Source organism: Barbus barbus, assembly GCF_936440315.1.
Source record: "Barbus barbus genome assembly, chromosome: 27".
In the NCBI taxonomy this organism is placed as follows: domain Eukaryota; kingdom Metazoa; phylum Chordata; class Actinopteri; order Cypriniformes; family Cyprinidae; genus Barbus; species Barbus barbus.
Window position 1 is genome coordinate 18866485 of NC_136755.1, and position 1137874 is coordinate 20004358.

The 1137874-nt window shown below is 37.0% G+C and overlaps 39 protein-coding genes, 1 long non-coding RNA gene and 1 pseudogene across 66 annotated transcripts; 26 read left to right on the forward strand and 15 right to left on the reverse strand.

The window, feature by feature from the left end:
* Nucleotides 1–7816: 7816 nt before the first annotated feature.
* LOC306847517 lies at nt 7817–786823 on the forward strand. Its single transcript, XR_013782156.1, has 11 exons — nt 7817–7922; nt 783269–784137; nt 784229–784433; nt 784509–784611; nt 784981–785190; nt 785389–785531; nt 785621–785683; nt 785875–785933; nt 786021–786084; nt 786170–786323; nt 786443–786823. It is a non-coding gene; the product is annotated as an uncharacterized lncRNA (long non-coding RNA).
* Nucleotides 136994–167451, reverse strand: LOC306847578 (syndecan-2-like). 4 transcript variants are annotated; one of them, XR_013782158.1, is made up of 6 exons: nt 167059–167451; nt 141425–141539; nt 141174–141334; nt 140788–140908; nt 138549–139314; nt 136994–137165 (listed from the first exon to the last, which is right to left on the reverse strand). XR_013782158.1 is itself a non-coding variant. In XM_079381597.1 (5 exons), the coding sequence occupies exons 1-5, from the start codon at nt 167116–167118 to the stop codon at nt 139151–139153; spliced, it is 621 nt and encodes a 206-aa protein (XP_079237723.1). In that variant the 5' UTR covers nt 167119–167451; the 3' UTR covers nt 136994–139150. The 4 variants fall into 4 exon arrangements, 1 of the variants encoding a protein (XP_079237723.1); XR_013782159.1 differs by having other exon boundaries at nt 137456–139314; XR_013782160.1 differs by having other exon boundaries at nt 137436–139314.
* Nucleotides 176595–180011, forward strand: LOC306846749 (putative thiopurine S-methyltransferase). Of its 2 annotated transcripts, none has more exons than XM_079380338.1 (6): nt 176595–176659; nt 177577–177711; nt 179175–179249; nt 179342–179427; nt 179538–179582; nt 179710–180011. In XM_079380338.1, the coding sequence occupies exons 2-6, from the start codon at nt 177641–177643 to the stop codon at nt 179826–179828; spliced, it is 396 nt and encodes a 131-aa protein (XP_079236464.1). In that variant the 5' UTR covers nt 176595–176659; nt 177577–177640; the 3' UTR covers nt 179829–180011. The 2 variants fall into 2 exon arrangements, with proteins under 2 accessions (XP_079236464.1, XP_079236465.1); XM_079380339.1 differs by lacking the exon at nt 176595–176659 and adding an exon at nt 178178–178270 and having other exon boundaries at nt 177694–177711; nt 179710–179905.
* Nucleotides 180918–238195, forward strand: LOC306847579 (exostosin-1c-like). Of its 3 annotated transcripts, XM_079381600.1 has the most exons (13): nt 180931–181118; nt 181252–181486; nt 194593–195836; nt 227534–227627; nt 231411–231518; nt 234265–234384; nt 234680–234812; nt 235450–235568; nt 235810–235905; nt 236033–236119; nt 236862–237022; nt 237145–237316; nt 237689–238195. In XM_079381600.1, the coding sequence occupies exons 3-13, from the start codon at nt 194899–194901 to the stop codon at nt 237872–237874; spliced, it is 2214 nt and encodes a 737-aa protein (XP_079237726.1). In that variant the 5' UTR covers nt 180931–181118; nt 181252–181486; nt 194593–194898; the 3' UTR covers nt 237875–238195. The 3 variants fall into 3 exon arrangements, with proteins under 3 accessions (XP_079237725.1, XP_079237726.1, XP_079237724.1); XM_079381599.1 differs by lacking the exon at nt 181252–181486 and having other exon boundaries at nt 180918–181118; XM_079381598.1 differs by lacking the exons at nt 180931–181118; nt 181252–181486 and adding an exon at nt 181716–181992.
* On the reverse strand, nt 238350–246029 carry LOC306847122 (mediator of RNA polymerase II transcription subunit 30-like). Its single transcript, XM_079380907.1, has 5 exons — nt 245882–246029; nt 245081–245302; nt 244578–244736; nt 240289–240378; nt 238350–239814 (listed from the first exon to the last, which is right to left on the reverse strand). Exons 2-5 carry the CDS (start codon nt 245300–245302, stop codon nt 239719–239721), a joined length of 567 nt encoding a protein of 188 aa, XP_079237033.1. The 5' UTR covers nt 245882–246029; the 3' UTR covers nt 238350–239718.
* On the forward strand, nt 246541–252915 carry LOC306846932 (neurochondrin-like). Of its 2 annotated transcripts, none has more exons than XM_079380638.1 (7): nt 246541–246582; nt 246996–247209; nt 247290–248411; nt 249034–249278; nt 249446–249661; nt 249744–249886; nt 252341–252915. In XM_079380638.1, exons 2-7 carry the CDS (start codon nt 247009–247011, stop codon nt 252757–252759), a joined length of 2346 nt encoding a protein of 781 aa, XP_079236764.1. In that variant the 5' UTR covers nt 246541–246582; nt 246996–247008; the 3' UTR covers nt 252760–252915. The 2 variants fall into 2 exon arrangements, with proteins under 2 accessions (XP_079236764.1, XP_079236765.1); XM_079380639.1 differs by lacking the exon at nt 252341–252915 and adding an exon at nt 250426–250561 and having other exon boundaries at nt 246550–246582.
* Nucleotides 254225–263713, forward strand: LOC306846789 (transcription factor AP-2-epsilon-like). The gene is made up of 7 exons (XM_079380401.1): nt 254225–254353; nt 256367–256816; nt 258732–258786; nt 261219–261450; nt 261536–261654; nt 261954–262092; nt 263004–263713. The coding sequence occupies exons 1-7, from the start codon at nt 254309–254311 to the stop codon at nt 263263–263265; spliced, it is 1302 nt and encodes a 433-aa protein (XP_079236527.1). The 5' UTR covers nt 254225–254308; the 3' UTR covers nt 263266–263713.
* Nucleotides 264635–273863, reverse strand: LOC306846790 (proteasome subunit beta type-2-like). Its single transcript, XM_079380402.1, has 6 exons — nt 273632–273863; nt 272378–272500; nt 271939–272009; nt 265390–265552; nt 265251–265300; nt 264635–264815 (listed from the first exon to the last, which is right to left on the reverse strand). Exons 1-6 carry the CDS (start codon nt 273720–273722, stop codon nt 264714–264716), a joined length of 600 nt encoding a protein of 199 aa, XP_079236528.1. The 5' UTR covers nt 273723–273863; the 3' UTR covers nt 264635–264713.
* Nucleotides 280912–283297, reverse strand: LOC306846804 (uncharacterized protein). Of its 2 annotated transcripts, none has more exons than XM_079380426.1 (2): nt 283186–283297; nt 280912–282203 (listed from the first exon to the last, which is right to left on the reverse strand). In XM_079380426.1, exon 2 carries the CDS (start codon nt 282173–282175, stop codon nt 281213–281215), a length of 963 nt encoding a protein of 320 aa, XP_079236552.1. In that variant the 5' UTR covers nt 282176–282203; nt 283186–283297; the 3' UTR covers nt 280912–281212. The 2 variants fall into 2 exon arrangements, with proteins under 2 accessions (XP_079236552.1, XP_079236551.1); XM_079380425.1 differs by having other exon boundaries at nt 280919–282203; nt 283030–283262.
* On the reverse strand, nt 284593–294215 carry LOC306847501 (claspin-like). Its single transcript, XM_079381455.1, has 24 exons — nt 293191–294215; nt 292642–292753; nt 292118–292458; nt 291872–292036; nt 291724–291780; nt 291566–291638; nt 290969–291071; nt 290356–290846; nt 290082–290270; nt 289833–289987; nt 289526–289719; nt 289397–289449; nt 289046–289230; nt 288161–288686; nt 288017–288077; nt 287823–287904; nt 287467–287585; nt 287141–287302; nt 286665–286786; nt 286399–286526; nt 286203–286320; nt 285954–286030; nt 285616–285777; nt 284593–285288 (listed from the first exon to the last, which is right to left on the reverse strand). The coding sequence occupies exons 1-24, from the start codon at nt 293212–293214 to the stop codon at nt 285172–285174; spliced, it is 3816 nt and encodes a 1271-aa protein (XP_079237581.1). The 5' UTR covers nt 293215–294215; the 3' UTR covers nt 284593–285171.
* Nucleotides 294076–317505, forward strand: LOC306847503 (protein argonaute-4-like). 4 transcript variants are annotated; one of them, XM_079381457.1, is made up of 19 exons: nt 294076–294232; nt 298234–298405; nt 299014–299134; nt 299272–299453; nt 299550–299686; nt 299787–299921; nt 307524–307559; nt 308918–309005; nt 309108–309255; nt 309365–309484; nt 309810–309971; nt 312676–312824; nt 313006–313190; nt 313277–313436; nt 315340–315655; nt 315815–315949; nt 316691–316792; nt 316875–317074; nt 317163–317505. In XM_079381457.1, the coding sequence occupies exons 1-19, from the start codon at nt 294214–294216 to the stop codon at nt 317269–317271; spliced, it is 2676 nt and encodes an 891-aa protein (XP_079237583.1). In that variant the 5' UTR covers nt 294076–294213; the 3' UTR covers nt 317272–317505. The 4 variants fall into 4 exon arrangements, with proteins under 4 accessions (XP_079237583.1, XP_079237584.1, XP_079237585.1 ...); XM_079381458.1 differs by having other exon boundaries at nt 312691–312824; XM_079381459.1 differs by lacking the exon at nt 307524–307559.
* On the forward strand, nt 322951–323637 carry LOC306846995 (claudin-4-like; the record flags this gene model as incomplete). Its single annotated transcript, XM_079380728.1, has 1 exon — nt 322951–323637. The coding sequence occupies one exon, from the start codon at nt 322951–322953 to the stop codon at nt 323635–323637; it is 687 nt and encodes a 228-aa protein (XP_079236854.1).
* Nucleotides 324721–327119, reverse strand: LOC306847040 (AFG2-interacting ribosome maturation factor-like). Its single transcript, XM_079380779.1, has 4 exons — nt 325983–327119; nt 325736–325915; nt 325497–325615; nt 324721–325118 (listed from the first exon to the last, which is right to left on the reverse strand). Exons 1-4 carry the CDS (start codon nt 326249–326251, stop codon nt 325078–325080), a joined length of 609 nt encoding a protein of 202 aa, XP_079236905.1. The 5' UTR covers nt 326252–327119; the 3' UTR covers nt 324721–325077.
* On the forward strand, nt 326665–330397 carry LOC306847039 (borealin-like). The gene is made up of 11 exons (XM_079380778.1): nt 326665–326747; nt 326844–326944; nt 327023–327151; nt 327326–327363; nt 327471–327543; nt 327626–327690; nt 328208–328290; nt 328412–328507; nt 329174–329303; nt 329387–329473; nt 329639–330397. The coding sequence occupies exons 2-11, from the start codon at nt 326851–326853 to the stop codon at nt 329669–329671; spliced, it is 828 nt and encodes a 275-aa protein (XP_079236904.1). The 5' UTR covers nt 326665–326747; nt 326844–326850; the 3' UTR covers nt 329672–330397.
* Nucleotides 521373–619633, forward strand: LOC306847502 (ephrin type-A receptor 7-like). Its single transcript, XM_079381456.1, has 15 exons — nt 521373–522036; nt 572110–572265; nt 577790–578137; nt 594908–595035; nt 596308–596593; nt 598274–598382; nt 605579–605634; nt 610056–610181; nt 610733–610918; nt 613898–613959; nt 614566–614769; nt 615545–615697; nt 617121–617311; nt 617423–617587; nt 617669–619633. Exons 1-15 carry the CDS (start codon nt 521433–521435, stop codon nt 617781–617783), a joined length of 2889 nt encoding a protein of 962 aa, XP_079237582.1. The 5' UTR covers nt 521373–521432; the 3' UTR covers nt 617784–619633.
* On the reverse strand, nt 622752–638177 carry LOC306846910 (prolyl endopeptidase-like). The gene is made up of 15 exons (XM_079380605.1): nt 637983–638177; nt 637535–637609; nt 634878–635011; nt 634538–634668; nt 633175–633384; nt 631841–631962; nt 631520–631625; nt 630211–630402; nt 629066–629263; nt 628791–628894; nt 628318–628454; nt 628094–628188; nt 625863–625994; nt 624173–624329; nt 622752–623319 (listed from the first exon to the last, which is right to left on the reverse strand). The coding sequence occupies exons 1-15, from the start codon at nt 638085–638087 to the stop codon at nt 623025–623027; spliced, it is 2193 nt and encodes a 730-aa protein (XP_079236731.1). The 5' UTR covers nt 638088–638177; the 3' UTR covers nt 622752–623024.
* On the forward strand, nt 662340–673602 carry LOC306847235 (PR domain zinc finger protein 1-like). Of its 2 annotated transcripts, XM_079381071.1 has the most exons (7): nt 662340–662531; nt 663202–663534; nt 666598–666717; nt 668104–668353; nt 670393–671270; nt 671353–671481; nt 671874–673602. In XM_079381071.1, the coding sequence occupies exons 2-7, from the start codon at nt 663355–663357 to the stop codon at nt 672402–672404; spliced, it is 2088 nt and encodes a 695-aa protein (XP_079237197.1). In that variant the 5' UTR covers nt 662340–662531; nt 663202–663354; the 3' UTR covers nt 672405–673602. The 2 variants fall into 2 exon arrangements, with proteins under 2 accessions (XP_079237197.1, XP_079237198.1); XM_079381072.1 differs by lacking the exons at nt 662340–662531; nt 663202–663534; nt 666598–666717 and adding an exon at nt 667755–667895.
* LOC306847007 (uncharacterized protein) lies at nt 682145–725433 on the forward strand (the record flags this gene model as incomplete). The annotated part of the gene is made up of 22 exons (XM_079380741.1): nt 682145–682317; nt 689506–689608; nt 696352–699161; nt 706946–708617; nt 711682–711729; nt 712923–713041; nt 716378–716588; nt 716893–717032; nt 717126–717252; nt 717344–717379; nt 717481–717620; nt 717781–717907; nt 720923–721077; nt 721186–721312; nt 721644–721676; nt 722189–722301; nt 722492–722621; nt 722719–722858; nt 722974–723097; nt 723193–723351; nt 723465–723624; nt 724599–725433. 22 exons carry the CDS (start codon nt 682145–682147, stop codon nt 724685–724687), a joined length of 6936 nt encoding a protein of 2311 aa, XP_079236867.1. The 3' UTR covers nt 724688–725433.
* Nucleotides 725897–734168, forward strand: LOC306846748 (annexin A2-like). Its single transcript, XM_079380337.1, has 13 exons — nt 725897–726299; nt 726733–726812; nt 726993–727095; nt 727204–727292; nt 729259–729372; nt 729559–729649; nt 730016–730095; nt 730250–730288; nt 730666–730756; nt 731889–731996; nt 732118–732173; nt 732767–732874; nt 732982–734168. Exons 2-13 carry the CDS (start codon nt 726771–726773, stop codon nt 733039–733041), a joined length of 981 nt encoding a protein of 326 aa, XP_079236463.1. The 5' UTR covers nt 725897–726299; nt 726733–726770; the 3' UTR covers nt 733042–734168.
* LOC306847641 (shugoshin 1-like) lies at nt 748080–753212 on the forward strand. Of its 2 annotated transcripts, none has more exons than XM_079381703.1 (9): nt 748080–748490; nt 748920–749119; nt 749349–749401; nt 749984–750048; nt 750139–751011; nt 751098–751238; nt 751946–752110; nt 752342–752507; nt 752610–753212. In XM_079381703.1, exons 1-9 carry the CDS (start codon nt 748337–748339, stop codon nt 752743–752745), a joined length of 1953 nt encoding a protein of 650 aa, XP_079237829.1. In that variant the 5' UTR covers nt 748080–748336; the 3' UTR covers nt 752746–753212. The 2 variants fall into 2 exon arrangements, with proteins under 2 accessions (XP_079237829.1, XP_079237830.1); XM_079381704.1 differs by having other exon boundaries at nt 751949–752110.
* LOC306847642 (large ribosomal subunit protein eL14-like) lies at nt 753966–756135 on the reverse strand. The gene is made up of 6 exons (XM_079381705.1): nt 756079–756135; nt 755373–755474; nt 755133–755227; nt 754415–754514; nt 754169–754222; nt 753966–754063 (listed from the first exon to the last, which is right to left on the reverse strand). The coding sequence occupies exons 1-6, from the start codon at nt 756079–756081 to the stop codon at nt 753998–754000; spliced, it is 420 nt and encodes a 139-aa protein (XP_079237831.1). The 5' UTR covers nt 756082–756135; the 3' UTR covers nt 753966–753997.
* On the forward strand, nt 757670–760272 carry LOC306847645 (1-acylglycerol-3-phosphate O-acyltransferase ABHD5-like). Its single transcript, XM_079381708.1, has 7 exons — nt 757670–757760; nt 758135–758220; nt 758300–758711; nt 758824–758972; nt 759353–759464; nt 759562–759748; nt 759829–760272. Exons 1-7 carry the CDS (start codon nt 757720–757722, stop codon nt 759934–759936), a joined length of 1095 nt encoding a protein of 364 aa, XP_079237834.1. The 5' UTR covers nt 757670–757719; the 3' UTR covers nt 759937–760272.
* LOC306847644 (uncharacterized protein) lies at nt 769573–781316 on the forward strand. The gene is made up of 19 exons (XM_079381707.1): nt 769573–770097; nt 771366–773433; nt 773615–773685; nt 773876–773937; nt 774222–774315; nt 775103–775155; nt 775284–775370; nt 775509–775572; nt 775659–775810; nt 775890–775982; nt 776106–776221; nt 776334–776400; nt 776556–776727; nt 778466–778566; nt 778658–778823; nt 778902–779054; nt 779745–779948; nt 780215–780392; nt 780477–781316. The coding sequence occupies exons 1-19, from the start codon at nt 769695–769697 to the stop codon at nt 780685–780687; spliced, it is 4515 nt and encodes a 1504-aa protein (XP_079237833.1). The 5' UTR covers nt 769573–769694; the 3' UTR covers nt 780688–781316.
* Nucleotides 786824–788119: 1296 nt separating the features above from the next.
* Nucleotides 788120–789534, forward strand: LOC306847446 (fucolectin-5-like; annotated as a pseudogene). Its single transcript has 2 exons — nt 788120–788421; nt 789406–789534. The product of its transcript is annotated as a fucolectin-5-like (transcript).
* Nucleotides 789535–807274: 17740 nt separating this feature from the next.
* On the forward strand, nt 807275–810658 carry LOC306847051 (cholecystokinin-like). Its single transcript, XM_079380792.1, has 3 exons — nt 807275–807313; nt 808117–808367; nt 810213–810658. The coding sequence occupies exons 2-3, from the start codon at nt 808118–808120 to the stop codon at nt 810341–810343; spliced, it is 381 nt and encodes a 126-aa protein (XP_079236918.1). The 5' UTR covers nt 807275–807313; nt 808117; the 3' UTR covers nt 810344–810658.
* Nucleotides 810659–814087: 3429 nt separating this feature from the next.
* On the reverse strand, nt 814088–833258 carry LOC306847321 (trafficking kinesin-binding protein 1-like). 3 transcript variants are annotated; one of them, XM_079381210.1, is made up of 17 exons: nt 832877–833258; nt 831846–832047; nt 831569–831763; nt 822167–822243; nt 821534–821650; nt 821194–821291; nt 820801–820909; nt 819889–819967; nt 819666–819796; nt 819486–819560; nt 819210–819347; nt 818742–818818; nt 818438–818632; nt 817107–817360; nt 815923–816210; nt 815171–815273; nt 814088–815098 (listed from the first exon to the last, which is right to left on the reverse strand). In XM_079381210.1, the coding sequence occupies exons 4-17, from the start codon at nt 822215–822217 to the stop codon at nt 814321–814323; spliced, it is 2493 nt and encodes an 830-aa protein (XP_079237336.1). In that variant the 5' UTR covers nt 822218–822243; nt 831569–831763; nt 831846–832047; nt 832877–833258; the 3' UTR covers nt 814088–814320. The 3 variants fall into 3 exon arrangements, with proteins under 3 accessions (XP_079237336.1, XP_079237337.1, XP_079237338.1); XM_079381211.1 differs by lacking the exon at nt 832877–833258 and adding an exon at nt 832607–832648 and having other exon boundaries at nt 814192–815098; XM_079381212.1 differs by lacking the exons at nt 831569–831763; nt 831846–832047; nt 832877–833258 and adding an exon at nt 830091–830155 and having other exon boundaries at nt 814192–815098.
* Nucleotides 833259–834377: 1119 nt separating this feature from the next.
* Nucleotides 834378–853270, reverse strand: cfap44 (cilia and flagella associated protein 44). The gene is made up of 33 exons (XM_079381029.1): nt 853204–853270; nt 852734–852884; nt 851637–851799; nt 851336–851438; nt 851001–851217; nt 850093–850207; nt 849831–849995; nt 849540–849695; nt 847225–847272; nt 847047–847146; nt 846853–846947; nt 845844–846053; nt 845647–845757; nt 845402–845554; nt 844853–845089; nt 844637–844779; nt 844219–844495; nt 844080–844135; nt 842482–842644; nt 842252–842382; nt 840661–840866; nt 840415–840577; nt 840161–840338; nt 838710–839177; nt 838423–838626; nt 838149–838344; nt 837341–837460; nt 836692–836822; nt 836478–836594; nt 836148–836349; nt 835622–835782; nt 834974–835108; nt 834378–834764 (listed from the first exon to the last, which is right to left on the reverse strand). The coding sequence occupies exons 1-33, from the start codon at nt 853244–853246 to the stop codon at nt 834516–834518; spliced, it is 5367 nt and encodes a 1788-aa protein (XP_079237155.1). The 5' UTR covers nt 853247–853270; the 3' UTR covers nt 834378–834515.
* A 50749-nt stretch (nt 853271–904019) lies between these two features.
* LOC306846962 (catenin beta-1-like) lies at nt 904020–919445 on the forward strand. Of its 3 annotated transcripts, XM_079380689.1 has the most exons (17): nt 904043–904183; nt 909184–909246; nt 909992–910041; nt 911864–912088; nt 912214–912467; nt 912944–913182; nt 913328–913529; nt 913623–913767; nt 916256–916359; nt 916442–916780; nt 916856–917014; nt 917092–917211; nt 917323–917473; nt 917667–917788; nt 917875–917935; nt 918278–918509; nt 918592–919445. In XM_079380689.1, exons 3-16 carry the CDS (start codon nt 910029–910031, stop codon nt 918481–918483), a joined length of 2340 nt encoding a protein of 779 aa, XP_079236815.1. In that variant the 5' UTR covers nt 904043–904183; nt 909184–909246; nt 909992–910028; the 3' UTR covers nt 918484–918509; nt 918592–919445. The 3 variants fall into 3 exon arrangements, with proteins under 3 accessions (XP_079236814.1, XP_079236815.1, XP_079236816.1); XM_079380688.1 differs by lacking the exon at nt 909184–909246 and having other exon boundaries at nt 904020–904183; XM_079380690.1 differs by lacking the exons at nt 904043–904183; nt 909184–909246; nt 909992–910041 and having other exon boundaries at nt 911353–912088.
* Nucleotides 919446–931621: 12176 nt separating this feature from the next.
* LOC306847616 (CKLF-like MARVEL transmembrane domain-containing protein 8) lies at nt 931622–935011 on the forward strand. The gene is made up of 4 exons (XM_079381662.1): nt 931622–932187; nt 933779–933946; nt 934177–934296; nt 934522–935011. The coding sequence occupies exons 1-4, from the start codon at nt 932044–932046 to the stop codon at nt 934600–934602; spliced, it is 513 nt and encodes a 170-aa protein (XP_079237788.1). The 5' UTR covers nt 931622–932043; the 3' UTR covers nt 934603–935011.
* Nucleotides 935012–935230: 219 nt separating this feature from the next.
* Nucleotides 935231–937561, forward strand: LOC306847156 (CKLF-like MARVEL transmembrane domain-containing protein 7). 2 transcript variants are annotated; one of them, XM_079380958.1, is made up of 5 exons: nt 935231–935459; nt 935614–935787; nt 936560–936658; nt 936884–936965; nt 937104–937561. In XM_079380958.1, exons 1-5 carry the CDS (start codon nt 935394–935396, stop codon nt 937115–937117), a joined length of 435 nt encoding a protein of 144 aa, XP_079237084.1. In that variant the 5' UTR covers nt 935231–935393; the 3' UTR covers nt 937118–937561. The 2 variants fall into 2 exon arrangements, with proteins under 2 accessions (XP_079237084.1, XP_079237083.1); XM_079380957.1 differs by having other exon boundaries at nt 935313–935459; nt 936884–937119.
* Nucleotides 937562–937656: 95 nt separating this feature from the next.
* On the reverse strand, nt 937657–950420 carry LOC306847301 (cytoplasmic dynein 1 light intermediate chain 1-like). Of its 4 annotated transcripts, none has more exons than XM_079381177.1 (14): nt 950288–950420; nt 949986–950059; nt 948454–948570; nt 947722–947952; nt 947352–947512; nt 946570–946663; nt 946039–946174; nt 945797–945908; nt 945637–945696; nt 945243–945287; nt 944864–944984; nt 944103–944234; nt 942785–942803; nt 937657–939246 (listed from the first exon to the last, which is right to left on the reverse strand). In XM_079381177.1, the coding sequence occupies exons 1-13, from the start codon at nt 950389–950391 to the stop codon at nt 942796–942798; spliced, it is 1395 nt and encodes a 464-aa protein (XP_079237303.1). In that variant the 5' UTR covers nt 950392–950420; the 3' UTR covers nt 937657–939246; nt 942785–942795. The 4 variants fall into 4 exon arrangements, with proteins under 4 accessions (XP_079237303.1, XP_079237302.1, XP_079237304.1 ...); XM_079381178.1 differs by having other exon boundaries at nt 937663–939246; nt 944894–944984; nt 950288–950415; XM_079381176.1 differs by lacking the exon at nt 942785–942803 and having other exon boundaries at nt 944894–944984; nt 950288–950415.
* A 4175-nt stretch (nt 950421–954595) lies between these two features.
* Nucleotides 954596–978690, forward strand: LOC306847598 (copine-4; the record flags this gene model as incomplete). Its single annotated transcript, XM_079381639.1, has 15 exons — nt 954596–954780; nt 956979–957158; nt 958429–958500; nt 958592–958666; nt 959155–959238; nt 959302–959391; nt 964127–964225; nt 969452–969538; nt 969858–969917; nt 971126–971259; nt 971707–971761; nt 972723–972774; nt 973339–973472; nt 974566–974802; nt 978559–978690. Exons 1-15 carry the CDS (start codon nt 954610–954612, stop codon nt 978688–978690), a joined length of 1662 nt encoding a protein of 553 aa, XP_079237765.1. The 5' UTR covers nt 954596–954609.
* A 10804-nt stretch (nt 978691–989494) lies between these two features.
* LOC306847229 (large ribosomal subunit protein uL3m-like) lies at nt 989495–999260 on the forward strand. Of its 2 annotated transcripts, none has more exons than XM_079381060.1 (10): nt 989495–989729; nt 989931–990112; nt 990937–991028; nt 994522–994620; nt 995356–995455; nt 995654–995714; nt 996777–996888; nt 997692–997769; nt 998176–998253; nt 998701–999260. In XM_079381060.1, the coding sequence occupies exons 1-10, from the start codon at nt 989635–989637 to the stop codon at nt 998842–998844; spliced, it is 1041 nt and encodes a 346-aa protein (XP_079237186.1). In that variant the 5' UTR covers nt 989495–989634; the 3' UTR covers nt 998845–999260. The 2 variants fall into 2 exon arrangements, with proteins under 2 accessions (XP_079237186.1, XP_079237187.1); XM_079381061.1 differs by having other exon boundaries at nt 989934–990112; nt 998701–999083.
* A 7343-nt stretch (nt 999261–1006603) lies between these two features.
* Nucleotides 1006604–1018210, forward strand: LOC306846911 (tyrosine-protein phosphatase non-receptor type 23-like). Its single transcript, XM_079380606.1, has 20 exons — nt 1006604–1006859; nt 1007510–1007584; nt 1007711–1007838; nt 1007954–1008030; nt 1008126–1008175; nt 1008843–1008974; nt 1009084–1009164; nt 1009275–1009400; nt 1009490–1009537; nt 1009733–1009789; nt 1009878–1009936; nt 1010030–1010109; nt 1011899–1012013; nt 1012130–1012195; nt 1012413–1012552; nt 1012820–1013125; nt 1013253–1013407; nt 1013546–1013697; nt 1013795–1013974; nt 1014227–1018210. Exons 1-20 carry the CDS (start codon nt 1006776–1006778, stop codon nt 1015812–1015814), a joined length of 3699 nt encoding a protein of 1232 aa, XP_079236732.1. The 5' UTR covers nt 1006604–1006775; the 3' UTR covers nt 1015815–1018210.
* Nucleotides 1017431–1045164, reverse strand: LOC306846912 (uncharacterized protein). 2 transcript variants are annotated; one of them, XM_079380607.1, is made up of 7 exons: nt 1044637–1045164; nt 1035627–1036449; nt 1027339–1027527; nt 1026248–1026323; nt 1025377–1025433; nt 1021281–1021406; nt 1018015–1018831 (listed from the first exon to the last, which is right to left on the reverse strand). In XM_079380607.1, exons 1-7 carry the CDS (start codon nt 1044734–1044736, stop codon nt 1018541–1018543), a joined length of 1662 nt encoding a protein of 553 aa, XP_079236733.1. In that variant the 5' UTR covers nt 1044737–1045164; the 3' UTR covers nt 1018015–1018540. The 2 variants fall into 2 exon arrangements, with proteins under 2 accessions (XP_079236734.1, XP_079236733.1); XM_079380608.1 differs by lacking the exon at nt 1025377–1025433 and having other exon boundaries at nt 1017431–1018831.
* A 990-nt stretch (nt 1045165–1046154) lies between these two features.
* On the reverse strand, nt 1046155–1058804 carry LOC306847182 (SWI/SNF complex subunit SMARCC1-like). 2 transcript variants are annotated; one of them, XM_079380989.1, is made up of 28 exons: nt 1058425–1058804; nt 1057599–1057718; nt 1057355–1057440; nt 1055593–1055674; nt 1055411–1055503; nt 1054935–1055004; nt 1054779–1054848; nt 1054593–1054668; nt 1054229–1054351; nt 1054033–1054112; nt 1053748–1053869; nt 1053584–1053643; nt 1053462–1053496; nt 1053028–1053140; nt 1052781–1052852; nt 1052583–1052696; nt 1052340–1052493; nt 1051972–1052082; nt 1051764–1051823; nt 1051035–1051293; nt 1050807–1050959; nt 1048719–1048768; nt 1048505–1048598; nt 1047506–1047639; nt 1047249–1047383; nt 1046774–1046933; nt 1046614–1046685; nt 1046155–1046517 (listed from the first exon to the last, which is right to left on the reverse strand). In XM_079380989.1, exons 1-28 carry the CDS (start codon nt 1058599–1058601, stop codon nt 1046471–1046473), a joined length of 2922 nt encoding a protein of 973 aa, XP_079237115.1. In that variant the 5' UTR covers nt 1058602–1058804; the 3' UTR covers nt 1046155–1046470. The 2 variants fall into 2 exon arrangements, with proteins under 2 accessions (XP_079237115.1, XP_079237116.1); XM_079380990.1 differs by having other exon boundaries at nt 1054033–1054106; nt 1058425–1058641.
* A 611-nt stretch (nt 1058805–1059415) lies between these two features.
* On the forward strand, nt 1059416–1068209 carry LOC306846893 (KAT8 regulatory NSL complex subunit 1-like). Its single transcript, XM_079380582.1, has 12 exons — nt 1059416–1061071; nt 1062184–1062325; nt 1062409–1062482; nt 1062574–1062739; nt 1062902–1063055; nt 1063563–1063757; nt 1064070–1064185; nt 1064285–1064406; nt 1065113–1065239; nt 1065323–1065426; nt 1066419–1066587; nt 1066891–1068209. The coding sequence occupies exons 1-12, from the start codon at nt 1059570–1059572 to the stop codon at nt 1067206–1067208; spliced, it is 3189 nt and encodes a 1062-aa protein (XP_079236708.1). The 5' UTR covers nt 1059416–1059569; the 3' UTR covers nt 1067209–1068209.
* A 6058-nt stretch (nt 1068210–1074267) lies between these two features.
* Nucleotides 1074268–1081296, forward strand: LOC306847394 (uncharacterized protein; the record flags this gene model as incomplete). The annotated part of the gene is made up of 17 exons (XM_079381321.1): nt 1074268–1074388; nt 1075324–1075430; nt 1075517–1075627; nt 1075723–1075767; nt 1075869–1075895; nt 1076862–1076933; nt 1077438–1077500; nt 1077651–1077677; nt 1077782–1077826; nt 1077960–1077995; nt 1078211–1078291; nt 1079282–1079378; nt 1079555–1079688; nt 1080116–1080235; nt 1080321–1080447; nt 1080686–1080788; nt 1081227–1081296. Exons 1-17 carry the CDS (start codon nt 1074286–1074288, stop codon nt 1081294–1081296), a joined length of 1368 nt encoding a protein of 455 aa, XP_079237447.1. The 5' UTR covers nt 1074268–1074285.
* A 556-nt stretch (nt 1081297–1081852) lies between these two features.
* LOC306846901 (uncharacterized protein) lies at nt 1081853–1091470 on the reverse strand. Of its 2 annotated transcripts, XM_079380592.1 has the most exons (9): nt 1091049–1091470; nt 1090924–1090940; nt 1088953–1089038; nt 1088083–1088215; nt 1086039–1086215; nt 1085058–1085942; nt 1084284–1084424; nt 1083967–1084068; nt 1081853–1082890 (listed from the first exon to the last, which is right to left on the reverse strand). In XM_079380592.1, exons 3-9 carry the CDS (start codon nt 1089025–1089027, stop codon nt 1082850–1082852), a joined length of 1554 nt encoding a protein of 517 aa, XP_079236718.1. In that variant the 5' UTR covers nt 1089028–1089038; nt 1090924–1090940; nt 1091049–1091470; the 3' UTR covers nt 1081853–1082849. The 2 variants fall into 2 exon arrangements, with proteins under 2 accessions (XP_079236718.1, XP_079236717.1); XM_079380591.1 differs by lacking the exon at nt 1090924–1090940.
* A 27436-nt stretch (nt 1091471–1118906) lies between these two features.
* LOC306847376 (TLR4 interactor with leucine rich repeats-like) lies at nt 1118907–1121404 on the forward strand (the record flags this gene model as incomplete). The annotated part of the gene is made up of 1 exon (XM_079381290.1): nt 1118907–1121404. The coding sequence occupies exon 1, from the start codon at nt 1119128–1119130 to the stop codon at nt 1121402–1121404; it is 2277 nt and encodes a 758-aa protein (XP_079237416.1). The 5' UTR covers nt 1118907–1119127.
* A 1802-nt stretch (nt 1121405–1123206) lies between these two features.
* LOC306846766 (cyclic AMP-responsive element-binding protein 5-like) lies at nt 1123207–1130946 on the reverse strand. Its single transcript, XM_079380362.1, has 11 exons — nt 1130833–1130946; nt 1129606–1129677; nt 1129268–1129361; nt 1127956–1128059; nt 1127414–1127607; nt 1126751–1126814; nt 1126554–1126634; nt 1125700–1126005; nt 1125402–1125623; nt 1125119–1125218; nt 1123207–1124519 (listed from the first exon to the last, which is right to left on the reverse strand). The coding sequence occupies exons 2-11, from the start codon at nt 1129657–1129659 to the stop codon at nt 1124383–1124385; spliced, it is 1356 nt and encodes a 451-aa protein (XP_079236488.1). The 5' UTR covers nt 1129660–1129677; nt 1130833–1130946; the 3' UTR covers nt 1123207–1124382.
* Between the last annotated feature and the right edge of the window lie 6928 nt (nt 1130947–1137874).

Consider the following 1137874-nt stretch of genomic DNA (forward strand, 5'->3'; position numbering starts at 1 on the left):
GCGCTATACAAATAATAATGACTTGGCTTGACTTTAATATCTACATATAGTTGGGTCTTTGGCATTGATGTCAATATCAGTATACTCAATGTTAGATTGTGTAAGGACACTTTTGTCACAATTGATGTCCGATTTAAAATCTGAGTCCTGAAGCAAAGCCTGTTGAAAACCACTGATTTAGAAGACAAGCAACACAAGGTTTAGTTTCCCACTGAATCAGAGCCACTACATTGTGTTTACAGCGTAGTAGGCCAGAACTTCAAAGACCAACATGATGAACACTATGTGATTTGGCGTTCACTCAAGTTTTCAGGGAAATGCACAAACCGTGGATATTTACACGTCATAATTGATTTGTGTAATCTACACACCAAAGTCTTTGCTGGAATGTAAACATAGGACATGCTGCGAGAAAACAAACATCTTATTCATGCTGCCGGTTTTAACTGCTTAGACTCCCAACTTATTAATCACAGACCACAGAGTACCATCATATTTATGACAAAAGTACTGTATATATAATATTGTTCTTTAAGTTTTTTTTTGTTTGTTTTTTGGCTAAAGATGTTTTATATGGTAAAGGTCATATGTTAAAAAAAACAACTTAAAGCAATAAAAGTGCAACTGTAGCAGTTTTACCAATTATCTGTTGCTTGCAGACGACTCCAGCACAAAGGCATAAAGAAGCCGGTACAAAAAACCGCCAAAGATTACAATGGCAATTTGAACATGATGAGCTCTTCATTGTCTCAATTATTCTCCTGTGGCTAGAGTCTGGCAAAACATTTACTCACAGGGGGCTTTTCTGTCGATGACGGAGTTGAACTACTGCTAGCAGACTTATTCATCCATTTCAATGGATAATTACCAAGCACTAATATGTCACACAGCCGCATTCTTCCGCCTTCAATGGACCAGTTCATCCCATCCATAACCGAGGCCTCTCAGATCATCGGTTCCCCAAGGGGGAAAACAGCCTCATTTAAATTTGTCATACTAAAGGCTCTCGACATCTCATTTGATAGCATATCAAGCCCGGCCAGCTCAACACATCCAATTGAAAGTCGCATTTCAATGGCTGGTGCAAATTTGAAATGTTTTGTGGTGACTATACAACCATCTTCCTTCAGAAATCCAGTGAAGTTCAAAGAAACACAAGTGGCTTTAAGTGGATGCACAGGGAAAATTAATTGGATTGCTAAAAGGATAGAAGAAAAGACAGAAATAAAAGAGGAGGAGTATGAGAGTGTATAGCACTCATGACATGTCCATGAGTCCGAAAAGGAAAGGAATGAAAAGCGAAGAGAAAGACATGTTTAGTCTGCATTCTTGCACCTTAGTCTGATTCTTTAGGACAGAAGGTTTGATTGATTCTTTAAACAGCCGGCGTGGCACATGCCGACCAGGATGATGTGTTGAATTGTAAACTGTTAGAAGAATGACACCAGCAGCTATTAGTCTCAAAGTCCTGCTGTGGACAGCTCATCTCAGACCAGTTCTCTTGGGCAAAACCAACAGAGCATACTGAGGTCTAGGTATGTCATAGCAACCCTCTGTCTTCCTTACTGATGCTAAAGTTCATGTCAAGTTTATAGAATGTGCACTCTTGTACCTGTCCATCAAAAGCTATACAGCACATCTATGTTTATAGTCTTAATTACAGTGCCCAGATGTGCTGAGGTCACACAGAGATAGATGCGAGAATTATTATACGTTCTATAATTTAACATGATAGTATTTTAATAATGGATTTATGTCCGATTTTTTTCCGTTGGCCAGTTGTAATTTTATTTTCATGAGCATTTTCTACCATCTCACAGTATATAGGTTTTAGCTGCCCTTATTCTTCAACAACAGCCTCTTTGCAAAGTTTCCATCCCATTATGATATTCATAAAACAATTGAAGATGAAATGTGTCATTTAAACAGCTAAACTCAGACTGGAATGATCAGGTACTTTATTCACAATAAAGTTTCTGATCCATTAATGTGCATATGTCTGCCATCAGAAAGTTGCAGAAAGTTCTAACTTTCATTTTTTTTTTTCATGATATGACCTTTAACAGATTCAATTCCCATTAAAAAAAACATAATTTGCTTGGCTTTCTCATAGCTGCAAACTCATAACTCATAAAACTCATAATAACTACAGCACAAACTCGTTGTTTTGGAAACTGGTTATACATATCGGATTGTAAAAATATTTTCATATTTATTCAGTCAATTAGTCATAATTATTTAATATTGCTTCCATTTATACATAAAAAATAATGTAATTTCTACAAATTTTTCACAAAATAAAGGCATTAAAAACAGCTATCTATAGTAATATTCATGTCAAAAGTACTTTTTTGACATATTTGATGTAAAAAGTTTTACAAAGTTCACTGAAAAAAAATCAATCATTATTTATTCCACTGCACATGCATTGCGGCCACAAATTGAGAATTTATTCATTTGTTCTCTCATGGCTGACATTTAATTAAATTAAAATGAGAAAATGAAGTATTACAACATGCTCATGATTTCGAGTTTTTCACAATATAAAATGAGGGAACAAAATCATAATTAAAAAAAAATAATTCCTCCCCTGCATATCATGTCCAGAGCTCTGTACTCTCACCTTTGTCATAAAAAAAGTCATTCAGGTTTTGAATGATATGAGGTTGATTAAATAATCATTTTTAGTTATTTGGTGAACTGTCCAGTAAATATACGGTAATCAGTAAAGTAGCATAATACAAAGATGTCAGCATCTAGTCTACGTATGTACTTCTGGGACTGCATGTTCCATCCACTGCCGTTGACATCAATGGGAATGACAACAGGTAATTTACTAACCATGAACAAATGAGAGCTAAGACTAGGATTCCCAGCTTTACTGTAGCAACCTCAAAACATGAGATCTGTCTTGTGTGCTGTGTGTGCAGGCTTCATCCCAGGTGCTCACTGATGAATGATGTCTGACATAATTGCACATTCAAAGCCAGAATGTTTAAGTTCTCAGCTATGTTAGTGCTCGTAATCTCTCTGATCAAGGCTGTTCTAAAACAACTGCTTGCTGCTGTTGGTCTCTTATCTTTCCTGGCCACAGGAGGAGCTCCTCCTCATAAGAGTGTTTACATAGAATCTGGAACCATACCTCATCTCACTCCCTCCCTTAGGTCAACATGCATTTTCCGTTCTTCAACAGAACCTGCACACTACAATGACATGGACTGGGAAAGAAAGAAGAGTGAAACTAAAGAGGGATAATAAGAAAAACTTCTAGTGATGAATTTTCCACTGAGGTAAAGTTATTATTAAAGAACTGAAGGCAATGCTGTCATTCTTACAACCCAAAATCCGGAAATGTTGGGACGTTTAAATTTGAATAAAATGAAAACTAAAAGACTTTCAAATCACATGAGCCAATATTTTATTCACAATAGAACATAGAGAACATAAATGTTTAAACTGAGAAATTTTATACTTTTATTCACTAAATTAGCTCATTTCAAATTTGATGCCTATTACAGGTGTCAAAAAAGTTGTCACGGGGGCAACAAAGGGCTGAAAATGCAAGACATTTTGAAAAGATTCAGCTAGGAGAACATCTAGCAACTAATTAAGTTAATTGACATCAGGTCTGTAACATGATTAGCTATAAAAGGGATGTCTTAGAGAGGCAGAGTCTCTTAGAAGTAAAGATGAGCAGAGGCTCTACAATCTGTGAAAGAGTGAGTAAAAAGATTGTGGAATACTTTAACAACAACGTTCCTGAACGTCAGATTGCAAAGGCTTTGCAAATCTCATCATCTACAGTGCATAACATCATCAAAAGGTTCACACAAACTGGAGAAATCTGGTGCGTGAGGGACAAGGTCAAAGACCTTTGTTGGATGCCTGTGGTCTTCGGGCCCTCAGACGACACTGCATCACTCATCGGCATAATTCTGTCATTGAAATTACTAAATGGGCCCAGGAATACTTCCAGAAACCACTGTCGGTAAACACAATCCACCATGCCATCTAAAGATGCCAACTAAAGCTCTATCATACAAAAAGGAATCCATATGTGAACATGGTCCAGAAGCGCCGTCGTGTCCTGTGGGCCAAGGCTCATTTAAAATGGAAATGTGTTCTATAGTCAGACGAGTCCAAATTTGACATTCTTGTTGGAAATCACGGACGCTGTGTCCTCCGGGCTAAAGAGGAGGGAGACCTTCCAACGTGTTATCAGCGTTCAGTTCAAAAGCCAGCATCTCTGATGATATGGGGGTGCATAAGTGCATTCAGTATGGTCAGCTTGCATGTTTTGGAAGGCACTATGAATGCTGAAATGTATATAAAGGTTTTAGAGCAACATATGCTCCCCTCCAGATGACATGCATTTCAGCAGGTCAATGCAAAACCACATACTGCAGCTATTACAACAGCATGGCTTCGTAGTAGAAGAGTCCGGGTGCTGAATTGGTCTGCCTGCAGTCCAGATCTTTCACCTATAGAGAACATTTGGCGCATCATTAAACAAAACATGCATCAACGACGACCACAAACTCTTCAGTGGCTGGAAACCTATATCAGGCAAGAATGGGACAAAATTCCAACATCAAAACTCCAGAAACTCATAACCTCTATGCCCAGACATCTTCAAACTGTTTTGAAAAGAAGAGGAGATGCTACTCCATGGTAAACAGGCCCCCATCCCAACTATTTTGAGACCTGTAGCAGGCATCAAATTTGAAATGAGCTCATTTTGTGCATAAAATTGTAAAATTTCTCAGTTTAAACATTTGTTATGTTATCTATGTTCTATTGTGAATAAAATATTGTCTCGTGATCTGAAAGTCTTTTAGGCTTCCTTTTATTCAAATTTAAAATGTGTCCCAACATTTCCGGAATTTGTGTTGTACATTGCAATTTAAACTATTAATATTGTAGTTTCAATAGGTAAAACTCGTTAAACTTAATTTAATTAACCAAGTCAGTTTTTAAAACACATTAGCAAGTGCTAATTTCGGATTCTGTGTGTATCTAATCAATAGAAAAACAACAGGTACATTTCTGGTAAAACAGGTAAAAGTCAAATTTGCTGTATATTGGAAATAAGTTCTGCTGTTGTAAAAAAATTATCATAATTCTAGTGGTAAAAGATAGTAAAAATGCTACAGTAAAAACCAGTTAATTGGTTATACAGTGAAAAACTATAACAAAATTAACCGGACAGTTTATGTAATTTTACAGTAAAATACTGTTGAATGTACAGTTTTTGGAAGTAAAAAAAAAGTAAATGTATAATTTACAGTGAAAAAATGTAAATGACACCTGACATTTGATTATTTTTTTCATAGTTTTAAAGTTTTGTTCTTATCTGTTATGTACTTTAGGGATTTTTGTTACATGAATGTTATACTAAATGTAAAAAGCAAATTTTAGTAATTTGGTATATTAACATTATTTGAGTTAATGAAATACATTTTGTACCATAGTACAGTACATTTAAGGGCAATCTGTAAAAATTACAATGTCACTTTATGCTAAAGTTTTGGCTATCACAGCTGCTACATTTTTTCCCATAAAAATGTGGGATTAATTTTTCTTTCAACTAATGCTCTGTACAAACTGTATTATACATTAATTAATATGATTAATATTAATATGAATCCAAAAAGCCTTTTAAAAGTGGCACACCAAAAAACAGGACTTTCTTTTTTTGGGGGGGAGTTTTTGCCAATTTACTAACACTAAACTAGAGATAAGACAGGAAAAATTAGATGAACAGCATCAGGACAATGCAGGCCGGATTCAAAATTTCCCACATGAGCACTAAGACTAAAAGTGTTTTGAGCATATGTGCTAACGACTAATGCCAAAACTTCATTACAAATCAAGCCTGCAGTGAAAGGTGGTGCCACCTGGTGAAACCACCTCACCATCTCTCTTTTGGAGTCACCATCAAGGAATTTTCATTGTGTAATTAAGCGAACATGCTGCACTGTCTTCTGTGGTTTGAGGCAGTTCCATGCATTGAGTTTCCCTGATTACACGCATTAAACGCTAATCAGAGCACTCAGATCTCTGTGTGTGATGCTCTGCTGTCAGGGATGGAGGTCTGTCGCTTTTCCACTTCACTCCTATGGTAATTTGATCCTCTGTGAGGAAAGATGGGAGAGTAGTGTAAATAACCCTCAGTTATTAGAATTAGTTTCCAGGATTTATATACTATTCTTACATTACTTAATTCTGACCTCAACACACTTAAAAACCGTTGCCATCGACCGGAGCAGATTCTAGTCTTTGACAGTCAGAGAGGAGCACAAATCTAATGACTGAGTGAGTCTGCTACACAACACACTTAACGACTGCAGGTCACAATTGGACAAATTCTGCCGAACCAAAAAAAGCACTCACAAAAACCTCAGGTCTACCTGCTTTCCCGCCCCGCCCTGCCACAGACAACACTGCGGAAAACACCGGTGCTTTTCCCTATTGAGATGTTAAGGTTTGTTTGACTTTTCTAAGTTTGTGCTTAATATAACTGAAAACATTAGCTTTTCTGCTATGTTGGTTTTCCAAATAAACGCCATAGTAATGTGTCTTGAATATGTTTTGCATTATAAGTCCGATGCCTCTTTCTTTTTGTAATTAGGCCTATTGCTTGAGTAGACGCATTTTTCTTTTCAGTTCCCTTAATTATAACATCTCTAGTGCTATTTTTAAATGTTTAGTCAAGCAACAATGTTAATTATTTAATGTATGTCTAAAATCAGGGATTAAAAATTAATTGGTTCTAAGTAAAAACAGTAGGCTACTTTTCCCAAGGTTAGAATGAAATAAAACATTAGGCTACTTAGGCTAATAAATTCATGGCAATGTAATTTCCTCATCCATTTGACACAAAACTATTATATATAATTAATATATAATAATTTAATTTCGTCATATGGATTTTTAATTATTTTTTTAATGAAAACTTCGTTTTGAAGAATAGAAGAAATAGGCTATTCGTTGTTCCTATATTGGTTATGAAGAAAATTCGTTAGCCTAGCATATTTGTTAAGTTGATTCGAAAAGCTTTGTAACAAAATTTAAGAAGTTCAAAGTTAAGAAAAAAACTTTTATTGGACTGCAGATCGAAATAAAAGAATTCTTGATATTCTTTAAAATGAGAGAAATCACTGACATAATTTAGGCTAGGCTACTTTCATCAACTGCAAAAAAAAAAAAACTAATTTGCAGTGTTAACTTATGAATTAAAAGAAAGACAAGAAATAAATCACAACAAGAACAATCAAATTTTTTTTGTGTAATCAATAAAAAATAAAAAAATTACAAAATGAATGCTGAATGATGTTTGACAGTGAACACATCTCCACTGCATAAACACATACAATCCCGGGTGTCAGTCGCAAATATTAAACATGTTTAAAAAAATCTTTGTGAAAACGACTGGCAAGACTGGTTCTTGAATTCTAAGATTATAATCTTTAGACACCACACACTATGTGATTTTTCTGCCGACTGCAAACAGCGACTGAGCCCAACTGGAACAGATCCGGTCCGACTGGGCACGATCAGCTGCCAGTAATAAATTCCATTCATAATCGGCAATCGTGTAGTGTGTTCTCGGTAGTGTGTTCAAGTTTTATATATAGCGTATCGTGTCTCTACACCTGTTTCATGTGTTTGTTTTATTTACAAGTAATTTTATATTGTTTAGGATGAATGTTAGTATTAATTTCGTAATTTTGTTGCTGTAAGGTCGATTGTTTTTGTCTAATTTTTATGAATGTGAACTCATTACAATTTCCAATATTGTTTAATAATTTGTTCTAGCCCTTACGGTGTTGTGAAGTCTATAAGGACAATAAACACAGTGAAGAAGACAGTACAACATCAGTGCACGTTAAATCCTTTATTCTTCAACCAGGCTGTAACAAGTAGCAGCACATTTAAGTGGCACTGGACCACTGGTTGACACACATTTGTCTCCAAGTGCACTAATTGAAGACCTTTTCTGTGGTTATCCGGGGTGGAATCAGCTGAGATCATACATCGTTTGACATCGTATGAATCCCAGCTATCTTCTTACTCAGCTAATTGTTGGCTTGTGTTTTTGCAGTCGGTTTGGTTACTACTCCAAACATGATTCCAATTGTCAAGGTGGATTTTCTGTGCCTGGAACGCCGCTTGTCATCTTATACAAGGGAGGGTCATGACTTCATGCTGAAATGGTTTTACATACTTTTTCCTAGTACTTGAAAACTGCATGTACAACATTTTCAATATCAGATCAAACATGAGTGTGTGAGATCACACACGTGTTTGTTGAAAGCACAATGACTTCAGGTCACACATACTCTGTGGATATTACTAATGCAATATGAAACACCCCAAACCGATACACCCATTCTGTCCACCATGATTGTGTTATTCAGGATTACATTTTGGAATGAGTTTTAAATTCAATTACTGAACTTAATTCGAAGGTAGCAAACAGACAGATTATGAATTGAAGGGGGAAAATTTTATTTCTATTTCTGTTCTTTGTTGTTTTCATTTTAATTGCTATTCAGTGCAATTCACCATTCTGTGCGTATGCAATTAATTCAGATTTCCAGTAACTGATTCAAAGTTTTGCCCAACTCGGCTGTTTGACCCTAAAACTTATAATGTGCTGATTGCATATTACTTGATATATCTGCTTTGCCATGAAGACAAGCAGTGTGTTTTGTCAGAGTTTGGATAATGCACAGGGAAAACTAATGATAAGTCCCTTTCATACTAACAAATACATAACTATAAAAGCTCTTCCTCTCTCACATGACATAAGGAGTTTGACTAAGCTATAAGACAAGGCCGTTACTGTCCCGTCCCTCCATCAGCAGGCCATAAAGGGCATCATTAAGAATTGCAGACCCCACAGAAGATAGAACAGGTTTTATCAGTTCTGTCAACATCATAATCCTTTAATGGTGAAGCTAGCAGTTTGGACGGCCTATGTACTGCATCCTTTCTGACAAAAATTATAACTTTCAAAACTAAAAATATTTGACTAATACCAATCTTTTGATCTGTAGTGTAAATTTACAAATCTTTGGTCTCTGTTGAGCTTTGTGTTTTTATCGTGTATACAACACATGCTTTTTATATACATATATAATTTGTCATGTCATTCAGTCAAGTTTGATTGTTGTAAATTGTGGTAATTATCTGGCAAAGCTTTGAAAACTATGAGGTTGGGTTTCAGTGAAACAGGCATACAGAAAGGCTGTGTGTTCACCCAATCATTCATTATACTATAGAATATGAATGGAGCCAAATGAAAAATTGTGGAAAGTCAATAAACACACTCAAGTTAAACATTATAAAACAAGCTTTTAAGTGTCTCACCTACTCTAAAAATCATTAAGCAAGGATCATTTCAAACCTAAACACCTGCACTGTCAGAACTTGAAAACAGTCTAGACAAATGACCTCCTAAACCCTTAAGCTTGCATTACATCTTCATAAAATTTAAAAGTAAATATTTAGTTTTGAAAACTGAAAACCCTAACTGCTCCCTATCTTGAGAGCAGTATGAAAGCTACATGGCTTTTCACGAACAGTGGCTTGATGAAACATTTGTGACACTCATATTCATTCATCCCCCCCCCACTCAAAGGGCCACTTGAATGAAAAGTGAGGCATTGTGGGAACTGGGAACATGGCAATATGTCCAAAAACTTCATTTTGTTTCTTGCAACGTGTTTTTTCTCCATTCTCTTTGATTCCGAATAAGTGCAAAGGTCCCAATATCTAGGTGTGACAAGATGGAAGATGGAGTAAAGCAACGCTCCAATGGGACTTCTATCTGATTGTAATAAGACAATAAGTCACAACTTGTCATCTTCAAATTCTATGCTCTGACATGTGCTTTTTGTAAAACACACATTAACGTCAAATGATCTCAGATTGTATTACAATAAAATATGTGGATGAAATATGATCATATTAAAGTATCATTTTTTTATATTTAATTGAACAGGAACAAATTCATTTGATTCCAGATGAAAAGTCAGATTCTTTGTGATATGTTTTTTTTTTTACTCAGTGCCCTGGAATGTCAAGCAAAAGTAAGTCATTGGACACATCACACAAATCACTTTCGCACAGTCTCTCTGTATTTTGACATGTCCTTGACACAGTAAGCTCTATTGTGCATTCTTTCAGGAAACTAAGATGATTCAATTGTTTGTTTTTGGTTTCAATATTATCCCACCCAGATATTGACCCCATTGATAGAATAAGCAGGCTAAAGTAGGAATTTGTTTCATTTGCATGTTTTCGCCAATTGCAGTTCACTCTGTTAGTGTCCATTGATACCCACCACCAGCAGAAGAAAACATGGGCCCCCTTTACACATTGCATTAAAGGGATGGTTGATTGCAATTTCACTTTTTTTAATATATATATCTCAATCGAGCTCAAATTGATAAGCAATATAGACGACGCCATTGTTTACAATACAACTAGAGCACATGCCGCTGAGCTGAGGGGCGGGACTTTCAAACACGCACTAGAGGCGTTAGCCAATCACAACACACTCGACCAGCTAACCAATCTGAACTCATCGCGTATTTCTGAGGGAGGGGCTTCATAAAACCAGGAAATAATCAGGGCGTTTATCAGAAGGAACAGAGAGGTGTGGAACAAAGGTAAGTTATGTGAAAAATAATTAACGTTTTTAAATAATAACGTTTTTAAAAAAGCAAGCATGAACACATGTTTGACTGCACTCCATAAACACAATCAAGCCAAGAAAAAAAACAACAACAGTCAACCACCCCTTTAATGTGTGTGTGAGTGTGATACAGATATGCACTTACCCACATAAAATGGAAAGTGTCACGCAGATAGGTTGCATTATCCAAAGATTTACGCATTTTTTAAAATTACAAAAACAAAAGGTTTTGTCCATTTGAAATAAAAAAAGGAGTCTGATGCACATTCCCACTGTAAAGATGCTAATATAGTGAAGAAAAGAGGTGCAAATTAACAAATAAAGTTTCTCCGAGAAATCAGAGCAAGACAAAAATTTCAAGCACCTGCAAAACATTATTGAGTTAACTAAAAATAAAGTGAGTTTTGTGATAAAAAAAAAAACACTTTCTGGGTTCTCCAAAGAATGTTCCTGTAAAAATTTAATAAAATGTTTGTTTGAAGAACATTTTAATGACTTAAAGACCCTTCTTGCCCTATAAAGAACCTTTTGTGCAATGGAATGATTCCATTGATGTTAAAAGTTCTTCATTGTAAAAGTTTATATGTAATATTAAAAATACCAAATTTGTACAGAAATATTGCTTCCGTAGACATATACAGATAACAAAAAGAAAGAAAGAAAGAAAAAAAAAACTTAACACTTTAAACTTTAGTGAAATGTGGTCAGAATCTGCCCCTACTGCATTTACACCATGCTTTTAATGTGGTGCAAACTGAAAATTCATGTTAATGCCATATCTAAATGGGGTTCTACCACCTAAAGCTCTCCATCTCTCTGAATTTTAGCTCTTTAATATAGGTGAGTGACACCTATACAGTAGACCATGGTACTAACAACACCAAGATCATAGGTTTGATTTTCACAGAATGAATGTACTGGTAAATTTATGCTATAATTTGCTCTGAATAAATAATGCATTAAAAAAGTACAATGGTCTCTAGGTTCTTCAGATATCAAACATTGCATGTGAAGGCCACCTGCTCCACATCGCTGATGTTTCAACCTTTATATCCTGGAATCAACAGAGAGATGGGACTGAGCCAAGCAAACCTTTCAAATACAATTCAACACAAAAGCCGTTAATCAAAAAGACATTTCATGAAGGAGCAGCCATACATTATGCTTTGCATTATACAGCATTTCATTGCACTACAAAGCATTCTTAGGAAAAAATCTGAGCCGAGAAAACATGCTTTGTTTCTGGTCAAAAGGTGTGTGAGGGACCGAGAAGCCAGGAACAAGGAACACAAGCTTTGCAAAAGAAAATGGGTCTTTATTTAAACCCAAAGAAAAAAATAACTTTACAAACTCATAAATTTCTTACAACAAAAATAAACAAGCAAAAAATGAGATCAAAACAAATAGACAAAAACCAACAAACAAACTAAAACTACTGACCTGATCAAATGAACAAAGCAACAGTTTATAAAGGGAAAGATGGGCCCATTACAAATTAAGAGGGGAAACAATTCAACTTTACACTCAACATATAACCATAAGTAAATCAAAACCAAATCAAACAAAAGGTATATAATACATAAAAATAATGAGAACAAAATATAATCAAATATAATAAATATACAACTAAATAAATCAATTGATCAAACCATTAACATTTCTTCCTCCCCCGGGCAATTCCAGCAAATGGTATGTCCGGGCGGAACCCCTAATGCATAAATTCTCTGTTCCTGCCCGGACTCTAATCCTTGTCACACCAGGATGCGGCTGTCGCGGACCATGTCGGAAGCTCATCACGGTAAACTTAAACTCAAATAGAAACAAATATAAATAACATATACAACGTAACTAATTTGCGTGCACTTCAAATCAGTAACAATGCATATAAAATGTGCTGTAAATGTAAACATATGAAAACCTAACAAATAAAAAATAATATTGTTTGTGTGATTTATTATGATCCATCATTATACTGAAACCAATGAATATAAATGATAAAATAAACTTAAATACAGAGTATTCCTAAATGTATATCCTTCGTGTAAATGTATGCATGTTGACGTGTGTGCGCGTGTATGCATCCACATTACCGCTCGTGTGCGGCCACCATTCAGGCCGTCACATTTCCCCCCCCTTCAGGAATCTCGCCAATAGAGCGGGAGAGATAGTCAGCAGTAACGTTGACTTTACCAGGAACATGTCGTATCTTGAATCTGAAGGGCTGCATGGCGAGATACCATCTTGTAATCCTTCCATTAGAATCCTTCATTTTCTCTAACCACTGCAATGCTCTATGATCAGTCTCAAGGGTAAACTCACGGCCTAATAGATAATATCGTAAGGAATCCAACGCCCACTTTATGGCTAAACACTCCTTTTCCACCGTGGAATAACGTACTTCTCTGGGAAACAATTTACGACTGATATAAGCCACTGGCTGTCGGCTCTCTGGTGGTCCTTGCAATAGGACAGCTCCCACTCCCCTCTCAGAGGCATCAGTCTGCACAATGAAAGGACAACTAAAATCAGGATTGTGTAGCACAGCACCAGTTGTCAAAGCTCCCTGGATGTCCCGGAAGGCTTTCAATCTCTCCTCAGTCCACTGCAATTGGTTCGGGGAACGTGCCCCCACCATGTCCGTTAAGGGAGCAGCCCTGCTGGAAAAGTTAGGGACAAAGCGATGGTAAAATCCAGCCATACCCAAAAATGATCGCAGGTCCTTACGTGTCTGGGGTACCCCACACTTCTCCAAGGCTTGAACTTTCTTCACCTGCGGTCGCACAACACCCTGGCCAATAACATAGCCCAAGTACTCAGTCTCTTGCTTAGCTATAGCACACTTGGTAGGGTTGACAGTTAGGCCGGCATTCCGAAGACGCTGCAAGACTTCTCCGAGATGCTGCACATGTTCCTCCCAGGTGTTACTTAAAATGGAAAAGGCCCCTCGATGTTCTGAATGCAGTTAAGGGCCGCGAGGAAGGAGTCAGTGGAATTTGCCAATAGCCTTTAGAAAGGTCCATTGTTGTAAAATACTTCGATTGGCCCAACCGATCAATTAGGTCACTTATGCGAGGAGTAGGGTAGGAGTCAAACTGTGATACTGAATTCAGATATCGGAAATCAATGCAGAACCTTATAGTCCCGTCCTTCTTTGGCACAAGGACTATGGGGTGACACCACTCACTGTTCGAAGGCTCAATAATGCCCAAGCGGAGCATAAAGTCTACCTCTTCCTGCAAGGTCACCTGGAATTTCTCAGGTATCCTATAGCTCTGGCGTTTCACGACAGCATCAGGTTTCAGTACTACACCATGTTCAATCAAGTTGGTAAACCCAGGATATTCAGAAAATACCTTCGAAGTGAAGAGCACTTGTACTTGTGACTGCTAGGAAGCTGTTAGATGATCTAACCCGATGTCCCCAGGAACTGGCTGCGGCAGATACTGCTCATCGGATTCCTCCTCTTCAATACAGCGAATCATCAATGACTGTGACTTTTCAGGACGAGGAACCCACTCTTTCAGCAGGTTAACGTGCAAAACCCGACTAGATCGATCTTGACCCGGCATACTGATTTCATACGTCGTAGGACCGAGGCGTTTCTTGATCTCATAAGGACCCTGCCATTTTGCTAGCAGTTTACTCTCTCGACTAGGCAACATGACAAGTACCTTTTTACCGACCTCCAGATCCCTTTCTCGAGCCAGGGGATCATACCAGGTTTTCTGTTTTCCGCTGGCTTCCGCCAAGTGATTCTGAGCCAAACCAGTCATCTTCTCCAACCGTTCCCTCATTTGCAGAACATAGGCGACAACACTGGTGGGCTCTTTCTTTCCAGGACTCCCTTCCCACATCTCCTGGAGCAGAGCCAATGGACCCCTGACGTCACGGCCATACAACAGCTCGAAAGGAGAGAAGCCTGTGGAAGCTTGAGGGACTTCCCGATAAGCGAATAGAAGATAGGGCAACCATTGATCCCAGTCTTGACCAGTCTCACTGACAAACTTCCTTAACATCTGCTTAAGAGTCTGGTTAAATCGCTCAGTCAACCCATCCGTTTGGGGATGATAGGGAGTAGTACGCAGACTCTTAATTCCTAAGAGCCGGTAGACCTGCTTCAACAAGCTAGACATGAAATTAGTGCCCTGGTCGGTTAGAATTTCTGCTGGAAATCCGACCCTGGAAAATAACTGGACCAAGGAAGTAGCCACTGGTTTCGCCTTCACAGATCTTAACGGAAATACCTCTGGGTATCTGGTGGAATAATCCGTTATTACCAGCATGAAACGGTTCCCTGAGCGACTCCTCTCCACTGGACCAACGACATCCATTCCAAGCCTCTCAAACGGAGTACCAATGATAGGAAGTGGTTGTAGTGGTGCTCTTGACGGACGTCTGAGAGAAACCTTCTGACACACAGGACAGCTTTTACAAAATTGGGCCACATCTATTTTTAAACCAGGCCAGAAGAAACACTTTTTAATTCTTGCAGTAGTCTTGTTTTTCCCCAGGTGGCCAGCCCAAGGAATCGAGTGACTTAGATGTAACACCATCTCTCGAACACACTGTGGAACCACAAGTTGTTTCTGGACCCCGATCTCTCGATAGAGTATTCCCTTCGTTATCACATATCTAGCTGTACTGTCATCTAGAGGCTTCTCTCTTACCTCTGCAGCTCTAGCAAAGCACTCTGTGAGCGTAGCATCTTCCTGCTGCATCTGAATGATGTTAGTGGGCACCTGGAAGTTCACAGGTAAGTCACAAGCCATATTTTCAGACACTGTATGAGCAGCATATTTTACCTTTTCTTGTCTTTTTTCTCTTCTAGTCTTTCTCCTCTTCGACACCCCGATCTCAATCTCTGCATTGAAGAAAGGTAAAGTACTTAGTTGGTGCTCCATCCCCTCTAACTGGTTGGCCTTTGCTCTAGTCACCACCACATTACACTGTCGAGTCGGATGCAACAACTCCAACAGCACTGGTATATCTCGACCCAGAATCACCGGAAAAGACAAGTTATCCGCTACCCCCACCTCCACCAGGTAAGTCTGTTCTTCTATTTTGATATAAACATTGGCGGTAGGTAATAGTCTCTCGTCTCCATGTACACAGCAAATAGGTAATTTGTTGACTGTGCTGATCAGAGAGGATGATATGAACTTTCTTCTTACCAGCGTCTGATCACTGCCGGTGTCAACCAAAGCAGTCAATTTCTCACCATTTATCTCCACATTTGTAGTTCTCAAGGAGCTTGGGGATTTAGTTACATCCCTCCTTGGTACAAAACAAAGCTGTGTAAGCTGAGCTGAGATCCTTGGACAATTTGGTTTAGTGTGCCCTTCTTGACCACACCGGTAACATATAGGAGGTCGTTTAAGAGAAAAATTTAATTTGGTTGAAGTAGGCTTCCCCATGTAGGGCTTACCAGACCCCTCCACCTTCCGTTGCTGAAAGTGAGGCATGTCAAGAGAACAGCGGTCATTGACAGATTTCCAAGCCCACGGCTTACTCTTTCCTCTGGCTGCAACAAACACATCCGCCAGAGACGCTGCTTCTACTGCGGTTCTAGGATCTCTCTCACGAATCCACACCTGAAGTTCAGGGGACAGCATTCTAAGATATTGCTCCAGAATGATGATCTCACTCACCTCCTCCACCTGTTTCCTCTTAGGCTGGACCCACTTTCCGAAGAGTTCTTTGAGCCGGTTATAAAGCTCTATGGGACTTTCCGATGGATCTACTGATAAGGAACGGAACTTTTGTCGATAAGTTTCAGCATTGACATCATATTTCTTTAGAATAGCATACTTCACCTTGTCATAGTCAGTAGCCTCATTCACATCCATATTGACATAAGCTGCTCTTGCTTTACCCGTCAGCAAAGGGATTAAATGCCAAACCCAATCAGTTTTAGTCCACCTACAAGCAACAGCAATCCTTTCAAAGGTCACAAGGAAGTGTTCTACATCATCAGTATCACTCAGCTTCTCCAATCGAGGTATCTGAGATAACGGTGGGCCTATATTGTTCCCAACCTGATTAAAACTCTGCTGATGAGCTGAAGCCACGGAGTTTCCATCAGAATCTAAAGGATCCGCATTAGGCCTTTCCCGGGACTCCCGGTCAACATCAGATAACTGAAGATTCGGAGAGGTGCGTGCTTGGACTTCTATTTGCAAAAGCCCGAACTGGTGTTGGAGAGCCTTAAACCGTCGCTCCTGATCAGCCTGCTCCTGCTGTCTTACAGTCTCCCGGCCTTCCATCCTGGCCATATGGGCTCGAAGCAGATTTGCCAAATCAGTCACCGAAACTTCTCTGTCTCCCACTGCCTCACCTCCTTCAGCTCCTTCAACCAAGTCCTGGTCTTCCTCACCCCTTTCTTCCTCTTGCGGCAAGGGAGGAGCCTTAAGCCCACCTTTCTTTAAGGTCCGACTCATATTAACAGGGAAAAAAAAACAACCTCGAGGGGCAGAAAAAACAAAACTCAGCTTTGTGTCCTTGACTTACGGAAACATCCCACCGCTGCCACCATATGTGAGGGACCGAGAAGCCAGGAACAAGGAACACAAGCTTTGCAAAAGAAAATGGGTCTTTATTTAAACCCAAAGAAAAAAATAACTTTACAAACTCATAAATTTCTTACAACAAAAATAAACAAGCAAAAAATGAGATCAAAACAAATAGACAAAAACCAACAAACAAACTAAAACTACTGACCTGATCAAATGAACAAAGCAACAGTTTATAAAGGGAAAGATGGGCCCATTACAAATTAAGAGGGGAAACAATTCAACTTTACACTCAACATATAACCATAAGTAAATCAAAACCAAATCAAACAAAAGGTATATAATACATAAAAATAATGAGAACAAAATATAATCAAATATAATAAATATACAACTAAATAAATCAATTGATCAAACCATTAACATTTCTTCCTCCCCCGGGCAATTCCAGCAAATGGTATGTCCGGGCGGAACCCCTAATGCATAAATTCTCTGTTCCTGCCCGGACTCTAATCCTTGTCACACCAGGATGCGGCTGTCGCGGACCATGTCGGAAGCTCATCACGGTAAACTTAAACTCAAATAGAAACAAATATAAATAACATATACAACGTAACTAATTTGCGTGCACTTCAAATCAGTAACAATGCATATAAAATGTGCTGTAAATGTAAACATATGAAAACCTAACAAATAAAAAATAATATTGTTTGTGTGATTTATTATGATCCATCATTATACTGAAACCAATGAATATAAATGATAAAATAAACTTAAATACAGAGTATTCCTAAATGTATATCCTTCGTGTAAATGTATGCATGTTGACGTGTGTGCGCGTGTATGCATCCACATTACCGCTCGTGTGCGGCCACCATTCAGGCCGTCACAAGGTGAAATGCTATGACTAACGTCAATGGAAAAATAAATAAAATTTTCAGTGAACACTGCGTTGAGAGCCGGTTCATCCCTCGAGCTGTCTTTCTTATTACGATAGACATTTATAGACCCTTGCAAACTTGATGGAGACGAATGATAATGAAATAGAGCCCAAATGAATTCTGAACACCTCTGAACCAAGTCGTGGGGCAGTCCCTCAGAATATGATGACGATCTATTAAAAGAGTCATTGCGTCAGTGTTGGGGATGCTTTTTATTGCTCAAACACAATAAGGTCAGATAGCTGACACCTCTTTGTGAGGCCCTTATAACACATTGGAGACTTAAAACCATTAACCGCAAGGCAAAACATGCATTGCATGACAGATAAACACATCTTTGCTAGGAGGCTACGAATTAGTTTTATGACTTAAGCCATATATCAGCCATCACACATCTAAAATATTAATGCTGCTAAAAACCAGAACTGCTTGATGCCCATAGCTTACAGTTAGAATGAGCTATTTAATTTTAGAGCAATGGCTTTTCAAACTTTTTCAGATGGTGGACCACTGCTCTTAACAAAATTTCACCATTAATTTCATTGCTACAAGAAATCTATGAATAAACTTAAAAATAAAATCTGTTAATAAAAATAATTATTTCATATAGGTCTGAAATATAGGTAATTTAGCTTTTAATTTACAAATCAACTCAAGGACAACCAGTGGTCCAGGAACTTTCCATTTCCATTTATTTTAGAAGAACCTTTTTTGTTTTGTTTTCTAAAAACAACTGATTAAATATTCACATATGGTGGTGTGGCACTAGAAACTGCCACCATACATTGTTCAGTGTATTTTTTACAAGGCAAGTTGTAAATAAACTACTGTAGCGCATATTGCCTCCAGGTTAAATGTCCATCTGTGGTTACTCACAAAATATATTATATACTCTATGTATGCAAGTCTTTTAGCCTGAAAAAATAAATAGTCTAATTTGCAGGGGGAAAAAGCACAAATGCCCCAACACATGGTGCATAACCCTGTGACCTTGGGTCAGGCAATCAAACAGGCTTGTATTTGTTGATCTTAGTTTTCTGACAGTTTACCGAAGTAGGAGCTTGTTAGAGAGAACATTTCCTAGTTTGCACAGATGGGTAACTATGTTACTTGTTTTAAAAAAAAATTCAAATCGACAGGTTCTCAAAACTAGCTGGAGCCCAAATGTTTACTTACAGTCTGTCAAAAGGGAAGTCTTTTATTGATTTAATTTGTGCCTAAACTAGTTATGGTAGTGAGCACACATTAGTGAATAGCACAAAATACTAAATTACTCAAATGTTTTTGAGAGAAAAACCTCTCAGGACAATTTTAAAAATAAAAATGCAACATTAAAAGAAAAAAACTAAACAAACATTATTTGTATCTGAGTATTATTTGGATTTTAGAGACTGCATAAGATCTTTAAAATTTTTTAAAAAGGATTAAAGGTGTAGGATTAACTTTAAAACTATTTTCATTTAGAAATTGCAACTAATTTCACAAATAATTACAAAGAAATGGCAAATAACATAAAATGTGAAATTAAGAAGACTGAAACAGTATTTTCTTGTAAAACAGTCAAATAATTATTTACAAATTCAAAAAAATAAACTTATTTTTAAATTGTGGGTTAACTTTTTATTAAACTTTTTTCTTTTTTTTTTTGTTTGAGCAGCACAAATTAAAAACAATATTCAAACGTGTGTGCAATCACAAATAGTAGATATACACCAATAAATTAATTTGCAAACAAAATCTGAATTTGAATCAAGGGCCAAAGACTGCGATGAAAAAAAAGAAGGAAAGTCTTTCAAGCATCATTGATATGACATCCTTTCAAAACTTGAAACAGATCATATCCTGCAAGAGGAAATATAACAAAAAAGACTAGAATATTCATGTTTTCCACAGAGAGATTTGGATCTGAGCACCAACATTTTAATATCTAACAGGAAAGAAAAGGGTGATTGATAGAAACATTTTGGAGACTGATGAGTGATATGTAGTGTGATATGTAATGTAGTGATATGTTTTGACCCATTCTGAGCAGACTGAATGCCAAGAACCAGGTAAAGAACAGACAAGCAAAGGAAGTACAATCATAATTCTGATATTTCCAAACCTTTTTCAAAGCCAGCCAAAAGCAAAGTGTGTTACCAATACAGTCCAGATACACTTTATCAATATTCCCCAAAGCACTAATGTTGTATTTGCACAATCCAACACTTTGTTTCCAATTGTTATGAAGTCAAGCTCAAACTTTCATTATTCACATTCATTGTTAAGCACACACAGGCCGTATCGCTTGCTGTATAATACAATAATAAAAAGAGTTTAAGAATGAATTAAAATATGTTTATGGAAGTATCATATTAAGATGAATGTCAAACAGCCAGTATATTGCAAGAGCAGAGATCTCAAAATAATGTGTCTGTGGGTCAAAGGGAATCTCTCTCAAAATAACAGTGCACATTAAAAGGATGAGAGGTCACAACTACTGTCCCTTTATGTTTATTACTTTGGTCAGCATCATTTTCGAAAACACTAGACATCTTTGATGTGCGGGAAGCACTCGAGTCAGGCTGGAATCTGAAATATGCCAGACAAGACACTCTCTCTGTTTTTCTCACAAAGCCACAGTCCACTGTCTGAGGGGGCCGATGGGCCGGGGTGGACACGCAGTTGATGTAAGTTTGGTTTTGCTTGCCTTGTCTCATGTGCAAATATTTGTGCACATTTTATGTGAGCAGGACCAGCAATCACTTTACGGGTCCATTAAATGTAGTAAAAGAAAAAAATCATGCAAAGGACAATTGAAAATATGCGATAAAGTGAGCCAACAACCTTGAACTCGGTTATGGTAGTGCTCACTAACGAGGTGACCGTGCCAGAGTTTCAGCGAGAGCCCCACTGAGTATATTCAGATTATTTCAATGTAAAGAAATCAGGTTATTGCTTAAAAATGATCGCGTAACTGCATTCCAACCCTTTCAAGGAGAACATAATTTATCTCTTTTGAAAGATTTCAGACTAATTTTAAAGGGACGGTTCAGCTAAAAATAAGAATAATGTACTCATCTTCATGGTGTTCCAAACCTGAAAGACTTTTTCTTCAATCAAACACAAAAGGAGATGTTTAGCATAAAGTTTATGCTGCTCTTCTTCAAACAACGAAAGTGAATTAAAGTTTAAAACAAGACACAAACGCATAAAAAGTAGCAACAAATATCGCAAAAATGTTCCATGTGATTCATTTTCCATATTCTATTTTAAGTTTTGTAAGGCCATAAATTAGCTTTATGAGAAACTAAAATTGTCCTTAAAAGAAATTTTGCTATACATATCATATTACTGATCTTATTAGAACTCACAGGTATTCAGAATCTGAATCAGAATGAGCTTTATTGGCCAAGTATGTTTACACATACAAGAAATTTGTTTTAGTGACCGAAGCTCCACAGTGCAACAGAGAGACAGCAACAGGACAGGACACAGATAATAAAGAATAATACAAATATTCAAATAGGCAATGTACAAAACAGCAAAAACACAATATATAATATAAACAATTGTGTGTGTACAGGTCTGATATGTACAAATTTGAAATGAAAAAAAAAATTAGATAAATAAAAAAGCAAGCAAGTGTGGTGAATAAATAATAGAGTTGTGTGTTCTGTGTTTTATTGTCAAGTGTTCATGAGATGGATTGCCTGAGGAAAGAAACTGTTTCTGTGTCTGGTCGTTCTGGTGCTCAGAGCTCTGTAGCGTCGACCAGACGGTAACAGTTCAAAGAGGGAGTGTGCTGGATGTGAGGGGTCCAGAGTGATTTTACCAGCCCTTTTGCTCACTCTGGATGAGTACAGTTCTACAGAGCAGGGGGGTTTCTCCTGAAGTCCACAATCATCTCCACAGTTTTGAGCGTGTGAAGCGCCAGGTTGTTAAGACTGCACCATGCATAAACATACAACATGGACATACTGACAGCATCTATTTATTAAAAGCTTTAGAAATTTAATCAAACTATGATTAAATGAATTGGGTCATTTTAATAATTTATATAGCAGCAGAAATTATACAGAACAAAAAACCTTTGGAGTGTCAAAGTAAATAGTTAATACTTGTGATGCCACTGAACATATTCAATTAATTAAATTCAATTAAGCTGATTAAAAAAATAACCTATTAATTCAACATTCTATAAACCTAAAAGGATTCATAACCATTTATACTTGTACTTTAAACTTGTTGTAAATGTTTTCAATGTGTTCATACACTGAACAAAATTATAAATGCAACACTTTTGTTTTTGCCCCCATTTTTCATGAGCTGAACTCAAAGATCCAAGACTTTTTCTATGTACACAAAAGGCCTATTTCTCTCAAATATTGTTCACAAATCTGTCTAAATCTGTGTTAGTGAGCACTTCTCCTTTGCCAAGAAAGTCCATCCACCTCACAGGTGTGGCATATCAAGATGCTGATTAGACAGCATGATTATTGCACAGGTGTGCCTTAGGGCTGCACATTTAATTGAATTTCTAATCACGGTTACGATTATGGATATTACGATTACATAATCCTTCAAAGCCGCTATTACAAAAATAAATAAACAATTAAAAATGCCCACTTGCATTATTCTGTGTGCTTAAGAGGTGTTTGCAGCGCGGGGTTTAACAAACTCAAACACACTGGATAAAAGACATTTTGTCTAACTGATAGTCGTTGTCACTATGTTGTGCATGATAGATATGTTAAACGCCAAACGTGTCAAAAGCGGAACAAAATAGCGGTACTGGTTTGAACTGCGCGCCACACTGACCTTTTATCTGCTCGCCTCAAAAGAAAACAGCGCAGCGCGAGCTTATAGTGAATGCATTTATTACAGTGACCAGTCGTGATCACGCGCTAAACAATCCAGTAAGAAGCACTCGAGTTCAGTGCTGAGTTCTCCACTTTAAACTAGTTTAAAGCCAAATAAATCGGAGCTGTTATTCTCATCAACACTGAGAATAACAGCTCAGTGTTGATGAGAATAACAGAAACAGTGCAACAACGATCCAGTTAGAAGACGTTTCAATCCACAAATCACCCACATTTACCATAGTTGTACTGTAGTAACACTAACAGCAACAATGGTACGGAGGCAGAAAAGTAGGATATTCATATTGAGTATTATTATATTATTATTATACTAAATATGTTAAAGGTGTAATTGAATATAATTACATTATTTTGTTAATTATTCTATCAGTTGATGTGGATTTGTAATTGACTGAATGTCTTTAGGCTACTGTTCTTCAATGCAAACACCATAGAAACCATATAGTTAGGCTACTTTTCTTACCATGATAATGAGGAGCTGTTCTTTTGGTTATGTATAAAAGATGAGGCTGTTACAGTTTTCACAATGGTACTGTCAAATGTACATCTGCATCCCAACTCAAAAGCAATAAAAGTTCATGAAGAGTGTTTTCTTTTTTAAAATATATATTTTATATAAAAATATGGCATGCAGCTTCAAACAATGGCATAAATCTGTTCAAAATAATCGTTATTAATAATCACAATTACAATCTCAAGGGAATAATCGACAATTATGATTTTTGTCATAATCGTGCAGCCCTAGTGTGCCTTATGCTGGCCACAATAAAAGGCCACTCTAAAATGTGCAGTTTTATCACACAGCACAATGGCACAGATGTCGCAAGTTTTGAGGGAGCATGCAATTGGCATGCTGACTGCAGGAATGTGCACCAGAGCTGTTGCCCGTGAACTGAATGTTCATTTCACTACCATAAACAGTCTCCAAGGGCGTTTCAGAGAATTTGGCAGTACATCCAACCGGCCTCACAACCGCAGACCACGTGTAACCACACCAACCCAGGACCTCCACATCCAGCATCTTCACCTCCAAGATCGTCTGAGACCAGCCACCCGGACAGCTGCTGCAACAATCATTTGCATAACCAAAGAATTTCTGCACAAACTGTCAGAAACCGTCTAAGGGAAGCTCATCTGCATGCTCGTCGTCCTCATCGGGGTCTTGACCTGACTGCAGTTCGTCGTCGTAATGCTCACATTCGATGGCATCTGGCACTGTGGAGAGATGTTCTCTTCACGGATGAATCCCGGTTTTCACTGTACAGGGCAGATGGCAGACACCATGTATGGCGTCGTGTGGGTGAGCGTTTTTTTACTGATGTCAACGTTGTGGATCGAGTGGCCCATGGTGGCGGTGGGGTTATGGTATGGGCAGGCATATGTTATGGACAACGAACACAGGTGCATTTTATTGATGGCATTTTGAATGCACAGAGATACCGTGACGAGATCCTGAGGCCCATTGTTGTGCCCATGTTGTACTTTTCAGTCTCTATGCAAATGCAAAAATGCATGTATGTGACAACTTCGTTTTACTAATGAGGTCAAATCACATATTGAGGTTTGTCACATTGTAATTGGTTGCAAACCCATGACAACCAATGACAACTAGCAGCACTATAGTAAGCAAAGAGGAAAGTAAGTGTTTGGAACGGAATGAGAATGAGTAAAAGATGACAATTTTCCTTTTTGGGTGAACTATCCATTTAACAGAAATCAAAGCGATCTTGTTGGGCTAGACTTCTTCTCTTTAAGCACCTTCATATGCTCTTTACTCATTGCCAGGAAAGCTATCAACAAGTCAGCTGGCCCACAGAGATGAGTTCCTTGGGAACAGGCCTAGCTTGTTTGTCACTGCCACTTTGAGCAAAGTCACACAACTGTGTAGCTCATTAGCACAGACCAAAGGTTAGAGACACACCTGACTGACCCATCGCATACTACAGTCTTCATGGGAACACCGAGAGGTGCTGTCAACATGGGACAACTAGCTATGCGAGCCGATCTTCCACAGCTATGGCCATGCAGAGAGACATCACAAGGGATGATGAATGACTGCTTCTCTGGCATATGCTCTGAAGGGCTTTTGATTACAGCAATAAAGTGCTCTCTGGGGAAAATAAATTACTAAATTGCCATAAATCCGAAGGGAACATACTGTCAGCAATGGCTAAAATTGGTTCTAATGATTCCCTGACTTGCTGTGTACCTTCAATGGCAGACTAGTCCAGGAAGGAACAGTGAGAACAGATGCCATGTTGGTACAGTACATCAACAGAAGAAAGCTGTTTACCAACACAATCCATGAGCTAATTCATGATATACCTTAAAATATACATAAATAAATACATAATAAAACTTCCTGTCAGATTTAAAAGGAACAAAAACAAAGTTCCCACTTTAAGGCTTCAGGAAATCTTCACATGGATGGGTTTCATTGCTATATCCAATGTAACACATTGTGGGGCATTTACTGTACAAATCATCCTAAATCAAACTCCCCCTAGTGGTTATAGAGAGATTCACATCAACAACCTCTTAATAAACTGAATATGGTGGGGGAACAAAAGCCTCAGACTGGACTGAAAATGTGGAATTTAATCACAATTTGACCCTGAAAATTTAAAACACTAAGTAATTATATGACATAGAACAAAGAAAATCTTTATTAGATTACATTTTCCCCAGTGGTCTCAGACTGGACCCCACTTTATGTATAGGTGAATGTCAAATATTTGTGCATCAGTGTCTGCCATGTGAAGATGTGTGCATGTGTGTCTTTCTTTGTACGTTAGGTTTGAGTCATTTGACCTTTTTAAATTTATGACAGTATAGGCTTCGCGCACAATCATAGACTCACTGGCATTTCCTGACCGGCACTAGCAGATATCTATAGACGTACAGCTTCACTTGTAGCTGAATACTGAACCGTCAAACAGCTGCAAGAGAACATAACTGCACTAATTTATAATAATGAGATGTCTATTTGCAAACATGCTACTAAAAGTCGAATAAAAACCCTAACTTACTGCAATGTTATATCATATGGTTTAGATGAACCTAAAACATAAAAATATGCAACAAATGTGTCTTGTATCCAGTTGTCATCACTCTGTTGCTATGAGTTGAAGGGCAGATAAATGCCACAGACAGTAATACATTATGAGAGTAATGGGCCTTTGGTCTATTATTAGAGCTATGAAAGGTTTGGCATCAATAGTGTCCGTGTATGTAGTTCATCAGCCCATACAAACATTTGTGTGATTCTCATTTTCATCTTTTTATGTACAGTAGAACATTCTTTGCTTGTCTAATTATCAAGACTGCATGGGGTTAAATTAGAGATGATGGTTGAAAAGCAGGGGTTGCTGGGAGCCCATGTTTATCTGCTCTTTTTTGTCGGGGTCATGAGGCCTTATGGACGCTCACCCAGTTGGCAGTGAACCCTAGCTGTAATTCCCAGCATCCAGTGTGCCTCCTCCATTCAAACAAGAGCTGGAATGAAAAAAAGAAGCTCTAAATGGCCGTTGGGAGTCGTGCACTGCCCTGAATGTAGATGACTCGAACAAAAGCCTAGATTCACGTGACCAAATTCCTATTAGAGCTTGGTTTATCATAACTATGTGCGTGCGGACTGCCACTCGAACTTGATTTATAAAGATTTGTGGGTTTTATTTAGCCTATTCTTCTGGACAGTATCACCACAAATATATAATTAAAACCATTTTTCATTGCTTTCCTCAGTGTATGAATGCAAAAGAAAAATGAAGATTAATTTGTTGATAGACTGGCAAATTGTCATTTGTGTCAATCATTAATCACTAAAGTACTGATAAAACAGGATGTAGTGCATTTTTATTTTCATCTGTGCATTTATCATAGAAAGTGATCAATATCAGGTTTCCTGCTGATCATTCTCAAAGAAATCTGAATCTGGAATCTGGAACGAAATATCTTGGACCAAGCCAGAGCAACGAGCGTGTTTGCAGATCATAAAGTTGATGATTAAATGACTGCAAGGGTATTCTTCACTTTTTCTAATCATATGAACCAGGCATACATTTATCAAAACAAATCCCATTAAGAAGTTGGCACTGAAATTGCTTTTATTTTTACTTTTAAATGTTGGACTTGTATAAAAGAAAGAAAATAAATAAATTGTGGAATACTGAGAACAAAAATTGACTGTAAAATCATGCCAATATGCAAACTAAGCAATATGATGGTTAGAAACAGTGAATCATTCATTTTTCCAGGTTTCTAAACTTATTTTTATATTGGTTAAATCAAACATCAACATGCACAACTTTTCAGAAAAAAAAAAGAAAAAAAGTTTACATATTACATGATGAATCAGGAACAATGAACGAACGAACAAATGAATTCATTCAAAAAAGGTAAAAATTGCCAGGGTTGCAAAATTCTTAAATTAGTAAACAATACATTGTCAAAACTTCACTTTTAACTATAAAACAACTCTACAGAAGACAGTATCATTATTAGGCTGAACTCAATCCCTTTGTGTTCTCATATAATCTTTCTGTTTATATTTCTGCCTTTTAAATATGCATTAATTTGTGTAGAAATTAACATTAACCAAGATTAATAAATGTGGTTTAAGTATTTATTCCTTGGTATAAGTTGGCTATTGCCTTAATTACTATAAGGTTCTGGTAACATTAAAGAGTTTACTCAATACTTAAGAGATTGAGCAAGCAATTATTTGAATAACCAAATCTATACATTAAAACAATAGAGTATAACATTAAAAGTATAACATTATAATATAAGATATATCACAAAATATTAAAAAACTTATTTTGCAAACTCAGTTTTGCAAAATTCATTGAGAGCATGGGAAGAATTATTTCATTATGTAATTTGCAATGCTTAATGCATGTGCAGGGACCCGCAAGCAATTTGGTAGCATGAAAGAGTTAAAGAAACTGATGAACTCATTTATAGGACTGGATAAGAACTTCAAATCAAATGCTTAGATTTTGCATGCACTAGATAACATTATTCAACTCAATAAAAGCCTTGAATAACATCAAGGGCAAGACTGAGAGAGAGAAACAGACTCAAAGAGACTGATAAGATAAATCAAAAATTGGTTTACAGTATGTGGATAGATTACCAGTAAAACATACACTTTACCAGTAAAACAAGCCGTTTAAGAACTGGACGTGCTGTTGAAACAGCATGCTGCCTCTCTTGGCAAAGGTTAATTCCTATATCGACATAACAATTGTGAGTGTCGCAGAGTAGTTTAAAGGTGTCAGATAAGTGTTGTTTTGTTTTGTTTTTTCACTTTTGGCCCAGGGACATTTTTACATCCTGTATTTTTGTCACAAAGACAGCTGTGTGAAGCCATGTACTGCACAGGACCTTTATTCAACAGGTTGAAATGACAGCCTGCGGTAATCTGAAACCCCAAACCCAATCATTTTCAAATATTGGTACAGTCAGATTAATTCTGCCAGGCATTAACTGCTTTGCTGTGATTCCTGATTGGGCTCCTGGGAGCTGAACCTGTTTACTATATAAAATATAATTGCATCCACACCGAATGAGGTGTGATCGCATCCCACCTTCTAGTGAAAACTCAATAACCTATTTATTGCAATTAATGGGTGACTGTGTTAACAAAACTTGAGTCTGACAAGTGCTGTGCAAATCCAGGAAATGATACATCCTCATTTATTTGTAATTACGCTGTATTGCTCCCAGATGCAGTGCATTATGGGCAATCCATCAGGGGCTCTACAATTGAGCTGGGGTTTGTTGTCCACCAGTGACATGTTCACCTTCAGTTACTCGATGTTTACATTGGCCTTGGCGAGCGCACAACTGTCTGTGTGATATCACTAATGCGGTACAAATCCTGACCATGGTCCACTAGTGGTTGCTATGAGTGTCAATGGATACATTTCTGCAATATCAATGAGGAGATGTTAGTTTCCCCCTCTTGGAAATCTAAACTCACCATTTCAAAATTAACATGAAGACGGGCATGCCGTATCCAAAATAATCCGTTAAAATCAATCAAACTTGAGCAATTATCATGCAACCGGTCTTACAAATATGCCAATCAGCATTGAGACCGTCTTCAGGGATTTTCCTTATCAAATCAGATGACAGCGAGCGCTCTTTAGTCCTCTAACCGGCGGTGATGGCATATGCTCAGAATCTGTATTTTCATTCCAGCTGTGAATGGAGGCTTTGTGTGGTTTGAGGGAAACCTGCTCTCTGGGAAGTGTCAGAAGGGTAGTACTTACATTGTTATCTGAAGATAGAGGCCAGAAATGGTTTCCAGACTCCTACAGTTCTTTAGCAGAAACACTGGACTGATCTGTGGGCACGTGTAGCGCTCAAGAAGTTTATATGTTAATAAAGACTTTCCAATTGTTTGGCACTATTTTGAACTGTAGGCTTGTCGTTTCTCGAATAGAAATGAAACCTATATTGGTATGTTCATACCAGCCAAGTTCGTTCCATTAAATGTTTGTTTGAATCTAACCTTGTTCAGAATGTCACTCTAATAGAGTAGGGCTCAGATTGCCAGCATATGTTAGCAGCCCTGGCACATGTTCAGTTCTTTTAACCTTTACCTTAGGAGCACAATTGCTCTCAGAGCACTTAGTTGAGCAAGCAAATACTTTCCCTCCAGTTTGGGACAAATGAAGCTGAGATCAGCAGTGATAGCAAGCTCTTTCTTACATATATTCAAGTACAGTGCAGTACAGTTTTTCATTGGAAATATATCAGAAAAAAATAAATCTCCATGATGTTTTTTTTTAAAGAAATTAATGAAAATACATACATACATTTTTTATGTATATTTGTAGACTTACATTTTTACTATAATATTTCACAATATGACTCTTTTTACTGTATTTTGGATCAAACAAATGCAGCTTTGATGAGCATAAAATTAAATAAAAAATACAAAAATACTTTCTAGAACATAAAAATACAACAACTTTTGAACGGTACTACATGTGAACATATATATTTGTTTGAAAAACCAAGCAGTCTGTGCACTTCTGCAACAGGAAACTAGTGTTAGGCTTACATGTAAACTGTGCCAGATTGTTTTTGTTTAGTTTGGTTTGGTTTAGTTTTCTTTTTAGGTGTAGAATACTAAACTTTTAAAACAAATCAGCTGGTCCTAAACTCTCAGAAACAGTTGCAGTAGCTAAAAAATATTCAAATAAACAGTGGTGTATAACATTTCACAAACAAAAGTGAAAATGACGTCTATGAATGGTCCCTACAGACTGCTTGGAAGTTCCTCTACTAGTCCCAGGAAGAGGCTTGAAATGGTTTTCACAGAATTTCTTCAGCCGAGACCCCTAGGGACCCTCTAATAGCACTTCTTTAAAACATTCAAAGACATTTTTCTTCACTGTCCAATTAAAAAAAACAAAAACAAAAAAAAAACCTTTGACCTTCAAAAGTTAATTTCTACATAGCTGAACAAGCTTGTTCTTCATTCTTGTGCAGCCATAGTGATTGTACTCGTCTCTCCATAACTATTGACAGGAATGTGCAGCTGATTCATAGGTTCACTGTGCATAGGCACGGCTCGCACTTGAGCCTGAAGTGCCCCATTTATGTGGTAACACATGTAAAGAATGGCACAGCATACCATGATAAGCAGAAAGGGAAGGGGAAGTGGTATGTGGTCAAGTATGGTGACCCATACTCGGAATTTGTGCTCTGCATTTAACCCATCCACGTGTACAAACAGTAGTGAACATACACCCGGAGCAGTATATTTTACGATAAGTGCTTATTAACCCACACATTATGGAACTTTGCCCTTAGTGAACATACAGTAGTGAACATACACCCGGAGCAGTGGGCAGCCAATGCTGCGGCGCAGTTGGGGGTTCGGTGCCTTGCTCAAGGGTCTCACCTCAGTCGTGGTATTGAGGGTGGAGAGAGTGTTGGTTATTCACTCCCCCACCTACAATCCCACCTACAATCCCTGCCGGACCTGAGACTCGAACCCACAACCTTCATGTTACAAGTCCAACTCTCTATCCTTTAGGCCACGACTGCTCCCAGAAAGCCAGTAGAGTAACCTTTCTGTTAGTTCTCTTATTAACCCACACATTATGGAACTTTGCCCTTATCTGACAGCTGCAATGAGAAATAAATGTTTGTTTTGCTTCATCTGTGAATTCCTATGGCTTGTAATTTGACTGCTCATTGTTGATTTTACAATCTTACTGAAAGATTTAGGTCTAAATGATGCGTTTTTGACCCCTGAATTGAAGATTTCACATTCTTGTTATCTGGCGTGTTGCAGAAGTGTCAGATTTGATCCCAACAGCAGACACCACAGGTTTGAATTAGAGCTGAGAATGCAAAACACTCCAGTCTAGACTTACAGTGATGGTCTCTCGACTCACATACACCATCTCCGCAAACACACACACACACACACACACACACACACAGACAAAAAAAGTGAGCAAACAGTGAGTTGACGCTGCAATGAATCATGGGATTTCATGCTTATTCACTTTCACTCTGCATATCTGTCTTGAACTAACGAATCACCACAGAATACGGCCCAGGCAAGATCGTTTTATGGACCAGAGTCAATATGTCTTTCCTACATGAAGATAAAAACCTCGGCAGTCAACATTTAATGCTTTGACACTAATTCTTGCTCAACTGGGGAGAACTTTTAAATCAATCCCTCAGAGAAATGTTAAAAACTTGAAACTTTCATGTTTAACTCCAACGTTCAGAAATCATGGCCTTTGCTATCTCAGTCATACATGATCTTCACGAACACAAATGAGCTTGAGTATCGATAAACCAGCTCCATGGACGTGAAACTGACTCTGATTAAAGACTCTTGAGATTAGGGATTAAGGTTTTGTGTTTTGGGCCTGACGTAATGGGCCAGACGATCATCTTTATCAGTTCCACGGTGTCCAGCATGCTGGAGCAACTCATCTCAAGGGGGTAATTTAAACCTGTGGCTTTGAAAGCCCATTAATCAGAGAGGCACGCGAACGGTCCGGAGCAGGGCCAGATAGGGGGCCTGCATGTTAAAAGCGCTTTACGACTCCCTCAAATGCTACCAGATCGCTCTGCAAATAGTTTGACTAAATTATGCAAATGGAAGAGGTATCTAATCTCGCAGGAGTGACCATGCAGAAGTGCCGCAATGGGATGATCAAAGTTGAGAGTGTAAACCTCTCTTCTCCAGAAAGTGATTGGCTGAAGGCGGCAGATAGCCTCCTCTGACCCCCCAGGAGATCAATCGATCAGCCGCTGGTTTATCTGGGCTGAGGTGACGGTGAATATGAGCAAGGCAGCCAAATGCTAAGAGGTAGATAAGAAGAAGAGATTCAGAAATCCTTCTAACTTTGAGTAGTCAAGACAAAACTCAGCTCAATACCAAATTTTCTAAGATCCAGCTAACAAGCCAAACAAGGCTTTGGAAAGTATAGTGATATTATTCAGAGAAAAAACAAAAAAGGAAAAGAATGAGGAGGAAGAGGAGAACAATGTTGGACCATTTTCATCCATTTCACATATTTAATTGTTTCTGAAACTTGCACTTATCCAAGGTTATGCCAGACTTGCTAAAACCCAGATTAGACCATAATGTAAAAACTGAGACTAATCCCAAATCTAGAACAAGACCTGTTAGCCCAGAAACCAACAACATACACACAGTAGTAGAATATGGTTGACAGTCCTGTATTTGAGTCCTTAATACGGTTACGTTAACACACCGTACATTTATTTACGGGCATGACAGCCGTATTCTGTAACAGAACTCATACCTGTAAACTTTCAGAACTCAAAACTGCATTCTCGGAAAACTCATGGACATCCAGGAATCTAGTCATAAAAACTGAATGTATTTATCCTCAGTTGTTCAAATCGTGATAATAAAATACGGTTTTAATGATAATTAAAATATGAAACGGTAATACTAACCGTGGGGAATTTTGTCATGATTTATCGTCAAACCGGTAATCGTTCCATCCCTAATGAGGACATAAGTACATGAACAACATCTCCAGAACTGCTCTGAGAGTCATTTCATGAGCATTTTACCGTTTCATTAAAACTAGTGTCATATCATATACACAGAAATTGTAACGGCAACCCATCAAAATAAAAGTTTGGTTTAACTTGAAGACATTGTGGCAGAAATATATTACTATTGTTCAGGATAATGTACATACTGTCATGAATCTGGTCTATGAACTTCCGTTAACTCACCACCAGAGGTCACTCGCTCACCACATGGACTCTTGCACCACACTAACTGTTGCACGCCACCTCAGACTACAATTCCCATTATCCATTGCACTGACGACACACAGCTGATTGCACTGATCACACACCCTACATAAACCATGGACTTCCTCTTCCTCTCTGCCGAGTATTGTATTGCGTTTATCACTCCCCTAGTGTTAGCTGCCTTACCGAGCCATTCTGTGTTTTTCTGTTTAGTTCCAGTATTGTTCTGTATTTATAACTCTCCTAGTTATAGCTGCGATACGGAACCCACTTTGTTGTCATAGTCTTGCCTTGTGTGTTTTTCTAGTGTTTTGATTCTTGCCCGTGTTTCCTGGATTTACCCTTTGCCTTGCCGTTTGGACTCTGTTTGCACCTCTCTTGGACTACTGCTCGTATACCTGGATTATCTCTCTGCCTTGCCCTGTTGGATATTGTTCGCCGATCGTCGACTCTCACTAGCCCTAGCCCTAACAAAATTAATTTGTTCACTGAAGACATTACATTTTCCCCTATGATCCTCCCTAATTTCCAACTCAATTTCGACACCTTTGCAAGGGAAGAAAAGCGATTCAATCCCACACAGTTCTCTTTCTGCTGTCTCTGTCTTCACTATCCAGCTGCATTACCGACAAATCCCACAACCCTCTCGCTCTCTCTATGAAGAGGTAATGGATTGCAGCATCGGGAATAGTTAAAGGATAAAACGTAATAGAAGGGGGCAAGGTTCTGACATGTACTTGGGAAAAGGATTTTAACAGGTCAGAACATAAGCAGACCTTGAGTAAAGAGTCAGTTTTGGACGAGAGAGAACATTTAAAGTAATTTCTTGCAAATTGTTTTTTAACTGTCTAAAACTGTAAATGGTATATCTTGTTAAAAAAATAAAATAAACAAAATAAATAAATAAATAAATATATATATACAGTGGTGTGAAAAATTGTTGGCCCCCTTCCTGAATTTTTATTTTTCTGCATGATTGTCACACTTTAATGTTTCAGATCAAACAAATTTAAAAATTAAACGAAGATAACACAAATACACACAACATCCAACAAGTACCCCCCCCCCCCCCGTTAAAACATAACTGTGGTTTATCACACCTGAGTTCAGTTTCTCTAGCCACACCCAGGCCTGATTACTGCCACACCTGTTCGCAATCAATAAATCACTTAAATAGGACCTACCTGACAAAGTGAAGTACACCAAAAGATCCTCAAAAGCTACACATCATGTTGAGATCCAAAGAAATTCAGGAACAAATGAGAAAAAGTAATTGAGATCTATCAGTCTTGAAAAGGTTATAAAGCCATTTCTAAAGCTTTGGGACTCCAGCGAACCACAGTGAGAGCCATTATCCACAAATGGCGAAAACATGGAACAGTGGTGAACCTTCCCAGGAGTGGCCGGCCGACTAAAATTACCCCAAGAGCGCAACAACGACTCGTCCAAGAGGTCACAAAAGACCCCACAACAGCATTTAAAGAACTGCAGGCCTCACTTGCCTCAGTTAAGGTCAGTGTTCATGACTCCACCATAAGAAAGAGACTGGGCAAAAATGGCCTGCATGGCAGAGATCCAAGACGAAAACCGCTGCTGAGCAAAAACAACAAAGACTCGTCTCAGTTTTGCCAGAAAACATCTTGATGATCCCCAAGAGTTTTGGGAAAATACTCTGTGGACTGACGAGACAAAAGTTGAACTTTTTGGAAGGTGTGTGTCCCACTACATCTGGCGTAAAAGTAACACAGCATTTCAGAAAAAGAACATCATACCAACAGTAAAATATGGTGGTGGTAGTGTGATGGTCTGGGGCTGTTTTGCTGCTTCAGGACCTGGAAGACTTGCTGTGATAAATGGAACCATGACTTCAGCTGTCTACCAAAAAATCCTGAAGAACAATGTCCGGCCATCTGTTCGTGACCTCAAGCTGAAGTGAACTTGGATTCTGCAGCAGGACAATGATCCAAAACACACCAGCAAATCCACCTCTGAATGGCTGAAGAAAAATTAAATGAAGACTTTGGAGTGGCCTAGTCAAAGTCCTGACCTGAATCCTATTGAGATGCTGTGGCATGACCTTAAAAGTGCGGTTCATGCTCGAAAACCCTCCAATGTGGCTGAATTACAACAATTCTGCCAAGATGAGTGGGCCAAAATTCCTCCACAGCGCTGTAACAGACTCATTGCAAGTTATCGCAAACGCTTGATTGCAGTTGTTGCTGCTAAGGGTGGCCCAAGCAGTTATTAGGTTTAGGGGGCAAGCACTTTTTCACACAGGACCATGTGGGTTTGGATTTTGTTTTCCCTTCATCATAATAAACTTCATTCAAAAACTGCATGTTGTGTTTACTTGTGTTATCTTATTGATTAATATTTAAATTAGTTTGATCTGAAACATTAAAGTGTGACAAACATGCAAAGAAAATAATTCAGGAAGGGGGCCAACATATATATATACACACATATACATATATATATATACACATATATACACACACATATATATATATACACACACACACACATATATATATATATATATATAATTATTTTTATTTTAACATTAATTTTTTTATATATATTGTAAATATCAAAAATAATCAATGGGATGTAAATAAAATTAGTTAAATTTAATACACAAGTGCCCTCTATTGTTAAAAAGAGGAACCACATCATCTGTTCTTCCTCAACAGCTTTTGTTTTAACACTTGTTTAATATTGTGAAAGCAAAACAATACCATATGGCACAATGATCACATTTAAACCCACTCTATTGACAAGATCAAATCAGAAAACTAAACATATCACATCTGAGAGCTAATGACAACAGTGGAGTCGGGGTGGTATGTTTGTGTTGTAAAGATGAGCTATGTGGGGCCCTTAAGGGCCCTAAAGGCCTGGGGGAATACGGATGCAGACGTCCTGTCTGCTGGGGAAGTTTACCGTCAGTCAGAACCAGGAGTCTGATGGTGGAGACTGAAACCCCAAGGGGATGTGAAAGTGTGGGGGTACGTCCACTGAGCCCAGTTTGAACATAAAGAGCTATTTCACAAACATATTTGAATTTAATCCTCATATCCTTTGCCTCCAAAAGAACGTGAATGATATGAAAGTATTAAAACTATGAGCCAAATCAAATGATCTGGAACAGCTAAATTATCTTCTAAATATTTCAAGTGACAATGTATTTTCTCCACAGAAACCCACAGCCTGAAAAATAAATAAACTGAAATAATCTATCAACATTTGATGGGATCAACTCCAGCAGCTCCCAGCTTCAGCCTCTATGCCTTTAGAGCTATTATGGCTCAGTTTGAGTCACCTCTTAATGCTGTTAATACCATTAAAACATGTTTTCTTTTTCTGAGTCACAGATGTCTGGTTTTTTATTTGTTGTTGTTGTTGTTGTTTTTTTTAAGTGTTTATGTGGATGCTTAGAGCATTGATTCTGGACTGGTTGTGCTTATTATATACGTATTTTACATTATTTAATTTGTAAACTTTGTTTATTATTTAGATTTTATTATTTTAATGTTAATACCAATATAAATAATAAAATAATATATAGACATTTATCTCTATTTTATCTATTAACAATTTTATAATTTATAACAATTTATAAAAATACATTTAGAATATGTGAAGTTATTTGCAAAAACTGATAACTCCAGGGTTTTTTACATTTTCAAAAATCATGTTTTTAATTATGTTATCAAGTTTTTTTGTGTTTTAATTGTGTTAGTTAGCTGTATTTTTTAGTTAATTTTTACCTAATCAAAATAACCCGACTGCAGTTAGATTGAGATTAATTGGAATGCACAATAAAATAAAAATAAAAAAGAAACATGATTTTTGAAAATGGTTAAAAATTGAGTTTTTGCAAATTAATTCTTCATTTATTTTATAACTATTATAATTATATAATCATATTACAATACTTATATTACAATATTATAATACAATTATAATAATTATGTTATCATTTTAATAAAACAACAACGAAAACAATATATTATAAATATTTTTACTAAAATTAATATATAAAATTAAATATTAATATTTTGAATATAATAATTTATAATATATATTTACTGATTTTTTTTTTTTTTACATTTTTAATATAATAAAATGTTTAATTGAATAGTGATCCACCAGTTGAGAACCACTGCTTGCAGAAATCACTTCTCCACTAACAGTACTGGGTATTTACCAGCAGATGGCAATATTACCAAAGACAAATTGTGGCAATGTTTCCCAAACTGCTCCACATTTTTCCCTTTGTGGTGACTGGGACAAAAAATACCTGGCAACCTATCAGTGCAGATCCTTTATTAGCATAATTGAGTGAGAACACGTGGGTACTAGCTGTTCAAACACAAACAATTAAGAAATTATCTGCCCATTTTAAAAAAAAGACTCCCTGTTCCATCTTTTAGAAGCTTTGAGTGGGAGGAAAGAGGCAATATAGTGCTTGATCATAATAGAGATGAGGCTCGCCTTGGGCAGTGCGTTTATGATGGTGTGTATATGTGGGCGAGCGCATAATTGGAAGTGTGTGATCTTGTATTGCGTTCCTGTAGCACACAGACCCTGAAGAACCACTTGAACGAATCTCTAATATGCTTACCAGCACCACAAGGTTGAGGTTGGCGCATGTTTCATGGACCACACGGAATGAGATGGCTCAAAGAAAACAACACGTTTTAGTGAATTACTGTGGAAATCTGGGGCTTTATTAATAATTAAACAGAAACTATGCATTGGTATGATGCCCGGTGCCTTTGTTGTTTAATGAAAGTGTATGTTTCATTATGAATAGCAGTTCCCCCTCTGGCTTGTGCATGGAGACATTATGATGATGATATTATTCCAGAAGACTGCCTTCAAATGAGACAAGATGAAAGGAAAAAGAACCGTTAAACAAAAGCTCAGCTTTCTATTGTTTTACGAGCTCTTAACAAGACAGATTGAGTATGAGGCAAGCAGCAGTTTATTCCATTGTTCCTTCAGAGAATAGAACACACCTAAAACAGTTCCAAAACCCATAAGAATCGTTTTAATCAGGATTTAACAAGGTTTGACAGAGGAAAATTCCTAAACATTCCAAAAATGTATCGTCAAACGTGTGTGTATGCATTCGGCTCCTTGTTGTGTATCGTGGACGAGCCAGTAGAAGCTCCATGTTGAAAATGTTCTCTGAAAATATTTGTGCTCGATTGCTGCCAAGTTGATTTAGCCCAGAGCCCAGACAGAATTCCCAGAGTTCTGTTTGGGGCTACACAAGCTTGAATTTCATTGGCTTGAGGCTACATCTTATGCCAGCTTCTCTCTGCGCTATGAGAGATGTTCTACACACCCATCAGCCTCAGACATTCTTCATTTTGGACAGCACAACTTCCCTGTTCTGATCTAGTCTCACAGGTACTGTCACTTGGCTCTGGGGTTTGGGACATTTGCCTCATGTCTCAGAGCAACACAGCTCATCTTAGAGCAGAACATTGAGGTAATGCAGAGGTAAAGACATTTAATGTAAAATCAAGATATGACTAGGGCTCTAGGGACACTGTGTAAAATGGAGGACCAAACAGAACAGAAGCCTCTGCCAACCAGATGCTTTGGCAGTGAACGAATGCACAAGCGGTGTACGGTAATCCCACTATGGCTGTGTCCGAAACCTAAAGCAGATTCCGTCTTCTCAGTGCCCAGTCGATGACTACGTCATAACATTGCATCTAATTAATCAAATATTGACTCATAGTGACTAATATTTGTTTTTCATCAGAAATGGAGCCATAAAGTATGTTAATTAAATATTAAAGAAAAGAATCATTTAAAATACATATTAAATCAAATTGACATTTATTAATTAATGATCTTTCATCTATTTTAGATGTTAAATTTATATTTTCTACTAACAAAAAATGCAGACACAGGATTATGATTTATTATAGTGAAGGATACACAAATGCTGCCTTCAGAAAATGACCAAATGGCATATTGACAGACAGGATGTTACGTAGACACTGGATTTGGATGTGTCTTGTTGCTTCCTGTATGTGTGTAAAGCAAACATTTTTCAGCTTTTGAATACAGGATAGAGCTTGCCTATTAACATCAATGTTGCAGGCTGGTTTATTTAATTATTAAAGTGGATTTAAAAAAAATATCACGTTTAAAAAAAATGCCAGTGACCCATGATTATGGAAAGTTAAGGCTGTTTATAAGCTTTAGTGCCACATCTGTAGCTTTGTGCATCATCAGACCACCCGTTACACTCTCTTTATTGTTACCTCATCTTCATCCTCATCTGCTATCTTTTTAATGATAAATATTTCCTTGCAAATGTGACCGCGATCAAATGAAGGTCAGCCAAAGGCCACTACTGCTCTTCCTTGAGCTAAAGAAGGTTCTGCAGTTTCCAGCTGCTTCGGAGAGCTGTGATCTAGAGATGAAACCAAGAAAGCAAGAGGTTTTGGCAGGGGAGCACGACAGCAGGGATCCATATTGTGCATTCCAGTCGGGGGAGCTTTATGTTTGGCTATAAAACCTCCTGGAGCTTTTGAAGAGGAAGGGAGACTGAGCAAGCAACAAGGGAATTACCTATACAGTTTCACAATGGAGGAAAAGAAGAGCAAAAAGACACTATGTCTCTCTCACTTTCTCTTCTGTAAAACCACAAATCTAAATATTAACTTGTATGGGGAAACCGCACATACTCAAATTCATTCTTTTTCATAGATAGGATACTCTATTTCCCAAAAAGTGTTGAGAATAGCTGCAGTTGTCCATAGGGAACCCTCTATCTAGGATTAAGCAGTATGCACTACTGAGCCACCAAATGAATGGGCCAAATTAGCAGCTAACTGAAGTTTCTATGGCACAACTGAGTTGCTAGAGTATTTTAATTAGTTTGCAAGGATCTAGAACTCTCGAGACCACAAGAAGGTCAAGCAATCCATCACAGCAAGGACAAAAACACACATTTGCCAATAGCAATACTCAATTTCACATCAGTGATTTAGACATGACTTCATCAAACCAAAACATCAGTACAAAATGTCCCCGGGGAGACGTTTAAACGTGAGCGTTTAAAACCGTGTGATGGCATGTGACCCAACTGGCCTAAATGAAACTATTTTCCCCAAGTGTTTTCCTCTTGTCTCAATCCCTGAGACTGGTTTAAGCCTCCTTCTCTGTCTCTGCTGATATCGCCCTCTCTGTTTTACTGTCTAGACATTGATTGGAGCCCTTGGCTATGACAAAGAAAAATTATGTATTATAAGTCATACTTATTGGCCTAACTTGGGACATCGGCAGATCAGTATCAGATTAGCCCACTACATTTTAAACCTTTCTTTCAAGGCTAAGCAGTTTAGTCAGTTTTTAGTACTGCTGCTTTGTGAACTTCTGTCAAGATGACCGTTAGAATTTTTCGGTTGAAATGAGATGAGAAGAGAAGGTGTAGTATTGCCTCTGTGCAGTACTCAGGTGGAAAATAATCACTTATCAAAAAATAAAAACTCGAAATAAATTCTAGAGCACTTATCACAACCTTACCATCTGACATGACATTGCATTTTGACAGTTAGAAACTAAAGCTCTAAATAAAAATTAAATAGATTTAATTGGGGAAACAAGTCAAACATTTATCATTAAGAGTGGGAATCTTTGATTTGATTTGATCTCTTCGATTCTTGCGGTCATGATTCGATTAAATATCGATTCACTTTTTTTATTTTTAATCACGATTCATGATTTTTCATCTAATTTTTTGTGCACACTGGACATCAAACGCATCAGTATTTTAATACAAAAACACACCAGTCTGCCCTGCCTCAAGAAATCAGTGTTTCCTATTAACGTCCTAAATCAAAAATAGCCTATTTTACATTTCCCATTAGTGATGTGCCTGAATCCGAATACAGTGTATGGAAAGGAAATGACATGCAAGCAAGTGGCTAACCACCATGTCCCTTTGGTTGCTACGTAGAAAGTGCTGTTCGTTTTCCATGCCTTTCTGAATACACCGCTCTCGCAGTTTAGGTCCGCCTTTTTTGTTCCGACATCATATTATTATTATTATTATTATTATTATAATAATAATATCAACTAGAAAATCGACTTTTGAAATTTGTGAATCATATGTGAATAGATTTTTTCCCCCAACCCTATTTATCATATTCTATTACAATGCAAAAGCATGACCATCAAATTTTAAAAACAGATACAAAAACTGTTGGCGTAAGTAAACCCATGCTTCAGTGTATGAGACTGTACACCCATTTTGTTGCCCACAAAGGCTGATCATTTAAAAATGTAATAGCATAACTTTTCACATGATTTGTTGTAAAATTCATGTCTATTATGTGCTTGTTCAAACCCTTAAGTGTGAGCAATTTTAACAGTTGCTCATGCATCTGTAACAGTCTTCATTACTGACGCATTGTGAATGCCTCAAATGCAATTAATGTGGCCCTGTTAATGACTCATATGGCCTGATGTGTCTTAATGGTTAGATGCTAACAGTGTCCCGTTGATTAGTGCAAGGATTATGTTTGCTAGATGTATGGAGCTCATTGGCCATCTGCTTTATGTGGGTTTTTTAATCCTTGTGTGGGTGATCACATTGATTTGTGAAAATGGACGTACAGGATGCAGGCAGCTTGAATGTTAATAATGAATTTCAGGAAGCCTCCTATTAAAGTAACAGAAAGTGAGGACTGTTTTTATGCAGTGTCTTACATAGCTTATTTTAATTTTTTTTTATTTAACAATTAAACAAACCTGTCGTGTTTTGGTTAAACAAACCTGTCGTGCACAAACAAAATTGTCACTGCACACACACACGCGCACATACACCCAGGCCATTCTGACACAGGTTGTGTGATCACCCTGTAGCTTACAGCACTGTTAGATGCTGCTGTACTTGTAGCACATTCAGGGGATAAGACAGAAACAAGTCGAGAAAGGACAAAAGGAGGAAAGACAAAGACGATGAATAAATAGACAAAAGGAGGAAAATGGAAAAAATGGATAAAAGAACAAAGGATAGAAAAAGAGAACGAAATAAGGAAAGGAAGAATTGAAGATAAAGGACAAAATAAATATTTAAAAGATATCCAAATGTTTGCAATGGTTTCATACATGATGATAAAATAAAAAATTAAGCCCTTCTTTCTTGAATGTAAATAAAAGCTAGTAGGAATGCACTGGTAAAATCAAAGCAAAAATGATAAAGCATAATCTGACAAGAATCTCTCTTCACTTTCAGAGATACAGAGCAGAGATGGATCCTCAGAAAACACAGGCTCAGTGACCGCAGACACAATAAACTAAACCAAAGTACACTTTCTCCTTCACTGTAATACATCTAGAAAAGCGAGAACTTTCTCACATTTTCCATGCTTTTGAGTTTCAATGCTTTGGCAGCGGAGGACAAGAAGAATAGATTCGTAAGAGCACTCTCTAAGAGAGACACATGATAGGCTGAATTGCAAAATATCACACTACCATATACTATTTTAAATAGTTTTTTAAAAGTTAAATTCCATACTATTTCAAATTAAGTGAAAAATAAATGATCATTTTAGGATGAACAATCTCATTATTAAAAAACATACTTTATATACAGTATACAGTACATACTTTCGAGTTCTGGAGACTTCTGCAGGGCCACAAACATGCACATGGATCTGCGCACAACAGAACTAATGCTTCAAATCAACCTGCGAATGCACCATCTTTAAAAAACAGCATGAGGGAATATCTTCCAGAAAAACATTTGTGTGACAGGTGGAAAACGCTCCCATCAGGAGAGCTCTAAACAAGCCATCCAATCACATCCGGATGGTTCTCCTCATGCAGCTATATTTGATCAACAGCTCTTTTGATCCTGCTATTATATACGAGTAAGGTAGCGTATCTCTTGAAGCGCGATGGACCACAGGTGTGAAGAGGGCATTTGCTTTCAGCTCCATTGCTTTGGAGAGTCTGTAGAAGCACCTGGACCTTCTCACCAGAGCTTTCTAAACAATCATTTCTCAAACCACACAGCAATTACCAGCGCAACAGCAGGGTTTAGAAAGAGACAAATGCGAGCACATACAGACATGCACGTGTATACACACACACACACACACACACACACACACACAACTCTCCAACAACTAAAAACGAGCTGAGAGAATACAGTAATTGCAAGTTTAGTCTTGGCAGGTGGGTATGTTTGGACGACCTTTGTGTGAGTGAGGGTCTGCTTACCATCCAAGCCAGCTGTGTTGTTACTTTATCATCCACAAAGGTGACCGGTTTCTTTCATAACTAACTATGTCACCATAGTCACAACTGTTTGTTTTCCCAAGGCACACCTGGAGGAAAAGGTTTGCTTGTAAGTCAGCAACATTTTCTTGGCTTAAGGCAAACACAAATATTTGGAAAGAATATTCTGAACTTCTGTCAATTTTCTGAATAAATTAAAAGAATAATAAAAAATGTTATATAAATATCTATTTTTCTAGGAAGAGTGGTGTAATGTGGTTGGTACGGTTTTATGGGTGGAACTGGAAAAAGGAGACAAAAACATTCCTCTGAATCCACGCACACACATACACAGAGAGAGAGCTTACCTAATTTTCTATGAATTTTATATCAGTTAACGTTGGGATCTAATTCTATCCATTTTCTTCTGCATTGATTTACTGAAATTCATAATAAAGTTGTCTCTTGAGCTGTGCAAAATCGATAAAACCCTATTAGATGCAGTTGTGATCACTGGAGAAAGAAAATTGCCATTAGTTCCTGATGAAAAAAGACCTTGAAAATTGGATTAGATGTTTCACAAGTTCACAGTGCAAAAGACTGGTAAGAAAAAAGGCAGATAGTTGTAGATTTCTGTCTGTAATACTGATGATGAGGAGGAGCATGATCTTAAGGGAGAAAATTGATAGCTAGCATGGAAATTATAGGTCAAATCCACAAAATACAAAAACTGTTTTGTCTTTTATACAAATAAATGCACTTCCTCCCTCTCCCTCCATATATATATATATATATATATATATATATATATATATATATATATATATATATATATATATACACACACACACACTCACCTAAAGGATTATTAGGAACACCTGTTCAATTTCTCATTAATGCAATTATCTAATCAACCAATCACATGGCAGTTGCTTCAATGCATTTAGGGGTGTGGTCCTGGTCAAGACAATCTCCTGAACTCCAAACTGAATGTCAGAATGGGAAAGAAAGGTGATTTAAGCAATTTTGAGCGTGGCATGGTTGTTGGTGCCAGACGGGTCGGTCTGAGTATTTCACAATCTGCTGAGTTACTGGGATTTTCACGCACAACCATTTCTAGGGTTTACAAAGAATGGTGTGAAAAGGGAAAAACATCCAGTATGCGGCAGTCCTGTGGGCGAAAATGCCTTGTTGATGCTAGAGGTCAGAGGAGAATGGGCCGACTGATTCAAGCTGATAGAAGAGCAACTTTGACTGAAATAACCACTCGTTACAACCGAGGTATGCAGCAAAGCATTTGTGAAGCCACAACACGCACAACCTTGAGGCGGATGGGCTACAACAGCAGAAGACCCCACCGGGTACCACTCATCTCCACTACAAATAGGAAAAAGAGGCTACAATTTGCACGAGCTCACCAAAATTGGACGGTTGAAGACTGGAAAAATGTTGCCTGGTCTGATGAGTCTCGATATCTGTTGAGACATTCAGATGGTAGAGTCAGAATTTGGCGTAAACAGAATGAGAACATGGATCCATCATGCCTTGTTACCACTGTGCAGGCTGGTGGTGGTGGTGTAATGGTGTGGGGGATGTTTTCTTGGCACAGCTTTGTCACATGGTGCATTATCCTGCTGGAAGTAGCCATCAGAAGATGGGTACACTGTAGTCATAAAGGGATGGACATGGTCAGAAACAATACTCAGGTAGGCTGTGGCGTTTAAATAATGCTCAATTGGTACTAAGGGGCCCAAAGTGTGCCAAGAAAATATCCCCCACACCATTACACCACCACCAGCATGCCAAATTCTGACCCTACCATCTGAATGTCGCAGCAGAAATTGAGATTCATCAGACCAGGCAATGCTTTTCCAATCTTCTATTGTCCAATTTTGGTGAGCCTGTGCAAATTGTAGCCTCTGTTTCCTGTTCTTAGCTGACAAGAGCGGCACCCGGTGTGGTCTTCAGTGTGGTCTTCTGCTGCTGTAGCCCATCTGCTTCAGGGTTCGATGTGTTTTGCATTCAGATATGATATTCAACATACCTTGGTTGTAACGAGTGGTTATTTGAGTTACTGTTGCCTTTCTATCATCTCTAACCAGTCTACCCAATCTCCTATCACCTCTGACATCAACAAGGCATTTTCGTCCACACAACTGCCGCTCACTGGATATTTTCTTTTTTGGACCATTCTCTGTAAACCCTAGAGATGGTTGTGCGTGAAAATCCCAGTAGATCAGCAATTTTTGAAATACTCAGACCAGCCCGTCTGGCACCAATAACCATTCCACGTTCAAAGTCACTTAAATCCCCCTTTCTTCCCCATTCTGATGCTCAGTTTAAACTTCAGGAAGTCGTCTTCACCACATCTAGATGCTTAAATGCATTGAGTTGCTGCCATATTATTGGCTGATTAGCAATTTGTGTTACCAAGCAATTGAACAGGTGTACCTAATAAAGTGGCCGGTGAGTGTATATATATATATATATATCTGTAAATCTTAGTAAAATGAAGAGAGTAAAATTATACACTAGAATAATTAATTTTTATAAAAACGTATTAAATCAATCAAAAACTTTATTTTTTATTTTTTTTATCTACACTCTAAAAAAAAATGTTGCAGGGGATTTTCACAGCAATGCCATAAAAGAGCATGTCACGCTCTCAGAAATAAAGGTACAAAAGCTGTCACTGGGATGGTACATATTCAAAAGTTACATCTTTGTACCTAAAGGTTCCATACTGGTACTTTAAAATGTTCTTCACAATAAGAAGTTGGTTCTTTTTATTAAAAGGTTCTTTGGGGCACCTACACTCTCGGGAAAAAAGGTACAACAGTTGTCATTGGAGCAGTACCTTTTCATAAAGTACATTTTTGTACTTTTTAGGTATTAATATGTACACTTTAGGTACTGATACGTACCTAATCTAAAAAACCTTTTGTGCAATGTAAAGGTTACATGGATGTTAAATGTTCTGGAACCATAGATGCCAATAAAGAACCTTTATTTTTAAGTGCTATGATTTTATACTTTATCTTTTTATGAGTCACCTTAGATACTGTAAAAGCAATACAAGACAAATGTCAATGTCACATATACTGTCTGCTTTTGTGGCATGACTTTGTAATCACTCAGACCTTGAAAATATAACCCACAGTGAAAACGACCATTTGTCTTTACATATTTTAATTGATGTTTGGGGCTTTTTAAATCAGAGAGGTATGCAGAAGCATATGTTTTTGTGTGATTGAGTTAGGCGGCTGTGTAATTAAGGCTGATTGTGGCTGAAAAGCAGAGATGTGGTTTCATCCCTGTGTTTAGTGTAGATTTGATTATGGAAATGAGGCAGCATCTTACACTCAGCACAGTGTGATGAGGCAAAAAATTAGCTGATAACACGACAAACTTTTTAGAAATTGGTTTCTGTTTCTCAAAGATAACTTGTCAGACACGTTCCTCTGTCACGTATTTGTAAAACTTAATACATGTAATTTCAAGGTCCTATGCTTTAAGAGTTGTACATTGCGTTTTAATAAGGGAAGCTGATTAATATTCATTGAAATATTACTCTATCCCTATACCTACTAAGTGACCTGATTATAATGTTAATATAGCTGTATCCAGAGGTCACAAGTTGCATTCTATGTTATCGTTCGTACCACTAGAAATCATTTTAATTCAAATATTCACTGATGTTTCCAGTTTGATTTCAGCAATCTTAGTCTAGGCTCAGAAGGTCAATTATTATGACAAAAAGAAACCAGACAAGGCCAAATTTTCACATAAATAAATATATTACAAAATGCAGCAGCATGGAGGAAGTGAAAGCTGTGGAGCTGATGAAAATTATTGTACCCCTCCACCCTCAGCTCACTTCCTCTCAATGGGAAAAGGAAGTTGTTGTAAAGAGATGACTTACTGTATTAGCTACTTCCTGTCTCTTTTTCTTTGGAGACTACATCCGAAGCTAATAACCTAAACTTAAAATTCACCTTCTGCTGAGGTAAAGGAAATATAACTGTTATGGTGGTTACAAATTACACCACAATCTGCAATGTAATGAATAAAAAAAATGGTTAATATTGACTTGTTCTGCCTAAACTAATCTAAAATGCTTCTGCTATAGTGCTATAAACTATCAATCAAATTCTGTGTGAAAAATGACTTGAAAAGACACAAGCACTGTAGTCCCAAAGCACTAACCTGACAAATCTGTTTTAAAGTAGCAGTTCAGAAACTGAAGCTTGTAAAGCTGCATCTTCTCAGTTGAGGTGCAAAGCTTTAGACACAAAAATGAAATTACATCCAGCACGCTGCAAAACACATGCCAAAACAACACTGCCATTTATGAAACAAAGACACACACCTGTGACTCCACCAGCACTGGGTTCTTAAGATAAAGAGGCTCCAAATCACACATTCATCATAATTATTCATGTAAATCATGGATTTTTTTTTTCCACCACACACACACACAAAAAGATATATAAAAACTTGCACTCATGCCTTTTGTTAAAATTAAATTGAAGCACTACGGAAATATTTCATTGTGTACATTAGACTTAAAAGGTAAATATTTGATCATCTCACTCTGTATATTCTCTGAATATTCCCCATCTTCAATTCATCATTGCTGAAAAAATTACAATAGGAACAAGAAAGCCGATACAGGCTCTTCATGGTTTTATTGCAGAAATTCTGATGGATGAAATTAGACTTTGCAAAGAGCCTCTGTAGCAGTGAGAGAATTTAATGTCGAGTAACTCCTTAACACTAAAACAGACACCCATTTCACCCTCTGTTCAGCACACAGAGCGCATGTGCCTGTCCTCATATGACTGATAGTTCTCTGAATAAATATTGATGTGCCAAATAGAGGTCTTCTCCTCCTGGGAAACCCTCTTCAACTGAAGGACATTGAAAATGATCATTAAAGTCTTGCCAAAGACTCATGAATGATCTTGAGATCTTTTGAGGACACAAGAACGTCCCCCATTTCCCTTACCCGCCCACATGCCATTATTGCTCAGAACGAGTCATAAATAAATGCTGAGAGGGTAATACACATGTGAAATGATGGGTCAGTGAGCTTGTGGGTGTGGGAGTGTACGCCAGGATCAGATATAAAAAGGGAGAGCTATTTTACCATGTGCACCAAGGCAAAGGAAATCTGTGTGACTGCAAGCTTTGAATACGGTTCAGACATTATAGTCAACATACTTTGATGTTTTTAAAATGAAACTCTTATGCTCACCAAGGACACATTCAAATGAAAGCTCTTAATGAGCTCTTTCTACTGGCAAAAGAACTGTCATCCATGAGTGTACAAATTTTTATTATAAACAATTGAAATCAGTACACTAAGTTAGATCAAGCTTTTACGTTTTTCAGGTTCTCACCCCTCGATATATATACAGGTACATCTCAAAAAATTTGAATATCACGAAAAAGGTCAATATTGTTTATCATTCATATCAGAAAGTGAAACCTATATATTACATAGATTCATTAAACAGAGTGAAATATTTCAAGCCTTTATTTCTTGAAATTTTGAAGATTATGGCTTACAGATAGTGTTTTAGAAAATTAGAATATTACATAAGATCAATAAAAAAAAGGATATTTTAAACAGAAATGTCAGGCTTCTGAAAAGTATGTTCATTTCTATGCACTCAATACTTGGTTGGGCCTCCTTTTGTATGAATTACTGCATCAATGCAGCGTGGCATGGAGGCAATCAGCCTGTGGCACTGCTCAGGTGTAATGGAAGCCCAGGTTGCTTTGATAGCGGCCTTCAGGTCATCTGCATTGTTGGGTCTGGTGTCTCTCATCTTCCTCTTGACAATACCTCTATGGGGTTCAGGTCAGGCGAGTTTGCTGGCCAATCAAGCACAGTAACACCATGGTCATTGAACCAGCTTTTGGTACCTTTGGCAGTGTGGGCAGGTGCCAAGTCCTGCTGGAAAATGAAATCAGCATCTCCATAAAGCTTGTCAGCAGAAGGAAGCATGAAGTGGACTTCAGAAAACACAGTGGACCAACACCAGCAGATGACATGGCAGCCCAAATCATCAATGACTGTGGAAACTTCACACTAGATTCTGTGCCTCTCCACTCTTCCTCCAGACTCGCATGCAAAATTGACTTTCATCTGAAAAGAGGACTTTGGACCACTGAGCAACAGTCCAGTTCTTTTTCTCCACAGCCCAGGTAAGACGCTTCTGACGTTGTCTCTGGTTCTAGGGCTGGGCGATATGGACTAAAAAAGAAATTTCACAAAAAATCAGATTTACGATTTAAATCGATTTTTTTTCCCCTACTTAAACTCAATCTGCAGATGACAAAGAAATTGTTCAAAACAAGTTCTAACTTTATGGAGTGTCTATTTACACAAAGTGCAAATAGCCCGCCTTGTTGGCAAAGGCTATTTACACTAAGTCCGCCCACCAACGTGCGATTGAGTTAAGCCCGGCTCACACTGTGCGATTTTGGCCACGATTTGGTCGTCTGAGACAAATTTAGAAAATCCTAAAATCCTAAAAGATTCCTATAATCCTAGGCTAAAATCGGTTGTCTAGATCGCTGGTTTGACATGTTCACCGACAGCCGATTAATGGCTGTTGCGATCAATTTTTTCCTCCAATTAAATTCTGGCAGCGTCAGAAGATTTCAGACACTTTCCTGCAGTGTGACATCTCCTACGACGACCGTCAAACCAAGAACCAATAGGAGCACTGAACTTGATGACGCAATTAGCGCGACAACTTCAAACCATTCATTATTTGTAAAAACAATATATGTACAAAGTAAAGTTTACTTAAAGTTTATTTTTTAAGGGGCAGGATGTTTAAACTCGAATAACAAAATTACCTCAAGTTCGCTCTGTAGAACTGGAAGTCCCAGTTTGCCCAGCACTTTGCCCAGCCATGACTTGCTCCACACACGTCGTCTTTTTCGGTTTTTTTTTTTTTTTTTTACATCAAGGCATGTAATTAATAAAACTAACGCTACACGTTGCTGTTGTTTGCTATAGCTACCATTATAGCGAGAGAACGCGGGTCACGTATTGATGACGTAAAACTCTGGACAAGTCTTCTTGAGTACGTCCGCTTTTATCGCGTCTTGACTGTCATACAGTCTGACATTAAGACAACTGAGATCCTACAGTCTGACATGGGGATCATGTTCGTACAGTGTGACAAGCAACAATCGCAAAAGACTATTAAAAATCGCACAGTGTGAGCCCGCCTTTAGTCAACAAAAAGATGCATCAGCATCAATTTTAGTGGTGTAGATGGTAAGGCGCATGCTTTTTGATGCGATCGACCCGAGTTCGAGCCCGCCTTTTACCAAACTTTTTTTCTCCCTTTTCAAATCTCATATCGCATCGGAAAGGCATTTATTTTCAATAAAAATTAAGGAAATAATCAAAAAGTTGAAAATAAAAGTATTGGGTAGGGTTAGGGTAGGTGTAGGGAGGGATTTATTGTCCCAATAAGGTGGCATCCATTGACTAATTTGAATTATGTAAAATTTATTTATATAGTACCTTTCACAGACAAGGAGTCACAAAGTGCTTTACAACACTATCAGTAAAACAAATCAAACATACATTTAATCAAAAATAAAATAAAAACATAAATTAGAGACCGAATATCTCAGAAATTTAATAAGAGCCAAACTGTACTGTTAAAAACTTGTCCAAAGAGGTGCGTCTTTATGTGTCTTTTAAAAGAGTCTACAGAACCCATTGTTCTAAGTGTTAGAGGGAGAGAGTTCCAGAGCCTTGGAGCCACAGCACAGAAAGCACGATCACCTTTTGTCTTAAGACGTGTTCTAGGAATAGTTAGAAGGTCCAGGTCAGAAGACTTTAAAGACCGACCAGGAGAATGTGCATATAATAGTATAATGTCTTATAATAATTAAAACTATAATTTACACTCAATACGTTATTGCATACGGTTTTATAATGTACTACAATACTGAGGTGCAGATAATTGCCACTATTTGCAATAAATAGCCTAGCATAAATAGAAGAAAATCTTGCTATTTTAACATTGTGTAAATAGAATCCATCGCCATTTGTACTTCGTGTAAACAGTATCTATTGCTAAGAAAATATGCTATTTGCACATAGTATAAATAGAATCTAATTGCTATTTACACTCAGTGCTGACTGATAGCCGCTGCCCTAACTTTATTTTGTTTTGATTTTCCCTTCTGGGATTTGATCTGGATTTCCTCCCTTGGGGTTAAAGTGCATTCCGAAACAACAAGCCAAAAAGAAAATGTAACATAAAACAACGTAACATAACATAAAATGTAACGTAGGCCTAACATAAGACATACAATTATGTGATGCCCTTTGGCCTGTATCGTGAATCAGTATTCAGAAAGGCACAGAAAACAAATAACGATTTCTAACGGTTGCCGGTTACATTACCAGTGTTTCCCACAGACTTGGAATTTATTTGTGGCTGCATATATGCAAATTAATTCTCTGCCAGCGGGAGGCGCTTGTAGAGCAGGAGAAATAGAGGTTTCTTCAGTAACGCTGTACACAAATTAGTGCTCTGCTCACAAACGCTGCTTTATCAGACATTATGCAAGATGAAATGAAAACGACATCCAAAATTTTCTGAAGACAGTCTGTTTTCTTCAGAAATGCAGTGATATAAAGACACCCGCACTGTGATTCGATTCTGAAACGTGCAGCGCTTTTTCAAAGCTTTTGGGAAAAAAAACATCTATTTGTGGCGGTCAGTTTTGATATTGTGGCAGGCCGCCACAAATAAATCAATGTATGGGAAACACTGCATTACAGAACATAAAATTTCACTTAGCCTACCATATAGAGTAAGGAGAGATGACCGAGGACGATGACGAATGATTTGCAGATCCTGAGCACCATGACAAACATCTGATCTTGTAAAATGTGTGGCAAGTAGGCTACTCCATAGTAAAAACAGAGTATGTGCGATCGCCAATCTCGAAAGTAAAACTAAAAAGCCATCGTACATTCAAAAGCGGTTTCAATGCCATGCAATTTCAATTCAATTCTCCATGATGCCCGCAATTTTATATAAAGTATGATTACCTAATGATATAACTGCGAGAGAAAGTATTGATATTTATCTCCCATCTCGGGTTCTGTAGTACACGTCTTTTTCTTTTTTTTAGAAAAAACGATTTTCATTCAAACAAGTCGACATAAACTACACATTCGAGTTAATCGATAAAATCGATTTATCGCCCAGCCCTATCTGGTTCAGAAGTGGCTTGGCAGCCCTTTTCCTGAAGACGTCTGAGAGTGGTGACTTTTGATCCACTGACTCCAGCTTCAGTCCACTCCTTGTGAAGCTCTCCCAAGTGTTTGAATCAGCTTTGCTTGACAGTATTCTCAAGCTTGCGGTCATCCCTGTTGCTTGTGCACCTTTTCCTACCCAAATTCTTCCTTCCAGTCAACTTTGCATTTAATATGCTTTGATACAGCACTCTGTAAACAGCCACACCTTTAATTGAAACTCAAATGTAAACATTCTAATATTTTGAGATACTGATTTTTGACTTTCATGAGCTATAAGCTCTAATCATCAAAATTAAAACCAAAAAAACAGCTGCATCTTCTCTCACTGCAGTAATGCATCTGACTCCGAGTTCACATAATTCAGTCACCACTAACACCTCTGCTGCTGCCTTACAGAATTCAGAAACATTTCTCAGACCATGTCCCATTTTGGGACTGCTTTTGTAGGTGAGAAGACAGTTGGAGATGATTAATAATTGCTAATAACAGAAGTGTCAAAATATAGGAAACTTGAACATGTGACATTTCCTTACTTTGCAAATCAGTGCAGATTTTGGCAAAAAAAAAAAACCCTACAGGTTGAGCTGTGTAACCCCAGACTCACAATATAAAGTACATAGTAGTGGAATGTGGATACTTATAAGCAGTAACAACCTTAAAAAGCAATATAACTGTGTACTGTATATATTCCTCTTAAGTGGCACATTCATGTGCTTTATTGTAGCTAAAACACCATTTTATGACAGAAGTGCAGTCATAATGTAGTCATGATGCTGTTAAGCGGTGAAATTTATTCATAGGCCTTTAGAGAAAAGGCTGTGAACAGCAATACAGAGTCTTAATGAGAATGCTCATATCAGCAGTGCCAAGACAGTTCACATATTCTCACATGCAGAACAGCCAACTACCGTAAATGAGTCCAATGCACTGGTGTGGGAGTATTAGTACTGCATGAAGACAATCGCTGTGGTCAAAAGAGCAAAACATTTAGCAATTTGTTTAGTTGACAGCCAGAACTTCTATAGGGACAGTCTGACTCGCTCAAATTCACAATGGTCAGGGACGTGCACAGGAATTTTAAGGGGCAGTTGCTCTGACCTGAAAAAAGGGCACCCCCCCCCCCAAAAAAAAAAAACAACTCACGGGCTATATGAAGGACTGAGAATAACAGGGTCTTTATTAAAATATATATACATAAAGAAGTAAAACACTGAAATACAGCACCCAATCACCTTAACTACTACTAATAATAACACAGAAAAACATGACTTGAGTCATGAAAATCCCTACATCAATATCCCTATCAATATCCTATCAAGTCATTATGTTCTGCTCAGGCAAGATCTTTGAAATGACCTCTAAAATAGCCATTGTTTTTTTAGATTACAATTATTTAGCATGCAGCTCTTTAACCCTATACTTTCTAGCATGGTCCTCTCATCTCATATTTGGTGATCATCACTTAGGCCTACCTGCCCTATGTGCCTCCTCACCTCTGATTTTTGAGCTAATCGATCATGTTAACAACTTTACAGCACTTGTTGTGAATTTCACTGACACTGTAGTAGGGTCACTTTGTGAAAATCTAAATCTAAATGGTTCATTATAGATCTAGTAAGACAGAAACTCACCTGTTCCCTACTCATATTGGTCTGAAAAGGTAAAGAGGTGTTTCAGGTCTTGGGAGACTAGCATAAATTGACCGACAGCGCCATCTGCTGCTTTGGAAAAGAAATTTGCTCAATTGCATATGTGAGAAAATCTGCCCGCGCACGTGTGAGAAAATCAGCCTGTCGCATTTGTGAGAAAATCAAGCCAAGTTTCCTCATAAAAAAGCAAATGAGTCTCACAGTTGTAACACACAATACATATATTTGTCCACACCTCTGCATTTTCTCTCAAATAGAGTTTTGTATTTGAAAATCACTTTGCGTTTGTTTGAAAGTTGAGTTTTTCTTTGCAAAGCAGATTGTGTTTATTTGCAAAACACTGGATTTGTTTGATAAATATCGGCACAAAAATCGCTCCATTGCCTCACCCGACAACCGCGACAATCTCGCGCCCGCTCATGCAGGCTCAGCTCAGGTGCCCGTCACGTGCAGCGCTGCAGCAGCCACGTAAACAGAGTTTGCCCTTCCCCTACTGACTTTCACTTTCGGTGCCCGAATAGAAGTGAATGAGGCTTTTCGATTTTTTTTTTTAATTATTATTATTAATCTAGGCCTACGTGAAAATCTGCATCCATTGTACGATGTTGTTGTTTTTTTTCCTCGGAAGGGCAACGTGAGTCGAAAAGGGCATATGGGCAGTTGCCAGGGCAACCTGAGCAACCCCCCTGTGCACGTCCCTGACAATGGTGATAGTTCATTAATTGACCCTTGTAGGGGATTCAGGTTTAAATCTGCAGATATTGCATACATAAAGGGCAGTATTTTTGTTATTTTACACTGCCAGTATTTATTTATTATTATTCTTTTTTGAAAGAAATTAATTTTATTCAGCTTTAAGGTTGGTATAAAAGTGAAGTAGCAATTGTCTTTCTTCCCTATTGTGAAATCAGCCTTTTGGATGAGAGCAAAGGTTGGGATGTAATTTTGTCCAATTGGGAATCAATTGGATCATTGTCATTTGCTATTGGTGCAATCTCATGTGCTTCCACAAAAATATTAAGCAGCACAACTGTTTTCAAAATTGTTAATGAAAAGAAATGTTTCTTGAGGCCAAAATTAGCATATTACAATTACTTCTAAAGGATCATGTGACAAGACTGAAGTAATGGCTGCTGAAAATTCAGCTTTGCCATCACAGGAATAAATCACATTTAAAAAAAAAAAAGAAAAATTATATATATATATATATATATATATATATATATATATATATATATATATATATATATATATAAACCTGTTCTTTTAAGTTGTAATATTTCACAATATTATTATTTTTACAGTATTTGCTTTTTAATTAAATGCAGCCTTGTTGAGCATAAGTGACCTCCTTCAAAAAACATAAAATAAAAACTGAATCTGCCTCAAATTACCTACTGGCTTGTGTGGTCTTAAACTTTAAATGTTGGGATGGTCAACTTGTATTTAGTCTAATTCTCAGTCTACCTTCATATGTAAATATAGTACAGGTAAATTAAAATGTTATAAGATCAGTGACAACGAAAAATGAATACAAAATGTTAGTACAAAACACACCACACTTCTCGTTGTGTTTACTCTGTCTCAGGTTAGAGAATACAGGCAATTTTCAAATTTCCGAGTCAAAGAACTGAGATATTATTTCTCACTTTATTTCTTTTAATGTCAGGGACTTTGAATAGACTTCAGTTATCTCTCAGCTTTAAAACATCATTACCAGTGGTGCTAAAAGTACATTTTGAGTTACAAGGGCTTGCAACATGATCACTACATGAAAAAGGCAAAGCTCATGAATATTACTTATTTTGATGTTAGTTTTACAATTTGTATTTTTACATTACCTCAGTACCACATTGCATACAGTGTTGGGCGTAACGCATACAAAAGTAATGCATTACAGTAACGTATTACTTTTTGCTGTAACGCAGTAGTGTAAGGCATTACTAATCAATTTTCAGTAATATTTTACTCAGTACATGTTCAGTAATGCTTGCGTTACAACACACTGTTAGCCCCCAATCATTTTAAATTTAATTTAAAGTCGGGCTCCGACTTTTTTACGTCCCTAGGGCCAATATTCATGTCATAGTTCAGACGCGGGCCGGTCCTTGGCCTGTTTTAGGCTTCCCCTTATCTTTATATTTTAGTCATCCATCAATTATTGATGAAAAAAAATTGCCGCGCTGGTGGAAACAACACGAGTCCGAGCGGCTCGACGGTGTTTAGTGTCCCGCAGCAGCGAGCCGTCAGCACAGCTGAAGAGTTCTTTTTATTTATTTTAAGTAGTAATTTAAAGCTTTCTATAGATATATTTATCATGTCTGTGAGGCATGTATTCGCTGTCTTTCGGTTCATTTTTGTGAAGCGCTCCTGTTCAAGATAAAAGTATGACGTTTTGTTGACATTGTGAGTGCACACAAATAAAAGTTAACCCTTTACAGTTCCGAATGATGCATTACTCTTACCTTTATAAGCAAAAATTGCGGCGTAAGTTGTTTCCATTGAAAAAAAATGCAATTGATTGCGCTGGTGCCTCCATGTCCTGCGCTTTAGCTTCCACTCTCCGCACAAACTACTGGACGCAGCGCACATTTATCTAGGTTTAACGTTTAAACATTGTTATATATATATATATATATATATATATATATACTGGCCACTTTATCAGGGACACCTTGCTAGTACCGGGTTGGACCCCCTTTTGCCTTCAGAACTGCCTTAATTCTTCATGGCATAGATTCAACATGGTGTTGGAAACCTCAGAAATTTTGGTCCATATTGAAATGATAGCATCACGCAGTTGCTGCTGATTTGTCGATTCTCCCGTTCCACCACATCCCAAAGGTGCTCTATTGGATTGAGATCTGGTGACTGTGGAGGCCATTTGAGCAAAGTGAACTCATTGTCATGTTCAAGAAACCAGTCTGAGATGATTTGAGCTTTGTCACATGGTGCATTATCCTGCTGGAACTAGCCATCAGAAGATTGGTGCACTGTAGTCATAAAGGGATGGACATGGTCAGCAACAATACTCAGGAAAGCTGTGGCATTTAAACGATGCTCAATTGGTACTAAGGGGCCCAAAGTGTGCCAAGAAAATATCCCCCATACCATTACACCACCACCAGCAGCCTGAACCGTTGAGACAAGGCAGGATTGATCCTTGCTTTCATGTTCTTTACGCCAAATTCTGACCCTACCATCTGAATGTTGCAGCAGAAATCGAGATTCATCAGACCAGGCAACGTTTTTACAATCTTCTATTGTCCAATTTTGGTATTCTCTGTAATTCTCTGTAAACCCTGGAGATGGTTGTGCATGAAAATCCCAGTAGATCAGCAGTGTTTGAAATACTCAGACCAGCCCGTCTGGCACCAACAATCATTCCATGTTCAAAGTTACTTAAATCCCCCTTTCTTCCTCATTCTGATGCTCGGTTTGAACTTCAGCAAGTCGTCTTCACCACATCTAGATGCCTAAATGCATCGAGTTGCTGCCATGTGATTGGCTGATTAGAAATTTGTGTTACCAAGTAATTGAACAGGTGTACCTAATAAAGTGGCCGGTGAGTGTATATATATACACACACACACATGCACACATGTTGGTTTTTGTGGTTTATGGGGACTCTCCGTAGGTGTAATGGTTGTTATACTGAACAAACTGTGTGTGCTATTGCCCTACACCAACCCTACACCTAAACTTAGCCCTCACAGGAGACTTTGTGCATTTTTAGATTTTCAAAAAAACACCATTTAGTATGTTTTTTAAGCCTTTTGAATTATGGGGACATAGGCAGTGTCCTTCAAATGTTACTTGTTGCAGTAATATCATGAGCTAAAACTGTAGCATTTTGCAGCCTTTATGAGAAATACTGTAGGGTTTAATGCAGGTCAGCCTTTGGTTGAGTGGGCTAAATGAGAGAGAGCCCCAGACCTCCTGGACTCTTTTGCCATGTTTTCAAAAGACATTGTTAGTAAAAAATAAAACTTCTACAGAACAAAAACAACTGCATCTACCGCTTTATCTACAAAGTTAAAACCTATAAACACATTTCACACACCACTTGTTATTGTGTCTGCACACCTTCAATTGCACAAAACCTGGCCATGTGAAGCACTAAGAATAAATCGTCCACCATTTTATCTCTGTGTCCAATCTCAACGGGTTTCCTTTTGTTGTCATCACAAACAACAGAAGTGGTAAAATATAGTCAATAAAACCCCAGCAGGCTGATGTGGGAACAGTTCAGACAGATTTATAGACTGACACATCACACAAACTAACCGCTAGATTTAAGGTTTTGTTCCTCGTCTTTTAGCTTGGGACACCCACAAGGCCTATGGCTATTTCTATTAGGCTCAGTATAAGGTACATTTATGGGCCTAAATGAGTCCGTCAGGTGCCCTAAGTGCACAAAGCCAAAACATACCGCAGGAATGTTAAATGCTGATTCAAAGAGTTCAGGGTGGGTTTTGCTGGGGTGAAAAGAGAGAGGCGCACTGTTTGACCGAGTGTCTGTCGGCATGCGCTCACAAATGTTCCAAATTCCTTGTGGGCAGTTAATGGCCAACAACATAAACTCCGCTGGAGTTGCTCTGTAGCTCCAAAAATGTCTCTGTTGCTCCTTCACTGCAGGAGACGATTCATTGGTTGCTGTTGCCATTTTTTCGCTGTGTAAAATCAAACTGAGGCCTGCAACTCTCCACAGAAACCTTCTCACAAACTAAGCCTGTAATGATGACTCTCTTAACCGTTAACCACGGTGATCCAGACGTTCTTAACTATACTTAGTCGTGTAGAAAAATTAGGCCTTACTTAATACAGGGATGACTGGGCAGTCCTCACTGTAAATAGTGCCTCGCTCGCATAAAGTCATCAGCCTCACGGCTTGTGGCCTTCCGATTGTAGCTTTTATACAGTACGGTAATGGCTGAATAGACAAATGACAGTGATTATCTGGGGCTAGGCTGGGGCCTTGGCTCCCCACTATATAATTAGAACTTAGCTCAACTTGTTTTTTGACATTCTACTGGAACTAGATAGTAGACGGGTACACAGCGGCCAAAGAAAACGTCCACCGTCTAATTTAGGGGCAATCCGAGCCGCTAATGTAAGCTTCTATGCTGGGACTTTTCAGAGAACAATTTTTCTTGACTTTTCAAGTGTATATGTCTATGTATTTTCCTCTTTTGTCCTTAAAAAGCTGAGCATACGTGGTGAGGCCACCCCAGTAACCTAAACCGCAATGACATGGCTAAGGGAAGCTAAAGTCATTGCACTGAGGTAGTTGTGAAAGATTGGATACCTATCTCATTACTCACTCTGGAAAGAAAGAGAACTTAAACATGGCTGTGGAAAAAAAAAAATAAGGAACGAAGTGCATATAGATCTGTTTACATAGTTAAAGGATATTTGCACAGCAGAATTTGTACACCTGTTGAAATTGAATGTGTGGCTGAATATGCACTTTTCATCAAGCTTTCAGCAGCATAAGTAAAGACTCTGTAATCTATGAAGGTAAATTTGGTGCAAAAACAACCGAGCGTCTGTGACAGCTGAATTTGTAGTTGTAGAGAATAGCCACACGTGTATCAAAAAATTTGAAGTCACAGACATTTTCCACAAGGTAGTATGATTCATTAGGGTCTTGTTGAAATGGTCTCAGTGGTCGTAAAACAACACCCTTTTTACCTTGTGAAAAACAGCTCTGTTCACAGTGACTCATTTCGGTGCATATCTCTTTACATGCTAATGAGCACTGCTCACCCCGTCCCTCTGTTCTGTGGAAGTGATCCAACTTTGAGTTTTAACTTTTTAACAAAACTTGCCTTGAATTGTCCCTCATTCAGAAAGCAATCTGGAGTAAAAATGATTTGCGCAGCCAGGCATAAACGAATTTAGTGAAAGTGAAGTGACGTGTGGCCAAGTATGGTGACCCATACTTGGAATTTGTGCTCTGCATTTGACCCATCCAAGTACCACCCCCCCCCATTAATTGATAATTGAGTTTTTTGGGGGATTAAAAAAAGGAGTTAATGTCTATCATCGTATAGGGTGGTTGTGTCCAAAAACTACTAAGACACATTTATATGCAAATGAAGATATTTTTCATCCAGTGTCTCTTTTAAAATTAAAATATGACAATCTTAATTCAAGTGATGAAAGATTTTGAAAATCTGACTGTAATCAGTGTTGAGCACTACTGTAAGTTTAGTCCTGCCTGGTTAACATGTTTGAAAATGATTAACAGTTGAAAACATTAGAAATTTAGAAAAGTAATAAAGTAATCAAATGTAATCAGTTACATTACTTTAATAAAGTAATTGAAAAGTTACACTACTTATTGCATTTTAAGTAGGGTAACTTGTAATCTGTAACCTATTACATTTCCAAAGTAACCTTCCCAACTCTGTGTGTAGAATATTGCTCCTCTTTTTTCTCTTCTCTGCATTAGATGTTGTTGTTTTTTTCTCCCTCCTTCTGGTTAACAATTCATTTGAGGTTTTATCTCCAAAGCTGAGCTGGTTCAAAACTCTTCCTGTAGCCAGGAATAATTCCACAAATAAAAGTACTTGAAAACAACATTGACAAAGTTCTAAACATCTTCATACCTTTTGTATGTTCATTAAATATTGTGGTAAACTGAATTGTTTTATGCTGGCAAAAGGAGTCACATGCTATTTTCATGTCCATTTTACACATTTTACTCTTTTAACTAAACTATTTTCCCCAAAACAATGCAGAAAAAGCAAAACAGCTGCAATTCCATCTTGCTCTGCCTATGGCTTACAGAATGCACTTCCACTGAATAAGAAAGCTGCTGTAAGATCTCTCTTTATGCAGAAATGGAAAAAGTAACAAGTAATGAAAATAAAATTAAAGTCAAATAAAATGATTAATCATTTCAAAGAGCGAGAGTGGCATTTTTAGCGAGTTTTCTGCTTGAGCAAGAAAGGGCTATGATTCACCGCTTCAGCAGAATCTTGTCTGGATCTTCTGTCCAAAATACAGCCAAACATACCGAGGGGTGAATTGATTTGTTTGTTGCTAGTTTTTGACCCATTACGTCTGGTGCTTTGTCTCCTCAAACACCTGCTTCTTACGGGACATTAGTCTTGTTCGGGGGGATTTGCTCACTTATCTGACTGATCTAGCACATCTCATCCATCTTTTGTTACAAGAAATTATCTGGCAAAACCCACAGAATGGCCCCTGGAATAGAAAAAGATACAATTGACAAAAGAATGATACAGTTTAGTTTAGTTTGGATTGGCTTCTTCAGTTAACAGTGTTGTGACTTCATTTCGAGCATCTAAAGAGATTAGTTGTTTTGCAGTCAACAAAAGTGAGGTAACTTGAGGTAAGGTCTGTTATTCGAATTAAATTTCTTCTAAACTGCAGGGTTATGAAAACATTGAGTTTAGCTGTTTGTGAACAATTGTTTGGATTCCTACTAAAATGTGTTTGAAAAGCATTGGCCTTGCGAAATATACTTCCTACCTTGCTCTAAAAGCAAGTCTGAAGTTTAGTCTGTGTTGACCTTCAGTCCTTGGGTAAAAGACTTTTGTAAATTCATTAACTAAAGGCCGGTCCTTGAGTTTTGAGGTAGCCCAATTTTGCTTTGTTTAAATTCAGTTAGCTCAGAGTAATGTTGCAGAAGAGCTTCTTAGCCGTTGTGGTCTTTAGTGATACTGAATTTGTGCCATTTAGTGTTTCACTTGCTACATGGAAAATAGAAGAATAAGCTTTTTAATAGTACTTGGCACTAATCATGCAGTGGCCTCCACAGTGTGCTACGCACAGAAACACGTAATATAGCCACTAAGCGGAAGTCTTCGGTAATAGTCTAAGGTAATTCAGTCTCTGCTGCGACTTCATATGTTTTAAATAACTTTGGTACTTCAATTAGTTCTTCTCAGAGTGAGTCACTTTCAAACTTCGTTGCACTTAAAAGCCGGAAAAAAGTAGGAATGAGCAAACCCCAAACAGCATCCCTCAGATATTGGTAGCAAGAACAAACAACTTTCATAACACTGGATTACTTTAAAGTATAGCTACTTTCCAAACCCAAAATGAATGGAAACCTTTTAAGTGGAGCAGTCCTTCGTGGTAATGTATTTCAATAAAAGGAGAGAAAATAGAAAGCTATTGAACCCTCTAGAAGGTATTGTTCCTCACTCCACACAAACTAACTTTGGAAGTAGGGAACATGATGTTACTGTATACACAAGAGATGTTTCCAATATGTTATTTCAATATAGACTGTTCGTGTTGTATAATTGGTGTGAAAAGAAACTCACCTTTGGAAGATACTTTTGATCCCCACAGAAAAAGAATGTTATTTGACACCAGAAAAGGTTTTCCTGTATTCAAAATTACATGTGCCATAGTCTAGTTTTGTGAAACAAATATATATATATATATATGCATTCCTGTACTGGTATAAAAAGGAAAGATACAGGGTTTCCATAATCTCTGACCAATTTTTTATATTTTTTTCATGACCTTTCCATATTTTTCAGTCATTTATGATTACCTGATAAGGAGAACTTCTAGCTGATTAAGAAAATAATAATAATAATAATAATAATAATAAAATATAGCAGCCTTGACTTTTTAGAATTGTATTGGTTTCCATGACTCTTCCAGGTGTGGAAATCACAATGTTAACATTCCCTGATATTGTACTGTGGGAAGCCGGTTGAAAATTTTTAGAAGAACCCATATATAATGGCGCTGAAATTTTTAACATGAACATTGTGCTTTGAGAATGTAGATAATTAGCGATTTAACAGTTTACTAGTATGATTAACAAATTATTAGCAAAAATGGTTTTGGAGGTAAAAGTTAAAAAAAAAAAAAACTGACCACTTCACAGCAACTCAACTAAGAGTCTGAAAATTTGGAAACGCGAATCCCGTGGTGATTTTTCACATGCCTTCAATTACACTTCAAACTGCAGAAAGGAAACAGTTGATTAGGGGCATTACTCCAGAATGACTGCAGTTAGCAAACAGCATGTGAACTTTGTGTTTCTACAGCAATGACAGCCGACAACTGTGGAGCATGTGAATGTGACTTTGAGTCGGTCCTCCACCATCTTATTTAAAAGGCAAATTAAAAGTGCTGATATTATCTGATGTAGTAAATGTCAAAATTCTGGCTGTGACTCAGTAAATTCATTTTTGGAGGACAGGCGACTTAAATATTTCATGAATAAACATTAGCAAATTTGTTATGAGAGAGAGTCTCAATTGCTCTTCTTTAAATGAGCTGGCATACATAACAGACTGAATGGATATGAACTTTGAAATAATGTGCTTTGAGGTTTTTACGTAATGAAGCTCAGATGTGCTCACAAAAAATGACAAAAATAAACATAATGCTGTCACCAATAATGTGTACAGATTCATTTACAAAATGTTAAAAGGTCCACATGGAATCTGTGCTCTCCAGAAGTGCCACAGATTTCCAGAAAATTGCAACGCCTGCCATTTATAGTGTTAGAATTATTTACATGTATGCCTATTAAATATATTACATAATTTGCATAACAATGCTTTCAAGCATTAATAAGATTCTCTGCTCTCTTTATCGCATGTTTAAATCCTATTCCGATGCATTCCATGGATTTTTCTCCCCAAATCAGCACAGAAAATGCAAAAGCCTGTAGATTCCATCTGGGCCTAGCTAGGTTACATAATCTATTTAATTCTTCAATTACATAATCATACTTGTAAAAGATGTCAAATAAGATGATAGAAGACTGGTCCTGAAGTAAAATGTTTTTAAAATGTCATAGTTTTTACAGCCTTTTCATTCTGCAAGGCTTGTTGCTGCTTAACGTCACTCATATTTGTGATTTGAGCGCCACAATGAAGCAATTAAAAAGGCCTGACAGCTTGATTAATTAATTGATCTGACTATCAAGAGTCTCTGGGCAACGGTGAGAGAAGGTGTGTGTGTGAGAGAGAGGAAAAAGAGGGGTTGTGTGTAATGTGGACGGTGGATGTCATGCTGTCCCTTTGGGAATGCACTGTCTTTTGCCCTGTGTGAGAACTCGACGAGAACAGCTAGTTAATGAGTGTCACACAATGTTAAAATGTCATCTGTGTGCTATCTGATAATGAGGCCTGTCACATTGTTGGAGCTTGTATCTAGTCTGTCTGTGTGTGTGTGTGTGTGTCTGTGTGTGTGTGTGTGTGTGTGTGTGTGTGTGTTAGGGAGGAGTTGACTGCAAGAAAGTTTGTAATAACCTGCATTTTTAATTTCTCCACATAAATGATCTCGGGGGTTTAGGTCCCATATCACTATATTGCAGAGAGACAGACCATTTTGTTACAGAGAAAGCGAGAGAGAAACAGAAGCAGAGAATTCTTTCGAAATCAATAGGAACAGGAGGATTTTGCTTAAAGGGACAGTACTCAGCAATTCCTTGTCTAAATCATAAAAGCAAGCACATTGAGGATGTTTATCGGTCATGAAACTTCAGTGTGCATTCAATTTTGTTTCCTGGCAGTTATCACTGCTAGCCACATGCTTTCGTCAATAACTACATCCATTTAAGTTGCTTGACCTTTTAAAGAGATAATGCTGCTCAGGAAACATATTTTCTAACAGTGTGTCATTCAGGACTGTATCAATGTACCTAAAATAACAAATTTCCTCTGATCTGACACTGGCCATTTTCTTTGAGCTTAAGAGGTAATGCTAATATAAGATAACATTATTAAACAAAAGTTAACATGCTAGTCATCCAAAACACACAAAAACGAGCTAAATACAAGTTTGCTTTACCAGTAACGAAACACTCACAAAGCATAAGAAATTGCCCAAGAAAGAAAGAAAGAAAGAATTATTTATTTTAAACAAGAAACAAGACTTTTACACTTTTCCTAAAAAATATATACTAAATAAAAACATTATATTTATCGTCATCCTGAAAAATTGTTTCACGTTTTCCACAAAAAAATAAATAATTTAAGCAACAGCACAACTGTCAACACTAAAGAACTGCTTCTTGAGCACCAAAATCTGTATATTAGAATGATCTCCAAAGGAAATCATGTGACACTGAAGACTGCAGTAACGACTGCTGAAAATTCAGCTTTGCCATCACAGGAATAAAAGGCCATTTAAAATATTACAAAGAAAATTACTATTTTGAAAAAATAGTTTTAATAAATTTTTAAAGTTTGAATCAATGATTAAGTCAATAGTTTTATATTGCATTGTCATTTTGATTTGATGACAATTCACAAAGCTTCATGTGTAGGTTATAATAGATAAGAAGTTACACTTTTTTATTTTACTCATTTCCATTTACCCTTCTGGTGCTAAGTTTGAAGTTTATAATGCTATCATTCATCTCAGAGTGGGTTACTTTAATTAATAGCTTAGAACACATTACTGAAGGATTTTATGAAGATAAGCACTTCATGAACCAAGGTCAGAAGTGTGCAGTCACTATTGCACTCTATGCATACGGTTTTTAAAGTCATGGCTGTAAAGCAATAAAAGCATTTTGGATGTAAGCTAATCTGCAAACATTTTTCCAGTCTTCTTAAAGTGTGGATTCCCTGAAAACCTTTTGTTCCAATTCTCTGTCTAATGTGGTAAACTGCTAAGCTACTCTGCTACCTGGTTCTTGGTCAGAATAAGCTGCAACATGGACAATTTGTTTTGTTTGTTTGTTTGTTTTGTTTTTTTTGGTCATCTAGTCAAAGAGGGTAAATTTATACTGACCTCCTAGAAAACAAAAAAGGATTCTATCCTTAATTTAATTACTAAAATGGTTGTATGCGCTTCATTTATTTTTCAATTAATGTTTAAGGAAAAAGAATGTTGCATTTAACCACCAATGAAATGGAGTGCCCTTTCAGAGACCTGTACTCTTCAGGAATATGCTTACACATTCTTTACTTCTAAGACAGGCGATGCATTGTTTTTGAGGATATGCTATTCATTTTGCATAATGACAACTGCAAATTTACAGGCTTGTGTTAGATCATTTGAACATGAAGTAGAGTGATTTAAAACCTGGACAAGATTTCTCAAACAATAGGGTTAGTTTGGCTTGTAGGGAGTGTATAATGTACCACAGAATTTGTGTAAGACCTTATCCAGACTATCCCAACCACGCCAAGACAAACAGACCAACTTGTACTAGTGGCAACCACCATATCTGCATTTCCAAATGCCACCATCTTGATCTGCTATAAGCTTCTTTAACCAGCGTCCACCCACATGTACTCTACTGTTAGATCAAACTTCAGAGAAAGGGCACAACATTTACCATACCTCAGAACTCAGGGTGCTTCCAGAGATGAAAAACAAAGACAGTTGGGTAAGAGGAACACTGAACATTTTGAGGTGTAGAGATATTTAGCATGAATTTGTCTGGCAGCACAGCAGCCATTTAACCATTGGCAATCTCTTTGCTTAGTGTTCGCTTTATTGGGCTTCTGATAAAAGTAGGGGAATACCAGACAGGAGAAATGAGCCCATTATAATGGGCGAACGAGTGCTTAAATGTAGTGGGAAACATGTTAACCTGAAATATGTCTCCTTGACAACCCAGCTAAAGGCAAAGAGACTTCATGTCAAGTACAAATATCAGACTTGGAGACTTCTGTTATTCAAGGCAAAAGGGGAATTACTTGCCGGCATTGTTTGACTTGCTGGAGCAGGTCCCATATGGTAGAGCAATGCATCAACAAGGCATCAGATCTTAACTGCAGAAACAGCATGGATGAATCACTGTAAACAGACAAAATACAGCTTGATCAGGATTGATTGCCTGGCTCAGTAGTTAAGACAGAAAACCTATTATATATTCTACTGCTATTTAACTACTAATATTTTATATTCCAGAATTGTCAAAAATAAAAACAAATAAGTTACAATTTAACAAAATAAATATAAGGTTTGACATGCCATTCAAAAATTGGGTTAAACAATGTTTTTTTTTTTTTTTTTAAACATTCATTTTGGTTTAGTAAGGATACATTAAATGTATCAAAAGTGGCAGTAAGCACAATTATGTGTACAGTATATAACCCGAATTCCTGAGATGTTGGGATGTTTTTTTTTTAAATCTGAATCTGAATAAAATGAAAACTAAAAGACTTTCAATCACATGAGCCAATATTTCATTCACAATAGAACATATAGAACATTACAAATGTTTAAACAGATACATTTTTACACTTTTATCCACTAAAAAAAGGGAAGTGGTGTGTGGCCAAGTATGGTGATCCATACTCGGAATTTGTGCTCTACATTTAACCCATCCAAGTGTACACACAGTAGTGAACATACACCCGGAGCAGTAGGCAGCCAATGCTGCGGCGCCCGGGGAGCAGTTGGAGGTTCGGTGCCTTGCTCAAGGGTCTGTTGGTTATTCACTCCCCCCACCTACAATCCCTGCCGAACCTGAGACTCGAACCCACGACCTTCAGGTTACAAGTCCAACTCTCTATCCATTAGGCCACGACTGCCTAAATGAGCTCATTTCAAATTTGATGCCTGCTACAGGTCTCAAAAACGTTGGCACGGGGGCAACAAAGGGCTGAAAAAGCAAGACATTTTGAAAAGATTCAGCTAGGAGAACGCCTAGCAACTAATTAAGTTAATTAACATCAGGTCTGTAACATGATTAGATATAAAAGGGAGGTCTTAGAGAGGCAGAGTCTCTCAGAAGTAAAGATGGGCAGAGGCTCTCCAATCTGTGAAAGAGTGAGTAAAATCATTGTGGAATATTTAGAAAACAATGTTCCTCAACGTCAAATTGCAAAGGCTTTGCAAATCTCATTAATGGCTCAAGTGATTTGAAATCGTTTTAGTTTTCATTTTATGCAAATTTAAAAAACGTCCCAACATTTCCGGAATTCGGGTTGTGTGTGTGTATATATATATATGTGTGTGTGTGTGTGTTTGTGTGTGTGCTACTAATGTTATAATATTTAATAATTAAATATTAATTTTGTTTTATAATATTTCACAATATTACAGTTTTATTGTATTTTTATTGTATTTTTTTGAACATTAAGCTTAAAAAATAAAATCTTACTGGCCCCAAACTTTTTAACAGTCATGAATATAATGTATATATATATATATATACACAATACATATATTTTATGTATTATAACGGAACAAGGTATTTGTGTTAATTTTTAAAAGCTATTTTTAATTACAGAAATGTAAAGCTAAGTACACACTACAATACTGAGGTTTTCCGGTTTCTTGTTTTATCTTGATGAGTTTTCATCTCCTAGTGTACACTTAAGAGTAGTTTTAGTCCCAGAGTATGTGAATTAAAGAGAGTTGCGTCATGACCGCTAAGCTACATTTCAAATACTGTTACTTATGCCCTTTTCAGTAATCTTTTTTTATTCTTTTTCTCAGATAAAACAGATTTCTTGTTTGAGCGCTTCCTATTTGAAAACACTTTGGTCTTCTCTTTCTCTCTGTTCTCTAGGAGATGGAGGTGTGTGGGCCCGGAACAAGCGGCCTCCTTGTGCACCTCTGTTTGCTTGAAGAGGTGTTTTCTCACATAGCTGCATTTCACTGGCTGTCTTAGCAAAATCACACCTCCCTCCACACTGTGTGTATGTGTGTGCATGTGGAGCTTTTATGGACCTCATTGGCTTCTCTGAGGGCAACTAATGGACCAAGGTATGCAATGATTTCCTGTTTTCTGTATCAAACTGCACAAAGGAAATGTTCTGACTCTGGCAGCCTTGTTGGAAAGTAAGGTCTTACTATGCCAACACAATTTATTTATACACCTCACAGAGGTAACAATGCTTTTGTTGTGTTTTAATTATACGCCTGCATATATGCATTGCCATTTTATCATTACACCTTTAAGTAATGACAATTAACAATTTTAGTTATTTTTATGGAACAAAAAGCATATGCAGGCATTATATTGACAGGAATGCATGGATTTTAAAGTTCAAATTAGCAAAAGTAGTCCTCCATCAACATAATCTCAATTAGTTAGAAGTGATTTTGTAATTAGTTTTACCTTCTAGTTTTAATATTCATTTTATGGACATAATAGTTACCTAAAATCATAACTGACAGTTATGCATCATTGCACGACTATATTTGGATCAACTTAGCAAGTGAATGGTTTGTTCATTTGTGTTCATTATCAAAAAGCAGAATGAGTTGTATGATGCTCTATAATTTTGTTTTAATAACTTCTGAAGTGATCCACCATCTGACAAAGTTTGAGAACCACTGTGTTAAAGCGCTAAAACAATTAAAGCATGAAACTATCTGGCCAACATTCCAAAAATATATTCCATTTCTCCAAATTAAGTGTTTACCTCTAAACAACTTGTTTATTTCAGTTTTTGGTGAGAAAGGCAGCTGGCCACCCGTGTCCTGTGGTGCAGTGGTTCTCTGAGCAGATCTCAAGCCCTGCGTGGCTGATTAACTGGCAGCAGGTGAGTGTAATAGGCCAATTAACTTGCTGCTAACTCACCATCCAGTTCATCCAAATCACAAAAAGCACAACAGGGGTCTGTTTCAGAAAAATTATTATAGAGGCCACCCAGTTGCTCATCCTCTAAAAGGCCTAAGTGGGTTTATAATGCACCAGCACAAAAATGTTTGATATTTAAGATTCCTGAAATGTTTCAAATGCTGTCTGGCTTTAGAGCTAAAGCTACCATCAGGAGTTCACTGGCTTTCCTTATAAAGCTGGCCATCATTTTATCTCGTGTTTGCAGTATTCTGGTATTTTACTACTGAATTTGAAATGTATTATAGCAAGTCTACAAATACACTCAGACTGTAAATGACATCATGTCTTGTCTGAGCCATCTGTAAAATTGTTGTTTTTGCTGTAACGTTTTCCGTCACATGTTTGGCAAAGCCACTACAGCTTGTAGTGCTTTTCAAGAACCAGAGAGCTGTCCAGTTTGGTGGTTAGAGTCCACATTTTAGCCCTATAATCATGCTGCTTTAAACCACCTCCAAGTTCAAGTTTGTTGTCATATCTATGAAAATACAGTCATGAAATACTGCTTATCTGGCATGCTAAATAGAACGAAAAAGTCCAATTGTGCTGGGAAAGAGATAAAAACAGACAGGAACGTGTATAAAATAACAGTAGATAATCAAGTGCCTTGCAGACTCAGACATGTAACCAAATCTCTTCTGCCTTTACACTGAAATTCAGTTTTCTCTTTGTGACAGTTTTAATTCTGAGCACTGAACCACATTAATAATATACTGAGTAGTAGTAGTAGTATATAATGTATAAATAAAGTATTATTATAATTATAATTATTATATAAAATAATCATGCATTTTTATATAATAAAAATATAAAAATGGAAATAATAATAATCATTATTATTATTAATATTATTTTAATCAAATATATTTATATTTATACCTAGAAAAATATTGCTAGGGGATGTTTCAATTTCAACATTCACAATGTAAAATTCTGTGTGCACCAAAAATAATGAATTAAAATAAAATTACATTTTTTGTCAAGTGTAATGTATGTATGTTACATTTCAGTGCTTTAAAAAGTAATGGAGGATAACATTTTTTATTTAGGATTCTATGTAGTAAATTAATTAAATGAAAGGTTTGGTTAAGGGTTTTCAATGGTTTTGAAATACATTTCAGTGACCTTGCATGTTTTGATAGGTAGAAAGGTAAAGAGAAAGGTAGAGAGTTTTATGGTTTGAGGAGTGTAGTAGTTTTCAATAACGTCTCCAGATGTTAAAGGTCTGTTGCTGGGGTGTGTGGGTGGTCTTTGATGATGCTTCTATCTTACAATTCCTAATCAGATGAGACAACAATCTCAGTTAGTAACTAGTCAGTTTTCACCACCCGCTGTAGGGCTTTGCGGTCAGTTACCATGCCACGCTGTGATGCAACCTGTCAGCATGCCTCCAGTAGGGAGTCTGTAAAAATTAATAAGGATCTGAGGAAATGTCATAGCTCCCTTCAATCATCTAAAGAAGAATACAAGCTGATGCACTTTTTAAATCACACAAGGGGTTCTCTGTGAGATGAATGCAAATAATTTTGAAGATACAGATCCTTTTCATGTTGATGCTGATACGGGTATGGCAGTAACCTAGCCCAGTGGTCTTTATCTTTTTCTGAAAGAATGGTATTAGAATTCCTGCATATGAGTATTTTTTTTCTAGATGGGACAGGACTGTATGTATTAAAAACAGCATCACCTGTAGATCTGTTGGTCCAGTAGGCAAATTGGTATAGAAATGTGATGTGCCTGGAATGGTGGAAATATTACAAGTACAAGAATATGCATATTTTCTATGTTTTAGCAATACTTGATTTATTAGCCACTATAGGTCAATAAATAACTAAGAATAACAAATTGCAGTAAATGGTAAAACTATTTGGCTATTATAAAACTAATTTGTGTTTATGAATATGATAATGGATTAAAATAATATAATAACAAATACCAGTTTGCAATATCAAGCATCATAACAGACTTTTTTGTACAGCTAAGATAACTGGAAGCAACTGACACCAGAAGCCTAGCACATTCAAGTTGGCACACCTGCTTTTGTAAAATTGGCTACAGTAAATGGTTAATAATTTATTTTTTATTATGTTATTATCATCATGTTAACATGCATATTGTTCATGGCTTTTATACTACTGAGCTTAACCACTACCCTAACTGAGATTTTTGCATTTATTTATTTTTTTAAGAAAATGAGGGCCAAGTGGAAATAAATATTTATGGTAATCAATTTTGTACCACAAATGTTTTCTGAACCCAGAATACTCATATTAATATTAATGACTTAAGAAATTAAGTTAATGCAGTGGTTAAGGTCACTTGGATGTAGGAGTTGTTAAAAATGTATGTGAATATACCTGTTTGTTGATTGGTACAGAATCTGATCCGTCTGGATTTGCTTTATCCGACTGTGTTGACTTTTAACAGCGATCTCCTCACCTCATCTGCACACAGCGAAGCGAGAGCACCTGGCGACTTTGGAGGTTGCAGCTCTGTTGCTTGGTTCTGTGCTGCTGCCTTCAAACAGAGCATAAAAATGTGTTGAGCTCGTTAGGCAGAGAGGAATCATGGGAGGATGCGCACATGTTCTTCTGTTTGTGAGGACCACTATACCTTGCCACATGTGCCATGGGTCATTAATGCTAATGTGGTCCTCTAAATCCTGTCTGAGTCTGTTTTTCGCTTTTTGGATTGATCGAGGTTGACTTCTGGGGGGTGTTCCAGAAAGCAGGTTATGTGACATACCCGGGTATGTTTAAGGGTAAGTAAGCGGATAACCTCAACTTTCGTTTCCAAAAACAGAGATAACTTTCAGAGTATGCAAGTAGCCGTAGCAACTTGCTCTCTGAAGTTTTTGGTTCTGTTTCAAGGTTAGCTTACTTCAGTGCTATCAGCGCATGCGTGATCTACTGACGAGACTCTGGTGGGCGTGACAGATTACGCACAATATTATATATTATTACAATAAAGTTGTAGATAGATAGATAGATAGATAGATAGATAGATAGATAGATAGATAGATAGATAGATAGATAGATAGATAGATAGATTATTTGTAATATATTATTCTAATATGGTTATGTTTATTATAATAAATATAATATATTTATTGGCATATATAATAGTTATCTGTATAAATTATAAAGCACTATTATGACAAGGTAATGTTTATTTTATTATATTATACATGTTTGTTATATTTTATTATCTCACACATCATGGATCTGCATTTTCTATAATGTATTTTTATAATACAAATACATATTTAATGTGACTTATTATATAATTAGCATCAAACAAACAATATAATTTGTATTCTCAAGGATTAAAGATTAAAGTTAGGTGGTGTCATGAATTAGGTCCATGGACTTCCATTTGCTTGCCACCAGAGGTCACCCACTTACCACATGGACTCTTGCACTACATTCCTGTTGCACTTCACCATGGGACTACAGTTCCCATCATCCATTGCACTGACGACACACACAGCTGATTGCAATCACACACTCACACCTGAGAACTATTACACAATCACACACCCTACTTAAACCATGGACTTCCTTGCACAGCTCGCCGAGTTTTGTCTAGCACTTATCACTGTCATTGCTGATAGTGGCCTTATGGAGCCTTTTGTAGTTTCTTAGTCTTGCCTAGCCTGTTTACCTGTGTTTGGATTATTGCTTGTGTACCTGGATTATCTCTCTGCCTAGCCCCTTTGGATATTGTTCACCGATCGACGACCCACACATGTTTTTGGTATATTCCTGTGTCTTGCCCTCAACATGTCTGTCTACTGATGTTTGACCCTCCCTGTGTTTTACCATGTTTCTAATAAAGTCTGCAAATGGATTCTCATGCCTCACGTCTCGTCGGCTCCGTTACAGGTGGCGATGTGTATTATGTATATGACCTTTGAACAGAAGAAGAAAGAAACAGTATGGCGTGCTTTTTCTTAGGGTCGGTTTCCATAGTGACCCGTCGATTCATCGCTCTATTGAGAATGTCTTGCGTGTTAACCAGGAACATACTCTGGTTTGAATGAACGTACTCCTGGACTCGTTTTTTGGAACCAACGTACCTCGAGTAAGCAAGGTTTGGGTTGATCAACTGAGAGTTCAGGGTTTAGCAGATGGTAAATTAATTAACCCTGCTTTCTGGAACACCCCCCAGTTGTCATTTAAAGCATAGTTAGAATACAATATCTGCCACTTTGATTAAAGTAACTTCTCATAAATTATTTCTGGTTCTTCATAAATACATATACACTACTGTAAAAAAAAAAAAGTTTGGGGTCTGTAAGAAGGATGCATTAAACAATCTTTTTAATCAAAAGAGAAATGACTTTTACATTGTTACAAAATATTTCAAATATGCTGTTCTTTTCAAATTTCTATTCATCAAAGAATACTGAAATAATATCTTGGTTTCCACAAAAATATTGAAAAGCACAACTGTTTTCAATTTTGATAAATGTTTTTTGAGCACTAAAAAACAGAAGTAGAAAATAATTTGTAAATGTAATAATATTTTACAATGTTGCTAAATATTTACTGTTTTTCTTTTTTTTCAAAAGTTAAAAAGTTTTTATTTTATTACTTATTATTTAGCTGTCAAATTAATGACATGAATTACAGAGACACAGCTTCTTGTTTTAACATTTTAATATGTTTCAATATCCATAATACTAACTTTACCCAATAGGTTAGTCACTTTTGCTTAAACACAAGTTGATCTCATAATTTTTCTTGTTTACAGTCCTGGAAAATTATTTTACTTCAACTCTTTAGTAATGTTATTATCATGCTGTCATCTCTGATTGGATGACCGACCATATGTGGTTTTTGATTAAAACATCTTAGCATGCTCAACTTCAGGTTATAATTGTGAAAGTATTTTTCCCAGATGTTGACTCTGGCACTGCTGTCTCTGCTTGATTCAATTCTTAATGTATGCAGATCTTACAGAGATGATTGCTTACACAACTTCAGTTTTGCTGCTATAAACAACAGCCACAATATTGTCTTTAACCTTCCCTTTGTTACAGTTTCTCCAGGGAAGACAGTGACGATGAATATAATCCACAAAAGACTTTAATGATAATTCACACTGCTAGTTCAGAGAAGCAGAAACATTGGTAACACGAACAATCACCAACAAAATTGAACAGAAAAGATGACTTTAACTAGTGCAGCTGACGAGGGGCAAACAGGTGATGGGAGTTAACTAATAATGACTAATGAGCAAATGAACCCAAAAGCTAAACAGAACAGGAACAAAACCATATAAGGAAAACAGACAGACGCAACAGGAAAAGACAAAACTCAAGTTCAAACTCCTAACACCCTGGAGGATTAAGTACAAAACACACAAATGGTCTGCAAAACAATAGCCAGAGGAAACGCATGGTCAAATTCATTACACTGTGACAGATGATGAAAACATATTGAGACCATTGTAATGTGGCACTGGAAAATTCGACATGATTTGGCAAAAAAAAAAAAAAAGGTTTGGAACATGCTGGTATTTTACTGAATACTATAGCAGGGGAACAAAAATATCGTTTTTAATAAAAGGATATATATTTTATAAGGATAGTAAGCGTCTACTTTTATTATTAAAAGTATTTTATTTTATATATACAGTATTAAGTCATATATTATCTGTTACAGGACTTACAGATACAGTGCAGGCATATTTTTAATAGGACACATGTGACAGCTTATTTCCTCTCTTTTTCTATCATGCCTCAGGCCTTGGTTATGAAAAGTCCGCTGAGGCTATTTTTGTGGGGGGAAAAGTGTCTGGTTGGGAAAATAGCTATGTTGAGATAAATATTATTGGGGGGGTGGGAGCAAAGAAAGAAAATACATTTTTAATTGATTACATTCCTCATGGATTAACAAAAAATTCCAACAGCAACCTCCCCTTTCCATGAAATGTCACAATGCTGGAACAATTACAAAGACTCACATTCCCAGACTCAAATGAATCTGAAAGCTATTTCTCGTAAAAATTACCTGAGGCTCTGTTGGAGAGAAGGGCATTCCCTCTAAACAAAAATCCAACACACACAGACGTGACGTGACTGATTTGAACAATAAAACAGTATTTTGTAGTTTAATAGTGCGATTAGTGTGGAAAGAAATGCAGGATGTTGTTTAAAGATGATTGACCCCTCTTTCACACAATGTTCCAATAAAAGTGGCTTGTTATCACTTTCATTGTTCCAGCAAACTCAAGGTGAGAGATGGAGAGGATGTTTCATAAACAAGAATGAACTGGGTCTCACAAAGGGACATTTCTCATTTCAGAACTAATAAAGTGTCTCTCCACTTTTTTGAGAAAACCGCACAGGGGCATCCAATATTCCTTAATTCGCACAGCTGGAGTCAGGTTCAATATATCTCTGATCTTTTCTTTCAAATATTTGTTAATGGGACATTTATTGAATCAAGAATCCAGTGCAATTGTATTCATACCAGCAGTCTTAACAAGTTACATAGCAGGAACTATGCCTATGCAGTTAGTTCTGCATAGGCCAAGAACTGCCTACTTAGGAAGAAATAGTTTGGCTTTGACTGACATAATACTCTTTGTGGATATCTAGTTAATGTGCAACTAAGTGCTTCAAATCCAATTTTTTCAGAGATTTCATACTACTAACATGTAACACTTTGGCAAATACGCTGATTATGTTATTCTTGACTAGTCAGTAACTAAGTATGTTAATCTTTAAAGGGATAGCTCCCCCAAACTGACAATTATCTTTTTTTACTCACCCTCACAGAAGAAATCGTGAAGAATGTTTGTGTAGAATGTCTTTTTTGAACCCCATTCTGAAAAATATCTTCCTTTATATTCTGCAGGAGAAAGAAAAACTGGTTTGGAATGGCATGACAGTGAGTAAGTTGTGAATTTTCTTTGGGTGAATCAGCCCTCCAAAAAAATGTAAGTTGTAAGTGCGATTGACTAAAAAGAACAATCTCATACGAGTCATTAACTCAGGAATCAGACAACACTGGTCACAAAATTGACCTTCGCTGGGAGTTTGATCAACAGGCGAGCTGACCAATCATTATTCTAATATTTTGTCCGACAAACAAACCAGACAGGAGAGAACATTAAGTCAGTGGACTTGAAAAATGGTGTGTATTGATGTCTTTCCATGGCTGAAATAAGATACCTTCTGATGTTCATTCATGTTTATTTCATGCTTTAAATCGTAAAGAGGAAGAGGTGATCGGTTCACGTGCCACTTGATCTGAAGTGCTACAGTGATCACAACACATTCAAGAACCACAAAACGATATTTATTGTTTGAATTTCTTAAAAAATTACAAAATTTGAAAGCTGAGACTTTTTCATATTATAACCTGCTCTGTCGGCGCATTGTTTGTTTCCTCTTGGCTCTGCGATGTATTTTTCACTGTGTGAGAACATGATGTGTGGTGTGAGAGGGGCATGGCTTGTCAGACATAGCAACACTAACTTAAGGGGGCTGGTCTTTGCGAAGGCTCAATTAGTCAATTCATAGCTTTCAGTCACGTGACCGGCTCAAAGACCTGGAGGGCAAAACATCCATAGAACTGCAGCACAAGCCTGTCAATTTTCCATCTGTTTCACAGCCGCAAATATTAAGATCACCTCTCAAAAGAATAAAACATTTGCAAGAATTTGAAAGAATTGGCCATTTGCAATCCATATTAAGCACCCGCGGCAATATTTCAATCATTAAACAGTGCAAAAACGTTGTAAAAACACTTAAAGTGCCTTAATATATTTAAATACATTTAATAAATGTATTTAAACTGTAATATTAAAAGATCAAATTCAGCAATCACCATATTAATGATGCATAATTTACATAGGCAAATAGATGAGGCCGGAATATGAATGCAATCTGCTTGATGGTTCAGTGTTTTTCATATAATGGTTTTCTATGGGAAACCATTTAATGTGAAACTTTGCACATTGTGTTTATATTCTGGCTTCATCTGCTTGCCTGTAAAAATATACATCATCAATAAGGTGTGTACTGAATTTTGCCTTTTAATATCTGCGTTTTACTACATTACTACTGTAGCATTTGGACCAATCAGACACACAGCTATTTGTTATATTTAACTAATAATCTCTTATGCCCCCTCACCTAACCAAAGGGCCAGTTATGAGGGTCTGTGGACACTTCCCCTGAAATGCATCTAACACCTAGGAAAGGCAGAACAGGCCTCTGGTTCTATGGCAACCCATCTGATAACACTTGTTTTATTGCTCAAAGGAATGCAGGCAGAACAACTCACTTAATTTCCCCTCAGGAAAGAGATATTATGCCATAAAAATGGACTCTTCTGATTAATTCAGAAGAATTATTATTATTGCTTATTTTGCTTACTGTGTTGAGAGTTGCTGAAATCGCGTTTGGTCTCATACTGTATCGCGTATCTTGTCAGTGTCTGCACTTGCTTGGCCATTTTTAGTGATTAATAGGAAAGTGGGTTCAGCTGAATTGTAGCAGTGATTTGTTAGATAGGTATAAAAAAGGTTATTATACCGCGGCAGCGGTTGCGGCAGCCCTCGTGTGAAGCGCTCTTAGTGTGAAGACCATTGACTCTACCGTGCGACTAGGACACCGGCAAAGGATATAAGTATCGCTTTTTATTTTTATTTTATTTATTTATTTATTTTTTCCCTTTTTATGTTTACTATTGAAATGTTGTTGTATGCATTTGTCAATTTTATTTAATTTTTTTATTTTCTTAAATGGGTGTGTATAGAGTATTTACAGAGTGTTAACTTTTAGTTTTAGTTACTTTTTCTTATTTGTAAGTCGCTTTGGATAAAAGTGTCTGCTAAATCACTAAAAGTAAGCAGGTAAGTAATTCATAGAAAAACCTTTCTTTGAATGAACACACATATCTTCAGGTCATTGTGTATATTATTACTGTTCTTGTATGTTTTATGCATGCTTACACTAGATCACTAGTTAATATCACTTTAACTGTACCATGTTTAGTCTCTATCAATTCGACTTCGCATGATCTAATTGAGAGTGAACATTACATGTTGATACCTATGCAACATATTAGTGTCCTAAGAATCTTTAGAAGTTTGTGCATTAACCCAGGCAAATTACCTATGCAAATTACCATGTTCAGAAACAAAAAGTCGTAAAACCTTCCCTCCAAAAGTTCAGGACTCCATTGGCTCTTTGACCTCCCAGAGGTGTGACCTCTATAGCAGATAAAGCTCTCACATCAGTGACGCCCCACCAGTCTGCTGTTCTGTTAGATCCTAAGAGGATGAGGAAGATGTGACCTAGAACTCTTCTGGACTGTTAAGTTTTTGTGCCAGGCCTTGCGGCCTTGACTTTCCATTCAACCAAGGATCATTGGATCTCAGCAGATCTCTTTCTTAGCTCTTTTTCCCTTTCTACCTGGGAAGAAACTCCCAATTACCACTGAGCCAGAATAACATCTTTTGGAATTCATCACCCTTCAAACCCGGAAGAACTTGAAGAACTCCAACACCAACAAATCTTCAAACCATCAGAACTTTCATCCGAGACTGCATCCGGACACTCGTTCAACGACCAAAGACATTGCAAGTATCGTACATTTAACTAAACAAAACAGTAGACTGTTTTACAGTTTACTGTAGACCTTGTCACATAGCAGCTTTTCAACATTGTTCTGTTTTTTGTTATAAGTCAGAAATGACAGGGAGGCAACTTCCCGCAATACAAACTCAATGGAGAGCGTTGGATTGCCCCCCGGTGGGCGTGGTTTTCAGATTATGACGTGTTGCTCTGTCTCTATTGTTGAAAAAAAACACTCAGTCATTTGGGAATTCCAATATGCAGTACATATAGCACTGTTTTACACTATACATTCAATCCAGTACTGCTGAATACTAGTGCAGAAAACTGTATTTTAGTATGCTGCATTGTCAGAAATATGTGAGTGCATAAATTAGCAGGGTTTTTTTTTTTTTCTCTCGGTTCTGAATAAGAACCGGTTCTTGGTTCCCAATCCTAGTTAGTGGGCCAAGACTAACGAGAGCCTAAATATACTTCTAGATTGAACAGTAGTCTCTGAAAGTTACCGCAATTTTGCAAATGATAAGACAAATTCTGCATTCAGTTGAAAAAAAATAATCACTGAGAGGATTTTGAGTGAGAGGATTCTGATGTGCATGTTGTTCCACAGATGTATGTTTATGTAACAGAGTGTGATTAAATGATTCACCGTGAAATCCACTTCACCTTAGAATAAAGAGATTCTTCTCATTCCATTAATGTCCCAGGTATTGAAAGCAATTTTCTTTTTCCACACACACACACACACACACACACACACAAACACACACACACACACACTTGGATTCATCATAGCTATTTAAATTAAAGAAAGTTCACATATTACTTTGGACTACACTTTTCATTCTCAGTGTATTGAACAGCCAGCATTCAGATGACTTCTGAGGACTTCTCATGAGGGGCTTATATATTAAATGACTGACTACCTTATAAGCAGTACAGAGGCCCCATTTTGTTAGCAGTTCAAGCTCACTAAGGCCCTTTAAATATTAATTCATAAACTCCTGAAGCCATCAGTCCACATCAAACAGTCAGCCCACAGAAAAAGCACTGAGCAAGAGAGAAAAAAACGTGGGCATACGGTGCAAACAACACCATATACACACAGAAGTATGTCTAAATATTTATGCTAAAATACCACAGTCCTTCTCAGTTTGTAACGGTTTGCTACAACATGCATAACAAAATAAATATTTTAACTTTTTTAAAAATAGAAATGCTACACTAAAACATGTTAACCGTTGAAGTCTACAATATTTATCATATATGGAACAATTTTTTGTTTTACAGTAAAATGCCGTTTTCTTTTTCAGAGATAAAAAGTATTCCCAGAAGTCCATGCCTGAATCATCATATTTATTTAGATTTTACTTAAAAATTATGTTTCTTCTTAGTTTTATTAGTCTTTGTACATCGAAGTGTCTTATTTTATATTTTATGTTTAGCTTATGAATGCTGCATTAATTTACACAGATGGTGTTGTGTTGCATAGCACTACTGTTATTAAAGGACATTTTTGATAAACCTAAATTGTACTATTATTATCAGCAGACTTTTCCCATTAACAACATAGTTTAATAGCTCAATACCATTAAAAAAAACAGAGTCAGCAAAATGCCACACTGTAATTTCGGTAACAACATCACTGCATTTTTACACTAAATAATATTTTGCAGTGCAGTTCTCTCTTCTTATACACTCAACCCAGGTTTCAGATGATTCAATTTTGATTAAATATGCGAATCATTGATGTGCTTTGAAGAGTGCCTGCAGTCTTTCTGTCTTATCTCAGTACTTTAGATCACACACTCGTGTGGACATTCATTCTGGTGGCAGCTGATCAATGATATTGGATGATGAGTATGAGACCAGTAACTTCAAACGCACTGTACAGCCCTTGTTTTTGCATTTAAAAGAACAGTTAACCCAAAATGAAAGTCTTGTCATGATTTATTCACCATTATGTTGTTCCAAACACAATGGAAGAAGTTTAGCAGGATGTCCTTGCTGATCTTTTCCATATAATCAAAGTGAATGGGGACGGCAGAGGTTTTCTGATAATAACGATTAAAATGTAAGGTGTTTCTTACTTTCATATGACTTTCAATATAGTGCATGAGCTATTTCATTTGGGGGTTTTTTTGGAGCTTGAATCCTTCAGTCCTCATTCACTTTCCTTATATGGAAACCCATTTGTGTTCCTTAGACATACAGGTTTTGAAATGACGTGGGTGAGCAAAAAAATATAATTAATAATAATTTGTAAGTGAACTGTTCTTTAAAGGATTTTATTATTATTATTATTATTATAAAACAAGTTCAGTAGAGCTCTACATATGAAAATAAGTGTTTATTGAAGGAATAGTTCAACCAAAAGTAAAACATTTGCTCAATATTAACTCATCCACAGGCTATCTAAGATGTAGATGATTTTTCAGCATGAACAGATTTGGAGAAATTTAGCATTACATCACTTGCTCACCAATGGATCCTCTGCAGTGAATGGGTGCCGTCAGAATGAGAGTCCAAACAGCTGATAAAAAAACATCACAATAATCCACAAGTAACACACAAGACTCCAGTCCATCAATTAAAGGTGTACTAAGCATTTTTTGAAAAAGCTTTTGTCCACAGAGTCCCAAAACACACTTGTAGCCAATCAGCAGTAAGGGGCATGTCTTGAAATGACAGAGAAGAGAGCACTCAATTTGAGTGCACAGATGAATATTAACAGATTGACTATAGAGAGAGAGAATTGGAAGATAAGAGAAAACTATTGGAGGAACAAAACATTAAAAAGAAGGGTTATGACCAGGCAAGAGGTAGGACCCACGTAAATATCAGAGCAGTTTTCCAGAGGTGGAGAGAACTCAAGGAGCGGGAAGGGCTCAAATCGGATGCCGAGGTTGTTTCTTTTTGATAGATTTTGCATTGTTTTATACAACTTATCTGTTTTGGCTTTTGTTTGAATATGCTTGTGTGTCAATGCTTCGCTTGTTTCCACGATTGTCGTTATGCCAGGTTTGTGTATGTACGTACATGTCGGACGGAGATATAAAAATAGGGGACGAGGTCCTGTTGGGATATGGTCGTGTTTGTTTTGGTGCTTTCAAATATTAACATTGTTTGGCAAAAATCGCTTAGTGCACCTTTAAGATCTCGTGAAGAGAAAAGCTGCATGTTTGTAAAGCACAAATCGTTTTTAACTCCAAACCATTGCTTCTGACTAAAATACGAGTCCTCTCTCTATAACAGGGGTGGCGAACGTCGGTCCTGGAGAGCCACAACCCTGCAGAGTTTTGCTTCAACCCTAATCAAACACACCTGAACAAGTTAATCAAGGTCTGAAGAGTTACTAGAAAGCTACGGCAGGTGAGTTTTAATTAGGGTTGGAGCTGAACTGTGCAGGACCGGAGTTCGCCACCCCTGCTCTATAATATTATTTCCTCAAGTTAAAAAATAATTAAAAAAGTAATCTTGTCTGAATCAGGAGTGAAATATGCACAGATCAAGCATCATTTAGTAGCAAAATCAGTCCAAAACTGTCCAAAACAAATATATTGGTGGATTTTGATGTGAGGGAACAACAGGGGATGGACTTTTTCACTGTAGGTATTGTTATTATGGATTATGGACTTGTATTTTGGCCAGAAGTGATGGCTTAAAGTTCAAATGCCATAATGATGGCTTTGTTTCCTACAAACACACACCTTTTACACCTCACAAGATGTTTGTATGAGCCATATTCATGAATTGGAGTTGTTGTGATGCTTTTATCAGCTTTTCTCTCATTCTGATGGCACCCATTCACAAAATGTCCACTTTTAGGTGAACTATTCCTTTAAATGCTATATTTGACTTGTATACTTGTGTGTTTATGCCTATAGCTGCCTGGGATATTTTTACCACCAGTAAAGACTTGTAATGCTTTTAATAGAGTTCTGCTGCTGATGTTAGTGATGGTACAGGTAGAGTTATCCAGGGTGATAGCAGGGCTTTAAGGTCAGAGAGGAACTGCTCACAGCCTCTTATTTTCACACCTCCAAATTGTTCAAGAACCGTGTGAGAGAGTCTGTGAGCTCGGTAACCTGCACAAATCCATCTCCCACACAAGTGTTACCTGGGCTAAAAGGGAAAACAGCCAGTCTGTAGTCTAATGGGTTAGAGGCAGGGTGTAATTTTCGCATTTAGATTCAGTGATGTGGATGAGCCTGGCAGATCAACAAACAACAAACCCCTAACACAAACACTTGTCTGTCATGGTGGTCCTGCAGGCTTTCAACATGTCTGACATCTGATGTGCTGTCTACACTGATTCCCTGTCTGAATGTCTCTCTCTTTTTTTCCTCCTTTTTCTCCTTCTCAGTCTTTTTCAATCTGAAATGCCCCAGTTAATACACTTTGACAGGACAGATTTATGCTTTTAATTAGTGGGACATTACAATAAGATTGTCAGGTAGTCATGAAGGAATAAAATGAAGAAGGATCTGTGTGATTAAAATGCAGACAGCGCTGTGGAGGATGAAAAGAGAGCTCACAGAGAGGATCCTGTCTCACTGTGCTTTAAAATAAACTGGAGCACAAAATAGTTCCAAACAGTGCAAAAAGGAACCAGGGCTTAGAGACTCAGTATGTCACACTTAATCTTGTTCTCGCTTTTAGTTCAACCATTTACAGTAACATACAGACTCTACACAAATTTTGTTTTGTAGATAATTTCACCCTTAAGTGTGTTGTCTACTTTTGGTTCATAATTTTTATACTATAAGAAATGTCACTTATTTTGACTTATTTTGACAAAATGTTACCAACTGTGATGATATTATTTGCATACTGAATTTTATTTAGATTTTCTTTCTTTCTAATTGGTTGTTTTTTCAGTAATGAAAGTGAAAGAGAACTGGGACTGTTAAGCTTTAATCAAGCTTCAAGGACACAGAAGCATCATAAATGTATCATAAAAGTGTCCCATTTCAACTCCGCTCTGTATTACAGTTCTTCTGAAGTCAAATGACAGATTTGTCTGACCACAAATGAACCGAGAATTGATCAGGCTGTATTATGAATGAGTCATTCAAGCAGTTTTTGTTAACTGGATCAACTGATTTGTTGTAAAGACCTGCCTCAAAATTTCAATTTTGGTAACCTTTTTTTTCCATACTATGGAAGTCAATGGCGACCGCCAACTGTTACTGGCTATGCACATTCTTCAAAATATCTTCCTTTTTGTTTAACAGAAGAAAGAGTGATTTGTTTGATGGTGGTGAGTACTTGATGGTGAGTAAATTATGTCAGAATTTCCATTTTTGGGTGAACTATGCCAAACTATTTCTTTAACCATTTATTATCTTTATTCTTTAAACTGCAAAACACTTCAAACTGCTGATTCTCTTGCAAAGCGGAAAACAAAAGTGCAAAGCTTCTACTGCGCTAAAATTTAAACTTACCTATAACGTTAATGCTATTCTTTTTTCTAATGTTAAAAATAGCTGTTTCTCAGGATAGAGGGATATTCTGGTGCAGGTGTACAGGAGGTTAAAGCATGCTTATCCACAAGCTAAACACATGACACTGTAGTTTTACTATATACCACCAGGCAGCCTCCCCACAGCTGGGGTGAGCATTGCCAAGCATCAGTTTCTCTCTTTTTTCCACCTTTTCCCTATTTTTATCTCTCCCATGGGTAGACTGAATACATTTCCAACTGTCTTTGCCGCCCTGACCCTCTACTGACCCATCTACTTTTCAGAGCAGTTTAAATTGTGAAGGCAAACACTACACCGCTGTCCCTGCTAAAGCAGCAGCCTGCTATCTGTAATATTAATGGCACTTACCTCAACATAGCAATACGTGACAGGCAGAGAGTGAGAGGAAATCATTACTGTATCTCTTATGAAACATGAAGACGCTGACATTATAACCTTCAAGACTTGTCTTGGCTGTCTGGTTTGTTTTATTTGTTCTGAATGTTTGTTTCTGTGTAATATTTTTTAGCTAGTATAAAATAAGCAATTAGCAGGATTTATATAATACTTTTGGTGCAATCAGCCAATCAGTGTTGTCATGACATCTTCAGCTTCCAGATAATGAGTCACATGACATTTACAGCTTAAGTGATTGGATCAGAAACTTCAAACTGAACATCCATTAGTAAAGATTTTAAATGGCATAGCTTTCAAAGGATCCTGTGTTAGCTGTCATTGAGATGCATGCTAATACTAACGAGTTTTCTTCAGGAAATATAGACCTCCTTGGCGAACACAGAAAACAAAACTGCTCGTTTCTCAACCAGAGGGCCAGGGCCTTTTAACAATAAGACAAAATATGCTTTAAAATAAGGTAAAACAGCTAAATACCAAGCCATAAACTGACATCATATTTAAAATTTTATTTCGTTGCCTCAACATTTCTTGAAAGAATTTTAAAATCTTGATTTCTAGAACTGTAAAGGTCTAATAATTAAAAAATTATATATAGTCAATTATATATATATATATATATATATATATATATATATATATATATTCTAACTCTAAAGCTCTCAAATGTATTGTATGTGGAACTGTCAGAAATGTAAAAATCACCCATGAACTAATGGCAAATTACATTCTTGAAAGCTCTGGAATTATTAAATTTTGTAATTTTTATATAATTTATTTTATGTGATTATTTTAAAAGTAAATCTGTAAATAAAAAGCTTGACAACAAGCATCTGTATACTTACAGTTACAAGAATTATATTTGATTTTGTCTTGGACGGTGTTGCTTTAGAATCACTATTTTAATTGTCATTCCACAGAATTTCCCCCAAAATTTGCATCAAAATCGTGAAAAAGTCCGATTTCATTTGGCCTAGTTACGGCCCTTTGAATAACATTAGTAAATGTAGTTGTTGTAGTTGTAGTTGTAATATCTTTATTTGTCCCTTTACAGGGCAATTTATACAGCATCAGACCTCACAAACATGCAAGTTTTATAAAAACATCACAATAACACAACCATGACAAAACCCGGGCATAACAATTCCATACAACAAACATGCGAGGCACAGTGCTACCGATCGCTACAAGAGCAGCGCCCCATTTAAGATGTAGCGGAGTGAAACAGATAACACAGATAATCATCTGAATGAGGATGGAGCATTGAGTAGGAAATGGAATGAACAGTTCTTTCCTGAAGAAAGAAAAATGCGAGGGGACTGAGAAGGACAGCAGAGAGCGAATAACTGTAACAGCTGTGCACCAGCCCCAGTGCCTCTCCTCTCCAACACCACCCAGAAAGAAACAAAGAGAGACGTATCATCTGCTGGAAACAGCTCTCTGAAATGAAAAACGTCACCTTGAATGAAGCATGAATTCCTCAAGCAGAAACCCCCCTAAGCCAGACAGGACCGCAAACCAATTAGAGCTAGTCACATATTACCCATTTTGAAGCAGTAAATTCAGGTATATGGGCAGCTATGAATCACATGCAGGGAAAACAAACTGTACAGATGTCAAAACAGATGTGGGAAGGCAGGACTGGGAAAGATATTTCTACAGTAATTTCAGAAAATAGCAAAAAAAAGAAAGTACATAAAATCTATTTTGGTGAACGTCTGTGCATATAAAAGTTAAAAATGGAAAAGATATGTGGGAGGATTTATTATCTAATTTGAAAATTGTTACCAGAAAGGATGTAAAAGAATACACTGACACATTCAGTATTCACTGCTTTTTTTATATGATTTTTCTGGTGATATACTCTAAACAAAAATGGTTCTTCAGGGGTTCTTCAGCGGTTCTTTGGGGAGGTTGAGGGGTTATATAGGGGAAGTCGTGGCCTAATGGTTAGAGAGTCGGACTCGTAATCCAAAGGTTGTGGGTTCGAGTCTCGGGCCGGCAGGGATTGTAGGTGGGGGGAGTGAATGTCCAGCGCTCTCTCCACCCTCAATACCACGACTGAGATGCCCTTGAGCAAGGCACCGAACCCCCAACTGCTCCCCGGGCGCTGCAGCATAAATGGCTGCTCACTGCTCCGGGTGTATCACAGTGTGTGTGTGTTCACTGCTGTGTGTGTGCACGTTGGATGGGTTAAATGCAGAGCACAAATTCCAAGTATGGGTCACCATACTTGGCAGTATGTCACTTCACTTCACTATATAGCACCGCTACCATATAAAGAACCTGCTAAGCCCCTGTATGGTTCTTCAGTGGTTCTTCAGCTGTTCTTTGGGGGTGGTTAAGGTGCTATATAGCACCACTGCCGTACATAAAGAAGCCATTAAGCCAGTCATTAAGTTTTAAAACTGTGTATGCACTTGGATGGGATTAATGCAGAACACAAATTCCAAATATGGGTTATCATACTTGTCCACACCTCACTTCATTATACTCCAAATTGTGTAATTGCAGTAAATTAAACTTAATTTTCTAATTGTACATCAGATTATAATTTATAATATATATATATATATATATATACATACAGTACATATACACACACACGCACAATCTTTTTTTATTTAATGAACAATTTCATGAACACACACAAAATAAAATGTCTCTGTAACTCATTTACACATACCATATAAAAGTAAAATCAGTAAAGCGTTAAAGCTCTGGTGTTGAATTATCCACACGTTTTTTTCCTCAAATTTCAGACCCATCACCTGCATAAGTTTATTTTTACTTCCGGTACAATAGGTGGCGATAATAAAGGATTTATTATTCGCCATCAAACAAGAAGAAGGTGTTACATCCAGGACATTTACGTATTTGCACATTTGCACGCCTAAACGGTAAGCATGGTCAGTATTTCAATATTGCCAATAGGTTTCTTCTTTCCTTACAGCATAACTTGCAAGTAAGTTAATATTACAGATTTACTTGAATAATGATTCTCTGATTTAAACTTAAGTAAAATTGGCTGTGGATTTTATTAAAGTCTATAAATTGGTTCTACTGAACTCACAGTTTCAACTAATTGATTCATATCTCAGCTTCAGATATTCATTTGAGTATTCACAAATTTAGTGTAAAACTGATTATTTCTTATATTTTATGTTATATTTATTTATTTTTGTATTTGTAAGTAATTTTCTTATTGAATTAACATTTTAATGTAGAACCAATGGCAACAATGCTTATTTAGTTCAGTGGTTGTTATATTTTTAAGCCACTTCAGTGCAAATACAAAACACAGATTGATTATCTCTGAAAAGTCTGAAAAATAAAAGATTTTTCTGTTGCATCACCCTACCTTGAGAGCAGACATGTTTCAGTAAGCAGGGGTTGATCATCAGGTCTGGTAACATCTGCAAATCTGTCAAAGATGTTGAATTTTCTTACTTTCACACTGAAATTACAGCATGGTTTCTTTATCGTAACTCTCATGTGCCAAAGACATTTTGTTTTCCATCAAATGTTTAGTTATTTATCCTTTTAAATCCCTCTAACCTTTTTGGCACGCATAGCATAAGAGCTTTTAACCTCATTTCTGTTTATGCTTTCTTTCCTTATCCATTCCTTTATTTACTGAAGTGCTTGTGGAGAAGTATGGGGAATAAATTAATTTATTTCTCAAATGCTGAAATGAGATAAAATCTTTTGTCTCAGAGGCAGCGAATGTAAAATTGTTGATAGGAGAGAAAAGCTGTCAGCAGCTGTTATGAAGGAAAATAGAACAGAGTGTTTCCATTAATATAAATGCATTGGTGTTCGGGCTTTGGGTTTATTGGGTTCTCCATTGGATCTGTTTATCAGAGCAATTATTCTCACAGTAGTGCTGTCAGTTTCATGGAGTGCCACAGAGATTAATCTTTATGGCTGAATATAAAAGAGATTAAGCAGATGTTTAGGATGTGTTTATTTATTCATCCACATCTTTGAATCAGAAACATTATAATCACTTAATTTTGCAAATGATTGTTCTGTTTAGGGGGATTTAAAGTCATTTTTGTTTCTCAGTGTTTTTTGAAAACTATTTAGGCATCTACAGAAAGTGTCTAACACGTAAATGTGTTCCTGTTCTATTTCAAAATAAATTTCCTTGTAAATTACCTCACAAAAGGGTCTGCTTTCTTCTTGAATTAAACAAATTTGCACTGCACATCTTTCAAGAACTGTCTTGTTTTATTTATTTTTTTCTCTATTTTTCCCACTCTCTCGCTCACATACTTTCTCTCTCCTTTCTTCTGTCAACCAAAATACCTGTCAGTTGTGCATTCAAAAACAGTAGCTGCTTTTATGGGCATTCAGATGCGGGAGGAGATGCTGTCAGAATAACAGTACAGACAGGAACACAAACACACACATTCACAAGTAACAAGTAACAGCAAACCATGTTTCAGGAGCCACTGTGAAACTGAGTAATATTTTCCACCTAAAGATGATCAATAATGAATAGACACAAACAGCTTCACTGTTTATTCCTCTATTTTGAATTTAAGTGTGTATTAAGAGTGATGTTTTTTTTACATTAAATACTTTCTTTCTTGCTCAAATACTTTCTTTCTTGCTCAAAATGTCAACTTCTCAACCAATGGTGTGAATTTGAGCAATACAGGATAGGTACTCCTTACTGAAGGCTGTAGCACAATGACGTACTGAGTTTAATCAACTACACCGCAGACTTTCATGACATACTGGTTATTTGATGTGCATGTGCAATAGCATATAGCTTATTTGCAACTTTAATGCTTTATTTGACCAAAATACATTTTATGGTTAGGATTACTACTGAGTATAGAGATTTTAAATAAGGCCTTTTGGTATGGAAAATGATTATAAATAATTAAAATGTAGAATCATTTATTGTTATTATTTATTGTTATTGTAAATTGTAATTTATTTACAATAATAACTATTGAAGTTAATCACTTAATCAACAGTCCCTAAACTAGTAAAATTGTCCTGAATTTCATTTAAAATTACAGTATAATTTGGTAGATTTTTTTAACATAATTCTTGGGAATAAAATAAAAATGATAATTATTTACTTCAATTATTTTCATATCTTTGCCATATAGCTGAAAAGATTCAGGTGTGAAGATTCTTTTTTATTTTTCTCTCTGTTATTTGGGTTTATTTACATCTATATTTTATGAAATTTCTTATTTAAGAAACTGAGATGATAATGGATAAAAAGATAAAAATCTACCACCAAGCACTAGCTCTCTCTGAATGTTTTTGAATCATTTTGAGTCATTAATTTTGCAATTCCATTTGATGCCACTAGGAGTGCTGTGTATATACATAAACATATAAACAAGCTCTATTCAAAGCAAAATGGAGACTATGTCAGCCACATTTTCAACAACATGGCAATTCTTTGTTGATTTATGACGTAGGCAGTATTTCGGTTACAATAACAACTTGTGTACCCGGCTCAACCTTGGATGGGCCTCAACTTTCTCTGTCCATAAAGCTGCCCTCGTTCCAGCACGTAATAAAAGAGGAAACACTATACATATGACTGTCACCTTCCAGGGGGTTCAGGAAATCAGACAACATTCATGGTGTCTGGAGGCCAGGCAGGGAGGCGTGGCTTTATGCATGTGTATGATGTTTTATGTCAATGATTTGTGCCTAGAATTTATGCCTGAGTCATTGTAGTCAAGTTCCTGTCTCTGCCTCCTGTCCAGTAAATCACAACCACAGCTGGAGCTTTAATCCTGCTCCAGTTAAAAGAAAGCTCACAAAACATAAAGAAAGCCCAGGGACACGTATAACAAGACCGAACGAACTTCTGGCCCTCAGGCCACAGATGCACAGACCTTTCCAGTGAGCTAGTGATGGACAGGGATGCTTTGAGAATCACAACAGAAGAAATTTCTGAAATGTGTTGGGTTTAATGTTGGACTTTTCGTGTGCTTGCTTGTCAGATATTGCAAAATAAGCTATATTAAGCCTCATAACAGTCTACTATAAAACCTGTGCACAAAAATGTGCACAGCAGTCAGTCATCAATATACTGGATTAATTCCTAAGGCTCTGTAGAGATTAGACGGGCATGGGAGCTGGAGACGAGCTCAACACACACACGCACACACATATTCGATGTTCAAATACGCACGGTCATGACCTTTCGTTGCCTCCAGAACCATTTTTATCATGACTCTTTGATGAATGACACCAGGCGCATAAAAAGTAGGAAGAGAAGACTTATTCTAGAATGAGGTTCAGGGAGTGAAATTCAACTCCTGCTCCAGTCCATCAGAATTTAAGCAGCTTTATGAGGTTCCTTCAAAAATCTGTCTTGTATTCAGATTGGATGGTTAGCTCAGTTACACTTTTATGAGGTCAGTGATTTTGTTTCATCTCTCTGTCTGATTAAGTCTTCTGTAAGTATGTTACAAAGTACAGAGCTCTAAATGGGACGTGGTGATGGAAAAAAAAATAGGAGATAGGAGGAAAAATTGTATTTCAATTTCTCCTACTGCATATTTTTTCATCACAAAAGTTTTGCGAGCAAACACAACAGTTCAGCGCATGAACACAAAGATTCTCAGGGGAACTCAAAAGTTTTACGAAAGACTGCAAAAGCATTGAAATATAATTTTTCCTCCCACCTCATTTTTTTTTTTCCATCACCATGTCCCCTTGGGGGCTCTGTAAAAAAGTGCCAACAGATTTCAGTGCTATGCGTTTCCATACTACCACTGTTTTACAAATTGTTTCACAGTATGATTATATAATAATATTTTAAATAGTCAGTAGCATTTAGTTTACAGCACTGGCAAAACTGCTCTTTACAGGTTGTGAAAATCTTGTCAATTATTACTTCCATTATTACACTTCTTTTTTCATTACATGTTGCCCCAAAAACACTTTAATATGCAAAAATAGACTTAGTTTATAGATACATTGTATATAATGAGAAAACCCGTTTATGGCCATTTTACACACATTTTGCAGAAAGAAAATTGGTATATCAAATCATTCTGTTATAACATAGCTGAGAATCATCTTTATACAAAATTTGAAAAAATAAATAAATCTTGAAAACTAAAAATGTATTGGTGATTTTAAAAATCGTTTGTTTTGCCTATGCTTCATTCATGTCTTTTTATTTTATTTTTAAAAAAATTTGTCCCGATGTCCTCTTCAGAGGAGAGGACATAGCATAACTTATGAAATATCATTTAAAACTTTTTTTTTTTAATGCTCTAAACAATGTAAAGACATGAAAAAAAAATAATAATCCTAAAACTTTTTTCTCAGGTCTCAGGCGGATAGGTCAACAAACAAGACGTTAATACTGAACATATGTGACCCTGGACCACAAAACCAGTCATAAGTAGCAAGGGTATATTTGTAGCAATAGCCAGAAATACAGGTACATCTCAAAAAATTTTAATGTCGTGAAAAATTTAAAAAGGGGTATTGTCAAGAGGAAGATGAGAGACACCAGACCCAACAATGCAGATGACCTGAAGGCCGCTATCAAAGCAACCTGGGCTTCCATTACACCTGAGCAGTGTCACAGGCTGATTGTCTCCATGACATGCCGCATTGATGCAGTGATTCATGCAAAAGGAGGCCCAACCAAGTATTGAGTGCATAGAAATGAACATACTTTTCAGAAGCCTGACATTTCTGTTTAAAATATCCTTTTTTTATTAATCTTCTGTAATTCAAATTTTGTGAGACACTGAATTTTGGGTTTTCATTATCTGTAAGCCATAATCATCAATTTCAAGAAATAAAGGCTTGAAATATTTCACTCTATGTGTAATGAATCTATATAATATATGGGTTTCACTTTCTGAAATGCGTGACAAAAAATATTGACCTTTTTCACGATATTAAAATTTTTTGAGATGTACCTGTACATTGTGTCAAAATTATCGATTTTTCTTTTATGCCAAAAATCATTAGGATATTAAGTAAAGATCATGTTCCATAAAGATATTTTGTCCATTTCCTACCGTCAATATATCAAAACTAAATTTTTTATTAGTTATATGCATTGCTAAGAACTTCATTTGGACAACTTTAAAGGTGATTTTCTCAATATTTTGATATTTTTGCAGCACTCCCAGATTCCAGATTTTCAAATAGTTGTATCTCGGCCAAATATTGTCCTACCCTAACAAACCATACATCAATGGAAAGCTTATTTATCTCAATTCCAAAAAGAGTGACCCTTATGACTGGTTTTGTAATCCAGGGTCACATATATTATTTTTGATACATTATTGATGGCTGTTGAATCATCTATTTTTGCTCGGCCAATGAAAATGGTTCCAAGAGAAGCTACAGCATAATGAAACAGTTGCATGGTTTATCCTATTGATTCAAAGATTTACTCATCTTTATTAGTGAGTCACTGAATCGTTTACTCAACTGATGCAACTGTTTTTTTCTCGTTTCATTCCTTAAATATAAATCCGTACCTTAATAGAGTCACTAGTTATGTTCCTGAATAAACTGAATAATTTGAATGAAAGACTCAAGGACTTACAATTGAAGAGATTTGCTTTATTCATCTCTAAATGAATCAGTGGTTTTGAACATTACTAGGCTGAAAATAAAACATGCATTTAACATTAAAATCAGGTTGACTCATCAACATACCCCATTTGATTGAAATCCTAATATCTATCTGACTTAAAACAGCGTTTTAGTATGAGGTATTTATCAGTTCATCTGTCTTTCACATCTTTACACCGATGATTTAGCAGTGAAATTTTAATATACTGTGAATATTTTGCACCATGCAATATGTGAAACCTCCAACTGATCTCAAATATATACAGTACCAACTCCACACTTTATACAAAAGTTTCTTCCTCCCCAAGGTCAGTGATGCATTTAGTCAACGAGTTAATTTCCTTTCTGCCACCGCAGCATGCTCTGGCTAAAGGCAGCAGTTTTCATACAGACCAAGAAATGAATGATGGAGCTGGATCACAACGAACGACAGATGTAAAGGTGGGAGGTTAAAGCGCAAAATTTTTCAAGCATTAGCCCATAATTCATCTCATTGGGAACCCAGTAATTTCTGATGATACTATGACATTTGCCAGCCAACCACAAGCCAGGCTTTGGTATAAATAGACACACAAAACTCTTGCAATGATGTAAGTCACAACCACTGAATTGTCAGCTATATTCAGAAAAAGCCTCAGTAAACACAATGTCTGGCATCATGCTTTTAGTCACCGAAAATGTGAGGATTTTGCCTGGTTGTGCCAAAAGTACAAAAGGAGTTTGAAAGACAACACAAAGAATCCAGCCACTGCTGGCTCATCTGACATATAAAAAAAAAATATGCCAAACCAGAATACCGTACAATATTGAACTGCCACAAATCACACAGGCAGATGCCCTGAAGCGCAACTAGCTACAGAAAGTAGTTTCCTCCTGCAAGATGGAGATGGTGAGAGATGGGAGATTGTCTTTGATTTCCTGCAAGGGGGATGTGGAACCAGTCTCCATGGCAGGGTCGGCCATTGTCAGCGCACCTCATAAAAACCCTAATGAAAGGTGGCAGGAACAAGGCATTTGCTTGTGTGCGTGCGTCTGTGTGTGAATGTCCTTGCCTGTGTGTTTATGACAACAAAGGGGAAATGAAAGCCCACCACATGCCCTCTTTCTCTAATCTCAGCATAGAAAGTGAAAACCAGCAAAAATTGCACCACAGAGGTCTTGGCAGGTGTAGAACTTTGTCGAATCAAGAACACACACACACACACACACCTATTAACAGGACAGCACATTCCGGAGAAATTTGCTCTTTTCACTATCTGTGGCCGTAAAATTAATTAACGACCAGCACCACGCCCAAGCATCCTGCTCTGCTCTCCTTAACGTCTCACGAGACCCCTAAAACAAAGGATATATGTGTGGAAAAATCTGGAATGTATTTAAAACAGGACTTCCCAGTTGTTTCGTATAACTTAAGCATAATTCTACCAGAAACAGGACGAAGACCTTGGCATCTGGAAAGGCTCCAGCACAGACCCTCCCTGATATCTCCTGACCATTAACGCATAAATTCAATGATGTTATCAACCAGGAGAGACGGTTTTACAACCGACGTCCGAGCTAAGGAAATCTCCAGATCTCCACAAACGTGATATTCTCATGATCTCGAACAACTCTTCTCTCTCTCTCTCTCCTCCTCACATTCCAAAGGAAACGCGCCTTTTCTTCTTATTAACAGACAAAGACTCAAATCTTTGCTTAAGTATTTCAAAAAGGACTAATTATAATTGTTGCTGCTATTAAAGCAATATACTCAAAAGCAATATATACAATATATTTACAATATATATTCAGGTTGTATTTCATTAAATTAAATTAAGCTTGCTGTGTTATTGGAATCTATAGTATTGTTGTAATCTTTTGATGTCTAATTTTTCCCGATCACTATTGATTAGTTTCACATGCTTTGTGTGATTATTTAGAAGATAAGATGTTAATCGATGCATTAACCCATGTAGTATATAAAATTAAGGTATGTATTTTGTGTATGCCAAATACCTAATGTTTGATGTTGAATGAGAGCTGATTTCATCAGCAATAATCTGGTGTGGATGAAAGTTGACTTTTCTCATCATAATGTATGATTAAAACACTTATAGGAGTCTGCTAGGATATGTTCTTTATTTTATGAAATAATGCAGCAAAGGATTTATGCACAGAAAACTGAGCCGTGCGGGGCGGGGCTCCGCCCTACAGAAACACTTGTGATTGGATCAAACAGCAAAAGGGACAGACTGAAATCAGCCCAATAAAGACAGACACCCAACTTTTTTGCTTGCTTGCGCGCTGACCTGGTGAAACTTCGGCTCCTGCTCTGATCGCGCTGTTAAGCGCTCCCAGCCATTAACATCTGGCCGAGTGTTGAACAACTATCAATACTTAGTCAAACTTCTGAAGAAACCCTTGAAAGTCTGAAGCTACGCGAAAGGAACTCAAGGAAGAACTTCGAGCGTCATCACGTCACAAAGAAGCCAACCAATCACCGAAGGGCATTCATTGAAACGCGTCAGACGACAACACATCAACAGCCAATATGGAGACCGCATGGAAACACCCAGCTGTCAAACTCAACTAAAAGCAAGTGATCAAACAATTCTTCATAATTCTGCAGGGGCCGTTTCAGAAAGGAGGTTAAGTGAAAACTCTGAGTATGTTAACCCTGAAATGAGGGAAACTCCGGGTTTTCGGTTTCAGAATGGGAGGTGTGTTAAACCTGAGAAAGCAGAGTAAGTCAAGCCCGTTTCTGAAAGAGAGGTAACTTATACTCAGAGTCAATTACCATGGCAACTTACTCTGTGAACCTAACCTGGTCGGGAGCAGGTTTTCTTTGGTAAACCCAGAGTTTCTTTCGGTCTCCTCCCCCTTTTTAAAGTGTAAGCGATGTTTTAATACCTCATTCATTCATTCACGCCGCAAAATTGCTTTTCTTACTGAGTATGTTTGTCTTATTTCAAGTACAAACATTTAAAATTTAAGTTAAGATGCATTTTCAATACATGAAAATAATTTTTTTAGATATTTAGTCTTGTTAAAATATAAAATTGTTCTACAGAGTGTAAGAAAAATAATCTTAATGCAAACGGAAACAAGAATAGGCTAATTTTAATTTCTTACCCCATTGCCAGATAATTTGGAAAATAAAATAATATTTTAATTTTTTTTTCCTTCATGGAAACAAGACTAAATGCCTTATAGCCTATTATTTATGTTATTATATGTTTTTTTACACCGTATTCATGTGCATATTTATTTGAGCGGTACCATTTTAAATGGTAGTTTTCTTTTAAACATCAGAGATGCCGAGCACATTATAAGATATGCAGATTTTAAGTAAAGTGTGCATCGCTCTCACGCTCTTTCTGGGAATTTTTTATGGACACAAATCCGTCAAAGAGGAGTATCACAGGACTGTAGGTCAATGGTGTAGCAATGGGTTTAAATGAGGCTAATCTGATAAATGATGTTCACTTGATAACATCTTTCTGTGACCTGTGGAAGTAACCTGAAATAATCAGAATTTCCTTCAGGATTTCCAGTGTGGTTGGATGCATTGATGACAAGCATGATTACTGTATGAAATGGAAGGATGCCAGATGGAGGGGTTGTACGAGCCATAACCACCACTACAGCAGTTAAATAAGCAAATTGTTACAATTTTTTGGTCATCTTTATTTCCTAATACAAAAGCAAAAGTTATTAATTTTACTTTTGGATTTTAGAAATCTTCCAATACTTGACCATCTCCTCTTCATCTGTCAGTGGTGCTGGTCCAGGTTCTCCCTCTGCCTTCTTGTCAGTAGTTAATTTTATTACTCTAATTAAGAAATGTAACAGGTTGGATTAGAGAATATTTAATTATGTGAAAAGAGTGCTAGACTATGTGGAAAAAGCTGCAGCGCATTGAAATAGACACTGAATGATATTTAATGTCAAATGTCTGTAAAGTCATTTAGCCCACACCCATGAACCTTTCATGTTTAAAGCTTTACCTTGATTCAATTGTGTTTTTATACTTCATTTTTAGCTGCTGCCACGTTCTTGTTTCTTTTTCTGTCTTTTTCTTCTTTTCTTTTTTTTTGTGGCCATGAGATACCATTAAAATGAATATTAGTTCAATAATTTACCGTTTTCACCTCAGATATTATAACAGTTATTAAGTTATAGACAGTTATTAAGAATTAATGTTACGCATTGACAGAGGTACGCGCGCTGACGTCTTTTTGGCGGGAGCTGTTGCCATGGTGAATCGTAATTTCGGCGCTCCGCTGATCATGACTTTTCATAGTCGTGGTGCACGCGCTTAACTCAGAGTCAGTCAACTCAGAGTTGATTGAACTAACTCATTTCAGCTGTTCTGTAACCGAAAACTCAGAGTTTCCCATCTCAGGGTAAGTCAACTCAGAGTTCAAGTTTTAACTCAGAGTTGGTTGAACCTCCTTATTGAAACAGGCCCCAGGAAACTGGTTGCATTCATCTTTAAGAGTAAAGATAGTAAAGTTCCTTGCTTGTGACTCCCTCAGGTTGAAGTTAGAGCATTCTTGAAAACGAGCATTAGAACCAAACTTTCTTCAGATCAAAACAATTCATTGCAATGTGTGTGTTTGTGTGTGTACGCATTCTGTTTTGTGTTATTTAGCTTAGCAATGTTGTAGAGTAGCAAATAAACTTTGATTTATTATATATTTAAGAAATCTTGTGTCTGGTGCTATGTGATTTTCAAGTCTTAAACTATTTGCCAAAGATCGTGTTACCTATGCTAAAATTACCTATGCTAAAAATTACCTAATCAATTGGGTATTACTGTGGCCACGGGAATAATCTGAATTATTAAGAGATAACATACTGATTTTAACGCTTGCTGGACAAGTCGTTAATGAGGTATCGTTAACAAGGTATAAGTTGTACATTTTGATTAATATCGATTAATCATGTAAATATCAATATCGAATCTTAAGAATAGATTCCCTCAAAGCTAAATTAAAATAAGGGCTAATCCTCTACACAGGAGTTAATGGAACTGAACCTGGGATTTTCTCTTTCATAGCTATAAAAGTTGCATTCACACAGGAAATCTTCATTAAATTGGCCTGAAATTTCAGATGAAATACAGATGAGAACAACAACAATGATATAATCAGAAGGGTTTCCATGGATCACACCCTCCTTTAATTTAAAAACATACTGCTGTTCAAAAATTTGAGGTTGGTAAGATTGTTTAAAAAGTTTTAAAGAAATATCTTATGCTTATTAAGGCTACATTTATATAATCAAAAATACAGTAAAAAAAAAAAAAGGACTATTGTGCAGTATTATTATAGTTTAAAATGTGTCTCAGTATAATGAAAGTCACTTCGGATAATAATAAAAAAAAAATGCATAAACGAGGGAAAAAAGTACTGTTTATTACTGTTAATTGAAGTTTTTCATAATGTATTATTTAATGTCAACATGATGTCAAAATGTATTAGTATATGAAGAGTTTATTAGCAAAAACAGATAACTACGTTTTTTTTCTTTTCAAAAATCATGTTTATCACATTTTTATTGTGTTTTATTGTGTTAGTTAGCTGTATTTTTAGTTATTTTTTTAACCTAGTCAAAATAACCCAACTGCAGTTTGATTGAGATTAATTGGAATGCACAATGAAAAAACATGTTTTCTGAGAATTGTTAAAAACTGAGTTATCTGTTTTTGCAAATGATCTCTCCATATGTAGAAATGACCATTAACCATGAAAAGTGCTACAATCATGAATTATACGTTAGATTACTGAAGAAAATATGTGCTATTACTTTTCTAGACAAGACGAGAAACAACTTGCATTGAAGACTAAACCTAAGCCCTATGGAGTGATCAAAATGCCAGGCTCTTTTGACTTTACCAGCAGGTAAACACCTAAAAATCCTCAACACCCTAGTGCTTAGCAACAAGCTAACAACCAATCAGAACACTCTACAACCACAGAGCAACACCCTGACAATCACCAACAAAAGCTTAACATTGTTCTAGTGAGTTTTAAACAGCACTCCTATTTTCTTCAGAAAAATCTAGTTTGTCATTAACTGATAAATTGAATGTCTAACTCCTTTCCCAGGTATTTTTACCCCACAGAAACTGAGAGAAAGAGTTCACGCATTGCCCACTAACTGTCTAGCCTCTGTCTCTGTGAGCCATGTTTATAAGTTAACTCGGGGCCACGGTGAGGTCATGACCTGCCAGAGCTGAGGGAAGGCAGTACTTACAGCCAGCCTGTGTTTACCCCTATACCGGGTATTATGTTGGTTTGAAGGGTCATATCAAGTTACTGCCAAACACTCATTTATCACAGAGCCATGATAAAAAGCAGACACCATTTGTCAAATACAATACTGGATCTCAAACAATTTCCTGTGACACAGGAGGGCGGATGCTGGATGAACTTCCTACCTCAACATATATGTCACTCTATGTTTAACAATACATTTTTAAAAATAAATTATTAAATGTCTGACACAGACACCTATGTCAGAAAATATTGGGAAATGTGTGACCTGCTCCAATGTTTTGAGTGTTTTAAAACCCAGAAACACATTTTGAGTTGTATGCACTGAATGAAAAAGAAAGTGATTAATCTATTGTTTCTCCAAACTGTTGTCCATATAGCCAACTTGTTATTGAGAAAATGACCTCTGATTATTGTAAACAATTTTCTGATATCATTTGATTAGGAGATTTCTGCAACTAACTACATAGGCATATATTTAACAATATATTTAAATAGTATATGAGGTAAATGTTACTGCAGGTGATGTGTTAACAAACCGTTTTGATGGATGAATGCTTTGCAGTTGAAACACAGGTAACACTAGAGATTAAACATTTCAGGAAGTTGTTCTGTGTCTTACAACTTACCCCGAGTGTTCATTCACATTTTTTCATGCAACTAGTAGTAGGTGCATTAGAGAAGCAGTTCACTCGTGCTCCACATTTCCGCAATTATCTGTCACGTCACGTTATAGGGGTCATGAACTGCATTTGTTTTGTTTTTTGTTTTTTGTACTGTTCTCTGAGGTCCACTTATAATGTCAAGATTTGTACATCAGTACAGTTACCTTTTACATCAGTACAATTACATCAGTAATTACTAAATAGAATAGGCTATTTTCTGTCATGTTTTTAACCCCCCTCATCAGAACGCATCGTTTAAATAGGCATGGCGGATTGTAAACTCAGAAGTAAATGCCCACTGCTATGACTGGCTAACAGTTTTGCAGTTTTTCACAAATGGACACTGCTGTGATTTTTGTTAAAATGCATAAATACTCATTACATATCAAACAATCTGCAATAACAGACAAAGCAATAGTGACCGTGTAATAAAAACAGTTACTCACACTTGTGTGCTGCAACATTACTGTCGGATCCAATATAGCCAAAACAGCACTGTCTTTTAGTTTCAATCTTTCTGAAAAACCCATGTCGAATTGTGCTTGGTTTGTTAATGAATCCGCGGTAAAATGAAGTGAACAAAGGACCAAGTTCTTAAATGACGCGGTCTAGCACTTCATTAAAAATTAAATTAATCCACTCTTTCGTAATGTTGGGATCAGAAGGATGGCGATGCAAAGACGAAGTGGTTTTTTCTACAATTTCACACTGCATAGCATTTTCTTGTCTTCAAAGCCATCTTTTCATTTGGTTTATGCATAGACCTGCATTCGCCTCTCTCGTAAACACTACATGCGCAAATTGGTGGGCGGGGCTAAACAGGCAGTGATGTAGAAGCAGGTGTTGATCTTCTTCTGCAGAGGCGGTGTAAAGCCACACTATTACATCAAAAAGTGGCACATTCCACAACCTGTCGTTTTGCCAGATTGGCTTCAATGTAAGCTGTTTTTAGACTTAAGATATTTCTATCTTATATATCAAAAGATCAAGGGAATTTTGATTCCTTAGTTCATGACTCCTTTAAAGGGCATAATTTATTGTTTGAATTTAGAAATAAAATTGATTTGAAAGTTTTTTTTGTGAAAAAATATTATAACAGTCAAAATTTCAGTTCTTTACTTATAATCAAGTTTCCCACAAACGGCTCACTGTGACGCTCGACTGAGAATGATGTCACACATAGTCAGCACTGTAAATATATAGTAGGCTAATATTTGTTGTACTTTGGGAATGATGACTGTGTAAGAGCCTACATTCCTAAAGTCTGAGGTGTTAGAAAGGGTAAAGGTAACCTTTTATTGGTCTCACAGCTCTGTGCTGTCTCAAAAATACCCTACAAGCCAGACTGCTTTGACTTTTATGAAGGTGGGATGAATGGCTCAGGTCTCACAACGTAAACACAGACTTCCCTGAGCTGCCAAGAGACTGTAATGTTTACGTGTAACAAGTCAGCCCTACTTTTACCCTTTGAATGAGGCTGAGACTTTAATTCATCATTGAACCTCACATCATAAGACATCCAAGAACAGCTTAATCCTTGTTCATAGAGAGCCATGGAGACAATGGGGAGAATGGGCAGCAATTAGAAATTAGAGGATTCTCCAGTGCTTTGTAAGAAGAAGAAAAAAACGAATCCCCACAATGAAACTGTGGCAAAAAAAGAGTCTTTCTGGCATGGTAAAATGTTTTTCTTCCACTTTACAGGATAATGGACAGATTTACACACTTGCCTTTTGTCCTGATGCTCACTGCAGTATGACCTGACAAAATGAATTCAGCTCCAGTGCTGAAGGACAGAGAGAGCTAGAGAGCAAAGATAGCGTAAATGGGGTGGGAAACAACAGCCAATCATGTGTCTGGAAGGGAGAGGGACATTTTTTAGGCCAGGCTGCTGCGTTTACGCAAACTGAGAGTGCACTCCCCCATCCCCAACACTCGGACACTCACACACTCACACACACCATGTAGGACTATGTACACTAATACTGAAGTCAACACTGGTGAGATTTTCTGGAAGCATGACAATGGCTTTACAACTGTACAGTGCACACAAGCAAACACCCACACTACTCATATTCCAGCCAGCTGTCTTTCTGTGTTAACCTATCTGCTTTGTACTCCTACAGAAAGTGTGTTTAAGCATTTAAATATCAGTGGTTTCACTCTGTGCTGATGAGAATGATCTCTCTGACTCAATTTTAGTATGTGTGTGTCTACAGGTGTTCCAGCATATATTTGGGTGTGTACAGCCTTTTGGAAGCCCATTTACACCTCAGGAAAAAAGATAAAAAGGAAATGGCAACTATATATCTCACAAGTTTGACCAATGTAACTTTATATCTTCCAGTTGCACCTTTAAGCCTCTCATAATTAACTTCTTTCTTTTTTAACCTGAGCACAGACTTTCTTACAGAACCGAAAAAAAGAGAGATCTAGGCAGTGGAATGAGAGAGGGAAGAAAAAAAGAACAAGGTCTAGATATGCATTTTTTTAACAGGACCACCACATTTTTATGCACAAGATGCTGAAAAAGACGCAAACCCAAAGGTCATAGACGTCCAAAGTGCAATGAAATGCAAAAATGCAATCGGTTTGAATGGTCTCTTATGCTGCATTACATTCAACTTGGAAAGTGCAACAGAACACCGCTTGAAATCTGATTTTAAGTTTGGAAACTCTGATTTCACCAATTGCAGCTATGACGTCACAAAAAAAAAAATTGGTGCACTCTCAGACATAAAGGTATAAAAGCTGTTACTGGGGCGGCACATTTTCAAAAGGTGAACTTTTGTACCTTTTAGGTATCAATATGGACCCTTTAGGTATAAAGGTGAACCTTTTAAAAAGGTACTGCCCCAGTAACTGCTTTCGTACCTTTACAGTATTTCTAAAATTGTGGTTTTCACAGAGATGTACACGGTTAATGATAAACATGCAATTAAAGCAAATGCAAAGCTCAAGTCAAAAATTGTTTACATGAAAGTTTATTTTCAATTGATAATTTTACAACAGCAAAACAAAATGTTAGCATTAATTGTCTTCCTCAACTTTTCTAGACTCCTTTTTATATAATGTCATCTTCTGAGCGTCATGCAGTGAAATGACTATGTTTTATAAGTCGGAGATGTCAAATAGGAATATCTCATATTAACCCTGAAAGTGTGAATGAGGGTTTGATATTTAATATTGCTCAGATGACTCTTCCTTGAAGGTGCTTTATTAAGACTACCTGGATTTCTACCACTACTGGTATAGTCTTCAGGTCTAAGATTTCAGCTCTGGTCCCATACTTGACTGTGCCTTGATCTTATAACCTAATTCTGGCTTTTGCCCAACCATATACACCCAGACTCCAATAACCGACCATACATGAGCCAACTCTCTTTAATTTTACAATGTATAACTCATTTTTATTGCATCCTCACCACCCCACCCCAGTCCACGCATGCACCTTATCAGATTACACAGTAATCACTAAACACACATTTATATTCAAAATTAAATCGCACACATACATAGAGAGACAAACTCTTGTGTTGACATAAGCACACACACATACACTCACATTTATATATAGTTTAGGCCCAAACACAGCACACACCATAATTGCATACTTGGCCTTGGGCCTTATAAAACAGCGTAATTCCTTTCCTCGGTCTAGGGCAGAGAAGGGAAAGTACAGAATAATAGCAAAAAAGATCTGTTAGGGTGTTTTAAACTATTTGCTGGTTCAGTTTGTATCACGGCGCCTTCATCTTAAGCCTGGTGGCTGAGTTTGCCACCAAAGCTCCATTAGTTGGGAACATTTGACAAACGTTCCCAGCTTTTGAGCGATGATATAGCGCAGACGCAGCGAGCTGTCACTATGGCGTGCCGGGAGGGCGTGCGATCAAGGCAGAGAACAAAAAGACAGTGAAAAAAGGGACAAAAAATTCCAGCTATTTTTTTATATAAATTTAGCTTTCAATCTCGCTCTGCCCCACCTGGTAATGCTTTTTTTATGGCAGCCTTATAAAATCGCAAGGATGGGAGAAAGTTGATGATGTGCTGTGAAAAGCAAGGCTAAAAGAACGAATTTAAGGGCGGTAGGTGAGGTTTTGTGAGGCAGAGGATTTAATGTGCTATTTCAGATAAACCGTGAGTGTATTGGTGCGCGTGACAAAGACAGACAAGCACTTAGCGGCAAAATCCAGCAAACAACATTTTACAGACAAGCCGCGGATTAAAAAACGGATTAAATTAAATAACCAAGTACTGATGAAGCAGTTTTATTTAAATGGCTCATGGTTATTCATAAAACAATTACTGCATGTTGAACCTTTAAAGCCATACTGTGGGTTTCAAGATAAAACACCAAAGCAAAGCTAACGTCACAACAGATTACGGAGCGGCATTTGTCGTCCGCATCTTGGGAATGTAAATCAAGATAGAGAGTTGGGATGGCAAAAGGCAGAGGGAAAAATAAGAGGAGGAGAAAGAGTCAGAAGGAAGACATGTCAAATAATTGGCAGTGTTTGTTGTTCATTTCAAGCCCATCGCGAGGAATCAAGTTGGCCAGAATCCCTTTGATGAAATGAGAGCTACAGCGCATCAATTTATTTGATGCTGCTTTGATAGTGTCATTCGGCTTTTTGGGCCCCTCTTTTATCCAGGAACATATTCTGCGCATGTGAAGAGCTGCAGAAAATCAGGAGGGATGAGGAGGAGGAGGCTATACATAATCCATAACTAAAATGTTCAGTCAGTCAGTTGCATTTTTTATAGTAAGTTTTTTTTTCTACTTTTTTATGAATACAGTACTGCACATTTGGACATGAGGTACTATTCATTTGATATACTGCTTTTTTGTATTCTATAGTTGTGAAATATGAATATTCAGAAATGGTAGTGTTTTTTACTCAGATAATTCAATTGTAGTGTTTTTAGATTGTTATGATGTGTTTTGATCTGTCATCCTAATGCAGCTCAGTTAAAATATGTATATATAGTATATCTTGGAAAGCTTCAAATTACACATATGTACTGTCATTCAAAAGTGATCAGTTACTGTTATACAGGTGCATCTCAAAAAAATTGAATATCGTGAAAAACTTGGAAAAACTCAAAAAGTAGAACTTTCATATAAATTTCACATTCATAACATGTAAAGTAAGACATTTCAAAAGTTTTTTTGTTTTAATTTTGATGATTAGAGTTTACAGCTCATGAAAGTCAAAATCCAGTCTCTCAATATATTAGAATATTTATATTTGAGTTTCATTAAACGACCATGTCTACAGTATAAATTCAGGGTATCTCTTGTTCTTTGAAACCACAATAATGGGGAACACTGCTGACTTGGCAATGGTCCAGAAGACAAACATTACCCTCCACAAAGAGGGTAAGTCACAGAGGGTCATTACTGAAAGGAGTGGCTGTTCACAGAGTGCTGTATCAAAGCATATTAAATGAAAAGTTGACTGGAAGTAATTGGGTAGGAAAAGGTGCACAAGCAACAGGGATGACCGCAAGCTTGAGAATACTGTCAAGCAAAGCTGATTCAAACACTGGGGAGAGTTTAACAAGGAGTGGATTGAAGCTGGGGTCAGTGCATCAAGAGTCACCACGCTCAGATGTCTTCAGGTAAAGGGTTACCAAGCCACTTCTGAAACAGAAACAACGTCAGAAGCATCTTACCTGGGCTAAGGAGAAAAAGAACTGGACTGTTGCTCAGTGGTCCAAATTCCTCTTAAAATTTTGCATTTCATTTAGAAATCAATGTCTGGAGTCTGGAGAAAGACTGGAGAGGCACAGAACCCAAGCTGCTTGAAGTCCAGTTTGAAGTTTCCAGTCAGTGACGATTTGGAGTGCCATGACGTCTGCTGGTGTTGGTCCATTGTGTTTTATCAAGTCCAGAGTCAATGCAGCCGTCTACCAGGAGATTTTGGAGCACTTTGTTTCGATCTGCTTACAAGCTTTTTGGAGATGCTGCTTTGCTTTTCCAGCAAGACTTTAGCACCTGCCCACAGTGCCAAAACCACTTCCAAGTGCTTTGCTGACCATGATATTACTGTGCTTGATTGGCCAGCCAACATGCCTGACCTGAAGCCCATATGGAATCTATGGTATATTTTCTATGGTAGAAAGATGAGAAACAGTCAATCCAACAATACAGACAAGCTGAAGGCTCAATAGTGCCTCAGCAGAGCCACAGGCTGATTGCTTCCATGCCACACCTCACTGATGCTGGAGTTTGTGCTAAAAGAGCACCGACAAAATACTGAATGCATAAATGAACATACTAACTGTCACCGTTCCGTATACAGAACACCTAACTTTACTTCAATATATTACCATTAAATCCTAATCTAATCATGACAAACTATATATCATTGGAAAGGTCCAAGACTCCTAAATAGATATTTCACCACTGTTTGTTATAAAAAATTATGCAGGAGCAGTAATAGATTAATTTATGACAAGAGCGCACCTCAAAACATATACACCATAATAGGAGCTCTGACCTTTGACACAAAAATTCTATTCGTTTCCTTTTTTTCCTATCACATGTTTTAGTAATCATCCTATATTATATATCATTTGAAAGCTTAAAATCTCAAAATTCATCCTGTGAAAACCGTTTTGAAATCGGATATTGCGTCACCATAGAAATGGTACTTTAAAATCTTTTAGCGGGCTCCTCCCCCTTAGTGGGAGGTGTCATATTCTAAATGTATTATGGTCTTATAGAATCAAAACTTTTTATAATCTTGACAAAATACATATCATCGGAAAGGTCTGAGTCTCAAGATTCCATATTTGGTTGTTATTTTGTGATAGGAGTAAGAGTGAGAGAGAAACTGATCCATTTGTTACAGAAAAGTGCATAAAAAAAACTTCAATGGGGTTTGAATGGCACCCGGTGGCTGTTTGTGGTATAACATGCATATGCATAGTAACCTCAATTTGTTTTTATATCAACTTCAAATTTGGAACACAACATATTTAGACATATGGCTTTAATTTTATGCCAAATTTGGATTAAAATATATTTTGTAAAATATTTATTTTATATAATATATAATAATAATAGTATCGTACATGTTATTTACAGTAAATTTAAACTTTTATAACTTTTTTTTACTTTCGTTTTTTGAAATTATTTCACTTCTGCAATAATCTGCTGATTGTCTTCTTTAAAGCATTCGTGAATTATTACAATTTAACTTTAAATAGTGCATTTTCAAAAAGTTTTCAAAAAGGGGGGGTGACAGTTAAGGGGTTAAAGAACTTGAACTTTTCTGCTTTGCAAATCCTTTTTTTTTATTGATCTTAGGAAATATTCTAATATTTTGAGATACTGGATTTTGACTTTCATGAGAACTTTTGAAATGTCTTTACATGTAATGAATCTAAAATATATTTGAAAGTTTCACTTTTTTAAATAAGTTACAAAAAAAATGCAGTTTTTCCACGATATTCTAATTTTTTGAGATGCACCTGTAAATGATTTCAGTTTCAAATAAATGCTGTTCTTTTAAACCTTCTATTCATCAAAGAATCCTGAAAATAAATGTATCCACAAAAATATTAAGCAGCATAACTCTTTTTAAATATTGACAATAAGAAAGAGCACCAAATTAGCATATTAAAATTATTTCTAAATGAGACTGGAGTAATGGCTGCTGAAAATTCAGCTTTGCCATTCCAGGAATAAACTGAAATTATGTTGAAAATGTAAAAAAAAAAAAAAAAACATATATATATAAAATACAACTGCATATATATATATATATATTTTTTATTGTAATAATATTTCACAATGTGCAGCCTGTCGATTTTTGTTGTTTTGTTTTTGAAAAACATTAAAAAATCTTAACAACTCCAAACTTTTGTACGATAATATAAAGTCGCTTCCTCAACACTGGTTCTTGCATTGCATTAGAGTCCATACATTAGCATTAACATGCACTAAACTGCCAAAACAAGGCTAAATCTGTATTCAGGAGCGCAGCTCTTGAGGAAACTTCTGTTTGCGTAACAGGGCCTTTGTTGTTTGTGTGACACTGGAGTGGACTGGAGTTTAGTGTGAAGTGAAGGAGCTCAGGGTCAATCCCATTTGAGCACAGCCATCCCTCGACATAAACAAGCAGGGAGCAGCAACAAGAGCTTAGAGCAGAATTGGGAGCCAGTAGCCAGCAATCAGCCCAGTACAACCCATAAAACAGCTCTAGCTCAACAGCCACCACATGCTTAGGTCATTACCACCTGTTATGTATTTTACAAGTAGCAATTTCACCATGATTTGAGGTACTCCATGGATTGGAAAGTTATAAAACACACAGTTTTATACATTTGACCCTAAATAATGAATCTGGTCAATCAGCATTTAGTCAGCTAAGGTGAGTTAAGGTAGATCCAATTACAAGGTTTGTAAAGTTTAATATCACAGCTGCACAAACTACACCTGCAGTTCAGACTGCAAATATATAACTATAACTATAACTGCTATAACTCAAATAGTATAACACCCTTTCAGAAAATGAAAATGAGCCGTTTAATTGCGATCCTTGTTTGTAATTAATCATCCATTTAAAACAAGCCATTGTTTTTCTGTATACAGTAGGTTTTCCAATAGCCGTGTGATTAAAGGCCTCAGTCGTTCCACGGGAAATGGAACTAAACTTTGGGGTACGGCTAATGCGGAGCAAAGAATAAAAGATTAATGTTGTCATTAAATTTGAGCTTTGGCTCATTAGCCCTTCAACGCTGATGCATGTAATCCAGTATAGTGCTAATTAAGTCATAATTATTTTGATTGCTTGTTTTTAATTAGTCAGATGAAACAAAGCTAGTCCAAAGTAGCCTACTGGCTGAATCAGTATTGGTCCATGAATCAATTCTCTGACAGTCTTTCTAACCGAAAAGCCTTGTGTAGTAAGAACTTGCTAAGCTGTCCATACACCGCGAAACACACAGGGAAAGATGGCAGGAGATAAATAAGCTTGTTTGGAAGTGAGAGAGAAAGATGTTGAGATAAAGCAAATGAGAAAAAGAGAGGGAATGTTTGGATGAGGCAGCCACAACTCAGAACTCAGGCTGGTAACATGTTGAAAAGCCCTCATGGGGTGGCCATTTTGAGAGAGCGTGTTTGGATGTCCCTTATTGAAGAGATGCAGGCACACATGTGCGCTTCAGATAAGAGCAAGAGAGAGAGACTAGGAAGGAGCGAATTTCACGGTCGAGCTCACTATCTCCACATCACTGCCACAGCTGTTATCCTCTCATAAAGTGCATAGAGTCATCTGTCATGTGTCACAACAGCCTGTGAGAGCTGGAGCCCTTCTCGTTGTGATGTTATGAAAGTCTGTGCTACTAGAGCTTTCTGTTGGCATCGGTCGCACTGGTCAGCTGAGGCAGAACTGCAGACAATGATGGATAATGGGCCAGGTCAATGCTGTCAGGGAGCTTGAGCTGAGGGGCTTGCAGTGGAAACAAGGTGCTGCAAATGTGAACCTGATAAAAATCGGGCTCCAAGACTATTAGTAAAGAAATGGTGGACACAATTTATTACAAATTATATTAACATGATCATAAATTTGCTTAGTAGTGTACACTCAAACAATTAATTTATTACCTTTTTAGTTACATTTTAATTTAGTTCATTCAAAATAAATTTGTTTAGCTGGATCAACACAATTCAGTTGCTTTAGGTCAAATTAATTTAATCTAGTTTATTAATGTAGTTTATTATGTTTATCAAAATAAATTCTTACATGAGACCAAATCTTTTTTACAGTACATCAAACTTAAATATATATATATATTTAAAACTATTTTAGACGATTTTAAACGATTACAATTATTTGAATTATTTAAAAAATATATATATTATTTGAATTATTTTAAAATGAATTATTTATTAATGAATAATTGAGTTACACAAAAATGCACTTGATGAATCCTGCTTTTAATCATTTTTATTAATTAATTTAAAAATAATTGAATTAATGTTTAATTATTTAAAATATTTTTAAGTTAAGTTACACAAAACAAAAAATTATGCACTTGATGAATCCTGATTTAGTACACACAATTATTATTACAAATTACATTAACATGATCTGTATCACAAATTTATTTAAATTAATAACATAAAAGTAGTGTACAATCATAAATGTTTACTTTTTATTTTGCCACACCTCAAAATTATTTAAATTAATATTATTGAAAAATATTTTTATTTCAAATAATTAAAAAATATTTTTTAATTATTTTAAAATAAAAACTTTATTAATTATTAAGTTACACAAAACAAAATTTAAAAAAATGCGCTTAATGAATCCTGGTTGAGTGACCACAATTTTCATTAGAAAACACATTAACATGATCTGTATTACACAATTGTTTAAATTAACATACAAGTAGTGTATAATCGTGCGTTTACTTTTTATTTTACAGTATGCCACAACTTAAAATGATTTAAAACATTAACTATTAAGTTGTTTTTGATTAATGTTCTTGATGAATTCCAGTTAAGCGTATGTTTGCATTTTTCTAAAAATATTTAAATAAAACTTTTCCAAAAGGCTCCAAAGTGAAAAGGCTCTTCCAAGTTCCAAAACAGTACTTTTTTAAAGGGACATACAAAACTGAGTCAGAGTTACACATTTAATACCTGAATTTCATAGCGGTTATTAAAACGATTTTTCAAGGACCATAAAAAAAGCCTTTCTTTCTCAATAAATCTGGCTGTGCATATCAGGGTCTGTGTGTGTGTGTGTGTGTGTGTGTGAGCAGCTGTGTGATGAACACCTGCTGTCACTGTACACACGCCTTTCTGTACTGGATTAGATCCACAGGCTGACAAACCGCTATAAGACCACTTTCTGTCCCTCTCTGCGGGAGAGAGAGTTTGTGATGGGGTGGTCAGCCAAACCACCTGTTAGTGTCCTGGAAAATCACTGCTACTACACCAGTTAACCATCCACTTTCCCTTCAAGCAATTCACACAAACACGGTCAGCAGTAATGTTGTCCCCGACTGTGCAAAACACACTCACATGCGCTCAAATCACCACTTGTCTGTGAAAATAGCACCATATAAACCTGTGTGCGCGTTTGTGAAGGGTTGCAAGGGACTAATAAAAGTGAAGGATCATGTCACACATTGTTTTTTCCAGGAAACCAGCAATTTTCAGAGACCTTCAGAATAGCTTTTAGTCAGTAAGCTCTAATTTGAAGGTGACTGTAGTGGTCAGATGGTCATGTGTGCTCTGTGTGCGTGTGTGTGTGTTTTTGAGTGTATGATGTTTTTTAAAAGCAGGACTAAAGCTGAACAGCCTCACACATGTAGCAATGTGATTATGAGAGCATCATGTAATCCAGCTTAGTCGAATGCTGATTTACGTAATGTGTTTTTGAGACCCCTTTAATTTTCACTCCTCCGGATTTTACTTCTCTCCTCTCTCTTCCTAGCTCTTTTTCATCTCTTGTATCTCTTTCAACTGTCAACATAATTGGCATGACTGTTTCACATACACTGCTGTTCAAATGCTTGACAGTAACGACATTTATAATCTTACAAAAGATTTCAATTTCAAATAAACGCTGTTCTTTTGAAGAAGAAGAATCAAAGAATCCAGAAAGAAAGAATCCTGAAAAAGTGATTTTTGCAAAAAATATTATACAGATCAACATTTGAAAGTGAAGTGATGTATAGCCACCCATACTCGGAATTTGTTCTTTGCATTTAACCCATCCACGTGCACACACACACCCGGAGCAGTGGGCAGCCAATGCTGGAGCACCCGGGGAACAGTTGGGTGATCGGTGACTTGCTCAAGGGTCTCACCTCAGTCGTAGTATTGAAGGTGGAGAGAGCGCTGGATATATATATTTCTAAAGTTGGAATATGCACTGTAAAAAAAAAAAAAAAAAGTTGAGAGAATTTAAGTTTAAGGCAACCAGCTTCAGCAGATTTTTGAGTTTTCTCAATTTGTTGTTTTCAGTTTATGTAACAAAAAGTTGAAAAACTCAAAAATCTCCTTCAAAAACAAGTTGAGAGAACTCAAAAATCTACTGAAGCTGGTTGCCTTAAACTTTTAAGTTTTCTCAATGTTTTATTTTTTTACAGTGTAGGCAAACAAACAATGACTACAATAATAATAATAATATATTTTTAATTTGTTATCACTCATATTTTCAACATTCTATCAGACTTTACAGTAAGTAAATTGTATTGTGCTTATATTTGTTTTTATATAATTGTGCTTTTAAAGGTTAATAACTGTGCTTTTAATTGTGGCAATTTTACAGGTTAATTTGACATTCTTGACCATTTTGACCTCTTCTACTCAAGGTTATGAATCTATAGCGTTTTCACTTGTAATAGAATTATTTGCTACAGTTTTCTATATAAAAATTATGGTAAAGGAGTTTCCATCTTCTACTGACACAAACATAAAACATAATATGAAATCATAAAAAGTGAATATGTTTAATTATTCATTTCCTGAAAGGGTGGTGTCCTCATAACATAACTAACAGATTTATGTAAGAGTTCATCCATAGGGTTAGTCTATAACTTGGAAATACAACTTTCAATCTTTATAATGTCAGCATAATTTAAAATGTATGTAAGAGAGAGATAATCCTAATATTTGTTCAGTTTTAAGTAACACAGGGACACATGGTTTTTCCTAAATGTTTCTTTTGAATTTTAAAAGGAAAAATATTCCTCGGTTTCAGCCTCACCTTGTGGTGACTATAAATTCATTCTTGCGTTTAGATTCATGTTGGTTCATGTCTATTTTTTTATCTGTGGCGAGACTGTGGTCACTGATCAACTTTGTGTTTGAGAGCCAGAATATGTGCGATAAGAGGAACAAAACGAGCAGCACAGTATTAATGAAAATAAATCCCTTTAGATTAGATGCATTCTCAGTATGTGATAATCTGTCCAATTCCTGAGAACCTTTTTTAATTCTTTTGAGAGTGACACACTCTAATGACTCGCACACAAACACTGAGATTGGCTCCATAAAGACTATATGTGAGTGGAGAATAAATTAGAGGAAACCATTCAGTGACATCAGTGTGGGAATTCATGGAACTGAACACAATTTCACCTCAATAACATTTGAGCATAAAGACACATCTGACTCATGAAACATAGTGGTAACTTATATAATGAAAGTTAGTGTTGTACAGTGTTGTTTTGGTCCCCGCTCACCTCCACTGATTGTATGTACAAATGTCGTTTTTAAAGTAGCCCATCTTATTTTGTGTTCCACAGAAGAAAGAATGTCATACAGGTTTGGAACAACATGAGGGTAAGCAAACAGTGACAGCATTTTAATTTTTGGTTGTACATGCCAATTTCAACATATTTTAATCACCTTATCTAAGTTTAATAATAAATGTAATTTTAAGCAAATCTCAAAATTAATATCCATTTTATACTGTACATTATAATGTTGTCAACTTAGCAGTTGAATTTATTTGTTAGTGTTTTATATGTTTCATTATATTTCAAATATATATATTTAATTTTAAAATGAATTTTATTTATTCATTATTATATAATGGAATAATAGCCAATAATTAATAATAATTATTATTTGTATTATTATTATTATTTGGGGGTTGTTTTTATTCAATTTAAACCACTGGCTCTGCACCCCTTTACCTTTATTCATTACTTCAGACTTATGTACCCTCTAGATCTATGGAATTATTTTTGTGTCTTTATTATTCAAACAAAAATTCTGTATTTGAGAGCAAAACTAATTATTTTGTAATTAAAAAATAAAAGTTTGCAAAAAAAGTCTTCTTAAGGTTCAAAATTAAAGTAATTGAAAACAAAATAATTTGCAGTGCGTGTAAATCTTTAAAAAATATATATTTTTCTTTGTGCACTTCAAAAACTTTTCATCACTAATCCACAAATGTTGCTCTCTTTCCTGCCTTCTTTTTTTGCGGGTCTAAAACGTTTGTTTGCGAGTTGAAAAGTTTTGCTTGCGAGTGAAGCTGTGTGTCAGTGGGACACTACGCACCAGGATGAAAGGCCCTTTTCTATTGGCCACTCTCGATTGAAGTGACAGGTTGACCACGCCCACTACGCTTTCCCGCCACTGACGCCAGTCTGACAGAAGAGCGAGCTTCTAGCAGCAATGGCCAGCAACCGCTCCTTTACTGGGTAAGTTAACTAATTTAACATCTTAAATTCAGTGACTAGTGAACTGAATTATTCTCTCTTCTCATGCTCCCCCACCTAAATACATAACGTTAGCTAAGCCTGTCTGTAGTTGGTGATGGCCAATAGAAAAGGGCCTTTCATCCTGGTGCGTAGTGTCCCACTGACACACAGCTTCACTCGCAAGCAAAACTTTTCAACTCGCAAACAAAAGTTTTAGACCCGCAAAAAAAGAAGGCAGGAAAGAGAGCAACATTTGTGGATTAGTGATGAAAAGTTTTTGAAGTGCACAAAGAAAAATATATATTTTTTAAAGATTTACAAGCACTGCAAATTATTTTGTTTTCAGTTACTTTAATTTTGAACCTTAAGAAGACTTTTTTTGCAAACTTTTATTTTTTAATTACAAAATAATTAGTTTTGCTCTCAAATACAGAATTTTTGTTTGATTAATAAAGACACAAAAATAATTCCATATAGATCTAGATGCTTGCGTTCTGCAAGTGAACGTCGCTTTAATGTGCCATCCCAAAGAGGCACAAAAATCACTTTCACAGACTTTCAAATGAAATGTTCCCTCCTGGTGGAATGACCTGCCCAATTCAAGTCCTTAGCCATCTTCAAGAATAAAAACACATCTCTTCCATCTTTATTTGACCCTCTAAATCTAGCACTCTCTTTTCTAATTCTATTCTTTAAAAAAAAAAATAATAACACTAGCTTTTCTAATCTTTTTGTATTATCTATTTGTTTTCTTTTTATTTATTATACAATTAAGAAAAGCAAAAAAGGCCTCTAACACTAGTTTGCTCTATTCTTTTTCTATTCTACCCATTTTTATTTTTATTTATTATATAATTTACAAAAAAACCTTGCTACGTGTACTGCGTTAAGCTAATTGAGACTTGTTATAGCACTTGTATATTGCTAAATGACTAAATATAAATGTAAATTAATTACTGTATATTAATATTTGAATCACTATCTTTACAGTAAGTAAATTGTATTGTGATCTTATTTGTCATATATACTGAACATATATATATACTGTGTGTGTGTGTGTGTGTGTGTGTGTGTGTAGCGCCGTTTGACAATTTTGCATGCTAATTTTGCATTATACATCCATCATCCAACTTTAATAACACTGTTAAATAAATTTTTTGGCAAATTAATGGTATTACATTCACATAGCAATTGATTTTAGTTGTTAGCATTTTATATTAGCTATATCATGAAAATAATTATCAGTTTAGCATGGATTTTAATATCGGTGCATACTGTTACTCTTTGAAGCACACTTAATCTTTGCTTGCAACCATCAGTGTAGTAGCCATTTGTCATATACTTGATACTTAGTATACAATTTACCTGCTAAATGAATCATTAGTAATATTTCCTTTAACACACACACACACACACACACACAAATTCAGGTAAAATGAAAGTAAAATGAATCCACCCACACATGAAACATTGTCTGCCACAGCTTCAGATGAGAGGATTTTAGTCTTGTTACAAAAAGAACTATTATGTAAATCCAAAGCAATTACAGTTTTTCTGTATCAAAATTGCAATAATACGAAGCATTATGCAGTTCTGATTCTCAGGGCACTTCAGGTGACTTCATAATGCAACATTCAGTCGCTGACATTTAATTGTATGGGTTTGATTTTCTATCCAGTGGGGCCGCATGGTGCCAATCTGGGGGTGAGTGGAGTCACCAAGCTCCCTATTCATTAAAAAGTGCATCGTTCTAAGAGAATGAATAAAGATGAATTAAAGGACAAAAACACAGATGAAAGAGAGATAGAGAGAGATGACAAAGGGAGATAGCAGGGATGAGAGAATGAGAAAGGAATCGTGATGAACAATATGAAGAACTTTGCTCTAATACCAGTGTGTTTTCTCCTAATACCAAGGTGCATCGGGGCAAATCAGAGAGAGAGAGCAATAAAGGTCTGCGCTTTTGGTATATGAAATCCCAAGAATCCTTGAGGTTTGACTTTGAAATCATTTTTCAGATTATAAATCCATTTTTTGGTCTGTGAATGCAGGGATTTTGTATTTACTTTTTATACAGTCCGTTTAGTCTCTTTTATTGGGTATTTATTGTGGAAAGTGACAGGAAGTTATTGTAAAAAGAGACTAGAATAGGATCATGACACATCACAGGCTAGACTTCAACCTGTGTCATCAAAATGAGCACCATGTCTCAACATTTTGACTAATGTGTATAACATAATTACTGTTTAAAATTATAACTGTGTAATTCATATGTACTGCTATATACCCTCTTTTAAAAATCTTAGAAATAGGGCACAAGGAATTTTCCGCATTGATCCTTATCAGGTATTTTACCATTTTAAGTTTTGTATTGCATTGTATTGCGTTTTAGATTTAATTTAAATGTCTGTAAAATGAATGGATAATGTCCTGGCAGAAAATTACAAGTCCACTAATATTCTGTTGTAGAAAAGTACTGACACAAATTCAAAACTGTTCTTTTGTAGGCATAGTATAAGCTCCATTGAGAAGTGACAAACGCGGAAGAATAAAGGAGAAAGCAAAACAAAACACCAGTCATGAATATTCGTTTCACTTCAGAAGGCCTTAATTAACTCCCTGGAGCCATATGATATGGAGCACTTTTTATGATGGATGGATGCACTTTTTTGGGCTCCAAAATCTCTACCCTCATTCACTGCCATTATGAAGCTTGGAAGAGCCAAGACATTTTTAATATAACTTTGACTGTATTTGTCTGAAAGAAGAAAGTCATACACCTAAGATGGCTTCAGGGTGAGTATATCATGGGGTATACATCATATAGATATATCAGTATATCACCTTTCAACTGAAATGCTGAAGGAAAAAATAGGGAACAAATAAGTCTTATTGCATAAGTTGTAGTTGCGTAGTTGTGTTCCTAGTAAAGTATTATATATTTCGAGAGTGATTATCTGGTGTAAGGGAATTGCGTGGGCTGCGGCGCAGAATTTAATATATTTAATAGCTGACCTTATAATCTGTTACAGTTGAATAGAGGTGTTACACAATCACTGGTCCTTTTAAATCATATTTTTTACAGTTTATTCTTAAATTTTATTTTTACATTGTCATTTAGATTAGAGTTTAGATTGTTATGTTATAGTTATTCATCACATTACATGTCTCATGTGGTTGTGCCATTGAAATCATAAATGTTAAATGTATTTCACAAATGAATGTTTGCCTAGGATCAGGGTTTTTTGTTTTTTTTATCTGGATGTGAACTGTTAAATAAAACTAGTCAAAGGTCAGATTTTGCCATTAACGCTCATAAGACACACAGGCATGCAAAATTGCGCCTAGTAAAATTCAAGTGGCTGTTTGTAGTAGCCCATAAAAAGACACTTGGCCATTAGCACCAAATTATGCAGCAAGAGAGTGCTGAGCACTGCGGCCCCTCCTCTCCATTCCAGCGGAAAATCTGAGGCCAGTAGAACAGAAACGCATTAAGGAAACCAAAGTTAAATCCTACTGTTTGTGCACGTTTTTCTCTGGCTCTCTTAGACTATACATAGCACATCTATGTTAAGTCATTAGAGTAAAGTCTGCCTGGGACCCTAGGAGCTGATGGAAGCCTTTCTTGAGGTTTTACAACATCTGGGGGTCTCATTTTCTCAAATGTGCACATAAACAGTCAGCGCAGTTGGCTTTCAAGTGGCTTAAGTGATGACATCACTGTCAGGATATAAAACACTTAGTGACTTCAGAGCGTAGGAGGGATTGTCGTGGGATTTTGTCATATTAAGTTTGACGTTGGTTAGATGTTATTTTGTCAGTTTAAAGATGATCATCTGCACTTCAGTGATCAAGCAAATGTTTTCAGCCCATCATTTTCTGCTTTTCAGATGTGGGAACAACTCTGTGACACCAGATTTTAATTGTGTTGCATAGTCAAATTAAAGTGATTATAAATGGACAAATCTTGCCTGGTTAGATCAACTTGAAGATGGCAGAAAATGTTATATAATGATTTAAACTTAGTATGCATGTATTTCTACAGCACAACAGTTTCAACACTGATAATAAATCAGCATATTCAAATGATTTCTGAAGGATCGTGTGACACTGAAGACTGGAGTAATGAATAAATTATATTTTAAAGTATATTAAAATAGAAAGCTAATATTAGAAACTGCAATAATGTTTCACAATGTTACTGTTTTTCTGTATTTTTGATCAAATAAATACAGCCTTGATGAGCATAAGAGACTTCATTAAAAACATTAAAAATCTTTCTGATTACAAACTTTTGAACAGCACTGTGTTTTTGTGTGCGTGTGTGTGTGTGTGTGTGTGTGTGTGTGTGTGTGGGTATACACACACACACATATACATTCAGTCGTGGTCAGAATTATCGGCACCCTTGGTAAATATGAAAATAAGGCTCTGAAAATAAACCTGCATTATTAATCCTATTGAGTGATTTTTAAAAATCACAAAAATCTATCCTTTCATTGAACTAAAACAATTGAAAACTGGGGAAAATCTCATTATGAAATAAATGTTTTTTTCTCAAACACACGTTGGACACAATTATTGGTAACCCTAGAAATTCTTATGAGTAAAATATCTCTGAAGTATATTTCCATTCATATTTACAATTTTGAGCACTCCAGGGGGATTATGAACATGAAATTATCCAGCCATGGCTTCCTGTTCCACAGAAATATAAATAGGAGGGAAAACAAAGTCCAAATTCCCTTAATCATCCATCACAATGAGAAAAAACAAAGAATATATTTCTGATGTGCAGCAAAAGATAATTGAGCTTCACAAATTAGTGAAGTGGCTTTAAGAAAAGAGCTACAGCAGTGAAAATTCCCATTTCCACCATCAGGGCAATAATTAAGAATTTCCAATCAACGTACAATGTTATGAATCTGCCTGGAAGAGGACGTGTGTCTATATCATCCTAATGCACAGAGAGGAGGAGAATTTGAGTGGCTAAAGACTCTCCAAGGACCACAGCTGGAGAATTGCAGAGAAAGGTTGAGTTTCATCAACATCACCACATGTTGTTCGCGAGGATTTCAAGAAAAACTCTCCTAGCTCATCCAAAAACAATCTCCAGCATATTCAGTTGTAAGACAAGACTGGAACTTCAAATGGGACTGGCTTCTATGGTCAGATGAAACTAAAAACTTAGCTTTTTAGCAGCAAACACTCAAGGTGGGTTTGGTGAACACGGGGATGAAAAAGTACCCCATGTGTACAATGAAATATACAGCTGTATATGATGTTGTGGGCCTATATTTCTGCTGGAGGTCCTGGACATCTTGTTTAGACACATGGCATCATGGATTCTATCAAATACCAACAAGTGACTGATTCTGTTAGAAATCTTATAATGGGCCATGTTTAGATCTTCCAACCGCAGAATGATCCAAACACAAACCTCAAAAACAACACACAAATTGGTCACTGAGCACAAAACAAAGCTTCTGCTATGGCCATTCCAGTCCTCTGACCTGAATCCTGTAGAAAATGAGTGGGCTGAACTGAAGAGAAGAAGCACCAACATGGAGCTGGGAATCTAAAGCGTCTGGAGTGATTCTGGATGAAGAAATGGTCTCTGATCTCTTGTCAGGTGTTCTCTAACCTCATCAGGCATTATAGGAGAAATTTTAGAGCTGTTAAACTGACAAATGGAGGTTTCAAAAAGTATTGAATAAAAGGGTGCCGTTAATTGTGGCCAATGTGTATTAGAAAAAAACATTTATTTCATAATGATATTTCCCCCATTTTAAATTCTTATTCTCCAATGAAAGGTTAGATTTTTGTGAATTTTTTAAATAAAAGCTCAAAAGGATTAACAATGCAGAGTAATTTTTCATTTCCTTCTTTGATCATATTTACCAAGGGTGCCAATAATTTTGACCACGACTGTACATATATATATATATGTATGTGTGTATATGTGTGCACAGCTACACATCTGATATTACATTTCAGTTTCAATAATATAATACACAAATATTAATGCTCATGTTATTGTGTAAACACTCATGAGGCTTTTTCTGAAGTAATGAAAAATTTAGTTTCATCTCGAGGTAAAAGCTACACTCTATAAAATGCTGGGTTAAATACAACCCAGCACTGGGTAAAATATGGACAAACCCGGTGACTGGGTTCTTTTGTCCCAGCTAAATGTTTAACCCAACCTTCTTGGTAGTAACCCAAATGCTGTGTCAAAACAACCCAATCGCTGGGGTTGTCCATATTTTACCCAATGCAGGCTTGTATTTAACCTAGCATTTTTCAGAGTGTAATATCTAATGCTCACAAACAGGTTCAATATTGAACTCAAAGGCATCAAAGACATCCAATGTTCTTCAAAAGCAATATGCCATGTATGCGTTAACATATCAGCGCGAGGTGTATAAGGTGTTGATGCATTTTTGATTATGCTCAAAGGTGTGAAAAGCTTTCATGTAGAAAGGCATAGAAAATACAAAGCAGCCTGATGCATTATTCACTTTCCCGGTGGGAAACAAGATTGAGGAGATACCTGATGCTCTCGGAGGATTCCTGAAGAGGAGAGTGTTTTCTCACTTCACTTCAAAACAACTTCTGTCGCCTTAGATTTTATGTACTGAATATCCTTTTTATGTGTAAGGACGAGCTTTTGAGAAAATCACCTTGATACACAAAATACTTAGCTACATATTTTGATGACATTCACAATTGATATTATATATTTATTTATTGTTTTTATTTTAACTTAGTTATTTAATTTATCTTTTGACCACAGATATTACCGATTTATCTTTATTTTTTACTGCCTGTTAATTTAGTTTTTGATGAAACTAACAATAGATGTTGTTGGCTTTCAAAACTGTGAGCTATAACAAGTTGCAATATTAGTTTAATCCATATAGGAAGAGGAACAATTTAATGCTACACCTGAGATGATCTCATCGTAAACCAAAAGATGTGAAACACGTTTGTGACTAACAGAAACACTGATTATCCTCTGAGGTCCCACATTCTTCAAACCTCTCTTTGTGACTATATCACAGACGTGTCTGTACTTGTTAGAATGAGTGTAAATGTGACATTCTGAACGCTGATTAGACGTCGTCTACCACGCAAGCCTTAAAATGAATTGTATGGAGAAGGGCTGATAATTCACAAAGAGAGAGGCTGGTTGGATGAGGTCCAAATTAAAGTCCAAACACGTTGAAAGACAGGTCATTTATTTAGATAGTGAAGAAAATCAAGAGTAGAGAGAGATAAGCAAATCCATCCTCAAGGTTTTCAGTGTCATTTGAAAGAAAGGTACATGAGAACTAGAGGCCCCAAGGGCATTTCAATAGCTCAAAAATAGTACTTAGCATTTTAGGAATGGGTTGATACTTTGTGACTTTTCATAATCTCATAAGAACTGACTATAAATATAATCTCAACTTGATAACACACATCAAACTTTCTGCATGAAAATTGTTACATTACTTCTGTTCAGTCTCAGAAACCCTAGACACAAAACATGAATAAATGCAATACATTTTTACGTGCTAAGATTTTCTGATTGGCGCAACACAGAAGTACACACTTACCAGTTATTTATATAAATTTATATTGCTGTATTTTTCTTTTACAGTGGAAAATAAAATATAAATTTGTATTTCCATCTGTATGTATATATATATATACTGAACAAAATTATAAACGCAACACTTTTGTTTTTGCCCCCATTTTTCATGAGCTGAACTCAAAGATCTAAGACTTTTTCTACGTACACAAAAGGCCTATTTCTCTCAAATATTGTTCACAAATCTGTCTAAATCTGTGTTAGTGAGCACTTCTCCTTTGCTGAGATAATCCATCCACCTCACAGGTGTGGCATATCAAGATGCTGATTAGACAGCATGATTATTGCACAGGTGTGCCTTAGGCTGGCCACAATAAAAGGCCACTATAAAATGTGCAGTTTTATCACACAGCACAATGCCACAGATGTTGCAAGTTTTGAGGGAGCGTGCAATTGGCATGCTGACTGCAGGAATGGTCACCAGAGCTCTTCCCCATTAATTGAATGTTCATTTCTCTACCATAAGCCGTCTCCAAAGGCGTTTCAGAGAATTTGGCAGTACATCCAACCGGCCTCACAACCGCAGACCACGTGTAACCACACCAGCCCAGGACCTCCACATCCAGCATCTTCACCTCCAAGATCGTCTGAGACCAGCCACCCGAACAGCTACTGCAACAATCGGTTTGCATAACCAAAGAATTTCTGCACAAACTGTCAGAAACCGTCTAAGGGAAGCTCATCTGCATGCTCGTCGTCCTCATCGGGGTCTCGACCTGGCTGCAGTTCGTCGTCGTAACCGACTTGAGTGGGCAAATGCTCACATTCAATGGCGTCTGGCACTTTGGAGAGGTGTTCTCTTCACGGATGAATCCCAGTTTTCACTGTACAGGGCAGATGGCAGACACCATGTATGGCATCGTGTGGGTGAGCGGTTTGCTGATGCCAACGTTGTGGATCGAGTGGCCCATGGTGGCAGTGAGGTTATGGTATGGGCAGGCATATGTTATGGACAACGAATACAGGTGCATTTTATTGATGGCATTTTGAATGCACAGAGATACCGTGACGAGATCCTGAGGCCCATTGTTGTGCCATTCATCCACGACCATCACCTCATGTTGCAGCATGATAATGCACAGCCCCATGTTGCAAGGATCTGTACACAATTCCTGGAAGCTGAAAACATCCCAGTTCTTGCATGGCCAGCATACTCACCGGACATGTCACCCATTGAGCATGTTTGGGATGCTCTGGATCGGCGTATACAACAGCGTGTTCCAGTTCCTGCCAATATCCAGCAACTTCGCACAGCCATTGAAGAGGAGTGGACCAACATTCCACAGGCCACAATCAACAACCTGATCAACTCTTTGCGAAAGGATAGAGAGTTGGACTTGTAACCTGAAGGTTGTGGGTTCGAGTCTCAGGTCCGGCAGGGATTGTAGTTGGGGGAGTGAATGTCCAGCGCTCTCTCCACCCTCAATACCATGACTGAGGTGAGACCCTTGAGCAAGGCACCGAACCCCCAACTGCTTCCTGGGCGCTGCCCACTCCTCCGGGTGTATGTTCACTACTGTGTGTACACTTGGATGGATTAAATGCAGAGCACAAATTCCGACTATGGGTCACCATACTTCGCCACACACCACTTCCCTTTCCCCATTTAGACAGATTTGTGAACAATATTTCAGAGAGATAGCCTTTTGTGTACATATAAAAAGTCTTAGATCTTTGAGTTCAGCTCATGAAAAATGGGGGCAGAAACAAAAGTGTTGCGTTCATAATTTTGTTCAGTGTATATATATATACAGTAATATTAATCTGTGTGTGTATACACACACACACACACACACAGATTCATATTAATGTATTTTTATTTTACAAATGGGAAATTAAATTTTTTACTATTCCAAAAAAAAAATTAAAAACAGTAATTTATTATGTATTTATTTTTTTATATTTACATGTATTGAATTACATTTTAACCTGGAAACCTTTTAGTTATTAACCTTTTAGCTACTGTATTTTTATTTTACATTGTTCTACAAATGGGAAAATTAAAATATATATTTTACTACTCCAAAAACGATTTATTATTTATTTATTGAATTATTCTTAAAATGTTTCTTAATCCCCAAAGTAGAAGCTAGCAAGCTAATACTGGAATTCAACTTTGAATACATTTTAACCTGGAAACTTTTTCGGATAAATCATTCATGGTTGAGCCATCCGCGCTTCTGTCACAACAGGATCCAGACCCCTTAAATTGCCACATGAAGCCACAAAATAATGGCTGAGCCTAAAGGAGGGAAAATCATTGAGGCTGGATTTTATCTAGACTGAAAACAATTTAAGACAGCTTTCTCTCCACATGCTGTCCGCACCAGAGAAGACGCTGATCCCTGCTGTTATTGATGCACCGTTCTGTGACCTGCTTTTTTCCACTAGCATTATCCATGCAAATGATCATAGCTACCTGTGGCTTGAGGTTAAAGGACAATACATATTGCAATCACAGCCAGACAGATCAATGTGGCAGACCAAAACGGACCGGATAGTTAACAGATAGTGTTACTTAAAGGGGTCATCGGATGCCCGTTTTCCACAAGTTGATATGATTCTTTAGGGTCTTAATGAAAAGTCTATAACATACTTTGGTTAAAATAAAAAAAATAAAAAAACTATTTAATCATGTCAAAATCAGCTCTGTTTTTAACAAGCCATTTTAGTCCATGTTGCTTTAAATGCTAATAAGCTCTGCTGACCCCGCCTCTCTCTTCCATGGGGTGACGAACAGTCCTGTTTACTTTAGCCGCGAAACTGGCTAACTAAAACATTATTAGGAAAGGCTATTTGCAAAGATAAAAAACAACAATTTTATACTCACTTCTTCTGTAGATGAAGCTGGATCACGAATGATTTGCACGAACATAGGCCTTTTTAAAACGGCATATTAGAATGAAAACGATCCCCGTTTACACTGGCATTTTCACTGCGTTTCATAAACGATCTCCGTTTACACTACACAACCGAAAATGCATGTCACATGACCAGTCATGCAGATACAACCATAGATATGTATAGGTAGATTCCCTTTTATTTAGATGGCGGACGCGTCTGTGTGCTTGGAGCGGTCGAACGGGGAATCTACCTATACATTTCTATCAGTACAATAATGAGCATGATGTTATTGTTTACACGGTCGTCAAGGATACGCAGAGAGAATGTGGGCAGCCACACCATCATTTTCAAAAGTCTCTGTTTTGGTCCATTTTCACTGAAACGCAACCCCAGAGTTTTCAAACTAAAACGGGATCTGCAGCGTTTTCAAAAGTCTCTGTTTTCAACCTCGAAAACGCCGGAGTAGTGTAAACGATAGGCATAACCGTAGCAAAAGTTATGCGTTTTAAAACAAAAACGCACTAGTGTAAACGGGGCCTTAGGCAGATCAGGGATCGGCACATTCCCTTCAAAACAAAAGTAATGCTAATCCTCTGCATCTTCAGATGTCGGTAGTAAGTGTTGACTGCTTTATTCATTATTACATTCAACAACAAAACACCTCAATCGCTCAATCGGAGACATCTAGTCTTCCCCTGCACCGGAGTCGACACAATGGCGGACTGATGACGGCTCTCTCAGGGCGGGTCGAAGGTAAGACGGCCTTGTCAATCAAATATCGTGGGAGGGGCCTGTACAGAACTACATCATTCTGACAGGAACCTCAGAACAGCCTGGTTTCAGAAAGGGGATTTTAAAATAGGGATTTAAAAAAAAAAACACTGGACGGGTGGATTTTTATCATTATAGGATGGACGCACTTCCAACACACATTTATGTTCAAACAACTTGAAAAGTGAATTTTGCATCTGATGACCCCTAAAGCCTGAGGCTGGAATTATGACTGTTAAATCTTTGTTTCAAACACAAGCCACCAACAGTATAATAAAAATGTGATATAAAATGTTAAAGTAGAAATGTGCAGTTTTAATAAGTAAAAACAACTGTTAAAAAAAAAAAAAAAAAAATTTAAAAATAAAAAAATTTAAAATAATGACATCAATAATATATATATATATATATATATATATATATATATATATATATATATATATATAATTCAAATATACAATATTTCTCATATTAATAATTCTTATATATATATATATATGATATAGCGATCGTTTATATATATATATATATACATACACTTTTTAATCAGGTAAAAAAAAGTAATGACATCAATAATAATTATCATATATATATATCATATACATAAATACACATGCATGGCAATCGAGAAAGTTAAAAAATAATGTAGTAAAGAGAGGAGGCTGATAGAGTGCGTGGTCTCTGAAAATTGCCCAAAGGCTCACTTTGTTGAGATAACAGAATGCTGTCACCGGGGGCAACGACGGCCACGGAAGTCGGATTACAGTCAGTGTTGATTGTGAGAGCACGCGGGTGTTTGCATGTGCGCATGGCGAATTCCCGGTTCCCCTGCTCACCTGCAATCTGTGCCACAGGCATTAAAGAGGCGCTGGTGACCAGATGAGACCAGCGTGCTTAGTTAAATCAAGGCACGATTCATATTGCAGACAGCAGCGCCGCAGATATCTGTGGGTTTGAAGAGGACATGCGCTACACTTTAAAGGGATATCAAATGAAAACACCCCAACTGATTTATCCACCCTGTCCTCTCACAAAGCAGGTAAAGGATTTAGATTGAGAACCCGGGGAAATGAGAGTTTTACGCAGTTCACGCAAGTCTGCAATTCATGCAATCTGTTAAAGGAAATGCAACTTGTTAAACAATTATTTTATTTCCACTCATGACAGCATCCGGGTCATTCCATGAAAAGCTTGTGTGTGTGTGGGGGGAGGGGTATATATACAATGAAGAAAGTCTGACATATATATAACATTTCCCTATAACTTTTGTATTTTATTTATTTTTAAAATATACATATTTAAGACAAATATACAAAATACATATGCATACATATATATATATATATATATATATATATATATATAATATATATATATGTGTGTGTGTGTGTGTGTGTGTGTGTGTGTGTGTTACTAATAAACATAGAAAATATATTTGTGTAATACACACACACATACAGTCAGGGCCATATATATTTGGACACTTACACAATTTTCATATTAGGGTAGGTTTAGGAGTGGAGATGGGTTGGTTTAGGGATCAGGGCATGGAGATGGGTAGGTTTAGATGTAAGGTGGGAGGAGTTGGATCTGGATCCAACCACGCCCCCTGGATCTTGTGGGCTGTAGCGAGACGCTCCTCCATCACACTGCTCCACCATGTTTCACAGATGATGTTGTATGCTTTGGATCGTGAGCTGTTCCAAGCCTTCTCCAAAACTTTTTTCTTCCCGTCATTCTGGTACAGCTTGACTTAATTTCAACCATTCAAAGAATTGTGGTCTGGCTTTTTTAGTTGTTTTTTGGCAAAGTAAATCTAATCTAGTCTTGTTTACACCTTGTTGTGAACCCTCTGTATTTGCTCTCGTGAAGTCTTCTCTTGATTGTAGACTTTGACAGTGGGACACCTGCCTCCTGGAGAGTGTTCTTCACTTGGCTGGAAGCAGGTTTGATTAGACTGGAGCCCGGTGAATGGCTGACAGGAATGCTTGTGAAGGGGAGAGGAATTCATGAAGAAAGGCTGTTGTGAGAGAAGGGCTGAAGTTCCTAAAGCCCTTTGAGAATTATGACCACGGGGTGTTTTGCCTGGTCTTGTGTTTAGATAGCCACAGTCAGTGAAAATAGTTGGCTGTACTTTTTTGCCTACTCAGCGCTGCATATACTGCAGTCTTTATTCTCAGACACTGCAATCCATAAAATGATGTGTAATCTTTCTGTCATTTAGCAATACAATACAGCAGATAAGTGGATTTTCATGTCTGTCCTTTGAGTATAAACAATGGAAGGGGCAAATTATAGTTTTTAAAAAAAGAACATTGCCGTCATTAACTCAGAGGCACAGAAGAGAATAAAGCCGCCAGACATCTTACAACAGAGAATATGACAAATTACTGTAAATATACTCTTGAAAAGGCTTGTAAAAGGGAATCAAAGACACAGAGGAGCAAATCTCCGGCTGATTGCTTAATTTGTCAGCATATCTGACAGAAAAATAAAAAGGATGAGAGAGTACAAATTCTGAGTATGGTCACCATACTTGGCCGTATATCACTTCACTTCACTTCATTTAATGACTTGACAGAATGACAGGTTTTGTGTTTATTTAATTTTTTTCAGATGATTTCCATCATATTTTTTAATTTTTTATCGTTATTTAATTATTTTGAGTGCTCCATCCTGGCTTTCCTCTTATAACCCCACTATGACTGAATTAACCATATTTCAGAATACCCAGGTGTCACTCTAAAGATTAACAATCATGTGCTGAAGAATTCATTTCAGTGTTGTTTTAGCATCCCAGAGATACTATATATGTATGCATGTATGTGTGTGTTGTATGTATGTGTATATATATATATATATATATATATATATATATATATATACATACACATACATACACATACATACAACACACACATACATGCATACATATATAGTATCTCTGGGATGCTAAAACAACACTAAAATTCTTAAAACTTTATCTTATATATATATATATATATAAGATAAAGTTTTAAGAATTTTGTTATTTTAATATTTATTTTTAAATATATCTATATTTTTATTGTAGGGCTTTTATTAATTATTATTAATATATATATATATATATATATATTATTAATTATAATTTTTTTTTTTATTATTATTATTATTTCATTTTATTCTTTTTTTTATTTTAGTGCATCAAGATCTGTCTAATGTCACCAAGTTAACAAAGTGCTTAATCTGAAAAAAAAACAGCTTCATTAACATCTTACTTTTATGTGGTTCAAAGAATGGAGTTTTTGTTATTTTTTTTTTCATTTTAGTTTTCATGATTGTTAGTTTTTTTTTTTTTTTTTACAGTTTTTTTTTAAACATAATATAGTGCTAATATAATGTTATCTAGTACCTAGTTTATTAAAACATTAAATTTGAAACCTTCAACATTTTTTAAATGAGTTCTATGGGGTGTTTACACAGCACAGTATTTTTGACAAAAAAAAAAAATTGCATTTTGGCCATTTATTTACAACAATTTTGTTTGGCAGGCCTAAAAATGCAGTCTTTTGAAAATGAAACTATTATCGTATCCATGTAAACAAATTTGTGAAAACGGTGCATATTACGTGTTCGTCTATAGGTACAGTTGTGGTCAGAATTATTGGAACCCTTGGTAAATATGATCAAAGAAGACTGTGAAAATTAACCTGCTTTGTTAATCCTTTTGATCTTTTATTTAAAAAATTCACAAAAAGCTAACCTTTCATTGGATAATAAGAATTTAAAATGGGGGGAAATATCATTATGAAATAAATGTTTTTCTCAAACACACGTTGGACACAATTATTGGCACCCCTAGAAATTCTTAAGAGTAAAATATCTCTGAAGTATACTCCCATTCATATTCACAATTTTGAGCACTCTAGGGTGATTATGAACATGAAATTATCCAGCCATGGCTTCCTGTTTCACAGAAATATAAATAGGAGGGAAAACAAAGCCCAAATTCCCTTAATCATCCATCACAATGAGAAAAAACAAAGAATATATTTCTGTGCAGCAAAAGATAATTGAGCTTCACAAATTAGTGAAGTGGCTTTAAGAAAAGAGCTAGAGCAGTGAAAATCCCCATTTCCACCATCAGGGCAATAATTAAGAATTTCCAATCAACAGAAAATGTAATGAAACTGCCTGGAAGAGGACGTGTGTCTATATCATCCTAATGCACGGTGAGAAGGAGAGTTTGAGTGGCTAAAGACTCTCCAAGGATCACAGCTGGAGAATTGCAGAAAATAGTTGAGTCTCGGGGTCAGAAAACCTTAAAAAAAAATTGTCAAACAGCCCCTACATCACCACATGTTGTTTGGGAGGATTTCAAGAAAAATTCTCCTAGCTCATCCAAAAACAAACTCCAGCATATTCAGTTATCAGACAGGACTGGCACTTCAAATGGGACTGGCTTCTATGGTCAGATGAAACTAAAAAATGAGCTTTTTAGCAGCAAACACTCAAGATGGGTTTGGTGAACACAGGGATAAAAAGTACCCCATGTGTACAATGAAATATACTGCTGTATTTGTGATGTTGTGGGCCTATATTTCTGCTGGAGGTCCTGGACATCTTGTTTAGACACATGGCATCATGGATTCTATCAAATACCAACAGATAAAAAATCAAAAAGTGACTGATTCTGTTAGAAATCTTATAATGGGCCATGTTTGGATCTTCCAACCGTACAATAATCCAAACACAAACCTCAAAAACAACACAAAAATGGGTCACTGAGCACAAAACCAAGCTTCTGCTGGCCATTCCAGTCCTCTGACCTGAACCCTGTAGAAAATGAGTGAGGTGAACTGAAGAGAAGAAGCACCGTCATGGAGCTGGGAATCTGAAGGATCTGGAGTGATTCTGGATGAAGGAATGGTCTCTGATCTCTTGTCAGGTGTTCTCTAACCTCATCAGGCTTTATAGGAGAAGATTTAGAGCTGTTAAACTGACAAATGGAGGTTTCAAAAATTATTGAATAAAAAGGTGCCAATAATTGTGTCCAACGTGTGTTTGAGAAAAACATTTATTTCATAATGATATTTCCCCCCATTTTAAATTCTTATTATCCAATGAAAGGTTAGCTTTTTGTGAATTTTTTTAAATAAAAGATCAAAAGGATTAACAAAGCAGGTTAATTTTCACAGTCTTCTTTGATCATATTTACCAAGGGTTCCAATAATTCTGACCACAACTGTATGTGCACATGCATGTAGTGTTTCTTTAAAAAGTGACACCGCCAAATACCGGTCTGGCATGTAGGCTGTAATAGCGTTTTAGTCGTTTTTGCAGATCCATATGAACAGGGACCATTTTGACGTTGTCGCCCATACAAAAAACATTTCGGAAACGCAAAGGAAAATGTTTTCCATTTTATTACATCGTTGTGTAATTCCCCCCCTCAGTTTTTGACCAACATAAAGCCTGAAAATTCATGCTGAACACCTTGAAGCAGCTAATCAAGCAGAAAATTACAGACAGGTGTGTTGTGCACGAGGAAGAGGAAGGTAAATCTCCAGGAGCAGGATTGAACACCATCATAAAGGTTAACAAAACAGAGCTAAACATGACGTCGCCTAGACCCCAAATTAGCGGCTAATTTACTGGCATGCTGTGCAGGGCTCATTTGCAACAGATCTAGTATCATATGTCATCACCCCAAATGGCTTTGAATTCAGCGGTTCCAAATTCGTCTGCTCAAACTTCAGCATAACCATCTCAAGAGCACTCAATAAATTTATTATTTTTGCTTTAGAGCTTTGCTTTTAATTAAAACATAATCATCATAAACGGACCCATCAGAGGGTCTTAATCATAACAAACTTTCATTTGCAACGAGGCTTTGCGTATTAAAATTACGCTATCATGTTGCTGCATAGACGGGGCTCAAAACGCCAGAGAGCCTGAGTTCATAAGAAATTATTTTCCAAATCCTATCAAGAGGAACCAAGGTGCCATATTGGCATTCATTACCAGTCTGTTTAATCAAGAGCAGGAATGATTAAGTGGCAAACTGAGAAGCTTGTCATTTCTATAAATTAAGTTTGTTGCCAGGGATTGGAATATGATTCATCTTTTTCACCAAGTAATTTCACTTTCAAAGTTTAAACCCCTCACTTGAGAGTGGAGGATTATGCAGGGTTTGGTAATAATCTTGAGTGAATAGCACCTGTGCCGCAGATTAGAAAAGGCTTAAATTCGACCCTTCTTCCAACAGAAGAGCCATTAAAACCAGCCAGGTATTTGTTGTTTGAAGTTTCTCTGACATACCTGGCCTCTCGTTTTAACACCCAATTTAAAAAGCCCTCTAGGGTTGAGTGGAATTCATAAATAGTTGAAGCACTTTTCATTTAAACATCTGTACAAAAGTCTTTACCATAATACCCATTATTTTTTTAATATTGGCCTCCTTACAGGTTACTTCAGTCACGTACCTTCAATAGGTCCTGACATTGGTTCTCCACCGAGATAAGCTTCGGTTTAACATGATAATGAACGAACTCTTACAGAAAGAAATGTCAGCTGCTTGATTAAAATGCATTGGAAATGTTTGCGCGCCCCCCGAACTTCCGCGCACGATCCGCCATGCCCTACCAGCCAAGAGCGAGCACAAGCACACCTCCCACCCACAGGGACCAATTACTCTGGCATCAAGCCATTTTGCGGGGGAGTGTGTTTTTCTCTCAACCTGTCAAAACTTTAATCCGGGAGAGTGGATCCTTCCACAGCTGAACACTGTGTGGAATTATCCCAGCACGATGGCTTTTAGACTGAGCCAATGTGTGTTCGAGAGTCTAAAATACTCACTGTGCGAACAGCACATCTGGACTCTCGGCGGATGAGAGCTCGGGGCAGAGTGAGACACATTGAATGTTGTTTAAGTAATTGCATTTATAACCCTTATAAAAACATACGTTAGCACATTGATGGAATCAGATGGTGATACCACGTTACAGTGATACACAGTACTGTATGCCACGAACCTGAATAGAGCTGGGTATGATAGATTTCCCGATTCGATTCGATTTTGAGTCGCTCGATTTGATTCCAGTTAATTTGGGCACTTCTCAGTTCTAATGTCTATTTTACTTGTTCATGAAACATTTTAACATTCGAACTTGGTTAAGGAGCAAAAAATTAAATAAATATTTCACCGAAAAAAATAAATACAATTTTGTCATTGATTACTCACCCTCATGTCGTTTCAAACCTGTAAGACTTCGGAACACAGATAAAGATATTCTTGATGAAATATGAGAGCTTTCTTACCCTGCATAGACAGCAACGCAACTACCACTTTCTGTGCTCCAACCTTAATTTTATGAAGCAACGAGAATACATTTTGTGTGCAAAGAAAACAAAAATGACTTTGTACAACATGGTACTCTCATGAATATGCATCGAAGTCTGGCACGGAAAAGAAGAAATTGTTGAATAAAGTCATTATTTGTGTTTTCTTTGCGCATAAAAAGTATTCTCGTAGCATGGACTATTTTAACGATGCTCATACTACCTTTCTGGGCCTTTATTGTCATTCTGCTACATGTGGGGACATACAGTGGAACGAAATGTCGTGCCTCGCAGGACCATGGTGCTACATAAATACAGACATACAACAATGAAGTAAAAAAAACACTTTAAACCTATAAAAAAACACTTTAAACCTATAAACCTATAAAAAAAACACTATAAACCTATACACAACTAACCTACTGACCGATTTTAACTAAGTATACTATATATAAATATTTACCCTATACAAACTAAAAAAAAATAAAAGATAAAAAAAATACAACTATACGAATGCTTCACATAAATACTGTACATGTGCAAAGAGAAACATTTTGAGTCAAGCAGCTGGTTGGGGAACAGTACAGGATGATCTGTAGCGCATGAGCATGTAAACATACATATATTGCTGAGTCTTTTGTGGGATTGTGTACACGCAGCAGTGTGTGTAAAGTGTCTTGTGCACATAGAGGAGAGTGTGTTACTACAGGTGGTTTGTACAGGCCCACTCACCTGTGTGTAGCACACTTCGAATTGCACAAAAGTTCCATACAGTTTTTTCTTTGGTGTGGTAAGGTTTGGGTTGGGGGGTGGCCCATGTTTCAGGAGGTAGGGGTTTGCATGGGGTTTCAGAGGGGGGCGGGATGATTTGAGTTCAGGGCTCTCACAGCCTGGGGGAAAAAGCTGTTGAGCGGTCTGGCGGAGCGGACTCTGATGCTCCGGTACCGTCTTCCTGATGGTAGGAGCTGGAAGAGACTGTGGGAGGGATGGGTGGAGTCCTTCACGATGCTGTTGGATTTGCTGGAGCATCGTGTAAGGAAAATATCCAGGATGGAGGGGAGAGGGGCACCGATGATCTTTGCAGCTATGTTTAATGTTAAAGGGGACACTGAGTTAAGTTCCTAAAAAAGTAGGAAAGTAAAAAACCAACCATTCTTGCCAAAGTTTACTTCACAGTTCCACTCATGTTAATGAATGAAAAAAAGCTGGTCGTCTATCATCATGCCATTTTATTTGGTATTTTTAGTACAGTAAATGATCCTCTAACCAATAGAATGCCACATCCTACACATCCACTACTACTATACAACCTACTACAGATTTCACTGAAATGTGTCTTGAGAAACCTCTAAAATAAGTCTCTAAAATATAAACTCAAGGGCATTTTTATTTATATATGGTGTATAAAAGAATAATGCCTCAACATTTAGGGCATCAGAATATAAATCGTCTATCAAAAGATACTGTACTTTTGAGGTACACCAGCTTTTGACGCATGGATTTAAGCTATTCTTTTGCCCTTCGGTCATAAGCTCTTATGAAGCCTGAAAGTATGTTTACTTTGGATGGCATTTTCTTGAAGTTTCTGCATGGTTTGGCATCCATGGTTGACCTCTTTACTGAATCAGCCCTGTTTCTCAAAGAGAAGCCCCGGTGGCCTTTTGTGCTCCATATGCGCTCCCCTTTTCTCCCTCCCTTCTCCCTGCCCCTATTGAGAAAGCCCTTATAAATTAAAGGGACACTGTGACATGGACACACACAAACACTGGGCACTGACCAGGGAGCCATAAATTTAGGACTCCTAATCAGCACAGCTGAATAGATGAGAAAGAAGGCTGAAATGTTTTGATGAGACTGGTTTAGAGGCAGATGCTACATATCACGGTTTGGTGAGTAAGCCATGTACATCTGCCAAGGCTAAGGCCAGGCTTGACCCTTCGATAATATGGGAAAACAACATCATTTAGAGCAAACACAAGAGAACCAAGCATTAAGGAGCATACCTATGTTTACATGAGCAAGAGGAGCAAAACTCATGGCCTTGCTTCAAATAATCTTATTCTATTTTTCATTCAGAGTTTCTCTCTCAATGTTTATTCTTGTACTACAATACTCTCACAGAAGATAATAATAATAAAAAAGATTGAGTTTGGTTGCTATGAATCCAAATACTGTCATGATCTTATTGAGTAATATTCAGATTTATATTTCCAGTGTCAGTAATTTATATTCCACCAGACCATGACACTGATGTAAATAAGAGAAGCACTGCGATCAAGCAGTGTTACAGAACCAATAAAGATGAATAAAAACAGAGATAATCTGCACTGCTGAGCCCATGTGTAAACACTCTCAACAGAAATCCCTTCAGTTCCCATTTTACAGTCCCTGCAAGAGATTCTGGACACACATTTATTCATATGATTATATTCACACATAACGTTTGCTTTCAACACACAGAGTTAATTAGATCGAAGGATGGACAAACAGACAGATAAAATGGATAGCATGATTGAAAGACAGAATGATAGAGCGATAGAATGACAAAAATATAAATAGAGGCAAACAGAATGATAGAACGATTGACAGATAGAACATCATACAAACAGAACGAACGAGTACTATAGACAGAACGACAGACAAAACTATAGATAGATAGATAGATAGATAGATAGACCAACAGAGACAGAACGACAAATAGAACAACAGAATGAGTCAGATGGAATGACAGAACAACAGACAGATAGAAGATAGAACGAATGAACAAACTAGATAGGATGCACAAAAGATAAAGACAGAACAAAATATAGAATAGATAGAATGACAGATAGAACGAACGAAAGATGAAATGAACGATAGGTAAATAATGATAGAGACAGAACAAAAGATAAATAGAACGAACGATAGACAATGAAAGATTGAACAATAGATAAAATGAACGATAGATACAGACAGACAGACAAAACGAATGATAAATAGAACAAATTATAGAACGAATAAACGATAGATAGATAGATAGATAGATAGATAGATAGATAGATAGATAGATAGATAGATAGATAGATAGATAGATAGATAGATAGATAGATAGATAGATAGATAGATAGATAGATGGATGCCTGGACAGACGACAAAATGACAAATGGATGGATGGTTGTATAAATAGATAAAAAAAAGAAGACCAGAATATTTAGGCCACAATGTTTATTCAGTAGTGTTTTTTTAACTTATAGGTACAATACTGTCTGCTTTTTGTACAACTAAAAAAAAGTTACCATTTCAGTCTGCTGTGCTAACACAATACCGATCACTCTAGCCATTCTGGCGTACAGCACAACCTGATATTGCGGAGTGAGACATGTTCCTGGGTCAACATCTTTGTTGACCCTGGAACAACATTGTGATTAACCAATCAGATTTCAAGAACCAGTTTATAATTTTTGTGAAGTTTAGGATTACAATCAGTGTTTGGTGCCTGTGCATCAGTGTAATTCATCTATCAGTTCCTCTGATTTTAGGGATTACTCATGGGTAAGGTTAGGTTTAGGTGTAGGAATATGGTTAAGATTATATTTTTGGATTAAAATGCTGCTCCATGGTCAACAAAATATGTTGACCCAGGAACACGTCTAACTCGGCAATATCAGGACGTGCCTGGTGTACACATCGCGTCTAAACGACAGACATTTGCACGTTTCCAAATGGTAGGCACTTTTAAGGCAATGTTTAAAACATTTGTGAATATACATTTATATATAATTCTATATAGATTTTTCGCATACATGAATAAGTAATTGGATGCAAAGGTCAGATGTCTACTCAAAAAAACAAACAAAACTAACAGCTAACAATGAAAACTCAAATGTGGCCAAAGGAATACACAGCAATGTGAAAATCAAATGAGTCTTTGGGTTTGCCTGTTTTCTCAGTACCTTGCTTCGTTCAGCTCCAGCTTAGATTAGGTAAGGGTCAGTACAGTCACTTTGGGGTGTTGGTCACAGTTGGGTACATAAACAGGGCAAGGAAGGAAAGATACACCGGGAGTCACGCTTCACAAGGCAACTTCACAACCTTTATGTGGATCTAGAGAGCGTGAGTTTGTTCATACTGATCTGTATGGGACATTACTGGCCTCCATAATGGTTTTTGATGAGCACTGGAGAGATCCATTAACAGCACTCAAACTGGGCTTTTTCAAACAATCCCAAACTAGTGGAAACTGTTTAAAAATGAATGATTTCAATGAAAGTGATTCCACGTTGCTTGTTTGTTTGGGCCCAGTAGGAAAGCAAAACCTGTAGCAGTAAAAAAAAAAAAAAAATCAGGTCTACTCTCTTCATGAACTAATAAAACAGATCACTGCAGTGTGACGTGAGAATAAATGCGAGCTTTTCATCACTGAAACATCAGAACGGCGCTCTGATCAAAGGAAATGCATGTCTGGAGGTGGGCAGGCCGTGTCAGATCCCCAGTATGAGCTACCTCAAGCTCTCATCACAGAGGACAGGCTCTGGACTAATCAGTTCGATAAATCAGCCTCTTTTCAACCATGTGAGAAGCTTTAGAGTCGCTAAGACGAGAACGGATGAAAATGGCACTGGTTGTTTTTGTTAACCAGCAAACACTCAAGCGTAGATGTAACAAATTATTTTTCAAGACATGGGTCTTTTGACGTATTTTCTAAGCACCAAAAAAAAAAAAAACACTGAACTGCATGTTGTGAAATAATAAAAATGAACATTGCAACCTGGATGGAAACATTTACATTGACTCGTTAAGAGTTATTAGACAGAGTTCTGAAAACTACAGAAAGGCATTTTTCAATATCCAAGAAAATGATAAATTAATGAAACACTTATGATCAACATCAGACATGCTAGGACAAAAAAAAAAAAAAGATGAGAAATTAAGTCGGGACTGATACAGAACAATTATATTCAATTATTCCACTTTAAAATTGTCTTTACAAATACATACTGCTACAGTTAAAAAGTAGTCAGCGAATAAAAACAGCTCCTTTTACAGAAGACAGATGCGGACATCCTCACCTTTACAGATTGTGATTCTTTTTTTCTTTTAAGCCTTTTCAAATACACAGAAAATAATGTTTAAATACAGAGAGATTTGCCATAAAATAAGCAATGCTAGCTTTTTTCATTTAAAAAAAAAAAAGAGGAAAGAAAAGGTCTTAATTACAATACTCTATGTAAAAAGCTTTCCTTTATGTTATTTTTTTCCTCAATCATGTCTTATGATTTATTATATTTTTTTATGCAGAACGAGTTTGTCGTAGTCACTGATATTAGACCATCACTCTGGTTGGTGAAGCTCGGTTGTACATGAGTGAGTCTATGCGTAAAACTCCTTGGTGGGAGCTTTCTGATAGGCTGCCCCAGACGGCTTCCTCTCCCCGAGGTCGTAGCTGCCTTCGTCCTTCTTTCTCATGCGGTACACCAAAAGGAGGATGAGGAAGATGGCAAAGAGGAAGCCGATAACTCCACCCGCAATGACAGCTGGAACAGAGGATTTAAGAAGACCTAATGAGTCAGTTTGTTTCAATTAAGTTAAGCAGACATAGTTGAGTTGCTGCTTTCTCACGGTATATGTGAAATCTCATTCCTGTCTGACTACGTGACTAAAGTGCCATCTGGGAGTCTGTGAGGCTCATACAAAGTAGACTCAGATTATGTCCAGTAATCAAATAATTAAATAAGGAACCCCTCAACACTGCCGGAGGGTCAAGATATTGAGCGAGAGGAAGTGTGGAGGAAGACAGGAAGACATTATTTCTTCTCGTTGTGATTCTCTCTTTATTCGACAGGATATTAAAGCAGAGTGTGCTTAATTTAAGAATTTGACCTTTGAACATTGAGAAATTGATCTGTTATTTTGACTGAGTTGTATGGTAACATGCTCTTTATGTTTTGTGCATCTCTCCTAAGACAAAAGATAAAGTGGGCGTTCTGGTTGAAATGTGTAGTAAACTGTTGAAACTCCCAGTGAGGGCTGCAATTCAAGTTTATGAAAGTGCACACCGCAGCACCATGAATTATAAACAGGAATTAATTGTAAGCAAGAATTTCATTCTAATTTAGTAGTAAAATTATTATAAAAACATTTATGTACACTACCATTCAAAACTTTGGGGTCGGTAAGATTATTATTATTACTAGTACTATTTAATTTTTTTTTTTATTCAGCAAGGATGCATTAAATTGACACTTTTACATTGTTACAAAAAAAATCATGTTAAATATTCAGTTCATCAAAGAATGTATTGTGGTTTCTGTAAATATATTAAGCAACACAACTGATTTCAACATTGATAATAATAAGAAATGTTTTTTGAGCATGAATTCAACATATGTGACCCTGGACCACAAAACCAGTCTTAAGTCGCTGGTATATTTGTATCAATAGCCAACAATGCATTGTATGGGTCAAAATCATAGATTTTTCTTTTATGCCAAAAATCATTAGTATATTACTTAAAGATCATGTTCCATTAAGATATTTTGTAAATTTCCTACCATAAATATATCAAAACTTAATTTCTGATTACTAATATGCATTGCTAAGAACATTTGGACAACTTTAAAAGGTGATTTTCTCAAGATTTTAAATTAGTTTTATCTCGGCCAAATATTGTCCGATCCTAACAAACCATACATCAATGGAAATCTTATTTATTCAGCTTCCAGATGATGTATGAATCTCAATTTTGATAAATTGACCCTTATGACTGGTTTTGTAGTCCATGGTCACATATTAGAATGATTTCTGAAGGATCACGTGACACTGAAGACTGGAAATTGGCTGCTAAAAATTAATCTCTGCCATCAAAAAAAATTAATTATATTTTAAAATGTATTGCTATTTATATTGTAATATAGTTTACAATATTACTGTTTTTACTGTATTTTTGATCAAACAAATTATGGCATCTCCTAAAAATATATACTATTTATAAATTATTATTTACAGACCTGCCAAAACCTCTGTCCTCTGGAAGAGATTTTCCGACTGGACATCCAGGGGTGATCGAGGGAGGCCGGTGGTGCTTGTGACTGGGTTTCTAAGCGAGTCTTCTGTGGCAGGAACTGGGTCCTAAAGAGAGTGAAGAAGAGGATGCGTTACACTGAATTTGGAGTGATGGATGATATTATGACAGCAGTGGGTTCTTTGCTGGCTGCATGACTGCACATTAATATCATTGCCACTCATAGATCCACCTGTGACCAATAGACCCCATTTACACCTGGTTTTGGTTTCAGGTGATCAGATACATAGGACCTTCTATGCTCCAATTACTACCACTTGTGATCAGATCACCTGAGACGGATGATGATAGCACCTTACAGCTGGTACCCACCTCTATCCGGACTCGTTTCTTTGTGTCTTTGGGGACATCGCGTGACGTAGATGTCTCCACTTTCGGTGTGAAGTCTTTGGTGGAGTCCTGTGTGGGCTCTGCTTTAGGCACGATGAACAATGTTTTTGCTGTGACAGTTTCCTCAATAACTTCTCCAGTTCCTGAAAGACAAACACAATCTGTGATTCAACTGCAATATCCAACATGAAGGGATCAGATTGTGCACCTTGAATGGATGAGGCACTTCTTACCTGATCCTGATCCAGAAGTGAAGTCGTCGTCATCTTCGGGGTAACCTCCTGACCCGGCCTCCTCCAGGTATAAGTCATCGGTCGAGGAGGTGGATTTGGCCGCAGAGACTGCTATCTGCAGAGGTAAAAGTTAAAAAGAAGTCATAAAAATGGACATGAAAGGAATGTTTTCAGCTTTCATTGTCTGTCTTATTGCACAAACCCCTCGACTCAAAGGACCAGAGGCTATGAAATCGATTTTTTTCAGTAATGTGTTTGAAACTAGTAAACTGCCCATCTTGCCACACGATGAATGAGTATTCCCTGCTTACTGCTGAAATCTGAAAGTCAATATTTTCTGCCTTAACACGTATTATACACAGCCTAACCTTCTCATCAAAGACTCGGCACAGACACAAGCCCAGCAGCTACAAGTAAACTGTGCTCCACAACCGAGCATTCAGAATAAACTGCAGACTCAGCTGTTTCTGTAGTCACATTATGACATTTTAAAAGCACCTCAGAAACTTTCCAACAACATGTTCATTCTCAGGAGCCCAGATTCATCACCTACAAAGAAGCAAATGTACTAAATAGTTTTGGGAGTATTTAAGTGCAAGAAACATTAACAGTTTGTGCAAAAGTGTTTATTTAAATTATGTAATTGTCATTCTTTTCAATACAAACACTCCCAATTTCTATGCCAATTAGTTTTATAATACATTGTTCCCCATTCACAACTCACTCATTTGCCTAGTGCAATTAACGCTGCACTATTGAACAGAATTTTATTAAGAGTGGCAAGTGTGCGCATATTCTAGCAATCCAGGCAGCAGTTATTCATCAAATTCTGTAATCGGCTATATTTCTAGATACGCGGTGTAACGAAGTGCAGTTTATGCATTTTAAACAGCATATTCAGGTGTCTGCTTCACAGTTATGGAGAGAGATAGTCCCAAGTATGCCATTTCATGGTAGAATTTTTGATGCCACAAACCCCCCTAAACCTGAAGTGAAACATTAAAATATGAAAATAATTGTGATTATAAATAAAATGAAAAATACCTGAAAATTTGTTACTTTAAGTTGCTAATTAACTTGCTAAGTTAAGAAACAAAGCTATAAAAATAATTGTGAAAAAATTAAAAAAAATATATTACCTGCAATGTTGGAAATAATAAATAATCTAATATAAGGAAATAATCTTTTGGGCTGCCTTGTTGAGCGCAGTGGCACTGAGAACATAATATTTCACACACTTTAAGCTCTTTTATTTTCCAAATGTAATAGGATTAGAGCAAAGAATCGAACCGAACTAAACCGAACGCCTCATACCAAATGGTTCAAAAAGAATATGTGTATCGATATACCCCTTATAATAATAATAATAACAACAATAACAACAACATAATACTATATTTAAATATCTGTGCCAACTTTGAATCATTGTTCCAGTTGGGCACAGATTGTGATACACTATCATGTGACAATAGCCTAATCCGAATGAATGTGTGTTAACTATCTGTAGAGGTTTTTGTGGTAGTGCTAATCATGTTCCTTTGTGTTATTTGGTCTTTGTGGATTGGTTTATCAGTACCATGGCAACCAGCATTGAGCGCCAGTCCAACCCTGCCTGTGACCGTCTCTCCATACTGATGCGGCCTAGAAAAGGGCTCATAATGTGGTCACCATAAATCACACTACAGGGCCCAGGAATAAGGCACAGAGAGTCTGTGGCACACATATTGGTATCTTTGTTCTAAGAGCTGTCCCTGTTCTCAACCAGAGTGAAATCAGATGTATACTGATTTTTATTTTATTTTTTCCCTCATAGAACAAAAAGACAAAGACAGACTGAGAAAACTTTTCCAACTGAAAACATTTTGGGGGAAATTTGTTGTTAATGAATGTATATAAAACAATGATGTGTCTTCATGTTTGTGAGACCTAGTATCTTCTTTAAAAAAACAGGCCTAGGCCGTCTCTCACAAAGAGATAGAGCTGTACAGAGGACGGTAAATAACCAGCTCATTCAAAAACAGCAGTGACTTCCCACAGAAAAGCATTCAAGCCAAAGTCCAGATCAAAGGAGGAATTTGTTCAAAGCAACTTTATCTTAACCTTTCTAACCCAGCATTGCTATTCGCTTGGTAGACAATTCACTTGGCCGGCCCACAAAACACTGCTGTTGATTTGGTCAAATTCTTTCTACACTGATTGAAATGCAAAGTACAAAGAACACAATTATCTAGGCCACACACACGGGCGCATCAGCAGTGCTCGATATCTTGAGTCAATTCTTTTTGTCAATGGGATTCTAGTCAAAGTTCTGCAACGAGGTGTCTAATGTGTCTTTATGTCTGGCTACGGACAATAAACAACCCACAGAGCTCTTAAGATTCTTTCAAAACCTTTTGAAGGAATGCATTTTACTTGAGTGCTTTTGAACGATTAGTGTTTAGATTGAAAAAAAAAAAATGGAACAAGATCGATAAGATTCTTTTGTGCTCGAGTTGTGTATTTACATTCTGTGATCATCATGGAAAATTAAAATGTGCAACATACAATTAGTGATGATTGCTTAGACAAGCACTTCAAGTTGGGGCTATTAAACTTTGGCACACAACTCATCCCACACCATTCTTTCCAAGCACATGAATGATACCAAAAATCATGTGGTTTGATGAGAAGTTTGCTATTATATTTGCAAGTGATTCGTCTAATGGTGGACCATAAAACCATGCAAAAAAAAAAAAAAAGTAGTTGCTTTTACTTAGAAGTGACCCAAGCCATATTTAGGGACAACAATATCAGAACAGAAGGTGGACTCTTTTGACATAGACGAGTAAGCAACCACCTAGAAAGAAACCAGGCCACCCTAGTTACCATGCAGCCATAACACCTTAGGAAACTAATCAAAACACTACAAAAACAGCAACACATTTATTTTTTCATTATTTTTGTCTTTAAAATGTGCGCAAAATATTTTATATATTATTTTAAAAAAAACTATTTAATTCAATATCTGTGTATGTATATAAATACATAAAGTAAATAAAATATAAATATGAACATACAATATATATGCTAGTACATATACATAGTCTTTTACTGTGTATATATACACTAGTATATAATAATAATTATTATTATGGTTGTTATTATTATTATTATTATAAATTTTATCATGCACATAGTATATGCACATTTTTTTCGGATTACATTTTTTCCCATTTAAATTTTTCTAGACTCCGTTTTAATGGTTACATTCAATTTTATTAATCAAAAAGCATGTCTATGTAATTGAAACCATGAAACTTACACAATTTAACAGCAATTTATTACAAGTTGAACATTTTTATGGCCCTATGAAATCCTTTTTTTGCCCTCAAATTTAGTTGTTTTCTATTTATTTTCTGGATTCCATTTTAATGGTTTCATTAAATTTTGATAACTCAAATAAAAATAAATTATTTAGAGATGTTTTTATTTATTTTTTTTTACTTTTTTCAGAAATACCGTGTTGTGTATGTAAATTTGTTTGGTAAATAAATTCTTGTAAATATTTTTTTCTGGCAAATATTTCCTTAAAAATAATGTTTTAATAATTGTATTAGTACTACTATCATAACATCAAGTAATATATTTCTGCCACAGTTTCTTCCAAGTTAAACTAAACTTATTTTAATGGGTTGCTGTGAAGACCTTCAACTTTCTGTTTGTATATGACATTAATATAGTTTTGGATTCCACTATTCCATCTGCGTTCTATATAAACATATATAGTGTACACACACAGCTACACACTTAAAATAAATACATTGTTGTTTTGAGCATCCTACCATGATTGCTACGTGTTAAGAAAAAATAGAATGCAATTGGGGCCATGTGAACTGGCCTGATTACACAGGACGTCCTTAAGACTAATTAGTCGACTAGCCGTTTGTCCCTAATATGTATTTTTGCACATCCCTACCTGACACACATTTCTCGTCTGTGATTTCGTCCTGCTGGGGAAATGTTGTCATGTACCGAGTGCAAATAAGTTCACCAGCGAGGACAGTGACTGAGGGACAGTAACGAGCACTGGAGAGTGGCCTAGTCAAGCAGGGAATCAACAGTAATGAAGAGGCCAGCAGTTTGTGGCCCCCGTTATGAAACAGTCACAGCATTTACTTTTGTCAGTCTTTAATGAACAGGCAACCAACAGGAGGCTGCTCTGTTTCCATAGTGAGGCTGGGTGTGAAAGACAGAGACGGAGAAACCAGGGAGGGACGAGGAAGAGGACAGTGACTATAAACGAACTAAAAAAAAAAAAAAAAAAAAGAGGTGATGGAAGGAGGGGATGGGGACGTAGGGGAGCGAGAGATTACCGCTGCTAAGGACAATCTGCTGCCTTCAGGTTACATCGCTAAAAGCCTGTCCAACTGCACATCTATGCCTAGCAACCTCTGAAAGGCAAGAAAGGCTCCCACTGTCTGACATATGCTTTAAGCCATCTCATTGTTAAAGCAGGCAGGGGAAATGGAGAGAAGGACAAACGTGGCAGAGCTTTATTTGGTCTGGCTGTCCCCCACTGTATGTTAGCAGAATTTGCTATTCTTAAGAACTGAGGATGATGCATACATCTCAAAAGAAGTGTCAGGGTTTTGTGTGCATGCATTCAGATACTACGCAGATACTCTGGCTTACACTGATACCTTATGCTAAAACAATATTTTGGACTCTACTTTGTTACTTTTAAACCCTCAAATGTGATGGAGCCTTATTAGTTCATCTATTTAAAAAAAAAAAAACAGCAAGGTACAGATCTAAACCACAATCAATACTGAAGTCTAGAGCAGCACGCAGGCCCAGCAGTCAGGGTGCGTTTATAAGGAAGACTGAGGATTAATCACGACTGGTCGGCAACGGCTCTCGGGTCATGGCCCAAAGAGAGTACAAGTAAAGAAGCAATGTCTGTAATGTAGATTAGAGATGTTTATTTTGACCACTTGAATATTTGAGAGATAAATCAGCCAAATAACACCTTCTGTGTTAGAAAAGTTTCCCTTATGCAGGGCTTGCAAAATCGCTAGCCCGACGTCCCGGGGCTATTGTGTTTTCCAGTCGGGCTACCAAAATGTATCACTGCCCTGCCCGACGGGCTACCTTAAATACAGGGCTCCCACGCAATGTTCCCTCTAAACTGAGTGCGCGCACAACCGCGGTCTTCTTCCACCACGGCCGCGCAGAAGAAATAATGTGCCTCGCGCACACATAAATGAGTTGGGAAGCCATTTGATTGAATGCCGCCAGTAAAAGGGAAAGAATAGCAATACTCGGGCAAACCGCTATAGAGCTGATGTCACGACAGAGTTAGAACCGGTTTCATAGAAAAAGAACGATATGCACCAAATGAGTCGCTGTAGAAACTGAATACTTCAATGGTTGAAGTGCGCTCAACACGAGAGACGACGCAAACGCAATGACGTGAAATAAAACATCCTCATGTATTAAAGAAGAGTGGCTTGATTAAGTGCTGGAAATAGCGGAGGATGGGCAAAGAACGGTAACAAAACTCTGAAACATGTACAGTCACACACAAGAGTATTGTACAAACTGTACTTCATAATGATGTTTAGACAGCTATAGAAGAATTCATATGTTCAAGTTTTTTTTATATTTAACTTACAGATCTCAGCTTAAGTTTTGCTTCAGTTTCTATTCTATTCTATTCTATCAGTTTAAATAGTTTGTTTTGATAATATATTATGTTAGGGCTATATTATAAACCTGATAAATAATTGACCTTGTTTTTGAGTCTGACTTTGAGTCTCTTGCTCATCAAGGCTGTATTCATTTATAGACAGTGAAATATTATTGCAATTTGTAATATTGGTTTCCTATTTTAATACCTATACTATAAAATAGCATTTATTCCTGTGATCAAAGCTGTATTTTCAGTATCATTACTCCAGTCTTCAGTGTCCCATGATCCTTCAGAAATCTTTCTAATATACTGATTTACTATCAGTGTTGAAACTGTTGTGCTGCTTCATATTTATTTGGAACCTGTGTTACTTTTTTCTTTAATAAAACGTTTAAAAGAACAGCATTTATTCAAAATAGAAATATTTTCTAACAATAGAAGTCTTTACTATCGATTTGATCCATTTAACACATCCTTGCTGAATAAAGTATAACTTTCTTTAAACTTTTTTAAAGTATCTTTACCATCCTTACTGAATAAAGGTATTCATTTCTTTAAAGATAAATAAATAAATAATCATACTGACCCTAAATTTCTGAATGGTAGCAATTCAGTATCAATTATGCTTTAAACAAAAATAAATAAACAAACGTAGTCAATGTTTATTTTCAGAAAACAAGTCAGAATTTACTTCGATACATTTTAATAAAACTAAAATAGATATCACATTTCATTTAAAAAAATATTTGTATCAGTTTTTTATTTTTAATTTTTAAGCTAATTAAAAAAGATAATAATTTTTTTTTTAAAAAGTACTTTTACACATTTTATCAGTTCAATTAAAATCTAATTTGATTTCAGAGAATGTATTTTTTGGAAAAAAACAAGACATTTGTCAGTGTAACAACAAGCAGGCCACAGTGTTTCTATTCTATCAAATCAAAGGACATATGTTGTATGTGTTTAGCATACAGAGAAGTACACAGTATACAGTTCCCCAATTTAACTGCTGTTCCAATGCAAACTAAACAAACCACAATGTACCATCCAAAAAGTCACCAAACACTGACCAATTATTAGGCTAAATAAAAAATGCTTTATTTAAAATTTTGTGTTTTCACAACCATTGCTATCACTTCCAATTACTTGTACTGACAGCCAACCATTAAACTGAATCTATAAGATTTGGCAACAATGGTCCACTGTTGTATCTTCAAAGTCACCAGCAACACATCAGCCACACATTAGAGATATCTGAAGCTGTCTCAACACAAAAACAGACCTGGAAGTTACACATATGGTTAATCAAACTGTCAAAGGGACTTTTCAAGCAGCGATTTACTCAGAAAATGCTGCGCTGTGGAAGAAATACATAAAAGCAGAAGGGGTATTATCTCTCTGTTCTTCTAGGCCTGAGGTTTCATTGTCTTCCTAAGGTTCATAATCAGGAACTAATTAACAGGAAAACGAGCAGAGGGGAGCTTCTCCAGGAAGTGGACACCAATCAAAGTCAAGCCCAAACCCAAAGCGGGCCTGAAATGCGTCCAGGAGGAACATTTGTGAGGTGACATCATTTACGGCCACGAGGAGACTGATCTACAAACCAGAATCTCCTCATCGGTCCTGCGAGACGCATGAGGCCTTTCCTTTTTCTCTACGGGGAGAGTTAAGAAATGCTTTGAAGCTGACTTTGACTGATCAAGGGATAGGAGCTACATAAACATCTAGAAGTTTTAGGGAAGTGCTCATTGAGCTCTAATCCTCAGTCTAACAGCACACAATGAAGAATCAACCATAAACCTCCAACATATAAGCCTCCACAGCTCTGTGCACCATAGGTGACTGTATTAATCAAAAAGAAAGCTCACAAAGAACCTCTCCATGGATTCATTCCAGGCTCTTCAATTCATACAAAGAAAGCCTCTACGGTGAAGTTTATAGTCCTTGATGCAATATTTCAAGGTCTGTCTTCATGCAGAATCCAAAAAATTAAGCATTTTTTTTAAAAACAAAAAGAAAACGGAGACAGCTGCCGCTGAGAAAGCTGAAAAAGAACCCATTTATCACCAACGAATCTGGAATCCAGAGAGGTAAATGTAAACAGGGGAACTGAAGTTCTCAGCAGGCCGAGCGTCTTTGGTCTACACTGGCAGTTGTTTGTCCGCAACTCGCGCTCTCATAGTCAAAAGTGCTCGGGAAAGCATGTTGGGCAGGGAAGCAAGTGCACTGGCCCAGGACAGATTAATACGCTCTCAGATTCCAAAACAAACGGCTGTCTGACATACGCAGGCCGGCGCCACATTCCTGGGCTAGTGCCCCATGTAAGGATATGAAGGGTCTCCTTGCTGTAGCTGCAGGGGCAACAACAGTAGAAGCACTCCACCAGACCTTATGCAAAACGTAACGGTCTAATGGGACTTTCAATTAAAAAATACTTTAAAGTGCACCAAAAGTGTTCGCCGTGCAGCTGCAGCTTTCTCTCGTGTTGGGGTGTTTTGTGCAGTTGGGGCGGTGCTCGCGTCGCGGTCTCGGCGATTCTACACGGAACATAAATACAAACTGAAAAACCTGTGAAATCCAAGTTGAAAAGTTGAGAATGTTTAACATCTGTATTTATTTGATTGTTTTACAATTGTTTTGTTTTCTTTAGGAATCCTGCAAGCACTTTATTTTTCATTGATATTAAGCAGATGAAATTTTTTGTTCAGATCAAATGTTATGACTTTGTATGTCACAATTGTAAACTTAAACTGTTAACCTTTAAAGTAGAGTCTATAAATATATATTTTTATAAAATACATTTTATACATGCATTTAACTAAAGAATCATGCAAGCACTTTAATATTTCCCCCTTTACTCGTACTGCACAAAAAGTGGTTCAATAATGTTGAATGTTATAGGGACTGATTATTGCAAATACAGATCCAGTGTGTTCTGGTTAAACTATTTTTATTTATTTATTTTTTGCTAAGGTTTGCATATGGTGGTGTGTTCTTAATGACAGCTTTCCTAAAAAATATATATCCTATTCCTAAAATAAGAAATATCCCAATATATATCGCCTTGCTTACAGTATCGCAATGTATCGCAATATATCGTATCACCACCCCTGTATCGTAATACGTATCGTATCGCCAGATTCTTGCCAATACACAGCCCTACCAGACACATCATACTGCAACTGACTTCCTGTCTTGCTCCCCTGAGAGGATGAATAACAATTTCATGATTTCCAGGCCAAACAGAAACAACTGACAATCTTCCCGGAGGTGTACAGGCTCTAGATTATTATCTGATCTATAATAATGCACAATACAACTTCAAGAACAACAATATTCTCTCCAAGGTCATATTTGGTCCAAGCAAATATCCATATCACCTTTGTTCAATGACGTCCGGTTTGCCAGTAAATTTAAGAAAAGCAAATTTCATGGGACCCTTAAACTGTATTCTAAAGGATTTTCTCATCTAAGATTGCAATCATGGTGGTTTTGCTCTCATCTCCAAGACTTCTTATGACTCCACAGTGGATGGCGCCTGTCCGGTGATTCCTCGACCCAGTTAAACTGCTTTTGATACTCACTAGAAACCCAATAATTTTTTGTGAGCCGTGAAATGCTATATGCTGGGAAATAGGCTTCGCCCTCCCAGTCATGTTTTGAATAAAGATTAGCAGTTACAGTTAAAGCAGATGAAGTTATGAATTTGTAGTTGCGCAGCAGTTCTGTCCCCCTCTGGTTAAAGAAAAAAATGGGACAACTGTGTCAACCTTGCAGGGATTTGAATTCACATTTGATTTTATAAAACACCTCTCATGCATCTGCATGAGGGATAAGGGATCAATACAAATCAAGTATCAGTGACTGATGAAAAAAAAAATTATTAAAATCACCTTATGCCTTCAGGGGAAAACCTCAACACATCTTCAAGACAGCCTTTAAAAGGCAAAAAAAAAAAAAAAATTCACTGTATTAAAAATAAACACTAAAGATGGTTTAAAATTAGACAACATAATTTAAAAATTTTTTATATTTGCTGAACAAGAAATCTGTATTTGGCCAAGCCTTTTTTTGTTTTTAAATGAAATAGGCTAAAATAAAAAGCAATACTACTGAAGACATGCCATTATGACAGTCTTAATGAACAGCAGTTGATCCTACAGAGAGAACTTTGCACAAGTTTACCTGAGGAGAAAATCACATCATTGATTCCAGAACATAAAATACACACTGAGCAAGATGTAAATCAGAAGTCTCATTAAGAGCTTCAAAGATTTTTTCTTAGAAATAAAAACAATGAAGATATCAACTCCTTGAGATGTTGGGAGGGGGGAAGAAAAGAGCATTCTTAAGCATTCTCAGACATGCTAAACTATCACCTTCCAGTTCACATAACTGATTTACCCTTTCATATAAACCATTATATTATACCTAAGTAGTGTATTTTACTGTAACTTTAAGGCCATATATGAAACGTTTAGAGAAACTACAAAACGTATTCAAGACCACAATGGTATTTGATAGCATGAAATATGAACACAATGGCAGTCATTTCTTTAATAATTGATAAGGGCACTTGTGACATTTGTGCTGATTTAAAAAACGTACACATATTGCAAAATGGCAAAGTGATTTCAATGTGCTTTTTAAGTGCTTTAAAAATACACGTTTTAATTGTGTCCCTTATTTAAACCATTAGAGTAAATTATGAAAATTGGTTCTTTAAAAGTGACTGTTCAGTTAAACAGTTTAAAACGATGCTGAATTTATACAATCACTTATAAATAATTCATAAATATATAGAACGTTTTAATAAAAATATGCTTGTAAATAGTGTGTCATGTTATTAAAGCTATACAAATTATACAATTCCATTATTCTTACATATATTACTTTATTAATTTATAAAAAAATATAATTGAACCATGGAACAATGGCTCTTTGGTTGAAACAATGGTTTCAATGATTACAAAAGCCATTTCAGATCAAATATAAATCTACTGAGATACATATTGAATATCATAAAAAGGCTGAAACATATTGTGATATACTTTACACAGGCCTGTAATTGACCAGAATTATAATTTAAAAAAAAACCACAAAAATCTAAAAAGAAATATAATAGGCTTTTTGAACAGATTATGTGGTGAAACAGATAACCAATAATGCAATTAGCATGGGCAGAGCAGAAATTATTTGTTTTGAACAGATTGCTCAACAACTTTCAATCAAATTTCCTGTAGTTATGTTATACGGGATCTTTTCTGTAAACCACTTGGGCAAATGTTTATTAAAACATTGGTTTAAATATAAACTATGTGCTTTTTCTAGGTGGGTTTGCAGAACATTGACATTTGACCTCAATGTGACAAAGTGCATGCTTCCATCTTTGCTGCACTCTAACCTGAACCGCTCTTTAAGGTGTTTTAACAACTTAGGTTTGCAATGACACAGACATGGATCTGCCAAGACAGGATATGAAAGCTCAGTACAGCACGCTGGCAGGTACTCTCACAGGAGCCCAGAGAACATGTTGCGCAAGGATCAAGGTGGATGTTTCAGGAAACAGATGCTTCAGTTGTGTAGAGGTTCCATTTTGAAAGCTCCTCAGAGAGAACAGCAGCTAAACGGCATTAGTCAGAATGAACAGAGCTGGACCGGCTGGCCTGCTGGCATGAAGTCACACTCTGAGCACCTCACCGCTCTGTTCCGTCAATGTTTGAAAGGCATTCAAATGCCTGAGAGAAACAAAGTCAACACGCCAGATCTTTAAAGAGAGACAGAAAACAAGAGAAGCTGGAAATCCCAGGCTAATAGATACTTTAAAGGAATGAGGCAAAGGTTAAAAGTGTCCGTTTTTTATGTTGAACTGAAGTAGTGTATCCTATTCCAAATTAATATGCAAAGACAAATATAAATACATTTCCATGTCTAAACTGATTCAAAGTGGTATGAAAAATTGGTATCAAAGCACATGTGGCCGCATGAATATGTAACAAAGGATAAAACACACATGCTCCTGAGCAGACCTTTGCTCTGGCTGTTCAGTGTTGGCACAGCATCATGAGATGGATGAATGCTGCCTTTCAGGCCAGAACATGTCTGGCAAATCCCCCAGGTCTCTAGAAACACAGGTGGTGACTTGAGAGAAACCCAGGGGGAGAGCATCTCTACAGCATATGTGATCAGCTCTGGCTGTGTGCGGACAAGCAGGGTCAAGAAGCAGGGCTCAACAATAAGTATGGTCTGCTGGCCCGGGGCCAGAGTAAGAGAGTTTCAGGCCAGTAGACCTAATGGTCACTCGCCCTTTTGGGCCTATTGCTGTACTACCATTGAAAATAGTACATTTGTTGATCTTGTTTATCGGTTTTCCAGCAACAGTGTATTTATGAATTTATGGAGTAATATTTTAGCAGTACAAGTTTTGAAAGTAAATATAAAAAGTGATATACACTACTGTTCAAATGTTTGGGGTTAGTACGATTTTGATCATTTTCAAAGAAAGACTCTTATGTTCACCAAGGTTGCATTTATTTGATCAAAAATACAGTAAAACTGTCATATTACAATTTAAAAATCACTGTTAAAATGTAATTGATTTCTGTGATGGCAAAGCTGAATTTCCTAATATCATGATTTGGTGCTCCAGAAACATTTCTTATTATCAATGTTGAAAACTATTGTGCTGCTTAATGCTTTTATGAAAATGGTGACACATTTTTGCAGGATTCTTTCATGAACAAAGTTCTAAAGAACAGCAGTTACTTGATATGCAAATATTTTCTAACATTATAAAAGTCTTTCATCTATATAATGCATCCTTTGTGATTTGTGAAAAATGTAAAGAAAAAACATTCAATTAATAAATATTAAAATGAACAGAAAATAAATGTTTCCAGCAAATATAAAACAAAATACATGGCAAAAATCAGAACTACTGTGGCTGCGTTAAAAAACCCTTGCAATTTAATTTACTGATTTTATGTCCTTTCGAGATACCGACTGAAAAGGCCTTGACAAAGGTAAAGCTGTCAGTTACATATTATCTAAGATAAAAAGCCTATTGTTTTCCATCGCTGATGTAACATTTAAAGCTATTGGCATGAGTGCATCACAACTATCTCACTTTGTCTTCCAAAAAAAAGAGGTGCAGCTTAGATCCTGCATGGCTTTTGCACCACACAAAGCTCCTTTTACACCATTCCCATAATGCACTGGGACAGCGGGTCAATTGTCAAAATCTGGCAGTGTGAGATTGAAGATAACAAACCCCAGTCATGTGACCGGCGCCTCTCGCAGCATTCACTTCAAACGGTCCATGTTTCCCAGAGTCTGCGTTGATAAAGGCTTGGCTTCCATCAGCATTAGGCCAGGGCTTTGTGCTCAGACTACTCCACCCCAGCCCTAAAAACTTCAGGCCACCCGAGGGACAATGATGTATAAATTAGCTGCCAGTTCAAAGTTTAATTTAATCCAGATTTCAGCCACTGCTGAAGTGGAGCAGAATGGCTTAGAAAATCGGTGGGATGCTTTGTCCAGTCTCATGCCTGGCCCCCCCAACTCCCCTTCTCCGACAGGAAGCTCTGGAAGAGTTCTTTAGTTTCAGCTCATTAACCTCTCAGTGGTTAGAGAACCCCGAGCATTCAATAGTCTGAAGCAGAATCGGAACAAAGGACTGGACACGACAATGCCACAATGTCTTTCTAAGAACATTAAGGAGATGAACATAGCCTCTGTTTTCTAACACTCTCTGGACTCCCGCGGTGTTGCAATCATCGCTCTACCAAAAGTTTAAGTGTCAGCTAGTCAGGTTTCACTAATAGAGCAGGAATCGATAAGTGGAAGATTTTCCTGAAAATTTGTGCTGACGCAAACTGTTTTTCGCCCATCCGTTTACATAGGCATCAAAAATGATGACCTGCCAGAGTTGTTCATCACTTGGCGCTGCAAATGGGCCCATATCTGCAGAGATAAAAGCTGGAGGCGATTTCAACGCTTCAGTGGTTGATCTGTTCCAATCCTCACTCTGTCGCAATTGAATTCCCATCCAACCTTTGCCTTAAGAGGATTTGTCCTCAAGGGAGTCAGGAGGCCATGGCATTTGGGAGTAGGGGGAAGAGAATTGCCAGGAAAAAAACTTTTCAAAAATCCCAAAATTGGTGACGAGAGAGAACAGAACAAGACCTTAAAAGTAATGAAAGGTGAAAGGCTTGTCTCTTTGTCCTATTTCAACAGAGTCAGATTGAAAGTTGAACAGCAAGATATTAGACTGCAGGGTAAAGTGATGTTTCATTGATGCAGGCATCCATCTGGTCTGCATGTGTTGTTTTGATGGAGCGAAAAGGTATAGCGCGTATTAATAAAGTGAACGAGGGATGCAGGCCGCAGGAGAAAGCAGCAGGTGGTGATTTCTGATCACATTATGTGGGGCTAATCCACAAACTAGAGCACACGGTCTTGTTACAACCTACAATTTCTGTTCTAGGAACAGCAACACCTTCACTTGAAGTGGCTTTGGTCTCATCTTCAGCGAAAACATCTGTTTTTTCGCTTCATCCATCAATCAACTAGGAGAAGCAGAGGATTTTGGTATGATTATAAAGTGCAGGGCATTTTCTCAAAGCATGCAGCAGATGAAACATCATGCTACTCTTTCACATACAGGCAATGTTGCATTACGGATTAGAGCTGTGCAAAGGCATCAGGGTTATAGTGGCACATGCATGAGCTTAGTAGGATTGCTGTTGACCAGGTAAATCAGGCCACATACTAAAGGACCAACAAACAAACCTATATTCAAGGTTTTCTGTAAACAACTGAACAAAGCCGGTTATAATACTGCAGTACTTAAACCATATGGTTAAGAAACACGTATGACAATGCAATATCAAAGAATACATAGTGTTTACTGTCTTATAATCAATTCACTGTGAAACAAAATGCTGCTAAAAGACATTCAAAATAATTAAAATCACAAGAACAGCAATATAGACAAAAAAAAAATAATTAGTCATACTACACATTTTTATGTAACCGAAAAATATCCGATATTAAAATTCTGCACTATTTTGTCTAAGTAAATTAAAAAAAAACATCAGAAAACTCAAATAAATTCTTGCAAATGCTACAAGTGAATATAGAAATCATAATTTAGGGATGCACCGAAATTTCAGCCGATTCCGATATCCGATTTTTTTGGAAGTGTGACCTGCCTGTACCGATTTTTGTCGATTCCGATTTTCTTTCTAAGAATTGACAGCATCATCAACAAAAATCTATGCAAATTTCAATTTACATAAAATAAATTATTAAACATTACAATTCCCCCAATCTGGACCAAGTTACAGATTTTCTCTCACTTAAACAACTCTCAAAATAAAGTGCTCTGTGACTGGAAAGAGGAAGAAATGGCTAACGTAAAATGTGTTGCTGTATGTAACAAAACATTTCCCCCTAACCTTATTAAATGAAGTGAAGTGACATACTGCCAAGTATGGTGACCCATACTCGGAATTCGTGCTCTGCATTTAACCCATCCAACGTGCACACACACAGCAGTGAACACACACACACCGTGAACACACACACACCGTGAACACACACCCGGAGCAGTGGGCAGCCATTTATGCTGCGGCGCCCGGGGAGCAGTTGGGGGTTCGGTGCCTTGCTCAAGGGCACCTCAGTCGTGGTATTGAGGGTGGAGAGAGCGCTGGACATTCACTCCCCCCACCTACAATCCCTGCCGGCCCGGTGTGTCATCATCCAGATGTGTCATCATCCACATCAAATTCTTACTTTGTTTCAATTAATTCAGTTAGCATAATAAGAAACTGTAGAGTTGTTAGTATTCAAATGAAATTAGTATTAAATAGTGTTGTCACGATACTGGAATTTCTAACTTCGATACGATACCTTGAAAAATATCGATACTCGATACCATTTTCGATACCACGGAGAAAAAAACTGCCACAATATTAAGGGGGTAATTTTTTTAATTTAAAGATAAATGCAACAAGTCGAGAACATGCGGTATATTTTACATGAACAAAAAAATGTCTTGAGGTACTGCATTTGTTGATTTATTTATTAATCTTTTATTAATCTTAGTTAATTGAAACTAATGTTTACTAATACAATTGACAATTGGCCGGTCACCGATCCGGGCCGGTCATGCGAAAAATCGGCCGATTCCGATCACTGGCCGGTCAATCGGTGCATCTCTAGTAATTAATCGAAAGAAAACACTTTTGGTTACGGTTTTCAGCCAAGTGCATCCACAATTTTCAGTTTTGACCAAAATTTTCATTCCGGTGCATCCCTAATAACAATATAATGCATGAAAAAAAGCTATTAATTGAGGAAATTATATTAAACTTAAGTTAACATTAGATGACGGCAAAGGTACTCTGAAAGTAAAAATAATTATCCAATATTGGCTGAAAACTATTGTGCTGCTTAAATTTAAGAATATATTCACCCGATATTCTTAAATAAAAACAAACTCTACTATCAGCCAAAAACCAATATATTTTCTTATACTAAACACTTGTAATATAGCAACATTTTCTAGAGGTCATGTGTAAACAGGACTTGTCAAAAAATATTATTAGATCAGCTGCAGAAACTAGACAGACACCAAAACAAAAGAGCTTAATTTGTGAACAACAGATGTGGAACATTTCCCATCCGACAATTTACTGTGCTTCATGAGTGAAAGTGGCTAGTAATCACACTCATCAGGAATGAATTCAAAAGTTATCTTGCTTTTCTGACATTTTTCTACTTATTTATGCTATATTTTGTCATAAATAAAATGGACCGTTGCCTTTCTACATATATCTAGTCTTCCTGACAACAGAAACGGTAAGAGGATTCTTAAAGCATACGGCCAAATTCAAATTTATATTTCATTCTATGTAAATAATTCAGCTTTGGCAAACAGAAATAGGTCCTGTACCAGAGCTTGTCTGAGCTTTAAATCTTTCATGATGAAGAGCACAGATGAGCAATAGGAAGAAGAGATGGTTCTTTCCAACAGACCTCAGCCGCTGCAGAGTTTATCAGGACAGAGAGGGACCCGCTCTACAGTCCAACATGCGAGACTGTTGACAAACTGAACCACAAGAAACAAATCTCAAATCTGTGCCAAACCTCACACGCTGTTCTACTCTGCTCGTTTTACTCTCTGCTGTAATTCAAAAGGAATGTGTGTGGTTTGAACGAGTCGCGTTTTTCCAGCCCCAGAAGCATTGAAAACCCCTTCCACCATATGACTAACCAAGAACCAGTCTGATCTAATGTTTGCTGATAAGACTCACTTTGGTTGTCGAATGGAAACACTGAGACACTTTAAAAGCACAATTGATGGTTAATGATGGTTAAGTGGTAACAGAAAGAACTGTGCCGAATTGGTCTAGTGGTGACCCTAGTCACACCAAAGATTTACCACTGCATGACGCTTCTGCTTCGGTTTATTAGTGTGTACACAACGTAGAGTCAACACTTAGTTAATTATGCCTTGTAATACAAGCTACGCTCGGATTTACTCAATTTTTCCATGAAAGGGGCCATGATTACACAGAAATTTGTTTGTGATCTCAGTATTGAATGTGTCTGATTTGTACTGTCAGTGCAGCGTGAAAAAAGAAAACAAAGCGAATATTAGCTGGAGGAGTTTGACGAAGGTCATACAAAGCAGGAACAGATGCAGAATACAACCAAAGGAAGCTCATAGTGCCAAAAAGCAATGTTTAATGTCCTACAGGGCCTATATGCAATAAAGGACACATGCAAGTTATCCTGAATGTGATGGATGCGTCAAAAACAAATTAAGAGAGTCCACAATAAAGAAAATTAGAAAAACAAATATAGTTAAAAACACATGTGCCAAGTTACTAGAGACAGACTCTTTGTATTCATGTTCGTCTCATATGAAAAAAGCATTTTCGTATACTTTGAATACATGGAATTGTAGACCTCTTAATTTGTTTTTGTTTTTGTTTTTTAAGTTGCATAACCGTGAGTTGGATAATTTTTTTACTTTATGTCCCAAAAACTTACAAATATTACAAAAATCTTAGATGTGTATTCAAGTCACTGTATGTATGAATAGCTTTTTTAACATATGTTTAAATAAACAGATGTAAACCAAATAATTAGCATTACATTATTGACCTGAAGTTTACGCGTGAACTGTCTCGGTTTGTAGGTTATGCCAAAACAGAGTTTTCCACAGTTTTATATTGTACGAAATCAGACTGCTGGTCCTCGACGGTCAGCTCAGTGCTAAGCGTGTCAATTTCATTTGTGCGAACAATGACAGCGCACTCATTTGGACAGGCTCTTCTGAGTTCACCCTTTTCTCATTTAAACCGTGTGACGGAATGCTACTGGATGAGAAAGGAGATCAGAGTGCAGTTTACAGCACACAAATGGGTGTTAACAGAGTGCATTAGGCCAGATTAACAGCGGCGTGTGGGGCTGTCGAATTAATGCATCCGAGCACATCAAAACTCCCGAAGGGTCAATATGCGTTCTGAACCACAATGAATAAAGATCAACAAAATCTCCTCTTGGGCCGCTCGTCTCACTGCCGCAGTCGCTTTCTAAGCAATGTACCCACTCGCGTTCTGATTAGGTGGACACAGTTAAAAGAAATTGGATATGGTGGCTGTCACCAGTATCAGTGGGTGCAATGGATGGTTCAGAACAGCTGGAGGGGACCAGATTTCAGTCTTCAGAAACCACCAGAGAAAAGTCAAGTTATCAAGCCTCTTCAACATCACCTCAAAAATCTCCCAGGATGCTTCGGTGCGTTTTAAGCAAGGCCACATGCGCCGAAGCAATCGAGACAAAACAAGTGTAAAATACTCAGCTTTCAAAGTACAGCTTTTAAGATGTACGGTTTCTAAACGGTTCCCATAACAACCACTTGTCACATTGTCAGTGGCATGTGGAAATTAAAGAAACGCTTGAAAACACGCTGAGAAAACATCAACCTATGGTTAATTACTGAAGTTACACTGAAAAATTTTGCATTTTAATTAAGCGCATTCATAGATGTCAAAGAGTGCTTACATGTATTAGCAAAAGCAATCTTCACAGGTATTTGTGGTTCACAAGTTCATCAAAACAGTTGACAGCATGTCTAAATATCCACACTTTACAAAAAGCAAGTTCCATACCAAACAGCTGAAAGTCGCTATATAATTTTTTGTAGCAAAACACATAAACCCTCTAATTTACAATAAAACCATAAAACCGCTAATATAAAATACAAACTTTAAGACACTCTTAGTTTTTAGTAAAAAATTAACTAAAATACAAAATAATAATAATAAATAATATATATATATATATAAATATAACTGTACATTAAAAGGAGTGGCCTTTGAGGCTAAAAGGAACCTGTGAGTTGCCATCAAAACATCTGTTTGTATATAAAATTATTATTATTAATATTATATACACAAGCAAAGTAACTAATTAATAATAATAAAAATCATAATCACACAATCACAATTGATCAGAATGAACTTTGGCTCAGGTGATGCAAGTTGTTGATTTTTTTGCAGAATCAGATGAATTACAGACTTGCATAACATCAAACTATGAGAAACGCACAATGCAGCACACAGATGGTGTCTCACACTGTTCTTACATTTACACTGCACAAGATGGCTTCTACACTCATCAGCTCCCACAGTTAGACGTCTCCTCACTTAACTTTACAAAAGCTTTTTCCATTATAAACGACACTTTCTAACAGCGAAGAGCGACAAGGCTTGTGAAACACGGGATCTCATACATTCCCTTCATGCACAGCGAATCACTCTGGTATCACAGGCTGTCTTTTTACAGTGTACTTTTGGGGCTCAACCATGGTAAATAGTATAGGGAGTACAAGTGGCAGCTGTTTTAATTAGGAGCTTGTAACAACTTGACAAAAAGATGCCGATTCACATTTTTATTCATAGTAAGAAATAAGAAATTACAGTTACACTACTGTTCAAACGTTTGAGGTTGGTAAGATTTAGTTGTTTTAAGAAAGACTCCTATGCTTACCAAGACTGCATTCATCTGATTAATAATACAGTGAAAACATCAATGTTGTGAAATTATAACAATTTAAAATAATAATTTCCTATTTTAATATTTCAAACTAATTTATTCATTTAATGGCAAAGCTGAATTTTTAGCAGTCATTCATTACTCCAGATTTCAGTGTGTTATGATCCTTCAGAAATCATTCTGATATGTTTATTTGATGCTCAAGAAACATTTCTTATTAACGTTGAAAAAGTTGTTACATACTATTTTGCTGAAACTGTGGTATGTTCTTTTTGAGTGTTCTTTGATTAATAAAAGTTTAAAAACAGCATTTACATGAATTTTTGTAACATTATAAACATTCTTATTGTTATTTTGATCAAATTAATGCATCTTTACTGGACATACGGTGTACTAGAATTCACATTTACCTCGGACTACCTTTTCAAGCAAACTCGTTGTGGTTAACTAGTGTGCACCAAAGTTCAGAAAACCACTTTCACACCAACCAAATTCTGACGTCAAACAGACCCTGGCCAGCCCCAAAAGCTGCAGTATGAAAGCAGTTAAAAAGAACCCCCTTCCATTTCGACCGCTGTTCTTAAACCACAATCCTCCAAAGGAACTTTCCATTTGCTAAGCTAATAAAGAGCAAGAAAAGTCAGACTAGGAGCAAAAGGAGCGCGTTTTAAATGGTGGAGCGTGCTGAAGGTTTCTTTTTTTCCACAAGCCTGTGTGTTCACATTGGGGGGGCTCTGGGTCACGTTTTTTTGCACCCTTGAGGCTCCTTACTGTCTACAGTAACTGGGCCAAAGCAGTGCTTTGGCAGCAGCACTTTCAAGTACTCGCTCTGTATAGAGCGTGTTGGTCTGCCACTGCTCCTACCACTTCCGAGCTCGACTCAGCTTGCGTTGTTTGTCGCTTCCCACTGGTATGCATGACTTTATCCCTGTGAAAGAACTGCTTCCAATTCCCAGGGGGAGAAAAAAAACGTGAACAGAGCCGCTTTGAAGCGAACGCACATACGTGTTGCAGATGTTTGTGGTGCCGACATAAACAAGCACAAGGCATGTGCCATTGGAGCATAGCAAGGCATATCTTCTTTTTTCCCTCCCCTACTCTGCCTCTTCATTCTTTCCATCTGCTGGGAAAGAAGATAAAGAATAATGCCACTGTTCTTTGGAGTAACCGAAGACAGGGTAATAATAATGACGAGCTTAGCTGCAGGGAGAGAAGTTGACTGGGCTGAGGTTGCATGGCTGATGACAAAACAAGAGCACTCTGGGATTCCTTTACAGGCCTAGCGGCCCAGTGCCTGCTGAGACCATTAAGGATTATGCAATGTGGAACAGTTAGAGTCAATCAAAAAGAGCCCCCCAGGGAAGAGAGGTGGGATGTAATATTTTCTCCCACGTGTCCACTTTAAATGCACGCTGGAGAACAAAAAAATTCTTCAATAACACTACTGCTCAAAAATTGAGGACATTTTTATGTTTATGCTCACCAAGGCTGCATTTATTTGATCAAATATACAGTAAAAAAGTAATGTTATGAAATGTTCTATTTTAAAATATCATTTATTTCCATGATGGAATATTGAATCTTTTCCAATTATGAGATTCCAACTTTTTCATTCAGCAAGGTGTTAAAAAAAAAGAAGATAAAATCCATCTAGAAATCTCATTTCCTCACAGCTAAAAGGTGCTGACAGCCTCGTCGCTGATTTGTGGATGTTTTCATTAACACAAAATCATCACTGGCAATCAAAACCTGAAACTTCAGCAAGCATCTGCTAAATGCTGTAGCAAATAGGGGTGTGCGATAATATCGTCTGCGATAATGTCGTAATTGTTGTTTTAACGATGTGCAATTTGACAATATCGAGTATTTTGCAAAAACCAAACAAAACACCTACCGAGTGCATGCATACATTAGCCTACGTGGTGATGAAGCGGGTTAAACAGCGCACGCGCGCATTTAGAGTGTGTTCTTTCACTGCATCATTCAGTCTATTAAAATGCATTAAGAATGATTGCAAAATTCAAGATATGGGGGCAGAAAATTTATATATTTACGTTTCATATAGTTAAAAATCACACAAAGAGTGACGTTTTTTCTTCAAAGATTAGCATGATTACAAATGTGACATTGATTTTATACAACAGTTCAATAAACAATAAGTTAATATTAAGAGACTTAAGCTTTAGACACCATATTGCCTGTTTTTGCTCCATTTCGCCGACAAAAAATTATTCCAAACAGCTACAGCACTGTTTTGTGTCTCTGAGCAGCATGACAGTGCTTCGTTCCTGAATGAATCAACCGTTTAAATGATTCGGTTCAGTCGCAATGACTCGCTTATTAACAGTGACTTTCTGCCACCTACTGGCGGTTTAAATTTCACGTTTAAAGTCGATTTTCATTTTTAATAAAATTATTTAAATATCAGTATTCAATGTTTTGTTTAAAATGTCAAAACATTATGCATTTGTAACTGGTTAAAGCACTCCATGTCCCTCTGAGCTGCATTAAACAGTGTGTAAATACATCTAAATGCCACTTCAGATGCAACTTCTGCAAAGATTCGTTTTGATGATACTGGTTTCATTTGTTTGGTAACAGTCTAAATGTATATTATCTTAATTGACTGATTAAATGTAACAATTTGACTCAAAAGATGTACACTTTCAGAAAAAAAATGCTTTATTAAAAGGTAAAAATCTATTTAAACTTAAATGAAAAGATTAATTAGTCACTGATGTGAACTGGCCACACAGAATATGAAGAATATCAAAAACTGCAGCTGTCCACGGTAGTCAGATATCAGCACAATAACACACTCTGCAAAATATAGTCTAATTATCGTTATAGAAAAAATAAAATCGAGATATCTTTTTTTTTTTTCAATATCGCACACCCCAAGTAGCAAGTTATGCTATTATTATTTCATAAGCCAATATTCCACCCTAAACCATTAATATTTACAGGACAAAGTAAACGGGGAGCACTTCTGGGCCCTTATCTCGCAGACTCACTACATTTTTTAGTACGCAGGATTATTGCGGATGTGTGACCATCCGCTTTTGCTAATCAGGAATAGAAAAACAGCCTCAGGTGAGAGACTGGCAGAAGCAAAGGGTGAAAATGAGGTCAGCATGCTACTATCTCTCGCTCTTGGTCGCTCTGGGCATTCATTTAATCACATAAGCATCCGGCCAGTGTGTAAAAAATACATTCTTATAAAAATAAAGGTTCCTTATTCACATCTATGGTCCATGAAGAGCCTTAAAAATCCATGGAACTTTACTAATCCATTTTCAGGTTCATTATAGTGGAAAAAGGTTCTTTAGATTTTTTAAATCAATGCTTCTTTTAAGAACTGTTCACTGAAAGGTTCTTTGGGGAACCAAAAATTCTTTATTTTTAAGAGTGTAGTGACAAAAACTATAAAGAGGTTAAAAATAGTGCTGACAAACATTTAGCTAGTTACCAAATGTGGATTTAAGAAAAGGCATGTATTCACATCTCTGGGAAAAAGACTGAAGTTTATGTGAAGTGCTTTGAAAAACTAACCTAATTAAGGACAATTTTAATTAAAAACACTTTATGTGGCTTATCAGTCATTTTATTTCTGACACTAACTAACACTAAAAAAACTTGGTTGGATGAAAACTATTTCCTTGAGATCTGTCACAGGCAACAAGAGTGCAGTGACCTTGCAAAACATCTCCATTTCGAAGGCAATGTTCACACTTCCCACCAAAACATCATGCAAATTACACGGTCAAACATCTGGCCGCAGACAACACACCAAACTGTGACAGGCTCGTAGCATACAATTTCAGAGAAAGCAGAGGTCAAGAGGAACAAAAACAGACTAAATAACATTCTCAGGTCACATTCGCAGACAAACCATTTCATTTTGTTTATAGGAGAAAGGGACGGTTGCTCTCGCTGACAAACACATGGATCATCCTGGAGGTTTCAAGCCAGATAACTTTAATTGCTCTGTGTACATTATGCCTGTATAGAAAATCTATACGCTATGCTGGGTCTCATTGAGATTGATGCTGCCTTCTCGCCTCTAGGCTAAAGTGAGTGAGTGAGGTCCTAATCAATGGGAGGAGACAGTACAAACCAGCAGGCCAGTCAACCATGGAATTACAAAGCACGGGTGCCAATCCCTTGGCATTTCGTCAAAAATTACTAGCAACTGGCTTATTCAGGATCCACGTTCATCAAATGTATTACCAATTAACTGTATAATAAGGCAGGCAGGCAGGCAGAAATGCAAAGAAGTCCCTGCATAAGGTTAAGGAATGCTCCAGAACATACATTTTCCATCTCTGTCTACTAGAATTCTAAAGAGTAACAGTGGCTTTTAAAAGAAAGCCTATGCAAAACAATCAACGATCGCATGTGTTCACATTCCATGTGTGACCAAGAGAGAATTAGTGTCTGATTTACAGCTTCTGCATGTTAAGCTGCTCTAAGAGGCACCTGGCCACTTTAAGCAGGGGGTTTATGGATAAGTTGGATGCGTTTTGACTTTAAACAGAAGTGTTACAGACTATGGCAAGTTGTTTTGAATTTTATTCATTCTCAGGATATGAATTCTTGATATCAACAATTCAATTTTTACTAGTTAAAATGTTAATTCTTGATATCAAGAGTTAAATTGTTGATATCTGTAATTGTATTTTCACTAGTTAAATGTCACCATAGGCTGCCATTCAAAATCAATTGTTGATATAAAGAATTAATTTCTTACTAGTTGAAATTCCAATTTCACATATCGGAAATGCAATTCTTACTAGTAAAAATGTCTATTCTTGATATCAAGAATTAAATTGTTGATATCAAAAATGTAATTATTGAGATCAACAATTTAATTGTCACTAGCGACAATGTTCATTTCTGATATCTGAAAATGTATTTCTGATATCAACAATTGGGAGGGTAATTTCTAATATCAAAAATGAACATTTTTACTAGTGGAAATGCAATTGCTGATATCAAAATAGCCATTGTTACTTGTAGAAATATCATTCCTGATATCAAGAATTAGCATTTTAACTTGTAAAAATTTAATTGTTGATACCAAGAATTCATATCCTAAGAAGGAATAAAAGTCTAAACGGCTCGCCATATAGAGACAACATGGGTGCTATTGGTCTGAAAACAAAGGTTTGTGGTCCAGTCTTAAAGTTCAGCTCGCCTACAGTTGTCGAGAAGGCAATAAACATTTACAAATACTGCTGACAGTTCCCACTGCAGTTGTTTCTGCATTACTCACTTCATTTGTACCGGTCCAAAAATGTCTCCACAACCAAGTTAGTGGTTTTATGGCCAAATTTATAGTAGCTTTATAAGAGTCTGTGACTCTGATTAAGTTGAGAGAACACTGAATCTTTCTCTACCATAAATTTCACAATAAAAGAGTGAAATAACTATCAAGCTTCATTCCTCATTTTCCAAAAATGTCACAAAAACATCAAAATTAACATTTCAGTCATTCATCTGCTTTGTACAACACATCTTAGCTGAAAACCCAAGACAACACCATGTGTGTATATCTGTACAGTATTCCCAACGTTCATTAATACCTTGCTTAATGTTTTCTTCACTAGATTCTAATTATTACTATTTAAAAATAAACACACATAACATTTGGTGTGTATTAATACTTATAGTGTAGGTAAAACAACAAAGCCAAGCTTAATTGAAAAACACTGCCGTGATTAACGCAACTGATACTTGTTACATTACAACTGACGCGATACATATCTAAAACATTAATTATCATTGACACATGGCAAAATATTAATCAGTCCAGTGAAACAGTGTTTGAATGCTTGAGATTACGCTCAACTACCCCCCAGCAAACCGCTTATTGTTCTCGGTTGAAACTCACCCTTTCCCCGGAAAGAAAGGCTGTCAAGCCGAGGGTTAATATCATCCAAACTTTCCTCATAATTCCTTAGTCTTCGCTTGTGGAAAAGGAAAATATCGTCCCCGTGTCTGTTTCCACTTTTGGACAAACTCTTCCCTCTCTCTCGCTCCAATCTCGCTCTCTCACAGGACTCAAATCCCACCGGATACGTGTTGCTTTTTTGTCTGCTTATTCCTCCGCGCACTTTTGTACACTAAAATAGGTCGTTTTCGATATGTTTCGCCGCGTCTTGCGCGTTGAGGCTACGACCACATGCGTTTAAAGCTGCACTCGTCTTGCAAAGGTGACTTTAACGTGAGGTCTCTTGGCCATATGTCTGAAGTGGAGCTCTACTGTCGAGCCACCCGCAGGACTGAGTTGAAAATACGGGTCAAACAGAGGGAGAGCTTGAGCAATGATTGACAGAGAGTGCGACCATATGGGCACTTGGCCGGAGAGAGAGAGAGCGAAAGAGAGAAGACTACTTCAATTCTGGTTTTCTACATTTTTATGTTTTAAGACATGTCAGATTTGATTTGGAGTGAGTCGGATTTTTTTCAGTGAACAGGTTGAACCAGTTTTCCAAACCGGTTTAAAAGGACTGAATCGGTCCGAGCTGAGTCAACCACTCACTGACTCATTGAACCGCGAATCTGTGCCAATTATACACCAAATTCTTAAAGGATTTTAAAATAAATGCTTTTAAGGGTATTATATGGATGTACATATTGGTGGCACTATAAGGAGTAAACCTGCAAGAACTCACTTAAGGAATTCTCAATGCAATGTCTCCCCCTATTGGACAAATGGTAAACAATATCATGCAGAATAATTAATCCTGTTTTTAATTTTTTAACCTTCTCTGGGTGGTCATGATCTTCATTTACTGAACACAATCTATGAAACAAAATTAAGTCTGACTGCTTTTGTAACAATGCAATGCATTTGAAAGGAATCATGAAGCAGTAAATCGCTTAGAGATAATTGGACTCTTGCTTCCTGATCTTGAGTACTGCCAAAGGTAACCAATTAACCCCCTGCACAAAAACACATGCACCCTCCCTCTTCTAAACAAGATTATTAGCAGTGGCGTCCTAGATTACCCCGCCAATTAAGGTGATGGCAAAGCCTCTTCTGCCAGAACCCTGGGGCTTCTTATGTGTCCTAAACACTTACATATACATCAACAGTTATCCAGTACTATTAATGATACTATAAAATTATTAAACCATTTGTCTAATAGTTGATACAAAAGTAATGTAATGCATTTTATTTACCCATCATACTTAGCTTCCTTAGTTTATTATATTTTTCCATTAATCATTTCCATTCCTAACATTAGGATGTGTTCACTCGAGGACTGAACTGAATAACTATATTGAAAGTGGCATGTATTGTTATTTATTCTTATTAAATATGATTCTAGTCAACAACCCTCATGCAAAGCACAGTGAACAATAAATAAGGCTTTCCAAGAATTCCAAAGCTAAAGGCAACAGAAAGTACAATAAGACTATTAGAAACAATTGCGAAATAGACACATACTATGCTTTTTCACAATTGTAAATAATTTAACCATAGCACAGTTAAATATTACTTAAAGTAATTTTAGCTGCTCTATAAGACCCTCCATCATAGCCTCTAAATCAAAGTGTTAAGTTGAGGACACTTCAAGATGCCTGAAGCCCCCAAACAGGTGAGAGGCCTTTTCTTGTGAAGTAATGCTGGGTTATGATTTTGTCCAGGGCTGGGTGCCGGTTTGACTTCCTGGGTTAAAGGTCAGGAGACAGAGAGCAAGAGTATGAAAAAGAAGACGGGCCAGTAAAAGCATAAATCTTCACTTGAAGTTGCTTGCACACAGAAGTTTATCACGTTACTATCAACACATCACAAAGAGGTAAGACAGTACTTCTAAAACTGCTACATTAATATATGCATAAGTAACAGGGTGTTTTTCAAGCAAATTTAGTATAAATGTGTCTCAAATCATTTCTATATGTTTGACGCTTATGCAGAGACACTGAGGTAGAGAAAACACACTAATGTCATCAAGGGTGCCATACAGTATATGAAACTCTTGGAACTGCAGGTACTAATATTCAATTACATAATATTCAAAGACCTCTAAAGGTTTTACATTCTTCATGAATCACTTATGGTCAAATGGCTTGCACATACCTCATATAGTTGTATGTTACTGCGAATGGATGACACCTTGATCCTGCAGACATAAACCAGGCTTATTATTTCCTCAAACATGCTCTCATCCAACACACTGTTCATTAATGCAGTGAAACACACATAATTGATCTCGCAGGTATGGTATCAATAGCTGTTCTGATCTATCAAAAGCCATATGGTGCTGTTGAGGCAGATCTATTTGCTTTTGTGCCTGCTCCACCTTAGCACACGTTTCTCCATGCATCTGCCTCTCAGTGTCCTCTCTGAAAGAGCGCGAAGGTTAAGGATGATCAGTGTTGGGGAAAGTTACTTTTAAAAGTAAGGCATTACAATATTGCGTTACTCCCTAAAAAAGTAATTAATTACGTTACTTAGCTACTTTTTATGGAAAGTAATGCGTTGCGTTACTTTTGCGTTACTTTTTAAATATGAGCAGGGCTTGTTTTTAGTACAAGAAATTACATTAATACAAATGTAAAAGCCCTGTATCTTGTGAAGGAAAAGTACATTCACGTCTGTAAAGTAAAACTCAGGATAAGAAGGTTTAACACTCTTCGGCAATAAAAAAACAATGAAGTACAATTGTTAGTTTATCTAAAGTCATTTTTGCTTATTAGTATGATTGAACTGGATCATCAAAGGTCAGCAGCAAAGACATTGGTTAATAAAATGGGATTAGATACATTTGTGTTGTTTAACATATTTAATTATTGCAGTTTGCGTCATATTCTGAGTTTGCATTTCACTGTTTTAATTCATTTTGATGAATACTAAATCAGTTTTTTGCGAGTGGGATGAATTCATGCACATTCACATTTAGATCTATAGTAACAGCATGCTCACACAGCGCACTTAGTCAATAAATGGGGAAAAAGTAACGGAGTGTCTATTTACACTAAGTGCAAATAGCCCATCTTGTTGGCAAAGGCTATTTACACTAACTCCGCCCACTAACGTGTGATTGGGTTAGTCAACAATAAAAAAAGAAGTTAGTTCAACATCAGTTTCAGTGGCGTAGATGGTAAGGCGTATGCTTTTTGACGCAAGTTCGAGCCCACCTTTTGCCAAACATTTTTTTCTCCCTTTTCAAATCTCATATCTCATCAGAAAGGCATTTATTTTCAATAAAAATGAAGGAAATAATCAAAAAGTTGAAAATAAAGTATCGGGTAGGGTTAGGGTAGGTGTAGGGAGGGCTTTATTGTCCCAATAAGGTGGCATCCATTTAATAAATTTGAATTAAAATGATAATTTACACTCAGTATGTTATTATTGCGTACTGTTTTATAATGTACTACTGAGGTGCAGATAATTGCCACTATTTGCAATAAGTAGTATAAATAGCAGAAAATCTTGCTATTTTAACATAGTGTAAATAGAATCTATAGCTATTTGCACTTAGTGTAAATAGCATATCGTTAAAAAATATTGCTATTTTCACTTGGTGTAAATAGAATCCATCGCTATTTGCACTTAGTGTAAATAGCATCTATTACTAAAAAAATATGCTATTTGCACTTGGTGTAAATAGCCGCTGCCAAAAAGTAACTGGCGTTACTTTTTTGAAAAAGTAACTCAGATATTTTCTTGTAAATTAAAAAGTAATGCGTTACTTAACTAGTTGAAAAAAGTTGAAAACTTGAAAAAAGTAATATTATTACGTAACTCGCGTTACTTGTAATGCGTTACCCCCAACACTGAGGATGATATGCTGTTAGTGCAATCGTCACAGATTAAAAGCTGTGTTAGGTTATTGAATAGGTTGAGGTTATTGAAATGAAGACAAGATGGTGCCGCTTTGTTCGGACGCCGTCCAGGTCGCTCCGCTAAGATTGTGTTTTTATCTACTTTTTTACTTAGTTTTACTTTCTTTTTTTACACATCTCACGTCGGCACTGATCACCTATAACAAAGAAACACTTTTGGACATTGGAAACCGCTACACAAACCTGTTCCAGGACACTTTATCCAGGAATCCAGCATGGCCTCAGGAGATTCTTCAGAACACAGAGATGAACAATAACCCCCCGAGGCAAAGGATCAAGAAACACCGCGGGAAACGTGCTGGGATTCGAGATAGACTCAGGAAAAGGGCTCACAGTCCTCCCCTTCCGAGCATTCTGCTCGCAAATGTCCAATCCTTGGATAATAAGATGGACGATCTTAGAGCCAAGATTAGTTTCCAATGGGACATAAGGGACTGTAACATTCTTTGTTTGTCAGAAACGTGGCTTTCGTCCTCGGTCCCGGACACTGCTGTAATGCCAAGTGATAACTTCTCTGTTTTTCGGACGGACAGAACAGCAGAGGCCGGTAAATCCAGGGGTGGAGGAGTGTGTTTCATGATTAACAAGAAATGGTGTGATCCCAGGAATATCTCCATTCTGTCGCGTTCCTGCTCGCCTCATCTGGAACATCTTTCCATTATTTGCCGCCCATTTTATCTGCCCCTGGAGTTTTCATCGATCATTGTTACTGCTGTGTACATTCCACCACAGTCGGACACCGGCTTGGCTTTGTCTAAACTTCACGATGTGCTCAGCGGCTACATTAACAAACATCCTGACGCTGCCTTTATCATCGCGGGGGACTTTAACAAAGCTAACCTCAGATGTGTCATGCCGAACTTTCACCAATATGTATCCTGTCCAACTAGAGGACCAAATACACTGAATCATTGCTACACTCAGTTCAAGAATGCCTACAAAGCCCGCTCACTTACGGCTTTTGGCAAAATGGACCATGCCGCCATTTTCCTCACACCAGAATACAAACAAAGGCTCGTTCAGGATAATCCTGAATTCAGCGATAATCCTGTAATCACCGTGTCAGAGGATGAGGTTCGGAGGGCGCTAAAGAAAGTGAACGTCAGGAAAGCAGCCGGACCTGATGGGATAACCGGCCGTGTTCTGAGGTCCTGCGCTGATCAGCTTGCTGGTTTGTTCACTTCTATCTTTAATGAGTCCCTTGCTACCTCCGTGGTTCCCACCTCATTCAAAAAATCCATAATAATCCCTGTGCCTAAGAACAATAAACCCTCTTGCCTGAATGACTATCGCCCAGTTGCCCTCACATCTATAGTCATGAAGGTTTTTGAGAGACTTGTAAAGAGCCACATCTGCTCCTCCATCCCTGATACTTTGGACCCTCTTCACTTTGCCTATCGCCCAAACAGATCTACGGATGATGCCATCTCCATCTCTCACATCCTCCACTCTTCCCTCACACACTTGGACAGCAACAATGGGAATTATGTAAGGCTGCTATTCATTGACTATAGCTCAGCTTTCAACACTATAGTCCCCATCAAGCTGGCATCTAAACTCACAGACCTCGGCCTAAACTCCTCACTCTGTGACTGGATTCAAGACTTCCTCACCGGCAGACCTCAAGTGGTGAAAGTTGGCCAGTTCACCTCAAACTCCATCACCCTGAACGTAGGAGCCCCACAGGGCTGTGTCCTGAGTCCCCTGCTCTACTCTCTCTACACGCATGACTGCGTGTCCTCTCACAGCTCCACATCTATTATCAAATTCGCTGATGATACTGCGCTTAGCTGAGTGCATCTCAGGGTCTGCTCTCCCCTCTATGCAGGACATCTACCTCAAACGCTGCAAAAATAGAGCTGTTAAAATCATCAAGGACTCAAATCACCCTGGTAACCCATCTATTCACTTTGCTTCCATCTGGTAAGCGCTTCCGTAGCCTGATGGCAAAAACTGAGAGACTTAGGAGGAGCTTCTTCCCCCAGGCCATCAGACTCCTAAACTCTAACTCTGTGCCATAACATCACATGACTCCATGTAAATATCACCTATCAATAAGCTATTCATAATTTTTTCTACCTCATATGCTGCTATTTAAATACCCTGTACAAGTTTTTTGCACATTCCTGTTATATTACTATTTATGTGAACAACATACTGACCTGCACATTTATATTTATATTTTTTTATCTTTTATTTTATTCTTTTTATTTTTTCTACTTTTCTTTTTCTTAATATTTGTATTCTATACAATTGCACTGTCCTTGGAGCGGACCTGACTTCCATTTCACTGCTGGTTATACTCTGTATATTGTGTATGTGACGAATAAAAATCTTGAATCTTGAAAGGTTACATACACATCTTAATTGTGACATTTTAGTAATTGAGCTCTGGGCCTTTAATAATTTCATGCTTTTTTAATGATTTAACTCATGCCCGGCTCCAAATTCAAACTCACCCCATGAGAGACTTCAGTCTTTTCTCCAGAGTTTTTTTTTTTTTCCTTTTTTTCAAAGTAGCAAGAAAAGTAGAGCAGGAGATTGGCAAGAACCCCATCCAGATCTTTGCTCCTGCAAATATTTTGGCAAAATATATTTGGAATCATAGAGCTGCACTAATATAACTGCCACTAAAATTTACTTTTAATTTAAGGATGAGTAAGAGCTTAATATAGTTATTAAGTACTTAAATATTTATTAAATAAATAGGAAGAAGTCAGTAAAATAAGTGAAAATTAAGAGCAAAGAATATAAAAGTCATCTTCAAATAAAAGACATAGTAAAATAAGATAATGAGATCATTTATAGTAAGATGAAAAATGAAAAACTTACTTTAGCAGAGATAAAAAACGAAGAGGAATGGGAAGCCTGCCGTTCTCCTGTAGCAAACAGACTGCTGCCACTGCAACACATTAAATGTATATTAAATCATCCTGGTTATGGGAAAAAGACAATTTTTCATGGCTCATATTGTTTTCATTATGTAGCAAAGTATACGGACCTACATTTAACATCCTGAATTGTGACATTCCTTTTGTTAGCATTTTATTGAGGTCTTGAAGGAATCCAATTGAGCGGGTCTCACAGTATTCCTTTGAAAAATGAAACTGAGTAAATCAATTGCTCAGAATAATACATCAAAGTCCTACATAATGACCACCATGCCAGGGGAATGAAGTTATTAAACCATAATTATTTCCTGATGCCTGCCAACCATATGAGCTAACGTAAGAAAACCGAATACTTTTGCCACTTCTACAGATGCTTTCTGAACTGCTCTTGCTATGCAGATGTTTTTTTTTTTTTTCTTTGGCTTCGAAATTGCAAACAAAACAGACCTTAAGTACTGATTTTGCTTGTGCAAAAAAAATATAAAATAAACTAAAACATAAACATGCAAAACCAAACCAAATAGAGACAGATTGTTAAAGAATAGTATAATAAAATGCCAGTTAACAAGACATGGCACAGTCAATTAAACTCCAGGCTGCTTGTTTCATTGTTCCAATCACAATATCCAGAGGAAAGCATCTTTATTATAGGAAAATGGGTAAGACCTTATTTTTCTCTCTTGACCATAATAATCGCTATGCTCTTTTTAAAGTTAGCTGAACTAATTATTTAGACTACAATGATAAAAAATAATAATTCAATATGATAAACTAGTTTTCAGATATATAACTTTGACTGATTTAATGTTATTTGAATTGTCTGTTACAATTACTCAACTAAAATTTATTATAAATAATACAAATATTTAAAAAAAATTTAATTATAAATAAAATTGATCATTTAATTAAAATTTAATTTATAATTTATTTTAAAATTATTACTCTGCTTCGCGTCGTGCCTAACAACGGCCTTCAGCCGTGATTTATTCCTTACTAAACCACATTGGTGAAAGTAGCCTACACCCGATGTGTATGAAAATGAAAATATTAAAATACAAATAGATTTTTTTCAATTTCAATTTTGTTAAAAAATTTGAATTTGTAATGTGTTTTTATAAAGCTATAATTTTGTTATAATACAGTTTTTTTTATGCCAATATGATAGTTGGTGAATTGTATTAAAACCAAGTAGAGACAGATTGATCTACAAACATCAAAATAATGATTAACTATAATAATTGTTATTGTTGTTGCTATTATTTAACAAAAACACAAAATATAGCTATTGTCCCCATTTTTATTTATTTTTTTTATTTTATTTTTTTAACCCTTGTGCACCCTTATGGATATTTTTGTCCATTTTAGTTTTGTTTTTTTTTATATAATTTTGCCTGTGTTAATGCTAACTGCATAAATTTTGGCTCAGGTGTGTATTTTTATTGGAACTTTAATATTCTACCCTCATTTCCTTTAATAAATCAATTTTACACTACAAAATTGTTACACTCAGCACCTTTTGGACAAAAATGTCCCCATTGAAACCCATTAAAACTGCTATTTTTAATCGCAGTGCCGTTTAACTGTAAAATGATGCAATTTTTGTTAATAGGCTTTCATTCTGTTGGCAAGGCTTCAAAATTAAATTTTTTACAATTTTTTTTTACCAGATGGTGCCATTTTTTCAGGTTTGGTCTATAAAGGGTCTATGAAGCAAATACTGGCTTTATTCCTGTTTTCTGCTTCTGCGTATTAGAGCCAATTGGATAAATAATGCAGCTATAATTGTGTGGGTGTGTTGGTATGGATGTCAGAGTGTGGTTTGTATGTGTGTCATAAAAAAAAATTGTGTGTGTGTGTTCTTGTAAAAATTGAGAGAGAGAAACTCTACTGCAAATCACAAATCCAGAGTTTTGCTGGCATCTAATGGGGAAAATTTGGAACACAACTTGTTTAGATTTATGGCTTTGATTGTCTAGCAGGTTTAGAGTTCAACATGTTTCAAATATAAAATATTCATAAAATAAAATGTAAAATATTGTTCATAAATCATTTTCATAAACTTAAACCTGTATAACTTTTTTGGGTTTCACTTTTTAAACTTTTTTTACTTCAACAATAATCTGCCATGGGTCTTCTTTAAAATGAGACCACACACACTCCCAAGCTTCCCATTTTTATGACCGTTTTTTTGACATGGACATTTTTGTCCACTATGGACCCAGGTGTAACTTTTTTTTAATTGATGCACAAGGGTTAATATAGCCTATCCTAGATAATAACAAGTGAGATTGCAATGATATTTTGACCACTGTACTAGAATATGAGACATATCTCCAATGTTTCCAGTGTTTTCAAATAATCAAACCGTTTTTCGGAAATCACTGGTGCAAACGGCTGCTTGTTCTAAAACACATTCGGTCTGTTCATATTTATAGTACTGCAGTTGTTTTGTAGAACAGTCTTGGACACATTAGCGTGAATTCCTATTGTTTCAGTCAGCGATTCAGCCAAAACTCACTCAAAATAGATTCACTGTACTAGTAATGTAAACTCCGGGAGCGTCCACGGTATCCTAGCGACATCCACAAACTGAAGCGCCAGTACTACGTGTGACGTTATGTGGGCAGCCACGCCCACTACGCACAAATTCTTCCTGTTATGAGACCGAGGCACGTGAGCTGAGTTTGAAAGGGACTTTGATGTGAGAAGCTGCTATTCGGATGGTCACTGAATAGGAAGTGTGAGGTAACAAATTTGAAATCTTATCAAACATTTACAATGAATGCGGCAGATTCGTATTAAATGTAACACATTAACTTATTTTGGCTGAATATGCTCAGTGCTTTTTCAAAGACCGGTGAATTGTATTGTGCAGTGCCTTAAAGTGGCAGAAAGTCATTTGTTTGTCTAACATTTATGTTTTTATTGAGCTTAGAGTTCTAGTGTTTTCTTATAAAGCACGTCGCTGCTGAAACGACTGCAGTAAGTTACAAAACAACAATAAAATCATTGATATTGATATTGTGACAGTTTTAGCATGAACATAGATTAACAATTCAGAGATGACATGATGAATTGTCATTGTGATTATGCAAGTCAAACAGGTGATGAAAAATTAGACTACATTTTGAAGACTGTTTGAGAGGCTTGATACTTAATTTGCATCCTTTTCCAACTGCTTAGGTAAGGAATTGGGTGCTGGGAAAGTTAATTTAGTGTATAGTAGTAATATAAATAAAGTTTACAACACACACACACGCAAAAAAATAAAAATAAATGCGCGTGTGTGTGTGTGTGTGTGTGTGTGTGTGTAAACCCAACAGTATGCAACATTATTATCACAACATTAACTGAATATGAAAATTAAACTGTTTTTAAATGCAGAAGCACCAGTAGAAGTGTTCTATTTCATATAGTAGTTTTTTATCTTGCATAGTTTTGTTCATGCTTTTGAGGATAATTGCATGTCATGCAACTTGTTTAACTTGACAGATGAATCTGATAACATAAATATGGGCCACAGTAGCTTGATTAAATCAACAATAGAACTGATTTGGAAAGCGTTTTCTACATATTTTTTTAAATGCTGATCAGCCTATTTATTTTGCTTTCCTAACTATGCATAATTATGTCCTTAGTCGCATTTTATCATTTGCACACAGCAACTGTCTGCTACCCTGAAGAAACCAGCCGAAGAGAAGAGATGTCTGCCCAGCAAACCGAGTGATGGCTTTGTCCGAGTGGGAGGACAGATGGCAGGAAGGAAAAACTGGTTTTCACAAATCTGAAGTGCACAAGTAATTACACATTTAGTCACCACCAACACTACAGTCAAGTCACCTTATTTCTGTACAGATTGTTTCAAAGCAGCTTCACAGTAATAAACAGGAAAATAAGAGAATCAGTAATGCAAACTTAATCAAATATGAGACATTTAAATTCTTCTGTAAAGCAGCTCTAAACATAAAATAGTGTCATTATTCAACTCAACTGTTAATTCAGTTCAATAACACTAAAGATGCTGCAAAATGCAAAACTATACTATCGTTAATCATAACGCGTCATATACTGTAGCGCCATGATTTAGATACCATCCTGTGTTGCTTATGAATAAATAATGTTCCTTTTGAATTTTCCATAAATGTGTAGAGGAACCAGGGGTGTTATCAATTTAATGTGTAGAGGTGTTATCAATTTATTGTTTAACTTTAAATGTCTTGCTTCAATTGTTTCAATTTCCTATTTTTTGTACCTTTTTGGTAGTTTTCTGTAAAACAACTTGGAGAAAGTCGTATGTGGACGAGAGGAGGTTCGCTTTTTCTTCCCGCTATGTGGAAAAGCTGTAGACATGAAGTGGTATGCAGTCTAAAGTCCGTGTTAATGAGTAATGTTTAAAATCTTCCTAGCACTTCCATAAAATAAAAAAAAAATAATAATAATTCAGGTTGGCTGATATGGGTCACACAGTTGTTGGAGTTGAAATTTCCGAAAAAGGAATCAAACAATTCTTTGCCGAGCAAAATCTTGCTTTTAATGAAGAACCAGTACCAGCCATTCCTGGAGCAAAGGTTTTCAAGGTATCTGAAGGTCCTGCATTTGTCATCCATACTGTTTGCTGGGCACAAACCAATGATAAAATTAGCCCTAAAGGATTATAGTGCCCGTAAATCATACATTGAGTTATTATCCACCTTATTTTGCAACATGGAAGTAAGACATTTGAATGTGCAAGACTTCGGATTAATTAGCTACTATAGGAAAATGTTAAAAAGTTAAGCGCCACAAATCAGTCTATGATTCTAATAATGAATTAAAATAACACGATTACGAATACCAGTTTGCAAGGTAAAGGAGCATATAACAGACAAGTTTTTGTACAGCTAAAATAACTGGAAACGAATGAGGATAAGGTTAAGTTAGATGCACTGTTATATGTATTGTTATAATGACATTTTCTGTGTCTTCGCGGCTTCCTCCGATTAGATTAAAACAGACGGATGCCCCTCAGTGTAATTCCCTCCCACTGTGAGATGGTTACAATGCTTTAGCTTTCTTTAATGGAAACAGACAGCGTGATGTTTTTGTGTCATGCCCACTCACCTAATGCATTTTCCTTGTTCTTAGAGTGCAGATGGAAAGATCTCCATCTATCAGTGTGATTTATACAAGTTCTCCAGGTGTATTTTATACTTTCTAATTTTAGATGTCACATGAAACACATTTAAATGCCTCTGTCTTTTTGGTCTCTGTCCATAAATAGCACTGTTGGAGGAAAGTTTGGAGGAATTTGGGATAGAGGAGCGCTGGTGGCTATAAACCCATGTGACAGGCAAAAGTAAGTATTAAATAAATAAACATTTTGTTCTTTTATTTAATTTTTCATTTAAGTGGAATTGTTTGTAAATACATATTCTCTTCATCCCCAAGGTATGCTACTCTCCTTATGTCCTTAATGAACAATGACTGCAGATATCTTGTGGACACATTCGAATATAATCCTGAGCTGTATAAAGGTAATGTTAGGGGGAGAAATTAATGGAATCAATTATTATTAATCATTATAAAGCACATGTGTCTTGTCTTTTAGTATTTGATCTTTTCTGTTACCATATTTTACATACAGGTACACCATTTTCTGTATCAGAAGAGGATGTAAAAAATATATTTGGTGAGTTTTGGTCATTGTTCTGACATGTCATCTTGCCTATTTTGTACCTAGATGTTTTCATCATTCATTATAGAGCATTTATTTCTAAATAGTTGTATCCAATAATTATGGCTGTCTCATTTTTCAGGAGGTGGATGTGACATTGAATTGCTAGAGTCTGCCGATGCCTTTGAGGAAAAGCACAAATCATGGGAACTTGATTCACTGACAGAGAAAGTGTACCGTCTCACTCCAAAAGCCCAATGATCAATCATCAAATCTACTGGAGGTCAATTAAAAAGTGCAAATTACTTAATAATTCAATAAATCATTGGCAAAAATAACATAGCTAGGTTATTAAAAGACTATTTTTGATAGCAGTGTCCTGCAAGTTATTGATTCAGTATTTAAATGTAATGCAAAATATTTTAATAAATTCCAATTATTTTTAAATCAGTTTGTGTTTATTAACTGGATTAGAGACCTACAGTGTGCATAGAGTAAGTGATGTGAGCTCTTAGTTTGACCACAAGAGGGCAGTAGTTTGACAGAAGTCCGCAAATAGTGACTTTTTTTTTTTATGATTTGCACTTGCGAGTTCTTAATTCAGTACCGGCTGAAAAAAATCCCCTTAATCGTTCAGTTCTTCAAGTATTGCAGACCAAACACTTTTATTCAGCGACTCTTATTCACTTTTATTCAGCGTAAATTGCTGCTGAATTTACTGAGCGAATAATTTAGAAAACTCATGAGCCGATTCTTTTCCCTGAATAGGAAACAACGCCTTCCCGGACTGCAGTTTATGTTCTTGACATTATGAAATTTGATGTAATAAGTGGTATTTTATCAAATTAAACGAATTCCGTGCGTTTATATCTATTTTATATCCGAAATATATATTTAAGTGCGTCCATGTCGCTTCTACAAAGTCATTAAAAGCCTGTGAACAAACTTTTTGGCAAAAATGAAACATCTCTGATTTGTTACTAATCTGTTATGTTTAAATCTGTTCAAATTTGGCAACAGACTCTTTGAGGCAGTAAGAAATGCGTTTCTTTTTTCCAAACATATTTGGAGCAGTAGGCCTTCTGAATGATTAGTTAATGGGACATCATTTAAAGAAACCAGATTACGATTCCCATCTACAATCATAAATCATAACCCTTTTAAACTCGGATAAATAGTTTGTCAACCTTAAAGTCGTCAAGGTCTTTTCTGGTTCACCGCACAGCGTCAGCTCGCGACCTCCGGCGACAGTGACGCACACCGCTGGCCAGATGTGCTCCTGTTTACTTTAAATATAGCTCGTGCGAAGGCACCCCGAGTCTCTGAGCCAATCACGAGCGCCGGGGGCGGGGTCGTCTGGAATGTTGTGGATGCGAGGAAATGAACAATGTAGCCTTATTAAACTGATGCTGTAACAGATGCTATCCACACGCATCAACTGTATTTTCATGTGTAGAAATAGGCACAGAGGGATAAGCATCTGAACGCTGTTTTGGGTGCGACTGAACTGGATTCGCGGAGTGCACCATTGAGCGTCTGCTGAAGTTCAGGGTGAGGTACTGTCATACAGAATATAACGGTGCTGCATTGTGCCTCTGCATCGCATTGTTTGCATATCTTATGTTTTCATATGTATGTTTTGTGTGTGTGTGTGTGTGTGTGTGTGTGTGTGTGTGATAAGCAGTATCACGCTATTTTCCGGGGAACTTCAATTTTAGCGGCCGCGCGCAATCCACCCCAAGTGCACTGCGACCATTGTTTCCTTGTCATATTTAATACACAAGGCAGCGACAGCTCCCATCCACCAGCTCGCTCAAATATTAACGTGGCTGCTGGCGTTTCAGTGTGCTTAATGACTACATAAAACAGGCGGCAGTCTCATCCCTTCATTCATCCACATGATCTGACGCGCAATTAAGGTAAGAAACCCACATTATTATAGCGGAGCAACGCCTCTTACGATGAGCTATTACTATCTGGAAGCGATAACTCAAACAAACCAGCCGCAGAATAATTGTAGCCCGCAATGGAATATTAATATTTGGCCAAATCTGCTTCTGTATCATTAGAGAGTGGGAAGAGAGGGAGGGCACGCGGGAGGAGGTGTGAGATTACGCGCGTATGCTTGCGCGAGTCGCTCTGTAACTCAATCAGGTTGTAGAGCTGGTAAAGCGAGAAGACGCACGCGCTCCAGAGGAGAGGAGGTGGAGAGAGAGAGATGGAGGTTTGAAGACAGCCGAGGTGTCTACGGCGCGGTTCAGGGGTGGACCATAGGGCATAGTGTTATTGCATCACGTAATATTGTGCTAGTGAAAACAAGCAGGGTCGTTTGACAGAAAGAGGAGAGGAGGAAGTGTTCAGTATCGGCAGGGGATGATGAGGAGGAGGATGCAGCCATAACGAGGGACCAACGCGATAAGAACAGGTAACGCACTTAATCCGACCTTTACCCGGTAAACAAGCCAGAACAGTAAGATAAACGTGCAAATGTAGAAATGACAAACAGTTCAAATTAAAGTGCCGAGACATGATGGATATCCGGTTATTTTGAACTTTGAATAATTAGAAAAAAAATTATTTAAATATAAAAATAAATCGTAAATGCATAAATATATAAAATAAATCAGTAGTATTTTAAAAACATTAAAATATACTAAGTAACATTAAATCAAAAATAATATACGAATGTAAATTGTGTTAATGGAAACAAAATAAGTATGTTGCTTAATACAGACTCTTAAATATGAAAAAACTGAATATTTTTAATATTAAATTAAATCATGGGATACTCATTAATTTTGACAGTTAAAATTGCATTGAGAATGCAAGTGTATCTCTTATGCGTGTGTGTGTGTAATATATATATATATATATATATATATATATATATATATATATATATATATATATATATATATATACATACACACACACCATTTTATTGTTATTACTTTATGTAAGAATGGATCATTGGCAGTTGGCCCATGTAGTCTGTATATTGAAGACAGTAGATCAGACCTTGTGATTGCAAATTAGACATGTTAGGCATCGCAAGCTATCACAGGTGTATCCGGATCGTCACAGCATTTTAATGTTGAGCGCAGAAATTGTCTTTTTAATTAGATCCCAAGATACCAAGAAGTGGTTAAGATTCAACAAAACCATCAAATCTGTGTCAGACCAGTAATAGGCTTTTACAAGATGAGTTATCTGAAAGGCTTGCAGAGGCTTTAGAAGAAAGCTAACACATACAACTGACCTTGGAATCTGAATAGATGATATGAATGTGATATGAATGAAGCGTCCACCCCTGCAGTGGAGTTGAAAGAGCAGGGAAATCGGGAGGGGACGGAAAAATGGCAGGAATCTCGGCCCGTTTGACAGGCTCTCATAACTGGAATCATATAACAAAATGTATATGACTTAATTTGGGCCAGAGGAAGGTAAAAGAGAGGAGGGGCTTGGGAATGAATAAGCCAAGCATTGTGGCACAGAAAGCTGGTGTTTTTAGTACGTCGTTTAAAGCCATTGAGATTTTCAGCTGCTATGATCATGCAGTTATGACTAATGCTGATAACCTCCAATTGTCCCAGCCCATCCTATTTGTTAGGATAATTAGCCCTTGTGGCATGTGTGCGTGGAGCATATTGTTTAGACAGAATTAATCAAGCCTGCTGGTAATTATTGTTGTCCATAAATTAAAACATGAGGGTAGCAGCGGGTGTTCAAGAAGATGTAGCCATCTTAATAACCATATTGCACCTTTTTGCACCAGAGAGCACAAGACGGTTATTAAACGAAAACAACTTCTTTGCCCTCAATTTTTCATCTTCCAATCCTTCTTTTCCTTCCTGGCTTTTCGGCAGGATTACTGCAGAACATCGTGTCAGATTTTTTAGATTTTTCGTAAACATCCTCTACTCTGAAATTAAACTGACTTTAGTCATTTGGGTCTGTGTTTTCGCAAAAGCCCATCTGAGCCGAAGCCAGACTGATGTCCCAGCAGGCTCGACCACAAGCTCAGCATGGGTCAGTCTCAATACCGCAAACATGCAGCAGAACTAGGCTGGGCCGTTGGCTTCGGCTCTGCCGTCGCTCTCCCTTGACCTGTAATGACAGAGTTTTATGTTTAATTTTAACTCCGTCTCACCCACCTCACCACACTATTTTGTATTTCTCCAACATCAGCTGCCGCTAACATTTTTTTACACGTTGCAATTCAGGGCAGCTGAAGCTAAGCTGAGGAGGAAATCACAGAAACTGCTGTAAGAAGAACATGCTTTGTGTTTGAATATTAGCCGCTAGCTAATACTAGTCACATTGACCCAGTGCTGGAATACGCAAATCCCATATGAGCCGAGTTTGGAAACATGTGGTTAAGGATGTGGATGTGTTAAACAAATTATTTGAACAACACCACGCAAGGGAAACTTATTAACTATAGAGTGTTAATGAGAAAAAAAATGAACACCATGTTGCCTCAGGTAGCTGTTCACATAAAGTGGTGTACTGTTATTGCTTTGGTCTAAAAGGCTAAATGAGAATAAATAATATTAACCGTAAATATACCACCATACGCTACCTTTCAAAAGTTTGGGGTTTGTAAGATTTTTTGTTTTTTAACGTTTCTCAAAAAGGTCTCTTTAGTTCACCTGTATTTATTTAATCAGAAATATAGTAAAACATTAAAATTGTTTAAAATATTTTCAATATTAATTTAATATTATAATTATAATATTTAAAAATATATATATTTTAATCTTAAAATGTAATTTATTCCTGTGTTGACAAAGCTAAATTTTCAGCAGCCATTATTCCAGTCTTCAGTGTCACATGATCTTTCAGAAATCATTCTAATATGCTGATTTGCTGCTCAACAAACATTTATTATGATTATCAATGTTAAAAATGGTCATATTTAAAAGCATTTTCATTTCTTTTCATTTTGAAAAGAAAGTCTTTTCTGTCACTTTTGATCAAGGCAAGGCAAGTTTATTTATATAGCACATTTCATACACAATGGTAATTCAACGTGCTTTACATAAAAGGAAGTAAAATCATTAAAAAAAAATCACAACAATAAAACAAGGAATTTAAAAACTTTTAAAATGATTTAAACATTTCAATTAAATCCATCCACTCTTAATAAAAATATGAATTTCTCAACAACCAAAAAAAAAACTTACTGACTCCAAACTTTCATATTACCAACTATATTTGTAATCAGATTATTGTTCATCAAAATAACACATATTTGCCAAAATATTAATATTATTAATATTTAATTCACAATATAGTACAGTACACACTATATATATATATATATATATATATATATATATATTAGTTTGCATAGAACCCGAACAGTCCTACACAGCAACACTGGTTCAGCCAATGGTGTGAGTTTGGGGCAGGACTATCTATTAGTTTGACCAATGGCAGATTGGGGAGTACTTAGAAAAACATATCTGACATTATTTAGCAGGTCTACGGTGCAGAAATCACACTTTTCACATTTAAAAGCTAAATAAAATTGAATTAGAGTATAATTTAGATGTGGAAAGAAAACACATTCTCCAAGCAGGCTTTTTAGTATAGATCTGATTTATTGGTGGTAGAGGGAGATGGGCCAGGGGAGATATGGACAGCTGTCACCTAGTCGTCATGTGAGAAAACGGCTCAGGCCGGAGCAGTCTGGGCAGCAGACACGACACAGGAAACTAACTCACCATGCACACAACTGCTGCCTCTTGGCTACATCCACCTGCTCGCTGTCCTTCTCCATATTCACTATCCATTGCCAAAAGACACTAGCATAATTTTTCCCTTCACACAGAGACTTTACAAGTGGAAAACACTTGTTCTGAAAAAGCTAATGAAGTGAATACAGATCACTCAAAGTTTTGAAGGCTGTGTTCACTTATTCAGCTGTTTCCTGTCATGGTGATTGAGCAATATGCCATCACATCTCGATCTCATTACACTGCCTGCAGCCTGTTTCTGGAGCCCTACCCCATTTGATATATGGTGCGGAGAAAGACAGCGCAGGAGAGACTTAAAGTGGCGGTGAGAAAAGAAAGCAAGAGCATTGATGAATGAGAAAAATAAAAAGTAATTGTGATAGGAGGAGGAAACTGCAAGGAAGAGTAAGAAAGAGAGAGAGAGAGAGAGAGAGAGAGAGAAACAGTCCCTGTGGGGCTGAAGCTAGTGATCACTCCCTCCCTGTCGATCCAACCTTCTGTCAGCTGGATACAGGCTTGGGGAATGATGGAATATTTGGAATGTGATTACATAATCCGGATGTAAAAGAAGGAAAGTGTGTTCTTACAGTTACATTGAAAAAGAACAGTTAATTTATTTTTAACTTTACTATGGAGACAATATCATGACCCATGATTCTACAAAAAATAAAAAGCAAAAGACAAAGCTGTTATTAAATTTATAAATTCCTCTGATACAGACAATTTTGTTTAGTATAATGACTCCTATTTTTAATTTGTGATGGTTCTTTTAGCTGCATTTTAATTCACAATTTCCCCTTGTGTTTCACTATGTGCAAATGTTTTGACATCAAAAAAAGTAGAGGTAATTGTTTTTGAGATATATGCTTCTATCTTTTTGATATTTATCATTTTTATGTATAACAAGATTTGAATATTTATAGATAAAAAGGTATTATAATACAATAAAACATAAAATTATAATGTGTGTGTGTGTGTGTGTGTGTGTATGTATGTATGTGTGTATATATATATATATATATATGTACACACACCGGCCACTTTATTAGGTACATCTGTTCAATTGTTTGGTAACACAAATTGCTAATCAGCCAATAACATGGTAGCAGCTAGGCAACATTTAGGCATCTAGATGTGGTGAAGACGACTTCCTGAAGTTCAAATCGAGCATCAGAATGGGGAAGAAAGGGGGATTTAAGTGACTTAAATCAAATACTGGCTTTTTACTTCAGTTGCGTTCCAACAGTGACACAGAGGCTGGGCGCGCTGATGTTTGGCTCACTATATTTTATTTTGATAAAGTACCAACTGCGCTGTTAAGTTAGCAATGCTGGAACTGATGTGTGTTTTTGTTTGTTTGTGTGCATGTGTGCGCGCTCGCTCCGGCACGATCACTTGAACTGTTTCCATATACCAGCAGAATCAACTTTAAACACTTATTGTCTTGTTAATAATCACTGTATAAAGGTCTGTTTTATTTGTGTACACTCTCATTGAAAACAAAACAGATTTTATATATACAGTGGGTACGGAAAGTATTCAGACCCCCTTAAATTTTTCACTCTTTGTTATATTGCAGCCATTTGCTAAAATCATTTAAGTTCATTTTTTCCCTCATTAATGTACACACAGCACCCCATATTGACAGAAAAACACAGAATTGTTGACATTTTTGCAGATTTATTAAAAAAGAAAAACTGAAATATCACATGGTCCTAAGTATTCAGACCCTTTGCTGTGACACTCATATATTTAACTCAGGTGCTGTCCATTTCTTCGGATCATCCTTGAGATGGTTCTACACCTTCATTTGAGTCCAGCTATGTTTGATTATACTGACTGGACTTGATTAGGAAAGCTACACACCTGTCTATATAAGACCTTACAGCTCACAAGCATGTCAGAGCAAATGAGAATCATGAGGTCAAAGGAACTGCCTGAAGAGCTCAGAGACAGAATTGTGGCAAGGCACAGATCTGGCCAAGGTTACAAAAAAAATTCTGCTGTACTTAAGGTTCCTAAGAGCACAGTGGTTTCCATAATCCTTAAATGGATGACGTTTGGGACGACCAGAACCCTTCTTAGAGCTGGCCGTCCGGCCAAACTGAGCTATCGGGGGAGAAGAGCCTTGGTGAGAGAGGTAAAGAAGAACCCAAAGATCACTGTGGCTGACCTCCAGAGATGCAGTCGGGAGATGGGAGAAAGTTGTAGTGAAGTCAAACATCACTGCAGCCCTCCACCAGTCGGGGCTTTATGGCAGAGTGGCCCGACGGAAGCCTCTCCTCAGTGCAAGACACAAAAAAACACCTGAAGGACCACAAGATGGTGAGAAATCAGATTCTCTGGTCTGATGAGACCAAGATAGAACTTTTTGGCCTTAATTCTAAGCGGTATGTGTGGAGAAAACCAGGCACTGCTCATCACCTGTCCAATACAGTCCCAACAGTGAAGCATGGTGGTGGCAGCATCATGCTGTGGGGATATCCTGTACGAAAATCTTCTCCAGAGTGCTCAGGACCTCAGACTGGGCCGAAGGTTTACCTTCCAACAAGACAATGACCCTAAGCACACAGCTAAAATAACGAAGGAGTGGCTTCACAACAACTCCCTGACTGTTCTTGAATGGCCCAGCCAGAGCCCTGACTTAAACCCAATTGAGCATCTCTGGAGAGACCTAAAAATGGCTGTCCACCAACGTTTACCATCCAACCTGACAGAACTGGAGAGGATCTGCAAGGAGGAATGGCAGAGGATCCCCAAATCCTGGTGTGAAAAACTTGTTGCATATTTCCCAAAAAGACTCATGGCTGTATTAGATCAAAAGGGTGCTTCTACTAAATACTGAGCAAAGGGTCTGAATACTTAGGACCATGTGATATTTCAGTTTTTCTTTTTTAATAAATCTGCAAAAATGTCAACAATTCTGTGTTTTTCTGCCAATATGGGGTGCTGTGTGTACATTGAGGATAAAAAATGAACTTAAATGATTTAGCAAATGGCTGCAATATAACAAAGAGTGAAAAATTTAAGGGGGTCTGAATACTTTCCGTACCCACTGTATATATAACATGTAATAATATTTAGTATTTTCACATCTAGGTGGAAAAAAATTGTAATTTGCATTACTGTCTGTTCAAAATAAATGAAAAGAAACTGAGCATAGTAGATTTCTTTTTTTTTTTTTTTTCCTGTTGTACCAAAATAGTATCGAACCGTGACCCCTGAACCGGGGTACGTACCGAACCGTGACATCTGTGTACCGTGTCACCCCTAGTATATGTATACACTGACCTAAAGGATTATTAGGAACACCTGTTCAATTTCTCATTAATGCAATTATCTAATCAACCAATCACATGGCAGTTGCTTCAATGCATTTAGGGGTGTGGTCCTGGTCAAGACAATCTCCTGAACTCCAAACTGAATGTCAGAATGGGAAAGAAAGGTGATTTAAGCAATTTTGAGCGTGGCATGGTTGTTGGTGCCAGACGGGCCGGTCTGAGTATTTCACAATCTGCTCAGTTACTGGGATTTTCACGCACAACCATTTCTAGGGTTTACAAAGAATGGTGTGAAAAGGGAAAAACATCCAGTATGCGGCAGTCCTGTGGGCGAAAATGCCTTGTTGATGCTAGAGGTCAGAGGAGAATGGGCCGACTGATTCAAGATGATAGAAGAGCAACTTTGACTTAAATAACCACTCGTTACAACCGAGGTATGCAGCAAAGCATTTGTGAAGCCACAACATGCACAACCTTGAGGCGGATGGGCTACAACAGCAGAAGACCCCACCGGGTACCACTCATCTCCACTACAAATAGGAAAAAGAGGCTACAATTTGCACGAGCTCACCAAAATTGGACGGTTGAAGACTAGAAAAATGTTGCCTGGTCTGATGAGTCTCGATTTCTGTTGAGACATTCAGATGGTAGAGTCAGAATTTGGCGTAAACAGAATGAGAACATGGATCCATCATGCCTTGTTACCACTGTGCAGGCTGGTGGTGGTGGTGTAATGGTGTGGGGGATGTTTTCTTGGCACACTTTAGGCCCCTTAGTGCCAATTGGGCATCGTTTAAATGCCACGGCCTACCTGAGCATTGTTTCTGACCATGTCCATCCCTTTATGACCACCATGTACCCATCCTCTGATGGCTACTTCCAGCAGGATAATGCACCATGTCACAAAGCTCGAATCATTTCAAATTGGTTTCTTGAACATGACAATGAGTTCACTGTACTAAAATGGCCCCCACAGTCACCAGACCTCAACCCAATAGAGCATCTTTGGGATGTGGTGGAACGGGAGCTTCGTGCCCTGGATGTGCAGCCGACAAATCTCCATCAACTGCAAGATGCTATCCTATCAATATGGGCCAACATTTCTAAAGAATGCTTTCAGCACCTTGTTGAAACAATGCCACGTAGAATTAAGGCAGTTCTGAAGGCGAAAGGGGGTCAAACACAGTATTAGTATGGTGTTCCTAATAATCCTTTAGGTGAGTGTGTGTACATATATGTGTGTGTGTGTGTGTGTGTGTGTGTGTGTGTATATATATATATATATATATATATATATATATATATATATATATATATATATATATATATATATATATATATATATATATGGTTCAACTTTTTCACGGTTCGGTTTGTATCATGGTTTTATGCCTCGTTTCCACTGAGCGGTACGGTACAGTACAATTCGGTACGGGTAACCCTGATCAGGTTTGCGTTTCCACTGTCAACAGTACCCTTTACTTGATAGGCGTGGTGTATGCCGGAAAGTAGCGATCGACAATAAAGCGTGACAATAAGCACAACTCTGCCTATTTTATGTCAGTTTTTATGAACAATAATAGTCATTATAAAAGTATAAGTACAAAGTATAAGAGGCTTATATAAGAGGAAATAAAGACAAAAGCAAACAATTCACAGTCAAACGTTTGCTACAAAGTCAGCACTGTAAGTTACTACGGTAAAGTTCAAAATAAATATAAAGTTAAACTTTTCACAAGTCCACAGGAACAGACAAAAACGCATATTGAGAAACGATTATTGTCTGTGTGAAAATATAAAAGTATAAAATACACTGTTATATTTTTTGTGTGTGTTTGCACACTCTGATGTAATAAGCAGAACACAGCAGAGCGGAACGAGTGAAGGAGAAGCTTTATCCCCTTGTATCATGCACAAGTGACTATTCTAGTCAACCAATCAACTTCTGCAGTGAGTTTAGCGCCACCCTTTTGGTACCCTTTGCTGTGCTAATTACTCAAACGAAAGGGAACCAAAGAAGTGGTACGGTACGCTATTTTGGTACCATTCACAACTTCTGACAATGGAAACAGACATAATTGAGTACCGTACCGTACTGTACCGAACCGTACCGCTCAGTGGAAACGAGCCATAAGTGAAATGACATTCAAGTATGGTGACCCATACTTGGAATTTGTGCTCTGCATTTAACCCATCCAACGTGCACACACACAGCAGTGAACACACACACACCGTGAACACACACCCGGAGCAGTGGGCAGCCAATGCTGCGGCGCCCGGGGAGCAGTTGGGGGTTCGGTGCCTTGCTCAAGGGCACCTCAGTCGTGGTATTGAGGGTGGAGAGAGCGCTGGACATTCACTCCCCCCACCTACAATCCCTGCCGGCCCGAGACTCGAACCCGCAACCTTTGGATTACAAGTCCGACTCTCTAACCATTAGGCCACGACTGTTGTTGTAATGTACTGGGAAGCCAGAATCGCATCCAATAACAGAAACATACATTAGCCGAACCCTATTTGTTTTACGTGTTATTTATAAAAACCACATGCGTTGTCAGATTTAAGTTGAACCGCTGTCCTAGTGCGTGCCGAACCGTGTGTGGAGAACCGTGCGGTTCGGTTTTTTTCCGCGAACCGTGCCACCCCTAATATATATATATATATATATATATATGTATATGTGTGTGTGTGTGTGTGTGTGTGTTTGTGTATGTGTGTGTATGTATATATATATATACACATACACACATATACATACATACATACATACATACATACATTATATATATATATATATATATATATATATATATATATATATATATATATATATATATATATATATATACTATTTTTACTGTATTTTTGATCAAATGCAGCCTATGTGAGCAAAAACATTAAAATCTTGATTATTCAAAAACTAAACAAACTTTTAGCCACCAGTATATATATATACTTTATTTTTAATATTTATTCATTATTTTGTTTATTATTACAGTAGGGTTGAGAGGGTGAGGAAGATATAACCCAAGTTCTGGCATCCCTAGTTAGACGTAGCATTAGTGATCTTCACGTCATGCAAGTGGAAATCTTAACTGCAGTTCATTTTCAAAAGAAAATTGAGATTAACTTCACCTGTGAAGCATAAAAAGCCAAACGAAAGGAAAGAAGGGAAATCAATGTCCTAACTAAGGGAGTCATGCATTAATAATGAGCAGCTTGTAATTGAATCCTCTGCATCTGTTTCCCGACAAATATATGCTTGGCCTGCAGTGTTTCGTGAGGGGAGCTTTACCGTGAAAATGCCAGCACGCAGATCTTACGCTAGCTTCGTGATCACACACTTTCATTACAAACAGCATACTGCATTTCACCTCATATTCTGTACCTGTGACACATTATTAATGCATATAAAAGGAATCTCCATAAGCATACATTCACATGCATGCATAACAACACACAGGCCCTTTATATTCTTTAAAAGCTTTAGATTAGTTTGTGCTAGGTCAGACAGTGGTCAGACAGCTTAAAGAGATAAGACAGAAACTCTAGAGGAATTTAGCAGAAAGGCAGAGGCAAGGGAAGAGTGAAGAGAAAAATAAGTAAGGCAGGTGAGACCTGAAAGCTGTCTTTGTGCATTGCCTGGCAGAAGAAACACTGACCTTCTCTGTGAGATGCCGCACGCAGAGACAGGTACACACTTTGATGAGAGGAGGGCACTTTCTTGACAAACACCTCCCCTTCAAAACCATTGCGTGCTTCCTGGCAGAGCAAACAAACAAACAAAAAAGAACCTCAATCTGTTTTTAGATTAACTGGCATCAGATTCAGTCTCGGCTCTCACTTTTGATTTAGGCTTTTTAAAGCTGCCTTATTCTTTCACCCCCTTCATCTCCGTTCAACTGGAGCTTGCAGAGGGTAGATGCTATCGCTCCCCAGCTCATGTTTTGCATGTTCACTCCAAACACTGCACCAGTGTGTGTGTGAAAACAGCAGAACCGACTCAGACCACAAGACTAAATACACCAATTTCAAATCAAGCATAGCCTCATACCGGTGCACACACAGTCTTTTGTGCCCACCACCAGGGTTGGGCATATGATGAGACACTTGATAAAGCACCCGTGGAGGGCTTTGATGTTGTGTAAAAACTCACTGGACTATGTTGTTTTGTTAACTTCCCCTATTCAAACTGTGAACTGGCCTTTTATATATACAGGCTGAATGGGAATTATAAGGGGCTTTTGCGTTGGAGGAACCTTTTCATAGTTCCTATAACTATTGGTGGAAGTGCCCGCTTTTTGGCGTGTTTGCACCACAGGAACTAGGAACATATTTAGGAACTCCGTTTGGGGGTACTACATTAGCTCCGACTTCAGAGTAGGGTCTAAAACAGTTCTATAGGAACTATCAGTGGTTAAGTGTACGAGATTTAGTCAGGTTTTCAATGCTCTTTCAATCGCTTAAATTGTGCGTTTACATTCCATCTCTATCCTCACGAAACTCACGACACACAACAAAAAAACAGCTCCGATCATGGCGTCCCTCCATTCACTGGTTATAAATGCTGCGAATAAAGATGTCGCTGTTGGCCGCTTTAGAATTCTTGCTGCCAGTGCGAATGCAAGCAGGAAAACAGCCCGAGAGGAAATTGCTTCTGTAGGAACCACCATGCTGGCTAGTTCCTAAAGAACTGAGTTCTTAGAATTGTGCGGTGTGAAAGCCCCTATAAGGAAATAAGTGGTTCTGGTTTCATAGGAGTAGTTCATCCAAACATGAAATTCTGTCAGCGTTTACTTGTACAAAACTGAACGGAAAATATATTTTTCAAAAATTTCTAAATGTGAAAGTCAGAGGGGTCCAATTTTGGTTTAGACCCCAGTGATTTTCATTGTATGAACAAAAACATAGTTCAGAATATCTTCTTCAGAAGATCACTTCAGGGTCAGCCAAACAAACCAATTGGTTTATTTTGGACAAGATGGAAGTTCAGTATGTGAGTCTTAAAAAAAAAAAAAAAAAAAAAAAAAAAAAAAGGCTTTTTTCACAAATAAATTCACAAAAACTGCTCATAGGAATCATTTGTTTGGGAATCAGACTACATTGGTTGTGCTGTATGGTTTTAAATTAATACAAATAATTGGTTCATAATAATTTGTTTGAGAATCAGACTACACTGGTAATGTTGTATGTTTTTAATTAATTAAAATAGCAAAATTCATAAGATTAATTCATTTGTGAATCAGACTACAGGTTTTTTTTTCTCATTAAAAATATCTGACTCATACATTTCAGACTACAGGTTATGCAGGATTACACCTAAAAATTTAGAATTGTATTGCATTACATACAGAATATCAAACCAAGTGGCATTTTAGGAGCTTTATCTTACAATTTACTTCACATTTCTGAGCCATTTTTTAATTACTTTAAATCATAAAAATTGAAAATTTTAACTGTTGTCTAGGTAGTTTTTAATAAATATATGTACAGCAAATCAGAACTCTCCTCAAGATAACACAGTATCACAAAAAAATCTTGTCCTCTTTTTGAACAATATTTCAGTTTTTTTGTTTTGTTTTTGTTTTTAGTTTAGTTTTTTTTAATCCCTCTAATCTAAAATAATTTTGTCATATACCTTTTTTTCTTTGAAAAACTCTACTGGATATTAGACATTACATTAGTTAATGTAGTGATGATACTCGTGCATTTGACTGACCTAATTACATGCAAAAAACATTTTTGTACGGTACATGAGTTTATTCTGTTATTCATGTTCTTTTTTTTAACCACAGTGCACCACTTTTCAAAAAAAATCCTGAAATATGGCCTTTCACACTGTAATGTGCTGCCATCCATGATGCATTGCTTGCTCACTAATGTTTTCATGTGTTTGAATCTGTTGGGTGTTTGAGGATAGGATAAGAGTGTGTGTTCATGGCAGTACTGATATAAATGAACAGAAGGCTGTGTACTGAAGTGTGTTGTTAATTTCTCTGCTAGGGTAACGCAGAAGGGATTCACTGAGCCATGCAGAGAGAAGGACTACCAAGAGAGAAGAAATTGCACTGCATCAATTCCAGCGGACGACAGCGGAGCGCACACGTACTTCTGTCGCATGGGCTTACCGTCCTGTGAACAGACATCCGAGTTGGAGAAAAAGAGCGCATTCGTGTCTCTGGTTTTCGCTGATGGACAAGTGGACATTGGGGCTATGCTGGAGCTTCGGCCCCTGCTGTCCATCCCGTCTCCCCCCTGCTGAAGCTCCCGGGACAGCCCTGGAGCACAGAGGGTGAGAGAGACGGCCTCATGCAGGCACGCAAGAAGTACGTGCTTCTGGGCCTGTGCACGTGCTGCTGGCTGCTGCTCTATTACTGGGGTGGCTTGCAGGAACGGTTCCTGGGTCTCATCACCCACAGGAGGGGGGAGGTGGTTCGGCCCTGGCCCAACTGGTTGGATCGGGACCTGCTCCCAGGTTACGCTGACCAGGCCGAGCTACAAAATGCGGAGGGTCCAGGTGACTCGCCAATACAGCGGCGGCAGTCGTGGGCCGGAATCTACAAGGACAGTCGCTGCAGGATGGACACCTGCTTTGACTTCGCCCGATGTCAAGGGCAGAGTGGCTTTCGAGTCTACATCTATCCGCCGGAGAAGGGCGAACGGGTGTCCGAGAGTTACCGCAAGATCCTCACCTCGGTCACAGAGTCACGATATTTCACATCGGACCCTCGAGAGGCATGTTTGTTCGTGCTGGGCATTGACACGCTGGATAGGGACCAGCTTTCGACACAGTTCGTGCCCAACATGGACGAGCGAATTAGAGGTTACCCGCTCTGGAACGATGGGCGGAACCATGTCATCTTCAACCTTTATTCCGGAACCTGGCCCAACTACACCGAAGACTTGGGTTTTAACGTGGGCCAGGCTATCCTGGCCAAAGCAAGCCTGAATACGGAACACTTCCGACCGGGCTTTGACATTTCCATCCCTTTGTTCTCTAAAGAACACCCTCAGAAGGGTGGAGAGAGGGGCTGGTTAGTTCGCAACACCGTCCCGCCGAGACGGAAGTACTTGTTGATGTTTAAAGGTAAACGTTACTTGACGGGCATCGGCTCAGACACTCGCAATGCTTTGCATCACATCCACAATGGCAAGGACATCGTCTCACTAACGACGTGTCGCCACGGCAAGGACTGGGAGAAGCACAAAGACGCACGGTGTGACCATGATAACCAGGAGTATGAGAGGTAAGTCATGTAAATGAGCCAACGGAGAGTTTCTGTACTTAATAGCTTGAGGTTTTAAGAGGAATGATGGCCGTTATGAGATCAGTTTCGGTTTCAGTGACTCAATGGAGTTTGTCAGTGACACCCTGGGCTATGAACTCAGGTTCCTCTGTGTTAAATACAAGAAGCAGCTATCGGTTACCGCAGGGTGTGGGTTACTTATGTAATACACGGCAAAGTGTCAAGAGTGAATAACGCTGAAAATGTATCAAATGTTCTCTTGAGGATGACATATACAGGGTACTGTACGTCATAAATGTGTTTAAATAGATTTTGACTTGCTGATGTTAGTGTAACTATTCGTTTTCAACATTGCTTATTCAAGAAACTTGAGCAGAATGAATGCGACAAGTTATCCTTCGCTAAGCCCCGCCTCCCTTGGTTCCGTGTTGCTTACTTAGACAAGCTTTACTGAACATCAAATATGAATGAATTGAAGATTCCCAAGATTATCAGTAAAATGTGCTCATAAAGTGGTATTCTTACATGGACTGGAATAAAGTGTAACACTAAAAATATTTTTTTCTTATTTATAATTAATATTTTTTCATATTTTTTTAATTATGCACATCACAAGATTTATTTAAAGATAAAAAAGGAAAAAAATACTGCTTATATCCTCTCAAGGTACTTTTTTACCATTATATGGCAACTTTGTTTTATCATATTATAATTATTTATATATTATTATTTTTCTATTTTAAAAAAATGCTAATTTATTTTTTGCATCTAAAACACGCAGTTCTTAGACTTACATTAAAAAGAGCAAAAATAAGGCAGGATTAGTCAGTGGCATTTTAAGGTGGGCTTAGCTAAAATTAATTTACACAATTTTCTTAGTTTACACTGAAATTTGTTCTGCTCGCATTTAATCAGTGAGGCCCATTATGTTTATATGAATGGAGTCATGTGACACACAAAATTATATTATAAAATAGATTTATGGTGAATAGTACATTCCTATCTCAAGTTATTGTGAACAGCTGTTCTGTGAATCAAACCATAAAGCTTTAAACATTTTTTGTGCTTTTCTAAATGGTTTTGTAACATGCATGACCCAGCGGAATTAAACAGATTTGGGTGGAGATATACTGTAGAAGAAATATGGGAAATGAAGGGAGGAGAACTAATACAGGGCCACAAAACTACCACAGAGAATGTGTATCAAATCCATTGTGGGCCTTAAAGGAGCAGACGCGGCCAAGAAGAAACCGAAGAAATGGTCTCGAACAGTGCTTCAGGCTGGTTTGCCTTTGGTTTGTGGTGGGGACAGAGCTCCACTCAGCACTGGATGAATGTGTTCATTTGTTCCACAAGATAGGTTGGGGGGGCTCTCCCACGCAGAAACAAACTTGGCCATTACTTCTTAGTAGTACAGGTGTTAGGTGGTCCGGGATCCATGTGAGGAAGAAAAACATTCATGAAATACTTTATTTCTACTGGAGTGAACATGGTGACTTGCGTCGGCGAGGTCTAAGCAGGAAGTGTTTTTTTTTACACTGGCAGAGATGATTGTGACTGCTGTGGAGTTGGTGGAGAAGTGGGCGGTATGACTAAAATCTTATATGGAGGTTTGAAAGTACAGTATATATTACAATAAAGGTCAATTTAGCAAGAAAAGTTAACCTCAAAATGTTTTATATATTACATAACATGTAGTATTGTGTGTATAAGTCTGGCATTGGTATGGGATAGTTCACTCAAAAATGAAAATCTATCATTAATTACTCACCCTCATGTCGTTTCAAACCATGAGACATTAGTTCAACTTTGGAACATAAATTAAGATATGTTTGATGAAATCTGAGAGCTTTCTGACACTCTACAGACAGCAACGTAACTAAGGACATCATTAAAAATAGTCCAAGTGACGTCAGTGGTTCAACCATAATTTTATGAAGCTACAAGAATACGTTTTGTGTGCAGAAAAAAAGACTTTATTCAAAAAGTCAGAAAGCTCTCAGATTTCATCAAAAATATTTTTATTTGTGTTCCGAAGATGAACGAAGGTCTTACAGGTTTGAAACAAAAATGAGGGTGAGTAATTAATGACAGAATGTTCATTTTTGGGTGAAATATCCCTTTAACATTGTGATATTTAAGAAATAACTAATATTTAATAAATATGACTGCATGAGCCATGTTTAAAGCTAAAGGAAAAATATGCTGAAATATGCTGAGTTGCGTACCTGAGATCAGTTGAACTCAATATTTATGTGGTAGACTGTCAACAAAATAAAATCATTTCTAATTTGGTGTTGGATTCAAAAGTTTAGGGTTGGTGAGATTTATATAAACAGTAAAGCCTTGTTAGATATTCAATTCAAGACTGTTGCTATTTTAATATATTGTAAAATGTAATGTATTCCTGTGATGACAAAGCTGAATTTATAGCAGCCATTACTTGAGTGTTCAGTGTCACATGATCCTTCAGAAGTCTTTCTAATATGCTGATTTGCTGCTCAAGAAACATTTGTTAATATTATTATTATTAATGTTGAAAACAGCTGTGCTGCTGATTTTTGTGTAAACCATGATACATTTTTTCAGTATTTTCTGATGAATAGAAAGTTCTAGGTAACAGTATTTATTTCAAATAGAAATCTTTTTTGATCAATTCACTGCATTCTTAACAAATCTCTTTCAAAAATAAAAAAATCTTACTGACCGCAAACTTTTAAACACTAGTGTATACTGTATAATTGTATATAGCCTATATACAAACTATATAGTTAACGGTTGACACATTTTACCGCTCATACCGCCCAGCCCTCTGTGGAGTTTTGAGGGTGTTGGACCCAGAATGTCATAAACTTGAGGGAAAATGTGAAGACAAGCAGCGACACAGCGAATTGGGTGTCTCTCTTATTTCACTGCTCTGGGACCGCAAGGAAGCTAAGGTGCCAAACTCAGAAATAGAACTTAGGAGGTTCTCTCAGGTTAATGATCACCAGCATCTGCTACTTCCACAGATTAACCTGAAGGCACACCGAGCACCCTACTGAACTTTTACCCAGGGTGGAGAGATAGGGATGAATCCGGGGATGCTTCAGGAATGAGAGAGAGGAACTTGCTGCAACCAAATGGCCTACATTCATTCACTTTTCAGGGCTCTTTAAAAAAAAGGGGGTGGGGGGTTGAAGGGGGACTTGCATTGTACTGGGAATGTAAATGAGAAGGAGTGAGAGAGCTTGTGGGAAGAAAAATAGGGCAAGCTGTTTCGGGACAGTTTTGGGACACACACACAGACAGAGGATTATACTGCAATACTGATTATACTGTCTTCAGTACCACCGTAGACTTCTGGGAAAGCATTAGAATGTGGTTGGATGTGTGTGTTTGTGTGAGTCTAAGGGTGTAATAGTAAAATGCGGTACCTTTCTTGACAGCTAACAAGGTCTCCATGACTACACTCCTACCATGTGCAAGACATTCGTACAGAAGAGGTCATTATTCTCAAGGAGAAAAGAAGAATAATGCGCTGTCTTTTTACATCTGCCATTGAAAATAAAACACAACTACAGGAAAACACTCTCTCCAGGCGTAAAAATACTATTTTTAGTGAATTATTGCCTTGGAAGTGAATGTAAATTATCACAACTGCGCTTAATGAACTTAATAAGGACCTTAACAACTGGCCTCTCATTCGTTCCGTGACCTTGTGTGTGCGTATTTGCGTACAATCGTTGGCAGGATGCAATAAGAAACGCTACACCCCACTGTAATTAGGGGGATGTGAAATTGTACCTCTAGAGAGAGTGTGGTTTGTGTGGCTCGTGCACAAGCCAGCACAAACTAGGTTCATTTAGAACAAATAAAGAGAGAGGGAGAGGGCCGTCCATCTTCCTCTTGTCTTTTGTGCGCTCTCTTTTTTTTTTCCAAGTTCTCTCATTTTCTCTCACCAGGATTCCCCACCCCCCACACAACCCCTCCCCCCAACTCACCACTCACCAATTCCTTGACCTTCTTTCCCCATCTATCCAGGCCAAGTGTTTTACATATACACACATACATTTGCTTATTGGCGTGCAGACTGAGGCATGCTAATTTGCTCTTCATGCATGGACACTTTTTTCAGTCCAAGATGCACCTCAGACATAGACGTCACATGCACACTTATCAGTGCGTGAAACATGTTCACTCTTTTGTCTTCATGACCAGGATAAAATCATGAAAGGTAAAGGCCATGACCTACATTTCCCAGGATTCAGTAGGCTAATCCTAGAACCTGATAAAACTTATTACATCAGGCCACTCAACTTTAAGATATATGTTTATATATAAGTGAAGTGAAGTGAAGTGAAGTGACATACTGCCAAGTATGGTGACCCATACTCGGAATTCGTGCTCTGCATTTAACCCATCCAACGTGCACACACACACAGCAGTGAACACACACACACCGTGAACATACACCCGGAGCATGTACATGTATGTATATATATATGTGTGTGTGTATAAGCATAGGCATCTAAAAGCAACTAAGATACTATACTATAATATATTATGATAATATGTACAACCTGTACATTTTAAGGTTTTATCAGTACATGCACTCCAATTTATTCAATTAACTGATCTATAGGAACATCTCTATTCGATGTCGCCTACACATTTTGGTATCTCACAGAATATACTGCAGACTATTTCGAGCATAGTTGCTGGTTGATACTGTATTGTGTTGTGCGGTGTTAAACTAGGACATTGAGGGCTGTCAAACAGGGATCAAATTCTGCACCCAGTGGGCAGCTGGAGACATGTACATATCAACAATCGAACTGTCAAACTGACTCCATCGATGTTCCTGGTGTGCAGCCAGCCAAAGTTCTTCAAAGTGTAAGACATCCTGCTACATTTATTATATATTATTTTACAACCTGGCGAAATGTAGAGTTTACAAGCGGTCAAAATGTCACATTTAACTGCATGATAGACAATGGACTCATTCATTACACCACAGAAGAATGCTGATTCCCAAAAGACCCATTACCAATATGAAACATATCAGTCACATACATAAAAATGTATATTGTATATAGAGGAAAATTTGGTTTACAGCGTTTAAGGGGTGAAACAGAATATTATTTATACGCCTTCTGAAACAAATCATTCAATCAAGCAGCTTTGACTTTGAAGTTCTTTTCCTCAAGGGCAAATGCTCTCCATGTTAAATGGTGTGTATGAATACTAGCTCATAATTTAGGGCTCTAATCGGTGCTGTATCTCGCTTTGCAGAGGTGGATTTGAGAGAATCCATCCATGTCACGTCTGTTATTGTCTGTCTCCGCTGGAGCTGAAAGCTTTTGAGGAGGCATGAGTCTAAAACTCCAGGAGACTGATTTAAGAAGCATCCCGTACCCTCTTACCCTGTTTCTCCAATTCCTATTATTTAAGGCATGAAATGCCTTGGTTTCCTGTGGTTTACCTCTGATTGTGCAAATATACATGCAGAACACGTTTCTACAATCACTCTAAACATAAACAGACTAGTTTCGAGGGTCCGGATTATGTAGCCCCTAGTGAATGCAGCTTCCATTGATTTTTCAGGGACACAGGGAGACATTGTGAAGTCTGAAGACATTAGATTACTTTAGAATGGGAAACCAATCATCCCTTTTGCTTACCATAAAATGCATGTGACCTTCAAAAGTTTTTTTTATTGACATATATATATGTCAATAAATTTATACTCCATTACTCCATATATATATATATATATATATATATATATATGGAGTAATGGAGTATAAATTCGCAATTCAGACTTTTTTCTCAGAATTGTGAGATATAAACTTGAAAAACCTTGCGTGACCTTCAAAAATACATTTTATTGACATATATATATATATATATATATATATATATATATATATATATATATATATATACTCAATATATATATAATATTATATATATCGAGTTGTGAGTTTATATCATGCGATTCTGAGAAAAGTCAGAACTGCAAGATGTAAACTCACAATTGGGAGAAAAAGTCAGAATTGTGAGACAAAAAGACAATTACCTTTTTAATTCGGTGATGGAAACAGGCTTCCATAATAATTGTCTGATATAGGAATGCCCAATATATATGAGTGTAGATTTAGCGGCCAAGACTATATATGGTGCAGATTTAGAGCCGAAACATTAATTACTATTATGAAACATGATACTGAATATCTTGTATATCAATTTGAATATTTAGTAATATTCATTGCCGTTCCAGTATAGACCTTATTGGGAAATAGCTAAAGTTTTAGTAGCATCCTCATTAAGGTAAACATGTTGCAGCAAAGGAACTTCGGTACTTGTTTAATGGAAATCAGTTTGAAAGTTCGCCTCGGAATAAAATCCTTGACCTTTTAACCACTTAGATGAATATCTGTTAAATAAGATTGTTTACATTCATTAATTTATGTGGAAATAGCAAAGTGAGCTCCACACTGACCTTTAGCTTGACTCCTCACTAAGTTTAGGTACACTAGTTGTAGCAAAGAGCATATGAAGGATATGGACACAGCTGGTCATTTGCAGAAGTCCAAGCACACCTGAGCCCACGCCATCACTAAACTTGGACGCAGCCAAAATCCTGCTTTCTATATCTGAGCACCATAGCTTCCGGCTAGATAAACTGTCAGTGCACAGACAGGCTCAGGGTGTTAAACACAGGCACCGTGACGTGCCCTAGATAAGCCTGTCAGCCAGGCAAATGAGGAATGTATTCAGCTTTATGAATTAATCATTTGAGAATTCGTTGAACTTTTACTTGACAAAGGCCTGAATAGCAGTGTTCCTTCTCCGCTTATGTCCCCCACTGCGTCTCCGCTCACCTGGCGCGGTTAGATAGCGGCTCTATCACAACAGCTTAATGATTAAGTATCTCTGCGAGGTCTAGACGCCAAGTGTGCGGTGTATCCATGGAAACAGTGGTTTAAACCCATATATACCAGATTTAAGTCTGCATTTTTGAATAATCCTGGGGAATGGACTGGATTACTTCATTTTAAGTACTGCATAGAAATTTCAACACCAGCCTACCTGTAAAACTCACTATGATTAGAAAATCAAAATGTGTATGTAGAACAATCCATTAGTATCCATTAGTAGGTGTTGTAAATAAGTACATTTTCAAATATTTTAAATATAATTAATAAATATTAAATAATTATTATTGTTTTTACAGTTATTAATAATAATATTTAATATAATTTATATTTTATTTATAGTATTTATATATTATATTTATATATTATATAATAAATTATAATGATTTAATGATGTACCTGAATAACATTTAATAAAAATGTAGTGCATATATTTTTACAAATATAAAATACAAATGACTGTAAATAGGAAATGAAATATGGTCAAATGTATTAAAGGGAGCTGAGAGCTTTTGAAAGTAATTTTTTAAAATTTGTATTAAATTATTAAATGTTGTTGTTATTTTTATTATTGTTAATAATCATTTATGATTATATTAAACTTCCATATTATTATTTATATTTAAGAATTTATTATAATTACATAGTTTAATACATTTCTACATTATATTATATATCATATTTATTATATAAAACAATTATAATGATTTAATGATTTACTTTAATAACATTTAATACAAATGTAGTGCATATATTTCTACAAATATAAAATACAAATGACTGTAAATAGGGGGAAGTCGTGGCCTAATGGTTAGAGAATTGGACTCGTAATCGAAAGGTTGCGGGTTCGAGTCCCAGGGATTGTAGGTGGGGGGAGTGAATGTCCAGCGCTCTCTCCACCCTCAATACCACGACTGAGGTGCCCATGAGCAAGGCACCGAACCCCCAACTGCTCCCCGGGCGCCGCAGCATAAATGGCTGCCCACTGCTCCGGGTGTGTGTTCACGGTGTGTGTGTGTGTGCGCATTTGTTCACTACTCACTGCTGTGTGTGTGCACTTGGATGGGTTAAACGCAGAGCACCAATTTCGAGTATGGGTCACCATACTTGACAATACGTCACGACGACTTATAGGAAATGAAATGTGGTAAAAAAATTCAGTTTAATACATTTCTACATTATTTGTATTATTTTTATTACTATTATCAATTCTGTGAAAATGTTTTTTTAACTACAAAATTATAATATTTAATGCTGATATTTCTAAATTATTTTAAAATATCAGTTGTTAACAATAAAAAATGATGATTTTCATTTTAAAAGTGTCCCTTACTGACATGACATAAAAGTGATAAAATAAGGACATCATAAGTGATAAAAGTGATAACATTTTGCATGCAGATTCCTTTCAGATATTAGGCCTATATTGTAAGTGTTTTTTTTTTTTTTTTCTTCATTCAACATTTAAAGTGTTTGGATGTGCAGTGAATATTACGTATACATGTTGTCCAGTTTAAAACCATGTTTTCATTTGTCTAATCTGTTTTACTCTAATTTACAGGCAGTCTTTAATGATTCAGTATTACGCGTGGATGAATTCTGAAGTAACATTGTGCACCGTGTAGCTTGAACAAGCGGCATCTTTGTGTTGTAACTCTCTGGTTCACGGCCCGTTCCAAACACATAATTCCCTCTCCCACTACATGCTGTTGTTTGCCTAATTTCCATAAACGTTGATCCCCGGCAATCTCTATTGTCTCCCCCTTGTTTTCTCTTCTCATAAGCAAGCCCTCATTGTTCATTGGCTGCCAGCCCCTGCTCTCCCTGTAACTGACCACGATCGGACATGCATCCTGTACATGTGGATGTTTTGATATTTTGGGACCACCACTACACGCCCTGTCTTTTCTCAGTGTGTCCCCGCATAGCCCAGTGAGCATGCTGTCCTCTCCGTCCCCAGCTGTCTCTATCCCATCATCCCCCTCCGGCTACATTGGCGGCAGTGCCCGGCACACGCTTAGAGTTGGGAATGCAGAAACCAGAGCCTTCCTCTCTCTCTTACATCCCTGCTCTCTTTCATCATCTCACATTCTCATTTTCTGGGTATGGATAACGGTTGATCTGTGCTCACAGGTTTCCACACCCCCATCATAAGCTCCCACCAAAACCTAACTGCGTATTGCTTACTTGGGAAGCTGCCTTGTAAAGCAGCATCCGAACTGAAATGGAAGCTCATAAGTGAGGATTAACATGAAACAGTGTTGCATAGCACACTCTGCAGGGGAGACTCAACTTAATTTCAATAGTTTCATCTATCTGTCTGTCTGTCTTGTATACCTATCTATAGCCCTAATAAAAAAATGAAAGAATTTATAATTTTTTTTAATAATATTTAACTTTTTTTGCAATTTTTCAGTAATGAAAAAAGACATTTATTTTTAATCAAAGTTGCTCTTGCCTTGTTCGCCATCTTTTTTTCTTTCTTCGTAAAGCATTTCTGTAGAATGCATGCGATACTGCCCTCAAATTTGGCCAAAACAAGGTGTCGAGGACGCAGCATAATTATGGTTCCTAGCTTTTGGAACAGCCTTCTCGTAAGGAGTGCTCCTGTGAGGCTTTAAAATGCAATACTTCTTGGAACAGATCAATTCTCTCTGCTGATGCAGAACTTGAATGCTAGTTTGTTCTTCTTTCTTTCACCCTCTCAAAATATCTCTGATTACCTCAACCTGCATCACACTTCTGCATTTCCTGTCTCCTATTGTTTCAATATCTCTGACTGAGTCTCATCCTGCGCAAAAACCTCTCTCTCTTTCTCTCTCGGCAGTAATGCGATCAGGTGCAGTGAGTGAGTTGTCTCCACTCCAGTAACTGCATTAAGCACCTCTTTTCTGTAGCATCTGCCCCCATTGCCCGTATCACTGCTTGCAAGGCCAGGGTCACAAAGGCCAAAGCTGTTCCTGGAAAACACACACACATACTCCATCACAGGTTTGTATTGGAGGCCTGGCACCCTCTCTCTCTCTCTCTACCATCGGTACATGCGATCTGTATTCATTTATCTCCACCACAGTGGTCTATAGATCAGATAACCCCTCACACATGCAGACACACTAACTATGCGGAAATCTGGGCACCAGCTGAAGTACAAATGCCCATGATTTACTCTTTCTAATATTGGACAATGTTTAGATTGCTGCTGCACAGAGAAAAACAAGTCATTCTATGAAGCATATGCCATTTCCAGTTTGATGGGGTGATTTTTTTTTAAATACTTTTTAACCTGTTAACTGTCAGCTTGGTACTCTGCGTATTGCATATTTTTATTGCCTTTTTTACTTATCGCATATCTTAGCAATCATCGTAAATTAGTTTCATATTATAGAATTTACTACAAAATTTATTATCAAACTTCCATATTTGGTGATTATTTCATTATAGAAATAATATTGTGACAGAAATTTACAAATTTGTAACCAAAATGTTTGTAATATCAACTTCAAATTTGGAACATAATTCATTTAGACATTATAATATTTTATATAAAATATAAATATATTTTTTCGTTTTTTTTTTTACAGTAAAATTAAACTTCAATATTTTCATTTTTAAATGCTTCACTTCATCAATAATCTGCTGACTGATTTCTTTAAAGAGAGACCAAACTTTGGTCTGTATTTCAAAGCAACTTGAGCTACCATTCATTCGTGATTATTGTCACAGTTATATATTTAATTCAGATTTCAAATGCAGTTTGCACACTTTAATTGTGAATGTAGCTAGATAGACTCAAATATTAAATTCACACTATGCAGTCTGTAGATTTTGGCATAAAAAAAGAAACAATTTGTAATCTTTATTATAACAGACAACAATCATTGACCATACTGAAGACAACCCCATTTTAGTCACACCTCCAAACAGCTCTCTAGTGTGCTGGGCGGCATTGAGCGGATTTCTTCCATGCCAGTGAATTACTGCGTGCTAAGTCAACCTGAAACTTCCGCTCTAGCTCCTTATAATGAGGTGCCAAGCCCCTCTCACCCCTGAAATTTCCACTACCGTGGCCAGTAACTACACATGTGCGTTCATTTACTGTTTACACTCACCTTTGATAAGCATTTGTTTGAAGCTTCATATTTCTATATCATTTTTGTCATTCGAGTGCCCTACTCCAACGGCCTTGTCTACAGTAGCTAGTGACCCTTTAAAAAAAAAAAAGGTTCCCTTTACGCTTCAAATCAGCTTTACGCTATTCCAAACAAGCTCTCAGACTCATAAACAAGCCCTGCTGTGGGTCATTTTTCAAAGAAGTGCTTCACTGCTTTTTTTGCTTCCCTGCCTTCCTTCTTGGGATAAATGAAGGCTGTTGAAGTGGAGTGTGCAACTCTTGGATTATCCACGAATGTCACCACGCTAATGCACAAACTGATGCCCGCATCAGTCTGCTTTCAATTAATTGGACATTCTACTTAACAAGCCAGCCTGGCACACGGCGGCTGGAGTAGCACGGAAGAGCGTGAATGATGTGTGTAATGGTGCATCGCGCACACGCACACGGAAAACACTGAGGAAGAGAGTCGCTACACTAGAGGTGGTGATTGACAGTGCCAAGCTGTGAATGTCTGGCACCCTGCCAGTTGTTTCTCATTTATGGGCACACTCATGCCAGTCTTTTCGCCGTGGCTAGATTCACTTGCATCAGTATGGAAAGAAACTGAAGTCTCATTCACTCTAGAATGTTCTAACAGGGCTCATTCATACAGTAATGCATTGATCCAGTGTGAGGTGGCTTAGTGCTCTCGTTTGAGCCTAATTGCTTTTAGAAGACGTATCGGAAGCCAAAGCGGCGTAAGTGTGAGACAAACTGTCTGTTGACTGAAAAGCTGAACTAAACAACTGTCTCTGCTCTTAAATATAGCAAGGTTTTCAAGCTGTGCTTTTTCACATCTAACAGTCTGGGCTCCCTAAGGTGGAAACCCAGGGACACATTCTGGATCGTAAGGCTGGGTGGATTATTTTGAGATGTACATGCATGAATAGTTCAATGTCGTCCAGGGGAATGGGCCATCTGACGGCTGAATATATCAACCCTGAATTTTCCATTAGAATAGAACACAACTAGGCTTTTGCAACGGCAAGAGTGGGCAAAAACAAGAGCAGTGTTTACAGCCTGAATGATGGGTGACATTTCCAAATGCTACATGCAAATAGACTCGCCGCTGACCTTCTCGTACTCTACTTTTGGACCGTTTGCCCAACGGCCGGCCGAACTCTTTCTAATTGACTCCGGGACCGCCACGGCCAATCAATCACAAATCAAGTTTATTGATTGGCTGTCAACCCTGGTGAGGACAAGCATGCTGATTTTCTCAAATAAGACAAATGCTAGAGTCTGAGCTTAACATTTGGGTGATAACTATGATCACGATAACTAAACAGCATATATAATATGGAAATTGTTAGAAAGTATTTGTTTGGACAAAAACAGTTAAAGGCTTTGTTCACCCAAAAATGAAAAATCTGTTAAATATTCACATTCATGTCATTCCAAACCTGTAAGTCGGAATGCAAATTAAGATATTTTTGATGAAATCCGAGAGCTTTCTGACATTCCATTTATAGCAATGCAACTACAACATTTAAGGCCCAGAAAGGTAGTAAGGACATCATTAAAATAGTCCATATGACATCAGTGGTTCAACCGTAATTTTACGAAGCTATGCGAATAATTTCTGTGTTGAAAGAAAACTAAAATAATGACTTTATTAAAATATTCATCTCTTCCGTGTCAGTCTCCGCCAGACGTTCACGAGAGTATTACAACACATGCTTGTGGTGCTGCTGACACAGGACCCGGCATTGGTGAGCCGACATGAGGGTGAGTAATTAATTACACAATTTTCATTTTTCGGTGAACCACCCCTTTAAAATAGTCTTCAAAATATCTTCTTTTATGAATCACAGACAAAAGTAAAGTAAGTAATAAAGGTCTGGAACATGAGGGTGATTAAATGATGACACAATTATCATTTTTGGGGGAACTCTCATACTGCAATACAACATTCATACTGCGAAATGTTAAACTAGTTAAAAACTAGTTAACCTAAAATAAATAATCAATTAAAAAGTTCTAGTAAAATCAGCATCATGATCATAAAGGATAGAGACCAAGATTTCTATAAATTTCTCATCAAGCAGAGCAGCTGGGCTTAATGTTCCATTTACAGAGTTTCACGTCTGAATTTTTGTCAAGGAAAATTTGGCTCCCCTTGAACTGACCGGAGGGCTTGGATCAGTATGGCAGGCGTTATGTCATGTTTCCCTTCATGGTGCTAAAACAGTCTGAACTGTACCGCAGTATGCAACTTGTCGCTATGTGACATACTCTTATTATGAACTGTAAAACAGGATTATTTTGCACCCATATGGCACGCCGATGTTAAATAGATGCTAGTGTCTTTGTGAATATTATGCCATAATCATGATCACAAGTGAGAAACTGATGCAAATTGACACCGCTCTGCCTCGCTCCCTCTCCGCTCATTTCCCTCTAATTCACTTATTTCTCTGTCTTGTAGCTCATTTTCTTCTTCTCTCTGTCTCTGTGTGTGTGTGTAGGTTTGTAAGTAAGCTGAGATAGCAACTCACTCATCTGCAACTTCAATTACGTGTCAACAAACAGCCAGCTAACACTCATGTGCCCCAGTGAGCTTTTAGTCACTCCCTGCCAGCTCGTTTACATACACACACACACACGCACATTGATTTTTTTCCACCGTTACCATGCAATATATATGAAACCTTTTAAAAATATATATTTTAAACCAAATTTTTAACAAGGCCTCAAATAGGAGCTCAGAAATCCATAACTAACTTGAAAAAGATCTGCTTTGACTTTTTGCTGGTTGGTTTGAAGTGTGGGGGAAAAAAAGCATTTTTGAAAGATTTTTTCCAGTGTTAAAATAACATTTCTAGTTTACTATGCAGAGACAATTATAAGTGAAATATCAAACCTTTCGAAATTTTAACCTTCTTCAGTTTCTAATTCAGTAATCATTCTGATGGATTCAGTTAGTTTATTCACCAGATTCAAATGTTTTTTTTGTTTGTTTTTTTTCAAATTCTTAGTTTCTTTCTGAACTAATCATTAAAAAAAGCTTTTTAAAAGAGTAATAATTTTGTGTCTTGCACTACAATATTAGTTGTGCTCAATGTTTTTGATTCACCGAAAAAGGATCTGTTTAAAAATGATTAAAACTAGACTGGCTGCACTGTATGTGTTTGATTCACTAAAAAGAACCAGTTACAAGAATAGTTTGTGTATCGGACTACACTTGTTGTGCTGGATGTTACTGAGTCTGATGTTGTTTTCTTTCTATTATTTTATGACACATTGAACTTTTATCACATTATATTCAGTTCAGACTGCAAATCCAGATAAAATATATGACTTCATTTTGCCCTTTGGTTGTAGACCTGGCAGTAAAAGATAGATGTTGGGATTTTAAAGTTTGATATCAAGATCGATTAACCGTACAAGCTTTTTATTTACCCAACCCTAATAAGCAGCTATGAAATGATGAACATTTTAATTTTCTATTTTTAATTTTCTATTCTTACTTTTGTAGACACTGTGGTGTTTGCACAGGGCAAAAATAAATGTGGTTTGTTTGCTTGTTTGTTTATGTGCGCATTTATGTGTTTTCTCCCCTCAGCATACCCTGAACTGCACTGACTCAACACATTTGGTGTTGACACAGGCAGTGTTGTGATGTCATGTTGACATATGTCTCCTTGTGTGGGTAGGAGTATCCTTATGGACAGAAAACACTGCCAGACTGCATGTCTCTGGAAAGAATAGTAGGCAAGGAAAAAGACTTGATATGCGTGTTGCAGATTGGCAATTTACAGCATAGATGTAATGCAGACTGTGCCAGGAGATGCTTTCCGATAAGCAGACAGCATCTTAAGTGCTATAGAGGACTATAGCTGAAAGCATATATGTAATGGAAAGGAATTAGAGTTTATTTCACTATAGAGAGCGAGAGAGAGAGAGAGAGAGAGAGAGCAACTTTGCGATGTAATATCATCATTTTTGCATGAGTGAAAGACAAAGTGTGGCAAGCAGCGGAGGTGAGCATCGATCAACGTCACAAACAGCAAGTGACGGAGACTAACTACCGCCATCACACCTTCTGCGTGTGTGTGTGTGACTCATACTGTGGCAACACTGTATCAGTGCTGGACAGATGTGAGTTCTGCAACCATAGTGATAATGAGAAAGAGATAATCTGTGTTAATTGCTACTAGCGAGGCTCCTCTTCCATCTGTCATGTTATACACAAACACATACACTTTCACACTTGTACATATTTGGCAGTGTTGGTGCATTCTAAATGATGTTTGGTTGGGAATTAAATTGATCTGTTTCTCTTTATATTGAACAAACAGAATGAAGCTGCATCACTGTTAACATATTGTTCATACTATTTATAATTGATGCCACAGACTCTCAAATATGATGCTCTGCTTTCGATGATCCTCTTTTCTAAAATTTAGGCATCTATATATTTACATCTACGTTTTCAATATTTTTGAAAGAAATTAATAGTTTTATTCAGCAAGGACACATTCATTTGATCAAATACATCAAGTGACTTTATGATGTAAACATATTTCTATTTCAAATAAACGCTTCCTTTACATCAAAGAATCCTGAAAACTAAGCAGCACAGCTGTTTTCAATATTGATAATGAGAAATGTTTTTTGAACACCAAATCAGCATATTAGAATGATTTCTGAAGGATCATGTGACACTGATCACTGGAGTAATGATGCTGAAAATTCAGCTTTGCGTGAATAAATTACATTTCACAATATTACTGTTTTTATTTTATTTTGATCAAATAAATGCAGCATTGGTGACCATAAGAGATGTTCAAAAATGTGTAAAATATTATCCTGAAAAATATTATTTTATATAAAATTTCGGTAACAGTTTACTTAAAGACTTTATGTATAATGCATTATAAAGGTTTATTAAAGGGTATAATGTATTATAATTATTCATAATGTGCACTGTAATACATTACATCTTGTTGTAAATAATCATAACCGAATTTAAAATACATAGTGTAACAATGAACTGATAAGTGTTATAATGTTTAATGTTATAATGTGGTTACAATTATTCACAAGATTGTACAATGCATTATAAGGTACACTACAAGGAATTAATGCATTAAAACAACTTTTATGATGCATTATACATAAAGGTTTTAAGTAAAGTGTTACCAAAATTTATATTATGTGATCTGTTCATCTCATGATTTCTGCAGATTTTCACTGTATGAACCTAAAAGTTCAAAATATGAATAAAAAAAAAATAGCAATACATTTAGCTAGATATTAAAGCAAACGGTACACTTCAACAGCAAGGTCTAAGGGTACTATTTGGTCCAGGGCCGGAGACATTACAGAAACCGTACAGCACTCTGGGATGCATTGTGATCTCCGTTACCGCCGAGAACTAGTCATCATCGGCCTCTCTGATGACCCCAGACTCTTTTCTGGACAGGAGGTGAGCAGGTTCAGGCCGCTGGTTCTAAAACTCTGAGAGACTGGATAAACAATATCCTCCTGCTCCTCTCCATTAGACTCCAGCCAGAAGGTCAGACTCACAGTCACCGTCTGCATCATATATAATGAAAGGGAATTCTTCACATTCTTACTTGTGACTCTGTTTGTGTGTGTGTGTGTGTGTGTGTGTGTAAACACACAGCCAATATCTGTTGACGGATGGCGGTCATGATGGTATGAGATCACACTGCGTTCTTTCTCCATGCTGATAAATGACGTCAAACATGCGCACACGCACACACTCTTATCCTTGTCCTGACCTCTAATAGAGTTATTTATCTGTTCAATATGTTTACACAGGTGTCACACACTTGATCTACCTCTCTGCATGCTCAGGCAACACACACATGCACAGCAGCCCACCAAACAGCTGTGGCAAGTAAGGTCGTGAGGAACAAATCACCGTTAGCCTGTAGGAGAGATTTCCACAAGCACGATCCAAAGTTTACAGGAGCACAGAGGTGTCACGTGACCGACAAAATGAACGTATCCTGCTGGGCTGAACTATAATAGTCATTTTTGGAGCTGCAGGGGTCAGTGTGATTACTCGAGCGGCAACTCAATAATCCGCTGAGAAATGAATGGAAGTCTTCTTGAGGATAGCATACATATTTCATAGGCTTAATCATGTGCTAGTCACCAGTTAACACTCTTTTGCAGGAGCAGCTTCGTGCCTGGAAAAAACTTTGTTTGGCAAATGTTTTGGTGAAATCGTAAGTGTAAATGTGAGGATGCCAGTAAAGGTGTAGCATTGCGACAACAGCATCATGTGATGATTAAGGCACACAGGTTGTAGATGTGCCAGGACTATAAAACACAGCGGTAATGTGAATTACCTGTCAGCCGTTTTTACGTGATAGATTCTCCTACATGTTCATCTGTTCAAAACAGGATATTTAATCTCTCTGCAGCTCTCTTTCTCTCTCTCTCTCCTTATCCCCCTCTTCTTCTTGTCAACCGTGACAGATGAAACGTATTTATCCTTCAACCACATCATCTCTTCCTCTCCCCACATCTCCTTTCTTCTGTCTCTCTGATTCTCAATTTATGGTTTAGACCTAAAATAAAACAATATTTTAATCATAAATCATAATTTATTTTTACTCTCTCTCATATACATACATATAGAGTTTAAGGCACTAAGGTTTATTAATATAGGGTACAAAATAGAAACTATGTATATGTATATATCTATATAAGGAAAGAATGCACACTGCATTATGTAGGATTTCCAAACATTGTCCCCACATGCCATAAAGAGAGATGTCAAAGATCGTCATAATTCAAGAGAAAACACAAGCAGACTGACATCAAGAGGGAGGAAAAATTAAGAAAGGTTTGATATTTCCTTCTGTTCTACCTCCACCTGTGTATGGGAGTGGAGCTCTGATGTTAGCGCAGCTGCTAAAGTTCAAAACACTGTTTGTTCAAGCTCAAAAACAGTTAAATGAGTATTTTGTGTTTGAAAGAATAAAAGCAGGATTAACTTGGCATATCAGGGAATGAAGTGAATCCCACACTGATGTAATGAGAGAAAACGTGTTTATTTTGCATTGCACGCTGCAAGGTTTTAAGGGGTGAGTGGTTTTTAATGGAGTGCATGGCTCAGGCGGCCAAAAGCTGAGGGATGAAAGGAGCAGTTTGTCTAGCTTTGTTATTTGCCATTCTTTTAATGGCAAAAGGACACACATATACACTATGTACAATTACAATACACATTTGCTCTCTCTGTACACACAGCAGACACACAGTCTTACACACTCCCACAGCCATAAAAACACAAACACAGAATAACATAAATCTCAAGCGCATATTCAGCCCCTCAGAAAACAGATTTAAAAATCAACATCAATATAGTTGTGAAAAAAGAGAAATATAGAAGAAGAGGGAGCTAGAGACAGATAGACGGTCATTGATGTGTAAATTTGCAATAAATAATTCAACAGCGAACCAGGAAGAACTGAGATACTCAAACTCCTCTGTCTGTTTATTTTCTCCCAAATGTTCCTCTTTTTCGTCCTTCTGTGTCTTTGAGTAACAGGCCTTCTGCCTCTGTCTTCATTTCACTTTCCTTTGCATCTATTATTTTTAGAAATTTGACAGACACTTTTATCTAATGAAACACGTTTTAAAAAATCATTTTCTTAGTATTTCTTGGTATTTTGGTCTTGTTGGCGAGTAAAAAATATTTAAAATCCTTAAAACAAAAAATTTACTTGAAATGGCATAAGATATTAAGGCGTGCATGGTTTATGCCTAAAATAAAACTACATTTTAATTGATTTATAATTTTTTTCATTTATTTTAAGAATAACTCATAAATACTTGTTTCTGTTTTATTACTTTATTTGTACTATAGGTATTGTTTTACGGGAAACAACCACCAAAAAAAACTCATAAAAGTAATGTTTTTTTTGTTGCTAGTGGCATGCTTCACCAGTTCACCAAGAGGAATGTACAGAATCCATGCATGCATTGGCATCAAAGCTCTCTGTACCTTGTGATCTAAATATTGTAGCTTAATTATTCTGTTTGTTTGAGCTCATCATAATGTATGTACAGTTATATAAACACACTCCATGTTTGTTTGTCTGCAGCATATTTTACATCGGAAAAAAAGTGTTTTAGCTCAGAAATGTGTCACTATGTATCATTTTAATTATGGTGTGTTTACATTCCATACTGTAGGTTTATATCAAGAATTTGTGTGTGTGTGTGTGTGTGTGTGTGTGTGTGTGTGTGTGTAATAGGATCAGGTGAAAGAGGGTTGTATCAGTCCAGCTTACAGAGCTTAAGATCTTTATTCAAATCCCATCGTAATTGAGAGAGAGAGAGATGACCAATGTAAAGCTTAGCGGAGAGAAACACTTGACTTGAAACTGAGACACATTTTAGGAAGCATCAGGTCCAGATCCAGGACAAATAGCAGAGCCGTGCTAGACTGAGCCCTGTGGTTTCCTATAAACCGGGCTAAAACACTGAACTTCATACAAACACACAATCATGTGCACATCAGGGAGAAGAACAGTGTTGCCAGGTCTGTGCGACAAAGTTCTATCACCAATCAAAACTAGGCCGAAAGCAGCCCAATACCAAGGCCAAGAAAAACACAAGTCCCTTTTATGGCACTTTAAATTTCCTTTTATTTGTAGACCTACTATATAATGTAAGCAGCAGCATTAAAATAAAAACATTTTTAAACATTACATTCACAACCATTGAAAAAAAAATATCAAGCCTGACAAAGTCAGAGTTGTCACTGAAAGACGCATTTTATTATTTACAAAGTACGACTGAGGCATGCTGTAGGGGTTGCTTGGGTTATATAAATATATACAGTCTCTATCAAAAAATATACAGTTTCTATCAAAAATAGGGTCCATTATAAATGGTTTGACTTTCAGAACTTTCACTGGTTGATGATTGGTCAAGTTTTTATATTGACATTTAATTTTTGCAAGATGTAAAACCCTCAAACCGCAGGATCAAACCATAGACCTGGCAAACCAGTAAAAGCAGTAAAGGTAAAATGTTCATAATAACAACAGAGTGCTGCAGGGATGAGTCCCAAAACCAGAAAACAAGTTAGCATTTGCACTTTCAGTTCCATCGTCCCGGAAAGTCAATGGTTTATTTAAACAGGTTTTAGTATGCCTTAAATAAGTTCTGCGGTTAAAACAACCTTTTTTCACATTTTTTCCCCCAAGCATTTTTACATTTCATTCTACAGCATGAAATACTCAGAAATACCTAGCTTTTTCAAATTTTGGCTACAGAGGTTGTGGGGGACATTAAACGTCATCATGCCAAACAGGAAAAAAAAAAAACAATCGACTCGCTAGTTCACTTTCACAGCCTTGTGTTTATACTCGCACCTTGCAAACTATTCTAAGTAAAACGTGTACACTTTAATAAAGATTAAAAGATTTGTCAGAAGCTTAGTGGTAGTGATGTTGAAGTCATGCAACCATGGTGTAGTTTGTTTATAAGCTAACTTTAGCTTTTTACTTCTGGTGATTGTATTTAGGCTTAAATTTAATAAAAATGTTTATTTGTTAAGATTATCTTGAACAAAACATGAAAGAATCCTAAACTTCTGTTGGAGCTTCTTTTTTTGTGATAATCTAAAAGCCAATGGAAAAATCCTGCTGGGCTTTTATTGAGGGAACCAGGGTGATGCTAACTTCCAGATTAGCCTACAGAAATACTGCAGCACACTTCTGCAAACATAATTGTGTATTCTTTTTAATAGTGCATTTTTATATTTTGCACTGAAATCAACATATGTTGTCAATCAAGGTTTCTTGCACCAAAACTGTTAGCATTCCCAGTTATCTCAATGAATGCATCAACATACATGGCTACTTATGAATAGTTGTCATTGGATAAGGATACATCCTCTTTTTCCTGGACATGTCCTGGCTGGGATTCCGAAATTGGCAAAAGTGTCCTTCGTGCTCTTTACAGTCCTCATACATTGTATGTACGTGTATTGGCATTGCTTTGACCGTTCTCTGTAGATCCCACCTTCTTGCAAACCACGATTAGTTATGTGCAATGCCAGCACAATGAGAGCATGTCAATAAAGAAAGCCAAAACCCAGACATTTTAAGCAATTTAGAAATCCCAGCCAGGACATGTCCAGGAAAAACAGGACATATGGTCACCCAACATTGAAAAAAGGTGCAGATAATGTAGTTACAGCATTTTCCAACACAAACAAACCATGACCTCTTTGTTATGACATGCCACAACCGTCACCATTTCTCAAGAAGTGTTTCCCAGTTTCGATACCAAGCTGGTTTTGAAGCTTAACGTTAATAAATAGTCTCTGTGAACAGAGGGAGCTTTGCGTTGTGAACGTTAGCCTGTGTCCATATAATATTATTGCACTCTTTTGTTTCAACATAGCAAAATAATCAAGTTTTCCATTATATGATCCCATTAAAACAAACACACAGTAAATAGTGTTGGTGTAAATGTGTGCTGAAGGTGTTAGTGGCGGGAGCTAATGTGACTGCTCTCAGTGTCACCGCATTGCTGCATGACTCATAAAGCCAGCGGGGTGAAAGGTGTGTGTTCATAGAGGGCTCTGGGACACCAGCCAAAGTTGTCTGGAGTGTGTGACAGAAAGTGACACAATGAAAAAGAGAGAGGCTTATCATACTTTTGAAGTGAAGTGAAGTGACATACTTCCAAGTATGGTGACCCATACTCGGAATTCGTGCTCTGCATTTAACCCATCCAACGTGCACACACACAGCAGTGAACACACACACACACACCGTGAACACACACCCGGAGCAGTGGGCAGCCATTTATGCTGCGGCGCCCGGGGAGCAGTTGGGGGTTCGGTGCCTTGCTCAAGGGCACCTCAGTCGTGGTATTGAGGGTGGAGAGAGCGCTGGACATTCACTCCCCCCACCTACAATCCCTGCCGGCCTTTGGATTACGAGTCCGACTCTCTAACCATTTGGCCACGACTTCCCATTTTTTTGTGTAGTAAAAAAAAAAAAAAGCACCTCAGATCAGATTAAAACATCAGCCTGGACACGTAACCACACACGCAAACCACAACATCCAGGGTTTACCGCGGCAAAAACGGAGAGAAAAACGGGAATTGGAAGGAGTAAGAATTGAAGAACCACAACAGAGAGAGAGAATGAATGTGTGTATGTTTGTGTATGTCACAGATGGCATCCAGTTTCTGCTATAATAAGATGAGGTTTGGACTGGTCCTCTGTTTTTCTCTCCTACACTCTCTCCTCCTTCTTGCTTTCATCCATTTACCCGTCTCTTTTTATGCAAGAGGATCCTTTAAGCTTTTATTTCACTCAGGGGTGATTCTAGGATTGTAGCCATATGGGGCTGAGCCTAAAGAAATCAAAATCACTTGACATACAATGTTGTACTGTAGCAATACAAACGGCAAATATTTCTTAGTTCATGTGCATCATGGTCTTGAATTTTAATCTGTAATTTCACTTTTTATGTGTGTGTCACATGGCATTCATGAACCCCAAGAGAAGAGTGCCATTCAAGGCAAATTTTTATATTTCATGGTCTTGTATCAGCGTGAAGGGATTTATTTTGTGATAATGGTTTTGTGATTATTTTATTATGGTGGATACCGCACAGAAAACAGTACTCAAGCACAGAAATGTAGGTTTATACAGTGTTGCTATGGGCAACAGTTAATATATTTGACCACTGAAAGATGCAACTGACCAATCTGAATAAAGTATTACAGGGCGCTGTTTAAAAGCCAGAATACTTTATATAATTCATTAAAATTCATTGAATTTTATATCATTTGGGAAAGGAAGATTCAGCATGCAATATACTAATTTTCTCTCCTGCTCTGCTTTGCAGATCACTAGCTGTCCCTCATACTGTGGCAATCACTGTGCTGCGAATGTTCTCTCTCTCAGTAAGCTGACGTAAAATGAGTAACATTTGGTTCAGAATGATTCACAATACATTAGGAGCTGATAATAACAGATTGTCTGACTCCAGGGTTGGAAATAGCCTTTGGAGACACACCCTTGTTCCCTATACATTTCTGTTATGGGTATGTGATGTTATTTCGGTCTGCCGTGTAATGACGCTTTAGCCTAGAGTCGTATAATGCAGCCTGAAAAGAATGTCACAGTGAAATGGTCTACCGTTTAATTTTACTGATCTTAATTTCATGTTACGTGATGTGAAAATAACAGCTCGTCAGAATAATAGCTTGATCATATTTAAATGTCCTACATGTGTTCTTGGACTTATTACATGTAGATTAGTGCAAATTTGAATAGAGGTCTAAAATGTCCCTCAACCATCTCTCTCTCTCTGTCCAACAGAACATTTTAATTGAATGGTTTTGCCCATATGCACGGTCATACATATGCACGGTCAGTACAAACCAGATTAAATATCTAATCCTGCAGACAGCAAGAGAAGGACAGAGGGTTTGTGTGTGTGTGTGTGTGCGTGTGTGAGAGAGAGAGAGAGAGAGAGAGAGAAAGGGAGATAGAAGAAGTGAGAGAGTGATTTACACATGACCTTTGTCCCTCTGCAACGGATGAGAGATGAAGATCAGCGTTCCACTGGTGGCTGTCTATCAAAGACGACAGGACACACCCCATCTCTGTGTGTGTGTGTGTGTGTGCGTGAGTGCGTGAGTGAGTGAGTGAGTGAGTGGGTGAGTGGGTGAGTGGGTGAGTGAGTGGGTGAGTGGGTGAGTGAGTGAGAGATTCAATCTGTTTAGTCTCTGCATCAGTGATTTATAAGCCTCAATAACTGCAGCACAGAAACAGAGCCTAAGGCAAGGTGTATTAGTCCTTCCTTTACATCAACTGTTTTTGCTTCAGGACCCATATTTTATATTGGACATCAAGCGGTGACCTAATACAGTAACTAACTACCATTTTTATATATTCAGGGTCATATTTTCTTTTGCCTTGCAAAATGCGATTACTTTTTGAGAATAATAAGGATGTTACACAACCTGTCTATGTTACCGTCTATCTGATTTGACTCGCTTCGGCCAAGTGGCAGATGAATGTGCAGGGAAAAAAAATTAGATATCAAGCTATGGGAAGCTTTTTCTTCTCCCTTTTAGAATTTTTAATTCTAAAAATGTGACTTTATCAGAACAGACTGTTTGTGCTTCTTTATGCACAAACTATAGTTGTGTTATATATAGAGGGGAAGTCGTGGCCTAATGGTTAGAGAGTTGGACTCGTGATCCAAAGGTTGCGGGTTCGAGTCTCCGGCCGGCAGGGATTGTAGGTGGGGGGAGTGAATGTCCAGCGCTCTCTCCACCCTCAATACCACGACTGAGGTGCCCTTGAGCAAGGCACCGAACCCCCAACTGCTCCCCGGGCGCTGCAGCATAAAATGGCTGCCCACTGCTCCGGGTGTGTGTTCACGGTGTGTGTGTGTGTGTGTTCACTGCTGTGTGTGCACGTTGGATGGGTTAAATGCAGAGCACGAATTCCGAGTATGGGTCACCATACTTGGCTGAATGTCACTTCACTCACTTATATATAATATTAACATTTCATAAATAAATACCATTTGTTTGATCAAAAATAGAGTAAAAACAGAAATATTACAATTTAAAATAATTGCTTTTTATTTTATTTTTTACAATGTAATTTATTTGGTGCTCAAGAAACATTATTATTATCAGTGATGAAAATAGTTTTGCTGCTTTATATTTTTGTGGATATTGTAATACATCGTTTTCATAATTCTTTGATAAATATAAAGTTCAAAAGAATAGCAGTTATATGAAATATAAATCTTTATGCACAAACTATATGTATATATATATATATGTATGTATTTATGTTTTAAATAAAATATTAAAATTTAATAAATAAATAACATTTATTTTAGCAAAAATACAGTAAAAGTAATATTATGGAATATTACAATTTATGTAATTTATGTGGTGTGCAAGAAACATTTATATAAATAGTTGATATGAAATAGTTTTGCTGCTTTTTATTTTTTTATGGATATTGTGTTTTCAGAATTCTTTGATAAATAGTAAGTTCAAAACAATCGCACTTATGTGAAACCTATATCGTTCCTAACATTATAAATATTTATAAAATATTTACCGTCACATTTGAACAATTTATTGCATCCTTGCAGAATAAAAGTATTGATTTGTCTCAAAAAAATCTTACTGACCTCAACAAATGACTATATAGTTTTTATAATTGCATCTGCATATTGCACTGAAAGTTTTTCTTTAAAATTTAAAAATTGCACACATTTCAATTAACCATCTCATAGATGAACTCTGCCTGTCGTAATAAATGCATACTGTATGGGTATACAGTGCACAGATACAAGTTCAAATCATCAACATTCAGCAGTATGAATGCTATCTTTCACACTCACCACTTTCAGCACAAACAGCCTCTCTTTCACCCACACTCATTCACACACTGGTTCTTACACACACACACACACACACACACACACACACACACACATAAACAGAGGCCTCCGGTCCACAGCCGTTGATGACAGCTGAGCAGCCGGGGAATGTTTAGCAGCTCTGATACACAGACAGCACAACAGCTGCCCCCTCAGTGCTCCTCTCAATAACAGAAAGAGAGAGAGATACCAGCTACTGGCACTAGCTAACCTGACAGGAAGTAGCAACCTGAAACGGGAAATAAGTAAAGAGTGAAATAGAGGTGTGAAACCAAAGGAGAAAGAGAGCGAGAGAGGGATTTCCTCCATATTCCATCTTAAATATTTCACACACTTTTCCCCCTGGAGAAGGTAGATATCAGAAGCATGTCTGCAAGTACCTTCTTGAGTATATGCCTGTGCAATGGCGTTCACACACACAAACACTGTATGCCATATATGAACAGTGATAAGAGCAGACACACACCTGCAGCTATCTATTCTTAGCTGAGTGTGGCATGGCCCTGAGTTTACTTAGCAGTAGAAAATGAAAATTCTGTCATTAATTACTCACCCTCATGTCGTTCCAAACCCACAAGTCCTTTGTTCATCTTTGGAACACAAATTAAGATATTTTTGATGAAACTTTCTGACTAGGGCTGGGAAAATAAATCGATGCGTCGCAAATCGAGAAATGATTCAGCATCAATTCGGAGATTTTCCTAATGCATCGCGATTCTGAGCTAAGTTTTGAACAGCAGATGGCACTGCATGCTTTAGAAACAGCCGTACTCTGCTTGTTTCCAAATCTTTACACACACACTTGACCTTAAAATAATCATTAATAAAATTCGAAAAGTTTGAAGCGAATTACAAAGGTGTTCACAGTGGGCTGTTTACATAAATCTCGCGTCATAAAGCATTCTAAGCCAAGGTGAAACATGACTCATCTGAACGCACAAGCACTCTTCTTCATGAGCATTTGAGAGTGTGGATAAAAAGTAGATTAAAGCACCATCTGCTGTTGAAATCTAAGCTCAGAATCGATTCCAGAGAGAGAATCACGTTGCATTCGGAAGATCTCAGAATCGATCCACATATCAATTCTGCATCGATTTATTGTCGCAGACCTATTTCTGACCCTGCATAGACAGCAAGGGAACTACACAGGCACAGAAATGTAGTAAAGACATCGAAATTAATTTTCATTTTTGCGTGAACTATCCCTTTAACAACAAAACAAGTGACCATTTTTATAGCAGCAACACATACTGAGTAGGTATACATCATGGCCGTTAAAGAAGTATGTTCCATATTGTATAAATGTGTGTATGTGCCCACTGTTTTATGAAATACTTTTTTCCGTACTGTTTTTTGCCTCAAAAACATTTCAAAAACATTGATTTCTTTAGGAATGGAACAAGTCTTCATGAGTGAAATATTTGTATATTTTAAATTTGTTTTTCCATTCTATTTTCTATTTTTAAATTCTATTTTTACTTGTTTTGATTGATCATTTACTTAAATTTTACTTAATACTTAAAGGGATAGTTCACCCAAAAATGAAAATTACATAATTACTCACCCTCTGTAACGAGAGTCCACTGAAGGCAAGCGTAGTGAGATCCCAAGTGCAGTTTTATTTACAAAGTGATCCAAAGTACAAACATAATCTGAGACTTGACTTGACTTTGACGACAGCAGGTTACAACATCAATACGCGACAAGGAACAATGACAACAAGATGGCTACTTATAGCAGACAATGAGAGTCACATGACATGAACAAACCAATGGGAAACAAGACACATGACTAAGACAACCAATGAGAACATGACACCATGAACAAGAGAACCAATGGCATGAATATATGAGGCCAGGGAAGCATGACACTAACAGCATGAAACAAACTACAAAGACAGTGACACAGAAGAGAAGAAATTGTTGAATAAAGTCGTTATTTTTGTTTTCTTTGCACACAAAAAGTATTCGCATAGCTTCATAAAATTAAGGTTGAACCACTGTTGTCACATGGACTATTTTAACAATGTCCTTACTACGTTTCTGTGCCTTGACCGTGGTAGTTCCCCCGCTGTCTATGCAGGGTCAGAAAGCTCTTGGATTTCATCAAAAATATCTTAATCTGTGTTCCGAAGATGAACGAAGGTCTTACGTGTTTGGAACAATATTAGGGTGAGTAATTAATGACAGAATTTTCATTTTCGGGAATTTTTTTCATCATGTACTCACCTTCACAACATTCTAAACCCGTAAGATTTTCTTCTTCCTGTCCCAGCTGCTCTTTTCCATATAATGAATGGGGAGAGTTGCTTTTGAGCTCTAAAAAGAACTAAAAAATGTGTTAAAAGTAGTCTGTATGACTCATGTACTATATTCAAGGCTTCTAAAGTCACGGGACAGCTTTGTGTGAGGAGCAGACTGAAATTTAGTCTACGACTGTGACTAGACGGTACATTAAAACCGTAAGCATACACACACATTATCACATAACGACAGTACAGAACTGAGATATATTTGATGTCATATTATTGTCTCATGACCAATTTAGGGAGACATACACACACTGATATCCCTGCAGAACTGGCCGTGTTCCACGCATGTGCCGGTAAATGCACGAGAATGTCGTTTATTAGCTCTTGGAGACAAAACACTGTTAAATGATTTATTTGTTCCTCTATTTGCGAGTAAATGGCTTCATTAAAATACACTAGAGCAGACAGAGGAAGAACACACACAGTGGGGGACGGCAGCTGGCCAAAGCTACCGCACACAACCATCATTATAAAACACACTGTGCATATAAACCAACCCAGCCTCATTTTGCTTCATCACTGACACTCAGAGATGACTGTTGTATTAGCTAATAAACAGTGGTTCTCTTAACAGGTAGTAAACAGAAGAGCAGATTACAGCGTCTCCTAACAATCCAGCCTCTTACAGCAGTCGAGTGCATAAAGAGCTCTGATGATTGCAGGGTAAACAACCAGCCATTACACTCGCTGTATCAGAATATTCTCTGCTGAAACAATCTGCTTACATTAGTGCACATTCTCAGGCTAGTGTATGCTGGTTAGTGCTCAATTCAGATTGACCTAAAATGTAACCATAAAAAAAATAATAATAATTTTATTCTTGCATATATATATATATATATATATATATTAGATTTGCATTTTATAAGATTTTTTAATGTTTTTTAAAGAACTTTCTTCTGCTCATCAAGGTTGTGTCTATTTGATCAAAAATACAGGAAAAAATATTTTGTAAAATATTATTGCAATTTAAAATAACGGTTTTCTATTTTAATATACTTTAAAATGAAATTTATTTCTGTGATCAAAGCTGAATTTTTAGCATCATTACTCCAGTCTTCAGTGTCACATGATCCTTCAGAAATCATTCTAATTTTATTTATGATCAATGTTGGAAACCGTCGTGCTGCTTCATATTTGTGATATTTTTTTATGATTCTCTGATTAATAAAAAGTAAAAAAAAACAGCATTATTTAAAAAAGAAATTTTGTGTTACAATATTCAATGCTATTCAGAAGTTTGGGGTCATTTTTTATTTCTTCTTTTTTTAGGAAATTAATACTTTTATTCAGGAGGGATGTGTTAAATGAATAAAAAGTCATAGTAAAGACTTATATTGTTTGAAAAGATTTCTATTTTGAACAAATGCTGCTCTTTTTAAATTTGTATTCATCAAAGAAAAAAGTATCACGTTCCAAAAAAACAATATGAAGCAGCACAACAGTTTCAACACTCATCAACACAAATCAGCATATTAGAATCATTTCTGAAGGATCATGTGACACTGAAGACTGGAGTAATGATAGTGTGTGTGTTATGGTTACACTGTATGTATGGTTACACTGTAGATCAATCTGAATGTAGTTTTTTGTAAAATATTATACATATATATATTTTTTTGTATAATCACAAAGTTGCCTTGCAGACGTTTCATGTCTCTCATTTCACTCTGTTCTCTTTTTCTTCTTACATAATAACATCAATTAAACTCAAATTAATATTTAATGTCCATTTCTGTATTTTCAGTACATTCAGTCAGTCATTATTACAAAATAAAAATAAAAAAAGTCCAGAACAACTTGCAGAAAAAAGTTGGGTTTCTATTCAGAAATTTAATACAAGCTCCCTGTCATTTTTATATATTTGTGAAAATGCACTCTGTTTGGATGCTCAAAGATGATGCATGTTGAAATAAATAACTGAAATTGAAAGGCAGGTCAAAGAGAGATTGGCTCGTAATTTTCAAAGTGCTTTGAGAGGGGTGCCAAGACAGAAAGATATATGGTAGCAGTGTTTACTCCACTGGCTCTCCGGTAAATAAAGGCACCTCCTGCTAAATGGAGATAGAGACGCTTTCATACAAGTGTGTTTACACTCCCGTTGGAGGTTTCACTCAGGGCCAAGCGGCTGATGGAGAACATTGGGTTCTTTCAGCGTTGTAACGGTTCTACCCACACGTGGATGACCTGGAGCCAAGCAAAATGAGGGGTCTTACAGTAAAACGGAGGCTCAAATGATATCCAGTAAGAAGCACACACACAGTTCTAACACTTAGACCTGAAGCAAAACATTGTTATGTGTCAATGAGAAGTTCATGGACATGGCAGAGAAGTTGACAAGTAGAATATACAAAGCTGGAGATTGATAGGAACAGCTTCTCAAGAACTAACCACAAATTTTAGAAGTGCAACACCTGCACGGAATTTTCAATCACAGTGTTTGTTATTTTAGTATTATTTATATACTATTATAGTATTTGGAATTAGTTTATATTTTTAATATAGTTTTATTTTAAGCAATTTTGTCATGTGCTTTTGTCAACTTTTTTTATTTCTAGTTTTTCAACTAATATTTATATTTTATCTCAGCTTCATTTCAATTAACAAAAACAATTTTAGTGGTTTTAGATTTATTTGTAGTTAACTGTAACAACAATGACAATGATGTCCAAAGATACTTTGCAAGGCCCTTGAGGAACAGTTTACATTATTCATTTTTTTACTTTCCCTGTGACTTTCAGCAGACAATTAATATTGAATATGTCAGGCTGCATCAATAAAATGTTTTTCTGTTCAGGGCAGATGGCAGCTCAGCACTTGCTGTGCTGACAGAACATCTATCTGGGATCAGAGCTGTTGTAAAATACCCAATTTCCATACTCATTAACACACTCTGGGTCAACCGCAGTTTTTTCCCACCTTCACCCTCACTTATCATCCAGCGGTGGCAATCACACAAAGCTTCTGGATTCAGTGTATTCTTAGAAACCATAAATGGTTGCCAGGGACAACAGCTTGAGGCAAAAACGATGGCTTGCTTGGATCAAAACACCCTTCTAGCATGGCTGAATTTTGAGTAGTGCCAGTGTGGCTCTCAAAGAGCCTCTCTTTAAACAGCCTTTGAACGGTTGTTCTTTGTACTGGGTAATGGGTTTCCTTAATGTTGGTGTTTTTTTCATTTTACTTTCAGCTTCTTTGACACTTAATTGATAGCACAGAGAGAAGAGAAACAGGAAATGGAGGAACTAGATTGGGGGGGGGTCAGGTTGAAACTAACACAAACAGCACAGATCAACATGTTACAGCATGTTCACTAACCACCTTTATTATATTATATCTCAGTCTGTAATGTTCTTTTAAAAGTAAAAAGATATTTTTTAATCATCATAGATGCTTTAAATTGATAAAAAGTGACAGTAAAGAATTTCTATTTGAAAAATGCTGTTCTTTTGAACTTTATAATCATCAAACAATCCTGAAGAAATGTATCATGGATTACACAAAAATAAGCAGCACAACTGCTTTTAACATGATAATAATAAATAATAAAAAAATATATATATTGAGCACCAAACTACAGTTTAAAATAGATTACAATAGAAAACAGTTATTTTAAATTTAAATAATATTTCAGTATTTCATTACTGTTCTTACTGTGTTTTTGATCAAATAAATGCAGCCTGGGTGAACATAAAAGACTCTTTTCTAAAACATAAAAAATTCTCACCGAACCCAAACTTCTGAATGTTAGTCTATCCCTACTTTTGTTACTTTTTGGATCAGTTCACGTAAAATCTGGATTCCGTAGAAAATCCTGAGCACTAGGCCATGACTTGCCATATTTTAACCTAATTTGATTTGTTTCTATTTTCCTTCCTAGATTTGACTATCAAGAGCTGCTCCACAACTCCACCTTCTGTCTTGTTCCCCGCGGTCGGCGCTTGGGGTCGTTCCGTTTCCTGGAGTCTTTGCAGGTAAAACATTTTTCAAATGACCCTGAAAACTGAATACAGTCAAATATGCTTCAACAAGCCTTTTAAAGATGCAAGAAAGGTTTGGTAGATTATGAAAACAGTCAGGTCTTGGAGTCTCCCAGATAAACAGCACATTAGCCGTCGAGTGGAAAAACTTCCCAGGCGCATATATTCTTGGTGTCCTGGTGGTGTGTGTGAAAGGGCCGGAAGCTCGCGGAGGGTGCCCTCGCTTCGACTCTGCCGATCCGTGCTGAATGGATAAATCTACAGAACGGTGGGTTTGGCAGCCAGAGCGGCCCTCACACTGATTCCTCGGCTCTACTCCTCTGTCTCTTTCTCCCTCTGTGCTTTTCCATATAAGCCCCTGTCTGAGTTCCATAGATCTCTTTTCTTTGGAAGCAGCCAAAGCCACAGAAAGAACTGGCAATTACTAGCACTGCTGAAAGTTCTACAACAGAGGTTCTCAAACATTTCAGGCCAAGTAGCACCTAGTCAGGGGTAAGACTGGGATTTTAGAGGTGGCCGGCACTAAACATTTTCAAATCAAAGGGGGCAGACCGTTACAGCCCTGTTACACTTCTTCATGTTCCTTTTAATGTTTTCAGCAGTGGGTACATCGACATCTCTGGGCGCAAGTCTACAGACTGTGTGAGTGACATAATGCCATCTTTTGATTATTATCCATATTCCTATAATTAAGATAAATCTTGCTGATGTCTCATCAATCCCTTGACTGGCCTTTTTGCAGATTTATTTAGGATGCTTCTAAAGCAACATCTAAAATATATTTCAATTAAAAAAAAAAAAATCATGTTGTTATGCCAACGTTGCAGACCAGTTTAAAAAATGAATACTATATTTTGGAATTCTGTCTAGTCTGACTAGAAGTGCTTGGAACACACATTATCGATTTAAAATTGAGGGATAGGGCATAGCAAGGGTGGGCAATTAATTTTCCCAAGGCGCCACATGAGAAATTTTGGTTGCAGAGGGCCGGACCAATACACTTAACTCAGTTCTGCCCAATATATTTTATATCTCTCTATAAATGGAACATTACAATCATACAATGAAAATGTGGAGCACACAATTATACCAGTATAATGAACATTCACAAAAACAGTTTTGAAAATGTGCTTTTTTTGTTGCAGCGTTTCAAAAACTACCATCACAATTTTGAACAAAAAAAAAAAAATCAAGTATTTCAAAGATTATGGACATGACATTCGCAATCAATACCTGAAACACACATTCTCATAGAATGTATTAACAATAACTAGATTGAACCATCTCTTTATATAATTTCTAAACTGCTGAAAATAGAGTCCAGACAAAAAAAAAAAAAAAAAAAAAGACCCGAGTTTTTGGGAGACAACGTAGGCCTAGTATTTGTAGACTCTCTGTGATTTACAATGCACAGCCCAGAAGCAACAATATCTGCCGGATGGAAAGGGTTGGCTAGTCACAACATAAAATATAGCCTACATATTTAATTAAATTTGTTTTTGTGTTTCAGAAGAATAATCAATGTTACGGATGGACATCTCTATGTTACGGACGTGACAGTTCTGAAAGCAGAATACATCTGACAATGGAAACTCGTAGCTAAAATGCTTTAAAAACTAGTCGTTCATTTAAGTCATTATTAACTAATTGCATGTTGCCACCAAGCACAGGCAAAAGTCGCCTAATGATTATGAATGTGTTCGAAAAAAAGGAGATATTTTAATTTATTGATTCTGTCTCATCTCCGGAGTACTGGATGTGCCTTTAGAGAGAAATTAACCTTCATACAGATTACAATAAATCAGGAAATATTTGTTTTTGAATTGGTTCGTTTAAAAGTAGACATTTTAAACTTTCTATATATAGCCTACTTCACATGTCTGTGAGGCAGCCGTATGCGGACTTCTTTTTTCTGACATGCTCCAGCTTCAGAGATGGCAGAAAGCGCGTCCAGCTTTCATTATTTTACAAAAGCAACGTTTTGTTGTGTTTATGAGTTTACAGAAATAAAATCACTTTCAAACTGATTTTAAGTTGTTTCATTATCAGGAAACAAAGCTGTTGCCTTGAAAATAAAAGCAGTGCGGTTGTATTGTGTACATCCAATTACACCTATCTGCGATTGACTTTTAATGCCCAGGACTGGGGTATAGGATAAAATAAAATAAATAACATTTTATTTTCAAAATAAACACAAAATTAATATAGAACATTATCCTAACCATAAGCTATTTATGGTTTCTAAGGAATGTGGCAACTATAATACAATTTCAAAAAATAAAAAATTAAATACAGTCACAGGTGTTACATTTATTATTAATATTGATCAGATTGAATACAAATAAATAGGCTATAGTTCATCATCCTAACTATAGGCTGTAAACTGTATGATTTTAACATGGCAAAAATAAAAAACTAATAATAAAATAAAATAAAATGTGTGGTCACAGGTTTGAATTTTACAGTGGCTTCAAACATGGCCCATTCAATTAACAGTAGAACAATCTGTTTTATGTATGTACATGGATCATAACTTCAGCAATTTAAAAATCTGGGTAGTTAAAAATTAATACTGCAAAAACCACATGCCACAGAATGAGAACTGCTGTTCTAGAACATCCTCTGACCCCCATCATCCAGATCCTGCTTTTTTCCTCTCTAATCTCACAACCTCTCTCTGGTGTTCCTCGACACACTCCTTTTAGAAAAATGGCTGTGCAAGCAACCACAGAATGGATCAGTGCCAAGAGGGATCCGTGCTAGTCGGGCGGCCCTAGAGCATGAAACAAAGGCCAGCTCCTGGATCTCTGTGGGCTTAGTAGGCCAAGGTAGCAATCAGTCACCTGAAGCAATTTGTTGCTGTCCGCCCCGGTGTCCTCTAACGCTGTTTAGGATGAAAGCATGGCTGCACACAGCTAGAGGGGGTGTGTTTGATCTTGGCCCGTTCTTAGGATTGCACTCTCTTGTGATTTAATTAAAAATCTCACTGTAGAGCAGAATACGAGCTGAATGACGAAAAGAAGAAGAAAAAAGGCAAACAAGGAATCTGGGAGAAAAAGTAGAGCAACATCAAGATGGAATAGTAAACAAGAGGAAAGGCGAGCAACTCCACTTCAATAAATCATGGACCCCTGTTTCTCTCCTACTTCACCCTCCTATTCGGGGCGAGGGAGATGGGGTAATTAACACATCTGTCTGGCGGTGTGTCTGGTAAAAAAGCTGGATGGGAGCAGTGAGTCATGCACAGGCCCCTCCGAGACCTCTTAAAACAACCAACAGCCTTTTCATCACACGCTATATATCTCATAACCTTGCCTAAAGGGAAAATCAGATGCACTCCCAGCAGGCACACAAAAGGCACACAATGTCATAAGACATTGATACTTGGTTAAATTTTGGTTGCAACATCGGGTGACCAAAATTCAATGTAAATTCAATGTAATGTTAATGTAAAATTGATGTCCAATTCCGACATCAGCTGATGTTGAGATTTTGTTGTTTTTAGGTTGTGTAACCAAAATCCGACGTTAAGTTAACGTCAAATTGACGTCATTTTCATTTTCAACCAAAATGCAACGTCCGTCCGACATCATGTCCAACGTCAACCTGATGTTACATAGACGTCTGGTGCCTGCTGGGCTGGGTCTATTTTTCAGTGCATTTGGGGTGAACTTGGTCTGTTTTCTTGTGTGCGTTTTTGTTTTTCATTAGATGAATTGATTATGCTGATGCTAATTAGTCTAAGCCACTTGTCTCCTGTGGTTGTATCCCTCACAGGCCGCTTGTATCCCGGTGTTACTCAGTAATGGCTGGGAGTTACCTTTCTCTGATGTCATCCAGTGGAACCAGGCAGTCATCGAGGGCGACGAGAGACTGTTGCTACAGGTAACAGATCTTCGTGTGAAGAACTCGAATGTCACTTTTCTGAGAAGGGAACATGAGGATTGAAGAAACTGCTAATTAAAACATGTTGAAAATAATATGCACAAGCACTTTTTTATCAGATGAATGTTTAAGGGAAAGTGTGTTCTTAGATTTTTTGACTGTCACCATTATCTAGTCCTGCTGCTGTGTGACATGAGTATTTAATAAAACATTTCATTCAATTTGTTAACATTAGTTCATGTGTAAGGTGTCATGAATTAACAACGAACATTTTAGAGCATTTGTTAATCTTGGCTAATGTTTATTTATGCAGTTTCTTTGAAATCAAAGAATCCTGAAAAAAAGTAACAGTTTTCATGAAAATATGAAGCAGCATAACTGTTTTCATCATTGATAATAAAAAAGAAATGTTTCCAAATTAGCATATTTGAATATTTTATTTCTGAAATGTGACGCTGAAGACTGGCTGTTGAAAATTGAGCTTTGCCATTAAAGGATTAAATCACACTTTAAATATTTTTTTTAAGTTATTTTAAATAGTAATAATTCTGAACATATCTGTTTTTATTGTATTTCCATCAGATAAATGCAGCCTATATATTTTTTAAATAAATTTACAACTCGAAATGTTACAAACGCATTAGTACAGTGGGGCAAATAAGTATTTGATACACTGCCGATTTTTCCCACTTACAAAGATTGGAGAGATCTGTCATTTTCATCGTAGGTACACCTCAACTGTGAGAGACTGAATATAAATTTAAAAAATCCAGAAAATCACATTGTATGATTTTTAAATGATTAACTTCTATTTTACTGCATGAAATAAGTATTTGATCACCTACCAACCAGCAATAATTCTGTCTCTCACAGACCTGTTAGTTTGTCTTTAAGAAGCCCTCCTATCCTCCACTCATTACCTGTATTAATTGCACCTGTTTGAACTCGTTACCTGTATAAAAGACACCTGTTCACACACTCAATCAGACTCCAACCGCTCCACTATGGGCAAGACCAAAGAGCTGTCTAAGGACACTAGGGACAAAATTGTAGACCTGCACAAGGCTGGGATGGGCTACAGGACAATAGGCAAACAGCTTGGTGAGAAGGCAACAACTGTTGGCGCAATTATTAGAAAATGGAAGAAATTCAAGATGACTGTCAATCTCCCTCGGACTGGGGCTCCATGCAAGATCTCACCTCGTGGAGTATCAATGATCCTGAGAAAGGTGAGGGATCAGCCTAGAACTACACGGGATGACCTGGTCAATGACCTGAAGAGAGCTGGGACCATTAGTAACTGTTACCATTAGTAACACACTACACCGTCATGGATTTAAAATCCTGCAGCGTGCACAAACTCCTCCTGCTCAAGCCAGCACATGTCCAGGCTCTGGATGATCCAGAGGAGGCACGGGAGAAGGTCATGTGGTCAGATGAGACCAAAATAGAACTTTTTGGTATAAACTCCACTCGCTGTGTTTGGAAGGATGAGTACAATCCCAAAAACACCATCCCAACCGTGAAGCATGGGGGTGAAAACAGCATTGGGGGTGCTTTTCTGCAAAGGGGACAGGACGACTGCACCGTATTGAGGGGAGGATGGATGGGGCCATGTATCGCAAGATTTTGGGCAACAACCTCCTTCCCTCAGTAAGAGCATTGAAGATGGGTCGTGGTTGGGTCTTCCAGCATGACAATGACCCCAAACACACAGCGAGGGCAACGAAGGAGTGGCTCCGTAAGAAGCATTTCAAGGTCCTGGAGTGGCCTAGCCAGTCTCCAGACCTGAACCCAATAGAAAATCTATGGAGGGAGCTGAAACTGCGTGTTGCCCAGCGACAGCCCCTAAACCTGAAAGATCTGGAGAAGACCTGTATGGAGGAGTGGGCCAAAATCCCTGCTGCAGTGTGTGCAAACCTGGTCAAGAACTACAGGAAACATCTGACCTCTGTAATTGTAAACAAAGGTTCCTGTACCAAATATTAAGTTCTATTTTTCTATTGTATCAAACTATTATCTCATGCAATAAAATGGAAATTATTCAAAAATCATAATGTGATTTTCGGGATTTTTTTTTTTTTTTTTTTTTTTTTTTTAATTCTGTCTCTCACAGTTGAGGTGTACCTACGATGAAAATTACAGATCACTCCATTCTTTGTAAGTGGAAAACACTGCCGAGTTTTCAAGTTATGAAATACTTATTTGTCCCACTGTATCGTTTATTAATATTGTACTTTTTTTACATATTAAGATTTTATTATATTCGAGCTGTCTGGAACGCAGCATTAGGTTAACGTTTCAATTAACGAGCGATTCTATAAATTGACATTTCAGCACTTGACCAACGTATAGTGACTCCTAAGTAGCACTTAAAGCACGACTACGTGCGATTGTGTTAAGTGCATTTTCGGGAAACGCATGTGAAACAATAAGGAGCGTTCGTAAAATGACTCGTAGAAAATGCTCTTAAGAGCTAAGATCGTTATCGGGAAACCCTATAACCCTGGTTAGTAGGCTACTATTCTTCTCGCACATTCACAGAAATAAATTACTTCCGCGTTGAAAAATAAGGTGCATAGGTAACTTACTGTAGCATTTCACTGCAAAACACTTTTGTCATTGCTGCACATTTGTGTGTGGAAGAGTTTGTGGAGGTAGTCGACAGGTAGAAACTCGATACTAGGTTTTCATAGGAACACCAATTAGCCTCACTGGTGAGTTCTTTGTCACTTTGTTCCCTCAGGTACCTTCTACGGTGCGGGCTGTAGGCATTGACAGGGTGCTGGCTCTCAGACAGCGTACACAGATGCTATGGGAGGCCTACTTCTCCACCGTGGATAAGATTGTACTCACCACGCTAGAGGTGAGAGCTGGGTCAGTTTAGAAGTGTATACAACGGCGGATCTGACAGAGAGGAAGGTCTGTCAGGGGAAATTAAACCAGTGCAGGTTGCCTTACATCATTAGCACATAATTAGTCCCCTGCCCTTAGGTTAATTGGCATATGAACTGTCGATTTTGCACAAAAGTATAGCTTTGGTCTGCCCTCTGCTGGCCAGCAGGTGAAAATGGGCATCTTTAAAACCGATAGAGATTAAATGTGCTGTTGTGATTTGATGTGATTGTTATTTTTAATGCTGCCGTCTTGATGTCTGTCAGATCATAAAGGACAGAGTGTACTCGCACATCTCCAGAAATAAATTAATGTGGAATGCCTTACCTGGAGGGTTGCTGGTTCTGCCCGAGTACTCAACGCACCTGGCACACTACCCCTTCTATTACTTAAACCTCGGTAAGGCTGTGCCAAGTCTTTTTAAATATTTTGTTGTATACATATTTATTTGGAATGGAATACTAGATGTACTTGTTCTGTGATGTACTAGATGTGCTGTGGTGGCATATATTGGTCTCTTAAAAATAAAAGTTTATTATTGGCATCTATGAAACTCCAATCTTTCCATTGCACAAAAAGTTCTTTATAACGGGGAAAAAAAATATTTGATTATTAAAATGTTCTTTACACTAAGAAAAAAGGTTCTTTGAGGAACCCGAAATGGTTCTATGACATTGCTGCAAATCCCCTTTTGGAACCTTTATTTGTAAGAGTGTGATTGAATACAAATTCGAATGGAATAACAAGCAAGCAAATAATGAATAATAACAAAATGTACATTATGAACAAAAACAAATATTTTTAAACATTTGTATTCTACGTTGTTGTCACATGACCTCATTATTGTTTTACTCCTATTTTGTGTAAAATGTGTTTTATAATATATAAATCAAATAATGAGTCAAGAAAGAAGAAAAATAACACAGTGATAGTTTGCCATTTCAAACATTGTGCCATTGAGCACTATGCTAAGTATATAGTATGGATAGTATCTTAATGGCAAAGGACGCTCATTCTTTTTCCTCTGTTGATGTAGGAATCAGTCCAGGTCAGGAGTTCACTGCTGTAATTCATGCCACCTCACCTCTGGTCTCCCAGTCTCAGCCAATCATGAAGCTTCTTCAGGTTGTCTCCAAATCAAAATACTGCTCCCAGGTACAGTACTGCAAAGTCAGTGTTTATAAAAAAAATATACAGTAATATGAATTTTTACAAACTTATAGTAGCAGCTATTGCACCACTAAGGAATGACCTTTTGTTCAATTATATCAATGTAGATCCACATCAGTTCAGTGTTAATATAGTTGGACACAGACAAAAGCCAACAAGAAGACACATCAACCATTTTGGTGTGCATGCTGTGATAGTGTGTGTTCTTGTTTGGGTTTCTTGTCAGATCATCATCCTGTGGAACAGTGAGAAGCCGCCCCCTCACCGGAGTAAGTGGCCACCTATGCCAGTGCCCCTTATCATCACAGATGGCAGGAGGAAAGTGAGTATTCAAGTGAGAGAACAGTCAAGTCATGTCTGTGAGTGGTGGCGAGATCTTGCACTCTCTCTCTCTCTCTCCACCTCGTGTCTCACTCAGCTCTTTTCCCTGCCACCTTCTGTGCTTGCAGACGAGCAGCCGTTTCCTGCCTCATGCAGCTATTGAGACAGAGGCAGTTTTGAGTCTAGATGAAGACACAGTGCTCTTGACCAGCGAGGTATAGAGTTTCCTCTTCATCCTGCATGGTTTTATTTCATTTTCATCTATTTTAAATTAAACTTTCATTTATTTATTAAAATTGTGATCATTATTTTATTTATAGTATACATTTTATTCCTTATCCTTAAATGATTTTAAATTCGAGTTTGTGTATTTTATGTGCATTTAAACTTATATAACTTATATATACTTATATTTATAACTTTTGGATGGATGGATGGATGGATGGATGGATGGATGGATGGATGGATGGATGGATGGATGGATGGATGGATGGATGGATGGATGGATGGATGGATGGATGGATGGATGGATGGATGGATGGATGGATGGATGGATGGATGGATGGATGGATGGATGGATGGATGGATGGATGGATGGATGGATGGATGGATGGATGGATGGATGGATGGATGGATGGATGGATATAGTTTAATAAAAATTAAAAACTGTAAAAACAGAACTAGCCACCATTCTGGAGTGCTCTAGGTGGTTGCTATGGTGCAGTGTTGTATTAGTCCCTGATATGGACAAATATACAGATATACAGTATACATATACGTATACATACACGTGGTGTATATATATATATATATTATATATATATGAATATATTGGGGATTCTAGTAGATGCCCTGGGGTCATAAAGAGTCTAAACTAAATTAAATAAATCAGATTACATTGTTTTGACACATGACAAAGCTAATTCATGTTTTTCCTCTGTAATCTGACACTTCCAGATCAATTTTGCTTTTCATGTGTGGCGGAGTTTCCCCGAGAGGATTGTTGGCTACCCTCCCAGAAGCCATTTCTGGGACCCTGTAAAAAAAGCCTGGGGCTATACCTCTAAATGGACCAACGAGTACTCCATCGTCCTCACTGGAGCGGCGTTTTATCACAGGTAATTGGCTGTAGTTGACATATCCTGACAGTGTCGATGTCTCTCACGCTTCATCAAGCTCTCTAACATGACCAGCGGTGAATGTGCTCTTTATTATGCGTTGATGTCTTTGCGTCTCACAGGTACTACCATCACCTGTTCTCTCATTACCTACCCTCCTCTCTGCGTGCGCTGGTGGATCGCACCTCTAACTGTGAGGATATCCTGATGAATTTCCTGGTCTCCTCTGTGACACACCTGCCACCGATTAAAGTAGCGCAGAGGAAGCAATACAAAGAGATGCCCACCCTGCAGGTGAGGCCAGAGAGCCAACATTTTGTACTTACAATTCTGCTCATAAATTTACATACCCCTTGCAGAACATGATTTACATACCTTTGAATCTTAAAGAGATAGTTCACCCAAAAAAAAGTGTTTTTAGGTCATTGTTTTATGAGTGATAAATTGAGTGCTAACATTTGTTAGTGTTATGTAAGAATGACTTGATTTGAGACAATTGTAAGTGTTTTGGTAGTCTTAGTTCATTTTGGAAGTGAAATGTATTGCTGTGCCAAGCTGAAAGTTGGTAATGAGAAGTGTGTCATAGTATAGCAATTGTAAAAAAAGAAAAAAAAAAAACTATAATAATGTGATATATTTGACATCTTATTTCCTTTCCACTATAAGGGCACTAAGATGGCCCCATGGGCGAACCCTGAGCACTTTACCCAGAGGCAGGAGTGTGTCAACACCTTTGCAAGCTGGTTTGGTTACATGCCTCTAGTGCACTCTCAGTTTCGCCTGGACCCCGTACTCTTCAAGGACCACGTGTCCGTCTTGCGCAAGAGGTACAAAGACCTGGAGCGTGTCTGAGCCAAGCTAAATGAGTACTAACTGATACTTATGCTGATGGAGAGACTTATCCCTCCACTACTGGCTGCTAGCTTGTGGTGGCCAGCTGATGGACAAGAGACGGGTTTTTGCCTCTTATGACCAGTTCTCAATTTATGACTGACAGCTTCATGGATGAGAAAACATCACAGATCTGTCAATCATTCCAGCTGCTGTTTGACTGGAGGAGTTTGTAGCATTAAGGGTGTCTAATGGTGCATTGGACTAACACATGAGTCACAAAGCAACTGACTGATTACATGAAGTGGTAATTACATGACCAATAAAATAATTCCGAAATGCAAACAGTGTGTGTGGCTGTATTTGTGAAATAATGGTTTTATATTGCTCTTCCCAGCAACTTGCCTAAAACTATTACCCAAAATGTGGGTAGTTAATAAATAATAAAACCATTTTCTCTTCAATATCAAGACATTAGATGAAAAATAATATTTTTGGTGACAAATCTTTTATTTTTTTTAGACAATTTAAAGTTGAGTTGGATTAGAAGAATACAATTTACATGAAAACACGGAAAAGTCGATTAATTACAGATACACAAGCAAAGGACTGAAAGAGTCAATTGTAATGAATTGTTCAAAACATTCTTGGACTCTTTCCCCGGTTTTAATTACAGACGAATCTGTACTGAATCAACATCGACTTGAAAATGAAATGGTGCTTTGTGCACTTCGTGAAATTTAATGTAAATTATTGTAATTGCTGACTGGTTGTTTATACAACATGTAGTTCAAGATTCAATTTTGTAGTTTTATTCATCTCTGGTATGAGTTTTTAAAAGCATACACTACCGCTCAAACGTTTGGGGTAAGATTTAAAGACTTTTATGCTCACCAAGGTTGCATTTATTATTCAGTAAAACCAGTAATGTGAAATATTACTACAATTTAAAATAACTTTTATATTATAATATATTTTAGAATGCAATTTTTTCTAATTTAGAATTTTCAGCATCATTACTCAGAAATCACTACAGAAATCATTCTAATATGCTGATTTGCTAAAAAGATTTCTTATCAATGTTGAAAGCAGTTGTGCCGTTTAAAATTTTTATGGAAACTGTGACAAATGTTTTCATAAGTCTTTGATTAATAGAAATGAAAAAGAAGAGCATTCACTTGAAATATCAAAACTTTAATACGTTTAGTTCTAGATATAATGGCTTATAATTGCTGTTGTGAATTCTATTCTGTTTTTGTATTTCCTATAAGAAAAGACATGACAAAAGAGTTTTTATTTTTATTTTGTATAAAAGTCTATCACCCTGCAATTCATTATTATTATTTTTTTTTTTTATTATTATTCTTTCCCCAGAAGGCAGATATACGAGTGTAAAGCAGAGCTCAGGGAAACACACACTCTACCTGAGTACATATTTGAGGAGCAACAGTGTGAAACACATCACACAGTTCAATGCACAAAAGACCATAGAGTAGGCACTATTATTTACAAAGCTCAGTCCGCAGTGCTCATTTATCATGCCATCAACATGGCTAGCTTACATCATCTGCATGGCTTTTACATTACTTCCCGTTTCTGATGCTAATTCAGTGCTTTGATGGAGCAGTTATTAATCAAAGCATTGGGATTTAACACTGTAAATGAGGCAGGACCACAAAGAGATGCCAAGCCTGATCTCATTTGTCAAGATTAAATATTATGTGGCATTTGCACGAGCAGTGAATGAAAGGCAATCTGCCGTCCACTGCTATCCATGTGAAAGCACCTGAAAGTGTGAGAGTTAGAAGACTGTAGATGAGGGCTGACGGAAGATGGTCAGATGTTTACTAGGAAGCGTACCGCTGTCATTTTCGCATGGTGAGCATGGCATTAACGTCCCACAGGAGATTCCTCATCTGGTCCATAAGCACCTTCATCTCCTGGTTCTTCTGCCTCACTTTCTGTTAAAAAACATGAGAGGAGAAGCTCATAGCACTATTACATGCCAAGTTTAAAAAGTATTTTTTTTTTTTTTTTTTAAGAAATTAATACTTTTAATTAAGAGCAGTGGGCAGCCATGCTGCAGCGCCCGGGGAGCAGTTGGGGGTTCGGTGCCTTGCTCAAGGGCACCTCAGTCGTGGTATTGAGGGTGGAGACAGCGCTGTACATTTACTCCCCCCACCTACAATCCCTGCCGGCCCGAGACTCGAACCCGCAACCTTTGGATTACGAGTCCGACTCTCTAACCATTAGGCCACGACTTCCCCATATAAATCCAAATTTAAATTTTATATTTGAAAAAAAGTTGAATACCGTTGGTTCACCCTCCACCCATAGTTATAGGGGTGTTTTCACCCAAATAAAAGAGCATAAATCTTGTAGGTATATAATGCAGTGTAATAGTGGGTTCAGAGATATGAAACAATGAAACACACCTCTAGAACCTCCTGTCTCTCCTGAATAACAGCTGGGCTGCACGGCTCCACTCTCACAGGTGTCGTCTCTTCCCCCACATAAGGAACCAGCTGGAAGGATGGAAGAAAACCCATTATTCAAATGATATCTGTAATAATACATCTCCTGAAATTGAATCTGACTTGATTAAAAAAAAAAAAACATCTGAGACAAATAATGAAAAAGCTTCCATTTCACTTTTTTGCATTTAATGCTTTTAACAGTATATTTTTCAAAAATATGCATTCTCTCTTAAAATGTTTCAAACTAAAACTATATTTCCAGGATTATTACATTTAAAATTTTCAATGCAGTCTCTGACTTACTAAAGGCCCTACTGTAGTATATATAAAACTTACCACAAAAAGGAAAATAACAAAACCTATTTTAGAGCTAATACATGCAAGTGACTTTACATGTAAATCTATTTTAGTCTTGCAGTCTGACTATATGAGATGACATGAGGCCAAGTAAGCCTAGCTGCTTAATTTGCTATTGTTTAAAAAAATGTTTTAATAACATTAATTCCATAATGTACAGTATTGTAATGAATTCAGCTAAGCATGACAAGTAATCTCAAATCATGTTAATACTCACTGCTCTCATTTTATTTAATGGTATCTATGACTTTGGCATTAGCAGTATTTTGCTCATCTGAACCCTTTATGAGCAGTTCATTTTAATGAGTAGTCTGTTATTCTGCTATAAAGATCTCACTGAATTTACATTACATGCTATCAGAATTCCATCTTACTTTTTAGTATATAGTATAATACCAGCAACTGCACCAAATTGAGTACGAGTATGAGCTCCATATTCTCATTATATCATACTTTATGAGCCATAAAAGCCTGATGTATCAAATATGATACAAAACATTTTTTGTTTTGTTATTTTAGTGCTGGGCAATGATTAATCATGATTAATCGCATCCAAAATAAACGTTTTTGTGTGCATAATGTGTGTGTGTGCTGTGTATATTTAAATTATGTGTTTATAAAAGACACACACATAAAAATATATATTTAGAAGATATTTACATGTATGAACGTATATATTTATATTCATATAATTTATAATATATAAACATATTTAATATATGAACAGAAAAATTTTCTTAAATATATACATGCATGTGTGCGTATTTATATATACAGACATGGCAAAAAATATCGGCAGCCTTGGTAAATATGATCAAAGGCAACTGTGAAAACTAATCTGCATTGTTAATCTTTTTCATATTTTATTTAAAATATTCACAGAAATCTAACCTTTCATTGGATAATAAGAATTTAAAATGGGGGGAAATCTCATTATGAAATAAATGTTTTTCTCAAATACACATTGGACACAATTATTGGTACCCCTAGAAATTCTTATGACTAAAATATCTCTGAAGTAAATTCCCATTCATATTCACAATTTTGAGCACTCCAGGGTGATTATGAACATGAAATTATCCAGCCATGGCTTCCTGTTTCACAGAAATATAAATAGGAGGGAAAACAAATCCCAAATTCCCTAAATCATCCATCACAATGAGAAAAACCAAAGAATATATTTCTGATGTGCAGCAAAAGATAAATGAGCTTCACAAATTAGTGAAGTGGCTTTAAGAAAAGAGCTAGAGCAGTGGAAATTCCCATTTCCATTGTGATAAAGTTCATTATTTTCTGTAATGTACTGATAAACATTAGACTTTCATATATTTTAGATTCATTACACACAACTGAAGTAGTTCAAGCCTTTTATTGTTTTAATATTGATGATTTTGGCATACAGCTCATGAAAACCCAAAATTCCTATCTCAAAAAATTAGCATATCATGAAAAGGTTCTCTAAACGAGCTATTAACCTAATCATCTGAATCAACTAATTAACTCTAAACACCTGCAAAAGATTCCTGAGGCTTTTAAAAACTCCCAGCCTGGTTCATTACTCAAAACCGCAATCATGGGTAAGACTGCCGACCTGACTGCTGTCCAGAAGGCCATCATTGACACCCTCAAGCAAGAGGGTAAGACACAGAAAGAAATTTCTGAACGAATAGGCTGTTCCCAGAGTGCTGTATCAAGGCACCTCAGTGGGAAGTCTGTGGGAAGGAAAAAGTGTGGCAGAAAACGCAGCACAACGAGAAGAGGTGACCGGACCCTGAGGAAGATTGTGGAGAAGGACCGATTCCAGACCTTGGGGGACCTGCGGAAGCAGTGGACTGAGTCTGGAGTAGAAACATCCAGAGCCACCGTGTACAGGCGTGTGCAGGAAATGGGCTACAGGTGCCGGTTTCCCCAGGTCAAGCCACTTTTGAACCAGAAACAGCAGCAGAAGCGCCTGACCTGGGCTACAGAGAAGCAGCACTGGACTGTTGCTCAGTGGTCCAAAGTACTTTTTTCGGATGAAAGCAAATTTTGCATGTCATTCGGAAATCAAGGTGCCAGAGTCTGGAGGAAGACTGGGGAGAGGGAAATGCCAAAATGCCTGAAGTCCAGTGTCAAGTACCCACAGTCAGTGATTGTCTGGGGTGCCATGTCAGCTGCTGGTGTTGGTCCACTGTGTTTTATCAAGGGCAGGGTCAATGCAGCTAGCTATCAGGAGATTTTGGAGCATTTCATGCTTCCATCTGCTGAAAAGCTTTATGGAGATGAAGATTTCATTTTTCAGCACGACCTGGCACCTGCTCACAGTGCCAAAACCACTGGTAAATGGTTTACTGACCATGGTATTACTGTGCTCAATTGGCCTGCCAACTCTCCTGACCTGAACCCCATAGAGAATCTGTGGGATATTGTGAAGAGAAAGTTGAGAGACGCAAGACCCAACACTCTGGATGAGCTTAAGGCCGCTATCGAAGCATCCTGGGCCTCCATAACACCTCAGCAGTGCCACAGGCTGATTGCCTCCATGCCACGCCGCATTGAAGCAGTCATTTCTGCAAAAGGATTCCCGACCAAGTATTGAGTGCATAACTGAACATAATTATTTGAAGGTTGACTTTTTTTGTATTAAAAACACTTTTCTTTTATTGGTCGGATGAAATATGCTAATTTTTTGAGATAGGAATTTTGGGTTTTCATGAGCTGTATGCCAAAATCATCAATATTAAAACAAAAGGCTTGAACTACTTCAGTTGTGTTTTAATGAATCTAAAATATATGGAAGTCTAATGTTTATCAGTACATTACAGAAAATAATGAACTTTATCACAATATGCTAGTTTTTTGAGAAGGACCTGTATATCATACTAATGCATGGTGAGAAGGAGAGTTTGAGTGACCAAATACTCTCCAAGGACCACAGCTGGAGAATTGCAGAAAATAGTTGAGTCTCGGGGTCAGAAAACCTTCAAAAACATTTTGTTAAACCGCACCTACATCACATGTTGTTTGGGAGGATTTCAAGAAAAATTATCCTAGCTCATCCAAAAACAAACTCCAGCATATTCTGTTATCAGACACGACTGGAACTTCAAATGGGACTGGCTTCTATGGTCAGATGAAGCTAAAAAATGAGCTTTTTAGCAGCAAACACTCAAGATGGGTTTGGTGAACACAGGGATAAAAAGTACTCCATGTGTACAATGAAATATACTGCTGTATTTTTTATGTTGTGGGCCTTTATTCCTTCTGGAGGTCCTGGACATCTTGTTTAGACACATGGCATCATGGATTCTATCAAATACCAACAGATAAAAAAATCAATAAGTGACTGACTCCGTTAGAAATCTTATAATGGGCCATGTTTGGATCTTCCAACCGGACAATAATCCAAACACAAATCTCAAAAACACAAAAATGGGTCACGGAGCACAAAACCAATCTTCTGCTATGGCCATTCCAGTCCTCTGACCTGAACCCTGTAGAAAATGAGTGGGCTGAACTGAAGAGAAGAAGCACCAAAATGGAGCTGGGAATCTGAAGGATCTGGAGTGATTCTGGATGAAGGAATGGTCTCTGATCTCTTGTCAGGTGTTCTCTAACCTCATCAGGCATTATAGGAGAAAATTTAGAGCTGTTAAACTGGCAAATGGAGGTTTCAAAAAGTATTGAATAAAAGGGTGCCATGTCATGTTTAATCAATACATTCCTTACTTTCTAAAAAAAAAAAAAAGAAAAAAAAAAAAAGCAGACACAGATCTAAAACATCTAAAAGTGTTTTTAATGAAATATCAATTGTGACCCAAGAGGGTATTTCAGAATTAGTGAAATGACCATTAAATATTTAACTAGGAAAAGAGCTATATTGTACATCAGTAAACATGGATGAGACTCACCTCAGCTGGAGACTCCTGGATGTCAGGTGTCATTTCTACACAGCGTTCATACAGCAGACGCAGCTTACGGAAGAGCAGTGTCAGCTGACGCAGATGCTCCTGCAGCTTCCCAAAGCGGTCCTGATACGATGCCTGACTCTGTGTCACACCGTTGGGAAGCTACAAAAAACAGATTTTTCATTTTATTAGGTATTAGTGTGTTTGAATTTTGGTGCATATGCTTTTTGGAAGCTGTTCTGATTATACTAGATATTGATATTTATAATCAAAATGTGGCATTATTTGTTGCATAGTTTGAACTTATAACATTTGTATTTTCTTATCCAAATGCAAAAAATAAAATAAAATAACACTAATAATATAATTATATGCCTTGATTTGATCAAATGTTGCACTTGGACCATTATTCCATAATGAAGCAACTAGGAATGACTAGCTACTATTACTGTGCACTAGCATTCGCAGATCCCTTGTATATTTAAAAATCGCGCATAGAAAATTACCTGAGTGGCCCGTGTGATCTGGAAGATCTCCATAGTGCGTGTGACGATGTCCTGGACAGTCTCCTGACCGATGCGGCACAGGTAAACGGGAGAGATTTCCCGCAGGACACCTTGTGGGGGCATCCCAGGCTGAGCAAGGCCAGGAGGCATGTGTGTCTGTGGCTGCTGCTGCTGAGGGGGCATACCCGGACCAAGTCCCTTCTGCGGGAGTGGAGCAGACATCTAAAAACAGAGATCATTCATTGAGTCAGCTAAACAAAAAGAGCGTGCTTATGGAATAAAAAATTATTTATCTGTTTATTTGTGACCCTGGACCACAAAACCAGTCTTAAGTCGCTGGGGTATATTTGTAGCAATAGCCAAAAATACATTGATTGTATGGGTCAAAATGATTGATTTTTCTTTTGTGACAAAAATCATTTGGATATTAAGTAAAGATCATGTTCCATGAAGATATTTGGTAAATGTCCTACTGTAAATACATCAAAACTTCATTTTTGATAAGTAATATGCATTGCGAATAACTTCATTTGGACAACATTAAAGGCGATTTTCTCAATATTTAGATTTTTTTTGCACCCTCAGATTCCAGATTTGGTTGTATCTCGGCCAAATCCTATACTAACAAACCATACATCAATGGAAAGCTTATTTATTCAGCTTTCAGATGATGTATAAATCTCAACTTCATAAAATTGACCCTTATGACTAGTTTTGTGGTCCATGGTCAGATTTATAAATGGATGAGACAGAATGGACGGAGCATTGAATTCGGAGATCGGTCTTTCTATAGAAACTCACTGCGCTTATCGGTGCTGCTCCTGGTCTGTAAGTAGTTTACTTCTGGTGGGTAACAGTAACAATAGCTAAATAAATGTGGGACTTCTCCACTCGCTCACATCAAAGCCCCTTGATTTTAAACAGATCAGCATTAGCCATTACCTGTTTCATCATTTCCTGTTTCCTGTGTTACACAGCAAAGCAAAGCATTATTTAATTATGAATTAATTAATTTGTTTTAGGTTTAAAATTGTAGGTTCTATTCATGTTTGTTTTATAGTATAATATTAATATAATATTAATATCATAATTATTAATAGTATATTGTATTGTTATTATGTATATTTTATTATTACAATTATTGATGCACTATATTCAGTCAGAATTGTTAATCTTTTGTGTTTTATTTAATTTAATTTTAATTAATTTTAGATTTTGGTATTACTAATGTTAATATTTATATTATAATATAACATAATATTAATATTTGCACTCTAAATATGTATGTGCCTAATGTACGCCTGAGTCCCAATGTGCATACTATCCATCCTAAATTCTATGTGATATTAGTAATTTTCAATACTATTTAGGGCAGATGGGGAATGTGTTTCTTTCGTTTACCGAAGACTATTATTTTGAAATCGACTTCTCTCATTTTGTCTCGCGAGTTTTCCGTCTTCACTTAGCTTCAACGTGTGTACGATAATCCTGCCTGGCTCCAGGTTTGTTCATTGCATGTGGTATATATGTATGGCTTTTTAGATTTTATTTACACTAGTCTACATATTTTAAGACATTCATATGTGTTGTATATGGTTTTAAAATACGTTTAGCTTTACGTTTGCTTGCTACTTAGTAAACTCTTAACTTCTTAACATTGGTTCTTTAAAATACAATAATAAAACATTAAACAACAGTCATTTACCTTCACAACTGTGTGATTTAACTTGACTTGATCTCTTAAAGCTGTTAACCTGCTTACCTGAATATGCCTTAGACATTTTTTCTGTCCTGAATCTAACATATTGAAGCATTATCAGTCACTACACACCAGGCATTATGTAACATTTGGACTAGTATCTAAAGAAGTTAACAACTTCTGATGCAGGAATGAATATCTGATGGTTGTTTACAGGTTGCCCCAGACGATGGCAGAGAATGGACGTCATCTCAACCCAGAAGAAGTCCCTACCCCACAGCATCCGCCCAGTGCAGAGCCAAATGCAGCAGAAGGGAGCAGTTCTGACCCCAGTGGCCTGTCTCCGTCTCAGAGAGAGGTTCTGGAGCGCTGTCTACATGCTCTCACTCATGCCAAGAATGACAGCCACATTTTAGCAGCACTTCTCCTGGTAAACAACAGCTTATCCTCCTCATCCACACTATACCGAAAACATATATTACATTGCTCATTGTTATCTCTTGCGTTTAGATCACGAGGCTGTGTCCAGCAGGACAGCTGGATACCGGGACTTTACATCAGATTTTTGAAGCGGTAGGTTTTAATCTTCCCGCACGCCTTCTGGTTACAGCATTTCGGGGTGACGACAGCTCCGGATTGCCCCCAGAGGAGTTGATCTCTCTGGGCACTGCTCTATTGGCTGCTCTCAGCACAGACGCAAGCATGGTTGCTCATCCACAACTTCTCAGCACAGTCCCTCTGATCCTGAGCATACTGGAGAACGGACCCAACTGGACAGATAAACAGACAAAAACACTTGAAGCCCAGAGTGGCCCTGGATCTCAAACTGAAGGTGCTACAGATTCCCAGACCACTTCTAGTACGTCTACCTTGGATGAGGCTTTGACTTGTGACTGCTATCAGGTTCTAAGTGCTGTATGTGCTTTACCACAAGGCCCCGAGCAGCTTCTCACCCGTGGTGCTGTTCTGGCTATATGTAGGGCCGTACTCAAAAAACAAACTCTCAGCCATGAAAAAGGGCTTCCGCTGTTGGGACAGCTGTTGTCATCTAGCATAAGACCACGGGCTTGGGCTAAACACTCGTCTGATCTTCTCTTGCTGTTGCGAAATGTTTCGCAAAACTTCTGCAGAGTTTCACATCAGGACAGGTTAGAGATGTGCTCTCAAATACCACCGTTTCTTCCTCCACCCGGGGTCGAGTCAGAAAGCCAGGTGCTTAAGGAGATTGTGGGTGATCTATGGGCTTCGCTGCGGCCTTTGATTCAGGGCAAGCTCATTCAAGAGCATTTAGGCTCAGTTTTGGTAGTATCTGCCTGCCTTCTGGACCTGTATGGATGGGAGTCAACAGGACCTCCTAAATTCTGTTGCTTGCTGGTGAACCGGGCATGTGTGGAGGTGAGGATGGGTCTAGAAGAGCCGCCAGGTACAGAAATCTCCCCCCAGCTGCAGCACATTCTTACTGCCTGCTATCGCATCATGGAGGCGGCTATGGAACAAGCCTGTAGCCAGGGGGCAGTTTCAAACCCTGCTCAGGTACAGACAGCTATCACTGGCCTGAGTCTTCAGCAGAGCAGGCAGGTCCTAGGAGCTTTGGAGGAGGCATTCTCAGCTGAAATTTACTATCTGAAACAGGTGAGAACGCAAGTGTTAAACATATGCATCACTGTATTACGGTTCAAAAGTTTGTGGTCGATAAGAATGTTTATGAAGAATCTTTTGTGCTCATCGGGGCTGCATTTATTTGGTCAAAAATACAGTAAAAACAGAAATATTGTGAAATATTATTGCAATTTTTAAATAACTACTTTTCTATTTCATTGTATTTTGAAATGTAATTCATTTCCGTGATGGCAAAGCTGAATTTTCAACAGTCATTACTCCAGTATTTAGTGTCCTGAAGATCTTTCAGAAATAATTCTGTTAAGCTAAATTGGTGCTCAAGAAACTTCTCCAATGAATGTTAATGCTGAAAACAGTAAAGCTGTCTAATATTTTTTGTAATTGCATTGTAATATATATATTTTTTTTTTTTTTTTTGATGAATAGAAAGAACAGCATTCAACAGAAATAATTTGATCAATTAAACACATTCTTGCTGAATAAAAGTGTTCTTCAGAAAAAATTATTCTGACCCCAAACGTTTGAACAAAAGTGTATGTATTATTAGAAGTCTATTTAAAGAACTTTAATTAAAATGAGAAAATACTTGGAATGCTTAGAATTATAAACTGTCACTCATTGTTTCCCCGTTTAGGTGGAGCAGACCAGCTATGATGACCCATTTCTGTTTGCCACTTTCCGCTCCCTCTGTGCATGGCTTGCTGAAGAAACCTCATGTCTAAAGGAAGAAGTCATTGACCTCTTGCCTTTTCTCATCGGCTATGCTAAAAGTCACTTCAAGGGAGTGGGAAAAGGCAAGGGACTTGCTGATTGGATGTCAAAGATGTCCATCAGCAACAGTTCACAAGATGGGACCTGGAGCAGAGAAGCTGCTCTTAGGTAAGACATTACTATGGCTTTTTTAATAGAAGGTTCCCACAATCCTGAAAAGGTCATGGAAATTAATCAAATAAAATCTACAAAATATGTATATATTCATTTATTTTTTATTTTATGAGATCTTATGCTGTCTGTTTAAGTGTAGAAATGTTCCTGCTCTTTCTTAGATATCTTCTCCCATCTCTGTGCCACCTCTCCGCTGAAGATGGGCCGAGGCGGGTTCTTCTCTCTCTGGATACTCCGGCCTTGCTTGTGGATTTTCTGAGTAAAGGTTGGGCGTCTTTGAGAGGTCAGAGCAGGAAAACGGTGACCCGAGACCCCAGTCTGGAAACAGCGTGTTCTGCTTTACTAAACTTTGCCATTACAGAACCAGAACAAGTCAGGTACACACAGATCTTCACTCACACACAGGATAAGTTATTCCTTAACCATGACTTGATGCACTGCTCCATTGCGCTTTCTCAGGAATGATCCTTGTTTCGTTGCTCTGGAGAACATGCTGAGCGAAGCACTGCCTGCTCTTCTCCATAAGCCACGCCTCTTGGTTTTAGCAGCAAACTGTTGCACTTTGGGTCTCATGATTGCCAGGCTGAAGTCAACTTCCACAGGTACTACTGGCTTGAAATGATACGAATTGGTTAGTAGGATATACCATTTTATAGGATGTGTATCTTAGCGATTATGAATTTCATAGAACTAAAAAGAAAATAAGTGCTTGGCAGGGTTATCTAAACTGAAACTTAACCATACAAAAAAATTATTTTCATTAGTTGAATAAAATAATAATTTACTGAAACAAGCAAAATTCTCATTTAGTTTGTTGAAGTAATGAATAAAAACTATACAGTGGGGCAAATAAGTATTTGATACACTGCCGATTTTTCCCACTTACAAAGAATGGAGAGATCTGTAATTTTCATCGTAGGTACACCTCAACTGTGAGAGACAGAATATTTTTTTAAATATCCAGAAAATCACATTGTATGATTTCTAAATAATTAACTTCTATTTTACTGCATGAAATAAGTATTTGATCATCTACCAACCAGCAATAATTCTGTCTCTCACAGACCTGTTAGTTTGTCTTTAAGAAGCCCTCCTCATTACCTGTATTAATTGACACCTGTTCACACACTCAATCAATCAGACTCCAACCGCTCCACTATGGGCAAGACCAAAGAGCTGTCTAAGGACACTAGGGACAAAATTGTAGACCTGCACAAGGCTGGGATGGCTACAGGACAATAGGCAAACAGCTTGGTGAGAAGGCAACAACTGTTGGCGCAATTATTAGAAAATGGAAGAAATTCAAGATGACTGTCAATCTCCCTCGGACTGGGGCTCCATGCAAGATCTCGCCTTCGTGGAGTATCAATGATCCTGAGAAAGGTGAGGGATCAGCCTAGAACTACACGGGAGGACCTGGTCAATGACCTGAAGAGAGCTGCCTGGGACCATTAGTAACACACTACACCGTCATGGATTAAAATCCTGCAGCGTGCGCAAGGTCCTCCTGCTCAAGCCAGCACATGTCCAGGCTCATCTGAAGTTTGCCAAAGACCATCTGGATGATCCAGAGGAGCCATGGGAGAAGGTCATGTGGTCAGATGAGACCAAAATAGAACTTTTTGGTATAAACTCCACTCGTCGTGTTTGGCGGAAGAAGGATGAGTACAATCCCAAGAACACAATCCTAACCGTGACGCATGGGGGTGAAAACAGCATTGGGGGTGCTTTTCTGCAAAGGGGACAGGACGACTGCACCGTATTGAGGGGAGGATGGATGGGGCCATGTATCGCAAGATTTTGGGCAACAACCTCCTTCCCTCAGTAAGAGCATTGAAGATGGGTCGTGGTTGGGTCTTCCAGCATGACAATGACCCCAAACACACAGCGAGGGCAACGAAGGAGTGGCTCCGTAAGAAGCATTTCAAGGTCCTGGAGTGGCCTAGCCAGTCTCCAGACCTGAACCCAATAGAAAATCTATGGAGGGAGCTGAAACTCTGTGTTGCCCAGCGACAGCCCCAAAACCTGAAAGATCTGGAGAAGACCTGTATGGAGGAGTGGGCCAAAATCCCTGCTGCAGTGTGTGCAAACCTGGTCAAGAACTACAGGAAACATCTGACCTCTGTAATTGTAAACAAAGGTTCCTGTACCAAATATTAAGTTACTTAATATTAATAATACTTATTATACTATAAATATACTATAAATACTTATTTCATGCAATAAAATAGAAATTAATTATTCAAAAATCATACAATATGATTTTCTGGATTTTCTTATTAATTTATTCTGTCTCTCACAGTTGAGGTGTACATACGATGAAAATTACAGATCTCTCCATTCTTTGTAAGTGGGAAAACTTGAAAAATCGGCAGTGTATCAAATACTTATTTGCCCCACTGTATATAAAAAAAAAAAAAGAAAAAAATATTAAAATTTCTAACCTGAAAATATAAAAATAAAGTCTAATTTAAAATATTTATAAAAGCAATAATAGTATGTAAGTGATGGTAAAATAACATCATTGAATAAGAAAGGGTTTTCAGAGGCAGAGCAAGTTAGTACATTATGATGACAGATTATAAATATAACAGTTGTTTTAGGAATCGTGTCCACTGATGAAACACTTACAATAAGAGCAGATATGATTATTAAACTTCTATCCTACTTTGTCTTAATAAATTAAAAACTAAAATAATTTAAATGCTACAAGTTTACATTTTAACAGTGTTACTAAATTATTAATGTTTCAAAAAAGTAACTTTAAAGGGATAGTTCACCCAAAAATTTAAATTGTCACCCTCGTGTGACTAATTTTGTCAGAGTGAATAGTATAGAAGAATGCTGGTGCCCAAACAGTTGCTGGTAGTCCTTGACTTCAATAGTATAGGGGGGGAAATACTATGGGAGTCAGGGGCTATAAGCAACAATTTTCATTTTTGGGTTTAATATCCTTTGAAGCGTGCGTTAGATGACAGCTAAGGCAATCTAAATGTAAAAAAAACAGGATGTGTTTATTGTTGCTGCTTAATAATGGGTGCCTTGAATCTTTGCAGACCCTGTAGAACTAGGCCAGCGGCGTTTCTTCTCCTCAGTTCTGTCTTTTCTCCTGAGTGCTGTGCAGTCTGGACAGGCTTCTAAACCGGCACGGATCAGCGCTCTCTGGGAGGAACACTGGGAGGAGGCTGGAGAGCTTTGGAGGCTCAGTCTGCAGGCTTTGGGCGGTTGTGTTCGAGCTCAGCCCTGGATAACCACCCTGATCAGAGATGAAGGATGGCTGCAGAACATCTTCACTCTGCTAGGATCCAGCGGACGTCTCCCAGACCAACCTTCACAGGATGCTCTCGAGGAAGTCCTGTGTGCCATTGCCAAGCAATGCCCGGTGTGTCACAAGGACATTAGTGAGCTGGTCAAGAGTGTAAGCTGTGGATCTCTTCAGGGTTTGCCACAGCTTAGCAGAATATTGATGGAGTAGAATTTGTCAAATACAGATTTAATAAGACAGATAAAGCACTTATTATGTTGTCATATTTGTCTGTTTGGCATATTAAATATGCAATGGATTTTTAATGGATTTTTTTGGCCGAAGTATAAACAAGAATGTTGAATAAAAATATTTCTTCTTTTGAAGTGATTTTATTATTTTATTCATAAAGTTAGATTCTTACATTCTGATCAAACGTACCTGGAATTCACTGCTTTAAAATTGATTCATTTGGAAGGTGCATTTATGTAATCTGAAATGTATCTGTTGCACTGACCTTCCGGTGTTGTGTGGGAGTATGTCCACTAGATGGCATCCTTACAGCAATCTATAGTTATTCACAAACAGCCAAGGAAGATTTAGTTACAAACTGTCATAATCAAATTCACAGTGTTTGCACAAGAACAGTTGTTAGAAAACATTATTTATTGTAAACATTTTGGGTTACAATCACCATTTCTTTAATGTTTTTAGCTTTAGATTTTTTTGCAGTTCACTTTCACAGTTCTGTGGTTTGAAAAACGGCATATTGTAAGTACAAACGTGTAGGTTCTCAATTATTATGAGGTTTTAAAACAAAACGTTTCAAATGAAGCATGCCACGTTTAAAAACACTGCTCTCGCGACTGTAAATGGCAACAACGCATTATCTGTCGTCCTTTCAGCAAATTAGTAGTAACTTGTTACTGACCATTTATGACTACGTAATGCTTAAGGGATTGAAAGTTATATATAAAATATTTTAAGTTCTCCCTGATGTCAGTAGGCTACTGCTTCCTAGCGGCTGTGTCTGCAAATATAGTGTGCTGCCTACAGACGGCATCTTCGGGAAAAATTATTAAACTTATTTGATCAAAAACATATTTTGTTTTCAAACATATTTACAAAAAAAAAAAAAACATGGCATTCATTATCATGGTACATATCCAGAATGTGACACAAAACAATTAATGAAATAGCAAAAAACGTAGCCATACAGAGCAGCAATTAATTCTATAAAATTACAACATGTAGCTAGTAGGCCTAGAACAGGTGGCAACATCGACCTGACATTAGTTAAAAATGCCCTTAGCCAGAGAATAGTAATAAAGATGACTTTTACCTGATTGAGGTTTATTGTGGACATTGTTTATTCAAAACCTACAAAATATGACGATGCTATTAGTTTGAGGGTAAAATTACAAAACATTCTGAATAGCGAAAGCATTTGTGCACCGTAAAATGTGTTGAAATGAAAATGAAATGAAACCCATTTTCTTCGCTTAAACTTTCCTCAGTGCGTCTTGCCATCCAAAATCAGGATCCCATTTGCCCCCACTTTTGTCTAACCAAGTTTATCCTCCGCCCATCAGCATACGTCTCTCTCTCTCTCTCTCTCTCTCTCTCTCTCTATCTCTCTCTCTCTCAACTCTGGTCTCTTTTTGTCAATAAAACTCCCGAGTCTCTCCGGTACCTCTCTCTCACCGTTCATCTCGCAGGGCACATAGTCTGTTCTCTCCCGTCTTGAATTCAACAAAGGACGACAACTTTATCCAAAAACATGTTGTGGAAATCACGGACCAAGACAGAACCTTACTGCTTACAGGTAGGCTTCAGTTCAATATTATTAGTGTTTCAACTTTAGCTGCATCAGAGAAATTTGAAAAAGACTTTGTTGTAGCTTTATTTAGAACTATAGAACTAGATTATCACTTGATTAAAACAATCTAGGCCTATACTTTTCGCACTTAGAAACAATATGTGATTTATTTTCTAAAATTCGGTATGATCGCTGGTAGGACTTGTAGAAAAAATAAAGCATAAAAATAGTCTAAGAACCTAAACTTTATTATCATTATTTTCTGTGATGTTTATAGAAATAAAAATTAATTATATGCTAAACAAACCTTGGAAATTTTCAAATAGTCATAAAGTTTAGTGAACTATTAACCTGCAAGAAAACGTAATAAAAAGAAGAAGGTTTTTCAAATAAATGCAGAGAATGAATTAATTTAGAAGAATTAATTAATGTCCCTTTAAGGTGGTCTACCCGACCCCTCCCCCCTAGTGTAGCGCTATAAGAGCGCTCGGGTGTGATTAACAGGGACAGTCTGATGTAGAGCATCATCCAAAGAGGAGAACATCACTGGGACTATCTAGGTCTAGTTAATGGATCGAGATCCCGGGTTTTATTGACTGCTAGGCTTTAAGGAGGCTGTACAACTCAACGCGTAAAAGGCATATTGGAGCTCTTGTGTCCAGATGTTAGTCCACACCTACTCGACCATGGTGAGTTAAACTGATGCAAAGTTCTTATGATCTGTTGGACTCTTCATCGAGATGATTGTCATGTGATATCAGCTGCGATGAGTGTATAGATGAAAGCGCATACGAGCGAGCGTAATCCGGGTCAATGGTATTAAATGTGCGTAGAATATGGAAGCGCAAAAGTGTGCTGGAGTGTTTCATTGCAAATGTCACATGCTGCCATTGGTCTAAACGGAGATAACAGACTAGTCTTTGTCTTACAGTGACTTGAAAGTTATATCTTGCGTTTCAACAAAGAGAATCATTAAACTCGGTGGGTGAAAAGGGCTAGACAGAAACTTCGGTTTGATTTGTTTTATCACATGCGATGGTGTTTCCCACACTCAGTATTTTGACGGATATCAATTTTTTTTTTCGCCCTAGATGAAGAAAAATCTAATATTAAATTGAAAAATAATAAAACAAACCAATGTAAAGAAATAAAAGATTAAATGAATAAAAATAAAATGAGTAGCCTATCTGCAAAAGTAGAAATGAAAGATGCTGTCACATTCATTTGTTACAGGGTTTCAGTCGTTTAAATTATTTTTTACTAAAAATATCCAAGAAACTGGAAAATGGCTAGGAAAATTATAGAAGCACAAAAAGCAAAATTATTAGGCCTACGTGTTTTTCTGTGCCTGTAATCCTGTAAAGCAGCATTAATTGTATCTATTGTCTGTCTATCAATCCTGATTGTTTAAAACAGTGGGCATCATTAAAACACCTGGCACAGAAAAAAGCTCTGGAACATTTGTCAAGCTATTAGCATTTTTAATTAGTATGATTCTAACGAATATAGGCTACGATTAACAACCATTAATTTAATACCCAGAAATCCAGAAAAAAAAGAATCTGCAGTTATCTTTCCTAAGATTTGACATAACAGTTACACACATTACATGTAAATTTAATAAATTATTCTAATAACAATAACTGTATTTACACACAGCTCATAATTAACAAAGAGGCCTAATTGCTGCATATACCCTATTTAAAATGTAAAAGCCAAGTTGCTATCTTAAATATCCAAGATGTTCATCATTGCACTTTGATTTTAATTACTGATGAAGAAAATTGAAACTCTAAAAACATGGGAATGTTTTTTGTTACAGTGACAGAAGTCACTGTAACAAAATACATGGATGGATACAGGGATCAGCATAAATTATGACATGATGAAAACACTTTATGATTACAATGTAATCTTTTCTTTATAAGTTTATTGTCAGTCATTTTTATTGGCTATATGGCGCACGCATAAATTGTCAAAGTTATGATGGATTTTCATGAAACTGTTTTTTACCCACAGGACCGTGCGGACGGACTGTCCAGCTCCTCTCCGAGCGGGCGACTCTCGCAGCTCTCTTCGCTGAACCAGGCAGCGTATTCCTCGGCTCCCCCGCTTTGCCACACTCCGGCGTCCGACTTCCAGCCGCCCTACTTTCCACCTCCATACCCCCAGTCCTCACTGTCTTATTCCCAGAGTCAAGACACCGGATACCCGCATTTACCGGACCACTATCCGTCCATCAATTCCCTCCATCAGCACCAGCAGGCAGCGTGGCATTCCCAGCGCTCGCGCTCAGAGGACGCGGGGCTTCTGTCTCAGTCACACCGCGCTCTGAGCTTAGATCCGCGGCGGGAGTATCCGGGCGTTCCGCGGCTGCTCCATCATGGACTGGGTGAAGGAGCAGCGGCGCTCGGTGAAGGTCCTCTGGGAATGCACTCAGTGGGTCATCACTGTCTGGATGACATTCAGGTGAGTTTAATCACTTTTATATTTATTTATTTTTATAATTAATTGTATCCCTGTATAACAAACATTAAATAGTGAGCAAGAATCATGCTCAATCAAACTTGAAAGCATTGATATTGTTTTAAAAATTTCAAGAATGTTTTTACAGATTTTTACAGCTGTTTTTCAGAAAATGTAAACTACACAGTTCAGGCTCTTCATAACATAATTTGTTTATCTATTTTGTTAGGCTACTTATTTAAATAAAAGTGTCTATAATAAAAAAAACATGTTTTGTAGGCTACAAACGGAAATGTAAATATTTTCTTAAACAATGATTTCTTATATAATCTTGTTTTATGCATGAGTGCTTTAAAGTGATATTTCCTCTGTGATGACCCTTCGAGTGCTTGTGTGAAAATTAATTTAGCTACTTTGAAATACATAATAAAACACTGTTTTTCCTTACTTAAGATTAAAAAAAAATCTAGGCTATTTTATTAGTGTATTTCGTTGTCTAAAACAAATACATATTTTTTATACATATTTTAAAATGTTATTTAAAAGATTACAAGCTAAAAAATAAAATAAATACTGCCTCTGAAATAAAGAAAACGTACACGTTAAAACGTGCGTGATTCTTCAATAGGCTTTTCTGACCGCTTGATCTTTAAAAAAATTAAATTAAAAATGTTAATATCTGATGCAAAAGTGGATTTGGGTTATAATGTTTGATAGTTTAGATTTGAGATATTATATGTAATGCTAATGATGTGAGATCGTAATGACATTTCTCAGAGAAAAGTTGGATAAGCCTTGGACTTAAAGTCAGTTAATTTTGTAGAAAAGTACAAATGTTTTTTTCTCAATTAAAAGTCTCCAGAAGAACGGTATGGTAATGACACATAATATGCAAAACATGATGCAAAATACTGTAGGCTACTTAAGGAATAAAATAAAAATATTTTTTTTAAAATGATATTAGTCATAAAAAGGTACAATAAAGAAAGTTTAAAGCCACTATAATTTATATTTTAAAAATAAGTTTCTAGAGGATGGTAAACGTCAATGCCACTATTGAAGAATTATCCATTCCACATAAGATTCTTAAGAATCTGCTTTTAATTCGTTTGATTTTCGGCTCGAGCTACATGATGGCTTGTTCTGTCACTCTTTCAGTAGAGAAAGCAACAGAAGTGGGCAGGTGCAGAATGAGTTCGTGTCTGTCTGTCACAGGAAACTTACAGCGCGTCCAATCGGTTTCCTCGGCCAATTATTCAACAAACAACTGGACTCTCTTTGATGATACGAAGCATTTCTGAGAACTGAGTTAGACAGGAACAAGCCTGATAGTTTAATTTGCCATAAAGCTACAAATAAGCGTAAACACTATTTTTTTACTTGGCCATTCCTGCGACTTTAAATGGACAACTATCTGAGTTGTCTGTATTGTTTTATTTATGCATTGCTTTCATGTTACAATACAATAGAGAAAAGCAAAGTCGTCGTCTCAATACGAACTTTCCCCCTTTTATTTCTGAGGAGAAAATAAATGTTGTAAATGATATTGCTGGTGCATATGATGTCATGAAATCTCTCATTCCTTCCGCTTTTTTTATTTGTATTTTTTATTCAGATCTAAAAAAAATATCTAATTTAAATTAAGGAAAATATATAGGCCTAATACAAAATATAAATACAAATATTTATAAATACATTATTTATTAAAATTACTTTATTCAATAGTATTCAGAGTGGTCTTATCACCAGTTTTTGATTATAATTATACAGATCAAATTAATATATTCATAGTCTGTATTTAATCAGGAATATTTTTTTACCATTATCATACTAATAATTTAAATAATTAAGAAAATAAATAATTGCAAGTGTTTTTCAAACATTTTATAGTGTAACAATATGCTATTCGTTTTAACAGGGTATGGAGGAGGCATCCGCTTTGGGGATCCTGGACCATTCTGTTATCAAGAAAGGTGAGAGTCTGTACCTCTGATGCATATAAAGAAGAGGGGTCTGACCTCTTCAGCTAGGGAAAAAATAAAAAATAAAAAAAAGATTTTATGGGCTGGCCAGACACACCATAAAGGATGCAGTCAAGCGCACACACAAAATAATTCAGCTCTGCAATTTCATTTGAAGTCAAGAAATCCTGTAGCACTCTGCCTCTGCCTTCACCCTAAAGGCAGTCGCTGTTAATGAACTGTTCATGGTCATATGAGAGAAAGAGGGGGATTAGAGAAAGGCGAAATGGAGGAAGAGAGCAGATAATAAAGTTATGAAGAATTCAGAGCATCACTACTCCTTTCCACTTACCATTAAAAAAAATGCAGAGGATAGTTAATGAGTATAGCTTCTGAAATCACTTTCTACAGTGCAGCATAATTTAATCAATTACTAATGCATTTATTTTAGATTTATTGCATATATTTAGTGCTCTGTGAAATCTCGCTTATTTACCGAGCAACAGAATGGATAAATGATGTACTCATGGGTGTAGGGAGATTTCTGTGTCGAGAAGAAACTAAAGCCTACATGAATAAACGGATCTGCTCTCACAGCTTATGTGAGATGCTTCCAGCACCTCGGCCGCGCGCTCAGAGCTTGTTTGTGTCCGCAAATCAGTGCTGCACAGCAGGGCGTAACGAAGACGCGCACACCGCCCACGAAGAGGAGAAAGCCAATACTACAGCGCATTTTATCTCTACAATAAGGGATAATGATAATATAAACAGTAACACAATGTGTTATGTGCCAATCCTTGGAAAGGGGGAGGAGAGAAGCGCTGCTTCATGGTCGAAGACACACGGGAGCGCGTATCACTTCATAAACATTCAGCATTCGACTTCACTTTTGGGAGGATGGATGATTATTACATTTGAATAATGTGAATTATAGCTACAGATACTTTCAGGGTAGCCGATTTTTTAAATAATTTCTGTCAGTAGCCTACTGTGTCTAACAATCTTAAAGAAGGCCTACTTCATTTTTGTAAGCCTACTTACAGGCCTGTTGTCTCTGTGTTATTTATATTAAAGTGAAAATAACTGCATTTTTGATGAGAAATCGGCGATACTTAAACGTACCTCAAACAAACACGACTTTGAGCGTTTGTGAGTTTTAGTACAAACAAAATTTGAACTTTGATACTTAAATGTTTAGTTGAATTTTGAAGGGATATGGGTGGAGGGGTTGTTATATTTTTACCAGAAAAGTTAGTCCATATTTGACCCAAAGTTGGGTTGAAACAACCCAGCATTTTTTAGTGTACCCTTACAAAACATAACCATAGTATTTCTAGAAATGAAACCAAAAATATAGTTAGTTAGATATAGTTAAAAAAAATATATATAAATCATGGTAACCACGAATTAACCATGGTTTTGCTACACTAACCAGTTTAACCATGGTATTTATAGTGAACAGTGTTTAAACAAAAAAAGTGCTATAATAAAGCATGGTTTATTTAGGTAAACTAACGCTGGAGTTAGTTTAGATGGTCTCCTAGCTTGGCAAAGCTGTTGCTTACCTGGTCTCTTAGCCCAATCATGCTAAAGGTGCCCAAATCTCTCTAAAACCAGCCAACAGACCAACCGAGCCAGGTCAATCACCTTGGTTTTTTTTTTCTCATAGCCAGAATGTTCCCCCAACCCTCCACGTTTTGAATCATTCATACACCCATGTAGCCGATTTTCCTAATGCATGCATACTCTGCATTTTCTCTAGTTCTATTGAAGTGTGCTTGAAAATCCAACCCACACAGATGTGGCATAAGCAAATGCTCGATTAAGCATCTGCATATAGGCTAATCTTATGAAAACAAATGAAGGTTTTTAGGAATGATGTAACAAAAATACTTGAGCTCAAATTAAAAGCCAATGGTAGTCTGTTCTTCCCAGAATACTAATCATTATTAGAGTTTGAATGGAGGTTTGTGTCTCCTTCCTTTTTGTGCCTTGGTTAATGGGGAAAAATCTTTATACAATGTCTGCTTTAAATGGGTTAATGCATAACAGCCTAATTTTCTGTTTTATGTTTGCCATTTTATTACATTGTGTTATTTTCGACAGTAATTGTTGGGCTCATTTAAAAGTCAGATTTTTAAGGAGCCAGAAAACTTTAATTACAAACACTACAAGTGAAAATTACTGTGTGCACAACAGATGGAATAAAGCTTTCCCCCAATGGAGATGGAACACCCATTTGAAAATAAGAGTGAGAAACAGAAATTAAACATATGTCAACCTGTGGGAGAGCGTCTTAAAATGGTTTTTAGAACAGAAGGGCAAATCCAAAAGCTCAAATTATCACATTTTTATAAATCGTCACTTTCTTTAAAGTAAGATTTCACTCTCCTGTAGTAATTCTGGCACATATACCCTAAACTGTGTTCTGTTTCTTCTTACAGTTCCGGTCCCATCAAAGCTAAATGGCTCAGCGGTCTCTGCATTGTCCTTCACTAAAGAAGGCCTAGGTCTGGGCAGTGTGTCCAACCCCGCAGAGGTTTTCTGCTCTGTCCCGGGCCGCTTGTCGCTCCTCAGCTCCACCTCTAAGTACAAAGTCACAGTTGGAGAAGTGCAGAGACGCCTGGCACCACCTGAGTGCCTCAATGCCTCACTGCTCGGAGGAGTCCTGCGCAGGTGAATGGAAGTGATGGAGAAAGAAGAACAGCAGATGTGTTGGATGAATCTGAGGTATAAATCTTTTCTACCTGTTCTCCTTCAGAGCCAAGTCAAAAAACGGAGGCCGCTGTCTGCGAGAACGTCTGGATAAGATTGGCCTCAACCTGCCTGCTGGTCGGCGAAAGGCAGCCAACGTCACACTCCTCACAGCGCTGGTGGAAGGTACTGAAACGTTTAATAAAAACCAGACATACACAATCAGATTATGTCTACTGCTGAGACACCACCTCGTCCTTGCTGCAGTAATTGTCCCAAACACAGCACACACACTATATAATCAGTCACTTATGGCGAGAACGTAGATGTTAATGTCAGTGTGAAGCAATAATCTTCCAGCGAGTGTTACCTTAAAATTATAAGTGCCTAGGAAGTCATTTTTAAACGTTCGAGAGCCTATTATCACCTCAAGCTTTCAGTCAGCGCATTCAAGTTCCATTTTTCAATCTTCACGCTCTTCTCAGGTGAGGCGGTTCATCTCGCACGGGACTTCGGGTACGTGTGCGAGACCGAGTTCCCCGCCCGGGCCACAGCAGAGTATCTGTGCAGACAAACCGACCCAGATCAGCTGCCCACACGACGCAGTATGCTGCTGGCCACCAAGTGAGTTCTGCCGAGATCTACAAGCGGTTCAATCACTTCTACCTACTCAAAAGGAACAAGTCATTTCAATCATAATAAAGACATTTGAATGGCGTAGATATACTTAAATGTATAGATTCTTTGAACAGTGAAACAAATGTGAAGCACTCAGGTATATTTCATATTTAAACCAGGTATTTTTCTCTAATGTAACAGTCTCAGTTATTTTACTGAAGTCTGTATCAGGGGTTTTCAAACTGGGGTCCAGTGGGTCCCACGAGAGTGCTAAAGTTAAAAATTGTATTTTGTCCATGCACTGCTCTATCACAATAATTTTATTCCATCAACCACCCTAGTTTTATACTATTCTTCATGTTTACCTAAACAATAACTAATATATATATGTATTGTGTGTGTGTGTGTGTGTGTGTATATATAATTTGTATGTAAAATGTAAATATTTTACATATTTTTAACATCCTAAAATAATATAATAACAATAAATGAGTCTTAAGTTTTTATACATGATAATATATGGCTGCCTTTATATTATAAAAAGGGATTCTATGGGTCATATGTACATAGCCTACAGTATATATGTATATCTAAAATATGTAAAATCTGAGAACTTTTACTAAATATTTTTATTATCATTTTTAAACAAACCCAAAGAAAAGCATACAATTAGGGTAGTCAGTAGAAAAAAATAATTGTGATTGATCTCACATTTTTGGCTGTTTTTTTAAATTTGTACAAAATTATTTTAACCCTCAGCAAATTCTGGGGGCCCCAGTTTGAAAACCCCTGACACAAACTTTAGTAAAATAACTGACTGAAACTGCTTTCAGCCAGTTATTGCAAGCCAATCGTAACGGTTTATTTAAAGATATCGCATGGCGTACTCATGCTCACCTCTCATTTCATGTCTTCAGGGAGATTTGCAAGGAGTTTGTGGACCTGATGTCGCAGGACAGGTCGCCGTTGGGCGCCAGTCGCCCCAACCCCTGCCTGGAGCCCGGGGTGCAAAGCAGCCTGACCCACTTCAGCCTCCTCACCCACGGTTTCGGCACACCCGCCATCTGCGCCGCCCTGTCGGCCTTCCAGAGTTACTTGCTAGAGGCCCTAAAACTGCTGGATAAAGGAGAGGGGGGAGGAAAAAGCCACCATGACAAGGAACTCAAGCACCGCAAATGAACAACAGGGAGAGAGACACTACCTCCCTCACTTTTAGGAGCGTATGAGTGTATTTATGTGTACGAATGTGTGCGTTCACCCCACCGTTTCGCACCTGTACGAACCGATTGCATTCGTCTCTGATGAAATCCAAGATCTCCAGAGAAAGAGGAAATGCCACGATGCTTCGTGCTGCATGCGGACCACAAACTCCCAATGGATCCCCATGACTTGACTTACATGGAGCCCTACACCATGTTCTCTGGAGATCGGGCCCCTAAACCAATCAAAAGATGGCATGGACAATTAAGGATGGGGGCGTAAATGTAATTACATATTGACAAACAAATTTGAAAATGTCATTTTGTACTTCATGTAGTATGTTTATTATCAATGTTACTGTTATTCTTATTGCCGTATTGCAATGTAAATGTAATATATTATTAAACCAACAACTGAATTCAACCGCTTGATGCTGAGAAAGACTTCCTGATGAAAAAAACCCTCACAACTTTTTATACACAACTAGCAGGTTTTTGCTTTGCATAAATGGACTTGTTGGCATGGTACAAATCTGACGTGATTACAAAATTAGCGTGATACAAATTGAACACCCAGGGGGATGTTTGAAATTTCTAGTCCCATTTGCTAAAGGCAGGGTGACATTAACCCAAACCGAAACCTCAATGTGACACAGTGGCAAATCCGGCAGAATTACCTCAGAGATAAAACAGTCCTGACCACTAACCCCCGGGGGCTCGGCAATCACTACAGTCAGCGAACGCGGCTAAACAGTTGCTAGGCTCTTCTCTTCCACCGCTTCTGTCTCCTCTCACCCCATCTGTCACTCTACCTTTCTTCGTCTGCTCAGGGGCCTCCATCTCCATACCTGCCCCCCTGCCGGCTCTCACTCACACAAGCGCACACACGTACCCATCCTGAGTGTCAATTCCCCGCTTCCCCCTCGCCGTGACCCCCTCCCTCCCTTCATCTCTCATCTCTCTGACACTCAGCAGGGCTGCTCTGCATTTCTCTTTGCCTGCAGGCGAACATATGCTGCTCGTCCCTTTAGATTCCGGTGTGTTCAGGAGAGAGGGATTGTTTAATGTTTATTAATCACCTGTCTGTGGAGGAGAGCGAGGAAAAGGAGACGCGCTCGTGCGAGTGCAAAAACACTTGTGTACAAAGCAGTGAGGAAACAAGTACACATCCAAAGATAGCATAAGTGCACGCCGCTCCTTTTTCTCCCCTCTTTGCCAACTTCTGTACTCCGCAAACTTTTGAGTGTGTTTTGGTGTGGGAAACGGCAAAATCTACAAAATGATGAGCCTGAATAAATGTTCTCCTTTTTAAAACAAAAAAAAGGAAGGAAAATAAGAAGACCGTATAATTAACAGGGGGTCAATGTTTTTATTAGAGCACAGAGGGTTACATTTGCAGTACAAAAGAGTGTGAATAACAGTAGTTGCTCATTTAGGGCCCACGGGAAGCGTCTCCATGTCGTGGATGCCATCTTTGTCGATCAAACGGACAGTGAAGGAAGGCAGGTTTAGGATGAAACGTTTTTTGAGCTGTTGGAGAACAAGGAAATTTACAAAAACAGTTATAAAAGGCCGCAAACATGACAAAACCCAAGATCAAAATAGCTCAGAGGGTTTGTATAACCCACTGAACCAAAACAGAAGGATTAATACACTTTCTGAAGAACACGTGGTTCTTTTTGGCACAAAGGCAGAGCCAAGTGCCAAACTATTGTGGAAAATGTTTCACGAAAAATTATTTCTGAAAGATCATGTGACACTGAAGAATGATGCTGAAAATTCAGCCTTTCCATCACAGAAAAAAAAATGAAATTTTTGAAAAATGTGGGATTTGGAGAAGTTTATGGGATATGTTTGGATCTAACTCCTAGTACGGACAATAGTAATAGTGATGCTTCCCACAGCAATCAACAATAATTATGAAATTACATGGATGAACATACCAGCATATGGAGAGCAACTTACCTCCTCTAAACACTTCTTGAGCAGGTCCACAGCCTCCTCGCGAGTCAGATCTGGAGTGAGAAGAACAGAAAAACTGGATTAGAACGCAGTAAATAAAATAATAGTAATTATACCCTCATAAGTGAAAGTACAGAATCACCTGGTCTGTAATATCGGTCCAGGATGGAGAGAGTGAGGAAGGCACCGTATCCATGTGCAGCGAAGGGGGCTTTGGCAAGTGCTGACAGGTGATCCATGTAATACAACCCCGGACCATCGGTCTCATCATATCCTGCCAAGAGCAGGTTCACATGGTATGGAGTCTAAAAAAAGAGAGAAAAAAGCTATTTTAATCACATAATTAAAAAACGAAGAGATGTAATTACAGTCGGATATGTGTTTCAGTAGGTCATTACCACAAAATAAAACCAGACAAAAAGTGGAGGTTATTTTGAAATGATAAAAATCTGACTGTGCATTTTTCAGCTTATCACATGGCTACTGACCAAATAAATAAATAGACACGGAGTATTAATTTGAGTTTAAATTATGTAAGAAAAATATGGAAGCCCATTTTTTGCCACAGAATATAGAAAAATAAAGATAATTCAGATTGTTCGTGTCACAATTCTTTTTGCCTTGTAATTGAGTTTTTCTGTCATAATTCAGACTTTTTTCCCTCATAATTCTTAAGATTTAAACTCAGAATTGTGAGAAATGAACTTGGAATTCAGAACTCTCACAATTCTGAGTTCATATCTCGTAATTCAGATTTTTCCTCTAAACTCTAAATTTACATCTCACAATTGTTTTTTTTATGCCACAGAAAATAAAAAAGGTAAATAGTTTTTTTTCTCTCAAAATTCTGACTTTTTTTTTTATTTCTTTAGTGAAGTGAAGTGACATACTGCCAAGTATGGTGACCCATACTCGGAATTTGTGCTCTGCATTTAACCCATCCAACGTGCACACACACAGCAGTGAACACACACACACCGTGAACACACACCCGGAGCAGTGGGCAGCCATTTATGCTGCGGCGCCCGGGGAGCAGTTGGGGGTTCGGTGCCTTGCTCAAGGGCACCTCAGTCGTGGTATTGAGGGTGGAGAGCGCGCTGGAATTCACTCCCCCCACCTACAATCCCTGCCGGCCCGAGACTCGAACCCGCAACCTTTGGATTACGAGTCCGACTCTCTAACCATTAGGCCACGAGATCTAAACTATTAACAGAAGTCAGAATTGTGAGAAGTTAAAATTACCTTATTTATTTTTAAACTGGATTCCGCAATATGGGAGACATGAAACTAGCTAGAGTTAGGCCTATGTAGAGATAGAGATCAACTGCCTGGGGGAAAACACTTGACAGCATCTGACCAATCAGAATCAAGCAGAGTCATGTAAAAAAAGTGTATAATAACAAAAGTTTGATGAGAAATGAATAAGAAATGTTGCAAAATTCAGACTCAAAAAATTTGACTGAAAACACCACCCACCACCAAACTTTAATGGGCTAGATGGAGGGAGAGAGAAGAAGAGAGAGAGGAGAGCAAAGGGAGGGGTGTGAAACAGCCGAGAAAGGGGAGAGAAGGGGAGGGAGGGGAGTGTGGAGCGGTCTGGGGGGGGGGGGGGGGGGGGGGGGGGGGTCGCTGGTGTCACCAGCAGTGTGACATCTGCAGGAAGACGGCACCCCTGCTGCCGCGATCACCTACCCACCTCCTCTCTCCTCCCCTCCATCTCCCGCCCTCACCCCTATGCCCTGGAGCAGTGCCAGCTCTCATTAAAACTTCTTTTAGTGCTCTTCCTCCCTCTATCTTGCTCACGCTCGCTCTATCTCAAAACCGTGTTTGGCTGAAACTACATTCGCTTTCCCCCACGTTTCCCAGCTGCACAGTTCTCAGATAGGGAGATTTCAATCCACATTCTGCCTCCACTGCAATTGGCCAAATTTGGTGCCATCGGGTGGATTTAAAGGTGAAGTGTGCCATTTTGCCAGTGTTAAAATTCACAGTTTATTGTGCAAGTGTAAGATCTGTAGGACTTCCAAAGAGTGTTTGAGAAACCCAAACATATCAACTTTATGCTTAACTAATGAATTAAAGCAACTAAGTTTTTTACCTTGAGATATCAATTTCAAAAAAATCATTCTGATGGTTCACTGACTGCTAATAAGGAGAAATGGCTTCTGTTTCTTTCTCACACTCCTCCCAAAAACATCTGTTCTGGGACAATGGTAAATGGGTACGAAAATCTGTGAAAAGGGTGGATTGCTTTATAGCAGCAACAAATGCACATGTACAGCTATCCACAGCACTTACACTGATACATTTAGGACAGTAACTTCCTCTCACTCGACTGTAGGGTGCTTCAAAACCACAAAATTACACAAAACAACAAAAGGTTCCTTTAAGTCTTTTTTAAACCGTTTTGAAGCAAACAACACAAGTGTTTTTATTTTTCATGTGTATTATAGCATACACACAGTCGCTTCATTTAAAAGTGTGCAAAGACAGGAGGTCAAAATGCACATTAGAAAGTTTCTAGTGTCTGCAATTTTTCTCTCCGGAAGTTATGAACAATAAAAATGTCTTTGTACCCATTAAATTTGAGTTGCATGTACGTGTAAAAAAAAAAAAAAAAAAAACAGTATATTTTGGGCTTAAATATTCAGACTAGACTTCCAGTTTGTCCAAGTAATGGCTCTTTAAACACTCAATGGGCTTTCAGAAACTCTTTTCAAAGAGTGATCTTATTTTTCTAAGCAACTAAATGTAATTCTTTTTAGCTGGTGGACGATAAAACAGGTGAAAAAAATAAAAGAGGAATCTGAGCCTATCGGAATATCTTAGAACCTTGTGAGCTCTTTTGGCTTGATATTCTAAGGGCCCGTCCACACGGAGATGTGTTTAGCTGTATACAGGGTTCCTACACATTTTCCATTTCAAAATTCCAAACTTTTCCAGACTCACATTTCCAAACCTCTCAGTAGACTTTCAGACCATATTTAACATAAATGGTTCATAGAGCAGTATTTTCAACTTTATATCTGGTATATTGTACAGTCATCTGTAAATATTTTTATTTTCTCAGGATTTTTTTTTCATAGATTTTCTTGAAGTGACAACATACAGAGCACCTATAAATAATAAAAAAAACCCTGACTTTTACATGTACACAAACTTTTTTGTGCCCTACTGAAACTGTTCACATGCGTATGGGAATTTGTTTGCATGCTTACGCATAATTTTTTTTATATAACCTACTTCCTTTGTGCATCACTGCCATATTACTATGAATAAAACAAGAGAATAGATGCACATGAATTTAACATCTATTTGTTCAAAATTAGTCTTTTCTTATGGTAGCACCTCTATCAAGGCCTAATGCCCAATTTAACACATCCTCTGTGGTGGCACATAAACCATGACAAGTTCAAGGGTCTATAAAAATACAGGTACTGCAAAAAAGTTTTTAAAATTTGGCCTTTGTTAGGTCAGTATGCCATATTTCAAGGCCTTAGGTCTCTTTAATGCATACTTTGTTGAGGCCAAGAGACCACACCGTAGAATGGGCTGATGGCACAATAGACGGCTCAGTGTGCATTGTTCTATATGCCAAGTTTCTTGTATGCACATAAAAGTCTGTATATTTTTTTATTTTTGCAAAGGTCCTTAAGGCTATGTAATACAGGTCATATCCAGAGGAGGCTAACATGGCTCCATTGGGGGAACATTGTGAGAAGAAACCCAAAATGCTTATAACCTGCAATTTTGCATAATGAAAAAGTGCACCTTGAATTCATTCAGTCGTATTTTGACTGACTTCTTGTACAATAAATTTATTTTTAATAAATTCTTAATTTTCTATTATAAAAAACTAAACCGGGGCAAAGTCTGGAAAAACAAATACTTTTTCATACCCTGCCTTCATTTTTTTTTTTTGCCATACTTTTCCAAACTCTGGCTTCATGTGAACGTGGCCTAAGAAACACTCCACATATCAACAGCCTAGCACAAAAAATGGAAGTTCAATTATTTAAAACAAATTTACTATTTTTTTTTTTTTTTTACAAGCCTTTAACATCTATAGAACGTTTTAAATTCCCAAAAATGGTTCTTTGAAACAGAAAAATGTTCTTCACGCACAAACACACAAAACGGTTCTTTTAAGAACTGTTTACTGAAAGGTTCTTTTGGGAAGCCAAAATGGTTCTATAGAATCAATGTGAAATCCCCTATTTGGAAGATTTATTTTTAAGAGTGCAAATGTGAATATATAGCATCATGTCCAGTTCTTTTCAGCGTGGATGAGACAGCAGCAGCTCCACCTCAACTCACCTGAGAGGCTTTAATCTGATCTGGGCCATCCCCCTGTTCTCGGCGGGTCTCTGGGGCACGTTTGGGTAAGTAAACACCCCCTAGAGAAGCTCACCTATGCAATATGCTTCACTCCCAGCAGGGAGGGTTTAGAGCAACAGGGGCTTGTTGAAAGACAAGGTTTGAGTTTGTACGAAATTCCCCTGAGTGTCATCTTCCCCTCCATATAAACTCAACACCTGTTTCCCACATTCTGCACCAACCTCATGAGCTATGGTTCAAAGATTACAGCCTTTCCTCTCACCTGAGTCCCAGTTACAAAAACTGAGGAACACCAAACAAAAGCTTCGTACAGAGACTCATAATTGTACCATATCATTCATTCATCCTGCCTTTCGCTTTCATGTTCTGTTCCTGCGCTCCCCATCCCTTTGCCCACTGCCCCAGGACATGTTCTCCTCTTTGGCATCTCTGCCCAATCTGCCGTATTAATTGTTCATCTGTAGCGGAACAGGGGAATGCCTCGCAATATGGCACCAGTAATTATTTGTGCCAGTGTGCTGGGAGAGAATAAGCAGCCAATAATGTTTTATGTGTGCCAATGATGGCAAACTGTTGCTGGACTGTTCTGCAGAGAGCTTAAGGGGATGTTGGATGCAGCACATGGTTAAAATAAAAAAAATAAAAAAAATGGTTTTACTTGGCTGTAAAACGCCAGTTTCGAACAGTACGTTGGACTCTATCTGAGCATCTGCCGCCTCTTTCTTTCTACGTAAAGATCTGTCTGAGGAGCCACTCCAGGGGAGCCCCAAAGGCCCAGTTGTTTTTTTAGAAACCTGGTCCTTAAAGCATGCATGACATCTCTCTCACTTAAACCCCGAAGGGTTTAAGCACAAATAAAATGGGTTAAATAATATGCAAGGTTGTACCCATAATCCTTATTTTAAAGAAGAATCTGAGACTTTCCTTTGAATATTGTAACACACAGTGGATTAAGGCAGTATATGCAAGTATCAATGTGTGAACAAAATCTATTAGTCAACGTTCCTTGCTTTGAGGCACATTTGAGGAAAAATATTGAAACTGACTCATTTATTCGCTAGTTCTGTGAGCAAGTAGCATTTATATTAAGACGAGCTAAAAACGTGCGGATATATGAACTTATAGCACTTTCTGAGCCCCCAAGAGACCACCCCTCCCACTTTTTCCCCCTTTTGGCTTGCTCTAATTGTTTTTTGTAATCATTTTCTCCACTCTGCTATTGTGACAGGAGGCAGTTACACTCTTCCTAACAAATTAACACACACACTACCAGACAAAAGAGTAAGGATGGTGACAAGCCCATTTTTACACAGATGGGTGCACTCTATGTTGCCCTGAGTTTAACACACGCACACACACATTTGGAGAATGTATCGTATAAGCAGGATCACATTACATAGGAGGCGCAGGTGTCAACGACCTCTGAGACCTTATATCACCTCCACACATTCAAAACATACTGGCATCTGTTTTTAAGTTTACACCGGCTGCATTCAGATATAGTCTGTGGCACACATCGCTTTGCTGACGACAAAAGGACTGAAGAGAGAAAGCAAAGCAATGTGCAAGAAAAAGCGATTGAAAATGTGTTTTTAACTGATGTATACATTACCATTCAAAAGTTTGGAGTTAGCAAGATTCTTTTTTTTTTTTTAAGAAAATGAAAAATGTAAGGATGTAAAAATGTAAAGCAAAGGCTTTTATAATATTATTAAATATTTTACTTTTAAATAAATGCTTATATTTCTATTAAATGGAATTATGGAAAAAAAAATCACGGTTTCCACAAAAATATTAAAAAGCACTTATTTCAACATTGAAAATAATAAGAAACATATCTGAAGGGTTATGTAACACTGAAGACTGAAGTAATGGCTACTGAAAACACTCAAAGTACTCAAATTGCATTTTAAAATATAATAAAACTGAAAAAACATATTTAAAATTGCAATAATATTTCTACGACATTAAATTACCAACCCAAAACTTTTGAACAGTGGTGTATTTAGGTCACTATACACTATCTATTGCATAAAATAAAGCGTTTCATTTTTGTTTTCACACAGGTTTCCTGTATACCCCTTTGAATAATGTAGATCAACTCTTGCAATTTTTCAAGTGTAGTTAGAATAGAAAGTGGAAAATGATTTGCTTTTTGGTCATTTTACAAGTAACCCTATGTTTGATCCTTTCTAGATGCATCTCAGGTTGGAAATCACCGGTCTACACAATGTGTAATTAATCTATTGAAAAATGAAGGTTTGGAAACAAACTATCAAATATTTATAGATGTAAAAGTGCATTCACAGATCATAGAACATTCTGGGCTTGAACGCAGAGATTCTGTACCAACCCGGCTCCGCAGATAGTCTGCTAGGTTTTTCCTTGTGAAGTTTGCAGCAGCTGCTGGGCTGAGCTCATACCCTGAAGAAAAAAATATGCCAGAAACAATTCAGAAAACAACAGAAAAAGTTGCAATGTAGAGCACATATCCAGATTATGATAGATTTTAAACAAAGTACAATTCTAATGATAATTTTGTCACGTAAAATGAAAAAGTATACGAAATTTTCTAAATTAAAGACTGAAATTATCTTCATTACTACCAGAAATTCATGTGAATGACGTTTAGAGTTAAAAACAACAAAACAAAGACAGCGTATTAGCTTGACGCTCTATACAGGAGTGTGATTTCAGGATACTTTCCATTACAATCATTAACACACACACTACCAGACAAAAGAGTCAGGTTTCCGAACCTTCAGAAAAAGAAAAGAAAAATGAACGCTTACCATTTCTCATTTTGTAAAGCTGGACATTTTTCTGAATGTATTCTGCAAACTGTACTGTGTCACCGGCTTCACCCACACACAGGAGCAGGATCTTTTCACTAAGCTTGAACATCTTGTCATAATCTGGTAAATATACACAAGTCATCTTAATATTATGTCAAACACAACTCTTACACATTTTGGTAGTCTGGTGGTAATTGGTGGTCTATTTGACCTCCGGACCTGTACAGTCTCCTGTATTGACATTTTCTGTGGAAACAGAAACCGGGGCTTCTTCTTGCTATAGATATAGTCAATGGCCTTCAGTTCACAATAAAATGCATTATTTTCTACTAGCTACTGCTTGTCAGACGCAGCTGGTATTAGGGATTTAAGGGTAGAAGAGATACATGCAGCTAAATTTACTGGGCATGGACACATCAATATAGCATAATTTTTCTGAATGTACAACAATAATTACTGTTTATGCATTATTGTAAGGGGTAGGTGTAGACGTTAATAAAACACAATCTAAGAAGTAGAAATGGTTATTTATTGTTAGCTTCCGGTTTTTGCTGCATCCCTTCTAGCCACAACCGTATTAGGGGGAGGGACACTGCTCTTCTTGAGGGCGCTGGACAAAATTTTGTATATGGAACATTTTTACTCCGTTTTCACAAAAAATAAAGACAGCAAAGTTTCACTATATGTATCTGCTAAAAACTTCCAAGTCTAATATGATGGGTCTTGGATGAAATAAGGTTCAGTTTTAACCTAGCCCATAAACAGCAACACTAATTTTACATTATAGAGTTTTCTTTGTGGTGAATAACTTGAATTTTAATATTCCTCCTTCGCACCTATGGAGGTTTGGAGGCGATCTCACTTTCACTTTCACAAATAAATCGCAAACTCATCCGAAGACGCTCAACTGATACTCGAGAATAATCACAATATAATTACTGACGTGTTGCTCCCGTTGAAGTTTAAAAGTGTATTCTAAATTAAGTTTAATAGGCTGATTTGACTATATTAATATGCAAATCAGTTCAACGCACAAACTGTGTTAGCACGGGGTAGCTACTATGGCTAAAACTTCTTAGCAATTGCCATATATTCAGAAGTGGTGACCATATTTAAATGTAATTAAGACAGATATGTATAAACATTGAAATGTGGTTAATTATTGTGGTCTACAACATTTTTATAGATTATTATGAATTGTTATCTGGCCGGTTAGCATGCTGCTAACATGCTACTACACGTCAAACTCACCGTGTTTCATCTGGATTATACTGCTGGCTGCTACATTATCTGCGGCAACCAGCACAAAGTCTGGCCCCTGAATCCCGAGCAAGTATTCCATATTGCGGACCGAGTTTAGAGGCAAAAAAACACACTCTGATCAGTAAGTAGACTAACAGCGTAGCTCAATCAGATATTACACAGCAAAACCTGAATGGAGCTCAACGGCGGCGCACTCTTCAGACGTCATCAGAGAGTGCGTGCTCTGCTGTCACGTGATGATCTGTTTATGCACATGGTAAACTAGCGTAAGCACTACAAAGTGACAATTTCTCTGTCTGGTGTGTGCAGGCACAGAAACTCTTGGGGAATATTACAGAGTGCACAATATTATGGTCACTGGTCAAAATATAAAGAAATATAAAATAGTTTTTGGTGTTTTTCAGACCTGGAAAAATAAAGGTAATTAATATCTATAATAGGCTAGTTATATGACATCTGATTGAAATTATAATCTTTGATTTCATTAAATCTCAAAGTCTCTCTAGATAGATAGATAGATAGATAGATAGATAACCTATTAAAAAAAGACTTGTGATTTTATTATAGGCCTATGTTTTGCAGTGCATTAGTAAAAATGTATAATGTTATGCATATTCCATTCCCATAGAATAGCTTCAGTGAATATGAATGATTGATCATGTTGTCTAGACAGTAGGGGTTTCAGATCTTGTATACCCTCAGCTGCAGTAGGAACTTCTATAGCCCCCAACCACTACAAAGACTCCCATTCATGTTCATTAGTTTTGCCTCTTTGTGTCCCTTTCCTATACTGGTGCATTTAATACACTTCATCGTATTTAGATATATAGTGAGAAAAATAATATCTTCATTTGTCTGAGAGCTTTCAGTCTTTACTAGTTTTGTTTATATATTGTGCAGAACTGCAGCTTTAGAATTTATTACGACAGTAAATTGTGTATCATGTGATGAAAGTATTCCTCTCTCCCCATCTCTCTCTTTTGGTAGTTGTCACTGGTTCAGCTTGACTGCTTCGTTAGGACTCATCATTTGCATTCAGATTAATTATCTAATTACCGACAAATGTCCGGCGGCCACCCTGCACTCCGGCTCGTCAGCTCTGCGCCTGTAATTATTTTAATCATTTACTTTCATCTGGAGTGTTCCTGCCATACTTCTGTGTTTAGAGGCCATTCTTAATTACCCTGCCAAGACACTCTTCCCCTCTTTTCATGTGAGGAAAAGGGGTAGAGAGAGAGAGAGCCCGATGGGGACAAAATCCAGGAATCTTGACAGCATCATAAAAGCTCTGAGCTCTGCTGGTTGCTCACTCTGTTTTCCCCCCCTTCAACTTCTCTCTCTCCGTTTCTCTGTCTCTGACTCCCCCACCCCTCCACCAACCCACATCCTTCTCCAATTCGAACTATTCCTCCCTCTCTCTCTCTTGCTCCCCACCCTCCCTCACTTCCTCCAGTTCCCCCTTTATCGCAAGCACACACAGGAATCGCCTCCGGGGCCCAGTGCTCTGACTACTAATACACTCACACACACTGTGACATACATCATGCGCCACGTTCCCTGCATATTATCTGGTAAATCTATACACCTCTCTCTCCGCGGCTTCTCTTTATTTAGGCACTACCAGTCTGGTTCTCGGGTGCATCTGGTTTGTGCCTGGTAGTTGTTGGCTCAATTCCTGCCATCGCTGCTCTCGCTGTTGTGCACTCTCAGCAATTGTGAGACACGCGCTGCACACTGGTGCAAATATATAAGCTATAATTGGGGCCCCTGGCTGTTTAAGGATTATTCCAACTTTGGAATATCTAAAGTCTGGATGGTGGTGTTTCATTTTCATTCAGTTTGAACTCATTAACTGACATTTTAGTTTTTTGTCATCTGAACATAAAATAGTGCTTGAGCACTGTAATATATGAGTTCAGATTAGTATTCGGGAGGGGAAAAAATGCACAGTTTCTGCTCCGTCCAGATAAAATGATGGGTGGTATTGTCCTATTTTGAGATCAATTCTTCAGCCAGAGACTCTGCTGAGAAAGAACAGCGCTGAGCATTAAGAGACACGTTGGCTCCAGAGGGACTCGTCTGAGTTTGGGGATTATGGACTCATAGCCCAAGGGTAGTTTGTTAAAAGTAGGGTATGTTTTGAACTCAGATTAAGAATATAGGTGGTGCATGAAAGGGGCAGAGCAAATTAATAGTATTCATGGTTTTTGTGTGGGCCCCACTTCAATCAGTGGATGAGAAATATGAAGGTTGCAGTCTTCACTGTGATAAATAGTTCAAATGCTGAGTGTGTGTGGTGGGATTTGTGATCACACAATGGGTTGTTTATTCTTTACAACAGACAAGTATCTAATTTTATTTTACTAGAGCTTTAGTTATTAATTAAATCTCTATTTTTGATATGCATTATTCACCTCTTGACCAGAATTCTTTATATATATTTTTAGTTACTAAATAACTACTATTCGAGACAGTAGCACCTACTTAAATCGTAGTTTAAGATTTTTATTTGAACTATAAAGTATAGCCATTCTGACTAAACAAGTAAAAAACAAGTGTAACTGCACTAGGTACTAAACTGAAAAACACACTACCTTTGAGATAGTTACAAGTAACTGGGATGAGCTACAATAGAACTGGAATAGGCACCTGTAACAATTGGAATAGTTGAAAGTGAACAGCACATAAATTCAATGGATTAAAAGACAATTTGGAGCATTATTATCCATTAAACTGCACTGAAACTATCAGGTGAAAACAAAATTTGAATTAGCTGAAGCTGTTTCACAGCTGAAATTGAATTTGTTTCATTATTAATTAATTCTGTAGCAATAACACTGTTATTTTCCCGTTTATTGTGAAGCTGCTTTGACACAATCTGCATAGTAATGCCCTTTACTTGACTTGGCAAACATTTGCAATTGAATAGTTAGTTACTAGTCAATATTGGAATAGTGACAGCTTCAGTATAGCATAATGAAGTGAACTGCAATAGATAACACTTTGAAGGAAAAAAATTAAAACGACTTGCCACATCCAATGTGTTGCTGTAATATAATCATGCCTTTTCAGTTTATAGTCAAAACTTTGACTGTGAACAAAGGTTGCATCAGGGAAATACGGTCAGCCGTGATGTAAGCGTGTTCAACATTGCAATTTACACATTTGCATTCTTGATAAACCGCAACGCCGGTGTCACCGGCACCGCTTTTTCGGTTTAATCTGCAATTTCACGGTGCTGAGAGCAGGCCGGGTTGAATTCATTGTTCCGGCCTGTCGTCGTTTAGCGTCGCTTTGCTTTTGTTAAGTGGCAGAGGGCGTCCACAGGACCTGGGCACGCAACCCGGTCGAGAGGGACCACTTCATCTGAAGGGGTGAAAAAGAGCAAGCTAAATGGAAGTGACAGCCTCTGAAAAAATTCCTACCGGCAGCTGGGAGGATTTGACATGGCGAGCTCCCCCACCACTGTCGGCCTTGTGACCCCCGTGCCTGGCACACGCACCTGCCGCTCTGAGGCGCGCTTTCACCGGCAGAGAGATTATCGCGGGGCGTGGTGTGGTCGACCCGTCGTCAATGAAGTCCTGTGAAAACCCCCTTATGCGTGAAAGAGCCTCTATTCAAGCGCCTTTGTTCAACACATTTTTATGGGGCAACATTGGCCATTATGAGGTTTCGAGATTTACATGGGACTCCATAGAGGGGTATAATCCTTTCAAGCAGCAAACGAATAAAAGTTTAAACCCGCTGTTTTCATATTTATTAGCTGGTTAAAGCAGACGAGGCAGCTGATCCCACTTAAACCAACAGGCTTCAATATGTCTACTAGGCTCTAGCAGATTATTAAACACAACCAAAACTGAATCAAGACAAGTTGTTTTCACCAAACCTTTATTACGTATCTATCTATCTATCTATCTATCTATCTATCATCTATCTATCTATCTATCTATCTATCTATCTATCTATCTATCTATCTATCTATCTATCTATCTATCTATCTATCTATCTATCTATCTATCTATCCTTTTTATCATGCATGACCCCCAAGGCTGTCCACATCCCCCTGACTCTCTGCCACCCCTTCTCTGTCCAAGTTGATTGTTTCCACGCCAGTGGAGTGCTAGGGGCTACTTCACTGTCACACTGCATCATGAAGAGGGAAAGATGAGGGGAGAGGTAAGAAAGACAGAGAAAGAAACTTTAAAATCTTTGAGGGCACACATGAGAAGGGACACAGTTACCAACAGTGATGCCTATTCACTTGAATGTAACTGATATTGCCCCCTCGTGTTGAGGAATGTTTAATGCAACCAGTTCCTTTCGCTTGTCATAGGTATTTTAAGCACTAACAACTTGAATAATTGCGAATTTTACGTTGGAAATAATTTTATTCTGGAATTATGCCACATAGGCCTAAACCTTTGCAAAAATGCAATGCAGGATTAAAAATATAGGTCACGTTTCGACAAAATAGGCCATTAGCCTAAAAGTATTTTCTGAGACACATAGCCTATGAAATATGTAATTATTACACAAATAAAAACAGAATTATATTGTTACATAGCCCAGTATCGGAATAGAAACCGTGCCAATAGCTAATAGCCGACATAGATAGATAGATAGATAGATAGATAGATAGATAGATAGATAGATAGATAGATAGATAGATAGATAGATAGATAGATAGACTAGGCCTATAGACGGATGAATAATAGGCCTACATAAATAAATAAATGCATTTGGTTTGTTCTACTTTTTTTATTATTATAGCTACGAACATATTACAACATTTTAGCCTATATGTTGAAAATGTTTGAATTTAGCTCATGGTAGAACTTGAGAGCGGTGATGCATATTTAAGTACAGTTTCGTGTTTGCTGTCACAGCGGTGATACTTTCTTAAGTTCAACCTATATCATATCTCTCTTTATTTTGGGCGCAAAATCAGCGGCTCCGCATCATAAGAACGGTGTTTCATCCTGCAGCACACCCGTATCTTACTTCATCTCCTCGGGTGCAGAGACGTTCTCACCGTTGCTGTTATTCGCGCCCAGCGGGGACCTTCTCACTCAGCAGTTTGTCCCACTGCCTACATTATACAGCGCGGCTTTTGACTTATTTTTATTTTTATTTTTTTTCTGGGTGAAGACACACCGAGTCACATAAAAAAAACACTGCTGAACTAGCTATCAGGATCAACAACCCATCACTTATTTTCCTCTCAGAGTCATCCCAGGGGCCTTAAAAGCAGGATAGTAGAAATAACACTGAATCACAAGGGACAGTTTCTAATGTAGATTAGTTAAATGTTTTCTTAAAAACGGGTAATTAGTAAAATGAAGTCTGTCCTCAATAAAGGAATAGCCTAGTTCACCAAAAAAGTTAAATTCTATTATGATTTAAACTGTTACACTCTTAAAAATAAAGGTTCTTCAAGCGATGCCATTGAAGAACCATTTTTGGTTCCACAAAGAACCATTCAGTCAAAGGTTCTTTTAAGAACCTTCTCTTTCTTACCTTTTTATAATCTGAAGAACCTTCTTTCGCCACAAAGAACCTTCTGTGAAACAGAAAGGTTCTTCAGATGTTGAAGGTTCTTTATAGAACCATTTAGATTAAAAGGTTCTTCTATGGCATCGTGAAGCACCTTTATTTTTAAGAGTGGAATCTGTATCATTTTTGTTGTTCTGCTGCTGAATATAGAATATATTTTGAAGAATTTGAGATTTAGGCCTACTTAGGGAAAAATATGGAAGTCAATAGAAAGCACCCACATTCTTCAAAATATCTTCTTTTGTGTTCTGCAGAATAAAGAAAATCATACAGGTTTGGAACAGTTCATAAATGACAGAATTTTCATTTTTGGGTGTTGCAAACCTGTATGATTTTATGTTTTAACATAGTTTCCAAGTAATCACTTAACTTAGATTGGGCCTAAAATTTAATGGGCTCTAACTCAGATTATTTTTTACCTAAAGAAGTTACTATGGCAACAGTAGCCTTATTCTGACACCTCATCGGTAAAACGTAAATAGGGCTGCTGTCATGAATTAACTTTACTACAGAACAACGACTTTAAGTGCTGTTTAAAACGTCTTCAGAAAAACTGCGAGAAGCGCCAAAACATTGGGTTGCGCGCGAAATCCTGGACAGATTTCGGACAGAAAACAACACTATCCTAACTGAAGAAATATTTTCCGTTTTTTTTTCTATGTGCTGCATATACGTAAATGATCTGTCGTTGTTTGTTAAATGAGAAATGTTATCCCTTGTAAAACACACGTTTTCTTGAGCATTTTGTATCTGGTTAACGTTAATTCTCGCAGAACACTTGCGCTCCGAGACAAAAACGCTTTCAAAGACATGTAAGTTAATTCTCTTAGCTCGCACTTTTGGTAGTGTGACATTGAGCCAAAAACGACAAACCAAATCATTAAACATGTTAATTCTTCAGTACATTCGCAAAAGGGTGTGATAAACGCACACGGTTAGTAGTAAAAATTCGCTCGGATTATCCCTCAATTCCGCCCCGGGTTTTTGGCTCCGAGTCTGACTGGACCTGCAGGCTGCTCACCGGGCCGGATTGGACCAGGTGCCCCGAGGCGCGCTCTGTCCAAATCCCTCAGGGACAAGGAACCAGTGCAACTCTTACCCTGCAGCTCTGCTTTGACTGTGGATTATAGGACAAACACTGGTATCTCCGTAAACACTCCACACACATGAATACACAGAGAAAGGCCAGACGCTCTCAGCCCGGGGCAACAAGATACAGAGCCCGTGCTATTTAGATTGATGTAGGCCACTTTGATTTAAAACTCTCATCCAGCTCTTCTTCTGTGTGATAAGGAGAAACAATTGAACACTGTGTGGTTCTTAAAGAAAGTACTGTCATTAAAGGTCAAGAGAGGGTCTTGAATATATAATGTTGAAGCAATATCAAGCCTTAGAACATTAGAATTGCCAAATATTGTTATATAATGTGTCAGTACTAAATTTGTCTGAATTGTTTTTACACAGTGGCTGGAAATGTGATCAAGTGAACATGTGCTGTTGTTACCCTAAGGAACAATTTCAACCTGATCTGACTATAAAATTATTTATGGTGGTAACATAAAATGCCAACTGATTTAGTCAAAACAGAATATATTTGATTTAAATTTATAATCATTTAGATGTTACCACAAGACGTGCATTTTTAAGTCAACAAAACATTTTTATAATGTACTGCTCTTCAAAACTGTGCATTTCACAAAAAGACACACTGCATTTATTGTTAAATATAATTTATTTTATACCACACAAAAACATTTATGACATTTTTTAAAACATCAGGTTGGAGGAGTTCGGAGACATCAGTAACCTCATGGGCACAGTTCAAGGTGAAGTTCTGGAGAACTTTTAACCACATTTATGATGGTGATAAAAGTTTAGCATTATGTAACATTATAGGGCAAAAAATAGTTCAAAGACCCAGAAGGTCATTTGATTCAAAAGAATATGATGCACAAAGATGACTTTTCACTTGATAACAGTCATCAGCTGGTCTCATGAGTTTTCCGAGATTGTCCGTTATTGGGCAGCAGTGGCAGCACCCATGCGCAGAAGCTCTTTCCTGTGTGTAAGAATGATGTCGAAACTGGACTGGAGCCGGTTCTGCTGCTCCTGGACACGGTTTTGTAAGGTGCGAACCCATCGGATAAGGGCCAGGCGACGATACATAGTCAGTTGGACCTGATGCTTCTCCATCTCCTGTGCCTTAAACCTCTCCCGGTCCTGTAGCGTCCAAACAGCCTCCATAAGGTCCGGCAGCTCAGAACAGGGGTCAGTGTCTGAGTCCAACAAGCCATCTTCAACTGCATCAGCGCCCTCCAGGCTCTCTCGACGCTTCTCTGCCTTCTTATCCATGTGGTTTTGGTTTTTCATGGTGTCCACAGTTGCATTCCCATTGTCTGCCATTGGACGTTCACGGCAGATTTGATTCCAGATGGAATTGTGGGCCCCTGCGCCCCCGATGTCAGCACTCTCTGTGCTGAGTGGGGAAGAGCTTTCTGACCTGTAACTGAATTCAAACTCTTCATTACTGTCAGCCCAGTCTATCACACCATCCTCCTCTTCGTCATAATCCAGCAGGTCCTCTACTTTCTCACTCTCTCCCAACGCCTTCTTTTCATCATCCGTCACTCTCCTCATCTCTTCATCAAACTTGCCTTCTTCTGCGCCATCTGGAGGCACTCTGCCGCCCATATCATCTCCACTTTCAATCTCAGGAAGAGGCTCCAAAGGGCTCCAGCATGGCAGACGAGACAAAGGGGAGAGGGGACCAGGTCCATAGTGGTTGGCAGAAAGGGGCAGATCACGGCCCAAAGCTCTTGGCCGCACCTGGTTGCGATTTTCATCTCCTGTCATGGGGTCATCGTCCTGCCCCAGGAAGTTAAAGTTACCATCTTTCTCGCATTTCTTCTGACTGTTGGTTTGGATGCGCAGAGCTTGATTTCCAAGGACAGGGTTCATGGCCCGATCTTGCTGAAGCATTTTCAGTTTTGTTTGAGATTCACTCGCTCTTTGAAAAGGGGAGAAAAAAAAAAAAAAGCGTTAGTGGTTTGACAGAAGAGGCTTTACAGGATGCAAAAGCAAAGTAATACATTATATTTTGGCTGTGAATATAGTTTCAGACAAAACAGAAAAGGGCTGAAAGGCCACTAATACACTGTAAATAATATCTGTGGCTAAATTCTCTTATAATGGTTAAAATAATACATTAAATATTCAGTGGTGCAATTCCACGGTATGTTCTCCATTTCGGTGACATGAAATATTCAGATGTCCCCTCACAGATATAGTCCACGTAATAACTTCGGGGGCCTGTCAATCATTCGGCGTGACAGGCTCTGCGCGGCCATGTGGTGCTGAAGAACAGCAACCAGCGATTCAGGGTTGCGCGCCTGAGGCGCAAATAATAAAATGATTGAGGACATAAAATCTGCAAGTAGTCCAATTCCGCCCCAAGAACAGGACCGAATATTTGTGCTAACCTGAACGGCTCGGTGCATTTCGGTATAATTAAAATTCCTAATTTACTTGACGATTCGTGCAATTCGACTGGAATAGCTCGAAGCGCCGCGTTAAAATAAATACATACGATGCATGAAGGGAATCAATGAACATTAAACCACCAATCAAACGCGTTTTTGGAGCTCGATGCTCAACTAGCTGCCTAACGAGCACAAACATTATCCAAATAAATGTTATCGCAGATTCAGATAATCAACAAATACAAACCAGAAACAGTCAATCGCAAAAACTAAGAAAAAAAAAGATACTGATAAATATAATCCAGACAAACAGGTTAAATTACGTAAGAGCGTGCGGCGTTACGCTAGTCTCACCCCATCTCTCAGCTTCGCTCTCTCGGCCGGGAACGCGGCGAAAAACAGCGCACATCCACAGAGCGTCTAAACCTCCTCCAATTTTATCTAGCCGTTACATAAATGGCTGATTGACAATAACATTTGAGAATCAATTATTAGAGGGCATTGTCTTACGGTTTGTTATCCGCTTTTCGTCCGCGAATAAGATACAGTGTCCTCCCTGTTTTCCCCTCCTCCGACCGACCCTCTCTAGCGATGTTAATCTGATTCCTCCTCTATCTCTCTCTCCCTCCCAACCGCTCCCTTTTCCCGTGTACTGCAACGGAACACTGGGCTATGACTCACTTCCTAAACTGGGAAGGGAGCACATAAGATGGAAACCGGTGAAATGAGTGGAAAATAGTGTGGGAAAACTAATTCAAATAAGTCTTGGACAAGGGAGGGGGCTCTGAACCCTCCAAAAAGAGGTCAAAACAAGTAATAAAAGTAAAGGGTCTTAAAGTAGATATATTTAATTTTCATTACTATCAATTCTGGCAAGACATAAACAAAATATACGTACTGTCAATATCATATTATTATAGGATTAAATATATCATAGAAACCTTTGTTTTACTAGAAATGACCTTTGATGGTTAGCTATCTGTGCAAAAGGCACAAAACTACAATTTGATTTGGCGAGATTGCAGGAAAATTAAGTAACAAAAAAACTTAAGTCCTACAAAATGTAAAATACCCTCAACATAATCAGACAAGAGTTAAGGACGACCTTTCAACAACCAGGTTTATTCCCCTTAATGGGCCTGCAGTTTTGTTGTTGTAGGTCTATGATGGCTTATCATGAGGCACTGTGTGACTGTGTTTTGGTGCTTGCACATCAGACAGACTCAGTAAGTACATTCCCTCCCTATCCCATGACAAGCAATTGCTGGCGACAGAAAATAACTCTTCTCTCCCCCCTCCTCCCCCTGTCCAACAACATCCCCATTCAAGTGTCGCACCTTCAGGCTGTCTCTACTCTCTCCCCCTTCCATCTCTCAATAGCCTTAACACATGAAAAATACATCAAATAAAAAGTCTGCCTGTGGCTTGGTCACATGGAAAATCATCTACATCAAGCAAACAATCCAGGGAAGGGACGGAGATGAAGATGAGAGCAAGAGATGTTTGAAGTTGCCTTGTAAAATGAGCTTTAACACTTGCTGTATGAGTTCAAAAACACATTACCTGTAAAACACAACGGGGTAGAAGCAAGTTTATGCCACTAAAAAAAAAAAAAAAAAAAGCTGGATTGTGTCCCACACATACATGATAACTTGCAGTAAAAGCATACTGTTGCCAGAAAACTGAAGCACTTGTTTGGATGCAAGCAGCCTGCAGTTATGACCCATTTCCCTCAGTTCAGTTGCACGTCTCCCGTCCCGGCGGTTTGAGCAGTGACAGAGCACAGAGGGACTCACCCCTGGCACTGCTGTCAAAAGCCACCACTCAGATCCAGTATGGCAGCTAGTGCACATTCAACCAGTTGCCCAGAAGCTCTCCATATACACACACACACACAGACTACATGGAATTAGTTTTATAATTTATCTAGGTCAATTATCTTCAAAAGGGCATTTCTTTTTGGGATCATTGGTTAAAACAAAATGTGCGATGTAGAGGCTCAACATGTTGTCCCTTAAAAATCTGATGTTACAAATGAACTCAAAATCATCCAGCGGCTTCTGAGAGCTGATCTCAGTATTCTCTTGACAATATAGTCACAAATCAGAGGTTGTGTCCAGCCTGGAGCAAGGTTGATTATTATAAAAAAACTACATAAAAATGAAAAGGAAATTCCGGCTCCAGAAAAGAGCTGGATTAGAAGCGGTTACCAAGACCCTTGTCTGGTTATGCTTTGGTTAACAGTGTTTTTGTATCCATTTGAGCAGGTTAAACAGGAAAAATTCTAGGCAGTAAAAATGCAAATAGAAGTGATGATTTAAAATACAGTTTAATACACAATTTTATAAAAACAAATAAAATTACATAATTTAAAAGGAAAACATAATATTTACATGATACTCCCAAACTCTCAACATCATAGCATTTAGTATGGACAATGGGACAAATATAATTATGTATTAATTGTTAGTAACACTGGGAAGTTTGGAAGCAACTTTAGCTTTCCAGATAGTTGAAAATACTTCGTGGTGGTCCTGTAGGTTTGAGGGAGTTCCCAAGACATGGCCGCTTGGCAGCAGGGCTAAAAGAGTTCATCTGTCCTCTTTTCTTAATCTGCAAAGTTAATTTACTCATTTTTACTCATACTTAAGAACAAATGTCATTATATTGAAAAGAAAAAAGCTACCATTATACAACAACACTCAAGATAAATGTTTTAAAGTAGTGAGACACCTCAACTTGTGTCTTAATAACAATCATTCTAAGACTACAGCTCCATCCGGTGGTAGAATTAATTTCTCAAAAATCATGCATCAAGGAAAACTGTCAGCATTTCTTTTGGTTCTACTCCCTTTCCATAAATTTTATTCTAATTCCTAAATAAAATATCCTTGTAAAAATCTAAATAACATGGAAAAAAATAATGATCAAACAAAGTACCTGTTTTCTGGGTCCCACTGATGCAGGTGGCTCTTTTTCTGGTGACAGGGTTTGGAAGAGGAAACCTCGTGAGTTACGAGGGGCCAAGGGGTTGCTGTCAGAGATGCTGGCTAACTTTTGCAACATTGCTCGAGGCTGACTGAGTAATGAGCCTCTCTTGACCTGGAGATAAAGCACAAGTCAAAAGATTACAAATCTGTGACAGTATTTCCTCTTAAAAGCAATTTAAACAAGTTAACAGTGGAATTGCTATAAATACTAGAATAAACAACACTAATAAACTAAAATTTACACAGGAAGTAGAGAACAGCATGAGGGAGTGTGCTGTGGATACTGACCACAGTGGGCTGAAATGGCTTTAGGAACTGGTTGGTATTGGGAGCCGCCTTCTCTTGCAAAGGAGCAGCTGAAGGGTCTGTAAATAGGTGAAAAAAAACTTCAGTATCTTTGTAGCTGGCAGTTTTAGAAGTGTATCCAGCAGAAAATGCCCATCATGGGGCAAACTCAACCATCACTACAGTCCTCAATACTGTCAGAAAACTTGAATTAGTGCATAGTGATTTTGCTGATCTTTACTATCTTAGTACCTTTCTTTTGAAGGGTCTTAGCAGTTAGCTTCTTAGCTAGCTTCATAAACTGACTGTCCTCTTCTTCAATCTTTTCCTCATCATCTGCATCCTCTCCCTTTTTGGCTCGAGCTTCAGTCTACAGAACAGGATCCAAGTCAGACACATGCAGACAAGCATGAACACACAGCATTTTTTTTCTTACAAATACACACACCTGTTCTCTCAACCACTGTTCCCTCTCTAGCCGTTCTTTACGTCTATGCAACTCAAGTTGATCGATATCTTCCTCTTCCTCTTCCCCATCTCCATCAGGACCCATTCCACCAAACTCAAAGTTATCATCTGGACAAAACAAACAGAAAAAGAATAAAAAGGTCAGAAACATCTACTCCAGTTAGCTGCTACAAGCACAGTCAAGTTCAAACTCTCTTCAACATCAATATACTGAGGGGTGGGATCCAGATCACAAACTGAACCCACCAATGTTTTTCCAGCGGAAACGCCGAGCTCGTCCAGGTCCATCAGAATGCAGATCTCCATCAGCAAGGTAACGCTCCTGATACAGCCGCAGTCTTCGCTTATCATCATCCAAGACCTGCTTCCTGTAAGGAGAACATAATGAGCCTCATGTTCCTAGTGAAAGACTATGACAGTCTACAAAAGCAGCACAGTCATTTCTAAAAGGAATTGGGTTTAAGGCATTTCTAACACTTATGGAGTTGTCTGATCACATGGCATAACAGAACTACCCAGCTTAGCTTTGATAAATAAGTTGGCTCCCTCATGTGGCACACTGATGTTACAACAATTTCTAGCAGAAGACAAGCCCACTTGTGCTGTCGAATGTAAAATGCAAAGCTACCAAACAAGCATTTCAGCTGCTTTTGCAAGTACTTACCTGTTCCACCACCTACTAAAAGAGCAAGTCAGAAGAGGATTAAGATAACGTTTCTTACATGTGAATCTTGTTAACTTGGTCCATCAGTTCCTCATCTGATGGCAAATCTTCCTGTATCTCTTCCTCCTCGTATTCATCACCACCATCATCATCCTCATCCTCACTGCCCACATCACTGCCAGACAACTCTGCCTCAGATTCCACAAACTCTGCTAAACGGCTGTTGGGACACAAATAACATGTATAGATATCAATACACACATAAAATCACTGTCACATAAGTTGAAATATATTCATTACGTAGTAATTCCCAACCTCTACCACAATGGTTTTAAACAACTTATATTGTTCATAAATATCTCTGAAAAACAAAAACAGACATACTTTTTTTTTTTGCCAGTGTGTCGTCCAAAGACCGCTTCCCTTTCCTCTTCCTCTTCCTGCTCCTCCTCTTCCTCCTCAGTTTCCTCTTCTTCAGCATCTGATTTATCCTCATTTTCATCCTTAAATTAAAAACAAATATTTAGAGCACTAAGCACTAAAAGAGTAGTAACAAATACAGACACACATTCACATTCACCGCTGTGGTGTGTCATTTCTGTGCTACCATACAACATTGCATCCCCCATTTTCTGGACAAACAGGTAGTCCCACCCCAAACTCACACTACTGGTTGAACCAATGTGGGCACATTGGGCAAAGTAACAAATGTTTTCTAAGAGCTTTTATTTGTTGAGTACCTTTTCACTGAGGCTGTCTACATCTGACAGGAGCCTGAACTCACAGTCACCTTCCTCCTCTTCCTCAATTATGTTCTTGTTCCTATGGGGAGAGTATGAGGATATAAAGCATTTAGGATTTGGAGCAACAAAATACAAACTATAATTTTTAAGGATATGCAATGAATCTTTGTACATCGATTATAGCTTAGTACCTGTTCGTTTCAGATGGCTTTTCAAAGGCAGGACTTGAGACTGATCGCAGTGACGAAGCAGCTAAAAACAGGTTAGATTGAGTTTGTTACCGACAAAACTTAGCAAGTATCCTTTTAATACTCAGTATAAACAACAAGACTTACACAGGCTTCCTGTGAACTTGCCAGAGCAGAGAGCCAGCAGCTGGTCCATGTCTGCCTCTGAGCTGCCTTGACTCTCCCCTCGTTGCACTTCTGGCTCCAAGGTCTTGTTCTTCTCCTTGGGCTTGACGACTGGCTCTTCAGGTTGTGTAGAAAAAGCTCCAGAGCACAACCCCAGCAGCTCATCCTCTGCTGCAGGCTGAGAAGCCCCTTGCTGGGTCTGCCCTGTTCTGAAGCCCCCTGAGCAGAGCCCTAAGAGCTCACCCATGTTAGCATCCATGGCGTTTTCATCCAGACTGTCTAGTATAAGCTGCCGTTTGTGGGAACGGCTAGGCACACCGCGGGGACCGACATTTAAGAAGCCATCGGCATCCAGTAGCTGGGAGTGGGTGTCCTCCTCCAGTGAGAAGCGACCCTGGGAGTCCCCAGCTGGAGGGAGGGCAGACTCACTCGGGGAAGAGGGAGCATAAAGGTCTTGAGAATCCTCCACAGGGAGGGAGAGGGAGGGTTCAGACATCTTACCTGAGCTCTAAAAAATTATTTAGTGTTAAATTACTAATTTAACAGATAATTTACTTTCTAAAATGGCAAATCAGCATTGTCATTTACAACTCAAATTCAACTGTCACCTTGTTATGTGCATTTAAGATTTAGAAGACACAGTTACATTCAGTGAACGCACAGCTTTTTGTTGGCCAAAACTGAAAATTTGCGAGAATAACTTGAGCACAAGTGAAATTTGTGTGGGGAGCTTTTTTCCCCCGTGCATGGCTGTTGAAATGACTGGATATCTCCCACAAAATTCTGCCAAACAGCGGTAAAATGTGACATTTTGCAAAAATATTAGGCCAAACAAACTTCATTTCAGGAATACCAAGAGACCCTCACCTTTGAAGCAGAGCCAATTAAGCTGGATCTGAAGAGGCAGGGAGAAGGAGAGCGGAACGCACGGTTGGACAGGCCTCTGCCTGCAGCTCTATTGACTGGCTGGTATGATGGGATCATTGAGCTCATCAGCTCAAAACTACTGTTATGACAGCTGTCTTTAGTCAATGAAAGGGTGTCATCCTCCTCTGTGAAAAGAATGAAAATTCAGTCTGATTTCACATATATTTGATACTACCAATACCAAAAGATTGACCAGTTGTCAGAGCAACAGGTATAATAACTTTGTTTTAAATAAGAAACAGTAAAAAAAGTAACAGTAAAACGGAGTATGTAATGTCCATATGCACTCACCCATTTTATTGTCAGCTTCATGGCCAGCTGCGCCTAATCTTCTTACACCATCCCTGGACAGAAAAAGACATTCAGTTAGTATGGACTACAGAAAGTGTGTAGCAGCGCAATTAGGAAACGTACACATACCCTGTGCGGGAACAAGAGTTGCCAGCAAACAGCATCAATGTTCCATCGGTGTCTGCTGGAGTTGGAGAAGGACTTTTGAAGCCAGGGGAAGGGCATGTTTTTACTGAAACTTCATCTTCACCTTCCTCTTTGTCCACTGCCTCTTCTCCCTCCTCCACTTCATCACCACCATCACCCAACAATACATCAACACCCTAAAAAAAAAGAAAAAGAATGGAAATAAAATTAAAATTGATGACTATAAAATGAGAAAAGAGTAGTAGATCTGGAATTTTTTTAATCCAAAAGTAATGCCAATGTTTATTACTTCTTCATCCTCTGACTCTGTCATCTCTGCTTCCTCTTCTTCCTCACAATCCTCATTGTCAAGGCGATGCAGAGCAGCTCTGCGCTCCCTCTCCTCCTTCCTGCGGATGGCCATGGCTTGTTGCAAGCGAGACTTCAACAGTACCAGTTTCTCACCTACAAAGATGCAAACAATGAGCAATAAAAAAGCGCATTAAAACGGCTTCCATACCTGGAAATCAAAGCACTGTGGTAAAAATAGTGATTGCACCTGGTTTGACATTTGCAGGCTCATCCTCTCCCTCATTGACAGTTATTGTGATCGATTCAGAGCATAGTTCTTCCTGTCCTGAGGGGGCGCTGTCTTTCCTCACCACATTAAGCTGCAATGTGCGCTCCCTTTTAGGGCGAGGAGCAGGTTGGATGTGCTTCATGAAGCGTTCCTGTAGTGCTTTCAGAGCTGTATTACACACACACACAAAGTCAATCACTAATAGTGTGAAAGAGTGAAGGACATTTAAAAAGTGATAATCCCATAATCTCACCTGGGTTTTCCTGAGGTGGCTCCAACTGGACAAAAGCTCCATCATCTGCACACAACTTCGCCACAGGAGGAGGATCTAGACCAAGTTCTCTTAGTCTAGCTAGTTTATCCTTGCGAGGTTTGAGCATCTGAGCAGCAGTCTGGGCCTGATCAACTGAGACCTGTTTCTTTTCTGAGTGTTCATCTCCATCAATTTCTTGCTCAATGGAAGTTTCTTTCTCCTGACCCACAGGTTTGGGTTCATCAGTGCTTATGTCATGCTCTACTTCTGCTTCATTTGAGGTCTGTGGGTTGCTATCATTGGTAGGATTGTCCTGATAAGTGCTGGTGGCTGTGTCTGCTAGAGGTAGGGATGTCGAGGAGGACTGGTTATCCAGAGAAGATTCTGTTGGAGGGCTTGAGTCCTGCTCAGGCATGTGCTGAGATCTTGTGGTTTGATCTGAAGGTGGTTGTGTAGTGCCCTCTAAAATACAAGCCTGGTACTTGGCAGACCTTAAGGACAAGTGGGGAAAAAAGCAACAAAAAAAAAACAAATTGAGTATACTGGTTATTTCTACTGTATGAACATATACAGGAGATCAATTAGTTCATTAGCGATAGGCTCGATCGCATACTTAAGTAAAGCCATTGCACAACCCTCAGGACGAGGTCTTCTCTTGAAGAACTGGTCGATACTTTTGGCCTCTGGCATATAATATGGCAGATTGAGCATAGACTCTGCAAATGTATAAAAAGACAGCAGTGTCACGGAGAGCAACTTTTTATTATTATCCTGAAGTGATTTGCCCCATCTACACCACACTTTTGGATATATGTTTTTTTTTAAAGAAGCCATAAGCTTAAAGCTAAATTTATTTGATCCAAAATACAGTAAAAGTGTCATTTTGTGAACTATTACAAAAACAACAACAAGTTTTTTATTTGAATATATTTTATAATGCCATTTTTTCCCCATGATGGCAAAGCTGAATTTTCAGCGTCATATGATCCTTCATAAATCATTCTTAATATGCTGATTTGGTGTTCAATAAATATTTAGTCTTATCAATGTTGAAAACAGTTGTGCTGCTTAAAATTGTGAAAACCGTGATACATGAAAAAAGTTCAAAAGAACAATATTCACTTGATTGTTTTAGTCTAACTGAAATCAAACTCCTAAAGTGCATGTAAGTGCACTTAGTGAGCCTAGCAGATGAAACTTATGAACTGACCTCGCACGAGTCTCTGACTCTCACTGTGAAGCTCCTTGATTGCCTCCTTGCTGGCTTTTGCTGCTTTCCTCTCCTGAAAACAAGTCAGTGATTTTAATATACTCGATTAACACAATCAATAAGACTGTATCACTATAATATAAAAAAAAAAATCTCACCTTGCGTGGTGACCTGTTCTCTTGTTCTTCATCTCCACTGAACTCAGACAGATGAGGCTAGAGATAAATAATAATAAAAAGTATCCATAAATAACAGATTCAAATCATGTGGTGACTTCAGAGAGTGGAAGCAAAAGTCTGTCCTTACTTTGTGTTTGACCTTTTTTTTCACAGCTGATCGGATAGCATCTAGAGACTCTTCCTCGTCACCTTCCAATTGCGGTTCAGAGTCTTCCTCTAACTGGGCATCAAATAGATCAGAGTCTCCGAGCAAATAGCCGCTGTCATTAACTGCTTTGATTGGAAGGGCCTCCTTAAAATGAGAAAAACAAAGGAAAGTGATTAAAACAAATAATTCTGAAACAGTTAGTTGTTAAATGTTCTAAGCACCCACCTCTGTTTTTTCTTTCAGTCGTTTTACAAGGGCAACGTTGCGTTTCTCTTTTTCTTTGCGTCTTTGTGACTTCTCCCTCTTCTTTGCTTCTTTTGGTTTGACTTGGACTTCCACTTTCTCTGGCTCACTCTCATCACTGTCCATTGAGATACGGGATACTCGTTTTCCTCGCTTCTTTTTGATGTTTTCAGTCTCGTTAGTCTTTGTCTCCTCATCGCTGGACTCTGACAAGACCAGAGCATTTGCCATTCCAGCCTCTTCCTGCTCCCCATCACTGTCACTGTCCTGGAGTGCCTTCCGAGAGCGGCCCTTCCGACTAACCGTGATATCTTCATCTGAATCTGAAACACAACGGTTGAAAAAGGACCTATCACCCCACAACATATTTTAAGTGTCACTGTTCAGAAGTGTCAAAAACATTCCCTTTGTTCATTCATCAACAAACACAAAGCAGTTAGGATGAATCAAATTCTCAAATAGATGTTTCTCTACCATAAAAAAAAGAAAGATCTTATCCAACTAACCTTGTTGGTCTTCAGTGACCATGTTGGTGTCAATCACAGGCTCCTCCATTGGTGAGCCCATTCCACTATCTGAATCACTTTCAGCTGTTCTTGCTTCAGCCAGGTCTACAGGCTATAAAATATTACATTTGGTATGAATGTTAATACTAATTTGACAGACTTCATTACAAAAATAAACACAAGAGAATGTAAATATCGCATACCTTTTAGCACTACATTGTAACTAGAAAGCAACCTACACCGTATCTATCATTCTTTTATTTGGCTGTAAACACTAACTTACATAGAATACAATAAAAATAAATTCGACATTGGCAACAATTAAGATAAAAACGCAAATAAAGTGTGCACAATTCCTCAGGCCTTATGTGACAAAAGACAGGACGAATAGCTAAGCTGGTTAGCCAAACACAAATAACCTGAAGAATTCATTCAAAATCTTTATCACCTGTTGGGCGAATTAGTTGTAAACTAGAATTTGTTCAACAAATGTAGTCATTTACATGTATTTTGAAAGTAATATATTGTTATTTTGCTCGGATACGTTACCCGCTCAGACAGAAGAGAGCTCATCTTTAGGTCGTGTCTGGAGTTTTCTTCGGTACAAAACTACATCAATCGCACGATGCAGACACTCCAAAGCCGCATAAACGTAAAAAACGCTGTCTTTTTATCCAAAACGTCATAAAATCTAAATGTAAACGTTATTATTACAATGCCAAAATGTATACATCCATCTCCCGCCCGATGGTGGTAAACGAATAGAACTTCACCCTTCGCGCGCTGGGCTCGAGCGCTTTTCTTTAACTTTCTCCGTCATTCTTTTCGAGCATCGCTATTGGATGAACGGTTGTTAGGCGCTTTTGGGCTGTGCTGATTGGACAGGACGGTCAGAGCTGAAACACCAATAACGCGTCGGATTGGTCAATGCTGACTGTACATGGACAACAGAGTTCTAGCAAATAAGGCAAGTTTGGCCACATGGGGGCAGGATATTTCTATAATAAAATATGCAGCAACTTTCAGTATACTTCATGTAAACTGTTAAGATAACACGTAAATAGAAAGAAAAACATCCACAACCTTTTGAGTGTTTGTTAATGATTAGTCCTTTGACCATCCGCAATTTCTATTAATCAATACACGTGTCAAATGGCACTTACAACTGAAATGAGTGTGCGCGCAGCAGATTTTCCCTGGATTTAGATGGTTAACTGAACTGCATTAATTTCAGTGCCATGAGCCCATGCTAAAATCAAATTATGTAATGCTACACACAACTTGGCTAGCCTGTGTATCCGTTTACTTCACCGCCCAAACCTTTATCATTTTCCCGTTTTGTGTCAATGTGCGCGTCCACCAACCGAATTCCGCGTGCCCGCGCATGCGCACTTACAAATCCCATGGATCTGCTTTAAATCACTCAGAAGGCAACGCAGGCAGAGCGCTGCATATGTACGCATCCTTCCATTTCTTAAATTAGCCACCTTAAGCTTCGAGATACCGCCCCCAATTTCAGTGTCGGTACGGAGCCGCCAGGCCGGGACAGAGACGGAGAGAGATCCCTCGGCCATGGAAGCGCTCGGACCCGGTAAGTGCTAAAAAAAATGTATGACAGCGTAGTGCGGGCCGTTGCGCTGCCTCACCAGGGCCCGCGGTAGCGCGCTGTTTAGGCCTCGGCGGAAAAACGAAAACAATCCCCCTATTACGCTACGCCCGCTTGTCAAAACCGTACTAACGACACAAAGCTGTTAATAATTATACTCCGCCTCGGCGAAAGAGATTTTGGGAAGCCAACAAGTGTTTGTTTATTACTGAAAGAGCGTTAAATGGTTCTAGCCCAGTGCGGAAGACAGGACGGCATTGTGTGGTGGTGGGGATTTAACCACACAGCTTTCTTCCGCGTCTGCCATGAACAATGCATAATAAATAACACGTCCTCTGTTTTAAAAGTAACACATTTTTAATGTTTTTATCCCAGACGGTTTGATAGCAAAGTGTGGACATTCGTTATGAATGTTTTGCGCGAGCTTGAATCGCAAATGAACGCTCTCGTGCGGTGTAGTTGATACGGGCGCGGATGTGTTTCCCCCTCTGTCTCTCTTTCTTTTGTTTTTAATTGTTGGCGCTTTGTGTTATGCCCATGTGCGTTTGTTTATGCCTAAATGCTGACCATGCCAGAGGATAACGGTTGACAGCACTTTAAGCGCCAATGTCACGTATCTAACGCCATGCACAGCCAACGACCAGCTGTTGTCACTATAAGAATGAACCCGCTGACCTCTGACAAATTAGCTTAATTATGATCTTAGCCCATGACATGCATGAGAATTAAGCGATGCTGGTACAGTATTTTTTGAGAGCTTGTTTGCTTTGACTTCTTCAAATTGCCATGCATTTGTTTTCATATTGTTTGTTAATGCATCAGTGCTTTTGAAAACATCTGATGTGTCCTGCTTCTCTCAAGTGATGCTTTTCATTAACCTTGCAGGTTATTTAACTTCATTAACTTCTGGCTCATTAACTTCATTTTTATTCAGTCAGTATTGTCTAGAATCACGTTTGTTTATTGGACAAGTGTGAAAGCCTTTTAAATGGCACTTTGTTTGAGAGCATGCTTTAATAAGGAAATTAATAGGGTGCATGTTGTAAGAAAGATTCCTTTCTAAAAAGCAAAAACAACTGGTGTGTGTTTTGGGAATGTTTGCTCTGTAAATGTACCTTCTGTTCTTCAGCTCTGAGGTCAGGCAATGCTAGAGATCTGCCATCAAAGTGTTTGCAAGAATGACAATGTATGCTGATTGCAATATTAAACTGTAATTCTCCGGCAGCTCAGCTTGTGTTTGTTGACATTCTGTGGCTGTCAGAGTCTCATGGCCTCTGAGTCTGACAGCCAACATCAGCATTGTTTTTATCTGTTACTACAAAACAAGATTTTAAAAGTCAACATGGAATCAAAATTGACCTTAATGGATCCACATTTCTGTTCTTATTATGAACAATTAATATAAAAAATGGAATCTTTAATAAAAATAATTGAATAAACAACTGCCAAACATTACATTGTTTGTCAATGTTTAGCAGAACTCCCATACTGCTAATAATACCTGCTTTTCACCATCTATTCAGTGCCTGATGAAAAATTCAACCCAAATGTGCCACGTTGAAGGAATAAAATAGGTTGAAAACCACAATTCATTATGATGGTGTTGCAATCTTGCATCGTTTCATTATAATTTGAATAAGTATGATTTGGTAATCTAAAATTAACGGGAAGCATATGAAAGATCAAAAGCCATGTAAACAGTTCTTTAGTTTGGGTAACTGCAGCCTCTAACAGATTTGGATATATTAATTGTGGCTGTGGTGTGTGATTCAGTAAGTAGTTAACATGGATCCTGCATATCTTTGTCATGTATAGCATCTGCTGTGTAATCCAGGTGATCTGCCTGTATCATGAGACTCAATGTCATTACGGCGTCATCACTTAGTCCAGCTCCCCCTCAGATTAAGCCTATCATGCCATTTAGCTCACAGCGTGGCACTTTTAGCCTGTTTCCCCCAGTAGAGAGATACTGGATGCAGTTTGGAATTTTCCTTTTTCATAGCCAAATTAATGGATCAATTACAGGATCTTCTTCTTGACATTCCCGATGCAGCGGAGTAGAAAATGTGGCATGTTCATTTAAAGCCTTCTCGATTTTTGTCATGATTGTCATGTTTAGCGTTGCATATACTATTCCTTTGTATGCATAAAATGCATAGATAACCTATTATTTTTGTCTAAATATTTTTATTTCTGCTTTGATGAATGAACCAGAAGAAGTTACAGCTCAAATCTTTAACAATGTCATTGTGATTGATTATTTGTTTGGACTGCCAAATGTTATGGCATTTTAAACAACATGGAATTTAAAAAATCAATGCCGTTTCTGTGAGTCTAAAATAGCTCTTAATTGACCCTTCAACAAATTAAGGCCTTAAAAGGTCGTAAATCAGAGTAGAAAGTCTTAAATTTATGAAGTCATGGCATTAAATCAGGGATCCTCAAATCTGGCCCACTCCTGCAGAGTTTAGCTCTAACCCTAATCAAACACATCTGAGCATGCTAATCAGAGTCTTCAAGATCATTAGAAAATCACAGGTAGGTGAGTTTGATCAGGGTTGGAGCTAAACTCTGCAGCAGATTGGCCCTCCAGGGAAAGATTTGAGTGAGTTTATGCTTAACACAGAATAAACCTCTGTTAATGGGTTATGGAAATGTTTTCTCTTGTTTTTCTGAGCCAGCTGGCTGATATTTGTTCTTGTTTTAATCATAAACTCACTTCATTTTGATTGATTTCACATCAGTTCACAAAACAAAACTTCTCTAATGTAATTTGTAAATGCATCTTGTTTTATGAATCTCATAAAATGTGCAGAAACCATGTACATAGTGTATGCTTAACAGCATTTAGTAGATTCTGAAATGGTATTTTGAACATACCCTTACTTCAAATGACTGCTAGACCGTCAGGCAGTTGTTAGATGTTCTGGATCAAATAAGCAATCCAGTGCCTTTTTTGTTCATGGATTACTTTATTCCTATTGTAATTGAAGGCATCAGGATACCACAGAAAGCACAGGCTCGATAATGAGTGCCGTGAGACCCTGATTGCAGACTGAAGGCAGTAGCTGCCCACTTTTAGCGATCGTGTCTGACACTCCATCTTGGTGTGAAGTGTAACAGCTGAGTGGCCTATATATAGAGTCCTCTTGGTTTTTGATGAATGCAGGTTTTCCCCCATCTCCACCCCAGCTGTGTTCATGCTGTAGTTCAGAGAGCTTTGTTGGCGTTGAGGAGGGGGAGCCATAGACAGACAGACAGTATGTGGAAGGGATGAGAGAGCGGTTATAGACGCTCCCAATTGTTCTTCCTGGCGCTTGGCTTGCTAACTGGAGCGTGTAGGTCTGTGAGGGGCTTAGACCCCTGCAAACCACAGCGGTTTGACAAAAGGGTACATCATATCACTCTGATGGGCCCCAATAATTAAAAATTTTAATTAGGAAGTGAATGTATATTGCATAGTTTGAAGCTGTTCTTGCTTCAGTGTCTATTTGGATTAAATAGGACTACATTTCAATTGGCCATTATTTTGTACTATTATAACAGTTTTTTGCAAGCAAATGATTTGGTGGGTTGTGATGGCGTCATCCCAGATCGCAGCCGCCCACCCCCTTCCCATATGACCCTGCTGTCGTCTGTCTGCAGTGGACACGCAATCTTTTGTCTGATAGCTTGCGTGGGGCTTCCTGGAGACAGGACATTAATGATTGGCTATTATTGTTTCTTATTTTAATTTTTTTTTACACCGTTTGTGGGTTAAAGGTCAAGTCATGTCGCCTTAAATTGTTTGTATTTCTGTCATTCTTTTCTTCCCTGTTAATCAATCTGAAAGCCAGGCTTTCTCCATATTGTGTTCCATGAAAGAAAAGGGCACGTCAGTGTATGGTATATGTCAGATGAGATCTCAGTCAGTAGCCACTACTACGTTAAAAGAAGGCTCAGTCTTTTGGCTTCATCTAAACAAAATAATTGTTTGTTTCTTCCAGGCCCGCCTGCTCCTACCTCCCTCTTCCAACCACCACGCCGTCCCGGCTTGGGTACGGTGGGGAAGCCGATTCGCCTGCTGGCCAATCACTTCCAGGTGCAGATCCCCAAGATCGACGTCTACCATTATGACATCGACATCAAGCCTGAAAAGCGACCCCGACGGGTCAACAGGTGAGTGCAAGCAGATTTCTTACAAAAAATTAATGATACAGATGGTCAGATTTAATTTAATTTTGGGTCATTAGGGCCCAAGCACCAATGGTGCGAGGACCCTCTTTAATTGCTCTGTTTAAGGAATGGTTTCTTTTGTTTGTTTTGTTTTTTCTCTCTAATGCTCACCAAGGCTGCATATATTTATTTAGCTTTTAATTCCATTACTCCAGTCTTTAGTGTCACGCAATCCTTTAGAAATCACTATATTATGCTGATTTGGTGCTCAAGAAACATTTTTTATCAATCTTGAAAACGGTTGTGCTTCCTAAAGTTTTTGTGGAAACTGAATAAGAACTACTGAGAACTTTCAAGATTCTTAGTAGAAAGTTTAAATAAATCTTTTGGAATATTATGAATGTCTTTGCTGTCATTTTTTTATCGATTTCACACATCCTTTCTGATTAAAATCATTAGTTTCCTAAAAAAAAAAGTGCTGACCCCAAACTGTTGAACAGTAGTATGTGTATTAATTTATGTTAGGGATGTATTCATGAAATTTGCTTATGTAGCTAGCAGTGGAAATGTATTTGAATGATTGTGAATTTGGGATATGTTTTATACTATAGAGAGGTGGTGGACACGATGGTGAGACATTTTAAGATGCAGATCTTTGGGGACACGCAGCCTGGTTATGATGGCAAGAGGAACATGTATACGGCGCATCCGCTACCCATCGGGAGAGACAGGGTAAGCAAAGCATGATCAAATGCAGTATTTGGGTTTTCCCAAATGTTTAATAAACATAACAATATCCTTGTGTTCAACTTCTTATTGCAAGAAGAAAAGCTCCTTTTAAAAATAAGCGTTCTTGACATGTAATGCAGGTGGATCTGGAGGTGACATTGCCAGGTGAGGGGAAGGATCAGACCTTCAAGGTGTCTCTGCAGTGGGTGTCAGTGGTGAGTCTGCAGATGCTCCTGGAAGCTCTGTCTGGTCACTTGAACGAGGTCCCGGAGGATTCTGTACAGGCTCTGGATGTCATCACTCGTCACCTGCCCTCCATGCGGTAAACCACAGTCTCTGAAATCCTATTTGCGCATGTGAGTTGTGTAAACGTTTTTTGCTTAGGTTGGCTTGAAATCTTTCGCACCTTTTGATACAGGTACACTCCAGTAGGTCGTTCCTTTTTCTCACCACCAGAGGGGTATTACCACCCACTGGGAGGAGGGAGGGAGGTTTGGTTTGGTTTCCATCAGTCTGTCCGTCCAGCAATGTGGAACATGATGCTCAACATAGATGGTATGTTTTGTCTTCCTAAATCTTTTCCTTCTATGTGTTTTTGTGCATCTCCAGAATATGCCCAACTCTACCAATTTTAATTTTATTTATTACTCTGCAGTTTCAGCTACTGCCTTCTACCGAGCCCAGCCTGTCATTGAGTTCATGTGTGAGGTTCTGGACATCCAGAACATCAACGAGCAGACCAAGCCCCTTACAGATTCACAACGTGTCAAGTTCACCAAGGAGATCCGAGGTGAGGGATAAAGCATGTTGTTGTAAAATGGGTCATAATGTCATTTACTGTAGCTCAAATTTAGTTTACACTACCTATCAAAAGTTTGGAGGTGGTAAGATATTTCTTATTTTGTTTTTGAAGAGTCTTATGCTCACCAAGTCTACATCTATTTGATCAAAATTACAGTAAAACCAGCACTATTGCGAAATATTACAATAGAAATGGTTTCTATTTTAACATTATAATTTATTCCTGTGGCAGTAAAGCTGAATTTTTAGCAGCCATTATTCCAGTGTCACGTGATCCTTCATAAGTTTTCTAATATGTTTTACTGCTAGAGCTGACGCGATGACCGCGATATTGTAATACTGTGATACTAACAAGCCAACCGAATGAAAAAAAAGAAGGTATGCACATCCAAGAGTATCTCGATCAGGTGCAAGATCAAAAAGTGATCAGGAAAAGTAGAAAAAAAGATCTGCACTCTGTTAATCCCTTTATTTTAAATGTTTAAAAAGCGACGTTTTGGTGAGAAGAACTTCATCAGGCAAACACATACAAACAGAAGCAAGACTCTCAATAAATACTAAGGCCCCGTCCACACGAAGACGGGTTTCTCTGTATACGCATAAATTCTTTACCGTATAGGCGTTTCGTCCACACGAAACCGGCATTTTCGAAGAGTGAAACCGATCATTTTTGAAACCGGGTCCCAGGGTGGATAAATTTGAAAACGCCGTTTCCATGTTTTCGTGTGGACGGCGAATCCGTATATTTTCTGAAACGATGACGTCATCAGCCCACGTCTCGCCCCTAATCAGACACCGCTACGTCACATAACAGCGACAACAACAATATCAGACTACGTGCCTGTGTTCGTGCTGCAGAACCTACTGAGCTCATTAGTATTATTAAAGCAAAATCTTCTGCTTTGTGTGTTAGTTTATATTCAGCCCGCAAGGTTTACGCACATGGTCCAAGTCTTCTTCTCTGCTTTTTTGTGTATCTCTGTGGCAGAATTACAGCGCCACATTGGTCTGGCATGTGTACTACATCGTTTTCAGTGATTCCGTGTGGACGCAGATATTTCCTGAGACGACTCAGTGTTTACGGAATTTTTTTAGAGCGAGGCAAAAAAAAAGATCGGATATGGAGAAACCCGTCTTCGTGTGGACGTAGCCTAAGATTTAAGGCAGAGTTCCAATTGATAACACCTGTTGGTAATCAAGGTGAATCATGTGAGTGGCTATATCACAATTAAAAAGAGGATGACCACATCAATTCTGTTTGTATTTGTTTGCCTGATGAAGGTCTTCTCACCAAAACGTCGCTTTTTAAACATTTAAAATAAAGGGATTAACAGTGTGCAGAGCTTTTTTCTACTTTTACTAACAAGCCAACCGCAACAACCACGATGTTTGCGTTTTCTTTTCTTTTCCTTTCATGAGGCTATGCGTTTTACACTTAAAGGTGCAATAGATGATTGTCTTCAGAAACATTTTTATGCTTGTTGAAAGTCTCCTCACATCCCCATAGCAATCGTTAAGTTATGTGGTCTAAATGTATTTATATATTCTGTGGAAGGCGTAGGACCAAGAAATGTTCATCCAATCAAAACATTTTGATTGACTTTCCTACCTGCCTGTCAACATATGTATTAGCATACCTCTACGTAACCGGTTCGCACAGACAGGATACATCATCAGCGCATTCACATACACTGTGCAGGCAGAGCGAGAATGGCAGGCAAACATCAACAACCTGACCTTCCTTCCTGGGATTGTAGTACGGTTACTAACTGTATTATAAAGTTCTCTCACCGGTGAACGACATATGATGTATTGTAGTAATGTTGTCTCTGGTCGTCTGGTCTGTGTGCGTATATACGTTCAGGAGGCATGGGTTTGGACAGCGATTTGCAGGGAGGGTGCGACGTTTGCTTTCAGTGCTATCAGGCTAAAGTTAGCATTTTCCAAGATGTTCTGCTGCACCTTTAATGCATGTGTATTGAATGCCTCTATGTACAATTGTGATTTGTACTGAGAATCCGTAGATTATCTCTGAACAGAGAGAGAGAGATTAGATGAAGGTGTGCGATTACCTGCGTCTGTCCTTCAGGTCAAGTCATATATTAGTGAAAAAATCAATTTGCTATCAGTTGTTCTATAGGCCGGGACACACCAAGCTGACGATTGGCCGTCGGTGAGCGGCTGTGGGGCTAGTTTGTTTGGTGTGTTCCACTTGTCGGGCTCACGTCGGCGGTAGTTTGCCTGATTTAACTTGTTGAATCAGCCTCGGGACCATTGATGAGAGCGAGAACTCTGATTGGATGTTCAGTTTAGCGAACGAGTCCGTGCAGGAGAATTAAAGCGAAAGTGGTGAAAACGGGCAAGTAAATGGAGGCACAGACAGAAGGCTGTTGTTTGATGTGACGTGGTCTTACCCAAGCGTTCCAATATGCAAATGTTTTCATAACATGATCCGCGTAAAATGATAAAAGTTATTAGTGTTACTGATATTCAAAATGGTAAGCAAGCGCTGCTTTGTTTACGTTTCGTATATCTGGGTTTATCTCGTATATCTTTTTGGTTTCTCCGTTTGAAAGACGAATATTTACTACTGATATAGACGGCTAATTCCTTTCACGCAGACACAGAACGCACGTGCTAGTTTACAGTCGGCTGTAGTCTATGCGGTGTGTTCACATGCAGCTTTTTGGCCCAACGTTGCCGATGCGAGGCGACAACATCGTTGGCTTTCATCGCAGCTAGTTCTTTGCAGTCTGTTTGGGGTTTCCCGTCCTTAAGATGACAGCGATATTTGTAGATGTATCCTTTTTAAGGGGATTTCCCTTGACTGGTGTCAGCACTGGTAAATGCATTAAATCAATGCTATTGATCTTTATAAAGTGAAACATCAGCTTCAGCGTTACCCAGGTGATGCACCGATCGTCGATTGAGCTTTGTAAAGTGGCGCTTGAAGTTAAAGTAAATATTCCCAAACGTGTTAACTATATCATGAAATATATTGATTCTCAAATATAAGTAAATGTATTTTTACACCTTTATAGATGATGTTAGTTAATCTACAGGGTGGGCCATTTATATGGATACACCGTAATAACATGGGAATGGTTGGTGATATTAAAGTCCTGTTTGTGGCATATTAGTATATGTGAGGGGGCAAACTCCTCAAGATGGGTGGTGGCCATTTAGAAGTCGGCCATCTTGGATACAACTTTTGTTTTTTCAATAGGAAGAGGGCCATGTGACACATCAAACTTATTGGTAATGTCACAAGAAAAACAATGGTGTGCTTGGTTTCAACGTAACTTTATTCGTTCATGAGTTATTTACAAGTTTCTGACCACTTATAAAATGTGTTCAATGTGCTGCCCATTGTGTTGGATTGTCAATGCAACCCTCTTCTCCCACTCTTCACACACTGATTGCAACACCGCAGGAGAAATGCCAGCACAGGCATCCAGTATCCGTAGTTTCAGGTGCTGCACATCTCGTATCTTCACACCATAGACAATTGCCTTCAGATGACCCCAAAGATAAAAGTCTAAGGGGGTCAGATCGGGAGACCTTGGGGGCCATTCAACTGGCCCACGACGACCAATCCACTTTCCAGGAAACTGTTCATCTAGGAATGCTCGGACCTGGCACCCATAATGTGGTGGTGCACCATCTTGCTGGAAAAACTCAGGGAACGTGCCAGCTTCAGTGCATAAAGAGGGAAACGCATCATCATGTAGCAATTTCAAATATCCAGTGGCCTTGAGGTTTCCATTGATGGTGCACCACCACATTATGGGTGCCAGGTCCGAGCATTCCTAGATGAACAGTTTCCTGGAAAGTGGATTGGTCGTCGTGGGCCAGTTGAATGGCCCCCAAGGTCTCCCGATCTGACCCCCTTAGAAGAGTGGGAGAAGAGGGTTGCATTGACAATCCAACACAATGGGCAGCACATTGAACACATTTTATAAGTGGTCAGAAACTTGTAAATAACTCCTGAACGAATAAAGTTACGTTGAAACTAGGGGTGTGCGATATGACGATTTTTGATCGTGGACGATAAAAATGTCTCCACGATCTGCTTTTTAAGAAATATCGTAGTATCGCGCTACCGCGCACATTGTCAAATACAGTTCTGGCGCCGCCGTCTCTATATACTGTACAACACGACATACAGCAGTAGAGTTACTCTGATAGGACACTGCACTTATTCGCGATCGCAAAAGTACATTATTTGCATACAAGCCTTGCTGGTTAAATGTTTAATTCGCGCGCTGGTCTGACGTGCGCTTGTTCGGAGCGCATACACCTGAAGCACGCGCACTAAAACGCCTGTCTAACAGCGCCTGATTACTCAACTAAGTTATATTTTGCGCTAATACTGTCAAAACACACAAGGTTTACATACAGACTGAGTTGGTTATCTCTAAAATGAAAGTAAATAGTTAAGAGAGAAACGGATGCGTGCCTGTACTGTATATTAGATGCGTGCAGCTCTTAAAGGGACAGGACACTAAACGTGCTGTCGACTGTCATTAAAGGGATAGTTCACCCTAAAATTTAATTTCTGTCATTATTTACTCAGTGGAAAACCAAACAGTTGCTGGCCCACATTGACTTTGATAGTAGGAAAGAAAAATCCTATGGAAGTCACTGAGGACCAGCAACTGTTTGGTTTTCCACCTTCTTCAAAATAGCATTTATGTTCAGCAGAAGAAAGAAACTCATTCAGGTTTAAAACAACTTTTGAGTAAATGATGGTATAAAAATACAACATTATGACAGAATTGACAGACAGATGACAGAATATTAATTTGTGGGGGAACTATTCATTTAACGTTAACAAAACAACAAAACGCAAAAGAGAAAAATCACTCACTATTCTTGACTGAAAAACTTTAATACAGTTGCTTTAGGAATCAGTCTATGTATTGTTTTATTTTTATACTTGTTCATTCAATTTCATTGAATACTCTGCTAAATACACCTATTGTACCTGGAAATAAAGCACTGTTTGTTTTATTTGTATATTATGTGTATTTGTAATGTGTATCTTTGTTCTTATTTTTTAATAAGAAAAATTAAATAATGACAAAGATTTTTATCTTCGCCCACTTTGGCCTAAATATCAGCTATGCATCTTTGTCTTTCTAGTTTGGCTGTAATGCTCAGACAACTTGTAAAACCAAAATAGTAAAACTAACAAAGAATCGTGATAAAAATCGTGAATCGTGATATTTCTATAAAAAATCGTGACATGATATTTTTCCCATATCGCCCACCCCTAGTTGAAACCAAGCACACCATTGTTTTTCTTGTGACATTACCAATAAGTCATGGCCCTCTTCCTATTGAAAAAAACAAAAGTTGTATCCAAGATGGCCGACTTTTAAATGGCCACCATGGTCACCACCCATCTTGAGGAGTTTGCCCCCTCACATATACTAATGTGCCACAAACAGGACTTTAATATCACCAACCATTCCCATGTTATTACGGTGTATCCATATAAATGGCCCACCCTGTATAACAGGCAATGGCAAAGTAGCCTAATGTTAGTGTAATCTATTAACTACCCATAAAAACGTTTAAACATTGTGAATGACTAATTATAACACTTTCATTGTACAGAAAGAGATCAAAGAATAATTACATTATCAAAGAACATCACTGACTTCATCACTGACACTCTCAAAAACTCCCATCATAATCATTGAAGCTGTTTACACTGTGAAATGAGTCTCTTACTTGCATCGTATGCACATCTGCGCTAGTTTTGTTTATGATGAGAGAATTCACCAGATAGCAGAATTCAGTCAGCGAGCGCGCGCACTGAACAAAACACTGGTGTTTCAGCAATGACTCATCTGAACGCCTCTGATTGGTCACTGCATTTATAAGCTCAACAGAATCGTGTGTGATTGGTTATAATGCACAGTGCTGTAAAAATGTGTCTGGCTCAATGCCAGCCAAATCGCTTACACAGATTTGAATTTAGCAATGAACAATCTAATCACATCAGTGTGATCGTGTATATATATTTTTTATATTTAATATATAAAAAAAAATTTTTTTTTATATATATATATATATATATATATATATATATATATATATATATATATATATATATATATATATATATATATATATATATATATATATATATATATATATATATATATATATATATATATATATATATATTTAATTAATTAATTATTCGGCTATTTTTTTGTGTTTTGGACGCTGCATTCAAAATCCACTTGGCTCGAAAATCTGAGGAGGCACGGTTGAAATCACGTTCCGGGAGGAGCAGAATTTCGGCTGGGCCCTCCTCTGATCGCCGTTTACAGATACCATAGGAGTGAATGAGAAGTGCCGTAAGCTGAATCCCACCTGTTGCAAAAAGTCAGTGACTTCTTATAATACGGCTTTTTTTTTCGGTGTAAACTCTTAAAATAGTTCAATCCAAAAGTATTGTTAATGTAAAACACATTGAAGATTTGCCGATAGGCTGTTGATTCATTAATTAAGCTGTTACCTCTAAAAAGCTGTTTATTCAGCGTAGTGAAGCCTCTCCTCTATTGATATCTATAAAAATAAAATGGCCTCTGGTCTCCTTTCCCACGTACCGCCAAAGTGGAAGCATTAGCTGTTATTACGATTTTTGGATAAAGGTTGCAGGCTTGCCTTCTAGTGGCTTTGTACATATTCATTCGGACCATGTGACGTCACTGTGCTTTATCGCCGCCATTTTTGTGCCTGGGTCACAGCTGCGTGACCTGTTTCAGTCTATGATCATAGCAGCTACAACTATCAGAGGAAGATCAACGAAACACTCCCAGAAGGTTCACAACAAGGTTACAATATGCTCGGGATATGTTGTGCTGTTAGCTGTAACAACAGTCGTCAGAGAAACTCCAAACTACAATTTTATTCAATTTCAAAGGAGTTCGTTGGAATAAATGGTTGGCTTTAATCAGAAGGGACCACTGGCAGCTAGGGTTGCCAACTTCAGAAAAGGAAAATAAGAGACAATTGTGATTCTTTTATAGGAGAAGGGATGGTAAAATAGTTGTACTGTACTACATAGTGTATGAAATTTACGTGTCTGCAGTCAAGTGTATAAAAGGTTTTCAAAAATAATCACATTTGTTTTGCTTAACCCATTTATGAACAATGATTCTAAAAAGAATTTTAATGTCATAAAATTTCACACGTTACACAAAAAGCATCTGCCTGAGTAAATTGTACCATGTGAATTGTGACTGCCCAAGTGGTGTAGTAAAATTACATAGCCTGCATACATGTGGCTTAAAATTTGAAAGCATACAGAACTGAAAGTCTGAAACGTCAGTCAGTCAGTACTTTCTTCTTTCTTTTTGTTTTTTTTTTAAACATTGGCAAAATTAAATAATGTTATTGCAGCTAATTAGCCCTATGAATGAATGAAAATGCATATTTTTTAATTAAAGAACTTGGAGAGTGTGGGCTGCTTTTGGTGCTTGAATTTGTGCTTTAATAATGAAATCCAAGTTTAAGAATACACTGGAAGGTAAAATTTTAAAAATGTCTTTTTTTCTCTTTTTTTTAACAGCATTTACTTACAATAGTGAAAGACGTCTTCCCTCAGGTAGATTGCATGTTTTCTTGGCTTGCTGGATGTTGGGCTTATGATTATTAATCACGCTGTTTGCATATGCCCAAACTGATTTGCTGAAATCAAAACATGGACTGTAAAGGGAATTGCCATTAGCGTGAGTCCCGCTCGTTGGGAAGTGGGAGTGACCAGCCAGTAAGAGGATTCTTTAAAGTCTTAAAGCCTTAAAGCCGGACGGCTACGTTCATAAAACAATGATTTGTCCAAAAAGAATGATTAATTATCAATTGTGCTAATGTTAGATAAATTAACATTGAATTCAGATTGTGTAGTAAGCTAGCTAACGTTATCTTGATACACTATCACTATCAAACATGCTTTGAAATGATGTACGTTTTAAATTTACAAGTAATAAGGACCTTACATATTATGGGCTAACTGTTACACTTGCTGCACCCATGTTCGGGCCTAAAATACAATCCAAGTCCAAGCTCAGTGAGGGAAATGGTAGTAAAAGTTATCTAAATATATTATTATTTACTGAATCTCATTTAGATGTGCTGTGTTCGTTATGTCGGACACAAAAATGACGGCGACCATAGCTGAAGTGATGTCTTCGGTACCAATGAATAATAATAGCCCAACAAGCTTGTTTATATAGTAAGCAAGCAATACATGCATAAATAAATAAATGCGATAATATTGGATACCAAACTATAGAGCCACTCAAAATCACCGCAAGGTAAATTTATTCAAAGCTACAGCCCTATTTAGTGCTCAAAAACACTTCTAATGCTGCGTTTACACCATGTCGGAATTACTGCAATTGCAAGATTTCAACTAAACTAAAAAGCGTTCATGTTCTCGAAGACCTGGTAATTACAGCTTGTGGGCTGGGAGTTTTCTGAGACTTGTACCACTAGACCGCAGTACCACCTGACTTCAGCAGATTCATTTAAGTGCTATGTTTAGGAGTTGATAGTGTTGCCATAGGAAAGCATTAGTCCAAGGACGTGAGCATCTCTGTGTAGAGCGTTACATGTTGTCAATCTCGAGCCTACGGTAATTTAGAAAGGGCGTGAATGCAGCTTTATTATCAGTGTTGAAAACAGTTGTGCTGCTTACTATTTTTGTGGAAACTGTGATTTAATGTTTTTAAAATACAGCTTTTTTAAAAACTAAGTCTTTTGTAACGTTGTAAATTATCTTTACTGTCATTTTTGATCAATTTAATAATAATTATTATTTTTTAAAGTGTTAATTAATTTTTTTTAAATCTTACCGACCCCAATCTTTTGAACGGTGGTATATGTTGCGCCACATCAAGGGCCAAGACTGCTTCAGTTGTGGTTATGGAGAGAATTGCTGAGTTAATATCATTGTGTGTTTAGGACTGAAAGTGGAGGTCACACACTGCGGCCAGATGAAGAGGAAGTACCGTGTGTGCAATGTCACGCGTCGCCCAGCCAGCCATCAGACGTTAGTGCTTTTTACATTTTTACCAGTGTTTGCAAACTTTGCTGTAAAATAGTTAAGCCTTTAAAACTATTTTTTTCTCTTATTTTCTGCACATTTCTGCAGATTTCCTTTGCAGCTCGAGAATGGACAAGCTATGGAATGCACCGTTGCCCAGTATTTCAAACAAAAGTACAGCCTGCAGCTCAAATACCCCCACCTACCCTGCCTCCAGGTGGGGCAAGAACAGAAGCACACCTATCTGCCCCTTGAGGTAAGAGACATGCACATCATATGAAGTGTTTTCCAGGCTTTTGCATGTACAGAAATAAATTTGATTTGACTTGGCACTCGTTGAATCCTGTCTTGTATCCTCCATAAAGGTTTGTAACATAGTGGCAGGACAGCGCTGTATAAAGAAACTAACAGATAACCAAACCTCGACCATGATTAAAGCTACAGCCCGCTCAGCCCCAGACAGGCAGGAAGAGATCAGCAGACTGGTGAGTGGCACTTGTTGAAAAATGAGTAAGATAAATCACAATGCTCAATTTGGCAGCAGTACAAAGAGAAGTCCAACCTTATAGTTAAAAGAGCCGATCACTTTGTTTAACAAAAAAAAAACACTAAAACTCATGTTAATCCTTTTAGGATTATAAAAGATTATATAAATGATCCTTTGTACCTGCTGCGATCAGATTTATACATCAAAAAGCTATGTGATTCAGTATGATGGTTTTTATGTGTTTTGTATTGTGTTTGTATGTGTATTTGATTTTCGCTGGTTTGGTCAAAGACAAATTTCAACCATGGTGTATTGTATTGTAGGTCAAAAGCAACAGCATGGTGGGGGGGCCTGACCCTTACCTGAAAGAGTTCGGCATCGTGGTGCACAATGACATGACAGAGGTGACAGGGCGGGTCCTCCCAGCGCCCATGCTTCAGTATGGGGGCCGGGTGAGTACAGACACTGGGAGGGACTGTAGCAGGGTGAGTACTGGGGCTCGGGTTCAGGGTGAGTACGGGTGGGCTGGGAGCAATGGCATGTGTGTACGTGAGTGTGTGTGTTGTCGTGGGATGAGTGGACTAACCAAAGAAATGATGATCAGACTCCACTTGGCCAGTGCTGTTCAGCATCATCAACAATCTATTTTACCATCTCAGGAACTTGAGGAGCTCAATTCTAATGCAATTAGATCATTATACAGGTGCTGGTCATAAAATTTGAATATCATGAAAAAGTTTATTTCAGTAATACCATTCAAAAAGTGAAACTTGTATATTAGATTCATTCATTACACACAGACTGATATATTTCAAATGTTTATTTCCTTTAATTTTGATGATTATAACTGACAACTAATGAAAGTCCCAAATTCAGTATCTCAGAAAATTAGAATATCAATTAAGACCAATGCAAAAAAAAATATTTTTAGAAATGTTGGCCAACTGAAAAGTATGAACATGTACAGCACTCAATATTTAGTTGGGGCTCCTTTGGCCTGGATTACTGCAGCAATGCGGCGTGGCATGGAGTCGATCAGTCTGTGGCACTGCTCCGGTGTTACGAGAGCCCATGTCGCTCTGATAGTGGCCTTCAGCTCTTCTGAATTGTTGGGTCTGGCGTATTGCATCTTCCTCTTCACAATGGTTTTCTGTGGGGTTAAGGTCAGGCGAGTTTGCTGGCCAATCAAGAACAGGTCCTTAAACCAGGTACTGGTAGCTTTGGCAGTGTGTGCAGGTGTCAAATCCCGTTGGAAAATGAAATCTGCATCTCCATAAAGTTGGTCAGCAGCAGGAAGCATGAAGTGCTCTAAAACTTCCTGGTAGACGGCTGCGTTGACCTTGGACCTCAGAAAACACAATGGACCTACACCAGCAGATGACATGGCACCCCAAACCATCAATGACTGTGGAAACTTTACACTGGACCTCAAGCAACGTGGATTATGTGCCTCTCCTCTCTTCCTCCAGACTCTGGGACCTTGATTTCTAAAGGAAATGCAAAATTTACTTTCATCAGAGAACATAACTTTGGACCACTCAGCAGCAGTCCAGTCAAGACGCTTCTGACGCTGTCTCTTGTTCAAGAGTGGCTTGACACAAGGAATGCGACCGCTGAAACCCATGTCTTGCATACGTCTGTGCGTGGTGGTTCTTGAAGCACTGACTCCAGCTGCAGTCCACTCTTTGTGAATCTCCCCCACATTTTTGAATGGGTTTTGTTTCACAATCCTCTCCAGGGTGCGGTTATCCCTATTGCTTGTACACTTTTTTTTTTCTACCACATCTTGTCCTTCCCTTCGCCTCTCTATTAATGTGCTTGGACACAGAGCTCTGTGAACAGCCAGCCTCTTTAGCAATGACCTTTTGTGTCTTTCCCTCCTTGTGCAAGGTGTCAATGGTCGTCTTTTGGACAACTGTCAAGTCAGCAGTCTTCCCCATGATTGTGTAGCCTACAGAAGAGACCATTTAAAGGCTTTTGCAGGTGTTTTGAGTTAATTAGCTGATTAGAGTATGGCACCAGGGGTCTTCAATATTGAACATTTTCACAATATTCTAATTTTCTGAGATACTGAATTTGGGACTTTCATTAGTTGTCAGTTATAATCATCAAAATTAAAGGAAATAAACATTTGAAATATATCAGTCTGTGTGTAATGAATGAATCTAATATACAAGTTTCACTTTTTGAATGGTATTACTGAAATAAATAAACTTTTTCATGATATTCTAATTTTATGACCAGCACCTGTAATTACTCCTGTAAACTTCCACACATTTAATTTATTGCTGTTTGCTATTGTTTAAAACTACAACTGTACATGAACATCTAATTTTAACTTCCACAAATTGATGTGAGATGTTACTCGTGTAGAGAAGCATCCTTGGTGGAGTCTTATCTTCATTCCTGTGAAATAACAACCTCTTGAGGGATTGCTTTTTCTTTGCAAACAGTACCAGTTGTTTTGGTTAATTTGGAAAAACTGTTGTATATAAAGAGATCTGCAACCTCATGTCTTTTTGTTTATAAATTATTCTTAATCACTGTCACTAACTTGTACTGTGCACCAAGTAATGGTGCAGTCAATACTATCACTGTAATTTGTTAATGAGCTCAACTGAAAATTGAGTTACTATTATCTCTAACAGCTTGTTATGAGTGCTTTTAATCTTAATGTGTTTTCAGTTGCTCTAGTCTTCAGGGCATTTCATTTCATTATATTGTATTATAAAAATGTAATGTACTTTTTTTCATTGTTTAAACATGTTTAATTTAGAATTATTACTGTGGAACATTTAGTATTTCATAAGCCCTGAACACTAGAGCAGTTCTTTTTTTCTTTTTCTTTTTGTGTATTAAATTCAAATAACTCTTGTATTGATATTTCAGATGCATTCCTCCTTGAATAAATGATTTGTTATTGCATTAATTTACTTGCTTCATGTTTAACCTTTTACAGCTGATTTGTATTGCAGTTTTAGACTACATTTTATAATATTAAAACGTTCTGTGTTTAACCAATGGGGAGGTTGGTGGTGGGTCTTTTCTGCATAGTCTGCTTTCTGCTGTTTAGCCCAGGCCTGTTAGAGTTGGGTGGGGTTGGTGTTGGTGGGTATGGGGTTGGCAGTGTAGGGTATTTGGTAGAATGTGTATCTGGTGATCAGAACGAAGGATTCACTAAGAGTGTAGGGACTCTCTCCCCAGAACAAGACTGTGGCCACACCCAACCAGGGTGTCTGGGACATGAGGGGAAAGCAGTTTTATGCAGGTATAGAGATCAAAGTGTGGGCCGTGGCCTGCTTCGCCCCTCAGAAACAATGCCGAGAGGATTTGCTCAAGTAAGGATTGCTATCAAGAATTTTATATATATATATATATATATATATATATATATATATATATATATATATATATTAGTTTGACAAAGTTGACATTTTAATTCTGAAAGCTTTTTCAAACATTTTCAAAACCAGAAGTGCATGGTTAAAAAGATTATTTTTTGTGTGCGTGTATTTGAAGGAGTTTCACTGACCAGCTGCGCAAGATATCCAAGGATGCAGGGATGCCCATCCAAGGCCAGCCCTGTTTCTGCAAGTACGCCCAGGGGGCAGACAGTGTGGAGCCGATGTTCAAGCATCTCAAAATGTCTTATGTGGGACTACAGCTCATTGTGGTCATTCTGCCTGGGAAAACGCCAGTCTATGGTAAAGAGAGCTCCTTTAAAGATGAAGCACAACAATAGTCAGAGAATTTGACACTGTGATACTGAGGTGGTTTTGTGCCTCTCCAGCGGAAGTGAAGCGTGTGGGAGATACTCTGTTAGGAATGGCCACTCAGTGCGTTCAGGTGAAGAATGTGGTGAAGACGTCCCCTCAGACGCTGTCCAATCTCTGTCTGAAGATCAACGCCAAACTAGGGGGTATCAACAATGTGCTGGTGCCACATCAAAGGTGGGTTTTGGACTAGGATAGTTTATGATGAGGTGAGAGTAAGAATAAGGGATGTGATTTAATTTTTTTTTTTTTTCTCCCGTATTTTATTTCCGTTGTGTCCGACCTCTGAGGGATGACCCATGTGATTTGCGTAGATCCGGGGGGGGTTACTGCACCTTGAGCTATTACCTAATTAAACTGCGAAAAGATTGTTTTTTTAAAAAAACATCATAGACGGAATGATCCTGAGAGCACTGTACAAGCTCGCAGCGTCATCTGCAGGACATTTCAAAGCGTTCAAAATCAAAGTGCCAAACGCGAGCAGAATCAGCGCTGAAACGTGTTACTCGACCTGGTGACTTTTCATGAATGGTGGTGAGAATTTGAGATTGCTAGTGCTGTCATAAAACTCCCAACGGTTATGATGTAACTGTATAATAGGCTGTAGTCTGACATGCTACATGTCAGAATCAGAATGAGCTTTATTGCCAGGTATGTTTGCACATACAAGGAATTTGTTTTAGTGACCGTAGCTCCACAGTGCGACAGAATGACAGCATCAGGACAGGACACAGATAATAAAAAATAATCATCCAGGTGGATGCTGCACACTGGTGGTGGTTGAGGAGAGACCCCCACATGATTGTAAAGCGCTTTGGGTGTACAGCAATACACAATAAATGCGCTATATAAATGCATCATTCATTCATTCATTCATAATAAAAAATAAAAATAAAATAATGTACAAATATACACAAACACGATATACAAAATAGACAATTCAGTATGTACAGGTATGTTAAGTCCAAATTTGAAATGTAATGAGTGTGTGTAAAATAAAAAGTATTATAGTGTTGTGTTTCATGTTTATTGTTAAGAGTTCAAGTGTTCATGAGATGGATTTTGAGTTTGAGGCGCTTTAATTTGTATTTGGGAGCGCAACGTCCGTCATTAGAAACATTTATAAATATGTTGTTTACAAAGAGAAGTTTCAGTGTCACATAATCCTTCAGAAATCATTCTAATATGCTGATTTGCTGCTCAAGAAACATTTCTCATTATTATCAATGTTAAAAGCAGTTTTGCTGCTTAATATTTTTGTGGAAACAATGATACCACTCAAACATTTGTATAAGATTTAAAAAAGAGAGAAATTAATTTTATTCATGCAAGAAAGTGATAAGAGTGAGTGAAGACATTTAAAATGATTTCTATTTAATAAATGTATTAACAAATGTAATATATTTGACAAATACAAATAAATGCTGTTCATTAAATAACAATTCTATATACTATATACTTTACTATAATATATTATAGTACTTTATTGTAATATATTATATTGTTATCATCATTATTATGTGCTGCTTATTTTTTACAGGACAATAGTATGTATTCTTACAGTATAAGATGTATCTTTTAATGTGCTAAAATATATATTTTTTGATAAGTGCTGGGGGCGTGGCTTGTGGGTGTGACTTGGGGCGTGGTCAGATTTGCCGCCTTTTTTTTGTCTCTAGCTGATCACATGCATGATGTATGTGCACATCAATTATAAACGGTAGGTATTCATAATTTACCATGAAATGCGTTACACATTTTGTAAAAAAAATGCATTATACATAAAGGCTTCAAATAAAGTGCTACCAAAAGATTTGGATGTCATCTTTAGTTCAGGAGTTTTTCCCCATTGTGATTTCAGATGGTAATATCAAATGTATATGATTAGACTGGGGCCCAAACAATGCTTGCATAAATTAATTTTTAGTCCACTCAAAAACAATAACCATGTCACCTAGCAACAGGACTAACAATCATAGGCAATTTTAAAGAGCTTCAGTGCATTGTCAACCTGGAAATTCTCTGAACAAAGGAAGAAAACTTCTATTCTGTTCCTTCATGTTTGTTTGCTTTCCATCAGGCCCTCTGTGTTCCAGCAGCCAGTCATCTTCTTGGGGGCCGATGTCACTCACCCACCTGCAGGCGATGGGAAGAAACCATCCATTGCAGCTGTGGTGGGCAGCATGGATGGGCACCCCAGCCGCTATTGTGCCACCGTGCGAGTGCAAACTTCACGCCAGGACCTGTCCCAGGAACAGTTCTTCAGCCAGGAAGTCATCCAGGATCTCACCAACATGGTGCGAGAGCTCCTCATTCAGTTCTATAAGTCTACCCGATTCAAGCCCACACGCATCATCTACTACCGCGGAGGAGTCTCTGAGGGCCAGATGAAGCAGGTGAGTCATCCAGAGGAGATGCTTTGACTCAGACTGCTGCTGCATTGATAATATTTGAAAGCTGATTTCAGTTAAATTAAATAAAATGTGATTTTGAGATGGAGAAATTACATGTTCAGTTTTTCTTCTTCAGTTAATATTGTTCATTGTCTTATCTAGGTTGCCTGGCCAGAGCTGATCGCCATCAGGAAAGCTTGCATCAGTCTAGAAGAGGACTACAGACCAGGAATCACTTACATTGTAGTGCAGAAACGTCACCACACTCGACTCTTTTGCTCTGACAAAGCAGAGAGGGTAAGTGTTTTTTGTTTTTTTTGTTTTATAAATCTACTGTAAGTTGTTCACCAAGGCTGCATTTATTTGATCAAATACAGTAACATGTACAGTAGCCATTTCTCCAGTCTTTAGTGTCACATGTTCCTTGAAATCATTCTAACGCCACAACAAATCATTATCGATGTTAAAAACAGTTGAGTTGCTTAAACTTTTTGTAAAACCGTTTTTTTTCAGGATTCTTTGCTTTAGTAGAAAGTTTCAGAAATGGCATTTGAAAAAACTTACCCCCACACTTTTAAAAAGTAGTGTATGATTACATATTTCCTCATTCTTAATTTTAACACTGTAAGTGGCAAAGCTTAAACTTTTTTGGGGGGGAACTGTGTTTGTTTAACTGTTGAATAAGGCTGCTTCAGTGTTTTTGTGTTTTCCATCCTTTAAACTGCCTCATCTTTGGTTAAAACAAATACTGTGGTTTGTCGTTTCTAACGGTCTTAAGTGGGCGGTTCATAGTCAGAATATGCGTAGTTGACTGACTGTGCAGAGCCAGACATTTGCTAAATCTTTAAAATACGGCGTATGTGAAGAAAAATATGAGATTTAGATGTGGGTGGACAACCTAGAGCAATGCACCTGTTATATAAACAAAGCATCGCAAAATCTTGTTTTATATTCTTCGAGATTGTGTTAATCTTAAAATCAGCATGAATGATTCATTGCATTCTCCTCTAATCTTGTATACAAATTTCTTTGACTCAGGTCGGAAAGAGTGGCAATGTCCCAGCAGGCACTACAGTGGACAGCACCATTACACACCCCTCAGAGTTTGACTTTTACCTGTGCAGCCATGCTGGTATCCAGGTGAGTCACAGCCCAGTTGTTTATTTGTTAATTTATCCGTTTGTCTGTTCAAGATTCACACATTTGCATTTCCTTCCCACAGGGCACAAGCCGTCCCTCTCACTATCACGTCTTGTGGGATGACAACTGTTTCACGGCCGACGAACTGCAGCTGTTGACTTACCAGCTCTGCCACACCTACGTGCGCTGCACGCGCTCTGTCTCTATCCCCGCACCAGCCTACTACGCCCGGCTTGTGGCGTTCCGTGCCCGCTACCACTTAGTGGACAAAGACCATGACAGGTTATTAGCATATCACTATTAACCTGAGACATTCTTGTAAAATTAATGAATGGATTTTAATGTTTTCTGTACCATTTCCTGTGCGCAGTGCTGAGGGCAGTCATGTATCAGGACAGAGTAACGGCCGAGACCCTCAGGCCCTGGCTAAGGCGGTCCAGATTCACTATGATACCCAGCACACCATGTACTTCGCCTGATGTCAACCAGCAGGAGACGCTCTTCTACACTCCCTCTTCAATCTTTCTCTCTCTCTCTCTCTCTCTCTCTCTCTCTCTTCCTCTTCCCGTTTCTCTCTATCGTGTCTTTGTCTGCAGCAAAGCAGTTCTGAAGCCAGGAGGCCATCTGTCAGTCCAGTCGAAATTGGCCTCGGAAGAACCAACCTCTACCAGCAGTTCTGCAGTGAGAGGCTTTTGGCCTCCAATGCACAGAGGAAAAAAAAATCAAATTGAGCCATTTTTAACTTTTCATTTCTTGTTTTGATTTTGAATGTCTTTTTAATTTGTAATATACACTGAGTGTGAGCAAACCTGCGCCATTGGTCAGGGCAGCTCTGGCTCTCTCAGCTAAGCTGGACTCTGTCTACTTTTACCTCAAGCCACCATCGGCTGAATCTTGTCACATGTCTTTTGGGGCAGGTGGGGTGGATCTTGCATGTCAGGGTGGGGGGGGGGGGGGTTTGACTTGGATGGATTTGTTTTTCTCCTTTTTATGGTCGTATTTGGACTCTCTCCTCTCAGTCTTTTTACAAACGAGGTGACCTGGGTATACATACCCATTACCCGCTCCCATTTTGTGCACTCGTGTGGATGTACGTTTGTGAGTGTGTGTGTGTGTGTGCGTGTTTGTTTGTGTGATTGTGGGTTCATGTTTCATGGCAGGCCACTGAATTGTAAAGGGAAATCTAGGAGCAAACTGCTGTAAATGCCTCTTCTTTTTTTTTTTTTTTTTATATTAACACACAGATATATAAAAAAAATATATATAAATATTTACAGCTCTATAAGCATATTCCACTTGATGATCTAACAGGCTTTCATAAGCTGATGGTTTTGTGTAGCATTACCCATGGTCTCCTCTGTGACTATTGGGGTTGTTGGACCTGGGCAAACAGGGCTTGGTGCAGGTGCCATTCTGCCTGTGGCAAGACAGGAAACACATGCGTCTTATTCGGATGGTTATTTTATAGGGTTGAAAGGTATGGCCATTGCACAGTTACAGACGTAGCGCTAACTGATAGGCTAGGCTTGCAACATTACAGCACTCTCCCTTCTTTTATGCATTTATACATAAGATTCAAATCAGATTTGTAAGAGTTTAATATAAATGTTTTTTTTGTGGTAAACTTTAACAGTTTGTTAGAGTAGATAATTGTTGTTCTCGTCGTTCTTAATGTTGCTATTGATCAGCTGTTTGCAAATCGGTCACATAATTAATTGATCTAGGAGTCATTGTGGTTGTTAACAGATTTGTTTTTGGTTTTTTTTTATAAATAAATACAGCTTAATTTCTTGTAGTGTTGTGGAGATGGTAATGAGGGCCCAAAATGCTTTGGTTTGTCCACTTAGTCTTTTTATTTTTAATGTTTGAACTGATCAAATTTTGAGTTTTAGCTAATTTCTGTACCAAGTTAATGGGGGGAAAAAAAGTGGAGTGACAAATCAGAACTTTTTGGGGGGAAATCTTGGCAATCTTCCACAGTTATATGGATTTTACACTTAAAGTGTGTTTATTACTGCTGTGTGTATATGAACTTGAATCTACAATATAAATCTGAATGAATTTTGTCTTGCGTATTAAAAAATAGGACACCATGCATTAAGACACACGAGCATAAGCACTGCCTTTGGACTGAACAGCATCAATGGTGCAGTTTGAAGGGTCTCCAGCGCGCACGCCTCGTCGGGGGGCTGCTCTGCAAAAACCCTTTTGTAATAAACCATCCGTAAAGCAGCAGGTTTGCTATGAATGAGTTTGAGCACCAGCCTGTCGTTGGCGTGGACGCTGGTCCCATGAAAGAAGAACGGGAAGTGGGCAAGGGCATCACATGCAATAAATTGGATTTGCGCATCGAATGATAAATGGGTTACTCAATGTCACGGCTTCCATAGAATAATGCGTTTGAGTAGTGTGTGTGTGTGTGTGTGTCCTTTTTAGGCATTTTCGCTAAATTGTTACATGACATTTAATTCCAGTTTGTATCATGATATCATTGCAAAGCAATATAACCCAGAATCTAGAACAATTTAAAAGCTGTAATATGTTTTTGTCGATGTGGCTGTTTGTTGGGTTCCTATTGCCATTTGTGTTTATGTACTACTTTTGCTTGTATCAATCAGTGGGAATGTGCATATGGTGGATTAGCTCTTTAGGCTATGTGGAAAATTTTCAAATTTAAACTGTGTTCGCCTGCATGCCAGAGTATTGTTCTAATCTCTTATAAAATATTTATTATGGCGCAGAAGTTGCTTTTTTATTTGTAAATCAATACAGTGAGACTGTTTTGAGTAGCGATGTTGTCCAGTCTCTTTTACAGGATTTAAAAAATGTTCTCCAGAAATGTCAGTAACTCTGAGGGACAGATTCGAGGGCTGAAGGGGTGCGGATGTCGGTCTTTGGGAGCTCCAACCCAAACGAGGTACTTTCTTCAATCACTGGGCTGCTCAGACTGACCTTCTCACCCTTTCTTTCCGTCCTAATGCCTATGAGGAGCCCTTTTACCCACGGTCTTGTTCCCTCTCTGCTCTCGGGTTCTCCAGTGCTGTGGTGCTGCCCTGGTGGGACCTCCACACATGCACTTCCTCTCTGCATGTGGTGGGCCCTGAGGGTCCACTACACAAGGATATTACCTCTTAACTATTTTTTTTTTTTTTTCTTACCGTTCTCTGTCCCGATTTAAAGAGAGCATGAGTTATTTTATTTTTTTTTGCTTTTTTTTTTAAATTCCTATTTGATATATGGCTTTGTTATTTGAAAAATGTGTATTGTAATTTAAGTTTTTGTTTCTCTTACTGGTGTGTAGCTTTTTTGTGCTGTTCTATTCTCGTGTTCTGAGCTGTGTGACTTGTCCAATAGCAATAGGGGCACTTTCTTTGACCTGCTGGGGAATGCTCAGGACTCCTGTAGCTTCTCCTATCCGAGTGCCCCATCAGTTGCTGTACTGCTTTGACATAAAAAAAATAAAAATCCCCCCCCCCCCTTTTTTTTTAGCCTGCAGGGAATATTTGTGTTATTGTGCAAAGTAATAAATTGGTATTTTATGCCTATAACACACACGTCTGTCTCCTGTCATTATTGATGTTCAGGAAAGGAAACCTTAAAAGGTCTGTTTTTTGTGAATATTTATTGTACAGATATTAATGATTTCAATCATATATTTTTTAATATAATGGAATGTTTTTTAAAAATAGATTTAAAACCACTAGATGGCAACATCTACTTAGATCAACAAAGTAAACCACTAACTGTTGTGATGCAGCACCATCCAGTTTAAATAGTTTCCCTTGCTGAATGTTTATGTATTTTGTATATTTATTTATTAATAAGACCAACATTTAAATTCCCAGAAAATCTTGCTTTGCAGCTTTGGTCACTATTGATTTTTATCATAATGGTAAAGTGTAGCTTGGATGTTCCACTTCAAACAATTCCTTTTGTGTTCCACAAAAAATAGTCATTTATTAAGCTTGAAATGAAGACCCCCCCCCCCCCCTTTTCTCTCTCTTTATATTATTTATCTTTTTCATTTGAGAAGAAATGAAACTTAAAGATCAGCTATTTATATTAGTGTTCACATTTCTTTATTATACAGTTTGCCTTTTTGAAAGCTGCATTCTTGTATGAATTATACTTGAGCTTCATTGTGGGCAATCACTCATTCGTCTGCTCTCTCTTTTGTGTACCCACTCTCTCATTTCCTGTGTCCTGTGCTGTTGTCATGACCACTGTTGCCAAGGAGAGGCAGCCACAAGAGAAAGGAAACTTAAACCAGAGATCTTGTAGCCGTAATATTTAATTCATCACCTCAGACGCTAATGTTTGCATGTTATGGAGCAGAATGAAACCAAGGAACCGGCCAAAATGACACAAAAAAAACAAAGCCTTTGGAAACAACTTAGTAGTAGTCCCTTTATCAAATAATTATATTATCAAATGTAAGTTACAGTATATAGACCAAAAAAATGACAACACTGTCAATTCATCTTTAATCACTTCGCAAGGTAACCTTATATTCCTGTAATCGGATCATTTGTACCTTTTGTAAAATATCCATTTACAACTTGACAGCCATGTAAATTCACACTTCTGCTTAAAATGCTGTTAGACCAAGAGCATTTTCTAGAGGACGTACATTACTGATGGTCTCCATCACAAAAATGGACTGGCATATTGTTTCAAAGTGTGAGGATTTTTGTGTTAGTCATCACAGTCGCCCTCAGAAATGCCCACAACAGCAAACATCCTCACAAGCCCACTCTTTAAAGCAATTTCTTTGTCTCATTAGGGGAATGGCAAACACTTTTGTATCAGCCATTTAAAAGCACTGAAAGCTTTGAGGCTTATTGTTGACGGCCCCTAGATTGTCTGTGTTAATTGATCCGCTAGCAGACACCACTCTTGCCCTTGCTCCATCTCCCTTTATATCCTGCCATCCGCTGTTTTCCTTTCAGGATGAGAGTGGCTTTGCTCAACAGTGTTTCTAAAGATGGATGAGACTAGTACACTTGAAACACCTGTAAGGGTTATCGGGCCGCCCAATAAGCGATCGGCACTCTGACAGAAACCATCCAACCCGTTTTGTTGCAGGGAAGAGGACATTGCTTTTGTCTTTGCCTAAGTAGCCTGAAGCACAGCACCCTTTTTTGTGTCTGCTCTCGATACGATACGAGCATCTAACCTAAAGAGCTTGAAAGAGGACAACGTATTTACTTTTGGCATCTATTTGCACAGGTGTCACATCTGAAGAACCTTCCTTTTTACTTCACACGAAACTGTTGGATAATTTACGAAGGCCTTTGCCATCATTCAGACTCTAGTTTAGGTTCTGTTTGATGTTTGTTGGGTGCTTGGAAGTAATGCATCTTTGACAGCCACAGCATCCACGTCACAGTATCAAATTCAATCGGTGTGACCTGTTTGGGTAAGGCAACACCGGACTGGGTAGCAACAGAGACGCATGTCCCTGTGATAAGAGTAGATCTTTCTTTACCGAGAAGACAAGTCCACCACACTTTACAGTGGTGCAAGACCCTCCGGACGTAGCCTGTGATGGTGGGACTCGCATTGAAGTTCAATCAATCCCATGTGGGTGAGTTGAGACAAGTGGCAGCAGTTCTTCAATTATTCATCTCTTCAAAGAAAGACCAGGCGAAAGTGAACACAACTGTCTGAGAAACCAAAAGACGAACTAGAACGTAGCTGAACAAAACTTGGTTCCAAGAATTTTAAAAGACAAATCTGAGAGGATTGCCAAGGATCTTTTTAAGGAGGACTGACCGAGACTTCTTGTGGAGGATTGAGACCAAATAACAGACTAGAATGCGCCTGAACAAAACTTTGCTCTGAGAATTTAAAGACACTCCGAGAGGTCCAGCAAGGGACTTTAAAGGTGGACACGAGGACTGACAAATGTAACAAGACCAGAGGACGGACTAAAATGCATCTGAACAAAACTTTGCTTCAAGAAATTTGAAAGACAAAACCTTAGCAAGTAACTTTCAAAGAAGGACTGACCGAGATTCTTGCTGAGGATTGGCAAACGTGCTGACCTCTTTGGGCAAGGAGGACTGAAGCTATTATCAATAGTTGGAGCACCTGCAAGCGGAAAAGTGTCGTCGAGGTTGTGGCCCGAGGAGGCGTGGTACTCAGAAGGTGGTGAGATGGTGAACACAGGTATGCAGCTGATCAGCTTCACCTGTGCTGTGACAGGCTGGGTGATGGCTATAGCAGTGACTGCACTGCCCCAGTGGAAGGTCACGGCCTTCATAGGCAGCAACATCTTGACCTCCGAAATTATTTGGCAGGGGATCTGGATGAACTGCATCTACCAGACCACCGGCCATATGCAGTGTAAGACCTACGACTCTATGCTGGCTCTACCGCCTGATATCCAGGTGGCACGGGCGCTGATGTGCATTGCTATCTTCTTGGGCTGGTTGTCCTGCACCGTCTCTTGCTGTGGAATGAAGTGCACCACCTGTGCCGGGGACGATCGCCATGCCAAGGCCGGCATAGCGCTGTCCGGTGGGGTGCTCTTCATCCTGACGGGCTTGTGCGTCCTAGTGCCTGTTTCCTGGACAGCAAACACTGTGGTGCAGGACTTCTACAACCCCAATGTCCCCCTCCAGCACAAGCAGGAGCTGGGTCAGGCCATTTACCTGGGATGGGCGGCAGCAGTGATTCTTATAATCAGCGGGGCAGTGCTGAGCAGTACCTGCCCACACATCGAGAGAGGAGGGTACAGACGTGGGTACATAGGCCGCAGTTTTGCAAACTCAGGGCCTTCTGCTCCTGATCCGCCGAAGCCAATCACCACCAGTACCCTGCCTCTTAAGGAGTATGTATGAAAAAGATAAAAAAAATGAAAGCAAATGGGATGATGATTAAAGGTGCACTCAGTGATTTCTATTTCAATGGACAGATGCATTTTGTGTCATGGTCCATATTTGCCATTTGAAATCCCATTTATCTGCTTTTTCTTTCATTGCTTATCCATTGGACACATGTTGGTGCTGTTCACTCCAGCTCCTTCATTATATTGTCTGTAATATACATATTGTATTTATTGTTATATTGTTTGGTTTGCTTTTGTTTAGATATGTTTTATGTTTATGTAGGTAAAGCTTTATTTTTTAAAGTGTCATTGCTGCACCACTAGTGGCACCAAAATGGAATCGCAATCTGCTATTTTTTCAGTATAACATTGGCACAACCAGTGCTGCGAGTTTGGAGTGGAACTATTAGTTTGTCAGTGGTAAACACGAGTGGTAAAAACAGTTTTTTCTGTTTGGTAACACTGGTGGAGCAGAAATGACACGTTTCACCCTTAAAGTACATAATTTCTGCATCACAAGCAAAAACAGAATTGAAAAAATAATGATTGGCACTAACACTGAAAAACAGATAGATTCACCCCAAACACTGTGACAGACTTCAGCTTTAACTGAACTGAATTGTAAAACACAGCTGGCCATGTGATCTCAGCTTGTGTGAGTGCACATTATTTTTCATTTGTCATAAGTATTACTCATTTCTTCAGGGGTAAGGGTTTTAATGTGGGAAAAATTACTGAGTGCACCTTTAATTAAAGACCGTCTAGTATCTAGAATTTGAAACATAGTGTTTGAGTAGCAATATTTGTAGTAGTATTGCAGTGGGTCTATGATTTTCAGAAACATTTCCTTTCCCTTGCTGCTTGTCACTCTGTCTTCCCATTAGTGTATTTTCTCATATAAATGCATTTAGATTAGTTTTGATCATATTTTTTTTATAGGATTAACTGTCCAATAGTATTAACTGTGGGCCCATTTTGCAGTGTCTTTTTCCTTTCTTTTTTGTAAATGATGATCTATCTTGTGTTTTGTAGACAACTGACAGCACACCACTGCGGTCCTTAGAAACAGTACAACCATTTTTCAGTATGTTGGATTGCGGTGTTCATTGTGTTTTCTCTGTATTTATTTATTAAAATTGTGTGAATTTAAACCATTTGAGGAAAAAATAAAAATGATGTGTGATGTGACATTCAATGACAACAGTGCAATAGTTTTATCAGTATAAAAAAAGCATAAATTAAATAACCACATTTATTAAAACAGAACACTGCTCTTACAAAGATACTGATATTCAGTCTTTGACAAGTTAATGCCCATAGCAAAACAAAATTAATCCAGGAGTCTTGAGTTCCACCATTACTACACCGCTGTCCTTTTTTAAGGATCCTTCGTTGCCAAGCTGAGAACACGACAACACAGGATGTGGAAATGACTTGATAAAATAGCTGACATTCATTCGGTCTCCAAGAAGAATGATACTTGACACAATGCATCTAAAACACAAAACCATGAACACAAAATATAAATTTAGAGACCAAAATCTCTCATTTTACTGTTGTATATATTTATATATATCACATGTACATATATTCTAATTTCTGATTCTTATAAAATGTCACACAACAAACAAAATCTATTAGTAGATGCAGCCAAACTATTACACAGTATCAAATTCTCTGTTTACACCTGGTATCAACATATTAAGGCTACTTGTGATAAGAAGGGAGCATCACAAAATGTTCTGGACTGCTGTTTAAACCTGTTTTTAGTTCCAACCACTTGTAATCAGATCACCCAAGACAGACATTAATACCAGATGAAAATGGGGCCAAGGACTGTAACCTTATATACTCTAGGAAAAGGGGAAATACCTGCAATTTTCTCCTCTCCACTAGCCGAATGTAGAGATTCCCATCTCTTTGGTGCCGTTTCCATTAACGTAAGATCGCTGGGTGTCAGTGACTGCAGGAGGTTCCTTCTCTGCACTAATCTGACCAGATTAATTTAGGATTCATTGCAAAATAATGCATGTGCCTAACACACAGAGAGAAGTAGCCTATCATATTGATGCCAACAGTGGTCATGATGAGGAATGAGATTTAAAGGATACTGTAGGCGGTAATAGCGATATGCATCTTGAAGCCACTCTAACATATCTGAGATGGAGGGACAGGTGGCTGATCTGGAGACACTACCAGCAATGTCAAGAGTGTCTGTGTTCTTCTCATAGAACTGGAAAACAGCAGACACCTGTTGACTGATGGCATCCCGCACCCTCTGAAGAGCATCCCTGGAAGACAAAATGAAATTAAGCATTGTTTTTATGTGCGTTAAAATGATAATCAAACAGGACTTACATTTTATCAGCTAGTTTTCCCAGAACTGCATCCACAGCCAGTGACAGTTTGTAGTGAAGGCGTTCTTGTAAACTAGGGAAATTGGCAAGAGGCGTGTTTGCAATCTGAACGTTTTTCAGTGCCTTCAACTGCACTGCAAGGTTTCCAAGGGAGCTCATGAGAGGTTTACATTCAGCTAGTTCACTGTCCCAAACGCTTTTTTTCTCTTTTAAGGTCTCAAAGCCTTTTTTGAGTTGTTGGTGCAATGATAATAAAACAGCACTGGACATTTTTAAAAATCCTTTTCAGTGACAGAACTCGAGAAAAAATGTGAACGACGTTGTTTTACAGAGGATTCATATAACTAACTAATATATTAAATATATCTATTTAAAGCTATAATATTAATCATACTCCGCGAATATTTAAATTTATCTGATAAACTACAAATCATGTCTGTGAGAGCGAATAAAATCGTCCTATTTCCATCGTACAAGTACATGTGATAACTGCGATGCGCTCCTTCCGGGAACACGTATCATCCACCAATCCGCTTGTTTCTTTCTTTAGCCGTGACAGTAAAACACTCAACCATTGGCCAGACTCTTCGTTTAAGAGAGGCGATATCTTATTGGTCAGAGCACGAAGCGGGTTTACAAAGCGACGGTCAAAGCTGCATGCTGATTGGCTTACTGACGTAGTAGCGTTAAATTTGAAAAGGCTCTGTTCAACTGCCGATGTTCGCTACAGTGAGAGACACAGTTTCGACATAGACCGGGTTTTAGAGTAAGAAAAATACATATTTTTTTTTTACTAGAAGTACTATTATATAAGCGCGTAATTGCTGTGGGGTTGAAGAAATGTATCGTCTTTGTTTTTCAGGTTCAGTATGGCACCAAGAAAACGCACCCAGAATGCTAAAAACAAGAAGAATCCTAAAACGACGAAACTGGAAGCTTTTCTGCTTGATTTTGACGATGAAGGTAAAATTTGTCGCTAGTATCTGAATACTAAGTAGCTATTTGTGTCCATATTTTGAAAGCTTTACTCTTTGTTTGTAGTTCATACCATTGTTGAACGACTGAAGGAGAAGACGAACAATCTTCTGAAAGATGCAGACAACCTTTACAAGACCGCTCTGATAAAGCTTCCTATGGCAGTGAGGAAAATAAACTGGATCGAGTACTGCAGTAAGGGGTTTCTTTTTGTTGTAACATTACAAGGTGTCATATGTGATCATATCTCAGTTGCACTGTTTTTGACAAATAGTCCATGTAACTTCTGTAAATATGGGGTGAAATAGCATAGGAATAAATATCGCACATACTTTGGTATTGTCTCACGGTTCTTATTTTAAACTTCAGATATAGAGAAGCCAAAGTCACCAGTGGATGATTCAAAGGTACTTGCATTAAACATGTTTGTATATGTTTTCCATGTTGTAAACTAATCAATATTGTTATATCAATCACTGTTGGTCTTGATTCAAAGTCGTCTCTTTCTGATCAGGTGAGGGAGGAAGCTGCTCAAGTGGAGCTCACTATTGCTGAGAATCATGTGATTCCCAAGTTTGCTTCCAAAGGTACATTTTGCATCCTCTGCCATCTTGTAAAACCTTACCTGTGTTTTCAAAGCTGATTTTCCCACTTTCATCTCATTTACAGAAGCCAAGAATGGTGCAAACTCAGGAGATGAAAACGTGGCACCCCTTAAGTCTACAGTCAAAAAGGTTTGTGGTAGTATGGTCTTTGAAATCTGCTTAGTGGGGCATTCAAATCGCGTTGAAGTTAATGTATTGACAAAGATGAGCACATGTGATTGCCATGTTGTCAATATATTGCAGTAGAAAAACTCTTGAGCCTTAAGAAATAAATATAAAAATGTGCATATAATGTTCAAATGTTTATATTCCATCTAAAATCTGGATTACCATTTTCAAACATCTAAGTAGGAAATTTTGAAGGCAGTGTAGTTCAAGTTTACATTGACTTCTACATTTATGCATTTGCTGGAAGCTTTTATCCAAAGCAACTTGCATTGCGTTTATGGAATACATTGTATCAGTTCATGTATTTTCCATACATAACCTTTATGTTGCTAGCGCCATATTCTACTGTTTGAGCTACAATTATTTGTTAAAGAAAATGGTTGGTAATACTAGTCTTTGAAGGGTCCTTGAGAAAATCTGGCCCGTTTATATGTGTACAGGAGCCTGAGTCCCTTTCTCTCCTTAATGTCTAATGTAGAAGAAAGCATCAAAGAAGGCACCTTCTACCTCCAAGAAGGCCAGAGCTCTTTCCATCAGCAAACAGAGCAACACCATCCAAAGGTAAAGAAAGTATACAATCAGCTAATATTAAACACACCGATTTTGTCCTAAAAGTGTTACCTCACAGAATCCCAAGGGTTTGTTCTGGGAGTCTGAATCCATATTTGCTTTTTGTACATAGGTCTACAAGAAAGCCTCTGATCACCCCTGCTAGAAGTTTACTTGAGTCTTCAATCATTGGCGCCACTCCGCTTATCACACCACGCTTTGACCCAAGGTAAATACTTACACATGACATTGTGGCATTGATTTGTGATTGCTTGAATATTCATGACTTTTTAATATATTTATTGACTTTCCCAAATTACATATTTACAAAAAAACAATTTCAGTGTGCAAGATCCCATTTCGGTACATCAAAATAGACCTGGAATTACATAGTCCACATCTATGAAATGTAAACACAATTTTTGCATCCCTAAAGTCCAGATCATTTAAAAATGTTTCCCAAGCTGTGTAAAAAAAAAAGATATGTTGGGAAATCGTGGCCTAATGGTTAGAGAGTCCGACTCGTAATCCAAAGGTTGCGGGTTCGAGTCTCGGGCCGGCAGGGATTGTAAGGGGGGGGGGTGAATGTCCAGCGCTCTCTCCACCCTCAATACCACGACTAAGGTGCCCTTGAGCAAGGCACCGAACCCCCAACTGCTCCCCGGGTGCCGCAGCATAAATTGATGCCCACTGCTCCGGGTGTGTGTTCACGGTGTGTGTATGTTCACTGCTGTGTGCACGTTGGATGGGTTAAATGCAGAGCACGAATTCTGAGTATGGGTCACCATACTTGGCCGTATGTCACTTCACTCACTTAAAAACTAGTCTGATTGATTACATTTTTCAAAGGGCTATTTGTGTAAAAAAAAAATTTTTTTTTTTTTTTTTTTCTCAGATTACCCAAGACTCCAGCACTGAGACTTCCACATCACAGGGAGAAGGTGTACAGCATGTCTGTTAACGGCTCACCTATTGTTGGCAGTGGAGAGGACATTGTCATTAGTGTCCCCCTTGGAAACGGAGAGGTGGGTGATTTGCTACTGCTACTAATGAAGTAAAACGCATTGTGTTTGTATGCATACATGACATGTTTTCTTTATCATTTCAGTGCATTCAGCTGCTGGCCAGTGAGATGGACTCTGTGGATCTGAGTCAGCTGGATGAGAAGGCCCTACGTAGTATCAGAAACCTGCAGGCATGTGTTGCTGTGTTAATTCTTAATGATACTTCTAGGAAAGCATGGCTTTTTTTTACTGAATTTTAAATTAAATTTACTTTAAATGTAAACAGTTTTTATAGTGATACCACCTTCTAAATTGGAAGAAATTAAAATGTTTTTTTGTTTTTCCCCCTAATGTAGAACCGTCTCACAACTCTGTGTGGAACAAAGTGAATGACCCGTCTCCAGTTTTGTACAGCACATTGCATTGTAATATCACTTCTAACTATCAGCCATTTTTACTCGTATTCTTTTCCCTTTCATTTCTGTATTATAACCATGTGGATTTTAACTTTTTTTTTTTTTTTTTTTTTTTTACTTTCATGCTTTCAACATGTGCTATAGTTTCATTCCCAGGAGCTTTTAAAAGGCAAATGTAAATAAGAGTAGTTGTGGTCATAATCTGTGTTGTACTACCCTTTGTAAATACTCTTAAAGACCCTGATTCCACATCCCTGCTGTCTCGTGCTTTTCCTTGTCCTATGTTTAATAGTGCTGGGTAGTAATTTATTACATGTCATCTGTATTACATAATCAGATTCCAAAAATACTGTACTTGTAATTAGAGTAAATTTAAAATGCTTATAATCAGATTATGGTTATTTTTTAATGGATTACATGATTATGTATTCTTATTCATACAGTGGCAGTAAATTATTCATAATTTATTGATTCTGGACGTCTGTACAAAAATTTGGGCGTGCCGTTGTTTTCATGTTTATAAATGTGTTTAATGCAGGGCTTCCCAAACGTTTTTGTCACCTCTTAAAATATTTGTTGAAATATCACAGAAGATAATATTTCAATAATTTAACAACATATTTGCATGTTTCCAGCTCTCTGATGTTGATTAATGGTCACACTAACATGCAGGTAAACAAATACAATATTTGTATTCTTAGTGTTCAAGTGTTTGCTTTTATTTTACATTTTACATTATCAACTCCCTATTCACTCTATCCACTCTATATGATGTTGACATCAAAACATGGAATATATTTTAATTTTTTTTTGCTTGTTTATATCACTATGGTAAGTTTAAAACATGTCTGATAAAATAATCTAAAAAATTGTCCGTTTACATAACCTAAAATGAGTAACCTAGATTGCGTTACTAACAGTTTTCATCATGGAATACAATTTTAAGTAATCTACCCAGCTCTAGTTGTTAATCTCTGATGATATTCCATTCAGATTCAAATATTTTTTTTGGTATGGAGTTAATCTCACGTTACATAAAAATTTAGAACATATACACAAACTAGGTTTAAATATAACATGGAATACAGTTTAGAATATGTTTAGCAACAGAAATTTTGTAATTTTTTAATGGTGTCTGCATATAGTGCAAGGTAATTCTCAAGTTGGATACCTGCCCCGCTGGACGCTTTTCATTGGCACGTTTAAATATATATACATGTGAGAATTATATTTTAGGAGAGGATTTGCTGATCTAATCTAAAGGATTTATTTAAATGAACAGTCTAGTCTAGAGATACAAACATCACCTGTTCTATAGTATTGCTTAAACTAGATTGCCCTCTGGTGGTTGCAGTATTGATGTGGTTACATTGATGGCTGGTGGACTGATATCAAACTTCAAATGAAAATGGCTCTATGCTTATGAAAAAAAAAAACACTGCCAGTCCTTCTGGCTGCTGTGCGAAGCCAGTTGGGGAGAACATGTACTGAATGGTTGTGAATAGCCTACTTACATTGAGTCACGACAAATGGGAAACCAATAGGCCTATGGTCTGTGAAATAAAGCTGAGTATGCGTTCTCTTAATATGCATGGCCGTGTTAGTTTCATTATTATTGAAATTTAACAGGATGATTTCATTTTTCGTAATTCTTTAATTATTTGGTTGTATTTATTTATGCATTCATTCATTTTTAGTCTATTGTATATTGCTCTCTCCTAAACACTCAAGCAAACTACGTTTTCTGTATAAATTATCAACACATATCCCTTATACATGTGTGTGTGTATATATATATAATATATATATATACTTATTTTTGGTGCAATCATTTAAAAAAATCCTCATATATTGTTTAATTTAATTATTATGATTTAATAATATCTGATTATTAATTTTAAAATTATATTTATATTTTATTTGAATATTTCTTGTTCCTGAATAGATGACGTCCGCTGGGCTGCCAGTGTTTGTATGTCACTAGAGGGCAGTGTGCACATATCCATACAACACCATTGTGCAGAGAATCGTCCAAGGACGAAGCAGAACAGCTGACTGCAGCTCCTTTCCAAAGATCTTGGTCCGGTTAGTCATTATTAGAGTTCAAGAGCTTTAAAAACTTTTTTGTAAAAAGTTATTTCAGTTGAAAAAGAAAGAGAAATAGGCCTTATGCACAGCGTACCTTCCTTTCTCTCTTTCTCTCTCTGCCTCCTGCAACACACAGCCCACAGTCTCCTCTCTTCCTCTGTCTCTGACCTTCAGGGTTGGGAAGAACCAGTAAAAATGCATCCAATTAGTGCTTGTTAATGCGTTGCCCTCATTACAGGAGAGAGCAGGATATGAGTTCAACATCAGCTCCATACTGAGTCCTGTTGCTGCTTAACAGCTTCTGGCAGGCTGCGTCTCCTCCAGCACATTCATTCACGACATATATGCTCTACATCCACTGTAGACAAACTCACTGTGCCATTAAAGATCAGTGCTGAAGAACTGTGGCTTTATGGGATTGAACAGATGCTGTACTCACTGAGGCGTTGAGTTCAGATCCCCTGTTAGCAAACGTACGCTAGCGCACCTGCTTCATGAATCACATTCACACCGCTGTTGTGCTTCAGCTATTCAGCTGGAAAATATTTTCCTCCCTAGACACATGACTTGATTTATAGAATAATACATGCTGATATAGTCCATTGGACAAATAGGCCCTGTCCCAAATAGCACACTGGGTATACATTCATAAGGTCAGAGTATTTACATCCTTGCTAAGTTGGCTAACTGTGTTATCCTTTTAGTCTGAGCTTCCATATTTTCCCCCCTAAACTAAATTTGTTTTTCATTACAAACAATCTTGTGCCACATCAGAGCCGTGTTTTCCACACATGCATCATCACCAAAAATCCAGAGGAGACGGGTGCCTAATTATGCAGTGGGATGGAGGAAATTGGCAAATTTGTGGGGAGATGGATTGCATTGGCACCGATCTCACCAGCCAAATGAATTCCTCTGTCTGCCCTGTCCCCCCTACGAGACCATCCGTCAAGCGGGTCCTCTAATCGATTTACTCACAGCGTCTCAGTCTGCCACAGTGGCACTTCCTTCTCACTTAGTGGAGCTAGAATACAGCCATACACGGAGGTGATGCGCTACTGAGTTTGTATGGTGTTGTAGGAGCATACGGTTGTTTTGGTTCATTGGAGGCATTTTGTTTTGTGTTGAATATAAACAATAAGTAACTGGCAATTGGTTGAAATTTTGCTTAATACTTAAGCTTCCACTGTAGGGATGTGTACAACATGTTTTCATGAGAGGTAGTCAAAATAATTCATTTCATGCTTTGAAAGGGATTGTTCACACAAAAATGAAAATCCGAGAACTTTCTGACCCTGCATAGACAGCAACACAACTGCCATGTTCAAGGCCCAGAAAGGTAAGAAAGACATCATTAAAATTGTCCATGTGACATCAGTCGCTCAACCTTAATTTTATGAAGCTACGAGAATACCTTTTGTGCGCAAAGAAAACAAAAATAATGTCTTTATTTGACAATTTCTTCTCTTCCGTGTCAGTCCCTGCTGTGCGTTCATGAGAGTACCACGATACATGTGTGTGATGCTGCTGAATCTTTAAAAAAAAGAATTCAGCATAGGCTACTGGAATGATTCAGCTTTGCCATCCCAGGAATAAACTGCATTTTAAAATATTATTAAAATAGAAAACTGTTATTTATGAATATTAATTGTATGAATATTTCACAATATCTATATCACAAAATCGAGTAATCAATAGCCTACTGAGTAATATTAATGAACAACATGTGCTTAGGGTTAGGGTTAGAATTAGGGTTTGATTTAGAGTTGTTGCATGTAATTATGCATAATTTACTGTTAATACTACATAAGTATATGTAACTTGGAAACTGTAAAATAAAGTGTTACCCAGACACTTTGTTTTTTTAAATAGTTAGCACAGTTGTTTATTAAACTGACAAAAGTGAGAAGTAAAATATGTAACATGATGTGATGAAAAATGGCTAAAATATCACTTTGAATATTTTCATTGTGCACCATTTCTATAATTGTAATTTTGCACAGTAGATTTTCTAAATCTGTTGAAATCAGTAAACAACTAGTGGTTGCTGGATCCATTCCAACCTTAGCTGTTCCATGGAGACAACCCAATGGTTTAATTATGTGGTGAAATGTCTTGCCCATTTGATGACCCCAGTAATTAGATAATAGAGCCTGACATTACCATAGATCAGAGGCTGATGATATTGCACCAGTCTGGGCACGTACCCTCTGCCAAATGGTCTGAGCCTTAATAGTGTTTTGATGGCCCACTTCTCTGTCACCACAAACCCGAGGTGGTGCAGAAACAAGGACATCTGCTGCCAGAAAGTCGTGCTCCTTTACAATTGACTTTGCAAATGAATGTAAAGGAGCCGTCAGCAGACTCTCAGGACATGTTTTGCCCTCTTGGCACGTCCAATATGTTGTTTTATCTGTCAGCAACACTGAATAAGCCACGGAACATCAAAGAGACAGAGGAAGGCCCTCAGAGGTTCTGATACAGTACAACAGAGCTCATGCTAATTCTTCTATGCCAGCCTCGGTCTCCAAGGACGTCCTATTATTTGAGAAATGTGAGCTGCGAGCAAGCGAATTAGCATTGGTTTTATTTTTTGTCTTATATTGTGCGTAGGTTTGGATGACAAACATCCTTACCTTGACACTGAGAATGAAATTAGCTTTAAAAAAAGTACTTGCAGTCTTTGAAAAAGCTAAGTCTCCTTAGGTTGGCAATTGTGCTTTGGTTCATAAGCCTGTTTCTCTAAAGTGCCTCAATAAAGTCTATCACCTTATTTGCGAAAGTAATATGGCCCAGTGCGATCCCAAATTACATATAAATGACACAGCAAATTGGAAAATTAGGAGAGGAGGGAAGGGTAATTTGCAAGCAAACAGGGTAAAACCAATTTATTAGGAGAGAAGGGAGAAAAATAGCCACAGCAACTGTCGTCCATAAAAACATCAGACTGTCATCAGACTCGCAGGTTTATCTCTGAAATCCTACTCGGGTCAAATATCTGAATATTTACCATTGAGAAGGATGCGGTTGAAATGAAGTAGAATGATTTTGTGATTAGTTTTGTCAAATAATTAGCATATAAAATGAGAAAGTCTTTTGAATGAAGTCTAAAGCATGAACTGTTTTCTACAGGTATTTCTGCTGATGTTCTGACTGCGTCTTGAACAGCTGAAGGAAAGGCCATTAGTGTTCACTCTGGCTGTGTTCTATCACTTCTATCACTCATTTGGCACTTGTCCTTCACCAGTCATGCTTCTAAAGCGAGGGTCACATCTCAGGTGCTTGTTTTGACCAATTTTTAGTTGCTTTGGTTTGGCAGCCTGAAACGCTCTAAAAAGAAATCAACGTGCTAATTTGTGCCAGCAGTAAGCACAGGTAACCACAGGTGTGCAGCTAAAAACGGCTTTTGCTTTGAGCTTTGATTGAAAGGTGGCATTGAAGGCAGGTCTTTATTCGCAATGCATTTCCGCTTGCTTTTTTCAACATGGCAACCCCACAAAGTCAAATGACTCCGATGTTATATATTCTCTGGGTATTATTACCTCTGTCAGAAACATAGACCATAGAGCTCCACAGCAGGACGCAGAAATTGAACAATATCCAACTATCTGTCTCGGCATCTGAATAAATATAGGCTGCTTCTGGAGTGTGTAAGTGTTTTTGGACTGACCTGTACTATGTAACACTGTCTTTTTCAGGACCTGAAGGTTCACAGAAGCGTGAAGGCTGAGCTGGCTGTTCTCCTCAAAAAGTAAGGTCAGCATTTCAGCTGAACGCAAAGCTGAACAATAAACAAACATCACAACAAAAAAACAGTATGACTATATCTGTTCTGTATGCATCTACTGTATGGCCATTTCTGGACTTTTAGATGAACTTTTAAACACACTTTTCTCACCGTGACTAATTTATTTAATTGTCTACCAATGCCCAATGCTGCTTTATTATTAATGTTTGAAACAGTTGTGCTGCTTATTTATTTTATTTTTTTATTAGTATTATTATTATTTTTTTTTTGGAACCCGTGATACATTTTTCAGGATTCTCTGATGAATAAATAGGTAAAAAGAACATAATTCAAAATAGAAATATTTTATAACAGTATACACTATCTTTCAAGAGTTTGAAAGAAATTAATACTTTCAATCAGCAAGGATGTTCTAAATTGATTTTTTTAAGTGATAGTAAAGATTTATTATTTTACAAAAGTTTCTATTTTGAAAAACATATAACAGGTTCCAAAATAATATTAAGCAGCAACACTGTTTCCAATACTGACAATAAATCAGCGTAAATATCATGGTATTACATAATTAAATAATCATAAATAAAAATAATAATGAATAATTTCATTTTGTTTCTAATAATATAAATCTTTATTATGTATATATAATATCTAATAAGACATTTTTATGTATAGTTTATGATGGATTTAAGAATTTTTCCACAAAGGCGTAATTTCTATCCCTTTACTCTAACCCTACACCTAAACCTACCCCTCACAGGAAACTTTCTGCTATTTCAGATTTTCAAAACACTTAATTATGTATGATTTATAAGCTGTTTTCCTCATGGGGACCGAAAAATGTCCCCACAAGGTGAAAATGTACTGGTATTACTATACTTGTGGCCAAGGGCGCCGTTAGATGGTGGTGGGGGGGGGGGGGGGGGTGTACGCAATTTCTACTTTTTCACTTGAAAAATAGCTAAAATGATGGCTGAATCCAACCATTAAAATGTACAAATGTATACATTTTATTGATAAATAGATAGATAGATAGATGAATATTACAAATAAAATTGTATAGTTATACTGTACAGGTACTGTATATTGTATAGTTATGAATTGGTCTATACCTTCTAAGGGGCCGTTCAAACAGAATGTGTGTTTTTGCATTATACTGCACTGCTTTTCTATCATTTTTCTATGTAATCCTGCACTAGATGGACGTCTTTAATGTTTCACTTATTTTACATGTCTTTTAAAGTGATTCACGCATGACACAGCATTCTAAAAATGAAAGTAGTTCGACTTTTTTTAAAAATGTTTTTCTTGACTTTGCTTTTTTTTTTTCATTCCACTGCCCAGTGTCTCACATTTTTAGCAAAAACTTTGTATCGTTAATATCTACTGTCATGACAGTCATCTGTGTCTTGGGCCATTGACACAGAATGTTTTTTGCATCAAAAATAGCAAGAATGGCTTTTAAAAAGGGAAGGTCTTGAGACACTTTAAAAAAAAAAAAAAAAAGTTTAACTTAATTTAACTTGAGAACCAAGTTTTTAGAACACTGTTGTGCAATTATACTTCAGCTCGTAACTTTATTAATAATTGCAACACAGGGTCGTTCACACAAATTGTATTTGCATTCCACTGCGCTGCTTTTCTATTATTTTTGTAAGGAAATGTGCTAGATACACATGATTGACAATTGCTCCCACTTTTTTAAACACAAAAATGTCTTATGTATCAATGAACCCTGACTCTGTATCATAGATTGCCGCTGTCATGATAGTCATTGTGTCTTTTTTAATATATTGTGAGCCATTCACAGTTTTTGCATTGAAAAACACAAGACGCAAGCAGTGGATGTGGCTGTTTCTTGGACTTTGGTTAAGTAAATAAAATTTAATTATTGACCATTCTATTTCCCATCCAGCCAGTAACTTTCTTAGTAATTGAAACACAATGCTTGATTTAAATTACAAGAACAAACTTTGCTGTTTTTCACGAAAAAGCAAAGTGAAAATCTGACTATTATTCTCTGTCACACCTCTTGAGTTAGCTATTTCTCTCTTCCTGCCAAGCGAATCTCTGTGCTCCATATATGGAGGCTTCACAAGTTGCAGACGGACGGCCAGTGTGAGTCCAGAGAGTTTGAGGTTCCTGGTCTGAGGTTTCTGACCATCAAATGGGCCCCGTGGGTTTCGCTAGAGAACAGGCTCCTCTCAAACCATCTGTCAGCCTGTTCCTGATACCGACACCAGGGAAACCGGTCCAATCAGTAAGCAAAGGGCAGCCATGTTGGATCACAGCCATTCTCAAGCTGGCCTTGTAGCAGCATATTGTACTACAGCACATTTTTTGGTTAATTTGTACAAATAATGGATCAATATGTTTTTCTGTCTCTCAGCAAGATATCTTATTCAAGACGGATGTTGAAGCAAAATTTTGATAAATATTTCCTTAAAGGTTCTTAAAAGTCTGTATGGGGGACATCTTGTTAAGTCGAATCTAACCGGAACAAAATGAAAGCTGATGCTATAGACAGAAAAGATAGCTGACATACTTTCTTTGTAAACAGTGGGAAAACAGATCATAAAGACTTTCAAGTATCAAAATGATGCCACACTTAATAATGGACATTTTTCTTTCTCAGAAAGTTCTTCGGATACTGTTCTGACAAAAGGCCCCCATATAAATCTGTAAAAATGTAATCGATACAGCATCAAGTTTAGCTTTTCCTACAGTTTGCCAAGTTTCTCTCACTCAAACTGGGAAGGACATTGGTAGTTCCCAGCATGCTTTGCATTGGGAGTAAATGTTGGTTATTTTTAAAAGTGCTTTATAAGTGTTTTTGAGCAAGATGAAAAAGAAGTTGACTTAATAGTGTTTAATGTCTAATATATTGGTAGTAGTTGGAGAACACGATCGAGGATGGTACGTTGTGTTATGTTATCTAAATATAACGCTTGAAATCTTAACTTTTTTGACCTGATTTTATTGAATCTTATTTTATTGACCGTCGATTCCTATTTTATTTCTCAATTTCACTGTAAAATCATGGCGTAATGAAGCACAAAGTCCTAGTAGCTAACAGTTATCACCGGTAGTGCTATTGTTCATGATGTTCATGTTTTTTTTTGGTGTGTTGCAGTAATTTGTGCATTCCCAACTAATTAGACAAACTTTGTGTTTCAGACTCATTGTCCACGATCGATTCACTTGCACTTTCTCCATGCAACGACGACTCCTCTTCCCAAGTGGTGCTATAGCGTCTCCACCACGCCCGCCAACACCATCACCATCAACCTCCAGCTGCACGACGACACCGCAGCGTGTGGTAGCAGGTATAATACAAATTTGATATATCATATATCATAATATGTACAAATAGGATATCACAGTGGGCTTCACATCAGCTGCACACCGATCCAAGACTTTCGCTCGCATTTCGGGACAGTTGATAAAATTGTAACTGGCTTAATCGGGTCATTGTTGCATGTCACAACATTTTATAATTTGCACGTCTTTTTAAGCCATTCGGTACTCACGCGCTCCAAGTTTCAAGTCTGAGCGCTCACAGTCACATCCATATTGAGTTATTTTACGTTTGTTGTTGAACTTAAGTGGCCAAATACACACAAAATTACGCAAAAATGACCGTCCTGGCGAGTATACAGGTTTTGTCTTAAGTAAATGTGAACAGTTGAAAAAACAACAAAAAAAAACTTATGTTTACACAAATGCAGAGGTCTGTGCGACGGACATGGGCGGATATATGGGAAAGTGTGGTGTGAATGCGTCATCTGTGTCAGTGTGTTATGATTGGCCCGGAGTAGCAGAGGTGGTCAGTAACGAAGTACCTTTACTTCGTTACTGTACTTAAGTACATTTTTCAAGTATCTGTACTTTACTGAAGTAGTTTTATTTTGAGTAACTTTTACTTTTACTTCACATTCCAAAGCATAAGATCGTACTTTTTCGTTACTCCTTAAAATATATCACGAGGTCCAAGATGCAGAAGCGGTGTCAGATTCATGAACAAACTGATTATTTTTAATGAACCTGTTAAATCGGTTCGCAAATCGAAACAAACGATTCATTCACGAATTGGAATGATGCTACTGCAGCTGTTCTCGAGTCGACATTTCACTGATTCAAAGGATCCGTTTAGAGCGAGTCTCCAGTGAACTGAACTCACAAGTAAACACTGGAGATCTTGTGAGCGCCCGCGCGCGCAACTGATCTGCTAAAAGTAAGTTACTAATGTCGAATTTTAGGATTAATTATTGTAACTGAAAATCATATTTAGGTCAAATCTGCTGTAAAGGGTGATCTATTTAAGCCCACTGGAATGCTTGAATGCAAACAGATCAATGACAGTATCTCTATGTTTTAGGTAAAAAAATTAAACATTAAAATAACACAGATTAAATAAAATAATTGATGCACGTTCATATTCCCCGCTGCTGTAACATTAACAGTTTTATTAAAATGCTACGCATCTAGCCCTATGTTTTATATTGTTATCAACAGTATAAATTTTTATATTGTTTAGCTCAACTAGCCGAGTAGACAGATATGAATGTTTATTCATAACCATACTGAAAATAAGTAAATATTGTTAGCTGATGCTAACTGTCTAGCTAGCAAGCTTGCTGGTGCCAAGTTGAGGAAATTTTTAGATATAAAGTCCAAATATTTTTATTCAACCACCTAGATTACATCTGAGGGAACAGAACATGGCAACTACAGTAATTATCAAAGTGGGAAGCGATGCCCTCTGGGGGCATTTGGCCAGGGGTGTTTTTACACCACAGACAAGGTTTGAGAAGAAAAAAAAATCATTATGAAAATATAATTATATTTTCCTTTAAATATTCTTCCTAACTTCAGCCTAATTCTCGTGTCATATGTGACATTCTGCAAAACAACAAGCTTTAAAACATTTTTTTTCTTACTGGTGAAAATTAGATGGTCAGATCTGTTTTCTCTCAGGTTCATTACAATGTAAGCTTCACAGTGAACATTACTACATCACTCTCGTCAACATAGGCCATATCAACAACAAAATATATATATTGACTCCATATAGTGGTTATTTTGGGAAAATCCCAGGTATTTTGAGCAGTAGGATGATAAAAATATGCGTTAATATAAAATTAAATCAAGTAGCCTATATAAAATTGCAAAATAAATCTATCTATCAGTACTTTTTTACTTAAGTACATAAAAAATTTAGTACTTTTGTACTTTCACTTGAGTAAAATTGAAAAAGCAGTACTTTTACTTTTACTGGAGTAATATTTTATAATACGTATCTGTACTTTTACTCAAGTACTTGATTTGTGTACTTCGTCCACCACTGCGGAGTAGAGTCTTACGTCAGTGTGTTCTGAACTCGTACGTGCTCATACCGGTAATTTTCCTTCTGCGTTCACACACAGAAGAATTCCGGCAATTTACTGGTAATGTTACAACTTCTCATACTGGTAAATTGCCGGAACGAATTTACTGGTATTTTTGAAAAGGTCCTGTTCACACATGATCTCTTTATGGCAATTTACCGGTAATTTTCCGGAAAAGTCTGTATGTGGGAAAGGGCTTATAAAGTTACAATTCTGAGAAAGAAACTCAGAATTGCGAGATATAAAGTCTGAATTGCGAGATATGAAGTCAGAATTCTGACTTTTTTTCTCACAATTGTGCGATATAAACTAACAATTCTGACTTTTTTTCTCACAATTGTGCGATATAAACTAACAATTCTGACTTTTTTTTCTCACAATTGTGCAATATAAACTAACAATTCTGACTTTTTTTCTCAGAATTGTGCAATATAAACTAACAATTCTGACTTTTTTTCTCAGAATTGCGAGATATAAAGTCAGAATTGCGCTATATAAACTAACAATTCTGACTTTTTTTCTCACAATTGTGCGATATAAACGAACAATTGTGACTTTTTTTCTCACAATTGTGCGATATAAACGAACAATTCTGACTTTTTTTCTCAGAATTGCGAGGTATAAAGTCACAATTGCGAGTTAAGTCAGAATTGTGAGTTTATATAGCGCAATTCTGATTTTATATCTCGCAATTGACTTTATAATTCGCAATTCTGAGAAAAAGTCAGAATTGTGAGTTTATATAGCGCAATTCTGATTTCATATCTCGCAATTCTGATTTTATAACTCGCAATTGCGAGTTTATATCTCACAATTCTGTGAAAAAAAGTCAGAATTGTGAGATAAAAAGTCACAATAACCTTTTTTTTTTTTTTTATTCAGTGGCGGAAACGGGCTTCCATACTATTGTCATTGCTGTGTGTTCACTGCTATAAAGCAGGAGTTTCTTTAGTGCCGAAGCCTTCCATTTCATGAACATGGAAGGGTGTACCAGGTCTATTGCCTCAAATTTCCCTTTGTGTTCCCTCTTCAATCTGTGATGGCCTTATCTTGCTCGGCTATCTATGATCAAAGAAATAAACTGGCTTTACCGCGGCTACACCACAGACATCAGTCAGCTTTGCCTGCAAGTCACTTTTATTGCAAACACATATCAGAGCATCCACACTCCTTACATTCTAACCAGACATACTGGAAGATAACACTTCAACACTTACTTGGTTTTACAGTAACCAGGGAAACCGGTAGGCATTAGTGGAAGATGTTGGACGAAAAATGAATAATTTAAATTAGAGGTGATGATAAATTAACGATTGTGCAATGAAAAATTCAGCACTGATTTGACAAAGATTACGATGCATATGTATTATCCTTGCCACGTATTTGTGATGTTTGAGGGCATTGTTAAAGTCTTACACACCAAGACAAAGCATCAAACAATATATGTGAGCACACAGAGGGATGTTAAAAAAATTGCCCCATTTAAATCAGTCTTGACAGAACGGCTGCCAAGGTAATGTTGCCATTTTTTGCTGTAGCCTACTACTGCTGGGGTTTTAAAGATAGGGCTGGTTTGGCCAGGCATCTCAAAATTAAGCAACCTGAAAACGACCTAAACAGCCTTCTCGTTATAAATATTAAATCGTGTAGTGAGAGATGCACGAATCTCGCCGTTCTGACATGAGTATGGAGACTTGGAATTAGAAATCTTGGCAAATTGGGGTGACGTGAGGTGACTTTGTTTATTTTGGCAAGGATGCAGTTCTCAGAAAGATAAATAAATTAGGATGAGGCATGGATCTGGATTGCGGGGACCAGCTTCACGCCTCAGCACGTGTTTTCTGGGATGGTGTGATGGATGGGGTGCTGCATGGCGAGGAGCTCTTTGTGTGCCTGACATGCGGCGAGCAAATTAAGAACGCCGACATATGAGGATGAAGGTCACCGCTATCTTTGAGCGAAGTGCTCAATCTTACGTGTGAAAGTGAAAATTCTTCTGCCAGAGCACATGATGAAGAGAAATTATGAAAACTTAGCCTGTTGTGAGGCTCGCCTGTTGAGTGCAAGATGTTTTGATCAGTTTTTTTCAGTCTTTGTTTGAAAACATACATAAGCATTCATGCTGGATTTGTTATAAGTATTTATACTAAGGACTTTTTTTTTTTTTTTTTTTTTTTTACATATGCATTTATTTGTGCATTATTATCCAATCAGATTCTCCCTATATGTCCCTTCTCCTACCTGCATATGAAGTGTAGCCTACAAGGGGGAACTGTGCTCCCTGCTGAGTAAAACAGCTAAAACCAGCCTAAGCTGTTTGGTTTAGCTGGTCAGAAGGCTGGTTTTAGAGGGGTTTTTACCACTTCTTTAGCTGGTCAGGCTGCGAGACCAGCTGGAACAACCAGCTAAAACCAGCTTGACCGGCCTAGCCAGGTTTGGAGACCAGGTAAAACCAGCTACTTCTAGCTTAAACCAGCTAAGACCAGCCAACCAGCTTAGGCTGGTTTTAGTTGTTTGTTTTTTAATTAAAAAAAATGGCCTTAATTTTTAAAGTAGCATTTTTAAAATATGTTCTGTAATATTGAAAAAAAAAAAAAAAAAGTTTAATGAACTGTCGAATGAATGCTTTTCCATAACTTTCTTTGCAGTTTATTTTCATAAAACGTTTCCCCATTTTCTAGGGTAAATATTCAACTAAAGTGTAATTAAAAATTTTTAAATATAAACAAATTTACAAAATTAATTAAATTTTTTTAAATATAATTTTACCTCATTTATTACATTATAAAGTCCTTTTATCCTCGTGGCCCAGTAAAATTATTTTGTACTGCGGTAAAATCCTATTGATTAATCGTTTTCCCATAAGGGAGATTAATGTATAACAACATAACAGTTTAGGAAATATTCTCCCGACATATTTTAACAATGAAGTCTTGTGTTGCGTAGTTTTTCGGAGGTTTGAATCAGAATCAGCGATACCCATTTGCAAGTGAATCATTTGTTTGTTTGTTTTCAGTTAAAGCTGCAGTCCGTAAGTTTTGCCTCTTTGTCGCCATCTCTGTTTGAAAACCTGGAATTGTAGCTTTTTGTGGAATTATCTTCCTTGCGTCGGGTTGTGAGTCTGCACGGTTCAATGCCCGGATGAATCTAATGTTTTGAAGAGTATGTGTGGCAGTCAGTCACCGCACCGGTGTGGATATTTACTGTACTTCGCAATCACAGATTTTAGCCTACGTCTTGGAATATATGACCCAAATTAGAATTTTCACCATATATTGCCATCTGAACAAGTAACAAATCTGCCACGTTTATTCTGACCAACTGAGGAAAAAAGCATTACCATAAATCTCGCTACCAATGGTGATTAAATCTAAAGATATGTTAGCTCATATCACATTAAACCGTGCAAATTATTATTACTGTTATACTTTATTCTCAAATTATTAATGTTAACAACATCAGCGTTGCGTGACTATGAGTATAGTGTGTATTAGCATGTAGATTTAAATTTCTGTACAGTCTAATCTAATTGTCATGCCATTCCATTTTCATATTAAGAAATTCTTTTAACCCAAAAAGCAATATGCTCCCTTCGAATTGTTTAAAAAAAAAAAATACAAATTTTGTGTAATCCCAGGCTATCTGTAATTAGAAGCATATTTAAAACTGGAATATAATTTAATTTCATTCACATGTGTTTCATAAACTTACAATCCGCCATCAAAATGAAACATTTAATTATTCTAGCTGCTATGAGAAAAGGCTATAAATGATGCGTCACCTGCAGGATCATCGCATGCGATAGCCTAGTAGCCGGGACAACTACTTTACATTTACAGACGTGACGTATTGATGCAGTGCCATGATTGAAGTTTCCGCGAAAACCTACCCGTACCACTCAAAGTAGAAAACATTATTATAAGCTAACCTTTGTGAATCGGGTTAAAGTAAGGCGATAGTTTTGAACACTGGCTGGTTATGTACTTGCTCAAATATTGATTGCGGATAATTTTTAACCAAAAAAAAGTTACGGACTGCAGCTTTAAATATCCATATGTGCCTGCGAAACAATCTGAATCGGTTCGCAATTCAGTCTGAATGCAGACAATTAATTTAATAGTTTGGCACGCGTTCTCTCTCTCAGTAAACAGAGTACATCCACATCGCTGAACGAAGTGGATATTTATCTACAATCCATCGAAATCAAACCTAAAAATTCATCCTGTTTTTTTCCAGCAATGAAGATGGCATGTGAAGCTTGTGAACAACTCCGTACTACAGGTAAAGACACATAGAATATTCAATACACTATACATGGAAAAAAGTACAATGTTTAGGGTGGCCCAGCACTGAAAATATTACTTCATTTTGTCAGACTTGCTACTTCAAGTAGTTAAAGTACAGACTGTAAAATGAACCATTGAACTTTATTGTTTTGGAGTTTCTTGGAAGCTTTCTTGGGACATAAACACATTTGCATAGTCAGCAGTTCAGCCTCATTAGAAGACTTCCCAGTGTTCATAAGTGTGTTTATCATTTAACCTAGACTAATATTTGCTTGCATGGCAAACTGAATGCTTACAGTTGTGTGATTGTTTGTTTGTTATTTCACATTGAAGCCACAGTAAGTCAATGATGGCGCATGAGGCACTGGGCCCAACTGGAAATCCATCTGTCAATGCTGTGAAAAATGTGTACCCTGTCAATGTATACATTTCCATATATGTGTTTTGGTTGCTTAAGCAGCTGTCTATTGCACACATCTTGGCACCTGTGGTGTCAGGCCTCTCTCTCAGCGCCAACCCTCAGGACGTAATAATAATAAGTGAGATAAAGAAAGCAGATGAAGGAATGGGGGCATATCATTCCTTTAGAGGAGAAACCTCCAAGGCGTCAGCAGAAAAAGGTGCTTGCTTTGTTTCTTTCGGCTATTCAGCGCTTTTTGAGCAGATGTTCTGTTCTCATATCAGTGTATGTGGATTTCCTTCCCCCGATGAGGCTGAACTGTAGTCACAGGTATGTGGGCAGTCTTTGCTGATGGTGTGTTTACTCTGGATGACTGGCCTCGGTCTTGCCGAGTGGAGTGGTGTGGGTGGAGTTTGAACTGGGCTTTCATTAGTGCTGAAGAGGGTCCAAATTAGATAAACATACAAACACTTACCAACTGCTGAGAGAGTTATAATGTATCTCAGTCTCTTTTTTCTGTTTCTAATTCCATCTCTGTTTTTTGTGTTGCTTCTTTCTTATAATGTTATCTTAGAGGCTAGTGAAGGGCTTGAAACTATAGTCATTTTTGTGACCATCAGCAATGACAGGGCTAAAGGGCACCTTTTATGATCGTGGCACTCTACATTTTAATTTAATAAGCTGTATTCAGAAATGAATATTTTTTTTAAATTTCTTTAGTTGTTGTTTTATTATAAAGATCATTATTTTTGCTGGTTTTCATGTTTTATGGGGACATTCTACAAACATAATGGTTAAAATACTGTACAGTACTGTATTTTCTGTCCCCTACTCTACTACACCTACCCCTCACACCAAACTTTCTGCATTTTTGGATTTTCAAAAATTATTTAGCTTATAATTTTATAAGCTTATATTTATAAGCTGAATTTCAGCATCATTACTCCAGTCTTCAGTGGCACGTGATCCTTCAGAAATCATTCTAATATACTGATTTCCTGCTCAAGAAAAATGAAAAATTTCAAAGAGTTGTTGCAGCATTTATTTGAAATATAAATATTTTATAACATAAGTTTTATAATTTATAATGTCTTTACTGTCACATTTTATCAATTTAATGTGCCCTTGATAAATAAAAGTACTCATTTATAAAAAAAAAAAACACAAACAAAAACAAAAAAACTTATTGATACCAAACTTTTGAACAATAGTATATAATGATAATAGAAAAAAATAGCATTTTCCCCCATGTATTTTGCCAATTTTTTTTCACCATTGCATAAATTAAATAGATAAAATGTGCTTTCTACTGCTTTGTCTCGCTTTTCAAAGAAAAATCAATTATAAAACTACAATTTAAAAATATTTATTTACATGTAGCCCTGAACATTTTTCAACATTCTAGCAGACATTATACCAACAAAGCACAATTAAATTTAAGTTAATCTGTTAGTAAAATATTTTTTTGACCATTTTTTTAGACCCCCTTCTTGAATCAGGCATGTGATTCTAAAGACAAAAAAGAAGGAAAACTGGAGACTTTGAGCAGCAAATCAGCATATTGATTTCTGAAAGGTCCTGTGATGACTGGATGATGCTGAAAATTCAGCTTTGATCGCAGCAATCATCTACATTATACTATATATTCACATACAAAATTATTTTCCACATTATTTTCCACATACTGTACATTATTGTTGCTCCTCTATGCCCCGCCTTTCTGAAACATGTCGATTTTTATACTGTCTTTTTTAGGCGTTGTGTTGCATCGTGCCGCGTAAACATTACCATGTCTGCATTTGTGATCGGAGAAACGACAAACAAGCACTACTCTACACAGCTCAAAACTCGCGTTTGAATAGTCAGTAGCAGAAACGTACTTACAGGCTGTGAGTCAGAAGCGCCAGACTGTCCTTGCAAAGTTGGAATTGCCCCACTTTATAGAAACAGCATTTATGCAAGCCAGCATTGTAGGCTACACTTCCAGGTTCAGGAAATAGTCCTCTGTAAAATGCGCTGCACACACTCTAATATTTGTGTTTAACTGCTCAGGAACAGTGTTGTAAATACAACTTAACCACTGATTTCTAGTTGTGTCCTCTTTTGGAAGCCCAAACATAGTACTTTCGCTTTCCAAATTAAACACAGCGTCTCCAGGACATGGCGCCAGCAGCAGCAACAATACTACAGCCAGAATAATAGTTCTGCCTTCTTTTTTTGCATATACGTTTGTGCGGTGTTATGCAAATATTTCCACACCGTGACGTAGACATGTGGGGGCGTGTTTGAATGAGCCGTTTTAGAATATCTCTTTGGTTTTGAGGCTTTAGTCTTTGCAACTTCAGGGATCTATGCACAAACAGCTTGTAACACTCCAAAGAGAAAGGAAAACTTGAAATCACATCATATGACCCCTTTAAGAAAAGTTTTATGCCATTTATTGGTAGATGCACTATCAAAGACCCATTTGAAAAGTGACTAATATCGGCCTAATATCGACTTAACTGTAGCTTTCCCCAGGTATCAGACCTTTTTCCTTTCGTTTGAAACTTTCTGATTAGATTTTGTATGAGCCGTTTGTCTTTCAGATAGCCGTTTGTCATCCTCTCAGTCTTTCTCTACCCCACCCTATAGCATTATTTAGATTTTTCTCAGGGTCCCTTTTGGCCCCAACTCCTCCTCCTAATGGTTTTTCTCTCATCTTCCCACTCTTCTTGGTCTAATGATGCCGACTAAATGCTTACTCTTCTCTTTCTCTCTCTTCTTCTCTATCCTTCCCCCTCTCACCCTGCCGGACCCCCCAAGGTTAAACAAGCTCCTTTAATTGCCCGTCATCAATTAAATGTTGACTCATGAGCTCCGGGGTGTGCAGGATAGATCTAGTTATTGTGTTGAAGACCCCTCCTTGGACCCTGTTATAGCGTTTCTCTTTCAGAGTTTTGCTTAAACAGATCCTACCGGTTGTTGGAGGAGGGTTTGTGGTGGGATCTCGCCCCAGGGAAGGGATCTTAATGTGTTTTTAATGAGAGCATTCTGCAAAGTGACACTGCGTAAATGGCTGATATGATGTGTGTTTATGTGTAGAAGGCTTGCTTTTTCCCAGGTGTTTATCCTCGGCGCCTTCTCCGTTCCGTCCTCCTTTGTGATTCAGTAATGACCACTTCAAACAAAAGCCTCTGTGTTATTTGCCTATTAATGGCTGCTGTATGTTTAATATCTCTCGGCTCAGCTCCGCTTTAGAGGTGCATAATAAGAGAGAGTTATTTTAATAAGATGACAGCGATTAATATTCTCATTTCTCCAATGTGAGGAAGAGAGGGGCGATGCACGGCCTCCGGTGCAGCATATATTACAGTCTGTACGCTCCATCTAATATTAATACGATTTGGTTGGATATTTTAATATGTCTTGGGCTAAACCGATGGATGGCATGGAAAAGATAGATGGCTGACAAAAGAAAATTTTGCTGCTTCATTATTGAGGCAGTCAATTGAAAGTAATGGAGTTGGCGGGCATGAAAGAGTGTCTGAAATATGAACCGAGAGACTCTTTAGCCCCTCATCATGGACCGCATGCCTCTTGCACACTTCAGCGGATCAGTCAGCCGTGTGCACGGTGCATTTAGATCACCAGTCTGCCGCCACCTCAAATGCTGGGAGTTTTAAAAATTGAGACTTAAATTTGGCTATAAACTTGTGCCTGTCTCTATATAATTGTTTGCAGATTTCAAAATTAATATGCATCTTTCATAAAGTACATTATAATGTTGTGATGCCTAAATTCACTTGTATATATGTATATGTGTGTATGTGTGTGTGTGTGTGTGTTTATGCATGTGTGTGTGTATCATAGACTGTAAAAAGTTCAAACATTCACTGATGCTACAGAAGGAAACACGATGCATTAAGAGCCGGGAGGTGAAAGCTTTTGAATAGGATGAAGATGTCCAAATTGTTCTTATTTAAAAAATATATATATATTTTTTCCATTTAGTACTGCCCTTCAGAAGCAACAGAAGATACTTGCATGTTTCCCGGAAGACAAATTAAGTACAATTTACCTTGATCTTCAAATTCAAAAAAAGTTTTCACCCCCTTGGCTCTTAATGCATCGTATTTCCTTCAGGAGCATCAGTGAATGCTTGAACCTTTTTTAATAGTTGAGTGCCTCAATTGTCCTCCGTGTGAAAAGATGGATCTCAAAATACAGTTACTGCTGGAAAGGGTTTAAATATGCAAAAGATGCTGGAAAACTGAAGATTCCTGCTGGACATGGAGGATTTTTCTGAAGAACAGGGCTCAGTTTAACTTTTAAGGAAAAAACATGGGACTCATGTAGAACCATCACAAAACAAAAAAGAGTCGAGGATCGTCCTGGTAACCACACACAGTATAAAGAACCAAGGGTTCCCAAACTTTTGAATGGGGTTATTTGAATAATTTCAGCTATTTGTTTGTCTTGTGGACTAAATGTAGACATCTTTTATGTAAAATATCTTACTCAGAACAGTACTAAATAAAAAAATAACATGCATTTTGTATGATCTCCCTTATTTTGTTAAAATTGCTCACATTTTGACAGATTCTGCAAGGGGTTCACAAACGTTCAAGCAGCACTGTATGTTATATATGATTTATATTTTATATATTTTAATAATTGATTCAGATTTTTATTTTTGAATATATTTTAACGTGTTATTTGTTCCTGACAGCAAAGCTGAATTTTCAGTAGGCGTCATATACGCTCTTAAAAATAAAGGTGCTTCACGATGCCATAGAAGAACCTTTTTGTCTAAATGGTTCCATAAAGAACCTTCAACATCTGAAGAACCTTTCTGTTTCACAAAAGGTACTTTGTGGTGAAAGAAGGTTCTTCAGATTATAAAAAGGTAAGAAAGAAATGGTTCTTTACAAAACCTTTAACTGAGTGCTTCATTGTAGAACCAAAAATGGTTCTTCTATGACATCGCTGTGAAGAACCTTTTAAGCACATTTATTTTTGAGAGTATATCACATGATTTTATCATGCATACAGAAATTATTTGAATAAAACCAGTACTAATTACAATTAAATACTAATAAAGTGCTATTTAAATACATTGTATATGTATTTTATATATAAAATAAGATTTTTTTTAATAAAATGACAGTTGTCATTTAATGAATCAAAGGAATAAATGCAAAATATCCCTGCTAACTGCTGATGTCTTTGGAATAATTCTTAGTTATATAAAAAGTATGTCAAGTGTTTTCTTCCTTTGCAAGCCAAGGTCCAGCTATTCAATCACAAGGCTTTTCAAGTATGCCTTCACCTTCCTCCTGTTGAGTAGTTATTGTGTTGCCGGTCCTGCTCATTTATAATATCACAAATGCATAGTTTTCCCTTGGCCCTTTATAAGATTATTAATGGTGCTCTGGTGTTCAAAACCAATAGGTGCAATTGATTTTAGAGGTTGTGGATATGGGACTCCAGGTCATGTTTTCAATTTTACCCTTGCTTCAGAACAGAAAATGATATAGACTGCAGCACAGACCCTGACCTTTAGCCTCAAGAGTAGAGGTTTCAGTGCAAATGTACTTCTTTCCCTTGCCCCTTTGCTCTGTTCATCAGAGGGAGAAGATGCAACAACCTTCTCCAGGTCTTCCTATGAGAATCCACAGGCAGTGATGAATGCAGAGGTTTGCGTGTCATCAATCAGCGTCATGCGTGTCTGTCTCTTTGGGGGCGAGCCTTCTGATTTTCAGCCCCAATCCCTCTCGAGGAGCTGCTGTGTGCCAATGCTAGACCTCTTGCTGGGAACTGTGGGAGTGTGTAATGAAGCGGATTCTTTTCATATTTGGACTTTTGTTTTGGAAGTCCCGAAAAACAGGAATCTATTTCGAACCAGCCATCCGTCCAGGAAAAAATAGAGACCTTAACAGTCAAAGTAAACCGAGAGCGAGTGAGAAGTTTTCTGCTTGATTTATTTATTATTTTTATTTTGTAGCATTTTTTAATAATCACATTTATTAAAATGTAAAAATATTATTTTAAAATAATTATTAAGTTTTGGGTCGGTAATTAAAAAAAAAAAAGTTTTGAAAGAAATCTTTACTGCTCATAAAATCTGCAATTATTTGATGAAATATAAAGTAAAAACAGAAATATTTAGAAAAAGTATTACTATTTAAAATAATTGTTTTCTATTTTAATATATTTTAAAATGTAGTGTATTTCTGTGATGGCAAAGCTGAATTTTCAGCATCATTACTCCAGTCTTCAGTGTCACACGATCCTTCAGAAATCATTCTAATATGCTGATTTGCTGCTCAAGTAATATCTCTTATTATTATTTATCAATATTTAAAAAAAAAACTATTGTGATGCTTAATATTTTTGTAGAAACCATGATACATTTTAGATAGATTGCAATTTTTATTAAATGTCTTTACTGTTTTAATCAGTTTAATGTGTTCTTTCAAAATAGAAGTATTAATTTATTTTGTTAAAAAATAAAAATTTTACTAGCTCCTAACCTTTGAGTGGTAGTAAATATATAAATCTTTTAATTAAACACTTAAATGTTTATATTATTTAAATGTGAATGTTACATTTTGTCTTTAGATAATATATTAAAATAATCTTTAGAAGGTTTTAGAATTCCAGTTGAAAATTTTAAAAGCTTGACAGCCATATTTTCTGTACATAGGAAGACAGTAAAGCATTCAAAAGATGAATAGAAAGACAGGTATGAAATAATAACAGAAGAATGGGGCAGTTGAAGGTGGTAAATGTGTTGCTGCACTGGGTCACATGTGCCTGAACAAGTTCCCCTCTTTTTATTCTACAGCGAGTATGAATTGAGGTAATGTACCTTGATGGCTCTCCCTCTCTATCTGTCTCCCTGCTGTTTTTATGTTCTTCTCAACACCTACATGCCTAACTGCAGCTATCAAGACGGTTTGTACCCTCCTCTACCCTGTCACCTGTCCTGTTTATTTCACTCGCTCTCTTTTGATTATTTCTTATGTGGTCCCCCGTCTATACTGACGTGAGAAATGACCAGTTAAAATGAAAGCTTGTGTGTGTGTGTGTGTGTGTGTGTTTGTGCATGTTAATGAGGTGCCATAATGTTCTGTCCAGGGAAATAAATCAGCCGCTCTCCTTGCCTTTGCTGCAGTGGCAGGACACGTACAAGATAAGAGAGAGACAAAAAGAACGAAAAAATTTGACTTTGACATTCTAAAGTATTTTAATGAATAATAAGCTTAAAACTACTTGGGAAAATTGTTGAAATGTTATTAGAATCAGACTCAAAGAATTATACAGTTGTTATTAAATATATATGAATTTGTTCCAATTGAATTGTAGGCTATAGTTCAAGTAATCAACTGGGTAACACTTTATTTTTAAGGTGTCATAATACAGATAAGATTGTTACATATGTGTTGCAGACTTTATACAACGTAATTAAAAATATATAAGCTACTTAAAATAGTGTATCAAGATTGTACTTAAGTGTACTTCATGTGTATCTATACTGTACACCTTATCCAGCTACACCTGTTTGATTTAACTCACCAGTACACAGCATAAATACATGTAATACCTTTCTAATTACATTAAAATTACAGAATATTACACAGGCATAAGCTACTTAAAATAAAGTGCATCAAGATTGTACTTAAGTGTACTAGTAGCTGTGTAACAGACTCGGTTTGTTACATATGTGTAACTGTAGCTGCCTATTACATAATTACAAACTGTAATTACAGGCTGTTCCATAACTTAGTTACATGGTAAATCCATTTTTCATGTAAGTACAATGGCTACTACTAAGTACTTAATTAGGTAATTACTCTGTATTATGACATGTTAAAATAAAGTGTTACCAACAAATGAATCCCTGTAGAGTGAGAAACCACAGAATATCTTCATTTTCAGTCATGTCACACGGATTGAGGTCTGATTTGGAAAGTAAATGGGATGGACTTCTTAACTTCTTATGGTTCAAACAGAAGTCAGTTCAACTCAATTAATAGATAAATTAAATGGATGGTTAAGGGCATTAAAATAAGGATGTCTCTATTCGTCCTGGGGACTGTCCCATAGCGCGTTAACATTTGAAGTAGTGTGTGCAAAGATTCAGCAAAGGAAAACGATCCGTTTGCTGCAGGGAGAGAGTGCGAGAAAGTCAAAGAGGGAGAAAAGAGAAAAATTTGAGAAGAGAAGAGTTTGAAAATTTGCCTTCTGGGCTTTAGGGTAATGAGTCACACTGTAAAAGTTGCTATTTTCATTTCATAGAAACTTAGAAACAAGCTTCTACAGAAAATGCATCTATATAGAGATAGAAGGACTGATACTGTAAATGCAAAAATAAAGAGACTCTAATTTAATTTTGCATTAAAATATTTTTTTGTGTTTACTTTTATATATCTAATTAACTTATATTAAACTTTAATTTGAAGGAATAAATGTCATTAATTACTCACCCTCATGTCGTTCCAAACCCACAAGACCTTCGTTCATCTTCGGAACATAAATTAGGATATTTTTGATGAAATCCAAGAGCTTTCTGACCATGCATAGATAGCAACATAACTTCCACTTTAAGGCCCAGAAAGGTAGTAAGGACATTGTTAAAATAGTCCATGTGCCATCAGTGGTTCAACCTTAATTTTATGAAGCTACGAGAATACTTTTTGTGCGTAAAGAAAACAAAAACAAGACTTCATTCAACAATTTCTTCTCTTCCGTGTCAGTTTTCGATGTGCGTTCATGAGAGTACTACGACGCATGCGTGTGGAGCGTCCATCTCTCTTAGTTCATCATCTGTATATTCAGGTTCAAATATGTAAAGCTGGGCAAAAAATTGCAAGTCATCCTTGCTGTCGAACTCTTCAGACATGTTTACGAAGACTGTTTCATGTACAGCGTGCATCTGTCTCTGTTTGTGAACAAGGCACAGTGCATTCACATTGTATGCCAGAACTTTAATTTAGAAAACTTAAATTTATTACTTACATAAAACTTTGTCATTATGGAATCTGACAATAGCCAGGAAACAGCAAGAATGCCACATGAAAATGACGTCTTTCATAATTTTTATTGGCAGATTCCATTGTGACTTTACCCCATAGACTATGACAACATTTTTTGCTATTAGGGCATGTTGTCACAAAAGGAAATAACTTTATTTTTTCAATCAAGGCTTCACAGTAGGTACCTGTACAGAAATATGTATTATATCTGCATCATTGTAGCAACAACTGAATTTGTAACCGTAGGGGACTTTTCGGTCTCTCTCGAATTAATCTCATTCATTCCTCAGAGACTCAGTTTGTCATCCTACACTTTCTGTCATATCATTATTTCCTTTCTTCAAGCAGTGAATTGTAAATGTCAATAACATTGTGATTAAAATCTTGATCAAACTTGAACTTGTATCAGTTTTCATACAGTTGTTTGTATCTGACTCTCTCTGGATGAATTGGATGAAGTTCAGAGTTCCACTGGCTCTGTGTCACATCTCCGAAAGGTTTGTGTCCTTTTGTCATGTCTACAGCGCCGGCAGTACTAGAGTCCTCCAGTTGTTGTTAGTTCATGCTGTCTTGTTCAGTGTGTAACCTGCTGCCCCTTGAGCACTCAGATGATCTAAACACACTTCTTGTGGTTGATGCTTCAGTTTTCTTTTGTGTTAAAAGGCCTCCGGTGTTTTCTGGTAATCTCTTTGTCTCTTTCTCTCGCTTTCTCTGTCTCATTTTGTAATTGCTCGCTAATCATAGACTACAATAAAGCACCTTAGAATTGCAATTTGTGAAGCCACGTGGGAGGGGGGAGAGCAGCGTGAGATGGTGGTTGACTTTGTGCAAATTAACTGAAGAGGATGAGAGAGAAAGAGAAAAAAAGATGAAGATAAAAACACTCTCGTTCACATAATGCCACAATTGATTGAGAGATCAAAAATGTTTTTTCATCTCAAGTGCCTGGGTACAACAAAACTATTGCAAATAATCCTTTGAACAGATTACACCATGGCCTACCAAATAAATAAAGCATTGGGCTATGATATCATTCCTACTTTTAAGAGGAACTTGTTTTGTAACATCTACATTTAAAGCCCCAAATTAGTTAGATTCATTTCAAATCAAGACGCATCACATTTTCACACTTCACATAGAGGCCATTAGTAATAATAAAAAAGTAGCATTAAAAAAATGAGATGAAACTGAAGCATGTTCTGTTTCACTCGAGAACAAATGTGTTTTTAAACAAATCTTTTCAGTGAACAAATTTTTATTATTTATTGGTTTGATTTATTGTATGAATGGGCACCAAACACTGAACAACAGGACATGAGAGTCATTCAGCTCGTTCATCATGTATAAATATTTTTGACTATTCAGATATATAATGATGAAAAATACAGTTGAAAATCACTGATTAAACTGTTGTTTTGCATGTTTAGCAGTCGGCACAATGATCTGGGGCCTGTTTCATAAAACAAGTTTTACCAAATAAGCTAGGTTTGTTTCAGTTAGTCTGATGTATTATCAGTTGATTTGGTTCAAAATAAGTCAGACTAACTGAAATAAGCCTGGCTTATTTGGTTAACTTGTTTCATGAAACAGGCCTCTGCTTTGTCACGTGGAGTGAAATAAAAATGTAAGTGAAATTTTATAAACAAAAATGGTTCATTGTCAGTAGTACAACAGTGTATGAAACACACAGAAGTCACTTCTTATCAAGTAGCTTCATCTCGTTTTACACATTGTTAATGTTACAGCTGTTGTTATTAAGTCAATATTGCACACTCGCACACAGAGATATACTACATATTGCTGCTACATGTGGACATGTTAATGTTACTACATGTTACTATACTATTGTTTTGCACGAGTCAAAATTGTACGCTACTATACTGTTTTGCACACTCGCACATACAGATTTACATAGTCTATATCTCTATATAGTCTATATTTCTACTGTAACATAGCTGTACTTTTATTATGTTTGTTTCTATGTATGTGTATGTCTGTTTTTTTTTGCACGTTTGCACTTGTCTTGGCATTCAGTGTGGACAGCAAATAAAGAATTTCATTGTACAGGAAAACTTGTATTTCCTCACTGTGCACGTGTCAATAAACGCTTTGATTCCTTGAATCTTTGAACTTTCAAACCAAGTAGGTTTCTTTTGGTCAGTGTGGTGAATCTTAATGGCCAGCTTGACAATAAGCGAAGTCTGTGTGAAGATCTTTTTCTCCTTCACAGGAAACTCCCGATTGTTCAATTCCTAAAAACATAGTCCTCGGAGGTAAGGAAAAACAATGTCGGTTTTTACATCATGATGCGCAAAGTCTTTCAGTAACTGGAGTTCAGCGTGAACCCGTTTACATCTCATCGGTTGTCATCTGAAGAGTGATGTCCCGTGTCTGCAAGCTCAAGTGAACCATGTCAGCAAATGTATTCCTGATAGTTGTTTGTCAAATCCAAAATCAAGCTTGGGATTTGGATTTTGTTTATTGGTGAAAATACATTGTTCAGTCTCAGACCTACATTTGTTTTGTTCATGAGTCTTGAATTACACATGGAAAGACATTGTAGCCTTCCAGAACAAACAAACACGTCACTCTTCTGCGTTTGAAATGCTGATTGATCGGATAGGCCTTTTTTTCCTTATGACCAAACTTCTTGTTTCGTTGTTGTTAACTGCTTCGTGTGCACCATGTTAATTCTCTGTGTTTTGCTGCAGAAATCAATGAAGACGTTTTCAAACAAATGTTTGAGTGCGTATGTTTGTCTCGGCTGACAGCGCGGCAGTGCTTTAGTGTCTGCTTTGACATGTTTGTCAGCTTTTCTCTTCCCCTCTGCCTTCATTGACACGACCATGAGCTCTGTGATTTCATTCTCTGCTTGTTTCTCTCTCTCTCTTTCTCGGTTCCTCGCTCTTCCTGTTTCACCGATGTGCCTGAGCAGACGTTTTAAAGCTGCGTGTATAGTTTTAATGGGAGTTTTTGATTTCTCTCAAAGCACTAATATCCATAACCATTCATATTCATGGCCTGTATTAATAAAGAGGAAAATGAGCAAATCCGGGATCTTTCAATGCCGGTTGTCCTATTATCCTTCATTATCTTTTTTAATGGCCTCACTCGTGAATGGAATCAGAGACTGCTGCTGTAACTTAATAGAAAACTGGAGAATAGATGTAGAGAACAAGGAAGCACTTACAGATTGGGTGTCAGTTTTCTTGTTACTTCCACAAGAAAGGAATATTAAAAGCCTTAAATATTCTGTGGATGATTATACTGTGAGGTTATAATATTTCATTGTGTAATACCTCATATTGTAATATTTATATCAATATATCGTAATATATTTTGTTTCAGGTATAACCCGTATAATATTTGTACGTTGTTCATCACTGGTTTTGCTTCAGGATCCATATTTTACATTGAACATGGAGTTGTGACCCTAAACTTCACTTCAGTTGTTCAATTATTTTGAACTGCATTTTATCATGGATGTGGAATAAATAGGAAAATGTATGAAATGTATGAATTATTTCTTGAGTTTTTTGTTTTTATTATTTTGCCTGAAATGATTGATTTTGCAGCAACTTTTCTCAGCTGTCATGCTATGTGCAGAATGTCGTTTTATGGAATGAAAATCCTTCAATAAACGTAGATAAATGATTCATGTAGATTGAGAAGGTGGCGGTTGAAGAGAAACCCCCCCACATGATTGTAAAGCGCTTTGGGTGTACAGCAATACACAATAAAGCGCTATATAAATGCATCATTCATTCATTCATTCATGTAGATGATAGCTGGTGTACAGTTACCTGAAAATATTGTAATGCATAGCTAATTAAGAAAAAATTTTTGCAATATCCTACAAATTTGTATATTGTTTATTCACTTTCAGTCAGGCAATTGGGTTTCTATAAGTTGATTGGGTTTTTTTGTTTTTACTTTTCATAGGGCCAATCTGAATGGAAATGAGTAAATGGAAACAAGAAGGCAGTATTGGACACAAACCATTTATTTGCTTTACCAGTTAACTGTTTGTTTTGTTCTGTTTATTTTTTTTTTTAGGTAAACTATCCGATATCCTTATAACATCAGTTAATTTCTTCATGAATGCTGTATCCATTGACTACAATGGATACAATGGATTGGTGAAAATGTACCAATATTTTCATTTAACCAAAAACTTATTCGGTAGTTAAATGTGGGAAATGGGTATTTGAACTAATGAAATAAAAACATTTTTGTCAAACAGTTTCATTTGACGAAATTTCAGTGCACCATATCTTTGTATGGGGTGTAATAATTTTTATAATTATTGTTATTATTATTTTTTTAATTGCAAGTCACCATGAATAATATGGAGGATGGATCTGTTTTTGTAATTTTTTTGCCATTGATAATCCTGAAATTGAAATGGTATTAGTTGGCCATGTATTAGCCTTCTCCCAGAACCCTATTGAAAGAGATTTTTGGCCCATATTTTGGGTCCCGACCCATCAGCTGAGAACCACCACTTGTCACCACAGCCGTGTTGTTTGTAGTGTTTTCACATATCCTGTAAAACAAACACACATACTTCTGTGTTGTACTGAATGTAAGATTGATTGAACTCCTTTTCCCCCTTTTGGTCTCCTACTTCCATTCACATCCTTTTGATCTTCTCTCTGTCTCTCTGTTCTCTCTCGTCAATCCATCAGACTGTTTGTCCTTGTAAATTCCTACATTATGAGTTCATCCGTCACAGCTGGAGGCAAAACGGCTCAAACTGCTTCATGCAGTGAGTGGAGTGCTATTTGATCACAACTGGACAGAGTAGTAGGAACACATTTTGGGTGACAGCTTTAAATGAAATTTGTACTGTGTTTACCATGAAAGATGTGTTTGAATATGTTTACCTCTTTGGGAAATGGTTATTTTTGTCTCCTGTGCGATTTGTGATTCAGTGATGTGATTCTTGCCCACACTTTCTCGTGCTGTGTTAACATCTCTGACGGAGGAATTCATGACTGAATTTGGTAGTTATGTGGACACTGTGTTTCTTTGGAAGGTTGCAATAAATGAGAGGATTACTGTTGCCCCTTGACAGACTGGTAATAGCTCCACTCAACTATAGAGGGCGCTCTTTAACTGCACATACAGCCTTTAGTTGTCATTCAGACCTCAGTCACTGAGTTCATGCCTTCAGAATAATATACTTATGCACAAACATATAACATAAGAGCAGAGGTCAATAATAAATAACTCGAGATAACATTTGAGTTATTTGGATGCAACATTTTGTCTTCTGAAACAACAATCCTTTTCAGCCAATGTAATGCCTCATATTTTGCTCCATTTTGTTATATAGTGCCTACATCTATGATCCAATCTCATCTCGCCCTACATTTTTATTTTTTTAACATCTTGTTTTGCTATATACGTTGTAAATGGGTTGTAAATTATAATTCTTATAATTTGTCAATCCATCTTTTTTATTTTTTCTTATTGTAGTCAATGGATACAGCATTTATTTTTAGATTCATTATGTATTGAACCACATTTTTCAACATTAAAATGATAGCCTATACATCATTTTTTAAAGGTCTTAAAACTGATTTTAAAATACAGCAAAATATTGGGATATATATATATATTTTTTTTACAAATAACTGTTTTCTAGTTTAATATACTTAAAAATTAAGTTATTTATTCCTGTGATGGCAAAGCTGAATTTTCAGCAGTCATTACTCCAGTCTTTTGTTTCACATGATATTTTAGAAATCAGTCTAATATGCTGATTTTGTCATGGTGCACACACGAGGAGGACACAGGAACACGCAGATGAGAATGTAACTCAAAATAACAGTCTTTACTGAAGACATCAAGGCAGGGCAGGGCAGGGCAAGGCAGGGCAAGGCAAGGCAAGGCAAGGCAAGGCAAGGCAAGGCAAGGCAAGGCAAGGCAAGGCAAGGCAAGGCAAGGCAAGGCTGACACAGACAGGAGCACCGGGGAGTAACGAGTAGACCAGACGAAATCAAACTGAACAGACAGGACTATAAATACACAGGTTAATCATAGATAACGAGACAAACACAGCTGGACAATAATAAACTAATGATCACATTAAACAAGGACAGGAAACAAACCAAATATGGACACAAGAGGCAGGAACACATGGCACACACGACAGAGGACTGACAGATTTGCTGCTTAAGAAACATTTCTTCTTCTTATTATTATTATTATTATTATGGAAACAGTTATGCTGTTTAATATTTTTTATGATTTTTTTTTTTTTTCAGATTTCCAAATGTTTAAACAGTTGTGTGTTAATTTAAACATGCATCATATAAACAAATGGATTTGTTAATATTTAATATTTTTCGAAACATTGATATAAATATATTTAAACTTAATTTTAAATTGATTTAGATGTCGTAGTTTAAGATTTATTCAATTCAATTCAAGTTTATTTGTAAACGATTATACAAATAAACTAATTATTTGTATTTACAATACAAATCGTTGCAAAGCAGCTCTACAGGAATTTAAGTTTCCACAATATATTTATATATTGCAGAACCTTAATATGTTTGACTTATGGCAAAATTTGGTAATTCTGTAGTTATTTATATTCACATTCTGACTGGAGCACAATGATAATTCAACATTTTTCTTTTAAAATCATTGTCACCATACTGCAGTGTAATTATTTATCTTATTTTATTTTTTGTCAAATTTGTCAGTAAGATTGTTGGAGAACTTAATATTGGATGTGTAGCCTTCATTGCTGTGCAACGTGTACAGGTCTGAACTGTCACGTAACATGCTGGGTCACGAGGCCTGTCTCCTGCGGGCCAGCTTAAATCCTTGCATATGAAGTCTTCTTTAATATTAATGCCTGCTGATTAAATTGTCCAGAAATGATAATGAACCTGACAGAAAGTATCAAGTTTGTGCTGCTCTTTAAAGTCTAATGTTAACACTCTTAAATGCCATAAAACAGCTAAATATAGAGGTTTGAAGGGACACAAATGAGGCCAATTTAGCTGATACGCTAGTTTGCCGGTAGTTACTGTGATGAGCATAGTTTGAAGATTAATACAGTGAGCGCAGTAATTCTTGTGTAGTGGGTCAGTGAGCTGGACTTTTATATCTTGTTTTAGGCCTGCTTTATAGCTGCCTGATGGGCCTGTGGATGGGATCTCACTAATAGATACATGGTGTAATTTGTAAGCAGTGTAAATCAATGCAAGTGGGAGCGCCAACAAGAGAATAAGTCAGGTGATCATGGACAAGCACTAATAAGCCATTTCACTCTTAACAAATACCCCGCGTAGTATCTGTGTGTCTCTTTAAGTGTGCAGAGTGCTTAAATGGAAGTGTGCGAAAGCGAGATAGAAATAAAGAGGATGAAATGCAATATTATCATAATGATATACATTTGTTTTACAGATAACATGCTTGAAGATCTACGGTTTCCCTTCTCAAACCAGCTTAGCTGGTCTCCCAACCTGTTTGAGCCGATCTGGTTTGCTGATTTTAGAGGGTTTTGTGCACTTGTCATACAGGGAAAGCAGCTGAACACCGCTTTGGAGACCAGCTTAACCCAGCTGAGACCAGCAAACCACTTGAAGTTGTTTAAGTGCTTGACTTTCAAGTCTTCTGCTGCTTAAACACTTAAAAATATGGGTTTCAGACAGGCAACTGCTTTTGTTTGCCCAAACACAACTGTTTTTGGTTCCCCAAAGAACCTTTCAGTTCTCAAAAAATATTTTTTTCTTGGTGTGAAGGACATTTTAAAAATACCTTTTTCCACTATATAGAACCTTTTTTGGAATGGAAAGGTTTAGATGATGTTAGAGGTTCTTCATGGAACCATTGATGCCTATAAAAACCTTTATTTTTAAGAGTGTAGATGTTTCTCCTAAGAACAGACCCTAGTATCTTCACACATGGGTTCTGCAGTTAAGAGTCATTTCGGTTATTTTAAAATGAACTGAAACATTTTGAGATCAGAGTTGTGCTAGTCCTTGCCTAAAGAAATGCTGTTTATTAGTTAACGTACCATTATCAAACTAAATGAAAGAATTTAATCCATCATAGATTGTGATTATGAATGAAAATGATGAAAGATTCACACATGCACAGAAAAACTGCAGAAATATCTGTCCACACATCATGTGTCTTTTATTCTTAGAGCAGTAGTTTGATGAGCATGCTCTGCTCAGATCAGACCAGCTCCAGCAGGCAGCGGCATGTATTTGGATATTTTATAGAGATCACCCATGTGAGGCCTTAAGCTATCCAAAGCTCTGTCCATTCAAAGCAATATTCAACAGCAGCCTAATCCCATTACTGGAGCTCACCCAGGGGACATATCAGTCTCTCTCTGTATCTCTCTCACCTTCTCTTTTTCTTTCTTTCTTTTAGAGATAAATGAGCCATGCATTTAGGGTTGAAAAGACAGTATGTGTATAGTCATACACTGTGTTTACTATTATGTTCACTGGAAAATTTAATTCAAGTGCATTTCTAGAGGATTTCTTTTTTGTTGTGTTAGAAATAGATCACTAAAAAATAAAAATGCATTTAATTTATTCATCCTCTAAACCTCCGTCACACAACTCCAACCTCTTCATAAAGTTTGCGGATGACACAACTGTGGTGGGTTTCATTAGCAACAGAGATGAGACAAACTACAGGAGCGAGGTGAGCCGCCTGGCCGGGTGGTGCAGTGACAAAAATCTCTCTCTGAATGTGGAGAAGACGAAGGAGATTGTTGTTGACTTCAGGAGAGTACACACTCAGCATGCCCCTCTGACCATCAACGGTGCGACTGTGGAGAGAGTGAGCAGCACCAAGTTCCTGGGTGTGCACATCACTGAGGACCTCTCCTGGACTAACAACACTGTAGCACTGGCCAAGAAAGCACATCAGCGTCTCTACTTCCTCCGCAAACTTAGACGAGCCAGAGCCCCGACCCCCATCATGTGCACCTTCTACAGAGGCACCATCGAGAGCATCCTGACTAGCTGCATCACTGTGTGGTATGGCGCTTGCAACGCATCCTGCCGCAAGTCACTTCAACGCATAGTGAGAGCAGCTGAGAAGATCGTTGGTGTCTCTCTCCCCTCCCTCCAGGACATCTACAGCACCCGTCTCACCCGCAAAGCCCTCCGCATTGCAGGCGATCCCACCCACCCGACACACAGCTTCTTCAGTCTGCTGCCATCAGGGAGGAGACTGCGGAGTCTCCAGGCCAGGACCAGCAGACTGAAGGACAGCTTCATACATCAGGCTGTCAGGAAGCTGAACTCCCTCCCGTCCTTGCCCCCCCTCCCCTCTTTTACCCCATGCAACACTGAACACTGATACCCCCCCCCCCCCCCAGCTCCCCACATCCCCAGGACCCTTCCACCCCCCCACCCACTTAAAAACTGTGACCAGCACCTGTCACTTGTGCAGCATTGGACTGATCACTACCTCATCAGCATTGACTGCAAACTACCTCTTCGGATAGTCTGATATAAGGACTGTTCTTTTGTCACTTTAACAGACTGATAAGCTCTTCTTGCACTACACATATATCTGCCCAGTTTTGTTTTATTTAACTGGTTTGCACTCTATCTGCCATGTGCCTTATGCCACTTTATCTATCTCTTTCTTTATTTTTCTACAAATGTCCCCATTTGTATATCTGTATAGTTGTATGTACATGTTTAAACTGTATTTATCTGTATTTGAACGTCTACTGTCAGTGTCTTAAAGGTTAACTGTATGCACCAAGGGTCTGAGAGTAACGCAATTTCAATTCTCTGTATGTATGTGCCGTACATGTGGAAGAATTGACAATGAAGCAGACTTGACTATTAATCCTTCTGTGACACCAAACCTGTCTAACTTTATTCTGTGACACCAAACATTAAGCATTTCTTTATGTATTGTCCAAACAATGATGGTTCAGCAGATCAGTCAGAGGTCTAGTGTTTAGTATTATTTATATAATTGTATCATATTTATTGATATTTTGAATTGGCTTTTTTTTCAATATATATATTTTTTTTTATTCATTTTTCAATTTTTATTTATTTATTTATATATTATTAGTTTTATTTTTCCTGTTATTTGACATTTATATTTAACTAGTACTTCAACTTATTTCAGTTACTTGACAAAGCGTCATTTATTGTTTAAGCTAAGTTTTTATTTAATATTGAATGAAAATTGTTTTGAATATTTTTAGATTTATATTTTATATTTTTTAGATTACATTTAATTTTATATATTATTTTAGTACCAGGGATTTTTTTCTATGAAGAGGAATAAGTACATTTTGTCCTTTTTTCCCCTCACAAATCTATGATATGACTTTAAAAGTATTTTAATGTAATGCAAAAGTCGTATGTAAATGTGCAAAAATAACATTTAATTTAATTTTTCTATTTCTATAGTGGGCTATATTTATTTTTGATAGATTTGCATTTTTACATAATTTTCATAACCATTAATCTATCATACTACGTGACTTTAAAATATAGTGCAAAGGCCTTTTGTATTGCTTTTTTTTTGGCAGTTTTTGGCCATTTTTTTGTTTGACAGTTAGAAAGTATTTGTGAACATTCTTCAAAATTCTCCTTTTGTGTTTCCACATGAAAAATAGCTTTATTCGACGTATTGTTGAGTAAATAATAATGACAGAATTTCCTTTTTGGACGAGCTGCTCCTTTAACTGCAGACCTGAGACCAGCGGCAATGTCAAGAACATTGGAGTGAAGGTCGGTATTTATACAGCTGAATACTGACGGTGCATCAGTTTTGAAGGCCATGCTCTGATATCTCAGAGCCGAGCTGAGTTATGTGGGACATGAACGTGTATGCTTTTCCCTCCTCCCTTTGCCTGCCACATCTCTGTTCCCGTTTCATGATTTATTCTGCTCGAAAGGTCATCATAACTGCGCGAAACCCACCTTCATCTGCTCAACGCATAATCCCATTTATTTGCAACATACATGGTCTTTACCCACTGTTTGGAGTCACCTCGTTCTAATCAGAGAGATCACCTGTGTGTGCGTTCATACCGAAATATAATTTTTTGTTATTTTTTGGCTTTTGCATGAATGTTTGTGCATATACTGGGTTTGTTTCTGATTGTGTGTGACCCTTAATATGTTTACCTTCTCTGCTTACATCTATTCATCCCACACGAACATCAATAACGCTGTATGTCTGGTCCAGAGTGAGTCGGCCTGTTGTTTAACTCTCAGTCCTGATGAAAGACTGATATTAAAACTAGTATTTAGGATTTCAAAGCTTATGAATCATGATTCAAACTCAAATGAATTCTCGTGAGCTGAACCCATGACCTCTTCAGAGATAACACAGAATAAAAACAAAAACAACAACAAAATCATCAAGCTCAAGCCTTACAGGATGTTAGCGTTAATAATAAAAAACAAGTTGAAAATATATGGTGGATAACAAAAAAAAAGTTCTGGATGATTTTATTTAATTTTTTTATGTTTTAATAATAATTATAATATGTAAATAATTCAAATTATTTGATCATAAATTAATGTTAAATATTAATGATAAAATATGAAATATTTAAATATTTAAAATATAAGTTTTAATTAAATTAATATTAATGCAACAAATGCTACTATCTGTGTATGAGTGCTTTTTCTACATTACTGGACTGAGAATATGGGTTGAATGTTCTGGATTATTTTAATTTTTATTCTTTAATAATAATTGTAATATTTAAATAATTCTAATTATTTGATCATAAATGTATGTAAAATATTAATGATAAAATATTAAATATTTAAAATATAAATTTTAATTAATATTATTTTAATACAACAGAAACTACGATCTATGAGTGTTTTTCCTACATTATTGGACTGAGAATATGGGTTGAATGTGATTAATTTTTATGAAAATAATAATAATAATTTATAATAATATGGTAAAAGTAGCATTCTCTTTGTATTTTAAAAGTACTAAATTACATTGAATTTACATTGAACCCTACAATACTCTTCCACAAAGATTATTTTTATATATATATATATATATTTATATGTATGTATGTGTATATGTATATGTGTATATATATATATATATATGTATATGTGTATATATATATATATATATATATATATATATATGTATGTGTGTGTGTGTATATATATAATGTATGTACAGTAAAAAATCGATTTGATTCTTAATGCGCGTGCTTCACGTAAGAGGATATGAATATTCACCTCTCGTCCTGAAGGTGTCACAATCTTTCAAATTGCTCCACTAAAAAAAACAACTGTGTGCACCCTATTATTAATGTAGATGTGTATTTCAGTAATAAACTTAAGTAGGAGAGTTTCAGGAACCAGCATTTATATCAAAATATGGATCCCCTGTCTGCAAAACTAACATTTTAAATGAAATATTGATAGCTAATCGATATCGAATCGAATCGAAACCATAAAAATAAGAATCGAATCGAATCGCAGAATTGGTCACAATACCCAGCCCTAGTGTATATATATATGTATGTATATGTGTGTATATATGTATATGTGTATATATGTATATGTATATGTGTGTATATATGTATATGTGTATATATGTATATGTATATGTGTGTATATATGTATATGTGTATATATGTATATGTATATGTGTGTATATATGTATATGTATATATATGTATATGTGTGTATACATATATGTGTATATATATATATATGTATATGTGTATATATGTATATGTATATGTGTATATATGTATATGTATATGTGTGTATATATGTATATATGTATATGTGTGTATATATGTATGTGTGTATATATATATATATATATATATATATGTGTATATACATATATGTATATGTGTATATATATATATATATGTATATGTGTGTATATATATATATATATATATATATATATATATATATATATATGTGTGTGTGTGTGTGTGTGTGTGTAGAAGTGTGTTATTGCAGTAAATAATGATTTTGTTAAATGAGCTCAAACTGGACTGTGCAGCTTCCTGTGTGAGCGTGAGAGCCTCTTCATGAAGGATGTGATCCCATAATAAGCTTTCTTCCCCCCCGCTCATCATCAAGGTGACTAAATATCCCTCGGGACACAAGAGCTCTTTAGAAAAGTGTGTTCATGTTTTTGAAAAGACTTTGAAAGTCCAGTTTTAGAAGTTTCACATATTGTCTTTTTTTTTCTCTTCTCAGGGGGCAACAAGAATGAGGTCTTTTACGCTCCCACCATGACGTCTGTCACTATGATACCCGCTCTCTGTGTGTAAGCTCCATTACTGCTGTATGCCCATCTCTGTCACTGTCATCACCGTCACACACACACACACACACACACACTCGCAAGCACTTCGTGTGACTCTGAAAATCTGCTCCTGTGGTGTCCATCACAAAGTCTGTGGGTTCTATCACCACCTCAATCAAGCAGAAGAAAAGAAATCCTCCACAGTATGAGTTAACACTCCCACAAGCTTTCGCACATATGTGCTACACGCAGGTCTGCGCTCACGCCATCTCAGTGACTTCATCGGGTCTGATCAACCAGCAGAAAAATCAAAGAACTCCCACACATCTGGTTTTAACAAACAACTCGCCTCCCTTCCTCCACAATAGTTTTTAATGGAAAATACCTCCACTGAGTGGTAAAATTGCATTTATGTAGATGCTATCGGCTTGTATGCGGAAACAGTAGTACTAAGTATGCTAATGTCTCTGTGGAGGCAGAAGATAAGAGAGGATTTGATAATCCAGGGCTTCCACGGAATCACATGGAAGGTGTGAATGTTCACTCAGATTGCCGGAAATCTGAGCACGTGGTCCTGGCAAATAAATGTGGTTATGTATTCTGTTATTAACATTTATATATTAACTTTTTGTCTGTTGTAGACTGGAGACAAGAGATCTTGTAGGAAATGTTAGGGAAACCAGGAAATGACCCAAACATAATTAGAACACAAGTGTCACTGCATGACATATCAGAACATGTGCGAAACCCATAAGGCCGACATTATTTGCAAATGTTTTCAGCTACAAATAAGAGTCTGTTTATGTAGGACCCATTCATTCTTGTGTTCCAAAGCCGCTAGATAGAGTGCAACATAAGAAATGTTTTGATATCCATTGTTGAGCTTTTAATTGGACATGTCGTAACTCGGTGCTCATGGGTCAAACATTTCCATCTAGCATGTTTACAAGTAAAAAAAAACAAATATGGAAAAACAGATGCAAGGACACTTTGTGAATGGTCTATGAAAGAGTGGGACTCATTCTTTAACTGTGCACACACTTGAATTTGTTATAGTTTAAGCAAAAAGTGTTTGGAATTTGGATAGAAAGACAAAGTTACTAAAACGTTACTACAAAATGAATAGCTTTAATGAGGAAAAGACATCCCATGAAGCGTTGCAAATGAGAGTCAAATGAAAAATGACTGTTAAATGTAAAACTACTGATTTAAAGGGATACTTCACCCAAAAATAAAACGGGATACTACCATTTTTTCTTTCAGGCTGCTGGAATTTTGTCATGTCATACTTGGTTGAAAAGCCCTAATTCTTGGAGCCCCCTTGAGAAGAAAAACAGACAAAAATATGTTGATTTTGTCTCGTCATGCCTGGCTAGGGCACAGTGAAAGAGTTTGGCCCTTCCATCTTTTTTTAACTTTAAATCCCACAGATTTTTTTCCCCTCCCAATCAACAGAAAATGAGCAGCGGTCAGATTTCACGTGGGGTTGATGAGTAACGGTTTGATTTTGGATGACGGTGAAGGGAAAAGAAAGGACAAATACTTGCAGTACAATTTTGTTTTTCTTTGTGCACTCCTACACTAATGTGAAACAACCCATGTCCTTTATCCTTTTTTCCCTTTCATTATTTCTGAATATACTTGAACTCTAATTTTAAGATACACAATGGAAAACTAACCTAAACCAAGAATAGAAACGTTCCTCTTGTGGTTAAATGACTGTTTCCATGACCGTCGCCCTTTCTGGATACAAATTCTCCCAGGGGTTTAGGACTACTATGCTGTTCGGCGCAATCAGACAAAGGGAGGATGGGAATTTTTTTTAATCATCACCTTCCATAGTCTGAACAATAGCACCTGTCCCCACAGCTGCGAAAGGACAGGGAAGACATGTCCACCCTCATGTTGGCGAATTATTCTACAATGCCCAAATTGTGTCTGCGGCAGATGAGACAAAGAGAATTCCGCATCCCATCCTCCTGCGAGACACTTGCATTCATCAAGCTGACCTGGTTGCCACAGAGCCGCGGCTCTCAGTATCCCCCTGTTCCTCTTCCGGTCTCATCTGTTCATCACGCATCCTGTTATTTATTTCATCCCCATCTCGCGCTTCACTCAGCTCATATTATTACTAATGATAATGGCGTCACGAGGCCAGATACTTCATTGTTCTCCATTCTCTCCTCCTGCACCGGTGTGCGTTTATCTTTTCTCTGCGCTCGTTTGTTCTTGCTTTCTGTCTCGTTGTTTGTCAGCGCTAATGGAGATAAGGAGACTGATTGTCCCACTTTCGTGTGCAGAGGGGAGAGACGGGCAGATGAACATGGCACTAATTGTTTTCCACCCTCTCCTGTCAACTACGTCAGGTACGCATTCATCATTAAGGTGTATCAGTTGGGGGGCAAGATGACTTTGTCAGATGAGCTCCCCCATCACTTCATCCATCAGACCGCGGGGGCTGAACACGCCCACAAACCTGAGACGCTCATCAAGCGTCCCGTTCCAGGCCTCCACCCACCAGCACCAATCACGGTCTGGCTGGGTGGGCCATTGCCTTGGCAACTGACTGTCTGGCCTGACATCTTATCTCTTTACTTCCTTTTTAACATTAACTCAAAGTTATAAAGCAGAGCGGGTTTATACGGGTTAGGTTGAGGTTTGTGCTTATGATCTAGTAGGAAGCAATTCGATTTTGGCCAATTAGAACAGTTTACTTAGTGAACATTGGGATTTTCACATTTCACATTTCCATTCAAAGATTTGATGTCAATAAAATTGAATGTTAATGCTCACACTTGTGTTCACCAAGGCTACATTCATTTGATTACAGTAAAAACAGTAATACTGTGAAGTGTAAAATAGCTTTTTTCTCTTTTAATATCTTTTGAAAAATGTTATTAAAATTTATTTATTTATTCTTGTGATGGCAAAACTGAATTTTTCAGTATCATTATTTCAGTTTTCAGTGTCACATGATCCTTCAGAAATCATTATAATATGCTGATGAAACATTTATTTTTATTATTTCATTTCCTTTCATTCCATTTTCATTGTTTCATTGTTTTATAAAGCACATTTAAAAACAACCCAAGGTTGAACAAAGTGCTGTACAGATCAGTAAGCTCAAATAAAAAACAGGATCTATAACAATCTATAAGACAGCATACATGAAATTAGAATAATACATTAAAAACCCACAATCAGAAGATGTGTTTTAAGTTTAGATTTAAAAGAGGAGAGTGATGACGCCATTCGGATTGATACCGGGAGACTATTCCAGAGTTTAGGGCCCGCTATCACAAAAGCACGGTCTCCACAATGTTTTAACCTCGATCGACGAACAGAAAGCAATCCAAGGTTACCGGATCAATATTATCAATATTGCAAAAAAGTTGTAATATTTAATATTTTCTGGATTCTTTGATTAAATAGACAAGTTCAGAAGAGCAGTGTTTATTTGAAATGGAAATGTTTTGAAACTTTTAACATCATAAATATTTTTTACTGTATTTTCTCATCAGTTTTATGCATTTTTGCAATATAAATGTATTAATTTCTTAAAAAAACAAAAAAAACTTACTGACCCTGACCCTAAACTTTTGAACAGCATGTGTATATACATCTTTTCATTTATTATATTACTAATATATTATTTCATTTAGCTTTATAGATTTCATTTCATCATATTCAATCATTTTTGTAAATTTTACTATAATTTACTTAAATTTTTGTCAAATAAAACATTTTATGATGAAAGAGTGCAAAATTAACCCAAATATTAACTCATTTTCTGTATTAATATATTTATTAATTTATGACATTGAGAAAACACAATTAATCTGTGCAGCCGATCTGATCGTGTGAGTACAAATCTGTATGTTTGTCTAATTTAATTTTCCACGCCTCTAAATTAATTATTGCAGCTTTTTAACAGCGAACATCTGAGAAATTGCATTACATATGAGGAAGTATGGTAGTATCTTGTCAGTAGATTGTTTAGATTCATTCATTTGCAGGCCTGGTTTTCAGTAGGGCCCTTTGCACTGAGAGGGTAGCATAGGAGATATATGTTCTCGTTTAATTAACACGCTGCTTTATGTAAATGAACTGACCAAGCTGGAATGGTGAGGAAAACTGCAGAAACCATTGATGAATTAATTGGTGAAACTGGTCAGCATTTTCTCTTGATTAGTTATTGTTGAAATGGCTCTTATATTAGCATGCAAATTATACAAAGAACTACAACAAAACACAATAGTGGTTTATTGCACTAATAGCAGCTCAGATTTGTGAATCCATAATGAGCCTAATTTGCATAGAAAGCACGCTTTTTGTGTTAAAAATGTAATTTACTTAATTTAAATATGGTGGAGCACTATTTCAACTCATTTAGCACCTGGTTAAACTGGATTGTGGGTAGTTAGTGATTGTGACCTTGTAGTATATCTGTTTCATCTTTTCATTCATCTGTTTCTCTTCCTGTTTTTTCTCTCCACATTAGGCTAGTCCTTGCTATGCCCTTGGTTTAATTGTGATGAGGTAGATTTATGCCCTGCTCTCAGCGACATAGCGATCATGTCGTAAATTTCCTTGGTAGCCCCTCAGCATCGATTGAGCTGCAACAACTCGGTGAGCAGACACAGCTTATTCCTTCACAGTCATTTTGATACCTTTATTCATCTGCTCTCTTATTAGCATTTAAGCCACTCCCCCTCCAGCCCAACCGCCCCCACCTAAGCCACTTGCTCCCTGCTATCACCTGCTTGTCTTTGAAGACTCCTTCCTACGAGGTCTCTGCAGGGCTGTGTCAGCGTTATGGGGATCCGAGAGTTAGACATCAGGGATTTTAACCTGTTATTGGTGCTGCGTTGCATCAGAAACAAAAGGCTAAATCTAAGGAGGCCTTAAAGGGATAGTTCACCCATTTCACTCATTATTTTTTATCATCATGTAATGACATTTTTTCTGCTTGATACAAATGAGAAATTTCATGCTGCTCGTTTCTATGTGACAGTTCAAAGTGACGAAGTCAAGTCATCTTTTGAGCTACAAAAAGCACCATAACACTTGCATTATTATACTGTATATCTCTGTATATGTATTTGTCACGCAAGACTTGAGAAGACTAAAGATGTAGCGCATGTTGAATTGACTTTCCATGATGCTTTTTCTTTTTTGTAGCTTGTGGTAGAACTGTTATTATACTGTATAAAATGAGTTGCATTAAAATATTTAAAATTAGCCCTTTATTCAATAAATAATAACACTTTACAGGTTTGAAATGACAAAGACAATTGTTGCAATTGTTTTGGAATTGTAAATGTTTTAATAGACAATGTTATACATTAGTAATAATATACTAGAATAAACATTGTAAAATAATAATAAAAAATAAAATTAAAAATAATCTTTTTAAAATGGTGTTAAAAATGCATCATTATAATACAGTATTTAATAAAAATATAAACGAGAAATGCAAAATATAAATACATTACTAAAAATTTTAATTGAGCATTCTTTTGTGGTGAGGTCTGTGAAATGTTTAGCTTTTTGAAAAAAAAAAATCCTTATTATTGAGCCATGTGAAATATATATTTTTCTTCTAGGCTCTTTGTCTGGGTGAATACTGTTAGCGGAGACTAAAACACTTCAGGTTTGCCGGTCTGGTTTGGCACATCAGATGAGTGCGTTCGTGACTGGCTCCCACATTTTCTAATAAGATCAACGTGAAGTAGCTTGGTTAAATGAGTGGCCTAGGCTAGCTCAGTGCTGTGTTTTTATTAACGTGTGCTAATGCCGACACACATGGGCCTGTGGCTCAATTTGCCAGCTGTAACAGATAATTATGTCCAAACAAATGCTCCCCATGGTGTGCAGATACCATCCATTTGCAATGTTCATTAAAATTCCTCCAACTGTGCCTCTATCTACCGGCAGCTCCTGAAAAGCTGGCCCATCTGAAAGCTAGAATAACAGATAAAGACGCAAGCAATTGGCTGAAAAGAGACTAACCGCCTCTATATGTTGGAACCGGGCTCTTGCTGGGGTGATGAAATTGAGGTAAAGTATAGTTACTGTTGAAATTGCTGTACAAGAGACACCAAGCTGACCTACAGATGACTCTTGGAAACCTCGGGGAACTGTTGTGAAAGGCATGTGTATGTGACATGAAGTCATGAATTTGGTATGAGGTGGACAGCATTGTTTGGACCCAGACAGGGTTTGGACTTCCTTGGAGAGTGAGGTGTAAGGTTTTGGACTGCAAATGAGATGTTTAACTCTGGATGAATACAAATAAAATCTGCTTACCAGGACTTTTTTGCTTTGTGTAATTGGAACGGTGATAGAAACTAGTGAAGTTTTCTTAACCACAAGAGCAAAAAATAAAACATAAGGACAGACAGAGAAAGAAAAGGCTATCAGAGTGCAGGAAACAGGCAGATGGACAGGAAAAAGAGGTTTCCAGAGAGTTAGACTGGCACAAATAATAGAATATAAAGAAAGAGATATATAGAGAAGGAAACAGAAAACAAAGGCTGTGCTTTTAAGCTTTTTCACAATCAGCCCACCTCGGCACAGCTCAATATCAGACACAGCCCACTTGCATCTCTTTAGTGAACTCCTGCCATAGAGATCCAGACACTCTTCTCTTTACCATGAACTGAAGCCTCAGAGCCAGGAAAGGCTTTTACAGTGTTGAGAAAGTTTTTAACATAAACTTGCATAAACATAAATATAAACTTAGCGCAATAAGACATGAAAGAAAACTTAGTTTAGTACTCACATGCCATGTGACAGCCGCTTTCTCTGTGGTTGCTTGGAATGTGTGCGCACATTCTGCTTCCACTCAAAATAGGTATTTTCAAAATGGTATAATAAATGATCTGTGGGGTATTTTGAGCTGAAACCTCAAGACACATTCTGGGGACACCTAAGTCTTATATTACATATAAGTCTAAGGGGCATAATAGGTCTCCTTTAAGTTTAAAGTTTTAGGCCCTGTCCCAACTGGCACACTTCATGTGCACTTTCGGTCTTGAGGACATACAATGGCCGCTGTGTGCGCGTGTCCATTAAGTCCATGAGTTGGTAGGGTGTCCCATTCGTCATTTTAGCATTCAGAAGGGTGCCAGCGAGCGCCCCCTTTGTGGCCGCTATGTGCCCTTGATGCGCACTTCTACCTGCGAGCTACGCAGTCGACTTCTACCTGGCAGTTAAAGGGGCATTATGTGACGAAAGTGCAGACTCCGAGGAAGATCGTGAGGGTTTAGGGTGCCATTTGGGACAGGGCCTTAGTCTTATTTCAGTTCTTAGTTCATTTTGCAGCCCCCCCCCCCCCCCCCCCCCCCATTCAGTTCAACTATTTTCCTGCTGGTCCCAAGGTAATTGTGATAAATGAGTTTAGCTTAAAAGTGATTCATTTCAGTGCAGTTTGCTTCAGTTCAGCTTAGTTGGTCATTTGGTCATTGCATGCACTAAAACATGAAAGTACATTTCAGATGAAGTTTCTAGAAGCAGATTAAGACATACCGTAGCACTCATCAGGGGACTTTGCTATTTCCCATCGTGTCTTCGGAGAACATCAAAATTTAAACTGTTATTTAACAGTCACATAGCTTAATGGGAGACAGACCTTCTCATTGTTTGTGCCTTGTTCTGAAAGCACCTGGTGGTGGAGGAGACTGACTGTCACGCTTTTGGTCCAGATGGATTCTAAAGCAGCATAGTTGTGTGATTATATAAATATATGTGTATGTGTGTGTGAAGGAGGGAGTGTGAACTGGCTGGTGGCAGTGAATGCTGCCTGCTGTTGAGAGGAGTGTGTGTGTGTGTGTGTGTGTGTGTGTGTATGAGCAGAGGGGCTTGCAGACACTGGAACTTGGCTGCAGAATTGTAAGCGGTGTCAAGAAGTCTGAACTATATATATGCGGAAAGAAAAGCATAAAGATTTACTTCCATTTCACCTAATTGCAAAACAAGTTTGCAACCCTTTCACTGCCTTATTTTGGTGTCCTTGTGAAAACAAAGTATTCAACAAAAATGATAAAGGATGCGTCTTTTTCTACATCAGGAAAATTGATAGGGATGTGAATTATAGGTAATTCTAAGAACTTTTTTTTTTTTTTTTTTTGCAGTTCATGCACAATATTGTTTATTAAGAAGGTAAATGGGGTCCGTTTTGATTTCATGTTGACTATACATTACTTGAACTATCATTCAGCTCTCTCTCTCTCACACACACTGCATACTACACTACTGTGTAATGACTCGGGGCTGTTTCTCTGTCCTGCACTGCAGTGACAGCATTAACACTGACATGTCCAGTAATCCTCAGCAGAAATCCTGAACTGTGGATGGTGCATAAACACGCACACACACACACACACACACACACACAGTGTAGTAATGTTTGCTCTTTAATGTGTATGTGTCAATGTTGTGCAGTTAGCCCACTTGATCTGACTAAATATGCAATATTTATCATTACAAATGCCTCTTAAATGATGCCATTTGACCTTTAACTTCATGGAGGGATAGAGAGGAAGACAAAGGGAAAGAGACTGATCTAATGAAGTAATAGAGAAACAGAAAAGAGCAGGGTGCTGCATAAATTTTTTTATGTTGCTTTTATCTTGCCTAACTTGTGGTGTTCCAATACATTTTTCCATCTTTATGTAGTAGATTGTGTGCAAAAGTTTTCACACATGAATTCAGGATAAAAATTATAAGCCACACCAGACTCCAACTTAGAAACAATGACTGTGTTTAGCCCAAATTATATACAATACATTTATACTTTTACTTATATAAATCCAACAGATTAATTTTACCTAAAATGTACTCCTATCATTTAAGTTTTATTCACTAAAGGAAATAAATATTTTTGACTAACATTTGATTTCCCAGCATGCTTTGATACGGACTGTAAATGGAAAGTAAATGGTGAAATAGTGTTATTTTTTGTTATAAATAATACATCTTAAAATAACGCAATGTTGAAATTTCACTTCTCTTATTCTTGTTGTATTAACCTTCATATAAAACAGTATTTTCCCTCACCTGTCTGCATCTTCAATGAAACCATGTTAATGGCCTCAATTTCCACATCCATATATGGAGATCTTGGGTGTGCTATATAAATTACTAACTGCTGGCACAAGCTCCCTCAACGAGAATAATACAAATTCATCAGAATTACATTGTGTCCAATAACAAAATAAAGTGATTATGCACCGATTGTGAATTCAATTGTTTCTATACATATACAGTAAGACATTTAGCCAGTAATGAGTGAATTAGACCCAGTGTCAGCAGTGCAGGAATGTGCCGTGTACTAGTACAGCAGGTTTGTTCTGCTGCTGTTCTCTCATTTGAAGGTGTCTTGGCATATTCTCTTCATTGTTTGAGGTGGTCTTGCAGTATTAGATGCCTACTGTATCTTTTCCATGCTCCTTCCCAGGCTCCAGAGAGGAAGTGTCAACCCTAAGATAGAGAGAGCAATGTCATGAGACCCGGCGTCAGTCCCTCGGAATGATCTGGCTAATGTTGCGTGATGGGATTGTTCCATATTCATTGGAAAAACGCATTGTTGTAAGGCGAGTGCTCGCCTCCCTTCCCAAAGTCAAGCAGAGCGTGTCATCAGCTGCGTGTCGCTGGCATGTCTTCCTTCTCTTCTCCACCTCCCTTGCTTTCTTTTTTTATTGTAGTTATTCTCTGTCAGGTTCAGTACCTCCCCTGTGGGCACATGGATGATGTCACTCAAAGTCTGTTCAGATCTTCTCTTCGCTGCAGTTTCAGGTGGAGGCGTACATGTGTTCTAGGGACACGGTATCTGTTTTTCGTGTACAAGCTTTTTAGGTATTGCATAAGTAAGTTACATAAAGTTGTAATAGTATTTCTAAGGAGAAGCTGGTGAAATAAAAAGTATGTGGGAGTGATGTGAAATTTGAAATTAATCCTGGATTAGGGATTCATTTATTTATTTATATTTTAGAAATCAATCAGATCTGACAATACTGTTATCTTGCACATGACACCACCTGGCCCAAACCTCCATAAGGGAGAGAGAGAGAGGAAGATTGAATGTCTCTACAGACTATGCTTGAAGAGAGCGGTTGATTTATTTGATTTATACTGGTCTGTAGTATTTTTTCTAATGCACACTTCTTCTCTAGGCCCTATATGGACTGTCCTCTGCACTTTGGATGAGCAGTTCAATGCAAAATGTCTCAAAACATACTGGGACGATTTTACTAAAGGGGTTGTGGTGCTTTTGGATGGCACATTTTACAGTTAAAACCTGCATTTTATTTACTTACCATCCATAATCCAGTTTAACCAGGTGCTGAATATTCTGAAATAGATCTGTGAGTGTTTAATGTAAATTGTGTTCAACAAACTTCTGTATTCTGTAAACCAGGTCGCATCATTTCACCATTGCCGTCAGTTTATACTGCTGTTAACTGTTTTTCAGACAAGCAGATGCACTTAAACTGGTTTTCCTCTTTGTATAAAGCCTATTAAGTCATTGTCATTTTATCAGCACAAAGATGGCTGCTTTATATGCAAATTAGGCTTAAGGGTTAGGATTTGCCTTAGTCAGTACTATGGCTGCTTATCAATACAAATTATTTTATTTGACTTCATTCAGGTTTATTTAATTTGTAATATCAACTTACATATGAATAAAATTTTGGCTCTACTTATACTGTAAATTGTACTGATTCAGACTGATATAACCCCCCCCCCCAACTATTCATTAAAAGAACGGATTTCTTCAGGGAATCGGGCTTCCCTTGTGTTGTATGTTTTTGATTCACTAAAAAGAACCAGTTCTTAAGAGTCATTTGTTTTGGGAATCAGGCTGGACTGGTTTGCTTTTGCATTCAAAACTCTAGAAAGACAAATGTTGCCATTTTTATTCAAGTTGATTGTTCAAATTAAGATCACGGTTGATTGGAAAAATCAATATTTTTACCCAGCCGGTAAAATTAACATTGTGCTGTTTCCAAATAGCTTGTGCTGTCCATCTGCTGAGAGCATGCCAGTCTTCACATTTTCCAACTGTGTGATATATATTCATCTTGACACCGTGTCCCCCAGAAGTTTCTGATTTAAGTTTCCATCTTTTTTTTCTGGGTAGCTTTTTTTGAGGCTGAAACAGCAAATAACATTCTCTGTAGTCTTAAAAAGACAGAGTACAAACCCTTGTCTTTAAATACCTTTTAAATTATTTCAGATTTTGTTTTCCTCTTGATAATATGCCTGTCCTCAAAATGTCCCGGAGATGAGAGGTGGGAACAGTACTTATTGAACTGTGCCCATGACACCCATGAGACAGCAGAGGACATTGACTTCAAAATTGATTATCGCTTTCTTGTAGAAGAAAAAAAGAGACTTCCTAATGCTCCCCATCGTGTCCCTCTTAAGCAATCAATGAATTTATTAATTAATCTTGCCAGCATCTTCTTTCATTTGTACATTGATCCTCGGCGCTTAGAATGGAGGCGTCATTCAATTTCAATTTCAGCTTTGAACTCTTTTAGTGATCGATCACCCACACAGCCCCGGCCTGGGGAAAGTCATATTGAGACAGGATGATACGGAGATGGAAATTGATTGAACAAATGGAAGGGTGGATGGGAAGAGCTCTGGAACTCTCATGGCATGTGTCCGTGGGAGTTTAATGCCGCAGGGGGTTCAGAAAGGCCACTGCCACATCGCTCACAACCTCTCATCCTCCTGTTTTTGGAATTTCTTAGCCACCTTAAAGGAGAAGTTCACTTGAAATGAGGTCATTATTTACTCACGCTAATTTCATTCCAAACTTTTATGATCCACAAAATAAAAACTTGAAAGAAATCACTATAAAATCACCATAAATGATACATCTGTTGTATGTATCAGAACTTAAATGGAACAGAGGGTACTATACTATACTAATAATTTTATTTTTAATGTAATAATAATTATTGTTTTATTATTAAATTAATTCTTATTATTAATATTATCATTATTATTATAAGATAAAAAACCATGTCATTCTGTCCAAAAAAAATAATTGTATTATAGTATGTGACTTGTACAAACTACTTTTATTATACATTTTTTGCTTTTTTGAGCAATGATTGCTTTTTATGACAAAATAACAGCATACAGGATTTTTGCTTTTAGCTGGTCTCTTGCTTTAACGTTTTTGATACTTTTTAGATACCTATTAAGGAATGCCAAAGCTGCTGTAATTATAAATAAATAAATAAATAAATAAATGTTCAAAGAAATGTAAGAAAGGCTCATAATTCATTTAAACATTTAGGAGTCATAATCAGAAGGAAGGCAGATGCACTTCTAAAGGCGAACTGGCATGTGAAAGTGAATCAGCTAAAAGATAATATAAAATTTTTGGAGAACTTTACCTATATTTATGGCAGGAAATATCAGTGCAATCAAAATGGTAACCCTTCCTTGATTTTTGTATTTATTTTGTTCCATTCCAGTTGTGATTATCAGAATCTGATACCAATGAAACTATTTCATTGAGTCTATAATTATTTGTTTTATATGGAATTATAAAGCTGTCAGAATATCTAAAAAACATCTATGTAAGCCCAAAGCAGAAGGAGGATTCAGTCTTCCTTCCTTCAGAAGTTACTGCTGGGCCTCTAATTTACAGTTCCTTTCTTGGTGGAGACAAACTCCAGAGAATAAAGTGGAGATACCAGAATGGGTTTGGTTAGAAAGAACTTCTTGTAGGACAACATCTTTAGAGGCTTTGTTGAATAGTCCAATAAAAATTGAGTCAAGGTTTTATAATGAAAATATGGTAATAAATAACTAAAGATTTGGAAATAGATTAAATCATTTTTGGATCTTCCACATATATATTTGGACAGCCCAATTTGCAAAAATCACGCCTTTACCCCTGGCTTACAAGACAAGGTTTTCTCCCAATGGAAGCAAAAGGGTTTCATTTCCATAAGAGATCTATATATTTACACTAAATTTTGCACATTTAGTCAACTTAAATTGAAATATGACCTTTTATCTACAGTTTTTTTTCCAGTATTTGCAAATTAGAGATTTTACTAGGAAACATTTCACTGGTTTTCAAAACAGGGCTATACATCAAACTCTTGAAATTACATGTAATCACAGTCCAATAGAACGAGGCAATGAGGTTTCTTTCTGTTATGCTTTACTATTTGATAGGGTGAATGTAAACACTGATCATATTAGGCAAGAATGGGGAAAGGAACTTGGTATAGAATTGTCTGGTGAGTCATGGGAAGAGTGTCTTAATTAAATTCATGAGTGCTCTATAAATGTAACATATAATGTGATTCAGTTTAAAGTTATTCACAGACTTCATTATTTGAAGACCAAACTACATAAGATTTTCCCAAATGTATCCTCAATATGTAACAAATGTAAAATTTCAGAAGGCACTTTGTCTCATTTATTTTGGACATGTCATAACATTAGACCAGTCTGGCAACGTATATTCAGATTTATTTCAGAAGCATATAAAATTGATTTGCCACCTGAGTCAAAATTGGGTATTTTAGAGATACCTCAGATATAGGAAGTAAATATGTGTCACAAGCTGTTTCTTTATGTATGATCTTAGCAAAAGAGGCAAATGAAAGTCTGAATCTGTGCCTGTATTCGAAGTTTGGCTAAGAGACCTAAGCTATGTGTTACCCCTAGAAGAGCTGAGATATAAGATATCAGATAGACCTAAAACTAAAAATATTACATTACATACAATCGCTGGTGTCAGTCGCAAATATTAAGCATATTTTAGGCTACAATGCATGGTGTGTGTGTTTCACTAGCTCCGTTCCCATGGACACCTTTTGTTTGATCTAATTCTGGATATTTCCAGTTGATGACTAAAACGCGTGATTAATCCTATCTAAAGCCGTGTCTACACCAAGAGAACCCATTATAATCGGTTGATGTGATGACTGTCCACACGCGGGGGTGGCGCGAGCCACAAATCTTCTACAGTAACTGATACCTCGTTCTATCCCGAATCTTTGAAACATGTGTTGTATGCTTTGTATGTGTTGAAAGTAAAACTTAAAAAAACAGCTTCAGCAAATGCACGCGATCACAGATTGCTCGCTTCCCAGCCCGAAACAACGGAACAACAATTAATTAATTTTAATTAAATGTGAAAATAAATTAAATGTATAAATAAATAAATATATAAAGAAATAAATACATAATTAGGAAAATAAATAAAAGTGGAAATAAATAAATGTATAAATAAATAAAAAAAATAAATGTGGAAAGAAATATAAAAAATACATAAATAAGGAAATACAATTATAAATATTTATATATTTATTTATATTTGCTTTTTTACATTTCTTTGTACATTTCTTTCTTTCTTTCTTTATTTCTAATTATGGCAGCTTTGGCATTCCATAACCTATATGGTCTGTCATGCTAAAATAGTTTTTTGAGATCTGCTCTTGTTCTGTCCTCTACATTTTTTCTTTGAAACTTTTCCCCTCAATCTTCTGCCCTCTTCTTTGCTCTTTCATTTTCTCTAAGCCTATATCTATTTTTTCCCTGTCTTTTTTTTTGGCCCTTCATCCCCGGCAGGTCAGGGGGTTCAGGGCACTCGAGGCAAAGAGATGGATAGACCTGAAATGCATTGCGGGGGGTGGGGGTGGGGGGGGGGGGGGGGGGTGTGTTATGCAAAGAGAGAAAAACCATTACATGATGTGCGTAGTGGGGGATGAAGGGTCATGATGTTTGTGGCCCTGTTCTTTTTCCACCAGCCCAACGCTGTAATGGAGCCTTGACCATTTCAAGGTTGTGTATCCCATTTATACAATCTACTGGTTCTATTTTAGCATAGTAATTAGCAGATTATGAGTTTTCTCCTCGTGTTCTGCTTTTTATAAGGTTACTGGAGCAGTAATGAACACTGCAGTCCTGACCTTTGAATAGATTGTGCATGTGTAAACAACTCATTTATTGGTTGTGTTCTGAATACAGTATCCTACTAGCATTCTGCTCCTATATTGCTGCATTGTATAGTATGCATACTGTCATATGCATGTGATCTATTTGGTCTTCCATTTCTTGTGTGATAGATGAATCAAATAATGCACCAGTTTCACACTCATTGTTTTGCATTTAATTTTTACACAAATTGGATTAAAATGCACAAAACTTTTTTCTGCTGCAGGTAGAAATATTTGTTTAGGACGATGATGATGATTATTATTATTATTATTATTTAAGAAATAAGATTAAGAAAATATTAAGAATAATAAAATAGAAATATTTTACTTTTATATTGCTATTGTATTGTAAAAATCTAGTATTAAATAACAGGACAACAATAAACCCAACATATTATAATATTAATATTATTATTATTATTGTTGTTGTTGTTGTTGTTATTATTATGAAATATGGTTTTAAAATATTTGGAAATGAAGACAAATAATTTACTATTGTTAAATTGCTATTGTGTAAATAATCTACAATGAAGAGACATAAATGAAAAATAATTTTACACAATAAATACTGGATTAAAACGCACAAAACATTTTATTTCCTTTTGCAAATAGAACGATTTGTTGAAGATGATGGTTTATTTTTCATAATTATTATGTAAGAAATGCTTAAGAAAATATCTGGGGATATAAAAAGTATGTTTTATTAAGAAAAAATATAATATGGAATAATAGAACAACAATAAATATATTATTATTATTATTATTATTATTATTTATCTGTCTATTCCATTTTATGTAAAATGTTAATTATTACTAATAAATATTATTTTTTTCATTCAGTACAATGATATTACAGGAGTAATTTTTTTCTGTCTTCACTTTTATTACATTGTCAAGCTTTTATTTTGTTTTATTCAGAATGTAAAAAACAAAGTTAACCTAGAGGGTTTTGTGTTGTCAGTGCAAGTTAATCGAATTACATTTTGGACTTTAATGGACTCTGAAGTGTCAGTCAAAGTTATGAAAGGACTGACATGTTACAGTGTCTTGAATGAGTCGGACATGCTGTTGTTCTTAAGGCGAGTCCTCTGGTCTAACCTCATTAGCACAATGGAAAAAGAGACATAATGGAGCCTTTTTCTGCACCGTACATCTGAGTGGCCTTGAAAGTGGCCTGCTTATCTTCTCTGTTATTGTTCAGACATGAAGTTTCTATCAAATATTTGTGAATTTGCCTTAATTTTGAGTGATTAGCTAAAGCCCCCTCCTCCTCAATTGCTCAGCTTTATAAAGTTAAGATAGGCTCAATTAAGGCCTGTTTGATCTTCGCCGGGGCATTCTGCCCCGCTAGCAATATTAATGAGGCTGTTTAGTGTCAGCACCTGTGGAGGGTGGGGCTCTGTTGGCCAGAAGACTAATTAGAGATAATCTAGGCTTCCTAACGAGTCAGGTTTGCCAGAGAGCATTGAGAGAGCATTTAGGTACTTCGCTCTCCCCTACAGATAATGACTGCAGAGACAGAGAGGAAAGACATAGGAAAACACAAATTTTGGTAGTGCTTTAGTGTATGTTGGGCGAACTGGAGTAAGAGAGGTTGGTGTGTAGCCGAACTTGCATCCGTTTGTAATTACTTCAACAAGCATGTGCGAATGCAAATGTTTTTGTGCGAGCTTGTGTGTTCGCATTTAGCAAGAGAAGAGATCTGTGGAAGTTCAGGAGTCAAGGGGCCGGGAAGAAGCAAGTGTGTGGGAGGGCTTGCGTACCTCATTATCACTACCTGTAGGCTCAGAGCTGGGAAAGTGTCGGCTGTAGATAGACCGGGAAAATTAGCAGTAAGAGGTGAGCAGATGCAGGGATTACAGGAATCCCTTGGCCCACCCAGCAGCCATTAAAGCGTAACTAATTATTGAACACCGGCCCCGAGGAACCGCAACTGCGACTTCTGTCAAGGACCTAGCTAGAGAGAAAGAAAAAAGAGGGTATTTGTGTAAAAGACTGGTAGTAGTTTGCAGATTTATTATCAATAATGCAAAAAAGGATGCATTGCGGTCATAAGCACAAAGCAGAGGCAACCTAAACTTAGCCCCAGATGGCTCATATATGACCCGATGATGCATATTGTATACTAAAATAGCAAGAGCTGAAAAAATACTGCAGATGTAGTCTAATTGGCTTGCTAAACAACCTCTGGGAGTTGGACACAAAGGTTTTTATCATTTCATTGGAAACTGCAACGGTACCTCCACTGTATTTTCTGAAGTTTGCAATGTTTGTGGCATCAAGGATGGAAAAATAGTTTGAGGCCGTTAGAGGCACTGAAAAGTACAACTGTTCCTGTTGGAAAATCTAGCTTAAGATTGAATTGTAGCTGTGTTTTAGAACACGGCTGTTGGGTTTTAGCTGGTCCAAGCAGCACTATAAAGCATTATACAACATATAGTCTCAAAACAGTTTCACAGTGATAAACAGGAAAATAACAGAACCAATAATGGAAATTCAACTATGAAGACAATTCAGATTCTTCTGTAAAGCAGCTTTAAAAGACAATAGCATCATTATTTGAAAAAGTTCAGTGTTGGTTCTGTCCATTGGGTTCCACGATTAATGGTGATTGCGATTTCTGCTTCCCTCAATTTATTAAGCATAATTGTCTGCAATATTTGCTCCTGGTTATTTATCCTGAAAACGTGGCATTTTAATTTGCCATTTTTGTTATTGGTAACAAGCCTCCCTCTAAAAGCTTTCATGCTTTCGTTTCAAGCATCTAATTTTGTTGGTGTTCCATTTAAAAAGACTGATGCAATGAATGACGTATCACTCTGCTTCATATCAACCTGTTATTTCTGTGGTTAGTGATGCACTTATTTCAAAATACTGATACCAATATCAATAATCTGATCATTATTTTGATGTAGCCATTGGCTCATTATTGAAATTTTGTTGGCCTACTATTTAAGTAAAAAGAAATTTAAAATAAAACGGTAAAAACTGAATTCATTTTAATAGCTACAAGTGAATTAATGAACCACAAGATCAGAAAATGGATATTCATTTTAAGATTTGCTCATGTTGTTATTGAAGGATTAGTTCACTTTTAAAAAAGCTTTTGCTGATAATTTACTCACCCCCATGTCATCCAAGATGTCCATGTCTTTCTTTCTTCAGTCGAAAAGAAATTAAGGTTTTTGATGAAAACATTTCTCCATAAAATGGACTTCATTGGGACCCAAACGGTTCAAGGTCCAAATGACAGTTTCAGTGCGGCTTCAAAGGGCTTTAAACGATACCAGACGATGAATAAGGGTCTTATCTAGCGAAACGGTACTTCCGCCTAAGTCAACCGTGACCTTTTCAATGTCATTGCGTATTACGTGACGTCACGAACGCGCATCACAGAACAGAGCAAGGCGAGCATTTGTGCTTATAAAACTTAAACTTTTTTATTTATTTTTGAAATGACCGATTGATTCGCTAGATAAGACCCTTATTCATCGTCTGGTATCGTTTAAAGCCCTTTGAAGCTGCACTGAAACTGTCATTTGGACCTTGAACCGTTTGGGTCCCAATGAAGTCCATTTTATGGAGAAATGTTTTCATCAAAAACCTTAATTTCTTTTCGACTGAAGAAAGAAAGACATGGACATCTTGGATGACATGGGGGTGAGTAAATTATCAGCAAAAGTTTTTTTAAAAGTGAACTAATCCTTTAAATTGTTTGTGTTTTTAAAGATGAACTTGTCCATCTGTCCATCTTTTATGAACGGTGCATATTTTGAAAGAAGTCTCTTATGCTCACCAAGGCTGAAATTTTGTGATAAAGTATTATTATTACAGTTTAAAGCCACTGTTTTAACTGTCTAGATCTCAAGATGGCGCCGTGCATGACAGCCATTGTGCTTGGCTCTCCATTTGCTTTAGTGTTTTTGTTAGTTTTTCCTATTTTGTTTGTCAAACACGATCACGATCACCAGGGAAGAACTGCTGAACATTCGGCAGTACACACCACAAAATCTCCAACTGGTTTTCGATTATTCAGATTTTTTGCTGAACATAGTAGTTGGCGGAGATGCGGTGCTGTTTAGACGCTTTAGGACATGCAGATGGAGGAAGCGAGCCAGCGCGCTCATGAAGCTCAGACAGCGCGGATTTCGAATGCTGTTGCCTAGCATCCATCTGGCGAATCTCCGCTCTCTACCCAACAAAACGGACGAACTCCTTCTGCTTTCCCGGTTAAACAAGGACTTTTCAAACTCTGCTGCTCTGTGTTTCACGGAAACCTGGCTGATTGGCGCCATTCCAGACAGCACGTTAAGCCCAATTTATACTTCTGTGTCGAACCTATGCCGTACCTGATGTGCACCTCTCCAAAAATCTAACAGCGCGTCAATTTTACGCGGAACGCAAGCGCTGTGATTGGTCTGCTAGAACCCCTCCCTCCATATGTACTTGAGTTTTGTGTGCGTTTATGAGCACTGTAATATAGTTTAATGTTAGACCTTATTTAAAATAAAACAAAGCAAAGAACAAGTGTCTTATTATTTATTATACTACATAGCATCATACATCAGTAGTTGTCCGCGACAAACAATGTTGATCTGCCGTGGTACACGTCCTTGTGGAGATTGAAAGAATGCAATCCACTCCTGTTCCGTTGTTGTCTCCTTGTTGTAGTTTTAAATAATGATTTAATAATCTGATATTTATTTGCCGCCGTCACGGCTATAATGCTTCTGCAAAGACGAGCCGCTTCTTCTTCGGCTTTTGCTGTGGTACTGCGGGTTACACCAGCAACATGCCCGTGGACACTGCAGACTAGCGGTCCGCATGTGTACTGCACATCGACGTGGACAACGACGCAGAAGTTTAAATGAAAACCGACGCACAGCTTACGGTGTAGAGGCTGCGGCGTAGGTCGGACGCAGAAGTATAAATTGGGCTTTACATCTGCCTAATTTACAGCTGATCAGAGCAAATCGAGATGCAGAATCAACGGGGAAATCGCGTGGTGGCGGGATATGCTTCTACATCAATGAAAGGTGGTGTACAGATGTAACAGTGTTAAAGAAGATGTGCCGTTCAGATCTAGAAACACTTTTCATCAACTGTAAACCGTTCTACTCGCCGCGGGAGTTCTGTTCGTTCATTCTTGTTAGTGTCTACATTCCACCACAAGCGCACGTGAGCTCAGCTTTACGGAAACTCGCTGATCAGATCACAGACACAGAACAACAACACCTGGACTCTGACTCCTGTGAACTGCCAACATACAGACAGCATGTTACATGTCCCACCCGAGGCAGTAATATACTGGATCACTGTTACACAACAATAAAGGATGCATATCACTCTGTCCCACGGGCAGCTTTAGGACTCTCTGATCACTGTTCAGTTAATCTTTTTCAGACCTACAGGCAGAAACTTAAATCTGTTAAACCTGTATTAAGAACTGTAAAGAGATGGACTAATGAGACAGAGCGGCTTTTACAAGCCTGTCTCGACCTGACTGATTGGAGTGTTTTTGAAGCTGCTGCAAACGATCTGGACGAGCTCACAGAGACTGTAACATCTTATATCAGTTTCTGTGAGGATATGTGCATTCCTACCAAGACTCATCTAACTTATAACAACGACAAACCATGGTTCACTGCAAAACTCAGACAGCTCCGTCAGGCCAAAGAAGATGTAACAGGAATGGGGACAGAGTCTTGTATAAACAGGCCAAATACACACTGGAAAAGGAGATCAGAGTGGCAAAGAGGAATTATTCCGATAAACTAAGGATCCAATTATCTTCCAGTGACACGGCTTCAGTGTGGAAAGGTCTGAAATACATCACCAATTACAAGACACCATCCCCCAGCACTGTGGAGAATCAACAACAGGCAGACGATCTGAATGAGTTCTACTGCAGGTTTGAAAAAACAACCCACACCCGCCCTGAACACCTCTCCACACAACCATTCACACCTCCTGCAACCCCCCTCTCCCCCCCTCCTGCACTCCAGATCAGTGAAGATGATGTGCGGCAGGAAGAACAGAAAGAACAAGAGAAGGAAGGCACTAGGCCCAGACGGTATGACACCAGCCTGTCTGAAATCCTGTGCTGACCAGCTGGCCCCCATCTTCACACAAATCTTCAACAGATCACTGCAGTTGTGTGAAGTCCCCTCATGCCTCAAACGCTCCACCATCATCCCCGTCCCAAAGAAACCCAAGATTACAGTACTTAACGACTACAGACCTGTGTCTCTAACATCTGTGGTCATGAAGTCATTTGAAAAACTGGTTTTGGCTTATCTGAAGGACATCACTGGACCCCCTGCAGTTTTCCTACAGAGCAAACAGGTCTGTGGATGATGCAGTCAATATGGGACTGCATTACATACTGCAACACCTGAACAGACCAGGGATTTATGTGAGGATCCTGTTTGTGGACTTCAGCTCAGCCTTTAAAACTATCATTCCAAACCTCCTCCTGTCCAAACTAACTCAGCTCTCCGTCCCCACATCTGTCTATCAGTGGATCAACAGCTTCCTGGCAGACAGGCAGCAGCTAGTGAGGCTGGGAAAATACACATCCAGCACCCGTACGATTAGCACTGGAGCTCCTCAGGGCTGCGTTCTTTGCCCACTGCTCTTCTCCCTGTACACCAACGACTGCACATCTAAAGACCCCTCTATCAAGCTCCTGAAGTTTGCAGATGACACCACAGTCATCTGCCTCATTCAGGACGGTGACGAGTCTGCTTACAGACAGAGGTTAAGCTGGCTGTCTGGTGCAGTCTTAACAACCTGGAGCTCAACACGCCCAAAACAGTGGAGGTGATCGTGGACTTCAGGAGAAACCTCCCTGCACTCCCCCCACTCACCATCATGAATAGCACTGTGACTGTAGTGGAGTCATTCATTCCTGGGCAACACAATTTCTCAGGACCTGAAGTGGGACATTCACATTGACTCTATTGTGAAAAAGGCCCAGCAGAGGTTGTACTTCCTTCGCCAGCTGAGGAAGTTCAACCTGCTACAGGAGCTGCTGAAACAGTTCTACTCTGCCATCATTGAATCCGTCCTCTGCACTTCATTAACTGTCTGGTTCAGCTCAGCTACCAAATCTGACCTCAGAAGACTACAAAGGGTAGTCCGGACTGCTGAGCGAATCATTAGTACAACCCTCCCCAGTCTCCAAGAACTGTACTTATCCAGAGTGAGAAAAAGGGCTGGCAAAATCACTCTGGACCCCTCACATCCAGCACACTCCCTCTTTGAACTGTTACCGTCTGGTCGACGCTACAGAGCTCTGAGCACCAGAACGACCAGACACAGAAACAGTTTCTACCCTCAGGCAATCCATCTCATGAACACTTGAACTCTTAACAATAAACATGAAACAAGCAACACTATCATACTTTTTATTTTTTATTTAACACACATACTTATTGCATTTCAAATTTGCACCTAACATGTACATACTGAATTGTCTATTTTGTATATTGTGTTTGTGCTATTTTGCATATTGTCCTATTTTGCATATTGTCAATTTTTTTATTATTATTATCTGAGTCTTGTCCTGTAATGGCAATACCTGGCAATAAAACTAATTCTGTTTTCTGTTTTAATATATTATGTAATTTTCCTTTGATGGCAAAGCTGAACTTTCAGCAGCCGTTACTCCAGTCTTTAGAGTCTTACAATCCTTCAGAAATCATTCTAGTAGGCTGATTTAGTGATCAATAAATATTACTATTAATATCAATGCTGAAAACTTAGTTGGAACTGTGGAACCCATGAAATAGTTACTGCAAATAAAGCCTCTTTTGTTGGAGCAGGATATTGCTGACTATTGCTGTTTTGTTCATCTCTAGAGTATTCTATTCCTGTGGCTAGATCAAATTTAGAAAACAGGACACTGAATACACATTAAGGATGATGTGAAATGTCCAGCAATGTCATTTTCACTAGGCGTTTCTGTATCTGTTTCTTCACTTAAGCCTATTAGAGATTAGTTTAAATGGGCTAGACCTGACCCAAAATCAGCAGTACGTTTCAGAGTGCATTTTAAAACCGAGTTCTGGAGCTCTTCACTCAGCTGTGCACTGTTGCAAACTCCCTTTAGTGTTCAGACAGAGATCAATACTTCATATGAGGAAGGTGGGTGTCAGAACTCTCTCCAGTGATCTCTGATCTCCCGGATTGTTCCGCGGCCTTGTTCTCTGAGGAGCCTCTCCTTGACCTGGAGTCTGAAAGCCACCGTTCCTCTGATCTCATTGCTTCTGGTGGTTTCTCACTTCCACTGCAGATGTTACGAGTGATATCACTGTATTAAAGTAGGCGGTTACAAGGTCTCAAAGAGATAAGAAGTTTTTTTGTGTTTTGCTTTCCTGTATGTTTCTCAGGATGTTTAGATGCTATTTTCTCTCAGTCAAAGTAGATAACTTTTATGTAAGTTAGGTCACAGTAAGGACACAGTATTTTCAATACTGTGTTATGGAATCTAAAAACAGCAGCAGCAACAATGAGTTACTGAGAGATTAATTCATAGGACATTGTAATTAAAATATGACTGTATTCCTGGAATCGTATTGTACTGAGCAACCTGATCTCAAGAAGAAAACGTACCTGTAGGAACTTTTTCACAAGACGCAAAATACGTACCGCCATGTACGATGTGAAATGTCCACTGAGTGGTGCTAAAAGAGTCCACCTATCTAACGTTATCCCGCCTTCACTTAGGCCTACTGCAAATTAATCGATAACGAATTGTGATTGGATGGTAATTTTGTTCTACGACAAGATAAGTTACCTTTGATTAGGCTGTTCTTGCGTGAAGAACACTTCTACTACTCGCTCTGATCACCCAGTTGTAAAGAAATTTTGAAATACGGGACAAAACGTGATTTTTTCTTTTCAAATTAAGTCGAGACATTAAAAATAGAGCTGAAATACAGGACTGTCTCGGGAAAACGAGACATCTGGTCACCCTACATCTGCACTACACCTAAACCTACCCAATAGTATGAACAAAAGCGAATGTGATTATAAATGCAATTGCAAGCATACCGTTTTAGCTTGTTTTTCTCTCTTCTTTCAGCTCTTTCATCGAGAGTCATGTTATTCATGGGATGTGTACCCAAGGATTCCGCATCCTAAGTCCAATTCTGTGCCAGCTTGTTGTCTGGAAAGTGAATCATATGGAGCTGTAATTATAACTGTGTATGAAAATGATTACAAGTGCTTGCTGTTTTACCGCCTCTAGTGTTAATTTCTGCTGGAAACTGCAGTGATATGTACTTATTGGCACGTATTTCACGTCTTGCGAAAAAGTTCACAGGTGCGTCATTGTCATGAGATCAGATAGGTATTGAGGCCTAAATTTGAACTAATAATCTGTGTTATATTAATATCTTTATTTTCCCCAGTCATTGAAACAGCATAATCAAAATTTATGGAAATGTTATATGCAATTCAAGAACATAATATGTTCAAGAACATAATTATGTTGTATATAAAATAGTCTGTTTAATCCATCCCACCTTTAAAAGTCACTTAACAACTTGGGTTGGTTATTTTATGTGTCATTCAAAATCTTGTTTCATGTCGGTTTTGGCCAGATTAACCAAGAATCAGTTCCATGAAGCATTTGAGGACTGAAGTTAAGAACTAAAAAGAACTGAAGATCCACAGGTGCAAGGTTGCACACACCTAAAACCATAGCATAATTTACTTTTCTTTGTCGCCATCATCAATTGGGATATGAAATATCCTGCTGTCTAGTCCTGTGTACTATAGCCAGACTTTTGACTTGCAACATAAACTCTGGTTCTCAGAAGGCCAGCATGATTTACTGGCACCCTTAAAAGATGACACCTTCATGCACGGCGCTGTTTCTGTGAGTGATGTGACACATCTCTGAAAAGTAAGAATAGTTATTTGAAAAAATTGACAAGTTCTTGGAACCTGTTATGACATGTACTGAGAAAATATGTATCTAAAATATCAGTTTCTTTTTAAAATTGTGGCCCTTTGTATCAGTTGTGGTTTAAAATGTCCTTTTTTGACTTCTGAATGTGAGCCTTCATTGATTTTATTTTTCATTTATTATTTGCATGTAATTGATGCAACATTAAATTTCACTTTTTTCGTTACTTAATGAATTGACTTTACTGGATTTCATTTCTCACTCTGCGGGATTCAAGGTAATTATGTGAGATGTGACAGCCAGTCCATAATGCGGTCGTTGAAAAAAAAATTAACCACACCTTCACTCTTTGAATGAAAACTTGTTAGCTGTAATTTGTAATTTTAACTCCTTGGAAGCAGCTGGAAACATCAAGCAGTAGATTTATTACTATACTTTTTTAAGATTGTAAGATGATGTATGCATTTTGCAGTCTCAAAGAGATTTTAGGGAATAGAATAAATCCTTCCTTTCAGTTTCTTTCAGCTGTGGAATAAACATTAATGCACTTGTTTGGATTCCCTGAAAAAAAAACACCAATGATAATTAGCCAGGGTACGCAAGTGAACATGATGTATCTAATTAAAAACTGATGAAGTAAAACAGATCTTAATTTATTCCAGCTTGCTTTTTATTCCAATTTTAAATCACCGCTATCAAACAATTAAATGTGTGCACGCACACCATGGGGTCAATTACTTCTTCCATTAGACAGAAATGCATGAAGATGAACATGAATTACAGGATGCCGTCATGGCCGAGGAAAGGAATGATTTGTTTACTGAAACCCTCCTATAAATAAAGTCTTCACAATTAGCTGTCTTATGAGAAATTTTGTGCTGTTAATTGCCTCTTGACTGGTTAGAATGCGATTTGAATGAATAAGAAATCTCTTTTTTCCAATTATGTTAAGAATTGTGAAATTCTGTTTAATGTAAAGAAGAAGGGTTTTTAAGTACAAAATTATCTTTCATATGGAAGTATAGGGATGCACTATATGATAAATTACAATTATATAGTATTTTATTTCTTTATTGTATTAATAAAGTGAATTTAGACATCAAAACATTATGATGTACAGTATGAGAAAAGCATATTTATTTCAAGATTTGCTAAATATTACATTTAACAGTGTTATTAAATTATAAGTGTTCTTAAAGATTAACTTCAAGTGAGCATTAAATGGCAAATGTAATTTAAATATAAAAAGGGAAATGAGGATGAATAATTATATACAACATTAACTGAAATTATAAATCTATATTTTTTTAAAATCTAATGTTGGAAGATAATTGCTATAGCACCAATATATTTTGCATCATTTTAAGAGCAATAACCTTGTTCCATAGACAGACACTTACTTGATTTGTGCAAAAAACTGATGATATATTTGCCAATGAGATTTATGCAAGTATACTTACATTTCATATGTGTTACATAGAAAGAAGGCCATTGGTCATTTTAAAGCCCTGTATTTAACAAATGAGTGTGTGGTTACTGTGTATCAGTTAGACCCTGGGATTTTCAGGTTAAAGTCATATACTGAAGGTTGCAGTCCTGGGCAAGTGTCCTGGGATAGACCGACAGGGTTCTCATTACCTCTGGAGCTCGTGCTCCATTTTCTCATTCTCTGCTCCCCTGATAGAGGGAAAATTAATTAAAACTTGTCTTATTAACTCAGAGTTCCCAGGAGGACTCAGCTCGGCTTGAAGCACCGTGCCGACCTGAATTCATCCCCTCTAGCTCTTTTGTCCGCAGGGACACACGCACACACACTTACAGATCTCTCCGACCACTGATTTGATGAGCAGATAAAGAGAGGAGGAACGAGGGAAGGAGAGATGAATCAGGACAACACCGCAGAGGAATGAGATTGAGATAGGAAAGAGGAATGAAGCAGTTGGGACCCTCACGCAGAAAACGTCAAGATCCAGACCAAGACTGGACCCCCTGAAGCCCAAGACTACAAACCAGGCTATACCTATTTGAATGAAATGAAATAGAGAAATTGTTGTTATAGCATTTATTTCAAACACTCAAGTTTTAATCTTTTACATTTTTAGTATCACAACATCAACCAGTGACCAGGCAGTTATCAGCTTTAGAACGATTCTTTCTTTCACATTTAAATCACAATTACATCAAAATCCAGAGTTTCCTTGAGTCGCTATAATGAACAAAAGTGAAGTGAACCTTTCCAAAAAGACTGAAACTGATTCACAACCTCTTGAGGACTTGTTGAGTTGAGCATTGGCGACTTGTTTTGAGATCCAATTGTGATATTATGATCAACCCTAGAGTATATGCTAAATCATTAAATGTAGATGTATATGTTGAAATTAATGAAAGTGGAATCTACTAAATTACAATTTAGAGAAATTCAATTGGTAAAAGAGATGTTCTTTCACCATGGTTCATAATTTGTTAAATAATAATATAATAATAATAAAATATAAAATTCACAAACATTTTATAATATATATATATATATATGTTATTTTAAATATGAAAATCATAGCCTTTTAATGTGCTGGATGAAAAGTGGATATTTACTTTGGGATTTGCTAAATGTTCCATTTAACACTGTTATTACATTATTAGTTTTTTTTGAAAGATTGATAGCAAAGGCAAATAAATAAATATATTGGATATTTTGAATATGAAGCAACAAAAAGTCTTATAATAGCCAATAACACATATGCAACTCTATATATGAAATTTTATTTATATATTGCACTAATATTCTTTAATTTTAAAATAAATTTCAGTTCATGTCAATCAAATTTGAATTTAAATTCTGAGTGAAGCACAACCATGATCGTGATGAATGTAATGTATTAATTGTCAAATAAGTGTGTATTGTGAGGTAGTTGGCAATACCAACTGAAAAGATCTTGTCTGAGACCGTAAGCTATACCTGACACCCAAGAGACCAAGAAACTCAGGCATGTGGATATGTTTTTTTGGGGGCTTCTATGAGTCTCGCAACATTCATCGTGTCCCAGGAGTTTACCTTTATCCCAAACCATGTCAAACACACTCCTCCTGCCCTGTCACTGCAGGTCTTGCTTCCTTTCTTTATCTGAGTTCAGGGCCATAGCCAGGATTTTTGAAATACCGAGGTCATTTTTTCTAAACCCCCCCCCCCCCACACACACACACACACACACACACCGGTGCGGTGGCTTCACTTTTATGACGTCATGAGCTATCCAGTTCTCTATTATAGATCAGTGGATTCTAATGACAAATGAAACTTAGCGCTTGACAGTGCTGAACAGTCTGCCACTGACACACACAGGCTCACCTTCTCTCCTACTCTTTCCCTGCCCTTCTGTTGTTGGCTTTTTAAAACTTAATTTAGTTTGATGCAAGTTCCTCTTCATGTCTGCATTTCGCTCAAGACCACACTACGGTCGATGTACTATCTTACGTGAAAAAACATACGGCTTTCCCGCCTCTCTTAATCTGTAGCCTAGGTAACGTGACGTCAAGTGCCGCTGCCTGCAAAGACAGATAGAGGCGGAGATTTCACCTGAGAGATTAGACGGAGAATGTGAATTTAATTGGCAGAAAATACAGACGACATATATGGATTCGGACACGGACCGGGTTCTGTGTTTGGCATTGATCATCACTGCTGGATTGACTAATTTGAAATTTCGGGAAAAAATACCGAGGACATGACCTCGGTGTCCTCAATGGTAGATACGGCACTGTCTGAGTTCCCTCCATCCCATCATCCCTCTGGTGTCGTCTCTCATGATGTAACCCCAGCATCAGGCTCCACCGGCGTGTCATGAACTCAACTGACTCCGTAAAGAGCAAGCGATCCTATTCAGCCTCTAAGAGCCTCCAGTGCCAGGCCTGATGGGACTTTGAAGTACAACCCCATCTTCGCTCGAACCTCTTGAGTGTGTGAAAGTGTCACAAAGAGACGAAAAACCCTGTGCGTCAGAGACCGCATGTTTGAAGATGTGTGCATTAGTCCCACAGGAGTCAAAACGGTGTGTTTCAGGTTCAGGTACTTCTTTATTCCGTGTCTTCTAACATATGTCGGAGAAATTCAGCCGCGGCCAGATTGATATATCACACAGCTGATCTCTGACACGCTGGCAGCTGCTACTGTATCCGTTCTGCTCGTCTCCCAGCAACCGCTAAGTGGATCCGACGCAATTAGGCTTCCCTCATCGTTCACATTCTTCTTTGTTCTTTATGGTCCATGTTAACAAGCTTGAGAAATTGGCACATAATCTGTTGTTATTTTGCTTTCCTTTTTAATTTGTCAGAGATTAAAAACTTGGCGTAAAGCAGCAATCGAGCAAACAACCACTTCTGTTCGCTACGAATGGGCGCGACGCTGAAAATTAGTGCTTTCATTTCATATTCCATTTCATTCCATCTGTCAAGTGTGTATGCGAGTGACTGTTTTGCATCCTGGGACTGTGGAGGTGAACTCCGATACAGCGTTCACAGTCCAACAACTCCAAACTGCCTCCAGAGGCCCAGACAAGGACAAGGACAAGGCCTTCTGGAACAACCTGGGTGCAGGAGAAGAAAAGGAACAGAGAGGAGAAAAGAAAAGAAAAAGAAAGGTGACAGCATCTGATAGAGTTGTTCTACTAATAGGAAAAGATGATTGACATCACCCTGAATAAGATGACAGCCCATAAAGGTCATATTAATAATGGCAGCTGGGGAGAGAAAAAGAAAACGAGACATGTGATCTGGGAAATGTGCGCGGGAAAAGTGTGCAGTCAACAAATCTACAATGTGTGGAGGGTGATAATGCACATTTTTAAGATTTATTTTATGAGTGGAGTTTTAATAGACAGTGTATTTGGATATACAGTATCTAGAATGACACTAACTGTCCTATCAATTAGTGTTGTGTGTGTGTGTGGGTGTATTTTAACACCCCTGCAGTTTATCATCACTCTTTTTTTGGACCCCACCTTCTCACTTCCTCTCCTCCTTTACTTTCTTTCTAAATGATCTCAATCTCAGTGGGCTTTAAATGTGCTTTGGGAGTTTTGACAGTGCTTATTAGCATAGAGCAAATAAAGCTTCAGTCCTCCCACTCTCTCATACTTCACAACTCCTCCTACATTTCTCATAGCATCTTTTCTTCTTTCTCTCGCTCCTTATTTCTTGCGGTTACCCCTCAAAATTCGCTTATTAGTGTTGGGGAGAGCGCAGTTGGGCATTCTGATATTTTTTCTTCATAACTCAGACAATTTTAGATCTACCTTCTTTCTGTATGAGAATAATAGTAATACTTAGTGATGCAGTTAAAATATTTTGTTATGTATGTAATACACTGTGTGTGTGTGTGTGTGTGTGTGTGTATGTATGTATATATATATATATATATATATATATATAGTGTGTGTATACAGTATGTACACACACACACACACACACACACATATATATATATATATATATATCATACATGTATATATGTGTGTGTGTTTGTGTGTGTATTTGTGCAAAAAATAAATGTAAAATATCAACATGTTTATCATTTTTTTTTAGTTTTATAACTTAAATATAAAATAATTTTTTTTAGCACACATATTCATTAAATATATTCAATATTGTTGTATTTTAAATGGATATAAAATTCACTGAAACAATATGAAACATGAACCTCAATAACAAAACTGAAAAAAGACATGGGAAGTTCTTTTAAATCATTTAACTAGTCAATACTTGATTTATATCACTGATCAAAATTTCTGTGTCATTTTAACTTCTTTTGTAATGCTTTTGTTACAAATTTATGAAGGTTAATAGATAAAAAATACATTTATTAGTACATTAATGAAGAGTATTTCTGTAGACTTCCTGAACATATCACATTTAAAGATGTCAAATACTGTACATACATATATACTGTATGTATGTGAATGTGAATTGCTATGACGTATTTCAGAGCAGTGTTGAATTTTAAATGAAGTCTGCAGCTCTCAATAGTTTGAGAATTGTTTCAGTCCTCTGTATGTACGTGAGTATAGACACATTCACACATGCTGCATGTACCCTTATGCTGCTGTCTATGTCTTGTAAATGTATCATTGTTTGAGAAAATTCCATTTCAACCAATCCCCTTCTGTGTGTCACCACCCCTGGATGAAAGCAGCTCTCCACGTAATGCTTTAGTGATGTCCAGGGCTGAAGCAGAATGAGCACATATCATTAAGCCACTGGTGCTGTCGGGAGCTGATGTGTAATGCATAATCCCGTTAGGCGCTGAATCAGTGGCTATGGCGGTAGAACAGGCCAGATGGCCCTCAAATCTGCTTCATATTCTCAGAAAAGATGACTAAGATCTGCTTGGATCACTTTCCTGGAATCCATGTAAACACTTTTGGTTGTATGTGCATGTTGTGTGTGTGTGTGAGGAAAAAGAGTGTACGTTTGCATGAGGCACACTGTGTCAGTTGTGTTTTTGCAGCATATCATATAAAACATATTTGAAAACACTTTTTGTATTTTATACATTGAGGGTCTTTTCAGTGAATCAGTTAAATCAGTTGCTAAATGATTTTGATGAAGTGATATCATTCATAAATGAATGTTTTTTTTAATTTACATTATTTTAGCGAATCTGTTTGTAGAATGATCTGTTCACAAAAAGCGATTTCTGATTTATGAACAAATCATTCTTTTGAGTTAGACCTTTTCAGTGAATCAGTTGAATAAGTTCACAATTATTCATTGAATGATTCTAAGTAGCGATTTTTGATTTCTGACTGAATCCTCCTTTTGAGTAGGATCTTTTTAATGAATCGGTTGATTAAGTTCATATAGCAATGTCTCGTTTCTACAAATGTCTCGTGAACAATTTGTTCTTTTGAGTCAGATCATTTAAGTACAAAATCATAAATTCATAAATGAATCATTCTTTTGAGTAGGATCTTTTCAATGAAGTATTTGATTAAGTTTAGAATGAATCGATGAGTGATTCGTTCATGAAGTAGTAATGTCCGTTTCAAGAATGACTCTTTCTTTTGAGTAGGACCTTTTTAATGAATTCATTTGATTAAGTTCACAGTGATTTCTTGAATGATTTTAGTGAAGTTGATTTAATTAAGTAATGTCCAATTCATGAATAAATCTTTATTTTATTTTTTATTATTTTTTTATTTTCAATTAATCAGTTAGTTAAGGTCGCAAAGATTAGTTGAATGATTTGCCCATTTAACAAATAATTTAACAATGTCCTTTAACAAGTAACATCAAATCAGCCGATTTAGTGAATCAGTTCACAGTGATTCTTTAGTGGATCAGGTGCTATAAAAATTCGGATGGCACATGCAAATGAACATCACTACCAGTGAATGAAATTAATTCTTAGTGAACTCCTTGTTTTGTTTGAATATACCAGAAGTTTCTTAGAAGCATTTAAATTTTTCTCTGTTGACATTTCACATTATCACCTACTTGTGAAAAGAGGCTTGTCAAATCGGCTTCTGACTGACGCTTACAGAGATCTGACATTTGGGTGCCTAGCTTTAAGACAAAAGCTGTTATAAACTCTTTTAGACGCAGTCAGATGCCTGAAGAGTTTCACGTTGTAGCGCCTTTCACTATCAGTAACTGCAAATCAATTAGCTCCTTGCTAACTTCCCTACATCAGAGCCTGGAGATTATCAAGAAGTGAGAAGCTGTCTCTCCAAATGAGCTGGATTCCTTTAGCATGCAATTAGCGCTCAATCACACAACCAGTGATTAAGGCTTTTGCTGATGTATAATTTCGTAAAAGAACAACAGGACGTGTCAGCAGGCTAATAGCAGCTCATCTCACATCTTATATCTTACACAGATCTGTGTGTGGTGTGGTAAAAGTGTTTCAATTTTAGTGCAACTGAAAAAGTATCTTCACTTTGTTATTAAGAGATTTAAGTAAAATTATCGCTTTTAATAGGAATAATCTTTAGCATGTGCCAAAAATATTCAAAATGAGTTTTGAAGGTATTTGTATGTTGTGATTAAATACTGGAAACTGTTTATTAGACTATAGTTCACACACACACACACACACACACACACACACACACACATATACATACAATGAAATTCTTTGTTTAGCCTACTCCTCTCGAGAATGACAGGGAAGGGGAACAAACATAACTTAGGACAATACAAATAACTAATTCTCTGGCACTGTATTAAAAATAAATATTCCTGCAATCTTTATTAGTGCCTTCCGGAACTATTTGTTTATGTCTTCGCTAAACAATCAATTAAAAATCAGTTTTAATATATTAAAGCAAAACTATAGCCTACATATTGGTAATGCAACCCAGGCTCATTGGTAAAAACATGGCTCTTATGTTACATTATTATTTAGACATCAATTTAGACATTAAAATGGATCAATTCACAAATCATGCACTAAAAGTATTTGAGGTCATAGCATAGTACTGTGCAAGGAACAATGTGAAAGTCTTTATTGATCGACAATCTGCTCCTGTAATCATAATTTGTGTGAAAAGGAATAAAGTTTGTTGGTATTTTACTTCCAGTAGTGTACATTTGAGCTAGAAACGTCAGTGAATTGTATGTGTAGGCGTGTTTTTGTAGGTTTACAGATATGTAGGTAGACGTTGTTCAAAAGAGTCTGGCAATGAGTATGTTTTTCTTTTTTGCCTTTAACTCTTAACTTCCGGTTCCCGGTGAAGAACTAAACTACCCACAATCCTGAAGAGAAAGAGCCAAAGAGACACAAATCAGAGAAGTCACTTTAAGCATTGCAAATCATATAAAATTATTCTGACTTATATTCAGTAGTTTCATAATATATGTATTGTTTTGGACTTCATGGGATGTGCAGTTCATTCTCAAAAAATACAAAATGCACAATATTGAACCTTGGTTGTTTTTTTGTTTGTTTTTAGGTTTCCTAAATGTTCTTTGCTCTGAATCTAAGTTTGTAGTGCTGTGATTTGAGCTGGTTAGTTTGATTCATGGCTTAAAACTCTTTGCTAAAGAATGTGAAGCTCTATTGAGTAAAGACTTGTTTTTGTTAACGATAAAACTCTTGAATGTTGTCTGGCCTTGAGTGTGTGATCTTCATTCCCTGAGGTGACCTCATTCCACTATAACACTTGTAAAACATGACATACATGTTGTAATGCCTCCTTTCCCTTCCCTTCCTTTTTCCTTTCCCTCTCTCTTGCACTTTTTTTCTGTTTCTGTGGTGTTTGCCTGTAAGACAGGCGGGCAAATGGCAAGACTAATTGAGAAGGTGGAAATTAAACAGGCTACAGAGAGCTATCAAAGAGCCTTTCAATTAGGCCTGTATTTATCACCCCCGGCAACAGGAAGACACTTTCTCTTGTTGTGTCGGACACACACACACACACACACACACACACACACACAGCATCTGAGGCAAAAGAAAGAGCAGACAGCTGAGAAAAAGAAGTGTGTTTTACGCTGCAGTCACACTAGAGTGTGTATTAGTGTGGATTGTGTAAGAAGTGTGAGGTGTGTGTAATTCTTTTCATACCTGTGTGGGTGTTTTTATTACAGTACGTAAATCTACATAGTAATATAATTGTCTGTCTTGTTTTATACTCTTGCTTAATCTCTCTAGTCTAGCTCAGATTAATTGGGTATAATTTGTACAATTAGATACAAACTGGAATCTTTAAATTTATTGAAGTGGTTATTTCATTTTATTAGTTGGATAATAATGTGTTATCTAGGTGTATGAAGCTGTGGATGATACAAAAGCTGTACCTTTTACTGTTTATATAAAATAGAAATATATATTTCAAAATTAATAAATAAAATAAATGTTATAATATAAATGTAGATATATTTTATAAGCATAGTAAGATTGTGGTTTATAGTAATATTTTGTTTTCTTTTGTGCAGCACGGATGCATTAAATTGATCAAAAGTGAAAGTAAAGACATTTGTAACAAAATATAATTTACTCATCCTCAGACCATTCAACATGTAGATGACTGTTTGCAGAAACTTAGCATTACATCACTTGCTCAGCAATGGATCCTTTGCAGTGAATGGGTGGTGTCCGAATGAGAGTCCAAACAGCTGATTAAAGTTGAGTTTTTAGCAAACTTTTGGGTAAACTATTACTTTAAGCAGCACAACAGTTGTCAGCTACGGTGGCCCAGTAGTGCACAACACAGCAAATTCTCAACAACACAACAGAAACAAGCCACAACACAATGAAATTAGCACAACACAACATAAACAGGCTATAATACAATGAAATTAACACAACACAATGGAAACAAGCCACAACACGAAACAAGCCACAACACAATGAAATTTGTCCTATGCGTTGTGTTGTGGCGATTTTGTTGTGTTGTGCACTACTGGGCCACTGTAGTCAATTGATAATAAAAATATATTCAACAGGTATTGATAATAATATATATGCATATGTGTGTCAATATATGTCCATTTAAGGGGAAGGAGAAGTCTTAAGGGGAAGTCGTGGCCTAATGGTTAGAGAGTCAGACTTGTACTCCAAAGGTTGCGGGTTCGAGTCTCCGGCCGGCAGGGATTGTAGGTGGGGGGAGTGAATGTCCAGCGCTGTCTCCACCCTCAATACCACGACTGAGGTGCCCTTGAGCAAGGCACCGAACCCCCAACTGCTCCCCGGGCGCTGCAGCATAAAATGGCTGCCCACTGCTCCGGGTGTGTGTTCACGGTGTGTGTGTGTTCACTGCTGTGTGTGTGTGCACGTTGGATGGGTTAAATGCAGAGCACGAATTCCGAATATGGGCCACCATACTTGGCTGAATGTCACTTCATTTATTGAAAGTTTATGTACTCTGTATGTATAGGCCTGTCGATGTCGTAGTGAGAGTGTGACTGATATAATCTCATAGTGTGATATGCCGGACAGAAGGAGTAGATGGTAAATGTTGATATTTGGCTGTGCGAATGTCCTCTCTCAATCTTTTTCCTGTCTAAAGTGGCTGCTATAGCCACTCTCCTTTTTGCTCTCTCATGTTTTTCTTGTGTTTCCCCATTATAAAACCTCTGGGGGTTTTTATATTGACTAGAAAAGGAAAGAATGGAAAAGGAAATACAAACTTTGACATTGACTTGAAACAACTTTACCTGAAAGTTGAAGATATATGGACAGACAGACAGACAGACAGATAAAATTGTTTTAATTTGATCCTGTTCCCTCTTCTTTTTACATTCTCTGCATGTGAAAAAATTGGTGAAAAGTGCCCAATAAGAAAGAAGCCTTTCAAAATGTATACATCAAAAACAGACCCATCTGTCACGATTATGTTCAGTTTAGTTCAGTTTCTGTCATGTCAGTTATGAGCTCTCATTAGTTACCATGGTTTCTGATTAGTTAATCCCTGTCCAGCTGTTCCGGTTTAGTTCCCTCATTTACCATGCGTATTTATACTCCTTATTCGAGTATCTCCATTGTTGGTGATTATCTTGTGCTGTGTTGTTACACACCAGTATTCTCAGTAAAGTCTGTTTGGAAGACAATCTTGGTTTGCTGTTCGCATTCCTCAACTCGTGATACCATCTTACCCTTTCTAGGCTCTAATGCACTTTCTTACTCTCTCACACATACGCATACACACTCCTCTCTCTCTCTGACAAGGTCCATTAGGATGTCTCTCACGGTACCTGCACTCCCCTTTTATAGATGACCTCACACGAATATTAATTTACTATAACATTAACAGCATCTCAGCTCCATTCTACTCAGTCCAACCTCTAAATACCCTTCATCTCTCTCTCCTTTCTGTATACATAACTGTGCACAGATAGGAAAGTTTGACGGCGTCACATACAGTACAGACACCCAGAATCTTGTTAACATATTACATATATCTGATTTTATTTTTATGTGGGAAGTTTGTTGTATTTGAATATACAGTACATGTGAGATTTGAGATAACACAACCTTGATGGCTTATGGATTGACACATGCCAAGTAGGCTATGAACCTACAACATTATGCTTACCATTTTATCCGCTCCACCGCATCACCTCTGGGAGTGGGTGAAGGTTGCCAAGACGGGCCTTTTTTCTTTGATTTACAGTAATTATGTTGAAAGAGGTTTTATAATTCAGAATGCACATATACAATCATATATTATGCATTATAGAAGCTGTCATGCACTCATATACAATTACTGTTTATCATTTGCCGCCCTCATTTATCCTCGGTCAACACACTCTCTGTGATTGTCTGACACATGCTTCATCAGCTCAACCTGACCAAATGAGACAGGAGTGATGAAAGAAATAAGCCACCAATCACTTCACGTACTGTATAAGTTGGCCACAAAAAGAATCTTGGGTTCTTGAGCAAACAAAATTAGATAATGAAAAAGAAAAAGTTTGAGGTTAGCTTTTCAAGAAATTTATACTTTTATTCAGCAAAAATGTATTGAATTGATCAAAAATGAAGTAAAGACATTTATAATGTTACATTTTTTTCTAACAAGGTCATCATAGATATAATTAGCGATGTTTTCAACATAGTAATTATTAAATATTGAGAAATATTAAATATTTGTTGAGCGGCAAATCAGCATAGAATGATTTCTGAAGGATCATGTGGCAATGGAGACGGGAATAATGACTGCTGAAAATTCAGCTTTGCTTACATATGAAAATATTTGAAGTTATTTTGAATTGTAACAATATTTCACAATATTACTGTTTTTACTGTATCGTTAATCAAATAAATGCTGTAAAATTTACTAAATCCAATAAGCCATTTTTTTTGTTTGTTTTTTTGTGATTTATACGTGTATGTTTAGGTGGTTTATATTTTAATTTCTAGTGCAATGATATTCATACATTTTTAAGTGTAGTGTAAAGTAAAGCATCAAACACCATTGGTTCTCAAGCACCATGACGCAATACTTTATCATAGGTCATTTGTTTGATTTAAGAGCTACACTTATGTGGCTTCAAAATATGTAATATATTCTTTTTATAGCCTATAGACTGATCATTTTATGGAAAAAGGTGTCAAGATTATATTAATGAATGATAATTGTAATGATTTATCCAATGATAATTCCTTTTTATTTGTTTCACAGAAAACTCTAATGCCCTACACGTTTTAAACAACATGAGGGTGAGTAAATAATGACAGAACATTCATTTGTTGGGTGAACTATCCCTTTAAGTGTCCAAATGTATTTGGTGGGGCACTGCACCTCATATCACTGCAAGCTAATTTGCTGGTATTTTTATTACCCCTGCTAATTGCATATTTATAGATTATATTCAGCAAAAGTTCAAAACATCCAGCAGAGAGTCTGACAGAGAAACAAAAAAAGCTCAAGGAAGAAAAATGAACTGAGAGACCGTGACAGGCAGAGACGGAACGGAGTCATTCTTTGCGCTTCATTCACCTGTTTCCACAGTGTGAGGCTGAATTAATGAGTGAACAATCGCTCCATAAGTGAAATGAGGTGTGGTGAGGGACGAGATGGGGGGGGGGGGGGGGGGGGGGGGTGTACGTGGGCTTGCTTATCAAATATGCACAGGATTATTACAGTATCGCAGTCTGGCACAGAGAAGAAATCATTGTAATACAGTGTGGGTGAGAGGAGGGGGATTGGCCCCAGCCAATCGTAGGACGCCGACGATGTTGTTTTTTCCCCGAGCAAACTTTAAGAGAGAAACAATGCTTGAAGCTGTTAGCCTCATTTGCGTTTGTTGAAAACCGTGTGGTGTGTTTGAGTGCTGTGAAGGAGAGAACCCGATGGAAAGAGCGAGGAAGAAAGAGGGGTGTTGATTTTCCTGTGGGATGCAGCTGGTGTGCTGTTAAAGGAATAACACAAAAATGAAAATTCGGTCATCATTTACTCACCTTGTGTTGTTCCAAACCTGTAGGGGTTTCTTTTTTCTGCAAACCACGAAAGCAGATATTTTGAAGAATGTTTCTGTTCATACAATAAAAGTCAATGGGGTCCAAAACAAAACTGGACCTTTATTTTATGCAGTTTTTTATGCACAGAAAAACACAAAAGCAAGTTCAACAGAAGAAAGGAAGTCAAACAGGTCTGAAATGGCATGAGGGTGACTAATCGTCTTCCTCCTCTCTCTGTCTCTTACTTTCTCTCTCCCTTTACACTTTGATATACGCTTTCAGATTGAGCTTAAACCCAAAGGAACGCTCAAATTCCCTCATGCACACATGCATAGTGGGGTGTCAAAAGCAGCCGCAACCTTGAAACGGTTGGATTTAACAAATAGTATGTGTGTGTGTGTGTGTGCTAGAGAAAGAGAGCAAACGAGAGCATGGGGATCTTCAAATGTACGTTTTACTGAAGAACCGCCAGGGTGCAGGTTAACAGAGCAAAGACAGGAAGTAATATAGGGCACTTTCCATGAATATGGCACACGTTTGTGTTCAGTTATGTTTTTGAAAGCATCAGAAGCACAATCTCATGTATTTTTGTGAGTACACTAGAACTACTAGATACTATTTGAACTATTATCTAAAATATTAAACAATTAACCTAGCAAGGTCTTGACCTTCTCGATTGTATCCAACTATTAAAATCATGCAATGCTATCATTTTGACCACATCTGTAGAACAGAATTGCGGTAAAAACATTTTAATTATCAATATTATTTTTGTGTCCAACAGAAATGGGGACAAAACTAAATCTAACATCCCAGTGTGATTTTAATGTTATGTACTATTATAGTATTTATTAATATTTTGAATTAGCTTATTTTTATTATAAATTAGCCATTTATTTTACTTTAATATTTTATAATTTTGTCATGTGATTTTATTTTCATTAGGCAATTTTTTATATTTCCATTTAGAATGAATTTATTTTTACTTCAGTTTAGTAATTTTAGTATTTTAACTTAAAACTTTCCTTGGCAACTAACTAAAATAGATGCATTTGTTTTTCATCAAATTTTTGTGTTTTGTTTCGTAGTATTTCAATTACTGAAAACAATTGTAGTTTCACTTACAATTATAAGTTACGGCAATTAATTTCTTCACTTTTTGATACCCGAAATATTTTTCACTCTGAAATTCTTAAGGATTGCAAAAATGTTGTGCAAAGTTTGTTGTTGTGTCTTGTTTCCGTTGTGTTGCAGCTTGTTTCCATTGTATTGTGCTGATTTCATTGTGTTGCGGCTTGTTTTCGTTGTGTTGCTGAGAATTTATTGTGTTGTGCATTACTGGGCGCCTATAGTTTTTATTTCAGATGCTAGTTTGTACCTTGTTAGTGCAAAGTACCAAAACAGCTAAGTTGCCATGGCAGAACAAAGACAGGAAGTAATATAGATATATCTTGTCTAAATCGATTAGTGTTCAAGTAAATGTCCAATTAATCTGCTTTGTGATAACAGCGTGTGCTTTACAGCATGAAATATGCATGAGTGATCCATCACACTAGTGTTTAAAAATTCTTTTCATCTTCCACCCCGAGGAGAAGTGTCAGGCTGGAGCTGTGTAAGAGTATGGGAGCGTGCGGGTGCTGATGAGCCCCTTCTGTCTGAAAGGCCTTCCTGTGCTACTCTCTCTGGGATATAACATAGGAATTGGCTGTTGGGATAGAAAAACACATGCAATAATTTTCTTTCATTTCTTCTCGGGCCTTCATCTCGCAAACATTTTTCTTGGCGCGCAGCCCACATGCAGTCCTTCAGCAGGTTTCAATAGATCGTCCTCTCATTCAGACCGCACGAGGAATGACACGCAAGAGAGTCTGTCCGTGGGTAGCATAATCACTGAGTTTAGTTCAATGCAACTTCCTGTCCTGTAAACAGATTAAAGCCAAAAATACATTCTGTGCAAGTACGCAAATGCAGAATATAGAATCTATCTATCTATAGCATCTATCTATCAATCTATCTTGTTTGTCTGTTTGTCCGCCTGTTGTTTTTCAAAACTTACATTTTTACTTTTTAATGCTTCTTCTATGCATCTTAATACATTTGACATAACTGCTGTTTAAATACAAAGAAATTATTTTTAACTTTTCAATTTATTTAATACCTCACATTCAGATTTGACTTGCAATCTTGGAATTCAAATTTGGATTGAAATTCAGTTTGCATTCACAAATTGAATTGGAATTTAAATTCTAAATTAAATTCTGAATTTCGGAAATTCAGGTGTCCAGCCAAAAAAGTTCATAATACTCATAGATAGCAATTTGCTAGCATTCCCGTTCATCTCAATCACAGTTTTTTAGTTTTTTTGTTTGTTTGTTTGTTTTTAGCTGGCAAAGGTTTTTTTTTTTTTTTTTTTTAAACCAAACACCTGAACACTGAATACGGTACAATTTTTTTATGCATTTCAATGCATTTTAGTTTTGACTGAAATTATTATTCCTATAATATATATTTTAAATAAAAACTTATAGGTAGTCTAGACTTTTGTTGCCCACTGTATTTTAGCAAAAAATATAGTCCTATGGTGGTGATGCACTCTCAGATAATGTTGGCTGTTAAAGAGCCTACAGCACCTCTCTCTTTCCTGGAGTGCAGCAACCGCCACCTGAGTTTTAAATAAACTCTGCGTGGGGGGAAAGATAGAAAACTGGCTGGGGAGGGCAGCTGCCGATTTTTCATTCTTGGGCCATAAAGTTCCCTCAGGAAAAGTTTCCCAGCAGAAAGTTAGACAAATTGCGTATGATCACAATGACTCAGCTAGACTATAAGGAAAGAAAAGCGTACAGCATCTGACCGATTGTCCGAATTTCCATAGATTTTCGTTTTTCCTTTGTCATCTTTCTGTTATCTCAGCAGTTGCTGTTTAGTGAAAAAAGAACTGCTTTAGTTGCACTTTCAGTGACTGGACAATAAAGTGTTTGTCATGAGGGAAACAGCTTTTGTCTTTAATGTGGACATATAGTACAGTATCAAGCGTGTCCAGATTCTGGAATGAGCTGTGGCGGAATGAGGTGGGAATTGATACTTTTCATTTTTGTCTACATTCCGTTATGAATCAATATGATGAGAGATGCCTGAAACCTCCAAATCAAATCTGTCATTCTGTAAGTTCTATACAAAATGTGCTTTTTTTTTGCAAACAGCTAAACTAGTTTACTCAAATCTCAAGGTGAAACATGAACTACAGAGTGAATCTTTGAAAACATGAAAAGAAGGCACATACATCATGTCTTAAACTACCACAAAGTACCCAAACAGAAGAAGGTTCTCTTGCATTTATATATATATATATATATATATATATACATATATATACATATATATGTATTCACAGAATAAAGGATGAGGGGTCTGAACAAGAACTTAAAGACTTGGCAAATGATAACCAGATAGGTCAAAGTTGGAGACATGGATTGGATAAAGAGACTGAGAAAACATTTCTTCAAAGACACGCAAATGAACATGCTTGATCTTAAATATTCATGATCTGAAAGTTGCATTTATCCTTTTCATGTGCAAAAGGGAAATGGAGGGAGTAAGTAAAGGAGAAGAAACTAAAGAAAGAAGGATGAGGGGGGAAACGCCGGGCCATTTGCCTTGAATGCATGCTGATTTCAGGCGCAATTAGGACATGATGAAAGCTGAGACTTGAAAATGAGATCCCTTTCTTTGTTAGTGCATTTTCTCTTTTGAACACTCCTCACCGCCTTCCTTTTCCCCATCTCTTTTATCCTTTCAGGTCGAGTGGACATGTTGTAAGAGACAGGTAGCAGGTTAGTGAGCCCAGAAATAAACAAGAATTAAAACAAGTAAACAAGACTAAATCAGCCATGTTGCGCAGTTAGGATGACAAACATTGGTAATGCAGTGTTTAAAATTGAAAATACTGCTTCTATCGATAGGAGCGTTGAATACTTTTTTTTTTTACAGTATATTTAATCATTTAGCACAGGGCTGTCCAAACTCGGTCCTGGAGGACCGGTGTCCTGCAGAGTTTAGCTCCAACCCTAATTAAACTGAAGCAGCTAATCAAGCTCTTGCTAGGCATAGAAACTTCCATGCAGGTGTGTTGAGGCAAGTTGGAGCTAAACTCTGCAGGACACCATTCTAACTCTAACCCTAACCCTCCAGGACAGAGTTTGGACAGCCCTGATTTAGCAGATGTACTCTGCTAAAACCTGAAAATTTAATGGGAGTCAGTTTGGTTGTCACTCTCATTTATACAGTAACTGAACTATTGTTTATGAGAGCAGTTTCTGAACTGTTGGCAGGAACCGAGCGGGCCGTGCCTGGATGTGTCAATGCCGAGATGAAGGTTCAGTGAGGAGGAACAGTAGACAGGATTTTGAAAAGGTGAGTCTAGGAACGTGGGGCTCAGTGGGAATATTGGGGGGGAATTAGTTACACCTGCTTCCCTAATCTCCTCAAACCAGTGTTTACCATGAGAACACCTACTGGAGGAGACACAAAACTACAGGAATGCAAATCTACAATGGATTGGAGCCAAACTTAGTCAGCCTTTGATATCAGAGAATCGATGTACATGAACGAAAAACGTGATTCTTTGAGCTCTTTGTCTTGAAGAAAAAAAGATATGGAGATAAATCCATCTCAAATCCATATTGTTTCTCTGACATCCACATGAATTACCTCATAGGAAAGAACTTGAAAAAGATCTCTGTTGCATTTCAGTTGTTTCTACAAGAAAGTAATATGAGTAAATGAAGAGCAAATGTAGGATTTTACTCCAGTCTCCAGATTAGTTTTTTTTTTCCTGAAAAGGAGCCTAGAAATCACTATATTACCTAATTAATATTCATGAGTCAGGCTGATGAGGTTTATAAAGTGTCTTCCCCACTCCCCTGCTCCTAAGGAATCTTGAGAGAAACATCTAAGAAAAAATGGATGCTAAAATCGTAATTGAGAACTCCACTGATTCTCCTGAGCTATAAAAGATCAACCACTGAGAAATAAAACTTTCCTCTTGGCTGATTCATTGGCGGATGTCTTTATTGCATCATTCTCCCTTACAGAATAATCCTCCTCCTCAACACTCTTTGTCTAGATTACATAAAGCCACCTGTGTTTATGACAGCAGGATGAAAACATTGTTATTATACAATATGTCCACAGACAAGAGCTGTGTGTTCATGGCTTCTTTGTGTTGTCAGCTACTGTATAAATGATTCAGGCGGAGATCCCTCAGGTCTTAACTGATCAGATTTGAGAAATAATATTCCTGGTATTCTATATTTCTTCATCTCAGCAATGAATGTGAGGACCCCTTCTAATCCCATCACTGGAGTTTAATCTCACCACTATAATAGCAAGGGAGTAGATTAGTGTATTGTTGTATTGCAATTTGTCTGTGTCTTCTATTCTTTATCACATGCTATTATTTTAAAAAGCCATATTTATTTATTTTATAGCATAGTTGAGACAAAGACACAATAATCAAACTGTAGAAAGAAAAATGATTGTAAAAAAGAAGTACACTTTAGCATACTTTTAAAAAGTGCTTATTACATAAATAGAGTTAAAAAATGCACTGAATGTAATGTTTTTAGACACTTAATTGTATGTTAACTGCAATTAAATTTAAATTTATTTGTTAAAATTTATAATAAATACAGTTAGCTGAACATTAGAGTGCTTTTGACTTTAGGACTTAAATTAATATTTTAGTGTTATTTCGTAATTACATTTATTGTCCTAGGTACATGGTTAAAGTACTGTCAAACATACTGACAAGCGTTTATGATAAACTAAAATATACATTAATATAATTTCTATTGAAACTTCTATTGTAATACATTTAATTTATTTAAATATATTTTTAAGATTTGTAATGATTAGGCTGCAATTTGGTATGTAAAACAAGTCTGTAAAAGTCTTTAAAAATGTGACATATAGCTGTAACTGTGTTCATTTAAAAAAACAAAATCTGTATTGATTTTTTTTTTTTTTTTTTTTACAATTTTAACCATTTTTGAATTTCGCATTGCACTATGTAGTGTTGAAGGAAATGTGTAAATTTAACCAAATGTACTGGTAATTTTCTGCCAGGACATTAATATTTTTTCTTCAAATTTTTTCTTGGAGTGTACCGATAAAAAATAAATAAAATAGCACACTACAAAACAGTGAAAACACTGTAAAAAAAAAAAAGAAAAAAAAGAAAAATAAAGATACTTCTTTAAAGCATTATAAAAGATTATGAAAATGTACTTGAAATATTATAAAATGCACTTTTAAAAGGTGTACTAAATTGTACACTTAAGAAAAATGTACTAAAGAAAAGAAAAGGTGTAATAAAAAGCACACTTTGTTATGAGGCGACAGAAACGAGAGACGTGCAGATCCATATGCAAGCTTTTTATTAAAGGCATGGTCAGAAACACAGGCAGGGTCGAAACACCAGCAAACAGGTATGGCACAGGCAAAACACAAGAGTAGTCCCAGGACAGACGTGATCCAACAGGGCAAGGCAAAGAGAGATAATCCAGGTACACAGCAATAATCCAGGCAGGGGCAAACCGAGTCCAACCGGCAAGACAAAAGGGGTAATCCGAAATACACAGGCAAGAATCAGAACATGGGGAAAAAAGGCAAGGCAAGGCAAGACTATGACTAAACTATGGCAACTAGAACTGGCTCCGTAGAGTAGGTATTGCTAAGGAGAGTGATATACGCTAAACAATACTCAGCAATCTGAAAGAGGAAGTCTATGGTTTATAAAGTGTTTGATTGGTTACAGCTGTGTGTGTAATCAGTGCAATGGATGATGGGAAATGTAGTCCAGGGTCTCCATACAGTCTGTACAGTGTGAGAGTCAATATGATGGAAGGGCGACCTCTGGTGGCAATCGGACGGAAAGCCACGGACCGGATTCAAGATTCAAGAGTTTTTAGATTCGTGACACACTTAAGTGGACTTTTATTTAATTAATATTATATAACCTGCAAGTACAGTTTTTAAAAGTGCACATTCAGTACAATTAAGTGCACTTCTTTTTCACAAGGGAGGCAGGTTTGAAGTTGATTAGAAATAATGTATCATTCAGCTCAAAAAAAATAAAAAAAAGATTTGTGTGCTGTGCATTTTGACGTTTATCAGAATATTATGATGTAAGCTTAGCAACATGCTAACATCAAGCATTATTTAAATAAATTGAGAGTTGGCTCCACTGTGGAGCAATATTTGGAACTGCTGCCTATTTAGAATTTGCTGAAGGAGGTTATGCTGTTTATGTGGACAGTAGGCAGTGAGGCAGCTCACTTTGTTTTGGAACCCAGTCATTGGGTCACAGATAGACATATGGACAGAGACAGATGGATAGGTGAAGTAGGGAATCAGGACATTCAAAGAGAGATCAGTGAAGCCTAAATTGGGAATTGCACAATATACTATCACACAAGTGACCTATGATCTTATATAAAGGCATACATGATTTTCATTACAGCTGATTTAGTTCCTGTCCTGGATTATGTGCGTCAAATCTTGTGTAAGATCACGGTCATGGACACCAGCTCTGTGATATTACAGAAAAGTGCTGGCTGATGCAAGCAACCAACCTTTCAGGGGAAGTTATTCATTGTTATTTTCTCAACAATGCTATCTTGAGTGTTTCTTTATCCCTCAGTCTGACTCATACTCAGATATACAGTACCAGGCCTACGCTCTCAAAATAGCGAGAGCAATAGCGGTTTTGCATTCTTATGTTAAAATATTTTTTGGTCTTCTTTTCTGAACAGTTAGGAGAAACAAATTCTGTGAAGTTGTGCATAAAACACACTGATTAGCATGTTGACGTGGTGATGCTAAGGCTAAAAATAAAGTCTGCTCTTAATGAGTATTACTCTGATTTACAGCCAACATTACATCTGTAATTAGCAAAACTCTCTGTTTGACCGAAGCTGCACCTGTGCCTCCTTTTTTTAAATGTGTGTGTGCATGCGTGATGTACTTCGTGTGATCTTTTTATCTTCATGACTGACATGGGCATGCTAAAAAAAATGAATATCCATCTGGCATGCTACATTTTATGTTCTTGTTTTTTAATGAGAGTATTGAGGATCACGTCTTCTTTTTCCTCTCGTCGTGGCAGCACTTCATAGCTGTTATTTATTTAGCAGGTCTCAAGAGGGATGGTGGACAGTGTAAATCACATACAGTCTCTTTATGTGCATTGCATCAACCTTTAATTATTTGTCTCACTTGTCCGTTCCTGGTAATTAGCCGGTGTTAGTGCTTACACGTTCCCTGAGATGCTCTCTAGTGACACAGCATGTCAACACTTAGCTACAGAAGCCGGTCAGATTTAGCATAAGTGTATTTATTTTAATTCTTATAAAAAGTTTCAGTGTAAACCCTCAAGGCAGCTAAAATGCGGTGGAAGTGGTAGCTAGCTCTCATTTAATTTAAGACTTTTAAAAATGAAAGTGGCTGAGAGCTACCCATGTTATATAATACTTAAATCTCTTAAATAATTAATCAATCCAAACTGTTATAAACTTTATTTTTATTCATTTGTTGAGAATGATAAATTATATTTTCAATGCTCAATAAACAATTCTACATAAGCTAATATGTATTGTAAAAATCTCAACACTTTGGATAACAAGGTAAGCTATTTTCCATCGACCGGTTAAGATCTACAACACAAATTTGACCTAATTTTTGGTCTGAGCACAAACCGCAGACAGGCTGACTGAAAGTTTAAATCCACTGTCTGACAGCAGGTGGCGCTTATGGAACAGCAGTAACCACTATATAAAAAAAAAGGCAGTAATGTGTATATAAACACTTCTTTATTGTGAATTACAAATGGAAATATTAAAAGCAAATGTCATTGAAACTTTTCTGAAGACAGTCAGTTCCCCCTTATGCATTCATACAATTCATTCAATCATACATTCTTTCATGTAATTTCTCTCAGCAGCCTGCCTTCAGATGAAACGAAACCTACGCTGCGTGTTGCGCCTGTGTGAGACTTTTACTCATTTTGCTTAACACTGAGCAGTATTTACCGTGAGTTTTTCAAATCGCAGTAATCAAATATGAATTTAATGATAGTTAAAATACGAAATGGGATAATAAATAACCTCACAGCTGGTAAGTCAACAAAAATAATTAATTTGCAATGGAGGGGTGGGACTCCTGTCTATATAAGCTCACTCTGATTGGATGAAAAGTATTTATTGGCGAGTGATGTGTTGGAGACCCCAGTATTAAGTAATACTAGAAAATCAATCCAGACACGATAAAAAAAAAAAAAAAAAACATGCCTGTGGTGAAATTTCTGTACATTTATGTTGTTTCATTTTGCGTCACTTCTTCTGAATGGTGCTGAAAGTTTATCCAAAACAGATGAATGTGAATCTGGCAATATTTCATTATGTTGGCTTGTCTACGTATCATGGCAGATAATTAAATGTCTGGTGATTGGCACTAAAAGGTTAATCGTGTTTTAAAATATTTTACCACCTACTCTACACCCCACCTTAAAGGGAACAGAAAGTGTTAACTAAAGCAAACATAAGTAAAAAAAAAAAGAATAAAAGTTGATACATATACATATATATATATATATATATATGTATATGTATCAACTATCAAATATCATATATGTATATAATCAAATGGCACCAATGCCATTAGCTTGCTCTAAGTCTTTGATCTCTTTTATCGTGACTTGTGTTTCACGGTCTTGTGCTGAACGCTTTGTGAAGGGCAATGATGCACCAGGGGAGCTACCGAGGAAGTTTACTACATCAGAAAAGCCATACATGTGGAGCTGGTTATATGATGAAAATGTCAAAATGTATAAGATGACAAATTATGTGTTTTGAGGTCATAGCATAACATTGTGCAAGGAACTGTGCAAATTAAGTCTTTATTAATAGATAATCTATTTGTGTAATCCTAATTAGCGTGTAAAGGAATGAGGTTGTTGGTGTCCAACTGACAATAGTCATCATTTCAGCTGGAAACTGCTGTGAACTATGGCCACGTTCACACAGCAGCAGAATACGGTTGTCAGTCCTGTATTTGAGTCCTTAATACGGTTACTTCGGGGTCCTTAATTCGGGGTCCTTAATACGGGGAAGTCGTGGCCTAATGGTTAGAGAGTCGGACTCGTAATCGAAAGGTTGCGGGTTCGAGTCCCCGGCCGGCAGGGATTGTAGGTGTGTGTGTGTGTGTGTGTGTGTGTGTGTGTGTGTGTGTGCGTGCGTGCATTTGTTCACTACTCACTGCTGTGTGTGTGCACTTGGATGGGTTAAACGCAGAGCACCAATTTCGAGTATGGGTCACCATACTTGACAATACGTCACGACTTTTACTATCACACACAGTACGGTTATTTACGGGCGTGACAACCGTATTCTGTAACCGAACTCACACCAGTAAATTTTCACTCGCAACTGTGTGAACGGAACAGGACTGGACAACTAGTTGTCTGTCACGTCATACAGCTCGAGAGAGAGCCGCTCTGCCGCACAAATGAGCGTCTGTCGTGTGTTTCGTGTTTTCGGTAACTTACAGTGACAGAGAAATTAGCTGCGTGTCATCTGAAATTTTTAGATCCCGTCAATTTTCCACAGGAGCCGCTCCCGTCAGTTTTGTGTTCTGCGCGCGTCCGCGCAATTCAAATGCTCTGATCTCCACCCAAATTTAAAAGCTGCAGTCAGTTAATGAAGATTTGACGAATGAACTCGCTGCTCGATTGGACTCTTGTCGTGTCAGAAAGTGATGAGACATTCAATTTTATGGACGGCGCCATCTTTGATTTTACTTTGTTTACTGTTGCTATGGTTACTGGTGAGGAATATTGGCTTGACTCTGGTTGCACGTTCATACAGACAGAATTCTAAACACAGCTGTAAGCTGCTGTGTGAACGGGACATTTCGAGACTCACACCTGTAAAGAATATGCGGTTGTCAATCCCAAAAACTGACTGTGTGAACGTAGCCTAAATGTATAGGTACGTTTTTGGGGTTTTGTAAAAATGTAGGTATAGCCATTCTTCCAATGAGCCTATGTTGTGTATGAAAATACTAGCCAGAAATGATCCAAAAAAACTGTGTTCCATTTACACGCTCGCACAAACACACTCACATGCCACTGCCCTCCCCCAGCTAGTGATCCCCTTGAGTATTAATCTGAAGATGTGGTTTTGTGAGTGACTTTCATTAAATATTCATAAGTTTAGGTAGTGGAGTGTAGTTCAGAGGGAGATCACCAGATAGAATGAATTACATTAGCATGGTTTCATACATGAGCAACTACATCATGGCCATTTAAAGCTATCTCTCTCGTCTGCACACTTCAAGGGCTTCCATTGTCAACTGTCGCCCGACGCTGTTTATTTATAAATAGCATGCGTGCTAGCAAGTGTGTGTGAGTTGTGGAGTGTCACGAACCTCACATCCATGTTAATGAAGTCAGGGCTTGACGGCTGTGTATTTCACTAGGATTCTGCTGGCAGGTGTGGCCAGATTTCATCTTGAGGCTGTAAATTTGTGGTTGCATGTTTTAGATAGAAAGAAAGCACCATAATGTACACTTTTTTTTATAAATCACAGGTAGTGGTGAGGTATTATAAGGCTTTAAACACAATATTAAAGCTAGACATGAGCTTTTCCACCTCACACACACACACACACACACACACACACGTTTATCCCAGTTCTGTTGGCTGTCATTCATGTGATCAGTCAGGGATGTGTTTGCCTTCACCCGGGAGTTTCAGAGTCTTTAATCAGCCTGCTTAGGATAATAGGGAATGCCGAGGACTTTGAAATGGCATTTCAAAAAGACTCAATTTATTAGCACAGTTTGGGGTGTTAAAGTAAACACTGGGTTTCTCTGCAGGGTGTTGTTTCCTGTGTAGATGGTCATTAGCAGGGCTAATTTGTGCTAGTTTCTGGTGGGCATTTCAAATGTATGTTTCACACTGAATTGCTGCTGTTCAAATATTTGGGGTCAGTAAGATTTTTCCTAATGTTTTTGAAAGAAGTCTCTCACTAAGCTGCTCACTAAGGCTTCATTTATTTGATCAAAAATAAAAGAAAACTGTAATATTGTGAAATATTGCAATTTAGTCTGTTTTCTATTTTATTATAGGCCTAATTTAAAATGCAATTGTAACAGAGTTAGGATTTTATTTAGTTTTATTGTGAATTCTTATGAATTCAGCAACGGTTAATTTCATGTTGTACTGGTTCTATTTTTATTCTTCATATCTATTTTTATTCTCATATCTATTTGTTATTTTATTTTATTGCTAGTTTATTTCTGTATATATGTTTACTGTGCTTTTTCTATTTGTATTTTTGTAAACTTGAGGTTTTTCTTAATTTTGTTGGACAGTCGTACAATACATTTCACTACATGTCGTACTATGTATGTATATGTATGTGACAAATAAAATTTGAATTGAATTTGAATTTGGTTCCCTTGTGTGGTTTATGTGAGAACTGCAGGCAGATAAAATGTTCGGTAAGACAGGAGATGACGCAACACAGCAGTTGCAATGTGTACTGCACCCTGTGGGTGGGTATGCTTATGCTCCGTCTCAATTTAGTTATATATATTCGATTATAAAGCAAAATAAGTTGAGTTTTCAAGTATTTGATGTTTATGATTTAGTTAGGGTAATGTTTTGACCATTTAATTTGACTATGAACATATATTTTATAAGTTATTTGGCCGTTTGTGAACTCTTGTTAGTTAATTTTATTTTACATTTTATTTAGGTCACTTATGCCTGTAGCAAAGCAACCACTAAAAGGGTGTTTTATTTCATTTTACAGGTATGTCTATTTGTATGTTTTTGTTTATTATTACTATTGTTATGTGTAAAATGTGGTCGCGTGTTGTGACGTTGTTAATGCTGTTATGACGCAACACAGCAGTTGCAGACAGAGATTGAGTCCATCGTACAGAGCGGTGTCTTATTGGATGCCGGTGGTGTTTGTCCAAGTCACATCTGTCACATTGGTGCCGTGACCTGTCGGATCACCTGATCATCTTGAAGATCGCGTGAGGTTGCTGTTTTCAACTCTGGTTGATGTGGTTTGATGATTTGTGAACTTTTTGGATGCAGTCTTTTTGAAATAAGAATTTTTGCGTACAGACTTTTTGAATGAAGACCTCTTTTGGATGCAGTCTTTTCGAATTAAGACTTTTTGCATACAGACTTTTTGAATAAGGACACTTAGTACTTATATTTCACTACTGTTTTGGGACTGTTCCTAATTAACAAGTTATATACTATTGAGTGATTTTTGAAGTGATATTGTTTCATTAATTTTCATTCATGGGTGAAAAATTTGTTAATCATTTCGATGTTAACACTCCTATAAGCCCTTTTATTCCACGTGGGAGGGGTGTCAGCATCAACAGTCTTTGTAATAGTGAACCTACATCTACTGTCAGTAGGGGAAGTCATTCTCGCATGGCGTTTGAAAACGCACGAGGTGTAGGACGTGGTTTGTTTTTTCAAGACCCACCTGTGCAGCGCCATGTTGAACATACGTCTACCCCACGTAGTACAAATTGTGATAGTCAAATTTTGGATTGTCTGACTGATATGTTTGGGTGACTGGGTGAACAAATTAGTGATGCTGTCGCTGCCAAAATAATTGAAAATGGAACAATGACTGCGAGCCATGAGTCTCATGTAAACAGAGGGCTAAACCCAAGCAAGCAAGACGTTTCTCAAGTAACAGTACATGTCACTTCTGACAGAGAACCTGTGATTTTCAGAGGTGATGGAAGTGATCAATTCCGGTACATGAATGGATTGAGATGACCAGAACACTTTTGTCAAAACAGAATTGTGCTGTTGAAAATTAGGCAGAGGAGATAATGTCACGCTTGATGGGTAGAGTGCGGGACATTGTGAGAATCAGTTTAAGGAGTGACACGTCTCTTGATGTCAGGAGTGACCCTGACATAATTTACTCTATTCTCCTGAAATATTTTAGTATTGCACCATCATGCCTTCCTTTGGCAGATTTTTATTCGACTCTGCCTAGGCCCGGTAAGTCTGCTGTAGATTACTGGATCAGAGTCAATAAAGCAGCAGATCTAGCAGATGAAGGCCTGCGTAGACAGGGACGTGCTATGGATGATATCAGTGAAGAGGTGGCCCACATGTTTGTAAAATATTGCCCTGATCCTGTACTATCTGGTCTTTTTAAGCACAAACCGATTAGTGAATGGACTGCAAAAGAAGTTCAGGGGAGGTTGGATGAATCAGAGAGGCCAACGCTCTTCTTTGACCTCTGCCAGCTCTCTTGGCATGAGAAATGTTGATGTTTCAATAAATGATAAGCTTTTGCCGATGTCTCACTTGCAGGACACTGGTGCTGGTTATGTACACTATGTGAATCCTTCTCCTGTGTCTGATGGCGTGCAGGACCGGGTGCACAATACTTGCTGTCCAGATCGAGCAGTTCCTAAGTCTCATGATCAGATGGGAAAATCAAATGAAAATATCCTTAACCGTATGATGGGTATACAGGAGCTGGTCATGGAAAGACCATGCTCCTACATACCCAAAGTGTTGACAGAGCCTACAAGTTTGCGGTCGGCACCTAAAGGCATTCTTGTGGCCAGGCTCATCACACACCTATGGGGGGACAGGTGGGTTCCGTTGAAGTTAATTAATACCTGGGACAAACCTGTTATGCTGAGACGTAATGCCAAGATAGCCAAGATATTTCTTTCCAGGTATTGCCCTCGAAGATTTTGATGATGGGAACCTGCTTTCTCAGACGCAACAAACTCAGCCAAAGTATAGTATGTCCACTGATCTGAGGTCTGTTGCTGAGAAGCTAAGGTCAGTTGGTCTAGAAGGGCTTGATTTAGATTCCTATGATGTGTCTGAGCATTGTAGACTGAAATTGGCCGATACAGTCTTGCAGTACAATGATGTCTTTTCGCGTCATCATTTGGATTATGGTAATGCTACTGGATTTGTCCATAGGATCCATCCTTCAGACACAAAACTTTTCCGACTTCCTTACCAGCGAGTGCCATCCAGTCAGTATCAGGTGTTGCGTCGTGTTTTGAGTGAAATGGAGGAGAAGGAGATTATTCGCAAATCGACCAGTGAGTTTGCATCTCCTTTAGTCCTTGTTTGGAAAAAGAACGGTGATGTTCCTGAAGGAAACACGGTGCATTAAGAGCCGGGGGTGAAAACTTTTTGAATTTGAAGATCAAGGTAAATTGTACTTCATTTGTCTTCCAGGAAACATGCAAGTATCTTCTGTCGCGTCAGAAGGGCAGTACTAAATGGAAAAATATGATATTGCAACAAAATAAGAAAAATTTGGACATCTTCATCCTGTTCAAAAGTTTTCACCCCCCGGCTCTTAATGCATCGTGTTTCCTTCAGGAGCATCAGTGAATGTTTGAACCTTTTTTAATTGTTGTGTTTGAGTCCCTCAATCATCCTCAGTGTGAAAAGGTGGATCTCAAAATCATACAGTTACTGCTGGAAAGGGTTAAAATATGCAAAAGATGCTGGAAAACTGAAGATTCTGCAGGACCTGGAGGATTTTTCTGAAGAACAGTGCTCAGTTTAACTTTTAAGAAAAAAACATGGGACTCATGAACAACCATCACAAAACAAAAAAACAGTCGTAGATCATCCAGGTAACCACACACAGTATTAACAACCAAGGGTTCCCAAACTTTTGAATGTGGTTATTTGAATAATTTCAGCTATTTTTTGTCTTGTGGACTATATGTAAACATCTTTTATGGAAAATATCTTACTCAGGATGATCTCTCTTATTTTGGTAAAATTATCCACATTTTCACAGATTCTGCAAGGGGTTCCCAAACTTTCGCATGCCACTGTATGTGCCATTCCTAAAATATTAGCCACAGAGAAGCATCGGTCTTGGAGCTGCACAAGCTCAATGACAGCTTGCATGGAGAAAGTCCTCCATTGATCCAGACGGTGCTATATTCCCCACAGCCCAGTTCAGTCGCACCCAGAAAGAGAGAAAGAATATGGACGAGTATCAAACAGGCTGCCGCAAGCAACAATAAGCCCCAAATTCCCTGAGGGAAGACTATGAACTCTCGTTATTGTTGTATATGTCAGCCTACACATGCCTGCCGTTTGTTTCTGCAGGAGAGCAACAGGAAAATGCCAGCAAAGATCAGCAGCTAACGCTCAAAGGAATGAGTGAATAAACGCACTTCCCCAGGCTGGAAAAACAGCAGTCGTCTCTGAAACTGCATGACTGAACGCTAAACAGGTCAACGAAGTAACTGCAGTGAATCCTGTCAGGTAAAATGTGTTTAAAAAGACACAGCACTTTGCTTTGCCAGTCATCTGGCATCCATCATGGAAGCTACAGTAATGAAGACTACAATAAGACAGATTGCTCTTCTTTAGCAAAGATGACTGGAGTACAGGACAGTATTATTTCCTTCCTCCTGTGTTGTGAGTGTGTTAGTCTTTTGTGGATTATTTTTGCTGTCTCTCATAGGACAAGATTTACACTTGTCATTAATGTGGTTTTGGTGATAAGATCAGAAACTGCCCTTGGAGAGGTTTTCTGGGATAGTTTTTTACCACGTTTAATGAACATATATATACAGGTGTGATTTTGTTCTCCCTATTTTTCTGCATACAATATAGTTTGAAAGTTCAGTAAGGGTCTCTAAGATATTTTTGAAATAAATTGATACTTTTATTCATTAAGGATGCATTTCATCAATTAAATGTGACAGTGAAGACATTTATAATGACTAATAATAGTGCAGACACGTTTATAATAATATATTTTTATTAGTGCTGTCTAACGATTAAATTGCTATTAATAGCATCCAAAATAAAAGTTTTTGTTTACATAATATATGTGTGTATATTTATTATGGATATATAAATACAAACACATGCATGTATATATTTAAGAAAATATGTTATGTTTATATATTAAATATATTTATATATAATATAAAATCAAATAATATAAATAAATAAATGTACATGTAAATATTTTCAAAAATATATACTGTATGTGTGTATTTATATATACATAATAAATAAGCACAGTACACATACATATCTTATGTAAACAAAAACTTTTATTTTGGATTCGATTAATTATGATTGATCGTTTGACAGCACTGGTTTTTATATGCTATTAAAATAATAAAAATATTTTTATTTCAAGCAAATGCTGTGTTCCTGGACTTGCTATTAATCAAAGAATGGTGAAAATATGTATCATGGTTTCCACAAAAAAAAGCAGCACAACTGTTTTCAACATTGATGATAATGAATGCATATTATTAATTGTAACATATATTACAATAGTAAACAGCTATTTTCAGTTGTAGTAAAATTTCATAGCAATTCATAATATTTAATAAGTACTGTATTTTTGATTAAATAAATGCAGCCTTGGTGACCATAAGAGACATAAAATAAAATAATCTTATAGACCCCAAACTCTTAAATAGATTTGTAGGTTTCTGTCTTTTTATTTTAAATTCCAGTTTTAGCAACAATATTCAATTATCTCTCACATTCAGTTAATTACACTCTCATTTTCGCATTTTATTCTCCAAGGTTTAAAAAAGTTTCAATTTTTCTTAAATTTACATCTGTATTAACATGCTTCAGTGAGGTTTTCATCAAGAAAGAAAACATAAAATTATGAAAAGAATTTTCAATTATCTTTCATTGTTTTTAATATTTAATGTGTTTGTGAAATGTTTCAGCAATTGCAATTTTTCCTCTATTGCCATACGTGTCACGAATCCGGTTTATGAACTACACTACACTATAGGGGTGGCACGGTACACAGATGTCACGGTTCGGTACGTACCTCGGTTCGGGGGTCACGGTTCGATACAATTTCGGTACAACAGGGAAAAAAAAGACATCTACTTTGCTCAGTTTCTTTTATTTTGATGTGAAAATGCTAAATATTATTACATGTTATATATATAAAATCTGTTTTGTTTTCATTGTGAGTGTACACAAATAAAAGCAGACCTTTAACTACAAGCAACAGCACAAATAAAAATACAATAGAGTAAAGATACAAATAAAATAATCAGTGATTTTCAGGGGTTTTTTTAGGTACAGAAATTGAAGTATGATTAAAGTAATCAAAGGTAAAACAGCATTGCATATTTGACTGTATAAATTAAAGATTACTCTTTATTAAAGTTACAAAAGCGAGCAGTGAGTGATTTCTTTGTTGTTGCTGTTTATTTAATATTAACTGTCACTTTAAGAGAAAGCACTGATACTGTACGCCCAGCCGGCTATGTCTGCTATAGGATACTTACCAAGACGGGCATTTTGACAGAATTTTGTGTGAATCTATCCATTAAAACACAATACTTCAGAGAGAGCTTCATATTTGCGCGCGTTCTGAGGCGCAGGTATGTGCGCTTCTGATGAACGCACGCACAAATCTTCTCACTGCGCGCGCGAGCTCGCGTCCTCTGGCTCTTAAATATTTGAGCTGGCAAAGCTTACATGACTTTAGTCTAAACACCGATATCAACGTGTGCTGTTCAGGTCTCACCTGTGCGCGCGCTATCAGCACCCGGGTGATGACGGAATAAATGCTCATATTCCAGCATACGGCACTCGCATTGAACAAGAGTGAATGATTTGTCCACTTATTTTTTTTTTTTTTTCTTTCTCATCGCTGTTGTTATAATGTACTGGGAAGCCAGAATGCGCATCCATTAACAGAAACATACATTAGCCGAACCCTATTTGTTTTACGTGTTATTTATAACAAACCACATGCGTTGTCAGAATTCAGTTGAACCGCGGTCCTAGCGCGTGCCGAACCGTGTGTGGAGAACCGTGCGGTTCGGTTTTTTTCCGCGAACCGTGCCACCCCTACTACACTACACTACTGTTGCACTTCACCCTGGACTACAGTTCCCATCATTCATTGCACTGATGACACACACAGCTGAATGCACTGATTACACAGCTGATTCCCATTAGACATGCTACTTAAGCCATGGACTTCCTCATTCAGATCGCTGAGTATTGTTCTAGTGTTTAGCACTCTCCAAGTGTTAGCTGCCTTACCGAGCAATTCTGTGTTTCTGTTAGTCTCTAGTATTGTTCTGCATTTATCACTCACCTAGTGATAGCTGCTTTACTGAGACTAGTTTCCAGTTCTAGTTAGTCTAGTCATTTCGTGTTGCCTTGTTTCCTGATTCCTGCCTGTGTATCTTGGATTAACCCTTGTCTTGCTGTTCGGACTCTGTTTGTACCTCATTTGGACTATTGCTCATGTTATTGGACTACCTCTCTTCTCAAGCCCTCTGGATATTGTTTGCCGATCAAAGACCCATGCTTGCCCTAGGATTACTCTTTGTCTTGCCTGTGTTATACCTGTTTGCTGATGTTTTGACCACGTCTTGGAATAAAGCTTGCAAATGGATCTGCACGTCTCACGTCTCGTTTGCCCCGTAACATGAATGCTGTTTAAATGACGATTTGCATTTACACTAAGAGTTGCGCTCAGATCTAATTACACTGGAGACTCATTGGAAAGAAGGTTAAATGTACTCTGACTCAAATAAACCCAGATACTTGATATGATACATGTTAATGCTTAATGTAAAAAGACTCGCACAATTAGTTGTCCTAACCAGGTGCGTTTCCAATGACACTTTTGTCTACTGAAAGTGAAAATGTGGCTACATCCAAATCAGAAAATAATTGGTGCCTCGCCGCCCTGCTAGAAAAAAGCAATAGAGGCCCAATAGAAACCATCCCAGAAATTCCAATGGTTTCCATTAAAATACCATTATAAACCATTAGCTTTGTCCAGTAAAACCATTACAAAATTCCTTTTTGTAGTGTGTTTTGGGCATTTTTACAATAGCATTTAACATCCCAAAAATAGAATCCATCACATACCAGTAGACACCATTATAGTTTCCATTAAAACCAATACAATTCCCATTATAACCATTAAATCCATTACATTTTCTATTGTGTTTTGGGCAGGGTTCTATTGTTTTTTTCAGCAGGGCAAAACAAACATGGAAGAGTTTCTATTGCTTGTTTCTTTGTGCTGCCTTCGTTTAGGACATGGTATCAAGGGAGTTGGTGAGCTAAATTTTACTAACTAGCTCCCATCATCTCTAAAAATCAGTCAAACTAATTCAACACAGAAGATGAAAACCAGATAGATGCAAACTGGAGACTTCTGTTCTCTGATTAATATGCTAGACACTCACATGTAATGTCTGCTGTAAAGTTGCATGGACATGATTCTCCTACGGGGTCGGAGAAAGATGAACAAAATACATTGCTCTTAATAATTCCCAGACACCATAGGGAATGTGGAGTTATTGGATCTTATTGCATTGGCAAGCACTATCTAATTCAATATGCAGCACACTCTTTTATCTGTGTATGCTCCGGCACCACTGTCAAGTCCAAAACGAACTTTCTTTAAACTAAGATGCTCAGGCGAGACGGAGCAAAACTTTCTGCCTGTTTGTTGGCTCTCGCTGCCCTTTCTGTGAACCCTAACAGCATCAATCCCCCCTCTGGTGGAAGAACAAGGGGGGGGGGGGGGGGATAGTTTGAGAGCCGATGAAAGTGAGAGGGGTCTAAGGCAAGAGAAGATGAGAAGTAATCTCATATAGCTTGAAATCTCTTTGGATGTGTCGAAGGCGTCTGTGTCTGGTTAAAAATATATTAAAGAGTGATGCTGCGGCTCTGAGCTGTGTCAGAGAGATAGGCCCCGTCGGCTCGCAGCGCTGTGATTAGCGTGTCATGAATGTATGCGTGTGTGTTTGAACAAACTCTGAAGACGTCCGATGACACTGCAGGGCAGCGCAGACACATCTGTTTGTGCATCTGTCTTGTAGGATGGGTGGAGATCAAGCGCGTCTCAACATGAATCACATGCTCTCTCACAGGTATAACAGCTGATTTGTTTTCCGGAGGTTATCATGCATAACAACACAAAACGTAATACTGACGTTCAGTGCTGATATTGTGTGTGCTTGCACATCTTCACTCATACATACTCTTTTTTTTTAAGTGAAAACAGTGTTTTCCGGCAGGTGATCATGGGATATCAGTGGGTGTATTTGCAGTGTTCTTGTGTTGAGCATGTGCTGTTAATTTGTAATTGTAATTTGTAATTGTTGGTCTATGAGTCAGCAGTATGAGCACTGTATTTGCAAGTGTGTCAAGTGTCTCCTCATCTTTAAAGCTACCAGGCCTAGATTAGGGCTGCATAATTTGGGGGGAAACACTTTAAAACACAATTAAGTGTTATGTATCAAAGTTTTTTATGATAAAACTATAATTTAATATTCCTTCACACACACATACAACAAAAACTAATTACAAACAAAGATTTGTTATGCTTGTTTGTAGGGCAGCACAATTTCACAAAAATGTGTGATAAGAATGTAAAATTAGTTGTTCTATGCATTTCAATGGTTTCATTTTCGTTTGTACTTTTACAATTAATGAAAAAATAGCATATTTTCTAGTATAAGTGCACACTGCTCACATTTACTTGTGCATTAAATTAAAAATTTAAATACATATCAGCTTGCGCCTTATTGTGATCTGGAATTGCGCGATAACCTATATTTTAGTATGCATTTGAGCGACGTTCTGAAATATAATGCATACATACATGCATGCACAGTTTGCAGCTTTAATCACCTTTTTGGTAATTTCATGACTTAACTGACGACAGAACTGCGTCGTATGCTCATAGTTTCTTGTGCGCTTATTTATGATGACGCGTTCAGAGCGTGAGCCGTGAGCACAGTGATGGCTGACAGGACAAGAAAGTTTGTTTAACTGACATATAGTCTAACAGCATCTCATTGTTCTACTGAAGCTTATTTGGCTGGTGTACCTTTTCCGCGCTCATTTGACTCGCGCCTGGGGCTGAGGCAAAGCTGAAGCACGCGTCTGAAAAGTCCAAGTAGGGATAACTGCAGGCTTGTTTTGGATGTAAAAAAAATTAAATAAAAAATACACCGGTTCCGAGTCTTAATAAAGGCATTTCGTGTCAAGAAAAAGGGGACAAAAACTGCACTTTTGAGCAGGGTGGCCAAGCTTAGATCAGTGGTGACAACCTGGCTCCTTTAATGTCTAAAGTGTCATATGTTACAAAAATATAGTAAGTAGCACTATAGTCCAATCTAAAGGGTTAACTCAAAAGACAACAAGGTATTGTATTTTATGAAGATTAGACTAAAAAAAATAAATAAAAACAAAGCATAACAAGTCAAGTCTGCTTTATTGTCAATTCTTCCACATGTACAGTACATACATACAGAGAACTAAAATTGCGTTACTCTCAGACCCTTGGTGCATACAGTTAACGTTAAACACTGACAGTAGACGTTCAAATACAGATAAATACAGTTTAAACATATGTACATACAACTATATAGATATACAAATGAGGACGTTTGTAGAAAAATAAAAAAAGAGATAAAGTGGCATAAGGCACATGGCAGAATAGATAGAGTGCAAACCAGTTAAATAAAACAAAACTGTGCAGATAAATGTGTAGTGCAAGAAGAGGTTAACCAACTCGTTATTATCATTTTTTACCACATGGTGTTATGGAAAAGAACCATGTGACAGAAATTAAAAGCAATAATTTGAGACCAGAAAAGCATGACATAACTGTAAGAGTAAATAATAATACTAATAATTCTAATAATAATAATAATGACTATGCACCCGTTTGTAAGGAAGGTTGTAAATTAACTAATTTCTCTATCCAAAACTGTCACTTCACGTGACAAAAGAACGAACGACTCAAACCCGAGACGATCGAAGAACTAATCAATTCTCTTTCCGGCTCAGGCTGCATTGGTTAAGCGTATGGGGCTGTCACGTGATGAACGAACGACTCAAACCCGAGAATGCTGTGCAATGCGCATGCGCGACTGAACGAATCACTCCCCGAGACGACTCGTTCTTCCCGAGTCACATTAAAGATTCGTTCAAAATGAACGAATCGTTCAAGAACGACCCATCACTAGTATGCATCAATCCTTTTTTACGAAGAAGTCAAGCAGCGTAAGTTGGCATGTGGGATCCGAATAGTGTTGCACGGTGTTCAGTGACTCTTGCTCTTGTTGAATAATTAGCCAGTTTTAATGTTCATTATATGGAGGGGAAAAAGCTGCCTGGACAAACATGCACTTATTTATTTTCAGTGTATTTTTCCGTAACTCTTTTGTAACGTCTTTTATTTTAACACGTATGTATGTTATCAGAACCCTTCAAATAAGAATAAAGATAATGTTGAACTGAGATTTTACAGCGTTTGCAGCATTGTGACGTTTAACTCTGCCAATTCTACATGATGTATTTCAATCAAGTATGCAAGCACTGATCTGATACAGGACCGATCTTAATTTAGGGCTGCTCTGGCATTATTGCACTAATTTGACGTTTTTATTTGTTATCAAGAATCACCAAGAAACAGTCAGCCTAGGTTTGTTAGGACAGAATCAGGACAACACACAAGAAAAACAAACTTCACAGGTGAGAAGAACTATTGTATAAAATCTATTCATACACAAGCGTTTGTAGGATTATATATGGACCAATCATAGAAAACACATAATTAGTCAAATATAGAAAAATAAAAAATAACATTAGTATGATGAACAACTTCTCAGCTATCATTTTTAACTACAGCTAATATCATGCAAGCTAATATCATTTTATTAGCTTGCATATTGGTTGTTTATTAGTAGACTACTTAAGCACATATTAATTCTGTATTCTTCATGGCCATATTCTGCATCCCATAATCCTAAACTTAACAACTACAACGACTACCTTACAAGCTATTAATAAGCAGTAAATGAAGAGTTTATTGAGGCAAAATTCATAGTTAATAGTGAATATGTGTTCCCCAAGTGTTAAAAAATAATTTAGGATACAAATGATTGGTTATTGTCCAGCAGTGTATTTAATTAGTTATTTTCTTCTGTATGTCACTATTCCCTGTATGTACATGTTTCAAACACTACTTTATTTGCTGTAGACAGAGGCAGAAGTGCATTCAGAGTTGAGAGTGAAGGAGGCAGAAAGTTTCAGTGAGGCTTCAGAGGTAAAGATTATTTACAGCATTGTCTATAAGATATTTCTTTTAACATAGACTAATCAGACTAATGTATAATAGAACAGAACAGAATAAAGAAGTATGTGAATGTGCAAGTATCCATTACTGTGTGCCATGTACTCTACATACAACACTCACAAAATACAATCTGAAATATGTAAACAATAGTACCCTTATAAGGACATCTCTGTAACTTATACTCAAAAAGGTGCACATTAGTACCTTAGAATACCAATATGTACCGTAATGACTTTTGTACCGTTTGACATATTTCACTGCTGGTTATACTCTGTATAATGGTGTATGTGACGAATAAAAATCTTGAATCTAATGTACAGCTATGAAACTTTTTGGGGTAAATAAGGTACAAAGATGTCCTTTTAATGGTACTGTCCCAGTGACATGCTGTTGTATTTCTCTCTTTCTTTTTCTTTTTTCTCTCTTTCTTTCCTTCTGTTTTATAATCATATATAATAATATAATCATAAAGAATATTAAGCAAAAAGGTATGATTAAAAATAAAACCTGTCAATTAGACAAGGGTTAACTGAAAAAAAAAAAAACAGGTATAACACTAGACATTCTGTCCCCCCCACTTTTGAAATGATGGCTACGCCCCTGTTTATTGGTACGTATTTTGCGTCTTGCTAAAAAGTGCCTCCAGGTACGTTTATGTACGGTGGCCGAGAGAGCTCAACGCGCAGCAACTTCAGAAAACACATGCAAATAAAAAAAACACCAGCAAATCAAGAAAACATCTTCATCAGTTTGACAGCAGGTTCTGCAGATGCTCACAACGCAAACAAATAAAGAATTTGATCACCGTTAGCATCACAACCGTTAACTAGCTATAGAGGCTAACTATTAGAGTTTTTATAAACATTTCTTATTATGTGTAAGTAAGTTGTTTTTAGCATGTGTGTTTGGTAGTGTTATTTCTTAGGATTACTGATAAACTATACTGTCGTGATTTGTATCCTATTTGTTACCTATTTTAATTTTAGTTAAATAATGTCTGAATTTATTATGTCTGTATAGGTCTTTTATTTAGTTTTAGTTTTATTTCATTTGAGTTATTTTAATACTTCAACAAACTAAATGGAAATTAAATTATATATATACAGTGCCCTCCAAAAGTATTAGAGCAGTAAAGACCAAATTGCTCTGTTGGCTGTGGAGTGATTTAAATGTAATTTTGAATGAACTGTCCTTTTAAATTTAGAATTTTACACACAAACTTTGATATATACAGACCCTAACTCTAACACCAGACATCAGGACCTGTAATGTTAGCGGTATATTATCAAAAACATGAAAGTACCTTGTGGTAGTATCTTAAGGAAGTGTCTTAAAGTAAGTCTAATCATGCTTACTCCAACCTAACCATGTCAGTCCTTTGAGATCCAGAGTCCTCTGCTTGTTTCCTCTCTTGTCTCATGGAGGAGGCACAGAGTGATGGAGAACTGCCTGGGCCTAAAAGACTTTCATTAGTACCACTTTCCCATGAGGAGGGTTTGGGGATAATTGCCAATTAGAGCATCCATCTGTGTGTGTGTGTGTGTGTGTGTGTGGATTGTGGGAGTCTGGTTACCACTCGGCGCAGACAGCCATATAGGACTGTGTGTTAAATATGGAAAAGACTTTAATCTAATGCTTGAGTCGCTCTCTGCAATTGCTTGTCAGTTTTGTCAGCTAATTATAAAGTAGCCACATTGTGTGCTGATTTGTCCTTCTGACTTTATTACTCCCTGTTCCTCTCCCTCAATCCCCCCTCCTGTCCTGCACAATGACTTTTATCCCACACTGTAAAAAGTGACTTAACTTAATCACTCCAAAAAGTGATAAGTTGACTTAACTTAAAAAAATTGAGGAAACCCGTTGCCTTAAAATTATCAAGTAAATAATAATTTAAAAAAATATGTTAAGTGAATTGTCAAGTTCACTTAACTTATTTTTTATTATTATCATTTACTTAAAAATTTTTAAGGCAATGGGTTTCCTCAATTTTTTTTAAGTTAAGACAACGTATCACTTTTTACAGTGCACCTCTCTCTGCCCAGCATATCTTGTTTTCTTTTTGAAGAAGTTTGTCTGTAAATTCACTGCTCGCAGTGGGAGTGTGTTCAAGTGGTCTTGCTTGGTCTCTTGGCGTGCAACACGATGTTGTTCTTTTGATGTTAAACGTACTCTTTTCATGCTGCGGTTCAATAGAGGCTAAGAATCTTATGGTGCAAAATATTATTCTGACTTCTCTTCATTTTCCCCTTTATTAGTTCACAGGAGTCTTTGGATAAGTCTTCATAACTAAATATCTTGGCTGAAGTCGCTCTGAATATGGGCAAATTCCGACTGGCATTTTCAAAATTGAGCAACTTAATCCCCTCGCCCTTCACCAAGGGCCCTCCAACAAAGTGTACACATAACAATCACTTTAAGGATGTCTTTTTGCCGCTTATAATCACAGAACTCTGGCCAGTGTCTTATTAGTCCTCATTTCGTAAACCTAAGGTAATTTATTTAAGAACTTCACCCATTTTTTAAAACTCTGTTGCTCTCGTACATTCAATCCTACAAGTGAAAAAAATATTTCTTACATATTTGTTCACCAACATGGAGAGACGTATGCAATTTGGAATAAATCTGATGCCAGTAGGCAGTATTTGAGACACATCTATTTATTTATTTATTTATTTTGTTTATTTAAAGCTTTTTATTGTAATGTTTTATTAAAGTATTTATTATAACCCCAACATAGACAGTAAACAATTTGAACGTAAATTTTGAATAAAAATGCAAAGAGGCTGTATTTGATGCAATTTATTTTGTTATTATTATTATTATTATTATTATGTACTGATAATTATTTAATGTATTATTTTGTATTCAGAATAAGAATCAGAATGAGCTTTATTTGCCAAGTATGTTTACACATACAAGGAATTTGTTGTAGTGACAGAAGCTCCACAGTGCAACAGAAAGACAACAACAGGACAGGACACAGATAATAAAAGAATAATATACGAATATCCAAATAGGCAATGTACAGAGTGGGCCATTTATATGGATACACCATAATAACATGGGAATGGTTGGTGATATTAAAGTCCTGTTTGTGGCACATTAGTATATGTGAGGGGGCAAACTCCTCAAGATGGGTGGTGACCATGGTGGCCATTTAGAAGTCGGCCATCTTGGATACAACTTTTGTTTTTTCAATAGGAAGAGGGCCATGTGACACATCAAACTTATTGGTAGTGTCACAAGAAAAACAATGGTGTGCTTGGTTTCAACGTAACTTTATTCGTTCATGAGTTATTTACAAGTTTCTGACCACTTATAAAATGTGTTCAATGTTCTGCCCATTGTGTTGGATTGTCAATGCAACCCTCTTCTCCCACTCTTCACACACTGATAGCAACACCGCAGGAGAAATGCCAGCACAGGCATCCAGTATCCAGTAATGCTCGGACCTGGCACCCATAATGTGGTGGTGCACCATCAATGGAAACCTCAAGGCCACTGGATATTTGAAATTGCTACATGATGATGAGTTTCCCTCTTTATGCACTGAAGCTGGCACGTTCCCTGAGTTTTTCCAGCAAGATGGTGCACCACCACATTATGGGTGCCAGGTCCGAGCATTCCTAGATGAACAGTTTCCTGGAAAGTGGATTGGTCGTCGTGGGCCAGTTGAATGGCCCCCAAGGTCTCCCGATCTGACCCCCTTAGACTTTTATCTTTGGGGTCATCTGAAGGCATTTAATATCACCAACCATTCCCATGTTATTACGGTGTATCCATATAAATGGCCCACCCTGTACAAAGCAGCAAAAACACGATATATAATATAGACAACTATGTATGTACAGGTCAAGTCAAGTGCAAATTAGAAATGAGAAATAAAAATAAAATTAGTGAATGTGGTGAATGGATAATGTATTATAATTATGTGTTCCACGTTTATTGTTGAGTGTTTATGAGATGGATTGCCTGAGGGAAGAAACTGTTTCTGTGTCTGGACGTTCTGGTGCTCAGAGCTCTGTAGCGTCGACCAGACGGTAACAGTTCAAAGAGGGAGTGTGCTGGATGTGAGGGGTCCAGAGTGATTTTTACCAGCCCTTTTGCTCACTCTGGATGAGTACAGTTCTTGAAGAGTGGGGAGGGTTGTACCAATGATTTGTTCAGCAGTCCGGACTACTCTCCGTAGTCTTCTGAGGTCAGATTTTGTAGCTGAGCTGAACCAGACAGTTATTGACGTGCAGAGGATGGAGTCAATGATGGCGGAGTAGAATTGTTTCAGCAGCTCCTGTGGCAGGTTGAACTTCCTCAGCTGGCGAAGAAAGTACAACCTCTGCTGGGCCTTTCTGACAATGGAGTCTATGTGAATATCCCACTTCAGGTCCTGAGAGATGGTGGTGCCCAGGAATCTGAATGACTCCACTGCAGTTGCAGTGCTGTTCATTATGGTGAGTGGGGGGAGTGCAGGGGGGTTTCTCCTGAAGTCCACAATCATCTCCACAGTTTTGAGCGTGTTAAGCTCCAGGTTGTTAAGACTGCACCAGACAGCCAGCTCCTTAACCTCCTGTCTGTAAGCAGACTTGTCACCGTCCTGGATGAGGCCGATCAGTGTGGTGTCATCTGCAAACTTCAGGAGCTTGACAGAGGGGTCTTTAGATGTGCAGTCGTTGGTGTAGAGGGAGAAGAGCAGTGGGGAGAGTACGCAGCCCTGAGGAGCTCCAGTGCTGATGGTACGAGTGCTGGATGTGAATTTACCAAGCTTTACTAACTGCTGTCTGTCTGTCAGGAAGCTGTTGATCCACTGGCAGACGGAGGTGGGGACGGAGAGCTGAGTTAGTTTATTCTGAAGGGTTTCCGTGATAATGGTGTTAAAAGCGGAGCTGAAGTCCACAAACAGGATCCTCACATAAGTCCCTGGTCTGTCCAGATGCTGCAGGGTGAAGTGTATATTCATATACACATGCCATTTTACTAAATAAATTATTTTTATTATTTTGTTTATTATTTGCTATCTTAACAGCTAATTTACACTTAGAAAAAAATTATATGATGCAACCATATGATGCAAATATGATGCAAAAATACTGTTATTATATATATATATATATATATATATATGGTTTTATTATTGTGTTATATAACAGTTATAAAAACCAAATACAGTATACAATTTGAAGTAAATATGAAAAAAAAACTGCAAAGAGGAAGTATTTTGACACAAATGTAATAAAAAAGAAGTCTTATTTGTTTGTGATATATTATCTTTATTATTTTATTTATGCATTTATTATGTTTTATTATTTGCCATTGTTATATTTTTAATTTATTCTTTTATTTATTATATTATTCTCATTGTTTATTTTTAATATTGCTATTTATTATTGTGTTATCTAAACAGCTGACAGTGTAAAGTTAGAAAAAATTAAGATGCTGAAAGGAAAAATCGAATGCAAAAATTCATATCAAATCGTACATTTGTTGTTTTTTATAATTCTGTTTTTTTTTTATTCTATTTTTATTTATATATTAATTTATCTGTTTACATATTTATCTGTCTACTTTAAAGTATTTCTTTTATTATTACATTCCCTTATCATTCCGACGATAACACGTCAGTGATGTATATGCTGTCATATAGTGTGTTTCAAACATAGTTTTCTACTCTTCAGAATGAGTAGAGCACAGTTCTGCTCACTTTAGAATGATTTCATCATATGTAGCTGTGAAAGGATGGGAATGAGGTCAGAGGTGTGGATTGCTGCTAGGAGTGACTGACGGACAGGTGGAGCACTCTTTTGAATGTTGAACAGTTTTCCTAGCGGTAACCTCCTGGAAAGAGAGCAACATGTCACATTGTGAGGAAAGGTTGACAGCTTTGCCTCTACCTCTCATTTTTCTCTCTCATCTCTCATATGTTGACAAAGATGCCAGAGAAGGGGATGCTAGAGGGGGATGGGGTATCAAACAGAGATTTCTAGGTTTTTTCCTCCTTTCCTAGATCAGAGGAAGGATGTGAGTGTTGGTGTAGCACCAGGTTTGCGTGACTCATATGCATCCTTACAGTGAACGAGGAACCCTGCTGGTTTTGTCCTCTCACTTGATGTCTCTCTGTCTGCCCTTTTGAGTTCTTCACTCCAAAATTCAGAATTTAAAAATAGAGCTGTTCCCTCATGATGTCAATTTGTAGGCCAACTGGGGTGGCTAATTTACCATGGATTCCCTCTGGAATTTCCTAATGGATTTTTGCAATAGTACTTTTCAATTCATGAGCAAAATGAGGTCTGTGGTGAGCATTACTTGAAGAGACTTTCACATTTAATTTCATAGCATAAATAACACACAGTCATACCTCAAACATGAATTTTGAAAGCTGTATTAGCTACCAGCTACCAACAGGATAGGGCAAATCTGACAAACTAGTCCTTTTCTGTATGTATGTCTGTAGAATTCATGTTTGAAGCATGACTGGGTGTTATTTCTGTTGTAGGACAAAAAGTAAAAATTCTTCCATGTAAACCACAAACCTTATTTTACTAATTAAAATGATATATTTATATATGAATATGTATATATTTTCATTAATGGAATATGAATTGAACTGACCACATGCCACAGCATGCTGAATTGGAAACTGAATCTGCGTAACAGGAAACAAGGAGAGAGAGAGAGATTTAAAAAGATCAACACATTTTTTTTTTAGTCCAACTCCAGTTTTGTGGCAACAATAATTTACATTTATATTGTTGTATTTGTATTATTTTTCTTACTTTTTATTATTTAAATATTTATATTAGTTAATCTATTAATTTATTTATAAAAAATATAGATGGCTTAATACATAGCAAAAAACATTTTGTCCTGCATGAACATTAATATTAAAATTATCTAATGATTGTGAGTGCCGGTCCGTTGTTTGAACATTTACTATCAAAAGTATTCTTCATGTATATTTCAATATATATAAATAAATAAATATTATAAATATTTTTAATTTAAATTCAAATAGCAATTATGCATCCTATTTGCTACACTGTAAAAACTGATTTTCAATTTGTCAATTCAAATCAGCAACTGAATATTATTATAGTACATTTTACAAGAAAATGCTATTTTTTCTATTTCAAAATTCAAAGTACTTATTGTTTGTGAAATCCCATTTGTTTCAGTGTACCTCAATTCAAATTCATGTCAAGGTCAGTAATTGAATTAGAATTTTAATTTAATTCTGAATGACGCCCATACCTGTTGACTTAGACCCTGAATGTAGCTGAGCTAAGGATGAGAGTTCTTGTCCAAGGAAATCTCATTAGGTAAATCAGGAGTGCTCCAGATGTGTGTTTGTTTAAATAAGCATGCGTGCACGGCTTACAAAAACACACTCCATTAGACACAGCCAATCAGCACTCATATACAGGATATTTGCAAAGTCACATGTGCTCAAGTATGCACGTTGCTTCCTCCTCTTGCTCTCGTCCTCCTTGTTTTTTCTGTTTTCTTTTCTATTTTTTTCTCCCCATCCCCTTTCTAACATTCACGCCTCAGTCCCTTGACCAGTTCGGTAACACTTTACTATGTCCACATTACTGTTAATAGGTTAATGACAATACACCAATAGCTGTGAGTACTTGCTGGTTGCTGTATACAGTATTAATGGCATACTAAATAGATGTTGCTCACTACTAGTAATTAAGTGGGTTGTTGTATACTTTATCTGTAATGTACAGTTAAACAGACACACAGTCACAGTGTGAAGCAGTCACATTTTACTAAATACACTGAAATCCAGTTTTCTAGGATAGTTTTCATTCCAATTTAGAGATTTTAATGTGATACCAACATTTTATTCAGAAATATTTGTTAAAAAAACTAATTATAAAAGCTCAAAATTTTCCCATATAAACAGCAATTGCGCTAACAAGCTAAATTGCTTTAGAATTGGCATCTTACTGTGAATCATTAAAATAACTAGCACATTTTCTGGATAAAAAAACATTGAGATCATTACTGGGGTTGTAAAGGACAGTTGTAGAAATTAAGATTAAAGAGCGTTATATAGAGATGACGTCAAAAAGTAGAAAAAGCACCAAAGTCGGCACACAGTTGCATCCAAATATATATACACTACAAAGATTTTTTAAAAGAAATTAATATATCAAATATTTATATTTCAAATAAATGCTGTTGTTTTGAACTTTCTATTCAAGAAAAATCCTGAAAGAAATGTAACAGTTTCCGCAAAAATATTGAGCAGCACAACTGTTTTCAAAATTGATATTAATAAGAAATGTTTCTTGAGCACCAAATTTAATATATTAAAATTACAGCTGTCAGTTGATTCAAATTTTTTAATCTAATTAATTACATTGTGTTGATTAATTAATCTAATTAATTGCGAATTAAATTTGACTAAGAAAATACCCAGATAATTGAAATCCATTATTGTGTTAAATGAGAAAGTATCAAGTAGACATTACAAATTGTAGCTTAAGAAAGAAATATTTTATTTGATTCAACATAAAAATGTATTACACAAACATTTAGGCTACAATGGCCAAACATAAACTATGGAACATAAAAGAAGATAATCTGTGAAATATCTCAGTATTTTTTTGTTCATACAATGAAAGTCATTGGTAACCAAAGCAGCTTTGCTACCAACAGTCTTCAAAATGGATCAGTTTGTCGTCTATATGTTGTTTGTCGTTGTGATGGGGCACATTGTTGGGACTTTAACTGCATGAGCTGCACTCGTTTTCTTCTATCACATCACCTGCTACATCATCTTCACCCTTCCCCCTCCAGATTGAGTGTGACATGTGAAATAGCACAGAAAGGGTGATCTAAATATATGCCGCGTTCTCTCTGACATGGCATTGGTGAGTTTTAAGGTTAGGAAGCCATCATGTGAATTCTCATTACCAGATCAAGACGAGATTACAGAGATTACAGGCGCTTCAGATTAGACTATTCCGGATTATCTCACTCCCCTCTCTGTTTACTTCCAAACTTTACATCTAAACCAAACCTGGTTTGCTTCAACCTCTGGTCACTCCTTCTCCCAAGATAATGACAAATTAGCTTTACGATGTTCAGGCATGAGATTGAATCAGGCTCCCAAAAAGCAGGGCATGGGAAGAAGACAAAATAATTAGATTTTTGACTTTGTGTTGCTCAGGAGAGTTATACAATTTCTCATTCGATTAATCCCGGATTTAATTAAATCTGGAGTTGCCTGAAATAGCCCTAGTGCTGGACCTGCTGTTTCAGCCTTTAATCACAGCAACACCTGGCACGGCATGGGCACTCTGTAGCACTGGCTATAGTCCTGCTTCACCCAGCATCATTTTGATTATGGCAGAGCTCAAACAGAATGTGCATGCCAGCAGCTGGCTGTTAAAAGCATGTGCTACTGTAGCAATAGAAATGTTAATATATATGTATATATAGAAGTATTTACCGTGGGTTTGCACAGCTCTACACTGGGTCCAAAAGTAAAAAAAAAAAAAAAAGGTCTGTAGCGAGTACTCAAAAATAAGTGAGGTGCACTCCAGTTGGCCATAACTTTGTTAAATTGCATTGAAAGGATGATAATTGGACCCTGTTAGTGTAAGTGATTCAAATCAAAGAGAGGCAAATAATCTATTAAAGGCTACATCTGTTGTGACAGATCTTTTACCATTGTAAGTTGATCTTGAATGTCTGATTGTTTTGTTTTTTTCTCCAGAACTCCATGTGGTGTCACAGATTTGAATTTTTCCTCACATTATGCCACCAAAAGTAAAATAATATTCATGACAGGTCAAGTTTTCATATAAGAACCTCATGTTGTATATTATGCTGTTGAGTTGATGATTGTAAAATTTGGGTTAAAAAAACTCCCTTCAAATGTTCAAAAATAAATAAATAAATAACATGTATACACAATTCATAAGATTTTAATGTTTTTAAAAGAAGTCTCTTGTCATTGCTGCATTTATTTAATGAAAAATAGAGTCAAACGGTACAATTTTTTATTATTATCGATGTTGAAAACAGCTGTGCTGCTTAACTAGGATACATTTTTGGGGATTCTTTGGTGAATAAAAAGTTCAAAAGAACAGCATTTATTTGACAAAGAAATCTCTTGTAACATTATGAATCACTTTACTGTCAGTTTTGAGAAATGTAATGCATCCTTGCAGAATAAATGTATGAATTTATTTATTTTACAAATTAAAACCTTACCCCAAACCATTATAGGGATTCAGCACTGTTGTTTGATTTTAGTTAACATGAAAAAAGGTATGTTTTAGTAAAATTTCAGTAGCTTTTTTCTTCATCCTCATAGTGTCTGTGATAGTGGTTGCATGTTAATTTCTGCTCAGAGCTGGATGTGTCATAACACTCTTCTTTTGACCTAAATAGCCTTTTAGAAGATGATTTGTTATGAAAGCTGTTGACAGCCCACATTCCCTAATGAGATACTATGAGTGAGACAATTGCAGAACTTTTTGAATCGCAACCCAAACATTAAACTACAGCAATGCTATGGGCATTTATCTTCACAAATCCCATATTACATAAACAATTGAATTATGTATAATGAGAGAGAAAATGGATAGCTTTTTAAAACCATTCTGTGCACAGTGGCCTCAACCAAAAGAGAAATGATGAATATATGAATTCTTTATTAAAAACAGGAACAAGTAGACAAGTGAGGAGGTCATGTTACGTTGACCTGTTTCATTGTACAAACACATCAAGTGTTCAGTGAGACTGGGGCAAGCTGTCACACTGAATATAGCCTATTTTTTATATGAATTGGGCCATTTTGTTTTCCAGGTTAATAATGGTATACATTTTGTGGCCAAGGCTTAGCGACTTTTATAGTCACTTGCCCTATTTCCCTAAATTTAAAAAATAAACCAAACTTGAGAAATATTTGCTGGAGTTAAAAGTGTGACAACTAGCCTCGGTAATTCCCTAATTAATTATTGGTTAAAATTTCCTATGTATTAAACAAATAGTGGATATTTAGCTCGAGATGCACATACTTTATCTGTCATTTGTCGCTGGACTAACAGCTATGTCACAATTTAATTTCCTCTACCAAGCATTACTGAGATTTTCCGTGTCTATACCTTGTTGACTTTGCTCGACAGCTATTCGACCTAAGCTGTTTTGGCTGTCGAACTGACAGTGCCTGGAACCCATGCTGGCTGTAATGGCTATTGATGCCTCTAATTGCAGCACCGGTGACAAAGCAACACAATCCGTCTTCCTCTACATTTACAGCAATTAGACCCAGCATCATCTGTTACAGCAGGGGGCTTGCTGTTAGCTGGCCACGAGTGCTCCATATGGGAGCTGTCACACACTTACAAACATACACATACTTGCATACATTTTCAACAGACTCTGTTCCTGTGAAGGTGACCAAGGTCGAGGCCTGGCGGTTTTAGTGTCACGTTGAGAAGAGTTTCAGCAGGAGAACAGACTGACATGTTGTAATGAAGTTCTGCTTAGCGCGTGGATGTTCTGACATTTGTGGGTTTCCTAATTGTCACTTCGACTTTCACTGCTCCTCTGCTTTTGTTTCAGCAAAATGATGGATTTATGACTGTTATCAAAACAGGATGTACTATAGAACGCTTTCGCTCACATTTAAACACAAACATTTCTGTTTGTGGGGTTTCTGGGTTGGTTGAGAGTAGAGTTGCACGATTACGCCTAATCGTTAAAAAGATCTCAATCTCAATTCAAACACCTATGCGATCTGATTTGTAAATGACAACGATTTCTCTATGTCTACTAAACCTCAAAATGGAGCAAATCATCGTTTGAAAGTGATTTTTGCTTCAAATTGGCACTTCAAATAACGTTTGATTACAATGTTAATTACATTTTTTGCCACTAGGTGGCGATAAGTGACTGTTAAAAATTTGTTTGTCATTGAATCATTCATTCAAGAGATTCGTTTAAAACCTATGATTTATTCAGTAATGTAACAAATTAAATATTTGTGAGTGCGTCATTGAGTTATTCATTAAAAAATTCAAATGAATATATATTTTTATATATATATTTATATATTACATATATATATAATTAATTATATATATGTATATATGGTCTGAACCAGATTGGACATCTTTATATACATACTGTATATATATATATATATATATATATATATATACACACACACACACACACACACACAAACTTAATTACAATCCAAACCAAATACTGTGTGCTCATTATTTTCTGTGTGTACATATGGTATTCTTTTTTCTCAAGTTTTGAACTAGCAACTTTCAGATCACCAGCCCAGATTTGTAACCACTAAGCTATGATCAGCCCTACCACCATTCTTGTCTGCTCCAATTCTCGTTCTTGTCTGCTCCATGTTATCTTAATCTGAAGTACGGTATTAAAGCCCCACTCCCCCCCCACCCCACCCCTGCGTTTGAGTTGGCGGAGCTTTTGAGCTGAGCTTCTCACTGTGGTGAATTCGGCGGTGCTGTGGGTGGGAGGGAATGCTCACCCCTCACCCCTGTGTACTCATCCTCTCTGTCTGTCTCTCACACTTTCTGCTCATTGCTTGCAGTGGCATCATCTCTCAGGCCCAGCAACTGACTCTCATGTAGTAATGACATTTAATATGACATTTATTGTTCATTTTGAACATTAATTTAATAATCTCATTCATGTCCCTACAATAACACACAAAAACATGATGAATCACAAAAAGTAGGTCATGAAACTTACAAAATGCTGTTTTATTTTTTAAATGATTGTAGAATGTTAGTAAAAACTGTCTGTATCTAATAACATACATAATTACCTTTATTTTGAAATGCAGATAAATATCTGCATATTTTATCATTTACAGTGGATATTTATAGTACATGACCTAAAATCCATAGGCTTAATAATAATAATAGGTTTCTGTGTTTAAATGACAGTTACAAAATCTGAAATTCTAATTAATAATATAATATTCTGCTGTATATAAATAGAGTTATTAATTGACTGCATTTATATGCACTAGAATATGGTCCAAATATTTTGGTTATTGTCTATATATTTTGCTAAATCTTTTAGCATATATTTTTACATGAATGAAGATACCATACATTGCTGTTCAAAAACATTTTTGTAATGTTTTTGAAAGATCTTATGCTCACTGAGGACTCCTGACAGCCAAAAAAAAAAAAAAAAAGAATATTGTGAAATATTTTAATTTAAAATAACTCAAATTAATTTATTTAAATGTAATAGTATTAGTAGGCTATAGTATAGTGTAATAGTTTTCTATTTTAATATATTTTAAAATGTTGTTTTTTTTTTACTGTGATGACACAGCTAAATTTTCAATAGCCGGTACTCCAATATTCAGTATCACATGTTGCTTCAGAAATAATTTTTAATATGAACTCAAGTAACATTTGTTATAAATGCACTGCTTACTTGTCACGGTTCTATTTGGTTAGTTTCATTGTCATGGACTTTTAGATTATTCTCATTAGTTTCCTGTCTTCTTTTGTTCAGTTTTCCCATTTACTTATCTATTGTCATGGTGATTCATTTCATCTCAGCGGTTTTTATCATTATCTCCCCCATTTGCTTGGTATTTAAGTTGCAGTCTTTTCAGAGTTCAGTTGTTGTTAGTGCATGAGTTGTACTTTCGCATCTCTCTTTGTTAGATACCTTCTGAATGTGCTAATAAAGATTTTCTACTTAATCTTCTTTATCATCATCTCTTTCAACAACAATGCATGACATTCATTTTTTAGTGGAAACTCTTATACATGCAGGATTTTAAGATGGTTTGATGAATGGAAATTTCAAAAGAACAGATTTGAAATAGAAATCTTCTGCAACTTAACAAATGTCTTTACTGTCACGTTTAATCAATGTAATGCGTCCTTGCTGAATATGTATGTATGTATTTATTTATGTTTACTCTGACTGTCCCCAACATTTTTGAATGGTAGTTGCACTTATATTACTGGATGTTCTGTATAGTTGAACATTCTATGTTTACATGATACTGTAATTAATACAGGAATATGCCAGATATCATGATATTAATCAGAATATTATTTTCCACATAAACACAATAATTGCAATGAGTCTGAAAGTGATGGAAAGTAAACTGGCAAGAGGACTCGAGAGAGCCTCCTCTTTCCCGTAAGCGTGGTCCTCTCCATGCTAATGTCCTACCTTGGACCTCTCCTTTTCAGACCGTCTGGAGCTCTCGTTCCCCTCTCTCTCTTTCTCCCTTTAATGCTTATGAGGATACTAGAGAACAAGGGAAACGCACATTAAAGGAGAGCATGAGTGAGTGTGTATTTGTGTGTGCATGTCCATATGTGTCTGTGTTAAGCCGCTGAACCTCAAGAGGCACTTTTATTGAATCTTAAACTCAAACTCAGTAGATCATCCTCTATCACACTGGCCGCTCTGGGATATCCCAGCATGCCTTTCACCTTACCTCGAACCCATAGCTACGAACTGCCCTCATTCCTCTGCGGAGGCAAGAGCACTAGAGAGATGGAGGGAAAAACACAATGGTAAGGTAACAATAGCCTTGAAATGAGCAGCTTAAGGGCTTAGGCAGCATTAGAAACAGCACATTTTCTCCCCATAAAACTGCACTCCTCTTACAGGACTCCAGCCTTCCCTCCCTGAACAAAAGGGATTGTTGACTTGTTTATTTATTCATCAGCCCTTTCCTGTATGAATTCCTCACACGGAGAGGCAGGAAATCAACAGAGAAAACTCAAGTTGGAGACCTTGCAGAAGATCAGAGCGGCGAAACGCCTGACAAATAAGCTGTTTACTTTTCTTTAATTTATGGCCTTTTTCTTTATTTCTGCTCTGATGCGTTCATTTTCCATGCTTTGTTTTCTGTACTTAGCGATTGCTTAGGGGAAAGGAAAAGGACAAAAAGATGCAGGAGAGCAGGAGTAGTGAAGGACTAACGAGATAAAGCCAGCAAACAGGCAGAGGAAGTGTCAAAATACAGGGAATATCCCGAATGCTCTTAAAAGATTTGAAGACGTCTCGAAAGATGCCCAGGGTTCATGGAGAAGTCAAGGGAGGCAGAAGACAAAAGATAAAACGAAGCTGGCGGCGAGGCAGACCGAACAGCCTCTATTTATATAGGCGGAACACATCTCTTTTCAGAGAGGGTTTAAGGTTTTTTTTTTTAGTTTTCTCTGTTCTTTCCCTCGTTTTCAAGAACAATATATCTCATGTCCTCTCTATTTCCCTCCAGAGAGCTTTGGACCAACAGGAGGATTAATGCAAAACTTTGCAGTTTAAGGACAAGAAGAGTTGCTCTCTGCTTTCTGTCAGCTGCATAAAGCCACATAAAGTGGCACTCCTCAACTGGATTAAGAGGTTGTGACAGAGGCTTTGACTTCACCTGCTTGGTTAAACAAATGTGTTTTGTGAAAGAAGCTTGGTTGTGACAGAATACACAAGAGATGCCTCCACTTTTCTAAGCTTTGCAAAAAAAAAAAAAAAAGAGAGTACATTTTTACTTTTTGGAAATTCCCCTGAAGGCTTTAAAGGGGTGATTTCACACACACTCTTAAAAAAAGGTTCTTTATTGGCATCAATGGTTCTATGAAAAACCTTGAGCATCCATGGAACCTTTCAAATGCAGAAAAAGTTCTTTATAATCAAAAAAGGTTCTTTAGATTTTTAAAATGTTCTTCAAAATGGTTTGTTTAGGAACTGTCCACTGAAAGGTCTGGTTCTTCTATGGCATCACTGTAAAACACCATTTTGGAACCTTTATTTTTACTTTTACTTTAAATATATATATTCATTTTTTGTTTTTTTTTTGCAAAAGTGGTCATGAACACTAAAGGAATAGCTGACCCAATTTTTATTATTTTTATATCATCGTTTACTCATCCTCATGCCATTTAAAACTTGTATAACTTTATTTATTCTGTGGAACACAACAGAAGATATTTGAGATCAAAAATATTGTTGAACCCCATAGACTTTCTTTTGACATTGATTTTTAAAGAAGAACTATTGAAGAACAGTCTTTTTGGAAGAACATTTTTTTAGTATATTTATATACTATTATGATATATATTAATATTTTGAATTGGCATTAATTTTAATATTTTTAGTTTGAATTATAGTTTTAGTTATTTTGTTATGTGCTTTTGTCATTTTTATTATTATTATTAGTTAAGTTGACAAGGCAACATTTTAATTTAACTGTAATATTTATATAAATGTTCATGTAATATATTTTATTTATTTCACTTAAATTACTATGCCTATACAAGTGTGGTGTTGCTTTTTTGCCTCATGAGCACCGAAGAGAGCATGGGCTGAAACGTCTGTTTTTAATACACTTTGCACTTTTGTCACTTTTTCACTTTTGCATATGAAAAATAAATAACAAAATTTGTGGTAGACCTTTTTTGGTCTGTCTGAATTTTTGCAGTGTGCGGACAAATTCACCTGTTGGACTAAAAACTTTCTTCTTTTTGTTCTACGCACCTGAGAACCTTTTGTTTGTTCTGAGCGCACACAATTCCTGCTTGATAACTTAAATTACTGAAACCTTTTTTATTACTTTAATAGTTTGAGTTAACAAAAACAACACTGATTAAGAACAACATGAGGGTGAGTAAATTATGACAGAATTTTTATTTTTAGGTGTAATTTTCATTTTTAAATGTAGGAAAGCTATATCCCTACAATTAATGATAACTCTCATAATATGACTCCTGTGAACAGAGTAAGCACTATGGCTTCCCCGAAATTTACAGTAGCTGCAAAATCCTCAGTTACCAACTTTCAGTGTGTGTTTCTATTATTCTGGGGTCTTTTGTCTCTTCAGCTTTTGGCAGTGTCTGAGCTCTCGTTCTACATTCCCCTCAGCTCCTCTGTAATCCCATGGATGAGTGGAACCGGTGGAACAGAGGGAGCCGTGTAGCATGGAGCAACACCGGTTTGCAAATTGTCACACTGACAGACTAATCCAGCCTTTCTGACAAATTGGACTTTTGTGTGACCAATGTTCTGTCTTTGTGGGGTGTGTATGTGTGTGAGAGAGAAAAAGTATAGATTTGTGTCAGTTATTTAATTAGTCACCAGAATCAGCAATAGCTTTTAATCCAAATGATGTATTTGTGTTATAACGATTTAGCGTGATTTTTGTACTGTGTCATGAAATCTTACATGAAGGCAACATGAAGTGGCTTTTGCATCACATCAGGTTTGCAAACTTTTTAACTCACAAATATAATTTAGTTTTTTCTTTTGTGCACACAATTAATGTTAGATAATTTAGCATAAAAAGAAACAATATTACAGAAACATTTATATGTAAATTGTCAACAAAATACAATGCAATAAAATATTGTAATTTTCACAAATTTCAAAGAGACATGTAAAAAAATTATTGCATTGGAATTTTTAATATTTACACTGCCATTCATAAAGATATTTTTTGGAAAGAAATTGATACTTTATTCAGCAGGGATGCATTAAATTAATTAAAAGTGACACTAAATATATTTATAATGTTGTAAAAGTATTCTATTTCAAATAAATGCTGTTCTTTTGAACTTTCTATTCATAAAAGAATCCTGAAATAAAATTAATCAAGGTTTGCACAAAAATTATAATCAGCACAGCTGTTTTCAACATTGATAATAATAAATATTTCTTAAGCACTAAATCAGCAGATCATTACAATGATTTCTGAAGGATCATATGACTCTGAATACTGGAGTAATGATGCTGAAAATTCAGCTTTGTCATCACAGGAATAAATTAAATGTTAAAATATGTTAAAATAGAGAACTGTTATTTTAAGTTATAGTAATATTTCACAATATTACTGTTTTTACTGTATTTTTGACAAATGCAACCTTGGCATGCATAAAACACTTCTTTGAAAAACATTTTAAAAACCCCAAACTTTTGAATGGTAGAGTATTATATTTGTTTTTGTAAATTAAGCCGACAGCCCCAAAAACAAAATTTTGTCAAATATTTTTTTTTCTCACATTTTCTGCGACCTCTGGAACCCAGTTTGAAAACTCCTGCTCTCTCATTTTTACATTTCCAGTCTGACTCAACAGTAAGTGCTCAAAAAAATGGAGATAAACCATAAATAAGGCAGTTGCGATATTTTCTCCCAGTGTTGGATTGAGTCATGGTGCTGTATCTTTGATATGCCTGTGCCTTTTATCACTGCAGGTTTTACAGTCACTGCGCGCTGCTTGTGAAGACGTATGTTCTTCCAGGTAATTCTTCATGTGGAATTATATGCCATATTCTGAATGCTGTGCCTACGGCCCAATTCAGACCAGACATATGTCTACATATACAAAATGTAATACAAAAATGACTATACATAATTCAGTAGAGTTATTTTAAAGCCATTTCATTTTATTCAGCCTCTCTTTCCCTATCGTTTCTCATCCTAAACCCCTAAATCTCCCTCTTCTTTTCCTCCTCTTTTACCACTGTGTTTTTTAAGTTTTCTTGAAGAGGATAATGCCATGAGGCTGTTCCATTTCTGTCAGCTGTGGACATGGATCAGTGGCTTTGTGTTTTCCCATCACCACAAAGATGAATAAACATCACTGAAAAGAGATGTGGAAGATGACAGACACGAGAGAATCCCGCACACGTCCAGATCCAAGCCCAAATGTAAGACATGTCATTAGTCACTGGTTTCACAACCTCAATATGCGTGTCTGTTTTCAAACGTCTGTCATACATTTACATGTTTTTATTATGATCTGAGGGACGGTTTTCTTTATATTCCCGCTTGACTATAAATTGACATGTCTGTCAGTGCAGCAATTCACTGTGCTTGGCATTGACGTCGATTTGATGTTTGAGGATTTGTGTGTAAATGTGTGTACTGACCTTAAACCTGAGGTGTCTGTTGAGGATTGAAGGGAGGTAAAGTTAGCATCTCCCAAATGCAAATCAAGAGACGCAGCTAGTCTAATACAAGCTAATTCACGGAGTAGATTCTCAGAGTTTCCGAGGATCAGACTGTGCAAATGATCACTGATACAGTAAACTGCTTACTGAATTCAGATGTACTCAAAACTAAGCTCATTTTAGGTAGCTGTAATCTAACAAGAAGATAACGAACTGCCAACTGTGTCACATTGGCAGTAATTGAAAAGCACTTTACGTGTCTGTACAGGTAATGTATGGAACACCCACGCAAGGACACCAGCCATTGTGGTAATCAGTCCTCAATCTAATGGTGTCACGTCCCTTATTAATGTTCGTTGGTTTTAATGTATTAAAGTCATCAGTTAGTTCAGGGTGTCTTAAAGGGATATTGCACCCCAAAATTATCTTTTATGTCATTTAAAACCTGGATGAAAAAGAAGATATTTTGAAGAATGTTTCCACTGTTTTGTCCAAACAATGAAAGTTAATGGGGTTAAAAAAAACTACGAAAAAAACACTAAAACGTTTTTTAAAATATCTTCTTTTGTGTTCCACAGAAAAAGTCAGTCATAAATGTTTGGAATGATATGAGGGTATGTAACCTTTTTTATTTTTTGGTGAGCTATCCATTATATTTTTAATATTATCACATATTTAACCATTGTTTTAGTTTAGAGATTGTTTTGGGTTTGTGCATATCTCTGTGACTTATCATATCTAACCACTCTGGGCAGACTGGTTAGATATGATAGAAAGGCAACAGTAACTCAAATAACCACTCGTTACAACCAAGGTATGCAGAATACCATTTCTGAACGCACAACACTTCGAACCCTGAAGCAGATGGGCTACAGTAGCAGAAGACCACACCGGGTGCCGCTCCTGTCAGCTAAGAACAGGAAACGGAGGCTATAATTCACACAGGCTCACAAAAATTGGACAATAGAAGATTGTAAAAACGTTGCCTGGTCTGATGAGTCTCGATTTCTGCTGCAACATTCAGATGGTAGGGTCAGAATTTGGCGTAAAGAACATGAAAGCAAGGATCCATCCTGCCTTGTCTCAACAGTTCAGGCTGCTGGTGGGGGTGTAATGGTGTGGGGGATATTTTCTTGACACACTTTGAGCCCCTTAGTATCAATTGAGCATTGTTTAAACGCCACAGCCTACCTGAGTATTGTTGCTAACCATGTACATCCCTTTATGACTACAGTGTACCCATCTTCTGATGGCTACTTCCAGCAGGATAATGCACCATGTCACAAAGCTCAAATCATCTCCGACTGGTTTCTTGAACATGACAATGAGTTCACTTTACTCAAATGGCCTCCACAGTCACCAGATCTCAATCCAATAGAGCACCTTTGGGATATGGTGGAACGGGACATTTGCATCATGGATGTGCAGCCGACAAATCTGCAGCCACAAAGAATTAAGGCAGTTCTGAAGGCAAAAGGGGGTCCAACCCAGTACTAGCAAGGTGTACCTAATAAAGTGGCGTGTGTGTGCGTGTGTGTGTGTGTGTGTGTGTATATATTGCAGAGTGAATGTAAAGTTTAAAATAACAGCATTTATTTAAAACAGAAAATTTTTATAACAATGTAAATGCCTTTACTGTCATTTTTTTATCAATGTAATGCATCTATGCTGAAAAAACATTGTTTTTTCTAAAAATAAAAGTAATAATCTTACTGACCTCCGATTTTTTAACAATATTGTACATGCAGTATAGAGGTTACTTGGCATTTTTTATGTACTGTATGGAATCAAGCAGCTTTAGTATTTTAATAATGACTCCTTATGTGTTCTGTGTTATATTATATTAAGTAGTTTTGAAGGACATGTGGGTTGGTAGATTATGATATTTACAGTTTAAAGTGAAAATGATCAAATGATAAAATTTAGACGCCGTTTTAGAATTTTTTTTATACTATAAATATCATGCAATGTAGGGTTTGTTTACACTGCACACAAGTCTGATTTGGTTTTCAAAATAAATCTTTAGTATTGACTGTCTAGTTGCAAGTGATGCAATCGGATCTGTTTGTACAGACAGTGTAGGCTGCATCAGGTGTATCTACACTACATCGGTTGCTATAGTGATGATGTAACACCTGCACGATACCAAGAGACATTTTCATACTGTATAACAAGTGAGAGTAGCTGTCAGTGTGGAAAGAGAGGATGGAAAACAGGAATATTTGCCTCTGCTCGTGTCCTTTATGCCTTCTCACTGTGGTGCATGAGACTACATAAGGCATTTTATGCATTCATGCATACAATGTATCCAGTGTCACTGACACTTTCACTCAGTCCACTAATAGTCAATGCCACATATTTCACTACATGAGGAAAGAGTACCAAAAATAACATCTGAAATATTGCATTTAGTACGATGTTACATGCATGTAATGACCTGAATGACTAACTAAGCTCAGAAAAACTAACTAAGCTCCGAATTCCAAGAAAAAATTGAGATATTTGATTCAGCCTCTGCCTGTCTGAACAAAGATACAAATAATTTTTTGGAAGTTGCATTCAAAAACTCACTTTGCTCAGAAGCATAGCCGTAGCACTTGTGATCCTGTCCATGCTGTACAGTATATGACCAATTTACACTCTATACCAATCTTTTCAGTTCTGGACTGGAAGTCAGTTTACCCTGTGGGCACAGAGTTTTTCCATCTCCAGCCAGACGTCCAAAACAAAGATGTGATCTAGCTGCCCCTTTCCTCAGGCGCTGGATTGTCTGCTCTGAAACTCCTGAACTCACTAGTGCTGTGGAAATGCTTGCAAACAAAGCGGGAACATTTTACTGGGTGCTGATGTATTTTTATAAGGTCTTCAACAGCGATTCAGTTGTCATGGAGATGTTTTTGTCTTAACTGCGAAGTGAATTCATCATTTCTTAGAGGCATCACTGGGGAAAATGGCATCTATTTTGCTTTGTGTATATTCAATCTTTTTGCCATCATCTCAAATAGGTAACAAAAGCTTGAAAACGGTTGGCTATTAGTTAAATGTCACATTTGTTTACCCCAGGAAAGCAAGAATAACCTACAACAACTGTAAAAAAGAAATGAGTTCTTGTATTTTGAAGCATAATGGCTTAACCTTCGCCATTATCTTTGCAGAAAGTAAGTGGGCAATGGATTACTGTAAGCTGTTAAGTCTGCCTTTTTCAATTTCCCATTGCAATTTCAAAGAGTCCAAGGGAACACAGGAAAAGAAAGAGTTTAGAGGGAAAGGTACAAGGAAAGTTTGGAGATATCCCACCGGGATTTATCTGTGGGGCTGGTAATATTCTGTGCGCAATGTGCCGCCGACCACATGGTGAGCGAGAGAGAACGAGATGTTGAAGCCATTGATTAAATGCTGCAAAGTGAAAGTAATTCTCTGAGCCCTGGGACCACACCACACTCTCTCCATTATTCATGGAGCTGTACTCTCTCTCTCTCCGCCATTCTCTCACCTTGTCGATGAAAGATGATGAATGTTGAGCTTACCGCAGTAGCCTGAATTTGTTCTGCTTTTATTCAGCAAAAACAGGCCTAAACACACTCGCATACAAACACATACGCTGGAGTGCTGCAGGGCAGCCTTTACCTGATGTAATCATTATGTCTCGCATTCTGCAACACTGTGTTTTACAAGTTTCTCGCTGTGCTGATATGAGGTCTGTTTAGTGGTCGGCCTTGAATGCAGTCCTAGTCCTGATCAAGGAGGTCTGTAATATTGTGAGAAAGCTATCTGTTTGAATTCTGAATCGTCTCAATTAGAAATGTACAATAGATCTGTACTATATTGGTTATTAGTGTATTGGAATCAATCAAACATCATGAGGCCATTCTGTGTGGAGCTTGCACAATCCAAAGACGTGGTCCTGCATGAATTGGAGACCGTGAATTGTTTGTAGGTGTGAGTGTGAATGCGTATGACTCTGTGTGTCGGTTTTGTAATAGACTGGCCACCCGTCCATGTTTTTTTCCCATGCCTACAGCCCAAAATGCTGGGATAGGCTCCAGTATCATTGGACAAGCTGTTTGGAGAACTGATGGATAGATGTATAAGTCAATATGGGATATTTTAATTGTGATATTGATAAATGATATTGGTTGTGATATAATGCTCACTGTTTTTGAAAGTTAATCCTTTAAAAACTAAATTAAATTATTAACAGTTAAATGTAATCTCAAAATTTAGCAATTAATTAAAAAATTATGTATTTTTTGTAATTTTAGTAGTTAATTTTGTTATTTACTTCATGATTATTTATCATAGCATGTGGAAATAATAATAATCATTATCATTATTTTTATTGCTATTGTTGTTATTATATAAACATTTTAGTTAACATTTTTTATTTTATTTTAATAATGTTTTGTTAAGTTTATCATATGTTCCAGTATGCCGTTTAGCCTTTTTCTGTCCCAGTTTAACCTAAAATCCACTGGTCCACAATCCACAATTTGAGCTCAAGCACACACTTTCTCTGTGCCTAGACTGTTGTTGGGTTAAAAAATTATAATAATGACACTGAATGTATACTTTAGGCATTTGTGGCCTAATGGCTTTTGGCAATTGTGCATATATATGATCATAGCAATCACAGACCATATTGAAGACCACTTTTGCTCTACATTTTACAAACACAGTGATTCTGAGCGGTATTGAGTGGATTTCTTCCATGCCAGTGGACGTAGGGTTAAGGTTAAAAGCTTAAAAGAGTCTGTTCAGCCCATGCAGAGAGCAGAGATTCACTATAACTGATTATCCTCTCTGAATATAATCACAGCAGTGAGCTCTTACAGGAGACATGAGGAAACATGCTCTGTCCTTGCACCACCTGGCTTATGAATTTACAGCTCTCATTAAGTAACAATTTTAAGCTTTTAATCAGAGCTTTGGTGTTTAGCTTAGTGGTTGAAGACCTGGGATGATAAGTGAAAGGATGTAGGGTCAATACCCTGTAGACGTTTTGCCTTTCAGAAAGATGGTATTTGTACACTTAAATTGCTTTGTCTCAAATCATATAAGAATGTTAAAGAAATGCAATAATTAATGAAATGTGAAAGCAAATATCTTGCCATATTTTACTGGTGCAACAATGTACCACCCTGAATGCAGGTTTTGTTTAATGTTCCACTTTGAATAAGCAAAACAATATGAGACAAATGCCTTTTGCAATATATTTGTGAAAATGACCTTGTGTGTTGTTGTAGAGTGTACATTTCCCTGTCACAGTCTTATAACACTATTCCCTCTCAATACTGCATGAACATGAAATCACACACAAACATAGACGTGCATTACATGCTCACACATGCAGATCTCCCTCTAGATCTGCAAAGAAACTTGTTAGTACTGATAATTTTTTGTGGCACATAGCAATTATCTGACAGATGTCTGTTGAAGCGTCGGCGTAAGAGAATGAACAAACCTGCTCATACATTTGAATGCTTTGCATTCATTGTTGCTTTTTGCATGCTTTCCTTCACTGTGCTGTGTGTGTGTGTAATGTCTTAATGAGGCACTAATGAGTCTTGTGTACTGTAATCAGCCATGTAAAATCTGCTCATTTACAGAGGAGATTTACATCACACTCCTAGAATAAAACATCCCGATGAAAGACAGATTGTGGAAGACAGATATAGCTTGAGAGAGAAAATCTGTTTATTATTTGTGTCTGTTACCTTTTACAAGTCTATTTCCATGGCCTTTTGCTTATGCTGGTTATTTGTTTGAATATACAGTGCAGTCCAAAAGTCGAAGATATCTTTGAAACAACTGGGATTTTTTCCATTTAAGTCTTTACATTTATTTAAAGGATTTTGGACATTTTTTTATCAAAAATTTTATTGTATAAAATGAATACAAAATATTTAAGATTCTGCTCTATTTGTATATTTCATTAGGTCACTAATTGAACATGCACATTTTTATTTGTATGACATTCTTTCATGCATGGAGCACACACACAAATAATTTTCTAAGAAGTCTTCTAAGATACAAAATGATATATATATATATATATATATATATATATATATATATATATATATATATATTCACCATATACGCATCATGAAAGTGGTCCATAAAACTCAATATGATAGGTTTGTGTGATCAAGATTTCTCAAATTCAATTGAAACTGATTCAATGATTCAGTCCCAGCTCACTCTTGAGATAGATTAACAGCGAATAATGACTTAAAGGATTAGCTCACTTACAGAATGAAAATTTCCTGATAATTTATTCACTCATCCAAGATGTTACGTAGCTAGATAAGACCCTTATTCCTTGTCTGGGATAGTGTAGAGCCCTTTGAAGCGGCACTGAAACTGCAGTTTTGACCTTCAATCTATTGGCCGCCATTGAAGTCCACTATATGGAGAAAAATCCAGGAATGTTTTCCTCAAAAACCTTCATTTCTTTTCAACTGAAGAAAGAAAGTCATGAACATCTTGGATGACTTGGGGGTGAGTAAATTATCAGGAAATGATAATTTTTTTTTCTGGAAGTTAACTAATCCTAACTTCAGATTCTATAGTGCTCAATTCATATGGATTTTTTTTTTAATACTTTTGTGGTGTTTTTGTGTTCTTGTTGAAGCATGATCAAATAACTGTTTGTGAAATTTTCTAGCAATTTCTGACTGAAATTTGTTTCTACACAATTTTTTTCAGTGTATATTTGCACTATTTTTTTCAGTGACATTCTAGTCCATTACTTGAATATGCTTTTGTTCAGGGCTGTGGAGTCATGTACACACAGTTAAAGTGGCTCACGCAGAAGAGCTGCTTCACATAAAAATGCGATCGGTGGGGTCAGCCTCTCCCACGGTGGGCAGCTTGTCCACTGGAGCCCGAGCACTAATGATCTCCCTCTTACCTTCTTTAACGCCTTTGAAATGGCTCTCTGAAGATGAAGGCACTCACTCTCGTCTAATCATCTCGTCTATTTGCCTGAGATGAGAGAATGTCCTTGCCGTCACCTGGGAGAAGGGGGAGAGAGTTTTCCGCACCCCCTCACGCCCTCGTCTCCTCTCCGCAGGTGTGCTGGACCCCGGTGTCACATGCGGGATTACGCTGTCAAATTAACTCCAGGTTTCTTTTTTCCCCATGCGACTCAGTGCATTTAAAGGTTTTTCACTTTGATGTACTCTGTTGTTACAAGAGGTTAGTGCTGTTGTGCCGATGTAGTTCTGTGCTAGAATCTATCTATAATCTATCTATCTACAGTATCTATCTATTTTCTATTGTTATATCTATCTATTGTTCTATCGTTCTATCTATCATTATATCTATGATTCTATCATTCTGTCTATCTATCCTATGACGTTCTATTCTTATGTCTATCATACTGTCTTGTTCTATCTATCTATCTATCTATCTATCTATCTATCTATCTATCTATCTATCTATCTATCTATCTATCTATCTATCTATCTATCTATCTATCTATCTATCTATCTGTCTGTCTGTCTGTCTGTCTGTCTGTCTGTCTGTCTGTCTGTCTATCTATCGTTCTATCGTTCTATCTATCGTTAAATTGGCTTGAGAAATTTGAAATCCTGAAATCCTATTTAAACTTCTTTTTATTATTATTATTATATTTTCATCTGAGACTTAATTTACTAACTGTTACTCCTCCTATGGCTTTAAAGCCACATGCCCCAAATTCAGCATAGAAAATAAATGGCATTACTTATTTCGCATCCAGCTAGCCAACTCTGTCCAAGCTGTTGTCATAACTTAGTAGGCTTTTTATTTGAATAGAAAATAGCAAGGGTCCATAGAAAAATATTGTTGTATGTTTTTTGCAGCGGGGCAGCTCAAGAACGCTGGACACACAAGTACTACAGCTCTTTTGTAGAGGCCAAGCCAACATCAAAGTTCGTCTTTGAACTTTAGCTTCTAGTTATTAATGAAATCCTATTTAAACTTATTAAGTTGGCTTGTCTATCTATCTATTGTTCTATCGTTCTATCTATCATTCTATCTATGATTCTATCCTTCTATGTCAGTCTATCCTATGTTTATCTATCTATCTATCTATCTATCTATCTATCTATCTATCTATCTATCTATCTATCTATCTATCTATCTATCTATCTATCTATCTATCTATCTATCTATCTATCTATCTATCTATCTATCTATCTATCTATCTATCTATCCATCATCCTCTCATTCTATCCATCTATTCATCCATCCATAAAAAATTCCAAACAAGGCTTTGTTCCCAACACTTACATCTGTCCATTCATCCATCCGATCATTCGCAATCCATTCGCCAACATTTTGTTCTAAAAAATAATCATTTTCTACTTTAATTAGAATCTAAAATCAATTCTTAATGATGTACAAGTCTGGTTTACTCTTCTTGGATAATCACCAAATGGCTGCATTATAGTTGTCTTTGCACATTATTAGTATTAGTCATTTATTATAAATTACACAACTTTAGGTCTAGTACTGTATTTAGAAAGCAAATAATGTACATTTTTATTTCATGCTGATTTTAATGGAACTTTTTTCACTTATAAACTTATAATTCATCTTACAGTTTTTCTCAATTGCTTTGTCACAACTGTTTGCTGGAACTTCAGAACTTTATTGCATGTCTGCAAAATGTAGTTACTCACCCAAAACATTTCATTCATGCTTCAAAACCTAGTTATCGTGTAACTAGGTTTTGAACAAAATATAAACAAAATATAAAGTATTTTTGTCATCGTGTGAGCCACACTGGTCAAAATGTTTAGTTGTTTTTTCACCGTGACAGTCAACCATGAAAATTAAGGTTTTATAAAAAAAAATCTGATATTTGTTGAGAAGAGTCAATAGTACATAGAAAAAAAAGCATATGAACATTTGTATTTATACAGTACATTTATTTTTGTACGAATGTATTACATGCAAAGTAGTGTGAAGTGTAACAGCGCACTCTGTTACAGTAGTATTACCTGATGTAAACTATGGCAACAGTTTGGATGACAGATACTGTACTGAAATGTCTGAAAAGGTTGCACTTCTTATGTATGCCATATTTCCTTTCAAAACTACAAATTTGCACATTACTATATGTGGGATATTGATTGAAAGAGACTGTTTCAAAATGTTTGAATTATTGAGGATATGGTCGATCTCCCAATTTTTAGCTGCACCATTCTGCCATTGTAAGGCCATGATTGACAACATTATTTCATCTGATATGCACCTCTGTCCTTGGCCTCTTCCTCCTCTTTCTCTGTTTTGCCTCTGTACACTTCCATGCATCCTTACTCCTCTTCTTCCTCTCGGCTGTTGTCCCAGATGGTTTTCTGGATGTTCATCCATCGTCAGAATTTATAACTTTTGTGTTGTCCTCTGTCTATATACGCTTTCCAATTGAAGGGCTTTGAGCTATTTCAGAGAATTGGTTTATAATTGCTTGCTCTATATTCTCTTCATTAGTGAGAGTCAAGATTCACTTGCACAATTCATGGCAAATTTACAAAAAGTCTAATAGAGATGTGTAGTAACTATGCTTGACAGTTTATGACAACTAGATCAACCATTTGTCATTTAATGACTTATACGATGAACTAATGACTAGATGTTTTGAGGGGTAAGACAATAGCACAGAGAACTATATAATACATTTTGAGCAACATGACAATAGCACTGATAATGTAGGAAACAGCAGACAAATGTGCATAATCAGTTGCATGAATGTACCAAAGCAATCGCAACTTGTTCAAAAGAATGAGAAACTGCTTTTATGATGTGCACAAGTGACTAGATGATGTGGAGGTTGAACAAGTAGTTTTGAAAATTTCATTTCTATTCTGAGAAATGCACCAAAGCAACTGAGAAAAACTAAATTATGATATCTTTCTGACTATCTATAGTCCAGGTGCATTCTGGGTAAAATTAGGTTCAAATTAATGTGCACTGATGCCTAGTACCAGAGCACATATCAAGCATAGTGCTAATCATTTCGCTCACGCTGCTATGAGCATGTCCATCCAGTGTGTATCTGATGCGCAGGTTCTGGATGTATCAGTGACAGGCATGAACGAGGGCTCTTGCTGCTGTCTGGTAAATGGCTGCTGCTGGCCAACATATGACCTGGATGTGGCGGGTAACAGTGAAATTGATAATGGAATATTGGGGGTGGGGACTGTGTGTGTGTGAGTGGGTGGGTTGAGCAATCTGTCTCCGCACTTCTATATGTGGGTCTGACGTGACAGTGATGGGGGTTGTGTGTTTTATGTGTGTAAATTGGCTCCGACCTAACAGGTGGGGGCTGGTGCGCTGTTTAATCTGTAACACTGAAGAATGTAGGACACTCCATACATCCATGAACTCAGAATGGCCCCATATGCTTCAACAGGATCATATCATGGAAAATTTTATTTTCTTCGATCATTTAAGGCAAGAAACCCCAGGTGAATAGGGTAAAAAAAATGGACAGATATCACCATACTTCCCCAGTGGATTTATTACATTAAGAATTGCAAACATTTTTTTTTTGGTTACACTTTATTTTAGGTGTCCATGTCACAGTGTAATTATACATTTAAGTACTGAGTAGTATTAATTAACTACATGTACTTACTATATGGTTAGTGTTTGTCTTAGGGTTACTTGCATGTAATTATGCATAATTTATTGTTATTTAATAGTAAGTACATGTAATGTGTAACAAGGACACCTTTAAATAAAGTGTTACCTAATTTGCATATGTTTTCAGAACAGAAATCTGAACTTAAAGCTAGGCTTTTCCATGACCATAAAGCTAGGCTTACAGAGGGGATTTTGGATATCTCTTTCGTATCACTGAGATACTTTTAAAGTTTTTATTTTAAATAAATAAAAACTTATTTATTTAAAATAAAACAAGTCATTTAACTTAATTCTAACGGCCATACTACAATCCTCACTGTCATTGACCGTTTCTTGAAGACCTGTCACCTCATTCCTCTGCCTAAACTGCCCACCGCTCTGGAGACCGCTGTGACATACTCTTTCGCTTCTATGGTTTACCTGAGGATATAGTTTTCCAACCGAGGTCCCCAATTTACCTCCCGTTTGTGGTCGGCTTTCTTCAAGGCACTGGAGGTCAATGTAAGCCTCACCTCTGGCTACCATCCTCAGTCCAATGGACAGGTGGAGAGACTCAATCAGGAACTTACCAGATTTCTTCGATCCTATTGTAGTCAGAATCAGCAAGATTGGAGCAGATTCCTAATGTGGGCCGAATATGCTCAGAATTCTCTACGCAAACCTTCCACTGGCTTAACTCCGTTTCAATGTGTCCTGGGTTATCAACTACCCCTATTCCCCTGGTAAGGAGAACCATCTAATGTTCCAGCTGTCAATGACTGGATTCAGAGAAGTGAGGAAACATGGAATCAGGCTCATCGTCACTTACAACACGCTGTTAGACGTCAACAGGTCCAAGCTGACCGGCACCGCCATCCCAGCCCGGAATACAGCGCTGACCAATGGGTGTGGTTATTAATTCGTGCCCTCCGTCTCTGTCTGCCATGTCGCAAACTTAGTCCCAGGTATGTGAGTCCCTTTCAGATAATTAAACAGATTACCCCGGTATCTTTCAAATTGGCTTTACCTAACCATTTCCGTGTTTCTCCCACGTTTCATGTCTCCTTGTTAGAGCCGGTCCCAGTGAGGGAGGAGAGGAGGTGCCCAAGGACGAGGGGCCCCTACCCATAACGGTGGAAGGCGAGGAGATCTATCAAGTGTGAGAACTGCTCGACTCCAGACGCTGGGGAAGAACTCGCCAATATCTGGTCGACTGGGAGGGCTAAGGTCCGGAGGAAAGGTCCTGGGTGAATGCGGACAACATTCTAGATCCCAATCTTGTGGAGGAGTTCCACCGAGACCACCCGGAAAGACCGGCCCCCAGACCACATGGAAGACCCTGGCGTCCATCACCTCCTCGCTTTCGGAGCCGCTCGCAGGGAGGGGGCTCTGTCACAGAGAGTGCTTCTGTGGCTCCCTCTTTGGGCCATCAGAGGGCTCCATCACCAGAGTACTGAAATTCCTTTTGCACTACATTTCCCATCTACCCCATACCTGGCACTAATTATCATCCCCACCTGATCAGCATTATCTGGGCTATTTATGCAAGCTCTCTCCTGGGTTCATAGCGAAGCCTTGTTTTACCTAGGTGGACATTACTGAGCGTTTTCTCTGCATCTTGGATTGTCTATTGTTGTTACCTTGCCCATCTAACGTTTTTGATCCTCTTCTGCCTGCCTTTTGTACTCTTGCTACTGCTTTTGGATTTTTGTTCTTGGACTGCTGCCTGCCCCGATCTCACACCAGTTTAATGTTTATCCTACAGCCTGTTCTCCTATATTGCCTTGTCTGTGTTCTGATCTCTGCCTGTAGGACTACCTCTCAAATAAAACTGCAAATGGATCTCAGCCATAGTGATGAATCATTGCACCTAGTCAGCAGCCAGAAAAAATAAAATAAAATAATTGTTTTTAGGAATAATATGTTGAACAAACCCCTCTGTAAAACCCTTCAGAATATAGCTAGGAATAAAACTGAAAAGTGTGGTGTAATTATATGCTACTGAAGTAGAGATTTCTGGCTTCGTACATGAGAAAAAAAACATTTTAAGAGTTTTAAATGTTGCCTTTAAAGATAGATTGTAATTTTAAAAAAGCCACAGATAGAAGTGCAATAAGATTAAGTGTTTTTTGGATGGTTTTTTTTCTATTTGTCTGAAACAACATGTTATGAAAAGCCAAATCGCCCAAAATCTCCAAATTTACCAATGCTTGGATAAATAATGTTTTTGCCTGTAGTTTCTTGCCTTAAACTTTTAATGTACTGTGTAAACATGCTTTACTTAAACTCAAACTTTCCTCAACAATAAAGGACCATTGTTTGTCACAAAAACGGTTTTATTCTGAAATTCTGCATAGGTTGAGATTGAGCAGTTTATGTTGATTATTCAGCCGAGTGTCTTTGCAATCACAGCTTGGCATGCCAAACACACATACACCATAAAACCCGCTGCCATCTGCCTCTGACATGTGATGCTGCATGCGTATGTGACTATAGCTCATATACACCAAACCTCCTCACACCTCTGCTGGACAAAAATAAAAAAAAGTGTGTTTCTGCATGATCGAGTGAGCGCAAGCCCATTAGTGATATGATAGATGGACAGCAGCATGAGATAAAGCAGCTTTCCGTATAAACGGAAACTTGCATGCTTTGTGTTTCCCGGCTCTCTAGCTCTAATTGAATAGCTGTCTTCTGCGGCCCGATTATGGTAATGGCTCCCTGCAGAACAAAGCCAGGTGAGTGTCCTTGTGATTAGGAAACAGTCGAGAGGGCACATCAGCAAAGAGAGACTCCCGGAGGAAAACACCTCGCAGAGGAGCGTGCTAATCTGCCAAGAGAGCTGACGGGGAGGTGTGTGCCTGCCAAGAGTTAGAGTAAACTGTGCTAGTACTAGAAAGAGAGAGGTGAAATGTGCCTAGAGGGTGGGACTGTGTTTGTTTGGGTGAGAGAAAGTATTTTGGCACTGGAGGGCATGCGAAGGCTTCTCAAGACAAGATCGGGCAAAGGAGGAGATCATCCCAGGTGCAATGGAAACGCCTTCTGCTGTTCTTATCCAAAGTCAAGGCTTGTTTTACGTGCATGTTTGAAGGAGGATGGAAAATAGTATAGAATATTTTTCTTATAAACTTGCAAATTTATGCCTTGACATTGTATGCGATTTAACAGTGAGTAGTAACATTTATCCAGTATATTATAATAGATAAAACAGTAGTATATGCCACCCGGGGCAAGATGACCCCCTGACCTTATATTTTTCCTCGACCAGAGATGACACAAATCTTATCTTAACACATTTAGTGAACGGCTGTGGTCTAATGAGATTTTGCCATTTCATCTGAATATCAACATTATTGCGATTTAGTCAGTCAAAACAGATTTGAGGTTAATTGATCTAATTTTATGTCTTTGTACAATAGTAATCTGAGACACTGTATTATGCTGAATATAAAAGGTTTTTGTGTCAGTTAATGAGGGATTCATGGGCACGTTAATGTTTTTTCATTTGTGGAGTAAAGATATTGCTTTTGTTTTTTAATTGAAAAGATAAAATTAGACCTTTGGAGAAAGATGCCCCCCCCCAGAACTGTCACAGAATTGTTATGATTTTTAATATAATACTTTTTGTAATTCATGGTTTTATTATTTAATAATTCCATGAGTTAGATGTAGGCCTACATTTCAGAAGTCGTAATATTTATTAGTTAAGCTAATTGAGTGAAATCATTAAATTTGAACTCATAGTGTTACTATTAGGGCATATCTTCACATTTAAAAACTTTCGACAAATGAAATGTATACATTCATATGCCTTTATATAAGTAATACATTACATTTACCTTTCAGATGAATCTCTTTTATTTTTTATTTTTAAGTTTATTTATTCAATTGTGTATTTTTTGGTCATCATTTATTCAACTGTCAAAACAATTTCCCATTCAAGATTCAAGATTCAAGATTTTTATTCGTCACATACACAATTATACAGAGTATAACCAGCAGTGAAATGTAGGTCAGGTCCGCTCCAAGGACAGTGCAATTGTATAGAATACAAATATTAAGAAAAAGAAAAGTAGAAAAAAATAAAAAGAATAAAATAAAAGATAAAAAAATATAAATGTGCAGGTCAGTATGTTGTTGACATAAATAGTAATATAACAGGAATGTGCAAAAGAATGTGCAAAAAAGTTGTAGCAATATGAGGTAGAAAAAATGATGAATAGCTTATTGATATGGTGATATTTACATGGAGTCATGTGATGTTATGACACAGAGTTAGAGTTTAGGAGCCTGATGGCCTGGGGGAAGAAGCTCCTCCTAAGTCTCTCAGTCTTTGCCATCAGGCTACGGAAGCGCTTACCAGATGGCAGCAAAGTGAATAGATGGTTACCAGGGTGATTTGAGTCCTTGATGATTTTAACAGCTCTACTTTTGCAGCGTTTGAGGTAGATGTCCTGCATAGAGGGGAGAGCAGACCCTGAGATGCGCTCAGCTAAGCGCACAACTCTCTGTAGTGCTTTGCAGTCCTGATTGGAGCTGTTTCCATACCACACTGAGATGCACTGAGTCAATACACTTTCTATGGTCCCTGAATAGAAAGTTTTCAGGATTGCTGGTGAGACCCTGAATTTCCTCATCTGTCGCAGATGGTACAGTCTTTGCCTGGCTTTCTTAACCTGTGTTTGGATGTGTGTAGTCCAAGTCAGGTTCTCGGAGATGTTTACACCGAGGTACTTGAAGCTACTCACCCTCTCCACAGGGGTCCCACTGATCATAAGAGGAGTGTAGAGCTGCTGCTGTCTCTTCCTAAAGTCCATGATCAGTTATTTAGTTTTGCTCACATTCAGAGAGAGACAGTTGCCCTGGCACCATGATGTGAGTCTCTCTACCTCATCCAAGTATGCGGTCTCATCGTTGTTGGAAATGAGGCCCAGAACCACAGTATCATCAGCGAATTTCATAATAGATGTGGAGCTGTGAGAGGACACGCAGTCATACGTGACATCTTACCATGTCATATATTATACAACCGTTAGTTCCAGTCTTCAAATTTGATTGATTGAGAAGATCTTAAGGAGTATTTGTTTATGCTTCCAGACTGTCAGTCTGTGCGTGTTTTTCAGTGTTTTTGCAGGTTACACGTTAGGCCAGTAGGTGGCGACAAGTGACAAGACAGATATGAATGAGTCCTTTGAATCATTCAGTCAACTGATTTTTTCAAACAGGCTGATTCATTCTGTAATGAAACAACTGACCATCTTTATGAATAAGTTACTCAAGCTCGTTCAAATATGCTGATTCCTTCAGGAGCAAACTTTTTTGTCTGAGCAAAAATAGACGAAGTAACTGAATGTAAAGTGTAAGTTATTAAAAAGTAAGTTACTCACTTATTCACTGAAATGTTGTGTAAGAGCAATATTACACTTGCAATCATTTATTAGAAATAACAGCACTCTTGTGTGCAATAGCTTGGGTTTAGACATAATATTAACTAATATAATATATTAGGTAATATATACAGTAATGTGTGCTCTTAAAACATAAATCAAACAGTATTTAATGAGTTGAACATTTATTTTTGCTGAAATAGCTCACAATAACTTCAATATAGCTCATATATTAACTGAGTGAGTGAGAACGAGACGCTGCTAATTAAAATGCTATGCTTAAAATTCAGTTTGATGTTAGAAGGACATTACTGTTGTTTTAAAAGTCAGACCAATCTTCCTAAAATATACACATGTCTGTATTACTGACAGTATACACACACTCTTCAATCATACTTCCATACACACACTGTTCTGTGGGTTAATAGAATTAACAGCATTGGGCTGGAGTATCTAAAGAAACAGAGACGATTAAATTGACAGCTCCGGTAGGCAGTGCCAGCGGCTTGACATCTACATATGATGGATGGCAGACATGATTTCCATTTAGTGTCTGTATTCATATAAAGCATTTGCCTGGGCTCTAGCCATCCGCCAGCAGACGAGAGGAGTTACAAAGGAGAGAAATATTCATGCACAGATTAGTGTGCTGGGAAATGGATCGGCGCATGATAGGAATCTAGCTAAAGTCCATTATTAACTCAGCAAAAGATGGATAATGAGTTATTGTCTGACAAAAAGTGGGTAGGTGTCTAGATAAATAAAAAGGGACAATGAAATAATAGATGAACAACACACAAAAAAGGAACGAATGAATGCATTAATGAAGTGCATTTTTCAGGTCTGTATTTTTGTCTGAATTGTTTAAAAGCATTTAGATTTCAGAACAAAGAGAAAATGATAAGGGAAGGCAAGGAGACAAAAAAGCACGGGTGAAGAAAGACGTGGCAGAAAAATAATAAATCTGGCTTGTACAAAGAATATTATTAGCATTTAACGGCTCAGAGAAGAACAATATGCATATAACTGCATTCACATCACATGCAGATGCATGTATAGACTATATAACACTGCCACTCTTTTTTTCACCATTTTTCATAGTTTTTTATGCAGTGAGAAATATGCAAACTTACTTAAAACAAGATATATTTACTTGAAAAGTGAAACTACCTAAGATCATGAGATTTATTTTCAGAGAATGTTCGGCTTTATATATAATAAATATATATATAATAAATGTTAATAGAATTTCTACATTTATTTACATATATACTGTAGATAGATTATATCTCTTCAGAAATAATTGTAACAAAGTTCAAATCCATTGTGATATTTGAACGTTTGTTTGTCATGTTATGATGCATTATACTTTCTAAATGAATAGATAAGTATTATAATATATTATAGCTGGTTATAATTATTCATAAGGTGCATTACAAGGCATAATCAATGCATTAAAACTACTTTTAGAATGCATTATACATAAAGGCTTCAAGTAAAGTGTTACCAATATGTTTAATAGAAATTTTAATATAATTTCTACACACACTTTCACACACACACACACACACACACACAGATGGATGGACGGACGGACGGACGGAGAGATAGATAGATTTATAGATTAAATGTTAATTTAATATAAATATTTATATAAATTTGAAGATAATACAATATGAGACAAAATAGCAATTACAAAAATTGTATGGTTTGTTTCTTAAAACGAGGCAAAATAATTTGCCTATACTTATTTCAACATACTGTATATTCTCTAAAATGTTAAATATCAAATCTCTATTTGTTTCTTAAAATGATATTGTTTTAAGTTCAGATTTTATTTTTCAGCATTAATCAGTGAGCAGTGAGTGTCTATTTCCGGTACATTGTGTGCAAGTGTTAAATGTGACACCAAGCAGCTCAATGTAGTGATTTCCTCTCATGTCATTTCTCTATATAAAACTGAAACAGAGGTCAGCACGGTTTGATAACCTTTCCTAACGCCTCTGTTTCCATCCTTCCATCTGAGCAATAATCTCCTGTCAGTAGCAGTGTAAAGCTGACTAAGTCCATCAGACTGATAGCAGCCTTGCGTCTGAGGACTTTGTGTTCTTGCTCAAAGAAGCTATCGACTGGTAACAGGAGTGTATTATTACAGGCATTCACCGTAAAAGCAATTGCTGCTATTACATGTTCTGTTGGAATGGCGAGGGAATGGGATTTGTTGCCCTATCTCTTCAGGAGCTTCTCTTCCCGCTGCACCTTAAATGGGAATAATCTCTTCCCAGTATTCAGAAGGTATGGATGGTATGGAGCAGAAAGATACAGGACTGTATGTTGTTGCCATTTTTGCAATTTTTTTTTCTTTTTCTGTGGTAATATATTTAACTCTAAATAGTCCTCTAAATTAAAAAAGAGAAATAAGGAAAAGATCAAATTTCTCAGAACGACAGATCTCCAGGTCATGGCGATCCACAAGTATTTATACAGTAGCAAGGGCATCATTCATAATCATATTCATATGTGGCCATGATCTGTTCTTCTGCATGGATTGATCTGCAGCTAGCTCGTCGGTTTCACGCTTACTGAGCAGGTCTGAGAGCGTTTGTGAGAAAGATAATATGAATATGTTCTTAAATATAGCTTTGGGTGATTTAGCATTTTGGAGTTCAGATCTTAGGGGGCAAGCAAGACCTCCTATTGAGTTTTGAACATGATTAATTCATGGACTGTCCTTCACCATCTAAATTTCTCAATTAGAATGTGATGCTTGTCTGTATGGGAGTAGAAATAGGTGGGAGCGAGAGAGAGATGCTCTGAAAGAAAAATGAAATAAATGCATAATCCATAAATCATAGAGGCCTCTCGGAATGCTGCAAGTTTTTTTTGTTTTTCTTTAAGAGGAAGTGTACTTAGATGATTCAAGTGATCAGTGTTAAATTTCATAGAGACAGGCTTACAAAAAAAATCCTTTGGCAGTACCATAGCACAGCGATGGTATTGTTGATTGTATCATTGTACTAGCGAATGCAAGTAAAGTGAGAAACCTTCTGATAAATTGTCATTGTTTTGAAATATGATGCTGAATGGCTAAACCCACGCACTATACATTTAAATAGATCTCCAATATAATATGTAGAGGTAAAATTATTAATATTATTTTATATTCTAATTTTTGCAGATTTACACACACACACACACACACACACACACACACACACATATATATATATATATATATATATATTGAGAGAGAGAGAGAGAGAGAGAGAGAGAGAGAGAGACCACATTTGAATTGTTGTACATTTATAAGATCTCCACAGCTACTTCAAAGAATGCCATATAATTGAAAAGAAAAAAAGCATGGTATTTCTGTGTCCAAATTTACCAGCGAAACTGTTTGGTACTTGTTAGTGAGAAATGCTGATTGTCTTTAATTGTCTTGTGCCTGCATGTGTGCAGCCATCTAAAGGTTATTCTGTTAGGACACATAGTGCCTTGGCATTCAGAAATGGCCTATTTTACCGAATGAACAGATGTCACCAGGGCCCGTCTGCTCCGCTCCAAGCTGACATTGGGAGTTTGGCCTTGGTTGCCAGTTTGCAACCTGTCCAGTTTACCCCTGCCCTGTCCCACATGCCAGCCCGCGCCTCAGTGCCAGAGAGGGAGAGACTTCACCTCTCTAATTTGCCCTCACTGCAGCTGCCAGACACACTCACACTCTGTGAGAGAGCGAGAGAAAAAAAGGAAAAATAAACAAATGAATGCTTGAAACTTGAGAAAATAGAAGTATTAAATTGGAACTAACTTTAATATTGCTTTTTTATTAATAAAAAAACCTTTTTATATTTTTGTTATAAAAATAAAATGAAAAAATTATTTTATTTTATTTAAAAAATGTTTTATGTATTTTTGCTACTGTGTTATTTTGTTTTGCAAATTGCTTGTGTTTTTCTTAATTGTAAGTCCCTTTGGACAAAAGCATCTGCTAATTGAGTAAATGATAATGTTTTCTTCATTATACAACACTATTAAGTCACAACATTTGACAACAACACTAGACAATCAGATTATGGTGTTGATGGGTGCACAAAGGTTTTTCTGACAAAGGCTTCGTGACAAAACTACTATGTTGTGCAAACAAAACCACAGAGAGAGAGAAAAGTGGTGCATTTAATGAAGGGAAATAGAATGATAGCTTTAATGTGAGCCAACCTCATCCTATTACTGTAAGCAGCCCCACCTCTCATTACCGCATCTGCCTGGCAGTGGTAACCAGAACTCTCGGACCGCGCTAAGTGCATTGAGCTCTGCCAAATACACCGACAATGAATAGACTCAAACGCTGAAACCAGCAGAAGTCTATAGCAGGTAAACCAGAGAGGAGCACACAGGGAATAAACTGACCGCAAGCTGACCGGGAATGGGCGCGCTGACACGGAGCATTGCCTGGAAACCCACCAGACATTGTCTAGACGACCCTCGACCTAACCTAATTTAGGATAACTGATGGTACCTGATTATCAGGGTCATTAGGGTAGACGTCACAAACAAGCCTCCCTTCCTCCCTCTCTTAGCAACACTGTGCTTTTGCCTGTCCAAATGAAATTCAGAATCAAATCATATAATAAGATATTTCAAAGTAAACTATCGTTCAATTTTTTTTAAGGGAGTCTCTTATGCCCACTTTTGATCGTACAGTAAAAACAGTAATATTTTGAAATATTATTAAAATTTAAAATAACTTTTTCATTTGAATATATTTTAAAATGTAAGGATTGTTTGGTGTAATTTCAAAAGAACAGCATTTATTGAAAGATTTTGTTTGTAACAATGTAAAAGTCTATAATGTTATGTTTGATCAGTTTGATGTGTCAATATGTTTTTGCTAAAGTTTTATGGTTAACTTTTAAGCAGTTTCATGTGTTAATGTGATAATATGTTTTGCTGAATTAAACTATTAATTTCTTAGAAGAAGAAGAAGAAGAAAATATGACCGGCCCCAAAAATTTGAATATTGTGTATACTTTAAATTTGAAGGAAATAGTTTGAAGGCATATAATAAAAAAAATGATTCATTCTAGTGAATCATTTTGTTTGAACAAACATTTCAAAATGATTCACTGATTGGACTGATATACTTACTGACTCTATATATTTTGACTTGGTAATGTAAATAAGAGTGCTTTTGTTGTATTTGGTATACATTTGCTTGTTCGGTTTTGATACTATCACCCTAAATTATTTTTTATTGTTGTTAATTGTATTATTTTTCAATTATTATTATTATTTATTTATTTATTTTGCAAACAAGTGAATGGTAAGTGAATGGTAACAGAGTCTTTCATTCTGCCTAAAATAACATGCATAAGAAAAATGGTGATTAAATTTTTTTAAGAAGAAATATGTTGCATGAAGTATATTTGTTGACTATTAATCTGAATGTCAATGGTGGACAAATCCCCTATAGTGGTCAATGGTGGTTACAGCCCTAGGCCTGAGGAGGTGAATATGATTTCTTAAAAGCTCAGCTGTAATGAAATGGTAAAAATAAATTTTGATATTGTCTGGCACAAACGGCACTGTTTTCTGAGAAAGAGCCAAACGCCAAAGCCTTATGTGATTTGTCTTGTGTATGTGAGAGTGTGTGTGTAATGCGTATTGATATATGGATCAGATATAGAATTGATGGCTCTGTGTGTGTGTAACCTCTGCCGGGACAGGAAGCTGTCAGCCTCGGGCTGCTGTGTCTCATCCACTGTGACGGGATGGTGAGCTCTGGACTTCCTGTGTCGAGCCAGCAACGCTCCGTTGTTCTGCCGTCACCCGTCCTGCCAGATTAGCTAATCTCATCACTGCTCTTAATGGAGGCAAGCAAGGATGACAAATGAGATTAGACCATCGATTCACGTCTGCTGTTTAAGCATTATGCTGTTTTCTGAATGAAATGAAGCTTTCTTAAAAGGAGGGAAAAGCTTTGCTGAGAAAAGGACTTGAGGAGAGACTGTTCTCTCTTCCCGATGTGCAGGACTGCATTATTTCTAATAGAAATAAATGACACTTCAGATTATGTGGCTTGTTGTTACTTTTCCTAAAATTTACCCAAAATTAACATTCTGTCATCATATACTAACTCTCATGTTGTTCCAAAACTGTATGATTAAAAAAAAAAAATCAACAGATTTTGCCCATACAATTGAATTTTTTTTTTTTTTAAATAATCACTTAGCAAACACTTAAACCCGGTGTTATTTTTGTATAATTTCAATATTATTATAGTTCTTGCTAATAGGAATGTGATTTTTCATTTATATTTTGTTTTCACTTTAATTTTAGTTAAAGTTTTAGTCATTTTATTGTGTTATTGTCATTTTTATTTGTTGTTTTAAAATATTTTGAAACAGTTTTCACTTAGAAATTGCTGGTGAATTTCACAATTAATTACAAAGAAAAGATTGTACACATTGAATTAAACAAAAGAATCCAATTGCATTTTTTACTATTCGCACTCTAATAATCTCTGTTGTACCTACAATTTTGAAAATCATTTTTACACTGTATGTAGTTTCTATTCCATTTTATTTTTAGGTGTTTTAGTACGTCAAGTTAAATTAGGCTAAGTGAAAATGAGAAATGTTGCCTTTTTGCATTTAAGATGAATTCATTGTATTTGATTTTATTTGTATTTGTATTTAGATTTTGTTTTAAGCAACAGAAATATTTGGTAACACTTTACAGTAAGGTTTAACTTGATAACATTAGTTATCTACTTTTATATAGCATGAACTAGCAATGAAAAATACTTGTAAAATATTTATTAATCTTAGTTAATGTTAGTTTCTGCATTTACTAATACATTATTAAAATCAAAAGTTGTATCTGTTAATATTATTTAATGGACATGAGATAACTAATGTTAATATGTATTAATAAATACAGTAGCAAATGCCTTGTTCATTGTTAATGTTAGTTAATGCATTAATTAATGAAACATAATTGTAAAGTGTTACCAAATATGGTTTTAGTTAAAGTTAATAACCTTGCTCAGAACACAGGTCACTCTGTTCCTCTCTCTTACTGCACAGGAAAACACACGGATCTAAATATATAACAATTCAGTGCTCTTGGCAGGCTGCTGGGTGGCTTTGTGTTGGTGAAGGATGTAAGCATGTAAGGATGTGGCTCCCCAGAGTGCTTCTCAGAAGTGTTAAGTGCCTGGCATGTCAAAACAAATATGTTTTTGATGAACTTAATGAGAGGTAGATGCTGAAGTACCTCAAGCTGTAGAACCAAAGCAAGATTTTTCCTTGTGCACCTGTTCAAACAATAACTCGCTCATGTGCATTTATGAGAGAAAGAGAGAGAGAAGAGAGAGCGGGAGATTTGACAGCTAAGTTGCTTCAGGGCCACTGGATCTGGTTTCTTGATGTGGTTTCATGTTATTTTGCATTTTTAACACATGAAAGGTGAGCAGTAGTATTTGTATATATAGTTTTCCAGCCTGTGTGACAAAACACAGATTTATTTGTATCCATTGTATCCCGGACAGTCGTGGCCTAATGGATAGAGAGTTGCACTTGTAACCCGAAGGTCGTGGGTTCGAGTCTGGCAGGGATTGTAGGTGGGGGGAGTGAATAACCAACACTCTCTCCACCAATACCACGACTGAGGTGAGACCCTTGAGCAAGGCACCGAACCCCCAACTGCTCCCCGGGCGCCGCAGCATTGGCTGCCCACTGCTCTGGGTGTATGTTCACTACCGTGTGTACACTTGGATGGGTTAAATGCAGAACATAAATTCCGAGTATGGGTCACCATACTTGACCACCTTCCCCTTCCCTTATTTTCTTAGTAAATAAAGCAAAGTTGGTATCAAACAAATTAAGAAATTATTACAAAGCCAAATGTGAATCATTGAGTGGAGTTTTGTCTTTTAAATATTGTACAATAAATCCGCTTTTTTGATATTAGGGATGCATGTCATAATATAGCCTATTGGTGTGTTTCTTTGTTAGGAGATAGTATAGATTTTCCCCTTATTTTTACATTTATATTACCTTTACCATCATCTAACACTCACTATTTAAAAATGCTAATAATTTAATAACACTTTAAATGTAATTTTTAGGAAATCTTAAAAGTAATATATTTTTAAAATAATTATATTTATTCAATTGAATTATGTAAAAGTATACATTTTAAAACTGTACATAATGTTGTGATGCCTACATTCAGTTGTAGCATTTAATTATTGATTTTATGTTTTAGTGTTGCATTTTAAATTAATTTGGACAAAATAGAATTTTAATATTTGTCCTTTTTTCTTCTGTAATGTGAAAATAATTATTATTTTGGATGATTTTATTTATGCTATTTATTTATTATCTGGCATCTGCAGCTAATTGCTTTTTTCCTTGAGTTGTTTTTAAATTATGATGTAAAAATATAGTTTTTGCACTCTGTTACATTTTAATGTGCTTTAGAAAGTTCAGCTAAAGTTTGAGAGCACTGTTTTCATTCATAGCTCTAAAAATCCCCTGACACAACATCTTCCTGAACCTTGAATATTCCAGATTCATTTGCATACATTTTGCAGCTCTCCTGCCTCCTTTGCCTTTTCAGGAGCATGAATCTTTCAGTGCCTCAAATCTCCTTAAAATGTGTCATCAGTCTCCAACACCGGCGTGTTTATTTGCTCCTTTGATTACTGGGAATGTAATTAATTATGCAAATATTTCTGTTTTCACAGAATATTGAGTGGTGCGCAGGATAAATTCTGGTAGCGAGAGAACTGTTGACATATCCACTCATTAAACAATACAATAAAGACTGCCTCAAGTACCCGTCCCTGCTTGTTTGTTAGCTCATGTCCGAGATTTAATGTTCCCTGGCATCGCTTTCGTTCAGGCAGCTATTGCTCAAAGGTTACCAAAAGTTCAGTCTAAACTTCTCAAAGCGTTGGAGCTCAAGTAAAATTGTGGATTTTCTGAAGGTGGTGGAATATGGATGCTAGAAAACATCAAATATCTTCTATATTGGTCCATATGGACCTGCATCAACAAACTCAAACCATCTTCTGAAAGTCTGTGAATGACAAATCTTGGTGTTTATTGGCTTGGGCCTATAACCGCTGAGAGCTATCAATGGTAATCTATTTGACAGCGACTTTTTGAAGAGTGCTTTGGAGAGCTATTATCCTTGATGTGTCAAGATATTGCTTGGTAAAAGAGATGGTGAAAAAAGTATATATAAAAAAACAGTACTATGGCAACCGTTTTAGCAATCTTGGGGTTGAAGATTGATGTTGTCGTGATCAGCAGAGAAGTTATTTGGCCAGAGAATGACCATTTTATTTATTTTGTTTGGAATGACTCAGTAGTGGTGGCAGTTTTTCAGAGCTCAACGTGAGATACAAATAAAAGGAGAAAGATGTTTTGATTCGGTGAAGCATCTGTGGCTAACCTCAGCTTTCAGCTAGTATCAGGTTGTTATTGAGTATAATGGAATCAACTTATTTTTCTTTAGAACTCAGAAACCCTTTTTTGATGTATGTCTATGAAGTGTATTACTCTTTTTTTCTGGCACTTAAAATAAATAAATCCCAAGGATTTATTTTTATTAAAACAAACTTTTTGTTATGTGGAGGTCACACAGAAACGTGGAATCCTTTTATATTTTCTTTATCACTTGTGCTATTTTTCAAATGCTTAAACACGATACACAAGTACTTTAGGTGTGGTGGAAATGTTAAAGACAAATTCAGTTCTGTCAATATATACATTAAATACAATCGGCACATTTTAAGAGGAATTCTAAGTATTTTTGATGTCAGCGAACTAAGGAAAGCAAAAAAAAAAAAAAAAAAAAACATTCCTGAAGCTTTCAGAAGGACGTCCAATTTGCAGACCTAATAAATATAATATCAGAATATGGTTCAAATTCAGGAATAATATATACGCCTGAATATTTCAACGGTCATGTCCCACATTGTTCTTTTACAAGCACCCAGTCCCAGGGGAAGAATACAAACTGACTGCCCAGCAACGGCAATAGGCTCCTTTGTGTCTTTCTCTCTAGAGACTCCTCTTTCTCAAGTCGTTCTTTCCACCTCTCTCCATTTCTTTCGCAAACCTTATTTCGCTTATTCCTTGACCTGGATTCCGAGACAGACCCTTCCGCTGGTGTCTCCTGGTACGATGTGTGTATTAGAAGGATCCAACCACAGTCCTTTTGATCAAAGGCCATGACTGGCTTCAAATTTGTTCACCGGCGAGGAGAAACCATGTCGGCAAGGGACAATAGGATGCAGCAAACTTCCAAGGGTGTCAGAATTGATTTGCTTGGGAAAGGGCAAGTCGAGGCTGATTTGCACTTGCTGCATATCCAACAAGTCTCATGGGAGATGTCATTTTCTTTCATGGTGAAAACCAAAGATGGGTTAAAACGAAGACAGATCTTTTTGACTGTGGCATGGAGATTCAAAATAGTTGTGGAATAAATCCTGTCTAACAATTGCGCTTAGAAATATAGCAACTCGGAAGCACCGAAATAAAACACACATGCATGTAAACTCACACGTGTTCAGTGACTGTATAGAAAGTGGGAACCACGGCAACAAGGCAATTTATCTTTTGTGATAAATCCCCATGTGCATCTCCAGAGACACCCAGCCCATGCGGACAAATCAACACATTTTTCACTCTCCTGCCGTCCTCTTCTTTCTTTCCCCTATTTCTCCACCATTGATTTTTGCTCCAACTCATTTTTGTGTTTTTGCTATATTTTTTATATATTTTTGTTTTTGAGAGAGAGAGAGAATGTGAGTCTTACTAATAAATAAATCCAAGCTTCATTCTGAATTACTTTATAAATAACTATTTGAACCATTCCATGTTGTTCCATCTATTATACATCAGATCTCTTTAAATTTTGTTAAGGAAAATCATCAATGGCATGAATAAAGATGACATAAAGGAACAATACACCCAAATATAAAAATTTGCTGAAAATTGACCCTCAGGCCAGATTTGGAGAAATTTGGCATTACGTCACTTGGTCACCAATGGATCCTCTGCAGTGAATGGGTGCCATCAAACAGCTGATAAAAACAAGGAATTGACATGACTTCCTCAACAAATTAATCATTAAGACATTTTTAACTTCAAGCCATTGCTTTCGCCCTAAAATATCAGTCCTATATCCATAATATTGTTTTCTGCAGTAAAAAAGTTGTTACGTCTGATTCAGGAGAGAAATTTGCAGAGATCAAGCACTGTTTACAAGCATAAACAGTCTAAAGCGATATAAAGAGACATGTCAGTGGATTTTGATCTGAGAAGACAAGAGGGGATGGACTTTTTCTCTATAGGAATTATGTAAGGATTATGAACTTTAACCAGAAGCTATGGTTTAAAGTTAGAAATTCCTTGTAACGAGTGGGGCCACTCACCGGTCTCTAGTCCCACGGAGGAGCTCCGGAAGGATATAAGGAGGAGTGACGACAGTGTAAGACGAGAGAGGCCCAGGCCTGGACTTTATTTTGTGTTTTGTGTGCGGCAGTCGTCCGTGAGGGGCTGCCGCTTTACTTTTGTGTTTATTTTATTTATTAAACTTGTTTGAATGTTCGCCGGTTCCCGCCTCCTTCATCCTGTTCTACAAATTGTGTTACGTCCCTTAATGAAAGATTCTTACAAACACACAGCTTTTCATTTCATAAGACATTAATTGATAGACTGATAGACGGCGGATTATTGTGATGTTTTTATCAGCTGTTTCGACTCTCATTCTGACAGCACCCATTCACTGAGAATCCATTAGTGACCAAATGATGTAATGCTAAATTTCTCTAAATCTGTTTTGACGAGGAAACAAACTCATCTACATCTTGGATGCCCTGAGGGTGTGTAAATTCTTAGCTAACTAACTTAAATTTTTGGGTAAACTATTCCTTTATTGACTTTTAAGAACTCAAAGTAGTGAAATTTATAGCATTGATTTGGTCGCCCTTTTTATAAATAAATAAATATACAAATATGTGTTTGTTCTGGCACTGACAAGGAGTTAAAATAAGAAAATCTCCTGTTTAGCCAAAACCTGCAAGCAGGTAAATTACAAACAGCAGTGGATTTTTACTGATATCCTATCGCTGATACTGTGCGTGCAGATACAAAGAACCCAAAGGCCACGCTTTCCCTGCCATTCGAATAAAACACAAACGTCTCATGACAACACACTCAAACACACACATACCCCCCAATGACAGTCTGTGCCCCTGTCCATCTCCTTAATCCACCGTCACTATGAGAGAAAAGCCTATCTAGGGTGATATTTGAGGAGAGCAATGCTTGTTGGCTAGCCGTAAGTCCTCTTTGGTAAAGGATATAACTGGGATTATGTCCGCATCGGGCTGCCTTTAGAACAGGGAGATGAATTCTCCTAGTTTGAGCATCTCCAAATGTGGCCGTCGGGATCATGCTAATATTTATGATTACTTAGCTGAGGTTCTTATCTGCAAACTGCCACACTGCACCCGGAATAATTCTGTTCTACTGCAATATCTCACAATCAATTTTTTCTTTAAAGGATACAAAATAACAATATTAGGCTGGTAGCCTCGGCGCTTAGCAGGAACAGATGAGGGTTTGGGGAAAGTGTGGAAAAATTGGAACATTACATGATGATGATTGAGTGACAGGTGAAGGCCTAATTATTAGCCTGGTTTTGGGGGAAATTTAAAAAAACTAACTTTTTTTTTCTTGCCTTAACTTTTACACAAACTATATAATTTATGCACGATATCAGCATTTAAATGAATGTAACTAATATTAACTTATTAAAATTGAAAATTCAGTCATCATTTACTCACCTTCAAGTAGTTCCAAACTTGTATGAATTTCTTTGTTCTGCCGAACACAAAGGAAGATATTTTGAAGAAAGTTTGTAACCAGGCTATTTTGGGGCACCACTGGGCATCACATGGACTATTTTAACGATTTCCTTGCCTTTTCTTGGCCTTGAATATGGTAGTTGCGTTGCTGTCTATGGGGGGTCAGAAAGGGAAGTGGTGACCCATACTCGGAATTTGTGTTCTGCATTTAACCCATCCAAGTGTACACACGGTAGTGAACATACACCCGGAGCAGTGGGCAGCCAATGCTGCGGCGCCCGGGGAGCAGTTGGGGGTTCGGTGCCTTGCTCAAGGGTCTCACCTCAGTCGTGGTATTGAGGGTGGAGAGAGTGTTGGTTATTCACTCCCCCACCTACAATCCCTGCCGGACCTGAGACTCAAACCCACGACCTTCAGGTTACAAGTCCGACTCTCTATCCATTAGGCCACGAAAGCTCTTGGAGTTCATCAATATCTTAAATTGTATTCCAAAGATGAACAAAGGTCTTATGGGTTTGGAACGACATCAGGGTGAGTAATTAATAACAGAATTTTCATTTTAGGGTGAAGCATCCCTTTAATGGATGTTTATTTTTTGGTCACTCAAATACACAAAGCGCTACCAGTGCATTCCGACTCCTGAATGAATGATTCTTAAGAGCCAGAACTTTTTAGTGAATCAAAAACATACAGCGTAACCAGTGTAGTTCAGTTCACGAATGAATGACTCTGAGTTGGTTCTTTTTAATGAATCAAACAAACACAGTTTTACAACTGACACACTGAATGGTTGTTTGTATGACTATGTGTCGTGTGTAGTTACACAATACACAATTATGTGTTTTGTCAGTGTTATTTAATAAAAAAGAAGAATTTTACAACATTTAATATATATAAAATAGATGTGGCCAATTTTATACTATACAATTTATATATATTCCAATCCAATTACATAATTATATAATATAATAAATGATATAATTATATATAATAATATATTATAATTTGTAAATCTGTGAAATGACCTTAAAAAATCTCTGTAAACACACCTTTTGCAGGAAATTATTCAAATGTTTTTATTATTGTAATTATTTCATCATTTGCCAATGGAATTTTGTTTCTTTATTCTGTGTATGTTTTTCTTAAAAGTATTAAAATAATCGTTAATGAAACCATTGTTCATGTTCACATAAAATAAAATTATATTTCTGACTCCACTTGAAGGCTCTCCCTGTCAAGTCCCTTGTTTATTTCTTTTGTTTCCACACACATCCAATTTCACTTAAAGTATAAACAGAATCTGGATGCTTCGGTTCCTGTTGAGTCCCAATGTGCTACAACACAGTGACCTTCAAAATGTCTCTTTGGCTCTGCTGGTAATTAGAACAACCACACTCATTAGCCAACGACTGTCAGCCTCCTGTGATTTTGTCCATTTACCCAAGAAGCTTCGCATACCATTGTGAGCTAACATGGTTATACATGGAGAACATCAAAGTGCTCAGCAGAACAGATGGTTGTGTATGCGAAAAACTAAATCTAAATAATTACCCACAATTCCCTTCTTGGCCTCGGACCAGGCCCTTTTGGTTGGCTCTCATTAAAATGTCAAAACATAGAGACTCTTTACAACGTATCTCATCTTTACAGCAGGGACAAACAGCGGGATGAAATGATAGCATTCCCCCGTGTCCATTTAAAAGAGTTTGTAGTCATTCTCCCTGGTGCGGTGTCTCTTACAGTGCCACATTAACACCTTCTCAGCTCACTGATTCCAGAGCTCCTTTTTTAGGGAATCAAACACACTCAGTACAGCACAACTGGGAATAACCCCCCTGATTTGTCCTGGCTGTAAGGGGTGAGTGTGTGTGAGTTCGTCCCCTGAGATTGTCGAGTGATTACACACATATTACAGTGTGTGAGCTCCCATGTCACATTAAAATTGCGCTTGCTCCTAATAGCATCTTTAGCCACCTTCCTTCCACCCCTCCCTCTCTTTTTCTCTCCTTTCCTTTCTTTTTCTACCTGAATGACTGTGAAAATAACCTCTGAACAAAAGGTCAAGTGACTGCTTTTTTTTGCTTCTCTGCAGTCTTCATTTTTTTATTTAAGGGCCAGAGCTACAGTATAGAGTGCTTTAAGGTAGCCTAGCATGAAATTGTTATGCCATGATAAACAATAGGTGCAGGCTTCACTGTTACACAGATGCAGAGTGTGGGTTTTTGCGTAGGTGTGGGCCGGTAATGCACATGTATAATTTCACAAGGACCCACATCGCCCTGCAATCAGTGTGTTCAAATGTGCACATGAAATTGATTCTGTGCTGAATGAACCGTGGTTCTATGGTATTTTGAGTAAAAAAAAAAAAAAAAATGATAAAGATATTTTTTAAACAGTATTATAATATGCAAATAAAACAACAACAACAGTGTCTCCCTGTTTGATGTGAACTCATTAATTTTCAAAGTGAGCTGGCGCCTTCAGGTGAAATTAGCTACAGGCGACAAGATGTTGGCATGTCCAGTGACATGGCAAAGTTGAGAAAAGTTTCACATTATGCAAATGTGCAGTGACTATCAATGGTAATGAAAGCAGTGGAACTCATGTATCCTGGCAGCTGTTGTGCTTGAGTGTCAGTAAGATGCAAGAGAAGTTCATCTTTGCAGTGAGCAATTTCCTGAATGTATGTGATATGTGATCATGTGATAGTGGACTATAGATAATTGAGAAAAAATGTATTTGAATTATATTAAATGTATGGCTGTAAATTGTGTGCATGTGTAGGAGTGTAGCACATATCCCGTGGGCATTTTCGAATGAATACTGTGATTCAATGATGCTCCACTCTAAAAACGTGCCTTTATAGGAAAGAATTTGGACCGATAAAGGTTCCTTACCATCTTTACTCTATAAGACAGCAAGAATAATATATTCCATGTGTTCTTCATCAGCATGGAAACTGAATTGTGTCATTCCTGTGACCGACATAAATAGAATTGCAGAATGTTTGGCTGCCAGACTGAGCTTTCTGATTGTCAGAGCTGTCCCCAATGGCATGGGTTTCTATTAAAATGGTTGGATTTTGCATCAGCAGCTGTAACTGCGTCTACACCTTTAAAGCTTTAATAGGCATGTGTTCCATATGCACTGCAACAAACATTAAAAATGCTAAAATATGTTGATGAAATAATTTTTAAATTTGAACTTATTCATTTACGAGTTTAAAGCATGTTTGGTGATGCAGTTGCCTTATCCAAGACACATTTATTTAATGGGAAACAGCTAAAGTAACCTTAACCTTAATATATAGGCCTACAATATATGATATCTTACAATTAATATATAATTTTTGTAATTATAACACCACTAAAAATGAACTTTTAACACCAGGATATCACATTATTCGGATATAAAATAATTTGAAAGGAATCTCAGTGGACCGCTCACAGCTCTCAGACGCTATTGTTCTTGAACCTTGAGAGCTTATTTTGCCTTTTATTTAATAAAAAAATAAAAATAAATGCCGTGTAATCAGTAGCCGCTTGTATTGTGAGCTAAAGATAACAAAATGTCATAATTTTCAACACCGCCTCCCATTCAAGGGGGAGTAACTCTGTGCGGTGGAATTTTATCAGACGTGATTTGATTGGCCCTCCGCTTATCCCCCTTCTCTGCGAACTCATATTCCATTGGACGTTCCCACTGTCAATCAGGCTGTCTGTACCCGCCCACTGGTGGCGCCAAATAAGGCACATAGTACTGCTGTGTGTGTGTCAGTAGCCCGGACGGCTCCGTCTTATCCCGCACCGTGAGTCAAGCGTGCTCGGCTGCGACATGACCAGAGCCCCGCAGACCTGGCCATTCAAATATGGAGCAGTTTAAAGCGATCCTTTCGGTGCTTTGGATATTATTGCTCAACAGAAACAAGGAGTCCCGTGCAGAGGAAGGTATGTGTCTTTATAGTTGTTAAGACGCCAGGTAAATTGTTTCCGTGCATGGCGTGAAGTGTCTCGTGGAAGTATAACTCTCACCGCAGGTGTGTGCTTTTCATATTCCGGCGTTGTAAAGTTAATAAACAGATACAAAGAGGACCGAATCATTGATGCTTTTGCATTATGAGAAGCTTTGATTAAAACTGAAATAGAAATGACAGTCGGTGTGCTTTTAAAAACAATGATCCTAAGAAATTCATTGGACGCTTTTGACAAGCTGCAACAATGTGTTGTTTAATGGGAAAATGTTCATAAATAAAATGAATGTATATGGTTAATTTCATTATCTGTTTAATATTTATACTATTTTTGTTTTTGAATTGCTTAGTAACTAAAACACAAGCAAATCACAATAGATTTTGGTTGTGTATTGTTTCAAAACACAATTGTCTATATAAACAGTTTTTAGTATTGTAATATGGAGATTAAAATGACAAGAGAAATGTTTAAAATAAAAAGATACTCATGTAAGACAATCATATATGTGCATATTGTCTTAATGATCTATATTTTTTAATTAAACGTACATATATTTTTCTGTATCGTAATAATCTGTTCTTTTTTCTCTGTCTTGTCATATCTCTGTCATGTCTTCATTTTTCGTTGTCATGTCATTTTAATCTCCTTATTATAAAACTACAAAAGCAGATTTCAATAGATCAGGCTGTTATACTGGATTCACAATAGGTGCTTTCTGACTGTGGCTGTTCCTGGTGGGATTGTTTGACAGTCATGAAAGCTTCAGCAGTTTTGATGCCAGGCTGTCGCATTAGGCTCAGGTGAGGTCAACTAAGCGTCCTAATGAGTGGCATGGCACAGAGAGGGAAAGAACAGATAATAGCTGCGTCCCTTCAGGCTCTTTGGCTATGCTGAAGAAGCCCAGCTGAGCCAGGCTGCTCTCTCTCGCTTTTTTCCCCCTGCTTGCACTCTCGTACACAATACTCTCATGTGCACATGGCTGAACTCTGCCAGCCCCCGTCTGTCCTCTGCTGGAATGCTGGTCGACTGGACTAGAATCGTTGCCTTAATGAATGTTTTGACAGCGATTAATTGCTGTGAAAGCGATGTGTTCTGAAAGGCCTTGTGTGGCTGCCGTGATATGGACGTTTTCTGATTGAGCTGAATATGTTCTCACTGTACGGAGAACCTCTTTGTCCACAATTACATCCCAGTCCTGCTGCGTCGGTTCTCTTTGTATTCAGCCACACTGTATTCTCTCTGCATTCGGTCGCTGACAGGTGGGATTCAGACAGGATGAGAGCTCTTTGTTGGTGCATATTATACAAAGAGCTAACATAAAAGTGAAAATCGTAGTCATTTACTTACCCTCATGTAATTTCTAAACTCATATGCGATGACATAGCATAGCATATGTCATCTATTCTATGGTTTATTTAGGGTCAACAAAATTAATTTTTAAATAAATGAATACTTTTATTCAGCAAGGATGCATTAAATTCATTACAAGTAACAGACATTTATAATGTTACAAAAAATGATATTCTCGATAAATGCTGTTATTGTGAACATCGTATTCACAAATATTAAGTGTATAATCAACGTTGATATAAGAAGTTTCTTGAGCACCAAATTAGCATATTTTACTGATTTCTGAGGAACACCGTGAGACTGCTGAAAATTCAGCTTTGCCATCTCTGGAATAAATTACATTTTAAGATCTATTATGATAGAAAACAGTTCTTTAAAATTGGAATAATATTTCACAATATTACTTTATTTTTCATTAAATAAAATGCAGCTTTGGTGAGCATAAGAGACGTCTTTCAAAAACATTTGTTAACTTTTAGTTTTAAATGGTGTATGTACGTATATATACAGTATATATCAAATGGGAAAAGCTGCATAAACATTCTCTCACTCTTGCTCCATCCATCTCTCCTTTCTTTTTCTTTTTCTATGTCCTTTCCCATTCCCCAAAGCGCAGGTGTCTTTCCTCACATAGTCGGTTGGAGGTGGAGGCCCCTCATTCCTGACCCCTCAGCCTTAACACACCTTGGCATCTAATTGTGGGCTTATTCACTGCTTTGTAGTGGGTTTGCGGTTGTTGCAGTGGCGCAGCGCTTTCAGCCATGTGCTGTCGCATCTGCCGCGTTGGTCATGCTGTTCCTTTGCCGTTTAAGAACTCTGTCAGGGTGCAATTCATACCATATGAGGGCACTTACCTAGGAAAGCTTTATACGCCTGTCATCTCTGTGCTGGGTACCATCAACAGACTCTGCCAAACTCCTCCTGAACAGCATTATGCTCTCTGAGTTGTTGGCAGAAGTGTAAAATCTGGACTTGGGCCCTGAATGTGTTAACACTGTGTGCAAAATCGTCATTTATCGATTTAAACAAAGACCGGTTAGCATGGAAATTCATACTGGTGTATTTATTAAAAGCATGATTTTTAGTCCTGGCTAATGGTGACTGGTTAGACCGTCAGATGTCTGTGTTGGCGGTACCTGTACTTGTTGTTGAAGGTGGCAGCCGGACTGTGCGGGCAAGGTTAGAGTGATTTGTGAGGTTGGCAGGCATAACTGTGACATCCAACAGTTTATTTAGTAGACCGTTGTGATGTGTGGACTCACAATGAGCAAGAAGGTAAGTAAAACAATGAGGGCTGGAGACAGGAGATGGCTCTGCCTACGAAAACATAATTTTTCTACTTGTGTATGGAGGTAGAAAAGTGAGCCGTTTCCGAATTTAATGTTTGTGCAACATCCTAGCTCTATTTTAGCAGCCTCACTGCCTTCTATGGCAGCATCCTAACTAAAACAGAACCACATAAGCGATTGATCTGGGGCGCTCTATATAGGCAGCGACTTGAGCGTCATAGAAATAGTGTCATGGAAGACAACTAAAAATTGATTTCAGTGCAGGCATTGTGAGATGAATGATGCAATATTGGCTTAAAATACATTGAGTAAAACAGTCTATTTTAAATGACTGAGAAGCTGTTTATTAAGAATTTCATTATTATAAGTGTTTTTTTCTTTTTATTTAGGTGAAAAATGTAAATGTGCAGTTAAAAAAAATAATAATAAAATAAATAAATAAAAATATATAAAATCTGTTTTTTATAGTCTGTGCTGTGACCGGAGCCGCTCTGTGACGCACGTACGTAACCTACACACATGGAAATAATTAAAGCGCATATGCTGTGTTAGAACAGCATCGCATATAATTATTTATTTAAATCATAGCGTTTGTGAATTCACAATTCTGCTTAATTATGATTTTTAAATGGGTTTAATATATCATGCAGCCTTGGAAAATAGTTTAATAATGTGTTTTATGGATTCTCGCTCGTGAAATGCACCACTTCCGGTATTTTGCCGGTTAGTTGACGCGAGCAAAATGAAGTCAACCAGTGGCGGCTGGTGAAAAATATTTAAGGTGGGGCTGTTTGTGCGGGGGGTCTGGGGGCTCCTCCCCCAGAAAAAAATTCATTTCCTGCATTCTGGTGCATTTTAGGCCACCCATGTGTCCCTTGCTTATACCAATACAATAACTCAAACCAGTCAATACCAATGGTCTAAAAAGACAATATTATTTGAACTGCCATGTAGAAATCAACAGTTTCACAGGTAATGATAATGAACAAGTTGCATGTTTATTATGCTCCGTGTCCAGATAGAAAAAGTGCAAATGCATAACGATAAATTATTATAGGAAATACAACAATCTAGTTCTTTAATCAATCCCCAGCTGTAGACTACATATCTTTAAAGTTCACTGTAGACAAATTGGATAATGGATAACAGTCTGTGTTGATACTAGAGAAAGAGAGAAGGCTCTCAAAGAAAGGGTGGGACAACATTCTTGAAGAACACCAAGTATGAGAAGAAAAAATATTTTAACGTATGAAACACAGTAATCCAGCTCAGAACTTCAAAACAAAAAAAGCAAAGCAAACATACAGTTACATTCCTATTGAGATCACTATTTTAATGGCAAATGTGTGTGAAACGTGGTGTGTGACTGTGAGTGAGTGAGAGAGACTGAGTGAGTAAGAGAATGACAACATAAAAATTAATACGCTATATTCACTCAAAATTGTGGCAACAGATTACAAGCAATATTATTAAATACATTTAACAAATTAGAATTGAGTAATAATTAATCTAATTAATTCCTTAAAAGTTAACCATTTAAAATGAGTAAAATTTACAAAAAATGTTTTTAAACAAAAATATCTGAATTAAGAATTCTTTCTTTTTTTTATTTACATTAATGCTACTCGACGTCGCCGGCGCTGCCATACTGCACTCGCACTCCTCTGAGGTAAATGTCCCGCGCAGCAGGTGCACTGATCTAATCTTGGTACTAGGGGCGATATTTTCAGAGCCCCCAAACCATAAAATTCGACGACGATGATTGGCAAAATATAAACTTTTTTGCGTAGCAACAGGGGAACCATTGGCTTAAATTCCAGCACTGTAGGGCTGAGCGAACTGGCGCCCAGGGAAGACAGCCTATTGGCTACTACTACACCAACATGAAGTGAATGCAAATATCATTCTGGAGAGTTCTAAACACATTCTAAAGTAAAACCGTTAATAGCATGTCATTAACACAGATCATTTTTCAAAATGAGAGTTTATTAAAAACTTTTTATTAAATAAAAAAATGAATAAAAATAAAAAACTGGCAGGGAGGTCGGCGCCCCAGCGCTCTCTATGGGCGAGCCGCTGCTGAAGTCAACGATTTTTAAAAATCGACTAGTCGACTAAAATCGACGAATCGCGACAGCCCCAGTTCTTTTTTTCATGTTTTATGCTTCCAATGAAAAATAAGCACTGTAATCATTAAATATTTGCTTGGGTACATTTAAAACTCACTCAAATTTCTTGAATTTTTTTGAATTTATTAAAGATGTCATGGAAATCCTTCTGAAACCATTTTCCTTAGGAAGAAAGTTGAACTGCCTCTTCAGTCATTGACTGACTGGGCAGCCGATGTAGGTCTTATAATCATGATTACCCATAATGCCCTGTGTGGATGTCATAAGAGAATCATTGCTTGCAATCTAGTAATTAAGCTTAATCTGTTTCCTCACAAATTGACCAAGTCCCATATTGAGTGGAACCATGCGGATCGATGCTGCGTTGTTCTCTGCAGCATTAGGAGAAGGGTCACCGGGATTCATCTTTGTTCCCTGTGAGGACACGTTTCTGCTGGATCTGCAGGAATGCCCCTGGAGGCGGAGTAACGTCTGAGGTGGTTTTGTGAAGGGGATGGATGGTTTTATTACCAGGAGAATATGGATGTTTCTGGAATGCCATGCAGCTTCATAAAGGTGAAAAATGAAACTTACTTTATGCCGTCAGTCTTTGATGAACATAGAAAACGAACCAGCAGAATGCTTGATTGTCCTTCCAACTTTTGAATATTTATCTATGCACAGTGCTGGAATGTGTCAGACAGCTGGCAAAGAACATGCCGTGAATGTACCTGACCTCTTGTTTTGATCTTTATATTTAAAGCACTCTAGACAAGCATTTTGTTTGTTCTCACATTTTCTTAATGTGGTTCAGTATCTTGATTGTTATATGGGTAGTAGGGATTATGAAGAGGACAGGTATGCTTTTGGAGGTGCGGAGGGCCGCTAACATGCAGATGGGAGCTCATGTAAGACTCCAGAGCCCTGGCTCTTTTAAAGGTTTAATTAATAAGACGAAGGAGCACTAGAGAGTAAATGTTGCTTTTCTCTGTCTATGCAGCATAATTTGACTGTGAGATTCTACAGTTTCATGTTTAGAGTTTTTGAAGCTGAACATACTTTTCGCAAGGTCAACAAATTTTCCCCAGAATTAACTGAGGACAGCGGTATTGATCTAGGGTCATCATCTCTCCAGGCACCTGACCATCTGTAGATCTGGGTGGAAATCCGATTTAATTAAAGCCGATAGCTGACATGAAGAGTTTGCATATGGAATGCTACAACTTTTAGTGTGTCATTTGAAAGTATTGATCAAATAACTTTTTGACAGTAAGAATGATTAAAATGGAACAGATCGTTTTTTGCAGATCATTTTTTAAATTATATTTTTATATATGAATAGAAAAATCACACACAGGCTATATACAAATATAATTTAAAAAGTTAGATACATTTTAAACACAAAAATATTTATTCAAAAGTTTGATTTTTCGTGCTTGCAAATGAGCATAATTTTCATGTTGTTTTTTTTTTTTTTTTTTTTTTTTAGGAAAAAATGTATTTATTCAAAAACTTGATTTCTAATGTTTTTAAATTGCCATGTAATTTTCAGTTTTTAGGAAACAAAAATCTGTCATATAATTTGACAGTTTCAGGGATTGTGCTAAAATACAAAAATGGTTTTTGAATAATTTAGCCAAAGACTTTCAGCCTCCTCCTGGGTGAAGGACAGTTTTATCCTCTTGTAAGGACTGATACAATATGGCACTAGAATGTCACAATGAGTTTTCACAATAGTGCCTCAGTGCTTAGCTCATTATGCTAAAACTTTCACATGTACATTTAGTATTGAGCATCTAGGAGAATTCAAACCAGTTATAATGTCAAAAAGTGACACCAAACCAGCTCACCGGAGTGATGAAGTATAAAGTAAGATTTAGAAGATTTAAGACATCAGAAAGGCAATATTTGCACATTCCCATAGGTGGACAGTTGCATGCCTTAAGTTGTCCAATCTCTGATTTTACATCATAAATATTCAAATGTTGTTCCAGGTATCGGCAGTCTGCTATAAGATATTCCTTGATTACTTTAACGTAGTGTTTAAAAATATGCTGGGTTATCTTTTTAAGTTTCTTAGCATTTCATTGTTGCTTATGTGATTGTTTTATTGGACCTAATGCATATCTAATAAGAAAATCTCTCTGCCGATACATTAATGGTGAATTCCATCCCAAAGCTCATAACAAAGGCCATGTGCCACATCCCACTGGGAAACTACTTAAACTTTAATGTTTCATTCAGCATCCTCACAGCATTGTACAGACTAAACTGTAGCTCAGCTTAAAGGCTTTATATTTAAACCACCTGATATGTAAAGTGGATTTTAAGTATCCTCTGCCTGCTCATTGAGTGATGCCTGATTGACACTTAAGACACTTACTGCAATTTACTCTTTCCTGAGTCACCCACATGGGCGAGATATGTCTGCCTCTCCCTGTCTGGTATGGCAGCGTGACATGGACTTGGCCCCTCCGGCCCCCTCAGATGCCCGTGAAGCAGCACTCCGGTGATGTGCAAAACCCCATTAATCTTTTGAAGAGGCATTTGACCTTTCAAACTCATTAAGCGTGGCAACCTCGCACATGCCGGATATGAACCTTCCTGTTCACCTTCTCCGTCTACCTCTGCCCCTTTTATCAGGGCCTAGATAGGAACAGTGTTCTCTCTCCCTTCCTCACCGCACAGCTTTGACCACTGACCTGGAAAATCGCCCGACCTCTTAATGCGTGGTTTCCCGCTGATGAATAAATTCATAAATTGTACACTCTGGTATGAAGGCTTTACCAAAGTCTCCCCAGAGCCGAGATCAGGGCCACAGGTTTAGTAAACCTGACTTTTACGATTACGCTTGCTCACAGTGGTAGGAAATCGGTTGGTGTTGGGTTCCAGGGGATGGACTGATTGGGTTAGTTGATGGAAGCTGCTGCTGCAGAGGTTGGAGCCGTGGCATTGTGGTTTAGTGCATGGGCTCAAATGTTGAGTTGTTGCAAAGGGTGACCTAAGATGGCGGCGCGCGCAGTCGCAGCAGCTTCTCTCTGTCCCGACAAACCGGTGTTTTCGTGTTTTTTGTCTTGTAAGTCGCAATGTTTTTGCACATCTTCGTCTCGTCTACCTGTCTTTAAGCGCGCATACAGTCGTGAGTTTCTGCTCGATGTCGGCAGAACCACATTTTTAGAGTTAAACTCCGCGCACGCTGAAGAGCTGCGGGACCTCGGTCTGCTCCGAAGGCCTTCTCCATCACCGACCCCCACTACTGCATCTCGCCCACAGCGGAGGCGCTACAAGCGGCGTGAGAGGAAGCAGAAGAGGGGTAAGCGCGGAGGTATCCGAGCTAGGCTAGCGGCCAACCCACACAAGCCAGCTATCCCCACCATCGTACTGGCGAACGTACGCTCTTTGGACAATAAACTGGACTACATCCGACTACTCCGTTCCACTCAGAGGACTGTAAGAGACTGTTGTGTTTTTGTGTTTACGGAAACATGGCTTAACAACAGCGTACCGGACTGCGCCATACAGCTCGACCAGCTAACATGCTATCGAGCTGACAGAGCTCTCGTCGAGGGAGGTAAGATCCGCGGCGGCGGGCTTTGTGTTTACATCAACGATGCGTGGTGTCGCGACGCTGTTGTGGTCTGCAAACACTGCTCACCCCTGGTGGAGTTTATGATTATTAAGTGCCGGCCGTTCTATCTACCGAGGGAATATACAGCCATACTGCTCGTTGCTGTATACATCCCTCCCAGCTCCAACAACAACATAAGGAGTGAGGCGCTAAATGAACTGTACCAGCACACCAGTGAGCAGCAGACAGCCCACCCAGATGCCTTTCTTATCTTGGCTGGGGATTTCAATCACGCGGACTTAAAGAGTGTGTTCCCTAAAATTCACCAACACATAGACTTTCCAACAAGGGGAAAAAACACTCTGGACTTTGTTTACACCACCCAGAGAGGAGCCTACAAGGCCCTCCCCCTCCCCCACCTCGGAGCCTCAGACCACATCACTGTCATGCTAATGCCTGCATACAGACCGCTCGTTACAGATTCAAGTGTGGCCGGAAGGGTCGTCAGAGGCACTTCAAGACTGCTTTGACACCACTGACTGGAATATGTTTAAACAGGCTGCCACATACAACAATACTACTGACCTCCAAGAGTACTCAGAGACTGTTACTGCCTACATCTCCAAGTGCATTGATGATGTAACGGTCACAAAGTCCATCACTGTCCGGGCTAACCAGAAGCCGTGGATGACAGGGGAGGTCTACAGACTTCTGAAGGCTCGGAACGCTGCCTTTAGAGCTGGAGATGAGGAGGGCCTGAAGACAGCTAGGGCCAACCTATCCCGCGGCATCAAAGAGGCCAAGAGACAGTACTCCAGGAGGATAGCCCATCGTTTCAGCGACAGCAGAGACACGCGGAGCCTGTGGCAGGGGATACAGACCATTACGGATTACAAGCCCCCACCACAGACCTGTGACAACACCATCCCCCTGCTGAACGAGCTGAATGCCTTCTTTGCTCGCTTTGAGGCACAAAACAGCACCACTGCACAGAAGACTCCACCTCCTCCCGGCGACCAGGTGATGACGCTGTCCCCGGACAGTGTGAGGAGATCCCTCAGCAGGATCAATGCACGCAAAGCTCCGGGTCCTGACAACATTCCTGGGCGTGCACTGAGAGACTGTGCAGTGGAACTCACTGAGGTCTTCACAGACATCTTCAACATCTCACTAAACCAGGCTGTTGTCCCCACATGCTTCAAAGCTACCACCATCATTCCAGTCCCTAAGAAGTCATCTCCATCCTGCTTCAATGACTACCGTCCAATAGCACTCACTCCCATCCTCATGAAGTGCTTTGAACGGCTAGTCTTGCACCACATCAAGTCTGTCCTCCCCCCCTCCCTGGACCCCTTCCAGTTTGCATATAGGTCCAACCGCTCGACCGATGATGCCATCACCACTGCCCTCCACCCAGCCCTCACACATCTGGAGAAAAAAGACTCATATGTCAGGATGCTGTTCATAGACTTCAGTTCAGCATTCAACACAATCATCCCTCAACAGCTCACTCACAAACTGGCCCAGCTGGGGCTCAACACCTCTCTGTGCAACTGGCTGTTGGACTTCCTGACCGGGAGACCTCAAGCAGTACGGGTCGGCAGTAACACATCCAGCACCATCACACTGAACACTGGGGCCCCCCAAGGATGTGTGCTGAGCCCCCTCCTCTTCACTCTGCTGACCCACGACTGCACACCATCATACAACTCCAACATCTTCATTAAGTTTGCGGATGACACGACTGTGGTGGGTCTCATCAGCAACAGAGATGAGACAAACTACAGGAGCGAGGTGAGCCGCCTGGCCGGGTGGTGCAGTGACAACAATCTTTCTCTGAATGTGAAGAAGACGAAGGAGATTGTTGTTGACTTCAGGAGAGTACACACTCAGCATGCCCCTCTGACCATCAACGGTGCGACTGTGGAGAGAGTGAGCAGCACCAAGTTCCTGGGTGTGCACATCACAGAGGACCTCTCCTGGACTAACAACACTGTAGCACTGGCCAAGAAAGCACAGCAGCGTCTCTACTTCCTCCGCAAACTCAAAAGAGCCAGAGCACCGACCCCCATCATGTGCACCTTCTACAGAGGCACCATCGAGAGCATCCTAACCAGCTGCATCACTGTGTGGTATGGCGCTTGCAACGCATCCTGCCGCAAGTCACTTCAACGAATAGTGAGAGCAGCTGAGAAGATCATTGGTGTCTCTCTCCCCTCCCTCCAGGACATCTACAGCACCCGTCTCACCCGCAAAGCCCTCCGCATTGCAGGCGATCCCACCCACCCGACACACAGCTTCTTCAGTCTGCTGCCATCAGGGAGGAGACTGCGGAGTCTCCAGGCGAGGACCAGCAGACTGAAGGACAGCTTCATACATCAGGCTGTCAGGAAGCTGAACTCCCTCCCGTCCTTGCCCCCCCTCCCCTCTTTCACCCCCATTTAACACAGCAACACACTAGGAACTCTGACTCTGTGACACCCCCCCACCACCGACCAACAAACTGTGACCGGCACCTGTCACTTGTGCAGCATTGGCTGATCACTACCCATCCAACATTGACTGCAAATTACCTCTTCGGATAGTCTGACAAAAAGCTATCCGAACTTGTCACTTTAACAGACTGATAAGCTCTTCTTGCACTACACTCATAACAAAACAAAACAAATCTGCACAGTTTTGTTGTACATTCAACTGGTTTGCACTCCATCTATTCTGCCATGTGCCTTATGCACTTTATCTATCGATCTCTCTTTTTTTATTATTTTCTACAATGTCCTCAGACTGATAAGCTCTTTTGCACTACAAATATATCTACACAGTGTTGTTTCTATTTAACTGGTTTGCACTCTATCTGCCATGCGCCTTATGCCACTTATCGATCTAATTCTTCTTATTTATTTTTTTTTTTTTTTATTTTATTTTTTTCTACAATATCCTCATTTGTATATTTGTATAGTTGTACATATGTTTAAACTGTATTATCTGTATCTGAACGTGTTTAATGTTAACTGTATGCACCAAGGGTCTGAGAGTAATGCAATTTCAATTCTCTGTATGTATGTACTGTACATGTGGAAGAATTGACAATAAAGCTGACTTGACTTGACTTGACTCATTTGGCAGACTTGACGGTGCTCACATGGGACATGTTATTGTAGGGGTCTAGAGATGAGCTTAAAGTGCTTTGAAACATGCACCATTATTCTATGTGTTGATGTCATTTTAACTGAAACAGGAAGACAGGGCGGGACATATCAAGCAGCCCCACTCCCCTTTTAAACAGCCAATAGCATTATTTTACATTATAGCTTGGGCTAAAGCTTTTGAGCTCGGTAAAGCTGCATTCTTACAAGGTATGGCAGCCTCAATCTCATCCATATTGCTATAAAATATAGCATTCTGTGTAGAATTCAAATGGGTCCGATACGTTTTGTGGTCTGCGCTGACTCGTGCATGTGATTTGCTCCATGCTGCGGTTCGTGGCACACTGCGCGAAACCAGACTTCTTTCGCCCCAATGTAAAGCTTATTTACACTGTCTGAATCATTCCCTATCCCCTATATGGTGCACTAAGTGCCATTCACCGTAGAGAAAATACAAATTCTGTAAACAAGTGACCGATTTCAGCCACAGCTTCAGCGTCTATTTATAGTGTAGTCAGATTCTAGAGATTTGATTGGACAGTTAGTTTGAGAAGCTGAAGTGCAGGGTGATGTCATCAAAATCATTGAACCATGTTGGCAGAAGTGAGAGACTGCAAGTTTTGTGTGCTTATATCTTGTAAATATGAATTTTGTCATTGTTTTGGAGCACACTAGCTTCTAGATAATGTTAAGGCTAACATATTCATACTAAAAGCCAAAAAACTTTTGATTTGATTTTGATTTCATGGGGACTTTCAAGTTGAACTGCTTTTAATTTATGCTTCATTTTAAAAGCAAGAGCACCCTAATTAAAGCACCACTATTAAAAATAAAAACTCCTCAAAAATCAATAGGGATTTTCAGTGATATTTTTGTATTATATTTATAGTATTCTGAATTTGCTTTTATCTTATTTTCTGTTTTCCATTTAATTTTAGTGTAAGTTATAATAATCGTTTAGTTTTAGTAATTATGGGATCTTTTTTTATTTTTATATTTACATTATAACTGCATTTTTACAATTTTTTCCAGTTTATATTTTAGTTATGTCAATACAAGATCTGCCAATGTAACATTTCAAATGTTTTCTAGCATTCTAACATTTCTAAAGTTTTTCTTATATTTATATTTATATTTATCAGCTCTATTTACGTAATGAAAACGGTCACAACAGTTAACAGTAACAGCACTGCTAATCAACTAGTTGGTTATTGGACGATTAGTCATCTAGTTGATCATTGTAGCCTATCTCTAATGTGAATTTGAATCTTGTTTGTTGTTTCATGTTGTTCTGACCTGATTGGGTTTTGTTGTCTGATATTTTTCTGTCCATCATTTCCTTCCATCTTCCAATAAAAAGTGTCAAAAAGGCCAACATAAAAATAAGATTCAAATTATTATAATAAAACTGAAAAAAGGCTGCAGAAATTGCAAGGGGAAGAGATGACATTTCAAAAGTAAAATAATATATACTTGATCAGTCTTGGCGTAGCTTTTTCGAGTTTGCCAAATTAAACAAAACAAACAAATAAAAATAAACAATCAAGCAAGCTAATGCAGGACCTCAGAACAATGGAATGACAATATTTTTCTTTAACACTTTGTTCACAGATGATGGTGGGAGCTTCTACGCCTGTGTCATTGTTTTTGTCCTGAATGGGTTGACTGCAATCTCGCAGGCAAATGAGTCAGAGCTGTGGCTATCTATATGGCTGAATCACAAGCTCTTCAATCAGCGTGTGAAGTATTTGGGTCTGTGTGTATTTCTATGTTTGAAAGTAGACCCCCCCCCCCCTTAGTTGTTTTGATTGCAATCAGAGCAGAGGCAAAGAGTGTGTGTGAGCATTTCACTAAACAGTTAACCCCAAGCCAGGGTCAGCTCGAACCACGGATATATCAGATGTAACATTGTACATATCGTCCAGCTTGAAAAATGACATTTACCTGATTCTATTTTTTTTTTTTTTATATATAGTGGAACGTTTCTGTAATATCACAACTGGTGCTTCATCTAGAGGCATATAAATCCTGGCACGCTTGGAATGGATACTCTATAGAGATAACAGCTTGATCTATCAGCTTTTTTACTCTTTTTAAGATCTTGTGCATGCTCAGACGTGCACTGTGATTGCTTTTTCAAAGTGTTTAGAAGGCTTTACGTTCTGTTCAAGAAGCTGATTTCTCAGGGCTCTGAGCTGTTTGCTGATAGAATGTTTATTATTGTGTGATGTGCTGTGGAGGTTTGGTTGTTGGGCTGCAACAACTAATCGATAAAGTTTGATAATGAGAATAGTTGACAATAAATGTCATTAAAGATTAGTTGTTTTTTTTCTATTTTATTATCAGGTTTATACTTGGGAAGATGTATAGCATGCCATGAATTTACTTTTCGTTGTTCTACAGCTTTTTCTCATTATTATTAGTCATGAAACAATGGTGTTTGACTTTAACCTCAACATTGTGATGTGCCGGTTTGTAATTGCACCTTCATGCTACTTTTATTCTTGCACATTAAGGAAAGTATTAAATAAGATGCAATGCATAGTAAAAAATGTCCAATACGTCAAAGGTTTGGAGCCTGTAAAATTGTTTCTGTTTTTAAAAGAAGTCTCTTATGCTCACTAGGGCTGGGCGATATGAGCAAAAGTTTTCTGGTTGTCATACACTCATTAAACAGTGCGAGTCTCTGTCAGCTGCACACGCAGCCTTTCTGTCAGAGCTGTTTTAAACAAACTAAACTATAGGCTTCTATATTTTACGAGTATTTTAAAGCCCTTCATATAAAGTTTGTCACATGTTTAGAATAAATTATACTATGCACTTTCTCCGCAGCAGCTCAGTCTGTGTCCTCCGCTATATTTTCAGATGCGCTCGTTTCAAACTACTGTATATCGATATAAACGGTATTGCCTTATATCGTATCGCTTATAAAGAATATATCGATATACCGCCCAACTCTAATGCTCACCAAGGCTCCATTATTTCCAGTAAAAACTGTAATATTGTTACAAATAACACTTTTCTATTTGAATGTTTTTTTTTTTTTTATGTAAAAATGTAATTTTATTCCTGTGATGGTAAAGCTGAATTTGAAGCAGTCATTACTCCTGTCTTCAGTTTCACATGATAATTCAGAAATTATTTTAATATGCTGATTTGGTGTAGGGCTGCCACTAACGACTATTTTTATTTCGATTAATCTATTGTCTAATTTATCGATTTAATCTAAACGATTAATTTCCCACCAAAAAATCAACAATTTTACTTAAGAATATTTTTATTAAACTATATTTTATTAAACCAAATGAAATCCAAATTCTATGAAATCCTTTTTTTTTTTTTTTTTTTAAGCAAAAGTGAAGTGCAACATTGAGTGCAAGAAGCAAGTGTCCATCTCATAGTCCAAATCACTGAAATCAAAGTCCAATATTATAGTGTAAGAATGACAACATATCCACGTGGTCTACTAATAATAAAATTATAATCAAAAACACTTTTTAAAGGAGTATTTACCAGAATTTATTTAGGAGAAAAATGTAAATGTGAAGTATTTCTGAAAAATAAAAGAAAAAAAAAAACTTTTTTTATTTAATTTTTTATAAAATCAATTAATTGGAGATGCTTTTGATTATCAATATTTAATGGAACCATTAAAATGGAATCCAGAAAATAATGGAAAACAGAATTTGGTAAAGACAAAACTGTAAAAAACGGATTTCATAGGGCCCTATAATAATAATAATAATAATAATAATAATAATAATAATAATAATATAATAATTTTTTGTTGTTGTGGTAATAAAAATAGATGTAAGTGAACAATAGCCTTTAAATACTTTTAAAATGACTTAAAATACATCTATATGTATGTATATGTATTTTTTTATATATAGCAATGAGGCAATAATAATTAGTTCAAGTAAAGTATCAAAAGCAAGAAATCGTATGGTTTTATTGAACAAAACTGTTAAAATACATAATGTATTATAAACAATAGAGCTAATGTAGATTACGCATAACAACAAAGGACCGCAGGGGGTGCCAACGGCTTTACGATTGTTTTTACACATTACTGTGCAATCTAATCCTTGTTTAATATTGCCCAAGCACCATTTAATTCAAATGTCCACTTAATCCTTAATATTTGGCCATTTCTTTAGGACAGAAATGCTATAGCCACTGTAATTAAATGAATATGTGGACATCAAAACGTGTAAACTCAGAGTGAGGGTTTGAGCTTTTATTTTGAAATCGTGATGTATTCTCCTGTGTTTGTGTAGATTTATAAATGATTTACCGTACCAATCTGATGAAATGGTGCATGCTGCGTTCCCAGATGTTACGTTATAATAAACCCAAACTCACAACAACATGCAGAGATGGAGTTTGAGACGCTCCACGCATGTAAATGATAACAGTTCCTGTGTAACTACTGTGAATGGAGCCGCTGTGTGACGCACGCACTAATGCTGCCCTCAGGTGCTATCAGCAATTTCATATTTCCCACTTATGAAGTCGTGATTACGAGCTTGTCGTATTCAAGTGCTTTAATGTCATAAAGAATAAAATGTAGCATCCCATTGGTTGACAATAATATAAACATTCACTGCTACACATGCAGTTTGCTGACAATTCTGGAATTTCCGTCAAATACATGCTTATTTCACTGCTTATAAAACATACAATATGCTTTGAATGATCGTTCATATTATTTAGCCTATAAATGCACTACTTTAGCGACAAGACAAAGGGATAGTTGTGAGAACCGCATTGACAGCGGCAATGGGTGTCCCCTCCACCATGTTTAAAGTTTATGACCCGCCCAACTCGGAAACTCTGGTATCAAAATTATTTTCGAATTTCCCAGTAGTAAATACGACTTGAGAGGCCGTTCACGTCCAATGCTGAATCCAATTAGGAAACTCGTATTTATGATAATTCCGATAGCACGTGAAGGCAGCATTAACCTACACGCATGTAAATAATTAAAGGGCATATATTGTATTAGAACTGCATCGCATATAATTATTGAATTAAATTGTAGCGTTTGTGAATTCACAATTATGCTTAATTATGATTTTTAAATTGGTTTAATAGTATAATGCAGCCTTGGAAAACAGTCTAATAATGTGTTTTATGGATTCTCGTCCGTGAAATGCGCCACTTCCGGTATTTGGTCGGATAGTTGACACGAGCAAAATGAAGTGGACGATTTTTTAAAATCTAATAGTCGACTAAAATTGATGAATCTCGATAGCCCTAATTTGGTGCTCAAGAAACATTTCCTTTTTTAGTATTATTTGATCATTAGTATAGGTCAGAAGAGCAGAATTTATCTGAAATACAAATCTTTTGTAGCATTATAATGTATCTTTATAAATATTCTAGTCTTTACTTTCTCTTTCTATGATTGTAATGCATGCTTGCTAAAATCAAAGTAGTAATTTCTTTCCAAAATCCTGCTGGTCTGTTAGTACTAGTAATAATGGTACAGTAATACTGAAAATGTAGATTGTTGTTTGGTTAATTGAACAAATTAGTGACAAAATATTTAATTTCAGCACTGTTTATGTCTAAATGGGTATATTTAGCATATTTAGCAGAATTTCAGAGCTGTTGTTTTCCAAATGTCCCTTGTCTTCATCCATTCTCATTGTTCTCTGCTGAAAAATAGCAGCTTTGACATCCTTCTAAATAGTTGATTTCATGTTGAACACAAAGTAAATCACAAGGGCTTGGAGTCACAGAATGAGTAAATGATGAAAAATGTTAATTCTTCAGTGAACTATCCCTTTAAGTGTGTGTGTGTAGTGTATGGTGATGTAATGTGTGGTCAGATGGTCATTTGGAGAGGTGGTATGGTTCTCTCTCTCAGGGCCAGATGGGGAGGCTCTCAGAAAGTGCCAGTTCCTCCTCTCTATCCACTCTGCGAGCCTGTCCTCACACACACACACACACACACACACACTCAATTTAATGGCTGTGTGTGTGACAGTGTCACCCTTTATTTCTCCTTGTCTCTGAAGTAATTGTAGATTACTTTAGCACTCCTTGAAGGTCAGCTCAAGGACAGAGACAGAGTCTAAATGAGAAGAAATGGGATTTACCTGGCAGGGAATGCGTGTGTGTTTGGCCCTTTGCTTTTTGTGCCCATGTTCCTAAGGCTGTTTCTGACCCAGAATGCAGCTCATACAGTTGTGTGGACGTCAGTGAATGACTGATGTTATGGTGGCCTTGTGTCTTTGTGTGGATGGTTGATGACACCAGTACTTCTGTTGCTTTCCATTCATTACCACAGACATCTTTCAGTGTCTCTCTCTCAAGTATGACTCGGCTAAACCAAAGTATATGACTACAGATCTATTAAAGTTTAACATTAAGAACCATTGACGTTCCAGTATGACGAACCGAATGAAAGCACAAATGCTCCAGTCTTCAGTGTCACATGATATTTCAGAAATAATTCTAATATGCTGATTTGGTTCTCAATCAATATTTCATCTTATTATTCAGTATTTATTAGAAATAGAAGTCTTTGCTGCCACTTTTTATCAATTGTAAGCTCATTTGCTCAGTACAAATATTAATCTTTAAAAAAAATCTTACTGACCTCAAACCTTTGAACTCTAGTGTGCATATAGCAAAAGTGCAAATCAGTGTCACCAAATGTCAACCTGAAGGCAGTGCACATAAAAGCACAGTGAATTCTTCAATAGAGAGTTGGTGGGACTTATTGTTGGGCATAGTTTGCATTAGGTCAGTTTGTAATGGCGATTTAAACCTGCCAGAAAGTAGCATCTCGGTTTGTAGCTCAGTATTTGATCAATTCTGCTGAATCAAAGTCAGATCACATTCCTAGTGTTTGAATGAGTTCGCCAAATCCTCCAATACAACTAAAACAAAGCCCAAATGCCATTGCACCTTACAAATAACACCGCAAATACAAGCATAGCAGATGTATATTATTACAACAACAGCATGCAGTTGCATTACTCAGGAATCCCTGTAGTGAATCCCTATGCTAAGAAAATGTGTTGAGAATAATTAGTGAAATTTGTTAAAGCAAGAATCACTTTTATGGTTGTACATTTTCCCCTCTAACTAAATACTACATTTTGGCATATAACATGTCCTGCACCGGCATGAATAATGCCTCATATCTTGTAGCTTGTAAAGTTCTAGTGGGCATGATTTTTAACTTACTAGCAGCAACCCGTCAAACACCTTAGCAAAACACTTGTAACCACCTAGATCACCTTGTCAACCACTTAGCTGCTGTAAACCACTGCAACACCTTAGCAGCTTGATGCCTTTTCAACAACACACTAGTGGCAACTTTTGCTCAGACATGATTAGCATGTTCTTTTGAAATTCCAGTGTTATTATGTGACACCACACTTAGTGATGTGCTTACAGTATGTACATATGCCTTGAAATGTGCTTTTATCTTCATTCACACAGTCTTCTGATCGTACATGCACACGTTGCTCTGTTAGCTGGTCCTGCCTGGGAGAGTGCAGATGTGATGAAAAATTCAGGGCTGTTCTGTGGGTTGTGCAAGCTTGGAGTTGAGAATACTATTAAATACTGCAGCAGTCACAAAAGGCAGCGATTTAAAACACTACCTGGCTCCTTTCTTCCCCCCCAAAAGCCTAAGACTGTGTGTGTATATTCAAACTATCAGTCTATCAGTATTGCTAACCCAGCCTCAGAGTCTGTTACATTAGCATGTCCCAAGTTGGTCCGTCCAATTTCTAGTGATTTCTGGACTCTTCTCGGTAGAAAGTTTTATTCAAGGTTGGTTTATGTGTGAGAGACTGGAGAATTTAGAACATCGGCTTATTTTTTATTTTTTGGAGCGATTGATTGGTAGCAGGCTTGGCCGAGTGGACTTCCTCCTGTTTTAGGTCTGGACTCGCACGTGTGAAGACTCTGCTTAGTGCAGCGCCACTTTTTGACATTCCAAACTTGTCTGAGCTGTCGTGTTCAAATGCTTCCCATCTGTGGACCGGGCTGCTTGAAAACTAGCAGTGGAGCATTTGCATTTTAATTTGCATTCAATCACCACTGTGTGAGTGTGTGTTTATGTGCGTGTTTGCATTTATGGTGTCTTCTGAAAATTGCCTAGTGTCTTTTTTTTTATTTTTATTTTTTTTTTATTATAGAGGCACTACAAACCTTAAATTTCAGTCTGTCCATTCAGGGTGAATGTAGATGAGCATCCCACTATCTTTTGTCACTTGCAGTCTTTGTCTTTCTTTTCCTTTCCATACACCGATTTCATTAGCGATGTGATATGAACCAGGACTCTTGGACAGCAGTTCAGCAGAATTGTTTTTTATTTATTTATTTTTTTCTCATGCTGCCTCACGCACGTTCACCCACTCACACCAACAAATTTAACATGATGTTTTCCTTGATTGCTAACACAAAATATGATTTTACATTCAGAAAGCACTCCGTGTCTATATGAAGCACAGGTTAAACCATTTTGAAAGCTCAATGCAATGTTAATTTATTTGTCAATGTTTTGGTGTACTTTATCATATAGATTGAGTAGTAAAATTGTTCACAGGTCAAAAGATGACTAATTGATTATTTGTCCAACAATTATTTTTAAGCCAAAGTTCAGTTTTGATGGAAGAGAAAAAGTTTTGGACTGAAATGTTGGAATGGTTGTGGTTTGTACAGATTGCTGTGTAGCTTCGAGTTTCTAGAAAATTTTGTTTGTTAGCCTTTGAGGAAAAACTGTCAACAGGGAAGGTAGTTGCAGTGTCCACTTTACGCATGGCTTAGTTTATGTAGCTATGTAATTTCTCTCTTTCTCTTTTCTCTCTTCAGTCTGCAGTATCACATGTACTCCGTGTCATCCTGCCCTCTCTCCTTGACTTTCATTCTCTTTATTCAGCTTCACGTTCATAGGGTACCAGTAGTAAGGAGGCTGTTGGGCTTCAGGGCTTCTAAATGATTGACAGTAGAGAAATGGAGAGAGAGACCCTCTCCCTGTGCTTTGATTAAACTCCCTGAGATCTGTCCATTAGTGAATGGGCCTCTTCAGAGGATGTGTGGGCAGGTAGATATTTGGGTGCCACAGGAACCAGGGTTAGGACCTTTTCCTTTTCACTTTATCTGATGCCTGTCACATTTTTCATTTCAGCCTCCTAAATGGTTTCGCCTTCCTCTTTCCTTACAACCTGAAATTTAAATGTGTGCAATCTTTCCATTCCTCCACACTAAATAAGAAGATGGAAATCCCATATGACCCTCTCTGTGGCTAAATTACTCATCAAAAGCATAGTCTTTTAACAGCGTTGAGCATTGAAAGGGTATCTTAGATCATATTTCCTATGCCATCATTGATTAATGTTTTCTTCAAGGTAAACAAGTTTGGCAGATCATTTCCTTGCCACAGGAAAATACACTCATTGGTTTAAACCATTTATGGAACATTATTGGTCTAAAAGCTCCTTTATTTGATGATGAACCACAATGGACTTCTGCCCACGTTTGTACATTCCATATGTGCCTCAGGTGGTTTTGATTGGAAGCACTTGCTTCAATGAGCTTGAAATTGATGCAAGGTCTTCCAGAGATGACCTTTTCCTTGCCAAAGGCAAAGGTCAATACAACACATCTGGGAAAGTCAATGAACTTTGACCTGATAGTGGCTAAAAAATCGAACAGGCATTTTGAGAGCAAGCATTTGATTTGATTAACATGAAGATTAATCAGCACTTCCATGATGTGTTTTATAAGGGCTGCATCCAAAATCATATACTTCTTTTGGATAAGTATTTTTGAAAAAGTATGTTCTATATTGTATGAATGTGTGTAGTATAAGATGTACTACATTTGTCAGGTTGTCATTGTCCTGTTACCTACCAGCATGAACCATTCGCAAATCCTCTTCCGTAGCCTCATGGGATAGTAAAGTGTCCATTGGATTTGCACTTCAAAATCATGTTGTGCTTCTGTATGCACATGTCCTTTTTTTAATAATTTTAATCAAGTTATTTGATAGTCAAGTGACCACAATGTAGCATTTGCTGTCAAATTGCTATTGTATCCTAGCTTGCACTCTTTCAAATGGTAATTTTTTAAAAAAAAGTATGCCATATTCAGCATGGATGTAGTAAACATTCTACTCTTCATCTAGACAACAAACTCTTGTGCTGATTTACTCTAAGAATCCCAAACATGTTTTAGCCACATGTGAGTAACAGTATTGTCATTTGATATTTTGGCTTCAGCACCCACGTTTTTTTATAGGTCGGTATGACTAAACTGACAAAAGTTTAGTCATACACAGAGATTTTTAGTCATGCGGAGGTGTGATTCACTCCATGATGATTCCGTCTGTTCTTTCATTTCTAAGAAAACACAGAGTGCACAGAGGCCACAAATCCAGAATAAGACTTGTCTTTTTAATGGCCTCACTATAAACACGGGACCGTGGCTAGATCAACAGGCCTGTGGAAAGAAGCAATAAGGGCCATCTAATTAAATCCAAACAAGCTGAAGGGAGCCATTCTGCACCTGATTTACATAATTAGTGGATTTTTCCCCCCTTTTTTTGAAACAAGGCATTTGTGGATTAATATGCTCAAATTATCTACCTCACAGATAAGTAAATAAACAATCATGGAATAAATTAATCAAGACAATGTGAGACAGCTGAGCAATGAGATCTGACAGTTGTACAAATGATAACGAAAAGCCTCGACTTCAGACGGAAGAAGAGAAAGATAAGCGGCATCTATTATGAGACCTTGGATTTATAGTTTTATAGGACATTGCTTGAAATTTCTGGTATATTCGTATCAATTTAAATTTAGATTTTTTTTTTTTTTACTTTGTATTTTTATTTTGTATTATTTTACGATAAGTAGAGAGTCTGTTCCCATCAGAGCTTAAAGGGACCCTGCAGCTCAGATGCCATTTCGACTGATATTTCCCTGTCATCTATCCACTGAGGACACGTCGGTGAGGACAAGCTTTCTGTCCCGCCTGCAATCCATTCATTCCTCCTTCTTTCCGCAGTTTAACAGGCACAGACCTGTTATTCTAACTTATCGACTCGCCTGGCCGTATTCTTTTACAAGCCGCCCGGTTGTGCTGCCTATTGATTGATCAGCTGTCGAGAGTATGGATTTCTGCGGTTCCGTGATGTGCCGTATTGATGGATAGCCGGTCGGGCTCCGTTCTCTCTCGACCCCAGACCTTTCAGTCTCTCTCTGTCTGTCTCTCACACACACACCTTTGACTTGCCTTCATTTATCAATAGGATGGAGATCAATGTCTGTAGTAATAATGGAAAGACGGAGGGGGTTTGGGAGAGTTAGAGAGTTTGGACTGATGATATGATATGATGAAAGTTGTTGGATTGATGTGATTTCAGTGTTAATTTGGAAGAGTTTGTTTTGGAGTTGTTCTCTTATTTTGTTCATTTCTTTTTCACAGGCTACATGCTTTACATTTTCAATCTTTTGGGGTTAGTAATATTTTTAAATGTTTTGGAAGTCTCTTATGCTCACCAAGGCTGCATTAACAGTAAAAAAAGTACTATTATGAAATATTACAATTTTAAAATAATTATTTTCTATTTAATAGGCCTATATTTTAAAATGTAATTCATTGCGGTGATGGTAAAGCTGAATTTTTAGCAGCCATTACTCCAGACTTTAGTGCCACATGATCCTTCAGAAATCATTCTACTATGCTGATTTGCTGTGCAAGAAACATTTCTTATTATCAATGTTGAAATCAGATGTGTTGCTTAATGTTTTTTTGTTGTTGATTTGAAACCATGATTTTATTCGCTGAATGGCAAGTTAAGAAAAACCTTTATTTGAAATGGAAGTATTTTGAAACAATGCCACTTTTGTTCAGTTTAATGCATCATTACAAAATGAGACAATATTTGTAATGTTTTAAATTAAAGTGTATCGTAATGGTTTTCAAAACATGACTCTTGTATTTTTAATTTTTTTTGTATCCTTACTGTACAACTATGATTTCAATTGTAGTTACATTACATTGAGCCCTTTTTTTTATTCTTATTTTTATTTATTTATTTAACCTACTGGGGGATATGCCAAAATATTAAAAAAATATCCAAAATACAGTTGTGGTCAGAATTATTGGAACCCTTGGTAAATATGATCAAAGAAGACTGTGAAAATTAACCTGCTTTGTTAATCCTTTTGATCTTTTATTTAAAAAAATCACAAAAAGCTAACCTTTCATTGGATAATAAGAATTTAAAATGGGGGGAAATATCATTATGAAATAAATGTTTTTCTCAAACACACGTTGGACACAATTATTGGCACCTTTTTATTCAATACTTTTTGAAACCTCCATTTGTCAGTTTAACAGCTCTAAATCTTCTCCTATAATGCCTGATGAGGTTAGAGAACACCTGACAAGAGATCAGAGACCATTCCTTCAGAATCTCTCCAGATCCTTTAGATTCCCAGCTCCAATTTGGTGCTTCTTCTCTTCAGTTCACCTCACTCATTTTCTACAGGGTTCAGGTCAGAGGACTGGAATGGCCAGCAGAAGCTTGGTTTTGTGCTCAGTGACCCATTTTTGTGTTGTTTTTGAGATTTGTGTTTGGATTATTGTACGGTTGGAAGATCCAAACATGGCCCATTATAAGATTTCTAATAGAATCAGTCACTTATTGATTTTTTATCTGTTGGTATTTGATAGAATCCATGATGCCATGTGTCTGAACAAGATGTCCAGGACCTCCAGCAGAAATATAGGCCCACAACATCACAAATACAGCAGTATATTTCATTGTACACATGGGGTACTTTTTATCCCTGTGTTCACCAAACCCATCTTGAGTGTTTGCTGCTAAAAAGCTAAGTTTTTAGTTTCATCTGACCATAGAAGCCAGTCCCATTTGAAGTGCCAGTCCTGTCTGATAACTGAATATGCTGGAGTTTGTTTTTGGATGAGCTAGGAGAATTTTTCTTGAAATCCTCCCAAACAACATGTGGTGATGTAGGGGCTGTTTGACAATTTTTTTTTTAAAGGTTTTCTGACCCCGAGACTCAACTATTTTCTGCAATTCTCCAGCTGTGATCCTTGAAGAGTCTTTAGCCACTCAAACTCTCCTTCTCACCGTGCATTAGGACGATATAGACACACGTCCTCTTCCAGGCAGTTTCATTACATTTTCTGTTGATTGGAAATTCTTAATTATTGCCCTGATGGTGGAAATGGGGATTTCACTGCTCTAGCTCTTTTCTTAAAGCCACTTCACTAATTTGTGAAGCTCAATTATCTTTTGCTGCACATCAGAAATATATTCTTTGTTTTTTCTCATTGTGATGGATGATTAAGGGACTTTGGGCTTTGTTTTCCCTCCTATTTATATTTCTGGGAAACAGGAAGCCATGGCTGGATAATTTTATGTTCATAATCACCCTAGAGTGCTCAAAATTGTGAATATGAATGGGAGTATACTTCAGAGATATTTTACTCTTAAGAATTTCTAGGGGTGCCAATAATTGTGTCCAACGTGTGTTTGAGAAAAACATTTATTTCATAATGATATTTCCCCCCATTTTAAATTCTTATTATCCAATGAAAGGTTAGCTTTTTGTGAATTTTTTAAATAAAAGATCAAAAGGATTAACAAAGCAGGTTAATTTTCACAGTCTTCTTTGATCATATTTACCAAGGGTTCCAATAATTCTGACCACAACTGTATGCCAAAAATGTTCTGATATTTAGCTTTGAATTTTTCTTTATGCATGCAAGTTTACACTAATTTATCAGTGTGTTTCTACAATTTAAATGACAAGCAGTTGCAGTATCTCTGTATGTTCATGTCCCAGTGTAAGGGAAAATAACTCATTTTAGACTGCCAGTCAAGATTAGCATCAGTGACTATGCTTAGTTTGATGACATAAAGCATTCTGAACATAAGCCCACCCCTCAAACTGCCATGGGTGGGAGTGTGTGGATGTGTGAGTGTGAGAACAGCAAAGGAAAATTCAATCCACATCCTCATAGTATCTTTAATGACGCCTCTGTAATCCGACATTTAGTGTGTTCGAGAGGAGGAGGAGAATATACAAGGGCAGGGGAAGCCGTCGTCTTTGAGGATGAATGAATGAGACAGGTGGGAGTGCTGGATAGAGGAACGGCCCTCTTCTTGTCAGGGGCGTGAAAGGGAGGTGATGTGGTAATGTGGCGAGAATCAGAGTCTAATTTGATCTAAAGTGGATTCCTAAACTGAGAGAGGGGAAAAAAAGTATTTCCCTCTCTCTCTTCCACTTATGTAACCAGTCTTCCACATTTTTGACTCTGTTGCTTATTAACAACGACAGAAAGAGACAAGGAGATTTAGGCATGGGGGAGGAGTTGTTCCCTTACACTGTCCTCCTTTCCTAGTACAGTGATTCTAGTAATGCACCAAGAAGAAAATTATTGGTTGGAACTGAACCTTGAAAAAATCAGGAGACACTCAAATACTGTAAATGTTATTTAAAAATTGCAATGGCATTATAAACTACCAATCAAAATTTTGTGCTCTGTATAATTGACCTATCGGTAAGCCCCTCCCCTCGAACGCAGTGGAACTCGGACATCTTTGTTTCATAGAGAAACAAGATCCGAAGCTTGCATTGGTTTTATGGGGTTTATGCTTCAAAAATGGAAAAACGATGTGCCTGGGGTACTTATAACACTGATTCCAGGTGTCCTGCAGGATGGGCAATATAATTTTATTTTATTACATTTCCTGAATCCAAACAAAACAGAGCAAAATGTCCGTAAGTATTCAACCCCAATACAAATGAAGACAAAAACGTAAATTTTCTGGTTGTTGTGCACTCATTAACCCTCTGGGGCCGGCTGTCTCACCGGCGAGACAAGCTCTTTTTTTTTTTTTATCAGTGCAAAAGACACTGAAAACACTGTTGATTTTGGTCACACAAATAAGTGTTATACATCAATCGAAACCGTTAAGTGTCTACATTTTTTGTGTACACTCACGATTACAACAGAACTTTGCGATTTTGGAAAAAAAAAAGAAAACAAACCGATCCTCCTTGTCTTATCGAAAACAAACATTCTGTGATAAAGTAATCCGTATGAAACCAACACGATGTTCAGTCTTTCTCGTCTAACTCATTATCTCTAATGCAATCATGGTCATGGAGACGCCCAACATAAACAAAGCAAGATTGTTCATTGCGGCTACTGTTAGTTTCTGGAAGAAGATGAGCTGAGTAAAGGCTGGATTTCCCTCAAAATAAGAGCAAGAGTTTAAATTTTCATCTGCTCAAGCAGAACTTTAATGTTATCTTGTGCTTTAGCAAGGTATCTCTGGCTAAAACTAGCTAACGTTAAAGTTAGTGAGTCCATGCTAATGCACAAACCTAAATAGCGGACTGTTCTCGCTTGTACAGTGTAGGGCAAAAACACATAAACGAAGGTCTACATTTCACTTCCTCTCCATATTAAACTGGTTAAATGTACATTAATTTAATTCTACCCTGCGATACATGAACAGTGTTGATCCTGCATGTTCGCGATCGTGATGACCATAATATGAGACTTCTCCCGCTTGCATTGTGATCTGTAAACCTTCGCTTCGAGTTACCCACCGTATTTATTTTGAAACATTTTATAAATCCCCCCATGGAATATTTAATTCCCATTTAGTGGCCTTCTGTGTCCAAAATTGTGCAAAAACATCGTGGGACAAGGTTTTGACACTGTAGCTGTTATTGTAAGACAGTGAGCAAGGTTTGTTTGTCTGAGGGAGCAACAGTAACTAAGGGGGGCGGGGGGTCAATTAGGGGCCAAGCACCGAAGGTGCATAGGCAGCTATTGTATCCGTTGGTGGTGTTATTATTATTATTATTATTATTATTATTATTATTCCATTTCTTCTTCCGCCATTACGTCTATGGCAGCCCATAGAACCGATTGCGGGAAAGTTGTCAAATTTGGCACACTGATAGAGGACAGTCTCAATACTAACCACAGCAAGTTTGGAGTCTCTTTTCAGTACTTTTCTATAACTATTTTGATGCTTCTCTCATCTTTATCATTAACTTAAATTCTCCATAATCTCATGTTATAGTGATCTCAAACTCTCAAACAGCACAGTAAACCGTTTTGATGCCAACCCCAACTGAATTAAACCCTCTTGACTTCATAAGAGGAAAATCCTGACCAACATGGACAGGAACACAAAGGGCGAGAGAGGTAGATAACCAGATGAAATGGAGGTACCAGCAACGATACAGCTTCAGTTATTGAGGTGTGTCTGAAAGTTCCACTAAAACTGTCCTCTCACTCAGAAAAGAGCTCCGGTTAACACAGAGGGCCCACCATGACATTTAAAAAAACACCGCAATCAGCACAAAGGTTAAGTGGGACAAGAGGTCGAAAAACAAGAGTTTGTGTGTGTGTGCTTCTGAGAACTTGTGGATGCTCAAGGGTTGTGCATGTGTGCTTTCTTATTATTGGTAGTAGTCAACCGCCTAACATCCACCCAAAACTCAATATTTCTTCAGAAGATGTAAGATTCTAGTTGTACAACATTTTTGCTTGTAGAACAGTTCTGTCACTTTGATTGTGCGTTAGTCAGAGCTGTCTGTTGTCTCTTTGATGCTTTCTGATCATTTCGACTTGGCTCACATCTCATAACTCTTTATGTAAGTACATGCCCTGGCTGACAGCACTCTCCACTCTGGGAGTTGGTCATTTTAAATTTTAAAACGAGCTCCAAATCAAATAAATAACTAAAATAAAAGAAATCTCTTCATATAAACAAAATAAGGCTTTGTCTGTGCTCTTTCCATTTAAAATGAGGCACTGCATTTTTAAGCATGATCCAAAAAAAGTTGCTGCATACATGCAGAGCAGTTTTTAATCTAAATTAGACTGTATAATTTCGAAATTTGAAGCAAAAACAGAATGGTCTGACTTCAGTTTTGTGATTTACTGTATACATAAAAAAATATATGCATGAAAGGAAACAGAAGATGAGCTGAATGAGACTCTGATTGAGGCCACGTTCACACAACAGCAGAATACGGTTGTCAGTCCTGTATTTGAGTCCTTAATACGGTTACTTTCACACACACAGTACGGTTATTTACGGGCGTGACAACCGTATTCTGTAACCGAACTCACACCAGTAAATTTTCAGGACTCGCAACTGTGTGAACGGAACAGGACTGGACAACTAGTTGTCTGTCACGTCATACAGCTCGAGAGAGAGCCGCTCTGCCGCACAAATGAGCGTCTGCCGTGTGCTTCGTGTTTTCGGTAACTTACAGTGACAGAGAAATGAGCTGCGTGTCATCTGAAGTGTTTAGATCCCGTCAATTTTCCACAGGAGCCGCTCCCGTCAGTTTTGTGTTCTGCGCGCGTCCGCACGATTCAAATGCTCTGATCTCCACCCAAATTTAAAAGCTGCCGGCAGTTAACGAAGATTTGACGAATGAACTCGCTGCTCGATTAGACTCTTGTCGTGTCAGAAAGTGATGAGACATTAAATTTTATGGACGGCGCAATCTTTTACTTTACTTTGTTTAATGTTGCTATGGTTACTGGTGAGGAATACAGGCTTGACTCTGGTTGCACGTTCATACAGACAGAATTCTAAACACAGCTGTAAGCTGCTGTGTGAACGGGACATTTCGAGACTCACACCTGTAGAGAAAATGCGGTTGTCAATCCCAAAAACTGACTGTGTGAACGTAGCCTCACTCTCTGCCAGCAGGTGGCGCTTTAAGCGTTTCCTTTGGTTTCCGCTGTAAACAAAGCAGCACTGCTCTTATGAACTTTAATATGCATTATACAGAGGCAAGATGAAAAGAAAAAAAAACATCTAAACTTCTCTAAAGACAGTAAGTTCCCCTCAGACATACATTCATATAAACTCCCACCCCTAATTGAATCGCGATTTGTTTAGCTTCTCAACCGATATTAATCGTCACATGAATAGATTTTCAATTGGCTCGCGGTTAATCGTTACATCCCTACAAGGCTGCATTTATTTAATCTAAAGTACAGTAAAAAAATATATATATTGGACAACCTAAAAGTTTTCTTTGTATATATTTTAAAATGTAATTTATTTTTGTGTTGGCAAAGCTGAATTTTCAGCACTCATTACTTCAGTCTTCAGTCTCACATGATCCTTTAGAAATCATTCTACAATGCTGATTTCCTGCTCAAGAAACTTGTTATTATTATTATTATTATTATTATGTGTGGAAATCAATTGTGCTGTTTAATGTTTTTGTAGAAACAGTGATACATTTATTTAGGATTCCTGATGAATAGCTCAAAAGAACAGCTTTTATTTGAAATGGAAATCTTTTGTAACATAAATATCTTTATTTTTGACTAATTTCATGTATCCTTGCATAATAAAAGTATTTCTTTAAATGCATAAATATCCTACTGACCCCAAACATTAACTTGTTTTATGTTTGAAGAAAATAAATTGTTAAATTTAGTTGCATTTTCTCAATTCACTTGGTATTGCCAGATGTGGCAGAATTTTTGATTCCTCATAAACCATCTCATACGTCTTCTGATGCTTCCCCAGCCCTCCTCATATACAAAAGAAAAAAAATATGCCTTTACTTGCTTAATTCCAAATCATCTTCACAGAACATAAAGCAAAGTAACTTTCAAAGCTGTGCATGTCAGTCTTAAGTCATTCCATGGCCATTTAATGACCCCAAATCACTTGTTAAGCACATTAACTTATTTCTCTTCACTCTGACAGCTCAAAGGATCTGGTGGGTAGATGATGACATTACGAGCGAGCCAAGCTTCAGCATTTAGGGAGACTGCATCAATAGGAAGCTGTCACTCACATGTCTGTCAGCACTAGTGTTGCTTTCGTCAACGAAAATTATGAATAAATATCGTCGTCAACAAACATTTATCACGTGACGAAAACGAGGCGAGACACAACGTAAATGTGACGATGACTAATTAAATGTATAATGCAATATTGTTGACGAATAAAAACGAGACTAAATGTGGTTTACAAAATAAAAACTATGCAAAAATGTCTCTTCATTTTCGTTGACCAAAACGAGACGAAACTAAATATTATAACGTTATTTCGTCTTGTTTAGTCGCGTTTATTATTATTTTGCAGTATTTTTGTTTCCTGTGTCTCACTTCAGGGGCTGCATCAGGTCGCACTGCACAGATGCATGCGACGTCGCTTCCTCAAGCCCCACTCGCGGCATTATTTAGAAGAGAACAACAAAGTTAAGTCTGACACAGAGAAAGGGACCGATGGCCGGCCAGCCGGGGTTCGTCTTTGGGAGATGTGTGTGTACTTCTAACATGTTTGGTTGGTAAAATAACCGGAGTAAATTCAAATCAGAGCGTCTTCCGTGTCTGGAATGGATGTATTCTTGAGTCTATAAGGTAACAATAATGTAATAAGATAACCTTGTTTGAAATGGGTTTGGCTAAAAGAAAATTTTGGTTTCGTCTAAACTACTAGGTACTTATACTATATTGACTGGGTTAAATAGAATTGTATCACTAAAAAGAGACTGAAATACAATTTTCATTGACTAAAATGTCATCAGTTTTCGTCAACTAAAACTAGACAAAAATAGTCATGGCTAATTCTAGTTGACTGAAACGTGTCTAGATTAAAAAGAGTATGAATGTGACTAAAACTAATAAAAACTAAAACGACAGCTTCACACAAAGACTAGACTAAAACTAAAATTAAAACAGGCCGCCAAAAACAACATTAGTCAGCACATGGACTTGCCATAACCGGACCCCACATGGTCACAGCCCGTGATTGAAGCCATTCTCACTGACCATCAGCAGAAAATCTCTTGCACCTCGACTTCCGCTCAACCCTCTTTTCCTGAAAACAGCATTTCATTTATGAGTGCCTCCAAGCCTTGCGATGTCAAGATTATGTAAGAGCCAAGCAAGTCGGTTTTAGGAAGGATGTTGTGTTGTGTTGGCTCGGAGAGGGGTTGTGTTTTTAAAAGCGGGCATTCGCCACTGTGACCCATTTCGAAACAATGCCAAGCTGATCAGAAAGAAGAGTGAGAATGACTGAGAGGTCCTTGTGAATACGCCTCCCCCTGTGCGGAAACCCAGACAGCTTTTATTATGATTCAGTGGCTTGTGCTTGTATGTGCGAACGTTTCCATAGAACCCTAGAGAAAAGCGAGCGCTCTTTACACCCCAATGGCAGAGCTGAAAGTTTAATGAGGTCATAAAGGTCTGTGTGGGGCTTCAACTTAATGCGCTTTGCCGTTCGGTTGGCTTTAACGGCCACTAGCGCACACATGCACGTAGAGAGTCCATTTAAGTTTGTGTGTGTGTGTGCGCTTATTAGGGGGATAATGTTTGGCCGATGAGTGTCCCACAGGTCTCTGGACTCTGACTGGTGCATTCTGAGCATGCGTGTGCTTTATGTACAGTATATACGCAGATAAGCTGCATGGAAGCGAGTTTAACAACATGTGGCTAATCCCCTCTATTGAATTTTATGGTTCTCATATTATAATTCTTTCACTGGGATTTACATAAGTGTGTAGGGTTTGACAGGGAGATTAGTGCCCTTATGACATAAGCACATCCTTCAGTCAGTCCTTTTTCTGACGTTCTCTTTGTTTGTGACCTCTCTTCAGAGGTTAATTTGGGTTTTTGGGGATGAGGGAATAATTCTGCTCCCAGGTTCTGCTAATGTCTTGAGGGAAGAATAGTGCTTTATGTAATGAAGGTTATTTGGGGTGAGTACATTCACTAAATGGAGACAGAATGTGTGTATTTTTGGAATCAAAAGCCCCGGAATGACGTTCTGGATCATTTCGGCTTGATGTAATGGAATAGTTCATGTTAAAATGAAAACTTTGTCATTTACTCACCTTCATGTCATTCCAAACCTGTTTTAGTGACTTTCTTCTGTAGAACATAAAATGCAAAGTTTAGCAGAATGTCCAAGCTGCTCTTTTTTTTGTATTGTGAGTTGGGGACTATGACTTGTCAAACAGGATTTCTAGTGAACAATGACTTTAAAACAAAAAACAAATCTATTGCGTCGTTTCAAATGATTTGGAATATAACGCTTGAGTTTTATGACCTGTTTTATGACGCTTTTATGCTGCTTTCGCATTTTTTGGATGCTTGAAAGTTCCATTAATTGCATGTAAGAGAGAATGACTTTAAAGCTGAGATGATCTTCCATATTGTGATATACATCAGAGTGAAACAGATTAATGAAAGAGAAAAATATGTAGGATGGAGATTTGGATCCGTCGGTTGGATGGAGGCAGATCTGAATGTGAGCTCAATTATAAGAAAAGGGCAGCATACAAAATTATAAGAGAAACCTGGCATACATCAAAATCTTCACCGGAAGATCGAGTTATGACATTTTGATTTAAAAAGTTACTAGCTCTCTTAAAAAAAAAAATCTTTTTTAATTCTAAAAAAAAATTAGAACATATGTATGGATAAATCGTTCACAAAAAGATCAATCACTTGTATTTAGAAAACAGACTTTATTAAGAGCACATTTTTAAACCTATCCATTTGTGTTCCACAAAAGAAAGACAAATGGGTTTGGAATGACATGAGGCAAGTAAATGATTTTTCATTTTTGGCTGAACAATTCTACTATTTTTTTTTTTTTTTTGCTGTTTTTCTGTCTCTTAGTCTGACCTCACTCACTGACTGCATTGTGTATTATAACTTAGTCTGGCACAGTGTCTCTCTCTACTCTATACTCTGTGTGACTCTTGAAGGTTAGATCAGTAGGGTGCCCGTGTCAGCAGAAATCAAATGGCATCTTGTCCCCTAAAAGTGGAGAGACCAAGCAACAGCTGTTCTGAGAGCAAAAAAAACCCCACTCAAACCAACTGAAGCAAAGTCAGAACACTGTGAAATTTATGTCTCTGTTTACCACAGAAAACCTTGGGAACGTAAAGTACTCACCCCTCAGTACATTTTCTGATCCCCCCCCCCCCCCCCCCCCCCCCCCCTTATCATAATACTTGGCAGTAACCGGAAATCTACAAGGCTAAAAAATGTTCTAAATCATGCTGTAAGATACAAGTGCTCTCATGGCGGAAGTGCACAGCTCCTCTGAAGGAGCCTTCTGCAGCTCATCTGGCTTTTTGTGAAGTGGCATTCACACTAGAGTTGTGATGTCAGAGCCGTGTGTGAGTACAGAGTCCGCTTCAGCAGCGTACAGTGGTGGCATTTTGCTGGTCTCACGTGACTGTGTTTGACAGCAGAGAGCTGAGCAAAGAGAAACAAACATTTTGGTAGCTAGCAATAAATAATGAATAATTCAGCTTCTTGTAACCCACCATGTTTGGCAAAATGAAGGCAGGTATGTGGCAGAATGTGGGCCCTTTAAAACACTAACTAGGCAAACATATACTTCCATTCAAAAGTTATAATATACTATATAATATATAAATATATGTTTGACTAGTTAATGCACCCACATACTGTACATTTCATAATTTTGCAGAGCAATAGTTTTTTGATAATTTTTATATTTAATATGAATTATTATTAATACATTTAAGTAATATCTAATACATTAAAGAATGAGTTGCATTTTAAAATCTATTAGAATAGAAACATTTAATTTGGAATAATATTTCACAATATTACTGTTTTACTGTATTTTTGATCAAGTAAATGCTGCATTGGTGAGAATTCTTCTTGAAAGAGACTTCTTTCAAAAATTAAAAAAATTGCAGACCATAAACTTCTGAATGGTGTGTAGTTCACTTGAATTGTTCACAGAATATTGTATATTTATGGTTGAAACTATAGAGAACATGTGCAACTTCTGCAGTGCACCCCTGCTCCTCCATAATTGCAAAAAATAACTATTATTCCGAAATACAAATAGTGGACAAATGGCCCCGCGCCAAACACACACCATGGGTGAGCTATAAGTTGACACGTTGGACTGCTTAAACCACAGCATCACAGAGCCATAGTGTTTATACTCTTTGCAAATGTATTTGTCTTTGCACATTACTCTGGAAAAAGATACTTTAGCATCAAAAAAGACATGTCTGCCCTTTATAAATCATCTTGTTTTGTGCAGATTTAGGCAGAGTGTTTTAGGGATGAAAGGCAGTGGTGCTGTCCAAGGTTCTGAACTGGCCCTACAGTCATGTCGCTGTCCAGGGTGCTTATACTGTGTTTCTGAGTACTGGGTGTTGTCTGTGGTTCTGAATTATAGGCTTCGTCCTGACGAACCTTGTCCAAGGTGCTGATTTAGAGCCCAGGCTCTATGTGTTTCAAGGACATCTTTTTAAAGTGTTTCAGCTGGCCCGAGTTAGTTTACATAGTCTTGTACTTGTCCGAATTGCTGAATAACAACATTTAAGGGTTCACTGCTCATTTTAATTTAGTTTATGAGCAGAGTTTCACATTAGGGCTTTGTAATTGTAGAAATGCAGCAGAAATGACAAATGTCAACATGAATTTGCTTCACAAGCCTCTTGGGCTCTATTGCATCATTGTGGTGTTGTAAAACATTTATTTTCTCTTTAGAAAATTAATGTTTAAATGTTAAACCAGCACATTGTATCACAGACCGTATTCTCTGGCTGAAATCCGTCAAGATTCTTGTGCTTTGCAAAGCTGTCCAGCCTTATCAGCTGATGACCGGTGCACTTCATTTCACTAAGTGCAGCTCTGCAGGTCTGTCAGTCCCCATTTGAGCTCTAATGCTCCTCTGATGCAGTCACCCTCCAGATCAACAGCCTGTGCTCTGGGACTGTGTTCATTATTATTGAACACTAGTATCAGCTCCATGTGTTCTCACAGTGAGAAAGAAAATGCACAACATATAATTGCGATTTAGTGATTCTGATACTTATCAGTTTTTATATTGTTTCTCTCTTGTTTTGTTTTTTCCTACAGTTGTCTTGCTGAATTCGAAGGAGTCCCAGGCAGAGCTGGGTTGGACCTCATATCCTTCTAATGGGGTAAGACCTTCATGATTATTCATTAGATAATCGTAGATATAGACTATACCATTAAAACCATCATATAGTTCATTGTGGGGCTGAAACAATAAATGATAAAATTGATCATTGAAAATGAAAATAATTAACAAAGTGAATATGGAAAACATTCACCAGTCATGTCACTTTCCAGTAGTGAGTAACACTTCTGAAACTTTCTATGAAATGCATCTGAAACATAGCAGATGTCACGGTGTAAGCTTCTGCGGGAAGAAAATGCAAAACCAAGCAGAGTGCTTTTATATCAAGAGCTTTAAACAAATTAATAAACATAACGTTTGATGCGGTTCGCTGTTTAATGTGTTATAGATGTTTCCTCAGCGCATTCCCCACTTACTTTTTAATGTTTTTATCTTTATTCTTGTATTCCATTTTGCATAGCTGAAGAAGTTGTATAATAGTTTTTTAGGATGTGTTTTTTTTTTTTTCGAGGTTGTGATGTCTAACAGATTTTTATGTTTTAGGCTTGTATTTTATTTCTGAGTATATTCTTGTCTATTGTCTGTGTGCTGATGGATGTAATAAAGTCATTGTGTTCTAGCCGTTGTGTTTCTACAAAAATGACCGGACAGTGTGTATGTGAGCACAATGAGTCCAAGACAAATTTCCCTGCAGGGACAATAAAGTGTCCTGTATTGAACTGAACTGAATTGAACAAACAGATGGAGTGTAATAGAATGGGAACACAGTAATAACTTTATTTTTTAATAAAATACAAAATAAAATAAAGAGAGGATTTTTTTCATCCAATTAATCAAGACAGATTAATCGTTTATCAAAATAATTGTTAGTTTCAGCCCTTGCTCATTGGAAATAAATTTGCCTGCATACTAATTTTGCATTTGTAATATGTAAAATGTGAAGTATGAAATTATGTAAGTATGTTTAATGGAACTGTTTTTAATAAGAGTTCCCTGAGTCCCAAACCTAATTTAAATAAATAAATAAATACATTTGTGACCCTGGACCACAAAACCAGTAATAAGTGTACAATAAGTGTTTTTAAAAAGCTGAATAAATAAGCTTTCAATTGATGTATGGTTTGTTATGATAGGACAATATTTGGCCGAGATACAACTATTTGAAAATCTGGAATCTGAGAGTGTAAAAAAAATCTAAATACTGAGAAAATCACCTTAAAGTTGTCCAAATTAAGTTCTTAGCAATGCATATTACTGATCAAAAATTTTGTTTTTATATATTTACAGTAGGAAATTTACAAAATATCTTCATGGAACATGATCTTTACTTAATATCCTAATGATTTTTGGCATAAAAGAAAAATGGATAATTTTGACCCATACAATGTATTTTTGGCTGTTGCTAAAAATATACCCCAGCGACTTAAGACTGGTTTTGTGGGCCAGGGTCACATTTGAACTTGCTAGTAATAACCCAGACTCAGTATAAACTTCTGTTTATTTTGAAAGCTATTCTGTTTGTTAAAAGAAAATAATAAAATGTTTAAATACTATCGATAGGTAAATGGATAAATAACAGAACCAGATTAATTTCATGACATTTGCTTACATTAATGGTTCATGAATCTCTCTAATCCTTCACCAATGTGGATGGAATACCACACTAAATTCTAAAATACTCGCCTATTTCTCAGCACATAAAATTCAGATGCTTCTGTTGTGACAACGGCTGTAAACCAGTGTATTCCAGTTTGTAAACAAATTACCTCTGTGGTCTGGTTCTGTTTAATGAATTGGTCTAAACGACTCATAACCGATGAAGCCATTGGTCTAAATCTGCTCACTTGCTGACTGAATCATTCAAAGTGTTTTCTGAATTAACATCTGACTCATTCACTGAATTGCAAGTAATTGGTTTCAGTCATATCTGACTCGAAATTCACAATCATGTGTTAATGTGTTATGATGTACTTGAGATTTGTGAGGCATACATCAGTGTAGTTGCTGTTCAATGCGATTTTGGGCTAAACCCTATACCCAATTTCTTTCTCCATCTCTCTCCTTCCCCACATCTTTACCTTTTACCGGTCTATTTCTTGTTTCTTTTCTGCGTCTTGATTCCCCAACTATATTACTTACTCATCCCTGCTGTAATCCCAGTATGGACTGCTTTGCCCTCACCAGATAAACCCCATTTGTCTCTTTCTGTGTTCTATCTCCCATCTTACATCTTCCTCTCTCTTTCTCAATGCTAAACCACGTGCTAAAGATTACATGCATAGCTTGATTCATAGCTGAGACGAGCAGTAAGCCTTATAGAGGACGGCTCAGCTCAGGAAGGATACGTTCCATCATTCGTAACGTTATCTGTGAGGAAAAACGACTGTGTGCTGGGGACTCGCTACAAGCTGTTATTTGTTTAGCTTGTTAATTCTGGACCTGACAGCGATTAAATCCTCCTCCTCCTGCTCCCAGACGTTGCTCACCACAGCTGCGTGGACGTACACACACACGTACATGCATACATGCTACGGTTTGATCTCTCTGTGGTTTTCAACAGGATGCGTTGAAATTCACTGCCACTCATAGTCGTATCTGTGGAGAGACTCTGCCAAACTCAGATGCGGATTCAAACTGCTCAATTCCCTCAGAAACGAAGGATCTTCATTACATTGCAATTAATTGTGAAAACACTGTGAGAGTGTTCATCTTCAGAGGCTCATTATAATCTCTCTACAAGACAATGAGCTTGTTTGTGGTGCTGATTGAAGATGCTTTAGTCTTAATATATTCTGTGTTTGATATACTGTAGCTAATTTGGCATTAAGCTTAATAAACTGTAAGCACTAAGTATAAATGCCAACATGATGCTCTTATTGACAATGATGTTTACTCTTTGAAAAAATTAAGCCTATGAATCTGCAATAAGTTACTAATTTACATCTTTGTTTATATAGATGTCCTCTTTTTTTAGGCATTTAATTTACCACAGGTAGCATTTGAAAATTTTATTTTCACCAATGTTAATAGAAAGACCATGATTTTTAAAGCACAGTCAAAAAGCTGGTACATTACACCAGTGTTAATAGATAATTTATTTTATTATTAAAATATTTATTTTGTGTTAAGAGGTAAATGGCAAAAAAAAGGTTTGCAATAATGTCTAGATCTACAGTCCATGATTCTTATTCAAACATTTCTTCATTTGAAACCTTTTTTCTCTCTCTCTTTTCATTTCAGTGGGAGGAAATCAGCGGTGTCGATGAGAAATACAAGCCCATTCGCACATATCAAGTATGCAACGTGATGGAGCCCAGTCAGAACAACTGGCTCCAGACGGGTTGGATATGGCGGCAGGGCGGCCAGCGCATCTTCATCGAACTGCAGTTCACCCTGCGAGACTGCAATAGCATCCCAGGCGTATCTGGTAGCTGTAAGGAGACCTTCAACCTCCTCTACGCCGAGTCCGACTGGGACTTGGGCCGCGTCACCCGCGAAGATCGCTACAGCAAAATCGACACCATTGCGGCGGATGAAAGTTTCACACAGGGTGATTTGGGAGAACGCAAGATGAAACTTAACACAGAAGTCCGTGAGATTGGACATCTCAACCGCAAAGGATTCCATCTGGCCTTCCAGGATGTGGGTGCGTGCGTGGCGCTGGTTTCCGTGAGGGTGTACTACAAACGCTGTTTGTCAACAGTGCAGAATTTAGCAGTGTTCCCGGATACGGTAGCTGAAGCTGCCTTCTCGACTCTGGTGGAGGTGAGAGGGTCATGCGTGAATAACTCTGAAGTGGACACGGACAGTCCTCCCAGAATGCATTGCAGTGCTGAAGGGGAGTGGTTGGTGCCCATCGGGAAATGCAGCTGCAGCGCTGGGTATGAGGAGGGACACAGCAGCTGTGAGGGTAAGAAACACTCTTCTACCCAAAACTTTGTACTGTAGCACAAAAGTTTAAAACGCATTATGGTTTGAGTTTTACACAAAGCAACCTTGGTGAAATCAAAGCAGTCCTTGAAGTCTCATGATTTAGGCAGGTTATCAGTGTTTTGTTTTTTTGCCAGATGATGAAATATTTGGTCTGTTTATTAAAGTAATAGTTCATGCAAAAATGCAAATTGTCATGAGTTACTCACCCTTAATTTTACACCTGCATGACTGACTTAACAACTTAACAACTAACTTACTTAATTATTAATAAGCAGCAAATTAGGAGTTTGAGGCAAAAGTCGTAGGTAATGGTTTGTTAATTGTGAGAATTGGACCTGAAAATAAAGTGACTGAAATTTCTTTAAAAATGAGTTAATATTTTTCGTGTTTGTACAATTAATATGGACTGAAACATGTAATCTTTAAAAACACTGCAAAATATCATAAAGTGATCAATATGAATCATTCATTATATTCTGAGTCCTGTAAAAATGAACCATTCATAGATATACTTACCGTCTAGTGAGCTGTTAACCATTGCAACTGCATCATTAAATCAGTGAGCAAAACCAGATCGGTCTCATTTATAAACAAATCATTCTGACCATTTTTTGTGAACTGGATTCACTAACTCGTTTCAAAGATCTGACTCATAAAAATGGTAACACTTTTCAATAAAGTCCTATTAGTTAATGTATTGTATGTTTAGATCAGTTTAGTCTTTTGTTTTTTATAAAGCACATTTAAAAACAAGTTTTGTTCAAAAGTTGAAGCCTGTACAAGTGCTGTACAGGTATAGTATAAAACAGAATTAAGAACTAGACATTTAATGATGCTGCTGGACAAATGATATAATGTATGTAATGAACTAAGATTAACAAATGCTGAAGAAGTATTTTTTTATTGTTAGTGCATGTAAATGACACTATTCATTATAAATTTCGTCTGCTAAATGACAAAAGTAAAGAGTGTAAAGACCATCGACTCTACCGTGCGACTCCACCGGGCAGGGACACGGGCAAGGGATAGTAGTATCGCTTTTTATTAAATTTTTTCATTTATATGTTTATTATTGAAATGTTGTTATATGCATGTCAATTTTATTTAATTTCTTTATTTTCTTAAATATGTGGGTATATAGTATTTATAGAGTTGTAACTTTTTAGTTTTAGTTACTTTTTCTTATTTGTAAGTCGCTTTGGACAAAAGCGTCTGCTAAATGACAAAAGTAAAGTAAAAAGTAAATTAATGAAGTAAATGAAACCAAGATAAATCTTACTGTAAATTAAAATATATTGTATCGTGTTACCAAAAAGTTAGTTAATTTTGGTCTTGGTCTTTACACAAGTCTATAATATGGCAACAGAAGACTTGGAAAAGACTTGGTTTTAACATCTCTTTTTGTGCCATTTTTTTGACAGCCTCAGTCATCATTCATTTTCATTATATTGAAAAAACTAGCCAGGGTATTCTTCCAAAATCTTTTGCTTTTAATTTAAGAAAGATATTTCTTTAGAACATCATAACGGTGAGTAAATGATGACAAATTTCATTTTCATTTTATTTAAAACCCAACTTCTTTTCAAATGTGGAGGATTTAGTCAGATTGCATTTTTAGATGTGTGACATGATGGTTTTAGAAGCTCCCAGCTGTTTGGTTGCTTTGACGTGGGTCAGCGACTCTAACAGTCATGCGTTCGGTTTCACTTCAAGGGTCAGAAATACGTCAGCGCTGACTGAGAGTGTCATGCTCTCTGAGCTTTCTGTCTGTTAGTGTTTGGGTGGTGGAATTTCTCCTTCCACTTCTCCTGTGTGTCATTTGACCAGTGCGTCACTGCATTATCAACAGCCGCTACATGGTGTGTGTGTGTGTGTGTGTGTGTGTGTGTGTGTGTTTGTCAGTGTGATATTTCACAGTCCATCTTGAAGAATTGTGTGATGCAGTGTGGGAGTTGTAGTCAGTTCGCACATACAGCAGCAGGCTGTTATAACAGACCCTGCATTGTGTCTTTATTTTGTTATTGTTGTCAATGAATCATAAATCACTAAGAGGCATGTGATACGTGGGCGAAGTAAACTTACAAACAAATACATATTGGGCAAATTTAAAGAATATAATATAATAAAATGTTATATTATATAATACAATATAACATGATGCAATATTATACAATACAGTAGGCCTATTTACAATGGTCTTTTTTTTTTGGATATGCTCCTTTAAAAAAATCTTGTTAATTTTTATAATGTAACGTAACATAACATAATATAAGGTTTTTGGAGCTCATAAAAATGTTAAGTTTTATACCTTGGTATCTAATTGCCATTGTTTTCATGTGTGAAACCAACATTGTACCATGATATTTTTGGTATTTAATTGCTATAATACATGGATCATTTAGTACCGTATATATTTCAAACTCCCATGGTATTGCCATCTAATGACATTACTGTGCCTTAGTATTACCACAGTATTTTTTTGGGTGGAGAGTGGAATGCGTCCTTGTTTAGCAATTACTGTATGTTGTTCATCTGAATGCGTGAGGTCTCTCAATTTCTCTCTTTGTGCTTAGGTCAGTCTTCGCTGTCATCTCATCTTTGTGATTAGTCCTGTAACCCCAGATTATCTTTTACAGACTCGGTCACACTCACTGTGGGTGAGACAGACTATCAAACCCCACACATGACGCTCGCCATCTCCCACTCGCCCCTCGCTAACACTTCTTCTTAATTCTCCTCAGTGTGAGCTGATACATATGTCCAAACACAGCCTGTCCCTGACTTCCTGTTTCACCTCATTTGTAGTACACTATTCACACATAGCCACAATGACAGTTTACTAATCAACACTCACAGAAATATGCCAGGGTCAAGGCAAAGCAGCACTATATTCAATCTCTCACACTGCTTCTTAATTTTCTAAGTGCTTCGGCTCTAATTAATTCAGCTCCAACCTTTTAATACATAGAAGCCATTCAGACTTTTTTTTTTATTAACTTTAAAATAAAAAACATTTATTTTTCTTATTTTTTAAAGAATGTTCTGGGTTAAAATCAAGTTCAGTTTCTTTTTGTTATGTTTAGTAAGTAGTCAACTAGTCATTCACCTGAGAAGGGAGTTTGTTTTAGACTCTCTTTATCTTTTTGAGTCTTTAGCTGTGCCCACATGCTCTTTGTTTGAAAATGTGAGTGTGTGATGCTTCAGATGTTTTAGTCATGATGAGCTGTATGTGTGAATGGCGTTACTACATAAGAGAAAAGGCTCGTCATAACTCTCAAAAGAGAGGATGATTCAAAGGCCAGCGATGAACAGGATTTCACACCACACATTTAATGACTCTGGAAGACAAAAACCAACAGCCAATCAGAGAGCGGACAGGAGCTGAGGAATGTGTGAAGGGACAGATTGGATGAGACCCGAGAGAAATAGATGGAGAGAAAAAACTAAATTGGAGGAAGATGGTAAACGGAGCATGAAAAACACAAAATCTTGTATTTATTACACATGCTCTGACTAGGATTGTGATGATGCCATAAATTTAAATTTGAATAAAATTAAAACTAAGATTTTCAAATCACAAGCCAATATTTTATTCACAATGGAACATAGATAACATAAATGTTTAAATGGACACATTTTACACTTTTATCCACTAAATGAGCTCATTTCAAATTTGATGCCTGCTACAGGTCTCAAAAAAGTTGGCACAGGGGCAACAAAGGGCTGAAAAAGCAAGAAATTTTGAAAAGATTCAGCTGGTATCAGGCTTTCCTGTAGCTCAGATAGTAGAGCATGGCGCTAGCAACGCCAAGGTCATAGGTTCGATTCCCAGGGAAAGCAAGAGCTGATAAAATAAAAACTGTAACTTGAATGCAATGTAAGTCGCTTTGGATAAAAGCGTTTGCTAAATGCGTAAATGTAAATGGTAGAACATCTAGCAACTAATTAAGTTAATTGACATCAGGTCTATAACATGGTTAGCTATAAAAGGGATGTCTTAGAGAAAAGATGGGAAGAGGCTCTCCAATATGTGAAAGAGTGAGTAAAAAGATTGTGGAATACTTTAAAAACAATGTTCCTCAATGTCAAATTGCGGCTTTCCAAATCTCATCACCTACAGTGCATAACATCATCAAAAGATTCAGAGAAACTGGAGAAATCTGTGTAAGGGACAAGGCCGAAGACCTTTGTGTTATGCCTGTGGTCTTCGGGCCCTTAGACGACACTGCATCACTCATCGGCATGATCCTGTCATTGACATTACTAAATGGGCCCAGGAATACTTCCAGAAACCACTGTCGGTAAACACAATCCACTGTGCCATCTGTAGATGCCAACTAAAGCTCTATCATGCTAAAAGGAAGCCATATGTGAACATGGTTCAGAAGCGCCGTTGTGTCCTGTGGGATAAAGCTCATTTAAAATGGACAGTTTCAAAGTGGAAATGTGTTCTATGGTCAGACGAGTCCAAATTTGACATTTTTGTTGGAAATCACGGACGCCGTGTCCTTCAGGCTAAAGAGGAGAGAGACCTTCTAGGGTGTTATCAGCGTTCAGTTCAAAAGCCAGCATCTCAGATAGTATGGGGGTGCATAAGTGCATACGGTATGGGCAGCTTGCATGTTTTGGACGGAACTATGAATGCTGGAAGGTATATAAAGGTTTTAGAGCAACACATGCTCCCTTCCAGACAACGTGTATTTCAGCAGGACAATGCAAAACTACAAACTGCAGCTATTACATCAGCATAGCTTCGCAGTAGAAGAGTCCGGGTGCTAAATTGGCCTGCCTGCAGTCCAGATCTTTCACCTATAGAGAACATTTGGCTCATCATTAAATGAAAAATACATCAAAGACGACCACGAACTCTTCAGCAGCTGGAAACCTATATCAGGCAAGAATGGGACCAAATTCCAACACCGAAACTCATAACCTCGATGCCCCGATGTCTTCAAACTGTTTTGAAAAGAAGAGGAGATGCTACACCATGGTAAACATGCCCCCGTACCAACTATTTTGAGACCTGTAGCAGGCATCAAATTTGAAATGAGCTCATTTTGTGCATAAAATTGTAAAATTTCTCAGTTTAAACATTTGTTCTCTATATTCAGGGTTTGAAATTAACACCCGCCAACCCGCCAAATGCGGGTAAAAATCAGCTGTGGCGGGTAACGTTGTCAAATCACTAGCCAATTTGGCGGGTTACTTTTCGTAAGTTATGTTCGCTCATTAATGTTTTGGGGAAGTTCATGCAAGCAAAATCTGCACAGGTTTAGTGCAAATACTGAACTCGTGAGACATGACATTATCGAGTATATTGCAAAAACCAAACAAAACACCTACAGAGTGCACTCATACGCGACTGTGATGAAGTCTGGTTAGACTAACTTGGTGCACGTGTGCATTTTGAGTGCGTTATTCAACAGTTCAATAAACAATAAGTTAATATCAAGAGACTTACATTTTAGCCACCATTTTTCCTGTTTTTGTGCCATTTCGACAACAAAAAATATTCCAGCCACAGCGCTGTTTTGCGCGTCTGAGCAACATAATGGTGTTTTGTTCCTGAATGAATCAATTAATCGTTAAATGATTTGGTTCAATCACAATGACTCGCTTATTAACAGTGACTTGATGCCACCTACTGGTGATTTTAATTTCACATTTACAGTATCTTTTCATTTTTTTTAAATAATTTCATATATCAGTATTCAACATTTCATGTTTAAAATATCAAAACATTATTTATGCATTTGTAACGGCAGGTTAAAGCATTCCATGTCCCTCTTAGCTGCATGTGTAAATGCATCTAAATGCCACTTCATATGCATCTTCTGTAAAGATTAATTTTATTGATACTCATTTCATTTGTTTAGTAACAGCCTAAATGTATTATTATAATTGACTGATTAAATGTAAGAATTTTACTCAAAAGATAGGTTTTAATAAGGTAAAAATTCCCATAAATGGTAAAAATCGATTTAAACTTATTGGAAAATATTAATTTCTATCACTGCTGTGAACTGACCACACAGAATATGAAAAATATCAAAAACTTTAGGAGCCAGCTGTCCACAGCAGTCCTTAAGATACCAGCACAATAACACCTTCATCAAAATGTCTAATTATCTTTATCGATAAAATCCCAGAAAATGTTGAGATTATTTTTTTTGTTAGTGTTGCACACCCCTAGTACTGACACACAATTATTTGCAACGGTCGCTTTGTCACTTCCAGTGTAGACAGCCTCGGGCTGTTGGTTTATTTCTGTTGTTTTTTTGGCTAGTAGAATTTATGAATGGCCGGTAACTTAAAAATTTAGTAGGCAAATTGGTTGGTGAGTGAAAAAGTTAATCTCAATCCCGGTCTAATCTCAATTACTGTAAATAAAATATTGGCTCATGTGATTTGAAAGTCTTTTAGTTTTCATTTTATTCAAATTTAAAAAACGTCCCAGCATTTCCGAAATTCGGGTTGTAATTTGCACAAAGCTTGATGCTAGTTTCGATTCTAGCGGAAAACAAACATTCTATTGAATATGCTGCTTTGTTTTATTTTATTTTACTTTTTTAGTATTAGCAAATTAAATTGAAATAATTTAATTTTGCAATGAACTTTTTATTCAGGTTTTTCCAAGTAATTAAATAATCATCAAAGACAATGAAAGATAAGAGCAATGAGTTTTTTTGGCAATATTATGATTATTTATAATTTAATTAAAAAAAAAAATGTGTATTTTATTTTATTAGTGTATTTATTTTTTTGTGTATACATTTTTTTTGTTTTGTTTAATTTTGTTTTTAGTTTTTTGTGCTAACACTGAATTAGTGCTAATGCAGGTGATGCCAGTTTGAGTCTGACTTCCTGATCCTTTCCCCCTCTCTTTTTATTTTCCTGTCTCTGCCAATAAAAGTTGTGAAAAATATACAGAATAACACAAAATATTCATTCATTCAAAGAAGAATAATGAAGCAGAAGTACAGTGGAGGGATAGAGGGAGAAAGGCATGAAGTATGGATGAGGTGGACTGGAGGCTTGAGGGATGATGGTGAATTTGAAGATTGCGACGGCGTCACTTGGTGTGAGCTCAGGTCTCAGCTGAATGCTAATGAGATGGATGTGCGGGGCAGACTCGCCGCTCTCTCAGGAACTCTGAGCTATTGATCAGCTCTAATGCTTCACTAAACTGTTCAAGCACACTGTGGATTTGTCCGCTCGCTGTGTGCTGTGGGTCGGCACTTTTGGACACCTGTACGTGTGTGTGTGTGTGAGCGAGAGAGGGAGAAAGTGATGTTAATGAGTGAAGAATGAACGGCGATTCTGAAGAATGTGAGTATGATTTATGTGTTCGCGTCACTGTGTGTGTGCAAGAGCGAGTGTTTTTGAACTAAATGGCTCGATAGTATTGACCCAGGCCATGAGTAGCTGTTGATTGTGTCTGGAGAGGTTGCACTTGACAGGACTCTCTGTGTGTGTGTGTGTGTGTGTGTGTGTGAGGCCATGAGCCTTGAAGCATCACATTTAATTATTTGCAGGCCGCTGTGGGCCTGTGTTCTGTCTGAAAATGCAGGAAAGGATTTAGGGGTTACTGGAGCGGTCTTTCTGATTTATGTTCAGTCAGTGATAAATGCAAATTCTGATAAACCGCGTGAAGTCTAATCATTACAGTTTAACAAGTAGCAGAAGGATTTGTGGATATTTGCCTTGTTTTGTTCATCAGTTGGTCTGTCATCGAACATTTGAAGGTTTCAAGTTAACATGAAATCAAGATTCACTCTATTTACTTTATTAATGCACAATGCGCTTCTACAATGTAATTATTTCTTCTTTATTCTTTTTGTTTACTTTTATTGATTTCATTTAATCTTTTCTTTTTTATTGTTTTGTTCTTGCTTTCATTAGTGCCGTTTCACCTTAGAAATATGTCAGGTTACAAAATTGAAATGGGCTGTGAGCAATGGAAAACAACATTTTCTTTTTAATTCATGTTCATGTTTATTTTGTGGCTGATTAATATAATAATATCCTTCATAACCTTTAATCAAAGTAAAAACTTGTTTTTCCACTGATGTTGCTTAGGTCATGCAGGCAACTGGATAATATTAACCAAAAGCCAAATAACTTATAATGTTTTGTTTTATTTATTATTTAAAGTGACAGACAACATAACTACTTTGCATGCTTGTTATAAACGGAACATTATTGGGGATACATATATAGTTATCTTTAGTTGTTGTTCCTTTACTCAGGAATCTGTCATGTTGGAAGTAAAATGGGTTGTAAATGCCGTTTCATGTTTTACTTAAGAGAAGACAGGAAGCAACATTTTAGTCACGTTAAAAGTCCATATGATAAGAGATCATCTAAGATGTGCAGTATGTTTCAGCGCGAAGACCAAGCTTTCAGTTAAATGAATCAGATGAGAAATGGTTGTCTCTCTCTCTTTCTCTCCCACTCTCTGTCTCTCTTCATCTGTCTCGGAATGACTGTGTGAGTAGAAGCTTAATTTGAGGACAAAGTGGTGAAATGCAGAAGACCAGAGGGCATTTCAGTGTACTTGCACAGTGTGTGTGTGTGTGTTAGGGGGCAGTGCAGGTCATTCGTTGTGTCTGTGGGTAGCTGCTGTGTGTCAGAGAGCAGCTTATCTGATGCAATGTGACGTACCAGCAAGTGCAGCTCTAGAAAGACCATCTGCTTTAACAAACGCCTTGGCCTTCCCATTGTGCACATTTTTAAAAAAATTGTGCATTTACATTAATTTTAAGCTTTTCATCCCGTCCTTGTAAGGCTTGTTTATTTAGGTGCAGTGTCTTAAAGGTACAGTAGGCACAAACAGACACATGTCTTAAAGGTAGAGTAGCAAAACCAGCCCATTTTAATATAATGGTCATTTATAGCTGGACTTTGAGGATGAAATAAAATGCTGTGAATGTGTAGATAGGTTAGGCACTGTAAGTAATTACAGAGATGGCACAAACGAAGCAAAGAAGGAAAGAGAAGAACTAATGACAGGGAGAGAGAAGAGGAAAAAGGGGAAAACATAATTAGACATGTAAGCATGGGACTGAGTGTGTGTGTGTGTGTGATTTGTAGTAGTTTAATTAAAGGTGCCGTTGTAATTCACAGATGTATAATTAGAAAAGTCTTAAGCCTGCAGCAGCTGCTGAGATCTTTCTGGTGTGTGGCGACTCTCACGCCAACGTCTGCCATATTTCCACACACACACACCCTTGTGCAGCTTAGTTGAAACGCGGTGGGTGTTTCTCTTGTCTGTTAGTTAGTTTGATCTTTTGAAAGTTCTTTTTGTTTTTGTTCTTCAGTTTCTTTGTTCAGTCTGTTGTTTTCTTTTATTTTTGATTATTGTGAATGTTCTTTGTTCTTTTGCTTTTTATCTTTCTTGCTTTCATTTGTTTATTTCTTTTGTTTGTTCTTTTGCTTTTCTTCATGTTTCGTTTATTTTATTTTGTTTAGTTTGTTCTTTTGCTTGTTTTAACTTTCTTGCTTTCTTGTTTTTTTTATTTTTTCTTCTATTTATTTGTTGTTTTGTTTGATTTGCCTTTTTCTATCATTCCATTATTCGCTTTTCTTTTTATTCCTCCATATAAGTTTTCACTTGTTTTACTGATTTTATTCTGATTTTTTTTGGTCACACTTTATTTTAAGGTCCAATTTTCACAATTGACAAGCCATTAACTATAACTTTTACCTCAAACTCCTAATTTGCTGCTTATTAATAGTTCGATAGATAGGTAGTTGTTAAGTTTAGGTATTGGGTAGGATTAGGGATGTAGAATATGGTCATGCAAAATTTGCTTTATGTACAAATAAACAGCCAGCCAATATGTTAATAATAGGCATGCTAATAAGCAACTAGTTAACAGTGAGAATTAGGGATGTAACGATTCACTCAACTCACGATTCGATTCACGATTTTTATTTTAGAAAATTAGATTTAAGACAAATTATAAATTAAATGTGTCCTTTTATTATTGCTTGTACAATATGCAGCACATTTCTTTGTGAAATTGAAATATAACACTAAAATATACTAATATAGCAGTTGTATATTATTGCTCTTTTGTTGCTTTTGATTGCTTCTATTCTCCTCATTTGTAAGTCGCTTTGGATAAAAGCCTCTGCTAAAAAACAATGTAAATAACAAAACTAATTTGACAATTTAAAACGAGGTCCAATTCAATAAGTAACACAAATAAAAGAAATCTCTTCATATAAACAAAATAAGGCTTTGTCTGTGCTCTTTCCATTTAAAATTAGAGGCAACCACTGCATTTTAATCCAAACATGATCCAAACAAAGATGCTGCATACATGCAACATGAGCAGTTTTTAATCTAAATTAAATTGTATGATTTCAAAATTTGAAATGTCTGACTTCAGTTTTGTGAAACTACTGTATTTAAAAATATCTCCATTAAATGATACAGATTCACTCTCTGCCAGCAGGTGGCGCTTTAAGCGTTTTCTTGGTTTCCGCTGTAAACAAAGCAGCGCTGCACTTATGAACTTTAATATGCATTATGCAGAGGCAAGATGAAAAGAAAAAATACCATCTAAACTTTTCTAAAGACAGTAAGTTCCCCTCAGACATACATTCATATAAACTAATGTACCCCTAATTGAATAGCATCTCAACTGATTTGAATCGTCACATATGAATCGATTTTTAACCGGCTCGCGGTTAATCGTTACATCCCTAGTGAAAATTGGTTCCTGTGAAGTGTCACCTTTCTTTCTTTCTTTCTTTCTTTCTTTCTTTCTTTCTTTCTTTCTTTCTTTCTTTCTTTCTTTCTTTCTTTCTTTCTTTCTTTCTTTCTTTCTTTCTCGCATAGCTAATTGTTTCTCTCAGTTATCAGAAAGGGTGGGTTAACCAGATAATTTACAATGTGATGGTGAGATTATTGTATTTGTGTGTATGTATGTAGTGGGATGTGTAGGGAAGACAGCCAGACATTTGTGGCTTGGCACCCTAGTCTTTGTTCTGGCTGGCATCATGCCACCTATGCCCATCTGGTACAGGCTCTGTGATTCTTCCCCCGTGGACACTCACTAGTGTTCATCATCTCCAGAACTGCAGCTTTAAAAATTCACACTTTCACCTGAGAGACTGCTGATCGTGGACAACTGCGTACAGTTAGCGCACATAAGCATACAACCATATGCAAAACATGGGCTGATGGAGCCATTTGTCTCCTGGCACATGGTGGGGCTTCTGTCTTTTTGTGTGTGTGGGTGGGTTGAGTTTTTCTGCAGGTGTCTTGGGTCAAACAGAACTGGATCTGTGCCACAGGGTCACCTTCAACCTCCATTTCCTCCATTCACACAAATGCTCACTGAAGGGGGAAAAAAACATCTCAACAGGTTAATTTTTCCACAGAGCTACAAAACTGTGACAGTAACCACAGTAGAGTGTTATACATAAATTACACCCATTAGATCTGCTTAGAGCTGCCTCGCTACATACTGTCTACACAGGCAGGTGCCTTCTAAAGCATCATCCCAACTTTCATGACACTTCACAAGTGACTGATTTGGAATGCTTTACATAGACAGCAACCCTGCGTGCCACACAAATAGCACTCTGCATGGTAGACTTCAGGTAATTTTCAGTAGAGTTTGATGTTAGCATGTTGTTAGAGGATTAGTTCACCCAAAAATGAAAATTGTGTCATCAATTTCTCACCTTCATGCCTTTCCAAACCCATTTTGTTTGTGTTCAAAACACAAATGAAGATATTGTAAAAGATATTAAAAATGAAAAAGCAATTTGTCCTTCCGTTGAAAGTGCATGCAACCCAAACCTTGATGTTTCAAAGTTCATAAAGATATAGTAAATGTTATATATATATTAATCAAGGAGTTTAAATCACAGGTTTCTGAAGAGACACAATCCCTTTATAAATTTGACCGAGTTGATTAACACAAATACAGCATAAATATGGTCAACACAACAGAAACTCAGCCCTCTCAGAAAAAAGGTACAAAAATTGTCACTGGGGTGGTACCCTTCAGTGTTAATTTCAATGACAAATAATTTTCAGCATAATTTTCGTCAACAATATTTTTACCAAAGAAAATGAGATTAAATAAAATAAAACTCATTTTGAATGACTAAAACTATGACGAAAATCTGTTGACATTTCATCAACGAATACAAAAACAAGACAAAAATGTTTGGGAGGGAAGATTTGGGAAGAGATCCAGTCAGAACATGTCTCCTGCATGGTTGGGAGGGTAGATGCGCGACACTTGAAACCACTGATGCATCCGGACTTAATAAGATACTTGCTCCATGTCAATGTTAACATCTGTGAGTAAGAGAAAAGCAGACATATGGCTAAATTTAAAAAGCACACAGAAAACACCTTTCAGACAACGCACAAGTACTGAATTAAATTCTCTTTCACATCTTATTTCACATGAACAGAGAAATAAACACACAAATTATGTCAAATTACCCGTTTTGACAGGTATTCACGTAAACACACTTGGTTACGTCTTAAGTCAATGTAAACAGTTGGGAAAATATTGGATATGTGTATCAGTATATTGTATCTGTGCATTCGGTTTTAACCTTACAACACCCTAATTCAGTTGCTGTTGTCTGTGTCATATCAAAAAAACCAAAGAAAGAGAAAATCACTCACTGCTAATAAGGGTTAACCTAAATTTAATTTATATAAATCAATTTTCTTTAAAGAATGAAGAATGTTGTAAGCAAGTTGTTATAAAAAATGCATGTTATAAACATTGGTATTTCACTGAAAAGAAGACAATGTTCTTGTTCCTTTATGAGAATTCTGTTATTTAATTTTAATATAAAGGCTTGCTATGTGTCACAGCAGTTAATTCTGTGTATTTATTACATGTAAAATCCTGAATATCAGTTTAATAGATTTTTTCACCTGGAATATAGCCTATAAGGAGTCTGGAAATTTTTGAGAAATGCTTAATAAATGCATTGCACTGGAATTAAACCAATCTAAAATCTTGTGACATTTAGTCGAATAAACCTTGACTAAAACTAAAGCAGTTCAGATGACTAAAATATGACTAAAGGTCCTTACACACGGGGTCCGAAATTTTCATATGCGTTTTTTTTTTTTTCGTATTCATCATCCTTTCCTATCAAAATGCTTGCTACTAGGGGTGGCACGGTTCGCGGAAAAAAACCGAACCGCACGGTTCTCCACACACGGTTCGGCACGCGCTAGGACCGCGGTTCAACTGAATTCTGACAACGCATGTGGTTTGTTATAAATAACACGTAAAACAAATAGGGTTCGGCTAATGTATGTTTCTGTTAATGGATGCGCATTCTGGTTTCCCAGTACATTATAACAACAGCGTTGAGAAAGAAAATAAAAAAAAAATAAGTGGACAAATCATTCACTCTTGTTCAATGCGAGTGCGTATGCTGGAATATGAGCATTTATTCCGTCATCACCCGGTGCTGATAGCGCGCGCACAGGTGAGACCTGAACAGCACACGTTGATATCGGTGTTTAGACTAAAGTCATGTAAGCTTTGCCAGCTCAAATATTTAAGAGCCAGAGGACGCGAGCTCGCGCGCGCAGTGAGAAGATTTGTGCGTGCGTTCATCAGAAGCGCACAAACCTGCGCCTCAGAACGCGCGCAAATATGAAGCTCTCTCTGAAGTATTGTGTTTTAATGGATAAATTCACACAAAATTCTGTCAAAATGCCCGTCTTGGTAAGTATCCTATAGCAGACATAGCCGGCTGAGCGTACAGTATCAGTGCTTTCTCTTAAAGTGACAGTTAATATTAAATAAACGGCAACAACAAAGAAATCACTCACTGCTCTTGATTGAATCGCTTTTGTAACTTTAATAAAGAGTAATCTTTAATTTATACAGTCAAATATGCAATGCTGTTTTACCTTTGATTACTTTAATCGTACTTCAATTTCTGTACCTAAAAAAAACCCCTGAAAATCACTGATTATTTTATTTGTATCTTTACTCTATTGTATTTTTATTTGTGCTGTTGCTTGTAGTTAAAGGTCTGCTTTTATTTGTGTACACTCACAATGAAAACAAAACAGATTTTATATATATAACATGTAATAATATTTAGCATTTTCACATCAAAATAAAAGAAACTGAGCAAAGTAGATGTCTTTTTTTTCCCTGTTGTACCGAAATTGTATCGAACCGTGACCCCCGAACCGAGGTACGTACCGAACCGTGACATCTGTGTACCGTGCCACCCCTACTTGCTACGGATGTGAAAACGCAGAAAATCCAACCTGATCCAAAAAATTTTATGACAGACAAAAGTGTAAACGTGATTGACACAACATAAAGTCATATTTATTTTTAACCTGCGAAAATTTTGGACGAGAATTTCGGACTCTGTGTGCAACAATGACCTTAAAACTAAATAGCATTTTAGTCAAAAGACTAAGACTAAATCAAAATTTGCTGTCAGATTTAACACTGGTACTCTTTCAAAAGCTGCACCTTTGTACCTTATTTACCCAGAGGGTGCATATAAGTACGTTTAAAGTACATATTAGTACCTAAATGGCACACATACCCCAGTAACAGCTTTTCAACCATACTTGCTTGACATGAGGACAAACCTTTATTCTTGTGGAAGCTCAAATGTGTTTGCATAGCACCTGAGATTAGGCACTTTTGAGCTTCTGTTTACTATATTTGATGAGCTCAAAGATAAATTAAACACTTTATGGTTTGGAACAACACAAGGGCATGGCCGCTGGAACTAGGGGTGCTGAGGGTACTGCAGCACCCCCCGCCGCAGGGCCGGGTCTGAGATTTTCCTTGTGCCCCTCGATCATCCCCAAGATACTTAATTTTTGTGATAGTTTTGGGATTAATTATTTATTAAACTGACCAGAATTATATAGCCTAGTGCGGTTGTATTAGTCTTGGGCGCCTTGCAGCTCGCGTCCCTACATCTCTCCCTCACACTGACAGAATTTCATGTGAAATATTCACGAGATATTACCGTAATTTTACATTCCGACTTGTAAAAACCTTATTATGAGCCGTCTTCCGAAGCTTTCTTGCTTCTCAAGACGGCCACCGACAATCACTATAAGCACAGCTGTTTAATTGCGCTCTAGTCTCTGGTCAAACGTGCTCAAACAAGCCTATTGTATATCTATTAACTACACGCACATCATAACGTTTTAGGCAAGTAGGTTACCATATGACACTAAATATTTTAATAAGACAGAATTTGTATTTAACCTGATCACGTTTAATAAAAACACATTTTAAGTTTAATGCAGCTTGTCTATGATTATTCAAACAACAAACTAATTATACAGCGAGCAAAGAACATATTATCAAAGGATATCAATGAATTCAGTCTAGAGTGAGTGTAAGCACACTTAAAAAAAGCTATAATCAGTTATGTTGTCTGCAGTGTATGATGACTTAATCTCTTATTTACATCGCATGTTCATCTGCACTTTGTTGTTTCCAATGAGAGAATTCGCCGAAGTGCACTGATCAAAACTTTTGAGTATCAGGGATGTTATTTAGCAAAATCCCCTTAAATAATAGAAATTTTAAAGATAGAAATAGAAATAGAATAAAAAAAATAATTGAACTAAAGTCAGAAAAGCACAAATATATATTGGTTTGCATATAACTCATTTGTACGTTAATAATCTAAGAATTTGGGCTGTTTAATATTAGGATTTTGTCAAAAAATATAGCTCACTAGGTTTTGGAATGTTGCACCGAACGCCATCAGGATCCGCATTAGTAGCATCTTTCCTCCTATTTTATAAGCATTCTGGTCAAGGTGATTGAGTTTGTGTGAGGTGACAGTGTGTTCTCAGATTCCCTCAGTTAATGAAGATTTTCATGCTTCTGAAACTGAGTAGTCAGCTGTGTTTGAGTGCTCCAAGACACATTTTCCCATGAGACCCGAATGAGTTCTTGCATGCACACATCTTGCACACATTATGTAATTTCAGTTAAGGTTTCCAGACCTGCCACCAGGAGTATTTCAACAGTCTGAAGTGATCCCGTGTTTATCTGATGAGATGTGAGCCGATTCACCGCAGTCCTGGTCTTATCCCATAACATTTCTGTGACTCACGGATCACCGTGACCTGGGTGCTGCAGTCTATCCTAAGAGATGGGTAAAACGCTCTTAGCTGTTTGCAGGATCAGACCCGTTAATCTCTTATTTATCAAAGCTGCTGTAGCTTTTAACCTGTGAACCTGGTGTGTGAGAGTGTGAATCTGTGTTTTAGCTTTTGTGAGTGTTTTTGCATAATCCAAGTGCTTAAAGTATTTTGTCCTATTCTGCACCATAACTGATCTCTCGGTTACTTCATGTTAACTCACATTTATATAAGACCTGTTGAGTTGGAGTCTTGATCTTGTGCATAAACGTGGTCTTGTGTGAGTTGTATTTAGAGAAATTAATTTTTGCTTAGTTTACTATTAAATGTTATACATTAGTGGTGTAGGATTTCCTCTGAAACAACCGTTTTTATTCATATATTGCTACTAAATTTTACAAATAATTACAAAGAAATGACAAGTAATGCATTTAATTAAACATGCAATTTTGAAGTCTAAATATTAAAATAAAATTGTATTTGCTTCAAAAAATAATTTCATTCAGTGTAGGTTTTCTTTAAGCTATGTGGAATTTCTGCTTCTGGAAAAAATTTAAATGTGAGAATTTCAATGACATCAATTCATCAATGAAACTTACAAAAAATATTTATACACCATTTATACACACAAGTATACACATTTTTAGCTGCACATTTTTTTTTAACATAAATATACAAATTTTCCTTTTTATTGTCATAAAATCTCTCCAAAATAAATGACAGCAAGTAATTTGTTTTTATTTTACATTAATAACTGGAACTTTTACAGCTTTAACTTAAAAAAAAAAAAAAAAAAAAAACTTCTGCTGGATAATGATGGCCTACAATGTACAACGTTGCTGATTTGTTTTATCATTTTCAACCCATTTTTGCTGATGTTTCCAAGGCTGTCACATTTTCAACAAAACCCCATTTACGTTATCCAGCTAATGTTGTTCAGTATTTACATAAGCAGAATTTGCAAAACAACTTTCAAAAATATCACAGAAAGCCAAATGTTTGATTTTGCAAGGCATAAAAACACTCAGCTGGATCTGCAAATACAAGAATGTAAGCACTGGCCTTCAATGCCAAGGGTCTGGTTCTTGTCTGGGTCTGGTTTTGTCTGGGTCTTGTCTGTCCACAAGTGACAGTTGGGTCCTGCTGTGCTGTGGGTCAAGCTGTAATGGTGTGATTCACCGGGCCTGTGTCTTCAGTCTACAGCACTGGAGTGCGTTTACGGATCTGCCACCTGTGCCGGCGAGACTCTCCACTGTAGTCTTATCATCCCGGAGTGTCAGGATAGGTTTGTCTTGTTCTCTGAGCTGAGGGACTGCAGTCTGGCAGTTCTCCTGGCACTCGCTTGCCTTTGTATTTTGTAGTCGTTTGCTACGTGTCAAACCCTTCCCCTCCAAACAGAGCGGATGACATTTCCAACAGCACCTGCGTCCCTCATAAGTATTTTTGGTGCTCTCTCGCTTTCTCTCTCACACACAGACACACACACACACACACACACACATGCTCTCATGTGAGCCCATATGTGCTCACACTTGCGTGTGCCCACTCGCACATAATACCCAGACGTAATGGCAGAAAAAGGGTGTAACAGTTGCTCTGTCTCTCTCTTTTTTTTCGCTTGCTCTATCTTTTCATCGAAATTTCTCACTTTCTGTCTTCATTTCACACTTTGATGAGTAGCTATCCATAAAGTCGGTTTCATGTTTTAAATAAAAAATTTTCTATGTTTGTTCAATCATATTCCAGTATAAACCGTGACATTATGATTTTTTTTTTTTAAATAATAGACCACCAAAAGAAATGAAAAATCTGGCATAACTTGTTCAACCTTACCAGCTGTGTGAAGACGCTTCATAATTCTCCTTTTGTGTTTCATAGAATAAATCACTGCATGGAGGTTTGGGGTAACACAAAGGTTAAATTTATATATATATATATATATATATATATATACATACATACATACATACATACATACATACATACATACATACATACATACATACATACATACATACATACATACATACATACATACATACATACATACATACACATATGTATATATATATATACACATACATATGTGTATGTATGTGTGTATGTATATATTTGTATATATTTATTTTAGGGGTGGCACGGTACACAGATGTCACGGTTCGGTACGTGCCTCGTTTCAGGGGTCACGGTTCGATACGATTTCGGTACAACAGGAAAAAAAAATCTACTATGCTCGGTTTCTTTTCATTTATTTTGAACAGACAGTAGTGCAAATCACAATTACAATCTAGATGTGAAAATAGTAAATATTATTACATGTTATTTCAAATCTGTTTGGTTTTCATTGTGTGTACACAAATAAAAGCAGACCTTTATACAGTGATTATTAATAAGACAATAAGTGTTTAAAGTTGATTCTGCTGGTATAATGAAACGGTTGAAGTGATCGCGCTGGAGCGTATACACACACACACACACACACAAACACACATCAGTTCCAGCATTGCTAACTTGACAGCACAGTTGGTACTTTATCAAAATAAAATACAGTGAACCAAACATGAGCGCGCCCGCCTCTGTGTCACCGTTGGAACGCGACTGAAGTACAAAGCCTATAATTTACATGATAAATAATAGTTTAGCATTCAGATACGTTACATCGCAAGTATGGAATATTATGGAATATTTGGATTTATGCCGAATGAGAGAGGTAGGATACACGAGCACAAAGCCCCATTTCACAAACAGTTGAGTGCGCAAGCCTTTAAAGTATACTCCTTTGTCCGTCTATCTGAGAGACACACATGGTCACTGTCTAGGGGGCTTTGTTTTCAAGTGGCATTCTCTGCTGGCGCTGGCGGTTATCAAACAGCGTTGCATTACTGTGGGCGCCCCCTTCTGGATTGGGGGTGAATTGCCTGTATTCTTCGTAAGGCCTCATGCACCGAACCGAGATGTCCGTACCGTACCGTGACGGTTCGATACGAATACATGTACCGTGGTGGGAATCTTTACTCACCTCACGATCTGATTCCGATTCTGGGAGTTACGATCCGATTCCAGAATGATTCTTGATTTCTTGAAATAATTAAAACAGTTGTATGTTAAGAATTTTAAACTAATATAACTTCAAAACATACAAGCAAGTAGCAAATAATAAAGAGGAGCATAGAAACATATAACAAACAGAGTGCTTTCAGTATATAAGATTATCATTTTCCATTCAAGAACTATGACATAGACAGCGGGAGATCTATTAAGCTGCATTCACGCACGGATCTCAATATAAGTAATGTAGTTTGTACTGTCCGTTTACATTAATTTTGCGTCATAAAACCATTTTGAGACGCAAGTACATTAAACCACTTACAGACTTACACAACTGCATGCGCGAGCAGTCTACACAAACAAAGCGCGTGTCAGCATTTGAAATTGAAAACAGCCTTCTGTTAGTGAGGTTCATATTTTAAATATATAAGTTCACTGCATTCCAAACCACATAAATGACTTCGTAGAGCATTTGTAAGGAAAATACCGACGGGCGAGACCGCACACTTCAAGTGTAACATCAAACGTCTCTCACAGCGCATCCTGTGCAATGAAGCCCATTGTAATTCGCTTCAACTTTTCCAAACTTTATGAAAGATTATTTTACGGAAGGTTCGAGTGGTGTATGTGTGTGAGGAGTTGGAAGCAAGCAGAATACGGGTGTTTCTAAAGCAAACTCTGCGTCATCGCACATCTGGTTAAAACAGCTCAGAATCGATTCTGAAATTCTCAATCTATCCAGAATCGGTGGAGAGAGAATCGCGATGGATAGATTTATTTAAAGGACCCCCTTTTCCCTTTAGAACTGCCTTAATTCTTCGTGGCATAGATTCAGCAAGGTGTTGGAAACACTCCTCAGAGATTTTGGTCCACATTGACATGATAGCATCAAGCAGTTGTCAGCTACACATCCATGATGCATATCTCCCGTTCCACCACATCCCAAAGGTGCTCTATTGGATTGAGATCTGGTGACTGTTAAGGCCATTTGAGTAAAGTGAGCCAGTAAACCAGTCTGAGATGATTTGAGCTTTGTGACATGGTGCATTATCCTGCTGGAAGTAGCCATCAGAAGATGGGTACACTGTAGTCATAAAGGGATGGACATGGTCAGCAACAATACTCAGGTAGGCTGTTGCAAATGTACTGATATTGCATATTGGAACAACCTGCAACGGGCTGGATGAAAACGCCCGTAGTTTGCCCACCTCTGCAGATTCGTATCTTTTTTTTTTTTTTTTTTAAATCCCTCGCGGGCCGCCACAGGAGTGATAGGGCCGTAGTTTGGACACCCCTGGTCTAGATGGACTGGTGAATGAGCTTTGTGTTGTGAATCTTTAACAGTGAAACAGATCACACAGGCACACAAACGCGAATTTGATTTTGTGCGTTGAAACGCACACACTGACACCTTCATTCATCCTCATGAAGCATTATAGGATGGTAAAGATAATATCTTCATAGACACGTCTGTTCATGTCCAGTGTGAGGTTATTCAGACGGATGACTGCTTTCTTTGGGGACTAATGATCTTCATGGCTCCCGTGGTGAGGCTAAATCTCTCTGGCTTTACGAGGGGCCGCAATCATCCCTTGGCCGGTTGTTAAAGTAACCAGGCTGAACACCTCTGTTCCGCTCTCAGCCTCCACTCAGCTCTTAAAGTTTAATTACACACAACTGATGGCTGGCTTGAGATCTGTGCTTTCCCCAGACTATACATGATCTCTCTTCAATTTTACACTTGACCTTAGATTTGGAATTCCTTTCGGTTTGACCGTGTCTTCTGTATTGCATTCATAGCCGAAAGCTGATCTCATATCAGCCGTCTGACTGGATCACTCGTGCTCGGACTACAAAACCTGTGAGGTTAAACCTGCGCAGGAGTGGAGCATCTCTCATGAATGACTTATAGAACCAGAGCTGAAAATTGTTAACAGGCTTTCTGAAGAGCTTGGTCCTGTGTGTGTCTGTGTAAACACACACACACACACACACACACACACACACACACATATATGGTATATATAATATGGATATTAAATAAATTTGGGAATTAAAATTGGAATATGAAATAAATTTGTAGATTTAATACTGTAGTATGTACATAAGTTGAATAAGTTTATTTTTTTTAAATTACTAATTATTAATTATATGGTTTTTAAATGTCCATGACCCTATGAAGAACAAGCATTAGATGAACACATTTATTCCACGTTTACATTTTATATTTTAAATATCATTTTTACTTTACTTTTTACTTTAACCAGTCCTTTCTATCTGTTTGTCTAATCTATAGTGTCTCTGCATATAAATTGTTTTATTTAATCAAATTATTACAGTTAATGATTAATATAATACTAAAAATAAAAATGTATAATTACATAATTACAAAGTACTACTAATTATTGTAATAAATAATACTTTTATAATAATCTATTTAATTAAATAATTATATAATTAAATGTACATATTCCATTTTTACATTATATTTTAAATAATTTTTTTTATCCTAAGTTTTCAGCATATGAGCCCTTTTTAAATTTTTACTGATCTGACCCTAGTTTAGCACTCCTTACTGATTTTTAAAGCTGACTTTTTATTAAGTGCTTTTAAAGTGTTTTGTTTAAACTACTGTGCCATACATTTGAAAATGCCATGAGCACCGAGTAGCAGTGGCGAGGAATCCGGCGGGAATCAGACCACACTGCATGGCCTTCGGGAAAAGAGACCAGAACGCTACTGGGAACACACTGGTGTCGAGCAGCTGTCTGAAAGATTTGTGTCTGTGTGAGTGTGTACATATGTTTTATGATAGTGAAAGACTATGATATGTCAGACTGCATGTCTGCTGTATTTGTTGCCTTCAGGTTGACGTAAACTCTTGTTTGAAATTAAAAAATCCCACGCCATATTTGAATAAATTTCATTTTGTAATGTGTTCTGTCCGTCTGAATGATTGCGGCGCTCATGTTTATTGTGTGAGGTATACGATGGGGCCCTCGAGGGCTCTGCGGATGCTCTGATAGGTCATTGGAGGCTTCCCCCCATAAACACCAGCATTAATAACAATCAAAACAGCGGCTGGGCCGAGCGTCTAGTTTATACGAGTGCGGAATTCAATTACGCTACAGGGAGTGGCGAGAGCCCGTTATGACTGCCAGGGTGACATCTCATTTGCAGTGAATCATGGGACTGAAGGGACCGAAGCAATTCAGCCCTCCTCCTTTGTTACTGTGTAACTTTGTATTTGCTTGTCTGCCCATTGTGTTTTCCTGCTTCTCTCCATTATTCTTGTCCTCTCAGTCTGTTTGTTTGGTGGAAAATCTGTTGTTCTCAGTGGTGTTTTTTTTTTTTTTTTTTTTTTTTTTTTTTTTCAACAATGATCTTGACAGTCTAGTGTCAGATTAAAGTCGTCATCTTTTTTTTTTTTTGATCTCTGCACCTGTTTAGTAGACAAACTAACCAGATTTCTATTTGATATACCAGTTTATTATAGCCAACAGCCTAGTGCATTTTCTTTCTTATTCAATATTTAGCATGATATTAATATGATTTCAGATACTATATACTATTTTTACTATTTACTGTCTAAATTAATACAAAAACCCTTAAAATCATTTCAATTTCTTTAAACGACAGTCGAACAAACAATCGATCAATCAATCATTTGTTTGGCTGTCGTTTTAAGAAATTAATAGACGTTACTTTAAAAAAAATAAAAATTGTATTGTAAAATCATTTTAGAAATGATTTTTAATAAATAATTTTGTAAAATGTTTTTAATAATTTTAATCATTTCAATTTTTTTTATAATATTTAAATAAATTAATTTAGACTATTTTTATTCAATGATTTTATAATATATCATTTTAATAAATTATTTTATAATACATAATTTTAATAAAATATTTTATGTACTATTTTGATCAAATCATTTTATATATTTTTTATAATTTATTTTATAATATTTTAATAAATTAGTTTTAATAGATAATGAATATAAATTATTTTATAATGTTATTTTAATAAAATCTTTTATAATGTATTTTAATGAGTCATTTTATAATATTTTAACATTTATTTTAGATTATATCACTTAGTAATTGTATTAATATCTTTTTAATAATGACATTACAAAATAATTTTTAATAAATTATTTTATTAGACAGTCATACTTTAAATATAATCTAAAGTAATTCACGCTTACACTAGTCTTGCACAACCAGGGGAAAGCTGGTCCATTACGCTTTCCAGTCTTTTTTTTCCCCCTTTCTACCTTTCCTATCTCCTCTCTCATTTCCTCTTTATCATGCATTCGTCTCTCTCTGGCAGACTCTGAAGCTCCCTGCTTTTCATGGCAGTTTAAAAATGCAGCAAGTGCACACGGGCCGCCAGAGAGGATGCAGATGAGGTGGCAATTAAAGTTTTAACGAGCGCTGTGTCTGTTCCTCCGATTAGCATGTCCCACCCCACCCACCTTAGCCTAGCACTGCCCCATACAATATTCATACTGGTATTACAGCCGGAACTCATTTTCATAAGCAGTTCCTCGGGCCTGGTGGCTGTGGACATATGCAGAGCATATTGGAACGCAGTAACATTGCAGCTTTAAAAGATAAATACGGTGCAGTGGGTTTTTTGTATAGGGGCTCTTTTTTCTCTGCAGTTTGGCATTTAAAATATGAAGCAGGAGGAATTTACCCAAAGGCAGACTAAATTTCCCATCATCCTTTGCTGCCGTTAAAACGCAGTGGTAACATTCTGTGAACTTCAACCAGTAATGATCATTTCGCACTGATCTGGTTCCACTCTGGCCCACCCAGCAATAATCCCATTTGTATCGTACCACTCTCGGATAAATGGCACGCTAAGAACCTCCATCCCTTCAGCCAGTTTATGTTCCCATAAACCCTCTCGTTCCGTGAGAGAGACAGACTTCAGAGGCAGGGGGAATGAATTTAATGCGACACCTAGGAGGCGAGGAATAAATTCAGTGTGACACCGCCGATAAGGGTCAGAAAGGGGAACACCGGTTAGTCGCGCCCACACAGGAATGCATTACGCGCAGAAACGACCGCCACGCTGGCTCTGTGACCTTCAGGTGGAAGCATTTGCATATTATCAGGAGGAAAAGGTGTGCGTACGTGAGCGGGTGTGTGTTTGTCTTGTGTTGAGATGTCTCTGAACCCCCCCCCCCCCCCCCCCCCCCCCCCCTCACCCCACTAAACATCACCATCTCATTTCCAATTCCTGGATAGATGCTCTATGCAGATTACCCCAGTAATGCGGTTATCTCGCACACACACGTATGCAAAGACAAACAGACTTGCACACGCTCGGTCTTTGTTGTCTCTTTGAATGCCAAAGTCTGGTTTTAGAACGAGTTTTGGGATGAGCCGATCCCTATAGAGAAGGTGACTTTTATTGAAATGTGATTTTGCCGTGTTCTCTTTCTATCTCTGTTCCTCACAAACACACTTCTACACCCATAGGAAATTTGATGCCCCTCCAGTCTTTCTCTAATAGGACTGAGGTAAAACCAAAGAAGGCAGCAGCTTGTAATTGCTGGACTAATGTGATTGGAACATTGTGAGGTTGATCGAAATTAATTCTGATTTTTGATGTCTGAATTTCTGCTGTTTTGAAGCTTAAATCCTACAATCCAAAACTCAAATATTGTTTTTCTGTGTGTTTTTTTTTATTATATGACAACCATAACATTATGACTTCCAGGCCTAGAAAATATGTATTGTATTGTATTAAATTATAAAATTAAAAGAATGAGGAATTTCTATAGTGACAGTGGCTGGGTATTATCACAAAATGTATTTTTCCATATCATTTGATGTCAGTATTTATCACAATATTCACTTCATACAATTAATGTGGAAAGAGAAACATTCCACATGTTTGTTAGACCTAAATAATGACTCTTAACAACATATCCTTTTCTAATTTAGGGCTACGTCAAACCAGTTTTAGTTTTCCCTTTTACGATTTTGTTTTTTATGATTAATAGAGGCTTATCATTAAAAATGGCATCTAATGAAATAACTCCATAAAACTTTAACAAAATAATCAGTCTATTTTGAATCAAACTGAAAACAAAACCATTAATTTACAATAAGATTGCATTAGTTATTTGTAGTGTGTAAATTAAATGTTGATTAAAAATATTATTGGTTGTATAGTAATAAAGGTTGTATGACATTCCTCAAAATAATAAATGTAATGTTTTAATGCTACTATTACTACTATTAATTTGAATTGTTGTTATTATTATTATTATTATCAATAGTAATACATGTATATTTGTAAATTTTTTTAAACAATTTTATTTTGGTTGTCATAGACCAACATTAAGTTTTCGTGTTTTTAGTGGATATGTTTTTATTGTGGATTTTTAAAAATATCAATATCAGTTTTTACCATATAAATATTTTTTTTAATTTTAAATTCATTGCTTAAAAAAAGGTGTGTAAACCCTGACATCTGCAGTTGATGCACACAGACATTTGCACATATTGCATGTCATTTGAATTTGCTTGCAAGCACTAGTTAACTTCATTGATTATGTTTGTAGATTTCAGCCTCCATAGGGATTGTTCAATTTTGTCATCCATTTACTCTGCCATGAAAAATTGCTTGGTTCTTATTTCTCGTTTATAGGAATTCAGATAGAATTTGTTTTAGTTTTTCCCCTTTCTTTATAAACATTTTAATAAATTTGAAGCGTTCTCACTATGTGGCTCCAAATCCATCACAAATCAGACATTTGCGAATGCAAGCTGCTGCTAAAGCTCAGAACAGATATTCTCAGAGATAGCGGGTCTTCTATCTCTCACAGTTTGACTCAATCAGATTTTCTTGTGTTAGAAATCATCATTTACTAACAGAGCGTGATCCAGTCTTATCAGTGTATTAGAGGAAGTTCTAATACAAGGTGATATATCACTTGATATCTTAAGACAGTGGGGCCTACAGGAAACCCAGTCATGAGGACAAAAATAGGGTCCTGTTGGTCAAATATCCAATCGCTGAATAGTTTAACTTTTAAAAGCATGTCTCATTTCCAGTGATACAAAGCAGATGGACGCTCCTTGTTGGAGGACATTTGTGTTTCCTGTCCTGGGGTGATGGGACGACTCCCTGCTTGAGCTTTCTGTGTGTGTGTATGGTACATCCATTATCCAGGGTACGTGTGTGTATGTTGGGTCAATAGGGAGAGCAGCGGGATATGCGCCTCTCTGGAGGTGGATTGATCTTTTGTGTGTGTGTGTGTGTGTTTGTGTGAATTCTCTCTTCGCCATCTCCTGTGCTGCACAATGCCAATTATACTGACACCTCTGTCGGGTGTGACCTCACCCATGTTGGCACCATATGTATTCCCTGAGTGAACACTCCACAGGTGGATGTTCCCAAAGGATTTGACGAGGATTCAGCTCTCATACCTCTGTTTTCACCCCCCCCCCCCCCCCCCCCCCTCCCTCTCTGTTCTGTCTCGCTCTCTCCCTGTGAGTTTAACTTTTGTTGTTCCTTAGTGGGAAAAGTTCTGATAATGGCGCCGTTTAGAGAGTCCAGACAGACTGACAGGAGGGGAAGATCAATAGAGAGAGAGAAAGTGGAGGCTGGCAGTATACACTGTGCTCTTGGAGCTGGATTGATGGCTGAGTTTACCTCAGGAATCATGACCGGGGGGATGGTGTTTACTTTTGCCGTTCCCATCTTTTTCTTTCCCTGTATCAAAGTTTGATTTTCACACTTTCGCCTTCCTCACACACACTCTTTCTCTCAGTGCGGGTCTGATCATTGTATTTTACACATTACTGTAGCTCTGTTTCAAAACCTACTGAGCTGCCCTCGCTGTCTGCATAGACGGCATCTTATTTAAAATGGATTCTCGTAAGTCAGATTTCCAGTAGTATGTGATTTGACTGTTAATACTGGAAGCAAAATGCTTTAATGTGACACCGTTAGAACATATTTGATCTTTAAACCCAATAGTTGTTGAAAATAGTTGACTTGATTAGAATGTAGTGTAATGCGAAGTTTATTCCAACAGAGTAGAGCAGTCTTTTTGCTAACGCTGGCACAAGTATGAAAGTATGAAAAACTATGCATTTTTTCGAATCTGATTTGAGCTTTGAGTGTGTTGAAATATACTGACAAAAACTTTTGTGTCTAGACCGTATACGACTGCCAGACCAGATGTGAGACTTATATATGTGAGACCATATTCTAGCACTAAAGTGTTCTTCATTAAACACTAAATCGATTATAATTAGGTATATTAATACTAATTATACTATAAGTCGATATATTTAAAGTGTTGCTGTTAGCACGACTAAATACTATTGCACTCACAAGTATTGTATTAAATTCACCCATTTTATTACAACTTTTTATTGTCACTTCTCAATTAAAAATTATAATTGGCATTTCATTGCATTGCTGTTTTTTTTTTTTTTTTTTTTTTTTTTTTTTTTTTTTATCTGAGCAAAAATGCAATGGGACGTAAAACACAATAAGAACACGTTTGATATTCAGTAAACGGTTATGTGGAGCTTTTTATTTTATTTTGTATTTATATTTCATTTATATTTTATATATTTTTTTTATATTTTATTTATTTTTCTTTTATTTTTTATTTTATTTTACTTTTTGCATTTCATTTTATTTTGTTGTATTTTATTTTTTATTTTAAATTTTTATGTTAGGTTAGAGGTTGTCCCATTCTGGGATGAAGTATCAAAATAAGGATTCTTTTTTTTTTTTTTTTTATGCCTACTTTTTGGGATAATTTTTAGTGTCAAAAGTGTACTTATTCAGCCTTTATGCCATCTAGATAGTCAGCAGCTCACTGGGTTTTTAGACAGAGCCTGTTCACATGATTACCATACAAGTTCTGGTCCATTTCTCACACCCTTTCTTTCCTTTCGCTTGATTATTTATTTGTTTTCCCACAATCACCCTCTCCCTCTTGGAGCTTTGAGCCGTGGAGATGTGGACATATGTGAACAGCAAATCTTACCGTAACCCATCATTAATTCATGACTTCCCCTTTTTCTTGAGAGAGAGAGAGTGTGTGTGTGTGTGTGTTTAATGCATACGGTATTGTTGTATGAGCCTGTGAAAGCAACACTAGGCCTGGATGGAGGGTTTTCTGAGGAAAGTCTGAAATCACATTCCCTCAGAAAAGGAAAATTGCTCTTTTCTGACAAGACATGGTAGCTTCAAGCTGTGGTTAAGACACACACATACAGTACACACTGATGCTAGATGACTCTTTTCACTTAAATGTTCAAGCATGAAAAGCACTGTGTCTGGATGGTGACTTCCTTGTCAGTCCGTGTTTACCATGAAAAGGATGTGGACTGAGACTTTATTTAACATCCTTCCAATGGGCTCAATGACTAAAACAGCAAAAGGCTAACCGCAACAGTAAGAAAATCTAATATAGCATGGATGAGACCGCTTTCATTATGACTTATCTTTCTCTCTAAGGAAGTCTTTTAAGTTTACACGCCAAACAAAAACACTTAACATAATGATTCGCCTTAAACAACCCTAATGCAGAACGAGTATTTGGGTGACATCTCAAAGGCTTTGCCGTAAAAGGAAGTCAAGTGCTAATTCATGTAGCACACTCTTACTTCAGTATGGCATTCATCTACAATAAAGTCATTAACATATGACTTTTGTTAGGTTGGATGGCATATTTAATGCAACTCAAACAAAAAATTTGGCTTTTATGGATGACATATCTTAATGGGGTGGTGATGGCGCAGTGGAAAAGACACATGCCTTTGGTGTGAGAGACCCGGGTTCGAATCCACTGTGAGACACCAATGTGTCCCTGAGCAAGACACTTAACCCCTAGTTGCTCCAGAGGCGTGCGACCTCTGACATATATAGCAATTGTAAGTCGCTTTGGATAAAAGCGTCAGCTAAATGAATAAATGTAAATGTAATGCATTTATAGTAAGGTTTTAATGTTAGGATGATAAGCCTGAAATATAATAATAATAATAATAATAATAATAATGATGATATGCATGTACTTATAAGTTGTTATACATCTAAAGCAAATTTTTTTGCACATTTTATTTACCGTTCAAAAATGACAAAAAACACTGTGAAAGTGCCACAGGTTTTAAACAACATGAAGGTGATTTAAATAATAAATTTTCATTTTGGTATGAAATATTTCTTTAAAGTGATTTAATGTGATTTTCTTTAAAGTGATTATGTATCTCATAAAAAGGCAATATTCTTGTGTCATAGTAATTCCTCAAGGTCACTGCTTGGTAAGCAGCTCCTGTTGCAACATGAAAGACAAACTATATTTTTTATATAGTACATGGAATCGTAGTAATGCATAATTTCAGAAATATTTCACTTCTGAGACGTGCAAAGCTCCAAACACAGTGTTCTTCACACACATGAACACTTCCTCTCTCTGTGTCTGTCTTTCTCTTTCACACACACAAAAGCACACTACTGTGTTCGTCTGTCACCTTTCAGCATTACCCACAACCAGAGGATTAAACTGAACCTGTTGCGATTCTATACTATACTCAAGAGTGCCGGTTCTGGATCAGTGCACAGTATCATAATGACACGAGGCAGAAATGACACTGGAAAAGCTGATCCCCGATCAGAACCACCATGTGTATATTTCTCGCAGCATGTTTTATGTGCTTGATAATGTGTATTGATTTTCAGATGGACAGTAAAGCTCCCTCTCTGGAGCATGGTAGATACATAATGACCTGTTAAAGGTAAATGTCATGTCTTGAAAAGGGATTGAGAAAAAATGAGGGGGAAATGATGGCAATACAAAGCTTTAGTGGTCTTTTTCTCTCTGGCTCAGGCAAAAAAGCTATAAAAATATGGTTCAAAGAATATTGTTTTTCTTTGAAGTCATATTGCAGTCGTATGTGTGAGGTATTTTGCTTTATAACAGTCAGTTTGGTTTTTCGTGACCATTTTTTGTCTTTTCTTTGATTGTATGCTTAATTAACTGTCTTTATGCAAATGGCCTTTGCTATGATTGGCTAACCACAGAGTGCTGGTGTAGTTGACCGTAGTCAATTGTTCAGTCAAAACTAGTTAATGCTGCTGTATGAGTGTTTCTAACGCAATGATTGAGGGAGTGATGGCATATTGTATTTCCCATCTTTCTCTCTTATGACATAATCTCTATATTTTTTCCTCTTTTGAAATGTCATGGAAATGCTATTGTGAATTTTTTTTCTTTTGCTGTTGGAGCAAATAGGAATGCACAAAAATATATTTGTTGCTTTTATTCTCTACTATAGCCAAGTATGACAAAGGTCCACTGTATATGAATGAAATAGTGGTTTATTATTATTATTAATTAATTATTATCATTATTATCTTTATTATTATTATTATTATTATTAAATCATGGCTTTGTGTATTTATTTAAATCGAATATTCATTATTTTGATACAATGCAACTTTTGTTGCATTTTAAGCCTGGCCGATAAATGGTGTATAGTACCATAGTCATGTTTTTATATGCTTTATGATGCTTATTATTATTTTTCCAGAGCCATTCAAATGATTATTACTGATGTATAGTGTTCATATTTGGTTACACTTTATTTTAAGGTGTCCTTGTTACAGTGTAATTATACATTGAAGTACTGAGTAATATTACGGTACCTACATGTACTTACTATATGGTTAGAATTAGGGTTACTTGCATAATTTATTGTTATTATAATAGTAAGTACATGAAACTTGTAACAAGGACTCCTTAAAATAAAGTGTTACCTCATATTTTTATTTGTAGTATAGAGTAGTATATTGAATTATATTTTAGTTAATTCAGTATTTAATTGTATTTAATTCATTTATGTGGGGAGAACAATGATAGCAATAATATTGAGAAAAGAGAATAATATCCTAGAAGACCTCTTCTATAGCAAGATGTACTATGTTTTTATTATATGACCCCTTTAATGTATAGAACTTGTGTGCGAGCGCTGTCATTGTGGGCTGTCTCTCTTTATGTGTGCATGAGCACCTGTGGGTGTTCCCATTTTCTCCTCAGTGTAGACGGGGTTATCAGGAGCTCCCACTCTCATTTGTCTGTGAAGCAGCCAGGCAGAACACCCAGACAGCCCGCAGGAACAGAAAGGACTGCTGTTTGTCTGAAAGAGAGAGAGTGGAACCGAAGACGAGCAGAGTGTGTGTCCAATTCCTCAAACCCTGATCCCAGTGTCACGTATTCCAGAGTCAAAGCAGCAGGTTGTCAGCTTGACCGCGGCACGTGGCCAATCAACGGAGGCGCGCGGACAGATCAGGGTCAGAAAATGGAAAAACCCTGAGAAAAGAGGGATGAAGAGCAGAAAAACAGAGAGTGAGAAGCGAGAGGGGGGAATTGTTTGGAGCAACAGATTCGCAGTGGCTGTCGGAGACCCTGCTGAGAGTGCAGGCCGATTTTTGAGTGTTTGGACATCTCTGTAAAAGAGGTGCTTGATGGGTCTGTCAAGGCCACTCGTACGCGCTTGTACCAGACTGCTGGTTGTGAATCCTAAGAGATGAGACAGCCAGGAATCAACCCACTGTGAGGGACAAGCACCCTGCTGTTAATACACTGTCTTTCTGCACATTTCTCATCCCTTTCTTCTACGCTTTCTTTTTGATCTGGCACTATGCATCATTTCCTCCAAAATGGTATGCCCTCGATGTGTTTCTATTGGCTTTGACATTCAAGAGACGCTGCTGTGTGTGTGTGTGTTGCAGAGCTCCCAGAAGATATCTGAGGTGTGCACCTCTCTCCCCTCAGGTTAATCTCATGTCATTTCACTCTCAGATGGCCTCGGTCACATTATTGCTTTCCTTTATCCACGGGTGTTTGGGATCTGCCTCCTATCGCTCTGTCTCTCCCTCGTCCTTCTGTTCGGGTCATCTGCCTCTGGGCAAGAGCATGAGATTACTGTGCAGGCTGACATATTTCATACACACAAACACGGTCTGTTCACACGCCTCCCTTATGAGCTCCTGTACATTACAGAGGTGGACCTAAGCAGCTGGGAGGAGGTGGGGTGCAATGTGACCAGCTGATTGGCTACATTTACACTGCAGCAGAATAGGGTCGGTCCTGTATGCAATGCTAAATGTACACCGTTTGCTTGGGTAAATGAAATTGCTCTGACAATTTCATGAGTCCGAGGAGAGCTCTGACTGCAAGGTTGGGGAATATGTGCTGTTTGAATGGATATGCTGTTTGGCAAAAAATGTGCAGAATTGCAATTCAAAGTTTAACAGTCACACATTTTCAAAAGGAATTTCATTAGACCAAGTATGCAACAACAAAAATCTATTTGGCAAAATGTTTTATATACGGTATGTTATTAAATATAATAAATTAGACATTTTTAAAAACAGCTGTATTTTCACTATATTTTGTGTATATTATAGCCTAAAAATAAAAAGATATTGCTCAGTTTAGGAAAATTATTATATATAATAATATTATTTATTTATTTTGCTTTATTTGTTTTAATTGTTTTTTATTAATTTCTTTGCATTTCAAATAACATTACTGCATCTTGTTAAGAGTCATTCTCAAATCAATCTGAATGGTTTACAACCCTGTAGTATAAATACTGTTTCGTGGTTCTTTAATCAGATCAATGTAGCGCCTCACTTCAGGTGACACTTGTACCAATCATTCATAATTCATATTCTTTTCAAATTCTTTTCATAATTACTTAAAAGCACGAAATAAACATGAATAAACATCAGAAGGTATTTTATTTCAACCGCGGAAAGACGTCAATACACACCAAGTTTCAAGTTTAAATCCACCAAAGTTAATCTACTCTCTTGTCTAATTTGTTTGTCGGGCAAAATGGTGGTTTTGGCGTTATGATTGGTCCGATCTCCTGTCAATTAAGCTCCCTGCGACGGGTCAATTGTGAATCTCAAATTGTATGTGAATGTAGCCAACATGTTTTACACTTGCTGAGACTGAACACAGTGTGTGCTGAACAGAACAGCCTTGACATTAGTTGGAGTTCAAAGCAGTGGAGTTTCATTAACCTTGGAGCACAAAACCTTTCAGTCTCGCTATCTTGTTCTTTATCTCATTCTCTGTTGCTTGTTTTCTCTTCGTCTGCTGTTAAATGACCTCCAGTTGGCTGCCAGCAGGTCCGAATGCGCTCGTATTTGCACTGCGGCCCATAAAAGGCACAGCTATTGATATTTGTCATATGTTTACGTGGGACATAGTAAGAGGTTGAGGGTAATATGGGACATGGTGTGTTGTGCTGGTGTCTGAAAGCTATTGATTTCTTACCATGTGCAATCAAACACAATTAGCTGTAGAATTCCTCAGACGGAGCGCTGGCGCCTCTCCTGCTGTGCTTCTCCGGAGGGAGGACACTGTGAGTGTAAGCGTTCAACCCTAAAATCAATGTATACCAAATGGGGAGGACACAAATTGAGATTGGGAGAGTCAAGTTATGCTCCTCCCAATGTCCTGAGTTCAAACAAACACACACACACACACGTTTTGCTGTAACTTCTGCGTTCTTCTCTCTAGATAGCACTGCTTTACAGCTCAGCTCTGTGTTGTAAATCATGTAGGCTCCCGCCATTGGCTCCGCTCTATATGCCAAGAGAGGAGTCCCAACGGTGGGAGGCACCACTCGGGCGTTGTGCACTGTTGAAAGATTCACTGGCGCTCTCTCTAAACGCATTTATACTGCCGCTTCACCTGCACGTCTGCACTTCACTTATGGATTGACCAATGTAGATGGATGGGGAGCCATATATGTGTTGGTACTTAGCCAAGAGGATGACGATTGATTGAAACTGACTACCTCTGGCTGCCTCTGACCCTGGCAGCTGTAGTTTGGCAACTTTTGTTGGTTTCCATCTGCAGGATCAATCTAATTGGCCGGCTTTCCAATTACCAGCGGCTGACACTCCTCCTCTGGCCAATGGTATCACTCAATGGACACCAGGTGTAAATAAAAGAAGGATGGATGGATGAATAAATGCCCCTTGTCATTTATTGACCGTTGGGTGCTATCCTCGGCTTGTAAAGGCTCATTGTCCATGTTGGTGTGCATGTGTGTTTGTGACACACCAGGACGCTTTGTGGGGGAGAGAGAAAAGGTCAAGCATTGTGTGTTTGTATTATGAGGCATCATGGGGAGCATTGGTGAACATCTGAATAGGTGGCAAAGCACAAACAGAACTGACGTGATCATTGTTGCTTTGGCACATGGTGCTAAAAGACAACAGCGAATCAAATTGATTGGTGATATTTTTTTTTTTTTTTTTTGTAAATTCATATACATACATACGTGTGTGTGTGTGTGTGTGTATATGAATTTACAAAAAAGTAAATGAATCTAAAAAATAATTAATGTTTTTAATTTATATAATATAATCAATAACATTATTTATAGTAGCCTATTTATAATTAATAAATATAAATAGCGTAAATTAATAGAATGAATAAATAACTATAATTGAATACATAAATAGAGAAATTGATGGATATAGATAGATACAACATTTCATATTTATATGACACATTATTTAAAAAAGCCAGTATTGAGTGACTGTATGGTGTTGCTAAGCAGAATAGTGTTTTGGATCATAACTGTTGCTATATTGTGGGTTTTATTGTAGATTGACCAGTCATCATCCAGGAGCAGATCTGTTTGTTTTGTTATTTATGTCACGCAGTCACCTGCTCTCCAATCTACATCACAGCCCTCATTTTCCCTCTCAAATCCAATTTAACATCACGGCTACAAATCTAAACTTGTTTAGTGCTGATGGGCATGCATAAACAGTTACTTGAAACAAGCAGAAAAAATAACAAATTACAAAAACACAGCCGGCAAATAAATGCATCAAATCAAATTAATCACATACTAATGGCTCATTAAATTAAACGGCCACAATGAATTTATTCTACCAATGAAAGATGAGGATGATTTGTGTCTCCTGTTTGCTGTTTTGCCCACATAATACTGTAAATTAAAGTCCTTCTGTGTATTTTATAACATGCTCTTGTACAATTAGGAGATTGCACTTGTGTTAGAAGTGGGCAGATGGCCTCTTTGAATTACAATCGGCCTTGTTGCAGTAGTATTAGAGGGCCTTGATTATAAACGTTTTGCTTATAAACATAATATACAAGATGACTTTAACATGCATTTTAGTAGCATGTACATTAATAACTAGATTTTTTCTTTTTCTGAAAAAAATGTAAGTGTTGCTGTGTAGTTGAATGTTGCTTTAAGTGTTTTTAGCAAATTGCTAAAGGTTTAGAGTAGTTTTTTTTTTTTTTTTTTTTTTTTTGTCTGTAGCACAAACAATGAAGCATTTAATACTTGTTGTTCGTGACTTGGCAAGCACCACTAATAATCTGTAAGATCTCAAGGTTTCATCTTGTTCTTAACAAGTCTTTAAAGACACTGTTTTTATCTGGTTCCTGTTGGATTTAGACGATCGTGTTAAGCCAGGTTGGCTGATTTATTGATTGAGCCACAGGTCAGGGGTCGGTCAAGCCCTGGTTTGACCCGTACTGAGGCATCAGAAGCTATGCGGGGTGCTACAGTGGTAATAAAGGGTGTGTTGATAGGCACTGTATGTGTATGTGCCCCATCAGTATTAAGTGATCCAGAGCCTCTGTATTCTGGCCCATGTATCGTTCCCCGCATCTCTAGATGATGTCACAGACTCCCTAATGAACTGTCAGAGCTTTAATCCTCACTCTGTGTGTGTGTGTGTGTGCGCGTGTGCGCGTGTGCGTGTGTGTGTGAGGAGACGATCTCCTTAGCAGCATTCAGTATGACAATGATAGAATGTCTTTCTGGGAATTGAGCGGGGGGTCTGGGATGATTTTTATTAAGATGTGTCACCTTGGGATGATCCTGTCTGGCTGTAATAAAAGCATTAGCTTGCTTATTTCCCAGAATCCCACACACTGATCAAGGACTTTTAGCAATGTTCAGGACATAATGTCTTATCAGTACACACTTATTAATGTATTCCATGTCTGTTTTATATTTGTTTTTAAATTAATTATTGATTTTTAATGAATGTTAAAATACAATATTTTAATATTATATTAAATACATTTATTATTTATTATTATTATTTTGTTACTGATTTTGTAACTTTTTAATCGTACATTGTTATTGATATATTGCAGTAATTTTCTATGTATAGTTCATCACTGTGACATGATATTTTGGAGTATCTTATTTCATTATATATAGCTATATTTGGAGATATAAATGATGTTTTAAGAAATCATAAAGAATTTTTATGGCACTACATTTTTGTAGTATCTATCTATCGATCTATTGATCGATCTATCTATCGTTCTATCGTTCAATTCTGATATGTTTGTCTTGGCTAGTAAAAGTTCTGAATAGCTGGTAACTTAAAAATTGTAACCGAATTGGCTGCTGAATGCAAAAAATACAAAACGCAAAAATTAATATTAAAGAATTTCTAATGTCTAAATGAGCTTTTGACTTTGCATCGTGATGTTTTGTGTGGCAAGGTGGTTCACAGCACTCATCACTAAGCTGGGGTTTAGTAATATCTCTCAACACCTAAACCTTTTCAACAGTTACACATCTACAAATTATTATGTGTCCTTTCAAGCACAAAATGGCCTCTGTCTGGCAGGGATATTTCAGCAGCTGTTAGCTGTTGTGTGTCTGCAGTGACCACAGCTGGAGCCCAGTGTCAGAGTCCAGCCAGTCTGACGTGGTGTTGGCATTAGCTATCACGCTGACCCCAGGCCCATCACCTTCTCTGATGGGGTTGGCATGGTGACCGAGGTTGCTGTGGAGACTGACATGCTGAATTGCAGACACACAGAATGTGTGTGTGTGTGTTTGTTTGTGTGTATGTGTGTGGTGAGTCAGATGAGCTGATGTGCCTGTTGAAACTGTGTGTCCTGGTTGAAGGGAAGCTCATTAGCTGAGATGGTGTTTGTTGTCTAGTGGCATCACCCTTCCTACACAGGTAAAATTTGTCATTCATTGCTCTTTTTTTTTTTTTACCTCACAGTCATGAAGCGAGCGTGTGAGTATTTGTGACTTCTTAAATGTTTGTTTGTCCTGTCCCTCACTCAACAGCTTTGCATTTCCAAGATTCCCTCTGCACATTTAGCATCTCTGGTGCATCGTAAGCGGTCCTAGGTTATATTTGCGCCCCCCCCCCCCCCCACCCTCTCTCTGTCGTTCACTGGCTTACTGTGAACCGCAGCTATTTCAGCACTTTGGCTGTGGCACTGAGTGGCCTTACTCTGAATAATTCACTGCTGAGTATAGAGCTGTTTGCGAATGAGAGGGATAACTGCCAGATAGCTTATGTCATTTTCTCAGCTGGTTATCTCAATGCACTCTCTCTTTCTGTCTCACTCCATCTTTCTGGAGCTCTAACTCGCTCTCCTCTCGTCATTCTGGACTTCAGTGTAGCCCACACTGGGCGCACTGTCTGTTCTTCTGAGGGAGGACATGAATAGTTTATTTAATGGTTCCTATAGCTCAGCGATTTACCAGAAATTCAACCATAGGCTGCATGCCAAGATTAATGAAACAGGATAAGAGATTCATTTCGTAAGATAATTTATTAATCATTTATTAGAGTGCAAATGTGAGTGAAACCAAAAAACTAACACCTTTAACAGAGAAATTAATCATTTTACAAATTAAAGGGGTCATCGGGTGGCCCTTTTCCACAAGTTGATGTGGTTCTTTAGGGTCTTAATGAAAAGTCTTATAACATACTTTGGTTAAAATTTCTCAATGGTAGTGTAAAAACACCCTTTTTACCCTGTCAAAATCAGCTCTGTTTTCAGCAAGTTGTTTTTTAGTCAATGTCGCTTCATGACCCTGCCCCTCTCTTCTGTGGGGTGGTGAGCAGACTGTTAACTTTAGCCATGAAACTGGCTAACTAGCACATTATTAGGAAAGGCGATTTGCAAAGATTCATAAAAAAAACCCCTATACTCACTTATTCTGTAGATGAAGCTGGATCACGAATGATTTGCACGAACATAGGCGCATTTATGTAGATCCGGGATCGGCGCATTCCCTTCAAATACGAAAGTAATGTTAATCCTCTGCGTTTTCAGCGGCTCAGAAGTCGGGAATAAATGACCACTGCAATATTCATTATTACATCCAACAAAAAAAAACACCTCAATCGCTTAATCGGAGACATTCTTGTCTTCCCCTGCACCGGAGTCGACACAATGGCAGACAGCTCACGGCTCACTCAAGGCGGGTCTAAGGTAAGACGGCCTTGTCAATCAACTGTTGTGGGAGCGGCCTGTACAGAACTACATCATTCTGACAGGAATCTCAGAACAACCTGATTTGAGAGAGGGGATTTTAAAACAGGGATTTAAAAAAAAACTGATTGTCATTATAGGATGGATGTGTACACACACTTCCAACACACATTTATGTTCAAACAACTTGTAAAGTGAATTTAGCATCCGATGACCCCTTTAAAATATAAATATTTAAATATTATTTATTAGTAAATGCAATAACAAAAAGGATTAAATATATATTTTATTCAAATGTATTTAATTATATATATATATACATGCACTACCGTTCAAAGAACTTTTTTTAAAGTAATTAATACTTTTATTCCACAAGGATGGAGTGACCGTAAAGACTTCTACATCGTTAAAAACATTATTTCAAATAAATGCTTTTCTTTTAATCAAAAATGTGAAAAAATTACCGTTTTACATGAAAATATTATAGTTTACTCAAAAATATTAAGCAGTACAACTGTTTTCAACAAATCAGCATATTAGAATGCTTAATGAAGGTTCATGTGACACTGCCTTGGTGAGCATAAGAGACTTCTTTCAAAGCATTAAAAATCTTACCAACCCCAAACTTTGGAATGGTAGGGTATATAATTTTAATTTATATGAGTCATTCACATAAGATATTATGCCTTTGAAAAACAAACTCTGATGCAATCAAACACTGAGGAAATACATTTCCCTCTTTCCTGTCCTCAATAACAGCATCCTCTCTGTGGGTGTCTAAAGTTTGACTTAGAGTTTTCTAACATCGGTGGGACTTCCGCTCATAACCAAGGTCTCAACAGCGGATGCAACGTCAGATTCACTGATCTGTGGGCCACCACAGGCAGTGTCCACTCCAACCACAGCGCTAACATCGGAGCACGCCACTGTTTGCGTTTTGCCTTTGTGCAGCGCTCCGGGATTTCTCCATTTAAAAACAAGCTATTGATTTTTTTGAAGTGTGCAGATTCACTTGGCACAGCACCAGCTCTCGCAGCTCTGAGGACGCTCGGTGATATATAGCTCGCTGGCTTATGCTCATTTACTCTTAGCAAAAAAAAAAAAATAGAGGGAGGGAGGGAAGGAAGGAGTGATGCGAAAGGTGACTGGCAAAAAGGGAATATTTTTTTCTGATAGTTTTTGTGCGGTTCTCTCTTACACATGGTTCTCTGCATGCCTCATAAATGTCCTCATACAGCATTTGACACCATAAGTTCAGCACAAAAGCTTTTATCGTATGGCTTTGAGCATATAATCAAATAGAGGGTCTGTTCATTATAGTATTAATGCATTCCTTCATGAATATGAGAATTAGATTTATATTAGAATACTTTTTTTTGTAGATTTTTAATACATATTCAAAATCTTTCTTTTAGATTTTTCATTATTACAGAATCTGTTATCGTGTTTGGCTGTGTACTGGTGTGCTTATTTGTGCAAGGAATCTAATTGGTTTGATCTCTCAGTTGTTGAAAATACGGCAACACTTTATTTCGATAGTCCACTTTAGAAATTCTACTAACAGTAAGTAACTTTGCAACTACATGTCAACTAGCAGTCATTAGAGCAATAGTAGACTGTCTACTTAATATCTTCTAACGCTTTATTTTGATGGGTCCACAACATACAACATACTGACTATGAGAAATTTTGCAAGTATATGTCAACTTATTCTACTGACCCTAAACCTACCCTAACAGTCTACTCTGAGAGTTAGTAGACATGAAGTTACAAATTAATGAGAATTAGTTGACATGTAGTTACAAAGTTACTTATAGTTAGTAGAATGTCTAAAGTGCACTATCAAAATAAAGTGTAACCAAAAATACTACATGATTTTTGCCCAGATTTTCAGTCAGGACATGTTAATGCTGGTTGCCAAAAGTCAAGCCAATCTGCAGTCTGAGTTTACATATTTCAGAATTGCATAGTATGATGGGCACAAAGTCAGATTTTCTAGCTTCCGACTATGAATCCATCCAGTCGGAGGATATCAAACATGTTTGAAGAGAGTAAAAAAAGAGTTTGAGTGTAAAAATATTCTAAATTTGGTGTGAGAAAGAGGCAGAATATAGAACCATATGCCAAGCTGTTGGTCTTTAGAAATGTCCATACCAAATCTCTTGCGATTACAAACATCCTACATAGTATTTCTTGTAAACTACATTATCCAGGGAGGAAGTTAAGGAGGACACTTGGCAACCAATGGAGCTATAACATGCCAGACTAAGCCAAGAGCAACGGAGACCTTAGACTGGAGCGAGTCTCGAATGAGACGGAGTGAGGGAGGAGGAATAAAGGCACTTGGAAGACCGCAGGCCAGGAGAAATCAATAGATACACCCACACATACTCCAGACCCATCTGCTGTGTGTGAACACCCAACACCACCTCAGAGTTGGCATGGAAGAGACGAAAGCACATTCTGTCCAAGTATTTATGCACAGTTTGAGCAGTTGGTGTACTTTATACCGTACTGGTGTTCAGTTGCAAGTTCTTCCACTTTTTGTTAAAGACCACTGCTCTAGTGACCTACAGTGTCCTTAATGAACTTCAGCACATTAAAAAAGTTAAAAACATTTTTTCCAGACTACAGTTTTTTGGAAGCGGTTTTGTTCGCTTTATAAAATTCCATATAACTGCTGGGGTGGTGTAGCCTACACTGTAAAAAATGACCATGATTTTAACAGTAAAAAAACTGTGAAAATGCTACAGTAAAAAACCTGCTAAATGGCTAGCGGTAAGTTCTCCTAATATGTACGGTGAAAAACTGTAATAGACATTACAGACAATTTCAAGGTAAGGTACGTATTTGTCATTGTCATATTTTTAGGTACTGTTGAACAACCTCAAGGACATGGAGGTGATAAAACTGGATTTTACTTTTAGCGACAGTTTATTGAACTTTATGATTCTTATAGCATTTGGTCCATAAATAGGTCTAAATGTGTTTGATCTTAATTACATGTATTTTAGTTGAATCGTTCATTCAGGCATAACAAAGACTCATCAAGCACCATTGTGCCATTTAATGTCCATCTGTTTCATCCAAAGGTTAACATGGGGTGCACTTGTTTGAGTGTGTAATCACCGTATCCCCAGACTTAGTGGTAACAAAATGTACTCTCTCAGAATTTACTGTATGCATTTTTCTGCAGCATTTCAGAATGGTGCAGGGCTACATTTGGTCCTGGTGAACTGGGGTAGGAGAAGAGCCCTTTAAGTGAGATAAAAAAAAATGCATTTGACAACCCAGTGAAGGATACAGATTGAGACCCTCTGATGACAGGCATTTCACTTTTCTACATTACAGTTACAGTTACATTACAGATCCCGCACTGTAAATGCTTGTTCTGTTCTTTGTGTTCCTCTAATCTTAATCTCTGCCTCTGTTTGTCTGCTCTTCTCTCGTCCTCTCTCACCCCCCCTGTTCCTCATCGCAGCTGCACCTCAAGCTCTAATTCTAATTTTCCCCTTTTTTAGCAATGTCTTGACTTCCCTTTCAACTTCTCCTGACAGCATCCTGTATCTTAATTAAAATGGGACCCTCAAAAAAAGAACAACTAATGAAAGAAGAAGCTGTTAATTACACAACAAGGTCACAAGCCCTTTACATTCACAGCTTAATTGTGGCCTTGATTGTGTTTCTGCCTCATTTTTTATGCAAACGCCAGACTGACAAACTCAGTTAATTGGTGCCTGGGCGCTTCTGGAGGGTCACACATTTTTGTGTGTCTGCAGAGCTAGTGAGCGTGTGCACCCTTGCAAGTGTGATACAAATTTAACTTTGTTTGACATTATGTGTGTTCTTTCTGTCACTTTGAGCGTGTATGCATGCTGACGCATTGCTTTTTTCCTAGGATCCCTGTCTAGATCCTTCAGGGTGACTGTTAATTACCCTTCATGGCCTTCCTGCCCTGTACATCCATTTATCTTCAGCTAAGCCCCTCATTTCTCAACGAGGGTCACTGTGACCTTTAAATACCTTACAGACCTACAGTACCAGTGTCTACCTACCCTTGCCATCGATCCTGTCATGTATAGATCCATGTCTTCCCAACCATTTTACTTCCTTTCGATTTCCAAAGGTGGACCACCATGTCATTTTCGTGTTCAATTGTATTAACAACTCTTAGGCATTAAGGTCAGAGGCGCTACAGTTTTGGGTTAGGGTCATTGGATCTTTTCATAAAATATTTTTGTATATCTTGGCATTGTCAATACCTCCCCCTCAATCCCTTCCTTCCTTAAGGTCACTGATTTTTTTTTTATAAACTTTACTTTATTCCATGTATCTTGACCTGGTCTAGCAGGTCCAGTCCTGCTGGAAGGGCAATGTCCTGCAGAGTTTAGCTCCAAACTGCCCAAAAACACTTGCCTGGAAATTTATAGAAATCCTGAAGACCCTGATAGTTTTGGTTTGAAGTCAGTGGATTTTCTCATAAATGTGCATTTGTCCATGCATTTTGGCTCAGTCCATATCAGTCCCTCTCATTTCCTTCCTTGCTTTCATTTCCTCTCCTTTCTTTCTTTTCTTCCCCAATTTTCCCTCTTGCGTTCCCCACTCTTTGATTATTCGGCACGGCATAATTATGGTGTGTTACTTGGAAGAATTATCTGTTATCGTTCTTGACCTCTGCACCATTTATCATGGAAATGTGACCAGCCTCCAGATATCCGTTTGTCTTCAAGAAATGGAAATCAATCAACAAACGCGCCTCTCATTGTTTGTATTATAATTAAATTGTCAGGTTTGCTGCTGGCTAACCTGTTCAGAAGGATGTTTGTAATTTTTACAGCAATTTGTTTGTAAGGCTTGCCGAGTCTTTTGCAACTGCAAAACTTTAAAGAATGACTTATTTTCAACTTTGCTTTATCACTTAATGTTCAAGCTGAGCCTCACCCTGAAAGCGAAAGGGGAAAATGAAAAAAGAGGGATCCATTACCTGAGCTAACAATAAGGAGTGGTGTTTGTTTGAAGCTGCAAATGTGCCTAACCTGTCGTGCTTAGATATTTCTGAGAGATGTTGCAAATTTGCCTGCATCTCATTCGCTACCCCGTTCTCATTCTCCAAGCCCAGCATCCTCATCAGTCGGACACCCTTCAGTGATTCAGAAACGAGGTTTCACTTCATTTTTTTTTCCTTTTCCATCTCTCTCAATTTCTTGAGTGCCGCACCTGAAATTGCTTTGACATTCAAATGCAAACATAACCATTGACACCCGCCTGATGGGTTTGGAATGCAAATGGACAGGGCTCTCTCTCCTTTCCTCTCTGCTTTACGATCTCATCCCTCTCTCCCAGCCTAATGAGGGAAAGCTGATAGCTTGCTTTCTCAGATCAGGCAGACGTGGAAATGGGCATGTTGAGATTGGGGTTTGAGGGGACAGGGGTAATGTCAACGAAAGCCTACAGGAAATCAATTTCACAAGTGCCGTCTCCCCACTGTGAACCGTTACCCCCGGTGTCTGCAAGGAGCAAAAGTGATACAGACAAGACAGTTCTCTCGCACTCTCAAGGAGACACGTGAACGCATTAGTACACTTATTTAATATTGCATTGGCACAGTGGATTTTCCCACCTTCCCTTTCCCTGTCCTTTCTTCCATCCTTTCCTTCCACGCTTCCTCCTTTTCCTCTTTTTATCATCCTATACGTCTTTGTGATTTTTGCTTCCTGTCTTCCATCCTTCTTTGCTTTCATTCCTACTTTACTTCTCCTTCTTTGCCTCTTTATTCCTTCCAACTTTTCCTCTTGCTTTCCTTTTTGCCCCCTTCCTTTATTCCTTACCTCCTACCACTCACTTGTTCTCTTCCTTTTTCTTCTCCTCCTCTCTCCTCCATTTTTACTTTCCTTTTTTCCTTCTTTGCATCTCTTTCCTTATGTCTTTATTCTATTCTATCAGTTTTTCCAGCGTTCTTCCTTGTATCTTCCCTCCAACCTCTTTTTTTCACCCTTTTACATTTCCTTTCTTCTGTCCGGCTTCCTTCTATTTTTCTCTTATTTTCTGCACTTTCCTCTTCATATCACTATGCAAAAACTCTTATAATTTATATAGTTCTACTGTACCTGTGTTACAAGGTTCCCCAGGCTCTTCTGTGAGAAATTACACACGTGCACGTGTGAGTTGAAGTGGACTATGTGAAAGCAATGACCTGAATGCTCAAATTCACGCGACAGGAGCACCGTGCACACATGTAGCGCTGCCTGGCTCCTCACAGATCTGCTCAGCCCTGTGCCTCTCCATCAGGGGCTTGGGCTTGGGCTTGGGCTCAGTTCTGGACATTTACAAATCTCCTCCCGACTTAGCTAAATGGAAACCATCCATCAGAGGTGACAGGAAGCAAACAAAGCCCCAACATTAGCTGCTTGGACGCTTTTGATGATGTCATAAGTCTCTAGAGGTGGCTGACCTAATGTGGTTCATTGGAGAAGGAAGGGAGAACACAGAGAGCAAGATCAGTAGATGAAGTGAGCGTGCAAACAAACAAGGGTTGACAGAACACTTTTATACAAGAAGGTTGTGAAAGTCTAAAGATGGTGAGCAGAGGGGGTAGTCATTGACTTGGGCCGTAGCAGATCTGTGTTTTAATAAGAGAACTGCATTGAGGATTGATCAGTGGGTGGTGTGGAAGTTGGAGGCTGGGATGCAAGCCCCTTGAGGCAGAGCTTGGATCATTCTTGCCCTGATTAGGATTAAGGCCAAGCAGTGTAATGTCCTCCAATTCTGACTCTTGTGCATGGTTTTTCTATTGCTCTGTTGGTAGAAATAAGCAGCATTGAATTTGAGAGTGTGAGAGGGGGGATTTGGGGGAAGATGGAGAAAATGGGAGAAACCGAGAGGCTGAGAAAGAGGATAAGAGTAGAATACAATGAAAATAAAAGAAGAGTGAAGAAAAATGGTGAAGTGTGTTTAGAGGATCTAAGATATCAGAATGAATGTGATGGACATGCAGAGAAAGAATCCATCCAGTCTTGACACCCTAAGGACGCCTCCTTTGTCTCTATCTAAATCCCACTTAAAGGGACTCTATGTCCAGTTTGTGATTTATGGCTGTTATGTTAACCATGACACTTTTTTCTGAGGAAAATTTGATTTGGTTATTACTCTAAACCTCCGTTATGTCATGTGATTTGGATTTCTGAGTTAGGGATGGGCATTTTTGGCAATTTCTTATTTCGATCATCCATAGGTTTCAAAAACAATTAATCGAGTCCTCGGGTGGTGGGGCGTGTGCGGGGGGCGGGTTATGGCCGTAATGGAGATAATGAAAATATCTGAAGACTGTTATGAAAATGAATGTTAAAAAATACAAATATGACATCAAAACATGTCTATGAACACATGAGTAGATGTTAGATTATGATTATGATGCAGCAATGCTATTAAAAAAGAATAGCTGCCTGAGGTGAAGCTGACTTTATGCCAATAAACTGAAACCCGTTCTATGACACTTCCTATGATATTAATCGGATAACTTGGATACATAACATAAACGTAACGTATACTTATCTGCTGTTTGCACGGTTGCCCTCTTTTTCTTTTTTTTCTTTTTTTTGTGGTCTTGGTGTCCGCCTTATTTTTCAATTACACAGGGATGTTCATGATCTCAATTATTCAAAATTTTACCTATATTGTATATGACACAACCTAGAACGACGCATAAGCTTGATGGGAGGAGTTTCACGTTTGTTAGCTGGAATTGTAATGGAATTAATGAACCAGTTAAACGAAGCAAGATATTACATCATCTCCAACATCTAGGTGCTCACATTGTTTACCTTCAAGAAAAAGTATTTCAAGTATGGTCAAGTATTTCACTCCAAATTCCAGGGTAAAGCCAGGGGTGCTGCTATTCTTATACACAAATCAGTGCCCTTTGTGTGTTCTGATGTCATTGCAGATTTCACATTCTATAAAGTTCTCATTATAATGCTTATGTCATTCATGTTAATAGCAGATTTGTGCTATATTTTCATCTACATTATTAGATTAGATTAGATTCAACTTTATTGTCATTTATGCAGAGTACAAGTACAGAGCTAATGAAATGCAGTTCAATTATCAATGCAAATCAATTATCAAGTGATTCCTAAAATTGCCTGCGTGTTTTCGAAGCCATTCGAAGTACGAAAACAGTTTTAACTGAAGTATGCCTACTGTTGAACAAATATGACGAAAAACATCACTGCTGCATTAGTATAGGATCAGTATTTTTGAAAAAGAAACGTCTAAAAGCAATATGACCGTCTCAACTCAATATCGGGCATTGCATTTGAGCATGAAACTAAACACTGGTAACATGCAGCACATTCAGCTACATGTAAATAAATGTTAATATCCCAACGCATCCTATATTAAACTAATCAGATATGTATGTAGCTAACCCAGACATCACTACATGACTTCAAAGCCAAGCTTCTCTCTCTTCTCACGTCTATACTTTGAACTGCATGCTGTTTCAAGCTAAACGATCAGAGCTCAGGGTGCCGCCCAAAGTGCTGCTATAACCAATCAGAATAATTTTATTTTCCACGATCATCATTTTCATGATCGATCATTGCTGTCACGGCCGAGTACTCAATCGCTGTTGCACATCCTTATTCTGAGTATCTTTTAGCATGTTGGTAGGCTATTTTGGGTGGTTGCCACAGTAGTTACTGGCTTAGTAAGTAGAGAGGCCAGACCTAAATCTCTCTAAATTTCTGTTCCCAAACAGATTTGATTTTACTGCTGATACCAGACCACTGATGGTGATTATGACATTTGAGATTTGGAAAATAGCTTTTTGCATTTGGAAAATAGCTTTTTGCAGTTTCAACAGTTTTTGATGGAAAAACCGAATGTCGGTTACCTGTGCAACTTGAACGGGTTATTATAGCTCTTTTAAACCCAATGGTCTAAATTGTCACAGGAGCATGAAGAGCACGTGATAGGCAGGACCTTTAAAATAGACCTTTCACTCCTTCATTTATGTGGATTTATTCCATTCGCAAGGGATTCTTTCATAAATTGGAATTAGCAGCATTGAGGCAGTGATCTGAATATGATGACATGAATTATTGATTCCCTGACAGCTGCTTGCAAATCTAGCCTGACATTTGGAAATAAGACGGCATGGAATTATAGCCCAAAAATAATGAAGGCCATTTGTGTCGAGACGGGAGAAGGAGAGAAAAGCAAACATCTTTTTAGACTTATTAATATTCATTAACACCTCCTATCGGAGCACCATTGAAACAATTCATTGCTCACGTTTACTGTGTTACGTTCTTTATGATTTATTGATGTGTGTTCGAAAGAGCTGGGTGGTTATGAAGAGACTGCTCAGTGAAATCTGATTGCTCATACAAAACCAGATCATTGTCAGTGAGAGTCAATGATTTCAGATTTTATTTCTAGTATTGTTTTTCCTCGTCTTGCAATCCTTCTTTCATTAAATTATCTAAAAAGCTGCACTTACTAAGTAGTCTTTTTGTATTAAACTCATTCTGCACGAATATTTTAATCTTTTTTATGGAAATTTAGCATGGTCGCATTACCTGTGTTTTCTCTTGAATTAATTGCTTCTGTTTCTATTATTCTCATTTGTTAGTCACTTTGGATAAAAGTGCCTGTTAAATGAACAAATTTAAATGATTTGTTTGTTCTCAATTAGACTATAAATGATGCATAATTTTAGATGATAAAATTAGGCAGAGAATGTCCTAAAAATTGCAAACTTGTAAATGCTATGCCTCCTACATCCCAAAGTGTAATTCTGAAAGCTTGATCCACATTCCATGTAGATATTTGGCATTTACCTTTATGCTGGATTCTCTGCAACCTGGACCCCTTGCATGACTTTTTACTCTATCTGCATTATAGTTCCTTGTGGCACTATAGAGCCAATCATCTCACTGGTTTCTGTGAAGCAACCCCTGCTGATGCCACATTAGATAGATTTATCCGTATGTAGCCAGCTGGTCTGTTGTGGAATTAAAAAAAAAAAAAAAAAAAAAAAAACGGGATCCCTGGGAATTTCTGTGTAATGTCAGCAGATATGGGTTGTAATCTCATTCCCTTCAGTGTGATTGGCTTTAACTGCCTTCAGTTGGCTGTCTGTTTTGCCACAGTCCTCCTGCAAGTGGTAAAGTCAAAGTGCATTGCAGTTTAAAGTCAGGTTTTAAAGACAGCAGCGAAAACAAACAGTGGCGTACAAACACAGGTACACAATGTTTGCAGTCATTTTTGTTAGTTCTGTTTGCAGGAATTAATCTGACAAACCATGAGATTGGTGAGCTTTGCTTTCACATTACATTCATTATAAAACTGAGATGTGCTTGTGGTTTGGTTTGTATCTGCCTATGTCTTCTGAATGCATAGATTTGGATGCCATATCACTTATTTTGGTGTTTTTCCCATTGTCTGTCTGATTTCCCTTGCCTTGCTGGAAAAGTACACAGTATGTCTGTACTATTTGTAGGGCGTTTAGGGCGGAATCCAGTCATAAAAATGGAATTTACTGTATAACACAGAATGTCATGGAATTTGCCATATTTTGGATGGATACATCAAAAGTATGTCTGTACAGGTAAATCAAAACGCAATATAGACTAGGCTCTGTGAATATTAAGCAAAAATACCATTTAAATATGAATCCTGCATGTTCTGTGCGCGTGTTTCGTTTGCTACACACATACAAAAGCACGTGTGATGCTTTTTGGAAAAAAATAAAACCGAATTTGGGAAAAAATTAAACTGATTTTATAGGCCCCTATACTTAGGTATTTTTTTGTGTGTACATCTGTGTATCCATGTGCATATTCATTATACCTGTATGTTTTCCAGAGAATTGTTTTCATGACCCTATCAGTGCATTTAGGCAGTGATGAAGAAATTTGTTTTGGATAAAAATGTCTGCCAAATGCATAAATGTGCGCATAAATTATTGTACATAATGATCAGAAAATAAGGGGATGGACAAATGGATGGTTTGTGCTTTTGTGTTTTTGCTTTTGCAAAAAGGCCTTTTTTCAGTTTGGTCCAACTTATTCTGGGTGTTGTCATTCTCATTGAGACGATTGAGTCTACCATTAAGATGTGGGACTTCCTTTTCTTCCCTACAGCCCCCATTTGAACATTTACAGTCATTTACAACACTTACAGTCACTGTTCACACTCACAGCAGTTACTTTACGAGCGTGAGCTTCCATCACTTATTGTAACAAATAGCCCCTTAATCATGTGTAATATGAACCTCATTAGTTTCAAAGGATTTTGTTCCTGGAGGCACAATGGCATGTCGGGGTTTTTTTTTTCCTCTTCAAGTAGCATTTTATACTCCCAAGTGGATATTTTATGTTGGCTAATAAGGTCTAAAGCATGTACTCTTTTCTAGTCTCAGGTTGTAAGTATTGCCATTTTTCAGGGTTGTATTTAATTCTGCCGCTTGAAGCTACAGGTTTTGTTGTCTCGGAGTCTGTAATGGATTCTTTGCTGTGTGTTCTGTCTTTTGCCAGCCTGTCCCCTGGGCACCTACAAGATGTTGTCACGACACCAAGAGTGTTTCCTGTGTCCGGCTAACAGCAAGGCTGAAGAAGAGGGCTCTGTGCTGTGTGTGTGCGAGGACGACCACTTCAGAACTCCACTGGACCCTCCATCCGCACCCTGCACGCGTAAGTCAGTCAGCTTCTATGTGAGGTGAATGTTTATGTGTGCATTTGTGTGTGTACTTATTTGTGCACAGGTATTTATTTGTGTTCTCATGTTTGTACAATCCAATCCTGTTGATTCCTGGTTGTTGTTGTGGATGGTCTTTTTACTGGCACACACCCGAAGCGCTCACAAGCATAGAGACGTGTTTCAGACAGCGCGGCATACCGACTTGATCAACTGCGATCCGTTTAAGCCCTAATAGCCCATGTGACAGATCAGAGCAATCTTTTATTTACTAATTTAACATGAAATCGTCAAATTGCTACTTGATATCGTTAAAATAATACGTTGATTGCATTTGGGTTACTCCGCAAAATGGCAGAAGACGTTAACGGGGAGAAGAATTGTTGAATAATTTGTTGTTAATGTTTTCTTTGCGCACAAAGTATTCTTGTAGCTTTGTAAAATTACGGTTGAACCACTGATATCACATGGGCGATTTTTACCAATGTCCTCATTACGTTTCTGGATCTGGGAACATTGCAGTTGCATTGCTGTCTATGGGAAGGTCAGAGAGCTTTCAAAATTCATAAAAAATTCTTAATTTGTGTTCCGAAGATGAACGAAGGTCTTATGGGTTTGGAACGGCATGAAGGTGAGTAATTAATGACAGAATTGTCATTTTTGGGTGAACTAACCCTTTAATTCTACTACATGCCTAAACTTAATATCTATCTTACTAACTATTAATAAACAATAAAGCAGGAGTTTATTGAGGCAAAAGTCATAGTTAATAGTGAGAATTGGTCCCCAAACTAAAATGTGACCATATATATTATAATGTGCAATTCACTATAGTAGTTACACTGTTACAGTTATTTATTTATTAGTTATTCACACAATTAAAGATAATGTGTTTAACTTTTTTCACTTTTGAAATATTTTCTGTCCTAGCTTAATATGAATTTTTAGACATTGTTAGCCAACTGTGAACCAACCATAGGTTGGTGTCACTGTAAAGTGCTCCAAAAAGCCTGACACAGCAGCGTTAGCATAGTCGTTAGCTATTTGTTTGTTTACCAATGGCAGATGTGGTAGTGAAAACCATTTCTAAAACAATTGTTATTTTGTGCTATTCTGTTTAGTGGCTCTGGTGGCACAGAACTCACACACTTAACCTTTCAACTGTTGTGTGACCAGCCCTTTATTCTTGGATGAATGAGTCTCTGAGTGCTTATGACTTTTATTTACACCATTAATTACTGTATTGATTAGGCTGCTGTTGTATGAGGGAGAGAGAGACTGTGTGATAGTGTTAATTATAGTATCGATTCTACAGTCACTCTTATGAGCAGATGCCACCAGTTTATTATTGCGAGAGAGAGAGAAAGAGCAATGTCTATAATGATTGTAAATGACCGAAGACAAAGAATTGAAAGGAGAAGAAATGATATGGATTGCATTACTCTTCTATGTGTATTTTGCATGCTGTTCTGCTTTGGTAATGTGCCTGTGTGTAGGTGTGTGTGTCTGTACCCTAGTGTACAGGTACATCTAAAAAAAAATCTATATTTTTTTGTCACTCATTTCAGAAAGTGAAACCCATATATTATATAGATTCATTACATAGAGTGAAATACTTCATGCCTTTATTTCTTGAAATTTTGATGATTATGGCTTACAGATAATGAAAACCCAAAATTTTGTGTCTCAGAAAATTTGAATATTACATAAGATCAATAAAAAAAGGATATTTTAAACAGAAATGTCAGGCTTCTGAAAAGTATGTTCATTTCTATGCACTCAATACCTGGTTGGGCCTCCTTTTGCATGAATCACTGCATCAATGCGGCATGTCATGGAGACAATCAGCCTGTGGCACTGCTCAGGTGTAATGGAAGCCCAGGTTGCTTTGATAGCGGCCTTCAGGTCATCTGCATTGTTGGGTCTGGTGTCTCATCTTCCTCTTGACAAGGTTCAGGTCAGGCGAGATTGCTGGCCAATCAAGCACAGTAACACCATGGTCATTGAACTAGCTTTTGGTACCTTTGGCAGTGTGGGCAGGTGCCAAGTCCTGCTGGAAAATGAAATCAGGATCTCCATAAAGCTTGTCAGCTGAAGGAAGCATGAAGTGCTCTAAAAATTTCCTGGTAGATGGCTACATTGACTGTGGACTTCAGAAAATACAGTGGACCAACACCAGCAGATGACATGGCAGCCCAAATCATCACTGACCGTGGAAACTTCACACTGGACTTCAAGCAGCATGGATACTTCATCTGAAAAGAGGACTTTGGAGCACTGAGAAACAGTCCAGTTCTTTTTCTCCACAGCCCAGGTAAGACGCTTCTGACGTTGTCTCTGGTTCAGAAGTGGCTTGGTAACCCTTTTCCTGAAGACGTCTGAGCGTGGTGACTCTTGATGCACTGACTCCAGCTTCAGTCCACTCCTGTGAAGCTCTCCCAAGTGTTTGAATCAGCTTTTCTTGACAGTATTCTCAAGCTTGCGGTCATCCCTGTTGCTTGCGCACCTTTTCCTACCCAAATTCTTCCTTCCAGTCAACTTTGCATTTAATATGCTTTGATACAGCACTCTGTAAACAGCCACACCTTTCAGTAATGACCCTCTGTGACTTACCCTCTTTGTGGAGGGCGTCAGTGTTCGTCTTCTGGATCATTGCCAAGTCAGCAGTCTTCCCCATTATTGTGGTTTCAAAGAACAAGAGATACCCAGAATTTATACTGTAGGGATGGTCATTAATTGAAACTCAAATGTAAATATTTTAATATTTTGAGATACTGATTTTTAACTTTCGTTAGCTCATCATCAAAATTAAAACACAAACTTTTGAAAAGTTTCACTTTAAATGTAATGAATCTAAAATATATGAAAGGTGCACTTTTTGAAATAAGTTGCAAGAAAAAAATTACTTTCACGATATTCAAATTTTTTGAGATGCACCTGTATGTGCTACTTAAGTAAAAAAGCACTGCTCTGTGTGTGTGTGTGTGTGTGTGTGTTCTGTCTTGTGGTGGATGTATCCTGACTGCAGCTGTTCCCCACCGCTCATGGCCACACGTGGACCCCGTTGCATAAGCCTTCAGAGCCTTTAATAAATCAACGCTTCTTGCACACATCTAAATTATTCCATACACACACTCATGCTTGAGCGTTTGCGTTATGAGACAAGCATTTATGAGACAAGAGACTCTTTTTCAAAAGCCTCGGTCTCAAAATTAAAACTTAACAAATGCATGTATGAGAGAACAATCAGGCGCTCAGGAATGCTGTGTAGCATCAGTTATGACCCGCTTTTGGTTATAATGTTTCATACCTATACTTGGCTCCCACAGATAATTCAGATTAATTTAAATTCCTTTGGTGGCATTTATTTGAAGTGACATTTAGTTAAAAGAAAGATATCACAAGCAAACTTGTAATGGAAAATAATAGAAATCAATTAAATTCAATACAATATAATATAATATAATATAATGCATTTTAAGAATATTTTAAGAATTATTTACTAATAATACAATAATTGTATTTATTATTATTAATTTTTATTTTATTAGATTTGTTTATTAGATCTTGTTGTATTAAAATGTATCATTCATTTTAGTAAGTTATGTAGTATAACCAATTTATTGTGGATTACCATTTGATATAGGATGAATATAAAGATGGTTTCAAGTGATGTTTTCAGCGCACATTTTATTTATTTATTTTTGAGATGACCAGTTTTCAGAAAGACCATCTTTTCAAAAAATGAAAAGCAAACTCCTCGCAGCATATGGAGTACATCATAGCAGTGTTTATGTGCTTGAGAGCAGCGGGAGGCACCTGTAGTGCTCTTGGCCTGAGCTGATGATGGGCAGCTTAAAGCCCTGGTGACATTTAAATGGCTTCCTGCTGCTGACAGATTCTTGTCTGACAAACGGCATTAGAGACTCTGGGCTCGACCTGCTCCTCCCCAAGTCAACAGAACAGTCCTGCCCTACAGGACAGCAGCAATTAACGCATCTGATCTCTCTCCTCCTCCCCGCCTCTCTTTTATCGCTCACTCTCTCTATTAGATAAGAGGATCTCATTCATTCTGCCCACATGATTCACCATAAATCAGTTGCAGCTTCTGGGGGAAGTAGTTGTGAATGCCATTGCAGCAAGCCATTCAGTTCTGTACAGCCGCTTTAAGGTCCTTGATCTTACCATGAAATCATATGCTTTTTATAGGCTATCACACAACCCATTTTAAAATCTGAAAAACAGTTATTGGTACTGCTATGTTCAAGTTGAATTTCTAAGGGGTTTTTTTTTTTCAGTGTTACTGTGTCAATTGTATGTGCTTTTGAAAACTACACACTTTTTTAAAATGTCTGCACTGGGTGGAAATAGAGGAATTCTTTGTATTTAAATTCAAGCAAAGCAAACAGTCCTACATTATGATAGTGGCCAAAATATTTGTGTTAGTTGTTATTATTAATCACATTTAAAATTACAAAGTTTTGCCAGTTTTAAGATATAATTAATCTCAAATACATGTTAATTTTGTATTTTACCTTGTTTTATGCTTTTAGTCAAGCGGGTTAATAATAACAGTAATAATGGAAAAATACATGGAATATTATTATCAGTAGTAGTAGTAATAGTAAAGGGATAGTTCTCCCAAAAATGAAAATTCTGTCATTAATTGCTCACCCTCATGTCGTTCCAAACCCATAAGACCTTTGTTCATCTATAGATTAAGATATTTTTGATGAAATCCGAGAGCTTTCTGACCGCGCGTAGACAGCAACGCAACTAACACTTTCAAGGAAGAGAAAGGTATAAGTACATCGTTAAAATAGTCCATGAGACATCAGTGTTTCAACCTTAATTTTATGAAGCTACGAGAATACTTTGTGCGCAAAGAAAACAAAAATAAAGACTTTATACAACAATTTCTTCTCTTCTGTGTCGTGAAATTTGTGTTCTGAAGATGAACAAAGGTCTTCGTTTTGGAACAACATGAAGTTGAGTAATTAATGACTGAATTAAACTATACCTTTAACAGCAACAATAACATTAAAACCTCTTTTGTGATTACAAAATGAAAACACTTTGCTTTTTAATTTTAATTCTGCTGCCACAGATCCAGTCAAATTACATGTCGGCACATTTACATGAAGCAGCTTTTCCTCTCCCTGTATTTGTATGAAAGGAGTTTTTGCTAGTGCATGAGAGCAGTGTTTGTATTTGCCAGTGCCCTCAATACTCCATGATCTCTCTTTGACTGTCTTCCATGGCCTGTGTTCATTTCCTCTCAAGTGATTTTAAGCCTCAAGCTCCTTTAAGCTTTACCCAGTTGTAGCTAATTGGGTTAAATTATTAAAAAGAATTACAGTTCATTGAGGGGTAATTATCATCGTGTTAATTAGAGTATGTTCAGATGACATTTATTTAATGCTTAAGATTTTTTTTTGGTGTTGGTGGTACTGAACACTTCACTACTTTGTTTTAATCAAGCATGACAAACTTCATTTATTTATTTATTTTTTCACACAGGCCCCCCCTCTCCGCCTCGAGATCTGGTCTACACCCTCAAACCGTCCACACTCATTCTGGAGTGGACCGCTCCGAATGACTCAGGCGGTCGAGGGGATCTCACGTACAGCATAGGCTGCCGGCAATGCGTCGGCCCCCCGCGGGCCCCACAGGTGCAGTGTGAGCCCTGCGGAGCCAGCGTGGGCTTCGTACCACAGCAGAGCGGCCTGGCGGAGTGCACAGTCACCGTAGTCAACCTGTTGCCCAACTCCAACTACTCCTTCAGCGTGGAGGCCCGGAACGGTGTTTCGGAGTTACTCCCCAACAAAAGGTTCTACTCGCAGGTCAACATCTCCACCAGCCTTCCAGGTACATTCTTCAGAAAATATTTAAACTAGTGTTTACCTAGTATTAGGGGTGTAATTTAATTTATCTTGCAAACTAATGAGCTGTGGACTTGCCTGAGGTAAATGAAATGCTATGCAACATTTTGTTTTGACATCATTCATTCATGTTTTTCACGTTAAAGCTAGTAGTAAAGAGGAAGGGATAGTCGCGCTTGCGCTCCAACTGAGGCGTTTATATAGCGATCTGTCACATCACATCTAAAACCTTCAAAATGGTATTTATCGTTTACATTTCTTGAAAAATGGACGTAATTTGAAAGATGAGTCTTTGTATCTTATCAGAAATATCAATATGTAAAACTGGAAGTTTCCAATGAAGTTCCACTCGTGCAATGGTTAAAACAACGCTGTATTTGTTCGGTACAGATTCGTACCGAAAGAGCAGTACTGAAATTTTCAGTACACATATTTGTATCGTTGCACCCCTACCTAGTGTCATTCCCTGTATTTCCAAATAACATGCATCAGCGAGTCAAAGTTCGCTTTTGAGGATAAAACCTGTTTAGCAAGAGGCAGTTCTGTAAGACACTGTAAAACTCACGATAGCGCTGCTTTTTTTTCCTCTTTATATGTCATCTGATGTCATATGACCCCACATCGCAGCTCTCGCATTAGTCAGTGTAATGTTGGATGGTTTGCATGTTTTTTTGTTTTGTTTTTTTGTCTTCGAGTGGTTGTCTTGCTCCTAATGGTGGTAGGGACCGTATTTGAGGACACGATCCTCTTTCAGTAATACTGCAGCAGATGTTTTTACTCATGTCCATTTGATTTGAGTGAAATAGTCCCTTTTTTGAGCCAAATGAGGTTGTGACAAAGCAGCTTATTCATCTTAGTGCTTCTCAGTTTCATTGCATCCTTGTGCCGTTGATGTCTTTCCATAACGTGTGGGATTAAACGACGTTCCTCTCCTCTTTAATGAGATCAGCAGCAGTGGTCAGTGTTAGTGCTTTTTTTTTATTATTATTATTGGGGGTTTTTTTTTGTTTTTTGTTTTTGTGTTAGTGGATTTATAATGGTACACATGAGTATTATCAAAAAAAATACACAAAACCTTTACATTAGTTTTTTACCATTAGTTGAGTAGGTCGTTTTATTGTGGCTTAGTGCGGAACAACAGAAACTAAACAATTAAAAATCTTCTGCTAGCATATGTCCACTTTTTTTTTTTTTTTTAGTTGAAGACTAAATGTTCTGCACATAATTGGAGATTATAGTCATTTCTTTCATCAGGTGAAATTGCCATTTTTCTGCTATTTTATACCACAATAAAGAGAAATTGGTGTATGAATGCAGTGCAAGTTTCAAAGACCCCTTTGCTATAGTCACAGAATTCAGTTTACAGGGTTATGGGTAAGAAAAAGGCCAGAATTGTGCTCATAACAGAAATGAATTATTTCATAAAATATTTTTTGCCATTTTAATTTTTTTTTTTTTTTTGTGGGCTAATAACAGAAGTTACTGATCTTAAACATAATCATACCGGCATAATGTATGACTATTGTCCATTTTTAGAGTCATACTATGTTAAAAACATAGTTTTACAGCTAGAATGGACCTTGTTTTGTGTGCCTGTACAGGTATGTGTGTGTGTATCTGTAAACAAGTTTTGCTTATATTGTGGGACCTACAGTAAATGTCACCATAAGGATAGTAAAACCTCACATTACCTCCAGTCAACAGCCTCCATGAGGTAAATGGCTCATTAACATGGAAAATAATGTTTTATTGCAGAAAGGCTCATGTGAGGGTTTGTTTAGGAGCTAGAAAATACCTTTAGCACAATGTAATATCAGCATAACTGATAATAATGGAATGGAAAGTGCCCACCGTGGTAAAAAACGCAGACGTGCGTGTGTGCATGTCGACCCATGAGCGCACACTCCATTTTTAGTGCTGACCAATTACAAAATGAAGTTGTATAAGAGCAGCATCTGGAGTCAAGCAGGGCTTAGTGAACAGCTAGTGTTTGTGTGAGGTCAGTTCTAAAGAGTTTGCCTGCACACACACACACACACACACACATTGTACGCAATATTATGTAAATGTCCGGTTACACACTTCAGAAATCACTTGGAGTATTAGACCCTCACCTCACCGGTGTCGTCAAATGCCTCTACAATGTGCACTGATATTAACTCCCTTTACACAACACCTAGATTAACACAGACTCACTGAGCCACACACAAAACATACTGTACAGAGTCACACAGAGTCACACTCACATTACCGCTTGCTCAGATCCTTCAATGATCCCAGAGTGCCCGAACACAAAAGGCTGAGATAAGCAGCACAGGAGCCGCATGTTTATTAATGGAGGAGATCTCTTTCATCAAGACTTACACACACTCAGATTTTGCTTTCCATTAAGAGTAAATTGCAGAGCGTTTATTTGGCACTCGACTCCTGCTCCTTTCATTATTTGATGCTCTTCCCAACACGATTGCTTTTTCTCAGCCAAAAATGACTCTTTCTTTGTCTCTCACACCTTTTCAGTAATCTATTTTCTCTTTCTATCTCTCCTTTTCTCCTTCAGGCAGGGTCCAAATTAACTTTTTTTTCACACCTGCCAAAGCAAGTGAATTGAGAACATTTGCCAGCCATGAAGCTGTTTATATAGATTTTTTTTCTAGGATATATTAGGATATATGTTGTTGTTGTTGTTGTTGTTGTTGTTGTTTTCAGGATCTTTTGATGAATAGAAAATGTGAAAGAATGAATAAATAAATAAATAAAATTAAGAAATGACTTTAATGCCACTTGGGTAATTAATTGAATGTGTCCTTTCTGAATAAAAATACGTATATTCTTTAAATATATAAAATGTTATGATTTATTATGTATTAATTGTTTTATTGCTTAATTATTATATTTATAATTTATTATTTTATACTTATTTTCATTTGCTATGACACTGGCAATTTTTTTTTTTATCTGTTCACCAAAGCCAGATTTTAAATTGTATTTGGCACTTGGTGGGTGTTTAATTTGGACCAGGGTCTCACGTATATATCATATTCCTTTGTGTTTTTATCTTTGTGTGCTTGAAGTTGTGTGGGTAGCCATAACACAAGTCTTTAAGTTTTATGTGTATTGCATATTCTAACTTAATTTTGCTCTGTTCCCCTGTTTCGTTCTCAATAAACACACCATTAATCTCTCCATCGCACAGCACAGGCTCAAGGTTAACTAGAGCTCTCAGAGGAAGTGCTATTACTTTATTGTGATGTACAGTCTCAGAGGCAGCTGTGTGTTTGAGCTCTGTGATTAGAGCCAGTGTGATTGCAAGCCAACACAAAGGAGTTTAACTGACTAGAGGCTGAGATCAGTGCCACGCTTGTGTTGAATGTGCATGTTCTGTGTTTATTGGCCCTTTGTTGAACTCTCTGTACAAATGAAATAAAAGCATGCAGATCATTTTGAGAGCAGTTTACAGCGACCAAATCGGGTCACTCGGCAGCCATCTTAGTAAAGTCCTCGGACAGATGTTTTCTATGTAGGTAAATGGCACGCAAGTACTGCTCCTATCTACTGTACTTGAATAAGGAATGACATTTTAATTCCCTGAAATGTCAAAATTAAATTTAAGTAAATATGTGTAATTAGCTGTAAAATGTGGTTTATAGCAATATTAATGCATGTTATGGGTTTAAAGGGATAGTCTACTAAAAAAGGAAAATTCTGGCATCACTTATTCATGTGGTTTCAAACTTGTTGTTTTTTCTGTGGAACACAAAATATATTTTAATGTACAGTGGAAGCCCAACCGTTTTGGTTGCCATTGACTTCCATTGAAACTGTTTGCTTACCAAATATTTTTCAAAATGATTTAGTTTTATGCACTGAGCAGTTCTGGTATTGTGAGACACCATTTGAAGGGATAGTTCTTGCAAAAATGAAAAGTCAGTGGTGTCCAGTATTGTTTTGGACCCCATTTTGTGTCATTGTATAAAAGATAATTCAAACTTTCTTCACAATGTCTTCTTTTATGTCATAAAGGATTCACAATATGAGTAACATAATGACATATTTTCATTTTTGGGTGAACAATCCCTTTCTAACTATCCTTATGTCTAATGTAAAATTTAACAACCACACCAGTGGCAAAAAAAACAGTTGAGAATCACTTTTAGTGCCCATAACATTCCAAATAAAAAGAGAAAACTAACAAAAGGTTCTATATACAGCTAACCACTGAATTATAAAAATAATAATAAAAAAAAACTAAACATATAAATAAATAATATGCTTATTTACTATATAAACATTTTTTTCCCTCTATTTTCTAGGAAACCTTTTCACACAGAAATTACTTGTAAATTTTACAATCTATTACACAGAAATGGCTGGTAACACATTAGATTAAATGTGAAATTTTGAAGCATAAAAACTTAAAACTTGTGCTAAAAATCTTTGTTTACAACTTTGACAAATAATGTTTTAGTGCATATTGTGAATGGTTCAGTTACATAAAATGACTAATACTGTGGTATAAGATTTTGGTCATGCTGCCCAACCCTATGTTGAGCTGTCGATTTTCGATTTTAGAAAAACCTTAGTAAGTGTTACATTTTGGAGTACATATAATGTAATAGGCTTAAATCAAGCAGCTTCCCTCCTCACTATGTGAGCTTTAATCTGAATTTAGCAGAAGAAATCAGTCAGAAATAACCCCGAATTTATAAACAACCAAGTGTGTAAAAACTAATCAGCTGTGGAGGTCCCTGGTGATCTGAGGCAGGAGGAGTTCATGTACCCCACGGGACCTCCTTCCCTGCAGCCTCTCAAGAAAAAAAGCCAAGCAACCTCTCCTTTCAAGCCGAACCTCCCAATAGGGCCTGCGGTGAGCCGATAAAGTCCGGCTCAAAGCCTCCTTCTCAAATACAGGGAAATCCTTTTGGTCAGGGTGCACTTCTCATCGACCTGTGGTCTTAAACCCTTCACTGGCTAAGAGCCAATGCTGCCGGCCTTGAACCGTGCGCTGTAAAGCTCCACAGACCTTCTCCGCAGTGTGGAGGTGCCACTGGGCCCTTATCCTAAGAGGAAGTTTAGTATTTCCCATTGGGAGAGCGAGAGGAGGGATTGGCTAACAGCTTTAGTTTAGGGTGGGGGTGAGAGAGAGTGTGCCCTCAAAGTCACTAATGCAGTATTCATAAAGGTCACTGGCTCTTTTATGACATTGTCTCAGAACACAGCAAGGGCATCAGTCCCATCATGCTCTCCGCTTACGTGGAGCCCGTCACAGTTAAGTGAGGTAATATTGCAGTCATACACTAGAGCGTGTTGACATGTACACATGAAGAGAGACCGTGGAGATTGCACAAACACTGGCTATGACAGCTTCAACATATAAGCTAAACCCTGAAGGTACAAGCAATAAAACTTCCAATAATCCTCACAGTACTAGTGATAGAATGATATATTGGACAGGGCGGTTAATCGCTTTTAGGTTTGGCCATTCTGAGACTTGAGATTATCAGATGAACAGAAGCGTGTCGGTTGCACTTTCTACTGAAAAATACAAATACAAATACTATGAACACTATTATTACAATAATAATAATACAAAAGTGTGGTCATAAATAATATAAATATATTCTGAACACTTGTATTCATAATAATTATTATTATTAATATTATTGTTGTTGATGTTGTTAGTTTGTAGTTTATATGGATAGTTTGTGGGTCATGTGTAAAAAGCAAATAAGATCTATCGGGGTGCAAAAGTAAAAAAATTAAATAAAATTATACAGTCTTACCACCCAGGCCTTGGACATATGTGTGTTAGCATCTGACTGTGTGTGCTTGCAAGCTGGCTTGTGCCACAGTACATGCTACAAATTCAAATTAACGAGACATCTGTTGAGGCATTATTTTTTTCCAAAGTTGAATCAGTGTGAATTTATAAACTGAAAGAAATCTGACTGCATTCCAACCCCTATGATTTGTAAAAGCTTTTTGTCACCATGGATGAGTCACTTATTTTTTGGCATATTTTCTGTTAGATAATTAACTCCATCGGCTACATGAATATGTAAGTGCTTCATTCAGATCTTTAAAATTGCCCATGACACATAGTAATTTGTAAAAGTGCCTCATACAACATTGAATTCTTTGGATCTAAAAAATTTGAGGGTGTCAATCTGAATTTTGAGCCAGCCGTGAATAAGACCCAAACAAAGAGTGGGCAGATTTGGGTCACATCTTCTCTCAGATCTGAGTGTGAACAGCTCTGCTTTGATAGATTGCAGCTCTTTTACACCAGAACACACTTTCCATAGTTTCTCAACAAAGCCTCAATGTTTTCACGATTGTTTCAGGGTGTTTACGCACCCGATGCGTGTGTGTGTCAGAGGGAGACAAGCAGAGGGGAGGGGTCAGTGTGGAGGGATTGACATTTCAATATCTTCAGAGGATTTGGTTTGGCTGCTTTAGATGGCCGAGGCCTGTGGAGCTCTCTGGGGTCTGGCACCTCTGCGTGCCTCATCAGAGGGAGGGATAAGAGGATGACATGGGGTGAAGGACAGCAGGATACATGGCCCAAAGAGGACAGAGAGAGAGAAGTGTGTGTATGTATGTCAGCCTTACTTTCTTCTGTGGAACACAAAAGAAGGTATTTTGAGTTTTTTGGGGGCAAAATGTGAAAGTTGTTTGGACCCACTGACTTTAAATATATGGACAAAAATAGTGAATTATCTTATTTAGTGTTTCACAGTAGAAATAAAATCATACAGGTTTAGAACAACTTAAGTGATTAAAATTACAATTTTTTTTAGTATTTTAAAGCGGTCGTATCATGAACATGAACATCAGGTTCAATTTTTTTTTTTTTTTTTTTTTTCTTTCTTGAAAAGCCCAATTCTTTACGGTATTTGATTTGAACAATTGTTGAATGAATTATGAAAGACTTTTTTTTCAATTTTACATACAACTAAGTTTAAAAAATAATGGGAATAAAGGCATGCTATTTGAAAATAATCTCATAAATCTTTTGCAACAATAAAATAGTAACATTACAAAATTAAAACATAAAAAAAGTCAATTTAATGTTTTAAAATCTTGTTTTAGGGTGGCACTTATACGCCACCCTAAAATTCAGGTGTATTTTCAGATAATTTAATTTGAATTTAGTTTTTCATGTTTTAGACATTAGGCTAAATCTAACAAAAATAGATTAATAATCTAATAGATTTATGCTTAACACAAGAAAAACAAAAAATAAACAATACTTTGAAACTGTTAATATTTTTTAATTCAAGTAAATTTAATCTTTAAATCGTAAAACTGATAATCTTTAAAATGTAAAAACTGTAACTTGAATGCAATGTAAGTCGCTTTGGATAAAAGCTTCTGCTAAATTCATAAATGTAAATGTGAATCTTGAAAAAAAAAAAAAAAAAAACAAATTCCCCCAAAATAAACAAACATTCCTGGCTGTTTTGTAGTACCTGCTGCTCTATGCAACCTTCTGAAGAATCCCAGCATTAGAAAAAATATTTTTACCTGTTTACACTCTCAGAAAAAACGTTAAATACTGTCTCTGTGCCCTGGTAAAAAAAAGTATATATTAACCCCTATTAGGTGCATATAAGTACCTTTTAAAGTACACATTAGTACTTTAAAAGTACATATTAGTGCCTAAAGTGTACAAATTGTACAATTCGAAAAGTTATTGCCCCAGGAATAGTTTTGCACCTTTCTTCTGAGATACCTGAACATTACAGTCCGACTCCAACAGATTGACCAATCAGCATCTTAAATGTTTGCTTCTCTCTCCCTCCTCCACATCCATCCACCCATCAGAAGCGACTCACTCTCAGAAGCTCAAATCTTCCAGCTCAATTCACAGCACTTCCGTGCATTTGCTCTGGAGTGTGCATTACCGCACCCTCTGTCTCTCTCCCTAACAAGGGAACTGCTCTCTCGGTCTGCTCTAATGGGGGAAAATGAGAGAGCACAAGGCTCCAGCAGCTCTAAAAGAGATTGAGTCATCATCCTCCATTCAGCGCCACACTCATCCAATTTGGCCCCCTTTGTCACAGAGTGCAAAGGATTTTAATTGGTTGCAACGCAACGTCTTTTCCTCACCCTCTGCGAGGGCTCGCTTTTACCGTTTGAGGTCTTTGTGGTAATCACCAATGTTTTTGCGAGCTTGTTATGTGGCATGCAAGGAGTTGGATGTTGGATTGAGCGCACACATGCGCGGCTAGACGTCCTTAGATCATCAGAGTGTTGCAAAGAGCTCTAAGAGTGACGAGCAGCTAAAATGAATCAGGCTCTCAAGACAGAGGGAGGTGAGCGAATGCATGAAAGGAGACAAAAAACTGACTCTGAAATGCCCCTCTTCCTTCTTAGTCTCCCCCTCGTAAGTGTTGAGATCTTTAGTACACTGTTAGAGTGTTGGAGCGGAGTAATATATTTGCAGTATACTGTAGTCATGATTTTGTTGATGATATTAAATTAGGAAACATTGTCATTTACTGCAGTCTTTATTTAGCCATTAAGTTTAAAGAGCGTGTCATTAGATTAGTTTTGCCATTCTTCTTGGACTGTGACTCGTGAATATAAGACAGCTGTGAAGTAACGTCTTAAATATTGTCGCAAAAAGCTTCCGAGGAGTTCAGTCAACTCATTTCAGATATAAAACTTGGTCAACACACACATAGTTCATGGAAGTACCTGCATAGCATTTGTCCACAATTGTTAAAAAGTTTTGAGTCAGTGTATTTATGTATTTTATGTATTTTTTTTTTTATTTATTTCATTAAAAAATAACACTTTTATTCAGCAAGTATGAATTAAATTGATCAAAGGTGACAGGCGAGACACTTGTACACTCTTAAAAATAAAGGTGCTTCACGATGTCATAGACTTATTTTATAAACATTTAAAATACAGCCCAAACTTTTGAATGGTAGTGTATTAAATGTTCTATTAAAAATATATATGTAGGTAAATATTGCTGTTTATCTAAATGTATTGCAAAATGGGTGGAAAATTGCCTTAATTGTTTTAAGAAGATTTTTAAATTTGATATTTAAAATATTACTTAATTATTATAATTAAAATTGTCATTAAACCTTGTAAGTTTGCTGTAGTGGCTGTTTGGTTGAAGTGAAAATCCTTCTGACTAAAGTTTAATAGAAAACACATTAATATTAATATTTGTAAATCCCAGATATCATCAAAAAGCTAAAAAAATATGTAAAAATATATACTGTTTATATATTTATTTACCTGTATCACCCAGCCTTATTGTATACAGTCTGTTTGTTTTGTGCATATGTCTGTAATAAATAGCTCAAAATTTAATTTTTGAGGGGTTATTATGCATGCAGAATGTGCGTATGAGTTGTTCGGGACGCTTTGTGTCTCTGTGTGTGTGTGTGTGGCTGTAGGGGGTTGATGAGTTGCTCTGCCTCCACTCCCACTGCTCAGGCAATCTTGTGATGAGACCGATGGCCTAATGCTTTGATTGACAGCTGTTTGTCATCTCTAGGGGGAGATGTCAGTCAGACAGTTTTCTATCTGCCAGACCACCCTGTCTCTGGTTCTTTTCTTTGCAGTCAGTACTGCATTAATGCTTTTTATATGTGTGCATTTCTTTTACACAGAGCTAGTTTTTCTTACTTCTCAGTTCAGTCTAACTTTGCTGCACTTCACATGAACTCGTACAGCTTAGTGTGTTGTCTGCCTGTGCTGTCGGCTTGTTTTACGCTCTGTCTGTAGCTTACAGCATTGTTGCTGCTTTGTGTCTGGAAAATGAAGCTCCTTATATTTCTGTCAGCCCCCTCTCTCTGTGTTTTCCTCTTTTTCATTTCCCCCTCCCCATTTCCTCTCTATTTATAAGTTAGATGAATAATAAGCTTCTAACATAGACTGTTTCTGTTTACATCTTCAGGAGTGTTTTGTGTAGAATGTTCGGATAAATAGTTAAATAAAAAAATAAACACTTCCCCTTTAATTATTTACTGTTTAATACTTTCTTCTATCCTACTTCTACTATATACTAATTATTAATTTACTGATTTATACTAATACTTTCTTCTAATATGCTGTGGCAAGTTGGCAACCCTGAATTTAGTGACTCTGTGGAGCTTTAAAGGGGTGGTTGACTGCTTTTTTTTCTAGGCTTGATTGTGTTTATGGGGTGCAGTCTAACATGTTAATGCTTCATTTAAAAAAAAAACACATTATTTTTTACATAATTTACCTTTATTCCACACCGCACTGTCCCTTCTCCTTTAAACACTCCGATCATTTCCTGTTTTTATGAAGCCCACTAGTATAGTGTGTATTAATGTGTAGATTTCAATTTCTGTACATTCTAATATAATTGTCATGCCATTCAAATTTCATATTAAGAAATTCTTCTAACCCAAAAAGCAAATTATGCTCCCTTCCAACTGGTTTTCTTTAAAATACAAATCTTGTGTAATAAGGCTATCTGTAATCAGAAGCACATTTAACACTGGAATATAATTTAATTTCATTCACATGTGTTTCATAAGCACATAATCCTTTCTGGGATACAATCGGCCATCAAAATGATAAATTTAATTGTTCTAGCTGCTGTGAGAAAAGGCCACCTGCAGGATCCTCACATGCGATAGCCTAGTAGCCGGGACAACTTCTTTATGTTTCCAGACGTGATGTAATGACGCAGTGCCATGCTCGAATTTCCCGCGATAACCTACCCGTACCACTCAAATTAGAAAACATTATTATAAGCTAACCTTTGTGAATCGGGCTAAAGTAAGGTGATAGTTTTGAACACTGGCTGGATATGTACTTTCTCAAATATTGATTTTGAATCATTTTTAACCCAAAAAAGTTACGGCAGCTTTAACTTTTAAAATATGGTTTTATCCTGATTAAAGCTGTAATATAGCATGGCAACCGCTTGCACGTCCATGTTTAATGCTTCTCATAGCTATGTGAAAAATATTTGTCTCTATACACACAAAGTGTATAAATGGAACAGTTCATTGTTGGAGCTGAGCTGATGATCTGAATGAGAGAGAGAGCAGAGTGTGTGCCGAGCAGGGGGGTGCGAGGGACTGGATTAAGATTTGCTGCTTTAGAACGTTGATTTTGAAACTTGTGAATCCATTCGAATCGTTAGAAGACAGAATAGTGATTCATATATAAATAATTTATTCGTGCACCCCTAGTTTTGTCGGCATGGCCCCGCCTCCTTTGTTGTGTGTTCCCGGGGGTGGGGTTTATCAGGGTTTGTGACGTCACAAACATGGGAAGTAACTCATGTAGTCCCTACGAGCTGTTTTTGTAGACATTAAACTGTCAGAATTTTAAGACTTTTTTAAAAATTAAAAGTTTGTACTGAACTTTCAGCTTTGTAACTTTGCATACATTGTTTATGCTCAAACAGCAACATTACACACTAACTAACGTTAAAAAAGTGAAATCGCAATCAACCACCCCTTTAAAAATATTGCTTTTTTTTGTTGTTTGAGCCCCACACTTGTTTGAGCAACACTTACTCAACCAATGACACGGGTTGGGGGCGGGTCTATCTGTTAAGCCAGCCAATGGTTGAGGATTTTATTTTTATTTTTTTATGTAAACCTGTGTGAAAAGTCGTTGTTTTTGTAGTTTGGTGTTGGAAATAATGCAGAAATTACACATTGTATCTTTAAGGACACTTATAATTCTGAGGTAAAGAATTTTAAATTCAATGCGAAATGCTATTGGCAAATCTGATTCATTTTTATTTTAGATTCCTTTTTCTGCCTTTCGTCTCTGTTTGCGGTTTATGTATTCATTCTTTGCTCTACTTATTCTTTTTAAAAGCCTTTTTCTCCCATTTATCTCCTTTTCCTCACCATTCACCACGCTTTCTCGTTCCCTCTCTTCCTCTCCTCCTCCACCTCCGCTTCCTCTTCCCTTCCTGCTTCCTTTCATTCCCCCGTCTCTCTGTCCCAGGTGTACATAGGGTGTTGTAATATCATTCTTTAGATGGAAATGTATATGTCTTGCAGGCTTCAGTCTCTGCTCCTCTATCTCACCCTCCCAGCAGGCCGACAGAAATCCCCTCTTCCACATCCTCCCTCTTTCCCTCCCTCTATTCTATCCTTCCCGCTCTGCCTGCGATAATATAAATGATAATAGCAACTCTATCAACCTGCCCAGCTGGTGAGGCATACTGGGTAATGTGTACAACCATTTGTTTGTTTATTTCAGAATATTTTTTCTTTATTTATTTCTTAGTAGCGGATTGTAAATGTGTGCATGTGTGGAATGTGCTGTCTATGTATGCAGCTTTTTCGCCACATTTTGGGGTGGATAATGTGGTGGACTAACGTTTTTTCATTTTGGAATATCTACAACTTTGTCAAAGCATAATGTATCCCATCATATAATGAATGTTGAGTATATTTAACAATGTTTTAATGGTTGAATATATTTAACTCAAAGTATGTACTTTTGTGCCGCATTGATGAAGAACTTGACTCCTTATCCTCACAGAGCCCTGCAATGGATGTGTGTAAACAGTGTAACACACACACACTTTCTCCCTAACTGCAAGGTTAACTCAAACCTGGAGGCATCTGATGCTCTGCGAGACTGCAGTGGCGTATGTGTGTATGTTTTTGTGGTATCATGCATGACTTGACTATTTGGTCGCGTTCCCCATTGCCATTGCTGAGGGCAAGATCACATTTCACCCTGCCAGACTATTGCAACCCTGTATTTCTCCCTCTCACTACAGTCAGCAGTGTTTCAGTGTCAGTTGTCAAAAACATTGCTAACTGGTTGTATTGAAAGAAAACACACTCTGAATCTTTTGCTTTATTTGCACCCGTTCTAGTCTTTCTCACACAATAGTCCTTTAAGTGGATGTACTGTAAGTATTTAACAAAAGCACCACGATTAGCCGGATGTAGTCGCTGCAGTGGTGCGAGCCAAAGACTGCGGAGTCAATAGAAAGAATTCTCCAGACAATAATGAGACGATTGAGGATGAGAGAGAGACTTACGCACTTATTCACATGAAGATGTCCTGAGGGAGTGACGTGTGCCTGCCTGCACGCTCCGATAGCACACTGCTCCATGCCAAACAGAGTTTCCAAAACGCCCCTGCTGAAAGAATCTGTGGCTCTGCCACTGCAAAAAAAGCCATGTTGGCTCTGTCTAGAGGGCAATAAAGACTGCTCAAGAAATCAGGTGCTTCGTTACTCCTGTGACCACTGGCATGCTGCAAAGGTAATCTTCATCAGAATGTTAAATATCAAATCAATATGTGTTTTCCATTGGCAAGTCAGTGTTATTTTAGTGTTGTTTATATACTTTTATAATGTCAATATTTTGAATTGGCTTTTATTTTTAGATTTTCAGTTTTAATTTTAAACAAGAATTAATTATTTAAAAATATTTTTTTAAATATTTACTTGTTTATTTATACCAACAATTTTACTTTTAAGTTAAGTTAGAGATAGAAACAAGTGCAAAGAAAAAATATGGTTTTAAATGGCACTTATACAGTGGCATGCAGGGGGGGGGGGGGGGGGGGGGGTCGCGTCTCGAACTCCTTTGGGGTTCGATGCGAAAGTGCCCTCAATCCGCGATTTCTGCCGAAGGGGACACCCCAGACACACAACTTAGAAATTAGACTTAGAAAAACAAATGATTCAGTAAAATTAATCCAAAAATGCTTAAAATGCCGTTTCAGTTAACCGTAACAACACTGTGGCAGATACTGTATATGCAAACCTTTTTTTTGTAGTGCATCGATCGGGGTTTAAAGATGTCATGTTCACATTTACCTAATAGAGTGTTTGTGTATGCTATGAATGCATATGTATGTGTGTGTTTATGTGTGTGTTTGAAAGGTTAACATGTAGCGTAACACCCTAACCTGTCTTACATACTGTAGGTCAGTGCAATAGCGCTGTCCAATTCAGAACATTGTAACCTTCAGTTTGGTGCCTGCAGTGATGGAGTTGCACTCAAAGCAATTCATCTCCTTTCTCATTTCCTCCCACTTGGATGGGGTCAGACTGCCAGCAATCAGTTGTGTGTGTGTGTGTGTGTGTGTGTGTGTGTGTGTATGTTGTGCAGGGCGGTGTTAACTATGTTTGCAAGTGCATTTTTTTCAGAGTGGGAGGCAGAGCAGCAGTTTGGAGCTCTTTATACATTATTCATTATGGTAGGTAAGAAACAACCGCCTAGAGTGGAAATCAAGAGGGAGAGAAGCTTCTCTTACACCCAGTATAACCCACAAACTGTTATGTTGTGCCTCGCATCCCTCTTGAGATTATAAATCCATTTATTAGCAAATTAGGGGGTGTTTTTTTGCTAGTTTTTTTCTCCACACACGGTGGGGTCCAGAAGTGTGAGACCACGTAAAAAAAATCTGTGAGAGTTTTAGGAAATTTCTAGGTTACCAATTATATAAGCAAATTTGACCTTGTGAACTCCAGAAAGTGTTTTATGCTTCAAAGGAGCCAAGAGCATCTCACCTGATGATCATGTTCTCCAGCATTTGTAAAATTGTACATCATGTTTACACATGTGAAGTAGGATTTCTATTCCTTTTATTTTATTTCATTTAAAAAAGTTTTTTTTTTAAATTCCTAATCTAGTCACTAGAACCCGGTTTTAAAAAAACACAAAATATTTTTTCAATGAAATTGAAACTTTAGGGTTTTTTTTATTTTTAATTTAAATATAATTTGTAGTTTTATGTGTGTATTATGTAGTTTCTGTGGTTTTAATTGGTTTGTTTTTTAATAATAAAAAAAGGTAAAAGATATGAAAGTTATTAAACAAAATAAGTAAATATAATTAATAATTATTCTTAAAGCTATATACTACACACACAAAAAATACTTGACTTGACTAGCTCTTTTTGTTTAAGAGTGTGATTTCCTTTCCTAAAACTGCCTTATTGAGTGTTGAAAAATGGGTAATCACATACACACTGAATTGTGCTGACTATGTGTCTGATGTGAGTTCATGTTTGTTTTTTGTCATTTCCTTCCATTCGCCATCATTTCCTGTCATCTCTACACTACACCTGTCAATAAAAGTGGCATAAAGGCCAAAGATAGAATAAAAAAGAGGTCCCACATCTGATCAGGATTGAATCGTCTGTACACAGTGTAGTCATAAAGCTGTCAGCCGTCTCGCACAGCATGTCACAGTACAGTTGTCCGCGATCCTTAATGAGCAGTGTAGATGTCACTTTTTCTGAGATCAAAGGATTTTTACCGAGATATCTTAGTTTTATTTCATGCCAGTGTCTCATGGGTTGTCTGGAGTAGCAGGCCGAAAGAACAGCCTGAATGACAATAACCCTCATCCCTTTGTCAGACACATGAAGAGGACAAGTACTGTCTTTGATCAGCACCACAAATTACACAGTAAGTTTGAATCACGGTATAAAGACGTGATGGAAACTGTGTGAGTGTGTGCTACTGCATGTGAAGAAGGAAAAGCAAGCATTATTGGAAAAAAAAGCTTTGTTTGGGTTCTTGGTTGATGTATGAGAGTCTTATTTGTCCGATGCTTGTTTTTGACGTGATGGAGCTGTCAGTCCTCGGTGGGGGATTTTGAGTGGCAGCTCTCAGCTGTTCTGTCGTCGTTAATCATCTCTTAATCAGAACGGCAGGAGACGCACTCGCACTCGCCCATCTAACTCAGTCTCTTTCATTCAGGACAGGAAATAGTCTTGCAGTTTATAGGAGGTGAAAAACAGCATGTGAAAAGTGTAGTATGCCCAAAATTTTATAATACAGTAGGCAAAATGACCTATTACTTTTGGCGAGATTCTGAATACAAATACAAAGGATAGTTTACTGTCCCATAAAGCTATGGGATTGGATTCAGAAATGGTGGTCAAGCAACACAAGTTGTAGGTCACATGATAATAACAACATGGTTGATGTATTACTGTATGTTCAGATTACATTTAACAGTCGCAAAATAAATATTTATTTAAATGGGTTACCTACTCGTTATGTGATTTCCGACACAGCTAATGCTGCTTTTTTTAGGTATAGCTGTCTTGAGAGAGTACCATTATGTACATTATAGTTCGTTCCATGAGCTTTTTTATTTTTTTATGATTCAAATATATTAATTCTTATTGTGCCCCTACAAGAAAACCAACTTGTTATTTTATTTTTGTTATATTATTTATACAGTAATATTTACTTACACAATCAATTTTACCTTTGAGAATATAAAGGAAGGTTGTGTCAGATTTACACTACAAGAATCATTGTTTTCATCAGTATTATGTTGTTTTCCAACATGAATATCTTAAAGAAAAGCAAAACTCATAAGCTATGAAGAGTTGATTTCAGAGTTGCCAGTTTTGCTACAGAAAATTCTTGTTTTTAGCGCAACCCTCACAATTTTTTACTAGATTTGCTCAAATTAAAAAATCTTATTATTGTATATTGTTTCACCTCTCAAACAAGTGTTTTGCATTGAGGATTTTTAAATATTTGCAAAGTGTTTGCTCATAAATGTTGAATACTGTTCCAAAAGTGTTGAATTTGTGCCAGTTGTATCTTGGAGCTTGTCTAACCAGCATTGAACACACAATGGATGGATTTGACATTATTCTGACAGCAGGAGAACGTATTAATCAAATCTTTATCAGCATGTTCAGACATTTATCATCACCAATCTGTTACACGCTCAGGCTTCAGCTCACAGTTTTCTTTTAATTATTTACAGTTTTCTCTCTCTGTCTGTCTCTTTAGCGCCTTCCCAGGTTAACGAGCTGCGAGCGGAGAAGGTTGAGCAGCGCAGTGTGACTCTGGTTTGGAGGGAACCCGCCGTGTATCCCAACAGCAGCCGCACTGAATATGAGATCAAATACTATGAGAAGGTACGGTTACATCCTCTGTCCTCTCCACTAAAGCACTGAAGCTGTTATTAACCTGCATGTGTGTACAGCCACACTAAGCAGCAGCTTCCCACAGGCCTGTAGCTCATTGATCATTCAGTCAGATGCAGTAGCTGCTTTAAAACATGTAGCTGCCAGACATTGATGTCTGTTCAAACTCCTGCCAGGATTGAGGGGAAAAAAGCATCTCTCTTGCTCAATAAAACATTTCTTATGAACACTGAGTGCATTCACATTCAAAATCTTCCACAGATTATAAATCGTAAGCAGATAACGTAATGTAAATGACTTTAATGATTGTTTGGTTGGTTTTTTTTATCTCCGGGAAAGGGAAATCAGGGAAAATCAATGAAAACATGTCTGACTGTATAACGGCTGATGTCAAGACCTTGTCAATGATCTTTTTATCTCATGTAAATTTGGGGAGTCTTGTTTTTTAATTTTTATTGATTTGCAAGTAAACCCTTAAAGCAAGTTTTTGCAATGAGTTAACTTTTAATGGCTTATGTTTTGTTGAGCATATAAGCATCTTTCATGATTTTTATTATGATTTTTATTTTATTTATTTTTTTAATGAAGCTTTAGAACTGTAATGGAAAGATTTTAGCATGCTTTCATATTTTATTTTAAAGTTGAAACCTACAAAATGCTTTTTATGTATAGATTGTGTTGTTTTACCCTTGTCTCAAAGTTTCAAATATAAATATGAAAATCCATTGCTAAAAAAAAGATCATAAACCACCTCATTATTTATTTATTTGGGGAAAATTTCTGTAGTTATTTTATTTTATTTTTATTTTAAAAATAAATAATGTATATGTGTGTGTGTGTGTATGTATGTATATATGTATATGTGTATATATATATGTATGTATATGTGTATATGTGTGTGTATATATACAACCAATAAATTTTATTTATTTAATTTTTTTGAAAGAATGAATACTTTTCAGCAAGGGTGACAGTAATTAAAGACATTCTTTTCTATTGATCAAAGAATGCTTAAAAACCGCATCGTCATAAAAATATTAAGCAGCACAACTCTTGTCCTCGTTGTTAATACTAAGAAATGTTTCTTGAGAACCTATTCTATTATTATTCTATTAGAATAATTTCTGAAGGATCGTGTGACACTGAAGACAAAAGCAAAAGACAATATTGTTCCAGAAATGTTCAAATATCATCTCCATCACTGTCATTTACTTCCATAGACTTCCATAGTTATTTTATGGACATATTTCTATGTTCCTTCAGGACCAGAAAGATCAGAGTTATTCCACGGTGAAGACAGCCGCCACCAAAATCAGCGTCAACAACCTGAAACCAGGCACCACCTATGTCTTCCTCATCCGCACCTGCTCCAGCCCAGCTCTTTCTGCTCTTTCTTCCTCTCCTCTTTCTTCTTCCTCCTCCTCCTCCTCCTCTTTGTCTCCATCTTCCCCGTCTGCTTCCTCTTCCAGCCCTGTGGCAGCTGTGTCACCCCCTCCGCTCGACTACGGGGCCTACAGCGCACCGCTGGAGCTGCAGACGCTGGGGGAACGTGAGTGTGTCTCTTTGTTTTAGAAGAAAGAGTGCATGTGAAAGGAATGTGTGGTGTTGTTATTTTAGGGGCAATATGAGCAGCCCCTCAAAAACTTTTTTTTTTATTTCATGATAGTACACAAAATATGTTGGCTTTACAGTGAAACAATGACTTTAAAGTGCAAATGCTTGCTGTCATCTTTAATTTAAGAGGAAACATTCATATTGAATGAACACTTTAGAAGGATTTTCACGTGTGACCTCGTCAGACTCCTTCATTGTAGCACACAAACAAGTATTTGAGCAGCTTTAGATTATGCAGAACAAAGCTGCCATGTTTGGTGCCTGGTTGAAAACCATTTGGACTGGATGAGTCTCATTCCAGATCCTGTCTGGTATCGCTCCACTGTGCTTTTGCTCCTAACAGCTTGGGTTTTTTTCTCAAATGTGAAGTGCTCCGCTAGGTTCAAAATGGTTGATTAAATAGGATAGTAGAGAATTTTTCACTTCTCAGTCCTCTAAAAAATGCTTTTAAGCCTTTTTAACACTTAAAGGTGGAGCATGTTTATTTTTCATTGTTTATTTTTGACCTCATGGTCCAATTTTATTAAAAATATATTAATATATTAGGACATTTAATTACATTATATTCACTATAATACCCTTCATTGTGACATCAAAGTTATGATTAGGACAATATTTTATTGTGAATTTAAATTTTTAGTACTCATTTTTTGTAGTTTGTGTATTAACATATTTGGGAAAGAAAGACTGAATAATAAGCCTTTGTGATTGATATTTATAGCATAAAAAAAATTAATTGTATATACAATACTATTCAAGAGTTTAAGGTCAGTAAGATTTTTAAAGAATGTTTTACTTTTATTCAGCAAGGATGCGTTAAATATATTAAAACTGACAGTAAAGATGCTTTGTTAGAAGATTTTTTTTATTTATTTTTTTTACTTTTCATCATGATGACAAAATGCGGTATCACAGTTACCTCAAAAATATTAAGCAGCACAACTAATTTCAACATTCCTGGCAAAAAAATGTTTTTTGACCACACCAGCAAATCAGTGTATTAGAATGACTTCTAAAGGATCATGTGACAATGAAGAATGGAGTAATGGTTGCTATAAAATTCTGCTTTGCCATCACAGAAATATATTGCATTGTAAAATAGATTCAAATAGAAAAAAAACTATTTTAAGTTGTAATAATAATTCACAAAATTACATTGATGTCCTGGTGAGGCTGCTATCTCACTTGTTGATTTTCAATGATAATTGAATTTCACAGAAAAAGGAGTGCAAATAAGTTTACCTTTGTTAAAAGTCCCATCAGGGTTTGAATTCTAAATAAATGACTCGTAAAAGTGTTTTCTCCTTTATTTACCAATAAATCAGCTGCTTTACTAGGAATCAACTTTCCATTTGAGAGCCAAAGGGTTTTTGTTTAACTGAAAGTAGTTCCTCTGTGTCCAGATGGATGGAGTAGAACCATTTGGAGGAAAGTTTTAACTATTTAACTCACAAAAATGTATTCCCATTAGGATCCTATGAAAATAAATAAGGAAAGACTTCAAAGATCAATCTTCTCGTCAAGCTCCAGTGCTTTTAGAGCACTGATAATGGTTTGTGCCATCGTGAATACTAACCAAATCTTTTGTTTGTCTTTGTGTGTGTTTGTTGTGCAGTGGCCCTGGCCTCTAGTGAACAGAGTCCTGTGGTGATCATCGTGGTGGTTTCGGTGGCTGCTCTCATCATGTTACTGACTCTTGGAGTTGGATTGCTCATCTGGAGAAGGTATAACTGCTATTTCAAGGCATTTAACAAAGACTAGCCTATCAAATGCTTTCTGCAATCACCTCTACAGAACAAATCTGCAAGGTTTTCAGTCATTATTTGCTTAAAATTATCCTTTGCGTGCTCAAATCTGGCCCGTTAAACATCATCGGTTCATGACCGTCTCATGATCTTTTGTTTTTTGATGAACTATCCCTTTAACTGAAATAGGATATGGTTGCACATTCAGTTTCTGCTCCCTAACGGCGACCTGACAGTTGCATCAGCAAAAGATTTTTTGTACTTCCATGGTCTGCGAAATCATCCATTAGAATGAATCAAAACACATTTTTAGTCGAGTCCATCTCTCACATACACAGATGCGCAAACTCATCTGTCATCCCACAGGAGAGCGTGAAGCCTTGTTCCTCTTTCGGAGAGGCACAATGCCGTTGTTAGCTTGTTTGACGGGCAGCGCAATCGCTCAATCCAATTTCAACGTGATTGTGAGACGTGTACACGTCGTTTGTGTGTGTTTGTAAGGGCTGCTTCTCCCAGCAGGGAGTGAAGGTGGAGAAATATGAAGAAAGACATGCCTTCTGCTGCTGTATTGTTATTTAGACAGATCTCTCTCTCACTGATCACATAGACAACAAAACCGTCCCACATGCACAGAAGTGCTTCCGCTACGCACGAGTGCATGTATGCAATACATGAGAAAAATCACCATTTGTGTTTTCACAAGGTCATCAAGTTCTTCCAAAGTGGGACATAAAAGAACTGTACAGGTGTCGCTGTGATGTAGTGGTTAGTGTACATGATGCTCATGCGGATGGTGCAGGTTTATATCTGGATTCAATTATCACTTAACGTTTTAGTGAATAATACTAAATATTACCACTTTAATCTTGTAATTTTACTTAATTTTCTAATCTTTGACTTTTTTCTGTTTTAATAAAGGCCTTATATGAGATTATTCTCATAACATTATGACTTTATTCTCATAGTGCTATAACTTTCTTTCTTTCTTTTTTTTTTACATTGTAAACATTGAGAAAGCAATGAGACATAATCTGCCACTTTTTGCATTTTCTGCACTGATTTTTGAATAAGTTTAAACATGGTAAAATGTGTTAAATTGAGTGTAATGCAGTCTTATAGGTAGCTGAAAGCAAAATCATTTCACAAACAAAAATGAAAGGAACGTAGGATGCATAACAGTTTGTGAATGATGGCTGTTCCAATTCTGCGGAAATCTATGGATCTTTCTGCTGAGTTTTGCATGCACAGATTCCACGTGCTTGGCTATTTCATGCGTACACAAGAACACAGGTGTGACATACTCTAATGGATCTCTGTGCAGCTGCAGTGTCAGGGGAGGGAGTGGCAGACAGAAAGCACACGCTCCTAGCTCTCCATTAATCAGTCTGATGAGAATGGATTATATTGAGCCGGTGTGAAATGGTTCTCATTCATTCTCAACCACACATAACGGAGTGTTGGCTGAGCCTCTGTCAATCACACACACACACACACACACACAATCGCTTTCATATGCACCCACAAACTTTATCATCAGCTCAGACATCAACACAGAATCCAGGTGAATGTCGTCTAACACACTGAAAAGAGCGGATTTATCGACTAGTCTCTGATAAAGGGGTTTATATTGGTGAATGATGTGTGCAAGAAAGGCTTATTAGAGACATTGGCATTTATCAGGTGTGAAATTGTATTGGACAAACAGAAAATGGCTGATTGCTCAGTGAATTTAGGCACAAACCGTGCTTGCCTGTAGTAGTATTTTATCAGCAACTGTGCATTGAAAGAAAGTGATAAGCACTGAAATGGCCAAAGATGCCAATCTGCATAGAAATAAAACACATTGACTTCTAAAGGCACTTTTTGTCATCTCTGTTAAATGCTTCGCCCCTTTGCCACAATAATGCTGCAGTGTATTTCTAAGTTAGTGGTTAATTCAGTTAATAATTGGCATCTTATGTAATTGATTTGTTTCATAGCCTTAGTTTACACACATTTTTGAACATCTAAATCTTTACACACCAATATCCATGCATATCAAAACAGTCTTTCAGGTCTCTCAGGTTCTGTGACTCACTGTTTCTGTCAAATTAAATTGGTTTGTGCAGGGTTTGTTTTTGTGGATTCATTTTGTCCCCAAAAGCTTTGAATCCTGGGACCTGTTTTTGTCCTTCTATTTCAAGAATAACATCTTTTATTATTAATAATACTCATTTACTGACATGCGTACACGCACGGTCAGCGGATTATTGGTATTTGTGGACCGCCTTTCCTCCGCCCGTTTATGTACATTTAATACACTTGCATCGTCTGAAGCCAGTGGGCTGTGTCTGTGACTGTTTGAAATAAAAGACTAGCATACTACCTACTGTTTTTTTTATAATAAAAAATTGTATGTGAAGTTGGGAACAGCTGGGTTCTGGAAGTAAAAATCCCATTAATTTTCTCTTTAGAGGTATTGTTTTTAACGATAACTTAAACCTTTAAAGACAAGACCTACTGTGAGTTATGAGGTTGTTGATTGATGGTAAATGCTTTTGTTGAAGCCATCAGCCCACATTATTTCAACTTATTTTTAAAATAGTTTGGTTTACTGGGAATTATCTGTTTCTATAGCGACAGTCAATAAAATGAACCCGCTTGAATGTTACTGGCAACTGTAAAACACAATACAAGTAACAGTAGCTATGCATATGCATTACTTTTTAATTATTTCTTTAGGTTATTACATGGATAAACTAGATATCTAACTCTGTGCTGCATGTCTTTCGTTTATGTTCACATTACTTTTTTATAAAGACATCTACATTGGCAAAAGGCAATTACGCGAATATTAAAACAAATATTACGAAATAACTGCTTAATTAGATTTTACTACTGGAAGCGCTGCCAGGGGTACCCTGGTTCCACGTGAGGTGCAGTAGTCACGTGGTACAAGCTGTAGCTCTCAGAAGTTCACAAGTTGTAATTACGGTAATTACGATATGGCGTGAATGCACCTTTACAACAAGCAAATGCCAAAAGAACTCTTTAGCGTCTTCTCACTCCCATGAATAGAGTAATAAAGTCAGTCTCCCTACACTCGCAAACTACTTTTTGTATATATTTATTCATATTTTGCAATAAACATAAAATACATTGTGTATATATTTATATATTCTGTTTTTTTTCTTTCTCTATCATTTTTAATTTTTACATGGAATAACATTGTAGTTATTTCCCTTTTTAAAGCTATCAGGTATACAGTCCTGTACCTTTGTCATTTTTATCTGGTTTTCAAATACTTTTTGTTTTAAATCATAATTTGTAATAGCTTATGACTTATGTTTTCCTTGGAAAACATAAAAGGAAAATAGCCTACTTCTAGACCCAAGGCTACTAAAAAGCAGATGTTTCAAGTTATGCTATATTCATTGCGTTATCCAGTTTTCATCATCATAGAAATATATTTATTGGTTATTTTCAATCCAATTTAAAAAAAAAAATAAATGTCTTGGCAGTCCAATCAGTTTCAACTATTCCGGTAATTTAGTGTAAACGTTTAGATGTGTTTTAAATCTGTTAGATGTTATATAATATATATTTTTTTGTTGTGTGTATTTGCGTCTCGGGTCTGATTACATTGATAATCTTCTGCAGAGTGTTTTCATCCACACACACACACACACACACACACATACAAAACGCTAACATGTTCTTCTTTGCGGTCGCTTCTTCCTGTCACTCCTTTCACTTTCCAGTCACCTTCACTCCTCTTTTCACCACTCCTCTCATCTCCTTGTCTTTTGATGCAGACTATCATAATAGCTCTCATACAGGGTTTTAAAAGAAAGGGGAAATGCTCTTTTTTATATATATATATTACATATATATATATATATATATATATATATATATATATATATATATATATATATATATATATATATATATATACTCTATCAGAGAATAATCTTTAAAAGGAGGAAAATTGACCTTTTTGTCATCGTTTACTCACTCACATCAGTTTGAAATGATGTGAGGGTGGTAAGATGATAGAATGTTAATGTTTAAGTAAAGTGTTACTATAATTCCTTGTAAGTAGGTTCGAAGTCAGGTGGCGTGATAGGAAGTGATGTCGTCACTTTAGTGAGTAACTTCCTATGAGGACAATAGTGAGACTACTCTCAGGCCCTTCCTCCCTCTCTTCCTTTAGTGGCTTCTCCAGACCCTCCAATGTAGCTCCTACTCGTGTGGTGCTGCTCTCTACCTCCTTCTCTACTCTTCCTCCTCCTCTTCCTCCCTCCACACAGCTGTCTCCCAGGTACAGGCATGCCTGCGTTTCTCCACTACCCCTCCTCCCTTGCTGCTGCCTTTCTCTTCATCTTCCTTCCTCTCGTTTGTCCCGTCTGTCTCGCCACACCATTTCCTAACAGAGGCCGTGTTTACACCTGCTATTAACATCCTTAACAGGTGGTCAGCTTAGACTGATTGCATGACCATTTTGTAGTTTTGAGAGGAACTCAACAAATGCAACTTTTGTGTGATGAACATGATCTATTGATGTCAGGCATAACAGAGATGTTTTGAGGACTTTGTATGGAGATTTTCCATTTAATCCGATCAAACATTTTCTTTTAAAACCACTCGGAGCAAAGTTTAAAACTCTTTTTGTAACAAAGGGATGATTAATAGCTAAGTGGATGGTCTTTGCTGTCAAATCAGGATGGTCTACTGTTTACAGCCTTGATCTTAGGAACGTGACATATAATTGAACATTATTTTAAAATTTATATTTATAATTTTTTTTATTATATTAGCTTTGTTGTATTGTTTTGTATTATATTATATTAATATATTAACTTCTGCTAATTCAGTGTAATGAAAGTGAATGAGAACTGTATGGAAGCTCGTTTCTGCCACTGAATAAAAAATAAAAAAAAGGTTATTGCGACTTTTTATCTCACAATTCTGACTTTTTTTCACAGAATTGTGTGATTTATAAACTCACAATTACTAGTTATAAAGTCAGAAATTCGCAAACTCGCAATTCTGACTTTTTCTCACAATTGTGAGTTTACATCTCGCAATTCTGACTTTTTTACTCGATTATAAATTATAAAGAGTTAAGAGTTGTAAAGTCACAATTGCGTGATATAAACTCGCAATTGTGAGTCAAAGTCTGGGGGGGGGGGACTGTTCTCAGAATTGCAAGTTTATATCTCTCAATTCTGACTTTTTTTCTCAGAATTGTGAGATATAAACTCGTAAATGTGTTATAACCTCAGAATTGCGTTATAATAAACTCGCAATTGCAAGACAGTCACAATTCTGAAAAAAAGTCAGAATTGCGAGTTTGTATCACGCAATTATGAGAAAAAAAGTTGTGAGATCGCAATAACCTTTTTTATTTTTTATTCAGTTGCGGAAACGGGCTTCCATAGAACTGCCCAAAACTCAGAAAATGACCCAAAAGAACTGCATATGGCAGATGCTTTATCCAAGGTGCTTGCATTGCATTGAAGGCTTACAATTTTTATTTAATTTACTAATTTTTGTACTTAAAATAATAAGATTAGGACAGTTAAAAAAACATTATGTAATAATAATAATGCATTGTAATTATTTTTTTATGCATTTGACAGATGCTTTTATCCAAAGCAGCTTACATTACACTAGAGGTATATATTTTGTCGTCAGTTCATGCATTTCCTGAGAGTCAAACCTATGAACTTGCGTTGCTTTGAGCATCACAAAAACATTTTGGACCCCGTTTACACCTTTACTAATCACTGTCCAAAAGACGTGAGGTGTAAACATGGTCGGAGAGGTCAAATCCCAGCTGTCTGTGTATAGTCTCTCCTACCTGCATGTCTTTCTCTGTCCGACGTCTGTTTTACTCACCTTTTTAGAGTAGATTGGGAATGCTCTAATCAGATGCCTGCCAGCACACACTCATAAAAGTTGAAAGTCTGTTTGGTGTGCACCCTCTTTCTACTCCAACAACAGCACCTGCTCTAGCAAATAACATGAAGTCTCCAAAACCTTGTCAGTGTCTCCTTTTGAGTGCTTTTCCACCCCTGCTGTGTGTGTGTGTGTGTCTCTATTCTCTAATCCCTCCCGTGGTGCATGTCTTTCCCCAATGTCTCCGTGTCACACTAATCCACGACGTAAAATCGCCCAAATGCCATCAGATCCTGCGGCGGCCTGATTCTTCTCGCACTCACGCTAGGACTATGTCAGAGCAGCAGTTCACCAAGAAATCTCTACATTTACTCACCATGAACTACAAACCTGAGATAAAACCTCATGCATACTTTTAAACGAATGATTTGAACTGAAAAGTGATGCAATGGTTTTTTTTTTTGTCTTAAAGGGATAGTTCACCCCAAACTGAAAATTGACTTTTGTACAATCACAGCCTTTCTTTTCAGTGTAATGAATGTGAATGACTCAGAAAAGCACCATAAAAGCGATCCATATGACGATAGTTTGGTCTTCTGGTGAAATATGATTGTATTAGGAACAGATCAAAGTTGATATTCACTGAAAATGTAGTTCATCAGAGTTCATAAGAGAAGTAGCAATGATTCACTCGTGAATCAGACATGAATCAGACAAAACCAGTCATAATGATTAATTTTTCTGAATCAGATTGATCTGGTTCTCAAGACCAACTCATTGGAGGGGACAGTTATTTGTAAATCAAGATTTAAATTTGGTCTGTTCATCAGACAAACCTATTATATCTTAAAATGTAGTTCATGATGTATACAGACCACTTTTATGGTGTTTTGATGGAATTAACCTTTAAAGTTTATCTTTAAAGCATTTAAAATTTCTCCATTTGTAAAGAAAGTCATATATAATGACAGATTGTTCATTATTGGGTGAACTAATTCTTTAAACAAACAATTTTGATGAAAAATAATAAGCAATTCTTCATCTCTAGGGAAATACAAAATTGTCATCTTAAGCAAGTTCACTCAGTTACATTTTTGTTTAGACGGCAGTACAGACATGTTCGTAAATAACTTTAATAGAAGTTGTCATATTAAGTGCTGTTTTGTTATTTCCTTACAGCCGGTAGTGGCTGCGTGTTGAATTTTTATTTTATTTCTTTATTTTTTATGGTCGTTTTATGCTTTGTTTTTAATAACTTGTCATTTCTTGTTGTTGTTTTTTTTTCCTCACAGACATTGTGGCTACAGTAAAGCCAGCCAAGAGGGGGATGAGGAACTTTACTTCCAGTGTGAGTATCACGTTGTGTATCCGCGCATACATGTGCATCCATTCCACAAATCAATTGGACTTTCGGGTTTGTTTCTGAAGGTGGTAATGGATATAGCTTGTCACAGACAGAGAGCTTAGGTGGGAGAGAAAGGGAAAAAACAGAGTGGAAAATAGAGTGATCAGTGATAAAGAGAGATTAGGGACATATAAAGTGGCACTGCATTAACATCTAAGTCCATGTACGTGCCTTTACACCAGCCAGCCTAATGCTCCAGTCCATTAGCATGTTTCAGACGCCCTCTGTGATGGTAAGAGGGGGAAGGGCATTACCAGTCTTTGAACAAAGAAAGATGCCATATTACTGCTGCATCCATGTTAAGTTACTTGTGCACTACTTTTTATAATTGCCAGTTTACTGAGACTCTCTGATCTCCAGAATGGAAGCTGTATGGATAGATTATGAGCATTTTTAACATTGAAAGTGGGAAAAGCAGATCTATATTAGAGCACTTTTTGTCTCCTCTTTACTGTCTTTATTTAGAAAAAAAGTGGCAAAAAGCCCCAAAAAATCTAATTATTTCTTTTAAAAAAACACAGCTGTACAGTGCTGGTGATGCCCAGTTATCTCTCTTTCTCTGCCGTTTTCCCTCAAACCTTTCTAAACTCTAGCCAGATGTTAGCGTTCTGTTTCATGTACATTAATATTCATGCGTGTGCGTGCGTGTGTGTGTGTGTGCATATTTATGTGGTTTATGAGGACACAAATTTGTATAATGACATGGGTATGACAGAGGTATTACAATATGAAGGTGGTTTATGAGGACACTGCCTATGTCCCCGTAATTCAAAAGGCTTAAAAAATATACTAAATGGTGTTTTTTTGAAAATCTAAAAATGCACAAAGTCTCCTGTGAGGGCTAAGTTTAGGTGTAGGGTTGTGTAGGGAAATAGCACACACAGTTTGTTCAGTATAAAAACCATTACGCCTATGGAGAGTCCCCATAAACCACAAAAACCAACGTGTGTGTGTGTGTAAGCATGTCAGAGCAGCAGTAGTTTGGTGAGTAATGAGCTTCTGTGCAGAGTCAAGTCACCTTTATTTATATAGCACTTTTAACAATGTAAATTGTGTCAAAGCAACTGCACAATATCAAAAAAGGAAAATAGTGTGTCAATAATGTAAAATGAAAAGATAAAAAAAAAGATTTTCAGTTAAAGGCATTTCATTATTGAATTATAACAGAGCAGTTGTGCAGCTGAGGCATTAAATCTGCTGAAACAATGAACACTGGCGAGCTTTTGAGCTGGTTTGTGCAAAGAATTACAGCATATCTGTACAGTATATGAAACTTATATTTGCATGTCTTCATTAACCTCTTATACCTTGATCTATAGTATTTAACATATGCCAGGATAGACACACATGCAAGAGGAAGACTGCCATAAGGATGTATGGAAGAGACACAGATTTGTTTATATATTTCATGTTTTCACAATAAATATTAATTTTGTTGTTGTTGAATAACATTTTCCACTATCAAAACCAGATTGCTGAAGAAAACTTGATGGTTCAAGGCCTATGCAATTAAGCATTTAGCAAGAATATATATAAAAACATCATATAAACTATATACATTGTATATGGATAGAGTAGATTAAAAAAGTATATGAATAATAAATTGTAAAGAATTCCATAAAATACAGATTGTGTATTTTCATTTATCATCAGTGTACTTATATACTTGTTTTAATGTAATTTATATGCTGAAATAAATTAAATGAAACTGGTATGTAATACAAGAATGATAAAAAACAATAATATAATGTAAAAATGTGATGTGTAAATGAATGAAAACACACAAAAAGAGGTTTTATCTGGGTTATAACACAATCTTGTGCTTTCTGGAAAAAGTGGAAAAATTACCATGAGCACAATGCTCTGCCACACAGTCTCGTACAGTATCATTTCTCTCACATTTCACAAATTAAATCCCATCAGCATCATCACAGATACTCTCTCGCTCTAGTTTCGCCCCGGGCTCAGTTCTTGTGACCCATCGTGCGTGATCTCTGTGTCTCCCACCATCATTTGTTTTACAGATTTGTTCTTCCATCTGTTATACAACTAGCCCTATAAGCGCACCCTCTCTTTGCGCTGCATGCGTGTTCTGTTTGTTTTATATGCATATTTTTGGATGACCTAGAAACAATGGTAGGGATCAGTGCTTTTGCTGTCATTATGAACTACTTTGTTTATGTGTGTATGTAGAACCGACGACTGTGGATTTAATGCTTTAGATATGCAAACTTATATGCATATAAATGGTTTGTGGTTGTCAGTGTATGGGGATTTACAAACCTACTATATACGTTTGGGGCACAATTGTCTGCAGAAGTAAATTTGACAAGGATATCCTTTGTCTTCAAAGGTAAAAAGGATCATTTGAGTGTATAAATAAAATGTGCATGTGTATACATCTATTTAATTTTTTCCTCATATAGTATTTTTTTGATGTTGTTCATAATGTTTTTTTTTTTTCACATTTAGATAACCAGGTGAATTGTTTGTATGCCTGGGAATTTCTGTTCAAAATCGACTGTACAGTCAGTATGCAAATTATTATAGACTTAATTATAGTCTAAATGACTGTAATTGTATAATTGGTTTTAACGGTTTAGTTATTTGCTGACTATTTTTAATTATAAATTTGCTTTCAATATATTTTATATCTTAAACCGCAATACAAATCTTCCTGTAATGAGACGTGCATACAGTAGTACTTTTCAAAAACTGCATTAAATTAACAACAACTCCGCATACTGCAGTACTTGTGGACAATTAGGTGTACTATATTAAATTTTTTCTACATTATTACAGCCTCTACTGTAAATGCAGTAATTCTGCAGTAATTTATCTACCATCGATCTTGTGTCTTCAGGCCGTTTTTTTGATTCAGCAGCATGGACTGGATCCGCTAAGATCTTCTTTTGGTCTCTGAAGGGGACACTTAATCGTACAACAACTAGTTTGCCAAAGTTTGCAAAGTTCGTGACACAGAATCTTTGAAATATATTCATGAGTTTAAGACCTTTTGGATCACCTTTCACATTGCTTTTCACAACATTTTACTTGGAACGCAGACACATTCTGTGATGTAACCACTTTGCACAGTATTTTGTTGTTATTGTGGTAGTGTCATCAGTTTCAGATTTAATTGGCAGGATACAGTGTCAAAAGTTATATTCTTTGTATTTTTTGTTAATATTGTAGTGCATATTTTCAGTTTCCTGTTAGCTTTAATTCATCTGCAAACTTTTAGTTTTGTGAACACATTATGTAACTTGGTGTGCTTGTATGAAAGCTTCTGTGGCTGAATCAGTTAGTTTGATAAAAACAAACCCATAGTCTCACATGTGAATACGGCATGTGCTAGAAAACCTCATTCCTGTTGAAGAGGCTTTTCATCCTGAGCCTCACTCTCATGATGGAATGGTGCACCTTTAATTTGCTTTGTAATTGTATTCCTAAGTATGTGTGTATGTATGTGAGCTTCAGATCAATAAGCTGTTATGAGACTGTGAAGTTGAGACCCTGGTCTGCTTCGGGTCGATGTTGACTTGTAAGTACATTTCAGATTCAGACTGCCGCACTGCCTTTGAGTAGATGAAGCATGACATAATGCAAGGATATAGTAAAAGAACACAGCAGAAAAATAATAAAGGGCATTTTTTTTGTAAATTTGCTTTTTAAATAAATTAGTTATGTTTTAATAAATCTACATTAGCATCATATATTTATTAATATACTGCACTATAAACACTATGTTTGTGTATTTAATCGTACGTGTTCGGTTACGTTTTCTCATGATGTTAGGGTGCTCCAGGTGGTTGTCAGGTTGTTGCTATGTGTTGCGAAGACAAACACTTCTTAAAATAGCATATTTCTTAAAATAGCAAACTACGTGATATTCACCATGTATGAAGAGTTAACGCACCAGCACATTTAGATACAGTATATGCATGAATGCTTTAAATGCCTCTTGTAGTTTGTTCGCTCATGCATGTTTTGAGATATTATGATGGGCATGAACAGAGGCGAAATTTCCAGACTTCCATCCTCTTTTCCACACTGACGGCTACTCTCTTATGTCATATGAGAAAGTCAGATCACTTGCAAAATAACAGTGCAGATGGTCAAGATTTGAAAACCAAAATGTGTGAACAAAGCATATGATATTCTGATACCTATATATGGCTTTTTGGAGGTTTTTTTGCCCATTTCATCAATAACAATTGTGAATCAATCAATGGTAATAGTGAGTGTAGCACCGCTAACATATTTATCTATCTATCTCTCTATCTCTATCTATCGATCTATCTATCTATCTTATTACTTTTATTTTTATTTACTTTATATTTTATTTTATTTAATTTTTTCAGTTAAAATCCCAACCAGAAGGACCTACATTGACCCAGAAACCTGTGAAGATTTGCTCCAGGCTGTTCATGCCTTTGCCAAAGAGCTGGACATCTCTAGCATCAAGATCGAGAGGATAGTCCATACAGGTACCAGACATCAAAACCTCCTTACTTTTCCCAATATCCTATTAATATTCCTGCAAATTCGTTTAATTTTTGCATTTTTTATAGTTTTTCAATCATATCAGAAATTAAGGCTTTGTTGTCATTTACTGACTTTCATGTTGTGTTAAAACACACATGACTTTGTCTTGTTTGGAAGACAACGTTTACTGCAAATTTTTTCCATAAAATTCCAAAGAATGAGGGCAGGAGCTTTCAAACTTCAAAAAGAAGCAAAAGCACCATAGGAGTATCATAAATATGGTCCATATGTCATTTAAGTCGATATTTACAACATCAGGTTGAGTAGAATTTTTAGAATGAATGAGGGAAGGAGCTTTCAAGCTTTAAAACAAAAGCACCATAAAATCATCGTAAAGGTGGTTCATGTGTCATTTGAGCTATAATTCATGATATGAGTGCGAGTGTCAGATTTTTCATTTTGGGTAACTGTTCCTTTAAATGATGAGCAATGTTCTCATTTATGCTATTTTATGAGACACAATCAACATCAAGTGAACACTTTCCTTGTTTAGGAGACTTTGGGGAGGTGTGTCGAGGTTGCCTGAAGCTTCCCAGCAAACGCGAGTTGCCTGTGGCCATAAAGACCCTTCGTGCGGGTTGCTCGGAAAAACAGAGACGCTCATTCCTCAGCGAGGCGGGAATTCTGGGACAGTTCGATAATGCCAACATTGTGCGTCTGGAGGGAGTCATCACCAGAGGTCAGTAGATACAAAGAGATTGTGCAAGGAATGGATGGCAAGGAAGAAAAGAGTGATGCATGGGACGTCCCTCTGTAGAAAATGAAAGCTGTAGGGCGATTGGGATGATTCCTTGCAGGATAGGGAAAGACAAAGAACGAGAGGAATTAGGGATTTGATGGCCCTCACCTGAAAGAGATTCAGGAGGCAGAATAGATGGTATGTCCCTCCATTGAAAAAGAAAAAAGGAGGGATGAGCCAGCTGTCCCACTCCAGTAATGGAAAAGAGAATGATAAGCCATTGATTGGAAGGTTTATTGGGAAGTGGACCCCTAAATAAATGGGCCGGTCCTCAGAAGCGCAAGAACTCAAAGGGAGGGAAAGGTCGATACTTGCAGGATGGATGATCATCAGAGGTAAAGGATCAAAGACAATGAGGAGCTGTAGGTGTTATCACCTCCAGGAAGGACAGAACGAGGAGAATCGAGCTTAAATGAAACTGGTAACTCTCAGTCAACAGGCGTGATGGAAGGAAACTTGGCTCGGGGTGGAGATGTACAGAGAAAGAAGAACATATCCATCTTTAGATTGATCGATGTGATGTTCCTGGAGATAAAACAGCTAGATGGATGTGCCTAGTGTGTTCTTGCCAAAAGGGATGAGGGATGATGAAGGTGTTTTGGAGACAGGGAAGACCAGAGGGGAAGCTGGATTTGCTGAATTAAAGAACTAGAAGTCTGGGACTTTGTGTATTAGCGCTAAAGGAATTATTAACGTTTGTGTCTTAACATTGATTCTACATGTAGAGAATGATAGAAATGCATGCATGAAGAGACGTATTAAATGTGCTGGATATTGTGTATGTTAGAGAAGATTATTACAACTAATTTTGCTTCAGGACCCAGAATTTCAAGTGACAATACAAATATAAAAATGTATTATTATTATCATGAACTACATAACTGTAAAAACAACAGCTGAAGTGTGAATGACAACTTTCCTCTTTTTATCTGACCTAAAAATTAAACATGCGTTTTTTTGCTACTGTACCTTTAAAACTTATGTAAATAACCTCTATGTACACAGCTGTTCAAAGGTTTGGGGTCAGTAAGACTTTTATTCTTTTGCTCACCAAGGCTGCACTTTATGATTAAAAAATACAGGATAACAATTATATTGTGAAATATTATTACAACTTAAAATTACTGCTTTTTATTTGAATATATTTTAAAATGTAATTCATTGCGGTGATGGTAAAGCTGAATTTTTAGCTGCCATTACCCCAATCTTCAGTGTCACATGAACCTTTAGAAATCATTCTAATATGCTGATTTGCAATTATTTAATGAATAGAAATGTCAAAAGAATATAGTAAATTATACATTATACATTATAAATGTCTTTACTATCAGTTTTTGCCCCCAAACTTTCAAACGGTAGTGTACTGCGTAGTTATTCACCAATTTTTGCCACTTAGGTGTTCATAAATGATTCGTCTCTGGGTGGTCTGGTGAGGTTTACACTGTGAAAGGTAGCGTATGTCTATATAGCAGTCGTGGGGGCAGTCATGGCCTAATGGATAGAGAGTCGAACTTGTAGCCCAAAGGTCGCGGGTTCGAGTCTCAGGTCCAGCAGGGATTGTCGTGGGGGGGAGTGAATGTCCAGCGCTCTCTCTACCCTCAATACCACGACTGAGGTGAGACCCTTGAGCACGGCACCGAACCCCCAACTGCTCCCGGGCACCGCAACATTGGCTGCCCACTGCTCCGGGTGTATGTTCACGGTGTGTGTGTGTTCACGGTGTGTGTGTGTTCACTGCTGTGTGTGTGCACTTGGATGGGTTAAATGCAGAGCACAAATTCCGAGTATGGGTCACCATACTTGGCCACATGTCACTTCACTTTTCACTTATAGTACATAAAACTCTTTTATTTGAATAAAGTAAAAAAAAATCTCCATTTTAAATGTTCCCCTATTTAAATTTATATTGAAATTCGTTAACAAAGCATAATTGGTTCTTATTTTAATTGTTGTTTTAAATGAAGAGTAAGAGACCATTTATTCAGTGGTATTTTGGAGAGAAGAATGAATTGGGATTTTGGGATTTAATTAGCTTTTGTGTGTGTGTGTGTGTGTGTGTGTGTGTGTGTGTGTGCAGTGAGCGCAAAAGCAGATGTTCACGTTGGAATAATTGGTGGCCAAATCACAGCAAGCCCCCTTAATGACTCTAATCTTTCTCCCTGACTTCTCCTCCTCCATCTGCAAACCTTTTTTCTGCCGTTTTCCTCCTGAAAGCTACACACCCTCCTCTTCCTTCACCCACCTGTCAGACCTCCACACCTCAGATGGGAAGGACCCAGAGCTGAGAGCCCAGTAGGAGGTCTTCTGATTGGGGTTGGTCAGGCATGTCCGCTCCTCTCTGGAAGAGGTGTGATGGAGCTGGGGATGGTAGATTGACCAGACTGATAGCGCAGCCTCCTGTTCATTGGGCTGGTCATTGAATTCTGCAGATTGTTGGTGTCGGTGTACGTGATTGAGGGATCTGTCACTCTCTCTTTCCACCTCTCTTCCTTGCTCTCTCTTTTGCTCTTACACCTGGGGATTTACCGCTACCCACCTCCCTAATGGAGTGTACTTTCCTCGTCTTTCTTTGGGCCGCTTTCTATCACTCACTGTCTAATGCTCACAGGAAATACAGATGCGACAGATTATTACACAGTGCTGTTGAATACTTTATTCTGATTGGTCAGTTGCAGTTTCTTATCTATCTATCTATATGTCTGTCTGTCTGTCTGTCTGTCGTATTTTCTTTCACTCTACTGTTCTATCTATCGTCAGTGACTTGCTGACTGCATGTAATCTCTTACGTAACACTCACACTTTTATGAAAACGTGTTTTTTGTGCCCCTTGGACAACCCCAGCATGTCTTCTTTCTCCACTGAAGCATTAAACAAACACATGATCCAATTTTTTCTTTATGTGTGTTTTTTTTGCTGCAGGCAACACTATGATGATCATGGTGGAGAGCATGGCCAACGGAGCCCTGGACTCTTTCCTGCGGGTAAGACAACGTATTTTTGTGTTTGTTTGTTCTGCTGACTATAATATTCACTCATCAGATGCAAAATGCTGAGATAGTACAGTAAATGGTATATATTGAATATTTAAGTTGCAGTAAAAAACCTGCAGATGTGATTTGTTGATAAAAAGAGAAAATGAGAGGAAAAAGCCAAGTGAAACGTTTTATCTTGTCTCAGATTCAGATGAAGTGAAATTCTTGAAAGGAAGTGATATGATAGTTATTTGTTCCAAGTTTTCATAAATATTTGAGTGTTTATATTCTAAACTGTTGTTTTTTTTCCTTTCCAATTTCCTTTCCCTTGTTTCTTTTTTTTTTCTTTACTTACCTTACCTTCTTTTCCTTGTTCCTCATCTTTTCCTTTTTTCAATTTCTTTTTCTTCCTTCTCCATTATGTTCCTTTCCTTTTCCTGTACCCTTTTCTTTTCCTCTGCAATGCCTTTTTCTTTCTTTCTTTCCTTTTTACTATATGTTTCCTTTTCCTTTTTCCCCCTTTCTGTCTACTACAATGTCCTTTCTTTTCCTCTTGTTCACCTTTTTGCCATTCTTTCCTTTCTTTCTCTTTTTCTCCCTCTTTTTTCTGCGCAGAAACACGAAGGTCAGTTGACTGTTCTTCAGCTGGTAGATTTGTTGAGTGGAGTGGCGTCTGGGATGAAGTATCTGACAGAGATGGGTTTTATCCATCGCCGACTGGCCGCTCACAAAGTCTTGGTGAACAGCAGCCTGGTCTGCAAAGTGTCAGGCTTCAAACCTCTTCAGGACGACAAGATAGAGGCAGTCTACAGCACACTAGTGAGTATTTTACCATAATGCAACACAGCACTCTCAAACACTTCTGAATGAGTTTGAAGAGCCAATGATAGTCAGCATTTCTCTAAAAGTCAAAGCACAGCTCTTATCTAGTTTATCAAACATTCATGCAATTTTTTTTTTACTGAATGTGCGGTGTATTTTAAGGACTTCAGTGCTTTATGCTTCTGTTATGATAAGATGAACATTGAAGTCAGAATACAGTAGAGCACAATATGCCTGTCTTTTACCTACACAATACAATCACACTGTGATATCACTTTTTTGTGTTTGCCAAGGATGTGTTCCTGAATCATTTTTTTCTCCTTTCCTATCCTTTCTTTTTTGTTGATTTCTTTGCTTGTTGTCCTCTCTGTCCTTTCCTATGCAATGTCCTTTCCTTTACTATTTTCCTTTTCTTTATTTTTACATTGTTGCGCTAGAAATCTGATTTGTGCCATTTTTTCAACAAAAAAAGAGTTTATTCCAGGAACAAGTCCCATTTGCAAAATCATGGTCACCATTTATAGCCAATTTATCTGGGCTGATAATTGAAAGGTTGTAGGTTCAAACTCTACAAAGAACAGTTCATGAAGCCTTGAGCAAGTCACTTAACCTCAGGTTGCTTCAGTGGAGATTGTCTTTGTAATTAGTGTACTGTAAATCAGATAAAACCGTCTTCTCAATGACCACTTACTAATTAGTAGTACTCTAACTATAAAGACTGAGTACATTTGTGTCAATTTGTTTGACATAACAGGGTCTGTCTTTCTTTCAGCACGGAGGGAAGAGTTTGGTGTTGTGGACTGCTCCAGAAGCCATTCAGTATCATCGTTACAGCTCAGCTTCTGATGTGTGGAGCTTCGGTATCGTCATGTGGGAAGTCATGTCCTTCGGGGAGAGACCGTATTGGGACATGGGCAACCAAGACGTACGTCTGTTGCTTTATATTTCTTCTAATGTATCACCACCTGTGCAGTTCTGCATCGCTTTTCTTCTGGTTTCTTTCTCAGACCTTTTTTCTCTGTATCTCTTGCTCTCTCTTTTGGGCGGCTGCTTTTCCTCCTCCTTTGGATCTCCCTAAAAATCCTTTTACGTTTGTTTGTGATTTTAAATTATTTTTCTCCCTCCCTCTCTCTCTCTTTCCTGCCTCTCTCTGTTGGTAGGATGGGATTTTTCTGTGTGAAATGAGGAGTTATGCATTTGTATAAAAATTTAAAAGTAGCTAAAGCGAGGTGCCTTTAAAGACCCCAGATAAAGAGTGTGTATGTGTGTGTGCACTTTGACTTCAAGTCCACTTCAGCTCCGTGACCAATCAGACTTAGAAGTCACGCGGCGTGTGGCCTCCTTTTCACGCCTGCAGCAAAGATCCCCATAGTCTCTTAAATAAACCCTGGCTGAAGGACATCACGATTTTTGAAGCCCAGTAATGATGTAGTCTCTAAAAATGCAAAGAAACTACATCATTTTGTTTTTGTTTTTAATTTCTTTTAATCTGTAGCAAGACTTTAGAAATGGAATGGACTTCCAGTCAAAGGTGCGTTTTAAATACACACTGGAATGAAAAGGATATTAGTATTGACACAAATTTTGTATTGGTCCATGCATAGTCCTTATTTTATTTTGTTTTGAGAATATTTTTATGTGATGAGATAAGACTGTAAGGCCAAATCTGTTTTTCTTCTGTGTATATGAGAGAAAACACACTAAGTCATTATGAATTAAAGAAGCTCTTCGTGTAAAGCTTTTAAACAAAAGGGGCCATCTTTCACCACAAATAGTGAAATGCTAAACTTTTTCCATGTTTATGGATAAATTAATGATTACTGAGGAACGGCATTAATGCATCTTTCATGTTATTTATTTGGTTTAAATATTGTTAGTGTTGTCATAAGTGACTTTCAAGTAGGACTTTTATTCAATTAAATGGTATTTAGTATTATCTAATAAAAAGAGACGATCATAGAGGAAAACCAGTCAAGGACACATTTTGAACTGTCTACTGCAATGAAATAATTTAATTTTCTAATTTGTCTTAGAAATGTCATTATTAGTGTTGATTGCTTTGAGAGTACACAGAAAGCTTCCTGGAAAAATGCTTCAAAGAGATGTGTATACAATGGGGTCCAAAAGTCTGAGTTCACACTTAAAATCTGTTTTCAAACTGGAAATAAACAGAAACCTTGAGGGTTTGAAAATTTTGAAATAAATAAATGTTACAATGTAAGATTCTGCATTATTTATGGGTCAGTAATCAATATATTCCATTGCTCCAAATTGTCAATATTCAATAATTGTGTAAAAACATTGTGCCTATGTTTTTGTGTTAAAATTTGTGTATATTGACATTACAGGTTATAAAAGCTATAGAGGATGGGTTCCGGTTACCTGCTCCCGTGAACTGCCCGCCGTCTCTGCACCAGCTCATGCTGGATTGCTGGCAGAAGGAGAGGACAGAGAGACCCAACTTTACCCAGATCCACAGCGCTCTCAGCAAGACCATGAGGAGCCCGGACAACATCGGGTCCTCCACCCTGGGACGCAGGTACTGAAAAGCTTCTCATGGTTCCCATCTCCATACAAATGACCCCTTTTCCACATTCCAGTAGTTTGTTTTTCACTCTGAAGACGGAAATCTCTTTCTGTGTTTGTCCAGGACCCTGGGCTCATCTGTATCACTAGCAGAACGAACACTTCCCTCCTTACCTTCATTTAGTTCAGTTGGAGAGTGGTTAGAAGCTGTAGACATGGGCCGCTACAAAGACAACTTCACTGCTGCTGGATACTGTTACCTGGAGTCTGTGGCTCGCATGACCGTTCAGTGAGTGACATTGAAATGAAGTCCTAAATAACGTGTTTCTTTTATTCGGTTTGTGTGTAACTTGTGCTGTTGTTTTTGCAGGGATGTGCTGAGTCTCGGCATCACCTCCCTGGAGCACCAGAAACAGATCCTGTCCGCCATACAGACTCTCAGAGCGCAGGTTATCCAGATGCACGGCCGCGGAGTGCAAGTCTGACAGACCCGCAGCAGTGCGCTGGCTTACCGAGGAAAGACATATGGATGTCTGTTCTCATAATTACCCAGCAGGCCATTCAGTGGTCAGGAGGTGATAACCAAGACACTGCAAATGGTAGTTTTCTTCCTAAGCTTCTCTTTTCATTCCTTTTATCTTCTCTTTGGGTGAACACTGGTTCTTTTTTTTCACAAACAAGTTCTTGTTTTCTGAGGGGGACAATATCACAAGCAAGATGATTCCTCTAGAATAACCTGCATTCTGAATTTGACCTGCTTTTCTTCGTCTGTTCATCAATGACATGAGCTCTGTCCCTTTTAGTAAGACTTTAAGGTGGTCGATGACCTCCGTCACTGTCCCCGGAGAAGGGCAGTTTGACTCTGACCGATCTCAGAGCACTCAAAGGGCGACGTATTTTCTTCGTCCAAGAAAAAGAACTCATGCTTTGTAGCCACTGATCCTCTTATAAAGTGGACTAAACCAAGAGCATGTCATCCATAGACTAGGAGAACATCTCGCCGTATCTTCAGGAAATAAGTTGAGTACTGATGTAAGGAATCTTAAATATGTAAATCCCTTTCTCTGTGTGTATTCTTGATTTGGTTACTGTCTACTTTTTGCTTTCTTTCCTCCACACTTTAAACTCATTTCTGAATTTCCGAGTTTAAATTAGTATTGTCGGACATCTGTACTCGTAATGTTTTTCTTGTTCTGTCTACTATAGGGACAATGTTTGCACTGCAGCGTCCATGACTTACAGAAACTTGTACCATATTTATTAGATGATTTATTTATCCGTTTACAGATGCTTACTGGAGTTTCAATGCAGAAACATAGCACTGAATCTGAACGTTCAGCAGTCATTTCATCAAAATGCTCTTCAATTTTGTTTGTGTAATTTCATTTTTTTCCTGCACTTTGAAAGTGAGTGAATGTGATGGGGATGTATACACACATATACATTCACACACTCACAGATTTCATTACACGCCGTAACGACAGGTGTCTGATACTCCCGGACATGTTTAGTTACTTGATGTTGACATTTCATACAACGGAAGTGGTTGTTCTTAAACGAGAATGTTCTGAATGTCCTAGTGTTATTGAATTTAGACTACTGTGTGATGTGAGCGTGTGAACAAGACTTGGTTGGACTTGGATGTGTTTAAGCAGTATTGAGTAAAATCTTAATTTGCAGTTTGATGATAGAAACAGGTTGGTGCAAATCTCATTAACAAAGACAGTAACAAACAGGTTGAATCTGTTTTTTTCCACATATGTATAGTGCAAAACACATGACTGGGTTTTTTCCCTCATATTAGGTTGTTATTGATTTTTAGGATATAAACAATTAAAGCTTTTTGGATAAGAGCATCATTTTCACACTCTCTGTTTTACAATTACACACATACAGAGATGCACATTTTTCATTATTGCAGCCATATCATATTTGAACGTGGCATAACCCGAATTAATAATCACTTCAAAATCTAAAGGACAAAGACATGCTGTACTGTAATGTTTCACAGCCCTTTACCGAAAAAGACTCGATTCCCCCTTTGCATTAAAGTGTATCATTCTGATCTCTGTTTGATACTGTAAATATGTATTTGAAAATGCAATCTATTTTTATAATTTGTTTGAATAATAATGTGTTGAATGAGATCCTCTCACTGTGTTGAAATGACTTATTGTTTGAATTAGGTGATTCGCGAGGAAAAGTTGTTTGAAATCAAGTCCTTTTTGTTTCATTTTTCTCTTTTCGGTTGGAATTTTTCATGATTTTTACCTGTTAGAAAAACAGATGGCTGTTGCAATATTGAAACATGTTATTAAAAAAAATACAATGCAGGTACCCTAGACTTTATTGTGTTTGCTCGCGGTCTCCTGGCTTCCAGCATACCTGCCTGAATTCATACACGCATGGAGTCTATTTTAATCATGTGTAATCAATGTCGAGGCACGGCAATCAAGCGTTTCCTGTCAGCTTTCAACCCCCGGAAAAACAGCTTTTTATCTAAAGGTTTCTTTTTAATAAATAATTTTCTTTCCAGCTAGATCATTTTTGTATGAGAGTGACGGGATGAAATTACACCAGAATATGTATTAACATTTCATGTTATGTCTTTCCCACTGTTTTATGTACAGTATCTAATCCTGATTCTTTTGTTAGATATTGAATTGTCATTCATTCCAAGAGATTTAAAGATTTCTATGAGCTTTAGTGGGTCCAAGTCCTCATTTATATCAGTAATAATTCAAAGGGTGTCTCTCCTTTCACATATCTTATTAAAAATTACTTGGAGATAATAATGGAGGAGAACTGAAAGTGTGAAGAGGATTGTGCAGAAGAAAATACACCAGCTAATACTTCAACTCCCAGCAGTGAGGTGTGTGTGTGTGCGCATGCGGGCGTGTGTGTGTGCATGTTTTTGTGTTCAGATTAAAAGACTCTATAGTAAGAAGCAAGAAGGGTCCACCTCTAAGCCGGTGTGAAGGGGAAAGTTTCCAAATACAAAAGTTTGATTGGATTTTGGAAATTAATCCGGATCGGGAGCAAGTGTGAACAAACAAAGTGGAGTGGGGCTTGATCTAGCTTCTCTCCGGGACTATTTCGCCTCTTGAGGTCCAAACGCCACTCTATAAACTGAGTTCAGTTCATTCACTGAGGATAGAGACGTCAAAGCTGTGTGATTGTATTTAAGTGACAAACAGTGAGTTCTGTTCTGAGAAGGGCCACATGAAAGGAGCAGATGAACAGTGTGTTCTGGAATTCCTGCTGGGCTTTTAGTGGCTTTAAAGTGAACCGTGATTAAATGCTCTCCGGGAGGCTAAAACGCTAAACCAATCATTATTATGCATTCATTTTTGATTGGCGTGCTTGATTGAAGTAAACAGACATGTTCTTGTATGTATTTATATAGCCTGTGTATTTATATAGCCTCTAAACATACAAATTATAGGCCTACTGTATGTATATATGTGTGCGTATAAGTGGCTTTTTCAATATTATATCGATACGCCAGTATAGGTGTAAGTTACCGTCTTCAGTTGTAATAAAAAAAAAATAAAACACTTATTCAAGAACAAAATTTCTGAATTAGCTTATAGAATAGCTACTCCATTACTATTTCCGCTTGTGTCAAAAATAGTAAACGTATGCTGTTCAGGGGCGTCGCTAGACCCTTTTTATTGGTGCATGACCCTCAGTAAAATATTCTTAATAAATCCTTTGGTTTAATAACATGTTTCATGTTTTTTTGTTTGTTTGTTTGTTTTTAATCAACCGTTTAGAATCACAACAGTGATGCCAGATTCGCGAATGAATCACTCTTTCTCGGTCAAACGGGTTTGCAAAAAGATCTGAAATATTAGGACAGTCCACTTACTCACTGGATCGTTTGCAAGTGTCTTCTATAATATTATTATTTTTTTTAAAAAGTACAAATTTTAAATTAAAATACGGGCACACTTTTTGCTGGTGGCCAGGTCACTCATTACTGATGAAACTAGATTCTGAATTCAGCCACTTTCTTCATGAATGAATTAAGTTACTTCTCCTGTGACGTCGTTTGAAAGTAGACAAAATCTACATTGGTATTCTAAAAAGTAAGTTTTTCAACGTTAAACATTTCTTGTTTATTAAACTCTTTTATTCCATGGTCTGTCTGAATACTCGATTCTGATTGGCTGGCAGGTGTTGATTAAATTCGTTTAGCCACACAGGTAGTTGTTCCAGGTCAGTTTAATCACAGTTCCATATTAATGCGCGTGTAACACTCGCAATGTTGCTGTTATGCAAACTTGTATAGAAAATAACAGCTTGCTCAACTTCAAAGTCTTCAGACGGATCTCGACTCTTCAGCTTTTAGCTCGCCGAGACTCTTGTTTGAATCATCCGTCGAGAGCCCGTCACGCGTCATCTGATTAATTCTCAGGTTTTGGCCAAGACCAGATTAAACTTTCTGTGACCACAGTTGAACACAAGTAGCTCCCGCTTTTGATTTTCGATTTCTTTTCATGTCTCCTCATTTTGGGTCTCCAACTAGGTCAGGCTTTACACCACAGTATCCAGTGTAGTTACAAAGCACTGCGCACTAGTGATGAATAGCACGCACTTAGTATGTAATTATGAGTCTATAATTATATAGTTATCGCTATTGTAATTATCTTAATGTGCAATATGAACAATGCAATGTGAAGTGTTTTCTGCATTCCCCTGTATTTTCCCTGCATTCTTTTTCAATCTTTCCACTATAAACAGCGGATCCAGAGGAGCAACTCTGACCTGATCTCAGGTCAGCTCTGCTAATTACAGACTACAGCTTCAACTGTCTGTGATATTTCCTGCAGTAATTACAGAGGTCAGAGATAACTTCACTTTACTGAGCTATTTCTGCAATTACTTTTAATCGATCGGTCCCAAGTTCATTTTTAGTCAAAATGAAGTAATTTCCCATCAAGTTCACACAGGTTTAACAACAGGTTAACGTTTGACAGCCAGAAAGTGTCCAAATACTATCTGTCTTTTATATTTTCAGTACAACCATAGTAGCACCTACGTACAACCTTGTTTTTGTTGTTTTTTCAGTAACCACAGTCATGTTTATATAGCATATGATAGTATCAACATGAAGCCATGGTGTACTACAACCATATAATTTTAGTGAATTTAGTAACTACAAATTTAACATAGGTTTTACTACAGTATAGTTTATGGTCATGGCATTTCAACCATATTAATAATAAAACAATCTTAATCATAACTGGTTATAAAAATGATTAATTTGTGATTTCTGCCACAAACTGTTACTAGAGTCTTAAGGAGGGCCGGCCTGGGACAGTTCCCTATTGTCCACCCTGGCCTGTATGTGCAAAGGAGGGGCTGTTGTAGTCCTTTATTGCCCCTTAGTGTATATTTGAGGTATTGCAAACCATTGAACAGCTGTAATTAAAAAATGAATCGATCGATCAGAAAATCAGTTGTTTATTTTTACAAAAACCATACTTTAATGATCGTTGCTGTGCTGAAACAAAAGTAAAAATCAAGTTGCTTCAAAAAAAAAAAAAATCAGTTCAGTACCTTCCATGTTTTATATCTCCATACACTTACTCCCCAAATGCCCTTCTCCTCTCTCAGTCCCTGCATAAAGACAGCCAAATATCTTTAGAAACCACTAGATAATTTGTGCTCTTTTCTTTAAATTGCTAATTTGGTTTACTGCATCTCTCTCTTTCTCTCTCTCATTCCCTCCAGCTGAGGTTCAGTGTCTGAGCTATAAAGGAGAAGATGTGTGTGTCCTCCAAGATGGCTTTAGCGGTGGGTTTCCCGGCCCCATGTCCACTGCGTGTGTCCACTCTGACCAGCAGCGGCTGGGTTTGCCCGGGGCTGGGGCCTATGCCATGCTGGAGAGTGGCCACGTACTTCAGAGTGTGCAGGGGAACCACGCGGTCATCGTGATCAGCCGTCAACAGTAGCATCGCAGGGTACGGGGTCCCATTTCTAGGGGTCTGAGGAAGGTTATGGAGAGGAGAGTACCTGTGGAGGAAAAGGTCAAAGTTTTGTTTTGATTTTTTATTACGTATTGTAGTATGACGTGTATAATATTTTGTTTGTTATGCAGTTATACACTAACGGTCAACGGTTTGGAATAAATCAGGTTTTTTTTGGGGGGGGGGGGGGGGGGGTGTATGTTTTTGAAGTTTCACTAATGCTGCGTTTGTTTGATCAAATAAAAACTAAAAACAGAAATATGTGAAATATTGTTACAATTACATAACTGTTTTCTATTTGAATACATTTTTAAATGTATTTTATTCCTGTGATGGCAAAGCTGATTTTTCACCAGCCATTACTTAAGTCTTCAAAGTCACATGATCCTTCAGAAATAATTCTAATATGCTGATTTGGTGCTAAAGAACCATTTCTTATCATTATCAATGTTGAGAACAGTTTTTGAAACTTAATATTTTGTGAAAACTATAGTAGGATTACAAAAAAAATCAAGATTACTATATAAAATAAATGCTGTTCTTTAAATTTTCTATTCATCAGAAACCTAGACAAAAAATATCACAGTTTGCATAAAATTAAGCAGCAAAAACTGTCCGTTTTCAACGTTGATGATAATAATAGCCATTAAGCACTAATAATGAGTACCAAATCAGCATATTAGATACGGATCATGTGACACTGAAGACTGAAGTAATAGCTGAATTTTTTTTTTTTTAATTTTCATAATATTTCACAATAATAATATTTCTGCTGAAAATTAGATCAAATAAATGCAGCCTTGGTGAACATAAGAGACTTCTTCTAAAAACAATAAAAATCTTAATTATTGCAAACTTTGACCAGTAGTTTAGGGCTTTCAGAAAACAGGAATCCATACTTGATGAGCCATTTGAACTGTTCAGGATCATCGGCACAGCCGTAGTCAGTGGTCCAGGCGTGACCGATGGTGAATTTGTGGAACTTGAGCATGTCCATGACCCCAACCTCAGCTACTGCACAGCCGAAGAGCTCAGGCTGTTGGTTTACACATGCCGCTGAAAAAATAAACTCACAGATCACTCTTCTCCCATTGAATACAATGGCCAAACACAGTCCACATTTACCAGACGCACTGACTCACACACCTGTACTTAAATGAGTGGGCTTAAACGTGTTTTGGATTACTCAGATAGAACAGCCCGATTTGACACACTTCACATTTTTAAAGGCCACGTAACTACACTGTGACTAAACATAGGGATCAACACAGACATAGACCTAGCTAGCACATTCAGCATAAAGAAGCTTTTTTTCAAATGCTTAGTAATTTATTCACCGCCAATGTTTTCAAACCGGTCCACCGCCTACACACCTTTATCTTGTTCTGATTGTTACCTCACACCCACACATCCACACACACCAGTAACCCACAACCAGATTATTTGGCTCAGAATTTCAGGGGGAAATTTATAAAAATTTTGCGGAATGAAAAACATGGTCAAATGTGGCAAGCTGAGCTGAATAGGAAGGTATGTAATGGATCACAATCGACCAAAAATTATTCAGCTGTTAAATTTAAGTACACAATTAGATAATACCAATTTAGGTCAACCAATTACCAAGCAATGCTTAATTTTGTTCAGTCTGTGGTGTAAAACATACACATTAGCAATTAAAGAAAAAACACTTAAGCAAAACATGGTCAGGTCAAAGTGAATACTTTTTTTTATCTCAAATTTTACTGGTAGTCCACTGTATGAAGAATTTTTGGGTATAATATGTCACAGTTCACTTTATTTTGCTATCCTCACTTACATTTATGAACTATAGTGTCCTGCACCCAATAGTAAAAAAAAAAATCAAACATTATATCGTGTTTGAATAATTTTTGGTTTGACTGTATATACATACTGTACATACAAATTTCATATATATTTCTTCCTCCATTTCAGGTATAGATAGTATTCACAGTTGTGCTTTAAAGCAAAAATAAAATAATCTGAATGAACACAACAGGCTAAAAACGTGTAGAGATGTGTTCAGTTCTGCGAAAAATCTGTAAAATGTTTAAACAAATTCCACGTGCCTCCCACAATCAACCGCACATGAATTCTGCACAATCCTGCATATACTCAATAACTGCACTGACTCAGTCCTGTCTCTCCTATGAATAAGACAGAGATTGAAACTGTATCTGCACTGGCAGCGGCGAGTGCCGCCCGTCTAACGACTGCATCTCCTACTAAATGTGCTGTTTAATGAGAGTGACAAAGTCTTTCACAGAGGAGCGAGTGCTGCTTTGCCTCTCGCAGATGCTGCTGTGTGCGACTTACTGTATGTGAGAAAGCACTGCGTGTGAATGCATGTTTACTCAACAGATGAGCTAGCTGTGAGTAACGGCACAGATTGCACACATCATTAGAGCCGCACAGCTGCACGTCCATAAGTTTCCACTCTAATTTAACCATGTGTGAAGGCGTATGTGTGCTAAGACTGTCGAGTTTTATTGGTTGTGTTCTTCATTAGCTGGAAGTGATCATGTCTATCTGACATCCTCAGACCTCTCACCAAGAAACCAAGAAACTCACCCACGAGCAGGCCGCCGTTGGAAGCTCCGTTGATGGCGATCCGGCTGGCCGTGGTGTATCCCTCCTGGATCAGGTACTCGGCAGCACACTGGAAGTCATCAAAACAGTTCTGCTTGTTTCCAAGAGTGCCAGCTGAAATCAGAAATCTTTCTTAGAAACTTACGGTTTGAAGCAGAACATGGTAGGGGGAGCGGGGTAAACGGTGCCACTTGTACTGAAGTCAAGGGGGAAGAGGCATTAAGTAATATTTACTTTTAATTAAATTTCTCCTATGTACTGCAAGTTTTTTAAGTATATGTAAGATAGAACCATAGAAATATGACTTCTCAAAATAATCTCACACTTTACTCATGTAAGGGGTAACATAAGTCCTTTGGCTATATGTAAACAAATTATATTAAATTATTCAAATAATACTTTGTTGCAGAATATTTAATATGTTGCAAAGTACAGTACTCGCATTAGACCAGAAAAGGTTTGCAATATTTCAATGTGGTTAAACTACTGTAACAATTTGGTTTTTAATTTTTAGGAAAACAAATGATGTAAGAGAAAGTTTATTGGATCTTTGGACTAAAACTCAGTCATTATTATTTCCACATTTATTATAACCACATTTATCATGTGAATTTCTTAATTAAAAGCTGCATATGATAGGCCTTTTCTAAATATATAGCTACAGAAGAAGCACTTGCTAAAAATGTTAGGTATTATTATAACTGGTCACCATTTTTTCTGAAAGTTTTCAGGGAAAAAAACAAAACAAAAAACATGTTTTTTGCTGTTGCAATTCAGTTATATAGTCCTGTGGAAGTTTTAATAATAATAATAATTCATTCATAAAGACTGCAAGTACAATAATTATACAAGAATTACAAAACATTATTATTATTATTTAATAATCATTAATCCCACCAATCATAATTCTGAACATAAAGGTTTTCATTTATAAAGCTCTAAAAATCTTACTAACTGATGTTTTATTGCATTTCCTGCAAATATGGAAAAAATAAAGGATCTTAATTACAAATGTGCAATTTCACATGATTAGTGCAAATTGTCACAAGACCATAGCAGTTTAATTCCTCTTTGCACCATGAGAAGATGATGACTGCATCAAAGCTCCAAAACAAAAGGCTAGTGAAGTATGTTAACAAAGATATGACACAGATTTTTGGTCCACATTATCGTTAAGGTGTCTAGTATTAATATATGAATTCGGTTATTAAGTTTTGTTGAGTGTTGTCATAGAATAAGTAAAAAAATATTGATGGTCACAATTGTGGGATAACCGTGAATTTAGGTATACATATAAATCCAATTGCAGTTGTTAGTGAAAGCTGCACTAAAATGTTGCAATGACAAAATATTGCACTAAATCAAATGTTACAAATAAGTTACAATATTGATGATGTAATACTGGTAGCACTAATATAACAATTTTATAATATATGTTACAATAAAGTAACAATTTTGAAATATGTTGTTGGTTGTAATTTTTGTATTTTATCTCAATATTCCTATATTTTATATATATTCCTATGTTGTACAAGGGTTTTTATGCATGATAGTAACCCTAGAATGTGATGAAACAGAGCTGAGATTTATAAAAAAAATGTATGACTGCAGACATATGTTAATTCAGTATACACATTATCCCACCGGTCCATAGAACATAATTTTTCACACACTTTTCCCAAATCAATTCATAATTATTGATTATTTCAAAGGGTTACTAATGACACATCAACTGGACATTTTGATGTCTGAAAAAAAATTGGGATTAAACGGGTTAACACTATGCTGTGTTCACTTCTTTAATGCTTAACATGATTGTCAGTTTGTTAAAATATTTGTGAATACTAAATGAATACTAAAGAGGGGTCATGAACCTAAATTAGCTACCAGTCTTAATAGTTCACACATTTTGGTTTCAAACAGTTAGTTTCTAGTTCAGCCCTATACAGGAACTCTGCTTTTCGAACACATAATCCAGTGGGCAGTGATCGTCAGACTAGTGACTCAAACAGATACTTCACTGGCATTAAGTTCACTTTTATGCAAAGTAGTCAGCGAATTTCTGTGAGTTTCAGACCAGTCCTTCTTTACCTATTTTCAAGTTGGATAGTGTTAAAAATGTTGACTAATTAGAGCTGCTTTGAATTCAATTTCTATTCCTTCATTTATCTTTCAAAAGGACACACATCTGAGGGTGAATGAAGTGAGGATACCTTTGTGCCAAGTTTGGCCGTACTCTCCTCCTCCTCTGATGTTAGCTACAGCCAGGATCCCACCCAGGTGTCTAATAAAGAGCAGGTATGCAGTACTGGACATACAGATAGAGAAATAATTGGTTAATAGCTTGGGATATTCATATTTCACATACTCTCTTCCTTTTCCATCCTAATCCATTTGCAATCTTTAATCAAACACAAACAGAGAGCTTTATACTAACTTGAAATATGGCTGAATTGAGTTCTCAAAGCCTCCATAACCATACAGAAAGACTGGATGAGAGCCGTCTCTTTCTATGCCACGTGCATGTACCAGGAACATTGGGATCTTTGTGCCATCTTTACTGGGGTAAAACACCTGTTATGCACAAATACTTAAATATGTATTATTACAGTCAAAAGTTTGGAATAATTACAATTTTTTAAAACAATATTTGAAAGAAGTGTCTTTTGCTCACCATGACTGCATATATTTGATTCAAATTTCAGTGAAAACATTAATATTGTGGAATTATTGCAATTTAAACTGTTTTCTATTTTAATATATCTTTAAAATGCAATTTAATTTTCAGCAGTCATTAAAACATTTATTTTTCCATATTTTTGATCAGTAGTGTACATACAATCTATTTGTAATACTGAAACTTCCTGTGGCCTGTGATTCATGTTATTTCGGGACAGACTGCAGCCTGACCTGAGTTGTCTGGTAATCACTCGGGTTGATGCCTTTTACTTCCACCTGCCTGAAGATCGTGGGCTCTGGGTCGGGTTGACTCAGGTCACAGTGGTAGATTATGCCTGAGCGATTACATATGAAAAATAAAAACACTTTTCTTGCTCTGGAAATCTATGTGATCTCCTTTTTACTGCCAAAGTAAATGCACATCCTGGGGTGTCCTTATACTTGAGGTTATGTTGTGTATTTTGGCATAAATGTTGCGCATGATTTGATGATTTATGTGTGTTTACCTGGCGTAGTAAATGAAGTGAACTTGTAGAAGAAGTCGGGGTGCTTCTTCTTGCAGCTGAGGCCGACTACAGTGCCCACATCTAGCGGCAGGTCTCTGATCAGTTTCCCTGACTGCAGCTCATACAGCTGCAAGATGTCCTTCACGTCATGCACATAATTCACCAGCAGATAGCGCTGGTTCACACACTCCACGAAGCCTGCAGATAAGATACAAACACCATCAGGCTGCAGCTGTCTTTGTTTTTATTGGAAATGAGTTTATGATAGTGTGGGTGAAGAGGAAGTGTGTGTGTGTGTGTGTGTGTGTGTGTGTGTGTGTGTGTCTGAGTGAGTGAGTGAGACAGGCTTGTGACAGTTTCACCCACAGATGTTGACTACTGTGAATACCAAGAAGATATGAGCTAACTCTGTTTCCAAAATGTTTAAACTGAAACATTCTACTAGGAAAAATGTAGGGGTAGCCAGGGCTAGTTGTCTCTGTAACTATGAGATAAAGGTCCGATTACACAAATGTGTGCTTTTCCTGGCAGTGGTTTTGTTTGTTGGTTTCATCTATATGTTGAAGGTAGTTTTATGTATTTTAAACATATACTATTTATTAATTGTAATTTCTGCTTGATGAATTGTAAACTGTATTTTTTTCTGGAGTAATAACAGTTTTTGTTGTTGTTTTGTAATGGAGATTTTAAGGTGTGTGTGTGTCCAGTGTCTCAAGCTAACATTTTGCCACACCTCCCAATGGCTGGTGACTTCAGAAGATTGACAAGCCATAAATATTTTATAACCAGCCATTACGTATGTGCGTAATTTCATAAAACAACAACAACAAAGAAAAAACAGGCAGTACAGTTTGGGGAAACACGTGTATTTGCTATTGTTGTTGTTATTATTAATATAATAATAAATATTAAATATAAAAATATAATAATTTAGTAGTAGTATTATTTAATCAAATTGTACAATTAAACTAATCAGTGAATAACAATTGTAATTATTATTTATAACAACAGTAAAATCACAATACTAATATTTATGGTTGTTGTTTTTGTCTTTGCTTTCAGACATTAAACCCATAGAGTTTTATTTTAGTGGAAAACCACAGAGAAACTTCTCTTTTGTTGACAAGAATATAATGTTCTTTTACCAAGAACGTCCTTCTCGTGTTGGGGGATGAGGGTTTTCCAGTGTATCTGCTCTGGTTTCTGCAGGTCTATGGTGATGAGGCGGTAACGAGGAGCATTCAGGTTGGTGCGTAACGTGAAGACCGTGCCCTCGTTGGTGATGTATGTGTACTGCGCTTCAAATGTGTCAACCAGCTTCACCCATGGCAGCAAACCTTGAATAACATTACTATTAAATTCATGCTTTTTTTCAGCAAGTATGCATCAAATTGATCGAAAGTGACAGTAAAGACTTTTACATTATTACAAAACATTTCTATTTCAAATATATTGACTTCTATTCATCAAAAAATCCTGGAAAAATGTGTAAAGGCTTACGCAACAATATTAGGCAGCATAACTGTGATTGATAATAATAAGAAATGTTTCTTAAGCACTGAATCAGTATATGAGAATTATTTCTGAAAGATCATGTGACAGAGGACTGGAGTAATGATGCTGAAAATATAGCTTTGCATCACAAGAATAAATTACATTTTAAGGAGAGACACTGCAGGCAAAAACACTGTTTTTTCATGCACCTGTCAAGTTTGAGATTTTGGGCTTTTTGGTTTTTCATAAGGTGTTTTTTTTTTTTAGACTAGTGGAAAGAAAACATCTAAAAGACACTAAGTGTTTCTTTTCTAGCACTTTATCTGTGTCAATAGATTTCAATTACAATGCATGTTTTTAAAGGCCGTTTTTTCCTCCTACACTGAGCCATAAATCTCCACTTCAGTAGCACTTACACACACCAAACTTTACATTTTTATTCCCGTCTATATCCTGACCTTTTTTTACAGAGGGATTCGTTCATATATAATTTGCTTGATTATATACAAAAATGAGATACCCAAAATTCCCTCTGTAAAAACCTTTGATTCTAATATGTGAAAAAAATTAAACAAGAATTTTGAAACTGACATCATCCAGTGTTTAGATTTTTGTACTAGAAATTTATGCAAATTAGCACATATTTCATTAAATAATTACTCATTTGCATTTCTAAACCTAACATTTTAGAAAACTTGTAATACAAAAAAATGTTTGCAATTATCAATGTAATCAGTCAGCTGGGTAACTATTCATTTTTTGGTTTTGTATCTATTTCACCTGCAGTATCTCGCCTTAAAATATATTTAAAAAGAAACCTGTTTTTTGAAGTTGTAATAATATTCCCCATTATAACTCTTTTTATTATTGGTAATATTACTGTGCAGTCATTTTAGTTTTCATGTGTCATTTCATCTACTAGGCATCCCTCATCATAAGCATGTCCACATGCAGACTGACCTGTGATGCCATTGGGCAGCTGCTGCAGGTCGCAGTACCACAGACGGTTGACTGGCTCACAACCTTCAGTAATGGACAGCACTGCATACCTGCCATCATCAGAGACCTGAACAGATGAGGAGAAAAGGAGAAACGGTGGAAGGATTGTGTAAGAAAAAGAGAACCACACACACAAAAAAGGAGAACAATTAATTTTAGGCTAGCTAATTTTGTCATTCTTTATAAATATTTCGTCACATCGTGTGAATCATAAGAATAAGCAAGTTACATAATTTTTTCTTCCCAAAAAATGGGTTTTGTCTGAATTTGGTGTTCTCTTACAGTAAGACTACTGTGCCATTTTGGGTTGTCAGGAAATTCTGCCACCAGGATGTCTTCTGATTGGCTTGTGCCAATAACATGGTAGTAAAGCTTCTGGTTTAGGTTTGTTGTGGTCTCAGTGCCTAGAATGGACATAATACAAGTAAATCACTGAAAATCAACAAGAATTACCATTCAGTACCTATTTTACAGGGTGGGTTGCCTATATAACACTGGAAGCAGACCGAATACAAATTTTGGTCTCACTTCATTTTAAGGTCCAATTCTCGCCATTAACAATCCGTTAATTTTGACTTTTCCTCAAACTCCTAATTTGCTGCTTATTAATAGTTAGTAAGGTAGTTAAGTTTAGGTGTTGTGTAGGATTAGGGATGTAGAATATAGTCATGCAGAATATGTGCTTTATAAGCAGTGTTGGGGGTAAAGCATTACAAGTAACGCGAGTTACGTAATCAGATTATTTTAAGTAACTAGTAAAGTAATGCATTACTTTCTAATTTAGAAGGAAATATCTGAGTATTCAAATAAGTAATGCCAGTTTTGTTTCCCATGTCTTGACTGTCAGTTCTCGTGTTGCCATGTTGAGAGAAATTGGGAGAAAGTGCAGAGTACGCTGTGAACATGATGTTAATGTTGTTCTAGAATGAATGTGAACACGCATTTACTCATCTCACCTACCATAATTAAATATGTTAAATAAGACAAGTATCATTTATGTATTTAATCCCATTTTGTAATTGTCTTTGCTACTGATCTTCGATGATCCAATTCAACCATACGAAGCAAAAACGACACATTTGTGTTTTTGTTATTGCTGAATAGTGTTGAACTTTTTTCTCCTGCGTCATATTCTTCATGCAATTTGTTTGAGCTGCGCCTTCTACTGTACAGACATGAATTTACATTTCCTTCAGCCTCAGGCGTATTCACTTCACTTTTGTTGTGTAAAGGGCTTGTACATTTGTAAAATACAAACTTTTTTATATTAAAAATAAACAAGCAAGCTCTGCCCGTAAAGTAACTCAAAAGTAACGTAACACATTACTTTCCATATAAAGTAACTAACGAAATTAGCTACTTTTTTAGAGAGTAACGCAATACTGTAATGCATTACTTTTAAAAGTAACTTTCCCCAACACTGTTTATAAGTACTAATAAACAGCCAATATGTTAATAATAGGCATGCTACTAAACAACTAGTTAATAGTGAGAATGGTCCATATACTAAAGTGTTTCTTTTCACATTTCTTAAAACAATGGCTGTACAGCTAAATAGCTTAAGCGATGTCAGTGGAGAAGGAAAGTAGTGTAATTTGCCATTGATGCGTACTTACCATCAGCTTTGCCATCCTGTCGAGGGTAGCTGTTGTAGAAGATGCCTTTGGCATCATGGGTCCAAGCCAAGCAACTGAACTTCACCCTCTTCAGAACATCTGGCAGTTTGGTGAGGTCATCAGCCTTCAGGAAGTGTACAGTCACCCAATCAGAGCCCGCGCTGCTCAGGCCATATGCAAAATACTCACATTCTTCTGACAGGCGACCTACTGTACATCAACAAGTAGAAAACAGACATGAAAATGTTCAACAAGCTATGATGAAATCCAAATTTGGTAATTTAAGCACAGAATTGTCAACTTCTCACTGAAGTGCGATTGAAGCTATAATGCACTCTAAATGGCAAATATCAACATAAAGAATATTTATGTGTGCAAAACAGAGCTGTTTGATAGAGGGTGCGCAAAAGAGTAATAAAGACGGATAGAAAGAGGTCAAAGGGATGAAACACAAAAAATGAGGAAAGACAAAGCTGTAAAATACAGTGATGTGAAGGATTCTTGGCAAATGTGCTGTCGGGTTTACAGTAATAAAAAGCTGCGGGTATTTCTCAGCTATCAAAAGTTTATCAACATTAGATTTACAGGCAATGATTAAAGAAAAAAACATTGTCACCTATATGAATGTGCAGTTGAATTAAATTGATTTCATAAGCACGAGTCATATATGAATCTGTCTTTAAGCAGTGCGGATTTGCATAACTTAAAAATTCCAACTGTGTATTTTACTGAAGGACACACGGTCCCTCAGGGCTGAAGCTTGCCTCCAAACCTGTTCAACAAAGACATCAATAAACTATTATAGCAGCCACTCCAGGAAAAGACTGAGAAGAGAAAGTAGTCTGGTTTCCCATTTATGCAAATGATCTGGTTTAAACATATTTGCAGAGAAAAGCCTACATAACCAGATATTTTCTGTAAAATTAGACACTTAAAGTAGAAAGGAGAAAAATGCATAAATCAAGAGATATATAATCAGGCTGTGATGTATTCATGTATTTAATTTTTATTTATATAATCCATTAGTGCAGTAAATAATGTTTTAAAAGTCTTTCATTCTAACTGTTTTTTTTTCGATAATGTTCTAACATTCTTTCATTTTAAGTAGTTATAATTGTGTTGTTATTATGCACTCATTTATTATCATTATTCCCCAAATTTATGTTTATATTTGTTTCTGGTCTGACTCTGGATATCTTGTCTCTTTTTAAACAGGAATGAAACCTAACAGGACATGTAAAGAAAGGATAAAAGAAAAGAGGCTGGGAGAGAGTGAAAAGGAAAAACTAGGACGTTAGTGTACAGTAAGTGCATTACAGGTGTGTGTAAATGTATTATGAATCAACCAATCAATCAAACGCACTTTTGAGAGCCACAGTTCCATCCTCTGAGAGAGTGTTTGGGTCAAAGAACACAGACGCAGGACTGTTTAAAGAGTCCTGCACATACAGCACATCCTGGTTCTGCAGACCCTCATTATGGAAATAGAAATATCTAAAACAGAATGTTGATTAAATGCATTTAATTTCAATTATTTAAGTATATGATGGTATATGGACACAAGGTGACATTTTTATGCGTGATATTTTTATTTTTACTGTAAACTCTTTTGAATGTGAAAAATGCTTGTCGGTGTGAGAAGTTTGTGTTCTGTGCGGTGGGCCTGGGCTGTGTTTGGTGTTGTCTGTTGGTCTGTTTTCTACCTCTTTCCTCTCTTGTAAGGACAGCTGTATTTGGGGTAGTTGTAGAGCTCTGTGAGGCGCTGGTGAAACTGCTCTTTGACCACACACTGTTCCAGGAATGGCATGGTCAACTTATTCTGTTCTTCAACAAACATCTGCAGGGCGGGTGAGGGACACTGTTAAAATGGTCGTTGTCATGCACACAGAGAACTTATTTATATGTAAATTTTTCTACGCATTTCTTTGTTCCGGTGATATGGGCCATGGGTGGAGACCAGGAAACAACGCAGGGGAAGCCTAAAAATACAGCGTAAATGGTGGTATGTATTGTTTACCTTGTCCGATAAGAGAAAGTCGTTTTAGCTCAGTCAGCCTGTTAAATTATGTCAGTGTGACATCAGTACTGCAATGAAAGGATTTTGCAAGGACTTTCATTGTCAGCCAAACCCCTTTATTTACTTAAATGTCCCCTTGAGATACTAATATTTTAATGATCTCACAAAACATTTGCATGTTCGTGGTTCGCTGAGGTCAGATAATGGTCACATGACCAAAACATATATATCAGTTTTCTATTAAATATTATTTTAGCAGGTGTTTTGATTTGTTTTATTATTTTAAAATTATTTATTTATATTAATTTTGCATTTTTATGATTTCATTAATTATTAGCTTTTCATCAAATCACGAACCACAGGTTTGCAAATTCCAGTTTGGAAAAAAACCCTGCTGTAATTTATTGTAATGCAAATATGCTGGTGAGCCAAACAATTATGCAGAATGTAGTTCTAGTATTAAATGGTTGTTAAACTAATTGGTTCAGTCCTAACAGCATTTTTATTGCAACCTTGATTGAAGTGGACTCAGAAAATGAATAAACCCTTAACATTAATGTAGGTCTAAGATTGTGGCCAATTTGTATGTGATTTGCATTTGTAGCATATAATTTGTGTGTGGTTGTAAACAGAAAAATCTGATTGGGTATTGAATCTCATCTTATTAACAGCATTGAATAATTAAGTATACTATAAATTGGCACTGTGGGAATATGGGAAATACATTTTTGCTTACGTTTAGCTGTGTCTTGTTTGTCCTAAAAAAACACAGTAGTACCAGTGTTGTTGGACTCTATATTGACAACTGTTGGCCTGGATGCATGAAGGTAGTACACAAATTTGGCTGTTTTTCTCTCTATTATAATACGCATACACAGTGGACATTCTTGGATTGAGTTTTAATTATTTTTTTGGTGGATTGTTGGTGGTTTATCCTGGAAAGCGAGTGACTGATTGTGGCATTAGTAGTCAGTTGCATGAGCTAGTCATGGGATGTCAACATGGTAGCGCCCATGAGGGGGACACTTGCTTTATGCAGAATAAAACATTTTCCTAAATGAATATTGGAGGAAAAACTGTGTGCACCTTTAAAGAGACAGAGTAACCATTTTGGCCATCTTTATATAAAGTTTTGTTGACCAAATGGCAACAGTGCAGCAGTGATCAAGCAGCTTCATAAAGCCACTAAAGCACTATTCGAACGGTAATTGTTTCTCATGGAGACGCAATGTAATTTTAACATTTACAGCGGCTAGTTGGTGATTTTATTGCCACCTGACTACAGAACGTTGTTGGTGTTTTCTCCCTCCACCTGTTTTTTTTTTTTTTTTTTGGACATATACCCAAGGTAATGTCGTGTGTTAATATAATTATCGTCTGAATCCACATCTCGGTGGCATTTACAAGAAGGGATTTTTTTTAAAAACCGCAAAGCACCATATGGTAACTGTTGCACTTTGCGTTAATGTGCACACATTTTTAATATGGACATTTTTATTAATGAAATGCTGGAAATTGTTAACAAGAATATTGTTACATCACCTCTCCACTACAGTGAGCAAGAGCTGTTAAGAAGAAAAAATACAAAACAAAATCATGTAAACTTTTGAAATGGGCCATTATTATGGTATGCAGTAATTAAAAAAAACTTATTATATACATTTATATAAATTATGGCTTCCACAACTCATCTTACTAGCTGAACAAGTAGCCAGGTCAAATGTTTCCCTTATGTAAATTTAGTTTGCGTTAACCATTTCTGCAAATTTCCACATTTGTAAAATGACATCTGTCATTTTGAAGCCATTTAGACTGTATCATGTCAGTTTTCCTGGTTTTAAATAGGATATTTAAATAATCAAATAATAAATAGGATATATTTTACTATTTTTAAATTAAATATGAATTTATTAATTTCCCAAGCAATAAAAGATATTGTTTACAGCTGACAATCATGTGACTGAGCACATGAGTTTTTTTTTACAGACGTCCCCAGCAATTACAATCCTAATAGGGCTTGAGTCTTATTTCATGTGTGTAATATCAGTCATCATCCTGTTTCATATGAAAAAATGCCAAAAGTTCGCTGTTATTAGGGAGTTGTAATTTTAGTCATAACAGAAGTCACTGAGAGGTTGCCTGGTTAGAAGTGCACATTTTCCAATATTTTGAGGGTGACCCAAGTTTAAATCATCCCTGGTTATTTCCCCATACCAGCCCTCCCTCTTTTCCCCATCATTTCCTGTCATTCCTCCGCTTTCCTATCCCTGTAATGATGAAAAGTCCATCAAAAAAAAAAAAAAGGTCCATCGTGATACAAAGGGGGTCACGTGTGTGGGTCACCTTAGTCTCCTCACTGTCAGGGTCCTCCAGCCAGTGGTATGGATCTGAGATCTTTACTCCATGATAATCATCCACCTTTGAAACAAAACACCAAAGTTAGGAGCAGCAGGCATGTCTGTACTAGGAGAAAATAGAAACAAGACACATTCGGTTTCCAAGTAGTTGCATATCTGTTAAACCAGGCCTTGAGGCAAACCCGCGCTGCAAGGAAACCATAATGCAATCAGCTACCATATGCAACTGTTGACACATGACCACTAGATATCTTCACAGACACTAAACTCCTCCACTCTCATGACACATGGCAAAAGCTCGCTCGTGTGTTCCAGTCAATCTTTTGTGTCCGCGCTATTTGTTTGTGCATTTCATGAGTCTTAAAGAAAGAGGAAGAGCAAGCGAATGAATGAAAGACTAGATGTGCAGAACCCAAAATGAAAGTACCACTGACCTTACTGTCATCCCTCCGTGCTTCAGGGTATGTGAAAGCCATGCTGGGTGTGTTTTGATAGGGTTTTTTTTGTAATTCTGTGTATATTTTTGCGTGTTTGTCCATATGTTTCACGCCCGGGTGAGTCAGCTCTGAAAAGTGAAAGTGAAATCAAACACGGCTCTCTGTTTCTCTCTCTCTCACACACACACTCTCCTGGTTACACAACAAGGCAGCTCTTCAGGCAGGAAATGATTTCACACTGGATTGGTCAACTCAAAGTGGGCGGAGATAGAATCTCATACAGTTCACTACAGTTTGTGTTGTGTTGTGATGTATCAATATGTTTCAGTTAGATTTTTTTTACTCATTACTTATAAAACACTTTCTTCTTTCTTACATATATAAATTAGTAATATAAAAAGGTAAAAAAAAATGTAAGGCATAAAATGATTTACAGTACATGTCATGTCAGTCATATCAGTAGTGTTTTATCTAACATTAAGTGGGTCACCCAGAGGCAGCAGATTTGACTATTTTGAGATTATCAGCATCAGCCAAAACCATGTCTGCTTTGCCAAATTGTGTCAGTTGCAATGTGTACAGAGATCATTAGCAATGAGTAATGCATATTTAGAATTTTCAAATATTTCTGAGTGAATTTTGAGCAAATGTTTCCAGAATTTATTTGTCAAATATTTACTTTTATTGTATATTTGGTCATTTTATTTTACTAAATTTTGAATAAACATTGTGCTAAATAATGATCAAATTTAATTTAAGCAATTAAGTTTTCAAAAGTATGTTTTTAAATATTGAGTAAATGTTTACATTTTTCTGTAAATTTTTTCATTCAAACAATTAGGTTTTCACATCATTTATATATTATAATGTATTAAATGTTGTCTCAAAATATGCAGCCAACTATAATATTGTAGTATGATTTACAGTGGGGGAAAAAATAATTTGATCCCCTGCTGATTTTGTACATTTGCCCACTGACAAAGAAATGATCAGTCTATAATTTTAATGTTAGGTTTATTTGAACAGTGAGCGACAGAATAACAACAACAAAAAATCCAGAAAAAAAAGTTAGAAATTGGTTTGCATTTTAATGAGTCAAATAAGTATTTGATCCCCTATCAATCAGCAAGATTTCTGGCTCTGAGGTGTCTTATATACAGATAAGATTAGGAGCACTCTCTTAAAGGGAGTGCTCCTGATCTCTGTTTGTTGCCTGTATAAAAGACAACCTGTCCACAGAAGCAATCAATCAGATTCTAAACTGTCCACCATGGCCAAGACCAAAGAGCTGTCCAAGGATGTCAGGGACAAGATTGTAGACCTACACAAGGCTGGAATGGGCTACAAGACCATCGCCAAGCAGCTTGGTGAGAAGGTGACAACAGTTGGTGCGATTATTCGCAAATGGAAGAAACAAAATAACTGTCAATCTCCCTCGGTCAGGGGCTCCATGCAAGATCTCACCTCGTGGCGTTTCAATGATCATAAGAATGGTGAGGAATCAGCCCAGAACTACACAGGAGGATCTTGTCAATGATCTCAATGCAGCTAAGACCACAGTCACCAAGAAAACAATTGGTAACACTCTACGCCGTGAAGGACTGAAATCCTGCAGAGCCCGCAAGGTCCCCCTGCTCAAGAAAGTACATGTACAGGCCCGTCTGAAGTTTGCCAGTGATTCAGAGGAAAACTGGGTGAAAGTGTTGAGGTCAAATGAGACCAAATTCGAGCTCTTTGGCATCAACTCAACTCGCCATGTTTGGAGGAGGAGGAACGCTGCCTATGACCCCAAGAACACCATCCCCACCGTCAAACATGGAGGTGGAAACATTATGCTTTGGGGGTGTTTTTCTGCTAAGGGGACTGGACAACTGCAACACATCAAAGGGACGATGGACGGGGCCATGTACAGTCAGCGCCAGGGCATTGAAAATGGGTCGTGGATGGGTATTCCAGCATGACAATGACCCAAAACACATGGCCAAGGCAACAAAGGAGTTGCTCATGAAGAAGCACATTAAGGTCCTGGAGTGTCAGTCTCCAGACCTTAATCCCATAGAAAATCTCTGGAGGGAGCTGAAGGTTAGAGTTGCCAAACGTCAGCCTCGAAAACCTTAATGACTTGGAGAGGATCTGCAAAGAGGAGTGGGACAAAATCCTGGTGGCAAATCTGGTGGCCAACTACAAGAAACGTCTGACCTCTCCGTCCAACAAAGATCTTTACTGTTAGCTGCTCTCACGGCAGCAAAAAAATTGCTGGTCAACCGTTGGAATCCTCCTCACACAATGGACAGATGAACCTGGACTGTGTATTTCAAGTTCAAGTTTATTTGTATAGCGCTTTTTACGATACAAATCATTGCAAAGCAGCTCTACAGGAAATTAAGTTTCCACAATATATTTATAGATTGCAGAACCTTAATATTTAACTTATGGCAAAATTTGGTAATTCTGTATGTTGTCTGAGCATTGGCATCCTCTGAGGTCCTCTGAGGGGTTGGCATTATCTTTTCTCAGGTGTTCGGGCATCTCAGATCATTTAAGGGTTGGATCCAGACTGAAGGTTGTCATTCCTAGTTACCACGGGATGTTAATCCCGTGACAGAAACAGAGAAACAAATAGAGACATAATTAGCGTAGCTGCTGTTCCATCTAAGCAAAAATTATTTGTTCAACCCAAGCTAAAGAATAATAATAATGTACATTTGATCAGATATAACTGCAGTACAAGATTATAAGATGCATTATGTGAATGCTTGGCTAAAGAGATGTCTTTAATCTAAATTTAAACAGAGAGAGTGTGTCTGAACCCGAACGTTATCAGGAAGGCTATTCCAGAGTTTGGGAGCCAAATGTGAAAAAGCTCTACCTCCTTTAGATTTATTTGTTAATCTAGCCACTGTGCTAAATAAGAACTTTGGATTGTTTTGGTTATTATCTATGAGTTTGCGGATATGCTGTGCCCTGGTAGCTTTTAGAGCCTGTCTATAGCTGGACATACTGTTTTTCCACGCAATTCTAAAAACTTCCAAGTTAGTTTTTCTCCATTTGCGCTCAAGATTATGAGTTTCTTTCTTGAGAGAATGGGTATAACTGTTGTACCATGGCGCAGTACGTTTTTCTCTAACCTTTTTTCAATTTGAGGGGGGCAACAGCTTCTAATGTATTAGAGAAGATAGTGCCCATGTTGCTAGTCATTTGATCTAGTTCATGCGTATTTATGGGTACACAGAGCAGTTGAGATAAATCAGGCAGGTTATTTGTGAATCTGTCTTTGGTGGCTGGAACAATAGTTCTGCCCGGACGATAACGCGGAGCCATATAACTAATATCAGTAATGCGTAGCATGCACGATACAAGGAAATCATCTGTAACATCATCACTTTGAGGTGCGATATCTATATCGGTAAGATCAATTCCATGCGATATAATTAAATCTAGCGTATGATTAAAACGATGAGTGGGCCCGGTGGCGTTTTGCTTGACTCCAAAAGAGTTTATTAGGTCATTAAACGCAAGTCCAAACGCATCATTTGTATTATCAACGTGAATGTTAAAATCTCCGACAATTAGCACTTTATCAACATTGACCAATAGATCTGAGAGGAAATCTGCAAATTCTTTTAGGAAATCTGTATATGGCCCTGGCGGTCTATACACAGTAGCCAGAGCAAGAGATAGTAGAGATTTCTTTTGCATATCTAACAGTGTAACATTAAGCAGAAGTATTTTGAATGAGTTAAACGTACAAAATCAGCAGGGGATCGAATACATTTTTTCCCCATAGGGCTGTCCCAAGCTGGTGTGGGGCCTAGTTGCACCGCCCTATGGATGGTCCTGTATTATCTTATATTTTGTATTACTATATATATAACATTTATTTTTTATATTTTAGTTTTTTCATTTAAGTTTAAGTTTTAGTAAGTTTATTATGTGCTTTGTTTTGTTTGTGCTTTGCTTGTTTTATTATTTTTGCTGTAGCTTTCATTTATTTTTGTTATAATTGTAGTAATTTTTGTATTTTAACTGAAACTTATTTTATTTCAGTTAATTGCCAAGGTAAAGTTAAAAGTTTTTTTTCTTTTTTCAGATAATCATATTTATTTTACTTCAGTTTTATTTCAATTAACAAAACCACTTTTTAATAATTTTAGTTAACACTAAAGTTTTGTTTTTTCTCCAGTTATTCAATACAACAGTGGTTTTTAGTTTGTTTCAAATTTATTCCAGGAATGCATGGCCTCTCGGCCCATAGTTCCACAAAATCATAATGACATGGTTGATAATCTTTTCTTCGTTCCATGATATATATATACAATGCCAATCTCCATGCATACCACAAATCACAAACACTTGACACATCAATACAAACATCACCAACAAGAACAAGATCACCCATAATTTTATATTTACGAACAAACCTTAGCAAGGAAAGCATTGCTTTCTTGCCTTGGCTTGCTAAAAGTTGTCGGGGTTTCCACCATGACAATTTTGGTGTAAACCACATACCCAGATATTTGTAACAATTAACCACTTCAATCTGTTCACCAGCCAAATACAATTTTTCATCCTTATTTAGAGAGCCCACTCTTCTAAAAACCATAATTTTCGTTTTACTCAAATTTACTCTCATACCGTAAAGATTACAACATTTTTCCAGCTGTTCAATCTGTTTCTGTAACCCTCCAATTGTATCTGCTATATTAGACATATCATCAGCATATAACAAGGTCTGTACTTCTGTGATGCTTTCAATTTGAATACCTTTACAATTTTTCTTCAACATTGTTATATATTCATTTAAGAAAAGAATAAACAAAAGTGGACTCACTGTGCAGCCCTGTCTTACACCAATGGTGCAGCCAAAATACTCTGTTAGACCATTGGTTCCTTTCACACATGATTTAAGTTTAGCATACATAGATCTCAATACAACAGAATCTTTTCCACCAGTGCCATTCTTAATGAGAGTGAAATACAAAAGATTATGCTGAACACTGTCAAAAGCTTTAGAAAAATCAATAAATATACAATACATCCTTCCTTTTTGTTTTGTAATATATTTCTGAACCACCGACTGTAAAATAAAAATATTATCTATTGTAGAATAAGCTGACCTATACCCTGCTTGTTCTTCATAAAACATATACATATACAATCTACATAAAATCCTAATCTCCAGTTCAAGGCCTTTGTAAAAATTTTACCAAACACATTAAGCAATGATCCCCCTATAATTTCCTACATCATTTTTATCACCATTCTTGTATAGCGGACAAACCACAGCCTGTGTACAACAGCGTTTTTTTAATGCTGTTATTAATAAGAACCATTTTTGGTTCTCAAAAGAGCTTTTCAGTGAACAATTAATCACAGGACCATTGCTTTCTTAGTATGAAGCATATTAGAACATTTTAATAATCTGAGGAACCTTTTGTCACCATAAAGAACATTTTGTGCATTAGAAACGATTTATGGATGTTCAAGGTTCGTAATCGAACCACAGATTCCCATAAAGAACCTTTTATTTTTTAAGAGTGAACAGTAATAGCGCTTGATCGCAATACTAAGAACTTTATCATTATAACACCACTGTTATTGTTATTTTGTTTGTGGAATATATTAAATCATGGCTGACTGTCAATGGTGCATTTTCGGAATGCCGTGCAACATAAACAAAACATTACTGATCACACCTTTGAATTTCAGTGGAAATAGGAATGATTTATTCATCTTCATCCATTGTGTAGTGGTCTTATTGACTGAACAAAAACAAAAGGATATTTTAAATCTGGAAATAAGCATTGAAATTTTGGTCTCCGGCTTTGAAACTTTAATGTCACCAGGGATTGTGAAGATGATCTACTACTTTTACTTGTACAAAAGCAATCATTTGTACATCATTATGTTACCATTTTGATGTGCACAAAAACCTCACACCCAGCCTGTTCTTGTGCATTTGTTCATAGAGCTTTGTTGACATGCATTTGAGTTCCCGGCAGTAATACAGGTTTAGCTCAGTCAAAACAGGCATATGCTGACAGACGGCCTGTCTCGTCACAAAATAGAGTGTGGAAAGTGCAAGGCATGAAAGAAAGAAAGAGAAAATGTTTTGTCCAGCACTTAATTACAAGGCAAGTGATGTTTGTCAGCAGGTGTGTAAAAGGTATCCTACACTTTGAGCATGTTTATGTGGACTTAAGTCGCACTTTACGTGCCTGCGGTGTGATAGCTGTCACTGCTCTCCATTTATATCCCTCTATGACAAGACCTTTAATGACACACACAAACCCTCAAATAATCACATACCCCGAGGTGGTTCCGGTGTACTTTTCAAAAGCTTGTTTTGACATATTTCCTATCACGAAAATTTATTTCATGAAAATAAATATCATCCTTAGATCGTTTTAGCAGTTGTATTTTTATTAGTGTATCTTTAAGAGTAATTTCTGTAAAGATGTAACAACACAAAAGCAGAAAAGATGGAAAATTCAAAGTTTAGTGCAAATTAAGATCAGTTGACAACATGCGTGGCAGATTGGCACATACATTTTTAATCTGGTCTCTACTTTTCTTTAAAAAGCAAAAATCTGGGTTATACACTTATAATGGAAGTGAATGGGGTCCATATGTAACGTTTTCTGAGAGGATTTATTAGAAAAATTAATGTAAGTACTATTTTAAGCTTCACATTTATGCGTTTAAATCTTTTCACTTTGTAAGCGCCTTGCTGTCACTCTGATTCTTAGATTTTTTTAAGAAAACAACTTTTTTTTTTTTGTAATCAACATTGTCCCACAGCTTCTGTCGGTTGAACTTTCAGCTTCTGTCGGTAACCCAAATTATTCCTTTAAGGGGTTAACTGCCTTGACTTCTTGGTAACCTGTTGCAAAACAGCAAAACATATGCTGAAGGCAAACAATAAGACAAGCTGTAACCAATCTTCTGGCCTAAAATAATATGGCAGCCGAGGGTCAATGTGTCAGAGACTAAGAAATGAACGCTCTGCTTGCAAAGGAATATGATTCAAGGGGGAATCCCATACTACTCTTATAGCTGCACTGATGGGAAGCTCGATTCTGAAATGAGTGGGTGAAGCAGGATTGATTTTGTCACTTCATTATGGGAAAAATCTGAATGCACCAGACAGGGAGTGAGATTTGAAACACGAACATGTATCACGAACTCTGTTGCTTTCCAAACATCTCTGGGGTTGAAACCAATCCTGGAGAGTCCCAAACTGAGTAACCTACGGTAGATCAATGGTTTGCGTGTCAACCTGTGCTTGCTCTTAAATTACTTGTCTGGAACTCATCAACAACTGAAAACAGGAATTGCACAATATACTCATGTTTCTCATACACAGACAAGGTAGTAATATTCATACTTGTGTGATCACTACCATATGTTAATATTATAGACAATAATTCTGAACTACTGTTTGGTAATTCTTTATGGGAAAAGGGCAAGATTAGGACCAACACAAGGAGATCATTAGCCTAACTAGAATGTCAAGTAACTTGCTGCATTGACACAGAATTTGTTTAATCTGTAGTCACAGAATAACGTTAGATTAATGTGGATTATTGTGGTGTATGTTAGCTATATTACAGTGGTTTTGAATGTGGCCGAGGCTGGATTATGGACTAGACTATCGGAGCCAAGGAGGGCCCTCGGGACATTCAGTACAATTTAACCATTACAGCCACAGGCCCTTGATGCATTTTTTTTAGTTCTTAGTATCAGTGTATGTTACTATTTTTAGCAAAGTTAAAGTTTACAGAATATCTTATTGAAAAGCATTTCTTATTTTTGTAGTAAATTTCAGAACCCAGAAAAATGGCAACACGCACTCTACTTTTTTTTTTATAACAATACTGTTTCGTACAAATTAAAGGTCTTCAAGACATTAAGTGTTTTCAGCTAAAAAGAGTATTTTAAGAGAACATACACAATAGGCAACAGGTGTGTTCCTCTAATAGAGGGAGTTGCTTCCTGATGAGAGGAAAAAAACAACCCCATTTCAATAAAAAAAAATATTTATTTATTAAGACCGTTTGGAAACAATGTATCTAGAAAGAAAAAAGTCAGTAAAGCCGGTGTCTTTAAAGTCACAATATAACAGAAGTAGTGACAGATCGTTTCTTCCATTGTGTGACACGCATTAGACTGAAATGGATTATCAAAAAGAAAAAAAAAGTAGGGTGAAAGCTTGCTTTTGTCGGTTGATGATTGAATGGAGGCACATCTGAATGTTGCTTATAAGGGGGAAGGATTTATATTAAATGAGTAGAGAAGTCATCTTTTCAGAAGATTGAGTTTTGATTAAAAATTACGTAAGAAAAACAATTGAATTATTCACAATGAGATTAAGAGTATGCATTTAGAAAGTGGGATACATTTCTATTTCAAGTCAAATTTAAGCATTTTGTTTGAGTTGAGACTTCCTGTTTTTGCATTTAGTATTGAAAGAAATATTGGTTTCACTTTATTTTGATGGTCCCTTTAACACATTCTGTTAACTATAAGTAACGTTGCACCTACATATCTACCGACTCTTATTAGAGTGTTAGTAGAGTATTAGTAGACTGGTAGGGTTAGGGTTAGAATGAGTTGACATGTACTTGCAAAGTTACTTATAGTCCGTAGAATGTCTGTTGAGATGCCATTCCAATAAAGAGTTAACAGATATTAATCAAACAGTCTACTAATATTCTAATGAGAGTTTGTTGACGTATAGTTGCAAAGTTACTTATTGTAGACAGAATGTTCTAAAGGGACCATCAAAATAAAGTGTTACCGAAATATTTTGCATACATTTCCTCGTATGTGTCAGTCTGGGCAGTTTCTCTCATCTGATGTTGCTGCGAGGCAAAACAATTCTGTGGTTCCCCTTTATGGCCTTCATTCTTTCTGGGCAGCTCAGGAAGTAGTGTGTCACCCTTCACTAACAGACATACATCTGGTCATGATACTCTGTGGTTTACAAACACATAGAAACATTTCCACACATAAAAAGGCACCTGTCAATAGTGAATTGATAGCCTATAAGAAACAGCTCACATAGGAGTCAGTTTCAAAATAAGCGCATGCACAAGTTGCAAAATCTGCAATCTTGGATTTATTTTTTGCACTGAGCTCTTCACAATGCATTTTGGGATTTTCTTCTCCACAACCAGGGCTGGACTGGGACAAAAAAATCGGCCCTGGCATTTTGGCCCAGACCGGCTCACTACAGACGATCAAAATATACCCATCTTTGCACGCTCTTGAATATGTATACCAGCTCCTATTCCATAAAAGCACTAAAGCCATATAATAATACGCAGGAAAGAGTGAGAGTTGACACATTAAAAACTTCTAAAAAGTGTAATTTATTAATAAAACTATAATCCACACTGATGAATCCTAAAACTATAGGCCTATATATTTATGACATCCATCTTGTGTGTGCCTGTGTGTTTGAGGGAGAAAGGGAAAAGACATGATAAATTGTTGATCAGATGATCACAGTTTCCCATAGTATAGCATTAAATAAACTGTAAACTTACTTAGTCAAATTTGTAAACTCCTTGGATGAACCTTTAAAAGCATAAGAAGGCATCCTGTGTGTGTGTGCGTGCGTGTGTGCGTGCGTGCGTGCGTGTGCGCGTGTGCAGTGGTGTATAAAGTACCCGAAAGCCATACTGTAAAAGTATCTTACCAAAAAATTACTTTGGTAGAAGTTGAAGTCTTCGTTTAGAGTCTTAAAGTATATGATATTTATTGTACTTAAGAATGTTTAAGATAAAAAAAAATATATACTTTTCGTACTTAAGTATTGAAAATAAAAGTACAAGTAAATGCAAAATGGAAAAGAAGCAAATAAATATATATATAAAAAAATATTCATACAGCTTTAGTAGCAAGATTGTGTTCAGTTTTAACTCTCTTCCATTTTGTATTTTTGGGTAAGAATAGGAAGCACTTCATCTGGTACTTAGTGTCTTTCATTCCAACATTTCTGGAATCTGCATCCAAAATAGCATTTAGATGTATTTATTTACATAGTTTAATGTATCTCAGAGGGGACAAGGATGCATTTAAACTGCAGTTACAGATGCATAAATAGGCCTAATATTGTGTTTTTAACAAAACATTGAATACTGATATTTGAAATAATTTAAAACATGAAAAATAGTCGAAATGTGAAATTAAAACCGCTAGTAGGTCACAGCAAAGACTTTGGTGACAGAAAGTGACCATTAATGAATTGAGATTCAACCGATTCATTCAAACGGCTGATTCATTCAGGAACAGAGCATTTGACTGTGTTAATGAGTGAATCACTGAATCATTTATTCAATCGATTCGTTCAAAAAGCGGATTTATTCAATAAGTACACCGTCCATTGCTCAGAGACGCAAAACAGTGCTGTGGTCTTTGTTTGGAACTATTTTCTTTGGCAAAATTGATCAAAAACAAGCAATAAGTCTAAAACGTAAGTCACTTATTGCTTACTGGACGTATGAAATGATTATTAAATGTGTTCATGCTGATATCTGCAGAAAAACGGTACTCCTTGTGTGATATAGATATAGAAGTTAACTATATTATATAAATATAAAAAACATACAGAAGCATTTTGCCGTCAACAATTTAGAATGCCTGGAATTGTTTAATACATTAATAAATCAAGTGCGTGCACTCTGTGTGTGATTTGATGATATAGCCTACTTGATAATGTCAGATCACACATCATTACAACAACACTTACCTTATTATTGCAGAAGATATACTGTATATCACACACCCCAGACTCGACTTTGAGTGGAAAATGAATCATCCGCGATTGTGCGCGTACTTGTTTGCACGGTTTGCAGATGAGCAAAGCTGTTCTAACTTACAAACGACAGACCACTGATTCTCAAACCTGCTTTTCTGCAGTCCGTGCTCTTCTGACTATTTTGTTGAAAATAACGAATATGCTTCGGGGAAATGTATCGGAGTAAAAGTAGGCTACAGATACTCCCAAAAAATACTTAAGTGCTGTAGCGAAGTACTGTATTATTACTTCGTTACAATACACCACTGTGTGTGTGTGTGTGTGAGAGAGAGAGAGCGAGAGAGCCCAAAAGGGGAGTTGTTTAAATATGTGATTGGGTCAGCCCAATGTCAATTAAGAAAATAACCAATGGGCTGCTGATTAAATGTCTCATGGGCCGGTCTGCATGGGGGGAAAAATCCTAAACCCACTTTTTTTTGACAAATACATTAAACAGCCGCAAAGAACACAGCGCCCTAAACTATTTAGACAGAAAAAAACTATAGGCTGCTGTTTTATGGGCCGATCAGACAAACATGGTATGAGAAGATGTATAGGCCCGGCCCAAAAAGTACGTCGGCCCAGCGGGAAAATGCCCGGTCTGCCAGATGGCCACAACAATACGTGCAGTGCTACTTTAAAACCTGGTCAAACTAGGTAATTTGAAGCGTTTGCATCAGGAGCATATCTATTATCTTATAATGTTGCTTATAATGTTGACATTATAAGATGTTAACATCTTATAATGTTGCTTCTACCTTTCACCTTACAGGAAGTGAAGTCATCTATCATTTTAAGAAACAGTGGAAAGCACATGTCATGCATTTTAATAATGACTCAGACCAGTCACCTGTTCTATAAGAGTTCACCACTCCCACATAATAATAAATCACTCTGTCAATCTCCACACCTACAGTCAACAACTCAGCACTTTCAGTATGTCTAGGCAATTAGTCAGGAAAGTTATCGTGAAAGATAAAAAAAAAAATGAGCTGAATGGCTGTTTAAAGTACTTTGTCTGGCGTTCTAAATTCTGTTTTCACAAGTTCTGACAGCCTTGCTATCATTTGTAGATAAAAGGGTGAGTGTGTTTCAGTGTGAAATCTGTTTAAGGCTTTATAAAGTAAAGCACCAAAACATGCAGACTGAACCTATACGGCAAACATGCACAATGAGTGCACAGCACAATGTTTGTTGTTGTTGTTGAACCTTGCAACCGCTAAGATAGGCTACTTCATTGAGTCAGAGAAAAGAAGAAAAATCAGTTTTGCGTTTCAGACATTTAATCCGCCTAATCTCAGTGACTGGGAAAGGCATCCGGTGGGAGACGGTGTATTGGGAAGTGGGAAGAGCATCTTAACTGGAACGGTTTCTCATCTGCTAATTGTGAGCTGCTAGGGCACATGAGGAAGAGAGAGTAAAGGAGTGGCCTCATCATTCACCAAGCTGAATTCCGTCACAGCCTTAAGTTATTCAATTCAATTTCACATTTAAATTTTCATTTCTATAAAAAGTGGTTTGAGGACCTCATTCATGAAATGTAGTATGACAGAAGCATTTTGAGAAATTGGTTCATTTATTTTAAAGCTCAGAGGTAGTAAGAGGAAACCAAAAGTAATGTCCTAACTGAATATTGTTCATGGACAGGTTTTAAATTGTATTGAAATGATTTTTTATTTATCTAAATGCATTAATTTACATCATTTTATTTAAATATATATATTTTAAATAAATAATTGTTTATTTATTTTAATATTTATATGTTATTTATTTTGTAGTTTATTTGATCTTCATCTTATGAATAGTAGAGTGAGGAGAATTGAATGGGGAAAGAACAGGACAAGTTTATAAATTATATATGTTTAGTTGTTTGTTTCTAAATATATTTATTTATTTATTTATTTTAATTATAATACAAATTGTATGTTTATTTAAAAAAAAAAATCTATGTTTTATTCTATTAATATTTTATGTATTTATAAATATTTATCTAAATATATACATTTTTATCAGTATTTTTATTTAAATACACATTCTTTTGCATATTTTCATATTTATCTATTGGGCATTTGGTCTTTTAATGATGATAATTAAAGTAGAAATAAAGAACTAAAACATTTATTTTGCTGTTTGTGTCTAGACAGGTGAGAGGATAACTAGAAAGTGGACTAGGCTAGCAGATGGACCATTATGAAAGGCTTCAGACAGACACATCTCCCATAATACCATGCACATAGACTAATGAGCTAAAGAGACAGGTATCCTGGCAATCTTAGGCTGTGTAAGCCAATCAGCTTATAGATAGAATGGGACTGTCCAAAAGTGCGGAGGAGAACAATGGGGGGAAATGTATATAAACATTTATGATCTTCACTTATAGAAAACTGGTGTTCTTTTTAAAGACACACTTCTTTTTTGTAAGGTCTTATCAAATCAAAGCTCGACTCTTTTCAGTATTTCCGATCTGTTTACATCCGTATGTTATTTACATGAGTACACGTTCAATTACACACTGATGATCACATGAGCAGCTGGCACATGCAGTAATGCCGCTCTATAATCCTTGGAATTTGACGATCAATGTAGTTATTGCCACTTAATCATCTTACATTCATCCTCCCCATCTTTCTTTCAGTGCTTGAAAGTAATTGCAATGCCTAAAAATGCTGATATAGAATAACAACCACTGTTGTTGTTTGCAGAAGTTGAAAACGGCAAATGAAATTAGATTAAAAGGCAACTGGGTGACCCAAATGGAATTAGAAAAAGGGAAGTATTTTTAAAATCAGTGTCGTATAGCTTTCTATTACTGGCCTTGGGAACGGGAACTTTGAACGGGTCGCAAGTTTTTATTGGGTCATGCTATGTTTTACTGCATATCATCATTGTGAAACGGTTTCGTACTTCCTGTTGAGTAAATATTTGCCTATAGTTTCATTTATGATAATCCAGATGATGAAGACGAATTTGCCGTCAGTAGGTGTGAGATTAACTTTTTAGGAGCCACAGATACTGTAAGAAAATGGGATGACAGTATTGATTGCGTCAGGCTGGGATTTGTTTTGTATTGACTGTACTCGAGACAGCAAGACTTAAAGACTGCGAGGATTGAGGCAATTAGTCGGGTTGATTGTTGTCCGAACTGGGAGGGAGAGAAGATTAAATAAAGAGAATTAGGTCAAAGTAATGAACGGGAGAAATGGGAGGGAGGCAAGGATGGAGAATCAAGGTTGGAAGAACCCAACTGTAAGTCTAAGAAGAAAGAGAGAGTATAAGATGGAGGAAGCATGATTTAGGAGGGAAATATGATTCGGTAGGGACTTTTGTTTTAGTCAGATTTCTCAATCTCATTTAGGCCTTTAGGTCATTTATGTATGTTTCCGATTTTTCAGTTACACTCATCTCGTATAGTGTTGGTGAAATAGGCTAATGGTGAAATCAAATTCCAAAGTGTATTTACTTATTTCATTTATGTATTTACTTTTGAAAATAAATTTATTTTTTAAATATGATTTATAAGTATATGTTTTTATAGTATCAGTGCTAAACTATTAGTTTTCCATAAATTATTAATTATTGAAATATGCAATAATATATTGTTGAATATATTTCAATCAGTTTGGGTGTGTCCATTGCTGAAGGGACTACAAAGTTATGGTGGTAATAACTTGGAAACCGGAAATGAATAATCGTCTAAAAGCGAGAAATGAAGGACATGCATGCTAAATTTACCCTCACTGACAGAAACAGATGAACTTTCAGTGTGAGCATTCCAGGTAAAATCCCTGATCCTCTCTGTACCTGCCCTGCTCTACAGGTGTGGCTGCTTGTAGGCTTTATTTGGTCTAGACGTCTGTGAATCAGCACCACATACACTATTTGTGTGTCGTGTCCTCCCTTATTCACTCCCTCTCCCCCGCTTTATCTTAATTAGCAGACATGTTTATTGATTCAAATGGATTTGAGGAAAATCCCTCTTGTCTGTTAGACGGATCTGTGTTCAAATCTTTTGGGAGGAGGTCTAAGGAGGGGGGTATTTGCCCCCTAGCCAACCCTTACCCACCTGTTGCACACTGTGCAACCACCAGCATCATCAAGGCTTTGCCCCTCACAATATGTCGCACAATTAGTCATTAGGGTGCATTATGTTTGCTGTCTCTTTGTGCTGCTTCCTCATTTGCTAATAGATGCTATGAAAGCATGTGTAACCTGCTAAAGCTTGTAGAGGGATTTAACCATTTAAGGCTATGAAAAAATGTATGACTAATTGCTTTAAATAGCAATCCAGTGGTAATGTTGTGACAGGAAAAAAACTGTAAACAATGAAAGTTCCATAGACTTACAGCAAGTGTTTTGCATATGGCATTTTATTTTTTATTGATTTTTGTTTTATTTGTTGTTTCAATAAGCCAGTAGAGTGTTTAAAGCTAGTTTATGTTTCTTAGTAATGTTCATGATGAATATATAGTGACTGTGCTTGCAGTGACCTGAATAATTTTGTGTTTCAGTGTTTGAAATACCGGCAATATCAGCAAATAATACAAATAACTAGATTATTTTAATATATATATATATATATATATATATATATATATATATATATATATATATATGTATATATATATATGTATATATATATATATATATATATATATATATGTATATATATATGTATATATATATATATGAAATTTGCTTTGTTTACATATTTTTGCATGACATAGAATAGTAGAATAACAATATAAGGACTTTTCTGCAAATATTGCAAATTAAAACTCCCCCTTGTAGCGTCATTACAGTGGGTGAAGGTTCAAGATCAGGAGCCTGCTGTGTTCAGTGTAGAGAGGGGTAGAAAGGACAAAAATAACTGGAAGAGCGATACAATGAAAAGTGTGTAGATATATTAAACCACAAACCCAGTCACAGTCCAGAACTCTGTTCACGTGGACACAGTATTTCTGCTGGCGGCCTGAACTTAGGAACCAGTCTGAGAGCTTGCAGGAGATATTTTGAGCGGTGTAAACCGACTGCAGATGATTGAGATAAGATCATATGAATAGACTTCCTCTTTCTCGCTTTTCAGATGAAGATGTGAATTCTGCAGCTGATTGGACTATTGCTCGACTGTCTCATGATCTGCTGCCTTTTTTAGGTGTTTGTGTCAGTTAAAGTGTGAAAGTGTGAGTTAGCACTGGTGTATAGCTCATTTGGTTTGACAGAAGCAGGAAATGTGCCCTTCTGCTGGGAAAAGTGAAAACTTGAAACGAGTAGCAAAATCAAAGTTCTTAAAGGGATAGTTCAGCCAAAAATTTAAATTATTTACTCACCTTTCACTTATTCCAAATCTGCATGATTTTGTTTCTTCTGATTTTTAAGAATGTTGGTTAACAGTAGCCATTGACTTCTATAGTATACAGGTTTGGAACAACTTGAGGGTGAGTAAATGATGTCAGAATTTTCATTTTGGGGTGAACTATCCCTTTAAATATTTTAAGTGTGCACCTATGAAAACGTTCCAAATTTCCACGTGCCAAATGACCAAATAACTTACGGTTTATTAGCATATTGTTTATTGAACTTTTCTTTTTATAGAAGCACTATCACATTTGCATTGGTCTGAATATGAAGACGGTATCTTAGTTATATTGTAATTTCTGCATACTGAAGGTTTACCAAACATAGTTTTCAGTAACTTTCAGTAATGTTTTACAGGAAACAATTTCACCAATTGATAACACACTGAAAAAATGGTGTAGAAACAGTTTTTTACTCAGAAATTGTGCAATAAAAATATATATATATTATTTTTTTGTAAAACATACTCCAACAATCTTTGTTGTATAACAGTAAATAATTACTGTGTACTAGCAAACAGTACTTCAGAAATATATTTTCTAACACTTTTTAGAATTTTCATAATTCAGAATGTTCAGTGTCATTTTCTTTTGTTTAAATCAAAAATAGACAAAAGTATTCAGTTAAGGCCATGTCATAAATTTGTGTAACTTTTCTAGCATTTTCCGTTTAGTAATCAAATTTGGCAATTGATAAGAAGCACTAAAAATATGTATACATAAATTGGATTATTCTTATTTCAGAAATGAGATTGTTGTGTTTAAGCTGCATGTTTGTGATTTGTATCCCTCTGTCGCATCTGCTTAGTGGCAGTTTAATCCATTTTGATAAATGAGGTGTGTTATGTGTTCCATGTAGCTTCTGTTTTTCCTCTTCACTCCAGATGTTTCCTTCATTTTACGTCACTACATTCTCCTCCATTCAGAGAAGCCTGTGCCATGCTTCCCTTCATGACACTCAGACTGAGCTGTCCCGGTCGGTGAAGGGGTCTAAGAGACTTAAGAAAATGAAATTAGAACAAAGACAGAGGAAGAGATCAGGAACAGGAAACTATTCCCAGCGCATGATGCCAATCATGAAACAGATGGAGGTTTTGGCTCAAAAGACGGATCAGTGGTGTTGCGGCTGTTTGTTTGCCAGAGAAAAAATATACCATTTCCAGTGGCTGACACGCAGGCTGCTCAGATGATGAAAAGGCATAGTTCACCCTAAATAGATAATTCTGTTATGATTTACTTTTACATATTCATGTCATTCTAAACCTGGATGACTAACTTTCTTCTCCAGAACACAAAAGAAAACATTTTAAGGAACACTGAGGTCCAAAGATTTATTGAAATACTATTGTTATTGTTCATATTTTGAATTAGTTTTTATTTTTAGATTTGGCATTGCCTTGGCAAGTGTTTTTGTGAGAAATGAGGACATAAATTTGTATAATGACATGGGTATGTATGACATAGGTATTACAAGGAGAGGGTGACTTATGAGGACATTGCCCCTGTTTTTGAAAACGCTAATAAATCATACAGAGTGAGTTTTAATTTTTTTGTGAAAGTAAAAATGCACAGTTTCCTGTGAGGGCTAAGTTTAGGTGTAGGGCAATAGCATATACAGTTTGTACAGTATAAAAACCATTTGCCTATGGAATGTCCCCACTTTTCACAAAAACAAACGTGTGTATATGTATATGCATATATATATATATGTATGTGTATATGTATGTGTGTGTATATATATATATATATATATATATATGTATGTGTATATGTATGTGTATATATATATATATATATATATATATATATATATATATATATATATATATATATATATATATATATATATATATATATATATATATATATATATATATATATGAGTGTCTATTTACACTAAGTGCAAATAGCCCATCTTGTTGGCAAAGGCTATTTACACTAACTCCGCCCACTAACGTGTGATTGGGTTAGTCAACAATAAAAAAAGAAGTTAGTTCAACATCAGTTTCAGTGGCGTAGATGGTAAGGTGCATGCTTTTTGACACAATCGACCTGAGTTTGAGCCCACCTTTTGCCAAACATTTTTTTTCTCCCTTTTCAAATCTCATATCGCATCAGAAAGGCATTTATTTTCAATAAAAATGAAGGAAATAATCAAAAAGTTGAAAAAGTATCAGGTAGGGTTAGGGTAGGTGTAGGGAGGGCTTTATTGTCCCAATAAGGTGGCATCCATTTAATAAATTTGAATTCAAATTCTAATTTACACTCAGTACGTTATTATTGCGTACTGTTTTATAATGTACTACAATACTGAGGTGCAGATAATTGCCACTATTTGCAATAAGTAGTATAAATAGCAGAAAATCTTGCTATTTTAACATAGTGTAAATAGATTCTATAGCTATTTGCACTTAGTGTAAATAGCCGCTGTCACTAAAAAAATATGCTATTTACACTTAGTGCAAATAGCCGCTGCCTATATATATATATATATATATATATATATATATATATATATAATATATACACACACACACAGTGGTGTGAAAGTTTTTGCCTCCTTCCTGTTTTTGTTTTTTTGCATATTTGTCACACTTGAATGATTCAGATCATCAAACAAATTGTAATATTACACAAAGAAAACCCGAGTAAATACAAAATGCAGTTTTGAAATAATGATTTCATTTATTAAGGGAAAAAAGCTGTCCAACCCTGCCTAGCCCTACTTGAAAAAGTAATTGCCCCTTAAATCTAATAACTGGTTGTTCCACCCTTTGCAGCATGGATGCCGGTTTTTCCCCAGTCTCTTTCTTATTGTTGAATCATGAACACTGACCTTAATTGAGGCAAGTGAGGCCTGCAGTTCTTCAGATGTTGTTCTGGGTTCTTTTATGACCTCCTGGATGAGTCGTCATTGCGCTCTTGGAGTAATTTTGGTAGTCCACCCACTCAGGTTCACCACTGTTACAAGTTTTCTCCATTTGTGGATAATGGCTCTGACCGTGGTTCGCTGGAGTCCCAAAGCCATAGAAATGGCTTTATAATCCTTTCCAGACTGATGCATGTCAACTATTTTGTTTCTCATCTGTTCTTGAATTTCTTTAGATCGTAGCATGATGCGTTGCTCTTTAAGCATGCTTCCCTTTGTCAGACAGGTTCTATTTAAGTGATTTCTTGATTCAACAGGTCTGGCAGTATTCAGGCTTGGGTTTGGCTAGTGAAATTTAACTCTAAAATAATGTGGTTAATCACAGTTCTTTCATGATTTAACAGGAGGGGGCAATTCATTTTTCACGTAGGGCCAGGCAGGTTTGGAGAGCTTTTTTCCCTTAATAAATTAAATCATCATTTAAAAACTGCATTTTGTATTTACTTGCATTATCTTTGTGTAATGTTAAAATTTGTTTGATGATCTGAATCTGAATTAAGTATGACAAATGTGCAAAAAATTTAAAACAGGAAGGGGACAAAAACCTTTTCACGACACTGTGTGTGTGTGTGTGTATATGTGTGTATATATGTGTATATATATATATATATATGTATATATATATATATATATATATATATATATATATATATATATATATATATATATATATATATATATATATATATATATATATATATATATATATATATATATATATATATATATATTTTTTTTTTTTTTCTTTTTTTTTTTATATATATTTATATTATTATTATTATAATTTTTTTTCTCAATTAATGATTTAATAATTTAGTTAACAATAACAACCCTGGTTCAAACAACATTGGACCCTGTTGACTTGCATTGTGTGCGCACACATGCACACTGTGTTCCACAGAAGAAAGAAGGAAGTCATACATGTTTTGTGTGAAATGTCCCTTTAAGACCGTGTTTGTTCGTTCCCCTTATTTTCCGAGATGTGCGCATGATGAATTGCTTGAAACCCAAACAGCATTTGACAATTTAATTGCTTTGCATTTTGATGAGATTCAAATGAGATATATAGTGCATGACTTTCCTTTCATCCATATAAAAACCATAGAAGAGGAAGTTTTTTTGGACTACAATTATAAGAATCATATGCATTGGTAAAACAATCCTCATGACAGTGTGCATTTATCCCACAAAGCGCTTTTACACCACAACACATGATAACCAGTCAGTTCAGCATGACTGTGACACCATTGAGTAAGCAGGCCTTTGCAATAATGACGATAATAATATTAAAACTGCATTTCATTTTGGTTTCCTTTACACAATCTAACTGAACTACATGTCAATGCATGTTAGTATATTGCTTCGGTCACTGCTCTCTTCTCGATTATGTCATATAGTCATATTTACTGCAGCCTACTCATCTTCTCTTTCCTCACAAGGCCGGGAACTTCCTCAAAAACATGTCAACATCACACGGGAAAAACAACAGCCAAAACAGAGCAGAAAATTAAATGAAAAATCCCAAGCACTTTTGGCAATGAGAGTGAACAATGTAATCATACGTGTTTAGGGTCTGAGGGAGCAGATAATCTGTGTTTAGGAGGATGTGCACTCGCTTTAAGCCGAGCAAAGACAGTAAACAAAGTGGTTAAACGGCATGTTGACGCACCATCCACTGGCTGTGAAACCACTGGCCGACGGTGTTTGCAGTGGGTGGGGTTGTTGCCAGGGAGGCAACAGGGTTTGTAATAGTTGTAAAGCAGAGAACAATGCACAAACAGATATTAATCCATCTCCCTTGAGGAATACGGTCTGTTTACTATTGAGGAGCAGACGGGGAAAAAAATAGAAGATAATGACTTTTTAATTTTGGTAGTGTTATTTTTGTTATATTGGGCACCTACAGCTATTTTTTTAATTGAAGGGTCTTCCTGTGACACTGGGGGCTTTTTGAGCCTCATGCATTGAATGTGATCTGGGACGCTTGACTAGATCATAAGCACATACAAATAACAAAATTTAATTTCATGCTTTATTTTCAGGAGGAATACCCTTTTCTTTTAATCAAATGTTCTTCAGTGTTTGTTCTGTTATGCCACTTCTGTTATTTGTTTTATTCTGATAAGCCTCTTCTCATGATTGTTTACACTATTTTCAAGCTGAAGGAAAGTTTCTACGAAGTTGTGTGTACGTGTGTGTGTGCACGTGTGTGTGTGCACTCTATAATGTCATACAGCAAGGCTTATCATTAGCTTTCTTAAAAAGACCATATTATGTGAAAATCGAAGGGAGGGACAAGCATATTCATTTTATTTATTTGAAGTAAACTTAACATCAAAGCAAAATAAACACCAGTTCTGTGTTTGTTTTTATTTATATATATATATATATATATATATATATGAATTCATTATATACACATTGATTATTTACAAATATTAATTACAAGTAATATTTTATAACTATTTGTCATATTTATGTTTACATAAACAGGGAACAATGATACCAATATGTGGCTATACTTCTAAACTGACTAACCAACTTTAACAAATTGATTTGATTTTGGTCTTGAAAATCAAGTAAAATTAAAAAAATAAGTTATTTTAGCATGTTAAGGCTGATATTTACAGTAGGAAAAGTATGGAATAACATTTTAAAGATCTTATAAAAACCTGTCATTTTATATAAGAAATATATTTCAAACCTAAAAATGCTTTGTACAGTAACCCTCACAATGAGTCAGGAAAAAAAACGAGCCTTTCCTTGTCTGGAAAGTATTTTGAATTTTCACCTGGTGGAACACAGACAGTTCTCAGATATTTGAGAGGACTGGTGAACGCTCAATGACCTTGATTTGTTCAGAATTGAAAATGCTGACTCACAAGCAGACATAGTCACAATTTACAGATATTTGCCACTTCACATTATTCAGCGCTACAAACTAAAACACACCAACACAGGGAGAATCCACCAAACTTGTTAGCCTACTGACAGAGGTTCAAGTTTCTATCATTGATTTCTCTTTTACTGAATAAAAACCATGTGAGCAATGACATTGAGCACATGAGCAACTGGCAGTTGGAGAGCCATTTCACAACTAAAGGAATCTGTTTTGTCACCTTGTTCATGCTGCATTCTTAAACTCCTCCGTTAGCATAGTGGGTGTTGTCACGACCGTCACACATGCTGCTTTCAGTTACCATATTGTGCATGAATCTGAAACATGCGAGACCTCAAATATCTGTGACCAATAACTGGCCATCAAAGCAGTGTGCTGTGTGTTAAAGTGTATTAGTATGCACAGGTTGTGTAGCTCATCACACTGGTTCTCTCTTTTGACTGTCTCCTTGCTTTTCAACGTGTCTCGTTCCCTCCATCCTTATGACCCCCCTTAACCACCACCCGACCTCACACTGCCCCAGTGGGGTCAACCCTCCCCTGTAAAAGTGCAAATAGAGTGACGCCCTGGATGATCAGCTCTGCTCACGCCGCGCCAGGCTGAGCCTCAGCCCAGACTGTCTGCAATTAGAGAAATTAGCCCAGTGAAAAGAGAGGCACACTTACTCCATGCGGCCCACATGCGTCTCCAAAATAGCCACGAGAGCCATATGGCAGCCAATTTACAGGCCGTTTCACTTCATGGGTGAAGACGAGTAAGATGGACATGCAGTTGATGTTAATGAACATGGCAGAGATTGTGTTTGTTATTGTTTTTAATATAAAATGTCCTTTCCAATATTACAGGACTGTAGTAAATTGTTTGCCTGAAGTCAAGTTATTGATGTGTGATGAACAGTTTCAATTATTTCTTTAGTCTTAGAAGAGCTTTTTTATTTTATTTTAAGAGAGCAACAAGTTCCTTATTAGGTGGTGAAACATGAGGAAGAGAATTTCCACAAACGTTCCTAACATGAAGCAGCTCTTTCACTTTGTTCTGAAGCGTGAATTCATAATATGCAAATATTTACATTTCCACCCACCCCAAAAGCTCTACTGAATGCCACTCCATACCACATTTGGCACCGCTTCAATCAAACAAAACGAAAGAATTTATACTTCACCCTTCCCCTGGTTTTCTATTTCTTTTTCCCTTTCCTATTCATTTGACAGGTGTATGTTTTCTTTTCATAGCAATATAGCTACATTTTTAAAATAGCATACATAGTTACAGTGGAGTCCACTAGCCTAAATACATAAATTTAGCTTCTTTTTTTATTTTAATTGATATTAATCACAATAACAGTTTGAGTGGTGATCTTGTTCTCCAGCTTGTTTTGAGTAGAACCTTTTGTGCTTTAATGCCACACATTTATTAAATTAGTAACCTAGAAATAGTGAACAATCCGAAATAGATTTTCATGATTATTTTATATCATGCTGTCTTTTTTCTATATTATTTATTTTTTGTCTTATTTAAGTTTATTTTTCTTATCCCTTTGGCAGGTATTTTTTCTCATTTTAAGGAAAAACTAAATTTTGATACATTTTTCAAGGCTTCAAAACAAGACTCCTCAAGTAATTGCATTCTAGTTTTGGACCCCGCTTTAAATCATAAAATTATTATTGAGATTTTATATTTAAAAAATATTAATATTCTTAATTAATATTGTATAAGACTCATTCTTTTTTTCATGCTGTTTGATTTTCCCTTCTTAGCAGAGCATCTGGCTGATGCTCAGGAGTCATGTAAGGGTTGATGAATTTCCATGGACCGAATGTTCCAGGTCAGAACTGATGAGTTTAGACTGGACCAAGGTCTCTGTGTCAGAACTTGTGCATGTGTCATCCTGACAAAGTGATGCAACCCTTTAGACAGGTGTCTGAGAAGCTCTTCAGTTTGACCCGCTTTGTTTCCTGTCTCCGTCTCTTCCACTACTGGCCACAGCAGAGTATCACACACCAGGCCAGGTCTAGATCTAGGTCACAGAGGTGCTAGTAGCGAGTGTGTGTGTGTGTTTCGAGGGAGGGGGGTCTAATTGGGCTGGAACCAGATTGCTCATTAAGAGCCCATCCAAGCAAAAGTCCATTAGTGTGTTTTCAGTGATCCAACCATCTGTTTTTTACTTAGTTGTTCAACTCCATTCAGATTGTCCAAGAACATCCTTTGTCTGCTGGAGGTGTTGATGTGTACGTTTGGGCTTGCTGTGTCCGAAACGCTTCCAGTGTCCCAATTGGATCACCTTCGACTAATCCTGGCAGTCACATGATTAAAGCCAGATGCTGATTGGTTAGTCTTCGCAACTCAAAAGTCTGGCACAGCTCAGCGTGGACAGTTTGAGTAACAGAAGCCAACGGGCAAGAGAGTTCGAGATATCAGCGGGAAATTGCTGTTGGAAGGTTTTTTGGACTTTATGGAAACTGGAGATAAATCAAACAAGATGACAGAGTGACTGGGCAACGGGAACGCAGCGATGACCAAACCAAAGATATTGAGGATGCAACAGCTGAATGAATGTGAAGTGAGTTTGGAATTTTTTTTTGTTTGTTTGTTTGCTTTATTCATAGAAACCATATTGTGATCTTCAGGTCTGGTTTGCTCCCTTATTGTAATTGTATAAAGTTACAAGCTTTTGTGAATGGCTCTAGTTCATTAACCTCAAAGGCATGGCACTTAAATTTATTATTTTAATTTTCTGGATTGGCCCAAATGGTTCTTCATGAAGTAATACATTTGACTTAATCTGATTTAGTCAAAGTGAGATCACGGATTTATATGATATAATTACTTTAAAAAATACTCCTACTTCTTGCCTACAGACACAATAACAGCGCTAAATGTTATATGTCAATGACTAGTTGTGACTTCGCTCATAAAAGAAAACCATGTATTTCTTATACAAGTCAGGATTGCCACATTTGGCATCATACTACTACATCTGTCATGCCTCATTTATTCTGTCATTAATTAGTCATCTAATTGTTTTATGTGATTATACGTAACCATTAGTAATGTTTCTGACTAGGTGTTTGTGCCATTTATAGTCACATGGATGGTACACATTATAAGAATACATATTGTATTACAACACTGGAACACTCACGTATATATTGTATTATGCAAGGTGTGTGTTGCAAAACTTTGCACACCTGAAATCAAATGTCTAAATACATCTTTTGGTTTTTCTTTAGATCTTTAACTAACAAATAAAGCATAAGAAGGACATCTCCAACAAAGAACCAAAGCAACACAAACCAAAGGAGAATATACCAAACCGCTTATACAAGAAAATCCACGAGCAAAATAATAATAAGAAGAATCAACTGAAAAGGGAAAGAGAGAAAATGAAGTTGGAGGCATCTCTAGAGGACATGAGCGAGTGGAGGGAGGTAGACTTTGCCTTGAACTGCACCTACATCGTCCACGACCAGGCATTCGAACCCAACTTCAGCCTACCCAAGGCCATGACCTCCATTCCACGGAACCTTGCCTTCCACAGTACAGTACAGTCTGTAGCTTCCACGGTACAGTCTGCAGCTTTAGGCTTTGTACACTACATTCCCAATTCCCTTATTTCAACAGACTATTGATCAGTCATCGTTTAAGAGACACTTGTTGCCTAAAGCAGCTTGTGCAACACTGCTTTTACTTCATAGGGTTTTACATTTAGATGTATAAAAATAAAGTTCCATGAAAGGGGATTGTTCAATTCAAAGTATCAGATAACGTAAACATATCTTGACATCATTTTGCGCAGTATGGGGGCGCTGCGAGGTGTGGTTCAGTAGGTCAGTGTGACGATGACACAGTCATTGGTAGGTCAGGGATCAGGCAGGTAGAGGACCTATGAAGTAACAGCCTAATCACATTAACTCTTTCTCTACCTGACATTTACATACTCACTCTGCTTTCAACGAGCTCGCACATGGTGGAGAGCTTCTATTGACTATTTATTTGTTTTTGTTGGTGTCTTAGTGTAAGGTTATATTACATGGCTTTCTGTAATATTTGATTCTGATTAGTCAGTGAAGGGATTTTGCATCCTGGCATCCAGTTTTCTTATACTATACTTTTTATTAAATGTTCAAAACAATATATTTTTCAAAGTCTTATTTTTCGCAACCGGTTATTTTAACCAGTCATTATCGCAACAAACTCCTTCAGGATGATACCTGAACATCTTGAGTTTATTTTGTTGACTCACTTGTTTACTTTTAACTGTGGTGTATTTAGCCAACTTTGTAAATTTAGTATTAAAATAAGATAACTGCAGTGCTGTCAATGAAATTTAGCAAGATGCATTGTTAAAAATTCTCTATTTCTGTTTTTTGATCAGCGTTCTTTTCTCTATCTCTGTCTTGTTTAAACATATTTGACTGTGTCATTCTTCACCCCTTTGCTGTGGTTTCTTTTGCGTCTTCTTCATGCACTGTGGCGCCGTTCTGTTTGTCTTCTGCTTGATCCAATTGCCCTCCTTCACAGGTGAAAGTCAGTTCCTCTTTCTATTGCCCCTGCTCTTTTTAAGTTCACACTGAAGGTGTGAAATTGCGGTCATAAGCTCAGGGAGGATGCATATGCACACATACATATACACTGGTCTAAAAAAAATGTGCTAAGACAGAAAAATGTGTGAAAAATTTTCAGTTTGTGTTAAGACCTCAAGGTTGGCCTAGGTTCTGTTATCAAAGTCTGATTTTATTTCTTCAGTTAAACACTGAAGGAGTGATTTTGTATAATATATATATATATATATATATATTCCTTATTTATAAACCATTAATTACGACGTTTCCCCGAACAAACTCCTAATTTGCTGCTTATTAATAGTTAGTAAGGTAGATGTTAAGTTTAGGTATTGGGATGTAGGATTATGGATGTAGAATAGTCATGCAGAATATGTTATTTATAAGTATTAATAAATAGCCATTATGTTAGTAATACGCATTCTAATTATAACCAACTAGTTCATTGTAAGAATTGGTCCCTGTATTAAAGGGTTACCCTATATTTTTTATTCTCATTGACCGCATAATGGACTATTTGGTCTGCACTAAATTGTTTCTTTCTCGTCCCCTTTTCACATTCTTTTGTCTTTCGTTCATATTCTCGCCCTCATATTCTTTTCCCACGCTGACTCTCCTTTTTTAAGCATGGAGATAAAAACAAACATACAACAGCATATTTCCTGTCGCGATAGACTGAGACAACTAGAATCGCTGTCAGACACGTTAAAAAAAAACTTTTACTAACAGCAGATCTCTGTACTCGCACTAGTTGAAATTTACAAATACTTCGAGAGCCATTACACACTTCCCATTTCTGCGCAAACTTATTCCTCTTATCTCTGCTGATTCTGTAAAAAGCATTGCTCTTACGTTGTCAATGGTGTTAGCTATGGACAGGAAAACCCACATTCAGTGTGTCAGTTCCCGGAGGGCCTCTGTAGCCGACAACACATTTTTATTGGAAGGAAGAGATGAAAGACTTTAGGGATGTCAGAAAGCTAGTCTCATGGTGACTAGGCTGCTAGTCATACGCTATATGGTTTCTGTGATGCATACGCACACATTCCAAAGTTTCTGTATTTGTGAAAGTCTGACCCTTAGCTTGAGAAGTGTGCCTAACTAAGGGGGCACGTGGCAGATGGGGTGATCTGTGACAGGGTCAGGAAGGACACAAACGCGAAAACACACACACTTACAGAATATCAGCTAAAGGAAGTAGGTTAAGCTGGATTGATTAACTTTCGTTTGGACCGAAGATCCTCGGACAGCCTGGGGGGGGGTTGCGTGTGCGTTGGGGCAGTATGGTGCCGTTGGTCTTGTCAAAGGATGACACTCACCCCCCTGCTCCCTCCTATTATTCCCTAAACCTATTCTGAGCAGTTAATCACTAAAGACTTACCAATTAGTCACGCAACGCTAACGATGCACAATTCTACTGTCACCGCAGCTCTCGTCTCCAGCCAATAACTGTGCCTCCCAACCCATCCTTCCTCTTCATACTTTTTGGAATCCATAATTTCTTTCTATTGCCTCAAATCAGGTTTCAACCATCATAACATTGCTTTAAGTGGACTTTCAATCTAAAATTGTAGCATGTAAACTTATTGTAATAGTTCAAGAAGTGCAGGAGTGGCTTAATAGTATAAATGGGGCCACTGACCCCCACGCCACAGTGTGACCTATTTACAGGCCTAGTTTCTGGTTTCTACAGAGCATTGAGAGTGGACCACCTGCTCCACTTTGTCCTCTGTTTTCCCTCTGCTTTCCTTTTTTTGTCTTTTTAGGACCTCAGACATGATTGTTTGTCAATACCACACAACTTTTGCCAGCAGGGTCAAAGGGGTCAGGCGTTATTGAGGACAGCTGTATATTTCTAGGTCAGGGTCCAAGTAGAGCAGGGAAAGTATAAGTCTATTTACTTAACTTGTTAACCTGCGAGGTTAGTGTGCTGCCTTAGGTCACCTATGACGCTCACCAACCAAGCACACCTCATGCAATGCAGTTTCCTGTTCAAAATAGACAGATCAATAATCATTTATTTTAATTCCTCCCCTGACTAAGTGCCACTCTTGATACTTGCAGGTGACTGGCGTTTTCAGCAAAGAGTATATACCTCAAGGTACGCGATTCGGACCTCTTCAAGGAGTCATTTACACCAAAGAAAATGTGCCCCTTCAGACCAACAGGAAATATTTTTGGAGGGTAAGTGACCTCATTGTTGATCTAATTTTTCAGGGACACCAATTCTACTGAATGAAAATCTGCCAAACCGGTCATGACTGACTTTCCACAGAATTTTAGCAGAAAGGAGCCGGAAGCATATTCATTCATGCTTGAATGCATCCAAATACTATATGCATTGGCTTCTTCAACACGATTGTCTTTCTTTCAAATACTTGCATAAGTTCAGACGCAATTATGTACTCCGTGTAGTTATTTCTATTAGGCTTAGTTTGCTGAACACTCAGGAGCTTACTTGGAAAACACAGAGGAAGCTCTGAGAGATTTGATCCTGTTTGTAGATTCCTGCTTTGTTCTCATACAGTGGTTTACTCAGCAGAAGTTACCAAGTATAACTATTTCGAAACCTTTCATCAAAAACGCAAAGGATAGCGCAAGTCCCTGGTTTGTGGCCAGGTTTTAGAGAAGTCGGGATTCCTGCACAGACAGAGACAAAGTGGCAGATGCACTCACACACACAATCACTTTCTTTTCAGTTCTTACAGTTCTGTTTTAATATCAGCACTCAAGTGAACTTCAGTCCCTTTATCTCCCTGCCAAGTGCACTTGATATATATATATATATATATATGTATATGTGTGTGTTTGTGTTTACATGTGTGGCAGCGCGCATGTAAGGGCATACATGTACAAACGTCACTGTGGGTTTTCCTAGTCTGAGCTGTCCTTTCCTTTCTCCGTTTCCTGTAAATCCATACTGGCTTCCTGTTGCCATAAAGCAATGAAATGACGCAGCATGTCACGTGACCAAAGGCAGGTGGACGGATGTAAAAATGAAGGCTGTTCGTGTGGGTGAAAGTGTGTTTGTGTTTATGAGTCTTCAAGGGTGTAACTGGTAAAAGGAGTGATAGGGAGATAGGGGAGCTAGCATGCCCTGGCACGTCTCAGCAGTGAATTCCCCTACATACAAATGAGAATGAAAGTGGGAGGAGAAAGGGGCGGAGAAGGTGTGACTAGCAGCATGTGTATATCGTTTTGACACCCAGAGCTTTATAAAGAGCTTGACATCATTGACACACAAAGTTAGTTACACATCTTCTGCGGGACAAGCCACACACACACACACACTTTCACAGGTTAGAAGGCACAGAGGAGTTTATATAAACAGCTGTTTGAAGAGCGTTCTGTTCATGGCAGAGGTGAATAATCATTTGTAACAACTTTTTTTTTTCTTTTTACACAAATTTACAGATTTTCAATGAAATTAATGTAAATAACAATTTTAACTGAATTAATTTTTTTAATTTTTAAAAGATTACAATTTTTAAAGTTGTAATGTTTAATTGGTAATCTATTTTCTGCAGACTAGCAAGAAGCATTAACGCAGTTTCCTTTCTCTCCATCCAGATCTACAGTGGTGGCCACCTACACCACTTCATTGATGGCTACGATGTCCACCGCAGCAACTGGATGCGGTACGTCAACCCAGCACGATCGCTGGCCGAACAGAACCTGGTGGCCTGTCAAAACGGCCAGGATATCTTCTTCTACACCATCCGGCCCGTGGAGCCCAATCAGGAGCTGTTGGTGTGGTACAGCCCGGAGTTCTCCCAGAGACTGTGCGGCCAGCAAGAGCAACCAGACAGCCTAAAACCAAGTGAGTCATGAACTCCAGAATTATCCCACATTATTTGGCACTGGGGAGGGAATGTAGATTGTTTTTTTTTTTTTTTTTACTTTTCCTATTCATTTTATATCTTTATTGCTTTCTCCCTGGCTTTCTTCAAACTATGGAATTATTAGTCATCTCAGCTACCTTTGTACTGTATTTTGCCCCTCCTGCGCACTCTCAACCAAGACGGTGTTTATTCTGTGCCGGTCTTTATCTTTTCCTCTATTTCTGAATCAGGTGACTTTTTAATGCATTTAATCTAAGAGATCAGTAAATAATGGACACCCTTGGTTCTTCTGTGTGCATTAGTTGTTGATATACAGCATATAAAGGGAGGATGTTGTTGATGTTTTTTTTTTTTTTTTGTGGCAGCAGCTTATGTAGGTTTGACAATTATGATATTGTGCCACCAAAAGCAGCATTCATCACACAGTTAAAGTGGTACCAGGCTTTTATTCGGTGATAAGTCTGTTCTAAAAAACATATGAGTTTGATCTAATATATAAAGTAACACACACACACACACACACACATTCTTTAAATGTCATTTGAAATGAAACTGTACAGTCTGTGAGCGTGTGTATATTTATGACAAAATGATGGACCATCTGGATTTTCTGTCTAAGGAGATGTCATGCGATACCACCTATGTCACATTAATTCAATCTCACACCGACACTATTTCCTGTCTTATTCACTCCTCAGAATATATGTATGTCTGTGTTCATTTTGTGTGTGCTGTTGTTAAGGACCATTACCTGAGTCATGTTGACACGTACACTCCTCTCACCAGTGATGCTTTCACTGAATAATTACAGTACACCTGATTATTAAATATCCCTCTTTAGAAAGTCAGGCACTGCGAAGCACATTAACCTTTTTAGAGCCACTTTTTTCATTTTGTATCATTCAGTCTGCTAGTTCTACTTCCTGTGTGAGATTTAAAGAAATCTGTATTTTCAGTTTTAGAAAGCGTGATATTACATCATTACAATTTTTTATGGACTTTGGCATAAATATTGATTATTTCTTAGAATATGTATGCTGATATTTAGTCTAGCTTAAAACATAGTAAATGCCTGTTTTTTCTGTTCATCTATATTCCTCCGTCTAGAATTTGGAAACGTATTAATGTTTGTAAGTTGCATTATGTTTTGTGCTGTTGTGCTCTTAAGACTTTCAAATATCCATTTTCACTTTCCTCACAGTAGTTAGGAAATGCCTAGACGATGCCTGTAAATGTTGCTCCAGATTGGTTTACATCAGGTTTGAGGAACCAAGCTTTGACCACAAGGGTTATGTGTTTTTGTAATCTACCCACTGCTGTGTGACACAGCTGAGTCTTGTACCACTCTCCATGATTTAGCAGGTTTTGTCACCACAAAGTTTACTGAAAGAAGCTAGCTGTTGTGGCTTTCTTTTTACAATCTCTAGAGTGAAAGGGCAGTAATAATTTGACCTTATCTCGATTCCCTGTATAACAGTAAGTAACAGTTAGTGCTGAAGCGGTCTCGTAGGATTTTTCCCATGGTTGAGGACATCTGCTGTTATGGTGAGTCAGAGTAGTTTCTGAGTAAGAAGTGTCGCCATCACACGAGGCTCCTTTCTTCCGATACATACATATGCCCCTCCACCTCACAAACATACACACACCCACGCTGCGAACACCCACACGGTTGTAATCTAGGTGCTGCGTGAAAGCAGTACTATCTCTTTGTCAAACAGAAACCAGTCAGATACCTTCTGCCTGTCAGCTTTAAACTGAAAGAGCTGCCATTTACCATAAGTGAGCGTTTGAGGAGGAAGGTTATGAGTAGGTGTATGACATACAGGCATACAGACATGACCAACGTTGCTCTGCGAAGACTCTGACCTGCTCAGTAAATTTCAGAGATAGATTTGTTGAACAAGTCTCAAACAAGACTTCACACACAAGTTTCATACTTGGGTTCTCACCTTTGCTGTCTGTGAGTGTTCACAGTTCACCTTGCACTGTGTGACCTTCGCTCTCTCTCTTTCTCCAGAGTACATACCTGATATCGAGTATCAGAAGCAGCCCCTACCTCAGTACACTTACTACCCTAAACAGCCCCCAAGCCCACACAAACTCCACAGTGAGGGACAGGAAGATGAGGTGGACGAAAAGATCGACGTAGAGGTTATTGAGAGGGACACGCCACCTGACACACCAAATGAACAGGTTGTGGATTTCAGCAAGAAGATCCACGAAACTGCTTCACCAGAGCCTGTCCATTCTCCACATCCCAACCAGAAAGAGATGAACATAAGCATTCACCCATATCCCACCCTGTCCCCACCACAAGACCTTCCGCTCCACTTACATGGTCTCTATGGTCATCGAGAAGGTCTTATCTCATACCCTTCATTGCCCTCACCTAGACCCCTGCAAGCTCCATGTCCCTTATTACCACCATACAGCCCTCATTATTCACGCCTGTTCTTGCCTCCATACTCCCCTCCCTTGTTGCCCTCGAAAGGGGGCCTCCGGTACAACGGATTCCTGGGTAGTGATGGCTTGCCCTACCCTTCCATACCCCAACCAGGTCTGTTACCAGTCACACTGCCCTATCCTACCCCACTTCATGGAGGTCTGAAGGAAAGAATCCCAAATACTCCACCCCGAGGAGCCCCTGCAACACCCGAACTCTCCCCTCAGCCAAAGCAATCCCCTCAGCAAACGTTCCAGAAGCCTCTCTTTGAATGCGAAGAGGCCATCAACCTAAGCCTGGCTACACCCAAGAGCATGTCACCTTCATCCTCGTCCTCTCCACCGGCACCTGGGTACAAGTCTCTCCCGTACCCGCTCAAGAAGCAGAACGGCAAAATCAAGTATGAATGCAACGTCTGTCTCAAGACATTCGGACAGCTGTCCAACCTCAAAGTGAGTAGACTGTTCTGAGTCTTGTTTTTGAAAGATATGGAATCATCTGAGTAAGACTAAAAACTGTACGTTAATTTTAAAGGTGCACTTGAGGGTCCACAGTGGAGAGAGGCCATTCCAGTGCAACTTGTGCAAAAAGAGTTTCACCCAACTCGCCCACCTACAGAAACATCACTTGGTCCACACAGGAGAGAAACCACATGAGTGCCAGGTGAGTGTGTATGCTATGAAAGAAACTCAAGATAAAGGGCATCAGATGACAGTTATACTCTTTTAACATGCGATGACGCACACACAACATTGCTTATCTCTGACAGAACCTTTACTTTGTCACTCCTGTTTCCTTTAAGAGAAACGCTTTGTTGTACTATAACTAGAAAGGGTGTGACAGTGGCATCAGCCTGTGCAACTCATTCATCTTGACCACTGAAAATAAATAGTCCTTTAGTGAAAAACACGTCTGGCTCGCTGTCTGCATACCAAAGCAACAACGAGGCAATTATGTAAGGCAGCAGAGACGCTGTCTTCCGTTCTTGTTCTCTGCTGCCTCTTGTTTGCTTTTGAATTACAGGATCTTTTAATGTTCTCTTTTAATGTCTACAGGTGTGCCACAAACGCTTCAGCAGCACCAGCAACTTGAAGACCCACCTACGACTGCACTCCGGGGAGAAGCCGTATCAGTGTAAGCTGTGTGGTGTGAAGTTCACCCAGTACATTCACCTCAAACTTCACCGTCGTCTGCACAGCTCTCGTGACCGGCCCCACTCCTGCCAAGCCTGCACTAGGGGTTTCATCCATCGCTTCTCACTGAATCTCCATCAGCGTTCCGGCTTCTGCCCCGCCGCCCGTCCTGAAATCCCAGAGCTGAGGCGTGCAGCAGAGCTGGTAGAGCGCTTTGACGCCAGTCAGGAGGCCGAGGCTCTACCTGAGAGTGCTGGAGAGGCTCAGGTGGACGCTGCCTTGGAAAAATGGTTGGCTAAAAGTTTGGAGAGCGGCGAGGGGAAGGAGGACATTGGATTCCTCAAGGCTGTTGCTGCAGTACCTCATGGGGTAACCGCCATGGGTCATCACCAAGAGAGAGCCAGCGTGGTACACTTCAGCCACCGGCCCTCTATAAAGACTGAAGAGGAGTAGATGAGGGAGAATACAGCTTATTCAGGTCTTCCAGAAACCCAAAATTTTGCTATCTATGCACAGAGCATTCCCTAGTTGACACCAAAAATCATCTCTTCCCTGGTAGTTTGAGAGATAAATTAGAGAGAAGATAAACCAAGCCAATGAAAGCCACACCAAACAAATAGTGTTTCCAAAGACTTGAAGATTGTTTCAAGTGATTGCACTTCTATCCTCTGACCTGTTATAGAATGAAGATGTGATTATAATGTCCTCATACTTCATCTGGTTTTCAAAACGATGTGAAAGTCTATTTGTGTGAGTTTGTCTTAACTTATTGAGTTTTTTTTCTTATTTGAGCACTGTATCAAATATTTGTTTGTGTACTTCTGTGTTTTTGTGTGTTTTTAAAAAAAAAAAAAAAAAAAAAAATACTGGGATTCTCAGGAATAATGTGTTAATCCCACTATGGACACTATGTGACAATCCCAAAAGGACTGGGTTTTCCCGTCCATTCCATTCATTGTGGGTGCGAATGTGTACAGTATGTGTGTACGATTTTACCTGGTGTTAAAAAATTCTGGATGTGATCTTCATGAAGAGATAAAAATGTACTGTCAGTATCTTTTCAAGGGATGATTCACTGTAGCTTCTAAGTATAATATAGCAGAAGACAAACCCTTTTGACATTGGAAAGAAAACATGCCTCGCTTTTAATTTCATATTTTAAATAAGATAAATATTCTGTGTTTTCTTAGTTTTTATTCTTACTTGGTTGTGTCTACCAATGTTTACTGTTGTCTCTAATCCAAACAAGTATTGTTAGCACTATGAAAATGATCAAATCGATGTAGCTGGAACTGATTTTGCCAATCATCAAGATTGCGATACTTTTTTATAGACTACAGAACTACAGACACAACAGTACCTCATACTAAAAAGTTAAATTGTTAGGTTCATATTTTATGCTGTTTTAATTTATTTGATGTCAGCACTGGAAAAAGCAGGAACTAGATCCAAGTGCAGGATATTTGATTGTTAGCTACAAGCAGGGTTTAGAAACAAGACTGTTCCATTACTTAGTGACTTTTTGTACAGTTCTTTTGTTATCCTAGTTTATTTTTGACTCAGTCCAAAAGATGTTGATACTTTATATGTGAGAACCTATTTTTGACAAACTTTTATAATGTAGCACATTAAACATTACTTGTCTAAGACCACGCTCTTTCTGTTTTATGGCGTTAATGACCTTACTATGTCAACAGAATCAAGTTTTTCACACACACACACACACACACACAATCATACAACACCCATCAGGCTTATTCGTTTGAAAATCCCACACGAAAGTTGATCTCTGTGGTCGTATTTCTAGAAAGTAGAGGAACTGAAATTGTTGTTCATCAGCTAGGACTGATCAAAAATGCCCACCATCACATGCAACGCTGTTTTTCATTTTGACATGAAAAAACAAAAATAATAAAACCACCTTTAACCTTTACTCTTACTTTGAAATGGAATTTACAGTAAAAACAGTTTTGGTTTCAAACGAATCCCTCTTAGCTATTATATAATAAAAGATAACTCTTGTTTTTATTACTGGAGAAACTTTGACATCAGTTCAAGTTAAATGTGGACTTTCTGAAACATTTAAATGATGGTTTGCACCGCTCAAATCAAAACATAGCAAATTTTTTTGAACTAGCCTAAAAAATACAGATGTGTTCAGAAGAGCTTGCAATTATATAACTATGTAAAAGTAACACTGTTCTTCTATTTGTGAAACTGGAGGTTAATATGAAGCAAAGCACTGATTTGAGTAACATATCTGGCAGTTTACATCACGCTCAGTCACCATTCCCGCGCAATGCTGACCTGTACTTTTACCAAACCGCTCTTCTAGTCTCTATAAACAGGTAAAACTGTGGTATGATCAACATAAATGTCAGGAACGGAAGACAAAGCAGTTACAGTAAGTAATGCCTCATGGCTTCTCTGTCGTCTCTGAGTACTACACTTATCTGTTTCCTTTTGTCACAGCCTCCCCTCTTCTCCCCTCAAGGGCGCACACATGAAGGGAGAGCCCCACGCCACACACACCTCAGACCAGAACAAACACACCTCAACAGTGTATGTGTGAGAGAACGACAGACAGCAAGAGAGAGGAAGACTACATCTGTCATTGACAGCATGTCAAACCACCACTTTGAATGCATATTAGGAGAAGTTGCAAGAGGCCCTTTTATGGCAGAAAGGAGAAAGAAACAGAGAGAAGCATGTGAAAACACCACAGAGAAAGAAAGAGTGGAACTTGACTTGCTGTAAATGACATGAGGTGTGTGTGTGTGTGTGTGTGTGTGTGTGACATGTTCAGAGCACTTGCATTGCCTTCCTGCACAGACTTAAAACTTCATGCATTCAGTAATTACTAGTAAGTCATTCTCTGAAACCCAGAAGCTTAGTTCCTATCAACAGTGTCCAGCGCAGCACTGGGGCAAAAGTAGTTTAAATGCATAAAACTTAGTGTTATCTCAAAAACATATATAACTATGATGGCATGCAACATTTATTTTAATTTTAAATCACAAAAAAAAAAAAAATAATAAAGTAAACATTATTAAACATGTCACACTATTTTAGTCTTTCTACTTAAATTTCATGTGTACTTCAAAGTATTACTTTTAAATCCTATTTTTTTTTTCTAAAGAAAGATTCCAGGTACATCATGAAACCTATAAATCAATCCGTTTTTCATGTGATTAGTGTTAAGGTGGCTTTAAACCTACACCAAATAAAATATTTTGGTAGTTATTTGGTAATGGAATGTGATGTATGATCTAATTCTGCAGTATCCCCTCAGGTAATGCAGCGTTGCTCACATGTGGAAAGATATTCAAATGTAATTTTGCCACACCTGTATCAATTGGGCGAAACATCATTTTAAAAAGCGCAGCAAAGATAACTGGTTTCACCAACAAGCCTTTAAGGAAATAGTTCAAATAAAAATTAATATTGTGTTAAAAAAAATTGTTTGATGTTTCATGATCATTATGCTCTATTAATGTAATTTACTACCCTCTTACAAAAAATCTTGAGTGTAATTTGAATACTATTGAAATGACAACATTCCTGGGCTATTGGCCAGACTGGCTGCTTTCCATGTGACTTCTTTCTTTTCTTATCCATAAATCACTTTGAAGTGCTGTCATTATGTATATCTACAAGAGAATTGAAAGTACAACCGGCACAATCTTTTCCAGTGAACCTGGAGGAAAAGCAACATTCAGTAGTTATCACACAGGACCAAGGCGACACATAGCCTGTCTCTGTCAGATCTTACATGCCTGGGTGCCTTTTTAGAGCAATACAATGGAATTTTGAATTACATTTCTTAACATTTTACATGAAGTTCAATTTGTTAATGTAAATAGTAGTAAATGCATTGGCTACAATGACAACAATAAGCTATACTGTAAAAGCATTTATTAATGTAGGTTAATGTTACTCATATGTTTTTTAAACATTTCAGGCTGCATAATTAACATGTTAAGAAAATTTTATGTTTTTTGTAAAAAATATTCTAAGTGTCTTTTAGGCAGTATTTGATTTGTGTTCAATTAATATTTGCACATTTAATACATGGAAATATAGTACATCAAATATCTGATATCGTCGCATTTTACACATTTAAATGTCCTAAGCAAAAAAAGGGTAAGAAAAAAAAGAAACTGGCAGGTCACATTACTAATACATGTGTGGGTGAGTGTCCAAAGGGCAGGAGAGACTGTTGTCATGAATAAACATGTAAATATTGCATGTAATCTATTACACTCAACAGACAGTTTAACGCTTCAATGCAGTTTTGCTTTTTCTTCTTCAGCCCCGACTCAAAACCCCAAGCATGATTAAAAGTCACAAGTGAATTCCAAATATGCACACTGTCACACAGTAAAAAGCTGATGACACATTAGATAATGTGCTGCACTTCTAACTAAATCAAATGTATGGCTGAGATAAAACCAGAATTTCACTGTAAATATTTCATATGGTCACACGTCATACATTTCAACAACAATCTTCACTAGAAATGTTTCACACCTAATTTGCACCACAAAGACTTGTTTTACTTCCAGATAACTGTGCATGAATTGACTCCTGTTTTGTTTAAGCAGCATTAAAAGGGTAGAATGACTGACAGGTAATCTGCATAACTGATCTTTCTACTTTCTTTTTATTTTAGTTAGTAAAAGCATTTGTTTCCTTCTGTGTAATCTGATCAGCTTTGTCCAACTGGACGCACTCAAATGCACAAACAAGATCAAGAATTTTTGTGCCGTGCGTCCTGGTTATTTTCAGCTTGATGCCTCACCTCCAACTACAAATGTTTTTTTGTTTTTTTTTTCTGTTTCTATTCTTCCCCAGCATGCAAAACAACAAAGTACTTCAATAAGCGCGAGTGGGTACTTTCACAATCTCATTTTCCTTGCCACAACATAAAAAAAAAAAAAAAAAAAAAAAAAAAAAAAAAAAAAAAAAAAACAGAACTTGCATTTTATGCAACAATAAAGCACTTTTGCTCAATTTAAATATGTTCCATTAACATTTTTTTATATTATTTATCTCAATATTTATTTATTTAGATGCACTTTAATAGAATTATTTTTTTACATTTTTTATTATTTTTTTAATGAATTAAGTATTGCAGGTGGTACCTTATTGTTGCGTCTCGTCACAGCTAGCATAAATCAACTGATCCTGTATCTTGTCATAAAAAATGCAAACTTTAAAAGACTGTAAACTAAGACATGATGCGACTCCTAGACCAGGTATACACAAACAACAAAGATTCACTTATACCCCTCCTACTTTTCCAAAGAAAGGGTACCTTGTAACAAGACTTAACAAGCATTTCTGTGTATCTGTGTAATCTTTTAATACAGCTGCCTCCATCATTAGAAATTATGTTGGTAATGTCAGTGATCTGTAGTGTGACCAGGAACTTTTAATAACTGGACCATGAAACAATAATCATACATGCATGACATTTATTGTTTGATCTTTGTAAAGAATTGTTAAACTCTTAGGTGCTAATTAATACCCAGTGGCAACCACCGAAAATTGTCCGGTCAGAACAATTAAGTTATGTCAGTTGGAGGAGTTAGAAGCACACACCATGCACGCACAGACCACTCTTTCAGAATTTGAACAGTTTACTTGAGTGTGGTTTCGTTGATGCACGCACACATGCGATTACTCGAGCATGGCGGATGAAATTACGTTATTATCACAGTTAGGCCCAACGATCTCACGCTTATTATAATAACAGCGCTTACACCTTTTCTAAACTGCGCCAGCATCTGGGTCTCTAACACGGTCTGGGTCCTAACTATAGGTCATTAACAAACTGCCAGACTAATAATCACACACCGAATAAAACTACTACACAAATAATTTCATGAACAGTCAAAACTGTCCCTCAATTTTGTACAATCTTTATGTTTTTTAAAGGTCTGGACACGCCCTGGTATGTCAAATAGACAACATCATTCTGTTTACACCATTTAGTCATCGACTTGTTCAAATGTTCATACACTCCTTTTGCCAATCAAATTCTTGTGACTAAGTGGTGCAACGGTCATGTCATGTTTCTTAATCTGCCGTGTCATTTGCGGTTTAAAATTGATTTAATGGACCTTGGAGAAAACATTTAGCAAAATAGGAAGTAGACCTGTTCTTTTCTCATAAGAAAAGACAAACATGTAACTGATTGCCACCAGCCACAACCTCTGTTTCAGGGATGTCATGCACCTGTTTTTGAATGTCACAGTATAATTTTTACTTATGTTTAATTAAGTTTAACAGCCAGTGATCACAATGCACTTTGCTGAATGGAAAAGAGCAGGGCATTTTCCATCACATCTCAAAGTCATGAGAGTTTCAAGTGACAGAAGCATGAGCAAATGATGATGGAGTGAACTATAGCATAAGATCTACGGAAAATATTTAAACACATTAAGTGTTTATTTATACTTTCAGCATTTTAGACAGATTTTTTTCCCTCTACTTATCAAGTAAGTTCTGTAGGGGAAAGTGTCTGTCAAAAATAATACATTCCAACTGCTGTTAATTTAGCAGCAACTTCCTTAGCTGATATTGCAATCTGTATCAATTGAGTAATACAGAGTAAGGAAGTTGAACTCAGTCAACTTTGATTTGGCATGAGAGGTGCTGATCTCCTCAGTTTTAATGTACATGATGCTTCTAGTCAGAGCAATAAATTTGGACTTACATTCATCGGTTTGTATCATTTAAATATCTTTTTCAACATGCATTCCTGTTTAAACATTCTTCTTTCATGGTTCAGATGGATGGGTGTTATCCTGCAAACAAGCTCTGTCAATACTATAGAATTTATTTCAGTTACACCTGAAACCAGAGATTGAATTCAAACTGAAAAAACACCACCTCAACTCTGTGTTTGAATAAATATGAGTAACCATAGGTGTGTGTAAGATCATTGTTTTTGACTGCTGGTTGTATAATCACTTTCATATTTAATGCATTGTTGCATACGTTATATAATTAGACTATACACAAGTTGTTGCTATACACAATATTGATATCAGGCCAAATAAGGTTGTAGCATCATATCTCTTTAAATTTTTACAGAAAATTACAATAACTGATCTTTCATTGTTGCTTCAACACTTATTGACATGTAACAAGAATTTTTATTGGTCTGAGTTTAAAGCGAGCAGGGCAGAGTGTTACATGAAGCTCGTCAGAGAAATTGTGAGGTAATTGAGCCTGACATAGAAAATTCCATTAAATCACTAAGGGTACTAAAGCAATTATAAGTAAGCTTACCAACAAAGCAAAAGTCTATGAACAATGTTTTGACATGCTCTTTCAAATAAAATAAAAATAAAAAAAAGTTTAATTTATAAATGTTGTGAAAAAGGTCATTTTAGGTAGAAATGGCTGGTTAAGCTAAAATGGGCCACAGTTTTCAGCTAAAATGGGCTGCATACGCACACGCACACTTTTAGACAGAAATTGAGGGTGAAAATAGGTTTATAGGCCTAGATATGTATCCATACAAAATCTTAAGTCTTTTAAAAAAAAATTGCATTGACGACAGTATGGCAGGAAGACAAGCAAAGAAAGGAAATAGAGAGATGAGACGAGAAAGAAAGGAAGATGTCAGTAAAATGGTCTGCATACATACACTTTTACACAGAAATTGAGGGTGAAAATAGGTTTGCCTACTGTAGATATGTATCCATACAAAATCTTAAAAGTCTTTAAAAAAAATACAAGCATACACACATACATGCACACAAAAGACACCAATGCACAGAAACACACACCTATACAACATGATAAGTTCATTTTTAATTGCATTGTTTAATTAAATATTCATTCAACTTTCTATTTAATGAAATACATTTATGGTGTTGCTATGGCACACTAAAGACAATAGTGTCAATTTACTGTAAAAAAAAAAAAAAAAAATTATATTGGCCCATTTTACCTGAATGTTGTGCCGTGGCTCAAGAAGGTACCTGCTGATTCTCTAACTCTCATAATTTTAAAACTTTTATACTTTTTCTCATTTAAAAAATATAAATATATTTAAGAGACCCATGCTATTTTATAAGAATATCATTAGATCTCATGCATAGCTTATTTGATGGTATTATAAGTAATTTACCAAAACGTGTCCCATTTTAGATGACTTGAATGAATAATATCAATGAATTATTAGGCCTATTTTTGTCGGAAAAAATCTCTTAAGAAATTCAATTGACATCATAGGTTGTTGATTGACCTTCAGTTCAGAGATTCAACTAGTAGCCTATGCTTTCACGTTTTTGGTAAATTAGCGCGAACTGCAGGTCAAAGGATGTTATAACAGGAACATGTATGTAGGAAGGTTTTGGTTGTGTAAACAACATAACACTTAGGCCTACATTGCACAGTATCGCTTTAGCGGTTCTAGTGTTGTAGGCCTATGTGAACCGTCTGCAGCAATGAGTGTTTCAATATGCATTGAACTAAATACATGACCTCATTACGTTGCATGTTTGATTCTTACATTTTATATAAATGTCTTGCTATCTGATTTAATATTATGTCACCAATTCAATATGTTTGATTAAAACTTAAAAAAAAAAAAGGATATTTTTAAATAAAGTGGTTACCTCTTCAAGTGTGCATGCTTAAAAAAGATTGTTCGATAGTGTGGCGCCATCTGCTGACCAATAAATATCATTACTTTTTGTGGAACAGGAAGCACAAGTAGCAGTACAGGTGCAGTCCTATTGCTTGAATAATTAGGCCTATTTCTGTTCAAATATGGCTACAACACTCTTGTTTTAGAAAGTCCACATTTGTGTAACTATAGTAGACAAAAGAAACAAAATGTTTTGATAGTTGTTCAAAAGATTAAAACAAAAGACAGATTTTACAAAAATTACTGTAGCATATAGTAGTACTGAGGGACATTAGTTGAATAGTCAAGGTCACCTTTATTTAGGAGCACATTTCTAATAGCCCTACCTAATGTATCCCAAAGTTCTGTACAAGGAAAGTAACACCAACAAAATAACTAAATATACTGAGGGAACTAAAAATAATATGGGACAGTTTCTGTAAAACAATTTAGCTGATACAATTTTTTCTTTACTTTTGTTAACTTTAAGGTGCAGCTATAATATTTCAGTTTGATACAGTTTATATCATGTGTTATTTGCAAGGTATCAGTAAACTTTTTGAGATCATGAACTCCAGACAAATTTAAAAAGTAAACCATCCCTGATTTATCAAAAATGATCCTGTATCTTAATTAAAAACATATGCCTATGTTCTCTAAACACTTTGAATGTACTTTAATGTGTCTGATTTTAAAGATTATATTCTGCGTCTACACTTCGCTCTTCTTGTCCTTTTTCACTTCATAGACTGAACGTCTTGCCTCGCCTTCCTTTCTATTCTTTCTTTCCTTTCTTTCATCTCTGACTTCATTTTCCTAATTGCTGTTTTCTAAATAAATACATAAATAACTAAAAGTAGATTATTAATGTTAGCTATAAAATAACGAATGCCAATTTAAATAACAAATTTGAGCATAATTGCTGAAGGATAATGGTCACCCACACCTGATTGCCACTTGCCCACTTTATTTAACACATTCAGCCAAAGTGGGCCAGGCCCAGCAATATTCTTCTTTGCATTTTATTACCTGTTAACTGTATGTCCTTATACATAACAAATGAAAATCTTATGTCAAAGGGTTTCCTATCTGTACTCCTTTGATGCCATATTGCATCAACCAAAACTATTTTAGCATTTAGAGAAATAGTGTTCCTTTAAATAAAAAGCATTGTTATGCTCTGAAGGTGGAAACCCACTGAGCACAGTACAATCAAGCTTAAACCTGAATTCACCCTATAAACTATAACAAGTCAAATTAGTCAGCTGCGTTTCATCACCTTATAGAGAACTGTTTATATTGACAACATTTATTTAAATCATGGGTGCGCGCATCCGCTGAGTTAGAGCGCGCCTACGATACAAAAGCACTCGGTAGGTGTCTCACTAGCTTTGACACAGCTAGAGCATCTGTTCACGAGAGAGCAAGATTTGGCTGTGTACTAACTAGAGGGCAGGTTCTTCTACGTGTGTCGACTCAGCGCGTCGTAATAAACTTTTACTAAATTCATTCGCGTGCTTCAGCAGTGATCCTCTGAAGTTTTGCCATGGCGAAAAAGAGTTTTTCCACCAAGAAATCTTTGCGGAATTTGTTTTCTAAAAGTGAAGCAAATCTCAAAGAGTCTGTGGATAAAGAAGACAGCGGAAAAGGAATTCTCAAATCATTTAAATGGAAGTCAAAGAAATCGGAGAGTTCAGAAGAGAGTCTGAAGACTGCAAGGTAAAAACCATTTCATTATGTTTGCTGAATGATCCATGCTTATTTTTTGACCATATCTCTTTCAGACAGTCTAAACCCAATATCTGTCATCTGTTTAGGTTTAAACAATACAGAACGTACAAACCACAAGCCTATTAAAATGAACTCTGTTCCAGATAAGGGTTAGTCCACGGCTGTAATATGTCCCAGACGCAGATGTAAAGGGACCCAAATAAGACCATGTACCGGGGCACTTGTCGCTTTGCGTTCAAATAAAATAAATTAATAAAATAAATAATGAGAGCAATGTACATGTTTGTTACAGTGATTTTACTTTTTATTTGTAACCTATATTTAGGCTATCTCAGTGTTCTCAATGATTTATTCTGTAGGTAGCCTAGGTAAGGTATTTAAAAACCAGCTATGTACAAAAGTAGCCGACAGTTAGTTTCCTCTAATTTGATTGCCCATGTAGCTTTCAGAGAGTAATGATAAAGCGAAATAAATTTTATATTCTTTTCTTTTCTGTTCTGACGCAATTTGTATATTTAGTATTTATTTTTTTATTAATTATTATTATTATTATTATAGCCTATTTTGTATTTAGGGCCTAAATTATTTAAATGTTATTATTTCATATTATTATTATTACCCTATTATTATTCATTTGGTAAGTTTTACTGCATGTATTACTCCGCTCAGAAAGGGATGGCAGTGCAAAGTCAGTAGAATGTGCTTTTATTTTGAAAGGCCAGATCGACTGGATAAATACTGGTGTAGTTTGGCCTGCAGTAAGCGTTTTTGACAATTAGGATCGCTTTGAAAGCTCCAAGGGATTTTCTCTAACTTGTATGTGGGAGAGGGAAATGGAAAACACAGAAATTTAAAAATTTAAAAACATTTAAAGCGGAGCGATTTCGGAACGCTTTCACTCTGAATCGGAGTCAGTTGCTCCGCTCCACTCAGATATTGTTATCCAGACTGACTCAATGGTTGCTTTACGAGTGATTTGTTTATGGAACTATTTTCGATTGCGGAGAAGAAATAAACGAATGTCTAGTTATTGCTCAAAATATAAGTTTATCACTAATAATTGCTTGTTTAAATAGCTACAATGTAAAAGCAATGATTTGATATTGTGTTTTGGGCTCCATACTCATGGCTGTGATTAGGCCTTCCTGCAATGTTACTTGGCCTATGGCTTTGCGCTTGTGGGCGATTATATATCCGTGCTGATTGCTAGGCCAGATTATGATGTGAAAGCAGATGTATTTGTTCAGGAACAGGTAGTACATCAATTTAAATATTTAGGATTATTTTTGGATTCTCAACTTTAAAAAACATGTGAAGAAAGTGGTAAATATAGCGAAATTTAGTTTGGCTAATTTCAGATTTATTAGAAATAGTTTGACTAACGAAGCAGCAGTTTTATTCATTAATTCAATGATTATTTCCCATATCCCATATTGCATGACTACCTGGACTCAAACAGGTCTTTTCTTAAACCAATAGAAAGTATTTATAAACAAACTCTTAAGGTCTTGGATAAAAAAATAAAAAAAAAACCTTTTCATCATTGTAGCATATTAACTAAGTTTTCTATTTTGAGTTGGGAACATTTGATTCAATTTGCTGATTTGGTACTTATTTTTAAGATCTTAAATGGTTTTGCGCCACCTGTTTTTAAGGATTACATACATCAGATAACAGGAAGATATACACGTGCCGGTATTAGTGGTTATTGTAATGTGCCATTAAGAAGAACTACCTTTGGTCAATTATCTTTTGCTTTTAGAGGAACACATGAGTGGAATAGACTCCCAGTGGAGCTGAAAGAATTAAAACATTTAACAGGACACTCTGGTCTCTCGAAAAAGCTGAAAATATGGCTATTGACCCATCAAAATTGTGATCATTTATAGTGATTTATGGATATGGTATGGTAGTCTGTCATTTTGTTTTAATATTCTTGGTTTATTTTCTTTTCAGTCTCAAATTTTCTTGTTCTTAATTTGGTGTATTAATATTTTGTTTATATTTTCTTTCTGTCCTTAACATCAACCTGCCAAAAGGGACTACGGATGAAAATTAGCCAGTGTTGGCTAAATCTGGTGCATTTTACATATTGTTTGTGTTATTAATGTGCATTGTCCCTGGTTAAATAAATTAAATGAAAATGAAATTATATAAAAAACCAGTAACACTCCAGTGCTTGTGATATTGCTTAATTGAAAAGATAGATTACATGAGTATCTGTAGCTCACACTGCATGGGTGATGAAGATTGATTTAATAGAACACCGCAAAGTTTATACAAATTGTTCAGGACTATTTACTGTAGGCTAAATAAAAATATTCAGTAAGCTTCTTGAGCCACAAAAGATAAACATCCTGCAAATATCAATTATAATAATAACTTTTTTTCAAGTAGGTTAATAAGAAATAATTGACCCATATTGTTCCAAATAGGCTAACTACCATAAGAACACACTGAATATCTTGCAAAAAAACATTAAAGGGATAGTTCACCCCAAAATTAAAATTCTGCCATTTAATTACCCTCATCTCGTTCCAAACCCGTAAGTAGTAACATATATATATAACATCTTAACAATCCTTGTTGATCCTTGTCTTTTAATCATATAAAGGTGTTTATCCTTGAATTGTGCTCTGCAAAAAAATGCTTTCCTACTTGTGTTTTCAAACTCAAAAACCTTAGTTAAAACTATAGTCTAAATATATCTAAAAATTCTTAAAATCAAGAAGCATTTTCTAGACAAGTAAAAATTGTCATCTTGTTTTCAGAAAAATAAATAAGCCAAAATTAATTGAGTTTTTCCTTAAAACAAGCAAAATAATCTGCAAATGGGGTAAGAAAAATAATCTTATTTAAAACCGAAAAAAAGATTATTTTCATTTTTGACTTATTTTTTTCTGAAAAAAAAAAAATATATATATATTTAAGAGTTATTAGATATTTGGACTGGAAACAAGACAAGACAAAAAAAAAAAAAAAAAAAAAAAAAAAAAGTAAGAAAAGCATTTTTTGCAGTGTGTAACATTTTCTCCTTATAAAGCAGTTTGTCACCTTTTTCCCTCCTGACGAGTTTGCACCCCTGTTTTATGTTAATGAGTTTTTAAAGGCAGACTTGAGTTAATTAATTTGCAGTGTTATAACTTTCTCTCATTTGTTCAGTTCACTTATTTGTTTGATAGTAATGACTGAAATTAATATAATAAGTTATAATGTCAATGGTTTAAATGGCCCCCATAAACGTACAAGTTTTTTTACAACTACTGCGACAAAAAAAAGGTTGACATTGCTTTGATCCAGAAAGCTCATTTGTGGAAAGATGATGTTCATGGATGCAATAATAAATATTACGAGGCAGTCTCTTTTGCTGCGACTGACAATTAAACTAAAGGCGTTTTGATAACTGTTTGAAGAAATGTAAATATTTCCATTTTAGACAGAAATGGTGATAATGCTGACAGAATTGCCAGTACATCCCTTGTGTGTGGCGGACTTTGGCGTTAGTCTTGGCTGAGTTTGAATATGCTCTTCAGCTTCACCTACTAGTCAGCTGGTGAATGTGCTCAGAAAGAGGTCAATGGTAGCAGTAGTGTTGCTTTATGGTCCCTTTCAGTCATATAAGTGTAACTCATAATCATGTAATGATTATAATTGTTCCATATTTCAAGGGTGGTAAAACGTTGGTAATTTACAGGCTGTGGAGTTGACAAATCTACAAATTATGCAGCCAATCGTGGTGACACTTATCCCAGATATTTGTTTGGGCTGAATGTAGGTTAATGTGTGATTTGAGTTTAATCATGTAAAATGATCGATCACTTTAATTGCTATCCAAAAGGGCCCAATACTGTGTGAAGAGCATGTTTGTTTGGATGTTCGGATTTGCACATTCGCACAGCTTAGCCTTCAATTAAAACCCTCAACAACCAGCTTTTGTTCTTAAATATTGTAGGTTATTTGTACGGCCAAAAAGCTCCTCCCTCAGGTGAGCAACCTGCTGTAAACTTATAAAAATAACCTGACACGTGACTGTTGTTCAGAACCTGTCTGTTGTAACAGACAGGATCTGTCCTCTGTTTGTTACGCACAATACGTTGTGATGCTTTATTCAAACACTGTTCGCCGTGTGTCTCCATTCCCAAATAAACCATGACACAAAGGCAAACAAACTGTGTACTCACAGTGAGGTCATGTGACGGCAGTAGATTTAAAATCCTCAATCCTGTTGCCAGTGTAGACAGACTCAACGTAGTTTATAATTGTCTTAGATAGTAGAATAACAATGTGTAGTCTGTGCTATATGGGTCAACAGAAAGTGTTTGTAAGTTGAGAATCCAGCTGCAGATATTGCTCACAGCCAGAAAGAAACTTCTGAGTAGCCTTTACACTTAGCTGAAGTTAAGTTTTAGTTATTTAGATAAAATGGTATAGAAGTTTAATATCAGTTATCTATGGAAGCCTGTTTCTGTATAAGCCATGTTTTTATATCACAATTCTGAGTTTTTTTTCAGAAGCCTTTTTTTTCTCAGAATTGTGTGATACAAACTCACAATTCTGATTTTAGAATTGTGAGATTTAAACTTGCAATTTTGAGAACATAGTTTTTTTCCCCCATCAAAAATTGGACTTTAATAACTCGCAATTGCGAGTTTATATCTCACAATTTGGAGAAAAAAAAAAGAAAAAAAAAAGAGAATTGCGAGATATAAACTCGGAATTGCGAGAAAAAAGTCAAAATTAAGACTTTTAATCTCGTAAATTCAGACTTTATTTTTCGCAGTTTTGTATCTCACAATTCTGAGAAATGTTGATGAAATTAAAATTCTGAGAAAAGAGTCAGAATTGTAAGATGTAAACACGCAATTGTGAGAAAAAGTCAGAATTGTGAGAAAGTCGCAATTACCTTTTAATTTTGTTTTTTATTCAGTGGCGGAAACGGGCTTGCATAGTTATCAGCAGTGTTGGGGAAAGTTACTTTTAAAAGTAATACATTACAATATTGCGTTACTCCCTAAAAAAGTAACTAATTACGTTACTTTATGGAAACTTTTTATGGAAAGTAATGTGTTACGTTACTTTTGCGTTACTTTTTAAATATGAGCAGGGCTTGATTGTTTTTAATATAAGAAATTCTATTCATAGCAAATGTAAAAGCCCTTTCACACCAAAAAGTGTAATGAATAAACCTCAGGCTGAAGGAAAAGTAAATTCACGTCTGTACAGTAGAATGCAGGAGAAGATGGTTCAACACTCTTCAGGAATAAAAAAAATAAAAAAAACTATGAAGCACAATTGTTAGTTTATCTAAAGTCATTTTTGCTTATTAGTATGATTGAACTGGATCAAAGGTCAGCAGCAAAGAGATTGGTTAATAAAATGGGATTAGATACATGTGTTATTTAACATTTAATTATTGCAGTTTGCGTCATATTCTGAGTTTGCATTTCCCCGTTTAACTCATTTTGATGAATAATAAATCTGTTTTTTTTTGCACAATCACATTTAGTCTAGAACTACAGTAACATCATGTTCACACAGCACACACAACGCCTCTGTACTGCCAATTTCTCCCAATATGGGGACAGGAGACTTGTCAGTCAGTGTATAGGAAAACAAAGTAACTGGTGTTACTTTTTTGAAAAAGTAACTCAGATATTTTCTTGTAAATTAAAAAGTAATGCGTTACTTTACTAGTTACTTGAAAAAAGTAACATGATAACATAACCCACGTTACTTGTAATGCGTTACTCCCAAAACTGGTTATCAGCCATAACATGAAAATAATTAAATAAAAACTGCTGTAAAGATTATTTATTTAGATTTTATTCATTTTATAGCTAAATTACCTGTCTAGTTTCCTGTGCTCTGTAAAATAAATGTAAGGTCCAGGAATCCATTTCTTGCCTCGCTATTTTAAGAAAATGAATATAACTCTGCATGACATCAATGCATTTTTTTCTCTTGAGTTAGTTTTCTGTGCTACCAGCAAATTATATGGTTATACCTACAGGAACTGGCCACACTGCATGCTTACTCTCTTCCATCACACAGAGCGAAACTCATACATTTGGCTATTCCCTCTGGGGAGAAGCTTGATAAAAAAAATTTGAGATATGTGAGTGAAAGTTTCAGCTTGTTTTCACCTGAGACTGTTGGCATGACAGTGATACCTTTTAAAGAGTCACAATATTTTTACAGTTACAGGTTAAACAAAATCACTTCAATGATTATGCTCAGGTTCAATTTTAAATGTTTTTGAACAAACACATTTGCAGTGTGATGTGCCTGGGGGTTTTAAGGGTGGGTTTGGAATGTGAAGCAGAATATTTAGCAAAAGACCCTGCAATCTTTGCAATCAAAAACTCCCGTCTGATTGCTCTCACGCGCTGTTTAGGTTCCTAGATAGTTAATACATGTATGTGCATACAATTGAAAAATGTTGAAGTAGTAGAATCAGTCTGACATCTACATGCTTCCATCACATAACTAAAAGCATAAGTTACTTCAATTCATCAGTCATTCAAGTTGCTCAAGTAACAGTCGCTCTTTGTTTAAAATAGGTTTATGTGAATGACAACGACATGATTCACTTTCAAAAAATGTGATTGCTTCCTTCATGATGGGGACTTTTGGATGCACTTGTTCCACCTTAATATTTCTTGTTTAATGCTGGCCAAATTAGAGCTGAGATATTATAAGAATGTGTAATGGCACAAAATTAAACCACTGTGTTCATTAAGAAGGTGAATCAGAGCCATGATGCACTGATGCCTGAATTCCTGCCTGGATGGCTGTATTCACCCTTGATTTGCACCCACTTAAGTTATTTTAGGTGGTGCTGTACAGTGGGTGTGTTTGTGTTAGTAAGTGCATGTGTTTTAGTATGTGTTGTCTGTCCACATCTTGTTCTCTGAGAGTATGCAGCAGGTTTCCGGTGATGGTATATTTTTGAAGAAAATGAATAACCTGTATTTGGATGAGCTGTCTGTCTTAGGAAAGATAGATCATTTAATGTTGTGCATTCTTGTTGTTTTGGCTGACTGACTTGAGCGTTGGCGCCACACATTAAACTTGAGGCCACTTTTTTATTTGCCGTCTTTGCTCTTTGTGTATTTATCTGAACTTTAAACCGAATCCTCAATCTCCAGATCTCTAACTGAATGTCATCTTCCACAGAACACAGTCTGGGACATTGGGAGCTGGCGACAGTGAAACTCAGCATGATGAGAAGTGGATTAAACGCAAGTCATCTCTGTTTGGCACTGTCCTCAGGTCAAAGGTCAGAGAGCACCACACTTGTACTTCAGTTGGTTTTAAACCAACATGTCTATGACTATGCAATACATATGATAAAAATATAGTAAACATTTATCTTGGAATTTTAGAGTTAATTTGTCCACCACTTTCAGTATTGAAAAAAATAGGTACATATAACACTAATATTTAAACAGAGCTTGAAAATATAGGTAATTAGCACAGGCGATAGGGTCCAGTGTGCAAAATAATAATAATACGAAACAGTACATCCTCAATCTATGAACAAGGAGTCAAGGTTTGACTGGTTAGCGTGGCCACATTGCCACCTGCTGGTAAATGTCAAAACTATGCCATCTTTCTCAATTGATGCTTAACACAGTTGTTTTGTAGAACCAAGTTTAGCACAGAATAATGAATAAAATGAAAAAGAGAATATAAACAAAAAAACATACATGCTTTTAAGTGCACCCTGATCCCAAATGTCAGTTATTCTTGTTTCGTAATTGTTAATTGCTATAGTCCATCTCATATGTTTATATCCATATTTTACTTTTTTTTTTTTTTTAAATGAATAAATAAACAGTTATTTATTGATGATGATGTAATGAAGGAATGATTTAATCTCTCTTGTCATGCTTATGTTCAGTAGTCCAGAAATAATATGCATACCTTTTTTTTGCACGAGAGACATGCACAGACGTGATGAGGAACACGGATGATTAAGGCAAATTGTGCTAAATGTCATTTTATGAGCACTGAGTTGTGTGGAAAACAAGGAGGGGGCCTCTTTTTTCTGTAAGCCTTTAAGGCCATAAAGGCTAGTATACTCCTAAACACTGATCAGACCAAACTATTTTATAAAATATTCTTATTTTACAGTAAGATTAATATTCTTATATTATTATGTAATCTGTTCAGTATTGTTTTAGTTAATTGTATTTGTTTTTAACTTTTTTTTTTATTATTGTCATGCATCCTAAGGTTTTAAAATATTTGTAATAAGATGGAGCTGTTAATGTATAAAGTGGGCCATCTGTAATCTGGCTTACCATTTAAAAGTACTTTTTAAAAACAGTATGAATTTTATGTATATCATTTTTTCAAGTTGTTGAGTTTTGGAGTCTAGGTTCTTTTTTTCTTTCCAGGAACTGGTCACTGAGATTTTGTTTGCACACCATTTCTTTTTGGATTTTAACTCAACCAGCAGGTGGAGCTATTTGCATGATGTTACGAACCCCTTTGAAAAGTCTAGGGGTGAAAGGGGTGTAACAAAAAAAAACAGTGGGTAGAGGCTGAGAAAACTGCCATTTCCAAGTCCTAGGGCTGGTACACAAGAAAGCTCAGCAACACCAGTTTAAGCAAATAAACAGCGGTATTTTATTTAACAGAATGTGGAAAATACTTAAAAGGCTTCAGGGGAAAAGGCCAAAACAAACAAATGGTTCGTCTGACTAGCGTTTTAAGAAATAACTTACCTATCAAAAGAAAAAAATAAAACACAGAGATACTTCCCTGACTTCCTCTCTAACTCAAAACACAGGAGAGAGAGAGAAAAAAAGTAACTTCTAAAATAAGTGGCATCCACCTCCCTACAAAAATGTTCCACTTAAGCAATTACAAAAAAAAAGCTGAAACACTCTGCTACTTACACTTTTAACAACTTTACCTTAACACTACAGGTAAAGCAATCAACAAACACTTAGTTATACAACAACAGCTTAAATCACAACACTGGGGCTGGAAGATGGTAGCTGTAAGGACAGAACACCTCAGCCTCTCTCTCTAGACCGCAGCTCAGCAGGCTCATTTATACTCCAGCTAACGAGCTCAAAACAGGAGTCAGGTGGCACTCATTAGCCTGTCAAGCAGAGAGAGCAAGAGGAGTAGGGTGCTTTCAGACCTGTAGATCGTTTGCTTTATTCCGAAACAGGGATTAATTTGTTACATTGTTGCATTTTCTTCTTGGTTCGGTTCGCTTTCACGCGGCAACATTGCAAAGCGTACGAAACTGTGTTTATGCAAGTCACACGTGAGTAAAGCTGCCCTCTTATTGGTCAGAGAATCAAGATGGATTGACAAGTTTGCTCCGCTTATTGCGGCTTTATAGCTGTCCTGGCAAACGCAAAACGAATGTAGCCGTCATTCCTCTCTAATATATCTTTCTATATATAATGATATTTTCACTATATTATATTATATAAATCAGCGTTACTCACCTATCAAAAAGAAACAACACAACCTCGGTGTCCAATTCGAGCCCTTCCTGCTCCTTGAGTTTCTCTCCACCGCTGGAAAGCTGCTACGATCTATACACGGGTCCTACCTCTTGCCTGATCATAACCCTTCTTTTTAATGTTATGTTTCTATGATATTTTCCTCTTTTTTTATCTGCCATCTCTCTCTATTTATAGTCGATCTGCTAATATACGTCCTGACTCCTGTGCACTCAAATAGAGCGCTCTCTTCGCTCTATCAGTACAAGACACACCCCCATTACTGCTGATTGGCTACACGTGTTTTGGGACTCGGTCAGACACTGCGGTCAAAAGCGTTTTTCAAAAATGGCTTAGCTCTTAGGGATGGACCCTCTGGGAGGGTCATGTCCGCCCCCCGTCCCTAGTGCCATCTGCGCGCCTGATGTTGTCACGTGACTGCATTTTGGTTCGTTTCAGCTGGTTCGGACCAGAGCAAACAGTGTAGTGTGAAAATGAACCAAAACGGCTAAAAATAGCTACAATGTGTAATTTTTTGCCTTTGGTCCGGACCAAATGAACCGAACTACAGATGTGACAGTCTACACACACAAGAAACACAATTGTTAATTAAATCATACAAAACTGAATAACTTATGTCCCTATGGACGTAACAATGTGTATGTACATGCAAGAGTGAGTGTAAACAATCCACAATGGCTTCACAATAAAGTGTTCACAGTGCTGACAGTTTAAGCTTTTGGCAGTTCTTCAGAAATTTCTATGAGAAAAAAGTTTCTTCTTCCACGTCAAGTTCCTTTAGGTTGCTTTTGAAATCATACCATAAACATAACGTCATTACTTTTACATTGTTGTTTCATGCAGTGTCTGTTGGTTTATGATATTTTTTATGACACAGATAAGCATAAATCCTCAATAAAAAAAGCAGATAGCATTGATTAGCGATGTTGAAAGCTCATTAGTGTAATTCCAGCAGGTTAAAAGTTATGGGTCAATATCACCATAGAGTGCCTTTCAACCCTCACAATACTCAAAAAGTTTGGTTTTAATTTCTCATTCGCTTTGTCATATCATAAATAGTAGACACTCAAGTACTATAGAAACATATTAGCTGAGCTCCCACACATTTTTATTTTTTAGATAATTATTAATTATTATAATTATTATTCAAAGCATAAACCATAAGATATGTCCACCCTGTCATGGAGATATATATTACTGTTAAATATGTTTTCATTGCTAAATTAAGATGCAAATTATATTTTCATAAAGATATGATGTCTCTTTCCTAAACAGGGTTATTAAAACAATTATATAATAATAAATAAGATTTAAAAATTCATTGATTTTAGTTGTTAGCAATATTAACTACAAATGAATGCTATGTCCACCCTGTCATGTTTATGGCCATTCTATCAAGTCTAAGTGGACGGCAGGGTGGACATTTTGGAACAACGAAAGGGTGCACATTTTGAGCTTCAATTAGCATATTAGCTTACAAACTGTGACTAGCTAAATATTTAGTCTGGTTGTTGAAGAGAATTTGTTATATTTCAACTTACATATTTTGAAAATACTGTATTCGAATATTAACATATTTTATGCCGACAGGGTGGACATGTTAAGCTTTGGCAAAGCAAGTGAGCAAACTCATAAGAAGAAAATTTGTCAATTGAAAAGTCACCAACTTGCTCACCTCAGCGGTTGAAATTCCCGTCACTGAAGAAACAAAAATCTGTCACTAAAGGGGATGGCCTTTTCTTAAAGGGGCTGACAGGGTGGACAACCATTCAAGGGACATGGACAAACTCTTCTTTTTTATTAAATAAAAATATAGTTCTTATTACCAAATGATCAATACACTCAAATTGAGTAACTTCTTATTTAACAAAATATTAATAGGAGAATTTCTTTTTAATTTTATGATTTGACATTTGTTCTACAATCATTTAAATTTAATGAGCAGTGCATGGGACATAGCAAAATAACATGCATCCTCTTACACTAAACTAAAAAATAAACTACAAAATGTATCTAAAGAGCCAAGTAATGCTTTTGTTTTGAATATAAAAACTTAGCTTAATATAACACACCCTTTCATAGTCATTTTTACGTTAAGTTATCATGGCAAATTAGTTATTTATGTACAGGACACCAAAAGGCATCCTACAGTGATATTGACCCAAATGGTAACAGGTGTGCTTCATAGGTCATTTATTTGGCTTTACAGGTAATTAAGGCTTGTTTTCAGATGTTTTACATTAGATTCAGTATCACTAAAATGTGTCATGTTTGTCATCAAAGATACTCAAATGTTCAGTTTACATCTCAAAAAATTAGAATATCACGAAAAAAGGTCAATATTTTTTGTCACTCATTTTAGAAAGTGAAACCCATATATTATATAGATTCATTGCACAGAGTGAAATATTTCAAGCCTTTATTTCTTGAAATTTTGATGATTATGGCTTACAGATAATGAAAACCCAAAATTTAGTGTCTCAGAAAATTAGAATATTACATAAGATCAATAAAAAAAGGATATTTTAAACAGAAATGTCAGGCTTCTGAAAAGTATATCATTTCTATGCACTCAATACCTGGTTGGGCCTCCTTTTGAATGAATTACTGCAATAGCGGCGTGGCATGGAGGCAATCAGCCTGTGGCACTGCTCAGGTGTAATGGAAGCCCAGGTTGCTTTGATAGCGACCTTCAAGTCATCTGCATTGTTGGGTCTGGTGTCTCTCATCTTCCTCTTAACAATAGATTCGGGGTTCAGGTCAGGCAAGTTTGCTGGCCAATCAAGCGCAGTAACACTATGGTCATTGAACCAGCTTTTGGTACCTTTGGCAGTGTGGGCAGGTGCCAAGTCCTGCTGGAAAATGAAATCAGCATCTCCATAAAGCTTGACAGCAGAAGGAAGCATGAAGTACTCTAAAATTTCCTGGTAGATGGCTGCGTTGACTGTGGACTTCAGAAAACACAGTGGACCAACACCAGCAGATGACATGGCAGCCCAAATCATTGTGTGCCTCTCCACTCTCCAATTCTGTGCCTCTCCACTCTTCCTCCAGACTCTGGGACCTTGATTTCCAAATGAAATGCTAAATTTACTTTCATCTGAAAAGAGGACTTTGGACCACTGAGCAACAGTCCAGTTCTTTTTCTCCACAGCCCAGGTAAGACGCTTCTGACGTCTCTGGTTCAGAAGTGGCTTGGTAGCCCTTTTCCTGAAGACGTCTGAGTGTGGCGACTCTTGATGCACTGACTCCAGCTTCAGTCCACTCCTGTGAAGCTCTCCCAAGTGTTTGAATCAGCTTTGCTTGACAGTATTCTCAAGCTTGCGGTCATCCCTGTTGCTTGTGCACCTTTTCCTACCCAAATTCTTCCTTCCAGTCAACTTTGCATTTAATATGCTTTGATACAGCACTCTGTAAACAGCCACACCTTTCAGTAATGACCCTCTGTGACTTACCCTCAATGTTCGTCTTCTGGATCATTGCCAAGTCAGCAGTCTTCCCCATTATTGTGGTTTCAAAGAAAAAGAGATACCCAGAATTTATACTGTCATAATACTAGTGAACAGTATCGATTGGTTGAGTTATATGACAGGTTGACTGATGGCCAGCAGATATGGTCATTTTGAACTGTACCACTTGCAGTTCAAGGAATACAAGGGCCTCCACCCAGATTGACAGACAATGACACATCTCTCTCTATCTCTCTTCATTTCATGCTCTAATTTTATCAGATGGAACACTAAATGCACTTTAGCAGCAGACTTATCATATTTCACCAGACAGCAGAACAACATTTAATTTCCCAAGGTGATATGAATTAGAGTGATAATGCAATAGATGCATAATGCATCTATTAATCTATCAATTATTTATTTAATTAATTACATTTTCTTCTTTGCTGTTCTTCGTCTTCTTGCTTGTTACGGTTCATATAAAAATGCCATTATTACATTTTAAAATTCCGTTTAATTTATGATTAACTTTGATGTTTAACAACAAATACATTGTGTTAAATGTGCGTTTTCATTGTGCTTCTATTCTGTTGTGTTTTGTGCTCTCGTTGTCATTAGAAAAAGTGGTTGAATCACATTCTGTAAATAAAACTAATATAGTAGGGTGTTTCATGAATACTTTAGTAACAAAAAGCCTATAAACTTTTTCCAATGAATCATTATCTCATTCCTCTTGTGCCTAACGATGTCATTAAAAAATGCAAATCAGACAGGTTACTATGACATGAAATGTTTCTTGAGTTAACTTGCAAGAACTTTACAATTAAGATTGTATAGGATAAGAAATAAATATTTGTATTTACATTTGTGACATATTTATATAAATGTCAACAATGCACTGATGCATATGAATGCATCTTTATATTATATTATTTTATTTTATGTAAATGTTCATCATCATTAATCTTTGTCTTCTTTCTTTCTTTTTCATTGTGTTCATTCTTCCCTTCACCTCTTTTCTTTTTTTACTTGCATTCTTTACTTTCTTTTTTGACTTTCTGTTCCTTTTATTTTTTTAGAAAGTGCAACACAGTTACTCAGAGACTGACCTTCGTAAAACCAAGGGCTTTGCTGTATCCCTATCCTGGAAGAAGAAGAAGAAGAAAATAGATGGAACCCAGGATCTTTCAAGCAATAGTGAAGTCCCAGGGGTCAAGGAACATATCAGTGAACAAGAAGAATTTGACAACCAGGTAGACACAGAACAAAACCAGGCTGGTTTTGCACCAGAACCCTCCAGTACTTCTGACCAATCCCAGTCCCAGGATGTCCTGAGTGATATGTCTAGGCCTAATAAGGAGGATGCAGGTTTTATGCCTTCAGATCTGGACAGTACATCAATACCATATATTGACTCTTCACTGTCTGATAGTGATGTTTACCAGACACCCCCAGATAGCCCATCTGCAAATATATCTGCTCAGTACTTCAGCTCTCAGCACTCCAACCCTGAGTCTAACATTACTGACTCATTCAGTCCTGTTCCTGATCTGGAAACTGCAGCAAGTACTGACAAATGCACAGTCCATAATTCAAACATAGATCTGAGATCAAGTGGTGTTTCTTTAAGGGATGGTTATACCTTCTCTGATTTTGAAACATCTAAATCAGGAATATCAGCAGATTTTGAGGTCAACACCATCACCAAAGACGTTACTACTAACAAAGATGAAATAGTTTTTCAAAAAGAATACATGGAGTGTAAAGAATCAGACGATGTAACCTCTGCCGTCCTCTCTATCCACCAGAGTTCCATTTCTTCCATCCCTAAGAGTTCCGTTGCTTCCATTCATAAAACTTCTGCATCTTGCATTCCACAGACATCCCAAAATTCCATCTCTTCTATCCCCCAAAGTTCCATCTCTTCCACCCCCCAAAGTTTTGGCTCTTCCATACCCCACAATTCCACCTCTGTCATTCTTGGTGGTTTCACTTCAAACAATACTGTGACCAGCTCAAACTCATATTCTGATGATACCCTTCCAGAACATTCCTACAATCTTCCACCTTACATTATATCTACTAAGGCAGAAGATTCTCAAACCAGCGCTGCAAATAACAGAAACATGTCTGCCAGCAATGGTGATGTAGTCTACACTGACCCTTCCAGTGCCGATAATGTTTCATCCATGCCAGATGTGATTGTGTCTAGCACTGTGTCCTCCTCCAGAATCACAGAGAAAAGTTTGAGTGCTGATACTGATAAAAAGCCAATTTTATCTCTCTCCAATACTGATGTTTCTGAAAGTGATTTAAGCTCAATACCTCAGAGTTTAACCACAATCACTGTACGTTCCACTTCTGATTCAAGTTTACTTGAAGAATCTCGCCCTCAGATTAATTGTGAGACAGCTTCAATGGAATCTTATGAAACCAACAATTATTCTTCCTCGACATATGTCACTGACTCAGAGAAACTTAGTCCTGCTGAACCTGTCCTTCTTGAGAATGAGTCAGATGTGACTTTAACTCAGTCAGCTTTGTCGAGCACCTACACCATCATTAAGCCAACTGTCACCTTTGACCTTTCAGGTCCCTCAGACCCCATCAGCCCTGACAGTGGTACCTCCAGCACTTTGACCCTTGAAGCCATACCTGCCTACATAATTAATCCTCCCTCTCACTTAGATGTATCAGACCAGCTATTCAACTCTCAAACCACAAAGACAGAGATAGACACACAACAGAAAACATTCAAAGAGTATGAAGATCTTGAGGAAGATGTTCAGGGGGCAGCTACTCAAGAAAGTCATGAGTTGATTGACCAGATTAAAACCACAGCAGTTCTGACTACTAGAAATGATCTTCAGAACAAATGTGGACCAGAAGTGGAGGAAGGAGGTCTATTAGATGATATTTATAATGAACATCATGACGTTACAATTGTTCAAGGCTATGTATCAGAGCAGATCACAGAAGACCAGGCTGAAACCACAGCAGAGAGTATAAACACTGGAAATGACCTTCACATGTCTGGAAAGGAGAAATATGGCAAAGAAGTAGAGGAACAAATTCAACTAGGTGATGATAAGTATGTAGTTCTATCGTATCAAGAAAAAGACACCGGATCAGAGCAAATCATGGATGTTTTATCACAACAGCAAATGTTACATAGCAAGGTTTCTGAAACATATGAGGTGGTTGAAGAGAAGAGAGATGAATTGCAAATGGTCCAAATCACAAGAGAAGCATCTGCAATGCAAGGTGCAATGGAAGCAGAGGTATGTGGAGGCACTGAAGCGTTGACAGGTCAAGCAGAGCAGCAGATTCACCATCTTGCTCCACTGAAACCGGCCCTACCAGTCAATCAAGAATGTGGTCCTGAAGAATGCACTTTGGCCCCTCCCTTCTCTGAGCCAGTGAAGGTATCGCTTGCAGATTCAAGAATGGAAACACACAGTCACCTGGAGATTTGTCTCCACCCCTTGGCCCCACAGCAGTCAAGTGGAGAGATAACAATACTGGAGTACACGGCAAGGTGCAAATACCAAACAAGCATTGATAACCACGCTGAGAGGGTGGAATACACCAGCGGTGAAGAAACTGAGGATATAGCCACATTTCTCCCAGGAACACAAGACAGTGAATGTCAAGAACACAACAGTGCACACACCACAGAGGAGACCTTCAGACACGCCAAAGACACAAGCCACAAACAGGGAGAGGTGACAGTGACAAAGGTAAAGTCAGCCAGAGATAATATCACTCACAGGAACTGGGTACAAATCAGCGAAAGTACACCAAACAACAGAAGGGAAAACGAAGATTCCGCAGAAGTTAACACTGCTCCTGATCAGCTACTTTCAAGAAGTTTAATACCAGGTGAAAGGTGAGATACAAATTATCTTGTTTTTAATCTATAGGCAATTAGTGTGTGTGTTGGTGTACTTTTTGTACATGTAGTAATAATGTAATAAAAATACATATATTTATTAGTATTTCTTTTAAACCATGTAAATACGAATGCATAAGTGTTTTTGTTTCGTTTTATGTTTTATTCTTAATAATTATATTTGTGTATTTATTTACAGTATGCATTATTTATGAAAAAATATATACACATATATATAAATAATTTAAATGACTATATAAATAATTTAAAAATGTTATATATTAGGGATGTGCATCTCCATAACAGGCCGATGCGATACGCATCTCGATGCAAAGCCAACGATACGATACATTGAAGATTACAATGCAGTACGATTCGATTTCGATTCGATTCAACACAATGCTTTTATTTCTTTGGTTCAGACAGACAGCAAATCATAAATTAACTAATGTGTCTTCTGACTTCTAACGCCTCAAGGCCTGCTTCATAAAACAAGTTTACCAAATAGGCCAGGCTTATTTCAGTTAGTCTGATTCACTCTCAAATGATTTGGTTCCATAAAGCAAATTTAACAAAGGTCAACCTCAGTCACTGTGGCTACTTATGCTGGAAAGCTAACCTGGGGCCTGTTCCATAAAACAAGTTTACCAAATAAGCCAGGCTTATTTCAGTAATTCTGACTTATTTTCACTTGATTTGGTTTCTGAAAGCAAAATTACCATAGCTCAAGCTCAGTCACTGTGGCAACTTATGCTGGCAAACTAACCTGGTCCGAAGCAGGCTAACTGTCAGGCTAAGCTGAGCTCCTCTAACTCTGACCAATAGGAACGCATCAATATTACCACTGACTCTCTCACATACAGTCAGTTGAATTTATTATCGGTCCAAAAATAAAAGTATACAGAAAATACACCTTAAATAATCAAATAAATAAAAAATAGGCTACAACCAACTGTATTTAATGTATTGGGCCCAAAATGTAGGCGAATGACATTTTAACATAGTTGCTACTTGTGCATGCAGTTGATCAGAAGTTTCTAGCCATGCAGCCTTTCTCTCTGAATTTATGACAGCTGTACCTTTTATGGTTATTAGAACATTAAAACATTATAATCTAAAATGGCTCTTTAAAGCATTAAAGCATAAAAACACAAAAGTTAAAATCACTGAACTAAAAATGTAAATAATAGAAATCAGAGTACATTTTAACTGATAAGAGGAACACAACTCATTTGAGCTAGTGATTAACAGTTGCTGCTATCATAAAAATACACTTATATGTAGGAAATTAAAATTCTATGTGTCACATTTAATGTCCAACAACAAATATTTTAGCAGAATGTATATTTTATTCAGAATTCTTGCGCTAGTATTCTATTCTGCTCTGTCTGTGTAGCGCGCATGCGCGCAGCAGCGCTCGTTCTCTCGCATAAGCCTCGCCCACTCCTGACAGCTAAATGGATATATTTGCATGGCTTTCTGACATTTACAGATGTAAAAAAATATACCTGTGACGTATCAGTTATGCACTGAGGAAAACACAATGTTTCAAATGCGTTAAACAGCACAACTATTCGCTGTTTGCTATGGTAGATCGATTTGATCCATGATCGACATTAAGGGCTGCTTCACAATAAGCGTGTACGTCACATTATCCTGACTCACTGAACCTGGATAGCATTAGTCAGATTGCGTGAATTTGAATTGTCGTTTATGGAACCGCTTTAGTCCCGATTGATTTGTTAGGTTATTTCAAGTCAGGGTTTGGACTTTAATCCCCGCTTTTCTTAGCGTCTTTTATGGAACAGGCCCCAGGGGGCTGTTCCATAAACCAAGATTAGAGTATAAACCAGGCTTATTTCGGTTAGTCAGGCTTATTTTTGGTAGATTCGGTTTCATAAATCAAACTTAAAAAAGTTCAAACTCAGTTACCCCGGCAACTTATGCTGGCAAACTAACCTGGTCAGGAGCAGGCTAACTGTCAGGCTAAGCTGAGCTCCTCTAACACTGACCAATAGGAACGCATCGATGTTACCACTGACTCTCTCACATACAGTCAGTTGAATTTATTATCGGTCCAAAAATAAAAGTATACAGAAAATACACCTTAAATAATCAAAAAAAAAAAAAAAATAGGCTACAACCAACTATATTTAATGTATTGTGCCCAAAATGTAGGCGAATGACATTTTAACATAGTTGCTACTTGTGCATGCAGTTGATCAGAAGTTTCTAGCCATGCAGCCTTTCTCTCTGAATTTATGACAGCTGTACCTTTTATGGTTATTAGAACATTAAAACATTACAATCTAAAATGGGTCTTTAAAGCATTAAAGCATAAAAACACAATCAAAAGTTAAAATCACTGAATTAAAAATGTAAATTTATAATAGAAATCAGAGTACATTTTAACTGATAAGAGGAACACACATTTAACTAATTTGAGCTAGTGATTAACAGTTGCTGCTATCATAAAAATACACTTATATGTAGTAAAATTCTATGTGTCACATTTAATGTCCAACAACAAATATTTTAGCAGAATGTATATTTTATTCAGAATTCTTGCGCTAGTATTCTATTCTGCTCTGTCTGTGTAGCGCGCATGCGCGCAGCAGCGCTCGTTCTCTCGCATAAGCCTCGCCCACTCCTGACAGCTAAATGGATATATTTGCATGGCTTTCTGACATTTACAGATGTAAAAAAATATACCTGTGACGTATCAGTTATGCACTGAGGAAAACACAATGTTTCAAATGCGTTAAACAGCACAAATATTCGCTGTTTGCTATGGTAGATCGATTTGATCCATGATCGACATTAAGGGCTGCTTCAGAATAAGCGTGTACGTCACATTATCCTGACTCACTGAACCTGGATAGCATTAGTCAGATTGCGTGAACTTGAATTGTCGTTTATGGAACCGCTTTAGTCCCGATTGATTTGTTAGGTTATTTCAAGTCAGGTTTTGGACTTTAATCCCCGCTTTCCTTAGCGTCTTTTATGGAACAGGCCCCAGGTTCAGGGCAGGCAAACTAAGCTAAGCTGAGCTCCTCTAACACTCACCAATAGGAATGCAATGATATTACACTGACTCTCTCTCACATACTGTCATAGCCATGCAACCTTTCTCTCTGGTTTTATAACAGCTATACCTTATATAGTTAGAACAGATATCAGTAGAACATTACAATCTAACATTGCTCGTCCACTCGCGTAAACCCACTCCTGACAGTAAAATGGATATATTTGCATGACTTTCTAACATTTACAGATGAAAAATATACTCGTGACATGTCAGTTATGTACTGAGGAAAACACAACGTCTCAAATGCATTAAACAGCACAAATATATTCGCTGTTTGCCATGGTGGATCGATTTGACCCATAATCGACATTAAGGGCTGCTTAAGAATAAACGTGCACAAATTAGTTAGAGTGTGTGAACTCACATTGTCGTTTATTACCGCTTTAGCCCCGATTGATTTGTCAGGTTATTTCAAGTCAGGTTTTGGACTTTAATCCCCGCTTTTCCTCGGGTCTCCGTAGTGTTGTTGTGATTCGTCATATTCACGCGCAGCGGTGATGAGAGAACGCTCTTGAGAAACAGTTTCGAGAAGAGAAATAAATCTACATATAAAACATTGCTCACAGATTATTGGTCACTTTTTCTAAACAATAAAATTGTAGCGCATCCACTAGTAATTATATATAAATAAATCGGGTTTTACCAAAGCAAATAATCTCAATAAATTAGAAACGATGCATCGCGATACAAATGCCAACCTGTATCCGATGCACACTTACCGATGCATTGCATTATTAACTTTTTTTTTTGCCGATGCACCGAGCGAATCGGGGAATCTTCCCATCCCTATTATATATTATTTATAATTTATGCATGGTTTAAGAGAAGATACAAAATCAATTCAGTTTACCATGTTTGAATTGCACACTTTTCACATGAAGTATGAAGAACCTTTATTTATTGTTCATTTTTAATTTTTATGTGTAAAGTGATATATGACATTAGTCAAATTATGGGAGATGGATATGAGCATAAAGTTGTTTTTTTACAGCACCGTTCTTATTCCACGTGTTCAGTTTTATATTCTGGCTTCTGTTTCTTTCTCTCTCTGCCAGTTTCACTGTATGCAGTATATACAGAATGATTAGGCTGTCTCTTTTATATTTGTTAAGATGAATTCCAATTCTTTTGTGTCAGTGAGGCTGAAGTTCTTGTGCCAAGAAGGGACAGGTTTATCAAAGCCTCGCCCACTCGCAACCTCACGTCTCATACGTTCATTTGAATGGGATAGGCTGCTGAAGGAATGCAAGGTAGTTCAAAGTATGCTATTGACTCATACTTGATGATACATTCTTGAAATCGCTTTCATGAATGAAGGCCAATGCCAAAACAAATTAAATCCTCTTGAATGCTTTTTTTTAGGCAAACAAGTATAACCACCAGAAATGTGGCTGATGGATTTGCAGTGCACATTGCACTTATTTGCATATTTAGATTTTGGTAATGCTTACATTATGCCTGTGTGTCAGTTAAATGCGGTGGCTAACATAAACTTGCAATAAATACTTTTACAGGATTTATTAAACTAGGTTGACGTTCATTTGTACAAATGCTAGTACATTTTAACATTACATGAATATATTTTGAACAAATATGATGTAGCATAGAACAATATTAAATGTTTAAATTAACAAAAATATAATTACATTTTAATTATTTTAATTTATTGTTAGTTCATAATATCTAATGCAGTAGTTAATCCTTATGATTTCAACCTTATTAAGATATTCTTCCATGCATCATAGATGCATCAGCACTTGTTTGATTGTGAGAATTTGTTTCATTCAGTTCAGTTTAGTTCAGTTTTTATTTATCAGCCTCTGTTACTATAAATGTGAATTGCAAGGTTTCATACTGTACGTGGCATTGTCAGTCTTGTAATCTTTCAGACACCCTGTCAAATACTCAGATAAAACCTATCACATTCATCAATGTCAATCATTTTAACAGCTTAGGTGTTTTTGTGTTACAAAACAAATTACAGGCAGCAATATGAGTGGAAACATATTTCAGTGCAAAAATCAATGCACATTCCTACTGTAGCTCCGAGCAATGCCTAGTATGTGGATGTCTAGAATGATTGCAGTTATGCAAGTGACAAACATTATGAAAGACATCCTCTACCTTGTATGCAAAACGCCCCCCCCCCCCCCCCCCCCCCCATGTTCTTATTTGCATATTCTAAGCTTCAACCTTGAACAGAATATGAAACGTTTTTGCCTGGAAGTGTAAATGTGCTATTTAACTTTGGATTTGACATTTAAAAAGGCAATAACACATACTTGGATGGAGGACATCTGTCCATGACTTACCTTGACCTTATTTGAAATTAATTACCTGGCTTATATATGCGATTTTAAGAAAATTCTGATGTTGAGCCTTTTTTGGCATGGAAAAGCTGAATTAATCCCTACAATTACTATAGTAAACTGTGAAGAATAAGCCTGATGAAGTATAAGCTACAATTGACCCTTCACTAAGCTCCGCCCCCTTTTCATTACTGACTCAAACAACCCAGGCAAGCTTTACAGAACATTCCATGTCAATGAATCGGAGATTTCTGAGAACAGTATGATTGTCAGTAAAATGTGCTCATGAAGTTGTAAAAATGGATTGGACATTATTCTTACATGGGCATATAATACATGGCTTTCCGTTCACTCGGCGGTTCTCCCACAGTCTAGAATGGTCATGTAAATGTGTGTGTAAAAGCTCAAAAAGGCTTGTTAGGCACCAGTTGGCAATTATACAATAGATGCCATTTCTGTTACAGGGAATTTCTTTAAGCTACACCTTAACTGACAGGAACAATCATAGATATCTCTAGTGTGTCACATAGCATGTGAATTGGCTAAACACACACACACACACAAAATGACATTCCTAATGCACCAACCTCTAAACCAAAAGCTGTAAGAGAATCAATGCAACTTGAACGGACATCTTGAAAGAACACTTATATTTAGACAATAATGTTTTGTTTTCATTTATTTTATCTCTCCAGTGAGGCTTGTGTGGTGAACACACGTGAATCACAAAACAGAGCTTGGCCACCACCCAAGATCAGAGCCACAACAATTCTCAGAATGTCAAAATGCTCTGGAAATTCACCTGAACTAATATGTGAATAAGTAGGCCCACAATGTTCTACACAAGTGCATATGGTGGTGTAGTATAGTTAGTGAGTGTGCATGTTTAAGACTTTTTATTATTATTATTATTATTAAAATCTGTTGATTATTTCTTAAATTGCAAGGGACCAAAGATGGAATGTAAGGCTCAATTTTACCACCAGGGGGTGTGATTTACCGTTTCTGATCCAAAGTGACTAGTTCTGCCAACTGATATAACTTGATACCTCTCCCTTTAAATGTCTCAGGGCTAAATGCAGTGAAAAATAAATTACATGACATATAGCACCTTTTTTCTCTGTTCTCAGAGTTAGATGATATGAAGTGACACTTCCTCTTTATCTTGTCTCTGTGTCTTGACTTTAATCAAATTATAAGTCATTGTTTCTTTAATATCAATAAAACATCTAATTGTGATAACGTGAAAGTAAACTTAAACTGCTAATGTTATTATGTTCAAATGTGTGTACCTGTATGGTTTGATGTGTATATTAATGCTAGTGTGTAACATGTGAGCATTCAATTTGTACTTTTTTCTGTTTTCAGTGTGATTGCATGTGGAATGAGTGTTAATCTAAAGCCAAGGGTCTTCCTGTTTAAATAATATTTAACTAACCAAATAAGTGTATATTCTGTAAAAAAAAAAAAAAAAAAAAAATGGTATTAGTTCTTTCTTATATGTCTGTAAGTTATAACCAGGCAAATATATACACTATACAGTATATCTCTTGTTTTTAATAGTGGCTTCATAATGCCAAATCAGTTGATAATATTTGCTGTGACAGGTAAAAATGCATTACAACAAAGATGAAAAAACATAGCATTTAAGGGCAGTGATAAATTACATTGCAATTATTTTATTAATTTTGTATTTATTTTATTTTATTATATTTATTGCAATTAAGTATGTTATGAACTGTTGAAAAAGACAACACCACAGATGCCACTTGCTCCCAGAAGGCAATGCCCTGATAACAGAAGCAATTGACCTTTTACACATTTATTGATTATATTTACTGTTATTGTTACATGCTTCATGTTGTAAAATCATTACATAACTATAGTCTGTTCCATTAGTACATTTTCATGAGGAATAGATTCTGAAGTTCCACTCATCTTTTTACTATTGTATAGTGTGGGATTAAAGCTTTTAAGGCTGTGATTCATTTTGAAGTGACCTTTAACACGTCGTTTCTCCAGAAACTCACCTACGCACATTTCAGTGCACTCCCATACTAGAAAGGGACAATTATTCCTTGCGTGTTCTGTCTTCTACTTTGCATGTGCATTTGTATTTAGTGCTTTTTTATGCTTCTACTTTAAATATGAATGTATTTATTCAGGGATTCATAAACCAAACAAGCTTCAAATTGCTTATCGCATGAACAGAATTTGTTCTTAAAACTACAGATGTCAAGGTTCTCATGTTTATTGCTCATAGACCTCAAGTGTACTATAGTCACATGCTATAAAATTTTTAAAAGCTTTAACATGTGTGCTGAGTATTGTTCTAAAAGGTGATTAATGTTTTTTTCTATTTGACTTTTATCCATTTGTTCTAGGTTCTTTCATGCATCCACTGTTCTTGGTACAGTGATTGAAGAGTCAGAAACAGATAACCAAGTGGAAACTGAGACTGGATCTGATACAGACATGAACTCTGGTGTCGCAGTGCTAAGTAAGAAGTTCAGTCGGCCATCATCTTCTCGAGAGGGCAGAGAGGATACCATGGTGGTCCGCAAAGTGTCCCTGGTTAGCACTGACAAAGAGGGCAGTTTTGGGAACTATGAAAGTCCATTGGACAGCATTAGGCTTAGAGATCAGTCAGAACCAAGCAAAGCCAGTCCTGAGCTTGAGAGGAGGTGGAAAATTCTACATTCTAACTCTGAAGAACAGCAGTCCAGCTTCACAGAGCGTTTAGACCGCACATTCACAGATAGCACATACCTGCGTTCCTCTCAACTGTCCCCCAGCTATGAAAGAGGAGTCTACACGTCTCATTTTCGCTCTCCCGAGACCCAGCCTACTGCTTTCTCCTCAGAGACTGATGGTAGCCTAGACAACAGTAACTGGAAAGTTGGGGAGAGCGAAGTTCATCAGAGTAGTGAGAGTTACACTAGTAGGAGGAGCAGGGTGGAGCTTAATTTACCTGTAGCGAGAGAGGGAGAGGGAGAGCAGGAGATAAGAAAAACAGTCTTTGACTCACAGGCACATTCCGATTCCCGCTTGATGATCGTGGAGGCAGATGACTACTCCTCTGATGTTTTCCAAGCTACGCGGGTAGAGCTGATTCCCTCACCTACTAGCCCAGAGCCTGAGCCGCTTTCTTCCTCGTCCTTCTCAGACATGGATAACCTGGTAGACACTCTGAAGAGCATGGAGCGACCTGTCCGGCAAAGGGTTCAACGCACCCCATCCAACACTCCCTTCTCTTCACTACCACCTATTGAAGAGGATGCACCAATCTCATCCCCTACTCCACTCTCTCCTCGTACTCCAATCTCACCTATTACTGAGCCAAAGTTGTTGAATGGAGTTTCTAGTTTGCCTTTAGACATTGGCTTTAACTGGAGTGCCCCCAAAGAAATGCGCTCTCCATTGACCATGATGAAGGAACAGCAGCTCGGAGAGACCCAAAATCGGGGTCTCTCTCTGCCTCTGCGAGCTTCGGCCCTCAACAGCATCGTCATGCGCAGGGGCTCCCTCAACGATCTGAGTCCTGATGAAAGTTCTACTAGAGGACTCATGAATGGAGGCTCATCTCGCCTGGAAAACAGCTTCTTCTTCCAGCCCACTGAGAATGGCAAGGCCTCAAACCGCTCAATCTTCCGTGCTGCCTCTCTCCCAGAGATCGGCCCCAGTCACGAGCGGATAAGCTCAGCCACCAAGGGATCTGACATCTTGCTTGGTTCCCATTTTGAGCGCTTCTCATACCTCACATCTCCATCAAATTCCCTCAGTGGGTTTGCTGAAACTTCTCGAATAAGCGTGCCTCCATCTGTCCAACACAACTCGCAAGAGACCTCCAGTTTCGACCACAAGTCCACTATGGAACTTTACCGCTCTCTGCCCTCTGAAACGCTCCTCAAGAACTCTCAACCTTTGGGTCTTCAGCGCAGCAGTAGTCTTGACGGAGGTCTTCTAATCAATGACACCAAGAGCTTCCAAATGAATAAAAATCCAGAACCAGAGCAGAACTTACTCCTCAAATACAGAGCCTTCCCTGATGCATATGTGAGTATTGCTTTGTCAAAATGCATATGTTGGCATCATCAAACGCATAGGCACTATAAGAGTAAAATCTCTTTGAAATAGAGAGTGCCATGGTGAAGTTTATCACTCTGAGAATGAGGGCATGGAATCAATGAGAGTGTTGTTTTCGTATTATGCCACTGCTCTGTTTCTCCCAGTCCTAGTCAGCCTCTGATATAACCTTATATGAAACCACTTACACCAAGCATTGTGTAACATAGTATGTGGATTGTTTTAGATCTCAAACGTATGATGGGCTTTGTTTTTAGACCTGGTCAGGTGTAGGATGCCCTGAACCTAGTCTACTCAGGTCTGTTCCTGGATATCTTGCAGAGCTTCATTCCTACCCTCCTACATTGTTCCTACAGACCTGGCTAGAATTTGGGAAGTGTCATTAGAATTGCAACTAAACCCTGCAAAAAACTCTGCAAGACTCTCCAGGAGTCGGAACGAGCACCTCAGCCTTAAACCTCAGTGAATGAAAGGCTAGAAGGGGTGTTATGTCACCTCACCAAGAAGGGTTTACAATAGAGATTGATGGGAGTATACATTACCTCAGTCCTCATGCAATATTCACGTTTCCTCTTGTCCTCCAAAACAGACACTGAGCAGCTCTGTAGAGTCTTTTTTATTTCTGCTTCTCTCTACTGTACAGAGCCTTTGCAAGTCACATTTTTATTTTAACCAAAAGCAGCTTAATCAAAACTGTAGTTTGGTTAGTATTTAGAGATACCATGGGAAGATGTAACCTTCATCTGTTAAAGGAATCATGCTCACTTTCATGCTTCAGGTATTTCTCAAATCCCCCCCCCCCCCCCCAAACCCTTTTTGGAAAGCATGAGGCTTCAGTGACTTTAAATACTGTCTCACAAGTTTGATTTCTCTGAAAGAATCTCGGAAAGAATTCTATGATTTAGATATATTAAGAGGTTTATAACTAGGGAGTAACTTCAAATTATCACATTATCACACACTGTTAAACACAGCTTGACCTCTGTCATTCACGTCATACTGATCTTGCTCTATGTTGACAAAGAGTGTTGACATAGAGTGATGATGTTGCGTTATCTGACAGTTCAACCCACATCTAACTTTATATTAAAATTCAAAATGAAAAAATATTAATGCAATAAGCATCCTACTTCCTATCCTGCATGTAATGATATCATAATATGCAAACTTAACCCCCCACCCCTAAATAATAATAGTTTAGGTTTCAGTGACAGAGCAAACTTGGTTTCCTGTAATTATGCATAGAGCGATGTTCTTCTTGAAATTTTATCTTTTCATAATACCAAAATGAAAATTGACTGAAATTGTATATAATTAGGCAGGTTTCCTATTGAATGCATTTCTCAGAGTATGATTATGTTGGACAAAACAGACAGTTTTTCCCATAGGAAAAACCACTGGGAATAATCTAGCTGAATTGGCACTTTCTGAGGACAGGTCAGAAATGTATGAGTAGAACAGGTCGTCCCTGGAGCTTTTGTCAATAGGCAGGGAAAGAAGGTGAGGCTGATGGAATGTGACGCTATTTATTATCTCCTCTAATTAGCTTTGATAATTTTCCTAGACAGGCTATGCCGAGTCCCACTCAGACACACCTTTCTTTGGGTTGGCAATAGCTTGCTGTATATTTGCCAGTTGGAACAGACATAGAGAAAACAATTATGTCACCTTCATGCTTCACACATACCGTTTATGGAGACCCTATAGGCTACAGTATATAGACTCATTTTCAGTTTCCTACTGGATGCTAGGAGTATACAGCACTTCATATGAATGATGTAGCCGATGTAGCCACCAATAAAACGCTCTCTAAAGGGTCCATTTTTAAAGGTTTAGGTTTATATCCAGAAGTTAAAATTAAGACCCTCCCCAAACAAAAGTAGGCACATTTTAAGCAGCATGTGTAATTTGGCTAGATAGATGTCCCATTCACTGTTCCACTGAGTGGATAGATGGACCGTAGAGATATCAACTGCATCTCACACCCATTTTCACTATGCACATTTGAAATATTCTGACGTTCTGTAAAAAATATTTTCATGATGTCTGACATTAAGACTGACATTGGGTGGTTTATAGATGTATAACATCTGCATTATGTAACTCATGTATTTGACTTTTCATTAAGAGCATCCCCATATGCAAACAGAGAAATTTGACTTGGGCTCTTGTGTAATGTTGTCGCTTGCCATGCCTCCTTGCAAGTGCAAAGGCACGTCGCTCTGCAAAGTCTGGGAAGGGCTTTTCATCACCTCCTACATACATAAATATGCGGCATTTGCAAACAAACGATGAGATCTTGACATGTAATATAGAAACGTTACATTCGTCAAAAGCCATTAATCCACACGAGAACCTCTTGACCATTTCACCTGATAAGCTGACCTCTTAATTTCCATTTCAAAAAGCCAACGGATCATAGATGTTAACAGCAGATCTGCAGTGTTGATGTCATTCTCAGTTTGTTTCTCCTAATGTAGGCTATATAGTTTCCCTGAGGAGGTCTAAGTACAATAAACATTTCAAACAGCTTGTCTTACACACCATTCAGTAAATGTTTGCTGCATTCCAGTGCTGTTTTAAGAATCTGGTGACAATAAGGCCGTGAGCCTCTTGTGTGACTTTGAGAGGTAGAAACATCAAGTTTTGTGTAAAGTACTTGTTCTTCTATTGTCAAAGTTTAGGTGTAGGAGTGAAGTGTTTTCTTGAGATGTCAAAGGTGATTATCTGGATTTCAGTCAAATTAGCTGCATCTGAATATGATTTATTAATTTAATTATCCTAAATTCAGGTTTTAAACTGAACACTGTGTAAAGCAATGTCTGATAATATTGTCTCTTTGGTTTCTGACTGATCTTATCATAATAGCATAATGTTTTACTTATCCACTAGTGCAAACATACATCTGAAAATGTTAATTGTGATCTTAAAAATGTATTATTTCTATTTCTTAAAATAGAAGTTACTCACTGTTGTGTTTATATCTGTTTGAATGAGGCTTCATCTCATTTAAATATTTATTTTCTTTATATAGCTCACAAAAGAAAAGGAGCATGGCAAGCTCAATCCTCGACCTGGGAAGGTGAGATATTTCACACAAATGTCTTTTCTTTTCTCACTGATATTAAATTAATGGCCTAACTGAACCAAGCCCTGCATAATGTGCATATATTCGCTCTACTGCTTGTGCTTATGATATTAAAGAAAAAGTGACAGAATGTGCTTGGTTTCCACTTGTGTGGAAAGCCTGAGGCTGGCATTTATGAACAGGTGAGAGAGATTGGCCATGTGTTACAGGCCCGCAGTGCTCTGCAGATGGTGCTAATTGCACATTTAGACCCACTATCTGCCAAGCACATTATAAAAAGAGAACAACAAATGACATGACTAACAGCAAGTGACATGATGTTCTTTTTCAAATGATTTTTAAAAGAAAAGATATAGGCTATAAATTGTTAGTACTGACACACCAAATTTGTATGTTTTCTACCTGGAGGTTAGAAAATAAGGTGATTTATTCATTCATTCATTCAGGCAGTCATTCATTCTCTATGGCAGAAACATGCTTCCAGAACATTCATGTTAGATTTTGTAGAAATTCTGTAATGTCAAATGAACATCAAGTGAAGGACTGGGGAAAGTAACCCAGCCCCGCAGTAGATTTACTTATAAAATGTATATAATAAAATGTATTTGTATGATATTGTATAATAGAATTATTCATATATCTCAAAAGACAATGTTTATTATTTCTATTTGCATTTTTAGCATTCATTCATTTAGGTTTGCTGTCTGGTGGGAACCACAATAACGCTTTCCCAGTATGCATGATTCAACTTGCCACGGTGACATTTACTAAACGTGTATTTTATATATTTGACAATTAATTGTTTTTACTATGCATACATCTCTACTGAATTAGTTTTGGTTGACATTCTTGTGTTCTTCATCAGATGCAATATAAAAGATTTAGAAAAGGTCACCGAAACTGGCTTGCCAAGCTTGTTCTTGCATGTTCCTGACCTTTCCTTCTCTGACATTGTAGTCAGTGTAATATTGCAGCCTTAAGGTTTTGAGACAATAAAAGTGCCTTTCAAAAAGTAGGACAGTGTAAAGGGACGTTTCACTGTCAGTGCAGGACAAAGGAATATTGTCCCTTGTCCAATATTAGCATATCTGCTGCCCCTAGTGGTTGAGATGGTTCAATATTAAACAATGCAGTCTTTGTAGAAAAGATTGGTGGGAATTTTTTTAAGCTGTTTTTTTTTCTGTTAGATGTTAATCTATGGCAAGCCTGGAATGACCGGTGAGAGAATTGAAGTGCATGGTGATGTTGTGGACGCCACACCGTGGGAGTTTACAGGCACTATTTCAATCAGAGTGATCAGAGGAGGGTGAGTGGCAAACAAACATTGTGCACCTCCTTACTGAACTGATATGCTCACATAAGCATGCACATATAAATTAAATTAAAATTCTGGTGTTTATTTTGTAAATCATTTAAAATTTCCACTTAAGGGCACTTTTTTTGAAGATGCATATGCTTGCAGGCGACATACACTACCTTTCATAAGTTTTTATGTTTTTGAAATATTTTTAACGGAATTTATTTCTGTGATGGCAAAGCTTAATTTTCAGCAGCAATTACTCGATCCTTCAGAAATCTATCTAATGTTCTGATTTGTTGCTTATATCAAAGTTGAAAACAGTTGTGCTGCTTAATATTTCTGTGGAATCCGTAATACATTTTCTCAGGAGAACAGTGTTTATTTGAAATCTTTTGTTACAATGTTAAAGTCTTTACTGTCTTCACCTTTGATCAGTTGATTTTATTTTTTTTTCATTGGGCGTTATCCTGCAACTGTCAGGATTGTGGACTGTTTTGTGTTTGTTTTGCTCCCCATGTGTGCCGTGTGACCCAGTTTCTCCCCAGTCTGATTGTTAATTTGATTCCAGGTGTGTCTCGTCTTCCCTGATTACCCTGTGTTTATAAGCCCTAGTCCTTTTAGTTAGTGTTTGTCGGTTTTTGAATGTCTTCCCTGCGCTCTATGTTCCCCGTTGGACTATTAAATACTCTAGATGTGCTAAATTCCTTGTCTCCTCGTTCCTTGCTCCGTGCTCCTGGTAAAGTGTGACAGAAGAACCGACCAAAAACAGTTACCTCTGCGTCTACCCTCCGTTTTGTTTGCCGTTTTGCTCAGTTTTTTGTTTCCGTTGTGTTCCCATGGATCCCCTCGTCCGGCCCGAATTCCTCCTCCTCCTGCTGGAGCAGGTGGACCGATCTCTCGAGGACCATACCAGACTGTTCCTCCTATTAGCTGACGACGCGCTCTGCTCATTCTATAATGCAAGCCTAAACACCGTGTGCAGAGCGCTGTCGTCCGAAGATGGTTCTCGAGAGGATTTCGCCGCATCCACTCCAGACCCAGAGCCCAGCACACCGATGACAGAGAGCCATTTCCCGCCGCGATCTGCGAGCCAGCGCTAAGCCGAGCGACTGAGCGTATGATCGCCCTGGAAGTTGAGCCCAACCCGTCAGACCAGGTGTGAGAGCTGACGACAGTGCCCATCACGAGGGAGCAAGCCGTGGACGGTGTGAGCGTGGAGTGGAGCTGTACGGTGCGAGCCCCATGGGTCTGCCATCCTCCAGCGTCGCCAGGGCTGGAGTATCCCTCACCTCCGCCTCTAGCCTCCGAGGCCCGGACTCCGCCTCGGCCCGTAGACCCAGTGGCTCCACCTCGGCTCCTAGCTCCCTCGCCTCCACCGTCACCCATCGATCCACCAGCTCCACCGGGCTCTCTCGTCCCTCCGGCTCTGCCTTGGTCGGGCGTCAACCCGCCATTGCCTCAGGACTCCTCTCCTCTGGCTGCGCCTCGTCGCTCCGTCCCACCGGCTCCGTTGGGCTCCTTCCTCCCTTCAGCTCCACCTGGGTCCTCAGTCGCTCCGGCTCCGCCGCGGATCTCCGGGCCTCCGCCTCTGCCTCGGTCGTCAGAGCCCTCGGCTCCACCCTGGCCCCCCGGATTCTCGGCATCCCCCTGGCATGTTGGCTCTCCGTCTCGGGCTCCTCCACCATCTGCTCCACCGCCGTTGGTCGGCCCCCTGGAGTCAGCAGCCATCCCTCCTCCATGGCTCCTCCCTCCATCGGCTCCACCGTGGGCCATCTTCACGGCTGTGGCCTGGGTCCAGCTGTGCGCCTCCTGCTCCGGGTCCCTCCTGTCTTTTCCCTGGCTCCTCCCTCCTTCGTCGCCTCCCTGGTCTCTGTCTGCCGGCCCCCTCTTGGGTGTCCGTCCTCCTCCTGAGCCTCCTCCTTAATTCCTGCCCGTCCCTCCCCTTTGGATGTTACTACGGTCCCAGTTTCTCCCCAGTCTGATTGTTAATTACATTCCAGGTGTGTCTCATCTTCCCTGATTACCTTGTGTTTATAAGCCCTAGTCCTTTCAGTTAGTGTTTGTCAGTTTTTGAATGTCTTCCCTGTGCTCTATGTTCCCCGTTGGACTATTAAAGACTCTAGATGTGCTAAATTCCTCGTCTCCTCGTTCCTTGCTCCGTGCTCCTGGTAAAGTGTGACAGCAACTACAGAGCAATCGTCCAAAATTAGAATTAATTACTTTAAGTAATTAAAATGAAATATTGAAATGGTTCAGGCTATGCTCGTTTCATAAGCATAGACATAATACAATAATAATGCTGTTCAGGATAATGCATAATATTACTGACACAGAACAGTAAATATACAGGAGTAAATATTAATGCACAATATATAATGTAGTCACATGGGCTAGTGAAGGGAATCAGACACATTCCACATCAGTCTTAACATGCAGACTCTCCCTGCCTCCCAGCAATAAAACATCTCCAAATGACTGCAAAATATCATTAACTGCAGAAACGCACAACTCTAGCTTATGGTAGTTCCTGTTTTGAAATTATACCTTTTTAGACTAATAGGAACACTTAAAATCTACTGTTTCATCTACCGTTTTCACTCCCTCAGCTCAAAGAGAGCTGGCTGACGAATGTTTATGCATAAGCAAATTCATGTTTGCCCTTGTAATTTATCAGAGTGACCAGGCAATGTCAACTGAATTGTAGTTTGCCAGACGATGTCATAACATACCCATCATGTTGTTTCTAATGATTTTGCTCCATCAGGTGTCAAAACACTTGCATTAATGTGCTTCAAGTAGAAGTTAAGGTAGGGTAATGGCTGCTAGGCTATGTATTTCAAAAAAGGGTCATAAATTGTGGTTAAGATTTTTTTATATATATTTTTTTTAAAAAGTCTCTTATTCTAAAATACAAAATATATTTATTTGAATATATTTTACAATGTATTTAAATTCTGTGATGGCAAAGCTGAATTTTTACTAGTCTTTGGTGTCACATGATCCTTCAGAAATCATTCTAATATGCTGACTTGGTGCTCAGTAAATATTTATTATTATAATCAATGTTCAAAACAGTCACACTTTGATTACACTTTATTTTAAGGTCAAATTCTCGCCATTAACAAACCCTTAACTATGACTTTTGCCTCAAACTCCTAATTTGGTGGTTATTAATAGTTTGTAAGGTAGTTGTTAAGTTTAGGTATTGGGTAGAATTAGGCATGTAGAATATGGTCATGCACAATATGTGCTATATGCAACTAATTAATAGTGAGAATTGGTCCATATACTAAAATGTTATTGTATGTTCTTTCCTCATGTCTTCTGTTTTGTCTTCCAAAGTTGGGTGTTGTATGAGAAGCCAGAATTCAAAGGAGAAAAGGTCGCTCTGGATGAGGAGGACATTGAGCTGACAAATCCATTTGGACCGCCAGATGAAGAAGTGGCTGATCAGCAGAATGGAACAACAAAGGATCATGAGGAAGAGGACCATGAGTCCAAGCCTCGGCTAAAGAGGAAGTTCGTCATCGGATCTATACGGCGAGCAGTGAGAGTATGTCAGACATGTTTACTTTTTTTGTTAGTTGAAATTCAAGTTCATAAACATTCTGCCATAGACAGACCATAAGACGCAAAATTGTTTTAGCTTGTAAATGTGTCTGGGATGGATGGAATCATGTTTTGGTTTGTGGTGTCACGTCATAGCCATATTATGAAAGGTTCAAGTGTGCCACCTTGTGTTTTCAAGCAGAATTGTGCCAGTATTTTAGCAGGACTTCTACAGACTTTCTAGGAACTCACGCTTGCATAAATAAAGTCTTTATAAGGATTTTTGTTGTTGTTTTTTGCCTTTCCAGGATTACAGCGTTCCTGAAATCAGCCTTTTCCCAGAAGAAAATGCTGAAGGCAAGAAGGTCACATTCAGAGACACGTCAGAAGACTCCAGAATTTTTGGCTTCCCAGTCAGAGCAAACTCCATCATCATCAATGCTGGACTGTGAGTTATCAGTGCAGCTTATTCCTAATTCCATTCTATTTGGGCTCGCTCACAGTGTTTATTTGTTAACATCATGTGTTTGATCTCCTCCAGATGGTTGGTGTTTGCAGAGCCCTTCTTTCAGGGTGTCCCGCGAGTGCTTGAAGTCGGGGGATTCCCCACCCCAGCTGCCTGGGGCGTCACACATCCATATGTGGGCTCCCTACACCCACTTAAAATAGTGAGCATTTTAGTCTCCTTTTCATTATTGCCAATGATTCCATAGCATATCAGTAAAAAATGAGGTATATTAATACAAATGTTTTTTGTAGGGGGAACCTAGAGTGGAGAACCTCTATGAGCCAAAAGTAAGTGTTACATCAACAGCCATCTAATAAAGCAGTATTGTATTTGATGTTCTTTAAAGGATCAAGGATAATTCATGTTTGATATAATTTGTTTTCAATAGATTGTGCTCTATGAGAAGCCATATTTCACTGGCAAAAGCAGAGAAATCTACACCACCATGAGAGATTTCCTGTCAAGAGTGGACAAGCAGCAATCATTGTTTATGTTCAGTGCAGGATCTCTTAAAGTTATTGGAGGCTGGTGAGTATTGAAAGTATGTGTGTTTGATCGAGAGTAAAGTGAGGAAGAGAGCAAGAACTGATATATTTATTATGCATAGTATGCAGGACATTATCTGACTTATTTTTGTTGTATTGTTCTCTATTCTGTTCTGTTGTAACTTACTCAATCTGTCTTCTAGCTGGGTCGGCTATGAGAAGGAGGGTTTCCGGGGTCACCAGTATCTTCTGGAGGAGGGAGAGTACCATGACTGGCGGGTGTGGGGAGGAGTGAACTCAGAGCTGCGCTCGGTCCGAGTCATCCAAGCTGTAAGAAAAACACAAAATAAATTTTATATAATTTGTATGATAAAATCTCACCAAGATTCATACTATTAAGTTTCATTAAAATGTTTGTTCTCTTAAAGGGGTCATCGGATGCCCATATTACACAAGTTGATATGAGTCTTTTGGGTCTATAACAGGCATCCTCAAATCTGGCCCACTCCTGCAGAGTTTAGCTCTAACCCTAATCAAACACACCTGAGCATGCTAATCAGAGTCTTCAAGATCATTAGAAAATCACAGGTAGGTGAGTTTGATCAGGGTTGGAGCTAAACTCTGCAGCAGATTGGCCCTCCAAGGAAAGATTTGAGGAACCCTGGTCTATAGCATACTAAGGGTAAAGACAGTGTTTTTTACACTACCATTGAGAAATTTTAACCAGTCAAAATCAGCTCTGTTTTCAGCACACTGTTCTAGTCCATGTTGATTTAAATGCTAGTGAGCTCTGCTGACTTCGCCCCTCTCTTCCGTGGAGTGACGAGCAGACCATAGATATGTGTAGATTCCCTATTCGACCACTCCAGTTCGCAGACTGTTCCAAAAATGGTGGACGGCTTACGTATCGCGGCCCATAGAAGCAGTCGATAATGAGGCATTGGAACAGTAAGGCCATTTCATTTTCCAACCCTAAAAGACAGACACGTCTTTTAGGGTTCATTTTCACAGCTTTTAGGATTTGTCTGTCATCAACTACTGTTGTTTTCTCAGCCGATCAGGTCGTTGTTGGTTGCTGGTGTCACTAGTGGTTTCCAAACTCTTGATTTCTCCATGCCCTCTGTTTTTGCTATAGCTCTAATTGACTTCCTCTTTTCTTTTAGCATCCAAATTGCTTGCTTTTCTCTCAAAGTCAGCTCCCTCGTCTTCATCCTGGTTTGTGTGTGTCATCGAATGCAAGATTCAGAATGAAGAAGTAATGGGTATAACTGATACGACACATTCCCTGCTTTTAATATCTAAAGAATTAATGCAACAGGAGACAGCTGATCACTTAGAAAGACCTGTGAGGCAACTGTTCCAATACTTATGCTCACATCAGATAGAGGGATGAAACTCTAAAAGTGCTGAACTTCTTAGCTGGTAAAACATCTATGTGTTGAATCACCCAATAATAAAATGTGACATTTTGTAGTATTGTCTCATATTCATCTTTTATTCATATTTGTAAATGTCTCGACTCCACAGCCAACAGAGCAATTTTGTCCTTACTGTTCCAATACTTTTGGAGGGCACTGTATATCTATGGAGCATACTAAACTTCAGCCGCGAAACTGGCTAACTTTGGCACATTATTAGGAAAGGCGATTTGCAAAGATTCATAAAAACCCTCATACTCACTTCTTCTATAGATAAAGCTGGATCACGAATGATTCGGGCGAACATAGATGCATTTATGTAGATCGGGGATTGGCGCATTCCCTTCAAAATGAAAGTAACGTTAATCCTCTGCGTCTTCAGCCGCTCAGATGTCAGGAGTAAATGACCACTGCTATGTTCATTATTACATCCAACAACTAAACACTTCAATCGCTTAATCGGAGACATCTTGTCTTCCCCTGCACCGGAGTCGACACAATGATGGACTGATAACAGCTCTCTCAGGGCAGGTCTAAGGTAAGACGGCCTTGTCAATCAACTGTCGTGGGAGAGGCCTGTACAGAACTACATCGACAGGAACCTCAGGACAGCCTGATTTGACAGACCTGGATTTTTATCATTATAGGATGGATGTTTACACACACTTCCAACATACATTTATGTTCAAACAACTTGTAAAGTGAATTTTGCATCCGATGACCCCTTTAATAATGGAAATGCTCTGCTTCTGACGTTCATAGATAGAATAGAACAATAGAATATATTAATATATTTTATTATATTGATATACTACTTCTACTGCTACTTCTTTTTAAAATATATTTTAAATAGAATTTCTGTTACTATGAAGGTATGCAAATATCTATGATAAAAAATATTTTAAAAAAATGTATATCAATCAATCAACTTTTTATTCAAGACACAGAGGTCCATAGAGACAACACAGTACAAATATATACATAAATTTAAGAATGATGCAAATGAGGCATCATTTAAAACATATACAGGCTTCGGGTCCAATGTTTCCAAAAGCAAGATGTGTACCTTGTGTCGCTCTTAGAAACATCAGCTATGGACATAATAATCATATTCTTAGACCCTATCAGTCTGCACATGAACCCATACATAAAATTTCTTAAGACAGCGTTAAAAGTGGGCACATTATTAGACACAAACATTTCACTGGCACTACTCCACCTAGGAATTTTAAGCACAATTCTTAAAGCATCATTATAAGCCACTTTAAGTTTTTTCATTTTCGACTCACTAAAATTACACCACAGGTGGGCAGTATACAGTGGAGTGCAATAGGTTTTGAAGAGTGAGATTTTAACATCAGGAGTGCACATGTGGAATTTGCGTGCCAGCATGTTTGCCTGCCCATACAATTTTCCACGCTGCCGCTGCACATCATCATCATCACAGAGGTCATCTCTTATCACATGTCCCAGATACTTAACTTTCTTTATAACCTCTAGTGGTTCACCTGCTAATGAGAAAGAAGGATAGACACACTTCATATCCTCCTTGGTTCTAGCGATCAGTACCACACTCTTCATTGAGTTAAATTTTATATCAAACATTAGTCCATATTGAGAAAATTATTTGATTATATTTGATTGTATTAATATACTACTACTACAAATAATAACAATATATAATGCATGCTTTAAAATATTTTAAGTAGAATTTCTGTGACTAGCTATACATATGTAAATTAAAATATTAATGTATTTTATTAAATAAATAATAATACACTTATTTATTTATTTATTTATTTAAGCTTTCACAATATTTTGGTGTTTAGTCCACTTCATCATCAATAAAACGTATTGTAAACTAAATGAATAGTTTAGATTGAATTGTAAGTGTTAATTTTTGAACTGCAATATCTGCTTCTTGTAGGACCTGTCTGAGCCCCTGCTGGTGTTATATGGGATGCCTGAAGAGGAGAAAGTGGAGAATGAAGAGCCTACGTTTGAGGTGACAGAAGCTGTCGCAGATGTGGAGCTGTTTGGGTTTGGCATCAACACCCGCTCCATCCACGTGCTTAGTGGAGCGTATGTTCTGATCTCTCTGTCTCTGAATGTAGCAATTTCTTATTGCAGTCTGTCAGATCGAGCCATGTTTTAATAAGTATGTGAATAGATTTTTCTTTCTTTCCACAGATGGGTGGCATACTCTCATGTGGATTTCTCAGGTAACCAATACGTCTTGGAGAAAGGCTTCTACAACAACTGTGGAGACTGGGGCTCTGGAGACAACCACATCTGCTCCATACAGCCCATCCTCACAGTAAGTCAGAGGCATTTCATTATTCATTAATCTAATGCAAGGACTATTGACTCAAATTGTGTGTGGTTGAAAATGTTTTGCATAAAGAGTAATGATTAAAGAATATTGAGAGGCAAATTCACTAAACAGTTACTCAGTTTTTCATCTGGTAATTCATTGTCAATTCATAATCTGATAACCGCCTGCAATCCAACTCAGCTAGATGTTAAATGTGCTGAAATAGTATTAATATATTTCATTGCATTATTTCACAGATATGAATTCCCGCATGAATCTACATTTAATAGTCTGTCCTTGATTTCATTCATGAGGTTGTTCTTATGTATTTCAGGCACCAAGTGAAGAACCCAGCTTCAGAAATGAGGTCTCTTATGCTTACTAAGGCTGCATTTTTTTTATAAAAATACAGTAAAAACAGTAATATTGTGAAATAATATTACAATTTAAAAGAACTCTTTCTGTTTTAATGTATTTTAAAATGTAATTGATTAATTTGTTGTAAAAGCTGATTTTCAGCATGATTATTCCAGTCTTCAGTGTCACATGATGCTTCGGACATGATTCTAATATGCTGATCTGGTGCTCAAGAGACATTATTATTAATAATGCTGAACAGTTGCCCTGCTTAATATTTTTCTTTGAAACAGTGATACAAAAGAATAGCATTTATTTGAAATAGAAATCACATTTAACAGTGTTAAAATTGTTGATGTCACTTTTGATCAATTTAATGCATCCTTGCTGATAAAGGTGTTAATTTCTTTAAATAAAATCTTACTGATCCTAAACTTTTGAACAGTAGTATATAAAGGCAATCTTCATCATTAATGCAGTGCATTTAATGAAACATTTATGCTCTCTTTCCCTTTGCTGCAGGTGCTGCTCTACTCAGAGTCGGATTTCCAGGGCACATGTAGGGTTTGTCATCAGAACCAGGGCTGTTTGCCTGAACGTCTCACTATCAAGTCCTGCAGGGTGGTTGGAGGAAGGTTAGTGAGAAAATTTAGTGTTGGATAAATGCTTAGATGTATGCATGGATGAGCTATCACTGTATACAGCGAACCCCAAAATGCATGTAGACACATACAAATGTAAACATTAGATTTAACATGCATTCAAATTCACCATATTTCTTTTAGATTGTGACACTCTGAATTTGTATGCCTCTGTTCATTTCAGTTGGGTGCTTTATGGAGGAGAGAAGTTCACAGGAAACATGTATGTTCTGTCTGAAGGAGATTATCCCAACCTGACCAGCATGGGCATCCTAACTGACTTGGGCATTCACTCTGTCAAAGCAGTTCCAATGGTGAGAAGAAACTGATTTCTTACTAAATATATTTCTGGAAAAGAGGTGGACAAATGATCCAATGAGAAACATTATATATGTTTGTTCTCTCTTTCAGACCTTTTCGGTGCCGTCAATCTCGCTCTTTGGACTGGAGTGCTTTGAGGGTCGGGAGGTCACCATTGATACACAGATTTCCAGCATGTGGGAGGAAGGATTTAACACACATTTCCTCTCTGTCAGGGTCAACAGTGGATGGTGAGTTTGCAGTGTTTCATATTATTGGTTTATATTAGTACATATTATTTGTGGTATCATGACTATTTTGTATGAAATTTTCTCATATACTGTATCAATGTCAATCTCTTTGCAGCTGGGTGTTATGTGAACATAGTAACTACAGGGGGCGCCAGTTCCTTTTGGAGCCGATTGAAATCACAAACTGGCATAACTTCAGTTCTCTTTCCTGTATCGGCTCCTTGTATCCAGTCAGACAAGTTAGTATCACCTTCACATGACCAATTATTTGCACAAGATAACTTGAAAACAGTATTACTTATATGTTGTTAATTGTGTGTTTATATCCCTATAGAAACAAAGATTGTTCCGCATCAGAAATAAAGAGACGGGCCACTACATATCAGTGCAGGGGGGTGTTGAGGACATGAAGACGGGTCGTGTGGTCGTCACAGAGCAGGTGGAGGGAATGAGTGATATTTGGCTTTACCAGGACGGGCTCATCAAAAACAAGGTACTTTGCTCACCATTATGTGGATGAGTAATGCATGTATAGTTATTTATTGTTTCTAACTTCTTAAAGTTACCCCCTCTCAGATTGTTGAACATTTGCTCTCTTTGTGTCAGTTGGCTCGAACCATGAGTCTGCAGGTGATGGGTAATGTGGAGTCAAGTGCTAAGGTGGTTTTGTGGACTGAAACACGTGTTCCAGTGCAGACGTGGAGCGCTCAGGTCAGCGGCACAATCTCCAGCGCCACCTTCCCTGGAATGGTGCTGGACATCAAGGGTAAGATTTAGTTTGGTGCTTTATGTACCAAGCACAAGCTTTAATAATGTCTATTGTGTCTCTTAATTTATTTTATTATTTATAATATTGCTATTTATTTACTATTTATTATAAAAATATTTTTATTACATTAAAATGTAAGAATAGCTGATATCAATACAGGAGTGTCCAGCAGTGTGTCGTGCCATACTTCATCTAAATCTATCAAACAATATTTTTATGATGTTTATACACTTTTATATTTTTAGATTTACCATACATGCAATTTTTTGATAATTATGTTAGCTATCATTAAAGAGAGTTTGAGAAATACTCAGAACTTTGGGGTCAGTACTTTTTTGTGAAAGAAGTTAATACTTTTATCCAGGAAGGCTACACTAAATTCATCAAAATTGTCAGTAGAGATGTTAACTTTGTTAAAAAAAAAAAAAAAAATTTAATTATTATTTTTTATTACTGTCTATTCATCACAATTTCCACAGAGATATTAAGCAGCACAACTGTTTTCAACCTTGAAAATAAGAAAAGTTTCTTAAGAAAATCGGCATATCGGAATGTTTTCTGAAGGATCATGTGACTGACTTGAGTAATGCCTGTTGAAAATTCAGCTTTGACATCACAGCAATGAATGACATTTTAAAATATATTAAAATAGAAAACAGTTATTTTAATTGTAGTAATATTTCACAATATACAATATAGATTTATATTTAATCAAATAAATGCAGCCTTGGTGAGCATAAGAAACTTCTTAAAAAAAATTTTTTTAAATCTTATCAACCCCAAACTTTTGAACGGTAGTGTACACTTTCTCTTATAAAAATAAAATATCTAAATTCCTTTATAAATTTGTGGATTTAGACCTAAAATCATGATTTTGGCAACAAATGTCCATGTACATGTTATTTGACAACTACTAAAAAATTAAAAAATTAAAAAAGTTCTCCATCAATCTAATTTCTCTTTTTTTACAGGGGGTAAGCAATACGACAAACAACATTTAGTGATTCGAGAAGAGAAAGAGGAACACACCAGCCAACAGTGGGAGCTGGAATTTGTTTGATCCTTCATCTGACCTCCTTCTCCTTCTGACTCCACCCACTTATCCTCTCCCAACAATACAAACACTGTCTGTGATCTGATATAGGACACTATGAGGGCACCTGTGAGTCATCTTTACATACAATCAGAAGATGTTGGACAGGAAAAGTTTCTCCTGTCAGTAGAGGCTATATAATAGATAAAATGGATCAATGTATTGTCATTTAAAAATGAGAGAGAAGCAGAGGTCAAATATCATTCAACATGCTAGTTTTCTTGAAACGTAAATCTCTCACCTGTGATGACTTATTTGCATATAGTTTGAATAAAACACGCTAATGAAGGTGCTGGTGGTCAAGTCACTTAAAAAACTTTTTTCTGTTTTCCTGTGCATCACACGAGAATCTCATCATGTACATGAATCTGGCAACTTTCAAAGCATTCTTTCATTGCTACTCATTTATTTGTTTACAAGCTAATGTTTTTTTTTGTTAGTTTTTTTTTACATTTGACATATTGGGTATATTCTGGTATGTAAACTTTGATATCAATGTTTGCAAATTGTTTATAGTCATTGCAAAAGGTAGTGGACCCTGGCAGATTTCGGTCTGTGTTGTTTTTATTACCAAAAAGTGTGCTGATGTCTGTCAATAAAAAGTCGCCATGTTTTTGGACATCCAGGAAACTTTATTAGGTATAAATGTTATTTTCAAAGCACAAAGTGAAATATGTAACAGGGAGTGGCTTTAATTTTGTAATAAAACTGTCAAAAATCATCTCGGAATTCACACATTTTTACTTCAATGTGGGCTATTGATGTTTTAGTATCTGTGTTAATTGTTTTTATAACAGTTCATCAAAAACAACTTGTATATGTGTAGTAGTGCACGTTTGTTCATTTGAACGAGTTTCATGCCTGCGGCGCCGAGGTCAAGAGTTACATATGTTTGCTGCGTGTAAGATGTCTGATAACGGCTGCTGATGAATGACAAGTATGCAGATTGATGCTATCTTGTTTGTTCCGGTCTACAAATCACACGCCACGCCTAATGATGTTGCTCTTTCAGGTGGAGGTAAATTCTCGTAAATTCTCGTGTTTATGTACACAGTCACATGCAAGTTCAGCTCCACTGCCTTTGTTGACATTAACAACACTTCACACATTTCTCAAATTACAACCTGTTTTATGCAGCGTTTAGCAACTAATATCGACCTCTGTTTAAATGTACATGTAAACGAGTTCGAGAATTCTCTTTCGAAGAGTCTTTGTGATTCAGAAATGGTTGTTTTGGGGAGGAATCTAGTCAATTGAGTCTTCCAGTTATGCAGGTTTTTAAAGTTCTTGTGTGTACTGTGTCAAGGTTACACCCATGGGATATCTGATCTGATCTGATCTGATCTAAAGTATTGAGAGCTTGTTTGGTTTGAGACATTTTGTGCTTTTTGCAGCAGATGAGCCTGAGAAATACAGCGTATGGACGATATTTATTTCTCAACAACGATTTAAAACCTGGAGTTTTGCACTGTTTGATTTGAGAGGGCACACTAGGAGTCACCAAATAAAAAAATTGAAACTCGATCTCACCTGAGACTGAAATTTCACTACAGACACTTCAATTCTGAGTCTTCAGCAGGTAAACCACTTGAACTAACTTGATCACCACTATTCGAGTAGTCTTTTTAAGTAAACATTTTTTAAGCTAAAATTTCTTCTGAGCTTTTGCTCTTTTTGTCAGAAGGATCATAGCTGATTTAAATATTTTAATTAAGAATTAAGTTAATTTCATGTTTATTAATTTCTCTATTTTTGCTCAAATTAATAAATAAAAGTATTTACTTACAGTATTTTTTGAAGAACATTGTTCTTTATAAGATATTGTTTTTTTTATACACTGTGAAAATTATCAAACTTGTAATTAAAACAAAGATTATTTATTGGAGTACATTTTACAAGAAAATACTTTTTCAGTCTTTAAAATGACATGTATAATTCATTGTGCTACTTTGAAAGAAATTGTGAAAATTTACTAGTGAAAACTGTTTCTACACCATTTTTTTTCAATGCAGCTTGTGTATAACTTCCTTTTACATTGGCAAGTGCTGTCATGGAGGCAGAAGCTAAGTCACAGGAAACATCTCCAATTACGGTGAATGTTTGCATCTGTACATTTTTCTCTGCATCACCTTTTTGTGTAGTACTTCGGTCTCATTGTTTGTCACTAAATCTCTGAAATATCTCAGTACCATTGCTCTTCTAAATCAGGACTGTTTTCTTCGACATTCTCCATCCTCCCCTACATTGCCTTTTTTTTTTTTTCATCCTACAGTCTGAAGACATGTGGTGGGGCACCCTGGGCTCTGTGCGGCCCTTCCCAAACTTTCATCCCGAGAGAGATGTTACAGTCCTTCACACTGCTCTGGAGAAGAAAGGTACATCTATATAAATGCTCATGAGGCATGATTGTGGTAGTAAAAATCAATCTGCTAGTATTTTCATAATTAATTGTAATTTCAAACTACCATATCTTTCTATTAAAGATGTGAGCACAATTGTGGGAATCCTAACCAATCGCAATAATGCTCAGAGACGATCTCTTGCTCAGGCATACAAGAATTTCTCTCAAAAGGTAAATCAGAAACAAATTCATCTCCTAATCATCACAAGCTAGTCATTCTGTTTGGGGGGTTTAGGTTTTGTTTTTTTATAGGCCAAATACTATAAGAAGTGACCAAATGTCCCCACAAGGATAGGATAGTAAAAAAAAAAATAATATCTCAAATACAGTGGGCAAATAAGTATTTGATACACTGCCGATTTTTTTTCCCACTTACAAAGAATGGAGTGATCTGTAATTTTCATCGTAGGTACACCTCAACTGTGAGAGACGGAATATAAAAAAGAAATCCAGAAAAATCACATTGTATGATTTTTGAATAATTAATTTCCATTTTATTGCATGAAATAAGTATTTGATACAATAGAAAAATAGAACTTAATATTTGGTACAGAAAGCTTTGTTTACAATTACAGAGGTCAGATGTTTCCTGTAGTTCTTGACCAGGTTTGCACACACTGCAGCAGGGATTTTGGCCACTCCTCCATACAGGTCTTCTCCAGATCTTTCAGGTTTTGGGGCTGTCGCTGGGCAACACAGAGTTTCAGCTCCCTCCATAGATTTTCTATTGGGTTCAGGTCTGGAGACTGGCTAGGCCACTCCAGGACCTTGAAATGCTTCTTACGGAGCCACTCCTTAGTTGCCCTTGCTGTGTGTTTGGAAGACCCAGCCACGACCCATCTTCAATGCTCTTACTGAGGGAAGGAGGTTGTTGCCCAAAATCTCACGATACATGGCCCCATCCATCCTCCCCTCAATACGGTGATGTCATCCTGTCCCCTTTGCAGAAAAGCACCCCCAAAGCATGATGTTTTCACCCCCATGCTTCACGGTTGGGATGGTGTTCTTGGGATTATACTCATCCTTCTTCTTCCTCCAAACACGGCGAGTGAGGTTTATACCAAAAAGTTCTATTTTGGTCTCATCTGACCACATGACCTTCTCCCGTGCTTCCTCTGGATCATCCAGATGGTTTTTGGCAAACTTCAGACGGGCCTGGACGTGTACTGGCTTGAGCAGGAGGAGCTTGTGCACGCAGCTTGTGCACGCTGCAGGATTTTAATCTTGAAGGTGTAGTGTGTTACTAATGGTCCCAGCTCTCTTCAGGTCATTGACCAGGTCCTCCCGTGTAGTTCTAGGCTGATCCCTCACCTTTCTCAGGATCATTGATACTCCACGAGGTGAGATCTTGCATTGAGCCCCAGTCCGAGGGAGATTGACAGTCATCTTGAATTTCTTCCATTTTCTAATAATTGCGCCAGCAGTTGTTGCCTTCTCACCAAGCTGTTTGCCTATTGTCCTGTAGCCCATCCCAGCCTTGTGCAGGTCTACAATTTTGTCCCTAGTGTCCTTAGACAGCTCTTTGGTCTTGCCCATAGTGGAGAGGTTGGAGTCTGATTGATTGAGTGTGTGAACAGGTGTCAATTAATACAGGTAATGAGTGGAGGATAGGAGGGCTTCTTAAAGACAAACTAACAGGTCTGTGAGAGAGAGAATTATTGCTGGTTGGTAGGTGATCAAATACTTATTTCATGCAATAAAATGGAAATTAATTATTTAAAAATCATACAATGTGATTTTCTGGATTTTGTTTTTAATATTCTGTCTCTCAATGTTGAGGTGTACCTACGATGAAAATGACAGATCTCTCCATTCTTTGTAAGTGGGGAAACTTCAAAAATCAGCAGTGTATCAAATAATTATTTGCCCCACTGTAGTTCCCATCAGGTAAATGGCCTATTAAATATACTAAACACCTTAAATAATGTCTTAATGAACATCTAAAAATAAACAAAGACTTGTGAGGATTTGGTTTAGGTTTAGAGGATATAAAATATCATTAACTCCGTATAAAATCAATAAAAGTCAATGGATAATTCTTATCATGATACAAAAATGTGTGTGTGATGTGTGTGACATAACACTAGATTGTGTGTGTGTGTGTGTGTGTGTGTGTGTGTGTGTGTGTATGCTACAGGAATTGGACGCAAGTCTGAAGAAGGTTTTTTCTGGTGATCTGCAGTCTCTGATATTTGGACTGATGATGACACCAGAGCAGTTTGAGGCCCATCGCTTACGCAAAGCCATGGAGGTTTGGCATTAATCATTAGTATAGTCTATAAGTATGCAATTACATGACTGTGTGTGTGTGTGTGTGTGTGTGTGTGTGTGTGTGTGTGTGTGTGTGTGTGTGTGTGTGTGTGTGTGAGATTAGCAGCATACATTTAATTATAGTTCAACATCCATTCAGACTTTATTGATTTTTTTGTGTGTTCAGGGTGCTGGTACAGATGAAGAAACTCTTTTAGAGATTTTGTGCACAAGGACGCCACAACAGCTCTCTGACATAAGGGCTGCATACAATCAAGGTGCTTTAGGAATTATTTTCATAATGGAAAAATGTTGAACATTTTAATTGAATTAATGCAATTAAATACCTCCGTTTCTGGAATGTCTTACTTTTTACTCTGTTCATACTGAAAGCATTGCATATTGTTATAGGGTTAAAAAGCTGGATTGTCAAAAAAAAAGTTTTGGAATGATGATCACTAAACATGAGCACTAAATATTTACAAAGAATTATGCTCATATATGTCACTAATTAATTACTTATTGATTATTTTTCACTGTTAAGCAACACAACAGTGCTTTGGACAAGAATTGAATATTAGTGATAGCTGCATACATTTTCTATCAGTCTGTGTTTGAATGTTTCAACATTGTCACTTTAACAGAGTATAAGCGGGATTTAGAGAAAGACTTGATAAGTGAAACCAGTGGAGATTTTTCAAAGCTCATTGTGGCATTGTTGAAGGTAAGAAGTGTATGCCTCCTGTTCATTTCACAGTTAAATATTTATCACCAAAACCAATTTTATCGTGTTGATACATCATCAGTATATCAATGTCTCGTGCTATGCGAGTAATCATGCTCATTCTCTTGGTTTCTTTCTCTCTCTCTTTTATCAGAAAGAGAATGGGCCAGAACTTATTGACCAGGATATAGCAGTGAGTCCATATACATTCATGACAGATTTGTCCTTTTAGGATAAATTGTTCCTTTAAAAGATTTCAAGTGCTCTCAAGTCACCCTGCACTCCCGGGACTGCTTACATGTAATATTAAGAGATTTAGTTAATAAAGGTTTAACCATAAAACCTATTATGTTGACTTTGCTTTGTTTGATCATCTGCACTGTAACTGCCCCTACTGAGACCTAGTTGACCCCGGAAGCAGGATATGGTTTTTGGAATTTCAGCTCAATTAGATCACAGGGTGACCGATATACAAACTTTTCTTAGAATTCAACTCAGATAAGTTGCATATTTCATATACCAGATTGAATTGTGTGATTGAATTCAGTATATTTTGATTTTGTTTTACAGTCTTTATCTGAGGAGCTGAAAAACAAGAAACCTGCAGCTGATATTTGGATCAAAATACTCACCACAAGAAACCCAGACCATCTCAGAATTGGTGAGTTGCAAGTGTTTGTATGTGTGTTTCTGATCTAGCTATAATTCAGGGACAAAACTGTAGGAAAATGTCTATTGAAAACCGTTCCTTATGAACATTTAATCAGCAGGAAAAATGTCCATATAGACTAAATAAAATTTTGGTCTACAAATCTAAATCTAGAATTAAATTTTTTTTAGGGTATTTCAAAATTTGGCATCTCATACTTCTGATAATATTACTGTGCATGAGATGCATCAGAAAATTTCATTATTACTGTTTACTATCTATTGTTAGCATTCCTAGTGTTTGGAAAGGTTGTTGTTTCCTGTATCCTTGGTAGAGGTAATTACTTTTGACACAGTTATTGACACATTTGTAAAAAAAGTAAAGTAAAGTCGTGACGTATTGTCAAGTATGGTGACCCATACTCGAAATTGGTGCTCTGCGTTTAACCCATCCAAGTGCACACACACAGCAGTGAGTAGTGAACAAATGCACACACACACACACACACACACACACACACACCGTGAACACACACCCGGAGCAGTGGGCAGCCATTTATGCTGCAGCGCCCGGGGAGCAGTTGGGGGTTCGGTGCCTTGCTCAAGGGCACCTCAGTCATGGTATTGAGGGTGGAGAGAGCGCTGTACATTTACTCCCCCCACCTACAATCCCTGCCGGCCGGGGACTCGAACGGCAACCTTTCGATTACGAGTCCGACTCTCTAACCATTAGGCCACGACTTCCCCCAAAAAGGGGAAGGGGGAAAGGGACGTTCTCTGCATTTAACCCATCCAGGTACACCTGGAGCAGCGGGCAGCCATCAATGCGGCGCCCGGGGAGCAGTTGAGGGGTTCGGTGCCTTGCTCAAGGGTCTCACCTCAGTCGTGGTATTGAGGGTGGAGAGAGTGTTGGTTATTCACTCCAACCACCTACAATCCCTGCCGGACCTGAGACTCGAACCCACGACCTTCGGGTTACAAGTCCAACTCTCTATCCATTAGGCCACGACTGCCCCAACATGCAACATGCAAATCCTTGGAACATATCCATCTGTACTATTTAAGCCTTCTTGTATGGTATTTGTAAGGTTGACAACGACAAATATTTCAAATGTGTGTGAACAGTCATTTTATTTCTACTTCAGTGCTGGAAAAACTTGAGTTTGAGAAAGGCCAGACAGTGGAGGACACTTTTGAAGGACATTTTAAAGGAGTCTTCTCTGCAGACCTAAAAAAGGGCTTAAAGACTCTAGGTAAAACTGGTTTATGTGTGTTTGAGGATGTATTAATGTGTGTGTGTGCTCAATGTGTAATGATCAATTAATGTAAATACACAAAGCATTTGCAATTTATCTCTTTTCTTTTTCTCATCAGTACAATGCATACAGAACCAGTATTTATTCTTGGCACAACGGATCCAAACTAAGAAAGTAAGAATTTTTTTTTTTTTTAGCTTTAGAAATATCTTAATAAATAAGTTAAAAAAGTATTAATTGATGCTGCTACTAAATTATCTACTTTAAAACTTCTGTGTGCATGATCAGGTTTTGCCAGCATTTTGGGCACCAAATGTCCCAACTAAGAGTAAAGTAGAGTAAATCTTTATGTTGGGCCTAAAATGCAAAAAGGTTTATTTGAGGGTTTGGTATAAGGTTAGTGGATAGAAAATATCATTAGCTCAAATATAAAAACAACAGAAGTCTCAGTTATCATAAAAATTGTTGTCTATGTGTCCACACAGTTGCAGTACTAGTATAAACTTACTAGTACGTTGTTTTGCATGGCAGAAATGTATCAATGAAAAATTATTAAAGTTATTTCCTGAAATGCAATATGCTAAATCCATGCAAAGCACTTGCAAATGCAAAACAGGACGTTCTTTAAAACAACTTTACACTGATATCGAGATCACTGCTTGTTGATAGACTGTATCATGCTCAGTTGCCCACAGTCTTTGTTTTTACTTTTGCTATGAAACAGCTATAGATATGTGTTGACAGATACTCTGTCCTGTGCTCTGAAGGCACCGGTGGTCCAGGGTGTGATGGTGGCTCACAGTGAGGAGGATCTACTGAGAGTTAGAGTGGCATACCTTCAGTCAACAGGAACTTCACTCTACACAGCCTTACAGGTCTCCACACACACACACACACAAACACAGATATCTTTATAACCAGTCTTCTCCATCATTTTCTAATTCCTGCAAAATCCTGATATTTATTTATTTTTTCTCAACAGAAGCAGTTTAAAGGTGAACTCCTGCAGGGTTTGTTGGCTATATGTCGTGCAGAAGATTAGAAGAAATGCTGTATATATATATATGGCACAAATGATAAACATGTATGTGTACACAGTGAAAGCATGCCATTCGTTTGAATTGCAGTTAAACAAAATCTTTGTCTGAAAATAAATAAATAAAATAAATGTAACTGAGAATTGCAGCCTTTATTAATCCCCGTGGAAGGCAATTTAGTTTTAATAATACAATTTTCATCTTTTTGTGTCAGTTATGAATTTTTCATTTCAGATTTTTGACTTCTGTGTCATAATTATGATTTATCAAAGCACATTCATTTAAATTTTTTGACATTTGTATTGTAGTTTGACTCATTTGTTTGATTCTTGGCCAAAGGTTTAAAAAAAGTTTTCCCAGGATGTTATGAGATCATAAACTGAGTAAAAGGAAATGACTGACTTTGCTTAACCTATTTTAGTCCAGAAAAAGCTCACTTACTAAACAGTAAATACATCAACCTTCCCATTACAATGAAAATCTGCACTAGTCTTAACGATGAAAAACATGCATACAATCAACAGATAAAAATTCAGTCATTATTTTAAACTATAAATTTTTCTTTTCAAATCTTAGTTGCATATTAACCAACGTCAATTTTAGATGTTAAAAATAAAACACAATACAGTGTTTGTTCCTCTGATTTTATTGCTGTGAAACTTCCCCTTCCTTATTACTGTTCCCAATATTGTAGTATAATTGTTAACATAAAGTGAGAAATCATTTCCTGAATTTTTTTCAGTCATCCAGAAAAAAACATTTGATTATCTTTAAAACATGATACATTTGAGAAGCAGAACAGAAGTCTTTTTTTTTTTTATACTCCATTGACTCCATCCATTGTTTAAAGCATAAATCTCACTGTTTTTGTTGGGGGTTTTTTTTCTTTTTTTCGTTTGCTTAAAAATAACAATTCTTATTTAAAAAAAAAAGCTTGTCAGATATTTTTGTTGTCTTTTTGTAAGATGTGCAGACACTTTTTCTTTTACTAGGAAAAACAGATTTCTTTCTGTATAAGAGTATAAGTTCTGTATAAGTTTTTTCCCCCATGTTTTAAGCATAATGTCACTACATTTTGTTATATTTCGGGTCAAAACAAGAAATAAAAATAAGTCAAGATAGATCCTCTATTAACAGGTCTTCTATGCATGTCTTTTTTTTTTTTTTCTTAGTTGCATTTTTAAGGAAGTCCACATCTGTGATGCATCAAGCACTTTTTAAATCTAATGAAGCCACTTTATATGTACATTATTTCATGCACACTCCAACTCATTCATTGAAATACAATGTAATTTTAAAAAAACGAATTACCTAAATTCATGCATAGAGAGAGTTTATATTTGTCAACAAAGCTCATTTCTAATTTCAAGCATTTAAGCATGAGCCATTAGGTTTGCATAATTAAACTATTATCTGTTGTTCAGTTTTGGCTTTTGCTACTGTAAATGTAATAGTCAATTATATACTCATTAGTCATTTATATATAAAGTATATACATAGAGTCTATACTTTACCTTCATATATTACTTATATACTACAGTTCTTTGTAAAACAGTCAGACTTGCTTTAGTCCAGGGCTGAATCAGGTAATGCTCAATTCAACATCATGTACAGCAGAACAGATAGAGCATAGCTGCTGACGGTAACTGTCAGCGAGTCGCTGGACGATGTAGTCATCCAAATTGAGGTCTGTCCTGCTGTTGTCACAGTGGTATTCACTGCCATCGAGGTATTTGTCATTGGGGTCGTATCAGTCATGTTGCTTGAAAATTCAGTCGTTTGAATCATGGTGGGCTCTGAAGATGGAGACTTTGTGGCTGGCTGATCTGATGAAGTTGTCACAGTGGGTTGAGTTGAATCTGAAGTATTTATTCTGGTTATTGTGGGTGAAGTAGTAGGAAGTGTTGGAGCAGTGGGCTGAGCTGTAGTTGTAGTTGTAGAATCTACAGTGGTTGGACCTGTGCTTGTGACTGAAGTTGCATCAATTGTTGACTGAAACACTGAAGCTGTATTTGAAGTATTATCAGTTGTTGCCACACCGGTTGTCACAGTCACTGTCACATTAGTCTAGGGAACAATTTAAAAGCTTATTAACCAATGCCAATTTTAAATGTTAAAGATAAAACACAATACAGTGTTTGTTCCTCTGATTTTATTGCTGTGAAACTTCCCCTTCCTTATTACTGTCTGTTCCCAATATTGTAGTATAATTGTTGTAAACATAAAGTGAGAAATCATTTCCTGAATATTTTTTTTCAGTCATCCAGGAAAAACATTTGATTATCTTTAAAACATGATACATTCATTTGAGAAGCAGAACAGAAGTCTATTTATTTTTTACTCCATTGACTCTATCCATTGTTTAAAGCATAAATCTCACTGTTGGTTTTTTTTGTTTGTTTGCTTAAAAATAACAATTCTTATTTAAAAAAATTAGCTTGTCAAATATTTTTGTTGTCGTTTTGTAAGATGTGTAGACTTTTTTTTTTGTTGTTTTACTGGGGAAAACAGAAAAACAGATTTCTTTCTGTATATTTTTCTTAGTCCACTGAAAAATATTTTTGTTCCCCTTGTTTTAAGCATAATGTCACTACATTTTGTTTTATTTCGGGTCAAAACAAGAAACAAAAGTAAGTCAAGATAGATCGTCTATTAACAGGTCTTGTTAAATCTTTCTTTGCTTGTTTTTTTTATTATTTTTTTTTATGGAAAACCACACAAAATACATTTTTCTGTATATAATATTATATTATATTAATTTTCCCAAAAAGTTTGCATTCTCATATAGCTTTGATAAATGCTTATCAGAATCTCACTTCATCTTATTTTATTCAAGACCATGCATCTGGCCACACATATTTTATTAACACATGATAATATTGTAAGATGACAACATTATGGAGTGTGAATATAAAATAAATAAGTTGTATGTGTATTTACCTGAGCCTGGGAGACCAGCAGAGCCAACATCCAGAATCGTGTGATCAGGCACTTCATGATGGAGAGAAAAACGGTAAAAGATGCCACAGAGAATGAGATTTGCTTTGAATACGGTTAAACTGCGACCAATCCAACAGCTGCTCACAATGTGTCCCGTGTCCCTCCTCTGCTCTTATATAGGGCTCATCTATGAGCTGTAATTATGTCATGTTCTCATGGTCAGATACAGGTGGGGATTAATGAAAACTCTCAGGCTGAACAGCCACTCCCTGGTCCAGGATGAAGGTGCCATTTGTTCTGGTGGTTTGGTTGTGTGCCCAGCTTTTATTGACTTCATGATGTTACTGTTTTATGGATTTTTACTGGTTAACCTTTTTCCTGTGAATAGAAACCAAACGATTTTTGCCTCGCACATTGTGTGGTAACATATGTCATCTTTTTATTTAGATTCACTGTGTTAAAAGATCATTGAAATGCGGATGTCTTGATGTTATGACAGTACAGTTTCCCAATGTTCTCATTATTAAACCTATATTTGAAGGTGAGGGGTTATTTTTTCCCCATTTTCCAGTTATACTGTAGCAAACTGTTATGAGCAGCTGCTGAACTTTAAGCGTCTAGTCATATTTCTTGGAAATATCCTTTTGCTTCCTTGTTCTTCTGGATCATGTGACTATGAGGAACAAAATATAAAATAATATTCCTATAATGCTCTCAATAAAGACATACACTTATGATATCATTTAAACTCACAACTCAAGTGGAACTTATATAAACTTCATAGCGTTACATGCTGTTCATTGGTTTTAGAGTAGCTTCTGTTTTTTCTTCCTGATTTTTTTTTCTCATCAAAATTGTTTGTTTCCTCTATTGCCAATGTAGGTTACACTGATTTGAAGAGTGACTTGTTTAAAAATATTAATAAAGGGTAATGTGTATGGATGCTCCTCAACAGGCCTCTGTACTCTTGAAGTGAAGTGAAGTGACATACTGCCAAGTATGGTGACCCATACTCGGAATTCGTGCTCTGCATTTAACCCATCCAACGTGCACACACACAGCAGTGAACACACACACACCGCGAACACACACCCGGAGCAGTGGGCAGCCATTTATGCTGCGGCGCCCGGGGAGCAGTTGGGGGTTGTATATTAGTGCTGTCAAATGATTAATCGTGATTAATTGCAAAATAAAAGTTTTTGTTCACATAGTATATGCGTGTGTACTGTGTATATTTATTATGTATTTATATATATATAATAAATATACACAGTACACACAGATATGGTATGTGAACAAAAACTTTTATTTTGGATGCATGCGTTTAACATTAATCGTTTGACAGCACTAATGTATATGTATGTATATATATATATATATACAGTGGAGATCAAAATTAGGCCTACAGAACACTTGATTTTTTTCAGAAATAATGTAATCATCATCGTTCAAAATTTGAAGGAATTTTAGTGTGTGTGTGTGTGTGTGTGTGTGTGTGTGTGTGTCATAATGTCATAACATGGTATTCAGACTTCATGCTTACATGTGGAATTCATAATTATTTCCAAGAATGAGGTCTGAATACCATGTTAAATATTTACTGACAAAAACCTAAAATGGCGTTTTTCAACAAAAACCCTTTATTTTGTTCTAATTTATGTGATCAAATTTAGAGAACAGCAATGACTGTAGAACAAAGAAAGATTACATCTAAAATTTCTCAAAGTTACAGTACAAAATCAGAAATCTGTGGCCGCAGGATATCACCAGTCTCTCACACTGCTCTGGTGTGATCTTGGTCCACTCTTCTTCCAGTCTCTTCCACAGTTCGGTGACTACAGTGGGTTTCTTGGCCATAACTTTGGATTTTCCTGGGATTTCCAATTGGGTCTAGATCAGAACTCTGGTCCATCCATTTCATCATTTCATTGTTTTTAGCTTCAAGGAACTGCTTTAGCTGTTTTGCTGTGTGACAGGGGACAGTGTCCTGCCTGAAAATTGCTGGCTAATTGGGCAATGAACGCAGAGAAGAACCCTAATATCGCTGCAGGAGGTTCTGATAAATATTTGCTTTCGTTCTGCCATGTTGCTGTATAAGAGGCCCAACTCCTGCTGCAGAACAAATCACCCAAACAATGACATTTCCTGCTCTAACCTCTTCTTTACACACTATTGGTTCAGTCATTCCCCAGTTTGATGACAGACATAATGTTCCCCATTGGACCCAATAAATTAAACTTGCTTTCATCACTAAAGTGAACTTTGGACCAGTTCTCCTCTCTCCAAACATGCACCTCAGCAAAGGTTAGTGTAGCCTTTTGATTCTTTCTGCTGATGGGAGGTTTGGACACTGCAGAGTGGTCTTTCAGTCCAAATTCTGTTAAACTTCGAGACACTGTATGCCCTGTTCAGCGCTAAACTGCCAAGCAATTACAACTGTAGTGTTGAACCGTTTGCCCATTGAGATACTCTGCATTATCCTGTCCTTTTGTGCATTTGTCTTTTGTGGACAATCAGCCTTTTTGAGGGTCTTGAATGAGTTAGTGACATTGTAAAGAAGCAATATTCTAGAAATCACACTGTAAAAAAAGAAAAGTTGAGCCAACTTAAAATTTTAAGGCAACAAACTTCAGCAGATTTTTGAGTTTTCTCAACTTGTTGTTTTCTGAAAGTGTTCTCTAATTTTGTTCAGAAGTTTTTTAGACTATGCTTGCTTTTACTCCTATTAGGACGACTTCAAATAAGACGGCCTCAAAATTTTGGAAATTGTAGGACAAACATCAAAATTTGTTTATATTTATAAAATACATTTAAGCTGGTAGGTGGAAAAAATGGAAATCTTTTCTTTGTACTTTTGGCAATAAATAAATGTTAAAGGAATTTTACAACTCAGATTCTTGATTTCACTGCATTTTACAAAATGTCCCAACTTGTTTTGAATTGGGATTGGCCACAAGTACAAATACACTCATTTTATTAATAAATTTCTTAACAAATGTTTTTTCATAAAACTTTACAATTCTGCTGTAAATCTATCAGTTTTGGAGCAAGTATATCTACAGCACATAAAAAAAGTTTTTCTTTTGAAACATGTTGTGTAATTCTACCTTTGCCATGCAATCTATACTGTGACAGTGCTGACCTTCACCATAAGGAAGTTGAACAATATGTAGACAATTCATCTTACATGAAAATTTCTGGGTGCGGAAGCTTAAAGTTTTGATCACTTTGTGAGGCAAATAGATTCATGTTACTTGAGTCAATAGCGTACGTTTTTAACTCCAGTCATCTGAACATTTGAGAATGAAACCAGCATCGTTTAGAGTAAAATCAAAATATGAATATGTGTAAGTGAAAATAGTTTACGTTAAGTCAAAAGTAGTTATTTCAAATTAGTTATTTTATGTCCTTATAAAATGAATAACGTTATTTATGAATTTCAAGTACTCTTTACTCATTTTTTCTCGCAATTATTTAATTGTTTATGGGAAAGTATAATTAAAAAGAAAAGGGGGAAAAAAGGCGATCTTCGGTAGCACTTTATTTTACAGTCCTGTTCCTCATGTACATACTATGTACTTATTAAAAGGCGATCTTCGGTAGCACTTTATTTTACAGTCCTGTTCCTCATGTACATACTATGTACTTATTATAGTAATTACAATAATTAGGTAATAACTAGGTACTAACCCTGAACCTAATGTAATGTAGTTACCTTATATTACCAGTACTTTCTTAGGTAAGTACTCTGTAAGTACATGCAATACACGTACTGTAAAATAAAGTGCAACAAATGAACAAACTACATTTTTCCTGAAAGTACGGCTCTTGGTTTCAAATGTTTACTCATCATTTTTCCAAACCACCAGAGACCACCAATGCTTATTGCCACCACAGGTACATGGATACTGGCAGGAACAGTAGATTGAATGAAGCTGAGGTTGGGAGTTCGGTTTGTGGGACTGTTTTTTGTTGTAGTTATCAGGTAGGTGTTTTATGTAGGTAGGTGTTGATGCTGCTGCTGTTTTTGTTGCTGCTGCTGCTGTTGCTCCTATTGTTGTTGTTGTTTTTGTTGCTGCTGCTGCTGCTGCTGCTACTGTTGTTGTTGGTGCTGCTGCTGTTGCTTCTATTGTTGTTGTTGTCGTTCCTGCTATTGTTGATGCTGCTGCTGTTTCTGCTACTGTTGTTGTTGCTGCCATTGTTGTTGTTGTTGTTCCTGCTATTGTTGATGCTACTGCTGTTTCTGTTACTGTTGTTGTTGTTGTTCCTGCTATTGTTGTTGTTGTTATTGCTGTTGTTGCTGTTGCTGGTATTGTTGTTGTTGCTGCTACTGTTGCAACTACTGTTGTTGTTGCTGCTATTGTTATTGTTGTTCCTGCTGCTCTTGTCATTGTTTCTGTTGCTGGTGTTATTGTTGCTGCTGCTGCTGCAGGTGCTCTTGTTGTTGCTGGTGTTGTTGTTGTTGATGATGCTACTGCTGTTGTTGCTGGTGGTGTTGTTTTTGTTGTTGTTGTTGTTGCTGCTGCTGTTGCTGGTCTTACATTTACATTTACATTTATTCATTTAGCTGACGCTTTTATCCAAAGTGACTTACAATTGCTATATATGTCAGAGGTCGCACACCAGCAGCAGGTGCTGTTGTTTCTTGTGTTGTTGTTGCTGTTGTTGATGCTGCTGTTGTTGCTGTTGCTGGTCTTGCTGTTGTTGTTGCTGCTGGTGTAGATGTTGTTGTTGTTGATGATGGTGCTGTTGTTGTTGTTGTTGTTGTTGTTGTTGTTGTTGTTGTTGTTGTTGCTGCTGCTGCTGCTGCTGCTGCTGTTGGTGGTCTAGTCGTTGTTGTTGCTGGTGTTGTTGTTGTTGCTGCTGCAGGTGCTGTTGTTGCTGTCGCTGTTGTTGCTACTGTGGTTGCAGTGGACATGCTGTGTATGGTTGTAGATTGAATTTGTGTGCTGGTCTAAAATGTGAAATAATGGGGTGTTTACCATGATAAATATATTTGCTTATAGAACCACATTACAAGATGGTACAGTTAGAATGTAATTAAGCACAGATACACCCATGTGTGACCTTTTCCCCCTATCCCCCATCGTATGCTATTTTGATTTGAAATATTCAAATCATACACTTTGAATATGACATCAGGCTCTTATGTTTCACTCTGATGCTTGAAAATACTTTAGAACATATACATTAATGTAATGCTGTTTAATTTTGTGTTTGATAAAATATTATCAGTGAAACATCTGAAAAGCCATAACAAGAACAAAACTGCCATAATTTAAAATAAAATCAAAAATACACATGCCTGATAAAGAGCTGATGGTCAAAACGCTGTACGAGTTTTAATAAAGTTTTTTGGAACAGTTATATCAGTGTGCTGACATTCCAGTTGTTTTTTTGCATCATTTAAAATAACCTCTTTTCATTTCAAAAGAACTGTTTGATATACATTTGTTTTAATAGTAATAGGATGTAATAGGATCTTACATCAGTTTCCTTAACATAAATGTACTTTTTCATTAACTTAAATAGAAAAAAAATGAAATTACCTGTGCAGATGTAAATAACAGCTGAGCTGCCAAGGGGAATGCAAAAATCAAAATCTTGAACATGATGTTCAAGACAAGGGAGGTCCTGGTCCAGGTGCTAATGTGTGGGTGGTTAGACCTTGTTTGTGATAAACAAGCTTTTATAGGCTACTTCCCTCTGCCATGAACAGAAACAACTAACATTATGTCGAACAACCAATCAGCTGGGCTCTCACTCATTGCACTCAAAATGACATTTGTACAGTCTTTCTTAACATTTCTTTAAAAAGTTGACTTATTTTCCAGTGCAAATATAAAAACATCCTTTTATCTTAATACAGCAAAATAAATCAAGCACCTCCTTTTTTATGTATTCACCCATTAGATCGGCCCTACAGGCATATGGGTTCTGAGAAATCTCCCTCCTCTGCTTCAGTCATCTGTCTCTTTCTTCTTGAGCATTCATACAAACCTTTATCTATTACAACTGTTTGGGCTAAGGATCTTAATGAGGATGTGCATGTTTTATTTTCCGATCAGGTATGGGGTATGTTTAAATTGTCTTCTAAAACCCCTAATCACCAAATGATTCATTAGAAATTGCTGCATAGGGTTTACTTGACTCCAATGAAATTTTTTTATATGAATCTGTCATCTTCTCCTAAGTGTAATCTCTGTTCCCAAGGAGTTTTAGGCACGTATATGCATTTTCTTTTTTTTCTTTTTTTTTGGAGTGCCCCTCTCTCTCACCAAAATAAATAAATATACATTCTTGTCATTGAATATAGTTTATTTTTTTCTTTTGCCATTGTAAAATTCTTATTTTAAGCATAAATCTAACAAAGTTTAAAGAAAAAAACTAGGAACAAGTCTTACTTTAATCAAGAAATCTTATACAATTTTGTTTCTCAAGTAGATGTCTTGTTTAAATGATGTTGAGATATTTATACTACAACAAAGCAAAAAATACAGATTAAGAAAATTATTTGCATTTGCGAAAATATGTGACCTCCATGGTTAGTTTGGTTGCTACATCATGCTTTCCACACATGTTTAAACAATATATGTATTATTGATAATGCTATCAAGATTTTTTCTTTCTTAAGCCCAAATCAGTGAAAGTGGTACTGTATGAAAGTAGGACACATTCAATGGCAATGGCATGACTGGAATGCTCAAACATTATTATCACTCTGTATTAGACCTAGAAGAACATTAAACTGAGCTGTGTTAAGAATATTTATCATAAGATGAACTGATTGTTTGTGTGACTTTGGAAAGGAGATTAAATTAAACTGCAGATGTTGCTGAGTTTTAATGTATGTCTTTCCTTATAATGTATTGTATCCTCTGATGTTTATATGCAGTTTTACTGGTGTTCGTGACAAAGATATTGAAATGTGACCAATGAATTTAAAATTAAAATGTCCTCTTCTGCTTGCAGGAAATGTCCTGAGAGTTCTGGTTCCTGCACACCTGCCTTATCAGTTAAAGTTAATTTGCAAAGTTGAAGTATTTGCATTTGGTTTGTTAAGCAAGAAAGGTTATACTGGACGAGACATGAAATCATACAACTGCACTGCACATATTGTTGCACTATTTGAGACTGCTTTAACTGATCACATATGGTGCATTAAACAAAATCCTACAAATGATTTTCATTTTCAACATCTGCAATTCAGTGTGATTGTCTCATGTCAGACCATCAAATAGGACTCCATTACAAAACAATCCAGCTAAAACAATTTCCAATGTCCCATATTTCCCTAGTTCACCCAATTGTACAAATACATATGTTAATGTCTTATATATTAGCTTATTTTGTAACAAATTTGGCATTTGACAAAAAAACTGTTTGTAGAGATCAGCATTGCATATAGTTAAATAGACATTAAAGTGCCACAGAAAAACATTTGCTGACTACAAAAATAACTGAAGAATGATTAATAGTTCTTGAAGTTAATGAGAGTTAATGCAGGCATTATTATAGCATTATTTGGCACTCTGTGTGACTGCATTAAAGTTCCACTACGACTAGAAACATCAGAGAGATCAGCAGAAATCCAAAGTGGACATACTGGGCTGAAGCACTGCCGTGAGGTTGGTTGGAGCAGCCAGGGCTTGGGCTGGGGGTCAGCAGTGGTTTTGCCATGGTGTTAGTAATATGAGTCGGTGAAGTGGTAGTGATGTTTGAGTCAGTCATCATTTGGGAGGAATTGTATGAGAATGCATTCACAGGACTGACTGTTGTGTCATTATTTGTCTGTTAGAAGGAGCAGATAAAGACATTTTATTGATAAAATTGTCATTTGAAATACTTAACAGAATGACAGAAATTTCTGACATGTTTTCTCCTTTTTCCATTTTAATTGAAACTTGAAAAGAAAAGAATAGCCGTGCTATGGTATGACTGAATCACTCTGAATAAACTAATATTAACATATAATTTAATTTTAAAAATCTATTAATAAATGTTGATAATTAAGAACAATAAATGCTGTTGAATTATTGTTCAATGGCTAATTATTAGCACCATAGCCACTTTTTTAGAACCTTGTTTGTAATAATCTCAGTCCAGCTTGTTTATCAGATAGTAGTTAGACTGTGGTGTACAGGTTGGTCCTGAATCAGAACAGGACATGTCGATGGTACAAGAACATGATTAGAACACCCACACTTGCTGCAGGGAGAATAAAAGTTCATGTCAGGTACACGACTCTTGTCTCACTATATTTAAAGCCCATACTGCTCTTTTGCATATCCTGGACCTTTAGGCTTTTTCTGTCAGTTCCCTATCATCTCCTCTTTATCATCACAGATAGTATATGAAATATTTCCACTCATAAATGAATGAGTCCTAGCAGCAACAACAAGGCCAAATATTTTCTTACAACTACAAGCTCATGATGCATATGGGTTATGCATCATGAGCATCATTTAAGCACCATATTTACTTTTCAGGGAGATGGATCAGTAATTTGAATAGTGAATAGTGTCGTCTCCAGTAACAAATTGTTCTGCATTTGTAAGTTGATTTGGATAAAAGCACCTAGAAAAATGAATAAATGTAAATGTGGATAAATGAATGCTTTTCACATGTTAAAATGAAAGTTAATATTTTTAAGCAGCTCATGTAGGTTTCTTTAACTAAGTGATTTTCTTAGTAGGAATCAGAATAAAAAGAATGAATAAACGGATCATTAAGAATAACTTAGACTAAATAAATCAGGATAAATTGAAGTGTAATTTGACAATTTACAATAACAGTTTTACTCAGTTACGTCATTACTCCAGTCTTCAGTGTCACATGATCCTTCAGAAATCATTTTAATATGCTGCGTGGCTGCTCAAAAAACATTTCTTATTATTGTTGAAAACTTTTTACCTGCTTTATATTTTTGTGAAAACTGTGATGCATTTTCCCCCAGAGTTATTTGATTTTATTTCAAATTTTTTCTTTTAAAAGCATTTATTTGAAGTAGACTTTAAAAAAAAAAACATTGTAAAAAGCATTTTGGTCCATTTTGATTAATTTAATGCATCATTGATAAATAAACGTCAACCTTACTGACCCCAAACATTTGAACAATGGTATATGCATATAGTTACAAATATTATTACATTGATATTTCAGAGGTTGTATCTGATGATCACTCACCTGAACAATGGAGAAAAGCAGGCACATATAGAGGACAGCAAAGTGTCTCATTGTCCCAGTTGTTTGGTTGTAGGTTGAGGTGCTTTGTCTGTGGCAGTGCCCACCTCCATCCACCTTGTTAAATACTGCTGATAAGGGCCACTGAAATATGCAAAATCACTCATGTATGTGGCATAACTCTGATTTCAATTGTCATGGAACATTTCACACAGGAACATTTCATCATCATCATCAATAGCCCCTGACATTTAGTCAGCATGACTGAAAAAGACTTCAGACCTCATAAGGTTGCTCTTCAGAAGCTTTTGTTGGTCCCTTATCTTGCTTCATCAGTTCTTGTTCAGTGCACGGGAAACAATGTAATGTTTGTTTTTGTTGTTGTTTTTTTCACAGTGTTTTGTTTACTGAGTGTCTTATGTGGTCAGTCACTGTGTTTATGGATATTTGCCTGTTTTTACTGTCAAGGTGATTTTCTCAGGTTTTACAATGCCTGATTCCAAGGCTTTTTTTTTCTTTTCTTTTTTGTACTGACCTGTTGCACTAACAAAAAATTTTTTCACAAATCATCCTCACAAATTAAGATGTCACTTCTGGAATATAGTTTTGTTGTGTGATTATAGTTTGGGGGAAATAATCCCCAATTTGAGGAAATGTTTTGCTACTAGGAAAAAAGTTATTAAGTTCAGGTTTGCATAAAACAGGGCTGTCCAAACGCGCCTCAACACACCTGCATGGAAGCTTCTAGTATACCTAGTAAGAGCTTGATTAGCTGCTTCAGATGTGTTTAATTAGGGTTGGAGCTAAACTCTGCGGGACACCGGTCCTCCAGGACCGAGTTTGGACATCCCTGGCATAAAAAATACAATTTCAAATGTTCTTAATAAAAGGCATCACACTGCCGTGGGGTGTGTTGTCATTCTATTTGGATCTGAACAAATAAAACTATGACCCTTTTTATTTATCCTGAGGTTCTGAATGGTATGTGAAAAATATAGTTTGACCTGTTGTGAACTGTATTTTCACCCACCTCATGTTGTGATGATGGCATGGAATTGGATGACATTGATTACTAGTGAGACTCCAAACTTCTCTGGCAATCTTACAAAGGTTTGCGTGTATGTGGATGGTCATGTGTTACTGCATTCATATCTGATGACGAGTTAAAAAAATTGCAGAAGCTGTTTTTACAGCTTCACTCCAATAAATTATCTTTTTAGAATAGAGGAAGGGTTCAGGTTACAATACAACAAGTAAGGAGTAATTATTATAATTGTTCCAAAATACTCTATCACAGTGTGAGAAACTAAAGCATTTGGCGTGGAGTCAATAAAGGGAAGGGGCACTTCTCATGCTGGGTAAATTATGCTTTGTTTAGCAGAGAAGCAGCTCACAGAACTGGTCTTGTGATGTCATCACAATGATTCCATTTCGGCAAAATAATATACTTTTTTTTGTTGTTGTTAAAGTTTGAATATTCTGGCAAGTACCGGAACAAACAAAGACTTGTTTCCCCTTGAATCACATTACATTGATTTTATTAAGAATTTCATCCATACAACTTCATCTAACCCATATGCATGAGACCAGTTCAGTCTTTGCATAGCAGAAAGTGTATTTACTGGCAAGTCACATGTTTGTAAATAATGAAATAGGGAACTAATCATGAGACTCCTTTCATTCTCATGAGCAAAACCAATAGGAAGGTAATATAAAGAATATTAAATGAACAACATTTTATAAATCTTATCTTGTTATATCATGATTTAATAAATAAATAAATAAACAATGAGTATAATAAAAAGTTACTTATGTAATTGTGTAGCCTATTATAATAATAATAATGCTAATTGCATACTCTATAGCAGGGGTGCCCAATACTGCTCTTGGTGATCGACTGTCCTGCAAAGTTCAGCTCCAACTCGAATCAAACACAGCTGCCTTTCATTTTCAAGCAGTCCTGAAGACCTTAATTAGTTGCTTTGTAAAGTGTTACCATATTTTGCATATACTTATATCCTAGCTAATTTATTATTTTTAAGAAGTAAACTTTTTTTTTTAACAAAGTTTTATGCAGAACAAGATCATTTACATAAACATAAAATGTATTTATTATATGTAGCTATGTTATAATCATATAGCATCAAAGGAAATAAACAGGGGGGGGGGGGGTCAGGGGTTAACTTAAAATAAATTATTAAAGAGAATGTTTCACATTCTATACATTCGTTTTACCATTTTATTTAGCCTATTTATGTTTGCTTATAGGCTATGTTTGCTTGTTCGTTCATTCATTCATTCATTCGTTAATTTGTTTGTTTGCTTATTTAATTTTATTTTAATCTTTCAGAGTATCAGTATATTTCATTAGTTCAGCTTCAAACAGTTTCGGTTTATTGTTTGCCCATTTTTGTTAGTAGCTATATGGTATTTTCCATACATAATTAAGAAATCAATCACCAATGTCCTTTCTAATCGCTTAGTTCCAGTTAAGCGAATTTATAATTTTGTGTTAATTGTTTTTTTTATTATTATTGCAGAAAAAGGTAACATACAGATAAGAACACAAAAATATAAACGAACAAGACAAAAGAAAAAGTAAATAACAAATAAAAGCATAGCTCATATTCAATTTTAACAAATAAGGATATTACAAAATACCAGGGGGATTGAAGAGTATATCATAGCATTTTAAACATTTCACAGACTTTTTGTTTTTTAACAGTCTTATTGAAAAAATATCAAATTCAAAGTCAGAACAAAACAAATTTAACATAGGAGATGCATTAAAAAAAATTGTTTATGTATGTGAAATGTTGCTAATAAAAGTGTGTTAAAATTTCAAATGTTACATTTTAAGAAGGTCTGAACTACTCACGGAAGTGACGTAACTCTATGTTTGTTCCTCCAATCAGAGCTCGCAGCGCACGATTTCGAACGTCAACGTCCCCTACGGGAAATACGCCAGAGAAGCATCTCACACAAAATACACAACTTACGCACTATCCGGTCTAAAGTAGCTGTTTATTCATCTTATGAAAGCGGGGTAAGACGTACGCCGTGTTTTTGTGAAGCTCGGCGTAATATGGAGATAAACGTTAGCCCTTGATCAGCTGAAAGACTTTACACTGGACTGGTTGGTTCGTTGGTGTGTGACTGATCGTGCGCAGCTCAGCTATGGTTCGGGAGCGGGTGGTGCAGAAGAAGTCCTTCCAGCAGAGTCTGGACGACATCAAGGACAAAATGAAGGAAAAGAGAAACAAGCGTCTCGCCAGCGCTTTAACGTTAGCTGCTAACCGCGGCCTGTCAAAACTGAAGAACAAAAACACAGGTGCAATTACATGAGAATTTGACTGTGTTGCATTCGGTGGCCAGTGTGTTGGTATATATGTGATTTTTGATGTGTTTTTGTGTTTATAACTTCTAGTTGGTCTTTAATGATACCGTTTGTACCAGTACCAGGTCTATGGAAACAGACCTCTCAGTTACTAAAGGGATAGTTCACATAAAACTATAAATTGTGTCGTTTACGCCCCCTCACGTTGTTCCAAACCAATATAACTGATTTTCTTGTGTGAAAAACATATTGAAACGTTAAGGACTGACAGCCTCCGTCCCCATTCACTTTCATTGCATTGTTTTCCATTAACCCTAACATCTCAATTTGTGTTGCAAAGAAGGTCATACAGGCTTGGAAGAAAATAAAGGGACTGCAAATCACAACACAGTTTCATTTTTCAATATATTTTGCCCTCCACAGCTACAGTGAAGCCATTTGTCCTGAAGAGCGTGCAGGTGAATAACAAAGCTCTTGCAGTAGCCCTGCAGACAGAGAGGGAGAAGGTACGGCAAGCACAGGGGGTCATCCTGCAGCTCAAAAAAGAAAGGCAAGCGCTCATCTTTCACCTGCTGATGCTGAAGAGGACGCTTAAAGATCGAAGACCTGTTGAAAGTGCCCAGGTGAGAGGTGTATACAGGTTGGCACGTAGATGCCGAGTACTTATTTAGTGTGGTGCTTATGTGTAAAGTTTTCATGGATGGAGACATGAGTTGAAATGCAGTGCAGGAAGTTGCATCCATGTACAGATTTTTTTGTATGGGCGTATGAAATGATGTGTTTTAAGTGTGTGTGTAATTATTACACTTAATCAAAGCTCTGCTAGATTCATTTTCCTGCTTGTTTTTGTAGGTTTCTCCTGTTGAGATGAGTCCACCATGTCCACCCCAGCCCATCAGTCCTAAGTAAGCAAAAGCAAATCTGTAGCTCTAAAGCTTTGAAAAAAAATATATAACGCATGGGGTCAGTAAGATTTTTTTATGTTTTTGAAAGAAGTCTGTTATGCTCACCAAGGCTTTATTTACTTATTAAAAAAGCAATATTGTGACATATTATTACAATTTAATATGATGCTTTTGTATTTAATATATTTTAAACTGTAATTTATTCCTGTGATGGAGAAGCTGTATTTTCAAAAGACATTACTCCAGTCTTCAGTGTCTCATGATTCTTCTGAAATCATTCTAATATGCTTATATGCTGTTCAAGAAACATATATTGTCAATTTAGAAAATAGTTTTGCTGTTTAATATTTTTATGGGAACCATCATTTTCTAGGATTTGTTGATCGAAACGACAGCATTTACTTGAATTAATTATTTTCTAATATTAAACAATTCTTTACTGTCACTTTGATCAATTTAATTAATCCTTGCTGAATAAGAATTTCTAATACTTGAGAGCCCATTTTGACCAAAACACAGCTTTTTTTTTCGTGATTCGTTCAACTTATTGATTATCATATTGTTACTCTCATTGTGGTGCAGACCGGTACATGTGGTTGAGACTGATATCCCTGATCATCACTCGGCAGAACCACCTTTTACTGCAGGTGCTGGACCATACCCTTATCACCTTAATTGCCTAATACTATAAACAGTCTCTTTGTTTGTAGTTTTAATCTCTACTGGTTTGTTTGCAGAGGCTGTTCCAGGTTGTCGCAGTGACAGACAGGTTTCATTGCCCCCCACAGTAGGAACAAGGCGAAAGAGACGCTCTGAGGTTGCGAGTAGGCGAAGTTCACATTTTGACTCTGGCATGGTCGAGAAATTTGACGCATTGTATGTGAAAAGAGAAGAGGCTATTGATAACATACAAGAGGTGGGACCAAACACAACATTGGAGGAGGTATGTCATAAACAGGAAGAGCTTAATGAGGAACAAGCTGCGCAAAAAAAAGGGCCGAACTGTGAGTTCAACCTTGAGATTTCTGAACTCCCAACCGTTCAGCACTCGACGCCTGAACCCCCCAAGCGGCCCACCAGACAGCCCAAGAAGAAACCTACCCAAGCCACTTCCCGCCCCAAACCAGAGAGGGGACGTAAACCAGACCGAGCCCCGTTGAAGAAACCATGGGAAAACCCCAAACCCCGTGCTCGCTCCAAGAGCCGGGACCGATCTCAGAGTCGTGCTAGAGCAGCACTTCCACCTGCCGATCGCCTTAACTCCTCGTTGGGTGGCAGTGACACCTTTGACTTCGACTGTGAAGAGGCCATCCATCTAACGCCTTTCAGAGCAGGAAGCAAAGCTGTGGAGAAACCATCACCTGATGCTCCGGATAAAGAGGACGAGGTCCTGCCCAGTCCTGTGGCCATGGAGACCAACAGCAGCCTCTCAGAAGATGAACAGGATGCAGATGATTCTCCTTACGTACCGAAGAGGAGATCCAGAAGAGCTCGGAGTCCACCGCCCAGGCGTGCTCGCTCTAAAAGACGGTCTGCTCAAGAGGCCAGACAAAACAGAGGAAAAGAAAATACTAGCCAAAAGCAGGACCATGTTGAAATACAGCACACAGGTAAGCATTCAAAGATTTTATTTTGTATATGAAACTGTTACATTTTCTGTTGTTTGATTTCATTGTTTTAAATTAATGTTCTACAGAAAAAAGTGGGCCTGAAAATGAAGAAATTGGCCTGCATCTACACGATGATCTTGACCCAGGCTTTCTGCTCCCACATTCACCAGTTTGTGTTCCTCCTGAGAATCCCAGCCAATCAGAGCCAAGCCAAGAGATCTGCCAAGGTAACTTTGTATGTGGGAACACTAAACTGAAGCATTGAAGCATTTTTCAAGATTTTTGCAGCTTTCAAAAAGGTTTTTCTTGTTAATTCTCCCTTCCACAAATTAAGGCCTCAAAAGATCTTAAATGAGAGCAGAAATTCTTAAATTTAGTCATGCATTTAGCATTAAATGTTGCATGCACTACAAAAAAAAATCTCCCTCCGTATTTTCCAATGCAAACCTCTATGCAAATTGAAGATGCGAAGTCTTGTTTTCTGAGAAACGAAACAATAAGTCTATGCTTAAACAAGAACAAATCAACAGGGTTTGAAAACATGCATTTCTTTGAATTTCCTTTGATCTTATTTGAATCATAAACTCACTCTTTAATTTTAAGAAAACAGGACTTTTCATCTTGTCTTTTTGCTTCTCAAGTAAATGTATCTTGATTTAAGAATCTGTAGATAATGGCATTTGGAAAACAAGACAAAAATACTGATGAACATTTTTTGCACTGTGATGATCAGAAGGTACAGTAAAAGTTATTTCTATAATCTAGTGGTTGAGAGCAGAGGTATTCATTGAAGTCCTTTTTTTGCTAAATGAATTAAAAAGTAATGGAGATCTGTTAGAAATTGCATTTTCAATGTATTCCCTAAATTATCTTTATTTGGTCTTACATTTATCTTCACAAACCCTGTTTTAACAATATAAATATTTTCCCATAGCAGCACCTTCTGCTGTTTCAGTGGAGTCTCCGATCCCCATTACTCCTGGTGGAGAGGCGGAGCTTATGATGATTGACTGCCCAATATTTGAATTTCCAAAGCACCCTTGCAGCTCTTCCGACCAGGAAAATGAAATGCCCTTGGTGAATAGAGGCAGAAGAAAAGGTAAAAGTCCTGTGCACTTGTTTTTTTTTTGTTTTTTTTTATTCTAGTTATTTGATTCTGTTGCATCTGTTGTTCTGGGCTCTCTTGTATCAATCTCTTGTTTCTCATCACATGTATGTGCATCTATCTATAAATATTCACTCACCAACATCACATTTCTTGGGGTCACTTTTTCTAGAAGTGGTATAAGGAAAATTACTTTGTCACACACATGCACTTGTGTTTCTGCAGGTGGGCTGGTTGTTCGCTCCTTTCTGGGCTTGGGTTTGAGTGATGTGACAAATCTCTCCCCCGCAGCCTATCAGAAGCCCAGGTCTGCTCAAAACACCCCTCAAAGCTCCAGTCGTAAGCGCCGCTGTACGAGTACTGTCAACTACAAGGAGCCCTCAATCAACTCGTAAGTTCTCTGACTGGTATTCTTATATCTGGTATTGTATTTTTTTTTTTAACTTATGGCATTATCTTTTTGTCATCTCCTAACACACACTTAATTTTTTAGGAAACTTCGACGTGGCGACAAATTTACAGACACCCGATTCCTGCGTTCCCCCATCTTCAAACAGAAACTCACTTCCCGTCGGAGTTCACTTAAAAAGATGGAATTATATAACGAGTCTTTTGTGGGTTGTCGCTGAATAACTGATGTGACTTAATAGGCCTATGTAACATGATTCCACTTCAAAAATTACAGTGCTGTCTGTCTAAACCTTTGCATTATTTTTTCCCTTTAGATTTTTAACCGTCTGTTACATGAATGTCATTTTTTGTCAATCTCATGACTTTGTGAATTTTAAGTCTGTTCTTTTAATTGTTTAATTGCTTCCATTTACAATTAGACAATTACACAAAATAAACCTGAAAACCATTTTTATTAGACTTACAGCTGGAAGCATTTCAACAGATTGGTTTGAGGATTTAAATTTCTTTAAATTGTGTGTCAAGGCCATTTTGTAAGTTTACAATAGAGTTCCAAGACACTTAAGTCAAAGTTATAAATATGATCATTTTAAAGCCTTTCATTGAAGTTAACGTAGGCCATATAAAATCTATCAACTCCTAAACCGCTGTGTGGTACCAATAAAGTAAAACAGCTGAAATTGTTTCTCACGTGTCTAAATGCTTTACATGTGATTGTGATTAAGAGAAAGAATCGGGACCAAAATAGTAAAACTTGCATATAGGTATATAGCTGACATCAACTTCGATATTATAAGGCTGGTCTAATGAAATAAGTACTTAATCATTTTGGCAGCGCTTTTCAGTAAAGTAGAATTGGTTTAACTAAGAAATCTTTATGAATTATGATCTAATGAACACTTGTACTGCATTTATGGAAAATGAACAGTAACCTAGATTATGATATAATGATTACTAGTTCATGAGGCAACCATAAAATGAAGGCATTAATGTTTGGTTTAACTACATTACATTGTCAACAGCGAGTGCTACTTCTAAATCTTATTGTTCACATCATTTCATGAATGAATTTTTACATTAAATATATCAACATTACTCAATGCACTGTGAACTAACATGAGCGTCTATTTTGTTAGCATCAAAATTAATAGTCTAAAAATATTTTGTTCATTGTTAGCTAATCCATTAAGTAATGTTAACAAATGAGACCTTATTGTATTTTTTCCATTCATGATGCCTAATACATGCATGTCACCAATGGATTCATGCTGCACATAGATATTAAAATCTATGCCATGTATTTTTCCATTCCTCACGAGATCAAGAACAGTGTAAACTCAAAAATATACAAGTGTACACAAATCTCAGAAGAAACCTCTTTTCCCACCAGCACAAAATCATCCATAAGACAATGGACGAAACAACAGACATTTACGAGTTTACAAGTCAAACACGTTTATTTAAGATAGTTTATGCCTTCTTTTGTGCTGCAGCTTTCTGGAGCTTCTTCGTCTCGTGCTTGATGATCTTGTTCCTCTGCAGAGAGAAAAAAAACAGGTTAGCTTGTAATCATATCTTCTGACAATGCAGCATCATATTCAACACAATATCTTTTCAGTACTACAGTCCAACAAAACATACCATTTTCTTGGCCTTCATCACCTTGTAGCGATCAAAGTCAGACATTGCAGCCCTCTGTTAAAATAAAATTAGCATGGTAAGAAAAGAGATGAAGCAGATCATTATCTAGCATGTTGCAAATGTCCCATGAATCAACCTCGAAATTTCTAGGTCAGGCTAAAAGATGCTATTCGTTCAACAATCATCCAAATAACAACTGCGCATAAGTGCAAGAGATTTGAACTGGCTCTGCGTGTTGTTTTATACCTTCTTTCTGGCCTCAATTTTCTTGGCCCAGCTGCTTTCTTCCCACTTCTTGTTGATCTCAGCCTTTTCCCAGGCGCGCCTCACGTACTTCTGACGGGCACTGAAAAACCAAAAAAGAAAAGGTGATGAGTGAAACAAACAAATTAACTAGTGCTCAGGGCGAAAATGCCCCCAAATGTGACAAATGCCACACTTAAAAAAAAAATAAAAATGTTTTAGCCAACATTTGATGGTTTACTACATTCCAATCATCCAGATACAGATAGACCCTTTTCACAAGACTGTGATGACGCGTTTCAACTAACAGCTTTGTAAATCCTCAAGTTTTTTAGATTTAGATTTTTTTTTTTAAATGTAAACACTTAAAACTATACTGTATATCATCACCTTTGCATCAAACTACAAAAAAAACGAGTTAATGCAAGGCTGTTTCTAATACGGAGTCTATGGGAGGGGGACAATAAATTAATACTAAAAGGCACCTCAGAAATGTAGAAAGAAACACCAAATACAGCCCTTTCAAAGTTTTAAAATAACCTCTGACGTTGGTGTAAAATGTTGCAAACACAATTTAGAGAAAACAAGAAATAAATTGACATTTGAAAGAGTAAAATCGAGATACACAAGAACAACTGATGATCAAATACTACTACGAGACCGACAAATACATGGAATGTATCCATAAAATATGAAAAACACGCTCCAGACACAAACTCACCTGTGAGGTACTTTGATGACGTAGTCAGTGAGCTGCATGCACTTGAATGGCATTCCTTGTCTCTTCACTCCAGTGCATGGGCCATCTACCAATGCCTTTGGAGAATTAAAAACAACCTCTGTTATCACTCTACAAATCTGCCATGTGTAATTTAACCATGCCATATATTTTCATTAAGCTTTTTAATGTGAAAAGACTGTGCGCCTCATATAATACAGTACAGCAGTATTCAAAACTCACCCTGTTTTGGTCAATGACATCTACTATTGCCACCAGTTTGCCCTCGTGAGGACCGAATGCAATAAAGGCAACGCGGCCGATCTCGACAAAGCGCTTAAACACCTGGAAATGAAGATACAGGACACAGGAGATGAGTTTTGATGCATTTTCAGTTCAAAGTTAGTCCAGTGAGAAAATGGTAGTGATAAAGACGGCATTGCTTTGTGCGTATACAATTATTTGTTTCCCGGGCATTTAATTGACGTCTCAACTTGTATATTATAAGATATAAGTACACTTATCTAAATAATAGGCAGAAGTCTCTAGCTTTATGTCCACAGCACAACTGTCCGGCTAAGTGACCAAGCATGCCTCCATAAGAACAAACTGAACTCAGCACGGCGTTCCCGTTATAAAACGCATTCATTTCAGGGTCTTGCATCACTTGGTGGTAATTAAATGTGAAACACGACTTTACAGTCTAACGGCTGATATATGTGTAGACTCCGGTAACTCCGGCCTAACCCACTCCACCACGTTGTTTCAAGACGTGTCTGAAGCTTATCTTCTCACCGATAGCGCTATAAGCTTCACTTATACTACAATGATACTATATGTGTGGTCATTGTGTTATTAAAATACGTTTCCGATGCTTTCTTGGCCTGTAATATTTCATAAAACACTATATTTATTTGATTTTAGACTCGGCGTAAGTGAGTTCACTCACCATGATGGCAGACCGTGGTAGAAAAAGGACTAAAGGACTTCCGCTCTGGAATGAAGAGACTTCCGTTTGAGTACTGCGCATGCGCGGCGTCTACAAACGTGTAGGACTGGAGGAGGATTGTGATGTAAAAGGCATTGCAGCTGTTTATTTTCTTTTTTTGAACAGTTTATCATATACAGTTACAACAATGTGCTGTGCCAGTGTCTTTTATTATTATTATTTATTAAAAGAAAGAATAATTACAGGCAAGTTTAAGCATACGTAAACGCTGCACATAAAAAAATAAATAAATCAGTGATATCAGGGATATCGTAACTAAGTCGTTTAAGCAGTTTGATACGAACTTTTCAAAAGAACTAACATATCCGAATTGCACTGTTAATAATATGGTTAGGAACAAATCACAGAGTAAACATATTATTTTAGAAAATCGTGTGTACTTGTAAATAATGCAGTAACGCTATATTAAGCAAATACATTTTTTTGGTGTTTTGTGCTGAACTGGTCAGCTTCCAATGAACGCAGTTTAGTGTGTGACCGCTGGGTGGCAGTAACAAGCACACGGCAGAGTCTCACAGTCACACGTAAATACACTTTTTACATTAAACGTGGCAGATTTGTGCTGAAAGAAAATTGTCCCAAAAAGGTTTTCAGGAGGCTCGTTGGTCTAGGGGTATGATTCTCGCTTAGGGTGCGAGAGGTCCCGGGTTCAAATCCCGGACGAGCCCTTTCTTTTTCAGATGCTTCAAATGCTCATCACTGTCACAACAATGGCAATTAAATGATAATTTATTTAAATAACGTATTTAATTTAATAAATAATAAAATAAAATAGTATGTTCTCAACAAAACCCTACTTCATTAATTATTTGTTTAATCTTTGTTGGTTTTCAATTTAAAATATTATATATATATATATATATATATATATATATATATATATATATATATATATATATATATATATATATATATATATATACATACATTTACCATATCCTTGCTGACTAAGTATCAATTTATTTTAAAAGAAAATTCTACAAAAGATTTCTATTTTGAATAAAAACTGTTCATTTTACTCATCAAATATTCCTAACAAATGTAGCCTATATCATAGTTTCCAAAAACTATTTTCAACAATGATAATAAATCAGCATATTAAAGGATTTCTGAAGGATCATGTGACGAAAACTGTAATGGCTGATGAAAATTCAGCTTTGCCATCACTAGAATAAATTATATTTTAAAGTATATTCTAATGGAAACCATTATTTTAAATTGTAATAATATTTCACAATATTACTGTTTTTAATGCAGTTTTGATCAAATAAATGCAGCTTTGATAAGCATAAGTGACTTATTTAAAAAGTATTTAAAAATCATACTGATCCCAAACTTTTGAAAGGTATAGTGTATATAATTTGGAGAGTTCCAAAGGTACTGCATAACACTTGGTTGTACAGAGATGTGTGACCTCTGTAGGCTATAAATGAAAATGAATATGCGCTCTAACCAAGAGTGGGTGAAAGGTTCATGTTTGGCCCTTAGGGACCTTCTTTAACCACTTCCCTATTTGCACTGCCTGTGTTTCAGTCCTCTTTCTCTCAGAAATATGTCAGTGATGACAATAAATGAGGAACTATGAGAACAGGTCAAGAGGAATTTGTACTTACACAAAGGAGGTAAGCTGTGCACGCACATCTCTATACGTGTGTGTTCATGGAATAAAGAGATAAATGTTAGTTCATGCGAGTAGAACTTTTTTCCTTTACACACTGGAAAATTCTATTCTGTATTACTTGCTTGTGGTTGGTATCATGTTAAATACTCTTTAATTACAATAGAAAATATAGAAAATGTTTAATAAATATAAGTAAGGATCATGTAATCATATTGTGAAATACCCAAGGGGCATGTTCTAAATATTAGACAAAAAATGTTCTTACACAAGAGCCAGAAGAATGGTGAGAAAACAGATGGAAACAATAAAAGAAAAATTCTAGGCATTATTAAATCTTAATGTGTGCATTTTGTATCTGTTCGTTGTATATCACAGGTCGTGGTGGATTTCCAGTTGGCTGCCGTCCTGGTGTCCCACCTCGCTCTCCCATCTTATACAATCAGAAAACAAAATCCTGAAATGTAAGTGTATTGTGAGGGTAACTCCTAAAAGGTTTCTGATCCCCATACAAACCATTCAACATCTCTATTGTATTTTCAGCAATCAAAGTGAAGTTTACTCAAGGATATGTTCCCATATCTAATGGCAACTACATATGGACTCTTGGCTTTAATGAAAGAGAAAGCTCACCTGACCTCTCAGCCTCAAATGGAGTCCGAAGCCATCAGGTCCCACTGGTGCTACTACATGGTTTTGGGGGTGGAGTGGGTCTGTGGGTAAAAAACCTACCTTCCCTTGCATTGGAAGGATGGCCCGTGTTTGCACTAGACATGTTGGGTTTTGGACGCAGCAGTCGACCGACTTTCGGCAGGGATGCCAAGGATGCAGAGGAGCAGTTTGTACAAGCCCTGGAGGACTGGAGAAAAGCAGAAGGGTTGGAATATATGATTCTTCTGGGCCATGATCTTGGAGGATATGTGTCTACTGCATATGCCCTGAAATATCCACACAGGTGTGTTAGGAAATTACATAACATTTTAGCAATCCTGAATCATTCAAGGATACTTTTAATGTCTGCTATAATGATTTTATTTTATTTTTTTTTCTAAATGATTATGTTACAGATTGAAGCACTTGGTGTTGGTGGAGCCATGGGGATTTGCAGCAAGACCAAATGTTCAGGAGCATTGGGTTCCCATCTGGATTAAAGTATTCGGGGCAGCAATGAATCCATTTAACCCTCTTGCTCTGCTTAGGCTGGCAGGCCCACTGGGTATGAAACAGTGTATCGTTAACTTAAACTAAAACTAGTAAAAATCACTTTCAGTAAATAAAATAGAGCTGAAATAACGTAAAATATAAATATTAATTGAAAAACTTAAACCTAATTAAAAATGAGAACTTTTGCCATACTATTGTCTGTGTTTTTTTTCCTTTAATAAGAAATATGCAATGAATCGCGAGATATAAATTCACAATGTGAGAAATAAGGACGCATTTAGGAAAAACAAGTCGCCTCGCAATTGTGATCCTATAAAGTAATATCGCGTAAGGTCATCACGGGAAATAAATAATAACCATTTTATTTTTGTATGCTGATTTGTAAATCTCTATGTTACTGATCTATCTTTTTCGAATTTATTTCTCTTTCAGGTCCTTTGTTGCTACAGCTGTTGCGATCAGATTTTAAGCAGAAATATGCGTCTGTATTTGCCGATGACACAGTGGCTGATTACATATACCATGTGAACGCACAAACAGCCAGGTACAAACCGCGAAGACCGGGTGGAATAACTACTTTCTGACCTAACGGACAGAAATTAAAAATGTTTAGCCTACTAATTTGTCTTGTGATTGGGCAGCGGTGAGACGGCGTATAAAAACATGACAACCCCATACGCCTGGCCTCAGCACCCCATGATGGATCGTGTGGAGATGATCAGTCCCTCTCTTCCCATGACCTTCATCTACGGATCACGGTCCAGCATCGATGGCCAATCAGGAAAAGCCATTCAAGAAATGAGACCCAGCTCACACACAGAAATCATAGTAAGTTTGATTTCAGTGATCACGTTGTTTTCACCTTTAAAACTCCCCACAGTCACCTTTTTCTTCCTAATTCCTTCAAGGTCATTCAGGGTGCAGGTCACTACGTATTTGCGGACCAATCGGACGACTTCAACCAGGCTGTGCTCAAGATATGCAATAATGTCAAGCACAATGGGAAGGATGAATGAGAGAGTGAGAGAGAAATGAACAAAAATTGCATGGTGGAGAGGGTAGGCTATATGAGCCCAAGTCTTGTAAGGGACAGGAGGATTAGATGATGGTTTGAAATAAGAGACAGAGGAAGAGGAGGTAGAAAATATAAAGTAAAGAAAGATGAAAAATTGCTCGATCATTTATAGCTTTCTGCAAGCGTGCTTTACAAAATAATTCATTGAGTAGGTAAATACAATCTCACAACAACGACAAAGTAATTTACTGTATTTAAGAAAATCTCCAGTTCTTCTGAATTTCAGTATATTACGCAAGCAAAAATAAGATTGCAAAAATAAACGGATTTGCTTTTGAATGCTGGTTTGCTTTTATTTATTGACAGAAAACGCGCCCTCTGGATGAACAGTTTAATGTGTGACCGCTGGGTGGCACTAGCTGGCAGATGCTCACAGTTACACGGGGGGGGGTTGGGTTTGAGTGAGAGGTCGTGTTCAAATCACGGACGATCCCGTTGTTTTCTGATGCTTTAAGTGGTCATGACTTTGTCAGTGGCAAGGGATATGTCTAAAATGTAATCTTATATATCCTCCTGAGGCCCCCCCCCAACTGAATTGAATATTTTGTTCATGTCATTACACTGTTTAGAGCAGTAGAAAAAATGGAAAATTACAATTTTTGAAAGTTTTTATTCATGGTTTATTCTATGTCCTCTGTAGAGGACACTAGGACTAAGTTTTTCTAAAAATAAAATGGCATGAATAGACATCAAAAAGGCAAAAACAATGTTTTTTTTTTTTAAATCACCAATACATTTTTAGGTTTCAGGATTTTTTTTCTTCTAAACTTTGTTTAAGGATGATTCTCAAATGTTATAAAATATTATAACAAAATGATTTGATATACCATTTTGTTTTATGCAATGTGTGTAAAAATTTCCATAAATTTCATAAAATGGTTTTCCCATTAAACACAGTGTATCTATACTGTATCTAATTTGCATATTAATGGTTGCTGTTGGGACAGCATGTTGAAAAAAATAATTGTCATAATGGGAGTAATAATTAGCCAGATTTTCATAATATCATCTAATATTTCATAAAATAGATATAATTTATTTTCCTATTCAATTATGTCTCCCAAAATGCATAATAAACATGCTTTTAGTCCCGGTGTCCTCTACAGTGGACATGTATGAAATGATGTCCCGTTTCATAACAGGAAGGCATACTTGAATTTGAAAACCCATAACATTTTCCTGAGATGTTGCTTTATGACAAAAAATGTGAAAATTATTCAGATTTAAATGACAATTACAAAATATAATCATATTTCCATAAGGATGTCAAATGTTTCATCAAATTAAATTTAGCCATCTTTAAAGACCCAGGAGAGGGTGTGGTCCTGGTGAAACGTCCAATCATTTAGTATCTCTATAAAGCCCTGAATGTGCTCTGTACAGGACATCCAGACTTACAACTGTGACATGTGAGGTCTCAGAGAAATTCACTGAAATAGAATGTCCACTACAGAGGCAAAAACTCCATGCTGAAAAACCAAAGAATTTGTGGGACCTGAAGGATTTTCCTGAAGAACAAGCAGGCAGTTTAAATGTTCAGGACAAACAAGGGACTCATGAACAACTTTCACTAAACAAAAAAAACACAGCTGTGGATCACTCAGATAACACAGTATTAAGAATCAAGGGGATGTAAACTTTTGAATGAGGTCATTTTTATAAATTCAACTATTATTTTCTCTTCTGGACTTAAACATGTAAACATCTTTTATGTGAAATATCTTATTCAGGTCAGTACTAAATAAGAACATGCATTTTGTATGATACCTCTTATTTTGGTAAAAATAAACATTTTGCGTTCTGAAAGGTGTATGTAAACTTTTGACCTCAACTATTTCCTTTAAAGTTGTTTGCCTAAATTAATTGAATTTGTTGAAAGAGAAGTCAATTAGTATTCTGGTGAGGGTGTGCGCTGTGATTGGTTGTCCTGAGAGCCTGGCCGATCTGTAACAGCTGTAAGTATTGTCTCGCTCCCTAATACTTACAGAAATATTCAGAAAATTAATAATATAAGAATAAACGAGATCAAATTACTTTGAAAAAATCCTGTGTGAATACAAACTTGCCTTTGTCAGAAGTGTGCTACACGTCTTTTTGATTGCTGTGTGACTTTCTATTACTCTTTCTCTATGTGAATTAATAGGGTTACAACTGTTGGCCTCATCCCATCTGGAGGCACAAAAACATTTGATTTTAAGTCTGTTAAGGGGAGATATGTCAACATTTTTCTACCTGGGCGTGGGAAATACCTCACTCTGTGTGAAGTCGAGGTGTTTGCAGGTGAGAGATAAAAGGAGAGAGAAGGTGGTTTGTTTGTGCACGTGTACTGTATGTGTCGCTATTAATGATGCCTTGATGTTCTGATTTCATTGGCAGATTAAGTGCAACAAGATGAAGTTACACCTCAGTCCACTGATTCCAGAAGCAAAAAACAAAACAAAAAACAGGACAAGCACTTCTAAGCCATACTAATATTGCACTTATTATCCTTAACATGCAAGTTAAAGTAAAGGTTTAAAAAAAAAAATTTTTTAAATGCCTTGATTCTTAGCCCCAAGTTGGTCCAGGTGGACCATCCTTGAAGAAAATGTGCTGTAAGTGAACAATTTTATATGTATCTATTACATGGGCAGGTTGCATAAACTGCCTAGACTAGTCTAAACAAAGTTGTCTTTTAGGCTAATTTCTTTTCTTAAAGACTGGTCATTAAAGGCAATTACAAAACATTACATTGGCCCAATTAGAATCATAAAAATGTAAGACTAATTAGCTCTCGGGCTAACTGCTAATTAGCCAAAATAGTTTTTAACGGCTATGTTTAGGCAACTGGCCCATGGTTTTAAGGAACTGGTGATTTTGTTAGAATAAGTGTTACCCATTATATGTTTGTATATTTAGGCTACTTGTTGCAGAAAAATACCCTTAAAAACATCTCCTTTTTACTTATCTTTGCTTTGCACATGAATAATAAAGAATGGCTAAAGTGTTGTATGTTGTTTTTCATGTTCATGAGTCAAAATGGCCCATCTGGAAGTTTATAATGAAGACGAGATATATAGCGATTTGTATGAAATGTGCTCACAGCCGATTTGTGATGTTGACAGCATTAAAAAAAGCTGGAAATAGTGGCAAAATTACACACTTAGGTCCAGCACTCACATTAAACGCTATTCACCCCTAAATGTTACATTTTATTAGTACCTTAAAGTTACATATTAGTACTTTAAAAGTACATTTTAGTACCTTAAAGTTACATATTAGTACATTTTGAAAGGGTAACGCCTGCAGTGACAGCTTTGATTTGTTTCTGAGTGTAGGCTACATGCCTTTTTAATGTCACTCCCCTTTTAAAACAAAATCATTTGTACTCAATTTCAGAATGTAGAAATAAGTTCTAAATTATAATTAAATATTACGATTTCTTGTTATATTTATCTTCGGTTTTTTTTCAAGTATTGAATCCAAAGTAGAAAAACCTTACACGTTGCTAACTTTATGAAAGTGTCAAAGATAAAATGCTGTATAAAATCAACATCACATGTTTTTACATTCAGAAAAAACAGCACTAAACATATCTTATATGATATCAGTCAGTTGCATATCCATTAAAAACTGAACCCTGGTGCGTTAAATGCGTTATTATTTTTAACCCGCTATTTTGATTGCCCCAAATGAAGGCGTTAAATCGATAGCCCTAATTTATTGGCTTGTGTCTTATATCAACATGATTAGGTAAAAGGTATTGCTCTAAAGTACTGCTCTCTTGTTTTTTGATCTACTCCAGTATTAGGCCGGATGGAACGGCCTCTGAAAATAACCGTATTTAGGTACCACATTTAGCAATATTTGTGCATGTCACTGTGTTTTGGTAAAGCAATACCACTTTAACAGGTAAGGAAAATAAACATTACAGTTTTTGCTTAAACTGAGATAGGTTCTGTTGCAAAATTAAGTAATTTTGACCTCAACTGATGAAATAGAAGTGGCCGTTTTTTGCCAACTTGTTTAAAACAGAAGTGAGTCATTTGAAATCATTTATCTGATTTTGCAACACACCTCCACATGTACAAACACTTAAGAGACGAGCACAAAGGAAACCACATATTCAATTACACTTAATTGTTGGAATTTCTTCCAAAAATTGTCTTGCTTCTCACAGCGTCTACTGTCTCACATCAATTCACTTTCACACCAGTTACTAACCAAACAATACATTAAACACACCTTAATACAAAAAACAACAGTAAGTATAAACACACGGCTACAGTGCATTAGTATAGTCCTTTCTATTTTCCAGAGGCCTACTTAGACCCCCAATTTAGACTTTTTTTATTTTACAGACTAGTATATTGTCTGTAAACAGACATTTATATTGTTAATATTAATATGACCAACATAGTGTTAGAATTAGTATAAGAATTTGATTTAGAGTTAGTTGCATGTAATTATGCATTATTTACTGTTATTACTACCATAAGTACAGGTAACGTAACAAAAAAAAGTGTTACCATATTTTTTGGCTGTATTCATTTTTCATTGTGTTGAAATTTCTTTTATTTTTATTTGATTTTATAATATTCAAAGTTTGGATAAATTAAAAACAATAAGTGAAATTAATCTGTTTCTCACAAAGAAAAGGTATTTCTTTCTTGTTATATTTTTATACGTTATTTTTGTGTGAATCAACACTTTTATACTTTTCAAATATACTGTTAAAATACAATACGTTTGACATTACATTATATGTGTTTATTAACAGGCAATATTTGCACAATAGTTTATTTTCAGGGGCATTTCGTCTACTCGTATATAAACACACAGCATGTCAACCAATAATTTTAAATACTTTAAATGAATCAATCAATGGAAGTATATTTTCACTATTAACAATTGTTACAGTGCATGTGTTAAATACAAAATGATCTGCAAATAATACAAGATGTCTTAACACAAATTTTGCTCTACTGCTCTCTTTTAAAACTTTTATAGCATAGAATTCATTTCTGTTATCAAACAGGATGAAAATGTTTAGAAGACAAACAACTTAATTCAACAAAGCAGCACAAAATAATAAAATCCTTTGCTAATACTGCAAAGTAATATTGAGGATACAGAACAAACCTGATTACCAATTAAAGCAGGATTCTAAATATAACATGTTTTCAGTTTGCCACTGATATTTTGGCAATATTTTAGTCTATTACATTTGAGACAACTTATTCTGTGGCATTGTTGTGACAGTGATGAGCATTTGAAGCATCTGAAAAAGAAAGGGCTCGTCCGGGATTTGAACCCGGGACCTCTCGCACCCTAAGCGAGAATCATACCCCTAGACCAACGAGCCTCCTGAAAACCTCTCTGGGACAATTTTCTTTCAGCACAAATCTGCCACGTTTAATGTAAAAAGTGTATTTACGTGTGACTGTGAGACTCTGCCGTGTGCTTGTTACTGCCACCCAGCGGTCACACACTAAACTGCGTGGAGCTTTTCTTTTTTTGTGAATTATTTAGAAGTACTGGAATTGTTCCTAAAAAAAATACGTTAACTTTTTTTCGTTTATTTCATATACCAGATGCATTACGTATTTATTTAGTAAAGCTCATTTGTAGAAAGCTATAATGTATTTTTTTTACCTCATTCCTTTCCTTCATAATTCTTTTCCAAGATATTTAAAATATCAGATATTCGTATAAACCCTCACCCCAAATTCAATGTTTAGATTCTACATCTTGAGCCAGCTCAAATAAAAGCAACTAATGGAATCTTGTGCATTTTAATCAATGCCCCACACTGATTATACTATTTAACCAGTTCTCATGAAACTTTTTTTTTACATGTATTGAACCAATAGCAGATCCCCAAGAAAGTGAAAGTAAAGTAAAAACTTTTTAACTTTCCTAACTTTACTTTAAACGTGGTCAGATCAATTGTTTGCTTAGACAACTGCTGTTACAACACCTGAGATACAATTGTAACCAAATAGACTGTTTTCATTTAGACACTGCAAAGTAAGAGAAGAATTGTGTAACATTTGACTTTTCCCCCTAATCTGGATAGGCTGCATCCTTCATTTGCCCAAAATACCAGTTACATTCACAAAAACTGACAGCAACATTTGTAGCACCCTAACTTATTCTCAAAGGCCGTTCTATTCTCATCTAATGAAATTCACAAAATTTAGTTTAGTCTTTAGTATAGTCTTTTAGCTTTGCTTGCACTATTTGTATATTAGGCCAGTTAATTGCAGCTAAAACAGAAACAATAAAAATAAACATGCAACCTCACTGAATGTTATTCTAAAACATGTTTAGTGCAACAACCACAACTCAATGATGGCAGCCCTGTTAAAAAACACAGGGACAGAGAAATACAGAGAGACACAGCAATCAAAAAGGCAAATAGCATACCGAATACTTTTGTCAAAGCGTGTGAAGATCAACAGTGTGTGTTGCATATCTTTTAAATATGCAGTTTCCACTATATTCTTTCGTGAACTTGGGTGTTTCTACAGAAGAATGTGTACAAAAATCAGATAGACCACTGCTGTTACAACACATGAGAAATAGTAATTGTAAATATGCTCAAAAAAATCAACAAACACTTCACAGACAGCAGAGACACACGGATCCTGTGGCAAACCATTCAGACCATCACTGACTACAAGCCCCCGCCACAGGCCTGTGATGATGACACATCCCTCCCCGATGCACTCAACCACTTTTATTCACGATTTGAAATGCAGAATGACACACCTTCACAAAAACTGCCCACACCTCCCAACGACAGAGCGCTCTGTCTGTCTCCAGCCGACGTAAGGAAGACGCTATCTAGGATTAACCCACGCAAGGCTGCGGGTCCTGACAACATACCTCGCCGTGTTCTGAGAGACTGTGCCGCACAGCTGACAGATGTCCTAACAGATATCTTCAACACCTCGCTGAGCCAGGCAGTCGTCCCCACATGTCTCAAATCCACAACAATCATACCGGTACCAAATAAAGCACCTGTGTCCTGTCTAAATGGGAAGTTGTGGCCTAATGGTTAGAGAGTCAGACTCATAATCCAAAGGTTGGGGGTTTGAGTCTCGGGCCGGCAGGGATTGTAGGGGGGAGTGAATGTCCAGCGCTCTCTCCACCCTCAATACCACGAATGAGGTGCCCTTGAGCAAGGCACCGAACCCCCACTGCCAAATTCAGCTCCAACTTTTGCTGATGCAGCTCCAAGTTTGCTGATGACACAACAGTGGTAGGTCTAATCAGCAACAACGATGAAACACACTACAGAGAGGAAGTGGCACAGCTGGCTGAATGGTGTGGCACTAACAATCTGTCCCTCAATGTGGGGAAGACAACATCACAGAGGTTGTGATGGACTTCAGGAGAAACTCCGTTGACCACCCCCCACTGACCATCGACAGCTCGACTGTGGAGAGAGTCAGCAGCACTAAATTCCTGGGGGTGCACATCACAGAGGATCTCACCTGGACCACCAACACCATGTCACTCTCCAAAAAGGCACAACAGCGCCTACACTTTCTCCGCCGGCTGAAAAGAGCAAGTCTCCCTCCACCCATCCTCACCACATTCTACAGAGGCACCATTGAGAGTGTGCTGACCAGCTGCATCACTGTCTGGTACGGGAACTGCAGTGCTGCTGACCGCAAGACCCTCCAGCGGACAGTGAACACAGCTGCAAAGATCATCGGTGCCCCTCTCCCCTCCATCCTGGACATTTTCCTTACACGATGCTCCAGCAAAACCAACAGCATCCTGAAGGACTCCACCCATCCCTCCCACAGTCTCTTCCAGCTCCTACCATCAGGAAGACGGTACCGGAGCATCAGAGTCCGCTCCGCCAGACTGCTCAACAGCTTTTTCCCCCAGGCTGTGAGAGCCCTGAACTAAAATCATCCCACCCCCCTCTGAAACCCATGCAAACCCCTACCTCCTGAAACATGGATCACCCCCCACCACACCACACAAAAAACTGTATGAAACTTTTTTTTTTTGTGCAATTCGAAGTGTGCTACACACAGGTGAGTGGGCCTGTACAAACCACCTGTAGTAACACACTCTCCTCTATGTGCACTAGACACTTTACACACACTGCTGCGTGTACACAATCCCACAAAAGACACAGCAATATATGTATGTTTACATGCTCATGCACTACAAATCATCCTGTACTGTTCCCCAACCAGCTGCTTGACTCAAAATGTTTCTCTTTGCACATGTACAGTATTTGTGAAGCATTCGTATAGTTTGTATTTTTTAGTTTGTATAGGGTAAATATTTATATATAGTATACTTATAGTTAAAATCTGTCAGTAGGTTAGTTGTGTATAGGTTTATAGTGTTTTTTACTTCATTGTTGTATGTCTGTATTTATGTAGCACCGTGGTCCTGCGAGGCACGACATTTCTTTCCAATGGATGTCCCCACATGTAGCAGAATGACAATAAAGCTCAACTTGAACTTGAAAAATAGTACAGTAGTGAAATGTGAATGTTTTCTTTGCTGAAAAGTAAGCTTTGTGTATTGTTAGGAATGTTTATAGCTAAATTCACACATAGAATTAAAACTGTACTTTTAAATGTAGTATTTAGTTCTACTTTTAAGGAGGTTTGAGCTGTTTTGTGCCACATTGATTGGTGTGCGTTGTTGCCTATGTTTGTTGTAGCATCACAGCCTATTTGTATGTGAATGTCCAAACTTGACCTTTAATTGAGAATATTTCTTACATAGCACTGATTACAAATATGTTAATTTAGCCACGTGCATATTTGGAAATTTAAAAAGGTTTATTTGTTTTCTAGGTTTGCCCAAACACTAACCACGCGGCGGCATATTCATCGAACACTATAAAATCAATTGCGCATGTCTTGCGCCGAAATAGGAAGTGTTTTTTTTTTTTATCTTTTAGTAAAAATCGTATTGAGGAGCTCATGTTTCATTAATACTGACTTTAAAAAAAATAAAAAAAAAATAAAAAGGTTTCTTACACGTGTTATACAGTTTGTCGTGTTACGTTCTACCAGCTTTATCTCGTTGATGTAAGTCACGTTGGATTCAATGCGGCGCTGCCTAAATTACGCGTTAAATGCCTTTGCTCTTGTGAATATTTTAATTAACAGTTTTTCTTAAATCAACTGTCTATTTGTGATCAGTATAAACTGTAATATTTACTTATTTTACAGTGCATTGAGGAGAACTGAGCTCATTTATGCGGGATGCAAGTTTAGTTAACATACAAATGCACGTTTTTGTTAACATTAATCGCGGTTGGCTTCAGTAATGCTTTCGTGCAGCGGCGTTTCGAGGATCAAATTGAAGAGGGATTCGTTTAAGCCCAATAACAAATTAGAGCCGAACAAACGCAGATGGAATAGACCTAAAACTGTGTCTGGTTTAAATCCACTTGCTGATCGTGGCATACAGGTACAAGACCAAGCCAGTTCTCCAGCTCCGGGGGCAGCAGATGTCGTTTCCCCAGAAAGAAACGCAAAGAAAATCTGCGCCACAGCCGACCGCGAACCACCGTCCCAATTTGACGGGCAAGCGAGCGCCAAACACGACGCTCATGCGGAACATGACGGCTGCGGAGGGGGTTATAATCAAGGTACTTTCCCATCCAACTGTCAAGGGCGAGGAACTGAAGTTCAAAGTACCTGTATTAGGAGTCAGCCACCGTCCAAAAAGATGCCGAAACGGTTGTCTGAACATAGAAAAGAGTTTTTCTACCGTTTGCGTTTAGCTTTATGCGTAAAACGTCGAAATGGCGGGAAGCGTGTGATCCAGGGTCCGACAGAAGTGCAGTGCCGTGCTCTGTCGTATATAAACAGTAACGTGTCGGTTGAGTCAGATAATATTTCTATTAAATCCACGATCTGTGGGGAATCAGGGGGACAAACTCCACCTGCCCAGCTAGATCCACAGTACGATCAAAACACTGGCGGCCCAGATTATTTGGGGCAAGAAAAGCCTCGTGCCGGAAGGGGAAGTTTTGGTGGCCCTGATGGACGGGTGAAAACTACCATCAAGACGGACGCTCGGCGAGCCCATGCAAGTAAAGCCAGGCGCGCTCTTTCTGGACAAACACCAAGTAAGGGTCAAGACGTGCCTATGCATACAAATACCGGGGGTGCTTTAGTGGAAAAGTGGTATTAATTTCCAGACCTCATGTTTCACAGGCAGCAAAAAGTCAGTTGGGGTAACTTAAGGCCCTTCAAGAAGTAGAAGAGATCAGCAAGAGTTTATCATAAGGGCATTTGCAAAATTGTATTGATATACTTCTTAAAGTGATACTCCACCCAAATAAATGAAAGTTCTCTTATCTTTACCCTTACCCTTATGCCATCCCTGATGTTACTTTCTTCAGATTAACAGTTTTATAAAATAGTCCATGTCTGTGAGTCTAGGCTATATAATGCAAGTGGATTGATACCCAAAAGTTGATGCTTGGAAAAACCACACAATGTGATTGTAATGGTAATCCATCTGACCCCAATGAATGAATCATGAAGTGATGCTTCATAGGTAGTTTATAATTAAGTGTATTCAAGCATTTTTCAGATATCGTTTCAATTCAAAAGACAATTCAGTTCATTCACTGACATCATATAAGCAACATTATGAACAAGGTTGATGTTTTTGAAGCGTCAACTTTTGGGTCACTGTCCACTTGTATTATATTGCCTCAGAGAGATGGATTTTCCTTCTAAATCTACATTTGTGTTCATCTGAACAAAACAGGCATATGTCCAGACACATGAGGATGAGTAAATGGAAGAATTAAAATTTTGGGGTAAAGAATTCCTGTAAGATAAGGTAACACAATTTAATGGAAATATCATGGTTTTGGGAGATGGTTATAGTGAGGCTCTTTATATTAGTATTGCATTTTTGCTCTCACCCTTATCACCTTCTTTGTCTCTGATTGCAGATATCAGTTCAAAACTTGAGCTGAGACAACAACTTAGGTCAGACACAAGGAAAGACCTAAGACAAAAAAAAATTTGTGCTGTGCTTTGTGTTATGTAAAATACACAACTCTCCCTTGTAAGAATCTAGCCCCTTTACTCAGTCACAGATCTAGAGCTGACCACCCCAGCCAGACTGTGTGCCAGAAAGATGCTGGTCATATCACAGAGTCCCCGACCACGATTAATTGTGAGTGATTGACCTAGCCTCTCGTGATTTCTCATGTGTCTTACCAGCAGTACTAAGGCAAAAGAGTGCAGTGCTTAAGGAAAGAATTTGATTTTCTTGTGCATCCTCATCTCCACGGCATCAAGGAGTGTAGAAGTAAGATTGCCAACCAGTCCTGGGCAGTTTCCACACCAACCCATAGCTGTGCTTCTTTTTCATCAGGTGATCCACCATCTGGAGCTACGGGCAGCACGTACGTTTCAGACACAACTGAGACTCCTGGTGGATCCGCCAAGGATTGGGATGCTTGTCTTGCAAGGAATCCAGACTGCGAGAGTATGAGACAGACCGACGTCGAAAGAACGGACTTTGTACTCCCAGGGTGTCATGACAATGGCCCTGTCTTGCATTTCTGTGAGAAAGACAAGGCCTGTCCAATGACAAACATCTCTGAAAGTCCTACCAGCCCAGCGCGTCGTGTACCACCTCTAATACTTAGACGGGTTGCGGTCAATGATTTTGGTTTCAGAGGTGGTGATGATGGGGAGAAGAGTGGTCATTCACTGGATGAAGAGAAAGAGGAGGACAGTAGTAATGAGGATTCTGATGGTGACGTGAACTTGCCTGAGAGTTTCTCCTGCCAGCGAGTGCAAGCCTACTTATTTTTCCCTCAATCATCATGCGCTCGCACATACAAGACCTGGCCCTTCCCTAGAACGGGCCCTCCTAACGAACTCAGGTCACCGCTGCACACTGGACCCCGCTGGATTGTGACCACTTCATTCCCTGCCATCGTTCAAACTTCTCTCAGTCCAGCACCTGAATGCTTATCATATAAAGACATTCAAAACGAACTGTCCAAGCCCACAAAGCAAAGCAAAAGCAGTGATGAAGCAAGAGAAGTACTGGAGGGGCAACCACTTTGTTCATTTGTGCCAGGTGAGACCACATTGGCAGTGTTGGAAAGGACTCAGAAAGGTAGAGCACAAAGTCTTAATCCAAGTTGTACAGTGACACAGGACAGTTTTATTTTGAGACTTGCAGACCACAACAGTTGCAGTTTAGAAAGTAGAGACATACTGGAGCAGCAGCCTTCTGCATCAGGTAAAATGCCGCCCACTGGCACACTTGAAAAGACTACAAAAGATCGAGCAGAAACACTTAAACTAAGAGGTACATTGATGCAAGATAGTTGTATTTTAAAACTTGCAGACCAAAACAGTTGCCGTTTAGAAGCTAGAGACATACTGGGCCAGCAGCCTTCTGCATCTGGTGAAAAACCGCCCACTTGCACACCTGAAAGGACTCCAAGGGGTCTAGTGCACAGTCCAAAAGTCATATTGACTCATGTTTCCAAACCTGCAGGTCCTGAGTCAAACCAAAGTCTAAAGAAGGCTTTAGGGGATGTTCTTGAGTCCTCTGTACCTGTAGTGACTGAACAAGTTAACATCTGCAAATTTAATGGTCTTGGCTATGCTACATCATTAGAGGAGTGTGGTCTTTTAAAAAATCATTGCCTGCTCAAGAAGTCCGATCAGAAAGATCTCTCAAGTGGGTCTGAAATTCAGGCTGATTTCATAAGGGAAGAAAATCAAAAATTGTCCAAAGATGTTTCGGATCTCGAGATCAGTACCCGTCCTGTTAGTCAAACCTCGAGAGCTCAGTCAGTTGAGGATCAAGAGTGGAACGAAAATAGTGACGGACAAACTCTCTATAACCCTGGGTCGCTTTCAGAAATATTTCTTAAAGTAAAAATGCTAAAAGCACTGCATCCACCTTTAGTGACGATAACTGCAATGGACCATGATGCTGATAGTGATGCTCCAAATTCCGTCACACTGCATACAGCTGGCAGCAGTCCTAACTGTTCAGTAGAAGAGAAGCAAAAGCAAGAATTTGACAGGTGTGCAATCACAGACTCCTCTTCTGAAGATGAAAACGAACATGTCACTAGTCTGTCATCAGATGACTCTGTGGAACATGATGCTGCTGTGATCTCACAGTCTGATGGTGATGGGACAAGTCTGATGAATGATGAAGAACAAGGCTCCACCCCTCAACAATTTCCAGCAGTTGCCGACAGCTTCCTGGATGTTTCTCGAGCATATGAAGAAGATGTCCTTGTACTGGATGTGATACAAGATGATCCAGAGTTGTTTGGGGCTGTTGTCACTAAAACTGTGAGTAAACAGGACGCATCAGCCGAGGAGAATGGAAAGACACCGCCAAAGACAGAGAAACTACAAACGGGGAACCATTGCAAGATTGTCTGGGACCTAAATGCAGATGGGTAAGTCAATTAAAATATAATAATTGTACATAATGATAGATCTTTTTGCCCAAAGAAGGTCTTATGACTGAAAGATTGCTGTTTGCATGGATTTCTTCTTTTTTTTTAAATGATACATGTAGCTTTAGCATTTGTTCTTTTTCTTAAATTTGCCTTCATATAATTATTTTTTTTTTTTAAGCTCCAGTGAATCTTGGCGAACTGCTGCAAACGTCAAGACTGATTATATGAAAGATGGCGGTTCTCTAACAGGTCTGACTGAAATATTTTAAACCATGATAATTTGATTTTTGTTTCTGTTCTAATGCTGATTTATGAGTTTAATTAGTGTGTGCAAAGGTCCCATTGTCTTTATGGATAAAATTTAGTTGTCCATTAAATATTTAGGCTTTTCCTATCTTATTTTTACAAAAAAGTGACAACTTCTGTTTCTCACCTACAGTTAAGGAGACAGACAATTACAGAGCTCAGCCTGTCAAGGAAATGAGTACTTCAAAGTCAGAGGTCAGTTTGAATGTGTGTCTGAAATATTTTGTATTTGTAATTACATTGCTGACAATGTAACAGCATTGTGAGAATTTAATGTGCTTTTGATTTGGCTATTATGTTCCCAAAGGGTGTGTCGTTAGAATAATTGTGGGGTTTCTCCTCAGGCAAAAGTACCAGTAACATTTTATGGGAAATCTGTTTGTTGCTGCTATTGGCACAGAAATTAAACTGTACTTTTAAAAGTCATTTTGTCATTGTGATGAGCTAAAGGGTTGATATTTGACATCTTCTTCTTCCAGAATGCCTCAGACTGCAATAACAACCAAGAGATGAGACAAACAAATGGAATTGCAGTAATAAACACAAGACTTATGATGGACACATGCAGTAACGGTAGGTCAAAAACAAACATCAACGGGTTCTGTGGCACTTTAAATACAGAAAACCTGAGATTAATCTACCTTAATTGTTCATAATTTCATTTAAAGTCCCCCTGTGGTGAAAATCAAGTTTTTTATGTTTATGTCAAAAATAATTTAGAGCAAAAAACCCATTAAGCTGTGGTTTAATGTGAATTTAGATTCGCTAACTTGCATTATAACCCGTGGCAATAGTGGAAAAGTAGCTTAGAGTCAGACCCACCTCTCCCGCATTGGCGTCTGCACTTCACACGCGTTTGCTCGAATTAAGAATCACAAACAGCTGCATTCAGTCTTAACGGCATTTTAGCCCACAATATCGTCAAGTAATTAACTTTAACGAATGTTACAGTATTCATTGTAGTTGTCCGCTAGTAAAAACATAGTTTTATCAGTCATTATCCGTGTATGCCATTTTTTTGCGTTTACTACAGTTCAGTGGATCAGGAGGTGCTGGCTGGTGGGACAGAGTGGAGGAGGGGCTAATTTGCATATTCATAAATCTGCATATAGTAAATGAGGCAAGGGTGTAGAGTTACATTCAAGCTATTTTAAGGCATGAGAAAATTTTCACAATAAAAAAATATTTAAGTATGTAATTTTGATGATCAAATAAGTTTTAAGGGATAAAATATTTGACTACAGGGGAACTTTAAGAATTGAGTGTATCTATCTATATATATATATATATATATATATATATATATGTATGTGGTCAAATTAATCTAAGCAAAACTGTCGCATTCTGTTTTATGTCCAAGGGTATGAAGTAACTCCAAAAGAGACTTCCACTTTGAGAACTTTAAACATTAATGTGAGTATACTCTATCAGTGACATGGATAGATGAGATAGGCTGTTCATTCTTCCATTACATTACTGTTTTTGAATGCATTATCTGCATATTAGCACATTTCCAACCAAACTTCTCTCTGTGTCTTCAGTATTGTTGGTTCTACTTTAGTGAATATAACTCCTGCATGCGAAGTGTCTGTTGGTTCCTGCACGTACCAAGAGATGGAGATGAAAAGGTGTGTAATTTCATTCTGGTTCAGTGTTTTTTTTTCTGTAGTTTTTTTATATAAGAGTGCCCCCTTCTGGTTAAATTCAGATTGAGTCATGTGTTTGTAGGCTATGATTGTCTTGAGGCTTGTTTTTTATTATTTCAGTTCTGCATGGATACAGTGGAGAAGTTCTGTCATACTGGGAAACACGCTCTTATTCTACGAGCAGGTAGTGGGAATTTTTTTAAAGCAGTTATGCTGATGAATAATCCCAGGTTGACTGAATGGCTTTTCTGTCTGTCTTCCTATGTGAAGTGGAGGTGTTTATGGGATATTACAGCAGTTGTCCTCCCAGCGTGAGTTTCAGCCAGGAGATTGTCAACTCTATGCTGTCGTCTCTCCTTAATTTTTGTTTGCTGGGAGAATTTGAGGCAGTCATTAACTTGCTTCTCAAACACAAGAGGCTGGTAAGTGTGGTTGCTTGGAATCATTTGCTTTTTTGGAATCTAATTTTAGATATATAATACTTTATTTTTCTCATGTCAGCCTCCACCTGAGATTATGTTAGCCGTTTTTAAACTTGTGATGGAAAGAGGGCTGATTAACTCTGTACCTGAGCTCATTCACCTCACCGCAAAGGTAATGCTCACATTCAAAGAATCAGATCATAGTATTTTATATACGGAGTTAAGAGATGGTGTCCTATTGCATCTTATTTCAGATTAGCTTTAATGTCCATTTAATGTGTGTTTGTATGTTTAGATTGTCGAGGCAGGATGTGTATTCAGTGTGGATCAGTGTGAGGTCATGCAGAATCATCTCCAAATGATGCAGGTTCCTAGACAGCAGATGGACATTTTCCTTGCTGTTAAATGCAGGTATGCACCCTCCCATAGCAGATCATTTGCATTATTGGACTTTGTTGTTTTATCTCATTACATTACAGTGAAACCATCATATGATATCGCAAAAACATTGTTATATTTGTAGAGCTCTGGCAACTAATCCCCATACCTCCGAGCTGTCAGATCTGGCCCAGGCTGTTGTTAGAGTTGAGGTAAGATCACTACTTCATTTTCCATAATACTTCTGTAGACACATACACTTTTTGCTCCATTCTCATTTTTATATACTGCCATTAACATAAAAATGTCATTATTTTCAGTATAATTCATTTGTGCAGAGGTTTTACGTTTGTGTGTGTGTGGCCAGATGCTGAAGCATCAGGAAGACTGGGCTGGACTGGCTCTATTATTTTGCGATGTTTGTGTGGGATCACAGAGTCAAATGGAACTTCTCAGGTTTTGCTGCTGTGTTACCATGGCACTGCTGAAGGAGCTCAAAGGCAAACTTACCCTACCGTATGAGCTGTTTGCTGAATCAGGTACACATTGTGAAGTAATTCATATGTACAGTAGCACTCAAAAGTTTGGAGTTAGAACAATTTTTAAAAACCTTTATGAAAGATGTCTGCATTTATTTAAACAAAAAAACATTGACAACATTTTTGAAATGTTATTACAATTTAAAAGAGCTGCATTTAAAATATACACTATACTCAACATTTGAAGTGGATCAAAACCTTTCATTTCATCAAGTTGTCTTAAAACTAGAGATGCACCGATTGACCAGCCAGTGATCGGAATCGGACGATTTTTCGCATGACCGGCCCGGTGACCTGCCGGTCAGTCTCACGTCTCGCCGATCCTCCTATTAGTGCCAGCAGCACAGGCAGTGACGTCACACCCACGCACACACTCAGTCGCATGTAAACCAAAGACTGTAAACACGTCGCTTCGCGTGAGAATGATTCTAATTTTAATTGCGTTCAGTGTAAACGCCGACCGATAATGTATTTATGTCGTGCCAGATGAGGCTTGCACTGCCTGAGTGATTATTTATTAAATTATTTATGCATTTGAAATTTAGCAGTTTAAATGCATTTATGGCCACTTCAGATGCAGTTTCTGTTTCCTCGGCAGTGGAAAGATAAAGTTTAATACTAATTTCATTTGAATGGTAACAGCTCTACAGTTTCTTATTATGCTAACTGAATGAATTGAAAGTAAGAATTTGATGTGAAAGATGACACATTTAATAAGGTTAGGGGGAAAAAAATTACCATTTATAAGCAGTGGGAAATGACATCTGTTTTGTTACAGCAACTCATTTTACGTTAGCCATTTCTTCCTCTTTCCAGTCACAGAGCACTTTATTTACTAAATTTAGTCCAGATTGGGGGAATTGTAATGTTTAATAATTTCTTTTATTATGTAAATTGAAATTTGCGTAGATTTTTGTTGATGCTGTCAATTCTTAGAAAGAAAATCGGAATTGGCAAAAAATCGGTATCGGCAGGTCACACTTTCCAAAAAAAAAAATCGGAATTGGCCAAGAATCGGCCATAAATCGGAATCGGCCAAGAAAATTGCAATCGGTGCATCTCTACTTAAAACCTAAACCAAGAATTATTCTTGTCTTAGGACAACTTTGATTAACTTATTTGATCCACTTCAAATGTTGACTACTGTATTTTAAAAATGTGATTCAGTATCACGTGTCAGTGTTGAAAAGTTTTACATGCTTTTTTTGTGTCTGGAAACTGGAATATTTTTTCAGGATTTGGTGATGAATAGAAAGCTCAAAAGAACAGCATTTATTTAAAAGATAATTTTTTTTTTTTTTTACTTTATAAATGTCTAATACTGTCACATTTTAACTTTATTACAGTCCTAATCAATAAAACGTTTGGATGGTACTGTAGGCTTTAATTTGTCTACCATACTTTTTGAAAATGTTTTAAGTATAGGCCTTTACATCAGGGTGTGCCACGGTTATTAATAAATAATAATAGATTAAAAAATATTCAAATAATTCAAATCTGAAGTCGTTTAAATATAGTCAGTTTCTATTAAATGAAATGTCCTAGGTTTGCTGTTTTTAAATCATTCATCAATTGGAAATTGAGTATTCAGTTTCTGAATGAAATTCTGTTAAATCCTGTCCTGTCTCTGAATAAATTCAGTTATCTGAATTAAATCCTGACGGGATTCTTAAAATGAATTGTTTGAAAGGTTCGGGAACCCTCGTTTTTTATTTGGATTGTCGTCTGTTTCTGTCAGTATGTCAGCAAGTCTTGTCCAATGACAAGATAAAAACCATCCTGGGGAGAATTGGAGTCTCTCTGATCTTCAGGTACCACAGGACACGAGATTGGAATAAGGTGGGAGTGTGTCCTGTTTGTGAAAGCCTTCTATACAGCAGTGAACCTTTGACTGACTGCTGTGTGTACTGTATGTCTTGCATGTGCTCAGGGAGTGAAGGTGGTCAGTGTGATGTTCAGACTGCACATTGAGTTCATCACGCTGAAAGGGCTTATGGGAAATGAGAACAGGGTGTCTCGCTGTCAGCTGGTCACTATGGCAACGGAGTTCTTCCTCCATAGCGGGAGTATTGAGGGAGCTTTGAAAATGCTGAGAGGTAAAGGGGAAATTTTGTGTGTGCTGTTCAGAATCAGTAAATAAGGGATCATTTGTGTATGTGTTTCTGTTACTTCAGCTGATGGCTGGTTTGTGAGCTCCAGCGTGTGGCCTTGTGAGCAGGCTGACATTGAAAATCGAAAACTTGTCCTGACGCTCTTAACCGGGAAGACATCACATAGAGACACCTATGAGATTCTTACCAACTTGCCTGGAATCAGACAACCGATAAGTGAGTTATTGCTAATCATCATCTTTCATTGTGATGTACTACCATTCAAAAGTTTGAGACCAGTAAGATTTTTATTTATTTTTTTTAAGAATTTTCTTATGCTAGCCAAGGTTGCATTTAATTACAGTAAAATGCTTTAAAATGTATAAACTTTTTTTCTATCCTATTTCTAACGGTATTTATTTGAAATGTATATATTTACAAATGTTTTAAATGTCACATTTTGTCAATTTAATGCATGTTTGCCAAAAAAAAGTATTAATTTATTACAAAACACCACAGACACTTCCACAAACAAAAATATATACACTACCATTTAAAAGTAAGATTTTTAGTTATTTTTTTCAGAGAAATTAACTTTTATCCAGCAAGGTTGTTTTATGCATGTATGTTTTTACCTCAGAAAGTTCAAGTTCATTTTATTTGTATAGCACATATACAACAGCCAAACAGGCTGACCAAAGTGCTTTACAGAAGATACCACATACACAGAAAAACAGACCAGACAAAATTTAATATAACCCGATTTAAAAAAAAAAAAAAAAAAATTATTCATTGTAGTTTAGTCTATTACAATTAGGACTGTCAGTCACTTTATTGACTTAAATTGAATTAATTTCTTAATATGCTGACTAATTGATTGAATTTAATTATACTGCATATGAATTCAACTTGAATTCACATTTTCAGATGGTGTGCAGATAAACGAATATGCTGAAACATTCAATGCTCATCTGCATCTGTGCTTGGTAAAGCAGACGTTACCAGTTGCTGCAGATATCCTTGAGTTCATGCTATTACATGGTATGGTGCCTGAAACCCTCCAGCTACAGAATCTCATTCATAAACTGGGCAAACTGAACAACTGGAGCCGTGCCAGGGCACTTTTTAAACGTGAGTAAGAACTTCACAACATCTCAACTGTAGCTGTTGCCTCACCTGAACTGATCATACAAGAGTCATTTTTAGTGAACTGTTTACAGTCACATGTTCCGTCCAACTGTCAGTAAGTTAATTATTTTAATTAAAAAAAAAAAAAAAAAAAAATTTACCTGATTTTATTTGTAAAATGTGAGCTGTTTTTGATGCAGAATTCAGTATTGCCCAGCATGACACCAACACACAGAATATCCTGTATACTGTTTGTGTGTGTGTTCCAGGTGCTCAGTCAGCAGGGTTTTACTCTGCAGTGGTGTGTGAAAGAGACTCTCTGTTTCTGCCATGTAATCTCAGTGAAATTGAGATGACGTTGGCATTTGAGATGTTCATGACCTTTATTAATACTAAACTACTGTCCCCTGCTGGAGCCTCCCAACCACTTCTCATTACGCTCAGACGGTAAGTGTGTATAATAGACAAATGAGCTTGCAAGCACTTTAATAATTATTCATGATTTGTGAGTATGTGAGTTGTTTGGTTTAGGCATGCCGATATTGAGGATGTAACGGAGAGTGTGTACTTGGCGGCCGGTTGTCGGCTTCTCTCCGCGGCTCTCATACCAAACCCCAAATTGAGCATCCGCTACACAGCTGTCAATAAAAGCCAAGAACAACTCTTTCACCTGGACCGTGCATCTGCCCACAAATGGTTTTTGCAGAACGAGCGGTGGGCACGAGAGATTTGGGCAAGCTAGCACACACACACATGCTTGTGAACAGTCCCAAAAGTACCAAATGTCTCAGTCTAATCAAAGGTTCATTTATATGTTACAGACTGTTGAAACTGAGACTTCTCGAAACTGGTTGCAGTTTTTTGTGGTTTGTTTTATATATTTCTTTGTTAAAACATTATTGAAGGACAAGACTGCGACGTTTTGAGTTGTAAAAAGAAAGGTTTTGTAATATTTAGTTTCATGTTCTTAACAATTTCAACTTCCAGAGATTTACATCGGAGTCTGCAAACTAAAGTTGTTCGTGTGGATAGAAAAAAAAACAATTAACAACCAAAAAAATAACTGTTGTATATATTTATATATATAAAAAGTTTAGAATTTTTGAAACTCGCCATTTTTTCTACTAAAGGCTTTGATAAAGATTTGACAACAGAGTTACCATTTGCCTTACCTATAAGAAATTGTCCAATTAATTTGGTGATTAAACTGCAAAAACATGGTACACCTGGTAGCTCTGAAAGGCACTTATGTACATTTATATGAAAGACATTTCCATCATTGGATACAATTTTGTCTAGTTCTGTAGTGTGCACATTTCAGTTTGTTCAGTTTAACTGAAAATAATTACAAATAAATTTCAAATCAATACCAATCTGAAGTCAGCTTCTTATTGTATTTGGTCCACAGGGAGACAACACCATGTTTTTGTTTTTCAAGTGCCATTTCTTGGCATTTTCTTTAAAAAATGAGAATACGTTGCTGTATGTATGATACTTTGTCAGACACCTTTATTTAGTCATGACCAACGGAAGTCTGTGTGCACAAGGCCAAGTTTTCTTTTCACTGTTGACACTGATTTGATAAAAATGGCTCTTAAATATGGACAGCCAATAAATAAGAAAAATGTTTTTTTGAAATCGCTTTGAAAATGGAGTGTAAATCCAATTTGGAATTCACTCATTTGAACTGGAAAATAACTCCCATTTTGAAGAACTATGTGAATTGTCTTAAGATAAATTTTTTTTGTAGTTTAATAAGCACAATCTTACATCTAAGCAGTGTTTAAAAATTCAATACAATATTTTAAGATTTACACAATTTGTATGAAAATTAATTTCTCATTGAAATTTTATGTAGATTCAAAAATGGATTAAAAAAAATAATTTTTGCCTCGCTCTCATTCTTGGATAAGAAATTTTACCTCAAAAGTAACTAATCCAGACAGTTCACATGAAAATATAATTTTTATTTTGGAGTACATAGATTTACAATCAATACCATTGTTTTCAGATATGCTCTTAATATTTTAGTATTGGCCATGAATAACAACGAAAACTTTTTTCTTGTGCAAGAAAAAGCTTAAAATTAAAATTATACCATTTTTGGTTTTTCAAAAACAACTTTATGTAGCAAAATCTGTGTTGAAAACGAGGCAGTAATGGCTCCTAAATTTTAGGTGGCACATTCTCAGACTCGGACCTCCAGACTATTCTCCATCACCCTGTCAACAATAGATCTGCTGTCATTGTTTGAGGGCCGCTCAACCTCCGGTGCCCCACATGCGAACAGTCACTAGACTTAAAGGAAATGTTGCTTTGAATGGTGTGACCCACCAATCCGTTGACTTGAGCAAAAACACGGCTTTCAAAGCTGTTGATGGAAACCGAGCAACAAATTTGGCAAATGATTCCTGCACTTACATAACTACAAAAAGAAACCCCTGGTGGAGAGTAACATGGTATCATGGTAGCAGTGTTGGGGAGTAGTTAACTACAAGTAGCGACGCTACTAACTTAACTACATTTTTCAGTAGCTTGGCAGTAGCTCAGTTGCTTTTTAAACAGTGTAGCTTTTCCAGTAGCTAACTACTTTTTGCAGCAAGTAGCGGTGTAGCGCGAGCAAAAGCTACATTGCGTTTTGTCGAGCCTGCGCGAATCAGCGCGATGCAAGGATATTCTTCTTGTTTGATTACAAACTCATTTTTTGCCATTACCGCCACCTGTTGTTTAATCACGCATCTTGCGAGAATGAGGTCTCTGCAGAGCAACAAAAGGCGTGCCTCAATTTTGGGGCGTTTTCCAACTGGGTAGGCGTTTTCCAACCTCTGTGCCTGGTTTGCTAAAACTTGAGTGGGCGATTCCTAGTACTTGAATACGCTTTTCCCATCAGATATGAGTGAGAAAGCGGTGAAATGAGGAGAGATATCACCTGTCCTGCATATGGATGTAAGTGGATTTTTGTAAATTCACATTTTGTCTAAGTTAATGTTTTAATTAGTTTGTGTAAATTTGCTTGCAACATGATTAGACAGAAAAAGCTCCAAGAGGTCTGCCACTTACAGTCTATCGCTAACCATTATTAGCAAACATTCGCTAACTTTTTGGTGCATAAGTTTGTTACTTTAGTGTTGATGGTGGTAGTTCGCTTAATTTTTTCCTGTCGGCGTATTCTAATATAAAAATTAATAGTTAGCTTGTCAGACTAGAAAACACTACATAAATAAGTTAATAAATAGTTGTAAACAAATGTTAATGGACTATTCCACCGAATAGGTGCCATTTATGTCCCCAGGACATTATGGCCCGGTTTCAGCCTAAACCAGGATTAGTCTATAGTTCAATTAGGACATTTAAATAATTTTCATAAACATGCTTAGAAAAAAACATTACTGGTGTTCATCTTGAGACAAAACAAATGCATTGATATATTTTAAGATCAGTCAGTGCAAGTTTATTTCAGTTGAAACAGCTCAGACTTACATTTTAGTCTAGGACTAGGCTTTAAAATAGTTTTTTAAAAACAAACCGGAGGGTATAGGTACTAATATGTACAAAAAATAACTGTAAATACATTTTAAGGAAAGTGTTGTGCACATTAATCTAACTGCAAATTTTATCTAATTAAAACATTATTAAAAACTATAATATTTTGGATAAATTATTTTTTCATTCAGTCCAGAACACACTCCCTTCATATATGAAATGGTGTTTGAGTGTGAGGTGCGCTGTAAGAAAACAAGAAAAGCTCCACAGAAAAGCTGAAAAAGCATTGCTTGTTAAGTTTATTATTTTTAATATCATGGTCGTGACCCTGCACCCCAGAACCTCAATGACCTGAGGGCAGCCCTTTAAGAAGAGTGGGATGCTGTGCCTCCCCAGACAATAAGTCAGTTTGCAAAAGTTGAATATCCCTAACTTTTTGTGAGTAGTACATGTCATTTTTTGCATTATACTCCAGTATAAATGGAGTATTAAAGTATGCTATTCACAATAATTGCCAAGTGATTATTTGACATTTTGTACTATTATTATCTGTTTATTTACCTCATTAGGAATATCCACATACTGCAAGAAATGCAGTAATTGTGGTATGTTTTACCGATACCAGGACTGGATGCATGGGCTTCACAACTTTAATGATAAAGTGCTGCTAAGCATCTTTCTATGCATCTTCATAAGGAATTCTGTTCAGGTTTTGTTTCTGAAATTTAAAATACATTAGGCTCAAGATTGTTCAACTTAATCTAGCACTGATATATGTTCTCATGACTGTTCTCACTCAGGATCATGTGTCAGTTGGAAGGGTGCGTTCCATATTGCAAAAGACAACACGCGTGCCTTACCCAAAGGAGACAGAGTTTCTTCAGGCATATTTACATTTTGAGGCACTAACTCACCATGATTATGCCTTTTCGTGTCTAAAATGTGGACATCATCCTCCAGTTGTTGTAATGGACTTACATAAAAAGGGAGTGTTAAACATGGCAGGTAAACAATCATAGTTTTTTGTCATTTTCTATTTGCAGTTAATTTGTGTTAATTTAATTTTGTTTCTTTATCCAGTCAGTGACATAAGTGAGCCAACTGAAACCTTCAATGGAGAGGTGAATTCCGAGGAGTTCTGGGAGACTTTCAATGGAGAGGATTGCAACTGGCTTGTTGAGGAGTAAGTTGCAAAAAGACAATTAGGCTATCATGTGCAATAATGTAAACAACTTCCTTGTCTCTTGTACATATACTAGTTGAGTTCATTGCATCAGTGGTTCCCAACCACGTTCCTGGAGGCCCACCAACACCGCTCATTTTGCATCTCTCCATTGTCTGATACAAACATTTCTGATCTTGGAGTCTCTACTAATGAGCTGATGATCTGAATCGGGTGTGTTTGATTAAGGAGATATGGAAAACATGCAGTGTTGGGGGGCCTCCAGGAATGTGGTTGAGAACCACTGCATTACACATGTATTTCCACATCTAAACAAAATGCCTTGTTTCAAGAATTTGTTTCACTACATTATTTTCTGTATGATTTTAGTTGGAGAAATAAAAAGTTGGAGACTTTGAAACCCAATTATGAGAACTGGGCCCCATGGATCGGCCCCCATGGATCGGCAGACACACACGCAGGTCACCATCTGTGATAAACACAGAGTGGAAGAAAGTGCAGACCACAAATACACTAGACAACATCGCTGAAATAGACATGACAGAAGAGAGACTCAGTGATGAATTAATGAAGCTAAAGGTATGCACCAGCTCAGTATAAATCTCTATAGCCTCTTATAATTTGCAGTTGATTAAAAATGGTGATGGTTGACCAGTAATGAAACAATCACTATGCAGGTCTAAATCAGTTGTTACCTTCTAGTCGTAGTTAGAACTAACACACAAAGAGCTAGTTTCATATTGTAATGTAATATCAAACATATGTGTGCTTTACCAGGTTGCAGACATTGGAAAACTCTGCAAGGCCTGTGGAGTTGGCACTGAAGGATCAAAGACTGATCTTCTATCCAGACTGAGAGAAGAAATGCAAAACAGAACTGCATACGACAAGACTTTTTCAAAAAGTTTGGGGAGCATCAGGTATATGGTGGGCTCTGTGAGTTCAAATGTACATGTTCTGAAAGTTAATGAATTTCATTCACTAAACAAACTATACTCCTCTTTGTCAGGTGGATGGGCAGCCATTTTATGCCCTTGTAGTCTGTCCTTTTGTTGGAGAAATTCCCACCAAGGTGTTTGACTCTTTCTTTCTTTCTTTCTTTCTTTCTTTCATTTTCCTTGTTATTAGTCCTTTTCTAAAAAATAATGACAAGGATGGCAAAATGCCTTTACAGTTAGTGTGACTTTTAGTTGTCATATCTTCATGCAATGAAACTTGATATACTGTATTATTAATGTGTTTTTATGTCATAAATTTATCAAGATCGGTCATGGAAATCCAGCAAAGAAAGAGACGGCGGACTGACAAGCCACACAAAACTGGTATGATCTATTTTGTTTGAGGTGCTCTATTATTTATAGTAAATGTTGACTGTCATTTACTGATGTTCTTCATTTGTCCCTTCATAGTGGGATGAAAAAAACGGGAAAACGGGGAAAAAAAACCGTTGACCAACCCCTGAACATACAGGAGGCATGTATTTGTTATTACTCAATTTATAAAATGCAAGGGAATCATTATAAACAAGAAGTTCAGATTATGTTTTGTTCATGTATAGCTTCCTCCGCTGGTCCTTCGTGAAATCTTACTAGAGGTTGTGCTTCAAGATGGTGATGTTGCAATTGGCTCCCTTGCCCTCACCTGCAGGTGCTTCAACAGCATTGTGAGCATGGAAAGTGTCCGCCGAGAGGCTCACTTTTGGTGGTTGGACAGTAAGTTTTATTAGTGTCACTGTTTGGTTAATCACAGCTCTCTCTCTGTTTTTTCTCAGTTATGTATGGTTGAATATTAAGACAATGATGAGGTCAGCTGACAACCTTTTTTTTTTCAGGTGTCGTGAACTGATTTCAGAAACCTGTACAGGGTTCCATACAGTCTATCCAGATGTCTCCATTGTGAGACTACATACAAAGACTGTGGTGAAGGCTACAGAGGAAGAGGGCAAAGAGGTGTGATGCAGGGGTTCTTTGGCTCTGATGACTTCCAAGGATACTGCGCAAGCGACTGTTTCTATGAGGCTGGAGGAAGCATCTAATGTTTCATGCAATGTGTTCCTCATGTTTGAACTTGCCACATTTATTGCTTATTTTATTTTATTGGATTCTCTCTTTTTTACTATTACATTAAGTAGAGAATGCTGCATTTATCAATATAGTTTTTCATCATATTGGTTACAGTATCTATATGGTCAATAAAGTGATGCTAATGTTTAAAGTTTTCAGAGTCATTATTCTAAGTTAACACATTTTACCTTAATTTAAAGGTCAATACGTTTTACTTTATATATCATTTAATGTAAGCTACAAATATCAGTCATTACATATAAATATCATATTTTGAAAAATACAGATGAGAAAGACCAATACAATCATTTTCACCATTGCTTTACAATAGGATTTGGTAACTTTATTGGAAATTGCTATTAATTTTCCTTGTTAATCACCGTTACAACTTGATTTATGTTGTGTTGTTCACACACACACACACAAAACGAAAATAAAACAGTAATGTAATTATAAATAGTTGAGTAATAAAGTAATTTAAAAAAATTTTTTAAAGTAATACTTTTAGCTTTTAAGGTTTACATTTAGAGAAAATTGCATGCAGGTAGGAGAGAATATTATAAAATATAATACACACTCACAGGCTATTATATACAAGATCTGTATCTTATAACATAAGAACGGGAAATTTGGTTTATGAAAGAATTCCATATTAAAGATCTCTCAGTAGTTTAATGTAACACTTTTTAAAAAAAAAAGAAAATAGGTACTGTAGCCTGTATTTTATACACATATTTTATTTTGACATAAATGCTGTCGCGATATCGACATAATAGTAAAAATCAAGAAAAAGCGAGAAATAATAACGCATTTCCGCTTCTGAAAGGGCTTCCGTACGGGTTTGATTGGATGGTTGGAAAATGCCTAGACCGGTTTGAAAACGCCCAATAATTGGGAAACACCTTCTTCTTGTTCCGCAGAGACCTATATTTGCATCTTGCGGCTAACGGTTCACTGACGTACAGAAGTGGGTTGACAGTGACACACCCATATTATCCATGATGGAGCAAGACGTGGCGGCAGATTTGGAGGATGGAGAAACAACTAACGTTAATTACCCATGGCCTTATTTGTCCAAGTTCATGTCTCTCAAAGAAACGACAAGTAAAGGTTACACTTTTTGTAACAGTCTGAGATATTTGAGTGTTGTGTGTAATAAAACAATACTCTTTGAAATCATAATTGTATTGCATTGTTTTAAACACTAAATATTTTACTTAAAACATTCCTCAGACACTTATTCAGTTATTTATAATATACGTTGTTCAAAAAAATCAAAAGTAGTTTCAATGTAGCTAGCTACTTTTTGATAGTAACTTGTAGTGTAGCTAACTACTTTTCCAAAAGGGTAGCTTGACTGTAGTTTAACTACTTTAACTTACGAGTAGCTTGTAGCTTGTCAAACTACAGTTTCAGAGTAGCTTCCCCAACACTGCATGGTAGCAATGATACAGTCCAAGCGGATCAACGTGGCACCAAGTGGACGAGCCACCCAGTCCAGCGTGAATCGAGGTTCTACAGCGTGCCTGAGTCTTTCACAAAATGCCATTGATGGGAATCGGCAATATGACCTATTGAAAGGCTCTTGCTCTCAAACCGACACTGAAAGTAATCCCTGGTGGATAGTGGATCTGATGAAGGCGTATAAAATTGCATCAGTGGCTCTTACCAACCGCGGCGACTGCTGCTCTGAACAAGTGATTCACATCGGAGATTCACTAGAGTCTGAGGCCCGTGCAAACCCAGTGTAAGGAGTGCTATTGTTTGAATGCACATGTAACGACTTCGCAGAGCATAATGTATTATTTTAATATTACATGAGGAAGTGTGCTGTGTGTTCAGACAAACCGTATGTGATATTGCCTTGCAACCGTTAAATAATGAGTTAACATAGTAAAACTTAATATTGAGGTACTGTCAGTTTAGTCACAATATTGCTTGCTTTAGTCTATTAAATGGCTCCAAGGTCGATAACTATAGTGATACAAATATGAAGTTTAAAAAAATCATTCTAAACCTAAAAGAATAGTGAAGTCCACACCACAACTATAGCGATAACAGCATATAGGAACGATTACATTGGAAACATTTTTAAAACTAATTTTTTTCCTCAGTTGATGAACAATAAAATCATTAGCAGCCAATTAGAATCCAGGCTCAGGCATTTCATATAGCAGACGACAAAACTACAGAATGTTACTGTCCATTGTTATGGATGATACTATAGTTATTGTTCCTTCTTGTCCTTGGTGTGAACAGCCTTGATGCTGTTTCATTTGTCAATATTCAATTCAACAATTTAATGACTCCAAGGGCAACTGGGTTTTTCGCCTTTGAAGGGCACTGTGAGAGGGGACACCACATGAGGGGTCTTTCCAAACCAGTGAGCAACTTAAGAGAAAGCCATTAGATAATGGAAATATGTGACGGTAATTTCAAGGAAGTAATTTGACCAGTTATGATCACGTGAACTAGAACCAGTTCTAGACAGTCAGTGTATTGCACACAATTTCATTGTCTTAATATGTAGCTTAAATAAGACATTTGTTTTTAGCAAATTAGGTTATCTTTGGAAGAGTTGCTGAACTGTATGGCCTGTGTCACTCAGCCAATAAAATTTGAAGACAGAAACTATTGCATAATATACATACACAATATATATATGATTGTGGCATAATTAAATTTCTACTCTCTCTTCCTTAACTCTCACTCTTATTCAGGTGTGTTAAAGTGTCCTTCATCCGTGCGGGAGGGACGGGGACGGTCCACTTCAAGGCCATTATGTTACTGTGGCTCTTCCTGGGGAAAACAGGACATGAGCTTGTGTGAAGTGGAGGTGTTCGGGATTCCATTTGAATAATATAGATTATGACTTCTTTAAAGCAGACAAATAACAACCCACCTAATGCCTATTTGGCTTAAATATTTATAATATGATAATATTCCTGCCTACATTTATATCAGCTTGTTTAAATAAAAATTGTGCATTCATACCAGCCACTTGATGTCACTATTGCTTTAACTTCACTTGGAGGAAATATAAGCAACTTCCTGAGAGCTGAAAATATGCAATTACAATAATACTATGCAAAGACTTCTGCTTGATTCTATCACCTTGAACTGAGTTAAACCTAGCTTAACTGTTTCTGTTGATCCCAAACCAAAAGCTAACGTCACTAAATCAGAAGTGACCATTTCTTATAAGATCAATATTGATTCAATATAGCTTTGCAAGATATGTGTTCAAAACCGTGCTGACGTTTGGGATCATTCATTGTTGTTTTGTAAACAGGAATCAGCCTGTTTCTTTTCCGCAGTGGATTGAGAATGACAACTTTTCATCATCATAATTGAATTTGGAGCAGCTGTATGCTTTGAAACGAGGTTGTCCTTCTGAGAGACCATCTGTGCTTAATTCTCCAAAGATTTTTTTATTTTTATTTTTGCAAGCTGTCTGTCAATGTACAGTTTTATGGACAAAATACTGTTGTGGAAAAGAATAAAACGTGAATCTGATTATTTTAATATCTCTGACAAAAAGACATTTCTGCAAGCACAGCTCTACAGTTTTGACAATCATTTGAGCAGTTTTGGCATTTCACTGCATTGTCAAAGATGCCAAATGAACAGTTGTGCCAGTCAAGAACATGAAAATATGCTACTATTAAATACAGATTTTCAGATTCACACTGACAGATTGAAAAGTCGTTACACTATTCAAGGTTACAAGGGCTGAAATAAGTAAAAATGAATAATTGGATGCGATAAAGCTTTGTGATAAGAATTTGACTGACTATCTCTGAAGTTTTCACATTTATATTAAGACCTCACTGTAAAAAAAAAGTTTTTCTTTTGAAGTTGTTAAAAAAGATTATTGAAGTATGTTTAACAAGACAAAATCAGAACCATATACTAACCAGCCAACCCTTTACTTCAGATAAATGAAATGACACACAAATGCAATCAAACAAACTAGCAGGGCTTTCTGACCCTCAGTGTAAGAAAATAAATCATTCAAGTAGCGAAGACAGGAAGCATATTGATTTGGCAGGAGCTCCAGATGTGTAATTCGGCAAAATACTGAAAGAGTAATTGAGTCTCTTTTCTTCATGGCATTATCTGACTGGGTCAATTTGCACTCTGCCTGATCAGGTCAGCGCTCAGGGCGAATGAGACTCCAGCCGTGCCTTCCACACTGCCACTGAGACCAGCTCAAGTGTGCATAATGTATAGAGAACCACGGCCTATAAATTACATCTGACTTAAGTTGGTAGGCGAGCTGTCTGCATAAACCTCACAGAGTAACAGCAAAATTGCAGTTATTTAGCAGTTAGAAAAGCACAATTTTGGCTCCTAACACTTCTTTTCTGAACAAGGTTCTGATGGGGATTCAAACAGAGTCTTCAATATTATTACTTAACTTAATTATACATTAACCAATGACTTAAGTTCCAGCTTGCCCTTATCTAAAAATGGCTTGGTTAATAACACTTTATCTTAGAACTAAAGAAAGAAAAGACAACTTATCATCTGTTTCTTGGAACATACACCTGTCATTTTTTTTCTCCTTAAGGACAGGTTGCCCCATCATTTGTCTGTGCTGTAGGTTTGCTTCATGCCTCTAGCTTCACTTATTTCATCAGATTCTTTCTTTTTCTCTTTCTTTCTTTCTCACTAGCCTGAGGTAACTTCCTGCAAGGGCTAGTTTAGTGTTTAGCAACTTCTAGCTTCAACACCGTTGTTCTAGATTTTTAAAAAAACGTGTAAAGGCACATGGATAACTTGCATCCAAGATAATTAACACTACAATTAGTATGGTTATATTCTGGGCAAGAACTCCTCGTCCATCCATTCAGTAATAGTTTAATGCACAATGCACTCACAGTAGCCATTTCACTTATGGCATGGATAATTAACATGGATATTGAAACGATTGAATAAGTAAATAAGTTGAGACAAGTTCAAAGTTTACATGTGTTTTTGTGCTGTTTTCTGATTTTGATTTTGTCACAATTTTACAAAAAGGGAACAAACTAATAGCTGTTTTTAGAGTGGAGAAAATAAGGATCCAGCATAAAGAAGGCAACCAAGCATGTATTTGCCATAACTTTCATAAATTTGGATAAGGGATTTGTTTTACTGATTTTTAAATGTCTCTTTAGATTTTGAAGTTTACTCAACTATGTATTTTATCAACAGTAGTTTCAGGCCAGTTGATGGAGCTGTTACTTGCCAATTGGGCCAGTGCTTGCATTTTACGTTCCAATGCTTTGTTGATCATGTACATGTTCTGTGCCTGGTAAACATTTGTTTTGTGTTGTAGTGAATATTTTTGTTGTGATTACTGGTTGAAATGTCACCAAGGTTATCTAGCTGGCTGACACAATGGTTTTAATTTATGGCCAGAATTGAGCAAGAAGAAAACAGTACATTCGTAAAATTCCTGTTGATCCCTGCTACAGCATGATCTAACAAAATGGATCCGCCCTTGTTTACATGTACTTGTCCAACAAGTTGTTGAGCAGAGAGAAACGTGATTTAGTGAGAGTAAATGTCTGGAAGTGCGTTTAAGGAAAGAATGAGAAAACGGGGAATAAACCTCAGTTCCTCGATAAAGCTCCTCTTCAATTCAACGACGAGGTCGATATGGAGGAATCTGCTTTGCAAATGTGTCCCAGCAGGAGTTTACTGTGGTGTTGAACCCCACGGCAGTAACACAAACTGAGGAAAACAGCCTCAGGGTTGAAAATAATTCCTGTAGAGATCAGCGAGTTCCCAACTCTGCCCCACCAGTCACACACGCAGAGCAGGTGCACGCGCTGGGGCTCATTTAACTTGTTTAACTTTTGTGACACGCTTCTCCACAGCTATAACTCTTGGTGTCACTTCAGTAATGTGCGTGAATCTATGAGAATGTCAAGTCCTTCAAATGCTCCTATAGGGAGCTTAAAATTTAACTGCTGGCAGAGAAATGTCGTAAGAATTGTCACAGGCACTGAGGTAAGCAGTTCTTTATATTATATATAGTCAAAGACTGAAGCTGGTTATCAGAAGCGAGATTGTTACCACTACAGCCCAGTAGCTTTGTGCGTTTTGCAGAGCAACCTGGGATGTTGTCTTTTAAAAATGCTTTTAACCCCAAGTAAAGTTCAACTTCTAACACAGGGATATAAATCTAAACCATGCATTGTGAATCCAGAAGTATTTACTATGTAATAGCCAGTTGTTTAGCAGCAACAACCAATCATAAACTCAACAGCGCTTGCTTCACTGAAACTTTAACACACTGTATGTGTGAATAGTATCATTTAAACTAAAATTCCAGCATCACTTTTGTTTTATATACTCTACACAATTCTATACAATGTATCAATTACAGTTTTTGTAATTAATTAGTAACAACACTTACTATTTTCCAGTTAATTTCTTTTCTGCAAAACTAAAATAATAAAAAAATAAAATTTTCCTTTTCTTTTAATTTCTTTAATACATTTTTGTAATGGCTTTTGTAAAGTTCCCACTGTGGCCACTTACCCAAGATGCTCTGTTAGGGTATGTTGTTACAAAATGACAACATGAGTCTTTTTTCCTGTGTAATAACTTTTTTTTCCCTTTCTCCCATTTCAGCCAAATATTCCAAAGAATATTGATTAGGCAATTGCTGTACGTCAGATTTTCAGACCCTCAGACCTGCAGATGGGATATCCAAATATAAATACATTTCTAAACGTTCTCTTTCAGATTGTTCAATAAGTGCTGGAGTGACTGTGCAGTTTCACTAATAAGGCTTCAGTTGTCCTCCAACACATTTACCTTCACAACATCATGTACAAACACGGGGCCACAAAGTCCAGATAAGCACAGTCTGCTTAAAAAAAAAAAAAACAACTACAAAAAAAAAAAACACTTCTACTATTCATCACATCTGTTGTCCATCAGTTTTACCCCTTAGTGTCTGTGAAAGAACGTCTTGGACAAACCCAGGGACAAAGACATCAAATATTTACAAAGAGCGACATTAAAAATGAATAAGCTTAAACAACTATATGTCTCTCTCGTACTCCTCAGCGTGAAATCCTCACAAGAATATTTTCTCAGATTTACGATGTGGACAGTATTTGCTGTTTTCTCTCCTGTCTCATCTCCAGTGCCTTCACAGAAATCAGCGCTGATTTATATCAAACTTTGTCAGAATCCTTTGAAATACTTCAGCAATATGCTACGACTTCAAAAATGACAGATACCTATATAACCAACAGTTTGCTGGACAGAAAATTCACTGAATATAATAGCAATCAAAGTATATCAAACGGAATTATAAACTTAATTCCTTACAGGTGCGACATCCACATTTCCTATAATCTTTCCACTGTCCAAATTGGGCAACAATGGAGCCGTATGTGAAGGGGTAACATTTGTAACATTTGAAATGCAAATACTGGCCTCTCTCAGGCTTCTACAGAAGTTCTGAATGAAGACCCTAATTAAAGCCTGAGGGACACATGGTAAAACCAACTCTCTCCCTGTGACACGTCAGACACGAGAATGATGAATAAATTACCATGAGAAGATGAAAAAAAGGCTTCATTTCTTAAAAGTTAAAAAATCTGCGCTTGTTTGGGGCCAGATAACAAAAAGACTACAGTCTTTTGATGTTCGAGAACACTTTTTTGAGAATTGGATACACTGTAGCAATGGGTTTGATTACCATACCAGAATTTTGGGCAGTTTGCGATGACCTAATGACAGGTTTTCCCACTCTGGTATACAATATTAATGGTGAGCGAGTGTTAATAGACATGTTAATGGACCATACGCAGAGCCACACCCTCATGTTCACTCCTCTAACCAAGATCTCTTCCATTTCCTCTTATCCGCTCTTGTTAAGTGATCTTTAAATGGTGAGAAACAGGGCTGAGAGGTCCACAGCATGAATGTCTCAAGAGCCCGTAGTAATTAGCCTTTTTCTACACTGACATAAAGAATCTGCAGAGAAGACTGTCAGTCAGCCTCCTACACACTAATATTCCAATATTCACGACAGAAATAACCATTATTAATGTTTCAAAGCTCACTCTTTACTCTTCAAGGCATCACCCTGTGAAGTCTTTGCTCTTGTGGGCTCATTTCTATAGCTGCCCTGAGATGAAGTTTCTCTAGTGGAACTGTAAAAGGAGGGTCTAAACATGTCAAGTTGATGCAAGTTAAAGTGCAAATAGCAAACTTTTATCTATCGCTGTCTCTTTCTTTCTCTTTCTATCATTCTCTCCTCTTTGTGTAGCAGCGGTATTTTAGATGTCTTTGTTTAGGGTACAAAGTCAAATCTTTGAGCAAAGTTGAAAGACAGAATGTGGGCGAAATTTTGGACCAAACTATAGTAAGTACTACAGAGAAACACTCAATATTTCAGACATCCATCCATCCATCTAGCCATCATTTCTCTCTCTATATAAGTGCCAAGAGAATGAATACATAACATGATGTAGTCATACTGCTAAATTAAATGCTCAAGCTCAGTACTTGTTGTAGGCATACAACCGTAAGCTTTATTTTGTTAACAGTCGTTTACACATAAGTGCTAGTGAAAGTAAAAAAAGTGTTAAAATACACACTGAAAACAAAACATAATCTACATCATTTGACAATGTGTTTTATTCATGTCAAATATACTTTGTGTTTACACATTTTTACTATAGTTACTCTTTTATTCTCGCAGGTCACCAGGCATTATTTTTTTTCTGTTTTGAGAAGTGGATGAACTGACTGTCTGTGTCTGACAAACATGATCTGTGGCTCATTCTGACTTAACAATCAACTAATGTGATCATTATACAGCTGCTTAAAAGACCAAATACATTAGAATACCAAAATATTTTCCCCAAAAAGTTTAAAATAAGCTAAAAAAAAGTTTAAATTAACTATAGTTTAACTAACAGCTTAACTACAAGTTGTTGCAAAATGCCAACATGTTTTGCTAAACAAAATTCAGCAATTAATAGGCTTTATTTGACATCACTATGAATATTCAATCAACATTAAAGTGCATGGCATAGGAATTTACAAAACACATAAACAAACTTTGTAGCCAAGAAAGTTTGTCGATTAAAAAAATAAAACCCTGGAAATATAAACCGAGAAATAATTGTGACAACTAGCCCCGGTCATATATGTCACATTGGTGATCACAAACAGCTGCTCGCTGCTGTATAATGAAGTATTTGTTTTTATTTTTCCAAGTAACTTAATCTTACAAACAGAACAACAGGGTGCTTACATCTCTTACTAATACTATGAAATGTCACTATGTACTCATGCATGACGTGTTCATGCATTTCTTCCTGTTTCCTGTGTGCTTAATGATTATTCAGTTAATCCTCCCTCTGTGTATTACAGGTGATTAATGACTAACAAATATGTCACATGTTGACTTTACCTGATAGGTCTGAGTCTTTATGCCAGCATGACAACAACATCTTGAACCCCCAGTCGATACTGTTCTGTGGCAAAAGCTCCGGCGGTTCATCCACCGAGCCAATCAGACTCATGCACTCCGAGTCTGATAACTTAATATGAGTCAATCCGGCACTGTTTATTGATTAGTCCATTTCTACATTTGCTTTTCTGATCATTAATCTAATTCGTTGATAAAGAAAGGGCAGATAAGAGATGGTGATGATGGAAAAGAAATCATTCCACAGAAAACACTGAGAGATGGAAAGATTAAGGGAATTTCAGATGCTCCAGGCATGGCTTAATTAAATACGTGTGGTGAGGGTACAGGTGCACATTAAGAAGGCAACAGACAAGCCATCTGCTGCTACTGCAAGACCTGCCAGGGATGAAATATTTATGAGCCTCAAACACACACATACAAACACTCATGCACTTTAATATGGGCAGACATTGGCTGACAGCCTCACATGCACTTACACACTTGTATAAGCACAGCAGAGTGTATACATATGCATATGTAAGTCACTCGCACACACTCACATTTTACACAACCTCAAACCAATTGGTGTCCTGGGCAAAGTGTGTTTGATTTGTTTATATGCACTTCAGCATAAGTCCCCGCTGTGGCCAGAGCTTTGTCTCATTTACATTTTAGTCAACTGCCAAGAATATGTGCCTCATTTCAGACTCTTTCAATTACACTCCAGTTGTGACATCAATAAGCTGAACCTCTCATTCACAGGTGACTGAACATGAATCTACACCTCAAAGGAATTCAGACTGATGACGCTGATAAAACCTGAACTTGTATAAGTCCGGAAAACAACAACAATCTTATTGGCTCTGTCCTATATCTGAATATCGGTTATGTTTGACTGACACAGTTAGATTTGTCTAATGATAAATCAAATGGCACTACATATGCATCTCATCCAGAAAAAAAAAAAAGATATCATAATTTAGAACTAATCCTGAAGGATCCTATTTGGATTCTTCTCATGATATTTCAACATAACACAATACAAAAAAAAAAAAAAAACTTTTAGAAGACAGCTTGATACTTTTTACAATTTGATAAAAATCCCATCATACATCGTATACACATTACATTTTTTTAAATAAATAATAATAAAAGAAATACAGAAACGTCTAGAAGACTTCATGACTTGTAATGTGCCTTCTGTCCATCTGATTACATAATCAGCCACTAAATAAACACAATTCCCCAAGGGATAACACACTTCCCAATCGACTTCTGTCCCAACCACAAACTTCCACCCTGATGAGAGCACCATTAGAGGATCCAAATAAGCAGATCCTTGTCAGTATATGCTGCTTGAGGAAAGTACCTTGTGTAATTAGACAGTGAGCAATCTGAAAACCATCTGTAAGAGGCATTCAACTACATTGTAAAAAATGATTTTTTATTTATTTTTTTGTAGCTGTAGATAAAGATTATTGGAGTGGTTTACAAGAAAATTTCAGTCATTCAAAATTTCATATTTAATTCTGTTACCGGATGTTTCTTTTCTTTTGATTCGATTGTAATTATTTGTGAAATATACTAGCAATTTCTGAGTGAAATTTGTTTTTACATTATTATATATAAGTGGAGTGGATTTAAAAGTATCTAATATTTTACTTTGAATACAACTTCAATATTATTAGGGTTTTTTTCCATGTTATTTGCATTTACTAGAGCAAGTGGCCATAGCATTCATTCCATCTTTGAGCTGATTTGATATTTGTTACAGTATTTTGATGCACTTTATGCGGTGCAGTATTTACCTGAACGGTCAAAATAATCTACAACAGTTTCTCAGTCTTTTTGTGCTTTTGTATTTGATCTAAGAAGGGCTCAACACCTTATTTATTCAGAAGTATCACAGGAAGTTATAATGAACAGACATGTGTCTGGGGGAATTTGAAAATTAGATTTTGAATGTGACTCATTCCAGCAACGGGAAGAGATTGTATTTTTATTAACTTGCTCCCAGCAGAACAAAATGTGACAAGATTCCATGATTCCAGAGCAGGCTTGGATTTTCCATATCAGACCATACTCCATATTACATATTCAGTAAGGGTGTCTGAAACACTCCAAATTGTTTGTTGATTACACATTCCCTTGATTGCTTTTTTTGGGTTAAGGTGTGCATGCACACAGATGGTGACTTTGAAGATGATGCATGAGTGTAGGGCTCTTTACACTCTGTTTATAATTATAAGTTTGTCGCTGAGAGATCTATGGTTTGGTGTGACGTCAGTATTATTACTCCCTAATTATCTATACATGAATGTGTCATTAAAGATACGCATAAATCCGGTTTCATATACAGATATTCATATACAGTATTTATGATCATTTATATATGTTTTCATATATGATCCTTTTTAATTTAGAAAGAAATAGGGATACATCCTGACATCACAAGACAAGAAGTGTCATGCTACTAAACTTAACAGAATCAGCAACAACAGTATAAATGAAACTGGCAAACAGCCCAACCACTCATATTAATTATTCATGCTTCGGTGTATGCTGGGAAATGGCTACACCATAATCTTTTTTTTCTCAGTGTAGGCCTATTTGAACAAAAAAAATGCATTAAACCAGCTCACCTGCTTGTTGGTTCGACGTCAAACAACTGAGAGAAATGTAAGAAAAAAAACCTACTCTGAGATGCATTACTTGTGTTCCTGCAAACCAAACATGCTTACTCTTACCGATCAGTTTACCTTCAGCACTTTCTAGGAAAAGATAGACATGTGAACTGATGTTGATAAATAATTGTATGATATTTACATCATTTACAACAGGAGAGCAATGTATACAATAATCTCAAACAATCAATTAATACAATTCCCTATACACAGGAAAGCCTTGTGTGATAATAGCAGTCATTCATAATCTACTAAGCACTGCCCTTGATAAAGCACACTATTCAAACACCAAGGGGCCAATTATCCTGAATAAGGGCCTATCACTTGTGTCAACAATGTACAATCGGTTTTGACATTGACATTTGTTTTGCTAGGTTGCCATTAATAATTGAAGCCTTTTACAGAAGATTATGGACTATTGAATGAGAGAGACAATAGGTAGGAAAGCAGGTTGTATTTTAGGAGATCTAGTCTAGACGTGAGTATATAGTTGCAATTCCCTGTAAGTCTAAAAAAGGTCCCTTGGACAAATGCAAAATCAGACACAAACTGGTTAGGGAATGACATCATTTGATAAATATTTTTTGGAGAATTGTTTCAGAGCACTGAAGTGCAAAATACTCCATGTTTGTACATTTCTACATTCCTTGAGAGTAATGTACATTAAAATGCTCTCAGACATTTCAGGTTGGCATGGAAAATAGTGGCAATTTCCCACAAACTCTTGAAATGCTTTTACATATTAACTGGCGTGTCATACATGCATATTGTTCCGATTCACTGAAGACTGAAATACAATGAAACTCCATGAATATCTGCCCATTCCTTCAGAAAACATCCTCATTTCATCTGTCTTCCTCTCTCTTTCCATTTCCCACCAGGAGCACCATCATTCTCTGCCACAAGGTTTTAGAAAACTTTTTTTTTTTAACCTATAACAATCATGCAACATTTTATTCTGCAATTATTAATTTTTTGGGAAGTTGAATTCAAAATCCGTTTGGCTTATATTGACCATGCTGCTTTTGTTACCAACCCCCCTATTTTAAAGCAATATTACATCTCTCATGGAGCCCAGATTCATTCATAATTCAGCATATGCCCATTGTATCTTCCTTGCGTATCTGACTCGCTGTCCCCTAAGAGAGACCCTGGAATGAAGCCATTACCGGGATGGCATTCACACCAGGGATGCGGGTTTCCTTCAATCAGATCAATACGTCATAAAGAATGTAGGCTATTTCTTTCAAGGTATTTTTAAAGCTAAGCATATATATTTTTAATGAAGCTGGCAGACCAATTGATCACATTCAGAAATTGTAGAAATAATTAAATTTGTAAAATCTTTCCGATATACTATGCCTTTTATGCATTCTTTAACTTGTATTGAGAAGTTTATGAACTGCTCTTACAAGAGTCTCAGAATATTGAGTCATTTATGTGGCAATCAAAGCACTCTCAGAGGGGGTCAAACTGTGCACTAAGAGTTATTATCGATTAAGGGTCTCACTAATTGATACTTATAAATAGAAGGATTCATCTCCGGTGAGACTGAATTCATTGCGCTTCAAGTATAGGCTGGACTTCCTCACATGGCCCGACTCTGCAGGGGATTTCCTGTTTTGAATCACAAATACAAAGCTACTGTAACTTAGGAAATTCAGATTTTTTTAAATATAATTAACAAGAGGAAGACAAACCTGTCAGACAGTGCAGATAAAAAGTGCAAATCTAAGAGCAGATTGAAGCAGAATACATGAAGAGCTGGTAAAAGCCTTGTATACCTGTATTGTTAATATACGGCTGAGGTAAATGAGTTTAAGAACATTGAGTTTTTTTTCTCCTGAGATCTCTGTTAGCTGCTTGTGGACAGATATTGGCATGAGAATGAGTCATGATTTGATCCACTTCACATCCTCCTCTGGAGTTTTCACTCAAGCGTTCCCTTTGTGTTTACAGGCGCATCCCTTCATTATTATATCAAAAGCCTGATTAATTGAAAGCCCCTTGGAAACTCTAACACAATTGGCTGTCATTTATTTTAAAACCAAGCATCTGATTGTTGCCCAAATCCTATGCAAGCCCTTTAGCTGCCTGTCAGGTCAAACTTATTCAAGCTGGGGGGTAATTCATCATAATGACACCGCAATTGTGATTTGGGATTCAACCCTATTCACTGATGGTAATGGGAAAAGTATACTGCTGAGGCATTAAAGTCGATGTAGTATCTGGAAATTGCACATATTATTACATGGATCTCCTGTTGGGAACTTGTATAGACATTTAATGCTGGTGGTTGTCAGGTTTAGACACATGATTGATTGACTCAAGAGCCAGAAGCATTTTTATTTATTTATAAGTTTTTGTGTGCATTCTTTCCTCAAATTCAAAGCTATTTCTTGGATCTTCAGATTTTTTAAAAACAATTTTTAATATAGACTATTATATATCATTACTATGTGCCAAATATACTTATACTATATGAAAGTTAATATGAAATCTGAAGTGACAGATAAAAAACTTACTGTAAGGTATTTCTCTTTGTTTTAAGTTTGTGTGATAATACAAAGTTTATCAAGGCTTTGCCTGAATCTTCCACAAAAGGGCATGAGAACGTGCAAGACTGTTTGGTTGCGCATATGCAAGATGCGATTTGCTACTGTTTGACTTACGAAATTTATGTATGCTTATAGTAAGTAGCGCAATCCCTTTTATTAGCCAGAGGCTTCAATCAATATCATTGACTTCCTGCACCTTTTAAAGACGACTTAACACATCTTAACACCTCCTAGGATAATGGTTTTAATTAGATTCAGCCAACATCCTAACAATATATAAAATATAACGGTTGAGGGACAAAGAGAAAAATCTTTAAATAAATATTCAGACATTGCAGAGAAGGGAAAACCTGCAATGCATTTTGTTTGGGTGGTGGAGCTCGGCATTATTAAATATTCATAGACTGATAGATAGGGATACTTTATGAATCCCCTATGGCAAACTCATGCAACCTCTTAGCTGGCCAGGAAAACAAAGAGTAATTTTCATTGCAGAGATTTTGTCATTGTACTAAACTCGCCGAAATTATGAATTTAACCACGGGGAGTTCATAAAAAAAGTCTGTAAAAGGCCAGTGAAGTTTAAACTGCTGAAATTGCCTTTACAAGCTTTGAGATTTAAAGGCATCAGTGCTGTTTTTCATTTTTTCTTTTTTTGAGATGGTCCAAAACGGCCAGTATATTAATGTGTCTATTAATATTAACTTTGAAATCAAAATCGAAATCCTCCCCACTCCACAGAATCAATACTCTGCCTACCAAAAATACAGCAGATTTATACAAACAACCTCGCAGGGACCCGATTTGATAATTGTCAATCTATCCTCTCGTTAACTTGCTTTTTGCAATGCCGATGAGGAGGAGGACAGGTGCCTCTTTCAGCACAACCCAGCTGGCTCTTCAGTCCTAATTCACCCTGCTTCAAGTGTTATTGGCAAAGCTAGAGGTAAATCACACAATAAAACACTGCAAAATAGGATGCAGTTTCTTATACAGCACCCTACACAAAGATAATTACAGTGGCGTCATAGTAATTCCGGGGCATTTCCCATTGGACCAAATTGGTGATTGCAGACAAAAGTTAAATGAGTTTGTTCCCCTTATCAACGCAGATTTCGTTATCACAAGCATGTGCTTTAACCATTTAAAAGTTAAAGATAAATGAAACACAGCCGCCATGGAGTATCATTACAATCAAGGAATCCGTAAACAGAAAGGTAATATATTTTTATTCATTTAAATCTCAATGGGTTTGTAACAGTGAGAGAGAGTTGCACATAAAAACATACATTTGTTTAGTTGTGAATTATTTAGTGTTTACCAAATGACATTGTATATGCTTTATCACTGTGACATCAGGCAGTGTGTTTTATTGTCACATTGAACTGTTGTTCTCTTTATGCCTTGATCCTTCAGCTATTTGAGAGTTGTTGTAGATGAAATGGTTAAATTTGACACTAGCAAAGCTCAAATGAAGGGTTCAATTCCCAGAGATCTTGGAAATTAATGCAATGTACATTTTCAGCGACTTTATATAAAGACGGTGCACTCATACTTATAAAAAGTGCAATATGTTGTAATTATCTTGCCTTCTAAATACAGATCACTAACTGGTAAAGTCACCACGTCACTGCAGCTGCCACTGGAAGCTCTGGTTGCTATTGAAACAGCCATGCTGTGTCCCAAGACTTGTACTATTCCCTTAAAGTACTATTTTGGTGAAGAAAAAGTACACACTTTTGAGTGTGTGGTAGAAGAGTAGGCAAGCTTTGGGACATACTATCATGTCATACAATTACGTTTTTAACGGACCGCTCTGCCACATCCCTGTCACTGTAAACTGGCCTGTCAATCATCTCGTCACAGTTACCATCCTCCACATTTCTTTTCATTTAACTTCACTACTGTATTGGAGAGAAATAAAGTAGCATGTTGATCTGCCATCAGCATGAGAACTCTGCTCATATTTTTGGCATAATAATGGCCAAACGGATGTTTATAAAAGTTCACATTGTTTTATTAGTATTAGTCATTTAGCAGGTGCTTTTATCCAAAGCGACTTACAAATGAGGACAACAGAAGCAATAAATTGTAGTATTAAAACATAACATAATTGCAGATAAAATATAACTGATAATATTAAATGCATAATGTTAAGTACATGTTCACCATGTTTTAAATGTTGATTATTAGTAACTTAAACGCCTTTATCACCTCTCTTATAACCGTCAGTCGTGCACATCCGCCATGTTTGTAATTCTGAACCAAATCCTTCACCAAAGCGCAATAGATTGTGGGCAATATTAGCCATTAGAGTGAGCAGGAATCCACACTTCAAAAGTCTACCTGAAATAGTAGACCATGAGGGACTTTTGACATACTCTTTACAAACACACTATGCTTTGGGACACACTTATTCTGATCTCTATTTAGGATGGATAGTATGAACATTAGGACACAGGGCCAGTGCTCTGAGATGCGCATGACTAGATTCGCATTGGCTGGTCTAGCCTAAAAAAACAAGCATTTTAATGCTATTTTAGCATAAGAAACTAAATGTATGACAGTTGGTGATTTCAAATATGACATTTAATCTTAAGCTTGGTGAACAGCTTTGGAAAATGTAATGTAAATGTTTCCTATTCAGTGAGATAGAAGCTGTACTTGCGTGACTGAAATTTGTTGCCAGATGCGTTTCAAAGATGGCTGTAATAAAATAACTTGCCTTAAAAGGACTTTGTCTTTTTCTTTCTTTCTTTTTTTTTTGGGGGGGGGGGGGGGATAAAAGCATTTTCTGAGTGAATAACTTTCTTTTTGCTTATTAATATCTCCACAGTCCCACTTAAAAACATAAATAGCCCATTAAATGGACAGCACAGTTTTCTTTCTTGCATTAATGTTGAAGCAGGACATTTGGGAGGGATTTGAAAGGGTTTGTCATAAACTAAAGCCAAAACCCTTTACATTTCACAGCCATTGACATACTTGTTAATGCTAGAAGTAGGGGGAGGGAGGGACTTTCTCATTCTATTGAGTATTTGATTGGACAATTCTGAATGAGAGTGCTAGACTTATCAATATTTTTGGTCCATTTCCACTGAAAGGAAAGAATGTAATTTTCAGGAGAACACTAGCATATGTGTCTACAAAACTCTTTGATTTCATAAGATCTTGCATAAGACATAAGTCTGTCAATTTTGCTTGGTCCTCTCCCTTCACGGCTAACATCTGTAAGTAACATGGACATTTTACTTGGTCTTTTCTGGTCTGAAATGTGGTAATTAAGTGTCATTAATTGACATGCCCCCAGTATGTAATTACAGACAGAGAGAGGGACAGCAGCAAAGAGAGAAACAGCTTTAAATTACTCATTCATGTGTGCAGTGAAAACTTTAGCCATCTTATAAGAAGCATAGATTTACATAGGTCATCCTCAATTATTCTGAAATGATCTTTGGTAATGGCGCTGGTTTCATTTCTTTCCAGAAGACTGTGAGGTGAGCACAATTACATCTGCCGTTTAACCTCCTAGCCCTCGATTTAGAGATGACCCTGTCATGACAGACACCGATCAGAATAAAACACGATGAGGATCAGCTAATGCGACAGGCAGAATTTCTGCATGGACTGCGGTTGCAAACGAGCCCGTTTAGAGAAAGATTGAAGTGATGATTTGCACAGCACTTTGTTTGACACGACTGATCATGGCAAAACTTTCTGATCAATCTATTCTTTAACTTAAGGTTGTTTTTTTTTTTTTAAATAAGTGTCTTGTGCTTACCAAGGCAACATTTGGTTTGGTCAAATATACAGTAAAACAGTGTGCATTGTGAAATATTATTATAATTTATAATAACTGTTTTCTATTTTAATAATATTTTTTACATTTAATTTATTCCTGCGAGTAATCATTTCTGGCTTTACTAAATATTTATTGCCTGTAATTTATTCCCTAATTTTAGCCATTGTGCCATTTTTGTTGAGAGGAATAAGAATAGAACAGGTAATGAAGGGGAAAGAGAGGTGAATGGAAAACGTTGCAAGCCAGATTCAAACTTTAGCCACACCTCTGATCGATAAAACCCCTTGAGCCTTGACTCTGTTGTGTAAGGCGATGGAAGTGGGAAATAACTCTGGACTAAAAGTCTTGATGAACTTTGCTATAAAAATCTCCTCATCTAACACAGGTTGCGAGTGGATCTCATGTGTGACCATCCTTCTCACCTGGAGTAAAGAAGTCAAGCAAATTGAAGTGCAGGTTGCTTTCACACTACAACGAGCTCCAATCACACAAACACCTCCCACACGCCAGCCAATCAATTCTCATGCTTCACAGCACCTCCCACGCAAGTGTTCCCACACCGACCACACAAATGTTACACCCCGATAACCATGAGAGGGAGAGAGAAATGGAGAGAGGGAGAAAGACTGAGAGACAGGTGGACAGACAGAGATGTATTCATTCACAGCTGTTGTGAAAACAAATTAAAGTACCCCATGAGTACTTAAATTGTCACCTCATAAAAGCTTTAAAAAAAGATGTCAAATATGAGAAGAGCTACAAAAAGGATGGGATAGACAGCCAAGAATAAGAGACATGGCAGACAAGATGTACCACTTTTTTTTTTTCTCATGTTTTTTTGGCCAAGCTTTTCTATAATGAAAGTGTTTGAGCACATCAAGGTCCAAGGTACAAAACAGCAAGAAGAAAAAACATCATCTCCAAAATGACAAAACTAACACCATAAAATGATACTTTTATGGTGTTTGCTTTCACATTTTGAAGCTTAACAGCTTGATAAATTATAGTGAAACTTGGATATTCTTCAGAGAAAGTCATATGGAGCGACATGAGAGTAAGTAAATGACGACAGAGTTTTCATTTTTGGTGAAATATTCCTCGAAGTTCATGCAGGAAACACTGTTACCATTACTATGCAAATGACAGGGATCAATTGTTATTGATCATGCAGGTTATCTCAAAATGAATCAGTTTGATTTTTTGTCCAACACCATTTCCGTTCTGCGCACAAGGGTTGATAAATGTAGTGTGACGGCAGAAGATAAAGAAAGAAGTCTTGGAAGAATGACTTCAAAGAAAGGGGAGAAGAAAACAGATACAGTGAACTAAAAAGAAAATGGCCTTGAGACAGGTGTTTACATCATACTAAGTGTAAAAGAACTGGTGCTGAAACACTTCCATAAAGTTCTATACGTAAAGCTGTAACTTGAGTTATGTAAAGTCTGTTTAAAGATAGCTGCAGCTGTTTTTGTCAATGACTCACAACATTTTGTATTACTATTAGATTTAGACACTTGTGTGTCTACTTTGGCCCACACCTGGACAGAGAGTGCAGGTCAAGTCAATATTATTTTTATAGCGCTTTTAACAATGCAAATTGTGTCAAAGCAGCTTTACATCGGCTTGATATAAAGCTGGGTGGCTTTATATCAGCTTTACAGGTGAAGCTGGTACCACTTACACAGCAAGAGCTGAAATGGCCAGCATATCTAACACACTGAAATGGCATACAAATTACATGTTTGGTTTTTCCACACAGATATGGGTGAAGTTAGCTTCCAGACCTTTCCCCTTGACTCTTGATCCTCAGTTGTTGCAGATATTTAAACCTGTTATGCTGGCTTTCTCTGTGGAATTGAGTTTGGATTAAAGTATCGCCAAATTCAGGAATGACAATTAAAACAGTTAAATAGAACAATTTAATAATTAAAAGAAAAAAAGAATTGTAGAACAAATCTGTGATTCTAAGAAAAAGCAGATGCAAAAATAGTATGATGTACATATGTATGCTTAAACACTTTCCATGTGTGTGCATGTCTGTGTACGTGTGTGAGTGAATGCATGTGTGTGCGCACGTCACAGCTGGGTATATAAGTGCCTCTCTCCCTCCTTCCAGAGAATACCCACTTTCATTCTCCTCCAAGCTCACAAAACAGAATAAGGTAAGAGATCCTATCTATCTATCTATCTATCTATCTATCTATCTATCTATCTATCTATCTATCTATCTATCTATCTATCTATCTATCTATCCTTCCTTTAAATTTAGAGTCAATCATTAGAGTAACAAATATAATTTTAAACGGTGTTTGATAACTTTCCATGTCTTTCTAAAATTATTTACTTAATACTTTCTATCTATATACTTAAAATGTCTTTCATCATTTACACCGAGTTCACAAAAAGGCTGAAAAAAAAGCTAATTTGTTACATTAAATAACTATATTTTCTTAGTTATTTTCTTTTATAGTCAAATAAATTTGTTTATTAATAACTGATTTAAATTTAAAGGACAAATCAGGTTGTTTTTACTTAATTACGTAAATTACAATTTTGCATAATTAAAACCAAATTAAAATAAGAATCAAAATGTGATATTTATAGTAAAATTAATAATGAAATAAACGGTATATCAGTAAACAATACAAGTAATTATATACATTTAATATTAATAATAAAAAAATAAAAAAAATTAAATTGTAGGGCAGTAAAAACAAACAATATGCACATACATTTAATATTAGAAATAATAAAAATAATAACATTTAAAAAGAAATTAACATGAAATTTTACAGAAGTAAAAAAAATGCACATACATTTAATATTAATAATCATACACTTTATAAAACAATTTAAAAAGAAAATGCATAAAATCGTATGACAGCAAAAAATTAGGAAGTCTCTCCAAAGGATTTCTTTTAACATGCTTGCCTCTCTCTGCTCCTCCTCTCGTTTGCATTTGCAGGATGAACAGCGGGGTGTGCGTGTGTGTGATCCTGGCTGCGCTCTCTGTCTCCTGTTTGGGTCGGCCCAGCTCCTCTTCCCCTGACACTGATGACAGCCCTCTCCCCTCGCAGCTGGACGCCAGTTTAAGTGGGCACCACCGGGTCGTCCGCTCCACCAGCCTCACCCTCAAACAGCAGCCAGCAGGCAACACAGACCAAGACACCCGTGCCAACCTCAGCGAACTGCTGGCCAAACTCATCTCCAAAAAAGGTGAGTGACACTTGAACCACCAACAATGATCCACAATGACAGAAAGAATGACAATGGTTTTCAATCGTCTTGAAAACAAACAAAAAAACAGAGCTTCAGCAAATGCTTGGTTTTCTGCATAGTAACCAGGACAGAAACACAGAATGAGTAACAGTGAAACTAACTCATACATACACAAACGGACAACAGGAAGAGCTGGAAAGAGAAGCAGCAGACAAACTGATCAAGATTCATTTCATTCTGCTCTTTCTCTTAGTTTCCATCTCTTCTGCTCGCCCTTTCCTGTTTGACTTTCATGCTTATTTTTTATGTCCTTGTGTATGAACGTAGTGTTTCTTTTGCCTTCATTTGAAATGACCTCAGCATTTCCTTTCAAAATTGTGCTACACACATTTAGAGCAAGTTCAATTTTAGGAGAACAACAGGAAGGTAAAATGACAAACAAGCAGGTAAAATCATTACATGAAACTACTGGTTTCTGCATAATGAAAGGAAAACCTTTGTCACGCACTATACAGTAGCTCCAGGTTAGCGTTGCTGGGCATCGACAAACACAAACACAGCCAAGTGAAGCATGTTTATGCCCGAGGTGTACGAGGGGCGGATATTTTTGGGTTAGGTGTGCACCATTAAATTGCATAACCACTCATTAGGGTGTCTCCTATTCAAAGGAGATCTATTATCATTCCTAATCGCAGGAACAGGGAATTGCACCTCTGAACATGCAAGCTCAGTGTGACATGACATTTTATTAAACACTAAATTGTAAACAAGGAGCACCTGTAATGTGTGTTTCTGTATGTGGATCAGGTTTTTCATACATTACAGTGACCAAATATTCCCACAAGGAACTCAATTGAAAATTGGGGAGCATTTATGCTCTCCAAAAGGAAAATAGTTTAATAAACAGACAAATAACATCTAAAATTCGTAAAGGATTTCTTCAAGAGTTAGATTTAGGTTTGCGGGGCAGATAATATCATTAGCCCAGTATTTAAAAAAGCCAATGGAATGTCCAAACCATGATAGAACAACAAATGTGTGTGTACGTGATGAAAACATTCAGTGTGTATGTAGTGGGAACTAACTGATCCCATTATTGAGAGTCCTGGTTTCTCACCGTACTCAGTTTCTCACTAAGGTCAGCTCTCTCTCTCTCCCTTTTAATAATTGTGAGTAGGAGGTGCAAGCTTCACACATGTCAGCATGTCACAACAAGTCTACAACTTGTACAAATTTCAAAGAAATGATAGTATGTATAGTGTGTTAAAAGTCTCCCATCTGCTGCAAACAGTATCACACCCTTGACAACAGATTGAATGACACCTAACATGCTGCATGTAGCTGAAACGTTGCCCAAACATTGCCACACACAGTAGCATGCCACTTAACTCCATCATTTTTTTCCAATCACGTCTATTAAAAATAATTATTACAATTCACAGCAAGTCAAGAGAATCATGACTGTTTAAATGCCATTTTGACAGATCTAATAAAAAGCAAGAGCTCACATATTTTTGAAACAGCCCTGAAGCGTTCGTTTTGTCATTAACATCATCAGTCGCTCACTTAAGTATGATTTATGTGACAGAAAACTGGCTACAGTGCCAGCTTCATTGATATCTTGCCAATTAGAATGAGGTTTTATGTAAGAGATGTTAGAAAGTTGCATCTAAAAGTGATTATTTATACTGTAAGTGTTTGAATGGAACTAAATCCAGAGACGTGTATATATAGAAATCCACTTTTTTTCTACTTATACATATTTAGACCATGTCACTACTGGTTATACATTTAGGATGTTAAGAGATTTTGCATTAACTTCTTTCTTTCTTTCCCTCCTAGGTTCTGTTCGTCGCAACTCCTCCATGAACAACAGAGCAAACAGCATTAACCACCGGATAAAAGATCGGGATTACATGGGCTGGATGGATTTTGGCCGCCGGAGTGCTGAGGAATATGAATACTCATCATAAAATCCATATACATCACCTGTTTCCTCATCTACAAATAAAGAGTATATTTATTACTACTATTGTTATTATTATTCTAATGTACATTTGTTAAGAAACCAGTATAATGCAATATACACATGCCTAATTTTACAAAAAAGACAAAAAAAGTCTCAAAGTATTGTTGTTGTTTTTCAGTCTTGTCGTTTTATTTGATTTTATTTGTCACATGCAGTGGTTTTTGTATATAGAGAACCATTAAGCTGATGTGCTTGTCAGATTCATGAAAATACAGTTTTCAATAAATCAGGTCAGCATTCAACTTTGGCCTTAAATCCTACAGACTCTGGCAGTTTGTCCATTAAAACAGCTCGCAACCACAAGAACTCGCTTTAATAGAAGAAAGTGCTTGACAAATGGCTTAACAAGACTTTGCGGCTCAAACTGCTTTGTCAGGAAGCCTTTTTGCTTGAAAAGAAAGTGAAAAATCAATACATGAGTAAATGAATTAATGGAGGAAATGCTTTAAAGGAACATTAAGTGGAGACAGTGGAAAAATTTCTGGTTAAAAAAAAGACCATTTGAATTATTCAGATGCTCTACTAAGACAAATACAAAGAAAGTGGAAAGAGTTAGAAAAGAGAGGGTAGAAGGTTTCTTATACTTCAAGGCAGACTGAAGGGATTTACTGAGCTTCATACACTGTCCAAGAGTAAAGATTTCCGTTTGACAGGCACACAGAGACGGAAATAGTCTGGAAGACAGACAGATGCAATAGACCTCTCTATATAATAACAGACCAACCATCAAGCTGCAGTGGAAATGGCATATGTCTTCAGACTGGTCAGCCGCTACATACACGTACGTCACCGTCTACTATAATTAGGCAATATTTAGATGCCCAAGAGCTGGACAGAACTGTCATATTAAAAACATCAACCTTTTCCTCCACTGACCCTTAATAAAGGTGAAATGCTACTGAGCTGTAATCAAATACTAGCCAATAAGAACGGATGTTAATTGTATCAAACCCTCAATTATAGATCTAATCCAACATTGAAGACGTATTACATCACATTAGACCAGTGGATTGGTTTCAGCTTGTCATTATTTAGTCAAATGGGAATAAAGTTATTGGAGTCTGGACTGTTGCTGGGCAGGAACAATGAACACTGGGGACACTATGGTAAAACTTTCTCATTGGGCCCATTGGTTAGATTCTTGGTACCTTAGCTTGACTTCTTGGCCTCATTTAAAATGATGAGAAATTGTTTGTTATTTTGTGTCTGGTTGGATGACGCAAATGGACAAACCAAAACATGGCTACTTATTTGTGACCAGAGATTAACATTCTCTAATGAAAATCTCATGATATAATTGAGGATTTTTTCCCCTAAAACATCTCTTAATCGATTTGCCTCCAAGGCAGTGCGTAAAATAGTTATACGAGTCTAATCTAAGAAACATCTTCAAATGATGCCTTACCTGCTTCAGGACATTAAATGCTACTGTTTGGGCTTATTCATCTCTGTGGTTTATGAGAAATACTAGAAATAATTCCAGTCCTGTTCCCATGGCAATTACCATGAAAACCCAGCTATTTCTTTTTTTTCTTTAGACACTTAATTTGGAGAGCATGTCTGAAGTAGGCAAGAACTGAAATTAGGTTAGTCGCCATCCTGTCTGGGATAACAAATTGCTCCCATTCACCTTTGTCTTGTACTTGTACAAACAACCAATACCAAACAGTTGTGTTACAGGAGAAATGCAACCTATTCACGTTTCAGATAAGGGAGGAAACATTCTGACAGACCAAAACTATGAAGCCAAGTCCAAAACCTGCATGATATATAAAAAAAACGCAAATGCAATTCCAAACAAAATCTCGGAGAGAATCATTTATTCCGAACAAACGCGAGAAAATTAACATTTAAACCTGCTTACCTGATTCCTGACAATTGCCTCAGTTTACCTTTGCTTCTATTTAACGGTTGTTTTAACACGATAAGTCCTGAAATGGAAGTAGAGGAATAACAGAGTTACCAAGATGTTAAATAAATCAAAACTATCTTAAAAGTAAGCTCCTTAAAAGTTAAATTGTAGATTCATACAAGTTGAACTCATAACTCCGTTGAATCATTTAATTATGGACCCTTATTGAAAGCATATATATATATATATATATATAATGAGAGACATACACAGTCAAGAAAGTCCAAATTTTTACTTGTAATTGCCATCGGCGGTGTTGTGCAAATAAGGAAGGAAAACAAATGAGTGAGGACACACTGCCCTCTAGTGATAGTTATTATGGGCATCGACAGACAAGAAGCATACATTTTTTCCCCTCTGCATTTATTTTTATTTGAAAATAAAAGCATTATTGCGTAGTCACTAATCTAAAAGCTCTTCCCTTGTACGATCATTACCTGAGAGCAACTAAATCTAAAAAACGTTATGAAACAGGTGTTAAACAGCACATTAGAACATATTTCAAATAACATGAAACAACAAAACAAGGTAAATGAATAAATAAAGAGAATAAAATCGCTATAAACACAAGTGCTCAGAGCTCATTAGTGCTCTCCAACATTTTCCAGTTGATCAGTAAAAACTCTTGGCATGACAAATACAGGCACTCGCTTTTTTACATTGAAAACCAGCAAGACAGCAGCACTTTCTTAAATCAGTCTATCCATGTAGCCAATAACCCTCAATTTATTCACCCACTCATCAAATGAAAACCTACAATTGTCACTTCATTATTAAAGATTTGTCTTATAAAAAAAGGTATAGACAAGATACACAGAGAAACGGAGGAAAAGAGAGTTGGGTTTGAGGTGGGTGATTAAACCTTGTGCTGCACATCCTATCTGCTAGCATCAATACACCAACCTTCAAAACCAGCAGACAACTGGGGAAAATTTATTTTATAAATGCCGAAAGCAGGAACAGAACACCATTGATCCCGGATCGATACATATTCATATACCCTGGAAATACCCTCAGCTCGAAAAATACACATCAAGTGTGATAACTGTACTTAGTTCTAATTCATCGTGAATGAACCATACCGGTGACCGCAGATTTTCTAGTTCATTTGGTTTTTGTTGATTTATTCCTTCCTGCATGTGCACTGGGAAGTCAAAGTGAGGTCAAAGGTTACATTCAATCAGCACCATCTGTACAGGATGCATGTCACATGAGATTGTACAGGGCAAATCAGGAGATCAGCATGAATTAAAAAAACACTTTAAACTACCATCTGCATATGTGTTTTTATTAAGATAAAAGTTACAATTCTCTCATCGTTTACTCACTCTCATGTTGTTCTAAACCATTCTAAAGCATTTGTTTCTTCTCCTGAACACAAAAGATGATATTTTCAAGAGTGTTTAAAACCAAACAGTTTTGGTTCCCATTCATTTCTACTGTATTTTTTGTCTTTTTTTGTATTTTATGCATTTGTTTCCTCTGCTGAACACAAAAGAGGATATTGAATGTTTAGAATGTAAGAATGTGTATAACCAAACAGTTTTGGTTATACACAGTGATTTCCACTATTTTTTTGTCCATATTGTTTAACTGTTTAGCTTCCAAGATTTTTCAAAATATCTTCTTTTGTGCTCAGCAGAAAAAAGAAATACAGATTTGAAACAACATGTAAATGATCTCAGTATGATTTTTTTCAGCATGACTTACTTTCTTCTGAAAATATATTTTGAAAAAAAAAAAAAAAAAAAAAAAAAAAAAAAGATTTTTTTTTTTGGCTACACAAGGAAAGTCAATGAGGTCCAATAATTTTGTCTTCTGTGAAGTCAGATTTGGAATAATATAAGGGTGAGTAATTGTCAGAATTTTCTTTCTTTTTTGGGGGGTTAATTATAATTTTAGGAGAGAGTGTTTTTAGTGTATATTAAAAGTTATGACTTGAATTCTGTGTTAGCATGTTAGTGAGGTACAATCCACTAATCTTGTGATTCATTATTATGCATAACTCATTATTTAAGGCTTGTTTGCTTGGGTAGTTTAGGAGCCAGTAGCATTTCGTCCCCTTGAGGGCCGGGCCCCTTCATTGCCATACTGGCCCCAACCATAGCAGGATAGCTTCGATTCCTCCTCATACCTTCGTTTAATGGACTAAAGGGGGACCCTGCCCTCCGAAGCCCACCCAGAGGACCTATAAGTGGGCTTGGCCTTGGAATCCCTCCCCCTGTTGCCCCTGAAGCCCCAGGGCTTGCCAACCCCAACCTTTTCAGCTTATCAACCAAGTTGAGACTATAAATACTGACATCGGTTTGGCTCTCACAGTCTTTAGCCTGAGCAGCAGACACCCCTGCCACCTCTTTCAAAATAGACCTGGCTGGCTTAGAAGCCAAGAAGTTTTCATAGGACAGGCTCTTAAAAGAGAAAGGCGTGGAGGTGTCTGCATCAGAAACCGCTGAACTTGGGCTGGGAGTGCAACGGATGGGGGAATTGGGTGGGGTGGTGGGTCGGTTCAGGTCGGGAGGTGGAGGAGGAAGAACTGAGGTGGAGAAGAGGACTCCTCCGCTTCCTCTGTCCCAGGTCTGAGGCTGGTACACGGCAGCAGAGATGCCCCTCTCCTGCAGGAGGCGAACCAGGCCCAAAGATGTGCTGAAGGTTTTGGTGGAGTCCCGCAGGTTGGTGAAGGACTGAGACTGGGACAGACTCATTCGCCGAGGAGTGCATGGCGTGGCGGCAGGTGTCGAGCGCAGACTGCTTGACATCACGCAGGACGAGGTGGGGACGGGGTTTAAACTGGACAGAAAAGCAGATAATTAAGTGCCGATTGGATAGTCAGGTATTGTCAGTTACAGGACAGTACATTACCTGGGTGTCACCCTTGTGAGCTCATCAGACGGATGGAGGATTTTGCAGGTGGTGAAGGTGTAGGTCGAACTTGTGTGAGCCATGCATTTGCCCGGGAAATACACTGGAAAAGATACAAATGCTGAGTTTATTTATTTTTAAATTTCTTTAATTTAAAAAAAATTATGAAAAGAGTATTAAATGTTTTCTTTTATTTAAATCAATAATTTATGAAAGCGTATGAAATATATATTTTTAAATGTGTATATTTTTGGCTGCTTGCCAAATACATGGATTTGAAATATTGATTTGAGAAATTTGTAAATTTGAATTCCAAAATTTGTTAGTCCAGGATAATGGGCAAATGTACATTTGTGATTTATTTTAAAACAAATAAATGCATTTTATATTTAATTTAGTTACTAAATTCATATTATTTAATATAAGAAGAATATAAGTCACAGCAAATATATAATTTAATTAATTTTATCTAAATGACTATTTACCAAATCCATGGTTTTAAAATAACTTGAGAAATTTGTTAGGTTAGCATATAGGAAATTGTTTGTTTTGATTCATTTTTAAATAAATAAATATATGTAATTTACAATAATAAAATATTATAGCAAATAGTGAATAAGGATTCTCTCTATATATACATACACAATGTATATCCATATTATACATACATAAAGGTTTCTTAGCAACATATATATTATTATAATGTCAATCTTTGCGTCACAATCAAGTTGAGTATAAGACACAAAACTTACATGAGAATTCTATGGAAGCGTGACCTGTGCTGAGACATGGTGACAGGGAGGCTGAGGGAGTGAGACTGTGGGCAGGAGGGACACTGGAATTAGATGTGGTTGTGGTGGGAAGATTCTGGAAGTACTGCTCTCCAGGCTCATCTTCCTCATAGTCAGCATAGTGATATACTTCCTCCAGGTCCAGCTCCAAGGGACGGAAGCCTTTCGGGACCACACCAGGTCGAGCATCCAGGATACCGCCCAGATTAGGCTGAGCCAACTGCTGCCAGTGCTGAAGGGTAGCCGAGCCTAGGAAAAGAAAAATACACGAGGGATGCTGAGAAGTAGTAGTGTGTGATTATATAACCTTATTTACAAAGCAGCTACGTCAGGTCAGTTGGAAAACAAACACATATAAACAATGGTGCAATGATGTGATGATGAAAATTATAGAATGAAGGAAAGAAAGAATGAGAATATCAAATAGAATAAGATGAAGTGACTTTATTGAAAGTGAAGAGAAAGTGTAGAACACAGACTTCAAACAAAATGAGAGGTGAAAAAATATAAGAAAGTAAAAATTACAGAAACAGAAAATATGGATGAAGAGTAAGACAAAGTGAAAATGTCCATTTTCCCTTTTTGTCCATTAGGTGGCAGTAATAAAATACAAGAACTTCCACAACAAACTTTAAAATCAGTTTTTCAATCACTACATCATGCAGCTTAAGTACTACCCTATATTACATCACAACGCTAGAATGACTGATCGGACTCTTTCGTCACATACATGGTTTAGCATAGATGAAACACAAATGAAGTTCTGCATTTTTCATCATAGTAAAGAGCCTTTATATATGAATATGCACAACAGTATCAGCATATGCAAAATAATTTGCATCAACCAAGTGATACAGTGGAGGGAGTTTCTCTTTCAGAATTATCATTTGTTTGAAATGAAATGGTTAGATGACAGAATCTTGACTTTTTGGTGAACTATTCGTTATATTTATCAATTTTCAAAACTATGTCATAACCTGATCGCTAGTGTAAATGTATCCAGGAGCGGGATTCTCTGAAGTACGAGTGTTTGCGAGGATGCATTAGCCCCCACAGCGAATTGAAAAGCATCAAAGTGGGTGGACGTGGCCTGGAACGGTAACGCAGAAATGTCTTAGGATAGACATTTTGGGTATTTCGGTCACCTTCCAGAGGTTTGACAATCTGGAGCTTGTCAGGAAGATAGGGCCGGCTGGCCCAAGCGCCCAGGGACATGATGCTCTCGCTGTGCACCAGCCTGTTTGAGTAATCTCCACTGTCCACTGGCTCTCGATTACGCCTCTCCCGCTCCCCCTCGAAAAAGAGACGCTCGCTCAGACAGTTCTGCCGTCGCAGAGACAGTCGCCTCAGAGCCAGCTTGAGCTCCTCAGAGCCAGATCGCTTCTCAGGGGCGTCCATACTGCAGTCAGAAAAAAATGAGAGTTGTGTGACTGAAAACAAGGGTCATTCTTAGGTCATTAGTTTAATTGAATTTAAAAGGATATAAGGAAGCTTCAAATTTATTCTGTAATGTAAAATATTTATTATTTTATTCTTAAATGTACGATTTTCCATTAGAAATGTCCAACAATTTTCAAGTCCCCATTCATCACAGTTACATTGTAAATGTATTATTTTGATGTTAAAATAGTGAATTGTAGATTTTATTTCAATTAAATAACTTGCTTTCCTTATTTATTTTTACCTAAAATAAATTATGATAAAATGCTGAATTGGTCTTTGTATTTACAATTAATGTCTTACCCTGTTATGCTACAAGATTTCTTCTATTTAAAAACTATTTATAAACATGATGAGGTGACAGAGGTGAGTTCGTCTTATCGTATGAATCGTTATTATATTTTTATTTAATTTAACTTATATTAATAAATCTTCACATGATAACAAATCAAATTCTCAAAATAGCTGCTCAAATGATAAATCAAATGCTCAAATGTGATTATTTAATTTCTTCATTTGGGGTAGCAACTAAAAATATCAATCCAGTACAACCCTATAATAATTAAAACTATAATTCAATAATCCAATCAGAAAAAATATAGGCCTACTCAAAGAAACATCTCAAATAATTAATAAAAATGTTCAAATGATGAATCAAAAGTTCAAACCGACAAATCATTGCAAATCAAATGCTTAAAATGATCAAATCAACTATCAACCTACAATTTAGTACATAAATTGTAGTTGAAGTAAGTGTAGGAGGAAAATATGATGTTTGGAAATTCAGCGCTGACCTTTTAAAATAAAATTATAATTAAATAAAAATATTTCCCTGAAATATAGTATAAATGCCATTGATTCCTGAGAATGACCTTCTTACTCAAATTCAAGTGTGCCAGAATCAGTGGCCTTTCAGTCCCATGAATATTTAATATACATATATAGTTTCCCCAGCAAAGTAGGATGATTCACTTAAAGGTCAATTTAAAGTTATTAGCTTACAGCCTCTGTAAACATGGCCTCATAATAGACTCACGCAGCATCTGAGGAGCCGGTCTCCAGGAGCATGCTCTGTGTACGGTTATCAGGCGCTGCATTGTTGCTATTGCTGTCAGAGAGGGCGGAGCTAAGGAAGGAGAGCGTCTGATTGGACCCAGGGATGTTGGTAGCAGAATTAGCAGATTGCTGTCTGACGTTCTTCACAGTTTCAAACACACGCTTATGACGAACCCTTGAGACAAACGCACATTTTGTTACGAGATATTGAACTAATTCAGATTATGGCAATGAAAGAAAATGTGCTGAGTGATGGAAAGGTAAAACAGAGGAACATTTCAAACCTCTGTTCTTCATTGTCAGGATTCTCCAGACTCAATTCCTTCCTCATGGTTCCCTCAATTTCAGCAGCCAGGGAGTCCTAAAACACACATACACACAACACAAACGTTTACTTAACTATCTACCTGTGGATCTTTCATAGATTTCAATTTATACAGCTTGTTATAAAACCTAACCAACACACGAAACTTAACAGAAACTTTACTTGCTATATTTTTACACAGTTTTTACAAATGTTTGGTCAGTACCAAACCAGTAAGGATCTAATATATTTATATAGCTTGTTAAGTGAAGTTGCATTTATTAGAAAATCAGTAATATTGTGAAAACATTCAAATTTAAAATAACTGTTTACTATTTTAATATATAATTTAAAATGTTATTTATGTGATGGCAAAGCTGAATTTAATGCACTGGCCTAGCATGAGTTATATAACTCTGTGTGTTTCTGTTAGTGTGTGTGTGTTTACCATGGGAAAAAGTCCCCGAGGGTGATAGTGTCGAGGAGTTCCTGCGAAAACACTACGGTTCCGTAGGTTCTTGAGCTCCTCTTGAGCCTCATGGAGCATTTCAATGCACTCTGAGTATTTCTCCTCCAGCTCCTGCAGCTGTGTGTGTGTGAGGAACCAACAATTGTCAATAACATTCACACAGAAAGAATTAATTAATATATTATGAAGGTACAGGTGTGTTTTTGTAAGGTGAAAAACGTGGAATATTTATTTATTATTTCTAAAATAAAGTACCTCGGCTGTAAGCTGTCTTTGAGCATCTTTAGCTGCCGAAAGGTGCTGAGAAAGTTCTTCGTTCTCGACAGCAAACTGTCAAAAACACACACAAACACATAAATCTCAGATCATCTTTATCTCATGTATTGTACAATTCATTCACCAATAAAGTGAAAGAAGAAACAAAACGATTCTCACGGTTTTGGCTTTTTTCTGCAGGTCCACTATCTGAGAGAGAAGGTGTGTGATTTCCTCCTGTTGGCGAGAGGCATCTTCAGTTTTTTTGGCCAGTTCTTCTGCTATACTGGAGATCTGGATGCTGGACTGCCCTTTACGAGGAGAAAGGGTGGGCTTATTTTTGTTTTGTCAAAATATAGAGCAATACACCTCCACTTATGCCCTGAAACAACATATCACTCACTTAGCTCTCTGACGCAGTCATTCACCAGCTGCTGTTCCTTCTCCTCATATGACTCCGTCTCAGACTTCAGCTGACTCGCCTAAGGACAGAAAGAGAGACCGGGACTCCTTAAAGATCAAGTGTGTCATTTTTAAAAGTTAAAATATAAATAAGTAAAACGGTTTCATTCTGGTCTGTGTAATTTCTAAGAACATTCAATCAAATTTTTCTAAATACATCTAACAAAATTAAAAAGAATGCAATCTTTGTATGGTGGAATCAATAAACCTCCAGAAACATGAAATAGCATCCATGGTAGTTCACTGTGTGTTCAGAACAATGCTGAATAACAGAGGTTATAGATATTCGGCAAGATTCACAATCTACTGTGATCACAGCATGCACGCACGCACAATAGAAATCAATAAATCTTTCTATTCACACATGGAAATTAGGCAGAGGCACACACATTGCCTGGAGACTATATGTCTACTTTCTCTTTTGCTTAGTTGTGCCAGTTAGTGTTCCTCAAATTTATACATATACTACCATTCGAAATTTTGGTTTGATTAATTTCTAGTGAAATTAATGCTTTTATTCAGCAAGGACCCATTAAATGATCAAAAGAGACAGTAAAGACGTTCATTATGTAACAAAAGTTTCCTATTTCCAGTAAAAACTGTACTTCTGAAATTTCTGTTCTATCAAAGAATGTATCCTTTCCATCACAGGAACAAATTAAAATAATTAAATTCAAAATATATTAAAATAGAAAACAAAATTATAATAATAAATTTACTGACAAAACTGCAATAAGCTTTCACTATATTACGGTTTGTACCCACTCCAAACGTTTTGAATGGTAATGTGTTTCTATATATATATATATATATATATATATATATATATATAGTTTTTCACAGGTGCGTGTACCTCTGATCTGAGAGAGAGATTTTCCTCCTCCAGGTCTCGTAGTTTTTGCTGCAGAATGTCCAGAGAGGAACCACTACGGGCAGAAACTCCTGCCCTTCCCTGTTGAATTCTGATCCAGAAACAAAAGACTGTATCAGACTAAGAAATCAATCCTAATACGGGCATATTACAATTCTGCTTTCTTCATTTTCATGAAAGAACAACTGTCTGATTCAACATAAATAACAAGTGTTGAGGTTGTTGAAAATTGTTGTACATTATAAATTTGAAAATACAGCTGAAAAGCCCTTAAAACACCTGACTAAAAATATCCTAACTGAAGCCAACAGAACCGGCTTCACTGGCCTTGAGCGAGAGATAAAAGAGGACAGTGTTATAAAACAGTGGACTGACGTGGGCGATCCAGACCCCTCTTCGCTCTCCTCCACTGCATTAGTGTAGAACTGCAGGAGCTCATCTTTTAGATTCAACTCATGGTGCAGCTGAGCCACCTGTGTACAATAATATAAACACAATTTAAACAACAAGAATTCATTCACTGCTCACACTTCATTGTTAATTATCAATTCTCATATTATTACTAATAGTATTACAGACATGAACTGAGATGAACCATAAAAAAGACAACTGAGAGCCAAATTCACTAAGAAGTGAACAGTATATCAGCAGGAGCAACTCTTTTTTAATGAATTCCCACCAGAGAGAAAACTTTGTAATGAATCTGTTCAAGTACCTCCTCCCTGATGGTGCCCACTTGTTCCTCCAGGTATTCGTTCTGTTCTGACAGAACACGGTTCTTCTTCAGGAGGGACTGACCGATGCGGGCAGCGAGCTCCAGATCCCGCTCTTTCTGTAGAATTGAGAAAAATATTTGATAATTCACTACCGTTTAAACGTTTGGGGTTGGTAAGATGCTTATGTGATTCTTATATTCACCAAGACTGAATTTATTTGATCAAAAATACAGTACAAATTGTGAAATATTATTACAGTTAAAAAAAGTTGTTTTTTATATATAGTTTAAACTGTAATTTACTCCTGTGACAGAAAAGCTGAATTTTCAGCATCATTACTCCAGCCTTCAGTGTCACATGAGACTTTAGAAATCATAAATCATTCTAACATACTGATATGCTCAAGAAACATTTATGCATAATATTTTTGTAAAAACCATGATTCATTTTTTTCAGGATTCTTTGATGAATTGAAAGTTCAGAACAGCACTGAAACAGAATTGTTGTGTAGCATTAAATGTGTCTTTAGTGTCACTTTAAACCAATTTAATGCATCCTTGTTGAATAAAAGTATTTTTTTAATTTTATTTTTTTATCTTAATGACCCCAGAAAATTTCTTTTTAAAGCTCACCTCCTCCAGAAGTCTTGTGACAGCGTCGATGTCATTGTAGGTCTTAGTCATCTGGCCCACTCGCTCAGCACATAGTACTGAAACACAGACAGAAAAACACTTTAGTTCATCAGACCAGCTTAAACTATTTTACTTGAACCTACAAACATCCAAATTAAGAGTGAAGTACAATGAGGCAAAACTCCTACATCCTGACCTTAAAAATAACCCTGATAAGAGATCTCTCAAGCTTACAGACATGTAATGTCAGTTTAAGTAGATAAAGAGGAGGGAAAAAAGCTACTGGCTTGCTGACCTCGCACCATCACGCTCTTACAATAACATCAATGACAAACCAAGCATGATTGCCCCGCAACTGTTTCCATGGTGCTGTTACTCAGCAACCTCATCCACAGTCAGCCAGAATCAGATCAGCCACAAGTATTGTTATATCACACATTTATACAGTCACACAGAAACACACAAGCACAAAAGTATGCACAACAATAAAAAGTAATAAGAGATAAAACATTAACTTTCCAACATCTTTTTAGTGACACGTTTGATACTAAATTCAATGTACAGGATGTGGGCAGGAGGAGCATTTTTTTGTTAGAAGGATATTATAAAATAGAAGCTGAACTTCAATATGCAAAACTGAACATACAACGAAGTCTTCAAAAGACAAAGAATGAATTTGAACAAATTAAATCATATTAATGCATGCCGAGTTCCTAAACTGCTTTAATGAGGACTGTATATCTAAAATCAGAGCTCAGCCTCGGGACATTGACTGTAAAGATATGAAATGCTTCCAGACTGGTGATGAGAACGAGAAAGAAAAGTTTTGTGAGGACATACTGTTAGACTCTGGACAGAGCAAACAATAAAACAAGCATGTTGTCTTCTCTCTACACACACACACACATACACACACACACACATAAAGATATCCAGAAGCCTCAGACTACACTCAAAAAGGAGAAAGAGAGTAAAAAGGAGAATGCACTTTAAAGCACTTCTGAATCTCATCCAAAACATTTACAGAAACATTTACAACATGCAAACTAAACACCTCAAAATTTTCAAAAACACCCCTGATAATGAGAAATCCAAGCAGAAACTACTCAAGTAGACACTGAAAGTCCAAATGCATGACTTTACCATCAGCATACTGCTCATAGCACCACTCCAGCTCAAAGTCTTCTGCTCCCATGATCTTGTGCATGCTCTCACTCCCTCTCCACTCAGCAGAGGAGAGGACCAGACCAAACATGAGCGCTACACTTCCTTCCTCCCGTAACGGTATCGAGTGATGCTGAGAGTGTGGTCAGTTACAGCAACAAGAGTAGGTAGAGAGAGAGAGAGAGAGAGAGAGAGAGAGAGAGAGAGAGAGAGAGAGAGAGAGAGAGAGAGAGAGAGAGAGAGAGAGAGAGAGAGAGAGAGAGAGAGAGAGAGAGGACGGTTTTGGTGGTGGGGGGATGCGGGACATGACGGTAATGTTGATATCACAAGGTCAAATGTAAAGGACTATAATCTACAGTGTGAAATAGTGGATCATTCATACTAGTATTTTTATGCCTTATCTCATGACTATGCAATATTATCCATGATTATCATAAGATTATCCAATAAAATATAATTTGTAAAGGTGGTAATCATTTGTTTTTTCTTATCACAATATGACAATTAATTGAATTAAGTCACACTCTTAAAAGTGCTGGGTTATTGTTGGGTTAATTGTGCTGGGTCATAATTCTGGGTTGTTTGAGGTACTGTAAACACACAATTGGGTTGTTCATGCTGGGTCAAATGGACTGCAAGGGGTTCTTTCACCACTGAACACCTGGGTTGGGTTATTTTTCCTCTTCATCGAATTTTCTGGATCCTTCACTCGTCTAGTCGTCAGATGGTCAAGCAACTCACAGCAAGCAGGATTATAAGGTAAATTAATATGATGATATGATTATTTACCTCTAATTTTAATAAGCTGTGGTAAGAGCACACTGATTTCACGGTTAATGTGATATTTGATCTGTCGCTGTGCGGGTTAACGTTAGCGTTATTCTGTGAATGAAGTATGAAGTAGCCGCCTATATTTTTTAGTTGACAAAAGGCCTGAACAATCTCTTTATCGTTATATAAAAGTGTATATATATACATTATATGTGTGTGCAAAGTTATATATACTTATTTTAACACCTAGTGGAAAAGGTATGGACTATCGTTCTGTATGGCTTTGTAATGTTTTGTCAGAATTAGATCATTTCGTACTAAAATTGATCTTTTAAGGTCTTTTTTTTCCAGTAAATGTCTGCGTCTACGACGTGCCGAATCCAACAATAACTTCCATTTTCGTGCTCTTTTTTTCCTCAGGTAACGTTAGCTGAATTAGCTACACTCAACATTAAACCACGATATTACTGGTATGTAATATTATTCTTAAATATTGTTACGTAAATGTAATGTTGTCTTAGCTACAGTATGTAAAGTTAGACTTAATCTCTCATGGTGTTTGAGGTCCTTTTACTCTTGCTCTATTTTACTGAATGCTTGTGTTGCTTTATTCAGGACACAAGAGGTTTATCCAGGTTAACAGTAAGTTAGAGAGGCCATGTAAATTGTTCTTTATATGTTACTGTAAGAAATAAAAATGTGTATTTGAGATTGATGAACAATAGGCAGATCACTGGATTTCCAGGCTGGCATACTGTATGGTTTTGCTAGCTTTTAACCCAGTTTTTCACCCTTATTTTACAGAATCTGTTTTGCCTCCCAAAAAAAATTGAGAAATGGTGGATTCGCAGCAATGGGTCTACAAGCATCCCAGAAATATTGATGGAGTTCCCCAGGCTTCTAGAAAAAGTTGGCATGGTAAGAAATAATTTAGATTTTATGGTTTCGTTTACAGAAATTTGAAATGGTTAAATTGTTAGTGGGGTTGTGCAGATAGACGATATAGTGTATTGATGATAGTCAGAGATGTTGCTGAGAGCTGATGTCTTTGTCGATAGTCAAGGCGATATTACAGGAGCTACCCCACATCTTTAAAATTTAAGCACATTGTTGTTAAGCACACTCACCTCTGCCAGAACGTCACTTACATCTACATATTCCTAATAAATGACATTATGTTTGTCTCAGGAAGTCATGTAGGCTGACTAAGTCACACTTCAGCCACGCCATTATCACATGGTCTGCCTGTGTCATTTGTTTCTGATCCAAACTATTTAAACCCAATCCAATCCGATCCAAGCTATTTAAAGGAATGCAGACATTTTCACAGGAAAAGGTTTCAATGTGTCGTTTTGATTGTGAGATCAGTTTCACAGTTTGCACTGTATTACTCTTATGGTTTAGATGCTAAAAGGGAGAGTGCTTTCAAAGTCCTGCCCACTCTTCTTCCCCAATCAATATTCAAGAACGGAGGAATGGTCTTCAGACCCACAACCACAGAATCCTGGAAATCATTCATTTGACGTACAACCTGTACGTTTTTTTATTTTTCTACTCTATACACAGTACTGTGCAAAAGTTTTAGGCCACTAGTATTTTCACCAGTTAAAAAAATTATTTTAAGTCAGTTATTTCTATCTTTTGCTGTAGTGTCAGTAGGAAATATCCGTTTACATTTCCAAACATTCATTTTGCCATTAATTGTAATAATCCAGTGAATGTCTGACAACAGCCAGTGCTCCACACAGAAATCTGATCTGATCATCATCCAGTCGATCTGGAATTACATAAAGAAACTGAGTAGCAACATCTCCAAGATGCTTCAAGAAACCTACCTGCAAAGCTACAGTACTGTTAAAAGGTTCAGACATGTGAAAAAATGCTGTAAAATGAGGATGCTGTCAAAAAATAATGTCATAAGTAGATTTTCTTTATCAACTAACTTCTATTAACTAAATTAAATCAACATTTGGTGTGAGCATCCTTTGCATTTAAAGCAGCTTTTGCCCTCGGTGCACTTGTGCATAGTTTTTCAGGAAGCTTTGCAGGGAGGTTTCTTGAAGCATTTTGGAGACGTTGCCACTGTTTTTCTGGATTTAGTCTGTCTCAGTTTGTTCTGTTTCTTCCAGACAGACTGGATGATGATCAGATCAGATTTCTGTGTGGAGCACTGGCTGTTTTCAGACTCTTTGTGCAACTTTTCTCACTGGATTATTACAATTAATGGCAAAATGAATGTTTGTAAATGTAAACTGACATTTCCTAAAGACACATTACAGCAAAAGATCAAAATAACTGACTTAAAACCATTTTTATTTAGCTGGCTAAAATACCAGTGGTCTAAAACTTTTGCACAGTACTGATATATACATGTTGGTTGGATGAAATTTAGATAGACAACCAAGAAGTGCCAGTAAGCAGAAAGAAACCTAAATCAGTAACACAATAAATATTTAGTTTGAGCAATCTTTACCAGACCCAGTTCATAGGAAAACCCTGATGGTTTGGCTGATTTCCATAAAAATACACTTAAACGTTATTTATTTAAGTCAACTTAAATGTTACAACTTTTAAAAATGTAAGTTATGTTGCAAAACTAAGTTTCATGTAATTAACAGGTGGGGACCAACATGGTGGGGACCAATGGCATGGCCATTGTTTCGGGCCATGCCATGGAAACGGACTTGTTGCTTGAGGCTGTTTATCTTTTTCCAAGTTATTTTTTTGTGCTTGATGTTAGCTACACTAACATCTTCCTTCCTGGGAATTTCTCCAGCATGCAGTATATCATATTGATGGACATGAGTCTTCACGTGTGAAGTATTTGAGGGCAACAGTTTTTCTGGCCACTTGTAACGTTTAAATTTTTTGTCACGTGTATTGTCTGTTGTAGGTCTCTTTGTTTGGCTTGGTTTTAATGGCACAATGTTTGGACTGATTCTCATGTGACAATAATCAATTTCATAATGTTATGATGCTGCAATGTTGACAAAGAATAGGAATCTACAGTACCTTAGTTTACAAAGTTTTGTGTTTTAAAGTAACTGATCTACAAAAACCGTTGTTTTATTTGTGTCTGTAGGGGTTAGATGTAATGTGTAACAGTAGCACCCATTCAAAAATTGTTTTAAAAAGAAATGTGAAAACTCATTAAATTGATATTTACAGTTGCATTTTTTTGTGTTGTGTAATTGTATTACAGAAAAATAATAATTTTATATTCCTTTGTGATTGTTATTTATTATTATTGGTAATATTGGTAAATATAAAAGTTAACAAGGCAATGAGACAGCAAATAACCCAATGTTTAGGTAATGTTTAACCCAGCAACACAGTTAACCTGTTAAATAAACAACCCAGCATTCTGGGTCAAATCGTTAAACCCAGCGCGTGGTCTGTCCCATAGTTACCCAGCGGCTGGGTTAAGGTTGGGTTACTTTTAACCCAGCATTTTTAGAGTGCAGGTTATTTTGGAAACATGTATATAGTAAAAACTATTTATTTTATCTATACATTTTTAAAGAAAATTCAATCTAAAAAGACAATAAAATGTATAGTGTTACAAAAGATTTGTATTTCAAATAATTGCTGTTCTTTTAAACTATCCTGAGTATCCTGATTTTTTTTTTTTATCCTTGTTCACATAAAAATATTAGGCAACACAAACGTTTTTTAACATTGATAATATTAAGAAATGTTCTTGAGGACCAAACCAAATCAGCATATTAGAATGATTTCTGAAGGATCATGTGAGGCTGAAGACTGGAGTAATGATCCTGAAAATTCTGCTTTGCCATCACTGGAGTAAACTTCATTTTAAAATATATTACTTTTTTTTTAAGTTTAATAAAAGTTCACATTAGTATTGTTTTAACTATATGTCTGATCAAATAAAGGCATCCCTTGTTCTGTGAAATTTTTCAAAAACATAAACTGATGTATACCTAAATGTCAAAGGACAATTATAAACTGAATTAAAAAATCTTCAAAATATTGCACTTAAAAATTACAAATCAAATCGCATAATTGTCAATCCCTTGCTGGTTAATTTTAGTTGTTTATTTGGTCTAAAGGGCCTCTTGATAATTGTCTTGCCTTTTTTTAATTATTATTTGTAAATTGGTTTACATGCCCAAGCTTGACCAGTGCATATTTCTGAAAGTCTTTAAATGTTCTACAGAAATCGAAATACTTGCTTAAAAAAAGAATTCAAAGGGTAATGAAAAACAGAAACAACCCTAGTATTCTCTCTAGGAATAATTAAGTGCAGTGTTCCATTGGACTGGAATAATTCCTCAACTGTCCAGCAACTGAAATATAACATTGTTGCAGAGTCTGTCAGAAAAAAGACTACTTATTACATTATCAGTCATTATGGCAAAGGCAGAGCTGATTTCTGTCTTTATTCAGTAATATTCTGTCTGCACAGAAAGCTGATATGAGGCATGATTCAGACTGTAAACATGACTCAGTAGCTATTCAGATGGGCTTGAGTCAAGAGCTGTACACAAATATTCAACTGAACATGTTTGAAACATTTAACATTTAAACTAAAAAGTGTGTCAACTTATTATTGCTTTTCCACACTAGCACATGCAGCAGCCAATCAGTGAAACAATATGCAAATGTTTCCTGTTGACGTCAACATGAAACGGCTTGGGATTTGTTTTAAAAACGACTTGTTTCAATGATTCAGTCGACTTTTTCATTTGAGAGACAAAAACTTTATAAACGGTGCACTTTCATATTTAAAATTTGGCAGGCTGTTTTCATTCACTTAGAGCTGTGTTACACACTGCATGAAAGGTCATTTTATTATTTTAAAAATCCATAATCGGGGCACTTTAAATTTGTCAAAAGTGACAGAAAATACTTTGGAATGGAAAAGTCATTCTTTCGATCTTCCTATTTTTAAAAGATAGAAAAAAATGCATCAAGGTTTCCACAAAAATATTAAGCAGCTCAAATGTTTTCAGCACTGATAATAAAAAGAAATGTCTCTTGAGCACCAAATCAGCATATGATTCTGAAGGATCAGTGTTGGTTGTAACGCGTTACTAAGTAACCACTGAAAAAGTAAAGTAAGGGATTACTGCTCATATTTAGGTAATTTAATTACAGTTACTTATAAAGTACTTGCGTTATATACAATAAATAATTTCAACAGTTCTAAAATCAATATTGAATTTAAAATCTAAATTTACATTTAAAGATTGAATGCAGCGTCTTTAACCCTCTGTGCGCCAGCGCGTTCACTTTAAGGTTTTCCTGATGTGCACTTTCTGCCGTCTACGTCTCCATGAGCAACTTTTTACGCATCACAAACTCAGCGAATATTTGACAGAGACATGAGAAATATGTCTATAGAAAGCTTGTGTGTCTACTTTTAAATGAACGAATTCAAAAACAAAATCGAAAATGAATATTCTCTGATTATGTAATCCATACAAAACTAAAGCGAGGTACAGTCTTTCCCGTATATGAAGCTTGAAGTGTCTACTTTTAAATGAATGAATTAAAATCGAAAACGAATATTCCTGATTATGTAATCCGTATGAAAGCGAGGTACAGTCTTTCATTACATGCAGTCACTTGCACACAAACACCCTCATCTAGATACAAATAAATAGATTTAAAAAACAAATAAATAACAAGATTGGTCTAATTTTCATCGTTTTTGCAAGAAGTCCTGCTATGAGGAATTTCTATTTGTTAACCAAACGTGGTTACATTTTTTATAAAAATGCTTAAGTATTACAGTTGTTTTAAAGCTAAAAGGCTAAACTATTCTATGTTTGACTCAAATTGAAAGAATATAGAGTTTAATTTCTAAGGTTTATAGGGATTTTAAGATGTAGCCTAATTTAGCGATTTGAATAATTAAGTTACTTATTGAGTAACTAAGTTACTTTTCAGACAGAGTAATTTAAATACAATATTTATGATGTCATTAGTAATAGTAATTAATTAAAGTTTGAAAGTAACTTACCCAACACTGTGAAGGATCATGCGACACTGAAAGCTGGAGTAATGACTGCTGAAAATTCAGCTTTGCTATCACAGGAATAAATTACATTTAAAAAGTATTCAAAGAGAAAACAGCTATAACAGTAAATAGTAATATTTCACAATATTACTTTTTTCCCCTGTGTTTTTTGATGAAAAAAAACCCCAGCCTTTGTGAGCACAATAGATTTCTTTAAATACATTTAAAAACTTTACCGACACCAAACTTTTGAAAAGTATTTGATCTTTTACTATGAACATTTCTACATTAATATGTGATGTTTATATGTTCTAACATTTATGTTTTAACTTACAATATAGTTCACAGGCCACATTACAACAACAACAATTTCACAGAGGCATTTAAAACAGTAATGGTGACGTATATTGCTTACATAATATGTGGTCTAAGCGTATATATGGGTTTACATCAGTTCACTTTACTTTAAACTCAGTATCTCACTCACCAAACAAGTGTGGATACAGAGGAAATCAGCACCATCTACTGGCTGAGCCATGTCAGTGACAACACCATTCACTTTTCACAATGACCTTGATATATCTTCACTACATATTCGGTTACATCTAGGTCCTTTAAAAACTGAAAAATCAGCAATAACATTATGTGGCAGGAAAAAAATGTTTTATCATAACTCAAATATCAGAGCACATCTCACTCCACTAAGATAAAAGGTAGAGGAATCTGCAGAACTCCAGTCTAGCTATTATTAAGGTAGCTTCAAAAGTAATGTTTTTTTCTGCCAACTGTACCACAAAATATAACTTTGATTTTTAGCAATGCATTGTAAATGTGCCAGTTTTCTTAACAAAAATTTATTTTTTTATTTTCAATTTTCATGCTTCTAAAACCAGCACAATGCAGAAATGCACAAGATCAAGGAATGGAAGATCAAAAAATGATAATGAACGGAGTTCAGATCAAATGTATGTGCAAATGTCTAAAGATTCAAAAATCAAAATCCGAAAATGACATAGAAGTCTTGTTTTCTGAGAAATTGATCAAAATAAAGTGTTTATAAATGTAAAAAAAAAAAAAAAAAAAACTGCCAGTATTCTTTGAAAAACCAATTTAATTCAAAGGGAAAACAAGCTCTTCACAGATATTTGTTCTTCTTTTAAACATAAATTCACTTAATTTTGTTTAATTTATCAGAAAACAAAACTTCATGTTCAATTTAGATCTCAAGTAAATGTATTTTGATTTAAGGATATTTAGATATTTGCAATGGAAAACAAAACAAAAATATTGAGGAAGATAATACTGCAGCACATGCAACATTTAATACCATGACTTTATGAATTTATGATTTTTTTGCTCCGATTTAAGACCTTTTTAGGGCCTTAATTTGAGGGAGTGCTGAATTAAGACTTTTTGAGACCTGCAGAACCCCTGTTAGTGGTCAAAATTCTTTCTAATGATAACAAGCTAGTTTCACTCACAAAAGTAGTTGAGTGTCTCCTCAATCTGCTCTGAGGTGAGGTCTATGCGTGTGTCGGGCGAGATGAGAGGTGTGTGGATCCAGTCGTCGTGCTCATAGCCGTACACACAGTCTGCCCTCAGCCTGTAGACCGGCAACTGCTCCTCCAACAGACTGATAATCTCCACCTCAGGGAGCTCTGTGCTGTTACAAACATCTACAACAGAGAGAGACAGAGATGTGCAAATCAACACTAGTACATCATTAGTATGAAACAACACGGTCACACACGTTCTGACCTGTGATTGTTTCAGCGTCCCTATAGTGGGCGTGTGGCGCTAGAGGCACTGGTTCCTTGGTTGCTTCGCCTACATACTGCTCTTCTGGGATGGGTCCAAGGTGTACAGGTTCTGTAGGGTCTGTTCTCGAGCACTCAGAACTGGACTCGTCCAGCTTGGCAGCTTCTCAGTGAGATACTACAACATGTCCAGCTTTGCCCCTCTGTAAACCACACAGACCAATGAGATTAAATATTATAAAACACAAAAAACAAAAGTATATGCTGTTTCAGGCCTAACTCAGAATTAGTCATCTAAGGATCTTGCAGATAAATGATTTCATTAACAACCACAAACATGTAGGCCGGGTTGTAATTGTTGCAGTTATCAAGTTATTTTATTGCAGTTATTTTTTGTTGAGAAATCGATTTTCATAATTATTGATAGTTAGACCACCAGGTGCAACAAGGAGGTTCTTTTAAGGAAATCTAACAGTGGATAGAAAACATTATACAGTCTATAATGCAAGTACACAAAATAAAAGAATAATAATTTCCTTTGCCTTTTAGCACAATGGCAATAAAAAAACAATTACTTAAATTTGCAAACAACACATTGCCTTTATAATACCATGCATTTTAAATGACAAACATGCTCAGATCACACAATCCCTGTAGACTGAAACTCATCAATCATCTTAATCTTAGAGAATTACAGAAAATATTGCTGTTATTAGCACCGTGCACATACAGAGATTATAAATCACACAGAACACCTCTCACATGCATCGTGTCATCGTAAATATCATACAGGAATTGTAAAACGAAATCACGTGGTTTGTTTTTGTAATGGGCGTGTCTACGCATGTGTCGTCATGACGTTCCTCCGCATCTTCTGCGGTACCTATACCTTGCGTAAACAAACTGATTAAGTCATTAAAAATGAACATCTGTATTTCTCTGTAGTCCACCTTTTAGCTACTGGTAGATATGATCAAACAAGATAATGTCATGACTGTGATATTGTCTATATAGATGAATCTGCTTACTTACAAGTAAGGTAACTCCAGTTCGTGTGGAAATCATTGAATATATTTATCGTCCTCGGGATGTTGCGCGCACCACAGATGAACTGATTTCTCCTAAATAAACGGCGTTAGTCACCTCAACCATAAAGCACAGACTTCAATTTTGCTTTTGTCTGTAAAGAACCGAGAACCTAGATTGTCGGATTGTTTCACGACACCGGGATTGTTTCAAATGTCTTCAACAGCAGGCGTCGAATCTCCAAAACCATTGAACCTTAATTCTTAGATCCTCTTATTTTGCCCATTCTATTCATCATCCTCTCCTCCTGTATCTCATCCTTTCATTCTCCGTCTGAGAGCGCCGCAATGCCTCGCGCTCCTGCAGCAGCTCACAACACAAAGCACGTGACAGTTTCTCTGTATACGATTACTGAGCTACATTTTATAGCTTTCGTTATTTTATTTTATTTATGTGTTTATTCATTGATACTAGAAACAGGAGAAGGTCTATTTGGAAATGACACCATCATTTTTATGCCAGACAAATCTGTTTATATTTTTAAATGTAACTAGTCAATATTTATTTTAACAAGATTCTTAATGTTAACACATTTCGCTTTTTTTCTTCACATTTTTACTTGTCTGTTCGCTTTTTTACTTGTGAGTTTACTTAAGTAGGTCAGGAGTCTCATTTCACAAAAAGCGCATATATGTAAATTAAGTCTTTTAGAGCATGTCACACTACAGCACAATGTTGTCACATGCTAATTGCTCATGTAGCCTACAGAGAATGTTTATATATATATATATATATATATATATATATATATATATATTTCTTTGATATGGTTGAGTAGTGCTTCACATTCTAGATTTGAAACTTGAAAAGCAAAGTTGGCTCACCACAGCTCCAAAAGTAGAAACAATAGGCCTATTTGTCACCCTGAACCACAAAACCAGTCATAAGTAGCATTGGTACATTTGTAGCAATAGCCAACAATGCATTGTATGGGTCAAAATGATCGATTTTCTCAATATTTTGATTTTATTGCACCATCAGATTCCAGATTTTCAAAGTTGGATCTCGGCCAAATATTGTCCTAGCCTAACAAACCATACATCAATGGAAAGCTTATTTATTCAGTATAAATCTCAATTTCTTTGACCCTTATGACTGGTTTTGTGGTCCAAGGTCACATTTATTTATGTTCTCACCACAGGTTGACAGACCTCTGAGAAGAGCTCTGAGACTCGAAACATCACCTATGGTGAGAACATAAATATTTTTCTACTTTTGGAGCTGTGGTGTGCCAACTTTGCTTTTCCTGTTTGAAATTGTTTTTGTGGTTGAGCAGTGAGCACCCACATTGAGCTTTTGGCCTGTTGGATGTGTGCACTCTGACTGCAATCTTTCAAGATTTGAAACTTGCCTGATTATGATGATAAAATAATGGGGAAAAATCTCCAAGGCTACAAAGCATTTTCTGAAAAGGAAACTCCACGCGGAAGGAGACACATCACACATTAAAATCACCAAGGAAAGAATTTATTCGAGTTAGACAATTGCATATTTAGCCTGTCATACATGTCTACAAGAACAGGTTGATAGCTTCTGTGTGCTAACGTGCTGATTTTGCACTTATGGTAAAAGTGTGTGTGTGGATCTATTTCACAGCTTTGCTGCTGAGGTTGAGTTTCCTGTGCACACCAGAATTGCTTGTTGTGTGTTTGTGGGGCAAGGTGGGAATGGGAGGCAGCACAGGTTCGAGCGGAGGGAGAACATGGCCATCTTTGCGTGAAAGAGCACGGATCTCATCACTGAGAACCTCCATGTCCTGTGATTGAGCCGATACCAGTTGCTGCAGCCTCTGCAGTTCCTGTTTCTCAACCAGACGGCCTCGGAACTGACCCACCTTAAACAAACACATACGCATTTTGAATGTTTTAGGAGTGTCCAGCATATACTGTACATTCACAGCTGCAGGTGCTTCTACTGCTTCATTTGTGAATAAACTGCAGTAAATATTGCAGCAATAATGTCAGAAGTTTGGCTTTATTAACAACAAATATGTAAAGAATTCAATAAAGAAAGTGATAAAATGTGAATAATAAATGAAAATACCGTCTTCTGTTGTCTGGCATTGAGATCTTCATCCAATGCTTTTTTCTGGCTGAGCAGGCTGTTCATTTTACGTAGTCTCTCTGTGTTTTGTTTCGTGATTTCTGTCAGTGCCTCTCTTGCTTCTATAACTTTTGCCTGGTTCACACACATAATCATGAACAACTGTTTTAGATTTTGGCAAACTTAACATAAACATTGGTTCATTATATATACTACTGTTCAAAAGTTTGGGGTAAGTTTTTTTTTTTTAAATACACCTTAATTCACACTAAATATGTGAATAATGACAATAGACCACCATTCACATATTAAGTCTGCTAAGAATTTCATACTTTTATTCAGCAAGTATTAAATTAATCAAAAGTGACAGTAAAGATATTTATAATATTACACAAGATTCATGTGACACTGAAGACTGCAGTAATGACTGCTGAAAATTCAGTTTGTCATCATAGAAATACATTGCATTTTAATATATATTAAAATAGAAAACAGTTAATGATGATATTATTATCATTTGCTGATAATATTATACTAATATTTCACTGCATTACTGTTTTTATTGTATTTTTGATCAGAGACTTTTTCAAAAAGCATTAAAAAACCTTTAAATGGTAGGGTAAGGCAAAGGTATAAGTGCCATTGTACCTCCCAGTGTTTGAGCTCCTTTGTGTATTTGGCGTCTTGTTCTCTGATTTCCTGTCTCATCTCCTCTACTCTCCTGTTGCCTGACAGAGTCTGCAGAACCTCAAGGTCAACCAGCAGTCCGAACTTCTTGAGCATCAGCTGCTCGCAACGTATTTCCGACCCTGCAAAGAAATATATTTAATGTAACACTTCATTCACTGAAACTCAAGTTTAAGGAAATATTTACATTTATTCATTTTGCTGACGCTTTTATCCAAAACGACTTACAATTGCTATATATGTCAGAGGTCGCATGCCTCTGGAGCAACTAGGGGTTAAGTGTCTTGCTCAGGGACACATTGGTGTCTCACAGTGGATTCGAACCCGGATCTCTCACACCAAAGGCATGTGTCTTATCCACTGCGCCATCACCACCCACCAAATATATTTGTCTCGTCCCTCAGTTTGTGAAAAAACACACTTTATAGTATATTTTACAGCTGATTTTACAATTAGCAGCAATTTGTGGTTTCAAATTGTCTCTGACCCTTTATTCTGGCCTCCATGTCTTTAAGGTCATGTCTTAGCTGTACGTGTTGCTGCTTGGCGTGTTTATAGAGCTCTCGCTGTTCAATCTTCTCCTGCTGCAGCTCTTTAATGCGCTTCTCCAGATGTTGAAGATCAGCTGTGTTCAGGACCAGTGCTGACTCAAGCTTACCCGGTAACAGACCATTATTCACATATTCAATCTGCTCAGACAGAGAGAAAGAGACAGAGAGACGATACTGGATGTAAATTACACTTTAGCAAAGATTAAGATGGTAAACAAATTAATGATATAACACAGAAGATAATCAGCACGTAATTATGTTCACACCTGATGCAGTCTGAGTGGCACCACCACATCCACTTCATTCAGCTTCTGTTGCTTTTCTCTGTTAATGAGCTCCAGATCGCCCTCTGCTGCTTTACGATTGTTCTGCACAACCTTCTCCTACAAAAACAAATGTACTGTCTCTTTAAGGCTGTTCTGTTGAAAAATAAATAATAGAAGGAAAGAAGAGAGGAGTGGAAAGAACTATTTCTCTCACTTTCTTGGTCAGTGTGTCATACTCCTTCTTTAAACCGTCAACAATTTTTATCTCCTCTTGCAGCTGCTCCTCCACATCCAGACGATGGTCACGCAACCTCAGTGTGTTCTCAAATAGCTCGGGATCACAGTCTGAAACACACACAGGACATATATTATATCTTTCATTATTTATATAAATGTATTTTTTAATGTTTTTGAAATTTATTTGTTTAAAAATACAGTAAAAAATTATATTGTAATTTAATAATATTACACTTTAAAAATCATTCTTGTATGCTGGTGCTCAAGAAACATTTCTTATTATTATCAACGTTTAAAACAGTTGTGTTTCTAAATATTTTTAATAAATGGTGATACTTTTTTTTCAGGATTCTTTGATGAATTTTATTTAATTGATTTTATTTTTTACATTTTAAATTTTTTTACTATCACTTTTGAATAGTTTAATGTGTCCTTGCTTAATAAAAGTATTAATTTGAAGAAAATGCTAATTATAATGCTAATTGGATGCCAATTATACTGACCACAAACTTTTGAATGGTAGTGTGCATAACATAATGTATGTTATATATTACGTACAATGCACAGGCGAACAACAGGGTGCAAACAAGACATTTGCTCTCTGAGGAGCTGGTTGTTGGTCTTACTTGGTGGACACACACTGTCATCCAGGAGAACTCCAGTCTCAGGGTCATCATAATCCTCATCATTATCCCCGTCTGATTCTTCTTCAGAGTCTTCATCACTGTCATCTTCCTCCTCTGTCACTGAAAGGAGGAACAAAACGAATATTACATTTTAATTAACAAAAACTTGACTAAAATTAAAACTATTCCAAACATTTTGTTAACTGAAATAAAGCTGAAATAAAAGACAAATATTAGATGAAAAACTTAATTAATTCATTAAACTTAAGAAGCACTACATTTTCTAACTGAAAATAAATAAAAACTACAACTAAAATAAACAAATTAATCTTAAATTATTTGTAAAATATAAATAAAAAAGCACAAAAGCACATAAAATAACTAATTGAGCTAATTTGCCAGTTTTTAAAAACAGAGTTCTCATAACTGAGAAATAAAAAATAAAAAATCTATGTATACATATACATTTTAAAACACTCATACATCATGGTAGCATTTTATTAAAAAAATATATTTTATTTTATTATTTTTGTTTATTAATAACTGCAAACATTTAAAATAGTACAAATATCAGAAATATCAGACAGTAATGAAAATTGCTTAATTAATTGTATTGAAAATAATGGAAAATTATTAATTAATGAAAAAAAAAAAAACTATATAAAAAAAAAATCCAAAGGTCCTACTCCTAACACATTTCCTTTATGCAAGATATGACTTCTTTGTATTAGTTTTGGGGTGAAATGTGACTTTTAGACAGGTTTTGTGAGATTCACCCAGTGAAATACACAGAACACTTGCAGCTCACCGTCACGTCCCTGAGGTTCTTTCTTCTTTGTACGCTTGATCTTTTTCTTAAAGACTCTGGTGAGGAATTCCTCAAACTTGTTGTTCTCCCCCAGTGAGGCCTGAAAAGTGGCAGCGATTGTTTTCTCCTTCCCTTGAAGTCTCAGGATGTCTCTCTTCTTCAGCTCCATCTGCTTCTTATTTTCGTGCATCTTGGTCTGACAAACAAAATGCTGAACATGAAACTATTCTGTACTAGATACACTAAATACTTGTGCAAATGAAAACACACCCACCCTGATTTCTTCCTCTTCCTGTATATAGGTGGTCAGTCGCTCCTGTAGTATGTCCTCCCTCTTCTCAAACTCCTTCAGAAGCAGCAGTTCCTCAAAAAGCGTCACATGTCTCAGATCAGCCAGTTTCATGTACACATCCAACTCCTGCTTCTCGTGACGCAACACACACAACTCAGCGTCAAAACGCCACAATGCATCCTCCATCTGCAGAAAGATTGAAAGAAGGATGGTTTGAAGGATTGTGCTAAATAATATCCCCCTTGATGTTCATTACACACCAAACTCACCTGTTTAAGAAGTTGGTCTTGCTGGCACAGGTTTCTGATCTCCTCAATATCGTTCATCTCTTTTTCTAGCTCTGTGAGCTCCTCTTCCTGTTTATGAGAGTGTGTTTCCTCACGTTCGTTCTCTATGTGCGTGTCCTGGACCTCAGTGTGTGTGTCTTGCGTCTCTTGTTCAAGCAGCTCCAGGATGTTCTGTCCATCCCGTTGCTCTTCCAGGCCAGTGGAAGCCATCTTGTCCCTAAGAGTGGCGTAACGCTCCAAGGTGGCCCGGGTGTATCTGTGTTTCCTCTCTGGCATCTCTTCTGGCATTAAGACGGGCACAGCTGGCAGTGGACGTCGCTTCTCAGGTGGCAGGTGCTGCTGGACCTCCTGTAACTGCTCCACCTGGGCTTGGAGCTGAGACACGATCTCCACCTTACTGTCCCTAAGAGCCATCACACGGGAGTTCATCTCAGACTTCTTCTCAAAGATCTGTAACATATAGAAAAGAACATAGACCACCACATGCAAACATCTGTTAAAACAAATCATTTAGTAGATCATATGAGCTCGGCTTATTTTAGATAAAAAGCCACAAAATATATGAAGAGGTTGTCATAACAATGGACAATTTTTGTTATGAGATCCACTTAATGTTGGTATAGCTTTTTTTGTCGAAAAACAAATTAGAATTCCTTTTTTTATTTCATTTTGATGAATTAAAAAAAAAACTGACTCTCACTAAAATGTTTTTTGCTGATGAAAACAACAGTTTTGTTGACAAAAGTATGCAAAAAAGGAGAAAATATGTTAGTAAGATTTTTTTTAAAGAAATTGATACTCTTTGTTCAACAAGGATGCATTAAATTGATCAAATTTGCAATCATACAAAATATTTCTTTTTCAAATTAATGCTTTTCATTTGAATTTTTTAATTATCAAAGAATCCTAAAAAATGTGTCATGGTTTCCACAAAAATATTAAGCAGCACAGCTGTTTTCAACATTAATAATAATCAGAAATGTTTCTTAAGTAGCTAATCAATTTCTGAAGGATCATGTGACACTGAAGACTGCAGTAATGGCTGCTGAAAATTCAGCTTTGCCAACACAGAAATAAATTACATTCATATATTAAAATAGAAAACAACTGTTGACTGTAAATTGAAATATTTACTATAAAAAAATCTTACAGACTCCTAAACTTTAGAATGGTAGTGAAGACCAGTTCAAACTTTTATTTTGAAAAATGTATAAATATTTATTAAAATAATAATTTATTAAAATTAATATAAAAAATGTCAAAAATATCAACATTTATAAACACCTATGGCAAAATCATATTTTATTTATGTATTCTAACTTACATAGTTCAAGTTGACTCTCTATAATATATTGCATTTACAATATTACTTGCATGTGGAAAGTTTCAGTTCAAGAAAGTTTCATTTTTGCTGATACATTTGTATCGTTCACCTTTTTTTCCAGTTCCACTAACTGCACTCTCTTCTTCTCCACGTTCATCCGCAGGTGTTCAGGAACAGTAAAGTCTTTCGCTGACTTCAGCTTAAAGTCGCCCATTTTCTCCTTAGCCAATCGGATCGCTTCTACATCCTTAGGGTCCTCATAGTCCTCACTAGGCTTAGAGGCAAAGCTGAGGAAGCATTAACAATGTTACACACCCACACACATAAACACAGACAGAAAGAGACACACACACTTGTACTTACAGTTCTGCCCACTCTTTTTTCCTCTTCTCTATCATAGCTCGGGCTTTCTCTGCCTTCTCGGCAGCTTTACGGAGTTTCTCCGCCTCTCTGCTGGCCAGTTTACGAGACCCTGACTGAATGCTTCCTGACTGCATCAATGGGTCTGTTACCAGCTCATCCTGCACTGCTTAGAAAGAAAGAAGGAGAACGATGACTGCCCACACACACAAGTCTAAATGTTAATTTAATACACTAATCCTATCTCACGTGAAATGTTGCTGGCTTCTTTGCCAGGCTGCGCTTTGCTCTGCCAGTGATCCTGTTCCATGGGTCCGCTCTGAGATGCTGCTGTGCCATGCTGGTGCAGGTGCATTTGTATGGCAGACAGAGCCAGCAGCCTGTAGTTGGAGACCTTATGTCCACTCTTAAACGCATGGACCGTGACCGTGTCCTCCACCACTGACTCCCAGAACCTACAGAGACAAAAGCAATATGAAAGAATAAACAAAAGGTGTGATGCTCAATTGTTTCTTCCTACAATTCAATGACAATAAATTCACAAATTGGGATTTACAAAAACAGGCTTCGATTAGTATATTTTTGGTATTTATTTTTTGAGCCTCATATTATAATTGCTTCATTTGTGTCTACTTTTATTTTTCCTTAGAAGGTTTATGAGAAAAATCTTTAAAGAGTCTCAGAAACTCATTCTCATCTCATTTCAAACCCATATGACTTTTTTTCATGTGTTTTTATTTTTACTTTATGTAAGTATGATGTTGTTTTGGACCCCACTGACTTTCATAATATGGACAAAAAGATTGAAACATTCCTAAAAATACCTTCTTCTTTTTTTTTTGTTCCACAGAAGAAAGTCAAACAAGTTTGGAACAACGTTAAGGTGAGTAAATTAAGACAGAATTTATATTTTTAACATATCCACACTACCAGTCAAAAGTTTTTGAACTGCAAGATTTTTTATGTTTTTTTAAGTCACTTCTGCTCACCAAGCCTGTGGTTATTTCATCCAAAGTACAGCAAAAACAGTACAATTCTGAAATATTTTTACTATTTAAAATAACTGTTTTCTCTTTGAATATATTTTCAAATGTAATTTATTCCTGATTTCAAAGCTGAATCTTTAGCATCATTACTATTTTTATTATTATTATTATTATTATTATTATGGTGAAAAAAGCAGAGTAGAAATTGTTCAAGTTTATCTGAAATAGAAATCTTTTGTAACATTATAAATGTCTCTATCCTCACTCTTGATCAATTTAAAGCATCTTTGCTAAATAAAAGTATGAATTTATATAATTACACCCCCTCCAAACTTTTGAATGGTTTCAATATATATGTATTCTTTTTATTTCAGATAAATGCTGATCTTTGGATCTTTCTATTTGTCAAAGAATACTGAAAATTGTTTTTACTAAACTGTTTTAAATATTGATAATATTAACAATAATAATAATAAATGTTTCTTGAACAGCAAATCAGCATATAAGAATTATTTCTGAAGGATCATGTGACACTGAAGACTGGAGTAATGATGCTGAAAATTTAGCTTTGATTACAGGAATAAATTAAATTTTAAAATATAAAATTTGGGTCTGCAAAACAGAAATATAAAATATATTATTTTGCTGTATTTTGGATCAAATAATGCAGGCTTAGTGCGCAGAAGAGAATTCTTTAAAAAAACAAAAAATCATACCGTACAAAAACTTTTGACTGGTAGAGTATGAAATTTCAAGAGAAACACAAAGGCAAAAAGCAGTAGCGGTATCAAGAAGAAAAATATTTTAACAGAAAAAGAATGGGGAAAAAGTAGCTCTGCATGGAGGCATAGTACATGGTCTGTAGTTTGTTAAGGCCGATGCGGTATCTCTCCTCCTCCCAGGCCAGTTCTTTCCTGACCTCCATCATTCTCTCTTCTGTCTGTCTATCAGTCTCCTCGCGGAAGCTCAGGTCCAGTTCAAACTCCTATAAGCACCCATAACATATTATGTTAGATCACTGTGTCTATGTAATCATGACACTGAAACAGGTGAGTGAGCGAGGAGGTGTGTGAGATCTATGCACCGAGCGATGGAGGCGGATGTGTTCAGGAAGGCTCTGGTTCTGCTCCAGTAAAGCTTGAAATTGACTCTGCAGTTCCGCCAGACTCTTACGCCGCTCCTGTTTCCTCTGCTCTGCTTCTTTATGCATGCGGTCCAGCTCCAGCTTCTGTTTAGCTGTTTCTATGCTGCACACACACTCTTATGCTAAATAAACAAGCTCCGGATATGCATGATAATAAAAATGCAAATTCGGTTATTATGTATTCATTATTTACTAGTGTTTTTGAAGCTCTATGATGTGATGGATGAAAATATATAGTTTTTCTTGTTTTTGTGATTAACTGAAATGAAATACTGTTTCTGTCTTGCTTTCTCATGATCATAGATTCAAATTATGTTTACTGAGATCACAATTTATTCATATTTAGAAAACAGAAGTTTCCTATTTGTAAATTATAAATTAGTCAAACATAGGTCGAAATACATATAATGCTATAAATATTTAATAATAAATAATAAATAACAAGGAAGCATTTCTTTTTATCTGGATTTATTTTAATTAAAATCAAGAACGGTGAGAGTTTAATTTTTGAAATATGATTTTTATATTTATTCTTTTTTATCTACTTTTCTATATTCATAATATTATATTATGTGATATGTTTAATCCCATATTTAATTGGTTAAGTGTTTAACGTAAAAAATCTTGTAAATGGTACTCTTTTCTTATCTTGATATGACACAGCGCTTGAAAGTAGTCCCCAGCTATATCATAACTAGTTACCTAGCTGGGGACTACTTTCAGGCGCTGCATAATATCATTGCACCCATGGTACGGCAGCAAAGTTCCTTGATTATTACGCCGGAATGAGAGTATAGTTCCTAGCCATATCGGCCTAGAAAATCATAACTTTTGATTTTCCGTCGGTCTTAGTACACAGTGTAACTACAGAAGAGTCAAGCTTTAAATAGCTTTAAATTATCAAAACTCTTTGGTCATTTTTGAGCGAGATGCTAATGGTCTAATCCGATTCAATGATCTATGCTAAACTAAGCTAAAAGTGCTACCGCCAGACCCGGAGATCCGCTGAATGGATTCAAAAACGGTAAAACTCAACTGTTTAACTCTTGGGGAGTTGTAAAATGAGCCGATTTTCAAAAAAAGTGGAGTGTTCCTTTAAGATAAATGTTTTCAAGAAAGTTTCATTGTTGTGATCATGAGATAACAAGACATAATTTATTTTAGATTTATATACATATATTTATATACACAAACAACTTAAATAAATATGACACTATTTAGGGCTAAACTTGTGGCCCACACAATGAAACTATAGTAAAAATTACCACACTGTTATCTATAATGTAACATAATGATTAAGATACATAATCAGAAGTAAATAAGTCCAATAAAATATTAATATTATTAATATATTATATATTATTATTTATACATAAAATGTTGTATGTGTTGTATAAAATATTTTAAAAATTATTATTTAAAAAAAAATTGACAGCCCTTATGCAGTACCTCTGTAGTCCTCTGGGGGGCCGTGGCACAGATAGAAAGGCACTCGCCTTGACCCTTATTACTTACTTTATTCAAATGCACATAGTCACCTGTAAGCAGAAGGATCCTCTATGTCCTGAGCTGCTTTCTCCGTCTCCAGCCCAACCTGTTTTCATGACAGAGTAAAATGGTTGAGTTGAAACACACAAGTAGACAACTGGCCACCAGAAATGAATACATTGCTCTTACCCTTGGAGAGGGCACTTTAGCGTGTTTAAGCATGGCTTTCTGGAGCTCCTCCTCTGGCAAACAGCTGAAAGAGAAGATGTTGCCATCCTCTCCTGCAGTCAGGACAAATGTATCGTCAAAGCTGAAGCGGATGTGGCGCACGTGGCCGTAGTGGTTGTCATGGATGCTGAGGGCCCAGTACACCTGCATGGAGCTGAGCTGAGGGTCCGAGGCCTGTACGGGGTACGCCCGAATACTTCCATCCTTCATGCCACATAACAACAACTGCCTGCTGGAACTGAGACAAGAAGAGTAAGGAATTAGGTATTAGGTAATTATCAACTACAATATTGATTCAAAACTGAAATAGAACCAAATCAGGAAAATAATTAGGATTACTCAGTCCTAGGCTATTAGTGTAGAGACAGAAGAACCTTACTTGAAGGTGATGGTGAGAACGGGGTTATGGTCTGCATCATGCACAGGTATGAAGGAAAAGGGCTCATCTTTCCTCTCTAATGGATCTTCACTCTGCTGTTCAGAGAACTTACAGTGGTACAAATACCCTGAGTCATAGCCACCCTGAAAGAGAGAGAGGGAGAGTTATTCCATTATTTTGAAATATAATGTATGTCTGTGAGTGTATGTACAGTACCATAGAAAGCCAGAAAGACCCTGGTGTTGAGTAAAAGCCGCAGTGTAGAGGACTGGGTGGAGATGGAATGTAAAGAGGAGGCAGTTCCTCTTCCTTCTCATCCTCTTCTTTCTCTTCCTCCTGTAGTTCCTCCTCTGTTGCATCTGGCTTCTGCTCCTTCAATTTCTTCAAGCGTTTCTCCCTCTCTTTCTTCTTCTCCTCTTTTCTGGCCTGCCTGAGTGCTACCTCTGCATCTCTCTGCAAACACACATGCATCCATCCATGTGTGGCAACATTTCAGCAGCAGAACATTAAACAATATAGTCATTACAGACCATTGTGGTGATTTTAATAATTGTGTTTGTATCATCACAGTTGATATTAAGAATCAATTTTATTAATATAAAAGCCAATCAACAGAATTATTATTTTTTTTTAATTATTGATAAAAGTTAAAATATTATTTTTAAAAGGTTTTATTTTGAAATAATATACTTAAAATAAACTTAGAAACTAGAAATAGAAAATAGAAATAGAGCGAGAAAGCCAAAGAGAGAGTCAGGGCATAACCTTAATTCGGGACTTGATGCTGCTGAAGCAGAAATGTATTGTGGGAAGATCAGAGAGTTGAAAGGTGTTTCCACCAGTCTGAGCTCCAGGATCAGGACACTGAACTTCCACCACGTGACCATTTTGACAGAAGATCAGCAGAGTATTTTTGTCCTTTAAAAAAATGCACAAATCTTCAGTGTCAATAAATCATATCTGATATGGTCACCACATGAAACGTTTCACTGCTAACAATCATCACTCACATGTGACTGAGGTGACCACTCCAGACCTTGCACAGGTCCTGGGACTGTCACAAACCCTATTGGTGTGTATCTTTCCCCCACCGTGAAGAAGAAAACAGTGCTGTCTGTGCTCTAAAGAGAGAGAGAGAGAGGAAAGGAATGTCATGTTAACAGCAGAATATTTTGACACTAATCATGCTCAATTACTCAGCCCCTACCCCAGTGGCCATGATCTTTCTAGATCTCTCGTAAGCGATGGCAGTCACAGGTGCATTGTGGGGCTTGAGAGCTTGTCTGAGGTGGAGTTCAGCATCTCCAGAGCGTGTGCGTCCTGCAACCGCGTGCAGACTCTGAGTGTTATACAGCTCCATGAGGCGTACCACCCCGTCATCGAAACCCACAACCAGCAGACCCCCGGCAGTGTTCACCTGCAGAGACACAAACACACTCCATCAACAAACAATATGACCACATAGGGATGCATAAAAAATTGGTACCATACTGGTTATCGTTCGATTTTAGAGATTTCTGCATTTATTGGTATTGTTTGATTGAATATTTATTTTTATTTTATTGGATTTTTTTGATTTGGATTACCTTTGCTGTCATCTTAGTCTGACTTAAAGATCATCTTGAAAAACATTAATGATTTAATAATGAATTCTATAATAAACTAATATTACTTATAATGAATAAATCATCAAAGAAATTAATATTAATTAAATTAATTAATCATTTAATAACACTATTAAATGTAATCTTTAGCAAATCTTTAAATTAATATAATTTTTCATACTGTACATTATAATGTTGTGGTGCCCAAATAGACTTCAGTGATATTATTATAATAATTATTATTATAGCATTCATTAATGTTTTGCGTTAAATTTTATTTTTATATTTTCAGTTTTAATTTTTGTTTAAATTCTGGTAATTTTGTTATCTGCTTTTGTCATTTTTATTTTATTTTTTTTATACTGCTTTGTTTTTATTTCAGTATTAGTTTAATTAATTTTAGTACTTTAACTATTTATTTTAGCTGGTTACCAAAGCAACATTTTGCATGTTTTTCTTCTACTATATTTTATTTTTAATAGTTTTAAGAAGAATTTAAAAGACTTGATTTTAGTTTTTAGTGTTTTATTATTAATTTATTTAGCAAAAACAGTATGTTTCACATCAGCCATTTTATTTGTTTTCATTTTATTTGATATTCATTTACATTACCATGTCTGAAGCCCATGTGAGTGTTGTCCCTCCTTGCCTGAAGCGGCATATCATGAGCTCTTTCTTTGAAAGAAAGTCAAACACCCTGACTGAGGCTGGGTAAGATAAAAAGGTATTTGTCAATGTTCTTATAAAGCACATCTCAGGTCTGTGTATGTGGGTGTATGTTTGGTCAGGGTTCAATTTTTCCTTACAGTCCAAGGCTGTAGTGGCCATGAGATGGCTACTTTCAGAAACATCCATGCCCTGAATGGCACCAGCATGAAATGAGAAGAGACACTCTGGATCTTGGGTCTGCAAAACAGAAAACATTCTTATCAGACCTATCATGGAAAACTAAAAAAGATTAAGCAAGCGTTAAAAATGACTCACAATGTTGGAGAATGAGAGATCCAATTTCCAAATACAGCCATTTGAGTCCTGTTATCAAACACAAAAAATATTCAGACTGGGTCTTAGTTGCTTTAAAATATTGTCAAAAATAAATAAATATCAGGGCTCGCAAAATTTCTAAATCCCTGGTACCCCTTCGGGCAGGTACTCTTCAGATTTTGGTAGCCCGAAAATTAATTTAACTAGCCCAAATAAAATAAAGACCATAAATGTCAATCAAAAACATTTTCAATACACTAATATCAACGAATATCAAGGAAAGAGTTTTATTTTACTATTTACAAGGTATCTGCAGAATTCTTAAAAATCTCTTTAAGGCAATTTGAAAAATTATTTCTCAGACAGTTTTAAATACGTTAAATGGTATAAGGCCTTAAAAACTCTTCAATTTAGTTGTATCAAATTTAAGGACCCGTGGGAGCAATGTTCCCTCTTGTGTTTTTTTCTGAGCAAAACTTTTCTCTTTTGGGCGGACATTTCGGTCACCTGAGCAAAAGCATTCTTTATACCAGACCTGTACAGCACGCACACAAAAAAGTGTGCAACTTTTAACTTTAATGTGCTATTTATATTTGATTTGACCCTTGATGTAACTAAATGATGTACATTTTAGGTTACCTGAGAAAACACTTTTACTGTACAATACACTGCAGTTAAAACGTTTGGATCAATAATTTTGATAATTGTATCTATTTGATAAAAAATACTGAATATTATTTCACAAAATAATATTGTTTTTAAATTTAAATTTAAAATAAATGTTTTCTATTTTAATATACTTTAAAATGTAATTAATTCCTGTGAAGCAAAGCAGTATTTTCAGAGTCACGTGATCTATTAGATGTCATTTTAATATGCAGATTTTTAATCAATGCTGGAAACAGTTGTACTGCTTTTTTATTTTATTTTATTTTATTTTTATACTGTATTTTTTTGGGACCTGTGATATTTAAAAAAAAAAAAAAAAGTTAAAAAGAACAGTGTTTAGTCAAAACAGAGATTTTGTGTTACAATATAAACTATTCAAAAGTTTGGGGTCAGAATTTTGTTTCTTTCTTTTTTAAAGATACTAAAGAAAGTTAAATAAACTTTATTCAGCAAGGATGTGTTAAATGGATCAAATTGATAGTAAAGACTTATATTGTTAGAAAATATTTCTATTTTGAATCAGTGCTGTTCTTTTAAACTTTTTATTAATCAAAGAATCAAAGAAAAAAGTAACAGGTTCCAAAAAAATATGAAGCAGCACAACAGTTTCAACACTGATAATAAATCAGCATATTAGAAAGATTTCTGAAGGATCATGGGACACTGAAGACTGGAGTAATGATACTGAAAATTCAGCTTTGATCACAGGAATAAATGCTATTTTATAGTATAGGTATTAAAATAGGAAACCAATATTAGAAATTGCAATAATATTTCACTATATCTATAAATGAATACAGCCTTGATGAGCAAGAGACTCAAAGTCAAAGACTCAAAAACAAGGTCAATTATTTATCAGGTTTATAATATAGCCCTAACATAATATATTATCAAAACAAACTATTTAAACTGATAGAATAGAATAGAATAGAATAGAATAGAATAGAATAGAATAGAACTGAAGCAAAACTTAAGCTGAGATCTGTAAGTTAAATATAAAAAAAACTTGAACATATGAATTCTTCTATAGCCGTCTAAACATCGTTATGAAGTACAGTTTGTACAATACTCTTGTGTGTGACTGTACATGTTTCAGAGTTTTGTTACCGTTCTTTGCCCATCCTCTGCTATTTCCAGCACTTAATCAAGCCACTCTTCTTTAATACTTGAGGATGTTTTATTTCACGTCATTGCGTTTGCGTCGTCTCTCGTGTTGAGCGCACTTCAACCATTGAAGTATTCAGTTTCTACAGCGACTCATTTGGTGCACATAGTTCTCTTTCTATGAAACCTGTAAACCGCATTCACCGATTCTAACTCTGTCGTGACATAAGCTCTATAGCGGTTTGCCCGAGTATTGCTATTCTTTCCTTTTTACTGGCGGCATTCAATCAAATGGCTTCCCAACTCATTTATGTGTGCGCGAGGCACATTATTTCTTCTGCGCGGCCGTGGTGGAAGAAGAGTGCGGTCGCACGCGCTCAGCATAGAGGGAACACTCCGGGTGAGCCCTGTATTTAAGGTAGCCCGTCGGGCAGGGCAGTGATACATTTTGGTAGCCCGACTGGAAAACACAATAGCCCCGGGACGTCGGGCTAGCGATTTTGCGAGCCCTGGATATCTAAAAAAAAAAAAAAATTGTACACCTGAGCAAACCAAATGGAGGTTTCTGGGATGGAGCTCTTGACCATAGAGTATAAGCTGACATTGCGGCCTATTATTATCTCATTCATGGGTTCAATCTCAAACAGGCCGCTGTCATCAACTGCATCAGCGGTGTCTATGGTCTCCAGGTTCCAGCCCTGAGAAAACGATGGAGTAATCGCTTTAAAAACTTTCAAAACTCAAAACATCCTCACCATGTAATACTTTGTTTCAAATAAGGTTATACTTTTTAGCAATAGCAACAGTCAGTGAAGTAGCACAATCTCACTTACTCTGACTGCTCCATCAGATCCTATGGTCATAAGTTCTCCCTCATCCAGGTTAAATTGGTAAATGGCTCCACTATGACATGTGCGTCCACCTTTACGGCATACTTCCACCTTTATCAGACCCCCCTCCCAAAGGAGCATGTTCCCCCACTCTGATCCTGACACAACCTGAGAAAGAAAGAGAATTAATTTCTACAAAAACCTGTTCATTTAAAAAGTGTGTAGGTTTGTTTGTGTAAATATGCAAAATAAGAAGGTGCTAAACCTTTCCATCAGGAAGCTCCACATATCCTTCTATATCGGTCACTGTTGTTTTTCCAAAACTTCCCAGCAACCCTTGCAACTTTAAACCAGTGAATGTATTAGCCATTTTCCAGAATCTGAAGAAAAAAAAAAACTCTCTCAGCACATGTATACACTACCATTCAAAAGAGTCAGTAAGATTTAATAATGTTTATGAAAGAGGTCTCTTATGTTTACCAGGGGTACATTTATTTGATCAAAGGAAATATTATTACAAATTATATTATTACATAACTGTTTTTTCCTTGGATATATTTTCAAACAAAACAAAGGTTCTCATATGTGTAGAACAAAAAGAAGAAAGTTTTTAGTCCAATAGGTAGCAGAATTTGTCCGCACACTGCAAAAAAACAGACCAAAAAAGGTCTACCAAAAATCCAATTATTTATTTTTCATGTGAAAAAGTGACAAAAGTACAAAATGCATTAAAAACAGACCAGAGAGCAGACGTTTCAGCCCATGCTTTCTTCAGTGCTCAAAGCTGAATTTTCAGCAGCCATTACTCCTGTCACATGATGCTTCAGAAATCATTCTAATAATATGCCGATTTAGAGCTCAAGAAACATTTCTTATTATTATGAATGTTGAAAACAGTTGTTCTGCTTAATATTTTTGAGGAAACCTGACACTTTCTTTTTTGATGACAATGAACAGAAATTTCTTTGAAATAAATATTTTTAGCAAACAGCATAAAAGTCTTTAATTTAATAGATTGCTGAACTTGCTGAAAAAAGTACTAATTTCTAAAAAAAATCTTACTGACCCCAAACCTTCCAACCTTAATATATATAAAAAATCTTTTTTCATTTAAAAAATTTAAAAGTTATTAAATGCAAATACATAAGTGAAAAAATTGACAGTAATACAAACCTAATGTGCCCAGTTCCAGATGTAGTGAGCTGTCCAACGCAGTCGGGTGAAAAGGTGACCCTGTAGACATCCTGAGAAAAAGCTTTATTGCACAGTGTCACCTGTTCCTGCCTCCAGTCCCACAGCGTAAGCATGTAGTCTGGAGCTCCACCCACACTGGCCAGTAAAGAGCCATCACGATTAAAATCCACAAAGCTGTATGCACTGCCTGTGCCACCTTCGAATTAAACACAAACAATCTCAAATTATGCATGTATGATTCTATCTCAATCCACGTCTCATTCAAATTTAAGTAATGTTGTCGTAGGCCATCTGAGCTGCTTCTGATGTCCTACCTCTGAGGATCCTGGAAGGCCGCAGGGATGGGTACTCATATATGATGATGTTAGGCTGATGGCCTTTCTCTGCCACTGCCAGATACTGCTTACTTGGATGAGTCTTTGAAGAGAGAAATTATATATTAGGTCTTATATTTGATCATCAAGTCCACAAAGCCTGTTAAGTGCTTTCTCATGTTGCTCATACACTCATGTATCAGGCCATTCTTTCTTTTTTTTTTCTGTTGCTGTTGATATTTTATTTTGCCCTTGCAGTTTTCATTCACATATAGTCACCTAAATAACAGTATTAATATACCATAATTGCTCCGATGCCTCCTCCGCTGCTAGAACGGATGTAACGCTGCTTTTTAGTGTGCACATCCAATAGGATAAGCAGATTCCCGGCTATGAAGGCCAGCGTATGCTCATCCAACAGCTGTAGGTTCCCTCTCCGACCACAGTCATAGCCAAACGAATGTCTGGGCTCAGTTTAAGGAGCAAATGAATAAACAGATAGTCAGGAATCCTCCACCCTTCATCACAGAGCAACAAACTACTACAGGTAATATGTTTGCAATAATTGCAGTTTATATGTTTTTGAAAAAGTCTCTTACGCTCACCAGGACTAAATTTTTTTTAATCAAAAACAGTAATATTGTAAAATATTATTTCAATTTAAACTAACTTTTTTCATACACTTTAAAATGTAATTTATTCCTGTGATGGCAGAGCTGAATTTTTAGCAGCCATTAATCTAGTCTTCGGTGTCACGTGATTCTGATATTTTTGCTGATTTGGTTATTATCAGTTATTATTAAGGCACAATTATTAATAATGGTTCTTATTATTATCATTGTTGACAACAGTTTTTGCTGCTTAATATTTTTGTGGTTACCGTTATACATTTTCAGGATTCTTTAATGAATAGAAAATGAATGAACAGCATTTATTTGAAATAAAAATCTTTTGTAACATTATAAATGTCTTTGTCATTAATGTCACTATTGATTAATTTATTGTGTCCTTACTGATTATTATTCTCTTTAATATTTTTGAATGTGTATCACGGTTTCCACAAAAACATTATGCAGCAAAAACTGTTTTCAACATTGAAAATAATAACAGGAGTAATGTCTGCTGGAAATTCAGCTTCAACATCACATGAATAAATTACATTTTAAAATATATTAAAAACTGTTGTAAAATTGTAATGATACTTCACAATATTACAATTTTTACTGTATTTTTGATCATATCAAATCAAATCATGCAGCTTTGAGCATTAGAGAGATTGTTCAAAAATATTATTACAAATATCAGTTATTCCAAACTTTTGACTGGCAATACATATATATACTGAAGTAATATATAGTATGTATTTTTATATATATTTATGTTAGCTGCTGTGGATACGAGAGGTGCAGCAGGTTCTGTGGGATGTTGGAGTCTGCAGTGATGAAGGGTTTGGAGCACAGTTCCTCATAGCTGTAGTACACGTCTTCTGGGATTGACTTCTTCTGCTCTTCCTCAGGGTCTCCATCACACTCTTCAACAGCTGTCTCCTCTGAAATGAAAACGCCATTAAATCAGGAGTTTCTTATGAATTCATTACGCATTTGACACACAACTGAGAAAATATATAAGATGAATGTGATAATCACTAATAATCAATCAACAAAATTTGCTAAACAATTACAATATTTCTCTACGTGACAGTTATTGTTTGTTGGCCAAACAGAAGTCAAGTTTGTTTACTGATGATGATGACCTAGAGTTAAAACGTTCAGATTTTGTTAAAATTGCACAAGAATTGCATGAACATTAAGTATTTGTCAAACACCTTGTTTCTGAGTCAAAGTAACGCATAGGAAGTGTTATTTCACCTTGCAAAGTAACTTCATCTGTTAGCGTCTCTGAAGCGTCCATGTTCTTCTGACTGCGTTGCTTAGCAACCGTACACTTCGCGCATTGCCCACTGGGTATTGTAGTCTATTCTTATAGCAACGAGACCAAGTGCGTTTCTATTGTCACAACTTCTTCTACTCACAAAATGTGAACCTCCGCGTATGAATCTCATACCTTATAATCATGATGGAACTGTTCAATAATTGTTTATAGCCTTTAAACCAATTATTACTCTATTAATAAGATTATTAGTCTATAATATTAAAATTGTAGACTAAATGGATTTGCAGAGATGCCACTAGATGGCAGCACAGTGCTCAGAAATAATGCACAGCAGTCAGATATAATAGAAGGATTCTGTCCTTTAACATAAGATTAAAACATTATAAACAATGTCTTATAAACAATGAAATGTCATTCATAAAAAAGCTGGCATACAAGCACACAATACACACCCAACCACTCTATGGGACTGCAGAATTTACAACTAGTCCTATGTTAGCTCTCTTTTCAAATGTGAGCAAACTCACCTGCTCACACAAAAACTGTGCATCACTCAGCAGTGATTTACAAGCCTAAACACACACTTCTGCTCACACGCACATAAACACACTGTCCCCATTTCACACAGCCATTAACAATCCGCCCACACACATCTCTCGCAAACTACTACTCAGCCTTCACAAGCACACACATAAGGTTTTTTTTTAATACTTTGCATTGATTGTAAATGTGAGCGCTTGTGTGTGTTTATCACACAGGCCAGTACAATCATTTCTACTACAAAGACATATGTTTCACCTTAAAGGGATGGTTCACACAAAATGAAAATTCTCTCATCATTTCCTCGCCCTCATGTCATTCCAAATTTTTAACACTTTTTTTGGGACATAAAAAGAGATGTTATGAAGAATGTTCATGCTGCTCTGTTCCATATAATGAAAGTTGATGGTGACCAGGATTTGACAAAAACACAAAAAAGCCAATATAGCATCCTAAAAGTGATCTATACTACTGTTTTTTTTTTTACTATATTTTGAAACCATACGATGGACTGAAATATTCACTGGAAATTTTGCTTGATATATTTTTGTACTGTAAATAAAAAAAATATATATCCACCTTATTTTTCAATGCGGAAGTAAGCCTTTTAGTGAATGTGCGAGACTTCCGCTTTATTAGCAGCTAGGGAAATAACGAGAAAAGTGCTATAAATGGTACAGCTGTCTGCACTACAAACCATTTTGTTCATAATTAAGATAATACATAAAAAATTAAGACACACCGGTTTGCAATATCAAGCAGCAAAATCAGCTATTTTTACCGGAAGGGATGACACCGGAAGCCACATACAATTCATTTACTAATGGCCGCGCCCTCTCTTATGGGAAGAAAGGTGGAAGATGGATTGTTTCAACTCTACTTTACAAAATGAAGAACAAAGAATGTGAATCAGATGTGGGTTTGCTAATTTATTTAATGAAGCCACTGTAAAGTGAATCGTTGTAATATCATATCGTAATAATTGCATTATAATATTTTTCGCAGATCATCAATAGTTATCCTGTAAGTGAATAATAATAATAATAATAATAATAATAATAATGCATATCAACAAAACTTTCCGTGTTTTCTCACTGGCTCGCCTCCAGCTTAGAATCTCAGAGCTAGAAGAAAGTGTACTTTCTATTAATAACTACATATGTGCTCAGCTCGTAAATACGATCTTTACTTAAACCTAAATTGAACTCAAAGACTTTGATCGCATAAAGCATACGTTGCATTATAAACGTTGCCGGTAGGGGCGTTATAACCTGACTGTCTTCTATTTTACAATGAGTTTTCTCTTTCGAGTCAATGGTGGAGACAGTCATGCCTGGAAGGTAAAGTAATGTATATTACAGAAACTTTCCTAAACAATAACACGTAAGGCTTCGATTAGTTACGTCCAGATAAACGCATGTAGCTTTGTTCAAACAGAACGCATGCATTGTCCGAGGCCTTGCGTATTTGCCAAAATATGTTTCTTGGCCTACTCTAAATGATGGCGTAATTTTCATTTTTGCTTGGACTACCTCTTTAACCCGATACGCGGGACTGTGTGCGTGACCGCACGTGTAGGGTTACTCATAATGACTCATTCTTTTCTCCAAAGAGGTCATTCTCTCCCCCTCACCTCGTGCATGAACTCACTGTTATCTGAGGTGAGTCACCTGGTAGGCTTGTTTGTGTTTGTAACACACATAGATACACATCTGTCTTACTTGAGAAGATATTTTTCGAAAGCAAAAGTAAACTTTAATTGCAAATGCTGAGATCCCAAACAGTATTCATGAGGTCTTCAAAAAAAGTCATTTAAATGGGAAAGTAGTTTGAAAACAAGTGAAAATCCAAGTTACCCACTGAGCGATTTAAATTATGGGTTTTATAACAAAGTTTATTTTTCTGGAAATGACTAGTTGTTTTGCAGACAGAACTAAGCTCTCGCTTAACAGTCCAGTCCAAACCATCTATAGCATATCTCTATGAATAAATATGCAAATGATGTTATTGTGCAGCGAGTTTAATTTCCTCTTTGTCAAAAGTAATCGTTCTTACAGCTCCGCCCCCTGCTGTGAAACTTAATTAGTATTTGTACTGCCTGTGCCCACACTGTCATTCAAATTGCACACACTTTTTGAAAAAGACTTAAAGCAGAATGTGACTGTATATGTGTGTGTGTGTGTGTGTGTTGGGGAAGAGAGGCTAGCCTGTGAAAAATTAATTCCCTTGTCTGCTCGCTCTAACTAGCCCGCACAGCAGGAATCACGCTATATATGTCTCTTATTTGGAAAAAACTAACAATTGCACGTGCAAACACGTCTACGCTCAATGCGACAATCCATTGACGGTGTGCACTTGGACTATTTTAAGCCTCCCTATACAGTGCTGTCTGTCAGTATGCAAACGTCACGAAGCATCTGTGTATGTGCTCATATGAAGGTTTAGACATAGATGAGGGCAAAGCAAGAGTCTAAGTATATATGTGTGTGTTTTGTGAGTTAGTCTGGTTAGCGCAGAGCATTGATGATGTGCTCTGTGGGGGGTAAGCCGCCTCATAAATCTCTGGATTTTTGCTCTTTCATGGAGGGTCTGCAACAGGAATGATAATGAAACATAAGAGACAGTGTCCCTGTCTATCATGCGCGCACACATACTCAAATATCTACTTTAGACATCTCTTCAAGCAGCCGGGAGAAATGGTGTTGTGGAAGTGCAGGCCAAGGTTGCAAATGCAGAAGATTCTCCAGTGAAGTTGCAGTACGCAATAAGCATTTCAATTCAGAAATTATGTTGTCTTGCATGGTGTAATCCTCACGTTCAGTTTGGGGTCTCAAAGATTTCATTTTAATAGCTCAAAATACACTGAAATATCTGGTTTCTGATGCTTAAAGTGGTACTTCACCCAAAAATGAAAATTGGTGTCATTTACTTTATTGTGAGAAAAAGAAGATATTTTGAAGAATGTGTCAACTGTTGGACCCTATTGACCTTCATTGTATGGACAAAATATCCATTGTGTTATACAAAACAAAGTCATGATTACAGGTTTGGAACATCATGAGTGTGTTTAATGATTAAGCCTAAATAAATAAAAATTGTGGGTGAAGTATCTATATAATTAGATGGAGGGAAAAAAGATGAATCTTAACATTTCATCGCTCTCTATGAGATGTTACATATGTTTGGTGTCTGAGACCCCATATTTTCATTGTGATCGAAACAGAAACAGCAAAACTGAATACCATTCTCACTTGTTTTGAATGAGAACAGATGGTTAAGGCTTCAATAACATCTAATTGGAAATAAGGATTTTTTTTTTAAATTGCTGTTGGATTATTACCATAAATTACAAATTATCATTGGGTTTCTGGGACCGCAAACATAAACAGTCTCAACAGATCGTCACGTGAGGGTTAGGACAATTTATTGAATTTAAATTTACAAGTAAACATCTGTCTGTTAAGCATTATCTTCTGCCTGATTTGCATGATGATGATTATACAGTGTGATTTGGTTTATTTTCAATGAATATTCCTCTGGCAGCATGTGTTCGATTCTATTCTGCTGCCTGTCAGGTTGCTGTCACGGTAACATTAAAAATGATTTGTGTCCATACTTACAGTATGCAGAGTGATTACTTGTATACTTGTAGATCACTACACAGTTACTGATCTCACAGATTTTCCATCCATATGTATAGCAACAGTAGGTCCTGAACCATTGGAATAAGCTTTGAAGCTAAAAATCCTTTGTGTTTGAAAGCATATGGGAGGGGTCATTATTGTTACATGCTTGTGTTTGTTTCAGTCACAAATAGCCTGTTGCAGTATGTGCATTTAAAGGCCTCAGTGAGCAAAATGTATTTTACATTGTACCTCATTTCAAGCTATATTGCTCATTTAGGCCTTCTGTATAGTTTTGAAAATGACCAACAAACATGTTTCTGGCCTTGCTATTTTTGGAAAACAGCCTGTTATGTCAAAACATATGGCGTAACAGCAAGCCACGGAACTGTGCTCTGCAGTCTCGGTGCCTCCTATTGAATGCCATTAGTAAATGTGTATCTGCATTCTAGGCAAATAAATGCATAAATAGAAATCCTTTCCATTTTATAAAAAAATGTAATGACAGATCAGCCAATCAGCTTTATAAGGTGCAGAAAGCATTGAAATAACATAAGAGAATGAGTTATAACTATTAATTGGTACAGCTGTGAATGCCGATCACTAATGTATTTGCTCTGAATTAAAATTTTAAAAGTTTAAACTGCATAATTTTTGTATAGTGATTGTATATTTTTTTATTTTAATTTTTTTTATGTAATGAATATGACAATTGAGGCTGATATGACATTTAAAAAATAAATAAACTTTAAACAATCTTGCTTTACCGATTATTTTTCATTTAACATTGCTATGAATATCATAACAGGCTACAATAATGGACAAAACATGGATAAATACAAAGCAAGCAAGAAAAAAATAAAGACTCAATGACAAAAAAAGTAAACAAAAAGGAAGCTGGAGGTGGACAAAGGCAGGAGCGTCTGGCTGCAGAGAAAAAGAAAACAAGAGAGATGCTTTTGTGAGGAGAGGGTGCGGAGCTTCGCAGAGGTTTGTCAAAGTGACAGCCGAAAGAGAGAGTGTCGGTCTGGGTTTGTGTGCAGGGTAAACCCTTTAGTACTGTGACCCCGCTCTTCTATAGCCAAGCACTGGGACCACAGCATTTCCCTAATCCACACGCTCTAAAGCGTCCGACGGGCTACTCACAAACCCCATAATGCACGGCAGCCTTTAGGCACAGGGTCATTAACATGATATTAGGCTCAAGACACAGACTTGTGTGTGTTTGTGTTGGTTTAGCTAGTGTGTGAGCTGCACTGGTCCTTTCATTGCTCTCTCAGTCTGAAGAGACTAAGTGTGACAGTCTGACTGCTTGTAGCGAGGAGATACTTCGCTTTTATATTGTATGCCAAAGCAGTGCTGGAGCAAGTACATTTAAATAATGCCATGTTATTTGGTTTTGTGATAATACTGAGCATGTGTAGATCAATAAATGTGTTTCTAGCCCTAATAATACACATTTACTGTTAATGAAGCAAATTATTATGTAGTACACCTGGAAATGTTAAAGTTTACAGCAAAAGGATAAAGCATATTAAATGTTTAGGTGGATGTAATATTGATTTTTTTAAGCATTACACACCTATTACTGGTTGTTCTTCAATGCATTATAAATTGTTTGCATGTTTTTGAGTCATTTAATTCCATTAATATGGTTTAAAATATAGTGTATAAAGTCATGTGTCTTTATCTTTTAAGACTGCTCCAGTGGTATGACCTGAATTTCTCCCTATAAGTTGCCTAAATATTTTTAAGGTATTCTGATGTATTTTTCATTTTACATAATATAAAACGAATGCTCCTTATATCATTTTCTGTGCTACTAAGTGAGTCTGTTTCTGCTTTCCCAGCTCTAGGCCCATGCTGTGCACAGTTGGGGGGCCTGAAGCTCCAGCAGCCACTTATTTAGGGAAAGAAAAGCGAAATCTTCAGTCTTCCAGCCTCACTTTCTTATTACAAAGCCACTGAGGACTGAACACGGTCTTGGTCTGCTTATTCATTTTCTTAAGTTTCTTTAAACGTCATTGTATGTCCTTCTGAACCAGGCGTCAACCCTGGATTAGGTGATTCCAGTTTGAGTTAATCGACATGCAAATATTCCAGCCATTTCACGACTAGCTTGGAATAATATATATATATTTCTGAGGAGGAGATGAAGATCTGAGGTATGTAAAGTTATGGGTTCAGTCATAACTAATTCTGTGTAATGGAACACTATTCTGACAATACACCGAGTTGCTAATATTTGAGCATTCCCACTCATTATAGAAGCATAATGATAGCTTGATAAACAGTTTATCACATATTGAGGGGTTTGAGGAGATTCGTCATAATTCGTTCAATGCGGTACCTGAGGTAGAATTGTACAGCTTTTAGAAGCTGATCAATATTTGGCTCATCTCTCTGGGTGTGCAGTATAACAGCAGCTTTGTGGTGAAATATCATTTAAAGTCAGCATATGCTCACATTTTCATATTCTTGTTGGCTCGAGTTCAAATCCTTGCCATAGCGGAGAGTCTGGGATGTTTGGTTTGGTGGGAAGCCAATGCTGAAAATGCCATAATAGTCACTGCGGGCCTAGCAGTAACTAAATTTACAACCTATTCAGAACATGTGAATATGGGATAAATACAGGCTAAATTGTTTGAAATTTCTCTAGTCTAAATCTGTGATTTAAAACCAACCCTGAAAAATAACCCACTTTCCTCAGCTGGGTGAAAATGAAAACATGACAAAGAACTGCATTTGTGAGTGCAATATACTGTAAATCTTAGTCTTTTTAGTGTCTTTGTGCTGTTAGATTCAACAGAAGCAAGGGCATGAAATGGGCTGTTTCGTTGCACGTTGCAGTATATCATTTTAGGATGATTACAAGGCTTTAGTAGATGAGGTGAGAAGTGCAAACTGTTATTAGATGAAAGACTATTTATAATCCCTTGTATTCGTCTAGTAGGAACGCAAGAACACTGATATTAGACCGATTCACATGAAACACAGGCCTAAACAGGAGCTCTACGGGTATTGAACTGTAAAATCTTGCATATCCCTATATATATATAAATAATTGTTTTATATACACACACACACATATACATACATTATATATATATATTGTTTTCTTGGTTAAAATTGTGCAATGTTCTATTACAAATTATTCTATGACTTAGGTGGTATAAAAGACAAAACATGAACATTGCTAAGGCATGTATAACACTTGTTGTTTCAAAAGAATAAATGGCTTTATGATGTTTCTCTTTAAAAATATTTTTTATCTCCCACTTGAAGTCTTCCATTTCTGTTCATACAGAGTAGATATGACATTTTATTTATAATTTTCTTAGTCCCCCTTCCCAGTTCAAACATCAAACATAGCAAGAGAAGGAATTAAAAAAAGACTGTAATAAAAATAATTACATTGTCAATTACATTGCTGCTTATGAAAATAGGCAGCATAATATTGGGAGTCTACGCGATTTTACATTTATAGAATAACAAAGCTTTGATCGCTGCATTTTTCTCATTCGTGAATGTCTGAAATTAAGGCACACGATGTACTGCGCCTACAGCTCTGAATACACACAAAAGTTGTAGCGAATCAGAAACTGTTATTTTGTGTTTAGGTGATTTACTAACCAATCAGAAATGCAGAGGGCAGACTGAAAGTGTGCTGGCTTGAAAGAGGTGCAATTTGAAATATAATTACCAGCAGAATAATTAAAATAATTTAGTTCATTTTGTACCACAGGTTATGCAATCCTTTTGAAGCATACAATTTAAGATTAATCAAGGAAAACCACAGCTTTAATTTGAATAATATCAGACCAAATAAAAACATTTACTCTAAAAATAAAGATCTGCTGTAGGGAAAACTATCCATCTAAATTGATCCTCACTCTACATTGCTGTCGCCCTACATTTTCACTCAGAACTTAACATCAACTGTTTGTCCATCTATAAAGTCAGGCAGCAAAATGGAAATTATGTCTCCTTTGATATAAAATGAGGCCTTCATCTCAAAGGCTGTTTTGTCCAAGGGCATCTTGAAGTGATGGGCTATATAGGATATTCTTGTATGGTATAATACAATCTGAAACGGCACAGACATAAATTTTCACTTATTTTCCACCCCTTTTTTCCTGTCAAGGTTGACGCTAGATGAAGGTCATCATTCCAGCAGCAGCTGAGAAAGCTTGTGTGTAGATTGAAGATACATGTATATTGGGTGTCTTCCAGACACATCATGATGTTGTGCTGACAGCATGGTTTAAGTGTGTGAGGGAGGAGTGTATGTGTGATGAGTTTTTAGCTTCACCCCCTACTGCCTTTTATTTAATACTCACAATAAACAAAGATAGATAATAATCTGTTTAGCATTCCATGCAAGCTCACGATGAGTGTATGATCTCTAAAACAAGCCTTCAGATACTCGCATTGATGGTAAATGTGTGTGCATATGTGTAACCAACTTATTCGCTATATATATATATATATATATATATATATATTAAACATAAGATTTATATAAGATATTTTAATAGCATATAAATATTGATTCAGGGGAATAATTAAATATATGTAACACAGTTCATTTCAAAACACTGTTGACACTTTCATTTATTGTTCAAAAGCTGGGGCTGGCAGGGTGTGATTACTTTTGACAGTCTCTTATTCTCAACAAGGCTGCATTTATTTGATCAAAAATACAGTAAAACAATAATATTGTGAAATATTATTAAATTTTATTGTTAGAACAATCAAATAGAAACACTTCCTTTTATTAGTCTTGAAAACAGTTGTGATGTTTCATATTTTGTGGAAATCGTGATACCATTCAAAGGTTTGTGGTATATTCTTTTAAAAATGTAAAAGGAAAAAATTAATTGATGCTTTTAAACAGCAAAGACACATTAAATTGATCAAAAGTGACAGTAAATATATTTATAATGTGTATAATTAGATATTTATGATAATTAAAGATATTTATAAATGTATAATTTATCATTTCAAATAAATCCTGTATACTTCAATCCTAAAAATGGTATTATCATTTCCAGAAAAATAAGTACAATCCACAAATAGACAGTGTTGGGGAGTAACTAGTTACATGTAACGGAATTACGTAATTTAATTGCAAAATAAAAGTAATTGTAATCAGTTACAGTTACTGAGAAAAACATTGTAATTAAATTACAGTTACTTATGAAAATGTTAACGATTCCAAAAGGGGTTACATCTGATTTCTTTCACACACACTCCCACATACAGATTTAATTGATTTCTGTCATATATTGCAGTGACTGCTCTAAAATATGAAACACCGATGTTTCAGGAGTTTAGAACATGCTTATTTGATAACTCTTTCATTTCCATATGGGTTTATGTATGGCTATGCTTCATTTTTTAAAGATTAACTGTTTTTTTGACATCATACTGCTCAGAAAATCAAAACGGCTTGATAATTGAGACTGTTTAGGGTTTTGGAGGATTAAAAAAAGGAGTGAATGGATTTTTATCATTGTAGCACACACATTGCTAAGATACATTTATATGCAAACAGTGAATTTTGCATCAAATGTCTACTTTAAAAAAAATCTTAATTCAAGTGATGAAGGATTTCCAAAGTGTGACAGTAATCAGTGTTGAGTACTACTGTAAGGTTTACCCTGCCTGGTTTACATGTTTTGAAAATGATTAACAGTTGAAAACATTACAAATTTAGAAAAGCAATCAAATGTAATCAGTTACATTAATAAAGTAATTGAAAAGTTACACTACTTATTACATTTTAAGCAGGGTAACTTGTAATCTGTAACCTATTACATTTCCAAAGTAACCTTCCCAACACTACAAATAGAAAAGGTCATAGCGCCAAAAACTCCAAAAAACCAGTAGGCAAATAACATAAGGTGCTTAGATCCAAAATATACAATCATACAAAGCTGAAAGAGATCTGCACTCATCCAGATTCAGCCAAAAAGGGTATTAACCCTTCCTCGGTGCCAAGAAGGGTTAATGCCCAAAAACATATTTTGTGTGACCTCTGAGCAATAAATGAAATAAGCCTTTTTGGCTGAATCTGGACGAGTGCGGATCCCTTTTATCCTTATTTCAGAAAAATAAGTACCACATATTTCAATAATGATAATATATATTTATATATTTCTTTCTTTTTTTTAGCAACAAATCAGCATATTAGAATGATTTCTCATGTGACACTGAAGACCTGGAGTTATGATACAAAAAAAATCAGCTTCGTCATCACAGGAATAAATTACAATTTAAAATATATTAAAATAGAAAATGGTTATAATAATCTTTCACTATATTGTTGTTTTACTGTATTTTCATATTAAATAAATGCAGCCTTGGTGAGCATAAGACCCTTCTTTAAAAATAAAAGTCTTATTTCAAACAATATACAGATTATTTGCAATTGGTTTGTCTTTGTTTGCTATAAAAAAAATTGCATATGTTCTTTATTACAGTCTATAAACAATGCAAAGTGCAGCATCTGTCACAGGATGATGTCCTATTTTTTGACGCACAAAAACAAGTGTTGTGAAAACCGACAGCGGCAGTGTGAATGATGCTGATCAGAGGAAAAACATCTAGTTATGCTGTATTGAAGCAAAATCCAGCAGCAGGCTTCACTTCATTCTCTGAGACAGAAATACATATGCACAGTTCAGATCTGATTCTAGATGTGATTATATGTGGGGGATGAGGAGGAGGAGGATGTGAAATGGAGAGAAATTAGCCTCCAAAAAGTATTTCTATGGTTTCAGTGGTATAGCTTTCACAATGCTTGTGCTCATTCACCCTCTCTCATTCACAAACATATGATCTATTCCAGGAAATGAATTAATTTTTAGTGGATCTGCTGTGCTTTTAATTACCAGCATAACTGCTTATGACTTATTGTAGGGAAAATAAAACAGGCAAATGTGTAATTTCATAAGATTGACACTGGTTAAAACATATTTCATAAAACCACAGGGTGTGACGATACAGTTTACTGTAAATTGCATAAAGCCAACACACCGAATAATGCGTCATTTCTAAATATTTACAAAACAAAGCATGTCAGATATATTGACCAATATCTGGTTACTTTGTGTTTTCTGTTGCCCAAACCTTCCCTCACATTTTTAATTCTATTCTTTTTAAGTTTTAACACCAAAAAATGGGTTTTAGTGATGTATAAAAAAAAAAAACAATGGGGTTTTGACCCGTAACAGTTTGTGTTTGATTATGCTGCTTTTTAATTGATTTTCTTTGTAAACGTGAGCTAGACATACATTTTTTTCTCGCCATTCTTCTGCATCCTGCACATGAGCGCTGCATTTTTAAGATGCCATGTCAAGTTAAAAGAAGTTCAGCTTTTAAAAATGCACCTGGAGACCTTGTCTTTTTTCCATTCTTTAACATTGTGGTTTTGCAGTTGAATACTTTTGCACCAAAATCTGCCCCAAACAGTCGGTTTGCACCAAACACATTTTTTGAATTTCATTGCGCTGTTTTTAAAATTATGTTTTGATGTGAACATCCACCTTCTCTAACCATTAGTTTGGCCTAATGGTTAGAGAGTCGTACTCATAATCCAAAGGTTGCGGGTTCGAATCTCGGGCCGGCAGGGATTGTAGGTGGGGGGAGTGAATGTCCAGCGCTCTCTCCACCCTCAATACCATGACTGAGGTGCCCTTGAGCAAGGCACCGAACCCCCAACTGCTCCCCGGGCGCCGCAGCATAAATGGCTGCCCACTGCTCCGGGTGTGTGTTTACGGTGTGTGTGTGTTCACTGCTGTGTGTGTGCACGTTGGATGGGTTAAATGCAGAGCACGAATTCCGAGTATGGGTCACCATACTTGGCAGTACTTCACTTTATTGCTCAGCTTATTCATTGTCTTGACTCTTGTGCATAAGTCTTTCAAAATTATGCGTCGATCCATCTCACATTTTTTCAAATGCAAAAACACATTTGGTGTGAACAGGCCTCAAAAATGCCTATTATCATGAATCCAGTGCAGAGAAGAGTGTGCATTTGTTTGTAGGCATGTGTGCAAAATATGGATGGAGAACAAGTGATAAACACAATGAATAGAGACTGCTAAATAGAAATAATGTAGATATAGGTTTATCCAGACTCCTTATCCAAGCATAATCCTGCATTCTTTTCTGGCCAAACGTCCTGCTGTTTATTTGAAGAGCTGTGATGCCAACCGAGCCCCCTCACTTCTCATCTCACACATTACCAAAACTCCAGGGTTGCGTCATTTGCCGAAAAGCACAAAAAATATATCTGAAGCCCTCTATTCCAAGAAAGAGCATAAAGTTTTTTTTTTCTTTTGTGCCAAGTCCTTGTACTCCTTTCACACTGGCCACCAAACCATGCCTAATGGCTCCTGGGGAGAAGAGGCCCAGATTGTCTTTTCCCAACAAAAAGAGCTTAGAAATCTAGGCTTAAAATTTAAGGGTGCCACCCCCGCCAACCCACCCCTCCTGGAGCGTGCATATGCCCCTTCTATCCCAGGAGAAATGAACGATGAACTCAGAAATGGATGCGAACGATGAACGTGAGCAACCACAGTCACTCTCAGATTCTCTGTTTTTGGGCTATATGCTGTAAATCAAAAACTTTTTATATATATACTGCAGGTGAATATGTGGGTTGCTAATATGTGAATCTGACCCATCAGGAATGGAAGAAGTTGCACTTTATTACCGGTAAGATTTTGCTTGAATACATTCGACTATGCTAATGTTTTGCTATTGTGGGTTTGGAGTAGAAATCAACGATGAAGATATATTATTCAGGCACATTACAGTGTTCAAGAGTTGACAATGAATAGTTCAACAGATGTGGAATATTTTTGGAATGCATTATGTGATATAGAAACCAAGATGACAAAACGAACTTGTATGATGATAATGGATTCAGTTTGCATATGATGTAATGAAATGGATTTCATATAAATAGCACTTTGAATGATTATTTTGAGCACTTTTGCATTTTCATTATCACATATTGAATTCATATTTTAAGCTTAGGTTGTGCCTGCATTGAGGACCAAATGTAAATGATAGTAAAACACTGAAATCCCTTACACTGTGGTATTTTTTTTTTTACCAGTCAGTGGTCTGTATGAGAAAAACAGCTTACTAAAGGATGCTTTAATAAAAAAAATGCATTGATTTAGCTAAATAGGACAGAAAATATAATAATATAATTACAAATATATACGAAAAAATAATAAAAACTAGCGTGTGTGTGTGTGTGAGAGAGTATGTGAATGTCTGCAAACTGAGCATGAGCAGAAGGAGAGGATGAGAGAAAAAAAGGACAATAGTCAAGCAGTGTATAAATGAAACCAATGGGAAAGTCTCTGTATAGTGTATTGAATATATCATACTTCCATCAGGAATCTCTGCTTAGTGGGAAAATACATGCCAAAAAAGAAGGAGAGGTTTTTAATCCAAGCTGCATCTCTTTGTTTATTACAATACCCTATGATATGTTCACAAGCATGCAGATAACAATATTGCATGAATAATGTTTGAACCAACCACACACAAGAGTTTATTTAGTGAAGCACAGGATTGTCAAAGCTGTATTACGAAGAGGCCGATTCCTTACATCTGTTCTGCTGTTTACACACACACATACACACACACACATCCCCACCTTTTAAGGCGAGGAGATGAGAGTTGATTGATTTTCTGCTAGGTTTAAGGTGTGCTCTGGTTTTTAAGAAGATCCCTCCAAAAAAAGTAAAAAAACAAACGCAGTTCTGTGATTGTAGAACAAGATGGAGTCTATATTAAGATGACTCGAGGAGCCCTCCTGCGATTTCTCTGGCATTTAGGCTATAAATGTAAATGTGATATAAGGTGAAGCTAACGTGGCATCAATATGGATAATTTCTCTCCTTTGTATTGCATACCATCTGCAATCGATCTGTGCTTGCTAATCTTCATTACAAAGGCCTCAGTCTCACTGATTTCCTGAGGATACACAATGTCGATGTGGGACTGTGTAATTTGTATTGCATAAAGAATGTGATGAGAATAAAGATAACAACAAGCTTTTGATCATTCATTTTTGTTCCATATGTGTCTGATAAACCACATCACAAATAAAACCATAAAAAGATATGCATTTTTTCATTCTTTAATTTATGACAAACAAATAATCTATTTATACAGTTTATTGTGAAATAATTAGTTATCAGCTATTGTAATTTATTGCCTAAAAATGAACGAATCATGGATTATTTGTCATGCCATTTTATAACACGGTTTCGATTTACATTTCATATTTAAATTGTTGATTAGGTTTAAAATGCTTTTTAAACTCCAGAATTACTTTTATAATTGTACTTTAATGTTAAAATGGTTCATGCTAAAATATATTTTTTTGTTAAATGCTATAAAGGCATCAGATCCACAGCAATTTAAAATAAATAAATACATATTTCCCCAAAATGCTCAAAGCAAAATTGTAAGATGTAACAAAATCAATATATTTCTAAGGTACCTTTTCTGTATCTGCCCGTGAAGGTAGACAGTTTCTGTAGGCCGCAGTGAATTTGGCAAGTGTACTGGGGAATGGCGTGTTAGGAAAATAGGGAACAGGAGGAGGTTATTAAAATATGACTGTTTGAGTTTTGGTTGACTACCTCACACCTGGTACTCTCAGCATGAACTGAAAGTGAGGTGTACCACTAACCAAAAGAAGAAGATGGAACAGCTAAATAATAATACAAAAAGAGTAGCCTTTTTTTTTTTTGTACTATAAAGCTGCATGTATTTTTTTATATATTTGTATTCCATTACGTAACGGCAAAATAAGAAAAAAACAAAACAACAAAAAAAACCGTGGTAATGTTTTAATTTCCAAATCAAATTATTTTTAGAATAATGCAATTACCAGCCCTATAGAGTTATATTTATGTATTTATTTAAGGTGAACAGGCCCATAATATAAGAGATCCTATCTTTTTTGGGAGCGGGTCATGGGGGTTAGCCTGATGAAAGGCATAAAGCACTTAAAGTTGTTAAGGACACTCCCACCATTCAGAAGCACTTAGTGTGGCCATGCCCCAAAATCTGCACACACAATTACCATTGGAGGGTGATATGGAAACACACACAAGCACTTACAAACACTTTTAATTAATACACTGGTGACATTTTCCAGGTGTTTTGTTACTGGATTTAAGAATAATGTGCTAACACAAATTAAGTGTATGCATCTATAAAACAATGTGATCTCTAAATTGCATCCATCCTGAGGCAAGTTATGTCAACAGTCAAAGGTGCTGTTTTACAGTCTGTATATTATTAAAATGATGATTATTTACTTGCTGTTAAATGTAATTGTGCTTGTCATCACCAGTAGATAATTAACGTTTAACATTTATATTAAGGGAAATTGATGTTCTCTTGGCAGAAGTGCTAAATTGGCCAATAAGGCTAAATAGGATAATTTCTTTTGTTTTTTTTACCTCTGCATGTTGAATAGTGACATGAATGAGGAGTATACACACACACAACATCTGCAGAATACATAGTGATTAAACCTGCAGCCTTAATCACCACTCTTAGTGTTAGACAGCTGCTGTTTAAGTCTAAGTCTCAATTATTTTCTTATTTAATACATTTGTTTATTTCTCATTTGGAGTCTATGTTGTATGTGTGTTCCTTATTCTAGAATCATAATATTTTAATCTGCTAGTTTTTAAACATGGTATGTGAATTTCAGATGGGCATTATTATTATTATTTTTATCTTTGATTGTTGAAACAATAAAAACATACAAAATATTTACAGCATTTGTTCTGTTATGTCTGTATTCATTAGGGCCCAAGCCAGTAAGGCGCAGGGCCCTATTGTTCTTCTAAGGATTATTAGGGCCCAAGCCAGTAAGGCGCAGGGCCCTATTGTTCTTCTAAGGATTATTATTTTTTTTTTTTTTTTTTTTTTTTTTTTTTTTTTTTTTTTTTTTTTATTTCAATCATCCGGGCACTTTTGGGGGCCTTAACGTGCCCGAAAACTCTCGAAAATTGGCACGCACGTTGGAACCTGCGGCCATTAGGACGCCGCTGAGGCTGGGACCCGGGCGTGGCACAGGGGCTCTACGGCGCCCCCTGGAAAATTGTCAGAAAGCTTGATGTATAGCTCACACATACTTGCACGTATTCATATGAAACTCGGTACACATATAGAACTCATTGAGCCGAACAACTTCCGCGCAGCATGTCATAGGCTCCGCCCAACAGGAAGTCGGCTATTCAGGGCTGTTTAAAAAGCGCATGCTCTGGAATTTGATATACTCCTCTGAGGATTTCCATACGATTGCCACCAAACTCGGTGAACATGATCTCAAGACATTGGGGACGCTAAATTGCGAAGATATTTTTGATATGTCGAACGGTTTGCCCGTGGCGAGGCGATGAAGTTATGGCGAAAAATGAGACCCAGGAAATGCCTAATAACGTCCACATACATTGTATGATGCAGATCAAACTTCAGTGGTTTGTTCGTTGTATGATGCCGATCGGATAGATTTGACTATTATGACTGAAAGTTATAGCGCCACCAACTGGCTGCAGGAAGTGTGTTGTTTTCAAAATGCTTTGAATTCAGCATCTTATTTTTACTCGATTTGCTTCAAACTTCACCAGAATAATGTCAAAACACGGCCGATGTAAAACTGTGAAGGGAATATTGATATCTAAAATTATGTTGCCATGGCAACGTGTCAAAGTTGAAAATTAGTTTCTGGTGATTTTGAGGCATATAACATGTTTAGAATGTCATGAAACTCAACACACATATCAGTATTAATGATAGTTAGACACTGGAAAAAGCTCATAAACGGGCGTGGAAGAGGTACTCTATAGCGCCACCTTTTGTCAAAAATGGGGGGGATAGTTTTAGCTACAGACACCAAACTCGGTACATAAATTGTTCTTATTAATCCGGACAACTTTCTAATTTGCAGTCATTAGCTACGACCAACAGGACGTCGGCTATATTTATTTTAATGTGTTTTTTTTTTTAAAACGGGCTGTAAACAAATTCATACTCCTCCAAACAGAAACACGTAAATCACACCAAACATTTTTTCTCATGATGCCAAAATACTGACGATGCTAAATTGCGGACGGATTTAGGATATCTTGAATGATGATTTAATGGCAATTTATTAAAGTTACAGTAAAAAAGAGAAAACCTTTTTTTTTTTTCTTTTAAGAGCAGCTTCCAAACACTTCATAAAAAATTACATACACAGAACAAGACAGTCTGAGGATATGTGATTAATTTCATGAATTTACAATACACTATGCAGAGGAGAAAATAAAAAAACTATCAGAGCTGCTTCTGAGTGAGAGCTCCCTGTCACTGCAGCTGAGTGAGGGGTGGGCTGTGAGTGACTGTGTGGATTGAGGAGCTGGGTGAGAGAGAGAGAAAGAGAGAGAGGGTCTGTTTTTTAAAATCTTAAAAAAATGCTTATAAATCATTAAAGATTTTGATAACACTTTATAATAAGGTCTCATTTCTTAACATTAGGAAATGCATTATTTAACGTGAACTAACAATGAAAAATATATTTTTACAGCATGTTAATTCTTCCATGATAGTATGAACTAACAAAGAACAATTTTTTTTAAAGCATTTATTAATCTTTTTGATGTTAGAAAAATAGTCATGTTCAAAAGATAAACTTTAAAATGTAATAATATATTAACACATTTTGGAATTAATATTGATCAACATTAAATGGTATATAATTATTAATGTTTATATATATATATATATAATGATAGCTACAGACACCAAACTCGGTACATAAATTCTTCTTATTAATCCGGACAACTTTCTAATTTACAGTCATTAGCTACGACCAACAGGAAGTCGGCTATATTTATTTTAATGTGGGTTTTTTTTTTTAAACAGGCTGTAAACAAATTCATACTCCTTCAAGCAGAAACACAGAAATCACACCAAACATTTTTTCTCATGATGCCAAAATACTGAAGATGCTAAATTGTGGACGGATTTAGGATATCTTGAACGGTGATTTAATGGCAATTTATTAAAATTACAGAAAAAAGAGGAAACTTCTTTTTTTTTATCTTTTAAGAGCAGCTTCCAAACACTTCATAAAAAATTACATACACAGAGCAATACAGTTTGAGGATATGTGAATAATTTCATGAATTTACAATACACTATGCAGAGGAGAAAATTTTAAAACTATCAGAGAGTTGTTAGAATGCTTCTGAGTGAGGGGTGGGGGTGGGGTGTGAGTGACTGTGTGAGTTGAGTGTGGATTGAGAGGCTGGGTGAGAGAGGGTCTGTTTTTTTAAATCTTTAAAAAATGCTTATAAATCATTAAAGATTTTGATAACTCTTTATAATAACACTTTATAATAATATATATATAGCCTGGATCCAAACTGGAGCTCGAATAATCTCAAGTTAGCTCAGAATTAGTATCCTGAGGTAGAAGTAGAAAGCAATAGGAAAATAATTAGCGTAGCTGCTGTTCATAATATTTTAGGAAATCTTGTGTATTTGATCACATGTAACTAAAGTACAAGGTTATGAAATGCATTATATGTATGTTTAGTTTAGATAATGCAGTTGTGCATAAAATACAGCAACTTCTTTTTGCATTTTATGTTGTGTAGTATTTATAATAATAAGCAAGTACACCGCAGGGACTTGAACCCCATCCAGGTGAGGAACCTGGAGTACCATTACCAGTGTATTTTTGCTTTGTCTTATTATTTAGATTGTAGGTAAAGCAAAAAACTTGTATTACCAACAGCATGTTTATTTATAAACACATTATTTAGTATTTATTGTGAATCAAAATGACGTCAAAAATGGCTGGCAAGCTACATATACATTTGCATTAATATATATTAAAACACAACCTTTTGATTTAAGAATCACAATAACAATATTGCTTAAAATTAAAATGCATTTATGCCTAATTGTAAAAGTAAATTTCATACAATATATTTAACAATTTTCACCTGTAATTGCTGCTTATGAGTTTTACTTTATTTATATTTTACATGTTTATTTATTTTTAACACATGCTGTTGCAATGCAAGAAAAACAAAACCTTTTTTGTTGTTATCTTACTGATGTATTTAAAAAAGAAAATATGATATTTATTAAGGAGTTGTTTATTTTACATGATTACAAAACAGTACATTTTTGTGTATGTATAAATTATGGATATTCATATTACAATGAACAGAAAAATATTTTTCTTTTTGAAATTCTGATACTGGCTTAACAAGGATCCAGAGGATAAGAGATAAGCTCTTTCAACATGGTCCTTGTTTCTTTCACCAAGTAACCAGAACTACATTTAACTGATAAAGAGGAGCACATAAGAATGAAATTAACCCAGTAATGTTCTCATGAAGTAATATGGACCGTTATAATACAATGAACAAAGCAGTATGTTTTTTTAATATATTTATTTATTTTTAGAAATTCTGATACTGGCTTAACAAGGATCCAGAGGATAAGAGATAAGCTCTTTCAACATGGTCCTTGTTTCTTTCACCAAGTAACCAGAACTACATTTAACTGATAAAGAGGAGCACATAAGAATGAAATTAACCCAGTAATGTTCTCATGAAGTAATATGGACCGTTATAATACAATGAACAAAGCAGTATGTTTTTTTAATATATTTATTTATTTTTAGAAATTCTGATACTGGCTTAACAAGGATCCAGAGGATAAGAGATAAGCTCTTTCAACATGGTCCTTGTTTCTTTCACCAAGTAACCAGAACTACATTTAACTGATAAAGAGGAGCACATAAGAATGAAATTAACCCAGTAATGTTCTCATGAAGTAATATGGACCGTTATAATACAATGAACAAAGCAGTATGTTTTTTTAATATATTTATTTATTTTTAGAAATTCTGATACTGGCTTAACAAGGATCCAGAGGATAAGAGATAAGCTCTTTCAACATGGTCCTTGTTTCTTTCACTAAGTAACCAGAACTACATTTAACTGATAAAGAGGAGCACATAAGAATGAAATTAACCCAGTAATGTTCTCATGAAGTAATATGGACCGTTATAATACAATGAACAAAGCAGTATGTTTTTTTAATATATTTATTTATTTTTAGAAATTCTGATACTGGCTTAACAAGGATCCAGAGGATAAGAGATAAGCTCTTTCAACATGGTCCTTGTTTCTTTCACCAAGTAACCAGAACTACATTTAACTGATAAAGAGGAGCACATAAGAATGAAATTAACCCAGTAATGTTCTCATGAAGTAATATGGACCGTTATAATACAATGAACAAAGCAGTATGTTTTTTTAATATATTTATTTATTTTTTGAAATTCTGATACTGGCTTAACAAGGATCCAGAGGATAAGAGATAAGCTCTTTCAACATGGTCCTTGTTTCTTTCACCAAGTAACCAGAACTACATTTAATCAAACCATGAATTAATTAACAACTAATTAGATTAAATAAGCAATCTAAATTGTCATTTAACTTATAAGCCATTATCATTTAACACGTTTTTCAACAAATTCAAATGTGTATGTCTTCAAAAGTACAAAAAACAGCCTCATGTGTGCTAAAGTAAACTGGCACAACATTTGCATGCACTGAAAAATGTTCAATGTTTTTTACATACACATGATCAATTAAAGTTCCTTTCTCGGTTGTTGGTTCTTTAACGTGTTGAATATATCCCTTGTTTGCCATAAAAGAACAGAGGGATTGGGAATTTAATACGTTATTATTAAAATCACCAACAAGCACAACTTTATTGCAAATTGTTGATACCAAATTAATCAACTTGTCTAAGTTTTGTTTAAAAACAGACAATGGATATGTTGGAGGTCTGTAAATAACACCAAGCAATATGTCCTTTTCAATGAAGTGTGTTAACATGCATTCCAAATTAAGATTTGGGACTGTTATAGTATTATTTGCTACACCACATGCTGTATACAACCCAACTCCACCATGTTGTTGTGCTTTCAAATCTTTGAAAGGAGGAAAATTGCTTGTGTAAGCAGCACAACGAGAAAGACCCACAAATGTGTAGTTTTCTAAGTGCACATTTTCAGACGGATATGATTCAGGCAGCCATGTTTCAGTTAAAGCAATACATGCCGGTTTGAACTGTTGAACACAAACATTCAAATCTTGTTTATGACAATGCAAACTTTGTACATTCAGCAAAAACAGTGAAAAATAATTCTGTTGTGCTGTCAAATATAACTCATCATGTACCATAAAACATGGCATTTCTTGTACAGCCTCAAAAACTTTTTCATTACAATAAATACTTTTTTCTTTAAAATCTTTAATAGTCAAACCAGACAAACTTCTTACTCGACTCAGTGCAACATAAGCCTGGCCAGTGGAAAAAACTTTTTTTAAACCAACAACAGCACAATCCACAGTTAAACCCTGTACTTTATGGACTGTGCACGCCCAAGCCAATTTCAAAGGAAACTGTCGTCGAAAACCACCATTCCTGCACGCATTTTCCTCTTCTACGTGTAAAGGAGTTGAGTTAAGCAATTTTTCTGCCTCAGCCAAACATTGTTTACGTCTTTTAAACCCTACATGACCATCATCAAAATGGACGTACACAGCTTTGGGTAATTTATTTTTATCGGCACGCACAATGTGTGTCACTGTGCCACAAACCCCATTAACTAAGCCATCATTGACATCAATATTTTTAATTAACATGACACGTGCATTTATGCCTAAAAGCAACTTTGCTGGCAAGCACGTATTATAAACCTTTACATGATGACCAGCGATTAACTCTACTTTGCCAGACTTTTTACTACGGGCAAAATCTTCTGCCTCTATGGTTTCAACCTCTGAGCAGATATTAATTAACTGCTTTAAGTTGTGCTCATCTACTTCATCATTAGTAGCAAAAATGTGTAAAGCATCATTATCACTCTCACCTGTGTCACATTTTGCTAACATCTCCAAATCTTCTTTGCTCAGTGGAGATTTTTTACTTCGTTTCCTTAAACGGTTTAATAATTCAGCAAATTTGCTGTCTTTTTGCCTTACTACCTGTGTTAATTCCACAACACTAAAACAATTACTCCACAGTCCGAGTCCTGGTACTTCCGTATATAATGGTTTCCCCTTCACAGGTGGCAATTGGAAAAAATCCCCAACTGCTATAACACAAACATTACCAAAAGGAGAAAAGTCTCCAGTTTGTTTAATTTGACGTAATCTTCCATGAATGTATGCCAACAGTTTATGATCTACCATTGAGATCTCATCTATGATTAAAATCTGAAGGCCATGGAATTTCGCCCGCAAAGAATTTAACTTCTCTTCTCCCAAAGGTGTGTATGGCAACTTCACATCTGTGCCAATACAAAATGTATTATGAATTGTTGAAGCTTGCAAATTAAATGCTGCAATTCCTGTAGGAGCAGTTAATACAACACACATGTCATCTGGGTGTAGAGCAATTTGCGACAATAATCTTGTTGCTTCATATTTTATTGCTTTAATTAAATGGCTTTTGCCAGTTCCTGCTCCACCAGTAACAAAAACATGAAAAGGTTTAGGGTTTTCACCTCTAATTTTACTTAAACACCATTGTCTAATTTTATAGAAAACAGAAATCTGTGTTTTGTTTAAAGAGCGAATTAAGCTTAACCCATCTGAGCGACTCAGACAATTGTCCTTTTTGTCTATTTGAGACACCGGTGCATTATCAGTTGCTAAATCTGGTATAGAACTTTCATATTCTTCGCTTTGCTGGCCAATCTCATGTCTAATCTGTTTACATTCCATACGGTCTAATTGTTGTTCAGGACAAAGTGCACACCATGCGTCTTCTAATATGCCCTCATCATCAACAGCCGTTTGTGCAGTATCTAAAACATCTGCATCCTTTTCAAAAAGTGCTCTATTCATATCCACTATATTTTTAACCAAGTGAACAGATCCATCACTAAAACAAACATTACCTTCCTTATAAAATTGTTGATAATTACTATACTGCTCTGGTTTTAACTGATTATCTACACGATAAGGAAGAAACAATTGTAATACACTGAGATAAAATTTTTCAGGATTCTTTGTTACTGAAAATCGAGCAAATCGCACAACAGCAGGCTGAGTACGAGTTCTTTTTACAATAAAACCCAAATTGTTTTCCAACCTAATTTTATTGGTGCAAGACTGACCTTTGTATACAATGCGATATTCAGACGCAAATGTAGCCAAACACATATCATCAAAAATGCTCTGATTTGGCCTGTTCTTATAGCGATCAACAAAACTTGTCATCCACATTTCTTCAATGTTCAGATTCTGAGATTCTAACTTGTTTTGTATAACACTCAGAGGCAAACTCATACGTACAGTATCTTCACCTGTAGGAATAAATTGAACATGTCTCGAACACTCTTTTAAATGCATATTTGTTAACCTATAAACTGCTTCTTGTGCACTAACCTCACGATTATGTAAATACACACTGCCTAATTTCCTCAAAGCCTGTCTTGCATCTACATTACCCTGAGTTGCTGATTCTCGCTGTGCATTAGCTAACAATAAACCCATTTCTCGTTCAGACTTTGAAATATATGAAATTATGTAAACAATACAGGCATAAGCATCTGTTACATACTGAATGTCCATATTAGCATTCCAGCACTTAAGGCTAAACTTGTTATATTGATTAACCCATACTTCATGCAATTGTCGTTTCAAGACAATGTGTGTTCTATTATTAATGCATCTATATGCCATTTCAAATAATTCCTGATTTATTCCGACACCATTAAACAAACTTTCTAGAGAATTAAACTGCTCTTCTGAAACCGCTTTCTTAAGTGCCGTCATTATGCTTTGAGAATATTCTACCAATGTGTTATCATTTACATTTGTACTTTTACTTTCACTTTGACTATTACCTTTATTGGACAGGTTTTCCTCATCTTCTACTTTTCTGTGACATATGAATGTTCGCATTGATGGTGGTTTAGGAAAATTAAAACGACAAACAGTATTTTTCTTTTTACACGTTTTAGAATGATGTTTACTGTGACACTGCACAGATGTAACAATACTCTGCAAATCATCATCTTCACTGGACACCTCGCATGTAACATATTTATCTATAAATTTGACAACTTCTTCATCAGAATTCTTGCCTATTTGTGGAGCATTTTTTATCCAGAACAAACAATGGACATGGGGAGAACCACGTTGTTGAAATTCCACCCTATAAAAGTAATCCATAATTTCCCCTATGGGTTGAACAGGAGACATAAGCACCTCTTTCAAAAAACAATGCCACCTAAAATCAAACATGCGAGCTGCAGTAACAGGATTACGACGCAAAAGCTCACATTTTTCAGCCCATTCTAATTGTTCTAATGTTTCATTTCTGCCTTCATTTTTTAAAATAGTTGTCATTATATTTGTCCATCTCATATCAGCAGATGAGAACGAGCAAAACCAAGTGGGAATACCTAGCTGTCTGACCATGGCAAACAAATCTTTTTGCACACCTTGCCAAAATGCTGGAGTGCCACGAATGGGCTTCAAAAATCTATAGCCTTCATCAAAATTAAGCACTTTCCTCAAGGACTCAGTGTCTTTAAACATTTCACTGGGAATGGATTTACTACTTCCTTGCCCTTTTCTTAAAGCAATAGATACATTAGACAATACCTTTTCAATTTCTGATAGATACTGTGCATAAAAAATATATTCAATATTTTGCGCAAATCTACAATCTGCATGCAAAATTCGATTATTAAAATATCGTGACAATGTTAATCTCTGTGCTCTTTTGTCACGATAAGTTGAAAAACCATTAGGAAATAAAACAGGAAAACATTTAGCTTCATTTGTCTCATCAGCAAGCATTTTCACTGGATTATTCCCTTCAGCAGGGGCAAGGCTCAAAATACCATCAAAATACTGATCAAGTACTTCTTGCCCAATGTCTACAGGTTGCAGACACGTATCCATAAACACACAGTGCTGTTGCCTATCATGTAACCCCTCATCAACATTTATGTTTTCAAATTCAGTCTCCGTAATGTGATTTGTATCGTCATCATTATCTTGTCTAATAAACTCATTTAACCAATCATCATTAAAAACAATATCTGTATAGTATTTGTTAGATTTTTTTAAGTAACACAGTGCATGTTTAATATTTGTTGTATCTACATACTGATACTTATAATGACCTTTATATGTCAGCTTCCGCTTTAACTTTACACATATTAAAGAGCCTTCAGTTTCTGTTCTTGGCAAAACATTTGTTGTGTCTTTAACATTAGATGGTACACACGTAATAGGGCCATGAACTCCATTTTGCCCACCTTTTGGTAGAGCTAACATTTTCATGAATGGAATATGCAATGATATCAAATGTTGCTCTAAACTATTGAGACAATGCAGTTCTTTAGGTATGGGTTGTAGTTCTAGATTGTTAACAGCACTTTCAGCTGGCATTTCCCTTTTTTTCAATTTAGAATGACAACTAAAGCAAATCCAACGCTGACCTTTACATGAATCTGCCATTTCGCAGGGAATAACACAATTATCACCACACTTATGCAAAAAATTATCTGTAATACATTTATTAGCCACAAATAACATTGCTGAATCTTTATTATAATTTTTTGTTTTACAGCATAATACTTGCTGTTTAAATAACAATCGGTGGCAAACACAACAAACAAATTCTGGGCCAAAACTAACCTTATCTATAAACTGCTTTTTAATAAAATCACAAACCTGTTGCTTTTCTTTTAATTGTTGTCTTCTCATCTTGTTAATTCTTTTTACATTTTCTTTATGTAATGAACTATTATGATATTTTAACTTACTACTTTGTTTTACAGCATGTCTATGTGTTTCATTGTCATAGTATTTCAGTGTACTATATTTCTTCACTCTACTTTTATATTGTTCATTGTCACGATATTTCACTTTGTTGTACTCATTTACTTTGCGTTTATATTGCTCATTGTCACGATATTTCACTTTGTTGTACTCATTTACTTTGCGTTTATATTGCTCATTGTCACGATATTTCACTTTGTTGTACTCATTTACTTTGCGTTTATATTGCTCATTGTCACGATATTTCACTTTGTTGTACTCATTTACTTTGCGTTTATATTGCTCATTGTCACGATATTTCACTTTGTTGTACTCATTTACTTTGCGTTTATATTGCTCATTGTCACGATATTTCACTTTGTTGTACTCATTTACTTTGCGTTTATATTGCTCATTGTCACGATATTTCACTTTGTTGTACTCATTTACTTTGCGTTTATATTGCTCATTGTCACGATATTTCACTTTGTTGTACTCATTTACTTTGCGTTTATATTGCTCATTGTCACGATATTTCACTTTGTTGTACTCTTTTACTTTGCGTTTATATTGCTCATTGTCACGATATTTCACTTTGTTGTACTCATTTACTCTACGTTTATATTGCACATTGTTCAAGTATTTCATCTTGTTGTATTCAATTTGTTTACATCTGAATTGCTCATTTTTTTCATATTTCAACCGATTGTACTCATTCACTTTACATTTATGTTGCTGGTTTTCAACATATTTTTTCTTACTTGCTTCTTTTAAAGACTCTTTATATAAAATATTGCTATGATATCTTGTGCTATTAACATTTTTCATGTGTTTTTGAAACTCTGCATTGCAATGATACTTCTCCAAAACACGTTGATTGAAATAGTCTTTATGCAAACTTGTGCGCACTAGAACTTTTTTTTTTACTCTTTTTAATAAATAATACCTTTTAAAATATGCACTCCTTTTATCTGATACATCCTTATTTGTATCTCCAGAAACAGAATCTTGCTCCTCTTGATTCACATAAATTTTGTTTAGTATCTTTACTTTCTGTCTTGTACACATATGTTTTCCATCATTGCGCTGTTCATTCTGACACAGCTTATAACACATCTGGCTATTAGGTTGTTTCACACAAATAACAACTTCATAGTGATTTTCATTACAGTGCTGTAGATATATACCTTGATTGCACGTTTTTTCATACATACAACTGTACTTTAACCATTTCTCATTATGATATGTATAGATATCCACCCCTAGATAATTAGCCATTGCTTGTATCTCTACTTCTGTTGCCCATGACCCGACAAACCTCATTTTGGATCTAGATAAATAATCTTCCATAGATGAATACTGGCATCTTAACAGATTCCTATATTGTACACTATGTAATTCCATATGTTTCACAATTGCAAGTCTAACTGCCCGATGAGCTTTTTGTGAACCACTTATTCCTTGTGCCACTGCCCTGAAAAAACAATTTCCATCACCTTCAATATTAACTGTTTTACAAGGAGGGCCCATTGTTCTGCTGGTTGTTGGAAAAAGTACATTTTCACCATTAAACTCTATGTGAAGTTTACTACTCAAGTTTTGTTTTACTTCAGTACACAGGGGACTGAAATTAAAAATTATTTTATTCTCATTACCTAAACAAAGTACATCTGAACTTGCATCAGTTTTGGAAATACTTTCAGGTATTTCAGTCTTTTTCTCTAAAGATAATTTTTCTTTCTTAATAACCACACTTTCTGTCTCTTCTTCCACACTCACATTTGTACATTGATGTCTCCTTTTCTTACCCACACAGCTCTTTTTTTGAGTTTCATAATTTATGTTTTCTGAGTGACTACTAGATATTTTTTGGCTTTTTAGTAGAACACAAACACCACATATTTCAAAGACCTTCACGTTTCCTCCAAAACAGGAAGCCAAATTTTGGATGTGCCTCAAAACACAGCTCAATGAATTAAAATATAGAACCACACTGAAGCCATTACCATCAACCATCCCAGTACTGCTACGTGCATGAGAATCAACCACAGCAAACCGATCATTTTGCTTAATAATAGCACAGGTACTACTATTCAAGGTAAAAAAGCATGTGTCATATTTTGCAAACATTGTTTGCAAACCATCGACTAATGTCACACATGCACCAGATCTAATAAATTCTCCATCAACCACATCTACATGTCCAGAAACAAAATCGCCATATTCAAATTTGAATGCATTTTTACACAACACATATTCTTTAGGAAGATCTTGAATGCACAACAACTTGTCCTTTGAATCGCTTATTAAACCACTTTGACGCAAAGTTCTATATAAACTATCACCAGTATTTACAACATTATCTAGATCTATATTTTCCCATGAGAACACACTATGTACATTATGCATTGCCATAGCAGACAAACTAATTGCAACACACTGTTTTCCTGGCCATTTGAACTTACGGTCACCCTGATGAAATGATCCACGAACACAAGTAATACTTTCTGCTTGATTTAATTTAGATGCTAATATATCTTCACTCTCATTTGCTGTACACACATCTATTTCTCCAACAGTATCACCATTGCCAATTTGTGGCATATCTAATGAGGTTACGTTTACACTGATGCCACACATACTAAAGTTTTCAGCGCTCAGACTTCTCATTAAATTATCAATGTGCAAAAATAGGTCTTGCCAATTTGTGTTGAAAACAATAACTGATGTTCCAATGTCTGATCCCAAACCACTTGCGTTTCGAACATTACAGTCAACAACGACATAAAAATCATTATGTCTCACAATAGCACATGTGTCTCCTTTTATGTTGACCAAACAACATTCATGAATAAACAAAATCTCCTGTAATTTCTCATACAAGTCACACTTTCCTCCATTTACTGATTGCTCTATTGTTACTTGGCATGTTTTATTGAAAACAACATATTGCCCACCAAACCAGTGAGAAAAGCGACTGTCTCCATAACTCTCTGTCATTTTTTTACAGCTAAGCACATCATTGACCAATTTATTCCCCTCACTACGAATATCATGAAGGTCAGATTTTGGCCAAGTACACACATTATGTATCTTGTGCTTAACAACTGAAACTACACTGCAGGCTACTCCCACAAACTCCTCATCCACCTCTGCAGACTTCAATCTAACCTCATTCCCAGCTACAATGCCCACCACATCTGGACAAATACAAGAATCAGAATTAGAAACATCGGTCTTACTCTTGTTGCTCAATGGCTTACGCTGCATTCGAAATCTCTTCAGCTTAGGCATCTAAAGACAAAAAAATTAAATCACAATATCATCACACAATATACAATCATTTAAAACATTACATATATGTTAACATCTTTATACATTTAGAATATGAAAATTGTATGTGCATAAAAATACCAAACTTACAAACAAAATATACATTTTAAACTAATTACATAATACTCTTAATCTTAGACATGTATATTTAGTTGAACTCAATATTTTTTATTATATTATCTCAAATATATTGTATAATTCTCAGTAAATTTGAGTCTCAATTTTCAAGTAACATTAAATATTTGGTAATGTTGTACACTGGCATATATTAATTGAATTACATTATAAAATATATTACAATAAAAAATGAAATATTACAATTGCAATCATACTACACAATATTATTCCTTTACTATATTTCAGGTCAAATAAATGCTGCATTACTAACCATAAGAGGCTTGTTTTAGAAATATTTTAAGGAGCTTATAAAAAAACAAACCTATGCATACTTCTGTATATAGAAAAACTTTCAGTATACAGCATTGTAAACATAGTATATGGTATTCTTCATTCATGTAGTCCCTAATAAACTAACAACAAACTCTGCAGTTCAGTGTTAACCAAATTGTAAACTTCAATGTCAGCTAACTACACATTAAACACTAACAAATGTTTCCGATTGAAACACATAACAAGTATTGAATACATTTTCCTCTATTTACTATACACTACAAACTACAAATTATACACCCAGTATTTACAAATACTAGTTAGTAAATAAATTTACAATATTCAGAAACACAGCTGACATATTTATTTTCTTCTTTTTTGTAACTCTGACCTGCTTGTAAATTCACCTCTTTTAACACAAAACAGTAATCCTTCCAACAACAATGTCAACAGTCACACCCCTTCATCACACCTATTTAAACCATCCACTTAACAGCTACTTCAGCTAAACAATTACAATTCTTACACCAATAATGCTTGTATTATTCATAAAAATACACTATAATCAAATAGAAAACTTAAACTGAACAAAAGTACAACATTGCTCAAAACTACCATTAAAGACGTCATGTAACAAACATTTTTTTTTTTAATTCTACATATATATTATACTTATTAAAATATTACAAACCAATGCCATATAACAAATTCACATAACATATTCTAAAACTATTACAGTACTTTCAGTGCAACACGTTTTCTCAAACTATCAATCACATTCCTATCCCTAAAAGTATTTGCTTTAAATATTTAATTATATTACACACAGCCATACAAAAGTTTCAGCTGTTTGCAAGCTATTTAAAATACATTAGTGCTTTTCTTTCAACAAAAATACATAAAAATACTTAAAAATACCACTCAGTTTTGACATCACATGAATAATATTTATTTTTAAATATATTTAAATGAACATATTAAAATAGCGAATGGACATTCTCATAATATTTTGTAAAATTACTGCTTCTATTTGGATCAAATGCATGCAAGCTTGCTGAGTATGTCTTACAAAAAACATTTTTCAAATCTAAACAACCCCAAACTTATAAATAGTAGTGTAAAATAAACAGACATTCAGTTGCATGCATTGCAACTGAAATGACAACTATTTCTTAGTGCCTGGCACAGTTACACTATTCTTCTTATAATCACTAACTACATGCAAACTCTAAATACATAAATAAATACAAAAATAACACACACAACAAATTATGTTTTAAATGTCCCATAACTCTAAGGACTAAAAACACAGAAAATAAGACTTAAACTCAAGACTACTTATTGAAATATCATACATTTAAAATTACAAATCATTCTAAACAAACAAATTTATTTTAACTTATTTTATAAAACACCTGAGATATTTTAATGCCCCCATCTTTAACCAATGACCACTTAACCAATCAGCTTTACCATCTCCTTTCCACAGCACAATTTCAATCTATACAATATCTATTTCACAAAAATACAAATGTAATTTCATTAAGTAAAAGTTTTACTTCCAACAAAATATCTTTATAAAATAAATATATAACACAATCATAACAAACAAAAAACAAATACAAGTCTACCTCTGTAAGATATTTATAACCAAACAGTCCATACCATATATCCTACATTCAATAATAGCATATAACCTCATAATATATAGCCTACATTCAATGGCATAAACACCTTGAGTCTTACCTCTGTGTTTGCTCCAAATAATCTTAATGCGAGTTAAGTTTTTGCAAAATCTTCACCCCTCAACACTTAGACGATTATACTCAGTTTAAATAACCAAACCTCTAGCACTTTATCTGACTGAATATACTTAAGCCCTGCCCATAAAACCTTACAGCAAATCAAATTAACCAGTTCAAAAAATGCCTACACATTGGAAACACCCTTAATTACTTAGTTAACACCCCCTCCCTTTCTACCAAACCACATTGCTCAAACCAACAAAAATAAACCTATAAAAATAGTACTATAATATTCTATTAAAACATTACACAAAATCAATACTACAAATTCTCTAAATAACTACAGATTTTTGGAATTACTGTATTGTATTATATTATTATATTTAAATTCACAGATTATTTAAGTTGGCATTTGTTTGTAGATAAACAAAATACACAAAAACACACTACATAAATAGCCCTTTATTGATACACAACTATATCATTCCTTCATTCTGAGAACAGGGTTAAACAAAAACTGTATCCATCATTAGATCGTATCCATGCATCTGTCTAAAAATCTGTTTGTTTACATATAAATGTCTCTATTATATGTGCATGTATATTTCAATCTATTCTATATACTTAAAGCATTTGCACTTTAACTCTTTAAAACTGAATTCTTTCCTCTACATTAAAAGACAACAAAATATATTTTCCATATATTTTCCAATTTGTTTTCATAACAAACTACATGCATAAAATTCAATTATTATTTGTACTCTAATAGCATAACAAATTTCTTAACACTCAGGGAAAATTCTAATCATATAAATACAACGCTGAGTATATGTATATGTTCTCAACTATATAATATTTTTATAATTTTCTATAAAAGTAGATTACTGCTATTTGGTTATTAAAAATACTTTTGTTACCAAAAAAAGCCAAAAACACTTTCAACAATATTCCTACTTTGTATTCTACAACAAAATACTAGAAAAAATCTAAATAATGTTACCTTTGAATCCCATATAACCTATTAAACTTTTTTATGAAATTAAAAAATCTGATTTATCCTACTTTGCATTTCTACACTTAGACAACTGACATCTCTTTTACATACATTAACATATAATACATACTATCAAAAACCACAAAACATATACACATCTCAAAACTTACAAATGTATTTTTATTTTGTTCGTTATGTATAATTTCCATATTACTTTTTACATACAGCAGCAACTACTGCATTAAACAAAAAAACTATACACAAAAATGACAACAATGCTAAAGTTGCCTTCATTCGCCAACATTCTCTTCTTCCACAATATCCAATTCTCCACTTTCACTTTTATCTTCTCTGCTATTCTCCAACTCATCTTCCAGGATAACTATGGATTAAAAACAAAATGTTACCAACTTTAATATATATTACAAACAAACCATACATTGCATCATCACACATTCCAACAACAAAATATGTAACAGAATTCACAGCATCATAAAACCAAACAAACAAAAAAATCTGTATACACACCATCTCTCTCAAAATCCAGGGAAGCCCTTGCCACTTCCAGCTCCTTTTCTATAGTCTCCATCCTACTAACTCTACCTGCCAACTCCTTGCGCAGAAATTTTCTTTCTGAATCCAATGCAGCAACTTTCCTCATGACTTTCACTCCTAGTGCTGTCAAATCCTTCTGCAGTTCCCTTCTGCAGACTGTCTCATCCAACACCGAATACTACAAAAAAACAAAACAAAAAAACAATAAACAAACTACCACCAAACCACAATTTCCACACAATATTATAAATAAACCTAATACTTACTGCTATCAAACAGAACTGCTCTCTGATTCTTGAAAATTCTTCTCCCTCCACATGTGGGATTTTAGTAGGACTACTGAAAGCCATTCTTCCTGCAAAAACACAACACATTTAAATCCATTACTAACTACTCACTACAAAAAAAAAAAAATCCTGCAACAACATATGAACTACAACTACACAAAATAAATTAACTTAACTTACTTTACAGACTAATGTATTCGAAAACTAAACAAAAACTGCTTGATTTACACCAAATATCATACACCTATGAATACAAAAGGCCTATGAAAGTCTATGAAAGGCCATTACCTTCAACTACTCATATATACCTTTAAAACACCCCTACACACAAAGACACACCCCTTTTATACCCACACATATAATTTCCATAACTTTTAAAATTGCATATAAAACAAACATATAAAATATACAACAACAATATCAGTTTAAACATTTTCAATAATTTAAAATATAATAATACAATTTCTTTACATTTTTCTCTAAATTCTAAAATACATTCGACCCGCAACAACACAAAACATATAATTGCCTAAAAAAATACGAACTATCTACAGAAAAAAATACATTATTAAATGTATTACATCAATGTACACTAAAAGTAATGTTTGCAGCTCGAAATGCCTGTACTAACCAAAATACATTAAAAAACATTAAAAAAAATCTACACTTACCCTTCAAAACTGCACTGCTTTCAGTCTCCAGGACATAAACAGCTTTGACACCAATCAACACTCTATTGTTTAGTTCCCCGAGCCAGACCTTTGATGCCCCATAAGTCCACATCAAAGTTTAATGTGCGCCAATTACTTTCTCAACTCACATTCCCAATTCACTAAATTAACTTGTTTTTAATTGCTTCACAAAATATAAACCTATTTCTATGCTTGGATTTTTCTATATATCTTACCATTTTTATATGTCAAGTCAAGTCAAGTCAAGTCTGCTTTATTGTCAATACACATTCAACTGCACTGCTTTCAGTCTCCAGGACATAAACAGTTTTGACACCAATCAACACTCTATTGTTTAGTTCCCCGAGCCAGACCTTTGATGCCCCATAAGTCCACATCAAAGTTTAATGTGCGCCAATTACTTTCTCAACTCACATTCCCAATTCACTAAATTAACTTGTTTTGAATTGCTTCACAAAATATAAACCTATTTCTATGCTTGGATTTTTCTATATATCTTACCATTTTTATATGTCAAGTCAAGTCAAGTCAAGTCAAGTCAAGTCAAGTCAAGTCAAGTCAAGTCAAGTCAAGTCTGCTTTATTGTCAATACACATTCAACTGCACTGCTTTCAGTCTCCAGGACATAAACAGTTTTGACACCAATCAACACTCTATTGTTTAGTTCCCCGAGCCAGACCTTTGATGCCCCATAAGTCCACATCAAAGTTTAATGTGCGCCAATTACTTTCTCAACTCACATTCCCAATTCACTAAATTAACTTGTTTTGAATTGCTTCACAAAATATAAACCTATTTCTATGCTTGGATTTTTCTATAAATCTTACCATTTTTATACGTTATATATGCCTAGTATACCCACTAGATTGCTATATATCTCTATATTGAAATAAAGCTGTAACAACTCAGTGTTGCATAATTATACATTATTAATTTTCAATTGTATATCTGTTCATCTGTTTCAATTATCAATCAACCACAAACATTTTACAACAATTACAATTAAACTACAATCTTTATTCTCCTTCAACCACTTCAACCACCCCCACAACTCCCACAACTCCTCCCATGTATTTTAACTTTAACTCTACCCTTTAAAAGCCACACTATACATATACATATGTACAAAGCTACATTCCTTACCACTGAACTACCAGCTAAAAACTTTCTGTGCAATCTACAGTTCCAGCCAAACTGCACATATGGATCTACAAGGTAAATAACATAATTCCACATTTAATAATCTCTGTAACACTATATTCTATTCTGTTTCTAAAATATTTACAAATGTATTCTTTATCTCCTTAGGTCACACATCCAACACAAATGTAACAACTACTATCTCCAAAAGATCCTTTACCATACCCGAAGGTAAGCAGCAAATACAACCTTTCAACTTTAATAGCACATCATAAAACCATCCTTCCCAGGAATTACACTACAAATAATAATACACATTTTTTCTCATTTTCTCTAATAGGGCTGCACGTCTGCTTCCTCACAGACTCAATATGTCGAAATATTAAAGATTACCTACCAACTGCAAAATGCTGGGTGCACCCAGGCACTACACTTGTAAGATCTGCTATACAACACATAAACCACTTCAAGACAATACACAGCAACAGCATTGTTATCCTCCACATTGGAACAAATGACATTGCAACTGGAGCACCTGCATCAGTAGTCGTTCAACATATGAAAACTCTCATAAAGAGAATCTCCCTCACAAATCCTCACATTCTTTATTTTGGCATCAGTGCTATCTTACCACGTCCTACAGATAACTCTACAACAAAGAACACAGTCAAAGAATTCAACAGCTGTATCCAATACTGGACTAAAAGCACAACAAACATAATTTTTCTAAACACAACAAAACCATTCCTCAAAAATGGAAAAATACTCCATTACCTATACAAACAAGATGGCCTGCACCTCACTCCACAAGGAAAACAAAGACTTTTTGCCTACTTACAACGTTTCCTCTGGCATTTTTGCCACTTTCCATCACCCTCAAAACATGTTTAACTATGTATTATGAACAATTTCACACCTGACTTTTTCTCTTTAAATTACATTTGACTTGTTGCCTCTTATTGAAAATAAACTCATTTTCTATTTACAAGACTTCTGCCTTTTCCTTGAAATTCTTTTGCCTCCTAAGTAATCACTAAATCTTTAAAAACTATCAAATACAAACTTAAAAATACACAACTACACAATTTGTATTATATATTATATAATTCCTTTCATCCACTACAACAGTTATTATCACCCACCCACCCACACTCAACACACACACACACTTGCACCATAAACACAATAATTCTCATAAAACTTAACATACTGTATATAACTTTAAATACGACAACTCAAAGCCTACTCTCCACCCCTTCATATCTTCCTTCATCAAAAATAATCTTACACCTCTTTCTGTTCAGAACTCCTTATAATAACTGTCAAAAATCTTACCTTTACACAAAAATTACACTAATAGCTAGTTACTTCTTTAGCTTATCTTTTATCAAAATAAAATGATACATAATGCAAAATATCCATTTTTATTCTTGTTTCCCTCTCAAAACTCCATATAAACCAATGTTAACACACAAATTACATTTCCATAACGTATTATAACTTCTGCACTGATTATTAATAACCTTACTAAAAGCTATAAATTCTGCATGCTCATTAATATAAATAAAGACAACCATATAAAATATGCTATAACTAAATCGGTATTGACAGTTTCAGTCCTTCCACTAACAACATTTCATTTTAATTCTTTCTTCAAAAACATTTGTGAAATAGGAAGTCGGCTATTTTTTTTTTTTAATGTGTTTTTTTTTTTTTTTTTTTTTAAACGGGCTGTAAATAAATTTATACTCCTCCAAGCAAAAACACATAAATCACACCAACATTTACTGAAAATGCTAAATTCCGGACAGATTTAGGATATCTTGAACGTTGTTTTAATGGCAATATATTAAAATTACAGTAAAATAAGACCACTTTTTTTATCTTTTAAAAATAGCTTCCAAACACTTCATAAAAAATTACATACACAGAACAAGACAGTCTGAGGATATGTGATTAATTTCATGAATTTACAAGACACTATGGCAAGCATAAAATAAAAAAACTTATCAGGCCTATTGACACTGCTTTTGTGTGTGGGGTAGGGGTGGAGGGTTGGTGACTGTGTGAGTTGAATATGTGTTAAGGAGGTGGGTGAGAGACAGAAAGAGAAAGAGAGTGTCTGTTTAAACTTTTGCTGCTTTAATAGTGGTTTAAAAGGAACAGTTAAACACTTCTGCTAACAAATGCACACTAAGCTTTAATGCAAGAAAAATACTTCACAAATGCTTAGATAAACAAAATCATTCAAAATGCTTATAAATCATTAAAAGTTTTAAAAACACTTTATAATAAGATCTCATTTCTTCACATTAGGGAATGCATTACCTAACATGAACAAACCATGTAAAATATATTTTTACTGCATGTTAATTCATCAATGATAGTATGAACTAACAAAGAACAAATTTTTTACATCATTTATTAATCTTCTTAATGTTACAAAAATAGGTTCAAAAGATACAACTTTACATTTTAATAATGTATTAATACATTTTGGACTTAATATTAATTACTACTAATAAATGCTATATAATAATTGTTGATGTTAACTAATAACATTTAAATAATTAGTTTTATTTAACATTGGTATGAACAATATATTTTTACTTAATTTATTTGTGTTACTAAAAATTATTCATGTTAGCTCAATGAAAAATAAATAGTTATAAATCATTAAAAGCTTTCTTAACTATAAAAATGTCTCAATTGTTAACATTAATAAATGCATTAACTAACATGAACTACCAATGAAAAATATATTTTCACAGCATTTATTAATGTTTATTGATATTAATCAAAATGTTGATGTTAATTCAAAGTGCATTAACTAATGTTAACAGATAAAACTTAAAATCTTAATAATGTTTCAGTTTTGAATATTAACTAACACTAATAAATACAGTAACACTTTCTATGAAGCCCGTATTTATAATACATTATAAGGGTATTCTTAAGGCATTATAGGGAAATCATAATGCATTATAAAACACCTTATAATGTGTTATAAAATCTCATGAATAATCATAACAACAATTATAATACATTATAGGGTAACACTTTATAATAACTGCACGCTATGAATCATTAGGTAAACATTAGTAAATAGCTAGTTCATCCTTTATAAAGCATTGTGGCAACATTAATAGTCATTAGTAAGCAGTTTTTAAATACAGATATAAATGGCTTGTTCTTTATTGATTAGGCATATCTATGACAAAGAAGATTTAAAGGCTCAGTCATCTTCCTAAGAGAAAAAATAAACAAACACAACACAGAGGGAAACAGAACAGAAATATTTTTTCAAGATGCAAAAAATGAAACTGTACAACTGTACACTTTAATTTATATTTATTTACATTTTTCAATGAAATTGCAGATGTTAATTTTCCTTTTTTTATCAAGTGTCAAATTGTTTCATTTTTTGCTTCGTGAAAAAATATTTTTGTGTTCTGTTTCTCTCATGAATCTGCTCCATGCATTTCCAGTTAATCACCACCAGAGGTCACCCACTCACCGCATGGACTCTTGCACTTCACTACAATCCCCATCATTCATTGCACTGACCACACATAGCTGTTTTTACTGATTACACATCTGATAAAACTAATCACTCAAGATATGGTATATATCTTATATATCCTAGCGATAGCTACTCTATGGAGCCCTCTCAGTGATTATAGCCTTGCCTTGCCTTTTCTAGTGTTTTGATATCAAATTCAAATTCAAATTCAAATTTTATTTGTCACATACATATACATACATAGTACGACATGTAGTGAAATGTATTGTACGACTGTCCAACAAATTGTCCAACAAAATTAAGAAAAACCTCAAGTTTACAAAAATACAAATAGAAAAAGTACAGTAAACATATATACAGAAATAAACTAGCAATAAAATAAAATAACAAATAGATATGAGAATAAAATAGATATGAGGAATAAAAAATAGAATATAATTCTATATAGATTCTATAAAAAGTAAAGTGTAAACTGTATGTCAGTGTATGTCAGGCAGATATCTGCCCGTGTTTCCTGGATTAACCCTTTGCTTTACCGTTCGGACTCTGTTTGCACTTCGTTTGGATTATTGCTTGTGTACCTGGATTATATCTCTGCCTTGCCCTATTGGATATTGTTCGCCGATCATCGACCCACACTTGCCCTAGGATCTCTCTTGTGTCTTGAGCCCGTGCCAGATCTGTTTGCCTATATCTTGACTATGTTTATAAATAAAAGTTTGCACATGTATCCGCATATCTCACGTCTTGTTCGCCCCATTACAGTATCCCTCTGTGTTGTGTTTGTTTAACTTTTCTGTTTGGAAGATAAATGAGCCTTTAAATCTGCTTTGTAAATGCTTTATAAGGTATAAATAGTCCTCACTTTAGATGAGCTCACACAAATAGATGGCTGGCAACTGCTAAATGTTTTATAACTACCTGACTTAATCATTAATTACAGCAAGAATATATGTTAATAAAGCATTTATTAACACACTGAGCAATTATTATGATGTGTGTAAATAATAATATTTATAAATGTACATTTAAATAGTTTATTAATAATTTACTTACACTTTCTAACTGATCATACGATCCACTGAAAACTAAATAACTAGTTTGTAAATAACATAATTTAGAAATGTTAAATTGATCATTAATAAAATATGAACATACAATTATTAAACATTATATATATGCTCAAGAACAAAACATTTATAGCTGCATTTATAAAATGCTTACTAATGCCTATTAATGCTGGAACAATGCTTTACATAAAATTGATTGACTATTTACTAACGCTTTAGAGTATGATTGTTTCTAACATATAATGAACACCATATTAAATCATCTTAATTTATAATGGGCAATATCATAGCTTAACATTGTTTATTTAAGATCTGCACAGTACCTTACAACATCTCTTGAGTGCATGAATGTTTATATAAAACTAATCATATCAGTAGACTTGGGTAGGGTCGGTAGAATGTTCACATACTTGCAAAGTATCCTATACTCAGTTTGTCTGTCGCATGCAGTATATTCAGCAGACACACTACTAATACTCTCATGACTGCTAGTTGACATGTAGTTGCAGAGTTACTTATCAACAGCTGTCTAAAGGGTGCCATCAAAATAATCAAACAGATATTACAATAGAAATGGTTCAAAGCAAATGTGTCATATTACACATTCATCTGATCAAACATCTGATCTTATGGCTGTATGAATATATATATATATATATATATATATATATATATATATATATATATATATATTGTTATTATTATTACTTATAAGTGGTCTTTGTCTACTTTAAGTAAAGTAACATAAGTAACGCGGCAAGATATGAGACTTATAATACATTATAACTATGAAAAATATAATCCAATGCAATTTAAACGGATAGATCGTGTTCATTCTGTGCTATAAATAATCATACTCTTAAAAGCTACAACCACAAATAAGTAACTATTATAATACACTAAAACTGTTCTTATGAATATTCTTGAGATGATATAACATATTATAAAGTTATTTATAATGCATTATGCATTCATTATAATGCCTTAAGAATACCTTTATTACGTGTTATAAATACGGGATTCATATAAAGTGGTACCATAAATACTAGATACTTATTGTTCATGTTAATTAGGGCCCAAGCCAGTAAGGCGCAGGGCCCTATTGTTCTTCTAAGGATTATTATTATTTTTTTTTTTTTTTTTTATTTCAATCATCCGGGCACTTTTGGGGGCCTTAACGTGCCCGAAAACTCTCGAAAATTGGCACGCACGTTGGAACCTGCGGCCATTAGGACGCCGCTGAGGCTGGGACCCGGGCGTGGCACAGGGGCTCTACGGCGCCCCCTGGAAAATTGTCAGAAAGCTTGATGTATAGCTCACACATACTTGCACGTATTCATATGAAACTCGGTACACATATAGAACTCATTGAGCCGAACAACTTCCGCGCAGCATGTCATAGGCTCCGCCCAACAGGAAGTCGGCTATTCAGGGCTGTTTAAAAAGCGCATGCTCTGGAATTTGATATACTCCTCTGAGGATTTCCATACGATTGCCACCAAACTAGGTGAACATGATCTCAAGACATTGGGGACGCTAAATTGCGAAGATATTTTTGATATGTCGAACGGTTTGCCCGTGGCGAGGCGATGAAGTTATGGCGAAAAATGAGACCCAGGAAATGCCTAATAACGTCCACATACATTGTATGATGTATATCAAACTTCAGTGATTTGTTCGTTGTATGATGCCGATCGGATAGATGTGACTATTATGACTGAAAGTTATAGCGCCACCAACTGGCTGCAGGAAGTGTGTCGTTTTCAAAATGCTTTGAATTCAGCATCTTCTTTTACCTCGATTTGCTTCAAACTTCACCAGAATAATGTCAAAACACGGCCGATGTAAAACTGTGAAGGGAATATTGATATCTAAAATTATGTTGCCATGGCAACGTGTCAAAGTTGAAAATTCGTTTCTGGTGATTTTGAGGCAGATAACATGTTTAGAATGTCATGAAACTCAACACACATATCAGTATTAATGATAGTTAGACACTGGAAAAAGCTCATAAACGGGCGTGGAAGAGACACTCTATAGCGCCACCTTTTGTCAAAAATGAGGGGGTTAGTTTTAGCTACAGACACCAAACTCGGTACATAAATTGTTCTTATTAATCCGGACAATTTTCTAATTTACAGTCATTAGCTACGACCAACAGGAAGTCGGCTATATTTATTTTAATGTGGGTTTTTTTTAAAAACGGGCTGTAAACAAATTAATACTCCTCCAAGCAGAAACACGGAAATCACACCAAACATTTTTTATCATGATGCCAAAATACTGAAGATGCTAAATTGCGGACGGATTTAGGATATCTTGAACGATGATTTAATGGCAATTTATTAAAGTTACAGTAAAAAAGATAATTTTTTTTTTTTTTTATCTTTTAAGAGCAGCTTCCAAACACTTCATAAAAAATTACATACACAGAACAATACAGTCTGAGGATATGTGATTAATTTCATGAATTTACAATACACTATGCTTAGGAGAAAATTTAAAAACTATCAGAGAGCTCTTAGACTGCTGAGTGAGAGATCCCTGTCAGCCTGCAGCTGAGTGAGGGGTGGGGTGGGGTGGGGTGTGAGTGACTGTGTGAGTGACTGTGTGGATTGAGGAGCTGGGTGAGAGAGAGAAAGAGAGAGAGGGTCTGTTTTTTAAAATCTTTAAAAAATGCTTATAAATCATTAAATAAGGTCTCAATTCTTAACATTAGGAAATGCATTAATTAACGTGAACTAACAATGAAAAATATATTTTTACATCATGTTAATTCTTCCATGATAGTATGAACTAACAAAGAACAATTTTTTTAAAGCATTTATTAATCTTTTTAATGTTAGAAAAATAGTCATGTTCAAAAGATAAACTTTCAAATGTAATAATATATTAACACATTTTGGAATTAATATTGATCAACATTAAATGGTATATAATTATTAATGTTTATATATATATAATGATAGCTACAGACACCAAACTCGGTACATAAATTGTTCTTATTAATCCGGACAACTTTCTAATTTACAGTCATTAGCTACGACCAACAGGAAGTCGGCTATATTTATTTTAATGTGGGTTTTTTTTTTAAACGGGCTGTAAACAAATTCATACTCCTCCAAACAGAAACACGGAAATCACACCAAACATTTTTTCTCATGATGCCAAAATACTGATGATGCTAAATTGCGGACGGATTTAGGATATCTTGAACGATGATTTAATGGAAATTTATTAAAGTTACAGTAAACAAGAAAAAACATTTTTTTTTTATCTTTTAAGAGCAGCTTCCAAACACTTCATAAAAAATTACATACACAGAACAATACAGTCTGAGGTTATGGGATTAATTTCATGAATTTACAATACACTATGCGGAGGAGAAAATTTAAAAACTATCAGAGCTGCTTTTGAGTGAGAGCTCCCTGCCAGCCTGCCTCTGAGTGAGAGCTCCCTGTCACTGCTGCTGAGTGAGGGGTGGGGGTGGGCTGTGAGTGACTGTGTGAGTGACTGTGTGGATTGAGTGTGGATTGAGGCAGTGGGTGAGAGAGAGAAAGAGAGAGAGGGTCTGTTTTTTAAAATCTTAAAAAAATGCTTATAAATCATTAAAGATTTTGATAACACTTTATAATAAGGTCTCATTTCTTAACATTAGGAAATGCATTAATTAACGTGAACTAACAATGAAAAATATATTTTTACAGCATGTTAATTCTTCCATGATAGTATGAAATAACAAAGAGCAATTTTTTTTAAAGCATTTATTAATCTTTTTAATGTTAGAAAAATAGTCATGTTCAAAAGATAAACTTTAAAATTTAATAATATATTAACACATTTTGGAATTAATATTGATCAACATTAAATGGTATATAATTATTAATTTGTATATATATATATATATATATATGATAGCTACAGACACCAAACTCGGTATATAAATTGTTCTTATTAATCCGGACAACTTTCTAATTTACAGTCATTAGCTACGACCAACAGGAAGTCGGCTATATTTATTTTAATGTGTGTTTTTTTTTTTTAAACGGGCTGTAAACAAATTCATACTCCTCCAATCAGAAACACGGAAATCACACCAAACATTTTTTGTCATGATGCCAAAATACTGATGATGCTAAATTGCGGACGGATTTAGGATATCTTGAACGATGATTTAATGGCAATTTATTAAAGTTACAGTAAAAAAGAACACTTTTTTTTTTTATCTTTTAAGAGCAGCTTCCAAACACTTCATAAAAAATTACATACACAGAACAAGACAGTCTGAGGATATGTGATTATTTCATGAATTTACAATACACTATGGCGAAAAGAAAATTTTCAAACTTATCAGAGTTCTCCTGTCTCTGTGCTTCTAATGTGTGCGGTAGGTGACTGGGTGGGTGACTGACTGTGTGAGTTTAGTGAGTGTGGAGGGGGAGGGGGAGAGAAAGAGAGAGAGAGAGAGGGTCTGTTTAAACTTCTCAATAAAATCCTTAAAAAATGCTTATAAAGCATTAAAGGTTTTGATAACACTTTATAATAAGGTCTCATTTCTTAACATTAGGAAATGCATTAATTAACGTGAACTAACAATGAAAAATATATTTTTACAGCATGTTAATTCTTCCAGGATAGTATGAACTAACAAAGAACAATTTTTTTTTAAAGCATTTATTAATCTTTTTAATGTTAGAAAAATAGTCATGTTCAAAAGATAAACTTTAAAATTTAATAATATATTAACACATTTTGGAATTAATATTGAACAACATTAAATGGTATATAATTATTAATGTTTATATATATATATATATAATGATAGCTACAGACACCAAACTCGGTACATAAATTGTTCTTATTAATCCGGACAACTTTCTAATTTACAGTCATTAGCTACGACCAACAGGAAGTCGGCTATATTTATTTTAATGTGGGTTTTTTTTAAACAGGCTGTAAACAAATTCATACTCCTTCAAGCAGAAACACAGAAATCACACCAAACATTTTTTCTCATGATGCCAAAATACTGAAGATGCTAAATTGTGGACGGATTTAGGATATCTTGAACGATGATTTAATGGCAATTTATTAAAGTTACAGAAAAAAGAGAACTTTTTTTTTTTTATCTTTTAAGAGCAGCTTCCAAACACTTCATAAAAAATTACATACACAGAACAATACAGTCTGAGGATATGTGATTAATTTCATGAATTTACAATACACTATGGAGAGGAGAAAATTTAAAACTTATCAGAGTTCTCCTGTCACTGCTTCTAATGTGTGCGGTGGGTGACTGGGTGAGTGACTGACTGTGTGAGTTCAGTGAGTGTGGAGGGGGAGAGAGAGAGAGAGAGAGGGTCTGTTTAAACTTCTCAATAAAATCCTTAAAAAATGCTTATAAAGCATTAAAGGTTTTGATAACACTTTATAATTAAGTCTCATTTGTTAACAGTAGGGAATGCATTAATTAACATGAACTAACAATGAAAAATATATATTTTACAGCATGTTAATTCTTCATTGATAGTATGAACTTACAACGAACTAACAATGAACAAAATATTTTTAATATTAGAAAAATAGTCATGTTCAAAAGATAAAACTTTAAAATGTAATAATATATTAACACATTTTGGAATTGATTTTGATCAACATTAAATGGTATATATTTATTAATGATGTAAATTAACAACAGTTAAATAATGTTGTTTTTTAACATTGGTTAATTCACAAATAACATTAAATATTAACAATATATTTTTTACTTTATTCATTTGTGTTAGAAAAAAATATTCATGTTAGTTAATGGAAAAATAAATCATTAAAACCTTTGGTAACTATAATAATTTCTCATTTGTTAGCATTAGTAAATGCATTAACTAACATCAACTACCAATGAAAAATATATTTTCACAGAATTTAAAGTTTTATATGTTGTTCTGTGTGTGTGTGTGTTTCACAGAGTTGATGGTTTGGATTAACCCTTTAATTGCCGTATCCCTTAAAACCAAACTGCCAGAGGGTTACTGTAATGCTTGTGCTCGCTGGGCACCGTTTTATCGATGCCACCGGGGTGGCGTATGCTGACGGCTTGGGCCCGTCATCGCTGCTCGCAGCTATATTTATTTTTTTTTTTTTTTTTTTTTTTTTTTTTTTTTTTTTATTTCAATCATCCGGGCACTTTTGGGGGCCTTAACGTGCCCGAAAACTCTTGAAAATTGGCACGCACATTGGAACCTGCGGCCATTAGGACGCCGCTGAGGCTGGGACCCGGGCGTGGCACAGGGGCTCTACGGCGCCCCCTGGAAAATTGTCAGAAAACTTGATGTATAGCTCACACATACTTGCACGTATTCATATGAAACTCGGTACACATATAGAACTCATTGAGCCGAACAACTTCCGTGCAGCATGTCTTAGGCTCCGCCCAACAGGAAATCGGCTATTCAGGGCTGTTTAAAAAGCACATGCTCTGGAATTTGATATACTCCTCTGAGGATTTCCATACGATTGCCACCAAACTCGGTGAACATGATCTCAAGACATTGGGGACGCTAAATTGCGAAGATATTTTTGATATGTCGAACGGTTTGCCCGTGGCGAGGCGATGAAGTTATGGCGAAAAATGAGACCCAGGAAATGCCTAATAACGTCCACATACATTGTATGATGTAGATCAAACTTCAGAGATTTGTTCGTTGTATGATGCCGATCGGATAGATGTGACTATTATGACTGAAAGTTATAGCGCCACCAACTGGCTGCAGGAAGTGTGTCGTTTTCAAAATGCTTTGAATTCAGCATCTTATTTTTACTCGATTTGCTTCAAACTTCACCAGAATAATGTCAAAACACGGCCGATGTAAAACTGTGAAGGGAATATTGATATCTAAAATTGTGTTGCCATGGCAACGTGTCAAAGTTGAAAATTCGTTTCTGGTGATTTTGAGGCAGATAACATGTTTAGAATGTCATGAAACTCAACACACATATCCATTTTAATGATAGTTAGAAACTGGAAAAAGCTCATAAACGGGCGTGGAAGAGACACTCTATAGCGCCACCTTTTGTCAAAAATGGGGGGGTTAGTTTTAGCTACAGACACCAAACTCGGTACATAAATTGTTCTTATTAATCCGGACAACTTTCTAATTTACAGTCATTAGCTACGACCAACAGGAAGTCGGCTATATTTATTTTAATGTGGGTTTTTTTTTTAAACGGGCTGTAAACAAATTCATACTCCTCCAAACAGAAACACGGAAATCACACCAAACATTTTTTCTCATGATGCCAAAATACTGATGATGCTAAATTGCGGACGGATTTAGGATATCTTGAACGATGATTTAATGGAAATTTATTAAAGTTACAGTAAACAAGAAAAAACATTTTTTTTTTTATCTTTTAAGAGCAGCTTCCAAACACTTCATAAAAAATTACATACACAGAACAATACAGTCTGAGGTTATGGGATTAATTTCATGAATTTACAATACACTATGCGGAGGAGAAAATTTAAAAACTATCAGAGCTGCTTTTGAGTGAGAGCTCCCTGCCAGCCTGCCTCTGAGTGAGATCTCCCTGTCACTGCTGCTGAGTGAGGGGTGGGGGTGGGCTGTGAGTGACTGTGTGAGTGACTGTGTGGATTGAGTGTGGATTGAGGCAGTGGGTGAGAGAGAGAAAGAGAGAGAGGGTCTGTTTTTTAAAATCTTAAAAAAATGCTTATAAATCATTAAAGATTTTGATAACACTTTATAATAAGGTCTCATTTCTTAACATTAGGAAATGCATTAATTAACGTGAACTAACAATGAAAAATATATTTTTACAGCATGTTAATTCTTCCATGATAGTATGAAATAACAAAGAGCAATTTTTTTTAAAGCATTTATTAATCTTTTTAATGTTAGAAAAATAGTCATGTTCAAAAGATAAACTTTAAAATTTAATAATATATTAACACATTTTGGAATTAATATTGATCAACATTAAATGGTATATAATTATTAATTTGTATATATATATATATATATGATAGCTACAGACACCAAACTCGGTATATAAATTGTTCTTATTAATCCGGACAACTTTCTAATTTACAGTCATTAGCTACGACCAACAGGAAGTCGGCTATATTTATTTTAATGTGTGTTTTTTTTTTTTAAACGGGCTGTAAACAAATTCATACTCCTCCAATCAGAAACACGGAAATCACACCAAACATTTTTTGTCATGATGCCAAAATACTGATGATGCTAAATTGCGGACGGATTTAGGATATCTTGAACGATGATTTAATGGCAATTTATTAAAGTTACAGTAAAAAAGAACACTTTTTTTTTTTATCTTTTAAGAGCAGCTTCCAAACACTTCATAAAAAATTACATACACAGAACAAGACAGTCTGAGGATATGTGATTATTTCATGAATTTACAATACACTATGGCGAAAAGAAAATTTTCAAACTTATCAGAGTTCTCCTGTCTCTGTGCTTCTAATGTGTGCGGTGGGTGACTGGGTGGGTGACTGACTGTGTGAGTTTAGTGAGTGTGGAGGGGGAGGGGGAGAGAAAGAGAGAGAGAGAGAGGGTCTGTTTAAACTTCTCAATAAAATCCTTAAAAAATGCTTATAAAGCATTAAAGGTTTTGATAACACTTTATAATAAGGTCTCATTTCTTAACATTAGGAAATGCATTAATTAACGTGAACTAACAATGAAAAATATATTTTTACAGCATGTTAATTCTTCCAGGATAGTATGAACTAACAAAGAACAATTTTTTTTTAAAGCATTTATTAATCTTTTTAATGTTAGAAAAATAGTCATGTTCAAAAGATAAACTTTAAAATTTAATAATATATTAACACATTTTGGAATTAATATTGAACAACATTAAATGGTATATAATTATTAATGTTTATATATATATATATATAATGATAGCTACAGACACCAAACTCGGTACATAAATTGTTCTTATTAATCCGGACAACTTTCTAATTTACAGTCATTAGCTACGACCAACAGGAAGTCGGCTATATTTATTTTAATGTGGGTTTTTTTTAAACAGGCTGTAAACAAATTCATACTCCTTCAAGCAGAAACACAGAAATCACACCAAACATTTTTTCTCATGATGCCAAAATACTGAAGATGCTAAATTGTGGACGGATTTAGGATATCTTGAACGATGATTTAATGGCAATTTATTAAAGTTACAGAAAAAAGAGAACTTTTTTTTTTTTATCTTTTAAGAGCAGCTTCCAAACACTTCATAAAAAAATTACATACACAGAACAATACAGTCTGAGGATATGTGATTAATTTCATGAATTTACAATACACTATGGAGAGGAGAAAATTTAAAACTTATCAGAGTTCTCCTGTCACTGCTTCTAATGTGTGCGGTGGGTGACTGGGTGAGTGACTGACTGTGTGAGTTCAGTGAGTGTGGAGGGGGAGAGAGAGAGAGAGAGAGGGTCTGTTTAAACTTCTCAATAAAATCCTTAAAAAATGCTTATAAAGCATTAAAGGTTTTGATAACACTTTATAATTAAGTCTCATTTGTTAACAGTAGGGAATGCATTAATTAACATGAACTAACAATGAAAAATATATATTTTACAGCATGTTAATTCTTCATTGATAGTATGAACTTACAACGAACTAACAATGAACAAAATATTTTTAATATTAGAAAAATAGTCATGTTCAAAAGATAAAACTTTAAAATGTAATAATATATTAACACATTTTGGAATTGATTTTGATCAACATTAAATGGTATATATTTATTAATGATGTAAATTAACAACAGTTAAATAATGTTGTTTTTTAACATTGGTTAATTCACAAATAACATTAAATATTAACAATATATTTTTTACTTTATTCATTTGTGTTAGAAAAAAATATTCATGTTAGTTAATGGAAAAATAAATCATTAAAACCTTTGGTAACTATAATAATTTCTCATTTGTTAGCATTAGTAAATGCATTAACTAACATCAACTACCAATGAAAAATATATTTTCACAGAATTTAAAGTTTTATATGTTGTTCTGTGTGTGTGTGTTTCACAGAGTTGATGGTTTGGATTAACCCTTTAATTGCCGTATCCCTTAAAACCAAACTGCCAGAGGGTTACTGTAATGCTTGTGCTCGCTGGGCACCGTTTTATCGATGCCACCGGGGTGGCGTATGCTGACGGCTTGGGCCCGTCATCGCTGCTCGCAGCTATATTTTATATTGTGACTGTTTTTAGGTTGGATGTGAATTGTTAAATGCCTTTGTAAATAGGAAATCACATTATTTTAGGCTACTTAGGCTAAGTAAAATCACAAAAGGAAAAAAAGCAAACAGCTACATTTGCTATAGTAAAAAGAGTATTGTTTTTTCGAAACTGACTTATAATTCCTGTTAAATTAAATGGCGAACACTCTTTATGAATCACAAAACATACAGTGACAGCTGTTCTACACCATCAGTAAAACTGGTACAGTGTCCGTTTTGGTCCTAATGATTTAACAAAGATAAAGCAGTATAAAAATGTTACAAGAAATTTATTTATAATACAAAAGAGGGAAAAAATGGTGTAACTTAAGTTAACCATCCTGCAACATGAGCAGCGTTTGCTGTATCCCTAACACAAATGTTACCTTTGTATAGCTGCTCCCGAAATCCCATTCAAAACACCCACATTCCAACCTAATGGACGCACCTCGCCCTTCCTGTAGCTGCTATATTACTCCGCGCATACCTCATTCCCGGTGTCGACTAAAAAACTTCTAGACCTCAGACGAGGTACTTGGAATATAAAAAAGTATTTGATGATTATCATTTGTCAATTTATACATATAATACTTACGCTTAGCTTCAAGCCGGATTAAGCCACTGCTGCGCCCTAGTTTTTCTGATGCGGTAGGATACATGAACTGTATTCCTCGTATAAGAGCTGCGTCTGAGCGACGCCATTTTAAGATCTAGGTTCACATCAGCGCGGAAGGTTTGCCGCACCGCTAACGCAGGAGAACAGCGACCCGTCCGGGAATCTCACCGGCTGGCTTGGCTGTTTCATTCCTACTAGGATACCGACGCTTTGGACAGGCTTCAAACAAAGAGATTCATCTTTTTAATTTCAGGTAAGCTTTTTAAACGCGAATTGATTGAACTCCTAGTAGTTTGGAGATTGGAGCATCGGGAGGATCTTCCCAGGGTTTTCCAAGCTCGACCTGAGGCTGGATCTACCTTCCGCGAGCTGAGCATTTAAAAACGCCTCGTTTAGGTTTTTGCTTTTTATTGTACACTCGTTTTCCTCTAAATTGCAGGTTTATGCACAACGCACACTGGCTCTTGTGTTTGTTTACGGTAACTTAGCTCCGCAAACACTGGCTAGCGTTAGCTTTCATTCAGTTCAATGGCTCGAGCAGCGAGCTAGCAGCAGATATCGATCGATAAACAAGAGTATTGGTAAAAACACATGATTTCATCAGGGACTCCCCGTGTTGGTTTGCACGCTAATATTCTAACGTAAGTTACCCTTGTTTTTATTAACCGCATCGTGATTTAGTTGCCTCCGCGTCTACAGTTTGTCATCAGACGCACCGGGGAACTTTTATTTGTGTGGTTTGTCTTTTACAAATAATAATGAAAACTGATTGTGATGATTGTAGTCTGTAAGATTGCCAAGTCAGTCGGTTGAAAGTATGTCTGCAAGAAATGCAATAGTTTTATCAATTCGTCAGAATTGAGAAAAATCTGTTTTTCCTTATTTGTTAAATATTTTCTGTTCCGTTGCACAACTCTGTACATGTTAGTCAACCTGAGAAGAGTGTAATTGTGTGAAACTCCTAAATCAATTTGAAGTGAGCTAACGTTAGGTTACAATGCGTTATATTATTTAAAGTTGTTTTCTTTAAGTGTTGCTGGATGGCTTGTCAATTCAAATTTGTTTGAGAGGATTTGTCAGGAAAAGAGTACGGTTTTGCTACAGGAATTGTCCTGGTTTTGTCGTCTCCTATATTTGGTGTGATGTTAGTCACATTTCTCTCTCATCCGATTGCAAGTTAATTTTTAAACTGAGTCGAGACATTTCAGGGTTCATTACTCTTCCTCGAAACAAAGGCCCCGATGGCCGAATTCCTGCGTGCTTTCAGGAGGGGCTCGGGTTTCTGTGCTCCGAGTCCGGAACAGCTGTTTCACACACTTTAGTTAGAGTATCCACCTTGAGAGGCTCGGTGGAGCTGGCTTCAGATCAGTCACAGTGCGCGTCTCCGCTGGAGGAAGTGTGGGCGGGGCTAAATCCGACGGCAGAGTGCGCGGTGGAAACTGAAGGAGGTCGAAACCTTTCCACGATTACGCGTGTGTGGTCGCGTTTTTAGCGGCGAGCGTATTTTGGGGTTCGTACCTGTGTGGGAAATACCCGCAGCAGTCTGTTTAAAAACAACCTCGGTTTCCCATAATACATAGAAATGTCGGGTTTATGGAAGAACCGAAGAAAATGATCACTTTGGGCTTGTATACTGAGAATGTATTGGTCAGTGGAATTGAATATATAAGAAATGGTTGGCATTCACAGAACGGGTCTGTCAGTTCTGTTTAAAATGTTATTTTGTGTCATCCGCAAATACTAAGATTCTGGATCAACAAAGGAGTTTGTAATGAAATAAATAGTCTTAAAGGGACAATCCACCCAAAACTACCAGAGAACCACTTCTTGAATGGCTATTGTAAATAGTGCTGTGAAATGATTAATCCCATCCTAAATAAGTTTTCGTGCTCATATTTGTGTACAGTGTATATTTATGTACATATAAATACACACAGTATATATTTTGAAAATATTTATATCTATAAATTTAATATGAACTTAATATTTTTATTAAATGTATACATTCATGTGTTGCATTTAGATATACATAATAAATACACGCTGTACACGCACATTATGAAAACTAACATTTATTTTGGATGTGATTAATCATTTGACAGCACTAATTGTAAACCGCTTTGCTTGCACCAGCCCTGTGCTGCAACAGTTCAGCTTGTTAACAGGATACAGTGAATAAACCTTAAACGACGGCCTTCCTTTACTTTGAAGGTTCAGTTTCCAAATCCGTCCCATAATCACACAGTGATTCGTCTGAACGTCCGCCTCCCGTGCGCCTGTATGGAATGCTGACTGGTGCCGCAAGGAAAACCCTGTAAGTTCATGTCTGCCTCCCTTCAGTGTTTATTGTCTGGTAAATTAATTCCAGGTCAGTCTCACGACTGTGGAGGACTACACATGCATTTTGCATAAACTACCACAGCTGCCTCTGTTTGCTCTCAAATCATCCCTCTTCCTTTACATGCACCCTTAAAAAAAGCCTAATGTATTAACATTGGCACGGCTTCACAGCGATGTTTTTCCCGCTAGCGGGGTCTTTCAGTGCAGGACTGTATTTGAAGTGCTGTATCTTGTCATGCAGACATACACACACAGATGAAAGGAATGTCCAGCACTGACTGCAGGATGTTATCATAGGCAAGGTTTTCTGTAAATACCTGTATGTGAATGAAATGGATGAAAGCAGGTCTTGATGATATATTTTGGAGGTCATGTCAAAATATTCTGCAACAGTAGTGCTTTACAATTCTGTATGTACCAAGGTGGTTCTTTTGGTGACTGTGTGAAGGATGACACTGTGACTCTGCAGCTTCATCATTAAAAGCTGTTCTCACTCAGCCGTATGTTCTCAGACAGCCTGGATGCTCATCCAGCTGAGAACCAGCACTTAACCTACTTGCAGGGGGTTGCAATTTAGCGCACGAGCTCTGGAGTGCATGTTACTTGAGCTGTGTTCTGATTCACACAGTCTCTGTGCCCATGACCGTGGGACATCTGTAGAAGTTCAATTCACTTAACAAATTTGTTCATTTGGAATAACCTGCAGTGTCCTCAAATGTCCAATTTTTAAGTTCTGGACGTTTTCTTTACACGTTAATTCAGTGCTTCGGGGAATTTTATAATGCTTTCAGTTGCCAATACACATGTAGTACCTTCTGATTTTAGGGATTTTACGATGTATAAATATGTTTTGCAAATCATCACTGAAAATGTCAGCAGACTTCCGAATAGACTTGTGTAGATGATTATGTATTAATATAATTTTTAAAATATAAAGTACCTAATGCAGTTCAGTTATTTTTTTATATATATATATATATAAACCGTTATGGTCACAATGTTCTAGCTTTAAAAGCATTCACTGGTGTGCAGATTATCCTCTTGGTTTGTGTTATTACACTTGATCCCAGTGCCACTGTGTCCAGTGGTCAGCCAATATGTCATCTGATATTTGGGATTTGTTAATTATCGGCATTGACCATGTCAGGAGGAATTTTAATTCTATCCATGAGCTCGCAAGGCGCTCATATTCTGTCCTCATTAGTTTACTGTATCTCTTTAACAATTGTCTAACTTATAATTAGAACTGTTAAAGTAAACTTGAATGAAAATAGTTTTTTTTGATCAGTAATAGGAGGTGCAAATATTATTCCTCATCCACCATTAGTATTCAGCAAATGTGCACTCCTAATTTAAACAAGGCCTTGAATATCTAACAAACATTTAAATTTGTTACAAACCTTGAAGGATATCTGCATTGGCTATCCAAAAATCCATATTGGTCGAGCACTAGGTTTTAGTTGTAAATATTTGAACTGTTCATGGTTGTAAACTTGCACTGGTCCCTTTGCCACATGATGTTCTTCCTTTCCACGTCACCAAATTAAATGTTAGTATGTTTGTTTGTGGTCTGGTCAACCATACCAATTGATGTTGCCTAATGTGTAGTTAAGTTGGAAACAAGCCTTTCGGTTTCTTCCCATGTTGTCGCAGTTTGTATTTTACACTTAACCCTGATATCATGACGCATATTGGGTCTTTTGAGGCTTGCAGGATGTGAAAGCTGATGTTCTCCGCTGCAGCAGGAAGACAGATTTTGTCAACGTTTCCGTTTCCAAGGCTTGTCCGCATTCTCTGTTTATTCTCTGAAAATGTCCCCTCAAGTCAGTAAGGCTATTAATTAACCTCTTTCTATGGAAGAGTTTAATCTGATGCTGATCTATACAGAGATGCGTTGATTTAGACAGCTTTTATTTTTTTAATTTGAGCCGAGGAGGGATGTTAGACTAATTTCATTGATTTAATTGCTGCTTGGTGCACTGACGGTCCATGTAGGAAGGAAGACTGGCCCTGAAGCAGACATGAGCAGTTTCCTATGGAAATAAAAATCTACTGCTCTGGTTTGAGGCCAGCGTGAGAACTTATTTCACATTCTAAATGCTTGGCAGCTTTCGTTTCATTGTGGCATCTTTTCACGCTTCTAAATGTGTCCTCTACACCATGACCTGGCATCACTAGCCTGAGGCTCTATACAAGACTCTGGAGAATTCCAGGCATCTGAGGTTTAGAGAGGTCATTATAGCACTGTGAGTTAACTTCAGACATATACATGTTCTCTAGCAAATGCGTATTGTTTGTAAATGGTTTATACAGAAAGTAACAGCTGAGACGTTTGTTACAAGAGACCTTTTTTTTTTTTTGTTCCATATTCAGAACATCCTGAAAAAAATGAATCCCAGTTTCCACAATGTTAAAGAGCACAACTGTTTTCAACATTGATTAGAAATGTTTCTTGGGGACCAAATCTGCATATTAGAATGATTTCTGAAGGATCATTTAACTCTTAATTTTCAGCAGCCATTACTCCAGTCTTCAGCTTCACCATCACAGAAAATCACATTTTCAAACGGATTTAAAAAAAAATTTGTAATGCTATTACATGATCATAATTTAATAAATGCAGTCTTAGTAAGCTTAAGAGACTACTTTATAAAACCATTACAGATGCTTACTGACTCGAGGTTTTGGTCAACTAAAAACCATGCATTTTTTTTCCCCCTGCTGTACCATTCTTTAAATACCAGTTAAAGCACAGAATAATGCTGTCAGCATTCTGTCACGTAAAAACATCTTGGAAAAGTCGCAGTCATTTACACTTAAGCATCTTGCAACATGAATGTTTAATTTTTTGACAGTGTCAAGTTAAAAAATAGTCCAACTTCTTAAATGTCTTGGTCCCTGTGTTCTGTTCAGATGCTGCACTCCATCCAGCTGCATTTGAACAAGAATTTTCTTGTGTAAATACCCCAAGGAAAGGTCTGTTTCTTTGTTTGTTTTTTAAATTAATGCTTAATTGTAAATGGTCTAGTTGGAGGTTTAGCATTTACTTCATGAACTTTTGTTTTCTTGTAATTTTAATTTCTTTGTGGCCCTACAGGTTAGGGTATGGTCATTGTCTTCAGTTGCTTGCAAATTACATTATCTGTTTCTGTAGTGATCTAAACCCCCCCCACACACACACTTTTGTGAAACTTGGTGCTTGTTTTCTTTTTCTTGTAATTTGGGTCTATCCCATTATCCCAGAATAATGGTCTGCAACCTATAGTGAAATTTGCAGCTTTAATAGCAAAATCTGATTTTAAGTTAAGATCAGTGTTGGTTTCGTGTCCTCTGGCTGTTTATAATCACATAATTTGTGGCGCTTGATGCTGTATTGTTCTCATCAGCTTAGGATGAATGAAGCTGACTAACCCCCTCAGCATGTTTTTACTGGCATTGCCAAGATGACTCACTGTCCCGTCTCCCTCTCTTGACTTCTCGCGTGACACCCTACAGACTAAATGAGGGGAGTTTCCCACAGTTAACACTACCTTTAGGGTCTGTAATGTAGATTAAAGCCTCTTTCTCGCTTGTAAAACAGCTGGTGTCTGGGGGGGAATAGCCAAATGTTGCTGTTAATTTGTAAAATGGAGCTCTTGACCTTTCTATGCCTGACGGGTTCTGTTATGTAGTTTTATTTTTATCCTTATCGGTTTATTTATTTAATTTTTTCTTTTTACAGGTTTGGACGTCGCTCAGGCTGAGGGATTGACGCAACGATGGCAACACAGTGTGAGTATTTTTCTAAGTTAACCTGTCAGTTTATCAGCATGTTTGCCCAATGACTGTTGCTTGACGCAGACACAAACACAGATGAGCTGATAAAGAACAGTTTTATTTACTGAGTGATTTCAGTTAACCCTCACAGACCCAGCTATGGAATTGCTATGAAATTGGAATGGCATTTCCAAGTTTAGCATTTAAAGGGTTATGAAACCCTAAAACACATTTTGAGATGTTAACATACGTGACCCTGGACCACAAAACCAGTCTTAAGTGTCAATTTTAGTAAGAAACTTACTAAATATCTTCGGAAACATGATCTCTAATCTCATGATCTTAATATACTAATGATTTTTGGCATAAAAGAAAAATCGATAATTTTGACCCAAACAATGTATTTTTGGCTATTGCTACAAATATACCCCAGCGACTTAAGACTGGTTTTGTGGTCCAGGGTCACACTTATGAACAGGTTGCACATCAGTGAAAACAACAATAGCACTGATTATGTCTATTCTTAAGGAAAAAGTGTGTTTTTGCGTTAATCTGGAGTGGTTATTGGCTGCCATGACGGAGTACGTGTCTACATCATCAGTTTTCTGAGCTATTCTCAGCATTCATAAGAATAATTAATAATAATAATAATTCATTTTATTTGTGGGCACCTTTCAAGACGCTCAAGGACACCTTACAATAATAAAATGCATAAACGGAGGGGAAAAAAACAACAAAATAAACAATACGAAAAATCAATACCCAATAACATAACTAAAATCACTCAGGATAGGCTAATCTAAAAAAATGAGTTTTAAGACGTGATTTAAAAATTGAAAGACTAAGACTATTACGTATAGAATGAACTCTTACCATCCAATCACTGCGCTGTATGATGCATGAGGTAGTCTTACAGCGGAGAATTCAAATCTCATGAAAGGGCTTCGTGCTGTCAGTTCATTTCTGTGAACATGACCGCAACAATATTTAATATGACAACACATGGAGCGCGCAAGAGAGCTGTTTCTGGGCGGAACTCCACGATCGGTTTAATAACACTCGCTGCGCAGATCATAGTTCATATCTGGACCAGAACAAGCGTGTTTCAAGTGTTTGATTTAGATTTCATATTCTCTCGTGCTCCAAACACTGTGCTCGCGTGCATATGTTGTCTTCAAATGAAATGTGCGCGAATAAGGGGGCTGATACAGTCTGATCATGAACACGATGACGCGACGGATTATTGTGATACACAGCAAACAATGGTATAGACTGAAAATCCAAAGAAGAGTTAACAAAGTAACTGCCTTTTATTCTTTCGGTTTTAAGTGTATTTTAATATTCATCTGTCTGTATAATGAGTGTTGTAGGACTGTGTTTTATTGGTTGTCTTCTCACCTCTTCCCACCCTCTACACTCCCACTTTTCCAAAGTTTTACACGCCCATTTCTGGTGTCTTTTTCAGATCTAAGGTGTGAAAGACCAGTGCTGAAACAGGGGGGTTTCATGACCCTTTAAAATGAAGATTTCAGATGGGTTTTTTTGCGTTTAGTTATTAGTTAACCACAGTTAATTTCAGACTAGAAGTCCTAATTGTAATGGTGTAGAACTTATTCATAAATATAGCCTTTGCTGATATAGCAATAAAAAAAAATAGCGGCAGTGTTTTTATAGAGGTCACTGCAGCTGCAGGTGTTGAAATATACAATATCTTAACTGCAAATTCAATGAGGTGTAGGAATATTGCATGATCATTTGACTTTAGAGTAGATCCAAAAAATTCTGTCTGGAAGAACTTTAAATTGAATGTCTGACATTGATTTCTTATGTCCTGTAGCTGACCTTATGGAGCTTGATATGGCCATGGAGCAGGATCGTAAAGTCGCTGTGAGTCACTGGCAGCAGCAGTCCTACCTGGATTCAGGTATTCACTCTGGGGCCACCACCACAGCGCCGTCTCTGTCAGGCAAAGGCAACCCTGAGGAGGATGATCTGGACAACCAGGTGCTCTATGAGTGGGAGCAGGGCTTCAACCAGCCCTTCACACCTGAGCAGGTGGCAGGTATGTGGCAGTATTTGCTTCCCAACACATGATGTTTGTATTAGGAAAAATTGGAAGCCCCTCTAACTGGATATTCTCAGACTTGCTCTCTTCCTGTCTGGCTAATCCCAAACGTCCTCTCTTAGACCTGGATGGGCAGTATGCCATGACTCGTGCACAGCGTGTCCGTGCTGCCATGTTTCCTGAGACTCTCGATGAGGGCATGCAGATTACTTCTACCCAGTTTGACTCTGCCCACCCCACCAACGTGCAGCGGCTGACCGAGCCTTCCCAAATGCTCAAACATGCTGTTGTCAATCTCATTAACTACCAGGATGATGCTGAACTGGCCACAAGAGCAATCCCCGAGCTCACCAAACTTCTCAACGATGAGGACCAGGTTAGAAACGTCCCATATTTAATGCTTGTTAAGCCATCAAAATTGTGATTTCCTTTGACAAGACTTGCTTTCCTGCTTCAGGGAACATTTATTTGCAGCTGAAGCTAAAAATGGAAGATCTTTTAGCAAAAACAACCTTCATTAAGATTATTTTTAGCCATATAGAGACTTGAAGCATGAAGCAATGACAGTTCTGTCTGAATCACCTTAAGTTTTGCTTTTGGATGTTGTCATTTGCATAAGGTAGTGGTTTCCTGTTGGCAGATCTGCGATTGGTAGAGAAAATTGGTAGAGAAAATCACTAGTTTGAAGTGACCCTTAAAAGATTTCTGCAGCTGACATGCAAATTAGTCACTTCACTCCAGATTTCTCTGGTTGATCAGTCTCTGCAGTTGCACTGCTAAATGACATGTAGGCAAGCAATTTAAAATCTGCTCCATCTCGCGTACCCTTTATCATTCACTCTTCCTGTCCAGGTGGTGGTGAACAAAGCCGCAGTGATGGTGCACCAGCTCTCCAAGAAAGAGGCCTCTCGCCATGCCATCATGCGCTCTCCCCAGATGGTGTCGGCCATCGTGAGGACCATGCAGAACACCAATGATGTAGAGACTGCCCGTTGTACTGCTGGCACCTTACACAACCTGTCCCATCACAGAGAGGGCCTCCTCGCCATCTTTAAGTCGGGAGGAATCCCTGCCCTCGTCAAGATGCTGGGGTAAGAGCACCAAAGCAGAAAAGCTGATGCATGGATCATTTAGTCTTGAATTACTAAATTTCACCATGAAGGTTTTATCCTTTCATTTGGTGTCCTACTTGTACTGGTTCTCCAATAAATGGATATTACATGATCTGTTTTCCAGGTCCCCTGTTGATAGTGTGCTGTTCTATGCCATCACCACCCTTCACAACCTCCTGCTCCATCAGGAAGGTGCTAAAATGGCTGTCCGTCTAGCAGGAGGACTTCAGAAGATGGTGGCCCTGCTCAACAAAACCAATGTCAAATTCCTTGCCATCACCACAGACTGCTTACAGATCCTGGCATATGGTAACCAGGAGAGCAAGGTACATACATTGCATGCATTGGTCTTGCTAACTGGGGGGGAAGAATATACTAGATTTACTCATGTTAATTTGGCTCAACTCTTGCCGCCACAGTTGATTATCCTGGCCAGTGGAGGACCTCAAGCTCTGGTCAACATCATGAGAACATACACCTATGAGAAACTGCTCTGGACCACAAGTCGTGTGCTGAAGGTGTTGTCTGTGTGCTCCAGCAACAAACCCGCCATTGTTGAGGCTGGTGCGTTCATTTCTGCTTGTGCCAATTAAGCATGTGTTCATGTTATGTCAGGGTCTCATCTAGTGATCGACCGATATTGATTTTTTTTTTTTATTACCGATACCAATTATTTGCATGTCTATGTGCCCGATAACCGATATGCAGAACCGATATTTATTTACTGTTATAAAGTAAATAAATGACTGCGTGAAGTAAGTCCATACTTCACCTTGGTTTTTCCTCCTTTCAGTCATCTTAACAAAAAATGTTTTGAGAATTAGCAGTCTTTCATGCAGGGCTCTAGACTCATTCTTCCCACTGATCTCACCTTTGCGCACGAGAACATAATTTGGTTGCAATTTGTTTTTTGTTTTTGATACAACATTTGATTAATCAATGCATGCTGATGAACTTTTATCATAGTTTATAGTTATATGGTAACGAAAGTTTTCAACATTCAACTCGTTCTTTCATCTGTATTTGTGATTTTAAATTGTGCACAGGAATTCCTTTTTTCGTGCGCTTTTTACTTTCAAATTTGCGATCTTGGTGTCATTTTACAAGAAAAGATCATTGTCTGTTTTGCTTATATCTATACACCTTTAACTTTTTAAGACTAAAACAAAAGATGGATTCATTGTTATTCTTAATTAAAAAGCGCAACAACAATAAAACAGTACGTTGACAATGACAAACTCTTACATAACATTTATCAACAAAAACGAATAAGACGAGGCATGGCACAGGACACACCACATGCTGTACTATATACCTAGTATATTACAGAATGTTTAGCAAACTCTGAGGAAGCAAATAAATATTAATATTTTTTTTTAACTAAGGAAAGCCTCCATAGCATAACCTGAGGTAAACAGCAAAGATAACAAGCTTCTCAAAACGAAAACAAAAAGAAAAGTAAAACTAAACTGGCTGTAGCTGACAGGACTTGCATGTTTTTTCTACAAGAATACCACCACGTTCACCTTCTCTGGTTTAAGAAGCGGTCTTTTACTTTAGTTTGAAAACAAATCCATCCATTGCGCTCCATCCGCGACGCGCACCTTCACGCTCGTGCTGACGCGGCGAGTATAAACCAGGCTCTACCCACTAAGCGCTCGTGCTGAAAGCACCTCTCTTCACGTGATCAGTGAAATCTGTCTCCTGCTATAATGTGCTGCAGCTGGCAGCGCGTGCTGTATGAAGCAGACGCTTTGGAGTAGCGCAGACCTGGCACTCGTACAAATGCGACCACGTCAAATTTTAACTCGCAAACAATTACCATTTTGGTCGCAGTCTAGAGCCCTGTCATGTTCAATTTAATCTTCGTATTACAACAATAAAAAACATTTTATTTATAAAAAGCTTTAGCAGCAACACTAATATTAGCAGTAAGCAAAAAGTCTAATGTTTTCAAATGGAGAAAATAAAGGAAAGGAGTCATATCAACTTCATTTTTAACTACAGTGTTAGTAGGTTTATAAGCTGTTTAATAGGATAAAGAGTGAAGAATAATTCACTGGATGGTTAATTCACGGAATAATATTCTCTGGAATATTGGAATATAACAAGCGTTGTATTTTATTGCATTTCTCAACTGGCATGCTCTAAATTATGCTGCTGACAGAGCGGTTTATCTATGCCTTTACACAGAACTATAGGCTACTCAAACTGCGATCGATCGCGGAGATAATAAATAATACATTTCCATAGAGTTGTATTAATTTAGATGTTTATAAACAAAATAATGGTTATATAGTAAGTGTTAATACAATTTAGGGTGCTTCAAAAAAGTGAATCTTGTTAAAAGTTACATGCGGTGGCCGTGCTGAGCATTTCTTGAGCATCAACCCGCTGAGTGAACTGCAATATATGAAAGCGGCTTCACGAGACTAATGATGAGCATATAGACAACAGAGAGAGAATTACATTCAATGCTTTTCTTTCCAACATGCAATCATTCATGGCTGTATTTAATTCATGCAAAGTTACGTCTTTATTGGGAGAGGACTCGACGGATTATCTATGTGACTCCGACTTCACGAGACTAATAGACCACAGAGAGAATTAAATTCAGCGCTTTTACTTCCACCATGTGCTAATTCATGGCTGTGTTATTTCAGGCAAAGTTATAGCCTATCTTTATAGGGACAGGGCTTGACAGAGTATCTTATTTATCATATTTCTTAGAGCCAAGTTGCATTTAAACTATATATCAGGCATTTATGTAATGCATCTAATTTGTGCATTAATGCCTGTAATATTAAATAGTTTACTAACTACAGCAAATCAAGTACCTGCACGCCGTTGCTGTCTCGTCTCCCCTCAGATGCGCTGCAATTGCGATCCTGCGCGCAATTCTGAAAACGTCCACAAGATGTTTATCGGGGAATCCGATATTACAAAACCGATATTTGATTATGGAAAAATGCTTAAATATCGGGAAAAATATCGGTAAATCGATATATCGGTCGATCTCTAGTCTCATCTTGCGCTTCTATGTGCATTTCAGGTGGTATGCAGGCTCTTGGTCTTCACTTGACAGATCCCAGTCAGCGTCTGGTTCAAAACTGCCTGTGGACTCTCAGAAACTTGTCAGATGCTGCCACCAAGCAGGTAAATTCATGCAAACCATTAACGGTTTGGTTTGTTATGACTATTTGAACAACTCTTATTAAAGTAATGTTCTGCTTTGTAGGAAGGGATGGAAGGACTTCTTGGCACTCTGGTTCAGCTTCTTGCTTCAGATGACATCAATGTGGTCACATGCGCCGCTGGCATACTCTCCAACCTCACGTGTAACAACTACAAGAACAAGATGATGGTTTGCCAAGTGGGTGGAATCGAGGCCCTGGTCCGTACTGTTCTCAGAGCTGGCGACAGAGAGGACATTACCGAACCTGCTGTTTGTGCACTACGCCATCTAACATCCAGACACCAAGATGCTGAGATGGCCCAGAATGCAGTGCGTCTTCACTACGGCCTGCCTGTGGTGGTCAAACTGCTGCACCCACCCTCACACTGGCCATTAATTAAGGTATGTGGCCAGTTTTTCTGCGCATGATCTTTTGAAATATCACACATTCTAATGAGTCTTCCCACATCCTTCTAGGCCACGGTCGGTCTTATCCGTAATCTGGCGCTATGCCCAGCCAATCACGCACCACTCCGCGAGCAGGGTGCGATTCCCCGGTTGGTCCAATTGCTGGTGAGGGCACACCAGGACACCCAAAGGCGCACTTCAATGGGCGGCACACAGCAACAGTTTGTGGTGAGTTAAGTTTTTGTAGGCGTTTTCTGTACTTGTGGAAAATTAAATTACACTAATTGTCTGATTGGAATATCTAGGAGGGAGTTCGTATGGAGGAGATTGTGGAAGGCTGTACTGGAGCACTACACATCCTGGCCAGAGACGTACACAACAGAATAGTCATCAGGGGGCTCAACACCATTCCATTATTCGTACAAGTATGACTGACTTGCTGATTGCCTACGTTAGCACAATCTACATGCAAGACGGCTGCTGTTGTGATCTCGTAAACCCTGTGAGTCCCTTAAAGTGTTTCTTTTGTTCTGTAGCTGCTGTATTCTCCTATTGAGAACATCCAGCGGGTAGCGGCAGGAGTGTTGTGTGAGCTGGCTCAGGATAAGGAGGCAGCAGAGGCCATTGAGGCAGAAGGAGCCACGGCTCCTCTCACAGAGCTGCTGCACTCCAGGAACGAGGGAGTGGGTGAGTGACTGTCCCCTATTGACAGATACCATACAGCATTATAACAAACATTCTCTTAAAATCAGTGGACAAATTTTTCCAATTTCTTTCTTTGGTGTGGATTGTATTACCAGCTAAAGGGTGGAAGGGGTCTAGGACACACACAAGCTTTCCATTAATCTTGACTCTCTCTTGTGTACTTATCTCTATATAGCCACATACGCTGCAGCAGTTCTGTTCCGCATGTCTGAGGATAAGCCTCAGGACTACAAGAAACGTCTTTCTGTGGAACTTACCAGCTCTCTTTTCAGAACCGAGCCCATGGCCTGGAATGAGGTACAAACATTCATCTGCTCTCAGATCGAGACCATTAATGCTCTATGAATCCACTTTTATAAACCAAAAATGTTTTTTTGTTTTAGACTGCTGACCTAGGCCTTGATATTGGTGCTCAGGGAGAGCATCTTGGATACAGACCAGATGGTAAGACGTTGTTTTTTTTTTTTTTTTTTTTTTATAAATTAGTTTTTTTATTAACCTTCTTATTTCATACAAGCATTTAATCACTTATTTTAAAACTATTTCATCTCATTTGTTTAAATGTTTGCTTAAACAGTATTTAAATTTAAACTTTTTGCTCATTTATTTGAACTAATTTTAACTATTAAAAGTTAGTTTAATTGTAGTTACACTTTAATAAATAACATGCATAATAAATAGTTTAATTGTTTAAAATGGAAAATTCTTTGAAATAGCAATTGTATTTTTGTGTATTTATTTTATTTATTTATTTCAACAAGACTCACGATCTCTCATCCCTTTTAGACCCCAGCTATCGTTCTTTCCACTCTGGCTACGGTCAGGATGGTCTGGGTATGGATGGCATCCTGGAGCACGAGATAGGAGTCCACCATCCTGGAGCAGAGTACCCCGTAGAGGGATTGCCCGACTTGGGCCATGCTCAGGACCTGATGGATGGCCTGCCCCCTACAGACTCCAATCAGCTGGCCTGGTTCGACACAGACCTCTAAACACTCACGGTCTACAAGTATTGAAGGTAAGATGAGCTTCAAAAACTTGTTCACTGCATTCTGCTCAAGTTTCAAAATGAACATTAATGAACTTCTGTTTCTCCACAGCTGTATGTTGAATGAATCGAATTGTGAATTGAAGAGTCGTGGAAGGTTTGCCAGAGGGTGGGCTAGTGTTTCAGAAAGTGCCTGACACACAACACACACTTGTTGTAGACGAAAGGGAGATGTCTAACGGGGAAATGGTGGATATGTCTCCTTTATTGCTACGACCCCTTTTTTGTTTTTTGCCCTGAATGGAAAAATGCAAGTACAGAGGGATTGTGACGTGGATGCTGACGAGTGCACATGAAAAGGATCTTCTAAGATGGAACTATTTTAACTATTTTTTTTTTTTTTTTTTTTTTTTTCTTAAATCAGCCTTTTCGTGGTACTGACCCTAGCTTGGTTTTTAAACCTGGCCTTTTTTTGGTGTTTCTGCCACTTTAATTTGTATTCCATATTTGTTTTTCTTTTTTTCTTTTTTTCTTTTTTTAATGTCTTCTATAGTGTTAAGTTGTAGTGGACTTGCCTCATTGGTTTCTGGATCTTTATCACGTGCTAGTGTACAACACTAATATCAGTTCCTATGTAATCTGACTGAAAGTGTAACAATGTGTAGCTTTTTATATGATCGGTTAAAATGGTGGTTGTACAAAACTATATGCATTCTTAAAAAATGCTTAATGTTGAGCAAGGAGAAGCAGTTTTCAATGTCACTATTGTTCCAAAAAGGGTGTGGATGCAGCAAGGGTGGGTGGGTAGATGGGGTTTATGAGGTATACACAGAGACAGAAATCTTTTCTATGCTATCTGGAGGCAGTCTCTCTATTGAAGCAACGTCATTGTTTGTTAGCCTGTGTGGCTTCTTTTGGGAACATGGATAATGACATGCTAATCAATAAAAGACTTTTATTCCATTGTGTTTGTGTGATACCTTAATATAAAAGGCAACTGTGACTTTCATAAAACAGTTTTTGCGTTGTTTGGCCCTTTTCCTTTTCTCTGTTAATACCTTAAATGAGTAGTTAACCTGAAAAGGAAAATTATCTGATGGTAGATGAGCTTGTTTCATCTTAACAGATCTGGAAAAATTTAGCATTACATCATTTGCTTACCAATGGATCCTCTGCAGTGAATGGGTGCCGTCAAAATGAGTCCAAACAATGGATAAAAACGGTAATCCATAAAACTCCAGTCCATTAATCAACATCCTGGGAAAAGGAATGCTGTGTTTGTAAGAAACAAATCAATCAGTAAAATGTTTTTTAACTTAAAACCATTGCTTTTGTATAAAATGAGTCCTATCCATAATATTGCTTTCTTTAGTGAAAATCTTGTCTGAATCGGGAGCGAAATATGCACCGATCAAGTACTGTTTTAATGTGAAAACAGTTTTAAAGAAATTGGTGGCTTTTGATGTGAGAAGATAAGGCATGGACTTTTTAACTGGGAAAAACTTTATTATAGACTAGACTCACGTTTTGGACTCTGGACTCATAAAATGCTTTAATTTAGTTTCTAACATACATGCAGCTTCTCACTATCCAAGATGTTAATTATTGGACTGGAGTTGTGTAGATTACTGTGATGTTATACTATAAGTGATGTAATACTAAGTTTCTCCAAATCTGTTCCAATAAAGAAACAAACTCATCTACATCTTGGATGGCCTGAGGGTGAGTAAATTTTCAGCAGATGTTTAATCTTTAAAGTACTATCAATGAAGTACAATCCATATTGACTATGTGCAGTTATAAAATGGCTATAAACTTGAATGTGTTTAACTTGGTCAGAGTTTGCTTTCTCTGCTCCCTGCCATTCATTTCCACTTCTCTGGAAGCCACTTACCATCTTAAGTCTGTGTGAAATCAAAGTTGAAGATTCATTATCAGTGAATCAGCCTTAGAGGGGTGGAGATGATTTCCGTTCTCTTATCTGAATGTGTGAGGACGAAAACAGGCAATGAAATCTGCACTTGTGCACGCATATGGCTTTGTTAGCTACCCCCTTTTTCTAAATCGGATCCATATGAGCCTCAGATCAGAGAGTGTGTTTATCTTAACGGATGTTTTGAGCTTGGCTGATTCAAGTCAGTTGGATTTAATTAAGTCAGACAGGCAGCAGTTCTGATACAATGCATTAATCTCATGTTTGATGTGCTTTTTAATTGATTTCTTGAAGCTGCAAGTCTGTTGGCCTTATAGAGTTACCTTTTTATAGATTACATGTTTACAGAGGAGTGTACATCCTTTTGTATCTGAGGTTATCTTTAAGGTTCTTTGCATGTTTTTTGTTTTTTCGATATCCATACAAACAGATTATTTTACCATTAAATGAGCTGTAATGCATCAGCATTTTAACTTGTGCTCTGGAAGTTTTATGAACGTCTCCATTTTCTGCCTCCACCTCTTTTTTTTGTTGGGAGAGGAATTTCACTGAGGCCTTGCCAAACGGCGGCTGTAGTTTGAAGTGTTGCCAGAGCGCTTTGTGCTTAGCAGCCCTCACCGCCTCCACAAAAATCACTCTCATCCCCCCTCTTCAGATAGAAAAAGAGAGGGGGGTGGATTTGCTTAGTTTGGACAGGGGGCAGGGCAACATGTCTATACAATGGACTTATATGAGCCTCGGAAAGTACAGAGATCCAAAGATCCTAACTAGGTGTTTCTTTAACTTCAGTCACACAGGGGTAATTATTTTAATTAAAATGAATTTAAAACTTATTTTTCTTATGATTTAATAATCGTCACATTAAAAATGTCTTGGAAACTTTTTTTGTTTTGTTTTACATGAAAATACTGTCAGCTTTTCTCAGTTGTGGTGTCATTTCCACTGCATCCAACATTATAATAAAACTTTTTTATTCAGAGCACAAGAATGCTAACAAGACAAAGTAGTCAGCCTTTTTATTTCATAAAAAAAAACAAAAACAAAATATATATATATATATTTAGGGGTGTCCTCGACATAGTTATTAATGTTCTACATTTCTGTTTTGATCTGCGTGCGCTGTCATTTATATATATTTATATATATATAAATGACAGAATTGTGATTCATGTATGTCCACTATTGGACAATTAATGGATAAAACAAAAGTATTAATCGTGTATAGAAAGTTGCGCAACTGTAACACTTTCTTAGAAGTCACATGGTCAGATCCCAAAAAGAGAAGGTAAGACAGAATACGGGAGATTTCGGCTGCCCTGAAGAGAGAGACAGACAGCCCAACTCCCTGACCTTCCCTCCCACATACTCCCTTACCTCGAGGCAACACACCTGTGTGGACGTCTGTGTGTTTGAGTGAGACAGTCCATGAGATCAAAGCTCACAGACAGATCATGATCTAGTGTCTGTCAGTCCATGCACTGTGAAGACGGCAAGTGTCAAGCTAGACAATAGTTTACTGCAGTTCATGTTTCTTTCTATCGAGCCATATGAGGTGTGGGAGGAGTTCAATTCAAGATTATTAGAGCGCCTTTAAAACAACACAAATGTGAACTGTGAATGTTTTTCTTTATTAGCAATGTTTGCTAAGATCAGCAGGAAAGGTCCGGAAACCTTCATGTGTGTCATATGCGATTTATATCATTAGGACAGGCCTACTGTTTGAGCTATTTTAACAAATCAGAATCAGAATCAGATTCAGAATGAGCTTTATTGGCCAAGTATGTTTACACATACAGGGAATTTGTTGTAGTGACAGAAGCTCCACAGTGCAACAGAAAGACAGCAACAGGACAGGACACAGATAATAAAAGAATAATATCCAAATAGGCAATGTACAAAGCAGCAAAAACACAATATATAATATAAACAACTATTTATGTACAGGTCAAGTATGTGCAAATTAGAAATGAGAAAATAAAAATAAAATAAGTGAGTGTGGTGAATGGATAATGTATTATAGATGTGTGTTCCACGTTTATTGTTAAGTGTTGATGAGATGTATTGCCTGAGGGAAGAAACTGTTTCTGTGTCTGGTCGTTCTGGTTCTCAGAGCTCTGTAGCGTCGACCAGACGGTAACAGTTCAAAGAGGGAGTGTGCTGGATGTGAGGGGTCCAGAGTGATTTTACCAGCCCTTTTGCTTACTCTGGATAAGTACAGCTCTTGGAGAGTGGGGAGGGTTGTACCAATGATTCGCTCAGCAGTACAGACTACCCTCCGTAGTACAAATGGCTCTTTTCGCTTCGTGAAAAAAATGATCAGTGGGTGAGTCAGTCAAAAAGATTCACGACACAGCCTCGCTCATGATTCCAAGGGCCCGAGGGAGAGGGGGCCCATGACGTGTTTTATACGGCCAACCCAAGACATGATCACGGCGGGGCCCGAGTCAATGATGTTTAGGTGTTAAGGGGGCCCGGAAACCATAGCGGCACCCCTGGCTGTCAAACTGATAAATATGTTTTTTATCAGGGGAAGTCGTGGCCTAATGGTTAGAGTCGGACTTGTAACCCGAAGGTCGCGGGTTTGAATCTCAGGTCTGGCAGGGATTGTATGAATGAATGATGCATTTATATAGCGCTTTATTGTGTATAGCTGTACACCCAAAGCGCTTTACACTCATGTGGGGGGTCTCTCCTCAACCACCACCATTGTAGGTGGGGCGGAGTGAATAACCAGTGCTTTCTCCACCTTCAATACCACGACTGAGGTGCCCTTGAGCAAGGCACCTAACCCCCAACTGCTCCTCAGGTGCCGCAACATAATGGCTGCCCACTGCTCTGAGTGTATGTTCACTTAGGATGGGTTAAATGCAGAGATATATATATTTAAGGGGCAGTCGTGGCCTTGGACTTGTAACCTGAAGGTCGTGGCAGGTCGTGGCAGGTCCGGCAGGTAAGACATTTAATTCAGAGCTACTCTCATAGAGAAACTCTACTACACCAATTCAAACTACCATCAAAAAGAATTTTTCTAACAATCATCAATATACAGCCAGGCTGCCATGAGTGATTAGCTGACACAACAATCCTAGCACTGGCTGATTCACCATTCGTTTGCAGTTTGAGTATTTGCTTGCAATGTATAAAAGGTTGGGAGGCCCCATAAACACACACATACACACACACACACACATGCTTATTCAGCCTCTGACAAGAGCAAGGGGCCTGTAGCCTGGCAACCAGGGGGTTTATGGCAGGAGAGGCACTTACAGGCACTCTGGCGCTCACGCACATCCGTGCGCATGTGTGCAGGTGTCTGTTGGTTGAGCAGAGAGGCTGGGTGGGGACAGACGCACACTTGAAACAGGGAGATGAAAGCCTGCTTTTTACTCAGATAAAAGAGATGAACTAAGAGATAAACCCGGAGACGCTGAGTTTTCTGCTAATGTACAAGCGCTTTAGGTTAAGAGTGAGAGGAGAGAAGCTTCATTATCTGTGCAAAGAGAGCTTGAGAGATAATAATAATGATGTCAGCGCTCCCGTAGCAACCCACAGGAAAGAAAAATCACACGAGATCTCTATAATATCGGAGCTGTTTTTCTTAGACAGCAATGAGATTTGAGTAAAAATGTACCTCTAGAGCTCCAAAAGAGATCTCAACAATGTCTCAAAACCAAAGTCTATCAAAGGTCAGAGATTTTGATTTACATTTAAATATTTCTCAACAAATCAAAGACAAAATTATCTAGTTTTTTAAAATTGTTTATCTTTTATAGCTTTATATACTGTTATTTTTATAGCTTTGTATACTGTTATTGTGATGTCAATTTGTTGAATTTTTGTTCATTTTATTAAGCAATTTTAAGATTCATTGTGAGACAAACATCGTCTTGAGACATTATGGAGTATGAAAGTGAATCAATTTGAGCAATAACACTGTACTTTGGGAATCGGGTAAAGCACTATTATTATTACTACCACTAATAATAATAATAATTTAATAATGATTTATTATTATTATTTGAAATAATAAAAAATAATACAGAAAGAAGTAACACACAAAGATTATTATTATTAATAATAATAATTCCCAAATTATGTTATTGCTCAAATTCATTCACTTTCATACTCCATAATGTCCCTAGGTTCATAATATAACAACAACAATAATGCCCCAGATTAATAGTATAATGAAAATAAAAAAATAATGATGAGAAGCCTTGATCAAAACATTATCTGACAAAAATCTGAAAACTCAATTTCAGTTGACATTCTCTTTTTCTTTCTCCCAGTGTCTCTTAATCTCTCCGAGCCTTGGGCTGTAATTATCTGTTGAGTAGATTCTTTGTTGCACTGAAATGAAGGAAAAATGGGGGCAGGTTGAAGTTAGACAGCTAAAGGGGTCCTCAGAGAAGTGAGACTAGAATATCACAGTAGCCGAAAGAGGATTTTTCCTAGATAAAGTTACAACTGGTTTATTTCGTCTTATATTATGTATACATTATGTATTTCACAGCTATCTCATATATAAAGTCCTAATCATGCATGCAGATATGCAAATTCTTTATAATGTAATTGATATTCATATTCATATTCCCAATGCATCTTCACCTCCAGCACCATTTGCAGGCCTTGAGCAGTGTGTGTGTGTCTGTGCATTGATTCTCTGAAACATACTGTATACCTGACCTTCACAACCCTCACACTAGGCTGGAGGCAGCAGGGGTGTCAATCATGCTTTGCTAGGAGAGATTCTCAGTCTTAGTGCCAGAGGCCGGTTTATCGCAAACCACACCCCCTCCAACCCATGACAGTGCACAGGGAAATCAGACACGGTGACCTGTGATCTCTTGACCCGACGACCTCCCAGACTCCCCTATCTCCTCTAATAAGCAGCTCGGTTATGTGTGTGTCTTTGTGAGAGAGCAAAGACAATGTGTGTTTCTCACAGCAGAGATCATTGTGATTGACAATCCCTCAGTCTCCAGTGAAATCTCTATTGCTAATGAAAGCTCAACTTACAAGCCTACACAAAGTAATCCGCATGAGTAACATACGTGAAATATTTCATGTCTGTCTTGAGCTTTGTGTTTGACACGTACAAATCAGACAAAAAGACTTACTGCATATAAAGTGTTCTGAGTCATTTTACTACATATATGTCCATGTAGTTGCTAGGGTGTTCTGGAAAATTGCTAGGGGATTGCATACTGGCTCAAGTTAAAAGATCCTATCCCAAATAAGATTGCAAGTTTGATATTGCTTCAGTGACACAGCACTTTTATAGAAGGAGTTGATGTTGAGTAACTTAAACTCTTAGGCAAAATATTGCCAGTTACTTTGTTTATTTTTGATCTGCCAATGAAAATAATTCTAAACAACTAATCAAACCTTGGATCTTTCAGAGCTATAGTATAGTTATGAACTAGTGTTTTTGAACAAATCGGTTGATTGAATGATTCAATGACTCACTCTAAAGATACTTGATTCACTTCTCATTGAATCAGTGTTTTTGAACTAATTGGTTGATTGCATGATTAAGTGACACACTCTTAAATACAGTGACATAATATGTTCCTGAAAGAAATCATATATATATTTTTAATTCATTCATTTAATGATTCAGTAAATCATTCATAAAGATAGTTGCTTTGTTCCTCAATGGCTCAGTGTTTTTGGACAAATTAGTTGATTAAATGATTTAGTGACAGACTCATATATCGTCACTTGTTTCATTCCTAATTTAATCAGTATTTTTAACAAATCGGTTGATTGAATGATTCAGTGACACTCACTTGTTTCGTTCCTGAAAAAAATCTGTATTTTTGTGTAAATCAGTTGATTGAATGATTCAGTGATTTATTCATTATTCATCTCTGAATGTATTAGTGTTTTTGAATGAATTGGTTCAAAGACTCTCTCATAAAGATATTTATTTTATGTCTGAATGAATGAACAAATCATAAATTCATTAAAACAATGCACAATATGTCACGTATCGTCACCTACTGCAGAAATAGCCTCTGACAAATCCTGGAACAACTTTGCACGGTCTGAGACTTCATTATGGAGCAGGTACTATTTAATCAATTGAAGGGATAGTTCACCCAAAAATGATCGGAAGAGAAATTAAGATATTTTTGATGAAATCCGAGAACTCTCTGACCCTCCATAGATAGCAATGATATTACCACGATCAACGCAAATTAATTTGTGTTCCGAAGATGAACGAAGGTCTTACCGGGTTTGGAACGACATGAGGGTGAGTAATTAATGACAGAATTTTCATTTTTGGGTAAACACTGTTTAACCATAAAAACATCATCAAATGAATTTTCAAACTTTCCATCTCGATAGATAGATTTTGTTCTTCTCTAGGTTCCTTCTGTTTTTATCTCCAGCACCACCATTGGATAAAAAAAAATTAAAACCTCAAATTCGATCACCTCATCGAATATGGCCTAGGGCTATGAAGTTCGACAAATCTAAAATCCCAGAGGGTGGGAAGAGTAGACTAATGAATGACCCTTTTGTGGGCCAGCTGCATTTATGTATATATTGTACTTGAGGAGAGAGCCATAATTGGGAACAGAACTGCTGCACTTCAGTGTCCGAAAGTGAAGCGATTCATTTGACTGACAGCTCCTCCGAATGAATTGGAAAGGAAGCTTTGGCCCAGGGGAATGGAGACCTTTTTGATGGTTGGATGCAACCACGCCCCTTTTTGATGACCAGACACTCCCTCCAGCCCCCAGAAGACGTTGCAGGGGGCCCAAGAAAGACACAGTCTGCTGCCTCCTCTCCATTTTCTCCTCCTTTTCTTTCTTTCTGCCTTCTCCGTCTCTCCCAAGGGAAATATGGTTGGTTAGGCTCTCAATTGAGCAAGTTATTTTAAGCAAAAAGCCGAGATGCAGCCATTTACAGAGATGCAACTAACGCTGAAATGAACTGAGGGTTTAATAAATGTGTGATTTTTGAAACCATGCACCCATTTGAAGGAAATGTCTTTGATCCTATGTGAAAACATATGCACCTTAATACGATTTGTGCACTAAGCAAGTCAAAGTCATGTTCTTCATGAAGGAATAATGCAATTTGTAGTATGGGTCTGTGGCTCTTGTTGTTTGTGGCCTAAGACTGTAATGGGTTTTTGTAAATGAATATGACACTAATGGACATAATTCTTGGCTGTGAACAAGGGTCTCTTTGAAGTAAACAGAGTCTGGCCTGTGTCTCAATGAGCAGAAAGGCCCAGCAGTGATGTTGGGACTGAGCAAACACACACCCGCACCCACACACTCACAAACATTGATCTTTCAATACATATTTATGCTTGACCACAAGTGACACCAAATAGGCAGATAATGAGGGCCGTTGGGATCTCAGGTTCCCCCAAGAGACTCTAATCTCTCTCTCTCTCTCACACACACACTAGACAGTGGTAAGTTTGCCACTGGACTCAATGTCGTTGACTTCTAGAGGCCATAAAGCACACACACACTCACACACACACACACACACACACACACTACAGAAATAAATAAAAAAGACAGGACAGTTTATAAATATGTGTCTCTGAGTATCAGTGACCTTCAGTTTCTGGGAGTTTGTTTGTTTTAAAGTCACATTTAAATCAAGTATGAATTATTTATATATTTTTACAAATTACTTAAGTTAAATACTTTGTTTGCCACAATACTTCCATTATGGATTAAACATTATACAATCTTAAAGTAATCCAGGGTGTTGGTTATTTATTTATTTATTTACTTATTTATTTACTTGTTATTTTTTTTAACACATCATAAGTCACATCTAAATAATGTATGAATTATTTATATATTTTGGTGACTTAAATGTGTAAATACTTTTAGGGTACTGTAAATACATCCATTATGGATTACGTATTATATAAACCTCATTTCAGGGGGTGATTTAGCACTTGGACAGTAGAGACAGACATGAAATTATTAAGGAAAGCGAGATGGGATTGGGGCATTACAGGCCTGACTTGAACCTGCGTTTCCCACTTGAGCACCATGGTTCAATGTATCGAAGCATGAGTATTAGCCATTACGGCAAATGAGTTATTTTGCCTTTATAGCTTAATAAAGTGTAACCGTTGTATATATTGGTAGCTTTGATAAAATATTTTATCATGAGGTTTTCTCTCACCCATTTTACCATGAATCCAATTGAATCAAACCTCCAGTTACATCCTACTATTCATAAAAAACTACATTATATAAGTATAAAATGATTTTGTATGTGCAGGAGTTTGAGTAAGTGTCTGCGTCGTCCTTCTCCTCTGAATTTGTCAAAGTCAATGCTAAACAGGAATGACAGCAGCGATACAGTGATTTGAGTGATGAAGAGCAACCCCAGTCACACATTCATCCACAAACACACAATTCCCACACCGACTCCGACACAGATTAAATATGGATTAAACCTATTTGCATATGAATTGTGTTATCAAATATTTCTTCCAAGGATTAATGAGATGGAGTTTGGGTGCAGTAGTATGAATATGTATTTCATTTATTTACCGCCTTGTAAAACAATCACTCACTGCAGAATTGTCACTTTTTTCTTCCTTGTTCTTTGTCTCTTGTCTGCTCAAAACAAGTCCATCTTTAATACATACTTATGCTTCTTTGACTTTACTCTTAGATTAAAAAGTTTGAAGCTAATAAAATCACTGAAGCTTGACATATGTTGATTAAATAGTTGAATGTTATTATATCAGAGGTAACTGCAGATGGGGAAATAGTTTATAGCTATATTATTTTCGTGGCCTTGGGACCTTTTACCCAATTTACCCTTTAGCTGACTTTATATTTATATGTTTTTAATCAGAAGAAACGCCTTTAACATTTCTTATTTCACTAATTATATTTTTCCATCAATTTTCAATTAATAAAATCCTCTTACTTTGGGACCAGAAAAAATGTTTCTAGCACCATTATACCCCTAAATTTAGTGTATAGAAGCTTACAAGGCAGGAAGAAGATGGTGTGCCGTATTTGTTCTAGATCTGAATCATTTTATTAAGGCCACTTGAGGATTCATTATTTAGTCAGAGTATGACCTTAATGTATAATGAGTAATACAACAACAATCAGACCGGCTTTCATGGTCTCTTCAGCTTTGAATGCGACACTATAGACCAGTTCTGATGTATTTGTTCTTTTATTAAGGCCCTTCTGTGCGATGTGTTTGGACACATAGAGTGTGTTTAGACATGTTTCTGCCTCGGATTCTTTTTCTCTATTTTATATCTCAGAGAAAGACTAATTTTCAAACTCTCAGATCCACTCAAAGACGCTAAATCTTTTTTCCTTTAAATCCTTTTTTCTTTGTTGTCTCAGCACAGGTGGGAGAGGGGCCTGTAAGGACATGACTTTCTGTTTTATGTGGGTAACCTCACACAAACACATACATACTGTACACGGTACATGTGGTTTTGTTGTTCAAACTCTTCCTTTGGTGTTTTCTAGACGTATAAAACTCTTCATGCCCTATAGAATGAAAAATATCAATGCTGTCCTTGCTAATGTCATCCAATGTTCCCACTCGCTTAGTATAAATTGATTTCATCTGTGAAAGTTTTGCTACAGACGCCTCCAAACCAGAAGGATGGCTTCAAAACATTCGTCGGCTCTTTCCTCTGTACTCCTCTTTCTATGTTTCATCCCCTTTCTGGCGCCTATCTGGCAATTTGTTTTCTTTTCTATTAAGTGAGCATTCAGCAGCAGCTCCATCTCACATATCCACTTAAAGGAAAAAATAAATAAAAAAACTGATTAAAATTCATAACTTTCTCTATGCAAATTTGCAGCAGCCACTTATCAATCCAATTTCAGCCAATTAGACTTCTTCTCATTAATCTGCCTTCAAGGCCGTGAAGAGAGCGCAAAGAGGAATATTAAATTTGATACAACAAATGTCACATGCACAGAGTATTTGACTGAGTAATGAATGTGTGTCAGAATAATATGGGTTATGAATCTGAACATTAATGGATTAATCATTTATATGTGACAGTAAAGAATTTTTTTTTCTGTAAATTATGTCAATCATTAAAATTGCCCATATGCACAGAGAATATAGTGTTTAAATGGAGCTTTTAAGATAGTAGATAGAACTGTGTTCATTTATTAACTGTGTGTAGAAGCGGTAGTTTAGGTGCGGGAGTTTATAAGAATCCATACAACACAAACTGATCTAATTTTTGCTATTTGCATTTTTTATCTTATTGTTTAGAAACACACCTAAGAGCAACCTTAAAAAGCACTAAACATTATTATTATTATTGTAATTTCATCAATAGTATATTATTACTATTATTATTATTATTATTATAGTACTGTCTGCTATAGTACATTCACTACCATTTAAAAGTTTGGACTCAATACTATTTATTTATATTTAAGAAGTCTCCTATGCTCACTAAGTCTGCATTTACTTGATCAAAATACAGTAAAAAATTACTGTTTTATATTAAATATATTTTCAAATGTTGCTTATTCCTGTGATGGCAAGGCTGAATATTCATCAGTCATTACTGTAGTCTCCAGTGGGACATGATCCTTCAGAAATCATTCTAATATGCTGATTTGCTGTTCAGAAAACATTTCTTATTTTGATAAATGTTAAAAACAACCATACTGCTTAATATTTTTGTGGAAGCCATAATACAGTTTTCAGAATTCTTTGATAAAAAGAAAGTTAAAATTAACAGAATTTATTTGAAATAAAACTCTTTTAATTGTCTTCACTGTCACTTTTCAATCAATTTACTGTCTTAAAAAATCCTACTGATCCCAAACTTTTGAATAGCAGCGTATATATTATATTCGTATGTCACATATATTGTCCTTTAAACGCATTTTCAAAAAACTGCACCATCAATTATTAAAACATGTATTTTTGTGAGTGTGTCCATTTCTATTTTGTTTTCGGTTTGCAGTGAAACTGTGTCTAGAGATTTTATTTGATTGTGGCTCCATCTAATGGAGAACTGCGAGCGATCACCTGCAGTGATGAATAATCCCTAACCCTCATTGGACCCTTTAGCACGTGCGATGTTGTGCCCATTTTTGACCCCTGCCAAATTATTACCCCCTCTCGTTGAAATCGCTACATGATTGGCTAATCCTAACCCCTCCCCCACACCTAACCCTAAACCTAGCAATACTTGGGGGGTAGTACTCTGGCGGGTTTCAGAATTGGGCACAACAGCGCAATACATTCATCACGACTCACTGCAAATATTTTATTTCTAGTGCCATCAGCAACCTTTTTTTCTTCCTTTTTAAACAGATAATTTAATTAAAAATGTTGGCACTGTTCTTTTGCAAATGCAGCAGCACCTAACCTGATCAGATCAGGTGTATTCTGGAGGAAGTAAACTCTACTGGTAGAGGATGGGGGCGGAATCTTTCCTGTTTCCAATCTTAGTATGCAAATAAACTTTTTTTTTTTTTTTTGATAGTTTGAATTTACAAAAAGTATGGAACTGCCATCCTCTGCTCCTGCTAGTGGGGTTAAATAAATAGGTTACATAATAATAACAGGTTAATATAATAATTGCTTAATAGGAGTGGAGCAGAAAGATTTTGGGGCGCATTTATGGCGGAGAATCCAAACTGTAGACCTGTTATAACCACCGTGAGCAGCCCTTACCTGGAATGCGGGAATTCAAGCACAGGAACCCCGTGGTACGACAAAGAGTCCGTGCTGAGCCTGTCTAAATACCTCATCTTTGTGGAAGTGGTGAGTAGTACTTTATTAAAACATACATTCAACTAAAATATTGGCAATTGAGGAAGAAAACCAATAGGCTTGCTTGTCGTGAAGACGTTTTGTTAGTGGTGAGGGAAATATTTCTACTGTTTGTTTTTCTTTTATCCTTCCTTTTGATTTTTCCCCTGGAATTTGCACAAGGAATAGCGCCTTGTTAAGAGCCATCACGTGCGTTGGACGGCGTGGTTGCTAGGCAACCGAATGTGGGCTAGTCTACTCTCCAAAATGTAAAAGTTATGCAGCACTGTTTTCCTCAGATAGTGACTTAAGGAAAACGTCCATTCGACGTCGTTCGTGTTAAAAGATTGTAATTGTGAAAATTGCATGGTGTGAATTCATTCACTTTTACATCAAATCAGGAAAATGTCAACAATGGGTGGATTTTAGTTTATGCAACAGTAAAAACACCTACCAATGCATTCAGGAGGAAGTAGTTATGACTGGAGGGCTTCTAGTCTACACTACATGCATATTAAGGCTTTGTAACTTTATACAGATATGGACACCTAATTTGTAGCCCTCATTATGTGAGTTGCAAAGTCCCCATAACAAATTTACATGGAGAGCCCATGTTATTTGTGGACAGGATCGTTAATGAGAAACTTAACCTACAACTCAGCACCAATTTCCAGCCTTTTTGTTGATTCTAACTTGAACCTGGCAGTGAAACTCATTTTTGGTGCGTGTGATTGTGGTCGGTGTGAATGTTCCTCGTTCTGTTTCAATGCAGGGAAGATAAGGCCAGTGAGTAGCAGAGGAAGTGAGATTTTAATGAGCTATGGCTGGTTTAATCCAAACGACCCAATAACCCAGTTTTGAACAAGTAGAGGACTCTGCTTTTATAGTTTAAATTCAGTTCAGGTTTGCCACAGCCCATCAAAATATGTCTCAAATACACCTTTTTCAGATATGTGAAAGATACTACAAATTGGCATTTTAATGAGGTACCTTTCCGTTAAGGTTTAGGCAATTTTATGTCCTTTATATTATAGGCTATAAATAAGAATTACATTTTTAAAAACTAAACTGAAAAAAAAGTAACTTCTATATGGACAGGGATGGTAAAATAAATGAATGATCATAATGTCCTAGAACAGCGGTTCTCAGACAAGGGGACAAAACAAGCATTAAAACAAGCTACTTAAAACCAAGATGTCTTATTTTAATAACTGTTTTGTTTTTTGTTTTCCTTCAATGAAAAGGATTCTTACTGTCTAGAAAATTCTGGAATTATAATTGAAAAAGTGCAAAAAGAGAAAATCTTATAGCTCCATTGCCATTTTTATTATGAATATAAATTTTTGCCATTGTCAATTTCTGAAATATTTTTGGTAGAAATTTTGAGTAAAAATTGTAAAAAAATAAAAAATAAATTACCCTTACCCTTAATCCTTATCTGGTAAATCACAAATGACTGGAAAAATCATGGAGTCTTTGAAAATAGATGTGGACAGTGAGGGGTTAAAAAGAACCACTGAGAACCACTGCCCTCCATCATTTCTATTTATGTTTTCCAGCGGATTAAATATTTGAAAACAACAGTAATTCTTTTACTCTTCAGATTTTGGGCCTGCTGGTATGGGCACTGATTGCAAGCACAGAATATTTCCAATTTTCCCCATTTGGATGGGTGATGTTTGTGACTGTCTTCTATTGGCTTCTCACCCTCTTCCTCCTCCTCATCAAACTGGCCAAAGGACAAATCCGACAAGTTCCCTGGACTACAGTGGTATGTGCACTTCTGTACAGTCCTATAGTTGATTTCTGTCTCTACAAAGCGGTAGAAAAAGGATGCCATGACGGTGTGCTCAAATAGTTCTGCATTTTCATTTAGAAAAACAGGTCTAAACTTACCCAAATTACCTTAGTGACTTTCAAAAACAATGTGGCTAAATGTTAAGGAACATATTGTTGTGTTAATTGTCTTAAATAATTGTAGTTCTGTCTCTGAAATCCTAGGTTCTGATTTTTAACTGCACTGCGGCTTTACTGTACACGTCGGCTGCTATTGTTGAGGCAACGTTGGTGAATAAGGGGGTCAGAGGTCGTCATGATTTCAACTGTTGGGCTGCATCGACGGTAATTATCAGTTTGAAGTACTTAATTGTGTGCAAGGCTGTAAACAATATAACTTTGAGGGGAATATTTATTTGTGGTCAAGTGATAATTATTATAATTGCTCTCCCCTGCACAGAATATGTGGTTACATTTTCCAATGTGAAATTTCATTTCCAAGTAAAATGCTTTTTTTTCATTTACTTGCATCAAATTTTTTTAACGCTTGCCTCTTTTTCTCTTTTCTAGTTTTTTGCATTCCTAGTATCTCTGAGTTACGCAGGTAGTGCGTTCTTCAGTTACAAATCCTGGCACAGAGGAGATGAGTAAATTGTGCTGGATTGTAGTTTTTAATTGAATGTGAAAAATTGTTCAGGTATGGACTAAACTTGAAAAAATATTTAATACTGATGACTGTCTTTTATGTAAAAAAATAAAGAAATGTACGTTTTGCTCTGTATGTATTTGCAACAATTCTACACAGATCTGTCTAACGCACAAAACATATTTTGATATATTTTGTATGGACATGCAAAACTTACATTATATAGCTTTATTGAATGGAGTTGTGTCATAAGGCTCATTTACTGTCTGTCTGTGAATGAATAGACATACAATGAATGTGCCTTTTAATGTTGGTTCATGTTTGATCATCTAAAATTATGTTGAAAATCTTTGGATTTACCTGACTGACTTGTATTTCTAGTGTCAAATTAAAGCTGTCATTATTTTGTCCTTTGAAAGCAGATCTGATTTACTTCATATATATGTCAACGTCGTATTATGGTTGCACACAGTAAAACAGCTCACATTTGGAATATAGAAGGTAAATTGCATAATTATACAAACTAGAAGGCGAATTTCACAAAAGTGCTCCCACACAAAATCAAAGGTGTGCTTAATACGGGAATATGTGATGAGAAACATGCTAAATTCTTCATCTATTATGTCATAGTGCGTTCCAACGAATTGTGATTCATGCTCTCAGGACTTGTGAATAATGATGTGATATTGAGCAACGGCAGTAAATCGTGTCAGATGCAGTTTCCTGACCACATCGTACTAGACGCGCGCGCTTTGGTGAGCGCTCTTGTGTGGCGTCGCGTTGTTTGCAGTGTACGATGATGGGGATTTTATTTCTGGAATACATACAATCAAAACAAGGAATCCTGAAGGTCGCTCAGCTCGTAAGTATTTCTTACCTACACCTATGTCACGTGGTAATATCAGACTACAGAACACGTCTTTCCGCGTTTCATTTTTGTCAATTATATTATACTATTATTCGTTATATTACGATAATACTAGCACAGAAACAGCATTGTGTGTTTGTGTGTGCAGGTGATTCTCCTGGTAGCGTTCGCGTGCGTTCGGTCCACGTGGTACACCAGTGTCTACTCTTACGGTTTCTTTGAAGGGGTCACACTCGGTTACTCCATCACGGTCGCCGTTTTTCTATTCCTGACTGTATTTGGGGTTCCGAAAAGGGCTTCGTTTGTGAACTGGACGATAGCTGTGAGTATTGTTACATATCATAATTGCTACTCCATTTCAGATCAACAAAAGCTCACGAGGAAATGATCAGTCGTTGACGGATAACGTCTTTGGACTTTCGCCCCCGGTTTCACAGACCAGGTTTAAGACTATTCCTCGACTAAAATGTAAATCTGAGCTGTTTCAACTGAAAGAAATTTGCACTGACTGATCTTAAAATATATAAGTGCCTTTGTTTTGTCTTAAAATGCACACCTGCAATGTTTTTTTTATAAGTACGTTCATAAAAATGAATTGAACTGTGGCCTAATCCTGGTTTAGTCTAAGCACTGTCTAGCGTAATGTATCAACCCCAGATTAAGCTTGTGTGATTTTTAGACACGTTCCAATAAACAAGCAAATATGTTAAGTTGTTCTTGGAACAAAGTAGCTAGTTTTTCCAAAACTAGTTACCAGCTGTGTTTTTCCAACCAGGGAAATCAAGGTTTTAGTTCAGTGCATATATAAAGGAAAAATGGTAAATTGGTAAACACCATGGTAGTATGGTGTGGCAAACGTCAAATATGCTGTGTAGTGTCAATTAACATCAGATAAAACCTGCATGTATGATAATTGTCAAAAACTTATGTTTAAAATTATTTATGTGGAGTATAGCATGTCAAACAACCAGACATGTCACTTTCCCATATTTGTTACCACATCAACTGCTACCCACATTATAATCATGATTTAGTATAACTGTATATGATTATGTACATTCTGATGAAGAATATCATTCTGTTTGTTCTTCAAGGAGTTTGTGCTTGATACACTGGGATTCATCTTCATCTCCACTGGTTCCATTGTAGCTGCTGTGAAGTCTTATGACACCCCTATTCTGGTTGCCGCCTCAGTAAGGCCTTCATCACAGTAAATGTTTATCAGCTTAGCCTAGTTTTATTACAGTCAATCAAACTTGTAAAAAAAAGATTCAAGTAAAAAGAAAATGAAACTAAAATGTATATCAAAGACTTGTTTTGAGGTGGTGTTCTCATTTGTGCAGCATTTCATTTTCACGACGGCTTGTAGTTGTGTCACGCTGATAATATTGTAAGGTTTTCTGGTGTTTGTTTTTCAGGTGTGTGGTCTTCTGGCCTCATATCTCTCAGTTGTAAGTGTGATACTTTCATTTGTTGCTGCTCGCCGCCCACAACCGGAGGGTAAGTTAGGAGCTGAGCGTGTTTTCAGTGTGTATTTCAACATATTTAGATAAACTGAACATAGCTGGATCTGCAAAACATTTTCAGGTGCTTTTGAATCCTGAACTGATTATCTGAAATAATGTATTTCTGTTCCAGGTCCACCAATATAAAAACAATGTCTTGATAGTTATAGTGGTTCTTCTGAAACTGCCCTCAACACAGGAGAGCATGGATGGGGAATTGATAAAAGTGTATGGTTGTTTTAGTACATTTACATAGAATAGAATATCATTTATTGCACACATGGCTTATTGCAGTTAGATGGTTTTAATACTATAATTACTATATAAAATTTTATAATACAATACCCTGCCAATAATTGGTGCATTCAATTTAACAAATGGCCTTTATTTTCAAGTTAATGTTATAATTGTCTCAACATTGTTTTGCTAACATGTGTTATGAAATATATTTTCCTGAGGACTTTTGTAATGTTAGTTGGTTTGGTGGCCAAATTTGTTTATCTAATGCTTCATGAAAGAGAAATGAATGTTGAGAAATAAATAAAAGTAATAAAAATAAATATACAGTTTGTAAAATGTTGAACTGTTTGGAACTTCTGTTGCAAAGAAGATCGGTTTTTGCTGAGATCACAGACTTCCTGTTTCGTAACGCTCTTCACCCACACAAAAGAACGTCAGAGACAGCAGCCATTCCCAATAAATACAACTTTAATAGAATGATTACAGACCTGATCCGGAGAAACATCACTACATCTTGTGAAATTACAGGACCATATTAGCGTATGTTTATTTCCCCCTCCCTCTCGTAAGAAGTTTGGTTGATGACTGTACATGCAGGTGAGGGTGATCTGAGATCTCACCTGCCCTGCCACCTCTGCCCCCCCCCCCCCCTTCCCATCCCGGTACTAATTTCTAGCCGTTAAAGTCTCTAAACAGACAAATCTCCTGCTGAATTTACTCATTTTGCTCAAACTCCCGCGCACACACTCAGACACACACACTCAAATGAAAAGACAGTAATACTGATTGTGTTTGCATGATCTCTAGTGCATCCATAAATAAACAGTGCCATAACCGGCTGTAGTTGAAAGATGAGAACACATACACAGAAACATCCAATTTTCAAGCTCTTATGAACATAGAAAACAAACAAACTAATTTTTTTTACACCGGACATAGTTGTCAGTCCCATCAATAGTCTTTATCAGCAGTTACACAGACGACTTCATAAACCATGTCTAAGCTAAAAACTCTCTCGCTCTCCAGTTAAATGTACTACTGCTACAATCAGCATTGTAAGAGATCATTTTCAGTGTCATTGCCTACTATTGTGTAATAGTGCAATATTTAGATACTTTTAATTGTATGCAACAGATCACATCAATCTGACTTGGTGAATAGGTTGACAGTTTAACAGCAGCAAAAAAAGGGGTTATGGATATTACAAAGCATTGAAATCATGTCAGTATATTTGTTCTGGTCCTGTGATCGATACACTTAAAATAGGCCAGGTATTGAGAGTGCTAAAGATAACCATTTAATAAACACCAACACAAGGTGATCACATCTAGTGAATTGTTTGATCGAATATCTCTGACTGAAGTGTGATGCTTCCCTTTATTTTTATTTCATTTTTTGTCCAGATGAGGCTAAGACATGTAGATCAGTAAAAATGTGCATTTGTTTACCAGAAGCCGAGTGACTTTAGTCGAACAGGATCCTTCATACAAGATAATTCATTACGGAAAGCCAAGGAAAAATCTAACTTGCATATAAATACAGTTCATTAGTTCACAAACCCCTTTCACTTTCTAATTCGGACTTCTCCCTACATTCCCATTTCCTCTCTAATCCTCTCTTTTAGTGTCCAATGCGGATCTAGTGTCCTTCATTTCTACGACAACCCTGTCTCTATGGTTTTTTTACAGATCTGTCCGCTGTACATGTGTGCGTGTGTGTGGAGACAGACATAGCAATCGCAAATTGCCCAACATGCAGCTTCAAGTCACTGGCCGTACAAGGAATAAACAGGAATAAATCCCCCTTCTGAACAAGATCAAGAGGAAGGGAGGAGAGGTGGCAGAAGGGAGGCAGGTTCGGGGGCGGAGAGAGCAGTGTAAAGGGGGAGCTTGTAGGTGAATAATCCCTGCCTCTCATTCAGGATTCATCATTTTCAGCAGGGGGCGTGGTTGCGTTAGGGGCTGAGGAGTCCAGGTCGGATTTGTTGGCGATCCGGTCCAGCTCAGCCTGGACATCCGTCAACCCCAACTTGGAGCCTAAGAAAGAACAAGATAAGATCAAATTGACTTAGGAGTATGTTGGCCAAAATTCAGATCATGTTATTTGAAAGCAGTATTAACCTAAGCTTTAAAAGAATATTTTGGGTTCAAAACAAGTTAAGCTTTATCGACAGGATTAGTGGCATAATGTTAGTTGTCACAATTTTTTTTTAATTTTAATAATTCCTTGTTTTCTAAAAAAAAAAAAAAAAACAGGGTTATGAGTGAAAGGAGGAAAATGGGACCAGTTCTTGGGAAATTTTAAAGTCAATTAAATGTTGTGCGTTAAATGTAAGCAAGAGACTTCACAGTTCATGGTTTTATATTAACATGCATATTGTTCACATTCCCTCCACTGGCCCTTATCAATCATGGCCTCCTAGTAATCCCCATCCACTTGATTGGCTCTATGACCCTCTCTCCTCTCCACCTGTAGCTGGTGTGTGGTGAGCGCACTGGCGCCGTTGTACTGTGGCTGCCATCGCATCATCCAAGTGGATGCTGCACACTGGTGGTGGTTGAGGAGAGACCCCCCCCACATGATTGTAAAGCGCTTTGGGTGTACGGCAATACACAATAAATGCGCTATATAAATGCATCATTCATTCATTCATTATGTGGCCCAATTCACTTCTATTGCAAGTGCCTTAACGTTACCCAGATTTGAGCTTTTTTTAAAGAAAAGAAGGGACAAATCTAAATATTTTTGTGGTAGTAAACATTGTGTTTTGTCGATTGAGATTCACTTGTATTAAACCCAGAATATTCCTACATCCTGAGAAGGAATGACAATACACTTAAAACCTTAGCGTGTCAGTGTTTGTGAGTCTGCGAGTGAACTATTAGCACAAGAGCAAGTGGGAAGCCAAGAAAGAAAGAGCCTTTGCTTTTCCTATATCAATGTTAAGCAGAAAGACCAGAAATAGGACATTTTTGAGCCTGAAGGAGAAAAGTAAATACATAGCGATGGAATTAATGGAGATGAAAGACTCAATGAACCTTCACACAGACTGACACAGGTTGAAAGCTGCTTTTTTTTTTAAATAAGGAAAATCCAGCCAACACAATAACATTAAGCATGCAGTAAAAACTTTACTAATTGACCATCTGCATATTTAGTGCTTCAAAAGGTACAATTAACAATGCAAAGAAATGTTCTTTCAGAAATTATGCTTTAAGCCAAACAAAAGGCTTTGATCTGATGGGAATGTTATCACGGTTTAAAGGCTTATTATGTCTTAATTCCACTAATTATGTGCTAACAATTAGCCCTGCAGCAATTGTGGATTGTAACTTAAATTAGTTTGCAAGACCTTGGTTTTTACATGATTCTCTGCCTTTACAGTGCAGGCACCAAACAAACCCATCACTGAATTACTGTCATCTATGTTTACATATCTGGCAGACACTTTTATCCAAAGCAACTTACTTTGCATTTTAGGTATATATATATATATATATATATATATATATATTTTTCAATTCATGCATTCACCAGCAGTTTCCTGCTCCAATATAGTGCAACTTAGAAGAGGTGCAGTCACACTAGACTTTGTAACCTTCTGAACCAATCCATGATGATGTCCGAATCAATCAACTGAAGACATTTGACCAGCAGAACATCTAAATGTCCCAGACCGAACACAAACTTGCTGCATATTTTGCAGTGTTTTGGGGTCAGAAGTAATTTCGCATTCACAAAGCCTAGTGTGACCTCACCTAAAGGTAATCTTCACCTGGGGTAAATTATTTGCTTAAGCAAATACTGTTCAAAAGTGTGGGGTCAGTAAGATTTTTATTATTATTATTTCACCAAGGATGCATTAAATTGAACAAAAGAGGCAACAAAAGTTTAGAAAAATTAAAGAATCCTAAAAACCATTTATCACCATTTCCACAAACGCAAGCAGCACAATTGTTTTCAACGTTGATATTAATAAGAAATGTTTCTTGAGCACCAAATCAGTATGTTAACATGACTTCAAAAGAATCATATGGCACTAAAGACTGATGCTGAAAATTCAGCTCTTATAACAGGAATAAAATACATTTTTAAATATATTAAAATTGAAAACAGTTACTTTAAATTGTAATAATATTACTGTTTAACTGTATTTTGATCAAATAAATGCAGACTTGGTGGAAATAAGAGACCATTTAAAAAAATAATTTTACCGACCACAAAAGTTTGAACAGTTGTGTAACTGCATGTCATTTACTTTTCAATTCGACACACTGAATGTAGTATTTATAGCAGAAAAAGTGTGTGTGTGTGGGGGGGGGGGGGGGGGGGGGGGGGGGGTATGGACATAACTAGAAATCAAAATTAGAAATGGGTCATTTAAGATACCCTATAGATGTAATGAAGCTTCATGCAGTGATTATTAGGCGGCCTTAAACTGTGCAATTTAAAACTCAGCCCAAGACAGTGTTAATCACAGACGAGCAAGATGGGCCCAAAACGAAAAAGACAGTGACATATAACACAGGCCAAAGTTACACATGCATAGGTGTGTAGAAGTGCTACAAGACTCATAAAAAAGGAAGCTGCAGCAGTGGTTAAAGTAAAAGGATGCAAGTGAGGGACAGTCGCCTGAACACACACCTTAGCGTGGCCAACATCCCCTGGCTAATACATATGATGAAAGACAGTTTAAAGGAGTTAAATATCATGACTGATTAGTAAAGTGCACACGAATGTAGTTGCTCACTCATTCATACCAAAGTACAGAAGAAAAAAGGGTAAAAAGAAAATAAAAACACTCATACATGGTCACAGTAAGAAAATCAGGGCACAAAAATGATGACTGGGAGGGGTCACTGTGGCCAATGAGGTACTTTACCTTTAATACATTCCCATAAAATCAAGCTCCATTATGGGTTCAAAAACAAATGAAGATGCAAAAGCATAATATGAAAGGACACAAGAGAGTGGGCCATAAAACCACTGCACTTGCTGTTAGTTTTAGAACTTGTAAGGTGAATGTTGACTCTGTAGAAACCCTTAGTAGGCAAGTTAACAAACGTAGTTACTGCCAAACACTTTTTTTTCGTTCTTTCACCATTTTAAAGGGATAGTTCATAAAAAAAAAAATAACATTTTGTTATCATTTATTCATGTCATTTTACACCTGTATGACTTACTTTCTTCTATGGGACACAAAATAGGATATTTTGAAGAGAGTTCAACTGTTTTTGTCCATATAATGAAAGTCAATGGGGTCCAAAACAACAATAAACCCCTCTGACCTTCATTATATGGACAAAAAACACTTGAGACATTCTAAAGTATCTTCTTTTGTGTTCCATAGTCATACAGGTTTGGAGCAACATGAGGGTGAGCAAGTACAGACAATTTTTATCCTTTTAAGGAGGTTGCGTAAGCTAATTTGCTTTGTTGTTAAGTTTTGTGTTAGATTACTGGGTTATTAATCAGTAATCTGATGCACTGTGAACAATGAGGATGTCAGCTTGAATGATTAGTGGGGTTTTTAGCTGCACATGCAGAGGAGATTATCAAATATATTCATTTTACCGTCGCTGATGTCAAAGATCTGGGATGGGAGGATAAAGGTGCAGGAGAGGAGGGTGATGAGGACAATATGAGGACAAACAAACAAAAAGGGAAAATAGGGGACAAACTTCAGTGACCTCACATGTGTACAACATGAACAAGACAAGATCTGAAGTGTTTTGAAGATAATCTCACAGACCTGCTCCATCATTTGCAACATCAAGCCTCTATCGTGTACTGTCCCAACACAACTCTTTCTGAGGGCAGCGTATTTTGAAGCCATGACCAAAAAAACAACAACAACAACACTCTAAGGCCCACAGAAACAGGGTGTTTTCATGGTCTACTGCTTATATGAAATTGATGTTGAAAAATGGTGGAGAGCCTCAAAAACAGGCCAGAGTCCAATTTGTATAATATATTAAAGTGAATTTCATCAGATTCAATAGTTGTAAAGGTCATTTCACATGGTTGTGATCAGATTGAGATCTTGTCACCATTAAGGTTAAATGTTGAATGCCAGTGTAATGCTACTGCTTCAGCTCAATGCTAGCGTTCTTGAATTAGGTTATTACTGTAAATACAATATTCTGAGTTCCAGTGAGAGAAGAACAAGTTTAACAAAATAAAATGACATTCTTCTCCATGACATATTTTATTCTTCTAAATTTTAGTAAATTACTGGTGAAAAAGTTGAAATGCATTTGGTACTCTCGTGAATTGCAGCAGAGACTGACACGGAAGAGAAGAAATTATTGAATAAAGTTGTTATTTTTCTTTTCTCACAAAAAGTATTCTCGTAGTTTCATAACATTATGGTTAAACCACTAATGTCTCATGGATTATTTTAATTTAGTCTTTACTACCTTTCTGGGCCTTGAATGTGGTAATTCCGTTGCCGTCTAAGGCGGGTCAGAAAGCTCTTGGATTTTATCAAACATTTCTTAATTTAATTGTGTACCGAAAATGAACGAAGGTCTTACGGGTTTGGAATGACATGAAGGTGAATAACTGATGACAGAATTTTCATTTTTGGGTGAACTATCCCTTTAAATTTCTTTAAAAACATTTTAAAATATCTTACAGACACAAACCTTTAAACGGTAGGGTAAACCCCTTCTTAATGGTCAAAGATGTTGTGAAAATTCAAAATTGTTTAATCCTGCACGGTGGTACTGATAGAAGTCAACATGTGCCACTTCATACCATGTAAAACAGGTTTTATATAAATTCTGTTTTTGAAATACAAAACTCAAGCTCTCCAAGTCAAAACACTTCAAATTCACCATGATAGTGGACACAGATTGGGGGAGGGATCTTGTCACAGAGGATCCCTCACCTGACTTGCGGACTGTTCCTGGTGTGTTGCTCCCTCCTCCTGTAGGTTGGCCACCCGGGCCGGGTGAGCCTGCTTTCTTAGTCAACAGACTGTTGAAGAAGTTAGCCAGCACACCTTCACTGGTCTGACCTCCTGTCACAAGAAATTACAATAATTAGCACAACCATACATGCTGAAACTTCAGCAGACACTAGCCTAAACTAGATTCAGGTTGCTACAAACAGTAACTTCTACCGAACCCTAAGATGGAATTAAAAACGTGTGTAAAGGAAAAAGTCGAAATGAAAGTCTGAAAGAAGTTCATCTTAGAAACAAGCTTTAATCCCCAAAAGCTCTCCTAATCCCCTCCAAACATGGCAGCAATTTTCCTATGATTTGAACCTAAAAAGAGTAAAGTCTTTCTTATCTGCGTCCTGAAACAATCTCTGGAGACACAAAAAGTGTATTCACGATCACTGCATCCCAAGACAAACAAGATTTTCACTAGTCTAGACACAAGCTTTGAGGATGGTATCTCATGTTGAAGGTCAAATTCTTCCCAAGATGACAGGGTGGTGAAAATCGTGAAACCAGATCCAGAGACTGGATTAAATAAATTCCCAAGAACTAGAAAGGTGTGACTCCAAAAGCCGTTGCTCCCAATAGTTGGAAAAATGCAGCCAAGTAGAGAAACTACAGGACGGAATGCAGAAGGAAAGAGACCGAGAAAGATGGAGAGGAATCGGAGGCATGCATCCTAAATATGGCGCACTCATACACACCTTTCATGTTGGGATCAATCTTCTTGGTACCTGATTGCATTGGCATGACGTTTGCCACGTTAGCCGCCGCTGAACGGTTGGTCGTCCTTGGTGAGCCGGTGGGAGCTCTGTTTGTTGGGTCCTGTTACAGACACAGAAATGTTTCAGGATTATAAAATGTCATAAAATAACAAACAAAAATAGTATGAGAGAACGACTAACAAAAGACTAAAGCTGAATGTTAAAAATTTTTATGAATAAATCGGGTTGGGTAAAAGTGTCTGTTAAATGAACACACGTAAATGTAAATTCCTTGTAGCAGGCATGCATCCAAAACATGATTCAACAGTGAGTAACGCTGTAGGCTGAAATCTAAATCGAGCGCATGTAAAACACTCACCACTGGTCTTCCTGCAGTGACTGGAGGCTGTTTAGATAACAGAGACTGAGAGCAGAGCAAAGACAGACCAGAAATAATTCAGCGTTTATTTCTTTAATATTCTGGCAATGATTTGTTTATCAAACAAGTTTTGTGGATTATTAACAAAACCTCTCAGGTTACAGGGCTTGACAACGAGAGCATGTCAGTCACATTTGAGACTAAAAATATTTGTGTGCGAACTGTAAAATATATTTAGGAGTTTTACGTTTTATTAAATTTAAGGTATCTTAAATGGCACAACAATCTGTACAAATTAGCATATTATAATGATTTCTGTAGGATCATATGACACTTAAGTCTAATAATGAGTAATGGCTGCAGAAAAAATAATTATACAATATTATGCAATTACCTGCAACTTTAGTAGAAATACTTGGTCATCTTCAGCTTGAACTTCCTTCTCATGTACAAACTGGAAAGACATATCACAAATGAGCAATCACTAGATTAGAGAGATTCTACAGTTAACTGCAAATCAACTGGCAAAGATCGAATCAAGTGTGAACTCTTACCTTTCTAATTGGAGGTTTTACTATTACATCTTCAAAGTTGTCCTCTGCTTTTACTGTCTGGAAATTTTCATGCAGGATGGCAATCTTTTTTTCATTGTCCCATCCTGATGGACTGAAAATGAAACAGTTAATATAACCACATGTACCATTTAAAGAAACAAAACCATTTTACTCCATTAAACATTTGTATTTAATTAGCTTGTATAAAAAAAGTCACATTTATTTCACATCCAAACACTTACATAAACACAGAGTCTTTCTCCACCACCTGAGCTGGGATGTTGAAGGGAAAGCCATATAACCTGTGAACGAGGTATTTATATAACAAGTCTAGATTTTTGTTCTCCTTCATGGATGTGTAAAGTAGTGCTGCTCCATCTGAAAGGTCACTTGTGAAGGACAAGAACAAGGTGAGGTACATTTAAGCAAGGAACATGCAAGCTCTTCACTTCGGCGATTTTTGGAAAGCAGCCATTATGGAGGGTCAGCAGATAATGTTACCACATTCCACTGTTAAAGGGATCATATGATGCGATTTCAAGTTTTCCTTTCTTTTTGGAGTGTTACAAGCTGATTGTGCATAGATCCCTGAAGTTGCAAAGACTAAAGTCTCAAAACTAAAGAGATATTCATTATCAAAGTTAAGACTCTGTCACGCCCCCCTAAAACAGCTCATTCAAAATATGAAAATAACTTGGCGTACAGATGACTAAAATGTGCAATTATATTCATCGTTACAGCTTTGGTTTGGACTTTTTGATGTGTAAGGATACACTGCAAGCAGAAGCGTCGAATGTGAGACTGGATGAAGTCTAAGTGCTCGTCTTTATAATCGTGCTCCTTCTCCAAAGTGCTGATCGCATCACACTACACAGAGAGAGAATTATGAACGGGAGACTCCATTAACATACTACTACATCCTTGCTTTTTCACTTTTAGTGAAAGTAAAATCAGAACCAACTTGGTAAACAATGACCAGAAATGGCAAATTTTTATCTTATTCACTGAAATATGTGGGATCCAAAAGTCAGAGACCACATCAACAAAAACTGAGATTCAAAATCTAGTTTAAACCTAGAAAAAAATTCTTGAAATTTTAAAACAAAAGACGAAGTATAGAAAATATACAGAATTTCACACCATTTCTTCTTTACCAGTCAAATTTGTGACATGTGAACTGCATTGTACAAAAGATGTTAAAAGAGGATGATCAGGTGTTAATGTTTGACAAACTGTTTGCTAATATAAATACAGTGTTCAAAATGTTGAGGTCAGTAAGATATTTTATGCAGAAATATTAATACTTTTTTCAACAAATTACATTTTAAAATATAAAACTACTTAAAACTGTAATCATTTTTCACTGTATTACAGTAGGAAATATTTTATTGTATTTTTAGTCAAATAAATGCAGCCTTCATGAGCATATATGACTTCTTTCCAAAAATGTAAAAAATCTTATTGACCCCAAACTGTTGAACGGTGGTGTGTAAATGCTTGCACCGTTGTAGCTGTTCTTTTAAAAAGAAGTCGCAGGTAGTTTGAGCAGGTGTACCTTAGTGCAGACCACCACTATAGGCAGGCCCAGGTTGTGTGTGAGTGTATTGTCTCCCAGCGGCAGCAGGACGCTCTCTTCCTCGGACTCAGGATTCCTTCTCTGGGGCACAGCTTCCAGGTCACTTCCTGGTTCCACGTATTCCTGAAACTGCTTCACCACTGCAGACAAACACAGTTACATTCACAGATATTAACTGTACTAACTGCAAACTCATTCATGCAAGTATAAGAACTGTCAGCACAGCCTGCAGCAATATATAGGACTATCACAGATCAAAATGCATCACCACACTAGATCATTCCTACAGGGTACTTAGCATGCGAACACACTCACAATCTAAATACAAACACACAAAGACGCTACTCACATCTGTGCTCCAGCTCTCTCATGGTTTCAGGGGGAACTCTGAGCTTGTCCACAAAATCCCTCACAACGCTGCCCCATTTCTGCAGTGAATCGAGGGCCAGCCAGGGCCGGGACAGATCGACCACAAATAGAACCAGCGAGTCCTCCAGGTTCTCTGTTGATACGGCAAATTTCTGCAGGCCTTTGTGGTACAGGTCCCCATCCAGCACCCATGCATTACACCGTGCATGATCTGACAAAAAGAGATTGATTAGATTTAGCATATCTGTATTGAATTACCTACTGTTGGTCATTAGGCTGCCTCTATACCCAATATGACAAATGTCACTGAAAATTATGCTTGACTGCTTGGGTTGGCAAAAATAATATTTGGAAAACAGTAACTGTATTTATGCTTCAAGTTTATGCTTTTAATGCTTAATGATGCATTAAAATTAATAAATTGCAAATTCCACTAAAAAATCTCAGTGCTCAGTTATGCCATTTTTTCTTATTTACATCCTACACTTTTCCATTTTTTGTTTTGTTTTGTTTTTTGGAGTATACAAAGGATACTGAAATGTCAGTAATTAACACATATCTACACTTTTCCATTTTAAAAATTGTTCAATATATTGACTGATTATAGTGGATCACAACCAGATTCTCTAATTCAGTGTCATTTAAGGTTACACATCTAACACTGGTCTATATATTGCCAGTATCAAACTCTAGACACAAATTTTATAATTACCATCGATATCATCATCGTGAACATTGAAATACAGGTACTCTAAGCCCCGGCCCTTCATGTACTCTTCTACACTTTGTAGTTTGGCCACCAGGGTGGTCTTACCAGACCCCACCTCACCTGTAAAACAAATCAGATTAGCACACTGAAAAAAATAAAAAAAATTTTTTTAACAGTTTAGATGCATTTGGATCCTGAAAACAACACATATACATATATATATATATATATATATATATAATGCATATTTAATTATGATTATTTTTTATTGGTTTGAACATGATTGTATATATAAAATAATCAAACATAGTATATAATCAAGCTGCATTTCTCTGTTCTGTTTTCATGCAATTAATAAAATTGGTGAACTGAGAATTGGTGGTTATGTTTTTAAAGCATATAAATAAGTGAAAGCATAATAGTCTACAAAAAAAAAAAATAAGTTTTGTATAAAAGACACATTGCTGAGCAATATAAAGTTGGAAGAGAAACATAGATCTCTGGGTTTCTAATGATTTCTTTGAATGAAAAAAAAGGGTCAGAAATTAACCAGATTGCGCGAAAAAAAAATCTGCTGAAAGTGAAAAATGTATCACTTGAACTCAAACGCATAGTTTCCTTATAGTTATCTTCTGTTAAAATGGAGAATTTATGGAATTAATGTGAATTCATATATTTGCCAAAGACAACACAGTGTGATATTCTATATTAATAACAACGAAAAAAATTACACACTGAAATGACAGCTCCAGAAGGTTTACTAATAAAACAGTATTATCTTAATATTGTAAGGAAAACAACATGGGCAAAACATAGTTTAAAAAACAGTAGTGAAAATAATAAATTATAGTAATAAAGAAGTTATATATATATATATATATATATATATATTCATTCAACAGAGTTTGCATGGCCATTTATCATATCTGACGCCCTATGAGTAAAGCGCACCCATTAGGGCAGCAAACATGAGCCAATCACTGGCTGCGTCTCAAAAACTAGTGAGCGCCCTACCTAGATAGCATTTTTAGTCATCATAGACGTCTAGACAGCACTTTCTAGGCATCATTGGCACACCTACAGACTTTTCAGTATGTAAAAATAATTCAAATGCATCATTTTGTTTCTCGGAACACGCCTAAGATGCTGTCTAAGTAGGAGGTACGATAGATTTTAGGACACAGCCCCTGTCTGAGAGTGCGGATTATCTCTTATCACCAAACCCGACAGTCTGCACCATATGCAAATCGTTAAGACTAAATAAACGACCGATTATAAAAATACAGAGTAAAATGAACGAGACAGTCACAAATGTGTTTTGAGCGCGTGGTGTCTGTCGGCGACGACTGGAGACAATGACGTGCGCCCAGTAACAATAACAGCACACTTACAATCACATCAGTTCAAACCCTTGCATTCAGCCAGCATTGTATTTTGTTTATTAATAATGATAAATCGGTTGCAGATCAATAGGATGAAACAGAGCAGACATGAAACAGCCATTTTTGTGTGACAGAGGGGAAAAAAACACCCACCCATAACAACCACATTCTTTCCTGACGGCAATTTTGATCGGGAGCGCGTCGACACCTCACTCAATATCGATGACCTGAACGCAGAGGAACACAGGGTGACATTAGCTGTTAAATCACAACGCTTTATAGAGTATGCATCACTGCGATCATTGATTCAGACTGGCCTGTGTGCCCCTGCCCGGCTGGGGCAATTTGCAGGTTAGCGGCTAACAACTGTCACATGCGGCTCTTAGCCACCTAAAGCCGCGTTCTGCACATCCAGCCGAGATTGAATGGGGGATAAAAGAACCGGCTAGTCCTACCATAAATTCTGTCCGTCATCCTCCTCGGGGTTTTGGCTCTCGGAAGTACCGTTATTTACATTTGGGCTAACCGATAGGAGTGTATTTCTGCCCGTCGTCGCCATCTTCGCAGGCTTGAGTGACACCCCCTGAATGAGCCCCGGATGTGTCGCACAGAGCCGAGCGTTGCTTTTCTGCTGGGCGTGGACCACCGCGAGCCGCAATCAGTGCCGAAACTCAACTTAATAGAACAGAATAGAATCACGACAAAGGCTATATATTAGCATCTATGGTTCCATTATTACATCCATGGAAACTTTATATTGCACAAAAGGTTATTTATAGAAGAAAAAGATTCTTTAGATTATTAAAATGTTCTTCACACTGAGGAAAATGGTTCTTTTTTCATTGAAAAGTTATTTGAATAACCATCACTGCAAGAACCCTTAGTTTTGAACCTTTATTTTTGTAGAATAGAATAGAACAGACTCTTTAAAAATTTTATTTATTGGCACCTATGATAGCAAAAACAGAAAATAATAAAATATGCTAAAGTTGTTTAATTTAATTTAATTTAATTATATGCCTCTCAAACCATCCATGAATACAAATAAAAAGAGTGAGTCTCAATAACACTGAAACACTCAATCAAAGCTTGGGATATCAGAATAGAATAGAATAGAGTTCTTGATTAGATTAGAGCAGAATAGAAAACAGTTAAATATAAAAAGGTTATAATAAAATAGAATAGAATTATAAATCTCTCAGTTCAGTTTCAGATAATCCATGGGATGAATATGAGCAAACTCAGAACAAAACCACTGTATTAATTTGATAGACAGAGAAGTGTTTTGTGCAAGAATCCCCAGGGAAGTGTGAGGACATTAGAAATGTAAAATCATCACAGAAAGGAATAGAATAGAATAGAAATAATTCATGTACCCTCAAACTGAAAAAGCTTGTTATATCAGAAGTTGTTTCACATGGAGTCGCCTCATGAGGGCAGACATGTTGAGATCACTTGACACATTTTATCTAGGTATTACTCTAGGTAAAAATTGAGTGCTTTTGCTCACGGAATAAATTAATAATAGCTGACTGAGAAATCGATTATTTCCGCAGTAGCATCTGCACTAAGTACTTCTGTAAAATGTAGACTAGGCTGCAAAATAAAAAAGTGCGCATTTAATTGTTCTTCGATCATTCTTAAGTCCCACTGGAATCATCATGGTTCCCAGGAATCACTCCAACCCTTTACCCCACTAGCTAATGCCATGAGATACTGCTCAGTGCTCACCACATCTCATACCAATTGTAATTTACCAAATCAACCGCCAGAGTGCAGGGTTACACTGTGTTCGCACCCCGTCCTTCCTCTCCAGCTCTCACAGCAGAGGAAGTTAAATGGAGTGCGCGCGCCTGCCCTGCTCTTATGTTGAGTGAGGAGACTGCGGGTCGGACCTTTAACGCTAAACCCGATGGAGCTGCTTATATCACCCTAGACAATTTGGACTTGGCATCGGATGGAAAATGAGTCACTCAGCACGATCTTAACACTGAGGAACTTTTTTTTTTCTGGCGTCGCTTGGAATTTGTTCTTATACTTAAACAGTGGGTAAGTTTTATCCCTTTAATAGCAAAATATTATAATGCGCTGAATTTGATGTTTTACGCATTGATGGAACAACAGTTTTACCTCACAATTCAGTGCATACGAGGCCAAATGAGTACATTTATGGATACATTTTACAATTTTTGTCTGCAGAAGAAATATTACTCTGTCAGCAGTGATTTTGAAAAAAGATTTCGGACTTGTATTGTTTGAATCCCATTATGGTAATGCTGATTGTGCGCATTACTCTAATATTATCTGTAGCCTGCTACACAATTGATTACAAGATCTTAAGTGGTTAATCTAATATTTATAATTTTAATTGGCGTGAATTGGTGGTAATTAAAATATAAATGTCTAAAATGCGTTCCATACAAACATCTGAATGAATAGGATATCATCTGTGATTGACTTCAGTTTCTACATAAAAGCCATTCTGATATTTTATATAAAGCTAAAAAGTGTCAAACAAACAAAACATGAAAGAATCCGCACTGAAAGGCAGATATTCTTGAAGAAGGAAACGATGGCAAGTAGTTTACAATAATATAAATTCTGTAATAAAGCGAGTATATTTCTATCATTAATGTATTAAAAACCTTGTTTTGGCAAATCAAAGTCAGGGTGGTGCAACCAATGTCCAGGAAGCCATTTAGTTGTCATGTGACATCACTATGCTTAAATTATATGTATGAGAGCAACCCTAAGGAAACATCCTGAATATTCATGACCCCCCCCCCCCCCCCCCCCCAAATTAAAAATAGATAAATAAATTAAAGTACAATAAATAATAGATTACTAGATGTTATGATCTTAAACCCTCTTTTGTAGATATTTTTTTTTTTGTCTCACATTGAACACTTTTATTTTTATATTTGTTTACTTTTTCTAAGTAGTCAGAAGTTTTGGTCAGCCCTCGGCAAGAGACTATTGATCCTTTCACTGGACTCATTTAGCTATGGTAGCCTAGAACAAATTTTCTGTGAACAGGTGAGAGCTTGTAAAGGTTTTGATGTAATATATATGCATAATATAGGTAGATATGCATTTGTTTTCCATGTACTTATACCTTAAATTAACATCATGAAAACTAGGCCATTGGTCCACATGAGGCAGTCCAGCAGCACGCCCCACATGAGCACTTGATTATTCATCATATTGCAGGAAACTCAATGCTTTCCCGGATTGTTTCAGGACATGCAATGCAAATACATGAGAGCACAACAGTACATGTACAATACCTGCACGGGGGCTATTCACATGCAGTCACCTCAGTTAATCTGGCCAGGTGCATTAAAATGCTTAGGATTGCTTACTGTAAGAACTCCTAGGGGTTGCTATAGTTTTGTCCATCTTGAAGGGCTAGAAGGCTCTGAAGGGTTTCAGCCGGCAGTAATGGCACGTCGGCCCCTTTTATCTAAAAATAACAATAATGATAACAAAAATGTGGCACTCAAAGGAAGCAGAGGGCATGAATAATTGAGTAACACACAGAGATACACGTTCTCTATGGAATGGTCTCAGAGTATTGGGGTCAGCGCTTCGCTCTGTGTTCCAGGGAATCTCTCCCACGGGGAAGAAAACTAGCTGAGCTCATTCCACATGGTGCCTGACTGAAGAGCAATTTCATTATAAAGCAACGTTATCGGTGTCTCTGACTTAACAAGTCACCCGTTTTCTGTTTTAATCAACACACTTTAATCAACATGCTCGAACTTGTCTATTCAAAGGTGTAGCGTAATTAATTCAAATTATTTCCTCTAGAGACTACAGTGTAAAAATGTTTTGTCAGCTAACCTATAAAACGTGCTTCATCTGAACATAACTGGTGAAGTTCAAAAATGTTATTTAATATAACTGAATCATCCATGAGACTGCACCAGTGAAAGCATTTTTTAAGGGTCAGATGAGATCGAAACCTCTTCTTAAGGTGAACGAACAAAAAGTAGGGCAGTTTTGTTAGATTCGAGATGGTGCACTGATAAAAAAAGCATGCTCTTGCTCTCAGCCTTTAAGTTTTTGTAATGCCATATTCTAATAAACATAAATATAGTAAAATAACAATATATTAAAAACCATATTTAAAATAATTAGATATTAAAATAATGTTTAATGCAATTAATTTTTGGTGATTGTGCATGTTTTAACACAGGCACTGCATTTCACTTTTTTGCAAGTATGTTTGCGGCAATGTAGAAATATAGAACATTGTTATAATACATTTTTTCTTTGAAAAGTGATAAAAGTTAGGATTTTGTCAAATTAGGTCTGTGTTATTGCTGGAAAAGCATGTCATTAATGCTGCATTTTTATTTTTGTGGAAACCATGCATTATTTTCATGATTCTTTGGTGAATAGTTTTTTAATAGATATAAATATAAATACAATATTTAAAAAAAATATTGCATTGGTGATTTGGTGCTCAGGATACTTTTTTTTTTTGCGCTGCTGATTTTGGTGGAAACCCCATCATAATACATTATTTTTCATGCATAGAATGTTCTAAACTGCATTTTTTTAAATTGATTTTTTGCAATGTAAAAGTTTCTACTGTCACTTTTGATCCATGTGTTGCATCCTTGCTAATTAGAAGTATTAGTTTCTTTAAAAAATATCCTTCTGACCCTTTTTGAACATTTGAACGGTAGTGTGTCTCATATCTGTTCTATGTCATGCTTTAACGTTTTAACTAACATATTTTTATTTCACAGCTTGAACGCGGGAACTCAAAATGAGTAACATCTACGAGTCTGCTGCCACCACGCTGGGCCTCTTCAACAGCCCATGTCTGACAAAAGTGGAGCTCCGTGTGGCCTGTAAAGGAATATCTGACAGAGATGCTCTGTCCAAGCCTGACCCCTGTGTTGTCCTCAAGATGCAGTCCCATGGACAGTGGTTTGAGGTGTGTTGATGTTCAAGTTTTGTTTTCTCTAGCACAAACAGAATGATGGTTTTCATGAAGGAACATCTCATTTTCACCTATGCAAAACAGAATCTAGCGTGTACTTTTTATTACAGTTTACAATGGATGTTTTCAGACATCATTTCAAAGAAACAACTGTTTGTGTGTCATACCCTAGATTTCTCCTCTGATCACAAACTCCCTTTCCTCACTTTGAAATTGCTACACATGTAGTGATTTCTTTTTTTTTTTTGGAAACTTCTGCTGTTATTGTAAGTTTCCAAGCATACTGTACTTCAATAATAATCCTTTCACAAACGCTAATCTGGACTGAACAGAAGCTGCCTTATATAGTGCATGAGAACTGGCTCTCTTCATTGAACTGTGTGTTTTTATGCTTGTATGTCTGTTAACGGCTGATTAGTGTTCTGAGTCTGTAGTCTATGCTGTGATGTGAAAGCAATATAAAACAGCACCGTTAGATTACAGAAAGCGCTCCGTCACGCTGTCTTGTGCCTCGCTAATAAAACCAAAGACAAGGACGTGCAGTGCTCAAGTGAACTCAAGTGAAGTGGCCTATTCGCTTTTGCTAGCTATCTGTGTAAGGTTTCAGTTGCAGCACAAAACGGGTATTTCTGGCATACAAGGGTTTTGCTTGGCACAGTTAGACAGTTAACAAAGTGATGTGTTTGAAACCATATAAGTGGGTTGAAGTATAATATATATATATATATATATATATATATATATATATATATATATATATATATATATATATTATTTGAAGGGATACTTCACAAAGAAAAAATCATCATTTCTATCATGTTGTTCCAAACCTGTATGAATTTCTTCCTTCTGTGGACCATAAGGGAAGATATTTTGAGAAATATATATATATATTTTTGTGTGTGCATTTTTTGTCAGTACAGTGGAAGTCAACAGTAACCAAAATGTTATGCTACAAACAGTATTCCTTGAAATTGATATGGTGCAATTTGATTGTTTTACCAAATTTGATTATTTTACTGATACTATTTTTAAATTATGCTTATTTTAACTTAACAATACTATTTTTACTGCTATACAATATACATTGCTATGAGAGTAGTGCATTATTGTAATGAGAACTGAAGCAATGAAATATAAATGTGCTTAATTATTCTGAAAAGAATTTCACATTGAAATAAAGAATCTTTGGTTTAATGCCTTTTATGCAAAATGTAGTTTTTGTTTTTTTTTATTCAAAATTATATATCACTTGGCCATACACATACATGATATGATATCACATATAGCATATCATATCATATCACACAACTTTGGGGTTGGTAAGCTTTTTTAATGGTTTTGAAAGTAGTCTATTATGCTCACCACGGCAGCATTGATATATAATGATATATATATATATTTATATACATTTACACACACACACACACAAATATATATATATATATATATATATATATATATATATATATATATATATATATATTAATTAATTAATAAAAAAAATTTAATGCATGGCAGCCATTCATCCAGTTTTGAGTGATTCTTGATTCATGATTCTTCAGAAAATATTTTATTATCCTAGTTTGGAATTGGTACTTATGAAACATTCTTCTTATTATTATTATTAGTGTTGAAAACAGTTGTGTTGCTTAATTCTGTCATTATAGAAAGTTCAAAAGAACAGCATTTATTTGAAATACTTTAAGTCTTTACTATCACTTTTAAACCATATGTTCTTTCTGAATACAAGTATTAATGTAAAAATCTTACTGATTCCACATTTTGTGTATTTTTGACAGGCCTCATCAGATTCACTATTATTGGTGCCACATACTTGGGATTGAGTCTAATACTATTTTAAAAGGTTTGCTATTGTCATAATGCGACTAATAACCTGTCACAAATTCTATTTACACTTTAAGTACAGTAACTCCATTGTTCTGTAGCTCTATTCAGCTAAGGGTCATTGACATTGATTTGAGATGAGTCTGAATGTGAACTAAATTGATTGAGGATATGAAATGGATTGGGAAAAATCCCTGTCATCATCCAAACAATCAGCCTGTAATATGAAAGGATAGGATGTCATTGATCCCAGGGGGGAATATTTGTGAAGAAATCCTGAATGTGTATTAAATCAAAACAGCAGCGCTGGAGTGTGACAGTTGCCTTGTTCTGATTGGTTCCAGGTAGACCGGACAGAGGTGATTCGCAGCAGCATCAGTCCGGTTTTCTCCAAAGTCTTCACCGTGGACTACTATTTTGAGGAAGTACAGCGCCTTCGTTTTGAGCTGCATGACATCAGTAGCAACCATAATGGACTTAAAGAGGCTGACTTCCTGGGCGCCATGGAGTGCACACTCGGACAGGTGAATGAGAGGGACGGCAGAGTGCACATTTAACGGAAACGCAGTAGGGAAGATAAAAGCTAGTGAATGGAGTGAGTGCGTGAGAGAGAGGATGAGTACATGAGAGGGATTTTGTGGATTCAAAAGGGTAGCAGAGAGCTTACTGGAGCAGGAAGGTGCCTGGTGGGCAGAGGGACTATTACTCCAAACTCTTTTATCTAGTCTATAATAAAACAAGACTACAACCAGTGGTATATAAAGGAACATAAGAGGGTAAAGTTCATGTGAGGGCGAGAACCTGAACAATTTGGATGCTAATAACAGACACTTATTTTGTTTCTGGCTGTTAAATGATAAGTAGTCAGTGGTGAGAACTAACTACAGCCAATAGAAGCTGTAAAACAATTTTCGTAGTTCGTTTTCACCACTTACATTTGGCAAGTAGTGTGTGTTATGTGGTTTGTTTTAGAGTTGAAAATGATAGATAAGTACATTTTAGAAGGATTTTGTTTCTAGCACTTCTTATTGGTTAATTGGTCAAAGTAGGAATTTAATGTTACCATGTAAAATATGTGGATGTGTAAATGTGTAAATGTGGTTTACCTTCTACAGTTAGCTTTGGCTTAGTTTATTAACTCACTTGAAATAATAGAAAAAATATATATATTTTGATGCTGTAAAGGTTTCATATTTGATACATGGTTTATGAGATCTGTTGGTTTGTCTATGAAGTTATCAATAATTTGTGGAAAAACCTTCTGGCTCCTGGTGGATTATCCATGCTCTTCATGAAGTATCATTTCTAATATCTTTGCTTGCTTGTGGCAATGCTGCTGCCAAATTAATTTGAATAATAATAAGTTCATATACTGTATATGTAATAAAATAAAATATGTATAATTTATTTTAACTTTGTTTCATCTTTTGTTGGCATTAAAACTTTAAAACCATTTTTGACTACCACAAAGCATTAAAAGATGCCTTCATGAATAATACAAATTAAATAAAAAGCATTCATGTTATTGTGATCCATAAAATAACAGAAGTCTGATAGCAAAATTAATAGAAAAATGTACTGGTAACTTAACATTACATTACGTACATTACATTTATGGATATTTCCTTTAAAATTTCCTAAAACACAACACTATGTAATTCAGCATATAGGTAAAACACCTGTGAAAATTCAATATGGAGAATTCCTTCATAATAAGGTTTGTTGGGGTTAACAAGTCTGGTTTGCAATATACATGTATCTGTTTGCCTCATGTTCACTCCGCTTTTTTCTTAGATTGTATCACAGAGAAAACTGTCCAAAGCTTTACTGAAGCAAGGAAACACAACCAGCAAATCATCTATCACAGTAAGAACAGCTGTCTCACTCCCAATTAATTTACACTGCAAATTTGTGCTCTTTTGTCATAACCTGAGCGATGACTTCTTTTAAATCCCAGGTCACAGCTGAAGAGCTGTCTGGAAATGATGATTACGTGGAGCTCGCCTTCAGTGCCAAGAAACTGGATGACAAGGTGTTACATAATTGCGCAACAAGCACTTTGCAACAATATTGAGACAAACAATAACCGTTGTCTTTATCTGCTAACGGTACTGTGTTATGAGTAGCCAAAATTCAAATGAAGCAGTGCATCATCTACTATTTTATTGAAATATTTTGTAATGAAAAATCAAAAAATAGCAGCATGAGGACAACTTTAAGTCTAAATACACAGTGGACCATCTAGAAAAACAAGAAACGATGTGCATTCAGTTATAGTCTGTAATTGAGAGAAAGCCAGGACAGGCCATTCATTAAGCAATAAATGTTCCTGGGATTGATGTATGAATCAATCAAAAATTCATTAAAGCTCAAGTGTGTAATTTCTGCACCGCTAGCGCCACAAAATGCAATCGCAAAAATAGTGATTTTGATTTTCAAAAGAGCTTCCAGAACACTTATGCTTGTAGATGCTGTATTTACATTACAAACAAGTATAAGTTTGATTCTTTCTTTGTTTAGGACTTTTTTAGCAAGTCAGATCCATTTCTGGAGATCTTCAGAGTAAATGATGATGGTACAGCATCACTGGTGCACAGAACAGAGGTGAGATTGATATATGAAATACATGTTGAAGAAATGTGTAAACTGGTATTTTTCTGCTTACAGACCATTATGAACAATCTCAGTCCTGTCTGGAAATCATTCAAAGTTTCTTTGAACACACTCTGCAGTGGAGACCATGAGCGGGAGTTAAAGGTAAGACAGATATGTTGACTCTATCCACTATGAATTTATTATAAACCAAAAACCTAACCATTTGCATGCTATTATGATTACTAGAGAGATATTTCTGACATAAAGCAGTGTATCATCTCTTTGAAAGATATACTGCAGCAATGTGAGCACACTCCATATGAGGCTTTTATGTCAGCATAGTTTTTTTTTTTTTTTGCTCTTTATTCTGGTCTTAGCGTGACCATTTGGTCACATTAGATTAGAATCATCTTGGCAGATTTATGTAATGGCAGTCCTATCCATTCTGCCTCACTATTGCAGCTGACATCTTTCATAGTGAGCTAATTACTGAGCGGGTAAATGGAGCCCGGCTGTTTGGAGGGTCCTGACAGTGAGGAACAGACATGGTGGAACCAACAACAGAAAAGTCCTGTTATTTTCAAAGATATAACTGATTTGGGATCAGAAAATAAGATTAGACTGTATGTAGTGTGTCATGTCATTCAAATCCTTTTTAATAAGGTTGGGTAGTTGATATGAAATACTTTTGCATGTTCTTTTAAAATTACTTTGCATTCAGTATTTTATTAACTGACTTGACTTAATAAAACATACTAATGATTAAAGTTACAGGACTTTTAATTTCCTTTAAAGTATACATTGATATTATTTTAACCTAAAACCTAGATGATGATTAAACTATTCATGGACGTGTTGTCTAAATTAATAGTAATATTTCTGTATTTAACATGGATGTGTTGCTGAAAATAATAATAATATTTCTGTATTTAATATAGCAAATTAAATTTTTTTTGTTATGTACTCTACTGTTCAAAGTTTGGGGTCAGTGATTTTTTTTATAAAGAAATTAATATATTCTATTCAGCAAAGATTCATTGAATTAATCAAACTTGACAGGACATTTTTTACATTGTTACAAATATATATATAATTTTTTTTTTGTTTGTTTTTTTTTTTTAAATGCTGGTCTTTCTAAACTTTCTATTCATCAAAGAATCCTAAAAAGAATGGATCACAGTTTCCAAAACAATATTAATATATTTATAATAATAGGATATGCTTCATGGCATATTAAAATAATGGCTTTTTTTGCCATCACAGGAATAAATTTCATTTTAAAATATATTAAAATATTTAATATATTAATTAAATTTAATAATAATTGTGAGATTTAAATATTAGAATTAAATTGTTAGTATGCATTTATATAATAAAGTATATTTATTGAAATGAAAACACAAACTATGCTGAGCATTTCTGCAAAAAATCTGAGCAATTTTTCAAAAACATTTGACCTGGAATAATCGTCTTTTTTTTAATCAAAGATAGAAATGAAAATGTTATATAATATTTATTATAATGATGTGAGTTGGTTGTCAGATGCTGTTTTTCATTGCTACTCTGTTAATACATTTTATTTATTTTAATATACTTTGACAGTGCCACAAAAATAGCAATATATACTGGTATGGCAATAAAAACAAGCAAACAAGCAAGTTACCGTACTGAAAGCAGACTTGTATTAATAAACTTTTAAAACACTTTTTTTTCAAACAACTCCGCAATATTTCAAACTCTAGGTCTTTATTACTTATGAAAGGGTGCTGATGCATTTCAGTGCAGCATTGAAAGATTTTTTCCATTTATATAGTGTGTGTAGTACCACTCTTTAACTGCTTTTTAATAGCAAGAAGTTTGTGCGTGTGTTTGCTTATTCACTCATGAAATCTCCTAAGATTGTATTGCTTTCCTTCTCCTTTCCTTCTTTCTTTCTCTCTCTCTGTCTCACACACACATTCAGATCTCAGCACTACAGGTGTAAGATTCTCATTGGTATTCCAATGCAGAAGTGGGGATAGAAGAGCTGTATCGTAATAATCTGTCTTTAAAGATGATTCTCTTTGTATTCTCATAATGGCACCGAGTTTAGATGAGATTTAGTCTAGTTCGTACCACACTGAGATTCTGCATAAAAGCTGTTTGGAAGTAAAGCCTTTCTAAAACGTTCACATACTGGGCAGATGACATTTTAGAGAAAGTAAAGGATATGGGCTGAGAAAGAGCTGATATCTGAATATGTTTAGTTGAGAGCTTAATCACTTGATCAGCTCCATGTTGGCACTTTACTTTGCTGCTCTCAGCTTCACTTGAAAATAACCATCACTTACAGCAAATTAACTAATGCTTTAAATGCTTGGAAACAAGCCACTTTGAAGTAAGCCTTTGGCAATTATACAAAGTGGCTGAATGAGCAGTTGTGCAACATTCATTTAAAGCTGGTTAAAAGACATTTCCAATCTAAAATACTCAAAATATTAGTGCAAATATTTGTAGGTGATGTTGGACAGTCAAGGACATCTAGAGTCAGACAGATGGGAAAACAGTTATTTTTGGTGACATGTTTCTGAATAAACATGAACTGGTTTGTTTAATATTCATGACTTCTTTACACTCAACGCACCACGGACAGCAATGTCTCTGCAGTGAAAACACACATTGAATTCAGATTCGCAGAGTTACAGAACCACTGCAGTTTTATTCTTGTTGTGAGATTGTTGTATAAGACAAGGTAGTTAAACCTTCATGTTATGTTGCGAGCTCACAATCACTGCTGTTTTGCTGGGTTAAATTTCTCTGTTCTTTCATCCATATCTGAGCCCCATCTGTTGTATAGCATGATACAATTGCATAAACCCATTTATGCAAATTATGTCATATATTTTTCTAGAAAGAGTTATGGACAGTACAGTTGTGAGGTAACTTACACTACAGTAAGTGAGTTATGTTTTATTTCTCATCGCAGTAAACAATGTGTTTATGCAGATTTTGATATGGCCATTTATCATTTAAGCACTTTATGAAATCTTTGACAAATATTGATGGAACTGAAATATAATTGCAAAATTGTGCAATTATAATTTAAAATCTAGTTAGGAAAACTTTGTGTGCATCTACATGCGGTTTTCTCAGCGTATATATTGTTCAAAATGAACTGGGAACCATTATAGGTTTTTTATTTTACTTATTGTTCATATAATTAAACATGCATTAATACTATATTCAAAAACATTGTCATTTGACAAAATAATGTTTAATTTTAGGAGCTTGTTTTATTTAATTTTTTGCACTCTCCTCATGAATTTTTTGGGGATGTTTCCCAACTTTATACAGAGCAGAGAAGCAGGTGTGAGTTTTGCATGTTGAGTTATTGCTGGTTCTCGCTTCTACAGTTGAACAGTCAACCACAGCATCTCTGTATTAATATTTTAAATGACCTTCAAATTTTGATTACCACCCGCTTATGTCTCGACATCAATGATTCATTAATAGCAATGCTACAGTGTGCTGTCTTCCTGCCACTCCTGCCACACACCCACATTCACAATGACACATATACACACAGATGCCAGCGTACCGACAAGTGTGTTAAATCTTTAAATCAACAACATGACACCAGGTATTACAACTGAAGACGTGTTATGACAACAAGATGACCTGCTGCAGTTCGTCTTTACATTTGGATGACTAGTAAATGCATTCACAATCCTTTATTACTTCTTGAAACTTTAGACTCCTCAGCTTGTTCCAGATTCAGCAGCGACTAGATAAAAGATCTTCTAAATGAACTGACATTTCAGTCTCACTGAAGCAAGAAAAGCTGATGCCGTTGCCTGCCCTTGTGGCGTTATTAATCATTTCAGCGCTTGGTGTTTGGACACGCTGTTTAATTTGTGTGTATTTTTACTGTATGGGCAATCTATCATTTCTGAGACACTGCTGTTGTTGCTCCTTAAAGCAACTTTAAGATTAAAACAAATGTTTGAGTATGAGTTGTGGAGGTTAAAGGGATAGTTCACTAAAAAATGAAAATTCTGTCATAATTTACTCACCCTCATTGCAAGCCAGTATAAATTTCTTTCTTCTGTTGAACACAAAGGAAGATATTCTGACGGTAGCCAGTGACTTTCATAGTATTTTTTTCCATGCTATGGAAGGCAATGGCTACCGTCACTGTTTGGTTACCCACATTCTTCAAAATATCTTAGTTTTAACTCAATACAGGAACTCATACAGGTTTAGAAGGGCATGAGGGTGAGTAAATACTACACAAATATTTTTCTAATAAATAAATATCAAATAAATAATAATTACAAGACTTATGTTTAAACTAATAAAAAAATTATTTATATCATGCTATTAGAAAAATAGTTTGTTCCCTTGTATCAGTCTCACTAATTTTAAATTAAAACAAGAAAAAACTATTTGCTAATGTGGTAAGAAAAACAAACGTGATTCAATATTTCTCAGAGATATTACCTGAAACAAGTCTTAATTTTTATGCAATTTTGCAGTTAAATTTTTGCAGGTGGAGTTTTGTATGTACTGTATGTTTCCGTGTGTATGCGTGTGTGTGAGTGTTTGCATGCATGTGTACATGTTTGTTTGTGTGTGTGTGTGTGTGTGTGTGTATAAAACAATGTGACCTTTAGTACTGCTATAGAAAACTACTTAGCACAGGATATTTATCACAGTTCTTTAGAGAATGAAGTCTCACACCCTCATGCACAAAGCTAAAATTATTCACAAATTTATTTACTGCATTAAGCATGTGGCTCAGCATAATAAGAGATGTAGGAGAAGGTAGGTTTAGTGTGTCAAAAGGCAATTATTATGTTTTAAGTTATTGAGCTGTATCATAAACACAATGTTTTAAGGTCTTTTTTTGTTGTTGTAGTGTACAGTATGGGACTGGGATTCAAATGGCAAACACGACTTCATAGGAGAATTTCAAACCACCTTCAAGGATATGAAAGCGGCCATGGATGGGAAGCAGGTATAAACACACACACACACAGACAGTCAGAAAAGAGTCCCTGCTTCTAAAATGTAGATTTCAAACTCTCATCAACACAAAGTACTCTTGTCAAAATGAAAAAAGAATCAGTTTAATAAAATTCAGTGAATCATATTTGTAATTGTTCAATGTTCGCCCATGTAATTATTTAGAAATCTAACCATTTATAGCATTATGTCCATTGCATTAGCAAGAAACACTACTAAGATTCAAGACTCTTGGGGTAAAAAAAAAGAAATCTAAAAAGGGCAAAGACATTAAAACATTTTTGAAGCACTGGATATACCCTGAAGCACATGGAACTGAGTAAGAGCAATAGCATACGTACTTCATAACTCCAGCTTATGGATATGTGCAAAGAAGAAAGCCTTCATTAATAAAAACTCATGTCACATCTCGACTGGAGCTTGCCCATGGGCATGTGAACAGCTGTGGGAATTCAAAGAAGATTCTGTGGTCTGATGAGGCCAAAATTTAACCTTTGAGTCTTAATTCTAAGCACATGAAGCTTTTGTAAAAATGTTGTCGTTCACATCCTATCCAACCTGATGGGTCTTCAAGGGCTTTTAGAAAATGATTCAGTTCTGTGATACAGATTTACACAAAGCAGCGCTGTGCTCCACCCAGAATACCTTAGCAATCATATTTTCTACATTCCAGCTCCTCTTGTAGATTCCATGAATCTCTTTATTTTCTGTCGAGAGCCTCAGGTCTGTTATGCAGCAGAAGCTCAGTCAGTGTGAAGCTCTTACGGTTCTGTTGCGTTTTCTCTTGCAGGCAGTGTGAAACAAGCCTAACACTTACTTTTTTTATCTTTATATGTCTCACTTTCTCAGTTTTCATCTCCTATTATCTACTCATCCTGCCTGTGTCGTAACAAACACTGAATTCATCATGTCATATTTCTGTCTGTTTGCCTCTCTTGCTGTTTCATTTGAGCTGCTTTTTGTCCTTGATTTTTATAGAGAATTTGGATCTATTGTCACCATGGACACAATATCACCTGCAGGGAGACCGGGAGAATAATTAGTGTTACTGTATGGAGCAGGAGTGAACGGATACACAAAGGGATAAACTAATAAGAAAGAATAAAGAAAAAGCAGCAACTAGAGAGCGTATGTGAGAAAGAGAGTGATGTGTATTTGTGCTGTGTCAGATGGATGACGGCAGTGGTGTGTTTTGACAGTTTAGGGCATTGTAGTGATGATCTAGGTGACCATGATGTCTCCTGTTAAGTAAACTCTTCTATGCTCTTATATACACTACTGTTCACAGGTTAGGGTCAGTAAAATTGTCTTATGCCAAGGCTGCATTTATTTGCTATATTAATACAGGGAAAAAAAGTTATATTGTGAAATATTATTACAGTTTTTTTTAAGTATATATATTTTTGAATATATTTTAAAATGTAATTCATTCCTGTGATGGTAAACCTGAATTTTCAGCAGCCATTATTCCAGTCTTTAGTGTGATTCTTCAGAAATTATTTTAATATGCTGATTTGGTTAATTTCTCGGTTGATTAATTTCTTAAACGCACAAACACCCACCCACACACACACAGATATATATATATATACATACACTTACACTTATGGAGGGCACTGCGTGTGTGTGTGTGTGTGTGTGTCTGTGTGTCTATATATGTATACATATACACACACACACAGTGCCCTCCATAAGTACTGGAACAGTAAAGACGAAATTGCTCTGTTGGCTGTGGAGTCAAGACATTTGCAAATGTGATTAAAAGATGAATATGAGAGAAAACTACAGAATGTCACATTTTATTATTAGCTGTTTCAACACATATATGTTTTACCAAATAAAAAGAACAGCACTTTTAGAGTTCATCCCACTCATTGATGAGAGAATAAGTATTGGGACAGTTGAACATAAGGCAGATATAAAAGATTAAAAGCTATTATTTAGTTGCAGATCCCTTGCGCACAATCACAGCAGTGAGTCTGTAACCCATAGACATCACCAGACTCTTGGTCTCATCCTTTGAAATACTTTTCCCAGCCTTTAATGCAGCCAATTCCAATTGTTATTTGTTTTGGGGAGTTTCTGCCTTTACTCTCCTCTTCAGCTGGTGAAATTCATGTTCAATCAGATTTAAATCTGGAGATTGACTTGGGCAATCTGAGACTTTCCATTTCTTTGCCCTTATAAATTCCTTGACTCAACTGGCAGGGTGTTTTGGGTCATTGTCCTGATGCAATATGAAGCACTTCCTACATTTCTACTTCCTACACTTCCTACATTTCCTACATGCAATATGAAGCACTTCCTACACCTACATTTCACTGCTGGTTATACCCTGTATAATTGTGTATGTGACAAATAAAACTCTTGAATCTTGAATTGAACTTCCCAATGAATCTGGTGGCATTTTCTTTAATATTGGTAGGCAAGATGGTTTTGTACCCTTCCAAATTCATTCTGCTACTGTCATCATCATACATTAAGTCATCAGTAAACTTCAGAGGGCCTGTTCCAGAGGCAGACATGCATGCCCATACCATGACACCACCTCCACCGTGCTTTACAGATGAGGCTGTATGCTTGGGATCATTGCAGTTCCTTTTTTTCTCCACATTTTTTCTTTCCCATCACTTAGATAAAGGTTCATCTTTGTCTCATTGGTCCATAAACACAGTTCCAAAACTCTTCTGGCTTACCTTTGTGCTTTTTTTTCAAACTCTAATCTTGCCTTTCTATTTTTATTTTTATTGGTGCTGGTCAGAGGTTTGCATCTTGCTGTGTAGCATCTGTAATTCTGTGTCAAAGTCTCCTGAGGACAGTAGATTGTCAGAGCAACACCCCAGCTTTCTGGAAGTTGTTGGTGATTTTACAGACACATGGATAACTGTACTGTTACAGGATTTGTCTGTCATCAACTACTGTTGTTTTCTCAGCCGATCAGGTCGTTGTTGGTTGCTGGTGTCGCTGGTGGTTTCCAAACTCTTGATTTCTCCAGCCCTCTGTTTTTGCTAGAGCTCTAACTGACTTTCTCTTTTTTTTTAGCATCCAAATTGCTTGCTTTTCTCTCAAAGTCAGCTCCCTCTTCTTCATCCTGGTTTGTGTGTGTCATCATCAAATGCAAGATTCACAATACAGAAGTAATGGGTATAACTGATACGACACATTCCCTGCTTTTAATATCTAAAGAATTAATGCAACAGGAGACAGCTGATCACTTAGAAAGACCTGTGAGGCAACTGTTCCAATACTTATGCTCACATCAGATAGAGGGATGAAACTCTAAAAGTGCTGAACTTCTTAGCTGGTAAAACATATATGTGTTGAATCACCCAATATTAAAATGTGAAGTTTTGTCTCATATTCATCTTTTAATCATATTTGTAAATGTCTTGACTCCACAGCCAACAGAGCAATTCTGTCTTTACTGTTCCAATACTTTTGGAGGGCACTGTGTATATGTGTATATGTATGTATATAGATAGATAGATAGATAGATAGATAGATATAGGTATATAGATGTATATAGATGTGTATATATACACACACACATATATATATATATATATATATATATATATATATATATATATATTAGATAGTTATATAGTGTATGTGTGTATAACCGCACAGTGTGCTGCATACTCTCTTATGTATCGGTCTATAGCATCTGAAGGAGTTCACTCTGTTCTGTCGCTTCTCTTATTTGAAATATATTACTGGCTGTGCAGATTACTAGTCATTGTGTTGCTTTAAATTCCATTAACTTCATATTCACCATCATCCCATTGAATGCTCAGAGGAGCAAAGTCGACGGGCTTCAACATACACTTCTCGTTGCATTTGTTAATCAGTGGAACACCTAGTCCGTCAGCTCACGCTGATTGCACTGCTAGCGGGGTTCACAAACAGGTGCTTCATTTTCAGCAGGAAACTCGGATGCTTTTAGTCTCTAGTGGTGGAAGAAAACTTCTCGCGTGCTCTTCAAGACCTGATTTGAGATTTTTAGAACAAGCTGAGATTCACGAGTTCACATTTGCATATAATTAGCTGGAGTATGGTAATGCGTATTTGGCGTGCTGTTCGGGGAAGGGCTTCGAGCTCGGGAATGGCCCGAACCCTGAGTACCCCCCCTTATAAGTGTAGTAAGAACTCAAGTGTGGAGAAGGGGCGGTGGAGGAACGCTGATTAACCGTCAAAGGATAGAGGTATGTCAGCTGTATTTATACCTATGGTGTTGACTAACTTGAGTGCGTTCCTCTTGTGTTAATTAGGCTATCTGAACTTTCCTCCCAAACTTTGTTACTAAAACATCTTTAATTGCGCATGCATCGTAAATCACGAATTTGAGGCAGCTCTTTGGATTGTTGGCATCACTGAGCTATTGTATTCTGTAAGAAAAAGTGAAGAGGACTTTGAAGATCTTAATGAAGAAGTTTATTGCAGCATAGCAGTGACAAAGTACATGTAGTACCTTGGGTTCAACGGAGTTGGAATGAGCCCAGAACATCATAAGTTCAAACCTTTTATACATTTCCAGTTTACTACCCTACATGTAAATGAAGTTGCTCCTTTTGTAACAGTTGTAGTCTGTATGTTAATTAAGTTCTGACACCCCTTTTGTCTGAGGTGGTTCTCAGTGTCCCACACCTGCTCTCATTTTACAACTGGTCACCTTTTGCTCAGGATGTGATCATCCCAAATGGTCTACAAACAACAGTTGACTTTCTTATTCTCTTTAATAATTAAGGCATTTTGGGAAATGAGCATGAACAAACATATTGCGAAGTGGAAGCTGGGTCGAGGCAGACTATAGATTCTTACAATTCATACTAGAAATGTAAAATGAATAAAGAACTGTTTGGCTTGGATAGACATATCTTTTTCTTGTCCTAACAGGAGAAACTACAAACTGATCTTGGCCAAAAGGTGACTTATCAACACTTGACATGCTTGTGAAAGTCTCGCCTGCACTGCCAGCTTACAGCCAATCACTCTCACATTTTCTGAAAGGCTCAACTGCAACCACTATATTATACTGAGTCTTTTAGAAATCTGTCTGTCATTGTCTCTTAGCCTGTGGGCATCTTCCTCTCATACAGATACATCACAAGCCAACCTCAGATGAAATACAGTACAGTACAGTTCTGTACAGAGCTGAATGAATGGCATAGAGCTGAACTGTTGTTTTACCATTGTACGTTTAACATGTTTCTTACAGATCCAGTGGGAGTGTATTAATCCTAAATACCAAGTGAAGAAGAAGAATTACAGAAATTCTGGAATGGTAATTCTTACCCTGTGCAAGGTGAGGAATCCCGACACTTTATGTCTAATGTGTGTGTGTGTGTGTGTGTGTCCATTTAAAAAAAAAAAAATTGTTCTAGTACAATATTTGCTCTAATAAATGGGCTGGATATGGTCACTTTCTGTCATGTAAACCAAGTGTAATAGTTGACTTCGGGGGGCTGTGGTGTGGAGTGATATTTACAGTATATACTGTAGGTGAACAGGTTTGTTGTATGTTGATTACTGTATTTTTTGTACACCTGAAATGATCTGTTAACCAGTCAGTATCCAGGACCGGAACTATCAGTTTAATAAGTGTTATTTTATCTCTGTTTCAGATCATTAAGATGCACTCTTTCCTGGATTACATCATGGGAGGATGTCAGATTCAGTTCACAGTAAGTAGTTTTGGAAGACATTTCCCTGCTTTTTATCTTACTGTCATCTTAATCTTTTAGCTAAACCAAACTCCACTGATAGCAAGAGTCAATATACTGTAGTCTGGATCTTGTAAATTGTGTAATCTGGTGGTTTAGTTTCTAGCTGCATGTCTTTAATGTGTCTTTTAATATGTGTCTATGTAATGTGTTGTTTGAATTACATTTCTGTAATTATTTACTCATTTTCATTTTATTCCAAATCCTATGACTTTCTCTCTTGCGTTGAACAGTGAAATTTTGAAGACTTGTATTGCTCGCTCTTTTCCATGCAGTTACAATGAACAGAGACTGAAACTTTAAAGGGATAGTTCACCCAAAAAGGAAAATTCTGCCATTAATTACTCACCCTAATGCTGTTCCGAACACATAAGACCTTTGTTCATCTTCGGAACAACAATGCAACTACCACGCTCAAGGCCCAGAAAGGTAGTAAGGACATCGCTAAAATAATGATTCAACCTTAAATTTCTGAAGCTACGTGAATACTTTTTGTATGCAAAGAAAACAAAAATAACGACGGCATTCACGAGAAACGCATGTGCATAGTGTTGCAGATGTCATGGTACTTTCGTGAATGTGTGTCGAAGTCTGACATGGAAGAGAAGAAATCATTGAATAAGCGATTTAATCTCAGATTTAATCAAATTATCTTCATTTGTGTTCTGAAGATGAACGAAGGTCTTACGGGTTTGGAACGACATGAGGGTGAGTAAGTAATGACAAAAAGTTAATTTTCGGGTGAAAAATGGGTTCAAAGTTTGAAGCAATTTCAAATTCTTGAATGATTTTAGATTCAGATCTTTTCAATGAATCATTAGTTCACAAAACCATCCTGAATTAATCAGAATTCTAGTCACTAATCTGGTTCCAGTGGTTCTACAGCATGTTTATAAGAATAATTACTTAAATTTTAGTTTTAAATTAAGCTATCATATAACTGTTTAATATGGTGTATAAAAGTTGTATATGCATATACACTTTTATGGTGTTTTTACATGTTTTTTGAGGCTTTTCAAGTTCCAGTCATTGCAATTCTTCACATTTGCCTTATGTCTTCCATGAGAGAAAAAAAGGTCATACAGGTTTGGAACAACATGAGGGTTAGGAAATAATGCCAAATAAAAAATTTTGGGTGAGCTATCCTTTTAACAAATGTTGTTCTGTAGGTGGCCATTGATTTCACCGCCTCAAACGGCGACCCTCGAAACAGCTGTTCCCTCCACTACATCCACCCTTACCAGCCCAACGAGTACCTCAAAGCGTTGATAGCTGTTGGGGAGATCTGCCAGGACTACGATAGGTGACCCACCAATCAATCCCTCAATCAGTCAGCCAGCCAACCAACCAAGAAGTCAGTTAATCAATCATGAAACCAGTCAAGCAAACAGTCAATTAATTTTGCCAAATGATATTTAATGGGTTTACTAACAGAGCTACTCCATCACAAAATGTTTACACCAGATATTTTCTCAGTACAGGCAATTAACCAAACATTCAGACCAATTAATCAATCAATTATACATTGCATCATTTAATCAGGGATTCAGTCTTTGCCTGTAGGATGCAGAGCTGTCATGTCAAGGATTGTCTTTCTAAACTTCAATCACTCTCTCGCCCAAGACGTCACTTAAGCTCAGAGTCAATTATATTTGACCCCTCACAATGTCACATCCCTGCTCTCCTCGTTGCTCATCTCTGGGGCTCAATGCGCGCTCATTAATCCTTGCTGCTTCTGATCTGTTTCCAGCGACAAAATGTTTCCCGCTTTTGGCTTTGGAGGCCAAATCCCACCAGACTTCAAAGTAAGTTCATTATTTGTATATGTTAAGAAAAGGGCTTTTTTAGTTATATTTTAACGTCAAACAATTGTATATGTAATTTTGTGGAAAGAAAGAAAAGTTGTCATTTAAAAACAAAAACTTGGTCGTCTTTTTTAATGTGATTCTAGTTTTCATTTGACAGTTTTTTTTTTTTATTGCATACTTAAGTTGAAATGACTTTTTAAATTAAATTTACATTTAAGATCAAATATTTAAGTAATATTCTTTTTTTTAAAGAACACTAAGATTTTTTTAAATGTAATTTTCTGTTTTTTTTATTGATTGATTTGACTCATCTGATTTAACATAATCAATCAATATCAAGATTTAACAGACTGAATTTGTAGCTTGATTTTAAGACTACAAGAAGTTTCCCATACAGTACAATAAATTGCCATGGAAACCAGAGTGCTCTGAATCTCTCACCGTTACCTGACAGGAGATTTCTGAATAATTCATGAACTGCTGATGCCCTTTTACAATAATCACCTCATCATTCCTGCTAATCTATACCAATCACTCAAAATCAGGTCATCTGATTGGTTGCCATGTTACAATCAGAGGTCATGGCCGCGATGTGGTTGGATGTGACTCTAAGAATGCATTTTAGTTGACCGCAGTCCAAGCCACAGGGAAGCTCCATGTTTTATGCATGATTTTATCCCTTCCATTGACTGCAATTACTCTGAATATAAATGAACCATAAGAACTTATGAATAAAATAAAGAAATGAAATGTTTCAGTTCTTCCAGTACATTATATGAGCCTTAATATCATAATCTAATATCACCAGAGTTCAAAGTTTAAGTCAATTGAGTCTTTTTTTCTGTGCCATTTGATAAAGCAATTTGTTTCTAAAAGCGCTGGCCTCACTCTTCCATCGCTGCCACTGATCTTTCAGTTTTTGTCACTTAACTGTGACTTCTTTCCTTCATCAATACAGGTTTCTCATGATTTTGCTGTCAATTTTGATGAGGACAACCCAGAATGTGCTGGTGAGTCATCAAAGTGTACATAACTTCGTACCTTTTACAAAAAATTTTTTTCCTTTTCAAAAAGAAAGCTCAATGGAATCCAATGCGTTCCTACTATATGAGTCAAACATCTCCCACACACGCACTCAATGACAAACAGAAGATGTTAGGTTTTCAAAGCATGAACTATGAACTTTTTAACCGATGCTCATGCATTTAAACGAGTCTGTGCTCTGCTTTTAATGAACAAATACATGAATAAACAAGCCCTCTATATAACCTCTATTCATCTCGGAGGACAAAGGTTATATTTTAATCTGACATTTTCAGGTCAGTAAATGTAAAAGACCACCATTGAAAAAAATGGGTAATATGACATCTATTCTATTCAATGTCACATTTCTAAACAGATAATCAGTCAATGCATAAAATAAAATAACTACATCTAAACTTTTTAAGGCTTTTTTAAAAAACATTTTTCTTACCACATTTTGTTTTGTGCATAGAATTAATTACAAAATTTAGTGAGGTTTAAAATGAGCTTAAAAACAAGTGTTGACCTGAGTGGCTGTGTGTGTTTTGCAGGTATACAAGGAGTTGTTGAGGCTTATCAGAACTGCCTCCCGAAAATCCAGTTGTACGGTCCCACTAATATTGCTCCCATCATCCAGAAAGTTGCCAACTCTGCCTCCGAGGAGATGCACACCAAAGAGGCCATGGTTAGTCAGAGAGAGAGAGAGGGAGAGAGATTCTGCACAGCACCATATTGACTACATCTGCTTTACTGCTGTTGCCTTTTTATAAAAACAGCAAATTTATTACTTAATCAGGATTTTTGTCTCATTTTCTCATATAATATTCAAACATAATTTTAACAATATAAATTTACTTGAGAAGCCGAACTGCATTACATAATAATGCTTGTTCTCAGAAAATAGTTTATTTACTTAACTACATACAAATTTATTTGATCCAAAATAAAGTAATTTTGTGAAATATAACAATTTACTGTTAAATATGCTTTGGGTGCTCAAGAAGCATTACTTATTTTTATCAATGTTGAATATATATATATATATATATATATATATATATATATATATATATATATATATATATATATATATATATATATATATATATATATATATATATATATATATATATATATATATATATATTTATATATTTATATTTATATATATATATTTTTTTTTTTTTTTTTTTTTTTTTTTTTATGAAAATTACCATTCAAAAGTTTGGGTAAGTGTGCTAAAAAAAATAAGAAATTGCTATTTTATTCAACAATGATGTATTAAATTGTTGAAAGGCGACGGTAAAGACTATTTCAAAATAAATCTAAAATAATTATATTTCAATTAAATGCTGTTCAATTAACTATCTAATTATTAATGAATCCTAAAAAAATGATCTGTTTCCATAAATGAAACAACAAAAACTGTTTTCAACATTGATAATAATAAAATACATTATTATTAATTGAGGATATTAAGTCTGCTATAACAGAAATTAATTACATTACAATATATATTTCATTAGAAAATGGTTATTTATATTGTAATAACATTGCAAAATATTAGTTTTTACTTTACTTTAAGATTACTTTATTTTCTTACCCCACTGGCGAATGTAGCATGGTGTATGCTGAACATAAAACAAGAAACAGTTTGATTATAATGGAGCTTTGAGTGCAAGACAAAGACAAACACCTGGTCATAATACTAGTGCGAGTGTCAATTTTTAAATGTCTCACATTTTATTGATCTCTCCTCCTTTTTCCTCATTCATTAGGAATACTTCATACTGCTAATCCTGACAGATGGAGTGATCACAGATATGGCAGATACACGAGAGGCCATCGTCCACGCCTCTCACCTGCCCATGTCCGTCATCATCGTCGGCATAGGCAGCGCAGATTTCAGCGACATGCAGATGCTGGATGGTGATGATGGAATCCTCCGCTCTCCTAAAGGAGAACCTGTCCTGAGGGACATCGTGCAATTTGTGCCCTTCCGCAACTTCAAACATGTGAGTAAAAAAAAATCTTGTCAGGATCTGGTGAAACCGTGAACACCAAAAGCAAAACCTGAAAGTTTTAAGTTACTACTAATAAGTTGATGCTTAATGAACAGATGTGTCTAATGAAGAGAATTGCTTCATCCCAGGTTTGGTGATTTAAGACACTGTATGGTACCTCTGGTCAGGGCATAGTCACGAAACTAAACTACAAGAGGATGCTGTACGTCTGAAGGCATCCAGGTTTCTTTTCATCTCTCTCGTCTCTCAGGTCAGCGCGTTGCTCTCACAGCTGTCTCTCTGAGCTCCAATAACAAGCATCTCGGCACTGGAACAGAGGAAAGGAAAACATCAAAGATCTTAGATTTTACAGGCCTGTGTTTAGTTTAATTAAGGAGCGTGAAATCATTCATGTAGAACAGTCTTCATTATGAAAGCATTTTTTAAGAGAAGTTAGGCGTATTCTGTCCTGCTTTAACCCAGCAATATTCCTGCCTCTGAAGCTGAGTTCATGCAAAGTTCAGGTTTTTTATTCCATTTTGAGTTAAAATGAGACAATGAGCCTTTTGTTTTGTTTTTAAATCTCATTAAATAAAGCCTGGTGTATCATCATTATTATTATTATCATAATTAATGATTCAATATTTTTCATAAATATTAATTTAGTAATTTATAAATCATTTATTGGGAAAGTAAAAGTGGAAGCTGTGAGAAGAAAAATGGAACGCATTGGCAGCAACACATGTGAGAGACATGATTCATAATTAATTTCAATATAGTAACATTAGATTGTTAGCTTAGCTGCAGTGTATAACGTTTTATGGCCCAGACATATATACAGAGTATATTACACATATATACAGAGTAAATAATTAGTTTTTCACAATGCTTAACTATTTATTTATTTAGCAATTGCATGAAATATTTGTTTCTAATCAGCAACATCACACTGTTCAACCTTTCCTAGGATTATTATTGATTTGGGTTCAACTGTTGCAGTGATTCTTTTTAAAGGAGTAACTCTTATCAATAGACATTGAGGGCTTAGGGCAGATACCTGTAGTTCAAATAGTTAAAAATATAAAAAGTATTTAAAAATTATTATTATTTAGTGCTGTCAAACTATTTAATCGCGATTAGTCGCATCCAAAATAAAAGTTTTTGTTTACATATGTGTGTGTACTGTGTATATTTATTATGTATAAATACACACACACATGCATGTATATATTTAAGTAAAATGTTACGTTTATATATAAAAAATATTTATGATATAATTTATATGAATATAAATATATACATGTAAATATTTTCAAAATATATGCTGTATGTGTCTTTATATATATATATATATATATATATATATATATATATACAGGTCCTTTTCCAAAAATTAGCATATTGTGATAAAGTTCATTATTTTCTGTAATGTACTGATAAACATTAGACTTTCATATATTTTAGATTCATTACAACACAACTGAAGTAGTTCAAGCCTTTTATTGTTTTAATATTGATGATTTTGGCATACAGCTCATGAAAACCCAAAATTCCTATCTCAAAAAATTAGCATATTTCATCCGACCAATAAAAGAAAAGTGTTTTTAATACAAAAAAAGTCAACCTTCAAATAATTATGTTCAGTTATGCACTCAATACTTGGTCGGGAATCCTTTTGCAGAAATGACTGCTTCAATGCGGTGTGGCATGGAGGCTATCAGCCTGTGGCACTGCTGAGGTGTTATGGAGGCCCAGGATGCTTCGATAGCGGCCTTAAGCTCATCCAGAGTGTTGGGTCTTGCGTCTCTCAACTTTCTCTTCACAATATCCCACAGATTCTCTATGGGGTTCAGGTCAGGAGAGTTGGCAGGCCAATTGAGCACAGTAATACCATGGTCAGTAAACCATTTACCAGTGGTTTTGGCACTGTGAGCAGGTGCCAGGTCGTGCTGAAAAATGAAATCTTCATCTCCATAAAGATTTTCAGCAGATGGAAGCATGAAGTGCTCCAAAATCTCCTGATAGCTAGCTGCATTGACCCTGCCCTTGATAAAACACAGTGGACCAACACCAGCATCACTGACTGTGGGTACTTGACACTGGACTTCAGGCATTTTGGCATTTCCCTCTCCCCAGTCTTCCTCCAGACTCTGGCACCTTGATTTCCGAATTACATGCAAAATTTGCTTTCATCCGAAAAAAGTACTTTGGACCACTGAGCAACAGTCCAGTGCTGCTTCTCTGTAGCCCAGGTCAGGCGCTTCTGCCGCTGTTTCTGGTTCAAAAGTGGCTTGACCTGGGGAATGCGGCACCTGTAGCCCATTTCCTGCACACGCCTGTACACGGTGGCTCTGGATGTTTCTACTCCAGACTCAGTCCACTGCTTCCGCAGGTCCCCCAAGGTCTGGAATCGGTCCTTCTCCACAATCTTCCTCAGGGTCCGGTCACCTCTTCTCGTTGTGCTGCGTTTTCTGCCACACTTTTTCCTTCCCACAGACTTCCCACTGAGGTGCCTTGATACAGCACTCTGGGAACAGCCTATTCGTTCAGAAATTTCTTTCTGTGTCTTACCCTCTTGCTTGAGGGTGTCAATGATGGCCTTCTGGACAGCAGTCAGGTCGGCAGTCTTACCCATGATTGCGGTTTTGAGTAATGAACCAGGCTGGGAGTTTTTAAAAGCCTCAGGAATCTTTTGCAGGTGTTTAGAGTTAATTAGTTGATTCAGATGATTAGGTTAATAGCTCGTTTAGAGAACCTTTTCATGATATGCTAATTTTTTGAGATAGGAATTTTGGGTTTTCATGAGCTGTATGCCAAAATCATCAATATTAAAACAATAAAAGGCTTGAACTACTTCAGTTGTGTTGTAATGAATCTAAAATATATGAAAGTCTAATGTTTATCAGTACATTACAGAAAATAATGAACTTTATCACAATATGCTAATTTTTTGAGAAGGACCTATATATATATATATATATATATATATATATATATATATATATATATATATATATATATATATATATATATATATATATATATATATATACACAGAACACACATACGTATATATTATGTAAAGAAAAACTTTTTATTTTGGATGCGTTTAATCACGATTAATCGTCTGACAGCACTATTATTGTTATTATTATTATTATTATTATTAGCATTAGCATTATTTATTGTATTTTAAATGATTGTTTTTATTTTTGTGATAATTCTAAAATAATTATTCTTATTTCTTCTTGGTCAAATCTCTGCATTCGTGTCTTCAGATTCGTTCATTGTTGTTTTATTTTCTCAGTTATGTAACTGCTGATGCAGTTATCCTTTTAAAATCTTCAGATTTTTCATTTGATTTATTGAACCTTTTGTCCAAGGCTTCTTGTGCAATAAACTCCAGAGAAGGGCTTTGTTTTGCTTTTTTCTTCACAGTCTGGAAGACGGCTGTAAGGAAACCTGCTACCTCAGGTCAACTTCTGCAATATAACACAATTCATAAATATAGCGCAACTCTGAAGGTGTGAAGTTGGCTGTCCGATACGAATGCTTCAGCGAGAAACCGAGCGTGTGTATGTGTGTGTGTGCATGTTTATTTTTAGCTCTGTCCTGCTGGGTTTTCTCTGGTCTGGCTCCACCTGTTTTGCGGACGGAGTGAAATAGGAGTGACACCTTTCCTGTATCACCTACTCAAGCACAAGAGAGTGTGAGATTTCATCTAAGTTCCTTTCTCTCATCCGTCCCTCCTTCTTTTCTTCCACACAGGCCTCACCTGCAGCGCTGGCTAAAAGTGTACTTGCTGAGGTTCCCAATCAAGTTGTGGATTACTACAATGGAAAAGGCATCAAGCCCAAATGCATGTCGGACTTTGAGTCTTCCAGAGCGTTCAGTCCCTGAGCTACGCATATTCGCCTCAACTTCAAGATATCTTCACTGATCATTTCAGAGCTTGCAATATTAATATCGGAATCGACAAGCAGGTCCATCCTTGTTGTTGTTTTTTCACTCAGGTTTCCAATAGCATTGGGCAGAAATGTCCTTAGCTGTCCATATTTTTTTGCCCAGTTGTTTATTATATTAAAGATTCACTCAGTCATTTTTTGCTTTGGTTTCCCTGGATAATATGGCGATCATCTTGGACCTAAAGTCTCCTTTAGCGTCTTTAAAGGGCCTGCCTCCCATGCTGGAAACATAGGTTTGATTTCCACTCGGAGCAAGAATGAGGAGAGTAGAACAAGAGGGGTTATGTTGGTGCCGTGACCCGGATGGGAGTGAGGTTTTGGGGGGTGAGTGTAACAGAGGACAGTTTCGTATGTGAAATTATCTGATAACATGGAAGTTACTTAGATAAAGTGAGTTGTATTCAGTCATTGTGATCTCAACATGGCCTTCCCCATGAGGCGACCTGCTCTCTCGTGAGACGATTTTAAACATTTCTAAAAAGTGTTATATGAAAAATGTGGTTGAAATCACTGAATGCATCTTTAACATAACATTGGGATAGATTTCTTTCATTGCAACCAAACCAATCAGCCAGCACCTTTTAATCTGCCATCACCTATTCTGTGTAAACAGACGGAAAGCCGAAAGAATGAAACCTTCAACTGGACTGTCTTCCTTTAGGTTCAGATGCCAGACTGATTCCAAGTTGCATTTGTTCATAAGCACTGGCTTTTTTTACCTTTTGTTTTGTTAATATTATTTAGTTATTTGTGGTGGACCTGCTATAAAAGGGCTGTATAGTCCAATATAGCATAATATTCCAATGCGTAATAGTTTAGGAGGCAAGTGATTATTGGATATTGGCCAGTGCATGACCAATGCTCAGTTAGTAAACACTGTTAGTCCTTTATAATCCAAAGTGCAAATATTTTATTGTTTTAATTAATTTACCTGCAAAAAGTTTATGGTTGGTAAGAATTTCATGTTTTTGATAGAAGTTCCCTATCCTCACCAAGTAAAACAGTAAAAACAGAAATTTTATGGAATATTACAATTTAAAATAACTGTTTTCTATTTGAATATATTTAAAAATGTGTTAGTGTGATGGCAAAGCTGAATTTTCAGCATCATTACTCCAATCCTTCAGAAATCATTCTTATATGCTAATTTGGTGAACAAAAATACAAACAAACAGTATTTATTTGAAATTTTATTTTAAATGTCTTTATTGATACTTTTAATCAATTTAATGCCTCCTTACTGAATAAAAATATTTATTCCTTTCTTACCCACCCCAAACTTTTGAACGGTAGTGTATTTATTTTAAAACTTATTTTTAATGTGAGGCCTTTATGACTTACAATTGTTACATACAATTAAGTGTATTGTGTATATAGCTCTATAAACAAATGCGTATTTATTTGAAAGCATGTGGAAAGGATGTAAAAAGTGATAAGTTGACTTAACTTTTAAAAATTTAGGAAACCTGTTGCCTTAATTTTTAAGTAAAAATAATTAAAAAAAGTTAAGTTAACCTGACAATTCACTTAAATTAATTTTTTAAAATGATTATTTACTTGATAATTTTAAGGCAAGGGGTTTCTTAAATTTTTTAAAGTTAAGTCAACTTATCACTTTTTACAGCGTACAGGTTTCTTGATATTTGTTTTGCAGAATTTCTTAACCTAATCCAAGTCATTTCAAATATTTGGAAATAGTAGATGTGTGTTTCTGGTGCTGTCTTAGACGCGTTTCTCATTTCCTTTTACAAATTTCTTTATTTCCTTTTTCCTTCTGTTTGGAGCAGCGGCGGCTCCATGATTTTTTTTGTTGGGGGTGCTAAGGGGGGCTTAACAGTTCAGAGGGGGTGGTAAAAAAAAAATTATTAAATTGAAAGTAATGAATTTCTAAAAAGGCATATTTAACTTTTTTCCTGTGGTATTAAACTTCTCATTTGCCACTGTTATTAGTAATATACTAATGCCAACTGCCAAATATGACACTTACAAAGTAATATAATGAACGAATATAGAAAAGAGAGAAAGTTGATATTTTTTTTCAATTAAATAAAAACTACTTTTTTTTTTCTTTTTTCTTTTTTTTTTTTTTTATAATTCATAAAACTATTTCCACACGGGCACACATTGCGGGTGATAACCTCCTTGTGCTGATTTGCATGATATCATGTGTCGATGATAGCCAGAGATGAGCATCAAAAATTGGCAATATTGAAGTGAAGTGAAGTGACATTCAGCCAAGTATGGTGACCCATACTCGGAATTCTTGCTCTGCATTTAACCCATCCAACGTGCACACACACAGCAGTGAACACACACACACCGTGAACACACACCCGGAGCAGTGGGCAGCCATTTTATGCTGCAGCGCCCGGGGAGCAGTTGGGGGTTGAGTGCCTTGCTCAAGGGCACCTCAGTCGTGGGATTGAGGGTGGAGAGAGTGCTGGACATTCACTCCCCCCACCTACAATCCCTGCCGGCCGGTGACTCGAACCCGCAACCTTCGGATTACAAGTCCGACTCTCTAACCATTAGGCCACGACTTCCCCTTAAAAATCCTCTTAATATTCCCCTTAATATTAAGAGGATTTCTCATTTTCAATTAATGTAGGCCTGTTACATTCTTCTTATTATTAGGCCTATAATTATTAATAGAGTACTTTTATTAATAAATTACATGAAATTATTGCCCCGTAATAATTTTATAGCGCATCACCGTATGATGCGCTGTGAGGATAATAAAATAGGCTATTAGCTTAGTCCTCATTGAAACGGGTCTATTTATTTATACAATGAATTATAGGCCTATAATTATTATTATTAACACTGCAGTCATCGATGAAAATGCTTGCTTAAGTTGCTTGATGCCCCCACAAAATATCAATTGTTTATAGGCCACATATTAGGCACTTTTTTTTTTTAGGTTTTTAATGTTTATTTTTCAATGTTAATGAGAGTGACACCGAGAGTTAAAAAACAGGAAAATAATTTGGAAATCCTTGGGGGGGCTGTGCCGGGGCTAAGCAAGTTTCTGATGGGGCTATAGCCCCGTCAAGCCCTGCCCTAGTGCCGCCACTGGTTTGGAGTGTGTGTGTGCATGTTTATGTGGTTTATGAGGACACAAATTTGTATAATGACATGGGTATGACAGAGGTATTACAATATGAAGGTGGTTTATGAGGACACTGCCTATGTCCCCGTAATTCAAAAGGCTTAAAAAAACATACTAAATGGTGTTTTTTTGAAAATCTAAAAATGCACAAAGTCTCCTGTGAGGGCTAAGTTTAGGTGTAGGGTTGGTGTAGGGCAATAGCACACACAGTTTGTTCAGTATAGAAACCATTACGCCTATGGAGAGTCCCCATAAACAACAAAAACCAACGTGTGTGTGTGTGTGTGTGTGTGTGTATGCTTGCTTTCTACAGAAACCAGGACTGTATTTTGCATGTTGCCAATAAAAAAAGTTTTTTCCCACGCTTGTTTCTCACTTTTTGTTTTGATACTCTTGTTCACTGGATGCACTTACTTGGCACACACAGGTCTCTCACACCCAGTAATATTGATCCAGAGTTTCTTTAATGCTACAATACTGTAATTCACTAAATGAAAAATTTAGAGGGAAGCTTGAGAGTAAAGGCTCTTTAACAGGCATCAGAACACCTTGAGAAATAGAGTCCTGGAGGTGTGATCAACTCTTTGAAGTCTAAACACACAAACATGCGCACACTTCTCTCCACACATGCACACAGCCTTTCAATTAGCTCCATCGTGTATAATTAAACACTCAGATCTCCAGGACCAGATTAGGGGTTAACAGGAGGAAGAGAGATTATGTCCTTTATCATATACAACAGGTCCATTAGTCAAAGATTCAGCAGGTTAGTTATTGCTAGTGATTCTGCAGATACTTTCTCATTCAAAACAACAGCACGGAATGAAATATAAAGTTAAATGTCTTTCACAAGGACACAGTATTGCTAGGGGACTCCCATTAGATCTCCATTTCATGAATATTCACCATCTTTTAAGTATATGAATATTATTAACTAAGGTGAATATTAACATGCTGTCAAATGTTTACATAATATATGTGTATACTGTGTATATTTATTATGTATATATAAATACATTCATGTACTATATATTGAATAAAAAATGTTAATGTTCATATATTAAATATACATTTATATATAAACATGTAAATATTTTCTAAATATATGCTGTATGTGTGTGTATTTATATAGACATAATAAATATACATAGTACACCTACATATATTATGAGCACAAAAACTTATTTTGGATGCAATTAATTGCAATTAATCGTTTGACAGCACTATAAATATTTCATAATATCACTTTTCAATACTTATGTAATTGTTTAATTGTTTCCTTTTTTTGAACTCTTAAACCTTTGTTTGAATGTATTAAAAAAAAGAACAGTATACAATTTAGTTATTTTGAACATTCAATTTATGTGCATGTTAATTTTTGAGGCGGTTTTGAGGCTGTGTACCACTACATACACTCAGATTCAGATTCATCCAGTCTTATAAATGTTTGAAATCTGTGTGGTCGGTTTATCCTGGTGTCTGGAAGGGATCATCACCTGCTGCTAAAATATGTACTTATGTAATGCTCCTCAGACCCCTGAGTGTGAACATCACTGGCAGCGGGCTGGACAACATGTGAGATTGGATGAGGCAGATAGCAGGAAGGGTAAGGAAACTGGCAGGTCAGAGGAAAACGTAACTGGCAGGTTGTAGAAAGAAGCAGCTGGCAGGGTTGAATTAGCTGGCAGCATGATGAAAGTAGCAGCTGGCAGGACAAAGGGAGCAGATGAATTGTAGTTTAGGTCTCAATCTGCAGCGGTTTTGAGGTCTTCAAGGAAAACCCATGGAAGGCCAGAGCATCTGAGGTCCTCCTCAAATCTCTCACCCTCCTGATCTTCCATTCACCTTCTCCAGCACCACCTCCTCGGTCTTTTCTGCATCTCGGCATGAGGTTTTGTTAGGAACATGTTGCAACATGTCACAGGGTAACATAAATAATTCGTTTTTTTGAGAGTGCTTGGAAATAGTTAACCAGCCTAAGAAACCTGTGCCTATATAGCTATGTAAAACTGCTCAATAAAATATTAATCAGAGCTGGTTAATATTTAGATTTTTCATTGTATCCAAAGTATTTATTTAATCGTTCATTTATTTACATTTCCATAGTGACACAATGTAAGGCACAATTTAAAACAATTTTTTTTTCCGACTATTTTTCGTTGTGAGGAACAATTTATTTTAGTGTTTATTATGTTGTCATTTTAAAATGATAAAGCTCTAACGATAAACCGAAAAATTATTTTGTCCTCAGCAAAAATAATAACACCGTACTGATTGCTTAGGTACCTAATAGTTTATAATACACTATTAAGTGCTTAGGGAACTAATAATTTAAAGGAACAATATTTTGAAGTGACAGAGACCAGGTGAAAGCAGGAAGTGTGCAGCGGTTGAGGCGGAGCGGAAGATGGAGGAGGGGGAGATGTCGATTCCCAGGGTGGTTGGCAACAGCTGGACTGTGAATGGACAGGAGCGTGTGGAAGGAAGTGACGGATCAGGAAATGAACTAGGAGAGATGGAAGTAGGTGGCGGGATATACGAAAGCTGGGAGTCGGTTAGGAATAATAAACGGAAAAAGAAAAGGAAAAACAAAACCGATGAAAGTGATTCAGACAGGGGATCAAATACGGAGGAGAAGCGGAGGGAGGAGTATGTAATTTTTGCAAAACTTATGGACGAAGGGGACTCGTTTGGAGGTATGAATCCAATTCAACTAACAAAATCGTTAAATAAGGAAATAGGTGAAATAAAGAGTGCTAAAGTACTAAGAAATGGAGCCCTGATGATTGTGTGTAAGGATGAGAAACAGCAAGGGAAAGCAATCAAAATGAACATAATCAACAGAAAGAAAGTGGAATGTTCCAAGACTTACAAGAAATTTACAAAAGGAGTCATTACTGGGATTCCGGTAAACGTATCAGTTGATGATGTGAAGAGAAACATAACAAATGCTAGAGTAAATGAAGTTAGACGTCTTAAAATTAACAGAAATGGTAATATGCAGGATAGTCTATCGGTGATGATCAACTTTGATCAGGAAAAACTTCCAGAAAAAGTGTACATTGGCTTTATGTGCTATGACGTAAGATTGTATATTCCCCCTCCAATCAGATGTTTTAAATGTCAGAGATATGGGCATATAGCTGCGGTATGCAAGGGAAAGCAGAGATGTGGAAAATGTAGTGGAGAACATGAGTATGGAAAATGCCAGGAGGGTACAAAGCTGAAGTGTTGTAATTGTGGGGGGGAACACAGTGCCGCTTACAGAGGATGTGAAGTTAGTAAGAGGCAGACCGAAGTGCAACGAATCAAGGTTGTTCAGGGAATCAGTTATGCAGAAGCTGCAAAGAAAGTCTCAGGGAATGTGACAGTAGTTAAGCAATCAGAAATTATCAGGAAAGAAATTAATCAAGGAAAGAAATGTCAAGGATGTAATAAATTGAAGGAGGAAACTTTGATAGTGAAAAAGAATGATTTTGTAATGTTCATGGCAGAAATAATAAATTGCTCTGCACAGACAAAAAGTAGAAATGAAAGGATTAAAATAATTGTTAAATCTGCAGAGAGATATCTAGATGTTAAAGGGCTGCAATGGGAGACCGTAAGAGACTCCCTTACTGAAGAGACACAATCTTCTCAGGCATGTGTTGGATTTTCTTAATGTTACTGACCATACTACAGTGGAATGCAAGGAGTCTAATTGCAAATGGCCAAGAGCTTAAGAAATACATCGATATGTTAACAGTGAAACCTAATGTAATATGTATTCAGGAAACATGGTTAAAACCACAGTTGGATTATATAATAAATGGTTATAGTATAATTAGAAGAGATAGAGAATCTGGCAGAGGAGGAGGAGTAGCAACATTTATACAAAATGGGATGAAATATAAGGTAGAACAAATAAATAAAGAGTATGAATCAATCATAACTAAGATATGGACCGAAAGAGGGAGTATAGATATTGTTAATTATTATAATCCATGTGAAAAATTAAGTCAAGTTATTTTAGAAGCTGTTGTAGGTTATTTGCATGACAAAGTAGTGTGGTGTGGTGATTTTAATTCCTATAATACATTATGGGGAAGTAATAATACTGATGTGAATGGACAAATAATTGAAGAATTCATTGATGATAATCACTTGGTGTGTATTAATAATGGAGAGGGAACACGATATAACAGTATACAAAATACAGAAACTGCACTTGACCTAACATTTGTGTCTTCTGTTATTGCAGGGATTACTACATGGAATGTAAACAAATATACTACAATAGGGAGTGATCATTATCCGGTAGTGACTACGGTTGGTACAAAAATATGTCATGAAAAAGAAAATAGAAGTCCTAGATGGAAGTTGGAGAAAGTAGATTGGGAAGTCTTTCGAGTAATTTGTGAAGATAGATGTATGACTCTGCAAGAAGAAAACCAGATGGACGTAAATATATTCAATAGTAAGTTAGTTAATGAAATAATTCAGTCGGCTGAACAAACTATACCTAAAACAACAGGAATAAGACATGTAAAGAATGTACCTTGGTGGAATGATGATTGTAAAGCAGCTATAAAAGTAAGGAATAAAGCATTTAAGAAACTTAAAAAGCAGCATTCTATGGAGGCTTTGATTCAGTATAAAAGCGCCCAGGCAGTAGTAAGGAAAACAATAAAAACACAAAAGCGTATTTTTTGGAAACAGTACTGTGATAGTATTGGAAGAACAGTACATCTGTCAGATGTATGGAATATGATTAGGAAAATGGGGGGGATTAGAAGGAATTATGAGTTACCAGTGATTATAGGCAAAGTCAAAATGGCTGTCACCAATTTAGATAAGGCTGAACTTCTAGTAGAAACATTTAAGAAAGTTCATAGCGCAGATAATCTTTCAGAAGAAGCAAAACAGTGTAGGAGTAACACATTAATGAATTATCCTAATTTGGTAAAGAAAGATGAGATGTCAGATAGTTTATTAGATTTGCCTATAAACATGTTTGAGTTAAAAAGAGCAATCAAAACTGCTCGGCAGACCACTCCAGGAAGAGATGGAGTGTGTTATAAAATGCTGGCAAATATGACAGATAATACACTGGAAAAAGTACTAAAATTATTTAACCTAGTATGGGAAACTGGTCAACTCCCTTCAGTATGGAAACAAGCAATAATAGTACCTATTCTTAAACCTGGAAAAAACCCATCAGATCCTTCTAGTTATAGGCCTATTGCACTTACTTCTCAATTATGTAAAACAATGGAAAGAATAATTACAGAAAGAATAACATATTTTTTAGAGAGTAAAAATCTGTTGTCTCCTTATCAGAGTGGATTCCGTAAGGGCAGGAATACAATGGACTCTGTATTATGTCTAGAATCAGACATTAGGAAAGCACAGACAAACAAAGAAGTAGTAGTAGCTATCTTCTTTGATGTGGAAAAGGCATATGATATGCTCTGGAAAGAAGGATTATTAATCAAGTTAAAGTCTTTAGGAATTAGTGGTAGAGCATATAACTGGGTTCAGAACTTTTTATTTGACAGAAAAATACAAGTTAAAGTAGGTGAAGAATACTCTAGAATGCATACAGTGGAGAATGGAACACCACAAGGTAGTGTGTGCAGTCCATTAATATTCAACATAATGATTAATGGCATCTTTTCACAAGTTGAACAGAATATTGGAAAATCTTTATATGCAGATGATGGGGCTTTGTGGACTAGAGGTCGCAATATATCATATGTTCATAAAAAAATGCAAAAGGCAATAGAGGAAGTTGAAAAGTGGGCTAATAAATGGGGGTTTAAATTATCTGTATCAAAAACGCAGGTCATTTGTTTCTCAAGGCGACTTAAAAGCATACCCCTCTCTTTGAAATTATATGGGAATCCTCTTGAGCAAGTTAAAGTTATAAGATTTCTAGGAGTTTGGTTTGATGAAAAACTTACATGGAAAATTCATCTGGATAAAATTAAGGACAAGTGTAAAAATATTATTAATATTCTTAGGTGTTTATCAGGACGGGAGTGGGGAGCTAGTAGGACATCCCTACAGAGTATATACTGGGCACTCATGAGATCTGTCCTTGATTATGGATGCATTGCCTATATGTCAGCAGCAGAAACAAACCTCAAACAATTAGATATACTGCAAGCACAAGCCCTAAGAATCTGCAGTGGATCATTTAAAACATCGCCGGTATCATCTATGCAGGTGGAGATGGGAGAAATGCCTTTAGGTATAAGACGAATGAAGTTAATGTTGGCATATTGGGTTAATATCCAGGGACAAAGTGTTTTACATCCTGTCAAAAGTGTATTGACAGACTGTTGGGAACATAATGTAACAAATTTTATGAGTTTTGGGTGGATAGGTGACGCAAAGGCGAGGTATATAGGACTAAATCAAGTACAGTACAGCAACACAGTCTCAATATCCTCCATCCCTCCCTGGTTATTCCCCTTACCAACCGTTGACCTCAGTATACAACAGGAAATAAAGGATCAATCCAAACAACTTCCAGTGTGGTATATAGTGTGGAAGTATATTGAGAGACATTTCCATGATTCAGTGTTTTTATTTACGGATGGATCAAAAGACCCGAAGACAGGATATGCCGGTGCAGCTGTGTATATTCCAATGAATGATTCTTACATTAAGAAAAGAGTTTCTGATCATTTATCAGTTTATGCTACAGAACTATTGGCAATTTTAATGGCCCTGCAGTGGACAGAAGAAAAGCAAATGAATAACATAGTTATTGCATCTGATAGCTACTCAGCACTGGAAAGCATAAAATCTGGTAGCTCATCTTTTAGGATGGATATAATTAATGATATATTCCATAAATTGTATAACTTAAAGCTTATGGGTATATCAATTCAATTTATTTGGGTTCCTGCTCATGTTGGTGTGGTAGGAAATGAGAAGGTGGATGTTATGGCTAAACAAACTTTAAAATTAAAGCAGATAGATTTACAAGTTCCATTAAGTAAAGCAGAAGCTAAAGTGTTCATTAGGAGATATGCACAATCTATATGGCAGGAACACTGGGATGGTATTGAAACAGGAAGACACTTATATAATATTCAACAACAAGTTGGTACTGGGAGGAGAGAGAGCAGGAACAGAAATGAAGAGAATATAATAACCCGTTTGAGAATAGGTCACACAGGATTGAATAGTACACTGTTTAAAATCGGCAAACATCCAACTGGGGAATGTAATCACTGTAGTCAGCAAGAGACAGTTGAACATGTAATACTTCACTGCAGGAAATACAACAAAGAAAGACATAATTTTATTCAGTCACTAATTAAAGCTGAGCATAAAGATTTTTCAATAATAGGTATACTAAAGGAAAAGGCTATATATGACATTATTACTAAGTTTATTAAAGAAACGGAATTAAGTAAAAGAATTTAGACAGTTATTTAATTTTTGTTTTATTTTATTTATTTTCTTTTTTTTTTTTTTTTTTTGTTCCCCATCTATCATATTATGTTAATCCTATAAACATGTATCCTGTCCACACTCCAGTCCAGTCGGTGGCGGTAATGCACCTACAAGTTGGTTTGCCAACCGCCAATAAACACCAAAGAAGAAGAAGAAGAAGAAGTGACAGAGACCAACGACCGTAGTTCCGTGTAACACCGGAAGTGGAGGGAATGTCAGTCTACTGCAGGACAAACACGACTGTCATGTCTGGTACAATGATGTGATCGAGCTAAATTAATGAGCTGTAGTTGTGTTGTATGATAATTGTAAATAATAAAGATGACAGCACTGACGTGTAGGTTCATTAAAGTTGCTGATGGTTTGCTAAGAGCAGCGCCAGTAACCGTTAGTCGAGCTGGAGCAGCGCTGCAGAGGTATTTGCTGTTAAAAATGGGATATTAATGTCATAAAATAATGTAATCTTTAATTCAAGATCATGTCAATCTCACATAAATACAAAACATTATTTAGGCGTATTTTTCAGTAGCATCACGTTTAACAACTTTATGTAACGTCACTGTCGGTAGTATCATTATCAACTTTTATTATCATGCCCCTGTTTTCTGTGTCTTCAGCAGAGCTCCTGTCATTCAATCTATAAGAACACATCGGACAAACACATGGTGGGATGAGCACCTCACAGAAGATAATGCTTCCTTTCTGAAGAAGGCCGTTACAGAGGAATATAAACAACAGACCACAGACAAACTCAACCCCCTCAAGGATGAGCCCTGGCCCAGACATGAGTGGGTGGAAGGTGGGTCACACCCAAGAGGCAACCTCCCGCTCCCTCTAGTGAAACCAACACGGAAGTGATTAAAACTGCAATTCATCGACTAGCCGCTGGAGGCTGGCTCCAAAAGGGAGTCAATCACATTGACTCTCCATGTTAAAATGCCCAACTTTACAGTAGAAAAAAACATGTTTACAGCCTGGTACAAAAATTTATTTTGGTCTATATAGCTAATTTTGCCCTTCGTGACAACTGTGAGGGGGGTGAATGTTTTTATAACTCATCCATTTAAATTATATTAAGCCTTAAACTTCTGCATAAATAAGGGCGTGGCCACTTGAGTGACAGGTTGATTGACGTTGCTGTCTCTATCTGCTGTCTGTTAGCCGTCACGTTACCTCAGTTATTTGAAGTTTAGTTGTGTAGTTTCAGGTTAATTTACCTTGAGTAAGCTGGAAAGCTCTGGAAAAGTTCAAAAATCAACCGCAATACGTCGACGAGGTAGGCGGGCGTGGTTTCAGCAACCAGGCACCTCAGTTCCGCCCACGTCCCGCCTCATTGCCCATTTTGGATCATCCGGGAGTGACGCGCGGTGACGCGTTGCCAAGATGGCGGCGGTCGGCTCCGCCCACTTTAGGCTTCAAAAACGCTCTTCAGAAACCTACGAGTGACGTCACGGACACTACGTCCATTTTTTTTTTACAGTCTATGGTCACACCATCAGAACTGCTGAGGTCTGTGGGTGTCATTTCCGCTCCAGTCCTACAGGAGGCAGTGTGCTTGTGCTCATGTTAACTAACTACTTCAGTTTTAATGGTTGTATTGATTTGTAATCTGCATCTCCTCAGGAAGTCGGAGAGTCGGTCTTGTGGCTGTGAAACTCGGAATGATGCCTGCGTGGACCAAATCTGGAGAGAGACACGTAGTGACCATGCTGCAGGTAAAGAGTATATACAGTGTATCCGGAGAGTATTCACTTTAAAAATAAAAAACAAATAAATCACATGTACATAAGTATTCACAGCCTTTGCCATGCTCTCTGAATTGAGCTCAGGTGCATACTGTTTGCTGTTGCTCATCCTTGAGATGTTTCTACAACTTGTTTGGAGTTTGCCTGTGGTAAATTCAGTTGATTGGACATGATTTGGAAAGGCACACACACACCTGTTTATATAAGGTTCCATGGTTAACAGTGCATGTCAGAACTCAAACCAAGCCATGAAGTCCAAGTAATTGTCTGTAGACCTCCGAGACAGGATTGTATCGAGGCACAGATCTGTGGAAGAGTACAGACAAAAATTCTGCTTCATTGAAGGGTCACAGAAGCATGTAGTCTCTGTTACCCTTAATGGAAGAAGTTTGAAACAACCAGGACTCTTCCTAGAGCTGGCCTCCTGGCCAAACTGAGCAATTGATGGAGAAGGGCTTTGGTTAGTGTGGTGACCAAGAACCTGATGGTCACTCTAGTTGAGCTCCATGGTCATATGTGGAGATAAGAGAAATCTACAGAAGGACAAACATCACTGCAACGCTCCACCGATCTGGGCTTAATGCCAGTGTGGCAAGACTCAATCTTCTCTTCAGTGAAGACGCATGAAAACACACTTGGAATTTGCAAAAAAAAAAAGGAATTTAAAGGACCCTCAGACTCTGAAACAATATTCTCTGGTCTGATGAACCTCAAATCCAAACATCATGTTTGAAGGAAACCAGCTCTGCTCATCACCTGCAGAGTACCATCCCAAAAGTAAAGTGTGCTGGTAGCAGCCTCATGCTGTGTCCAACTCTATCCATAATTAATTATAAAGAATTCCAAGCACCACAAAACTGCTCGTCCCCACAGCCATATACAGAGGGAAAGTGCTTTATTTTGAGGTCAAAAACAGGTTTTTCTACCATTTTAAATAAAATAATGTAAATAAATATCAAATAAATTACAACAAAACTAAATGCCAAATAAATATTATAGAAAAATACATAAAAAATATTATATTATATTATAATGTATATTATATTAAGAAAATATTATATTATATAATTAAGAAATATATAAAAAAAGGTAAAAAATCATTAATCTGTCATGGTGTATTCATGAAGTCAAAAGGTAATCTAATAATGTGGTCTAAGTTTAAAAGTTAAAAAAAGAAATAGCCTACATTTTAAGACATCTTGCCATACCAGGCTATTCGAACCAAATGTATTTACTCTTACTATTAGGATATGACTACTTTTTTTTTAGTACAGCCCGACGCCCGTGATAATTAATACATTACAAAAACATTGTAAAAATGAGGCTAAAAGAAAGTCATCCCACTCCCATACGTCTACTTCTATCATCGCTTGGATTACAGCGTCACGCGCCGCCTTTTTGAATGTGATTTTTCTCCAATGAGGGGGAGGAAGGGTGGAACATTTGGCAGATTACGCTACTGCACTTATATTATTGCACTGGCTGGCTATTGCGAGCAGACAGTGTCAATCAATGCATTGGAGAATATGGCGAATATAAATAAACAAACGAAGTTACTTGTCAGATTTCCCTAACAAGCAACCATATTTTTTTAAATCAGCCCAAAAAACCGCAACCCGAGACCAGGGATTTTTTCACGCAACAAAAAAAAGTCTCATATAATACGCGGACTTGGCAACTGTGCTCTCTGCTTGCCTGTGACTTCAGTTCCTGCGCGTTTTGTTTGTCAATGCAGAATTGCCTCTAGTCCCGTCTTTCATCAGACCACGTTAACATGTTAAATTCACTGAACAAATGCGCATGGTCTGAGTAAGTAAAACAAGCTTTTTGTTTTTAGACAATATAGCCAACTTGGAGCACATTTTTAAAAGCCGTTTTAATGCTATTCCTTGGTAAACTTTCCTATTGTCTTTGACTTGTTTTAATTTGTTGGCTAACGTTATATGAAAAGGAAGAATTCTGTTAGTCTATTGATTGATTTTCCGATCTGAATAAGTAAGCTATGCATTGGTTTATGTTGAGTGTAGCTCTTCTTTTTTTTTCTGTTAAACAACCGCCTAAAATGAAATGATGATAACGTGAGGCAAGCAAACGGCATAATCATGACCTATTTTTAGCAGAATTCATTGAGAGATTTGACAGTGTGATTCAAAGATTAAGTATTTCAAGTGTAGGCTGTTATATAGGCACAGTTTTTTTTCTTTTGCCTTTTTTTGGGGGTTTTCAGCTTTTAGACTAGTCGGATACAAAACTTCCGTTTAAACAACAGTCAAATTAGTCATAGCGCACATCCCTACATCAGACTGGGCCTTCTAAGGTGACCCTAAGCAGACAGAAAGAGTGGCTTTATAGACAACTCTGTGAATGTCCTTGAGTGGCTCAGCCAGAGCCTGAGCTTGAACCCAATCAAATATTTCTGGAGAAACCTGAAAATGTGCGTCTGCTCCCATCCAACTTGACAGAGCTTGAGAGATGAAGAAGTGAGGAGAAGAATTGCAGATAATTGCCAAATGATGATGATAAAAAAGATTTGATGCTGTAATTGGTGCCAAAGATGCTTTTAACAAATTATTGAGCAAAGGCTGTGAATACGTATATACATGTGATCCCTCCGCCTGTTTTTTATTTTTCATAAATTTGCAAAGATTTCAAACAAACTTCTTTCACGTTGTTATTATGAGGTATTGTTTGTAGAATTTTGAGGAAAATAATGAATGTAATTAATTTTGGAATAAGGCTGTAAATACTCTCCGGATGCACTGTAAGTTCATCACTTAATTACAGAGGTGAAAATTTAAATAGTATATAAAATCATGGGTTGTTCCTGTGAGATTGATTGGCAAATGGAAAAAGTGCATTTAAAAATATCTATCTTATTTTTAGATTTAGATTTTTAGATATAAATTTAGATTTTTATTTTGGATTTTATTATTATTTTGTTAAAGAGTGATGCTTTGAAAATTTGGCAACTGAAAATATTCGACCAGAATGCATTTGGAGGGCTGGAATCATTAAAGAAATGGTGACATTTAATTAATACTTGTAGATTTGTGCAGTATGTTATCTATTCGTTATATTTCTGCTTAATCTGTTGTGTTCATTATTTAATGTATATTTCAGTAAATTTGTTATGAAAACAAGTTTTTATTACAGCCACCATTTAAATGTGTATATGTCAACAATGAATTGGAGTAGAAATGTAATTGTCCTTAAAAGGTTGACATTAAGACTTTATGTGCATTGTAAATGCTTAGATTTAATTTTGTTTTGATTGGAGTGTTTGTTATTACATTTGATTGAATAATTAATTGGTCATTAAATAATCACATTTTGGTTTATTGGCTAAATCATTGAGTCTGTGTCTCTTGAGCGTGATACTATTTCCAAGATTGTTCAAGGAAGCTGGACTTCTCATGGCATCTCAATCAAATATGACATTAACACATCCAAATCTCTCTCTCAGGTGCAGGACTGTCATGTTGTGAAACATCTCTCCAAGGAAGAGTATAATGGGCGCACAGCGGCTCTCATTGTGGGTGGAAAAAATGTCTCTCCGTTTCATGTGAGTAAGAAAAGCCTTTAACGTTTTTCAAATTAAGGCTGTTCTTGTCCACACACATTTTCCCCCTCATAACGAACCCTTGTCTCTTCACCTTTCTGGCGGTCCTTGACCTCTCTGAGGTGGAACAGGATAATAGACTAGAGCCTTTCTGCTTCTTTGGAGAGAGAGTATAATAAGACCTGAAGAGCTCCTGGAGAGAAATTACTGAGATCTCAGTGGATATAGAGGTCACATTTTTGTGTGTGTGTCTGTGTGTTAAGGGAAATCAAATAGGAACTTCTTGTCTTTTGTACAACTTCCCTCATTGTATTCTTCTCTCGCTCCTCTCTCTCACTTGTCTTTCTCTATATGTGCTAGAAAAAAAAGACTAACAGTGGTAGATGTGAGAATGATAGAAGGGAGGATTTTTTTTTTAAATAGCTAAACCATTCTATGGAGTTTGTAGTGAAAAAATTTTGGTCGGTGTCTCTTTTTTTCCTTTTTGGCAGTAAGCTGGTGTGTATATTTGTGTCATCTGCCTATATTTGACAGCTGCCACAAAGTGCTGCTTGAAGTATAATTGTCAATTGTCCTGACCTTCAGTCTCTCCAGAGCCAGTCAATCAACTCCCAAAACACAGCAGAGCAGTTTGGCTTTAATGTATTCTCTTTTTCATTCTCCCTTTATCCTTTTGTAGGATTATATAAGTTAGTAAATCACTTGAAGTAATTGAAAGTCAATCTGTCTTTCTCACAGAGGCCAGAGGGATATTTAGAGGTTTTCCGGAATGCAGGAGTTCCTCCCAAACAGAAACTCACCACGTTTTGTGTGTCAGACAACGCTATCATCAAACCAGGTTACTTCATCTGTCAGAACTCTTTGCTTATTGCCAGATAAAGAATAAAGTCATTTCAGCTGTATCGCTTAAATTACATGTTTGAGAAAACAAACCTTTTTTTTTTTTACTATTTTCTGTTTTGTTTTTCATGTGTTTTCTTTCTGTATTCAGTATTATTATTATTTTATTTCTTTATTTTTTCGTTTGTTGGTCTAGGCACTCCTCTCTATGCAGCTCACTTCCGTCCAGGACAATATGTGGATGTCACAGCGAAAACGTGAGTCAAGTACTTTTCTCCATGTTAAATTCTTATATTCCAGCTTAATATGCAAAGACTATTAAAAAAATGAATAACCCATTTGTAGATTAATTCCCATTTTCAAAATATTGCTCCTTGGCTCAAACAATGTGGTATGGATTCTCTGTTTGACCAATGGAAGACAGGGAATGTATGAATCTATCCTTATTTTTTGAATTTCCATGTAGTAATATTAGCAGTGCATGAAGTTTCATGATTTTATGAGCTGATGATTTAATCAACACTAGATATTATTCTTTCCCCTCAATCTTAGATTAATTTTTTAAGTTTTTCTGCAAAACTCTTTTTACTTTCTGACAAATGGGATAAAGGGAGATTTTCTTATGCTGACAAAAAGCTTGATTGACTGATATTTTGGTCCGCAGAAGGCATGCATCCTACTGTCCCAAACGGGAGTGCCTGATTTCACTCTTTTCCTTTTACCTTTATTTGAAGGGCCTCAACTCTTCATCAAATATAATGAACGTGTGAATCTCAGGGAGTGAGTCCTTGAAATTCTCCTATTAGAATAATAGAAAAGGAATCGTATTCTAAAATACTTTTAAAGTGTGTGCAATTGTGCATTTTCAATAAAAGTGCCACTAGTGTCATCAAATGGAATTGCAAAAATAATGATTTTTTTCAAACAGGTTTCCTGAATATCTACAATTGGTCAGACAAATGGATAGTCCCAACTCATACTCCGGTGTCAAACTGGTGTCAAACAGAGCAATGACTTGATGGCGCCACAGTAATTTGGGTGAATTTACAAATGACTATTTGTCTCTGCATATTAAACTGGGATAAGATAAAGTATTTTAACATGGAAAGAAATGACACTCATCACCTTTAATGAAAAGAGCCTTGCTTCATAGAACTCTTGATTAATCATAGCATCTGAGTCGTGTCAGCCCTATTTCACGCCTGAGATCCTGCCTGTCTGCAGCTTCATCCAGCTCTTATGTTGGTACACAGCGTATGATGACTAAATGTTATGTTTACATCTTTACTGTAATAAAACTTGATCTTTTTTTATTGTAGAATTGGCAAAGGTTTTCAGGGAGTGATGAAACGCTGGGGGTTCAAAGGTCAGCCAGCTTCACATGGACAAACTAAAACACACAGGAGGCCAGGCTCTCTGGGACCCGGAGGGGTGAGTGTTGTCATTTCTATACTTAAAGCGTATCACTTCATGCTGGTGGGCTTTGCAGTGTGATTCCTGTGTGTTTTTTTCTTGGGAAGGATGATCTATGGGCAGTGTATTTAATTTTTTTGTTTATTCATATCTAAAGTTTTGTTAAAAAATTGTGGTCAGTTTAGTTAGAATTTTTTTTTTAGAGAAAGCTAAAAAAAATATTTTTCTATTTTACAAATAATTTTATAAATTATTATAAACTATTTTGAACTTTGTTAATCAATCCTAAAAAAGGTATCACTATTTCCACAAAAATGTTATGCAACACAGCTGTTTTTAACATTGATAACAGTAAGAAATGTTTCTTGAGCACCAAAGCAGAATATTAGAATGATTTCTGATGGATCATGTGATGCTCAAGACTGGACATATTTGAAATTGTAAACTAAACATATTTGAAATTGTAGTAATATTTCACAATATTACTGTATTTGTAATATTACTGTTTTTGTTTTGAAAAAAAAAAAAAACAGACTAAACTTTTGAGTAGTAGTGTAGTTATTTCCTGTTTAATCCAGATTTAAAATTTTGTCACAGATGCTAGGAACTGATTGAATTTCTTCTCAGGAACACAAGATTTTCCCCACACTGTATATTTTCTGATATGGAAGCACTTTCCTCTCTGAGAGGTTTCACGTCAGTTATTCTTGGGTAGCTGTGACTGTCCCGTATGGTCTCTCAGGAGAGTTTAGCGTGACCTCAGCATGCCCTTTGAATGGTTAATGGATGAGTAAAGAAACTTCTTGTCTCCTTGCTCTCAGGACCCAGCAAAAGTTTTTAAAGGAAAAAAGATGCCAGGCAGGATGGGAAACATTTACGACACCACTCATGGCTTGAAGGTACACCTACCAGAATGCACAAAATGCACTTTTAAATCATTATGAAACTTATAAATAAATATTGTATATACACAAGTTTATTGTACATTTGTCCTTTTCCTTTGTCCATAAAGCCAAAGGCATGTTCTGCTGATACTTCTGCTCTGCATTGCACTGTGCAGCTTACATGATGCTGCATTGCAGATATTGGGTGGCATAAACATTTTTTGTTGTATATTTTGTGTATTATCACAAGTAAACAAACTGAATTCATTTATTACACATCAAAATACACAGTAAGCACAGTTTCAAAGCTCAGCTCTACCATAATACATCTTTGTCTCAGGAAACACCTATTGTAAAGTCACCCAGGGAGAAAAATGATTTGTGAGTATTTGTAATTTCACTAAGGTCTTTTGTCTGGCAGGTATGGAGGGTGAACACCAAATATAACATCCTCTACGTCAACGGCTCTGTCCCGGGTCACCGCAACTGTCTTGTTAAGGTAAAACGCCTCACACATACTCAAACTCTCAAGTGTGCAAAGTCAAATGCACTTGTCCTCAGGTAGAATATCTTTTTGAAGGTGAAGGATCTGCTTTTATCTTTTCTGCATCTGTCTTCACTTTCAGCTGTGTTTAGCTAAAAAAAGAGTTGCGTACTGTACTGTCCATGCCAGCACAAGCACTGACCTTGGCACACTAGCACACACTCGTGTTGAGTGATTCATCTATATCAATGCGCAGAGGCGTTTGTGTGTCCAAAGTGCATCAGTGAATCGATCATATGTGGTCAGCATTTCATCTCGTAGAGTTTGCTTACATACACACTCAACCGAAAGTTAAACTCTCTCAAAGACTGACTTCATTCAAGAACAGATGACTTTATAACATCTAGTCGAGTGTATTCTTCTCTGGTTGTTTAAACGTAGTGCTTACGTTTGCTCGAACAGGTCAGGGACTCGATTCTGCCCACTCGGTTGGAGAACAACAAGAACCCACCGTTCCCCACGTTCTTTGCTGATGGAGACGAAGAGATCCCTGAAGACCTCTACGAGCAGGATATGTTCCAGTTTGGGGAGCCCATGGCTGAATGAGGTTGTGATCCCACGATTCTTGCTTACGCTGGTAAAAGACATTGGGCATGACGTGACCCTTGATCGGGGTCTTTCATCTTGTGGATTCAGCATTGCTTTGCTGAAAGACTTAAAGAAGTGTCAAGTAAACACAAATGCAGGTTCAGGTGGAGTGTAAAATCATTCTTCTGTATAACAACTGAATCATTTTGAAGTGTCACATGCTTGAGTATTTAAACAATAAAACCTGTTTGATATCATTTCTGTGTTTATTTTCATATGCTCTGCATGGAAGCATTAGGAGAGTAGTTACATTGTTATATATAAAATTAATCTATAATTAAGATACATGTATAAGTAATAGCGTATATATTTATATATTATTTTATGTGCATGTCTGTAGATATAAAATAATTGAATAAACTTCAGTTAATTTTATAAAATATTGTATTTTATATAAACTATTTTAGAATTTATTAAATTACATTTATAAAATAATTGAACAATTTTATTCCATTGTATATTGTATAAATATTAAATAAAATTGTATAAAATATGAAATAATTACCTTAAATATTAATAATAAAATAACTAGAGGCACAGAGTTTGGAATTAAAGAAATAGAGGCTATGAATATTCTCATTTGCAACAAGTTTGGCATTCAGTTAACTAAATGAAACTCAACATTTCTAAATATGCTTAATATTAAACTGAACTCAAACTTCATGCATATATGTGACCCTGGACCACAAAACCAATTAGAAGTAGCACAGGTATATTTGTACCAATAGCCAACAATACATTGTACAGGTCAAAATGATAGATTTTTCTTTTATGTCAAAAATTAGGATATTAAAATGTTTCATGATCTTTTACCATAAATATATCAAAACGTAATTTTTGATTAGTAATATGCATTGTTATTTCATTTGGACAACTTTAAAAGCGATTTTCTCAAATTTCTTTTTTGTTTTTTTGCACCCTCAGATTCCAGATTTTCAAATAGCTGTATCTCATCCAAATATTGTCCTATCATAACAAACCATACATCAATGGAAAGGTTTTTTATTCAGCTTTCAGATGATTTAAATCCCAATTTAAAATAAATTGACCCTTGATTTTATGGTCAAGGGTCACATATGTATCTTGAAAAGACATGACCCCAAAACATAAAAAATGTGATAAATCCACTGTCATGATATTATTTTTCTAAAACTCACCTGCTCAACTTATTTATTACTAATCATCATTTTAAGTTATTTTTTAATGTTTAAGTGGTGTCAGCATTTCTGTACTTATTTGACAATCTGCTTGATGGGTGTAAAGTTGCAAATATACAAGCTGACAGCAAAACTCTGTAAGGATACCCTGATTGGACACACTGTGCTGACCTCTGTGCATTAGAGAAGAGAGCGGGAGGAGGAGGTGGAGACGGAAGGATGAATAGATACTGACAATGGTTGACATTTCTCCCTCTCTCTCTAAGTGAGGGGAATAAATCAAGGCATTAATGTTGCATGAGTTAAAGCTCACTGACTGATGAAGAAAGTGTGTGTGTGTGTGTGTGTGTGTGTGTATGGATGGAGTGGCTACATTAGAGTCCAAATCCCTCAAACCCTGTTTTCTACACACAGCCTTACTACACTGAAGAAAGGTCACATAAACACTTTGTATGTACGCCGTCTTCTCTCCATCCTATTTGTCTTTTTCTTAAGAAACACCAGCATAGTAATGGAGACAGCCAGTTGGCATTTTATGGAAGCACAACAACAAAACATGAAATGACGAAAACTAACAAACTTATGAACCGTTTTATTTAATGGAAAAAGTAAAAATGCCTTTTAACCGGTCAAGTTTAATTACTGTATATATATATATATATATATATATATATATATATGTTTGTGTGTGTGTTTTATATAATTCAATACTTTTATGCAGAATGTATGCATTAAATTGATCAAATATGACAGTAAAGACGTTAATAAGAAACAAGAATTCATTATTGATAAAAAAATAAGAAACTTTTACTGAGTACCAAATCAGCATTTAGAAATTGCTGCTAAATTCAGTTTTGTAATCACAGAAATAAATAGAAAACAGTTGTTTTAAATTATTATATCACACATAAAATGTATACTATATTTTGAGATCCAGTGTGTATATATATATATATTAACTGAATAAGAAATCATGAGCTGCTTTGTAGTGACAAATTACCTTGAGGTGAATTATAACAATGGTTTCCATTAAATTATATGTATCGCTTAAATGCAGGGTCATTTTAGGTAAATTGGGTCACATCTCATGAAGGGCCCCATTTTACCTGAAACCTGACCCTAGGATGGTAAATTATTATTATCCTTAAGCAATATAGGCCTATACTTTTTTTTAATAAAATATTAAATATACGATCACCAAAATGACTGTAATGCGTGAAACACAGCCACTGCACTTCAAGTGGTAAATAAAAAATAGTGGAAACCACAACTGCCAGTTTACAGTAATTTCAACAACATTTCAACCATTTCAAAGTCATTAGCCCTGGAATGTCTGAGGGCAACAGTTATGCTTTTTTAAAGTTAACAAGCTATGCGAGTCTCATGCATAATAACAGAGCTGTCACATATTGTGTTCATGTATTATTCAGTCAGAAAACCTTCCTCTGCCGCCAGTTTGCACTACAGTTTGCAGACACCATCATTACTGCGCATTAGCCTACATTTTAGTCCTAATTTCTTCCCTTTTGCTCTGTTGTTAGTTTTCCCCATCAAAATTCACAACTATAAGCATGGATTTTTTAGACCGCTAAATGGTCAACATGCACATCTTATTTATTTATAAAATTTTGTTTTATGAATTGTGACGCATGATAATGCTGGTTTGTTCAACCAGTCAGAAAGACTATGTGTGGGCTTTAGCATATCGAGGGTCTTACAATGCAGTCGATCAAGATTTAACCCATATAAATCCTCACAAACCCACATATACATGTGTCAGAGGCCTGACCTAGTAATGTTTTTGGGTTGTCTGAACATATACATAATGCATAGAGTTTTTTTTTGTTTTTTTTATCTCAGTAGGGTACCTTTGTCGCATGAGTGAACTCCCTGATGTCAGCACTGCACTAAAAACTGTCTTATCAAGCTTGAGCGGCACTCACTTGTACTCACACACACACACACACATATGCGTGCAACCAAACACATTGCTTAACTCATCGCTGGTACCGTGGGGTCTTGATTTTCTGGCCCTGCCCCCAACCATGGCACATCTGTGGCCTCGCAGAGTGTGTAGCGGCGTGTGTGTGTGGACCCCAGTGAGAGCGTAATGCCAAACACCTTGCCAATCTAATCCTCTGAACACACACACATCCTGTTCCTCCAGATTTCCGCCCCCAAATCGCTCTTGATCACTCCACCGAACCTCACAGCAGTCACACCCCCTCCTGTAACCACACCTGCTCAGCACAGCACCCCTCCTCTACACACAGACACACACCTCGGCCAGATGTGGATGGAGAGACATACAAGCCAAAGAGTCACAAACTGCTGTGGAGGTCATCATTGGTACATGATGGCACATTAAAAAGGGATAGTTCACCCAGAATGAAAATTCTGTCATTTACTCACCCTCATGTTCTTCCAAACCTGTATGAGTTTCTGAATTTTGAACTTTTGAAGCCATTTTCAACTGTTTTTTTTGTCCATATAATAAAAAGGCAGTGGGTCCAAAACAACATCAGATCCTGTTTACTGTCATTGTATGAAACAACAACAAACTTTTTTTCTTTGATAAAGAAAGTCATTCAGTTTTGGAATGACATGAGGGAATGACATCAATTTTGAGTGAATTATCCTTTTAAGAGAAAAAATTGTACTGACCCCGAACAAGTGTCTTTAATTTACACTCTACTTACTAATTCTACAGTCTACTCAGCAATACTTGAATGCATACACTGAATGTATAGTCATGTATTTGATCAGAAGATTTATGCTTAAATGCTTGAAATAATATTTATAATAGATTTATTTTATAATAAATTATGTAATTGAACTTAATACTGTGTTTAGACTGTAGACATTTGTAAACAATACAATAGTGGATTTAACGTCAACATTTAAAGTCTAACCTTAAAATGCATGCGTTTTATGTACCCGTCTCACTTTAAATACTTTGGTGAGTTAATAAAAATATTGGTAGCACTTTAGTGTCCAATTCTCACTTTTAACTCGTTGGTTATTTGCATGAATATTACTGGGATATTGGCTGTTTATTAGTACTTAAAAAGCACATATTAATGTCTTATTCTGCAAGACCTTATTCTAAATCCTTAATCCTGCCCAATTCTTAAACTCAACAACTACTTTAAGTACTAATAAGCAGTAGTTAGGAGTATATTGAGGCAAAAGTCATAGTTAATAGTGAGAATTGGACCCTAATCTAAAGTGTGACCAGAATAATTTATCACTTGAAAGAATTAAAAGAACTGTTTCATGTCTATCCTTGTATCATTAACTTGTCGAGGTTGATATAGGATTTTGAAAGTAATTAGTAATAAGTAATTAAATACTTTTTGGAGAGAGTAATTTGTACAGTAATCTAATTTGAAGATGTAATTAGAGTAATTTACCCAACACTTATGCACTATAGGGCCACCATAATTTGCATAGCAAACCAAAAGCCACATATAATCAAACAACAGTTTACAGAGGGAAAGAAAGGTCTGGAAGAAAGGGTGGGGGTTTAATCCAGCGCTGCCTGGCACCTCAAACCAGGAGAAGTCCTGTGGCCCACGCACTCTGTGTTACCCAGCATGCACAGCTCGCTGCTTGTGCACATGAGCATCTATTAATATTAAAGAATGTGTTTTCCTTGACAAACCAGCTCACATTACAATGCACAATCATCCAGTCATCACGAGCGCAGAATGCCACACCACCATTCCAGAGATCTTTTGATCTTTTCCCTCCATCGTTATTGCCATGACAACACTCATGACATCAGGTTTTCCATTATCCTCTTCTGTAGCTGTCAAACACACACTCAAACTTTCTTGCCTTGTTAACCCATTCAAATCTTTTCCTGTCTTTTTTTACATTTATAATCTATTCAAGCTACTCTAATTCTACGAACTCTGATTCAGTTCAGTAAACTCCAATTAAAGTCTCCAAGTCTTGAGTCCATGAGAGACCAGGTGTCACCATGGTTACGGCAGAGAGACTGCTGGCTGTCAGTCATTGGTTAGTCAGAGGCAGGACCCAGCTGGGCTGATGAGTGATGAGATATAAAATATTAACATCTTTTTAATTATTGGCAAATGATTTCAACTCATTAAAATAGATACACTTTTTTTGGACTGTCACCGCAGAGAATCCACTAAGCGTCTGAATATTATACATTAAATATCCCTTGATATATCTATTCGTGTAGTGATCTTTTCGCTTGTCATTTGTATTAAAGGTCTGATTTCAAGAAGCTTGCATCATTTAAACTGTCTTTATATTTATTTTGCTTTACAAATGGATGTCATTCTTTCCTTTACAAAAACTAAAAATACAACCCAAAGTAAACAAGATATTATATTATACTATTATAGTTTTTTGGACATACTTTTACAGAATATTTTGAATTTAGTTTTTTTATAACTTCAATTTTCATTTTAGTAAGATTTTAGTAATGTTGTCACGCACTTTTGTCTTTTTTATTAGATCTTGTTCATTTTAAATATTACTATTTTATATTTTTTTATTTTCAGGGTTTTTTTCAGTTAGTAATTTTAGAAATGTTAAGTAACTGAAATACGTTTTTCATCTTCTATTTAAATGTTATTTCAGCTTTCTATTTTAATAAATACGTAAAAAAAAAACTTTTAGTTTTACTTAAGGATAATAATGCTGGAACAAGAGAGTCTAAGCAATCAAAATAAAATAAATTTGTCATCATAAATGTAGAAATCGAAGGAGTGCTGATGGACTAGTCATGTCTCACAGACAGGAGATGTAAATTAGTTATGAATATTTCACGAATAGTTACACTCTAAAGTGAAAGCATCTTTGTCTAGCTTTGACTTATCTCTCTCTTTCCTTTTACTCACACTCAGATGCATCCCTCTCCACTCTGTGCAGAAGTCATTGCCTCTTTGATTAAGAGTTTATTATGTTCCCATAATTCCTGGGTAAATGTCATGGCCGCCCCATGAAGGCAGATTAGCACCCCACCCCGCAGAAGAGGAAGGAAAAGACTGTGGGATGTTAAACAATCGATACCGAGAGCCAGTGCTCTAGACACCTCTGGAGAAACAAGGACTTGAAGAGTGAGACATGTTGTTCTCCAAACAGATCTTCCAGATGCATCATGTGTCACCTTGCTACACGATTCATTTTCAGGTCCAAGCATCAGTAAACTTCAAAAGAATCAATTCTTTAACATGTCAACAAATACGGCAAGCTCCAAATTCTCCAGTAGCAAATAAACAAATAAAGTAATGCAGTGAATGTAGAAAATTAAGTAAAAAATATTTTATAAAAATTATAAAAGTATATTTTAAATATGTACAACTTGCCTTAAAGTTATAGCTCTTCTTTTTTATAGCCTAACCATTGACACCCACAGTAAAGCCCCCATGTTGTTAAGTATCTGCTATATAAACCATCTGACACACAAGCTTAAACATAAGGTACACTCACACATATACACACAGGTGACATTTCTCTGCTCTGAAAATAAGTCTTTTAGCAGCTGGAGGGGGAAAGATGCAGGACAAAAGATCTGAGCAACAAAGGCCCAGGACCGGCCATGTGTAAGGAAGCTATTAAAAGTGTGTGTGTGAGAGAGTCATGATTCCCTGTCCTTTCACTGTGTACTGTCATGTGCTTATCTACAGGAGAAATAAACATAATGCTTATGAGAACACATTTTAGAGACCTACAGAGAAAAGGAAGGGTATATTTTCCTATGGTCTACCTTTTAAATTTGACACTTTAAGCATTTTTAAATATCTTTCTACCAGCTTTTATCAAAATATCAGTATTTGGGAGAGTACAGTTTATCGACAGCACACAACTTACACACAGACATGCTACATGTTGTAGGCAGTTTGTCGTTTTGTTTTCATTGTAAGGGTTTTCTTAACTTCATAAAGCGCTGTTGTGGTTGATAATTCAGCCTAACCAAAAAAACCTGAGGAAAACTGATGCACTGCTGCCTCCTAGTGGATACAAATCACAACACGTGAACACGTACGAGGGAAACCCAATCATAAACGTTAATAAAGTTATAAAGCGTTTCTAAAATACAGCATTTAACAATAGTTAAAGTGTACAATAATTGCATGACAAATCAAAATTCAATCAATATGAGCGATAAAATAACATTTCCCACAATGCTCGTTTTTCTATTTGGATATCTATTTAGTTTAATAAATATTAAATGATTTTACTTGAAATGAGGCGAAAGGTACGTTTGCTCGTGTATAAAAAGTTGCCATATTTAAAATGACGCAACTGACAACATACAATAATACATATGAAATGTAGTTCTATAATAAATAATTTATTTGAGACCGAAAGACTGGGTTATTTCAGAAGAATACAAATCAAACTCAAAATATTTAACGTTATTTATTAATTCTCTTACTTACTTATTTGAACGGTTTGAACAAAGATAGATACATCTTTCACAAACAGAGCAAGTATTACATTCAACATGGAAACAAACAAAGTGATAAAGCAATTTTTTTTTTTACAAAGTGATAAATCTGTCGTTCATTTATGGTGACGTACTTCCGGTGACGTATTTGTTGTGAAGAAGAGTCAAAGGTGGGAGCGTCAGGCAAGTTTTCGGAGCAAATCGAGACATAATTAGCTTCGTCTTTTTGGAGAATTACAAACAAATTGTATGAAATCGACAAAAACTTGTGTTAAGTTGAAATAGGACTTCGTGGTGGCAAAATGGAGGCCGTTCCCAGGATGCCGATGATTTGGCTGGAGCTCAAGGAAGCGGGAGAGTTTCAGTTCAGTCCCACCGTCAGACAGGTGAGATCCAGTCATCAGCTCCAGAGGACAATCCCTGTGCACTAAGTTACACTTTGAGCTCCGAAACTTATAAAAATGGGTAGTATTTCTGTGTTGTGATTTAAGGAAGTGTTTCTGTACAAGTTTACAAAAGGTTAACGTTAACAGAGTGGAAAGAGATTAAAAAAAAAAACTATAAAATTATTACAAGCCAAGATAGTGTTTTCAAGAAAACTAAATATTTTGATTAAAGTAAAACATAAAGAAAATATTGCGCAATAACTGTCCGCATTTTATGTTAACAAGATATTTAATATGATTTATCTTAAAAGATGTAATCTTTCCTGTATAATACTGCATAACAACAATGACTCAGATCTGTCTTGACGTCTTTAGCAACTAGCTGACTATTTTAACAAATGCTTTTAATGGTTATATTTCTTATATATCTTTTCAATAACAGTTAAGTTATTGTGAAATGGATATTTTCTGATGGTCTTTGTGCTTGTAAGCATATGGCCTGTGTAACCTGGTCATTTGAAAACCCGCACATTTGCTAGCCTTATTTTTACACATTTGCATTGAGCCAACACTAGGATGTTGTCTGATCGTGATGTTTTATACTGTATATTAAAAGATGACAACATACTTTTCCCTCTCTTTTGTCCCAGTACATTCAAATAAACTATGGTGAGAACCCAGGGAACTACAGTGAGGCACTGAAGAGGCTGGAGCAGCTTAGGCAGGTCGGTTAGTGGTGTGATCAGTGGGATTGTGGGAAATGTAGTTGCACACTGTGGCATATCGTTGCAGTTAGCAAGCAGTTTTAAAAGGTTGATGAAGATTGCACTGAAAATCTCTCTCATTCTCAGAGTGTGGTAAACATCCCGAGGGATTTTGAGGGTTGCAACACTCTTAGAAAATACTGTGGTCAGCTGCACTTTCTGCAGAGTCGTGTTCCAATGGCAACCGGCCAGGAGGCTGCAGTGCCTGTGACATGGTAAAACGTTGCAGTCGGTGCTCATTTTGATATGAGACTATACTTGCTACTGTCAGTATCCAAGATGTCTGGTGGTCATGCCATTATAGCTTTCCTGCTTTCTTTCTGCATGCAGGACTGATGGCTTTTCAGAGAGGAATGTCACACATGAGGATATTAATTATGAACAGGCTTGTGTCCTGTATAACCTGGGTGAGTTAAATGCAATCAAAGCATTAGCACAGATATTCATTATTGTAAATTTTTTTGCACATTAACTCCTCAACAATCCCTCTGCTGCATTTTAGGTGCATTGCACTCGCTGCTGGGAACTGTGGATAACCGCCTATCTGAAGAGGTGAACATGCACATTTACACCTCCACATTTGCAATTAGGAAATGAACAGGCAGATAGAACTGCTAAAGCACTTAATTTAGAAATATCAACATCTAATGTTAAACTGATACTGACTTTTATTTTTGCCAAAAAGTGGCGAATGGAATAAAATATATCCATAACAAATTATGTGAAGTCAGTCCGTTATAAATGTAAGATCTAGACATTGGTGTGTGATATTTACTGAAAGGAGAAAAATTGCCTTTGTGATTTTTCTAAGTCTCCTTTAACGGTAAAACAAATATTATTAGAATGTCCTGCTTTAAATTATTCTAGAAAAATGTTTTTACTTGAATTACATTAATGGTTATTTTTAATAAGTTTCTCCTGGGAAGAGAATTAGAATTGTTGTCAAATATCAATTGAATGATTGTATATAATTTATACATAGTTATTTTTCTTTATTTACTTGCTTTTGTTTCTTTGTAAATTATAATATTGTTAATTTATTGTGATTTATTAAAGTATTTGTAAGAGTTTGGCCATGAATATAGCCTTTAATGCTGATATATCATAAAATAATTGACAGATCAATAAATTAACAATTAGGAAACATTAAAAAAATAATATAAGTAATTAAAATTTCTCAAGCTAACCTTTTGTTCCTTTTTTGTGCTTATATGTTAAGGGGATGAAAGTGTCCTGTACGCATTTCCAGTGTTCTGCCGGGGCTTTCACTCACCTCAGAGACCATTTTAATCACAGCTACAGCTCTGACATGAGCAGCCAGGCACTCTCAGTCAACATCAGCCTCATGCTGGTAAACGCAAAGTCCACCACACAAATGCTGCGTTTTAATTTCCAACTTACTTAGGAAAATACACTTGATTCAGACAACCTCTATAACCTTTATATCCTTCTCTCTGAAGGCACAAGCTCAAGAATGTCTCCTGGAGAAAACTTTGCTAGACAACAGAAAGAGTCATTTAATAGCAAAGATTTGTGCTCAGGTAAGAAGTTCTGTACATAATATGCTCATCTATCAGGATAACAGCAGGTCTTTGATTTACTCTTGTCACTCACTTGCCACTATCAACACTAATGTAATGTCTGATTGCAGGTGTGTGGTTATTATAAGGATTGTCTGAGGGTGTTGGATAATTCTGAATGTGTGCCGGGAAGGATTCAGAAAGAGTGGAGAAAGCTCGTCAACATGAAGATCAGCTACTTCAGTGCCATCACACATGTGAGACCTCTACACTCACCATATGTCAATGCATTTTCATAAACTTGTTGGTTATTTTCATAAACCATACATAATTTTATTTTCATTAGTTACACATGGGAAAGCAGTATGAGGAACAGCAGAAGTATGGAGAAGCAGTAAGTACATGCTTGTGTGTTTTAACATGTTTCTTTTTGGAATTTTGAAGTGACGTGTGGCCAAGTAGTGTGACCCATACTCGGAATTTGTGCTCTGCATTTAACCCAGCGGTTCTCAATTCCAGTCCATCTCTGTAGAATATGAGGGTAATATCCTCTGATGACATTGTGAGGCCACCTGTTGTTTCTCCACAGGTCGCTTACTTTCAGTCCTCCCTGGACAAACTTAATGAGGCAATTAAGCAGAGCAAGGTAAAGATTCTCAAACACATGCACACAGATACACACAACCCGGTTGTTTATTAAGCACATTTACATGTTTATTCATTGACCTTTTCAGGGCCAACCGGAATCTGTACAGGAAGCTTTGAAATTCACAATGGATGTGATTGCTGGAAAGTAAGACTTTGAATGTATTATTATTATTTTATTATTATTATTGTTATGTTTTAATTTGGAGATAATTTTCACTGTACTTTCTGTCTGTTTCAGATATAACTCCGCTAAGAAAGACAATGACTTTATTTACCATGAGTCTGTGCCTGATCTGGACACATTGGCTGCAGTAAAAGGTATACTAGCAGCTCTAATATTTCTTTTAAAAATTATAATAAATTATTATTAGGATAAATTATAATAAATTTAAAAATCATTATTTTGTTCATGTTTGCTTCCTTTGGTACTGTCAGGGTTCCTATGGGGTTTGGAAAAGTATGGAATTTTATTTAAGTGTTTTCCAGGTCTGGAAAAGTATGGAAAAAAGAAAGCAAAGTATGGAAAAATATTTGTGTTTCCAGACTTTTGCACCTATTTAGTTTTTTATAATAGAAAATCGTGATTTTGAATAGAAATATTACCAAATGCTAGAATTAGAGACTTTGGCAAGATGCCAATGATAACAGTAAAGAGAAAAGAATGATCTAACCGCATGTCAGAGCATGTGATTATCGCTCACATGTGAAGGACCATAAGCGCCATTCACACAGGATGCACTTTTGTGTTGACAAACATGCGACGCGGGCAGTGGAATAGGTAAAACATGCAAGAAAATGGGAGTGAACTTTTTTTTAACTTGAGCGCAGTATTTTTAGACCGCCGTTTCATGCATGAGATGCTGCAAGAGACGTGAGCGCAACAGTCAGACACGTCCATGTTTACATAAAATAGACAATGGAAAAGCAGCGCAAGCGAATAAAAAACCTGTAAAGAACCACTACTGTATGTCTGATATTTGATGTTTGCATCATTGTGACAGGCTGAAAGCTGCTGTTGTTTTTACAGAACATGTATAGTTAATAATAGTCTACTGCTGTTATACCTTCAGTCATTTTGAATTTGAATTACCTTGACTTTTGAGATTTTAAAGCATTTTCCTCGGTATTATTTTTGAACACATAATATGTATAAGACAAGTTTGTACAAGATGTAGTTATAGTTCGTGCATCTTTTCTGCAAAGATATTTAACAAGTGATTTGTTTAACATTTACATCATGTTGACAACTTCATATGTGCTATTCTTGGAATAGAATTGTCTTTAACTAGAGGGTTAATAAAGAAAAAGTTACTTGAATCATGTTGTAGTTACATTTTCAAGTTGACTAGTTAAAAAAAAATCGAGAATCAGTCAAATCAAGATTGAAATTTTTTGCCAAATTGCCCAGCCCTTGTTAGAAGCATTTTGGGTTTCTTCACACTATATTCTTAGCACTGTATTACATAACTCAAGGACCTTTGCAAAAATAAAAAATATATACTTTTATTTATCCTTTTGTAGACTTTTATGTGCGCACAATAAACCATTAAATTTATCATATAGGACAATGCACACTGAGCCTGTTGTGCCATCAGCTCATTTCGCGGTGTGATTTCTTGGCCACCACAGACTATGCAGTACCAGTCTTTTTTTATAGACCCTTGAACTTGGCAAATTAAATTGGACATTAGGCTTTGATATTAGAGGTACTACCATAAGAACAGCAAACGTTTGAGCAGGTAGATCTGTTAATTCATGTGCATCCATGCTCTTGTTTTATTCATAGTAAGATGGCTGTGATACACAAAGGAAATAGGTTTTATAAAACTAGAAATTATGCGTAAGCATGCAGAACATTTCCATGCACGTGTGAATAGTTTATTTATTTATTTTTATATTAGAGACTCTGTATGTTGTCACTTCAAAATAAAAATATTAACAGATGACTACTATATACCAAATATAAGTAATAATGCTCTATGAAACATTTATGTTAAATATGGTTTGAAAATCTAGAGAGGTTTGGAAATTTGAGTCTGGAAAAGTATTGAATTTTGAAATGGAAAATGTGTAGGAACCCTGTACTGTTATGAAATCTGCCATGCAGGTGCATCGTTGGTGAAACCCCTGCCTATAAACCTAACTGATCAAAGTGTCACTGGTCCTGACCTCTTCTCTAAACTTGTACCCATGGCAACTCATGAGGCCTCATCCCTTTACAGGTCAGCTGGTGCATCAGGAACATGCTTTGCTTATGTTATTATAATGTTTAAAGTCTAAGTAGAAAGTTCATATTTGTAATTGTTCTGTCTTTTTCTACCCTTTTTCGCTCTCTTAGTGAGGAGAAGGCAAAGTTACTTCGGGACATTGTGGCTAAAATAGAGGATAAAAACCAAATCCTTGAGTAAGTTACTCAAAAACGAATACTGACTAATACAGGATATTCTGTCATCATTTACTCACCCTAAAAAAAAGTCTTTCAGGTTTCCAGGATTGATGAGCAAATAATGATTAAATTTCCTATTTTTGGTGAACTAACCTCTAAGCAAATCTACCCTGTGTGTCTATAGGCTTGTACAGTAGCTGAAATGTTTTCCTCTTTTCTCTCGTACTCTGTGCAGGAAATTTATGGAGTCTCTAAGCAGTGACTCTGTGCATAAAATAGACATGTTTAAATCTCTGCCTGAAGAGCTGTTGGAAAAATGTGCATTTCTCAGTGTACGACCAGACACTGTCAAGAACCTCGTTCAGGCCATGCAAGGTGAGAGTGGACACACACACACAAATTTAAAAATAAGGACAAAAACATGAATTTTGTGATAATTAAATGTGCATTCTGACATTTTGCGGTACGTTTCTTTTTTTAATCAGTCAGTCCAACGTTAAAACAAGAATTCTTTATGTAGTTTGTAAACTGTTGTCTTTGATAATTCTGAACAAATACCCAACAAATTCCTATTATCTACTATTGTTGTTTGAATTTTTTTTTTGATGGATTTGTTGATATTCAATTATGTGTGTGTTGCAGCACTATCTAATGTTTACACCGATGTGGGTTCATCTCTGGATGAGGTCCGTAGTGCCCTTGAGGAAGATGAGGCTGGGGAGAAGAGTTTGATGGAGGTAGTGGGGCAGAAGGGACTACCGACAAGGTCTGCAGTCTTTCAGGATATTCAAAAAGAGTTGCAGAAATATGAGGCTGCTCATCAGGCAGCCAGCAACACTAACACCGAGCTCCACAAAGCCATGAACCAGCACATACCAAACCTACGTCTGTTACAGGGATCTATTGAGGAACTCCGAAAGAGCCTGCCCCAGCCAGAACTCAGTCAAGGTAAAAGTGTTTAACTTTTAACTTATGCACATGTGCACTTACGCATTTAGAAGAAGGAAAGATAAATAGAAGTGATCTGTTGTGAGTCCATTCAAAAGATGTTGAAGATTATTTCCTTTCCTCTAAGATGAAATGTCATCCCTGCAAAAGATGAAGACTATTCTTGGCAAAGTTGATGAAATGCGAAAGCAGAGGATCTCATTGGAGAGCCAGTTTCGTGACCTTATTCATAAAGATGACATCACTGGAGTCCTTGTAACCACAGATCGTGCTGAGATGAAGGTTAATAACCAACTGAAACTGTTCAAAATGAATCGACAGCAGAGCAGCACAAAGAGATAAAGAAAAGGCAGTACAAATGACAGGACACATTAAAAAAATCTAACGATCTCTTTCCTTCTATATTTCTCTCTGCCTCAGACATTGTTTTCGGAACAGTTGAAGAAATATGATCAGCTGAAGGCATATATAGAACAAAACTTGGTTGCCCAGGATAACATCCTGAAAGCCCTAACAGAAGCCAATGTACAGTACGCCCCTGTCCGCAAGACACTCACGCTCACAGAGCAACAGTATGTGTTTGTGTATTTTCACATTTAAATAACTGAGAATTTTAAAGTTAGTATCTATTTCTGTAGCATTGTGTAAACCTCTCATTTTGTCCTGAAGATGGAACAGCACTGTGCAGGCCTTGATTTCCTCATTTGAGGCATATGAGGACTTGATGAAGAAGGCTGAGGAGGGAAAAGACTTCTACCAGGATCTGGACAAGAAGACCTCCACCCTGTTGGACACAACAAAGTCCTATTGCCAAACCAGAGAGAGAGAGCAAGTTGCTTTGCTGGAAAAGTAAGTTGTCTCAGGTGGAATATGATATTTTGAATGGATTAGTTGCTTTGCTGGAAAAGTAAGTTGTCTCAGGTGGAATATGATATTTTGAATGGATTTTGTATGTGAAGATATGAGTTAGTCTCTGTTTGGATTTAATCTGCCACCTACTTATCAGCTGAATTAATTAACTAGTAGACTATTACAACTCAATACTCAAGGTATTCCATGTCAGATTCCATCCATTTTTCTCACCACATGCTTTATCTGCAGGGAGATGGGAAAACGGCCGCCTCCTAGACCTGCTGCCCAAAACCCTGTGGTCGGCCAGAAAGTTGTTGGTCGTAGATTTGGCCCTTCCAGTCTTGAGTCTGTAGGTCCTTCTGTTGCTTCTTTTGAAGATCTCCCACAAGAACTACGAAGCCTCCCTCCAAATCTGAATTTGCCTCGAGTTCCAGTAGTTTCCAATCCTATTCCTCATGGTGGAACTCCTGTTAGCTGGCCACAAAGGGCAAACCCTTTTCCACCAACTCAGTTTCCTAACCCCCAGTTTCCCACTACAGATCCAAAGCTCAGGCAACAGTTGGCCCACCATCTCCCACAGGTTCCTTATGGCCAGCCCTCTGTACCTCTGCAAATCCCTGGGCCGTCACCCCAGCAGTTCCAGGTAAGACCTGCCCAATCGACCACCCCACAGGTGCTTGCTCAAGGGTACAATCCAGCTCTCTGGCAGCAAGGTGGGCATATTGCGGTTACAGGGGGTTATTCTGTGCCTCCACAAATGGGACAGATTCCCCAAAATTCAATTAGGCCTGGTTTACCAGGACAACCGCAAGTATCCTTGCCAAACTCTCTAGGGCAGCAGATGCCGACCGGCATGCCTCAGTCTTCCTCTGTCCAGCAGATCATACAGGGAGCACCATGCCAAAACTTTACCACCCAGCCTAGACAAAGCATCCCCTCAACCATACCAAGAAGTGCATTTCCTGGGCAAATCCTTCCGCCCTATCCACCTGGGCAAGTCCAGCCTCCAATGCCAGGCCAAGCACAGCAACAGTCTGGCCTTCCCTCAGGTTACCGGCCAGCATTATTTCCACATACCCAACCCCAGCTTGGTCCACCAGGCCAACTGACAGTGTCCCATCCTCAGGGTGCCCTCATTCCAGGGCAAGTTCAGCCTCAGTCCACTCTTTCCAATCAGTTCCACTCCGGACAACTTCCACAAAACAGGCCTCAGCCTTATATGAGTTATGCCGCCACATCTTTCCCATCTTCACAAGCGCAACAAATTCCTGCACCCCACCAAGTACATCCAGGGTCTCAAGTCTTACCACAGGCACCCTTGAGCCAAAATTCCCAAGTTCCTTTTGGCCCTCGTCCACTTAGTCAATCCCAAATGCAACCAGGAGCTATACCTCCACAAAGTAATGTGTATTCATTTGCACCAACACACATGGGCCAACAGACCATTCCATCTCAATTCAACACCATGTTTAATAGACCCGGGGGACAACCCATGTGCACGCCTGGACAAGCAGTTGCCCCAGTGATGGACAATCCTGTTCCACCTTCACTTGGCAGCACCCTCATACCGACTCCATCACCTGTTCAAGTTTCCACATCAAATGCTGCACCACCAAGATATGATTCCACTGCAATTCTGGATTCTCTCCAGAACAAGGTGGATAATCTCAGCATTCAGTCCCAAAATAATTCCCATGAAAACAACTGTGCATATGCAGTCAACGGTAGTCAGGATACCATGCACAGCGCAATCAAAAACGACGACAGTCAACAGGGGGTGCCAAAAAAGGATGATCTTGGTGATTTGGATCCTTTATGGTCACAACACAAAATCTGATGCCTGAACACACACAAATACTTGCCTTTTCTACATGGCCAGTACTAATACAAAATTGCACTATACTTTCTGTACCTGTAATTACACACTATGACTTAGCAAATGTGCTACAAGCAAATAGAAAACTGCTTTTGCACTGTAATTCTATGCAATCCTCTAATATTGTGTCTAATTTCACTCAATTAATTTATATTCCTAAATAGCTCTTCAGTTTGCACTGAGAATGATGACAACGATGATTACGTTGAGGAAGATTTGACTGGTTGTTTCTATGTTAGGATGTATTTCTCACTGTTTCTGAAACATTTTGATACATAAACTAGTTTAGTTTTAGTTCTTACATATAATTTTGTGAAAGTAAAAAACAGCTTTCTTTTAGCACTGTATACACCGTAACACAATTTTAATAATAAAAAAGCTGCTATAATTTCCAAACTAAACTAGTTGAAACCTAGTTGTTTACATGTCTACCTTTTATAGAGTTGTGTTATCTGCACTACACACCTAGATATGGAGTTGTTCACTTAATTAAAGCTTGGTCAAACTGTATAGGGAACATCTGGGAACAATCTTTAGGTATTTCGTGTACTTAGGGTTTGTTCCCCATGTCACATCAGTTTTTTTTTTCCTTACTGTGAAAAGTGAATTTTTACTATTCTGAGTCTGTCCTCAAGCAGATTCCCTATGCAAGTTTTGCGCCATGTATTCGTATTAGCAAACAAAATATAACAGATTATAGTGTATTATACAATTGACATTCTGTTGTGTGCTGATGTATCATTGTTAAGTGTACCACTGCCCTAATATGGCCATATGATGGTAGTGTCTGGTTGTGTTCTGTTTTAGGTTTGTCTAATATGAGTGTGTCCGCCTTTCTGCACGGGTTACTGGAGCTGTCTCAATTAAATCAATATGCTTCATTTCAATCATTCAAACTGGTATTCAGAGCAGTGTTTGTGCTTCAGGCACAAAGAACCACAGAATTACTACACGTACATCCTGCAGTAAATGTCTGTAAATAAAACAGGGATGCTCATGTTGAGTCAGGTCTTTTGGAGAGACTTCAAGTCTATTGCACATTTTTCCACTCTCTCTCTCAAACTGTACTCATAAACAGGTCATAGAGAGGATGATTAGGAGAAGAGGTCAGAAAGTGCACTCTGCAATGGGAAGTGACTGGAATCTAGTATTGAACATTATTGATGTATCTTGTTGCATGTAAACATGAAAAAGGCTAACCCAATACATGTTTGTTGCCAGTCAGAAATCTTTTTGTCTTAGTAGTGAGCTCAAGAGCCCTTTACTCTTTTATTTCAGCAGTCTGTTCATGCCATCCCTTGCTTTTGACTTGCTTTGATGGAGTGAACGCTGGGAGAGCAACTGACCCAGTTTTTCTTTGTAAGATGGTTTTGGCTTGAACAGAATAACACACTCTTAGCATTGAAGTGTTTTGTAGAGGACTTGATTAGAGAACATGGTATTAGTTTCGATTATCAGCATACATCCGTCAGTCTTCACATGCACACTGCACATTCAAGACAACTCTGAACTTAAATTTTGATACGTTGTGTTTTGTAAAATGTGTTTGATCCTTCCTGAGTCCAAATATTTTTTTTCCAAAACATATTTCTCTCCCAAAAATATTTCTTTGAGAGCTTTGTTCTCTCTGTAAATTTTCAAAAAACTATTTTCCTTCAAGATGCAACACAAGAAAAAAAAAAGATGGCTAGCTAACATTTAGCATGCCACAAGTGGCACTATTTTAATAAGCATAAAATTGAATGCCTACTTCTGTTGATTTATTGAATAATACAAGGTTTTACAAATTGTTAAATCAAGTTACATATACATATGCGTTGTTGTTTTTTTTTGGAGAAAGAACAAATTCTTAGCATGTAGGCTGAGCAAGGAACGAACACTGTTTTTCATGTTGAAGTACAGGACTTTTTTTTTTTGGCTCTCATGTTGTCTTTTGAAACGTTTTTCAGTAGAGAAAAAAAATCAAAGCAAGAGAAAAAAAAAATTGCACTTGGGCTCAGGAAAAATTCAATAATTTTTTTTCTACCATGAATTTTCCCTTTACAGTGTGGTTCTGGGATTCCATGGAAAATAGCAACCACAACTTGCATTGCTTTTTTGCCTTTTCAAAAATGACCCCATTTTGTCCAAGGAACCAATAACAACAATGTCAGATCTAAACAATTCTAAAAATCTTTATTCTTAGTGAAAGTATTAATCTAACATGAAAAACACACAAAAAGCACCTTGTTAATAATAATAGTTGTCAAGCTGTTTGTTTGCCCTGAATGTTTACAGGTTCCATCAATTCTGTGAATGCATGTGTATGAATATGAATGTGCGGTTTGACAAAATATAAAACATAAAACTTGGCACCATAACACACATCTGACATCAATGTTTGTGTACATCAATGTAATTTCAAAATGAACAGTTTCTTGACTTATTTTCCCTTTATATAGTTGCACAACAATTCTACTTCATCTCACCATTTATCATCTACTAACCTTTATTGTGCTGCTGTGTGGTTTTGTTTCTGTCAAGGCCAATGCTTTTAACCTGCCTCCCAATCCATGTCTTGTTCATCCACAAGACTCTCACTCATTGCCAATCAGAGTCTCTTAAATTTGTCACGGTCAAGTCGCATGTGGGATAAATTTGCCATTTCTTTAGTTGTACATCAGTCAGTGTTGAAGCTTGCACTGGTGTTAAGGTGTGTAGGCCGTGCCCAGGTGAGGGCTGGATGAGCCGGACAGCACTCCCGGAAGGGAACGTGTGCTAATGGGGCTGTAGCTGGGTTCAGAGCTGCGTCTGGGGCAGAGCTGGGACAGAGGCCTCTCCTGTACAGATCTGCCAGGAGGCCGGCGCAGCACAGGGGACTTTTTAGGGGATTTGGGGAGCTTGTAGAGAAAGACGTTGTAGTGCAGTGGGGGGCTTGTCTCAGGGAGCATTTTCACTTCTTTGGGGAGAAGCAACTCTAAGTCGATGGTCACACCACCCTGGACATATACACACATACAAAGGCACAGGTACAAGTACACAAGCATAACAACACAAACAGAAAAGAAAGAAAATAACACAATTACACAGACAAACACATGGTAAAGCCATACATAAAGAAAAAGCATAAAGAATTTAACAAATAAATTGATGACAACTCCCTCCCGGCACTAAAATTATTTAAAAGTCAGTGAATAGAGGAAACTATAAAGCCATTGTTTTGTGAGCATTATCGAGTGATTTGAGTGTTGACACCAACCTGGCACAAACTATGAGCTGGCCATGAGCAAGTAATCAGCTTGCAGGAATGGATCTCGTATTACCAAGCTGAATTAATACAGAGCGCAAGTGAAGTGCAATCCTTTGTTAAAGTAGAGGGGTGCTTAATCTTTTCAAAACCCTTGTAATACCTTATTTTGTGGCTGTCAAATTTACTAGACTGAGTGCCCGCTAGTTTCTGTCTAGTCTGCATATAATTGCTATGCAAAAATCTAGCATTAGTCACCAAATTCAATTTAAATGACTAATTGTTGTATCAGTAATTCAATTCTTAAACCGATTAGATTCAAAAGCCCAGTTTCTGCTCTTTGAATAAACTTTTAGAGGAAAGCAGCTTTTCAAACTTAAGGGGTCATGTTTAGGTGGGAAACTTTGGTACTAGCTTAATCTTTTTTTTTGTTTTGTTAGCAATTTATGGGCAGAATACTTACGCTAATTTGTGAGTATAACTATCAATGAGTGATGGCAGACTCGATAAGCAACTAAGCACAAAGCAAAGTTACAGTTCTACTATATTCACGTTCAAAGGTTTGGGATCAGTAAGATTTTAGTTTAAGTCTCTTATGATCACCAAGGCTGCATTTCTTAGATCAAAAATACAGTACATAGAGTAATATTGTGAAATATTAATACAATTTAAAATAACTGCTTTTCCATTTTAATACATTTTAAAATTAATTTAGCCGAATTTTCTTAAGTGTCACAAGATCTTACAGAAATCATTCTAATAGAAATCATTGCTGCATACAGTATATAGAGGAAAACATTACACTTTTTAAGGACTCTTATGAATGGAAAGTTCAAAAGAACAGCATGCATCTAAAATACAATGTGTAAAAGTCTTTTCAATTTCATGCATCCTTGCTGAATAAAAGTATCATTTTTTCAAATAAATCTTACAGAACCCAAGTTTTTTTAACATTCTTAAATATATATATATATTATAAAAGAAATCTAAAATAATTTTGTAAAATATAATCAATTATAAATTGTAAATCAATAAAATTAATTTTAAAAAGAGGAAAATTGCCACTTATAAACAGTGACATGTTTTACATTTAGTTCTGTTATTTGAATCTGTAGCCATTTTTCAACTCACAGCCAGACTGGACAGCAAATGGCAAATGTCATGAAAAGTATTCACGGTTTGTCATACAAACCCAAATATGTAAAGTCAGGACAGTCTTACAATTAAGCATTGATATGAGGGTGAAATGTCCAGTGTGGTTAGCAGTACCTGAGGAACGCTAAAGCCATGCACAGATGCAAAGAAAGAGTGAGGAGGAGCAGTGAAGGGGAAAAGAGCAGTGTAGTTCAGGAATACACTGGCACTCAATTTGGTACTGGTAAAATGTTTTATTCCAAACAAACTGGCTTTATTTATTTTCATTTGCTTTAAAAAAAAATGAATAAAATTTTTTTTAAAATTCAATACACCAAAATAATTAGAAATCCATTAGTTTCAAGACACAATGAGCATTCAAATTGTATTATACTGCATATAAATATTAATCCAAGCAGTATTTGTATATATATATTCAGACATACGCACTGAATAAGTCAACAAACATCTACAAATCTCAATATTATTATTTTTTACACAGTCTAAATAGCTACATTATTTCCCACAGATGTTTTGTATTTTATATGAAAGAACACCAATGCATGCTGACTTGAGTAAGGCAGGACAGACAGGAGTTCAGAAGGTGACAGCGGTAAAGACTGAAGGTCAAAGGTTGAAAACCTGGCAGCTAAACCTTTGGGTTGTGGGGTGAAGTGTTTCATAGCGTAGCGTGACTTAGCGGAACACAGTATAACAAAGCTTGACATAACACGATGCAGCGTGACATCAGTAGGGACAGCAAGCAAGGACAAGGTGAATGTGGCAACGCCAATGTGCTGGTAAGGTACTCTGGCTGTAAGAACTCCACCGTGTGATGATGACAGAATACAAACATAAGTTAGCATGCTAGTTCAGTGCTTGGTTTGTGTTTTGAAGCCCACATTGAGCCATCTTGAGGTGAATGCAAGGAAGCGTGCCATGTAAATGTTTAGTCCACTAATTAGGGTATTTTAGCAATTTCAAGGTGTCAAATGTGTCTTGCTACAGTCACAGCGCCAGCTTGTGGCAAAAGGGTGTTACTACACGTTGTTCTGCATTGAGTTTACCTCCTCCGCATTGTCTTCTGTGGCGGCCTTGTCGTTTTCCAGTTTTGGTGTGAGCGAGTTCTGGTTGTTCAAAGACTCGTCCTCTTTAGGGGGACATTTGCATGGGTCTTCTTTGCAAGTGCAATCCTGCAGAGCGACACACATACACACAAGATGACAATGAGGGGGAAAAATAACTAAATATTTCACTCCACCCTTTTACACCTGGCATTAACATCTCAAATGTGTCTCCCGTGACCACTTCCAATGCAATCACACACATAAAGCTATCATATGGACTATTTCTGATAGCTGTGGTTCATTTTGGAGCTTGACAGCCCCTTAATGACTGAATGGAACGGAATGAGGGAGAGTAAATGATAAAACTGTCATATTTAGGTAAGCCTCTATTTTTTGTGCAATTATGCATTATGCCAGTCTGTGACTTAAATTGTCTGTTTGGAAGTCCATTTCTATCAACAGAAGAAAAATAATCAATTATGAAAAGTTAAAATAAGACAATTAAGACAATTTAAAATGATGATAACTGTTTCAATTTCAATTTATGGCTTGAAGATGACATATTTTGTAATTATGACTTTGTAACAAGTCAATTATGAGAGTTTTGACTGTCATAATTTTGACTTTTGTCACAAGATGTTTGCCAAAATATCAGTATTCTCATAATTGACTTTGAATGTCAATTTTGACTTTTGATCTCATAATAAAGTCTTGGTATCTCATAATTCACTTGGTGTATCAGCCTTGACATTTGGCAAAAGTTTGACTTTCATTATTGACAAAGACAATAATGAGATCAAAAAGTCCGAATTTACATACTATCTCAAGACTGATTTAATATGTCCGTTTTGACTTTTGAATTCATAATTATGACCTGGTCAATCATGAAAGATTCAAAATTATGCCAAATGTCAAGATTGACATTATACCAAGTGAATTATGAGATTAAAAGTCTAAATTGACATTCAAAGTCAATTATAAGATGGTATGTCAGTTTTGGCTTTAGTCACATTTGAATCTCATAATTAACATCATAATTCTCTCATAATTAAGTCATAATTATGAGATCAAAAGACAGTTATGAGATTCTTAGTGTTTCAATTTTATTTTTTCTGTCAAAACTTTGGTGGAAATGGGATGTTACATATGAAGATTGAGTGCATTTTCAAGATGCACTGAATGCAGTTTACACCTCAAGCTGCTTGTCGGATCACCGGATGTTAATACCAGATGTAAACAAGGCACCATAACAAACAAAACTGTTAATGAGGTGAGTGCATGGATCTGGATTCAGTTTTTACTTCACAGCTGAGTGTAGTAAAAGGTAAACTTCAAAGCATAAACTGATCCACAACCAGGAATTTCAAGGGATATCGGCAGTTTTTACTATTTCGCAAGAGACGTCAACACACTATAAGCATTATGGTTACATAAACTGTATAACCAGCACTAACAGTAAACCTTATTTAGAAGGCATTAAGCAATGTTTACTGCTGTGCACTAATGCTTGTCATTAAAATAATTTGCTTAAAAGCAAAGCTTTTTTTATACTTCTTGCTACCTGTGATATCCCTTTTGGAACCACAAAGGCAATGATTGTACATGCCATGGGGAGGAAAGAAAAGAAGACTATTCATGCTGCTGAAATCAGACATGTGTAAATTCTCATTCTCAAGAGAGAAAATGTCAAATAAATTCTCCCCGGAGGCAGTAAGACAAGTAAACAACTCACAAGAAAGCAAAGTCACCTAGGGATATTTTCATAGCTCTTTCGTCTATGTTCTGTCATCAATCAGCCCTCATTTCTTGCCTCATCTCAGTCTTGCTCTATTTCTGCTCCCTGTTGCACAGTGAAGCTGTCAAATTCTTTTAATCATAAAAGAGTCTCTTCCACTATGAAATCACTGGGGGAATGGACCGGCAGAGTTGAACGAGGTGAAGAAATTTCATTTGTGAAGGCAATACAACGCCCACACAACCAAAAGATCATCAGAAACTAGACCTCAGAATAAACAAATGGCCTAAATCAAAATGCAGCAGAACAGGATCTGACAAGTTCAAGGTTCACCAGGTACTGCAGGGTAAAAGGTGAATATCAGTAAGACCGCTGTTTGGTCCTCCTTTAAAGATCAAATGTTACATGCTCATCTGAAGGAATAGGTTGGAGTCTGTTTGTGGAACATTTATTCATGATAATCTACTCTGAAAGATGACCCCCAGATGGGAGCACAGAGAAACTATCTTTTTCACACAAAGTTGAAATGTTTCTCCCTTTTTTCATCCATCTGTTCATAAACTGTCAATGTCATGATATCAAAAGGCAGTTATTTTTGTAAATCGCTAGTGAGATTAATTAGGGATGCTTCAATATTAAGTTTAATTTGGTAACACTAGGACCAATTCTCACCTTTAACGAGTTACTTATTAGCATGCCTATTATTAACATATTGGCTGTTTACTAGTATTTATAAAGCATATATTCTGCATGACCATGTTCTACATCCCTAATCCTACCCAAAACTTAACAACTACCTTACTAACTATTAACAAGCAGCAAATTAGGAGTTTGAGGCAAAAGTCAGTTAATGGTTTGTTAAAGTGAAAATCGGACCTTAAAATAAAGTGTGACCTTTAACTTCAATAAGCTGTGAAATATTTCAGTAACACTTTATTTTAGGGTCTCTTAACTAGTTGCTTATTAGCATGCATATTACTAGAATATTAGCCATTTATTAGTACTAATTAGGCACATATTAATGCCTTATTCTACATGAACCTATTCTACATCCCTAATCCTACCCAAGACCTAAACTTAACAACTACATATCTATTTAACTATTAATAAGCAGCAAATTTATTGAAGGAAAAGTTGTAGTTTATAGTAAATAAGTGTTCCCTAAAGTGTTACCAATATTTCTAGCTTTTAATTCCAATCACTTTAATATCTCTTCTAAATAAAATGTTATTTTTTACATTTATTAAAATTGATCACTACAAACAAATAATTTAAAAAATAAATGAATTTGAATAAAGGACTTATTTCATAACTTCAAATTATATATATATATATATATATATACACATATACATACATACAGGTGCATCTCAGAAAATTAGAATATGGTGAAAAAGTTCATTTTTTCTTGTAACATTTCAAAAAGTGAAACTTTTATATATTTTAGATTCATTACATGTAAAGTAAAACACCTAAAAAAAAATTGTTTTAATTTTGATTATTAGAGCTTGCAGCTAATGAAAATCAAAAATTATTATCTCAAAATATTAGAAATATTTACATTTAAGTTTCAAATGTAAACTTTTTCACCATATTCAAATTTTCTGAGATGCACCTATATATATATATATATTCTATATCATAATATTTCTTATATCATAATTATGACAAAGTGCCTCAGTGTCTCATTTGCTCATAATTTTGACCATTATGTAAAAATGTACAGTATAAAAACAGATGTTATAGATTAGAGATTTTTTTAAGAGTATATTTACCAATTCATATTATTAAATTATTTGTGTTTTTATGTTATCAAGATTAACTTGCTTTTAGATGATGGCAACGTTAATCTACATGTAACAGAGGAAATGCACAATTAGATATTTGATATCAGACAATACAAATAAACAATATATATTATTCAATAATAATAATAATAATAATACCACCAGTAAATTATATAGTACCGATATTTCCTTAGAATCATGAATAGAATAAAGTATATTGACCAGTAGTCAACACAAATTTCTTCAAGTTCGCCATGTTGTTAGTGCTTTGAATGCTGCGAGGAGGTTAACAGCTGACAGTGATACACTGCGCTCTCTAGCAGGATGTTAAATTGCAGGAATCACACTAAAAAGTCACAAAAGCAACTATGGTGAGGAAGCGTCTATTTTAAACCTCTAAATCTATTAATACTCGTCTATGTCATTTCATAGTAAGTAAAGGCTCAGGATGTGTTTTAACCACGATAGCGGACTTTTAAGGTGAGTAATAATGAAGCTACAGGATTAAAACGTTTTATTTGAATCAGCAGGGTATCAAAGCGCATTGGGAGGAGATCAGATTGAGTCCTCTTACCTCGCTGCAGGGATCTTCTTTAGGTTTATATTCCCATGTGTATCTGCTCATGGTTTTCTAAGGAGTGGTGTGGCGAGAGAGGATTACTCTACTGACACACTTCTGGTACTTCATTATATTATGCCCTCTTAATTAATTGACACCTCAGCCTCAGGAGATATTGACTATATTCTTTGTACCTTGTATAAAACAAGTCAGGACTAAAACTGTAGGAAAAACATTGCATTGATTGCCCAACCGCTCTACACAACCGCTAATATAATGAGGAGCATCTCGCTGCAGCCCACAAGATCCAGGGGGCGTGGTTGGATCCAGATCCAACTCCTCCCACCTTACACATACCTAAACCTACCCATCTCCACCCCCTGATCCCTAAACCCACCCATTTCCACCCCTAAACCTACCAATCTCCACCTCCTAGATGTGGATCCAACCACGCCCCCTGGATCTTGTGGGCTGCAGTGAGCCCTACTTGAATATGATCAGTATGTTTGGAAACATATAAAATAATCCAGTTTCTCCAATGCTTCATGCAGCCTGTAGTACTTCACATGACCTTAGGTGGCACATGCGAGTCAATGACAGAAGGTAAGGGAAAGAGTGAGGGATGAAGAGGATGGTGTTTCTATTTCTCATCTTAATGATAAAGAAGAGTGGAAAAGAAAGAATTCCAACATGAAGAAAGGAATAAGACAATAAGCATACCGCCTAAATCGAAAGAGAGAGTGAGCACTTTATACTTCCAGTACTCATGCACAGGAAAACAGAGGGGAAGAGAGGAAAGGAAAGTTACCTGGCACATAATGTTATCATAGTAAGCCAAAGCACGGGCATGGGGGAGGTTAGTCGGGGTGTCACACAGTTTCCTTACATTTGCCTGAGAGCCCTCTGCGGCGGTGGACAGCGAGAAGTTATCAATGTGCTGCTCCGACTTTGGGCGGAACTTACTGAAAGACAGAGAGAAAAACCAACAGAAAATAATTTAAATAAAACTAAATAATAAAAAAACATCATCTGAATTTGAAAAATTGCAAGTTTTCTTGTCCCTAATAATGAACATTGCTTAGAGAAAACTTTCAAATTGAACTGCACCAGTGCTAAACTATATATCATATAATCAACAAAAACTATCAATATATTGCATAAAGTTAAAAATCTGCTGCATGCCCTGGACATGCCCACATCCTGTCACCATTGGTCATGTGGCCGGAAATCGCCAGTTCTCCACTGAAATAAACTGGAACATGTCACTTTGTCACTGCATGTCGCTGGCCTTTGTGCTCACCAAAACTCTATTTCTTTGATCAAAAACAGTAAAAATACAGGGATATTGTGAAATATGACAACAATTTAAAAAAACTGTTTTCTATCTTATTATATTTAAAATATAATTTATTCCTGTAATAGGAAAGTGGAATTTTCAGCAGCAATTACGCCTGTCAACAGTGTCACATGATCCTTCAGAAAAGGATCATAGAAACAGAAAGTGGCTTGGACATTATTACTCTATGCATTCAGTGGATTAAAAGCTCAAGTTGTTTCTGCTACACGCACACATGCACACAGGTGTTACCTGCAGCAGATGGTCCTGATGAGCAGTTAAAACTCAACCTAAATTAATTTGAACTGTTGTCATCTTGTCTTCATCACTATGCTCCCCTCCTATTCTCCCTTCTCTTCCACTCCTCTGCTCTCCATCTCACCCCTCTCTTGAACTGTGTTTAAATGCCTTTGGCTGCACGGTATATAGGTCACTCTCTCTCGTGTAGCACTGTCAGATTGGCCTACTTTTAGCAAAAAAGGGTGACATCATTGTGTTCAAAGCCCATGTTAACACTGTACATTTTATTGTACTCCAGCGTGTATGTGCAACAGTGTATTCAGCTCAATCAACTGATATTTAAACCATCAGATCTTAAACTAAGACTCTATAAAAATTGTGTTTTTACATGCGAGTGTCACCTGTGCTTGCGAAGTCGTCTGTTTTCAGTCTTAAGCACGTGCATCCTCTTGGAGAAAAAGACTACAACTATAAAGAGGAGGAGCAACATGATGGCAGCTCCGCCCACTGCTATACACATCACTTGGAAATCTGAAATGACTGACTCGCACCTGGAGCCCTTGTTCCAGATATACTCCTGAATGTTACACCTACAAACAACAGAGAGAGGTGTTAGAAAAGAGGAAGTTGAGCGATATTCAAAACTGGAATATATAATAATTCACTTCTGTGATGATTTAATGACAGACGTTTGGGACAGTGCAGTAATAACTTTCAAATAACTTTCAAATGCAAAAGAAATTGAATGAAAATGCAACAGATTAGGAACTAGACTGATTTAGATCCTTTTATTGTCCAAATATTGTTTTTCATTGATCAGGAGACACAAGTACTATTATGGCTTACAGATTTCTCCTAAAGTTCATAAGAAGAAGTCATGTAAGTGTATATAGCAAAGTTCATATTAAAATAATGGGCTTAAGTAAAATTTAAAAATCTTTAATTAGTTTGGAATAAAATCTAAGAATAGTTTGTACTGTAACTATAGAGGGAAATCTCATTTAATATATTTTTCCTACTTGTATGGGAAACTATTGGCAACAGAAACAATAAATGTAGAAAAATAAGTCTAAAGGGGAAATTGTGTGTTAATGCAAATGACACAACCAAACTGGCCATAAAACATATCTGTGTGAAGATGAAAGAAAGTGAGAAACACTATAGTGTTTTGTACAGAGTAAGTGTGTTGTGTGGCCTGTTGACCCATTTATGATTGCTATGATTCTACTGCAAGGTTACAGCAGACCTTACAGGGGTGGTGATGGCGCAGTGGATAAGACACATGCCTTTGGTGTGAGAGACCCGGGTTCGAATCCACTGTGAGACACCAATGTGTCCCTGAGCAAGACACTTAACCCCTAGTTGCTCCAGAGGCGTGCGATCTCTGACATATAGCAATTGTAAGTCGCTTTGGATAAAAGCGTCAGCTAAATGAATAAATGTAAATGTACAGCTGCATGACTGGACAGATGGACATGCATGTGCTCCTCTATTAGTGCCGGTCCCATAGAGAATAAAGCACCTGAGCTGTGCTCAATTCACAGCTTCTAAAATAGATTTACAAATTCTCTCATTAACCAGTGTTGTCAGTGTGTCTGAGGTGCTCGATATCTTATTGGATGCTGGATCTATTATTTTTCTATTATGTAATGTATTTTAGCCCTTATGGTACATTGATTGAGACACAGGTAAATTACAGCTGTGCTGATATTGCTTTTATACAACAGTTTAATAAAGAAGAAGTTACTATTGAGTAACTTATATTTTAGACAAAATATTGCAAGTTACATTTTTATTGGTGGAGCAAAAACAATTGTTTCAAATGAAGCCAAAGCAAATACCATTAAAGGGTTACTCCAGCCCAAAATTAAAATTTTGTCATTAATCACTTACCCCCATGTCGTTCAAAACCCGTAAAAGCTTTGTTCATCTTCGGAACACAATTTAAGATATTATGGATGAAAACGGGGAGGCTTGTGACTGTCCCATTGACTGCAAACTGCGTATGCTGTTCTTTGTCAGCTGCAACCACACGGATACGTCTTCTACGTTAATTTACGTTTTGATTTGAACGAAAACAGCGTATCCGTGTGGTGCGGCTGACAAAGAACAGCATAAGCAGTTTGCATCCAGTGGATACTCTCCAAAATGGCGCTACACTGGAGCCAAATTGGAGGAGCCAAATTGTTGAATAAAGTCGTTATTTTTGTTTTCTTTGCGTAACGTTTCACCACTGATGGCAGATGGACTATTCTGACGATGTCTTTCATACTTTTATGGACCTTGACAGTGTTATTTACTTGGAAGTCAATGGGACAGTCAAAAGCCTCCCGGTTTTCATCCAAAGTATCTTAAATTGTACTCTGAAGACGAACAAAGCTTTTACGGGTTTTGAACGACATGGGGGTAAGTGATTAATGACAAAATTTTCATTTTGGGGTGGAGTAACCCTTTAATGGTATTTGCTTTGGCTTCATTTGAAACAATTGTTTTTGCTCCGCCAACAAAAATGTAATTTGCAATATTTTGTCTAAAATATAAGTTACTCAATAGTAACTTCTTCTTTATTAAACTGTTGTATAAAAGCAATACCAGCACAGCTGTAATTTACCTGTGTCTCAATCAATGTACCATAAGGGCTAAAATACATTACATAATAGAAAAATAATAGATCCAGCATCCAATAAGATATCGAGCACCTCAGACACACTGACAACACTGGTTAATGAGAGAATTTGTAAATCTATTTTAGAAGCTGTGAACTCAGCACAGCTCAGGTGCTTTATTCTCTAGTCACAAGCACTCCCGGTTTTTATCCAAAATATCTTAAATTGTGTTCCAAAGACGAACTAAGCGTTTACAGGTTTTGAACGACATGGGGGTAAGTGATTAATGAAAAAATCATTTTGGGGTGGAGTAACCCTTTAAACTAACAAACATGCCATATGATGCTGGGCAAGCACAAATCACAAATATATACTTACACTCTGCAGCCTATGGGTACATTTCGTAGTGAGTGAAAGCCCAATCAATAGTGCACATGCAGGAAATCATTGCTCAGTGTGCATGTAGGCCATGTTTACTATTTAGCCTAAAAAGATCAATTTGAAACTTAGTTTTATGGTCTAATGCTAACTACCCATTAATTTAGTGTAAACCATTGACTGTGCTACACAAACGCATTCACTATCAGAAAATGCACCCATTGACCCCACCACCCCCTCCACCCCACAAACCTTATGTTCATCTAATAGTTCACTCTTTATGTGCCCTACAAATGGAAACCTTTACTTTTCTAATAGCTAATGAGCTAATGCTTTTCTGACCCCGCTAATGTAGACAGCACCCTGTCATGCCTTCGCTCAGCGATCGACAAGTTAGCCCTGCGGTTTGTGCGCCACACACCAAAATCCAGTGCCTGACTGAAAGTTACTTTTACATTCAGAAATGGAGATGGACTGAATGGGGTTTTGCTTTTTTTAAATTTGCATAATAATAAAAAAGGACAAATAATAATAAAAAAAAAAAGATCAGTAAATAATTTAATATAATTTAATTAATTAATTTCCTTAGTTTACATTGTTATTATAATAAATCAATACATTGGTCAAATAGATTGTTATTGTTAAAATAAATAAACACATTTGAATATAGCAAGATCACAAAGTCAAACTATTCTTTTCTGTGGAATAATGAGCACTGATCAATTATAATAAGGCAGGAAAGAAAGAGTCTGTGCTGATTTCATTGTGACTTTAAAACTGTGGATAAGGGTTTCGCAGTCTCCAATGTGGAGCGAGTAGTCATCTGCTCAAATACACAGCTTAACACATCACATCATCTAGCCTTGAAGCTTCACTACACACAAATAAGATTCTCAGAACCTCACTATTATGGCCCAAAGCACCAGCTTGAGGCAGGGTCTTTAGCTCTTAAACTGAAACACACATTCACAGATCTGGGCTCTGACCCAAATCCCTTTGAGCAAATGTCTAATAAGGTTCTGCACTGGCCTCTGAGTAGAGTTGTCCAGTAGTGGATGCTGGTTCAGTATAGAGTGATATGATGCCAAGCCATGATGACAGGCTTGAAGTGTGGAACTGAAATTATAGCAGTTGTTTGTGAGATAAATGCTAAACATTCTTAACATGCATACAGGAATTCAACCCATCATCTCAAGAATGAGGAATATACAAGTATTAAAGCAATCTTCTGATTATGACTGTCAAATTGAATACATTTCTGAAAAAAAAGAAACAGCTGAATGTGTACGTCAATCTCCATTACTGAAATTAGTTAAAAATGTTAAAGTAATTTACAGTTCCTTGGTGTTTTGTAAAAGTATTTGTAAATAATAATGGTTTATGTATATACAGTTATGGCCAAATATATTGGCACCCTTGGTAAATATGATCAAAGAAGTCTGTGAAAATTAATCTGCATTGTTAATCCTTTTGATCTTTTATTTTAAAAAAAATCACAAAAATGTAACCTTTCATTGGATAATAAGAATTTAAAATGGGGGAAATATCATTATGAAATAAATGTTTTTTCTCAAATACACGTTGGACACAATTATTGGCACCCCTACAAATTCTTATGAGAAAAATATCTCTGAAGTATATTCCCATTCATATTCACAATTTTGAGCACTCCAGAGTGAATATGAACATTAAATTATCCAGCCAGGGCTTCCTGTTTCACAGAAATATGAATAGGAGGGAAAACAAAGCCCAAATTCCCTAAATCATCCATCACAATGAGAAAAACCAAAGAATATATTTCTGATGTGCAGCAAAAGATAATTGAGCTTCACAGATTAGTGAAGTGGCTTTAAGAAAAGAGCTAGAGCAGTGAGAATTCCCATTTCCACCATCAGGGCAATAATTAAAAATTTCCAATCAACATAAAATGTTACAAATCTGCCTGGAAGAGGAAGTGTGTCTATATCGTCCTAATGCACGGCGAGGAGGAGAATTTGAGTGGCTAAAGACTCTCCAAGGACCACAGCTGGAGAATTGCAGAAAATAGTTGAGTCTCGGGGTAAGAAAACCTTAAAAAAAAATTGTCAAACAGCCCCTACATCACCACATTTTGTTCGGGAGGGTTTCAAGAAAAATTCTCCTAGCTCATCCAAAAACAATCTCCAGCATATTCAGTTATCAGACACGACTGGAACTTCAAATGGCACTGGCTTCTATGGTCAGATGAAACTAAAAAATTAGCTTTTTAGCAGCAAACACTCAAGATGGGTTTGGTGAAACAGGGATAAAAAGTACTCCATGTGTACAATGAAATATACTGCTGTATTTTTTATGTTTTGGGCCTATATTTCTTCTGGAGGTCCTGGACATCTTGTTTAGACACATGGCATCATGGATTCTATCAAATACCAACAGATAAAAAATCAAAAAGTGACTGATTCTGTTAGAAATCTTATAATGGGCCATGTTTGGATCTTCCAATCGTACAATAATCCAAACACAAACCTCAAAAACAACACAAAAATGGGTCACTGAGCACAAAACCAAGCTTCTGCTATGACCATTCCAGTCCTCTGACCTGAACCCTGTAGAAAATGAGTGAGGTGAACTGAAGAGAAGAAGCACCATCATGGAGCTGGGAATCTAAAGGGTCTGGAGTGATTCTGGATGAAGGAATGGTCTCTGATCTCTTGTCAGGTGTTCTCTAACCTCATCAGGCATTAAAGGAGAAAATTTTGAGCTGTTAAACTGGCAAATGGAGGTTTCAAAAAGTATTGAATAAAAGGGTGCCGTTAATTGTGGCCAATGTGTATTAGAGAAAAACATTTATTAAGTTGGTTTGAGAAAGACAATTTACTGAAATGGCTCAATCAATCTCCCCTTCTGCGTACTATTTCTAACCCATTCAAACTCATCTATCTAATATTTCTAATCTATCTATCTATCCATCTATCTATCTATCTATAATCTGACTATATCTATCTATCTATCTATAATCTGACTATATCTATCTATCTATCTATCTATCTATCTATCTGTCTGTCTGTCTGTCTGTCTGTCTGTCTGTCTATCTTCATAGCAACACTCTAGCAACCATCCAAGCTAACAACTACCCTGAGCAACTACCCTGAGTACCCTAGCAATTGCATAGTAACACCCTAGAAACCACATAGCAACACCTTAGCAACACCCTAGCAACCACATAGCAACACCTTAGCAACCACCCCGGGTAGCATAGCAGCAACCACCCCAGGTACCTTAGCAAACGCATAGCAACACCTTAACAGCCACCCGGGTACCTTAGAAACCACATAGCAACACCCTAGCAACCACCCCAAGTACCCTAGCAACTCCAAAGCAACACCCTAGCAACCACCCCGGGTACCTTAGCAACCACATAGCAACACCTTAGCAACCGCCCCGGGCATACAAGCAACTGCCACGAGCAACTGCATAGCAACACCTTGGCAACTACTCAGTGTACCCTAGAAACCGCATACCAACACCATAGCAACCACCTTACCAACCACCAAAGTTAGCCTAGCAACCGTCATAGCAACCACTCTGAGGTCCTTAGAATCTGTCTATCTGTCTGTCTGTCTATATGTCTATCTATCAAACTTTAAACTTTTCAAACTTAAACTTTTTACACTTAAACTTTTTAAAAACTTTTCAAACTTTTTAAAACTTTCTGCTCCGGCTTTCTCAAGCCAACTTAGTTTCATAATGATATTTCCCCCCATTTTAAATTCTTATTATCCAATGAAAGATTAGATTTTTGTGAATTTTTAAAATAAAAGATCAAAAGGATTAACAATGCAGATTAATTTTCACAGCTGCCTTTGATCATATTTACCAAGGGTGCCGATATTTTTGGCCATGACTGTAGCTTCTCATTTTGTATTCTAAAGTTGCTTTGCAAATAGTTTCCGATCTCATCACTCCTGACATGTTTGACAATGTCCAGTTCTTGTCAATTTTTATTTAAATCTGATTGACTATCATATGGAGCAGAGTTTCCAAAAAAAAGGCAACTGTGAAACAAGAAATACAGCCACAGTTGTGTGACATAAATGTCACATTTATGAGATACGTTAGAATTTTTGTATGTTAAAAATGTTCATGGTTTTTGCATTATGTGCTGGATAATGATTAGGAACTTAAAATTATGCCTAATAGTAATAAGGTATGGCATTTTTAAGCCTTGTCGCTATGAATGACCAAGAAATAGACTTTTGAAGGCACCAGGAAAGTGTTACTGAAGGACACTGATGAAGAAAAAACTGGATCGTTCAGTTCTACCCAACTGCACAAAACATACTGGATCAAGTAGCTATATTTAAGGCAACAGCTAATGATCATTGATATTTCTAGCAGATGGAGGGAAAATAATAAACTGAATAAGTGCACTGTTGGCATAGTTTTGTCACCAAACATTTCTACAGCAAGATGTCTTCATTTTCTTGTAGCAGCAACTAGCACAATGGCTGAAGAACTTTATATATTATATATCTTATTTGTTTTATATATGGTAGAGTGTTGTTACATTAGCCATTTAAAAATAAAGGCCAAAAAGCTTTCTTATAAACCCTGTGGCAACTGCCATACAGTGTAAAATTGCATGCATGACCTGGTTAACCCAGTCCCGCATGTTTGCATGAGCTTGGCCCAGTTTCAAGATCATTGAGGGTAGGCCGTTTACTACTATTCCCAAGAGATGTCTTCAACTGAGACTCAATCCCTCTTCAATCCCAACATTTGATGTAAATCATAATCCCGCACCATGAACAGATGTAAGAACATGACTGAAGGATTGAGTTACATCTTCATACTCATTATGAACGTTTGATCAGATGCCACCGATGCTTTCCGCATTCCTTACACATTATAAAATACAGCTCAAACGTGTGATGACACCTTTCACAAACCAGTTGAAATATTTAGATGAAAAGTGCAATCTATTAAATGTTAAATATTAAGTGTATATCAATGTGTTCTTCCATTAATTTGTAGATCTTGTTTTGTGTGTTTTTTGTGTTGGCTAAGCAGGCCAATTAGAGACAAACACTCTTTAATGTTCCATTAAATACACATGACTAATTAAAACTGAACCTAAACTATAAAACCACTCGAGATCAGTTAAAACCATATTAGACACTGGTTCATAGGTTCACCAGATTAACGCATTGCAGTGGCAAACCAATGAAATTACAAAAATGTTTCAACAAAGAATGACATAAAACTCGTTTGCTGAAATCAAGTGACTCCAGTTTGATACAAGTCCTGAAACACTGATTCGAAACAAAAGATTCTGAAATTTTTTGAAGCTTCATGAAGCAGCATTGTGAAAGCATTCATCACTAATTGTTTCAACAACACAAAATCCTCAATTAAATTTGTTCAACAAAACAATATTTCTTTAAATGGACTTTTTGTTCAAACTTAAATTAATTGTATGGAAAAGTTTTCTTCAAAGTAAACTGATTGCATTATGATTAAGACCTGTTCACACCAAGGATGATAACTACACACCATATAATATTATTGGAATCATTTTCAGAACATTTTCTTCCAGATGATGAACGATGAAGACACTGACAGCCAATCAGATTCCACTCGACATGTAAAGAATGCTTATATACTTATCATTACAGTTATCGTTCTTGGTGTGAATGGGCCTTAACACATGTATGAGTGCATCTTACCGGCAAAAAGCGCCAATACCATCAACCACATAGCACTGTCCTCCATTGAAGCAGTAACTGGGGAAGATGTCACATGACGAGAGACATGTGCCATTGTACTGCACAAATCCATAAAGACAACCAGAGTTGAGCACATCCGATGCTCCAGGAGAAGTTTCTCCAGATCCATCATCAGAGGTAATAACTCTAGTGTTGGAGGGAACTGTGCTGGCTATGAGAGCAACATTTTCATCTTCCATGTCAGGTGGCGTTGGTTGGCTCTCCTCTAGATCAACTTCAGTGGGTGAATAGTCAGGTGACAGATAATCATAAAAATCAGAAAGGGTCCAGGAAGTTGGATCTCCACCCTGGAGCTCCTGAACCCAAGCAGGAGGATCAAGAACATGCTGTTGGTGAGAAGGATTGTAAAAATTGACCGTGATAACTTCTTCTGGTTGGGAAGAGGTGGACTCGGGAGGAGGACTCGTGACAAGATCTAACAATGTTCCATCTGCTTGTAGTCTCTCGCTCTTCCAGCGTGAGGCGCTGTCCTCGATTCTCTCCTCTTTAAAATCCAGATGGGACAGGCCACGTATCCGGGGTTCAGCCAGCATGGGCAGCCGGGCATCTATTGTCAGATCAATGAGGCGTTCCCTTTCGGCTGAATCAACTGTACTGGTTGAGGTTTCTCCACCGCTGCCTGACTCTTCTCCAGCTCGTGGTTTTCGAGAGTGAACCTGGGCCTGGGCAATAGGTGTGACTTCACCAGGAAGTGCAGGCTTAAGCCCCACCCCATTCAGGTCTGAGGAATTAGTGCCAGTAGAATTGGAGATAAATGAACTGCCTGGAAAACAAACAAATAATAATAAAAGTTAGTCACAAACTCTTTTATTTATTTCTCTGTATAAGAACACTTTCACAAGCGCTCACTGCTACACTGCAAACTCAGCAACTCATGCAGAGAGAGAAAAAAGACATAATATATACTCTGTATCACACACACCCGGACAAATCTGCTTAATTATACATTGCTGTGAGCGAGGACCCAGATTTCTTTCCAAAGCGGCTTGTGGTAGCTGGATTAGCAGCTCTGATTTATTAATGTACCCCCCTAAATCTGGGCTAGGATTGGGATTCAGATTAGGATTAAGGGCTATAGGTTGAGACTTGCATTGGTCAGTCTGGATGGGTAAACTTTAATGCACAAAGATAAACACACAATGGGGAATTCCCCTTTAGCACTGGAAAATCTCACTGACCTAATTGATTATCTTTTACTGCTACTGAAAACCAATCTAATGCAATCTACCTCAAAATGAACACATGTGGAAATATCCTTTTTATTTCAATCCCTGATCTACATTATTCCATTGTTGCAAAGCTGAATTTTCAACATCCCTTATTCCAGTCTTAAGTGTCACATGATCCTTATGAAATCATTCTAATACTATATACTCAAGATACACAAAAGATGTTCTTTTGAACTTTAATTTAATTTAAAATAGACATCTTTTCATACCAATAATAAAAAAAAAAATCTGAACAGTAGAGCATTTTAAACAATAACCCAAAAATACACGTATATATAAAAAGCGTTTGTGCCCAATTGGCAAAAAGCCCACTTTGATTCTGCTTGAGCATTTACATTAAAACTGTAACAAAAAGTAGATCTGAGGAACATTTACAGTCAATTTTTACAGATTGTCTTTTAGCAATCTACTTTAAGTATTTGACTAACAGTGTGAAATTCTGTTTCCATGGACATTCTTGGTTTAATTCCTTTTTATTGTAAATTAATTCCAAGTCACACATCAACCCCTAACAGACATCACTCACACACAGTTGCCAAGAAGCAATGTAAAGGGGCTGCTATTTTGGAACATCTCAAAAGCCATGTAAAACAGAGACCCTTCTGTCCTCTCCACTTGATTCACTTCCTCTCTTTCTCCCATTCATTTATTCACACAATCCCCCTGAGAGGGTAATGGAGATGGCAGTGGGTGCATAAATTATTTCTCACATACCTCACGTGATGTTCAAGTATTCTATTAAATTCTTATCTAATTTCCCACCACTAAAGTTTAATTTCTAAGCAAGAGTTTGCTCCTTCTACTTTTATTTTGAAATATTCAAAAGCTAAATGCTACACTGGACTGATGAGAATAAAACACAGTCAGCCCTCAAAGACAGAGCAAGCGAGAGGCTACAAGAGAAAAACAGTCGTTTTGATTTGCATAACTTCTTGCGAAGGGGTCAGCTGACAGAATAGAGAGGTTGGGGGAAAGAGTCTTGTTGAAAGAAAAATAACACAAAACACATGCTATAATGGAGTGAAGATGAGAAAATGTGACAGTGAGAGTGTATTTCTCCTTCCGCCCATTTGAAGACCAGTGCCAAAGCCTTTGAGAAGGATTTCTGTCGCCTATTTAGTAAGCAAGTCAAGACTGCAAGAGAAAGGGGGATAGAGAGAAAAAAGGGGGTAAGATGATCGAGAGTGAGAAAGAAATAGGGAAGATAAGTATTTTCTCATGACCTCACCAGTGAGACATTTAAATGTGTAAGAGTGTGTGAAAGTATGCCGTCTTCATTCTCTCACTGTGCTCTTGGCCTCTATTTACAATCAATACCACATAAAATCTGAATCAAATCAGAATATAAATAAATGATGATCAAGGAAGACCAATCTAAACATGAAACTTCAGTGCTACAGTACTGTAAAGCAACTGTCTCTTCACCTTCATTAAAAAAGCAGCACACGTTCTTCCTGTCTCTGGTTGACATTATTTGCTTATGTAACGCTCTTGAGGGCAGAAAAAAAGACTTGTTGCAGAGCATGGAAAATTGCAAATGTCAACTCTTCCTCTCTTCTCTCATCCCTCGTACTATCTTTCTCTCCCTCGATCTCTGATGACCCAAACAGACCTGTGATCTGAGGGAGTATTTGAGGTTACATGCCAAGATGCTCCATGAAAACGTCCATGTACACAGAAAATGCATTAACAATAGAATTACAATGGCAGAAAGGGTTAAATGGAATTATGAATAGAGAACAAAAGAAAATATTTAGAAGAATGTTTTGGTCTATAAAATACAAGTCCAAAACAACACTGGATCCCATTGCCTTTCTTTGAGTGCACAAAGGGCATTTTAAAATATATTCTTTTTTGTTTAACAGAAGATTTCTAGGTGAACAATTTCAATTAATGTTCAAAATGTGTTAAACATAGCTGATTAGTACATTCTTATTTGTAGTTGAAACCATAATTAAATTAGCCAAAGTATGTAAAAGTCAGCACAAAAAGACAAATCATCGATTTTCAAAACGCATGTTATTGATCTTTTTGTGAACAATTCATCCATCACATATACTACATTTTATTTATTTTTTTTGCCTTAAATCGATTTTCACCAGATATTACTTCGGTCTGGTGATTTATGCAGGACTTAAAGGGATAGTTCACCCAAAAGTGAAAATTCTGTCATTAATTACTCACCCTCATGCCGTTCCAAACACGCAAGACCTTCATTCATCATCGGAACAAAAATTAAGATAATTTTGATGAAATCCGAGAGCTGAAGATAAGAAATTGTTGAATAAAGTTGTTATTTTTGTTTTCTTTGGGCACAAAAATTACTCTCGTAGCTTCATAAAATTAAGGTTGAACCGCTGATGTCACATGGACTATTTTAATGATGTCCTAACTATATTTCTGGGTCTTGAACGTTTCTGTTGTGTTGTTGTCTATGGAGGGTCAGTAAGCTCTCGTATTTCATAAAAAATATCTTAATTTCTGTTATGAAGATGAACGAAGGTCTTACGGGTTTGGAACGACGTAAGGGTGAGTAATTAATGACAGAATTTTCATTTTTGGTTGAACTATCCCATTAAACCTTTCTTACAATTGGCTGCAAGCTTGCAATCAGATCTGCCTCCATCCAATCAACATCCAATGGATAAAAATCCTGATTTACATTTTTATAATCCCCTTTGGATGTACAGCACCACACAGAAGAAAGGATCTGTCACTTTTTCCATTTCATTGTAACTTTAAAATGCAAGGGGCAGAGACTGCGCATTACTTTGTGAATGACAGGCGTTCCGGTTTCTGTGGGCGCAGATGCCATGTAGGCCTGCCAATTTATTCTACTATGCAGCCAATGCACCATATGTAAGAGGCATCTTAACAATTAACTCACCTCACCTTAATTTCAAATCTGATGACTTGGTCTCCTAAAGGCAAGTGTCATTCTAAGCTCTGCTGAATAAAATCCACACTGGCACCCATGTGTTTAGTTATAAATAGTACTGTGATGCTGCTTGGCTGGGGAGTTGGCATGGACGTCCTTGGCATCAGGGATGGGGTGTAGGTTCACAGCAGTATCAGTGCAAAGCCGAACAGACATATAGAGATACCAGACCTGGTGGATTAACAGTGCCAACTCCATGCCCCACCCCAACCTGTGCTACTGTTGTACAGCATGACCCATTAATAGTTATGCCACCTAAATTAAATATTCGGGCCAAAAACTGCACTCAATATAATGTATCAGATAAATGAAATGTTAGTTTGGGCACATGCATGAGCCAGTAATGAGTATTAGAGCAGATTACAGAAGATCAGTTAAAAAAAAATCCAGTTCACTCTAATCTCGATTTAAGAGGGAAAGCCAATTGTTTGTTTCACCATTCATAAACAGTATGGCTTTAAGATTTATTGTAGCATTTTGTTTATTAAAGATATTCAAAGAATGCAAAAGTTAAAGAATGATATCTAGAACTATAAAGTTTTAATTTTTTCTAAATCTATGAGTCCACACCACAACTATAACAACAATGTTGAAAACACTTTCAGAGCCAGTCAGAAATCACCTGACTTTAAAGAGCTTGAGCATTTAAAGCATCAGATGACATATGCAGCGCATGTTTATAATAAACAGAACATTATCATCCATTGGTGTGGATGCCAATTTCATACTGGTAATTTTTTACAAATTTTTTACACAACCTTTACTAATTAAGCATTAAGATTATTTAATAAATAGCTTTTAATAAATAATCCTTTTAGTTATTCACATTAACATTGTAAATTTATAATTTACTAAAATAATTTTAAATGATAAAACTATAAAATATTATACGTGTAAAATATAGAATCACTTGGACATGCACATTTAAATGACCAGTTTCAAATAATGCTTGCAGAGACTAAAAGAAATCTGATTAATATTGGTCTATGCAAGCTGTCATGCGTGGATTTCTCGAAATCAGAATTTTGTCTTAATCAGATTAATGCTTTTGCGTTACTGGTTTATTATCAGAATGTCCAAATTCCAATTGATGCAAGAATATTTTAGTGCATGTACACATGGTCAATGTGTGTGCACAGCATCAAGTGTTTGAAAGAGATTGGTCTCCTTGTGTGTCTAGAAATGTCATTGAGATTAACAAATACAAAACTTGATCAACAGCGGAATGATTAATTAAACTGTAATGTTTTACTGGACAGACGCTGAAAACCAGCAAGTGTCCAACAGGTTGTGTAGTTCCATAAGTTTCCAACAGTGTAGGCAGCTCTAGTGTCAGCGTTTGGCAGGATAAATACCGTTGGCCCTTACTGGGAGCTCCATACGGGCAGGCTAGGCGGGCGCTAACACTAGCTCGTTGACGCTAATGCTCATTGACAGTCTCTGCTGTTATGAGACCGCAGTGGCAGATGGCTCTCTTGTGCCATGCATGGAAAGGATCTAAGCAAGTTTAGCGAGAAAATGCCCTAAAGAAATGATCTGAGGCTGGTTTTAGACGTTTTAAAATAAACATCAAGACAGACATGGTTCAAAGACTAAATCTGTGCACTTTTTGTGAATGCACCCTGCTTGTCGCTTTTTATTTCTCTCTCTCGCTCTCCTAAGTTTGAGGATACGAGTACCAGGTCTTGGCAAAAACAACAAAGAAGAGTAACAGCCTTTTGTCACAGCGTGCCCACAAATTTCAGTAAGGCACTAGCAATGCATGTTCAATTATAGTAATGATTGTCCTTAGTTTAACATAACAACAAAAGAAACACCAACTATAAGTAAAAGAGGGAATAATAGCAACTGGCAACAAAACACAACATTTCAGCTGAAGGAATAGCTCTGAAAAGTGGTTTGACTGAATTCAATATAAAATGATGTGACATTTCTGAAAGGATAAATGACATTAAATGGGGATATTGAGGGCAGTATCTTATTTAGAGAATTGATGGATTGTAAAAAGTGGCACCTTTGAGAAGTGGTAGGAGGTAATGGTTTAAAAAAAAAAAGAAAAAAAAAAAAGAAGAAATTTTGAAAAATTTTGATTAAGATGACATCTTTTTGTTTGGAATAATGTGCACGGATTAATCATTCACTTTATGGAAGAAGTGCCAGAGGAAATACAAAAAAGTAAAAAAATTGATTGTGTTGACTTGAGTGATGTAGTCAACCGATATATTGGCTGATATTTGTCCACTTACCAGTGTCAGCCGATATCTTGTTTGTTTTTTTTCCCTGTGCAGCCAATGTTTCAGAAAGAACTTTTATTTTGACAGTGCCAAGAATGCCAGCACCTTGCAGTGGAGATGTGGACGTACACTTTAAATTCTTGATTTCAAACTATGCTATATGCTATATCCAGTTGGCCTCCAAATATTTATATTTAAATACAATTGTATAATATCATACTTAATGGCCACCCTAATATCTGCATCAGCCATAAAAAAAAAAAAATCCATATCAGTCGACCACCATTTTAAAGCCCACCTTCTGCAGTCTATGGCTAATCAATACTGTCAATCATCGTTTACCAGGAAGTGTGTTAATCAATAATTCCAGCAACATTTTACAACAACTGCACCATTTACAGTGGTGTGAAAAAGTGTTGGCCCCCTTCCTGATGTTTTATTTTTATACATGTTTGTCACACTTTAATGTTTCAGATCATCAAACAAATTTAAATATTAATCAAAGATAACACAAGTAAACACTAGATGCAGTTTTTAAATGAAGGGGTTTTTTTTATGAAGGGAAAACAAAATCCAAACCCACATGGCCCTGTGTGAAAAAGTGCTTGAGATCTATCAGTCTGGAAAAGGTTATAAAGCCATTTCTAAAGCTTTGGGACTCCAGCGAACCACAGTGAGAGCCATTATCCACAAATGGCGAAAACATGGAACAGTGGTGAACCTTCCCAGGAGTGGCCGGCCGACCAAAATTACTTTTGGGAAAATACTCTGTGGACTGATGAGACAAAAGTTGAACTTTTTGGAAGGTGTGTGTCCCATTACATCTGGCGTAAAAGTAACCCAGCATTTCAGAAAAAGAACATCATACCAACAGTAAAATATGGTGGTGGTAGTGTGATGGTCTGGGGCTGTTTTGCTGCTTCAGGACCTGAAAGACTTGCTGTGATAAATGGAAACATGAATTCAGCTGTCTAACAAAAAATCCTGAAGGATAATGTCATCTGTTCGTGACCTCAAGCTGAAGCGGACTTGGGTTCTGCAGCAGGACAATGATCCAAAACACACCAGCAAATCCACCTCTGAATGGCTGAAGAAAAACAAAATGAAGACTTTGGAGTGGTCTAGTCAAAGTCCTGACCTGAATCCTATTGAGATGCTGTGGCATGACCTTAAAAAGGCGGTTCATGCCCGAAAACCCTCCAATGTGGCGGAATTACAACAATTCTGCCAAGATGAGTGGGCCAAAATTCCTCCACAGCGCTGTAACAGACTCATTGCAAGTTATCGTAAACGCTTGATTGCAGTTGTTGCTGCTAAGGGTGGCCCAACCAGTTATTAGGTTTAGGGGGCAAGCACTTTTTCACACAGGGCCATGTGGGTTTGGATTTTGTTTTCCCTTCATAATAAAAAAACTTCATTTAAAAACTGCATGTTGTGTTTACTTGTGTTATCTTTGATTAATATTTAAATTTGTTTCATGATCTGAAACATGCAAAAAAAAAAAAAAAAAAAAAAAAAATCAGGAAGGGGGCCAACACTTTTTCACACCACTATACATGTACATGGATTTGTTAATGATTTTAAAAAGCAAAATAAAATTTATTTATAAGGCCGTTATGAGTGCTTAGGTCAGATTTCTCAGCAGAGCCTGCTTGCTTAACGTCCTGTGTTGATGAAAGATGCATGTCACTGAAGAGTGATGCGATGCGATGATGTTATGTACACACTTTGGGAAGTCTGCCAAGAGGTCAGAGGTTAAGCAAAGTGCAAACGTTTAAAGCTTCTTATGTAAATGATAATTTGCTGCTTTACACAGTCATTAGTTTGGCCAAGGCAACAGTAGTGTGATGCAGGTCAACCACACCAAAGCCAGTTGACCTAGTCTTCAGATGCTGTTGCTCAGCAACAATTTTTTTTTAAAGGACCACAAAAAAAAAAAAAAGAAAACAAAAAAGGTCACCCTCTTATTCCATAAATATGTGCATTATTTGGTAAACTTAAAATTAGATTTAAAAATGAAGCATCAAATACAGCTGCAATTAAAATATGCACATGAAAATTTTTGACATGAACATGAAAAACATTTGTTTTGCAAGCCAAAAGTAAGTTTTCTATTATCCAGTCTAAAATACATAATACATGTTTTAGACGAAGTATAAAATCGAGTAAATTATTTAGTCCATGATTAGCCATGAGTTACTAAGTACATTTTTAAAATACATTTCCATATTTATAAAAAACCACCAAAAAAAACCAATAAGGTGAAGAAAAAAAGGCTGTGTAAAACATTTTCTCTCAGTTATGTAAAACGTCTGTACTTCTGAAATTTAAATTCAAGTGTGCTAACAATTTATTACATAACTTCACATGTAAACACCCATTTATCGCTAGATCCGATAATAAATTATGGAGTTTTATTACAATGTGTTTCAAATTTGCACAATTTATACCCTAAAAAGCTCCAACAGGTCACAGAAAAAAAAACTACGAAGGTCTCTGTTAAATGCAGGAAAGGCAGGCATTTAGAAAGATTATATAATAATACTCACCACCATTAACACACAAAGGAGCGATGTGAAGAAGCAGGACGCTGGACAGCACCACTGACTCCCAGCCTGCAGAAAACAGCGTGCGCCTGGACTGCATCATGACACAAACTGTCTTCCAAAACAACTTCAAATGAATCAGGTGGATCTTCTATTTAAGATATAGTCATACAGGAGAAATTTGAGAGAATTCGAGCAATAATCCTGGACATAAATCTCCTTAGATTGAATGCGTTACGAAGCGCGCTGCTTCATGCCAACTTCGGATGTTGTCTTCAGTTGTTATTCCTCTTTGGTTGAGATTCAGGCCACCCTTAGTGCCGCTAGGGACCCGTCATCTCTTATCAAACTCAAAAAAGATGTCAAGACAGTTAAATGTGTCTCATTAGTAATGAGACCAGTATCAGGCGTCCACTGAGGAAGCGGAGAGTTTCGGTGCTACAGACTACAGCAGGCTAATTCCAGCGGACTCCTCGCGCGCACACTCCGCCAGCGCGAGTTTTATATTCCAGTCGAACTCACTGTTGATGTGAAGTCATCTGCGCATGCGCCTCCTTGTTACCGACAGAATTTGTGTCATATGTAATAGAATTACTGAAAATGTCAATCAGCTCAGGAGTAAATATTTAACATTTACGGTCCCCAGATGCACTTAAATTCGCTTAGATACAAAATATTGACATTGAATTTGTTTCATTATAAAAAATGTAACTGAGCTCTTTGAACTGAGGTACAGAACTGATGCAGGCGGCTCCCCCGAACAAAGCGTCTGAAATTGGGTCACCCATAAACGCCAGTCCAAACATAAGCAAACACCGTGTAGAGGGGAGGGACACTCCAAAACTAGTTCTTCTAAAATCAGTGCGATCTGTGAAAATGATCCTTGCTCAAAGGGAAAATTTATATTTTTTAACCAGTATAACGTAGAAATATAAATTGTATTTATGAATATGTAGAATTAAGGTTTTAGGTTTTTATTTATAGTTATTAGGTTTTATTGTAATATTTATAGTTTGCATATTAAGTTTTAGTAATTCTGTAATTTTAAAATAGCTTTTAATTCATATTTTCAGTTGTCATTTTGGGTTTAGTGTTTTGGGCTGATGGAAAATTTGAATTTTTTATACACCTTTATGTTGTTGCAAACTTGTGACTCTTAAGTCGAACACACAGGACTCTATTAAAGGAAAATCTAGCTGCTCCTTTCAATACAATAAAAGTGTTTTTGCTGAAAATCTTCCCCTGCAGCTCTCAAATCTCATTTATGAGCTCCACGGCTCCCTTCTCCATTTACTCTCATGTATGGAAAAGAGCTTTTCCCAAACCTTGTGCACTAGAGTGACCTGTGATCTAAGAGTTTCTTTAAAAAATTAAAGCTGTTAAAAATACATCTGGAACAGATCAAGTAATGGCGCAGCCCAGTTTTCTTCATAGTTTAGAACAGTTGCCTGCTGAAATACCCCGAATATCAAATTAAATGCATCAGAGAATAAGCTACTAAATTAAAAATACAACAGTAGTAGAAAACCTTCTTAAGTAAACTCTTCAATAGATGAGCTAACTCAAGAAGTTATAACTTCATATAAAAGATTTATTCTTACTGAAAAAAATGTTTTAGTACTTGGTGGCAATACAAAAACAGATCTACAAACATTAAGTACAGACAGATATGGCAATGAAAAGCCTCAAATCTGACCCTAATATGCCAGCATCAATGCTTAAAAAATATTAGATATATACACAGAAGAAGTGCTATTGTAAAGGTGAATATGGATAATGATGTGACCATGTCCTTCATGTCATCTTGCGGAGTTTGGGTCTTAAGGCGTTGAAGACGTTACATGGGTGCGGCCCCATCGGACTGTGAGGACGGTGGAGTTTGGTCTGAGTTGGAAAAAAATAAAAAGCAGCCGGGTTCAAAAGGTTTTGAACTCCGCACCAGAGTTGATCAGCATTTGAGTTGAGACATGCGTTACTCACACATGCCATTGGGAGCTCCAGAGTGCCGAGCACCCATGATCTGTCCAGTACCGGCACTGCCCACCGAACGACCTGAGGAGGATGCAAAAACCAGTGTTATTAAGACTAATGAGTGTGCACGAGACAAAAAGAACTGACTGTGATATGTAGGAGAGTGTACCTTGGTCAAGAGGGTTGAATGCTGTACTACTACTGCTCTGTGTAGCTTCTGTTTGTTGCTGCTGTTCCACGTTCTGTCGTGCCTTCATCTCTGCATATTTCACCTGCTCCAGGTGGAAGTTCTGCCTCTCCGACAATAACTGCTGTCTCTGCTGCTCCAGCTACAACAGACAGATATCAAATGAGGTTCAAACACCCTGAAATTTTCACATTAAAAATGCAGTTAGCAGTCTGCAAGATCTTTCTTGGTTTAAATAAGAGAGACACAATTAAACCATAGAGGTTTGGAACAACATGATATTAAATGATAACACTTTCATTTTTAGGTGAGCTATCCCTTCAAAAGATTACGAAAATTATTAATTTCCAAAAATAAATCAATGGCAATTCAGATGCATGTCGAAAAACACTCTTGCACTGAAAAATGTTTCTTGGAGTGATGCCAGGTCTTGTTTGAACAAGGCGCTCTAACTCACAGCCTCTTTTTCTCGATCCATAATGGTCTCCAGCTCTTCAAAGTGTCTCAGTTTGATCTCCAACTTTTTCATCTGAGTCTCAACCAGCAGAGCCACCAGAGATTTGATTTTCCTCTCTTCTACCGCAGCCAAGTGCTAGAGGGACATAAGAGGAAGAAAGAGAAGAGTGAGTTTATATGAATCAAAGAATCAATAATAGTTTTTGTAACTATTAATGGTCATGGGAGCGGGTGCAAGGAAAGAGGTTTGACATCCACCTTTGCTTTTGTAGCTGCAGAGGCCAGTGCTGCAGCAGCAGCTGTGGCGATGTTTCTCTCCACAATCTCCAGCTCCACCCTCCTCTTCATCTGCTCCCCATCCACTTGGGTGAGGCCCATGTCAAAACTCTCCTCTGGATAGACGAACAAGGAGTTTGAAAGATGGAGAAATACAGTAGGGATTGCATGAATACTCAATTTTTCACTCTTTCACTAGTAGACTTTTGAGAAACAAAGATTACATGAGCATATAAACTACTGTTCAAAAGATTTGGGATCAGTAATTTATTTTTAAGAAATGAAAACCTTATCCTGAAAAACGTATCAGCTTAAAAAAAATAAAAAATAGCATTAAAATATTTTTCAACACGGTTAATATGAAATGTTTCTTGAGCACCAAATCCAAATATTAGAATTCTGAAGGATCAGTGACACTGAAGGCTGGAGTAATGGCTGCTGAAATTCAGCTTTACCACCTCATGAATACATTACATTTTAAAAATATATTAAAACAGAAAAAGTTGTTTTAAATTAAAACAATAATATTTTGAAATATTAATACACTGTAATATTTCTCAAATAAAATTATTTGAGTGAGCATAAGAGACTTCTTTCAAAACTTTTTGTTGCTGAGGTCACTGTAATAAATGATAAAGTTCACTTACAACATGCTTTGTGAAAGGTAAGTGCTACGGGTTCACCTTTTTGTACAGTAATTACATGTATATGTTTTTATACAAAAGCTAAAGGCATGGAGAATGCTAGGTCATCTGGACATCACATGCACACAGAAAATTTGCATATTATGGATACCAAATTCCTTTCAAAGGTAGTCTGAGTTTTATAGTAGTATACTATTTTGACCACAGCTTTGGTGTACCTGAGCTGTCACACCAACTCCAACTAACCATAAATATTTAACAATATAGCAGCACTGTGTTAAATCAAGGTGAATCAATGCAGAAGATTTAATATGCAGAGCATCTGTGATCCTCCGACCTGCTGTGCTCTCCTCTCCCCTCTCTCCTTCACTCTCTTCTTTCTCCTCGTTCTTCACACGCTCTCCCTCTCCCAAGATGCTGTCACCCTCAAGCTACAACAGACAGTACAGATTCAGTGACATTCAATCACCCTTTCCTTAAGATTTGTGAATGAGGAACATAAAACATCAGAATATATGATGATTATTTGTGTCTGAAGAAACTTTTCATACCTTTTCATGCTGCTCATATTCAGTGTTCATCGTTTCTATACCACTCCCATCTAAAAAAAAAAAAAAAGAACTATGTATTAATCATAATCCCAATATTTATCATAAACGTTGTTATATAATATTGTGTACAAAGGCCATATAAGACATTGATTAAATGACATTCAACATTATGAAACTTTTCTTTCACTTGCTGCCCTCCTCTGGATACTTCAAGTATGACCATCCCAATTATTCTTTAATGAATCTTAAAACTGTTTGGGTACACACAACTAACAGTTTGGGTCAGTAAGCCTTTTTTAATGTTCATGAAAGTATTATCGTATGCTCACCACGGCTGCATTTATTGGGTTGAAAAATACAGCAAGAAACAGGAATATTTTGAAATATTACAAGAATTTACAATAAATGATCTATTTTAATATATATTTTACATAATTCTTCAAAAATCATTCTAATATGCTGATTTTGGTTGACCGTTGCAGCTTAATATTTTTGTGGAAACCGTAATTATTTTTTTCCCCCAGGATTCTTGATAAATAGAATTCTTTTGTAACAAACATATAAATGTCTTTATAATAGATCAACTTACTGCATCCTTGTGGAATGTATTAATTTATTTGAAAAAAACAAAAACTAATCTGAGGTAATTTGCTAAACTAGGGGTTTTGTTATGGGGGGGGGGGGGGGTCTAATGCTATTTCATGCATGTTGAGTTATTTACACTGTTAAAGAGTTGGATTCTCATGCTAAACTTGGCCAAAGTTAAAAAAAATGAGTTGGTATCAGAACAGAGAATTTCTGTATCAAATACATTCCTTCTGGCCTCGTACAAATTTCGGAAAGTTTTTTTTTTTTTTTTTGAGTGTGGTTCTTCATGACATCATGAAGGGAGGAACTCCTTATATGGGCATTTCTCCCAGAAGAGTGCGCCCACGCATACATCGACTGGAGCAAGAGCAAGTGCGCGCCTGTCAACGTGCTTCATCTGGCAGCAATGCACGGGACTTTGATTGAGAAGAATGTCTCCACGAATAAGTGTGTTTTTGGTTGTAAAGGAAAGATAGCCTTGTTCAGCTTCCCAAAGAACCTAGCGTTATGTGATCAGTGGATGCAATTTGTGTGTTTGTTGACTTTTTAACGGTTGTTAATGTTTTATAAACAAGGCTGAGTTCGGCACTAGATTTGCACATCGTTTGAAAGATGGAGCGGTCTGGGCAATAAAAGATCCCGGTCATGATTCTGAACTGCAGACAGTAAGTGAAACAGCAAATATGATACAACTAAAGACTCTTTGGAGAAATGAAGGATGCAATACTACTTTATAGGTACTCAAGATTAACAGGAGATTGGGTGAAACTGTGAAGTGACATGTGGCCAAGTATGGTGACCCAGATACTCAGAATTTATTAGGTCCCCTTTAAGCTACTTTTTGTGCACATAGAAAACAAAAATAACTTTATTCAACAATTTTTCTCCTCCTCATCCCGTTTTCCCCGGGGTGCCGCCATTGTGGAGAGTATCACGACGCATGCGTGTGCTTTCCTCTCCATGTAAACGATGCATGCGCATGCTGCTGTTTATGTTGAACATGCATGCACTCTGCCTTGTTTACAAGCAGAGGACAGGACATGTTGATGAGGAGGACGGATGAGGGGTGAAACGAGATGAAGAAGAATGGTTGAATAAAGTTATTTATTTATTTATTTTTGCGCACAAAGTATTCTCACAGAGTTTCGTAAAATTTAGGTTGAATCACTGATGTAACATGGACTATTTTAATGACATCCTTGCTACGTTTCTGTGCCTCGATCATGGTAGTACCCTTGCTGTTTATGGAGGGTCAGAGAGCACTCGGATTTCATCAAAAATATCTTATTTTGTGTTCCCAAGATCAACGGTCTTACAGGTTTGGAACGACATGAGGGTGAGTAATTAATGATAAAATTTTCATTTTTGGGTGAACTATCCCTTTAAAATGCATTGAAAAAATTATTTGAAGGGGAGAGGTTTTTTTGTTTTTTTATAAATCTTGCGGCTACATAAATCACTTAAAAAAACATCACATATACAAAAAAGTGAGATGAGTACCAGTCTTTTCTGAATGGTCAGGATCAAGTCTCGCAATGCTGCCAGTTTGGAGTGTAAAGGCTGGATCTAAATGATGTTCGAGTCTCTGTGTTCTATGAAAGCTGGCAATGAATATCTCTGGTGGGGCCTCTTCTCTTGCTCTTGAGAATTCCTCTGAAAGACAGTTCAAACATTACATATATATTTTCTCTCATGAATCGTCAAATCAGCACACACACTAACTCTTACCTAAAGCTGCCTTGGCAGCTGCAGAGGCCACTCGAGGGTCGACCACAGATGCAAGGAAAGCAACAGTGCTCATTACAGGGTTCCCTGACTGGCTGAAAGGTACAGGCTGATAGGCCAGAGGACCCATTGAGGCTTCAGAGTTCTCTAGGTATGGGTCCTCTATAGGCAACCGTAAGAAGTGAAGAATACAGTCATCCTGTGTGCGACTGCCCACATGCTCTGACACCTTATTCCAGTCATCTTTATACATCTCCAAAGCCTGAAAAGAGAGACATGGAATACAAAAACAACAAATAATCACAACTACTTTCAGGCCAAAAACCCCTTGGGGATAGAGAGATGGAGGAGGTACTCCATATTACTGTATTAAATTAAGTGTTGCATTTTAAATCATTATTGCATAAAATGTACGTCATTATATAATCATTATTGCGATATACGTACAGAGCCATATACTTGTCATGTTTTACACTACATTTTCTATTTACTACCTCCATTCACTATTTTCATCTAAAAATGACAAAACATTACAATACAAATTACATTTTAATATAGGATAGACGTAAAATGTAAAAAATGTAGCTGGATTCTTGGGGCAAAAAAAATCGTCATCATCATTATTTGCTTGAGATAAATAAAATAATAACTGGCAACCCCCTGCAGTACCACTGCTGAAGGCTCCTGAGTAATAAAGCTTTCAAAATCTTGTTCACTGTTTGACTGGCTTACCTCCAAAAGTAAGAGTGTTTCCTGTTCTGTCCATTCTCTCCCTGCACTTGCGCCTTTACTCTAAAAGATGAAAAAAAAAAAAAAAAAGACAAAGCAAGGCACACACAGTATTCAGGTGCTGAATCTCAATGTACAAATAGATTCTAAAATGTTTTGGTAAAACACTGCTCAAATGATGAATGCTTCAAACACTGTTTGTGGTTTTTACCTTTGGATGTTTCTTAGCATAAATATCAATCCGCAGACCAAAGTTCTGCAGGTCAGACGGTTTTTCTCTTGATTTCTCTGGGAAATGCAACATATGCTGAGAAGCGGAAACCTTCAAACACAAAAACAAAATGTTAATTAAAATATTTTTATAATGATTGCTGAAATGTATAATCGTTCCAGGCAACTGATTTTTAAAACCTCAAATCAATATTTCATGAGCCTTTATTTGACACGATAAATAGGCAAGTAATAAAAGAGAAAAGGCCAAGTCTTGTGACATGAACAGCTGACCGTAATCTAAGAACTGATCATTTAAAGCACAGATTTGGTGTTTGGCAATGTAATGTCAAAGTACTTCCGCATTACCTGTAAGGGTCTGTGCTGTAGTGGGACGAGTCCAGACGATGTGTCTGTAAGAACATTAAAGTGTGGTGTTGGGGGTGGGCCCATGGGGAGGGGTCGACTTTCTGCATCTACCTGGTAGTTGATCAACCCCCACTGCTCCAATAATGAATGAACCCTAAAATGCACACAAGCTAGTTTATAAATGAATTACAAATTATCTATGAACTGGTTTCATATTAAGTGGGTACAAGTGAACATACACACCTTATAAGTGCACACACATCTCCTGTCAGGTTTCGTCTACAGGAGGCTGAGGTCAGGTACTCCTGAGGGTTTAGCCGGTATGTATCAATCATGAAGTTCCGGTATGCAAGATATCTAGAAACAAGATATGAACATGTTTATGTAGAGTTCAGGATGATGAATCTGATACAAATAGTATTTGCATAAACAACGACTTACATTTCTGGTGTTTTGGACTTATTTTTCCCATTGAAGAACTCAGGCAGAGCTCGTCTCTCTATCTGATGAACACTAATGCAAAAAATAAAAAAAGCACCATTACTCTTCATTAAAAAAAAAAAATGCATAAGAATAGTAAATGCCCGCTTATGTTCAGAGCACTATGCCTCAATTCTGACATCTATGTACAGCAAAACTGAGAATGTGAGTTGGCGTAATCTGGACACTTGTACAGTTAAACCCTCACCAGTTGTAGTCAAACCAGGAGGCATAGGTGGGCACAATAATGTGATGCGTTTGCTCTGTGACACTCTCCTCCCCCTCCATCCCACGGCTGAACTCCCTCGGCTCCTCCTCATCCTACACACACAATAGGTCAGAACTTAAATATTTAAAGCACATGGTAGATATTGTAAGATAGCATTCCTTTAAACTAGGACTTGACTATAAAACTGGGTTCTAGATGTAGATTTTGTATTAGCTGGACAGAAGCAACCATGACAGACTAACTCATGGCAGAAAGGGTGTTTTTTTTTTGTTCACTATTAGTATTTTGTTTACTATGCAGTATTCTGTCCTTTTGCTTTTTCTGAAGGTATTCTTGGAAGGTTTTGGTCATGCACTTGGTCTAATGTTTTCTGGGATGTGCACATACAATTTTATTTAGCTAGATTGACTTACTCTGACACCAGAAAGCAGGTCCTCTTCCTGGTCATCTGAAAGAAACACAGTTATTCAAGGTTATTACTGAAATACAAGCAGATCATGATTCACTGAATAGTACATTCCACAAACAAACTTACCTAAATCAGCCATAATGCCTCCTTTGACTGGAGTGTTTTCACTGTCTTTTTTTAGGTTCACTGTAGCCAATGATAATAATGTGAAATAAATAAAAATAAGTAATGTGTAACACTCTCAACATTAACATAAGCACTTAACACAGAAAAAAAAAAAAGAAACTTGCCATTTTTAGGCAGAATGACCTCCTCCATGTTAGGGACGGGCGTGGGATCTTCCATGTCTTTAGTGAGGTCCTCCTCTGGCTCCGCTTCCTCTGGTTGACCACGCCTCTTATACACACCTGAGCTATTGGATTATGCAAAATTAAATACGTTAATAAGAAGCAAATGCAAATTTGTCTCAATCTACAAAGAATTTGATACACTGATATAGTGATTTCCAACATTAACCTTTCCTGCACTGGTAACAAAAAATGTCACATAACTGTGACCAAAAAAGTAGATTTAACCTTTTCTTTCCTCCTTTCTTCTTAGACTCTGAAGAAGGTGGAGACGGGGAGCGTCGGCGCTTCTTTCCAGGTTTCTGTTCCTTGTGAAAGAGGAAAAAAAATAAAAATAATCCATACCAACAGAAACTATAAACAAATGTTTGTAAACTGATTTTTTTTTTTTTTTTTTTTAAAGCATGAAATTAGATAAACATACCTCTGTGCTTTGGTAGATACGCCGCCTGAAACTCATACTATTCCCATTCTCGTCAATCTCATAATCTTCCTCATTCATCCACTCATTATATGTGTCTGTGTCGAGAACCCATTTGGCACGAACCTGAGAAAAGAAACATTTAAGTAGATATTCTTACTGTCTGATCACATCTCAATATTTAATATTTATTATCATTGGAACCCAACACAACATGCAAAGATTTGTGTGGGGAACTCAGGGTATTAAGACTAAAACATTTACATTTATGCATTTAGCAGACGCTTTTATCCAAACGACTTACTTTGCATTCAAGTTACAGTTTTTACATTTTATCAGCTCTTGGATACTAAAAGGATTTTTTTACCTTCCAGCACCTGTCTGGACTGGGAGGTTCCTCTACTTCTCCATCTACATCACTTGCTGGTATAAGTGAGTCATAACTGAAGAAATAAAATATAAAAGCATATACTGTATACAGAGCAAAACGTAGCATTTACTAATCCAAACATTTAGAGCACATGTGCAAATGTGGGTGTGATGTATTCTCTACCTGTCTGGACACATGCCCCAATGCACCATCACTTGCCGATTCAATCGCATGACTGGTCTAAGCCACTCTTCTGGAAAAGACCAAACAGTGAACATTAAACACACAGATGTGAACTTTTCCACAGACTGAAATAGAATACACAAAATTAAAACACACCTTCATCTGCTGTGGAGGTGGATGGGTATATTTGGTGGGTGGCTTGTGACTTCTCCTCTGTCACTGTGCCCTGAAAATGCAAGCAAAAACGTTGTGTAAATACTAATCAATAATATAGAAATGTAGACAAGTAATCAACTAGTTCACTGAAAAAACACTGTTTTTTCACTAATTAATTTTACTCTACAGAAAGCCAGATTATTAACAGGTTTTCACAATACAAATGGAGGAAAACGGTTTTCAGGTTTTTAAATTGTGTTTTTATTAATGCATATTCTTTATTTATTCTCAAATAAAAAGCATTGGACGAGATTAGCTCAGAAACAGTATATATGCATCATACTGGTTACATTTTAATAGCTTTTTAATGTGTTTGAGTACTTGACTACAAAATTCCTCTAAATGCCCATCTGAAGTGTCTAGTGTGTATTGGATATATTTCCCCATTTCTTTGCTTTTTTTATTATTCCACTGACCTGGTGTCGCACAACGATGTCTTTGAGTTTAAGAGCTTGCTTCTGCTCAAGATCAGGAGACAGGTACACCACAGGTCTGCTTAATAAGTTATTCTAGCACAAATAAAACACAGGTCAGATACTGAACCACACATTTACATGCTCGAGATCTTTGTCTTCACAAAAGATCCAAGCACAAATACCCGTGTCAGAGTTTTCTCCACAGATATGAACATCTCCACATTGCGATCCATTCTGGATGGGTTCTGAAGATCAAAGCGTCTCCTTTAATAAAAAATAAAAGATCACAGAGTGGATGAGATACATTTGACATCACACAATTTTATCAGCTAACACTCAATTTTATTAGCTAATTAATTACCATTTACTGTAAGTGGAGGGCTGTATGATGACCAAAATCTTACATCATGGTATAAGTAACTTTAATATCACTATATTGTATTTAAAATCATTCATATATATATATATATATATACACTACCGTTTAAGAGATAGAGGTCAATAAGTAATTTTTATTCAGCAAGGATGCATTAAATTGATCAAAAAGACAGTAAAGTCATTTACAATGTTACAAAAGATTTGCTTTTGAACTTCCTATTCATCTATTGCATTTCCACAAAAATATTAAACAGCACAAGTTAACTCTTTTCAGCATTGATATGCAGCACATCAGCATATTAGATTGATTTCCGAAGAATCATGTGACACTGAAAACTGGATGATTGCTGTAATGACATTACAGGAACAAATTACATTTTAAAATTTAACAACAAAGGAAAGTGTTATTTTAAATTATAATTATATTGTAGAAATATTTAACAATATTACTGTTCTAACTGAATTTTTAATCAAATAAACACAGCCTTGGTGACTTTCAAAGGCATAACAAAAATCTTAGGCTGCATTTACACTGTAAGTCTTAATGCACAGATTCAATCTTTTGATCATATCCGATTTTTTTGGCCCAGCTGTTCACATTCACTTTAGACATGACTGGTATTCGAATCGATATGTGTTTACATTAGTTCCTGCCCATTTATCGCTTTACTATGGACATGGTAGTAGGCCCTTGGGCTTTGAATGGCCATGCTATTAAAATTATTCAAATAATTAATGTCGAGTGAACATAATTTTTTGTCATGGACAACAGCTGTCATGGATGCTTTGCTGCACAAAATCTGACTGAACGGATAAATACCCGTAATGGCAAATTTAATTTGTAATTTTATCTACAGCTCGTTAGATGTAGAATTCTTCAGTGAAATAAAGTACCACTGTAAGATTGAATGAATTTGAATGAATTAACGTGAGAGAGAGAAAGAGATCGAGAGAATGTACATGTGAGTAGCCTACTGAAGCCTGTTGGTTTAATTAGGAAAACAACTATGTTATCACCTCATTGCTAAGAAATATAATGTAGGTTTTAGTAGCGAAGCTATTATTTTTATAAAACTCACAGGACAGGGGTTGAGAACCAGCTCCTGAATGTTGTGCAATTTCTTACATATAAAGTTCCCGCCTCAATAAATTGCAAGCGCATATACAGCATGCCGGCATTAAAACGCTCTCTTTATGGGCAGTACGTGTCGCCCTCGCATTAGGAGTTCTGCGGGGAAACAGATATGTGTGTTTAGACATAGGTTGGATGTCCAGATATTGGATATGTATCCAATTAAAAATCCACATTTGGAAGTGGCCCAGATCGGATGCGAAAAATATCAGATCTCGTGCAGATTTTTGTGTTTACACATGCACAACAATTTCCGATCTGTCAGATGTGAGCAAAAAATCAGATTTTTTGTGCCAATGTAAATGCAGCCTTAACAACACTAAGCTTTGAATGGTAAACTATATATAAATTTGATAGACAAACTCCAAACTTACTCAACCAATTAATGATAAGTAAAAAAATGGCATCCAGCACTATTTAGCATTAATACTGACCAGCCCTGTTCTGTCTTAAACTTGTACACCGATCCCAGAATATGGCAGAGAGCACTGCCCGGCCTTAGGTCCTGAAAACACTTTGCCTGCGGACAAAGAAACAAGGATCAAACAACTGATCACTCATAATTCTGCAAAACTAGGTTTCATGCTATGACTGATCTTGGTGTGGTAGTGATAATGATCTCATAAAGGTGATTATGCATGGTTTGCCAGAGAATGAAGTGGAAAAGCAGCAACTCACTGGGAGTTTTGTAAAGCTTGGGTTATTTGCTCGACGGCCAAATGAATCTTCCTGAAACTGCAGCAGTTGGATGACCAGCCCAGACAGAGACTTGCTGGAGGGAGCATCAGTCTGAACACACTTAAGAGGGGGAAAAAAATAAATATTGTATTTTTAAAATTGCACAACAAATTGGAACAAAACGTGACAATTGCAATGAGGCCTATACCCTTTGAGTGTTTAAGAGCTTTTACTAAAATGGATTTTGCTACATACTGTACTAGTACTAATGAACGGTTTTCACATTCAAACAGTTTAAGACTTTAGATGCACCAAGGTATGTGTTACCTACACAGTGGGTAGTGGACAGGGATGGCATGGCACTGAGAGGGGGTGTGTCAGTCAGGTCGTGTAAACAAACACCTTTGACCACAAACCTGTTTCTGCAAACTTAAAGCTGCTAGCATGCTGCTAACATAAACATTTAAGTACACCCCGTCAAACGGAAACTACAAAACAGTCTTTTATTTTATACTGACTCAAATGAGTCGTGGAGTTTGATATAAACATAACTTTACCGCTAAAATGAACACATAATGAAGGTAAGTTAGTCACTTCTGTCCTAGGTTGAGACCGTATTCTGTGTAGTTAGCTGTTCATTTCTATATTTTACGAGACAAACAGACAAAATACTACCACATAAAATAGACTTTTGCAGTTTGAGGCGATAATAAGAATCACAAAACCACAAAAATAGCAAGACAACCAGAGCTGTCTGCAAAGAAATCAAAGAAAGCTTCAGTGAACCACATCATATATGAGGTCCCCGGCTGTCTAGCTCGCTAACCTTTTTATAATGCTTTGCAATCCAACTGCGAACCGTCTCCAACTGAGAGATTATTTCCGGGCTTTCCCAGAATTTACAGCACGGTCCACCGTCCATTCTTCGGCTCAGTGAAGAGCCATAACCGGCTTGACTCGTCGTAGATCCAGCAGCAGCAGAGCCTAGCGCTTGTGTAGCCATTGTTAAATGCTAATTAGCCTTCGCTACCCAGAATGACTCCAGACTCTACAGCGCCTCTAGCGGTGACACAAAAAAAGGCGCCAACGACGCCTACTGCATACTTCACACAGTGCCTACTGCATACTTCACACAGTGCCTACTGCATACTTCACACAGTGCCTACTGCATACTTCACACAGTGCCTACTGCATACTTCACACAGTGCCTACTGCATACTTCACACAGTGCCTACTGCATACTTCACACAGTGCCTACTGCATACTTCACACAGTGCCTACTGCATACTTCACACAGTGCCTACTGCATACTTCAAGTTTAGGATGGCAAAACATTCGTTCAGCAGTCATACTCAACTTTCAAAACTGTAACTAAATCTTAACACTGAAATTAAACGATATGAATTAATAATCATATGGGGGGGGCAGCAAATAAATAGAAAATATTTTTTTTAATTGTTGCTGTATATTGTATGTATGTATGTATGTATATATATATATATATATATATATACATATACACACATACACACATATATCATATCATATGTTGTTTTTGTCCTCATTGTTAAGAATGTCGAAATGCAGCTGCCCTTGAACACTGCTTTCTCGACCCAGACCTTCAGACAAGTGCTGTGTCCTTAACTCAAATTCTAAACAGATTAGGCGTGTTATATTTTTAAATCTATAGTTATTTTCAATACCACGCGCAATTAAGCTCAACCCAGGGCATGTGACAAACGAAAAATGTGAACTAGTTTTTGAAATACCCCTAATTCTTTACCGAAGGTTGGGCCAATGAATGGCGCATGCTCAGTGCGAACAGGGAGTGTTGGAGACAGCCAACAGTGCAGGGAAAGGCAAGACGGGTGAAAAGAGAAACCCGTCTTCCTTTCGAAAAGGAAAAAAATACGTTGACGGAGCTTCGTTGTATGTCCTCGCTTCACACCCGGCCATGCCAACGACACAGCGATGTATTATTACTGCAATCGGAATAAAATGAGCGCTAGTGCAGCCGGGCCTGGAGTGGAGAGTTGCGGGGCCGGGTGTCCGCATAGCGCCAGCCGCTGCTGCGGGGGAGGAGGCTGCGGTGAGCCCGTCAGCGGTGACGGAAGCTCGGCCGCTGCGGCTACAGCCACCAGCGCTGCCCCAGTACGGAGCTCAGACAGGGAGAGCAGCGTAGCCGAGGCCCAGGCGTTCCGCGAATGGGACGATGCCACCTCTGGCGATGCGGATCCGGCCCAGAAAATGAACGACGGGGGATTTTTTACGAACGGCGCTGCCGATATCACACGGGAGGGAGACGAATGCGCGGATTCGGGGGAATACGGCGGAGGACACGGGCGTTTCTGTAGACAAAGCACTGGAGCGGGCGAGGAAACCACCATTAATATTGATCACGAAGGAGCTGTTTTGCGGCGTTTCACGAGCGCTACGACAAGAAGGGACGAGCGCAGAGCGAGCGCGAGACTGCCGCCGGTGCGCACCGCGAAAGTCCGACGCGGACACACGGCGCACGCCGAGACCGAGATGATGACAGCCGCTGCAAGGTGTGGTCACGGGAATCTCGAGCCCGCGGTCATCAAGCGCCGGGGATGCAGTTTCACCCGAGCCTCCAAGAGGGTGTGCTTCTCGGACGCCGCGGCTCGCGTTGGTTCCAATGGTGAAGCTCACGGGAAGGGCTCCGCGAGCACTGCCGAGACTTTCAGGCGCACGTCCTTACGGCGTATCCACTGCGAAAACACGACCGGGGCCCAAAAAATGAATTTCGCAGCGTGTCCGCCTGATGAAAGTGCCCAGCTGCCCACATGCAGGACGGCGAAGGGGCGCGTCAGACTGTACAGGGTGCGCTCCTTTCTTTCCAGCTCTGCCAACCATAACAACGGGGTCAGCGGAAACGGAGCCTCTCACAATAGCCTCCCACCGCAACCCTCCCTCCAAGCCGACCCCGACCTTCGTGATTGTGTAAAAAAGCCCCTGGGTTCCCTCTCCATCACTTCTTCTCAGTCTGAGAGTGGGCCTCCTAATGGGGCAGAGCCAGAGCAACAGAAGTGTGACGGTACAGGTGTAGGCATTGATGCACAGGGGTCTGAGGGCCCCAGCACTGAGCAAATAGAGGCAGTGAGGGGTGAAGCCAAACGCAGGCAGGCAGAGCTGGAGGGTCGGACCGACCACCTCTGGAGGCGCCTGCAGGCCGTACAAGTGAAGCAGGTGGAGAGGCATGTCACACAGCAGCTGCATGGCCTATACAGGAGCCTGGGCTTGAGCTGCACCAGAAGGCCCAGTGCTACCTCCAGAAACTCGGCTGAACTGAGCAGGCTGGCGTGCAGCTGCAGCGAGATCCTCCGGACTGCGGAGAGCGCCCTGGACTCTGACCACACGGCCAGCAGCTCCGGCGGTGACAGTGACAGTGAGGAAGATGAGGGATTGGAGAGAGGGGGTCGTCGCTTTAGACCGCTGCCAATAAAATCAATGTAAGCTTTCCACACTATGCTTAACCCCAGATTAAAATCTTTTAACCCTGAGTTAAGGAATGTTTTTCTCCTTAATGAGATGCCAAAGATTAAAAAAAAAGCCCAGGTACAATATGGAACAAGATAACCCGGGGTTGAAGGGATAGTTCACCCAAAAATGAACATTGTGCTTATTTACTCACCCTCATGTCCTTCCAAACCTGCACTGACTTACTTTCTTCTGTGACAAAAGAATATATTTTGAAGAATGTTTATACCCAAACAGGTTTGGTTCCCACTGGCTTCTATTATATGGAAAAACATACTCAAAGTCAATGGGAACAGAAACTGTATGGTTCTAAACATTCTTCAAAATAATTTATTTTGTGTTCACAGAAAAAAGATATGCATAAAGATTTGAACCAAGATGAGGGTGAATAAATGATGACAAAATTCATTTTGGGGGTATTATTCCTTTAAAATTACCCTTTTATAGCAATTTCAAATGTTAAGTGCTCTGCCTGTTTTATATACATGCATGTACACCTACATGTAGAAAAGCTTCAAATGACTCAGTGCATGTTGGTGTTGCCTTTTCAATCACCGCTGTACTATACAATGTACATGCTGTACTGGCCTTTGATTCATGGCTGCCACATTGAGAGGTTACAAAGCCATTTCATGCCAGGCTGTTGCGAATAAAGTGGGTCAGAAGAAGCTTCATTCTCAATTCTTTTAGGACTTCCAAAACGGTCCACTAGGGTTGAATAATCCTTTTCTCTTTAAAATAAAGGTTTCTTATTGGTATTTACGGTTCCACAAAGAGACTTTGACTTCCATGGAAACTTACCAATGTACAAAATAATTCTTTATAGTGTAAAAGGGTTCTTCTTATTATTAAATGTTCTTCATAATAAGGAGAAGCATGGATATTTTAAGAACTACTGAAAGGTTCTTTGGGGAACCTGAAATGGTTCTTCTATGGCACCACTACAGAAACACCCTTTTAGAATTTTTGGCTTGTTGAATGCAAGTTGCATTGGACAAAAATGTCATATGTAAAAAAAAAAAAAAAAAACCTTACATCAAATTGTTTTATGCATATACTCGGTATTTAGTTTCTTCTCTTTCAGTGTCACTGGCAAAGAATGGCAGTGGGCGGAGAGCAGGGCGTGGCTTGGCAGCAGGTGGGTGTGGCTGCAGACTCAAGTATCGGAGCTTGAGTATCGGATCCGTGCGCTGACAGAGCTTTACACACATCTTCGACAGGGGAAGGTATTCTGGGTGTCCATGTGTGTGTATTTTTGGGATTGTTATGGGTGGATGGATTCATCTGTATTTTTTTATGTTTCGTCCAGGTGCGGTCCACTTACTCTATCCCTGACATGCCCCTCAGAGCAACAAACCCCTCCCCCGCGTCACACAACTGCAAGTCAGTGAATGATTTAACTTGCATGCAAACACAAACTGAATTTTTGGATTTTTGGATTTGACATTTAATGTACTATTGCACTACCCCCTAGGTTGTCCTCAGCTGGTGATCCTAACAGAAAATGGCAGACAGAAGACACCACCACTCTGCAAACAGTGCCCAGTCCACCACCTTCTGCCGCACGGGTTCGACCGTTACTCCGGCAACGATGTCACAGACTCGTTCGCCTGGAAGATTGCACAGCGCTAGGGTCAAAGGTGAAGATGGTCTCAGAGTTGACCTTGCTTCTGCTTTTCTGTTATTCAGTGTAACTTTTATTATTATTGGCTGCTCTTCATTTTTAATTATGCCTTGAAGGGAGGGTAAAAAAACAGGAATCTCAATGATGATGAGTTCTTGAATTTGTGTGTCCCTCTCAGGCGGTTTCGTTACAGTGCTGGTGTGAGCCGCCAGCTGTGTGTGTGTTATGTGGTGGTGCTCCTCCTCACTCCCCCTCAGATAAGGAGAAAGGTCTGTGGATGCGTCAGACCTGGCTCGATATGTCCGTTCACCCTGTCCTCTCAATGCCATCAGGTGAGCTCTGTATATTATCTCTGTATAATCTCAACATTATTTGTTTTCTTTGTAAGCACATAAATGTGTATATTTAGCTTGTATTTCAACAGTACAAACTGTACAAGGCAGTTTAAATGTTCTTTTATATTTTGAATAAAATACATTTATGTATGTTTTTATTTATTCAAAAATACATTTATTTGTATTGTAGATATATAAACACAATGTAGAATAATATTATTTATAAATAATTATATAGCTATAATATATATTTAATATAATTATACATGTGTGTGTGTGTGTGTGTATATATATATATATATATATATATATATATATATATATATATATATATATATATATATATATATATATATATATATATATATATATATTTGTTTGTTTGTTTGGCTTTGTAAGTGTCTTTATACTTTCTGGGGCCACTGTGAATGAAATGAGTGAGGAAAATCTCATTACAGTCACATTTATTTTTTACCTTAATGCTTTGAATTTCCTCCATTGCAGATTCACCCCTTGCACTGCATTGTGGGATACGCCCGCTGGCCGGGCAGCATTCTCATAATTCATTACAGTGGACAGACATGTCATCGGCGTCCTCTTGGCCAGGGAGGCGGGGCCAGGGACGAGTTGGGAGAGTGAGGAGGAGACTAGTTTGTCCCCGTCCACCCAATGCACTGCCTCCTTTATTTAACACACCTGGTGGGTGAAATATATATTGTCACTAATATTAACAAACACACATAAATGGACTATATACTGTAGTACACAACTACTCAAATGTTTGGGGTTAGTAAGATATTTTTAAATTGTTTTAAAGAAGTTAATACTTTCATTCAGAGTAAAGACATTTATAGTGTTACAATTATAAATGCTGTTCTTCTGAACTTCCTGTTCATCCGAGAATCATCCAAGAATTTGTGGAAACAGCCTGGTTAAGCACGAGAGACATCCTTCATAAAGATTTTTTTTTTTTTTAACCATTTTCAAAAAGTTGCAAAATTGCTTTTGTAGGTGGTTCTGGGTGCAGAAGCCGGAGGGGTGTGATTTTTCCCAACTATTTTCATCCACGAGCTCCAGATTTGTCCATTCTGCCGGCAACACCCCCAACAACAGACACACCCACTCAGGTACATCTGTTTTTTTTATATACAAAAAAAAGCAAAATGCCAGCAGCTCACAATTCTATGTGTTGTGGATGCTTCCTAAATCTCTCTCTTGTTCCTCAGCCTTTGAGAAGGAGAAGAGCAGAAAACTCATTTGACATTGACAACCTGGTGATGCCTTTGGGCCTGGCTGGACTAGGAGCACGAGTACAAAGACTACAATACAAGGAAATAATCACACCAAGGTACAAATAATGCAGCCTGACATCCAAAACCACTACACTGAATATGCACTCACTCCAAAGTATTACAACAAGAATGAGCGATTACATAATGAACATTTAGCTTTGATGAGTCAGACTTCCTGTGGTCCTTCTGTCAGACAGCCATTGTGCAAAGTGGCTTTGGTTTCAAGTAATTTCCCATTAATTATTCAAACACAGTGCCATCTATCCACTGTTTCCTTGTGTCCCATCGTTTATAAAGTTGTACAGGTACATTCCAAACTGGAACCAGTGTGGCAAAATTACCATACAGTGTATTTACATTATATTATATGTAAACTTAAAAAGTAACAACAGTGTACTAGCATATTGCTATGGGTTTCCTGTGGCGATACTGATAACTTGAGAGCAGGATCACTGATGGCTTTATATATAAGGATACCAGATATACACAACTGCTGAGAGCAAATGATTAAATGAACTCTTATTTTACACTACATTTACTTAAAAATCAGTAATACATTTTAAAAACATTTTTTGTTGTTTGTTGACGTGACGTAAGAAGATTTGTGATGTGTGAGAATGAGAAACTGTCATGTCTGTTAATTGGCCAAGCCAGCAGGTTTTTTGGCTGATGCTGATAGTCTTAATCTGTTGGCTGATATATTAGTCTAGCACTATTGTTGATGAAAAATGTTTAATTTTGTGTTATATGTCATGTGTTTAGTTGGAGGGAGCTGGACTCTCTCTCAGGGGTCTCTAAAAACCAGGAAGGGGCACATGCCCTGTCGTTCAATTACAATAACATACAGCACCAGCCCAATGGGGAAGGACTGGACATTGAGGAGGAAGAGGTGTGTATACCTTTAACAAGGTTTTTGTTTCTTAAGACACCTGTTATTGTGTCTATTGATTTTCACCACCATTCAATGCATAGGTGGAGGATCTCTCTGATGCTGTGTTTCTGAGCCGCCATGCAGTGTGTGAGCGCAGAGAGAGGAGTCGGTGGGGGAGCTGGGCTCGCAGACGTCGCCGGGGCAGGTGAGAGAAATTTGTTTGTGAAATGTTGGCATATGTGATGGAGAATATTTAAACAGGTGTCAGAATGGTTTAAACGGGTGTTAGAATAATGTTTTTCAACAACAGGGATCAATTTGTAATTAAATATTTAGCAAATGCTGTTTATTTGTAACATATGTGTCAGACCTGGCTTAGCTTTTTGGGCACATTCCCCAATATATTAAGCCACTTATAAGCATGATAAAAATTCAGAAAATAAATAAAATATAAAATGACATAAAAGAAAACAGCAAAAATAAAATATAATAATAATATTTAAATAAATATAATAAATATTTTTTATTCAACAAGGATGCATTAAATTGATCAATTGACAGTAAAGATTTCTAATATTGCAAAATATTTTTTTCTTTTTAAATAAATACTGTTCTTTTGAACTTTCTGTTCATCAAATAATCCTAAAAAAGTAAGGAGGCTGCTGAAATTCAGCTTTGCCATCACATGAATAAATTATATTTTAAAATATATCAAAACAGAAAATGGTTGTTTTAAAAATAAACAATAATATTTCACAATATTACTGTTTTACTGTATTTTTGATCAAATACATGCTGCCTTGATGTGCTTTCTTTCAGGAACCTTAAAAAAAATCTTACAGACCCCAAATTTTAGCATTAGAAGTTGGCAGTAGATTGCCTTAATGGTTAATGTAATGTCACATCACAACTTTTACATAAAATAATATGTATTTGTGTAGTTCACAAATAACTTATACATGTACTTTTTTCAACATCAAGAATGTAGGTTAAAATTTACATATGCATAAAGGATAGCTTGGCACTAAAGCTTACACATACACATACTTGCGCATTTCATGCACTCTCTCAATTAATATGTGGCCATAAAACAGTGGGTAGTTTTAAAATAGTTTTAGATGAAGTATAGCATGTCAAACTGCAGGACGCTACGGTCACTGCTTGAAATTTCACTCTCTGCTTGTTTTCCTCTCTCAGATCTTCTTCCTCCTTCCATGGGGATGGGAAGTGCTCCAGGGGATTGGAGCAGACACCTGGCTCTCCAGATTCCAGGCAAAGTCATTTTGCAGAAGGAGATGTCTCGCCACGCAGCCCCTTCTGTACTGGAGCGGAGGATCCCTTTGGCCAGGCTGAGGATGAACAGCAGGTGTGTGTGTGAGAGGAAGAGGACTTAACGTTTTGTTTAACTTCATTATTGCTGTAACCATGGCAATTATTTAGTTGGAAGAACATTCTGTAGTTCAAAAAATGTCTTCAGTTTTCTATTTCTACATGAATCATTAAATCCTTGAGTCTTCTTCTGGGGGCTGTTTGTGAATCCTGAAAGATATATATGCTTAATATTCTTTACGTTGTGAGAGAATATGAACGCATATAATAAACCCCAGTGTTTTGGAGTTTAATAACCTCAGTGAATCATCATCATCATCATCATCATCTATATTTGCAGGCTGTGCTGCCATGGGAATGCAGGTCGTTCCCCTTGCAGGAGTCAGAACTTCAGTGGCTGCAGGAGGAGGAAGAGGCGGAGCCCGATGAGGACCCGTGCACCGCCAGCGGCCGCAGCCAAAGCACGGACTCGGGCATCTCTGTGGGCAGCCTGGAGCTCTCCCCGAGGACCCCTCAACCCCCTCAGCAGCACTCAGGCACAGAGCGAGCCACCCCTCACACACTGTCCTGCAAACCAGCCACCCCGACGATAGTCTCTACAGCTCAGGATTCTCCCAAACTTCCTCTTTCCTTATACTCGTCCTCTCCGTTATCGTAGCGCATCATTTGTCCAGCCGTTTTTCTGCTCTAATTCGAAAACAAAACCACATGTCCCAATGCCATTGACCCTGTCAACCTATTTATCTAACCGCGAGCACCTTGTGTCCTCTTTCCCTGAACCCTCTGGAGCCTTACATAAACCACAGAGCCTATTATTTATAATCTTCCCTCAAACCCTCACTCATTCGCCCAATAACAAGTGCATCTCCACCAACAGCCCAGTGTCCCCAATGAGCGTCTCTGTCCTTCCTTATACATCCTTTCAACTCTTCTTCACCAGCTTGCCCCCGATACAGCTGCCGTTCAAACTGATGCTACTGTAATGAACAGATGGTGTCTGTTTTTCCGTTGTTTATTCATTTTTTGGACCTGTCTAAAGCTTTTTCTCCAGCTATGTCAGTCAGTCATTTTGCGTTTTAGTTAAATCATTGAGTTTAAAGTTCTATGCTGTTTTCACAGATCAAGATATTACGCCAACAAAGGGCGAGCCCAAATTGAAAGCTCTTGGTTATTGATCTCCATATAAAGGCACTACATATTATCCTCATTTTCTGTGACTTAGTTACCTTATTCATGTGTTGTATTGTATGTATTCCACAGAGATGTATACGTACTGCCGAAGAATCATAGCATTTAAAGTCTGTTACATGCTATCTGGACGCTACCTGTGTCTTTCCTCCTTCCTTTTGAGCTCAACACAAGAAGTATTTTTGACTTCCATATGACATGCTATGTGTGTGTGTGTGTGTGTGTGTGTGTATTATGTTAAAGGAAGAGTGGTAGTTCTTGTGTTGATCAGAGAGTATGTATGTGTGTGTGTGATTTAGACAGGTCTGCTGTACTGCTGCATTAGGGGGTAGCGTTGGTGAATAAAAACATCATTTTGTAGGAACACAAAACACAAGAAGATAAAAGTAAATGGAAGTTCTATTTGAAGCGCAGATGATGCTCTCAATGCAAAGACGTAATAAAAGGAATAAACACGTAAATGAGAACTACTTTTGCTTGGTGCTTATGTCCTTTACTCATTTATTATTTATGTTGCTGTATGGAAGCACATTTCAGACACATAACATGAAAATCATGCTTTGGTAAACCATAATTCTGAGATAAACTGAAATTATGAGATACTAAATCATAATTATGAGTTAAGTCTTGACGTAAGTTTAATTTTTCATATTTATAATTAAATTATAGCTACTACTTTTTATGTCAGTTTCGACTTTTATCTCAGTTATGATTTAGTAGCCTATGCATAATTATTTTTGAACAAAAAGCTAGTTTTTTTTCTTACTTGTCGAAAATGGGCTATTAGTGGACAAAGCACTTGAAAAGGACCTTGACAGCGAATGTTTTACTTGTCAGATGATTTTTACTGTCTTTTTAATTAAATTCCTGTATAAACTGTTTTGTTATCCTTTAATACCATAGACTGTAAGGATTAAACAGTTACACATAAAAGCTCTTTGCAATGTTTAATAGCATGGACACAATCAATACTAATTAATACTAATAGATATAATGGTATATATTATGTCTATGTTTAATAGAGCCACACAGAGGCAGTTTTGATATTTTTGGTAATTAAGAATATCCATTGCAATAGGTGGCGCTAATGCGCTAAAACAGTCTGTCACGCCCAAATAACAAACCATGAAGTGGATCTAGAGGAAGTACATCCAAGTAGGGATAACTGCAGGCTTGAGCAATGGGCGTGGCGAAAGGTTAGGGCGTGCCAAAAGGTAGGGGCGTGGAGAAAGGTCTTAATGATTGGTCGACAAAGCTGTCTGTCAGGGTGTGGGGGTAGGGTTAGGGGTAGATTTTGTTGTACTGCACGCCCATTGCTCCAGGCTGCAGCTACCCCCGTCTCAGTACATCGCATATGACAACATACTGGCGAGTAAAGCAAGTAAGAGATGTTTGTTTAAAATTCACTACTGAAACAACACCTCATGTGCTATTATATATTATACTGGTGCTTGTTTTAAAATAGACAGCACTGTTATTGGTTTATGTATAACTTGTGCAGACAGACTCCACTCCGTAATATGTATAGACAGATAAACAACTGAATATCTCTAGTGAAAGAATATCCATTAAAAACAAATACAATATTGCCATTAACCTCTCCAAACGTATTGAAAGCTTATTATTTGACGAGGTTAAGCATGTTACAAAAACACATGTTAATTGTTGTAAAGCATTAACTTTTTTAGAGATATAAAAGTTTCTTGATAATTGGCTGAAACTTAAAATGTCTGAAGTACATAAGCACAATAAATAGTTTTACAATGTAAATGCACATTTATTGGCATCCAGGTAGTTCTTAAGTAGATATCCACTGTATTTTTTATGAAATTATGACTTAATTTATCAGTCATCTTTAATTTATTAAAATGACCTGTTTCTTTCATTATACAGTCATGGGAAAAAGAAAGGATACTCCATTGAATTCCATGGTTTTCTGTATCAGCACATAATAAAAAATCATCTGGTCCTTGGCAGGTCTAATCAAGTAATCATTTTCTGTATGACTTTATCAGTGTCTCACATAGTTTTGGAAGAGTTTTGGCCCACTCCTCTTTACAATGTTGCTTCAGTTTATTGAGGTTTGTGAGCTTTGTTTATGCACAGCTCTCGCCACAGCGTTTCAGTCTGGATGAGGTCTGGTCTTTGACTGGGCTATTGCAACCTTGATTATTTTCTTTTTCAGCTGTTTTGTTGTAGATTTGCTGGTGTGCTTGGGATCTTTGTCCTGTTGTATGACCCAATTTTGGCAATAGGTTTATATACAGAAGAGTTCATAGTCGACCCAATGACTGTGAGGTTCCCAGGTCCTGTGGCTACAATACAAATCAAATCAAATCAAAATTTATTTATATAGCACATTTAAAAACAACACTAGTTGACCAAAGTGCTTTACATATAAAAAATTTATCAAGAACAGACACAAGACACAACAATATCCAGCACTGAACAATGTCCCAACAGCTAGGGGCAACTGCATGCCACAGAGTAAAGGTGTTCAACATTGATTTAAAGCAGTCTAATGAGTCACAAGATCTAATGTGCAATGGGAGACTATTCCACAGTCGTGGGGCTGCTACAGAAAAAGCTCGATCACCTTTGGTTTTCAACCGTGATCTGGAAACTCTGAGATGATCTTAGAGGTCTCGTAACACAGTGTTGCTGCAACAAACATGAAATGTACTCAGGAGCAAGGCCATGCAATCCTTTAAAAACCCTTATCAAAATTTTATAATGGATTCTAAAATCAACAGGAAGCCAGTGCAGCGCAGCCAGCACTGGAGAGATGCTGGACCACTTCCTTGTGCCAGTCAACAGTCTAGCCGCAGCATTTTGTACTAGCTGCAGCTGTGAGAGCAGATTCTTAGTCAACCCTAAATATAGCGAGTTGCAATAATCCAACCTGGATGAAATAAAAGCATGAATCACGGTTTCCATATCCTCAAAAGACAGAATTCTCTTCAATTTGGCAATAATACGCAATTGATAGAAGCTTCCTTATCCATTATCCAAATGTAAGAAAATAAAAATCAATAGATACTTTAAAGTCTACATAGAATTCTGCAAGAACTATAATGACTGCAAGAACTATAATTACAACTGTGCATAACATATTAACAATGCAGCTTACAATATGCTAAAAAAAAATCTGTTTACACTTTTGCTATATAATGTATTACAGGTGTGTATACTGATTGGCAGATGCATCCAGTGCTTGGTTGTGGCCCACTGAGTATCTGAAAATGCAATTGTCAACCTCATGCTGGAAATGTGGCAGTACATGTGGTGGCAAATTCCGCATTCTGTGTTCTAAATTTCTGCAGTAAGCTGAGATGGCATCATTGGTGTTTTCCTTGTGATGCCAACTTTTCCAGAGTTTTGTCGATGGTGCGTATCAAGTATGTGGACTCCTCGTTGGAAGATTCGTCCTGCAGCTTCCTGCGCTTCCCATTAGTCTCAGGGTAAAGGAGGTCAACAGTGTGACATCCCATGTGTTGATGAGTATGACAGACAAGAACTAAATCTCAAGAAAAACACAGTGGAGGCTCACCGACCCAAGTGTGTGCCACAGCTTGATCTTGCAGCAATTGACAAAGTGAGAAATCATTTCTGCATGTAAATATTGTCTGCATATATATTCCTCCAATTACCTCATGTTTTTTTGTTTTTTAAGGTGCCTACAGAAGTGAGGCTGCAAGTGTTTTTGGGAACACTGAGTGTGATGGACCATGTTTTACAGCCATTACCCCCTCACCTTTGCCTTCCAGTATGTGTGACGTATTTCTGGATGAATAACTGTAAACCAAAGCAGTTAGTGTGTTTCCCGTTACCTGAACCTCAATGTGCCTGGTAGGGTATAAAATTAACTCAGTGAAATATTTCTTAGTTCTCATCCTGCTGTTTTCATTAAATCATCACCATTATCACCATATTTATGATATTTAGATTTTTTTAAATATATAATTGTATTATATAAATAATTTTATATATTTGATGTAATATCCTCTCTGTGTTTCATAAAGGGTTTCAGTGGTACTCTGCTGCATGGTCTTGAGGCTGCCATAAGAGGGGGTCACCAGTGTGAGGCTGTTGCTTGGCAGCTCTACTCCATCATGCTAGAGGCATTGACGGGTCCTGCAGTATCAGCAACAGCAAGCAGGGGTCGAGGGGCAGAGACAGGCTCAGCAAAGAGGGAGGGGCCGGGGGGGGGGGGGGGGGGGGGGGGTCAATGTAGGGAGAGGGAGGGGCAACAGGGGAGGAAGGAGAGGCAACAGCAGCAGAGGAACGACGTCTTCAGACAGTGGTGTGGACAACAGGTTTGCACTGATGACCTGTGGCATTGAAATGGCAGCAGGAAATGATAGATTAGATTTGAAAGGTTAGTTTAGGAGAGGAAAATAAAGAATTTCAGAAATAGTTATGTTTTTAACTATGTTCTTATGCGGCCTTTCACTTTATGAAAGCATGATGTGGCTGAGGATGTCAGTGCCACTTTTCAGATGAGAGTAGCTTTTACCGACTTCATTTCAAGAAACACAAACTTTTGTTTACTATGAAAATATTTTACTATGAGAGCTATTATATACACTAGGTTAATATGCAATATGTCTATTTTGCAGCTAAATAATGAAAATGGTCTGTTTAATGTAGACTTTTATACTATTTAATTGAATGAACTTTTATGAAAAAGAATGTAGAATTTGTATATTATCTTGGGACCAATATTTTGTTGCTCTACACGCTTTTTATAAAATATATTTAATTGTGTGTGTTGTAATTTGCAAGTATCATGTTTTTAACAGGGTCTGATTCCTCTCCTTGATTAGGTAAAATTTGATTATTGTGCCAATGAGACAACAGCCAATATGGTGTAGTCGTGACTGAATACAAAACTTTGTGATATTCTGTTTCAAAACAGCACATAATCTCTTGGTTCACTGCTGTTGCTCTGGAATTAACTGCAGACTGAAATGAAGTGGCAAATTATCAAGTGCAGTTTTATTGGAAAGTGTCATTGTGCTCTAGTGGATGTCAATCAAGGCACATTCTTACAAGAAACTTGTCTTTGGCTGAAGTATTTTAGTGGGTAACTTTTCATATATTGAAAGTATCGCTTAAATTTCAAAGTATTTGTTTCTGAAATGTCTAATTGCACTTAGCCATGGAAAGTTCTGTTGATGAATAAAGACACAAGTTAATTAGTAACACACATTAACAAACTTAGCAAAAGCAAAATACAAGCAAAATGGCTGAAAAAGTGCTAAAAATAGTAATAAACTTTATTTTCTATAGCGCCTTTAAAGGTACATCTCAAAGCGCTTTACACAGAAAAAAATATATTTTTTAAAATTATGACAATAATAACAATTGAAATGAAAAGTAAAATAAACATCATCCATATGACACAAAGAAATCACTTAGAAAGAAAAACATGTTTTAAGAGCAGATTTGAAAACACTAAAAGACTCGGTCTGATCTCAGAAGGAAGAGAATTCCAGAGTTTTGGTGCACAATGAATGAATGAATTGTGATGAAATAATCAATTTTAATCTCAAGAGGTGTTGAATGTAATTACTTCTCTCTTTGTCCTGGAATTTTAAGATAAGCAGTTGAATATGAATTATAATTCATCTTTGTTGTACCCCCCCCCCCCCCCCCCCCCCCCTGATTATTATGTTAAAATGTGTTTGTATACCTTTAATAAATGTATTTGAAAATCTATTAAATTTGGGATATATTCAATAACATTTTGTATTTTATGTTTTAGTTGTATTGCATATTTAATTAATATTTAATGTAAGTTTTCAACAGTGATAATAAGTAATGTTTCTTGAGCAGCAAATCAACAGAATGATTTCTGAAGGATCATGTGACACTGAAGAAAATGCTGAAGATTCAACTTTACAAGAATAAATGACCTTTTAAAATATATTCAAATATAAGTTATTTTTAATATTATAATATTTCACCATATTCCTGATTTTCCAGTATTTATGAACCAATAAATGCAGCCTTGGTGAGCAAAAGACAAAAAAACTGACCCTAAACAAAACATTGTGCTAGCGAGTTTACTTAATTTTCTAGACACAATTTACAAATCAAGTGACCTGCTACCTAATAAAATTTGGATGTGATGGTCTTATGACTATGACAGATGCACCATTTTGTACGTAATTTCATTTTATTTTTTTGAAAAAAACAGTGGTTCTTGTTCTGAATTTTATCTGTCAGTTTGTTGGCATGTGATATTAAGTGTATAGTGGTAGTACGGGGGTCTAATCTTGGCATGAGGGGCTGGAGAGGGCGGATCAGATATCAGATCCCTGACTGTAATAGCAGTCGCGCCTGGAGATTCCCACAGACTCCGTGGGAAGCATTCTTACGACTTAATAACACAGCCACACTGAGAGACGAGACCGAGACAGCAGAAAAAAAGGATGGGGGGGGGGGGGGAGCTGGCATTTCAAACTGGATGGAAGAGGGCTCGAGCACATAAGGGCGGGCACCGACTCAGATCTGTGCATTTTTGACACACTCATATAGGAACATGGCCATGAGCAGGATTGGGATACAGCTGCAGTTTCTGCTGTACTCGGTGTCAGCCTACCTTTCACCGTACAATCTGGAAAGTATCCTCCCGATTCCTACAGGTATGAGGAGGGATGATCAGTTTGTGATGATAAAGAGAGCGTGTGGCTTGTGATATGTTTGCGTACGTATGCAGCTTTTCATATAAATATAAAGAGATAGATAGATAGACAGGTCAATGTATATTTCAAAAATATATATAAAAATTTGATGTTACTTATTGCATTATATTTTACATGCAATATAGGGCCCAAACGTTTTACATTCTTTTCTCGGTTTTTAATGTTTTTTTTTTTTTTATTTAATAATTTTCTGTTGTAAATTACATTATCAGCATAACAATTTGAATGAAAATGTAAAAATGTAAATTAACTTGTTGATAAGTGACCTATAAACTGTGCAATTAAATAATAAATATCTTTATTCATTAAACGTCATAAAGTTTCTTACCCCACTGTTTATTTTGGACATGTATCTTTTATATGTTATATAATGTATGCATGTATCTTTAATATGCAGGTGTGGATTTGGTTGCACATTGGGATTAAAATTACCTTATTAAAAATACATAACATATTGAACTATATTTACATTGTGCTGTCGTGACATTTATAAAATGTATGCTTGGTAATTTATACAGTTAGTGTAGATCAGCTTGTGATTAATTCATGTGTATAATTGGGTGGGTTAAATGCACACCACTTCCCTTTCCCCTTTCCCTTTCTATATTTCATCTTAAAGCTGTTGCATGTTTTATCAGGCTTCATATTTCCCAAGTGATATTAAGTCTTGTTCAGATCTTTTGTTGAATTCTATAGGCTACGTTGTCATTCATCCGTACGTATCCATCCTCTCCTAGGTGATTTTTTCATATAGTCTTTTAAAGCATTTCAGCTAAACTGCAGTGCTATTCCTCCTCAAGTATTTTTGCCAATAAGATTATCGATTATTAATGTCTCTTTGTTTCGTCTGGTTGGTTTTGTGGTTTATTCTTTAGACCGGGATCCAAATGATATCTTGAAAAGATTTGACCCTTGTTGTCTGCTGACCCCGCCTCCTTCTCCTTTGTTCCCGCCCCCTCCTGGTGTCTGGAAAAGAGAGCCTGTGAGTGACATAACATTAGTGTACATAATTCTAACAGCAGGAAATGACAGTATGTCTGTTGATACACCATTTATCTGTTTTTCAAGACCTTGCCTAGGCATGTGGAGGGGACGAGAGTAAGAGAGGAGGATGGGGAGCAGGTGAAGGAACTCTGTGTGGCGGGACCACCAGGACCTCCTGGACCTGTAGGACCACAGGTAAGGAACACAAAGAGTTACCGAAGTCCCTCCCCAGACAACTAAGCAAGATGGAGAACAAAATAAATGAATTCATAGGTTTTACTTTGTTTTAGGGTCACAGTGGCATCCCAGGGATGGAAGGACCCAAAGGCGATAAGGTGAGATGGTTAAACATCCGGTTTACGAGGAATCAGTTGCTTATGGGTCTGTTAATTGTGAAGTCTTTTATAAAACTGAATTGTTCTTCCTTTAATTTTAGGGTGACATCGGAAGACCAGGGTCAAAGGTCAGAGTCTCATCTTTGAAAATCTTCTAAAGTATTTATTCATTATTGTGCATTTATTCATTATTAATGCATGATGGAAAGTCAGGGATGGCTTCCAGTCTTCATAGAGCACATGGAGCAGAAATCGTGGTTCACACATCTTTTTTACATCATTTCTGTCATATAAATATTTCTGTTTATGACGAGGCAGGTTGCATTTTGCAGACCAGTATGCTGTTTATGACATGCTCTCTTGGTGCATGTAATAGTTTTACAGGGTGTCAGGCCATGTGCTGTTTCATTGGCTGCAGTGCACCGCAGTTCTGCCCTGTAATATTACTTAGTGCTGAACTCAGACATTAATCTCAGTCCTGCACTGCTGCGCTCAGTCAAAACACACACAGCTATTTAATTGCACTGAACTCCTAAGTACCTCAAGCTAAAAGAGGCAAGGAGATTGAAGCACAGAACGTTTTATGGGAGACTGCAAAAATTTTCTTCATCAGATTTTTTATTCTGATGTCCATTAAAAATATAAAAACAATTACCTGAGAACCACTGCATAAAATTAAACACTTGTTATAAGAGAAAATACATTTTTGGAATAAATACATTTATTACTTTATTATATATATATAAGAATGTTTAGATGTTGTTATTACAAAACAAAGTCAGAAATAAAGTAATTTTATACAGTACAGATAGGGGATAGAAATAGTTTCTAGTGTTAAAAGCAAAAGAGGGAGAGTGAGTAAAGAACCTGGAACAGACTCAAAAAGAAGCAGAAGGATTAGATAGGCTGATGTATTAAAGGAATGAAGAGGACTGCTGAGAGGCAGCGATGCTGAGTGGGTGCTTTGTCTTTGATTAAAGCTGCTCTGCACACTCAGCACTTCAGCCGCACTGCCAGATCTGGCTGGGTTGTGGTTGCGGTGGGTGTATAAAAGCAAAATAGCACACAAATATTACTTCTCTTTGTCTTTGTAGGGTCGTACTGGGCGTCCGGGTCTGCGTGGGAAACCAGGTTCCTCAGGGCTGCCCGGCCCAGAGGGACCTAAGGTAGGTGAGTTTGACCTCCACACATCATCTGACCCAAGTAGTCTAGCCACATAATGCACTAACATAATTAAAGGGATAGTTCACCCAAAAATGAAAATTCTGACATTAATTACTCACCCTCATGCCGTTCCAAACCCATAAGACCATTAATTTTCAGAACACAAATGAAGATATTTGGATGAAATCCGAGAGCTTTCTGTCCCTGCATAGACACTCAGTAATGTCATTACCATATTCAAGGCTCAGAAAAGTAGTAAGGACATCATTCAAATTTATTTTATCCATGTCTTTTACTACCTTTCTGGGCCGACAAGAGATCTGTTATCACTGTCTCCCTTCAAGTGCCTGGTTTTAATCATTATTGTAAATGACTGTATCAAAGTAAACGCCAAGTCTGAGATCAGTGTCCCCCTTGCCTCTTCCAACAAGAAAAATGGACACAAATGGATCTAAAAATAGCTCATTAGAGCCCTTTTGACTGTTTATGTATGACTTCTTTGGCAGGGAAAGAAAGGAGACCCAGGGCTGATGGGAATGCCAGGAACGAGGGGACCACCTGGACCTAAAGTGAGTCACGTTCTCCAGGTGTAACTGGTGTACAACTGAAGTAATGGAGTCAAAGTAATGTTGTGCTTTAAGTTTTATTTTATAAATAACATTTTATATCTCCTCTTAATGAGAAAAGATAAATAATAAAGGTCTTCTCTGTCCAATTAGGGCTTGCCAGGCCATAAGGGTGAGAAGGTACTGTACATCTAAACTCAGCCGAAATGTTTCTTTCCCTTTGTAAAGTTATGGGACTGAACCTTATATTACATTACTCTCTGTACATACTGATATGGTTTCAGGGAGCACGGGGGTATTCTGAACCTGCAGGTCCAAAAGGAGACAAGGTTAGAAACTAGAAATCAGTTTCTAGACATTAGGCTTCCTATTAATGGTGTTTCCCCTAGAAAAAAAGCAACATGCTAAAATTCTTGGAGCATTCACTCATATTCACTTTTGTACCTGGTCTGCTCACTTTAGGGAGCGAATGGACTGCCTGGGATGCTGGGACAGAAGGTATGATGTGACATTATAACCATTAAAATCAATCTCATACATTTATTTATTTATTTAGTCATTTAGCATACGCTTTTATTCAAAGCGACTTACAAATGAGGACATAAGAAGCAATCAAAACCAACAAAAGAGCAACAACGTGCAAGTGCTATTACAAGTCTTGGTTAGCCTAACACAGTACAGATAATTATTATTATTTTATTTCACTCCCCCAGGGTGAAATGGGACCCAAGGGTGAGCCTGGCGTCCCAGGGAAACGTGGCCCTACAGGACGACCAGGCAAGAGAGGCAAACAGGTGAGGACACGCAGCATTCTGCACTACATCAGAGCTCCAGTCTGTTTTGATATTGAGACCTTGAGTCTCTGAGTGATGATAAGGGAGTGGATTATTGGCATAAGAAGCTGCGGGCATATTTAAAACCCGCATATTCGCACAGTTAACTTGTCCCACCCAGTCAGGGGGTCAGTCTGTGGCTGAGTGTGTGTTTGTATGTGCTATTTCGTAAGTAACCCGAGGAGCTGAAAATCTCACCGAGATGGTAGCTGGATTTGGACCAGCAGGGCCTCTGATGTTGGGTCCAGCCCTGCCGCTCATGTTTCCAAGCTCTTGTATTACACTGCGGATAGGGACTTCCTGGGAATGTCTTAACTACCTGCTGGGAAATACCAGGACTGTTACCTTAGGCTGTATCCAGCAAAGATTCCTACTATCAATGAGCTCAGCGCTGTGACACATACACATTTAAGGTTCCTTAGATCACTGCACAGGCCTCGGACTTGAATGTCATTTCAGCACCTGCAACTAGTTTGATGCATTGACTTTAGGACATTTGTATTGTTACAAAAGATTTCTATTTTAAATGCAGATTCAAAAGATCCTGAATAAGAAAAATGTTTCCACAAAAATAGTAATCAGCACTATATTATATTAATTACAAGCTTTTTGAACACTAAATCAGCCTATTATAATGGTTCCTGAAGGATCATGTGACAGAAGACATGAGTAATAACTGCTGAGTAAAATTCAGCTTTGCCATCACAGGAAAACATTAAAATATTTTAAATACCATAATAATATTACACAATATTACTGTATTTTTGATCAAATGAATGCAGCCTTGGTGAGCATAAGAGACATTTAAAAAATATTATTGACCCCAAACTTTTAAACGGTATTGTATATGTATATAAACTTTATATATCTAAATATTGGGTAGGTTTTATTGTTTTTTTAGTGTAGATGAGTCAATGGGTTTAGCTCAATTATTTATGCATTCTGGCATAGGGGCCTGATGGAGACAGGGGTTTTCCAGGGCCAGTGGGTCCCACTGGTCCACCTGGACCCAGGGGCCACCCAGGACCTCCTGGGGTACCTGCATCAGGTGAGATAACATATAAATTGTGTGCATATTTCTGAATCACCTTTGAGGATGTCTGCAGATCTGAAGTAAGGCTTTGAACATTCTGATCTTTTAAGCAGAGATTTTCTGTTCTAGCTTAACAGCGATGTCTGGTGAAATCTAAATGCTCTTGTTTGTTGGTATCTCATGATGATCAGGGCTGTTTCTAGTTGGAGAAAAAGGTGAGAAGGGATTGCCCGGTCCTCCTGGAGTCTGCGACTGCAGCTTCCGTTCTCTCAGCCCACCCAGTGCCCCGTTACAACACCGGAACAAATATGACAAAGTTCCAGCGGTAAGACACACACACTCTCAAATGATTTTTTTTATGCCGAGGACTTCCCGTTTACGTCTATACTTTATATATGATAATCTAAATATTACTTCTGTAATGTGAGGTGAAAGATATTCAGTAAGAAACTTGATTTTATCTATTTGGAGGTATGCACTACATACCAAAATTAATCACAAGTAAATACAAGTTAGCTAAAAGGTAAATGATAAATAGTAAATGTAAAATAATAAAGAGACCTTGCATTTTTCCCCCATTCCACTGCCTGCTAACATATTATTTAGTCCCTTAATTGAGCTGTTTTCATTGTGCTGAATTCTAGATGATTTTAAAAATCAAATTTAATTTGCGTGTTTATAGTGGAATCTTTATATCTTCAGTCTTTCAGTCTTTATATCTGCTTCTTGATCAGTTTGTGTTTCCTGGTCAGATATTCGTTGTGGGCAGCGAGGAAGAGCTAAAAGGTCTCCAGGAAGATAACGCACTGGCCTTCAGGAAGGATCAGAGGTCTCTTTACTTCAGAGATGTAAATGGATGGGAGCCCATTCAGGTAGAGGGTCTTTTTGAATACACTGCTATGAAACCTGCAGCCATACTGGTATTGTGGGAACAGCAACATGCTGTTTATATTTTAGCTGATGCCGCTCCAGGTGACCGAGAGGATGAGGGATGGGAATGGAGTCTGCGGTGATGGAGAGGTGCAGGAACTCAACGGGGAAGAATGCGATGACGGAAACAAGGTTGTTACGGATGACTGCGTAGGTGAGTCACATGATCATAGAGACTACCACATTCTGAATATATGAAAATGCCTAAACATAAAATTAATTAGTGGTAAATGTATCTTATTTCGAGGATTATTTAGATTTATTCAGAAAATTAGCACTCACATTTTCTTGGATTAGTCTGTTGGTCATTCTTTAGTCCTTTCAATCCTCTTTCTCTTCACTCACTCCACCGCTGTCTCTTTCCTGTTCTTTATCTCTGTCTCTGTGTGTAGGCTGTAAAAAGGCATACTGTGGCGATGGATATCGTTATGAGGGTGTGGAGGAGTGTGACGGGAAAGACTTTGGCTACCAGACCTGCAAATCATATCTGCCCGGGTAAGAACACCACAAGCGTACACATACACACGCACACATTCATGTGCATATTTAAAATGATTGGATTTGGGTAGACTTTTTTTGTAATCAACAGAAATGTGAAGCTGAACTTTATTATTATAATTATTTTATATTTAATTATTTTTATTTTAATGAGTAATTATTGTTTATTTAATTGTATTTTTGTTTTTAATAACACAATATATTTGCCTTCACTAATTTATTTTACATGGCTCTGGGTGTAACTATAAAAATTAAAAGTACAAATATTTCTGAATTAATATGATTTAATAACAGCAGTATGCATGTTAATTATAGAAAAGTAAAATCCTTTTAAAATAGTTTTAGATGGAGTACAGCATGTCATGTCAGTATTTCATGTCAACACCCAATATGATGGATGTTTAAGGGCTCTCTCTTATCTTTTTGTACAAATAGCACCTTTGGGCAGCTCAGGTGCACCGACTCCTGTTTCATCAACTCAGCCGGCTGTAAATACAGGACCTAAGGCCTACAAAAGTCACACATTCACACTTACACACACACACACACACACACACACACAGATATGAGGGAGAGCCTGCTGAGATCAAAAGTATTTAGCAGATGATCTGAGAGGATTTGTCTGTTTCTGTCTCCATCACCTCCCTAGACACACACACGTTATAAGGTTCAAGTCAGCAGGTACGGTACTATTTGCAGTACCGCTTGTTGATGCTTCTAGTATGTTTTTAATGGCAGCTGAGCTGGTGGATGAATGTTTTAGGAGCTGTGCAATGAAAAGACACTATGATTTAAATGAATGCATAATGTTTGTATGAAACTTATTTATTTTTTTGTTGGTATTGCAAATGCATTATTTGGTCTGTGCATGTTTCTGTATGTGTATCATGATCTTGTTCTCAAGAGACTAAGCAGTATTTTGCTGGTATGTGCCTTGTAAAGCATGTATTGTATTTATTTTTTTTATTTATTTATTGAACTAAACTTTTATGAAAAGATACCTAATAATTCTCTGTTTGATCATTTTTCACAGAAACACGTCTGTCTTGTAATGTTTATTTGGTTTAAATGATGATTTATTCAGTCAGAGCAATAAATTGCAAGCATGTCCAGTGGGTGGCACTGTTTCTCAATGTCTCACATGTGTCCTTCCTCTTGATTCAGAGCTTTAATACAGCATCTCATACTGGCACAGATTTCAAATACAGATAGATTTAAAAATGAAACACAGAATGAGGAAAAACAAAGTGTCTTTTTTCCTTTGGTGTATTAGAAAGTCTTGATTTGATGAGTTAGATGAAGAGTTAGTAACAAAGGGCTCCAGGAGCCACAAGAATCAAAAACAGGACAATATTGTCTAATAAACTCACTTGTGTTAGTTTTAGAAATGTAATTTCATTTACTTTTCCATCTATAGTTTCATCCATTTATTCTGTTCACCTTGAGCCTAAAACACGGTTTCACTCGTAGTGGTTAACTTTCTTCCCTTTTACAAAAACTGATGCCCTTTATTTGACTGCAAGACTTCTCTAGTCTGTATGCACAGATTTAACATTATTTCCTTTTGCCATATTTTGTAAAACCATGTTTTAATCTCCATTTTTTTCTCATTTTTATTCTGTTTGTAGTCTAATAATTTGCCCTTTTAGTCCATTCAGGGTGTGTTAACAGCTGATAGGATAATTAATAAAAGCCAGGTGTGATAACCAAAATTATTAGGCATAATATTTGTTTCAGAAACATTAAATGTTAAAACGCTTATTATTAACTAAAGAAAATGAATTAGATAGGTAAAAACTTTTCTTAAGAATCAGGGGTTTTAAAATGGCTGCAGCTGTAATAAGAAACTCTTTCTGGAAATGTGTATGACAAAAAAAACATATTAGTTTTACATCAAACTAGAATGTTTGCACAGATAATGCAGTTGAGATTGATAAAGTGGTGCTTGAGTGAGTTGATTTGACCTACAGATTTGGCTGCTGTTCTTCACTGACGATGAGGATGATGCTTAAAATATTTCCTGAAAAAGGTTAGCACCAAACTTCATATTGCCTTATTTCATCTTAAATGAGTCCTCATGGCAGGAGGTTGTGGGTTGACTGTGAAAACAAAACAGGAAGAGTTCATTTTCAATAAGACAGGTAATTCCAGATTTAGTTTCAGTGTTTCTTTGTTTTTAAATGAAACTAATAAACTGAAGAAATTATAAAACTATTTATTTTAAGTTTTGTATGCACAATTGTTTCATCTGGGATCTAATAATAACAAACTGTTTACTTTGAAACAGAGACTTGTAGACAGTATACACCACCATTCCAAAGTTTGCAGTTGGTAAGATGTTTTCAGTCACTAATGTTCACCAAGTCTCTATTTTTATCAAAAATATAGTAAAAATAGAAATAATGTGAAATATTATTACAATTACAATTTTTGTCTTATCCTGAATCACTACGGTATTGTAATAAGTGCTTATATTCAGACTATTGTAGACCTGTATGGACGACAACCGCTGTGGCATAGCCCAGTTTTCTGTTTTAATATATTTAAAATTGTAATGTTTGCTGCTCTAGAAACATTTTTTTTTATTATTATCATTGTGGAACCCATGATACATATTTTTTTAGGATTCTTTGATGAATAGGAATTTCAAAAGAACAGCATTTATTTAAAATAGAAATATTTTGTAACAAATCTTTACTGTCAGTTTTTGATAAATTTAGTTTGAGATTAATAATTTAATGTGAGAATAGTTTTTATTAAATAAATGTATACAAAAAAGATTATATAAATTTCTTTCACTTAAAGAACTTAAAAGCTTAAATTTAACTTAAATTTCTTTTAAGTTAATCACTGTGTGAGCATCATAATACTATATACTTAAAATGCTATTTTAAGTGCTAATATGCAGATTTTTGGCTTTCAAATTCAAACGCATTGATAAATATATTCTGGAATTGTTATGAAAACTTCTCTCATCCTATTATCACCTGCTTGTTAATTTTAGGAGACTTTATACATGTAGTTGTGTATAAAGCAAAGGCAATATTACAATTGTATAAATATAAAAAAAATAGAGCCTGTCTAAATGAACAGAGGCAACATTGTGAACACTGTCGTTGAACAGAAACTTCACCTTTCCTCGCATACACCCTCACATACAAAGAGGTTGTTGTACCTCTGTTCTCCTTGCTGGGGTAGGTACGTGGGAAGGGCCTGAACTCTTCAGGAGGGGGGAAGTCCTCAATAGGATGGAAGTGAAACTTCGATTCAAAATCATCTGGGAAGCAGAAAAAGAAAGGAAAAAACAGAAATGCTATGTTAAATTAAAGTGCTTTGCATATGCGCAATCACAAACATACAAATACACATGCAGAAAATCATATTGTCACAGTAGTTGATTTCTAGTGTAAAAGCTTGTTGCTGTTCATCAGATGGTAATAATAGCCCATTTAGACCTTTAGCTTCATCATCAGTGGCAGCCTGCAGTCTCACCTAAGCTGTGCAGGTGTCCGTTGCGTACTGAGCTGGGCGGAGCTGACAGTGGGAGAGGAGGAGGGGGTAGGATCCTACTGGAGAGTTCAGTGTTAGGAGACCGAGCAGGGGGAATGGGGGGTGGAGCCATCCGTGGAGCACCTGTCAATCCAAAAATCTTAATAAATGACTGACTAGTTCATCTCAGTTTCATTTGAGTTTTTCTTCTAATATTTATACATAATATTTCTAAACAGACTACCGTTAAATTTTTTTTATAACACTTAAAAAGTTCCATTAGTTAATGTTAACTAAGATTAATCAATGCTTTTGAAGTATTTTTTTTTTTCATTTTAACTGATGTAGTTAACTCATGTTAGCAGATGGAATCTTGTATTATTGTACAGTAATTGCACTTTTTAAAATAATTATTCAGCAAGGATGCATTAAATTGATCAGAAGTGACAGCAAAGACAATTATGTTACAAATATTTCTATTTAAGTAAATGCTGTTCTTTTAAACTTTCTATTCATCAGTGAATCCTGATTAAAAGAACACATTTCCACATAAATATTAAGCGGCACAACTGTCTTCAACATTAATAATAATATGAAATATTTCTTGCATTAGCAAATCAGCATATTAGAATGATTTCTGAAGGATCATGTGATACTGAAGACTGGAGTAATGGCTGCTGAAAAATCAGCTTTGCCATCACAAGAATAAATTAAATATTTTCAAAATATATTAACACTTTAATATATAATATATAACAAAGGTCATTGGCCATCTACCTGCAAAACGTGGCACTGCAGGGGGTCGTCTACTGGGAGCGGTACAGGGGTAAGACGGTGGCAAAGGTGGTATGCTGGGCCTGTATGTGGGTGAAGGCACAGGAGGTACTTTCTGAGGTAGTGGAGGAGGTGCTGAGGATGGATGACTGCATGCAAATGCAGTAGGAAGAGGAGGAGGAGGTGGGGGAGGAGATCCTAAAGCACTGTCCTTCATTTCTAATGGCCCCGGAGAAGGGGGCGAAGGGAAGAAGACTCCAGATGACCTGTTAAGGAGCGAGGACGGAGGTGGTGGAGGAGGAGGTGGAGGGTAGAAGACCCCAGATGACCTATCAGGGAGCGAGGATGGAGGAACTGATGGAGGAGGTGGAGGGTAGTAGACCTCAGATGACCTGTCAGGGAGCGAGGACGGAGGAATTGATGGAGGCAGTGGAGGGGGCGGAGGGTAGAAGCCCCCAGACGATCTGTCTGGAAGTGAGAACGCAGGAACCGAGGGAGGAAGTGGAGGAGGCGGAGTCGTAGGCATGGGAATGGAGTGTGATTGGACAGGTAACCAAGTGGGTTTGGCCGTTTGAGGAGGAGGGGGTGGGGGCGGGCAGGTGGGGAGAGGAAGTGGTCTGTTATTGGGCCGCTCCTGAGGAGGAGGAAGAGGTGGAGGGGCAGAGGAAGGAGGAGTAGAGGACAGTTTGAAAGAAGGATGTGAAGTTTGGCTTGGGGAGGGAGGGGCTGTGTATGAGGAAATAGACAGTGATTTAGACAGTGAGGAGGCTCTTTCCAAAGGTTTGTGGGAGGGTGAAAGATCAGGGGCGCTTCCTCTGAACCCGTCTCCTTGTGATGGAGGGTTCCAGAGAGGCTGCTTCAGGCTGGCGGTAGAGCCGGAGCGAGACACTGAAACACAAACAAGGCATATCAGAAAGTCATTCAAGATTTGTCCAGCACTGAAAAAATACAAAGCATTAGAATAAACAGATCTGACTTTATTACCCGGGTTGTGATGTGGCTGCTTGTCTCTTTGTCCGACTGGTTTGAGAACAGGAAATCCCCCAGCAAATAGTCCACCCAGAGTTGGACCCACTGCAGATGGAGCAGATCCTGCTGTGTTTGTAGAGTTTCCAGCAACCGCATTTCTTCCACTGTCATCCACACCGTTCACTTTAGGTTCTGCAAATACATACATCATCATTATGCTCATTGTGATTTCACCAAGTAGATCATGTTCCTGGATCACACTGCAATACACCGTTCAGATTTTAGTGTTAGATTTAGTCTTAAGGCTTAAGTTTTTTTTTTAATAAACCTAAAATGTGAATCTGATTTTATGGTTAGCATTAGTGTAAAGGATATGATTAGGGTATATATTATACACACACACACACACACACACACACACACACGTTTGTTTTGTGAAAAGTGGGGACATCCCATAAGCGTAATGGTTTTTATACAGTACAAACTGTATGTGCTATTGCCCTACACCAACCCTACACCTAAACTTAGCCCTCACAGGAGTCCGTGCATTTCTACTTTCCCCAAAAAAACCTCACTCTGTATGATTTATAAGCGTTTTGAAAAGTGGGGACATGGGGCAATGTCCTCATATGTCACCTTCACCTTGTAATACCTATGTCATACCTGTGTCATTATATAAATGTATGTCCTCATTTGTTACAAAAACGTGCGCACACACACACACACACACACATATATATATATATATAATTTCATAGCAGACTCAAATTTTTATTACTGAATATTAAATATCATTAATAATTTACTATAAATTTTTATTTGTTTAACATTTAATATCAAACTTTTTGTAATTATATATAAATAAACATTATACACACACACACACACACACTGTAATTATATATATATTGTATATATATATATATATATATATATTTTTTTTTTTTTTTTTTTTTTTTCTCCTCTGGTTTGATTTTTATCACAGTATCCATGATACACCAAAATAAAACTCAAATTGTGTGGCATCAAATGGTCTACACTAATCAGGTACTTAATTTTAGCGTAATTAATTAATGTCTAACACAACATGACTTCGAGAACTACAAGATCCATAAAGTGTAAAAAACATATTTTTAATTTAATTTGCCATTTTTGTTATATACAAAGATAAACTAAATTATAGTTATAAACTATAGTTGCAAACTATAATACATCATCAATATCTAGTTTTCATCTTCTTAATAGCTTCTGTTATAATAATAACCTTTTCCAGGACCAACAAAAGAAAATGCCCAAAAACATCCTACTTTCAATCACATAAGACAAGCAGACGTCGAGACAAACACTGATGCATAAACAGGAACTGTAAGCTGAAGTGAGCCAATGACTTTTTAATGAACATGGCATGTCCTGAGCACAGAGAATACTGCTGTCCTTTGTAATAAAGAGGAAGATGAGGAGCATTGTCACCCCCCCTTTCTGTGTGATCCTCACTCCAGCACTTCCTGAGGTCTTGGCCTTTATCTGCCGCAGTGCATTTTCACATACAGATAGAAACCTATGTGTCTTTGTGTGCACATGAGTGCTTTGAAGTGTGAGAACCCAATAGCTATGGACCTCGACTTCAAATATAGCTCTGCCACTGATAAGCCTTTACAACTTATCAGCCATTCAGACTTTCTCTGACGCCTGGTTTTCTCCTCATACTCATTCTTTTGTACTGTTTCTCAAACTTCTTCAGTTTCATTTTCACAAGAGAGTAATTTAATATAGGTTCTCATGCTGACACAACACTCTCATTCTCAATAAACAATCATTGAAAATGCAATGCTGGTAGCTCTGGTTACATTAATAAACAACATTCCAGTGTTGCCATCATATAGCAGATATGAATTTTGAACTGCCAAATCATATAATCAGGAAATGAGCCTGAAATTGTATCAGTTTAGTATTCATATTTCACATGCTTGCAAACAGATGGATTGTTGCCAGGTGACTCATTTCACCTGATCAGTGTTAAAGAGTTGAGTTTATGTTAATAAATTTGATTTTGACTTACTGTCGAGGATTGGTGTGCTCCGGTCATTGACCTGTGTGACCTTTTTCAGCCTCGTCCCCTTCTGAATGTCAGACAGGAGTGCGCTGCGACCTCCACCCTCAGAACGCTGGATTTTAGGAGGGTCTATCCGTGACTAAAAGAAAGAGTGAAAAATTGCAACATTTTTAATGTTATGCAGTTCTAATGAGTTTCATTGTGCCATTAGTTTTCTCTGGTATGGTTTTTATTGCAGTATCCATGATATACCAAAACAAAACAAAACAAAACAAAAATGGTCTAATCTAATCAGGTACTGAATTCTGAAATGAGTTTGTTAAGTCTAAAATGGCAAAACGTGTAATTTAGAAAAGTACAAGATTTATAAAGTGTTGAAAAGTTATCTTGAAAAATGTTGAAACTGTTTTGGTCCATATAAAGTCATCACGTCCAAAACAACAATTTCATGTTATGGACATTTTTTTAAATACTTACTTTTGTGTTTTACAGAAGAACAAAAAAATCATACAGGTTTAAAATGGAGAGTAAATGATTCATAATTTTCATTACATGATAAACTATCCCTTGAATGCTGGTTTTAAACGTGTTCAAAGATGTAATTTGTGTGCACATGCATTCAAACAGAAAGCCAAATCTGAACATGTGACACCTGTGCTGTACAGTATATGCCTCTGAGTGTAATTTTATCTCTAATTAATAATGCAAATCTAGCCAGGTGGTTGCCACGAGGAACTGCGTGACGGAAACAAGAGAAAGATAGACAGGGAGAGAAAGCAACAGAGAGATGGAAAAAAAAGAGTCATTATACACACATTCTGATTAACTATATTACAATAATAGCTGGCTGTGAATGTGTGTGTGCACGGATCTCACTTGTGCAGGAGGTGCAGGAGCTGCAGGAGGTGGAGGTGGTGGAGCTGGGGGAGGTGGAGGAGGAGGGACAGGCATTGCTCAGGAACCTGAAAAAATATATAAAATCACAGACAGTGAGACACTTGCCCTTTGTATTGTACTATTTGCACTATCTGACCTCTCTATTTGACTTTGAGTGCACTATTTGACCTCTCAGGCAGATATTTAAATTATTATAATTAAACAAATTTAATAGATAAGATATATTAACAAAGATAAGATATATTTACATTTATAATTCAACTAAATTAATCGTTTAATTATAGGTATTTGCATTAATAAATAATCAATTAAATGATATTAAATTAAATTAATAAGCCCACACATAATGTTCAGATAGACTTGATTTACATTTCTAAATTCAGGTTTTATCTATAACATTCAAAAATTAATCTAGTTGTAAATGTATTTTGTAAATGCTGATTTGCATTTAGAGTTCAAAGAACTTTTCAGCACTTCACTGTGGTTTCAACATGACAAAGCGATCTCCCCACACCCCTCTCTCTCCACAAGTCTACAGTACATGTTCCTCTTGGCAGGAAGCTTGCTCATCACAAGATGCACCCAACAGGAACCCTCCCTTCTCTTTTAGGAAAACCAATCTCCTGCTTCAACAATGGCCAGTGAGAGGTTCCAATGATCATCTTTTGAAGAAACTGCATTTAACTCTGAACTAGAGCCATCTCTAACATACAAAAGCCTGAACTTTTAAAAGGAACAGGCATACAAATGATCTCAGATCAGAGTAAAGTGGCAAACTTATCAAGAGCCGGAGGGCTCCGGGGACAACAATGGAGTCTATTGTTTGAAAAGTAAGCTGCTCAACTTCTGGCAAGCCCAGCAGCCAATCTGAGCTATTGTGTGAGGAAGAGAACCCGCTAAATACAGCTGAGAAATGTAGAAGGAATTTAGTTAATATGTTAATTATTAGGAATGTTTATTCTTGTCAAAATAGAGAAACATTGTTTTATTGTTGTATTGCTCCATGGAGGAAAAGGACAAATGGACAAGTTTAAGCATTAGGGAATTCTAATGTGAAATGTATTTATTTGTGAATGATTAAATAAATAAAATCCCAACATTGTTCAAGAGTCACATGAAGAATTCAGCTATTCATCCTTTGGCCTCTTTCATGATATGACTGTCCAAGATCTTGTGGGTTACACTTCATCCAGCAGCATAGCTCTTAACAACTCTCTGTCTTTCCCTAGAGTCCCATTAACAGCTTTCCCATGGAGATGTTGACACAATGTTGTGCTGGTCCACCCATGTGGAAACATTTTTATCCACCTGTAGAGACATGCTGTATAATATCTGGCTGATGTTTATCATAACACGTGTGAATGATTTGTATTCTGTTTAAAGTATACATCTTTATATATATATATATATATATATATATATATATATTATTTATTTTTTTTCATTTATTTTATATAACATTACAATGTTCAGTACAGTATGAGAGAGTAAAAATGATCAAATTGTTATTTAAATGAATAATTAATATGAAAATAAATAGTTTTGTATACTTAAATTAATAGATGACCCAAAAATGTAAATTCTGTCATCACTTATTCACCCTCGTTTCTTTACAAACCTGTATGAATTTCTTCCTTCTGTGGACCATAAAAGAAGATATTTTGAGAAAACATTTTGAGAAAGTATTTTTATGTACAATTGAACATCGCTGGTCAACAAAACTGTTCGGCAGTTGTTCAAATATCTTCTTTTATGTTCCACACAAGAAAGAAAGTCTTGTATCAGGTTTGGACCGACACAAGCGTGAGTAGCCTAAACGATGACAGAATTGTCCCTTTAAAGGTCAACGTACAACACTTTAACTATTAAAAATCCAGATACTGAACTGTGTCATTCGAAAAGTTGTGAAATTTGACCTGACTGTCCACATTTAAGTTCAATGACACTCACCAACAGTCAGAGTCCAGCTGAGAACACAAACCAATGTTATGCGTTAAACATAACGGTAGTGGTTCAATGGTATTATGCAATGCCTGGTTTATTGTCTGTAATGCAATTTTCAAAGGCTACCGTACCTTAGCGGGTTGGAAAGCTGAAGTTTCGTGCGTTTTTCTGTTCCTCCGGTGGACGCAGGGAAGTTGTCAGAGGCCAGTCGTGGCGCGAGGCTGGGTCCGCATAGCGCGCGCCTTTAACCCACGAGATGCAGTTACTTATCGCGAGCTCGTGTTATAATTAGGAAGACGACGCCGAGGGTTTCTCGATGACTATTCGCGTCTAATTTTCCGTTAAGTACGTGACGCATAAAACTGTAATTTAAAAATACTTGAAGCAATATGTCCTTTCCACTTGGTAAAAAAAATAATAATAATAATCCACTAGAAATGTCTAATTTATTACACTTCGTGACACACTGTCCAAATGCTTTGCTTCTTTGGAATTTATGTGTGAACTGAACCGGACCACAGCACGCGCACCCTGTGGTCCGCCTGTTGCGTCTAGAATGCACGCGCAACGAGAGCGCGTACAAACTACAACACAGCGGGCGGCGCGCGGTGGGACTGGAGGCTGTCCTGACCATGAGCCTGGCTGCTTCATATCTTATTCACACCCGAGAGTGTTTATTAAAATGCATGTAGAAAGTCTGTGTCAAATTTCTGTAATGAAAATAAAACTATTAGTTGTTTAACATCATATCTTTGTTTGTGCTTCAGGTGGCTGTACTCTATGCTGCGCGAGACCAGATCGCTCTCTAGTGGTAGTTTTTGACAACGCTTCGTTTGTGTGTGTGCAGAGTAGAGGCATGCCTAATTAAAGATGACCTCCAAACCAGATTTAATCAAAAATGGGGTCAAGATAGTATCTGAATATTTCATTGAGGGAAAATAAAATCAGCTACTGCTAAAAACTATCAAGTGTGTCAAACAACAATGCTAAAATGCCTTTGATTAAACGAGAACAACAGTGCAATCATGATTCAACAAGCCTTGTATATTCTCTGCTAAGAAAAGCATTTGTAAGTCCATGCAAATGATCTAATATTTTAAAACCTATTAGGGAAAGACTGTAGTCATTCTGGCTTTCTGAGAAACTTGTCTTCTAAGAGTAAAGAATGTTGTGATACAGGGTTGATGAGGTTAAAGATGACGAGTGACGAGCATTAGCACACACTGATGGAGTTTTAAATACTGTAACTCTAATAATGACCTATTGCTGTCTGTTTACCCAACCCATAACAAACACTCACATACACGTAAGCACATTCAGGGGCAAAAACAACTCAGCACATGCACAGATGGATGCCTTAAGATGCAAAATCATCTGTTTATTTTAAATCTGATGTAGGAACACTTTCTTCCCAAGCAAACTAATGCATAAGAGTACAGTATATTCCATTTTTTTCCTGATTGCAATGCTTGTCTAAATCTTCATTATAGACACAAATCTCAAATCTGACAGTACATCACTTATCTGCTCAAAGGATCTGAACATATGAAGCTACAGAGGCCTATTTCTCTAACAACCAGCTTCATTCATAATAACAGATTAAATCTCAGTTTGATCACAGTTTTTTAACCCAATTATCAGGTTCCATTCTAATTTAGGATGACTGAATAAACAAATTCAACTCATATCTTCAATAATATACTCATATATACTGTAAACACTGTTTGCTAAACTAACAGCTTATAGTTTAGTTATATTGCTTTTCTTGACTTCTCTGTTAACTAAACATTATAAGAATAGAATCTTTGGTTTGTCTAATGAAAATGTAGCACTACTGTTTTGCAGTAGGAGAACGAATCACTACTATCAAGGTGTCCTGGATTCAATTTAAACAAACCACACAAGAAAATGCATGGCTTTGATTTCTGACACGTCTGATGCATGACTATATCATGGCATATACAGTAATAATCTGATTCTGGACGGATAAGACCACCACCCTAACCCTTTTAAAAATCTGTGGCATGCATGCACAAGCATTAAAAACAAGTCATGATAAGGTTGTGCTTGCAGCACACTGATTACCATTAAAATTTCTGCTAAATCCTTCTAATGTACAGTCCTTCATAAAATATTGCAGTAACATCACAAAAAAATAATGTATGACAAATCTCTAAAAAATTTAATTGTATCCTTCAAAAATGATTCTGCTGAATGTCCAATAAACAACATCTTATGGTTTGCTGGTCTTATACTGCTGCTTAAGGCTGGTCTAGTTATCTAGACTGGCCTTCCAGCTATTGTAAAGTGCCCAAAACCCCTTTAAAACCTGTAAAGACTAGCCTGACTAGACTAAGAAACAAGTTGTTTTGTTTTTTCAGCTGGGAAAGCTATTTTCAGCTATTATCCAGCATTTGGATAATAAAGTTTCTGTGATATGGATAACTTACTCCAAAAGGCTATCCTCATAACTTCATATAAGTGCATTCATGAGTCAAATTAAGTTCAACAGTGTCAGAATGGAGGTAGTGCCGCATTTAGTGCGTTGACTGGACTTCGGCTGATTTCCCATCATCTCTGTGGTTCTGTGGAAGACTGACGCGCGTCTTCCGTTTCTCTTTGAAGCGTCCGGAGCGGGACACGGTGAGGCTGCGGCGATTGGAGCTCTCGTTGAAAGTTGGCTGAACAGAGGAGTCGTCATATGTTTCGTCGCTCGGTAAGCGGTTGCCCTCTTCTTTCTCTGGACGTGTCTGTGAAGTGAGCCGTTGATCCGGTTCAGCGGAGGGATGCTGTGTGGACCCTGCTGAAGCCTGATTACGGAAGTCCTGTTCCAGTGTCGCCGCCGATTCTCTGGCTGCCTTTCTCCTCTTGCCCACGAAAGACCTCCACCAGGGAGCTGTTTTCTCAGTCATTGTTAAAACTAAACAGACAATAAATAAATAAATACGATCAAGTTACTACTTCAAAACTGGAAGAACTATGTTGTATCTATTTTTAGGTGTACCTACCATTTAATTGTAATCTATAAACCCACGTTTATGACGCTATGACGTAAGAACAACAATAGACACAACATGTCTATTCAAGAATAACAACAACACAGTGTAATCTGAGATAGATCTGCAATAGATTAGGTTTAATATAGCCTACTTTATGAAATAGACTAGGCCTATATCTCCATCCTTTACTAAATACATAGCCTAATGTTATAAAATCAATGACAAGTAAGATCCAAGATGGAGAACTCTTTTAAAAATCTAGTTTAAAACACGTGTCAAGTTCTTAGAAATGTAGCCTAAAATTTGTATTCGTGTTGGTTGAATAGCCTACATTATGAATGTAGCCTATATATACCATTCCAAATATCAGATTTAGCCCAATGAGATATGCCATGAGAGTTAGGCTATATATTTTACGTTTCTGAAAAAAAACTTATCTGTTTTATATGATTTTGTCATATGACAACAAAATGGCTTCATGCATGTTGATTACACCATTGATATTAAAATTGCTTTACATATTTTTTAAAGAAATACCGTTATAATAGGTTAATAAATCATAATAAAATAATATTCCAAACAATGCTTTATCATTTTTGTAGTTTTTGTTGTTTTAAATCTCAGTTACACCACCTAACATTTTTCTACACTCATACAAAATATCTAAATTACTTTTAATTAAGAAATTATTAGAACGTTTATCTGTGTATTAAAGTCATATTCTGTATGAATGGCATTTTAAACCTATTTGCGTATAACTTCATTCGTACAAAACAAATGAGCTTCACGTCATACAAGACAAACAACCTAAGGATATTGTCCTGTGATGCAGAACAGGTTTACAGCGCCATAAGCTCCAGAGAGTCTTTTACAGGTGATGATTCATGCCACAACAACGAACCTGATCATCAGCCTGAGCGACTCACCTGCACAAAAATGACGAGAACAAGATAAACGCAGCCCGAGGTTCCACTAAATGAAAGGTGTGCTGAGAAAACAGAGACGCTGAATCCTCAGAAGAAATCACGGTGCGTGAAAATCATCTTTCTCTCCCGCGTATCCGAAGACTTCAATCACTGAGACGCAGTTTTGCGCATAACTCGACTGAATAGATATCTTAGTCTGTGAGAAAACGTAACATCATCCTTTGCCCAACATCACCTGGAGGAAGTTCTGAATATGCCACGCAAAATTTGAACTTACGTGAAAGACTATATAGTGTCGTCGCAGTTTACAAGAGTACCTGAGATTCCACCTCCGAAACTACCATGAGCGCACCTGTCCTGTCTTCTGATTGGCCGGCAGGCCTGGGGATCGGTCACGTGAGGAGAATTCAGGTAATTCTACTATGGCGGTAGGTTGGGCATGCGGTTGCCCTGGGAACGAACATCGAATCGCTTTTTCTTTGGTGAAACTTTTGTCTTTTTTTTCAAGGTGGGGAGCATTCTTGTGTGATCTAAACAAACAAGCCCAACCCTCCACTACTATGTCAATGTCTATTGATAGATTGAACGTCGAAATTAATCGAGGCTGTAGCTAAAACTATTTCATATTGGAGAAAGTCAGCTGCATACAGAAGATTAGTGTTTCCTCTTCACCGAACAGTGCAGTGATGCCACACTATAACAATGGAAACATTATTCTAGACTGTCATTCTTAAAGCCCCACATGAATATAGAATGTAGTGTGTAGGCTATGATCAGAACAGTGACTTGTGTCATGTTTGACTCCACTTTACAGTGAATACAGTGACAACTGTGGTGTGAAGTTATATTTCACTCTGGTTGACTGGATTGGAAAGGACATTTAGACAAAGAGCTGAACAATCCAAGCCCTCTGTGTTACGCATATCACTTTGATCAGTATAGATTACATTTAGGCAGTCTCAGGGTACTGGCTTTGTTGGAGGGAATCCCTTGAGGTCTTGCAACATTTTGTCACTCCCAGCTTGTCCTGAAGTAAGAGTTTAGTGATAAATGAAATGTGGACCGATGCCAGTTTCTACTGTACTATTGGCCAACAGTGTTCCAGTGCGTTCACTACCCTGCACACATGCTGGTATACTGTCAACCATCAAGATTTACACAATTTTTCATTTGTTTGTAGTATCTCTTTTTTCCTCTTTTTTTTTATTTGTTCCTCTCTCTTTCACAAAGACACTCGCAGATACACATTAAATAAAAATCACATTTGTTTCTGAAAGATAAACCTGTGTTTGAGCATACAAATAGTACTCAGTGACATTTGGATGCAATTTACAGTAATCGTTGCTTTAATATATAGATTAATATAGAAGCTTTGCGATAGAATACAATTTAATGTCAGATTGCAAAATTATTGCTGAAATGGTAGATTTCCACCTGGAAATCTGCTTGCTTACCTGTTGCAACTGCAACTGGATGTGTAGAAAACTTTCAAGGCTTACAGTATATACATATATACATTTGGATAGATAGATAGATAGATAGATAGATAGATAGATAGATAGATAGATAGATAGATAGATAGATATCTTCATCTACAGTATATATATGGTAAATTATATATAATAATAATTGCGGCAAACTCATAGTCCCCCAGTTTTATAAACAAGGTTTAAGGCTAGACTAAAATGCATGTTTTAGCAATCTCAGCTGAAAATAACTTGCACTGAGATATCTTAAATTATGTCAGTGCCATTGTTTTGTCTCAAGATGCACACTAGTAATATTCATTTCTTAGGCATTTTTATAAAAGCTGCTTAAATATCTTAATTTAACTAACACCTAGTCCTGGCTTAAACAAAGCTCTGTCTGTGTAACCGGACCTATAAGGTTAGCTCTTAAACACAAAAATAAAATCATAAAGCTAGCATGGTATAATTGCAACAATCTTTTAATATTACATTTTGCTCACTTTTAATCATATTAATTTGAACATTTCCATTATATGCTGATTTACTTATATATTGTGTTTGAACAGACTGCACAGAGGCACTTTGCTGGGTGGCCTGCAAGGTCATCCTGAGGTCATCTGAAAGACAGATGGAAATCTCCTGGTTTCAGAGGAAGACTGGATGAGTCAGAGGGGGAATTGTCAGGACTCAGGAATGCCACTCTTGTTATAGTTTCTATGCACCAGCAAACTCCACAGGAAGTTAAGGCCAGGAATGTCATCTGAAGTAGTCTCTGCTCCCTGTGAGATGGTATATCAGGTACAGTGAGGAATGTCACTCATAAGAGTTTCTCAATTTTTGAGTGCATACGTGAAACAAAGAGAAAGAATGAGAGAAAAGAGAAAATATCCAGGAATGTGGTTTCCACAGTATCATTCAACACAAGGTTAAAGAGAGGCTGTACAGGAAGAGTTTACGAAATGTCTGTGTTACTAGCTCTGCTGCATACTTGGGGGACTCCCTCTTCCAAAGGGATCGAAACCACACATAATGCACATAATGGCCACATTACATTCAATGAATATGCACTGCACACCAGGTAAATAAAGAGTTGCACAAAACTACGTTTCTAGCAAGTGTTGGGAAGGTTACTTTGGAAATGTAATAGGTTACAGATTAGAAGTTACCCTATTTAAAATGTAATAAATAGTGTAACTATTTCAATTACTTTATTAAAGTAATGTAACTGATTACATTTGATTACTTTTTGATTACTTTTCTAAATTTAAGTTTTCCGATTTTTTCAACATTTTTCCAAACTGTTAATCATTTTCGAACATTTAAAGCAGATAGGGTTAACTTTAACAGTAGTATTCAACACTGATTACCTTCATCACTTGAATTAAGATTATAATAATTTAATTTAAAAGCACAGTCACCACAAAATCAGACTTTAGCACCTCTTTTTACTTTGAGAACGTTCTGACATTAAATACAGATTTAAATTCATAAGATATACTTTGATAGCTATGATACTGATTTTGAAATCAAATCTTAGCTATGACAGGAAACACTGGGATCTAACCTTGGGAAAAAAAAAATTAAAACTTAAAAAAGTTAATTAAAAAAATAAAGCATACATAAACCCAAATAGGAAATAAAACAGTTATAAAATAAACGTGTCCTAATCTGTGTCCTGAAGTCCTGAAACATTGGTGTATCATATTTTAGAGCAGTCAATAAAATTTTGGAAAGAAATCAATAAATTAAGTCTGTGTGAGACAATATTCAGATGTAACCCCCTTTGTAATTGTTAACAGTTTCTTAAGTAACTGTAATTTAATTACACAAGTTTTCTCATTAACTGTGATTATAGTTAAATTTATTTTGTAATTAAATTACGTAATTCTGTTACACGCAACCAGTAACTCCACAACACTGTTTCTAGCAAAACTGTGTGTATATATATATATATATATATATATGCACTCACAGTGAGTGTTTTGTATTGCCAAATATTGGTAAATCCCATAAGGCTACATGCATGTTTTTTTTTTGGCAATATTAATTTATCTAATGAACACACACATAAACTGTGCACATTACTGGTATTTTATTAGGAGTAAAACATTTACTTGAGAGTAAGTGCGACATACCAGTCTTTCAGTATTTAGAGCTGTAATACAAACAAACCCACTGAATGATTTCACTAAATCCCTTCACTCTCTGTATCCACCTATAGATCAATTGATTCAAGATTCAAGATTCAAGATTCAAGAGTTTTATTTGTCACATACACAATTATACAGAGTATAACCAGCAGTGAAATGTAGGTCAGGTCCGCTCCAAGGACAGTGCAATTATAAAGTATACAAATATTAAGAAGAAGAAAAGTAGAAAAAATAAAATAAAAGAATAAAATAAAATAAAATAAAAGATAAGATAAAAAATATAAATATAAATGTGCAGGTCAGTATGTTGTTGACTTAAATAGTAATAAGAGGAATGTGCAAAAATAATGTGCAAAAAGTTGTACAGGGTATTTAAATAGCAGCAATATGAGGTAGAAAAAAATTATGAATAGCTTATTGATGTATGATATTTACATGGAGAAAAATTATGAATAGCTTATTGATATGGTGATATTTACATGGAGTCAAGTGATGTTATGACACAGAGTTAGAGTTTAGGAGCCTGATGGCCTGGGGGAAGAAGCTCCTCCTAAGTTTCTCAGTTTTTGCCATCAGGTTACGGAAGCGCTTACCAGATGGAAGCAAAGTGAATAGTGAATTGATCGAATTGATCGAAAAAGTGAATTGATCGATCCGAAACAAAATATGAAGCAATAGATATTTTCTTCAAAATGAAGACACAGCCAAAAACATGTTTGTGGAACATGTTTATTGTTAATATAATGTATTTGAGATAAAGTGACATCATACATCCTTGAAAAATTACCTCAATGCCAGTAAGTTAAAAAAATAATGGGAAAAAATACCTCAGGAAGATGAAGTTAGTCCAAAAAAAGTTTACCATCATTTGCTTCAAATGCTGCTTTAATATTTTGTAATGCAATAAAATAAGTATACAAAGGAGTGTATGAAGTGTGTGTGTGTTCATGTTTATGTGGTTTATGAGGACACAAATTAGTATAATGACATGGGTATGACAGAGGTATTACAATATGAAGGTAGTTTATGAGGACACTGCCTATGTCCCCGTAATTCAAAAGGCTTAAAAAACATACAAAATGGTGCTTTTTTGAAAATCTAAAAATGCACAAAGTCTCCTGTGAGGGCTAAGTTTAGGTGTAGGGTTGGTGTAGGGCAATAGCACACACAGTTTGTTCAGTATAAAAACCATTACACCTATAGAGAGTCCCAATAAACCACAAAAACCAACGTGTGTGTGTGTGTGTGTGTGTGTGTGTTTATTTCTCAGTATATACTTTTCAAACATGCACCATGCAGCACTGACCTGCAGATGTACAGGCCTGCATAATGCATTACTTAACAGGTGCATCATTCAATGTTTGTTTCTAGGTGTTTTATTTCAAATGGACATCAAAACAAAAAGGTCTTGGCTGAAATATGGTTAGTATGTCATCTCTCTTTTTCTGTGTGACCACTCCCTCTCTGCCTTTTCTCTCTCTTTCTCTTTGAGCATGAGAGAGAAAGAGAGGACAGAGAAAAACAGCCTGTCGGACTGGTAGAGTGGGTCTTCTCATTCAGAAACACCAATTTATCTCACTGTACAATGTGCTTACTCTGTTAATGTTTGTGAGTGTGTGTGTGTGTGTCTCCATAAGTGTGTGCATGAGTCATCTGTATTTTTGCATGTTCATGCGCTAGTGTGCAGTTGTTATGTCTTGTGTCTGAAAATGAATGAGAGTTGGATCCAAAATGTTACAAATCTAATATGTTGTTGTTGTTGTTGTTTTTTGGGTGGGGGTTAAACAAAAAATGTAAGGACATGAAAAGAACATGAAATATTTTCAATTCTGTCATAAATCAAATAAGTACATTTGTGAAAATCATCATGTGAACCCTTTGTACAGATGATAGCTCTTTGGATAATCTTAAATCTTGATGAAATACATGGTCATCGGGTTCTGAACAGATTTGTGAAGTTTAAGCAGCCTGGGTGCTGTTATTATTAAAGTACATTCTGAAATGAAACATTATCACTTAAACTTAACATTTGGCTCAAAATTTAAATGCTGATGATATCGATTGTAATGAAAAAAAAAAGATTAAATTGGAGAAAATGCAAAAGCATTTCACCCCTCTGTATACAGAAAGAAGATTTGCATACTTTTTACATTGTCCTGTCATTTCTATGGTAAGACCATTGTCATTTAAATAGCTGTTTTCACAACAAAACACAGCTGCTCTTGTTCAAATGAAACAGTTGAGTTTGGAAGCATCACATAAGGCAAAATCATCATCGGCAGCTATTTATTAACATTTTTTATTCTTACAAATGCTTTGTCAAAGTGCAGCCACTCTAAATGTGTACAATACTACAAAACAACCAGCAGGTGACGCTGCTCACATTTACTCAAGTACAGGCCAAAGCAACAACATCTTGAAGCTTGAGTTCTGTTTGATTGTTATCAGCATTATTTAAAACCTAAGATTTGTTTTAGTTAGTGTTGCGTGCGTATGTATGTTATCTAGAAAGATTAAATAGATGAAAGAAATAAACTGGTACAGAGCAATGATGGGGAACATCAAACTCACAAGAGCTGCTTATTCCTCTCTCTCTCTCTCACACACACACACACACACACACTCAACCCCCCCCCCCCCCCCCCCCCCCCCCCCACATACATTTCTCTTGGTGTAAAGGTTTTAATTTTTTCCAGATGTAACCCTTTTTCGCTGGTAAAACTCAGGAGAACAACCGATACTTCTCTCCAAACCATTTGTGGCTGACCATTCCATTCCAAGGTTGATGGTTTGTTTCTTCCACGCCTTATAAATGTTACAGTATTTGTGTAAAACAAAAACAGTGTAAAATGTTTAATACTATTATGAAACCTAATATTAAATGACTGTGACCAGTAGGTGCTGTTATGGTTACTGTTGTTTCACTGTTCGCCAACCACTGTGACATGAGAAACAGAAGTGTGTGTTTTAGCAGCCACAGTTCACAGCCACTGAGACCACTTAAAGTTGGGGCAAAACTCTGGGAAAAAGTTGTGTACTTCTAGTCTTAGGTAAATAGGTAGCGCCATGTTTAATTGTTGACAGGCTGTGAGGGATAGAAGCAAAGTCCCTTTAAAGCAAGTCATTTCACTCTGTGGCCATCTTTGAAATGCCTCTCGGGCATGCAAGTGCAGCTCCTATCTCTTTGAATGGGGAAACATCAAATTCTCCAAAACTGTTCATCAAGCTTACGATTAAAATTTCATATTTGAAATCACCAATGCAATCTGACAACTGTATCATAAGTATTGTTTCTTTTGCTGAAATACAGTTAAAAAAGCTTATTTTTCAAGTCTGCATGAAATCAAAATTGACAATGTTAATTATGTTAGCGCACATTGTTAGTCTTAAAGTGAACAATTAATCCATGCAAGTTAATCCACTGAAAAAAAAATTTGTTTGGGTAATCTTTAATTAAAATCTGATCATTTGCTTCCACTCTGGAATGGCGTTCCTTCTCTGATGACGTCGGTTTGATGGCTTGGGCAGAATTTGCTTAACTACACCCCTCCAACAGTTAGTCTGCTGCGAGTGAGAGATGAGAGGAGGAGCGCAAAAATAAAACCCCGCCCTCTATTCAATATTCTGTTTCAGTTGGAAATGTGTTAAGTCTTGCATACCCAGACCTTTAGACTGATGGCAGAAGGCCGCCTGACAAAAGCAATGCATTCTGGTTAGAAAATTTGTCCGACTTTGAATGGTGCTGCAGCCGCCTTATGATCACATGTGCCATCAAAGTACCGTGAGAGCAAAACGAGACCAGCCGCCTAAATCAGGCGCTGCAGTTGCTCAAAATCGGCAGCGTGATGCGCATGAAGGCGCGCTTGAAGGGACCCTGGGAACACAGTGCAAAGCCCACAAGCCACGCAGATATCATTCCAACTGGACAGCTCATCTTTGACAGGGGAAAAAGCAGCTAGTTCTCCAGATACATTTGATGGCCAGCCACCCGGATGTAAGTGCGGAGCTGTGAGAGGTTAGGGTCCTGTTCGGAGGCTGTTTTGAGCTCCTGCAGTGACACTACATCCTGCGAGGGAATGTATAACATCTGAATAATGTCAGTTTCGACATCACTACTACCCGTGCATGTGTTTTCAGCAGGAATAGAGTGGGACAAAAGGTCGGCTACCACTTTGTCACGGCATGGGGTAAATTGCAGACTGCAATTATAATTAGACTGTAATTATTGCAATGTCACTAGGGCATTATGGTCCGTCCTGAAATGGTGACCATATAGGTACAGGTGCCATCTTTCACATGCTACCCCAGACACATGCTAGCGCTTCTCGCTCCGCATGAATACCATTGCTCTGTTGGGTTAAAGGGGTCATATAATGCTACATGCATTTTTACAAGTTGTTTGAACTGAAATGTGTTTTGGCAGTGTGTGTACACAACCACCCTGTAATGATAAAAATCCACCCAGTGTTTTTTCTTAATCTACTAAAATCTTTACCCCTTTCTCAATTCGAGCTGATCTCAGATGCCTACCATGTGACGTCACACGAACGAAGGCCCTCCCACGATAGTTTGATTGACAGTAGCGTTTTAGCACAGACTGCACTGGTGTCTTACCTCAGACCCGCCCTGAGTGAGCTGTCATCAGTTGTGTCATCGCTGGAGCAGATAGACAAGAGTGACTCATAAGCGATTAAGGTGTTTTGTTGTTGGATGCAATAATGAACATAGCAGTCGTCATTTACTCCCGTCATCTGAGCGGCTGAAGAGGATTATGTTTGGTTCTGAAGGGAATACGCCCTTGATCTGCCTAAATGCGTCTATGTTCGCGCGAATCATTCGTGATCCAGCTTCACCTACTGAAGAAGTGAGTACAAGCTTTTTTAAAAGAATCTTTGCAAATCGCATTTCTTAATAATGTGCTAATTAGCCAGTTTCACAATGAATGTGGCTAAAGTAAACAGTCCCTCAGAGAGCGGCTCGGAAGAGAGGGGGCGGAGTCAGCAGAGCTCATTTGCATTTAAAGGAGAATGACACAATACCGCTTGCTCAGACAAGAGCTGTTTTTGATAGGGTAAAAAAGGTGTTTTTTACACTATCAATGAAAAATTTTAACCAAACTATGGTACAGACTTTTCATTAAGACCCTAAATAATAATATCAACTTGTGGAAAATGGGCATTATATGACCCCTTTAAAGGGATACCTGGGTATTAAGACTTGTATGGCTTAATAGAACGTAAGTGATGTCTCTTACTGAAATATGTAGTAGAAGTATTTTTGGACTATTGGGGGGCGCCATTATTCTGATTATGTAAAATGGTTGCACTCGGTGAGCTACTAGCGCTACCTGTTGCTATTTTTACCACAACACAACTCGGAATAGACAACCCGGAAAATAAAATACTGATATGATGACCACAGCTACTGAAAGAGCTTACAGGTGGCGATGGATATAAGCATAGGCTTAAACCAAATGCTGTACCATCGACTTTCCCCACAAGGAGCCTAAATGCCCCGGATATCGAGGGACATAGGCGCTGAGAAACTCCTCTAGCGGCCGCTTGTCATGATTAGCATCGGCATGTTTACATCCTAACAGAGGGCATCTAGCGTTTCTTGTCTCAGCCGTTTGTAAGTTCTTTCAGTAGCTGTGGTCTACTAAAAGTCTGGGCTAAAGTGGAGAGAAAAAAGAAGCGGGTCTTTAGGAAGTTTTATTCATCCACAGGCATCTTCCCATTCTTTTATCTTCTTCTTATCGCTAGGAAAGCAGTGAAGTCTTACATTGCTTCTCTTGTTGCCCTTCGACTGAAAATTACAACCAAAAGCCACACAATGTGGCATCGTATCAGTATTTTATTTTCTGAGTTGTGTATTCTGCGTTGTGTTGTGGTAACAAGCCAAAGACTATAGAAATAAGTGCCAGTAGCTCACCGAGTGCAACCATTTGAAGTCATCGACGTAGAATGTACCGTACACATAAAATAATGGCGATGAAAACGATCTTCATTTACGTTATATTAAGCTATACATTGTAAGAATCTATAGTCTGCCTCGACCCAGCTTCCACTCCACAATATGTTTGATCATGATCATTTCCCAAAATGGCTTAATTATTATAGAGAAGAAGAAAGTCAACAGATATGTAGTTTGTAGATCATTTGGGATGATCACATCCTGAGCAAATGGTGACAAATTGTAGAATGGGAGAAAGGTGTGGAACATTGAGAACCACCTCAGACAAAGTGGTGTCAGAACTTAATTAACATACAGACTACAGCTGTTACAACAGGAGCAACTTCATTTACATGAAGGGTAGTAAAAATGTGAAAATATATAAAAGATTTGAATTTAGGATGTTCTGGGTTCTTTCTTACTCCCTTGAACCCAAAATACTACATGTGCTTTGCCACTGCTATGCTGCAATAAACATCTTTATCAAGATCTTCAACGTCCTCGTCACTATTTCTTGCAACATGTCTTAATACCAGGGGATCTCTTTAAGGGCACAAGAGGCTAAGGCTATAGGCTTTTCGACACCATTTTGTACTTGTGAAAGCACAGCACTGATTGCTGTGGCAGATGCGTCGCAGGTGACCAGAGTGTCACAAGAGGTGCTGAAATGCGCTAGCACTGGTGGTGATGTAAGCTGAGCCTTAAGGGTATGCACAGCCTTCATGCATGCTTGAGTCCATACCCAGGGTTCATCTTTCCACAGTAATTGCCGCAGAGGGGCTGTAGTGGCTGAATACTGGGGAAGAAACTTCAAATAATAGCCTGTCATTCCCAGAAAGGAAGCTACTTATGCTGGCGAAGTTGGTTCGGGGATGGACTGAATAGCCTCCACATTGGAATGAAGTGGATGAATGCCAATGGTTGGAACAGCAAAGAGACTAGCTGCTTGGCTAGTGCATTAAACACCTTACTTAGGCGCTCGTTATGGATCTACCTAGTTTCCCCATGCACAACCACATCATCCAGATAAATGACCACACCTGGTATTCCAGCTAACACAGAAGTCATTATTTTCTGGAGCTAAGGCCAAACGGCGTCTTGGTATAGTGAAAGACCCCTGTGTGCGTCACAAAAGCTGTCAGGATCCTGCTGCTTGGATGTAAGGGCACCTGCAGATACCCCTCTCTAAGGTCCAACTTGGAGAACAATGTAGAGCCATTGTAAGTCGCTTTGGATAAAAGCGTCTGCTAAATGCATAAATGTAAATGTAATGATGGGTGTAGACTGGGCTGTGCGTGTCTCTGATCTGGTTGGGGCTGATCGACAGACATTGGCAAAATGATTTTTTTCCCGCAGTTTTGGCATGTTTGGCCCCCGAGTGAAATTAGACAAACTTGGGGGGGGCGCATGTCCTAAAAGGTTGAAAACCCCTGCTCTAGACAGTGATAGATCGTCAGATTACAATAATAGAACTTCCCGAATTTTCTCATTATTTGTGTGTTCAATTAGTTGATCACGAATCATTTTGTCGTGCAGCGCCCCAAATTTACAGGAATTGGCGAGTCCTCTTAGGTTAGCGATGTACTGATGAACTGACTCACTGGGAAGCTGGTGCCGTCGGTGAAATATGAACCGGCGCAGCAAAATGCTCTGTGGGGTGACGAAATGCTCATTCTACAGAGTCACGGCCTCATCATAAGTGCCGTCATTGTCAGTGTTGATTGTCCCGAGCAATCGCTGTGCTTCCGTACCCAGACAATGGCTACGTTTACATGCGCACGAATAATGCAATTATTTCCAATAATCAGAGTAAGGACTTAATCGCATTTTGATGTTTACATGTCAAGAGCAATTGTGGTTAATTTTTTTACTGCCATTATTCACATACCCCACTGGAGAGCACAAACGATGGACTCAGAAAGAGCAGGTGTGTTGCTGGCCGCTGTTTTAATTTATGCATAATGATAATGCATAATGATTTTGTATGGCTGTATTCCACGCTTTTTCAGCGCTAAAGAAATGTGATGGAATTTATTTGACTGTCGCTGCCTTTGCGTTCTACTCACCGTTTCTGGATAAGGGTAAGGAACAGAGACTGCTGGCAGCTAGTTATGTTTTCCCCAGAATGCGATGCTTCTTCCCCGCCATCGTTTCTTATGCTGCATTCACGTGCTATCGGAATTATCATAAATATGAGCTTCCTAGTCGAAATTGGACATGAACGGCCTTAGAGAGGCCTTATATGGCCAATTTCTCGTATTTACGATAATTCTGATAGCACGTAAATGCAGCATAATCTCCGTATTATTACAGGTGCGTGTCACGTTATTCATGCATGCCACAAACGCATGCGCACTTTGGTCAGAGTGGCAATACTGCGATTAAAGAGCAATCAGCCATCCTCGTCGCCAAAATGTGGTACACAGAAGACCAGGAAACAGAGAGTCTTTTTTGTAACTCTGTGCTCATTTGTTTACTTCAGATCTCAACACTTCACTCACTTTCTTATCACAGTACAGAACAACCTTCTCCAACAGAGACAGACCTTTTTAATCAAACGGTTCTCTCTAGACATGCATAGTGATAACCGAGCAATCAAACACCATACGGCACACTACAGAGACATTCTTGTCTACCCCTACTCCAGTGTCGTAACAATGGTGGAGTAGGGCTCACTTAAGAGGGTCTAAGGTAAAACACCAGTGTCAATCAACAACCGTGGGAGCGACCAGGGCACATGTGACGTCACACAGCCAAGCATCTGAGATCGGTTTGATTTGAGAAAGAGGTTATCATTTATCGGGATTTAAAAAAAACACTGGGTGGATTTTTATCATTATAGGATGGTTTAATATAATTACAAAATGGCGCCGCTGTGTTTGGACGCCGTTCAGGCCGCTCTGCTGAGATTTTGCTTTAACCTACTTTTTTACTTACTTTTACTTTCTCTTTTTACACATTTCACGTCGGCACTGATCACCTACAACAAAGAAACACTTTTGGACATTGGAAACCGCTACACTAACCTGTTCCAGGACACTTTATCCAGGAATCCAGCATGGCCTCAGGAGATTCTTCGGAACGCGGAGATGAACAATAACCCCCCGAGGCGAAGGATCAAGAAACACCGCGGGAAACGTGCTGGGATTCGAGATAGACTCTGGAAAAGGGCTCACAGTCCTCCTCTTCCGAGCATTCTGCTCGCAAATGTCCAATCCTTGGAGAATAAGATGGACGATCTTAGAGCCAGGATTAGTTTCCAACGGGACATTAGGGACTGTAACATCCTTTGTTTGTCAGAAACGTGGCTTTCGTCCATGGTCCCGGACATTGCTGTAATGCCGAGTGATAACTTCTCTGTTTTTTGGACGGACAGAACAGCAGAGGCCGGTAAATACAGGGGCGGAGGAGTGTGTTTCATGATTAACAAGAAATGGTGTGATCCCAGGAATATCTCCATTCTGTCGCGTTCCTGCTCGCCTCATCTGGAACATCTTTCCATTATTTGCCGCCCATTTTATCTGCCTCGGGATTTTTCATAGATCATTGTTACTGCTGTGTACATTCCACCACAGGCGGACACCGGCTTGGCTTTGTCTAAACTTCACGATGTGCTCAGCGGCTACATTAACAAACATCCTGACGCTGCCTTTATCATCGCGGGGGACTTTAACAAAGCTAACCTCAGACGGGTCATGCCGAACTTTCACCAACATGTATCCTGTCCAACTAGAGGACCAAACACACTGGTTTATTGCTACACTCAGTTCAAGAATGCCTACAAAGCCCGCTCACTACCGGCTTGTGGCAAATCGGACCATGCCGCCATTTTCCTAACACCGGAATACAAACAAAGGCTCGTTTAGGATCCTCCGGCGCGCTGGTCCTCCCACTCAGAGGCTATGCTGCAGGTGGCTCTTGATGACGTCGACTGCGACATGTTCCGGGCGAGTTCTTCTGACGTCAGCGAGTTCACGGATGTAGCATTGAGCTTTGTAAACACGCTAACCGAGCAAGCTACAGAAACAATAACTGTAAGGACATTCTCCAACCAGAAACCGTGGGTGGACAGAACAATCCGTGCTGCGGTTAACACACGCACTGCCGCTTACAATGAGGCTCTTCTGACCGGGAATATGAGCGAGTACAAAGCATCGTGCTATGCTCTCCGACGTGCAGTAAGAGCCGCCAAACACCGATACAAAGAGAGAATTGAGTCTCATTTCCAGCTCAATGACTCTCGACGGATGTGGCAGGGACTGAGGACCATCTGTGCCTTCGGAAACAAATCCTCCACTGAGGTGAGAGCAGATCCATTGCTGGCCAACGAGTTAAACATCTTCTTCGGCCGCTTCGATTGCAACAGTGGCGACACGTCTCTGCCGTCCAGCGCGTCAGGAAGCAGCAGGCAGAGCAGCGATGATCCTGTAATCACCGTGTCGGAGGATGAGGTTCGGAGGGCGCTAAAGAAAGTGAATGTCAGGAAAGCAGCTGGACCTGATGGGATAACCGGCCGTGTTCTGAGGTCCTGCGCTGATCAGCTCGCTGGTTTGTTCACGTCTATCTTTAATGAGTCCCTTGCTACCTCCGTGGTTCCCACCTCATTTAAAAAATCCATCATTATCCCTGTGCCTAAGAACAATAAACTCTCTTGCTTGAATGACTATCGCCCAGTTGCCTTCACATCTATAGTCATGAAGGTTTTTGAGAGACTTGTAAAGAGCCATATTTGCTCCTCCATCCCTGATACTTTGGACCCTCTTCAGTTTGCCTATTGCCCAAATAGATCCACTGACGATGCCATCTCTCACGTCCTCCACTCTTCCCTCACACACTTAGACAGCAACAATGGGAATTATGCAAGGCTGCTATTCATTGACTATAGCTCAGCTTTCAACACTATAGTCCCCATCAAGCTGGCTTCTAAACTTCCTCACCGACAGACCTCAAGTGGTGAAAGTTGGCCAGTTCACCTCAAACTCCATGACTCTGAACATAGGAGCCCCACAGGGCTGTGTCCTGAGTCCCCTGCTCTACTCTCTCTACACGCATGACTGCGTATCCTCTCACAGCTCCACATCTATTATCAAATTCGCTGATGATACTGTGGTTCTGGGCCTCATCTCCAACAATGATGAGACCGCATACTTGGATGAGGTAGAGAGACTCACATCATGGTGCCAGGACAACTGTCTCTCTCTGAATGTGAGCAAAACTAAAGAGCTGATCATGGACTTTAGGAAGAGACAGCAGCAGCCCTACACTCCTCTTATGATCAGTGGGACCCCTGTGGAGAGGGTGAGTAACTTCAAGTACCTCGGTGTAAACATCTCCGAGAACCTGACTTGGACTACACACATCCAAACACAGGTTAAGAAAGCCAGGCAAAGACTGTACCATCTGCGACAGCTGAGGAAATTCAGGGTCTCCCCAGCAATCCTGAAAACTTTCTATTCAGGGACCATAGAAAGCGCATCTCAGTGTGCTATGGAAACAGATCAAATCAGGACTGCAAAGCACTACAGAGAGTTGTGCGCTTAGCTGAACATCTCAGGGTCTGCTCTCCCCTCTCTACCTCAAACGCTGCAAAAGTAGAGCTGTCAAAATCATCAAGGACTCAAATCACCCTGGTAACCGTCTATTCACTTTGCTTCCATCTGGTAAGCGCTTCCGTAACCTGATGGCAAAAACTGAGAGACTTAGGAGGAGCTTCTTCGCCCAGGCCATCAGGCTCCTAAACTCTAACTCTGTGTCATAACATCACATGATTCAATGTAAATATCACCATATCAATAAGCTATTCATAATTTTTTCTACCTCATATTACTGTTATTTAAATACCCTGTACAACTTTTTGCACATTTTGTTTCACATTCATCTTATTACTATTTAATCAACAACATACTGACCTGCACATTTATATTTATATTTATATTTATATTTTTTATCTTTTTATTTTATTCTTTTATTTTTTCTACTTTTCTTTTTCTTAATATTTGTATACTTTATAATTGCACTGTCCTTGGAGCGGACCTGACCTACATTTCACTGCTGGTTATACTCTGTATAATTGTGTATGTGACAAATAAAAATCTTGAATCTTGAATCTTGAATCTTGTTGTGTTTACACACACACTGCCAAGACACATTTCAGTTCAAACAACATGAAAAAGTGAATTTTGCATTTGATGACCCCTTTAAGCAGTATACAAATAGTGTTTGTGTTGCTCATGAAAACATTTCTGAAAAATGTCTGTGTATTTGACAAACATTGCATTTAATTCACTTCATCTGCGATAGAGTATGCAAATACTGCACGAGTATTACTACTGGCAGTAGAAAGTGTCCGACTTGACGTCTCCGCTTTCAATTCTGCCATGACTTACAGATCTCGCCAGCCAGTTGCAGGCTAGTGTAGTTCATCTCGAACAAGCGGTATGGGTGCCTTGTCTGCTTCGAATGGCCAAGGCCCACCCAAGAGGCCATATGACTGACAGGTAAAGCAACCAGCCACGTTTTGTTTTGTGCCACGTCATGTTGAAATGTCCCCACAATAACAGACCGTTGTGTAAATCTTTTGGATGTATTTTAAAGAGTCTAATGCGGCAAACTTTAAATATTTCACATATTTTTGAAAAGCTTAAGTTGACCCTGATAAGCACTCATTGTCACAGTTGTAAACACGACGGCTTTGTTCTTCCAAGAGAGGGTTTGGCATCATGGCATCTTTGTTTCCACATGGAATGTTAAAGAATGCGACACACATCTCCTGGAAATTCTCGGTGCGTTCCAAACGGGATATATATCGCCAGTGAAAACAATAATGGCCAACATATTGAAGTGTCATTCCAAACCGAAGTGCTCAAAATTAGCCACTTCAAAGGGCCCTTCGGATTGAAGGATTTCGAAGGGTACAACTGATGGACACTTTGGGCTCCCATGATCCTTTGCACTGATTCTTTGCATGATGACGGCGCCTCCGTATAATGACACAGTTGTTTGGTCCCCTACACCCGTTAACCCTTCAAAGCTCTCACTCCGGAGGATAAACCCTTTGAAGGGATTAGGGCATAGGGATGAGCCCTTCTGAATGGAACGCAGGGTTTGTAGAAATCAACCAATCCGATGACGACTTCGGAGCACCTGAAGTGTTTCCAATTTTGTGTGTGATATACATCAGACATTCAGTCAGCGGTCCGTGGCTAGACCAGCCAGTGTGCATGCATGGTCCTAAGCGCATGTCGCAGAACTCTGACTGTTTTTTATAGCATCTGGGACTTCTTGCAGCAGCTGCAGTGATGTGCTGACTTTACCAATTAGCGATTGGCTATTTTATTCCGAAGGCATGGCTTCCTACGATAGAGAGGACATACTGAGTGTTGCATTTTTCCCCATTCAAAACTATACCAGTGACACGGCTTTTCTATAGTCTTTGATAGAAGTACAGTGCGTTCAATGGATTGTACTGTGCGATTATTCAGCTGACGAAACGTCTTTTATGAAAATGACTTGAAAACATGTTTTATAAAAATGATTAATTAATAGACAAAAACTATATGAAACAGTTTTGAAAATAGTGAGTTGCAAAAATTACACATTTTAGGACTTTTGTACAGTGCGTACTAGGGATGTGCATCTCATGACTCAGGCCGATCTGATATGCAACTCAATGCATAGCTAACGATACGATACATTAAAGATACAAATGAAGCAGATGAAGTGAAGTGAAGTGACATTCAGCCAAGTATGGTGACCCATACTCGGAATTCGTGCTCTGCATTTAACCCATCCAACGTGCACACACACAGCAGTGAACACACACACACCGTGAACACCCGGAGCAGTGGGCAGCCATTTTATGCTGCAGCGCCCGGGGAGCAGTGGGGGGTTCGGTGCCTTGCTCAAGGGCACCTCAGTCGTGGTATTAAGGGTGGAGAGAGCGCTGGACATTCACTCCCCCCACCTACAATTCCTGCCGGCCGGAGACTCGAACCCGCAACCTTCGGATTACAAGTCCGACTCTCTAACCATTAGGCCACGACTTCCGATGTGATGGATACGATTCACCCCTTTTTACAATGCAGTGCGATCCAATTTCGATTCGATTCAACACAATTCGATTCGATGCAATAGTCAAGTCGTCACCTTTGTTTATATAGCGCTTTTTACAATGTATATTGTGTCATTAACGGATTTGAATAATAGAAGTGTATTAGTGTGTTATGTGTAAGCCAGGTTAAAGAAATGTGTCTTTAATCTAGATTTAAATTGACAGAGTGTGTCTGCCTCCTGAACAGTATTAGGTAGATTGTTCCAGAGTTTGGGTGCTAAATAAGAAAAGGATCTGCCGCCCGCAGTCAATTTTGATATTCTAGCTATTATCAAATGGCCAGAGTTTTACAATACAATACAATGGAAAAAATATGATCACTTTTAATGCCTTGAGGCCTGTTTCATAAAACAAGTTAACCAAATAAGCCAGGCTTATTTAGTCTGACTCATTGTTAAATGATTTTGTTCCATAAAGCAAACTTAGGTCTAGATGAAGCTTAGTCACTGTGGCATCTTATGCTGGGAACTAACCTGGTCTAAAGCAGGCTAACTGTTAGGCTAAGCTGTGCTCCTCTAACACTGACCAACAGGAACACGATGATATTACCATTGTCTCGCATGCTTGTTACGGATCTGCCGGTCCTGCTCACTCACCAATCACAGCGCACACCCTCACCAGAATACTAATTGAATGCACCTGCTTCCTTAACAATACTGTTATAATATTTTTTTTTATTTTTTTTTTTTGGCATGCAGTCTTTCTCTCTGGTTCTATTACAGCTGGACGTTTTATAGTTTGCACAACATTAGAACATTACAATCTAAAATTGCTCTTTAAAGCATTAAAATAACTAAATTAAAAGTTAAAAATCACTGAATTAAAAATGAGAAAGAAAATCACTATTTCAACATGCTATAAGAAACACTAACTCATTTGAGCTTAGTAATTAGTACTGTACTAGCTTACATTTGATTTACCTGTTACAATAGACCCTTTACAGTCACTGCTATCATAAAAATACACTTATGTAGGTTTAAAATCATACAAAAGACATTTAATGTCCAACAAATATTTTAGAAAATGTATATTTTACTCCGAATTATTGCGCTCCTATTCGATTGCGCTCTATCTGTTTAGTGCATGCGCCCAGCAAGCGCTCGTTGCTCTCGCGTAAGCCTCGCCCACTCCTGACAGCAAAATGCATATTTGCATGTCTTTCTAACATTGAAAAATATACCTGTGACAGGTCAGTTATGCACTATAGAAAACAACGTCTCAAATGCATTAAACCGCACAGATATATTCGCTGTTTGCCATGGTGAATCGATCTGCAAATATGTTAAACTATGCATCGCGATATAAATGCCAACTTGTAGCCGATGCACACTTTTTCAACCGATGCATGGCTAACTTTTTATGCCGATGCACCGAGCGAATCGGGGAATCTTCCAATACCTAGTGCGTACCATTGTAAAGACTGAAGTATATCCCTTACCTCGTTTTAATGGACGTTAAATTCAATATGGTGTCTAACCTGACTAAGGTCTATTATAAATTTAGGATCTAGATAGAAATAAAAAATTATGGATAGTTGCCCCAAAAAATATATCAGAACTCACTCACCCTCATGTCATTCCAAACTGTAGCCTATGACTTTTATTTTTTGTTTTTGCTTTGTTTTTGGAACACAAATTAAGATAATTAAAAAATTGTGTTTTTTGTTCATATGAAAGCCAATGGATTCAAATGTTTTTAGGACCCCACCAGCTTTCTTTGTGGAGTAAAAAATAGTTCAAACCTCTTCTTTTTTTTCTTTTTTTTTTGTCATACAGTCGTGAAGCTGCATGAGGGTGAGTAAATTATGGGATGGATTTTGATTTTTAAATGAGCTATCACTTTAAGGATAAACTGCCATGATGTTAAAAGATGCAGATGCACGCACACACTTGTACAGTATAGGTGTTATAGTGACATAAGTTCATTTTTGCCTGTTTTACTTTCTCAGCAGGTTGTCAGTACCAATAAGATTTGTGCATTGACTATATACACAGACTTATACTGTGCAAAGGGCAGTAGAGAGTTAACGTCTGTGCAGCAGATCTAGTTTAAAGAACTTAATGACCCAACCAGCTGCTGCTCATGTCAACTCCTCAAATCTCTCTTTTCCTTTTCTCCCCCTTTTTCTCTTGTTCTCATGAATACCGATACGGAGATTTACACAGTTGCAAGAGCTAAAAATCCTGAAGACAAACAGGAATGTAAAATAATTCACACTTTCATTTATCACAATGAATAAGAAAATGAATAATAAATTATAATACAATAATATTGTTGATAGATGGGTTTTGGGAGTTTATCATTTTGCCTTTGTTTTTTTAGGTGAATGAATCAGGCTAAATGAGTGATGTGTTTTTATGGAAAGCTGTTGTTCATCAATAAGGCAGCATGTGTTTCCAATAGGCAACCTCCCTGCTTTCTCAAAGAGGGTGATCGTTACTAAGAGACATGTACCCTCATGAGAGAGAGACTAAGAATGAGATGTGTTTGAGTGTGTTTATGCATATATGTTTGTGCTGTGTGTTGTAGCAACACTATGCAAATTAAACAGAGATGCAATAAAGATGATGTCAGAAGATATAAGCTAACATAGGTTCTGGGAAGATTAGTTTATGGTTTATAGAACCTAAAATAGCCATTAAAGAACATTCTTTGTGTTCTTATTCATTTGCCTCACAAAAGCTCCCTGCAACATTTAGAGAATGTTAAAAGATGGTTATAACAACCTGAAAAGAACATTCCTAGAACATTAGGAGTTTGTTTCCAAAAGAGAAAACCAAGATTGAACAATGTGCTAGGGGAACGCTCAATTTTTGCCTGAGTGTACACATATGAGAACACTACTGTTTTTTTGTACAAGTGTGTGACTTACAGTATGCTAAATCACTCGAATTAGCTATTTTTCATTCAGAGACTTGGTTCATGAAAACCATGTGCATCAATCTCTGGCAACAGGCACTTTATTACACATCCTGCCATTTTTCATTCTCTATCTGTCTTTCTTTTTTCTAATAGTCTCTTTTCCCTGGGTCCTTTTTTACTATTTTCTCTTCCTGTTCTCTCTTTTCCATCTCTTATGTTCTTTCCATTCCGTGCTATTGGTTGTGCAATTTTGAGGCTCATGGCACATGATCGCTTTCTCGTTCTCCACTCATTTAACTCTTTTTCTTTTCAATCGCATGCTTTTTATTCTTTCCAGGGTAACTTGAATGAAGTCAGTTGTGTGGTGATATTATTTTCTTCCACAAGCGCATTTTGTGTATGCACAATGTTTTCTTCATCATGGCCTAGCGTGTGTCAGCCGACAAATTCATGAGGACTAGACAGGAAATGACCCCCCGGGTGTGGGGGTTCCTCATTGGAAACACACACATGCAAACACGTCTCAGTGTGTAGAGAAGATATACAAGTATGTTTGTCCACACATTTTTCTCTTTCTGTTTCTTTCAAGACATTGCCATTTTGGCTTAAAAGTCATAACACCAAATGTGCCAATCAGATCATTGCTAACCTATTATTTCTTTGCCAAGTAAATTATGTGTTATTTTTTAGTTTGTTTGTTTTTTAGATCTAATCGGCAGTCAGAATAATTATCAACACTGTTCACTTCAGCCCTCTTCCACGTTGAATGTTTTGAGCAAAAAGAAATGAAACATCTGGACCTTTGAGTGGACGTTATTGACTATGTTCTTGTTGGATTTAGAAAAGTAATGAAAAACTGAATTATTCCACGATAACTTTTATTTGACATGCTATTTTTTTGCAAATGCATCACACTTAAGTTCTAGGCTTTTGCAATTGAGTGAAGCCTACCCCACTCACCCAAGAGAGCTCTCTCTTCAATCCTTCCCACGGCCTGGCACGCGGCCTGAGGTCTGAAATTCCCTTTCTTTACTTTTCTATTTTTCTCCTTGGCGGTGCTTTTTAAACAAGCAATGGAGTCCAAGATCGAGCTCTGGGACCTTCGTGGGAAGAACGTTCATTTGCTTTTTCTTGCACACGTGTAGAGTTGGGAACCAAGCACTGGTTCTTATTCAGAACTGGTTCCATTTTGAAAATATAAAATAACCCAATAATTTTCATGACGTTCATTTCTATTTTGGAACGTGAATTTTTTTATTATTATTATTGTTAGGCTACTGCAAAGCTAGTAGCCTACAGCACACAACATATAACAACCATTGTTAGAATGACTCATAGGAGCCAGATGAAGTTTTTAAAGATTTATTTCTGGCATTTTTGCCTTTTAATAGGATAGGACATTATTTTACCGTAAACGAAGTGAGAGCGAGGGTGGTATGGCTATGGGGAAAAGTCCGACAACCGGGACTCAAACTCGCAACGGACAACATATCCGCTTGGCGCAGCTGACCCAGAATAGCTAGTAGCCTAGTTTACATTCAGTTGTTATTTTTGTTTACGGTTGAACCCCTGATGTCACATGGATTATTTTACCGATGTCCTTGCTATGTTTCTGGACCTTGATCGTGTAAGGATCCTTGGCCCAGACAGATCATGCCCATTCAAAGTGAGGGAGATTTTGAATGCAGCTTCCAAAAGACAAAAAATAGTCGAATAATATTTTTTATATTTAATACAATCCCACCGGTGTGATTAGATCGTTCTGTGCGGCACAGCATCAGCTGCTAAATTCAAATCTGCGTTAGCTAGCTGCCACTGGTTTGTACAGCACTGCATTATAACCAATCACACACGATTCTGTTGAGTTTATGAATGCAATGGCCAATCAGAGACGTTCAGATGAGTCATTGCTGATACGCTGTGTTTTGTTCACTTGCTCGCTGACTGAATTATCTGGCTAATTCTCTCATCATGTTCAATTACTTATTTGGGGTTGGTTCGGAAAATTTTGCTAACGCTATGGCACATCCGGTTAGAATGTAAGGACTCTGATGTTTCTTTAACATTTATTCTCCACTGCAATTATATGTGTGGTTTTCTAGCTGCACGCACAAACTGAAAATAAACTTGTGGAGAACACTCATTAGCTCCGCACTAAACTTTCTGATGCAACGCACTTCTTTTTCCTTCTAGCGGAACTACTTACAGATGACGCTAAACCTGTAGTGACTGTAGTGAGTCATAGTTCCAGCTGTCAATTCAAAAACCCACCAATGGCATTCACTGTCCATTTTTAGTTATCACAGTCCTTCACAACACATCAGAAACAACAAAGTGCAGATGTGTGTACAAATGTAAGTTAAGATATTAATTTCACAGTGTAAACTGCTTCAGTGATTTTAATAGGAGTTTTTGAGAGTGCCTGAACTCTGGCTAGATAGAATGTAAATGTTCTTTGCTCTCTGTAAAATGAAAGTGTTGTAGGCTAAGAGTAACTTACAATATTGTTATTAAATTCACATTAAAAGCAGTCAGTCATATTAAAAATATTTTATGGCATGACACCCATATCTGGTGCTTAAGTAAAAAGTTGTGTTTTTATGTGTAATAAATTGTACTATTAGTCTACTTTGCCCATCACCATTTATTGATCAAATAACATAATTTGAGAATCAAGATATTTCCTGATATAGTTAACACGTTTGGAAATATTTCAAATAAAAAGGAAAAAAATTAAAAATAAAACATAAGCTTATATCAGTTATACAGTGCTATCGTGGCTGCTGTGTGTATACAGCAAAGAGGGTGATCCCCCCCCCCCCTGATCCTTGCTGTCTATGGGAGGGTCAGAGTGCTCTCAGATTCCATCAAAAATCTCTTAATTTGTATTCCAAAGATGAACGAAGGTCTTGCGGGTTTGGAACAACATGAGGGTAAGTAATTAATGACAGAATTTTCATTTTTTGGGTGAACTATCCCTTTAATGACTCACTGATTCTGATTCACAAGTCATTAACTTTGGGCTGGTCCGAATGAAAATCATAGTGGCATTTCATAAAATTACTGAATTAAATATCAATATCGATTTATTTTAGCACTTTTATATAATATATATTTTAGGCCCAATAATTTAAATTGGATTTATACTGCTTCTAAAAGTTTGTAAAATAAAGTCTGGGTAAACAAATCATTGCCAGAATTGTTTTCCTGATTATGTAAATGTAATATCAATTGCATTTATATTTCTCCCCATATTCTTCTACAAAGCTTATTAAAAGAATCTTTAATGTAACCTAAGGAATCTTTCAAATGAATCTGAACCAGAATCTGTATATCAGATTCCTGTATGAGTGTGTAGCCCATGTCGTTTAGTAACTGTAATGTCCACATCTGGAGGCGAGTGGGGCGGGCTGATCCGTGCCTGAACTCGGAGATGACTATAGCGTGTGTGTGTGTGTGTGTGTGTGTGTGTGTGTAATCTGCAACAGATGACTTCTTGGGGGATGAAAGGGTCTGACGGAGGCAAATGTTTCCTCGGCTGGAGCTACATCAGCTCGCAACGGATGTGGATATATCAATACAGCTAATATTCACTATGCATTCGTCTTATAGGTAATCTAAATGCCTGTATACGGGCGGCAATGCATATGTAAACCTTCAATTCCTGGCGAGGAAGAACTTGGTGAACCTGGACTGAAACAAAGGAATGTATTGAGTGGCTTGTTATTTGCTCATCACTGGAATGGCATACTTGCTCTATAATTTTCTTTTGTTCGGCAGTGGAGCGCTTTTATTCTTCGCGCCTGGTTGGGCCATTTGCCCTGAACGATGCGAGTGCCAGAACGCGCAGCATATCCTCTGCGCAAATCGCGGTCTGCGCGCGGTGCCCAAAGCGCCGCAGGTGGAGCGCGCAGGGGAAGTGCTGGTTCTCGGTCTCGCGGGAAACTTCATTCACAACCTTAGCACGTTCGACTTCATGCGCTATGGGAACCTAATCAGGCTAAATCTCCAGTTTAACAAAATAAGGAATATACATCCTAAAGCATTCGAGAAACTCTCCTTGCTGGAGGAGCTATATCTGGGCAACAACTTAATCTCGACAATACAACCTGGGACTCTACAGTCGCTTAAAAAACTCACAATATTATATAGCAATAACAACGAAATCAAGGACTTTGTTTCCGAACCTTTTAGCCATTTAAATAGTTTAGCCAAACTGAGACTTGATGGAAATTTAATTGAGTTTTTAAAAGAATCCGCCTTCAAAGGACTGACAAATTTAATGTTTCTGCACTTAGAATCGAACCAGCTTCGCCATATTGACCGCAATGCGTTCGCGCGGCTCAGCAAACTGCAGTTTCTAAACCTATCAGATAATAAACAAACAGAACTGCGCGATATTTTCATGTTTTCCCGTCTCAAGTCACTAACAACTCTTCTAATCGCAGGCAACCACATAAAACACATTGGGAATCACGTCTTTCAGAACTTGAAAAAGCTAACAAAACTTTCGTTGAGCCACAACAAGATATCAAATCTGGATAGCGAAGCGCTCAAGGGGCTCGTGCGAGTTAAAGAGTTCAAGATTGACAGGAACGAGCTGACAGTGATCACTGTTGGTCTGCTAGACCCGCTGGAGCGCATCGAGCACCTGGACTTCAGTGACAATCACATATTTCGCGTGGACCCCGGTGCTTTCGGCCACCTTTCACATCTAAAAATCTTAAAACTGAAAAACAACCGTCTTATGAATCTCTCCGGTGGAATTTTTGCCACAAACGGCGTTTTGTTTCACGTTGAACTGAATGGGAATAACTGGACTTGCGACTGCCGGATGGAGAAGCTTAGAAGTTGGATGACGCATGCGCATTCTCAGGGAAAGCTGTTGACCGTGTTTGTGCGCTGCCTACACCCCCCAGTGCTGGCGGGAAAATACTTGGACTATGTCAGCAACTCCCAGTTGGGAAATATGAGTGGTTACTGCGAGTCAGAACCTCAGCCAATGTTGACCCGTGGAGCAGTAGTGGAGTCACCTGTTCTCAAGGAGGAAAGAGAGAAGCCAGAAGGTGAAAAACAGGGAGATGTAGGTGTCCAAGGGGATGAGGGGGAGCAAGGGCTTGTGACAACACTAGACAGAAAGAAGAAGAGGAAACTGGTCAGCTCAAGGCCAAGACCCACAGCTGGGAAAACAGGAAATGGCTCCTTATCTGATTTTCTAACAACAATGGCCACGTTCTTGACAGGCCACAACCACAGCACCTTTGCTTGGGCCCCACAGGAGCAGTTCAACCTGCCCTTACAAGACAGAGCCAAGCATCACGACTCAAGGATTGAAGTGATCACTGATGCATGTCAATTCAACCGTCACTCCATCCTGAACGTTAGTGTAGAAGATGTTACTTCCAGTACAGCCACAGTCCGCTGGAGCACAATTCCTGACATTGGACTAGTTCATGGGAAAGAACTTCTCTTTCGGGTTTTATTTGACCGTTTCGGCCATGCTTTCCGCTTCCCACGCTATGTTTACACAGATGGATCTGACCGGGCGGTGACCCTCCAAGAGCTCCGCCCAGACTCCACCTACATCACCTGTGTGGAGAGTGTTGTGGGTGGAGCTTTGTGCCAGGTTGCCCCCAGAGATCACTGTACTGGATTTGTCACACTTTTGCCCTCGGTGATAAGTGAAGTCAACCTACAGCTTGTCACAGTAGCAGCCCTGGCGGCCAATGCACTGCTCCTCCTTCTGGTGGGCGGAGTCTGGGTGGGGCGCATGTTGAAGAGGCGGATCAGAAGCAGGAAGTCGTCCACTCATGCACATGTACGTCACATGTACTCAACCAGACATCCATTTCGCTCCACTGTGGCCACTACCTGTGTCTCTTCTGAATTCAGCGGTTACCAAAGTGGCAGACAACTGGCTGAAGAAGGTGACCTGATCCAGTTCCCCGGCGACCGCTTCTTTGACAACAGCCATGCACGAAGAGATGAAGATGTCATAATGCTTAGATACTCAGACTGAATGGTAGTGTGTGTGTGTGTGTGTGTGTGTGTACCTGATATTTATCACGTTATGTGGACCAAATGTCCCCACAAGTACAGTAATACCAGTACATTTTTTTGGTCCCCTTGAGGAAACAAGCTTATAAATCACAGAATGGAGTGTATTGAAAATCTGAAATAGCAGAAAATTTTCTGTAAGGGGTAGGTTTAGGTGTAAGGTTGGTGTAGGGCGATCGAAAATATGGTTTGTGTGTGTGTGAAAATAATAGACAATTTTGGCAAAAAATCATTTTGGCCACAAATGAGTAACCACTGAAACTGCAAGTCATTTTATTTTCTTTTTCATCTTTTCATTTCTTTTGATTGATTGTCTAGGCCTCAGCTGCTGGTTGGCAGAATTGCTTGGTTTTGGAATGAATGTCTTTGTAGATAATATATTACTTATTTACTCTGTATAGATATACTGCAGTATTCCAGGCATGTATATCAATCTGTGAGGTACAGCACAGGAAAAGTCTTTTAATACATTTTATACGTTTCACTTTCATGATTGTTTTTTAAAATAAATATGTAGTCTTTATTACTAATTGTATGGTTTCCATGTTTTTTCTTTATAATTAATTCAATTCCGACATTTAAAATTCTACAATAGACCTTAGCAGGTTTAGATGCCATATTGAATTTAACACAGATGAAGACAAGGCTTTGAGGGGGAGAGATAAAGATAAAGGTCATTGACCATGTATGTAATTGAGTACATGTAATCTGGATTATGTAATCTGATTCCAAAAATTAAGTACTTATATATATTTAAATATAGTATGTAGTTGCATATTACATACATATTACATATAGTTATGTATATACTTATATAGTATGTTTTAAAATGTTCATAAACAGATTGCAGTTACATTTTTATGGGTTGCATGACTGCATTCACACAATGGAAGAAAATTATTTAGAATTTATGTATTCACACCAGTTCTTTTTTCCCTTAAAATTTTCTTTTCTAAATGAACCTACCATTTATATACGATACTAATAATTATGCAAGTTACTAAACACTGCTGATGCATAGCTGTGAAATTCTGTCTTCATATCCAGTGACATTCATTAATTGTTTAATATTGGAAGTCTGAAAAAAAAAAAAAAAATCTGAAGGACTCTGGCGATGTAATGTCATGTTTTCATGTTTATTAATGTTTGTCCATGTAATGTAGAGATTCCCAAGGTTTGACATTTTTATGATTTCATTGCTTTTCTTTTTTTTGCACAAAAAAACCCTGCTGTACACAATAATCACATTCAAGTCTAAGTGATAAATGAGTTCGATCAAAAGTAATCTAAAATTAACAAAACGTAATCAGAGTATATTACCTAATTTGTGTAATCCAGACAATGTTACAAAGTACAATTTTTGTCATGTAATTTGTAATCAGTAATGGATTACAATTTATAAGTAATCTACCCAGCACTGTTGATCAGTACAATCCACTGAACGCCCTGTACATCTATCCCTCTCACAGCCTAGTTTTCATTCCTGCAAAAAAAAAAAAAAAAATGGCGCTACCCTGAATAATGTCTATACCAAACTGCTAGATAAATCTCACCATAAGATGGCGCAATAAACCAAATTTTCACAAGATTTGAACTGCAACACTATAACCACATTTCAGCAGCCATTTATTTTATACTGTCACCTTGTAGTACATGCAATCAACCCTTAGAATAATCCATCAAAAATATAATACACTAAAGGCAGCAGTTGTACCACAGCTTTATAAAGTCATTAGCATGAACCGTGAAAAAAGAGATCAGGATACAGATATTAAGTGCTTTTAATTAAAAATGGCCACAAATGTGTACAAAAATAGATAAATATTAAAAAAAAAAAACTGTACATGCATAAAACAGTTTAAACCTGCAGAGTTTACAAACATTCTTTTTTCCCCCATATGTCCAGATTCATAATTCCATTTTACACAGAATGTATAATCATAAATTCTTTACCTAAGCAATTTTTACTAGAGATGGTACACATGCTTGCATGTCATTTCCAGGAAATGTCAGTATTGACATTTTGATTGTCACTGAGCCAGTTAGTGTGAAATGATTGCTATGCTGTATTGTTTTAGGAGAATACTGTAAGACATTCAGAGTGCCATGAGTGCGATTAGTATTGCATGATTCCTTTAATCCAAAAATTCCAAATCCAAAATTCACACGTGATACTCTTAAGTACTTTCGTAGGTAATGTGATACCTGATAATTCACCAAGATGCCTCTAACAATATTTACAGCGAAGACAAACATGTAACAATCAGCTTTAGCTGCATCATCATAAATTTATAAAACTAGAGAATCCTATTTACAATTACAAATTTACAACTGCCCTGATTCAATGCATTTCACACGGCCTTGCCATTAGTTTCAGGATTTCGTGCACACAGCTGTCACTGAAGCTATCAAAGCGTTTACACTGAAAGTGGCCCAAAACAAAACACACATATACACACAAATGTGCACACATACTCTAGGAGTAAAACTAGATTGTCCCTGAGAAAGATCAACTATAAAAAAGCACGCGGAAGAGTGTGAGAAGACAGCAAGAGAGGTACGAAGAGGGTGAGAGACAGGTTTGAGAATACGAAAAATAAGTTTCGTAAGGGTAAAAGACAGTTTGTTTTCCAGCACTGTAATGAATCACAGTGAAGTAAAATAAAACTTATTACCTGAGATGTCAAGGGCCAGAAATATAAACAGGCTTTTAATTGAATCATTCTATTCTTGAGAGTAATTAAACATTTCAGACATATTGTAATGCATACATTCCCTTTTAGTCATAAATCCAAGTTTAAAACTCTGGATTAAACATTTTGCTGTTCAGTTTTGCTTTTGCACTGATGGGTACCTGCTTGGTCATAGGTGCCCTGACCATGGCTCTAAAGAAGGGTCGTATTTTGTGTTCTCATCAGTTTCTGTCCATGTAGAAGCATGTTATAGTTGTGTGTTGTTAGTGAGGTGTGAGTGTAGGGGTAGGTGTGTGTGTGGTAAAGTCGAACTTGATGTTGAGATGCTGTTGTGTTGGATGGCATGTTGGTGGACAGGACTTCCTGTTGGACTACCTACTCCACCTAAACATAAATATGAAAGAAATCCATAAATTTTCAAAATATATAAAATAATACACACATTTTAAGTAATAAAACACACAATATAAATATAAATATTACTATTAAAAAATTTGGGGCTTGTAAGATTTGTTTTATGATTTTACCTTTACAACAAAGTTGCCTTTATTTGATCAAAATACAGTAAAAAACAGTAATATTGTTTCTATTTAATATAACTTAATGTATTTTACATTTTCTGAAATGCATCCGGACTTTATATTTTTAATATTCTTTCATTAAAATTCTAATTTGTAAACAAATAAAATAAATACGTTGATCGTAATTCATTTTTATTTATTTTTTAAATATATTTTTAAATATATAATATGGAGTTCCTAATTGTCATGGAAATAATTGTGACAGTGTTATTAATTAATTACAAGCATTACAGTGACCAAAAATTATGCATAATTTTTTAGCAATATATAATTTTCAATTACTATTATTGTGAGGTGAAATATGACTCAGACATGTTCTTCACAGGTTTTAATGAAATTCAACCCCAATACACTAGAATATGTAACAAAGCAGGAGAGAATGAGAAAATGATTCATACTTACTCTGTGTTTCTCTCTGTCTCATAGAGACAGGACAGTCTTTATGTGCAAGAAGAATTTGCTTCAGTTGAGTGACTTCTGTCCTGAGTGATGTCACCTCATTCTACGAGAAGACATAAAAAAAATAATAATAAAAAAATAAAATAAATAAATAAATATATATATATATATATATATATATATATATATAAACAAAGCAGCAAATGCATGAATCTACCACGAACTTTCAGTTGTGTTTAATACTGCAAGGTAGGTACATGCACAAACTGTGCATGTATAAATGTACCTGCAGCTGTAAGTTAGTGTGTGTAAGTTCCTCAGCCTTCCTCTCCAACGACGTCACCCAGACCTTTCTCTTCTGTCTGCACCGCGTGGCGGCAGCTCTGTTTCTCTCCAGAAACTTCTGTCTGCGCTCATCTGGGTCTTCCTCTGCTGTCCGTCGGCGTCTGGCCGTGGACGGATATGGAGGAGATTGCGAGCAGGGGGTATGTTTTGGTGTAGATGACATCTATAAAACACAAACATTATGTTAAATATTTCAAAAGATTAATTAGAAACTATAAAAATCAGAGTTTGACCTAGACCTGTGTTGGTATCGGCTGATGTGAAAGGGGAGGGGCGGTCTGGTGGGTGGAGCCATGATGCAAATGAGCAGGTGGAGAATGGTGAGCGTGGCTGTGATGTGATTGGTCTTGGCTTTGATGTTGATGTGCGAGTCTTTGCGGTGATTGGCTGTGGCAGTGCTGCTGGTATGCGTGATGATGAGATGCAGATTGTAAATGTGACAGTGGTTGCTGTTGTGACGACATCATCTCCATCATGTGGCAAAGATGGTTCTGACTGCCATTGGAAACCGCAGGTTGGCTGTGGGCTGGCATGACCTTTGACCTCTGAAGGATTAGAGATGGGGAGAGATGGGTCAGAATGGCTCCTGGGGTCACTGTCAACATCATTGTCATGTAACACTGTGGACATGTCATACTATTTCAAAAGGAAATGCCCAGAGTGAGATTTGCTTTGCCAACTTCTACAGGCAACCATGCGTTTTTAATTTCTACATCCAAGGTTTCCTGTGTGTGGTGATTGTTTGCGATGGTTAGATTACTTGGCACTTTGCAAGTTTTTCAAAACACAGAGAATCTACAAAGACGCCTTTGAAAAGTCAGATGATAACCAGGTCAAGCTGAAGCCTTTGAAATTCAATCCCCTCCGTTCTCTGAAGAGAATCAGCGCATGAATGTGTGTGTGTGTGTGTGTGTGTTAATGCCGCTTTTTTAACAGGCAACATTGCATGTGTCTGAATTAGAGAACTCAATCAAGATGTCTACATTAGTTACAAAGCACTGTGGCATAATAACCCCTGTCTGACTTGTAATGTTTCTATAGAGACATCATAATCCTGTAGCCATGGAGTCAAATCATTAGTATGGGGCTGTACCTGAAGGGAGGAGCATGAACCAGAGGGGGCGGGGCCTGGTATGCCAGTCATACTTGAGTTCATTGACAACTGTGCCTCCATCTGTCATTTTAATAAGATATGAAACTATCATAATGATGTAATAAGAAACAGAGGTATTATTTTGATTAATATTTTACTGTTCCAATTGGGTTTGAAATGCTTTCGGGTTTACTTACATTCATGGCTGATGTCCCAGGCAAAGCATTTGTCTGTCTGCTGTGCAGACAGCTGGGTGCAGATCTGTAATGTCAGAGGGATTCACATTAGCAGAGAACAGAAGATTAAAAGGTCCCACTTTATATTAAGTGGCATTAACTACTACGTACTTATATCACATAAATAAGTACAATGTATTTATTGTGTTCATATTGCATTGCAAAATACTTCTGCTGCTATTGAGGTGGGATATGGGTAAAGTTAGGGACAGGTTTGGTGGTATGGGTAGGTTTAAGGGTAGGTTAAGGTGTAAGGGATGTTTTTTTTTAAATATAAGTACAATGTAAAAGCATTTATGTACACAATAAGTGCAGTTTAGGAAGTTTACACAGAGCTGCTAAAAATGTGAAAAAAGTATTCTGACAGCTTTACATTGGTAAATTCTGTGTAGAGATTTAATGCTGCATAACAGACCAGATTATTTGGGGTCTCATAGTATTAGAGATAGGTATATGGTTAAATGCTGTGTTGCAACAAATCTTTTTGACTTTTTTTCTACAGTGAAAACATTCTGTATCCCCCAAAAAACTGTGTAAAAGGACTTTTTTAAATTTCAAATCCTGACCTTTAATGGGAAAATTAGAATATGGGGTATTTTGGTAATGATATATGGTAATGCTCACTGTTTATTTGAAGTGGAGTATGTGGCAGTGCAATGAGACTGAGGCTGTGAGCTGTGTGTGTGGAGCTGGTTCTGGTTGAGATGAGCCAGAGCGCACTGCTGCTGTTGCTGAGGTTGAAACTGATGATGTTGACTCTGCTGAGGCTGTGTCTCAGTGTGAGGATGGTTCTGATCTGACGCCTGCGCAGGAAAGCTCTAAAAGCAAGAAAATATTTAGAATTTAGAAAGCATAAATTTTATTTAGAATATTTTTTCAAATATATTTAGAAATCCTTCCTCTGTTTTCTATAGATCCCTCCCTGTTTGTGTATATGTATGTATGAAAACTGTTTGATATTTTATACTCTTAATCTGATCATCTGATAATTTGATCTGATAGCTTGATTTTTCTTACTACAATCAACACAAACACACACACACACACAAGCCAGCACAGAATCATATGCAAAATATTTACTACTGCTTCACAAAACAAAGATTTTATGCAAACTTTTATTCATTTTCACATTTGAGTAAGCTTTTGAAACATGTTTTTCCTCTCACTGGTTTGGTCGCCTCCTCTGCCTGTGACTGGTTAAGCTCCAGGTCAGTAAAGAGGCCCACTTCCTCACAGTCCCGTAAGAAACGGGTCGGAGTTGGAGTCTGATCTGCAGATGAATAAAGAGTACATGTTTATCACAAATGCAAACAGCATATCATCAGATTCCACACACAAAATGCCACTGGCAATATATAAAGTAAAAAAAACAATGGAAATTTGTATTAAGGCATGGCAGGTTTATTTATATAGCACATTTCATACACAATGGTAATTCAAAGTACTACTAAAATAATAATAACAGGTGTATAAGAAATAACAATGAAAAGTAAAAAATAAAATAAAAACTGGAAAAAAATGTATTGAAATCAAATATGAAGAAAATAGAAGAATAAATGAATAAGATGATACAGTCAGTAGGGCACAGCATATATTAATAATTGTAATATTGTATTAAATATTTTATATATTATATTATAAATATACTATATATTATTATAAATAATACATTGATTAATATTAGATCTATCTATGCATATTTGGAACATCTGCTTTTTTAATGTCTATTTAAAAACTAAAATGCTGGAAAAATGTTGGTTAAAGTTACTAAAATAGTTTAGTAGAAAGTAAAAAATTAAAATATTAAAGCTTAAGCAAATGTGTATCTATATCTATCTATATATCTATCTATAGAACATAGACTAAACACATGGAAACTGAGGAGGCATAGGAAATTTCTCAAGGTCAAGGAACAAAAACTTTAGATCAGTAGATCAATATCAAGTAACCTCCAGGCATTCTAAACAAATGTAGAGAAACTAACCCTCGTCTCAATGTCAGGAACGGAACTTGTCTGAAGTAATCTTCTGGCATGCTCAAAAATGTTAAAACCTGTGTCATAAACATGAGCTTGATTTTGCCCTTGTTGTTTTGGTAATTTAGTAGTAGTCTAAACGAAACTGCTTTTTCTAAGCTACTATGAAAGGGGTCATAAGGTAAAGTCCTCCTTTTGTTTTTTATGTAAATGTTTCTGTCGCTGCAATGATGGCTCGCAGACCCCAGAGGTCAAGGGTCAGGCTGATGTTTATATGTCAGACACTGGGTTTCCAGGGTAACAGACATTGTCTAAATCCTAAATTAAAGGAGATGGAGAGCATGACCTATCATGACACACATTTGCTTTTCACCGGCTCTTTTAGGCTGTAGACTTATGCTCTTTATTTACATCTATTAAAACACATAAGATATTAAAACAGTGTTGATGATAAAACATCACCCTTTGATATGAATGTTAATTATGTGTGAACACACCCTTACCTGAAAGCATACTGTCACACTTAATAGAAGGGAATTTAAGGGTCATCTCATGTTTGTGTCTGTGAATAATTAGGTGATCTTCTCTTTGGAAGCGCTACGAGAACAAGAAACATGGCAGGCCGTGACAATGCTGAAACAGCACAGCTCTTGGCATCTTTGAAATCACATATTTGTTCCAAAATGAATAATAATCTTTCAATAGTAATTACTTCTGAAGTGTTAATCAATTTAACAATCTAATTGATGGCTAAAACTTGTGACAGCATACATTAAACACATAGTTGTAGTTCTGAATGATATGACAACAACAATCCGCAAACTGGACATCTGTTACTTACCTGTGAGCATCCAGGAGCAGTGCATACATATGGCCTGTCCTGATCAACATTCATCACTGAGATCTAAAAAACCTAAACATACATACACACAGACATAAAAACACATGCACACAAGGGAGATGACATTATAAAGTGCTCATGACAAACAGACATATAAATGACACCTATAGGCAAATATAGTGTCAAATACGGATGAATTATTTTAATTTCCCAGTCTCTTAGTTCTATCTATCTATAGATAACAGCAACATTAACCTTTATGCAAATAAAGAGATAGAGACAGATAGATAGATAGATAGATAGATAGATAGATAGATAGATAGATAGATAGATAGATAGATAGATAGATAGATAATTAGTGAAATATACTTTTAAAAATAGATAATCTATTTGAATATCTCTCAATTCTCTATATGTTGCCCACATTTCCTGTTTGAGCTCTCTTCTGTGTTCTCTGTATATGATACGTATTACATCATAGTCGCGCCTTATAAAAAGAACCTGCTACTTGCCCAGTCACTTACAACGTGAGCATTCCTTTAGTCATGACATTTAGTTCAGTCGGGGCAGGAGTTTGAATTGGCAAGACGGGTCTACTGGTGCTAATGCACACCGTCTAAACGGCCTGCAGAATGACGTAATGGCGAAACCGGAGGACTCACGCGGTGTCACGAATTTTACAAACCCAAACACCAAGATCAGACATCCTACCCAGGGGCAATAACGTGTCATATTTTGGCAAAGGAAAAAAAAAAAAAAAACATCGTAAAGTTGTCTGATTCGTGACGGCACATGTCATAGCCTACAGGGTGTAAACCAAAGCAAATGCAAATACTTTCTCCCTCAAAACACGCGCAGGTGTGCGATATAACATTTAAACATATGTAAAATTAAAACCGCTACCTGTCAAACTGCTATTCCGCTAAAACGCGTTGTTGACTATCTTCACTATAAAACGTACAGACATCCATTTTACAGAAAGTCAAAACCATTTTTTTATTCTAATACTCATTTTATCTGTTTGTTTGGTGGAGTCACACCCCCTTAAACAGACATTCAGACAGTTTACGAACATTTCAATGGAAACCGGCACTTTGACAGATAAACAATAACAACGGCAACAAAAATCCCAACAACACAGTACAAGACACGCGTTCCGTTTGAGTTTTGAGCTAAGTGTGAAATCATATTCACAAGCGCGAGTGTAAAACAGTAATACTAACTTACCTAAACGCACGCAGACTGAGACTAGCACCGCTCCTCGCGCTGGGACGAAGCACGCTGAAGTGAAACGCGATTACAATATGATCTATTTACAGAAGCATTACATCACCTCGCGGTGACGTCACGTGGGATTCCTGAACTTCTAAATCATTGCGGTCCGCTTTTTAAAAAGAGGAGGGTTTTCAGACCGAGCGCACCCGCCCACCGGAGGATGTAGCGGGCGTCCGATGCGGACATTGGTGCGTTGAGGGGAAGACAGGGAAGAGGGAGGCGCCTCGCTCGGTGCGTGCTGCGCCAACAGCTGTCTGGAGCGGTGCGCGGGACGGTCCCGATTAGCGAATCGTGTGTGGTGATAGAGAGAAGAGAGAGAAGGGGCATGTACAAGCGAGTTAGCCTTTGGTTTAAAACGTTTAATTACATTCCTGCTTGTTTGTCTTTTAGATGGTAAACGATATAAACTGCATGCCTTTTGCTTGTATGGTTACAATGTAACCGGAAATACAGTCAGAGTCAAAAATTAGACCAACAGAAGAAGTTGCAAAGTGCAAACCATAAAGTAACATTATTTAATATCTTTATTTTATTTTGTCTAATGTAACAATGAGATTTTGTATTGTGACTCAGACAGTTATTTATTCAAAACTGGGCTCTGGGGTTCTGTTAATAAAATAATAGGCCTATTATTATATGTTTTATATGATGACATTAACCAGATGCATAAGGAGGAAAAACAGGTGCCAAGATTTTTAAGCTTTTCATATTCAGTAAAAAATATATCTTAAGTTCAGTCACGACACATTTTTGAAGTTTAATATAGTGTCTAACCACATTGTGTTAAACTACTGAAAACAGATGTCATGATTTCAAATATATGACAGAATGTGGATACATTCAGATTATTGTAAAACTAAGGGGTGTGTCTGATTTTCAGAATAGCGTGGTCCTTTTGTGGTGAGCACTAGGGAAAGAGTGAAACAAAAAGGCAGAACAAGTGGGAGGGAGAGAAAGAGAGCGTGATTCATTATAGTGTGCTCTAACTCAGAATACTAGTAGCTGTTTCCTCAGCAACACCACAAAACAGGAAGTGGTAATGATGTCACATCAAACTCCAGTCTTAGCTGACTCCTACGTCCATGAGTATGAATCATTCACACACAGAGACAATGCAACAGAGGACATGCACCCACAAGTCTCATATGACATCATCCATGTTTCTCCCATGATATAATTCACCTTAAAAAAGGAACTGTGTCAAGTTCACCTTTTTTTCACCCTTTAAAGAAATGGGTGATTTTTGCTAATTAACAAAACATAAAAATAACTTTTAAATTCATGCACAATTTAACTGATTTTCAAAAGAGGAACAGCAACAATTAATTACAGATATGAATAATAAACTAAAATGAAATGATGACTCTGATAGTATATGTGGTTATTCTTTTAATGTTTTCTCAAATTTTTGGACATTTGGTTGTTTGTGAATGAATATACAGTGTGTAGCAGGTCACACATCTGTTTGTAATTTTTCACATGATCCTTTGTAATTCTTCAATGTCTCAAGGTCGATCTTTAAAAGTTTCTAAGGTTTACTGCACATGAGTGATACTGTATTTGATCAATCAAAAATTTGGAACTAGATGAATCCTGAGCCCTTTCATATTGTTCAGTCATGTTGTTTGACCTGGCATGACCCCCTCACAGTTTCTAGCATCTGGTATATCTGGTATCTGCTTAGGCCTATCTTGTTTGAGGCAGATGGTTGCATTTACAAACATCTGGCTGGCTTTACATTATAACATTATGTGGTACGTCCCAAACTGTTGTCTGTAGGTTTATGAGCTTTTTCTGTACAATTTGATTCATGGGAATTGGTCGTATATACTGCATTAGCAGAAAATTATAACTCTGAGGAGAAAATATTGTATTTCAGGAGTAAATGTTTATGCAAGTCTATTTGTTTGAAAACAGCAGCATGGAAAATATTTGGTCATTTAGTCTCTCACTTATTTACATAGGCCAACGGCAGAGAACATTTATAACAGGGAGTTTTAATGGTTGATTAACAAGTGATGGTCAACACACGGCCACTGTTACAGGCTGATCAAAGGGACATTCCTCCTGCTCTTTGTGAACACAGCGCCTTACATGGATGCTTGTGCCACACCTGACAGATTCCCAGTCTTGTTAAAGTTTTAAAGAAGTGGGAGGATGACACTTTTCGTTAGTTAAAAATTCCTTTTATAGGTCTAATATAACACATTATAAAGGAGTCACATGTCATTCTACTATTGTGTAGTTGGAATCAAATATGCATGTTTGCACAGTATTTGTTGTAATTGTAGATTATTTTTTCAAGATTAAAAAAAAATGCTGAAAGAGTTGAGATTGTGGTCATACATTTACATTAATCCAAAACGGAGTGTTTAATGACATATTATACTGTAAATGTGGCATAGAATTGTATACATATTTAAGCAGGGCTTGACATTAATGCTTGTCTGGGACAAGTGAATGTTTTGGACAGGTAAGTGAAAGAGAAATTTACTTGCCCAATTGGACAAGTAACTTGAAAAAGTCAATACCAAAAACAATAATAACTGCCTTTATATATGATATAGCCTTTGTTATAGGGGTGTGCGATATACAGGTGCATCTCAATAAATTAGAATGTCATGAAAAAGTTAATTTTTTTCTTGTAAGTTATTTCAAAAAGTGAAACTTTCATATATTTTAGATTCATTGCATGTAAAGTAAAACATTTCAAAAGTTTTTTGTTTTAATTTTGATGATTAGAGCTTATAGCTCATGAAAGTCAAAAATCAGTATCTCAAAATATTAGAATATATACATTTGAGTTTCAATAAATGACCATCACTACAGTATAAATTCAGAGTATCTCTTGTTCTTTGAAACCACAATAATGGGGAAGACTGCTGACTTGGCAATGATCCAGAGGACGAACATTGTCGCCCTCCACAAAGAGGGTAAGTCACAGAGGGTCATTACTGAAAGCTGTGGCTGTTTACAGAGTGCTGTATCAAAGCATATTAAATGCAAAGTTGACTGGAAGGAAGAATTTGGGTAGGAAAAGGTGCACAAGCAACCGGGATGACCGCAAGCTTGAGAATACTGTCAAGCAAAGCTGATTCGAACACTTGGGAGAGCTTCACAAGGAGTGGACTGAAGCTGGAGTCAGTGCATCGAGTCACCACGCTCAGACGTCTTCAGGAAAAGGGCTACCAAGCCACTTCTGAACCAGAGACGTCAGAAGCGTCTTACCTTCTTGTGGAGAAAAAGAACTGGACTGTTGCTCAGTGGTCCAAAATCCTCTTTTCAGATGAAAGTAAATTTAGCATTTCATTTAGAAATCAAGGTCCCGGAGTCTGGAGGAAGAGTGGAGAGGTACAGAATCCATGTTGCTTGAAGTCCAGTGTGAAGTTTCCACAGTCAGTGATGATTTGGGCTGCCATGTCATCTGCTGGTGTTGGTCCACTGTATTTTCTGAAGTCCACAGTCAACGCAGCCATCTATCAGGAAATTTTAGAGCACTTCAGGCTTCCTTCTGCTGACAAGCTTTATGGAGATGCTGATTTCATTTTCCAGCAGGACTTGGCACCTGCCCACACTGCCAAAGGTACCAAAAGCTGGTTCAATGACCATGGTGTTACTGTGCTTGATTGGCCAGCAAACTCGCCTGACCTGAACCCCATAGAGAATCTACAGGGTATTGTTAAGAGGAAGATGAGAGACACCAGACCCAACAATGCAGATGACCTGAAGGCCTCAGCAGTGCCACAAACTGATCACCTCCATGCCACGCCGAATTGAGGCAGTAATTAAAGCAAAAGGAGCCCCTACCAAGTATTGAGTACAGTAAATGAACATACTTTCCATAAGGCCAACAATTCACTAAAAATGTTTTTTTTATTGGTCTTATGAAGTATTCTAATTTGTTGAGATAGTGAATTGGTGGGTTTTTGTTAAATGTGAGCCTAAATCATCACAATTAAAACAACCAAAGACTTAAACTACTTCAGTCTGTGTGCATTGAATTTATTTAATACACAAGTTTCATAGTTTGAGTTGAATTACTGAAATGAACTTTTCCACGACATTCTAATTTATTGAGATGCACCTGTATATCGTTTGCGATAATTTCGTAATTGTTGGTTTAACGAGTATATTGGCAAGAATCAAACAAAACACACCTACAGAGTGCACGCATACATTATAATAATAATAATAATTCATTACATTTATATAGCGCTTTTCTGCTTTTCTAAGCACTCAAAGCGCTCTACATTGTGAGGGGTGGTGTCTCCTCGTCCACCACCAGTGTGCAGCATCCACCTGGACGATGCGACGGCAGCCATAGTGCGCCAGAACGCCCACCACACACCAGCTTACTGGTGGAGAGGAGACAGAGTAATGAAGCCAATCAATGTAAGGGGATGATTAGGAGGCCATGATGGTCAGAGACCAATGGGGAAATTTGGCCAGGATGCCGAGGTCACACCTCTACTCTTTTCGAAAGACATCCTGGGATTTTTAATGACCACAGAGAGTCAGGACCTCAGTTTAACGTCTCACCCGAAAGATTTATTCCTTAAGTACGAAAGTAACATTACTTATAGAAGTCTATGTTAGACTAGCTCACGTGCGAGTGCGTTCTTTCACTGCATGATTCAGTATTACAATGCATGAAGAATGATCAGAAAATTCAAGATATTGTCAGACTTTGGTTCCCTGTGTCTTGTTTCCACGTGCTCCCTGAGTTTCCATGCATATTTGGTGTTCTTCCTGTTCCTGTCATCATTAGTTTATTAGTCCCCAGCCCTGTGTTGTCAATTATCTAGTTTAGTCTCCCCTTTATAAGCCCAGTGTTTCCCTGCCTCTATGTCCAGTCTGCTCGTCATTTTTATGTGTATCTGCTTCTCCAGCGATTCCTAAGTTTGTTATTAAAAGTCTGTTAGAAAGAAGTTCCTACGCCTCTGCGTTTCCCTGCTCCAGTGTGTGGTGTGACAGATATGGGGCAGAAAATTATATAACTTCATATAGTTAAACAATGTCACACGAAGATCGAGCGCCTTTTTTTTGTTTGTTCCAAAAACCATCATGATTACAAATGTGATTTTATTACAGTTCAATAAACAAGAAGTTAACATTAAGAGACTTACGTTTTAGACTTCATATTTCCTGTTTTTGCTCTTTCACCAACAAAAATAACTCAACACAGCCACAGCACTGTTTTGCGTCTCTGAGCAACATGATGTTTCAACAGGTGTTTCGTTCCTGAATGAATCAACTGTTTAAATGATTCGGTTCAGTCGCAATGACTCACTTATTAACAGTGACTTGATGCCACCTACTGGTGGCTTTAATTTCACATTTCCAGTATTTTTTTATTTTTAAAATTTCAAATATCAGTATTCAACATTTTATGACTCAAAACATTATTAATTTGTAACTGCAGATTTAAGCATTCCATGTCCCGCAGAGCTGCATTAACAGTGGGTAAATATATCTATTCCACTTCAGATCCAACTTCTGTGTTTCCTCTACATTGCAAAGATGAATTTTGTTGATACTGATTTCATTTGTTTGATAACAGCCCAAATGTCTTATTATACTAATTGACTGATTAAATTGAACTCTAAATTCATATATAAAAAATAAGTAAATATTAGCATTATATTTTAAGTTTAATATAAAATAATTGTATTTGTAATTAATACTCCCTTTTTTTATTTTAAAATATAATAGTATTATCACACTCTTTTTTTTTTCCAATTTATTTAAAAAACAAGACAAATGTACTTGTCCGAAGGACAACCACATGAGAATGCTTAATGTCAAGCCCTGATTTAAGTATGCCACCCCTGTACATATCTATATATCTATCTATCTATCTATCTATCTATACATATACATATACATATACACACTCATATATTTGTGCATATTTACTACACACATAGGTGGCATAAATGAATTTATGCAGGAATTACTATATTTTAAGGTGCCCTTGTTACAGTGCAATGATACATTTAAGTACAGAGTAATAATAATAAACTAGGCTGTAGGTTACTATATTGTTAGGGTTAGGATTAGGGTGTGTTTTACGGTTACTTGCATATAATTATGCATTACATATTGTTATTATAATAGTATAAGTACATGTTAAATGAGTAACAAGGACACCTTAAAATAAAGTGTTACCCACTTTAAAAAATAAATCCTGTTGTTTTTACAATTTTAGATGCTAAATTAGGTAATGCTGGGTCATGCTGCTAGTAAAATACTTTTTATACTTTTACTGTCGAACAGGTGGTAAAGAGAAAGACACATGATTAATCAAATTTCATCACAACAGCTTTTCAACAAGCTGTGATAAATACTAATTAGAAGGTACACAATGATGTGGCACAAATAAACATGAATTAAACAACATGATTTGTAACATAAAACCCTATTGAATACCATTAAATGCAAACTGTCACACAAGGAATTCTGGGAATGTCTATTTACAGTATTTCACTGTAAATTATTAGATAACTTGTTCTTCTTTTCAACAAACTGTACTTTTAACAGAATATTACAGTAAATTTACACAAAATATATTCTAGTTTTTCACTGTACTTATGCATCATTAACCAATGAACAGGTATTTTACAGTTGAAATTAAAAGCACTTTTCTTCTGAAATCATCTTTTATTTATATTTGACAAAAATAAACATAAAATGTTTTAAAATTAGTGTATATTATACATGAAATGAATGCAAGTGAAATTATATAAACAATCTTAAAATACATATTATAAAATATATGCTCTTACAACAATGTACTCTATAGTAAATTTAGTTAACACATACAAACAACAAAGGTGTGAAATTAAAGACCAGTGCATTGCTACTGCATAGTATGAAAAGTTTTTTTTTTTTTTTTTTACAAAAGGAGCTGGTTTATAAACACTTGGAAGAGTCACAGAACCAGTAGCCTTTCTGTCATAATAATGATCATTTTAGTGTATTAGTTAAAAAGTTA

Excerpts from the sequence above, each read along its gene's own strand:
- LOC306847578 (XM_079381597.1), bottom strand. The coding sequence starts at position 167,118 with ATGAGGAAAGTTTGGATGATATTAACCCTCGGCTTGACAGCCTTTCTT. Across the intron at positions 140,909-141,173 it reads AGAAACGAGTCCGGATAGAG|GACCCAGTTCCTGCCACAGA; the intron begins GTGGGTACCAGC and ends CACTCTCTTTAG. Across the intron at positions 139,315-140,787 it reads GAGGACAGAGGTTTTGGCAG|CTGTCATTGCGGGTGGAGTT; the intron begins GTCTGTAAATAA and ends CCTCTGTTCCAG.
- LOC306846749 (XM_079380338.1), top strand. The coding sequence starts at position 177,641 with ATGGCTTTGTCCGAGTGGGAGGACAGATGGCAGGAAGGAAAAACTGGT. Across the intron at positions 179,250-179,341 it reads AACCCATGTGACAGGCAAAA|GTATGCTACTCTCCTTATGT; the intron begins GTAAGTATTAAA and ends TTCATCCCCAAG. Across the intron at positions 179,583-179,709 it reads GGATGTAAAAAATATATTTG|GAGGTGGATGTGACATTGAA; the intron begins GTGAGTTTTGGT and ends CTCATTTTTCAG.
- LOC306847579 (XM_079381599.1), top strand. The coding sequence starts at position 194,899 with ATGCAGGCACGCAAGAAGTACGTGCTTCTGGGCCTGTGCACGTGCTGC. Across the intron at positions 236,120-236,861 it reads CAGTGCTCTTGACCAGCGAG|ATCAATTTTGCTTTTCATGT; the intron begins GTATAGAGTTTC and ends TGACACTTCCAG. Across the intron at positions 237,023-237,144 it reads GGAGCGGCGTTTTATCACAG|GTACTACCATCACCTGTTCT; the intron begins GTAATTGGCTGT and ends TGCGTCTCACAG.
- LOC306847122 (XM_079380907.1), bottom strand. The coding sequence starts at position 245,302 with ATGTCTGCTCCACTCCCGCAGAAGGGACTTGGTCCGGGTATGCCCCCT. Across the intron at positions 240,379-244,577 it reads TCCAGGAGTCTCCAGCTGAG|CTGGTTCCTTATGTGGGGGA; the intron begins GTGAGTCTCATC and ends CCATCCTTCCAG. Across the intron at positions 239,815-240,288 it reads AGAGACAGGAGGTTCTAGAG|AAAGTGAGGCAGAAGAACCA; the intron begins GTGTGTTTCATT and ends GTTTTTTAACAG.
- LOC306846932 (XM_079380638.1), top strand. The coding sequence starts at position 247,009 with ATGGCAGAGAATGGACGTCATCTCAACCCAGAAGAAGTCCCTACCCCA. Across the intron at positions 248,412-249,033 it reads AAATTTACTATCTGAAACAG|GTGGAGCAGACCAGCTATGA; the intron begins GTGAGAACGCAA and ends TTCCCCGTTTAG. Across the intron at positions 249,662-249,743 it reads ACAGAACCAGAACAAGTCAG|GAATGATCCTTGTTTCGTTG; the intron begins GTACACACAGAT and ends GCGCTTTCTCAG.
- LOC306846789 (XM_079380401.1), top strand. The coding sequence starts at position 254,309 with ATGTTGTGGAAATCACGGACCAAGACAGAACCTTACTGCTTACAG. Across the intron at positions 261,451-261,535 it reads CTCGGAGGAGTCCTGCGCAG|AGCCAAGTCAAAAAACGGAG; the intron begins GTGAATGGAAGT and ends GTTCTCCTTCAG. Across the intron at positions 261,655-261,953 it reads CCTCACAGCGCTGGTGGAAG|GTGAGGCGGTTCATCTCGCA; the intron begins GTACTGAAACGT and ends CGCTCTTCTCAG.
- LOC306846790 (XM_079380402.1), bottom strand. The coding sequence starts at position 273,722 with ATGGAATACTTGCTCGGGATTCAGGGGCCAGACTTTGTGCTGGTTGCC. Across the intron at positions 272,010-272,377 it reads GCTTTACAAAATGAGAAATG|GGTATGAGCTCAGCCCAGCA; the intron begins GTAAGCGTTCAT and ends TTTTTTCTTCAG. Across the intron at positions 265,301-265,389 it reads GGACCGATATTACAGACCAG|ATCTGACTCGCGAGGAGGCT; the intron begins GTGATTCTGTAC and ends TTCTCACTCCAG.
- LOC306847501 (XM_079381455.1), bottom strand. The coding sequence starts at position 293,214 with ATGAGCTCTCTTCTGTCTGAGCGG. Across the intron at positions 289,450-289,525 it reads AACTCTTGTTCCCGCACAGG|GGATGGTGTAAGAAGATTAG; the intron begins GTATGTGTACGT and ends TTTTCTGTCCAG. Across the intron at positions 287,303-287,466 it reads CACACTGGCAAAAAAAAAAA|CCGTTTAGCAGAGTTTGTGG; the intron begins GTATGTCTGTTT and ends GTGTCCCAACAG.
- LOC306847503 (XM_079381457.1), top strand. Across the intron at positions 299,454-299,549 it reads CGTCACCTGCCCTCCATGCG|GTACACTCCAGTAGGTCGTT; the intron begins GTAAACCACAGT and ends CTTTTGATACAG. Across the intron at positions 309,006-309,107 it reads CGCCCAGCCAGCCATCAGAC|ATTTCCTTTGCAGCTCGAGA; the intron begins GTTAGTGCTTTT and ends ACATTTCTGCAG.
- LOC306847040 (XM_079380779.1), bottom strand. The coding sequence starts at position 326,251 with ATGTCCAGTGCTGTTTTATTATCATTGCACCAACAACTCAAAAAAGGC. Across the intron at positions 325,916-325,982 it reads GGAAAACTAGCTGATAAAAT|GGATGCTCTTCAGAGGGTGC; the intron begins GTAAGTCCTGTT and ends TTTGTCTTCCAG. Across the intron at positions 325,119-325,496 it reads TGGAGAGGAGAAAATTGCAG|ATGCATTGTGTCAAGTATCA; the intron begins GTATTTCCCCTT and ends TTTGTGTTTTAG.
- LOC306847039 (XM_079380778.1), top strand. The coding sequence starts at position 326,851 with ATGGCACCAAGAAAACGCACCCAGAATGCTAAAAACAAGAAGAATCCT. Across the intron at positions 327,544-327,625 it reads TCCCAAGTTTGCTTCCAAAG|AAGCCAAGAATGGTGCAAAC; the intron begins GTACATTTTGCA and ends TCTCATTTACAG. Across the intron at positions 329,304-329,386 it reads TCCCCCTTGGAAACGGAGAG|TGCATTCAGCTGCTGGCCAG; the intron begins GTGGGTGATTTG and ends TTATCATTTCAG.
- LOC306847502 (XM_079381456.1), top strand. The coding sequence starts at position 521,433 with ATGGAGCCCAGTCAGAACAACTGGCTCCAGACGGGTTGGATATGGCGG. Across the intron at positions 522,037-572,109 it reads GGGACACAGCAGCTGTGAGG|CCTGTCCCCTGGGCACCTAC; the intron begins GTAAGAAACACT and ends GTCTTTTGCCAG. Across the intron at positions 617,312-617,422 it reads TCCTCCACCCTGGGACGCAG|GACCCTGGGCTCATCTGTAT; the intron begins GTACTGAAAAGC and ends GTGTTTGTCCAG.
- LOC306846910 (XM_079380605.1), bottom strand. The coding sequence starts at position 638,087 with ATGGACAAACACGCAAAAATATACACAGAATTACAAAAAAAACCCTAT. Across the intron at positions 631,963-633,174 it reads ACAGGATGGCAAAGCTGATG|GCACTGAGACCACAACAAAC; the intron begins GTAAGTACGCAT and ends TGTCCATTCTAG. Across the intron at positions 628,455-628,790 it reads GTGATTACCAGACAACTCAG|GTGTTTTACCCCAGTAAAGA; the intron begins GTCAGGCTGCAG and ends TGTGCATAACAG.
- LOC306847235 (XM_079381071.1), top strand. The coding sequence starts at position 663,355 with ATGAAGTTGGAGGCATCTCTAGAGGACATGAGCGAGTGGAGGGAGGTA. Across the intron at positions 663,535-666,597 it reads TACAGTCTGTAGCTTCCACG|GTGACTGGCGTTTTCAGCAA; the intron begins GTACAGTCTGCA and ends TGATACTTGCAG. Across the intron at positions 668,354-670,392 it reads ACCAGACAGCCTAAAACCAA|AGTACATACCTGATATCGAG; the intron begins GTGAGTCATGAA and ends CTCTTTCTCCAG.
- LOC306846748 (XM_079380337.1), top strand. The coding sequence starts at position 726,771 with ATGGAGGCAGAAGCTAAGTCACAGGAAACATCTCCAATTACG. Across the intron at positions 729,650-730,015 it reads AAGGGCTGCATACAATCAAG|AGTATAAGCGGGATTTAGAG; the intron begins GTGCTTTAGGAA and ends TCACTTTAACAG. Across the intron at positions 731,997-732,117 it reads AAAGGGCTTAAAGACTCTAG|TACAATGCATACAGAACCAG; the intron begins GTAAAACTGGTT and ends TTTTCTCATCAG.
- LOC306847641 (XM_079381703.1), top strand. The coding sequence starts at position 748,337 with ATGGTTCGGGAGCGGGTGGTGCAGAAGAAGTCCTTCCAGCAGAGTCTG. Across the intron at positions 751,239-751,945 it reads AAGCCAAGAGATCTGCCAAG|CAGCACCTTCTGCTGTTTCA; the intron begins GTAACTTTGTAT and ends ATTTTCCCATAG. Across the intron at positions 752,111-752,341 it reads GAATAGAGGCAGAAGAAAAG|GTGGGCTGGTTGTTCGCTCC; the intron begins GTAAAAGTCCTG and ends GTGTTTCTGCAG.
- LOC306847642 (XM_079381705.1), bottom strand. Across the intron at positions 755,228-755,372 it reads ATGTCATTGACCAAAACAGG|GCATTGGTAGATGGCCCATG; the intron begins GTGAGTTTTGAA and ends AATTCTCCAAAG. Across the intron at positions 754,064-754,168 it reads TGATGAAGGCCAAGAAAATG|AGGAACAAGATCATCAAGCA; the intron begins GTATGTTTTGTT and ends TTCTCTCTGCAG.
- LOC306847645 (XM_079381708.1), top strand. The coding sequence starts at position 757,720 with ATGAGAACAGGTCAAGAGGAATTTGTACTTACACAAAGGAG. Across the intron at positions 758,221-758,299 it reads AGAAAACAAAATCCTGAAAT|CAATCAAAGTGAAGTTTACT; the intron begins GTAAGTGTATTG and ends TTGTATTTTCAG. Across the intron at positions 758,712-758,823 it reads GCCCTGAAATATCCACACAG|ATTGAAGCACTTGGTGTTGG; the intron begins GTGTGTTAGGAA and ends ATTATGTTACAG.
- LOC306847644 (XM_079381707.1), top strand. The coding sequence starts at position 769,695 with ATGCCGAAACGGTTGTCTGAACATAGAAAAGAGTTTTTCTACCGTTTG. Across the intron at positions 770,098-771,365 it reads TCTTTCTGGACAAACACCAA|GTGATCCACCATCTGGAGCT; the intron begins GTAAGGGTCAAG and ends CTTTTTCATCAG. Across the intron at positions 778,567-778,657 it reads GGACACGAGATTGGAATAAG|GGAGTGAAGGTGGTCAGTGT; the intron begins GTGGGAGTGTGT and ends GCATGTGCTCAG.
- LOC306847051 (XM_079380792.1), top strand. The coding sequence starts at position 808,118 with ATGAACAGCGGGGTGTGCGTGTGTGTGATCCTGGCTGCGCTCTCTGTC. Across the intron at positions 808,368-810,212 it reads CAAACTCATCTCCAAAAAAG|GTTCTGTTCGTCGCAACTCC; the intron begins GTGAGTGACACT and ends TTTCCCTCCTAG.
- LOC306847321 (XM_079381210.1), bottom strand. The coding sequence starts at position 822,217 with ATGACTAAGACCTACAATGACATCGACGCTGTCACAAGACTTCTGGAG. Across the intron at positions 817,361-818,437 it reads ACCGGCTCCTCAGATGCTGC|TATGGACGCCCCTGAGAAGC; the intron begins GTGAGTCTATTA and ends TTCTGACTGCAG. Across the intron at positions 816,211-817,106 it reads GATTGTCAAACCTCTGGAAG|GCTCGGCTACCCTTCAGCAC; the intron begins GTGACCGAAATA and ends TTCTTTTCCTAG.
- cfap44 (XM_079381029.1), bottom strand. The coding sequence starts at position 853,246 with ATGGACGCTTCAGAGACGCTAACAGATGAAGTTACTTTGCAAG. Across the intron at positions 851,218-851,335 it reads GCCTTCCAGGATCCTCAGAG|GTGGCACAGGCAGTGCATAC; the intron begins GTAGGACATCAG and ends TTTAATTCGAAG. Across the intron at positions 845,758-845,843 it reads GAAAGATCATGGCCACTGGG|AGCACAGACAGCACTGTTTT; the intron begins GTAGGGGCTGAG and ends CTCTCTCTTTAG.
- LOC306846962 (XM_079380690.1), top strand. The coding sequence starts at position 911,833 with ATGTCTGACATTGATTTCTTATGTCCTGTAGCTGACCTTATGGAGCTT. Across the intron at positions 912,468-912,943 it reads TTCTCAACGATGAGGACCAG|GTGGTGGTGAACAAAGCCGC; the intron begins GTTAGAAACGTC and ends CTTCCTGTCCAG. Across the intron at positions 913,768-916,255 it reads ACCCGCCATTGTTGAGGCTG|GTGGTATGCAGGCTCTTGGT; the intron begins GTGCGTTCATTT and ends TGTGCATTTCAG.
- LOC306847616 (XM_079381662.1), top strand. The coding sequence starts at position 932,044 with ATGGCGGAGAATCCAAACTGTAGACCTGTTATAACCACCGTGAGCAGC. Across the intron at positions 932,188-933,778 it reads ACCTCATCTTTGTGGAAGTG|ATTTTGGGCCTGCTGGTATG; the intron begins GTGAGTAGTACT and ends TTTACTCTTCAG. Across the intron at positions 934,297-934,521 it reads ACTGTTGGGCTGCATCGACG|TTTTTTGCATTCCTAGTATC; the intron begins GTAATTATCAGT and ends TCTCTTTTCTAG.
- LOC306847156 (XM_079380957.1), top strand. The coding sequence starts at position 935,394 with ATGATGGGGATTTTATTTCTGGAATACATACAATCAAAACAAGGAATC. Across the intron at positions 935,788-936,559 it reads TTGTGAACTGGACGATAGCT|GAGTTTGTGCTTGATACACT; the intron begins GTGAGTATTGTT and ends TTGTTCTTCAAG. Across the intron at positions 936,659-936,883 it reads CTATTCTGGTTGCCGCCTCA|GTGTGTGGTCTTCTGGCCTC; the intron begins GTAAGGCCTTCA and ends TTTGTTTTTCAG.
- LOC306847301 (XM_079381175.1), bottom strand. The coding sequence starts at position 950,391 with ATGGCGACGACGGGCAGAAATACACTCCTATCGGTTAGCCCAAATGTA. Across the intron at positions 947,953-948,453 it reads TCACGATGATGATATCGATG|ATCATGCACGGTGTAATGCA; the intron begins GTAATTATAAAA and ends TCTTTTTGTCAG. Across the intron at positions 945,288-945,636 it reads TATTTCTACTAAAGTTGCAG|TCTCTGTTATCTAAACAGCC; the intron begins GTAATTGCATAA and ends CTCTGCTCTCAG.
- LOC306847229 (XM_079381060.1), top strand. The coding sequence starts at position 989,635 with ATGACAGCACTGACGTGTAGGTTCATTAAAGTTGCTGATGGTTTGCTA. Across the intron at positions 995,456-995,653 it reads CAACGCTATCATCAAACCAG|GCACTCCTCTCTATGCAGCT; the intron begins GTTACTTCATCT and ends TTGTTGGTCTAG. Across the intron at positions 998,254-998,700 it reads ACCGCAACTGTCTTGTTAAG|GTCAGGGACTCGATTCTGCC; the intron begins GTAAAACGCCTC and ends TTGCTCGAACAG.
- LOC306846911 (XM_079380606.1), top strand. The coding sequence starts at position 1,006,776 with ATGGAGGCCGTTCCCAGGATGCCGATGATTTGGCTGGAGCTCAAGGAA. Across the intron at positions 1,008,176-1,008,842 it reads ATAACCGCCTATCTGAAGAG|GGGATGAAAGTGTCCTGTAC; the intron begins GTGAACATGCAC and ends TTATATGTTAAG. Across the intron at positions 1,012,196-1,012,412 it reads GATAAAAACCAAATCCTTGA|GAAATTTATGGAGTCTCTAA; the intron begins GTAAGTTACTCA and ends TACTCTGTGCAG.
- LOC306846912 (XM_079380607.1), bottom strand. The coding sequence starts at position 1,044,736 with ATGATGCAGTCCAGGCGCACGCTGTTTTCTGCAGGCTGGGAGTCAGTG. Across the intron at positions 1,026,324-1,027,338 it reads AGACGACTTCGCAAGCACAG|TAAGTTCCGCCCAAAGTCGG; the intron begins GTGACACTCGCA and ends TCTGTCTTTCAG. Across the intron at positions 1,021,407-1,025,376 it reads AAGAAGATCCCTGCAGCGAG|GATTGCACTTGCAAAGAAGA; the intron begins GTAAGAGGACTC and ends GTCGCTCTGCAG.
- LOC306847182 (XM_079380989.1), bottom strand. The coding sequence starts at position 1,058,601 with ATGGCTACACAAGCGCTAGGCTCTGCTGCTGCTGGATCTACGACGAGT. Across the intron at positions 1,053,644-1,053,747 it reads GGTCATTCTGCCTAAAAATG|TGAACCTAAAAAAAGACAGT; the intron begins GCAAGTTTCTTT and ends CATTGGCTACAG. Across the intron at positions 1,052,083-1,052,339 it reads TACAGCACAGACCCTTACAG|GTTTCCGCTTCTCAGCATAT; the intron begins GTAATGCGGAAG and ends TTGTGTTTGAAG.
- LOC306846893 (XM_079380582.1), top strand. The coding sequence starts at position 1,059,570 with ATGTATTATTACTGCAATCGGAATAAAATGAGCGCTAGTGCAGCCGGG. Across the intron at positions 1,062,483-1,062,573 it reads CCCGCGTCACACAACTGCAA|GTTGTCCTCAGCTGGTGATC; the intron begins GTCAGTGAATGA and ends ACTACCCCCTAG. Across the intron at positions 1,064,186-1,064,284 it reads CAACAGACACACCCACTCAG|CCTTTGAGAAGGAGAAGAGC; the intron begins GTACATCTGTTT and ends CTTGTTCCTCAG.
- LOC306846901 (XM_079380591.1), bottom strand. The coding sequence starts at position 1,089,027 with ATGCCTGTCCCTCCTCCTCCACCTCCCCCAGCTCCACCACCTCCACCT. Across the intron at positions 1,084,425-1,085,057 it reads TGCAGTGCCACGTTTTGCAG|GTGCTCCACGGATGGCTCCA; the intron begins GTAGATGGCCAA and ends TTGGATTGACAG. Across the intron at positions 1,082,891-1,083,966 it reads CCCCAGCAAGGAGAACAGAG|TCAACCCACAACCTCCTGCC; the intron begins GTACAACAACCT and ends TTGTTTTCACAG.
- LOC306846766 (XM_079380362.1), bottom strand. The coding sequence starts at position 1,129,659 with ATGAATGTTGATCAGGACAGGCCATATGTATGCACTGCTCCTGGATGC. Across the intron at positions 1,126,815-1,127,413 it reads TACTCCACTTCAAATAAACA|ATCTGCACCCAGCTGTCTGC; the intron begins GTGAGCATTACC and ends CTGACATTACAG. Across the intron at positions 1,125,624-1,125,699 it reads ATCAGCCGATACCAACACAG|ATGTCATCTACACCAAAACA; the intron begins GTCTAGGTCAAA and ends TGTGTTTTATAG.